At 43.0% G+C, this 1,153,433-nt stretch overlaps 1 protein-coding gene and 2 pseudogenes across 3 annotated transcripts; all 3 read left to right on the top strand.

Moving 5' to 3' along the window:
- The first annotated feature begins 214,517 nt into the window (after positions 1 to 214,517).
- Positions 214,518 to 1,093,505, top strand: LOC124615503 (lachesin-like). Of its 3 annotated transcripts, none has more exons than XM_047143457.1 (12): positions 214,518 to 215,009; positions 579,870 to 579,980; positions 771,240 to 771,440; positions 857,588 to 857,709; positions 876,089 to 876,239; positions 909,661 to 909,758; positions 947,772 to 947,843; positions 991,339 to 991,513; positions 1,020,753 to 1,020,880; positions 1,028,494 to 1,028,698; positions 1,086,022 to 1,086,146; positions 1,092,597 to 1,093,505. In XM_047143457.1, the coding sequence occupies exons 1-11, from the start codon at positions 214,925 to 214,927 to the stop codon at positions 1,086,141 to 1,086,143; spliced, it is 1,470 nt and encodes a 489-aa protein (XP_046999413.1). In that variant the 5' UTR covers positions 214,518 to 214,924; the 3' UTR covers positions 1,086,144 to 1,086,146; positions 1,092,597 to 1,093,505. The 3 variants fall into 3 exon arrangements, with proteins under 3 accessions (XP_046999413.1, XP_046999412.1, XP_046999414.1); XM_047143456.1 differs by having other exon boundaries at positions 1,028,494 to 1,028,728; positions 1,092,597 to 1,093,504; XM_047143458.1 differs by lacking the exon at positions 947,772 to 947,843 and having other exon boundaries at positions 1,028,494 to 1,028,728; positions 1,092,597 to 1,093,501.
- On the top strand, positions 772,125 to 772,242 carry LOC124616979 (annotated as a pseudogene).
- Positions 782,786 to 782,903, top strand: LOC124617426 (annotated as a pseudogene).
- Positions 1,093,506 to 1,153,433: the final 59,928 nt, after the last annotated feature.

Genomic DNA, 1,153,433 nt, shown 5'->3' with positions numbered 1-1,153,433 from the left:
CTACTATACCAACCACCTCAAAGCCAACTGCTCCTAATTTAAGAATGACTGCTTTAATGTAAAAGAACAGAACATCATCCTGACTAGTATGAACCAGCAGAATAGACACCACATCCTTGTAAGGTGATTCCATGCTCTGAACCATAAAAACATAGGCACTGGTTGCATACAAAAATTTGTCAGTGTTAAAGGCACATCCTACAACATTTCCAGCTTTGTAATCAAGCTGAGACTTCAGATGAATTTCATCCACCAACAGGAGCACAGTTTTATCATCTGAGGATAAAGTACCTGCTTTATTTGTGATGTAGCTCATAAACTGATCACCCTGTTGCTCAATGACAGGATCTGTCGAGAGTTTACTACAAAGCCCTGAAAGGGTGTTAGGACTAGGTATAGAAAAATTTGTAAGCATGTGGGCTAATAGAATGTACTAATGACCACATTATCATAGAGTTAGTATCATACCTAAATTGAGTTGAGCTTCTGCATTTCAAAAATGAAATCTGCTTCTTCAAAAATGTAATTTTAGTTTCATTTCCTGGCAACTTTTCTAATAAATTTTGCAAAAACTGGTCAATTAAAGACAAAATGTTATCTGTAGGAGCCTCAGAACTATTATACAGAAGATAAATGTTCTTAAGAACATCACTTACCACCTGTATGTTGTTTACTTTCATGGGAAATTTCATGTTTGCAATACATTTCTCTTCAATATCATTATTGAAGACACTGAGTAATAAACCACTTGCTTATAACTACGTGGCAAAAAATTCTTGGGTAAGGATTATGCTTTAGTAACACTAGGCTCACACTGTCAGATTTGTTTATCACTACTCAGTCACTGTGCTTTTCACATTCACTCAACTTTGTTTTCAGTTTTTCTAAACTATCGAACGATATCGCATCAATCATTTTCGCATGTGTGTCCACACGTTCTTGGATAGCAATTTGAAGAGCACGATTTTCTAAACGCCCCCTACGAATTTTTGGGTCCTCTCGTACCGCAGTTTGATGACTCGACAAGTAAGATGGGAATCCAGGCAACTTCGATGGGTTAGCAACTGAAAAATTAATAACGAAGTATGAAACCGATCTCACAGCATACAAGTGAATTAAAGATAGTTCTTATGCCACTGTACTTTACAAAGAGCGTGTGTCGTAACTCGCCTTTTCTCAAGCGTCGACGATCCATTGGTGCTGTCAAGAGTGTACCAGTTTTCGGGTCATACATGCTGGTACTGCTTAAAATATCGTCCTTGTTGAAATGCAGTTCACATACCTAAAAATAAGCATACAGTTCTCTTTAAAACATATAACGAAAATTAATGAGGTATGAGATTATAAATACATTCTTCTGCTTACTGTATTTTGTTCAGTTGGACTACATTTCAAGTAACTACGACACACTAACCATACAGGCACACTGATACTTACAACAGAGTGCTTACTCGGTGTCCAGTCTTGTCTGTGAACAGCCGATAACCATTTTCGTCCTAAATTCTCGTCAGATGGAAAATGAAATACACTGACTTTAGGTCCATTATCGTAATGTCCCCCGACATGTCCAAAGGAAGAAACAGCACACATATAGTTAAGGTGATTACGGCTAATGAGCCCTTCAGTACAGATGCAACCAGGTCGATCTCTTACGGGAATCAGCGAGATGCCAGCGAGTAATGAGGTTGATGAGCAGGGGCACTACACCAGTAATGTGTGGTATAAGTTGAGAATTTTGGACTGACGGGAGGCTTGCTAAAGCAGTCAGTGCTGTTGTGCTGACCACTGAGTCTGAGTCGGATAGTGGTCAGCGCATCTACGTATTAAGCGGGAGACATGGGGTTGATTCTTGTCCGACACAAATTTTCGACTTGTAACATTGATACAAATCTGTGCCTTGAAACATGTTCTTCATTTGGTGCCTAAAACCGGACAAGTGACTGATACATAAACTGGACATAAGACGATAGTAAGGAACGAACCCAAGACTGAATTGTCTCGTGCTTTATTACACACCCTATGAGAAAACAGATACTAATTTTATCTGGCGGGCTGCTTGAATGTTCGTGCGCAACGGCCTGATTAGCTAATTTCACTGTTAATTAACTCGAAAACGGCGCAACGTATCGAATTTTTTTCTTAACAGTTATTTCTCAGCGCAACCTGCCCTTCGAAATCCTTAGATGCTTTTGGACTGTGTCTGACCACCCTGTATAGAGGGTAGAGTGAGTATTAAAAGGGCAGTGTAGATCTGAATAAACAAATTATCTCCTCCCTTTTCCAGAGACTACGTATCGCTACGGCTGAGTGATATGTCAAGTGAAATACGCAATGCCTAGGACGCCTAACGCGCCTGAAATTCATGAAACGGTTCCAACTGACCCGTTTCGACGGGATTATTGAGAATGAGCTGAAGATGAATGGAAACACGTCACATGGTCGGATGAATCACGTTTCTTGTTACACCACATCCATTGTGATTCTTCAGCTTCTCCAAGAATAATTCTTGAAGAATAGTTAGTAAATTGAATAAACAAGAGCCGAGGTGGAAACACTACAACGTGGTGCTCCACACGAAAGAACTGACTGGTTGCTTAAGCGCTTTTGCCCCTTCAGGCAGCGGGAGGACAGGAGGTGAGGTGCTAGATTCACCCTCACACCTCTTAGTGACCTCAGAAAATATAAGAGCACCGCACCAGCTCCTTAGCTATCAAGTCATGAGCTTACCTGATGATGGCAACGCACTCGCGTGCCGAAATATTGAACTCGTTGGACTATGACTACCGAGCGTACTCCTGTGAACTATTTCATCACAGCGATGATCGTGTTCAAATAAGCAGTTTTTCAGACAACTGACGCAAATATGCCGAGCGGAGTGGCCGCGTGGTTTGAGGCGCAATGTCACGGATTGCGCGGCCACTCCCGCCGGAGGCTCGAGTCCTCCCTCGGGCATGGGTGTGTGTTGTTCTTAGCATAAGTTAGTTTAACTAGTGTGTCAGTCTAGAGACTGATGACATCAGCAATTTGGTCCCTTAGGAATTCACACATATTTGAACATTTTTTGGTGTAGATATTTGAGAGCAGTATTTTGGTATGGGGGACGATCACTATGGCTTTCACGGAACTTTTGACTGTAATCGAAGGCAGCATGATAACTGCGAACTTCATGGACATTATTGCTAACTACGGGCATCCTTTCGAGCTTGATGTCTTCCCCGACTGGACGGCATCGTCCTCTAGGATGGATGTCCGTATGACAAGTGCAGAACAGTGCAGTAGTGGTTTGAGCGGTATAGTAGTGATAACGTTACGCCTTGGCCGGCCAAGTCACTTGAAAACAATGAAATACATCTGAGACGCTAATGTGTACCATCATTCCCGCAGCCCATTGGTACGGAATTTACGGGAATTACGTGATCTCGACATAGACCTCTGATTCCACAAACCACCGGAAAACTATCAAGAAATTATGTGAATATAAAGATGGTATCTGTTATGTCCGAAAGAATGGCTATAGTGGGCAGGGGCACTACAAATTTAATGTGCGGACAGTAAGTTGGGAATGTGGGTCTCACGGGGAGCGTGCCAGAGATAAGTCCCTGCAGTCGCACTATCCTCTGTGTCCTTGGTGGCTCAGACGGATAGAGCATCTGTCATGTAAGCAGGAGAGCTAGGTTTCGAGTCCTGGTCGGAGCACACATTTTCAACTGTCCCCGTTGGTATTTATCAACGCCTGTGAGCAGCTAAAGGTTTGAATTTCATTTTTATTTCATATCAAGCAATTGTCGAATTCCGTACGCAGATTCGCTGCTGATTTGCTTTACAAAGATTGACCTACACACTATTAAGCAAGTGGTCATGTTTCGTGTCATCAGTCCAGGTGTCGTGATAAACGGTTCGAAATATTTTAAAATCCACATTTCTGATTTCTGTACACTAACTAGCTAAAACGAAGAAATATGCACTCGTTACTACACATCTCCCTTGATTCGGCAAGTAAATCGATGTAAATTTTTTTCATTTGGAAAGAATTAAATACTTGATAGCCATATTAGTTTATGTCGCTAGAGTTCACTGAGTGAAAGCTTCCGTTGCTAAAACTTCCTCGCGATTTCGCCCTCGAAATCGATGCTGAGTGCGTTTCATGTCATTCTGCAAACATTATTCTCCAGAGTTCAGGAGGCACTTTAATTAATTTCTGGCCTATTTATCGCGGGTGGGGAAAGGCAAACCGCGTAGCGGCTGGGACTCACGAGAGTGGGACACGCATTGTGTTTCCAGTCGGCTGCAGGGGGGAATCCCCGGGAACCAATAAAACTGATTCCCTTGTTTACCACAGTCCAATCGGTCGCTGCCCTCGGGCCGCCACGTGAGCCTTCACCCCGGGACACGCAAGACACGCACACGTGGACAAACACGTGGCGTCGACCCGTGTAGACCCTATTCTCTCTGTGTCTGTATCCACTATTGCGGGGAGTATACGGTTAAATTTACTGCAGTGAAAACATGCACGAGGGATTCCCACTTTGTAGCGCTACATTGTCTAAAGCGGCATCACCGTAGGGAATCAATATTCTAGGAACGACTACCATAAGTGACCATATCGTATGTTCCGCTGAACATTCATTCGAGTTCATCAGACTGTATTCTCTACATGAATGATAATACAAACTTGAGGTAAATTTCAACTAGCACATAGAAAATTCAAGATTACGTAAAGTTGCCTGTTGTAAGCTACTAGATCATGAGTTTATTAGTAATGGTGTGGATAGCTCACGCGCTCATTATCCAATGAAAGTACAAGACAACATTCATTCGAGTTCATCAGACTGTATTCTCTACATGAATGAGAATACAAACTTGAGGTAAATTTCTACTAGCACATAGAAAGTTGTAGTTTACGTAAAGTCGCCTGTTGTAAGGTACTGGATCATGAGTTTACTGGCAATGGTGTGGATAGCTCACCCGCTCATTATCAAATAATAGTACAACACAACATTAAAAGTCGTTTTGTTTTGTTACTACAGGTACTATGCGGTTGCTACCGGCATGTTTGTATTTCGGGGAGAATATGGCACAGCACCTCCCACAGCTAAGAGCATCCGACGGTCGTACCGGCCGTTTCGGGACACTGGTTGTTTGTCAAGGGAAATCCCCATGTCGCATCCGTGGGCTCGTTCAAGGCGAGGAGGGAATTCAACACAGGTTTGGAGTTAGTCCCACGAAGTTCAAACATAAGTCGACACTTATTCTTTCCACATGTGTCTGCCTGAATCATTTGCGCTTGGTGTTCAACTGCACTTCATGAAGGTGATAAACAACAACTTGTAGACTTTTACGAATTCATTGTAGGCGTGGATATGGCACATAATTTGTTTTCGCATTTGTCTTGAGCAAGCTACATTCCACTGAAGTGGAGACGTGAACTGCCACTTAGTCTACGTCTACCTCATACTCCGCAAACCACGTTGTGTGTCGGAGGGTATTTCTGGTACCACTAACTGATCCTCCCTTCTCTGTTGCACTAGTGAATGGCGCTTGGGGAAACCGATTGTCGGTAAGCCTCTGTATTAGGTCAAATTTCTCGACTTTTCTCGTCTTGGTCATTTCGCTAGATGTATGCGGGAGAGAGGGATTGGGGGTTGTGGGGGGGGGGGGGGGGGACTTCTCGAAATTTGAGTAGTGAACCTCTTGGTGCAGCGCAACGCCCTTCTTGTGACGTCTGCCCTTGGATTTGTTGAGCATCTCTGTAACACTCTCGCGCAGACTAAACGATTCTGTGACGAAACGCACCGCTCTTCTTTGGATCTTTTCCATCTCGTCTATCTGTCCTACCTGGTAAAGATACAGAACAGATGAACAACACTAATGAAGTGGTCTAACAAGCGTATTGCACTAAACTTCCTACATGGATTGTTTACATTTTCTTAAGAATTTCCCACATTCAGAAGGATGTAGGTTGCAGTAGCTACTGGGAGATGAAGAAACTTGCACAGGATAGGGTAGCATGGAGAGCTGTATCTAACCAGTCTCAGGACTGAAGACCACAACAACAAGAATTTCCCAAGTATCTTAGTCTGAATCTGCTTCTCCTGCTATCTCCTTCATGTATAGTTACTCCTAGATATTACTGTAGACACTATTTACAGCAATCTGCATTAATAGCGTTGTTGTACAGCAGTGGATTTCTCTTCCTATGTAAGAGCATTGCATTAAACGATATATTCGCCGTAAGGGGCACAAGGATCTCGCATTGTACAATTACCCTCCAAGGTCGCCTGATCTCACTGTGTGTAATTTTATATCCTCTTTTACAAAGGACCAATCATTCTGAGAATTTAGGATAAACTAAGACGCCGCACAGCAAGAACAGTGGATGCGCAAAGGCGTGCTGGAACGTAGAGTCCCCGAATTTTTTATGTGAAAACTCTTCATGCTTTTCAAATATACGAAACATTATTAACATTCCGCATCTTTATTCATCATGCGTACATATTTGCACCCCTCTGCCGTTAGAGAGCTCCGAATTGTAGCGATGTGTATCGTAGTTACGTCGGTGCTTGAGAAACAGCGTGCTGAAATCGAGTTTCCAATTCGAAGAGTTCGTCCAAACAGAAAACATCCTATCCTCCAGTATGAGTATGCGAGACCACACACGAGGACGACGACTTCTGCAGGAACCCGACGCCTTGCGTTCAGTGTCATCGATCGTCCTCTATACAAAACCGACGTGGCCTATCCGATTTCTATTTGTTTCAAAAAATTTAAGAATACCCTCGAAGATTTCGCTTTGATAGTGATGAATTGCTGCAATTAGAGGTGAGACTATGGTTTCGACAAGGAAATAACACATTCTACAGTGAAAATATCAGGTAGTTGGTATGTTATACTGGTCTGTTATTGTAAAAAATGTGATCGTTCACAGAGTGGTTGTGAGAAATAAATGTGTAGACATAAATAATAGAGTTGTAGAATGTTAGAGCGTTTGTTTTATTTAACAAGCTGTATGAGATTTCAAAAATTCCCAGTTATTGCTTTTCAGCGCGCTCTCGTGATAATTTGAGACACACATTAAGGATTGTGGTACTATAGTCCGATTAAAACTACTTATAATACTTGATAGTTGACACTGGAGCTGGTTTCCTCCAGTCGGAGCGCTCAACGTCACACCCAAACGACTCGCCAGTGCCGCGCTCCCACAACAACTGGTCATTTCATCTTGTCCGGCTTTCTTTCTTGTTCTGTTTGGATCCCGAATCGTGGATCTAACCCTTTAATTTCGTTTTTGCGCGTGACAACCACAGGACAAAAAAAAAAAAAAAAAAAAAAGAGACACAGACACAAACCTACGCCAACGATTTACACGCGTTTCGTACATATTGCTAACAACACACTGCTTGATCCTCCTGCATGCGGGCTTTAAATAATAATGAATAGTGTGATGGCCCTCAACTATGCACCCTCAGACTCAGCGTTGAAATATTAAAAGTTTTGGCTGGTTTCGTTGTCTAGGGGCTGGGATACGTAGTTGCCGCATTACAGGCCAAATACTACTGAGTCTACAGTACGCAATATGAATATACACATGAAGCGAATGGTTGAAGGTTATCACTCGCCAGTTGCGAATATTATAAATGAAAGATTGCAATTAAATAAAATCTGCAGATGATCAGTACGATAGTAGAAGTACCTTTGAGAATGCGGTATATTTCTGCAAAACACATGTTGGTGTCGATGGTTCAGCAATTAAATAAAATATAAGTTGAATAACAGGAAAACAATAGATTCCTACTGCACGTAATTAGTTATGAACAACATAGCTCGCGAGATATTCACTTGTAAACGCGCACTACGTATTCACTGTAGAAGCCACGGAAATGTCACAAGTGAACATGTCGGCACTTCAAAGTATTTCTATCTGTCACGACCACGCGAAAACCGCTCCACACTCTCCAAGTATGTGCCGAGACAGTGCGTCCGTCACCATCACATTCAACACCTCCCGTGTCCTGTGCGACCATCACTCACGCTGCACTGCTCACAACTCCCCCTCTTCTCTCGAAACAATGCTCCTCCCCCCTTCCATACAGTCTCTCCACATGTCCTGTTTGAAACGATCGCTGTGACTGGCTAGACTGCTCCCGCCCTGTCTTCAAGCCAATGCACACTCACAAACATTTTGAAACACATTCGAAATACAGGATTTACATTTAAATAACTTGGAAATTAAATAAATAATCCTATGGATGCACCATAAACACGTTCTAACACACATTATTAAGTACATAAACAAATTAAACAGACATATATCAAAGGAATAGTAACCAAAAGTAGGCCAGTTGCCTAACGTCTCTATGCTTTCTAAAACACAGTAAATAATTGACCAATATCTTCATGAATAGCATATATCGTATATAAACAAAGACATAGATGAATAAATATATTTATAACCATGCTGCTACTGTTTTTTTCATATAATTGTGGAGTACTTATGGCCTGATGCAATCGATAGTGCTCAGCCATTTTGACCTCAAATAACTCACGTACTATTCAAGTTACATGCCTGTAATTTATAACAATTCAGGTTTACACTAATAGCTTTATAAAGACACATCGATCGACAAAATTGGATGAACCGTTTAGATTTCGGAAATTCGTTGCTGGGTGTTATGTGTATAATTTACAGATACTAAACTTTAAACTAATAAAGATATTGAAAATCTGATTACACCATCAGAATCGTTGTGCAAATAATGCTAATGTATATGTTTCTTTTTGAGGTATCATGATTCATCTGGCTACTTTTATTTTCTATACAAACTGCGAAATGTGTGCCATTAAGGTTTCACAAAGTCCGCCATCTTTGGCACTCCTTTCATGTCTCCTTCATCGACACAGCGTCACCATGGAATTCTCAGCCATGCTGTCACAGGACCCTGGCTAATGTTCGGCACCCGGCCAAAGAGATGCAGCTCGCCAATGGGCCCCAACGTGGTTACAGCAACTCCGAACTTAGAATATTTTCAGGGTGCCACAACTCGCCTGTTACCTCACATGTACTAGACGTGATTCAGCGTCAAATAGACAGTTATTATAATTGCAGAGGTCGGTTTGCATTAGAAAAGTGATATTACATGATGTCGTATGAAGTTAAATTTTTGAAGGCTGCAATTCGTCGTTACTATTGGAATATCAGATTCATAAATATTACAGCCTCATGCATTAGCACAAAATGTGAGAGCAATGAACTGGTCGTATAGGAGGTCGTAGGTTCGAAACTCATGAAACACTGTGACTTTTTTGTTGTTAAATCTAATCAAAACCTTTCCATTATTATTTCAATTTAATTAAATGATTCAAATGTAATTTTTTTTAAATATTTCTAATACTTTGCCGTGTCACGTTCATTACTGTATTGACTTTTTAATTTGTCTTTGATTTTCTTCCTGTCATTATTTTTCCTTTTGGAATCCACCAATATCGTCTATAATCTCCAGCCAAATGGCAGCCAGGACTGGTTGAAGCTTGGTATAAGGCATTTCGTGTAGCCAGTGTGGGGACAGTTTCACGTAACCAACGATATTATAGAGAGAAACTGTAGTTTGTTTTTTAGCGCCAAAACTGAAATTTCTCTGTCTTCAAATTGCTCGCTAGCTTTAGTCGCTGTGAACAAAGTGATCGTGATTTAGCTCTGCCGCTGATTGTTGAGCGCTGTCTTCTCGGATACATTGCACATCATGAAGTTGTGGTAGGGGTAAGTTAGGACATGAGTTTAACTTCAGCGCTACAAATCGGGTCGTTCACTGCAGTCCAGTCACTGGGCACTTAAAATCATCTGTCGACACAGCACCTCGCATTTCCGTCATGCCGCGTGGCGAGCGCTTCCCAGACTGCTCCGCATTACACGTTAACAGTGTTTGTAAAGAGACCCGCCGTGTTTTTGTGTCACCTATAACTGAGCGGTAGCCGGCTGCCGATAGAGCAAAACCGAAGCGGCCAGTGACAGACATCAATTGTCAAGTGATTTTAATCGGACCATAGTTTAACTATTATCTGGTTGTTTGTCGTTCGTCCGATGGAGGACACATTGATATACTCGAAAGGTAAATGAAAAGGTTTGTTAAAAATATCTCAGAATTGTTTGTAGATGCGTGTTAAATACTCTTGCGAAATTTATTTGAAAATGAAAACTATACAGTACGGTCCCACGCCTAATTTAAAATTCACCACAAGTTTCTGTCTTCAGCCATGTGACCAGAGAGTCTCTATAGATCTTCTATGGAAATAGCAGAGACGTCACAATCTTTCTAGTACCAGTATCCAGAATATCATGGGTCAGTTACAACAGTTGTGGGGCATATCGCCTTAGGAAGGGATACATCGGCCTTAATGCACAATCCCCAACCGAATTATTTCATGCTTCCAGTCCAGAACGGTAACGGAGTCATCCTGATGAGTGGGCTCGTACTGTTAACTTCTTTATAAATGTGACTCGATTTTGTAATCACTGAAGTAACGTTACATGCCTTCCAACCTCTTAAGTCGCATTTCGCTTCCTTCTCCACTTCTGACTGCTTTACTTTTGTTGTCAGAGAGTGTAAACTGCAGCTCCCAGATACCTTCATCATCCGGAAAAGCAATAATATTTACCGCTTTTAATTACGTAAAGCTGTTTTACCGGCAACTTCATGCGTTAAAAAAACCAAGATCAGAAAGTAAATCAAAGTGTTCTTTCATCAGAACGTCGGGTTTGCTCTCGCAACAATAATAATTACGTAAAGCTGTTTTACCGGCAACTTCATGCGTTAAAAAAACCAAGATCAGAAAGTAAATCAAAGTGTTCTTTCATCAGAACGTCGGGTTTGCTCTCGCAACAATAATAGCGGTGTCATAGATGTACGAGCTGCTTGTCAAAACACTTACGCATAAAAGCTAATTCCCAGATCGTTCTCCATTAAATACTTCACCTGCTTTTGTTTGTTGTTGGGTTATCAGTCCATTGACTTGTTTGATTCTGCTCTCACGCCAGTCTGTCGAGTGGAAGATTCTAGAATTCTGTATAACTAAACTAACACGATGCTGTTTATTGCAGGCAGTCCTTGAACAGCTTTTATAATTTTTACCATCCACACTTTACTCCATCACCAAATTGACTATTCTTGATACCACAGGATATCTCCTAATCACAGAGACCTTTAGTCAAGGTATGGTTATCGGTGTTTCGTACGCTATTCGGTTCAGTAACTCCTCAGTAGGTGTACTATCTTCCCATCTAAACCTAAGCCTTTGTTCCCTCGTAGTGTATTCTCTTGTTGCCAATACTGCCTATTATCTACTTTTCACTTCCATTCAAGACCACATTACAGATAATTTGATTCAGAAAATACTTCCCAACACATAGATTCCCTTTTCCAATGTAGCATTTTTTTTCTTTTTCGAAAATGATTCCTTGCTACTATCACTCTGAATTTTACATCTTCTTTACTTCCACCATCGCTAGTTATACGCGTATTTCTATTCAAACAGAAAAAGTTTTCTGCCATCATTAAATGTTTCATCTCGAAATCTAATACCTCCAGTATCACATGGTTTAATTTGACTGCACTTCATTGTCTTTATATCATTAAGTTGATGTGTGTCTTATAACATGCAAGACTATCCATTCCATTTAACAGATTTTTACCAGTGTTTCCCCGTCACTAATACAGTTACAATGCCGTCAGCCTACCTATATTCCTTAAGGTAAAATCTTTTAGGTTGTTTTGGCACAGTTTGATATTCAGTGCCAATTGCCACTAATGTCTGCAGGATGCAAAAACCAACGTTGTAGAATTTTTCTTAAACATCCAAAAAATTAATTCAGAGCAGGTCACCGATTTAAGAACTAACCACTAAATTTTTAAGCACAATGTTAAATTGATGATGCGGTAATTTCAGCCCTAGGCAAAATTTTTACACTGAGATATCTTCACAGAATCTTGCTCTAAGGATATCCGACTGGAGTAGTATATGGGTTATGATTTTTACCTGGGTGCTAGTATCTTCCCGGATACAAATTAAAAGCCCACAACTTAAAGTAAGTGAATGGTTGAAGAGAAACAATGATTACATTTAGGACACACATTATTCATAAATACATTTACGGGATGAACACCTAAAATGAATAATCAAAAACTTATGGAAACTAAACCTATCCAAATTTGCATGAAGATTAATTGGCAAGCAGCGTCATATCCCCTAAATTAAACTACTTCTTGCCCTCTATAGAAACTACTCCCTCCCGAAGTTAAACGATGACTGACAGTCATTCAATACTGTAATCCTCAATCGGAACCGTGACTGGAAGTAGGTGAGTAAGACCCAGATGTAAACACATTCATTACTGTTGCAAAAAGGAATGAGACAGGCGATCGTTTTGGATTCCACAAATGTGAAATCAAATTGAACTGTGTTACGATTTATGCGCACTGTACGTATTAATTTCCTGCGCCGAGTTCTGCGCGGCAGATGTGCTAGCCCCTTTACGAAAACCAAGACTTGGCAGCCCCTACCACGCTGCTATGCCAAGTCCATCAGAACACCATGGCGTCGTAACCCTAATTCGATGCGAACACTCTAGCGTCCTACTTCGGTCTGCCTCTCTCCCGACACTCACTCACGTCGGCAATAGCAAAATTCAGAGCTGCAATCTGACGTCACACATCTTTACGACAACCACCCATTCTCCCGCCGATGTTCATAGCCTCGCATCAGGGTTCAAGAAATTCAGACAGAACCAATATGAGGCTGGGGTTTGTTTCCTGTGACCCTTGCTTTCTACACGCAGCAAATGCTTATCTTCAAAAGAAGTCAGAAAACATGGAAAGGCACCCCAGACTCCCGCACTTTCCTCAAGCTGGATATTAGATTAGATTTACTTTCATACCAATTGATCCGTTCTGAGTAGGTCCTCCAGGATGTAGAACATGTCAGAAAAACAACAATACATGACAAATATTTACAACTCAAACAAATAAGCTAATGTACCACCATTCCACGGGTCCCAAGTGGAATGATCGTCATTGTTTAATGAACACTATATGAAAGAATCGTTTTACAAATTCTACTGCACTGAATTTAAAATAAAAAAAGTTTTTATTTATTTATTTATTTGTTTATTTATTAGGTAATAAATGTGTAATACAACTACTATAATACTTGTTTACAGAGAGCACATTACTGCACTGAAATGGTGCAGAAGTTAGATTGTACTTACAGACGCACACACATACACACTTTACAATGAACTCATTACTGCACTGAAATGGCGCAGACGTTATATTGTACTTATATATATACATACACAAATCAGTGGGTTCTACTGAGGAATTCATCAATGGAGTAGAAGGAGTTGACCACCAATAAATCCTTTAGGCTTCTCTTAAAGTGAATTTCATTGGTTGTTAAGCTTTTTATGGCTAGTGATAAGTTATTGAAAATGTGTGTTCCTGAATAATGCACACCTTTTTGTACAAGACTAAGTGACTTTAAATTCTTGTGAAGATTATTCTTATTTCTAGTATTGATTCCATGAATTGAGCTGTTGGTTTGAAAAAGTGATATATTTTAATGACAAATTTCATTAAAGAATAAATATATTGGGAGCAGTAGTTAGTATCCCTAATTCCCTAAACAGGCTTCTGCAGGATGTTCTTGAGTTCACACCACATATAACTCTTACTGCACGTTTTGTGCCTGGAAAACTTTAACCTGGCTTGATGAATTACCCCAAAAAATAATCCCATATGACATTATGGAATGAGAGTAAGCATAGCATGCCAGCTTTTTCATTTTTATATTCCCTATGTCTGACACAATTCGCATTGCAAATAGAAATTTGTTAAGACGCTTCAGCAGTTCTGTAGTGCGCTTTTCCCAGTCATATGGAGAGACAATGCCTGCCTCCCCCTGTGGGTTCTGGGCCTATCTGACTTCAATCTTACTCCACCGAGGCCGCGGTCCCATCCACCAGTCACCGAACAGTCGGGTCGAAGTGTTTCCTGAAGCTCTGTTTCAAGTCCGGTTCGCTGCACATTCGCATGTGCCCAAGAAAATCTTATAACTCTTTAACTATGCAGATGTTTGCCTAAACGATAAGGACATATCACTTCATGTTGTTATAATACTGCGTCTTCTGAAGAAGATAGATTTATATCTATTGAAACCTAGGTAAAGATTACTTTATCCTTTGCAACTGGTCGGCTGTTCTTAGTCTGATTTACGTGGAACCATTGCTGTAGCGCAGCTATGTTTAAAATACTCTTTAAAAACCGTTTCTGTGAGTTATAACATTTTCATACTGATTTTCCTTGTTGTCAGTCTCACAGTGACAACTATACTCTAATTGTAAGAAAAAATGGAATTGAAAATGCTTGACGTGTTTCATAATGCTCCCGCCGCCTTTTGCGTTATTTATAATTATGGGTAAAGGGTGATCATCTTGGGCTAGGTGGTGGGGCACCCACACGCAAAATTTTTGTCCCCAGTACTACGAATGTATTGTTGAATCTCGAGCCTCCCAGATTATCGCCTTTCAAGAATCACTGCTATCCTTAGTGTGATCTTTAATTACTAATACCACATTTACTCGAGCGGAATCAAATTCAAGGAGAGCATCCTAACGTTGATGTCATATTACTGGATTTTGTGCAAAAGGTACAGCCTTTATCATTACATTACCACAAAATGATAAACTGATGATTCAGCAAACAAATAAACACCAAATCTCGACTCGCATATGAGAGTTATTACATTAAACAGTGTATCATCAAAACTTATTCTACCTCATATTTACATTAGCTCGTTCCCCATTCGTACTAAAAGGCCATCAAAGTGATTATCACTCACATTTGTATCCAAGAAATATGTAGTATGTACAGTGTAATCTGTAGACTTACATTTATATATTTAAAATGAAATGCGACGCATTGAAACCATTGGGTGTGATAAAATTCAGCTTTAAACTTACCAGAACAAAATCCAAAGTTCATCACCGTGACAGATCGTTGAATGTTGAACATAATATTGATGAATCATGAGAGAAATTTCTTATGACTTGCAGTGTTTTCATATGACTTAAATAAATCTGTGTACAGAATGTCGTGCTTCGTAACAGGTGTGTGTGCTTAAAAGCTACATGGCCTGTTGAAGCTTACTGACTGTTTATGACAGATAGAACAATGACATTTGCGCAATGTATGTAGGTGGTAACCTTATGCTGTAACATATGAAATCTGACACATTCGAATCAATTCATTGGCAAAACAAGCATTAAACAATGAACTCAGTAAGAAAATAAACACATTATCAATATTCATTTGAAATGAGCGTGATCTGTTGTTTTTAGGAAACACCTGCACTGGTTCACTAATACGCAAGTATTGTAGGGATCATTATAATGTCCACAGAATGTCTATGTAGAATAGACCAAAGGAGTCAGGCATATTGCTACACTGTGGCAACCAATGATGAGGACACTGATGGGCCATCTTCCAGTGCCTGACAGTTTAGACTAGTTAAGGTTAATCTTCTGCACCATCTTAGATCAGGACCACACACGTGTGATCCGGAACTGCAGTCATCAGAGAATTCAGGCTGTGTGCAGGAACAACTGGTGCTGTTCGCTGATGTAGCTTCAGTTGTGCTGTGATAGTGATCATTGTGCTCTACTATACAAAACAGGGGCTTTATGGACTAGTTGGTCGACATATTGTTAGGCAGATATGTGATGAGAATAGCGCACATGATATGCGCCATTATCTATCTCAGACAGCAATAGAAACAAGTCTGCACAAGAATTTGTTGCTGATTATGCTCAGCAGTCACAAAAATGTCCGGTAGTGCTGTGTGGGGATAAGATTGTCTTTTATCAGATGAAGCAAATAGTAAGGGCATCAGCTTGCAGCTGACACATTCAGTTCCGTATTGTCAACTGCATGAGGATTAGGTGCAGGGAAGTATCAGCAGACCAGTTGCAACAGCTCTTTCAGGTTCGGGAATCCCTTCATCGTGCCACCGTGGCAGGCCGATAATCACCTCAGCTTCCACATCACTCACCTACAGCTCGCTGCTACATCCCGAGGGACAACTCCATTGTGTGCCACCATACTCAGCTTAGTACGCTATGTACGATCCCCAGCTGCCAGGAGGAGTTGGCCCTAGGCTGTGGCACATGACACTGAGGCACATTCCCAACTTGCTGGCTCTGTGCTGTGATATCACCACCTGCTACTGCATCACCCTCCAGTTGTGTCTGGCTTCAAGCATACGTCGTGTTGCCAGTTCTCCCACTCCTCAATATCAAGTGACCATGTGCAATTCTTTCCCAATGACTCAGTATACTGAATCGTATGTTGTCTAACACAAGTTAATAAATACTTTTCTATAATGTTTTCAATTATATAAATCATTGGCCTTCACAAAGGAAGTAAGCAATTAAGATGACCTCAAAGTACTACCAATCATAGAAATCAAGCAATAAAGTGACCACATTTGGTCTACATTTGATGAGTAAAATTCCCATTTGGAATTTAATTCTGTAATAACGTCTCCCTAAATGAATCAAAATGGCAATGTCAGCCTGTTTTAAAATTTTACACAATTTTTATATCTCAGAGCATTTAATTATTATCGAACTCTGCTCACTGTGCAGCTGATGGTAGCTAAATTTATCATTAAGTCTATCGAGCATGCTACAAGAACCTTCCCCCATGTCGTGGTTGATTACATTACCTTGGAACTCATGCCTTAGCACTAGATTACTTAGACTGATCATCAGGCATAATCACAAATTAGGAAAATATCATGCATGAAGGCATAATTAATCCTAAAACACAAGTTATCCTACTTAATCCTAATATGCAAATATACCTAAAAATCTTAACATACAAATACTAATTCGATATTACAAAAATTCTTACCTGAGATCTCAGTACCAATACACTTTGCGATCTATCAATCGAGTTTCTCTCTTTCATGAAGTTCTCGTATCAGCTGTGAACTCACAACTATGTGCAGCATTTAATATAAAAAACTAGATGTTCACTGGGTAGTTCCCAAAGTCATGCAGAGATGCCATTATTACCTTTCTCCCATACTATTATAACCGTACTTTATTTTAATCTTTCTTTACTGTTTGTAACTCCTCATTAATGGTTATTCCATGCATCATTTTCTCTTGGTCGTATGCATGTACACGAAACCTCCAGTCTCGTGAATGCTATGAACACGTAATATGAATCAACAACAGCATACATTATCAAATCCTGACGCTGCTGACAGTTCATCATTTGGGTAGTTTTCCAGACAGTGAGCAGCTTTCAGAAAGTTTCTATGGCACTGAAGTGTTTTTCTTATCAGTAAACCACAGGCTGCCATGCGTTGGTCTCGGCCGTGGGATCAATAATACTTTTCAGATGCAGCTATCATGATAAAGCTCGTCTGTGAAACAAAACCTCTGCCTGGAGACCTAGCCATGAAATCACTCTCCCTGCCGCCATCTCAGCAACCGGTAACTAGGGAGTCACCTGCAGGTAGGAACTGGCGTCCTCCCAGCTCTGCGTGGCTGGAGTCCGAAGCCGCCAGTGCCCCAGCTTGGTCTTCCAGATGTGACAGCAGTCTCCTGCCTGGGAGACCACCAGCCTTCTTCGCTCCAGCCACCTGAGCTGTGATGCTGGGACACCGTCCTGACCCGGCAGCACAGGGCCACTTGGAATGTTATTGTTACCAAGGCTGCTTGCTACGTCTGAGAAGCACTTGCAGCTGCGTGTCCGCACTGTCGCGCCTACGTGAACAGTTTAATACATGACGACGCCAGTCATCTGCTTACTGCAGGCACACTCCACTACGCCTGTTTAAAGCTAACAATATGCAACTCTGGTAACATTTGATTGCCTTTATTGACTACATCTCTGCCCACCTCCAGCAGAGAACCACTCGCCTATACTATTCTCCCAGACCTGTAGTAAAAGTGCTTAGGTGTCGTGCCGACGCCGGCCGTTGTGGCCGCACCTTTTTAGGCGCTTCATTCCTGAACCGCGCTGCTGCTACGGTCGCAGGTTCGAATCCTGCCTCGGGCATGGATGTGTCTGCTGTGCTTAGGTTAGTTAGATTTAAGTAGTTCTAAGTCTAGGGGACTGATGGGCTCAGATGTTAAGTCCCATAGTGCTCAGAGGCATTTTTTTGTCGTGTCGACACCCCCCATCATACACCGACACTAGCTGCACTATTTAGATGTCATCATGACGTATCTTCCAATAAATTTTAGCCGCTCAGTTTACTTTGACCAAAGTGGGGACTGGTGAATTTTATATACAAGGAGCCGGCTGTTTTCTTAAGTTTGGTAGTATGGAGTGGTATCGTGGTAAAGTACTGAAATTGATTTGTTTTTCGGCTGGTCCCGGCGGAGGTTCGAGTCCTCCCTCGGGCATTGGTGTGTGTGTTTCTCCTTAGGATCATTCAGGTTAAGTAGTGTGTAAGCTTAGGGACTGATAACCTTAGCAGTTAAGTTCCATAAGATTTCACACATGGAGTCATATTTCATAGGGGCAATGGCCACACTGTGATTAATTAGAGCAAGAGGAATTTCTACCCAGCAAACAACTAAAACAATTTCTTTAATATAACGCACCAGAAACAAGCAACACAGTTTGGCGTTATGGAGATAAACGCAATGTTCAGCCGTACCATAAATATTTCTGAATCTACTGGCTGATACATATGAAAATAACCTCGGGGCTTGAAGTAAAAGAGTGCATTCAAATCTTTCGATTTATTAACAGCTACTTTTATATCAAGGAATTTAGAACTGCTTGACAAGCAATGTTCATAAATGTTACTGTCCCTTACGAAATAGCTCAGCAGGCAAAATGTTCAGCACGGGCGTCGGAGGGAGGAGGGGGGGGGGGGGGGGCGTGCACTGTATGGGATCAAGGGAAAAGATTTTGCAAGGAATTTAACTAACCACAAACGTGGCAAAGATTTCAACACTTCGGAAAGAATTTGGTACAAAGATCTATGAATATGGATTAGTGACCTAACCAGCAGTACGCCGGCGTGCAATTGTATTGTGTTACACCACCATTGCCTCGTGGTACAGCTATTCAGCGTGACACATCCGGCCAACAGCATGTTTTACACGTCGAGACTACAGCTCGTTCCTCCTTCAATTGCCTACAGTTCGTACCACAACCCACCAGAGGAGAAGCACATTTTAGCACTCGTTCCGGCCAATCGCGAGCCAGCTTCCGGCGCAACATGACTGTCCAATCGGCTCGCGTCAAGAGCGCGCCTTACAGATCCCTTGTTCGTTTTAACTTACAGGTTTTCTAGAAAGGCCTAAAAGCTTCGAGCGCGGACTTCCAGTAAACAATGGAGACACTCGCTTACGAATTCGACGCGAAAAATTGTTCCATCTATGCTGTCCAAGTTATGTACGCCAAAGCAGAGAGGACTAGGATCGTCTGCCAACATTTCTCTCCTTGTTCTTCCAATCTTTCCCCTTACTGTTGTCTTGTGCCCTCCAATGGTCCAACCATCATTTTTTAGACTTGGAGAGGGCCGAATATTCGTCTTAGGCTACAACCAAACTAACATAATGGATTTCATGCAAGGCAGGGAGTATCCATGAAATACAGGCTGATGATAATTAACAGAGAGACAAAATAAAATAAAATACATACCCCACAGTTCACTTGCAGCAGGCACTGCTGCAAGTAGTTGTAACCTCCCAACAGTTAAAAATACCTATGTATAACATTCACATTCAGTGTAACCTCGCAACAGATTATTATTCCGTAACCTCGCAATAATAACGTGACTAATCTCTCAATAAAATTGTGGCTCACTTGTACAACCTTTCAATAATTAACTGACTGTGAATCTAAACTGGTAAATTTGGACGTCAGTAGTGGTGCGTCATGGCCCTGAAAGATCATACTGAATAAATTGAAAATTCTTACCTCAATAAGGTCGCCGGATAACGCGTATATATCTGCTCCTACAAGAAATTTTTCTGGCACAGCCCAGTGCAATGCTGGCCGATAGATTTGTCATGTAGAAAAGGAACAACTGATTTTTTCTTTACTATGGCCATCGAGTGGAGAAATTAGTAAATTCTTTAAATTGCGATGAATGATTGTCAAAAGTTAATTTTTATTAGAAAGATTATTACTAAGAGATTTTTTTAAAAACATTTACATGGGACTTGATATAACAATAGGACATATGCGCGAGGCTGCTTTTACTTTATAATACATCGCTCAGGCACCGCCATCGCTCCCCACGACCGGGCCAGCCAACTCGATACACAAGACTGCTATCTACTACTTCTACTTCTGCTGCACAGTTCCTACTGCATACAACACTGCTCTCTGGTCTGTGATTCTCTTATAGCTTACAAATCGCAGGCAGCGCGTGAGCAATCCATCGAAATTACATCTGCTCGAGTGCGCTAGCAATAAATTCCTTAGTCAAGGACCTCTTAAATAGTAAATGACTAACATGACATATAAAAATGATAAAATATCTTACCTGCTTCTTAATGAAAGATGTACGTCCTTTAGTATGTCTTCTCAGGTATTTAAGCTGTCGTGAGTCTTGTTCGTGCATTTTTACATGTACTGATTACGATGCCTTTGTCACTTAAAAAGTGAGATAATTAATGACGACAAAGCATGTGTGTTGTGTACATAGCTCCGCGTAGTCAGCCCGTACACAACTTTCCCACTAGAGCGCGCCCCGCTAAGCACAACAGCGCAGGCGCAGCGCTCATCCGTCTCCGCACTACGAGATGGCGCTGTCATAGAGACGGACCAAATTCTGCTTCCGCCGATCCGCGTATTAATATGTAACGCAGCCAATGAGATTGCTGCTAACGTAGAACCTTTTCTCCTCGCGTATCACACTCTCACAGTGATTCCTGAACACGCGAGGTATTATAACGAGTGTACAGACCTCCGATTAGTCAGTCTGCATTAGTCTGTAGTCAAGCTTCAGTCTGCGCCTAATAACATTATCATATTCCTGTACATAGACATGAAGAGAAATGTATACACACTTTGTCAAGTATTAGAGATATGTGAGAATAAGATTAACGTACCAATACCAAAGGAACTTCAGATTGTCAGTTGTAAATAGCATCCAGAATCAAATTAAGTAATTTTATGTTGTTATTATTGTAATAAATGTGTGTGAAAATTAATCAAGTTCTGTTTAAAGTTGGTCACTGTCAATCTGCTATTCTAAGCATTTCTATCGTCTGACCTAACGGCAGTAGATAAACACGCCACGATAAGACCACGAGACATGTTGCTGACACTCACCCACTTCGTTAGAGCGACAAGTCAAATAATCTGATGGTGTGTGTACCGAAGGTCTTACAGTACGCACCCCACAATGTGCTTCCTTAGCGAGACGTCGCTAGTAATCTGAAAGGTTAACAGTGTTCATTCGCTTTTCAAGAAGCAAGCAGACGAGTAACGGTGTCTCCTGCTGACGTCCGCTACGCTGCTTCCAGACATTACTCACACAAAAGGATGAGCAATTATGTCGGGGAACAGGTAAGCTCAGTGACGTTACGTGCCGCGATGAAAAGGCAAGCGGCGTGTCAGTTCAGTTCAGTACGTAACGGCGGAATGATGTAGGCTGGAAAACGGGCGGCGAAGGGGAGCTCTGGCTGGAGGCACGTTTTCACAGCCCCTGGAGCGCTGGAGGAGGAGCAGGAGGGCGAGGAGCCGGGGAGAGTGGATATCCGGCGGCCGTACGTCGGAGCGCTCATCTGCGCCCCGCCTCCTCCGCCTGGTATTTTAATAAAGGAGCTCTGCAGCGCGGGAGGTGCGGTGCATTGGTGCGCGTAAACAAACTTGCGCAATAAAGGCTGCCGTCCGGCGCGCGCCTAATTACCTGTCCACCGAAACTGCGCGGGCCGGGCCGGCCCGGCAGGTCGGGATGAACGCGCCCACTCCTTGAATGCGTCTCGCCCACTTTTAAATGAACCCTCGTCGTGTGGCAGACGCGAGTTCCACTCTGTGAATAAAAGCACTTCTCCTGTCCTCAGCAGGAGGCCAAATTCTCCCCTTTGCTGAGTGCAAAAGTGGAACATCTTGCCTCTGCTTCGTGACATTTACAGCTGTTACACTGTTTTAACGGCAGAAAAATTATTCAGTAACTGAATGTATCATGGGCAGTCGAAGATCTGGTCATCATCTTCCGCATTATCATACACTACTGGCCATTAAAATTGCTACACCACGAAGATGACATGCTACAGACACGAAATTTAACCGACCGGAAGAAGATGCTGTGATAAGCAAATGATTAGCTTTTCAGAGCATTCACACAAGGTTGGCGCCGGTGGCGACTCCTACAACGTGCAACATGAGGAAAGTTTCCAACCGATTTCTCATACCCAAAGAGCAGTTGACCGGCGTTGCCTGGTGAAACGTTGAAGTGATGCCTCATGTAAGGAGGAGAAATGCGTATCATCACGTTTCCGACTTTGATAAAGGTCGGATTGTAGCATATAGCGATTGCAGTTTATCGTATCGCGACATTGCCGCTCCCGTTGGTCGAGATCCAATGGCTGTTAGCAGAATATAGAATCGGTGGGTTCAGGGGGGTAATACGGAATGCCGTGCTGCATCCCAACGGCCTCGTATCACTAGCAGTCACGATGACAGGCTTCTTATCCTCATGGCTGTTGGATCGTGCAGCCACGTCACGATCCCTGAGTGAACAGATGGGGACGTTTGCAAGGCAACAACCATCTGCACGAAAAGGTTCGGCGACGTTTGCAGCAGCATGGAGTATCAGCTTAGAGACCATGGCTGCGGTTACCCTTTACGCTGCACCATAGACAGGAGCGCCTGCGATGGTGTACTCAAAAACGAACGTGGGTGCACGAATGACAAAACGTCATTTTTTCGGATGAATCAAGGTTCTGTTTACAACATCATGATGGTCACATCCGTGTTTGGCGACATTTCGGTGAACGCACATTGGAAGCGTGTATTTGTCATTGCCATACTAGCGTATCACCTGGCGTGATGGTATGGGGTGCCATTGGTTACACGTCTCGGTCACCTCTTGTTCGCACTGACGCCACTTTGAACACTGGACGTTACATTTCAGATGGGTTACGACCCGTGGCTATACCCTTCATTCGATCCCTGCGAAACCCTACCTTTCAGCAGGATAATGCGTGACCACATGTTGCAGGTCCTCTACGGGCCTTTCTGGATACAGAAAATGTTCGACTGCTGCCCTGGCAAGCACATTCTACAGATCTCTCACCAATTGAAAACGTCTGATCAATGTTGGCCTAGCAACTGGCTTGTCAGTCACTACTCTTGATGAAAAGTGGTATAGTGTCGAAGCTGCATGGGCAGCTGTACCTGTACACGCCATCCAAACTCTGTTTGACTCAATGCCCAGGCGTATCACGGCCGTTATTGCGGCCAGAGGTGGTTGTTATGGATACTGATATCTCAGGATCTATGCACCCAAATTGCGTGAAAATGTAATCACATGTCAGTTCTAGTATAATATATTTGTCCAATGAATACCCGTTTATCATCTGCATTTCTTCTTGGTGTAGCAATTTTAATGGCCAGTGGGGTAAATATGGGTCGTTTCTACTAGCACCTAAATGTGACTACATAGAATTTCCCGGGCTAATAACTGATAATATCTTTAAACGGTCTCCAGCTGGGTCATACAATGACATTGGCAGAGCACTTCGGCGGACCATCTGGCCGGTATATTAAGGTGAGAAAACTGCTTACTAAATCTCATCGTAACTGAGTTCTACTGTCAACGAGGCACCTTTTACACTAGGATGATAAAAGTCATAGCTATAAGCACATACACAGAGGCAATAGCATCGCTTACACAAGCTGTCATTTGTTCTGTGATTCACGTGAAAAGGTTTCTAACTGATTATGACCGCAAGGCGGGAATCGTTAGACACTGAACACGGAGTGGTAGATGGAGCTAGACTGATGACTTCCTCAGATGTTGAGTCCCATAGTGCTCAGAGCCATTAGAACCATTTAGAGGCATCATGGCACAATATTTCTACAGGAGACTTCCACCGACCTGTCGAGTGTATGTCACGTCTAGTTGCTGTATAACGCCGGGCAAAAGGAGTTCTGATACAATAATAGCACTTTCGTCACCTCGGTGAGTGTGTCTCGCAAAATCAATTCAATAATTTGATACTACACTGGCAAGTAATAATGTAAATGGAAGCAAGGGTCACAATCTTAAGCGTAATGTGAAATTTATATGACACTGTAGCACCTCTACATTCAATTTAAGTTATGGGGCAGTAGCGACGACTTCAGTGGCGAACGATGTGGTGCGTAAAAGTGCCGCCGCTTATGGTAGGAATCAGTGCTAGTTAGATTCAATAGACGACATTCTCAACTGAAGACGACGTCCAGATGGATCACTAAAATACTATCAACATGGTTGTATGATCACGCTGAAGGCCTGCAAGAGTATTTTCATCACCATACGTACTCCCAAATTACATAGTTGTTACGTAATAGCGTGAGCTTACTGCACGGGGAATCGGTGCGGTAGGTGGCCCCCTGTTTCAATACGCTGCGCCACGAAACTCAACGAAACTGAATATGCTTCGCCTCCCGGTTGTCGGTAGTGGCCACCGCGTTACTGAAACCATGGACGAGACTTTTGTTGCAGCACCACCACAACAAACCACTTCAGCATGTATACGTACTGACCGTCTGACGAGACAGGCCATCGAGTCGGCACGTCATCGTGACGGCATCTGCTATAGTTAGTTAATTAGTTTGTTAGCCATTCTGAACCATTCTTTTATCGAACTGACGAGTTACGAGTCAGTTTACATGATGTGTATGCATGATTAGTGTTACTGGTAATGAGCATGTAAATGTTTAGACCGACTCATGCAGAAAATAATTATTATTGCACAGGCTACCAGTTTTTTTAGTGGAAATTCGTATATCGAATAGAAGGAGTTGTACAGGAGAAATTATTTTGACGTTTAAAACTTGCTTTTCTTTTTTTATGTTGTTGCGCAAATGATCAATAATTCACCTTGCTCCTTATTGAACTCCTCTCTGAGCCACTGACAGCTTTAATAACGGGTAGTGTTGCAGTAATGAAGATCACTGTTCTTTTCAAATTGCGATTGAGTGTTTACCTCGAGTTTCACTAGCAAATATATTTATTTCGACACTACAGTTAAATTGCCTACCTCATTGACGACCGCAGGTGAATGCCATATATTGTTCCTCCTGCTTGTTTTTGTGCAATCAGTGCTGTCTTTCCACCCCAGAAAATTATTTCGTCACACAATATCCAGTGCAAATGTGCCAAATATGTCAGGCGGTTAATTTGTATCAAAGACTTGCAAGTATACAATGAGTCACAGTGGCTGAACTTGATTGTTTGAGAATCTAGATGTAATAGTTCTTCAAGTTTTCATCAATATGTACATCCAGAAGTTCTGAGTAGTCGATCCTGTTTACTGATTCCAGCTCGCGTGTTATATCAGCTGTTGCTATGACTCCATCTCTTGTAAGAACTGAGTAGAGAGGTTTTCTTTTCAAATTAGTGAGAGCGTATTTTCAGAGAATCATTCAATAATTATCTCAAAAACATCATTAATAATATCTTCTGATGCTTTCATTCTAATAGCATTCGTTATAACATTAGTACCATCTGCAGAATGTTTAGCGATAGGTCACTACATCCATAAAGAATAGGAGTGGACCAGATATTGTAGAGTGTGTGATTCTCTTTGTGATATCTCCCTATTCATTAAAATTTTCTACCCTTCACATAAACCGCATGATTCCAACATCGGGCATCGCGGTTCTGACCTCCATCGAAGAAGCGTCAAACGAAGTCTTGGAATGTAGGTAAGATGGGGTGTGACAACCTCCCCTCCGTGCGAAACGTCCACGGTGCCGTTGGGTACAATTGTGCTGAAATTTGGTATCAGTGTTGTCACATGAACTTCGCACCGCACATGAACTTCTGAGCTCTGACCTCTTTTCCGCATGTGGCAACACCTTGGTGTTTGAAGCATCGTCATACCTGATGGCGACTTCGCCGAGTTCCACGCTTTTACACCATTACAGAGGAAGTTTGTAGGCATCTTTGAGGGAAATTTCAAGTTACAGCGTCACAGTGGAGAGACATTACTGGGTTTCAGTAGCGTCACCCTTTAATTGTGGAAAGCATTGAAGACAGTTTCTAACTACGGAGACTGATCAAAAAAGCACTCTGCAAGCCAGAGTAGAAAACATGGATCAGAATACCTATCCTGTTGGATTACCCCCTGTAGACTAGGAAGACTTGATATATACCGGAGTACGTGATCCAAAACGCCTCTCATCCCATTCTTATGGTCCACGTCTCAGACATACAGTGAAGCAGAACTACGGAACCAACACACCTCGAATACTGCTTCCTTGTATTTCCCACCACCGTTTCATTTGGAACACCACGATGTTGGTCTTGATTTAGCAGCAATCAGCAAGTGGCGCTGAGGCTGGTTGTGTCTGTTCGCTGTGGCAGAGAACGCCTGCAGGATCAAAGCAGCAGAAAGAGTTTTGATGAGTGAGCGACTGTGGTGACGGTTAAGCAGTATTGTGCGCAGAAGCAGACGAGCCGTACCTTTGAGTCGGTGCAGGAAAATCTACAAGCGACTGTTGGCTGACACACCGAGAGCACAGTCGGGTGAATGGGGGGCGCGCTGTCTGGTATTCTCTTGGTTTCCGAGTCGTTGGCTGTGAGTGATGGGTGAGGCAGCGGACCAGCCATTAATTGGAACCAAAGCTGGGGAGTCGATGGACGGTCGCTGACTGGCCACATTCCGTGAGCATGATCGACTGCATGGAGAGCGCGTCCTCCTTTGTTGTCTTGACTTCCGACTAGCTGGTTTCTGCGTTTAGTGTCGCGCATCAGACTGATCGAAACTTGAAGCCAGAGCCTGGGAAAATGCACGACTACTCCAGCCCGACAACACGTAGATAATGGCGTCGAATGCAACGTGGGCGCGCCATCCAGTGTTGGTGAGGTTGCCCCATGGTCCATTAGTAGAAGTTTGTGGCGATGAGTGGAACTTCCAGAGTTCGGTGCCGGGCCCATTCGCAGTTGCTGCTCAGCCAGCTATTTATGAATTGTGTCGCCGAATGTACAAGGGGCGAGTCGTTCGGTGTTGTCTTCTTTCCAAGAACTCTGTTCCTGAGTCTGATGAGAAGCAGTGGAACAACCTAGTCTTGAAGCTTGCGCCTGTGGAGCCGAGTGGCGGTCCGCAGTCGGCGGCCTACGGCACAGGAGGGAGCGTGACCGAGCGATTGGAGAACGGAACTGTCGGTGCTGTTCTGGTGTCATGCAAGACTGCTCATTGAGTGCAGGGACGTGAAGGCGCACAGCGGCCGACTAGTTTCAGATCCTGGACATAATAGAGAAATGGATCTAAAATCATGCAAAACTGGTTCTTTTTAGATCCTTTGTCCACTGATTAGGAATCTTCTGTCGGGATTACAAAATACAGGATGGAGGATCAAATTTGGAGGATCAGAAATTATACAAAATGTACAGCTTTGCTTCCGCCGCTTGCCGATAGGTGGCGACAACAGTAAGTAGCGGTCGAATGAAACAGATTGCAGACGTCAGGCAGTTAGATTATACCTCGGTCAACATAACCGCATTCAAACATTAGTCTATCTGTGTCTGCATCATAAAGTTTTTCTTGATTGAAGTCAGTTTACGAGCCTAATTCTCGTCATTTGTGGGAGCTGTTACCGTTTTGTTTCAGTATGAAGAAAACAGCGGATGATTCTTATCGAATGCTCTCAAGTACGTATGGTAAGGACGCTATTAGTGAAAGAACGTGTCGTGAGTGATTTCGACGCTTCAAGAACGGTGAATTTAACGTCGTAGACCGGCCTTGTGGTGGAAGAGAGAAAGTTTTCGAAGATGCAGAATTGGAGACATTGTTGAGTGAAGACTCGCGTCAAACTCAAGAACAATTGGCACTACTAGTGGGTATGACACAGCAAGCCATTTCAAAACGACTCAGGGCTATGGACATAATTCAGCAAGAAGGAACTTGGGTCCCGTGTGAGGTGAATCCAAGAGACGTTGAACAGCGTTTGTGTGTTTGTGAACGCCGGCCTGGGTGGCCGAGCGGTTCTAGGCCCTACAGTCTGGAACGGCGCGACCGCTACGGTCGCAGGTTCGAATCCTGCCTCGGGCATGGACGTGTGTGAAGTCCTTAGGTTAGTTGGGTTTAAGTAGTTCTAAGTTCTAGGGGACTGATGACCTCAGAAGTTAAGTCCCATAGTGCTCAGAGCCATATGAACCTTTTGTGTTTGTAAACAGCTGCTTCAGATGCAAAAAAGGAAGGGATTTCTCCATCGCATTGTGACCGAGCACGAAAAATGGGTTCATTACGATAACCGTAAACGCAAAAAATCATGGGGATATCCCGGCCATACTTCCACGTTGACGGCAAAACCGAATATTCACGGATCCAAGATCATGCTCTGCTTTTGTTGGGACCAGCTTGGGGTCATGTACTATGAGGTGTTAAAACCAAGTGAAACAACCACAAGTACTCGTTATCGAACGCAATTAATGCGTTTGAATAGAGCATTAAAAGACAAACGGCCTCAATACACCGAGAGGCACGATGAAGTGATTTTGCAGCACAACGACGCTCGTCCCCATGTTGCAAAAGAGGTCAAAACGTACTTGGAAACGTTAAAATGGGAATTCCTATCCCACCCGCCGTATTCTCCAGACATTGCTCGCTTTATCACCTGTTTAGATCAATGGAGCGTGGCCTCGCTGACCAACATTTCCGATCTCATGAAGAAGTCACAAATTGGATCGATTCGTGGATCGCTTCAAATGATGAACAATTTTTTTTTCGACGCAGGATTCGTACACTGCCCGAAAGATGGGAGAAATTAGTGGCCAGCGATGCAAAATACTTTGAATGATACATTGTAACCAATTTGTTTCATTAAAGCCTCAAATGTTGGGGAAAAAATGGCGGAAGCAAAGTTGTACAAGTTGAAGATTTAGCTGATTCGAGAAAAACTTTTCATATAAAGCACTGTGAGGCTGCTGATAACGAATTAGAAGTAGAAATTTCAGTATTGAAATGTTTTATTCGAAATTCGATATTTTAGGTTTTTCAGTCGAAGTCATAGTCACATTCGTGGCTTTTGTCCTTATTGCTTTCAGAAGGTCGCTGCCGGATTGTCCATCGTGAGATGGATCAATAAGCAGATCTTTTACCTGAGGTGGCATCTGTTTATATTCTTCAGCTCCCATTTTCTGGACTGTCATGAATGGATCCGAAGATGCCAAAGCCTATGGAATACGGCGTACATCACTTTCTCACTGGAATATTTGTGTGTAAAATCTTATCAGTAGCACTGTGTATACTTACTCTGAGCTTCCTGCACATCTTCAGACATGCAAACAACCGGCAACGGAGCAGCTTCCATTATGGCATATCCGTGCATTAGAACTATGTGGACAGATGTCAGCGTCGGCCACTATTCCAGAATATTGCCAGTCCGATGAAGTTGGCACCGGACTTCGGAAAAATATACTTTCTTTCCGAGTCCTTGATACATAAGTTTTAGTTATAGAGTTCGCTGTACAATGTTTGAATAGCGCTGGAGCATTTCGCAGAAAAAAAGAGAACAATGTTACTCGAGAAAATTTTAATCGTGTAAAATAGTTGTGTGAATGTTTGCGCAATGAAATTACTATCACAGATTCGAATATCTCCCCAAGCATTTTACAAATAACTCTGAGGACATTTTTTTGTTTTGATCATGGTTTGAGAGATTATTGCAATTATGATGGATTCGTTTTCACAGTATAGCACTGCAACACGGTACAAAAAAATGACCCTCACCTAAAAACGATCAGATATGTGCACATGAATACAATTGAAATCGTTAATTATATTATTAAGGTAGTAGGAGAGCCATTTACGAAAGTGGAGTCACTCAGGGGAAAGTCTGTAGCCAACGATTTCGGATAATATTGTTAGTAGTTTGCATTTAAGTCGATAAACGTCATTACACCGGTTACAAATGTCACAGATATACCGTATGCAGTGTCACCCATCTTCTTTCATACAGACAGCTAGGCAACATCGCTGTCATACATTAAACAAGCCATAAAATGGGTACCTGAAAAATTTGTCGTTGTCCGATTCACTCTTTAGCGTCAGCTGTCACAGCACGCGTCATATCGATTTGAGACTAGAATGATACCGCTGCACTGAGCAAGTATCCACCGGTGCAATGTACACAAAATTTTGCCGACTTAAAGTCAAAACGCCCACTTTTTACTTTTCTCTTCTGTCCAGATTTTGAAGCGAGTTGGCCCACTGTGCGGAGTCTAGTGCTGTGTGCCCTGTACACAAGACTTCTCAATGAATCTCCCACGTCTTACAGTCCCTTCATGCCATTTACGCATTCCTTTGATGTATCACAGTGATATTACTTAGATGTGGGCCAGTACAATTCTTGATATTGTGAAACTTGTAACAGAATAGGGCTCAAATGTCGTTGCACTCTCACTTTCGTTAGCTCATAATGACTTTGCTTACGTTGATCAGCGTCATTCCAACTTGTGTGTTGGGAATACTTTTTGGACACTTCTAAACATTATTTGTTGACCTGCCGTGCTTTTGAGGCCAGCGTCGCACTAGTTTTCTTGATCAGAGTTTTGTTGCGCTATGTTTTTACGATCTCACTGTTTGAAATTAATTTATTAATTCAAATGTTGTGTGCGGCAAGTTTTCTGTGCTTCTGTGCTTACAGTCCCTTCATGTCATTTACGCATTGCTTTTATGTATCACAGTGATATCACGTAGATGTGGGTCAGTAATTGTCTCAAGCCAGGACTGTTTGTATACCTTGTTATGTTTTTGTTTCTGGGTTAATTCTGTGTAATATATATTTTAATTACTGTGGCATCTTCTGTGTCTTAGGTCTGGGTTTTGGTGTTCACTTTTTGATTTATTCTCAAACTGATGATATGCAGAATTTTCAAGCTAGAGTCCAGTTACATATATTATGAGAATTTGTCTTTGAAGTGTGCTGCAGTTCCATTGTTACGTGAACAGTAGGCATAGCTATATTTTTCATAGAAAATTTTTGATATTGTTTTTTTGGATTTTATTTCTATTAGATGTGAACAAGCAATGTTTTCTTTTAATCATTCTGCTCATCTTAATTAATATAGTTTGGATGTATTTTAATTAATATTTTACTAATGTGTTCAGTAATACCTTACGTTACTGCTTAAAAAGAACCACACTGCGTAATGTCTGTCTGTAATCATGTTTTAACAAAACACACGTAGAGGCTTGAACCTTAGAATGATTTAGTTGCATTGTTTGTTTAAGCGTAGAGCGTTAAATTATTCCGTAGTCTGGGCGCTAAGCTGATTTCTGAAAAACAATTTAGACATGCAATAATCTACATAAGGTACTGAAAAAGAGGTGATAGGTATATGAGACGGATACGTGGAGTCTTACGCACTGAAACATTATCCTTGGAAACCACATGTATTAAAAAGATCTTATTGGAGCTTTATGCGCAGCACACTAAGGAACAGGCTGAGCTAACCGCGGATGGAATTAACGGTCTTTAGTCTAGGTAACATGCAGCGGGAATGGAGCTCTTAGGCTGTTGTCTATACTGTTTCTATGAAATAGAACTTGAGATATAGTAGCAATGAGAAACACGTTTCCACGATTCATATACACATTGGAGGCGCACGCTTCGTTCCCACTTCGGTTATCTGACGACTGTGGCGCCGGGAGACTATCGGGCCACAAATTTACCAAATCATAAAAACAGTGCGCTCGGTACGACGGGATAAACAGTAGGAAAGAAGGAAGTACACGTACTGAAACATTGCATACGAGAATACAGAGTGCAGCTTGGTGCCAGAAGTGGGTCTCAGAAAGAAGTCTGGATCGTTGAATGCGAAAACTCAGCTTGACAAAGGGCATCTAGTTACGGCTCGGCACCTGGAACAAGCACTTGGGAAAAGGCGAGGCTCGTTCGCTGGTTGTATGCTACACTCGTGAGCATCTGTGACAACTACATGGTGTTGGATCTCGAAACCTCAATACACAACGTCGAGGTCAGAAGCTTGTCCCCTGTGTAAAGCAAGATAGGCAACAATCCGTAGCCGATCTGATGACTGAGGACTACACTGGGTGAGCGAGCGAGGTGGCGCAGTGGTTAGACACTGGACTCGCATTCGGGAAGACGACGGTTCAATCCCGCGTCCGGCCATCCTGATTTAGGTTTTCCGTGATTTCCCTAAATCGCTCCAGGCAAATGCCGGGATGGTTCCTTTCAAAGGGCACGGCCGACTTCCTTTCCCGTCCTTCCCTAATCCGATGAGACCGATGACCTCGCTGTCTGGTCTCCTTCCCCGAAACAACCAACCAACCAACCAACTACACTGGGTGAAGTACACGTTTCAGCCACACCGTTGAGCATACATTGTTGAACATGTAGATCCACAGCGACAGCAACATCTTTGCACGTAGTTCCACCACATCTTCAACTACAGTAGAGATAGTCATAACTGAACGCTGGATCAACGGAAATGTGTCGCCTTCTCAGATTTAAATTGTTACATAAGGCCATGTCAAGATACACAGTCGTCTAGGCGAAAAGCTATTCGTAACTTGCTCCGTACCATAGATGCAAGCCTATGGAGACAGTATTATCCTAAGTGGAACATTCTTCCGTGCTGCCTGTGGTAGAAATAGAGGGCACTATGCAAGTACTACGTAAACATTATCGCCAGTCACCTACACCCCTTCACAGTTGACGACGGTCGCATTTCCCAGATTGGAGCTGTTTTCACAAGGCCGAAATTGTGCAACATTGCTTTCAGCAGCATGATAGTGAACTCAAGGTGATATTTTTAGCACCAAATTCGCCTGATCTGAGTATTACGACGGGAACGTTATCGAACGCCAGCACTGCGCTCAACCAACGGCCAGTAAATCATGGAAATTTCACGACCTACGCATAGACGTCTTGTACCATAGTCCTCCACAAACCCTCCTACCTGTTTCCGAACTTATGCCACACAGAATCTATGCTTTTAGGCATTCGAAATCTGGACAAATAATTATTAAAAAGGTGGTCCTAATGCCTTGGCTGAATGACACACTTACATTCGAATGGCTGACGTAAATGAATAAATATTTACTGCACGCTTGTAGATCAAGATCCAGACGCGTGTTTGCCAGTGCTACACTGCAGATACTTGTTCTTCGAGAACACAAGTGTTTGTTGTAGAGATATGAGACATTAGGATGTAAAGATTTGCCTTCGAGACCGAGTCTAGAGCAGAAGCAACTTCGGCAGACCAGCGGGCAGGGGACAAACAGCAATTCACGAATGATGATCGTTCAGTCCTTGTCTGACTGCATCCGCACGTCCCGGATCATTGCCATGAAAAGACCAGCCCCACTGTAAGCAACATAATGTAGATCAGGTGGCAGTGACGATTATTGTACTGGCTTTTGCGGCACATCGACACCCTCAAGGCTCCAAAACAACCGAGCTACTTCCAACCGCCCTTCTCCAAGGCAGCAAACGGACACTACTGTTCCGCAAAATATTTCGCCTGCCCTTGCTTGCCATTATTGGGCTGTATATTGTCGAAGAATGGGAAACGGAAGCAGTTGCTTAGAAAGGAATCAGAGAGGATTGCAGCATACCCATAATGTTATTCGGTTTGTTCATTGAGCAACCAGTAAAGAAAATCAGAGAGAAACTCAGAGAAGGAGTGAAAGTTGAGGGAGATAAAAAAAAAAAAAAACGTTGCGGTTTCCCGACGACAAGATACGTTAAATGAAATTTTTAGCTACTTGAAACGATACAAGATGAATATCATCAACAGTGAACAAAGGTAAAGGAAATTTTATAATATATGGTACACTAAAAGCAGTAGATGTGAACTGCTATTTGAACAGCAAAATATGTTTTGTTCGAGAAAGGAAGAAGCGAGAAATTTCTTGACATCAAACGTTTTAAATGTCATGAAATCATATTTGAAGATAGTCGTATTGTGGCCTCATGCGGAAGTGGCACGTGGATGACAAACATTTCAGAAAAGGAGGGAATAGAATATTTTGAAATGTGGTGGCACATAAAAATACTGAAGATTAGATCGATACATCCAGTAACTCATATACGAATTCGAATTGGGAGAAAGAATTCTATGTCACAAACCAATTAAAAGAATCTATTGTTTGGTAGGACACATTCTAAGGCATTAAGGAACTGTCAGTTCGATAATGTATGAATGTAGAGAGTAAAAGTTCCAGAAGGAGACCAAAGTTTGAATACAATAAACAGGTTGTGATGGATGTTGTTGTGCAGAGATGACGACGTTTTATCAAAGTAGACCAATTTGGAAAGCTGTAAGAAAACTGTCTGAAGACCAGGAGAACAACATACATGTCTTTCCCTGATTCATCATCTAATTGAACGAGGGACTAGAAGCTCCTGGTTTGCACTAAGAAGGAGAACGCGGCAAGGGCCACAATCTGATTTTCCAGAAACTTTGCCCAGTGGAAGAGGGGTCGAAGTAACTGAACACATTTCCCGGCTTATCTGCAGATGCTCGATCGTTTCAGAGAAACAACAGTCAACATTTTTGAGTAATTGTATATGCCGTTCAGGCAATTACCAGCTAAGTCGAAGCGTTGGCATAGTTGTTAGCATCGTGGTTTAATACTTTTTCGCCCCGTGATAGAAACCACATTATTATTTTCATTTTATATTTTTGTTCTTTACTTATCTACTCATATCCATAGAAGGCTACCACGCGAATGTTACATATCAAGTTAAGGAATACAAGGACGTGATACAATGAAGAGCCAAAGAAACGGGTACACCTGTCTAACATTGTGTAGGGCCCCCGAGAGCACACAGAAGTGCCACATCACGACGTGGCATGGACTCGACTAATGTCTGAAATAGTGGTTGACGGAATTGACGCCATGAATCCTGCAGGACGTCCATAAATCTGTAAGCGTAAAAGGGGGTGGACTGTTCCTCTGAACAGCACGTTGCAAGGCATCCTAGAAGTGCTGAACAATTTGCATGTCCGTGGAGTCTGATGGCCACCGGAGGTGTTTAAACTCAGAAGAGTCTTCCTGGAGTCACACTATAACGATTCTGTAAGTGTGAGGTGACGCATTGTCCTGCTGGAATTGCCCAAGTCCGTCCGAATGCACAATGGACATGAATGGATTAAGGTGATCAGACAGGATGCTTACTTACGCGTCATGTGTCAGAGTCGTATCTAGACGTATCTAGGTCTTACATCACTCCAACTGCACACGTCCCACACCATTGCAGAACCTCCACCAGCTTGAACAATCACCTGCTGATATGTAGCGTCATGGATTCATCATGTTGTCTCCATGCCTGTACACGTCCATCCATTCGATACACTTTGAAACCAGGCGACATGTTTCCGGTCATCAACAGTCCAATGTCGGAGCTGACGGGCCAGGCGAGGCGTAAAGCTTTTTGTCGTGCAGTCATCAATGATACAGGAGTGGGCCTTCGGCTACGGAAGCCCATATGGGTGATGTTTCGTTGAATGGTTCGCACGCTGACACTTGTTGATGGCCCAGCATTGAAATCTCCAGCAATTTGAGGAAGGGTCCCACTTCTCTCACGTTGAACGATTCTCTTCAGTCGCCGTTGGTCCCGTTCTTGCAGGATCTTTTTCCGGCCGCAGCGATGTTTGATATTTGATGTTTTACCGGATTCCTGATGTTCAAGGTACGCTCGTGAAATGGTCGTACGGGAACTTCCCCACTTCATCGCTACCTCGGAGATGGTGTATCCGATCGGTCGTGCGCCGACTATACCACCACGTTCAAACTCACTTAAATGTTAATAACCTTCCATTGTTGCAGCAGAAACCGATCTAACAACTGCGCCAGTCAGCCGGAATGGCCGAGTGGTTCTAGGCGCTACAGTCTATAACAGCGCGACTTCTACCGTCGCAGGTTCGAATCCTGCCTCGGGCATGGTTGTGTGTGATGTCCTTAGTTTAGTTAGGATTAAGTAGTTCTAAGTTCTAGGGGACTGATGACCTGAGAAGTTAAGTCCCGTAGTGCTCAGAGCCATTTGAACCATTTGAACTGCTGTAGACCATATAGTCGTTGCCAACCGCAGCGCCGTATTCTGCCTGTTCACATATCTATCGATTTGAATACGCGTGCCTATACCAGTTTTTTTTGCGCTTCAATGTATTAACTGTAAAATTACGACTGGGGTTGAGAATAAATGTTGCACACTTATTATATGAAATATGTGTGTCTTGTCCATTGTTGCCTGTTCACTCTGAGAACTAATTCGGATTTGATGTGGTTCCCTTACTTATCCCCTCAAGAGGAAAAAAGCAGATGGACGAGTCAGAATCGACTGAATGCTAGTTTTGTGTTAGTAGAAGAGCCAACACCGTGTTAAGATTGGAGGCCGAAATACACGCGTTTTAGCTCACGCAGGCTGGCGTGAGGAGGGAGGAGCTATACTGACGTGAGGTCTGGAACATGACAAGGAATGAGAATTCAGAAAGCGGACGTAATTAGTTTGATACTTAACTATAATCCATTAATGATGAACGTCGCTCTTGACGGTACATGATTTACAATATTATCTGTTCAGAATACATTCTAGAAGATAGTAATTATAGTAACTTAATATGGCGCCTTGCTAGGTCGTAGCAAATGACGTAGCTGAAGGCTATGCTAAACTGTCGTCTCTGCAAATGAGAGCGTATGTAGACAGTGAACCATCGCTAGCAAAGTCGGCTGTACAACTGGGGCGAGTGCTAGGGAGTCTCCCTAGACTAGAGCGACCGTGTGGCGGCGCTCGGTCTGCAATCACTGATAGTGGCGACACGCGAGTCCGGCGTATACTAACGGACCGCGGCCGATTTAAAGGCTACCACCTAGCAAGTTTGGTGTCTGGCGGTGGCACCACAGCTAGATCCTCCTTGCAGGCTGTGGTAGTAACCGGGTACACTTACTGACTGACGGAAACCCTCTTCTCGGGAACATGTAAGCAACACCACCAATACTACTGATAAATAATACAACAGGAATTTGACTAAAAACGACTTCAAATTTTTCTGATTGATTCATTTACTTTTTTTTCTTTTTACACATTCAAGTAGTAATCTCCTACAAATATGGGTTTATAAATGAAGAAGTGCATAAAAGGAAGGTGAAAGCAATAATCGGGTTTCGAACAAATGGTTCTGAGCACTATGGGACTTCGAACACGGGATGCAAGAATGTATATCTGAGACTCTAGCTGATGTTCCAGCTAGCCAATGCACCAAGTCTTTGACTAAAGTGATTCGTGATGAACCTCAGAAACACTGACTATGTTTTGTGTTAAACGGTCGAATATCTACGGATAAGCTGAGACACGTGTTCGCTTATTTCGACCCCTCTTCCATTGAGCGAAGTTTCTGGGAAATCGGGTTATGCCACTTGCCGTGCTTCCTTCGTAAGTTTCCTTAGAGTAACTTTTTGGTTTCCGTCAGTCGTTTTCCTACAGAAGACAATGCAAAAAGAATTTTAACGTTTGACTGTCACGTACTTGCGTCCAGCGAGAAGCTGCTTCTGCGATCAGGTTCCGGCTGATTCACGACTTAGCTGTAGTTGTTGTACCCCGTCACAGTCCTTGTCCAGAAACTGACCGTCCCTTTGTCCAGGAGGACGGCCTAAAGGTAAAGAACTTAGAGATTTCAGCCAAACCATATGCTGACTCACAGTTTTAAAAGGAGGCCTCTACTTGATGTAGTGGTGCGCTTTCCTCTCCCACGTTGTGGAACGACAGGCATGTGCGGCTGTCCCCGCATGGCTAGAAAGGGGAGTCGCGACACAGGCGAGCAGCAGAGCTCGCGACGAGGGAATAAGTGGTTCAAATGGCTCTGAGCACTATGGGACTCAACTGCTGAGGTTATTAGTCCCCTAGAACTTAGACCTAGTTAAACCTAACTAACCTAAGGACATCACAAACATCCATGCCCGAGGCAGGATTCGAACCTGCGACCGTAGCGGTCTTGCGGTTCCAGACTGCAGCGCCTTTAACCGCACGGCCACTTCGTCCGGCGGAATAAGTGGATTTGTAAGTCTGAAGAGCAACACCCTTAGCCTCTCTTATTAGCGAAATTTCCTTATTGTTAGTTATGGTGGCTGCCAGATTAACAGCAGGTAGTTGGAAGGGTTAGTGCGAGCGGTTTTCACCAGGCGAGTGACTGTTGTAGATTACGCCATGGCGAAAACTCAGTGCCCGAAAATAATTTCGCGGTCACGGTATAATAAATTCTATGCTACTAAAGGCACAGAATAGGAAATGACACGTAGTGAAACACAGAAATGAGGCGACGAAGTGCGTCCATACACCCGCTCTGTACATGTAATAGTACTTTGGATACTGACGGTGCATGGTATGAATGTACCTATTACTTTTACAAGTAAGCAACTTCTAAATGCCTTAAGAGATACATAAGAGCCATGTGTGAATTGACGACTCTTGAACAGTACTAGTGGCAAATAGCTTCAGAATTTCTATTAAAACGTACCGTAACAGCTACGAACCGGTATGATGATTTCAAATCCATACATATTATAAAAATGTGTGTGTGTACGTATGTATGCATGTATGTATGAGTCACATCTTCCCATGCACTAAGAGATCTATTTGAAACAAACTTGATACACCTATGGGACTCCTCTTGACCATCTTGTGAGCTTAGGTAGGTAATTCAACATCATAAATTGGTTGACACTTAATACACTTCATTGTGGCTAAGTCTTACTGGGAAACCACCTCAGTATGGAGGCCCCCTGCCTCGATCGTCCGATTGTTTCTGCTACCCTGTGGTCTAGGGGTAGCGTCCTTGATTCATAATCAAAATGTCTTCGGTCCTGGGTTCGAGCCCCGCCACTGTCTAAATTTTGATAAATAATCAGCATTGGCGGCCGAAGACTTCCGGCATAAGAAGTCAGCCTCATTCTGCCAACGGCCTTGTCAAAGAGGGCGGAGGAGCGGATAGAGGTTCAGGGCACTCTCTTGTCCTAGGGGTGGGAAATCGCCCCTAAAGGCGGAAGAATCAGCAATGATCAACGACATGAGCATGCAGAAGGCAATGGAAACCACTGCATTACAGACACGTAACGTGTATCCACAGGACATGTGGCCTGTAATTGAAGAAGTGTCATGATGATCTCTCCATTGGCAAAAGATTCCGGAATAGTCCCCCATTCGGATCTCCGGGAGGGGACTACCAAGGGGGAGGTAACCATGAGAAAAAGATTGAATAATCAACGAAAGGATAACGTTCTACGAGTCGGGGCGTGGATTGTCAGAAGCTTGAACGTGGTAGGGACACTAGAAAATCTGAAAAGGGAAATGCAAAGGCTGAATATAGATATAGTAAGGGACAGTGAAGTGAAGTGGAAGGAAGACAAGGATTTCTGGTCAGATGAGTATCGGGTAATATCAACAGCAGCAGAAAATGGTATAACAGGTGTAGGTTTCGTTATGAATAGGAAGGTAGGGCAGAGGGTGTGTTACTGTGAACAGTTCAGTGACCGGGTTGTTCTAATCAGAATCGACAGCAGACCAACACCGAGAACGATAGTTCAGGTATACATGCCGACGTCGCAAGCTGTAGATGAACAGATAGAGAAAGTGTATGACGATATTGAAAGGGTAATGCAGTATGTAAAGGGGGACGAAAATCTAATAGTCATGGGCGACTGGAATGCAGTTGTAGGGGAAGGTGTAGAAGAAAAGGTTACAGGAGAATATGGGCTTGGGACAAGGAATGAAAGAGGAGAAAGACTAATTGAGTTCTGTAACAAGTTTCAGCTAGTAATAGCGAATACCCTGTTCAAGAATCACAAGAGGAGGAGGTATACTTGGAAAAGGCCGGGAGATACGGGAAGATTTCAATTAGATTACATCATGGTCAGACAGAGATTCTGAAATCAGATACTGGATTGTAAGGCGTACCCAGGAGCAGATACAGACTCAGATCACAATATAGTAGTGATGAAGAGTAGGCTGAAGTTCAAGACATTAGTCAGGAAGAATCAATACGCAAAGAAGTGGGATACGGAAGTACTAAGGAATGACGAGATACGTTTGAAGTTCTCTAACGCTATAGATAAAGCAATAAGGAATAGCGCAGTAGGCAGTACAGTTGAAGAGGAATGGACATCTCTAAAAAGGGCCATCACAGAAGTTGGGAAGGAAAACATAGGTACAAAGAAGGTAGCTGCGAAGAAATACTTCAGCTGATTGATGAAAGGAGGAAGTACAAACATGTTCCGGAAAAATAGGAATACAGAAATACAAGTCGCTGAGGAATGAAATAAATAGGAAATGCCGGGAAGCTAAGACGAAATGGCTGCAGGAGAAGTGTGAAGACATCGAAAAAGAAATGATTGTCGGAAGGACAGACTCAGCATACACGAAAGTCAAAACAACCTTTGGTGACATTAAAAGCAACGGTGGTAACATTAAGAGTGCAACGGGATTCCACTGTTAAATGCAGAGGAAAGAGCAGATAGGTGGAAAGAATACATTGAAAGCCTCTATGAGGGTGAAGATTTGTCTGATGCGATAGAAGAAGAAACAGGAGTCGATTTAGAAGAGATAGGGGATTCAGTATTAGAATCGGAATTTAAAAGAGCTTTGAAGGACTTACGGTCAAATAAGGCAGAAGGGATAGATAACATTCCATCGAATTTCTAAAATCATTGGGGGAAGTGGCAAGAAAACGACTATTCTCGTTGGTGTGTAGAATATATGAGTCTGGCGATATACCATCTCACTTTCGGAAAAGCATCATCCACACAATTCCGAAGACGGCAAGAGCTGACAAGTGCGAGAATTATCGCACAATCAGCTTAACAGCTCATGCATCGAAGCTGCTTACAAGAATACTATACAGAAGAATGGAAAAGAAAATTGAGAATGCGCTGGGTGACGATCAGTTTGGCTTTAGGAAAAGTAAAGGGATGAGAGAGGCCAATCTGACGTTACGGCTAATAATGGAAGCAAGGCTAAAGAAAAATCAAGACACTTTCATAGGATTTGTCGACCTGGAAAAAGCGTTCGACAATATAAAATAGTGCAAGCTGTTCGAGATTCTGAAAAAAGTAGGGGTAAGCTATAGGGAGAGACGGGTCATATACAATATGTACAACAACCAAGAGCGTATAATAAGAGTGGACGATCAAGAACGAAGTGCTCGTATTAAGAAGGGTGTAAGACAAGGCTGTAGCCTTTCGCCCCTACTCTTCAATCTGTACATCGAGGAAGCAATGATGGAAATAAAAGAAAGGTTCAGGAGTGGAATTAAATTACAAGGTGAAAAGATATCAATGATACGATTCGCTGATGACATTGCTATCCTGAGTGAAAGTGAAGAAGAATTAAATGATCTGCTGAACGGAATGAACAGTTTAATGAGTACACAGTATGGTTTGAGAGTAAATCGGAGAAAGACGAAGGTAATGAGAAGTAGTAGAAATGAGAATAGCGAGAAACTTAACATCAGGATTGATGGTCACGAAGTCAATGAAGTTAAGGAATTCTGCTACCTAGGCAGTAAAATAACCAATGACGGACGGAGCAAGGAGGACATCAAAAGCAGACTCGCTATGGCAAAAAAGGCATTTCTGGCCAAGAGAAGTCTACTAATATCAAATACCGGCCTTAATTTGAGGAAGAAATTTCTGAGGATGTACGTCTGGAGTACAGCATTGTATGGTAGTGAAACATGGACTGTGGGAAAACCAGAACAGAAGAGAATCGAAGCATTTGAGATGTTGTGCTATAGACGAATGTTGAAAATTAGGTGGACTGATAAAATAAGGAATGAGGAGGTTCTACGCAGAATCGGAGAGGAAAGGAATATGTGGAAAACACTGATAAGGAGAAGGGACAGGATGATAGGACATCTGCTAAGACATGAGGGAATGACTTCTATGGTACTAGAGGGAGCTGTAGAGGGCAAAAACTGTAGAGGAAGACAGAGATTGGAATACGTCAAGCAAATAATTGAGGACGTAGGTTGCAAGTGCTACTCTGAGATGAAGAGGTTAGCACAGGAAAGGAATTAAAAAAAGGAGACGCTGGCTTGTTGTTAAACAGTCTGTTCACAAGCCTGGCTGCCGATATTCACCACATTTTTTTAAGGCGACGTCTAATGCAGTTGCTAGAAAGAATGAATAACAATTTCTTTTTGGCTTGGTGTTTTCCTCGTTTTCTCGTGATGATCTCATAAATTATAAATTCTAATTTCTCGGTGTGTCACAGAAGACAGATGGAGTGCGCTGTACGGCCGCCTATCCACTTGGTGGCAGGTCTCTTGCAGATTGGAAATCGTTTGAAGTCCGGTGAAGTGACTGCTGTTGTGGCGGAATGGTTTTGCGCGGTTTCGTTTATTAGGCTGAGTATTACTTTACTAGCTTTCCCAACGTCTGCATCCCCGTACCACGTTCTGCTGACTTCCGGTGAGAAACACCCTGGGGTATCTTGCCACGCCATACGATGTTCCATCGGTTTTGTGGAAATTTAGAGTCCATAGTGTTACTAAATGGACTGCATTTGACTGTTTCGTTTGTCTTCCCTGATCCCCCAACCCCCAAAAAATGTTATGAAAGGAAAAAGTTCATTGCTTACCACATTTTCGCTGTGCATCCAGCAAACCTGCTGCATCAGGCATAGCGTTTTAATTCGTTATCTTCTCCATTTCCTACACATTTTGGGGACAGTATTCACATATACCACTGAATGTACCAGCAAAGTTATATCGCTGTACGGCAGATAATTCAGGAAAGACGACGTCATACATATTGAGCTGCATGGAAACGTAAATGTGAGGTTAATTCGCAAGAGATACAGGAAAAATGTCTGTACAAATATGTTTGAAATACACGTAACATGGTGAAGCCGATGGTAAATGCAAACTTGTTTCAATATTACAAGGGGAAATCAAGCGAAAATCAGACGAAAAAAGTGTTTATTACTTCAATAGTAACTGCCGTAACAGTTAATAAACTTATATCACCTTGAGACAAGACGGTCAATACCTTCATGGAAAGACGTCTGCTATTGCCTACAGTAGAATGATTGTACCCAGGTGTGTACATCGACGGCCAGGTACACTTTTCTACACGTCTCCAAAATCATGGAAATCGCATGGCGATAGATAGAGACTGTATGTAGGGTGTGAAAGGACTTCACAGCGAAACTTCTGCAGCATAATCGGAACAAACTTGGCCACATGTGAGAGGGTTTGTTTCGACAGTTGCTCTCGTGAGCTCTTACTCTGAACAGCTGGGTCTAGTTAAAAAAATTTAAAATTGCAACATAGCCTTATAGAGTTTGAAAAGTATCTTATGAGCAGTCACTCGACGATGAAAAGCAGCCACTCGACCATGAAATCCTAGTTTTATCACCTCCCGCCCAACTGCCATTGTACTTGCAGTGGATCCTGATGCAGTTTGGAATTCCTGTGTGATGGTCTGGATAAATGTCTGCCTATTACATACTACGACCCTCTTCAACTGTTGGCGGTCTCTGTCAGTCAACAGACGAGGCCAGCCTGTACGCATTTGTGCTGCACGTGTCCCTTCACGTTTCCACTTCACTATCGGGACGTAGGGATGTTTAGGAGTGTGGAAATCTTGTGTACATACGTATGAAACAAGTGACACCCAATCAACTGACCGCGTTCGAAGTCCTCAAGTTCAACAGAGAGCCCCATTTTTCTCTCTCACAATGTCTACTGAGGTCGCTGATATGGAGTACCTGGCAGTAGGTGGCAGCACAATACATCTGATATGAAAATCGGATGTTTTTGGGGTGTACGGATACTTTTGTTCACATAGTGAATGAAAAGCTTCAGTAACCACCTTACTCAGCAGACGTGCAGGAAGAGAGTCAGGGCTGTGCCGCCATCTCCAATGCACTGACCATCTGTGTTAGATTTCTCAGTTGTGGGCCCATGGTGTGAACATCTTGGTCGAGGTGGTCCCACAGATTCTCGATTGGGTTAGAATCCGTTGAGTTTCGTGGTCACAGGAGTGCGGTATTGTCATCCTGGTGCTCTCCGACCCACACACATACACTGCGAGCTACGTGACACGTTGACTTATCCTGCCGGTAGATACCATCATGCCGCAGAAAATACAAACTGCATGTAAGGGATGGACATAGTCCCCAAGCACTGATGCAAACATGTGTTAATCCACTGTGCCTTCCACAATGATGAGATTACCTCGGGAATTCCGCCCATTCCCTTCACCATGACTCTTGCAGGATGTTTACATTCAAACGTTTCGTGTCGTATGCATCGATGGAACATAATACGTGACTCAAGTGAAGAGACCGCCTATCGCTACTCGGTGGACGTGAAATTGCGGTACTGGCGTGCAAATTCCAGCCTTCGTCGGCGACAAGCAGCAGTGAGCGTGGGTGCATGAACCAGACGCCTGCTGCGTGGGCCAATACACAGCAAAGTTCACTGAACTGTCATTGTTGGTGGCCCCTTCCTTCTTCTGTGTAGGACATGACGTCGCATCACCGATTCCCGCTCACATACGCCAACAACCCTCGTGAATTTATACTTACACGTCTGTCATTTAATCGGAACGATCCACAGCAAAGTTCACTGAACTCCCATTATTGGTAGCCCATTCCTTCGTCAATGATTTCGCACCACCGATTTCTGCTGATACACCAACATCCCGCATGAATTAATACATAGACACCTGTAATTTAATTATTTCGACGATGTGAAACTTTCCATGTGAAAAGGAAAGTGTACGTACTGCGAGGCAATTTTATAATATAGTTTTTGAAATCTTTACTGCGAGAGAGAAGAAGTATTTTTGATGAAGTCTTCATAGCGAGGTAATAATCGATTCTCTTTGCCTTGTGTTGGCTCCTCACCGTTACAACAATTTAATAACAAACACAAAACTTCCCCGTCTTCTTAACTGGGTAACATAACGATAATTCAGGAAAGGTTAACTCAATTAGTGATACTTTTTGTAATAAAGAATGTAAACATATATTTTGACACCGTTGAACAACTTAAAGGGGAGTTTGTCATTTCCTTGCAGTTCTTGATTATAATGAAGAATACCTTTGTAAAGAGACATCTAAATTTGTAAATACACCTTTTTAAGGGAAACGGCCTTAACGTAATTTACTACATCATCATTAATTTCCCATTCTTTGGCAATCACTAGATAAAGTGTTACAACTACAATTCAAAACGCAGATACATGACGTGGGCTCATTGAACGCGTTCATCTGTAGTTTGGGTTGCCATTCAGTAACTGAAACGCACAGTTTTAGTGGCTTTCTGTAGCAACAGCAACAGTTTCGAGAGCTGTTGCCCACGCATTGTTCATTGGTCAAGTAAGAAAAAAGAGAAAAAGAAGAAATTACGTCTCACATTTCATGAGACTTCCTTTCATACGACCAGAAATGATTTAAGGATTAGTCAAATTTCAAGTCAGAAAAATAAAGAAGAATGATACAGAATGTTACAATTTTTGAAGCGAACTTAGAATCTTGCTTTGTTTATTAGGCGACGCAGTACATTTTCTTGGAACTCATGTGGTGTGATTAACTTCTGTTTCATTGTTTGCAGTAGGCAAGCTTTCACACAATCGAAGCAAAGTAATTTCCAATACAAAATCAATTAATAGAAACTATCAGTAAAACTAATAGCATTTTTTAAAATTTTATCTGTTATGCTATTTGATGACAGTGACCACTGGGCGAGCAGAATGAGCACCAAGAACACCCACGGCAGCAAGGACGACGAGAGAATCAGCGACGCCATCTTAGGCCGACTTGTTTGTTTCTTGCATCGGGTGACAAAAAGATTTTCGCCATGAATATTTTACTAGCATCGACGTCCTCAGAGAGGTTAGGTTCCGTGCCAGAGGTGGACGACACAAAAACAGAGGTGGGGCGGTGCCTGTTAGATGTCTGTCATTACGGGACACGCGGCCGGCGGTAATTTCATCGTTAGCTCGCCGGTTCCCGGGACCGCCAGGGGTGGCCCGGGGGAGCGAGGGGCACGAGCCGTCGTCCTTTGTCGCGCCATCGATTCCTGTTTACCGACACACGCCGACAATTGCACGGAACTGCGCGCCGGCCGGCGCCGCCGCTGTTTACGTCTCATCAGAATGGCATGTGGCCGGCTTATTCGATCGCTACATCCGAGCGAGTTTCCGCTGCGACGAGCTGTCAATATCACCAGGGGGAATACGGCGGAGGCAGTTACAATGCTGCGCACGGTGACAACTCTGACGCAGGGTCAGGAAGAGCGCTGTGTGCTGACCTGTATGAAGGCACTGGCACCGCGGGTCACGACTCGTCACTGTCTACACTTATACCGTTGATAATCAACGGGAGAAATAACGTAGATAAGACATCTGACCACATCTGACGTAATTAGAGTTGTAAACTACCGTAAGCTGCTGTAGATAATAAGTAAACGTAGACTAGCGTATTATTCCTAGTAGCTCTAAAAAACGGTTCAAATGGCTCTGAGCACTATGGGACTTAACGTCTGAGGTCATCAGTCCCCTAGAACTTAGAACTACTTAAACCTAACTAACGTGAGGACGTCACACACATCCATGCCCGAGGCAGGATTCGAACCTGTGACCCTACCGGTCGCACGGTTCCAGACTGAAGCGCCTAGAACCGCTCCGTCACTCTGGCCGGCTCCTGGTAGCTTTGGTCAGTTAATATCGTACCCGCGTTACCTGTCTGTTAGGTGTGTTGCATACCTGTCGGGCATTACCTAATAACGATCGCTTTACTTAAATATCCGATCGGGTCTCACTAGATTCCCTTAGAAACGGGAGGTCGTAAACAGTCCGCAAATTAAGTCCGCATGTATAAAGAGCCGGGTAATCCACAGAACAGTTTTACTCTACATAGTTATCCTTCTGTCTTCTACTTAATAATAAACAGTGTTTATAACAAAACTGAACTTCTCAATTTCTATTTCATGTTTTATTCGAAATTTGTCTTGTGATGTGAAGCATGCAGATGTAGTAAATAAAAGAAAACAATACAGATTCCACATATAGCGCTAGAAAACGCAATTTTCTTAACAAAAAGGTAAACTAAGAAAATGCAAAACAAAGATATATCAAACTTTGTTCAGCTTATAGAAAACATGTCTTCGTTATTCATAAACATCTTTCGCATTTATTAACAATAATGGGAAACTCTTGCCTTTGATCATCATGAAGAACGTTCTAACCAAAATAACAGTGGTTATATTTATCTCTCTTAAACATTCATTAATGTTTCTTTCCCTACCAATGTTACCATTACTACAGGTAACCGTGCTATTTATTATGTCACTTGTGTAGTGCATCTAAAGGGAAATGCAGAGGCTCAATCTAGATACAGTGGGGATCAGTGAAGTGAAATCGAGAGAAGACAAGGATTTCTTGTCGGATGACTATAGAGTAATACCAACAGCAGCAGAAAATGACATAACGGACCAGGATGCGATATGAATTTGGAGGTACGGTAGAGAGTGTCTTACTGTGAACAGTTCAGTGGTACGATTCTTTCTTTCTTTCTTTCGCTTACGCCATAGTCCCGCAGCGATCGCAGGGTCGGTGCGGTTAGAACGGATTTGTTCAAAAATGGTCAAATGTGTGTGAAATCTTGTGGGACTTAACTGCTAAGGTCATCGGTTCTTAAGCATACACACTACTTAACCTAAATTATCACAAGGACAAACACACACACCCATGCCCGAGGGAGGACTCGAACCTCCGCCGGGACCAGCCGCACAGTCCATGACTGTAGCCCCTCAGACCGCTCGGCTAATCCCACTCGGCAGAACGGATTTGGCCAGGTTAGTTTTAGGGGTGGCCAGATGCCCTTCCTGCCGCCACCCCGTACCCCCCAGGATGGAATCAGGGTACCCCAGCTGTCTGCATCTAGGGTAAATCGTGAAATAGTGCGAACGTGTTTCAAATGTCTGCGACGCGTATAACTGAGGCGGAACGTGGGGACCATCCCGGTATTCACCTAGCGGGATGTGGGATACCGCCTAAAAACCACATCCAGGCTGGCCGGCACACCGGCCCTCGTCGTTAATCCGCCAGGTGGATTCGATCTGGGGCCGGCGCCCCTACCCGAGTCCAGGAAGCAGCGCATTAGCGCTCTCGGCCACCGTGGTGGGTAGTTCAGTTATCGAATTGTTCTCATGAAAATCGACAGCAAACCAACACCGACAACAATATTTTAGGTATACGTGGCGACGTTGTACGCTGAAGATGAAAAGGCAGAGAAAGTATGGAAGGATATTGGACAGGTAACTCAGTACGTAAGTGCAGATGAAATCGTAGTCGTGGTAGACCAGAATGCGGCTGCAGCAAAAGGAGTAGAAGAAAGGTGTGCAATTATAAATCATCGATTGGACACCGACCAGCGCAGCGCCGTGCGACGGCACCGAAGGGCACTGACCCGTGGCCCAATGGAAAGAGCGCGCAACGATACACCTCAGCACCCCTATCAGCGCTGACTTAACCAGTCACCCTTCGCTGGTAGGCCCCAGTTCGGTCGCAGACTTTCGAGAACATCAGATCTGAGTAATACGAAGACGTTACTTAGCCTGTGTTCTGCGAGCTGTAATAGAGAGTAAAGTACCTGTATGTAAGAGCACAGGATGCACAGGAATCAAGTTAAGTTATAGTTCTTCCTTTAATAGAAATAAAGTTTTCTATTTAATAGAAAGTGTTTTGTACAGATAATTTTGGATTCCTTCCATGTTTGTGTCGGTGCTTACACCCACAGTAGCCGAAACAACAGAAGGGTTAAAGGATAACAAGGGTTTGGTACTAGGAATGAGAGAGGAGAAAGAGTAACTGAGTTCTGTAATAAATTTCAGCTGGTAATAGCGAATACTCTGTTCCAAAATCGTAGGAAAAGGAGGTATGCTTGGAAGAGGCCGGCATATATGCGAAGATTTCAGTTGGATTCCACCATGGTCAGGAAGGGTTTCCGATATCAGAGACTCGACTCTAAGTCGTACACAAAAGCAGATATAGACTCAGATCACAATTCAGTAATGATTAAGACTTGACTGAACTTAAAGATACTAGTCAGGAAGAACAAATGCACAAATAAGCGAATCACGGCAGAACTAAAAACTCAAGAGATACGTTTGAAGTTCTCTAAGGCCGGAGGTACTGCAATAAGAAATAGCTCAGTGGGCAGTTTATTGTAGAGGAATGGACATGTTTAAAAAGGATAATCACAGAAGTTGGAAAGAAAAACGTAGGTCCAAAGAAAGCAACTTTGAAGAAACCATGGGTAACAGAAGAAATACTTCAGTTGATCGACAAAAGAAGGAACTGCAAAAATATTCAGGAAAATTCAGAAATACCTAAATACAAGTCACTTAGGAATGAAATAAATAGGAAGTTAACGCAAAGTGGCTACATGAAAAACGTGAAGAAATCAAAAAAGAAATGATTATTGGAAGGACCGAGTCAGCATATAGAAAAGTCAAAACAACCATCGATGAAATTAAAAGCAAGTGTGGTAACATTGAGAGTCCAACACGAAATCCATTGTTAAATGCAGAGGAGAGAGCGGATAGGTTGAAAGAATACATTGAAGGCTTCCATGATGAGGAAGACTTATCCAGTGTGATAGAAGAAGAAACAGTAGTCCATACAGAAAAGGTAGGGAATCCATTATTAGAATCAGAATTTAAAAGACCTTTGGAAGACTTAAAGTCAAGTAAGTAGAGGGAATAGATGACATTCTATCACAATTTCTAAAATTATTTGGAGAAGAGGCAACAAAACTACTATTCAAGTTGGTGTGTAGAATGTATGAGTCTAGCGATATACAACTGACTACCGGAGAAATATCATCCACAAAATTACGAAGACCGCAAGAACTGGCAAGTAAGAGAACTATCACACAATCAGATTAAAAATTATGCATCAAAGTTGCTGTCAAGAGTAGTAAACAGAAGAATACAAAGAAAATTGGGGAGGGTTAGATGGCGATCATTTTGGCTTTAGGACAGGTAAAGGCACCAGAGAGGCAGTTCGGACGTTGTGGTTGAAACTGGAAGCAAGACCAAAGAAATTCAAGACACAGTCATAGGATTTGTCGACCTGGAAGAAGCATTCGACAATGTAAAATGATTCAAGATGTTCGAAAATCTGAGAAATATCGCGGTAAGCTGTAGTGAAAGACGGGTAATATTCAGTATGTACAAGAACCAAGAAGGAGCAGTAAGCGTGGAAGACCAAGAACGAAGAGCTCGGATTAAAAAGTATGTAAGACAGAGATGCAGTCTCTCGTTCCCACTTTTCAATCCAGTCATCGCGGAAGTAATGCAGGAAGTGAAAGAAAAGTCCAAGATTGGAATTAAAATTCAAGGTGAAAGGATATCAACGATAAAATTTGCCGATGACGTTGTTATTCTCAGTGAAAGTGAAGATGAACTATATCATCTACTGAACTTAATGAACAGTCTAATGAATCCAGAATATGGATTGAGAGTAAACTGAAGAAACACGAAAGTAATGATAAGTAACTTATCTGACAGGGGAGAGAAAATTAGCATCAGGATTGATGTGCACGATGTTAAGGAATTCTCCCACCTAGGCATCAAATTAACCCATTATGGACCGAGCAAGGAGGACATCGACCTTAATTTGAGGAAGAAATTTCCGAGAATGTACATCTGGATCACAGCATTGTATGGTAGTGAAACATGGACAGCCTGAAAACCGTAACAGAAGTGAATCGAAGCATTTGAGATGTGGTGCTACTGGCGAGTGTCGAAAATTCGGTGGTCTGATAAGATAAGAAATTTGGGCTTCCGCACAGAACAGGAGAGAAAAGGAATATTGGAAAACACTGCCAAGAAGAAGAGGCAGGATGATAAGACATCCTTTAAGACATCAGGGAATAGCTTGCATGATACTACTGGGAGCAGTAGAGAGTAAAAGCTCTTGAGGAAGACGGAGATTGGGATTTTTTTTTTTTTTTTTTTTTTTTTTTTTGTCATCAGTCTACTCACTGGTTTGATGAGGCCCGCCACGAATTCCTTTCCTGTGCTAACCTCTTCATCTCAGAGTAGCACTTGCAACCTACGTCCTCAATTATTTGCTTGACGTATTCCAATATCTGCCTTCCTCTACAGTTTTTGCCCTCTACAGCTCCCTCTAGTACCATGGAAGTCATTCCCTCATGTCTTAGCAGATGTCCTATCATCCTACCCCATCTCCTCATCAGTGTTTTCCACATATTCCTTTCCTCTCCGATTCTGCGTAGAACCTCCTCATTCCTTATCTTATCAGTCCACCTAATTTTCAACATTCGTCTATAGCACAACATATCAAATGCTTCGATTCTCTTCTGTTCTGGTTTTCCCACAGTCCATGTTTCACTACCATACAATGCTGTACTCCAGACGTACATCCTCAGAAATTTCTTCCTCAAATTAAGGCCGGTATTTGATATTAGTAGACTTCCCTTGGCCAGAAATGCCTTTTTTGCCATAGCGAGTCTGCTTTTGATGTCCTCCTTGCTCCGTCCGTCATTGGTTATTTTACTGCCTAGGTAGCAGAATTCCTTAACTTCATTGACTTCGTGACCATCAATCCTGATGTTAAGTTTCTCGCTGTTCTCATTTCTACCACTTCTCATTACCTTCGTCTTACTCTCAAACCATACTGTGTACTCGTTAGACTGTTCATTCCGTTCAGCAGATCATTTAATTCTTCTTCACTTTCACTCAGGATAGCAATGTCATCAGCGAATCTTATCATTGACATCCTTTCACCTTGTATTTTAATTCCACTCCTGAACCTTTCTTTTATTTCCATCATTGCTGCCTCGATGTACAGATTGAAGAGTAGGGGCGAAAGGCTACAGCCTTGTCTTACACCCTTCTTAATACGAGCACTTCGTTCTTGATCGTCCACTCTTATTATTCCCTCTTGGTTGTTGTAGATATTGTATATGACCCGTCTCTCCCTATAGCTTACCCTTACTTTTTTCAGAATCTCGAACAGCTTGCACCATTTTACGTATATTGTCGAACGCTTTTTCCAGGTCGACAAATCCTATGAAAGTGTCTTGATTTTTCTTTAGCCTTGCTTCCGTTATTAGCCGTAACGTCAGAATTGCCTCTCTCATCCCTTTACTTTTCCTAAAGCCAAACTGATCGTCACCTAGCGCACTCTTTTCCATTCTTCTGTGTATTATTCTTGTAAGCAGCTTCGATGCATGAGCTGTTAAGCTGATTGTGCGATAATTCTCGCACTTGTCAGCTCTTGCCGTCTTCGGAATAGATAAGCAAATAATTAAGGACGTAGGCTGCAAGTGTTACTTTGAGAAGAAGAGGTTGGCACGTGACAGGAACTTGTGGAGGCTGCATCAGACCGAACCATACTTTTGGTAGTGCGCAACTCTAGGTATGACTGTTTAATGTATTAATTAGACTCCATAGGTTCTTCGGGACATACGTTCAAGGTGACTGAGCCGAACGGGATTAGCCGAGCGGTCTCAGGCGCTGCAGTCATGGACAGTGTGGCTGGTCCCGGCGGAGATTCGAGTCCTCCCTCGGTCGTGGGTGTGTGTGTTTCTCCTTAGGATAATTTAGGTTAAGGAGTGTGTAAGCTTAGAGACTGATGACCATAGCAGTTAAGTCCCATGCCCGCATCTCGTGGTCGTGCGGTAGCGTTCTCGCTTCCCACGCCCGGGTTCCCGGGTTCGATTCCCGGCGGGGTCAGAGATTTTCTCTGCCTCGTGATGGCTGGGTGTTGTGTGCTGTCCTTGGGTTAGTTAGGTTTAAGTAGTTCTAAGTTCTAGGGGACTTATGACCACAGCAGTTGAGTCCCATAGTGCTCAGAGCCATTTTTTTAGTTAAGTCCCATAAGATTTTCACAAACAAAAAGGTGGCTGACTAGTTCATGAGGGAGAGGAAATTTTTTGTCATGAACAGCAATAATTGCAGCAGCATAAATGTCGTGTTGGCAAGGGTGCCGCAGACAGTTGAAAAGATTGCAGGTTTTCCAAAACAAAATCCCGAGTTATGACAAACGCTTCAGCTATACTCTCAACCTCTCAACACGCATATTAGGCAACACTTGTGGCATCCATCCATCTATCTGCCAACGACTTATTCAATAGGTGGGTTGGGAAATCGCCTTGTACGTCGATGACTCTGTGCAACTGCAGCGCTGCCACATTCTTCATTCTTTGACACCTCCAGAGCCATGTGGACAACAGAACACGAGCAAATAATGCTCATAGCTACGCTTAAGCTCCTAACTGCCAGTGCACATCGGCGGCACGGACTTGACTCAGTATGGGTCCGACAGAAACCTTGGAATTACCATAGACAAGAGAATAAACTGTACATCGCATTTAAACAGTGTGGTCAGTAAAGGTTGTGTCCTGTTTTATCAATTATTCTTGTTCTTCAAGAGTTACACACTACAAGAGAAATGAAAACTATTATGTGTGTCATCATACTTTGCTCCTCTCCTAGGGTTTCGAAGAGTGGTCTACAGCGGCCTATAAACACTTAAGACGTTTGCAGACTTTTCAAAACCAAGTTTTCCCATCTATGAAAGACGCTCACAGCTTCACTCTCTACACGGTAGGGACAACCATCCACAGATTCTCCATGTAAACTGCTTCCTCGCCTGTGAATCTCATCAGTTCATTAGGCTAATAACCATCGATTTCGCTTCGTAAATGACCATAGATGACCCTGACAAAACACTTTAAGCATTGACATAAATTTACAAAGTCCCCGCTTGTCTATCCTGCGCAAGCCGCTTCATCCCTGGATAACTATTACGATGTACAACCATTTCAACCTGCTTACTGTAGCCGAACTTTGGTCAACCTATTGCATGCTGCTTTAGGACGTGTCCTACCAACGTTGATCACATATAACTTATGAATTTGCTAAAATCACAAGTTCTCCGTTATGGCCGAGTGTGAAATTTTCGCATTTTCTAAAGCGACGCTCTACATTTGTATATGTATTCACGTTCCAGCATAGCTCTGAAACGTCTGAAGGCATTGCTACCCAATTTAGTAGACATACGATTTAGAATGAGAACACAATTATAATAAGTTTAAAAGATCTGCAGCATTATTAAGTGCTGGGAAAGTGGTGGAATGCAACCGTATGTGTGACGCTCTTCGAACAATATTTTACTTAACTGAGCCTCTATATAGACTTCCCATACAAGGAGTCTGGGTACACCGTTTTTCACTAGTAATCAGAACGTCCTGTGTCCCTGGTTTCAAACACGCCACTACTTAAATCTTGAGTCATCAGCATTGGCGGCCGAAGACTTCCGGTATAAGAAGTCATCTTCGTTCTGCCAACAGCCTTGTCAAAGAGGTAGGAGTAACGAACAGAAGTTCAGCATTCTCTTGCCTTGGTGTGGGTAACTGCCCCTAAAAAGCGGAAGAAACAGCAATGATCAACGGCATGAGGATACAGGAGCCTATGGAAACCATTGCATTACTGACACACTGATCTCTAGGCGGGGACTGCCAAGAGAAAATAACTGAATAATCAATGTTCCACGAATTGGGGCGTGGAATTGCAGAAATTTTGACGTGGTAGTGAAGCTAGAAAATATGATAAGGGAAATCCTAAGGTTCAGTCTAAATATACTGGGCGTCAGTAAAGAGAAATCGAAAGAAAGCTGCGATTTTTGGCCAGACGAGTATAGGGTAATACTATCAGCAGCTGAAAATGGTACAACACTGATATTGTTTCTCTCATCAGAATCGACAGGAAACCAACGCCGACCACAATAGTTCAGGTGTACATGTCAACGTCGGAAGCAGAATATGAAGACATAGAGGAAGGATGTGGGGATGTTGAGCAGATAATTTAGTACATAAAAGCAGATGATAATCAAACATTTATGAGTGTTTGGTATGCGGTTATAGGGGAAGGAGCACAAGAAAAAGTTACAAGAGAGTACCTTCTTGGAACAAGGAATGACAGAAGAGGAAGACTAATAGAATTTTGCAACAAATTTCAGTTAGTAATAGAGAATACTGCGTGCAAGAATCACAAGAGGAAGAGGTATACTTGCAAAGGGCCAGGCGATACGCTAAGATTCCAGTTAGATTATTTCATAGTCGTGTACAGATTCCGAAATCAGATTTGGGATTGTAAGGTGCACCTAGGAGCAGATACAGACTCAGATTGTTATGTACAACCTTGCACACAATGGTGAGGGGAGGTAGGCTACAGAATGATGCAGCAAATGCCGTCGTAGGAAAGATAGACAGGAGCAGAAACGATTAGCGAACGAGTTAACAGGGTGCGACTTAGGAAGTCGAGATTAGCATGGAAGGTCAAGGCCCCTATAATGTCACTCCTTAAACGCAACAACTAGCAGATCAATAAATTAACAATTTATTCAAGACCACATTTATAAAACGGCTAACATACAGTCAACACGTGTCCGTCTTAAAAACAATACGCAAAATGACAAATAGCTTCCTTCACAAGCAAACTGCAAAACAGAATTACTTAATGAACAACCTGAAGTAATTTAAAAAGGTGGCTCAGACATTTTTTTGAGCAATAACACCACCAGCACAATACTTTACACTTAATATAATTCATTGGCAAGCTAATTTAAAATTATTTTTATTATATTATTAAAATATACATGAGAGATGTTGCCCGCGAAAGGCAAAGGTCCCGAGTTCGAGTCTCGGTCGGGCACACAGTTTTAATCTGCCAGGAAGTTTCATATCAGCGCACACTCCGCTGCAGAGTGAAAATCTCATTCTGGAAACATCCCCCAGGCTGTGGCTAAGCCATGTCTCCGCAATATCCTTTCTTTCAGGAGTGCTAGTTGTGCAAGGTTCGCAGGAGAGCTTCTGTAAAGTTTGGAAGGTAGGAGACGCGGTACTGGCAGAAGTAAAGCTGTGAGTACCGGGCGTGAGTCGTGCTTCCGTAGCTCAGATGGTAGAGCCCTTGCCCGCGAAAGGCAAAGGTCGCGAGTTCGAGTCTCGGTCGGGCACACAGTTTTAATCTGCCAGGAAGTTTCATATCAGCGCACACTCCGCTGCAGAGTGAAAATCTCATTCTGGAGAGATGTTAAATGTTTATAAAATGGTCAGTGACGGTAGGTTGCCCAGGGAAAAAGGTTACTTAACTTAAAATGTCAAAATGCCGGAAGCAGCAGACAAGCCGTCCAAACCAAAACCTAAACGCCGGGGGCCAACCGTGAGTCACTTCCCGTTAGACGCCACGTCACAGCTTCTGTGCACCGAAGCAGAACGTGGCGCCGCTCACACACACCCAAACTCGCAGAAATCTGGAACACAAACAGATCGCAGAAAACACGGTAGACACCAAGCAAATCAATTAATATAAGTTAAGAAATCAATAAACAATATAAGTTAAAAAACAATAAGTGCTTTCAATGTAAACGACTTAAATCGTGTAGCAAAATCAATCAGTACCGTAAAGTATTTAAACTAAGACTTGCACACAAATGCAATGCTGTAAAAAAGTATCAGAATTTTACACTCTCATAGTTTGTCAAACAATGTTTGTACATATAATTAAGGTCGACAATGTGTACAAAGATGAAGTGGAAATAATTTCAAGATAATATCACGTTATTCAAATGCACAACTTCACAACAAACTAGGTTTGGTGCACTTAACTTCGTTGTATAGGTCTGCATCGTAACTGCCAATTGTGTAAGCTTCGTATGCACAAAATTACAACCAGACTATGACCTAATATCTTCACTACCTCACAGTTACTACATCTTTTGGGGACCCTGATTTCCTTAAAGGAAGTAATGACTGCTGGTCTCCATGCTATCACACACCTTGCTGGCTGTTCTTACTTAAACAACACATACATCAGGGGAACCAAGCAACAAGTGACAGTCGCTACACTGCAAGTAGTTCCACGAAACGAAGGCACATAAACCACTTACACCTTCGATGGAGAGCGTCGTTCGAGATGGTCTCGAGGAATGGGTCTGGCCGAGAAAACAGGCACCAAGGCAATGCGACGAGCAGCGCCCGGAGTTGACATCAGGCAGGTGCACCACAAACTCCACACCGTCCTGAAGGTAGACCGGCCGCGCCTCTGCTGGCCGAGCCCGCGTGTTTAGCTCCATTGTCCCCTCAAGCATATCCTAGCGTCTCGTAGCCTGTCCGACGACCAACCCCCGACCGCAAATATCCGCCGCCGCATCACAATAGTGGCAAAGATCATACTACAGCCAGGTAATCGATTGTCGTGCCAAAGAGCTGGTGTGCCAAAAAAGGCGCACCACTGCTCAAAGGGCAAACAGAAGGAATATTTTTATTTATCCAAGCCAACGAAGACTCATTCCAAATAATGCAACAGGAGTCATAGACCAGCTGTTACGATGTCAACATGGGTGATGATTGCTGTACTAAGGATCAACGGTGGTGTCGTAACGAAGAGGCTTAAAGTGCAAGAAGAGTCCAGGGCCGCTACAGACATTGTTCAGCAGGCGAGCACCATTGGCTCCACCAGAACCCATGTAACTACATGTGGCATCCGACAGAAACTTGCAAGCATCTGAGACACCTTTGACGTGGTCTCGTTACGTTATACCACATTAATCACAACTTGGTAATGATTAAGAGAAGGCTGAACTTTAAGAGTCTAATCAAGAATAATCGATTCACTCAAAGAAGTGGGATATGGAAGTACTGAGGAATGAAGAGATATGCTTAAAGTTCTCTGAGGCAATAGCTCAGGTGACAGTTCTGTCGATGAGGGATTGACATGTCTGAAAAGAGCAACCAGGGAAGTTGGGAAGAAACACACAGGTGCAAGGAAGGTAACTGTGAATAAACCATGGATAACGAAACAGATACTTCAACTAATCGCTGAAACAAGGAAGTACAAAGATGATCAGGGAAATTCAGGAATACAGAAATGCACGTCACATAGGAACGAGAAAAAATAGCAAGTCCAAGGAAGCTAAGGCGAAATGGCTACATGAATAAGGCGACGGAATTCTAAAACAAATGATTGTCGGAAGGACTGACTTAGCATACAGGAAAGTCAAAACGACCTACAGCGAAAGTAAGTGCGGTAACATTAAGAGTGAAATTGGGATTTCCACTGTTAAATGCAGGGGAGAAACTAGAGAGCTGGGAAGAGCACATTGAAGGCCTTTGTGAGGGAGAAGACACGTCTGAGAAAGTGATAGAAGTAGAATCACTAGTCGACAATGAAGAGACGGGGCTCCAGTATTATGATCATATTTTAAAAGAACTATGGACGATTTACGATCAAGTAAGTCAGAAGGGATGTATAAAATTCAATCGAAATTTCGAAACTCAGTGGGGGAAGTTGCTACAAAACGACTATTCTGCTGAGGTGGTGAATGCATGAGTGTGACGATACACTTCCGGATTTTCCGAAAGATACATGTACCAGAGAGGCACTTCTGACGTTGCAGTTGATAATAGAAGGGAGAGTGAAGAAAATTCATGACACTTCCGTATGATTTGTCGACTTGGAAAAAGATTCGACAATGTAAAATGCTGCAACATCCACGAAATTGTGAGGAATATATGGGTAAGCTATTGGGATAGAAGGATAATGTACAATATGTACAACAACCAAAAGGGAACAATAAGGCTGGAAGAACAAGAAGAATGTGCTCTTATTTAAGTGTGTAAGACTGTTGAATCTGTTTATCGAGAAAGCAATGACGGAAATAAAAGAAACGTTCAAGAATAGGATTAAAATTCAGAGTGCAACGATGTCAGTAATAAGATTCTCTGATGACATTGCTATCATAGGTGAAAGTCAAGAAGAATTAACCATTCGCTCAAATGAACAAACAGTCTACTGACCACAGAATAAGGTCTGAGTGAAACAGAAAAAAGACGAAACTAACGAGAAGTAGCAAAAATGAGCATGGAGAGCAAGTTAACATCAGAATCGGCGAGCACAGAGTAGACGATGTTAAGGAATTCTGCTACCTTGGCAGCAAAATACCCATGATGAACGGAGCAAGCAGGACATAAAAAGTGTGCTAGAGGTGTCCAATTGGTCATTCCTGGTAAACGGAAACATAACAGCATCATACTTGGGCTTTAATTTGTGAAAGAAATTTCTGAGAATGTACGTTATATGCACAGTCGGATTGTGGGAAAGCCGGAACAGAAGAGAATCGAAGCGTTGGAGATGTGGCGCTGCAGAAGAATGTTGAAAATTAGGTGGACTGGTAAGGCGAGGTAGAGGTTCTCCTTGGAATCGGAGAAGGAAGCGATGGGTGGAAAACGCTGTCCAGAAGAGGGGACAGGATGATAGGATATCTGTTAAGACATCTTCATCTGAATAGATACTCCGCAAGGCAAACTACGGTATGTCACGGAGAGTACCCTGTACCATTACCAGTCATTTCCTTTCCTTATCCACTCGCAGATGCAGCGGGGGATAAACGACTGCCTATTTGCCTTCGTAGGCACCCTAGTATCTCGTATTTTATCTTCGTGGCTCTGACGTGCAATTTATGTTGCGGCAATAGATTCGTTGGGCAGTCAGCGTCAAACACTGGTTCTCTAAATTTTCGTTATACTATTTCTCGAAAAGAATATCGCCTTCCTTCCGGGGATTCCCATTTGAGTTCCCGAATCATCTCCATAACACTTACGTGCTGCTAGAACCAACCGGTAACAAATCTAGCAGCCCGCCCCTGAATTGCGTTGATGTCTTCCTAGAGGCAGCTGTAGAGGGTAAAAACAGTAGCTGAAGGCAGAAATTAGATTACATCCAGCAAATAATTGAGGAGATAAGTTGTAATTGCTGCTCTGAGATGAAAAGAGTGGCACAGGACAGTAATTCGTGGTGGGCCGCATCAAACTAGTCAGAAGACTGATGACTAAAAAGTAAAAAAAAATAATGAAATAGAAGTAGACTAGGAACCTCGTAGCACATTTCTGGGCGGGAAAACGTATTGGGGTGTAAGACGCAGGTAGCATTGTTAGCAGTTGTAATGGTCGGCCTGGTTTGAGATATTGCTATACTCGCACTATTTCACTCCCATTTACGGAGCTTGTTAGCACTTGATGTTAGTTTGGCGCCATTAAAATGTATTATGGTAATCGCTGCTGCTTTCTGGATCGCTGCTGTCTCTCGATGCTGATGCTGGCTCTAAATCTGGTTGTCTAGGGTTAAGAAGATGAGGTTCCGTGTTTTTGATGTGCTTTTTATGATAAATAACGAGCGAAACCAACAAATATTTAAACTTCAAATATTTATTACTCTGGTGGCCATCTTAATTCTACAGTCCACCAAAGACAATGACACAACACAAAACGGTACTTCTTTTACATGTTCTTTGCATTGTTTATCCACCTCAAACAATAACACACAAACACACTTTACCAAAGTGACATTCCGACTGCGCCCCCGACTCTTCTTGCTGCTTGTATTTACAACCTTGTCAAAGAACTACTAAAAAGAGGTATAGTTTATAAGTCACATGTACATCTGTTGTTGTAATTTGTACAGAAAAGTTATTAATTTACATCGAGTGACATAATTTAACAGGTTATTAAAATGACAGACAGATTTGCTGACTTGACAGAATAATTCTTTGTTACAAAAAGGCCGTTTTTTAGAAGTTTGTCAATTGACTTTTCTAATTTGCATAAATAAGCAAATAACATGAAGTATTAAGAATTACATTTTTTTTCATCTATAATAGGATTGTTTACGTTAATACTGAGTGAAAACGGTCCTAGAGAACAAATACGTTTCACTGGGTGATTTTTATTTAAGGAGATCCAAAATACGTGAGTTGGCCACTATTTTTCGTACTTCATATTAATTATTTAAGATGAACTAAGTGTTTTTGCATGATGACATTTGCTGCATCAGTGATCAAGAGATATTAACTTTTGTGTGGGTCAGTTATTCAGTATAATTTAATGGGTTGACAGTTTATGGGGACATGTTATGTTATCATCGTTAACATACACAATAACTTTTCTATAATCATAAATACTCGTTATACTGGTTGAATTTGGAGGGTATCGCATACTTCGGTAAAGTAAAGCCTTTAATAGGTTCCGTTACACAGTGAAGATGGGGTCGGAACGGAAATCCCGCGTGACACAGTCAAAAGCGACTGATATTAATGCCTGATACATGTCTCATTTGCACTTTTCAGGACATTTAAATACATTTAGTTTGTTTCGGCACTATAGACAGTCTTCACGCGTTTTCCTACCTAACAAATACAGAGTCCTATGGCATTGTTGGTTTGTTGACCCTCGAACGATAGGTTCAGTAGCATCTAATATATGACTGGGATAAATAAGTAACTGGGTAACTCCAGCTGTGAATGACAAATGAGCCGCCGTCATCACCTCTATAGCCATTTCTCTTATCTATATTGCGGTATCGCCAGAAACAAAACACTCAGCTTCGTCCGTATCTGCCAGGCCACTCCAGTTTGCACTCCACACTTTGTCTAAATACATCGTTATTTACAGTATAATCTACTTAAATTTGCTTCGAGGCAGAATGAGGCACAATGGTTGCCACATACCTAACTTATTTGTTCGCTAATGTCATGAGTGCTGCTCGACTCTTTCGTTCGACGTCAGCTTCCCGTCCTTGCTGCATTGTTGGGATCGTAGTCAAGATTTCCGTACTGATATAACATGCAGGGTGTTGGGTGTAATAAGAAGGGTTTTCGAGGGAAAATAGGTAGTGGCTGGCTCCAACAAAATCATTGGAAAGATTTATGACCTTCCCACTCACCCCTCTCCAGAAGAATTACTCTCTGAGCCACTTACAAAATCTTACCGTACAGTTGCTGCATGGCGGTTGTACATGTAAATTTAGATAAAGACACATGTAATGTGCAATGTAAAGAAATCATCTTCAAAATCTCCGGTCGTGTTGTCTTCTGTTCCTGCCAGTTTCGGTCCTTGTTTCAGCAGTGTCACTTGTAACGGCTGATCTTGTGGGTCTAAGTACGCAGAGTTGACCGATGTGTACCTCATGTACAGGTCCGCAGGAAGGACTGTGAAGCGCAGTTCCCGCAATAACAGTAACTTGTAACACTAACTTCTGCTCAAACAGTTGTATTCGTACTTAGGAGACTGCTTCTAGTCACCTCGTAAAGGGTCATCCTCGTCTCGATTCGTGTAAGGGTAAAACTGTCATCAGCTAAAAGCTGTGCCATCAGTGTAACGAAATACTTGTCACAACATCTACAAAATACAGGATGTAAACTATAAATGTTTACAGTTTTCCGCAGAGGTATAGGAGAAGTCTGAAGGAACAATTCGACATGGGACACTAGGGCTCTATCAAGCTTGGAAAATCTTCGAATTGTACAAAATGCAACCACCGGTTTTGTGACTTTTACGTTGACATTACTAATTTAATCTTCCTCGTGAGGTAAATGAGAAAAAAGTTATATGCAAAAACTAATTATGTTTATAATTCGATCAAAACTTACCTCTCATAAGCACAGTAGTTTCGCAGTAAGAAGCCCACACAAACAGAACGACTCAACAATTAATTTAATTCTGTTAAAGTTCTCAATATTTTGATGTAAAATATACACAACCGTCAACTTTATGTTTTGTAATTGCAAGAACAAGATGTGGTAATATTCAAGGATGATTTTAGACAAAGTCTCGACAGGCCACATGGGCTGTGGCTTAAATTGTTTTATAGGTCAGTTTGGAGCTGTTTTCCGACTTTCTAGACCACAAGTATCCTATATTAATTTGTTTGTCTTAACTTCACCTGCGTCACTGTGATACGTTGTAAACAGCTGTCATTTACATGCTACAGAGTGTTAATATTTGATTATGTCCGTTTAAGTTTCGTGTAGTTGTTTATAAATCGTTAGTAGATTAATTTGTGCATCTGAGATTCATATTCTTTATATTCAATATCGGTTTTGTTTGGTTCTTGAGATATGAATGGGAGGGAAGAATATCCCAGGGACTGTTGTGTTGGTATAGTACTGACCTTGCGAAGTGCGTACGGATACCAATAGGGAAAAAGGAAAGTTAGGACGGTTTAATACTCAGACGCGCTGCGTGAGATACGAACGAAAGACGAACTGCTTCGAGAATATAATCTGGTTGTCTTTCTCGACGACTTGGACTAATATAAAGTACTAGGTTTCCAGACTAGTGAATGAGCCGAGAAGTCGCGCCGTTTCTACAAACTCACACAGTCAGAAACCCGAGAGCAGAGTTTAGCAAAGCACTGTTTTCCAGCTTGCGTATCCTGTATAAATGATGATTAGCAGTAGGAAACGGTCTTAATGGGATAGCAGAAACATCCGCCCCTGCTGTATCTAGGATAGTAACAACCATTCTCAGTAAATACGTGGAAATTTTCCACGAATCTGTTCAAGGACCCCTTTACATGATAAGGTATAAAGCACCTTAATTCCTTTTTGTGACTGTAATGTATTAAATTTTGAATTGGTCTACTGCAGAACTTGTTAGTTTTAAATAGTTCTACGAATTCCCCAATTGCTACATGATTTGATTCACGTTTCCTATCCTTCCGTGTTTTCTCACACTTGTAGGGTCTTCTTCATCGCAGCTATGCCCCCAAAATAGCTAGTATCGCCTGATTGAATCGGCAGTTACCACCATAGTTACATTAGCTCCTCTGTAGTGTAACTAACGTCTCTATTAGAAACTGCAGAACTGTCTGTGTCTCGGTGATTCGTGGTAGCGTAGATCAAATACTTTTCTGGAAACTGTCAAACCAGTTGCTTTCGTCGAAATGCTCTTCCACGAATAGCGATAATTGCTTTGCTCGCAGGAAACAGATATCCGCAGGTATCGCTCATCTCCAAATTGTATTTCACTTTCAAAAGCTGCGTCAGTGGCGTTTTCTGCGTGTCACGACAGCGACTTGTGTCCTCCTACGTTCCGTAAACCAGTCGCCCGTCAAGTGCGTGCTCAACCTGTCTGACCACAACGACCGTATGGCCAAATTTAGGGCGTTATTTCCATTCGGTAAAGTTTAAGTGGAAAGCCGGAACAAATTTAAAAGTGCTGTGGAATGCTGGCGTTCTCCTTCTTTGCAATCCTATACCCGGGTTTGTGCCGTCGCACAGAAGACAAATATAGCAATTGTGTTTTATCTCTGCGTTCAATATGACACTTTTTGCAGCTCTATCGTAAAAATCCCCCCCCTCCCCCTACATGTCCTAAGAAGATCTTCAGAGGACAGGACCTGCTTGTAATCCGTGCAAAAACGAGGCCTCTGAATGAACCACAGTTGAACTGACCGGGCCATTCTTAATTATATCTCAAACAAAGTGCCGGCAGCTGTGGCCAAGCGGTTCTAGGCACATCAGTCCGGAACCGCGCTGCTGCTACGGTCGCAGGTTCGAATCCTGCTTCGGGCATGGATGTATGTGATGTCCTTAGGTTAGTTAGGTTTAAGTAGTTCTACGTTCTACGGGGCTATGACCTTAGAAGTTAAGTCTCATAGTGCTTAGAGCCATTTGAACCTTTTTTTTTTCAAATAAAGCCATAACATGTTCAGCAAATAACATAAATCAGCGATTTGGTGATTATTTAACTATGTTATTATAGTCTAATAATTACTTCTTCAAACGTTATAAATAATTATTATACAGTTCATTTTATGAATATGATAATCCGACTAAATTAACTAGAGTCACCTAGATTTTAAGCAGTGTTTGTTATTGTCTGTTCACATCAAGAACAACACTAGAATCACGTAAATTTTATAGCCGAAACTAACAGTAAAAAAATGCTGTGTAACATTTCTTTCTATCCCCCCCCCCCCGCCCCCCCCCCCCACTATCTCTCTGTCCCTACCCCTCTCTCTCTCTCTCTCTCTCTCTCTCTCTCTCTGCGGAGCACACATAGTATCGCATTGACCATCATCTAGTTAGCGCCTTAAAAGGGGTGCAGTGCTTCCGCTCAATGGCGGCTTCGGTACGAAACGTAAATAATAGATTCAAATAACACAGATGTTATGTAATGATGTCTTACGAGAAGGAGCAACATACCTATTGAAGAGTAGCAAAATGTGGATTTTATTTCAAACTTACTGTAGTAAAATTACGTTATAAGTTGTAACTCATTGTGAGACCAAAGGTAGGTAACAGCCCTTTGAGAATACCTGTCACATCATTGAAAACCCAGTCTGCTCACGCATACGCTACACTGTACCTCCGCTTTCGTGTTGCGTTTTTATATTTCATTCGTCATAAAGGTCGATTATAAATACCACTGTTTCTTTGAATTTTTTTCTGGACTGTTAAGTGGGTTGAAACAGTGATTGTATTGATAATCTTCAACTTTTGTAGTCCTGTCAGCCTCAGTTGCGTGTAATATTATGGTATGTCGATAATTTTCACTTTTGGACCATTTAAATATAGCTGAATAAAACACAATTTTCTGCTCAAACTGCGCAACTTGAATGTCAAAGTTGTGATGCAGTATACATGAGCATAACTTGCAGAAACTTCAAAACACGGTATAAAAAACATGTCAGATGTTGGAAGTATTAGACAAACCTTTCCTCATTTTCAGAGCACTTAAAACACCACAAATACCATCCTACAAACATGGGACAAGATATGAAAATAACCAGGATAAACAACGATGACATATACATTACACAAATGCAAAATAATTCCACTTCTATTGGACAGACACTGCTGAAAACAAACATGTCATAAATGAGCGAACACACGTCAATACAGAATGTCTACTGTACTTAATAAAAATGATCCCACTTGCACATATAACCACATTCAAACAAATATGTGTTCTCTCTCTCTCTCTCTCTCTCTCTCTCTCTCTCTCTCTCTCTCGCTCCCCCTCCCTCTTACCGCCTTATGATTACACACACACATACAAATTATATTTTAAAAAAACGTACCAAAACAAATAACACTCCACACACACACACACACACGCACACACACGCACACACACACACACACGCACACACACAAATAAATCACATATATCTCAAAAGTTACAATCAAAAGTTGGCTATAACATTCCATCTTTGTCAATAACATTCGACAGTAGACAACACAAGCCAAAAACATAGCATCAAAACAAGTGTTCAGTTCCTAGTGGCTACTGTCGCAGGTTCGAATCCTGCCTCGGGCATGGATGTGTGTGATGTCCTTAGGTTAGTTAGGTTTAAGTAGTTCTAAGTTCTAGGGGAATGATGACCTCAGTAGTTAAGTCCCATAGTGCTCAGAGCCATAACAGCCAGTTCCTAGTGCTGTGAAGTCAGGGAAACAAAAACTTAAATGGCAGTTACAAGAAGTTGATCAGCGTTAAAAATGGTACAAAAACACGACATGTAGCACATCACCCACGAACCTGTAAACAGAATTTATACTATTACCACGCCGTAGAAAATCCAACCACCAGAAGTGTTTATAACCTATACATACATAACCTATACATACAATGCCCCAAATGTAGACTAAATAGGAAAAAATGTGCATATTCTAGCCCACTTGAGATACCTTGCAACAAATTAAGGCGAAACGCGAACGGCAAGGAAACTGTGTTCCAATCTCTTGTAATTAGATACTCCAAACGTAAAAATTATCGACAAACCACCTATTGATAATCTTTTCATATTTTTGGATCATAATAACGTAATAATGTTTGAATGACACTTCCGCCATTTGATGGTATAAACATCTTTACTTTATTTTACTATCATGATTTCGATCTGAAGCCATTATAATGTACAACAATGTTGCTACAATTAGATCTTGACGATGACTTCACAAACAAAGTCTAATTTTACCCTACATCGTTGTACTTGATAATAGCTTCAGGCTGAAATCATGATATTAATATAAAATAAAGACATTTGGGTATTCAGTAGCAGAAATATTGTTCAAACAGTGATTTCATCATCATGTAACAGTCAAAAAAGTAAATACCTACATTTCTAATGCTCTTATTATTATAATCTAGAAAATAAAATGAGATTCTCTCTTTACATAGAGTAAGGAAATGGGTCGCAAATTGTAGAATCATGATCATTTACTCATAAATAATGATCTTCAATTACTGAAAAGCTGGCTTTTTTGTCAGCTACAACATAAACGCTATACACAGCATTCATTTCGAAATGGTCATACATTTACGATCATGACGGTGCAATTCAGTTAATGTCATAAGAGAATACATGTAAACATCTATGAGCAGTATGGAAGATATGCAAGATCCATCCAAGGCAAATCTTCAAAAGAGAAATACAGTAAACTTGCTCCTTCCAGCTATACTTGATTTTTATCTTTTTCATCTACACCAGATTTGGCACACGATACTGGCGGAAGTAAATCCAGTCCAACAATATCTACACAAACTCCGTGCATAGGCCCTGACAGGCCCACCGCTACCGTCAGAAAGCCGTGTCGTCCTACGCCACTGGCGTCAATGATTACGAATATGGAGGAGCAAGTGGTCAGCACATCGCTCTCGCAGCCGTCGTCACTTTCCGTGGCCTAGAGGCGGTATTTTTCGTTCAGGTTGCTCCCCAGTTGGCTTTGAGAGGCTCAGTGAACCCCGTTCCAGTTCTCCACCAAGGAAATATCATTGATAGGAGATGAATAATGATAACAAAACCAGCAGCTGTTTCTGAATCTGTCATTTATTCTCTTTAACTCATGGTGTCATCTTCAAGCCCCTGCATAAAGAAAAGCACATAACATGACAGAGGCGTGAGAGAGCAGAGACAACATAAACCACGGGTTATGACTGAAAAGACATAAATAACATCATAAAATTACACAATAAAGATATTGTATTGTTATCCTGTTTTTGAGTCATCAGTCTTCTGACTGGTTTGATGCGGCCTGCCACAAACTTCTGCCCTGTGCCAACCTCTTCACCACAGAGTAACATTTGCAACCTATGTCCTCAATTAGCTACTGAATTTATTCCTACGTCTGCCTTCCTCTACAGTTTTCGCCCTCTACAGCTCTCTGTAGTACCATGGAAGTCATTCCCTGATGTCTTAACAGATTTCATATCGTCTAACCCTTTCTTCTTGTCAGTGTTTACCACAAACTTCCTTCCTCTCTCATTCTTTGCAGAGCCTCCTCATTCCTTATGTTATCAGTCCACCTAAATTTCAACGTTCTTCTGTAGCATCGCATCTCAAATGCTTCGATTCTCTTCTGTTCTCGTTTTCTCACAGTCCATATTTCACTACCACACAATGCTGTGCTCCAAATGTCTATTCTCAGAAATTTCTTCGTCAAATTAAGGTCTATGTTTGATACTAGTAGACTTCTCTTGGCTAGTAATGCACTTTCTGCCAGTGCTAGCCTACTTTTGATGTCCTCCGTCCACCGTCCGTCATTGGTTATTTTGCTGCCTAGGTAGCAGAATACTTTATCTTCATCTACTTCGTGACCATCAATCCTGATGTTTAGTTACTCGCTGTTCTCTTTTCTGCTACTTCTTATCACTTTCGTATTCCGTCGATTTACTCTTAATCCGTATCCTGTACTCATTATCCTGTCCATTCCATTCACCAAATTATGTAATTCTTTTTCACTTTTACTCAGAATAGCAATGCCATCAGTGAACCAAATCATTGATATCCGTTCACCTTGAATTTTAATTCCACTCCTGAACCTTTCTTTTATTTCCGTCATTCCTTCTTCGATTTTAAAGATTGAACAGTAGAGGCAAAAGACTACATCGCTGTTTATACGCTTTTTAATCTGAGCTTTTCGTTATTGGTTGCCCACCCTTATTACTCCCTCTTGGCTCTTGTACGTACTGTATTTTACCCGGCACTCATTTTAGCTTCCTCCTACTTTCTCAGTATTTCGAACCCTTCACCATTTTACATTGTCGAATGCTTTTTATTGGTCGACAAATAATGTGAACATGACTTTATTTTTCTTTAGTCTTGCTTCCACTATCATCAACAACGTCTGCATTGCCTCTTTGGTGCCTTTACCTTTCATCATCTAACACATCCCCAATGTTCTTTTCCATTCTTCTGTACATTATTCTTGTCAGCAACTTGGATACATGAGCTGTTTAGTTGGTTGTACAGTAACTCACACTTTTTCCAGCTCTTGCAGTCTGCGGAATTGTGTGGATGATATTTTCCCGAACGTCAGACGGTCCAGAGTCGTACATTCTGCACACCAACCCGAATAATCTATTTGTTGCCACTTCCCTCAATGATTTTAGAAATTCTAATGGAATGTTATCGGTCTCTTCTGCCTTATTTGATCGTAAGCCCTCCAAAGCACTTTTAAATTCTGATTTTAATGCTGCGTCCCTCTTGTAAATCGACTCCTGTTTCTTCTTTTTAACACATCAGCCAAATCTTCCCCTCAATAAGGCCTTCAATCTACTGTTTCCACCTACCCGCTCTATCATCTGCATTTAACAATGGAATACTGGTTACAATCTTATTTTTACCACTCTTGCTTACAATTTCACCAAAGTTTTTCTTGACTTTCCTATATGCCGGGTCAGTCCTTCCGACAATCATTTCTTTTTCGATTTCTTAACATTTTTCATGCAGCTATTCCGTCTTGGCTTACCTGCACTTCCTCCTTGTTTCATTCCCCAGTGACTTGTATTTATGTGTTCCTGAGTTTCCATGAACACTTTTGTACTTCTTTCTTTCATCGATCAGCTGAATTATTTCCTCTGTTACCTATGGTTTCTTCGCAATTACCTGCTATGTATCTATTTTTTTCCTTCCAGCTTCTGTGATTGCTCTTTTTAGAGATGTCCATTCCTCTTCAACTGCTACCGAGCTATTGCTTATTTCTGTATCTATAGACTTAGAGAACTTCAAGCGTAACATCTCACTCCTTAGTACTTCTGTATGCCACTTCTTTGCGGATCGATTCTTACTGATTAATCTCTTACTTTACGTACTCACTATTACATTGTGATCTGAGTCTATATGTGCTCCCGGGTACGCCTTGCAATCAAGTACCTGATTTCGGAATCTCTGTCTGACCGTGATAAAATCTAATTGAAATCTTTCCATATCACCCGTATTACAAGTAGACCTCTTCCTCTTGTGATTCTTGAACAGAGTATTCCGTATTACAAGCTGAAATTTATTACAAAACTCATTTAGTCATTCTCCTCTCTCATTCATTCTCCTAAGCTCATATTCTCCTGCTACCTTACACTCCTTCCCCTACAACTGCGCCGGCCGGGGTGGCCGAGGGGTTCTAGGCGCTAAGGCCTGGAACCGTGCGACCGCTACGGTCGCAGGTTCGAATCCTGCCTCGGGCATGAATGTGTGTGGTGTCCTTAGGTTAGTTAGGTTTAAGTAGTTCTAAGTTCTAGGCGACTGATGACCTCAGCAGTTAAGTCCCATAGTGCTCGGAGCCATTTGAACCCTACAACTGCCAGTGCCCCACGACTTTAGATTTTCATCTCTCTTTGGGTATTGCATTACCCTTCCAATATTTTCGTATACTTTCTCTATCTCCTCATCTTCAGTTTGCGATGTCGGCTGTATACCTGAACTATTGTTGTCGATGTCGGTTTACTGTCGATTCTGATAAGAATAACTGTATCACTGAACCGTTCACAGCACCCAACCTTCCTATTCATAACGTATAATACTCCTGTTACACCATTTTCTGCTGCTGCTATACTCATCTGAGCGAAAGTCATTGTCTTTTTTTCCATTTCACTTCAGTGTACCCACTGTATCTAGAGTGAGTCTTTGTATTTCTCTTTTGAGATTTTCTATCTTCCCTGAAACGTTCAAGCCTCTGATATTCCACGCCCCGACTCGTAGAACGTGACCCTTTCATTGATCATTCGTTCTTTTTCTCCTGGTCACCCCCTCCCCACCCCTTCGCAGTCCCATTCCGGAAATTCGAATGGGGAGTCTATTTCGGAATCTTTTGCCAATGGAACGAGCATCAAGACACTTTTTCAATTGAAGGCAGATATACGTTATGTGTCTTTAATACAGTTGTTTCCATTCGATTCTGCATCCTGATACAGCTGATCATTGCTGATTCTTCCGTCTTTAGGGACAGGTTCCCACCCCATGGACAAGAAAGTGCCCTGGACCTCTGTCCGCTTCTCCGCCCTCTTTGACAAGGTGTTCGCAAAACGAGGGTGACCTCTTATGCCGGAAGTCTTCGGCAGTCAGTGCTTATCATTGTAAGACGTCGTGGTCTCCTGACCTTCATTGCTTACATATCCGCCCTCACAATCATATTCCGCACATCAGGACGCTTCCTTCGAACCCAAACTCAATAAGATAAAATCAATGTTGCATGAATTAATGTAAACGATATGCAAATAACTAATAAATCGCAAATGCGCACCGTGGTTGAAATACTCGAGGCTGGCGTACACACATACATTCCAGACACGACGGTCACAGGAGCTTTTAGTTCGAGAGAGGCAACTGCACGCCAGGAGGCCAGTCCCAACCCATCTACAGCGGCCGGCGAACGCCCGTAGAGCAGACAGCATTTGCCCGAGTGAAAGGACGACCCCGCGTTCGGCTTAAAAGCAAATTCCGCTACATTGTGTGGGAGCGGCCATCCTACGCATTCTTTACACATAGCACGCAGTTTCAGAGATTTTCACAGGGAGACAGCAAACGCCAAACGCCGATACTAGAGATATCCGGATTGGTCACCTTAAACGAAACGTCATTCTTCCGTTTCAGAAGAGCAATGCTGATTGGCAGACGATATTTCTGACGCCTTGAGCTGAAGGAGTAATGGAAGAGACCGAAAGATATACCCCTTCACGTCTGGCGTGGAGAGGGGCCGCTCTTGGAGCGAGAACACGTAACGAGAGCGTGCGCGCTCATATGTGTACTCAAAGAGCGAGGAACAAGCCTCTCCTCAGTACTTCACTGAGAGAGCACCTCTGTCGAGAGCGAATCTATATTGGGTCCTTGCCATTAAACGTTGTTCACTGTGTTGGCCGACACACTTATTGCGTGGTGTGAACGGAAAGAGTTATAGTTACACGCCTGCGAGCGAATTTTTGAGTGGCATCGCGGTGGACTGCTTATCTGACCAGTGTACCACGCCAATAGTTAGACTAGGGGCGAATAGGAGTCCTTGACTTCATCAAGGCATAGGGAGAGTTTGATTGGCGAAGGTCAATCCAGATAGATCGAGAGTTATATTATTTGTCAGCAGCGAACGGCGCAGACAGCAGTCACTGCAGCTTACGGTATTGTGCCCTACAACTCTTGCGAGCCCCATATTCTCCCACAACTGTATACTTCACTGCATTTTCACGCGACAGCCTCGACCGTACCTAGTAACATTCTAACGGATAGTTATTCAAGTTTATTAGGTGCAGCTCTCAGCCATTCTGCCAAGTCAATAACAATCTTAAACTTTATGTAGAAATTTCATTAGCGAATCCCATCCTTAAGAGGTAACTTCACATTCCGAAAATAACCAGGAGCTAACTTGTTAAGTTGATAACTAAAAGTGCCATTGTGATTCCTCAGAATTTTTGCAAAAACAAATAATAATTTTCGTTAGTTCAATGTTTTTCTTATACTAACTAGCACTACTCCAGTACCCAAGTATCCCACTAGTTACGTAAGAAATTTTTGTGCATGTTTGTGTCATTTCCTTACAGTGGACGACTCCAGAAGATATTTATTGCTGAAAGTTTTTCACGCATTTATCTTTAGAACGTTAGGAGCGTCTGTCTGTAGTAGTGTGGGGGTGGAAATCGCATCTTGCAGGAGCCACAGGGTAAAGGGTACATCTCAGATGAATCCGTTGCGCAGAATGACATAATAGAAAACCCACAAGCTCACATCATTAATCAAAATTTAAGGGATGGCTTGTTTCGAACGAGGGACTGAGGATGTTTTTACCATTATGAATCAAAGACGCTACCCCTAGACGACAGGTTACAAATCAGAAATAGTGTGTTACTTATATTGCAATTCTTTTTCATTTAGGTAACCAAAAGAATTTGCGGTATAAATAAGATATGACACCATGCGATGTCGAAACTGTTAATATGTGCTAAAAAACGAAATTATTTTGAAATACAGCCGCTGGTTTTTCTATCGTTATTCGAGTTCTACCTGTCCGGCAGCAGTCCCAGTTTCCTGAACTGTAGCTACCCACTTAGCTACGGAGGTGGAAATTAAAAACGTTGAATGAGTTTTCAGTGACGGTACGATCCACCTTTATAGACTATGCTGTTACTTTTGGCACTAAGAAATACTGATGAAGAAGAAGGACGGCAAATAAAACAGTACTGGTTGAAGTCACTTATGACGCTGGATTATCGACTCATACAGAAGTCCGTTCAAATGGTTCAAATGGCTCTGAGCACTATGGGACTTAACAGCTATGGTCATCAGTCCCCTAGAACTTAGAACTACTTAAACCTAACTAACCTAAAGACATCACACAACACCCAGCCATCACGAGGCAGAGAAAATAGAAGTCCGTTCTTTTACATTTTAATGTACAGATAGATTTACATAAAATTTGTCACAACGGTAGCGAAGCCTTGAAGAAAACCACCAAAATCTTCTAGTTCCACGAAACAAAATTTATGCTTGAAGCTACCGATGAGGCTCTCGTTGTAACTCGGGAGATTCTTATAGAAATTTACAATAAGTTTGATCTGTAGCAGGTGCTGCGATTAATAAAAGATATAGTACACGCTTATGTGCCACCCACACGAGTGTGGATATTGATGCTAGATGGACAGCCCATGAGGTCCTTTATAATTAAATGCGTCTGCAGTGAATCGTTACTCTGCCCAACACTTGTAGTCCGGTACTTCTTGGGCATTTGTATCTCAGTTGCACCATACAAGAGAAGTCTTATCAGCTGGAACTATTAAAGAATTACATTCCCTCTACAATAAACTGAGGACGACTAGAGGATCTGCCTATTTTATCAACAGAATGAGAAGTTTGAAATGAAATAGATTTCATTGACCATTGAGGATTTCAGTAAAATGAAGCCACGAAAACACGTACTACAATAATGTCAATAATAACTACTACATCGTACTAACGTAAAGGAAAATAATGTAATAATACAATCTTGTAAAATAAAAAGGCAAATTTCCTATTCTATTCAGTTTTATTTCTTTGCTATCTGCCAGATGCTTGCTGTACTAAATGTGTGTTTAGTATTCACTCAGCTGTATCTTGAAATACAGTTGGTAGATTAAAAAGCACACAAATCACAAATACTTGATATTTTTGTCAACCATTATATCTGTATTAGTCATTTTGTATGTTCGCTATAAATACAGCAATTTCTAAGCAGATCTGTCCTTATTTAGTTTCGCGGCCTTGTTTCTCAGGGACAGTGGGTCTGCCTCGTGTGTTGCAGTGATCTTGGTTGGACATGCACATACTCGTATTCACAATACTAGATGCACTCGCTAGCACGTCATTAATCTCATTCACACTTCAATGGTGGTGATCTGCAAGATGGGAGGGATTTTATAATTGCCGGACATTTTGTAATTCTCGTATCCAGGCACATTTGTCTTTCCCATGCCTGTGAATAATATCTGTATTTTCCCTTACTGACCACTATTCGTAAACTTTGTAGTTACTTATTCCCTATTGGTTCCCTAATTCCATTATAGGGGCCACAGTTAAAGAAAAAGTAGTCGGGTTTTTCCGTAGGACCACACTGACGGACATCATTGTCTTTCCTGCCAAATCTATACAGGAAAGCTGGATATGATCTCTGCCCCCTTAGTCAATGTATCATTCAGTGACTGCGGTTCAATTGGTCAATGGATATGAATTCTAGGGTAAAGTGGATGCACTGTTGTCCTATTCATTCTGCCATGTGCTCACTTTACAGTTCAGGAGCTGCGCCTTAGGTGCTACTCTTCGGTCGAAGAGCTATTGGACTAACGTCAAATCCCCTTTCGTAACCAACAGTAGGCTGACTGACCTCTCAGCGTAATGACTGCTTGAAAATTCTCAGGACAACCAGTAAAGCATTGACTGGCGTGATACCAAAGGCCCCTGTGAACCTGAGGAGCACATCTCTCTGTGCACGTCGCAGGATTTGCCCGCTCCGCGCGCTCTGAACTCTATTCGCCCAGACACTTGTTGTGAAGCCTATGATGGATGTGAAAATGGCTTCGCGTAGGTCCTTACCTCATTCAGAGGCAGATTTCAGTTGCCTGTGGAGATGCGGGCAGTTTTGTACGTGATGTTACGTGGTTTATATGCGTTTTCTGAATGTGTTGTGTGGATCTACAACTTTCGTCCAGTTTAAATCCCAGGTATCATATGACAGTTTGTCTGGTGATGGAGATGTTTTCTAATTTAACTATAGAATATCTTCTTAATGACGCTACACCTTTAAGGAGAATGTAAGTGGTTTTCTGTGTTGTCTACCAAGCATCGCTGCTCCATCTGGGCTCTAAAGTTCCTCAATATCATAGCCAAAACATCATCGACATATGCCACCACACCACTGACTTGGTCATCTTTTTCCAGTTGGCGCAGGAGAATTTTGATTGCCGTATTCCAAAATACTGTCAGGTCAAATCAACCACGTTTGGCACCTCTTAGTGCTTCCGTTTATTACTTTTTGCTCACAGGCTGTCCATCCCGCAACTATACTCCTACAGTAATCGGTGAAGCTGTTTTACTGACATTGGGGTTCCTGTAGTTAAGGGATCAAGGGAAACTACTAGGGCCACCACAAATAATCAAATGCTCCCATGATGAAACCATCTTCAATACATTTCCATTTCCTAGAATCGGCAGTGATTAAGACCGTGAAGCTCCCTTCGCGATTGTAACAATTTACAAAGAAGTCTTTACAGACACTGTACAAGTGTGTTAATCAAATTGCTTTGGCCATAGCTTTTAGAATTAGGCGGGTCTCTGTCTTCGGACACCTACCCAAGAACCCATTTCAGCGTTAAGGAATCCTTCAGTACTCTAATTAGGACAGCAAAAATTTATATTTTTGCTTGTTGCTTGTTTGAGAGTGTCAACGGCCTTGCCGCAATGGATACACCGGTTCCCCGTGAGATCATCGCAGTTAAGCGCTGTCGAGCGTGGTCGGCACTTGCATGGATGACCATCCAGGCCGCTGTACGCTGTTGCCATTTTTCTGGGTGCACTCAGCCTCGCGATGCCAATTGAAAAGCTACTCGACCGAATAGAAGCGTCTTCGGTCAAGAATACCATCATAACGACTGGGAGAGCGCTGTGCTGACCCCACACTCCTCCTGTCCGCATCCACCACTGAGGACGACACGGCGGTCGGATGGTCCCGGTAGGCCACTCGTGGCCTGACGACGGAGTGCTTGTTTGAGACTCCGGCACGAATATAATCTGCTCCTACAAGTCCCTCATTTTTTTAAAATTTCGTTATGGCTAGGGTTTCTTCCTGTTTAGCGGTGTAGTTATAAAAATATGGGAGTATTTATTTTGCAGCGCGTATCTAAGTGGACCGTAGATTTGGTTATCACCTCTATCGCCGTCCGGGAGCAGTTTTCGAAGCAGGTATTCTACTGATTGTCTCCATCCATGAGTCAAAAATCAGACCTCAGTTTTACCTGTGGTAGAACGACTTCACCTTTAATCTTTACATGTAACCTTCTCTGTCAGTATTTTACGGTTTACTCCATACGTCGGTCTTTTTATCTGGTTTCGCTGTTAGATTTCCCACAGCAAATACAAGAAGTGTGTCTGCTAAGCTACAGAGCGCTTTCCGCATTTATGTCTGCTATTGTCAACAAGTTTTGTGAACATAGCTGTAGGCTTTCCGGATTCTTTTCCATGTACGTTTCTGTATGGTCAGACCATTTTGGATAAACTGGATGATTCATCGGCTCCTACCACAACGCCTTCAGATACCATGCACAAGATTTTCACATTCTCTCACTCACTACACGCAAAATTATTTGTCGTAAAGAAAAAATGAACAGCGCTTTTTGTAGGAAATCTTACGTAATTCATCGGTAGAATCCGTAATTTTCGAAATAGTCGAAAAAAGCTTACAATAATGACCTCCAAACATGTTTTTCTTGAAAAAGTCAAAAACTGTGGTCTATATCGAAAACGTATCCCAGTACAAAGTTTAATTATATCAAATTTTCTAAAAAAAGGATCGGTTCATTTTTTTCTGTGACACAAATAGTTTGTACGCAACAAGCAAAAAATTCTGAAAATCCCCTGTGTGCCTGTTGAAAGCATTATGGGATGCATAAAACGCATCGGTAGTGGCCGCTGAATCTGTGAGAATACATTCGCTGTTTTGGTACCGAAACGCAACAGAAGCCGAAAGTTCGTCACGCATTACGAGATTTCGTTCATCAATATAACTCTGCTTCCGACTACAATAACTACTTTGGCATTTGGTGATCTAATGATGTAGCTGAAATCTGGGGAAAATTCATTTTTTTCCCATTTAGACAACAGATTGGCGTCTGCCAGTCTGTCAGGCAGCATTAGCTGACCGAGACAGACGCAGCAACAGGTAAGTGACCGCTTTCGTGTCATTTACGAGTTCCTAACCAGGAGCGAATTTTATTGTATCATCTGTGTGTTATAATAGTTTTGTTTCTTGAGTTTCTGCGTGTAAATTTAACATCTAATAGCCACAGTTCTCGCGTTTCCGTTTGCGTCAGATAGTAAACCGATTTTGGGACTTATTAAAAGTTAATAATCAGGGGTAAATTATTTAGTTTCACTTGAGTGCTTCGGTAGTTACGATTTTGAATATCTGCGTATTACTAAACACAGTTCGTGCATTTTCGTCAGGGTCTACAGTAGAGTTGCGCAGCACGTGCCGATAGTCGGTTTATCTGACTAGTTTAGTTTTCCACTGTCTTTAGTATGGACAGGGACTGCGATTGTTGTGTGCAGATGCGAGCCGAGTTGGTGACACTTCGCTCTCAGCTCCAGGCTGTGATGGATTCGGTTACACAGCTTGACACTGCAGTGGATGGGCGCCACTGTTGTGGGCCGGCCGTGGGGATCCAACGGATGTTCAGCACATCAGAGTCCTCTGATCGGTCCTCACCGGTGGTAAACCTAGTTACTGCTCGCACTGAGAACCTGTGGTCGAGTGGGAGGTCGCCCCAGGGCGAAACAGGCACCAGAAGACTTCCCACGCGGCCGCACGTAAGGACTCTGGGGTTTGTTTGACAAACAGGTTCCAGGTGCTGTCTGTGGCTGACAATGTCGCTGAGCCGGATGCTGTCGCCTGTCCTGTTGCAGGAAAAACCACTCAGCCTGCAGGATCTGGGCAATCACAGAGGATGGGATTATTGATAGTTGGGAGCTCCAACATTGGGCGTGTTATGGGGCCCCTTAGGTATTTAGCTGACAAGGACGGTAAGAAAACTAATGTGCACTCCGTGTGCATACCGGGTGGAGTCATTCCAGAGGTGGAAAGGGTCCTCCTGAATGCCATGAAGATCACAGGGATTATTGATAGTTGGGAGCTCCAACATTGGGCGTGTTATGGGGCCCCTTAGGTATTTAGCTGACAAGGACGGTAAGAAAACTAATGTGCACTCCGTGTGCATACCGGGTGGAGTCATTCCAGAGGTGGAAAGGGTCCTCCTGAATGCCATGAAGATCACAGGGTGAAACCAACTGCAAGTGGTTGCTCACGTCGGTACCAACGATGTGTGTCACTTTGAATCAGAAGAGATTCTCTCTGATTTCGAGCGGCTAACAGAAGTGGTAAAGGCTGCCAGTCTTGCTTGCAAGATGAAAGCAGAGCTGACCATTTGCAGCATAGTCGACAGGACCGATTGCGGACCTCTGATATAGAGGCTCACACGGTTCTGCGACCGTGTAGGCTGCAGATTCCTCGAATTGCGCCAAAGGGTGGTTGGATTTCGGGTTCCGCTGAATAGGTCAGGTGTCCCCTAGACACAGGAGGCGGCTACACGGGTAGCAGGGGCGGTGTGGCGTGGACTGGGTAGTTTTTTAGGTTAGAGAGTCTCGAAAACACAAGAAGGGCTTCAGTCACAAAGGGTGCAGGCTGAACACAGGAAGAACGTAGATACAGAAACCATTGGTATAACAGTTGTAAATTGTCGTAGCTGTGTTGGGAAAGTACCAGAGCTCCAAGCGCTAATAGAAAGCACAGATGCTCAAATTGTTATAGGCACTGAATGCTGGTTAAAGCCGGATATAAGCTCAGCCGAAATTTTTGCGAAGGACCTAACGGTGTTCCGAAAAGATAGGCTAAACACGGTTGGCGGTGGCGTGTTTATTGCTGTTATAAGTAGTTTAAGTTGTCTCGAAACTGAAGTAGATACTTCCTGTGAGTTAGTATGGGCAGAGGTCATTGCTGGAAACCGGAATAAAATAACAATTGGATCCTTTGACCGACCTCCCAGTTCACATGGTACAGTTGCTGAAAGGTTCAAAGAAAACTTGAGTTTGATTTCCAACATGTACCCGACTCATACGATAATAGTTGGTGGTGCCTTTAATTTACCCCCGACATGTTGGCGAAAATACATAAAATATCATCCGAAATTGTGCTAAACGCGTTCTCTGAAAATTATTTCGAGCAGTTAATTCATGAGCCCACGCGAATAGTAAACGGTTGGGAAACACATTTGACCTTTTAGCAACAAATAATCCTGAGTGAATAACGAGCATCGAAATCGAGATAGGGATTAGTGAACACAGGGTTGTCTTAGTGAGATTGAATATTGTAATCCCCAAATCCTCGAAAAAGTAAGCGAAAAATATACTTATTCTAAAAAGCGGATAAAAATTCACTTGACGCCTTCCTGAGAGACAATCTCCACTCATTCCAAATTAATAATATAAGTGTAGACCAAATGTGGCATAAATTCAAAGAAACAGCATTGGCAGCAATTGAGAGATTTGTACCAAATAAACTAACAAACGACGGAGCTGATCCTCCTTGGTACACAAAACGGGTTAGAACACTGTTGCAGAAACAACGAAACAAACATGCCATATTTAAACAGACGCAAAATCCCCAAGATTGGCGATCCTTTACAGAAGCTCCAAATTTAGCGCGGACTTCAATGCGAGACGCCTATAACAGTTCCCACAACGAAACTCTGTCTCGAAACCTGGCAGAAAATCCAAAGAGATTCTGGTCGTATGTGAAGTATGTTAGCGGCAAGAAACAATCAATGCCTTCTCCGAGCAATAACAATGGAGTTACTATCGAAGACAGTGCTGCCAAAGCAGAGTTACTAAACACAGCCCTCCGAAATGCCTTCACAAAAGAAGACGAAGTAAATATTCCAGAATTCGAATCTAGAACGGTTGCCAACATGAGTAACGTAGAAGTAAATATCCTCGGAGTAGTGTAGCAACTCAGATCACTTAACAAAAGAAAGTCTTCTGGTCCAGACTGTATACCAATTAGGTTCCTTTCCAATTTTACTGCTGCATTAGCTCCATACTTAACAGTCACATACGATCGTTCGCTCGACAAAAGTTCCGTACCCAAAGACTAGAAAGTTCCACAGATCACACCAATATTCAAGAAAGGTAGTAGGAGTAGTCCAGTAAATTATAGACCATATCGTTAACGTCGATATGCAACAGGATTTTAGAACGTATATTGTGTTCGAATATTATGAATTACCTCGAAGGAAACGGTCTATTGACACACAGTCAACATGGGTTTAGAAAACATCGTTCCTGTGAAATACAACTAGCTCTTTATTCACATGAAGTGCTGAGTGCTATTGACAAGGGATTTCAGATCGATTCCGTATTCCTGGATTTCCGTAAAGCTTTTGACACTGTACCACACAAGCGGTTCGTAGTGCAATTGCGTGCTTATGAAATATCGTCAGTTATTTCAGTGGATTTGCGATTTCCTGTCAGAGAGGTCACAGTTCGTAGTAATTGATGGAAAGTCATCGAGTAAAAAAGAAGTGATTTCAGACGTTCTCCAAGGTATAGGCCCTTTGCTGTTCCTTATCTATGTAAACGATTTGGGAGACAATCTGAGCAGCCGTCTTCAGTTGTTTGCAGATGATGCAGTCGTTTATCGACTAATAATGTCATCAGAAGATCAAAACAAACTGCAAAACAGTTTAAAAAAGATATCTGAATGGTGCGAAAACTGTCAGTTGACCCTAAATAACGAAAAGTGTGAGGTCATCCTCATGAGTGCTAAAAGGAATCCTTTAAACTTCGGTTACACGATAAATTAGTCAGATCTAAAGGCCGTAAATTCAACTAAATACCTAGGTATTACAGTTACGAAAAACTTAAATTGGAAGCAACACGTAGAAAATGTTGTGGGGAATGCTAACCAAAGGCTGCGTTTTATTGGCAGAACACTTAGAAAATGTAACAGACCTACACTACGCTTGTCTGCCCTCTTTTAGAATACTGCTGCGCGGTGTGGGATCCTTACCACATGGGACTGACGGAGTACATCGGAAAAGTTCAAAGAAGGGCAGCACTTGTTGTATTATTACGAAATACCGGAGAGAGTGTCGCACAAGTGATACAGGATTTGGGCTGGAAATCATTAAAATAAAGGCGTTTTTCGTTGCGACGGAATCTTCTCATGAAATTCCAATCACCAACTTTCTCCTAAAAAAGCGAAAATATTTTGTTGACAACGACCTACATATGGAGGAACGATCACCACGATAAAATAAGGGAAATCAGAGCTCGTACGGAAAGATATAGGTGTTCATTCTTTCCGCGCGCTATACGAGATTGGAATAATAGAGAATTGTGAAGGTGGTTGGATGAACCCTCTGCCAGACACTTAAACGTGATTTGCAGAGTATCCATGTAGATTACCTCCTACTTCTTCTGCCCATTTTCTAAGATCAGTCAGTACAAAGAAACTTCTCACTGCATTAATCTGTAAAAATTTTAAGAGCATTATGGGAAACATGGAAATGTAAGCGTTATACAGGGTTCCTCAAAAGTCGAAGGAAGAACATCAGGGATGGTTTTCTCATGTCACAAGAAGAAAAGAGTTCCGTATCCATATGTGTCCCTTCAGTCCGTAACCGAGCTGCTTCTACAGTCGCGGGTTCGAATCCTGCCTGGGGCATGGATGTGTGTGATGTCCTTAGGTTAGTTACGTTTAAGTAGGTCTACGTCTAGGGGACTGATAGCCTCAGATGTTAAGTCCCATAGTGCTCTGGGCCATTTGAACCATTTTTTTTTTTTTAATATGTGTCCGAAAACTCAGTTACCTATTTATTCGAACATGTTACTGTTATGCCGTCCATGCTGACAATTGCTATTTACTGAAGGAATATGTACGCCTCTGGTTACAAGTGTTACACAAGTAACCAAATTATAAATTAGTGTGATGTGGGCCTGAATATACTTCAACAAACGCAGTTGAAATACAACGGTCGCCAGTTAATTATGCGGCTTTCGGCATATCCATGGTGAGTAATGATGGTGTGGAGTCTAATTTAAAGTGTTATGTAAGTACTAGGAATGTTAAATGTATCCGTAGTGAATAGCGAAGGTGTATATGGGATGTTTTTTAATTGCCCGTGCAGTCAGCATTGTTTCCTTGTAAATCTGCGATCATTGTGGGTGTATACTGTTTTACCTTTTCTCAGTGATGGCAGTTAGTCTGTTTAAGGCAGCACTGTGTATTGCCGAGAAGAGGTCGTATTTACAGTCTTTTTATTCCTCTAGAGGTTTTGTGGGAAGTTTAGTGTGTTGCCTCTGTACCTGATAAGCAGTGACTGTAAGGCACATTTGTAACTGGATATTTTGTGAACTAGCTTTGTGGAAAATTTAAATACAGCTTCCAAGTAAGCGTTTTAAGATTTAAATTGCCTTTGGCTGTTCAGACGATTCGGCTGTAGATCCCCACGTGTTTGTAATTCATATTCTGTACATTCAGTTGACATTGTGTCACCGCACATTGCGGTGCATTGAAGTGTTCTGGACTTTGTTGTGTTCATTTGATTTTGTGCGCACGCAATCGACGTCTCCGTAATTTAATATTTATTAACGTATGTTCTGTACGCAAGGTGTCTATGCTGCACTTGACATTATGTGGGCTGTGCACAATCATGCGCGGGCGTGAGTGTTCGAGCCTGGTTGGGGCATGTAATGCTTGTTTCGCACGCCCGTACTCTGGCGGTACACTGTTTTCCCCTCCAGCGGCTGTCTAGCTGTCGGGCAAGCAATGCATTAACTATGACTACCGTTCTGTGCGACTGTGTCATCGGAAGCTACTCCATGCAACGAATTCATATACGAGATATGCTGTATTTGTCTTCTACTACTCTTCAGAGTCTTTGACACAGTTTTGGAGCTTTTGCTTTAATAGCCTGTGTTCTCCCAGCGGTCATTAATTTCTGTGTGAAAGAGAAAGATTTTAATTTTGTATATTACCATACTTTAGGGTTGTATTATTGAGATTGGTATATTTTTTTATAGTTGATGTATTTTTATATATCCAAACGAAGAAAAGGTTCGTGTGTTAATGCTTTCCTAAAAATGTTGGTGTGCATCGAGAAATTCGGCTCTGGTATTCACTAAGAGTATGTGGGTCTCTTATCCCCGCTAACGGCGGTTATCATGAATTGTTGAAAATTGTTCTTGTAAGCAGGGGTTTGTGATCCCCTTGTTTTCTTGGATTGAGTTCTTGCCCTTTATTGCCATCATTTCGTTCCTTCTACGGCCGAATTATTATTAGCATGACTGTGTCCTTCGGGGCTTGTTATCTGTTATAAATTAATTTTGGGAATTGTCATAATCGTTCAATCGTTTGTTAACTGCTAAAATTGTCATTGGTTGGTTACCTACTGCTCTCTTGTCCTCTAAGGGATTTTTCTTAATGTCATCTAAAAAACTTTGAACTTACTTTATTAAACTAAATTAAATTATTATTTTTTTCCGATCTGAAAACTTTGCATTGTTGAAATGTTGTTTTAAAATCGTTAATTTTGCTTGAGTTTAAAGAACAATTATACTTTCATGTAAAGATTATTACTTGTTTTAATTCTGAAGCCCTTTTATGAGTAAATCATTGTGTGTGCAATAACTGGTGAATAACGATCCAAATTCTGGGGTCCAGTTCTTCCTCTAAAATCTTTATTGGCGATTTTGGAGCGCAAGGTTTCCCCATTACAAGGGGGGAAACGAACGGATATTTGTAGTCAGGCACAAGGAGTTTTCTTTGAACTTATTCTCAGATACATATATAGAGTGTACCAGCTTACTTTGCAGACGTTCAGTGCAGTTTGTAGGAACTGAAGATCGAAAAACCTGGAACAGTACATTTCCGGGCCGATGTTGACATAGTCTTTTTTCATCTTGTATGTGAAATCCATTCCTGAAGTTTTGCCATCGGGTTTTGAAACACCCTATAGATTTCTTTCCTGCACAATGTGGTAGTCATCTGTCGTTACTTACAACACTTTCGACAACTTATCACACGAGCGAGTGCTGTGGCCGTTATACATCAGCAAAACAACTGATCACTATATCTGCAAGTAAGCCGAATGGTCAGAAAGTTTTGCCTCTGTATTGGAACATAACACTGTGACAATGAGACAAACGCGCTAGAAATGCAGGTAAACTGGTTTTACTTACATTTCAAAAGTCGCCTAGCCAAATATGAATAAACTACATGTTGTGATTTGAGACTTTCTCGGCGTATTCCATTCGTGAAATCTTCTCGGGTGATCAGCCGAGTAAAGGCGTCGTCTTCTCGCAACGTTTCGAAGGGTTTCGTACCCATCATCTTCAAGATGATGGGTACGAAACCCTTCGAAACGTTGCGAGAAGACGACGCCTTTACTCGGCTGATCACCCGAGAAGATTTCACGAAACTACATGTTTATAGTGAAACCTTCCCGTCTCCTCTCTCTCTCTCTTTCATTACCCAACCTTCCCTTCTACAATAACTTATGAAACCTTCCCTTAGGATTTCTCTCTCTTGCTTAATAATAACAAATGAAATCTTCCCTTTGAAATTAATTCTCTGTCTCAATAATAATAAGTGCAATCTTCGCATACAAATTAAAAATTCTGCTTACTAAAAAAGATTTGTTGGTTATTTTGACGAAACATAGAATGTGTCGTTGTCGTGGCCCTCAGTCGTTACCTGCAATAACCCAAAAGTGTTCCTTACCTTTTTTACTGTTACTGGATCGCCATCTGACTGCTACATCGAACTGCGACATGAATATACATACTCTGTTTTACTCCTCTATTAGCTGTTGGTGGCCTGTCATAATAAGTGGCTGTATTTATTACCAAAGAAGACGTTATTCTTTAATAGTAAAGCTGACGTTATTCGTTAATTAATTTGACTGAAGTTACGCAATTCATAGTTAAACTTTTTCTTGACAACAATAACGTTTTGCAGAATTTTACGTTGATGGTTTTTGGGATGGATTATGATCAGTAATGCAATATTCCTGGCAAAAATTAATTATATTCTGAAAACGATTCTTCAAATATTTACTGTTGGTAATGAAATGATTTTACAAGCTTTGAAATGGTACTTACTTTTTACAATAACCTTACAACTAGCATTGCGCAAACATACCCTCAGTAGTCTTGAGTTTCTCAAAAAAAAAATTCAATAATATTAGTTCCTATTATGATAATAGTTAGCTGATGTCTCTGTACATGCGTTTATAATCTCTTGTAAATCATATCTGGTGGCTGGCAGGCACACCGCTCCTCTCAACCTCTCGTTTCTGACCTGCTACCGACTCGTTTCACATCTCGCTCACTACTGACTTCCTACGAACGCTAAAGTGCGGTCTCTCCCGCCAACAATGCTTTATGGTGAAGAAAATCCCTGCTACCATTATAAAACGTATCAATGCGCGGTTTTTCCCGCCCTTTTTTTTAAAATGTATCCATTCGCGGTCTCTCCCGCCCTTTTTAAAATTATATCAATGTGCGGTCTCTCCCGCCAACAATACTTTGGTGCAGACATTCCCTGCTACCACAATTATTTCCAAAATGACAAATATTAATTATTCCTACTTAATCCTATTAATAAAATATAAACATCTTTCATAAATTGTGGTTTGACAATAGACAATAGCAATATACACGTCTTACAATATGCTCAAACCACATTAAATGACAGCGAATGTAAATGGGTATAAAAACACATACAATAATGGAGAATAGAGTTCTCTAGAATCTCAGTTGAAATCACAAAATCTCCCTAACACTGTGTGGAGGTCCCAAACTACTTCGAAGACTGCTGGTAAAAAAGCAGTAAGCTTTTCTAATCTGTACATCTCGTAAACACGCAGTTAACGAGTACAAGACTTACACAAAAATACAAATAATCGTGTAATAAAAGTTTTGTAGCAATATTTGGCAAATTGTAATCTGCATAAAAAGTGGATCACGCTTTCGTGAAAAGCAAGTGTGCTCCGAATAGCGCCAGACAGCACTGTACAAGGAAGGCGGCGATGGCGACATAAAATGGCTGCCCTGACGATGTCAGGAGCGCGAGATGTAAGGCGTCTGCAATTACGCTTTATCAAACCCAACTCCCCACTTTTTAAAAAACTCTACATGGGTTTGAGGATGCCCCGTCATTGCCACAGTGACCGGCGCGAGTTTTGTTTCCTTACGTGAATGCAGGGAGCCCTGCAGAAAATTCTCATTCTTGGGTTATAGAATGTATCGTAACATACTAGAGGTTGGTGTCGGCTGGAGGTTGGCATCGGCTGCTAGCAATACTCCTCTCAATGGTCGATCCTTCAGCGCTCAACCACGGTGGTAGGCAAATCGAATTTCATTGTATAACAAAATTCTGAGTGAAAGGCGAAGAACTTTCTTCCCGTGGTGGCCGAACAGAGCCACGGCGACCCATTCTTAGGTATGCGTACAGTGAGGTGAATTCGTCACGCTCTGTGAAACACCAGGGACTTGCAGTGGCTTCGTGGCAGACTGCGTTCAAAAGGGAAAACCGCTGGCATTTGCCGACATCATGATGAGCAGGGTCCAACCGTAAACGACTTCCGCCAACCGAAGTTCCCAGGTCAAAGCCGTCACTTCTCTTTCTCCAAATTCACGATCACTGAACGGCAGTGGTTAAGTTAGATTACAGGATGAGCACCGGGACCAGCTCGTTTCTAATGAAACAATTTGGAACCTTATTCCTGAGTTAGCCAGCTATGACTGTCCTCAAAATAATAGCCAAGAAATAAGCAGTAAAGTAATAAAATAACAAACATCGATTTGTGACTTTCATGTCACAGTGTGATCAACCGCATGGTGGGAGGTGGGGGAGGGCGAGCCTCCGAAGCAGGGCTCGAATTCAGCCTCTATACACATGTAGATCCAGACATTCTGATCCTTTTATGTAGACTTAACGTAGCAAGACACATAAAGCTTTAAATTCTACGCGTAGGCCTTCAGAGTTTATCTGCTGCATCTGTTATGGGGTATGTCATTGTTTCCCATCTGAATGCCCTATTCTTGTTATGTATCAGAGGGCGATATGCATCATTCTCTCGTCTTCTTCTTTATCAAGTTTCGTGTTCACGTCTACATCTTTACAAGTATGAGTAGGAAACATTGCTCAACCTCTCATTCTGGCAACATCCCCCAGGCTGTGGCTAAGCCATGTCTCCGCAATATCGTTTCTTTCAGGAGTGCTAGTTCTGCAAGGTTCGCAGGAGAGCTTCTGTAAAGTTTGGAAGGTAGGAGACGAGGTACTGGCAGAAGTAAAGCTGTGAGTACCGGGCGTGAGTCGTGCTTCGGTAGCTCAGTTGGTAGAGCACTTGCCCGCGAAAGGCAAAGGTCCCGAGTTCGAGTCTCGGTCGGGCACACAGTTTTAATCTGCCAGGAAGTTTCATTGCTTCAACCTGTTATGTAGTAACTATACTTGTTAGTGTGGTCAAGTTATTTCTTATTTTTCACCATTTCCCTTCTTTGTTTCGTTCTCTTACACTTCTACTCTGCCGTCTGGTAGCTTGTCTGTTGTTTGACGTAACAATATCGTGTGGCTAGTGCCTCCCGTCGGGTAGACCATTTACCGGGTGCAAGTCTTTCGATTTGACGCCACTTAGGCGACTTGCGCGTCGATAGGGATGAAATGATTATTAGTAGGACAACACAACACCCAGTCCCTGAGAGTAAGAAGTCTCCGACCCAGCCGGAAACCGAACCCAGGCCCTTAGGATTGACATTCTGTCGCGCTGACCACTCAGCTAGAGTGGACGGACTTTTTGCTCCATAATTATTGTGCAGATGACATAGTACTACTAAGTGAATCAAAGCACGAGTTCAGAGGAATATACCAGAAAATGGACAATTATGCGCAGAAGGTAGAGCTCAAAGTGAATCAAGACAAAACAGAGTTAATGCAATTAGGAAGAAGACAAGAGCAGGAAGAATTTCTTAAGATGAATGGCGCCGGCCGGGGTGGTTGAACGGTTCTAGGCGCTACAGTCTGGAACTGCGCACCCGCTACGGTCGCAGGTTCGATTCCTGCCTCGGGCATGGATGTGTGTGATGTCCTTGGGTTAGTTAGGTTTAAGTAGTTCTAAGTTCTAGAGGACTGATGACCTCAGAAGTTAAGTCCCATAGTGCTCAGACCCATTTGAACCATTTGAGATAGATGGCAAGAGTTTATGAGGGCAGACCAGTTCAAATATTTGGGATCTCGGTTTACCACGGACAACATAAAAATTTACATCACGGAAAGAATAGCAGTGGGAATGAAATTCACGCTCGGCTCCAAATCGATCTCAGCGAACAGTAAGATGAAAATCTACACACAGTGATATGCCCAGCAATAATGTACGGATCAGAAACATGGAGCACGACTAAGCGAGAAAAGGAAAAGCTATTAATATTTCTTTGAAAGAAGAGTAATGAGGAAGATGTGGCGACCAGTTTTAGATAACGGATAATGGAGGAGGAGGAAATACGAGAAAATCTACCTTCTAATGCGACAACCAACTGTCCTACAGAAGATAAAGAGCCAAAAAATACAACGGATGGGTCATGTAGCCCTTATGCCAGATGGAAGACAGCCGAAGATGGCACTGGAGGGGAAGGCAAACACCAAACGCCCCATTGGACGACCAAGGCAGCCCTGGATGGACGACCTGGCGAAGGACCTAGCAGCCTTGGGAACTGAAGACACCTGGAGAAACCGAGCACAAAGCAGGGAGGAATGGAGGCAGTTTGTTGAAGCTTCGCGTGGTCTGCACGGCCTGTGATCGCTATATATCTATCTATCCATAATTATAACGTGGGTGGCTTGCGAAATGTTACCGCAAGTTATTCCTCTTGATTCAGATTTCACAAGTTCAAATCGTTTGTGATTCTTGTTAGAATCATCGACTGTGGACCTGTGACCTGTGTTTGTGATATTTTTATTTATATTTGTTATTACAGGGGATTGGATGTGTCTTAATGCTATTTCCTATGGCCAGAACTCTATTACAGTCCGTCTGATGGTCAATAATTTATCTTCGAGTTCTTCAACTCTAGCGCCGAGTTACGATTGTAGCATTGCACTTTCAAATACTTGGGCCGTAATTTCTGCGCTTACTTCCGCTGGCATATGCCCTTGCGTAATTGACTTGTCACATTCTGACAGACTAAAGAAACTGGGATTAATTTTACGGGAATGATTCTTCTGGCAGAAAGTATAGCATACCGTACCCTTTTCATTTGTCGATAATATTCCTGTGGTCTGTTGATTTTTCACTGCACGTCACCTCTCCTAAGAAGTGTAATAAGAGCTTTTCTTTTTGTTTCGTTGTTCGTGATGTGAAGTCTGATTCGGTTTTAGTTGAAGAGAATGCACAATACACAGTGTTGACGTGACTGTATTTACCCTACATAGACTTTCCTAGCAAACTGCCTTTGGAGAGACATTAAGTAAGTCACAACTTCTTTGCAATTTTTTTGCACTTTCCCTTACGATAATATCCTTTCTCCTACTGACCCTGTTGACTATAATTGACACACATACAACCGGTAAAAAATTAGTACACAATTTTAGAGGTTTACGATTCAAATCTTATTGCTACAACAGTGCATATCGTGTACATTGAATGTTTACATTTACAGATCAATACCACAAGCAGTAAAGGGGTAACAGGTATAGACACATGGTGAACACCCATATTAGTACCTGGTGCAGCCACCACGAGAGGCAGTGCAAGCGCTGACGCTGGGATGTTATGTTACGCGTTATGACTACCGCAGTCCACCCCTCCGCCGCCCCACACCGAACCTAAGGTTACTGTGCGGTTCGGCCCCCGGTGGACCCCCAGGAAACGTCTCACACCAGACGAGTGTAACACCTATGTTTGCGTGGTAGAGTAATGGTGGTGTACGCGTACGTGGAGAACTTGTATGCGCAGCAATTGCCGATATAGTGTAGCTGAGGCGGAATAAGGGGAACCAGCCCGCATTCGCCGAGGCAGATGGAAAACCGCCTAACAACTATCCACAGACTGGCCGGCACACCGGACCTCGACACAAATCCGCCAGGCGGATTCGTGCCGGGGACTGGAACTCCTTCCCGCACGGAAAGACGTGCGTGCGTCAGACCGCACGGCCAACCGGGCGGTTTGACGCTGGCATACAATCGCTCGCACTGATGGCGAATACTGTTCTGGGATATATTATGCCATGACTGCTCGAACGGTTCACGTTGTTCTGTAACAGTTATTGGCTGACGAGTCACACAAATCATTTCCCATCCCATCACATCCCCACGTGCTGGTGTAGAGACAAGTCCGGAGACTGTACTGGCCAGGGAAGTTGCTGCAAGGCTTACGGAGCATGTTAAGTTTCACGGGCAGAGTATGGGCGAGTATTAGCGTGCTAGAACAAATCACTCTCCTCAGGCAGGAACGGAAAAATAACGGATGCAACATGATTCTGCACGTGCCTAACGCTGGTTATAGTCCGCTCCAGGAACTCCAAAACTGAACAAGAGTTTTATCACACCCCGGACCATAGGGCCTGGGATGGGGCCAGAGTGTCCTGGTCTAGTCAGCGCTCATCAGGCCTACATCGTACGCACGAACGACCATCACACGCTTGCAGGCAGAATTTGCATTCATCGCTGAATACCAGGCGCGCCATTCCATCTTCAAAGTGTTCCCCTGGCGGCACCGATGGAGCCACGCTCGTCGATGCTGTGGTGTGAGTAAATGATGGGCTAGAGGTGTTTGTGCCTATAGTCCACTGCTAATAAAAGTTTTGCACCAGCTCATATTGACACATCTGGCTTCACAAGCCCTCTTATCTGTTCAGTGGTACTTTTATAATCTGCCACTGCTGCCCTTACAATACGGCGAACCCGGTCGGCGTCCGTGCTTTGTGGATGTCAGAACCTCGTCAATGGGTGTGACACTGTTGACGTGAACATAGATACCACCAACGTTGCGCAACTGACTCAGCACTTCCAACTTGTGTGTCAGTTCTCCGAAAGGACCATCCCGCCGCTCGGAAGACCACAATTTGATACCTTTAAAACTCACTCAGTTAGCTGTAGGAAGCACAAGTGGATCTCCGTGACATAGTAGTCGACTTGCTTCGAACGTTTGCACCACATTGAACCTTCTGGCTGTGAGCACTCCCTACTAAGCACTTCCTATTAAAGAGTAGACACAGATGGCGTTCTGGTCACTATGCTATCTGTACGCGGACGACGTAGAAACTATTATCAGTGCATCCACTATCCCCCACATGGCGTTTGCTGTCACTGGATCGAAATCGACGCCGTCTTTTTATGAGTACCATTTTTTTCCGGCAGTGTATTTGGAGTAGCGTGTGACAATATGTCTTTGTGTGGTTAAGATCACGGCACTTAAAACTTTTAATGTTAAGTGTCTGAAAAGCTTTATGCACTTTATTTCTTCCAAGAAGTACGTTCCTAAGTCGTTAAGTTTAATCTTTTCGAAGAATTCAGATATCTATACTTCGCTTTTGTATTGAGTTCGTAAGAGTTTCCTGACATTTATCCATCAGTTCTTTCTTCTACACGAACATCTACGTACACACTTTTCAAGCTACTGTACGGTGCAGGCCGGCCAGGGTGGCCGAGCGGTTCTAGGCGCTACAGTCTGGAACCGCACGACCGCTACGGTCGCAGGTTCGAATCCTGCCTCGGGCACGGATGTGTGTGCTATCCTTAGGTTAGTTAGGATTAAGTAGTTCTAAGTTCTAGCGGACTGATGACCTCAGATGTTAAGTCCCATAGTGGTCAGAGCCATTTGAACCATTTTGTGCGGTGCATGGCGGACGATAACCTGTCCCATCACTAGTCGTTTCCTTTCCTGTTCCACTCGCAAATACAGCGAGGGAAAAGCGACTAGCTATGTGCCCCCTACTGACCGTAATTCCGCTTACTTTCGTGGTTCTCAAGTGAAATAGACGTTGGAGGCAGTGAAGTGTTTCTACACTCATATTTGTGGTGTCACCGCCAGACACTACACTTGCTAGGTGGTAGCCTTTAAATCGGCCGCGGTCCATTAGTATACGCCGGACCCGCGTGTCGCCACTGTCAGTGATTGCAGACCGAGCGCCGCCACACGGCAGGTCTAGAGAGACTTCCTAGCACTCGCCCCAGTTGTACAGCAGACTTTGCTAGCGATGATATACTGACAAATACGCTCTCATTTGCCGAGACGATAGTTAGCATAGCCTTCAGCTACGTCATTTGCTACGACCTAGCAAGGCGCCATTACCAGTTTATATTGAGATTGTAATTATGTACCGTCAAGAGCGATGTACACCAATTATGGATTAAAGTTAAGTATTCCAGCAGCAACGTACCTTATTGGCTATATTAATTACATTGTCCTGTTCCAGACCTCACGCCAGTTTGCGTGAGCTTTAACGCGTGCCTTTCGGCTTCCTCCAAACTCCGTGAATTGGCTCCTGCCAATTCACAACAATATTTAAATGACGGTTCTCAAAATTACCTTGTATATCACACAGTGTCAGCAGAGGTCATTTCTTTTTTGGTACTTCGCGCTTTGTATTAGCAGTTGTTTTAACATTGTCGACAATTTTTCCTCAGCCAGGTTTGTTTTCACTGTTTTTTGTGTTCTGTAAGAGCATATTTTACACGGTGAGCCGTGCTGACCCCGGCTTATTCGTTGCTTTAAAACTTGGCTGTTACTCTGCGTTTGGTTTCTCGCGGTTATTGCGGTTACGCCGTGGTTCCTCCTCTTTCTACGTGTGGCAGCAGCGGTGTGTATCGATAATTGCACCGTATACCTTCTTTGGTCTGGTGCTTATAGCTCTGGCTTGGCGGTGTGCAGGCAGTCGGTCCGTTGGAGCGGATCAGCAAGTCTCCGCACGGCACAGTCGGCCGGGGCCGCTGGCGGTCTCTGCGCACTGTCGGAGCGTGTGGGGGCTGTTCCGAGTGCTGCGAGGTCCGTGGCTCACCGACCCAGGACATGACAGCAGAGTGGTGATTTAATTACCGAAGCCACGTCTGTTCACGTTGTCCCCTTGGCTGGTGGTTTGCTGTTGGTGGTATTCCTGAGAGCAACAGCGAGTGTTCGAGTTGGTGAAGATTTAGCCGCCGTGTTGTGAATTTAACTATATTTGTCGATTTGAAATTCAAGTGCACCAGCGGATTTTTCTGCCTTGTGGCCTTTAGTGTTCCGGTTACCTACCCCGATCGCTGACGTAAATTAAGGCAGTGTCCTTTCCTCACCTGTTGTCGCGGTCCAACATGGTGTGTAGTTTTTGACAGCTTAATGTATATTTGCTTGTGGGCGGCTGTGTCTGTAACGCTTTGGCTTTGAAACCCTCCTATACTGGTCGGTGGTTAGCAAGTCGTCTTGTCGGTGGATCTCTGACTGTCTCTTCGTTGTGTTGCTGGCGGATTGAGTACAGTTGGGCCGACTTCTTGTCTCACCTAAGCGAACGTTTAGATTTCAAGGGCAGACCGAGCCCCCTCGAAACTTCTGAGCGCCGTTGCATATACCGCCTTTCTTACTGGCGTTTAATTGCGTGTTTTTAATGGGTCATAGCCGATGGTTTGAATTTGTAAGCTTGTAATTGTGTTTCTAAAATCAAAGGCTTTCTGCCTGTTGAAAATTTATTGTAGTGTATTTTTTTTAAAAAGAATCAGCCTTCAGCCGCTTTAAGTTTTAATGATCTTATTTACCAAATATTACATTCTTGCAAGAAAAGCTGTGGGCCTCCTGCCTGTTGAAAATTTATCGTAGCTGTATTGTTCTTAAAATGATGGGCCTTCAGCCACTTTAAAATTTTGGATTCTTACTTATCAAGTCTTACATCACTTGCGCTTAAATACTATTAAAGGTTAAAAACTTGGGTCTTCTGCCTTGGAAAATTGGTTGCAGTTTTTAGGCTTGGGCCTAAAGGTTATTTATTGGCCTTCACCCGCTTTTAAAAAACTTAATCTATGTGACTAGTCAAGTCTTACATCGCTTGGCCTAAAATACTATTTCAGGTTAAAGCCTAGAGCCTTCTGTCTCAAAAAAATTATTTATAGCAGTTGTATTTAAGTCATGGGCCTTCAGTCGGTTTAGAATCAAAGACGTTTTCTGTCTATAGTCAAGCTTAGAAGTTGCGCTGTAAAGTTTGGACAACTAAATAAAGTGTTATGTTTGGAGTGTATCTGACAGCCGCTCATTCTGGCGCACTTCCACAATTCCAACTACTTGTCCTGTCCTGCGGGCTTACCAGGGCGGCTCACACGGTTAACTGATTTGTTAAATCGTTTCCTCATAAACTTGGTATCCTGGCTGTCTCCTGTCGAGACGAAGATAGTGAGTATGTCCTTTGCATGTTTTATCTCTTCTACAGTGCTCTAAAATACGTAATTAATGTTATTTCCAGCTGAGGCAGCAGCTGTTGCATATGAGGCAGCTGGTCATACGCCTTGCATTTTATGTTTTTCTTATTTGACTCTAACAATGGTCTCAAGGGCTGGTATTGCCTTCCTGTCCAATGCCTCTCATAATAACCAAGTTCCGCGGCGGATCTAATAATGTTATGTTTACATCCTCGCCTGTTGATGAATCCGCACATTTAGCTTCTCTTTGATCTCTCCTAAGGCTTATTTCAGTGTTTTTCTGTTTGCGGCTGTGTTTCAAACATACACTCTGATGTCCTGTATGGTGTTTTCCATTCTAGTTACTTGTGATTCTCCTAACCGGTAGCGTTCCATTTCTTTACCGGAAGTGCTTAGCGTGTTTGATCTTCTGCAGTCCACGGTGTTGAGCTCGCTCGCTTGTTTACCTATCTCTGAGGGCGCTGATGTCGCGGTGCTGACGCGTGGAGTGCGCCCTGTAGTGAGGGCCTCGCCGGAGTCGCGGCAAGGTACCGCGGCCCAGCGTAAGCAAATATGCGACTACTTGTGTAAGTAGGGCGCCGACCACACCCCGAGTCTCGTACACAGTCCGCTCGTCGGACACATATTTCACGTTAATTTACTTTGGCGTTTTCTTCGTAGTTTTGCAGGAAGGATACATCACACTTTCCATGGATATTACCTCTCGATCGACGCTTAACGCTGCAGCGTACACTGGACCACAGCACTGAAGGAAGAAAGTAGCTTTTTCTCCCTCTGCCAAGCAAGATATCTCGCTCAACTTTGGATAATACACTACTGACCATTAAAATTGCTACACCCAGAAGAAATGCAAATGATAAACGGATATTCATTGGACAAATATACTAGAAATGACATGTAATTACATTTTCAAGCAATTTGGGTTCATAGATCCTGAGAAAACAGTACCCACAACAACAACCTCTGGCCGTAATAACGGCCTTGATACGCCTGAGCATTGAGTCAAACAGAGCTTGGATGGCGTGTACAGGTACAGCTGTCCATGCAGCTTCAACACGATACCACAGTTCATCAACAGTAGTGACTAGCGTATTGTGACGAGCCAGTTGCTCGGCCACCATTGACCAGACGTTTTCAGTTGATGAGGGATCTGGTGAATGTGCTGGCCAGGGCAGCAGTCGAACATTTTCTGTACCCAGAAAGGCCCGTACAGGACAAGCAACATGCGGTTGTGTATAATCCTGCTGAAATTTAGGGTTTCGCAGGGATCGAATGAAGGGTAGAGCCACGGGTCGTAACACGACTGAAATGTAACGTCCACTGTTCAAAGTGTCGTCAATGCGAACAAGAGGTGACAGAAACGTGTAACCAATGGCACCCCATACCATCGCGCCGGGTGATACGCCAGTATGACGAATACACGCATCCAATGTGCGTTCGACGCGATGTCGCCAAACACAGACGCGACCATCGTGATTCTGTAAACAGAACCTGGATTCATCCGAAAAAATGACGTTTTGCCATTCGTGCACCCAGGTTCGTCGCTGATTTGACCACCGCAGGCACTCCTGTCTGTGATGCAGCGTCAAGGGTAACTGCAACCATGGTCTCCGAGCTGATAGTCCATGCTGCTACCAACATCGTCGAACTGTTCGTGCAGATGGTTGTTGTCTTGCAAACGTCCCCATCTGTTGACTCAGGGATCGAGACGTGGCTGCACCATCCGTTACAGCCATGCGGATAAGATGCCTGTCATCTCGACTACTAGTGATACGAGGCCGTTGGGAGCCAGCACAGCGTTCCGTATTACCCTCCTGAACCCACTGGTCCCATATTCTGCTAACAGTCATTGGATCTCGGCCAACGCGTGCAGCAATGTCGCGATATGATATACCGCAACTGCGATAGGCTACAATCCGTCCTTCATCAAAGTCGGAAACATGATGGTACTCATTTTCCTCCTTACACGAGGCATCACAACAACGTTTCATCAGGCAACGCTGGTCAACTGCTGTTTGTGTATGAGAAATCGATTGGAATCTTTCCTCATGTCAGCACGTTGTAGGTGTCGCCACTGGTCCCATATTCTGCTAACAGTCATTGGATCTCGGCCAACGCGAGCAGCAATGTCGCGATATGATATACCGCAATTGCGATAGGCTACAATCCGTCCTTCATCAAAGTCGGAAACGTGATGGTACGCATTTTCCTCCTTACACGAGGCATCACAACAACGTTTCATCAGGCAACGCTGGTCAACTGCTGTTTGTGTATGAGAAATCGATTGGAATCTTTCCTCATGTCAGCACGTTGTAGGTGTCGCCACTGGTGCCAACCTTGTGTGAATGCTCTGAAAAGCTAATTATTTCCATATCACAGCATCTTCTTCCTGTCGGTTAAATTTCGCCTCTGTAGGACATCTGCGTGGTGTAGCAATTTTAATGGCCTGTAGTGTACATCAAATGTGCCGATAACCGCCCCATTCCTTCGAGATGCACCTTTCTTTTCTCTTAGTGTGTATTTAAGATTCGATGACTGTACTTTATGTTTTAAAAATCGTACAAAACTCCTCTGATCTAATGAAATGCTACGTTGCAAATGCTGTTGATCGCGATAGATAACTAGGAAGTAGAAATCACGGAGATCAGCGGCATCGGGAATGTCGTGGTAAATCGAAAGGCTCATATTATCCTCTACAGACTTCATGAGGCAATAATGCCGACAGAGACTGAAATGGGTTTGCAGTCATATAGGGTAAATAATGGATACATTTTTCGCGTATTACTCAAAGATATAAGCATTCCATGAATCAGCATTTCAAAGCGCACGTGCAGCTGGAATACCCTGCAGGACAAACCGGCACTGCACTGTTTGGCAGCTCTGGCGAGGCCTCCATTGTCCTGTGACAGGACGCGGCCGCTCCAAGTGCAGCCTTTTCGAGGCGCGCTGGCCCACGCATGATGGCGGTCTGATTGACTGTCCGTAAAAATAAAAATAAAACAAATGGCGCAGCACACACTGGACTGGCGGTACAAGTGAAATTCATGCATCCGTTCCGATGCGGGCTCGCACGCCGCAGCTCGGCTGCCAATAACAGAACTGTGGGGGAGAGTTCATATCGCCCTTCCTCAACCCCCGGAATAATCGAATAATGCGACTATAAACCACTAACAATGCTGTGGTTTTAAATAACACAGAGAGCAGCAATATACATTTCATTTGTGGATGAATGCCGCGCGGGATTAGCCGAGCAGTCTGAGGCGCTGCAGTCATGGACTGTGCGGCTGGTCCCGGCGGAGGTCCGATTCCTCCCTCGGGCATGGGTGTGTGTGTTTGTCTTTAGGGTAATTTAGGTTAAGTAGTGTGTAAGCTTAGGGACTGATGACCTTAGCAGTTAAGTCCCATAAGATCCAACACACACATTTGAACATTTTTTTGCGGATGAATCGTGGCGACGGATTAACCGTCCCCGTGGAAACAGGACATGTTGCAGCGAAACGTGATTGTAGCTCATTTAAAAAGGGCACGGCGATTGTACCGTAAACAGTGCCTCTATTCGACGACTCCTAGAGCCGAATACCGGTATGTCGATAACAGGAAGATCTGCAGCGGATAGGCACTTGGTGCAGGGAGTGGCAACTGACCCTTAACATAGACAAATGTAATGTATTGCGAATACATAGAAAGAAGGATCCTTTATTGTATGATTATATGATAGCGGAACAAACACTGGTAGCAGTTACTTCTGTAAAATACCTGGGAGTATGCGTGCGGAACGATTTGAAGTGGAACGATCATATAAAATTGATTGTTGGTAAGGCGGGTACCAGGTTGAGATTCATTGGGAGAGTCGTTAGAAAATGTAGTCCATCAACAAAGGAGGTGGCTTACAAAACACTCGTTCGACCTATACTTGAGTATTGCTCATCAGTGTGGGATCCGTACCAGATCGGTCTGACGGAGGAGATAGAGAAGATCCAAAGAAGAGCGGCGCGTTTCGTCACAGGGTTATTTGGTAACCGTGATAGCGTTACGGAGATGTTTAATAAACTCAAGTGGCAGACTCTGCAAGAGAGGCGCTCTGCATCGCGGTGTAGCTTGCTCGCCAGGTTTCGAGAGGGTGTGTTTCTGGATGAGGTATCGAATATATTGCTTCCCCCTATTTATACCTCCCGAGGAGATCACGAACGTAAAATTAGAGAGATTGGAGCGCGCACGGAGGCTTTCAGACAGTCGTTCTTCCCGCGAACCATACGCGACTGGAACAGGAAAGGGAGGTAATGACAGTGGCACGTAAAGTGCCCTCCGCCACACACCGTTGAGTGGCTTGCGGAGTATCAATGTAGATGTAGATGTAGGACGTTCGTAAATATTCATCTGTGAGGGATCTAGACGCGCTTCCTTATTTATACATCAAAACTTTGTTATTCTCGTGTTAATGTCTCAGCTTTTTGGTCCATACAGTCAAATATTTTGTGTGCCGTCAGGAAATTGTAGTAACAATAAGCTTGATGACACGTTTTGTGCACTGCCGGAAAGAAATTAGAACACACTTTTAGAAGTTTGCAATCCACTCAACAGTGCATATGGAATACACGAAATCATAACAGATCAAGAGCGCAAGTGGTTCTGAGGTACCACGTATTGACCCACGCTGAAATACACATGTCTTTACGTGCTGTCGGCTCCAAATGCCGTAATACATGCGTGGACTCTGAATGCGTGGCGCCGGCCGGAGTGGCCGAGCGGTTCTAGACGCTATAGTCTGGAACCGCGTCACCGCTACGGTCGCAGGTTCGAATCCTGCCTCGGGCATGGATGTGTGTGATGTCCTTAGGTTAGTTAGGTTTAAGTAGTTCTAAGCTCTAGGGGACTGATGACCTCAGAAGTTAAGTCCCATAGTGCTCAGAGCCATTTGAACCAACTGAATAGTTGGCGAATACTGTCCTGGGATCCGTTATGCCACTCCTTCTCGACCTATTCACGTAGTCCTGTAAGAGTTGGTGGTTGACGAGTCGCAGAAGTCACATCTCGTCCCTTCACATCCCACATGTGATTTATTTCAGACAAGTTAAAAGTTCGCGCTGCCAGAGAAGCTTGTGCACTCTTGCAGAGCACGTTGATTTTCACAAGAACTGTGTGACTGAGCATTGTCCTGTGTGAACATCACATTCCTGTTCTAATAATAGCAAAAGAATGGGTCGAACAACATCCTGTACGTATCAAATGCTGGTTAGCGTCACCTCCAAAATCACCAAAGGTGAAGGGGAGTCGCAATTTATCGCCCTCCAGACCATATGGCCTGGTATGGAGCCAATGTAGTATAGACGAATTCACTCTGCCAGAGAGCGATAACCAGATCTACGTCGTATGCGTGAACGGCCGTCACTTGCAGGCAGAATCTGCATTATTGCTGAAGACGACGATGGCGCCATTTCCTCTTCAAAGTGATCCTCTCATGGCGCAGGCGAGTCTTGCATGTCGATGCTTTGGCGTGAGTGGAAAATCTACATCTACATCTACATCCATACTCCGCAAGCCACCTGACGGTGTGTGGCGGTGGGTACTTCGAGTGCCTCTATCGGTTCCCCCTTCTATTCCATTCCCGTATTGTTCGTGGAAAGAAAGATTGTCGGTATGCCTCCGTGTGGGCTCTAATCTCTCTTATTTTATCCTCATGACCTCTTCGCGAGATATACGAAGGAGGGAGCAATGTACTGCTTGACTCCTCGGTGAAGGTATTTTCTCGAAACTTCAACAAAAGCCCGTACCGAGCTCCTGAGCGTCTCTCCTGCAGAGTCTTCCACTGGAGTTTATCTATCATCTCAATAACGCTTTCGCGATTACTAAATGACCCTGTAACGAAGCGCGCTGCTGTCCGTTGGATCTTCTCTATCTCTTCTATCAACCCTATCTGGTATCCCACACTGGTGAGCAATATTCAAGCAGTGGGCGAACAAGTGTACTGTAACCTACTTCCTTTGTTTTCGGATTGCATTTCCTTAGGATTATTCCAATGAATCTCAGCCTGGCATCCACTTTACCGATGATCAACCTTTTATGATCATTCTATTTTAATCACTCCTAATACCTACTCCCAGATAATTCACGGAATTAACTGCTTCCAGTTGCTGACCTGCTATGTTGTAGCTAAATGATAATGGATCTTTCTTTCTGTGTATTCGCAGCACATTACACTTGTCTATATTGAGATTGAATTGCCATTCCCTGCACCATGCGTCAATTCGTTGCAGATCCTCCTGCATTTCCGCACAATTTTCCATTGTTACAACATCTCGATATACCACAGCATCATCCGCAAAAAGACTCAGTGAATTTCCGATGTTATCCACAAGGTCATTTATGTATATTTTGAATAGCAACGGTCCTACGACACTCCCCTGCGGCACACCTGAAATCACTCTTATTTCAGAAGTCTTCTCTCCATTGCTGCGTTCTGTTTGTTATTTAGGAACTCTTCAATCCAATCACACAACTGGTCCGATAGTCCATATGCTCTTTCTTTGTTCATTAAACGACTGTGGGGAACTGTATCGAACGCCTTGCGGAAGTCAAGAATCACTGCATCTATCTGGGAACCCGGGTCTATGGCCCTCTGAGTCTCGTGGACGAATAGCGCGAGCCGGGTTGCACACGATCGCCTTTTTCGAAACCCATGCTGATTCCTACAGAGTAGATTTCTAGTCTCCAGAAAAGTCATTATACTCGAACATAATACTTGTTCCAAAATGAGCTATAGGCGTTCGTGCTCCTATTTCCACTGATAATAACCGGCTCACAAGAGTTCGTGTTGACCTGTGTGATCTCACAAGCCCTCTTACCCGTGCTGTGGTTTCTGTATGACCTGCCACTGTGACTCTTACAATACTACGATCCTGGTGGGCGTCTATGCTGTGTGGACATCCAGAACCTCATCTACTGGTGTCACAACGTTCACATGACCACTGATACCAGCATCACATAACAACTGACACATCACCTCCAACTTGCGTGGTTGTTCTCATAAAGGACCATCACCCCTCTTGGAAGGCCACGATTTGACCCCTTCAAACTCGCTCATTTGGCTCTAGGAAGGGCTTGGTTGTGTTCTTGTTCCACAATTATGAACCACATTGTGCCTTCTGGCTGTGAGTATTCGCTATCAAAGGGCAGACGCAGATGGCGCTCTGGTAGCTATTCCACTAACCTGTGTGTTAACGGACGCCGTTGAAATCATTATCACTACACATGGTAATCCCCAGGTTTCATACGCCGTAATCGGATCAAAATCGACATCTTCTTAGCAGGTGTACTAACATTTCTTTCAGTCAGTATAAAATTTAACATAACATTAGATTAGGTGACCAAAGCACCATTATTTTGCGACGAGATATTCTTACCCTTTTTGTTCTGCAGTCATCCATAATAATGCCGCATTATATATGCCAATGTGTGTTCGTCTGTTACCTTTTCAGAACTAAATCGCTGGACCGATTTCGTATCTTTTTTTACTTCAGACAAGAGAAAACATCTTAAAAAATTATTAAACTTGCTACATTAAATGAACGTTGTACTTCAGTAGTATTAGGCGTAGTTGCGCGCGCTTTGACCCACGAGCGTCTGTATGCACCGCATTGTTGTGCAAGAGGTTATTGGGGTAGAGGGATACACGAGGAGGGGGGGAGGAGGGGGGGGCATCACAAGCTACGCTTAACTAAAGAAGCAGACACATGAGGGCACCTGACGTTATTCCATATACTATAGCTTACCTACTCACTATCACTAATCAAAACAAAACTACTAATATGTGAGCGCAGCTGCGGGTAACTGCTAGTTTCTTATAAATAACAGACTGAAATGAAGATACAAACAAAGGAACTTCCATTTCTCAGCTAGTCGGTTTGCCATTGAAGTATCCATACACGCTTTGGGAAAGAGATTAAACATCCGACTGCTGCTTTCTCCTCCCAATTGTCTTGAATGATAAGGAACGCTTCATGTTTTTTGGTCATTAAGTCACGGGCAAGTTATTTGTTTACATTTTCTTTAATGGCTTCTTCACGCACCGCATAAATAACTGGCAATTTTCTTGACTGATAGAAGGTGAGATACGATTGAAATAGTTTACTACTTTGAATTTATGCTCAATAAAAAAGGATCATTGGGACAACATGATTTATGTTCCTCTGTACTCTGCTATTTTTGTCCCAATGACTGCAGCTTTATATTCGTATAATTTAGAGGTAATATCTCCATATTTTTTTCTGAGGAATGCAACTTTCACTTTTGGAAAGTAGCCTACAGTCTACATACATAAACACTCGGAAATGACGTACTAACAGAATGTATGCTGTGTCAGCAGAAATTAACAATGAAATCCAAAGAAAATCCATAAACCTGAAACAATGAGCTTTAACCTTCAGCTTACTTCCACAAGTGATGTAATAATGTATTATACGAATAAGAAGGCTGATTATCGTTTGTATATTGCCCATCAAGAAGCGTGACAAGGCAGCAATACTAGCAAAACATGCTTAGTTGAAATTTAAATAACTGTTACTAGTCTAAAGCGGCACCTCTGTGACTGTAAAACTAAAAATTCAGTTGTAACATACTTATCGCAGAAAGATAGCATTCATTTTGTCATATACAGGGTGCTATCGATACACGCACAGATACTTTTGTTAGCGACTGAGAACACTGTACTGAACAACATTTCATCAGTACTTACTTCATTTGCAGACTTTAATTATACATATTAGAAGCGCTATGATTTAGGTGGGTTAGTACCTCCCAGCACATGTGGCAAGAGCAAAACCATTAATGGGTATCTTCCCCTGGGCAGCAGGTCAGCTGTTCAAGTATGGTCATGTCGACGCGCAGTCCACTTAGTGTCTAGTTACTACCGTGCAGAAAACATCGGGAAATTAATTGTGTAATGTGCTAAGACAGAAAAAAGTAACTAACACAATAAAGTGGGTACATATTGAGGTATCACTGATAACAATATCTGCACTTATATGCAGCGTGTATATTAATGTAAATAACGTCTCCTGTGTGCTTAATCGGTCCTCATACATTTTTTTTCCAAATGACTTATTTCGGTTTGTTTTATCAGCTGAAGCGTATGCATTTTTTCCTGGGTTAACTTTGGTTTCTCTGTCTGTTCGAGTGCAACTTTCCCTTTCCAGAAGAATTTGAATGACTGGAAGTTCGGCTACTTGGAGGCCATTTTCAGCCATTAATGGGCTGGATGTTTCCATGACAATGCGCAATGTCACTGCGCAACAGTTGTCCGCAGATGCCGGCCGCTGTGACCGAACGGTTCTAGGCGCTTCAGTCCGGAACCACGTGGCTGCTACGGTCGCATGTTCGAATCCTGCCTCGGGCATGGATGTGTGTGATGTCCTTAGGTTGGATAGGTTTAAGTAGTACTAAGTCTAGGGGACTGATGACCTCAGATGTTAAGTCCCATAGTGCTTAGAGCCATTTGAATCATCAATGCTGAATAGGTAGCTAGAAAAGACTTATCACTTGTTCCAAAATTTTTTTGTGTCGATGTGTTTTGGGCCTCAGTCCATCTTCAGAACGTCTGCCAAAACAAGTGTACAAAGCAGTATGCTGAAGCGTAATTCATAAAAGTTTTCAACAAGGGAGATACAGAAGGTATTACAAATAATTTCCAAAAAATAATTATACCGAACAGAATAACCTTCTTACAAGCTTGGGGTGATGATTGGAATTTTTTAAGGTGAAGATCTGGATGAAGAACCACTGTTTGGACAGAAGTGATCCCGAAGGCTAATAAGGCCATTTCAGTTATCAGCTGTGTCATCGCCATCTTGTACGTTATTAAGAAATGTGTTACAAAAGATGGTGGAAAAATATAAATTTCATTGTGTGTTAATTTTCTTCACTTATTACCTGTCTCTGGAGGTTCTTCTTATTAGCTGGCTTTATAGACTGTGTGCCAATTTTGACGTCTCGGTTTTGCACCACTGCAGTGTGTTCTCGTGGGGCAGGACGCAGCCCATGTGACAGCCGTGTTGTGTAGGTAGCGTGGCCTAGCGGTCTAAGGCGCTGGTTTCAGGCACCCGTCTCTTCGGAGGCGTGGGTTTTCCAAATATGAAGGAAGCGTTATTCTCCCATGTGGTCGTGTCAAAAAGCCATCTTCTACATATCTCCAGAAATATGTTAGCTTAAAAACCATCGACTGAAGTGATTTGTCCTCAAAGTCTTTCATAAAAATGTTAGCTGCTATAATTTCCCTATGACAATTTCCTCGTCTTGGACTGGTCTATCACCTTACAGCCAGTTACCATGCTCTTCAATCTATTTAAACTCTTTTATGCTATTTGTTTCTAAAATGCTGCACAGACATTCATATACCTGGGTGTAACACATTGTGGAGATATGAAACGAAATGGTTACACAGGTTCAGTCGTAGGAATATCAGGTGGTAGACTTTAGTTTATGGTAGAGTATTAGGCCTCAGGACAATGCGGTGAAATTGGCGTTAATGGGCCATGGCAGCAGACGATCGACACGATTCCCTTTGTTAACAGCACGACATCGCCTGCAGCACATCTCCTGGGCTCAAGACCATATTGTGGCCATAGGCATCCTTCCTCACAATCAGTACTCAAACAAAATATAACTACCAGAAACATCTTCGAGGTGGCGAGGTTGTACTGGTGCAGTGATTTTCATTACGCCCACAGAAATAAATGAACAACTTTATAATAAAACTGAAAGCAGTATAAAAAAAAACGAAATCGTGAACATAAAACTAAATACAAAAATTCGAAAAAGGATAGACACAGTCCATAGAACATACAGTGTTCAAGTATGATCAGTAGGGAAGAAGGAGACAAGATAACATGGGAAGGCAAGAGATCGGGGCGATAACTGAACCTTGTATGCTTCATCCATTGTTGGGTTTACTTTTTCGCGTTTTTGAGAAAGTGAGTGGTTCATTTCTAGCGACCTGTCCTGCATTCGCCGTATCTCCCCTCAAGTCTAAGTCGTAGTCGCTGGCCTCCTCACAACGTTACGTTGCACTTGAACTCCTTAATTGTCGGCGAATTTTAACTCATTTAAACTGAAAACCACATTACATGTCTAGCATGGCTTACGTTGTGCTCTGTATGGTTGGAAGTGTGAAGGCCGATCTGTCTGCTGGTTGTCATATTTGTTCCAGTTGTATTTATTTCACTGCTAGTTACATCTACAAGGGCTATTCGTGAGTAAGTTCCAATCGGCCGTGAAATGGAAAACACTGTGAAGCTAAAAAATGATTTATTTGCAGTCGTAAGCTGTACCTTACATCTACTTCGCTACATACTCGACGCTCCGACGTAGAAATCCGTGTCTACGCTTGTCTGTGTTAAAATGTTGTCTTCTTAGGCAGTGGTTCATGTGAGCAGAGATGAAACTCAGGGCGAGCCAATTACGGGCTGTATTATGGATGACCAAACACTTCCCATCGAAAACGCTGCAGGATCATCTTCAATTCTCGTGCAGAGTGCGGCCGACAATTGTCACGTCCGCAGCTCGTGGCCGTGCGGAAGCGTTCTCGCTTCCCGCGCCCGGGTTCCCGGGTTCGATTCCCGGCGGGGTCAGGGATTTTCTATGCCTCGTGATGACTGGGTGTTGTGTGATGTCCTTAGGTTAGTTAGGTTTAAGTAGTTGTAAGTTCTAGGGAACTGATGACCATAGATGTTAAGTCTCATAGTGCTCAGAGCCGTTTGAACCATTTGAATTGTCACGAAGAACAAAACGTGTGACAGTTATATTTTTTGGTGGCACGACATCAGGCTAAATCTCTCACCATGCCCTCATACTTGGCGGGAGACACTATTTTCTAGCCATCTTTACGTACTCACTGTGCGCTCAGAATTGCCGCGATCGATGGACATACTAGAGACACTGCCCAAGACACCTGTGCAAAACTTCATCGGATTTTTACAGTGGTTTCCACTTCGCGACCGATCGGAACTTACTTCCGAACAGCCGTCGTATATCTCCATCTACATGAATACTCTGCAGTTCACTCTTAAGGTGTGACAGGAAGTTCATCGAACCATCTTCAGACAATAATTCTATCGTTCCGCTTTCGAGTGGTTATGGGAAAAAGGAACGCAATTCTTTCCATATGAGCTTTAACTTTCCTTATTTTATTATTAAATTTCTCCCTGTAGGTCTGTAAGTGGACGTTAACAATACATTTTTGCATTTGGGCGACAAAGCTGATGACTGAAATTTCGGAGAAGAGCAGGCCCTACCGTACAAAAACTCTTTTCTTTTAATGATTGATACCACAACTGACGTATTCCCTGTTTCACTATAACAGAAAACTAGCTGCCCTTTTTTGAGTTTTTTCCATGCCATCCGCCAGTCCTGTCTCGTGACGACACCTTACCGCGCAGAAAACTTCCAGAAAAGAATGTACAAACATAGTGAGGGAAGACTCATTTGTAGACCTGTTGCCTCTTGTATGTGTTCTGCCAGTTAAACAAAGTCTTTGGTTTGCCTTCCCCACAATAGTTCCTAAGTGTTGTATATAATTCTAAGGTGACGACGAGGACCAATGATCCTTTCTTTCAGTGTGAATGGACGCCAATCTCGGTTTCTTACGGTAATCAGCGATCTGCACGTAAGGGATTCATGGGTAGGTGACGATATGTCAATATGTGTAACGGACGTTCTCGGACGGCCAGGCGGTTAAGCCAACCGCTCGCCTGAAGCGGGAAAACCAGGTTCGAGTCCCGGCACGGCACAGATTTTCACGCGTTACATTGATGCAGTTCAGTGCCTAAATGTGGCTAACTTCAACGGAATCTCTGAACACGGTAAAGATAGGCTATCAGGTCTCATAAGTCGGTTAGGTTTAAGCATCTCACAACAATCACTTTCTACTGTTATTTGAATGTTTCTGTTACCAAAAGGACATCCGATTGCTCCTATGATGTGCGTTGGAAAACATCTTTCACTCATTAGTATCCACTTATTCTTCGTGGTATTCGCATTAGTATAAAAATCTACTCACTAGTTGGTGCAATTAAGAGGTTTTATTCAGTTAATCCTGTCATTTTTGTAGGTTATTTATTGCGATAAATTTGAAGCCTTTCTGACAGAGATCACGTTAAAGAGATTAGTGTTGAAGAAGCTCCTTGAACCATATTTACTTATTTAGTTATTATATTTACTTTTTTTCTTCATATGGTCCAACCAGGATCACTTAACAACTTCAATTAAAGTTCATTCTTTGTTGTTTCCTATTTCTCTAATAGTGCTTTGTTTTCTCTCTTGGTTGTCTTTTCCTTTCTTTGGCCGATGTTGCTTGTGATTTGACAACTTCTTGTGCCTTGATATCATCCTACGTTGATCAACTAATTTTTTAAGCAATATTTCAGTTACAACCGGTTCATTGATTCTGTTTTACGTACTTACTTCTGTTCATGCTAATGCTAACTTCTTTTTCCGTAAGTATACTCATAGCTGTATTTGTTTCATCAGTCTGTCCTCAATCATTCGATATGGATGTTTAGAGAAAATTAAAATTCTGTTTAGCATTAATCCGAAAGTTGTCTGAACGTTTTGGCAAATCTTTTAATTTTTCAGCCATCTGTACGTTCTATGGCACCTATTACTTTTCCAATTTTACGACAAGTATATTTTGTCCAGGTCACAGCTGATATTTAAGCGTTCTAAACATTATGGCCAATATATTTCTATAGAAGCGTTTCTTGTTTGCAGATACATTTAATTAAGCCAATTGGTATATGTATTTCACTATTATATCCACTGCAAACTTTTGTGATCCGTTCTGCTGTATTGCTTCTCTAACATAGACTATTGTGCATAGTCTCCTTCTGAATGCACTCCTCCACAATTGATACACCGCTCCCAACGCCGTTTCCACTTCGGGAACCGTTTTTGGTAAGCCGTCTGCGAATTTTCTTTTATCTCGTCTATCATTGGAACCCTTCGTACTTCCAACGCGATTTCCAACTGTGGAACTGAAGTCCGCTTGGTCTAGGTCTGGAGAGTACGGAGAATGAGACAGGACAGTGATTTCGTTCTGGAGAGTACGGAGAATGAGACAGGACAGTGATTTCGTTCTCTCTCTCTCTCTCTTTTTTTTTTTTTTTTTTTTTTTTTTTTTTTCGTCAGTCTACTGACTGGTTTGACGCGGCCCGCCACGAATTCCTCTCCTGTGCTAACCTCTTCATCTCAGAGTTGCACTTGCAACCTACGTCCTCAATCATTTGCTTGACGTATTCCAATCTCTGTCTTCCTCTACAGTTTTTTCCCTCTACAGCTCCCTCTAGTACCATGGAAGTCATTCCCTCATGTCTTAGCAGATGTCCTATCATCCTGTCCCTTCTCCTTATCAGTGTTTTCCACATATTCCTTTCCTCTCCGATTCTGCATAGAACCTCCTCGTTCCTTACCTTATCAGTCCACCTAATTTTCAACATTCGTCTATAGCACCACATCTCAAATGCTTCGATTCTCTTCTGTTCCGGTTTTCCCACAGTCCATGTTTCACTACCATACAATGCTGTACTCCAGACGTACATCCTCAGAAATTTCTTCCTCAAATTAAGGCCGGTATTTGATATTAGTAGACTTCTCTTGGCCAGAAATGCCTTTTTTGCCATAGCGAGTCTGCTTTTGATGTCCTCCTTGCTCCGTCCGTCATTGGTTATTTTACTGCCTAGGTAGCAGAATTCCTTAACTTCATTGACTTCGTGACCATCAATCCTGATGTTAAGTTTCTCGCTGTTCTCATTTCTACTACTTCTCATTACCTTCGTCTTTCTCCGATTTACTCTCAAACGATACTGTGTACTCGTTAAACTGTTCATTCCGTTCAGCAGATCATTTAATTCTTCTTCACTTTCACTCAGGATAGCAATGTCATCAGCGAATCGTATCATTGATATCCTTTCACCTTGTATTTTAATTCCACTCCTGAACCTTTCTTTTATTTCCATCATTGCTTCCTCGATGTACAGATTGAAGAGTAGGGGCGAAAGGCTACAGCCTTGTCTTACACCCTTCTTAATACGAGCACTTCGTTCTTGATCGTCCACCCTTATTATTCCCTCTTGGTTGTTGTACATATTGTATATGACCCGTCTCTCCCTATAGCTTACCCCTACTTTTTTCAGAATCTCAAACAGCTTGTACCATTTTATATTGTCGAACGCTTTTTCCAGGTCGACAAATCCTATGAAAGTGTCTCGATTTTTCTTTAGCCTTGCCAGACTCATATATTCTACACACCAACGTGAATAGTCGTTTTGTTGCCCCTTCCCCCAATGATTTTAGAAATTCTGATGGAATGTTATCTATCCCTTCTGCCTTATTTGACCGTAAGTCCTCCAAAGCTCTTTTAAATTCCGATTCTAATACTGGATCCCCTATCTCTTCTAAATCGACTCCTGTTTCTTCTTCTATCACATCAGACAAATCTTCACCCTCATAGAGGCTTTCAGTGTATTCTTTCCACCTATCTGCTCTCTCCTCTGCATTTAACAGTGGAATTCCCGTTGCACTCTTAATGTTACCACCGTTGCTTTTAATGTAACCAACGGTTGTTTTGACTTTCCTGTATGCTGAGTCAGTCCTTCCGACAATCATATCTTTTTCGATGTCTTCACATTTTTCCTGCAGCCATTTCGTCTTAGCTTCCCTGCACTTCCTATTTATTTCATTCCTCAACGACTTGTATTTCTGTTTTCCTGATTTTCCGGATTTTGTGCAATAATTACGCACCAGTTGGGACCAATGTGCCGGTGCGTTACCGTGATGCGAGAGCAACGAACTGTCTTGTCATATTTCACGCAGTTTCCTTCACACATCTTCTCGCAGGCCTCCAACACGTCCCCATAGTATAATCGATTAACAATTTGTCCCTGTGGCACGAATTCATTATGACCTAAATAAGAAAACTATCAGCATGGCTTTAACATTTCATCCGATAGGACGAGCTTTTTCTGGTCTTGGAAAACCTTTCCTGGACCATCTTGAAACTGGAAAATTGCTCTCAACATTATAATCGTAGACCCACGCCTCATAACCAGTTATGATTTCCTTAAGGAACGTCTCGTTCTCATTTGAGAGATCCAAAAGCTCTTCACGGACTGTGAGGCAAAGGCCTTTACTCACGAGCCGTGGGACGAAATTGGTAGTAACAGGATGCTTTCCAAAATTCTGTGCCTCATTTCATGACATGATCGAACTAAAATATTACATTCTTCTGCAATCTCTCGTTCAGTCAGTCTGCGACTGGTACGCACAATTTCGTCGACGTTCGTCACATGGGCGTCGTCGGTAGATGTCGAGAGGGCGTCCTGAAAGAGAGTCATCTTTAGTTTCCGTGCAGCCATTTTTAAACCGCGTGAACCATTTGTATCACCGAGTACGGATTAAGCACTCATCGTTGCAGGTTTCATGCCTCATTTGGTGTGTCCCTGTAAAAATTTTCTTGAGTTTGCCGTGATATTTAATGCAGGCGTGCGGCGTCATGTTGAACTTCGCAAACTGAGCGACACAGCTTTCTGGTTCAAATGGGACTTAACTGCTGAAGTCATCAGTCCCCTAGAGCTTACAACTACATAAACCTAACTAACCTAAGGACATCACACACATCCATGCCCGAAGCAGGATTCGAACCTGCGTCCATAGCGGTCGCGCGGCTCCAGACTGTAGCGCCTAGAACCGCTCGGCCACACCGGCCGGCTCACAACGTTCTACTCAATACAGCACTGAACAATAACTAACAGACGTACAACAATGAAACAACCGGCATTTGCACAGTAAACACAGGCGCGTGCAGGGATGCGAAGCCGAATTTCGCTCCAACACGCCGCTGGCGCGAAATTACAAATGTTCCGGAATTTTTTAAACCAACATTGTGTTTAAAAAATTTTACTCTTGTTGTTTTAACTATTTGTATTTCTGTGAGATTTGGTACATTTTTTAACATTTGTCATTTATTTATTTTTTTATTTTATTTTATTTGAGGTTCTGAGACCGACCGTACAGGTTATATTTTCCTGATTATTCATTTGAGTAACTGTGCGTGTCAGTCCATATTTATTTTAACATATCTTATGTTTGTTTCCCTAATATTTATGTCGCTCTGTGACAGTGACTTAGCTTAGGAGGGTGTCTCCCGGATGAAATCAAAGATATTGTACACAATTTATGGGCGAGACCGAAGTGCACTTGGCTGTATGTTTTATTGTTTTGTTTACTCCCTTGTCATATGTTATCTTCGGACCAGGAAGCGCCGCGTGCAGTGGAAGGCCTTTGACAGCAAGAAATGGGCGCAGACTGTGGTCTCCGGGTGCGGGAAAAGGGGGTGGGAAGGGGGGTCCGGCAGCGCAACCCCACCCCGTGTCGCCCCGCAGTGCTGCGCCATTTAATTTACTCGCAGATATTGAAGTGGCGGGGTGTCCACTTGCCTTCAAGTGTCCAATATTCCGAGATGAAACAGAGGCCGCAGTGAGCGACAGAGTTATTGACTCGCAGCCTGGGAGGGCCGACAAGTGGCTGCCGGAGTTGGCAGGCCTGGAGCGGCGTCGGCCTTAGCCGGCAAGGGATCTCTGGCAGGCAGAGGCCTACCCCGCCGCATTCTTGACTGAAAGTGGCTACAGTTTCCTAAGCCATTCACAGTCCGTGGCACGAAAAGAAGAGGAGTAATCGAGGGCTTTTCCCTTTTCACTGAGGTGTTGGCTCTGAGCGCTATGGGACTTAACTTCTAAGGTCATCAGTCCCCTAGAACTTAGAACTACTTAAACCTAACTAACCTAAGGACATCACAAACATCCATGCCCGAGGCAGGATTCGAACCTGCGACCGTAGCGGTTGCGCAGTTCCAGGCTGTAGCGCCTAGAACCGCTCGGCCACCCCGGCTGGCCACTGAGGTGTTACCACTATATTCATCGAAAACTTATCTAAGGACATTAGGTAACACTCTGCGGCATCAACAGCTGTACTTCTATATTATTTTGTTGTATAAGTTCGTAGCGTTTTTGTTTTGCATGTTGTTAGTGTGGTTGCTATAGTTTATTTATCGGTTGCCATTTTTTATTTGTATTCCACTGTTGCTCCTTGAATTTACGTATTCTCATTTTGTAATTTGGGTATAGTGATTGGAGCTGTTGAGCTAGAAAATGGACTGCCAAGTGGAGGAATTTGAACATTTCCGACAGTTCTTTCGGCTTGAGTTCAGTGGTGGTGTGACAGCATGTCATTTCTGGAAACCCAGAATATACTCTGTAGGAATCAACATGGATTCCGGAAGCAGCGATCGTGTGAGACCCAACTCGCTTTATTTGTTCATGAGACCCAGAAAATATTAGATGCAGGCTCCCTGGTAGATGCCATTTTCCTTGACTTCCGGAAGGCGTTCGATACAGTTCCGCACTGTCGCCTGATAAACAAAGTAAGACCTACGGAATATCAGACCAGCTGTGTGGCTGGTTTGGAGAGTTTTTAGCAAACAGAACACAGCATGTTGTTCTCAATGGAGAGACGTCTACAGACGTTAAAGTAACCTCTGACGTGCCAAAGGGGAGTGTTATGGGACCATTGCTTCTCACAATATATATAAATGACCTAGTAGATAGTGTCGGAAGTTCCATGGGGCTTTTCGCGGATGATGCTGTAGTATACAGGGAAGTTGCAGCATTAGAAAATTGCAACGAAATGCAGGACGATCTGCAGCGGATATGCAGGGAGTGGCAACTGACCCTTAACATAGACAAATGTAATGTATTGCGAATACATAGAAAGAAGGATCCTTTATTGTATGATTATATCATAACAGAACAAACACTAGTAGCAGTTACTTCTGTAAAACATCTTGGAGTATGCGTAGGGAACGATTTGAAGTGGAATGATCATATAAAATTAATTGTTGGTAAGGCGTGTGCCAGGTTGAGATTCATTGGGAGAGTCCTTAGAAAATGTAGTCCATCAACAAAGGAGGTGGCTTACAAAACACTCGTTCGACCTATACTTGAGTATTGCTCATCAGTGCGGGATCCGTACCAGGTCGGGTTGACGGAGGAGATGGAGAAGATCCAAAGAAGAGCGGCGCGTTTCGTCACAGGGTTATTTGGTAAGCGTGACAGCGTTACGGAGATGTTTAGCAAATTTAAGTGGCAGACTCTGCAAGAGAGGCGCTCTGCATTGCGGTGTAGCTTGCTGTCCAGGTTTCGAGAGGGTACGTTTCTGGATGAGGTATCGAATATATTGCTTACCCCTACTTATACCGCGCACGGAGGCTTTCAGACAGTCGTTCTTCCCGCGAACCATACGCGACTGGAACAGGAAAGGGAGTTAATGACAGTGGCATGTAAAGTGCCCTCCACCACACACCGTTGGGTGGCTTGAGGAGTATAAATGTAGATGTAGAAAGGCAGCCAGAAACATTTGCGCCATTTATGGGGATAATGCCATTGGACAGAGCACGGCATGAAGTTGGTTTTACCTTTTTAAGGAGAATCACTTTGACATTAAAGACACCACTTTCAGGAAAACCTTCGGCATTTTATGAAGATCGTTTACAAGTATTAATACACAATGAACTGCTCATTGCCATCGACAACTGGCAAATTTGATGAACAGTGATCATCCCACCATCATGTGACACTTACGTTACATGGAGAAGGTTCAATAAGAGAGTGTATGAGTACCGGGTGCTCTGAAGTAAAATCTTAAAAGTCAGCAGGTGGCCATACATGCATCTCTGCATGCTCGTCATGAATTTGCTCGTGAACAATACAGACCATTCATATCCTGTATCGTTGCTGGTGCCTGAAAATGGTGTCTTTATGCTAACATAAGCAAAATTAAGTAATGATTGAGCCCAAACAAAGCAACAGTTTCCCGTACAAAGGCCTGCGCGCATCCACAAAAGATAATGTTATGCATCTGATGGAACGGCGACGGTGTGATCCACTACGAAGAAAGACGAAAATAATGGGAAGTTGCAGAAATGAGAACAGCGAGAAACTTAACATCAGGATAGATGGATACCAATTAGTTATGGTAGGTAAAAGAATTCTGCTACCTAGGCAGAAAAATAATCACTGACGGACGGGGCAAGTATGACATCCCGGCGGGGTCAGGGATTTTCTCTGCCTCATGATGACTGGGTTTTGTGTGCTGTCCTTAGGTTCGTTAGGCTTAAGTAGTTCTAAGTTCTAGGGGACTGATGACCATAGATGTTAAGTCCCATAGTGCTCAGAGCCATTTGAACCAAGTATGACATCAAAAGCAGACGCTAACTAGCAAAAACGGCATTTCTGGCCAAGAAAACCAACTATTAGCAAACATAGGCCTTAATCTGAGGGAGAAATTCCTGAGAATGTAGGTTTAGAGCACAGCATTGTATGGTAATGAAACACGGACTGTGTGGAGACCGGAACTTATGAGAATCAAAGCATCTACGATATGATGCTACAGACGATGTTGAAGATTAGTTGGGCTTATATGGTGTGGAATGAAGAGGTTGTGTGCAGAATCGGAGAGGGAAGGCTTATGTGGAGAACACTGACAAGGACAAGGACAGGATGATAGGACATCTTAAGACATCAGGGAATGCCTTCCACGGTACTAGGGAGAGCTGTATAGGACAGATACTGTAGGGGGAAGACAGAGATAGGAACACATATAGCAAATAATTGAGGACGTAGGTTGTAAGTGCTACTCTGTGAGAAGAAGAGGTTGATACAGGAGAGGAATTCGTGGCTGGCAGCATCAAACCAGTCGAAATACTGATGACTCAAAAAAAAAAATTCTAATATTATCACTGATGTCCTTCCACCTTGAATTTTATTTCCACTCTCGTTCTTTCCGTCACTTCTTCGCCGATGTATAGACTGAACAGTAGGGGCGAACGACTACACTCGCGTCTTACACCGTATTTAATTTGACCACTTCGTTCTTGGTCCTCCACCCTCATTTTCTCCTTGTACATATTGTATATTACCCGTGTTTCCCTGCAGCTACCCCGCTTTTTCTCAGAATTTCGAACGTCTTGTACCACGTGACAATGTCGACCACATTCTCCAGGTCGACCAATTCTGTGAAAGTGTGCTGAGTTTTCTTCAATCTTGCTTCTATTATCAACAGCAACGTCAGAGCTGTCTCTCTGGTGGCTTTATCTTTGGAGAGCTCTCGTCGTCGAACTCGTATCAGATATGAGCACAGATAAATTTTTGATAGCCTTCAGAGGATTTGCTGCAACAAGAGGACCACCAGATTTTATTTATTCGGATAATGCAAAAAAGTTGCATGGAGCAAGTACAGAACCGGAAGACGTCTTAGAGGACGAAAGGATCGCACAGCACTTTGTATACAAAGGCGTCTCGTGAAACTGTATTATACCACATAAGGTTCGGTAGGGAGCCTGCTGGCAACCCATGCTAGGGACAATAAAACCTTGCCTCAGAAATTGTCTGGGAAAATCACTAGTATCTGAAGAAATTCTTAGGAATTTGTTAGTAGAAACATAAGCCGCCAGCATTTGACACCAAGCCATTTCTTAATGGGAGAACGGTTAAACAGAATACCCACCGGCAGTGAACCGAGTCCACGGGAGGATCTCGAAGAGAGCCGAAACTATGAGAAGAACTGGAAAATGATATTGTGAAAGGATGGAAGAAAGTATATTTTTTTGAATTAAGAAACTTTCATCAAGTACAGCGTCCTAAAGGGAAATTGGTTAAATACCGAAGGGGAGACACTGTGACCTTACAAGACATATGTGAACAGTCCCCCCATTATTAAGTAAGAGGTACCGAGCGAGGTGGCGCAGTGGTTAGACACTGGACTCGCATTCGGGAGGACGACGGTTCAATCCCGCGTCCGGCCATCCTGATTTAGGTTTTCCGTGATTTCCCTAAATCACTCCAGGCAAATGCCGGGATGGTTCCTCTGAAAGGGCAAGGCCGACTTCCTTCCCCATCCTTTCCTAATCCGATGAGACCGATGACCACGCTGTCTGATCTCCTTCCCCAAAAAACAACAACAACAACATTAAGTAAGAGGTGAGAGATGTGGAATGATGAGGAACTTATTTCTTCGAACCCCGGACGGAAGAGTTATTACTCGGCCGATGAAATTGGTTATCCCACTGGAGATCCAACAGGTTGGGATCGACCAGGGTGGCGAAGCTGTTGAGGATTACATAAATACTGTGTTCGAACTGCATTAATCTTTGTGATTCATATAGCTGTGACTAGATAATAAAGTTGTGAACTGATATGTGATGTCCTGCCAGATAATATGTGGTATCTAAAAAGAGGTATCCAGAGATAGCTTACTGTTCTATCTGGTGACGTGATTCTTCTCCGGTGTTCCCTTAGAGACTGTCTCCTAACGACCAAGTTCTTTCTAGATCCCAGTACACAGACTGTAGGTTAATGTTGGTGCACTGGATGACGGGGTTCAATGATCTGCTTCACCCTCTCCGTAGCGGCAGCGAGGGCCGTTGTGGCGTCAGGGTGAGCTATTCCAACAATCGGGTGGAGTTTTCGATTGGAGTTGACCTATTACGTCATGCCAACATTAGGACTACGTTGTCAACTTTCTTGGTTCTAGCAGATGCCCGCGGTGTGCAGTATGTACTGACAATGATTACTGAAAGTGAAATTATGAGGTGTAGGTAGGGGTCAGGTGGCACAGTGGATATAACACACACTTTGCATTGTGGAGGGCTGATTAAAATCGTCGTCCGGCCTTCCAAGCAATAGGTGAATGCTAGAATAATTTCTTTGAGGAAACCATCGCTGTTTCCTATCCTGTCTTTGTCAAAACTTGATTTTGTGCTTTGTTTGAAATTACATTAAAGCCGTCAGTACGTTAAACCATGGATCTTTGCAATGCGTTTAACTGAAAACATTTATCGGGTTCTTTGTGTTGTTTGTGTACTGATTCTGAAAACTGCTGGTGAAATACTGTCACAACCATCTGTAATCATCGACAAGACAGCTCAAAAATTACGAAGCTAATTTCTTTCTGTTTTTGCCTCACGTAAAACTATGAAGAAAATTTATGACAATTGATTATAGGACCGATATAACAAGAGATTTTGTATTAACTGCCCGGTAGAGTTCAATAGTGATTCTAAACGACTGGATACGTCGCATTCATTTATTTTCAGTTTAAAACATACGACGCCATTGACGCAGAAATTTATGATTTATCACATAATCGCCATACAAGGCCAAAGGTTCACTATAAGTATGTATGTTAGAATTTTGTATTATAAAAATTCATAATATCGCACAGGACCAGTGAGATTTTAAACTACAGCAGTCTTTTTAATGATGTCACAAGAACCATGGGCTGTATAACATTCCCCCATTGGCGTAACATACCAAGTTCCTGTCCTCGTTAGTTCAAAAATGATGACGCGTCCCCCAATAAACCACTCGGCATACGGAAACAGAAACTTCCGTGATACTTACATGAAAAATACTATTTTCCTGTAAAGAATACAAAATTCGAGTGGGCTAAATTTTTTACCTTTACTGACATCATTATTCTCAGTTCCTATTGACAACTATCCGCCTGCAAGTGAACTGTGAGCGACGTGTACGAATCTGTGACGCCGTCGAGATCAGCACCACGCTATTCAGAATGAATGTCCGCTATCGGTTTCTACGTCATTGACTTCAGATTCCTTTTTTTTTTTTTTTTTTTTTTGAAGAAAGGTGAGCACACCCGAAAATGGTATAACATGAACTCTCCCCCCTCCTCTCTCTCTCTCTCTCTCTGTCTCTCTTCCTCGCTTGCTCCACTTTCTTTCTCTGTCTCTCTCACTCTCCTCCTGCCTATCTCTCTAACATTCTCTCATGTACGATGCGCACACAGTTACACACACACAATCACACACACACACACACACACACACACACACAGACAAACGTTATTGAAGTTCACTGGTAACTGAAAGCCTTGCGTTAGCTATGACGCTCCCTTAAATCATTGCTGTCATTGTCTGATCAGAAATCACCCGGAAACGAATATTTAGAAAGCACGGAAATAAGAAAAGCCCAGCTCATCTGCAGCCAGTATGATCCCACTTTCTTATTCAGATTATATACAGAAAATTTTAGTACTGTGGTTCTCAATTGGTGACACTACATATAATTGGAGGCCGAAGATGAGCTCATAGAAAGCAGCTCCCCGAAGCTTGCAGTTGACATTGATGTGCTACGTACAATGCAAGGATACCTCGACAAGCATAATTCAGCCCTCAGCTGCAATACGTGCAACTGACAACATCCCATTTTCCCAAAAGTACAAATCGAGCATCAGAGGCAGACTGTTAACGAAAATGATAGTGGCCCTTGTTCCCATGTATAAATAGTCTACAACTGATCCCAGTCCATCCGAGGTATAGATAATATTTATCCAAACAAATCTCCATCACCTACATCCATTGCTAAACACGTTATCGACTTCATTACTCAGTGATCATCTCAACACGTCAGTCGTTCGGTAGCAAAGGTTCAATGAACCAGGATTAGAAGCTCCAGGATGAAGAACAAACTATTTTCACACCAGAAAATAGGCTTTAGATATTTAGGCTAACGGTAGAGTGCTATTCAAATAACAACAACGTGTGCCTCGCGCTGTTTATACATCTTTCCCGGTGACTGAGGCAGAGGTCACTAAACTGGTAGCAAAACGGTTGTACTCCTCATTGACAGTATTCCTTTCACTCCTCTGGCTAGCGTTTGGTGTGGTGTGTAACGTCCAAGTCTCTCTACTGTTGCTATTTAACCCCTTTTGGAGTGTTATCGATAGTCTCCCTGGCGCTGCCGTAATTAGATTGACTTCTCTTGGAAACAGCGAGGACTATGCATCCTAGCCTTAGGTGAAAGAAATTGCTTTGACGATTACTAGAGGCATTCAATACGTAGAACAACGCGTTTTTCTCGGTGGATTTCAGTAGAAAAAAGGCGGAACTTCTTGTGGGACATCGTGGAATATTCCCACTTCAGTTTATATAGTTTCATGATGCTATACGTAGCCTCCAAATTGGTGCATTCCGAGCAGAGATCTGTCTTTAAATTCTCTTTGGCTGAAAACCATAGCATCGCAGCCATCCAGAAGCGCTTGCAGAATGTCTACGGAGATCTGGCAGTGAACAAAAGCACAGTGAGTCGTTGGGCGAGCTGTCTGTCATAATCGCAACAAGGTGACGCTAACCCGTCCTATCTCTCGCGTGCCGGCCGGATCGGATCACAGTCATACACCTCGCCGGATCAAACTTACACACCTCACTGCACTGCACAACGTCTCTGTTGCTAGTGCTGACACTCTCGTCTACCAGTTGGGGTACTCAGAGGTGTATCTCCGCTGGGTTGCTCGCCACCTACCACAAGACTGTAAAGAGCAACAGAGAACCATGTGTGCGGCATTGCTTGCGCGTTGCGAGACTCAGCGTGGCATTTTTGTCGAACGTCATCACAGGTGATGAAACTTGTGTTCATGACTTAGAACTAAAAACAAAAGGCTAATTCATGGAGTGGCACCAACCACCTCTCCACAGTAGAAAAAGTTCAGAGTTGCACCCTCATCTCATGATGACGGTCTTCTTTGACCGTGAAGTTGTTATCTGTTTGACATCCTCCATCATAGTGCTACGATCAGCTCTGAAGTGTATTGTGCCACATGGAGGAAACTGAAGAAGAGACTTCAGCGTGTTAGTCTTCACAAGAACACAAACGGACATTTTCTCGATAACAACACAAGGCTCACACAAGTCTGCGAACACGATGGTTCAAATGGCTCTGAGCACTATGGGACTTAACATCTATGGTCATCAGTCCCCTGGAACTTGGAACTGCTTAAATCTAACTAACCTAAGGACATCACACAACACCCAGTCATCACGAGGCAGAGAAAATCCCTGACGCCACCGGGAATCGAACCCGGGAACCCGGGCGTGGGAAGCGAGAACGCTACCGCACGCCCACGAGCTGCGGACTGCGAACACGAGAGGAGTCACAAAGTATCATTGGACTGCTCTTCCTCAACCAGCGTACAGCCCACATCTCGCACCTTGACACTTCTATCTGTTTGGCCGAATGACCGATGCAGTCCATGGGAATCACTAATTGGATGATGGGGGAGGTTAGTGGTGCAGCAAGACGTTTGGTCTAGCGTCGACCAGTGAGGGGTACCAGTTGGGCATACAGGCCCTCACAGTACTCGTAAGGTGGCGTGAGGCCATCTCATTGAACTGGGATTACGTGGAAAATAAGGGATTTTTGGCCAAAACAGTGGAAAACAAAATGATGTGTAGATATCCCGAATAAGAGCCACGACTGTCTCCACGCCCACCGTTGTCGTCTGGCTGAACACCAATAATCTCATTGAGCAACTTCGTTATATAACTGAAGCCACTGATCCACGACTTGCCAGCTGGACTTGATGGTTCTGGGTCTCGAAATGCTATCGCCAAAAGGACACTTTTCCCTGGATGTCATTACCTGACACTCCAGCCAACTGCTTGGTCCTATGGTCAATATGAGATCATGCTTTTGACAGCCATCTGCCGGTATCTGAGTGTACTTGAAGGTTGCCATAATGTCATGGGCTGCTGAGCTGACTCTACATCTACATCTACATCTACATCTACATTTATACTCCGCAAGCCACCCAACGGTGTGTGGCGGAGGGCACTTTACGTGCCACTGTCATTACCTCCCTTTCCTGTTCCAGTCGCGTATGGTTCGCGGGAAGAACGACTGTCTGAAAGCCTCCGTGCGCGCTCTAATCTCTCTAATTTTACATTCGTGATCTCCTCGGGAGGTATAAGTAGGGGGAAGCAATATATTCGATACCCCATCCAGAAACGCACCCTCTCGAAACCTGGCGAGCAATCTACACCGCGATGCAGAGCGCCTCTCTTGCAGAGTCTGCCACTTGAGTTTATTAAACATCTCCGTAACGCTATCACGGTTACAAATAACCCTGTGACGAAACGCGCCGCTCTTCTTTGGATCTTCTCTGTCTCCTCCGTCAAACCGATCTGGTACGGATCCCACACTGATGAGCAATACTTAAGTATAGGTCGAACGAGTGTTTTGTAAGCCACCTCCTTTGTTGATGGACTACATTTTCTAAGCACTCTCCCAATGAATCTCAACCTGGTACCCGCGTTACCAACAATTAATTTTATATGATCATTTCACTTCAAATCGTTCCGCACGCATACTCCCAGATATTTTACAGAAGTAACTGCTACCAGTGTTTTTCCCGCTATCATATAATCATACAATAAAGGATCCTTCCTTCTATGTATTCGCAATACATTACATTTGTAATGTATTGCCCCACATCAGCGAGACCACGGAAATTTCTGGCCGTGTAATGCAGAGGTAGCACATTATAGACCTGGCCTAAGCCTGTACCGCATTTCTGTGTACAGACATCAACTTCTTTTATACGAGAGCCGTGCTTAGTACAGAATATTGTCGTTGTATCGTGTGACACCCCCCATGCATAAATTATTGGGTAACAGGAAGGTAGTGAGAGGTGGCACACCACTCTCTCAGTTAACAACATTGTCAGTCAGTCAGGTTGACATTCATATTTTACGTCATGACTCAGCATTCCACAGTACCACATTTCGAATGTATGCTTTATGACTTTCTTTACAGTAGGAAGTTATGGGCAAAATGTTCTGATAACTACATGTGTAACTCGTAGAGGATGCGTACCTGAGGGGCTATAGTGGAGGTGAGGGAGAACAGGGACAGAGACGGACTGAATATATAAAGTGCTGAGTGCAGCGACCTGGTTGTGCGAGTGATTCTTGGAAGCAGTGCTCAGTGGATCGTACCTGCAGAGGGACTTCTGGTTAATCCCCTCTCCTCCTTCCACTTAAGGCTGGAAAAAATAGCGCTGTTTCACAAAATATTTTACCTGGGAAAGGCAGCAGTCCTTTGTAAAGGCGGCCAGCAGGCGGAAAGCCATTGAAGAGAGATTGGCGTAAGTTGAGCTTTTATGCAAGTAGTGGGAAGGCCATAAAACTCCGTGGATTCTGATCTTAGAAGCTGAGATAATACGGACAGAATGGCTGGTCCATGTGTTTAGTGGAGGCAAGACTGGAACCACTCTTACTCTAGGAAGTCTCTGGGTTGTTCTAGCGAGTGAAAAAAATTAATGGTCTGCGAAACTTAACATCCCTCTTTCAGAAATTGGAAATGGTCAACCTGGAAAGATTATACACTATGTGATCAAAAGTATCCGGACGCCTGGCTCAAAATTACTTACAATTTCGTGGCGCCCTCCATCGGTAATGCTGGAACTCAGTATGGTGTTGGCCCACCCTCAGCTTTGATGACAGCTTCCACCCCTGCAGGCATACGTTCAATTAAGAGCTAGAAGGTTTCTTGGGCAACGGCAGCCCATTCTTCACGGAGTGCTGCACTGAGGAGAGGTATCGATGTCGGTCGGTGAGGCCTGGCACGAAGTCGGCGCTCCAAAACGTCCTAAAGTTGTTACATCGGATTCAGGTCAGAACTCTGCACAGGCCACTCCAGTACAGCGATTTTATTGTCGTGTTACCACTCCGCCACAGGCTGTGCATTATGAACAGGTGCTCTATCATGTTGAAAAATGCATTGGCCATCCCCGAATTGCTCTTCAACAGTGGGAAGAAATAAGGTGCTTAAAACATCAATGTAGGCCTCTGCTGTGATGGTGCCACGGAAAACAACAGGGGATGCAAGCCCCCTCCGTGAGAAACACGATCCCACCATAACACCACCGCCTCCGAATTTTATTGTTGGCACTACACACGCTGTCAGATGACGTTCACCGGGCATTCGCCATACTCACACTCTACCATCGGATCGTCACATTTTGTACCGTGATTCGACACTCCACACAACGTTTTCCCACTGTTCAGTCATCCAATGTTTACGCTCCTTACACCGAGCGAGGCGTCGTTTGGCGTGAAGTGTGGCTTATGAGCTGCCGCTCAACCATGAAATCCATGTTTTCTCACCTCCCACCTAACTGCCGCGGTTCTTGCAGTGGGTTCTGATGCAGTTTGGAATTCCTGTGTGTTGGTCTGGATAGATGTCTGCCTACGACACATTACGACCCTCTTCAACTGTCGGCGGTCTCTGTCAGTCAACAGACGAGGTCGGCCTGTTCGCTATTGCACTGTACGTGTCCCTTTACGTTTCCACTTCACTATCACATCGGAAACAGTGGACCTAGCGATGTTTTGGAGTGTGGGAATCTGGCATAGAGACGTGTGACACAAGTTACATCCAATCATCTAACCACTTTCGACGTCCGTGAGTTCTGCGGAGATCCCCATTCTCCTCTCTCGCAATGTCTAATGACTACAAAGGTCGCTGATATGGAATACCTGGCAGTAGGTGGCACAATGCACCTCATGTGAAAAACGTATGTTTTTAGGGATTTCCGGATACTTTTGATCACGTAGTGTGCCTCTCCATAAATGAGAGACTGTGGTCCAATCTACGTAGCTGTTCTTGCCAAAATGTGGCCATGCTTATTATGTGAACAATGCCTCTGTACTCTAAAATCTTCTGTTTACAGACAACAGATGTTTGGAACCTCTGATGGGCTCCTCTCAGAAAAGTGGAGGCTTACTTACCCAGCGTGAACATCGGTGCTGGGTCTGGATTGGCTATGAGGCCAACGGGACAGTCAAGACGGGAGTAACAAGAAGCTGTGGAATGAAGGTAGTGCGGAGTATACTCAAATAACGCTCGCTGTTCACAGTTTCTTCAAAGAAAAAGGGTCCAGTAAGTCCGTGACTGGAAATTGCTGCCCACGCTGTAAGAGCATAATGTTGTCGTTCATGAAGCAATTGTGGGTTGTCAGTGGCCCAAAACTGTACATTTTGTTTGTTAACCACACCGTCTAAATGAAAATACGCCTCGTCTGAAAACCAAACGTTGTTGAGAGTTTCTTCCCTATCCTCCGCCCACTGAGCAAACAGTAGTCTCTGCTGATTGTGTTCTTCAGTGAGCTTCTGTGCACTGCTCATCTTGCATGGGTACATATGGAGGTCACTTTTAAGAATGCGTTGAAGGGAGCGTCTGGATATTCTCAGTTGCACTGCTGCCTTTCTGCACGATTTCCCGGGACTTCTCTGTACACCAACTCGTACCGCTTCAAAATTCTCCGGTGAACAAACAGGCTTACGACGAGGTCGCTTCACTTCCAAGACTGTTCGTTCCTGTACAAATTTATCGTATAAACCTTGGATTGCCTTCTTGCAAGGGACCCATCGTGTATTAAACTGTAAACTGTTGTCGAAAACGCCTCTGAGTCACAAAGCTTTTCGTTTCATGAAAAAGTAACACAACTGCCGATCTTTGATGTGTCGTCATTCTTCCATTGTCAGCCATTGCTGCTTACTAGTGTCCTAGCGGCAGTATCGTGAATTAAACGCCATTTCTTAACTCAATTGTTTTTCCAAGCTCTGCTGGTACTGCTGTAGAGATCCCAGCGGGATATATAATGTGCGTCGTAAATTGTGAAAGAAACAATTGGTAACACATTTCGTGCGCCACCCTATAGATGCAGAACTGAAGCAAACATCGAAGCTACCATTATACGAAACAACATAGAATACATCCGAAACCCTTTGTAAGACGTATAAATCAGTACATATATGCAATTTTACTGGTTCTTCATTCAGAATAATACCTTCTGCCTACGATTACAAAACTGTTTTACGTCGTTAGCAATGGTATCTTTATATACACATCAAGAAAAGTGTTGCATCACCTCGGTTCTGAGGGTTCCGCAACCTGTACAGAAAATGGGAATAGACATCAGCATAATCGTCATTCCACCCTTTCTATTGCTGACGAAAACCACACATTGCATGTTGTACCACCATACAGCGAGACCTTTAGAGGTGGCAGTCGAGATTGCTGCACACACCGGTGCCTAAATACCCAGTAGAACGTTCTCTTTATGTGATGCATACCAGTATTTGTCGTGGAATATTATCCACAATTTCATCAAGGCACTGTTGGTCCAGACTGTCCCACTCCTCAACGGCGATTCAGCGTAGATCCATCAGATTGGTTGGTGTGTCACGTCGTCCATAAATAGCCCTTTTCAATCTATCCAATGCCTATGCGACAGGATTCATGTCTGGAGAACATGGTGGCCACTCTACTCGAGCGTCATTCATAAGATGTACGCGATGGAGGCGCGAATTGTCGTCCATGAAGACGAATGCCTTACCAGTATGCTGCCGATATGATTGCACTATCAATCGGAGGACAGCATTCACGTATCGTACAGCCGTTACGGCACCTTCCATGACCACCAGCAGCGTACGTAAGCCCTACATAATTGGTTTGTATAGTGGGGTGATAGATTCAGTTTTGTTACTTCGGCTCCTGTACCGAGATATGGTGGAAGTTGGTTGTGATTCTTTGCCTTCTTCGTCTTCTGGTCCTCCCCTAGTGGAGAACGGCAGGTTTGTCCCTAGTGGGTGAGACTAGTTGTCTGTATCTTGTGGCGGCAGTTTCCAACTTTACCGACAGTGGAGCTGTATATCATCTCAGACATACTACGTGGTAAAAGGGTGAACCTATCTTCCTGAGTAAGCCGCCTGACGTTTGACAGCTCCAGCATGCACCGTAGTGTCTGCGGGTCAAATTGATTTGGCCAGCCCAGGGAACGGGTGCACGTCACACTGAAATCTACTATCATCTCGGGGCTCTGATAGGGAAGTTTCCAGCGTTCTGATAATGAGAACGCCAGACCGCGTAGTTTGCGCATTTTCCTGGACACATCATAACATTATAGCCGCCGCTGTGCACCGCTCAACGCACACAGCACGCCATTTTCTGCTGCCACCTGAATCAAGGTGAAAGGTTAAAGTACTGCTGCAACGGCGCAGAGTTGTTAAATGATATTCACAACTCCCTGTTTTCCGATGAACGATAGTTTGTGGTGTGCTTGATCATAGTTGATTCCATTAGAAAAGAGTTGGGTCTTACAGTGGATGTACGTGAGCCAAGGCGGATTGCATTGAAAAGGGGATTAATTTAGGGGAGAATGCGTATAGCCTCCACTCCAATGTATGCTTTGCCAATTGAACATCGTTCCTTATCTGATTTGTGTTTGTCATTTTTGTGTAAGATCACCTAGTTGTAGTTACAAAATGATGAATAAAACTTGTGATTATTTTTTAAACGTAAATACGCTACTGTCGTCATTCATACTTCTGCAACTATTCACTGTTTTATTTTATTGTGGTGGTACATGTGTACACCAGCAGTTTAAGGTTCAATCTTCTTAAATTAATAAATTTGATTATTAATTTGAGTTCTGAAAGTGATCACAGGCGTAGGCAACCAAAGTGCCATGAGTAAATTCACTGATTCATATTCAAAAATTAAGAGTGTTGCAGGTGATTTGAAAGTTATTGAGAAGTTAACCTTTTTCTTTATATAAAATAATAACATTTAGCATCACTCGGACATATATTTATGATTAAAGCAAGCGACGGCTTGCACACTGTTCGACCGTCCAGGTGGCCTGTTGACGACTCCACTCTAGAAGTTCTCTTCTGTGAAGACGCGTCAGAGTAACACATACAGCTGCTCTACGAAGCCTCTTGCGCACCGTTTGCCTCAATACAATACCTCAAGTGAAAACTACGAGATCAGACCAAATTTCCTTACAGTAGTAAGCTGGTACCGTTGTGACTTTACAGCCACATAACGGTCCTCTCTTCCTAATGTCAAACGTGGCCGGCCCTGACTTGGTCGTTGGCATACACTTTCGGTCTCTACAAACTGCAGCCTCATCCGAGAAACAGCATTAAGCTATCGGGCCACATCAGCTTTTGACCTGCTTCCATTATTGCTATGGCCCTCCACTGCAGAGACTCTGGTAGGCCTCTTCTCTGTGCCATACTTAACCGTCTGTGACTGTGTCCACAGAGATTCTGGATGCTTGGCTATCCGGCAAACACTACCCCGCTTGATAGGTCGCCTGACGTCATTGCTGGCGTGGTTCTTCATTGACCGGAAGGCAATCTTCCGTGCAGAACACGATCGTACGGACCTCAGTAGACAATTTGTATGATTATATTGTGAATCAGGCATAGAAGGGAAGTAGAGGTTTGTGTCTTTAATTTTTGACGCCAGTATATACGACTGTTGGAACTTAAATAGTGGCAACTACTTATTCAAAACCGATACAAAAGAGTTATATGTTAGTACCTGTTACTGTCCTTCAAAGTAGTCGCCAGCGTTGTGTAGAACCCGTTACCAGCGATGTGGAAGGCGACTTAGTGTACCGTTATCAGAGCCTGTTCTGTTGACGGTGCGAATGGAGCGGTCTACTGCCTGTCGAATCTCTGGAACAGTTTTGAAGCGAGAGCAACGAATTGGTTCCTTCACCTTCGGAATTAAATCAAAATCACAAGGACTTAAATCTGGGGAGTACGGTGGATGGTACAGTATTTCCCAGTCCCATCGACCGAACAGAGTAGCTACAGCTTGCGCTGTATGCGCCCGCGCATTGTCGTGCAAAATGATGAGTGGGTTGTGCAGAAAGTGTCGACGGTTCTTTCGTAAAGATGGTCGCAGGTATTGCTTCAATAATGAACAGTAATACTGTGCTACACGTAACTACTTTACATCGTTTGTGAATAAATGGTTGCCACTATTTAAGTCTCAACCCTCGTATATGCGACAACGGAAGATCCATTCTTTCAGTACGGATGCAGACCAAGCCTGGTCTCTTGCGAGTATCCTATGTGGTGTCACAGCCAGACACCTCACTTGCTAGGTGGTAGCCTTTAAATCGGCCGCGGTCCGGCAGTATACGTCGGACCCGCGTGTCGCCACTATCAGTGATTGCAGACCGAGCGCCGCCACACGGCAGGTCTAGAGAGACTTCCTAGCACTCGCCCCATTTGTACAGCCGACTTTGCTAGCGATGGTTCACTGACAAATTACGCTCTCATTTGCCGAGACGATAGTTAGCATAGCCTTCAGCTACGTCATTTGCTACGACCTAGCAAGGCGCCATTATCATTTGCTATTTATCTTGTGATGCCTGTACCGTCAGACCGATGTTCACCAATTATGGATTAAAGTTAAGTATTCCAGAAGCTACGTACTTTTTTTACTAGACTCAACTCCTTTAACAGTTCCAGACCTCACGCCAGCCCGTGTGAGCTTAAACGCGTGCCTTTCGGCTACCTCACAGTGGCTTGGCTGTCTTGCCAAGTCACAACATTCTAAATGGAGAGAGATGGGTTGTTGGGTCGGTAACGCTATGCTATTAGTGCATACAAGGCTAGGAATTTGGGTCGGGTGGGAAGTGTACTAGGATGGCCGAGATGCTTAGGGCAACTCAGCGTTAAGCGGTAGATTAGGATTCTTAAATCCCGATTTTGCACAAATTTTTTACTTGTTACCATTGATTCTTTTCAGTGCCCAAACGCTGTCCTTTCAGACATGTCCGAAAGAAGTTCGCATGTGCATTCACGTGCGCGGGAGAGGAATGTTGCTTATACTGCCTGTTTTATCGGTGAATGTTGCTGTGTAGTAGTTTGCTTCTACATGGTCACCAGGGAGAGGATCCATCAGCTAGGCGGAAATATTGTTTATTGAACTAGACGGACTTTGGGAGGTACGAGGGTAATCCCAAAAGTAAGGTCTCCCATTTTTTATAAGTACAGAACTCCGATTGTGTGACAGTTGGTCACACTGTTATGAAGAGTGCTTCACGCGCAGTGTGTAAACATGCACACGCAGCACTGAGGCACTCAGTCTTGGCTTGGCAGCCGTTGAGAGTGGATCTCCCTTTGGATGTTACCGCCAAGTGCGAATTGCGCGCTGTTATTCGGTTGATTCAAATGGTTCTGAGCGCTATGGAACTTAACATCTGTGGTCATCAGTCCCCCTAGAACTTAGAACTACTTAAACCTAACTAACCTAAGGACATCACACACATCCATGCCCGAGGCAGGATTCGAAACTGCTACCGTAGCAGTCGCGCGGTTCCGGACTGCGCGCCTAGAACCGCTAGACCACCGCGACCGCCGCAGTTATTCGGTTTTTGAACGCAAAGAGCACTGCGTCGATTGACGGAAGTGTATGGTGAGTCGTGCATGGATGTCAAAAATGTTCGTAAGTGGTGTAGAGAGTTTGCACCTGGTCGGACCGAAAATCACGACGAACAAAGGAGCGGGAGACCGTCAATTTCTGAGGAGTCAGTGTTGAAGGTTGAGCAAAGCATGCGTGAAGATCGGCGGATCACCCTGGAGGATCTCTGCACGTTGGTTCCTAAGGTTTCCCGAAGCATCGCTCACAGAATTTTAACGGAAACATTGAAGTACCGGAAGGTGTGCGCGAGATGGTTGCCACGCATGCTGACTGAGGATCACATGCGGCTACGAGTTGATGCTTCCTGCGCATTTCTTTACCGCCTTTCAGCCGAACAGGACCACTTTCTGGACTCAATTGTCATGGGTGACGAAACCTTGGCATACCACTTTACACCTGAGACCAAGCCACAATCACGCCAGTAGCGGCATCCTTCTTCGCCAAAGCCGCGGAAATTGAAACAAACACATTCTGCCGGTAAAGTCATGATGACCGTTTTTGGGTATCGGACGGGGGTATTGTTGGTCGACGTTATGCTCACTGAGACCACAATTAACGCTGACAGGTACTGTGAGACTCTGAAAAAACTCAAACGGGCAATTTAGAACCGGAGAAGAGGAATGTTGAGCAAGGGCGTACACATTCTCCATGACAACGCTCGCCCACACATCGCTCGGAAAACCGTTTCTTTCCTGCAACAGTTTCAGTGGAACATAATCAACCACCCAACCTATAGTCCTGACTTGGCACCCAGTGACTATCACCTGTTCCTTAAGTTAAAACAACATTTGGCCGGAAAGCGATTCAGCTCCGACGACGAGGTGAAAGAAGAGGTCCATAACTTTCTGAACAGCATGACGGCGAGCTGGTATGACATGGGCATACAAAAACTGCCGCAGCGTCTACAAAAATGCATCGACAGAAATGGTGATTATGTCGAAAAATAGCTATATGTTCAAACTGTAAACTGATGTAAAGCATTGTAGAAATAAACAGGTATATGTACTTATACAAAAATAGGAGACTTTACTTTTGGGATTACCGTCGAATTTAATAGGAAACAATAAATTCCTTTTGCGCCAGTCAAAACTAGAATTGTGGTACTCATATTTGCTTCTTTTTCGCTTTTGACTCTTAACGGTTATCGTATTTGTTTAATTAGAACATTACCTGTATGAGCAGGTTTACATCAGTTCAAAAATTGTTCAAATGGCTCTGAGCACTATGCGACTTAACTTCTCAGGTCATCAGTCGCCTAGAACTTAGAATTAAACCTAACTAACCTAAGGACGTCACACACATCCATGCCCGAGGCAGGATTCGAACCTGCGACCGTAGCGGTCGCTCGGTTCTAGACTGTAGCGCCTAGAACCGCACGGCCACACCGGCCGGCGTTTACATCAGTTGTAACCGGTATACTGACTGTTTAAGGTGACGTTTTCCTGTACAATTCTCATATCTGTGAATCTCTGAGAATGTTGTTGAATTTCTACGGGAGACTTTTTGTTGGAGTAGGAGTAATGGTAATTTTAACCAGATCTTCTTGGTCAAAGCTAGGCTGCTGATCTTAATTTAGACTGTTTTAATACTGTTGCATTGCAGCGGATTAATATGGGTACACCAATAAGCATTTCAGAGTAAATCTGCAAAGCAGTAAGTCGCGTAATTTCTCATGGGTCCACACATGGCTACGTGTGTGTGGATTCTGGCCGGACATCACATTACACTGCAGAAACTTCGAGGGTGAGCCGAGGGGAACATTTCAATAGTACTGTCTCGTTCTTTCTGCTACGACCTATTGGTTTTCGCTCTATCGGACCGCAGATTTAAAGCATAGATTTCTCCCGCGGTTCCCCTACAGGCCTAGAGTGAGATAAGCTTGAAAGGATACAGGAATTAGAATATGAGGGCGCTAAGGTTTCTTATTTATTCATTAACGATATATGGCCACATGTCTTGCTATGTAAACAGTGTTATAATTTAGTCGCTTATTTAATTCTCTCTGGGTCTGTACTGGTACAGCACACAAGCACATTTATCTGATTAAATTTGTAGGTGATTTAGGAGGTACATATGGTGCGAAGTTTAGTACACACAGCTGCCATCGCCAGTCTAAACAATGACGCTAGCCCTTCTAAGCATCGAGTAGAGAGGATCTTGAATTACGGGTACTTCATTCCCTGCAGATTCACCTCTGTGGCAGAATTCATGAAACGTAGTGACCGACGAGTGGTTTTGTGGCAATCCATGGGCAGTTATTTTCTATGGCTAAGAAATCTGGAGAACTGGCGACAGTGAACACCGTCTTTATTGAAACACTGACAGAATAAAACTGCTTGCCGGAAGGAGACTAGAATTCGGGACCTTTATCGTTCGTGGACAAGTGCTCTACCGACTAAGCTACCAAAACACGACTAACGACCCGTCCTTACAGCTCCACTTCTGCCAGTACCTTTCTCCTACCTTCCAAATTGACAGAAGCTCTCCTGCGAACTCTCCAATATTAACACTCCTGGAAGGAAGACCAAGTCAGAGGCATGACTTAGGCACAGCCTGGGGCTTGTTTTCAAAGTAATATTTTCACTGTACAGCGAACTGTGTGCTGATATGAAACTTCGTGGCTGATTAAAACTGTTTATCGGACCGAGACTCAAACTCGGGACCTTTGCCTCGGCACCTTTCTCGAGCAACTTCTCTATCGACTGAGTTACCCAAACAAACGTCGCGACTTCGAGTTCGAGTCTCGATCCGACATAAAGTTTTACTCTGCCAGAAAGTTTCATATCAGCACACAACGCACTATATAATGAAAATTACATTCTGGAAACAGTCTTTATTGATGTGGACAGCCGAGGCAACATACAGTCTTGCGGTCGTGTGGTGGAGCGTTATCACAAAGTTCTCCAAGGTCAGACACGGCCAGCGGCTTTCTGACCGATTTACCGCCTATGTGAATCAGAGGCGATCATCCTGTGTCCACAGTAGCACGTCATATCATCACGCCAATACTGGGCCCCTAAGATGACGCAGAACGTATCCGAGAGTTCTTCACGGCGCCTCCACTTAAGCATACGTCCATCATTATGCTGTACAGAGAAGCGGAGCTTGTCTGAAGGGGACAATGTGGCGAATATCGTGTGTCTGGGCTCGTTGCACATACCACTGTTGGCGCACCTCTCTTTCTGCTGCCGCGTCAACGGTAGCCGCGAAACCAGTAAAGCGTAACCACCGTCCGTGGTGCTGCAGACGGTGTTGCATTGTCATTGTGGGTAGTGCTTCGCAGCCAACAAGCCACTTTCCTGACTCAACGTAGGTCATATGCTTGTACATGGACACTACCTCTTTTACCCCATTAAACCCACAAAAACAAGATACAATCAATTAACTATACTTGCTAAGACACCAAAATACGAGTCTATCGCTGACTGTCAAACTGCTAAGCGCGTAGGAGCATGAAACTTGAAACCTCCCCACAAAAATTTTTAAAAGAAAAATAATTGACAATAATTAGAAATGCTGATGGACATGGCTCTATGCGTAACCTGCCCACAATGAAATGTACTGACAATGGCAACAAAAAATGTGAAATTCGCAATCTGACTCAAATATAAATCCTTCAAAAAATTAAAGTCCATTCAGTGACAAGAAAATTCAATTAAACCGAAATATCGGTCTTTGGCCCTGTGTAAAACAATCAGAATTAAAGTCTTACCTCAGAATAAATGGATGTCACATATCTGCTCTTGTTGTTGCGCACCGCTTGGAGGAACTGCATTGCAAATAATAATATTCTCTTTTTTTGTGATTTTGGTGAAATTTTTCTTCAAAAGAAGTGGAATGAAATGGGAAGTGCAACGAAATCTTGAGTTCAATAAAAAATTAAATTTTTTGAGAAAATGCTTTTGAAATAAAAAATTATTATTGGGAGACTTGTTGGAGAATAATTACAATAAATAAAATTTTTCATTATCTAATGATTATATTAATTAACAGTATACCTTATTCCTCATCTTGACCATTGTTGCCGACCGCCTACATCACACAACCGCACTGGGCTGCTACTACTGACCGACCGCTCTGCATGACGAGTACAGACTGAGTACTGCTCTCAACTAGACAGAGCTACAGACTCGCAACGACTGAACTGACAGACTCGCAACGACAGACTGACTGCTACTCTGCATAGCGACAACTAACTCGCAAAGACTACTACTGACTGAGAACCGCTCGCAACACTCGCGCGGTCAAGCGCATACTCTCTGGTCACAGATGCTACAATGCCTCGCCATCGCTGCTGCGTTACATACGTGTTTCATAACCCTCCACTCGGGGGGCAAAAATTTGGCAGCGATGGTGAGTCATTTGGACTTGCCAAGCGCGGCAAAATTTTTCTTTAATTACCAAAATCCTACAACTTACAGAATATTTAAATGTTGTGCACACGCACTAAGTACAAAATATATCAGACAAGGACAAAATGTGAATACTAAACATAGTAGCAAATCAGAAAAAAGTATATACAAACTTTTTGACAGATAAAGTGCACAGGCACTGAAAAAATTCTTTAGCATATGCAGAACAAATAAACAGACTGGCAAGAATAATTAGATGTAGTACATAAAGTAAATGTTGTGCACACGCACTAAGTACAAAATATATCAGACAAAGACAAAATGTGAGTACAAAACATAGTAGCAAATCAGAAAAGTATATACAAATTATTTGACAGATAACAAAGTGCACAGGCACTGAAAAAATTCTTTAGCATATTCAGAACAAATAAACAGACTGGCAAAAAATATTATGTTGACAAGTGTACATGCACTGAAAAATGTCTTTAGCATTTTCACAACAAATAAACATAATGGCAAAAAAAAATTCATGTCCAAAGTGCACATGCACTGAAAAATGTCTTTAGTATTTTCACAACAAATAAACATAATGGCAAACATCATGTCGACCAGTGACATAAGTGTACTCACACTGGAGTTTAGCGAATCGAAAAATGTATAACCTATGAACATAAATGATGTTACCAAAAAAAAATTTTTTCTTTATGTGACAAGAATCAGGATAGGAAAGGGAAGGATTGCATCATGGTTGTAGCACTTTAGATTGCACACAGCTGCTCTGAAAGTCCATATCTTTCCACAGTAGTACAACACCAAGTGACACAACTTGAAGTTCTTTTCCCATCAGAATTTATCAGTGTAGCCAAGACACTGAACTGTCGTAGTAATGTTCCATGTTTTCATTTTGGCAGTACATTAGGTACACCAAACAGTGGGACCATAATAATGTCTTCATCGCTCATGGTGGTGGACAGCATGTCGTGTCAACACCACACTCTTACAAGGCACACCAACGTAGAATTAGTGCAAAACCAAATATAGTGCTCCATGATCACTGGGATAAACAGGACAAATGGACATTGCAGTAATTCAGGGTAGTCAGCTTATGAGGTGAAGGACATCAAGTCACATAATATTGACAATTACAGTCTTCATTGATAGTTCGTGGCATTCATAGCCCAGTTATTGAACATTTCTGTACCAAGTATGTAGTATTACAGAAAAATGTTCATTAATTGTTTTACATAGAATCAGTAGCCTTCTTTTCCTGGTTACAAAATATTATGAAATAATCGCATTCTTTTCAGTTACAGAGTATAATTAAGAATCATTAACCTTCTCCTAATTACAGTTAATTAATCATTTGTCTTTAATTAATCATTTGTCTAATTACAGTTAATTAATCATTTGTATAATTACAGTTAATTAATCATTTGTCGTTAATTAATCATTTGTCTAATTACAGTTAATTAATTAATCATTTGTAGCCTTAATTAATTACAAAGCATTATTAAACAGTACCATAGTTAATTAATTATGTGTCATTCCAATCTATTAAGAATCATTAGTCTTTTCCTAATTACAGTTATTATGAAACAGTCACATTTATTTCCAATTACAAAGTATGAACATTGAAAACAAGAGTTAATTAATGGCATAATTAATAACAATTTCGTTGATTGACATTAATTATTGGCACTCAGTGGCCATCAAGTATTGAATAGAATAAAACATAGTTCATCATTCAGTATTATTCAGATCATTACAAAGTCATTATTAAAAATCAGTTAATTACAGTCAAATCATTAGTAATCACAGGCATTACAATAAACAGTGGCAGTTATTAGCTGGTGACAAAGCATTATTTTGAATATAGTCTCATTAAGAGGTCATTACTCGAGTGACATGCTATTCAGAGTTGATCAGTATTATTCAGAATTATCATAAACTAGTGACATTATGTGGGACTGGTAATACATTTTTTTGGTAGCAATGCATTGCGTTGGGATCGATAATTAATTGCTGAGGCATAATACTTTTTGCTTTTGACCTATTGCTGCAAATGAGGATAGGTAACGTCATTCGTCATGAGTCAGCTGTAGCAAGATTATGTAACAAGGCAGTACATGTGATCACATTTATAAATGATAAACACAAATGGGTAAAAAATATAAAAATGCAAGTACTAGAACAGGTATAATAAGTAACAGGTTTAGTAAGTGTCATGAAAAACTTCTCCTGGAAAAAATACAAAAACGGATTATTGACCTGAAAGAAGAAACGCACACTATGCTGAAAAGTAGTGAACTTCGAATTAACAAGTAGTGAAATGTGTATAAAATGTGTTCCATAGCTGTCCTTTCCAAAACTTTCCGTCATCCTACTATGCAATGTAACACCTGCTGTCAAAGCAAACCGCAACAAATACTTAAATAACTACGTGGCATAAAGAAAAAAAAACTTCATTATCCATATCATCATAACTTCACCATTATCATCACCTGTAAAGAAAAACTTCATTATTCATAATACGATTTCCTTCATCATTATTCATCAGTATTCACTATCATCTGCAAAAAATCACTTCATTACTCATTACCTAACTATTCCTTATCTCTAGCATATTTCATCACTAAAATTAAGATGTGTAGTTCTCTCTGACAGCCTGCATCAATCACCTTGTATTCTGAAAGAAAAAATTAGTTAAGACTGCTATTCTGTGATGAGTATAGTATAGTCTTGTTAATGCTTGTTAATCCTGATCCCTTTACTCTTCCTCATAAAGTTATTGCATCTCCTTTCGTTTATTCCGTAGGTGAAATTCCCATTTATGTTAAATTTATTTCTTAGAATCATCATTCCTTTCTGAAATTGATGAACAAAGATTAATGTCTTGCATTTAAATCCTATACCCACTAAATAATGACTGGTTTATGGTGACACAATTAACCATACAGCATAACATGACAGAAAACGTAATATGTCCAAGACATTGACAGTGTTCGGATGCGAAAAAATGTACACAGAATAATACAATGCAGTAGCAAAAAAATGTGAAACAGTCACGATGTTGAGATGTCATAAGGCAACAAAAAAAAAATGTCAAAGTCGACTGGTGTGTGTTATATCTTAACTATTTCATAGTGCATACAAACAAAACTGGAGTACAGTCATATACACAAAAAAATGGAAAATGTGCACGGTCTGATGTGTAACGACAAGAAAAGCGACCTGCTAACCTTACCTTGCCGGGCACTTGCCAAAAAAAAAAAAATACGATAATCATCAATAATTAGTCAGGTGAATTAATTGCATTAGTAAATGGCATCATAGTGTGTTGAATCATACAGTGGTTTCACTCAATAAACGGTTTAATGTTTGAGATATGGTGATTGCCTTTCGATTTTCTGGTTCTCAAAGTTTCGACGTGTACAACATTGGGGTGAGGGATACTGCGAATCCGATACGGACCTGCGTATAGAAGTTCAAATTTACTGCACTTACCTTTTAATTTGCTGGATAAATAGTGTGTACGTACTAATATCTTCTGTCCAACGTGAAAGTCGCGGCGTGTACAAACCTGTTTTTGCTGTCTTCTCCGGCGCTCTGCGGCACGTTTGATGTTGTTCAGCGCAATGTCAATTATTTCGTGGTGTCGTAGGCGACGATTTTTGGGGAATTCTATTAATTCTTTAATTTTGTTCGGTGGTTCAACGTTTTTCAGTATAACAGTCGGAGATAGCATAGTGGATTCATTTGGAATGGAATTAATTACATCTTGGAATGAGAGTATGTGTGTATCCCAATCAATATGTCTTTTGTGGCAGTATATTCTGCATAACTTACCAATTTCCTTCATTAATCTTTCACAAGGGTTCGAAGAAGCGTGGTACTTGGATATATAGATCGGAGAAATGTTTCTAGCTCGTAACATGCGTGTCCATACACTACTACGAAATTGAGATCCATTATCAGAAATTACTTTCATTACATGCCCTACATGAAATAGAAAATGTTTTACAAATGCTTTCGAAACAGTTTTAGCAGTAGCTTTGCGTAACGGAGTGAAAGTAACAAATTTTGAAGTGAGCTCAACAGCGACAAAAATGTAGCAAAAACCTCTGTTAGTTCTCGGAATCGGACCAAAAATATCTACTGCGGCCATGTGTCTTAATTTCACAGGTATAATGGGATATAAAGGAGGAATATGTGAAGTGGTGTCTGATTTAGCTTTCTGGCAAATTTTACAAGACGCTAAAACTCGTCGTATACGTTTGTCCATGTTGGTAAAATAACAGTTCTGTCTCAGTATAAGAAAACATTTTCGTGCTCCGTAATGTGCGTAACTTAAATGAGTGTACCAAATTAGTTTGTTAACGAGTTCGTCAGGAATGCATAATAACCAAATGTTGCTGTCAGGATGAGAGCGGCGAAACAGAATGTCATTGCGTACAGTGTAGTGGTTCCTAATCGTAACATTTTTCCTATCTTGCCAAAGGTGTTTAATTTCTTTCCACACATTGTCCTTATTTTGTTCTTGTGCTATGTCCTGTAATGACGATGAAATAAAATTTTCAAATGCAACTTGTTGAATGTACATGACACTGAAATTTGCTTTGCAGAAGTTGGTTGCTACGTCTTGCTGATTGTTACTGAGAGAACGCGATAGTGCGTCTGCTATAACATTTTGCGTACCGGGAATGTGAACTATTGTAAAATTAAATTCCTGTAAATATAGTTTCCATCTGCTTAACCTGTCGTGAGTGAATTTCGCTGAAAGTAAAAATTGTATTGCTCTATGGTCTGTGTAGACGGTGGTATGTCTGCCGTAAAGAAAGTGCCTAAATCTCGTGAAGGCCCATACAACACATAATGTTTCAAGTTCTGTGACGGAATAATTTCGTTCAGCAGGTGACAAAATGCGACTTGCAAATGCGATGTTTTTAATTACTGTAGAACCATCTTCTTCTATTTCCTGGAAAATGTGTACGCCTAAAGCGGTGTTAGAGCTGTCAGTGGCAATGGAAAAATTTCTGGTGAGATCTGGGTGCGATAAAAGTAGAGCATTCAATAAAGCATGTTTCAAATAACATTCTCGTGAACAAAATTCTGCGTGTCAAAAGTAATGTTTGCGTTACTGTAGTATGCAATCTGTGCTGTATCTGGTTAAATTCTATCGTTCGTCCTGTTATTTACGGGAGGATGCTGTGGCATATCCACTATATGAACTGTTCTGTTATTTCATACTGACGTGTTACGCTATGGATGACACCTATTGTCTGGATCATTCATGATAATGTGTTGTTGCTAATGTTCTTGCTGCTGAAAAGATCGACTGTTATTAAATGTACGCTGAAAATTGTGCTCATCATTTTTACGTCTGTCATGATAGTAATTTCTATACGGCGCATAGCGATGCGAGTTGAAATAGTGTGTTGTCTGTACGTAGTTATTTCTTTGCTGCCATGCGTTACTATTTGTTGGGGCTGGGACTATACGTGCACGCGGCGAAACATTAAAGTTTGGTTGACCTTGTAGACTGCATTGTTGGTTACGTATGCTAAGCGGTTGACTTTCATGCTATTGTGGTGAAAAACATCTATTGTTACCAAAAAATGCGTTTGCTGTTAATTTTACTTTTACACATACTGATGATTACGATTTTATCTGTAATTAAAATTACGGCGGTAGCTGTCATTACGGGAGTGCCTACTGAAAATTGTCACATTCGGTAAAAGTTTGTCACATCGGATATTCATTACATGTTTCTTAATACTACAAAGAGCAATAGTTAAAGAGCAGTTTGGATAGATATAAAGGATAGTAGAAGAGAAGGCAGCAGTGCAGAAAACTAAAGATGAAACAGCACTACTACAGCTCGGGGCCCTATGCTCGCTACGGCACATATTCATTAAAGCGTAATGAATCCCCTGAGGTCATTTACGCACTGCAAATAAATTTTAGCTTTTGTGTTACAGGCAATAGCGGTAAAAATCCAAAGGCAAATTGTTTCCGTGCTAATTCTAGTTTCTTCATTATAGGCAATGCTGTTGTAAATACAAAAATAAATTGTCGCATCTGGTTCAAAGCTAGCTTCTGCATTACGCGCAATAGCGGTGAATGTACAAAGATAAATTGTCGTATACAGTGCAAATCGTGTATCTGTGTTCTGTCATTATTAAATTCTTTACATTTGCTTACAAATGCAAATTGCTCGAAATCTACGTTCTCGTCACTCAGTTTGATAACACGTTCAGGTTTGTGTGTGAATCTGTTCGTCTGTGTCATTTCGGATTTCAAGTTGCGTAGCTTTTCAGATTTTAAGTCGCGTGGCTTTTCGGATTTTAAGTCGCGTAGTTGCTGTAAATTGCTCACATTATACACGCTGCGTGACTCTGATAAATGCTCGCAAGGTGGCGGATTCTGTGACGTATTGGTGACTGAAATAGTTTTCAACTCTGTTACTGTAACACTTTTGTCAATTTGGTTGATTTGTCGTGCAAATTTCTCGTCAACTTCCGTATTCGGAGTGTGTGAAACTTCCACTGACTCTAAATTAATTTCGTCGCGAATCTGTACTTCGTTTTTAGGACATTCTTCAGTGACTGCATTAATTTCATGTAACTGTGTTTCGTTCGCTGAACATTGTTCAGTGACTTCATTAGTCTTGTCTTTATGTGATTCTGTTGTACCTACACGTGTGCTACTTGATTCTTGTGCAACAGTGCCAACTTTTTTATTACTGTTATTAGCACAAGTCTTGGTATCCTCACGTAATTGATTTGTATTATAATAATAATGCGCGGCAATGGCATCAAGCTGTTCATTAATCTGTTCATTCCGTTCACTAAGTTGTTTGATTTTTTTATTAATGTCGTCTTGATCTTCATTCGATTGTTTATTTCTTTCATCAATTAATTCACGTTGTTTGCGCTCGTTTCTCAGTATTTCAGACATTAGTTGTACAAATGCCGCAATTTGATCCAATGTAACTTTCCCTACTCTATTATTCGTGCTGTTTGCTCGTGTACATGGAATTGTTGCGCTTTGTATGACCATTTGGTCATTCTGTAATTTACAAAAACGTTTCTCACTCGAGTCCGTCATATTTTCGGTACACTGACCACTTTCATTAGACAAATTTGTCTGTTTGTCACGAGAATTTTTCACACCGGGTGTGTTAGGCTGGGCAGCGCTCATTACTGTAGACCGCTCCGCGTCATCAATTGTCGTCAATTCAACAGACGAGACAATTGAGTTCGTTTGTTCATCATTAAGGTAAAAGTCATCATTAGTGGTTGGAATGCACTGATTGTTAGTGAACGCAGGATTGTCATCATTACGCTGCGTATCACAATTACTATCGGTCACGTTGTTTAAGTCGGTAATTTCATTCAAAATACCTCGCGATACACTATTCACAGTCTTTCGCGGCATTTTAACAATAGTCACAATTTTTCAGAAAAATAAATAAGCACAATGCAAAAGCAACACACAAATACAACAAAGCAACAAATTGCCGTTGACCTGTAGAAAGAAAGTCACAATATTATTAAAAGCGTTGCGCCAAATCCTAATTATCTAAGCAAATAAGAGCAGATATCTGACTGTCGCTCAAAAGACTCTCAACGAAATACGATCCTGGACTGGGTGTCGCCAAGTGTAACCTCCCCACCGTAATTTTAAAAGAAAGAAAATGACAATACTTAATAGAAATGGGAGCCGAGTGTAACCTCCCCACAAAAATTTTAAAAGAAAATAACGATACTAATTAGAAATGCTGATGGACATGACTCTATGCGTAACCTGCCCACAATGAAATGTACTGACAATGGCAACAAAAAATGTGAAATTCGCAATCTGACTCAAATATAAATCCTTCAAAAAATTAAAGTCCATTCAGTGACAAGAAAATTCAATTAAACCGAAATATCGGTCTTTAGCCCTGTGTAAAACAATCAGAATTAAAGTCTTACCTCAGAATAAATGGATGTCACATATCTGCTCTTGTTGTTGCGCACCGCTTGGAGGAACTGCATTGCAAATAATAATATTCTCTTTTTTTGTGATTTTGGTGAAATTTTTCTTCAAAAGAAGTGGAATGAAATGGGAAGTGCAACGAAATATTGAGTTCAATAAAAAATTAAATTTTTTGAGAAAATGCTTTTGAAATAAAAAATTATTATTGGGAGACTTGTTGGAGAATAATTACAATAAATAAAATTTTTCATTATCTAATGATTATATTAATTAACAGTATACCTTATTCCTCATCTTGACCATTGTTGCCGACCGCCTACATCACACAACCGCACTGGGCTGCTACTACTGACCGACCGCTCTGCATGACGAGTACAGACTGAGTACTGCTCTCAACTAGACAGAGCTACAGACTCGCAACGACTGAACTGACAGACTCGCAACGACAGACTGACTGCTACTCTGCATAGCGACAACTAACTCGCAAAGACTACTACTGACTGAGAACCGCTCGCAACACTCGCGCGGTCAAGCGCATACTCTCTGGTCACAGATGCTACAATGCCTCGCCATCGCTGCTGCGTTACATACGTGTTTCAAACTATCGGGTACAAGTCCAGGAAAGGGAGGTACCAGTCCGTAATCCAGATACTGTTGCGATTCCTCGTCGTGGCAACGAGAGCAGTGAATGGGGGACGGACAATAGGCTTCACTGGGATATTTTCTCATGTTTTTGGTGTATTATGTTGTTTGAACCTTACGGTTAGTCCTCCGATTCTACTTGTGGTTTTTCTTGTTATGTTTCTCTTTAGATTTGGTTGGTCTCCTTGCTGACCAGAGGTGGACTATGTAACCATCACCTCTGGTAAATGCCGAACCACGCTCACTGATGTGGATGATCGTCCTGCGGGTTCGTAAGCAGTGCAGGGGTGCGGATTATACTGAGTGGTTATAATTAAAGTGCAGCTACTTTCTGAGGTCCCGTGAGGACTGCAATTAATGTGTGGCAGCGAAACTTGATAGATATGGTAATGCGTTAATGCGGAACCGATTTACGCTGGAACACAAATTAGGGAGATCGGTGTGACACCTGGATGAGGAATGCGTCCTATCCCAGTAGAAGTTTTCGACGAGTTGGCTGTTGCTATAATTTTGGCCACCAGGTGCAGATCTGGCGGTGTTAATTGTTAGTATGACAATATGACATCCACGCTGTCCTTTGACAAGTCATAACTGCAAGTGTTAGCGAAACTGTTCTACGTGAACGGCAGCAATTACTGTGATGCACTGAGAGAGTATCGCCACTGAAAGGTCTGAAGACAGGCCCGATGCCATTAGACGCTTTAAACAAGGTCAGTTCGAAAACGAGGCTCAACTTGGTGTGGCACCCGGAAGAGAAAGGCACCGTATTCCGCCAGAAGTTACTGACGAGATTTCTGTTCCAGTAACTCTCCACATAGCGCGTACTCAGCGTAGTGCTACTGCTTAGGTCGGCCCTATGGTCAACAGTACGAAAAGTTTTACGGTCAGTTTCACATTGGTACTCGAGCCGCAGTAAAGTTGTCAATTTGCTCTTTGGTTACTGGCACTAATCGAAGTTTATGACATGTTGCCGGGCAATATTCTGAGGGATGACGAGGTACACTTTACACTACAGGGAGCAGTGAGTATACAGAAGTGTCAAATTTTGGGTCCTGGTGAACCATGTGTCGTGCATGAATACCCATTGCACTAGCCTTATTTGACTTTGTGGTGTGGCTCACTGGCAACATTAATTTCAGTCCGTTCTTTTCTGAAGAGAACACACACAGACGGCCTGTCGGGTTTAGCGTGAAGTCTTCCCGTTATCAAGACCTCCTTATACAACATATGAATGCCGGTTTGGAAGAGAGCACTGTGTCGAAACCATTGTTTTCATTCAAGGTGGGGCTATACGTAATGTAGCTCCAGCAATGAAACATTCGACAGAGGTTTCCCAATGCATCGGCGGCAAGATAAAATGACCTGAATCCAAGTGACTTTTAGCTGTGGGAATATCTAAATGAAGCGTTTATGAGGGACACGTTCCGTCTCTATCCGATCTGAGAGTCCGTATATAGGAATATGTTGCTCAGATTCCAGCAGATCTTCTGCGAGGATCTGATGATCAGGCCGTTTTATGTATGCAGCGTCTCTTCGACGTCTCTGGTGCTCATACTGAAACACTGTGCTAGTGGCGCTTAATAATAAAATAAACCTCATGCCTTTCTCACATGTTTGACCTTTCCCAATTTATAACATATGGAAAAATTTCCGCGATTATTTCACGCGGTCCTGCTTGTCTGTTAGCACCGACAACTCCAAACGCTGCTGCCCTCGGTCGCTAAGTGAAGGCCGTCGGCCACTGCATAGCCCGTGGTGAGAGGTAACGCCTGAAGTTTGATATTCTCCGTACACTCTAGACACTGTGAATTTCAGAGTACTCTATTCGCAAACGATTTCTGAAACAGAACGTCCCAAGTGTCTAGCTCCAGCTAGCGTTCAGAGCCTGTTAATTCCTGTCTTGTGGACATAATTCGTGTGGCCATAACCACGTCGAAAACCTTTCCACATGAATTACCTGAGTACAAATAACAGCTTTGACAATGCACTGCCCTTTTATACCTTGTGTAAGCGATACTACGGTCATCTGTATATGTGCGTATTGCTATCCCATGACAATTGTCATCTTAGTTTAGGGCGCCTGGACAGTGTCATATGTTGAGTGATTGTTGGTGTGGACACGGACAAGCCTCGTACTGCCGAGGGTGATTGTTATCAGCACCTGACAAAGTCTGAAAACGGAGTCATTGTACAGAGTGGCACACATGAAACCGGCCCCTGCGCTGAAAGGAATATGAATGAAGAAAAGCAACGTACAGCATCGCTTGCTTACATGTAATTAACAGTTTCAATAACAGAGTTACTTATATTAGTTTAATAAGCATATTTTAGAAAGGGATTTAAAGTCTGTGTTGAAAATGTTCTCCGTCAACATCCAAGCAAAATTGTGCACGTCGAATCATGTTAAGGAAAACACTTTTGAGTACTCTTTGAGGAATGTTCGAAATTTCTTCACATATGTTGTTTTTTATGTGTCAAGTGTTCTGGGATTGTTGCGGTAGACTCTAGCCTTTAGAAATCCCCAGACGTAAAAATCACATGATGACAAATCGGTTGAATGGTGTGGCCACAAGCCGTTACTAATGGTCCTCTCTTCTGTAAAATCTGTATGTATACGAGCTAAGGACAAATCCGACGTATGATAAGTTGTCCCATCTTGCTGTAAATATGCACAACATTTTTCGTTTGGAGTTAACATAGCCGAGAATTCACTGTAGAGTTGCAAGTAAACATGTGTGTTGACAGTTTCGTAGAAGAACAATGGCCTGATAATTATGTTACCAGATACGGCACACCATACGTCAACTTTTAAATCGTGTAACACCTTTTGCAGTATGCCATGGGGATTCTCTGTAGCACAGTGTCTTGTGTTTTGTGAATTAACGTAACCCGACAGATGAAACCAAGCTTCATCAGTCGATAAAAGGAGGAACCGATCAAGATGTCCCCCAGCGACATTTTCCAGCAACCAGTTAGAATAATGTGTGCGCTTACTCTTATCCACCTCTTTCATTTTCTGAACAACACACACACCGTAAGGTTTCATTTTTAAGTCATGAAGGATGCGTTGACATGACCTGCGAGATATTCCACATTGCTGTGATGATGATGTGAGATAGATTTCCGGATCCATCCACAATACACTCCTGGAAATTGAAATAAGAACACCGTGAATTCATTGTCCCAGGAAGGGGAAACTTTATTGACACATTCCTGGGGTCAGATACATCACATGATCACACTGACAGAACCACAGGCACATAGACACAGGCAACAGAGCATGCACAATGTCGGCACTAGTACAGTGTATATCCACCTTTCGCAGCAATGCAGGCTGCTATTTCCCATGGAGACGATCGTAGAGATGCTGGATGTAGTCCTGTGGAACGGCTTGCCATGCCATTTCCACCTGGCGCCTCAGTTGGACCAGCGTTCGTGCTGGACGTGCAGACCGCGTGAGACGACGCTTCATCCAGTCCCAAACATGCTCAATGGGGGACAGATCCGGAGATCTTGCTGGCCAGGGTAGTTGACTTACACCTTCTAGAGCACGTTGGGTGGCACGGGATACATGCGGACGTGCATTGTCCTGTTGGAACAGCAAGTTCCCTTGCCGGTCTAGGAATGGTAGAACGATGGGTTCGATGACGGTTTGGATGTACTGTGCACTATTCAGTGTCCCCTCGACGATCACCAGTGGTGTACGGCCAGTGTAGGAGATCGCTCCCCACACCATGATGCCGGGTGTTGGCCCTGTGTGCCTCGGTCGTATGCAGTCCTGATTGTGGCGCTCACCTGCACGGCGCCAAACACGCATACGACCATCATTGGCACCAAGGCAGAAGCGACTCTCATCGCTGAAGACGACACGTCTCCATTCGTCCCTCCATTCACGCCTGTCCGACACCACTGGAGGCGGGCTGCACGATGTTGGGGCGTGAGCGGAAGACGGCCTAACGGTGTGCGGGACCGTAGCCCAGCTTCATGGAGACGGTTGCGAATGGTCCTCGCCGATACCCCAGGAGCAACAGTGTCCCTAATTTGCTGGGAAGTGGCGGTGCGGTCCCCTATGGCACTGCGTAGGATCCTACGGTCTAGGCGTGCATCCGTGCGTCGCTGCGGTCCGGTCCCAGGTCGACGGGCACGTGCACCTTCCGCCGACCACTGGCGACAACATCGATGTACTGTGGAGACCTCACGCCCCACGTGTTGAGCAATTCGGCGGTACGTCCACCCGGCCTCCCGCATGCCCACTATACGCCCTCGCTCAAAGTCCGTCAACTGCACATACGGCTCACGCCCACGCTGTCGCGACATGCTACCAGTGTTAAAGACTGCGATGGAGCTCCGTATGCCACGGCAAACTGGCTGACACTGACGGCGGCGGTGCACAAATGCTGCGCAGCTAGCGCCATTCGACGGCCAACACCGCGGTTCCTGGTGTGTCCGCTGTGCCGTGCGTGTGATCATTGCTTGTACAGCCCTCTCGCAGTGTCCGGAGCAAGTATGGTGGGTCTGACACACCGGTGTCAATGTGTTCTTTTTTTCCATTTCCAGGAGTGTAGAATCTGTATGGAAATAGCTCGGACATTAAGTATGTGCCAGTACCAGTGTCCAGGGTGTCAAGGACAAGTTCCAACAGCTATGTGGCGGCTTACCTTAGGAGAGGATGCAACAGCATTCAGCTGACTTGACAAAATTTGCGGGACAGCGATATGGACATAAACAGATGGCGGTAGTATCGCATATGAAAAGTATAAAAGGACAGTGCATTGGTGGAGCTGTCATTTTAACTCAGGTGATTAATTTGAAAATGTTTCTGATGTGATTATGGCCGCACCACGGAAATTAACAAACTTTGAACGGGGAAAGGTAGTCGGACTGGGCGCACTGGGATATTCCATTTTCGGATATCGTTATGAAGTTCAATATTCTGAGTTCAACAGTGTTTTAGCGGCACCACCGTTTAGTATAGGGAAAGTAAGTTTTGTGTGATATTCAGAGCGCAAGTTACAGCCAGGGGCAGGCCGGATTGCATTAAGTTATGCATGTCAGCAGTTGCCAAGGCAAATAGAGGCCACAGGTTGAACTGCCAGAGAGGGCGCACACAGCAGTTTCCGTGGCGCAAGTCACAGGCAGAAGAATCTAAGAGTTGTGCACACGTGGCGCGAAGTGGCACTCTTGGAAAAACAGAGGCGCACAGCCGCGTATAAAGTGGTTCTAACGAGATTCATTCAAGTTTGGCAGCTCTCCTGGACGGCAGGGTCTGTCACACCGCTGGGCTACACGCAGCAACAGATGGGGCGACAGCGTGCCAATTCACAGCGGGTCGTTGGTTCGACCACTTAGGCCAACGCGGGGTCTGCAGCCAGCCAGCGGCGGGCCACTCTTCGGCTCACTACTGCGGGCAGTCGTCTCGGCTCTTGACACATGCTGGAGACTTCCGAGGCGAGGGCCACAGATTCGGACGCCAGATCACGGGCGGTCGTTGCCACCACGTTCTCAGCTATGCCAGTGAGGAAGAAACAGCAGTGCGGCTGGCCTACAGCTCCCGGCGGAGCAGCGCAGAGTCAACGAGGATGGTGGCCGCTGAGCCATCCTGACATCATTGGGACTCAGCGGGCTGGCCAAGGCTGGCACGACACAGCGTTGCGTTCCATAGGACGCTGGGGTGCTTCCCCAGCATTGTGAGACCAAGGTGAACAGAGCACTGTAGTGGAAACAAATAAATCATTTGGAAACTTCTCGCCGAATTTTAATACGACATCTCCTGACAATCATCCACTACATTTGCTGTCTTCCCGCAACATTTGTTCATCCTGATACATTCGGTGGCAGAAGCCGCCACAACAGTGTCAATAGTGTACCGATAATACCAAATGTGGGGCTTTACCGCTCAATACGAACAACGCAGTGCAGTACATGCTTCACTTAACGACCGAAAGCAGGTCGTTTGCATAGTGTTGCCAGTGCTAGTAGACAAGCAGCACTGAGTGAAACATCCATGTACGATGAACGCATCCCTTAGGACAGAGTGCCAACCTCTGGCGTTAATGGGCTATGCCGCGAACGCCTCTGCTAACAGCACGATATCGGCTGCAGCTCCTCTCCTTGGCTCGTGACGATATTGGTTGGCCCTAGACAATTGGAATACTGTGGCCTGGTCAGATGACTTCCGATTTCAGTTGATAACAGCCGATAGTGGGATTCGAGTGTGGCGTACATCCCATGAAGCCAAGGACCCAAGCTGTGTACAAGGCACGGTGCAAACTGGTGGTGTCTCCATAATGGGCTGTAATTACATGGAATTGAGTGAATCCTCTGCTCCAACTGAACCGATCATTGACTGGAAGTTTGGCTACTTGGAGACCATTTTCAGCTGCATGTTTCCACGACAATGTGCAGTGTCCGGAGATGGTTTGACGAACATTCCGGACAGTTAGAGCGAATTATGGACTTTCGCAATTATGGACGGTTATAGAGGGAGCATGGCACAGTATTTCTGGAAGGGACTTCCAACGACTTTTTCAGTCCATACCAAGTCCAGCTGCTTCACTATGATGGGCAAAATGCAGTCCAACACGATATTAGGAGGTATCACATGACTTTTATCACCTCCGTGTATAGCATCCTTCCCAAGCAAATCAGTGCGTGCAGCCAGGCCAGACGTGGTGCAACGTCTTAGTAATAAATGGCTCGTACTGCTAAGTTCGTTCCAAATTTGACTCTATTCTGTAATAATTGAGGTAACATCACGTATAATCTCTGTCCGTGAAATACCATGGCTTTTGCTCTCTTGCTAATCATTTGTATACATGTCAGGATCACGTCGTACACTTGATGTCTATTAGATGCCCGTTGGTTCCCGCGTTCATGGTGCTGCATTTTTAATGAACAGGGGTATTCTCTGCTGCGTCAAAAAACTGAAATAAGCGATGCTGAGGAACTATTACTGGACCTTGTATGGGGCAGGTAGGAGCACGCGGGGACAAGGGTGGGGCTGGGAGGGCTCTCGTAGTGCTGACCGCTGCGTCTGCAGGCTAGCTCCCTCAGACGGTGCAGAATGAGCAGTACTCTCCGCGGCATACTTGCTGTGTCCGGAATGCCGGCCTGCACGCAGATGCGGAGCAGCGCTTCTCTCTCTCCCTCCGACCCGACGACGGACAGCAGACCGGGTTATTTCCACAGCGCAAACTCCATAGCTGTTAATTTCCTGCTGCTAGGGCTTACCAGATGCTGCGAAGCACAACTTCACAAAGCGACATCTGTCTATCTGCCAGTTTACCACAGAAAGAGCGAAGTAGACAGGCAGCTTAAAACATGGTGAGGCGTAGTAAAGTTAGCTTTGAAAAGAGCGTCGCAGCGCGCAGCGTGAAGCAGTCGCCCTCCGTTTTCTGGCGGTAGCGCCGTTGTCGAAATTGAAGGCTTCGGTGTCTCCCTCTAGCGGGAAAGGGGAAAGGTGGGCTGCTCGCTTAAGAACTGGCTGTATGGGCTCTCGTGGAGAGTTGGCAGTCGGGGCATCAAGAAGCGACTTCTCTGCCGGTGCTAGGGGGCAGTAAGCAGACCGCGGTATCAGCGTAAGCGACGCGAGCAGCGGCTCCAAGGTATGGGTCGTCAACTGCTCGTCGCGAATGGAATCTTCCTGAACGTGGGTTCACGAGGGGCTTAATCTGCAGTTCGGCCGTATGCTGTGGACCGGCGAGGAGGTTCTGAAAATCGGCGCGCCTTCCTGCGTCCGTTGAAACGGCTGGCAGCGGGCGGCTCGGCAGAACATTTGAAGGTGCTGCGTTGATTCAGTCCTGGGAGTTGTAACGCACCAGAAGTTGAGTATTGATTGTTAACAGATTTTATGAAGTTTAATTGAATTCAATTTACTTACTCTTGTTAATTATACCAGCCGTATTTTGGGGGGGGGGGGGGGGGGAGGTTTCCGCCATTCATTCTCGCCTGCCCACCCGCGGGAAGGTGGTAATATTAGAAAGGGTGGTCCGTTTGTCCGTTTTTGAGGACAAAAGGGGGGAGTCAGAGTAAATCTGTGGTTCGGATTGCATCTTTTCCCTCCCAGCTTACCTACGGGTTTATTCGATTGTTAGCCTCTGCCATATCTGTGAAAGTCTAAGGCACCAGTGACTGTACTGTTTAAAATGCAAGGCACTAAGACCTGATCCATTCTCTCGCCTGCCACAACTAGTATTACTAGACTCACGTGTAAAAGGTACTATAAGAAAGAAGAAAAATTCCTTTTGGCTCTTGGTAAGGTCAATTCGCGAGACATCCATGCCCGAGGCAGGATTCGAACCTGCGACCGTAGCGGTCTTGCGGTTCCAGACTGCAGCGCCTTTAACCGCACGGCCACTTCGGCCGGTTTACTTTAAGTGTTGCATTCGTCTTCGTACTAAGCGGAACTGAAGTTAATGGTACGGACGGAGACATGTCCCTTATGATACATATCGATATTTTGTGCAGATGGTATATATACGAATACATCCATACTGTACTGCCAAGAAATCTGAATCGTCGGTACACATTCCAGTGTACCGATCTTCCACATACTAAACTGACAAAAGTCATGGGATACCTCCTAATATCGTGTCGGACCTCCTTCCGCTCGGCGGAGTGTAGTTACTCAACGTGACACGGACTCAACAAGTAGTTGGAACTGCACTGAAAAAATCTTGAGCCACAATGGGATTCATGTCGGGCGATCTGGATAGACATATCATTCGCTAGAATCGTCCACAATGTTCTTCAAGCCAATATCGAACAATTATGTTTTAAAACTTCCATCCATGAATGGCTGAAAATGGTGTCCAAGTAGCCGAACAAAACCATTTCCATCATACAATGTAGGCTTTCACGGGCGGCATTGTCTTCACTTAAAAATTCCGGACTGATAATCCGTGGTCGATGTATACAACTCTCCCCTGACGTTTCATCTCCGACTGCGGGAGACATCCTTCCCTTTACCGCAGAGGATGTCTCCCGCAGTCGGAGGCAAAACGTCAGGGGAGAGTTTTATACATCGACCACGGCCTATCAACCCGGAAGTCTTAAGCGAAAACTTTTTCCAGTCAATGATAGGATCAGTGAGACCAGAGGACCCAGTCCATTCCATGTAAATGCAGTCCACACCCTTATGGAGCCACCACCAGCTTGCACAGTGGATTGTTGGCAGCTTGGGTCCATGGATTCGTGGAGTCTGTGTCACATTCGAACTCTATCATAAGCTCTTACCAACTGAAATCAGGACTCATCTGACCAGGCCACAGTATTCCAGTTGTTTAGTATCCAATCAATATGGTCACGAGCCAAGGAGAGGAGCTACAGGAGACGTTGCGCTGTTAGCAAAGGCACTCGAATCAGTCGTCCGGTGCCACAGCCCATTAACACCAAATTTCCCAGCTCTTTTGTAGCGGATACATTCGTCGTACGTCCTACATTCATTTCTGCGCTTATTTCACCCAGTGTTGCTTGTCTGTTAGCACTGACAACTCTACACAAACGCTGCTGTTCTCGGTCGTTAAGTGAAGGCCGTCGGCCACTGTGATGTCTTTAGTGAGAGGTAATGCCCGGAGTGTTGCCATTCTCGGCACACTTTTGACACTGTGGATCGTGGAATTCTGAATATCCAAACGATTTCCGAAATGGTATGTCCCATGTAGCTAGCTCCAAGTAGCATTCCGCTTTCAGTTTCTGTTAATTCCTGTCATGTTGCCATAATCTCGTAGGAAACCGCATCACAAGAATCAACAGAGTACAATCGTCAGCTACGCAAATGCACTGTCTTTTTTTACTTTTTGAAGGTGGTAGTACTGCCCTGTCTGTATGTGCATGTCGCTATCCCATGAGTTTTGTCACCTAAATGTGTTTCTGACCGCTATATACTTTCATTTGGTGTAATGTGTAAGTAATCACAGTTTCTTCAAATACCTTGCCAAAGAAACTTAACAAAACGAGTATGCGTTGTGTATTTCTCGTATTTTAAGAAGGTGGTGCTTCCACAGTTCATAAATACGTGAAGATCAGTATCGCCTAATACGATGTTGTAAATATTTTATGATGCTGATAATGATAGGTCGACTGAAACTGGTTCAAGGCGGAAGGTCATAACGTTCATTAAATATTTCTCGTATCGCTTGGGTTTATGACTCCAACGTAGATTTGAGACATTGTTAATCTTTTTATAAATGCCCAGTAATTTTCAGTTATCATTCAAGTCAAGCAAAAACCCAAAACAAAAATTTTTAAAATGGCACTGGGGAGTTGGAAACCCCATCATAGAATGATCGTTGATTTTTCCCGATTTTGTCAGTAGTTTTATTGCTGCTAGATCTGGGTCTCTGCTCATATTAAGTGCTGTGGAGCTGTAAAGTGCTAAAGGAGTGTCGATCTTAAAGTATCTGGTAGCTCCACTACTGAACTCTTTAACCCAGTCAGTATGTGAATACTCTCCAGATGTAGCTTGCCCGTTCGGCTGCAAAGCGTTTTTTTTCTTTTACTTTTTAAATGGAGTTAGGTGGTTTAAGAGTGGGAAGTAGACAACTTGCTGTATGTTTTCTGAAGCAAGATTTGAAAAATGTACATTTTTTGAATCGATATTGACTATGAGGATATTGCCACAAAAAAAAGGACTTACTGCTTGTTGCTTGTAAATGTATCACCAGCGGAGTCGGAGACATAAGTAGAGAATGTCGCAGACCTTTCATATCCGTTCTCATATCTCACTGAACACAATCAACATAATGGCATCATCTTTGTCCTGCGCTACCAGCTGTCAGTGAGTCGAATGTACGCCAGCTGTTGCGGATTTTGAACCAGCTGAGAAACTGTTTACAGAAGTTGCTAACACTACAACAAACTGTATGACAGGTTCCCTTTAATGGACTACGTGAAAAATATTAGACAAGTTGCCTGATTAGTGCAAGTTACAATAAATATTCACAAATGATGTTAACAAAAGAAATTGGGCTATCTGTGGAAATGACTGATATCTCTCAGTCACAAAAGTGTTATATTGTTTTGACACATTTCTAATTCTTTTCAGTTAGCCTGTTCTTTATTTTTGATTGTTTTGTTAGTATTCAAAACGAGAACGCTTCTGAATATTGTACATTTGAGCCATAATACTAAAGTGCTAAATATAGGTTTAAAAACATTAAGGTTGCTATTTTTGAAACGGGCAACGGCCTTGCCGCAGTGGATACACCGGTTCCCGTGAGATCATCGAAGTTAAGCGCTGTTGGGCGTGGCCGGCACTTGGACCGGTGACCATCCAGCCGCCATGCGCTGTTGCCATTTTCCGGGGTGCACTCATCCTCGTGATGTCAATTGAGGAGCTACTCGACTGAATAGTGGCGGCTTCGGTCAAGAATACCATCATAAGGGCAGGGAGAGCGGTGTGCTGACTCCACGCCCCTCCTGTCCGCATCCTCCTCTGAGGGTGACACGGCGGTCAGATGGTCCCGGTAGGCCACTCGAGGCCTGAAGACGGATTACTTATTTTTGAAATACGATGAGGAGTTTCGAAGAGGTATTTCTCATTTTGATATGTGTACTTAAGTATATTTAGTGTAATTTACTAACTGTACAATATTTCTTCGTTTCAAGAGAATTGTACCACAAAATGAAACAGTTTTTTAAAAACACTTACGTGTAGAACAGTAAAACGAGATCACTTATGAAACATGGTTATTGGCTGTTTCCAGTTTCACGTGTCACTAATTTGTGGCAGTTAAGAAATTCTCAGTCTGTTATATCGGAAATCTTACATATCTCAAAATACCAATGTTTTTCCTGTGAATTATCTTCTTCATTGATAACATGGAGACGATTGAACAAAAAGTCAGCATAGATAACAAATAAAAAATTTTGCCCTCCCTGTTCATTTTCGGGAGAGGCGACAACTAAATTGCGAGTATCAGGAACAAAAACCGCTTATTTCTAAAACAGCCAAAAACCCAGCTCGTTTGGTTTTCCGTATTTACTTCCCAAGTTTGGAGCTTACAAATTTCTGTTATTCCGTAAGTATAGTTGATCCACATCTGGTGGAACTTAGTCTAGGAGTTCATAGAAAATTGTGCTGAAGAAATCAACCCTGTAGATGACCATCTGAAAGTGTGGGGACGAGGGAGAGATGATGGCGTGACACATTAAAATACCTCGTATACGTGGATATTCTTATCCCATGACTTTGGCATCTCAGTGTAACTACTCTTAAAAACACACATATTAGGCAATTGTTGTGCTTTTAAAAAATGTGTACCTGAGTCTTCATTCAAGACAGCATCCACCGACCTCTTGTCCGCCATTTAACTATTCTAATTGCTGTCCAGGTATTGGCTTAGAGCGTAAACATTATCATCCAATACTGCCGCACTACGCAGGAAATCAAATGTACTTCTTTTCCTCAAAAGGGATCCGAACTTTAGCTTCCCAAATGTGCATTTACCTCATTTTCTTCTGAAATGTCACCCGTACGCTCAGCTCTTCAGCTGTGTTCCTATCTGTTTCAAGCAAAGAGGTATGAGTTCAGTAACGTCATATTAAACCTTTATTAGGCTGAATTCATTAACTATGGGCCTTTGCAAAATGTAAAAACGTACAAATTATTTAGAAAAAGGTACTTGTGGCCAAATTACACCTATCTGTAAACAACTGGATCAGTTGCTCACATATGCCAGGCGTCCCTCCCAACATTCGTAGCATGTTGTTTGCTGTTTCGGCAGATACTCGTAGTTTCGTTTTTGCAATATGTAGATGGGGCACAGGTCAAATAAATACTGCTCATCACATCTTTCACGGGAAGCCTAGTGCCCACGGAGAGTCAATTTGTTTCCCGATAGAAAAAATAAATAAATAAATAAAGTCGAATTTTACGTGACCACTAGATAGAGCGGTCCCAAATGAGTCTGGTGCGATATTTGTTTTATCTGTATGTATTAACAGGGAAAGAGAAATACGAAGAATGATCAGAACTCCAGTAGCGACTGAGCAGCGCTGCTGCATGGTGTAGCAGTTAGTGTGGGTCCGAGTGGTGCTGTCGCTGATCGTTCTTCGTATTCTTACTGTCGCTGTTAATACACGTCGATGTAACAAATATTGGAATAAACTAATATTTGACCACTCTATCGAATAGGAACGTAAAATTACGCTTTAGAAATCATTTTTATTTGTTTCGAAAAACAAACCTACCCCTTTCCTTCGTCTTTGGGCGTGGCATCGAAGGTGTGATAATGCATGCTTTTGACAACTCAAGTTAAACACTAAGAAAACGAAACTGCAAATATCTGCGAAGTACTAGAGAAAATGCGCCTTGCTAAAACTCATGTGGAAGTAATTAGTGCAGTCATTCACACACACAGAAGTTGATGAAGGAGGACTCAGAAAACGATTCTAGGTACACTTCTTGACACCTAGAAAAGCACTGTACTAACACGTCTAAAGCAGGTTGTATGTTTCAGTCTACAATGATTGCCTTCTGTTACACAAACCACTCCGGGACAAGTACCATATACCAACCCCGTACTCTAACTCAGACATTCTCCTTCCTCGTTAGGAGGTACTGGGGATGACAGTCGTGCCTAGGTACCTGGGCGATCACAAGAATCCACTAAATGTTCATATTCGGACTGGAGTCCCCTTACTGCATCCAGATCTTGCTCAAGCGACTTTAGGTGGGAAAAAAAGAAAAAGAAGAAGAAGATGAATAAGGACCATAAAGCCATCACTACATTTGAAGGGCTTATTTCAATAGTGGTAGAAGTCCACTTTTGTTCATTCTGAGGTACAGGGTCCTAAAGTTAAATGAGCGCTGAAAAATCTGCAGTTGAGATAACAGAAATATTCAAGCATATGGCTTCTTGCTAGAGATGAACCTTTCTTCCTGTTTGCTTGTACCATTAATGTCAGAAGCATTATAGACAGAAAAGTGGAGGTAATGGACTGGTACCACTATAGAAATAAACCCTTGATTTGTGGAACTGTAGCATCAATTCGACCAGTAAAATTCTCGGAAATTCAGACACGATCTTATTTGTACATCCTCGATCATATCCTTTAAATTTAAGTTCGCATTGTTTATCAGTTATTGCCTTCTGTTCAAAACATACATTTATTCAACCAGCAACAACCTGCTCCATGGTCTGTAGTTAGTCATACTTAGTAGCAGCACACCACGTGATACTGCGGCCAATAGCGTAATTGACTTTTTTCTTTCCGAACTTTGTTGCCAGTGTGTTTTGAGCGTTGGAAGGAGTTTTTGGCATTGTAGCATGTTTCATGACGAATAAGTTGTTCTCGCAGCACCTGTTACGAATCACGGAAAAGAAAAGCTCCAAGTCATCGAATTTACACAGTATACACATAAACAATTGCACCTCTACATAGACTAGGTATTCGTATTTTGGTCTGGGATGTATCGTCGCAGAATCAAATTAACAATCCCAACTCCTGTTCCCACCTAGGTTTTCTGGAGGTTTACGTTGGTTGTAAGGCAAACTCTGGAACTGAATCCCCTCTCATACGTTCCCATCGGGGACTGCCTTGGCTCAGTCTTTCGCCTCTTATCAATGACTCTCCAATGGTTCATGCTCCAACAGCTCACTGTACGTTTAAAGGATAGAGAATCGGAAGCGCTATAAAGAAATCTTCTACAGACGATCGGTAGTAAACAGCCGGTCCTCATATGAAGCATGTCGTAGCGTTGACGGCTGCTAGACGAGAGCAGCTGAAGAGTGTGGCTTATGTCTGATCGTTGTGCAGGAAAGCGAAAACATCTATGACTGTTTGATTCGTTATGTAATGGAGAACACTTTACAGCCGGAAACGTAATTTGAATCCCCGCCAGACGTCATGGACATCGAAGACCCCTAGAGGTCTTTGCACCATGGCGCCTTAAGCTGTGGCGGCGCGCGCCTCCTGGCCCGCATTTAGAGTGAGGGCGCCACGGTGGAACACGTGGTTGCAGCGGCCAAAAGCGGCGTCCCCGGTAGAGTACTTAAGCGCCTGCCTCTCGCTCAGCCAGCCAATCTAACCTTGCGTTCGTCTCAGGACATATCGCCTCGACTTAGACAGCTTATTTACTTTCGTGTTGAAATATGTTGTGCCGATTCCGGGATAGTTGTTTTTTTGTGCTCATGCTGATCAGTGTATTTCTCAAAGTGATCTTGTGTTTTTGCTTAAAAGCCTGAGACTTCTGACGAGCGCCATAGCAAAGTTACCTACTATGATATGTAATCTATTTATTTCCCAACACATTCTGTTGCTCTGGTGGTAACTTCAGCTTCCCATCAATCGGAAACTAAACTATTCGTGAGTGAATCTTTCAGTGTGCAGCGTAATGTGCCCTGTTTTGAACCATGCTTGCAGGTTAAAACTGTGTTCGGAACCAGGAATCGATCGTTGAACCGTTCCTTTCGAGGGAGATGTTCTAACCGACTGAACTCGGCAGACACGACACTATAGTCGCCTTTGCCGTTTCAACGTTTGTTTTACGTTGTTACATTATAAACTACCAGTACTTAAAGGCCCATCTTTGGTTTAGAGATTATACAATTTTTTATTTTACTTACGCAGACCGCTATGTGCTCTAGAATAGTGTCTCGTACGAGCAACAATAATATCCTCGGTAAAACCCAATTCGATTTCAGATGAGATGCTCAATTGAGAACGTCATTTACACATTCGAATGGTTCAAATGGCTCTAAGCACTACGGCTCTTAACATCTGAGGTCATCAGTCCCCTAGACTTACAACTACTTAAACCTAACTAACCTAAGGTCATCACACACATCCATGCCCGAGGCAGGATTCGAAAGTGCGACCGTAGCAGCAGCGCGGTTCCGGTCTGAAGCGCCTAGAACCACTCGGCCACAGCGGCCGGCTATACATTCACTCAACGAATATTATAAGCACTAAATAACAAAATAAGAATTGTGCGACTAGTCTATTGCATCAGACTGTGTGAATCACAATATTACTCTAGATAAAGTTGAGGTTTTATGCAACTTATGATACAACCCATGAACTGATAATCTCATATCTAACTTAAAGAATGTATAAAATTGTACTTAGTAATCAGGGGAGATCCTTCCAATCCCGGAGAAATGTTTGGGGTTCGCCAGGACTCAATTTTGGATGCACTATTGTTCCTCATGCACCACGTATAAACGATCGAGTATGCAGTAGGTTGACGCAGTTCTTTTTGAGGATGACACTAGTAACTATTGCAGTCAATCTAGTCATACATTCGGCAACGGAACATACAGTAAACAATGTCAATGTTCTTTTAATTTTCACTGACTGGAGTTCTGCGAATGCTCACGTTCTCAGTTTCAGAAAGACACAAAATATTCAGTTCTGTACATCTAGTGCCACTACACCTGTGATAAGAGTGACACATAGCGAGGAAATAATAAATAGGGTAAAAATTTTTAGGTGTCAGCATTGACGAGAATTCAAAATGAAAAAAGAAAACATTTTTGAACAACTCAGTTCAGTCACATTTGCACTGAGAAATTTTGAATATCTTGGGGAGAGACAGCTCTATATGTTGACATATTTTGTATATTTTCGTTCAGTAATATCACATGCAATAATTTTATGGCTAACTCATCTTTAAGAAACAAACTGTTCATTACTTACTTAAAAATTTGGTGAAAAAATGGTATGTGGTGCTCACCAAATGGTTCAAACGGCTCTGAGCTCTACAGGACTTAACATCTGAGGTCATCAGTACCCTAGAACTTAGAACTACTTAAACGTAACTAACATAAGGACATCACAAACATCCATGCCCGAGGCAGGATTCGAACCTGCGACCGTAGCGGTAGCGCGGTTCCAGCCTGAAGTGCCTAGAACCACTCGGCTGGTGCTACCCCATGATCATCTTGTAGACATAGGCATTTTGACTGTTGCATTACAGCGCATTTATTCCCTTATGGAGTCTGCCGCAAATAGTACACTGAAGTTTAAAAGGAACAATGACGTACATAATTAAATTACCATAAGAAAAAATGAAAATAATTTCACCATATTAAGACTGTTTGTAGCACAAAAAAAACAATGTTCAACGAAGCAATCAAATTTTTTTATCATTTACCCAGTGATATAAAAATGTCGACAGCAAAGAAAATTTTGAAAACACACTAAAACTGTTTCCCAGACACTACTCTTACTACTGTACAGAAGAATTTCTGTTAATGTAATGCGTAAAGGTGGTGGGCAGGAAGCATAAACTCACATCTCTGTATTAAAAAAAAAATTAATTTGTAACTTGAATGTAAAATGGCTTGGTCCACATCATTACGATTTATAGTGCAAATAATTCATGAAACTAACTAAATGATTAGCTTATAATAATCTCCAGCACGTTCCAGGTGAGCGAATACTTCAAAACATACTTTGAAAAACCAGGATGCATGCTACAAGGCTAACAGATTTCTATTCATAGCTCAAGATAAGGATCTGTACATGTAGATATAGACGTGATATATCGGTAAATTGTTTTGTCTTGGCATATATCATTCGGAAAGAATTTTACGAGTTGTAATTGTTTCATCTGCATTACCTTCATTATCCTGAAATTCTGCAAATAACATTTTAAGTTAACCTTCCCACATCTATGATTCCAATGTAATGTTCCCATCTTACAGCGCAGTATGGTCTTCATTACATGACTGCGCATTTTCGATTGTCATGGAGGGCTATTTACCCGTGGGAGAGCCATCGGAAGGAAGTAGAATGCGAATTAGAGCTGCGAAAACTAGACAGGTGAAATAAAACTCGGTAGGTCCCAACATCTGATGAATTTTACACATAATTATTTTCAGAGTCATTTGCAAAGTCGATGAATAGATGTGTTATTCGTGTGGGAAAGAGTGCATAAATGCATGTTTTTATTCTTTGACTTAGCTTTACTATCTTTTTTATAACCTGGCGAGACATATTTCGTTTCGGTACTTCAACCGTGATTCACATTTAAGTAATTTTAAGCCTCCTTTCAGTCACAAAGAAGGCAGATTAAAATGTGGAAGCATTCCAGTATTCTACCTGGCGAAAGTAAGAAAGAAAGTTTACAGCGTAACGATAAAGTGGAACAAATTCGCACACTGAGTTATATCATGAAGTTACATCTCCATAACGACCAACAACAGGAAAGCATTATACAGGAAAGAGCAGTCGAAATGTCTTTGAGAAACCTAGAGAATTACCTGACGCTAAGAGACTAAATGTCAGAAACTGTTGAAAACTATATTTTGGGACAGTTGGACATAGGTTGTTAGGTTGCTGTTTTATTTTCTGCACAAATATCCGAAGTGATATCAGCTGTAACTGGCAAGCCGACTCACGAGGACGATGACTGTTACTGTTTGCATCTCGAAGAAGGACTAAGATTACAACAAGCAATTTATCATAAACAACATGTTAATAACCTGTTCAGCAATAAATTCATTAACAAAACTGAAATGAACGTTTCAGAACATATTATACGGAAACATGATTCGATCAAAATGTGTTTTGTTAAGTGAACAGGGCCGGCCGGTGTGACCTAGCGGTTCTAGGCCCTTCAGTCTGGAACCGCGCGACCGCTACGGTCGCTGGTTCGAATCCTGCCTCGGGCATGGATGTGTGTGATGTCCTTAGGTTAGTTAGGTTTAAGTAGTTCTAAGTTCTAGGGGACTGATGACCTCAGATGTTAAGTCCCATAGTGCTCACAGCCATTTGAACCATTTTCAAGTGAACCGGTTCAAAAGGTATTAAGTGCATTTAAAAATTAAAATGGAACCTTCAAGCAGTGGGAAATGATTTCAGTAATGACTGGTTCTAGAACATAATCTAAACACCTAGGTCCTGCTGTCGAAAATTTTGACTTCTTTTGTTTTTTGCTTCGTGTGAAATTATGATCTCCGCACTTTATACGATTTGAAACGATGCTCCTCAAATAAGACGTATGTTTTACTTAAGGTCATCGGTTTAAACAATATACAGTTACGAAATAAGCGAAAATAGCGAAAAACAGGGTAACTATCTTCCGAAACTAAATTAGTGATACGTAGGAAAATGTCATACTGGAAGATCGAAACATGGTAGACCTTAGAGGAAAAACAATAAATTGAAAGAATGTCTGCATCAACAAAGAAGGTATGATGGTATGGGTTACAGCTCAAAGCTTATGAAAGGATTTCGAATGTGCGAGGTGGCGCATTGGTTAGCACACTGGAATCGCATTCGTCAGGACGACGGTTCAAACTCGCTTCCGGCCATCCGGATTTACGTTTTCCATGATTCTCCTACATCGCTTCAGATAAATGCCGAGATGGATCCTGTGAAAGGGCACGGCCGACTTCCTTCGTCATCCTTCTCTAATCCGATGGGACCGATGACCTCAGTGTTTTGTGCCCACCCTCGAACCAACCAACCAGATAACCAAAAGATTTCGGAAATGATATATATTCTTTAAATTTATATAAACTAGAAACGGCAACAAGAAAAATAATATAGTTGAGAAATCTTAGGTTTTATGAACATGGTGTTGCAAAAAGAGGCTAAAATATAATTGAACAGGGAAAGTAAGATATGAGAAGCCAGTTGCGAGAATACGCGAGGAAAGAAATCAATCGAAGATCATTGGCGGAAGATAGTATACGTTAGGGGCACCTAAGCTAAAGTCTCCACGTATTATTGGTTATACAATAAAATGAAAGGTGGATGGAAACAGTTCTAGAGGTACACAATGGAAACAGTTGCTGAAACATGAAATAATAGAGTCCCTGTTTTCTTACTGCAAAGCTCCCTTTGCAAGGCACTGACGTCTTTCCTTCGTCAGTTAAGTTCTTTAAGAGGAATTACTCAGAGTGTATGTAGAGTGAAGAGACTCTTACACAGATGACGAGAGAAGGAAGACATGCAAAACCAGCACTCCTCCTTTCCACACGCACCAGAGGATCTACCAAGATTAAGGTTTACATATGACATACATCTGACCTGTCAACAGGCACTGCGAACAGGTCTGATATTAACTAATGTCTTGGTGCGTAGTGTGGTGATCCATAATTTTACGTTAGTACCACTTGTTTCCAGTAAGCCAATTCTAGTGATATAAATTCTCACAGTCAGGATTAAAACCTCAGGACGTAGTGTGACACACTGATTGGATATAGCTATTTTGTTTTCAGAGGTGGGTAGGAACTTTTCTTTTGGTGACGGCGTGTGTAGTAAGCATACACACAGGCGAAAAGACAGTAATACTTGACGGGAGTAGAGAATCAGGGAGAGAACTGGACTGTAAGATTCTGACATCAGCATCTGGCTACGTGCACCAAGGTCCTGACATCATTTCTTCTCGAATTCTGACAGAATCCGGTCATTGCCCCATGAAGGCTGCACCCACCACCCGCCACTCACCACGACCCTCACTTCCTGCCCCCAGTGCTCCCGTGCCCCTACTCGTTGATGTTATTGCCAATGCCATGCAAGTTCAGCCCCAACCCTACGAGCAATTTATATATCTCAATGAAGTGTTACCAGCAGCACCATCAGCGATCATCTGGGAAGAAGAAGACTATCGGTAAGCTACCGTTATACTGATTCTTTGCAAAACTATATGTGTAACTTTTACAGATAAACTAATGGTATCATGACACTCTCTTTATAAGTAGCTTTCATTGTTACTGTTACAACCCCTACTCTGGTTCTGTCCAAATTGCTGGAGCAGGCCGAGCAAATGTTCCTGCCTGAACCACAGTGGCAGTCTCTGTCCACAAAAGGTCTTCCTCCCCCATGTGTTTCGACTAAACCATAGCATACCCACAGCCGAAACCTGAGTCTCAGCTAAGTGCTAGCAGAACAAGGCTATTCACCAATACATAAAATTTAACTACAAGTCGTTCTAAGTGTGTGAATGTGGGCCTAGCACCCCACAGTGACTTTGATGCGATGAGTGACATAGAGAACTTCAACATCTTATCATGTTAGCCGTTTATTTTAGATTATGTCTACAATACTTTTTGTAGCTCCCATCTGTTGTAGCCCTTCATGTCGTATTTCCTTTCTACTTGTTACTTCGCAGCTTCTTCTCCAAAACCCGATTTCCATTGCCTTTAACTTCTTCTCATTGACCCTGGATACTTCCTACAGTTCAGCACCACACAGAGCAATGCCCTCAGCTATAGTTCTTAATATAGCTCTCTTCACATTTTTTGATGTAGTTTTGTTCCAGACAATGGAGTGTAACTGTTTAATTGCCACCTTTTCCTTTCCTGTTCTGTGCTTTATTTCCTCGTTGTTTCCACTATTATGAGAAATGATTGTCCCTAAACGTTCATATTCTCCACTACACTTTACTATAGATCCATCACCCACAACAAGTTCACTCGTTACACCTCCGACAACCAAGTATTCAGTCTTTGTAAAGTCAAATTTCATAGCTACCTGTTTATATTCTCCTTTAAGCTTTAGTAACATGTGAGACACATTCTCTTCTTCTCAGCAAAGATGACCTCATAGTCGATGAAATTTAGGGAAAAGAGATGTCATCACCTACTCTAATTCTCATGCACTTGTTTCTCCAGTTTTTCAGTGTTTCGCTCAAAATTATTTTAAGCGTCGGGGCGCTAAGGAGCATCATTATCCCAGTCCTTTGCTAACCTTAAGTGTCTGTGATAGTAACTTTACAACTAGAACACGAAGTATTATCGGAACACAGCTTTCTAACTAATTTTACATAACATTTATGAATGTTTTGATTTTTCATTCTTTCCCACATTCTAGAAAGTGCTATAATGCCATTGGCCTTCTGCGAGTATGAAAAACCGTGTGTGTCTCCAAGGAATGTGCCATTCTCTTGCCAGTCACCTGTCTAACGCCGCTGATTTTATAGATAAAAGATCTTCCTATCCTGAAGACACTCTGTTCTTCTACATCCTTCATTTCCTTACCATATATTCTCGATACAGAACATAAAATTGTGAAGCTACAATACACTTCGCGCAGTCATCCTTGCTTTCATTTTTAAATATGTTTCTGAAGAACCCTTCTCTGAACTCGACAGGGATTTCATTTGCACTAAGACAAAGGTTAAATAGTTTTGTGACATGTTCAAATAACAATTTGGGGCCAGCCTTCAGCAACTCCACATATACAGCTCTAGGTTGTGTTGCCTTTCCGTTTTTATTCTGCAGAGGAGTGAGCGTTGATATGAAACTTCCTGGAAGATTAAAACTGTGTGCCGAGCCGAGAGTAGAACCCGGGACCTTTGCCTTTCGCGGGCAATTGCTGTACCGACTGATCTACCCAAGAACGACTCATAACCCGTCTTCACAGCTTTTCTGCGGGAAGTACAGCTTTGAGGAGAGGTGATGAGTCGTGCTTGGGTAGCTCAGATGGGACAGCACTTACCCGCGAAAGGCAAAGGTCAAGAGTTCGATTCTCAGTCCAGCATACAGTTTTAATTAGCCAGGAAGTTTCAGTTTTGAGTTTCTTGAGTGTATCCTGTACTTCTGCTGTTGTTATCTCCTGGATTTCTGTATCATGTTCGTTGTCTGCAGAGCAACATATATGCTGTGATTTGATCTTCTTTAATGAGTTTTTCACAGTATGTCTTCCACCAATCTAGGCATTCGGTCTTAAGTTTATAGCACTTACGTCATTCGTTTTTTAGCCGTTTTGTCACCTTCCATCCTTCTTCTTGTTTTGAAATCCGTTGCAATTATTAATTTTTTCACATTTTAAGTCCTTCCTAGAATTTTTTGCTCTAATTATTGCTTTCTTGCCTCTCCTCTCAGTCTTATATACCTACTAACTATTGCTCATAACCCATATGTTGTATGTCTCATTTCTCTCCTAAATCTTTGCAGTAATATCATCATTCTACCAATCACTTTTAAATTTTCCACATGTGTTCTCAATTACTCCAAGAATTTCAAGGTTCCTTCATGAATATCTCTACAGTTGTCTTATACGCTACTTCCACTGTTGCATCATCAGTCTGATGTAGCTCCCACTCAGCCTAAGCTTGTGTAACAAGACTGTGGGAGGATCCTGCAATAATCTTATACTGTGGTTGGTCCACTTTGTCTCGATTCTCATTATAATTGTTTTGCCTATTACTAATGTTTTGGAAGTGCACACTAAAGCAGAAAAAGATCAGATCCACATTCTGCTCCTGTATACACTCTGCAGTCCTCCACCTTCATACAGCTGCTTTCTTTCCCAAATGATTCAAATGGCTCTGAGCACTATGGGACTCAACATCTGAGGTCATCAGTCCCCTAGAACTTAGAACTACTTAAACCTTACTAACCTAAGAACATCACACACATCCATCCCCGAGGCAGGATTCGAACCTGCGACCGTAGCAGTCACGCGGTTCCGGACTGAAGTGCCTAGAACCGCACGGCCACCGCGGCCGACCTTTCTTTCCCCATTGCCTAATCAATTATAGATTTTAACTCGGCTGCAGGCTGTGTCCACGTATGTTTGGCTGGTTCAAATGGCTCTGAGCACTATGGGACTCAACTGCTGTGGTCATAAGTCCCCTAGAACTTAGAACTACTTAAACCTAACTAACCTAAGGACATCACACACATCCATGCCCGAGGCAGGATTCGAACCTGCGACCGTAGCGGTCGTGCGGTTCCAGACTGTAGATCCTTTAACCGCTCGGCCACTCCGGCCGGCCACGTATGTTTAAGGATTTCTTTGTATTGGGAAAAATCATACCATATCTTAAGACTGTACTGTCAACACATCTCTATCAGCGTCTCTCTATTATCATTCATGGTATCCTCCCCAAATTTGCCTACAACTTTGCTAGTATGCCGCTTACCCACTTATCTTCGAAAAGATACAACTCGTTCGTAGTGCTGATGCCATCTAGGAGGATTGAAAAAACATTAAGGAAATTATTCTTCTCAGGATGGATATTCTGCTGTGACATCTACATTGTACGTTACAAACTTCATATCCAAAGTCCCACTCCTTTACGCAGTGTTTTCACTTCTTATGTAATTCAAAGAATATCCCTTTCTTTGCTAAACGCTACTTGTTCGCTCCACCGTAAATATGAACATAAGTCTCTGTTTCCTTTAATCCTTTTACTCTGTATTATGTTTTTTGTTAGTGCTATTATATCTACATTGTTCCGATTGATTTCTTTGAATACTTCTATTTTCTTAGTCGTAATGCCCTAGACGTTCCATGTACCAGAATTCATATACCGTTTTGTTTGCTTGGTCGATTCCGCTTAGTGCTGATCTGGCTCCTTCGCTGCATTCGAGGATTTTTTCCAGACTGAATACAACCTACAGTAAACTCCTGTTAACATTACCATGCTAAATGGTGAGGCATTAGTTATCAATATGTATTAAGAAGCAGTGCTTGAGTTAGATCTGAAGGTTCAGTCATGTACATGAAACACTGAAGTGTGAAGTGTGTCGAATTTAAACAACCCATACAATCCTTTACTAATTGTGGTAATCTGACTATGCCATTGGCATTCTTGTATTACAGCTGTATATATATATATATATATATATATATATATATATATATATATATATATATATATATATATATATACGTGGGTGTGGGTGTGTGTATACTCTACAAAGAAGATTGTTTCTCTTTGTTTCCACCATACAGTAACTTTAATGGTGGAAAGCATTAGGTTCTTCTGTAAATAATAATATTGTTGTAACAAATTATCTCATAGTTTGTTAACATTAACTATACAAGGTTTTTTAAAAAAAAAACAGATTGCATATATGCAGAGATAAATGATACTAAGAAAGTAGGAGTAATTTTACATAAAATATTTACACAGCAGTAGCTGAATGCCATGATAAACTGATACTACTATGAATTTTTGTATAGAATATTTACATTATTCTGTAAGTGACAAGCAGAGAAACATCATACTAATGCTAAGAGAGGACAAGGATGATTTTATATACAATAATCACACAACAGTATCTGATTGCTAGGGAGTATCGCAAGTACTATGAATTTGTACATACGTAGGAACAAGCAGCTGCAACTGAAGAAGAAAGAACCACCTATACATGCACATACACTGAGGTGACGCATGTAATGGTATACCTTCTAATGTTGTGTCGGAGATCCTCTTGCCGGTCACAGTGCAGCAACTCGACATGGCATGGACTCAACAAGTCGTTGGAAGCCCCCTGCAGAAATACTGAACCATGTTGCCTGTATAGGTATCTACAATTCCGAATGCATTGCTGATGTAGGATGTTGTATACAAACTGATCTCTCTATTACGTCTCATAGTTGTTCCGTGGGACACATGTCATCTGATGTCGATAGCCAAATCTATCGCTCTAAATGTCCAGAATGTTCTTCAACCAGTTTGTGGCCTGTCACGACTGTGGCCTGGTGACATACACTCCTGGAAATTGAAATACGAACACCGTGAATTCATTGTCCCAGGAAGGGGAAACTTTATTGACACATTCCTGGGGTCAGATACATCACATGATCACACTGACAGAACCACAGGCACATAGACACAGGCAACAGAGCATGCACAATGTCGGCACTAGTACAGTGTATATCCACCTTTCGCAGCAATGCAGGCTGCTATTCTCCCATGGAGACGATCGTAGAGATGCTGGATGTAGTCCTGTGGAACGGCTTGCCATGCCATTTCCACCTGGCGCCTCTGTTGGACCAGCGTTCGTGCTGGACGTGCAGACCGCGTGAGACGACGCTTCATCCAGTACCAAACATGCTCAATGGGGGACAGATCCGGAGATCTTGCTGGTCAGGGTAGTTGACTTACACCTTCTAGAGCACGTTGGGTGGCACGGGATACATGCGGACGTGCATTGTCCTGTTGGAACAGCAAGTTCCCTTGCCGGTCTAGGAATGGTAGAACGATGGGTTCGATGACGGTTTAGATGTACCGTGCACTATTCAGTGTCCCCTCGACGATCACCAGTGGTGTACGGCCAGTGTAGGAGATCGCTCCCCACACCATGATGCCGGGTGTTGGCCCTGTGTGCCTCGGCCGTATGCAGTCCTGATTGTGGCGCTCACCTGCACGGCGCCAAACACGCATACGACCATCATTGGCACCAAGGCAGAAGCGACTCTCATCGCTGAAGACGACACGTCTCCATTCGTCCCTCCATTCACGCCTGTCGCGACACCACTGGAGGCGGGCTGCACGATGTTGGGGCGTGAGCGGAAGACGGCCTAACGGTGTGCGGGACCGTAGCCCAGCTTCATGGAGACGGTTGCGAATGGTCCTCTCCGATACCCCAGGAGCAACAGTGTCCCTAATTTGCTGGGAAGTGGCGGTGCGGTCCCCTACGGCACTGCGTAGGATCCTACGGTCTTGGCGTGCATCCGTGCGTCGCTGCGGTCCGGTGCCAGGTCGACGGGCACGTGCACCTTCCGCCGACCACTGGCGACAACATCGATGTACTGTGGAGACCTCACGCCCCACGTGTTGAGCAATTCGGCGGTACGTCCACCCGGCCTCCCGCATGCCCACTATACGCCCTCACTCAAAGTCCGTCAACTGCACATACGGTTCACGTCCACGCTGTCGCGGCATGCTACCAGTGTTAAAGACTGCGATGGAGCTCCGTATGCCACGGCAAACTGGCTGACACTGACGGCGGCGGTGCACAAATGCTGCGCAGCTAGCGCCATTCGACGGCCAACACCGCGGTTCCTGGTGTGTCCGCTGTGCCGTGCGTGTGATCATTGCTTGTACAGCCCTCTCGCAGTGTCCGGACCAAGTATGGTGGGTCTGACACACAGGTGTCAATGTGTTCTTTTTTCCATTTCCAGGAGTGTATTTGGGAACATGAAGTCCACGATAGGCTGCAAATGGTCTTAAACATATACAGTCAATGATCAGTTCAGTTGCGCCAGTGAACCCAACGCATTCCATGTAAATGTAGGCCAAGCCATTATGGAACCATCATCAGCTTACATAGTGCCTCATTGACAGATTAGACCAATGGCTTCATGGGATCTACGAAATCTTACCATCACCTCTTTTTTTTTTTGGTCATCAGTCTACTGACTGGTTTGATGCGGCCCGCCACAAATTCCTTTCCTGTGTTAACCTCTTCATCTCAGAGTAGCACTTGCAACCTACGTCCTCAATCATTTGCTTGACGTATTCCAATCTCTGTCTTCCGCTACAGTTTTTGCCCTCTACAGCTCCCTCTAGTACCATGGAAGTCATTCCCTCATGTCTTAGCAGATGTCCTATCATTCTGTCCCTTCTCCTTATCAGTGTTTTCCACATATTCCTTTCCTCTCCGATTCTACGTAGAACATCCTCATTCCTTACCTTATCAGTCCACCTAATTTTCAACATTCGTCTATAGCACCACATCTAAAATGCTTCGATTCTCTTCTGTTCCGGTTTTCCCACGGTCCATGTTTCACTGCCATACAATGCTGTACTCCAGACGTACATCCTCAGAAATTTCTTCCTCAAATTAAGGCCGGTATTTGATATTAGTAGACTTCTCTTGGCCAGAAACGACTTTTTTTGCCATAGCGAGTCTGCTTTTGATGTCCTCCTTGTTCCGTCCCTCATTGGTTATTTTACTGCCTAGGTAGCAGAATTTCTTAACTTCATTGACTTCGTGACCATCAATCCTGATGTTAAGTTTCTCGCTGTTCTCATTTCTACTACTTCTCATTACCTTCGTCTTTCTCCGATTTACTCTCAAACCATACTGTGTACTCATTAGACTGTTCATTCCGTTCAGCAGATCATTTAATTCTTCTTCACTTTCACTGAGGATAGCAATGTCATCAGCGAATCGTATCATTGATATCCTTTCCCCTTGTATTTTAATTCCACTCCTGAACCTTTCTTTTATTTCCATCATTGCTTCCTCGATGTACAGATTGAAGAGTAGGGGCGAAAGGCTACAGCCTTGTCTTACACCCTTCTTAATACGGGCACTTCGTTCTTGATCGTCCACTCTTATTATTCCCTATTGGTTGTTGAACATATTGTATATGACCCGTCTCTCCCTATAGCTTACCCCTACTTTTTTCAGAATCTCGAACAGCTTGCACCATTTTATATTGTCGAACGCTTTTTCCAGGTCGACAAATCCTATGAAAGTGTCTTGATTTTTCTTTAGCCTTGCTTCCATTATTAGCCGTAACGTCAGAATTGCCTCTCTCATCCCTTTACTTTTCCTAAAGCCAAACTGATCGTCACCTAGCGCATTCTCAATTTTCTTTTCCATTCTTCTGTATGTTATTCTTGTAAGCAGCTTCGATGCATGAGCTGTTAAGCTGATTGTGCGACAATTCTCCCACTTGTCAACTCTTGCCGTTTTCGGAATTGTGTGGATGATGCTTTTCCGAAAGTCAGACTCATATATTCTCATATATTCTACACACCAACGTGAATAGTCGTTTTGTTGCCACTTCCCCCAATGATTTTAGAAATTCTGATGGAATGTTATCTATCCCTACTATCTTGTTTGACAGTAAGTCCTCCAAAGCTCTTTTAAATTCCGATTCTAATACTGGATCCCCTATCTCTTCTACATCGACTCCTGTTTCTTCTTCTATCACATCAGACAAATCTTCACCCTCATAGAGGCTTTCAATGTATTCTTTCAACCTATCTGCTCTCTCCTCTGCATTTAACGGTGGAATTCCCGTTGCACTCTTAATGTTACCACCGTTACTTTTAATGTCACCAAAGGTTGTTTTGACTTTCGTGTATGCTGAGTCTGTCCTTCGGACAATCATATCATTTTCGATGTCTTCACATTTTCCCTGCAGCCATTTCGTCTTAGCTTCCCTGCACGTCCTATTTATTTCATTCCTCAGCGACTTGTATTTCTGTATTCCTCATTTTCCCGGAACATGTTTGTACCACCTCCTTTCATCAATCAATTGAAGTATTTCTTCTGTTACCCATGGTTTCTTCGCAGCTACCTTCTTTGTACCTATGTTTTCCTTCCCAACTTCTGTGATGGCCCTTTTTAGAGATACCCATCCTCTTCAACTGCACTGCCTACTGCGCTATTCCTTATTGCTGTATCTATAGCGTTAGAGAACTTCAAACGTATCTCGTCATTCGTTAGTACTTCCGTATCCCACTTCTTTGCGTATTGATTCTTCCTGACTAGTGTCTTGAACTTCAGCCTACTCTTCATCACTACTATATTGTGATCTGAGTCTATATCTGCTCCTGGGTACGCCTTACAATCCAGTATCTGATTTCGGAATCTCTGTCTGACCATGATGTAATCTAATTGAAATCTTCCCGTATCTCCCGGCCTTTTCCAAGTATACCTCCTCCTCTTGTGATTCTTGAACATGGTATTCGCTATTACTAGCTGAAACTTGTTACAGAACTCAATTAGTCTTTCTCCTCTTTCATTCCTTGTCCCAAGCCCATATTCTCCTGTAACCTTTTCTTCTACTCCTTCCCCTACAACTGCATTCCAGTCGCTCATGACTATTAAATTTTCGTCCCCCTTTACATACTGCATTACCCTTTCAATATCCTCATACACTTTCTCTATCTGTTCATCTTCAGCTTGCGACGTCGGCATGTATACCTGAACTATCGTTGTCGGTGTTGGTCTGCTGTCGATTCTGATTAGAACAACCCGGTCACTAAACTGTTCACAGTAACACACCCTCTGCCCTACCTTCCTATTCATAACGAATCCTACACCTGTTATACCATTTTCTGCTGCTGTTGATATTACCCGATACTCATCTGACCAGAAATCCTTGTCTTCCTTCCACTTCACTTCAGTGACCCCTACTATATCTAGATTGAGCCTTTGCATTTTCCTTTTCAGATATTCTAGTTTCCCTACCACGTTCAAGCTTCTGACATTCCACGCCCCGACTCGTAGAACGTTATCCTTTCGTTGATTATTCAATCTTTTTCTCATGGTAACCTCCCCCTCGGCAGTCCCCTCCCGGAGATCCGAATGGGGGTCTATTCCGGAATCTTTTGCCAATGGAGAGATCATCATGACACTTCTTCAATTATAGGCCACATGTACTGTGGATACACCTTACGTGTCTTTAATGCAGTGGTTTCCATTGCCTTCTGCATGCTCATGTCGTTGATCATTGCTGATTACTCCGCCTTTACGGGCAATTTCCCACCCCTAGGACAAGAGAGTGCCCTGAACCTCTATCCGCTCCTCCGCCCTCTTTGATAAGGCCGTTGGCAGAATGAGGCTGACTTCTTATGCCGGAAGTCTTCGGCCGCCAATGCTGATTATTTATCAAAATTTAAGCAGTGGCGTGGACCGAACCCGGGACCGAAGACGTTTTGATTATGAATCAAACACGCTACCCCTAGACCACGGGTACCCTCCATCAACTCTTACCAGCTGAAATCGGGACTCATCCGACCAGGCTATGCTTCTCCAGTCGTCTGGGATCCAGCCAGTATGGTCATGAGCCCAAGAAATGCAGTGGAGACGATGTCGTGCTAATAGGAGAGGCACACGCGTCAGTTGTCTGCTTTCACAGCCTATCAACTCCAAATTTCGCTACACTGTACTAATGGATACGTTCGTCGTACTTCCCTCATTTATTTCTGTAGTTACTTCATGTAATGCTGCTTACTTGATAGTACTGACAGTTCTACACAAACACTGCTGCTTTTGGTCGTTAAGTGCATGGAATCAGCCACTGTACTGTCCGTGGCGAGAGGGCACACATTGACACTATGGATCTAGGAATATTTAATTCCCTAGTGATTTCCAGAATGGATTGTCCCATGCATCTAGTGTCAAATACTGTTCACGTGTTTAACATCTGTTAATTCCTGATGTACAGCCAAAATCACATTGGAAACCTATCCACATATTATTTGCTTACTTCTACTGTTTTGTACTTATACCTCTGTTTTGTATAAATGGCAACACATCCTTTATGCATGCTAGATCTGCAAGTGTAAGATGCTAAATTATACCCATTTAAACTGACGCTTTCCATCCCCACAGTTACACGGTGTTCAGGCAGTATATCAATCTCATTCTTATTTTTGAGATCATCTAAACACACTTGCAGCTCATCTACATTATTTTTTATTCCCCTGACATTTTGATGAAGTAAACTGACACTACCCTTAGTTTTATCCCTATTTACTATACAAGAATGTTCTTTTATTCTATTTTTCTTGATTATTCTCTCTTTGGACTTTGGCTTTAACCTAAAAAACCTTTCTGCCTTGTCCCATTAACCACAACGATCATCCCTTGTGTGACTATGGCCCTCCTTACAGAATCTGATAATAGAGAAGCTAACTTATCTTTCCCCTTCCTATTTAGGTGCGGGACATGTGTAGTGCATCCCCATCTATCAATAGCACCAACTGGAACAACACTCATGTGAGATTTTGCCAGTGTCTGGAGCATTCTCTTCAGTTCAGTGTTGAGGGAGGATGTAACGGAAAATGTGAACATTTGTTTAAAAAATCATTACAAGCATATTTATTAATGTACAAATCTAACATTTTGCAAGTGTAAAGCAAAAGAGCTGTGTTTTATCGGAAAAATATAATAAAATATGCAGGATTAATATTTTGCCAGATATTTGAATTTTTAATTTTTTTACTATTTTTTATAAAAAGTCATAACTCAAATTCTAATCATCCAACTAATCTAAAATTTTTATTTTAGTGCCCTGAGAAGGTTATAGAACCACTGAACTACAGTTAGTAATTTATGGTACAAACATTATCATTAATAGAGTTTTTAATTTTGCACTCCAAATCTAACCTTTCTTCCTACATTCAATCAGCTAAAGGTCAGAATGTAATTGCAGTATCTCGTATTTTTTATTTCCAGGGAGACAGCAACACATTGCAAACAGTTCCTGAAAATTTCATACCATTACGGCATATACTTTTTGAGAAAAGGCTTCTAATAGCGTAGAAAACACAAAACAGAGAAAATATGGTTCAAAGATTCTCTTCTCGTACTTCGACAAGTGATAAGCTAAATTTTAAAATCCTCCGTACTGATACTGCTCATCCTCCAGGTTTCTCTCCTCTCCTCTTCGAATCTGCCTGGCCCGTGTTTGTAGGCAACACACTGATCTGTTAGCTTTCTTGACCCTGCTGTCGTCGATGATGTAAAATGCTTTTGTTGTAAACACATCGGGATCTATACCAACTCTCATCAGCATTTCAATTCTGCCATTATTTCCCTTATTGCAACATAAAACTGCATCATAGACACCTCTTTTGAGTGCTTCAAGTCCAAAGAATGTCCTTTTTGAGCATCTAGTCCTAATTAAATTACTGAGGCTTTCATTGGCATTTTGTGTCATTCCATGAAGACACTTCTTCAGTAAATCAGGGTTTGCAAGAAACCTGAATGTCGGCTTAATTGCGTTCATAAAATTTCTAGTATGAGTGTTTATGTAAATACGTGTCATTTCTGTTGTTGAACTTACACAAATCGTCTTTCAGTCACAGATTGGTCATTGGTGCTTGGTCAGTGGATGGACTGTGGAAAAAAATTGGCCACACAGCACACCTCATTGCCTCTAAATTTTCCTGACGCCTCTCCCGAAAGATAAATGAAGAGAATCAGTTTTTTACACAGTAAGCCTACCTTCTCCTCCTAGTGGTTTTCCATCCTCAAGTATTTCACCTTTCTTCTCTTTCAGCAAGCGACGAAGCGTACCCCTAAGCCTCTTTTGGATGTGGCCAACACATTCTAACTTTTCTATTGTTTAATTGTACAGATTTTCATGTTACAGTTTTCAACGAAGAGGATTCACCATCACCAAGTTATTTAGCATATCTAACACCACACTGGTCCTCAGATCTGGAGAACATCCTCACAACTGAAGCAGCCTCCATGCCCCCACTTGGCCACTATAAATTTTAGAACATGCTACTGCACCCTTTTCTTGCACAGTTTCTCTTTGTCTCCATTGTTGGAAATTTTTCTTATTACGCGCTGGTGGCAGTATTTAGACATAATTTCTACATCTGAAGCTTTACCTGTGTCAATACCAATAACAGATGCAACTCCATACAGAGATACAGAGATGTGTGACCCCTTTTCATCCAGGTCGCATCTACAGGCACACACAAGTCAGTAATAAATGTAGGAGATTCACTATCAAGAATATCCACCCCACGATCTATTTCTTTTTGGTTTTCAAAATATCCACGGGTATGCTGCCGGTCTATAGTGTCCAACGGGCACAATATTTCGGCGATCAAACATGTCGCCATCATCAGGTGAACTGACGGACTGAGCTCCTGTGAACGTGCCGGCACGGAGATCCGTACGCTATGGCTGCTCAGAGGGAACTGGGTTCGGTCGCGGCGGCGGCCGATTTAAATACCCTCCGCCCGCGGCGCGCTCCCTCCGCCGTCCGCGCCCAGCGCCACGGTCGCGCGGTGGAACAGATTGCGACGGCGTCTGAGATGACGTAGGTGTGATGGTTCTGACCGCCGTGGTCGTCACAACTATACTCTTTTTGGTTTATTTCCACAACTTCCTCCATTGCTTTCTTCATAGAAACTTTGGCAGTATCGCATACAGCATCAGACATTTCTCTATTTATTTTCTCCAACATTGCGCAAGTTGGAGGCATGTTCGGAAAACCACACAATAAATTACCTCCTTACCTGCTCTCTCCAAGGCATTTCAGAATATAAACTAACCGAATATTGCTTTCATAGGTTCCAGTGTCACCATTTTTGGAGAAGGAAAATGAAAATTCATAGCCACATTAATTACAAATTAACTTAAAACATAAGCTATTCCCACTCTTTTTTCTTCAACAACAACCATGCGTGCTTTATTTTTACAGCTAACGCATGAACATGAAAACTTTATATCCTGGCAGAGGAGCTCTAAGTCAATAAGTCTGAATCCAATGGAATCCATATCAACATCATTCACGCACCTGTACAATTCTCCTGTCCCACGTTTCGATGTCAAAGCTGAGAGCATATTTTCTTCATTTCAAGCTCCTTCCTTGTTCTTGTTGGTAAACCAATTTCCATGAAACCTCCGTTCCCTAAACACAGTTTTTCCACCACCCATTATGCATAAATCTTGACTTACATGTAAAGGTTTGCGAGTTCAGCCTTCCACCTACTACTATGTGTTAGTATTGTCAAAACGTAAATAAACCACACGCAAGAAAGTGTTCAGGCAAAGATATAGATGTCAGCCAGAAATATAGATGTCAGCCAAAGATGTCGAAAGAAAATAGCCTTCACACTGACAAAAGTTCCGCTGATGCAAGCAGTTTCCCAAATGGCGGAGAAGGTGGGAGTGGCTGCCAGTGCATGTTAATCAGTGGAACAATTTAAAGTCATTTCCAAAGCTGCCATCATGATAAAATTCTCCCACAAAACAGATTAAACTGTGTAGATAAAGAAAATAATATTTATGAAAAATCGATTTTTTGGACCAAAATCCATTACATCCCCCTTTAACATGCCTTACGGCAGTGTTTACCCATGGCCGATCATTTCGCTGAAAGATCTACACATTTGTATGCGTGGTTTCTGCTCCAATTTTGTCTCCCCCAACTATAATTGCCTGATCTTCCTTCTCAAAGTCCCTGCATAGCAAACCTAAGTTTTGTGTCACCTGGCTAAGGATAGCACTTGGTTTAACAAAACTTGTAAGGTTCTACCCTTCACCTAATTTCTCCTGCAGCTGCTGGCCTCCCATAACTGCTACCTAGGAGCAGAATTCTCCTTTTCCTGTTCTGATTTGATCCCAACCTGTCTTTTTTCTTTAAACTACTGTTCTGCTTCAACCTACATTCAGCAACATATGGATGAGGCCCTTCCTCCATAACTTCAGATAGCAAGCCAAACTGATTTATTAACAGTTTCCCTTTTTCACACTTTGCTTTGTACCTTTTCCCAGCACCCCATCTCTTTTTCCTCCCACAGCTTACACCATTCCAAATTCGCGATTTATAACTCAGCCTTAAGGGCACAAATCTTTGCCTCCAGTTCAGTGATTTTTATGTCCTTTCTACATAACCTACATTGCCATGGAAGAGCCTCATGATATACCACCGCTTCCTCACCGCTACATTCGCCCCTATGAAACCATAACCTACAGTCTTCACAGAACGTCCCATCCTTCCGATTTCTGCAGCAACCATCAAATTTGTCACACATGGTTTGATAGAAAAATTTACCCAAAAATTTACACAAAAGCAGAGAATAACTTTGCACAAGATCACTAAAGTTTCATAGCTTGTTCTAATGGATAACTAAACGCTAGTGTAAACAAACTTTTAAACTTATTTTAGAAAGTTCTAATTAACTACCTGAAGTCTATATGACAGACACAAATTATTGTAACTTTGCACCAAAAAGTCTATCATGAGCAAAATGTAAACAAAATTAACGACCTTTACGAAATACTTTCTTTTCTATCTAAATACGCCCAGAAAAGCTAAACCTTTAAGAGATAGCCTAGCGAAGAAGTAAATGCACTTGTCTAAAATGTAATATTAACTAAATTAGCTTTTATTTCAATATGAATGACTTAACTTCGCGAGAGCTTCGTGGACGTGCGTCTGCCAGAGATATTAGCACCAGCTTGGAACATAGCGGGTGTTTCCATATGAATACCTGGAATCGATGGAAAACACTCCATGAAACCAGACTGCTGTAAAACAGCATTCATAGGCAAATCCACAGGCGCTACCATTATCGATGTGGAGTATGGACACATAGTGAATGGTTGGAAGGAGTTCAACTTGTCTAATTTGGTGTGACATGCCGAATTGTAAATAGAGACAGATGTGTGCTTACTTGCAAACGCTCCTCAGAAAATCTAATGTGTATGGCTGGGTGCATATACTCTAGATCCTGCCTTCTATTAAACCACACCGTGGCTGTCATGATATGCAATTTTAAAAAAGGCATGTATCATCATTACAGTGTTGACTGGTGTTGATATGTTGCTTTTCTTCTACCACAGGATTCATGGAGGTCTTTATCAGTGTGCCCACAGACACGCCAGGACGAATAATCCACGACTGAGACAGGGTACAGGCCAACTGATGATTTGTGTTAGGTACTTTAGTTGGAAGAAAAAATATCTTCAAGCATGCCATACAACAATCTTTGCCGTCTGGAGGTTTCCAGTGGCTGGCCAAAAATGAAATGGTCAGACTGAAAAAAAAATCCATTGTGTCGCTGCTGGTGGCTGCTGACACTGGTTTGGGTTAGGTCCTGGAAGCAGACTCATATAATGACATGCCACTTTGTCCTAATCACCTAGTCCTGCGAAATGGTTTCGTCCCCAAGCCGATGACAACACTAGGAAGTAACTTGAGACACGTTCTACAGTATAGAAGCCTTCAGCAGTGTCTCAAGTTGAGGCTGAAACTTATTAGAAACACCTGCTGCGTCTCCTTTGAGTAGAATCTCTGGTTAAAAAAGCACACTGATCTTTACACCTAAAATTCTGCTCTCATGATGTGTGATTTTGAAAAAGATGTTAATGAGTAATTCAGATTCCACCAAAATCATCGATAATGTTAGAAAAGACCATGAAATTCGTATAGAATACAGTTGGGATGAGCGTTATGGTGGAAGAGATTACTTCCTCAGGCCAAATTTTAAGTAGGCTACAATCGTCAATGAAGGTGTAGTACCTGTGGAGATGGCTCAGCTTTTGGTGGAGTTCACGAAGCCTGCCTATGTGTATGTGTATTGTGGACTTTACCCGGTCTCCCCATTACCAGTTCCATTATGAGTTTGCAAAAGTAAACTTTGCTGATGTTCAGTTACTTCACAGGTAAAGAATGTTTTATCTACTGGGTAAAAGATTGCAATCCATACGAAGTAAGAAGGCACCATCCCTAGGATTTCGACACATCTGTAGATGTAGCCTATAATTCTAATTGCCTATTACTTCAGAGTAAGAAGGTTATCGGCGTGATGAAAGGCGAGGCGAATGGCTTACAGACTGTGGATTTTGTGGGGCTTAGATCCGAAATGTATGCATACTGCCCAGATGCAGGTGTCAACCACAGATGGGACAAGGGTGTGATCTTATGTCCTCAGAGGCTCTTGTGATCAAAGAATATAAGGAGTGTCTGCTTAATTATCATGCATCTCTGAATATGGTGCATCATATAATCTGTTTTCATGAGGCCGTGAGGTGCACACTGCACTGCAACTGAAGTCAGTTAGCTGCATCATGATGACAAAAGCTTAATTTGAGTGGATGGGATAGGGACACTCCCATTCTCACACCATATATATATATATATATATATATATATATATATATATATATATATATATATATGTATGTGTGTGTGTGTGTGTGTTTCTGTGTGTTAGTGTGAGAGAGTGGAATAGCTATATGAAGCTTTTGTCATAGCTGTGTGTATATGTGCAGGCATGTAAATGTCTGCTCATTATGTCTGCTCAGTACTGATTCCTGGATTGGGCAACAGATGAGTTGTCTTTCTAAATACTTGCGCTTAGCAAAAGATTTGAGGCATCTGCAGGAAAAATTCCTTGCCCTATTTTTTTCGATAACTGGGCGAAACGTAGGGGGAACATGCTCTTGATCCAGACATAGTGATGCTTCTCTCCTTCAAAGAATAGCAGTAAAGCTGCATTTAAACATGGGGCCCAACTAATATATGTTTCAATCAGCTGGATTGCTTTTCTTTCCTCATCTATATCCAGAATGTAAATGTAGAATTGATAATGGGGTTTTGTCTCTCGAATTATGGCAGGACTTGGAAAGTTATAACGTCTGCAGACATTGGATATCTTGTATGTATCTGTACGACTTTTACGATGCGAGTAATTTCTTCACAAGCCAGAGGCGACTATGTGAATCAATATTCATTCTTCTAATCTACATAGCGGACATTAATGAATGCTTTTTAGCAGTAATATCTTTTGGAAGAGGTATGAAACTGCAACTACAATTAACTGGATGGAAAATATACGTGTAGGCCTTACCAGGCCCACTGACAATTCCAGATCATCAACTAATTCTGAAACACGCACATAACACATAACAGTCTGTAAGTATCATGTGAAATTATGCACACACAATTTATTTACATGCTTCCTAAAAACCTCTGCCTCACCTGGCTGCTCATATCTCCTCTTTGGGGTTGTTAACGGAAGGAGGTGGTAGCGACAGTACTTCATATATGTTAAGCAGTATAGAAAAATCTGCATCGTCATCACAGTGAGAAAATCTGACTCACTAGAACAAACAAGGATGTTTGTTAACTGTACATGAAACACCAAAAAGACACTTAGCATGTTTGTATAAAACAAACACATATATCCACTACAGATCATCCTCATCATTGGTAGATGCACTACTAGCCATTAAAATTGCTACACCAAGAAGAAATGCAGATGATAAACGGGTATTCATTGGACAGATATATTACAATAGAACTGATTTGTGATTGCATTTTCACGCAGTTTGGTTGCATAGATCCTGAGAAATCAGTACCCAGAACAACCATCTCAGGCCGTAATAACGGCCTTGATACGTCTGGCATTGAGTCAAACAAATATTGGATGGCATGTACAGGTACAGCTGCCCATGCAGCTTCAACACGATACCACAGGTCATAAAGAGTAGTTACTGGCGTATTGTGACGAGCTAGTTGCTCGGCCACCATTGACCAGACGTTTTCATTGGTGAGAGATCGGGAGAATGTGCTGGCCAGGGCAGCAGTCGAACATTCTCTGTATCCAGAAAAGCCCGTACAGGACCTGCAACATGCGGTCGTGCATTATCCTGCTGAAATATAGGGTTTCGCAGGGATCGAATGAAGGGTAGAGCCACGGGTCGTAACACATATGAAATGTAGCGTCCACTGATCAAAATGCCGTCAATGTGAACAAGAGGTGACCGAGACGTATAACCAATGGCACCCATACCATCACGCCGGGTGATACGCCAGTATGGCGATGACGAATACACGCTTCCAATGTGCATTCACCACGATGTCGCCAAACACGGATACGACCATCGTGATGCTGTAAACAGAACCTGAATTCATCCGAAAAATTGACGTTTTACCATTCGTGCATCCAGGTTCGTCCTTGAGTACACCATCGCAGGCGCTCCTGTCCGATGCAGCGTCAAGGGTAACCGCAGTTATGGTCTCCGAGCTGATAGTCCATGCTGCTGCAAACGTCGTCGAACTGTTCGTGCAGATGGTTGTTGTCTTGCAAACGTCCCCATCTCTTGACTCAGGGATCGAGACGTGGCTGCTCGATCCCTTACAGCCATGCGGATAAGATGCCTGTCATTTCGACTGATAGTGATACGAGGCCGCTGGGATCCAGCACGGCGTTCCGTATTACACTCCTGAACCCACCGATTCCATATTCTGCTAACAGTCATTGGATCTCGACCAACGCGAGCAGCAATGTCGCGATACGATAAACCACAATCGCGATAGGTCACAATCCGATCTATATTAAAGTCGGAAACGTGATGGTACGCATTTCTCCTTCTTACACGAGGCATCACAACAACGTATCGCCGTCCACGGTGGCCGAGCGGTTCTATGCGCTGCAGTCCGGATCCGCGCGACTGCTACGGTCGCATGTTCGAATCCTGCCTCGGGCATGGATGTGTGTCATGTTCTTAGGTTAGTTAGGTTTAAGTAGTTCTAAATTCTAGGGGACTGATGACCGCAGATGTTAAGTCCCATAGTGCTCAGCGCCATTCGAACCAACAACAACGTATCACCAGGCAATGCCGGTCGACTGCTGTTTGTGTATGAGAAATCGGTTGGAAACTTTCCTCATGTCAGCATGTTGCAGGGGTCGCCACCGGCGCCAACCTTGTGTGAATGCTCTGAAAAGCTAACCATTTGCATATCAGAGCATCGTCTTCCTGTCGGTTAAATTTCGCGTCGGTAGCACGTCATCTTCGTGGTGTAGCAATTTTAATGGCCAGTCGTGTATGTTTGTTAGTTTCATGCGCAGTGATAACTATTCGTGGCTCCATCAGCTTTTGACACTCATCTCGTGTTCTGTTTTCTTTAGCGAACTATGAAGTCGTTTGTTTCTTTACAGACTTAGTCGCACGTTTCCGCAGAAGATACGCAAGTGCCGTAGTACATACGGTCTTGAATGTCCTTTCCTGGCGGCGGGCGTATTTCTAGGGACGGAACGATTTCTGAAGGGGGTTACACCAAAGAAGAGCTCTGTGTTCTGATGACTTAATGGCAGGTGGATTGTGCCCGCCGTTGTATTATGTCACGGTGGTTCCAAGCGGCTGTGTTTGTCTCTCAGAGTCCTTGTAATTGTAAACTTCATCCGCCACGGAATAGCAGACTTCCTAAAAGGCTCTGTATGGTAAAAATGTTGTGCATCTGGTGAATCCAACATAAATTACTTTACGAGTCTCTATGCTTGTTAAGAAGAATTTTTTTACAGTTTGTTTTTCGTCTACAGACATTCCTAGGAAGATGGAGGATGCCGTCCTGGGAAAAAGATAGGTAGACTGTTGAAGCACAATTTCTAAAACTTCATTGGACAGTAATTGGAGTAAAAATTGCTTAGATTAGTGAAGTAGAATGTAAAAAAATTAGAGGGAGTTATTCAGGGCATCGGATGACATATATGAGAGGAGCAGACTTGCATTAGAATTCAGTTCGTCACTCCATGACGGACGAGTTGGTGCTGCAGCGGACGTAACTCTGTCTAGTATCCGGAATCGAGCGACACAGGAGCGCAGGGGCAGACGGCATCAATGGGGAATCGTAGGTACAACGCAGACACACACAACAGCGACGACTGACGACATATTCCAGCATGCGAAATACCGACACCAGAGAGCAAAACCAAATCGGATACCAGGACGTAGTAACCATCAGTGACCACAGCGACGACGAATAGCGAAACGCTCAAAAGCACTGTCGGAACACGACTCTGATATGAGCCCCGGCGCGACCGGCTTTATAGGACCGCAGTTAGTGCCGAAAGGCAGGCGCCGCGGGCGTTACAGCAGCGCTCGCAGGTTATAGGGGCGCCGCCGAGTGGCTGCCGCGTACGACCATGCCTTCTGGCGGGCTGTCAGAATTGTCGGATCGGGATACCAGGCTCTGGTCGCTCTGAACCGTCAATTCTGGTGAGAACGGCTTGCAGTGTGGGCTGTCACGGGAGGAGAATGATTAGGTGTCTTCGATTCTTTTCTTTTGCGAGTTGATATTTCGTTTTGTGGTGGAGGGCTCATCCATGACTGAGCTTACGACGACTGTCAAAACTTCCCTGATCTCTTCCTTGTGGGACTTCAAACAGGTCAATAACACGGTTATATTTTCTCAATGTTAACAAGTTGTCATTTCTTTTATTCTAATAGTATATTAAGGGGAGACGGAAGGCAGTTTTTATCCCTATTCTACCAACACTATCTTCACGCTTTGACAGGTACACTTTTCAAAAGAACTATGAGTGTTAAAAGAGTGAAGTTTTTACTGAATGCATACAAGATATCTGCCTGCAATTAAAAGTAAAATAAACAAAATACCTCTTCTGAATTTAAAGGATCTTTTTATTCTTTCACTAAAAAAATTTCCCTTTTTCAATTCACTGATTAATATAAAACTCTTTATGTTCGGTTGGGGCTCTGAATTTACTTCTAATTACTCACTACCATCCTGAGTACAAATTGACCAAATTTCGTATTTCTGACCCAATTAGTTTAGAAAATAATAGACCTGAAAGTAAAATAAAAAATGGAGTTCTGAGAAAAGTCTATTTAAAGTTTAGTAATGCAGTTTTAATATGGTTATTGATTAGAATTACTTACCACCAATATTTTCCTGTACCATACTGAGCATCATATGAATCACACTGATCTTCTTTTCTTCTCTTAGTACCCCTTTTCTTCTGTCTAGCTTCTTTTGTGCATTTTAAGTGAGCAATTTCTGCTTTGCGGATTCTCTCTGTATCTATGTGCACGGAGGACTTCGCAGTATCTCCACTACATTTTATGCCCGATACTTCCAAAACATACAGTTTTCATTTTACACTACCACTGAAGCATAAAACAGCATCATAAACATCAAATTTGAGGGTTGTAATCCGAACAAATACAATGTTCGGTAACTGGGTCCAGATCACAATAAATAATTTAAAATTGTTAAAGTGTAATTTATGTTGCTGGTACGTTTAATTAAACAAGTCTTTTTCTTTAGCATTTTTCTTCTATTAGGTCTTGGATTTTCCGTGTGTTATTGCTACTATGGCATTGTTTGTCAAAGTTGGAAATATTTCAAAGGGTTTTACTGTGTGTTATTTTTGGATCACAGTGTTGGTATGTTTAGTGTTGATTAAGATTGCGGGGACAAATTTTATTTCTTATGTTAAACTGTGAACGATTACAGACCATGTAAGAAATATGGATATAGCATGTAATGGAGAGAAAACTGTGGTAACAGAACAGCAGGCAACATTTCCTGTAGGGCATGTAGGTATGTCACATTACAACAGGATCTCTCCCACAGCCGAGTTGGCGGTGGATGAAGTTTTCACCTCCAGTTTTCGGCCTGCAAGGGTAGGAGAGGTTTTAACAGCAGTGGAGTATGGCAGATTGTGGCACATTTTATTTGTGCAGGCTGCATACATTCAGTGGCAAGTATTCATTCAGCGGAAAGTTATCCCCCTTCCCCTCCTCTTAATCTATTGTTATGCTAATTGAATTATGACCCCCTGGGGGTTGATTAATAACCACCGGGAGCTCACCATCAGGAGCGATGCCGATTTGTTGTGTATGCCGACTACAATTGCCTCCTCACTCCTGTGACCTGCTGTGAAGGTGACCCAACAGCCTCACATAATAGCTTCACAGTCAAACACGTACCCTATGTGGCAGCGTATCAGGTGGTATTGTTCTATAATTCGAGTCTCAACTGATACAATCTCAACGCATATAAACCTTATGTTGAGGGTAATCCTGGGGTTTGGCTTCTCACTAAGCTTGAGGAACTTTCGTAGGAGGTTGACGAGCTTTACAGCTATGAAATTCACAGGACCAAATTGAAGGAGGATGAAGATTTATACAGGAAAGCGGCTTACTGCCATATTTGTGGGATGCCGTTAGACAGAAAAGCAGAACTCCATGAAGGGACCATTGTCATCTCATGGGGAATTTCCGTGGCACCACCCACAACACTTGCAACTTGAAGTATTAATTACCACAACAAAAATCCATTTTCTTTCGTAATTGTAGTGGGTATGATGCTCACTTTCTTGTTGAACACTTGGTAAATTTCGGTATGAAGAATGATCAGGTCAGTGCCCTGCCTGAGAGTGTTGATATATGTATTTCATTCTCCAATTCTTAAAACGGATGACGCCAAGGATTGTGGTCTGCTTCCTTGACTCGCTACTTTTTATACACGCAACACTCCAGAGATTTGTTGAAACTCTGATTTTGCGACGACGAAAAGTTTCAACTTGTGACTAGGAAAGGGGTTTCCTCCAAATGAGTTTCTCGACTGCATAGCAAAAGTCATCGAAACCAGGTTACACAGCATAACTGCGTTTCCAGCAACCTTACAGGCAACTCCATAACAAATGCATAGTTTGAGCATGCTGCGAATGTCTAGTGGGAATTCAACATCTCAAGGAGAGTGTGCATAGCTGTACATGGACACAGATGTGCACTTGCTCCTGGATGTTTTCAAGAAGTTCCAGAGTCCATGCGTGACCACATATCCTATAGATCCCGCCTTTATTACGCGTCCTGGGGCGCTACGTTCGAGAAAGTGAAGTACAGTATGGAACTATTGACCGATGCTGACATACTTCTTGCCTTTGTGCGAGGGATCCACGGGGACTTCGTCAAAGAGTCCATAGGCACGCCAAGGCAAATAAACCACGTATATAGTTCAGAGATTCAACACATCCCTCGATTCGAATTACATCATGTTCTTGGATGTCAATAACCTATATAGGCACATCATGTAACAATCACTGCCCATTGGTGAGTTTCAGTGGGTGTCCAAAGAAGAATTCAAGGGGTTAGGTGAAAAAATCAAGGGACTAGCGGTTGATTCTGATGTAGGGTATGTGGTGGAGACAGAATCACATAGCCTATTAGTTTGCATTATGCACACGCCGATATGTCACTGTGTCCAGAGCAACTAGTTCCGTGAGGAAGCTCCAACTCAGAACTGATGACATTGCTTGCGAATAGGCAGAGCTACATTATTCAAAAGCACAATCTCCAGCAGGGTCTCAAATTGAGGACGAGGCTGATTGGAATCATCTGGGTGAAGGTGTAAACTGGTTCGAATACAAAATAGGGAGTTTCCGTCACATGGGAGAAGATTTTAAAGAAATAGTGAATAATTCAATGTTCAGCCAAACATTGGAAAATTTGAGGTAACATGATGACATTTTGATTACAAATGAATGGGATGGGCGTTGGGGCGTCAGAAAATGCATCGTCAGACGAAATTGTAAAAGGGTCACAATCTTCAGTGAGAATTTTGTTGTTGTCAAGATGGCGATGGTATGAGGTAGAGTTCATAAAACCCATCTATGTTGGAATTTGCATACTAGACCTGTCCAAACTCCGTATGTACCAATTCAATTTTGCTGATCCAATGTCATTTATATGGATAGCTGCATCTATTGGGTGAAAGGTAACAGTCCATCCGAAGTATTGAGGTACTACAGTGAAGAGCTGGAGACGTCTTCATAAATGTCTTACAATCCTTTCAGTATTGTTCCACAGAGCATGAAGGTTATTGGCTTAATGAAATATGGGCTAAAACGTTCAGCGATTGTGGAGTTTGTAGGTCTGTGAGCAAAAATGTGTTTGTATCACACATTGGAAGGTGGCACTCATAGCCAAGCTAAGGGTGAGCATCGTGTGGCATCTAGAGCCCTCTCTATCGAAGATTATCTGCAGTGCCTGTACAGCAGTGATCGTGGTGCTCCACATCCCCTACAGCAATGGTGCGTTAAATTAGTATTCGATTGAGAGGACATGAGGTTTAAACTCTGCTGCAGTCTGAAGTCAATCTTTTGCCTCATGATGATAAAAGGATCGATTGCGATGAGGGGACTGAAAGTCTCCTACACACACACTATTCACTTGTTGTGAGATAGAGGGTAGGTAGATTCTGATTGAGTAAGTGGGAGAGAATGAGAGTGGATGTATATGTTGGAGTAGCACCCTTTCTTGTACCATACTACAAGCAACTGCGTGCGCGCGCGTGTGTGTGTGTGTGTGTGTGTGTGTGTGTGTGTGTGTGTGTGTGTGTGTGTGTGTGTGAGTGTGTGTGTGTGTGTCATGTAAATATTAATGTATTTGCTTATTATGCATACCATATGTATAGGCATTGTGTACTGTGTACACTTGTAACTACATACCTTGTAAAAAAAATATCAGTACACCACGTTCGTCGACAAAAATTATAGTCGTATAATTTAGTTTTTATGTGTAGATGTATATAAACATAGTTGACAGCCCATCAGAATTATTGTTGGAATTTAGCTATAGTACACGAATAAAATTACCTCTGTATTAATTTTTAAAGTAGAGTTATATATCTGAAAATTGCAAATATTTCAACCACTGTTGTTTTTTTTTAATTGTGTACAGAAAGCATCTTTGCACTTAATATTACAACCAGATTGCACCTCAAGAACAAAATTGTATCTCAAGAACGAAATTGAAACTCAGGAATCAATTTGTATCTGTGAGAATTGAAAAAACTAAAACTAAAAAATCCGTTACAACTGCAAATATGTATGGCAGTGATTATATATATTTCTTTACACAATAACAAAAAAAAACAACAGTGGATGATATATATGAAGTGCATGACGCGAATGACGTGAGTTTTAAATGATGAGTCTGAAATTAATATGGAGAATGACAAAATACAGTATATGTAATGATTGAATGGTTGCAAGGAAATGTGCCTATTGTACAGCATGTGTTTTGCTATGGGAGCAGGTAGCATGTAACCGCGTCCACTTCCAGAGACACATACCAGACATATCTACTACTGTATCTCCTGTGCTCGAGGAGAATCACAGGTATTGTATCTGGATGAAGCTATACGCTAATGAAGTGTGAAAGATAAGTACACAAATTGTAATCTTAGACTCTCATAAGCAGACATGACACAACACTATTTTCACACATCCTGTTCTTGTGTCGATGGGGACCAGGACACTCATAGAATTCCAGGTTTAGAATAGCAGCAAACTTCAAGATTCGACGCATCCACGTGACCTTATCCCCGCCTTTGACATAGCTGTTGGCATCTGCGTGGTTGAATAACTGAAGCGATGTCATGATATCTTTATTGAGTATATCAGGATCATCTCAGTTAATTCCGTAGAAGGAACATGTTAACCACTTTGCACTCCTCCTTGTTTTAGCAAACTTCACATCCATGAAAGTATGCGACGATTCAGTGCTTGCTGAGAATGTCTTCACTGTACCAGCATCCTCTGGGTTTGCTATGAATGCAACACCTTTAAATATGAACTGTCCACGCCCCTCATCACAGCAACCCCGAGCGTCTGTAATGATGTTGACAATGAGATGCCATTGTGAAATGCTCTGGGTATGGCTCAGTACCTGTTCATTTATACAGCTCGTTTCACGACACCAGAGAGATGGCAATAGTTTATCACTTGGTCATGTAGAACTATAGCATCTGTTGCACAATGTCCTGGGAAATTTGCTGATGGTTCAAATTATATTCATACATCTATAGGTCTAGACTGAACTATCTCGTGCTGTTTTGAACAGTTTATAAAGATTATTGGCGCCAGCTCCTTGTAATCCTGTGGGCAGAGTGGACATCCTTCCTCTTCGTGGTATGAAGCATGGGACCTCACATACATGTCATATGATAGACCGTATTCATTTTCATTCCACTACAGGTGCAAATTATCATACGAGTAGAATTCGGAGCTGAGGTAGACTATGGCATTAGTTCACCTGGAATTTTCAAATTTCATGGATTCATTTGGTATATTCCCTCTTCTATTGATCTGAGAAGCAAATATGATGAATCTAGTCGTCTCCAATCGAACAGAGATTGTAATAACCTGCATTTGTCTGCTTGCAGTCGGTAGCACTCAAGTGGAAAGTTAATGGTAGCAATACAATGGTATTCAGAACATTTAAAAGCTTCAAATGCTGTTTATCCGATACAGTGGTGTGTGACGTTTAGAATATTATTTTATTGACGGGAATCACATTCTCCTCTTGAGCTCCGGCCGTCATTGCCTGTTCTATCAAGCTACAGTGTTGTTCGAGAGGAACAGGCTACATGCTGGTCTAGAATAGAGAGTATACAGAACGGAAACAGCTGCAAGCCATGCGCCAAAATTCAGTGTGCTTGCACCAAGTCTGCGATGCTGAAATCGAGTAAATAGCTGTGTCTGAAACAAAAGGTAAGCGGATACAGTTTGTTTCCGTAATTAATAATGCATTTTAGGTGCTGGGATTACCAGCAAGTAAACTATTGTTTGATGTTCTATTAAAGTAAGGTGTATATAAAAAGCAGTAGTAAGAGAAAAGATCACGCAAGAAAGTAACAAGTGGTTCCCACACGGCGACTAACAGCACTACATGAGAAAAATTAGATTGCAGATTTTCTTGCTGTGAACAACAAAATCTCGCTAAACTGCAAAAAATTCTGCAAGTAAAAAAATTAAAAACGACTTGTTTCGCATTTGTGAGTTTCCTTCACTACTGTGTCGATTGAGACGAAACTAATAGGTGCACAAAACTGTTCTTTTTTCTTATAGTTTCATGTAGCACCACGATATATGTGATTTCGATTTTGGACACAGTAATTGAGGTGCTTAATTTCCTAATTCTCTTCAGCAGAAAATTTGAAGGGTTTGCAATGAAATATATGGTTTCTGCTTACCTTATGTTTGGCTCTTTTTAGACACGTTTCTCAAATTAGTGATAGCGATTAATTTTTATTCTTAATGCTGGAAGAAAATGATGAAGAATACATTGCATACCAACAGTTACATAATGGAAAAAATGAAACACATCTCATATTTAAAGCTTGAAAGAAATTTCCTTGCGACACTTATCAGTCATCATTTATTAAACGAATATGCTTCGTGTTACACAATATGTTACTGTGAACTAACAGGTCTGGGCCTGATTCAAAACATTTGTATAAATTTAATTCTACACATCTAAATCTACGTCTACATGGTTATTCTGCAATTCACACTTAAGTGCCTGGCAGAGGGTTCATCGAACCATTTTCATACTACTATTCCACTCTCGAATGCCGCGTGGGAAAAAGGAACACCCAAATCTTTCCGTTCGAGCTCTGATTTCTCTTATTTTATTGTGATGATCATTTCTCCCTACGTACGTGGGTGTCAACAAATATTTTCGGATTCGGAAGAGAAAGTTTGTGATTGAAATTTCCTAAATAGATCTCGCCGCAAAGAAAACCGCCTTTGTTTCAGTGAGTGCCACCCCAACTCAAGTATCATATCAGTGACATTCTCAACCCTCTTGAGCGATAACACGAAACGAGCTGCCCTTCTTCGCGCTTTTTCGATGTCCTCCGTCAATCGTACCTGGTAAGGATCACACACCGCGCAGGAATATTCCAGCAGAGGACGGACAAGTGAAATGTAGGTTGTCTCTTTAGCGGGTTTGTCGCATCTTCTAAGTGTTCTGCCAACAAAGCGCAGTCTTTGTTTCGCCTTCCCTACAATATTATCTATGTGGTCTTTCCAATTTAAGTTGCTAGTAATTTTAATTCCTAGGTATTTAGTAGAGTTGACAGCCCTTAGATTCGGGCAATTTAGCGTATATCCAAAATTTATCCGATTTCTTTTAGTACCCATGTACAATATCTTGCACTTTTCTTTGTTTAGTGCCAATTGCCACTTCTCGCACCATGCAGAAATTCTCTCTATATCATTAATTAATTGGTATTGATCGTCTGATGATTTTACTAGACGGTGAATTAGAGTGTCATCTTCAAACAATCTAAGCGGGCTGATAAGATTATTACCTAGATCATTTATACAAATCAGGAGCAGCAGAGGGCCTATGACACTACCTTGCGGAACGCCAGATATCACTTCTGTTCTACTCGATGATTTACCGTCCATCACTACGAACTGTGACCAGTGTGATAGGAAATCACGAAGCCAGTCACACAACTAACACGATACTCCATATGCACGCAATTTGATTAACAGTCGGTTGCGAGGAACGGTATCAAAAACCTTCTGGAAATCTAGGAATATGGAATCGATCTGAGATCACTTGTCGACAGCACTCATTACTACATGGGAATAAAGAGCTAGCCATGTTGCACAAGAACGATATTTTCTGAATCCGTTTTGCTTATGTATCAATAAGTCATTTTCTTCAAGTAGGTCAGTGATATGGGCCTGTGATTCAATGGGTTACTCCTATTTCCTCTTTTGAATATTGGTGTGACCTGTTCTACTTTCCAGTCTTTAGGAACAGACCTTTCGTCAAGTGAGCGGTTGTATATGATTGCTAAGAAAGGCGCTATTGTGTCTCCATACTCTGAAAGGAATCTGATTGGTATACCACTGGAGGACTTGCCTTTCTTAAGTGATTCTATGCAGCCTAATGTGATAATTCGAAATAGATTCGCTGACTGCGCAAATCTTGGCATCAGCTGTGTTAGGTACAGACGTACTACCCGTTAGTGACACGTGAAAATTTACGCCACAGCGTGATTCGAACCCAGATTTCCCGCTTGAACAAGGGGTGGCGTAGGAGGGAAGCCTATATCTGGAGGGTCAGTTTCCAGCATTCAAGTGCGGGCGACAGTTCAATCTGCGTTCGTCCGTGTCTATTGTCGCGCTACGGGGGCACATGGAATAATCAGTTAAGTAAATGGCATGGAGCCTTCATCGGGTCCCATATTTCTCCTCATCTTGTTTCGTTTTGTTTTAGGGTGCAAAAACAACTAGGGTTTGAGCTGTAGAAAACGAAGACAAAAGAGGAGTTAAAAACGATTACACTTTAATCCCAAACGACGAAAGAGAAGACAGCTGAAAACAGGGAAGTAGAGAAAGGTACTTAAAATATGCCATACCACGTTGATCGCACAAGAATGGACAAGAAGGGGGCGAGTATGGCTCGCCAAACCCGCATCCAGTCGTCTTACAATGTCATTAGCCGGATTCCAGCGTTGGAGGAAACTATAATAAATCTTTGTCTGCCGTATGACGGACACGAAAAACGTCCTAATATGAGATAGCGAGGGCAACAAAACAGGTACCGGTGGGCACAACGGGTGCGGGACCATCTCTGCCGTCAGGGTGCCAGTAAGACTGTCTGCTGGTGAAAGCCAGAGTCGCAGCATTGAGTGAAGGTACAACGCCAGCGCTCCGCGCTTGACGTGAGTCGGTTCAAATCCTCCTTTGTGGAACAGTAAAATAAGATATTAAAAACTGCACCATTAAAATCTGCACCAGCGTTCACCATGTGTCCGAACACTGCCCCTATCCTGGAAGCAATCGTGTCTGTCATCGGTAATACGTGGGAGTATTGGTTAAGTCGAGAAGCCATGGCCGGCCGGTGTGGCCGAGCGGTTCTAGGCGCTTCAGTCTGGTTAGCGCGACCGCTACGGTCGCAGGTACAAATCCTGCCTCGGGCATGGATGTGTGTGACGTCCTTAGGTTAGTTAGGTTTAAGTAGTTCTAAGTTCTAGGGAGTGTTGACCTCAGATGTTAGTTCCATAGTGCTCACAGCCATTTGAGAAGCCATGTACACATTGACGTACCAAGCTCGTTGCATAAGATTGCATAAGATACGTAAAGGCCGCCGTTTGTTGAATTTTTCGATCGACCGATATCCCGAAGCATTTGAACGTTGGGACCTATGTCATGTCTGCATCCAGTTCCGCAGGCATCCCTTGTCCCGTCTACACGTAGCGTGATTTCCGTAAGTTAATCACACTGGCCACCGCCGCCCCATACAGTTGGAGCCAGTGTAAGAGGTCCGAGCAGATGTAATACAGATGTAATTTTATGTAAGAGGTCCGAGCAGATGTAATTTCGATGTATTGCTCATGCGCTGCCTGCGATATGCAAGGTATAAGAGAATCGCTGACCAGAGAGCAGTGTTGACTGTACGAACTGTGTAGCAGTAGCAGTAAGTTGTTGCCAGTGTGTGTGTCTGCTCTGGTCTGGTCTGGTGTATCATGTTGGCTGGGCCGGTCGCGGTGCAACGATGCCGGAGCCTGAGTATTATTGTATAAGGTAAGAAAAAAAAGCAGCCTCGCGCATATTTAGTAATATTATGTAAACTCCCATGTATATCTTTTAAAAATGTCGTAATAATAACAAGCATTCATTTCAATTTATGGAATTTAATTTTTTTTTCAATACATGATCATTCCGATTGTTGCAAAAGAAAAATCATTTGCTTCCTTTCATAAATAACAAATGTATAGGCCCGCATTGCACAGACCTGTGCCGGAAAACAGCTATTGTAAGAGCAGATAGTTGCCGAGTTTATCGAGGTGAGAATTTTTGCTTTTTTATTCAGAATGATCTTACAGGGCCATGACGCAGCACTGCTGTCGTCCAAATTTTACCAGGTTACTGAATTTATTTTTTATTACGAGGTTTAGGAATTTTTCTGTTTCGAGCTTATATTAAATGAGAAAAGAATTTTGTGTGTACATTAAATGGGAACCAGTTTTGTTGTGAGGTTACACTAAAATTAGAATCATTAACCAAATAAATTTAAAAATTTAATTATATATTTTTGTGGGGAGGGTACACCAGGAAAGCGACTTCTTCACCCGTCCGTGATAAGAACATCATATCATCGGCGCATGAGCCACATCGAAAGATCACGAGCAGAAGTTAAGTCCCTCCTTGCGTCGCCGCAGTCCGTGAAGAGCTGATTCGAAAGCAATGGCGAACAGCTTGGCAGAAAGAAGACAGACCTGCCTGACGGACCTGCTGACACAGCCCCATGGATCAAACGAAGCACAACAGATGTCGTTACGCGCGGGATACCGGTGTGTTCCATAACTGCTCGCAGTATTCATGATCGACGCGATCGAAAACACGGTCAGAATCCAGCGCAACAAGAGCGCCGTGGTAACGGTGTGTCTGCATCAGCGCCAGAACGTCTCTATAGGTGCTCAAGGTTGTAAACACATTAGCATCATCAAAAATAGACATAACTGTCTTATTGGGATTGCCGCGATCGTTCTTTGAATAAAAATGTGGCATTTCAGTCTTCCATCGATATTTTTTATTTTCAATGACCGGTTTCAGGCTAGCTTCCCATCTTCAGATCATATATTGAAGTTACAGAGTAACCTGTGAGTACAGAACTATTGGTTCGCTGTCATAACATTAGCATTGCCTCCGAGGCAGGTTTGATCAGTTTGAATGGCTGCCATTATCTTAGATTTCAGCCTCTCACGGAGGATGCTTATCAACAGTTAGTAGCCGGTGTTTAGCATTGTCAGTGGGCGAAAACCAAGCGGGCTACGACCTCCTCCGTGTTTGGGCACCGGAATCAGACGGCCCTCAGTGAACTCAGGTGGTACTTGAAAAGCGGGGTTCAGCCTGACCCATAAGATCAAGGGCCCATAAGGTCAAGAAACTGGTTCTAAAATTCAAGAGGAATTCCGTCAGACCCTCGTGTCTCGTCGGGAGCACCGCACTGTGTAGCTGCTCTTAGTTCTTCCAGACTCATCTCTGACAAGAGCGTAGCATCATCTAGTGGATTCCGAGAAACGGATAGGTCGAATAGGACTTCCTGAGTGCAACGTCCATGTTGTAATCTCGGTCGTGAACTGTATGTGGCCGTGTGAACGCTCGGAGGATACCCATTTGTGTTTCAGCGCGTCGTCCATACTCCTTCTCGACATCCGTAATGAGCTGCCTCTCGCGTCGTCTTCTGTCTTTAATTACATGGAGGAGGGAAAGTCGTTCTTCAGTGAAACCATCAGTTGTCTTCTCCCGCGCCCTCACACCTGCGAGTCGTGTCGCGAAGTTACGTAGCACGTGTGCCTTGATGTGATGTTCTGCCGATTGTCGTTGCGGCGACAGCGGTAGCACAGCCGGTTCTTGGAGCGCCGTGTAGTAGAAATCAGTGGTTGCGGATACCAGTACGCTGTATCACGTCTATGGTTGGCTAATTTTCGGCACAAGACGGGTTTGACAGACCATAAGCACCACTATAGTGTGGAGCGGTACAGGGATAAACGCCGTTGGCATCTGCTCCAAGTGGACAACTTCACGTCAACAAAGACCACATTGAAAGGCCACGGACCCCTCCTGCACCAGACGAGGGACGGTGAGAGTACACACACACACACGCTAGGTGGTCCGTGAACGCTGCCGGCCACATCTCAGCGGCTACAACCGCCGATCACAGCCCCCGTGTGACGTAGACTCTATCCAAACGGCTCGCGGAATGGCTAGTAAAATAGTTATTCCCATAGATCGCCGTGTGGTATGATCTGTGTGCCCAACAAAGCTAAGCGCCTGAAGTGCCGGGCATGTTGTATAGGGCGGCATCGGGACGGATGGTCTAAGCACCCAACTGAAATCTTAGTGCGCTAGCCCTGAAAGAGCAATGCTGGGTTTTCGGCATAAAAGGTGCAGCGTTCTCTCCGTCGGTCGGTTCCGGAAGGAGCATACGTAAGTGCGAACACACGGGCCGACCGTAAATAGGACACTTCACAAACTGCGACATAGTCGCGAATACAAACAGTGATCCAGGTACTGTCAAATGTTTTTTATTCCAGTCTTTGATCAAAATGTCGTCGAAGGATTTTATATTGTGATCAAAGACTGGAATAAAAAGTCCTTTGATAGGACACTTCAGTTGCCAAAATCCCTTACCTGAACAGAATAGCCGTGCCTCCTCTGCCCACATCTGAAGGCAGGGCGTAGGCGTCATATCCGTAGATACTGAGACACAGTCCTGGTCGGACTTCTTGAAGGAAAACAACATGCAGATCCGTAGCTTGTGATGTATCCTGAAGCAAAAGGGTTTAGAGAGCAGAAATAATGCCGTTAACATTGATCGTGGCCAGGTGGCGTGCATGTTCCGTCAAATCTAGGGTGGCTGTTCTTGGTATTAAAAGTGAACAGTATTAACGGTCTGGAGCGTCTTCAGAGCGAAAAGATAGGAAGCGTTGGGTGTAGATCACACCGGCCTAGGCGTCTGTCGCCCTCAATGAGGACGCGGCCAGCGGCATCGATGCATCCTCCAGGACCTGAAACACATCCTGAATCTGCATCTCGTGCGCTCAGTCTCCCAGGGAGGTCGATAACACAGTTGAAATCTGGTATCGCAGGATAGAGCGGATCAGGTTGTGGATAAGGGCCCAAATCAGTTGCTCCTAGTTGCACAAACGTACAAACTTTATTTGCTAAAAACACTTAATCACACATACGCTTAAAAGAATTCAGAAACATTACGGCTGAAGGCCGTATCTTAAAATACGGGGTGATTCAAAAAGAATACCACAACTTTAAAAATGTGTATTTAATGAAAGAAACATAATATAACCTCCTGTTATACATCATTACAAAGAGTATTTAAAAAGGTTTTTTTTTCACTCAAAAACAAGTTCAGAGATGTTCAATATGGCCCCCTCCAGACACTCGAGCAATATCAACCCGATACTCCAACTCGTTCCACACTCTCTGTAGCATATCGGGCGTAACAGTTTGGATAGCTGCTGTTATTTCTCGTTTCAAATCATCAATGGTGGCTGGGAGAGGTGGCTGAAACACCATATCCTTAACATACCCCCATAAGAAAAAATCGCAGGGGGTAAGATCAGGGCTTCTTGGAGGCCAGTGTCACGGGCTGCCTGGCGGCCGATCCATCGCCTCCGGTAGTTGACGTTCAGGTTTCATAACTAACCTTTTTCGTAGGACTCTCCATACAGTTGACAGTGGAATTTGCAGCTCTCTGCTAGCTCTGCGAATCGATTTTCCTGGGCTGCGAACAAATGCTTGCTGGATGCGTGCTACATTTTCATCACTCGTTCTCGGCCGTCCAGAACTTTTCCCTTTGCACAAACACCCATTCTCTGTAAACTGTTTATACCAACGTTTAATACACCACCTATCAGGAGGTTTAACACCATGTTTCGTTCGAAATGCACGCTGAACAACTGTCGTCGATTCACTTCTGCCGTACTCAATAACACAAAAAGCTTTCTGTTGAGCGGTCGCCATCTTAGCATCAAGTGACGCTGACGCCTAGTCAACAACGCCTCAAGCGAACAAATGTACAACTAAGTGAAACTTTATAGCTCCCTTAATTCTCCGACAAATAGTGCTTAGCTCTGCCTTTTGTCGTTGCAGAGTTTTAAATTCCTAAAGTTGTGGTATTCTTTTTGAATCACCCTGTATTTCGCATAAGGTTCGGCCGAAAGCCATATACAGAACGTTAAAACAGACTAAATTAATACACAGCTGAAGGCCTCGCATAGTACTTGAGACTAAAGAAAATCACAATCCCAAACAACAGAACAATGGTGCTCAGAAGTGTTCCAAGGGTAGGCCTGAGAAGGAAACTCTAACAATAGGTTAGGTGAGACAGGCAGCCAAGCGTAACACTAAATAATCGAGTGGGAGCACGACATAGGGACGGCTGAAGAACCAACCAACAGCCTAATGAGTTCCCTTCCACTCAACCAGCGGCACGACAACCTAAAATATAAGGTCGTAGCAGCACTACGTCTTGATAATTGGCATTCACAGTCAAGGCACAATAACCACAAAAAGGGAGAATCACAAGATGTCGAACTACACGCTGTGCCGGAGAGCATCAACATGGCGAGGAAAACACACTGCCGGAAAACTACGCACGGCCGCAAGGCAGAAGATACCGCTGGTGCACTTCACTAATAAGTTACAATCATTCCAATAGTTAAACACCACACAGGAAGACGGTTGCAAAATTTTCCGACTCCAGGACACCATACGTTGCTGCTTGCAGGAATGGCCCAGGAAGCAACAACCAGCAACGAAAGAAGAGATGTCACAGCAGTTGAGGTTTCATAACAGGTTAACTGATTACTCAACTCCAGTACCCAGGTTTGGTGGGCGACGAACTTCGCAGCTCCCGCAGCTAGTGCCGCACAACTCCGAGCATATGTGCACGCTGCCAGTGGTCCCAGCCTGACAACACACTGCAGAGACTTTCTCGCTGCTCTGTCGCAACCGACCGACTGCCTACTCCAGTATGCAGACAGCGTTCATTACTGCTCAGTGGAAATCACAGAAGCTACACACAGTTCCATGTAAACACCTGCACCAAGAACTCCAACAATCCTACAACCAATCACTGTGGAACAACAAGTAGGAATGTCAAGCCAACATACTTAAGTTTCCATAAGCAGTCGGCGACCCAACACACGTCGTCCGCTGAGACGGCCGACCGAACGACCAACCAAGGTCGTCCGCACTCAAATTATGTGTGCCGGCAACGGTCGGGCAAATCTTGGCTGTCCGGAGCTCACTGCAGCTCCAACCCAACTCAACTCGATGTCCGTTTGGAACTCGGAGACACGGTGACCTTGGCACACTGGTTCAGACCTACCCATGCAGAGGTAACTCTTGCCCATCAGCGACGACATTTCTGCACGAGGAAGAAATCGACCCACGTCCGGCATGCCGACCAACTGACAAGGCCCAGGAATGGTCAAAAGACTAAATACACGTCGCCAACGAGAATACCAACCGAACGGCCAACCAGCGGTCGTTCCCGCTCCAATCTCCTTCCAGCGGACAGTTCATGTGTGTGGCCAGCCCTCGACAAGTAATGGCTGTCCGCTCCTCACTGGCTAAACGTACCCCGACTCAACTCCAGACACACAACGACACAGGCCTACTAATGGTCGCTGCAGAGATGGTACTGTAAGACGTCGTGGTCTCCTGACCTTCATTGCTTTTATATTCCGCCCTCAGAATCATATTCCACACATCAAGACGCTTCGTTCGAACCCAAACTCGATAAGATAAAGTCAATGGTGTATGAATTCATGTAAACGATATGCAAATAGCAAGTAAGTGCACTGTGGTTGAAATACTCGAGGCTGGCGTACACACATACATTCCAGACATGACGGTTACAGGAGCTTTTAGTTTGGGAGAGCAACCGCACGCCAGGAGGCTGGTCCCAACCTATCTACGTCAGCCAGTGACCACCCGTGGAGCGGACAGCGTTTGCCCGAGTGAAATGGGGAACGACCCTGTGTTTGGCTTAAAAGCAAATTCCGCTACATTGCTTGGGAACGCCCAGCCTATGCATTCTTTACAAAAAGAGCACACAAAAAAAATGGTTCAAATGGCTCTGAGCACTATGGGACTCAACTTCTGAGCTCATTAGTCCCCTAGAACTTAGAAGTAGTTAAACCTAAGGACATCACAAACATCCATGCCCAAGGCAGGATTCGAACCTGCGACCGTAGCGGTCCTGCGGTTCCAGACTGCAGCGCCTTTAACCGCACGGCCACTTCGGCCGGCACAGAGCACACAGTTTCAGAGATTTTCACAGGGAGACAGCAAACGCCAAATGCTGATGCTACAGATTTCCGGACTGGTCACCTTAAACTAAACGTCATTCTCTTGTTTTAGAAGAGCAATGCTGATTGGCAGACGGTATTTCTGACGCCTTGAGCTGAAGGAGTAATGGAAGAGACCGAAAGATATACCCCTTTACGTCTGGCGTGGAGCAGAGCCGTTCCGTTGTCGCTCTTGGAGCGAGAACACGAAACGAGAGCGTGCGTGCTCGTACGTGTACTCAAAGACCGAGGAACAAGTGTCTTCGCAGTACTTCACCTGGGAGAGCACCTCTATCGAGAGCGAATCGGAGTGCGACTCTATATCGAGTACTTGCGATTAAGCATTGTTCACTGTGTTGGCCGCCACACTTATTGTGCGGTGTGAATGGACAGAGTTATAGTTAAACGCCTGCGAGCGAATTTTTGAGTGGGATTGCAGTGGACTGGTTATCTGACGGGTGTACCACGCCAGTAGTTAGTCCAGGGGCAAATAGGAGTCCTTGACTTCATCAAGGGGTAGGGAGAGTTTGATTGGTGAAGTTCAATCCAGATAGAATGAGAGTTATCTTATTTGTCAGCAGCGAGCGGCGCAGACAGCAGCCATCGCAGCTTATGGCATTGTGCACTACAGCTTTTGTGAGCCCCATATTTTCTCCACAACAGTACACTTCACTGAATTTCACACGCAACAGCCTCGACCGTACCTAGCAGCATTCTAATGGACAATTATTCAAGTTGAGTAGGCGCAGCTCTCAGCCATTCTGCCAAGTCAATAACAATCTTAAACTTTGTATAGAAATTTCATTAGCGAATCCTGCCCTTGAGAGGTAACTTCACATTTCGAAATGAACAAGGAAATAACGTGTTCAGTTCATAACTAAAAGTGCCATTGTGATTTCTCGAAGTTTTTGCAAAATAAATTATAATTTTTGTTAGTTTCATGTTTTTCTTATACTAACTAGCACTACTCCACTCCAGTACCCAAGTATCCCAGTAGATACGTAAGAAATTTTGTGAATTTTTGTGTCATTTCCTTACAGCGGGCGACTCCAGATGATATTTATTGCTGAAAGTTTTTCAGGCATTTCTCTTTAGAACGTTAGGAGCGTCTGTCTGACTTCTGTACTAGTGTGGGGGTGGAAATTGCATCTTGCAGGAGCCTCAGGATAAAGGGTACATCTCAAATTAATCCGTTGCGCAGAATTACAGAATAGCAACCCCACCCTCACAGTACGACAGTGCACTTATCGATGAGCTCTGCTGCTGCTACCACTCACGGGCAAGCAAACCAGCAACTTTGCGACGGCAAAAAATGAATAAGAAAGAGGCGATAGAACCATAAAGACAAGATGACGAGCAATAAACGGCATGACCGCGAGCGGCGCACATCTCAACCGGATCTCGAGAGACAGACATAGTCGAGGAGGCATCCACGGGGATGGGGCTTCGCTGCTCTCCCGCATCTCCACAATGCGCGGTCTCGCCGGTAGTGGGGGAAGAAATCGAACCATGTGACAGTTAGCATAGGCCGAATCCGACCGATATATCGGCTGACGCAACTCATCATCCATCGTATCTTCCTCGGGCTTGTCTACTGCTTCGTCCGTTATGCGCCGTACCTTATGTCGTTTCGGCGATTTCTGCTTACGCTATCAGGCCTGTGTGTGGATCGCAGGGCTGGGGATGAATGCGGCGCCTTGTTCTTTAACTGCTACCACAATGTAGCGATGTATGCGCGCCACCAGGGCTCGACAAGGGGGCTCTAGGAGACTCTGGGGCACCTGAGGAACTGTTGAAGGAGTCTGCAAGGCTTGTACCAACATGGAAAGATCGTCATAGATGGCTGGCGTCTCCCATCTCGCCGCCGCAACGTACGTCATCGGGATAGGTCACTACCAACTGTCCAATCCGTTCGTCAGAGGTGTCCGCACGAGACGACGTTAGGCATTCCGTACGTAATGGACTGTTGGTCCAGATTCGGATCAGGTCCTCGGTTAACCGTCGTAAATAATTATCGTCCGGCAACCAATCATCGTGAGATACGAAGGTATATGGCGAAGCAGAAGGACAGGGTAAGTTTCGAAGGTCTTCCATTTTACAGCCGTATGGCCGAGCTCTGTGCCATAGCCTCGAAGAGCATGGGTAATTGAATCCGCTGGTACTTCAAATGGTAGCTCAAACGTGCACATATATTGTGTTCCCAGTTCAGCACGTTCAAGTTTTACGACACACACATTTCTGACGGAGTGCCAGAACATGCCGTCGAGCTGCCTCATTGTCAGTGAAATTGAGATATCAATGCTGGAGACGACAGACAAGTGGATACCCAGTAGCTCCTTCGGATCCATGTTTCTCAGGTCTCGCAAAAATCTCTCTACTTCTTGGGCTTTTGGTCTTGAGTACGTTGCGTGAAACTGCAACTTGGTCGTGGCTTTCCGATACGAAAGCGCTATGGGATGTCAGGAATGTAGCTATGATACTCGACACTAGCTAGCGTGGTGGCGCGGCAAACAGTAACAGGTTCGGAAACGCGACGCGGAGATGCCGGTATGTACCCTACCGCTCCTCAATCAAAGGCCGACTGATAAATTACCTGACTACGCATATCTTGGCATCAGCTGTGTTAGGTACCGATATACTACCCACTAGTGACATGTGAAAATTTATGCCAGACCGTAATTAAAATCCAGGTTCCCCGCTTTTCGCGAGCGATCACCTTAACCACTTCGGCTGTCCGCACACACCAATTTCTTTTGGATTAATTTCGAACAGCTGTCAGCCGTCGTTTAATTACTATTCACGTATACATGCAAATAAATAACACTTACGAGTTACTTTCGGGTTGACAACATTAACGAACGTTTCAGCTCTGATACAAATACTGAAACTTCTGCAAACAGTGTCCATAACAGCTGTCTCTGTTGGAAGTGAAGCTGGTTGAGCCGTAAAATTACTACGGGTTCATCAAAGGTTCTTAATCAATCAGTACACAAAATGTAAAGTGGAAGTAGGTGCCAAGGCATAACTGGTGAAGTTACACACGATTTTCAGTAACACTCTTTATTCAAATTTGGTGCAAGACTTTGCGGTATTAAAAAAACAACAATCATTTAACAAATAAGTCACAATTTACGAAAGGAAAGGACTTTTAAATTATTATAAAAAAATTTCGCGCCAGTAAAAGGCAAGTAATGGCAAGCAATTTAACGTATACAACGCGACACTGTATAATATTTCAAGGTCAGCTAAATTACAAGTGAATTTCACTCCATTCATTAAATGGCTCACAATGTAACTTGTCTGCAACATATAAAGACAATCCTATTTACAAAAGTTCTCAAAATAGAAAAACCAAAACGCGTGAGTCATGCACACGGGGGGACATTCACAGTTAATAACATTAACATTTCCAAAATATATAAAAAATAAATTTTACAAATTTCTGCCAGTTAACTTACGGCAATCACACACGCTCGCCAGGTAGGACTTGCGAACTTTTACAACATTCTCCTTTCAAGGCAACAGTATCTACCCGTAATGAAATGACAAACCTTTGCATGGCAAGAAAACACACTAATAACCAACTACCTGCATAAAATGCATAAGCACGTCGAGTAAAAGCCTCAAAAGGTATTGAACTGGAAAAACACACAACAGTTTTTGCTGACTAGAAACAATATAAAAAATCCACTTCGGCGTATATTAACCTTGCTTGATTATAGCAAAATATACACAAACACAAATTAATGTAACTTGCAGCTTCCAGATGAGCTGGAATTCGTCATGCAATTGACTAGTTCTTACCACGAGGCAAAAGGAATTTTTCTTCTTTCTTAGAGTACCTTTTACACGTGAGTCTAGTAATACTAGTTATGGCAGGCGAGAGAATGGATCAGGTCTTAGTGCCTTGCATTTTAAACAGTACAGTCACTGGTGCCTTAGACTTTCACAGACATGGCAGAGGCTAACAGTCGAATAAACCCGTAGGTAAGCTGGGAGGGAAAAGATGCAATCCGAACCACAGATTTACTCTGACTCCCCCCCTTTCGTCCTCAAAAGGGGACAAACGGACCACCCTTTCTAATATTACCAGCTTCCTGCTGGTGGGCAGACGAGAATGAATGGTGGGAAACCCCCCCCCCCTAAAAATACGGCTGGTATAATTAACAAGAGTAAGTAAATTGAATTCAGTTAAACTTCATAAAATTTGTTAACAATCAATACTCAACATCTGGTGCGTTACGACTCCCAGGACTGAATCAACGCAGCTCTCCCGATCCGCCCGCTGCCAGCCGTTTCAACGGACGCAGGAAGGCGCGCCGATTTTCGGAACCTCCTCGCCGGTCGACCGCATACGGCCGAACTGCAGATTAAGCCCCATGCGGACCCACGCTCAGGAAGATTCCTTTCGCGACGAACAGTTAATGCCCCATACCACGGAGCCGCTGCTCTCGTCGCTTACGCTGATGCTGCGGTCTGCGTGCTGTCACTCTAGTACCGGCAGAGAAGTCGCTTCTTGATGCCCCGACTGCCAACCCCCCCCCCCGAGAGCCCACACAGCCACTTCTTAAACCCACGCAAACAGCCCACTTTTCCCCTTTCCCGCTAGAGGGAGACACCGAAGCCTTCAATTGCGACAACGGCACTACCGCCAGAAAACGGATGGCGACTGCTTCACGCTACGCGCTGTGGCGTGCTTTTCAAAGCTAACTTTACTACGGCTCACTGGTTTATCTGCTCCAAGTCCCAAGTCTGAAAGGAAAAAACCGATATTTACAAAACAAAGTAACTTCATTGTTATCTGATACTAAAAATAGATGTAGTTTACAGTTTGTACAAGTGAACAGTAACGAATATGAATGCTTATAAACTTTTAGAGATTTATCACCAACATGTTTCATTAAAGATTCGTAAAAGGATTTCGTTCACATGTGTGCGAAATCTTGTGGGACTTAACTGCTAAGGTCATCAGTCCCTAAGTTTACACACTACTTAACGTAAATTATCCTAAGGACAAACACCCATGCTCGAGGGAGGACTCGAACCTCCGCCGGGTCCAGCCGCACAGTCCATGACTGCAGCGCCTAAGACCGCCTGGCTAATCCCGCGCGGCAAGGATTTCGTAAAAATTTTCGTTTAGCCGGTTGGAGTACTTCCGTTTCGTAAGAACGCCTATTTCGAGCCGTTATAATAACCAGCTACTGTTTCGCATTTACTCGGTTTCAACATCGCGTCGAGAACAACGCATGACTTCATACACATCAAGTAGCCGCCTTCTGCTTTCCTTTCTGTATACTTCCTATTCTGCTTACAGGGTTTCGCCCTCTGCTTCCTCTCATTGTCATTGCGCAACATCACTCTATATGCAGAATACACCCCCACAGCACTTAGTTACACGCACTGGAGTCTTGTGCTGGTTATACCGTTTCCCGTCAGATCACCGAAGTTAACCACCGACGGGCGCAACCAATACTTGAATGGATAGTCGTTCGAATACGCCGCGCGGAGTTGGGGCGGTGGTGTAAAATCCCTGATCGCCAATTTTTGCACTAATGTCCTCGGTTAAACTCCTAACTTCCCCCCCCCCCCCCCCACACACACACACACATTACAGTCATCTGCACTTAGCAGTTACCCTTAAACAACACACAATGCTCACACTTATCGAAGGAAAGATGCCTACTGTTGCGAAGGATACAAAACACATTTTGTAATCAGGCTCCTGAAACTGCCTTTCAGAGTCTTCCAGCCAATCGCATAATTTGTCTCTCTTTTTACCTACACTTAACACACACAGATAAGACATATATTTCACGTATCTGCTCGGAAAGGGACCGTTGTGTGCAAAGAAAAGAAACTTTTTTTTTTCTACTAGGCTACAAAGACGATCAAGTACGTAAAAAGACGAGGGCTAATAGAAATCCTTGGGTAACAGAAGAAATATTGAATTTAATTGATGTTGTTGTTGTTGTGGTCTTCAGTCCTGGGACTGGTTTGATGAAAGGAGAAAATATAAAAATGCAGTAAATGCAGAAAGGAATACAAACGTCTCAGAAATGAGATCGACAGGAAGTGCAAAATGGCTAAGCAGGGATGGCTAGAGGACAAATGTAAGGATGTAGAGGCTTGTCTCACTAGGGGTAAGATAGATACTGCCTACAGGAAAATTAAAGAGACCTTTGGAGAGAAGAGAACCACTTGTATGAATACCAAGAGCTCAGATGGCAACCCAGTTCTAAGCAAAGAAGGGAATGCAGAAAGGTGGAAGGAGTATATAGAGGGTTTATACAAGGGCGATGTACTTGAGGACAATATTATGGAAATGGAAGAGGATGTAGATGAAATGGAAGATACGATACTGCGTGAAGAGTTTGACAGAGCACTGAAAGACCTGAGTCGAAACAAGGCCCTGGGAGTAGACAACATTCCATTAGAACTACTGACGGCCTTGGGAGAGCCAGTCCTGACAAAACTCTACCATCTGGTGAGCAAGATGTATGAGACAGGTGAAATACCCTCAGACTTCAAGAAGAATATAATAATTCCAATCCCAAAGAAAGCAGGTGTTGACAGATGTGAAAATTACCGAACTGTCAGTTTAATAAGTCACAGCTGCAAAATACTAACGCGAATTCTTTACAGACGAATGGAAAAACTGGTAGAAGCGGACGTCGGGGAAGATCAGTTTGGATTCCGTAGAAATGTTGGAACACGTGAGGCAATACTAACCTTACGACTTATCTTAGAAGAAAGATTAAGAAAAGGCAAACCTACGTTTCTAGCATTTGTAGACTTAGAGAAAGCTTTTGACAATGTTGACTGGAATACTCTCTTTCACCTTCTAAAGGTGGCAAGGGTAAAATACAGGGAGCGAAAGGCTATTTACAATTTGTACAGAAACCAGACGGCAGTTATAAGAGTCGAGGGGCATGAAAGGGAAGCAGTGGTTGGGTAAGGAGAGAGACAGGGTTGTAGCCTCTCCCCGATGTTATTCAATCTGTATATTGAGCAAGCAGTAAAGGAAACAAAAGAAAAATTCGGAGTAGGTATTAAAATTCATGGAGAAGAAGTAAAAACTTTGAGGTTCGCCGATGACATTGTAATTCTGTCAGAGACAGCAAAGGACTTGGAAGAGCAGTTGAACGGAATGGACAGTGTCTTGAAAGGAGGATATAAGATGAACATCAACAAAAGCAAAACGAGGATAATGGAATGTAGTCAAATTAAATCGGGTGATGCTGAGGGAATTAGATTAGGAAATGAGACACTTAAAGTAGTAAAGGAGTTTTGCTATTTAGGGAGTAAAATAACTGATGATGGTCGAAGTAGAGAGGATATAAAATGTAGACTGGCAATGGCAAGGAAATCGTTTCTGAAGAAGAGAAATTTGTTAACATCAAGTATAGATTTAAGTGTCAGGAAGTCGTTTCTGAAAGTATTTGTATGGAGTGTAGCCATGTATGGAAGTGAAACATGGACGATAACCAGTTTGGACAAGAAGAGAATAGAAGCTTTCGAAATGTGGTGCTACAGAAGAATGCTGAAGATAAGGTGGGTAGATCACGTAACTAATGAGGAGGTATTGAATAGGATTGGGGAGAAGAGAAGTTTGTGGCACAACTTGACTAGAAGAAGGGATCGGTTGGTAGGACATGTTTTGAGGCATCAAGGGATCGCAAATTTAGCATTGGAGGGCAGCGTGGAGGGTAAAAATCGTAGAGGGAGACCAAGAGATGAATACACTAAGCAGATTCAGAAGGATGTAGGTTGCAGTAGGTACTGGGAGATGAAGAAGCTTGCACAGGATAGAGCAGCATGGAGAGCTGCATCAAACCAGTCTCACGACTGAAGACCACAACAACAACAGGCTACTAAGCGTACTCCTTGGGGTCTCCCAGCCAACAATGCCACACGGAAAATTCCAGACATACTGTCGGTTGAACAGTGACCAATTCAATATCAAAAATGTACATCTTTTAGTGCATAGTAACAGTTTATTTTCCCTACTGGCTATCGATTTTGTTAGCAGTACGATCCTCAGGCCATTTTGGTCATAGGATGCCCTGTGGTGGTACTGTTTACTGAAATCAGTAGCCTGTAGGAAAAATAAATAAATTGCGAGGGTAGACTAAAAACAAAACAATTAAAAACTATACTTTTTCAGCGTCATGCGACATTACTTTAGTTACTATAGCTTTTGCATAACGTTTTCTTTTTTCTTGTTGAAATTAACTTCACTCGTCGAGATGAATATTGCCCGAAAGTTTTGAATCGCGGCGAGTTACGTAGGGCATCTCTTACAACTATATTTTTTCCTCATTATTGGCTTCTCGTTGCTAAACTTTGCGGTATATTGAATGCCGAAAACAAGTGCAAAATTTTGTCCAAATACTCATCAACGACACATCAAAATCTACATAACTTGAAACTGTTTTTGTTATAAAATGAGAGTAGTACATGAAAATAACGAGATAAGTCCCGTGCACACTGAAAATATTAACGTGAAGACAACTCAAAACAATGCGTAGGTAGCAGTCTATGATTTCTTACGCAAACAGGTGCGTACAAAGGTGCGTTACACGCCTCATATCCTCCAACTTCGATAACTGTGGGCAGGCAAATGAACACTAAGATGTATTACAAACAAGTCATGTACGACTGAAGTAACTATACTTTTATTCAGCAATTCACCTTATAAAGAGATAATTTGCGTTTGCCCAAGAAATTACGATATACGTATACGGAGATTATGCACCTGTAGCACCAAAGTTTGCTACTTACGCTCCACTAACAGCTTACGTTACGATATGTATTTACTCAACAACCTAAAAACATACACCCAACATACTACTATGAGCAGAGAACAGTTTATGACTTACAACGTTTCGATCAACGCGTTTCACGATTCCCAAGGAAATATAATAAACTTTAATGTAAATTCGCCTGCAAGAATGCTTGTAACTAAATAGCTTGTTTCAATAAATAAAAGTAAGTACTTAAACCCCTAATGCACTTTTGTCATATGATGACATGGCTGGAGACCGTGGCTGTTATTTGAAGAGAAATGTTGGTGTTGGGACAGCAATCAGCCACAAATTTATTTTCAGTTCCTTTATTCAAAGGGTACCGTTACCGGTTTCGAATCGTTATGATTCAACTTCAGACGGTTTACATGCTTCCCTTATAACATGTGGTTCGTTTTTTTACAGATTAATTGTCCTAAAATATAAATAACACATAATTGTAAGCACGCCACACACAGATGGTTGCGTTACAGATTTTCGTTGGACGTGACTTATGTGAAATGTCGGTTTGGAGTGTTTGTTTCCATAACATTCGTCCAACAGATGTGGATACATTCCCACTGCATTCTAATTGTTGCGGACGTAAATTTTTCTCACCGAACACTTCAGATCTGTCACTGAAAAGATTTCTACTTCGCATAGCAGAAATATTTTCAGTGACAAATATACTACGCGGAGCAGAAATATTTTCAGTGGCAAATCTAAAATCTCTCATGGTTACCCTATGAGTCTATTGTTGTGTCTAGACAAGACAGCCTAGACACAATGAGAGGAAGCCGAAAGGCACGCGCTAAGCTAAAGCAGTATGGCGTGAGGTCTGAAACAGGATACGTAATTAATGCTGTAAAGAAAAGTACGTAGCTGCTGGAATACTTAACTTTAATCCATCCTTGTGGTACATCTGGAGATTGTGGCGATATAAGTGAGACTCTTTAGATACATGCAATGTTACTAATGGCGCCTTGCTAGGTCGTAGCCATGGACTTAGCTGAAGGCTATTCTAACTATCTGCTCGGCAAAGGAGCGAGGCTTCGTCAGTGTAGTCGCTAGCTACGTCGTCCGTACAACTGGGGCGAGTGCTCTTCCGTATCTCGAGACCTGCCTTGTGGTGGCGCTCGGTCTGCGATCCCTGACAGTGGCGACACGCTGGTCCGACATGTACTAATGGACCGCGGCCGATTTAAAGCTACCACCTAGCAAGTGTGTTGTCTGGCGGTGACACCACATCTATCGCTTTTGTTTATTAAATTTCACCAGTTTTGAGAAACATAAGAGTGATGATATTGCATTCGAAGTGCTCCGGACACTTTCGAGTCGCCTTGGCGCGCCTGGGAGACGAAGTATATCGGCTGCGCGAGTCACTGTTTCGGGCGTTCTAGAAGGACGGACGCGCAACTCCGTTTCGCGCGTTCATCAGAACCAGACATGTATCTCTGTTTCGGGCGGCTGTGTCGTACTCTGTATCGGAAGTGTATGGAGAAGTTACCATACAATTAAGAAAGCTATGTCGAGTTTGTAAAAGACAGTGTAAAATGTGTGAATATTTAAATAGCAACCAAACAGGAAACATTAATGAGAAGTGTCGCCCACCATCATTGACAGTACTATACATCTTGCTTTCTGTAGACACAGAGACTAACCTGGACATGTAGCATCCCATAGGAAGCACAATCACAGATTCAAGTTAACAGTGTAACAGCTTCCGCGGAAGAAGATCCCACGACCGACGAGCTGTCTTCTGCGCTTGGGACACAACTTTAGAAGAAGACAGAGTGGTAGAAAGAACGGTTAGAGACACTTATTCAATCTCTCCAGATCTCTCCAGCTTCCAGATCTGACCTCCAAAGCACACATAATTTATAATAGGTTACATTTCTAATCTCTTGTCGGGTCTCTACAGAACGTTTTTGCCGTTTTTCCCCAAGTTTCTTGATATCTTGACTTATTTCTTCTTGTGATTTTGTGTTTTATTCTAGTGTTTTGTCTATTTTCTGACATTGTTCTGAGTTTTGTTCAAGTGTGTTGGGGATGAACTTCGTATACAACGGTAAGGACCAGTGGGCTACAGAGTTGTGTAGCAAGTATCGTTGTAGGAAAGATGACCAGAAGCAGAAATGATTAGCGAACAAGATAACACAGTAAACAGAACGTTTATTTAACTTGTATTATTCAAAGTGTACAGACACACATTACAAGTAAAGCAGCAAGGATTAGAGTTCTGCTATGTCAGTGTAAGAAGGAAGAGACATGAACTACGATTGGGCTTAGCGGCCGCCGCCAACCGTCCTGTATTGCTGCGGCAGACACCGCTCAAGGGAGCCGTGGCTCAGTGGGCGTGCGCCATTGGATCCACAAGGTTCTGCGTGACCGCCGTCGGCATCAGACGGGAACTTGTAATTCCGTTGTGCACTGTGGCACACCAATGGGGTGGTATGGGTATGTGATACCACAAAGTGTTTCGTTTGTCTTCGTAAACAATTTTGTATTTTGTTCAAGTGTTTTATTCATATTTAATAGCAGCTCTAACAAAGTCGGAATATTGAGTTTCGTATTCATGTTTACCAAATTTTCAACGCCTGAGTGCTTATTGTCAGTAACTGAAGCGGGCTTGTGTAATTTGGCTGAAAGAAGTGGAAGCTGAACCAGAATAGACTGTCCCAATAAAAGGGTTCCATGGCATAGACCACTTATTGCCTACCGACTGGTCTTCTGAAGCTACTTGTTGACAGTTAGATATCTGTTCTGTTGTGTTTACTGATACAGAATTCATCTGTGTTGGAAAGTTATCGGCATTATCTGAGACCTCAAATAAATTATTCACGTGCAATGACTATTGTGTTTGTCTGGTTTGGTTAATTAGCTGGCTCTAAGCATTATGGGACGTAACATCTGAGGTCATCAATCCCCTAGACTTAGAACTACTTAAACCTAACTAACCTAAGGACATCACACACATCCATGCCCGATGCAGGATTCGAACCTGCGACCGCAGCAGCAGCGCGGTTCCGCACTGAAGCGCCTAGAACCGCTCGACCACAGTAGCTGGGGGCTAATTAATGACTCATTACTTTGTGACGTGGTTTGCAACCTGTGGTTGACCTTTGTTATATATATTATGCACGATTTGAAATTTGATAGTTAATTTTTTGCCATTCATTGCACATAACATGTATTTTTAGCCATTTCACTCTCTTTCATTGATTCTGTAGTAAAGGACACCACCGTCCAATTCTTACTTTGACGTTGGTTTGCTAGTGTTTGAGCCTATTTCGATTCTGAAGATGAGAGTTGAAATCAAATAACGGGTTTCTTGTGCAGCTGACGACTGATTTTTCAATGTTTATTGAAATATTCTGCAGCTGCTGAACTACAGCAATTACCAAAAGCATTTGTAAGAGACTTCAAACGGACATTTGCATTGTCATTGAAAAGCTGCTTCCCTGAGTCTGCTCATATTTAATCCTACATTTACTACTAATCTCCAGAGCGATGAAGTCTTCCCGGGTTATCAGACGGGTCAAGGCGTCATGCTCCGCTGTTCTGTGACGACTTAACTCAGCGGATAACCAGAGGTGACTTCATAGCAGAGATTCGCCGAGGGAGTCTAAATTCGCATAAATCTTCAGAGTGTTCTTAGTGATGGAAAATCAGCTGCCTTACTGAGTCTACCTCTGATATGACTTCATCAGTGTTTCATATTGTGCTACTTGCACTCCCTTTGTTATCCACAAAATGACAGGAGTCATTAAACAGTGATTCAACATTTTACCTTCAGTTGTATTCCCATACTGTTCACAGGATTAATGACATGAGACGATGAAGCAGATCTTTATGGTTATAAGTATTGCAATATTTGCCTATAATGTACTGAGCTCAGCAAACAGTGTGTTTCAAATGGTTCAGATGGCTCTGAGCACTATGGGACTTAACATCTGAGGTCATCAGTCCCCTAGAACTTAGAACTACTGAAACCTAACTAACCTAAGGACATCACACACATCCATGCCCGAGGCAGGGTCGAACCTGCGACCGTAGCAGCAGCGCGGTTCCAGACTGAAGCGCCTAGAACCGCTCGGCCACAACTACCGGCTTATCTACAACAGATACGCAAGAGGATGGATATAGTAAGTACGTTAACACGCTTAACCACTACCCAAAGAAAGGGACTTTGCACACAATTTCTTCATGGTTACTTTGGAAATGATCAGCTGTCAAAACGACAAAAAAAAAGCACGAAAACAGATATGTAAAAATGCAATTTCACTAGCAATGTAATTTTAATTGAAAAATCGAAATGAACTTAAAAATGCAAATGTTATACATAATTTTAGCCCTACAATTGAAAGTTTGTATTATACTTCACATAAATAAATTTCACCAATAGAAGATGATGCATAGATATCGAAATATGTCTTAGTGAATAAAAAAGTAACAAATAGAGTTTTGCGTCAGGTGCATTTAAGAAAGAACCAAATTTTAAATCGCATACATGGGAAAACATCAAGAGGAGCTGCCAACCTGAGCACGATTGTTTCACTAGGGAGACTATAACTGCTGTTGTCGCTCAGCTAATGCCGCTGGTTCTGCTTTAGGCGACTGCTCATCAATAGCGTTGCCCATTATCGCCTAATATCCGCCGCGGATAGCAGGTCGCACCGCAGCCGGAGTGTGCTCTCCGAACATCCCAAGAACGGTCTCCATATTCAATTAGGCGCTAACGGCGAGCAATCTGCGCGACCTTAGCATTCGCAGCGAATCGGACTTAATGGGGCAGTCATTAAGGGTGCCAACCCAAGCGGCCGGTTGCTGCTGCCGCCGCCGCTGCTGTTGCGCTGCTGCAGATTTAGAAGGCCGCCGCAAGGGGGTGCCTTGAACTGGCTAGTGCGCCGCGCATGCGCGGTGCCGGCACCAGGCTCTCCGCTCGCGGCGCATGCGCCGTCGCGTCCGGCGGCCAGTTTGGCGCGCTCCCCGGAAGGAACGGACGAGCCTCCTCAGTCGCTCTGCGCGCTTCCTGCCGCTAGGTCGGGTCTCCCGGAAAGTCATCGGCGCTGCAATCTCCGGGACGCGCTCTGTATACGGCACTGCGTGCGTGCGTGTTGCCGTCCGGCTACTGGTCTCGTCAGCTATGGCAGCTGCGGTCGCTGGCCGCCTTACCAGCAGCGGGTAGTGTGGCAACCACCCTCCGACAGAAATTCGCTGCCCTTAGGAGCACCGCCCCCTTTTCTTAGACAAGTATTTGACACTTTTACCGTGAAGATTGAGATACTTTCCCACACTCAGTGACAATTTCAGTACTGAGAAGAACTTGAAGCGCCATTTATTGACGCTATTTTTATAAAAAAATAAACTTGCCAACAAATTCTTGCCGATATGGGAATATCTGCAGCAGTCATCCTACAGTTTGTCGCCACGATGTCGGCCGTCGTGTGGGCGAGAGGTGCCATCGGTTCGAGGGGTGAGTTTTGTTTCAACAATGCTATCCCCTCATCATTGTCCCATGCTCTGAAGGGGACAATTGGTGTCTGCAGTGCCATACGTCATGACCCGGAAGGATCTTTTGTCAAACCACTTTATGACGTGAACCTACCTTCCATATGTACCTGTTTTGTTGATGACAGCGATTTTTAAGCGGTTGGCATGCAACATACACACGTTTATTTATAAGGCCAAGATTGAACTTTAGAGGTACCATGCATGGCTGATCACACATTTCAAAACTAGTCGTCTGTTATTTTTACTAAAATTTCAAATTTCGCAAATAAATTACAACGATACAGGTTACAGATTACATCAGCAAACCACTGTCTTTTATGCCACCCAAGTGTAAGAGTCGTGACATATGCTACAATGAATGATAACGTCTTAGGGACGTGTCTGTGACATTACGTACGTATCAAGTTGTATGGGCGGCTCACATAACTGAAACGAAAATAAAGGAACCGATTCCTATAATTTATCCTGCAAACAAGGTTTTTTTTTTTTTTAGGGTGAAAAACGGGTAGCCTAACACAAGTTTGTGGTCGAAACAAAATTGTTTTCACCTCTTCCCATGTGATAAATAACTAAATTTCTTGCTACGCGGAAATATCTGTACATTTGGTCTACGGTTAGTTGCCACGGGGCCATCCGTCTTGGTGGCGAAAGGTGTCACCGGATTAGGGAGTACTTTATTATCCAAGCAAAGCTAAACATCCTTATAGTTTTTTGTGACGAAAGACTGAAAGTTTTCTTATAAGAAATATCACTGTGGCATCTCACGAAAAAAAGCTGTGTCTGGGGCAGGTCTTTAAGTTAAATCCGTCGTACATACACCCACCTTTCATTGAGAAAAGCGGAATGTTCAGCTATCAGCGTTCTATATGACTGAGACTGTTGAAAGAGGAATCAATATTGAAGGAGCTACCTTAAACAGCTGATCATGTATACTACTAGCATATCGATATCTACTGCGTTTGTCTTGAATAATATACAGAAATTCGTTACAGCTACTAGATATTCAAAAGTGTTTCACAGAGTAGAATGTTATCTCTCAAAAAATCTTCTCTATAACGTTAATGACATGTAAGTTCGAGAAACAATACTGCAAATTAATTCGGTGTCTATGGCATTACATTTATTTGAAATACTATTGTTGTTTAATGTACGATAACACTGTTAGATGAGACAGTGGAATATGACAGCACTTAATTTGGTTTCTTTCTTATCTCTCGCGAAATGAATGCCTGTTCTCTGCCACATAGTCTATTTTTCGACTTTGATGAATATTTTCGTAATACCAAATGTGTCTATCTTTGACTCCGGAGAAAGTGTTTAGTTTTAATGCTTTAATCATAAAAGACCTCACATAAGTAATACTACACTGATCGTAGCAGAACAAAATTTTCTTTGCAACCGAGAAGTAAGCAAGGGAAAGTAAGACGACAAGACAACTTGGCACATGTTTGAGTTACAGGGAACTTGAACGTAATATGCAGATTTTTATGGCTAGGTTCTCATTATATATTACCCCACCACCCCATAACGTCACAATCAGAATATTTATTCTAAAGAGGACACTAAGTTTCTTTCTTTCTTATTTTTAAGAGAAATGAAGTGAATCAAATTATGCTGAGTTGGACATTTATTAGCTAGACGTCTGCATTGTTCGTCTTCTTCGCTTTTCCGTTATATCCGTCGTTGCATTCGGTCAAGACAAAGAGAAACAAGTGTCGTAAGGACACTCCTTGTATAAAAGTTTACAATTTTTTATGAATGATGGTGAAGAAAATTCGAATTGCAACAATTACGTGTTATTCGAACAAAGCATTCTACATCAATATAATTTTTTGTACATATGAATTTTGAATTACCCAGCGGTGGGTTACGTTTGTTGTTATGCTGTCTTACTTGTTAACTCAAAAGAAAAATTAGTAAGTTCTGTTCTGTACCCCCATTACTTTCTCTTTTATGAAAGAACTCGAAACGCAGATATAAAAACTTTTTCGCTGTTGTTCACTTTTGAAGTAAAATATTGTTTTATGGGAACGACGCACAGTATCGACTGTTAGAAACAATTTCAAATAGTCGCCGTCCAGGTTGTAAACTGCTCATATGCGTCGTTGCGACCTGATCGGGCAATCTGTCAGGTTTCTCATTACCCTCTACTGTTCCCGGGCTGCGCTGAAATTACCTCGGCGCAGGAAGATAAGCAAGGACCAAGGGAACTGTGCGGAAAGATCCGATCTGATAGGGTGGAAGAGGCCCATTGCTTTTTACTGTTAGTGGCCGAGTCACTTTCTCCCGACCTGTCTCCTAATCCAATCGCTGAAGTGGGTTATTTAGTTAAGGGAATCCATCCTGGAACCCACACTATCGTCGTATCATAAACGTTTCAGCGATGTTGAATACGGAGCGAAGTCTTTTTTTTTCTTTCAGGAAACTTATTACTGCATCCTGTTGATTGACGAGCAGCTATTTCCTCTGTCCCAACCGTTTTCCTAAAGGACATAGCCCCAACTCCCGTATGAGAAATCGTGACGCTTCACTGCAGTTCATTTGTCGCACTCTTGTCTGTCGTGTGGTGGTAGTGTAACATAGGTTTGTGTAAAAAATATTAAAAAGATTTTTATAAATTTTATTCGTCCAGATAATTGTATTTGTGCTTAAAAATAGGAAGCTCGATGACCGCGGAAGTACGTAAATGAAATATCAAGTTACGTTCCCGATATTAACAAACCTGTTTTCACAAAAAAATAGTTATCCGTCTGTGGAAATGAGTAGTATAGTTCCGTTTCGCATTCAGTTTCGTTTTTAAATAAAATGAAACTGCACATTCATTGAATCCTGTGAAGACGCACAATGTTTATTCTACAGTAGGTTAAAATTTGAGTATTATACTTACTAATACCAGGAATGAACAACTGAATATTTTATTATGTCGTCTATGTGTATGTGTTCCATATTTGTTCTTTGAAGCTTGGTCAAATTTTCTGTCACATTATTTATATGAATTGTGAGTTCTCCACATTAAATTACTGATATACCATCCTCCTACTGCAACAAAGGATATTCCATCAAAAGATGAGAGTAAAACTTAAGTACCCACATCCACGATAGTAGTTACAGTATCTACAGCACTTACCTTAGGTACCTCAATGGTACCATAACTATGTTCAAGTATAGGTGGCAGTATTGTACCCAAAGATATTACACGTGCAGTGCTATGACGGCCTATTTGCTAGACGCTGCGTTTAAAAAACAATAAAAGGTGCACGAAACGCGACGACCTCGTTTTCGCTCGTGTGCTGAGAAAAAGAGGAGCAAAGCAGTTGAACCTCAAACATTACTCAGAGATTAAACGCATCTTCGCGTTCCTTTATCAGTTACACTGTTGTAAAAACAAATGATTGATACGTATCAGTAATGTTGGTACAATATTACCCAGCTAGATGTCGAAAGCACAGATACTTAGGTTTGAAGTAGGCACCTCTGTGAAATTACTGGGCTCGTACCGATCAGCAGGTACGGCTGTGTGGCATGAAACATCCTGATTCGCCTTGGATTAATTTGCATTTGGTTGATTCATACATTGTTTTCTTCTTTCTTTGGGGCACTTGACACCCAGTGTGCTTCTTCAGTCCTAAGACCACTTTAATGCAGCTCTCTATGCCAGTCTATTGTTAGAAGCCCTTTTCAACTCTACGTAACTACTGCAACTTACATACATTCGAGCCTAACTGAGTTTAAGACTTGGTCTCACTCTACAATTCGTAGCTCTCATACTATCCCCTTCATTGCCAAGTGAACGATTGATTCACTGACGCCTCGAGACGTGTCCTGTCAACCTATCCCTGTTTTTAGTCACGTTGTGCCTTAAATTCATTTTCTCCCCACTTAGATTCCTTACCTCCTAACTAATTATTCGATCTACCTGTCTAATTTCCACCAGACCCCTGTTTCATCATATTTCAAAACCATTTTTTCTTCTATGAAATTTTCGTCGTTCACGTATCATACATTCCAGCTGAATACCTTCTGTATAGACTTCCTACCATTCAAGTTTATGTTCGATATTACCAAATTTCTCTTTTGAAGGAAGGTTTTCTTGTTATTGTGAACGTGGCGTTTATAGCCTCGTTGCGTCGAACATCATCAGTTATTTTGCAGCTCAAATAGAAAAACTCACCTACTACTTACAGTGGCCCATTTCTTATAATTCCCTCAGCTGCCCCTGATTTAATTGCCTACAATCAATCACTTTTCTTTATGTTCATCTTACAAGTTCTTTTCAAGACTGTCCGTTCCGTATCTTAGTACTTACGCATTTCTGATGTATGTTAACAATAATAATTGTAACGAAACCATAAAAATATCTAAATGTAAGATGAGGTCTCTCTCAACAAATTTGGTTATTCCGTACTTGCATTCTTCTTTTACAGAAAGTTCTACACGATTTACTGTAAATGGTATATGGGTCATTTCAGGCTTCCGGCCATTTCCTGCGAGTTACGCAGTCCAAAACGCTCCGTTTCCAGCGAATGCATTGACTTTTTTGGTCGTCATATCTGCTTCGGTTTGTAACACAGCAATAAACGAAAGTCGTCGCTTTCAACAGCGAAGAAATAAAAATATTACGTGGACAACGCTTACTGTCTTAAGAGTTATGACTACTTTATAACTTTTTTTCAATTTTGAAATTCAGTCTTGCAGTTTCGCGGTAGCTAAGTGATTAAGTGCCAGACTATGGAACTGAAGATCTCGGCTTCGATTTCCGCGCGGTCTACAGATTTTTGTCTGTCATCTACTACTTCTGTCAGTGTTCGTTAATATGAAAAATACCGAGTTGCACTGTGATTCAAAGTCAATTTTAAGACGTAAGTTCTCCGATGATTGGCACGGTAAGTTAGTTCAAAAGTCGCAATGTAGTAGTGCTGGTTGACGAAATCTTCACCTCATTTTAGGTCAGGTGAAACAAAAGCGTGTTACGTTCGGTTTAGGCTTCGAGGTGTGTCATCAGAAAATCTGATTAAACAGAAAAGGAAAAAGAGAAACATGAGGATAGCAGAAGAAAATACAACACTAGAAAAGCAAATAACAAAAACAAAATAATAAAATCGACACACGTAGGTTATCTGAATATTCGTGGTTGCGTTTAGAAGTTGGTTTCATGCTATAATTTATTATTAAACTACCTACATTTTTCTTTTTCATCTTCGTTTTTAGGTCTTCTAAAGATGAACGACTCAGAAAGCGACACTTGTCATGTTACTGTTCGTGTGACCTGTCGGCCGTTTACTGCCAGTTCATAAACTGAAGCAGACGTAACACCCAAAAGCGTAAACGTAGTCGTTGAAACTTGAGCTGCAGCGCCGAAAAACGTTCGACTGAATCAGAAAAATAAAATATTGCGACTCGTTTGCAGTCACGAACGGACAGTCCATGACGAAATATCTGTTAATAACGTGAGTGTATAGTAACATCAGGCTCTGGGCGAAAATATCATATTCACTGCACATCTGCGAAAGAAAGACCTAAAATCACAAGTTATTGAACGTAACATATATCTATTTTTTTTTTTCCGTTTCATCTCGACCACCTGGGGAACACGTGATAGTTTGAGTTACTTGTCATTTGTTATTTTCTTTTCCTCCATTGTTCTTACACATCTTTCTTTGGACTTAGTACTTATTTTGCTACCGTTTTCACCTCGGAAACATTTTCAATTTAGCACGTTCCTTTTGTAAATATCTTTCTCTGTTGCTTCTTCTTTCACATTGCGTATTTTTAAATCTTTACTAACTTCTCGAATCCCGATTGTTAGCAATTTCATTTCCCAGAGACACTCGAAGCTTCATTTTGTCAGTCCATTGTCATCCATCTTGTCCAAGAGATACCACTCATTATTTCTTTTATGATTTTCAATACTTGCTAATTTTCTGGCCTTGGTGCGTCTTGTTGGAACTAATATTTTTCTCGTGATTCATCTGTTTAATACTTCCAGTTTGGAAGCAATAATAATATACTTAGTCAGAAGCCTTTTATGGCATATATAGAGTGCCAGTGAACACTTCGAAGTCACATCTTGAAAATCAGGACTTGTGATTACATGTGTAGACGTTGACTGCGATATAAACACTACAGAAACGCCGATCTATAGGAACTGAATGCTTAATTGCAGTTTTAGAAATAATGGTGGGGTATGTGAAGAATTACAGAAGAACACATACACATTTAGAAAACACTTATAGCATACCTACGAATTTTGTTGATTTACTTCGTATATGACATCTGAATGTGGGAATTAATTCATTGTAACGTCACAGAAAGGAAATTAACGACAAGTTTTAGGACTAATCTACATATATTATTGTATAATTTTATAAATATATATTCCATTACAGTTTCACAAATAGCGATTACAAATGCACTGTAGCTCTCTGTTAGTCTTTAAAGAAGGGCTTTATACATTTTTTTTTTTTTTTTGAAAAGCTGATGAAGCAATCATCATAAATCTTTCTACGGATTGTTTATTGATTCTTGGACACAATTTCCTATTTTTTTAAAAGAAATTCAGTTATCAACAAGTCCCACCTCCACCCGAGGACTTAAAGTGACTCTGTACAATTTGAGATGTTTCCATATGGACATCCTCCAGTCTGCGTATCATATCTGAAATCAGAAGACAATTTTTTTTTAGCTATAGGATATTGTTCTCGGAGTAATAACACACTTCTTTTGAAATTTTATTAAATAATGAAACGACGGACTTTGAAACAAAGATATAGTTCTGTCCTGTGTTTTTGGTCAAGTCTCTTTTGCAGTAGCTGATGAATAAACTAAAATAAAAGAAATTGTACTATCACTCCTTGGGATACGCCCGACGAGTAATTCAGGCAGATTTCAGAAAGATGTGTCTATTACTGTGCCAGCAAATCATTCCGTCAGCTTGAGAGACAGCGCATTTCAAGCTGACGGAATGGACTGGTGGCACACTAACAGACATATCTTTCTCAAATTTGCCTGAGTTAGTCGCCGGGCACATTCGCAAAGAGTGAGAGTCTAATTTGTTTTATTTTAATTTATTCATCAGTTACTTAAAAAAATAGTGACTAAAAACACGCGACGGAACTGCTTCTTTGTTTCACACGCCAGTCGTTTTATTATTTTGTCAAATTTAAAAAACTGTTAGTATCCCGTGCACAACATCCAACAGACTAAGAATTTATTTTATTTTATTTTTTATTTATTTATTTATTTATTTATTTTCTTGCTGTTTCCAGATAATATCTGCAGACTGCAAGAGTTCCGTAATGGACACACCTCATTTTGCACAGAACAACTTTAACTCCTCGGATGGGGGAGGGGCTCAGTAATGACTGAATTCTGTTTTAAAAAATCAGAAAATGATGTCGAAGTTTGAATAAACAATCTGCAAAAAGATTGACCTTGACTGTTTCATTAGTCTTTTCAAAAAAAAGTTAAAAATCGCCTGTATTTAAGGCTGACTGAGGAGAATGAACCCTTCACAAGAAATTGTACAGTTTTCGCTGTTAATTGTACTACCCTGTATCTGCAAAAATAAAACTTTTATTAGAATGTTTGTAGAATGAAAATAGTAAACTTCGTGCAGCTCACCGTTTTGTGGAAATATTTCCATCTGAAATCGTTTCAGTGCTTGGGTGTCATCTTTAACGTGGTGCGGCCACCAATAATCAAAGCAAGTTCACCGTGAGAAAACCGCGATGGCCACCATGCAGCTACGGAGAATAGTCTCTTCTATTGATGACATAAGTAAGTTGCTTCTAGCTGGATATTACTGACGTTAGGGCATTTAGACTAGAAAATTGCAGCTGCTCTTGACAGGAAAACTCGGAGCGCTTCGTTAATGCTCAGTCATGAGGAATAAACTTCTTACCGTGACACAGAAAGACGTGCCGCAGCCGACACAGTGTGATGTCAACTCTTGATTCCGGAAACCCATTTTCCATAGTACACCTCAAACTGACGAAAAAGTTTGAAGAAAAGTGACACTATATCATGCGTACTATCGAAAATGAAAAGGAAGGTTCAAATGGCTCTGATCACTATGGGACTTAACATCTGAGGTCATCAGTCCGCCAGACTTAGAACTACTTAAACCTAACTAACCTAAGGATATCACACACATCCATGTCCGAGGCAGGATTCGAACCTGCGACCGTAGCAGCGCGGTTCCGGACTGAAGCTCCTAGAACCGCTCGGTCACGACGCCCGGCGAAAAGGAGAGATAGAAAATTGAAATCAAGCTAAGGCTATGAAAGTTGTTTCACCTCACATTCCACAAACAGTGAAAAACTATATGAAGATGGTCGTCAACTCAGCGCACTTTGCTCCATCGTCTGAAATCCGGTTAAGACACTGGTTACACCTACACACATACTCAAAAGTGGCCCATAGAACAATTACATTGCTCAACTTGAATATTATTAGCGAAATTATTCATTATTACACTCGACACATGGATGGTGTAACATGAAAAGCGAAAGTAGCGTGATATATAAGAAATGACCAATATAGTAGTCGCGAATGGCTGGCTCGCGGAAAGAGGTAGCGTTGGTAGTTGGTGATCGGGTGACCGTGCGGGGGGAGGGGGGAGGGGAGGGAAATGGAGGCCCAAAATGATGTGTCACTCGTCTGGAAAACTTAGATGGCGTGCTGAAAACTAATACGTGGAAATTTTTTATCTGAAAACACTCAAAGCTGTAAAAGCAAAACAAACGTTATTAACTTTCGACACCGTTATTTTTCATGTTTACATGTTCATTTATGAACATAACCACCCTGGCGACAAATGCACTGCTCCCAATGAGAGACCAGTTTGTTGATGTCGTCAGTGTAGAATGTTTGACTTTGCTGAGGGAGCCACAACCTCTCTCCTGTTTGTACAGGTTTATCACTATCAAAGTGTAACCCTTGAAGGTGTTGTTTAAGTTTTGGAAAAGTGAAATTCGATGGGGAAAATTTGAGACTGTGTGGAGGATAATTGCCGCAGTGGATACGCCGGTTCCCGTGAGATCACGGAAGTTGAGCGCTGTCGGGCGTGGTCGGCACTTGGATGGGTGACCATCCAGGCCGCCATGCGCTGTTGCCATTTTTCGTGGTGCACTGAGCCTCGTGATGCCAACTGAGGAGCTACTCGAACGAATAGTAGCGGCTTCGGTCAAGAATGCCATCGTAACGGCCGGGAGAGCGTTGTGCTGACCCCACGCCCCTCCTATCGGCATCCTCTACTGAGGATGACACGGCGGTCGGATGGTCCCGGTAGGCCACTCGTGGCCTGAAGGCGGAGTGGAGGATAATCGAAGTGTCGGCTTGTGGCAGAGGTGTCAGGACTCGCGTGTGGTGTAACATTGTCAGACTGTTCCTCACGCACCGATGTAGCTACGCTAACCACCGCCACGTTACACGCTTCAGTTCGGAGCACTCTAGTGGCAGAGGGCTGTGATACCACATTAATAATATTTGTTTTATTTTAAAGGATTTAAGGGTTTTCACATTAATAATTCGGAGGCACTACTTTTCAACATGCCCTCGTATTCTCGAACCGGACCAGGTCGACATCTACATCTACATTATTACTCTGCAATTCACATTTAAGTGCTTGGCAGAGGGTTCATCGAACCACAATCATACTATCTTTCTGCCATTCCACTCCCGAACAGCGCGCGGGAAAAACGAACACTTAAACCTTTCTGTTCGAGCTCTGATTTCTCTTATTTTATTTTGACGATCATTCCTACCTATGTAGGTTGGGCTCAACAAAATATTTTCGCATTCGGAAGAGAAAGTTGGTGACCGAAATTTCATAAATAGATCTCGCCGCGACGAAAAACGTCTTTGTTTTAATGAGTTCCATCCCAACTCGCGTATCACATCTGCCACACTCTCTCCCCTATTACGTGATAATACAAAACGAGCTGCCCTTTTTTGCACCCTTTCGATGTCCTCCGCCAATCCCACCTGGTCAGGATCCCACACCGCGCAGCAATATTGTGACAGAGGCCGAACAAGTGTAGTGTAAGCTGTCTCTTTAGTGGACTTGTTGCATCTTCTAAGTTTCCTGCCAATGAAACGCAACCTTTGGTTCGCCTTTCCCACAATATTATCTATGTGGTCTTTCCAATTGAAGTTGTTCGTAATTTTAACACCCAGGTACTTAGTTGAATTGACAGCCTTGAGAATTGTACTATTTATCGAGTAATCGAATTCCAACGGATTTCTTTTGGAACTCATGTGGATCACCTCACACTTTTCGTTATTTAGCGTCAACTGCCACCTGCCACACCATACAGCAATCTCTTCTAAATCGCTTTGCAACTGATACTGGTCTTCGGATGACCTTACTAGACGGTAAATTTCAGCATCATCTGCGAAGAACCTAAGAGAACTGCTCAGATTGTCACCCAGGTCATTTACATAGATCAGGAACAGCAGAGGTCCCAGGACGCTTCCCTGGGGAACACCTGATATCACTTCAGTTTTACTCGATGATTTGTCGTCTGTTACTACGAACTGCGACCTTCCTGACAGGAAATCACGAACCCAGTCGCACAATTGAGACGATACCCCATAGGCCCGCAGCTTGATTAGAAGTCGCTTGTGAGGAGCGGTGTCAAAAGCTTTCCGGAAATCTAGAAATACGGAATCAACTTGAGATCCCCTGTCGATATCGGCCATTACTTCGTGCGAATAAAGAGCTAGCTGCGTTGCACGAGAACGATGCTTTCTGAAACCATGCTGATTACGTATCAATAGATCGTTCCCTTCGAGGTGATTCATAATGTTTGAATACAGTGTATGCTCCAAAACCCTACTGCAAACCGACGTCAATGATATAGGTCTGTAGTTTGATGGATTACTCCTACTACCATTCTTAAATACTGGTGCGACCTGCGCAATTTTCCAATCTGTAAGTACAGATCTATCGGTGAGCGAGCGGTTGTATATGATTGCTAAGTAGGGAGCTATTGTATCAGCGTAATCTGAAAGGAACATAATCGGTATACAATCTGGGCCTGAAGACTTGCCCGTATCAAGCGATTTGAGTTGCTTCGCAACCCCTAAGGTATCTACTTCTAAGAAACTCTTGCTAGCAGCTGTTCGTGTTTCAAATTCTGCAATATTCCATTCGTCTTCCCTGGTGAAGGAATTTCGGAAAATTTCGTTCATTAACTCCGCTTTAGTCACAGTCAGATACGAAGGACGTACTTTGCGCCACCAGTTTGTAAAGAAACAGCGCAGCGCCCCCACGCGGCAGCTGCCCTGGGCCGCAGATGCGCAGGGAGCGCCGGCCCGCGGCTGTCAGACAAGTGAAGGCGCGGCAGCCGGCGGCACGCCGAGCTCCAAAGCCCCGACCGCGGAAGAAACGACTCGGGGGCGGCGCCGGACACGCTGGCGGGCCTCGGCGACGGCGCCGCCGCCCACGCTGCGGAGCGCAGCCAGCCATTGTGGCGGACAATGCGCGCCGCAGCCGGCGACGGCACGCGGCCGCTATCGCCTCTCTGCCAGCGCGTAATTACAATAATCCGGCCGCCCTGCGCCGACTGCTCTAAGCCCCCTGTCTGTTGCTCTTGCTCTTCTTGTACGGTTAGAAACAAAGGGAACCAACAAAGGTACTTACCCCTCGACACGTTAATGGTTCTCAACTCCGCACACTTTCCAACTCCGCGTTAGAAACATTTGGCACGTTAAAGACATTGGTTATTCAAATAACTTGCCAGAATGCAGCTGCGTGACGATTCCGGCAACCGCCGATACTGCGACAGGCGCACACAGTGTCACTTTGAAGGGGGTAGGACGTCAAACGGGCCGACTTGGAGCAGGAGAGGCATCACAGGACAATTTAATTTCCGGTGTCTATACTTTTACAAGTAAATTCATCAAACTTTGTCAGCATCACCAGGAAGGATTCAGGATTCACACCCATTGCAGTGGAAGTTCGAAAACATAACTGTGGTGTCACCGCCAGACACCACACTTGCTAGGTGGTAGCTTAAATCGGCCGCGGTCCATTTAGTACATGTCGGACCGGCGTGTCGCCACTGTGTGATCGCAGACCGAGCGCCACCACAAGGCAGGTCTCGAGATACGGACTAGCACTCGCCCCAGTTGCACGACGACTTTGCTAGCGACTACACTGACGAAGCCTTTCTCTCAATTGCCGAGAGATAGTTAGAATAGCCTTCAGCTAAGTTCATGGCTACGACCTAGCAAGGCGCCATTAGCCTTACATAGTTTGATAGTTATCGTATGAAATGTCTCAACAAGAAGAACGATGTATACAACAAGGATTAAAAGTTAAGTATTAAAGCAGCTACGTACTTTTCTTGCTACCATTCATTACGTATCCTGTTTCAGACCTCTATCAAGCCTGCGTGAGATTACGCGTGCCTTTCGGCTACTTCAGTGTGGCGTAGCTGTCTTGTTACGCCACAACAATAACAAAATAAAATTTTTTACATGCGAAATTTCGCCCGCATCTCGTGGTCGTGCGGTAGCGTTCTCGCTTCCCACGCCCGGGTTCCCGGGTTCGATTCCCGGCGGGGTCAGGGATTTTCTCTGCCTCGTGATGGCTGGGTGTTGTGTGCTGTCCTTAGGTTAGTTAGGTTTAAGTAGTTCTAAGTTCTAGGGGACTTATGACCACAGCAGTTGAGTCCCATAGTGCTCAGAGCCATTTGAACCATTTGAACATGCGAAATTTCATCATTGTTTCACTTACTAATGGCTGCATTTGTTGCTATAGGTACACTTTTCTTCATAAGTTGGAGAGATTCTTCGATGAATTTTGCACAGCATACATACCATACCCACAGGTGTATGAAACTCTAGAATTTTTTTAATTTATGAAAAAACGAATGAACTGTTATATTTTAAACTTTATGTTTAGAAAAAACACAAATTTTATAAGCTGCGACATCGTCGCGAAAAAACACAGTGACCCGTATATATAATAAGTTTGTTTTTATGAGACAGATCTGATGATGGTCATTAAAGACCGAAACCGGTAATCTGTTAAACAGAAAAGATTGTGACCATAGACGTAAATTAAAGGAAACTTATTACAAATTTTATAGTTAATTACCTTAATTTTTACCACAGTTTTTAATAGATTTGGATAATTCAAGAATTTCATACGCCTTTAAGTATGGTTTGTACGCTGTGCAAAATTCATCGAACCATCTCTCTTACTTATGAAGAAAAGTGTACCTACAGCAACAAATGCTGCCATTAGTAAGTGAATGAAATGAAGAAAGTTCACAAGTAAAAAAAAATTATTTTGAACGTTTTCGAACTTCCACTGCTAAGAGTGTGAATTCTGAATCCTTCCTGGTCATGCTGACAAAGTTTTATGAATTTATTTGTAAAAGTATAGACAGTTGAAATTAAAATGTTCAGTGGTGCCTCTCCTGCTCCAAGTCAGCCCGTTTGACATCCTAACCCCCCTTAAGTCACAGAGGCAGCAAGGGAGCGCTGTGCGAGGAGAGTTTACAACTTAGAATTGTGAAGATATTCGTCACTAGCGCCACGACACAACCAATGATGGGCGACGTCAGAAGTTATCGATAGTGCATATAAATTACCAATAGCTGCGATAACATTAACTCTGATCCTCTGTTTTTTGACAGGCGAAAGAGGAGGATCCCACACAGAATTTCAGAGAAGGTCCATCTATGTTTATAAGGTCTCCTTGCGCTTCCTTGCTGCATTATTGCCTTGAAAATGACAGGGTGTACACCTGTCGAGGCATCGGCGGTTGTCGAAGACTTCAACTCACACATTCCCGTAAATTATTTGAATATTTTATCCGCCAGTAGAAAATCAAATACGGTAACTCATTTCCACGTACAGTACGTAGATAAAAGGCGCACAAAAACATTCACCCCTCGACAGAAATCCACCATTGTTTGCCGGTCGCTGTGGCCGAGCGGTTCTAGGCTCTTCAATCTGGAACCGCGCGACCGCTACGGTCGGAGGTTTGAATCCTGCCTCGGGCAAGGATGTGTGTGATGTACTTAGGTTAAATGGTTCAAATGGCTCTGAGCACTATGCGACTTAACTTCTGAGGTCATCAGTGGCCAAGAACTTAGAACTACTTAAACCTAACTAACCTACGGACATCACACACATCTGTGTCCGAGGCAGGATTCGAACCTGCGACCGTAGCAGCCGCGTGGTTCCGGACTGAAGCGTCTAGAACCGCTCTGCCACCGCGGCTGGCTTTTATGAAAACCTGAAACTATTTATTCAAATTCTTGTGGACCATATATAAATTTTTACACCTTTCTTTCACGTGGTACAATTTTTCAGTGTAATACGCTTTGAAACAAGTGTTTCTCCATTTTGCACTGCTGTACTGTATTTGCTTGCAGGCTTTCCTGTTTACTTGGCCGCGTTTGTCTGTCTTGTGTGTCTAATCGTTACTTCTCAAGAACATCATGCAAATACTGCAAGAACATCACCAGCTTTGCGCACAACTGTCTGCCGATAGACTAAATCAACGTATTCCACTTTCGTCGGTACTGTCGAATTGTTTAGCTAGACGCGACAGATTATTGTTTATAAACCTAATGGACCCGAACATCTTCTCGAAAATGGAACGCTAATCGCTCTAAAAGCCTAAGGGGAGTATAAATAAAAATTGCACTTGGTTAGTAGCAGAAGCAACAGACCTGTCATTTTCTGCGGTATTGTTAAGAGAGAGTGCTGTCAACAGCTTTTCTTCATGTTTATGTAGGTAACACAGAGTACCAACATAAGTAACTTTCTGTACATATTATTGTAAAGTTGCAGTAATTAGCTACGTTTATCGCATGACTTCCAAAATCATTCGTATGTCTTCAGAAAAACTTCGTTTCGACCAGCAGATATTTAATACTGTCCTCAAGTATTTGTATCTATTAATAAACAATTATGTCAGTTTAGGTAATGCATTTTCTTTGCTCAGTCCGTCTACCGAGATTTATTTTGACAAAGAAATGCGACCGATCAACTCTGGCAGAGTTGCCTGTTACAGCATATTCCCCTCGTTTTTGTGAATTGTATGTTCTTCATGATCTTGATAACGCCGTTACGAGCCGGCAAGAGTGGCCGTGCGGTTCTAGGCGCTACATCTGGAACCGAGCGACCGCTACGGTCGCAGGTTCGAATCCTGCCTCGGGCATGGATCTGTGTGATGTCCTTAGGTTAGTTAGGTTTACTTAGTTCTAAGTTCTAGGCGACTGATGACCTCAGAAGTTAAGTCGCATAGTGCTCAGAGCCATTTGAACCATTTGAACAGCGTTACGGTAAAATGCAATAAAGGAGGAAAGAAAAATCTAGAACACACTTCGATGGATCGCAGTGCTGAACTCGAGTTATTTTGAATGGATACACACGTACGGTAACCTTATGTGTTATACGAAAAACATGTAAATTAATGTTTTTCGCTCTTTTGTATCTGTTGGGTTAAGGAACGATAATAATATCCAGTGGCATTACAAATTTTCATATTTGTTACTAATATGAATGTAATGTAACCTGTTACAAAGAAAACGTACAACTTCGAGAGTGGGTTTTTCACTCTGTGCCGGAATGAGCGTCTGTGAAACTTCCTCGCAGGTTAAAACTATGTGCAGGATCAACACTCAAACCCGAAACCTCGCCTTTCGCGCTGACACCTGTCGGTTCTGAAAACACAAGATCGCTCTTTGCCATTAATAAATGACATTACTAACAGTGGCTAGTTGTGAGGATTGACCTGTATTTTTACACGTCGCTGTATCAGTTTTTCACAAAATAGTACCGTTGTGAATGCCAGGAAACCCATTTTCCAGTTCAGTTTCAATACACCTACACACAAAAAAAAAAAAAAAAAAACTAGTGAGATTGCTGAATTAACCTATTCGTCGAGGCATATTACAGCGCGACAGCTTTACGATTCTGAAACTGATTGTTACGCTGTGACAAGCTCCATTAAAATTCCGTCAGTTCAGTAGCAAGGACTAGCAGTACTGATACTGGTGTGTTCTTGCGCCCTGACGGAAGAAAACATAAGGCGCAGCTCTTGCTCAGACTTTGGAGTAACGACATGCAGGAGAGTTTCGAGCAATAGTGGGAACCAATGCAGACCTATGTGAACACACATTCACATTCCTTAAACGACCATTAACAACTGAATACATTTTCCAACTACACAAATGCACAACCTCAGTCTGTATTACCGAACGAGGTGTCGCAGTGGTTAGCACACTGGACTCTCATTGGGAAGGACTATGGTTCTAAGCCACGTCCGGCCATCCTGATTTTTTTTTTTAGTCTGTCCCCTGGCCACCAAGAGCTGTTGCAGGACGATTGATTCACGGATCCAGTTATATGGCTCCTCCCGTGTACAGCGATTTTACGACTATGATGAGTAGGGCCTGAAGATGGCATCAATGTAATGCCAAAACTGATAGCACATAGAAGTTAATAAAATAAAGTAAACTTCTACAAATCATACGGCTGTTATTAAATTATTGCATCAAGAAGTTCATGCCAGCCTTCGTCCCACGACCCATAATGGATCAACGAAGATCCTGATTTAGGTTTTCCGTGATTTCCCTAAATCCTTCTGGCGAATGCTGGGATCATTGCCTTGAAAGGGCACGGCCGATTTCCTTCCCCATCCTTCCCCTCTAATCCGATGGACCGATGACCTCGTTGTTAGGTCCTCCCCCCCCCCCCCCCGCCCCCCACCACCACCACCATCACCCCGCCTCGAAACTAACCAACCAACCAATCCTACTTTATCAGTTACCGTTATCAGTCTGTATTCCCCTACCTTCGAATTCGCACACCATCGGCTTGTAGAAAAGCACAATAATAGCTCTACAGTCAATTGGGGCTAGCTTACAGTACAGAAATACATTTTAAGGTCCAAATACAATCGCGTACTAATACAAATGGTTCAAATGGCTCTGAGCACTATGGGACTTAACATCTGAGGTCATCAGTTTATTTGTAAAACATTATTAAAGGCAAACACTGCTGTCAACTTAAGTTTTTTTCTTTTCTTTTTGGTTATTTTCCGATCAACAGTCACGGACTTGAATTATTAAACCGAAGACACTTTTTCCCAATTCTAGGCTCTTGTAAATTCTGGAATGTTCTTTCTGGAGTTAAAGAAGTCCAGGAGCTACAGCGTTATTACAAATGATTGAAGCGATTTCACAGCTCTACAATAACTTTATTATTTGAGATATTTTCACAATGCTTTGCACACACATACAAATACTCAAAAAGTTTTTTTAGGCATTCACAAATGTTCGATATGTGCCCCTTTAGTGATTCAGCAGACATCAAGGCGATAATCCAGTTCCTCCCACACTCGGCGCAGCATGTCCCTATCAATGAGTTCGAAAGCATTGTTGATGCGATCTCGCAGTTCTGGCACGTTTCTTGGTAGAGGAGGTTTAAACACTGTATCTTTCACATAACTCCACAGAAAAAAATCGCATGGGGTTAAGTCGGGAGAGCGTGGAGGCCATGACATGAATTGCTGATCATGATCTCCACCACGACCGATCCATCGGTTTTCCAATCTCCTGTTTAATAAATGCCGAACATCATGATGGAAGTGCGGTGGAGCACCATCCTGCTGAAAGATGAAGTCGGCGCTGTCGGTCTCCAGTTGTGGCATGAGCCAATTTTCCAGCATGTCCAGATACACGTGTCCTGTAACGTTTTTTTCGCAGAAGAAAAAAGGGGCCGTAAACTTTAAACCGTGAGATTGCCCAAAACACGTTAAATTTTGGTGAATTGCGAATTTGCTGCACGAATGCGTGAGGATTCTCTACCGCCCAGATTCGCACATTATGTCTGTTCACTTCACCATTAAGAAAAAATGTTGCTTCATCACTGAAAACAAGTTTCGCACTGAACGCATCCTCTTCCATGAGCTGTTGCAACCGCGCCGAAAATTCAAAGCGTTTGACTTTGTCATCGGGTGTCAGCGCTTGTAGCAATTGTAAACGGTAAGGCATCTGCTTTAGCCTTTTCCGTAAGATTTTCCAAACCGTCGGCTGTGGTACGTTTAGCTCCCTGCTTGCTTTATTCGTCGACTTCCGCGCGCTACGCGTGAAACTTGCCCGCACGCGTTCAACCGTTTCTTCGCTCACTGCAGGCCGACCCGTTGATTTCCCCTTACAGAGGCATCCAGAAGCTTTAAACTGCGCATACCATCGCCGAATGGAGTTAGCAGTTGGTGGATCTTTGTTGAACTTCGTCCTGAAGTGTCGTTGCACTGTTATGACTGACTGATGTGAGTGCATTTCCAGCACGACATACGCTTTCTCGGCTCCTGTCGCCATTTTGTCTCACTGCGCTCTCGAGCGCTCTGGCGGCAGAAACCTGAAGTGCGGCTTCAGCCGAACAAAACTTTATGAGTTTTTCTACGTATCTGTAGTGTGTCGTGACCATATGTCAATGAATGGAGCTACAGTGAATTTATGCAATCGCTTCAATCATTTGTAATAGCCTGTTACTTATCCATTAGTCTGGACCAGCATATTAATGCTTTGAGAGCTTCTACCATTTTAAAGCGTATTTAAATAATAGACATGTGATGTACATTGTGGAACGTCGTGAGACGTAAAATAGCCTCAATACGATTTGCATCTGCAACAGCACCCGTCTTCAGGCTGCATCTCACGTATACAATATCTCACTTGCCTTTAACGATTATGGCTACTGGCGTCAACGAAACTTTAAGAAAACTGTGTTGTCGGATAACACGAAAATATATGTGCGGCTACAAAAGCTAGTGATTCAGGAACTTGTATAGGAGCACCTAGTAAGTGTTACGCTCCTTCTCTTACTTTCTTCTCCATAACTTTAGCGGAATACATGCTAGGATTACTATATGAAGCAGTGGTCTCACGTTACTACTAAGTAATACTCTTATAGTGCCGTCTGTACACGATCGTGAATATCTGAGCAGCAGTGCGATTCGAAAGAATACTTTCTAGCAAACACAACACAGCACGTTATTCTTAACGGAGAGGAGTCAGTGTCATAGGAACATTACTTTCCACAATATATATAAATGACCTAGTATATAACGACGGAAATTCCATGAGGCCTTTAGCTGACGATGCTGTTATATACGGAGAAGAAGCAGCGAAAGAAAAGTTTTGCGGAATGCAGGAAGACCTGCGGAGAATCGACGCTAGATGTAAGGACTAGCAATTCACCCTCAACGTCGAGAATTGTAGCGTATTGCGAGCACATCGGCTGAAAGACCCTTTCTTCTTCTTCTTCTTCTTCGCGGATGGATCACTTAGGACCACGCGCAATCAATAATTGTTAACCTTCCTTTTCGCCCAGTATTCCATCATACGCAACGAATGGGTTAGCAATCGTTGCGTGGACCACGTATGTCGGTTTAGTTTTTCTGTCTTCTTCTCAAAAAGCCGAGTGTTTGTGATTTTTCTAATTTCATTTCTGTCATGTAGATTTGGAGACCCTAATTCTCTCATGTATTTTTCCGTCTGTTAGTACCAGTTCGGTCATGTAGTTTTGTTCTTTAAAAATATATGGATTCTGTGCGTTAACCTGTTTGAGTCCATTCTTTCTAAATGCCCCATGAATTGGATTCTTCTCATGCGCATTGTGTCTGTTATTTTGGAGATATTTCAATATTTTTCTGCATTGGGTTTTGGATCATGCACGCCATCTTTAGTTCTTGGTCCTAGGATTTTCCTCATTATTTTACGTTCTTTCACTTCTAATTCCCCTTTTAGAGTTCTGTGTTGAAGATTTAGTGTCTCACATGCGTAGAGAGCTTCGGGTTTAATTACTGTTGTGTAGTGTCGTATTTTGCAATTCCACGAGAGACTCTTTTTGTTGTAAACGTTTTTTGCTAACTGAAACTGGACTCTTCATATGACAGATTTCTTTTCATTACAATTTTCTGCAATCCATTCACCTAAATATTTAATTTCTTTTACTCGAGAGATGTAGTTATTACCCTATTTTGAGATCAGAAGCTGCATCCTTGATGTCAGTCATAAATTTTGATTTTTCAAATGAAATTTCTAATCCTATTTTAGCTGCCTGCTCTTGTAATAATTCTAGCTGTTACTATGCATCGGTAATGTCTTGGGCTATCAGTGCCATGCCGTCAGCAAATGCTAAACAGTCTCATTCCATTCCCTTACGTTTTGGTCCCAGTCTGTGTGCACCTGCCTTTCTCCATTCTCGAACAACTTTTTGAAGAGCACAGTTGAAGAGCATTGGGGACAGTCGTACTCCGGTGTCTATTTCAAGTTCTATTCTCAATTCTCCCATAAATTTTACGTGGGATTTGGTGTCCGTGAGTGTTCCTTTTATTATGTTTGTTGTCTTTTGTTCTAGTCCAAATTCTACAACACTTCAAAAATGGATTCTCGGTCTATACTGTCATATGCTTCTTTAAAGTCGACAAACGTGATGACATAGCTTTTGTTTGAAAGTGATAAGCAAATATTTCATCGAGTTTTTCAAGTTAAGGATTTGTTCTACGCATGATCGACCTTTCCTGAATCCACCTTAGTATTCGCCTAGTTTTGAATCCAGCTGAGATTCTGCTCGGTTTAGTAGAGCTTTAGACAGAATTTTGTATGTTATTGACAATAAAGAGATTCCACGGTAGTTGCTGGGGTCTGTTTCACTTCCTTTTTAGTACAGAAGATGTATGACTGCTGTCTTCCAAACTGTGGGGATTTTTACAATTTTCCTGATTTCATCCATAATTTCTTTGAGTTTTGCATCTATAATTTCTTTGAGTTTTCCTGCATTTTTCTATAATTCTGCGATGACTTGGTCTTCTCCTGATGCTTTGTTATTTTTCAGTGTCTGCCCCTTTATTGCATGATTTAGCAATTGCAGAAAAATCACTGGAAGCAGTTACTTCCGTAAAATGTATAGTTGTAAGCATACGGAGCGATTCGAAGTGGATCGATCACATAAAATTAACTGCGGTTATGGCAGATGTCAGAATGAGATTCATTGGAAGAAACCTCAAGAAATGTGTCCCATAAACAAAGGAAGTAGTTTACAAAACACTCATTCGACGAATGCTTGAATATTGCTCATCAATATGGGATGATTACCAGATGGGACTTTAGGAAGGTTCATTTAGTAAGCGCGTAAGTGACACAGGAATGATCAACCAACCCTTGTGGCACACGCTGGAATACTGGCGTTCTGTATCACCATGTGAGGTATTGTATAAGTTCCGAGAGCATGCGTTCCTAGAAGTGCCATCAAATATGTTAGTTTCTCCAACATACATATCGCGAAAAGACCACGAAGTCAAAGACATAGAGAGCCGAGCCTACACGGAGGCTTGCTGGCAATCCTACTTCTCCCGTACCATTCGTGACTAGAAGTGGAAACGTGGAAGGTGACAGTCGTACAATAAGTACTCTCCACCAAACACCACAAGTGTAGATGCAACTCTAAATGCAGATGGATATGTACGTATATTTAGGATATGTTTGATATTAGGAGATCGGTTGCACTATCGACCCTGCGTCATACGTAACGTGTAACTACACAAATTTATCGTTCAGTATTGTAGTACGAGTAATTAAATAAATTCACGTATGTTCACATTGTGCTGCACGGTTAATAATGCTTCAAGATATACATAAAGTACCACAGCTATGGGTGTTAAGAAATGCTTTAACTTCCGCTACAGGCTACGTTCATTAAACTTCCTCAGCTGACAGGTGGCGAAGAGCCAAACAAATCGCGACGTGCTTATGTAAAGTGAACAGTTTCGCTACTTTGCTAGTGAAACTGTTATACCAAAACACTCCGCACGATCTTAGTCACCGGTCACCTCAGCGTGGTCACTGAATGGCGACTAAAGAAATTTCCCATATAGATGGCAGTGCTGTTGTATTCAGTCATATATAGGCAAGCTACAAGTTCGCGCTTCCCCCATCAAAATATTTAAGCAACGAGCGTCGCCCACGAATGAACAACGATTCGATTCCCAATAAAGTTCAAATTCGTCAGGAAGTTTCAGCAAAATGATTAATATTATTTCATCCATGCTGCATTGCATGAACTCTGCGTTCGTTAATGATTGCTCGTGAGTGACGCAACCAGCCACAAAAAACTTTTAAAATGCTTTATTTCAATGGTTTAGCTGGCTTCTGGCTGTCAGACCAATCTTCAGAAGGCTAATGTTTCCCACCACATTAATGTGTTCGTCAACAGCATGTGCTCCGTTATCAGCAAGAACTATCTGAACTCAGCACTCTCTAAGACACGGTCACCTGAGAACCGTCCAGGTTGAAACAACACAAATTTTAGGTTGTATGAATCTGTATCTCATGTCACGTAAGTATCATTTATTTACATAAAACATTTATAAATTTGAAAGTAACTGTCTTCAAAAGGAAAGAATGCTGAACAATTGTTATGTAAATCATACACATTTTCTGAAGTGCACATTTTAACAGTTGCTTAGCACCACATACATCGCCGTCGTTTACTATGTTGGTAATGAAGTAATAACTCGGTAAGTAATTTTAAAAATTGTAATGTCCCCCTTTCATTTACGGTTAATTAATTACAGGAATTTTTTCTTGCTGCCGGCCGCGGTGGTCTAGCGGTTATAGGCGCTCAGTCCGGAGCCGCGCGACTGCTACGGTCGCAGGTTCGAATCCTGCCTCGGGCATGGACGTGTGTGATGTCCTTAGGTTAGTTAGGTTTAAGTAGTTCTAAGTTCTAGGGGACTGATGACCATAGATGTTAAGTCCCATAGTGCTCAGAGCCATTTGAACCATTTTTTTTTCTTGCTGACAGAACCGGAACAGGGTGGAATCAGCCTCGTGATGTCAGTTGAGGAGCTACTTGAGTCAGAAGTTAATCTCCAAGGCCGATAAATTCGACAATGGCCGATAGATCGGTCTGCTGACCGATTTCTTTTCTTTTTTTTTTTTTTTTTTTCGTCGGTCTTCTGACTGGTTTGATGCGGCCCGCAACGAATTCTTCTCCTGCAGTTCCCTGTAGTACCAAGGAAGTCATTCCCTCGTGTTTTAACAGAAGTCCTATCATCCTGTCCCTTCTTCTTATGTTTTCCACATATTCCTTTCCTCTCCTATTTCGCGCAGAACTTCCTCATTCTTTCTCTTATCAGTCCACCCAAATTTCAACATTCGTCTGTAACATCACTACTCAACTGCTTCGATTTTCTTCTATTCCTCTTTTCCCAAAGTCCATGTGTTTCACTGCCACACAATGCTGTACTCCAGACGTACATTCTCAGAAATTTCTTACTCAAATTACGGCCGATACTTGATATTAGTAGACTCCTCGTGGCCAGCAATACCCTTTTCGCCATTGCTAGTCTGCTTTTGATGCCCTCCTTGTTCCGTCCGTCATTGGTTATTTTACCGCCTAGGTAGCAGAATTCCTTAACTTCATCTACTTCGTGACCATCAAACCTGACGTTACGTTTCACGCTGTTCTCAGTTCTACTACTTCTCATTGCCTTCGTCTTTGTCCGATTTACTCTCAATCCGTACTCTGTACTCATTCCGTTCAGATCATGTAATTCTTCTTCACTTTCACTCAAGATAGCAATGTCATCAGTGATTCGCATCATTGATATCCTTTCACCGTGAATTTTAATTCTACTGCTGAACATTTCCTTTATTTCCACCGTTGCTTCCTCGATGTACAGATTGAACAGTAGGGGCGAAAGGCTAGAGCCTTCTCTTAAACCCCTCTTAATACGTGCACTTCGTTCTTGGTCGTCCAGTCTCTTGACTGTTGTACATATTGTATATGACCCATCTTTCCCTATAGCTTATCCCTACTTTTTTCAGAATTTCGAACATCTTGCTCCATTTCATATTGTCGAACGCTTTTTCCAGGTCGACAAAACCTATTGACTTGTCTTGATTTTTTTTAGTCTTGCTTCGATTATTAATCGTAACGTCATAATTGCATCTAGCGTGCTCTTTACCTTCCATGAAGCCAAACTGATCGTTATCTAGGAAATCTTTAATTTGTTTTCCATTTTTCAGTATATTAGTCTTGTAAGAAACGTTAATGCTTGAGCTGTTAAGCAGATTGTGCGATAATTTTCGCACTTGTCAGCTCTTGCCTTTTTCGGAATTGTTTTTATGATGCTTTTCCGAAAAGTCAGATGGTATGTCGCCCGACTCATACACTCTACTAACCAACGTGAATAGTCGTGTCTTTGCCACTTCCCCCGATGATTTTAGAAATTCTGATGGAATGTTAACTATCCCTCTGCTTATTTGATATTGAGTCCTCCAATGTTCTTTTAAATTCTGATTCTAATACTGGATCCCTTATCTCTTCTAAATCGACTCCTGCTTCTTTTTCTATCACATCAGACAAATCTTCCCCCTCACAGAGGCTTTCAATATATTCTTTCCACCTATCCGCTCTCTCTTCTGCATTTAACAGTTGAATTCCCGTTGAACTCTTAATGTTACGACCGTAGCTTTTAATGTCACCAAAGGTTGTTTTGACTTTCCTGTATGCTGAGTCTGTCCTTCCGACAATCATATCTTTTTCGATGTCTTCACATTTTTCCTGCAGCCATTTCGTCTTAGCTTCCCTGCACTTCCTATTTATTTCATTCCTCAGCGACTTGTATTTCTGTTTTCCTGATTTTCCCGGAACATGTTTGTACTTCCTCCTTTCATCAATCAACTGAAGTGTTTCTTCTGTTACCCATGGTTTCTTCGCAGCTACCTTCTTTGTACCTATGTTTTCCTTCCAAACTTCTGTGATGGCCCGTTTTAGAGACGTCCATTCCTCTTCAACTGTACTGCCTACTGCGCTATTCCCTATTGCTGTATCTATAGCGTTAGAGAACTTCAAGCATGTCTCGTCATTCCTTAGTACTTCCGTATCCCACTTATTTGCGTATTGATTCTTCCTGACTAGTGTCTTAATCTTCAGCCTACTCTTCATCAATACTATATTGTCATCTGAGTCTATGCTCCTGGGTACACATTACAATCCAGAATCTGATTTCGGAATCACTGTCTAACCATGAAGTAATCTAGCTGAAATATTTCAGCATCATCCGGCCTTTTCGAAGTATACCACCTCCTCTTGTGATACTATGCCTCTCTATACCACACCCAAGTGATGCCACACGCAGAGGATGGAAAGGTGGTCGGTCGATCCCGACTGACGCAGACGCGGGCAAATAAAGACAAACTCCTAGCACTAATGACGCCACTTTTTAGTGTGCCAGAACGCAACCACTATGTTATTACTAATATTTCTAGCATTATGAAATGCGGAAGTAAAGCAAAGTAAGGTCTCAGCTACGTCTATGTAGTAACATATGAAAATAAACCTCCGACTGGACAAACATATTAAAGGGTATCGATCGTGTTGTTGCAGGAACTTTCACTGCCTATTTCTCAATCAATATAATGATATCCAGGAAATATGCATTAGTAATGCTGGCTGGGCATTTGGATACTGCAACAGGACTCTAGGGTCTACGCCGAGCCGCTTCGTTACAAGACCAACGTTCAGTCTATAAAGCTAATAATGCTGTAGCTCTCTCGGCTATGTTATTACTCATTTCGTTGTAATATTTCCCTTCGTAACTCGTTCACATAGACTGACTATCGAAATACTCAAAATAACACTAGTTTCTTTTCGCACTGTGTTGATCATTCTTACCGAATAAAGCTAACTAGGCATGTGCGCTGTACGTGCGACGTCTCAAGAGAAACCTAATCTCTTACAAAGCGTTTACGACACATCCACGAAAAGGATTCAGGCGAAGATACTTGTTTACTCATTTGTGCTCCAGTCTTTCTAGAAATAAAGAGTGACTGTGGAAAATTTACACCTACATCTGCCTCCGAAGGGAGGATTTTGTAGTTTACGTTGTATATCGTCTCATTCGTTCATCCATCTGCATAAGCGTACGAGGCCAACATACGGCGTTCAAGAATCGCTCGGGCGAAAAAATCCAGAAGCAATAGCCCTACATTTCTCCCCGAGATTACCTACACTACAAGTTAAAGTGCTTGAATGTGGTGTAAAGTACGTAAAGAAGTGACATTAAATCTGACATCAACGCCAAATTCAACCTGTGATCATTTGGCTAACAGCTACTTGCGTCAAGAAAAGTGACTGACAGAGTTCGAAAATGAAAATGTACCAAAAAATGAAATGCACTTAAACCGACTGGAAAGATGACGCAGCTGCCACCCTGGAAATTTTACAATTTTTCAATGGATATTAAAAAGAGTGGGAAAAGTTTTAATTAAAAAAAAACTTTCACGAATACCACTATATGAGAAGAAGATAATGACAAAATCGGTTCGGTGGCATAACTTTTCGCTAATTTAGTAACAATGGCTTTGGATTTTTCTTGGACTTGACATTAAGGCTTTAGTTTAACAGTTCGTTTCATTTTATTTAGGACGTTCCATCGACTTTTGATACCAGACACCTAGTGGCATTCGTTTCCAAATTGTCAATAACTGATTACTGGGAAACATTTCACTCCCTTTGCGTGAAAAATCTTGCACCTTTTCCGCTAGCCTTCTGTGGTCTGTTCTACCCAATGAAATCAGAAACGTAATAAGTCTCCTACCGAGACGTAGAATAACATCAATGACCACTTTTATTTTCTGTTTCTTCGCATGACAGTAACAGCTAACTTTTAACGTAACTTGTGAGCGTCCCTACTTCTAATCACACATTATAATGACATCGAATTTTTTAAATTACATGTAGAATTATTTATTATTTCGGTAACATGCTTAACATGATAAACGACAGAGATTCATGTGTATGCGAAGCTGCTTTTTTAAAATGTGTGCTATCGGAATTTAGGAACTGAGCATAATGGAGTGATTTTTTCAGCATTCTCCAATGTGTCTATTGTGGTGCTGGATTTGTACTTTTAAGACCATAGCGGCTTTTCTGTTGTTAATCTAATTATACAATACAACCTGTTACTAGCGTACTGTTTCTAGTGGTTTTCAGTGCATCGTAGAAGACATGTTTACTGACCATATTCTTAATAATAGTAGACGCACGGTTGATTGATCCGTAAGAATTGACTGAAATATTGCTAGAGGCACCGTATATTTGCTTTTAATTCGTGCTCCATGTAGCAATTAGGTAATCCTGGAAGTAAATAAACGAGAAGCTGAAACATAAGTAGAAAAGCGCTTTCTACGTTAGTAATTTTCATGATCTGGCAAATTTTATTTGTAATTTCTGATGCGGAAATTGAGGACACGCCTAACATTTGCCCAAATGACTGTGGACAAGTGAGAATCGAAAATCTCGCAAGAAATACAGAATTACAGTGCGCTGACTGAACATCAGAACTGCTAGGAAGGCATGTATTTTTTTGCATCAACATGTACCCCTCTCGTGTATGCTTTATGCTGCAAGAGTGGAATCTGCATTGGCACTGCATTCGGCGCGACTGACTGCGTTGTGTGTGCGGACCATTTCCAGCTCCCTTGATTACCGTGCTGTGGCGCTGTTCTGGCGGACAAAGTAATCCGCGAGTACACTCGCATTCACGGCAGCTTACAGCACAATGGCGGCTGTTTTATGCGATGCGGTTGCGTCTCGCCACCTGCCATCCCCCCTGTGGAAGAAGGGGTTGATTTTTAACTAACATTCAGGACAGTTTTCAGTGTACCTCGTGTGTTTACTCGTTCCCTGGAAAAAGTAAAATAGAGCTTCAGTTACTGGAATCAACATTTTTAGGTGCAAAGGATGACGTAATGCGAAATCAGTTCCATTTTAGACAGTTTCCTAATATGAAAAGAACGCTGTTGACAGGCATTTTTCATGTTACGAGGGGGGGGGTGGTATAAAATTTTAATTATCTACTCGAAGACAGTTAGGCTACGACGTCGAAACTTCCTCCTCCACATGGTCAGCCTTAGATAAGGCCCATGTTTTCCTCAGCGATTGTCGACATTTTGGAGAACTTTGCTGCAGGAGACTGCATTTTGCATGTTTGTGGAAGGCTCCACCTCGAAGATCTCGTCGTTACGGTATCGGCATAATCCGGGCGGTCCGTCTTTCGAATAGCCGGCCGGTGTGGCCGAGCGGTTCTAGGCGCTTCAGCCTGGAACCGCGTGACTGCTACGGTCGCAGGTTCGAATCCTGCCTCGTGCATGGATGTGTGTGATGTCCTTAGGTTGGTTAGGTTTAAGTAGTTCTAAGTTCTAAGGGACTGATGACCTCAGATGTTAAGTCCCATAGTGCTCAGAGCCATTTGAAGCATTTCTAGAATTTTCTGTCCGCAGGATGCGTAGACTCATGAATGAGCAGATGAACAACAGATGTAAACAGACGAGAGGGAGATAAACGACAAATCCTCAGTATAATCCAGGCAGGGAGCAGAACGAGAGCTTTTGCTTCTTTCAATTGGCCAGGCCTCGTTTTGAATGTTTCCTTTAGTACACCGGCAGATTGAAGCGTCGACTCCAGAAGGGAAGATGAAATGCGTTGGGCGACAATGAGACAAAAAATTTGAGAGAGCGGAGACAAATGGCTCGCTCCCTCCATACGGGGAAGACGTAGTAACACTACCGCAGCTGCAATTAAAATTCCTGCTGCGGTGTTTCGTGTCGTGTGCAAGGCAAGTGTGTGTGTGTGTGTGTGTGTGTGTGTGTGTGTGTGTGTGTGTTCAGAGGGTGGAAAATAGGGAAGGATGTGACAAACGGAGGGACGGAGAGTGTTTACTCGCTAGACAGTCCCGCGGTGGTTGTTGCGGGACCGCAAATGGTAGCCAAGGGGTTTCCGTGGTCTACCGCGTGCCTTTGCTGTGACTTCGTATGCATCCCGACTAGGACTTCTTCAAAACCCGAGAATTTCTGTAGATAAGGATAGCTAGCTTCCTAGATGATTTTTCAAAAATTCATAAACATTTTTGTCTGGGTATTAAATATCGCATTCTGTGCTGCATTGTTAATGAGTAATTTTAAAATTGCAAACGTGGCATCTTTGGGATGGTACTTTGGGGTGGTACTTTATTTCACCGGACTAGTTTCGTGCGTTGCCCATCATCAGCGATGTCTGTTTTACACAAAAGACATATATCTTACAGGACGTTACTTACAGTTGTAAGAGGTCCAAGATTAATGAATTTGTTGCCAGCGCACTCGAGCAGATGTAATTTCGATGGATTGCTCATGCGCTGCCTGCGATATGTAAGGTACAAGAGAATCTCAGACCAGAGAGCAGTGTTGTCAGCAATAGGAACTGTGTAGCTGTAGTAGTAAGTTGTTGCTAGCGAGCAGTCTGCTCTGGTGTATCGTGTTGGCTGGGCCGGTCGCGGTGCAGCGATGCCGGAGCCTGAGCGTTGTAGTATAAGGCAAAAGCAGCCTCGCGCATATGTAGTATTGTTATATCAAGTCCCATGTAAATGTTTTAAAAAAAATCTCTTAATAATCTTTCTCATAAAAAGTAACTTTTGACAATCATTCATTTCAATTTAAAGAATTTACTAATTTCTCCAGTCCTTGGTCATCCCGATTATTGAAAAGAAAAATCAGTTGTTTCTTTTTATACATGACAAATCTATCGGCCAGCATTGCACTCGGCTGTGCCAGAAAAATTTCTTATAGGAGCAGATATATAACTGTCTACCTCTCATAAATTCACAAAAATACGATCCTGGCCGGTTGTCGACAAGTGTAACCTCCCCACATTAAAATAATATGAATAATATTCACATTTAGTGTAACCTCCCAACAGTAAAAGTTCCGAAATCTCCCAACAGTAAAAAAATATAACCATAACATTGACATTTAGCGTAACCTACGAACAGATAAATTCCGTAACCTACCAATAATAAAATGTGACTAACCTCTGAATAAAATTGTCGCTCACTTATAACCTTTCAATAATGACTGTGAATTTAAACTGGTAAATTTTGGACGTCAGCAGTGCTGCGTCATGGCCCTGAACGATCATTCTGAATAATTTGAAAATTCTTACCTCAATAAGGTCGCCGGATAACGCATATATATCTGCTCCTATAAGAAATTTTTCTGGCACAGCCGAGTGCAATGCTGGCCGATAGATTTGTCATGTATAAAAAGAAACAACTGATTTTTCTTTTCAATATGCGGGATGACCAAGGACTGGAGAAATTAGTAAATTCTTTAAATTGAAATGAATGATTGTCAAAAGTTACTTTTTATGAGAAAGATTATTAAGAGATTTTTTTTAAAACATTTACATGGGACTTGATATAACAATACTACATATGCGCGAGGCTGCTTTTGCCTTATACTACAACGCTCAGGCTCCGCCATCGCTCTACACGACCAGCCCAGCCAACTCGATACACCAGACTGCTCGCTACTACTTACTCCTACAGCTACACAGTTCCTACTGCTGACAACACTGCTCTCTGGTCTGCGATTCTATTGTAGCTTACATATCGCAGGCAGCGCATGAGCAATCCGTCGAAATTACATGTGCTCGAGTGCGCTAGCGACAAATTCTTTAATTATGGACCTCTTACACAGTGAATAGTTCAGAGTTTTGTGTGTCTGATTTTTCAGTTCATTGTAATTCAACTTCCCCCTACGTAATGTTCTCAGGCGTATCGAAATGAATGTATTTTAAACGAACAACCGATCTAAAAAAAATCCTTCGTTAATACAACCATAGACATACATTTCTAGACTGGCAAAGATGCATCTTTTACTGAACGCTGATGTGTGGTGAGATAAGATGCCGGCGTCAGCACCTTAGTATAATGTACCGCCAAGATTTTCTGAAACCAAAGGAGGTTGTAGCTTTTACGAGGTGGTCTAATAAAGTTCTGCAGTTGAGCAAATATTTGTGTACTTGTTGAACCATACATTGTAGAATCGTGTTATGAGAAGAACATAAAGTTGCATATACATGCATTTAAAACAGACGCTAGTTTTCATAAGAACACTCAAATGAATAAAGGCACTTGTTCTCAACGACAAATAGCATGTTACACTTATAGGAACACTTGCATAAGTAGCATGCTATTCGAAGAAAAGTCAAATTTGATCACAGCTGGTTAAAAGCATATCATTAAGCTATGTCTGTTACAACCCCCTAAAATGTACATAAACTAATAATAGCCAGTATTTCAGACAAGACAAACTGTAATATAATTATTTAGGATTACGTGCAGCACAAAAGCAAAAATATGTGAGATGTTCCTAGTTATTCTTGCATTGTGATATGTACCTTTCCGTTTGCTGTACGAGAAATTACAACCAAGCACGACGCATGTAATAACCATTTTGTCAAAACTTTAAAGGTAACGTAGTTGAATCAATTTATCCCCATAATTTACGAGTGTTTTATCAGTAAATAAACAGATTTTACGCGTCCTTGTCGCTCGCCGCCATATTGCTATACTGAAGTGCTGGCATCAGTAACGCCGATGATACTGTTCTGTTACTAGAGATATTAGAAATTAGAAGTAGCATAATACATATTCTATGACGTATACCAAAAATAATCTTTGATTTACGGCAACTGCCAAAGACAATTCATATACTTCGTCAAAAACTCTGTATGCTGATTGCATTTATGTATGTATGTCATTAAGCGTGTTATTACATGAACGTCACGATATATTTTCACAGGGATACGCCAGAGAACATTACATATCAGGCAATTTGAATTACGATGAATGAAAAATTCACAGGTACATAAAACTCTACCATATACACTGTGAGTAGCTTATTGTAAGAAATATGTGTCTCTTGTTAATACTGATACCGCTGGTAATGGGGTACACTTGAAACTAGTCCGATAAAAGAAAAAACTACTTCAAGTCAGCTTTTGTCGAACACTTGAAAGAACGGGTACATGTGTGGCTGTGTGGACCGATCGTCCTCTTTTCGACGGGGAGTGTGTATCACAGGATGACTGATTTCTCCTAACAGGTTTTGGAGAAATTAATTTCTGTAATGGTCGGCAGGAAGAGCACTTTATAGCAAGTATTTCGAGAGCAAGAAATGGCCACATCATGTGCCTACATTCTAATAATTTCACGAACAGATTCTGTAATTCACGAAATCGGTGTCAATGTCTTCGTGATGGTAGGATGTGAACGCGGACTCTGTATGATGGTACTGAGGTTATAATAGTGTTGCGCGTGTGAAGTCATGAGTGGTCCTCAACCATCAGTAAAGTTGTTTTCTTCTTCTTGTGAGAAAGAGAGCGACTTGATGAGCAAGCATTTCTTGGAGGACAGAAGTTTCATGTCGGCGTCTCAAGTCGTCAGTGAGTGAATCTCAGTGGTCTGTAAAGTTATCTGAATGCATGGTATATGTACTTTCAGACGTCCAAAAGGGCAGACACCACCTCGAATCCGCAGACGTGGTATATAATATGTAAGTTGAAGGTGGAGCGAGGGAGAAAGGAAAGGGAAGAAAAGGGAAAGAATTATGACGTCAGCTGCATCGGAATTTGAATCAGCGGCGACGAGCGAAAATTTGTGCCGGCCCGCAATTTGAACCCAGGATCCCCTGCTTGATAGGCAGTTCCGTTAACCAGTATGCCACCCGGACACAGTGTTTACCGCAAGTGAACGGACTATCTCGGCACGCGTCCCGGTTGACCCATACTCCCTCCTAGAGCCACCTATCCACTGTTCCCGTCCATGCCCACCATGCTCATTACTCTGAGATAGCCGCAGGCGGCCAAACGCAATTGTGCATCCACACTGAAGATGGTGGATTCATTGCCCGTCGAGGCGAATCAATTATGTGAATGCGAGGTGCCTGTTCCTTCCTGTGTGCGTGTGGCGCAGTGGTTAACGCCACTGCCTAGCAACAAGAGTAACCGGGTTCGAATCCCGGTCCGACTCACATTTTCGCTCGTCGCCACCGATTCCGCATTGAAGTCCCTATGCAAAAGACATCAGTAGTTTCTTCCCTTCCTTTTCCTTTCGTTTCTCCCTACTCAACCTTCAATTTCCGTACTGAATAAAATCGTTTTCTGCTTCTTGTGAGAAATGGAGTGACTTAATAACTGAGTATTTGTAGGTGGACAGAAGTCTCACAATGTGGATGTGTCTGTTAACAGGAGTTGTTGTTTGATAAAAATGAGGTAGGCTTGTCGAAGTCTTATACAGGGTGTTACAAAAAGGTACGGCCAAACTTTCAGGAAACATTCCTCACACACAAATAAAGAAAAGATCTTATGTGGACATGTGTCCGGAAACACTTAATTTCCATGTTAGAGCTCGTTTTAGTTTCGTAAGTATGTACTGCGCTTCCTCGATTCACCGCCAGTTGGCCCAATTGAAGGAAGGTAATGTTGACTTCGGTGTTTGTGTTGACATGCGACTGATTGCTCTACAGTACTAGCATCATGCACATCAGTACGTAGCATCAACAGGTTAGTGTTTATCACGAACGTGATTTTGCAGTCAGTGCTATGTTTACAAATGCGGAGTTGGCAGATGCCCATTTTATGTATGGATTAGCACGGGGCAATAGCCGTGGCGCGGTACGTTTGTATCGAGACAGATTCCCGGAACGAAGGTGTCCCGACAGGAAGACGTTCGAAGCAATTGATCGGCGTCTTAGGGAGCACGGAACATTCCAGCGTGTGACTCGCGACTGGGGAAGACCTAGAACGACGAGTACACCTGCAACGGACGAGGCAATTCTTCGTGCTGTTGACGATAACCCTAATGTCAGCGTCAGAGAAGTTGCTGCTGTACAAGGCAACGTTGACCACGTCACTGTATGGAGAGTGCTACGGGAGAACCAATTGTTTCCGTATCATGTACAGCGTGTACAGGCACTATCAGCAGCTGATTGGCCTCCACGGGTACACTTCTGCGAATCGTTCGTCCAACAATGTGTCAATCCTCACTTCAATGCAAATGTTCTCTTTACGGATGAGGCTTCATTTCAACATGATCATATTGTAATTTTTCACAATCAACATGTGTAGGCTGACGAGAATCCGCACGCAATTGTGCAATCACGTCATCAACACAGATTTTCTGTGAACGGTTGGGCAGGCATTGTTGGTGATGTCTTGATTGGGCCCAATGTTCTTCCACCTACGCTCAATGGACCAAATTATCATGATTTCATACGGGATACTCTACCTGTGCTGCTAGAACATGTGCCTTTACAAGTACGACACAACATATGGTTCATGCACGACGGAGCTCCTGCACATTTCAGTCGAAGTGTTCGTACGCTTCTCATCAACAGATTCGGTGACCGATGGATTGGTAGAGGCGGACCAATTCCATGGTCTCCACGCTCTCCTGACCTCAACCCTCTTGACTTTCATTTATGGGGGCATTTGAAAGCTCTTGTCTACGCAACCCCGGTACCAAATGTAGAGACTCTACGTGCTCGTATTGTGGACGGCTGTGATACAATACGCCATTCTCCAGGGCTGCTTCAGCTCATCAGGGATTCCATGCGACGGAGGGTGGATGCATGTATCCTTGCTAACGGAGGACATTTTGAACATTTCCTGTAACAAAGTGTTTGAAGTCACGCTGGTACGTTCTGTTGCTGTGTGTTTCCATTCCATGATTAATGTGATTTGAAGAGAAGTAATAAAATGAGCTCTAACATGGAAAGTAAGCGTTTCCGGACACGTGTCCACATAACATATTTTCTTTCTTTGTGTGTGAGGAATGTTTCCTGAAAGTTTGGCGGTACTTTTTTGTAACACTCTGTAGAAGACATCCCTTTGTTGCAGTGAAAACTCGTGGTGTTTTCGTGTGTTTCTTTCAGCCGTTCAACTGTTATCCTATTTTTGTTTAGGGGAGTGATACTACAAATCCGATAGTCACTTCGTAGTGGCAGTTTCCGGAGCTCGTTTTCCAACCCAGTGTTTGGAGACGACAGACTTTTGAATCAGTTTAGTTGTTAGAAGCCACTGATTACTGGTATAGAAGAGGTGATTACTTTAAACCTGTCTCGCCGGTCATAGCGAAACTGGCAACATTTATTTAGGCTAAAACTGTATAGTGGCACTACATAGAAATAATCCGGTTCCTCTAGTAAAAGTTCCCTAAAAAGTCTATGAAGCGATCAGGCAGCTCGTGATATAGTGGTTACTTCACTGTCTCTAAATCCCGGGTCTGATTCCCAGCCTTGTAGATTTTCTTCGCTCTGGAACTGGGGGCTTGTCCTCATCATTTCGTCTCGTCTTTCTCGACACACCAATGTGGCGTCAAATAGAAAGACATGCACCAGACTGGCAAACAATCGCACACGGGGTCTACCGGCGAGTAAATGCTACGCGACCTTTTCGTCTCTGCGAAGAAATACGTCGTAATTTATCTCGCGTGCCGCACACTGCTGAGATCCTGTGCGAAAAGGTCTTTGCCAGACGCCACGGAAGCCCCTAGATAGCAGACGGGAAGGAACGTTCAGCTATAGCTACCTAAAACGCATCTCGTCGTCTAAAGCTCTTTAACAGGAACAAATAATTTATTTGCCATTATCTCGTTCTCTGCATTTCTTGAGAATTTCATTTAAGATTATGAATATTTTAACGCCCTATCGAGAGTTCCTGACCAGTCAGCCTCTCTTCACTCTGAACACTTTTTAATACCTTCATCTTGGGCATTAGGTAATTATGATATATGTCAGGGGTAGACACACACGAGGTTTAAAGAGCCACATTACTATAGTTTCACAGCATTAAATTCATTACTGCAGACTCTCTTTAATTAATATGGATGCCTGTTCCACAGTAGTCTGAAGCTCAGTGTAACGTTTACCTATAAGAGCAAATGTAATTAGGAGTCGAAAAGTACCAATTAAATACTACACCATTTAAATAACAGAATCAAGACACAATAAAATTACATTTAACGAATGCTTCGTTTAACTACTAAAATAATGGTTTCGGCCTTATTATAGCGGTCTTCCTCATGGTGTGACTGCCTGTTAGGGGAGATGATGATGGGAAATCTAGTGAAAAGTTAGGAACAGAACCATAGAATGATTGCTATATGAGAAGTGTATCGTGCTCTGACATAAATGTCAGTTCTCATGCATTAATATATATTTCCGAGGATAATAACATGTTTAGCCTTAGAGACATGAACTAAAATGGCGATAATATAACAAAGGTTGTCAGAGAAACAGCGACGGTATTGTAGTCGTGAAGAAGGCAAGGAAACCCTATGAATGTAAAAATGACTCTATTGAAGTACAGAAGAGAATCTCAGGTAAACTTTTGAAGGAAGATAATTGAAACTTCTGAAGTAAACAAAATATTAGGAAACTTCAATGTTAAATAGTGCAACGAAAATCTAGTATGGCCTATTGGAAACAAAATAAATTTAAAACACAAAAGCAGGAATATAGATTGGGAAGACATGACGTTTCGTCAGTTAAGGTTGCCGACCTGACATCATAGAGAGAAATGTAGAGGTATTCGTGGATTTATTTAAGCGTTTGTGTAAGAATCAAGAGTGACTGCCAATAATGAGTGCCAGGTGAGTTGTATAAAACCTTTGGATCTAAGATGGAAAAAAAGTTTCTTGATATGATGGTGTTCCAACAGAAAGGATTTCAGGTAGGATAAATGTGGTACAAAGAGAAAATCACATTATTTATTGTAAAACTACAAAAGAAGACAATTACCAAATCTGCGTCGGCGCTGTACGTATTATCCTTGACAAGAAAGAATTCAGGAAAAGCTACAAAAAGGACGTATAGACGTAATCTCCGTGATGTATAACATATTTAGTAAAACCATCATCGCCGGCCGCGGTGGGCGTGCGGTTCTGGCGCTGCAGTCCGGAACCGCGGGACTGCTACGGTCGCAGGTTCGAATCCTGCCTCGGGCATGGGTGTGTGTGATGTTCTTAGGTTAGTTAGGTTTAAGTAGTTCTAAGTTCCAGGGGACTTATGACCTACGATGTTGAGTCCCATAGTGCTCAGAGCCATTTGAACCATTTTTGAGCGAAAACCATCATCAAACACAATTTTTTAAAGAAAATTGGGTTTACAAGTGGATACAGTACAATAAACAACTGGCAAATCGAGACGGAAATTATAAAGCAGAATCGTTAGTAGGAATTCCCACTGTCGAGAATCTATTTTGAGAAATCTTGTGATTTAGTTTCGAAAAATAGAGACGTAGGTCCAACTACTTTTAGTTTAGCGGCACTACAGAAACATCCATCACCGCTACAGTCACCATTAACCAGCATGATGATACGGAATCATTATGAACTGAATCAGCATCATTATGAACTGAATGATGTGACATATTGCGATAAAACCTTTTACCAAAACTATTCTCAATAGCCCAAAGGAAGTATTTGACTTAAAATGGGAGAAAAAACAAGAGGAGCTTCGTGTTAATAGACCTGAATCAGTTTCATGACTTTGTAGGGGTTTCTTCCGGTTCAGATAAAATTCAGCAACTTAAGAAAGAAATCAAGAGGAAAAGCAAGGCCGACAATGGCAATAAGGCTTAGAACATCACGAGACGAACTAAAACAGCACCCCGGTCGCTCTGAAGCGCTTCGCTTCGTATAGAATGGTAGGTCATGTGGTCATCCAACGCTGATAATAGCGTGTATGGGACTGACGGGTGTACAGTATCAGCGCAATAAGACGACAGGACTCGGGGACATGGCAAATTGCCCCAATTGGTAGTGTACCAACAGATACTCGAACGTGTCTACAGGAAATGTTGCGACACTTGCAGCAATGTATCGTTTGGTAAGAACTGTGGTTGTAAAAATATCCTAACCGACAGCGACCACACACAAGTCACGCTTTGTTACGGGCAGTGTTTCTGGAACCCGGCAGGAATTGCTGTTGCTGTCAGCCAACGCAGTTCCGTCTCGACCAATCTCCGAGGCTGTACTGAGAAGGGAACTGGGTGTGATGTACTAGGTGGGCAAGAAGACCCCATGCCCCTGTAATCTTTATTTAGTATCAAATATTGTTATGTAGTTTCGTAGATATGTTGTGTCTTATCAATTGTTGTAATTTATGTTTCCGTGTTTTCGCAGTCGCAGCCGAGTTTCAATTTGTAGCCGACGCAGGCAGTATGAATGGTCATAGTTACATAATTGAGGAGCGCTTAGGGACGAGTGTTTCGTTGCATGAATGAAACACAAAGGGCAGACAGTGAGACAGATTAAGGGAGCATTCCACTAAAGATTTAATAAGGCTGCATCCGAAAGGCAACCCTTCTGGTTTGGTAAAGGTGTGCTCTTGCTTTTGGCGGTATAAAGACAGGCCGCTGGTTGGTAGGGAGAAGACACGAGAAGAAACATGTGGCGGAGTCTCTGCTTGGTTTGAACAATCTCCTATGAAGTCGATACGTAAACATCCTTCGGAACTCAGTACACCGAGGACAACAGTGCGAGATCACATGAAAAAAGGCCTCAATTTCAGACATTTTCGACCGATGTTCGTAAACGAGTAATCAGATACAGACCGGAATACGCGCGTTTCAGCATGCCGTGCTTTGTTAACTCAGTTCCTAAATGCATTGAACCACGCCAAGGTTATGTTCTCAGATCAGTGTGCCGTCTATCTCAGCCCACATGTTAGAAATATTGTTGTCTGGGGCAAAGAGAATCATTAAACAGTCGTGTCAGGAATGACACCGCCTCATGTAATGATGCAGCGATGGCATCACATCTTCGTAGATGGTACTTCTTTGAATAGACTGTGAATGGCGCGAATTATTTACACATGTTACTGTTCTAAGTAATACCTCAGCTTGAGAAAGGGGCCTCAAAGAACTCCAATGGTTGCAGCAAGCCGGAGTGCCTACTCATTACGCTCTTGCAGTGCGCACGTTCCTAAGTGAACACTTTCCAGGACGGAGGATAGGTCGTGGTTCGTCAGCAACACCAGATCCCTTGAAACGTCCACCAAGAAGTCCTGCCTTCACTATACCCGACAACTCGTTATCAGGAGTCGTTAAAGCGAATGTATTTGCACGTCGTTATGTTACGAAAGAAGAACTGCGCAATGCTGTTATTTCGCGCTCTAAAACCGGACATGCTCCAAAATATGGCATTAAGAACATGCAGTCATATGGAAATGTGTTTATAGCATGATTGGGGACATACCAAAATATTTTACACTTAATACGTAAGTACGTGCCGGCCAGGGTGGCCGAGCGGTTGTAGGCGCTACAGTCTGGAACCGCGCGACCGCTATGGTCGCAGGTTCGAATCCTGCCTCGGTCATGCATGTGTGTGATGTCCGTAGGTTAGTTAAGTTTAAGTAGTTCTAATTTCTAGGGGACTGATAACCTCAGAAGTTAAGTCCCATAGTGCTCAAGCCGTTTTCGTAAGTGCGTACTTGTGTGAAAACAAACCAATTCAATTAGCCCATCCTGTACATTTGGAGTCTAGTACCTGGAGAAGGGCCGCTGCTCAAAGCAGCAAGGATGTGGAGCCATACCAACTCCAGCGCAGTGTTCAGCTGCCCAATGTTTCCTGGTGCGAATAGCCTGATCGAGGTGGTCCCGTAGATTCTCGATTCGGTTTAAATCTGGGGTATTTGGTAGCCAAGGGAGTACGGTAAACGTATCCTGATGTTCTTGGAACCACATTCGTACACGGCGTGCTGTCTGACGCTTTTCATTGACATAGATTTTTTTTTCAGGCAATTTTTAGCATTCGAAATATGTTTCAAAAAACTTATGACACTGAACTGCATTAATTCGGTTTTATTGATTGTCCTGTTTGGTAGATGTCATCGTACAGACGAAAAACAAACTACATGTAGGGGTGGACATTGTCTCCAAGGATTGGGGTAAGGCATGCTTATGTTGATCCATGGTGCCTTCCAGATTGACGAGATCATCCAAGGAATGCCACGAAAATATTCCCCAGACTTTGTCGCTCTCTCCTGATTGCAGGCGTTTGCTTTCAGACGTTTCACGCCGTACGCCCCAACGGCCATCTGTCCGATGGAGCGTAAAACGTGATTCATCTGAAACGGCCACACGTCGCCACTCTGTGAAGGTACAGCTACAGTAACGGTGTGCAAATTGCAGCCTTCGTCGGCCATGAACAGCAGTCGGCATGAGCCCATGATCCAGATGCCAGCTGCGGAGGCCTATGACCGGTGGTGCACCAAAATTACCTCGGTGTCGGGTTTGGGTAGCACCGTTTTGCCATGCACGGAATACCGTAACCATGGTGGCACGTGAACAGTTTAAAAACTTAGCCGTTTCGGAATTGCTTCCACCCTTGGCTCGAAAGTCAATGATCATGCATCTTTGGACCTCGGATAAATGACGTCGTTTTCGTACTGCGTTGTTTGTCCGCGTCCCGTGGACCCTCTTTATGTACTCTCCACTGCTAGTGCTGCCACCTTTCGGACGTCGAACGTAGGTGGTGGTCACATTTATGTGACTGGCCCTGTATACGCAAGGCGTCGACTGCAACAACGGACCAATTAGACGTGGCCACTGTGTGTGTGTAGAAGACGTATTTCCGGTCGGAGAAGGTTCTGCGATGTTTCGGATGTGTTTTTCGCGCCATGTGTCTGCAACCGAAAATTTTCAGTCATCGTAATTCACTGGTTTGACGGTGAGAGGCGCAGAAAACATTCCATAAATGTTCGTCAAGCAGCAGAGAGACGTGTGATGGAAAATACGAAAGAGGGAGGTAAACAAATGGATCAGATACCAAACTGGAGAAGAGATAATATTGTGGCTGTAATCAAAATCTTGATGGGTATTGCATACAAGAGGACGAATCGTTGGTAGACAGACCAAGGAAATACTTTACTGGATTCCTAGAAAGAGCAGTACCATCACGTAATGGGAGGTGGACAGGTGAGGTCAGGAAAAGCGCAGCATCAACGTAGTTGTGCATTTAGTATAGCCCACATATCTACCGCGAGAGAATGCAGCAGTTGTGTTGGTATTCAAAAATGTACACATCGTTTTATGAAATTCAAACTACCGACCACAGTTGTAGACCACATAAATATGATGAGAAGTTCCCGCATGACACGGCGGATCTCTTGCACCACTACTTCAAAATAACAGAAAGTACATGCTGTTCACGGTTTTTATGTTCCTTTTTTACATCTGAAGAAGGGTACATGTGGTCGAAAACTTATATCTGAAGACCCTATGTAGAAGTCCGGACGAGCCTCCATCTAGCAATGGCTGTCAAATGATTCATTGTTATTTTCTAATTTTTTTCAGGCGTAAACACAATATTTGCAACAGAACTTGTTGGTACTGTCTTGAGAACGACGTTAACTCTCACGACGCAATCACTGCTGAAGGTGCGGACTGACATACATGACAGTTTCAATCATCTACCGTGCACATGCCTTGTGGAATGACAGAAAATTTTAACAATAAAAACAGGATCCATATTCAAACTCGTCTTATCATCTTCTGTAACTAATATTCTTACAACAGCTGTTCTGCTTTCGGATTGAGGAGTGTTTAGAAAATATATACGAAAGTATTTGGTACTTACGGTCTTGTCATTGTGGGAATCGCAAGTAAAGATTAATCGGTTGATTTGGGGGAGGGGACCGAACCGCGGTGTCATCGGTCCCATTGGATTAGGGAAGGATGGGAAAGGAAGTCTGCAGTGTCCTTTCAAAGGAACCATCCCTGCATTTGCCTGAAGCGATTTAGGGAAACCATAAAAAGGCCTAGATCACGATGGTCGGACGCTGGTTTGAACCGTCATCATCCCGAATGCGAGTCCAATATGCCAACCACTGCGCCACCTCACTCGGTGCGCAAGTAGTGTGAATTTGGCAATCATGATCGACTACAGCCCCTATGAAAGAAAATGTCCCTCCATTCTTCTGTACTAATTAAGGTAAACCAGGAAACACCTAAACCGAGAACACCGATGGGATTCGAACTCTACTCGCCTCTCGCACAAGTCCAAGTAGAACCCACTCCACCATATGGAACACTTAGAAAAGTATCATTGAATCAGAATCACCTTATATCCATTATGGGAGTTCGCCAACATAATGAATTTTCTTCTCTACAAATTACTCTCAAAGCAACTACGGTACTGGAATATACATAAAAATGATGGATAAATTTAAAGTGGAGGTCGTTCGGTTTAATTAACAGACCTTAGGAAACTGGAAGGACCTCAGCCAGTAACTTAAAGCACGTTGTGCTGCCTTGTTAGATTGCGAGGTTGCCAAAGTATGGATCGAGTCTGTTCGCTGTAGGAATGACGGTCTGGCGTCGGTGATGCTTTCTGGATGTTCTGCACATTTGTTTTGGAAATTGTTGTATTCGTTATTTTCCATTTCACTTTTAGAATTATGACATAAACGGGTAAAAGAACAATATACGTAGGTGACTCTCACACATGTGACTTATGCAATTTTCGTCACGTGAAGTCTACAGCAACTGGCCACAAAATTGAAACACAAATACGGCTCTGAGCACTATGGGACTTAACTTCTGAGGTCATCAGTCCCCTAGAACTTAGAACTACTTAAACCTAACTAACCTAAGGACATCATACACATTCATGCTCGAGGCAGGATTCGAACCTGCCACCGTAGCGGTGGCGCCGTTCCAGAGTAGCGCCTAGAACCACTCGGCCACCCCGGCCGGCACTGAAACTCAATTTTTAGATTTCCAGAAGGCTTTCGGCACCGTTGCTCACAAGCGCTTCTAACCAAACTGCGTGCCTACGGAGTATGGCCTCAGTTGTGCGACTGGATTCGTGATTTCCTGTCAGAAAGGTCACAGTTCGTAGTAATAGACGGAAAGTCATCGAGTAAAACACAAGTAGTATCCGGCGTTCCCCAAGGAAGTTTTATAGGCCCCCTATTGTTCCTGATCTATATTAACGACATAGGAGACAATCTGAGTAGCCGTCTTAGATTGTTTGCACATGATGCTGTCATTTACCACCTCGTAAAGTCATCAGATGATCAAAACGACATGCAAAATAATTTAGGTAAGATATCTGTTTGGTGCGAAATGTGGCAAAAGACCCTGAATAGAGAAAAGTGTGAAGTCAGCTAAATTTCGATTAGCGTTAAGTCACACAAATCTGAGGGCTGTAAATTCAACTAAGCACTTAGGCATTACAATTACAAATAACATAAATTGGAACGACCACATAGGTAATTTTGTGAGTAGAGCAAACCAAAGACTGCGATTTATTGGCAGACGACTTAGAAGGTGCAACAGGTCAACCAAAGCGACTGTTTACACTACGATTGTCCGCCCTATTCTGGAGTATTGCTGTGCGGTGTGGGATCCGCATCAGGTGGGATTGACGGATGACATCGAAAAAGTACAAAGAAGGGCAGCTCGTTTTGTATTATAACGTAATAGGGGAGACAGTGTCGCAGACATGATACGTGAATTGGAGTGGCAATCATTAAAACAAAGGCGTTTTTTGTTGAGACGGGATCTTCTCATGAAATATCACCAGTTTTATCCTCCGATTGCGAAAACATTCTGCTGGCACCCACCTGCATAGGGAGAAATGATCATCACGATAAAATAAGAGAAATGAGGGCTCGCACAGAAAAATTTAAGTGCCCTTTTTTCCCGCGTGCCTTTCGAGAGTGCAACGGTAGAGAGACAGCTTGAAGGTGGTTCATTGAACCCTCTGCCAGGAACTTTATTGTGAATAGCAGTGTAATCACATAGATGCAGATGTAGATGCAAATTGTTGCCAATCCGTGGATGTGCCACGACACAGCCGAGAATTGCATTATTGAAGAAGAACGAAGAACTGGGAGCAGCATTTCCCTTATCTCCCAGAAAATACTTAGCATATTCCGTGTTAATAACAACGTTACTTAATACTACACTTTACTATCCGTATGAAGTGTTCCAAAGGAGTTCCCGATCCTTCGCGCGTCTTCGCGCTCGAATGTTGTCGACCGACTTAGAGGTGCAGGGTGCCGCAGCGTGGGTAGCGAGCTGTGGAAATCCCCGCGGAAAGCGAGATTATCTGAGCGTAGCCTTTGGAGGTCTCTCTCTCTCTCTCTCTCTCTCTCTCTCTCTCTCTCTCTCTCTCTCCCCCAACTTTTCAGAGAACTTCAAGAGCTCAGATTTCTTGCTACGCTCGCAACGCTGCAAAATATTCCTACTTATTCAAACCATTACACAATGTGCATAAAACGGAATTCCCGTCTCTGAGACTCAGCAGCATTCGAAATTAAAACTGTGCAGACAGGTCACTGCACTATTTGTTTTAAACTGCTGGTCGGAGGTATTTTTACCTTCCAAAGTGCACTCCTCATTATGTCCTGTAAGTTTAATAACTAAACACTGCACATCTATAAAGTGAGCTGCTAAACATAATTTCAGTACATCAGTTGAAGTAATTTTCTTTTGTTTATAATAGTGGTAACTTAATCAAACATTAGGTGTGCTACCGGAAAAGCTGTGCGAAACAAGTGTTATAGCATCAACGTGATTGTCCGGTCCGGCGGCTAACGCCAAAGGACGCAAGTTCATGTCCAGTTCACACACGGGAGTCGGACACAGGAATAGCATATCATATCATTTTGCCTGTTTTATTACTGCGTAGTTTTGGCTGTGTATCCATTTTCAAGTGTGTTGTATAACCCGGTAAATGGGCACGTGTAGGTCACAGTCGAAACGTACTTTGGTCATGCAGTTTTTAAAATGTTATCGGGTGGTCTGGTATGCAAAAAAACAGATGGAATTAAAAAGTAGTCTGCATAGGCAGTAACAAACTTCTATAAGGTATATTACTGCATTAACTGACCTGCTTGGACAGATTTAACATCTGTACGTAATAAACCAGTCGCAAGTATAATAGCGCTCTAGCCTAAGTATAGCGACATCTCGTGGCCTTTCTATCAGATATAAAATTGGGCTGCAATGTTCGCTCTAGGTATTCGTCTAATTTTAAGAAAATGGTTCAAATGGCCCTGAGCACTATGGGACTTAACTTCTGAGGTCATCAGTCCCTTAGAACTTAGAACTACTTCAACCTAACTAACCTAAGGACATCACACACATCCATGCACAAGGCAGGATTCGAACCTGCGACCGTAGCGGTCGCGCGGTTCCAGACTGTAGCGCCTACAACCGCTCGGCCACCCCGGCCGGCAATTTTAAGAAACCTTCGTTCACATACGGATGTGATATAGCACATGTGTGAATGGCACGAAAGGAAAGAAGGGTTACTATTCGTTTAGTCAGCCCGCAGGGTTCTTAGGGAATTAGTATTTACTACTCTCTTAGCCTAGAGGCTTGTAGTTTATTGCATGCCATGTCAACAAACTGCGCCGGCCGCGGTGGCCGAGCGGATCTAGGCGCTTCAGTCCGGAACCGCGCGATTGCTGCGGTCGCAGGATCGAATCCTGCCTCAGGCATGGGTGTGTGTGACGTCCTTAGGTTAGTTAGGTTTAAGTAGTTCTAAGTTCTAGGGGACTGTGACCTCAGATGTTAAGTCCCATAGTGCTCAGTGCCATTTGAACCATCAACAAACTGCATTTAAGAATATTGAAGCAGTATAAGTTTTGATCGTAACCCGAATATGACGGTTTGTATCCTCCACTTGAAAATGAACACATAGCCGAAATTGTGCTTAGTGAAAACGAGCCACGGAATTTTTTTTCCGTTGCTCCTATGGAATGATGATTCATAACAGTTGAAATTTAAGGGTTTATGTTCCTGGAAGAAAAAAATGTATCATTTCTTGCATGAAGTAAGCAGATATCACAGTGCATTAGTTTTTTGTTTATATTTCCTATATGTACAATAGTAGAGGAAACAGAAACGCACGCTAAAAAAGGGAGCTTCAGGATGCGGTTTAAATATCATAAACGTGACGGTACCAGAAATATACACTAGAAAGGAGAGCTTTTCCGATGAACAGAATGTCTGAACTATTACAGTGCAAGATTAAAATTTAATGTATACTTTGTGTGTTGGTACAGTACACCTCGACGGGTTGATAAATTCCGCACTGCATAATGACAGTCTAGTAAATGGAAGCTTATAACATATTTGTATATTTCAGACGATACTGCTTCATAAGCAAAATAGTAATATTATGTAAGTGTCAGTAAAAGAAAAAACTTCTTGATGCAGGAAAATTACTTCTATTAAAGAAATCAAGGTTCGGCTTAATCACAAGTCATTTTTCGCGTAGACCGTACCAAAATAGGTAATCAGAAAAGCTCTGAACCCAAGAGCATTATTAAAACAAGCAGCGCAACCGAAAAAACTCTTCCATAACGTAAGTATTTTATTTGTGGTATTTAGTCCCATGGACCAAAATTTTACACAGCCAAAATTTTTGCATCACAGATTGATTAAATCCTGATAATATTTATGACATTATAAATAACAGGACTGACATTAGTGAAAGAATTATTTGAAACCAAATTTGTATACATCTAAGGAGATTTCGGGTAGTGATACTAACCAATGGCGGATAATAACACCAATACTACTACCGCTATTACTGCTACTATTGTTAGTATTAACGCAATCACTGTACTAACAGTGACATTTTAAAATTCGATTACAATCATGAGTAAGTGTAGAAAATCGGATGATATTACAGAGAGAGATCTTTGATAGGAACAATCAGATATGTAGTTTCTGCTAGGAATTTTGGGAATTGGGAAATTTCTGGCGAGAAAGAGGGGTACATAGTTGTTATGGAATGAGAAATACATTTAAGTACAAAGGCAGTATATATTGACTTTTTATGAGTCTTTTGAATCTCTAATGTCTTTTTTAGCTACATTCAGTCTCTAACACGAGATTTCCCCTACTGCTGCTCCTCGTACTTAGTAGCGATATGGTACATTGTTTTTGGAGTGAATAAACAGTGTAGCACTAGCTTTTCAGTGTATTTAATAAATTATTTGGAATAAAGTGAAAATAAAACAATAATTTACTCCATGGCTAAATAACAGACCAGTCTTGTTTTGGAGATGACGCACTCTCTAATCTCCATCCAGGGTTTTCCCGAATTACTTTCCGAGTGAGGTGGAGCAGTGGTTAGCACACTGGACTCGCATTCGGTTCAATCCCGTGTTCGGCTATCCTGATTTAGGTTTACCGTAATTTCCCTAAATCGCTTCAGGTAAATGCCGCGATGGTTCCTTTGAAAGGGCATGGCCGACTTCCTTCCCCCTACTTCCCTATTCCGATAAGACCTATGACCTCGCAGTTTGGTCTCCTCCCACATCACCCCAACCAAACTCCAAATTACTTCAAGGAAATGCTGGGATGATACCCACTGTAAGTCTACCACTGACTTCCTGTCCCATGCTATTCTGGCTACATCATTAATTATGCAAATGTTTCTTTTTTGGGCTGTCTGGTCCCAGAGGAGATTCGAGTCCTCCCTCGGGCATGGGTGTGTGTTTTTGTCCTTAAGATAATTAAGGTTAAGTAGTGTGTAAGCTTAGGGACTGATGACGTTAGCAGTTAAGTCCCATAAAATTTCACACACGTTTGAATGTTTCTTTTTTGAGCTGTCATAACACGAAATGTCCCAAGTCCTTGTTCAAGTGATCCGCCGCTTAATAAAATCACTACTACCATTACTACTACAATTTTGTGATTCGAAAGGTCTGTTCTCAGTCGATCGCATTCCTGGCAAGGGATGCGGCCTTCGCATGCCCCTCAGATTTACTGGTAAGATGGCCCAGTGGACACCACGTCAAAAACAGATCAAGTATGAAAACAGGAAGAAGATGTACTGAACTGTGAAGAAAGATGCAAAATAGAAACAAACGGTACAAGTTGAAGATGTGCAACATCGAGCGCGCTACAAGAACTTCGGCGTCGTGGGTGTGTGGTCACGGTGTTGGACCGAAAAGCGGGAGATGTGTGTTCAAATCTACCTCGTGGCCCCTCATTTTATCAAAAAATCATGAACTGTCAGTCTGGTCAGTGACGTGTCGGTTCGCTGTATTCAAATTTGTGTCTGTGTCGTGGTGTAACGTCTGTCTGTAACAGCGATGTGTAGGAAATGGCCCTCCAGCTGTATCTATTGGATTACGATGCAAAATAATTTTATTCATTGCATCAGAAGTATTATTTTTCGTATCATTCTTCTGACCTTTTTCCAGCAGAATTTGTTCTACACTAGTATCACATGTTATAACTCTTAGATTCCGTTTTGTAAGGTATGACTCTTCAATTCCTTTGTTGTAAGATAGTTAACACATATTTATTTGTTTATTTCATGTCGGTGAGGGTTCAATGAGGCGTCTCGTCTATTCTCACCATTCATCACATCCACTAGCGACGCTAATATATTCTTACCACGTTAGTGATATTCTGTAACCAGCGTATAGTATGACAATTGCCAAGACTACAGAAGGAGAACAGATACGTCAATGAGTGGACTGGAAGTTCATAGATTGCCGGGAAAAAGGGACACCAAGGAGATTTGAACACTAATCTCCCTCTTTGTAATCCAACACCGCAATCACACAACCACGACGCAGTAGTGCTGGCAGTTCGCTCGATGTTGCAGTTTTTGAGCGTTGACCGTTCACTCTTTTTATTTTCCGCATTTTTTCACAGTTCACTACACCTTCTTTCTTTTCCGTATTTTTTCACAGTTCACTACACCTTCTTCCCGATTTCATGACTGATCTGTATTCCGTTTCTGACGGGGTATCCTCTGGGCTATTTTACCACTAAATCTGAGCGGTTTGCGATTGGAAGTTTCACTTGCGAGGAAGAGTTACGCAGGTATTTAAAATTGTCCTTAGTATCGTCTGATTGACTGCAGTTCGTCTCCTTTATATATATCAGCAGCGCTGCAAAATATTGAAGTTAGGAGATTACCACAGCCGTCTACGTTGTGCACATTTGTCTTCTACGAAAAGTTCGCCACCAGAGCAATTCGATGCGGACGGGCATAATCGTCCAGGAAGAGGCATTCTGAGCCAAACGTGACTCTGAAAACTTTTCACTATCCCACTTCTCGCGACCTGTGAAGCGTTAACAGTAGTCCCTCGAATAGACACGAAGATGTGAAGTTCCTCACATGGCTATTTCCATGAAGAACATGTCACCGCCACCAGACTGGAAGCTTTTGTATGACAGTCATAACTACCACATTCCCTATAGACGAATGTGCGACGAGAATAGTTCTACAGGTTTTCTCTTTTTCCAAGGACAAAGCTGTTCCTAGCTGATAGAAGCACTGTTCGGCGTATAACTTCCTCTAGGCGTTAACGAAGCTTCTTCCTAAGATAGCGTTCAGCTGCTACTCATACACAGCAGGATCAAAACTATCGATGTCGAAAGTGAGAAGCCATTGCAGTAACATCTGATAGCGTGAAAAATAGCTATGTCGTCCCGTGAGGAGTATGTAATAGTCCCCAAATCAAAGGTAGACCTGAAAATATTCTTTAAATTCCTTACATGGAATTTTTTTTCAAATGTCTGAAACGTGAGCGGTTACTAATGAAACTGCCGTTGAGCAGTTCATAAGCCTACAAAGACTGCATTTTAGTTCGAAATCAACGTAAGACTAGATCAAAAGTCGGATTAAATCTATGGGTTCTTATTGTCAGTAAAATGAGGAGAGATATAAATAATTTTTTATTTGTCGGTTTAAGACAAGCAGTCGGGACAAAATATGTACGGGCTGTGCTTTAAACGCATCACGTACTGTCCAAAGTCCATATTATGCTCTTTTGCCTAAACTGAACAAAACGGAGTAGATTCTTTTAAGTTTTAACGAGTCTTTTTGTTGAAGTGTTTCTATGTAGTGTAATCTTGTACTGGAGTCTAACCTGGAGGTCAAACATTGCAGACAGGAAGGGTGCTGAAGCTTTCGAAATGTAGTGGTGCAGAAAAATTCTGAAGATTGGATGGGCATACTGGATAAGTAACGAAGAAGTACTGAATCAAGTGGAGGACAACTGAAATTAATGACAAAACCTGTCTATAAGAAGGAGTAAGTAGTTCGGTAATGAAGTCAAGTGTAAGGGATAAAAGTCGTAGATGGAGACCAACACTTTCATTCAGCAAGCAGATTCAGGTAGCTGTAGCATGCAGTTGTTATGCAGATATGAAGAGATTTGCAAAGAATAGGTCAGCGAGGAGAGCTGCATCAAATCAGTTGTCCGACTAAAGACCACAACAACAGCAACTACAACTACAACTACGATTACTACTACTACAGCAACATAAATGAACCGAGTGATAGAGATAACGTGTATGTATAACTATGTTATTGAGGAACATGGTAAATTCTGGTGATTATATGAGTGAATTCTGCTCATTTCCAGGCACTATACACCGCAAGCTGTGGTTAAAGGCGTTGTTTGAATGTTTTGATATTATTACCTCTCAGGTTTCAGCCATTCATTTCAAATTAATCTACTTAGTGAGTATATTGTGTACAGAATACCTGGACACAAATCTATCTTCTACAAAATATGTATATTGTCTGAAATGAAACGTTTGTCTAGTCAGCCTGCTTGCTGTTGGAAACAGTTATATGGCCCGGCTTGAGATCTGACAACGTATGTACAGCATCAAATGACCATCAGATAAAGAAGAATTTTAGAACAGTATAAAACCATACAGAACTACTTCTTTACAAGCATTATTCAGGATTCAGAATGCAATAATCACGACAGGTCGCAACTCTAACGAATTTCTCTAATGAACAATTGCTGATCACCAGTTCCTTGAATTAAATCGGTCAACAAACAATTCTGATAGTGTAGTAGTTATTGCCGATGTAAATCGAGCTCACAGGGTATTAATTGTTCCATTCCTTTTATGGAAAGAAAAGCTATAGATTATCACCTGGGAACACAAGGATGGAAAGCAGAAAATGCTGAGCACGATTTATGAGCACTCATTTTCATTTTTAGTATTAAAAGCGAACATCCAGAGTTTCGAGAAAGAGGTTAATGTATAAAAACTGGTACACGCTGATTTGTGGCGAAAGGAAATTAAACTACAACGCTTTATCATTAAGGCATTTTACATCCCATCTCAGAATATAAAGGATGATTGATGAGCAGAATTTACGTACCCGAAGAAGTAGAAGGTAAGAAACAGTCAGTCGATATTTAGGTCATTAAAGATGGAACCTCAGCTCCGTAGAACAAAGATGGAACCGAAAATTTTTATTTTGGCTGGAGCCAGAACCATGGTAAATTTTTTGAATGATGCTGCCGCCATTTCTAATAACTTTTATTTTATTGATAAACGATCCAGATTTCGGCCATAGGCCATTTTCAAGTACTTATTTATATGTCAAAAGACTTCAGGGTGGTATGAAATAAAAAGTACTCGTCGAAAAAAAATATGTCTGGTCGTATATGCCAGATCTGTCCATAGTAAAAATGAGAATATCTCTAAAACGGCGAAATAAATCACAAACTTCCATTTCTGGATCTATAGCATAGCTTTACATGAAACTGCTAACCAGAAACGGGCTATAAATAAATGAGACAGAGAGAGATGGAATCAGTCTTTTCTGTATTGAAGGAATGATTCCGATATTCACCTGGTATAATTTAGCAATCTACATTTTCTATTCATTTCAAAGCTTTGAATATGGTGCATACAATACCTATATTCATTCCATCGTCAGTAAGAGGGTTAGTACTTTGTTGATGAAGTTCCGCATCTCTTGGAAGGCTATACGGAATGTGAAATCCGCTGTTTTCTCTCAAGTTGTCGGTGTTTGTAAAGAGAATCCTCACCACACAAAACAACAAGTGTGAGTGAGTATCATATAACGTTAACGGCAAGATCGTGAAGAACGGCAAGCGAGGCTAAAGTTAGTTCGCTTTCGATCCAGATAACCCTTAGACGAAAGTTCCTGGCCGAAATGCAATACCGCGCCGCGCTTGGCCTGTGCTTTGCGGCCCTATAAAGGGCCTGCTTTCTATTATCGAAGCACGTCAGCTCTCGCTGGGAGACTTTGTTGGCAGAAGCTATCAGCGTGTACGTGCGCCCTCAGCGTTCCTAACTGTTGTGAATTCCATAATTGGCTTCTTAATAAAGGGCCGATTACAGTGAATATTCCGCTCACACGATGACGCGGCCGACACACAGCGAATACCTCGAGAGACGGCAAGTGCTGCAGCCCGTTTTTAGCTGCGGTCCCGCTATATACACTGCACAAAAGCGTTAGGGGAACCCGTGTATCTACGCCTGGTGTAATTCTATTTTGATACAGGTGATACCTAAGGTCTTACTACATGTCTTGAGATCTTAGTTTTCAGTTTAGACAACAATGATAATAATTCGCCATCTATTGGCTGTGTTACACATTACACTGTCAGGTGACCCCCCAAAAGAAGCGAGTACGTGTGTCCCACTGTTTTGTAGTGAGGTGCAAATATGGTGGTTGTAATCTGTTGTGGCCAATGTATTCAATCGAGCACATGCAATGTGACATCTTGATCTTGATGCAAAAGCACCCCCCCCCCCCTCCCTGCTGAGTTCATCGGCTCCTAGATTTACACACTACTTAAGCTAACTTAAACTAACTTATGCTAAGAACAGCACACCCACCCATGCCCGAGGAAGACTCGAACCTCCGGCGGGAGAGGCCGCGCAATCCGTGACATGGCGCCTCAAAGCGTGCGGCCACTCCGCGCGGCAAGGTGTTCATTTTGGTCCCTTGATTATCAACGATCATTTCAACGGAAGATGAGGTTATTTAGCTAATTTTATTGATTCTCCATATAAATTATTCACAAATATTTGCTTCTTTCTGATATCTCACTTTGCAAATTACTTCTTTCTAGAGAAACGCTTCCATCAAAGCTCTTGGTTCAAATAGCTCTGAGCACTATGAGACTTAACTGATGTGGTCATCAGTCCCCTAGAACTTAGAACTAGTTAAACCTAACTAAGCTAAAGACATAACACACATCCACGCCAGAGGCAGGATTCGAACCTGCGACCGTAGCGCCTAGAACCGCTCGGCCACTCCGGCCGGCATCAAAGCTCTCCGTAAGCTTATTTTGACATTGTTCAGCGTTTTCTGTTTGCTTTTGTCATTGATATTTGTGCAATATCGATGGGATTAAGACGTAGAAACGTTTGTACCAGAGTGCGTAAATGTACCTCTAACATTACCGACAAAGGTCGATGCGAAATGTACATTTCGTACGAGACACGCACGGTCAATAATCTGACGTTGTCGGCGTGATGCCTCACGGCTGTCACTGTAATATATTCATCGCGGAAGTAATCAATTCACGTCGAGGCTTGTCTTCTGTCAGTTCCGTGCGGTATTGATATGCAAGTACGTCATGGACATTCATATAACGACGTATCGATTTACTTTTCACAATCAGAACAGGTGCAACGACGGAGGGGGCGATGTGGTAAGACGGTGGACTAGCATTCACGAGGAAATTGGCTCCAATGCATTTCCTGTCATTCAAATTTAGATTCTTCGTTATGTCCCTAAATCCCTAAGGTCTAGAGGCCCCAAGCTTCGGACTGTGAACAATGTACATCTTGTTTCAAAGTTTCTTAGACCAAGTGAGTGCAACTTCTTAATTAAAAACCAGGAAAAACTGCCTTGTATCCATACACCGAAAACTGCTCTCTTTTTTCTATATTATTTAATGAATATTGTTCAACAGCATTTACACAATTGTTCCGTCATACTTTTTAAGATGTCTTCAACTCAAAGAAACGCATATAAAATGTACAAAATAACATCCCCGTGCCCCATTATGTGTATTGTTTTATACGGTCGTGATTCGATGTACTTCCAAACACATAGTTACAACACATTTTCAAGAACTGCGACACGGTCGCGAATGGAACAATGGCCCGAGAATTTAGAATAAGTTTCATTTTCTTTCACGCCTATGGTCGCGAACTTATAGGTTTCGGTCAGCAGTGACAAACAGATCTGAAGATGGTCATTGCTGACCGAAACCGTTAGCGTGAAGATCTACAAGTCACTCACCATTGACGTGAAATAAAAGAAATTCATTTTACATTTCATAAATAATTCAATTTCTTTTCTTGAAAATTAAAAATCATACAATGAAGGCTTTCACGACCGGATGTTTCAGCTGCCGAGAATTCTTCCGGGTTGTATGGCCGTGGTCCATGGAACTCTTGGAACTCTTCAATCCCTGACGTTTCGTCCAAGGCTACGTTGGACATCTTCGGAGGTGCTCCTGGTTGTCGGCAAGACTCAGCACAACCAGGAGCACCTCCGAAGATGTCCAACGTAGCTTTGGACGAAACGTCAAGTATTGAAGAGTTCTATGGACCACGGCCATACAACCCGGAAAAATTCTCAGCAACTTAAAAATCCTTTCAACTACAGTCGTATGACGGAAATAGTGCGCAGTAGGTCTCAGATATTACACCTCCGACAACGTGACTAAATACTTGGAGCATCATTATGCCTAAACCTTGTAATCCCTTTCGTTACTCTGGGGATTTTCAATGGAATGTCAGAAAGGGTGAGCCTGAGACTCCGAACATATTTTTTTAGACGTGCTGCAAGAGCACACTGATTTACCAGTGACCTATACGGAGCAATCAAAAAGCTCCATTTGGGGGCGCTGCTACTGCGTTTGTCCACCGTAGTGCTACTCCGATGAGTGTATACAAGTACCGACATATAGACACTGGATAAGTGTGGAATTCGTCTCCTTCGGTCGTGCGTGTGGTAAATGACTGAAAGTGAACTATGGCGAAGTTATTACCAAAAGCGTCCAAACAGGACCAAACTGCTGTTATTAGATTCTTGGCTGCAGAAAGACAAACAGCTTTAGGCATCCATCGCAGAATGAAAAATCTGTATGGGGAAGCACATGTGTCGAAAATCAATGCGAAACGTCCGAGAAAGGTGCGACAGGCGGCGCTGCTGCGTGGTTATAACGCACATTTCCAAATCATAAATGTCGTAACACAGAAGTTACACCATCGCAAGTGAGAGAGATTCGAGCACCTGCCTACAGTCTACATCTCCCCCCCCCCCCCCCCATACTATTATCACGCCTTCGGTCGGGCCTAGATGGGTCGACGAATCCTGTCGGATGACAATGTACAGCAGGCAGTTACGGACTTACTCACGTAAAAGGACACGGTGTATTACCTAGCACGTATCTTCAACCTGGGCATTGGTGAGATGACTGCCTCAGTGTTCACGGGGATTTTGCCTGACTAGCATACCGATTCTCGTCTGTACAGTCTTCAAATGGAAACTTTTTGATCGGCCGTTATACAGTTCCATCCTTCTCGTGAACCTTCGACTGATGCAGGTGTATATAAGACTGTGTGGCGTGAAGATATGCTTAAGGCTATACAGTCTTGTCAAAATTAGACTTCATGGAATACATCTGTCCTCCTCCGTACATCAGTGGTCAGCGCTACTGCCTGCCATACGGAGGATCTGGCTTCAATTCCCGGTTCTGCCAGGGAATTTTCCTTGCTGGAACGGAATCCGCTCATCTTTGTGATGCCAACAGAGAAGCTACTTGCCAAGCTACTGGCCTGAGAACCAACGGCTCCAAGAAGCTAAACACGGCTGGTAGAGCGGTGTGCAAAACTCGTGCCCTCCACACCGTACCCGAGTAATGTCGTATCGTAGAGGATGATACGGTGGCCGGTCGGCGTCGTACATACGCTCCAATGGGACTGTTCTAGGAGTTTATCTTATGGAATACATGATATACATAAATTTCAATAATGGCTAGAAAACCAGGCATTACCAAAGTTATTTCAGCTTCACGTTATCCTTATTTTGTCATTACGAAACTATCCTCGACATTATCCAAGAGTTTTTAATGCACTTGAGCAGGACTGAAAATATTTTTTATACACCTAGAAGCACTGTAATATGTTTGTGGCCTGTGGAATAACACAGAATGCAAAAGGCCGAGTTCAGGAAGGAAGAAGTGGGAACTGAATGGTCGGATCTCGATTCTCATGATGCTTTTAGTAAAACTACAGCGTACAGGATATTCCAGCAGGTTATATATTTCGTGAGATGTATGTGTTAACAGGCGGTGGCGTAGCTAACAAGACTGACAACACTGTCACCGTGATGTAATAACAAGCGCGATTGGTTTGACTTGGCAGCTGGTTTCCGTTCGACAGGCGAATCACGATACTCCTGAATGGACTGCAGTCGTAACCGGCAATGTCACGGGTCAACAGCAGCACATGTAGAGTTCGCCCCATCTGCAACAGGTTGCGACGAGCAGTCTCCTGCGCAACACATTCTTACCTCAGTGATCCACTGCATCCCACTTCAGTAATTCATTCGTGCCTGAATTTCGTCAGACTCAACACCAAGCTTTCTACGATAGGGCGTAAGTTCCTTTGCAATGGACTTTCATTGAAATGTTGATATTTTGTTTTTCCTAGTGGCAGACCGATGAACTCGCTATTTGGTCTCTTCCCACAAACAACCCAACCCAACTCCTAGTGGCAATAAACATATTTTTTCCGTGATGGTGATTCAGAGTTCCAGAGATGACTGACAAGGGTAGATTTATTAGACAGGAAACTCTGACGCCCCAATGGAAATGAGCGTATGGCGTCGTTGGCCGGGAGGCCCCATTTGGTGAAGTTCGGACGCCAAGTGCGAGTCTTATTTCATGAAATGCCACATTATGCTACTTGCGCGCCGGTGATGTAGATGAAATGATGATGAGGACAACACAACATGCAGTCCACGAGCGGAGAAAATCTTCAACCCAGCCGGGAATCGAACCCGGGCCCGCTTGCATGGGAGGCGAGCATGTTACCATCCAGCTAAGCAGGATGACCGTGGATCCCAAAAGCAGTCGTATGAGCGATTCGCGCGCACAACGCAGCTGTTGTGTGGTAGCTCCACGTGAAGGTGGCATGTTCTACCTGCTCTAACAGTACGAAGCCGTCTTTTGGAGTGCTCGACTGTCGCGTGGAGTGCGAAGAGTGTACGTTGGTAGCCTAGGCTAATTCATTCCGTGAATGTGGTTAAAATGTTAGACGCGAAGATGCAACGTGTGTAAGTAGGCGGCCGGCCGGAGTGGCCGTGCGGTTCTAGGCGCTACAGTCTGGAACCGAGCGACCGCTACGGTCGCAGGTCCGAATCCCGCCTCGGACATGGATGTGTGTGATGTCCTTAGGTTAGTTAGGTTTAATTAGTTCTAAGTTATAGGCGACTGATGACCTCAGAAGTTAAGTCGCATAGTGCTCAGAGCCATTTGAACCATTTTTTTTGTAAGTAGGCTGTTTAGGTTTTTATGTTGGTAACGCCACGTAGCGCTCTGTATGAAAATCACTGGCTGTGCTGTGAGCAGTCTGCGGCTGGTTAGCATTGTAGTAACATTCGCTATTGTAGTGTTGGGCAGTTGGCTGTTAACAGCGCGTAGCGTTGCGCAGTTGGAGGTGAGCCGCCAGCAGTGGTGGACGTGGGGAGAGAGAAGGCGGAGTTTTGAGAGCGGATGATCTGGACGTGTGTCCATCAGAGACAGTAAATTTGTAAGACTGGATGTGATGAACTGATATACATATATATTATGACTTTTGAACGCTATTAAGTAAATACATTGTTTGTTATTTATCAACATCTTTCATTTGCTAACTATGCCTATCAATAGTTAGTGACTTCAGTAGTTAGAATCTTTTATTTTGCTGGCAGTATTGGCGCTCGCTGTATTGCAGTAGTTTGAGTAACGAAGATTTTTGTGAGGCACGTGATTCATGAAAGGTATAGGTTATTGTTAGTCAGGACCACTCTTTCGTAGGAATTATTAAAAGTCAGATTGCGTTGCGCTAAAAATGTTGTGTGTCAGTTTAGTTGATCAGAATAAGTAAAGAGAGTAATGTCTGAGTACGTTCAGTTTTGCTCAGCTGTTTGAAAAGCAAATAATGTTAGAGGTTTATCAGCATGGTCATTCATAAATTTTTCTAAGGGGACGTTTCACGTGGTAAATATGGAAAAGTAACCCGATTTGAAGATATGGAAGTCGGGACATTTTTTTTATTTTTTCGTGTCGTCAATCCTCTGACTGGTGAGATGCGGCCCGCCACGAATTTACTCTCCTGTGACAAGATCTTCCTCTCAGAGTAGCACTTGCGAGCTTTGTCCTCCATTATTTCCTAGATGTATTCCAATCTGTCATTTCCTACAGTTTCTACGCTCTGTAGCTCCCATTATTTTTCTCTGGTGTATAAGCAGATGTCCTATTATCCTGTCATTTCTTCTTGTCAATGTTTCCATATATTTCTTTCCTCGTCGATTCTGTAGAGAAGGTTCTCATTGCTTACCTTGTAAGTCCACCTGTTTTTCTACATTCTTCGGTAGCACCAAATCTCAAATAAATTGCTTACCTTCTGTTCCAGTTTTCCCACCGTACATGTTCCACTAATGGTTCAAATGGCTCTGAGCACTATGGGACTTAACTGCTGAGGTCATCAGTCCCGTAGAACTGAGAACTACTTAAACCTAACAAACCTAAGGTCATCACACACATCCATGCACGAAGCATGATTCGAACCTGCGACCATAGCGGTCGCGCGGTTCCAGACTGTAGCGCCTAGATCCGCCGGCCACTCCGGCCGGCTGTTCCACTAATATACACTCCTGGAAATGGAAAAAAGAACACATTGACACCGGTGTGTCAGACCCACCATACTTGCTCCGGACACTGCGAGAGGGCTGTACAAGCAATGATCACACGCACGGCACAGCGGACACACCAGGAACCGCGGTGTTGGCCGTCGAATGGCGCTAGCTGCGCAGCATTTGTGCACCGCCGCCGTCAGTGTCAGCCAGTTTGCCGTGGCATACGGAGCTCCATCGCAGTCTTTAACACTGGTAGCATGCCGCGACAGCGTGGACGTGAACCGTATGTGCAGTTGACGGACTTTGAGCGAGGGCGTATAGGGGGCATGCGGGAGGCCGGGTGGACGTACCGCCGAATTGCTCAACACGTGGGGCGTGAGGTCTCCACAGTACATCGATGTTGTCGCCAGTGGTCGGCGGAAGGTGCACGTGCCCGTCGACCTGGGACCGGACCGCAGCGACGCACGGATGCACGCCAAGACCGTAGGATCCTACGCAGTGCCGTAGGGGACCGCACCGCCACTTCCCAGCAAATTAGGGACACTGTTGCTCCTGGGGTATCGGCGAGGACCATTCGCAACCGTCTCCATGAAGCTGGGCTACGGTCCCGCACACCGTTAGGCCGTCTTCCGCTCACGCCCCAACATCGTGCAGCCCGCCTCCAGTGGTGTCGCGACAGGCGTGAATGGAGGGACGATTGGAGACGTGTCGTCTTCAGCGATGAGAGTCGCTTCTGCCTTGGTGCCAGTGATGGTCGTATGCGTGTTTGGCGCCGTGCAGGTGAGCGCCACAATCAGGACTGCATACGACCGAGGCACACAGGGCCAACACCCGGCATCATGGTGTGGGGAGCGATCTCCTACACTGGCCGTACACCACTGGTGATCGTCGAGGGGACACTGAATAGTGCACGGTACATCCAAACCGTCATCGAACCCATCGTTCTACCATTCCTAGACCGGCAAGGGAACTTGCTGTTCCAACAGGACAATGCACGTCCGCATGTATCCCGTGCCACCCAACGTGCTCTAGAAGGTGTAAGTCAACTACCCTGGCCAGCAAGATCTCCGGATCTGTCCCCCATTGAGCATGTTTGGGACTGGATGAAGCGTCGTCTCACGCAGTCTGCACGTCCAGCACGAACGCTGGTCCAACTGAGGCGCCAGGTGGAAATGGCATGGCAAGCCGTTCCACAGGACTACATCCAGCATCTCTACGATCATCTCCATGGGAGAATAGCAGCCTGCATTGCTGCGAAAGGTGGATATGCACTGTACTAGTGCCGACATTGTGCATGCTCTGTTGCCTGTGTCTATGTGCCTGTGGTTCTGTCAGTGTGATCATGTGATGTATCTGACCCCAGGAATGTGTCAATAAAGTTTCCCCTTCCTGGGACAATGAATTCACGGTGTTCTTATTTCAATTTCCAGGAGTGTACAATGCTGCGCTCCAAACGTACTTTCTCAGAAATGTCTCCCTCAAGTTCTATGTTTGATAGTAGTAGACTTCTCTTGGTCATTAATGCCGTTTTTTGCCATTTCAAGTCTGCTTTTTATGCCCTCTTTGCTCCTTCCGCCATGGTTTATTATGCTGCCTGAGTAGCAAAATTCCTTGACTTCATCTACATCTTGATCCCAAGTTCTGATGTTAAATTTCTCGCTGTTCTCTCATCACCGGCGCGAAGGCGCCCAATGTGGCGTCGAATGAAATAAGACTTACACTTGGTGGCCGACCTTCCCCGAATAGGGGCCACCCGGCAAACGATGCCAAACGCTCATTTCCGTTTGGGATGCACGATTTGTATTCTAAGCATATTTTCATGTGGTTCTGAGAGTTCGGGGTCACGCAGTTCCCTTGTGAGCGTATAATAAGCTGGGCCTAAAAATTCATTTGTTACAGGTGCAGCTGGCAAATGTCTAATATCTTCGATTGTAGGTCGCACAGTACAGTGTTGGCCAGTGTCAATTACAAGGGAACCTCCCCATCGCACTCCCCTCCCCCTTCAGATTTAGTTATAAGTTGGCACAGTGGATAGGCCTTGAAAAACTGAACACAGATCAATCGAGAAAACAAGAAGAAGTTGTGTGGAACTATGAAAAAATAAGCAAAATATGTGCAAGATAGGCAACATCAAGGACAGTGTGAGCTCAGGAGCGCCGTGGTCCCGTGGTTAGCGTGAGCAGCTGCGGAACGAGAGGTCCTGGGTTCAAGTCTTCGCTCGAGTGACAAGTTTGCTTTCTTTATTTTCGAAAAGTTATGACCTATTCAAAAAATGGTTCAAATGGCTCTGAGCACTATGGGACTTAACATCTGTGGTCATTAGTCCCCTAGAACTTATAACTACTTAAACCTAACTAACCTAAGGACATCAGACACATCCATGCCCAAGGCAGGATTCGAACCTGCGACCGTAGCAGTCCCGCGGTTCCGGACTGAGCGACTAGAACCGCTAGACCACCGTGGCCGGCGTATGATCTATCCGTTCGTTCATTGACGTTTCTGTTCACTGTAATAAGTTTAGTGCCTGTGTTTTGCGACCGCACCGCATAACCGTGCGATTAGTAGACGAAAGGACATGCCTCTCCAGTAGGAACCGAAAACATTTGATCGCAAGGTCATAGGTCAACCGATTCCTCCACAGGAAAACACGTCTGATACATTCTACACGACACTGGTGACGGCATGTGCGTCACATGACAGGAATATGTTGTCGACCCACCTAACTTGCACCCTTGGCGAAAGGGTAAAAAGATTCTTCTACCTTGCCCGATTTAGGTTTTCTTGTGGATGTGATAATCACGCCCAAAAAAGTGATGAAAACATAAGAGTTTGTCACATAAACTGCAACAAATGAAGGCAACAGTTTCACAGTCGCACAGTTTACCCTGTGCTCGCAAAACACAGACACTAAACTTATTACAGTGAACAGAGACGTCAGTGAACGAACGGACGGATAATAACTTTGCGAAAATAAAGAAAGCAAAATTTTCACTAGAGGGAAGACTTGGAGCAAGGACCTCTCCTTCCGCAGCTGCTTACGCTAACCACGGGACCACGGCGCTCCTGAGCTCACACTATCCTTGATGTTGCCTATCTTGCGCATGGACTGCTCAGTTTGTATATTTTGCTTATCTTTTTCATAGTTCCACACAACTTCTTCTTGTTTTCTCGATTGATCTGTGTTCAGTTTTTCAAGGTCTATCCACCGTGCCAACTTATAACTAAATCTGAGGGGGGTGCAATGGGGAGGTTCCCTCGATAGCAGAGCCGCCGCTGCTAAGAGCGACGCTCCGCACGCGCTGGCGACGCCGGCGTCGGCGGGTGTCGACGTATAATCGCTCGCGCGCCGTCGTGTATTCGGGTCACGCTCCCGGTCATTCGTCTGTGCCGCGCTGACGGACAGGCAGCGCAATCGGCCTGCATCGCCCCACCTCGGCCCGCCGAATTTCCCCGGTGCCCCTCCGGTCGCGCGGCCGCCCGGAGAGCGCGAACGGAATAAATACATAAATAATAAAAAGGTCGGCCCGGCCCGGCCAGGAGAAGATCCAGTGACGAGATAGCCGCCTTCACGCTCGGCCGCGGACGTCCTCGCCCCGTGTGTGAAATACGCCGCTCTGTGCTCTGCCTGCAAATCGCAGCCGACGTTCCTCTAGCCGTTCTCCAGAGAGTTTAGAGGATAAATCGTTTTCGGCAATAGGCCGCGTCATTAGAAAACAAACTATATAACCGACGTTTCAATCGCCCTTGCAGCGGTAATATTCAGAGTAACAAACAGTTTTAAGATCGAAAATTGTTTTGCAATGTTGCTGCTTATTACGTCTGAGTACTGCAAGATTGTTAGCCAAATAGTCATGAAACCGGGGACAGCAAACTCATTATCCTAGGGAATGTCGACATGGCATTTTATAATCCAACAAGACGAGCGAGCGCAATGGTTGTTGTCTTCACTGAATAATAACGGAATGACCGTTGAATATTGTCACTGTGCACAGCGACAATGCTGTCAGGGGGATACAAGCAAACATAGGCGAGCACCAGATTTTATTTACACTGAAGAACCGAAGGACCTGTTACACCTGCCTAATATCGTGCAGGCCCTCATCCAGCACGCATAAATGCCGCAACACGACCTGGCATGGACTAGGCATGTCTGAAGTAGTGCTTTAGGGAACTGACACCATGAATCCTGCTGGCTACCCATTAATCCGTAAGAGTACGTGGGGGGTTGGGGGAGTTGGAGATCTCTTCTGAACAGCACGTTGCAAGGCACCCAAAATATGGTCAGTAATGTTCATGTCTGGGGAGTCTGATGGCCAGCGGAAGTCTTTAAACTAAGAATAATGTTCCTGGAGCTACTCTGTAGCAATTCTGGTTGTGTGGGGTGTCACATTGTCCTTCTGGAATGGCCCAAGTCCGTCTGAATGCACAGTGATGGACATGAATGGATGCAGGTGATCAGACAGGATGCTTACGTACATGAAACATGTCAGAGTCGTGTCTAGAAATAACAGGGGTTCCATATCACTCCAACTTCATACACCCGTACCATTACAGAGCCTCCAACTGCTTGAACAGTCCACTGCTGATATGCAGGTCCATGGATTCATGTGGTTGTCTCCATACCCGTAGACTTCCATCCGCCCGATACAGTTTGAAACGAGAATCGTCCTACCAGGCAACTTGTTTCCAGTTATCAGAAGTGCAATGTCGGTGTTGACGGGCCCAGGCAAGGCGTAAGGCTCTGTGTCGTACAGTCATCAAGGGTAAATGAGTGGGTCTTTGGTTCCGAAAGCCCGTATCGGTGATGCTTCATTGAATGGTTCGCACGCTGCCACTTGTTGATGGCCCAGCATTGAAACTGAAACGTCCCCTTAGAAAAATTATAAAATGACAGTGCTGATAAACCTCTTACGTTATTTGCTTTTCAAACAGCTGAGCAAAACTGAACGTACTCAGACATTTCTCCCTTTACTTATTCTGATCATCACTAAACTGACACACAATATTTTTTTTTTAGCGCAACATAGTCTGACTTTCAATAATCCCTACAAAAGAATGGTCCTGACTAACAATAACCTATACGCTTCATGAAGCACTTACATTACAAAAAATCTTCGTTACTCGAACTACTGCAATACAGCGAGCGCCAACACTGCCAGCTAAATGAAAGATTCTAACTACTGAAGGCACTAACTACTGATAGGCACCAACTACTGGTAGTCTGCTCTCAAAACTCTGCCATCTCTCTCCGCATATCCACCACTGCTGGCCGCTCACCTCCCAACTGCACAACACTAAGCGCTGTTCACATCCAACTGCCCAACACTACACAAGCGAATATTCCAACAACGAGTCAAACCAGCCACAGACTGCACACAGCACAGTCAGTGATTTTCATACAGAGCACTACGTGGCGTTACCAACATAAAAAACTAAACAGCTTACTTACAAAATATACAGCAATTTGCGGAGGGGTTCCACTTCTATCACGCTGAACGATTCTCTTCAGTCGTCGCTGATCCCACTCTCCCAGGATCTTCTTCCGGCCGCAGCAATGTCGGAGAGTTCATGTTTCACCGGATTCCTGACATTCACGGTACTCTCGTGAAATGGTCGTACGGGAAAGCCCCATGTCATCACTACCTCGGAGATTCTGTGGCCCCATCGCTCGTGCGCCAACTGTAACACCACGTTTAACCTCTCTTAAATCTTGATAACCTGCCTTTGTAGCAGCAGTAACCGATCTAACAATTGCGCCAGATACTTTTCGTCTTATATACAAGTTTCCAACCGCAGCTCCGTATTCTGCCTGTTTACATATCACTGTCTTTGAATACGCATGCCTTTACCAGTTTCTTTGGCGCTTCAGTGTGTTATTACTAGATCACTTAACCACGAAAAATATTTATACGATCCCGAAATCTAATTTAGAACTGAGATTAACAGATAACAGATTTGATGTAATGACTGATAAAATTTCCAATGAAATTAACAGTTCTCTAAATCTCAAATAAAATTACAGAATTCCCACTTTGGATGTGGTAGTATCTCCTCGATTAGTGGCGGGGAGACTCAGTTCGACTGGATGACCAAAATTTTGGTCTAAAAGCACCGTTTTTTCTTATGCTGTGTGGACCGGGCCGCAGCATTTCGACCTTTGATCTTCATGCAAAAGAGGCAGAAATGTCAAACTCACTCATTCTTTGCTGACGGCAGTGGCGGCAAACGTTAACTGCACTTAGCTAGTTTACGAGCCGGCTCTGACCACAAAAGCGCAAAGCATGCCGCAGCCTTACTTCTGCAAAAGCTGTCAATCTCCCAGGAGGCCTATGCCCCTCCTAATAAAATTCACTGACCGTCTACTGTCCTGAAAATAGGACACAGAGAAAAATAAAAGAAGCGCATTGATTAGAAGTGATGTAAGACAGGTATGCAGTGTTTCTCTCTTGCAGTTCAATCTGTACATCGGAAGAATAAATAGTTTCTCCAGAAATGGTTCAAATGACTCTGACTACCATGGGAGTTAACATCTGAGGTCATCAGTCCCCTAGAACATACAACTACTTAAACTAAACTAATCTAACGACAGCACCAACATCCATGCCCGAGGTAGGATTCCAACCTGCGACCGTAGCAGTTGGGCGGATCCGGACTGAAGCGCCTAGAACCGCGGACGACCAGTTACTCCAGAAGTGAGGTTGAAATTCAGAGTGACACAACAAAGATATTTGAAGGAACACCTATCGTCATTGAAATTCAGGAAGAATTACAGGAGATACTGAATGGAATGAACCGTTTGCTTAGCATAGAATACAGACTGACTATCCCCCAAAGAAAGATGGCGTAGCCGAAATGAAGTTAGAGGTAGAACTTGAAATCATAATTTGGGTCAAACGATGTAGTTGCAGTTAAGGAATTCTGCTACCTTGCAAGCAAAATAACATACGACAGGTGAAGTAAGGAAGACATAAAAAGCAGATTAGCACAGCCAGCGGGAGAGTCTCTAGCTGAAAAGTTTTTACTAGTATCAAACATGGGTCCCAATTCCATGAAGGTATTTCTAGGAACCTATGTTAGCATTGTATAGAAGTGAAGTGGATCATGGACCGTGGGGAAACCAGAATCGGTGAGTTTCAGTGTTATAGAAGGATATTGAAAATTGGCCAGAAATGAGTAAGTTCTCCATAGGTTTGTTCAGGAAAGAAACATAGGGCACTGACGTGATATCTATCAAGACCAAACACATACAAACATCAAATTACTTCCACAGTAGTTTAGGGAGCTACAGGGGGTAGAAACTGTACAGGAATAGACAGACTGGAATACATCCGAAACATAACTGAAGACGTTGATTGTTGTGCTGCTGTGAGCGGAAGAGCTCCGCGTCAAACCTGTGTCCTTGCACGGTCGCCACCGCACCGCCGCTACCGCTGCCACTGTGCTGCTAGAGAATTCCGGAAGCTGGAAACTGTTCTGCGCGGCAGAACAACGGCTCAGCGGCGGCCGTACTAGTTCGTCAGGCAGTCGACCCTAGCCGGAGAGGGTATCTGCGGCAACTCGGGCCGCCGGCTACACGCTACGCTCCGGCGGGCACTACGGCGGCGCGGCCGAGATCTCCGCCGAGATAGGCGCGACTTCGGAGATGGTGGCCTGCGGCTTCCGAGTGCTTCGTTTGCCCACCGCCCAACTTGGTGTGCCTTTTTATCGCTCTCCCGTTCTGCTTCACGTACTCTCCTTCTTATCAAACATCAAGCTGCGTGCGGCACAAAATATTTCCGTCTTGAATCTTCGCTGTTCTGGAATCAGCCTAAGGAATTCAAATGCATAACATAAGAAAATTCCTTTCTTTTTTTTTTTTTAACTCCGCTTACTGCAAAATACAAACACACAAATCAAGTTCAACCGCTAGTAGATGCATCACGAAAACTCGCAACAAAGATTCTAAAGGAACGCCACACTGCATAAAAATACAACGAGAAACATATGAGCGGCGACAATAACACACTGCCTCTCGATGAGTGTGGTGACATACGTTTACGCTCAAATGTTGTTCTATCTACATAAACTTGTGCTACTAGGTGAGATTGAAGTTTGAAAGAGGTTAAAAAGTGTACGTAGTTACACCTAACAAACAAAAGATACTAGTGACCGCTTTTCAAGTAACATGCTGTAGAACCATAAAACGGCATAAATGCTATCCGGCATGTCCACACTCGCGTTTTCAATTAATGTAAACAGACGATCAGTCCAAGAAATTGTTCAAATGGCTCTGAGCACTAAGGGACTTAACATTTGAGGTCATCAGTCCCCTAGAACTTAGAACTACTTAAGCCTAACTAACCTAAGGACATCATACACATCCATGCCCTAGGCAGGATTCGAACCTGCGACCGTAGTGGTCGCGCGGTTCCAGACTGAAGCGCCTAGAGCCGGTCGGCCAATCCGGCCGGTCGATCAATCCGAACTACGTAAAAGAAGTACATGTTATAGTTGTTAGACGTAAAACAGAAAAACAGCAGTTAACTATATATAATATTTTTACACAAATAAGTCGAGACCCACAGAAGATGGCCCGCAAGTGTCGAACCAAACTTAGGGAAAGTAGAAAAAGAAATACGTTGTCTTTTGCAGTAGGCGAAGGTTTAAACTCAAATTCTAAAACACGGAAAACGTCAACAGCAGCTTCCAACTTCGTAAAGATTATTTGCTTAAAGGAAGTTAAATTCTTTATATTTCTATGGCCACAGTGTCTCATATTGCTATTCGAATAGATAAGATATTTCAAGTCTGATGAAAAAAAGGGTTACAGGGTTGTAATTATTATTTATACATAATATACTATAATATAAACGATAATTACTACCATTCAACCAAGACTCTATGTTTCCTCATCCTGCTATGAGTTGGAAAATATTTTATTTCTAATCTGTCTTTCTAGCTACCTAAAAGTGAGTACTTCGTTATATTCATCTGAAACGTCATCAGTGGTTACATGTTCCACGATTTCAGCTTACGTAAGAAAATAACGTTTACGCTCGTATTTTCCAGGTTTTCTCATCTTTGGTACTGATGTTACACCAGCAGAACGTAAATAAACCTCGCGGATGCAATATTTTGGGTTTTTACATCAAGGAATGCGTAGTGTTTCAAGGCAAAGTGAATTCAGGCCAAAAACATTAATGACAAAATATGTATGAAGGCATCACTTCAAGATTCAAGTGGAAACTGGACGAAGATAATGGATAGGAAAGGCCCGCTGCGGTTCGATCGTCGTCTTGGAAAGCTGCTCCGAAAACAAAGAGACCATCACTACAGATGTAAACGTATCCAGAGACTCATAAACAAAAACTGAACTACGCAAAAATTGGTGTAAGGAGAGGCACACTCGAAGTATTCAGCGAATTCAATAATATATTTTAATTTACTTATCCGACAGAAGATCATAAGAAGTTTTGATCTTATGCTGAGTGAGGCTGAGACTCTAATGGTATCGAAACATTAACAGAGGGACGGCCAAAATACTAAACTCCTTTTTGCAAAACAGTTTCACTAGAAATAACTGACTTCTCGATAGAAGATCGGATGAAAAAGCTCAGCGGAGAAAAGGCCACTGACCTGATGGGATACGTGCGAGATTCGATATAGATGATGCGAAATAACTTGCTCCTGCTCTAGTAGTACTGTACTGTAGAGTGAAGCGTGTTTAGTGATTGAAAGAAAGCGCAGTTCATTACAGTTTTCAAGATGGTTCATGGAGCAGCACAGAAACTATGAACCTATATCGGTGACGTCAGTACGTTGTAGCATTGGGGAACATGTTTTATGATGCACGCATGTCCAAAGGAAGGGTGCACCGTTTTACTTTTTTTATTTTTTTACTTTCTTATTAACAACACAGGCACTACGATATCGTACTTATCCGCCAATAACATATCCTTCTCTGTACAGGAATTACATGACGTGTGTACGAGTGCGGGTTATGACGTAGGAACGACGACATGTGGAAGATTTTATTTGGCTGTGGGTCGTGCATGGATGGGGAAGGCGGTTAAAGCGACCGCTCCCGTAAAACGAGAAATCCGGGATTGAGTCTGTAATGGTTCTTTATTTACGTGACCATTACGGCACTCCAACCCCAGTTCTCGATACCAGTAATATCGTACTACTTTTCTGCGAAGTAACAGACATATTTTTGTGACAATATTCACATTTGGTTTTATTACTGTATAGGTACTCCGATGAATCGATATATTACAGTGATATGGTTCTTGTGCGTATTCATTTCTGTGAGACTGTCATAATCTTTGACTTACTTGTAACCGTTTAGGCCCGAATGCGCTCGGAGAGCAGTCTTTGTTTCACTTTTCAGAAGTTAAGTTGTTATTTCGCTTTGTAAAAGAACAGTCAAGTCTTGTGTTTGATTGAAGTGGAAATTAAATATATGAAAATTGATACAAAACTGCTTTCTTGATGATGTGACAATTAAGAAGAAGTATATGTGAATTTACAAGAAGTTTAATGAAAATGTGGATCGTGAACACCAAGTCAAAAATTATTTCTACCATACCATTGTTCTGATCTGGAATTGTTTGATCATTAAGAATTTCCTGAAAAACGCATTTGTTAGCTCTTCAAATATTACTAAAATACAGATCTGGACCTTCTAGCAGTCAAAGTGGAATCACCCTAGAACCTACAAGATGAGCCATAACAACTTCGACAAAATCTCCGTGGGAATCCATTCAAGATAAGTGCCAAAATTAATGACTTTTTTACAGTGACTTCATTATTTCCATTCTGACGATACCATCCTCAGTCAATAACTTTGTTGTTGCCCATGAAGCGAACATATGCTGCGTGACAACATTATTAATCTGATTTCTAACCTACTTTGCAAGTGGTGGTATTGTTAGAAGTCCCAGTCCGGCACGACTTTTTTACTGTCGTTATTCCATTATACAAGTGATGGCTGTTCGCATTCTCAATTGCGAATACAATTCATGTATAAACAAGTGTACCGTATAGTGAACAAATAAAGCGAAAATACAAGTTTTTTAATGACTACACTATTGCAGAACAATCCCTGGCAGCAGACTGATCGATAAAATACTTAGGAGTAAGCGTACGGAGCCATTTAAGATGTTCCAGATTGAGATTCATTGCACGAATTCTCAGTAAGTGTAATCCATCAATAAAAGAGGCTGTTTACGAAACAGTTGTTGGAGCGATACTTGAATATTGATCGACGGCCTGCGATTTGTACCAGAGACGAGTGACACAGTAAACTAAGATCCGAAGACGTTCAGCACTTATCGTTACAGGTTCATTTACTAAGCATCACGTTGATAGCCTACGTTCCTAGAAGAATCAACAAATGTACTATTTCTACCTACGCATATTTCACGAAAAGATCATGGAGATAAGATTAGAGGGATTAGAACTCACACGGAGGCTCACTAACAATCGTTCTTCCCAAGAATCATTCGGTACTGAAACAGTAAAGAGTGGCAGTGACAGCGCTAAATGCAGTACCCTACGCCACACAACACAAGATAGATTTCGGTATACAGAAGTACTCGTAGAAGATGCAACCACTGGTCTTTTGAATGTGCTAAACGAAGCGGTTAAGGTATTTTTTAGTAGCTGCAAAGACGAATTTGAAATACCTAATGTGTTTAAGTGACCTTCTTTGTAGCCGGCCGAAGTGGCCGTGCGGTTAAAGGCGCTGCAGTCTGGCACCGCAAGACCGCTACGGTCGCAGGTTCGAATCCTGCCTCGGGCATGGATGTTTGTGATGTCCTTAGGTTAGTTAGGTTTAACTAGTTCTAAGTTCTAGGGGACTAATGACCTCAGCAGTTGAATCCCATAGTGCTCAGAGCCATTTGAACCATTTTTTTGACCTTGTATGTGGCCAATGTGCACAAATGCATCGAACACATACGTATTTTATCAGGAATTTATGCAGAGTACAGGGAAACAATGAGAAAAGCATCTCGAATAATCAGCCGGGTATCAACGTAGTCTTGAACCGAAGTTTCGGGGGAATTCAGTCGTCAGGTTCACGTGAAATCCGTATGCCCCGACCTCGAATCAGAGGGATCAAATTATGATGAAACTTTCTCCAATTTGCAATGATCGTTTGAGCTATAAGCAAGTCCAGCTAAATTTCGCGAGAGCATTACGAAAAGGATACTTTTCGATGCACCGCTTCAGCAAGTCACCGTTACGCTGTTGACACATTACGGAAAAAAATGGAAATGACAGCTGCCAGTAGGACTCGCCCCTGAGGTTTCGTAAGAACTTGATTATCTGTATAGACAGATAGTTGCACCTGTTTCAAAATGTGCGACATAAATGGCAGTATCGTTTGATAGCGTTATCTTAGAACCTTAATTTGTTTGCTCGACCAAAGGACAGTAGACACTAGTATTCGACACATATTTCAGTTTCTAACCTTTAATGGTTCCTGAGAAAAAAGGGTCTTAACAGACGGATCCTATAGGTGTTCCGTTTTTGTCTGTTGAAGTGGGAAACCATAAAAAAAAGAACTTACTCGTTAGATAGCTTACGAGCACAATTAACAGAATAACAGCTATGAAAAGAAATTATATCAGTGATAATGTAAGAAAAAATTGTTGCGTTTACTTTGTTACATAGCGTGTTGGATATTTCTGTTTCCCTGCGTTGCCGCGCGAGGTAGCCGCGTTGTCTAGGGCTTCTTGTCACAGTCCGTGCGGCTCTCCCCTTAGGAGGTTCGAGTCATCCCTCGGGCATGGGTGTGTGTGTGTTGTCCATAGTGTAAATTAGTTTAAGTTAGCTTAAGTAGTGTGTAGGCTTAGGGACCGATGACCTAAGTAGTTTGGTCCCATAAGACCTTATCGAAAATTTCCAAATTTTTTCCTGCGTTGCACCGGTAAGCAAATAATCACATTTCTTTACACATAATGGAGCCTGGAGGTTAATTAAAGACTTTTACATACCATCAAATGTCTCGTCAACACCTGTAGTAAATTGTCTGTAGGAATAGCTCCAATGGAAACAAGAATGAGTATACGTTCTACTAAGGTTTTGCCTCTAACTTCCTTCATTATTTTAATAATGTTGCCGCCATTTGACTGTAATAATTTACATTTTATTGCTATACAACCCTCATTTCGACCATAGGCCATTTTCAGGTACAAAAATCTATTTATACGTCAAATGACATCAGACTGTTACGAAAAGTGTGACGCACACCTGTTTATTGGTTAGCTTTTTCATATAACTGCTGCGCTACAGGGTCCATAAATGAAAGTGTGCAAGTTATCTAGGCGTTTTACAGATGTTCTCACTTTTAGTAATGGCAGATGTGGGCTACAAGACGACGTTTGCTTTTCTGACAGGGACCTGTATTTCATACTAGTCTGATATCTTCTAACATAAAAAAAATTAAACTTGAAAGTGGCCTTAGGCCGAAATTTGGATTGTATAAAAATTAATTAAAAATTATTACAGTCAAAACGCGGCAGCAATATTTAAAAAATTTACGATCACTGTGACTCCAGTCAATATGAAAATTATTCATGTAACTTGTTGAAGACAGATACGACCGGTATTAGTTAAAAACAGTCTTGGTTGCAATTTTAGTTGTTTTATTTCTCAGCTACGCGTTTCACCTTATTTAGGCATCTTCAGGCTGATCTACATAGAAAACAGAGAAGAAATACATCTATTTAAGGATCGCGATGGCGTTGTACAGACTTGGATAACCTAAAAGCATGTACAAACAGATCAAATACTCGAAAAGCAAATACCGTAATTTGGTATTTCTTAGGCCGATACTATAGACAGTGTAGCTGAAGGGCATCGTCGACTACATCAGGCCAACATCGTCTTCGTTAACCTCAGTAAATACTAGAAATATAAAATAGTAAAAACGGATAAGAGAACTGACAAATGATTGGAGACTCAGAAATGCAATCAAATTGCCGAAGCCTTATGATATGGCCTTACCTTTGTAGATGGACGTGAGTGACTCCAAGACCTGCAGAGCGCGTACACGTTCACAGCAGCAAATAATAGAATAAGATGGGGCTTAAGTAGGTAGCATAATGCACCATAGCATCGTTTGCTGATTCATGCCACATATGGGTTGGAAGAATTAGATACAACCGGAATTGTGTTCGAGGTATGCAGCAAACAATTTGATTGAACATATATCGTCTTTTGTATAATGTTAACTACGAGAGCTACACAGAATGTAAGAGACATCTTGGTCAATCGCGACCGCTATGTTGGTGCCATAACCTTTCTACACTGAGTGTACATCCAACGATGGTAGCGTGTGGTATGTGTCCCAGCTACTTTGCTTTCTGTGACTTGTTAAATGTATGCTGCAATAAAAATTCTACCACTTGTGAGGCCCGTTCTGTAAATAGGCGTTTGTTGGTAAAAATCTGTAAACTAATTGAAACTTACTGAGACCCTTGTGATGTGTTCGGGAATGGAATAATGAGTGAAAGCCGAATGAGGCAATGGTACATTGAAACGTCCCCTTTGAACAATTATACAAGACTGTGCTTAAACTGACACACAATATTTTGTTAGCGCAACGCAATCTGACTTTCAAAATTCCCTACAAAAGAATGGCCCTGACTAACATTAAACTATACCTTTCACAAATCACTTACCTCACAAAAATCTTCGCTGCTCAAGCTACTGCAATACAGCGAGCGCCACTACTGCCAGCTAAATAAAAGATTCAAACTATGGAAGGCACTAACTACTGATAGGGATAGTTAGCAAATGAAAGATATTAATAGAGAACAAACAATGTATGGCCCTGACTAACATTAAACTATACCTTTCACAAATCATTTACCTCACAAAAATCTTCGCTGCTCAAGCTACTGCAATACAGCGAGCGCCACTACTGCCAGCTAAATAAAAGATTCAAACTATGGAAGGCACTAACTACTGATAGGGATAGTTAGCAAATGAAAGATATTAATAGAGAACAAACAATGTATTTACCTTGATATCATCATATATAAATATAGCAGTTCATGACAAATTTCAAAACTCCGCCATCTCTCTCTCCACATCCACCACTGCTGGCGGCTCACCTCCAGCTGCGCAACGCTACGCGCTGTTCACATCCAGCTGCCGCTGCCCAACACTACAATGGCAGACAACAATGCAAACTAGCCACAGACTGCACACAGCACAGCCAGTGATTTTCATATTGAGCGCTACGTAACGTTGCCAATAAGAAAACATGAACAGCCTACTTACATAGAGAAAACATGAACAGCCTACTTACAACATTGATTTTAAAAATGGCCTTACCAACGTGCGCGATGAGGACCGCCGTGGTAGGCCTAGATTTTCAACTGACGAAATGGTGATGAAAATCAACGACAAAATTCGTGAAAATCGTCGTTTCACGATTACATTACTTTCGCAACATTTTCCTCGAATTTCAGGGAGCTTGGTGTCGTGTACATAGTTCCGCGTAGTCAGCGCGTACACAACTTTCCCACTAGAGCGCGCCTCGCTAAGCACAACAGCGCAGGCGCAGCGCTCGTACGTCTCCGCACTGCGCGATGGCGCTGCCATAAAGACGGACCAAATTCTGCTTCCGCCGATCCGCGTATTAATATGTAATGCACCCGATGAGATTGCTGCTGACGTAGAACCTTTTCTCCTCGCGGATCACACTCGCGCAGTGATAACTGAACGCGCGAGGTATTACAACGAGTGTACAGACCTCCGATTAGTCAGTCTGCATCCGTCTGCATTAGTCTGTACCAGTCTGCATTTCTCTGTACCAGTCTATAGTCAAGTTTCAGTCTGTGCCTAATAAGATTATCATATTCCTTTACACAGCCATGAAGATAAATGACTAGACACTTTGTCAAGTATCAGAGAAATGTGAGAATAAGATTAACGTACCAAGACCAAAGGAACTTCAGATTGTCAATTGTAAACGGCATCCAGAATAAAGTTACGTAATGTCTATCCTTTTTATTATTTTAATAAATATGTGTGAAAATTAATCAAGTTCTGTTTAAAGTTGGTCACCGTCAATCTGCTACTCTAAGCGTGCAAGTGGCATTTCAATCGTCTGACCTAACGGCAGAAGATAAACACGCCACGATAAGATCACGAGACATATTGCTGACACTCGCCTACTTCGTTAGAGCGACAAGTCAAATAATCTGCTAGTGTGTGTACCGAAGGTCTTACAGTACGCAAACCACACTTGGTGTATCAAATTGAGGAGAAGAAGCTCGATTACCACAAAATTTGTGCGAGGTGGGTTCCCAAAACCCCAACGAAGGGCCACAAAAAAACGGAGAATGGCTACAGCACTGACCTTCCTTGAAGATAACAAGTACTCGATCGGATCGTAAGTTGGAATGACACTTGGATGAAGCATGCCACTTGTGAAACAGAAAGGCAGTCGATGGATTCGGGACACAATTTCTCCCAAGAAACCATGGAAGTGTTTCCAAACGCTGTCAGCAAGAAAGATCATGCCTACTGTGTTTTAGGATACTAAGAGAGTGGGTCTTGTTGAGTTTCTTGAACGTCGCACGACAGTTAATGCACAGAGGTAGTGTCTAACACTGACAAAGTTAAGACGAGCGATACAAAACTTAGCGCAAATGTTTTGTCTTTTCGCGACAACGCACGTCCACACACTGCAAGTCATACCTGAGAGTTCCTATGGGGTTTTGGATTGGAAGTGTTTGATCACCCGCTATACAGCCTGTATTTGGTGCCGAGTGACTATTGCCTCTTCCCAGCAATGAAGACATGGCTCGCTGCTCAACGCTTTGATACTGACGTCGAAATGCGTGCCGGTATAACATAGTGGTTGCAATCCCAGTAGGCATATTTACGAGGGTAATCCATAAAGTAAGATCTCATATTTGGTTATAAGCACATAACTGTTCGTGTGGCAGTTGGTCACACTGTTATGAATAATGCTTCACGCGTTGTGTGTAAACATGCGCACGCCGGGCTGAGGCGCTGAGTCTTGGCTTGGAAGCCGTTCAGAATGGAGCTCCCGTTGGATGTTATCGCCAAGTGCGAAATCCGCGCAGTTATTCGGTTTTTGAACGCAAAGGGCACTGCGACGATTGAAATCCATCGCCAATTGATGGAAGTGTACGGTGAGTCGTGCATGGATGTCAAAAATGTTCGTAAGTGGTGTAGAGACTTTGCAGCTGGTCGGACCGAAATTCACGACGAACAAAGAAGTGGGAGACCGTCAATATCTGAGGAGACAGTGTTGAAGGTTGAGCCAAGAATGCGTGAACATCGGCGAATCATCCTGGACGATCTCTGAAAGTTGGTTCCCGAGGTTTCCCGAAGCACCACTCACAGAATTTTAACAGAAACATCGAACTACCGGAAGGTGTGCGGAAGATGGGTGCCACACATTCTGACTGAGGACCACATGCGGCAAGGAGTTGTGCTTCCCGCGCATTTCTTCACCGCCTTGAAGCCGAACAGGACGACTTTCTGGACTCAACTGTCATGGGTGACGAAACCTGGGCATACCACTTTACACCTGAGACCAAAGTCGCGGATATTCAAACAAACACAGTCTGCCAGTTAAGTCATCATAACCGTTTTTTGGGATCGGAAAGGGGTATTGTTGGTCGACTTTGTGCCCACTGGGACCACAGTTAACAGTGACAGGTACAGTGAGACTCTGAAAAAAGTCAAACGGGCAATTCAGAACCGGAGCAGAGGAATGTTGAGCAAGGGCGTACACATTCTCCATGACAACGCTTGCCCATACATCGCTCGGCAAACCGTTGCTCTCCTGCAACAGTTTCAGTGGAACATAATCACCCACCCACCCTATAGTCCTGACGTGGCGCCCAGTGACTATCACCTGTTCCCTAAGTTTAAAGAACATTTGGCCGGAAAGCGATTCAGCTCCGACGACGAGGTGAAAGAACAGCATGGTGGTGAGCCGGTATAACATGGGCATATAAAAACTGCCACAGCGTCTACAAAAACACATCGACAGAAATGGTGAGTTTGTCGAAAAATAGCTACATGTTTAAGCTGTAAACTGATGTGAACCATTGTAGAAATAAACAGGTCTATGTACTTATAAAAAATAGGAGTCCTTACTTTTGGGATTACGCTCATATACAGAGACGATATAGAAAAACTTGTGCGACAATGTGATAAGTCCCTCAATATGAAAACTGTACCTTTAGAGTGTATGTGATGTAATTTGGTTTTTCCACATTGTTCATTTTTTTATTTCAAAACGTCTGTTACTTTCTGGATAGTCCTCGTACAGTTCGGTCTCTGATACATTCTGATACTGAAGTGTATCGATAAATGATTTTTACAAGTAAGTCAGTTTCGCCAAAGGTGTTCGTGGCGTTTCGCTCCCTCCGCTCCGCAACTTGAGCCGCCTGCTTCGGTGGCTGTCCGTAATTCGAGAGCCCCCAAAAGCCGCGAGCAACTACCGCCTCTGAGTCGTGGGAAGACTTCCCCTTGCTGCAAGTGGAGCAATTACTGCCAATTAACTTCTCGGGTCAGCTGCAACTTAATCTTCTGTGGCCCTTCAATAAACACCCTACTTAAAGCATAGCCGTCCACGGTTTTTGTAAGCAAATTACAGCCAGTGAAACGAACTTTTAATTCCTTCGGTTTTGTAGGGGCGGTAGCAGAACTAAATGTTCACTGGATTCCACCTTGATGGAAGTATCGTTGTAGAACTCAGTGTGTTTTGCAGACACCACCGCTTCTTGCTTCACAAGTCCAGCTTACTCGTTATCTTGCCAAACTCTTTCTTGCAATCATTTTACGATTATCACATAAAGAATGACTCTATACAAGCTTTTGTGTGTATATTGCATCTTTCGGCTAAGCCATGTCCACACTTATTTTGTTGGTAGAACTGGCCGATCACTCAAGAAGTTCGTAGGAAAAAAAGAAGTTTCACTTCAGTTTACTCTTTCACTCCAAGATGTCGTTTACAAATGAAGCATGTTTGGGAAGCCCTTAGCCTTCCTCCACAAGTCAGTTTGCAAGATGAATAATGCTCCGAAGTGCCTCAGGACACGGTGTACCATAGGTTTTTATGGGATTAAAATCTGGTGATTTAGGGGTTCAGTCGAGGTGCCATATGGTGCCTGAGTATCTGCGTACACAGCTATCGTGCCTTGGAAGGCAGCACACTAAACACGTAGGTGGATGGGCAACACTGGTCCGATGGAATTACATTTTCCTGGAGACATACTGAGTCTCGACTTTATCTTGGATAAGGATCGAACCTGAAGTAATGAACTAAAATTTGTGCCAAGGCTGTGGGCTTGATCCCAGACCTCGCGCTTACTAGACAGGTGTACTGTCCACTTTAGCACCCTGCCAGCGTGTCTAACGCAGTTGCACCGATTACCCTAGGCTAATGCCCTCCCTAGCACAAACCTCAATTCACACCCCAGCTCACCTTGAGTTTCCCCTTCCTAAACTCAGATGGGCTGAGATGGGAACTGAAGTTGGTGTTAAGGAGGGTATTGGCCTAGGGTAATCGCAGCTGCGTTAGACACGCTACCAGGGTGCTGAAGTGGATAGCACATTCGCCTGGTAAGCAGGAAACCCGGGTTCAAGCCCAGTCCTTCGCACAAATTTTAGATCATTACTTCAGCTTCCATTCCTGTCGAAGAATGGGCGACACTTTGTCGCCAAAAATATTGAAGTTAACGTCGTAATTCATTGATGACGTGCATCTGTATGTGCTGCTGTCAGCACTAGCGTTTTCTAAGGTACACGACCTTAAATTTCCGTTCTCCCTTCTCAGTCTTCGGGTATAAACTAGTTGACATGGACCTGAATCCACAGAGTTCACCAATTCCTGTCCGGTTTGAAATCGATTGTTATTGACAAGATGTGACACAAGCCTTCGGCCGCCGTTGTGACCGAGCGGTTCTAGGCGCTTCAGTCTGGAACCGCGCGACCGCTACGATCGCAGGTTCGAATCCTGCCTCGGGCATGGATGTGTGTGATGTCCTTAGGTTAGTTAGGCTTAAGTAGTTCTAAGTTCTGCGGGACTGATGATCTCAGAAGTTAAGTTCCATAGTGCTCAGAGCCATTTGAATGAAGCCTTCGGCCCGTGTCGGTTAACACCATTTTCAGCTACAGGTTTACGCCGTGACACATGGTTGGGAGTAGTATACCATCCCTTGTAGAAACGTTGGACAGTTCATGTTGATGCACAAACAAATAGGGAATCATCTTTCACGGAGTGCTCAAGCGCTCGTCCAAACACGGTAGATTCTTTCTTCCGTGCTGCCACGCCACATGTCGAACCATCTTTCTGTGATTCCATGCACCCGACTGGTACATACTCAGCACTTCACTGTCATGGCTTACGTCACCGGTGCCTCGTAACTGTTCTACAGCATGTGTCATCTTAAGGGACTGCCTCAACATTGTCTAGGGAGTTGCAGACACGATGCATTGGCCTATTTGTAACAACCAGCAGTGTTGGTTCAGGAGTAGAGTTATTAATTGTAAGAACTGATATTAAAATAAACTTAAACACCACTTACGGATTAGGCCTTTGGGGTACCCCAGCTGTCTGATTGCTGCCTACCAGGCAGCAGAGGAGCGAGCTATGGTTGTGGGACAATCCACTCGTTATTCTCAGTAGATGAATCCTGATCATGCAGCAGCTTATTTATTCAAGCAAGCTCCTTATCTGGTCTGGCGAGGTTGAGTACACCCCGTTCCAGGCCTCTGTACCTCAGAAATTTCTAAGGACGTGGAAAAAAACCGTCCGGTTACAACCGATATCGGTCTTCTGGTTATGATTAACCGGTACTTCTCGGTGTTTTTGTGGTCTCGTTTACAACAGGCGTTTATTATTTTTTCCATATATCCGAGTGAAAGCCGAAATATCAATTAGCCACAGAAGTCCTAAAGTTTTCCGTTTTTAAATAAACACTTTTTTTTTTAAAAAAAGAATGATTTTTATTACTACAATTTGCATTGGTTAGGAGTGTAGCATGTTACAGAAAATGAGAAAAGCAATCAGTGCTAGTTTTACAACAACGCCGACAGGTGAGAGCAACAAATGCACTGCATAAGAATTGATACAGCATTGCTGAGACAATGATGTCCTTGTCTCCGTGTATCGTGGCTTAAAGACAGCGTGTAGGTGCATTCTGCAAGACTTGCGCCCACCTGATCTATACGATAGTTTCTCGTTGTCGCCGCCGGTCATGCGCTGTGTTGCAAAATGGCATCAACCCTACTCCGGATATAATTTTACTAAATGACGTAGCAATGAGGCACAGTTCTTCATTTGCTTTAAAAGATGAAAACTTTGTCTGAAATTTCTATGAAATAATAAAAGAAGAAGGAAATTATGGTAACAGTAATAAATTAAAAACTTAACAATTTATTCGTTGTATACAATAAAACATATAGAAAGTGGCTGACCTGTTGCCTGTGTATATATAACATGCCTTTACCCACTGGAAGCGGACAAACCGATTCGGAAAGAACAGTTCTTCAACCTCAGTTGACTAGTCATGAGCCAAAATAGTGCCATGAACACCAATTGCAAAATGATTTCTGAGCGGAGTTTCAAAAAATTAGAGTCAGTAGGAGGCTGCTGCTGATTTTTTGGTGGGAATCAGCCACTTATCACTTTTCGGGAAACCAGCGGCCGTTGATTTGCCTGTTTAATTTAATATTTTGAGTCTTGTATCTTGAAAACGAGAGATTCAAAATTTTTCAAATGTTCGATTTCTACATGTATCACAGGAAATAATGGAAATAAAAAACCAAAAACAGGTCATTTCAGAAGCCGGCTATTTTGAGCGGTTTTAACAGTAAAGTCAAACAATATAACCGAAAACCGGTTTTTTCGGCGATATCCGCAACATCTAGACGTATCGGAAACCGAACCACAGTCTTTGCACCCGAAGGTAACGATGCTTTCCGCTACGATGTAATTTTGTTTCAAATCGTAGTGCACTGTACCCATATTCTGTTCTCAAAATAATGATTGTTCCTAATTTCGGCCATTTAATGTAGTACCAAGTGGTATTTTTAGCAAGGAAACGCTATTGCATTAATTTTCGCGTTTCGGTGGAAAGACCATGTTGAATGCAATATTGCCTGCAGTTAATGGTTAATTGGATTTTTTTCACTTGGCATCCGAAGAGGATCCCCGAGGGGCTGCGTTATTCACAATAACAATCTACACTCGCCTTCAAAGCATCTCACCACAGAAGATTTTAATTGATAATTACTGCTGCCGTTGATTGAACGGTGCAGCGTGTAAAGCGAAATTCCCGTAATCAGCCCGCAGGGCGGATCGCCCGCAGCAAGGAGTAATAAAATTGTCTCGGCGCCCCTGGACACGCACTACCGTAGAGGAGCCCTCGCAATTTCTGCCTGCTTCAGCGCCAGTAACGACGCCTCTTAAGTCATAAAACGAGGCTACCCATCTCTCCGAGAAGTGGCGCGGCAATGAAGATTTTACGAGCGCAGAACCTGTTTTTGAGTAGGATCGTAACACAATTAAACTTCCTTAATTACGTTCGGTAACAGTTCTGCTACATCGAGTTAGTTCATGAGGCTCTACATCACTGTCAACTCGGCCGAATTTCCTCAGAATGAATTTAAATAGTAATCGTGCAACCATGTTAATTTCTGTAGATACAGACATCCTGTGGTTGAAAACAACAGACATACAGAAGTTTCACGACGAATAAATCTATAACGAAATTAGAATTCAGTTAATAGCCTCAGCTGCTAACAGGCGATGATATATATCAATGGGGACAGGTGAAAATGTCTGCCCCGACCGGGACTCGAACCCGGGATCTCCTGCTTACATGGCAGACGCTCTATCCATCTTTTTATTCGTGTCTGATCGTTGTATTTGGTCGTTGCGGACGTCACATGATATCCGTTGAAGTTCGTTGTTGATCCTTTCACTCAGTTTTTTTTATTACACGCTGAGCTACAGTGCCGGCTATCCATCTGAGCCACAGAGGGCACAGAGGATAGTCCGACTGCAGGACTATCTCGCGCACACCTCCCGCGAGACCCACATTCTCACCTTGTATGTCCACACACTACATTTGTATTGTCCCACCCCAACACACTCTTTACTCGCGGAAGACATTCTTACCAAGTCCTTTAAGAGTTCGGGCAATATGTGTGCATCCGCACAGAAGAAGACGGTCGTGGCCGGTATTGCCAGAACTATATACTTATATGGTTATGGTGTCTGTTCTTTCGGACATGTCTGAAAGAACAGACACCATATCTATATAAGTATATAATAAATCTATATCTCCGAAAAGCATTTGACACAGTGTAAGTTGAAGAGGATTAAATGGAAAAACAAACCAATAATGCTCGGACAGATCATCAGTAGCGTCCTGCTTGACCCCTTTATAGTCGTTTAAATAACTGAGCGTAACGTCGCAAAGCGATACTAAATGGAACCAGCTTGTGAAGATTGTGGTTTATTGGGAGAATTTTGGGAAAGTGTGATTCATCAGTAAAGGAGACCACATACAGGATGCTAGTGCGACCTATTCTAGAGTGCTGCTCGAGCGTCTGGGATTTCTGCCAACTCGGACTAAACGGAGACAACGAAGCAATTCAGAGGCAGGCTGCTACCTTTATTACCGGTAGTTTCCAACAACAAGATGCAAGTATTACAGAGATGTCCCGGGAACTCAAATGGGAATCCCTGAAGGGGAGTCGACGATCGTTTCGAGGAACACTATAGAGGAAATTTAGGAAAACGGCACCTGAAGCTGACTGTCTAACGATTGTACTGCCGCCAAAGTACAGTTTGAGTAACGACCACAAGGATAAGGGCTCACACGGACGCACGTAGGCGGTCGTTTCTCCCTCGCTCTATTTGCAAGTGGAACACGTTCAAATGTCTCTGAGCACTATGGGACTTATCATCTGAGGCCATCACTCCCCTAGAACTTAGAAAAACTGAAACTTAACCAAAGGACATCACACACATCCATGTCCGAGGCAGGATTCGAACCTGCGACCATAGTAGTCGCGCGGTTCCAGACTGAAGCGCCTAGAACCGCTCGGCCACACAGGCCGGCCAAGTGGAACAGGAAAGGGAACGATTTGCAGTAGTACAGGGGACCTTCCGCCACGCACTGTACGGTGTCTTGAGGAGTATGAATGTAGATGTAGAATTCTCTGAAAATGCTGATTACCTTAGATCTTCCTCCGAGACAAGTGGCACACTTTATGAATGGGTAGCGTGGTGCACGGGTATGAGTATGAACATTGAGATACAGGCTATACACACACTACTGGCCACTAAAATTGCTACAACAAGAAGAAATGCAGATGATAATCGCGTATTCATTGGACAATTATATTATACTAGAACTGACATGTGATTATATTTTCATGCAATTTGGGCGCATAGAACCTGAGAAGTCAGTACCTACAACAACCACCTCTGGCCGTAATAACGGCCTTGATACGCCTGGGCATTGAGTCAAGCAGAGCTTGGATGGCGTGTACAGGTACAGCTGCCCATGCAGCTTCAACACGATACCACGGTTTATCAAGAGTAGTGACTGGCGTATTGTGACGAGCCAATTGCTCGGCCACCATTGAACAGACGTTTTCAGTTGGTGAGAGATCTGGAGAATGTGTTGGCCAGGGCAGCAGTCGAACATTTTTTTTAACCAGAAAGGCCCGTACGTCACCTGCAACATGCGGTCGTGCAGTATCGTGCTGAAATATAGGGTTTCGCAGGGATCGAATGAAAGATAGAGCCAGGGGTCGTAACACATCTGAAATGTAACGTCCACTGTTCAAACTGCCGTCAATGCGAACAAGAGGTGATCGAGACGTTTAACCAATGGCACCCCACACCATCACGCCGGGTGATACGCCAGTATGGCGATGACGAATACACGCTTCCAATGTGCATTCACCGCGATGTCGCGAAACATGGATGCGACCATCATGATGCTGTAAACAGAACCTGGATTCATCAGAAAAAATTACGTTTTGCCATTCGTGCACCCAGGTTCGTCGTTGAGTACACCATCGCAGGCGCTCCTGTCTGTGATGCAGCGTCAAGAGTAACCGCAGCCATGGTCTCCGAGCTGATAGTCCATGCTGCAGCAAACGTCATCGAACTGTTCGTGCAGATGGTTGTTGTCTTCCAAAAGTCGCCAACTGTTGACTCAGGGATCGAGACGTGGCTGCACGATCCGTTACAGCCATGCGGATAAGATGCCTGTCATCTCGACTGCTAGTGATACGAGGCCGTTGGGATCCAGCACGGCGTTACGTATTACCCTCCTGAACCCACCTATACCATATGCTGCCAACAGTCATTGGATCTCGACCAACGCGAGCAGCAAACTCGCGATACGATAAACCGCAATCACGATAGGCTACAATCCGACCTTTATCAAAGTCGGAAACGTGATGGTACGCATTTCTCGTCCTTACACGAGGCATCACAACAACGTTTCAGCAGGCAACGCCGGTCAATTGCAACGCCGGTCAACCGCTGTTTGTGTATGAGAAATCGGTTGGAAACTTTCTCATGTAAGCACGTTGTAGGTGTTGCCACCGGCGCCAATCTTGTGTGAATGCTCTGAAAAGCTAATCATTTGCATATCACAGCATCGTCTTCCTGTCGGTTAAATTGCGCGTCTGTAGCACGTCACATTCGTGGTGTAGCAATTTTAATGGCCAGTGGTGTATTTTCGATAAATTACTTCAGACAATTCTGACAATTTCATTTCAGAGGAGACGCTAAAGTCTGACGCTCCTTCCTTCCCCTTTTACATCAAATTCCTCTCAACATTTTCAACAAGCCCATGCACACAAAATGCCTCTACCATCGTGAATTATGTGGCGGAAGATCCTTGTCATTGTAACACTCATAACATACCATTACATTCTCGCGTAAAGTGTCTGAAGGAAATTTGCTTAAAAGGGTCTGTGCACGCTGTAATTACGCCGAAACTAGTCTTCGCGGTCCCTGTAGGCGTGTTCGTAAGCAAATTGAAGCATGTTGCTAAATTCCTCACTTAGTACTGATTCACGACAATTTGTGAGCAAGCTTTCTCTAGAAAATACGTGTCTTTCTTCAAGCGTTTGTTTCTACAGGTTTTTTGAGCACCTTCTTGACAGCCGTGGCTAAACAAATCGGTGACCTTTCGTTCTGCCATTATTCTGTGTATACGTTCAACATCCTCTGTAAGTAATATTTTGCATGGGCCCTACACACTTCTAGGTTGGTCTCACGAATGTTTTGCAAGCAATGTCCGTAGTAAAACTATTACCTTTGTCCAGTATCTTAAAAATTTACGGAAGTCAGTTACCTGTTTTATCTACAACAGAGCGTATGTGGTCATCCAATATCATATCCTTACATATTATTAAACCCAGATATTTGTAGCAGTTGACTGATTCCAGTTGTGACTCATTGACACTATAATCAGAGGAAGTTTCACGGAGTGTAAAATTGGCTAGTCATTCCAACTTTTCCAGATCCTGTCACTATCTGACTAAATATCTCACCATTTTTTATTCTTTGAGAAATTAGTTCATTATAGGTATCTACATCATCAGCAAATATACTCCCCCACTTCATTAACCCTAGATTACAAATCTCTCATAAAAGATACGATTGCAGTTGGTACCCATTCGCATTTCCCGCCAATCTGATATTGTCACTTAAGGATACAAAACGGAACATTTTGCACTTATTTTGTACGTGACACACTATTGGAGACCTTGTAACTACAAATACAGCGTAGTAAAATTTACGTTGGATAAGTAACAAGGTAATATTCTCCCCCTTTAGTGTCATAGAGTTAACATGCAGCATGAATATCAAGGGTTCCAAACAGTTTCATGAGGGACACCTGATGTTTCTTCTACATCTTTCGAATGTATTCCATCTCACATAACACGCTACATCCTCCCTACCGACAAATCCTCAGCCCATTCAGAAATTTTGTTTATTACTGCTCATGGATATACTTTCGTTATTAATCGTTAGTGTCGTTCTGAGTCTAATGCTTATCTGAAGTCACTGAATACTGCGTCTACCTGACTGCTTTCATCTATGAACTGCAGGATTGCAGAATGGCACGTGACGGAAGTGCGAGGTGGGTTTCGCATGTGAATGCAAAGAATACATTCCCCTATCCCCCACCCCTCTGTCCCTCTCCCTCTCTCTCTCTCTCTTTCTCCTCTCTCTCTCTCTCTCTCTCTCTCTCTCTCTCACACACACACACACACACACACACACACACACAAACACACACACACACACATACACTATATGAAAGTAAAAAGACACGAGCCATCTAAATATTGAACTTCCTGGCAGATTAAAACTGCGTTCCGAACCGATACTCGAACTCGAAACCTTTGCCTTTCGTGAGCATATGCTCTAGCCACTCAGCTACCCAAGCACGATCCGTCCCCAGAGCACTAATTCCGCCAGTACCTCGTCTCTTAGCTTGTCCGCGAAAGGAAAGGTCCCGAGGTCGAGTCTCGGTCCGGCACACAGTATTAACCTGCCAGGAAGTTTCATACCAGCGCACACTCCACTGCAGAGTGAAAATTTCATTCTGGAAGCATGTTAATATGTTTCATCTACAATGTTGCTAATTACTTATAACTGATATTTGTCTATTTTTTTTATTTTTATGAGTTTATTCTGTCTGATAAGATTAAATACTTCGGGCGTACTATAATCCTAACCAGGCATCATTAGTGAGTTAACATAACAATTTGTATTATATATTAACGATATTTAATAATAATAATAATAATATTTATACTAAAAAAACGTCAAATTTAAGAAATGACAGTATTATGAACACTAACCAATTTCCTCATTATGTTGTTGTCGAATGTGAGTAATCACATAACAGAAACGCGTGATAAAGGTAGAATAAAGAAGGAATGCATTTGGAAAAGTTGGTCAAGTTAATGGTGTTCTCCATAGCAAGGTATGTTCCATGTTTCAAAGTTCTTCTATTGAAAACTAGCAGCCCTTTGAGGTGCGATACACTAATCGCAATTAGCTGCTCAGCTGTTAAAATACTAATTAAATCAGAGCGCTGCGGTTTGCGTGAGATGCAAACGAGTTCGCGTTCCTCTTTCGCAATCAACTCCCGTGTACAGTGCCGAGTGATTGTAATATGCACTTCAGCACTCTCAACCCAGGGGGCTTGAACCTTGGTAATGGATCGATTTAAAAATATTATCGGTCTCAAAATATGCATTGCCATTAAAGATAAACATACTTCTCTTCATTCTTGACAGTACTGTATGAACCGCATTGTGATCTTCCTCCTGTGCTGCTTTATTCGAAATTTTCGCGCTTAGAAAGAAAAACTGGAGGAAATTTACGGTTTATGCAACACAAAATTCGTTTCTCCTCCTTGCACACATAACATGCCTCAGCACTACATGTGCGACCTTCAGTGGTTTTCTTGTTATTCTGCATCATGTAACGCTGTCAGTTATTTGGTACTGGTGCTTACTTTATGCAGCTTCTCATGGTTCCTATGTGATATTTTTAGTTGAAACAGCGGTAGTGAACAAAACATCATACCACGTCTAATACAATTATAAATTACACTCCCGCATCAGAAACTATGATAAAGTATGCAGTATGTTACACACGATATTGTCGGTACAAGATATCTGATAGGATTATGTGAGCCACACTAATAAAATCGATAGCCTTGTGAAATACTAAAAAAATATTGAGGTAGAGAACAATAATTTTTTTCTGCCTTTCATAAGACGGCAGTTCTTTCCAACCAATCTTGCTGGTTTTCCCTTTATTAATTCATAAACACGTTCGTAGCTGCTGACATACAATTCTCCTTGTGCTGATGAACGTCAGTTTGTAAAACGCAGTTGGCGAATAAAAATTTCCCCACATTACGCTTGTAAAAGCTCGCCCATTAGAATCAGCCATCTTCACAGACTTAGGTCCTCCTTTGGTATGCACCTTGTGAATGCAGACTGACCAACTACGACCAATACAGTTCCAAACGACCTGTTTTCAAACAGTCTCCTACGTTTTAGATTTCGGCATAATTCCATTTTTCATTCGACCGATTCTGGTAAACAATGATGATAAATGTCATCTGAAGTATGGCTTTGATTAAAAAGTCTGTCGCTCGTCGTTGATGCACAAGATGCACATAATTTTTCTTATTTCATTTATCGCAGTCACACTGTTAACTTGCCGTCCGTGACAAGGGTAATTGTGGAAAGATTTCAGGCTGGAACGGTATTTATTTAGGTAATGGTGCCTGTAGCTCTAGCTCTCCTTGCAGGTTAGAAAACGGTAATAGGGAAACTAATAATAAACATATTTTGATTAATTTTATAGTTCGTAACTGTTTTAAAACGTATTTTACGATACAACACTTAAAATGTACTGCCGGAACAGCTTCATAAAAATGTATATCTAAATTAGCTTTGGAGGAAAGAAAGTTCTCCTTACCATAGACAAAATCTCAGTCACTACTGAGAACGTGTTTACCACCGTGCGTTACTAGCTTCATTCTGCTACAGCGACAAAAAATGAAACTTACGATGGTGGTTTAAACTTGTGCCCTGTGAATTACCTTTATAATGCCTCGCCCTGTGTTCCACTACAGTGTGGAGGTGCTATTTCACACTTATGTGTGTAACAACGCCTGCTCGCGAGGAAGAAGCAGTGGGAAGTGCGAAACAGCGTGTTATTCTCCGGAGTGTCCTACTTCGCGGGGAAGATTGATGGCAGCGGTGCGCCGCTAGCGCCGCCGCACAGTGGCGCTGCCACAGCTGCGGGCGGCCGCTCCTTGAACTAGTCATTCGAGCGCCGGCTGCCGTGGCGTGCGGCCGCCTATATGACAGTTCGCGCTGCGTTTCATTCTCTGCCACTGCGGTAAAGTTAAATGACACGCACCTCTGACATTCCCGCACAGTTTGTTCTGAAAAGTAATGAAATAACTCCCAGTGCTCAGGAAGCCCTTACAAGGAATGAGACCAAGCAGTAAAGAGTGAAGTATTATGTTTAAACTGCTGAACTTTATGAAAAACGCTACTGTGTGACTAATTTATGACCTACGTTATTGTCTAAGAAAAATTAGTTTTATTTTCGTTGAGCTCGTTAGAAACGAGGTGATACTTGCCAGCAAGAAGAAAATTTATATGATATTTTTGTTCCTCTTGCTCACGATTTCTGTTGCTTTACCTCTTCGTTACAAATAACAGTACCGGCAGAGAAAATAAACCTACAATACGGCTGTAGTTCTGCAGATGCTATGCTACACCCTAAATACCAAGTAGCCAATAACGAAATCTGAATGCACTGCTAATAAAAATATTTGTACATACTTTTTTTCCAATTTACTCAAGACTTACTGTTGCAGCAATGGGTATGGGCTACACGAATAATTACATTTGTGGATCAATAGGACAGGTGGTTCTGAAGTATCAGGTATCGACCCCACATGGAACACCCATATTATTATGTGGTGCCGCCTCTGTTGGTGGAGGAGTCGCACGAGTCCATTGTCGTCCAATCATATCACGCACGTGCTCGGTTGGAGACAAGTCCGGAGATACAGCTGGCCAGCACAATTGTGTGGGCGAACATTATCCTGTTGGAACAACACATCACCTTCCTGTTGCAAGAACGGCTCTGACAACATTTTGAACGTAATGAGCGCTGGCTGGTGTCTTCTCTAGAAACACCATAGGTGTACAAGAGTTGTAGTTTATCGTACCCCGGACCATAACGCCTAGGTTGAGATCAAAATGGCTCTGAGCACTATGGGACTCAACTGCTGTGGTCATAAGTCCCCTAGAACTTAGAACTACTTAAACCTAACTAACCTAAGGACAGCACGCAACACCCAGCCATCACGAGGCAGAGAAAATCCCTGACCCCGCCGGGAATCGAACCCGGGAACCCGGGCGTGGGAAGCGAGAACGCTACCGCACGACCACGAGATGCGGGCGGTTGAGATCAGTTTGTGCATTTGGCGAATGCACTCTTCAAAACAGCGCTCACCAGGTCTACGTCGTACGCGCAAACGACCATCACTTTCTTGCGTGCAGAATCTGCTTTCATCGCTAAGACCACAGCGCCCCATTCCATCTTCCAAGTGATCCTGTGACGACGCCAGTGGAACCGCGCACATCGGTGGTGTGGCGTGATTGGACGACAGGCTAGAGGTGTTTGTGCTCGTAGTCCCACTGCTAATAGTTCGCAATAGTTCGTACTGAAACGTCTCTGCTGCCGTAGCTGTATGATCTGCCACTGTTGCCCTTACAGAACGACAGCCCTGGCAACCGTCTGTGCTGGGTGGACGTCCAGAACTTCGTTGACCAGTGTGTGAATGTTCACGTGACCACTAATACCAGCATCGTTGGAGAACTGACGCATCACGTGTAACTTCTCTTGCAGTCTTTGAAAAGGAGCATCTGACCACTCCAAAGGCCACCATTTGACCCCCTTCAAACACGCTCAGTTTGTTGTAGGACATGCTTGCCTGCTTGCTTCACACGTTTCCTCCACATTGATCCTTCCGGCTGAAAGCATTCCCTATGGCAACGCGTTAGTTACTCTACTGCTCTATCTGTTGACTAAGGATGTTGAAACCATTGTGAGGATATCTACTAACCCACCCCCAGGTGGCACATACCGTCATCGGATCAAAATCGTCTTTCCAGGTGTACAAAATTTTTTTTGGCATCTGTGTGTCTTAGAATCTCAGAAAATAAGTAAAGCGTTCACCTGTAAAATTAAAATAATTTTCAAGTACTCGCACATCGTCATCCTCCAGAATAACTTTCACGTAACCGCTTGTTACCAAGAGGATTAGGTTGAGCCAAAATCACATTGTCATGCTACGATGTCGATGGTGCTCCTCCTGAAGTGTTACTAACCGTTTAGAAAAGGACAAGCACTACAGAAGTCTATGAAATCCAGTCACTGTATTCAGACATGATGTCCTACGAGCGATAAATTGAGATAACCGGGTGGATTCGTATTTATGCTCACTCGAAAATCTTTCAGCTCAGTGTTACACTGACAATTGACTGTGCAAATATGGTCACACGAGGTGCTTAGTAAGGTTTTCGACAGAACACAAAACATATTATGATGAATACAGTGACATTAACAAAGTGAAAATATCTTCTTGGTATGCGACGAAAAAGCTCAATAACACCATTATTTCCAGTTAAATCTTTAACGACAATTGGAAGTGTGCACTATTTCGAAACCTCCTTTGGGGTAAAGACAATTTTTGTACAATGAGGTGCCTAAAGCCATGGCATTCCTCCTAATATCGTGGCGGACCTTCTTTTGCCGCCGTCATGCAGCAGCTACACCTTACATGAACCCAATATGTCGCTGGAAGTCCACTGCAAAAATATTGCGCCGTGCTACTTCTATAGTCGTCCATAATTGCAGAATTGTTGCCGATGCAGGATTTCGTGAAAGAACTCACCTCTCGAGTATGTGAAATAAATGTTCGGTGGGATTTATATCAGGCGATCTGGGTGGCCAAATTCTTCCCTCAAATTGTCCGGAATGTTCTTCAAACCGGTGATTGTCATTCATAAAAATTTCAACATTGTTTGGGAACATAAAGTCCAAGAATGGCTGCAAACGGTCGACAGGTAGTCGAATGTAACCATTTACAGTCGTCATCGGTTCAGTTTGACCAGAGGACGCAGTCCATTCCATGTGAACACAGCCCGAACTGTTATGAAGCCAACACCAGTTTGCACAGTGCCTTGCATCCATGGCTTCGTGGATTCAGCACGAATCGAATCCTACCATCTACTCTTGTGAGCTGAAATCGGGACTAATCTGATCAGGCCACGGTTTTCCAGTAGTCTAGGATCCAATTAGTGTGGTCACGAGCTCAGGAGAAAAGCTGCAGGCGATATTGTGCTGTTAGAAAAGGTAGTCGCGCCGGTCTTCCGCTGGCATAACCCTTTAATGCCAGATTTCACCGCTCTGCCCTGGCGGATACCTTTGTCTGACGTCTCACGTTGATTGCTGCGATTTTTTCACGTACTGTTGCTTGTCTGCTAGCACCGAAAATTCTACGCAATTTCCGCTGTCCTCGGTCGCTAAACGAAAGCCATGGGCCACTGCGTTATCCGTGGTGACAGGTAATGCCTGAAATTTGATATTCTCGGCACACACTTGACACAGTGGATCACGAAATATTGATTTCCCTGACGATTTTCGAAAAGGAATATCCCGTGCGTCTAGCTCCAACTACCGATCCGCTTGCAATGTCTGTTAATTCCACCATAGTGTTAAACATCTCGAGAACAAAACGTTTACGTACTTTTTATCTGATAAATTTTAGAATATCCAGAAATACCTTGACAAAACATCAGTGTAGAGGGAGGTTTCAACATTGCCTGAGCCTCTAGGTCAATTGACGTTACAGCAAATGGTAGGCTTGTGTTTGGTACCGAGAATATGAATCACGTAATGCCTGACCAGCTTGTACTGAAGAAGATAATGTCCATAGCATCTTAACAGAGCACACTAACAGAAATATTGTCTATATAGAAGGAAGCGCAGCGTGAGCTTATATTTCTAGGCCTCGGGCCAGGGAGTGATTGGTGAACGGGCGAATAAATATTCCAGATATAGTGCGAAACCTTGCTTTAAAAATTCTTGAAACAGGCTTTTCAGGGCGAAACTTGTGAATATTTATCAAGCATCTGCTCGCGTGACAGCGAATAATTCGATCAACTACTTCTCGCACGGAACTGTATAAGTATTATTTTTTCCTCTGGTGAACCATGAATATAACAGTAAATATACTGATTTGAAAACTGCTGCTGTGCTAGTTTTAGAATACAAGCACAATATTTTTTTGTCTGAGGTTCTCGATTTCAGGTACGTGTGGCTACTATCTGTCATCGGAATTTGTGAACTGTGCGAAACAGTGTCGTCATCTTACCGGCTTCACCTTGCTGAGGGTCTCGATTTAATGCACCGCAAAGGGTAGCACGCAATGAATTCATGCTGATGTGTCTTATCTGGTCTTCCAAATAGCTTGGATCAGCATGCAGATCGCGCATTAATCATTTCAGAGGCTTTAATTATGTTGTAAGACGTACATGTCTCCCTTGCGCTACCCACATTTGTGGCACAGGGGAGAGGTCCGGACAAATTGCAAATCTGCGAGAAATATTCTGTGAACAACGTAGTTTGTAAACTACAACTGAGAAATATTATGTTTCTCTATGTCTTAATTTAGTTGTTGTCATCATTTCATTCATATTTATGGATTAGCCGTCTGCCTCTTTCCGGAAGATATGTCCATCTCTTTGTAGGAAATCCCACTTTGTCTTCCTGAGGTTTCCGTAAGCATAGCTAATTTTGTTTCTATAAAACAATTTGTTTACGAGCTGCAAAGTTGGTCGTCGTCCTGAGGACCGCTAGTAATTTGGCGAAAATTAGTCGTTTATTATGTGAAACGACAACATTACCGCTGTCGACTGTTTCTCACTATTGCCTAAGGTGGACTATTATGCCTTCATCAAGTTGTATTTGACATGCATGACGATAATGCTACCAATTTTGTATATCTCAATCACATTTCTAAATATCACAGTCATTGCTGATACGTTGTTCTCATCTGCTGAAGACATTTCTATGTAATATCACGATATTTCTTTCTACCTTTGGGTATACGATAAATCGCACAAATCTAACGGCTGTCAATTCGACTAAATACCTATTAACTACAATTACGAGCAACTTAAATTGGAAAGACCTCGTAGATAATATTGTGGAGAAGGCGAAACAAAGACTGCGCTTTGTTGGCAGAACATTTAGAAGATGCGACAATCCCACTAAAGAGACAGCCTACATTACACTTGTCCGTCCTCTGCTGGAGTATTGCTGTGCGGTATGGGATCCTTACCAGGTAAGATTGACGGAGGACATCGAAGAAGTCAAAGAAGGGCAGCTAGTTTCGTGTTATAGCGCAACAGGGGTGAGAGTATCACTGATGTGATGCGCGAGTTGGGGTGGCAGTCACTGAAACAAAGGCGGTTTTCTTTGTGGCGAGATGTATTTACGAAATTTCAATCATCAACTTTCTCTTCCGAATGTGAAATATTTTGTCGACACCAATCTATGTACGGAAAAAATGATCATCATAATAAAATAAGGTAAATCAGAGCTCTAACGGAAAGATCTAGGTGGTCCTTTTTCCCACGAGCCATTCGAGAGTGGAATTGTAGAGAAGTAGTATGAAAATGTTTCGACGAACCCCCTGCCAGGCACTTAAGTGTGAATTGCAGAGTGACCATGTAGATGTAGATGTACCGTCGAGACCCTATATACCAGGTCGTCCACTGTGTATGCCGATACTACTTTGAAGTTTGTGAGTTGCGTTTACTGTCTTCAGCTGACTTAGCTAGCAGCTGTGGAGCACCATACTTCTTATGTTTGTTATGTAAATAAATGTTTAGAAGCAAAGATCTTTTCTTCAGCTACTGCCATATCATCCATAACTATTCCCTATGCATCTTGGAATCCTCCTCAGTAAGATCCGTTGTCGCAACACACCAAGTATGTCGCTCTCGAAGCTGTAAAAATTTGCATCTGGTTTTACTGTTACTGTGCATATAAATATTGAAGAAAAGCAGTATGTCATTTCAAAAATTTGTTGATAGTTATTAGACGAAAATTATTTCATGCACAGGGACATTGAAATTTCTGTCTCTCTCTCAGTCTTTGTGTCTCTCTTTCTCTCCCCTTGTTCCTCCCTCCTTCCTCTCTCTGTCTCTCTCTCTCTCTCTCTCTCTCTCTCTCTCTCTCTCTCTCTCTCCCCCTCCCTCACTCCTTTCATCTCTCTTTCTCTGGTTCTTTGCCGCAAACACCGCTGTGCCACCACCCTAGCGGATGTCACAGCTAGCCTTTTTGTACCACATTTCTAAAACCGAATGACAAAGTATAGCGTAAGCAATAGTGCATATGCACCGGCCAGCTGTTTCAGAAGTGTTTCATATCCGAAACTTTTGTAACCAGAAAATTTGATTTACTCTCTCCTGTGGTAAAACCTTAATTATTTCCTGACGGCCATTCTGGGAGGAGGGGTATGAGTAGGTTTTTCCTGGCTGTTCACTGTTCGTTTTATACGCAGCAACGCTGAAGTGGTGCACGGGATGCCTGATGCACAAGTTATGTACAGTGAACGCCGCCGCCTTACGTTCATTCTGTAACAGCACTTGACTTCTGCTTCTCTATGATGAAAAGATGGCAGTGTACTAGGATCTTTACTTTTGTCTTCTAGTAGAAAAGAGCAACATGAGAGTTCAACGTCCAATCGACATCGAAGTCTTTAATGACGGAGCACCAGCTCGGATTAGGAAAGGATTAGAGCGGAAATCGGCCGTGCCATTGCAAAGCAACCATCCCGGCATTTTCCTTAAGAGACTTAGGGAAACACGGAAAACCTAAAAATGCGAGTCCAATCTGCTGACCTCTGCGCTGCCCCCTACGGTCGTCTAATTACGACGTACGCACTGTTACTGAGCTGGCTGAATTATTCTGCAGACTTTGAGATAGTCACCTCCCTTTCCTTAAACAGCGACAAAAAAAAAAAATAATAAATCTTCCGCTATATCACTTTGTCACTCGACCATTTCCGTCCACGTCATTGACACATAGTATCGTAAGATAATGTCTATGTATTCAAAAATGGCTCTGAGCGCTATGGGACTTAATTTCTAAGGTCATCAGTCCCCTAGAACTTAGAACTACTTAAACCTAACTAACCTGAGGACATCACACACATCCATGCCCGAGGTAGGATTCGAACCTGCCAGCGTAGCGGTCAAGTGGTTCCAGACTGAAGCGCCTAGAATCGCTCGGTCATACGGGCAGGCAAAGTGCAACACTCTGACCTACAGCCCTACATCCGCAGTAACCAGTTTTGCATTGTCTAATCCTTCTCTGCCCCCATTATTTTTCCTCTCCATACATTCTTCTAACACAAAGTTAAATTTCCTTTCATATTATGAGGATCTTCCTTTGACTTCTATTTTCAGATTCTCTTTTTTTGATTCCTAATAGTTTCATTCTTCACCAGCATATATAATTTTTAACTTTCCTTTGCTTTCAAGTTTCTCTAGTTTCTTCTTCTACGGATTCATAATCGTCCGTGTTTTACATTTTTACAGTGCGGTGCTCCAGGAATAAACTTTCCAATATTCCTTCCAGAACAGCACTCTACATGAAAAACGCTTCCTTCACCAGTCGGTTCTACTTCTGATCCCTTTCTGGCTTCCATTTTTCTGTGTATCATTACACCCTCGACAAGAATTCTTTCGCTTCCTCCATTCTTGCATAGTTACCAGCCGTTTATACTAACCGTTCGTTATGCCCCTTGCTACTACCACTAAGTCACCTCCTTCTAGTTTGTACAGATCTTTTATTGTTAAAAGATAGCTGGTGCAAAGTATGTCATCCATTCCTGTACGTTTGAAAGATTTGAAAATAGATTACTGTCAAAATCAGTTGATCGGGATACAAATGACGGTATACAATGCCCCTCAAAAAATCAGTGCTGTGACTGTTTCGATGCGACTCGCCACTTATTCCTCTCCCGTGCCAACCTCTTCGTCTCAGACGAGTATCTGCTACTTACATCCTCAATTATTTACACTGGATGTATTCCAGTCTCTGTCTTCTCTACAGTTTTTTTCTCTCTACAGGTCCCTCTGCTACCATGGGTGATGTTCCCTGATGTCTTAAGTGACTTCCTATCAACCTGTCCCTTCGTCTGGTCAATATTCTCCATATATTTCTTTCCTCCAAGATTCTCCGGAGAACCTCCTCTTTCCTTACCTTACCATTTGATATAACTTTCAACATTCATGTCTAATTCTTCGATTTTCTTCTGTTCTATTTCCCCACAGTACATGTTTTACTACCATACAGTGCTGTGCTCCAAACGTACTTTCTCAGAAATCCTTAAATTAAGACCCATGTTTGATACTAGTAGACCTCCGTTGTCCAAGAATGTTGTGTTTACCAGCGCTAGTCAGCCTTTGATGTCATTCTTGCTCCATCCACCATGGTGTATTTCAACTTCAACTACTTCGTGACCATCAATAACAACTTGAAGTTTCTCGCTGTTCTCATTTCTGCTAGTTCTCATTACTTTCGACTTTCTGCGATTTTCTGTCAGTCCATATGCTTTACTCATTAAACAGTTCATTCTGTTCAGTAGATCATGTAATTCTTCTTCGCTTTCACTGAGGATAGCAATTTCATCAGCGAATTTTGTCATTGATTTCCTTTCACCTTGAATTTTAATTCCACTCTTGAAACTTTCTTTTGTTTCCGTCATTGCTTCTTCGATGTACAGATTGAACAGTAGGGACAAAAGATTACATCCTTATCAAGCACAGTTTTTAATCCGAGCACTTCTTTCTTTGGTCTTCCACTTTTATTGTTCCCTCTTGGCTCTTGCACATATTGTATACCAGTCAGTCCCTAAAGCTTATCCCTATTTCCCTCAGAATTCCGAAAATCTTGTTCCATTTAACACTGTAGAACGCTTTATCCAGATCGACAAATACTATGAATGTACATTGATTTTTCTTCAGTCATGCCTCCATTACCTACCGCAACATCTGGAATGCCTCTCTGATGCCTTTACCTTTCCTGAAGCGAAACTAGTCGTCATCTAACAGATACAAATTATATTTTTCATTCTTATGTGTATTATTCTTGTAACCAAATTGGATGCATTAGCTGTTAAGCTGATTGTGCAATAATTCTCGCACTTGTCAGCTCTTGCCGTGTTCGAAATAGTGTGGATGATGTTTTTCCGAAAGCCTGATGGTATATAACCAGACTCATAAACTCTACATACCAAAGTGAATAGCCATTTTGTTGCCACTTCCCTAATGATTTCTGAAGTTCTTACGGAATTTATCAGTTCCGTCTGCCTCATTTGTTCTTCAGTCTTCTAAAGCTCTTTTAAATTCCGATTCTAATACTAGATCGCCTATCTCTTCTACGTACATAGTCTGCTGCTTCTTTTTTATCGCGTTGACAAGTCCTCCGCTCATAGAGGCCTTCAGTACACATTTTCCAGCTATCCGTCCTGTGCGCACCATTTGACAGTGGAATTCCCACTGCGCTGTTAATGTTACTACCCATGCTTCCAGTTTCATCGAAGGTTGTTTTGACCTTTGTATAAGCTTAGTCAGTCCTTCCGACAAGCATTTCTTTTTCGATCTCTTCACGTTTTTCGTGTAGCCGTTTCGGTTTAGTTTCCCTGAACTTCGTATTTGTTTCATTCCTAAGCGACTCGTATTTCTGAATTCCTGAATTTCCCTGAACGTTTTTGCACTTCCTTTTTCATCAATTAATTGAGTGTTTCTTTCGTTACCAGTGATTTCTTCACAGTTACCTTCTTTGTAACTATGTCTTTCTTCCCAACTTTAATGATTGCTGTTCTTAGATATGTCCGTTCCTCTTCAGTTACCTAGTGAACTATTCCTTATCGCATTGTCTCTAGTCCCACAGAACTTCATGTGTAATCCTCTCATTCCTTACTACTTCCGTGTCCACTTCTTTGCGCATGGATCCTTCCGGCTAGTCTCTGAAACTTCAACTTTCTCTTTTAAATTGTGATCTGAGTCTGTATCTGCTCCCTGGTGCACCTTACAACTCAGTGTCTGATTTCGTAATCTCTAACTGACCATGATGTAGTATAATTGAAATCTTCCCGTATATAAGCACTCCGTCTTCAGGCCACGAGTGGCCTACCGGGACCATCCGACCGACGTGGATAGGAGGGGCGTGGGGTCAGCACACCGCCCTCCCGGTCGTTATGATGGTATTATTGACCGAAGCCGCTACTATTCGGTCGAGTAGCTCCTCATTTGGCATCACGAGGCTGAGTGCAACCCGTAAAATGGCAACAGCGCATGGCAGCCTGGATGGTCACCCATCCACGTGCCGACCACGCCCGACAGCGCTTAACTTCGGTGATCCCAATGGAACCGGTGTATCCACAGCGGCAAGGCCGTTGCCTACTCCCGTGTATAAGGGGAGTGAAATTCCTGAGTGATCGCTGTGGAGGACACGAGAATACCGCCTGCTTTTGTGAGCGTTATCAGCAACTGACAAGTCTGAAGGGGGCCTCATTGTGGATCTCCATCTGGTCAGCTTCTTCAATCATGCAATATCCAGAGCAGTTGGGCATTAGGATGTAGGACTGTATGAGAACGGGAGGGTCAAGGTTCTAGCCGACGATGTCTGACGACCACAACGTCCTCGTAATCAGATCACATCTGCGCCTGTCATCCGAGAACAAGTAATGGACTTCCTGCAATATTCTGTGGCATCACAAGCCCCTAGTTGTAGACTAACAGCAGTCACACCAGTGACACGGCCTCCCATACGTAGACTGCCTCAAACACCACGACACAAACGGTTGCGTTTGGAATGGTGTCGCGATCGGGAAGCACTGAATCCTGATAAATCGCGTCGCACACCGTTCAACAATGAAGTGCGGGTTCGGCACTACTCTGAATGACCATCGTCGAGTATGGCTGATATATGATAACAGGTGTCATCTTCCCAATTTTTTTTAGAGGCATAACGATGTTATTCCTGGCATCATGGCTTTGGGAGCCATCAGGTATGATTTCAGGTCACGCTGATGGTGATTGAGGAAACTTACAATATTTGAGAGACAAGCTCTGACGTCACAGCAGCAGTATCCGGGATACTTACGACAAGTATCCAAGTTATTTGCAACAAATGTGGCTGAGACTGCCTCAGGAGAAGACGTACTTTCCTACCGAGTCATTGCATGCATCCTGGTCACAGGCGTAAGTGCCACGTTCTTTATAAATTCGACTTTATTTTGTGATCAACGTCACATACCCTCTCAACCCGTCAAGTTTCATTTCGTTACATCCTCACCTTAACGGTGCTTCACTTCTTTTTTTTTATCAGGCAGGGTGCAAAACGGAATTGTGCGTCAGTCATTCCGTTCAAAATGTGTCATTCCTTCCTTACATACGGGAAAAGCAGCTTGTGCCCCGAAACCAGATAGTGTTACTTACGGAAAGGTGAGGGAGATCAGCATACTGACTCCTGTTAACAACAAAATCATTAAAGCTGCAGCCCGAGTTCAGATAGGACAGGATGGGAAAGTGTATAGGTCATGTCCTTTCCATCTCGCCGTTCACTGTATTTGTTTAGGAAAAGAACAGAGAAACTGAATCTGCGTTACAGTTTCCTACCCTCCATTTTCTATTAAACATGCTTATCTCTGACTCACACAACTCTGCCCTTGTTATGGAATCCTTACAATCCTACCCATTGATTAGTTAATAGCAAATGACTTTTACGTATGAGTTATTGATCACCCTACACTTATCATTATAAAGAGGTAGACTATATACTAAAGTAAGTATTTCCAGAAGATGTCGTTTACTTTCTTCTTTCGTAGGCACATACTCATAGCACTTTTTTAAAGACGAAGTTCCTTAAAATATGCAAATCAGTTGAAAAGTATGATTTTACGGTTATGGCATCCACAGCTTCGACACATGATAAAATACACTCCTGGAAATTGAAATAAGAACACCGTGAATTCATTGTCCCAGGAAAGGGAAACTTTATTGACACATTCCTGGGGTCAGATACATCACATGATCACACTGACAGAACCACAGGCACATAGACACAGGCAACAGAGCATGCACAATGTCGGCACTAGTACAGTGTATATCCACCTTTCGCAGCAATGCAGGCTGCTATTCTCCCATGGAGACGATCGTAGAGATGCTGGATGTAGTCCTGTGGAACGGCTTGCCATGCCATTTCCACCTGGCGCCTCAGTTGGACCAGCGTTCGTGCTGGACGTGCAGACCGCGTGAGACGACACTTCATCCAGTCCCAAACATGCTCAATGGGGGACAGATCCGGAGATCTTGCTGGCCAGGGTAGTTGACTTACACCTTCTAGAGCACGTTGGGTGGCACAGGATACATGCGGACGTGCATTGTCCTGTTGGAACAGCAAGTTCCCTTGCCGGTCTAGGAATGGTAGAACGATGGGTTCGATGACGGTTTGGATGTACCGTGCACTATTCAGTGTCCCCTCGACGATCACCAATGGTGTACGGCCAGTGTAGGAGATCGCTCCTCACACCATGATGCCGGGTGTTGGCCCTGTGTGCCTCGGTCGTCCTGATTGTGGCGCTCACCTGCACGGCGCCAAACACGCATACGACCATCATTGGCACCAAGGCAGAAGCGACTCTCATCGCTGAAGACGACACGTCTCCATTCGTCCCTCCATTCACGCCTGTCGCGACACCACTGGAGGCGGGCTGCACGATGTTGGGGCGTGAGCGGAAGACGGCCTAACGGTGTGCGCGACCGTAGCCCAGCTTCATGGAGACGGTTGCGAATGGTCCTCGCCGATACCCCAGGAGCAACAGTGTCCCTAATTTGCTGGGAAGTGGCGGTGCGGTCCCCTACGGCACTGCGTAGGATCCTACGGTCTTGGCGTGCATCCATGCGTCGCTGCGGTCCGGTCCCAGGTCGACGGGCACGTGCACCTTCCGCCGACCACTGGCGACAACATCGATGTACTGTGGAGACCTCACGCCCCACGTGTTGAGCAATTCGGCGGTACGTCCACCCGGCCTCCCGCATGCCCACTATACGCCCTCGCTCAAAGTCCGTTAACTGCACATACGGTTCACGTCCACGCTGTCGCGGCATGCTACCAGTGTTAAAGACTGCGATGGAGCTCCGTATGCCACGGCAAACTGGCTGACACTGACGGCGGCGGTGCACAGCTAGCGCCATTCGACGGCCAACACCGCGGTTCCTGGTGTGTCCGCTGTGCCGTGCGTGTGATCATTGCTTGTACAGCCCTCTCGCAGTGTCCGGAGCAAGTATGGTGGGTCTGACACACCGGTGTCAATGTGTTCTTTTTTCCATTTGCAGGAGTGTATTTTTAAAAAAAACTTTTTTGTAGTCGCATCATCTGTTAGTAGTTTCTTTATTACAGGGTCATACACAACCAGTTTCGCATCATCAGGTGTATACATACACTAATGAGCCAAAACATTATGACCACCTGCTTGACAGCTTGTTTGTCCGTTTTTGGAACAAAATTTATCACAGATTCTGCGTATCAAGGACCCGATATATTGTTGGTAGTTTTCTGGAGGATGCGGCATTAACTTTCTGCGCACAGATCATGTAATTCATGTAAATAACGGGCCTTTAATTTGCGTACGTGGTGATGGCGACTCAGATGCGCTCCATAAGATTTACATCAGGCGAATTTCGTCTTCAAGGCGTTCAGTGTTAAGTTCACTATAATGCCCCTCAAACCACTGTAGCACTTTTCTGGCTCCGCAGCACGGACTATTATACTGCTGAATGGTGACATTACCGTCGGAGAAGACATCACGCGTGAAGGTATGCAGGTGGTTCACAGCTATCTTCGTGTCTTCAATTACTACCACAGGCCCTATGCAAGCGCAGGAGAATGTCTCCGACATCATAATACTGCTCCTACCAGCCTGTGTCCGTGGCGCGCTGCACGTCTCGAGCCGCCGTTCACCTCGATGACGGCGTTTGTGGACATGATCAGCAACCTAGTGTAGCAAAAATGTGATTCACCCAAAGAGCCGACACGTTTACACTGATCAACGGTCGAATCCCGATGGTCCCGTGCCCACTGTAATCTTCATTGACAATGTCATTGGGTCAATATGTTCATCAATGTATAGTGAATGGTTGCAAGTATACTGTTTAGGATTTTATGTTGGTAACGCCACGTAGTGCTCTGTATGAAAGTCGCTGACTGCGCTGTGAGCAGTCTGTGGCTGGTTGGACTCATTGTTGGAATATTCGCTATTGTAGTGTTGGGCAGTTGGATGTGAACAGCGCGTAGCGTTGGGCAGTTGGATGTGAGCCGCCAGCAGTGGTGGATGTCGAGGGAGAGATGCCTCAGTTTTGAGAGCGGAAGATTTGGACGTGTGTCTGTCAGAAAAAGGAAATTTGTGACACTGGATGTTATGAACTGATAAAATATATATATATATATATATATATATATATATATATATATATATATATATATATATACTTTTGAACACTATTAAGGTAAATACATTGTTTGTTCTCTATGAAAATCTTTCATTTGCTAACTATGCCTATCAGTAGTTAGTGCCTTCAGTAGTTAGAATCTTTCATTTAGCTGGCACTATTGGCACTCTCTGTATTGCGGTAGTTCGAGTAACGAAGATTTTTGTGAGGCAAGTGATTAATGAAAGGTATAGGTTATTGTTTGTCAGGCCAATTCTTTTGTAGGGATTATTGAAAGTCAGATTGCGTTGCGCTAAAATATTGTGACTCAGTTCAGTGATGATCAGAATAACTAAAGAGAGTACTGTCTGAGTACGTCCTGTTTTGCTCAGCTGTTTGAAATTCAAATAACGTAAGACGTTTACCAGCACAGTCATTCATAATTTTTCTAAGGGGACGTTTCAAGGTGAGTCTCGAAACACTTGTGTGTGCACGAAAATTTTGCACTCTATCTGCAGAGTTGCTACAGATCACCATCTACCCTACTTTATTGAGGAGACAAGCTTCCGAACCCCACGTTCTACGAAGATTCGTGGACGTTCAACCTTTTAGCGCCTAGTTGTAGTTTCACTCTCCTTCTGCCTCTTTTCGTGGATGCTAACGACAGTAGCACCTGAACATTCGACGAGCTTCGTCGTGTTTGAGATACTCGTTTACAGGCCTAATAATAATTTGCCCTTTGTCAAAGGCGCTTATCCCAATGGATTTCCCCATTTGCAGCCCACAGCTTCGCTAGGGTGACCCACGCCTGTTACGGCGTCGCATGCCCCAAGCGCCACCAGGTGGCATCCAGTGTCGTGGTGAGTAGTTGTCAGAATGTTGTGGCTTAGTGTATAACTGCTTTAACATGGGTTCACTAAAAATACACAGTCTCCCAACTTTTAGACGGCGTTCGAATTGCCAGAAACATCTAAATTGGATGGTTGCAAGATGAAAGATTGGAACTTCCAGTGGGTAGCTGGTGCGGGCAGTGTACATGAGCACCGTGAGCTGCAGGTATTGACCAGTGATGAAAAATAAACAAATGCCCTCAAAGACTGTCTGAAGTAGGGAGGCCAGACCACCTAACACCTCAGTAGTTTTCAATAACCCCTGCGGCTAGCAGTTCTCACGAACTGTACCTACGTCTGCTACCCACTGCCATTTTCAATGCTTCATCTTGGGGCCAGCCAATTTACGCGATTCTGGCAATCTGAAAGCCATCCGAAAGTTGGGACACCGTGTGTTTCTAACGAACAATGTTAATTTAGTTGTAAAGAGACATCTGACGATGAAACTAGATCATAGCGAAACCGAACATATATGATCCTGTAATAAAACAACCACTAACGGCTAAAGTGGGTACTGTGCAGTTCTTGAACATCGACTGCACACCGACCAAGCGCAGCGCCGCGAAATGGCATCAAGAAGACCCTGACCCGCGCACCAATGGAAAGAGCGAGTAGAGTCACACCTCCAGGAAGACAGAGTTCACCGATCCCTGTTCAAATGGTTCAAATGGCTCTGACCACTATGGGACTTTTCTTCTGAGGTCATCAGTCCCCTAGAACTTAGAACTAATTAAACCTCACTAACCTAAGGACATCACACACATCCATGCCCGAGGCAGGATTCGAACCCGCGACCGTAGCGGTCGCGCGGTTCCAGACTGTAGCGCCTAAAACCGCTCGGCCACTCCGGCCGGCCTGCGCTCCCTGTCAACGCTAAGTTAACCAGTCTCCCATCGCTAGTTCTGCCCATTTCGGTCGCTGAAGTCGAGAGCATTGGTACTGAGTAATAGTAACACGACGCTTAACCTGCGTTCTGCAAGCAGTAACAGATTGTCAATGAAACTGCATGCAGGAGGCACAGGAAGCAGAGGAAGTACTGTTTCTTCCCTCAACAGAAATAAAGTGATCTATTAATTCGAAAGTTTAATCTACAGATCGCATGGATGATCGCAACTTCTCTTTTTTTTCTTGTTTGTGTCGCTGCTGACTTCCACAGTAGCCTACAAAAGTTTTTTTTTTAAGATTTCATGAGTTTTTGTTAATTTTTAAAACATATTTTATCAGTTAGAAAGTGGTTACGCACAAAGCATTCATAAAATGGAAAAGAGAAGTGATATATTTCCTGTTTTGCGGTCTAGATCGCAATTTTAAATGCACGAAATTTTGTGTCTGTGTGGGGTATGTCTTAGTTATCTGATTTATCTCACTTTGGTAGCGCTGATAAATTTAAAAATTAAAGCTCTAACATTTTTGTAACAGGTAAATGTAGACCAGGAGCGTCTGTCGAAGAATCTCGGACCATCTAAAGACGCTACTCTGTTTAGTGATTGGCGTTCGTCGTTAAAGGACTCCGCTATTAAGAGGAACGAGTTGATACCTTTTGAGTAAAAGATCAAAGAAATGCCATTAAAACCGATCATGTCAATCACGCGGCTTAAAGTAGGCACACCAAACAACATCAAACAGAACCGGCGTATAAATTTATCAGATTCCGGATGCGAGACGCACGATGACGTTTATTTCCAGAACGGAACTATCTGCAAAAGTAAATATGTCGTTTTGACTACACTAAAACATCGTCAAAATGTTAAGACAGCCTTGTGCTCAGATTGTAAAATACTAAGTAAAGTTTGATATTGGGAAATAGTTTCAATTGGCGGTTTTATAACTGCACGATACCATTCTACTAATGTTATATGTAGAAAAATATGTTTTTAGGTACAGTGCCCTACTGTATATCTAATAATTAAAATGGAAACTTCATTTTATGTCACTTAGGTTCCGAAATTATATATTTAGTATTATTGATATAGCTCTTATTTCTCTAACGCTCAATATGCGCAGTATAATATTAGTCAGTCCCTTCCTTGTTTTCTGATACTAATCCGTGTTTACCGTTTCATACCAGAGTTTGTGTTTCCCTGTTTTTCTGACAGTCATCGTAATGCCACTTTATTACAGTAGCGTAGTAGACTGTAATATGAAAAGAAGTAAGCTAGGGGTATTTTAAAGAATGAAAAGTGGTCTGGTTGTACACGTTTCCATCAGTGTGTCAATATTTCAAGTTACATTTAGTTTCTGATGAGTGAAAGAACAGTATGAATCTCAGAAAACTGTACCTTCTCAAGTATATCTTTCTTTGTAAGTTGCTAGTGAAGTTATTACATTGGGTTATGTCGTCAGCTTTGTGTATCTTATTTTTTTACGCGTATTTTTCCAGACAGCCTATTCACATCTACACCGCATGTATTGAAAGAAAAATATCATATAAATAATTTACAAAGTGTAACAAAGAAAAACAGTGAAAAAATAACTGGCAGTAAATAAATCGTAATAACCCTAAAGGTTAATAAATACACATTTCAAATAAATAATAGTAACAGACAAAATGTCTTGCATAACATTAAATTTGAAATAATCTGTTTTTACGCGTACAGAAAAAAATTACTGACAGTGTGGGATAGAAAATGAATTTTTACACTCCAATTTTTTCATTTTAACGATTTTGGAATAACTTCTTCAATGATGTGAACCAGTCGGACAGTAATTGAGCTTCAGTACCCCATGGGTACTACAATAGTGAGTTCTTTAAATGAGTGCCTGATGAGGGCATTTACGTTGCGCTGATTGTAAGTCACATTCGAGTTAGGATCTCAAGAGGTATCACATGTTCAGAACATTTTGAGAGCCAACACACGACTTGAAACTCACGCCAAGTTCGGTCCATTCTTCAAGCAGAAAAAAATCTAGAAAAACAGCAGTGCCGATATAGTAAGCCATTGCAAAGAGAGAGAAGGGTGCTGGCTGCTTTACCGCTCACAACTAAATCTATTTGCTGATTGGTGTCCGGTCATGGTAACACAGTGCCACGTAGTCTGCTTCATAACACGAATTGAAGTCAATGTGTCTGACATGAAACCTCAAGGAATAGGTAGACAAAACATTATTTCCCTGTGCCAATAATACCGACTGCTAACGAATGAACTCTCGGAGATGGTGTTTACGCTTGATACAAAGTTCGAAGTGACCCACGTGTCTTCAAGAATTTGACAGAATAGAAAGATCTCCCTTAGCCTCAGATTTTCAATATCTCAATCCAGTTGGGCATCTTTAAGGCCGTTTGGACCGTCTCGTCCGTAGTGTATTTCTGCCTCTTATATAAACTCCCATGACCGTGAGGAAAACTGTACACAGTGTGACTCCAGGTACCAATAATTTACTGAGAACTATAACGAAATTTCGTTTGTAGTAATAGACAAATGATTGTCTGGTACATCAGAATATCTTTCATGGAACGATTTACAGCTCAATCTAACTAGCCATATATAGCGACGTCTCTTTTACAGCTGGAGGCTCCATAAACTAAGAGAGGTAAATCCGGAATGAATTCATGAATTGTGGTAACTTTGAAATTACTTCTCAGTTGGAAAAATCACCTCGGATGGTCGTAAAGGTAATTTTTAAAGGTCGCCATTCAGTCAACATTTTAGGGTGATGTAATGATAGGCAACGTTCCTTTGAAACCGACGCCGGAAACGCGATAACAGATAAACTGATAACATTAACATAAGATATCAAGGAGAAAGTGAATGGTAAGTGTCGGGTTTCGTCACACAAGCAGTGAGCACACAGCAGAATTTTTCAGATGATCGATACCTGGTCACTAATACTTCTTAATAATGTCCTAAGATTTACACTCAGGTGACAAAAGTCATAGGATGGCGATATACGAATATACAGATGGCGATAGTATAGCGTACCATCACAAGGTTTAAAAGGACAGTGCATGGGCAGAGTTATCATTCGCGGTATGTAAATTCACACGAAGAGGTGTCCAAGTGCTTATGATCACACGACGGGAGTTAATAGATTTTGAACGCGGAATAGGAGTTGGAGCTAGATGCATAGGAAATTGTTAGGGATTTCAATATTCAGAGATCAACCACGGACAAAGCAGTGGGCGACGGCCTTTACTTAACGACCGAGAGCAGCGACGTTTCCGTAGAATTGTCAGTGCTACCAGACAAGCAACACTAAGCAAATAATTTCAAAATTCGGCGATAATGGGCTATGGCAGCAGATGGTCGACCAGAGTGCTTTTTCTAACAGCACAATATCGCCTACAGCGCCTTCCCTGGGCTCGTGACCACATCGGTTGGACACTACAAAACTGGCAAACCGTGGCCTCATCAGACGAGTCCCGATTTCAGTTGGTGAGAACTGATGGTGGCGTTCGAGTGTGGCGTAGATCCCATGAAGCTATGGATCCGTCATCAAGGTACTGAGCAAGCTGGTGGTCTCCATAGTGGTGTGGGCAGTATGTACATGCAATTGGCTGGGTCGTCTGCTCCAATTGAACCGATCACTGTCTGGAAATAGTTATGATCGGCTACGTTGAGACCATTTGCAGCCATTCACAGACGTCATGTTCCCAAACAGCGATAGAATTTTTATGGGTGATCGTGCGCCACGTCACCAGGCCACAGATGTTCGCGATTGGTTTGTGGAATATTCAGGACAGTTCAATAGAATGACCTGACCACCCAGTTCGCCCGTCATGAATGGAATCGAACATTTATGGGACGTAATTGGGAGGTCAGTTCGTGCACAGAGTCTTGCACCACCCACAATTTTGCATTTACGGATGTCTATTGATGCAGCATGGCTTAGTATTTCTGCAGAGGAATTCAACGACTTGTTGAGTCCATGCTACGTCTAAGTGCGCCAGTTCGTAGCGCAAAAAGACGCCCGACACGACGTTAGTAGGTATCCAACGACTTTCATCACCTCAGTGTAATACGTTGTAGTTCTGACTTTATTGGAATTTTTGAAATCTTTGACATGTGCTTACATCGAAAAACAATAGACGTAGATCTGAGACTATCAGTCTCCATTTCTTTTCAACTGAATATCCGTAAGTGGCTCTGAGCACTATGGGACTTAACATCTATGGTCATCAGTCCCCTAGAACTTAGAACTACTTAAACCTAACTAACCTAAGGACGGCACACAACACCCAGCCATCACGAGGCAGAGAAAAGAATATCCGTAAGTAGTAACACTTATTGAGAAGAACTACAACATGAAAACAGTGTACATCAGATTTCAATTTTGGTCATTAAAATCAGTCCAGATGAATGTCACGCTTTTCAGGACAGCTGTTTCGAGAGGTGAAGTAAATGAAATAGTAGTGTGAAGAATACGTGCAGGAAGAAGACTAAACAAAGAAATAGTGCACAGCACTAGGCCACTTGAAACGCCCGTGAATCGAAGAATCTGATCAAAAAGTGGGAGGAAGTTAGTCATATATTAATCATCTCGCGTTTATACTATTCCCAAGGCAAGTAGCTCCTTTTATCGATGTATTTCAGTGTATATAGCGTACGGCGTACATATTTGGACAACAAATGTATGATAATCGTTCTGTTTGAAGGGTGAAACGTCTAATAGCCTTGAAGCAGCACCTTGACATAATCTGTGTGTCGCAAGTTAGTGTAAGGCGTTTCCATACGAGGAAGTTTGTGCATCCATCCGCGCTCGAGTCAATATTTGCCACAGCCGTCTGCATGCTATTAAGGACAGGCACACGCTCGCTTAATTAATGTTTCTGGGGAGACGGGCCCTGTCGGCGCTGACATAATACATCAGCGGCGCCTACCGCATGGCTGTCAAAACAGCTGCCGACGTCTTCCGGCAGCGTCCGGAACAATACTCGCTCGCGCCTTCTCGTAGCGAGCGCAATTATTTCGCTACAGCAAGCCGCTGTTTTATTACTATAAACCGTCGCATACATGTTTAACTGAAGACACATTTGGGTAATAATTATATGGTTTCAACCTTGTAGTGGTGACATGAAAAATTGCATCATATTTCCTATTTACTTTGTTTATTTTTCAGCTGATATTTATATTAATGTTCAAGTAGCCGTGCATGTACAAGAAGATTGTCCTACGAATGCTGCTAAGCACAAGTACATAATTTACTGATGACAAAGTGTTTCCAACCGGTCTGAAAATTAGACACAGCAACGTATGCATTATTTGGTACCTATTGACTTCGGGTAACTTTTGTCGTATTGACACTTGAGTCACGCCGCTCTACCTCAGGTGCAGTTTTCGACAATATATCAGATCTAAAGATGGCTAAATGTTTTAGCCAAAACTAATTATCATAATTATATTTTTTGCGGTCTTGACTGATAAAGGATTATTTATAATGATCCTTAACTTTTAACATTTAGAGATCGCTTATCTCCAACGTCACTATGTCAGGAAGCAACACAAGTAATATGAATTACCTGCTATAAACATTATATCTGTTATGATTTGCCGTCGAATATTACGCCAAAAGAGGCACAGGATTTGCTAGATACGAAGGCAGTGTCGCAGGCATAACGTGATTTCGTCCGCATTGAGAAGTAAAGATTGAGAGATAGGGTGGATTTTTTTCTATGAAATTGTCTCCTCTTCCGTTTTGCAGCATCTTTTGATCAAATGTTCCATTATACGATAGTGTGAGAGCACAGAAACTGAGACATCGATGTCACGTGCATGAAATTATCCACTATTAACCAAATTTCGCATCATTTTTTTCCCTTCTTATCTTCGCCAATAGGATGCCTAAATAGTCCCTGAAATGTGCAAACGTAGAAAGCTAAATACCCAGAAGACAGTGAGAAAAAGAGTGGGTCTTATGAAGGACTAAATACGTTATTAGGTACAAGACGAACTGTACAGCTGAGTGGAAAGGGTGACAATGGCTATGAGACAGATGAAACTATTCTGTGCGTTTTTCGTGTAGGGTGGATCGCATACCAACCGTATCATGTGTTTCCTGCACTGTCTTCACATATATTACAAATTTTAAGGAATAATGAGAGAAAGCTGTGTATATCATTTTGGGTTACGGTACCCTGGTCCGGAAATGATGAATTCTATAAGCGAAAAAGCTGCTGAGGTGGTTTTCATTAACCATTAGTATCAGAAATAGCATTGCTTTCATGACATCGGAGAAAGAGTTTCTCAAGGGTCGAGCGTCCCGACCTGTCCTACCCAAAATGCGCTATTACGCCTGGTCGTCGTGCCGAGTTCGTTCGACGATGTCTTTGTCACAGGGCAAACAGTTCTTAGCGATATGAGCTCTCTCTCTCTCTCTCTCTCTCTCTCTCTCTCCCTCCCTCCCTCCCTCCCTCTCCCTCTCCCTCTTTCGCTCTCTCCCACCCTTACTCCTGTCTGCCCCTCATTTCCCCTTTGTCACTCGTCTCACACAGCCTGACTCTCCCATTCTCCATCGCCCTGTATCTGAACCCCCCCCCCCCATTCCACAGTTATCTCTCTCACTGTGTGTCCCAGTTCTCTCTCCCCACTCATTACTTCTCTTTTTCACCCCCTATCTCCCATTATTTCCCCTTTTGCCCCCTCTATCGTCGCACTCTCTCTCTCTCTCTCTATCTCCCCCCCCCTCTCACCCTCCCTCTCTCTCTCTCTCTCTCTCTCTCTCTCTCTCTCTCTCTCTCTATCCTCCACCTGACGTCTCTCGTACCTCTTGTCCCCCTGCCCCCCTCTACCTTCATTTTTGCCTCTCTTTCTCAGTCCTTTACACTCCCATGCTCTCCCTCTCTCGTCTCCTTATCTCCCCACCTCTCTCCCACCCCTCTCCCTCCACATCTGCCTCTCCTCATCCTGCTCTTTCCCCTCTCTACTACCGAAGCTGCATGTATTGTCAGTATTTTAGTGATACGCAGTACCAACACGAGAACGCCGACAGCGCCTGACACCACCCGAAGGGCGGACAGCACCTTTTTCGTGAATGAGAATTACTTTCCATCTACAGTCTTTAAACAGTCACTGACAGGAAATATTAGTCTAAAGCCAAGGAAAAGGTGTTCCCTTTTAGATGGCAATGAAAATAATAATTTTAATTTTATTTCATCTAAGGAACATTCACAACAGGTAATCGTAGAGACTATTAGGAGGAATTATTATTAATGTTGTTTAGCGTCATCCGGATCGAACAGCTAGTACGGTTCTCAAGCACCCGTGACCTCTGCGAGCCACCCGCGCACGCTGCCGACGCTGGCGTAGACGGCGGGCGCCTCTTCGCAGGCGTCGGCGGCCCAGGAGGCGACGCCGACCTGGACGCCGTCGGCGGTCACGAGCGGGCCGCCGTGGTCGCCGCTGCAGAAGCCGCGGCCCGGCTCGCCGGCGCACAGCATGCGCGCCGTCAGCGGCCCCAGCGCCGCGGCGCACGCCGGCCGCGCCGCCACCGCCACGTCGACGCGCTGCAGGCCGATGGGCAGGGCGCCGCCGCTGCCGGTGGCGCCGAAGCCGGTCGCCGTGACCGCCAGGCCCGCCGGGGGCTCGAAGCCGGCACCCGGCAGCGACGCCGGACGCAGCTGAGCGTCGTAAGAGAAGACCGACAGCGCCTGGAGCAGCGGCGGGCATCCACTTAGGCGTCTTCACAATCAGAGCTACTTTTTTGTCTAAAGGCTTTAACAGACATGAAGGCAGTTACAACGATCGTTGGACCGATAATATAGTCAATCCAATACGAATTGAGCGTTGAGCACTGATGCGTAATTCAGCGACATCATGCTGGGCATGTTCGTAGAATCTGTTACGTTCAGCTAAGAGTCCCAGGCCATGGTCGATATAAACTGACGGAAAAAAATTCGCAACACAAAGAAGGAGTTGTGCGACGTAAAGGAAAGTTGGTACGCTCGTTTCTATATCTGAAAGATGATGTATTCAAGTTTTGCGCCAAGCTTATAAGAGTGGCGCTACTAGCGCCATTACGAAGTTGAAAATCAGGTTTGTTTCAAATATACGCTGTAAAGTTCGTGAGCGTTAGTTGCCTTTGAAATGGACGTGGTGAGCTGATGTTAGTTAAAAATGCCTTTAAGCGACAAAGACGCCATTAAAAACATCTAGCCGGCCGGATTGGCCGAGCGGTTCTAGGTGCTACAGTCTGGAACCGCGCGACCGCTACGGTCGCAGGTTCGAATCCTGCCTCGGGCATGGATATGTGTGATGTCCTTTGGTTAGTTAAGTTTAAGTAGTTCTAAGTTCTAGGGGACTAATGACCTTAGCAGTTAAGTCCCAGCCGGCCGAAGTGGCCGTGCGGTTAAAGGCGCTGCAGTCTGGAACCGCAAGACCGCTACGGTCGCAGGTTCGAATCCTGCCTCGGGCATGGATGTTTGTGATGTCCTTAGGTTAGTTAGGTTTAACTAGTTCTAAGTTCTAGGGGACTAATGACCTCAGCAGTTGAGTCCCATAGTGCTCAGAGCCATTTGAACCATTTGAGTTAAGTCCCATAATGCTCAGAGCCATTTGAACCAAAAACAGCCGGCCAGAGTGGCCGAGCGGTTCTAGGCGCTACAGTCTGGAACCGCGCGACCGCTAAGGTCGCAGGTTCGAATCCTGCCTCGAGCATCTCACTGAGTTTGAACGAGGTCATGTAATAGGGCTACGAGAAGCTGGATGTTCCTTCTGCCTTGTTGCAGAAAGACTTGGCAGGAATGTAGCCACTGTACATGACTGCTGGCAGCGGTGGTCACGAGAATGAAGGGTCGCAAGAGGACCGGACTCTGCACGGCCACGTGCCACTACCGACAGGGAAGACCACTGTGTTCGTCGTACGGGCTCTGGCGCATCGTATGATGCTATCGCAGCTCGACATATGGTGCAGCTCTTAGTGGGCTGCCTCTATGTTTTCTACACTATGTGATCAAAAGTATCCGGACATCTGCCTGAAAATGACTTACAAGTTCGTGGCGCCCTCCATCGGTAATTCAGGAATTCAGTATGGTGTTGGCCCTCACTTAGCCTCGATAACACCTTTCACTCTCGCAGGCATACGTTTAACCAGGTGCTGGAGGGTTTCCTGGGGAATGGCAGCCCATTCTTCGCTGAGTGCTGCACTGAGGAGAGGTAACGATGTCGGTCGGTGAGGTCTGGCACGAAGTCGATGTTCCAAAACATCCCAGATGTCTTCTGTAGGATTCGGGTCAGGACTCTGTGGAGGCCAGTTCATTACAGGGATGTTGTTGTCGTGTGAGCACTGTGCATTATGAACAGGTGCTCGATCGTGTTGAAAGATGCAATCTCCATCCCCGAATTGCTCTTCGACAGTGGGAAGCAAGAAGGTGCTTTAAACATCAATGTAGGCCTGTGCTGTGATAGTGCCGCGCAAAACAACAAGCGGTGCAATCCCCCTCCTTAAAAAACACCACCGCCTCCGAATTTTACTGTTGGCACTACACACACATGCTGGCAGATGACGTTCATCAGGCATTCGCCATACCTACACCCTGTCATCGGATGACCACATTGTACACCGTGGTTCGTCACTCCACGCAACGTTTTTCCACTGTTCAATCGTCCATTGTTTACGCTCAGCAACCGCGGCATCGTTAGGCATTTACCGTTGTGATGTGTGGCTTATGAGCAGCCACTCGACCGTGAAATCCAAGTTTTCTCACCTCCCTCCTAACTGCCTAGTACTTTCAGTGCATCCTGATGCAGTTTGGAATTCCTGTGTGATCGTGTGGATACATGTCTGTCTATTACACATTACGAGTTTCTTCAACAGTCGCCGGTCCCTGTTAGTCAACAGACGAGGTGGGCCTGTACGCTTCTGTGCTGTACGTGTCCCTTCACGTTTCCACTTCACTATCACATCTGAAACAGTGGACTAGGGATGTTTAGGAGTGTGGAAATCTCGTGTACAGACATACTAAACAAGTGACATCCAGCCACCACGTTCGAAGTCCGTGAGTTCCGCGGAGCGCCTCATTGTGCTCTCTCTGTCTAATGACTACTGAGGTCGCTGATACGGATTACCTGGCCGTAGGCGGTAGCACAATGTACCTAATATGAAAAACGTATGTTTTTGGGGATGTCCGGATTCTTTTGATCACATAGTATATTTGAATATTTTGTGACTAAAGCGTTATCGCTTCATATTCATTTTACACCTGACTTGCCAGTTTTAAATGTTTTATTTCTGATGAAGGTACTCTTAGAAGTGGCCGAAAGCTAGGTCAAGGAGACTTCATTTTCGCGATCGCGGGCTGCAGTTGTTTTAATTTTACCTTGCAACGGTCGCTGACAACGCAGCGATGTTTAAAACTTTAAGCATCGAACAGCATATGCAGCAGCAATACGAGCAGCAGTTGGGACCTCAGTGACGCAACGAACTGTTACAAATCGGTTACTTCAAGGACAGCTCCGAGCCAGATGCCCTGTAGCGTGATCTCAAACCACCGCCATCTGCGACTTCAGTGGTGTCAAGCGAGAGTTTATTGGAGGGCAGGGTGTAAGCCAGTTGTGTTTTCTTATGAAAGCTGGATCTGCATCGGCGCCAGTGAAGCCAGTAGAGGACTTACAACCAGTCCGTGTGCGTTCTGGAACTACACCTCGATTTATTGTCTGGGATGGGATTTCGTATGACAGCAGGAGCACTCTTATCCTACAGAATGCTGACGGCAAATTTGATTCGACATACTGTGCTCCTTCACCAAGTGTACTCCAGGGGGTGTTTTCCAACAGGATAACGCTCGCCCTCATACCGCTGTTGTAATCCAACTTACTCTACGGAGCTTCGACATTTTACCTTGGCCTGCTGCGTCACCATATCTGTCTCAACTCGAACGCATATTGGGTGTCATCGGATGTCAACTCCAGCGTCATTCACAACCATCATTAACTCTTCAAAAAAATGTACACCTAAGGACAAACACACGCACACCCATGCCCGAGGGAGGACTCGAAACAGCCGTGACCAGCCGCACAGTCCATGACTACAGCGCCTGATACCGCTCGGCTAATCCCGCGCGGCATCATTAACTGTCCCTGTATTGACAGACCAAGTCCAACAGGCATGGAACTCCATCCCACAAATTGAAATCCGATACCTGACCTGTACAACACAAGCCATGCACTACATCATGCTTTCATTCAATATTCTTGCTGTTACACCGGGTTAGTAATGTATCAACATTTCACATTTTCAATGGCTTACCTCACACTTACGTTAACCAGTGATCTTGCAATGTTAATTACTTAAATCCGTTGCCGAGAAAAATGTATTCCAGAAACTTCTTTACTCCATATAGATGACTTTTGGCTATTGTGACTGTTTTTCGGTCAGTGCATTAAACCATTAATTGACGTTTCGTCCCTGTTTGTGGGAGACATCTTCTGAGACCAGTAGTCGCCAGTTAACCTTTGAAGGCGTGTTCCGCAGATGGGGACAAAACGTCAGCGAATAGTGTACGTATTGCTTTAAAAATGCACTTTTACCATCAGTGTCTTCCCGCGCCCGGGTTCCCGGGTTCGATTCCCGGCAGGGTCAGGGATTTTCTCTGCCTCGTGATGACTGGGTGTTGTGTGATGTCCTTAGGTTAGTTAGGTTTAAGTAGTTCTAAGTTCTAGGGGACTGATGACCATAGATGTTAAGTCCCATAGTCCTCAGAGCCATTTGAACCATCAGTGTATTATCAACCGTTTTCGGTCAGAGACCATTATCACTGGACGTAAGGTTAAACAGATCAGTGAAAACATATACTTTGGTAGAAGTTTGTGTTTTGAATGAATATAACAACAGTTTACATGAATGTAGTCATATCTGGGTGCAGGCCTGTACCCGTCGGTGCAATGTGTTTCAGATCCTTTTGAAATTCTTGACGAAACAGTGACAAGTCTTCGTTCCAGTTCTTCAACTATGTTAACCAGAGTGATGTACATCACACCTTTAAGGTGGCCCCAAACACAGACACCCTTGGGGTTCAGAACAAACAGTCCATCTTTTCCATATTGGTGCATTAGAGGTCGTCCCATTTTAGCAGCAGAATTTGCTGGTGCTTCATTATGCATGGAGCATATTCTCTGGGGTCGCTCTGGGAGAACACGCTCGGGAAATGCTGCAGGATGATGCAGTAGAAAGGTAATTCCGTCCACTGGGCTCGTTTGATAACGTGAATCGCCCAGAAGATAACCGTCTACTACACCTAATCACATTTTCACTGAGAAACGTAGCTGATGTGGAGAGTTATGCAAGTCATGTGGTTTGGAGATGATTCCAGAACGAGAATTGTGGTAATTTGACACATCATCACGGGTGATCCCTACATCCTGTGTAAACAGCATGTTCTTGTCAAAGTAGGTTTGCCCACAACTTATTGTGGCATCCGCGGACGGAACGGTAGTCTAGGAGCAGAGTCGTGTCAATAAGAAACTTAACTCGTTCGAGTTAGCGCTGGTACATGGCACTGCGAAACATTAGTCTCCAAACACTGCTGTCGCTTATTCTAGAATGTGTGTGCCAGGTCTCCCCGTCAATATTCTTGGAGAGTCAAAGGCAATCGATATATATATATATATATATATATATATATATATATATATATATAGGGTGAGTCAAATAACGTTACCGTTGGATATATTTCGTAAACCACATCAAATACCCCAGGTTCCCGGGTTCGATTTCCGGCGGGGTCAGGGATTTTCTCTGCCTCGTGATGGCTGGGTGTTGTGTGCTGTCCTTAGGTTAGTTAGGTTTAAGTAGTTCTAAGTTCTAGGGGACTGATGACCATAGATGTTAAGTCCCATAGTGCTCAGAGCCATTTTTGAACCACATCAAATACTGACGAACCGATTCCACAGACTCAACGTGAGGAGAGGGGCTAGTATAATTGTTTAATAGAAACCATACAAAAATGCACGGAAGTATGTTTTTTAACACAAACCTACGTTTTTTTTAAATGGAACCACGTTAGTTTTGTTAGCGCATCTGAACATATAAACAAATACGTAAAGTTGACGCTTGAGTACCACTCCTCCGCTGTTCGATCGAGTGTATCGGAGGGCACCGAATTACGTAGGGATTCAAAGGGAACGGTGATGGACCTTAGGTACAGAAGAGACTGGAACAGCATATTACGTCCACATGCGAACACCTTTTTATTGGTCTTTTTCACTGACGCACATGTACATTACTATGAGGGGTGGGGAACACGTACACACGTGGTTTCCGTTTTCAATTACGGAGTGGAATAGAGTGTGTCCCGACATGTTCGGCCAATAGACGTTCAATGTGGTGGCCATTATTTGCTGCACACAATTGCAATCTCTGGCGTAATGAATGTCGTACACGCCGCAGTACATCTGGTGTAATATCGCCGCAGGCTGCCACAATACGTTGTTTCATATCCTCTGGGGTTGTAGGCACATCACGGTACACATTCTCCTTTAACGTACCGCAGAAAGAAGTCCAGAGGTGTAAGATCAGGAGAACGGGCTGGCCAATTTATGCGTCCTCCACGTCCTATGAAACGCCCGTCGAACATCCTGTCAAGGGTCAGCCTGGTGTTAATTGCGGAATGTGCAGGTGCACCATCATGCTGATACCACATACGTCGACGCGTTTCCAGTGGGACATTTTCGAGCAACGTTGGCAGATCATTCTGTAGAAACGCGATGTATGTTGCAGCTGTTTGGGCTCCTGCAATGAAGTGAGGACCAATGAGGTGGTCGCCAATGATTCCGCACTATACATTTACAGTCCACGGTCGCTGTCACTCTACCTGTCTGAGCCAGCGAGGATTGTCCACGAACCAGTCATGCATGTTCCGTAGACTCACTGCCCCGTGGTTTGTGAAACCCACTTCATCGGTAAACAGATAGAACTGCAACGCATTATCTGTTAATGCCCATTGACAGAATTGCACTCGATGATTAAAGTCATCACCATGTAATTGCTGATGTAGTGACACATGAAACGGGTGAAAGCGGTGACGATGCAGTATGCGCATGACACTGCTTTGACTCAGTCCACCGGCTCTCGCAATGTCCCGTGTACTCACGTGTGGGTTCATGGCAACAGCAGCTAACACACCAACTGCACCCGCTTCTCCTGTGAAGGGCCTATTGCGGACCCGTTTGCGTGCTACGACCATACCTGTTGCATACAGTTGGCGGTGGATGTTTTACAATGTGCGGCACGTTGGATGCTCTCTGTCCGGGTACCGTTCTGCATACACCCTGCAGGCTTCAGCTGCATTTCGTCGACACTCGCCATAGATGAGTATCATCTCCGCCATTTCAGAGTTCGAATACACCATGGTCACAGTTCCTACAACACTACACTATCACAGACGTCTGGTAACACGGTGTACTACAGTTGGTCTGCGTGCGGAGACGAATGCAGAATAACAATAGCAGCAAGCGCTACATGCAGACACTGCGACAGCTAGACCAAACCACAACAGTGCACTACAGCCACTCTCGTAAACACGGTCGTCATCGTAAACATGTCCCTGCAGATGCTGCTCGCCGACCGTGGCCCGTGTTTGTTACAACACGCAACTGAACGTCGGAGGTTTCAAGCGTCAACTTTAGGTTACAATATCTCCGGATGTAATTAACATTTTACAATGCAACAAACGGCACTGATTACGTATTTGTTTATATGTTCAGATGTGCTAACAAAACTAACGTGGTTCGATTTAAAAAAACGTAGGTTTGTGTTAAAAAACATACTTCCGTGCATTTTTTTATGGTTTGTATTAGCCAATTACAATAGCCCCTCTCCTCACGTTAGGTCTGTGGAATCGATTCGTCAGTATTTGATGTGGTTTACGAAATATATCCAGCGGTAGTGTTAGGTGACTCACCCTATATATATATATATATATATATATATATATATATATATATATATATATATAGAGGGTGTATCATAATTAATGGCGTAAACGCATATAGTTGAAAGTACAAGATACTAGAAGCAAAAAAGTCTCAGTAAACATAGGGTCGAAAATGCATACCTTAAGGGCTACGAGCAATTTTTCATCTTCGATACTGCGAAACATCTCTTCTACTGCAAGTTCTTTGCTTTCCATATTTTGGGAAGTGGTAGTATGGACGAAAACAAGAAGAAAACTCCAGTAAACTTGCGCTCAAAAATGCATTCCGCAAGAGCTACGAACCCTAGTTCATCTTTGCTACTTTGAAACACAACTCGTCTAATGGTCAAGTGCTCGCAACTATTAAAGTCTGTGTCCTAGAGCACGTGTTTGCGGGAAACTTCTTTTCTTATTTTGGTCCATACTATCACTTCCCAAAATATGGAAAGCAAAGAACTTGCAGTAGAAGAGATTTGCTTCACAGTATCGAAGATGAAAAATTGCTCGTAGCTCTTAGGATCGTGTACTTTCAACTGTATGCGTTTACGCAATTAAATATGATACACGGGAGTTCATTATCATCAACTTCAGCCTTCTCACTTGCCGAGTACCGGCAGAAAGGATTAGAACAGGCTGCTTTCGCATCAGCCAGTATAAAGAAGTATCCAATATCCACATTCACTATGGGTGCGAGCTTTTATGATACCTGTTATGGCAAAGGCAGCCAGTTGTGTACTGTACTGAGGTTACATAAATGACTGACTTCTTTTAATGCCACAGAGATAAAAAATATAGCACATGAGTGAGATAGGGGGAATGCAATGGCCGTGTGATTCGGTCTTCACTTTCGATCCATTTATAGCGAGATTGTACTCTAAAATGGAGCATTATGAAGTACATAAATAGTAATACTTTTCACGGTTAACTCAAAAATTTTCAAATGTGTGTGAAATCTTATGGGACTTAACTGCTAAGGTCATCAGCTTACACATTACTTAACCTAAATTATCCTAAGGACAAACACACATACCCATGCCCAACGGAGGACTCGAACCTCCGCCGGGACCAGCCAGAAAGTCCATGACTACAGCGCTAATCCCGCGCGGCTTTCAGGGTTAACTGAACATGAAAAAGGCTAATTGTGAATATCAGAAGATTCTGAAGAAGATCCAAGCAGAACGGTCGAAAAGTCGATCGTGTCGAAGATACTGAAGAGGAAAATGACGCAACCTAACAACCTAGAGGATTTTAACTTCGAATTTAACAACACAGTCCTGTCCTATAATAAGCAGTATCTTCCGGCGTAGACTTGGGTCTTCTTCAGGATGTCGTGGAATCGACATTGAGAGATGAAACCGGCAATAAGTTCACATTGTAGCTAGGAGCTGTCTTCGGAACCGTTCACTCAAAGAGCGCCAGCCTGGCGCCTAACCGACCACGGACTACATACACATGAGGGGGGCACCCATCGAACACGTGATTCTGGCCCCATTACGAACTGGATGACAGAGAAGGATGCTCCTCGTCATCTGCTGCAGATATGAAAAAGTTCACGCAAGTGACCCCTGTGCAATTCAGAGCTATAAGGATCTTCATGTGCATGGTTATTTGAACTCCAGAACAGATAACCGTGAATGGCAAAAGATCCTGAAGAGTATCGCAGTAGGGAGGTCGAAACATCTACCGTATGGAAGAAACTAAAGAGGTAAATGACGCAATGTAACAATCTAGAAGATTTTAAGTTCGAGCTGAAGAACACGTATTCTGTAAATATTAGTACCATTCACCGTTGACATAAATAGTCTTCAGGATGTTCTCGTGTTCATAGGTAGTTGAACACCAGAAGAACTAACTCTGAACGCTGAAAGATTCTGAAGAGGATCCTAGCTGGAAGGTCGAAACGTCGATTTTGTTGCAGAAGCTGTAGAGGAAAATGACGCGGCCTAACAACCTAGAATTATTTAACATCGAACTGAACAACGCAGTCCTGTCCTACAAATAGCAGTACTCTCCACTGTGAACGTGGATATTCTTCGGCATATCGTGGAATCGATAAAGGGAAATGAAACTGGCAAAAAATTCACGTTTTAGGCAGGAGCTGTGTTCGAAAGGCAGCAGATAGATTTAAGTAAACGTGTACGGCGTCAGCCTGGTCACAACCCGACTACAAATTACACACTTATGAGGAGGACTGTGTCCACTAAGCACATGACTCTGGCCCCCGTAACAAGCTAAGTGACGGAGGAGGATGCGCCTTGTACACTGCCACAAATACGACAAGGTTCACGTAAGTGACACCTTGCAAAACATGGCAAGCCCTGTATCATCTTTTAGGGTGCGTGGTTAGCTGAACACTAGAATATGTAACTGTGATATCCAAAAGATCCTAAACAAGATCCCAGGAGGATCGTTGATCGTGTGGAAGAAACCTGGTTTAACGTCCCAGAATGGAACAACACAATCCTGTTCTATAAATATCAGTACCTTTCACCGTGGACATGGATCATCTTCAGGATCTTTTCATGTTCAAAAACTGAACAGTAGTACAGCTAACCGTGAACATCAGAAGATGCTGAAGAGGACCCAAGCGAGAGGGTCGAATTGTCGACAGTATGGAAGATATTAAAGAGGAACACAGTACGGCCTAATAACCTGGAAGATTTTAACTTCGAACGGAACAACAAAATTCGGTTCTGCAAATCGCAGTACCTTTCACCGTGGACAAGGATCGTCTTCAGGACCTTCTACAGTTCACAGATAGCAGAACACCAGAAGAACTAACTATGAACACCAAAAGATCCTGAAGGGGATCTCAGCAGGAGGATGGAAACGTCGACCATAGAAGAAACTAAAGAGGAACATGACGCGATCCAACAACCTAGAAGATTTTAACTTCGAACGAAACAATACAGTTCTCTTCTATGTTTCTATGTGATAGTAGTACACTACCCTCATTAATTTTAATACATCCTGGTATTTCAGATTTAGAACACAAATATAACGTTATTTTTCACAAAATATATTGACTTAAACATGTGTAATACAATCACAATCATTATATTTTAGTTTCATCCATGTATCCTCCTTTGGATTTAATGGCTGCCTCACAAAGTGAGGCATGCTGTCAATCAGATTTTGTAGGTCTCGTGGATCTGTATGATGCCAGACATCCTTAACAACATTCCAGAGATGTTCCTTGCTGGATATGTTAAATTCCCTGATACGTCTGTCTACTTCATCCCAGGCCATTTCAATGGGATTACGATCGGGGCTTTGGGACGGTCATACCATATCATTCAGTACGTTCAGTTATTCCTTTGATGCAATGTAGTTCGTACAGTATGCCGACCGATGTTCTGGGCCATTGTCCTGTTGTGAGGTCAACCTTTTCCCTATTAAGCGCTATCCACTTCGTGTTGTAGGATACTGAATTATGCGGTGGTACTGCTTCTGACCCACACATCCTTCTATTTTCACAGTGTCACCAACTCTATCTCCAGAAAACATCCCCAAACAATAATAGAACCTCCACCGTGTTTAACTGTAGGTAGAACACATTGCTGGGCTACTCTTTTTCCCTACAAATCCCTCTGGTTAAAAAAATCTCGAACTTCGATTCATCGGTGAATAACACCATCGACCTCTCTTTCGATGGCCAGCTACGATGTTTTCCAACACATTCAAGTGTCTTCTGTTTATTTATGGGCCTTAGAAGGGGTTTTCGTGCTGTGACACATCCTTTCAAGCCGGCACCAATCAGTCTCCTTTTTACTGTTGCTACAGACATTGTTGTCGTGTTCATTTATTCAAATTCTGCACCTGTTTGGGGCGCTGATTTGAATCTGTTTCTCTTACTGATAATTCTGATATATTTCTCATCAATTTTAGTTGTTTTACGTGGTCGTCTTGGTCGTGGTAAGTCTTTATTGCTACCTGTTGTCTGCCCTTATAGACACACTACACCATTTCGCAATTTGGCGAATAGATAAATATGCTTGGCTAACTGCTACAATTGCAGCACGTTTATCAATGTATCTATTTACTCGTGGAGCCATACTAGCGATGAGACACTTCAGTGTCACGAAGGAACTGACTTGCAGGAACCACATGTTATGTATCGTAGCAATGCTTGCCGTTCACTGCGGACATCACATCACTACAGGCAACAACACAGGTGCACCAAATACAGCGTCCGTCGGCAAATAGACAAACAAACATATCAGACAGGTACATATCGTTTATGTACACAACATTGTTTGTTAGATACTATAGTATCTCGATGACCACAAACAAAAATCTGACATGTGTTCAACTGGTGTACTATTCCTTTGCTTCCTCAACCGTACCCACGGTATTAGACCTTATCTCCAGAAAAGTTGATGTCATTTATTGAGTTTTTATTTATTTGGCGTATGATACATAACAATCACAATAACACATAAAATACGGTACCACTGACACATTAAAATACAGTTTATATCCTTATATCTAAGCCATTGATCCAATCCACCACTTCGGAAGTAACCAGGTTCGAATCCACTAGATTTCCACGAAAGGCACGGAGGGGGCAGTCCACTGCGGTATGTTTCATTGATTGTGGAACGTCAGCACAGTCACAGTATGGGGTGTCCACCCAACCCCATTTATGAATAATCGAAGCAGTTCTTCCCACACCACATCTGAAACGGTTAAGGCTGCTCCAAGTGCATCTTGGCAAGCTCAAACTGTTGGATCTACAACTTTCAAGAATGGAGTAGAAGATGTCCATTCTTTCCACCAGCTGTCTTTGGTGTCGAAATGGTTGCTTAACAGTTCTATGGCCGTTTTTAACGCCGGTTTATGGGACTTCAACCTGGATGATTCTATCTGTCTCACATCTTCGAGAGTTGTGAGTGACGAGTTATTAGGTATTCTTACCACAGATGACCAAGATATTTTTGTCGTCTGATGTGAGGAGGTGGTATGTTACACAACACCGGCAGCCATTGGACTGGAGTAGCAAGTAATGTTCCAGATATGTTACGCATAGTGTGATGAAGCTGAGTGTCTACAAGGTGAGTATGGCAGCTAGTAAGCCATGCTTCTGAGCAGTACTCTGCTGAGGAATAGACGAGTGCTAAAGCAGATGTTCTCAATGTGTTGGCGTCAGCTGACCATGATGTACCAGCTAGACGCTGAAGAAGATTATAACAGCTCTTCAGTTTTGAAGAAGATTTACGTAATTGGGCTTTATATGTTAGGGTCCTTTCCAAAGTCATACCCAGATATGTAGGCGTGCCACTGAACCGTAATGCTTCTCCTCTAAAACTGACTCTTGGTCGGTAATTTGAGAGCCTATTGTCCAGGTGAAAAGTACATACCTCACTTTTGTGAGGGTTCGGTTTCAAACGCCATTTCTTAAAGTATTCATCCAGGAGTACAAGGTTTTGGTTGAGGACGTTCTCTGCTTCTGCAAAATTAGTGCGTTGAACAGTGAGGCTGATATCCTCCGCAAATATGAATTTGCGGGAAAGTGTGTTAGGTAGATTACGAGTGTATAAAGTGAAAAGTGCTGGAGACAGGACCAAAAAATGTGGTAGACCGTTACTGAATTTGCGCAATCGGCTTCTGCTGCTTTCTGAGTAAACTTTAATTAGTCTGTTACTTAGCACAAATTCGATTAAAGTTGATATCTTCACACAGGGAACCACGCTGATCAGTTTTAATAAAAGACCTTCTTCCAAATGGTGTCGTGAGCTACGGTTAAGATCAAGGAAGACAGACGCTCTTCAGCTTCTTCTCAAAACCAGCTGCCACAAAATTGGTCAGTAAATCCTGCATGTTCAGCTGGAATTAATTCTTCGATTGCTGGTGCTATTCTATTCAATATCAGCCTTTCCAAAAACTTGTACGTGACAGAAAGCAAGGCTGTTGGTCGATAACTTTGAGGTAAGTTTGGATATTTTCCTGGCTTCAAGATAGCAATGATCTTGGTCTTGATTGTTGATTCACGTCCGTAGGTTTTACCTTAAAGTCCCCTACACGTGACCCCCGGGTGGTGCTAAGTAAGCAACAATGACTAAGATACCACCGTACTGCCCGTCTGGGCCTCACGGCAACGGAGAGACGAAAACACTAAATAGTCCTTCTAAGGACGTACAGTTCCAAACACGAACAATAGGCCCACAACTATCTATATGCCAATTAAACATCGAAGGCATCAGGAGAGCCAGGAGTGATTACCTCGCTAAGATGTTAGAGGAACACAAAGTGGACGTTGTAGTACTGCAAGAAACACGCACTGAACGCGACGAACAGCTGTTAGCTCGAGGTAGGATTCCTGGGTATAAAATACTGGCAACTCATCACCATGCCCAGTACGGAATTGCCACATATATGAAAAACGACATATGTCAGTACAACGTAATCCCGTCCTCCGAATACCATTCTTTCTTTGCCACATCTGCACAAATAGAGAATTTATTGGGTGTATTGAAACTAATGAGCAGTAGTGTACCTTTCACCGTGGACATGCATCTTTTCAGGATGTCTCGTGTCCACAGTTAGCTGAACACCAAAACTGTAAACACCTAAAGATTCTGAAGAGGATCCCAGAAGGAGGGTCGAAATTGAAGAAGAACATGATGCGGCCTAATAATCTAGACGATTTTAACTTTGATGACAACAACCACAAAGTCTGCTGATTTCCAGGAGAGAGGATCAAATGGATGTAAGCTGCAGTAGTTGGGCAGACATGAAGCGGTTAACGCAGTGTAGTGTTGACAGCTGAAGACCAAAACAAACAGAGAGAGATTGCGCGCCCGGCCGTCACTCACCCTGATGACCGCCACGTCGTAGTCCGCGGTGCTGGGGTCCCAGCCGCGATGCACGTAGCCTGTGACGACCTGGCGCGAGACGCCGCCCGTGTCGCGGTAGCTGGTCCCGCCACGCAGGCTCAGCAGCTCGACGCGCGCCTCGAAGACGCAGCGGGCGGCCGTCAGCGCCCACAGCTGGTTGAGCAGGCTGGCGCCGCACGAGAAGGCGCCCCCGTAGTGCAGGCTCAGCTGCCACGGGAAGTCCGCCACGTCCGCCGCCGAGCCGCCGACGATCAGCGCCGACGCTTCCCGCCTCCTGGGCGACGCCAGCGCCGCCGGTAGTAGCAATAGCAGAAGCAGCAGCAGCCGGCCCATGGCTCTGTGTCGCACTCGACCCTCACACAGTACTCGTCCTGCAGCCTAGAGAGCGCCACTGATAAGTAGCTGTTACCAGGCGGTTACGAATTTATTGCAGCCACAAACTGTATCGAGTACCCGATAGCAAGCATCTGTTGATGAAGTATTTATGTTCCAGCTTATCCAGCATTAACGTATCAGATATTACTGCCTCTGACGCACTCATCAGTATAAGAAAGGAAGTTTAAAGTCGTGTCGACGACGAGGCTACGCAGTCCCCCGCATGTGTTACCGCATTTCAACAGTGTAAGTAGGCTGTTTAGGTTTTTATGTTGGTAACGCCACGTAGCGCTCTGTATGAAAACCACAGACTGCACACAGCACAGTCGGTGATATTCATACAGAGCGCTACGTGGCGTTACCAACATAAAAACCTAAACAGCCTGCGCAACATTACACGCTGTTCACATCCAACTGCCCAACACAACGATAGCAGAATTTCCAACAATGCAAACCAGCCACAGACTGCACACAGCACAGTCAGTGATTTTCATATAGAGCGCTACATGGCGTTACCAATATAAAAACCTAAACAGCCTGCGAAACGCTACGCGCTGTTCACGTCCAACTGTCCAACCCTACAATAGCAAAATTTCCAACAATGCAAACCAGCCACAGACTGCACACAGCACAGTCAGTGATTTTCATACAGAGCGCTACGTGGCGTTACCAACATAAAAACCTGAACAGCCTACTTACAACAGTGACATGCTATTCGTAGACGAGCACTACACGCTCAAGTGACAGAAGTCATGGGATATCGATATAGAAACATACAGGTGACGTTTGAATCGCGTACACAAGGTCTTCTGATTGACAATTCGCAATTTTTTACAAACATAACTTTTATTGATGTAAGTTCACAAGGTTGATGACTGAATATACAAACGAAAGGTAACAATAACGATGCCAGTAAAAGCTTCCTAATTTAGGTAAACAAAAGTTATCTTCTAATTTTCCGCAAAGGTTCCAGGGAACACACTCACACACTACTAACAGTCCAATTCAGAGACGAAAACAAAATCTTCCACGGTTGCAGTACACGAGGTCGGCATGCGGCGTGAACTGAACTTCGTGGCTGGTTCTAGTCCCTAAATAGCTGTCTCCAGCCAATCAGGTTTTGGCGTAGTGATACTTCCTGCAGGCCGTGGCTCGCGCTCCCCCTGCAGGAAGTAATGCTCGGAATGTCTGTTTCCATTATCTTGTATGTAAATAGCCGGTGTTTACCATGGTGCTTTTGGTACCCCTTGGGCATAGACAACCATGTCCTCAGTGGTGTAATATGGGTTGCCGGTCCTCACGGGCTACCTTGGCTCCGGTATAGCACAAGGTATAAAATTACAAGGCATTGGCGAAACTATCATTTATGCTCAGGTGATTCATGTGATTGTGGCTGCACGACGGGAATTAACAGACTAAACACGGAATGGTGGTTGGAGCTAGATGCATGGGACATTCCATTAGGGTGTTCCATATTCCGAGATTCAGTGTGAAGAGGATGCCAAGAATACCAAATTGCATGCATTACCTCTCACCACGGACAAGGCAGTGGCTGACGTCCTTCGCGTAACGACCGAGAGTGGTAGAGTTTGCGTTGTATTGTCACTGCTAACGCACAAGCGATAACGCATGGAATAACAGCAGAAATCAAAGTTGGACATATGACGAATGCATCCAATGCGGCGAAACTAAGCGTTACTGGGCTATGGCGGCAGACGACCGATGCGAGTGCCCCTGTTGACAGCACAACATCGCCTGCAGACACTCCCTAGGCTCGCTGTAACATCGGTCGGTGCATAGAAGACTGTAAAACTGTGGCCTTATCGGATTAGTCCTGATTTTAGTTGGTAAGAGCTGATTGCAGGATTCGAGTGTGGCGCAGATACCACGAAGCCATGGACCCAAGTTGTCAACAATACACTGTGCAACCTGTTGGTGGCTCCATAATGGTGTGAACTGTGTTTACATGGACTGGACTAAGTTCTCTGGTCCAACTGAGGCTATCATCGATTGGAAATGTTTGTTTTGATACTTGGAGAACATGTGAAGCCATTCACGGACATCATGTTCCCAAACAAAGATGGAATTGTCACAAGACCACAACTGTTTGCGACTTTTTTGAAGAATATTCAGAACAACGAACAGCCAATAATTTGGCCACACAGATCGCTCGACAGTAATCACCTCCAGCATTTATGGGACATAATTGAGAGGTCATTTCGTGCACAGAATTCTGCTCCAGCAACACATACGCAGTTATGGATGGCTATAGAGACAGCATCGCTCAATATATCTGCAGGGAACTTCTGGCGACTTGTGACTCCGTTCCACGTCGAGTTGCTTCACTACGCCGGGCAGGAGGAAGACAGATACGATTTTAATAGATATCCCATGACTTGTCACCTCAGTTATAACTGATGATGGTGTATAAACAGTTGCCACCAGTCACGTGTTAATAAAAGTAGTATGCGATCGAGACAGAAAAAAAAAAAAATTTCACACGCTATTGCGATCGCTACAACCTAGTGGTTGTTTCCGGAGAGAAAAATCGTACAGGGTTGATAAAATTCTTCCAGAAATTATATTGTGCACAATAAGATACGTAACCTAACATAACGCATCTGCACCCGGGTGTGTATGATGTACATTGAGTTACCTGTTTTATGATGCATGAGCCGGCCGGGGTGGCCGTGCGTTTCTAGGCGCTACAGTCTGGAACCGCGTGACCGCTACGGTCGCAGGTTCGAATCCTGTGATGTCCTTAGGTTAGTTAGGTTTAAGTAGTTCTAAGTTCTAGGGGACTGATGACCTTAGAAGTTAAGTCCCATAGTGCTCAGAGCCATTTGAACCATGATGCATGAAATATTTCCCACGTCGGTTTCCAGTTTGCCCACACTGTACATGTATAGGGTAACAACAGTCGAGGGACTCTACATCTAAATCTACATTGATACTCCGCAAGCCACCCAACGGTGTGTGGCGGAGGGCACTTTACGTGCCACTGTCATTACCTCCCTTTCCTGTTCCAGTCGCGTATGGTTCGCGGGAAGAACGACTGTCTGAAAGCCTCCGTGCGCGCTCTAATCTCTCTAATTTTACATTCGTGATCTCCTCGGGAAGTATAAGTAGGGGGAAGCAATATATTCGATACCTCATCCAGAAACGCACCCTCTCGAAACCTGGCGAGCAAGCTACATCGCGATGCAGAGCGCCTCTCTTGCAGAGTCTGCCACTTGAGTTTATTAAACATCTCCGTAACGCTATCACGGTTACCAAATAACCCAGTGACGAAACGCGCCGCTCTTCTTTGGATCTTCTCTATCTCCTCCGTCAACCCGACCTGGTACGGATCCCACACTGATGAGCAATACTCAAGTATAGGTCGAACGAGTGTTTTGTAAGCCACCTCCTTTGTTGATGGACTACATTTTCTAAGCACTCTCCCAATGAATCTCAACCTGGTACCCGCCTTACCAACAATTAGTTTTATATGATCATTCCACTTCAAATCGTTCCGTACGCATACTCCCAGATATTTTACAGAAGTAACTGCTACCAGTGTTTGTTCCGCTATCATATAATCATACAATAAAGGATCCTTCTTTCTATGTATTCGCAATACATTACATTTGTCTATGTTAAGGGTCAGTTGCCACTCCCTGCACCAAGTGCCTATCCGCTGCAGATCTTCCTGTATTTCGCTACAATTTTCTAATGCAGCAACTTCTCTGTATACTACAGCATCATCCGCGAAAAGCCGCATGGAACTTCCGACACTATCTACTAAGTCATTTATATATATTGTGAAAAGCAATGGTCCCATAACACTCCCCTGTGGCACGCCAGAGGTTACTTTAACGTCTGTAGACGTCTCTCCATTGATAACAACATGCTGTGTTCTGTTTGCCAAAAACTCCTCAATCCAGCCACACAGCTGGTCTGATATTCCGTAGGCTCTTACTTTGCTTATCAGGCGACAGTGCGGAACTGTATCGAACGCCTTCCGGAAGTCAAGAAAAATAGCATCTACCTGGGAGCCTGTATCTAATATTTTCTGGGTCTCATGAACAAATAAGGCGAGTTGGGTCTCACACGATCGCTGTTTCCGGAATCCATGTTGATTCCTACATAGTAGATTCTGGGTTTCCAGAAATGACATGATACGCGAGCAAAAAACATGTTCTAAAATTCTACAAGAGATCGACGTAAGAGATATAGGCCTATAGTTTTGCGCATCTGCTCGACGACCCTTCTTGAAGACTGGGACTATCTGTGCTCTTTTCCAATCATTTGGAACCCTCCGTTCCTCTAGAGACTTGCGGTACACGGCTGTTAGAAGGGGGGCAAGTTCTTTCGCGTACTCTGTGTAGAATCGAATTGGTATCCCGTCAGGTCCAGTGGACTTTCCTCTATTGAGTGATTCCAGTTGCTTTTCTATTCCTTGGACACTTATTTCGATGTCAGCCATTTTTTCGTTTGTGCGAGGATTTAGATAAGGAACTGCAGTGCGGTCTTCCTCTGTGAAACAGCTTTGGAAAAAGGTGTTTAGTATTTCAGCTTTACGCGTGTCATCCTCTGTTTCAATGCCATCATCATCCCGTAGTGTCTGGATATGCTGTTTCGAGCCGCTTACTGATTTAACGTAAGACCAGAACTTCCTAGAATTTTCTGTCAAGTCGGTACATAGAATTTCACTTTCGAATTCAATGAACGCTTCACGCATAGCCCTCCTTACGCTAACTTTGACATCGTTTAGCTTCTGTTTGTCTGAGAGGTTTTGGCTGCGTTTAAACTTGGAGTGGAGCTCTCTTTGCTTTCGCAGTAGTTTCCTAACTTTGTTGTTGTACCACGGTGGGTTTTTCCCGTCCCTCACAGTTTTACTCGGCACGTACCCGTCTAAAACGCATTTTACGATTGCCTTGAACTTTTTCCATAAACACTCAACATTGTCAGTTTCGGAACAGAAATTTTCGTTTTGATCTGTTAGGTAGTCTGAAATCTGCCTTCTATTACTCTTGCTAAACAGATAAACCTTCCTCCCTTTTTTTATATTCCTATTAACTTCCATATTCAGGGATGCTGCAACGGCCTTATGATCACTGATTCCCTGTTCTGCACATACAGATTCGAAAAGTTCGGGTCTGTTTGTTATCAGTAGGTCCAATATGTTATCTCCACGAGTCGGTTCTCTGTTTAATTGCTCGAGGTAATTTTCGGATAGTGCACTCAGTATAATGTCACTCGATGCTCTGTCCCTACCACCCGTCCTAAACATCTGAGTGTCCCAGTCTATATCTGGTAAATTGAAATCTCCACCTAAGACTATAACATGCTGAGAAAATTTATGTGAAATGTATTCCAAATTTTCTCTCAGTTGTTCTGCCACTAATGCTGCTGACTCGGGAGGTCGGTAAAAGGAGCCAATTATTAACCTAGTTCGGTTGTTGAGTGTAACCTCCACCCATAATAATTCACAGGAACTATTCACTTCTACTTCACTACAGGATAAACTACTACTAACAGCGATGAACACTCCACCACCGGTTGCATGCAATCTATCCTTTCTAAACACCGTCTGTACCTTTGTAAAAATTTCGGCAGAATTAATCTCTGGCTTAAGCCAGCTTTCTGTACCTATAACGATTTCAGCTTCGGTGCTTTCTATCAGCGCTTGAAGTTCCGGTACTTTACCAACGCAGCTTCGACAGTTGACAATTACAATACCGATTGCTGCTTGGTCCCCGCATGTCCTGACTTTGCCCCGCACCCGTTGAGGCTGTTGCCCTTTCTGTACTTGCCCAAGGCCATCTAACCTAAAAAACCGCCCAGCCCACGCCACACAACCCCTGCTACCCGTGTAGCCGCTTGTTGCGTGTAGTGGACTCCTGACCTATCCAGCGGAACCCGAAACCCCACCACCCTATGGCGCAAGTCGAGGAATCTGCAGCCCACACGGTCGCAGAACCGTCTCAGCCTCTGATTCAGACCCTCCACTCGCCTCTGTACCAAAGGTCCGCAGTCAGTCCTGTCGACGATGCTGCAGATGGTGAGCTCTGCTTTCATCCCGCTAGCGAGACTGGCAGTCTTCACCATTCCACTCTAGCCCACAAATCCTTAGGGTCGACATTTTACATCCAGTACAGGAATCTACACTGAATATGTAGAATTAAGAAACCGTAGTACAGGTCCTCCATCGGACTGAAAGTCAAAAACATTTGCTAGACATTAAAAATGATAGAGAGACAAGCATCGAAGGGATGTAGAAAATTGTCTGGAGGAGCAAAACGATAGGAACGAGTGTTCGGAAAACTCATCCACGACGCTGCAGAGCGTCGAAGTTACGGGCGGCGGCGCCAGTTTGTTATTTGTCTACCCTACAACCTTACCAACAACATTACCAGTACATGTATTCCACTGCCAGAGGTATCAGAATTACTTTCATTTACAGCTTTCGACTCGTCAGTTTCCGGGCCATTGTCCCTTACCTCAAATTGTTAATTTATTCTTCTCCCTCATCTATGAAAGATTGCACCATCATATCAGAGCCAACAGCCAACAAGCAGGGAAGTTGCACAATGAATGGAGTTAGCTAATGACAGTCAATTAAAAAGGAAAAACTCAACAGTTCTTACTAATCATTAAACGGCTTCGAGACATAATACGCTCCTGAACTAGCAATAAGGGTGCAAGCTTCAAACAAGTTGGAGGAGAAAGAGATATTGCTCTTGCAAAACAATTAAACGAATAACTGAATAAAGAGGAAGAACTAACATACAAAAACGTAGAGTATATTACGTACACATTTACTGACAACGCTATAGCCTGAATGAGAACAGATTGTTGAAGATTTAGCTTGACTACGTATTCCCCTCAAAAACTCCGTAGATAAGTCAGAAGAGAACAAATGCGGTTTCGAAACCCACCAGAGCACAGAACTGGGTTGAGCTCAAGCATAGCCTCAAGTATGTGAAAGTTCAGAATCAAAATCTATATTCAAGCACTAAGAAGATAACGCCGGACGAATAGAGCCCTTTGATCTGCTTATACGAAGTAAAAGGTTTCTAAGATTAGGGTGCGACTTCGCATCGACAACGTCGTCATTAAATACGGAGTACACATTCGGAATGTCTCAAGGATGGGGAAGGAAATTGGCAGCGGCCTTTCAAAGGAAACAGCCTGGCATATGCCTGGAGCTATTTAGGGAAACCACGGAAAACCTAAATCACAATCGCGGGGCGTGGATGTGAACCGCCGCGCTCCTGAATGCGAAGCCAGTGTGCTAACCACTGTGCACCTCGCTCGATACGGAGGAAAAAATAAACACGATTATACAATAGTTTTATAAATCTGACTACAAGGAACATATTTCTCCATATAAGAAATGGGGTCCATATACAATATCTTTTTGCTCGTTTTCGTGAACTGGACGTATTGATCTGAGTAAGGACAGCCCACCAGTCATTGTACTAAAGGAAAAGGAAGGAAAACAGTCGCCCATTTCGTGAAGTCTTCCCTAAACTTTGTGTAAGGACTAGAAACGTGTGGAATTACAATGAAGTACATTGCTGGCATAAGAAATTAGTACTGCTGGAAAGACGACGTCGATTCTGATCCGATGACGGCATATATCACCTGGAAGATATTAAATTTACTGGTAATGGTTACTGCGTCGTCCGCCAACAGATTGCGTGTTGGCAAATCTATCAGTGTGCCAGCTGTGTCTACCCTTTAACAGCGAATGCTCACAGCCAGAAGTTTCAGTGTGATGCAGACATGTGAAACAAAGAGGCAACCATGCCACGGAAACGCACCCATTGTAGCGAAGTGAGCAAGAACTAAAAGGATCAAACTGTGGCCGTCCGAGTGGCTGGATGGTCCTTTCGGAGAATTGCCACAAAAGCTGTATGTGCCGATAGTCAGTTGTGAAATGATGCTGCTATCAGTGGTCACGTGAACATTCAAAAACCCGTAGACGGAGTTCTGGACGTCCACGCAGCACAGACGCCCGCCGGGATCGTCGGATTATAAGGGCAGCAGTGGCGGGTCGTATAAACACCCTAGCATAGATGTCACCACGAACAATTGCGAACCAATTATTATCAGTTGAACTACGGGCACACCTCCAGCCGGTCTTCCACTGACGCCACAACATCGACCCACACCGCTCGACTCACCAGCCGTCAGAGGATGACGTGGAAGATGGAATGGCGCGCCGTGGCTCTCAGCGATGAAAGCCTGCACCCAAACGATGCTTGTTTGCGCGCACGGCGTAGAGCCGGTGAGTGCTGTCTCGTAGAGTGCATTCGTTCAAGACACTCGCCTTACTATCGGGGATGCGATGAGGTACAACTTTCGCCCACCTTTGGCGCTTCTGGAGGGGACGAGAAAACGGCTAAGTTCACATCACATTCAATTACAAGTTCTTCATATTTACTCTATTTAGCATTTTATCTCTGTTTCAGAAAGATACACACTCTCTTTACAGCAGCTAAAGTAAAACTTCATATTCATTTAACCAACAGTGAAGGACGACTATGGGTCTCCTGGAACATATGTCCGCCTTCGTAGCTATGTGGTGACCGCAGCAGAATTCCATGTGAGAGGCCTGGGTTCGATTCCCGTCGGGTCAGAGATTTTCTCCGTTCGGGGACTGTGTGTTGTGCTGTGTTCATGATCATCGCCGATGTGGCGTCAAATCCTACGCCAGGTGACAAATCTACGGGACGAGAGGCCCTAATCACATGAACATTTCATTTCATTTCTGGAACGTATGAATAAAAGTCAGATTCTTTTCTAAAAGGACTGACTTAGCATACAAGAAACTCAAAACAGCCTTCGGTGAAATTAAAGGCAAGGGTGGTAACATTAAGAATGCACTATTAAATGCAGAGGAGAGAGCGGATAGGTGAAAAGAGTACATTGAAGGTCTCTATGAGATGGAAGATTTGTCTGATGTGATAGAAGAAGAAACAGGAGTCGATTTAGAAGAGAATGAGGATCCATTATTAGAATCAGTATTGAAGAGAGCTTTTGCCGCCTTGCTATCAAATAAAGCAGAACCGGTAGATAAAATTACATAAGAATTTCTAAAATCACTGGGAGAAGTGGCAACAGAGCGATTATTCATATTGGTGAGCAGAATGTATAAGCCTGATGACATTCCATATGACTTCCGGAAAAATATCATGGACGCAAATCCGAAGACTGCAACGGCTGACAAGTGAGTGAATTATCGCACTATCAGCATAACAGCTCATGAATCCAAGTTTCTGTCATGAATAACATACTGAAGAATGGAAAAGTAAACTAAGGATGTGATAAATGACAATCAGTTTGTATTTAGAAAAGGTAAGGGCACCAGTGAGACAATCCTGACGTTACGCTTGATAATGGACGCAAGACTAAAGAAAAATCAAGACACGTTCATAGAATTCATTTACCTGGGAAAAGCTCTCGACGATGAAAAATGGTGCAAGAAGTTCGAAATTCTAAGAAAAACATGGTTAAGCCATAGGGGGGGGGGGGGGGGGACGGATAATATACATTATGTACAAGAGTCAAGAGGGAATAATAAGAGTGGACGACCAAGAACGAAGCGCTCTGATTAAAAAGGGTGTAAGACAGGGATTTAGTCTTTCCTCTTGCTTTTCAATCTGTACCTCTAAGAGACAATGATGGAGATAAAAGAAAGGTTCAGGAGTGGAATTAAAATTCAAGGTGAAAGAATATCAATTGTAGATTGGCTGATTACATTGCTCTCCTGAGCGAAAGTGAAGAAGAATTACCTGGTGTGCTGAATGGAATAAACAGTTTAATGAGTACAGAATACAGATTGAGAGTAGAATGAAGAAAGGCGAAAGTAATGAGAAGTATCAGAAACGGAAACAACGAGAAACGTAACATCAGGATTGATGGTGATGAAGTAAAAGGGGTTAAGGAATACTGATACCTAGGCAGCTAAATAACCCACGACGGACGGAGCAATGAGGACTAGCACCGGCAAAAAGGAGATTCCTGGCCAAGAGGAGTCTACTAATATCAGTCATAGGCCTTAATCTGAGGAAGAAGTTTCTGGGAATGTACGTTTGGAGCACAGTGTTGTATGGTAGTGAAAATGGACTGTGGGAAAACCAGAACAGAAGAGAATTGAAGCATTTGAGATGTGTTGCTACAGACGAATGTTGACTGAGAAGGTAAGGAATGAGGAGTATCTGCTCAGAATCGGAGAGGAAAGTAATATGTGAAAAACACTGACAACGTCAAGGGACAGGATGATAGGACATCTGTTAAAACATTAGGGAGCGACTTCCATGATAGTAGAGGTAGCACAAAGTACACCAATGCAATGGCCGCAACATTCCACTTAGTTCATCTACATAATAGCAATACAAACTGAAAGTAAATAGTAATCTTTTCTTTGTCAACAATTCGTATACTCCTGCGTTCGGCAATTCGTCAATAATGAGTACATGAAACGAAAAAAGTGAATCGTGTAGTAGTGAACTACAGCCTTAATACAACTTTTAAGTTATTATCTCTGCTAATTTGACGCTGTCGGAAATATATACTCAAGCATTAAGTTGAAAGAACTAATGTCGTTGTTTCGTATGATATTTCATTGGACACTCTGTACGAACAAATATGTTACTATGAACCGGAAATAGCAGCATCGTATTCGCCTTCAGGAATACGGGGAACTCTTGCATGATGTATTCGGAGTATTGAGAGTGCCATCTCTACTGACAGGCAAACCGGTGATATACTGCACGCAATGAACCTGTACTCAATAAAATTTATGAAGGAAATAAATCATTCACGCGGAGATTATACCGTGGACCAGCGATCTGCTATTTTCAGTGACGCTGTACTGCAACGTAACTATATCCTTCGTGACGAACAGACTCGAAAAATATAGCTTTTAGTTATCCAGTCGAACGAATGAGGATGGGAAGGTTTACGTTCGCACGGAAGATTGTGCAGCAGTTCTCCTCTTGATAAAACCTGTTTCACCATAGGTTTTGCGTATTTTATTCTCCCGCTGAGCTCTAGTAACATAAACCTTTACAACTAGCCGTAGCGTACACATGAACATAAAGTTAGGTGATGTTCGGCGTAAGAGTCTGTCTCAACTGTTGCCTTTAGTACGGCGATTTAAAAATTCATTTAAAAAAACCGCAGCCGTTTACCACTAACAGAAGGTTCTGATTTAAGTAAGAATGCTTCTTAATGAATAATGCAGAACAGTTAGGGAATACATCTGATTGGAAGAATAAGTAGGATATCAATTCACTTCAATATTGATACCCTAAGTAAAAAGGGTTGAACGTTGTCGATTGTAAGGTTTCACTGTTTGCTGTTGTCTATCGATGAAGAACGTTCTCGTGCTGGTCTAGCATTTTGACATAAATTTCGAAGTATTCCCTTTCACAGCGGTAGTCGCTTACCTTTTTTCAAACGCGTGTGACACTAAAGTAACAATTTGCATGGAGCTAGGACTGGAAAGGAATGAAATACTAAAAAGTCTTCATATCCGTGAAGATACTGAACAAAAAGTAATTTACGGTTCTTTCTTTATTTGGACTTCTGACTGTACCTAATTCATCTTTGATATCAAAGATACAAAATTCTATTTCACAAGGAAAATAAAACAATTTTGTCTGCGTTTTACTGGAACGATTCTACATAGTTCAGCAGTTTACTAAATTAATACCATCTGCCTTCGAATACTGTGGCATCGAATGCGATAGCAACATGGTAGTACCCTTTACTTCAAGATGGATGAAAATCAGCTCTGCTCGACAATTAGTCTAATGTCTCAGTGAAGACGTTGCTATACGTCCGGGTTTCTTAGCTGGATTACTATTTCGTCCTGGTATGTAAGAAAAATATTGAATTCCCCTTCGATACAACGAAAGAGCGGAGTCTCTTGCGCATTCTCTATAGTTACAAAAACCATCCTGTTCATATTATATTTGTTTGTGCAACATATGTAACATACACCTTATTTGCAATCGGCGACATCATCCTTTTTAGGTTGTATGTCAGTTATTTGGATGCTTCATTGCCCTATAATTGCGACCTCCTGTTATTATGTGGAACGCGTCCAATGGTTTAAAATATGTTTTCTTAGAGCATAATATGGAAACATGATGACCATATATATGTCTGGTTTTAGCATGAAGCTTAATTAGAACTGCCCAAAAGAATTTTCAATATTCTCACGTCTTGTACAGTTCGTGGTTTTGGATCGGAAAGCCGTGTCTACACTTTACAAAGCTTTAGAAGGCTGCAGTATGATTCTATGACTACTTTCGCTAGACATTTCATCTTCTGGTCAGAGTAATTAAGTGATACTGGTCAACTACAACGATACAATACCAACTGTCATGAAACTTTACACATCACACTGTGGTAATAGAAGTCATAGGATACTGTTTAATTTCGTGTCGGACCTCCATTTGCCCGACGTAGTGATGGTACTCGATGTGACATGACTCAACAGTTCGTTGGAAGCCCCTGCAGAGATATCGAGCCATGCTGCCCCTATAGCCGTTCGTAACTATGAAAGTGTTGACAGTTCAGAATTCTATGCAGGAAGTTACCACTGAAATATTTTCCATAAGCGTTCGATGGGAATAATTTCGGGTGAGTGGGTGGCCGAATCATTAGTTCAAATTGTCTAGAATGCCCTTCAATCGCGAACAGCTGTGGTGAAGTCCATGAATGGCTGTAACTACTGTCCAAGTAGCCGAATATAACCATTTCCAGTCAACCATGTGTCCCATGCGTCTAGCTCCAATTGACATTCCGCGTTCAAAGTTTATTATTTCAATACTTGTGGACACGATACTATCGCCATCTGTATGTGTGCATACTGCTATCCCATCACTAAAATTCCACGTCATTGTATAAGCAGTTGTTTATGTACTCACTTTGAAAGGCGGACACCACCTTTTAAAATACAATCTGTGAGATCTAAAGATAAACAGTATCCGGTTTAAATGCCGTGAAACGTTCTTCTTTTTAATGGAAATGTAACCAAAAAATGAACAACCGCACAATTGGACTTTTACTTTATATGCAGTAGTGATGAGGAACTTTCCTATAACATAAAGGAATAATGTTACGGCAAGCAACCTTGAATTCATAACATTTATATCAAATTTCTTGTTGAGTGAAAATTTCGTGTGTATCGTACCGCACAAAAATGTACGAAAGAAAGAAGAAAAAAGAAGCTTTACTGAAGAATCCAACGCTTCGGCCACGGATACAGTATCCTCTTTCAGTATAGATTCTTTTTACGCTATGACGCTGTACGATACTCAGAAAGCTTTCATGTCAACTGAATCTGGCAGCGAAAGGTTACCCAATACTAAATTTCGTGTGATTACTCAAAATCTGCGTTGTTGACTCCCTCCTTGTAGCCGGAATTTGTGCAAAGCAAATGGAACTCGTATGGTAGTTGAATATTGACTTCTTTGTCACCACAAACAGGTGCTTTGAATTTTCACTGCAGCGGTCACTTACTTTTTACCTGAATAACTGCGCTAAGAAATAAAATAATACCTCTCCTGAAGTCAGGTAACTCACTTTTGAAGTATAATGACAATGATTTTAGCTGTCTTGCGAACGAAGCACAGCCGGCCGCGGTGGTCTAGCGGTTCTAGGCGCGCAGTCCGGAACCGCGCGACTGCTGCGGTCGCAGGTTCGAATCCTGCCTCAGGCATGGATGTGTGTGATGTCCTTAGGTTACTTAGGTTTAAGTAGTTCTAAGTTCTAGGGGACTGATGACCCCAGAAGTTAAGTCCCATAGTGCTCAGAGCCATTTTGAACCATATTTTTTGAACGAAGCACAGGTGAGATTTCAACCAAAAGCCGAACAAGTGTGAGGACGACTCGCACTCTGAGGACTTCGTGCACACTTAATTACGTATATAGACTGTTCTTTCATAGGTTTTGATGAGTTAAGTTTAGGTTTGTAAAGACTGACGAGTGAAGAGCTTGATTTCTCATGATGAAATAAGAACCAGAGTGCAGGTGTCCAAGCATGCATGTGTTTGTCACGTAGTCCCACAGGTTCCGCATAGACATGGTTCACCGTTTGCTGTGTTTTAGGTTGGTTGGTTGGTTGTTTGGGGAAGGAGACCAGACAGCGTGGTCATCGGTCTCATCGGATTAGGGAAGGATGGGGAAGGACGTCGGCCGTGCCCTTTCAGAGGAACCATCCCGGCATTTGCCTGGATCGATTTAGGGAAATCACGGAAAACCCAAATCAGGATGGCCGGACGCGGGATTGAACCGTCGTCCTCCCGAATGCGAGTCCAGTGTCGAACCACTGCGCCACCTCGCTCGGTTGTGTTTTAGGCCGGTATCGTGTACGGCGCTTCAGCACCCACCAGGGAGCTATTCGTGTGACGCAAAGCGGACGCATAACGTAGTCTTTCTCTTGGTGCAGTCTCTCTAGGAGTCTAACCAAAAATGTGATTTGCCTAAGCCGCAGGCAGTTTGGTGCTCCTCTATGTGGGTTCAAATGGTTCAGATGGCTCTGAGCACTATGGGGCTTAACTTCTGAGGTCATCAGTCCCCTAGAACTTAGAACTACTTAAACCTAACTAACCTAAGGACATCACACACATCCATGCCCGAGGCAGGATTCGAACCTGCGACCGTAGCCCTCTATGTAGGCTGTTTCCTATATCTTCTATAGGAAAAATAGAAAGCTGCACCGAAACTACGTACTCAGTAACAAACAAATTCGAACATTCAGCCGCTATCATGAGGCACAAAACAAAGATGATTTGTTTCTTGATGATCGCCAGCGATTAATATCACCGCCGACGATAACAGCTTGCCGTTGCCACATTAAATACGCAGCAGAACCAAGCGTTGCCTTTTAATGGAGGTAACGGGAAGTGTTTGTCGACCTAGACAGCACACAACCGAGACCGTAGTACCAGTTTGGCCCCACTTCGACCGTTAACAGCTACTTCGATACGTGAAGAAGATGGGCAAGATAACAGATGGAATGTAATCAAGATTAATGATGCTGGATTCTCTTCGGTGACGAGTGAAGAATCTGACTTCTCTGGATGAAAGTAGAACCATTACGCAGGCGCCGAAGCAAGCGTGTCTCAGTCATGCAGTCCCACAGATTCAGCATGGAGACAGTTCACCGTTAGACATGTTTTGTGCCGGTATCATGTACTGATGTCAGAAGCTCCAGGTCAGTATCGATGAAGGTTCCAGCGCTGCGCAATATCTGGACAGAATCCTCCAGGTTGTTGTCCAGCCCTAAAGTCATGTAGCATGTGGTTTCAAGACAATAACGTAGGCCCAAACCGCATCCTCTCGTGAACTTTCTGTAAGACTCATTCATCAACAGAATGGAATCACAGTATCTACGGACTTCCATAGGTTTTTACGAGGGTGTTCGCGAAATATCAAATTGCGGCCGTATAGTTTGCTTACATTCACTCAAAGGCTTAAATCTTTTACAGCGCCAGGCGATTGTTGATCTTAGTATTTGACACAAATTTCAACGTGATACTCCTATCCGACCCTGAGAAAATTGGCTTTTAGCAGACGATCAGACACAGGACAACTATGTGATCCTATAAAGGTTCCGTTTTTACCGTTACGGAACCCAAGAAATCAGTAAATTTTGTGAAAATTGAATAAACGTTTATTTTTTATCCAAAAACAGAATGCAAAGCGTAATGTCTTCCATAAAAGTACCCTAAAGTAGATCATGTGATTTTATTTCACTATACACATACAAAACTAAGAAATAACGTCCTGTATTCATATCAACGCTCGTAATATCATTTAAGGAGCGGAAAATCAAATGGATAAACTACTTGCGGACTCGGATGATGAAAAGAAAACGTATGGCGATTCCCGAGTGTTACAACCAAGTTGCGAAACAGAAAAAGAAACTTACACTGGTGATATGAAATGCAGTTCAATGGTATCTCGCCTGAATAAAAAAATGAAAGTAAGGCAACACACGAGTGGTTCTAGGCGCTTCAGTCTGGAACAGCGCGACCGCTACGGTCGCAGGTTCCAATCCTGCCTCGGGCATGGATGTGTGTGATGTCCTTAGGTTAGTTAGGTTTAATTAGTTCTAAGTTCTAGGGGACTGATGACCTCAGATGTTAAGTCCCATAGTTCTCAGAGCCATTTTTTAAGGTAACACATCGTAACACAAAGACACTGCCAGAGAGCTACCCTCTCACGACAATGCTGGACGACCTCTCCTTAACGTGATCATTACAGTATCAAAAGGCAGATGTCTATACTAAACAGTTCTGCACATCCACGACCAGGAAAGAGAATTGTGTTCACGCTCGCAGGTGAAATAAGACGTGTTCCTTTGGCCCATAAGCCATAGGAGCCCTCGCTTTTTTTCATTCCCAGCAATTTTATTGGCTGACTGCTCTCACAGTTCGGTAGCGTGCTTAAGACATACAGGGGTTGGACAAAAATACTGAAGCTTCGTGAGAAATTTGCTCATGAACATACACGCAAATGCTAGTCAGGTATGCAAGTGGAGCTGTTGTATTTGACCAGAGGCAGCACATTTACAATGTCCATAATGTATTGCAAGTATCAGACGTAGTCATAAAAGTGTTCTGTGTAGTGGTGAGTGCATTGTGTAGGAACTAAGTTTTTTCATCCCACCTGGATATCTGCTGCATCTTCTAAGCGCTCTGCCAACATGTCACAGTCTTTGGTTCGCCTCCACCGCAACGTTTTCTATGTGTTTTTCCAATTTAAATTGTTATTTATTGTAATTCGTAGGCATTTAGTTGAATTTATGGCCTTTACATTTTGATTGACTTATCGTGTAAAAGTTTATCGGATTCCATTTACTACTCATGTGGATGACCTCAAACTTTTCTTTACTTAGTGTGAATTGCAAATTTCGCACCATGCAGATATCTTTTCTAAATCGTTTTTGCGATTTGCTTTGATCTTCCGAGAATTTGGATATAGAATCATCTGATAACAGCGTAAGACGGCTACTCAGATGGTCTCCTAAATCGTTCGCATAGATAATGAACAGCAGAGGGCCTGTAACACTACCTTGGTGAACGCCAGATGTCACTTCCGTTGTAATCGGCGACTATGCGTCAGTTACTATGAACTGTGACCTCTCTGACAGAAAATGACGAATCCAGTCGCATAACTGAGACGATCTTCCTTAATCACGCAATTTGATTACAAGCTGCTTGTGAGTTACAGCGTCAAAATCCTTCTGAAAATGTGGAAATACGGAATCAATTTGGAATCCCTTGTCAATAGCACTCAACACTTAGTGTGTGTAAAGAGTTAGTTATGTTTCACAAGAACAATGTTTTCTAATTCCGTGTTGACTGTGTGACTACAGACCGTCTTCTTCGAGGTAACTCATAATGTACAATATATGTTTCAGAATCCTGCTGCAGACATTAATGATATGGGCCCCTGATTTAGTGAATTACTCCTATAGCCTTTCTTGAATATTGCTGTGACATGTGCCACTTTCCAGTCTTTGGGTACGGATCTTTCGTCGAGCAAGCGGTTGTATATGATTGTTAAGTATGGTGTTACAGCTTCAGCATACTCTGAAAGAAACCTAATTCGTATACACTGTTGGCTCTGTTGGCTGGAAGACCTCCTTTCATTAAGTTATTTATGTTGCTTCACTACTCCTAAGTAATTCTAAGTTACTCGTGCTGACAGCTGTTCTTGATTCGAATTCTGGAATATTTCTTCGTCTTTTTTGGTGAAGAAATTTCCGAAGGCTGTGTTTAGCAACTCTGCTTTAGGAGCACTGTCATCGATAGTATTTGTATTGCTGCCGAGCCGAGAAAGCATTTCGTATTTGCCTTTTTATTACTTTACAGCAAACAATCCGGTTTAGAATCTTCTTCAATTTAAGTCAACTATGTTCACGTTTCAGGCGGTGTAAAACTATCTCAGTGCAGTTTTCGTTAGTAATTAGATTAATTCTCACAGAAAGTGACAGAGTGTATGTATACTTGGTATTTGGCTATGCCGAACTGAACTTTGTTAGGTATTTCATTGCTTACTTTTATTAGAGGTGTCAGATGCACTGACATTTCTGCTGGACCACGATCTTCCAGAAAACAGTTAACGCCTTTATGGGAAAGCCTTCTCCAGAGTGCAACACATAAACCATCTGAAGTTCTTAATCAATGAAGCAGAAGCATTCATCTAGTCTTTGACCTTAATAGCCTTGGACCAATGTTTCTATAGTGACTTCTCCTTCTTTTGTAACTATACACTTTCTGCAACCAAATTGAAAATAGCCGTCACATTTATTATATACTCTTCCCTGAACAGTGCAGGGATATCTCTTACAGAAGACCTTGTTTATTCGTCAAGCCTCCATGTATTTTTATTTGTGAGAGGAAAAACTTTTGATACGACATTGCACTGGATAAATATGGCATACATTTAAAAAATTTACATGCTCTGGTAATGCTTTCCTGCTGAACCAGTTCAAGTAATTCTATTACATTCAGTCTTTCACGAGTTCTTTAGTCTTTTTGTCAGCAAAATGACTGGAATTTTAGTCCTCAAATTGCAGCTGACAGCCACGAGAAAATGCAAATAATTTTCGCGTTTATAGTAGTTAAAGATTGAAGCCCAATTTTACCTGATTGGATGAAAAAATTGACATTGATGAAGATATGCGTTACTTCTGTGCTTGCTGAAAAAAAGAATGAAAATTGAGTTGCAAAAGTACATAACAGAACCATTAGTCACAAAAGAAGAAGCTGAGAATTCCACAGTTGCTGGGTGGAGTAGTTGTGATAAAGGCATGGACGAGAGCGGGTCACTTTGTCTTGTTGACGATCGATTTAGTCAAGAAACTGAGCGACATAGCACATAACGTATAAATGGTTCAAATGGCTCTGAGCACTATGCGACTTAACTTCTAAGGTCATCAGTCGCCTAGAACTTAGAACTAATTAAACCTAACTAACCTAAGGACATCACAAACATCCATGCCCGAGGCAGGATTCGAACCTGCGACCGTAGCGGTCGCTCGGCTCCAGACTGCAGCGCCTAGAACCGCACGGCCACTCCAGCCGGCATAACGTATAAGAAACGATGAAATCCTCTGCGCCACTATCAGTGTATTGCGGGGACTGCCATCGTCTGATTGTGGGAAGTGGCTTTAAGAGGTCTAAGGCAGCGGCCACCACAGGTCTCGACCACAATGACGTACCTAATGGAAACGGCATTGTCTTCTTGCAAATGTGTCCTGTCAGCAATAACAAAGGCTTAGTGCAGTACTAACAGGCGAACGTATTCCGTTATTCTGCATAGCACTTGGCTCGACATGTTTGCCTCTCCTTTCCACCAGCGAAGGGAATTCGAAATTCTGTTTTGCGCTGGTGACGTTTCCAGCCATCGGTCGCTCTGCGTAATGTCTGATGCATTGAATTTGCCCGTTCGATGCAGCTGTGTGATACATCATGCTGGCGTCGCACAGGTTACGTCGACGAGACATAAACAGAGCCCATGCAATGGTAGGTCGCAGACTGACGGATAAAGGCATCCTGAAACTATGGCAACCAAACGAGTCTCATCACGACAGAGGAGAACATGATGAAGCGAGAAAAATCCCAGGAGGAATGGTCAGTATTAAGGGATATCACAGGGACGATAATTTGAAGTTAAAAAGCTTCTTTAGACATACGCCCTATTCCGAGTGGTTGCCGAGACAGAACACATCATTTAAAGCACTTTGTTCATTATTTTGTTTATAATTCAATACACTGTTTCGTTTACCCATGTACAACATACGTTTTACAAATCATACCTAGTTTTAAACGTTCACTTCTAAGATGATGATGACGATGATGATGTTTGGTTTGTGGGGAGCTCAACTGCGCGGTTAGCAGCGCCCGTACAAAGTCCCAACCTTTCTCAGCGTAATCTCGCCATTGTCATGAATGATGATGAAATGATGAGGACAACACAAACACCCAGTCATCTCTCACTTCTAAGCATTATCGAATACGTCATGTTGCAGTTGTTGCTCACTTCAAAATAAATGTTCTAATTCTCGAGGGTATTTTTGTTTCGGTTGTTGCAACTACAAATATGGGTAATTTTTCTCACCAGACGCGTTTCGCTTTATTGAGATGTGCTAACAGACGGCATTTTCCGATGTAAGCGAGAAATCAACCGAAAATCAGCACCACTGATGATGTGCTACAAACGCATCTCTGCGTCTTACCGAACTGTTTATGAAGAAAATGGACTAATCAGAAGTGTGAGAGGAAGCGAGAAATTGTATTGTTGTGAGACGCCGTAACGGTATATAGTAAATGTTCAAATAGTTTTGTGTATTTCTCTATACCGCAATTAGTCAATTATCACGGTACAGATGTTACGAGTCGTAGATAGCTCGGAGGCGAAGTTCGGAACGATAGAGCGAACCTGCATTTTCCACGGTCGTAATTCGTCGAGATTATATCTTACTAAATTCAGACTCATCGAACAACATAGCACATAGTTGTGCTTAACGAGCCGCGTAGCGAATAAAGCTTTTAGAGATTTCAGATGGAGCCGATAACGACGAGGAATTTCCACTGGATCGCCGCTGCGGAATACTCTTGCTCTCCTTTGGTATTTAAAACGAAATATTTGTATTTTTCAGGCTTTCAGGAGAGTAAAAATGAAAAGGAATTAAGGAACTAAGCTAAACCAACTAAAACCAATAACTAAACCCGTAATTAAAATAAAAGCAAACATATCGAATATTTGTAATAACATGTCAATAAATAATATTTTTAATTAACTAACCAATAATAATAGTAATTTAAAGGATTCAATTTTAGGTCACTCTCATTCTTATCCATGTGTCCTTTCTCGGAAACCATACGGCTTCAAATGCGCATTCCTGTCTTATCCCTGACTACTGACAATTATTCCTTGATCACTCTGTATATCCCCCTACATTGATGAAACAATGGTTTGCTACCTCAGGGGCGACGGCATGTACAAGCAGTTTTTGTCAAAATGAGCAAACCGAGCACACAGTATGTAGACTGATGATAGATGCTGGGCTCTACACTCTTTCGAGATATTTCTATAACTTTGTAATAGGTAGTATTATTATGCCCCCCAGTGAGAGATAGCTTGCATGCGCAACGCTTTGTTAATGTCACTTTTGACTTCATGCAACTGAAAAACTACTCTTTACCATTCTGTTGACGAAAATCTTCGTGAAGGGTTGGTGAATAGTTCAATTTAGGCAAGAAAAACGAAAACACAGGGATATTACGATAGATTACGAGGAGTTATTTGACACGAAGGGGACTGCAGGTCTGAATAGAAAGCTACTTCTTCGATATACAGTGTTAAAAAAAGTGTCACGTGTTTCTACAGGAGACGGTATTGGTCAAAACTGTTGAGATGTGGGCAAATGTTTCCTCCTATTTCCCTCTGTCTTTTACGTAGCAGTAGACCCTATAAGTAGTTTTATAACTGGTTAGCACGCATCCTGACACATTCTTCAGCATTTTTTTGCGGTGAATCCTGCACTCTTTCAAACATCCCTGGCTCTCTTCAGATTGCATGACATACATTGCTCACACGCTCCCGTAATGTCTGCACATTGCCGATGGGTTGGTCACACACCAATGACTTTAAATATTCCCATAGCAAAAATGCTACTGTTTCAGGTCCGGCGAACGGGAAAACCATACGGAAGGATCTTCTCGACAAATTCATTGCCCAAGAAACACTGCACTGAGGTATTATCACGTGATCCTTAGAAAACGGAATGGTGACCTGTCGCGAACAGAACATAGTTGTTGTCTTTATGCAGGGATCAAGTTATCCAGTAGTGCTGCTAATTCATGGCACAGAAATCGGTGATTCACAGGACCTGTTAATCTGGTGTGTAAAGTACAACGAGTGTGTTACCAACAACCGCTGCATATACATTGATTGTGAAGCAATAATTATGGCTGCCCTCCTTGATTGTTCGAGGATTTGCCTCTGCCCGTATGTGCGCATCGTGGGATTTACTATATCATCTCTTGCGGATCCTAGCTCATATGTCACAGGAAAATGGCCGATATCTCAACAGTTTTTGGTTACCGGGCATATAATTATGGGAGTTTTCTTCTAGTTTCAAAGTATTCTAGTCCCCTTTATTTAAATAGCCTACTATGTTAATATATATGCGAATATTGTCAACACGTATTTGCTGTAGAATTGTTCGCGCTAGCACTGCACAGATGTCGGTCGTATTACAAATATTCACAGAAAACCGTCTGGAGTTTTGAATGTTGGATTAGTGCCACGAAACTGTTGCAGGGTACAGGTTACATTAGCTACAGTTCTCGAGATGAGAAAGTACGACGAGCGATTTGCTGAGATCGAAGCCATTGCAGGACACCATAGAACCCTTATCTAACATAAACATCTTTCATTACATTTGAGGTTCTAGTTTTACTTCATAATTTGGTGATGGATTTCAACTAATTTCATTTGATTTTAACGTAGCATTGTGCATTTCCTTTCACTGAGAAAAACTTAACGGCTGCAAACTGTATAACAATACTTTTCATGTTCTACCAGTCTATACAACAAACGGATAGGAATAAAGACTCAAGAGCTTATGCTCATGCGAAGAAGTTATCACTCTGGAAGTACCGTCATATAGTGTATTCAGGCTTTCCAATCTTAACATTCTTACTTCACCGATCACCTGCCAGCAGCTCGAGAAAGAGCATACATATCGTTAATGCGGATCTGTGTGGGATAACTTCAGCAATTGTGACAACTTTCACAACTAGCAGCTGCTCGATGTAGACGTAAGTCAGTGCCACGCAATCAATTCTTTCTGACGAAGTTCATAATCCTGTGGATAGTGTACAGAAGAAGTTAGTGGCTGCTCGGACGAGTTAATGTACAGAGCAACAAATTACCAGACAGGTAGATAAACTAAATCCAAATCGATTCCGCGTGCCGAACTAACATCTGCCAGAAATCAGTTACTTCCAACGACAGTCTACTGCTTAGAAGCCAGCGCGCTATACTGAAGCAGTATGTAGTCAGAAACAGGACCACGTAGCGGTTCCATGTGATCTTGTGACCAAATATCCTGACCCGTGGCAACACCTACTCAAAGTGGGTTCCACTCTCTACCTGAGAGCTGTGTGAACCCCTTCCTCAGTTATCCTCCCCAGGTTGGAAGTGATTTTTCATTTAGAAGGTTTCCAAAACTCATTTAGCAAATGCTGGGCTGTTTCACTATCTCTTCTTAAGAAAAAACCGAAACACAACAATTCACATGAATGTACTCGATCCTTAGGCAGCTCACGTACTTAATTATCTCATCCAATTTAGGTTAAAATAATAATCGGCAATAACAATATCTATAATCGAATATTTCAGACTAACGGAGCTGTATGTTATAAGAACAAGAAAGAAGGGAAATTTAATGTTTTATGCTCCATATACGACGAGACCATTATGGGCAAAGTACATGCTCGAATTATACAATTATACGGCGGAAAGTCGACCGCGATGTCTAGCGGGAAGGGCTCCAGAATTTAGGAGAAACCACCAGAAACAGTTCGACAGTCGTACGGAATCTGAACCTCGATATTTGAGTGTATGAATCCGGAGCCTTGATTGAAGAATCATTTCCGTGTTCCTTAGGCCTGTTAGGAGATATGTATACATATTTGTTTCGTCCGAACGACTGTAGTGAGTATTGTAACCTTTTGTTTGCACTGCCATGGATATTGATTCAATGAAGGGAAACATTATGGACGAAACGTGGTTTTGGTACAAAATCCGTTCATATCCATTAGTACAAGGGTGAGACACTGAACTTGACGTCCCATGAGGATGAACAAATCGCCGTCGACAATGTAATGAGGAACATCACATAGAAACGGTTAAGATATTGAATCACGGTTCTCGGCCACAGATAACTTGTAAACGGACAAGTGTTTTCCTGTGTGACCAGTGCGTGATACTGGGTTCGAATCTAATGCAGTTGTTTGAAATTTGGGTAGGATAAATGAGTTCTTGTTGGTATACCTGAAGCGACTGTAACTCTTATACATTAAACCACTGTAAGTAGCCTGTTTGTATGTTGGCAGCACTATAGACTATATCGCTGACAGCGCTCTGCGCCCTCGGCAAGAGATTCTGTGGTTGGACGGACTAGCAGTTATCGAGTGGATAGAGCAGTGTATGGACACGTTTATCTTAGTGGAGACTATGTGTTGGTAGTACATACATTGTAAAGTGAGACGCAAGGAAATGCAAAAGGAGGATAGATGTTGTTGGTAATGTTTGGGTTGTGGAATTGTTGACAACTATATAATTTTTAGAACTGGATGTCACATGAATAAGGTAAAATTGTCTAAATACATTGTTTGCTCTTCAACAAAATCTTTCTTTTGCTAGCCATATGCCTCCTATTAGTTAGAGTCTATAGTAGTTAGAATCTTTTTATTTTGCTGGATGTAGTTGCTGCATGCTGTAATTGCTGTAGTTCGCGGTATGAAGATTTTCTGTGTGGTAAGTGACTTATAAAAAAAAGCTTGGGTCGTGATTGAAATGAGTTTAGGCAAGTAACAGAGTTGGATGTAGTTTCATGTCCCTTTAATTTCTAATTTTTTGGACTTCTATTATTATTATTAGGATTTTTTGCAATTCAGGGTCATTCTTTTGTGTTCTTTATCGGAAGTCATGTTGTCTCTGTCAGATTGAGTTCGCCTTGTATATTGTGGGTAATAAATGAATAGGTTAAGCTTCAGTTGTCTTCGTCAGAGAAAATTCTGTAGGTCAGTGTTTAAATGATAAAAATAAAGACATTAGTTTCACCTAGTTTCACCAGGAAGTATGAGTATTTCGAATGCCACTCTCCGCTACAAAACAATAACGAACATAAATCATCATCAGAGATGGCGACGTATTTGTGAGTTAACTTGAAGTTGTATATGAAACAATTTTTCCGTATCGAGTCAAATACCATATTTCACTGTAGTTTTCTAAAAAAAAAAGATAGAGATGTTATACGGTTAATTTTACAATATTTTGTTCTGTGCTCAGTACTACAAAGTGTATAACTTCATCCATAAAATATTCTCGGGTTTTAAACAGCGTCAAATGGCTAATTGCCTACGAGCTTTTGGTCACAGATCTCGTCTGCCATTGTGAAGCAGTTGACTGTTGTGAGGATTTCTCTGCCGTGCTTATATAGCCGTACCACCGTCAGTGACGTCACTGGTACTCAGTCCAGTATCATGTATGGTAATGTTTTGCTGGCGTGACCGCCGTGCCCGCATCAACTCCCCAGCCATAGCAACCCACGCCTTACTCAGTTGCAATCCACCGTCTTTATCGAGGCTGTTGCCCGATATTTTAATCTCTATTGCTTCGTTTATTTCGCTATCCCGGAAGCCTTTCATTCGTTTAATAACAGAACTCTCGTGGAATTCAGTTCAGTGGCCGTTTTCCAGTACAAGTTCCGCTACAGCTGATTCTTCAGAATAGCGTACTCACATTCAAATGGCTCAGAGCACTATGGTACTTAACATCAGAGGTCATCAGTCCCCTAGACTTAGAACTACTGAAACCTAACTAATCTAAAGGACATCACACATATCCATGCCCGAGGCAGGATTCGAACCTGCAATCATAGCAGCCACTCGGTTCCGGACTGAAACGCCTAGAACCGCTCGACCACAGCGGCCTGCGTATTCATGTTTTGTGCGACACTGTTTAATAGCGTGGCCATTCTTACCGACATAAAACTGCTTATATCCACACGTCATTTTGTATATTGCGGGTATTCTGAGGCCTACATCGTCTTTGACAGGCTTCATTAGTTGCCGATGCTCTGTCGGGAGCTCGAAGACTGTGTCGATTTGATGACTCTTCAGGAGTCACGAAAAGGTAATAACGCCAACTTCTTAGTGTCTTCAACAGGGGTCTGCCTTCGTTGCTTAGTTGCTTTCGTGTTGTAACCGCTTTCTTCGGAAACTTTACGTAAGTGGCCCTTTTCCCATCGAGTGCTTTCGGTGTCTGAGACGGTTTTGAGTCGTTTCGTCGACAGAACATACCGTTTCTGCGTTGGATGGTGGTAGCTGGTGGTGTGCATATACCGATCCCTGTGTGTGGGCTTGCGGTATATGCTGTGACCGAGGCACCCATTGGGATTACGGCGATCAAGCGCGTCCAGCAACGGCAAGAAACCGTCCTCCTCTACTTCCATAGTGAAATTTATGTGGTGATGGATATTGTTGATGTGTCTCAGGAACTCTTCCACGAGGCCATGTGAGGAAGGTATCGTCAACGTAGTGATATTAACAACGAAGCTTTGCGGGAGCCATGTCGAAGGCGAGGTCCTCAAAATGCCCCATATAGAGAATGGTTACAACTGGAGCTAACTAGTTCCCTATTGGGACGGCGTCCAACTGGGCCATGTAAAAAATACGATGAAGTACGTTTAAATAAATCCACGGTGGTGTCTTCAAAGACCCGGGACAGCAAGTCTGTAGCGTCTGTGATAGGTACACAAGTCAATATGGAAAACACATAAAAACTAACAGTAACATTTCCCTTCGACAAGGCGTAGAAGTTTAATTCGATCGATGAAGGCAGCCGTATTCCTTACATGGCTTGCACAGTGTCCAAAGTGAGTCGAGAGGAGCTGGCGAAACACTTTACACAAGTCTACTGGTCGGCAATCAGACGGTGCTCACTATAGGTTGGCTGGTTCAAACGGCTCTGAGCACTATGGGACTCAACATCTGTGGTCATCAGTCCCCTAGAACTTAGAGCTACTTAAACCTAACTAACCTAAGGACATCACACACATCCATGCCCGAGGTAGGATTCGAACCTGCGACCGTAGCGGTCATGCGGTTCCCGGCTGACGCGCTAAGAAACGGACGGCCACACCGGCCGGCGCTCACTATAGGCCTTAAAGGCGTATCCTTCTCATGTACCTTTGGCAGATGGTAGAACATTGTTGATCTAGGTACCTGAGAAGGAGGTTGTTAACAACACTCTCTATTAGCGATGTCCGTTTGAGAAGCTCCTACGTCTTCCTCACTACATACATACTACAGATTGGTCAGCTCTTAAACGGCTGTGAAACAGAGTCGATAACTTATTCACCTATATGTGTTGCATGATGAACCCAAAGTGTTATAAGTTCCCTCATTGCTGCTAGAAGTAAAGTAGTGATATAGTAACTGTCCACTTTGAACTCACGGTAAATGATTTATGAGGGGAATAAAGCAATCACTTGAGAGGTTATTTAGACGAATAGCGAACAGCAGTTGTTAGTTACTATGTCCTGCAATGATAATTGCGATTCGTGACCATTCTGAATGCCTAGGGCATGAGCCGGCCGGAGTGGCCGTGCGGTTCTAGGCGCTACAGTCTGGAACTGCGCTACCGCTACGGTCGCGGGTTCGAATCCTGCCTCGGGCATGGATGTTTGTGATGTCCTTAGGTTAGTTAGGTTTAAGTAGTTCTAAGTTCTAGGGGACTGATGACCTCAGAAGTTAAGTCCCATAGTGCTCTGAGCAATTTGAACCTAGGGCATGGATGTGTGTGATGTATTTAGGTTAGTTCGGTTTAAGTTGTTCTAAGTTCTAGGGGACTGATGACCTCAGATGTTGAGTCCCATAGTGCTCAGAGCTATTTGAACCATTTGAGACACTGTACTTCACCGCAATAAGCTATCTTAAAATTGTCGTCTGGACAAATCGATGAAGTCTGTTAATCTCGAATATTACTTTCTGTCAGCACCAATTCATACATGGACACAAAGCAACGTTCTAAAGATTAGTCGCACATATCGCTATCTGACACTTCGCCATATTACTCTGAGGGACTGCGCAGAATTATAATTTGCATCAGCGTTGAACACCACTCGAAAATTTGACAGATTTTTATCCGTAACACTGTCGAGTCTAAGATTTTAATGACAACTGTTTTCCTGTATCTGTTGTCTTCCTACACAAAATTATTTGCATAAACCGTTATACATGTACACGCTTGCCTTTGAGCTATTAACAGAACTGATGAAATGGCTATCGCAGTATCGCTTTCATTTGCTGCTAACGAAACTGAATGGAATATTTGAGATGAACAAGTATCAGCGACATCAGAAGGTGTTCTTTAAGTAGGTCTTGCAAGAGATTGATTTTCATCGTCTCTCTTATCGTAGTTATCAGTCCGAAAAGTAATTTCATGCGCTCTCCCACGATTAACCTGAACATATCTTTCCAGACCTACGTACTCGTATCTACAGCACTCTGTATCCACTTGAACTTCTTTATTATATTCTAGCCTTGATCTCCTTCCACTGTCAAGTATCTATTTCTCGATGCGTCAGGATGTTTCCTATCATCTAACCCACAGCAGTTACTCATACACATATGTTACTAAATGATTTGGAACTACACAGCTAGTGCTTAAATGAACAACTTCAGAAAATAAAACCTTGTAAACACAATCCGTTCCATATATCTCTTATCGCCCTTCATTAGTTACTCGATTTCCCCATCTAGCTCTCAGCATTCTTCTACAGCACGACATTACGAAAGCTCCTGTTCTGCTGAGGACTGTTCATTGCCACTCCTCCATATAAAGCTCCACAAATCACAAATTTCTTTCTTCAGGAAAACTTTACTAGCTATTGCCAGTCGACAAAAAAAAAAAAAAAAAAAAAAAAAAAACCTTATGGTTCAAATGGCTCTGAGCACTATGGGACTTAACAGCTGAGGTCATCAGTCCCCTAGAACATAGAACTACTTAAACCTAACTAACCTAAGGACATCACACACATCCATGCCCGAGGCAGGATTCGAACCTGCGACCGTAGCGGTCGCACGGTTCCAAACTGAAGCGCCTAGAACCGCTCGGACACACCTGCCGGCCCAGTCGACAATTTATATCGTTGTTAGTTATTTTACTCCTTAGTTAGCAAAATTGGTCTGCTGTTATCGGTGTGTAATTTGATCACACTGCGATGTTATGTTTTTCCTCACATAATACGTTTGTGAGGGGAGAACACACTAGAGCAAGTGTATGTTTGTCGTCTGCATTATAGATTCATTGTACAGAAGCAGTAAGACACTTGTTTTAAGAAACATTCGGTCATTGTTCGCCTTCCTGCAGAAAAATATGCAGCTGAACTTTGTGTCTACAGCTATTTCTTTCTTTGTAGCTTGGAGTTGCTGAAGAATATTGTCTTTACAAGTTTTATCCGTGTTTATATCTTATATAATTTTAGGTTCCTTATGAAAGTCTTTTTGGACATTTTACAGATATTTTTCCACGCAGCTGAAGTGTATGGAACAGATTAACGATTGGCGGATACGAATATTAGTTTATTACGTCGTGTACACGCAAACGATTCGGCCCAGATTTTTTTCCGAAAATTAACTTGTTACATTGCGAGGCATTAGTGACGTTATTCAGAAACAATAAATAACACGTGTAAGTTCCTGCGTTATATTTGGAAACCAAGCCCTTCTTGGGACCGTTCGTTTGTATCAGTTAGTTAATGATGGGGATAATAAATTCAGTGTCGCAGGCACGATGTATACAGCCGTAACAATTTTCGATGTTACGCACATATTCAGGCGGCGACGTATAATTTTTTTGCATATTAGGTATCTTCGTCATACGGCGAAAGCGCGTTAAATGCTTTGCGTATGCAATGTTGATTTACCAGACAGATCGCATCGCGAGCGAACATGGCGAACAAATAAATCTAAATTTTTTGTTGAGTGAAGAGGTCTTCCTCTGCTAGTAAAACTATGTGTAATTTGCGAGAGTAATGTTTGTCGTTTGGACTAAATACATGATTGAATGTTTTTTTTTTTTCATTCTCTGCTTCAAAGGGTAGATTCGGCTGTTTGAGATCCAGTCAATTACAGGGCTTCGGTTTATCACAGTCAAATACCACACGACCTGGTAGTGCGTTCCTGAGATTCTCGTTTGGAAACTGTAAACAAGGGAAACCATTCTGAAAATTTTTAACAGAATCGTGAACATTAGAGCAATTTGTAATTTATGTCTGGGATAAAATTCCTAGGAGCTTTTACGGGATGTACAAAGTTACCAAAATAAAAATAAAGGTATAAACTGCTCATATTGCTGGGTGCGATTTGATATGTGGTAATAAATAAGAATTTTTGCAGCAAATGTGTTGAAATATTTTTATTTCATCACTGACCGGTCTCGACAGTGTCTAGCTGTCGTCTTCGGATCTTCTGGAAATAAAATTTCCATGCATCAATCGCAGGACGATAATGAAGGCACACTACTTTTATAAAACAAACCACCTCCTTGGCTTGTCAAACACATAAAACAGAGTAAAAAACAAGTCCATTGCACCAGCAGCGTGTTCTGGATTGGAGGCGAGTTCGTACATATAGCCGTTACAGCTACGGAACCGGTCACTGAGGAAATATGAATATTTCAACAAGTAATCCTGGCTGCAAAAATTCTTTTTTAACACAGAAAAAGAGGTATCAGAAAAGATTGAAAAGCTGAGACCTGTAAATGTAGAGTCATATGGAAGGAAATAACATGGCTGACCGGTGTGGCCGAGCGGTTCTAGGGGCTTCAGCCTGGAACCACGCGACCGTTACGGTCGCAGGTTCGAATCTTGCCTCGGGCATGGATGTGTGTGATGTCCTTAGGTTAGTCAGGTTTACGTAGTTCTACGTTCTATGGGACTGATGAACTCAGATGTTAAGTCCCATAGTGCTCAGAGCCAATTGAACCATTTTTAGAAATAACATGGAAGGAAACTACATTGAAGGACCATATGAAAGGAATGCCAGGGAACCGATTACCACGACAAGCTACTAAATATGCACCACATGGGAAGGGAAGTCTCCAGGAAGAGACGGCATGAGTAAGGCTGACCCACGAAGATCGTCTCAAAATACTTAATTGAAAGTAAAGGTGTAGTAATGATCTGGCTCAATGTTGTGCGCGTAGTGAAGATGGTTTTAAAAAAATGTGGGTTATTAAAATCAACTTTCATGTTTCTCACTATTATTATTCGTGCTGTCATAATTTAGCATATGTGTAACACATTTCCTTTTGGAAGTTTGAAATCTTCATTCGTTGAATTTCATTAAGTATATAGCTCCTGGTTCCATTCATCGAATCTTAATTAAATGCAGCTCATGGTTTGATGTTATAACAGGCCTGAGCCTTGTTGTCTAGTGAGAAGGCAAATTAATTGAAATAAATGTCAGCTGTGTGTTCGTCAGAGTGCCTGCGCAAATAGGCCGTCCATACCACAAATACTGTACATATCATGAAGAGAGCAGAAATTCAGCCAGGTTGCATGTTAACATACTGAAGTTTTTGTTTTAGAATATGAACGTTTATTTAACAAGAAGTGTATACAAGCAAGTGTAGAGTTACAAACAAGACATTTGTATGTTCTACCACATCACGCAGTCCAACGTATAATTACGAGTACGTTGGTTAATGAAGACAAGCTTAAAATATCCCGTACTCTTTTTGCTTTACATTTGAATCTGAATACCACTGCAGATATTTTCATTGCCTTCCAATGAGCGAAATTCTCTCTATACAACTCTGTAACACATTCTCATAATCTTTCTCCATATTGAGAACGAACTTGAAAAGATTAAACTGAAAACAGAGAAACTGTAGACATTTCCAGTTTTGTTAGGCATTAACAGTGTACCTCGATCGTGACAGCAGTCAGTTCTACTCATTCATCTGCAGATCACTCAACTAAATTATCCTCATTTCTTTCATTTTTCACATTCTATTGAAACAGGCTGCATTTCTTTGTCAACCTTAACGTACCTCTGTCAGTTACGTCCTATCTCCCGACTCATGATTACTCATACAAAGGCAGTAATTGTACTGTTTCAAACGTTTTGAGGTCGTTAAATCTGTTTTTGCCTCTTATTCGCCTTTTCAACACTCCTTTTTCTGTTATTACGTTTTTAATTCTACAACTGTAACTGGACACGTAACTAGTAAATTATTACATTTTGGGTCAGCCGAATAAAATTCGTGTAAAGATCAATAGTCATACGACACATTTCGACAGCAGTATCTCTACCTTAGATAAAATACGTAAGAACCTAAATAAAATAACGTTGTTTAACATCGTGAAGAACAGTAGACAGTCGAACTACGCTGTCTCCGTTTTACATTACATTCGGTCTTCTACATATTCTACTAATACCAGGAGTGAATTATACACATCTTGTACTGGCGGCCTTATCACGAATTTTGTGCGGTTGAACCAAATTTTGAGGTTTTACTGAAGTTTCACAAACATGACCTCAATTCCAGGTAAAATGAAGAACTATGTGATCATAAATGTCGCTTCAGTGTATACAGAAACGTAGGAAAGCCACAAAAGGATAGAAATTGGAAGCCTGAGAAACTAATTATTTTTAAAAAAAGATTTCGAGTTTTTAATCCTGGTTCCGACATAAGCGATGACTTGAAGACCGCAACGAAATCTGGCTAAACTTGACAACATGTAAATAAAAAAACAGAAAACACCTTCGACGCTTCGCTTCGCCTACCTCAAAGGACAGACAGCTTTGATTCCAAGCGCTAATGGTCTGGGTTAATTATAAATAAATTTGTACAATTATGCTGAGTAAATTGTAAATGTATTTGTACAGTTATGCTCAGATGAACGACTTCTTCTAAGAGACCTGATTAAAATATCTCCTGGAAAAACTATCTTTAGTAGCACATAATAAGTTACTGGCGCCACAAATATTCATCTGACTGTTCATTAAAAGGCATTATCGAGTTACGCTGTTCCTCTAAACAACTGAATTGTCATTTCTAATTCCAAAGAATAAATAAGAGCGCCGGCTAATAAATGTTAGTTTTGATTTTTCATTTAAAACGTTACCTCAATTTTTATAAAATACTGCTTTTGTAAACATTCATTTCTTATCTGTTAATGAACGTATTTTATCAAATGGAAAGATATGGAAGGAAGGTAAACACTTGGTATATTTTCTATTAAATATACTAATGCAGCGCCTCATTGTCTTGTGTCAACTCCAGCATACGAATGAATGTTTCCAGTATTGGCACAGTCTTACATTAAAAAAGTGGACAGTTCAGTATGAGTATAAAGCAACGAGTGACTCATTTACAATACGATTTTAATTAGCTCTTCTCAAAAAAGAGTATGCGGACTGTGGAGGTTCCCCTAACGTATTCGTCGACCACTCTTCGCCACCTTCGACACATGTACGCCAGTTTCCGAGGTACCCAGCTACCTAGTATGCGATGCTGAGTAACAGCTCAGAGGTTCTTACAAACGAACTGTTACTGCGGCTTGCCGAAGAGCTCCATATACAGGCTGTGCACGTAGTGAAGCATAAAGCATATATGGTATTAAAGTATGAAGGTACAGGGTGACACAGAATAACGGAAATGTTTGAAGTGAGTAGTGGCAGCCATGGGCAGGTGGCAGCACTGCGGGTTCGTGACAGCGAGTAAACAGTCCGCCATTTCAGTAATCATGGATCAGTGGAACGGACAACAGCCCGCGTTAGCCATAAAAATGTTTTATAAAAACAACGATAGTTTGGTAGCGGAGTTTCAACGTTTTTATAATTTAGGACGTCATGATATCGTTCCGTCGAACATATGACAAAATTATGGACTAATAACTTTGAAGAGACTGGATCTGCCCTCAAGAAGAAACCAACAGGACGACCAAGAAGTGGGGGTTCTCCAGATAACATTTATGTTCTAGGTGAGTCTGTCTTACGGAGTCCACGGTGTAGTGTAGCATATATGGTTTTAAATTATGAAGGTAAAGGGTGACACAGAATAACGGGAATGTTTGAAATGGGTAGTGGCAGCCATGGACACGCGGCAGCATTGCGGGTTCGTGACAGTTAGCGAGTAAACAGTCCGCCATTACAGTAATCATGGATCAGCAGCAGTGGTTGGAATGTTGTGGGAGAGTGTTCGCAGAATTCTTCATCTTGATTTAAAATTTCATTCATACAAACTGCAGATGGCGCAACAATTGAAGGACAACGATTAACGGTTACGATTAGGTTCTGTCAACAAATGATAACAAAAATAAACAATGATGATGAATTTCTAAACAAGTTGTGGATGTCAGATGAGGCACATTTTCATCTCATAGGTTATGTGAATAAACAGAACTACCGTTATTGGGCAAACATAAATCCTAATGACGTTCATGGGCGCCCTTTACTCGCTAGTAAAGTGACAGTACGGTTTGGTGATTCAGCACATCGGATTATCCGACCGTATTTTTTCGCAATTGAACAGGGAAACACAGTAACTGTCAGTCCCGACCGGCCGGCCAGAGTGGCCGAGCTGTTGTAGGCGCTGCAGTCTGGAACCGCGAGACCGCTACGGTCGCAGGTTCGAATTCTGCCTCGGACATGGCTGTGTGTGATGTCCTTATGTTAGTTAGGTTTAAGTAGTTCTAAGTTCTGGGGGACTAATGAACTCAGATGTTAGGTCCCATAGTGCTGAGAGCCATTTGAACCATTTTGAGTCCCGATAGTTACTTGGAGATGTTACCAACTTTCGTTAGACCTGCATTGAACAACTTTCCATACGTTCAAGAAGCCTGGTTTCAACAGGACTGAGCGTCATAACACACCGCACGGCAGTCAATGGCATATGTGCGAGAATTGTTTGGCAACCGTGTAATCTCACGATCGCTAACATTCCGTGGCCCCATAGATCACCAGATTCATCCCTTTGTGATTTTTTTCTTGTGGGGCTACCTCAAGAGCAAAGTCTACACAACTCGACCAAGAAATCTGGATGAGTTAGAACAGAGAATTCGGGATGCAATTCACAGTATCACAGCTGAGATGTTGCAGCGGTCAGTGAGGAATCTCAGCAGCAGATTTCACGAATGTATTCGTACAGGCCGGCCGGAGTGGCCGCGCGGTTCTAGGCGCTACAGTCTGGAACCGCGCGACCGCTACGGTCGCAGGTTCGAATCTTGCCTCGGGCATGGATGTGTGTGATGTCCTTAGGTTAGTTAGGTTTAATTAGTTCTAAGTTCTATGGGATTGATGACCTCAGAATCTAAGTACCATAGTGCTCGAGATTCTTAGAACCATATTCGTACAGGTGGACGCCATCTAAAGGATGTATTTTTTTTAATGATAAATGCCATCAATATTTCGTAAATGACAAAGTTGTAAGATTTCAATTACTATGAATGCAATTTCTTTCCTTTATCACTTCAAATTTATTGGATTGTGGAAACGTCACCCTGTATTAAGTTGAGGAGGTAGTAGCGAAATAAGAAGCGCGTTTGCGTGAGAATATTAAGATTCACAAGCGAGAAAACATATGCGCCGAAATAGTTAAAAGCAGTGCGCTGTTAAACTCCTGTAGTGTTTGAGATCCAGGAGCGCATGTTGCCGACGTTGGCGAAGACGGCAGGGCCCTCGCAGAGGATGTCGACCCACGATGCGATGCCCAGCTGCGTGTCCCCGCTCACCAGAGGGCCTCCACCGTCGCCGTTGCAGACGACGCTCTGGTCGCCTGCACAGATCATGCGCTCGGTGACCGGCCAGTAGTCGTAGATGGTGTCGCAGTCGGAGCGCGAGATGATGTAGCTGGTGCCCTGCTGGAGCTCGCTGGAGAGGCCGCCGTCGTGGTGGGTGTAGCCCCAGCCCGTGGCGACCACCGCAGTGCCCACTTCGGGATCGCTGCCCGCCTCCGGCAGGTTCACCGGCTGTACGGTGGCGCCGAACGTGAAGGCCGGAGATACCTGCCAAACAAACGGCGCCGGCTCAGCGTGTCCGTGCTGTAACGTTAAGCTGTCGGCACACGGACCGTGCATCCGAACGTTGAGCGTTGAGCGTGCCGAGTTTCTGACCTCAGAGCGTGGAATAGCACGCTCGGGAGTCTTTCCGAACGTGCAGAGCAATATCTGGCATGTCAGATATTCTGAGCGTGCGTCTGAGCGTTGACCAATGAGATGGCACAACGCCACCTACGTCACAAGCACGCTGTCTCCCATCAGTACAGAGTTGTGAGGCGCCATATTGGCATTCATTTCAAGCCTGTGTGTACGTATATATGCCGTTTCTGAGCACCGGCAAATTGAGAATCACTGGAAAACCCGTTGTTAACTGTGTGATTCGTTCCAATAAAATAATGAGAAACATCATATTCGTGGCAAAAGAATAATTCTAACTTCAGTATTATGAGAGTAGCAATTTGAAGGCAGCGACACACTGAAGATCCACCCAAAACGCATTGTTCTTGGTACAATTTGTTATAATTAAATTTCAATTAGTAACATATCTACGAATAAGGTTGTCAGCAAAGGGTAATAGAAATTATTAGCTGCACAAGGCGTTCTGTTGGTTTTGCGTAAAGAGTAGCGTCACTGTCCTCATTAGAATTGTTTGGTGGGGCCGTGGTTCGCATCTTCACCCTTCCGTTTTTTTCCTAACATTCACGTTTTTATTAGGTTCTGATACTTTATTATTAGTTTAATATAAGTGTATACTATAATATTTGATCTTATGTAAATATGAGTTCACCTTTTTTGAGGAGTGACTTTGTTCGATTGGCTTAATCTACAGGACAGTTTGCGCTACCTGTATAAAGATATTTTGCTCTTTTCTCTTTTACGCTTCGTAATTCCCATGTTGCAAGGATTCTGCTACTGTGTGGGAATAGTGATCAAGTAAGACTGACCTTGGGGCCTTACCAAAATGTGGCAATGATGAAATAATGTTTATCTTATGCGCAGAAGTATTCCAAATTTGTAATGCACTGTTTGTAATGGAACTTTTATAAACGTGTGTCCTTACTGATTGGACATGGTACTTTCCTTTCCGTGGACGATGGAGGAAATGTACTTTTTAATAGAGCTAACGTGTGAATTTTACGCGCGCCCGTTAAGTAAACTGTGTGATTTACGAACTAGAAACATCCCTCAACTGTCGCTAGAGTGCGTTGCGATCGCGTATAACACGTTGGGGCCCACGTACCCTATGCACAAGTCGCATCGTTCCTGAGCGTTCAGCAGCACGTTGAACATGGCGCGCTCAACGTTAACGTTCGACAACACGGTCCGTGTGCCGACGGCTTTACGCGTATGTGGGAGGGCTACTCGGCCGCCCGGTATTGGCAGTGAAGGGAGATGAATTTGTTGCACGAATGAACACTATAGCAATGCCAGGGTAGAGGGCGCATCGAGGCCAGGCCGGCTAGTTGACCGCATCAGACCAGCCAGGTGCAGAGATGAGCAGCGCCAGCGGAAACGGGTAAATCCCGAAGACGGTAATTTCGACGGCTGTCACTTGCATGATGGTTGCAGAAGATAATGCCTCACGAAATGGCGGAGTGTCAGACAAGCTGAAGGATGCCTCTTACGGTTCTTTGAGAATCTATAATTTACAGTCCAGTATTAATGCAATATATGAAGGTAGTATCTGTTCCCGAAAGAACATTAACCGTTGACGACCATGCAGCTTTGCTAGAATGAAATGATAATTAAATGGACACCCTAGCTGCAAACAGGCGTTGATCATTGGGGACATGTTGAAAATGTTCGAGTCCCGGTCGAGGCACACATTTTCAACATGTCCCCAATGAAGTATATCAACGCCTCTTTGCAGCTAGGGTGTCCATTTAATTATCATTTCACTCTATCGAAGCTGCATGGTCATCAACGGTAACTGTTCTTTCGGGAACAGATACTACATATATAGTTAAAATATAGGTTCCTGGCCATTGACCTTCTTGTGCGAACGCACACGCTATGCCCGAACTCGTACGGGACTTGGTAGATTAATCTGCCAAGAGTAATGAGTAGGATGGGCAAACATCTATTAGGCGCATTACGAATGTAGTAGTGTGGACATGTTCGGAATGTGGGTCTCACGGGGAGCGTGCAAGGCATACGTCCGTGCAGGCGCACTATCCTCTGTGACCTCAGTGGCTCAGATGGTTAGAGCGTCTGCCATGTAAGCAGGAAATGCCGGGTTCGGGTCCCGGTCGTAGCACACATTTTCAGCATGTCCCCAATGAAGTATATCAACGCCTCTTTGCAGCTAGGGTGCCCATTTAGTTACCAGTTCAAGGTTGTTTCTTTTTTTTTTTTTTTTTTTTTTTTTTTTTTTTTTTTTTTTTTTTGTCATCACTCTACTGACTGGTCTGATGCGGCCCGCCACGAATTCCTTTCCTGTGCTAACCTCTTCATCTCAGAGTAGCACTTGCAACCTACGTCCTCAATTATTTGCTTGACGTATTCCAATCTCTGTCTTTCTCTACAGTTTTTGCCCTCTACAGCTCCCTCTAGTACCATGGAAGTCATTCCCTCATGTCTTAGCAGATGTCCTATCATCCTGTCCCTTCTCCTTATCAGTGTTTTCCACATATTCCTTTCCTCTCCGATTCTGCGTATAACCTCCTCATTCCTTACCTTATCAGTCCACCTAATTTTCAAGTATTAATGCAAATCTAAATACATCTGCACCTACGTAATTACTATTCACAATAAAGTGCCTGGCAGGGGGTTCAATGAACCTCCTTCAAGCTGTCTCTCTACCTTTCCACTCTGGAGCGGCGCGCGGGAAAAGCGAGCACTTAAATTTTTCTGTGCGAGCTCTGATTTCTCGTATTTTATCGTGATAATCATTTCTCCCTATGTAGGTGGGTACCAACAGAATGTTTTCGCAATCGTAGGAGAAAACTGAAATTTCGTGAGAAGATCACGTCGCAACGAAAAACGCCTTTTTTTGTTGATTGCCACCCCAATTCACTATTTCGAGATAGTACGAAACGAGCTGCCCGTCTTTGAACTTTTTCGATGTCATCTGTCAGACCCACCCGACGCGGATCCCACACCGCACAGCAATACTCCAGAACAGGGGGGCCAAACGTGGTGTAAGCAGTCTCTTTTACTAGACCTGTTGCACCTTCTAAGTGTTCTGCCAATGAATCACAGCCTTTTAGTTTGCTCTACCCACAGTATTATCTTTGTGATCATTCCAGTTTAGGTTATTAGTAATTGTTATCCCTAAGTATTCAGTTGAATTTACAACCTTGAGATTTGTGTGACTTATCGCGTAATCGCTATTTAGAGGATTTCCTTTAGTACTCATGTGAATAACTTCACACTTTTCTTTATTTAAGGTCAACTGCCACCTTTCGCGCCACACAGATACCTATCTAAATCATTTTGCAATTCGTTTTCGTCATTTCATGACTTTACAAGACGGTAAATGACAGCGTCATCTGCAAGCAGTCAAAGAGGACTACTCAGATTGTCTTCTATGTCGTTAATATATTGGGTGATCAAAAAGTCAGTATAAATTTGAAAACTTAATAAACCACGGAATAATGTAGATAGAGAGGTAAAAATTGACACACATGCTTGGAATTACATGGGCTATTATTAGAACCGAAAAAAAACAATGTTCACAAAATTTCCGACAGGTGGCGCTGGACAGCAAAACGACAGTGACCGCGGATGACAATCGTGTATAAAAGGAGCTGTAATGAGAGAGAGAATCAGTACTATCTCCTCATCTATGGCCGTCCTATCGCCCTCACCCCCACCCTTAAGTACCTTGGCGTCACCCTCGACCGTCGCCTCTCCTGGACCCCCCATCTCCGGACAATCCAAGCCAAGGCACGCTCCCGACTCCGTCTCCTCAAGCTCCTTTCTGGCCGTACGTGGGGTCTGGACCCCTCCACCATCCTTTGTTACGCCCATCTGGCCTGGATCTCCGCCCCCCCCCCACCTTTTATAAATCCCATCAAATCCTTGAACGCCATTCTCTCCGCCTCGCCTATCGCATCCATCTCCCCTCCCCCACACGGATCCTGTACGATCTTATTCCGTTCCCCCACCTCCTCCTTTTCCTTGACAGGATACGGATCCTGTACACCTCCCGCAAACTCGATCCTCCTCACCGCTTGTCTCCCCCATCCTCTCCCACCCCCGCCCGCTGCCGCGCCTGTATTCCCACGTCCCACGTGCCACCTGGTCTCCATCTCTCCACCCTCCTTACCCTCTCCCAAGGTGGCTTCCGCCAGCTCCCCATCCCTGATGATGTCCTCCTCCCCTCCATCTACCCGTCCTATCAACTTTGATCCTCCCCCCCCCCCCACTTCCTGTGTCTTCTCCTGTAGGCACCCTCCCTCCCTTCTCTCTACTTTTCCCCCCATCCCCCTTCCTCCACCTCTTCCCCCAGGCTTCCCCTCCCCCCCTCCTCCCTTCCCCCTATCACCCCTTCCCGTGGCATCTCTGCTCTCCCCTCTCCCCCTCTCGCACCCACCCCCTCCTCCTCTCTTGGTAGGTCCCCGTACTCGTACACGCTCAGTGGACGTTCACGCGCTGGAGATCATCGCCATCAGTGTCTCGTGTGTGTGCCTTCGTTTTGTGTTTAGTGTTCTTTCGCCGTCACGCCACCACTGTTCACGTGTGCCGTCGCCGTCATCAGTGTTCTGTGCGCCGTGTCAACAAGTGTTAGTGTTTTTTCTCGTCCAGCGTGAACGGCTTCATGTTCATTGTTTTTCGTATCTACATTTTTTGCCCGCCGCTTTTATTGTATTATCTGTGCCACCTATATGTCATGTTCTTCTACCATTCAAGGCTGAAGAGCAGCGTAATATGTTGCTGCCAGCCCGCCTTGTATGAGGTGGTTAAAATTACAATAAAGAAAAAAAAAAAAAAAAGAGAGAGAATCAGATGCGCCAGCAGTCGCAGCATGTTGACGTTACCTGAAAATGCACTTTTAGTGAAGCTGTATTATCAGAATGGGGAATGTGCTAGTTCAGCGTTACGATCCTATCGCCATAGGAAGGGGATTCGAACGGGTAAAGGTCCGTTGACAAATGCAGCTGTGGCGAGAATGATTTCGAAGTTCGAAGCCACGGGTTGTTTAGACGATAGACCCCATAGTGGCCGACCGAGCACGAGGCGTAATGCTGCTGAGACAGTTCAGGAAGAAATGGAGACCGTAGCGGGTTCATCCATGCACGGGGAAGTCAGCGCTCGTGCAGTCGCACGTCGCACCGGCATTCCACACACTACTGTTTGGTTGGCACTTAGGCGTACCCTCCGATGCTTTCCGTACAAAATCCATCATGAACTGTTATCTGGCGATTTAGTGAAGCGGAGGGCATTTGCGGTGTGGGCGTTTCAAAAGATGGCGGAAGATGACAATTGGTTGAGTAACGTGTTGTGGACCGACGAAGCTCATTTCACGCTCTGAGGGTGTGTCAACGCCCACAACTGCAGAATTTGGGCTACCGAAAATCCTAGAACTGTCGTGGAAACTCCAGAGCACGACGAGAAAGTCACGGTACGAGTTGGATTTACCACATCTACCGTTATAGGGCCTTTTTTCTTCGAGGAAATGCGTGATTTTGGTTTTGTAACTGCTACCGTGACGGGTGAGAGGTACGCCGATGTGTTACAGAATCGCATCATCCCCAGCCTGGCTGATAAACACCTGCTGGAACGTACGATGTTTATGCAGGATGGCGCTCCACCCCAAATTTCTAGACGCGTGAAAGATCTCTTGCGCTTGTCGTGTGGTGATGATCGTGTGCTCAGCCGCCACTTTCCTCATGCTTGGCCTCCCAGGTCCCCACAGTCCGTGCGATTATTGGCTTTGGGTTACCTGAAGTCGCAAGTGCGTCGTGATCGACCGACATCGCTAGGGATGCTGAAAGACAACATCCGACGCCAATGCCTCACCATAGCTCCGGACATGCTTTACAGTGCTGTTCACAACATTATTCCTCGACTACAGCTATTGCTGAGGAATGATGGTGGACATATTGAGCATTTCCTGTAAAGAACATCATCTTTGCTTTGTCTTACTTTGTTATGCTAATTATTGCTATTCTGATCAGATGAAGCGCCATCTGTCGCTCATTTTTTGAACTTTTGTATTTTTTGGTTCTAATAAAACCCCATGTCATTCCAAGCATGTGTGTCAACTTGTACCTCTCTGTCTACATTACTCCGTGATTTATTCAGTTTTCAAATTTATACTGACTTTTTGATCACCCGGTAGATCAGGAACAATAAAGGGCCTATAACACTTCCTTGGGGAACGCTAGATATTACTTCTGAAATAGCCATTGGCGATATCAGGTAAATGAGGCTCGTCCGATGACACTAGAATAATTACAATATCTTTATAGCTACAGAAGTTCATATTTTACAGTGAACAAACATTTACGCAATAATATTTAAAACCAAATTGCACGAATACAAATACCTGTCACAATTATTTTTATAAGATTTTTTAAAGTATGTATATATTTCTGTAAGTATTGCACGAATACAAATAGCTGTCACAATTATTTTTATAAGAATTTTTAAAGTATGTATATATTTCTGGAAGTACTGAACATGCATTCTTTAGCTTACGAATCTAGAGCCTTAGACAATTTTCTGCTGAGCTACTGTGTACAATAATGTATTTTTAAGGTTTCAGTGTCTCATAGGAAACTATTTTCGGAAACGAGGATCCAGAAGGGTGGATGGCCGTACGTTGTGAAACGTGGTCCTCAGTCCTAAAACAGCGTATGGGTGGTTTTCAAAAGTGAAGCCCATCCTTGGTGCACTTTAAATCGCTTCATTCGATTTCCATAGACGATATTTCAGAGGATAGCATTGCATTATAGCTACCACCCATTTGTAATTATTGTGGATGACCTGAGTGTGACCAAATATTTATAACTTTTTGTATTTAAATATTATTGTAATATATTTAGCCTGGGTTGTGGTCAAGTTAAATCAGATCATGTCTGCAGAGCTTAAGGAGAAAGTATTTTGGTGCCGACAGCCTTCAGCCAATAGGAAAGCAGACAGTCGCAGAACGCTAAGGGAGTCAAGTGGAGAGTGGGTCTTTTCAAGTGACGATCCCAACGGTTCGATTCTGGATACTCTGTGTTGATTGTGGGAAGAATGCAGACCCGCTTATGGTAACGTACATGATTCGTACATAAAGTTGTTTGATTTTGAGCGGTGAACAGCGGCTACCACACTTCAATTTCTCAAGGCATTTTGTATTTCGAGAGGTCTGAGTGTGCTCCAGAGTAAGAGTCTTAGGTTTTTCCTCTTGTATTACAGAGCTGAGCATAGATGGAGTATGATTTACCAATCTTTCTATCATGTTTGATGATTTATAAATCATCATATTATACACCGAACTGTTTTGAGCTGGTGAATATTACGAAATGGACTTCGTTTTCATTTATCTTCGACGACTATTTTGTTTGGGAATTTTGCTACGATTCTCTAATGCTTACAACGTAACGTTACTGCATTTGATGAGGGTCTTCTCTCTGTATTTCCAATGAACGTCGCAGGACCACATTCCATTTATTTGAGACGTCCTTTCTTGAATAAACATTAATCAGCATAATTCTCCATTGTCTATCTCAATTACAGACTCTAGAATAGATTATTCCTCTGTGTCCCAGCTACAGGTTAGTATTTGAAGCGAATTAGCAACGGAACGTGAAAGCATAAGTTCGTGGCTCCGCCCTATGGCTACATCGAGCTATTTTTTTCTAAACAGAATCGCGCACAGCCCAGGTGCCTAAGGTACAAGCAATACCAGGCAACGTCGCAACTGGTTTGCTTGTATGGGATGCTGTTTGGAAGAGCAGCTGCTCGAGAAGTGACCGTAAGGTACCATCGCAGCACAAAACACATTGAAACATGCAGTGCCGGATTTAGTCAGTTTTCTTTGATGGTTATCGTCATACAAACATTTGACACTTCGATTCTTTTTGCACCATTACAGTATATAGTGGCTGTCGTATAGAAATCACGTTTTTTTTGGTACAGATTAGTTTCATTAAATATGTACTAAACAATAAACTTAATACAGTAATTGAAATGAGGCCTTCAAGGATCCGAAATTAATTTTAATACAGAAATTATATTTAAAAACAAACTGTACGAATACAAATAATTATTGATATCGAAATTGTTATTTACGTTGCACTTAGAAGCCACTTTCTTAGCTTTGAGGCCCCCAATATTATTAATATGATAATATTATTGCTACGATAATGTTGCGACATTCCATCACACGAAGGTGCTAAGCTATGACCGACGTAACGTTATCGGGCAATATTAATGTCCAGGACTCGTCAGTTGGAACTCTGCTTTCGTAGCAAACACGTCGGCGCTTGACCATGTGGATGTGTGTTCCGACTGTCTAGAGGACCGTATGAACTTCCCATCACCGATTTTATTTATACTGACAGGATGTGCAGGGCACGGCTAGGTCTTCCAAGTACGTAAACAGGAAAACGCAGCTCTCAGCCGTTTTCGAGTAAATCGAGTCTGAAAAATGTAGTTCTGCTGTGAGTAGTTAAAGGTGTCTCAAGCCGAACGAGTAAGCGCCTAGTTACATAAGCGCAAGGTCTCGACGACGGATCTCGTTTCCGGTATTATTATATATATTTTTTTTTTTTTTTTGTGAGCTCTCTGCACCAGTATTCGGTGATATATTTAGATATACACGGTACGCCGCAGAATTGTGTGACGACAGAGAACCGTTTACAAATGTGAACCTAGTTGATTTTTTAGAAGACACACTGAAGAAACCATGCGCATGCAAAAATAAGGCGATCATCACAGAAACTGCATGCCTCAATAATTACTTTTTTCCATGTTTCTATGTTTCGTATCATTCTCAAACGGTCAGTACTCCACAGGCTGCATATCATACTTGCCAACAGTGTAGTTACAAAACTTAAATAAAACTATACAAATTTGATCGAATTTTTTCCTGTATTATTTCTATATTTCGAATCTCCTTAAGAAAAACATGTTCTCTTTTGAACAGCCATAAGAAATACACTATGTGATCAAAAGTACGCGGACACCTGGCTGAAAATGACTTATAAGTTCGTGGTGCCCTCTATCGGCAATGCTGAAATTGAATATGGTGATGGCCCACCCTTAGCTTTAATGACAGCTTCCCCTCTAGCAGGCATACGTTCAGTCAGTTGCTGCAAGGTTTCTTGGGGAATGGCAGCCTATTCTTCAGTGTGCTGCACTGAGGAGAGGTATCAATGTCGGTCGGTGAGGCCTGGCACGAAGTCGGCGTTCCAAAACATCCCAAAGGTGTTCTATAGGATTCAGGTCAGGACTCTGTGCATAACAGCCTATTACAAGGATGTTATTGTCGTATAACCACTCCGCCACAGGCTGTGTATTATGAACAGGTGCTCTATCGTGTTGGAAGATGCAATCGTCTTCCTCGAATTGCTCTTCAACATTGGGAAGCGAAAGTTGCTTAAAACAGTGTAAGACTATGTTGTGATAGTGCCACGCAAAACAACAAGGGGTGCAAGCCCCCTCCATGAAAAACACGACCACATCATATCACCACAACCTCCGAACTTTACTGTTGGCACTACATACGTTGGCAGATGACGTTCACCGGGCATTCGCCATATCCACGCCCTGCTGTAGTATCGACGCATTGTGTACATTGATTCGTCACTCAAAACAACGTTTTTCCACTGTTCAATCCTCCAACGTTTACGCTCCTTATACCAAGTGAGGTGTCGTTTGGCATTTAACGGCGTGATGTGTGGCTTATGAGCAGCCACTCGATCATGAAATCCAATTTTCTCACCTCCCGCCTAAATGTCATAGTACTTGCAGTGGATCCTGATGCAGTTTGGAATTCCTGTGTGATGGTGTGGATAGATGTCTGCTTACTACACATTACGACCCTCTTCAACTGTCAGCAGTCTCTGTCAATCAAAAGACAAGGTCGGCCTGTACGCTTTTGTGCTGTACGTGCCCCTTCACGTTTCCACTTCTTTATCACATCGGAAACAGTAGACCTAGTGATGTTTCGGAGCGTGGAAGTCTGTGAGTTTCGCAGAGCGCCCCATTCTGCTCTCACCTGGCAGTAGGTATCAGCACAATGCATCTAATATGAAAAACGTATGTTTTTGGGGGTGTCCGAATACTTTTGATCACATACTGTATGTTGTTAGAATTATGCGGGAATGAAAGAATAAGTAACGACATCGAGATTCGATCCACAGACCTCGCGCTTACGAAATTAAGAGATTACTCACTCGGCTGCGACCATGAGAAGTGCAAAAGAACGTCCGCCTCTTTCGATAACGGGCCGGATCGGAGATTTCCTCCTCGTGGGGATTGGGTCTTGTGTTGTCGTTACTGACATCTTGTGTTGTCATTACTGACACGAAAGTCATCTTAATGTCGTATCGTCTTCCCACTGTTGTGACAGCTGCTTGAGCATGAACAGACTCGAAAGCGATTCAGAGCTACGTCTTCTAGTTTAAATTTGTTGTAGTCCCATTCGAGCTCAGCATACCCTGTCAATACCAATCATATCGGTGGTTCGCACGATCCCTTTTTGAGTAGCTTGCCTCAAGCAGATATAAACAGAACGGGCGACCCAAGTCCGAGAAGTTTTCTGTGAACAATTCAATAGAGCAGAGACCTTTTCTTATCTCCAGAGATTTGTAAACGCCAGCAGCTAAAAATCATAAATTAAACAAGTGAACTAAATAATTTATGGTGTGTCTACGCCGTTTTTGTGTACTTTTCTAGTGTTAGAATTGTTGCATCCGCGCGGAGTGGCCGCGCGGTTAGAGGCACCATGTCACGAATTGCGCGGCCTCTCCTGCCGGAGGTTCGAGTCCTCCCTCGGGCTTGGGTGTGTGTGTGTGTGTGTGTGTGTGTGTGTGTGTGTGTGTGTGTTGTCCTTAGCGTAAGCTAGTTTAAGTAGTGTGTAAGTCTAGCGTCCGATGACCTTAGCAGTTTGGTCCCTTAGGAACTCACACACATTTGAGCATTTTCTGAGAATTGTTGCAAAATAATGAAATAGAAATCATATTACTGATTCAAGAGTTACACGATTTTAGGTCTGTGATGTCACAACTGCTGCAAGTAAAATAAACATTTCTTCGTACTGTCACGACATCATGATCTTCAGTTTCCTCTACTGTTGTAGTCAACGAGGTACCTGGCGTTTCCTGATCAGCCAAGAATCTAATTTGTTGGAAGTACGATACTACACTCTGATATACATCTTTCAGCCAACTATTAGATCTTCTGTCGTTTACTTCTTTACTTTTTTTTCGGAAGTTCGTTCTGAGTGAACTGAATTGCTCTCAGTCTCGACAGGAATTAACATATACTGTGCAATACGGCTCTTACTCCCTTCAGTACACGGTGATTCAGCTGGCTGTACCACTAGAGTTTATGCAGCCCGTAACACCGTCAAATACCACGAGCAATATTTTTGTGTACTCTCGCATAAAAATTGTTGGTCCTAGAGTAAAAAAATGCATAGGACCCTTTGCAAAAAGTTCAGTGTAGTCAAATTTCGTACTGGGATTCATTTTCACTGGAGGCCATGGTTTTCGTGTTGTTCAAGAAAAACCTGTTTGAATGTCACTTTCGTAAGTTTTTCTTAAATAATTCGGAAACTACTGTATCCCAATACAAAATTTAACTACATTAAATTTCCTGCATAAAGGTCCAGTTCATTTTTTCTGTTGGACTAACAGGTTGCATATAGCAAGGAGAGAGAATACGAGAATCCTGTATATGGTGTTTGGAGGTGTCTCAGGTTGCATGAAAGCCAGCGGTAGGGACAGCTGAGTCTCTGTGTATTCTACACAACGTACTGAACGAGCATCATTTACAACTTTCGGGCTAACAGGCCGTGGTCGATGTTTAAAACTTTCTCCTAACGTTTCCTCTCCGACAGCGGGAGACATCTCCAGAGGTAAATTGACTTCACCACTTTGCCTCTGAAGATGTCTCCCGCAGTCAGAGATGAAACAGTAGGAGAAAGTTTTATAAATAGAACACGAAAGCCTATGCGATTTGAGTACCGACCATGACAGCTTACATTGTGTGGTCATACTGAACGAGGTCAATATTTTTAAAGCTGTGCAGGCTTCAACATATTGCTTAAACTATCAATACTGATCTCAGGTAGACAATATTATTGCACAATATTCAGTTTTGCACAATAAATATTGAGCGCGTGTAGGCAACTTTAGGTGATGTAGAGCAATGACAGAAAATCTAATATAATGCAGACATACGCTTGGCCGAAATGTGAATAAATTGCCGGAACTACTCCGTCATCTAGTATCTTTCACAGCTGCATTACACCAAGCATTAATCCAGTTGGATATGGATTAGGGAGAGGAATCACGAGTAATCTTATGTTTCCGTGATGAGTAGCCCAGTTACTAGACATCATCAGTCACGATAAGCAAATCCGTGGGAGTTGTAGATTTGGGTGTAACTGCCAGTGAAGCCTCGCTTAAACGCCAGAAAACGTAAATACTTAAAAATCGATCAAAAACAGTCTTGACCACAATAAAATATTTGTTTCTCAGAATGTGACCCTCTTCAGACCATTTATAGCATGATGGTAGGCGGTGGCGGTGAAAGCAACAGGTGTCGTGGCTCCACGAACGTCAACTGAAATGCTTCTGTGTATTATCTCTCTCGGATTTCTGTATCATGGCTTTAGCCATAACAGCGGTCAAATACTAAATGTAAACTACTGGACATTAAAATTGCTACACCAAGAAGAAATGCAGATGATAAACGGGTATTCATTGGACAAATATATTATACTAGAACTGACATGTGATTACATTTTCACGCAATTTGGGTGCATAGATCCTGAGAAAGCAATACCCAGAACTACCACCTCTGGCCGTCATAACGACCTTGATATGCCTGGGCATTGAGTCAAACAGAGCTTGGATGGCGTGTACAGTTACAGCTGCCCATGCAGCTTCAACACGATACCACAGTTCGTCAAGAGTAGTGACTGGCGTATTGTGACGAGCCAGTTGCTCGGCCACCATTGACCAGACGTTTTCAATTTGTCAGAGATCTGGAGAATGTGCTGGCCGGGGCAGCAGTCTAACATTTTCTGTATCCAGAAAGGCCCGTACAGGACCTGCACCATGCGGTCGTGCAATATGCTGCTGAAATGTAGGGTTTCGCAGGGATCGAATGAAGGGTAGAGCCACGGGTCGTAACGCATCTTAAATGTAACGTCCACTGTTCAAAGTGCCGTCAATGCGAGCAAGGGCTGACGGAGACGTGTAACCAATGGCATCCCATACCATCACGCCGGGTGATAGGCCAGTATGGTGATGTCGCCAAACACGGATGCGGCCATCATGATGCTGTAAACAGAACCTGAATTCATCCGAAAAAATGACGTTTTGCCTTTCGAGCACCCAGGTTCGTCGTTGAGTACACCATCGCAGGCGCTCCTGTCTGTGATGCAGCGTCATGGGTAACCGCAGCCATGGTCTCCTAGCTGATAGTCCATGCTGCTGCAAACGTCGTCGAACTGTTCTTGCAGATGGTGGTTGTCTTGCAAGCGTCCCCATCTGTTGACTCAGGGATCGAGACGTGGCTGCGCGATCCGTTACAGCCTTGCGGATAACTCGATTCCAAATTCTGCTAACAGTCATTGAATCTCGACCAACGCGAGCAGCAATGTCGCGATACGATAAACCGCAATCGCGATAGGCTACAATCCGTCCTTTACCAAAGTCCGAAACGTGATGGTAGGCATTTCTCCTCCTTACACGAGGCATCACAATGTTTCACCAGGCAACGTCGGTCAACTGCTGTTTGTGTACGAGAAATCGGTTGGAAACACTCATGTCAGCACGTTGTAGGTGTCGCCACCGGCACCAACCTTGTGTGAATGCTCTGAAAAGCTAATCATTTGCATATGACAGCACCATCTTCCTGTCGGTTAAATTTCGCGCCTGTAGCACGTCATCTTCGTGGTGTAGCAATTTTAATGACCAGTAGTGTACAGAGAGCTGTACTTTTGGGAGAAAATAGACGTTCATGAGATCATCTTAGTGTTCGTAGCAACTTCGTCAAGTGTCTCCCAAAGCTGATAGCAGTTTGCCTCTGAACTAGACGTGTGGAGTACCTGAAGAACGGCGAGGTCGTAGTCAGTATAGACCTGGTCGTAGCTGTCGTGGTAGATGCCGGCCGTGATGGAGTGCACGGTACCGCCGCTGCCACGCGCCGAGGTGCCGGCGCGGACACTGAGGGAGGTGACGTCACTGAAGTAGATGCAGTGCGCCGCCGTCATGGCCCAAGTGGCGCTGATGACGGAGCCGCCGCACAGGTGTGAAGTGCCCAACTCCAGCGCCGCCTGCCACGGGAAGTCCGAGATGTTGGCCGGGCTGCCGCCGGTGATGCGGCTGCTGGACCTGGAAGGGTGTGGCCGCAAGACGGCGGCGGCGCTGGAGCCCAGGAGGCACACGAAGACTGCGACGTGCAACATATCCACGGCCCGTCTGGTCCAGAAGGCGTCGCCCACACCTCTTTATATCCCCGTGATGTGCCGCGCTACGCGCGAGTAGAGCGGTTCGATAATCGAGAATGTTTCTGATTCAGTTTTCATACGATTATACGGTAAGGTTAACCTTTGTCTGAAATCGCTTCAGTGGAAAGCTTTAATTTGTTCGTTATAAAATCAGACGGAAAATTTGTCAACAGAGTCGTTCACTGATATAGGTAGTTACGCCGCTGAACTGATTACCAGATTATCAGGCAATCTAACTTCGCTGTTGCTGAGGAAGAAACGTGGCGGATCAAGGTCTCATCTACATCAGCTGATTAACCACGTGAGGTCTCGAGTATGAATCGTAAGTACGGGGTTTTCTAACATGATTTCAGAATTTGCGATCCATAACGCTTTTGCCATTTTGCTGGTTTTTTATCTCCTTCTCGGTGCGCTGCTGTAATTTCGGCTTCTGTGGCCTTTGTCAGGTGATTCGGTTTTGTCCTTTTGAAATCAGTTACACAGTATATCGTACAAGTCAAGAATATGGTATATAGTATTAGGTCGTCCAGCTAGTATGTTAACACCTCTTGCATGGTATGTAAGAGCGTGAAGTGTTTCATATAGGTAGTCAACAATTTTACGCAGCATACTAACTTCGTTGCGACTATGGTCAGTCACTTGATGGTGACTGCAAGGCCGAGGTTTTAGTAGAGTTTCGTGAGGGTGGTGAAACGACTGTCGAAAGGTGAATGCATTATCACATGTTTCTCTTGACTGAACATCCACAGCTGTTATTCATCGTCAATCCTAAAATCCGCTACAGTTCTAAACATTATTTATTTCTAAAACGGAAAGCACATTCCGGTTTCAGGACATATATCCTAACTTCGGGTGCAGCTGCAAAATCAAAAATCAATGATAATAACCTGTCAACATGGCTAAAAAAATCAAAGATAACGTAACCAACTGTAATTCTTAGGTAAAAAAGACCTGTACGTGCAGTTAAAATGTGAGTCCACAAAGGATGCATAACTGAGGTCAAACTAGGTTAAAGTAGTTGAAATATTACATCCCTGGTACATGACACGTACAGGATATCCTCCAATCCTAGGCCTGCAAGAAGGCCTCTCGCAGAAGAGGACCTACACAAAAGGATGAAGGTCTTCTGTTAAAAGAAGCGGAAACCCTTATTAAATGGAATAAAACGTATAAAGCCTGACATACCAAACCTCCATTACAAAACTTACAATGGTCCGGGCTTCGGGACGCGCCACACATGGATTCGCATGAAGAAAGATAGGCGGTCTTTCGAACACTAAACTGTCCAAAAAAATAAATAAATAAATAAAAAAGATCAGTTATACAGACTGCGCCCCAGCAGCACGTGTGAAAACCCTCTGAGTAAAATTTGCATAGGCACCCATCAGACCCGTGTGGCGCGCACTTAAGCCCAGACCATTGTCAGTTATGTCATAGGGTTTCGGGATTTCACGCTGTTAATACTTTATGTATTTTATTCCATTTAAGATTGGTTTCAGCTGTTTTAATAGACCTTCGTCCTTTTGCATAGGTCATCCTCTGTGAGTGTTTTTCAGGCAAGCCTAGAATTGTGCATCCTTCGTGGACTCACAGTCCTATTGTACGTGTAGTAGGTTTTTTCCAGGTTGGTTCTGTTTTGCTGTGATTTTCTTAACCTCCTGGACCGGTATTATTATTGACTTGTAATTTTGCACATGCACCTGAAGATGGGATACATGATCTGAAACCGTGCTGTGCTTTCCTTTACAGAAATAAATAATTTTTACAGCTGTAGTGGGTTTTGTGACTGGCGACAATACTATCTTTAAGACGGTCCTTCATGACTGTAACTGGCAACAAATAACAAGAAAATCATCTGTTACAATTCTGTGTGCACGCAGGAAAGAGAGACAGAGAGAGGGAGGGAGAGAGGATGAAGGTGGGGGTGCAGGAAATCATCGTGGAATAACGCAACTTGTGTACTTCAGCGAGAAAATGTATTAATTCTGAAATCTACATTTTCCTCGTCGTAGTAAGAGGTCGCAGTTGTTACGTTTCATGTAATCCATCATTCTACATTACAAACCGACTATACAGGAACCCGATGCGGGTCACAGGTTACCTACCAAATGGTTTCCAAGGCCAACAAAAATTATATTTTCAACATTTTGTGTAGTTATTGACTGAATTTAAAAACTTAAAATGCTGTCACACTTCAGTCATTGAGAGGTGTACCCTTACTTTAAAAGTTTAACATAGTAAGGCAGATATTACAGTTAGAAAGTTTGTGGCTGCCTAACTCACCACGCGAAAATACCCAGACTATATTCGTAAAGTATTTGAGAATGAGATCGTTCAGCGACAATCTGAAAAAGTTAGTCATAATTTCAAACCTCTACGTAGCAGCTTCTCGCTGACACTGCCCATAAAGTAGTGGAAGGAAAAAATGTTTTATCGTTCATGCAGGAAGACTTCAACACCGGACATTACTTTTTAATTTAGTATTTCTTTACTAACGACTCTATTCGCAACCCACTGTGCGAACAGTATCTACACATATCATTGAATGTGTCTGCAAAGTTATATCATTGTAAAACACATAGTTCACGAGATATGACGTCACAGACATTTAGATGCATGAAGACCTGGCTGTTGCTGAAAATGGAGCGCAGTAAAACTACATGAAGCAAGACGCTTTAATGGATTACTTCTTTACCACAAAATCTTTTTTCAATATACTTTGTAGATAGTATAGACATACAAGTGCTTCACTGAACGTACCTGCAAAATTATACCATTGTACGACACGAAGTGTAGGAGATAGACGTCAAGATTTTGATGCGTGAAAAACTCGCTTTCGCTTAAAATGGAGAGCAAATTATCCAGTTTATATTCAACCCGTGTTTCATAAGGAGAACACTCAGAGGCATCCAGCAAACTTTAAGGCAATTTCAATTCCTTTTCCAAACTTTTTCTCGCTTACAAACTTAACGTCAAATTTAAAACAGCAACTCATCTGTAAAGCAATCAATGTTTGCAGCTGTATTGTGTACGGGGGATCGATTCTTTAAAGATTCGGAGGTTTACTAGTAACTTAATGACTCACAGGACACCCATGGTATAAAACACACTTTAGTAATAAGAACAACGTTATGTCTGTCATATGGGAGGCATTATAGGGCCCTATAACCTTTTGTCTTTTAACGGTAGTGTCGAAATATAATAATTTCATGAGGCAGGAATAAAATGTACCATGCAGTTCATTCGGCTTCAGAATATTACAGGACAGAAGATAGAAACTTACGATGAATCTTAACTTTTGGAAGGAAACTAAAAGTTTACACTGGCGCCCGATGTAAGTTGCCATTTCATGTGGTTCTTCGTAGATGTCTCCCTGCTCATCTATTATCCTATGTACCTCCAGTCGAGATGATGATAACACCATAGCAAAAGGTGCTTTGCGTTCTCTGTTTCGACAGGTGTAATGCGGTTGAAACTGTGCAGCGATGTTTACTTCGAGAGTATGGTGTAGTGTCTTCTACAACGTAAAGGATGTGCAAATCTTGGTCTGCGCAGCTGGCGTCCAAGGGCACCTGATCTCATCTCTTTTTTTGTGGTGATTTGTGGAAGACACCAGTTACATGCCTCCCCTTGAAACTATTTCGAGACAACAGCGACGACTCGTCGTGTGAGGCTTGCCAAAAAATTTCACAAAATCATAGGACTATCTTCTTGTTGCCGTGCGCCCGGTGAAGTGAAAGGTAAATGAAAATATTAATTCTGAACGCAAGTGAAAAAAGTACTCTAAGATTGTATGAGGATGTACGTGAAACATGTACCTTTGTGAAAGTAAACTGTTCTTTTGAACATGAAACTAAGTAGTTGCACACGAAATTCCTATCTTCATTAATGTATGAGACTCAGTCGTTTTAAATCAGATGACTCTTTTTGAAATAATCTGTGTAAATTAATCGGAGTAGGTCGAAGTGTGGTAGAAGCAAGTATACTATTTGTAACGCGCAGTGTAATGACCAATGCTTATCTCATGTCAATACAAAGTGGTCGAGTCACGTAAACGTTGTTTGCAATGTGCCGCACCAACGTCCAAAACTCGTTATATATCATTAACGTATCATAACCGTCTCTTAACCGTAGTTTTATTGTGAATTTCGCACGGTTGACAACACCAAGGATCGATGAAGTATTCCATGCTTTGCTTTTCAACCGTGTACATCCGTCGGTAAGCCCATAATAACAGATACAGAAAGCCATAAATGGCATGGATTAATTAAAAGCTGTTTTCGTCCTGTCGATTTGTGTGTGTGTGTGTGTGTGTGTGTGTGTGTGTGTTTGAATTCCTAAGGAACCAAAGTGCTGAGGTCATCGGTCCCTAGACTTACGCACTACTTAAACTAATTTAAACTAGCTTATGCTAAGAACAACACACACACACACACACGCACATACACACACACACACACACACACACACACACACACACACACACACGTGCACGAGGGAGGACTCGAACCTCCGGCGGGAAGGGCCGCGCAATCCGTGACATGGCACCTCAAACAGCGCGGCCTCTCGGCGGGGCTTTGGGTAAGTAACTTACGGTCTGTTGTCTCACGGAATGTCTTTGTTCAATAATAGTATCATTTTCTGTAACCTGCACAGGTACAATTACAGACAGAAATACAGTCCTTTCGTTTTCGTTGTGGCAACTCGCCATCCGCTGCAGCCTCTATCTATATGAAGAATGGTCTTCTGCAGAGATGTCAGTCTCGAATGATGTCACATAAAACAAAAATAGAAAATTATAGTTTTATACAGCGTGCGAACATTGTTCCTTACAAGAAGCAAGATGGGGGGAAAATCAAGAATATGACCACAAATTTTATTCAGTGTTAATCTGAATGAAAACTTCCACTATCGTCTGTATGGACGATTACCTTCCCTCAACACACTAATTTTTTCTCCTTTCCTCGCATTCTTTCTTGTATTCTCGAGTAATTTTTACTTTTAATGTAGGTCTGTTCGGAAGAATCATTGTTTGGAATACGGTGCCCTGCGTTATTGTTATAGTAACTATATATTTATCGATATTATTACAGTCTTTTTTGCACAGAAATAGTTCCGTCTCCCACCCTGACTTTTTGAGTTGCTTGGGACTAAGAAGGTCTTAGGGTGGTATAATACTGTTCCAAATTAGTTATGAGCTGTTGTTTTCATAAGACAGTTCACGAGAATGTCAAGATAAATGCATCACATTCCCTTACCTGAACTAAGCTATAACTGTGTTTCAGGTGACGTTACGCATGATAACGAGTAACTTCAGCAAAAGGAAACCTACCAGTTCTTCCCACCCCTCTTCTAACATAAACAGCTTGTTAATTCACCACCTACATTTCCAATTTTATAAATCAATTCCGCCATCAAGTTAACTGATTTCACCATCTCATAATGCTAACAGTATGTCTCCACTGATGCTGACTACACTGATGCTTGATGTTGTTGCATGAGTTTAAATGCTCCTGTGCTCTATGTAAAATGATTCTGACCCCTATGTAATTAATTAAATGAAATTAGAGATCTCCGCTCAAATTTGCATAGTAATTGTAGCAATTAAACAAAATATAAAATAAATACGCTCGTCACAGTACTTCATAACATTTTTTCTTTCCACATGTGGCAGAATCAAAATAATTGTCAGAGGTATGGTACATTTACTGCGTCATGTATCTGTGTATGAATATAGAGGACAAATAAAAAAAAATGAGTCGGCGTAGGAATCATATTTCACCTATCATGAAAGTACTGCTGAAGTTATTCTGAACAATTTTTGTCTCCCTGCTCATCTATTATACTATGTACCTCCAGTCGAGATGATGATGACACCATAACAAAAGGTGCTTTGCGTTCTCTGTTTCGACAGGTGTCTGATTAGACACCTCATGTAGCTCTAGGTGACCCTGTTAACCAGTTAGTAGAAGTTTCGACACCACATAACATCATAGTAAATTTGACGATATTCAAAGAACAAAAGACTAAATCGTAGTTTCCAGCTTGTCATTTTATGAGATTTTTTTTGGGCTACGATCGTAACTTTGCATCTTACACAGTTGCGTCTTAGCATACGAGCTCTTGGTTTGTAAGGTCATTGTCCTCTCCTCGCGTTGGCGATTCACGATACTGTATGCAAAGGAAAGTCACACAGTTCTGAAGTCAGTCACTGGATTGACATAAATAATTGAATCACTAGATTTCATTAGATTACTAAAGGAAATAGTCTGGATTACCCGTGTGCAGAAAAAGGATTTGGCATATCCCTCAGTAATAGGGTATGTCGTTATTCTAGAAAGTGAGAAGTAAGGACCTCAGGTCTCAGTCAGGTACAACCACTTTCCTTGCTAGTATACACGGTTCTGTTGACTAAAACTCACGACAGACTTTATTTTATAATTTCAAGGAAGGTGCCTTTCCAGAATCTTCCCTAGTAATTTGTGATAGACGCTGTATGTAAATCAAGTGCACGCTTTTTCACAATCGGGCGCGGCTGGAATAATATTATTAATATAATTAAGATACCGATGCTTTCAGAATTACACATTCATTTCACAACAAGATGTTGCCTTCTGTAGTTGTTGTTGGTGTGGTCTTCAGTCCTGAGACTGGTTTGATGAAGCTCTCCATGCTACTCTATCCTGTGCAAGCTTCTTCATCTCCCAGTACCTACTGCAACCTGCATCCTTCTGAATCGGCTTAGTGTATTCATCTCTTGGTCTCCTTCTACGATTTTTACCCTCCACGCTGCCCACCAATACTAAATTGGTGATCCCTTGATGCCTCAGAACATTTCTTACCAACCGATCCCTTCTTCTAATCAAGTTGTGCCACATACTTCTCTTCTCCCCGATCCTATTCAGTTCCTCTTGATTAGTTATGTGATCTACCCATCTAATCAGCATTCTTCTGTAGCACCACATTTCGAAAGCTTCTATTCTCTTCTTGTCTAAACTATTTATCGTCCATGTTTCACTTCCATACATGGCTACGGTCCATACAAAAACTTTCAGAAACGACTTCCTGACACTTAAATCTATACTCGATGTTAACAAATTTTTCTTCTTCAGAAACGATTTCCTTGCCATTGGCAGTCTACATTTTATATCCTCTCTACTTCGACCATCATCAGTTATTTTGCTCCCCAAATAGCAAAACTCCTTTACTACTTTAAGTGTCTCATTTCCTAATCTAACTCCCTCAGCATCACCCGACTTAGTTCGACTACATTCCATTATCCTCGTTATGCTTTTGTTTATATTCATCTTATATCGTACTTTCAAGACACTGTCCATTCTGTTCAGGTTCTCTTCTATGTCCTTTGCTGTCTCTGACAGAATTACAATGTCATCGGTGAAACTGAAAGTTTTCATTTCTTCCCCATGAATTTTAATACGTACGCCTTGTGTAGTATGTTGATGCAAATGGACTTTCAGAGTCACGATGACGTAGTTTGTGTGTAGTCTTATGAGAGGACGGTGATCATTACAAAAGTCATGCTAATCTTTTTTTCAGCGCACATATACATACACACTCACAAAAATATACATACGTACAAACACAAATAAAACCCAAAATGATGTGATTACCGTGTGTCTTAAAAAGTTGAATAAAAATGCGGGAAAAAAATCTGAAGTACGGGAGTGACGTAAATGAAATAGCGTAAGTAGTATATATTTCTATGACTGATCATGGCAGCAATTAAGATCAATGGGAAACTGTTTAAGGAAGTTAATGGTCGTTCATGAACTAAGCTATACGTGTGTTTCAGGTGATGTTACGGATGATAACGAGTAACTGTAGCACAACGAAACCTACCAGCTCTTCCCAACCCTGTTCTAAAATAAACAACTAATTAATTCACCACTTACAGTTTCAATTTTAAGAATGAATTCAGTCATCAAGTTAACCGACTTCACCATCTCATAATACCAACAACATGTCACCACTGACGCTGACTACACTGGTGATTGACCTTGTTGTACGAGTTTAAATGACCCTCAGGAAGGAGGTACGTTGTCACACAACTTTCTGAGATAATCACTGGGCTCCCAACGTTACCAAATAAAATTTGTGCTCCCTAGTTAAGATGACTGCTTTTTTAGTGGAAAACAAAAATCATGATACTCCAGTGTGGTTTGGTGAATTAGGTACACTGAAAGCATAGTCTGTTGCCTCTTTCACATAAAACCCGTGCAGAGGAATGCCCTATGGATAGTAATACTAGGATCAGTTTGTCCACCTTCGTGTTACCGCATCTGAGAGTATTCAGTTGAGTCCTCTACCGTCCGTAAAATCTTGATCTTAAAGCCATAGCAACTGGATCAATAATTACGAAACAATATTTTTGCATTTATTCATAAACTGGAGTGTACAATGGGGCCCGGTACGCAGTTAAACTCCCGCGTTCTCAGAGATCCAAGAGCGCAGGTTGCCCACGTTGGTGAAGACGGCGGGCGTGACCTGGCAGAAGACGAGCCCCCAGGAGACGATGCCCAGCTGGGTAGTGCCGCTAACCAGGGCGCCCCCGGAGTCGCCGTCGCAGACGATGCCGTGGTCGCCGGCGCAGATCATGCGCTCGTTGACCGGCCAGAAGTCGTAGACGCTGTCGCACACCTCGCGCGAGATGATGAAGCTATCGACCTGCTGCAGCTGCGTGCTCAGCTCGCCGTTGTGCTTCTCCATGCCCCAGCCCGTCGCCACCACCGGGGTTCCCTTCTCGGGATCGCTGCCAGCGGGCGGCAGCTCCACTGGCTGGACGTTGGTGCCGAACGTGAAGGCCGTAGACACCTTTCAAACAGAGAACCTCATATCATTAGACCTGACAAAAAAACTTCTGAATAACAGAACTCATCAATTATTCAGTATAGACGGAGAGGACAAAAGTAACGGACAGAGTCTTTTCTTTGAAGATGCTTCGCATGACACGAGTAAAAGCCAATGAAAGCACCATAGAAACTGGAATAGGCACGCGTATTCAAATCCAGAGAATTCGAAAATATTTTGTTGACATTGACCTACATAGGGTAGAAAAGATCACCACGATAAAATAAGCGAAATCCGGGCTCGTACGGAAAGATATAGGTTTTTTCCGAGAGCTATACGAGATTGGAATAATAGAGAATTGTGAACCCTCTGCCAGGCGCTTATGTGATTTTTAGAGTATCCATGTAGATACAGATGAAAGGTGCTAGGTTCGCATCCGGAAATTTCAGTTGTTTTCACCATATATTTTCTAAAAGATTCTAGAACTTTTAATTTAGAACTACCATCTGCAACACAGAGCGTTACATCCATAGATGGAAAGAATCGCAACACAGAAACGTAATTAATGTAGAGTAATAAAATTTCTGGATGACATTGGTCTAGGTAACGTACTTAAGTGATTAACACTGCAAGTGTGAGCGTGAGAAACCATAGCAAACGTCAAATGCTGGTACATTAATAACCGTTGTAACCGCCAAAATGTTGGATGCAAGCACGCGAACGTAACAGATTGTGATGTTCAGATACCGGATATTAGTTTGTGGAACGGAGTTCCGCGCGTGTTGCGCTTGGTCTGCCGATAGAGGGACAATTAATGCTGTTTGTGGATGACGTTGGAGTTTTCATCCGATGATATCCGATATGTGCTCGATTGGAGGCAAAGCTGATGAGCGAGCAAGCCAAGACAACAAATCGACACGCTGTAGAGCCTGTTGAGTTACAACGTCATTATGTGTTCGAGTGTTAGCCTGTTGGAAAACACGCCCTGGAATGCTGTTCATGGATAGCAGCACAACAGGTAGAATCACCAAACTGACATACAGATTTGTTGTCGGAGTGCGTAGGATAACAGCAAGAATGCTCATGTTTCCATACGAAATCGCACCTCAGTAGTGGGTCCAGCGTGTCTAGCACGCAGATAGGTTGTTTGCAGGACCTCAAGTGGCCTCCTTTTAACCAACACGCGGCCGTAACTGGCACCCAAGCAGAACCAGTTTTCATTAGAAAACACAGCGGAACTCCACTCTGCCCTCCAATGAGGTTACGATTGACACCACTGAAGTCGCAAATGGCGGTGATTAGGGCTACTTGGAATGCACCCTGCAGGGCGTCTGGCTCGGATCTGTCCTTGCCGTAACCGATTTGTAACAGTTCGTTGAGTCACTGTGGTGCCAATGCTGCTCAGATTGCTGCCGCAGATACAGAACAAAGCGCCAGAGCCCAACGCCAAACAGGATGGTCGCCTTCTCGGTAGAGTCATGTGGCCATTCGGAGTCCGGTCTTCTTGCGACTGTATATTCTCGTGACCACGGCTACCAGCAGCGGTGTACAGTGGTTACATTCCTGCCGAGGTTTTCTGCATTATAGCAGAAGGAACATCCAGCTTCTCATAGTCCTATTACACGACCTCGTTCAAACACAGTGGGGTGTTGCTAATGACGTCATTGTCACCTTAAAAACATTCTTGATTAACATCATCTCAGGACGTCCAATTCAAAATTAACTAATGCCCACGACCGTTGCAGAGTATATTTAAATCAAACAATGTGGCGCTACTAGCTTTACTCTTACGAGACTACGCGAGGTAAGAGTATAAACAGACATTATTTTTCAGATGTAGCACACACCTACCAGTTCTCTCGCATGTCACACTACACCTTCTTGGCGTAGTGAATTTTTTCCGTCAGTGTATTATAAATACGAGCATGTTCCGTCCAGCAGAGAGATGCTTCGATTTTTTGAGTGCGCCAAGGAACATGGAGCAACGAACTGCAACACTGTATACTTCTCTGGCTGATTCTGTCGCAGTTCTGTATACTTCATTCTACAAAGAGAACAACAAGGCCTTCATGTGCTTAGTGGGACATATGTGTGTCTTAATGAACATACTTCGTGTGACGACGAAATAGACAGTTGTGGACGCAGCAGGAACTTGCGACCTAACCGCCTTCGATCTGGTGTGTTAAACGATGGAAGGTACATGCCTCACAGCATACCTCAGATAACAAAAAAATTCTGCTGACTATGGTGGATCATCAACACTCCAATGTTCCACTCGCGTAAGCCACCGCATCGGATCACCACGGGCGTGACGTCGCTTCGGCAGAGCCACGCGACTTGGCGAATGCTACTTTGTGAATGAAATCGCCGCCGGTTTGAATGTGGGGCACCAGGAATCCATTACTACCAGGACTGCCCAAACAGGGCGACCGATTCGTGTCACAGTGCCTTGCTGTGTCTTTGGCCAGATAATGTATTAAGCAAGAATCAAGCAAACAACAGAAAGTGACTGAAGCAGTGATACTCGCTATCACATTATTCAAATTTTAATATGATCATTGACGAGGCAGTAACAACCATGAAAGAAAACGTGACTGGAATATAATATAATGATATGCATATACATCGCAACAGATTTTCTGATGATTGCAATAGTTGCAGACTCAGAGAAGGAATTAAATGCCTATGATCTTTAAAAAAAAGGTAACAAAACTACAAAAATAAATGCCAAGGAGACAAACGTCATGGTCATAAACAAGAGAAGAGGTGGAGGTAAGGCTGATTTAGGAATAGAATATTTACAGAATGTAACCAGTGAGATGGTAGGTTCTTGGTACAACAATTACGGTTGCTACACCACATGTTCTTGCTTTTCTGTTACTACTTTAACCTTAAGAATCCTTAGTACACATGAAAGGCTTAGTGTCACTACGGAAATCATGGAGCGAAACATGAACTTCTACAGGGACGACATGACGTGATCGGGTTGAACCTCCACCTTGGCGAGTATAAATACCGACTCCTGTCCGCGTCACACTAGTTGTCATCGTGCAGTCAGCTCAGTGCTATCGACACCAGCGCTTTATTGTTTCTGTCATCATTGTTAAGTCACATGCCAGCGAAACATTGCATTTTGTTGTTTTTCGGTCTTGTCTTTTACCACCTATCTCACACGTACTCTGCATCATAGACCTATCTGTAATCGTTGACTTACAAGAATGAAGGAAATGAGCGGCAGAAAACCGATTGGGACCGATTAAATGTGAGTCTAATTCTTTATAAAATGCTGGTAAACAATAGTAGAATTCCTAATTCCGGACAGTTATCGGATGGTACGAGAAACAGCCGGAGGATTTCAGTTAGAATTAAATAGCTGCATAGCTAAAAGAATCAAATATGGCTGAATGTAGGAGCTAGGTTTCATTCACTCCGTGAGTTAAGGGTATTATCAAAGGAAGCAAATTACAGCACTCAAAGTAAGATAAAATCTTACTGAAACAAACGTCAGTTTTTTTAGCAGGTACTAGGGAAGCGTTATTAGCATTGCTGAAGATACTTGAGAGAAGCCAGAAAGTGGACAGGACGACTATTGTTGTTTTATTGATTTGCTTGCGGAACTGGGAAGTGAAGTTTTAGCCTGTGTGGAGAGTGGGAATCACCTGTCATGACAAGGGGTTAATCTGAAAATTCAAAGAAATAGAAGTGAAAGAACAGCTAAAATTATGAAAGGCATCAGAGAGGTTTGTCCCTTTTCACCTTATCTGACCACAACGTTTATTGAAGAGGGTGGCTAATACGTTAAAAGTGACAACAAAACATAATTCAAATAAAAGCAGTCTTCACTGCATTCCTCTCATATTTAGCAAATAACATGAAGATTGAGCAAATCAGCAGCTACACTCAAGCAATAGAAACTGAAAGTGCAAAAGAATAAAAATTACACATAAAAGAAAGACATAATTTTTACCAGGGTGTCACTTAAAATGAGTACTTTATTACCAACTATGGCTAGCTCGGAGCGTGATCTGATTCCCAGATGTACATACTAACACACCAGAATAATAACACACCTGAAGTCAAAACATAAAAGCCTCTACGACTGAGCTGGATTCGGCGTTTACTCAAAAATATAACATGTATGTGGACATCATATCCTCGTGACTAAATAACAAAATCCGCGAGCCATGCACTGTAAAATATGACACGGTCACCAATTACAATTCCTTTGATACTATTTAATTTCCACGGGTGTCAGCCCGAGTGTGTACAGCAGGCAGTACATTGCCATTCCACAGCAGAAAGCTTTTTAAAAATGTACTGGTATGGTTACTAAAACATTGTTGTCGTTGTGGTCTTCAGTCCTGAGACTGGTGTGATACAGCTCTCCATGCTACTCTATCCTGTGCAACCTGTTTCATCTCCCAGTACATACTGCAGCCTACATCCTTCTGAATCTACTTAGTGTATTCATCTCCTGCTCTCCCTCTACGTTTTTTACCCTCCACGCAGCCCTCCAATACTATATTAGAGATCCCTTGATGCCTCAGAACATGTCCTATCAACCGATCCCTTCTTCTAGTCAAGTTGTACCACAAACTCCTCTTCTCCCCAATTCTATTCAATACCTCCTCATTAGTTATGTGATCTACCCATCTAATCTTGAGCATTCTTCTACAGCACCACATTTCGAAAGCTTCTATTCTCTTCTTCTCTGAACTATTTATCGTGCATGTTTCACTTCCATACATGGCTGCACTTCATACAAATACTCCAAATACTTTCAGAAACGACTTCCTGACTCTTAAATCTGTACTCGATGTTAACAAATTTCTTCAGAAACGCTTTCCTTGTCATTGCCAGTCTACATTTTATATCCTCTCTACTTCGACCATCATCATTTATTTTGCTCCCCAAATAGCAAAACTCCTTTACTACTTTAAGTGTCTCATTCCCTAATCTAATTCCCTCAGCATCACCCGACTTAATTCGACATCATTCCATTACCCTCGTTTTGCTTTTGATGATGTTCATCTTATATTTCTCCCTCCTACGTATATCTCGCGAAGAGAGCATGAGGATAAAATCAGAGAGATTAGAGCCCACACAGAGGCATACCGACAATCCTTCTTTCCACGAACAATACGAGACTGGAATAGAAGGCAGAACCGATAGAGGTACTCAAGGTACCCTCCGCCACACACCGTCAGGTGGCTTGCGGAGTATGGATGTAGATGTAGATGTAGATGTAGATATCCTCCTTTCAAGACTCCTGTCACCGAACTTCGCTAATTCCCACTATATCTAACTTTAACCTATCCATTTCCCTTTTTAAATGCCGGCCATGATGGCCGAGCGGTTCTAGGCGCTTCAGTCTGGAACCGCGCGACCGCTACGGACGCAGTTTCGAATCCTGCCTCGGGCATGTATGTGTGTGATGTCCTTAGGTTGGTTAGGTTTAAGTAGTTCTGAGTTCTAGGGGACTGATGATCTCAGAAGTTAAGTCCCATAGTGCACAGAGCCATTTGAACCTTTTTAAATTTTCTAACCTACCTGCCCGATTAAGGGATCTGACATTCCACGCTCCGATCCGTAGAACGCCAGTTTTCTTTCTCCTGATAACGACGTCCTATTGAGTAGGGGACTATTTTACCTCCGGAATATTTTACCCAAGAGGATGCCATCATCTTTTAACCACATAGTAAAGCTTCATGCCCTCGGGAAGAATTACGGCTGTAGTTTCCCCTTGCTTTCATTCGTTTGCAGTGCCAGCACAGCAAGGCTGTTTTGGTTAGAACTACAAGGCCAGATCAGTCAATCATCCAGACTGTTGCCCCTGCAACTACTGAAAAGGATGCTGCCCCTCTTCAGGAACCACACGTTTGTCTGGCCTCTCAACAGATACCCCACCGTTGTGGTTGCACCTACGGTGCGGCTATCTGTATCGCTGAGGCACTTGTTCTGTATCGCTGAGGCACGCAAGCCTCCAAACCAACGGCAAGGTCTATGGTTCATTGGAGGGGGGGGGGGGGGTCGGACTAAAACATTAAAAACGTAAATTAAGTACTCGCGTTTCAATTTATTGCAGTAGTTGGTTCTACAGGACTTCCCAGATCTGTAGCATACCTGGAGCAGGGCGATGTCGTAGTCTTTATAGACATCGTCATAGCTTTCGTGGGTGAAGCCGGTAGACACGGGGTGCAAAGTACCGCCACTGCCACGAGTGGAAGTGCCGGCGCGTATGGTGATGGCGGTTGCTTCGTAGTAGTAGAGGCAGTGCGCCGCCGTCATGGCCCACGTGGAGCTGATGACGGAGGCACCGCAGACGTGCGAACCGCTGTATTCCAGCGACAGCTGCCACGGGTAGTCCGAGATGTTGGCCGGGCTGCCGCCGACGATGCGACCGCTCCCTGTGGGGCGGGGGCCCCGCAAAGTAGCAGCGAGGCCGCAACACACCAGGCAAGCTAGCACCGCGGCGCGCAGCATCTCCACAGTGTGTGGGCCACAAGGCAAGCACAGCGATCTCTTTATACCGCTGTCGAGGACTGGGTTTCGAAATGTATTCTTACTGATTCACGATTGTTTGCACCTGATTTGAGAGTCTCACAGTGAAGTGGATGTTTTCGAGAAAAATTTTGACCTTGCGGCAACTACGACCTCCACTGCGATCACTGAGCTGACTGAAGCACCGTTGCCGATTATCAGCGGAAACACTTGAAGGATGATGATAAAAACAGAGCTGGCCGTAAAAGCTGCAACATCAGGGAGGCTGGCAAATAACGAAGCTTCACTTATTGTGCGTATACAGGGTGGTCCATTGATAGTGACCGGGCCAAATATCTCATGAAATAGGGGTCAAACGAAATAACTACAAAGAATGAAACTTGTCTAGATTGAAGGGGGAAACCAGATGGCGCTATGGTTGGCCCATTGGACGGCGCTGCCATAGGTCAAAAGGATATCAGCTGCGTTTTTTAAAATAGGAACCCCCCCCCCCCTTTTTTAATACATATTCGTGTAGTACCTAAAGCAAAATTAGTGTTTTAGTAGGACCACTTTTTTCACTTTGTGATGGCGCTGTAATAGTCACAAACGTATAAGTACGTGGTATCACTAACATTCCTCCAATGTAAGGTATTTGCTTCATGATACATTACCCGTGTTAAAATGGACCGTTTATCAATTCCGGGAAAGGTCGATATCATGTTGATGTATGGCTATTGTGGTCAAAGCGCCCAACGGGCATATGCTATGCATGCTGCTCGGTATCCTGGAGGACATCATCCAAGTGTCCGGACCGTTCACCGAACAGTTACGTTATTTAAGGAAATAGGAAGTGTTCCGCCACATGTGAAATGTCAACCACCACCTGCTACAAATGATGATGCCCAAGTAGGTGCTTAGCTGCTGCCGCGGCTAATCCGCACATCAGTAGCAGACAAATTGCGCGAGAATCGGGAATCTCAAAAACGTTGGTCTTGAGAATGCTACATCAACATAGATTGCACCCGTACCATATTTCTATGCGCCAGGAATTGCATGGCGACGTCTTTGAACGTCGTGTACACTGGGAACAAGAGAAATTACGGGACGGTGATAGATTTTTTCCACGCGTTCTATTTAGCGACGAAGCGTTACTCACCAACAGCGCTAACGTAAACCGGCGTAATATGCACTATTGGGCGACGTAAAATCCACGATGGCTGCTACAAGTGGAATATCAGGGACCTTGGCGGGTTAATGTACGGTGCGGCATTATGGGAGGAAGGATAATTGACCCCATTTTATCGCTGGCAATCTAACTGGTGCAATGTATGCTGATTTCCTGCGTAATGTTCTACCGATATTACTACAAGATGTTTCACTGCATGACAGAATGGCGATGTACTTCCAACATGATGGATGTCCGGCACATAACTCGCGTGCGGTTGAAGCGGTATTGAATAGCATATTTCATGACAGGTGGATTGGTCGTCGAAGCACCATACCATGGCCCGCAAGTTCACCGCATCTCACGCCCGCCGATTTCTTTCTGTGGGCAAAGTTGAAGGATATTTGTTATCGTGATCCACCGACAACGCCTGACAACATGCGTCAGCGCATTGTCAGTGCATGTGCGAACATTACGGAAGGCGAACTACTCGTTGTCGAGAGGAATGTCGTTAAACCTATTGCCAAATGCACTGAGGTTGACGGACATAATTTTGAGCATTTATTGCATTAATGTGGTATTTACAGGTAATCACGCTGTAACAGCATGAGTTCTCAGAAATGATAAGGTACATATATCACATTAGAACAAGCGAAATAAAATGTTTAAACGTACCTACGTTCTGTATTTTAATTTAAGAACCCTATCTGTTAGCAACTATTCATCTAAAATTGTGAGCCACATGTTTGTGACTATCACAGCGCCATTTATCACAAAGCGATAAAAGTTGTCCAGCTAAAATGGCTCTGAGCACTATGGGACTCAACTGCTGTGGTCATAAGTCCCCTAGAACTTTGAACTACTTAAACCTAACTAACCTAAGGACATCACACACATCCATGCCCGAGGCAGGATTCGAACCTGCGACCGTAGCGGTCGTGCGGTTCCAGACTGTAGAGCCTTTAACCGCTCGGCCACTCCGTGTCCAGCTAAAACATTCATATTTCTTTACGTACTACACTAATATGTAATTTATTGACCAAGATACGAGAGGAACGTTAAAGAATTTTAAACTCTCTGCGGAAAGGTTGGAAGAATTTTGGGAAGAAACACAACGAAGGAAACACAAATAAAATTCTGTAAAGGTATGGCTGTACGTACTCTTGCATATGGTTCCGAATCATGGGCAATAACAATGGAATTAAAATCAGTAAAAAGGGCGGAAATGATGTTTATGTTGATCTCTATTCCAATTTTCGGTAAAGGTTCCTGAACTCTCGGAACCGACATGATGTAAACCTTTTTTGGATGTGCGTCTCTTATTCCCACTTACTAAATTACGCCTGTTGACGATAGAAAACTCTTAATGAAACTCACATTCTGAAATATTAACATATATTGCGATCAAATACACTGCATGAAAAAAATTGAAAGTTGATGTGGATGCGTGAGAAACATAACCTGCTGACAAGGCGTGTTATGTTGTTTCAGTGACAACAAAATCGGGTGAGATTTACAGGGAACTTGGCAGTATGAGCCCACTTACCATTATGACGTTGCATATCCTTTGGCCAAATTATATGCACTATTTTGCTTGGGAAGGGTGTCATAAGACCATCGTATCCTCATCTGAGGCAAGCTTTCACTCAATTCTAGTAACATGACCTTGATATCCTCAGTACTGGCACTAGCACGGAGTTGTTATGATGATGATGATGTATGGTTTGTTGGGCTCTCAATTGCGCGGTCATCAGCAACCGCACATAGTCCCAGTTTTTGCACAGTCCACTATTTTTTACATAATCCCATGTAGCCACTGTCACGAATGATGATGATGACGATGATGAGGAGGAGGACAACACGAACACCCAGTCCCCGGGCAGAGAAAATTCCCAACCCGGCCGCGAATCAAACCTGGGACTCCGTGACCCAGAGGCAGCATCGCTAGCCACTAGACCACGAGCTGCGGGCTACTAGGACGGGGTTGGTGTCCGACCTGGTCCCACACACGTTCTTTCAGAAACATAGCTAGAGACCATGCTGGCCACGACAGCCCCTCAACATCAAGTAGACAATTCATAGAGAAATATGCAGTGAATGCAGGAGCATTGTCCTGTTGAAAAACAGAGCCATGAGAGTTAACACTTGACGACCCAGGATGTTGCTGACTTACCTTCGTGACGTCTGATTCAGTCAATCACCACCACCTGTGACCTGAAACTATACCTGTTTTTCCTCAACACAATATCGCTACTGTGGCTTACCAAAGCGTAGTAAGAATACGACTTCACCCCCCCCCCCCCCCCTTTCCACAGGTCGCCCCCTACTCTCCAACGATGGTCATCTAGGGTAGTAGAGAATCAGGATTCATCGCTGAACGTAATACAGTGCCATTCATCAGCAGACGATGCTTTCAGGTCGCGTAAACACTCCAAACAGAGCCATTGGTCTTGTGGTGTTAACGGCGGTCTACACAAGGGAGGTAATTCCCTAGCCCAGAGGCAGAACGCAGAATTTTGCAGGGAGTAAATTAGTTGTCCTCGGTTGGCCGGTGCAGATGTGAATGGCTTACAATGTGCTTAGTGCACAATATGGTTATCCTAGCTTGTAGTGGTGACACGTGGTCGACCGGAACCGTGTCAACGAGTCTGCTGGCGCTCATGTTCCCATCTACATGTTCCCAAGCATGAACAACACTGATGCACTTTGGTGGCCGTTCTGCCAGTCACAAAACTGCGACTCTTAACCATTCACATACCATCCGATGGTGGGTATGCGTAGAAAGGTACATTCACATACGAACACGTCTTCTATTTGCTTAACTTTTTGGTCAGGTAATGTATTTCAGAAGCCCGCCCCCGGCAGCTGAGTGGTCAGCACGACAGAATGTCAATCCTAACGTCCCGGGTTCGATTCCCGGCTGGGTAGGAGACTTTATCACTCCCTAAGTCTCGTGTTGTCCTAATCATCATCATTTCATCCCCATCGACGCGCAACACGCTGAAGTAGCGTCAAATCAAAAGTCTTGCTTCCGGCGAACGGTCTACCCGACGGGAGGCCCTGATCACACGACATTCATTCATTCGTGTATTTTAGAAGTATTGTGATAGATTCCGTCAACCACAGATTGTGTATCTGTTAAAAAATGTTACTGCTGTTAATAATGGTGCAAAAGAATTGTGATCCGCTTGTGACAGAACTATCCTACGTTTCTTCCGCAGAGAATGCTCTCATCCGATTCACGAACTGCGGCATGGGTTAGGGCTGCCGGTGAACCTTCTAGTCTCTCTGCTGTTCAGATGTGGTATTTACTGTGGTTTTATCTGTTTGGGAGTTCTGGTCCCCGATCTCAAGTGGGCTGTATATTTTATCTCTGCCGTCCGTGATAATCCTCCTATCGACGGCACTTGTGCTCTCAAGAGGAAATGCTACTTGACACAAGATCTAACTTACATAAAATTCACCTTTAGTCACAATGGACACGTGGTAACGATTTTCTAGCTCCCGCTAAACTATGGTGAAGGTGTCAGAGCCAGTTCCGTCGCGAATGCTCTCTTCCTAGGTACTGGATAAGCCATATAGGGCGTTAAGGCGTAGCGGGTGCTTAACAATGAAGACAGGTCTGTACTGAGTTGCTTTCCTACTAAAAGAAATGGTTTGTGTAGGCAGGACAGATGATAAATTGAATAAGATGTATAATCTGTTCAAATTAATCATCTCTTTACCGAAGGAATAGAGGAGAAAAGGAAAAAAAGGCGCCTTGACACACAGCACATCAATACGTTGTAAAATACATAGGTGTTTTTACCACTACACACTTCTTTGTGCTGGCCACATGTCAGTGACCTTCGATGGAACCGGTCTTGAAACCACAATTGATGTACAGCTCGATCAAGAACATCCATTGCGTTTGCAAAACGCCATAACACAGTGTGCCTATTAGACCTTAAATATACGTCAACTATCTCTCTTCGGCGGTCGATGTAACTGTGTCTGATTGCTTCATGAAAAGTTTGACGTTGATTAGAATTTATTTCGCTGCACAAGGACAAAAAGAAGCCTTCAGCCTCAATGACACAGCAGTCCCTCCGCGCCGTTCTTTGTGTCTTCCAATTACAAGTGACGGTCGTTCATTGGGAAAGTGCTGCCGGTTAGGGATGTGGTCTGTAATGAGTCACCAGCATTCTCCCCGTGCAGAATAACGCTCTCTGTTTCTCAGTTGTGAGGTAATGACTACCAAAACTGCAAGGTTAACAAATACGGAGGTGCACCCTTTCATGATAACTGAAAATGCAATCATTATTAATTATATTAAATTGCTTTCTTTTTCAAACCTTTTCAAATAAATGCTATTCCTCCATCTGTTCCTTAATTACTAGTGCACTAAATATTTGTGTTATTTACTGCAAATTTAGTTACGCATACAAAAATCGATTGACTGAGTAGCAGAGAATTGTTCGTTGTTATCTCTCAAGAGTGCCTTCGAATTTCAAGGCTTCTTCATAATGGACTGAAGTACCATCTACTAAATCACATTGCAAATAGAACTTATTTACAAAGAAAGCAACCATATTTGCTGAATATAACTCTGCTTAATTCTAAATTAGTGCAGTGGCAGTTACCCATACTATAGTCCTTGGCTAAATAACAATAGTTGATACAGAGTGGGGCTAATAAAAGTGGCCCGGACGAGAGGATACGAGTGGAAGTGAATGTAAGCATATAGCCACACCACGTGGCGTGCACACCGTGTGTATGCCCGCCACGTGATCCACGCCGGTTCCTTGGAGGACATTCACACAATCTTCACATCTGACAAAGTTGTTAGCAGAGCAGCTGGCCACCCAAGTCACTTGATCTGTCAGTTTGCCATTACTTTGTGTGAGGAGCCCTCAAATCTAAGGTGTATCGCAATAACCCTCACAGTCTTCAAGAACTGCAGCAGAACAGTTCGAATAAGATTGTAGCAATTTCAGCAGTTCAGCTTCGATACTCCTTCAGCAGCTCGCTGGCCAGGGGCAAAAAGTGACAGGAGATGAGTGGTGTGCACTTTCAACATCGGTTATGGTCAGGTTAATATTGTATTTCCTTTCCTCTGCTTTATTTCTTTTTACCCTAGAACTCTATTCTCTGGGCTACATTTACTTGCCCTAACCTGTATAATAAAATTCTCTTCCTGAGCACAAATATTTATTTTGTTTATTTCAGCCATACACGTTTCGGCATTACGCGATTTTCAATATAATAAAATTGTGTTTGTACAAAGCATCGTGTCGAAGTTCATTGTATTAAACACAAGTGCTAATTTAAGCTTACCTCGATGAAGCTGGATATCAGGATTTTATTCCTTTGAAAATAGCATAATGCCGAAACATAAAAGGATGAAAGAAATACGAGGGTTGTCCAGAAAGTAAGTTCCTATCGGTAGCGAAATCAGTGAAAACCAGAAACGTTTTATTTGCAACAGATAGGTACACCTTCCACATACTTCTCTACATAGTTACCGCTCAAACTTCGAGTTTTGTCGTAGTGTTGCATCAGCTTTCCAATATCCTCGTCATAGAAAGCAGCCGCCTGTACTTTCGTCCAGCTATCTGCACTGGTCTGCAGCTCGTTGTCTGTGGAAAAATTTTGTCTTCATAGCCAGCGGTTCTTGTGAGCAGAGATGAGACTCAGGAGGAGCCAATTACTGACTGTGTTTTGGGTGATTAAACACTTCTCGTCGGAAACGCTGCAGGAGGTCTTCATTGCCCCTGCAGTGTGCGGCCGAGAATTGGGATGAAGAAGGAACTGCTCGACAGTTGTGTTATGTGGGCTGCATGACACAGGCGAAATGTCTAACCAGGCCCTCATACTTGGCGGGAGACGCTATTCCCTATGCATCTTCAGGTGCTCACTGTTCACTCAAAGCTGAAAAGAGCGACACGACACGACACGATCGACGGGCATACTAGAGACACCGCCCAACATATGTGTGCAAAGATTTACCGTATTTTTCTCAGTGGTTTCCTTTTCGTAACCGATCGCAACTTACTTTCTGGACAACCCTCGTAAAATAAATATTTGCAGCCAAGATGAGAGTTTTATTAGAAGTGCAGAAGATGAGTGCCACACCTCATAAAACTTTCATCCATTATGTAACCAAAGTTGTAATAATTCATCATTTTTCTGTGTTAAACACTGATAACTGTGTAACACACTCGTGAATACCTGGATGGCATTATTGCTACCTGGTGGGAGGTGGCACCATTGTTACGTGTTAAGACTCATCTTCTTGGTTAGAGATCCTCATTTCTTTCTTTTTTTGAAGATTAATAACACAATTGTTTGCTACTGTTGATTAAAACCTCAAACATTTTACGTTGTTTTTGGTTCTTGCTTTTGTGAAATTAAACTACCTGAAATCTATTGCTGTTGCTAGAATCCAACGTCCATGATAAAGACTACAGACTGCATCATGAATGATGTTATATTATGGAGCTCTGCTTAATTTGCAAGAAAGTAATATGTCTTGCTTAGCCAGACCTCTAATACAGTAGAGTGTAGTTTGCTTAAAAAGACAAAACACGTAGTAATTTGTGTGTAAAGTTTCATTAGTAAATTATTTTCTTCTCTTAACTCAGTACAACCACTCCAAGGGACATAAATAAGTACACAAATCTTGTAGAGCGCTGAGCTGTTCTTTTTTCTTTTTTAAGAAATTTAATTCCTCTGGGAAACACATAGATTCGGTAATGTAATTATGAAAACCTTATGAAGTGTGAATTACTTAGTAAGTAAAATAATGCGAAGAAGAACCACACATTTCACGTTGGATTTACGAGCGACAGGGCTTGGGAGAATTTCCTAAAATAATTTTCAATGTGGAGACTACGTGATAACAGCTACACCTTCATGAATGGTAATTTCCAATTAAGAAAACGTTTCTCGACTTACATTTTAGGGTGCATTCGTTCCATCCATACCTCAGGCATTTAATACACGAGGATCATATTCGTGAAAATGGTAGGTTGAAGGGCCTGCATAAGCATACAAGTGTTTCATATAAATAATTTACAAACTGAATCGGTAATGTGTGGTAAATAATATTGGTATACACTAGGTCATGGCTTCGTAAATGTTAACGTAGGTCAAGAAACGAAAATACTTTCTGGTGAAACTAGTCTTGCTGCCGTATTGACAGTATCGAACAAAGAATCAACAGGTTTAAAGCGTTAATGATATACGTTTGGTATTCCACTTGTAGCTTCCAACGCGTTGAATGAATGATGAAAGCTTAAACGGGGAAAGGAATTTATAAATTCGATGTTCCTTTCTGATTTTGAAAACGCAGTTCAAAAATACATTAGGACTAATTGAGGGTTTGTTTTCCTGCTACTGCCTCATAATGTATTGGTGCGTGAATTATCTGTATGAGGGGAGGCCAGTAGCTTAGCCGCTTGACCTCGTTGGCCCCGTTTTCTACTCCTGTTTTGAACACACCTGGATGCTAAGAGACGGGGAGCAAGCTGCTAGATTTTTTTTCTCTTCTGTACACTACATCAACGTGTACGCACCACATCTCCAACGCTTCAGTTCTCTTCCACAGCTCATGTTTCACTATAATACGTTACTGCGCTCAGAAACTACGGTCTCAGAAATTTCTTCCTCAAGTAAGGCTTATGTTTCATACCAGTAGACTTCTCTTCACCAGGAATGCACTTTTAGTCATAGTTAGCACACTTTTTATTTCTTCCCTGCTCCGTACATCATAGATTATTTTGCTGTCCTGGGAGCAGAATTCCTTAACAAAGTCTACTTCGTGATACCCAAACCTGATATTAAGTTTCAGACTGTTCTCATTTCTGTTAGTTCTTATTATTTTCGTCTTTGTTAGATTTACTTTAATTCCACGTCATGTACTCTGTAGACTGTTCATTCCATTCAACAGATTCTGTAGTTTCTCTTCACATTCATTGACGATAAAAATGTCGTCATCGAATAGCATCACTGATATCCTTGCACCTTGAATTTTAATCCTACTCTTGAACCTTTCTTTTAATCATTGCTTCTACGATGTTTGCATATAACAGCAGGGAACGATAGACAACATCCCTGTCTTACATACTTTTTTTGTTGAGCACTTCGTTCTCGGTCTTCCATTCTTATTTTCCCGTCTTAGTTCTTCTACGTATAGTATATTAACCGTCTTTCCCTACAGTTTACTCCTTTCTCAAAACTTCGAACATCTTTCACCATTTCACATTGTCGAAGGTTTTCTCTTCGTCAACATATATTACGAATGAATCTAGATTCTTCTTTCGTCTCGCTTCCATTATCAAGTGCAACGTCTAGACTGCCTCTAATGTGCTTTTACCTTTCCTCAGACGGAACGTCATGTAACAGATCCTCGATATATCTCTTCCATTCTTCTATGGGTTATTCCTGTCAGCAGCTCGTATGCATGAGTTGTTATGCTGATTGTGCGACAGGCCTCGCACTTGTTGGCTCTGTCTGTCTTCGGAATTGCATAGATAACGTTTTTCCGAAAGTCAGATGGTATATTGCCAGGCTCATATATTCTGCACACCAACGTGAATCATTTTGGAAATTCCGTTGGAATTCTATTTATCCCTCCTGCCCTATTTCACCTGAAGTCTTCCAAAGTTCTCTTAAATTCTGTTTGTAATGAGAGATCCCCTATCTCTCCCCTTTCGACTGCTCTTTCTTCTTCTGTCACGTCATCAGGTAAGTCTTCCCCTCATAAAGGCTTCGATGTACTCTTACAGTTCTCTCTTCCGCATTTAACAGTGCACTCTCTATTGCACTCTCAATGTTACCACCATCATTTCTTTTTAGATTTCTTCGCATTTATCATGTACCCATACTGCCTTAGTTCCAGGAACCTCCATTTTACTTCATTCCTACGTCACTTCTATTTTTTTATTCCTGAATTTCTTTGGACTTTTTTTGCTTGCTTCTTTCGGAGATCAGCTGAAGGATTTCTTCTGTTACCCACGGTTTTTTCGCTGTTACTTTCTTTGTACCTATGTTTTTGTTCCAACTTCTGTGATGGCCCTTTTTAAGAGACGTCCATTCCTCTTCAACCGAACAGCCTAGTGAGTTATTCATTATGTCAGTATCTACAGCCGCAGAGATCATCAAGCGTATCTCTTCGTTCGTTAGTATGTTTCCCACTTTTTTCGCATTGATTCTTCTAACTAGTATCTTACTCCTTATCATCACTAAATTGTGATCTGAATCCATACCCGCTCCTGGGTACGGCTTACAATTCAGTATCTGATTTCAGACTCTCTGTCTGGGCATGGTGTAAACTATCTGAAATCTTCCCTTCTCTCCAGGCCTTTTTCAAGTATATCTCCTCCTCTTTTACTTCTTGAACAGAAATTTATTGCAGAATTCTATTAGTCTCTCCTCTCTCCTTCCTACTATCAAAGCCCATATTCTCCCACAACCTTTCCTTCTACTTCTTCCCCTACAACCGCATTCCAATCCCCTATGACTATTAGATTTTCATCTTCTTTTACGTACAGGATTATCAGTTCAATAACGTCATATACTTACTCTGTCACTTCATCTTCTGCTTGTGAAGCCAGCATTTGTAACTGAACTATTTTTGTCGCTGTTGGTTTGCTTTCGATTCTGATGAGAACAACCCTTTCACTGAAATGTTAACATTAACTCACTCTCTACCCTCCCTTCCTATTTATAACGAATCCTTATCCGCTTATACCACGTCCTGTTGCTGCTGATGTTACCCTACGCTTACCTCACCAGAAATATTTGTCTTCTTTCATTTCACTGATGCCCGCTGTAGATTGAGCCTTAGCGTTTCCCTTGTCTGATTTTCTAGCTCTCTACTGCGCTCAAGCTCATGACATTCCACGCCCCGACTTTTAAAACATTATCCTTTCGTTAGTTAATCAGTCTCTTTCTTATAGTCACCAACCCCCGTCCCCTTCTTGACAGTTCCCTCCCACAAACCGGATGGGGGACTAGTCCGGAATCTCTTTCCAATGTAGAGATCATCACTGCACTTTTTTTTCAATTACAGACCACAAGACCTGTATACACATTATGTGTCTTTAATGCAGTGGTATCCATAGCCTTCTGCACCGTCATGCTGTTGACTAAATCCTCGCACAAACGAAAAAATGGCTGACATCGAAATAAGTGTCCAAGGAATAGAAAAGCAACTGGAATCACTCAATAGAGGAAAGTCCACTGGACCTGACGGGATACCAATTCGATTCTACACAGAGTACGCGAAAGAACTTGCCCTCCTTCTAACAGCCGTGTACCGCAAGTCTCTAGAGGAACGGAGGGTTCCAAATGATTGGAAAAGAGCACAGATAGTCCCAGTCTTCAAGAAGGGTCGTCGAGCAGATGCGCAAAACTATAGACCTATATCTCTGACGTCGATCTCTTGTAGAATTTTATAACATGTTTTTTGCTCGCGTATCATGTCATTTCTGGAAACCCAGAATCTACTATGTAGGAATCAACATGGATTCCGGAAACAGCGATCGTGTGAGACCCGACTCGCCTTATTTGTTCATGAGACCCAGAAAATATTAGATACAGGCTCCCAGGTAGATGCTATTTTTCTTGACTTCCGGAAGGCGTTCGATACAGTTCCGCACTGTCGCCTGATAAACAAAGTAAGAGCCTACGGAATATCAGACCAGCTGTGTGGCTGGATTGAAGAGTTTTTAGCAAACAGAACACAGCATGTTGTTATCAATGGAGAGACGTCTACAGACGTTAAAGTAACCTCTGGCGTGCCACAGGGGAGTGTTATGGGACCATTGCTTTTCACAATATATATAAATGACTTAGTAGATAGTGTCGGAAGTTCCATGCGGCTTTTCGCGGATGATGCTGTAGTATACAGAGAAGTTGCAGCATTAGAAAATTGTAGCGAAATGCAAGAAGATCTGCAGCGGATAGGCACTTGGTGCAGGGAGTGGCAACTGACCCTTAACATAGACAAATGTAATGTATTGCGAATACATAGAAAGAAGGATCCTTCATTGTATGATTATATGATAGCGGAACAAACACTGGTAGCAGTTACTTCTGTACAATATCTGGGAGTATGCGTGCGGAACGATTTTAAGTGGAATGATCATATAAAATTAATTGTTGGTAAGGCGGGTACCAGGTTGAGATTCATTGGGAGAGTGCTTAGAAAATGTAGTCCATCAACAAAGGAGATGGCTTACAAAACACTCGTTCGACCTATACTTGAGTATTGCTCATCAGTGTGGGATCCGTACCAGATCGGTCTGACGGAGGAGATAGAGAAGATCCAAAGAAGAGCGGCGCGTTTCGTCACAGGGTTATTTGGTAACCGTGATAGCGTTACGGAGATGTTTAATAAACTCAAGTGGCAGACTCTGCAAGAGAGGCGCTCTGCACCGCGGTGTAGCTTGCTCGCCAGGTTTCGAGAGGGTGCGTTTCTGGATGAGGTATCGAATATATTGCTTCCCCCTACTTATACCTCCCGAGGAGATCACGAATGTAAAATTAGAGAGATTAGATGCTTTCAGACAGTCGTTCTTCCCGCGAACCATACGCGACTGGAACAGGAAAGGGAGGTAATGACAGTGGCACGTAAAGTGCCCTCCGCCCCACACCGTTTGGTGGCTTGCGGAGTATCAATGTAGATGTAGATGTAGATGTAGATTCTTCCGCCTCTGAGCAACACTTTTCCAATCGTTCCTTCGTCCTCTTTGACAAGGCCATTGACAGAATGAAGGTGACTTCTTATGCCGGAAGTCTTTGGTGGCTATTACTGATGATTTTTGTTGGAAATTTATGCAGCTGGTGAAGTTCGAACCGGGGACCCGTGACGTTTAGGTTAGTAGTCAAAGACGCTACGCTCTAGCCCATGAGTCGACTTTAAATAAATTGTAATAATACAAAATGGTTATATATAAAATGCACATCTTAGTACTATAAAAGACATTTTGGATGGGTGACCATCCAGCCGCCATGCGCTGTTGCCATTTTTCGGGGTGCACTCAGCCTCGTGATGCCAATTGAGGAGCTACTCGACTGAATAGTAGCGGCTTCGGTCAATAATACCATCATAACCACAGGGAGATCGGTGTGGTGACCCCACGCCCCTCCTATCCTCATCCTCCTCTGAGGATGACACGGCGGTCGGATGGCTCCGGTAGGCCACTCGTGGCCTAGAGATGAAGTGCTTTTTGTTTAGTATACTATGAAAGACATTATTCATATAATGTTGCCAACGTAAAATGGTATGTAACTGAAAATGGCAATAGGGAAAGGGGGAAGGAGAAGAGAAGGTGGCGAACCGTACCTGAAGACAGTGCCAAGCGATGTTTGAGCTTATTTAAAGAGCGTCGCCACTGGACAATCCATAACTGGAATCGTATGACTTAGTCACAACAGTGACGTACAGAGGAGGTACTAGTACAGTACATGGGTGTTTGTTGTTATTAGGTTGTTGTCCGCTTATGGCGCTGAAGGAAACGCTAAGAATATGAACCTATTTTACAGCATTGTGTACTGAGTACAATAGGGGAGAGTTGGAAGACGATGATTCGAACAGCATGACAATGCAGCCTTTCGCATAGCAGCATTTGTGAGGCAATGGTTTGTGGTCAGTAACATTTGCCTAATGTGTTGGCCATCCAATTCCAGATCTGAGCCATGTGAAACATCTCTGGGATCAGTCAGAACGTCGGGATATAGAAGTGCTAATATAATGAAGAGACACGCTTGAAGTTCTCTGCGGCTGTAGACATTGTCATGAAGTGTAGCACATTAGGCAGTTAAGTTGAAGAGGAACTGAAATCTCTAAAAAGGTCAGTCACAGAATTTGGAAAGAAGACCGTGTGTGCAAAGAAGGTAACGACAAAGAAACCATGGTTAATGCTGTGGTAGCACGCATCGGCATCCCATTTTACGTTCAACCATCACGGGATGCCTGCATCACAAGATGTATATTCACCAGGAAAACCTACGTCGTCTGTTTTGTCAAAACATAGACTTACTGGCGGCCGCAACACAACACACCACCAGGTCTCCACCAACGGTCGCCAGGGACCGCTACCCGTTCGCGGAGCCTGTAGAACAGTTTCAACAGAGTTCGCAGCTAGCCTAGGAACTACTTTACTACGCCAGGGACGTGATCGCAAATAGTTCCGGCAGATACATCCGCCAACGGTCTTTACAAGGCGGCGCACTGCCGGCAGAAGGCAGTTCGAAACACCACTCGGTAGGACACAAAGCTGCTACCACGGCCTCTTCTAGCTGGCCGATGTCTTGGTGTAGTCGACGAACCTCTGAACATTGTAGAACTGTTTGTGTACGCTCCCCGTGAGGAGTTGAGTTTTTATTGTTATTATAATTATTTGTTATTTTGTATTTGTGTCGATCCACAGTTGGGATCGAGTCGGTTTTTCTTTTGGATATTGTACTATTGTTTCGTTTTGGTGAGTCCAATAAAATGTTTTCGGAGTTGCATTTCCCTCATTTCTATTCTGCTAGCGCAGATACTTCAGTTAATAGAAGAAATACTTCAGTTGATCGGTATAATGGAAATGTCGTGTGGCTAGGGCCTCCCGTCGGGTAGACCGTTCGCCTGGTGCAGGTCTTTCGATTTGACGCCACTTCGGCGACCTGCGCGTCAATGGGGATGAAATGATGATGATTAGGACAACACAACACCCAGTCCCTGAGCGGAGAAAATCTCCGACCCAGCCGGGAATCGAACCCGGGCCCTTAGGATTGACAGTCTGTCACGCTGACCACTGAGCACCAGTTGATCGGTGAAAGAAGTAAGTATAAAAATGTTGAGGGAAATACAGGAATACAGATATAAAAGTCGCTTAGGAACGAAATAAACAGAAAAAGAAACAAAGCTAAGACAAAATGGCTGCATCAAGAAATCGAAAGAGAAATGATTGTTGAAATAAGTGACTAAGCATACAGAAAAATGAAACCACCTTGGATGAAAATAAATATACGCAACGTAACTTTAAAATTGCAATGGGAATTCCACTGTTAAATACAGGGGAGTCAGCGGATACCTGTGAAGAGTACATTGGAGGCCTCAGTGATGGGGAAGATTGTCTGGAACGTGAAAGAAGAAGAATGAGGAGTCGATGGGGACGAGATAGGGGGTTCCTTATTACAATCAAATTCAAAGTGTTCTGGAAGACCTGATAAAATAAGGCAGAGGGGTAGAAAACATTTCCTCAGAATTTCTAAAATCGTTTGGGTAAGTGGCAAAAAAAAACGGCTGTTTACGTTGGTGTGCAGAATCTATGAATCTGGCGATACTCAATCTGACTTTAGGAAAAATATCATCCACACTATTCCGAAGACTGCGAGGGCTGACGAGTACGAAAATTATCGCACAGTCAGCTGAACAGCCCATGCATCCAAGCTGCTGACGAGACTAAAGTGCAGAAGAATCAAAAACAAAACTGAGGATGTGTTAGTTGGCTGTTGTGGCCGAGCGTTTCTAGGCGCTTCAGTCTGGAGCCGCGGGACCGCTACGGTCGCAGGTTCGAATCCTGCCTCGGGCATATATGTCTGTGATGTCATTAGATTAGTTAGGTTTAAGCAGTTCTAAGTTCTAGGGGACTGATGACCTCATATGTTAAGTCCCATTGTGCTCAGAGCCATATGCACCATTTGGGGATGTGTTAGGTGCCGAACAGTTTGGCTTTAGGAAAGGTAAAGGCACTGGAGAGAGAGTTCTGACACTGCGGTTGATAGTGGAAGCAAGACTAAAGAAAAATCAAGCCACGTTCACAGGATTTGTCGATCTGTAAAAAACGTACGACAATGTCAGGTTGCGCAAGACGTTCAAAATAATGAGGAAAACAGGGGTAAGCTATATGAAGAGACAGGTAATACACAAAGTGTACAACAGCCAAGAGTGAAAAATGAGAGTCGAAGACCAAGAACGAAGCGCTCGGATTAAAAATGGTGGAATACAAGGATGTAGTCTTTCGGTCCTACTGTTCAATCTAAGCGACGATGGAAACAGGAGAAAGCTTCAAGGCTATAATTCAAGGTGAGAGGATAACAGTGACAAGATTGGATAACAACATGGCTATCTCAGTGAAAGTGAAGAAGAATTACAGGAAGTGTTGAATGGAATGAATAGTCTAACGAGTACAGCACATGGACTGAGAATAAATCAAAGAAAGGGCAAAGCAATTAGAAGTTGCAGAAATGAGAATAGCGAGAAACTTAAGAAGAGGTCTTCTGGTCTCAAAGTAGATGAAGTTAAGGAATTCCGCTACCTTGGCAGCAAGATAACCAATTACTTACGGAGCAAGGAGGACATCAAGAGCAGACTAGCACTGGCAAAAACGGCATTCCTGATCGAGTGTACAACTGTCATACATTGGCGTTAATTTCAGGAAGAAAATACTGAGAATGTAGGTTTGGAGCACAGCATTGTATGGTAGTGAAACTAGGGTTGTGGGGAAACCGAAACGGAAGAGAATCCGAGCATTTGAGATGTGGTGCTACTGACGAACATTGAAAATTACAGTGACTGATAAGGCAAGGCATCAGGAAGTTCTGCACAGACTCGAAGAGGTCATTAATATGTGGAAAACACGGATTAGAAGAACGGACAGGATGATAGGACATCTGTCAAGATATCGTGGAATAACTTCCATGGTACTAGAGGCAGCTTTAGGTGGTAAAAACTGTACAGGAAGACAAGGATTGAACTACATCAAGGAAATAATTCAGGACGTTGGTTGGAAGAGCCATTCTGAGATGGAGAGGTTGACACAAGAGAGGAATTCATGGTGGGCCGCATCAAACCCAATCAGAAGACTGGTAACTCAAAGAGAAAAAAAGAGGAAAGTCGACTTCGCTCCAGACCCGAACGTCGAAAATCACTACCTTTTCTGGCTTTAGTTCTTGAGGAGAAATGGACTCCCATTCCTCCACAGACTTCACACACCTAATTGCTAGTGCCCGCATCTGACTTCAAGCCGTCACAAGGGCGTATGGAGGACACACACCACAGAGGTGACCGCATACTTTTGAGTAGATTATATTTTAACGAACTGCGTGGTATTAACTCTTATTTGCGGAGGTCTAATTAATTCTTATTTGCGCAGGTGTACTTATTACTGGGCTTTACGGAGGAAAGTTGAATTCATACGACTGGTTCTGCGTCAATGTGCTGTTATATTTTCTTTCATCGAAACCTAAGTTGAGAATATATATTTATATATATATACTCTTAAATATAGCAATCCAATGTTATGTAAATATAGTAATATGTAGCTATTAAAGATATCATCTTGGGGACTGTACCAGTATGTCACAAATGGCATTAATTTAAATTTTTCTCACGGGTCAGTTCAATAAAAGTTTCGTATTCTTCTGCTAACGTGGACGACGGCCATTCACTGGAAAATAAATAGTGTACCTTTATAAGCAACCTCTGCAACGTTTTATAAAATATTGAAAAGCGATTTAAGGTCAAAAAATTGGCAGCTAATTTATGCTGATAAAGTTCAAATGGTTGCTTATAATGTCGTTAAAAGTGGAATATACAACAAAAACAAGCTAATAATCCAAACTTGTTAATACAAATAGATATTTCTTAACATTGTTTAATGGTATAGGAAAAGTGAAGGGGAGCGGGCTTCTAAAATGTGACCTTCGACATTTTTTGTCAAGTTCGCAAAATTTTTTGGCGTTAGGACTACAACTGAAGACTTCTATAACAGAGAAACACGGAGTCGAGATGGAAGACTTATGGAACTTCTGTGGATAGGGTGAACTGTGAGAAGGATGGCATTTTGAGTGGCATGCTGCAGTCAGACTCTGTGCACTTCACTGTAGAGCTTGCCGTCTGCAAAGCTACTGTCTGGTATCCGATAAATACAGCTTCATTCATTGCAGTGTCGCATTCGTACTTAATGTTCAACATAATGAGTAGAAGCGAGGGTTAGTGTTTCTTCCATATTTTCAACTTTCGTTGACTTTTTTCATTATAAAAAAATTCACTTAAGTTTCGGGGATCACTAAAGTGATCTCTGTGGGAACTCAGGTTTTCTCTGCACACAGTTTCAGAAACGCTGCTTTGTGATATGGAAGGAGTTGTTAATGCGAAACGTCTGTCATCTACATTTCAAAACGTTATTCTCGTGAGTAGACGCTGAGAACATTTTACAGCTGCACGTTTCATTGAAGAGTGATGCTGACCATTCTTCCTTCTAGCGTGTTTCAGACGGATTGTTGATAGGAAATTACATAAATGATTAAATATGCCGTGACGTTGTGGCAAAAACTGTATTCCCAATAACTTATAGAGATGCATCCAAGACGAGCCTGTGTGAACCCCCCCACATAATACCAATTTCTATCTTTTGCGCAATTAATATTCCTTGCCCGAGTGAGGACGTGCCCCAGAATATTACCCGTCAGACTTCACTCAATGAAATTATGCATAGTGTACTAATTTACTTACTTATATATCCTGGAGACTGGTATATTATTCTCATGCCAGAAGCAGCCAACCTTTTTTTGGGTCATCAGTCTTCTGACTGGTTTGATGCTGCCCGCCACAAATTCGTTTTCTGTGCCAACTTCTTCATCTCAGAGTAGCACTTGCAAAATACGTCCTCGAATATTTGCTGTCTTCCTCTACAGCTTTCGCCCTCTACAAAGCCCTCTAGTACCATGGAAGTCGTTCCCTTATGTCTTACCACATGTCCTATCGTCCTGTCCCTTCTCCTGTTCATTGTTTATCACGTATTTCTTTCCTCTCCCATTCTGCTCAGAACCTCCTCATTCCTTACCTTATCATTCCACTTAATTTCCAACATTTGTCTGTCGCACCACATCTCAAACGCTTCGATTCTCTTCTGTCCCAGTTTTCCCGCAGTCTATGTTTCACTGCCATAGAATGCTGTACACCGGACGTACATTCTCAGAAATTTGTTCCTCGTCCGCAGCTCGTGGTCGTGCGGTAGCGTTCTCGCTTCCCACGCCCGGGTTTCCGGGTTCGATTCCCGGCGGGGTCAGGGATTTTCTCTGCCTCGTGATGACTGGGTGTTGTGTGATCTCCTTAGGTTAGTTAGGTTCAAGTAGTTCTAAGTTCTAGGGGACTGATGACCATAGATGTTAAGTCCCATAGTGCTCAGAGCCAAATTTGTTCCTCAAATTAAGGCCTGTGTTTGATACTAGTAGACTTCTCTTGGCCAGGTATGTCCTTTTTGCTATTGCTAGTCTGCTTTTGATGTCCTCCTTACTCCGTCCGTCATTGGTTATTTTACTGCCTAGGTAGTGGAATTCCTTAACTTCATCTACTTCGTGACCATCAATCACGATGTTCAGTTTCTCGCTGTTCTCATTTCTGCTACTTCTCATTACATTCGTCTTTCTTCGATTTACTCTCAGCCCATGTTTTGTACTCATAAGACTGTTCATTCCACTTGCACGTCATGTAACTCTTCTTCACTTTCACTCAAGAGAGCAATGTCATCAATGAGTCGTATGACTGATATACTATTATTTCCATCATTGTTTCTTCGATATACGGATTGAACAGTAGGTGAGAAAGACTACATCCCTGTCTTACACCCTTCGTTCTTGGTCGTCCACTCGTATTATTCCCTCTAGGCTGTTGTACATAGCCGGCCGCGGTGGCCGTGCGGTTCTGGCGCTGCAGTCCGGACCCGCGGGACTGCTACGGTCGCAGGTTCGAATCCTGCCTCGGGCATGGGTGTTTGTGATGTCCTTAGGTTAGTTAGGTTTAAGTAGTTGTAAGTTCTAGGGGACCTAGACCTAAGCTGTTGAGTCCCATAGTGCTCAGAGCCATTTGTTGTACATATTGTATATTACCCGTCTCTCCCTATGGATTATCCCTATCTTTCTGAGAATTTCGAACATTTCCAAGTCGACAAATCCTATGAACGTGTCTTGATTTTCCTTTAGTCTTGCTTTCACTATCAACCGCATCGTTAAGTTTGCCTCTTCGTGCCTTTACCTTTCCTAAAGCCAAACTCATCATGTAGCACATCCTCAATTTTCTTTTCCATTCTTCTGTATATTACTATTGTCAGCAACAGGGATGCACGAGCTGTTAAGCTGATTGTGCAATAATCTTCGCATTTTTCAGCTCTCGCAGTCTTCCGAATTGTGTGGATGATATTTCTCCGAAAGTCAGATGCTATGTCGCCAGACTCATACATTCTACACACCAACGTCAACAGTCGTTTTGCTGCCACTTCCCCAATGATTTTAGGATTTCTGATGGAATGTTATTCCGTCCCTTCCGCATTATCTGATCCTAAGTCCTCCAAAGCTCTTTTAACTTCTGATTCTAATACTGGATCCCCTATTTCTTCTAAATCGACTCGTTTCTTTTTGTATCACATCAGGCAAATCTTCAGCCTCATGGAGGTTTCAGATGCATTCCTTCCACCTACCCTCTCTCTCCTCTGAATTTAGCAGTCGAATTCCGTTGCACTCTTAATGTTACCACCATTATCTTTAATGTCACCGAAGGTATCGTTGGATTCCTTGTAAGCTGAGTCTGTCCTTCCGACTATCATATCTTTTATTCCGTCAGATTTTTCATGCAACCATTTCGTCTTAGCTTCCCTGCACTCCCTATTTATTTCATTCCTCTGCGACTTGTTTTTCTGTATATCTGATTTCCTTGAAGATTTTTTACTTTCTTCTTCCATCGATCAAGTAAAGTTTTTCTTCTGTTACCCATGGTATCTTCGCTGTTACCTTCTTTGTACCTATGTTTTTCTTTCCAACTTCTGTGATTGTCCTTTTTAGTGATGTCCATTCTTCTCGAACTGCATTGCTTACTGAGCTATTCCTTATTGCTGTAGGCCTATCTATAGCCTTAGAGAATTTCAAGCGTATCTCGTCATTCCTTAGTACTTCCGTATCCCACTTCTTTGCGTATTGATTATTGCTGACTTATGTCTTAAACTTCAGCCTTCTCTTCATCACTACTATATTGTGTTCTGAATCTATATCTGCTCCTGGGTACGCCTTACAATCCAGTATCTGATTTCGGAATCTCTGTCTGGCCATGGTGTAATCTAACTAAACTCTGTCCGTATCACCGGGCCTTTTTCAAGTATCCCTCCACCTCTTGTGATCTTTGAACAGAGTATTCGCTTTTACTAGCTGAAATTTATTACAGATCCCAATTAGTCTTTCTCCTCTATCATTTCTTGTCCCAAGCCAATACTCTCCAGTAACCATTTCTTCTACTCCTTCATTATAACTCTATTCCAGTCCCCCATGAGTATTACATTTACATATCCATTTACGTACTGTGTTGTCCTTTCAATATCCTCATATACTTTCTCTATCTCTTCATCTTCAGCTTCCGACGACGGCATGCATATGTGTACTATCGTTGTTGGTGTTGTTTTGCTGGCGATTCTCTGCCCTACTTTCCTTTTCTTAACGAATCCTGTTCCCGTTTTACAGTTTCCGCTGCTGTTATGTTACCCTATAATCATTTGACTAGAAATCCTAGTGTTCTTTCCATGTCACTTCACTGATTCCCACTATATGTAAACTGAGCCTTTTCGTTTCCCTTTTCCGATTTTCTAGTTCCCGTGTAGCGTTCAAACATCTGACATTCCACACCCCGACTCGTAGAACGTCATTCTATCGTTGATTATTCAGTCTTTTTTCATGGTCCTCCCGGAGATCCTATCGCGGGACTATTATAGAACTTTTACCAATGGAGAGATCATCATGACACTTTTTCAATTATGGGCCACATGTCTGTGGATACACATTACGTGCAGTTAATGCTGTGGTTTCTATTGCCTTTGTAACTAACCTGTTACTACGGGTTATTCCTTATTATTGGGAATGGAAATACTTATTGCTTATGAAATTAACGTGAGAAGAGTAGGGTCGCCACTGACTCTAACCATACAACTAACCAAAGATTTGGTCGAGTCGGAAAATAAATTAATTTGATCACAGACCAAAAACTCACAAAAATGCATACGTTGTAATGTCGCTAATAGGGGATACGATGTAATTAATAGTGTTCCCCGTGCACTGTTCACGACAATCAAACATTTAAAATAAAATAGCACATGCAAGAACACTGTGCAGAAGATCAGCTCCCAGCAACACACCTGAAAATAAGACTTAATCTAGAGCATTTGTTATAAAATACAAGGGGAGACTAATCACTGGACCTGTGCATAAGGAAACGCATTGGATGTGCTAACGGGAAAGCTACGAGGTGAGTGGCTTAGGTGCAAAAACGTAATCTCGGAACACAAGAGAAAATTGTAGATAAAATCATTTATTCCTAAGATAAGGATGTGAGGCATGTACACGATTCCTGATAACACGTGGTTTGTGGAGACACAATTTCTAGGTATAGTGCCAAATTCCAACAATATCACATCACACAATTATGTTAACATTATCTAAAACAAACATGCGATCGGACAGTTAGTGATGCCGGTAGCCCAACTACTATAATGTTCTACCATGTGGTTGGCTCCCCACGGACGAAAGACACATAAAGCAAGGAAAATTTACGAGAAGGCAAAGCTCCAAATATTTAGAAAGGTGAAAGCTTATGCAGGCACAGCTGAAGGCAAACAGACATTCATACAGAAGCGAGTGCTCACTTCGTATCGACACCTTTGTGTGGCGCTCTTCCGGCGGATCCAAGTCTGCTACAGAAATTTGCTAAAAGAAAAATCTGCCAAAGTTTTGCATTCCTTGCTGCGACAAGGCAAAGCAATCTTCCAGATTTGAAAAGCGAGACCAAAAGCTAACAGCTCTCCCCTCGCCAAGTAACAGCGCGCCACGCGGTCAGTCTAACTCACCCTTCCTCGACTGGAGCACAGCTGTGGACGCTTCCCGTACCGGCGGCAGACTGCCTCCCGCTTCTCCAGCCTCTTCCACTCTCCGCGTGGCCCGGAAAGCCCAAAGATGCCATTTCCGCCACCAACCTAACGCAGGTGGATTTCTCACAAGTAGCGAAAACCTCTTTGCCGACTTGACCAATACGAGAGTTGGCTATTCTGTGCAACTGCTGCTGAATCTGTATGACTATCGCAGACTTTCTGCAGCAGACTACTCCACCGTCTAGCAACGTGACACACCACCACATTCATTCAATCACACTACTATGAGAGATATGAGGAAAGAGAAACAAGAAAAAGAAAGAGAAATGCTAATGAAATTGGGCTACCGGACTAATGAAAAGTGGCTACAGGACCCTTTCACCTTCTGCATCCTCATGCCGTTGATCATTGCTGATTCTTCCGCCTTTAGGGGCAGTTTCCCATCCCTAAGACAAGTGAGTGCCCTAAACCTTTGTCCTCTCCTCCGTACTATTGAAAAGGGCGTTGGCAGAACGAGGGTGAGTTCTTATCCCGGAAGTCTTGGATGGCCAATGCTGATTATTAATCAAAATGTTAGCATTGACGGGATTCGAACCCGGGACCGAGGACGTTTTGATTGCTAATCAAAGACGCTGCCCCCTAGACCATGGGTAACCTAGGATCTTACAAAAAACCCATCAATATTACTTGTTGTTCGTATGCTGCGTTAATAGGAGGTGGGATATCTTTAACAATACAAAATGAGATGAGCTGTTTTTTTTGCAAGATTTAAAGCCTGTCCATCTGTGCAGCACAGTAACTTTTACAGAAACATAATTCACTCTTTTCTCTGTTGATGATTCTTTGCTCAGCTTCAAATCAGTATTTGTATCACCTGCAGAATGGACTAATTCTGATACAATGGTAGAGCATTACTATAGATCAAATATAGAAATGAATCTGTTATCGAACCTTGTAGGGCTCCCATTGTATGGTTGCGAAATGGAAATAACAGTGAAAAATCCGATGAAGTTTTACAGTTATGTAGGACAGTGTCTCTAATAGGCCTGTCGATTGCAGCTCACAATGAGCACATAAAGATGGCTGGAGGACAAAATCTCCCACCACGTATGGGTTTCTGCTGAGAGACTTCGCTTGATTTCATGCAACCCCACCTTACAACGCTGTAACGCATTTCCTTCTCCATGACAATTCTCGGCTGCACACTGCAGGTGCAATGAGAATGCTCCTTCAGCATTTTCGATAGGAAGTGCTTGATCACCCACTGTACACCCTGGACATGGCTCCCTCTGATTTTCATTTGTGCTCATACGAACTGCTAACTATGAAGGCAATATTTTGGTGCAGACAACGAGCGTAGATAACTGGTGGAAAACACAGGCTGCTCCCTTCTACAACGAGGATCTGGAAAGCTGGTACAACGCTACGAGAAATGTCTGTCAGAGTGGCAATCGCATAGAGAAGTAACTGGAAGCTGTAACAAACTATCGCAAATAAAACAATTCTGATTTTCATTGCGTTTTCCATTTCACAACTGGTCAGAACTTACTTTCTAGACAAATCTAGTAATTTATCCCTGTGCCAATGGTTATTTTCATAGTTCACATAATATATTGTAAATGGAGGCCTGTGTGGATTCCGATTTTCTCAGTAATAATTCTATTGTAATTTAAATTTAAAGAATGTTGTCAGTATTACAGTTGTCGTATCTGTAAGATGGCGACATGCCATTCTTCCTGATTTTTCGCTCAATTAAATGTGTATCCAATTTCCCGGTTTCTGGCAGTTGTCTTGTCTCAGTCGTTCCTCTTCCCCTTACAATAGCACTAATCGAGAAATTGCCTGAAGCTGACACAATGGAGCATGAAGGGTATTCGCTCCAAATTGTGACTAATAGTTGTCCATCACGTACGCCATAAATCATGTGCGGTTTGAAATTAGTGAATCCTCGAAGATTTATATTAAATATTTTTAGACAATGCAATGCTTGTGACATTGAGAGGCGTAGCTCGTTAACGTGTTTTAATATATCCGTGAAGTGATGCATATTTGTCGTACGAGCGTCTGTGAAACTGAATATAAAATGCTAAAGTGTATTAAAATATGTTCATGACCGGCCAATATAGTTTGTGATATCTACATTACGAGGTCTGATTTCAGTAGACTGTAATTTAGGCGAAATGCAAGCTAGTCTGTATAGCTCCGACTTACTGGATGGGTTACATAGGTCGACAGGATTTCAACATCGAAGGATGCGGATGTGCAGATCTCTAATCGCAGACAGCAATATAATATTTAAATAATTATTGAAGGAAACTCGTCGTAAAGTTTGCCATTTGGACTGTATTTTAAATAAATCTACAATGAAAGTTATTCGCCATTGCTCTAAACACCTGGTTTGTTACTAAATGAATTTTGTGGGATTTATTTTACTAACGGATGGCCTGATGTTTTCTCTAATAACGCACTTTTCGGTTGATGCTGCCAGTTGGTATCAGTACCGGTGGAAATTTTTTGCAAAAAAAGTCGTTTCTAAAGCTCTGCAATAACCCTATACAATTCACATCGCTGCGTCGTTGCCGAACACGTCAACGTCCTAGAGCTCAAGGGCCAGGTACTTTCTTCGCCAGTAAATCGACACTCCTTTGACTAGTGTGAAAAGCTATTGACAAATGTGACGTTTCTGAGTATATTTACCTGCTTCTGTGCGCTGTCTTGTTTACTGCCTCTCAGCTGACATTGTTCCCCCCTGAGATAAAACTTTGCTTTTTCCGTGAGTTGAGCATTCGTGTTTTATCACAATTGACATAGCAGCCGCTGTGACCACACAAATAAGCGCGTTCAGTTTGTCGTCCATCGTCAGGCGCGGCGCCAATCGCTGAAAACCGCTTCCGCGTTCTGGCTCCACCCATTGTTTCCACGACACTAGTCATAGCCACAAAAGGGGGAGTGATGTGTAACGGCCTTTAATATCTCACATGACGTACCTCTGAAAACAGAAAGACCGCTGCCAAACGCTATGAAAAAATGTAACCAAACTTCGACGTCTCTTCACATGGAAGTTTTCATGCAGTATGTGAAGACTAATAAACTCATGTATCGCCGTCGTAAATGGATACAAAATTCCTATGATGTACTTCTACAGCTATCCTAAAATAGATGCTATAAGAGGCATTGCTTTCATCAAATTAATAAATTTCTTTGTTATTTTCGAGTTCGTTCCAAACGTTAAATACCGACTGGTTCTGTGGAGTTGACGCTTAGGGTTGGGCAACACTACACACATTTCATGTTAACATGTGTATGCTCTGTTTTATCCGCGCCTATATGCAAAGATTCATACTTACTGCAAGGCACACACCGTTCTCTCAGAGATAAATCATTTGGTGTATTTATTTACTTGCAACTAACAAACACGATTCATCATTTAAATAATCAGTTTTTAAGGAAAGTCTTATGCACACTACTGCTGTCTAATGCCGTAGTTCCTGTGAGGAACAGAATTGCGCGTTGTTTGCGTGAACAGATCCGTTTATTTTCGACTCAGTCCTCTTTTAGGTCAATTAAGTTTGCCTAACCTTTTTCGAATCGATCGATGTCAACTTGAGGTGCCGTTCTGGGTAAGCAAAATGTCTATCTACTGTTGCCATCTTACTCAAAGGTTTTCGCAGCCACGAATGTATTTACGTATGGAAAAGGTGAAAAGTTCAAAGAGCGCCTGATCTTTTAATATCCCTACTATCAAATCAAGTGTGACCTTTCTTTTTTGGAATCAAGGCCTCGTCTCACGTTCCGAAGACTTTTCTACCCTTTTAATTCACTGCAATAAATCAGCAGAATTCTTTATAAGTACCTTCACAGATTTCTGCAACATTTATTTTTTAATAAGGTTTCGGTCAGCATATAAAAGAAAATGCGTCACTCGTGTTGCTGAACGCTTTCTGGTAACTAATTTTTCCTCACGTTACTATAACACCAGCTGTTATATAAATGTTAACTCGCCGATCAACCACTAGCAAAACGAGTACTTCTCTTGCGGTCGTCTTTCATCTTCGTAGTTGTCAAGATAAACACATCCTGTTTTGAACGCAGTCACCTGTTTAATGCTTGAAAATGACAAGCAGACGCTTTATAATTCTGAACTTACTTCCAACAAATTTCCGTAGACGAATTAACCGACCATAGCCGAGCGAAGTCACAGAAGACTAAAAAGCCGTACAAATAAAACTATTCTTATTTACACGTGGCTGTGTGAAGAAAAAACTTGGTCTACAAAACAGCATTAATATCCTCTGCCTGAAGGACAGGGTTTCTGTATTTCCAAAAGACATACGGAGGTCGACTTTTTCTCTTCTTCTAGGTGTGCAGAAGAGGCTTGATAAATTTAAAAATGGTTCAAATGGCTCTGAGCACCATGGGACTTAACTGCTGAGGTCATCAGTCCCCTATAACTTAGAACAACTTAAACCCAACTAACCTAAGGACGTCACACACATCCATGCCTGAGGCAGGATTCGAACCTGCGACTGTAGCGGTCCCGCTGTTCCAGACCGTAGCGCCTAGAACAGCTCGGCCACCTCGGCCGGCGATAAATTTAAAGAACTTCATCGTTGGCACCAGAAAGTTTAAATGACTATTTTGGTAGCCACTACCAGCTAGATGATAGGTGACATGGTCACTTTGAAGACAGAACAGAAAACAAGCAGTCAATTACCGCAAGTATTTGCTTCATTCAGTGACTGTTGCTTGATTCGCATTGTCGAAGAGGGAACTTGCAAAGATACCTGTGTCCTTGAAGTTAACAGAAGAAGAAAATGAAATATATGTCCATCAGTGGTATCGTCACATGTTATAAAAACATGATAATCAAAGGTAAACACTCTCCGCCCGTTATGTAGGACCGTCATTAGCACACTGTACTTAGCTGCAGTACAAACAGCTTCGGTATCTTGGCCGCTAGGTGTCACTGACCATAAACACCGTTGACAATGGTGTCTTAACGGAGTCTGCATGAATCGAAATAGGATAAATTAAAATGTAATTAAAATTATAAATGCTAGTTCTGAAACTGGTGTCTGTGACGTTTACGACGACGCAATTATCATGATTGAAACCAGTCAGTGAATAAAACAAATACTTGCAATGACAGACTGTTGTCGCTTTTACACATTGACTACTACTCTTGAAGTTAGCGTCCATGGAGTCGTAGCACCTGTTCCGTACGCAGCCTCCATCTAGCATAATAGTGTGAGGTCTGAAGATGGTCTAAAACAGACTGAAACCGGCAACCTCATAAAAAAATTATTTTCTTGCGGTCGTGACTCTTTATGTCCGTTTTTAAATACTATAAATATTGCAATGGAGAGACCGGATATGTACTCCGCAGTGTTTGGAAGCGTACACTAAAGAATGACCACAGAGGAAAACTTCTCGGAGTTTTCCACCTGATTCGAGCGCAAGCTATGAAGACAGACGGCACTACCTCATTACCTGCAGTCACCGTCCGTAATTAGAGGGAAGGAATGGTATTGTTGACGATGTACGGTAGATGGAATCTGGACCAATGGCTTGAAAGGCAACAATACACATGTTTTTGTGTGGTACTTTCATTAGTCGGAGATACAACTGGGCTGCATTCTGGTCATCATTTTTTTTTCTTTGTGGGCGTCCGTGGCGTTTTATTACTAGCACAAGTAGTCGTTTAGATTCCCGTAATTTGTTATTTGTGCAAAGTAACTGTAAGGAGTATGGTCCAATCTAGCACACTCACTTCAGATATTGTGGGCAACGGTTTGGTGTCCAGTTCTCCGAACGTGTGTGATAAACTGAGTGGATAAGTTTGGTGTCCCAGAGGACATCTCCATGTTATCTGCCTTAATTGTGATGATTGAGTATAGGATTGGCTATTCTTAACCTCTGTTTCTTTATTGAACCCTTTGGTTCCTTCGGGCATGTTGTGGAATGCTTGAGTTAGGTGTAATTTTTGCTTGGTATTACGCCACACTGTATCCATTTCTGAAGTGAGGTACACACACTGCATACAAATCTAGTGTGAGCGGCTAGGTAATGCAAAATGGCCGGACCTCTGGTCTCTTAATGCACTTACTCAGGACCATGAAACTAGCCTGTCTTGCATTTCCAAAATCTGAATTTGCATACATGCAAATTAATGTCATTTCGCTACCGCCTTAAACTGTCATGCAAAGCAGATAATCGGATGTTACGTACTGGAATATACATGACTGCGACTAGGATGCATGCTTATCGTAATACTGTTCATTACATATGTAGACTCTTGCACTGTAGAAGCAAGGGGGAGGATGTTGTTGTGGGTGGCTAGTATCCTCCCTCTATATCACAATTGACCCGTGGATTAATGCAGTTCTTTATTTACAAGAACTGGAAATTTTACTTATCTTGATTGGAGCCCATGTGTTGTGGTACAATCTCTTGCAGACAGTGTCGGTAATCTAGCTATTACAAACTTTAGTCTCATGGCTAGTTCCACTCTGTGAATGACAGACGCCAGCTGGATGACTGGGGCAATAATTCAGTGAGGCCGTCCGGTCAGCAACGGCGTCTAAATACATGTTGTCGAGAATGTGTTGGCGGCCTGTTGCTTGTCGGTGTGTCTCTGGCCTCTCTCTTGAGAGCCTACTGCTCATTTTCGTGCTACGTCTTAGCCGACCGCTGTGCTGGCGACTGATTACGCCAGCACATCATGTAGGAGACGAGTGGGAGCTTTTGGCCTATGAGGAGATCAACCGCTCTCAACTGCATGAGGGGCGTGGGGGAGGAGGGACATCCGGTCACTGGAAATTGCGGGCGGAGTCCTGACCAGCCAGTGGCTAGCGGCTTTCTCTTTTGATGTCAGGTCTCAGGGGCAGAGCGATGGATGATCGCTATTTTTACAATGGTTGATGGCAGTTTTCTCGCGAAAGCCTCGTCGATTGGGCAGGAACATGTCGACACAACGGCTGTGCTGTTGCTTCAGACGTTTCGAAGAAATGATAGGCCGGCTCCAGGGCATAGCTGACAGAAGGGCGGCTCACCTAACACCTGAGGTATCGCATCCCGTTGGAGCCTGTCGGCAGTAAACTTTCCGCGTGGTCCTGGCGGAGACTGCTCGATTGTTACATCAGTACACGTTTGAAGTTACCCCGGGATTTGGTGGGAAGGGGCTGTATTGGCTCCTAGGTTGACGGAATGCGGTAGTGAGAGTCTAGACGAATTAATTGTAAGGCTAAAATTGGTGAAAGGGTAGTTTATCCGCGACGACTGCCCAAGTTCTCTCTCAAGCAGAGATTTCGCTGTCTGGGCGCGGGGCGAAAGAGAATTTTGAAAGGAGTTGGTTCCTGGCCGCTGCAGGCTTTTTCTGCAGAGTAATTTCATTCGCAGTTTCACTTGTCCGGCCACCTAGCTACTTAGTCGTTTCGCTCTCGCACTTCGATCGGTCTCAAAGGCGAACCCCATCTCCATGCGGCGGCCGACGACGAGAATCAGAAGTCATCAGCATGGCGCCTCGCGCTGTACCTCTCGATAATATACGCACCCCCGGCCTGTAGGGTTTCAGCTGATTTTGCAGCCGTCCAAAATTCGGAGTGAGGTTTCTGAGCAGTCGCATCTATAGAACTACTTTGTCTCCTTAGGTGATATCGTGGTACGGCATCCGACTACCCACTTACTTATTGTTGTTGTACATGTCACCCATTCTATTTGGTCCCCTTTCTCGTAGTAGAGAAGCATGCTAGATTCCATGCAGTGTCGTTTGCATTAGGTTCTTGCCAACTCGTCCACCAAGCGAGATTTACTTATTTTGTTTACGTTAATTCACGTGATTGTTCCTTGTGAGTTCCATTTAGAGAAAATAAAAGCAATTATAAATTTTTAGTATGGCATTTATCTGTTAAATTGTCACACTCACTACGATACTTTCCCATCATTATTCTTAGGGAAGAACTTCGATCAATTATTTTAATGAATAAGTTATATGAGGGGCTATCCACCCAACGTAGGGTTTATGTATCAGAGCCAATATAAGGCCGCGCTAAACACCTTGTGCAAATTCAATATAAACCCCCTTGGGTGTGATTTACATATCATCCATATTCTGCCCCCTGACTTGCCTATCAGTTAAACGTCCCACAATAGCAAACACACGGGTAGTATCCAACCTCAGCATGCGCCTTTACCGTAGTCATGACATAATCCAGCTAACCTCGTGAGCCCCGTAAGTTTCATGATAGACTTTGTGCTTAATGAGAAGGCCGGAGACAGTTAGCGAAAGCTTGGTATTTTATATGAATTTGACACTGCTAGTTAACTGATTACTTTTTATCCAAGAACTCCGTCGCGAAATAAATCGTAACCACTGCTGCTTACGCTAGTTTGGAGCATGTGGCTATTCTCAAGCGAACATTGAATATGGGAACATCATATGACAAAAATCACATACTACATACTGTTACACAATGCATGCTCATCAATAGACAAGACGATAGACGATGGACACAACGTCGGAGTAGGTATATACACGCCACTTAGTGTATAGCTTTTCCGAGGTAGTGTCCACTGACGAGCATCCCTTACGTAATTGTGTGTGGCATTTATCCACACTTGTTGAGCACTTGAGAATAAGTACATGCTCGGAATTAGTTAGTGGTGCTTAGTAAATCACTCATTTAAATTAACATCCTAGTGGAAACGATGTCACAAATGGATTCACTGACCCACAAATAATCACTTACGTTCGACGCTTAGTAGATCAATTCCTCCAATTTTTTCTTTAAAATTTACTTAACCCGTAGATTATGATAATACATACTTATTTTTTGAAACATCTTGCAGATCAAATGAACAGTTCTACAGGCTTAGCAACGTACAGTTGTCAATACATATGTGATTTGAACGGCTAGTGGAAGAGCGTTTTTCACTACATTTGGGGTCTCATGCAACGAAATAACTAATTGTATCTCATATTCAGCTTGTACTGAACGTAATTGTTAGTCGGAAAACAGACTTCATGTGTTTAAAATCTTTTTCATTCTATAGTAACGATGACATGAAAGTAAAATATATGTATACATACAAATATACATTTTGTGCAGTTTTATAAAGACACTGCTGCCTTCATTTATTTGACTAACTTCAAACATATTTCCTATTTGGTTTACAGGCAGAGGCATTTCGAAGTGCGCCCATTTCAAGTTCGCTGTCTGATCCTGAGAACACATTTCCCTCCGCTTTTTGGCCACTAATAGTAACAGTCCACTTCATTTATTTACATATTGCGGGCATTTTCCATCACGGTAATAGGAAAGATTATTGGCTGTATCCGAAATGTGTAGATAAATAGAGTTTTAACAAATTGACTGTGTTATTAGCGAACAAATAAATGGAAATGACGTGCTCAGTATTCAACCACTTTATGTAAGAAACTAAATGATGGAGTTCAAAAATGTTCAAATGTGTGTGAAATCTTATGGGACGTAACTTTCAAAAAAATGGCTCTGAGCACTATGGGACTTAACATCTGTGGTCATCAGTCCCCTAGAACTTAGAACTTCTTAAACCTAACTAACCTAAGGACATCACACACATCCATGCCCAAGGCAGGATTCGAACCTGCGACCGTAGCGGTCACGCGGTTCCAGACTGAAGCGCCTAGAAAGGGACGTAACTGCTAAGGTCATCAGTCCCTAAGCTTACACACTACTTAACCTAAATTATCCTAAGGACAAACACACACACCCATGCCCGAGGGAGGACTCGAACCTCCGCCGGGGACAGTCGCACAGGCCTTGACTGCAGCGCCCCAGACCGCTCGGCAAACAATGGAGTTCCCGCCGCGTTAAGCTGTTAGTCGCCGTGCAAGTTAAGTGTATTGTCCATGATTTTCATTTCAGTTCTTTTTCTTAGTGAAGCTTGTTAGCGGCAATCAAAATAGGCAGTTAATTCCCGTTTCATTGTGGAATGAAATAATGATAATTAGTGACATATTGCTTGAGTTGTTCTAGGAAACGTGTAAATACGTTGTTCCCTGTTTCGCTGCTAACCTAACTACGATTAAATGCCAGAATGCCTTATTTGCATCAATGGTCGCGTTATCGGCAGCAGCCGTAGGGAGGAGTAAACCGCTTGTATAGTCATACCAGACGTGTATATCATACCGTTTTATACAAAATGTTCAGCAGCAGCAGATGTTTTGAAGTGATGGCAACTCTCTAAAAAACTGTATCGATTTTAATAACACCATTGTCTTTGCGAGCACTAGCGCCTTCTCATACAATGCCATTAAAGAAGACACTGAAAATTTCACGGATAATATTCATAATAAAGACAACGACATAAAGGTAAGTGCGGCAATTATTTCGCTGTATTCATAATCACAATTAGAAAGGGACCTCTTTATTATTATTACTGGTACAATAAATTAGAATTATGAATATAGTACATGTGATCTATGGATACCGTTCAACTTTCGAAGTAACCTGAGACTGACGACAAACTGTTCATGTGAGTAAGAATTCTAGTATAATCTGATATTCTTCGGTATGTAGAAACTGTGTAAGACAACGTATATTATAAAGTATTAATCTGGATAAGAACCTGGTTAGCATCTCCGCATACTGAACTCTTAATTAACCTCGGAACATGCATGACGCCTTACTGGTTACCGCTAATACCTCTCTGCCACTTTATACTGTCTTTTCGTATAACATAATAAACCAAGAAATTTTTTATTCGAAGTCGGCTAAAATTATTTTTGTGATACTGCGGTGATGTTTGCTACTTTTCGTTACAAAGCTTCTTTCTGTTTATAGCCGTGAATTATAAAACCTTAAACAATTTTTTCGTTTATGAGGGGTACTGATGTCATTATTTATACATTTCACCTACAACTGATTTGCTACCCCGTAGTAATAATAAACTCAGTACCACTTTCACCAATCTGTGATCCTACATATGATGGGTCTTAGCAGAACTGACGCTGTAAAGTGATAGTATACACTAGACTGAAGTTAGGAATGCACTAAGATGAAATGTAAGCTGAGGTATATGCACCCCAGTCCCCATTTCCGCTGAGGTGTTTCCTTGTTTAACTCTTCACCAGTTTTTCCTTGACGGAAGCGACATTCCCCCTCGGTTGTCGACATAAATTTACTTCCTGAAGAGCTTTCCCCATCATCATCAGCGAAGGTAATCGTACCCTGTTATTTGCGCTATTCTACAACACCGTAGTACCATTCAGACAACCCGTATTATTGAGACGAGTGTAACATACCGCAGTAAGTGGCTGTATGCTTCATTCTTAAATATGGTGTTGCGAGAATATTTCGTATATGTATGTTACCCAGGTTTAATCACGACGTTTGCGCTTGTCTAAAACGTGCATGCTGTTTGGGACCGAATAGTTGCACGAACTGTACATCTGCTTAAAACAGCAATCAAACTCCGGAGAAGCCGAAGAGCACTGGAAATGGGGCAAATAGTTTGCAAACATTTGTTTTCTCGCTAAGTAATTATGGGCGTGGTAGAGACACGTGCGAAAAGCGGCAGAGTTGTCGAAACCCCTGCGTAATTTTAAGCAATTGCTCCAAATTACCTGCAGAGTGTTTTCCGCCCGTGAACTTGATGTACAGAAATGGCGCGAGCTTTAGTTGACAGCCTAAGAAAATGTAAATACGAACACAAATAGCGGCACCAGAGGTAGTCGAAGGCATGCAAACATCAACATAAACAACGCCCCTGTTTATTCCGCCTTCTCGTCACCCTCTGCAGCTGTCACCAGCCAATTTCAGCCTCGTCTACTCTAACGATCCGGAGCAGTTTAATGCAAGCAGCCAACGATAACTACACAGTTTCCATCTGACGCAAAGTTTGACAGACTACGGAACAACAGAGCTCAGCGCATAAGGAAATTATGCTAGAGCTGTCTATATCTAGTCCAGTCAATTAGAGTTCAAAACCGCTATTTTCGTAACAAAATTTCCGAGGTGCTTTTATCCCAACTGTTTCATGTTTTTTTAGGGTGCTGAATCCGGATTTTATGTTTTTTGCCTTGGACGAGGTCAACTTCACAGTAAAATACGCAAAATACCTCAAAATTTTAGCACTCTCTCCAGATTTTCGCTTATGTCTCGACAATTACGCCTTCTCGAAGATGGCCACTCCTCACAGCATAAAAGTGGACAATATTTCCTAAAAAGTGCATTAGGCAGGTTTGGTTTTCTAACGAGCGGTATCGGCGCTAAGGCGTTCTGAAACACCCTCTGCCAGCGCCTACAACTCGAAATACATACACGTTATCAATAAAATCCCCTACACCAGGTGAAAGTTCATTAGATTTACTAAGTGAAGTCTGTAGCATACAATTTTTCTCATAAGGGAGCGAGGTAGCAGTGTGAAAATTAACGAACATGGCTTCCTAGCCTTACAGCAAACCGACCCCTATCCCACCGTCTCGACGCTATACCTTCCGTGTATTACGCCTAAAAGATTGATTTAAACGAATTTAGGGGAGATCATGTTTGATGAAAACATTAACAAGTCATGTTTACAACAAATTAGGTATATGACACTGAAAATAATGATGAATAATGAAATCTGTATGTAGTAAATGAAGTACATGTTTCATGGAATGGGAGAACGTCTCGCAGTAGTTGGGTTATCACTTCGAGTAGTTTCTCCACCGTAAAAAGTAAGAAGGCAGTTAGCGATAGAATATGGATACAAAAGACAGATAAGTTGTATAGTGACGTATCGATGTATGCAGAAATGCCTGTCTGGGTTACATGTGCGGAGCTTTTTAACTCGCTCTGTCTAGCAGATGGCCCAGGCAATGTTTCTTGGGAACTAGAACGTTTTGGTGCAGGGTCGTGGACAATGGAAGTTCCAGGCAAAGATTCAAAGGCTGTGAAAGGCCCAGGTTGAGCACTGAGCTGTTACCGTTTTTCAACTGAAAAAAACTGTAGTTTAATGGTTGATGTTACGAGAAAAATTGGTCAGTAAACATACATAATGCTGCAAAATATTACGTGAATTAATGCCTCCTATCGCAACAGCTGCTTCAATGATACTGAAAGTGGCTCATCCAGATATTTTTTATAGTTTATATGAAAACTCTCGTCTGTGATAGAGCTCGACCATTCACATTGCATCTGTCTTGCACTTGTAAGATATAAGCTGAATAGGCCTCAGGGGGGTAAAGGGTGCCAACCCATTTTTGTCAACTTCCAACCCCCCTGCTCTGTATCCAAGTCACATACAGTGCACGCGATTGCTGGGTGCTTTTCGTTGCATAGACTCGTATGCTCGATTGGGCGTACCTTCAAACATATTTGTGGCCTCATATATCCATTATGTACGAAGTAATTACAATCAGACTGCGACATTTATGTTCTATGGTTTTCGAACAGACAAAAGACTATCAAGTCCCCTGAGCGTTTGAGGAGGTCGACAAACAAGGGATCACAAGAGAATCGCAATTTTTGGGAAAAAAATGTTGATCTTCTGGTCAATGATGGGTCTCCAAACTCCCTTCAACGTGTTTTTCCTCTGACCAGGGAGACATACAGCCCTCACTTCCTTCACAATCGGGGAGTGTAGTGAAGAACAGTGTTGCCAACCACCTTTTCCTCAACGCAGTGAGTGGTTGCGACCCTACGTCCGTGTTATTCAAAATAAACAAATGTTAAAATTCTCAAGACCCTCTCCAAAAATCTGGATGCTGAACCATACTTCAGTCTCCCCTAAGCAAATAATAGAGCTAGTGGGAAATTTCTCATTGACATTTATGATGGAAACCACAAAACCACAACACCCAGCAAGTTGAGGTTTAAACAATAGGCTACAGCAGTCTATAAGATATCAGCAAGGACGACTGCCATATCTCCCACTGAAGCTGCGGCTCAACAACGTGCAACAACACAACAGGAAACTTCGTCTACTTTAATTTTATGGAGGGTGGTCATCTTCGAAAAAGGCATAGTTTTCGAGGTATAACAGAAAAACTGTAAAACGTGTAAAATTTTGAGGTTTTTTGCCGTTTTTGGTTTGAAGCTGATATCCTACAACGCTGCAAACATTAAATTCGGATTCACCACACCACCTGTAGAACCATTGAGAGAAAATCTTCCGTAACATTATTACGGAAGACCATCACGTTTCCTGATCTAGTTATAAACCTGAGCGGTATTAAACTACGTGGCTCCGCTGGGGAAGAAGTATGTACACTAGTCTCAACATAAAGAAAATTGTACTGCCTGCGATCCATGCAACGAACAAACGAACATACCAGCCAACACAGCAACGCAAAAGCGCTATGAATGTGCCTCGATACCGAAGTTAAGAGCCATCCGACCTTATCATACAACAAACTTAAACATTTTCATACCCTGTAAAGTTCTTCGCCCACCACAGTGGAACCACCGTGGCACTTCCTTAAAAGCTGTACAGCTGGAGAGCTGGAGAGCTGGACTCACTTCCTGTGAGAGTTAGAAGAATTGAAATCGTCAACATGCCCTCCCTCCCATCATTGGCGAGGCCTCTACAAGTTTCATCCTTTGCATTAATTAACAAGGTCAGATGTGATTTTCTTCACCGAAAGCGTACAGAATATGAAATGAATACAATAGATCATCATAATCAATATCAACAATGCGACTTCCGCTGACAGATGTAGGTCTGTTCTGAAGTTTTGCACGCATCACTATTTTCGGATTTTGCGACCATGTTGTAAACGCACGTTTTATGGTGTCATCTGATCACTTTTCATTATTTTCTCGATCATTTCTTTTGCTTAGAATCCAACAAAGTATGGTACTTCGTTAGACAGTTTATGGCTGCAAGTGTCTTCCAACCCAGAAGGTTTTCGCTAAGCTCATAATTAGTTATACATTTTCGGCGGCCAATTATTGATCTTTCTTTTTTCTTATACTCCTTTGCTCCAAAACGACAACCGCCGAGTTCACACACGTTCGTGATTGTGACGAGCCTACAGACAAGCTATCACACCTCGACCGGGCTGCTAAATCACTGACCTTAATCCCCCCATGGGGCTCTTCACTCTTTGGCGGGTTCATGCTTGGCTACCACGGGGCCACAGCCTTTGCATCACTTTTTCCCTTCAGTGCTGCATGTCTATCCTCTTTCTATTCCTATTCCCCTCCCTTGGGAAACACGTCTGGGATATTACTGGGAATGTTCTACATTCTGTTGATGACCTGCGAACACTCTCAACTTTCTTCTCCGCTCATTTTTCCTTTCTTTGTTTCGCTTCTCCTCTAGTTCCTCCGCTTCGGCGTTTCAGGATCCTCTTTTTTTTTTCTTCCTCCCTGTGAGCTCTTTAAACTCCGGACCACTCGTCTGACCCATAAAAGGCGCCTGGGTAATGCGTAATTCCCAGCTACAGGTCGACAGGTAGAGTTCGCACGTACCTCCTGGTGCAGGCCAAGCCCAAGGAGGGGTGACTACCTGAGCTGTAACCTTCCCAGACTGCCCATTGGTCGCTCCGTCAGGTGTTCGGGAGGTGAGACCTGAGGTGTGAACAATCACCCCTTGCGTAGGGGGCCCCCAGTTGGAAGGAGTTCCTTGTGATGAGTCACTCACTCTCTCCATCAACGTCGATGGAACGTAAACATTATGAGGCTACTGATTCGAAGACTCTTCCCGCCGCACTGCGGTGCCTTATGGTATCACACTGAAGATGGTCAGTCATTCGCCACGGTCAATCCGTTTATTATTCAGAAAGGTGTTGATGCAATTGCTGGCCCTGTGAAATCGTGCTCTCGTTTACGGAATGGCACTTTGCTTTTGGAGACGGCTTCTGATGCTCAAAAACAACTACTTGCTGCCTCGCTTCTCACGGTTACCCTGTTCTTGGCCAGGCACATAGCATTTTGAATTCTTCCCGTGGTGTAATTTACACCAGGCTGCTTGACTGTCTAACCGAGGCTGAAATACAATCTGCTGGTCAGTTACCCTCTGGCCAGAGTTAATATGTGCATCCGGTAATTTAGGGTTCCTTGCTGCTCTGTAATATCAATGAAGAAAAATTTGTGCTACGAGACGACTGAAAAAGATTCACTTCATAGTTAGCTTCTGGTATGACTTCTGATCGAACTTCATATGTCTGCAGTTTCGCTAATGAGAGTTTTGGATTGCGATTTGTCCTAGCGATCATCAGGAAAATACTGTAAGTCAAGGTACTGTAAAATGTGTGTTGTAGACCAAAATTAATTTTCGTTTACGCGTACATGACTGGACAAATTCCTGATATTTCATTTCAAGATAGATCATATTTATCTGTAGATTGATTTACGTATGTTTAAAAAGCTCAATGGTAGATTCCGTAATGAGTTACTCATTCCATGCTATGCAATGGAATTAATTTTCATAATAATCTGTAACTGTTATTACTCTGTCTTATAACATCCAACCTGCATTTTGGAGACAAGTCTCATTTTCAAAGATTAAAATTATTATTTGTACATATCAGCATAAAGCAATATTTATTTAAAATATCATCACCAGACAATCGAAGCGGTGATATCCCGCTTAATAAATGCGTGGTACAGTACTTCACGACATTATTATTCTGCCCTAATCATATTACAGAATATTACAGATCACGACGCCTGCGTAAGCTTACGTACACTTTGCCACACTCAGCAAGCAGTAGGCAGTAGACACAGTGCCTGTTCTGTCAAAGCAGCGTCACCGAAGAGAGGGTGTGCCACCGACGAAGTCTGCCTCTCGGTTAACTAGGCCGGAAGACGTCTGACTTCAGCTATTACAGAACTCGTGAAGCCTGTCACAGAGGTCTACCCCACGAGTATATTCGCATACAAAGCTTCCGAGTATATTCACATACAAAGCTCTTCCGTTGAGTTAGCTGACGTTAGCTAATACCGTGGTGTCGTAGATGTATTCATAACGAAAACTACAACTGCAAACTTTCAGTAAAATTTTATCTATAAATGAAAATACTAAATACTTTTTTTGAAAAACATTCTCCTCGTGTAAAGTGTGCTTTAGATACTTTATTCAACTGCTGAACAATACTGAATGTTGGTTGGCCCTGTGTTGCGCATATGAACAGTGTCGTGAAACAAAACATTAACGTACAAGAAATGCTGAATTTGAGATAAAGAAAATAAATCTAACTTAATCCCAAAAGAAACGAATAGTGTACTTAATGAAAACTATTTAAATGTAACTCAGTATTGAAATTCGTTATGAAAGTTGCATAACATGAACTGCAAAGTTTGACTTGAAACATCCAAGGGCGCCCATACATACCGGAAAGGGGGCCCAACAGCCCAGCTTCCCCTTCCTCCACCCCCCCCCCCAGTACCTCTCAGGGAAAGAAAAAAAAAAGCGGTGTATTCAGGTGCTTGTCTTTCGAGAATACGATTTATGAAGTCAGTATTACACTGCTTTTTAACATGGTCGGATCTGAAAATTTTTATGGCTTTTTACAAATATACGAATTCCAAAAATTAAAAATATGCCATACCCCCTTGTCTACCTTCCCTCTTACAAATGATTCTATAGGTGCTCTTATCAACGAAATAAAGTTCTCCTGAACTCGGCACAAAATAACTATTCAATATTACCTACACTGTTGAACGTAAATTAATCTGCTTAATAAACACAATACTTCAAAATTTTCACTGTTTACTGTTTTCTCAGAAGAACTCAAAGTGAGATGTGCTGTAAAATAAAAGTAACTTATGTAGTGCTCAGCATTCTGTTTAGCATCTGGTGTACCGACATTCTGGAAAGCAAACTGTCATAACATTACTAATTATGGTGGAGGAGGGTTTTACTTTAAAGGAAGTCGTTCTTGGAAAATTAAACTCTGATTATTGTCAAATAAGACTGTACAACATCAGAAGACCCTAACAATTACGTAATTCCCTCAATACAAAAATTACTGACATTGCAACCAGCTGCGTTATTTGTGACATAACGAAAACAAAGAAATCAAGTATCACAGAGTTTTCTATACGATATCTTATAGTACACCGTTGAGATTTGTACAGTACCTTATTAACAAAATAAACATAATTCCTTTTAAAAACAACGATTTTGATTAGTTACAAAAAATTATTATAAAACAAAGAAGTCTCTCTCCTAAGTTTACATCTTGAAAACAAAAACAGTGAAAATCTTTTTGCCATGGAGATGGTAATTAGTCTTTAAGCCGGCCGCGGTGGTCTAGCGGTTCTAGGCGCGCAGTCCGCAACCGCGCGACTGCTACGGTCGCAGGTTCGAATCCTGCCTCGGGCATGGATGTGTGTGATGTCCTTAGGTTAGTTAGGTTTAAGTAGTTCTAAGTTCTAGGGGACTGATGACCACTGTAGTTAAGTCCCATAGTGCTCAGAGCCATTTTTTAGTCTTTAATAGCGAGTATGTCCTCCCCGCATACGGATGAGTTCTTTGGATGAGACCATGAAGATTATCTTGGCGTATGAAGCCGCACTCCTCAATGGCACCTCAGTGAATTCCTGGGATTGTCAGGTGGAACCGGGTGCTGTGCAATGGCCACCTTCAACATGTCCCATGCATATTCTGTTGCTTCATGTCTGGCCAATGCATTCGATTGATGTTGCACATTTGAAGATACCGAGACATTGCGAGAGTACGGTGTGGTCTTGCAGTGTCATCGACTAGGATAAAGATGTCACCAATTTCACGTCTATAGGGCCTTACAATCGATTGTAGGACCTCTTGGAGGCATTGGGGATCAGTCAAATTTCCGTATATGCGTTGGTTCAAATGGCTCTGAGCACTACGGGACTCAACTGCTGAGGTCATTAGTCCCCTAGAACTTAGAACTAGTTAAACCTAACTAACCTAAGGACATCACAAACATCCATGCCCGAGGCAGGATTCGAACCTGCGACCGTAGCGGTCTTGCGGTTCCAGACTGCAGCGCCTTTAACCGCACGGCTCCGTATATGGGAATTAGAGGGGTGCCCTGTCACTTCGTTATTGCTGCCCATAACATTACACTTCGACCTGCAAACCGATGGACTCCCTGAACGTAACGGCCTTCATGGTATCATCTAGCGCTTTTCCATACGATAATGCGTCTAGTGTCCGGTCGGAAACCAATCCCGGTCTCGTCAGGAAACATGACATTTACCCGATTCTGCAACGGTCCACTGTTGATGTGCAACAGTCCAGGTCCTTCGACTGCGCCAGTTCCGTTGGTTCAGTGCAAAACTTCTATTTGGCCTCCTGGCATTATGATCACTGGGATCAATCTTCTATGCACTGTTTGGTCTGAGATACGAATCCTTGTTGCCCGGGAGAAGTCATTTCCAATATTTCTGGCCGTTGATATTTGGCGCCTGAGAGCCGACTGTTGGCGGAAACAATCCTGTATTGGTGTTGTCATACCAAAACGGCCAATGCGAGGTCTATCGTTCACATTTCCCGTCTCTCAGATCTTCCTCGACACCTTAGACGCACCACGTTGAATGACATGTAACCTATTGGTAACACCTTGCTATGTATGACCTGCTGAAAGTAAAACCACATCCTGACTTTATCAGAGTGTAGTATGCCTCTGCATCGCAAGTTACTGTAGTTCTCAACACAAAATGAATGAAGCCGTTGTTGATATTGGACTGCTCTCGCTGTGCTGCTGCGGCAGCGGTATGTGTACATGACTGGGAACGGACCCAAAGCAAAAAAATGGTTGAAATGGCTCTGAGCACTATGGGACTTAACTTTTGAGGTCATCAGTCCCCTAGAACTTAGAACAACTTAAACCTAACTAACCTAAGGACATCACACACATCCATGCCCGAGGCAGGATTCGAACCTGCGAGCGTAGCGCCGCGCGGTTCCAGACTGAAGCGCCTAGAACCGCACGGCCACTCCGGCCGGCGCTCCAAAGCATGCCAGCAGTAAACACCGTCTAGTATGTGGGCTGAAATTGGGCAGAGCATGAAGCGTCTAGGTCAGTAAGACAACTAGTATCGTTGTCTCCCTTTTAAGATAGCATTCCAAACTTTTGTTAATCAGTATAGTTACCAGAAGAAAAAAGATTTTCAAAATTTTTTATTTTTGACAAACAAACATTACATTCTTGGTTACCTCAAAAAATTCCTCTAAAACATCTCCTCCATCACTAGAATCAATATAAAATATTCCATATAATTTCTCTCAGATTCACAAATATCAAAAGTCCATCTATAAAAACTCAACCGCTCGTCACTATGCCTCAAATAACAGTGCCCCAGCGCTGCACAACTGACTGGCGACCAAGCGCACCACAGATTACATTCAACACGTAACCAAGGATTTTGTTCACTACTCGTGCAGCGCCCTGATCATCTTTGTCTCAGTACAGCACAGATGAATTATTTACAGTGGCAAAGACATATGAAAACCTTACACAACCACCTCTGAAGCCGTATGTGAAGTACTTCAACATTGATTAGGGTGTTCCTCGCTATATTCAGAATGTTCAGATGGCTCTAAGGACTATGGGATTTAACATCTGAGGCCATCAGTCCCCTAGAACTTAGAACTACTGAAATCGAACTAACCTAAGGACACCACACACATCCATGGCCGAGACAATATTCGAACCTGCGACCGTAGCAGCAGCGCCTTTCCAGACTGAAGCGCCTAAAACAGCTCGGCAACAGCGTCCGGCTCCTCGCTAAATTGACGCCTTTGTGGAGGCTAGATGTGACATAATAAGTGGAGCTGGAAAATCAGTGGAATGTGTCCTGAGAGCGGTCACCCTCCGGTGCAGCTAGCGTGGGGTTCGTACCCACCCGTGCCCATGTAGGAGGGCTATGGATGTGTGGTGTCACCGCCAGACACCACACTTGCTAGGTGGTAGCCTCTGAATCGGCCGCGGTCCGTTAGTATACGTCGGACCCGCGTGTCGCCACTATCAGTGACTGCAGACCGAGCGCCGACACACGGCAGGTCTAGTCTAGAGAGACTCCCTAGCACTCGCCCCAGTTGTACAGCCGACTTTGCTAGCGATGGTTCACTGTCTACATACGCTCTCATTTGCCGAGACAACAGTTTAGCATAGCCTTCAGCTACGTCATTTGTTACGACCTAGCAAGGCGCCATATTCAGTTACTATGTCTCCTGAACAGATAATATTGCGACTCTTGTACCGTCAAGAGCGACGTTCTTGATTAATGGATTAAAGTTAAGTATCTAACTAATTACGTCCGCTTTCTGAATTCTAATTCGTTGTCATGTTCCATACCTCAAGTCAGTATAGTTCTTCCCTCCTCACGCCAGCCTGCGTGAACTAAAACGCGTGCATTTCGGCCTCCTCTAGTAACATGGTGTTGGCTCTTCTGCCAACACAACAGGATGTACCTACGCCTGGAAGAAACTTCCAGCTGTGGAGCTAGAACACGTTGCGACGTTAACAAGCAGCTACACCCAGAAACGTCCTGTTAACGTTGTGTATTTCTACAAGGGAACGGATACTCCTATTTACAGAAAAATTCGAGCGACGGTCCCGGTCGGCATATCCGGACCGCGGCGCAGGTGAAAGACTGCCGCGAGCTAGACAGCTCGCGTCGCGACGCGTTTGCCCTCCAGCGTCGGGGCGGCAGCGCTGGCTCGCCGCCCTGCGCTACGTGCAAGACCGTGTTTGCGGCCAGCGCTCCTGATTGAGGGGGCGGCGGGGACGGCCGGCGGCGGCGCTGTTTTCCCAGTCGGCCGGACCGCCCCCCTGCTGCCGCCGCCGCCGCCGCCGCCGCTGCTAATTCCGCAGATAAATTGCTCTCCCGGCGAGGCGGGCGTGCATGTTTGGCCGCTGGAACAGCCGGCCCGCGTCCACCGCGGCCTCCAGCTGTCGTCGGCGCGGCCGTAGTCGCAGCCACGTCTCCTGGGTACCGCCACGCCCACTCGCTGGCGTAAAAAAATTCGCCGCGTTCATCTGGGCGTGTTTTTCACGAAATTCCTCAGACGCCCCTGGTATGTTGTACGTCACGTATTTTACCTGTTCCCCACTTCTAGATCATGTTTGTAGGGGAACAATTTTCTCTGTGTTTAGGAAAAGCAGGTGCTATCCTTTTTTTTTTATCCTCCGTTGTATTTCAGTTCTTCAGATTGGGGACGTTCCAGCAGAAAAGAAAAGCCCATCTTCCACTGCGCAATCTCTATTCGCATGGTGACTATTAATGAAGTGACGAACTGCAGTGACGGTTACCTGACTCGAATGGATTATTGTTGTTGGTGTGGTCTTCAGTCCTGAGACTGGTTTGATGCAGCTCTCCATGCTACTCTACCCTGTGCAAGCTTCTTCATCTCCCAGTACCTACTGCAGCCTACATCCTTCTGAATCTGCTTAGTGTATTCATCTCTTGGTCTCCCTCTAAAATTTTTACCCTCCACGCCGCCCTCTAACTTCTTCTAGTCAAGTTGTGCCACAAGTTCCTCTTCTCCCCAATTCTATTCAATACCTCCTCATTAGTTATGTTATCTACCCATCTAATCTTCAGCATTCTTCTATAGCACCACATTTCGAAAGCTTCTATTCTCTTCTTGTCTAAACTATTTATCGTCCATGTTTCACTTCCATAGATGGCTGCACTCCATACAAATACTCCAAATACTCTCAGAAACGACTTCCTGACACTTAAATCTATACTCGATGTTAACAAATTTCTTCAGAAACGCTTCCGTTGTCATTGCCAGTCTACATTTTATATCCTCTCTACTTCGACCATCATCATTTATTTTGCTCCCCAAATAGCAAAACTCATTTGCTACATCAAGCGTCTCATTTCCTAATCTAATTCCCGCAGCATCATCCGACTTAATTCGACTACATTCTTTTATCCTCATTTTGCTTTTGTCGATGTTCATCTTATATCCTCCTTTCACGACACTGTCTATTCCTTTCAGCTGCTCTTCCAGGTCCTTTGCTGTTTCTGACAGAATTGCAATGTCATCGGCGAACCTCAAAGTTTTTATTTCTTCTCCATGGATTTTAATACCTACTCCGAACTTTTCTTTTGTTTCCTATACTGCTTGCTCATTATACAGGTTGAATAGCATAGGGGAGAGGCTACAACCTTGTCTCACTCCCTTCCCAATCACTGCTTCCCTTTCATGCCCCTCGACTCTTATAACTGCCACCTGGTTTCTGTACAAATTGTAAATAGCCTTTCGCTCCCTGTAGTTTACTCCTGCCACCTTCAGAATTTGAAAGAGAGTATTCGAGTCAACATTGCCAAAAGCTTTCTCTAAGTCTACAAATGCTAGAAACGTAGGTTTGTCTTCCTTAATTTTTCTTCTAAGATAAGTCGTATGGTCAGTATTGCCTCACGTGTTCCAACGTTTCTACGGAACCCAAACTGATCTTCCCCGAGGTCGGCTTCTACCACTTTTTCCATTCGTCTGTAAAATATTCATGTTAGTATTTTGCAGCTGTGACTTATTAAACTGATAGTTCGGTAATTTTCACATCTGTCAACACTTGCTTTCTTTGGGATTGGAATTATGGATATAATGTACATAAAATATCAAACCTTTACAAGAATTTGTCTCGCTGACACCCCCTCACAAAATGATGAAAGGAAAAAAGTTCATCGCTAACTACATTTTCGTTGTTCATGCAGTAGGACTGTCGCATCACGTATGACGTTTTAATTCACTATTTCTTTTCTCTTAACTCTGTTGGCGTCAAATTTTGCATACGTTATTGATATACAACTGTGGATGTACCTGGAGAAATATATGTTTGTACGGCTTCAAGATATATGACGTCTATAACTGCCCATGTCGTGTTCTGCCGACTCCACTGTAGCTTGAATGGATTTTTAAGTTTGTTTTATATGCCCGACTTCTAATTTCACCACCCAAGTCTCCTGGGTTGAGCAGTTATTGCCCGATGACGACACGCAATACAGTTTGTTAAAGCAGAGTTCGCCGTTATTAATTATGTTTTTTAGATTTAATTTTATTACTCGTACAGAGACTCAACGTTCCTTTGTTTAATAGCGACTCGTCAAATAAGTATGAAATGCTAATGTCTTTGCAATACATAATGTCGACTATTGAGTTAAAGTTCGTACCAATTTTGCCATTTTAGAGGAGAGAAACATTAAGGGGCTTCTGCTTCTATAGTCTCAGTATCAAATGTTCACTAATTTCAATTTACTTCCTATCTCAGTTCAGTATTTAACACAAATTATATATCAGTGTCATTTCAGAGATATTAGGTCGGTTCCACACTAACGGAATAACACGTAATTGTCATTTAACATCACTTTTATTAATAATCCTTTTTCTTATGACGTAAATGTTAATGAATGATCACTATCTAGGAGGAAAGAGGGATTGATCCTAATCATGAGATAATAGCTTTTAATGAGCCCACAATCGTTAATTAAATAAAAAGTCACGTTCAAGGATGATATGCGAACAACTTTCGTTATGTCCGTTTTCAGGTATCTGTCAAAACTAATCCTGTCGCCCACAATTCAAATTAACACTGACGTTAACCCCTTTTGTCGGAACATCGAATCGTAACTTTTATGTGAAAGTTTATTCTAGCCCCCGAATTAATTCCTTTCAGATACGCGCACGACCGAACAGCAGAACGGAACACAAACGACTTGTTTTAACAACCGAACAATGCAATGACGTTACATTACGACAATGTCCGCCCAATGAACATCTCTTTGACTTTATCTTTTCTACTCTGCTTAGTTAAATTATTCCTAATTACAATTTATTCAGCTATTTAACGAAAACATCTAACAAAAAATAAAATAAATTTATCCCAACGTAAAATATCGGTTATACGTCGTAAACACTGAGACGCGTAAAATTCTGCAGCGTCATGTATGACATTTTAATTTATTGTTTCCCTACTACTAACTCTATTCGAAACACATTTCGCAGACTGTATCCTCATAGGACGTACCAGCAAAATTATGTCATTGTATAGCCCATAGTTCAGGAGACATGGTGTCATGAACATTGAGCTACGTGACAACTGAACTGCAGTGCGAAACTCGTTAGAGATACAGCTGAAATATGTGCAAATGGTTCAAATGGCTCTGAGCACTATGTGACTTAACATCTATGGTCATCAGTCCCCTATAACTTAAAGAACTACTTAAACCTACCTAACCTAAGGACATCACACAACAACCAGTCATCACGAGGCAGAGAAAATCCCTGACCCCGCCGGGAATCGAACCTGGGAACCCGGGCGCGGGAAGCGAGAACGCTACCGCACGACCACGAGCTGCGGACGAAATATGTGCACAAAGAATGAAACATGTTGAAAATATCTGAAATATATGTGACAAGTGCTTACGCAGCCAAAGTTGTAAAAACATTCTGCTATGTCCCTAGATGGATTTCAACCAAGCTTCGTACACATTACTTACTGTCTAGAAAGAGATACTTTGGGGGTAAGAACCAGCGACCTCCTATTGAGGTAGGGGTGATAATGCTCAGAGATAGCAGCAGAGGAGAGAGAAATGCAGAAAGAGATGAGAAGATTGTCAGAGAGGGGAGAGGAGGAGATGGGCAGAGAAAAAAAAGAGAAGATGGACAGAAGATGGGGGTGGAGGAAAAATATAGAGGGAGCTGGGAGGATAGATGCAGAGCAGAACATGGATAGAAAAGGAACGGACAGGGAAAAAAGGAGACAGAGACAGGGGGTGGAGGACATAGAGGAGGAAAGAGGAAATGGACAGGGAGAGAGGGTAAGCGGAGGTCACCAGGTCTGCAGAGAAGTAAGAGGAGATGGCAAGAGATGGGGGGAGGGCGAGATGTAGAGGGAAAGGGGAAATGGACAGTGTGAGTAGGGGGAGGAGATGGACAGAGAGGGAAGGAGCAGCTGGACAGAAGGGAGACGAAAAGATGGAATGAGGTATGGGAAGTAGCAGATTGAATACGAGGGGGAGAGCAGCAGATGGACAGAGAGAGAGCAGTCGGAGACGGATAGAGGAAGTGGACGAAGTGTGAGGTAGAGGAGGATATGAACAGAGAGAGAGAGAGAAGGAGGAGATGGACAGAGGCAGAAGGTGAAGACGAACTAATAGAAGGGTGTAACATGTACATGTCCGGTCAACGGTGGGTACTCAACTAGTTTCAATATTTTTATTAAAAATATTTCTGCAAATATCATTTCTGAATCTAAGTCCGTTGAAGATGGCACTGTGATTCGCGACGGCGAGGGCGTTCGTCCGTGGTAGAATAACACAGCGCACCAAACAAACAGACCGTCCCGGTGTGGCGAGTCCAGGCAGCCGTCAGTAGCGCCGCGGGCGAACGTCCCTGCCGTGTGTGTTTAAAAGTAAAAATATGCGAGTAAAGTGTTTTGCGAGCTTCTCGCAACGGAAACGCTCGAGGGTGTCAGCGAACCGATGACCACCTATGCGCCACTGCAAGCACGAGCTGGCATCTGCAGCGCGATCGTTGTTTTGCCTCCCATAAAATGTATTGACAGAACGAACTTGAGCTCTGCTGTCCATTTCCCCCGAAGAAAACTGTTCACCACGTGGGTTCCCGTGAACTACAGTTTGAAATATCTCCCTCCAAATTTTTTTAACTGCATCCGGTCGCACACCGTTCGGCAAAAGAAAAATATTCAGTTACTTACAGACTGAAACTCTCAGCGGAGTGCGCGCTGTTTTCAAATTCTCTTACATAATGTAACTGTGAGCCGGTTAAGTACATTATGTGATTTAAACGAATCACGCCTACGATATACGTAATTGACTTCTAGTTGTCATGAGAAACGAATTCGCCAGTGAAAAGGGAGTCGGGGTATTGTGTTGGCAGGAGAGAAGGAGAAATAGCATAATGGATTGGTCGGGACTTGTCACTGGATATCGCCTGAGTAACGAATCCATCAAGGGCATTTCAGCTCTTTTGAACCTGCCAAGTGGACCGCTGGTGATGTGTTTGCAAAGTGGGAACGCAAAGGAACATCCGTAACTAAGCCAAGACCAGGAAGACCTCGTGGACTGAAGACATGGAACCGTCGAGCATTGCAGAGGGTGATTGTAAAAAATCGCTTGATATGAGCAAAAATAATACGCCGTGAGTTCCAAAGCGCTACCAGAAGTCCAGCCAGCACAATGACTGTGCTTAGAGGGTTAAAAATAGTGGGATACAGTGGTCGAGGAACTGCTCATACGCCATACTGTAATGTAGTCAGTGCCAAGAGAAGCTAGAGCCGACGTAAAGAGAGACGCCACTGTACAGTGGATGACTGGGAACAAGTGATTTCTTGTGGCGAATCAAGCTACACCCTGTGCCTGACCGATGGAAAGGTTTGGGCTGGCGTATGCATGGAGAACGTCGCCTGCCGTAATGTGTAACGGCTAACAATCAAGTATGTAATGCCAACAGTGAAGTATGGAGTAAGTGGTTTTAGGGTATGGGGGTGTTTCTCATGGTTAGGATGTAATCCACTTATTGTACCCAAGAAAATGCTAAGTGCGGAGGGATATGAACACTTTTGCGAGACTATGTACTGCCTGCAGGATCAGTTCGGAGACGATTATTGTTTGTATTAACATGACAATCCTCTCTGTCATGAATAAGCATCTGAGAGGCAATCTTTTGTGGAAAGAAACGTTCCTGAAATTTACTGGCCTGCCCAGAGTTCTAACGTTTTTGGGATACGCTAGAACGTCGGCTTTGCTCCAGGTCCTAGCATCCAACATCACTACTTTCTTCTCCCTTTTAAGATGTTGAGGAAAGCACGGGTTGCCATTCCTCCACAGGCATTCAGACATCGCATTGAAAGTATCTCCAACACTGCTCAAGCAGTCATAAAGGCGAAGGGTGAACAGACTCCGTTTTAATATCCACTAACAGGTGTCCGGAGTCTTTTTGATCAGGTAGTGTACTCGAATTGGAACCTTATCCCTTCACGTGTCATTACCTTACCGACTGAGTTATCCAGACTCATCTCATAACCCACCTTCACAACTTCATTTCTTCCAGTACTTGAAATACACGTCCACTTGATCATAACAGTTGGAAGTCTTTAAACAATAGTGGCACATGACTTCCTTGCTGCAGCGATAGTAGTGTCGATGTACCACGTACCTTGTATATTCCAGTGTGATAACAGAGTGAGAGGCATTTTGCGGAAGTTACGAGGCGGGTAAGAAAACAGCGTGGACAAGAATATTAGGTCATCCGAGGATCTTGTTCCTATGGTTGTAAGATAACTGGATCAGTTAGATACATCCGATTGGTAGGAGTAGCAGCCATCGTAAACTTTCAGATTCGATGTGAAAGTTGAAATGAATTTCAACTTTCACATCGAATCTGAAAGTTTACGATGGCTGCAGTTGCAAATTGTCGGTTCACGTCGATGGTGGTAGGCTCAGCTGCGGTCAATAGCGCCCGTACAAAGTCACGATCTTTACACATTACAGTCTAGCCACTTTCACGAATGATGATGAAATGATGAAGACAATCACCCAGTGCCCGGACAGAGAAAATCTCCAACCAGTACGGGAATCGGAGTCGGGACCCGAGCTACTGCCGACCGCGGTGGTCGATCGGTTCTAGGCGCTTCAGTCCGGAACCACGCGGCTGTTATGGTCGCCGGTTCGAATCATGCTTCGGGCATGGATGTGTGTGATGTCCTTAGGTTAGTTAGGGTTAAGTAGTTCTAAGTCTAGGGGGTATTGATGACCTCAGATGTTAAGTCCCATAGTGCTCAGAGCCATTTGAAACATTTGAGCCCCAGCAGCTGGAACTAGCTCGCTCTTTTACTTGTGCGACGTGTCAAGATGGGGATAATACAGCAATAAAGGCGTTGAACGTTATTCAATTCAACAAGAGCAAATCAGTTAAGACTGTTGTTTATAATTTTCGCCCGGGGTGCGTCTCTACAGTTCCTACAGTTCAAAGCATTCGTCAGTGTCACTAACAGATGGAAGACGGTAGTTGTTTATGTGTGGAGAAAGGTGCAGGTCACCACCGTGAAGACCTTCGAGACATGGAGGAGATGTAACGAAGTTTTCCACGTAGCCCTCAGACTTCTGCTCGCCGTGCCAATCGAAAACTAACCATCTGACATACGTCTGTCGGGCACGTTTTACGGAGACATTTGACACTCGAGCGATGGAGGATAATGTAGCTAGAAGCCTACGTAATGGGGTTCAACGATAAGTTGCAGAGTTACGCCACTTATTTCTGAGTGTGAAGGTGGAAAATAGCTTCTCTCACTTATCCATTTAAGAAGAAAAGTGACCCTACACAACGTAGCTGTATTTGGAACACAGAAGACACAAACCAGTGGAAAACAGGAAAGGCTCTCCAAAGCTTCATGAGCTTTGTGCTGTTTCCCGATAACAGATTTCCAGTCCGTCCATTTTTTGCGGAGAGACGGTAACAGCAACTGGAATATGCCGAAAATTCCACCTTCTGAAAGGAGCCCCACCGCAGTGGTATCTGCATGTGAGCTTCTCCATGCAACAGTCGTATGGGTGCGTACGAAACTCGCATCGTGCTATTGGCCTACATGGCAACCAGATCACTTCGTGGTAAGTGCTACCACATGGTGATAAGTGCTTTATTTTTAGGGCTTCATCAAACAGTCTGCTTATAGGGCTAATCTTTGAACAACTTACGGCGTACTGTGATGCCGCATTGTAGCATTAGTGAATCAAGTAACTGTAGACATAGTCGTGGTCGCAAAAGAGTATGGGGTGACTCTGATTACCGTCTGGAGTAGTGTGCATCCTGAGGATGAGATATTGAACGTTTGTCAAAGGAAAATGAAAACTGTGATACTGTAAAATGTACCACCCAGGGTATATGATATACCACTATAAAATTCGTTGGTTCCTTAGAAAATAAAAACTTGCACTCGAATGCGAAATCTAATATCCAGCCAAACTCCCTGCTTTTATTCATGTAGAAGACACTGAGAAATGAATCTTTTTCAAGAGTAGCATCACATTCCTTAAATGAATCCTTCGCCAGTCGACAGCAGTTTGGTCCCGTAGGAATTCACACACATTTGAACATTTTGAATCAGTCGACGAACTTTGTTGTGGAAGTTTCGACGAAGTGCTGGGCTCTGCCTGTACATCTGGTGTTGTTTTTGCGGCTGAATGGTGACCGGAATCTTCAGATGTTTCTATTTTTCTTTTTCTTACTACATAACTTTATTGTTGACTGCGTTCCGCCGGCCGCTGTGGCCGAGCGGTTCTAGGCGTTGGAACCGCGCGACCGCTACTGTCGCATGTTCGAATCCTGCCTCGGGTACAGAAGTGTGTGATGTCCTTAGGTTAGTTGGGTTTAAGTAGTTCTAAGTTCTAGGGGACTGATGACCTCAGATGTTTACTCCCATAGTGCTCAGAGCCATTTGAACCACTTTTTTTATTCCGTTCCTTTCTACTGCATTCGATAGAGGACCTATATGGTAAGAATGTACTTTTTGGAATCTCCTCGAAAGTCACTATTACCGGAGATATACGCATCAATAGTTTCCCCTCCACACCTAACTCGTAATACAAGTTAGGTATGGAAAACTGTTGTTACGTTATTAGTAAAAATATTGTTACGAGTCTCGTAAGAATATTTTTACTGAGAAATTGCTATGAATTACTATTATTAAGACTTCACAATCAACTGCTCACTCTCACTCTTGACTAATCTTCACACTTGCACTTGCTACAACGAGGACATTTTATTTATTGCTTCTTTAGTCTCAATATTTCTGCTTCTGAATGTAAACTAGCTTCCTGTTTGGCGAATAGTCCGTATTTATTACGATACGTATCGAAGGTTCTCTGTAAGAAACAGTAGAATATTCGTGACTTTCCTCGAACAAATTCCAGACAGAATAACGTCTCGAGATCACTAGAACCGCCGCGACTTTTCTCGTACGTATGTGTTAGCTCTCTATGTGCCAGACAGAAACGTATAAAATAAGATGACGCGGATGCACCTGTTACACAGGGAAGCACAGCTACGCAGTAACTCGACTCAGTCGAGTCGAATGAGGAAAGAAACGAACGAATAACTTGAGGTGTGATTGAAGGGGGTGGCGCGGGTGGAGTGGAGAAGCAAAGGATGAGGTATAATGAAATCTTTCAGGATGAAAAGAAATCACCGGCATGTACATTTAAAGCGATTCATCCGAAATGTACTCCTCTTGTTAAAATTTGTGACGTCTGTTTTTATAGACAGGTAAAATGTGTAATAAGGCGTATACAAAACTGTGCTTATCTGATTGAAAGTAATACAAGAATAAAATCCCGTTAAGCCCGTATAGAAATGCAATCGATAGGCCACCATCGACTGCCATCGCGTATTTTTAATGAAATCGCCGGTGTGACTGTTACGCTTTCTGATTGTAGTTTTCACGAATATTAACGGAGTATGTTCTCCAACAGATCTTTTAAAAAAAAGGTTGTTCCTGTAAACAGTCGAGCTGCTTAAATTGTGCAAGACGTCAAATTTTGGTTTTGTTTTCAACGTTTTTAGGATAATTATCATTCTGGTGCCTGTACGTAAAATTGACAGACAAGGACGAAACGGTAAAAGTTTTCACATAAATAAAACCCTGGCCAAAATTTTGTTACAGTGGTAATTAATGTTTTAAGTAAAAACGCATCTGAATTTACTGAAAATTTTAAAAAGGAAATTTGACTGTAATGCACATTTTAAGTTAATTAACTGTAACATTCATTTCAGAAATTAAAAATAATACTTTATGATTTAATTGCAAATATATGACGTCATTAGATTAATGTGTAAGTTGTTATAATTTTTAAAATAATTAAATGAACAAATTAAAAAAGTATCTAAAGGTAGGCTCGAACCTCGACCGCCAGCTTGGCAAGTGAGGCCGCTATAGGCGCAGTCATTTTGCTGTGCTTCCAATGTGTACACACTGATAGCTTTATGAGCCGCATCTAAGCCTTTAGAGCCCTTTTTCTCGGAATCTCGTGGCTAGCGCGCCTTACAACTGTTATGGGTGGACACCCATGAGGTGTACTTTGATCTGCATAGTCTCATACCGAACTGAATTTCCGAGTTCGTAAAGTGCCCTAATTCTAGTGAGAGAAGCGGAAGAGAAGAGAATCGAACGTTTAAAATCTGATGCTATAAAAGGATATTGAAAATTAGATGGACTGATAAGGTAAGGAATGAGAAGGTTCTCCGCCAGATCAACGAAGGAAAGACTGTATGGAAAACCCTGACAAGAAGGGACAGAATGATGAGACATGTGTTAATACGTGAGTGGATAATTTCTTTGGTACTAGAGAGTGGTGTGGAAGGTAATAATGTTGGGAAAAGGAGGGATATTCAACAAAAAATTGAGGATGCAGGGTACAAGTGCTACTTTGAGATGGAGAGATTGACACAAAAGGGGAATTCTTGGCGAGCCGCAACAAACCAGTTACAAGACGGATAAATAAAATAAACATTAAACTGTACTTTCCAGCACGCTCTGCCTCTTTGTTTATTAGATGTTCACGTGTTCCGCCATCTTCTTTTTGTGCTTTGACAGGACTGCTGAGGGCTTCCACATTAATATAATAATAGGCGTGAAGAAGGCGCACACTTTCGCTACATATGCTGTGGTCCTAACAGTCGGTGTCTGAGACGGCATGTGAGCCGTCAAGCCGCTAGTTCCGTCGTCGCCTGCCATTAAGACAGCAGCACTTTCAGCGAATCGGCCGCACCCTCTGCTGTGAGAGTTTCACACTGCTCTGAGCGACAGAACCCGAATGGGACCCAATTTGATTAATTGCGAGCCGCGGAGCGTCGCGCCGCGCAGAAGACGGTCTCGCCGCCGTGAATGCAACCGGCAGCCAGCAGGGGGCGCCCGGAGCCCCTCTGCGCGCCGGTCGGCGCCATCAGTCTTGTGGTTCGTCCGCCCACCCGCCGCCACCTTTCACCTGCTGCCCTCGTCACGGCAGTCGTGATTGATACTCGAAATTAATACCCTTTCATTTAACCCGCGGTCGATACGTAATTTAGAGCCGTATAAATACTGCCGCCACCTGTCCGGAAAGGCCGCTACGACGGGAGTCGGCGTCGCCAGGTAGATTACGTGCCGCAATAATTGGTACCGATGTCTGTGTCGTGCGCCGGCAGAGTATAACAGCACTAAATCGTCTCGAAACCAACGTTTCGCATTTCGTGGACAACGATCGCAGTCGGGATCGAGACAATTTTTTCCGCGCAGTTTCGTCGAGCAAGCGTGATCGCGTGATTGGCCATACCGAGTAGAGCTCTCCGCTCACGGAGCGGTTTTCTGGGAGATGGAGGTTTCGCACCTGTTCGATTGGAGCTTCCGAGTTGTTTCAAGTGAAAAGGGAATGATGTGATTTCGTGTAGCTCAGTGACTAAGTGGCAAATATTTCAATTCGACGTCACTTTCGCCGGCCGACGTGGCCGAGCGGTTCTAGGCGCGTCAGTCCGGAACCGCGCTGCTGCTACGGTCGCAGGTTCGAATCCTGCCTCGGGCATGGATGTGTGTGAGGTCCTTAGGTTAGTTCGGTTTAAGTAGTGCTAAGTCTAGGGGACTGATGACCTCAGATGTTAAGTCCCATAGTACTCAGAGCCACTTGAACCATTTTTCGACGTCACTTCCATGATATTCGGCCCCAATCTTTGGATGACGCTTTTGTCCTCAGTAAAAGTGAAGAAGACTTACAGAGTCTTCTGAACGGAATGAACAGTCTAATAAGTACCGAATACGGATTCAGAGTAAATCGAAGAAAGCTGAAAGTATTGAGAAGTTGCAGAAATGAGAATAGCGAGAAACTTGTCATAATTGGTTACCATGAAGTAAACGAAGTTAGGGATTCAATCACCAAGGCAACAAAATAACCAGCCGGCCGAAGTGGCCGTGCGGTTAAAGGCGCTGCAGTCTGGAACCGCAAGACCGCTACGGTCGCAGGTTCGAATCCTGCCTCGGGCATGGATGTTTGTGATGTCCTTAGGTTAGTTAGGTTTAACTAGTTCTAAGTTCTAGGGGACTAATGACCTCAGCAGTTGAGTCCCATAGTGCTCAGAGCCATTTGAACCCATTTGAACAAAATAACCAGTGACGGATGGAGCAAGGACTAGAAAAAATGGCATTCCTGGCCAAGAGAAGTGTAGTAGTATCAAATATAGACCTTAATTTGAGGTTGGAATTTATGAGAATGTACTGTTGGAGCATAGCATTGTATGGTACCGAAACATGGACTGAGGAAAACCGGAACACAAGAGACTCGAAGCATTTGAGTTGTGGTGCTACAGAAGAATGTCGAAATGATCGTATGGCATTGCTGGCCTGGAGAACCCATTCGAGGATGTTCGGCCACCGGGTGCGAGTCTTATTTCAGTCGACGCCACATTGGGCGACTTGCGTGCCGGTGATGAGGATGAAATGGTGATGAAGACAACACAACATTCAATCTACGAGCGAAGAAAAAATTCCAACGCGGCCGGGAATCGAACCCGGAGCTGCCGCGTGGAAGGCAAGCACGTTACCAGTCTTTTTATTATCTCATTTTGTTCGCGTTCGTTCGTTGCATCTGCTTGGGGCGGACGTCGTAAGACATTCGTTTAAGTTCGTTGTTGATCGATTAACTCAGTTGTTTTATTGTAGAAGGCAGCTAACCCTCTGACCGAAAACGCTGAGCTACCGCGCCGGCTGTCAGCTCAGCATCTGGACATAAGGTGTACTATTAAGGGCCGGCCGAAGTGGCCGTGCGGTTAAAAGCGCTGCAGTCTGGAACCGCAGGACCGCTACGGTCGCAGGCTCGAATCCTGCCTCGGGCATGGATGTTTGTGATGTCCTTAGGTTAGTTAGGTTTAACTACTTCTAAGTTCTAGGGGACTAATGACCTCAGCAGTTGAGTCCCATAGTGCTCAGAGCCATTTGAACCAATTTTGTACTATTAAGGTAAAGAGTGAGGAGCTTCTCGGCAGAATTGGCGAGGAAAGGGTTATATGGGTAACAATGAGCAACGGAATAGAGGTTCAAAATGGTTCAAATGGCTCTGAGCATTATGGGACTTAACTGCTAAGGTCATCAGTCCCGTAGAACTTAGAACTACTTAAACCTAACTAACCTAAGGACATCACACACATCCACGCCCAAGGCAGGCTTCGAACCTGCGACCGTAACTGTCACGCGGTTCCAGACTGAAGCGCCTAGAACCGCTTGGCCACTCCGGCCGGCCAAAAGAAGGGAGGGTAAGGCGCAACTTGTGTTAAGACATTAAGGAAATTCTTGTATGGTGCTAGAGGGAGCTGTGGAGGGTAAAAACTTTAGACGAATACAAAGTTTGGAGTACATTCAGTAAATAATTGAGGCCGTAGGTTGCATGTGCTACTCTGAGATGCAGATTTTAGCACAGGGGAGGAATTCATGGCGAGTCGCGTCAAACCAATCATGGAATGAAAACTAAAAACAAAAAAGAAAGAAAAAAAGAATCGTTTGAATCTCGTGGTAGTGGTCATGTGTGCAAGAGGCGTGCGTGCTTGTGTATGTGTGTGTGTTTTCTTTGCTGAAGACGGGCTTTGGCGGAAACGTATAACGTGTAACAGTCTTTTCGTCATGCCTGTCTGCAACTCAACAGGTCATCCTTATCCTAAAATTGTTCGCATTCCCATCTGGAATTTCTATTGTTTGAGAAATAAATACCTAGACATGTAGAACAAAGAATAGCGGCCGGCCGAAGTGGCCGCGCGGTTCTGGCGCTGCAGTCTGGAACCGCGAGACCGCTACGGTCGCAGGTTCGAATCCTGCCTCGGGCATGGATGTGTGTGATGTCCTTAGGTTAGTTAGGTTTAACTAGTTCTAAGTTCTAGGGGACTAATGACCTCAGCAGTTGAGTCCCATAGTGCTCAGAGCCATTTTTGAAAGAATAGCGTTTGTCTTATTTACAAAGCTTTAAGAGTTTTCACGTAAGAAATTCCGAAGCACCCCGTCGTAGAATACATCAAAAATTCTGCGAGGGTTCTGGCAGTACATCAGGATACGATTTATGAGACAGCATACACTGGGAAAAATTACTAAAGGTGAACTATATACAATTTGAAAGCATTTCACTCTCTGCCATCGGCAGTGCAAGCAATACGAAATATTTCTGCGTAGAAAATGTGAAATACCAGGCTGACCATCCAAATTTATTTTCTCGTGAATGTTCTTCATTGTTTCAAGCAAATAAAGGGACGTTTTATTCAAAACAACCCCCACCGTTTGCTTTTCTCGCCCGTTTACACTGCTACCCTGATGCCCACAGGACAGCAATGTGTAACCTTCATTCCTTTAGTCGCTTTCCTTCGTCGAAAAAACTGCGTTTCCACAAATGTATGCTAACAGGAGCGCACAGAAGGAAAAACCTTATGCAGAATGACAAAAAATTTTACCGTGAGCTGGGAATACAACGTTTTTCTTACACAAGACAAGAGAAGAAACAATCTAGTAACCATAATGCCTTTGTGTTGTTGGAGTGGTCGGTTGAATTGTGACTTGCCTCGTAATTGCTTGGGACGTTTTCCGCAGCGATCTGTAAAACGCACGTGCTTTTTTTTATTTCATAATGCCGCACTGCTGACAAAGAGAAACAGTATCCTGCACCGTTTGCTGGTATGTTTTGCCTTTCCTTTCCCAACAACAGGAAACACGTCAGGACGCGAGAAATATTCAAGTCACTTCTTGTCTCAGCATCGTCGGCAGGCGAAATACTTTGACTAGTACTGGTAGACTCTAACATTTCCCTTTATGTAATGCCTTAAAACTAATCATACATCTAGAAGTTTCTGGAAAAAATATTTTGCTTCACCTAGCGTAATATTACTTTTCGACGAAAACGTTTCAAGCACAGAGGGCTTTCAGGACACGTCAGAAGAATAAAACGATGAGAGAATTGTGTACAGCATCTTGCATATCTCCACTATACGGAAATAATAACGCATAATCGCAATGGAATCTAACTGATTTAACCATTCCGTACAAATAATTAGTTACATTTCCATTATTAAAAAAAGTTTTTAAAATAATGTCTCCATTGTGTTCCAATTCACTTCCATGACAAATATGTGGCCGGGAGCTATTTTCATACACAGATTCATCTTGTCTTTTCTTCACGAAGACGTTTGAAAAATGGCTCTGAGCACTATGGGACTCAACTGCTAAGGTCATTAGTCCCCTCGAACTTAGAACTAGTTAAACCGAACCAACCTAAGGACATCACAAACATCCATGCCCGAGGCAGGATTCGAACCTGCTACCGTAGCGGTCTTGCGGTTCCAGACTGCAGCGCCTTTAACCGCACGGCCACTTCGGCCGGCGAAGACGTTTGAGGAGCGTTTTTCTTAATCATTACGCTCCAGTAAGGTATATTACGAAAGTCAAATACATTTGCTCAAGCCTTATTTCTCGTTTCAAATCTTAATAAAACTGCGGCTGCGGAATCGAAAAAAATCGTTTTACTAAAATATTGGGTAAATAACCCTGAAATTTTATTAGGTGATCTTCTCTGTTGGTTTACGTTTACGCTTTACTGGAGTTTATAAATTTCTTCTTTAAGAATCAATATTAACTTCGCAAAGACGCGTAGTCCTGATTAGCTTGTTTTATTCGTGAGTGTAGAATGCGGTTAGCTTAATACCGCAACCGTTGACTTTCGGAATGCATTCTGTTTAGTTCTGGAAGGTTGCCTACTGAAAGTACGAGCGTAGGGAATATTCTGTGATCGGAATGACTACTTTCCAGCGAGTAGAATTCGGAATGTAATTGTTAGAAATTTCAGAAGAGAAAGTAGATTTTTTTCCCCACGATACATTGTTATAGCCTTAAGGATATTCAGGGAAGCTCCGTGACGATTTCACGGGCGACACTGTTGTGGAAGAGAAAGTCGCTACACTAGACGTTTGTAGCGAAATGCAAGAAGACTTGCAGAAAGTACGCTATGTGATCAAAAGTATCCGGTCACCTGGTCGCCTCCATTGGTAATGCTGGAATTCAATATGGTGTCGGCCCACCCTTAGCCTTGATGACAGCTTCCACTCTCGCAGGCCTACGTTCAACCAAGTGCTGGAAGGTTTGGAATGGCAGCCCATTGTGTACGGAGTGCTGCACCGAGGAGAGGTATCGATGTCCGTCGGTGAGGCCTAGCACGAAGTTGGCGCTCCAAAACATCCCTAAGATGTTCTATAGGACTCTGTGCAGGACAGTCCATTACAGGGGTGTTAATGTCATTTAACAGCTCGGCCAGAGGCTGTGCATTATGAACAGGTGCCCGATCGTGTTGAAAGATGCAAGCGCCTCCCCGAATTGCTCTTCAACAGTGCTTAAAACATCAGTTTAGGCCTGTGCTATGATACTGCCATGTAAAACAAATACGACCCCACCTGAACACCTCCGCCTTCGAATTTTACTGATGGCACCGCACACACTGGCAGATGACGTTCACCGGGCATTCGCCCTACCCACTCCCTGCCATCGGACAGCCCTTATGTACTGTGATTCGTCACTCGACAAAACGTTTTTCCACTGTTAAATCGTCCAATATTTATGCTCCTTACCCCAAGCGACGCGCCGTTTGGCATTCACCGCGTGATGTGAGCCTTATGAGCAGCCACTCGACGATGAAATCCAAATGGCTCTGAGCACTATGGGACTCAACTGCAGAGGTCATTAGTCCCCTAGAACTTAGAACTAGTTAAACCTAACTAACCTAAGGACATCACAAACATCCATGCCCGAGGCAGGATTCGAACCTGCGACCGTAGCGGTCTTGCGGTTCCAGACTGCAGCGCCTTTAACCGCACGGCCACTTCGGCCGGCGATGAAATCCAAGTTTTCCCACCTCCTGCCTAACTGTCATAGTACTTGCAGTGGATGCTGATGCAGTCTGGAATACCTGTGTGATGTTATGGATAGATGTCTGCCTATTACACATGACGAGCATCTTCAACTGTCGGCGGTCTCTGTCAGTCAACAGACGAGGTCGGGCTGTACTATTTTGTGCTATACGTGTTCCTTCACTCTTCTACTTTACTGTCACTTGGGAAACAGTGGACCTAGAGACGTTTAGGAATGTGAAAATCTCGCGTACAGAGGTATGACACAAGTTACACCCAATCACCTGACCACGTTCGAAGTCTGTGAGTTCCGCGAAGTGCCCCATTCTGCTCTCTCACACTACTGAGGTCGCTGATATGGAGTACCTGACAGTAGGTGGTAGCACATTGCACCTAATATGAAAAACGTATGTTCTGGGGATGTCCGGATACTTTTGATCACGTAGTGTAGACATCTAGTGCAGGGACTGGCGTTTGACCATAAGCATAAACAACAGAAGCGAAAAGACTACTATTGCTTGATTACTCGACTGTTGTCCAATTACTGGAAACAGACACAATCGTTAAATACCTAGTACTGTCGCGAAAGAAAAAGGGGTCCTGAATTTTCGCGCCACACACCAGTATTAACACCAGGTAACGCTTGTTTAGAGCACTGGGACGATTAATTAATGCATACTGAAATGCGTTCTGTGAATTCACTTACCTGAACAGACTGAACCAGACCTCATGTGAAGAAATGAAGACAGAAAATGCAGATGAGTTTGAAATCAAATGATTCACAAAACACCAGAGGAGTCTTTTCCTCACAAAGATCAGGAAAATTGTAAAGATAAAGAGGCGGATCTTTTTTGATAATATAACTGAGGTACTATGTCGTCGAACTTCCTTGTGTTGAAGTGATATACCTGCTGTTATTTGGTTTCAGATAGCTTTCTGATGATATATTGGCTTTTTGGATTACTACGTGAAATTCCGAAAACTTTTTTCGGGCCTGATTATTTTGTGCAAGAACGAAATCGATATTGCGCGTTAGTTCACAGGACACCGGACTCCAGTCGGGTTGAACGAAGGATATTTCTCCACATTTTTATGCCGCGTAAGGGGAGTACAGTTTTTTACTCAGTGCGACAGTGTCCAGATAAAAGCCTCAAACTCTTTCGCGGTCTCGCAAGGAGTGTGACCACGTGACAATACGAATCATGAATGTGTTCCATCCGTTGCTAAAGAACCATTAAAATTCATGACTGTCATCGACAGGAAGTTTAAACATTTTTTCTTAACACGTAAATCATTTTTTCTTGTAAAGATAAGGGTGACAAGCTGGTGCCTTCACCTTTCCTAAGACCAAACTAACCGTCTTCTAACAGATACTCAGTTTTCTTTTCCATTCTTCTGAACATTATTCTCGTCAGCAACTTGGATACATGAGCTGTTAGGCTGGTTGTACGATACAGCTCGTACTTATCTGCCCTTGCTATTTTCGGAACAGCGTAGGAGATGTTTTCCCGAAAGTCTGCCTCTAATACTGGATGCTCTGTGTCTTTCATATCAACTCCAATGTTTTCTTCTCTCAGGTCGTCAGACGGTTCCTCCCCCTGATATATGCTTTCAGTGTACTCTTTCCACCTATCCGCCCTCTGTCCCGAATGGGTCGCGGATGTGAGGAGAAATGCATAAGATTGCATAAGATGAATCTGTAGGAGAGCAACCTAACTCCAGCCAGGGCGCTGGGAAGCAGGAGAAGTTGCGTTTTTGTGGTAAGGGACGCTGGAGCTACGTGACCAGCTACGACAGAATGCTCTGGAAGGACCACAGGACACGGGAGACGCGCGTGATCGCGGTGGATTGCATCAGACGAGCCTATATAAGCAGGGCCGCTGGTGCTGCTGGGAGATTCCTTCGACAGTTGCCTCAGATGCTGGACTTGTGTTACTCTACCCTCGGGACGGGACTTAGTTTCTCGTGGCACTTAGCTGCACATGGTACAAGCAGGATTACACAACTTACACTCAATGTGTTGGTGCCTCTTAGGGTTTGACAGTGGTCTTATCCTACCTCGTGTTTCGTCTCAGTTATTTTATCAGAAGTATACGTCCTTTATCGCACCGAGTTCCCTTAACTGCAAAGAATTTCCAGCTTGTTTTACAGCACCAGGACTTCGAGTTGGACGAGTGTTGTGTACATATTTCCGCGTAGTCAGAGCGTACACAACTTTCCCACTAGAGCGCGCCTTGCTAAGCATAGCAGCACAGGCGCAGCGCTCGTCCGTCTCCGCACTACGAGATGGCGCTGCCATAGAGACGGACCAAATTCTGTTTCCGCCGATCCGCGTATTAATATGTAACGCAGCCAATGAGATTGCTGCTAACGTAGAACCTTTTCTCCTCGCCGATCACACTCGCGCAGTGATACATGAACGAGCAAGGTATTATAACGAGTGTACAGACCTCCAATTAGTGAGTCTGCATTTGTCTGCACCAGTCTGCATTTGTCTGCACCAGTCTGTAGCAGTCTGCATTAGTCTGTACCAGTCTGTCTGAGTTCTACATTTGTCTGTACCAGTCTATAGCACTGGACTCGCATTCGGGAGGACGACGGTTCAATCCCGCGTCCGGCGTTCCTGGTTTAGGTTTTCCGTGATTTCACTAAATCACTCCAGGCAAATGCTGGGATGGTTCCTCTGAAAGGGCATGGCCGACTTCCTTCCCCATCCTTCCCTAATCCGATGAGACCGATGACCTCACTGTCTGGTCTCCTTTCCCAAATCAACCCAACCCAATCCAGTCTATAGTCAAGTTTCAGTCTGCGCCTAATAAGATTACCATATTCCTGTACATAGCCATGAAGATAAATGTATAGACACTTTTGTCAAGTATCAGAGATACATGTAAGAATAAGATTAACGTACCAATACCAAAGGAACTTCAGATTGTCAATTGTAAATAGCATCCAGAACCATGTTAAGTAATTTTTATGCTTGTTATTATTTTAATAAATGTGTGTGAAAATTAGTCAAGTTCGGTTTAAAGGTGGTCACCGTCAATCTGCTACTCTAAGCGTGCAAGTGGCATTTCTATCGTCTGACCTAACGGCAGAAGATAAACACGCCACAATAAGACCACGAGACATATTGCTGACACTCGCCTACTTCGTTAGAGCGACAGGTCAAATAATCTGATGGTGTGTGTACTGAAGGTCTTACAGTACGCACACCACAACGAGCCACCTCATTACTGGATTTTCCGTCTAGCTGCCATCCTGATCGGTTCGCAGGAAACTACAGACGCGACATTTCTCCTTTTTGTGGAACAGTGGAATTGTCATTCCACTGTTATAGGAAAATCACTACCGGCATTAAAATGCAAATCGGATTTATACAATGATTTCTACCACCACAGTCTTGAAGATTGGTGTATTGCAGGTTTTATTGAAGTACGGAGCTAACGAACGGTGAGTAGTGAGCGAGCGCCAGGAGAGAAACCTGCAGAGGGGGCGTCGCGTCTGGGCCGCTATCTCCGGCGGCGGACCCAGCGCGTGCGCGAGGCCGCAGCGTGCTCCGAAGCCGTTACGGAGCTGAGGAACGGCCCCGGAGGAGGTTCAATCTCTTTAAAAAGCGGCGTGATGTGTCGCCCGTCTGCGGGCCGGCCTCACGTGGTAAGAGTGGCGCGGCACGCCAGCCGGGCGAGCTCACCCGCTCTCACCGCCCGCGGGCTGCCGGAGTCGCCGTTGCAAACAGCGGGCGGCGCGCGGCGCACAGTGCTCGGAATTAGCCGGGCTGCTTACTGGGTGGGGGGGGGGAGCGTCGTATTTTCTGTCGCGGACGTTAATGTCGCCCGCGACGGAGTCCGCTTTAATCTCCTCCGTCCAGATTAACATCGCATGACGCGTCGGCTTTGTGGGTCGGCAAGTGGAGTCTTCTGTCGCTTAGGAAAACGCCGTAGTTGCACGAGTCAATTCCGCGATTAGTGCCTGTCGTGCGAGAGTGATCTAATCTAATCGACAACAGACTTGCACTAAACACCATATTTATTACTTGCAATGAAATGAATACCCCTAGCTGCATACAGGCGTTCATATACACTACAGGCCATTAAAATTGCTACACCACGAAGATGACGTGCTACAGACGCGAAATTTAACCGAAAGGAAGAAGATGCTGTAATATGCAAATGATTAGCTTTTCAGAGCATTCACAGAAGGTTGGCGCCGCTGGCGACACCTACAATGTGATGACATGAGGAAAGTTTCCAACCGATTTCTCGTCCAAAAACAGCAGTAGACAGGCGTTGCTTGGTGAAACGTTGTTGTGATGCCTGTGTAAGGAGGAGAAATGCGTTCCATCACGTTTCCGACTTTGATAAAGATCGGATGGTAGCCTATCGCGATTGCGGTTTATCGTATCGCGACATTGCTGCTCGCGTTGGTCTAGATCCAATGACTGTTAGTAGAATATGGAATCGAGGGGTTCAGGAGGGTAATACGGAACGCCGTGCCGGACCTCAACGGCCTCGTATCACTAGCATTCGAGATGACAGGCATCTTTTCTGCATGCTGTAACGGATTGTGCAGCCACGTTTCTCGATACCTGAGTCAACAGATGGGGACGTTTGCAGGACAACAACGATCTGCACGAACAGTTCGACAACGTTTCCAGCGGCATGGACTATCAGCTCGGAGACCATGGCTGCGGTTACCCTTGACGCTGCATCACAGACAGGAGCGCCTGCGATGGTGTACTCAACTACCAACCTGGGTGCATGAATGGCAAAACGTCATTTTTTCGGATGAATCCAGGTTCTGTTTACAGCATCGTGATGGTCACATCCGTGTTGGCCACATCGCGGTGAACGCACATTGGAAGCGTGTATTCGTCATCGCCATACTGGCGTATCACCCGGCGTGATGGTATGGGATGCCATTGGTTACACGTCTCGGTCACCTCTTGTTCGCATTGACGGCACTTTGAACAGTGGACGTTACATTTCAGACGTGTTACGACCCGTGGCTCTACCCTTCATTCGGTCCCTGCGAAACCCTACATTTCAGCAGGATAGTGCACTACCGCATGTTGCAGGTCCTGTACGGGCCTTTCTGGATACAGAAAATGTTCGACTGCTGCCCTGGCCAGCACATTCTCCAGATCTCTCACCAACTGGAAACGTCTGGTCAATGGTGGCTCGTCACAATACGCCAGTCACTACTCTTGATGAACTTTGGTATCGTGTTGAAGCTGCATGGGCAGCTGTAGCTGTACACGCCATCCAAACTCTGTCTGACTCAATGCCCAGATGTATCAAGGGCATTATTACGGCCAGAGGTGGTTGTTCTGGGTACTGATTTCTCAGGATCTATGCACGAAAATTGCGTGAAAATGTAATCACATGTCAGTTCTAGTATAATATATTTGTCCAATGAATACCCGTGTATCATCCGCAATTCTTCTTACTGTAGCAATTTTAATGGTCGGTAGTGTAAGTCAACGGGGACAGTTGAAAATGTGTGCCCAACCGGTACTCGAACCCGGGATCTTCTGCTTAAATGGCAGACGCTCTATCCATCTGAGCCACCGAGTACATATAGCGCGACTGTAGGGACTTAAAAGACCAAAAACGTAACACATAACGGTGTAGGAAACATGTTAGAAGTGAAAACTCGCCTCGGAATTGATAGAAAAAGAATGTGTATAGTTTTTAAGGCAATCTTGTACCATTCTTCCTTGGAGGTAATGACCAGTTTAGATAACCATGATGGAGGGATTAGTGGTCACGCACCATACTCTCGAAAGTAGACCAGAAAGGCTGGACAATATTGAGATCTGGTGACTGTGGTCGACAGGAGAGACCCGAAGATTCTTCCCTGGGTTATGTAAGCTGTGTGAACAGGGGCCATTTTGTCTTGGTACACAGCATCGTCATTAGGGAACAAACTTTGTACCATGGGATGGACCTGATCAGTCAAAACCATCACGTAACCTGTGGCAGTATTACGAGCTTCCGGAGTAACCTTGGGGCCAAAGGGGTACCACGATATTGCTGCCCAGATAGACGCCAGCTGTATTTCACTCTTGAGATAATAATACGGCTGGAAGTTGGAAACAGTGTGAATCAGTGGGGAATAAAATATCAAGTAGTCACTATGGTTTCGGATCAGTAGAAATGCATCTTCAGGATATATTATTTTTAAACACTCATGCGAAGGAGAAGTGACTACTGAAAGAGCCAAGTTCATCGCTCATTGTCTGTATAGAAATGCATAGCTCCCTATAAGCGGTAGTGCGTAACTAAACTGATTGGGACCGCGAGCATCATGCCGCAGATAGCCTTTTTTTTTTAAGTGTGAAACGAGACTCATCCAACCAAATAATCTTATTCCATCATTTGCACCACTAGTACCAAGTTTCCCCGTTACCGGCATTTTCATAGGGGGTCGAGTGGTACTGGATTTGTAGTTCTTTGTGCAGTTCACTGTTTATGGAACCACCTTCGTGTTCCGTTGCTGCTGACAGGATTCACGAGTGAGACATTTAGTTCTGCAGTGATTTTTGCAGCTGTCGTACTCATATTTTTCGTCACAATCTTCTTCAACGACCACTCGTCACGGTCACCCATCACAAATATTCGTCCTTGTTGCGACATAGCGGATGATGTTTTTCCGCTTTTTCTGTAAGCGATGTAAGGCTTCGATACGGTGCCTCTTGCAACACCTATGTTACGATAACATTCACCGCAAGAGCACCAACAATTTGCCCAATTACCGTCGTTATAATGCAATCTCACCAACAAATAGCAATGTTCTGACACTTGCAGCGTTTTGATGACATTGCGCAGAGACATTCGTGGTCAAATACAACAGTGCAACCTGCAGGATAGGTTATCTTTATCTTCTGGTATGCATTCCTCGTAGACGTGATTTGAAGGAATTTGGTATACAGGTACAGTATAGTAGGGGTCATCGGAGTGGAATGGAGAGAAGGCAAGGATTTCTGGTCAGATGAGAATAGGGTAATATCAACAGCAGCAGAAAATGGTATAACGGGACTGGGATTCGTTATGAACAGGAAGGTAGGGCAAAGAGTGTGTTACAGTGAACAGTTCAGTGACAGGGTTGTTCTTGTCAGATTACGATAGCAAACCAACACTGACAATGATAGTTTAGGTGTACATACCGACGTCCTAAGTTGAAGATGAAGAGATGGAGAAAATATATGAGGATATTGAAAGGGAAATACAGTACATAAAGGGAGATGGAAATGTAATAGTCATGGGGGACTGGAAAGCAGTTGTAGGGGAAGGTGTAGAAGAAAAGTTTACAAGAGAATATGGGCTTGGAATGATAGAGGAGAAACAGTAATTGAGTTCTGTAATAAATTTCAGTTAGTAATAGCGAATACTCTGTTCAAGTATCACAAGAGGAGGAGATATATTGGAAAAGACCGGGTGATACGGGAATATTTCAGTTAGATTATATCACTGTCAACCAAAGATTCCGAAATCAAATACTGGATATAAGGCGTACCCAGGAGCAGATATAGACTCAGATCACAATGTAGTCGTGATGACGACTAGGAAGAGGTTCAAGAGATTAGACAGGAAGAATCAGTACGCAGTAAGGAATAGCTCATGAGGCAGTACAGTCGAAGTGGAATGGGTATGTCCAAAAGGAGCATTCACAGAAGTTGGAAAGAAAAACATAGGAACAAAGACGGTAACTGCGAAGAAACCATGAGTAACAGAAGAAATACTTCGGTTGAGCGTTGAAAGAAGGAAGTACAAAAATGTTCAGGGAAATTCAGGAATGCAGAAATACAAACCGCTGAGGAATGAAATAAACAGGAAATGTGGGGAAGCTAAGACGAAATGGCTGCGCGAAAAACGTGAAAAATCGAAAAAGAAATGATTGACGGAAGGACTGACTCAGTATGCAGGTAAGTCAAAACAACCTTCGGTGACATTAAAAGCGAGGATGATACCATAAATAGTGTAACATGAATTCCACTGTTAAATGCAAATGAAAGAGTGGATGTATGGAAAGAGTACACTGAAGGCCTCCTTGAGGAAGAAGATTTGTCTGAAGTGAAAGAAGAAGAAACAGGAGTCGATTTAGAAGAGACATTTGAAGTGACAACAAAACGACTATTCTCGTTGGTGTGTAGAATGTATGAATCTGGCGGCATACCATCTGGCTTTCGGAAAAATATTATCCACGGCATCCCGAAGACTGCAAGAAGTGACAAGTGCGAGAATTACTGCGAAGTCAGCTTAAGAGCTGTTGCTGACAAGAAAAATATACAGAAGAATGGAAAATAAAAATGAGGGTGACTGTTTGGCTTTAGAAAAGGTAAAGGCATCAGAGGGGCGATTCTGACGTTGCGGTTGATGATGGAACTAAGAGTAAATGGAAGTCAAGACACGTTCATATGATTTGTCGGCCTGGGAAAAGCGTTCGATTTCTTAAATTGGTGCAAGATGTTCGAAATTATAAGGAAAAGAGGGGTAAGCCATAGGAAGAGACGGGCAATATACAATATGTACGAGAGCCAAGAGGGAATAATAAGAGTGGACGACTAAGAACGAAGCTATCGGATTGAAAAGGATGTAAGACAAGGACGTAGTCTTTCGCCCCTACTGTTCAATTTGTATATCGAGGTAGCAAAGATGGAAATAAAAGAAAGGTTCAGGAGCGGAATTAAAATTCAAGGTGAAAGGATATCAATGATACAATTACCTGATGACATTGCTATCCTTAGTGAAAGTGAAGAAGAATTATATGACATGCTGAATGTAATGAACAATGTAATGAGTAGAGAATGTGGATCGAGAGTAAATCCAAGAAAGACGAAAACAATGAGTAGTAGCAGAAATTAGGACAACGAGAAATTCAACATCAGGATTGATGGTGACGATGTAGATGTAGCTGGGGTATTCTGCTACCGAGGCAGCAAAATAACCAATGACGGACGGAGCAAGGACATCAAAAGCAGACCAGCACTGGCAAAAAGGGCATTGCTGGCCAAGAGAAGTCTACTAGAATCAGACATGAGCGGTAACTTGAGGAGTGCCGGCCGGTGTGGCCGAGCGGTTCTAGGCGCTACAGTCTGGAACCGCACGACCGCTCCGGACGCAGGTTCGAATCCTGCCTCGGGCATGGATGTGTGTGATTTCCTTAGGTTTAAGTAGTTCTAAGTTCTAGGGGACTGATGACCTCAGCAGTTAAGTGCCATAGTGCTCAGAGCCGTTTGAAGCATTTTTGAACTTGAGGAGAAATTTATGGGAATAAACGATTGGGGCAGTGCATTGTATGATAGTGAAACATGGACTGTGGGAAAACCGAAAAAGGAGTATTTGAGACATGGTATTACAGATGAATGTTGAAAATCTGGTGGACTGATAAGGTACGGAATGAGGAGGTTCTGCGCAGAATCGGAGAGGAATAGAACATGTGGAACATACTGACAAGGAGAAGGGAAAGAATGATAGGACATCTGTTAAGATATCAGAGAATGACTTCCATGGTACAAGGGAGAGCTGTAAAGGGCTAAAATTGCAGAATTGTATAGGAAGACAGTGATTGGAATCCATGCAGCAAATTACTGTGGAAGTAGGTTGCGAGTGCTACTCAGAGGTGAAGAGGTTGACACAGGAGAGGAATTCGTGGCGGGTCGCATCAAACCAGTCAGACGACTGGTGACCTTAAACAAAGTATGCAGCACACTGGCAGTAACAGTAGCTCTGATACGCTCGGTGTCACTTCGCACAAAAATTGCATGACAAGAGTACGGGTACTTCAACTCTAGGCTGGTCTGATACTGCTGAATATTATATGTCCATCTGATATTTGATGGAGTATGATAAAGCAACAATTAGCACAACAACAAAATCGTTATCGGCCTTCATTATTTAACAATTCGTGGAAAAATGCACGAAGGAATTTCTAATGAACCGCAACAGCCGCTAACAGTTGAATACTGCGTGGAACAACAGGGTTTCTACCAGTTGCCCCAAAGAGGACCAAGTACGCTTATGGCTACGACCATGAGGAAGGTCGGGTTCCGCAGTTCGATCTACGAGGGAGATACGCCCAGATAGTGTGGTCAGTCTGCTGTCTTAACGAATGCACGGAACACACACAGCGCGCTACTAAATTGTGGGACAGAGGAAGTCTACTTCATAGTTATATGGATATGGGGTCTGTTCTTTCAGACATGTCCGAAAGAACTGACACCATATCCATATAAATATATAATTCTGGTAATACCAGCCATGACCTTCATCTTCTGTGGGGATGCGCACATATTACCCGAACTCTTACCGGACGAGGTAAGAATGTCTTCCACGAGCAATGAGTGTGTTGGGTAGGGACACTACGAATGTAGTGTGTGTGCATATAAGATGAGAATGTGGTCTCGCTGGGGGGGGAGGGGGGGGGGGAAGGGGGGGGCGAGAGAAAGTCCCTGCAGTCGAACTGTCCTCTGTGACCTCGGTGGCTCAAATGGATAGAGCGTCTGCCATGTAAGCAGGAGTTCTCGGGTTCGAGTCCCGGTCGTGATAGACATTTTCTCCTGCCCTCGTTGATATATATCAACGCCCGTCAGCAGCTGAAGGTATTAATATGTAATTCCAGTTACAAATAAGTCTTCTTCAGTCTTCAATGGCGCGCTTGGTTACAAATATGCTGCCGTCAGTTGTAGCCATGTAAATCTTTTCGTGAGCAACAGATGACCTCCGGAACCTATATATACACTCCTGGAAATTGAAATAAGAACACCGTGAATTCATTGTCCCAGGAAGGGGAAACTTTATTGACACAGTCTTGGGGTCAGATACATCACATGATCACACTGACAGAACCACAGGCACATAGACACAGGCAACAGAGCATCCACAATGTCGGCACTAGTACAGTGTATATCCACCTTTCGCAGCAATGCAGGCTGCTATTCTCCCATGGAGACGATCGTAGAGATGCTGGATGTAGTCCTGTGGAACGGCTTGCCATCCCATTTCCACCTGGCGCCTCAGTTGGACCAGCGTTCGTGCTGGACGTGCAGACCGCGTGAGACGACGCTTCATCCAGTCCCAAACATGCTCAATGGGGGACAGATCCGGAGATCTTGCTGGTCAGGGTAGTTGACTTACACCTTCTAGAGCACGTTGGGTGGCACGGGATACATGCGGACGTGCATTGTCCTGTTGGAACAGCAAGTTCCCTTGCCGGTCTAGGAATGGTAGAACGATGGGTTCGATGACGGTTTGGATGTACCGTGCACTATTCAGTGTCCCCTCGACGATCACCAGTGGTGTACGGTCAGTGTAGGAGATCGCTCCCCACACCATGATGCCGGGTGTTGGCCCTTTGTGCCTCGGTCGTATGCAGTCCTGATTGTGGCGCTCACCTGCACGGCGCCAAACACGCATACGACCATCATTGGCACCAAGGCAGAAGCGACTCTCATCGCTGGAGACGACACGTCTCCATTCGTCCCTCCATTCACGCCTGTCGCGACACCACTGGAGGCGGGCTGCACGATGTTGGGGCGTGAGCGGAATACGGCCTAACGGTGTGAGGGACCGTAGCCCAGCTTCATGGAGACGGTTGCGAATGGTCCTCGCCGATACCCCAGGAGCAACAGTGTCCCTAATTTGCTGGGAAGTGGCGGTGCGGTCCCCTACGGCACTGCGTAGGATCCTACGGTCTTGGCGTGCATCCGTGCGTCGCTGCGGTCCGGTCCCAGGTCGACGGGCACGTGCACCTTCCGCCGACCACTGGCAACAATATCGATGTACTGTGGAGACCTCACCACGTGTTGAGCAATTCGGCGGTACGTCCACCCGGCCTCCCGCATGCCCACTATACGCCCTCGCTCAAAGTCCGTCAACTGCACATACGGTTCACGTCCACGCTGTCGCGGCATGCTACCAGTGTTAAAGACTGCGATGGAGCTCCATATGCCACGGCAAACTGGCTGACACTGACGGCGGCGGTGCACAAATGCTGCACAGCTAGCGCCATTCGACGGCCAACACCGCGGTTCCTGGTGTGTCCGCTGTGCCGTGCGTGTGATCATTGCTTGTACAGCCCTCTCGCAGTGTCCGGAGCAAGTATGGTGGGTCTGACACACCGGTGTCAATGTGTTCTTTTTTCCATTTCCAGGAGTGTATGTCTGCAACCGCCATTTTAAAATCATCATGCGCTATATTCAACAGCACGGCCCGGAGAGCGCACCGAACGCTGGTCTCTCTCGGCGCCAGTCCCCAGACGGCCAGGTCGCTGGCGCCGGCGCCGTAACTGACGCCACCTTTGTGGCGGCGCTGAATAATGAAGCGAGGGCCGGCGGGCAGGGCTGTGTCAACAAGCGACCCGTCCCCTGCCAGCGCACGCATGATACCCGGCTAGCGGGGCGGCATACTCTCTCGCGGCACACAGTCAAAAGGAGCAGGTTGCGAGTAACCACTTCAACTGGCCGAGAATGTATCTGGTTTCTATGGCGGAGAGTGCACGGAGCAGCTTCTTTGCCGGATGTAACATTCTGTGCTACTGAGTGGTTTGTTTCTGTTTTCTCCTAATAACATGGCGTGTCTCAAACTTACTGGAGCACACTGAAACTGATAACACAGAGTCCAAAACCGATTACACTGTGACAGGGAAATGCATAGTGAACCGTGACTACTTTCAAAATCTTTTCTTAAAGAATTCACTTTATTTACTGGGGATTCATCAAGAACATTGACACATTTAATGACACTAGGTGAGCGTGGAAGTAGTTCTCAGGAAGTAACAGATGGAAAATTACTTTTACCAAATATGAATTTATTCCTAAAAGCTTTTTCAAAACAGATTTAAAATTATAAGCAGAAAAGCACACTCGAAATATCAAGTCACAATTTAACAAATGTGAATTTCATTCGTAAAAGCCTTTCCAAAACAGATTTAAAATTATAAGTAGAGAAGCACCCTCGAAATATCAAGTTACAGTTTTGTTTAGAGGCAAAGAACAATATTAACAGTAGGAGCCTTCGGACTGAGAAGCTTGTCTGCTCCCTTTCAACACGGCCGTAGTCATGACCGCTCACATCAACCTCTGAAAGAGTACACTGGTGCAAATCTGCAACACACCAGATTACTTTAGACTTGAATTTTTAACAACTCACACAAACATGCAAACTATGCACCCCGTTAGAGGAATGGAAATGGTACTACCCTCAAATTCTTTGCCACCGAAAGTGCAATATTTTTTCTTTTTTTTTTCAGGACTCTTACGGTGGAAGGAGGGCAAGCTTATTAAGTGACTGTTTAAATAAAACCCATAAAATGCAGACTTACATAAAATGTACAACATGCTCTACATTACACATATACCACCTCGCAAGATGATAAGCAAGATAGAAACATATTTCAAGAATTCGGCCTTTAAGCAATAAATTCGTTAACACTGAATCCGACAAACATGACAGAGGCAGCTATTAACGTACGGTAGACCGGCAGACAGACAATAACTGCCTAACAAATGCGGATTAGAGGCAGGCGAGCAAGCTGGGGACGAGAGACTTGACCAAGAACACAAGTAGAATTTAACAAGTAACTGAAACAACATATCACTAATCACTTAACTTCTAATAACTGCGATTTCTGCGAAGACCTGGCACAGCACCCCCAAAACGCTCTCCCGAACCGTCCGCTGCCAGCCGCTTCAACGGACCCAGGAAGGCGCGCCGATCTCCCTTCTCACGGCGTCGCAGCCCGCCCCGGCCACACCGATGTCGTGGGTTGACTCCTGTTGCTCTCGTGTCGGCCGCGAAGCCACTACGCCCCGCTATACGGCGCGGCCACTGGACTCACGTGGCGACCTCATATGCGCCGATCCTCCAGGCGGACAAGTCATCTTGTGTCCCAGTGCGCGACCGACCAACCGATCGATCCAACCGTCCATGCCCATTGCCTGAGCAAACTCGAGGAGAAAAAAATGGTTCTAATGGTTCTGAGCACTATGGGACTTAACATCTGTGGTCATCAGTCCCCTTGAACTTAGAACTACTTAAACCTAACTAACCTAAGGACATCACACACACCCATGCCCGAGGCAGGATTCGAACCTGCGACCGTAGCAGTCGCGCGGTTCCGGACTGAGCGCCTAGAACCGCGAGACCACCGCGGCCGGCGAAACTCGAGGAGACTGGCGGCCTAACACATACTAGCACTCCGGACGACCGACAGACACTAACCGCCTCACCAATGCGGATGAGAGACAGACCCAGAATAACTTGGCTGACCAACTGACCAGACTCGCCCAGACTGACAGACTGCCCTGGCTGACCGACTTCCTCCGACTGACTGACACAGACTGACAGCCTAACCAAACGCCGAGCTGATAGCGCCCCTTAAATGCACGTGAACAGGCAACTTTTCCCCTTTCCCACCAGAGGGAGACACCAAAGCTGCGATTGCCACAGCGGCGCCACCGCCAGAAACGGAGGGTGACTGCTTTACACTATGCGCTGCGACGCGCTCTTCAAAACAGCAAATTTTTACCATGGCTCACATAGTTAATGTGTTCTGGATGTTCACAAAGTACACCATATAACAACAACGTAGCTCATAGTACTTGTTCAAAGTCTCCGTGCATGCATAAAAAAGGCGCATGAGGCTTGCCGCACTCTCTCAAAGCCTCCTGATATAGGTTGTATCAGGAGACACACAGCTTGGACCCTAGTAAGCAGATCGTCACCCGTTCCCACGCGAGTTTCATACACCAACGTCTTGGCGTAACCGCTGAGAAGAAAGTCCTGTGGTGTGAGACACGGATATCAAGCTGGAAATGGGACAGGACTCCCTCTGCCTTTGCAACGATGAGGATACGTGTTGTTCAGGTGCTCAAGGATGTTAACATCTAAGTGGGCTGGTGCACAGTCTTGTTTAAACCACACGCTCCAAGAACCGTGGCAGCGCATCTCGCAGGGACACCGGGTAATGTAGACCACTCAAATGGGGAGGCAGTAAATAAGGACCCACTAGGTGATTTTGGACAATGCCCGTACATTTGTTGACGGATAATTTTTTCTGGTAGCCATCGTCGTGGATACATTGGGGATTGTCCTCACACCATTGTTGTTGCGCTGCAATGCTTGCGTCGAGACTGGCGGTCGTCGTTTTGAACAGTTACTGTGAACTACCTTATTGTTACGCGGTGTACGCTGTGTATGTCAGTGACACGATAAGTATGCAATTCTGATCATTGGTAACCTGTCTCAATATAATCAGTTGTGGACCCACTAATTTCTGTTTCAATTTTATCCGAGAATGGAAAACGAGACTGAGACACAGTTTGGTTTTCGCAAACAGGGATAGTTCTGACATTGCGCTTGATAACGGAAGCAAGCCTTGTCCATCTAGTAAACGCGTTCGACAATGAAAGATAATGCAAGGTGTTCGAAATGCAGAGAAAAATAGGAGTAAGCCGTAGGGAAAGACGGGTATATACAAGAAATAGGAGGAAACAATTAGCGTGGAACACCACGAAAGGAGTGCTAGCTTTATAATGTTATAAGACATTGGTGCAATATATTCCAATTGCTGATCAATCTGCTCGTCGAAGACTCAGTGACGGAAATAAAAGAAAGATTAAAGAGAGAGAGATTAAAGATTTGTATGAAAGGATATCAACTATGGTAACATAAGTTTTGGAGCATAAATGGCTGGGAACACCCGAAGAGCAGGTTCCAACAGGTGTTCCCTATCCTTCGTGCCATCAGGCATCCTTCCTTCGCGAAGTATGAGATGTGTATGTAAGTGCTAAGTGTAAATGACTATAATGAGTGTGTATGTGTATAATGTGGCATAATGTTTGTGTTGGAAATGATGGGAGAGGGTGAAACTCGACACGCGCACGTAAGCTACTACACTAGAAAAGCACCAAGAGGACCGGCGATTTTAACGCCCCATCCGAAGGAACGCGTCGTTACTAACAATGTCACGTGCCCTCACGCCGGGAAACACTGCAGACAGATTTAGATTTTAACACAAGTTATTGACGTAATGATTGGTGATCAGTAACCTTAAGTCATCACCTCCTCTCCGGGTTCGATTCCCGGCTGGATCGGAGATCTCCTCCGCTCAGGGACTAGATGTTGTGTTGTCCTAATCATCATCATTTCATCCCCATCGACTCGCAAGTCGCCGAAGTTGCATTAAATAAGACTTGCACCCGGCGAACGGTCTACCCAACGGGAGGCCCTAGTACACGACTTTTACATTTTTTTATCACCTCTTCTCCACTTTCCAGTCAAATACTGGAAGTGAAAATTTCATCCATCAGCAGCATTCGAACCAGCTTACATCTGACTGGAGTGCCACCACACAAGCGTGAGCTAGCTACCTTTTTTTCATCTCATATTGTTCGTTATTTTTCGTTGCATTTCTTCGGGGGCGGACGTCCCATGACACTTGTTAAAGTTCATCGTTGATCCATTCACTCAGTTTTTTTTTAATTACAGAAGGCTGATAACCCTCTGACCGAACACAGTGAGACACCGTGCCGGCTGAGGAGGCGGGTGAATCAGCTGTTAGAGTCACTGGTGACGTTACTGTTCTCTTTGAAAGCGTGGAAAAATCAACGGGACAATTGAATGGAATGAACAGTGTAATGAATGCAGAATATGGATTGAGAGTGAGCCAAAGAATGACGAAAGTAATGAGGAGTAGCGGAAATGAACTTGTCGATAAACTTGTGTCGTAATTGAGGACGACGAAGTTCACGAACTTTAGGACTTCTGCTGCACTGGAAAGAAAATAACACATTGTGGACGAAGTCAACATGGTGTAAAACAGCAGCTGAAGACTGAGTTCCTAACGAGAAGAAGATTACTAATAACAAACGTAGCCTTTGACTTGGGGAAGAAATTTGTGAGCATTTACGTTTGGAGTGCAGCGTTGTATGGAAGTGACTCATAAACTGTGCGAACATCGGGAAAGCAGAGAATCGAAGCGTTTGAGACGTGGTGCTACTGAAGGATGCTGTAAATTAGGTGTACACGTATGATAAGGTTCAAAAATGGCTCTGAGCACTATGCGACTTAAGTTCTGAGGTCATCAGTCGCCTAGAACTTAGACTAATTAAACCTAACTAACCTAAGGACATCACACACATCCATGCCCGAGGCAGGATTCGAACCTGCGACCGTAGCGGTCACGCGGTTCCAGACTGTAGCGCCTAGAACCTCTCGGCCACTCCGGCCGGCGGCAAACCTCAAAGTTCTCATTTCTACTCCCTGGATTTTAATTTCGACTCCTAATTTCTCTGTTTCCTTTACTGATTGCTCAATATACAGATTGAATAACATCAGGGATGGGCTACAACCCTGTCTCACTCTCTTCTCAACCACCGCTTTCCTTTCATGCCCCTCGACTCTTGTAACTGTCATCTGGTTTCTGTACAAATTGTAAACAGCCTTCCGCTCCCTGTATTTGACCCCTGATACCTTCAGAACTTGAAAGAGAGTATTCGAGTCAACATTGTCAAAAGCTGTCTCTAAGTCTACAAATACTAGAAACGTGGGTTTGCCGTTCCTTAATCTCTGACATTGTAGCAACCATGTAATTCCCGTAATACTACAGGGGGACTGATGACCCCAGAAGTTAAGTCCCAAAGTGCTCCGAGCCACTTTTTTGAGGTTTACCGATGACATTGCAATTCTGACAGAGACAGTTAAGGACCTGGGAGAGTAGTTGAATGGAATGGAGAGTGGCTTGAAAGGAGAATATAAAATGAACATCAACAAAAGCAAAATATGCGTTATGGAATGTAATCGAATTAAATCAGTTGATTTTGAGGGAATTAGATTAGGAAATGATACGCTTAAAATAGAAGAAAAGTTTTGTTATTTGGGGAGCAAAATAAGTGATGATGGTCAAAGTAGAGAGGATATAAAATGTAGACTGGAAATGGCAAGGAAATCGTTTCTGAAGAGGATAAATTTGCTAATGTCGAGTATAGATTCAAGTGTCAGTAAGACTTTTCTGAAAGTATTTGTATGGAATGAAGCCATGTATGGAAGTGAATGATAGACGATAACTGGTTTCGACAAAAAGAGAGTAGAAGCTTTCGAAATATGATGCTACAGAAGAATGCTGAAAATTAGATGGGTAAATCAAGTAACTTATGAGAAGGTATTGAATAGATTTTGAGGAGAAGAGGAATTTGTGGCACAACTTGACTAGAAGAAGGGATCGGTTGGTAGGACGTGTTCTGAGGCATCAAGGGATCACCACGATAGTATTTGAGGGAAGCGTGGAGGATAAAAATCGTAGAGACCAAGAGATGAATACACTAAGCAGTTTCAGAAGGATGTAGGTTGCAGTAGTTACTTGGAGACGTAGAAGCTTGCGCAGAATAGAGTAGCATTGAGGGCTGCATCAAACCAGTCTTTGGACTGAAGACCACAACAATAATTTCGGCGTTTTCTGAATTGCAAATTATTTTGTCGTATATTTCCGTTGATCCTGAAATCCTCTCACGAATTTTCTCAGCTATGGTCATTAGTTGTGCTGCTACCTGTAACAGGACAGCGCGACGGTCACGAAGGCACGTTGGTCGGGTTTGGTTGGGTGGTTTTAGGACGAGGACGAGGACGGGGGAAGCTACGCCGGCCGTCCGCTGGCTGGCCAGCCTTTAATTACGGCCGCACGAACCGCTCGGCGCGGCCTGCTGGAGTGGCTCTTCCCGAGGGAACGCTCTGGAACGGGACCCGGACCGGGAAGCGGGAGCGACTCTTTCACAGCGACTCCATTATTCATGTCGTTCGCCGTAGTTGCGCACTCCGAGGTCGCAACTTCGATCCCATGGGCCAGAACCGCTGCCCTGAGGAGACACACGTCGGCTCCCGAAGGGTCTGCATAGCACGCGGGGGTTTAACCCTTAAAGCGACGACGGAATTATTCCTACCGCACTCCGTGTGCATTACTCTCTTCCATTTTGCTTTCCGTCTCAGTGCACTGACGAATGTGTTCTTATTGAACAATTTGCTTTCCCAGTGCAGGAAAGTTACCACATTCTATGTGCACCGGTTACGCCCCTCACTTAAACTAAACACTGCATTTATTCCTTTTAACGGTACCCAATAGATTTGTGTAACAGTATGTCCTCCGCCTCAAACGTCCAGGCCGCCAACGTGATGTTTAGCTCTACTATTTTTCTTTATGTTCCTCATATGAACAGAAAATGTAACTCTGTATCTTCACCGTGGGATTTATTTCCTATAATTTAGTACTGCCACCGTTTGTGCGAAAGATACAGGTTTGCATGTCATCGCTCTTCTGAAAAATTTGATGCGCCCTGCCACGACTTCCTCTCTCTTGTAGCAGCATCGTCATCTCACAGTTGCACTTTCATCCAATGTCCTAAATTATTTTATGGATGTATTCCAATCTCTGTATTCACCTACAATATTTGCCTCCTGTGGCTGCCTGTAGTGCCATGATAAAGTTATTGCTTGATGTCTTAACATATGTTCTATAACGCTATCGTTTCTTCTAGTTGAAGTTTTCCGTATGTCCCTACTCTCGATGATTCTGTGGAGAACCTGCTAAAAACTCCATCCACAGGGGCCTGACGAGCCACACCACGCACGTAGTATGAATTTTATCCCTGCATCATCATCTTTTGAGAAAAATGAAATTTGTCGTTTGCGTCTCATCGATGTCAGTATAGAAGGAGCACAGTGTCGGATTTCGAAAGGATGGACAAAGATATCAGTCCTTTGATTCTGGTATACGCCCTGATACATTTGTGAAAATTAATGAAACTCCGTGTCTGGCGACGAAGGCAGATTCCAGTCAAGCCGGCAGATTGCGCCGTTGTTTTAGACCACAAACGGTGCCTGCTCAATGTCGTCAATACGTTGCAGTTGTCAGTCGCGGTGAGAACAGTGTTCTGTGTAGTGAGTGCATTATATCGCAGATAAGTGAATTAGAACACGGGGTCGGCCGCCGTGGTCTAGCGGTTCTAGGCGCTCAGTCCGGAGCCGCGCGACTGCTACGGTCGCAGGTTCGAATCCTGCCTCGGGCATGGATGTGTGTGATGTCCTTAGGTTAGTTAGGTTTAAGTAGTTCTAAGTTCTAGGGGACTGATGACCTAAGATGTTAAGTCCCATAGTGCTCAGAGCCATTAGATCACGGGAAAGCTTTTGGTGTTCGTACTGTGTGTGTTTCTGTAGTTCTGTAACCAAAGGAGCCGAAGTGTTTGGTGTTTGTTTCAAAAGGCTCTAAAAATGTTCAAATGTGTGAGAAATTTTATGGGACTTAACTGCTAAGGTCATCAGTCCCTAAGCTTACACACTACTTAACGTAAATTATCCTAAGGACAAATACACAGACCCATGCCCGAGGGAGGACTCGAACCTCCGCCGGGACCAGCCGCACAGTGCATGACTGCAGTGCCTTTTACTGCTCAGCTCAAAAGGCTCCCATCGAATATTTATGTAGTATATAGGGAAAGAAGGAAAACATCATCCGCTAAGTCACAACGCGAACGAGAAATCGTGACCGTGATGGACTGCTACTGAAGAGGATTGTGGTGATAAATAAGAGAACGACAGCTGCAAAAGAACTGATAGTCTCATTCGCGAACCCTCTCAGCATCAACACAAAAAGATGGGGGCTCCGTAAACGGAGAAATGCAGTGCCACGTAGAATTCTTAAACCACTCATCAGTGATGTAAATGTCCGTAATAGGAAAACGTGGTGCAGAATCGATAAATCCTGGACTGTGGAGCATTGTAAAAAAGTCATTTGATTGGATCAGTTTGTTTCACACGGCCTCCAGCTTCTGTCCAACTTTACGTACCAAGTGTGAAACACGGCGATGTTCGGTGATGATTTGGATAGCCATATCGTGGTATTCCGTGGGACTGAATGGTACTTCACAAGTTTGCTTTAGTGCCAAAGATCATGTGACCAGTTTAGCTGATCAGCTCCGTTCCACAGTACAATGTTTGCTCCCAAATGGTGAGTCTGTTTTCCAGAATGACAGGCCCCTGTTCACATAGATCGCATCGTAAAACGCTGCTTTTGTGAGCACGAATATGAACTGTTACTTGCCATTATTTTGCAGGTTGAATGATATAAAATTCACTTGAAAAACATACAGGAACTGTATGTATCCATTATATTCACCCATTTCGTATGACGCATGGTAATGTGTTTGGATGTTTCCATATTTTTGTCCATCCTGTGTAGTTATACAGCTCGTGTTATACACTGATAAACCAAAACACTGTGACCACTGCCCATCGTGACGTTAGATATTGCCCGGTGGCGCCGCGAGCACTATATCCTGTAATAAAGGTATGTAAGCGGAGGATCATCCTGACAAAGATACGAGATGCAAATGGGGAAATACATTGAGATACGCGACTTTGACCAAAGGCTACACCCGTCAGCATTAACGAACAGAGGTAGAGGGACACTAAAACTACCACTAGGCGCTACATGGTTGGACGTCCACGACTCTTACGGAACGTGGGGTTCGGAGGCATGTCTGCTCTGTAAAGTATACTACTGGCCTTTAAAATTGCTGCACCACGATGATGACGTGCCACAGACGCGAAATTTAAACGACAGGAAGAAGATGCTGTAATATGCAAATGATTAGCTTTTCAGAACAGTTGACCGGCGTTGCCTGGTGAATCGTTGTTGTGATGCCTCGTGTAAGGAGGTGAAATGCGTACCATCACGTTTCCGACTTTGATAAAGGTCGGATTGTAGCCTATCGCGATTGTGGTTTATCGTATCGCGTTAGTCGAGATCCAATGACTGTTAGCAGAATATGGAATCGGTGGGTTCAGGAGGGTAATACGGAACGTCGTGCTGGATCCCAACGGCCTCGTATCACTAGCAGTCGAGATGACAGGCATCTTATCAGCATGGCTGTAACGGATCGTGCAGCTACGTCTCGATCCCTGAGTCATCAGATGGAGACGTTTTCAGGACAACAATCATCTGCAGGAACAGTTCCACAACGTTTGCAGTAGCATGGACTATCAGCTCGGAGACCATGGATCCGGTGACCCTTGACGCTGCATCACAGACAGGAGCCCCTCCGATGGTGTACTCAACGACGAACCTGGTTGCACGAATGGCAAAACGTCATTTTTTGGGATGAATCCAGGTATTGTTTACAGCATCATGATGGTCACATCCGTGTTTGGCGACCTCGCGGTGAACGCATATTGGAAGCGTGTATTCGTCATCGCCATCCTGGCGTATCACCCGGCGTGATGGTATGGTGTGTCATTAGTTACACGTATCGGCCACCTCTTGTTCGCATTGACGGCACTTTGAACAGTGGACGTTACATTACCGATGTGCTACGACCGTGGCTCTACCCTTCATTCGATCCTTGCGAAACCCTACATTTCAGCAGGATAATGCACGACCGCGTGTTGCAGGTCCTGTACGGGACTTTCTGCATATAGAAAATTTTTGACTGGTGCCCCGGCCAACACATTCTCCAGATCTCTCACCAACTGAAAACGTCTGGTCAATGGTGGCCGAGCAATTGGCTCGTCACAATACGCCAGTCAGTACTCTTGATGAACTGTGGTATCGTGTTGAAGCTGCATGGGCAGCTGTACCTGTACACGCCATACAAGCTCTGTTTGACTCAATGCCCTGGCGTATCAAGGCCGTTATTACAGCCAGAGGTGGTTGTTCTGGGTACTGATTTCTCAGGATCTATGCACCCAAATTGCGTGAAAATGTAATCACATTTGTGTTGTAGTATAATATATTTGTCCAATGAATACCCGTTTATCATCTGCATTTCTTCTTGGTGTAGCAACTTTAATGGCCAGTAGTGTAGATAGATGGCGGTCTGTGGCATCAGGTGAAAGAGCACAAGGCGGGTACACGCGCCAGTGTTACGGAGCACACCGTTCATTGTACAATGTTGAACATGGAACTCTACAACTGACCACCGTTACGTGTTCTCAATGATGACCCAACGACATCCGATTGCACTGGGCACTGGACCTTAGGGATTCCACCGTCGATCAATGGGAACGTGTCGGCTCTTTGGGTGAACACATTTTTGCTGCATTATGTCGATGGTCATTTTCACAAATGCCGTCATGGAGGCGAACAGTGCCTCGAAAGGTGCAGCGTGCAACGATCACAGACTGGTGGGAGCAGTATTTCGGTATGAGAGACCTGTGGTAGTAATCGAAGACGCGCTTGATGCTACGAACGGCCTGAATCCCTTCATGCTTGGTGTTTCCCCCAAAGGCCTGGTCATCCTTCAGTAGTGTAATTGTCCGTGTCTCGGAGCCATAACCGTGCTACAGTAGTTTGAGGAGCATTATAGTGAAATGGCTCTGAGCACTATGGGACTTAACTACTGTGGTCATCAGTCCCCTAGAACTTAGAACTACTTAAACCTAACTAACCTAAGGACATCACACACATCCATGCCCGAGGCAGGATTCGAACCTGCGACCGTAGCTGTCGCGCGGTTCCGGACTGTACGCCTAGAACCGCTAGACCACCGCAGCCGGCCATGATAGTGAATTCAAATTGATGTCTCGGTGACCAAATTCGCCTGATATAAATGCCATGGAACCCATCTGAATCCGCCCATCGGTAGCCATCACCGCGTACGCAAATCAGAGGCCCTTTATTTACGCGAATTACATGACCTGTAGTTCAAATGGCTCTGAGCACTATGGGACTCAACATCTGAGGTCATCAGTCCCCTAGAACTTAGAACTACTTAAACCTAACTAACCTAAGGACATCACACACATCCATATCCGAGGCAGGATACGAACCTGCGATCGTAGCAGCCGCGCGGTTCCGGACTGAAGTGCCTAGAACCGCTCGGCCACCGCGGCCGGCTACATGACCTGTGCGAAGACGTCTAATGGCACATCCCTCTACAAACCTACCAACTGTCAGATCCCTGATACGCAGAATCAGAGATGTATTTCTTTCCAAAGACGGAGAAGCGAGCTGTTAAGTAGGTGCTCATAATGTTCTAACTGATCAGTATAGATCAGTTTGTGTTCTGTTCCATTGCTACGATCGAGTAGAACTGTTCTTTCATTGTGTCCATGAATCTTTTTCCCTTTTTAGGAATTTCTGCTGTTAGTGGGATGAGGACAGGCTATGAGCAAAACGGGACTCGTCTTGGAGAGAAAGATTACTTTTAGGTGCTGCTTCTGTAGCAGGTTTTTCTTTCGGGTGCGCCTCTAAAATCATTCCTTAGATTTGGATGATCTGTTCTTATTTACTCTGTATACAGTTAGTTTAATCATAACTTTTCATAGCCTGGTTTCACTTGTAGCTTATGCTGTTGTCATTTGCGGTGTTACCTTCATCTACAGTACAAGTACTTTTACGTTTCCTCCGTTTCCTGATCGTTTATAAGCTGCCGATAAAATTTTCCGCGTTTACTTAGTCGATTCTGTTTATCGATGTCGCAAATACTACGCCACTGAACGAAATGTTCTATCAACAAGTTGCCTGATAAGTTATCTGATGCATCGAGTCGTCGTATTAGCTATCTTACAGATACGCTGGCTTGTTATTTGTCAATTGCTAAAAGCAATTAATTGTGTACAGTAACAGTTGCAGTATGAAACTCTGTTGCTCCCTGCTTCCAATCAATTTTGCCTCCTCTTAGTAGCATAGTTCTGCATTTTGGGAGTGACCATCAAGAGTGCAACGTCATCAACACCTGCCCACGTTGTTGCTCCATGCTGACATGCTACCATGCGGCATAATGCCCTTTTTACACAACAAATTTCTTGTCTCAGTCGACTACTCGTGACAAGTCAGTATATTGCTGCTCCGATGGAGTGTTGTTTCTGTGCGGGGAATCGCAGGTCACGTTTCGACGTTTTTGTTTACACGCTGTTGTTAATACTGTGCACATGATCTGAGTGCTTTTCTGCTATGAAGTTCGACACCTGAATTGTGAATGAAGGGTTATTAGGGATTTAGGTTGCAGTTTTGCTACTCTGAGGTAAAAGTTTTGGCACAGGTTGGGTGATGGGGGAGGGGGGGGGGGCGAGGCGGGCGGGGGGAGAGGGGGGCGGGAATTGTGGTTGGCCGCATCAAATCAGGCATAAGACAGAAAAAAATTAGGAACCAGCGCTCACAGCAGAGATTATCATCAATGCCAAAAGCAAAATTTATGGTTGATGTTCCTCACAAAAGTAGTGTGGTAAATTTTCACAAGCTTAGAACTGAAGGGTTGGGTTGTTTGGGGGAAGAGACCAAACAGCAAGGTCGTCGGTCTCATCGAATTAGGGGAGGACGGGGAAGGTAGTCGGCCGTGCCCTTTCAAAGGAACCATCCCGGCATTTGCCTGGAGCGATTTAGGGAAATCACGGAAAACCTAAATCTGGATGGCCGGACGCGGGATTGAACCGTCGTCCTCCCGAATGCGAGTCCAGTGTGCTAACCACTGCGCCACCTCGCTCGGTAGAACTGAAGGAACAGTAAAAAAAGTTCTAACATATCGAGACATCAACATTTATTTTATTTGCTCGAGGATATAAGAACACTGTCCTATCACATTAATGTAACTTCCTGTTAGAAGCTTAAATAAGCAACTTCTGCAGTACGAGAGGTGCAGGGAGAGAATCATGAGGTGCTCGAAGGTGCCGACTGGGATATGGAGTCACGCTGACTCCGGTGTCGTGGTCAGTCCCTCTAGCTTTCTCGGCTCATGATCCATATCACGAACAGCCCTATTGAAGTAGTCCCGCAGATGATCGATTGAGTTTAAATCCGGGGAGTTTGGGGGCCAGTGGAGTTCAAATGGTTCAAATGGCTCTGAGCACAAATGTAATGTATTGCGAATACATAGAAAGAAGGATCCTCTATTGTATTATTATATGATAGCGGAACAAACACTGGTAGCAGTTACTTCTGTAAAATATCTGCGAGTATGCGTGCGGAACGATGTGAAGTGGAATGATCATATAAAAACAATTGTTGGTAAGGCGGGTACCAGGTTGAAATTCACTGGGAGAGTCCTTAGAAAATATAGAAATACTTCAGTATTGCTCATCAGTGTGGTATCTGTACCAGATCGGGTTGACGGAGGAGATAGAGACGATCCAAAGAAGAGCGGCGCGTTTCGTTACAGAGTTATTTGGTAAGCGTGATAGCGTTACGGAGATGTTTAGCACCCTCAAGTGTCAGACTCTGCAAGAGACGCGCTCTGCATCGCGTTGTAGCTTGCTGTCCAGGTTTCGAGAGGTTGCGTTTCTGGATGAGGTATCGAATATATTGCTTCTCCCTACTTATACCTCCCGAAGAGATTACTAATTTAAAATTAGAGAGCTTCGAGCGCGCACAGAGGCTTTCCGGCAGTCGTTCTTCCCGCGAACCATACGCGACTGGAGCAGAAAAGGGAGGTAATGACAGTGGCACGTAAAGTGCTCTCCGCCACACACCGTTGGGTGGCTTGCGGAGTATAAATGTGGATGTAGATGTAGATGTAGACTCAACTTCTGAGGTCCTCAGTCCCCTAGAACTTAGAACTACTTAAACCTAACTAACCTAAGGACATCACACACATCCATGCCCGAGCAGGATTCGAACCTGCGACCGTAGCGGCCGCGCGGTTCCAGACTGCAGCGCCTAGATCCGCTCGGCCACTGCGGCCGGCCGCCAGTGGAGTACGGATCACCCATATACACAGGGAGCTGTGAGACATGTCGCATTGTGCTGCTGGTAGATGCCGTCGTGCCAGGATATACAAAATAATTGTATAAAACGTCCTCCCGGTGGCAGGGTATTTGCATTCAGACGTTTCAAGCCGTATACCAAAGGGCGTCTGCCGAAAGAGCATAAAACGTGATTCATCGGAACGGGCTATCTATAGCCACTCAGTGACATCCATTTGCGGTATTGGCAAGCCAGTCCCAGTCTTCGCTGCGGATGGACAGCATTTAGCATAGACCCACAAACCAGTCACATGCCGCAGAGGCCCATACGCAGGAACGTACGCCGAATCGTTGTTGAACAGACACTGTTGGCAGCCATTTCTGTTCATATGCATGGTCAGTTGCTCAACAGTTGCACGTCCGTTCACCCGAACACATCTACGCAGCCGCCGTTCACCCCTGTTATCTATGGCCCACGGTGAACCACAGTTGCGTTTGTGCCGGTTTTGGATACGGAATTTTGCCACGGACAGTATATTTTAACCGCAGCGGCACACGAACGATTTTAAACTTAGTCGTTTCGGAAATGCTCCACCATTGGCCCGAAAGCCAATAATCATGTCTTTCTGGGCGTAAGATACGTCACTTCGTTTGCACATTACAAAAAATGGTTCATATGGCTCTAAGCACTATGGAACTTAACATCTGAGGTCATCAGTCCCCTAGACTTAGAACCACTTAAACCTAACTAACCTAAGGACATCACACACATCCATGCCCGAAGCAGGATTCGAACCGGCGACCGTAGCAACAGCGCGGTTCCGGACTGAAGCGCCAAGAACCGCTCGGCCACAACGGCCGGCTTGCATTTTACAACAAGTGCACTGTTTTCCATGTACCCCTCCCAACATGCTTAATATATCCTCCAGTGCTAGTGTTGCCACTTGCTTTTGTGAGTGGTTACTGCACTTTAATGTCTAATATAGGCGGTGGTCATATTAACGTGACTGGAACGTACATATAAGCTATATTTCACCTACAGTAGAGAAGGCGTTTTCACTGTTTTAATACGTACTTTTCATAACCTAACCGTCATTTTGTCGCATGTTCTCATTTATGCAGGGACTAGTTATTTTTCTTTGTCCAGGTATTGCACAAACTAAATACACTCCTAGAAATTGAAATAAGAACACCGTGAATTCATTGTCCCAGGAAGGGAAACTTTATTGACACATTCCTGGGGTCAGATACATCACATGATCACACTGACAGAACCACAGGCACATAGACACAGGCAACAGAGCATGTACGTACAATGTCGGCACTAGTACAGTGTATATCCACCTTTCGCAGCAATGCAGGCTGCTATTCACCCATGGAGACGATCGTAGAGATGCTCGATGTAGTCCTGTGGAACGGCTTGCCATGCCATTTCCACCTGGCGCCTCAGTTGGACCAGCGTTCATGCTGGACGTGCAGACCGCGAGAGACGACGCTTCATCCAGTCCCAAACATGCTCAATGGGGGACAGATCCGGAGATCTTGCTGGCCAGGGTAGTTGACTTACACCTTCTAGAGCACGTTGGGTGGCACGGGATACATGCGGACGTGCATTGTCCTGTTGGAACAGCAAGTTCCCTTGCCGGTCTAGGAATGGTAGAACGATGGGTTTGGATGTACCGTGCACTATTCAGTGTCCCCTCGACGATCACCAGTGGTGTACGGCCAGTGTAGGAGATCGCTCCCCACACCATGATGCCGGGTGTTGGCCCTGTGTGCCTCGGTCGTATGCAGTCCTGATTGTGGCGCTCACCTGCACGGCGCCAAACACGCATACGACCATCATTGGCACCAAGGCAGAAGCGACTCTCATCGCTGAAGACGACACGTCTCCATTCGTCCCTCCCTTCACGCCTGTCGCGACACCACTGGAGGCGGGCTGCACGATGTTGGGGCGTGAGCGGAAGACGGCCTAACGGTGTGCGGGACCGTAGCCCAGCTTCATGGAGACGGTTGCGAATGGTCCTCGCCGATACCCCAGGAGCAACAGTGTCCCTAATTTGCTGGGAAGTGGCGGTGCGGTCCCCTACGGCACTGCGTAGGATCCTACGGTCTTGGCGTGCATCCGTGCGTCGCTGCGGTCCGGTCCCAGGTCGACGGGCACGTGCACCTTCCGCCGACCACTGGCGACAACATCGATGTACTGTGGAGACCTCACGCCCCACGTGTTGAGCAATTCGGCGGTACGTCCACCCGGCCTCCCGCATGCCCACTATACGCCCTCGCTCAAAGTCCGTCAACTGCACATACGGTTCACGTCCACGCTGTCGCGGCATGCTACCAGTGTTAAAGACTGCGATGGAGCTCCGTATGCCACGGCAAACTGGCTGACACTGACGGCGGCGGTGCACAAATGCTGCGCAGCTAGCGCCATTCGACGGCCAACACCGCGGTTCCTGGTGTGTCCGCTGTGCCGTGCGTGTGATCATTGCTTGTACAGCCCTCTCGCAGTGTCCGGAGCAAGTATGGTGGGTCTGACACACCGGTGTCAATGTGTTCTTTTTCCATTTCCAGGAGTGTAGTTTATACACTCAGATATCTGGCATCCACTGTGTGACAATTTTCACGAAAAAGTATAAGACCATCAGGCAAAAGTGGAAAATCCATTAGCGTAGTGTGAGTGATCTTATGGATACGTATATTATCTTTCCAACCTAGCTTCCTGTAGATTCGAAGCTGTCATCGGTTTTTGAGTTATGAAAATTTCTTTGTTTAAAGTCCTGTACTGGCAACGTAGTGTTCCGATTGTTAACTATGAAATTGAATTTTATATCTGTTGCTTAGAGGAGCAATCCCTTTCATTTGGTAACAATATATGTAGCTATCTACCAACTTCTTTCTTAATTATTTCGATACAAACTGAGCAATTCTTCATTACATGTGTACAATAGTGCTACGTTGCATGGTCGCCATCTTATCCCATAGCTTTGCTTTGACTCGCGTTGCATGATTATTCGACTGTATTTGAAACCACATATTGCGGGAAGTTGTAGTGCTAGCAGACGATGACATAGTCACCTCTTTCTGTGCATGCAGTTTTTAGGACCCTCGGGGTTTTAGAACTCGGAGCATTAAATTGTTCTCTGATCCTTAGCAGCTGATTCACATGCGGTTACTTGATGCGCAGTCACCCCTGGTAGTCCCGTTTGATCAGAAAGTCGCTCGTGCGAAACAGGCTTAACTGTGCGACTACCGTACCGTCCGGGCAGATTGATTACCTTGAAAAGTTGCAATTTCACTCTCGTAGCAACGTTCAAGCCGAAGTTCTGTCACCATAGAGATAAGTAGCTGGACATGTAAACAGACGGAGAAGGCATGATGGGGAATGTTACTGACGCAACAAGACGTTGACACCGACGTCGGCAAGTAGAGTGGTACTATTCGGACATACAGTCTCTCCCAGTAAGGTGGCGTAGGGCAATCGCAATGAACAGAGATTATGTTAATAAATAGGGTTTTGTGTAGGAATCCTGAGTAAAATCAACCTGTTTTCAGAAAATAAATATATTGCATTACTTAATGAATGCCACTCTTAGCAAGCAGCGACCGTCGAATCAGCATTACGTCGACTTGCCTTGTCTTTGTCTGTAGCCTGATAGCATGCCAAGAGAATCTCCATACTACTGCCCGCTTCAACTCAGTATCTACTCATCATTTTAGATTGCATTAGAATCGACTTTTATGTAATTGAAAGAGGAAGGGAGTCAACAATCAATCTCGGTTCAATCTTTACTTTATTGTAGATTTAGATTTCAGCTACAGTATAGCTATCACCAGTGTAGCTGAAATATAGGCCTGCGATAAAGTATGTGACTCACTTCTTACGCGCTGATGATTATAGTACGTGGTTTCAAATACAGTAGAATATACACGCACCATGTGTCGTATCCACGCTGTACGATAAGATGCAGACCATGCATTATAGCACTGTCGTACACATGTAACACAGAATTGCTCGGTTTAGATCGAAATAATCCAGAATGAAGTTGGTAAATGAACATATACACTGCTGGCCATTAAAATTACTACTCCAAGAAGAAATGCAGATGATAAACGGGTATTCATTGGACAAATACATAATACTACAACTGACATGTGATTACATTTTCACGCAATTTGGATGCGTAGATCCTGAGAAATCAGTACCCAGAACAACCACCTCTGGCCGTAATAACGGCCTTGATACGCCTGGGCATTGAATCAAACAGAGCTTGGATGGCGTGTACAGGTACAGCTGCCCATGCAGCTTCTACACGATGCCACAGTTCATCAAGAGTAGTGACTGGCGTATTGTGACGAGCCAGTTGCTCGACCACCATTGACGAGACGTTTTCAATTGGTGAGAGATCTGGAGAATGTGCTGGCCAGGGTAGCAGTCGAACATTTTCTGTACCCAGAAAGGCCCGTACATGACCTGCAACATGCGGTCGTGCATCGTCCTGCTGAAATGTAGGGTTTCGCTGGGATCGAATGAAGGGTAGAGCCGCGGGTCATAACACACCAGAAATGTGACGTCCACTGTTCAAAGTGCCATCAATGCGAACAAGAGGTGACCGAGACGTGTAACCAATGGGACCCTACACCATCACGCCGGGTGATACGCCAGTATGACGATGACGAATATACGCTTCCAATGTGCGTTCACCGCGATGTCGCCAAACACGGATGCGACCATCACGATGCTGTAAACAGAACCTGAATTCATCCGAAAAAATGACGTTTTGCCATTCCTGCACCCGGGTTTGTCGTTGAGTACACCATCGCAGGTGCTCCAGTCTGTGATGCAGCGTCAAGGGTAACCGCAGCCATGGTCTCCGAGCTGATAGTACATGCTGCAGCAAACGTCGTCGAACTGTTCGTGCAGATGGTTGTTGTCTTGCAAACGTCCCCATCTGTTGACTCAGGAATCGAGACATGGCTGCACGATCCGTTACAGCCATGAGGATAAGATGCCTATCATCTCGACTACTAGAGATACGAGGCCGCTGGGATCCAGCACGGCGTTCCGTATTACTCTCCTGAATCCACCGATTCCATATTCTGCAAACAGTCACTGGATCTACACCAACGCGAGCGGCAATGTCGCGATAAGATAAACCGCAATCGCAATAGGCCACAATCCGACCTTTATCAAAGTCGGAAGCGTGACGGTATGCATTTCTCCTCCTTACACGAGGCATCACAACAACGTTTCACCGGGCAACGCCGGTCAACTGTGTATGAGAAATCGGTTGGAAACTTTCCTCATGTCAGCACGTTGTATGTGTCGCCACTGGCGCCAATCTCTGTGAATGCTCTGAAAAGCTAATCATTTGCATATCACAGCATCTCCTTCCTGTCGGTTAAATTTCGCGTCTGTAGCACGTCATCTTCGTGGTTTAGCAATTTTAATGGCCAGCAGTGTATATTATTACTAGACGAATGGAAGTGCTTTGCAAGCAAGAGACATAAAATTCAGTTTCATAATGTGTAATCAGGATACTACGTTCGCAGTACAGCCTTTAAACAAAGCAGTAACTCTTTCATAATTCAAGAAACGATGATTGATTCTACAGGATTCCGGATTGAAAAGATAATGTACGTCCCCGTAATCAGCTACCAAAGCAACCTAAGAGATTTCACTTTACCGAGCGGACGAATAATGTCGCGTAGCTAAACACGGAGTAATATCGAGCCAATAAGGAAGAAATTTGGCCGGCAGTCCCCTAAATAACCTAATAACTTTGTCTAAATTTCAACCGAGGAAAATAATTGAATTGATGATCACCCACAACAGCACAGGTCGCCTCCATAGAAAACCAGGAACTAGATTGGCCTATGCTATTTTGAATAAAGACAAGCTTCTAAATCGCGGACGCTTCCCATGGACCGAAAGAAAAACTGATTCCCCAAGGATGCAAAATCGCCTCAGTGACCATGCAAAGTGGTTGCTCAAAGGTCTTATACTGATCAGTTGAAGCTGCGTAGAGCAGAGGCGCGATCTACTAAAAGAAAAGTGCAGGATGTCGCACATAAAACCGGTAAGCCTCACGCCGGACGTTCCAGTAGCAATGAAAAACCTAAAAAAATGAAAGCAACACTGTAATTCTGCAGACGCGTTACTAATTTCTCCAGTAATGTTCAGTTTAAGATCGCCTATCGAGCGAGGGTTGTAGCATACACTGTGCTTTTCAGTGTGCTCCATAAATAAAATCCCACAATTGCTCCATCTTGTTGGAATATGGCATACAGCTTCTCTGAATATGTTAATTGTGCATAGAAAGAGTCAAAGATCTCTAAATATTTGGCACTGTTTAAGGTGTAATTGAAAAATATGGGGCCAATAACGCTAATGCCACACAACGCACACTACTCTGAGTGGAAAGGTTTTTCCCGTAACATATGTGTGTTGTTCTGCGACCAGTATCTGCAATTCTGGGAGTTTGCATATCCCGTCAAATGATACTAGGTCTCTTCTGACATGAAGGTCCAATTAACCGTTAGCAACTGATGTTAACAGCCAGTTACAATAATGAATTTTTGTTCCTGATCCTGAAATTTCAACTCTTGCACAGCACTCACATGATAGACTTTTAATTTCATATGTGTTAGTACATGATGGCTTGATGTACGAGATACACCAACCCGCTGCAATAGCTCCTGATAGTATCTTCGCGAATTGTGCCTGTAGTTTCAAGGGCCTTCGCTGTCGGTCGCCTATTCCTCTGCACATTCCGAACAAATCCTGCAGTCCACCAGTTGTTGTACAACAGTGCTGGTCGTTAGGAGTACCTACCAAGATGCTTAACTTGGAACGTTTGTAAGTGGGCTGCTTCTGTGTTGGCAGCGCTGTGTAGCGCTTTGCATTGAATCTCTGACTGCGCTTTCTTTGTAAGAGACTCTGTGGCTGGCTGGACTAATTGTTGGAAGTTAATCGCCAGTAGTGTTGGGCAGTTGGAAGTTAGTCGCCAGCAGTGATGGAAGTACAGTTGGGCAGTTGGAGGTGAACGGCCAGCAGTGATGGATGTTAGATGAGAGAAGTTAGCATTGATGGAGGGTAGAGGTGCGAAGTGTTAGCGACGGCTAACTATCTGGAAGTACCCGACTTGTAAATTGAAAACTACTCCGGTTGTGAGAATTTCTGAAGGCCAGCATCAAGTAATAACGAACAGAAATGGAAGGCGTGGAGGGAGGGGAGGAGGGGACTGCTAAAATTTGATGAAGACAATACCGACGTAGGGCGTAGCTCCGTCCTTACGGCCGAATAATTCCACGTCTGTTAAGAGCGTTTGATGCCTTCATACAAGATGAAATCTCGCTGAATATTTGATGGCAATTTAGTACTGGAGGGCAGCGTGGAGGGTAAAAATCGTAGAGGGAGACCAAGAGATGAATACACTAAGCAGATTCAGAAGGATGTAGGCTGCAGTAGGTACTGGGAGGTGAAGAAGCTTGCACGGGACAGAGTAGCATGGAGAGCTGCATCAAACCAGTCTCAGGGCTGAAGACCACAACTACAATCAGATGGACGGCTTCAGGAAAGGGAACTGCCCTAGTCAGTTGAGCGAGGATATCGGGCGCGCGGGAAACGCGACTGGGGACGGGCAGAGGGAGATTGGCGGGTGCACACGCGAAAGCGGACAGTTCTCGTCTGGACACCAAAGGGTACAGTTCTGGTTCAGACGCTAAAGCGGACGGTCGGTCTTTAGGTAGCTAGGAAGTGAAACGACTTAGAAAATTTCGCGTTTAGTGGTATCGCGGGACTTAAAGTCTCTGAGCGGTGAGCAGCCGCGCGCCTGGTGTGAACTCTAACTTTTCGCGTAATTAAAGAGGTGGAGTACTGAAATGGTAATTCGCGATGAGATTGTGAATGATCGAACTGTGTCAAATGCATATGCGCTCGAGTGTAATAGCAATTCTAAATACGACCACTTTCGGTATTAGTTTGCGTTCTGAATAAACATTATTATAACAAAATCGTAACTGTGTGGGCTACATCATTTATGGGTCATTAATTTAGCTCCCGATATTATTACTGTTGTTATATGTTATATTAAAAATACAATTTCACAAACATGCCATCAGCCAGACAGTTTAACCAAAAGGCCACAAGCGTTTAATGTAGGGCGTGTGATGCGACACGTGCGGGTCAACCCATAGAAGAGTTTGAGCAAAGACATTTCCACGAAGCGGAACCGCATGTGAGCCGGGAGATCTTTGGGATGTTAGCTCGCAGTAGGTAATAATAAATTCAGTTTAAGAGATCTGTTTTGAATTGGATATAGTGTCTGGCATGTAGCGCAAACCGGTTGCATTTGAAATGACTTCGTCCGGTTGTGAGAATTTCTGAAGGCCAACATCAAGTAATAACGAACAGAAATGGAAGGCGTGGAGGGAGGGGAAGAGGGGACTGCTAAAGTTTGATGAAGACAATACCGACGTAGGGCGTAGCTCCGTCCTTACGGCCAAATAATTCCACGTCTGTTAAGAGCGTTTGATGCCTTCATACAAGATGAAATCTCGCTGAATATTTGATGGCATCAACAGGAAAAGTGGTGCGGCGGAAGCGCCCGCATTCTCCCAGCGCCGTCGCTACGTTATTATTTGATATCTAATCCAGCGGAGCCGACTCACTGCACGGTGAATGATTCAAAGGCGCTAATGCAGATTTTTTTTTCACTTTTATTTTATTTTATTTTTTTAATATGTTGCCGCTGGAGGCTGCCATGCACGCCGCCACTGGCCAACTGGCAGTGAGTGGTAGGGTGGGGATGGGGGGGGGGGGGGAAGAGACGGGAGGGGGGAGGGATGGCACGAACTACTTGCTGGTGGCCGTACATTGGGCTGTATGAAATCGTTCTGACGGGCCCGACGGATGACGGAAGCTTAACGGTAGATGAAGGGGTGGTAGCAAATTCCGGTGACGAGTTCCGAGGGGATTACGAACATCAAAGGATGGAAGAGGCTGCTTGTTACAACGCAAGGGAGGGGTCCGGCTCCAGGAGGGACACGCTACAAAGTAATGTGATTACAAATAACGAGCCCTGTAAGCGGGCCCCGCCATAAAGTCAAGACGTAATTACTGCCAATTTGGGAGCGGGCATGAAGCAGGCGGCTGCTCCCCCTCGTCGGACAGCTCACTGGGCGAAGCGCGCAGGAAGAGGCTAATTGCTGATCAAATAGCTCAGGGCGTAGCAGGCACCGATATGGATGCGAAGGAAATACACGGACGCCTCAGTGCATCGCCGCAGCAAACTTTCTCTCTTCATCTCAGTCTCTCGCCGTCTCGTTTCTTCTCTACATCTTGAAAGCTACCTGTTCACTCGACAGTTTCATCTCTTCCCATTCAACAGGGTGTCCCACATAAAACTGGTACGCGCCATGTACCGGTTAATCATCTCTAGTCGAATTGCTTGTGAAGTGGCAACGCTATCTCGAAAACTGGCTGCACTCCACTTTATAGGAAAGATGAGTGCAGTTGAGAGTTCGTGCGTCAGTTCTGGGAAGGTCGTATTGTTGAGCTGTTACAGAAATGGGGCAGTTTGCATTAGAACAGCAAATTGATATTGTAGAGTGTTATACATAGAGAGTCCGCAGGTCGTGGTCTTGCGGTAGCGTTCTCGCTTTCCGCGCACGGAGTCCCGGGTTCGATTCCCGGCGAGAACAGGGATTTTCCCTCCCTCGAAATCACTGTATGTTGTTTTGTTGCCTTCATCATCATTATTCATCCTCATTACGATCGGAGGAAGGCAATGGCAAACCACCTCCGCTACGACTTTGCCTAGTCGGCGGTGCGGGTCACCTTCATCGTTCCCTACGCTCCTCGGAGTATGGGGCCTCATCGTCATATGACAGGCTCCATCCAGAAATGTATAGAAATGTGAAACTTCTTTATTTAAATAAGTGCTGCTGTTCTTAATTTGCTGAATGAACTGAAAAGATGAAACTTCAACGTTATTTCATTCTGAAACAGCTAAGTAAAACTTAACATACTGAGCCTACTTCCTCTTTACTTTTTCTTATCATGTCAACACTGAACCCAAATATTCTAGCGCAACGCAATCTGACTGCTCAAAAAAATTACAACTGACATCAAATAATCAATTCAAAAGAATGGGTCTGACTGAAAAGAAATCTTAACAATAGCCTATAAATTTCATTAAACACTTACAAAAGTCTTCATTACGTGAACTACTGCTATACAGCGAGCGTCAATATTGCCAGCTAAACAAAAGATTCTAACTACTAAAGCCACTAACTACTAATAGGCATGTGGTTAGCAAAGGAAAGATTTTGTTGCAAACCAAATAATGTATTTTTCACTTTAATAATGTGACATCCAGTTCAAACACTAATATAAATCGTCATTGACATCTAGTACAAAGACATCCCTCGATGTCTCAGAACATGTCCTACCAACCTATCCCTTCTTCTAGTCATATTGTGCCACAAGCTCCTCTTCTCCCCAATTCTATTCAATACCTCCTCGTTAGTTATGTGATCTACCCATCTAATCTTCAGCATTCTTCTGTAGCACCACATTTCGAAAGCTTCTATTCTCTTCTTGTCTAAACTATTTATCTTCCACGTTTCACTTCCATACATGGCTACACTCCATACAAATACTTTAAGAAACGACTTCCTGACATTTAAATCTATACTCGATGTTAACAAATTTCTCTTCTTCAGAAACGCTTTCCTTGCCATTACCAGTCTACATTTTATATCCTCTCTACTTCGACCATCATCAGTTATTTTGCTCCCCAAATAGCTGAACTCCTTTACTACTTTAAGTGTCTCATTTCCTAATCTAGTTCCCTCAGCATCACCCGACTTAATTCGACTACATTCCATTATCCTCGTTTTGCTTTTGTTGGTTACAGCTTATTCTACATTATTTTACATTTTAACATATTTTAATAACCAAAGCTTGACCACTTTCACGGTCTAAATAAAGTAAGAATAATATTCATTACATAATAAACGTTAAACTCTTTTATATAGAAGAATACCACGGCAAGTAGCCTTGCACCAATGTGCTTCTGGAAGTATCTACTACGCACTAAACTTTACAACAAATATTCTATTACCTAATGATTCTGCAAGGTGTCATGCTGTCATCGTTCAATGTGTTTTGTGTGGAGGAAATGATGATCTGATGTTTAACTGAAAATACCGATTATTTAAATTTACTGTATCTTTTAAACAAATAAAGTTACAGAGTTGATATTTACAACATTTGTCATGTTAATGATGCGCTTCTACTCTCCTGGAAATTGAAATAAGAACACCGTGAATTCATTGTCCCAGGAAGGGGAAACTTTATTGACACATTCCTGGGGTCAGATACATCACATGATCACACTGACAGAACCACAGGGACATAGACACAGGCAACAGAGCATGCACAATGTCGGCACTAGTACAGTGTATATCCACCTTTCGCAGCAATGCAGGCTGCTATTCTCCCATGGAGACGATCGTAGAGATGCTCGATGTAGTCCTGTGGAACGGCTTGCCATGCCATTTCCACCTGGCGCCTCAGCTGGACCAGCGTTCGTGCTGGACGTGCAGACCGCGTGAGACGACGCTTCATCCAGTCCCGAACATGCTCAATGGGGGACAGATCCGGAGATCTCGCTGGCCAGGGTAGTTGACTTACACCTTCTAGAGCACGTTGGGTGGCACGGGATACATGCGGACGTGCATTGTCCTGTTGGAACAGCAAGTTCCCTTGCCGGTCTAGGAACGGTAGAACGATGGGTTCGATGACGGTTTGGATGTACCGTGCACTATTCAGTGTCCTCTCGACGATCACCAGTGGTGTACGGCCAGTGTAGGAGATCGCTCCCCACACCATGATGCCGGGTGTTGGCCCTGTGTGCCTCGGTCGTATGCAGTCCTGATTGTGGCGCTCACCTGCACGGCGCCAAACACGCATACGACCATCATTGGCACCAAGGCAGAAGCGACTCTCATCGCTGAAGACGACACGTCTCCATTCGTCCCTCCATTCACGCCTGTCGCGACACCACTGGAGGCGGGCTGCACGATGTTGGGGCGTGAGCGGAAGACGGCCTAACGGTGTGCGGGACCGTAGCCCAGCTTCATGGAGACGGTTGCGAATGGTCCTCGCCGATACCCCAGGAGCAACAGTGTCCCTAATTTGCTGGGAAGTGGCGGTGCGGTCCCCTACGGCACTGCGTAGGATCCTACGGTCTTGGCGTGCATCCGTGCGTCGCTGCGGTCCGGTCCCAGGTCGACGGGCACGTGCACCTTCCGCCGACCACTGGCGACAACATCGATGTACTGTGGAGACCTCACGCCCCACGTGTTGAGCAATTCGGCGGTACGTCCACCCGGCCTCCCGCATGCCCACTATACGCCCTCGCTCAAAGTCCGTCAACTGCACATACGGTTCACGTCCACGCTGTCGCGGCATGCTACCAGTGTTAAAGACTGCGATGGAGCTCCGTATGCCACGGCAAACTGGCTGACACTGACGGCGGCGGTGCACAAATGCTGCGCAGCTAGCGCCATTCGACGGCCAACACCGCGGTTCCTGGTGTGTCCGCTGTGCCGTGCGTGTGATCATTGCTTGTACAGCCCTCTCGCAGTGTCCGGAGCAAGTATGGTGGGTCTGACACACCGGTGTCAATGTGTTCTTTTTTCCATTTCCAGGAGTGTATATGAAATGGCGACCGTAAATATCGACTAAAGCGTTCAGATTTTTACGTTCAGGTCTGTGTTACAAAAGTTGTTAATTTCACTTTAACAGTAAATCCTAAACTTTCATAGATATAATCAGTATTCAAATCTTATTGGGATCACCATGAAAAATAATGAAGGATAGTAGATTACAATTACTGTGTCTTTATTCCCTGAATTACTACAGAAATAGTTTTCATAAATGCTTCCCTTTATGGCCGATCTTAAGTTCGACATATCTAACACTGCTACGTCTCCCTGGCCACAAATGGTTTTTACGGGATTTCCTTATGACGTGGGCTCTCGTCTGTCTCACTCGCGCCTTATACTGCCTAGGCCTCATCCAGCACAACAGACGCCTGTGCATTTCCATATTTCGTGGCGAATCTGCACTCTTTGTGGCACACGGTCCTGGACGACGGAGTTCGTTTCTCAATTCCTGAGGGCTGACTATTTCGGCCATATGCTTAAATGAGAGCGAAATTCGCGTTAACTCACACTATACTGGTTCTCTTACATGTGGAATCTAAGCGTTATTGCTTAAAGGTTTACTTGCAAACTACTTTGCTGCTTCCTGTGACAACGGTACTGCAACAAGTTCCACGGAAGTGACGTAATCTCGTGACTGTATCACTTCAGGAGTGAGCGCGAAACTCGTTGCAACAAGCATCGTCACTGGATGTCCTTCCAGGAGTCTGTGAGTGAGAATTCTTACCATAATGATTCCGGCTTCTTTTCACGGCTTTTTGTGCGAGTGAACGATTTTTGTGTACTTGCATCCACATGTTTTCAACTGCATGGATTACACTTCTGAAAATGTGTTAGCAACCTACTCCCTAAAACATCTGCGTGCTGGAAAGCAAACGTTCTTCGCTTGCACACAAAGCTAAGACATCAAGTAGAAAATCGTACAGTAATTACTTTCACAGACAAACTATTGAACGAGATTACAGTGAAGATCTACATCTACAATATTACACTGCAATTCTAATGTTAGACAGAGGGTTAATAGAACCACTTTGAGACTATTTCTCAATCGTTCCACTGTCGAATAGCACGCGGGGGAACTCAGTACCTAAATTGGTCAGTATGATTTCTCTTACTTCATGAGCGCGGTCATTTCTGTTTATGTAGGTGGGAGTCAGCAAAACATCTGGCATTTCGAGAATAAAGGTGATGAGATCTGAGAAAAAAAATCTCGCTGCTACGAAAAATGTCTTTTTTATGATTGTCACTCCTACTCTGCCAACACATACGTTAAACTCTCTTCCCTGTTTCACGATAATACATAACGAGCTGCCCTCCGTCAGCCCTATCTTGAATCAATTATAAATTGCGCGGCATTACTCGAGAAATAGTGTGAACTGCTTTAGTATATTTCATAAGCTGCGACATGGTCGCGAATTGAACAGTGACCCGAAAGTAGAATAAATTCCCCTTACTTCACGTCTATCGTCACAAATTTTTATATTCTCAGACTACCGGTTTCGGCCTATAATGATCATATTGAGACCTGCAGAAAAATATGGGAAAACCCCAAATACAACTACTTCGATTTCTTACGTTGCTTTTCTCTGCCTCGTGATGACTGGGTGTTGTGTGATGTCCTTAGGTTAGTTAGGTTTAAGTAGTTCTAAGTTCTAGGGGACTGATGACCATAGATGTTATGTCCCATAGTGCTCAGAGCCATTTGAACCATTTTCTTACGTTGCGCGCATAGCTCTAGTGTTTTCTTGTTCCTTCTCTATTATATAGCATACACTGAAGCGCCAAAGAAACTGGTATAGGCACGAGTATACAAATACGGGGATATGTAAACAAGCAGAAAACGACGCTGCGGGCGCCAACGCCTATATAAGACAAGTGCCTGACGGAGTTATTAGATCGAGTACTCTGCTACAATGGCAGGTTATCAAGATTTAAGTGAGTTTGAATGGTGTTACAGTCGGAGCGCAAGCGACTGGACACAGCATCTCCGAGGTAGAGCTGAAGTGGGAATTTTGCGTACGACCATTTCACGAGTGTACTGTGAATATGAGGAATCCGGTAAAATATCAAATCTGTCATATCGCTGCGGCTGGGAGAAGATCCAGCAAGAACAGGATCAACGACCGCTTAAGAGCATCGTTCAACGTGACGAAAGTGCAATCCTTCCGCAAATTGCTACAGATACCAATACTGGGCCATCAACAAGTGTCAGTGAGCTAAACATTCAACGAAACATCATCGAAATTTGGCTTTCGAAGCCGACGGCTGTGCAGTTGGTTTCATATGGGATCCCTTATACGTCTAGATACGACTCTGACAGGTGACACGTACGTAAGCGTCCTGTCTGATCATCTGCATCCATTCGTGTCCATTGTGCATTCCGATGGACTTTGGCAATTCAAGCAGGAAATGCGACCCCTCACACGTCGAAAATTGCTACAGAGTAGCTCCAGGAACGCACTTCTGAGTTCAAACACCCTCGCTGGCCACCAGACTCTTCAGATATGAACATTATTGAGCATATCTGTGATGCCTTGCAACGTGCTGTTCAGAAGAGATCTCCAACCCCTCGTACTCTTACGGATTTATGGGCAGCTCTACAGCTTTCATGGTGTCAATTCCCCCCAGCACTTCTTCAGACAGTAGTCGATACCATTCCATTGTGTTTCGGTACTTCTGCTACGTGGCAGGGGCCCTACACGATGTTAGGCAGGTGTATTTGTTTCTTTGGCTCTTCAGTGTATACCATCAACTACACGCTCATGCACATGTACTGGAGAGTCGGTTTACCATTCTTTTCTTGGAACGGCATGCTGCAGGGTACTTGGGGCCCTGTAGCTGACACGTTCCTTTAACCACTTCTCGCCTAAGCGGCGTTCTGGCGTCAGCGTCAGCACCGGCCTCTGATTATGTGAGGAGTCTGTATCCATTTACTAGGCTTCTTTAGCTATTTGTTTTGTAATTTTTATATTAAGAAAGCTGTTTATTAATTATATCATTATCTAAAATATCGCCACTTGAGCGTATGGCAATTACTGTCTCTTAACCCTTTCCTTTTTACAATCTAACTTTTGCCGTATTTTATTTCATCGCTTTTTATTACTGTAATGTCTTTTACACCTTACAATTCTATTGCAGAATTTACTGATTGTATCCCCCTTTATTATATACTGTACAATTATCATTGAAGAATATGTGTACTCCTACAGTAGTGACGTCTGGCGAACTTGCAACACAAACATTTTGTGCTGCTGACAAGATGGCTCTTTTTTATTCTATTATTTATATATGTCTGACGATGCTGGCGCTGATTTTGCTTTAGCATTTGACGATGCCACTATGGGTCCAGTATATTAGGACATGGTTTTAAAAAACAAGTATGTCTCATCATGTTTAAAGTGCACAAATGAGCATGTATGTCAGCAATACTTTCCATCGTGGTCTGTTTTATTGTTTTAAGCTGTAGACAATCTGTTAGTTGTACCTGTGTTTTTCACATATTTTGCGGCAGACCTGAAGATGGTCATTATAGACCGAAACCGGTAGTCCGAGGAAAAAAATTTGTGACCATAGACGTGAAGTAAAGGAAATTTATTTTAGTACATTTGTTACGTCTTTTAAGTGTTCTGTCTAAAAGAAGTCCCCTGGTGCCTTCCCAAAACATTAGATTTTCATAAAGAACTTTTGCAGTCGCAGCTAGAAAGAAATGCCAAAGAGCGCATCTTCCTTGAATTTCCACAAGGATATTTGTTTCTTCTTCATGCAATGTTCTAGATCGTCACTGAGAGCTTTTTATTGCACCTAGGAGATATTCGAAGTGCGCCTGCTGTATTTCCGCGCTCGTAAATCGTTCTCTGCCTGCTGAACAACACGCCGTATAGTGTGGCTGGGCGGAGAGCATCCGAGCAGGCACCAAGGCCGGCAGCGAGAGGGGCCTGCGTTCTCGGTATGAGACATGGTGGGCCGAACACAGCGATCGTGCTGGTCGAACGGCACGGCGCCACCCGTTGATTGATGTTTGCCGACAGCCGCACAGTGGACTCCGCCAGTGGACAAGGGCTGCGGCAAACCAAACGTCCGTGCCAGTAAATCACCGAACTCGGCCAGAAAATAAACGCAGTCGTACAGCCTTTTTCCGCTTCGAGTTTACGGTCCAGCGCTCTCTTTTCATTTGTTGTTAATGAGGTCTTATCTACAGCGCGGAGTAATAGTGTTCGGCATTTCTCCAGCGTCGCTGACCAGGCTTGGCGAGAGAGCTATAGCAAGACGTCAAAACTAAGCCTGTATGCAACAGGCTGTGTCCAGAAATACCACACGGTAACTTGTAACAACTGCTTTCTGAGTATATACGAATGGCCTTTTCTAGAGTGTAACTGAGGGGTTGGCGAAAGATAATGTAACCCTCGGTCTAATACCCATTAACCTTATCACGTTATCGGTTCATTCCTGCCTATCGGGTGTGTCTTATCTAACCAATAGAACGCAGAAAGCTGTACTTAGTAATTCAACCAATGTAGTCTGGGTACGTAATTCTGACTGGAGTGAAATCACGTATGGGCTTCCCCAAGGCCTGAGGTCCAGTACAGTTCCGCACATACGTAAAGAATCTTCCAACAAATATACAGTACAACAAGCAGTACCAATTCTTTTTTCAAATGACACAGGTACTGTAATCAATCGAAACATACATACAGAAACAGGAAAAATTATAAACAATTTCTTGTAGGTATCATTGACTGGCTATCTGCGAATGGTGTCATCCTCAGTTAACCAAAGGCACAAAATTTGTAGTTGTGCACATCTAGGGATACTATACTAATGATAAGCGTAACATATGGTGAGGAAATAAAAAAAAATATGGAGGAAACCCTAAAATTCTGAGATGCTCTTTCTGAATTCCTAAAACATTTTAGTTCAGCTACATTTGCACATATAATCATTACAAATCTTGGGGAGAGACAAATCAGCATGGTGACGTATTTGATAATGTCATATGCTGTAATGTTCTGGGATGACTCATCTTTAAGAAAGAAAGTCTTCATCGCTCAAAAAGATGTAGTGCTTTGCAAATATGTTTTTAAGGAATTCGCAGTGGATTTACTTCTTCATGAAGTTTGTTGTAAATAAGCCACTTCAGTTCAAAAAGAGCTACGATGTAAATAATTACAAACCCAGGAGGAGAAACAATACTCATTACTCCGCACTAAGGTTTTCTTTAGGGTAAAAAGGGGTGCACAATGCTGCAACAAAAGTTTTAGATCACTTATCAAGTGACATAAAATGTCTGAGAGATAGAAAAGAAGAATATGAAAACAAATTACAAAATTTTGGCCTTGATAACTCGTTATTCCGTAGAAGAATTTCTATACTTTTAATTTGATAAGGTGATTGGTAGGATTTACTAACTCACATCTGTATATTAAAAAATAAACAAAAAATAAAGAAGCTTATAAATATTCAGCACGTACAAATTATTTTGCGATGTGAATGTAAAATGACTCGATTCACATCATTAACATTAACTGTGCTAAATGATCCATGGAACACGAAAGCAACTAACTAACGAAATTTTGAGTGCATCACATTATGGTAACAAGTATTTTCATATGCACTTCTAGAAAACTACCTCTTATACATAACTTCTTTTATCATATTATGTCTATGCTCTCGCCTTTCAATGTAACCAAATTGATAATATGCAACTAGTCAAAATAATTTCTCGTGCGTAAGCACTTTCTGCCACCAACGCATTCAATTATCCGACCGGAATATCAATCCACGGAGTAACCTAAGTGTACATTAAGATTATAGCGATAGAAACTGACAGTTCTGGTCTAAGTTCTGGTATACTCTTCTGTTATTGAAACTGCATTAAGCTTGTACATAGTTTGTGTAAGATGTATCCACTCTGTTCGTAGCCGATGGGCATCTCCTACGAAAACTTCCTGGCAGATTAAAACTGTCTACTGAACCAGCAAGTCTCCACATACGGTCAGGATTCGTGCATAGGTTTCAGCTGACCATTTCGTCCTCAGTAAGCGAAACAGTGTCCAGGCAGAGGCAACATACGTTGAAAAGTTAAAGAAATTTTACGATTGCTGTCCAGGGATCCATACTATTAGTTTTGTGGAGCATTTCTACGAGGTGCTCAAACCAATCTCCCCAAATAGCCAGCAATTTTTCCATGGTTTTACTTTTCCCTGGTAAACGCTTACACCAGCACATTCCTCAAGCTAACACTCGCAGAGATTCTGTGTCAATATAAATTCAAGCTCCATCCGTATATCTCACAATGAAATGTATCCTCATAGCTATCCGTTCTTCCACGAGTAGTTGAATAGCCCATTTCTTCTCAATATCTGGGCTTGTCCCTCTTCTCTCAATATTCTCTCTTTCCGAATGCCGGATTCGACATCTTGTTTCTACGTTAAACCAACCACGTCAGCTCCCAATAATAACATATGTACCATAATCTTCACCTTTACTGTACATTCATTTCACAGCTGCACGTCACTTCTATCTGCAAACCTACAATATGCCACTCATTTCATTCTGTACTCTCTAAGCTTAAATATAAGTCTTTTTTTTAATGAAAATCACTTGTCAACACCCACAATATTACAAAATAATCCAGGACACCCGAATCTTGTGCAAAATTATAAAAAAGGGGCAGAGGACATTCTGGAAGCTGAGACCGAATTACCTATTATTGTTATATCAGCGGTTTCTAAAGATTTATTGGAACTGTATTTTAGTAGTTTTTAAATCGTTACGCTGAGGATCTTACGTAACCAATATCGTTAAAACTCTAACCTCAACCCTTGAATGATGGATGGGGTGTACTAACATCAAAGAAAAAAAATTGTAGTATAGGTTTCTTGACCGGCCTGGGTGGTCGAGAGGTTCTAGGCGCTACAGTCTGGAACCGCGCGACCGCTACGGTCGCAGGCTCGAATCGTGCCTCGGGCATGGGTGTGTGTGATGTCCTTAGGTTAGTTAGGTTTAAATAGTTCTAGGGGACTGATGACCTCAGAAGTTAAGTCCCATAGTGCTCAGAGCCATTTCAACCATTTTTAGGTTTCTTGTCTTGTCGAACACGTCAGAGAAACCACATTATCGCTCAGTCTATACTGGCTAACGAATTAAATACATTCACTACGGCTATGACATAAACTAGATGTGAAGCATCTCCTTTTAAGCGGAGGGTACAGGAAACTGCGAGTACACTGTACATAAGTCGTTACATATACGTAAATGTAAGTGAGCTTGTTTCCATTTATCGTGAATCTCTCGTCCAGAGCAAAGTCCGAAGCCACTGGAAGAAAGCGTAGGTGTCGCCTGTATATAAGAAGGGTAAAAGAAAGGACCTGCAATTTACTGATCAAAATCCTTAACGTTGGTATGCTACAGAATTCTTGAACATATGCTTAGTCCGAAAATAATATATTTCCTCGAGACGGGAAAGCTTCTGTACACGAATAAGCACAGTTTTGCAAAACATCGCTTATGCGAAACTCAACTTACCCTTGTCTCACGTGATATCATGCGGACTATGGATGAAGGGCAACAAGCATCGTCTTTCGCTTGACACAGGCCCGGAGGAACATATTTTAATCTGTAAATTGATGACAATTCGTGTTTTAACAGAGACTGGACATTCATCACTGATGATGGTTTTTATAAATTGAAGGAAGCTGAGAACTTTTCCTAGCCAGGCCAACTGTTACTCTGCCACATTCTGTGACAGTTCTGTATATATATGACATAGCATTATGTACACCAGAACTTGCAACTTAACAAGTTGCGAAACCGGTTGGGTGAGTCTCTAATCGATTAAATAAATACAGCTACAGTGCACTATCAGACTTTTCATTCAGCTTTATATTTTAATAGTTTTGACACCTATATCTCAACACGGTATGAATGGTCAGTCAGTTTTGGTATAGATTAAATATTCCTAGATTTCTGAAAAGCATTTGACACGGTTCGTATTGCACGCTGTTAACGAAAGTACGCGTGACAGGACCGCTGTTATCTTCTATATGCTTAAGTGATCTGATAAGGAGTGACCAGCAATCTGCGGCTCTTTGCTGATGATGCAGTCGTGTACAGGAAGGTGTCGAAGTTGAGTAGCTGTAGGAGTATAGTAAATGATTTATACAAATCATGCTCATAAATTAAAGATGATTGCAGAATGTGGTGCCACACAACGTGGCACTACACAAAACTGGAGCTACTAGCATAGGCACATAAGGAATGCACACGACACGGGTCTGTAAGTCCACGGTATTTGTGATAAGTTGAGAAAAAAACCGTCCCGAAACACATGTGCTACAAAACACCACTGTTTCCTGCGCATGTACCCCGACATCAGTATTGGATATGTTCACCATGCACACGTACACAGGCCTCACAATGGGTTGGCATACTGTATCAGCTGGTAGGGCAGCTGCTGGGGTATAGCCTCTCATTCTTGCACCAGTGCCTGTCGGAGCTACTGAAGCGTCCTAGGGGTTTGAAGACGTGCAGCGATGCGTCGACCGAGAGCATCCCACACGTGCTCGATGGGGTTTAGGTCTGGAGAACAGGCAGGCCACTTCATTCGCCTGATATCGTCTGTTTCAAGGCACTCCTCCACGATTGCAGCTCGGTGGGGCCGTACGTTATCATACATCTGGAGGAATGTGGGCCCCACTGCACCCAAGAAAAGGCGGACATACTGGTGCGAAATGACGTCCCGATATACGTGACCTGTTACAGTTCCTCTGTCAAAGACATGCAGGGGTGTACGTGCACCAATCATAATCCAAACCCACACCATCAAACCACGACCTCCATTCAGGTCCCTTTCAAGGACATTAAGGGGTTGTTATCCGGTTTCTGGTTCACGCCAGATGAAAACACGGCGAGAATCACTGTCGAGACTAAACCTGGACTCGTCCGTGAACATAACCTGCTACCACTGTTCCAATGACCATGTACTGTGTTCTTGACACCAGGCTTTACGGGCTCTCCTGTGACCAGGGGTCAGTGGAATGCACCTTGCAGGTCTCCGGGCGAATTAACCATGTCTGTTCAGTTGTCTTTAGACTGTGTGTCAGGAGAAAACTGTTCCAGTGGCTGCGGCAAGGTCCCGAGCAATGCTACCTGCAAGACTCCGTGGCCGCCTACGGGCACTGATGGTGAGATATCGGTCTTCTTGTGGTGCTGTACACTGTGGACGTCCCGTACTGTAGCACCTGGCCACGTTTCCTGTCTGCTGGAATCGTTGCCATAATCTTGAGATCACACTTTGTGGCACACGGAGGGCCGTGCTACGACCCGATGTGTTTGACCAGCCTCCAGCCGCCCTAGTATTCTACCCCTCATAACGTCATCAATATGTGTTCTTTGAGCCATTTTCAACACGCAGTCACCATTAGCACGTGTGAAAACGTCTGCACACTTACTCGCTGCACCGTACTCTGACATGCACCAACACACCTCTGCGTATGAGGACTGCTGCCAGCGCCACCGTGCGACAACCGCAGGTCTAATGCACCGCATGGTCATACCCCGAAGTGATTTAAACCCGCAAACCGCCCACCAGAGCATTGTTTCACCATGTATCAGCATTACCCTTAATTTATAAGCATGAGTGTACAAAATTTTTAGTTGGTGTGATCAATGGCAGTCAGTTGTAAACGTAGAAAAATATGAGTTAATGCGAATGAGTGGGAAAAACAAAGCCATAATGTTCGAATACAGCATTAGTAGCGTGCTGCTTGATAGTCACAGCTTTTAAATAGCCAAAGCGATATGAAATGTAGCGAGCATGTAAGAATGTAGTGTTGTACTATGCAAGGCGAATGGTCGACTTCGGTTTAATGGGAGACTTTTAGGACAATGTGGTTCATGTGCAAAGGAGACAGCTTGTAGGACACTAGTGCGACCCATCCTTGAGTACTGTTCGGGTGTTTGGGTTCCGTGCCACGTCAGACTGAACGAAAACAACGAAGGAATTCAGAGGCGAGCTGCTAGATTTGGTATTGGTAGATTTGAACAACGCGCAGGCCTAACGGACAAGCTGCGCAAACTGAAATGGAAATCCTTAGAGGGACACCGACTTTCTTCTCGAGGAGCGCACCTGAAAAAATTTAGAGACCCAGCGTTTGAAGATGACTGTAGAACTATTCTACTGCCGCCAATGTACATTTCGCGTAAGGACCACGAAGGAAATTTGAGCTCGTAAGGAGACATTTGGACAGTCGTCTTTTACCTCGCTCTGTCTGCGAGTGGAACAGGAAAGGATGTGACTATTAGTGATACAGGGCATTATCCGCCAAGCACCGTACGGTGGCTTGTGGAGTATTTATGTAAATTTAGATGTACAACTTTCTAAATGCAGTCGTGACTGTTCTTTCTCATTGTTTGTCTCTCAAAATGGCAAGTGTGTGCTCTTGTGCGCCACCTTTTAGCTGTAACAGGCAGACCACTGTGATCGCGGGCGAGCATGCCCAGAAATTAACCGCCTGCTAGTTTTATTCTCTAGGAGTCATGCTCTGACCAGCCTTTGGTTATTGACAAGCTACTTCTAGTAACGACGTTACGGTGATTACGAATAAAAAGTGTGTGTCAAGTCTTATGGTCATCAGTCCCTAAGCTTACACACTACTAACCTTAAATTATCGTAAGGACATACACACACCAATGCTCGAGGGAGAACTCGAACCACCGCCCGGATCAGCCGCACAGAGCACGACTACAGCGTCCCAGACCGCTCGGCTAATCCCGCGCGGCGATTACGAATATATTTCAGTTCTAGGCGAACAATATATCGCGGTACTCAGCCGAGAACTTGGGCAGTCCGAGGAGAGAGGAGCGGTGCGGGGGAAAAAGCCCTGCGCCCCCCTCGAAGAGTTGCCATCCTACGTCCGGTTTCTGTGCTGGCATAACGATCATAAGGACCGCTGATTCATTTTCTTATGCTGAGAGTCTCGTTCGAAACCTTCTATGCACCAGGATTAGTGTCTTCACTCGTTTCAAAATCACAAAATCAGAACAAAAAGAAAAAAAAGAAGCAAACCACAATGCAAAACAAATTAGAGTACAGGAAACATTTGATAGTGGCTAATGCGCAATTATTTGCTGCTGTTGGAAGTGAGACCCGACCTCCGACCTCTACCGATATCTTACGCAACCATAGTTCAAAACACGCCCCACCTAAGACAGCCACGATGTAGTGTCCGTATAGTACCAATGAAAATGTAAACAAGATAGATTTTTTACTGTTTTCACCATTTTAAAACTTTTATAAGAACTTATTTTTTAAGGCATTGTTAGGTTTTCGCAAGTACTGAAAGGCACCTTCTGAGTTTGTTTCCCTAGATCAGAGGATAGTTCTAGACAACCAAAATAGGTTATCACCTAGCTATTGTTATTACATTCTAATCAAGACCATTAAAATTTACAATAATTGTTACATGTATCTTATTGAAGTCAGTGTAGATGTGGATTTAAAAAGACTGTAATGGTGCACGCCGGGCAGTGGAATTAGTCCAGCCCCTTCCACTGTGTGGCAGAATGGAGAGCATTCTGGGCGGGTGGAGATCTTAAAGCGATAAAGCTAAGTCCTTCCCCTGGCGCAGCAAGCAATAAAAGATCCTTAATGCTGTAGGCAGTCGACCTTGGAGGCTCTTCCTTCCCCGCCGCCCGGAGCCGCGAGGGCACAAACAAGTTGGTGGCTGCCCGCTGGGGTGGGATCTGGCCCAGCCCTAGCTGCTGCTGCTGACGACTGCAATTAGTACATGATAATCATAGGCTCGCCCGCGCCCTATCTCGCACGCTCCTCGGCATAATTACCGCTTTGACTTAATCCCAGATCGATAGCGTCCGTAATTACGGCAGTTTCCTCGGCGTGGCCTCCCCCTCTTCATCTTTCGTTGTCTGCTCGCGAGCAGCCGAGCAGACCCCTCCGGCTTTTAGCTTTCCACTCGAGAGGGGGATGGCGCGACCGCGGACAACAAGTGGCTGCGACCACTTGTGTCCTTCAGTTCTTCCGGCACGCGGGGACCGTTCCTGTTTGTAGCGACAGTAAGTTTAAAATTACGCGAAAAGCAAACACTTATTAACCAACAATTTCTGCCTATTGCACAGAGTCCGCCAGAAAAACAATTGACCACACATGTTGTACAAACCTTCAGTTTAGCACATGGTTACTTTAAAGGTTCAAAATGTTCACCGTTGGCGGCTATACATATAACAGAACGACGAGCGGTCGCCGCAACTACGTCTGTCAGTGTTACACTGGAGCCGGCCAGTGTGGCAGAGCGGTTCTAGGCGCTTCAGTCTGGAACCGCGCGACCGCTACGGTCACAGGTTCGAATCCTGCCTCGGGCATTGATGTGTGTGATGTCCTTAGGTTAGTTAGGTTTAAGTAGTTCTAAGTTCTAGGGGACTGATGACCTCAGAAGTTAAGTCCCATAGTGCTCAGAGCCATTTGAACCAACCATTTTTTGCTCCCAGCGTCCTCAGTTATTTCGTGGGTATATTAGAATCTCTGTCTTCTCAAACAATTTTTAACTCTTTCGCCATCCTCAGGTAGCAGGGAAGTTACTCTCAGACGTCCTAACTCGTAGTTTCCAGAAATTACTGTAACCAGTCGCCTTTTGTTTTATTCTTCAATTCTTATTTTCCATTACTGGTTTCGAATCGCCTAGTGATTCCATCACCAGATGATTTATATTTAGTAGATATTTGCAGCGTTTTCCGGGTCGTGTACCTGTGGCAAGTTTTTAAACCAAACATGTAAGCACTGAATGTGGCGAGAATTATTTACATTATGAGATCGATTTAGATGCATTACCTACAGTTATTTGTGTCTGTTGGTTTGTTCTTGGTGTGCACACTGTTCTGAAAAATATAACGTATGTCTTCCTGTGACGGTAATTTTATATCACTTCACAAACTTTGCCCCAGGTAACAACTTCCACGAACTTTACAATACGTAAATGTACCAACGACAATGACTGAAGTTGCGTTCAAAGAGTTTGTGTTGGGACAGAGAGTTTCTCTGTTCAGCACTCGCACCGCACATTGGAGATGTAATTTCAAAATAACTCGTAATTTCATAGGGAATATATGTGTTGTTTAGAGAATCTATCAAACAATAATGTTTCTTCATCTTCTATTTTAGCAATGAAATTACGTCTGACATTTATCTTCCCGCTTAATAAACACTGATCATTAGTTACGAAATAAACATTAGAGCTCTGCATGATGGTTTCTTTTTTCATGTCATGTGTGCATTTCGGATGGAGATTTACGACGGGACAGAAAACTGTACGTGTGTGTGTGTGTGTGTGTGTGTGTGTGTGTGTGTGTACATCTTTCTGTGGTTAGTCCTGGGTTGTGTAGTTCTTCAAAGTTAAAGATCCGTTGAAGTTTTGAAAAAAAATGGTTACTTGCTACGTGCATTTGTTCCTTTAAGATGGTGTAGGGTGATTCATTGCTACGGGTGAAAATCACTGGTTTTTCCAAGAAATTCATCGTTATTTCTTTGTCTACAGCTTGCACAATAATCAGGTTTGTTTTGATGTCTATAACTGAATGACTGTTTTATGCTAGGTGGGCTGAAAAACTCGATTTATTTATTCAAATTTTATCACGTGTTCCTCTTGTCACCGATTCTGCGAGGAAAACGTTGATCTTACCAGTCCATCTAATTTGTAACATTGAAGTGTAGCACCACATTTAAAACGCTTCGATTTTGTTCTTTTCCGGTTTCGCCACAGTCCTTGACTTATTTCCATACAATGCTGCGCTCCTAACGTACGGCATCAGAAATTTCTTCCTCAAATTAAGGCCGATATTAGTAGACGTCTTTCGATCAGGAAAGCCCTCTTTGTCCGTACTAGTCTGCTTTTTATGCCCCCTTACTCCGTTCGTCACGTCTAATTTTGCTTCAAAGGTAGCTCAAATCCTTCACGTCTTATATTGTGTGGTCCTCACTTTTAATGTTAAATTATGGCTGATCTCATTTCTGTTATTCCTCACGACTTTCATTATTTTCAGTTTACTCTTAGTCCGTTAGACTGTTCATCTCATTCAGCAGATCTTGCAGTTTTTCCTCAATTACATCGAGGATAACGACGTGATGAGCCGTTCTCATAATTGATATACTTTGACCCTTAATTTTAATCTAATTCCTGAACATTTCTCATATTTCCATCGTTTTTTGACGATGTATAGATTGAATAGTAGGGAGCGAAAGAAACAGAGCTGTCTTCCAAGTATCATTCCTAATCCGAGTAATTCGTTCTTTGCTATCCATTCTTGCTACGCCGCTAAATAAAATAAACTGTATCAAATTAAATATATAACACAGCGAACAGTAAAATGCTATGATACAAGTAACCTACGTCTACCGTCATGGCCAGGTTCCATACTACTGCATTTTAGTTTTGTCGGCAGAGAAACGAGATGGTTTTTATTTCATTATACTCTACAGTAAGAACGTTGCCACACCGCCTGCTGTAAATAATTATGATACCTGAAGATGCCAGATGATAGAAACCAGTAGTAAATAACATTTCATTTACAAGCAGCTATCCCGAAATATGACTTTCTTTTCCAGCTTCGTATCTGTCACGTCTATTCGCTTATATTAATTTAGCACGTCGTTCCTCATAACCATTCTTTTGCATCTCACTTGTATCGTTTCATTTATTGATTGTTAATAAATTTTACCCCTAAGATACCTACAGATCTGCACATCTTACCTTCCCTTTCTTGTGAATTGTTCCTAATACCAAACATCGTCTTTCTACACAGATAACCTACGTCTTCTCTTGTTTCCATTAACTCTATTCCATTAACTCTATCACTAGCGCATCATTTCCACGTGATATTCATTTTCGGATATGAAGAATTTTGCACTAACCTTGCCGCGGAAATGGTTCATAAAGAAAATGGCCTACATTCTCATTAATTGTTGTCCGATTTCTGTTTCATTAGTGAACTATAGCGTATTAAAGAAATATTCGAACGTGCTTCGTATAATCGTCCTGTTAGATTCATACAACAGATGTAACATGATACAGCGTAACGGTCAGTGACCAAGCCGTTTGCAACTCCACTAACGCAATCTCACTGCTCTCTCAGGACTATTCGAATCTTGGCAGCACTTTTAACAGACCTGACACTTCCCCCCTTAACTTCTCCTCCTTTCTTTTCGCGTCTCCTTACCTAAGTTTTTTAATTCATCTATGTCTGCCTCTATTATTCCCTTCTCTGTCACTTCAGATCTACTTTAATTTATGATATGCTATGAACATTAATTCCAGCGTACAGGGTGTCAGGGGTACTGATGACTGAGAACAGCGTTTGAACAACATTAAATTAATATTTCCTTCATTTGCAGATTAATGATTATAGCTATAATGAGTGGTATATTTTTCGGTTCTTCAGTGCCTCCAAGTACACGCAGCACAAGCAAGTCATTAATGTTTATTTTTCCCCTGGCCAGCACGTCACGTACTGAAGTGTTGATGCATGGACGCAAAACGTATAGTCCATACTCCCAGGCGTAGTCCATTTCTTAGTGCCGCAACGACCACGCAGAAAACATCAGGTAGTGAATTATGTGAGGCTTTTTTTGCGGGAAGACTGTCAGACGCAGAGACGAAACAAGTAACACACTAAGTGTGTGCGTACTAAGGTACGAATGATGATACTATCTGCACCTATACTCCTAATGACCTGCATAGCGAAAGTGAACTCTGAAATAACAGGCAAAAGCGAAAAGAAAAATAAAAAGATGCAAGTATATACTGCTTCTTCTTTCCTCCGCGTATGGTGCGTTGAGTTTAGGGTTCAAATGGCTCTGAGCACTAAGGGACTTAACTTCTGTGGTCATCAGTCCCCTAGAACTTAGAACTACTTAAACCTAACTAACCTAAGGACATCACACACATCCATGCCCGAGGCAGGATTCGAACCTGCGACCGTAGCAGTCGCGCGGTTCCGGACTGAGCGCCTTAACCGCGAGACCACCGCGGCCGGCTTAGTTTAGGGAATGAGTATGTATTAGTTTTACGTTTCTGCTGTCAACTAAGAGAAGAAGGTGAAAGCCTATGCAGTCAGAGGCTATTTATCTCAAAAGAGCCTATGTGCTGGTCACCAACGACAGTGTCTTGAACCTCCGCCCCAAAAGGCGTTTCGGAGAGTTTTGGAATAAAACTCTATCGCTCCCTCTTTTGATGACGAAAATCTAGAACATTGTTTTTAGGTTGAGAATTTTGGTCTGTGTTAGTGAAAGAATACTTTAACACTATCTAAACACTGTACAAACAGCTGAGAAGTACATGACAGAGGGTACGTTAAATTTCGCGCTTACCACACAACATTAAAACATCTGTCATCGTCAACGGTTTTGTAATTGCCATGTCGTCCATCAGATATTTGTTTGGAGCCATCCATAACCCTAGTATTTTGATTCAGTTACAGCAGTTGAGATCAAGAGGATGATGCGTTCAAATCGTCTGAGTAGATCACTGGTTATTTCTCCTCCGCTTCTCACGAAAACCCAGTTAGGCTTCATATGCAATAATTTCATGGAGAGCAGGGTGTTGGCACTTAACAAAGGAAACAACAGATAAGAGAGAACGTAGAACGGTCATTTGTATTTGGATATCAATGTCTTCAATCACCTTTGACAATGTACCTAACTTCTGTGTGTGTTACGTATTTACAGTATAATCCAGAAACAAAAATTGTCCACACCTCCTGGCAGATTAAAACTGTGTGCCGGACTCGGGACCTTTGCCTTTCACGGTCAATTGTTTTACCAACCTTTTTTTCCGTGTTTTGTTCGTTGTTGATCTTTGTGTTTGGTCGTTGCGGACGTCACATGACATCCGTTTAAGTTCGTTGTTGATCTTTTCACTCTGTTTTTTTTTTTTTTTTTTTTTTTTTTTTTTTATTACAGAGGCGAACGAGCTCTCTGACCGAGCACGCTGAGCTACCGTGCCGGCACAACTGAGCTACCCAAGCACGACTCACGCCCCGTCCTCACAGCTGTACTTCTGCCAGTACCTCGTCCCCTCCCTTCCAAACATTACTTGGTTGAGCACTTGTCTGCGAAAGGCAAAGGTCCCGAGTTCGAGTCTCGGTCCTGTACACAGTTTTAATCTACCAGGAAGTTTCATATCAGCGCACATTCCACTGCAGAGTGAAAATCTCTTTTTGGAAAAATTGTCCACTGACATCTTACGTGAAATGATATTGAGAAAGTAAGCAGAGTAGCCTGCAGCTGCTGTCAACGAAAATACGAGTACTAACTATAAGCCGTACGAATCTTAATTTTATGAGAGCTGAATTCGGGATAGTTCTGCAGGTTTCAAACGTAAGGTGTCTGACGGATATCTCGTCGACTACCAATATCGAGTAATGCAATCCTGCTAAACAGCTTCCCGATTGTCGTCATTCCATTGAATTCGATGGAACTCTCTGCCATTCTTAAACAGTAATTAATCCGAAAAAATTGAATATCTGTAGAACAGTGACAGAGCTTATACACGCCGCTATTGTGACTGACTCATACAGTTCCTTGGGGCACACGGCTAACAAATTTATCAGCCGAAATAAAAATGTAGAGGTGCGAAATGCATAGAATTTCTGTTCGTAAGTGGTACCCTGTGAAATGACACATTTTCCCGTCTCGTGCTTTCGTTTTGTTTATTGTCACATACGTTTCTGTTTCATGAAATGAATTTATGATTCCGAATGTAACAAATAAACAACTGTAAGCTTGTTGTTTCATTCGATATCAATAACAGTCACGGTAAAGCCCAATCCAAAATGTTCAAATCAAATGTTCAAATGTGTGTGAATTCCTGTGGGACCCAACTGCTGAAGTCATCGGTCCCTAGGCTTACACACTACTTAAACTAACTTAAGCTATGGAGAACACACACACTCATGCCCGAGGAAGGACTCGAACATCCGGAGGGAGCGGCCGCCCGACTCGTGACAAGGCGCCTCTAACCGCGAGGGTAAAATGTTCTCTTTTAAAAGTTTATGATTATTAACATAATTAATTATTTTGAAGGAAGGTTAATGATCTGATAGATGGCGAAATTACCAGATGCTCAGTTTAGGTTTTCAACAGAGTCGATTAGCAGATCTTCTAAGTCACAGCGACGAATAAGAAATTTATTCAGCAGTCTCGCGATGCACAGAAGAAATACATCCATTTTGAACAGCATATAACAACTACTTAGAAGCAGCTTTGCGAAAGATAAATGCTGATGCTGTGTCTATGAAACAGCAATTGAATCAATACGCGAAGGTATTTGACTAAGCGAGGCGAAGTAGTGAAGGCTGCAGAAACTTATAATTGGCTCCATCCACTGGCCACAAACTTCACTAGGCAAAGCCGCTGAATAATTCAGAGACAATCTCAGTGTACTTGTACAAGCGGCTTCTAATCACGGTATAACGGTAGTTATAAAAAATTAATCATCCTTTGATAGAATAGGAAATTCACATATCATTGTTTGAGGTTGAGTGCAGCGGATGGTTGTGGAAACATAGTCTGCAGGTTCTACTGTTAAGTGGCTCTGGAATACAATGTAAATTTCGATGGAGTATTTCCGTTAACAACTAACAACTCCAATGACTCCGAAATACGAACGCACGAATTCATGTGGGGAATATCGCAGTTAAATTTCGGAAAAAGTCTATGGTAGCAAACGGTGGGATCGCCTGTAGCGAACGCAGCCACCATTCTGGTTAAGGTAGAGACGAACTGCCACTGGTCTTGTAGTATTTCATTAATTTTACTAGTTTCGCTCATAAAGCACTAATATCATCAGCCATTCATTGCTCTCGTGGCAACTCGCTAAATTCTTAAAGAACCGCTGGGCCCTATCGCCTACGTTGATAACATTAAGAGGTCTATAAAATTTTGTGAAGATTTCATGATAAATGGCTACAGTTGTTGACTGTTCACGGAATAAAAAATTGGAAATTTGTCGTAAGGTCTTATGGGACCACCGAACGAGGTGGCGCAGTGGTAGCACACTGGACTCGCATTCGGGAGGACGACGGTTCAATCCCGCGTCCGGCCATCCTGATTTAGGTTTTTCGTGATTTCCCTAAATCACTCCAGGCAAATGCTGGGACGGTTCCTTTGAAAGGGCACGGCCGACTTCCTTCCCTAATCCGATGACACCGATGACGTCGCTGTTTGGTCTCTTCCCCCAAAACAACCCAACCCCCCTTCTATGGGACCAAACTGCTGAGGTCATCGGTCCCTGAACTGACGAACTAATTAATCTAATTTAAACTAACTTACATTAAGGACAACACACACACCCACGCGCGAGGGAGGACTCGAACCTCCGACAGGGGAATACTCGGCCCAAATCGTAGTATTAGAACTGATGTCTATGTTCGATGTACTCTCTGAGTTTGGAAATGAAATCTGGGAAAGCCGTTACAGTCAATTGCTGTGGTGACACTCCGCAGACGCTGCCATCCTTGATAAAATAAACATTGTCGCTGTACTACGATCGTGACGTCATGGCAGATAGTTACATACTTGAATTTTATCTGCTGAATCCGGTGTTTCTAGGTACACTACTTACTTTACTTTAAAACGGGTAAATCCGTCCACAGCCGCTGGCGGCCCATCGGTACCTACCGACCGCCATGTCATCCTTAACCCGTGGCGTCATCGGGGAGCGTGATATCAGCACACCGATCTCCCTGCCATTCTCAGTTTTTGTGACTTTAAGTCGCTGCTACTCGTTCACATAGTTCCTCAACTGGCACCACATTCCAGTCTTTCCACCAAGAAAGAACCCCTGGTAACACCGGGAATCGAAGCCGGGTTCTCCGCATGGCAGTCAGCTATGGTGACTACTCAGCTAGTGAGAGGGAGTACATACGTAACCTTACATAAACTTATGAGTAACAAGGTATTCTGCTGACATCATTATGTGACAGGTTATACGTTTTACTATATAGGTGTGACTCATACGGATCGCCAAGTGTATTTTTCCAGGTGTTACGCCAGAATTTGAAATTTTGTTTTCGCAACGGGTAACTGAAGTCAGCCTGAACAATTCCTACTCATCAATTCTTATGAAGTCCTGCGACGACAGGAAATGTCGGTTTGTTTCCCATGACAAACAATTTTTGTTTTATTTTTTATATGGAATTTTACGTGCCCATTCGATAGAGCGGTCACAAATTGTTCTACTGTGTTATTCGTTTTGTCGATATGTACTAACAGGAAAGGAAAACAAGACGAATAAGCAGTACTCCAGCAGCTACTGAGCAGCTACTGAGCAGCACTTTTCTGTGCGGAACAAGGCGAAGCTGTCGAAGATAAGGCATTGGTTATTCCTTGTGTTTCACTGTCGCTGTTGATACACGTCGATAAAGCTAATTTCTCACTAGACTAATTTGGGACCGCTCCGTGGAATAGGTACATAAAATTCCGACTTAAAAATCTTATGGAAACAAACCGAAGCTCAGCGTCGACGCAAGGTGTAGCATGAAAGAGTAGATGAGCAGTATTTGTTTGTACTGATTCCAGCTAAACATTGCAAAAAAAGGAAATTGCAAGTATTTACCGAAGAAACAGAGGAAATGCGGCTGACTACTCTTAGGACAGACACCTTGTGTAGTCTGTTCATAGAATCAAGATAAAATAGAATGATCTCAAAAGTAATCCTGCAGTGCTAGACTGGTGACCGTAGTATCGACCTAGAATACCTCCCTCCATCCTCACAGCCCATCCCGCCCCTTCCAGATTGTCTCATGTTCAGCATGATTTGTATGCTTCACTATTGTGGAGGCGAATTTTATCTTTAATTGGTATCATATGGCTATAGCTTCAAAGTATCTGCTCAACATTATGTAACCAGCTAATCACTGATCCTTGTGAAGGAGACGTTTTTAAAGACATCGAAACCTAGATCAAGAGTTTGAATAAATCTTTTATTTCCGTAACTGACTGACTGTATTTCACGTTATCCTCATGAAGATTACATTCTACAATTGCTACATATAGACACGTTCAAGATTTTAAAATTTAGCACTAACTGTATCATTTCGTATAGCACAACTAAATTTCCCCCCTGGGCAATGAAGTGAGCAAGCGTTTTTTTTCTTTTTTTCTTTTTTTTTTTGTACACAAAATTACTCGTATTTCCCATCCTGATCAGATAACTTGATGCTGGTGTACGTCTTCATCGGAAACAATATTTCTAACGCTGTGCCGAGCGGGGTGGCGCAGTGGTTAGCACACTGGACTCGCATTCGGAAGGACGACGGTTCAATCCCGCGTCCGGCCATCCTGATTTAGGTTTTCCGTGATTTCCCTATATCACTTCAGGCAAATGCCGGGATGGTTCCTTTGAAAGGGCACGGCCGATTACCTTCCCCATCCTTCCCTAACCCGAGCTTGTGCTCCGTCTCTAATGACCTCGTTGTCGATGGGACGTTAAACACTAATCTCCTCCTCCTCCTCCTCCTCCTCTATCGCTGTATGTTGTGATACAATTGTTTACGGCAGAGTGTACTTGTTGTGTCAGCTATCAACGTATCGATATTATTATTTCGAGATGGGTCAATTATATCTGTAGAGAGCATAAAGCCAGTCCCTGCGATCATGTAGCACTTCGAAGAAAACAAGTAGAAGCCAATGAATCGTACGGAGTAACAGGTCTGTCACACCGTTCCCGCCCACAGGTAACGGGACTAACCTGGGCAAACACTTCCGTTGGCGTTACAACCGACACCTGCTCGTTTCTTTCCAATGGGCTGTATGAATCACTATTAGACCGCAACATAGGAGAGAGACTTTGGGTTATCTACTTACTCCTGTGGCTCACAAGTCTTCCTCTCGTTATCGCTTTTTTGCTTGGCTTGTATGTCAGGTGATATTATTACGTACTGTGTAACGACTGGAATGAGTGATACTGTAGTATAGTGTATATTTTTTGTTTTGTTGTGTAGATAACATTGGGATGTCCTTCTTATATCCTTAAAAATGTTTCTGTCTAAGAACTGCACATTCAGCGGTATCCCATGGTTTTAAAAGACTCAGGGTTATCTCTTCACCTGGCCGGTAATGCTTTCAAGTGTCCATCCCAAAGGCCTTTTCTGCTTTCAGCAGACAATAGCACTTTTTCTACTAAGGTTCTTCCTCACTCCATATCACAAAACTTTTTTGCAAGTGATCGCTGCAGGAAGCTCTCCCTGTTGCGGCGCTGCAGGGCATCAGAAGAGGTCCTGCCGGGTCCTGACCACTGCGTGAACCCCTTTCCTCGTGGTTCGTTCTCCGAAGAAGCACAAAAGCACGCCCACCCGTCCCGCAATTCTTTTCACTGCCCGTGTCGTCGACTTTGCTTCCAAAACATTTCCTTACTTCCATGATAACACATTTTTAGACTCCTGCAGGTAACGATCACTCGTACAATTAGGATCAATTAATTACGCAGGTTCGTGGTGTCTCTAATCTCAGTACGGTGAATTTTTCATATCTTGCTGGTTCATTCTCAAAGATGTTCCCATAACCATAGTATTAAGGTTTATACTCATGCTTTATGACATGCATCACATACGTTGGCTAAAGATTATGTTCGGTGACAGGAAAGGGGTGAGGTTTCAATGCCAATGCATCATGGAGTCGACATCAATGGATGGTATCCAGAGTTCCTGCTCCGTGCAATCGTCTCCACTCGTCACACTGGGTATAACATCGCGCAATTTGTGTTTAACTTAATATTTATTACATGTGTCCCGCTATTCTGTTGTATGTAAACTATGGAGTATGTGCCACGAGGAAGGATGTGTGTGATGTCCTTAGGTTAGTTAGGTTTAAGTAGTTCTAAGTTCTAGGGGACTGATGACCTCAGAAGTCCCATATTGCTCAGAGCCATTTGAACCATACAGAGTATGGTCCGATGATGATCCACATTGGGTCGTGACTGGTCACCACTTACGAGTACAAGTGTTTTCATGTGATCACGACCTTTCTGCGTGACATTTTGTTACTAAAACATCTGACAGCAATGTGTGTCCTATTGGTCACCACTAGATGATGTAATGATAGAGCCTGGTTTAGCTGCAAAATCTTTCTTTCGTGCAGTAGAAGAGTAAAAGTAAATAATTATTCATAGAGCGTGAGATAATAAATATATCAGAAACTCACTTTTTTAACAGTTTGTGGGTTAGCTTCCTCTCGCAGTCTAGCTCACACTTTCCACCATCAGGATGCTAAGAGCTTACCTCCGAGTCGAGCATGCATTAGTGACTTTTGCTACGTATGAGGACAGACTTTGCTTAATTCATGACTGTTATGTGCATGACATATGGACGAGCGCAAGTAAGTATTTATTGATTTCTTCTACGTAAAATGGTTCAAATGGCTCTGAGCACTATGGGACTTAACTTCTGAAGTCATCAGTCCCCTAGAACTTAGAACTACTTAAACTTAACTAGCCTAAGGACATCACACACATCCATGCCCGAGGCAGGATTTTAACCTGCGACCGTAGCGGTCGCGCGGTTCCAGACTGTAGCGCCTAGAACCGCTCGGCCACCTCGGCCGGCTTCTACGTAAAGTAAAGTTACTGTAGTGGGATCCGGTATAAATACAAACGGATTCTTCTAGTAGATACATACCATAATGTAACTTGGATAAATCAAGTATATAATTACCCGTAAACACCGATATTGCACGTGGCAGAACAGACGTTCTAATTTCACAGTAATAGAATTGGAAATGAACCGGCATTTGACTTGGGCGATTTAGAGGAAACCACAGTGAACCTACAGCAGGATTTCTTAGAATAAAGGTTAATATCTCTTTTTTTCATCCACACAGGTGCGTTTATTGTTTTTTGTTTACTTCGTACTGATTTCGAACAAACTGCGGCTTCATATTCAGGCATTCTTAGCACAGTATCTGGATGGGCCGACAGGCATCTGGATCGCCGTTCTCCCTGAATGCCAGCTTAACAGCTGCGGCACTTCGTTCGGTGCCATTGAGAGAGTTACCCACAGGCTCTAGACCCAAGTGCCACGCGGTGCCTCCTAGTCGTTTCGCTGTCAGGCGATGGCTGCATGCAACGTCGCACGAGCGAGGCATTAACAGCGCCAACGAGACACTTCCCGTCTGCGTGGTGCTCCCTCACGCGAACCACGTACGCGGCAACGCACGACAGTGGTGCACGTTGACGGAGAGCCGCGCCACCGACGGACGCGCGCTTTTTGCGCCTCGCGTCCGCGGGGGGAATCCCCCAGGTGCGCGCTGACACCTGTCGACGCGCGCTCCGGCCGCCCGGCTTGCTCTTCCTAATTGGAACAGACGCGCGGCCTTGTTACTTGCTGTTCCCGTTTGTGTCGCGTAGCTGTTTCCAGTGTTTGGTACCGGCCTGTCTGCTCCGCCTGTTGTTACTGTGGTTTTGTCACCCGGTGCTGCGAGTGTTCATTCCGTAGTCTGTGCAAAATGTACAGCGAAAACTCTCATACACGTTGAATCGGCCACGCGACAACCGGCTGCTGCGGTACGAGTGACGAGTGGCGGGGGTCTGTAGGGAAGCATTGCGACTAATTTTTTAACGCAGGCCGGGCCGTTGGCGAGTTTTTGTGGCCGCCCTGTAGTTCCGAAATCGTGGAAAGCACAGGTACTGCTGTGTACTGCGGGACCTCATCCAGTTTTTACCGAGACACTAAGACTACATTATGCAGAAGAGCTGGACGTCAAGGGAAAGACGAATATCAAGTATCAAAATGTAGCAGAGGGAGATATTGTGCACAAATATAGGCGAAAGGCAATAGTATATTATGAATTTATAAATCCCATAACCCCCAACAGATTCAAATGGTGGATCTTTCCTCACCCACACTAAGAACTCCAAGTATAACACGATACTTACGCTGAGTCCTTACCGGTGGGCGGTATAAATCACGCTTTTTCGCATGTGTGATGTACGAAAACCAGCAAAGGAAATTATTACCACAGATGTAATTAACAATTACCCATTAACATGGTAACCTCATTCATCAAAATCATATATCAACTCTGAAAAAAATAAAGTTGTAAGTAAATATAATCGTACTTAGTAAATATCTACAAAACTTCCTACATCTGCATCTACATCTTCTAACAACCCTACGACAACAAAGGTCAAAAATTAATTATGATTGTAGTGTTGCTCACGCTTCTAAATATTGCATTTTCGGGCAACAACAAAGTTATATTATGTGGGAGGTGTCATTAGAGCACAGTTAATAAAGTCATTTCTTGAAATAATGAATAAACTAGGCAATCATATTTTCGTGTTTCCCACGCTGCTCTCGTTGTGACGCATGGCTCAATCGTCAAAAATCTAGGTAGTGATGATTCCAAGCTCGGATGCAAAGAGGGCTAGGTGTTACTCTGCGATATTCAAAAGTTTTATAGATGTGCTTCATAAACCATTCTTGAAGATTAAACTTTTGAAAGTTAGGACAATGCTGAAGTAAAAAAGTAATCAACACTCCGAATTTAAGTTACACTTCTTTTTTATTACTTTTGTTGCAATATCACGTAACTCGTTCCAGATCGCTTCACAATACAAAACATAATTGAAAATATCTTCCTCGCTGTTAAAGTTCACATTTCATAAACTGACTACAATTTGCGTCTTTTTAACATGACGACCAAAGCTTGACTCTCCAATAACCGCTTACGCGCCCAAAAATCAGAGTTACAAGTACGTCAAAGATCATAGGGACAAAAGAAAGAATACACATAAGATTAATATCACTGCAATATATACATATCGATGTATCAAAGTGCCTCTACATTAATGAAATCAAAACTGAATGTTGTCACAGAAATATGTCAACTATTTCACAGAAACACAGTAGAATATTGCTGGTATCGAGAGGTTGAGGTGAGGTGCCGTGATGGTTACGTAATTCAAGTACCATTACAAAATGGCTCTGAGCACTATGGGACTTAACATCTGTGTCATCAGTCCCCTAGAACTTAGAACTACTTAGACCTAACTAACCTAAGGACATCACAAACATCCATGCCCGAGGCAGGATTCGAACCTGCGACCGTAGCAGTCGCGCGGTTCTGGACTGAGCACCTACAACCGCTAGACCATTACAATCTCCATACGTACTCCGCAGGCCACCTTAACGGTGCGTAGCAGAGCGTACACTGTAGTCATTTCCTTCGACCATCCGTAAACAGAACGAGGGAAAAAAGACGTCCAAATGAGCCGTAATTTCTCATATCTTCGTGGGCCTTACGCGAAATATATTGGCGGCAGTAGAATCTTCCGTAGTCAGGTTCAAATGCAGATTCTCTAAATTTTCGCCAAGTTTTTCCTCGAAAAGAACGCCGCCTTCACTTCAGGGAATTCCATTTGAGTTCTCAAAGCATCTCCTTATACTCACGTGTTGCACGAACCTACCGGTAACAAATCTAGAAGCCCGCCTTTTGTTTTAATCCGACCTGGTGCGGATCCCAGATGCGGATCCCAGACACTCGGGCGGTACTCAAGAATAGGACGCAAAAACGTAGTGGATCATTCGCCCTCCCTAACACAGTCCTAAAATTCTCGTTTCATTTCATATCCCACTGCAACGCTACGACAGGATATTTAAACGACATGACTGTGTCAAGTAGGACGCTACTAATACTGTATTCGAACATTAAGGGTTTGCTTTTCCTACTGTCTGTACTAACTTACATTTATCTACATTTGCAGCTACAGTGTGTGATCAAAAGTATCCGGACACCTGGCTGAAAATGAATTACAAGTTCGTGGCGCCCCATTGGTAACACTGGAATTCATTGTGGTGTTTGCCCACCCTTAGCCTTGATGACATCTTCCACTCTCGCAGGCACACGTTCAATCAGATGCTGGAGGGTTTCTTCGGGAATGGCAACCCATTCTTCACGGAGTGCTGCACTGAGGAGAGGTATCGGTGTCAGTCGGTGAGGCCTGGAACGAAGTCGGCATCCCAAAACATCCCAAAGGTGTCCTATTGGATTCAGGTCAGGACTCGGTGCAGGCCAGTCCATTACAGGGATGCTATTGTCGTGTAACCACTCCACCACAGGCTGTGTATTATGAACAGGTGCTCTATCGTGTTGAAAGATGCAATCGCCATCCCTGAATTCCTCTTCAACAGTGGGGAGCAAGAAGGTGCCTAAAGCATCAGTGTAGCCCTGTGCTGTGATAATGCCACGCAAAACAAGGGGTGCAAGCCCCCTCCATGGAAAACACGACCACACCTTAACACCACCGCCTCCGAATTTTACTGTTGGCACTACACACGCTGGCAGATGACGTTCACTTGGCATTCGCCATACCCACACCCTGCCATCGTATCGTCACATTGAGTACCGTGATTCATCACTCCACACAACGTTTTTCCTCTTTTCAGTCGTCCAATGTTTACGCTCCTTGTACCAAGCGAGGCGTCGTTTGGCTTTTACCGGCGTGATGTGTGGCTTATGAGCAGCCGCTCGATCATGAAATCCCAAGTTTTCTCACCTCCCACCTAACTGTCATAGCACTTGCAGTGGATCCTGATGCAACTTGGAGTTCCTGTGTGATGGTCTGCACAGATGTCTGCCTATTACACATTACAACCCTCTTCAACTGTCGATGGTCTCTGTGAATCAACAGACGAGATCGACCTGTAAGCTTCACATATCCACTTCACTATCGTATCGGAAACAGTAGACCTAGGAATGTTTAGGAGTGTGGAAATCTCGCGTACAGACGTATCACACAATTGACACCCAATCACCTGACCACGTTCGAAGTCTGTGAGTTCCGCAGAGCGTCCCAATCTGCTCTCTCATGACGTCTAATGACAATTGAGGTCGCTGATATGGAGTATCTGGTAATAGGTGGCAGCACAATGCACATATGAAAAACGTATGTTTCTGGATGTTTCTGGAAACTTTTGATCACATAATGTAGCTCCCATTGATTACACAAACTAGAATTTTTTTCTAAATCATCTTGTATCCTCCTATTATCTCTCAAGGACACCTTCCCGTAGACCAGAGCATCCTCAGCAAACAACCACAGATTGCTGCTCATCAAATAATGGTCCCGTCACACTTCTTTGTGGCACTCTTGACGATATCCTTGTCTTTGATGAACATTCACCGTCGATGACGACGTACTGGACACTAAGCCACTTATATATCTGGTAAGCTGTTCCATACGTTCGTACCGCCGTTAACAGCCTGCCGTGGGGCACTGTGACAAATGTGTGTCGGAAATAGAAATAAGGAATCTGCTGTTGCCTTTCACCCACGGTTCGCGGCATGTCATGTGAGAGAAGGGCAAGTTGAGTTTCGGACGAGCTATACTTTCTAAAACCGTTCTGAATAGTGGACAGAAGCTTTTCGGTGTCAAGTAAATTTATTATATACGAACTAAGATTCTGCAGCAGACCGATGTTACGGATTTTGGTCTTTAATTTTGCGGATCTGATAAATTACCGTTCCTAAATACTAATGCTACTAAAACACTATGAGAATGTTGTATGGTCTACAGGCATAAGACGAATAACAATGATAACAGTTACAAATTGTTACGTAGCTTTCTTTCACTTCAGTAAGAGACTCAAGCGTAATAGTCATTACCTATGAATGAACGGTGTTTAAGGTGCTAAGTGCTCTTTCCTTCTACGAACAGAACATCCGAATGAAAGTAATAAAATCTTTAGGTACTAAATACCCTTCTCTCATCTGTACTGTTAAAAATTTTGTTGTCAAACAGAAAAGCATTTAATACTAGGAAAGATTGCAAGAGGCGAAAAACAAAGAACAATATAGCATGTCCATTTCTCTATTATTCACGTACGTGATTGCAAAGAATATTTATTTTAGTTATTGACCCAGTCATACAAGAATTCCGGGTCCGCCTCTGTACACATTGTGTTTACTCATTAAGGCCAGTTAAGACAAGGAAAAGATAAACTGTCAATAAAAGGCGTAGGTGGAAGCAACCATTCATTCGTACGAATAAGGCACACACTGATCTTATTAACGTAACTGTAAATTGCAAGCTGTTTGTTTACTGACCACAAGAGCTCATCATACTTTTTGTAACAGTTCAACTAATTACCTGTGTGTTGGACAGGACAGGCATAATGAAAGGATCGTTGTGTGTCCAATCATCTAACGTATTCACAGAGAAATGACTCATCCGATCATACAACTTGAATAATGCGAACGTGGTGAATGTGCAATGATACATTATAAGAATCAGTTTGTCTAGCAGCCAGCATACAATTCCCATGTGGCAGACCTCATAAAGGAACGCAAATTAAATCGTGGCCGTTCTGCTAGCGAACGACCATGAATGATTTTGTAGCGCTACTGAAACAAAATAGAAATTCAGGAAGCTGAGGTGAATCAAGTTCAGCCCTGCGTTGGTTTCCAAGATGTATTTAACTAGAATGAACAGTCACGTGGTTCAAATGGCTCTGAGCACTATGGGACTTAACTGTTGAGGTCATCGGTCCCCTAGAACTTAGAACTACTTAAACCTAACTAACCTAAGGACATCACACACATCCATACCCGAGGCAGGATTCGAACCTGCGACCGTAGGGGTCGCGCGGTTCCAGACTGAAGCACCTAGAATCGCTCGGCCACACCGGCCGGCGAACAGTCACGTGGCTCTTAAAATGTTTGTTATTGCACAGCTGATTGGATGTTTTGACAATGAGCGTAAGCTCGGAGGTAGGTAATTAATATTGCATCTTCGCCAGTTCTCTGCATTTTACTGCATAATATTGTAAATATAGGAATCACAAATGGACGTAGTCTATAAGCTGCGTGCCATTGAAAGGTCAGTCTCATAACACAAGGGTCATTTGACAGAAAAAAACTCGATAAAGATTGAGAAATTACACATACAAAATCATGGGAATAAAATTAGATTACCGTTTAATGAGGTTATGTTGAGAAGAGAGCGATGCTGAGAATTACAGAACACCACGAGACATTCAAGCACTGCCTGATTCCATGTGCAAGTGATCACAAAGAAAGATTGTTTGATTATCAAAATTTAAATAAGAGAATCATCAGAATGTTTGGAATACTCTATTGGAACAATTTATATTGAAGAAGAACGCTATAAGGGGATTACTTATTTATTTTTTCCTAGTCGCACAGTGTCCGAATAACAAAGATACATCGACGAACTTAAAGAATTAAAAATCTAAAAAATAGCCGAAAATGCAATTTAACCCTCTATTTCACGAATTTTTAAAAATACTTTAGGCTTGTTGGCATATGACAACAAACATAAAATGTTGATTAATCATTAATTTCAGTTTCAGAGACATGGAAACATAATGTGTGCTATCATTAAGCATGATTTTAAATACCTTAAATACGTAACTATATGGCACATAAGTCGCAGAAATTACTCACTCTCTTAGCTTCTTTTACGTGTGTTTCCGTACACTCGACCTTCAGCAAAGAGTATCGATTTTCACCATCGTCTGCCAACATTATGACGCAAGACACTGTGTAGCTCGATGCAGCCAGACCGTGTGAGTTGCCACGTGGCATCATGCATACATGAATGGTTTCCTTAAAATCACACGTACATTTACAGTTTGTTGCCAAATGGCAAATGATTAATTATTAATCGTTCACTTACTGAGACATAAACTGTGCTGTCGTTAAGCTTAATTTTAAATCCTTAAAAATCTAACAAGATAGTGCCAAGTGGCAGGAATAACTGAATTTTCTGTTTTTGAGAAGGCAGAAGGAGCGACATGTTTTACAACAGCCAGTTTCAACAGACTTTATTGTCATCTTCAGATCTTAAAAAATCTTTTTGGTATGAAACGTATTCACTTTAAGTTGGACCTCAATCCATGTTTTAGAACAATATCTTACTCTTTCAGCTTCTTTAACATGTGTTTATCTACACTTGACCCTCAGCAAAGATAACATAATGATGTTAAGCACAGTCTGGCTCAATGCTGCCAGACTGTCTTAGTTGCCACTTGGCGTCATATACGAGTGGCTTCCTTAAGACTATAGGTATATTTACGACTTGTTGCAAAATGGTCGGCCGCTGTGGCCGAGCGGTTCTAGGCGCTTCAGTCCGGAACCGCGCTGCTGCTACGGTCACAGCTTCGAACCCTGCCTCGGGGCCGGCCGGAGTGGCCGAGCGCTTCTAGGCGCTTCAGTCTGGAACCGTGCGACCGCTACATCGCAGGTTCGAGTCCTGCCTCGGGCGTGAATGTGTGTGATGTCCTTAGGCTAGTTAGGTTTAAGTAGTTCTAGGGGACTGATGAGGTCAGCAGTTAAGTCTCATAGTGCTCAGAGCCATTTTGAACCTGCCTCGTGCATGGATGTATGCGATGTCCTTAGGTTAGTTAGGTTTAAGTAGTTCCAAGTCTAGGAGACTGATGACCTGAGATGTTAAGTCCCATAGTGCTCAGAGCCATTTGAACCATTTTTGCTAAATGGTAACACCATTGAATACAGGCTATTGAACAGAGAAGACTCGAAAACTGTTAAGCACACCTAAATAGCGTCACATCCTAACAGCTCTGAAACCCAGTGCAGCAGGTCAAATTACGTGGGCAGTCTAGCACACAATGACCAGCGTCAACAAAAGACCGTCCGTCTTCTTTTTTCGGCTGCAGCTTTCTCCCTCGCACGCACAGCCCACCAAATCTGAACGGTCCCATACAACTCCTGTAACTAAAGCCGCTTGACCTGTCACGCCAGCGATATTCCTGTCTACCCACAGAGCCAAAGATCTCGCGTCTTACATCTTTTGCAAACCGCACGGGTTGTGAAACCTGCTGCTAACTGATGATTATCACTCTTGCCTGACCGACAGTAACGAGACAAACACGTGGTCTGTCTACAGGTGTCAGTTACTTCCCTCATTTTTCCGTATGTTACTCGTTTTTAGCAAAGGGAGGTTTAATAATTCTCGCCGTATGGAACAAGTCGTGCCAATACTCGGCCGACACCTTTCAAGTTTTCAGTGAGACAAATAAACGTGAAGTGCCCCTAACAAGTGTTAGCGGACAGCATGAGGCAGATATCACTCCAGTTCCGCCCTGCTCCTCCCCCTCCTTGTCTAGCGCTCTGCTCACGCCGCAGCACAGCTTCGTTAGGCCCCTTCGACCCCCTCCACCAGACCTCCACCCGCCCCTACGCCGCCAGCGGCCCTTCACCCGGGGGCCACACCGGCGGTAACGGCACTGCTCTGTTAAACAGACCGTAATCCAATAAGTGAGCCGCGCCCACGGCTCTGTGTGCGTGTGTACGTGCGTGTGTGTGTGCGTGTGTGCGCACAAGCTCACGTAGACGTGGCTAGAGAGGGAGAGAGACGGACTCTTCCGACCAAGCAGGCGTGAAATATTCAGCCGTTGCTTGCTACGGACCTAAACGCTTCCCGCCGCACTTCCTCTGTGGCCCAGGGGCGAGTCTTATTCGAGTCTCCCACCGCTAGAGTTACATAGCACCAGTTAATGCACCAAACGTAGTAATTCATCTCTTAGTGGACCTCGACTGCCTGAGAAGAAGTAGCGTCTGTACTCTGAAAAAGTGACATAACACGAAATTAAGATGTAGGTAAATTCATCGATTACTAAAATCGACTAAATCCCCAACTCTTTAGCAACAAGCGAATTTGACGAACTTATTTGTTACATACATAACACACGAAACTACATTAATACATAACAAATTTATTTATTTAAGAATTTTGGACGTATCCCGTGGGCAATAAAAGCATGCGCTGACAGTCTACTACAAATAATACACTCCTGGAAATGGAAAAAAGAACACATTGACACCGGTGTGTCAGACCCACCATACTTTCTCTGGACACTGCGAGAGGGCTGTACAAGCAATGATCACACGCACGGCACAGCGGACACACCAGGAACCGCGGTGTTGGCCGTCGAATGGCGCTAGCTGCGCAGCATTTGTGCACCGCCGCCGTCAGTGTCAGCCAGTTTGCCGTGGCATACGGAGCTCCATCGCAGTCTTTAACACTGGTAGCATGCCGCGACAGCGTGGACGTGAACCGTATGTGCAGTTGACGGACTTTGAGCGAGGGCGTATAGTGGGCATGCGGGAGGCCGGGTGGACGTACCGCCGAATTGCTCAACACGTGGGGCGTGAGGTCTCCACAGTACATCGATGTTGTCGCCAGTGGTCGGCGGAAGGTGCACGTGCCCGTCGACCTGGGACCGGACCGCAGCGACGCACGGATGCACGCCAAGACCGTAGGATCCTACGCAGTGCCGTAGGGGACCGCACCGCCACTTCCCAGCAAATTAGGGACACTGTTGCTCCTGGGGTATCGGCGAGGACCATTCTCAACCGTCTCCATGAAGCTGGGCTACGGTCCCGCACACCGTTAGGCCGTCTTCCGCTCACGCCCCAACATCGTGCAGCCCGCCTCCAGTGGTGTCGCGACAGGCGTGAATGGAGGGACGAATGGAGACGTGTCGTCTTCAGAGATGAGAGTCGCTTCTGCCTTGGTGCCAATTATGGTCGTATGCGTGTTTGGCGCCGTGCAGGTGAGCGCCACAATCAGGACTGCATACGACCGAGGCACACAGGGCCAACACCCGGCATCATGGTGTGGGGAGCGATCTCCTACACTGGCCGTACACCACTGGTGATCGTCGAGGGGACACTGAATAGTGCACGGTACATCCAAACCGTCATCGAACCCATCGTTCTACCATTCCTAGACCGGCAAGGGAACTTGCTGTTCCAACAGGACAATGCACGTCCGCATGTATCCCGTGCCACCCAACGTGCTCTAGAAGGTGCAAGTCAACTATCCTGGCCAGCAAGATCTCCGGATCTGTCCCCCCATTGAGCATGTTTGGGACTGGTTGAAGCGGCGTCTCACGCGGTCTGCACGTCCAGCACGAACGCTGGTCCAGCTGAGGCGCCAGGAGGAAATGGCATGGCAAGCCGTTCCACAGGACTACATCCAGCATCTCTACCATCGTCTCCATGGGAGAATAGCAGCCTGCACTGCTGCGAAAGGTGGATATACACTGTACTAGTGCCGACATTGTGCATGCTCTGTTGCCTGTGTCTATGTGCCTGTGGTTCTGTCAGTGTGATCATGTGATGTATCTGACCCCAGGAATGTGTCAATAAAGTTTCCCCTTCCTGGGACAATGAATTCACGGTGTTGTTATTTCAATTTCCAGGAGTGTATGTAACAATTATGAACCACGTTTACTTGATACAGGGATTTAGATTCTAACCCTTTTCGCAGGGGGACTTTTTTTTTAGATTCGCGGGACAGTCACATCAGTTTTATGCGTTCGAAACGTGTACGAAATTCGAACATAAAAAGAATGCATGGAACCTCGTTTCCATCGTCTTCTTGCCGCATTTCAAAAGTTATGCACAAGAGTTCTGGTACATCATATTCGACACGTAACAGTTTCAATTACCGACTTTGTTGAGTGATCTCTCAGGTTTCCTCCGAGAGACTGATTAATAGTGTGCTGTAGTGTGTTCGTCCGAGATACTGTAGCATTTTTTCCTGCAGTATATTTCGACGACCGACGCAGTCGCCTTCATCAAGTGCTGCGAGCTGTATTATTATGCTTAGTTACAGCCCGGACACCTACCTTGTGAGAATGCTCTGAAAAGCTAATCATTTGCGAATCACAGCATCTTCTTCCTGTCGGTTAAATTTCGCGTCTGTAGCACGTCATCTTCGTGGTGTAGCAATTTTAATGGCCAGTGGTGTACTTTCGCCTCAACACACTGTCCTGTTCATTTTGTACTGTAACTAACTTTTTTCTCTCTCAGTATTGGTTTGGACACAATTGCCTCAACATAGTGCCCTGTCCATTTTGTACTATAACTAATTTTTTGCTCTGTGAGTACCCTCTTGGAAACAATAGCCACTCGGATATTTTTACAAAAAATGGTTCAAATGGCTCTGAGCAATATGGGACTTAACTTCTGAGGTCATCAGTCCCCGAGAACTTACAACTACTTAAATCTAACTAACTTAAGGACATCACATACATCCATGCCCGAGGCAGGATTCGAACCTGCGACCGTAGCGGTCGCGCGGATCCAGATTGTAGCGCCTAGAACCGCTCGGCCACCCCGGCCGGCGTATTTTTACAATTATTGATTATTTAGATTCTTCCTTTAGTCTAACGAGAATGAAAAAAATTGTTCACATGATGGGATAGACTGACTGTACAACTTTTTTTTTTTTTTTTTTTTTTTTTTGGAGTTCGTAGAATAATTTGAACTTACCTAAAAATATCGCAAACCTTAGATAACCTAGAGGCCCCGGCCCCCGAGACGGACAAGCACGCGCATGGTACACTAGCATATCGAAGATACATATCGTAGTAGCTGGCAGCAAATGAATATATATATATAATCAAAGACGGGAACACAATTCCTCCCATTGCCATGGTTCCCCCCTCTGAGATGTCAGTTTCTGTTGATGAATCAGTATCTGGATGATTTGGGATGGCTCATTTACCATGGCCCAATAGGTTTCTTTTTTTGCTGTCGTGTAATATTTATTATTATTTTTTTATTTTCTCAGGGAAAGGACAGGTACTTTATTTCAGTTTCTATATTAATGTGTTACATCACCTACAACTTTCATCTTAGCTCAACTGAGTGCACCTTTAACCCATATGGACACAGACTCTGATTCATTTACTTTACGACGATTCATTGTCATAGGAACCAACAGCATTGTAGACATCTTCCCCTTTCTGGTTGGAGCTCAGGTAACCAGTAGACTGAAAAAGCAGTTTTCATCAACTTACAAAGAAGAAGGCTACATCGGTCGACGAAATATCGGTCACAAAAATGAAATCAACAACTAGGGTTGTGTTGGGTTGTTTGGGGGAAGAGACCACACATCGAGGTCATCGGTCTCATCGGATTAGGGAAGGAAGTCGGCCGTGCCCTTTCAAAGGAATTATCGCGCCATTTGACCGGAGCGATTTAGGGAAATCACAGAAAACCAAAATCAGGATGGCAGGACGCGGGATTGAACCGTCGTCCTTCCGAATGCGAGTCCAGTGTGCTAACCACCGGGCCACCTAGCTCGGTGGTCAATAACTATGTTAAACACCCGAAAGCACAGTATTAATTAACGTTACTGTAATTTGTCACTCATTTGCAGATATCAACGTAATGCTTATTAGTTGTTAACAAAACTAACGAAGCCTTAACGCTCGCGTGCGTTGATTCAGAGCGATCTGGACGGCCGCTTGTTTGCAGCCAGCTGAAAGAGACGTACTGGCAAAGCTGGCTCAGAACGCGCCGCAGGCGGAGGTCGTAAAACAGCGGGAGCAGTGTCGCGGCGTGACAGCGGCGCGTCGGGGGTCTGCAGTTAAGTGTGGCCGGCGGTGGGCGGCGGTGGGCGGCGGCGTGACCGGCGGCGCTTTATGGCGGCCACCAGCTTTATGCCGGGCCTTCCTTCTGCTGTCCGGCCAATCGATTTATGTACGAGCCGGGAGCGGGTGCTGGCGCAGCCACCGGACCCTGGCCGGACAACGCGCCGCGCGCGTCGACCTGCCACTCAGCGCCCGGGGCTTATTTCGAGTCCCCAGATCTGCTGACAAACAAGTGCGGCCACCGCCCGTCTGCCGCGGAAAGGCCGCTGACGCGTGAAGTGAGGCATCCATCTCGGGTCATATTTCTTTACTGCCAGTCACCAGCCGGACGCTGGATAACTTACTCCCTGGGAGGCTGTTCTTTCACTGAGAAATATGTCACTCACAACAGGACTACTGCATGGAAATATCCTCGGTTCACCCGAGTGCCCTTGCAGATAGTGCCATCGCAACTTGCGCCAGAAGTAGTCGTAAAATTTCTATTATCATCGCTAAAAAATAAATTTACATAATTTTGTTTGTTTGTTTACCAGTACATTTTTGCCGTCCAGGTACAGATTCAAATCCCTGAAGCACAATACAGTAGCACGCAGCTATTGGATCAAAAAAGAAAATGGTCCAGCCCTCTGACAAAAGTTCAGAGGGCTGCCCGGACAGCCGCATCTGATATCACGCCGCCTCCCGCATTCTGTGAGAAGCGCCGCCCCAGGATCGAATGAACGATGAGAGCCGGCGTGCGGTCCCGCCTCAGTGTGGTTTTTACGCGCTTTCCCCACATTCCACTAGGATGAAAGCCTCAGTTACACGTCTCGCAAACATTTTGCAGACGTTCTCGACTCACACAGATGCGTCACATAAATGCGGTCCTGGGGCAGAGGGGATGGTGACGGAAAGGGTATTAAGCATCCAATACCCTAAAACTGCTGAATCCAGATTAACATGTCGACCTCACGCAGAACTGGGATAAGGCCACCGGCCGGAGTGGCCGAGCGGTGCTATTCGCTTCAGTTTGGAACTGTGCGACCGCTACGGTCGCAGGTTCGAAGTTCGAATCCTGCCTCGGGCATGCATGTATGTGATGTCCTTAGGTTAGTTAGGTCTAAGTAGTTCTAAGTTCTAGGGGACTGATGACCTCAGCTGTTAAGACCCATAGTGCACAGAGCCAGTTGAACTTTTTTTTGGGGGGAGGGGGTGCGGGGGGGGGGGGGGGGGGGGAGGCCGGGGAAAAGAAGAATAAAAGAGCAACGATGCAGAATATCAAGCTGTAATTTGTTTTCTGATTTTTAACAGGATTATTCCATGCTGAATTGGTCGAAGCACATGGCTGAAATACACGATCATACGAGACAGTGTTTAGGTGCCGACGGCGATTCCAATGCGCTCAGGAAATGGAAGAGGATGAAACAAGTGGCATCTACCTTTGAAGAACAGAGAAGATTGAGAGTAGAGAAGGCCTTTGCTCGAGGCTGGCTATCACAATTGAGAAACAGCAGAAAGTGTGAAAATCTTTCATTGATGCGTTTTCAGAATTTTTAACATGACAAAGGTCGCCGCTCCCTTGTTTTTCATAAAGTTTCACGTCCATTCATAATGTGAGCTGAATTAAGGCTCCATAGGAAGCTGAAGCTGTGTCAGGTCAACCCCGATAATTTCCTAAGCCGTCTGATTACCACTCATGAGCGCTGGGTATTTCACAACTAACCTGAGACAATTGGGAATAGCTACCCTGGAAAACGTAGACTATCTACCTCTGAAAAATTCGAATGATTTCCGAAGTGGAACATATTCTGAATAGCCAAAATGCAGAGATCTACGGTGACAGCTTACATCATGTCATTCATCTTTGGGAAAACTGTGTTGCTCTAAAGGGTTCATTTGTAAAGAAAAACTATGATCACCAACAGGTTCCACGGTCCTAACTGGAGTGTTTTCGGGATGATGAACAAAATTAAATGACTACTTTTCGTTTTTGTGCCATATGTACCAATTGCAGCATCTTCAGTGACTTGGAAGGCAGTAGCTCAAGATTATCGTGTTGACAGTTTAAGTGATCTTATGTTTTGAAGTAAGTTGTGAGTAGTTGGGGACCGACTGAGATAAGCAATGTTACGTATGATAGAAATAAATAGGAAACCTGTTATATACATTGTAGTGTATGTGTGTATATCTGGGATCTTCTTCCAAACCCTTGTATTGATTTCAGACAATTTTGCTATAGAAACAGCAGGCCCTGTGAGTATCAGTATTATCAGGTTTATAACTTCCTAACTTCAGTAGGAACAAGTTAGGATATCGGTAAAAACATGTTTTATCTAGCGCCTGCCATACAAGCTGCCCTTCACAACAATTATGTTTTGGGGTAACAGCATTGGCTTGGCAAATCAACCTGCTTTGCAGGGCAGCCTACATGTCAGAGGTAGAAAATGGTTTTCCAGGTCCCAACATGTAGCTGCTTTACATGAAAGGAGTGATGTATTATTGTACTGTAAGTCTGTTTTATTGACATGCTTTGCATGTGCCTTTATATCAAGGACAACTAAATGGTTTCCAAGCAACTGCTATGTAACCTGCTCTGTGGATAGACAAAGATGAGAAAATGAAGAGACAAAGTGAAGAGGGCGAAATGGAGGAGGAAGAGAGAGAGATGAGAGAATGAGGTAGACAGACAGAGGGAGGATAAGTTTAACGCAGAGAGGGGAGATGTAGGTGTGTTCAGTACATGTGCCAAATGTATATACAGGTGAAGCCATGTGGAAAAGACTAGTATGAGATGAATCTACATTATGCAATGAGAGAAAGAATATTCATTGAAATTTGGATGGAAATGCACTGAAATCACGTAAGTCACAGGATATCTCCGAATATACTGTCAGTCCTCCTTTTGCCAGGCATAGTGCAGCAACTTCATGTGGCATAGATTCTGCTAATATGTTGCTGGTGCAAGATTTTGTGCACGAATTGGCCTCTCGATTACGTCCCATAAATGTTCGATGGAATTCATGTCGACGATCTGGGTGACCAAATCATTCCCTCGAATTGGCCATTATGCTCTTAAACACAATCGCGAACATCTGTGGCCTGGTGACATGGCGTTTATCCACAAAAATTCCATCGTCGTTTAGGAACATGAAGGCCAAGAATGACTGCCAATGGTCTCCAAGTACACGGACATAAACTTTTGCAGTCAGTGATCGGTTCAGGTGGACCAGAGGACCCAGTCCATTCCATGCAAACACAGTTCACACCATTATGTAGCCACCAGCTGCGCGCACAGTCCCCTGTTGACAACTTCGGTCCATGGTTTTGTGGGATCTGCGCCACATTCGAATCCCACCGTCAACTCTTACCAACTGAAATCAGGACGCATCTGACCAGGCCATGGTTTTCAGTCGTCTAGTTTCCAACCCATATGGTCAGAAGCCCCAGGAGATGTGCAGCAAGCGTGTCGTGCTGTTCGGAAAGGCACTTGGGTCGCTCGTCTCATGCCATAGCCCATTAACACCACATTGCGCTGCACTGTCAAAAATGGTTCAAATGGCTCTGAGCACTATGGGACTCAACTGCTGAGGTCATTAGTCCCCTAGAACTTAGAACTAGTTAAACCTAACTAACCTAAGGACATCACAAACATCCATGCCCGAGGCAGGATTCGAACCTGCGACCGTAGCGGTCTTGCGGTTCCAGACTGCAGCGCCTTTAACCGCACGGCCCCTTCGGCTGGCCGCTGCACTGTCCTAAGAGATACGTTCGTCATAGATCTCACATTTATTTCTGCGATTATTTCACGCTTTGTTGCTTGTCTCTTAACAGTGACAAATCTAAGCAAACGCGCTGCTATCTGTCGTGAAGGTCGTCGGACACTGTGTCGCCCGTGGTGAGAGGTAATGCATAAAATTTGGTATTCTCGGCAGACTCTTGACACTGTGGATTCCCGGAATACTGACAAGGGTAGGCCAAAACGTTTGGAACGTGGATATACTGTAAACTTCGTACACTCGCAGTACTCCATGAGGATAACAAAATCTGTGAGCAATGGCGTGTACTTCTCAAGCGTTATTGAGGAAATCGCAAGTTAATTGCGGTCGTCAAAAATATACCTGTTCGTGGCCATTTTTACTATGAAGCGGCGGCAGCCGAGTGGTTAGCGTTCAAGTCCCGTAATCGCAGGATCGAGTCCTGTTCATCAGTTATTTTTATTTTCAACACAGTTATTTTCTTTACTATTTACATGACAATTGATATAATGGGAAAAATACGTGTAATCGGATGAACTATTATTAAATTTACAATGTTATTTGGCAGTCTAAAATTTTTTTCTATCACAAATAATATATTATTCAGCACTATCGACTAGTAAACGACCAAACGCATAAAGTGATACTGAAAATGTATGCTTGTCCGTGTCTTCAAAATTATTGGTATTTAATCGAAAGAGAACGAGAAATTGCTTCTCGTGAAGACGCTATTAAAATACACTCGATACTGCATGACCAATTATCAGCGCCGATATTTAAGGAAATACTGTGTTATGTATGGTTTGCTTCCAAATTATCAGCTGAAAGAGAGGTTTTTGAAAATGTTAACTAAGTTTGTTTTTCCACCGAAAACCTCAAAATAACTTGGGCATGCGGAAAGACAGCATTTATTCAATGCAGCTGGTGCCGTTTAACTTTATGTATTCCATGCTTTTACGAAAACTACCATCCTGCAACTTGTACTCGTAATGTCGAAAGCGATGATTAATTGTATATCTTTTGAAAGCCGTCTTTGCCGGTCAAAACTTGGAGGTAGCAAGTAGTTTCGGGCTTCTTCCAGGTATAAGGGATTTTTCAAATAACGAACAAGCACACATTTTCAATATCACTTTATGCGTTTGGTCGTTTACTAATCGCTAGTTATGAATATTATATTATTTGTGATAATAAAAATTTGTAGACTGCCAAATAACATTGTAAATTTAATAAAAGTTCATTAGATTACACGTGTTTTTCCCATTATATCAGTTGTCACATAAATAGTAAAGAAAATGACTGTGTCGAAAATAAAAAAAAAAAAAAAACTGACGAACGGACTCGATTCAGCGATCCACCGATTACGGGGCTTGAACGCTAACCAATTATTTTTCATTTTGTCCGTTGTTGATCCGTCCATTCATTCTTTTATCACATATGCCAACCAGGCATCTGACATTCGGCTGCCGCCGCTTCATGGCCATGCACAGGTATATATTTGATGACCGAAATTATCTTGAGATTTTCTCAATAACACTTGAGAAGTACGCGCTACTGCTTACACATTTTGTGGTCCTAATGGAGTACTACTATTGTACGAAGTTTGCAGTAAATCCGCGTTCCAAACGTCGTGGCCTCCCCTTGTGAGTTCCCTTACGATTTCCGAAATGGAGTGTCCCATGGATCTAGCTCCAGGTACCATGACAACTTTGCCAGTGCAATGCCATTTTATACGTTTTGTACGCGATACTATTACCATTTGAATATGTATATATCGCTACCCGTGATTTTTTCAACTCAGTGTAAGATTTGGAATTTTTAAAGAATTAGTGTTCTAATTAAAAGTACCTCATGTAGTTAAATTTATCAGTCATACGTGAATAACAAGTAACTGATATTGTTATATTCTATGCCAAATTAAATGTTCGTGCCTTTTATAGAGAGCGAGCCATAATGACAATGACCATAGTAAAAATCACATGGTAACAATAGTGACGAGTGCACGTACGGGTGCAAACTGGAACTGATAAGTTAGCATTGTTTGTCGAATAAACAATGTCTGTGTTAGCGTATTTTATTCATACATAATTGTTTGATAATGACTATGAGCATATTATTCTCTGTTGTAATTTAAATTAATCACAGTCGAGATGCATTCACACGACTTAAGAGTGGTACTAGACACACTGTCTCACCTCCTCCATATCTTGCCATGTCTGCCTGTACACGAGGTCGTAGTAACGACATTAAGCGTCTCCTGTAGTGTCAACAGGAAAAGTGGCTGTCAAAGGTCATATTGGCCATACCTCAGCAGGTGCTTCGTGCTGGACACACGTGTACAGATTCGTGTTTCTCGCTGGCCAGTCTACATATTCAAATGTGTTGGTTTCGATCCCAGGTCAATCCGGCACCACGGCATACCACCTCTAACAGGACAATGCCTGCTAAAACACTGTTGTATTTAAAACAACCTTCGGATAGATGACTGATTTAATTTTTAATTTATCTCCTGCAAAGACTTGTGACACTTAGTTTTTGGGTCATGCTGTATAAGTAGATGGTTTACACACAACGAGATCAAGTACTTTCAGCGACTGCCATTGACCTAATACGGCGCAAACCTAATGCGGCGCAAACTCTCCCCGTTTGCAAATGAATTATTTTGCATGCTGCGGGTCAGCTGTGTTGTACTGGTTGCGTGGTGGCAAAGCGTGCTGTGTTTCCAACTTTACTTGCGCCAGTAAAGAACAACAAGTGCGTTACTGTGTAAATATTGCCACCGCAGCTGCTGGCGACGGGCTCTGCTGAATCACTGCCGCTTTACCAACAAACGTCGTTGTATTTCTTTGGCAATTGAAATGCCGTACCATAAACACAGTCGTAGCTTGTGGAACGCCACATCTATCAAGATAAACTGTATTGTTTCCGCACATGGTATAATTTGGAAGGCTAAATGGAAAGCGGTTCTTGCAGGCAGTAAAATACGGCTTACGCATGCGTCCTCTGAAGAATGGCTGATATAAATCATCATTGGTTTATAATCTGTATTTCGAACGTAGAAATCGAACACCAGAGGTAAGCGGAACTAATTTATCATATGGTGCAGAATAATTACTTACGACTGCTGTAGTGCTGTAAACACTCAATAGAGTCCGCCTTATCGAGAAATCTCATTCAGAAGCACCTGTCTACGGTGCTTACGTTAATCACTGTTAAAAATGGTACATCGATTCAGTGGCCTGATGAAAACAAGACGTAATGACCGCCGCTTCTCTGTGTGGGTAACGATAGCCAGTTGAGATACATTTTCACTCGTTCTCAAAAATACTCATCGTTCTAGAAAGCGGCTTGTAATCAGATTACGAGCCTATGGAGTATCATCCAAATTGTGCTACCGGACTCGTGATATCCTGCCAGAAAGATCACAGTCCGTAGTAACAGAAGGAAAGTCGTTGAGTAAAGCAGGTGGTATCTGGCGTTCCGAAATGTATTTTCATATGCGATCTCCTACTTCTAATCTACATAAATGATTCAGGACACAATCAGAACAGCCGTCGTAGACTATTTCCAGATGGTGCTGCCATTTACCGTCTAGTGAAGTCATCAGAAGATCAAAACTAATTGCAGAATATATTCAGATAAAATATCTGTATTCCGCGGAAAGTGGAAGTTGGCCCTCAGTAGTGAAAAATGTGACGTGATTCACATGGTACTAAAAGGTCTTCGTTAAATATCGGTTACATGATAAATCACAAAATTCTAAATGCTGTCAAATGAACCAAGTACCTAGCAATTACAATTACGAACAACTAACACTGGAACGATCACATAGATAGTGGTGTGGGGAAGGCAAGCCAAAGACTGCCTTTTTTTGGCAGAAAATTTAGCAGATGCAACAGGTCTACTAATGAGACCACCTACATTACGTTTGGATATCCTTTGCTAGAGTATTGCTGTGCTGTATGGGATTCTTACCAGATAGAATTGACGGAGGACATCGCAAAAGTTCAGAGAAGGGAGACCCGTTTGGTAGTATCGCGAAACAGGGAAGAGAGTGTCATGCGTATGATACACAAGTTGAGGTGGCAATACGAGTAACTAAGACAAAAGCGTTATTCATTGCCACGAGGTTTTTTCACGAAATTTCAATCTCCAACGCTTCAATCTGAATACGAAAATATTTTTTTGTCACCCAACTACATAGGCAGAAATGATCACTGTTATAAAATAGAACAAATCACAGCTCGCACAAGAATGTTTAAGTGTTCGTGTTTTCCGTGCGCCGTTCGAGAATGGAATGGTAGAGAAATAGAGTGAAAGTGGTTAGATGAACGCTCTTTCAGGCACTTAAGTGTGAATGTACATGTAGATGAAAACTTAATTTTTGCGATTACAGGTAAAATATTTACTCCGGAAAAGTTAATATATTTACTATCAACATAGGAGCTACAATCGATCCCCCTTTGACCGACGCTGCTTCCGATCCACATGGACAATTCGTGCATGAAAACCCACAACCATATAAAAATTACCATAATATGAACTGATATTAATACTAGTTTGAATACGGTTGTTGTGAATACGTGTAAATATATGTAATATTTTAAATACTTGTTTAGGGCATTTCCTCTGTCGAATATTGTGGTTGTATAGTTCGTGTGTCACAATCGAGACTGCCTTCGATCCATAGAGATTTCTGTCGACTGTAATAAATTATATTCGATTGTTGGTAACGACCCTTATCTTGGCAGTTCTCGACTTAAACTATAAAAGTAATCTCTCTTGATCACTTTGACATAGTCTGGCCCTGGTAGCTGAGTGGTCAGCGCGACGGAATGTCATGCCTCACGGCCCGAGTTCGATTCCCGGATAGGTCGCATATTTTCTCCGCTCAGAGACTTGCTGTTGCGTTGTCCTTATCATCATCGTTTCATCCCCATCTACACGCAAGTCGCCGAAGTGACATCAACTCGAAAGATTTGCACCAGGCGAAACGTCTAGCCGACGGGAGGCCCTAGCCACACAGCATTTCCATTTTGACACAGTTACATTTGTGTTGTACAATCTTAAGAAATTGATTAGGATAGCGTCTTTGAAGTAAATAATACCCTCATGAGTTTCATAACGTTGTACGACGCAAGCACAAATGTGTCAAAGCAGTCAACAAAGCGAAATTTTCTAGTTTGAGTCGAGAACTGATGCACCCTTACTCTTCATCTTTCGTTCCACTTAAGGTCTTTATAGAAATATCGCTTGATTCTGCTCAAGAGGTGTTCCCTATTTCGGCTTTCTTTTTGATTGTTTGATTCCTTATTCATAAGGACATGGTGGGCTGTTGCGTAATACAATTTTTTTAAGCCAAATTACAGAAAACTAGGAGTAAAACTCTGAAGATTTAGGAGCTAATTGCCAGAATGCGTGTCTGAGTAATAAGCAATGGAACCTCCTGAAAGACTTGGTTAAAACCGGGTTACTGAAGCTGTTTCAAATTGTCTCTGAAACAATGTTGTCGGTGGTGTATTTGTGCGCGTTGACATTGATGGGACAGTATCTTGTGTATGGATGTAACCGACTAAACAGAGCACAGTTAATGACTTTAGTTTTACATCATTCATTCCCATAAAGCTGAGTGTAAGTAAAAAGGATCGCAGTTGGCAATACTGGGGACAGGATTTACAGTTACGTCTCTTGCCTGACAACAAAAGATCAATGGGAATTATGGCCATTATCCCAGAGACATATAAGAGTGTTTGCGCATATATGTGCGTGCATTTATGTGTAGAATTTTTCCTTTTTTATTTCTCTATTTTTTAATTTCATGCGCCCAGCACTAGAGCGAGCTGTTGGAGTTTTGGTCCACTGTGGAGATTACTCTTTTCAACCAACTGCGAGCAGTGGAACACCTTGCAAGGGCCAAAAGTTTTTATATAATCGCTTAGAATGGCAATTCTGCTGCATATGTCTGACATAAAATTAAAATGTTACCTTTCTGGTGGAGATAGCTGATTGGTACGATAATTTGGTTTATTCTCGGTCTCACAACGATCACAATCGTTCTGCTAATTTAAAATTCATACAGTGGTATCTAAATTGCCTCAGATGGATGTATTAGTAAGGCTTAAATCAACATAAGCTAATCCATTCGAGAAGCAATACAGCTATTACTCGTAGTTCCCGCAATAACTAAAATTCGTTTCTGTTCCACATTCGTCTAATAAAAGAAACCGTTCAGACAGATTAATCGTCCAGTGTCATCCATTTTAGCCAGATGACTTAGAATGGATCATCAACCATAGGCTATGTAGGCCGTCGCACTCTGAAAAGCATTATGCGGTTATGATGCAGTATGCTGGACGACCATCCAAAACGGTCCAGGCACTCTCTGGCCTTACTGGTACCATGGAATATGTAACTGGAGATTGGTATTGTAAGTAGGCTGTTTAGGTTTTTATATTAGTAACGCCACGTAGCTCTCTGTATGAAAATCACTGGCTGTGCTGTGTGCAGTCTGTGGCTGGTTGGCATTGTTGTAATACTCGCCATTGTAGCGTTGGGCAGTTGGCTGTTAACAGCGTAGCGTTGCGCAGTTGGAGGTGAGCCGCCAGCAGTGGTGGATGTGAGGAGTGAGATGGCGGAGTTTTGAGAGCGGATGATCTGGACAGAGACAGTAAATTTGTAAGACCGGATGTCATGAACTGATATATATATTAGGACTTTTGAACACTATTAAGGTAAATACATTGTTTGTTACCTATCAAAATCTTTCATTTGCTAACTATGCCTATCAGTAGTTAGTGCCTTCAGTAGTTAGAATCTTTTATTTAGCTGGCATTATTGGCGGCATTATTGGCGCTCGCTGTATTGCAGTAGTTCGAGTAACGAAGATTTTTGTGAGGTAAGTGATTTGTGAAAGGTATAGGTTAATGTTAGTCGGGGCCATTCTTTTGTAAGGATTATTGAAAGTCAGATTGCGTTGTGCTGAAAATATTGGCTATCAGTTTAGTGTTGATCAGAATAGGTAAAGAGCGAAATGTCTGAGTACGTCCAGTTCTGCTCAGCTGTTTGAAAATCAAATAATGTAAGATGCTTATCAGCACAGTCATTCATAAATATTTCTAAGGGGACGTTACAGTATTCCATTCTCTGTCATTCAGCAAAATTGTCCAAAGCCATAAGCATGAAGACGGAAGATTAACCTTCTAACCACTGGCCTTCTTAAATTATGGCAAGTGAGGCAGAATCGAATTTTAATTAGTGGAGCTTTCATGAACACAGCATATGAACCAGTTTTTTAATCCATAAAACAATCTTGGTGTACTTAATTGATAGCATCGCGAAACCAGAAATGGTTCAAATGGCTCTGAGCACTATGGGACTTAATATCTGAGGTTCAAATGCCTCTGAGCACTATGGGACTAAACATCTGAGGTCATCAGTCCCCTAGAACTTAGAACTACTTAAACCTAACTAACCTAAGGACATCACACACATCCATGCCCGAGGCAGGATTCGAACCTGCAACCGTAGCGGTCGCGCGGTTCCAGACTGAAGCGCCTAGAACCGCTCGGCCACAACGGCCGGCGCGAAACCAGAAAAAGACGTTTTTAATGTACATTTGTCGATAACCTTTTCGGTGAAATGACCATCTTCACATCATAGAAGATGTCGTTATCGGTAAATGTGTATTTGCTGCTTTTGCGGCACCGCTCGTTAAGTACATTGAAGATGTAGCGGCACTGTTCACATAAAAAAAAAAAAAAAAATTCTCAGCTTGCTTCTCGCGTCAGATTTGGTCAAAATCTCGAGTTTTCGATGAAATCCTCAATCTTCTTCTTCGGAATAGCTGACTGTCGTCGCTGATGCCCAACACTACAGAAACATTAAAAATCGAGACGTTTAGAGATCAGCAGTTGCTGAACACAGTCTCACAAATACACAGAAAATAATGTGTGACGAAATCAATATCTTATGCTAGGTTTGTATATACGAGGAGTCTGTTACTCACGAAGCAGTAGAAATTTGAATGTGTGAGAATATCGATCGGGGCAACTGATGCCATTGCAGCGGTGGGTGCAAACCAGCCCTCGACGCTAAGAAGCCAGAAAAATGCGCAGTCTGGTTTATATTCCTATGAGAGCGGTGCTGCCGCAAGTGTAGACATGGACACAATCTCTGGCAGCATGGCGTATTAATGACGTATGCAGATAAACGACATGCTGTTTGTGAACTACAGGGTGTACAAAAAGTCCGGGAACACTTCCAATTATTTATTACACAAGTACTATAGATTGTACGGATGTCATACATATTGCATTTTGAAGAGACTATTAGACACATTCTTTCTTTACAAACATTCGATATGCGAACCATGAGTGACTCGGCAGACGTCAACACGGTAATCGAATTCTTGCCATACCCGTCCCAGCATGGCATCGTCACATTGGGACGTCCGCTTCTCTTTGCCGGGCACAAGATACCCGTCGTAACGAATTTGTTGCGCCAGTGCTAAATGGTCTTGCTTGTTGGTGACTTCTTACCGTACTTGGTTCTAAACATCCGTTGAAAAGCTGTAGCATACTTGTTTTTGTCGTACTCCAACACACAGAAAGCTCACTCCGCACCTGAACTTGCCTTTTTTTTAAAAGTCAGTTCCGCCATTAGACTGCTTTTCATTTCCAGTGTTACACTTACACGATCATGATTTCGGCTTCAAAGTGCCATTATCAAGTGTTTTGATGTTATACAGTGCCTAAGATGGCATACTGTCGTATTTAAAGTACACTGTTGGACACATTGTCTAAGGGTCAATATTTCTGGTAAAAGCCTAATGCTTTGCTTTATCATTGAGATGGTGTACTCAGTGATAAAACAAAGCAGTAGGCCAGCATGACATCCTCGCCAGCCGCTATGACTGATTGATTCTGGCATAAGATTAAAGCAGCAAGGAGTGACAGACCCATGTCTGTCATCCCCAGATCTGTTTGACTGGGTGCCCAGCTGAGTTTAAAGGCGAATCCTGGGAGAATGGGTTATTCTGCAGCCGCACGAGCAGCCGCACGGTGTTTCGTCGACGTTATTACCGTCGTTGTTTCCGTCCGAGTGTTTTTAAGGCATTTAAGAGTATTAATAAGATTCCGAGTTCTACTGGTGAGGCCCACATTTTGTCAAGGGTTCATAGGCGGATGGGATTTGTTGCAAGGTTTTCTTTGAACAGTACAGTTCATATTGTAGGTAGTGGATGGATTACTGGATTCGTTTCCTACACGTGATGTAACTGCTTCGAAGACTTTTAATATTATTCAGCAGTCGAACAAGGATTACGGAGGGTTCTATCTGAGCAGTGATGAGCCTATGGTTTTGCGTAGTCGTGTTTGTCGGAAGCTTGAGAGTTCTGAATCTGTATATGTTAGGTGTAAAGGTGGTGGTAGTATTGCCAGTAATTTTACTTTGAATGGTGATGTAATGTTTTATTATTGTAATGTTTAGAAATAAGGGTTGCGTACTAAGTTTCACCCCTTGTATAACCCACCCACAAGTAAACAAAGTTCAGTAGTGTCCCCGAATTAGGGTGTATATATAAAAAAGGGGAATGTGATACGTGCTTAGAGCGCTTCAAATCCCGGACGAGACCTTGCATTTTGTACAAATGTGTGGAAACTACTTGCAGGCCGGCAGCTGTCTTGCACATAAGCAGCCCTCCAAGTCAGCGCAAAAGTCTGCTGGTCAGTTTTGAATGAGTTCTTCCGTATTTTTTTGATCCATCTGCACATTGATGTGATGTAGAAGATCGTTAGTCTGTCATCCTCTGTTTCAGTACCATTTTGGTCACAGAGTGTCTGGACGTTTTGTTATGATCCACCTACCGCTTTGACATAAGACCAAAATTTCTTAGGATTTTCTGCCAAGTCAGTAAATATAACTTCACTTACGAATTCATTGAACGCCTCTCGCATAGCCCTCCTCACACACTACGTTTCGCGTCGCGTAATTTTTGTTTATCTGCAAGGCTTTGGCTATGTTTATGTTTGCTGTGAAGTTCCCTTTGCTTCCGCAGCAGTTTTTGCTGAATATCCCTGCAGGATATACGTGCGTGAAACTTCCATGTCTGGCGTCACTGCTGGCAAGTACAGCAGTGCATGAAAATATTTAGTAGCTGTATGATTTTGTTATTGTGTAGCCTTCTCCAGCACTTAGGCCATTTTCTGGGATAATCATCGTTAGGCGCACTGTGTATTCATTCTCATTCCGATGAAGCCCACATGGGTTACTGGCTGAAAAGCTGAAACATTTACCACCGTAACACACTCACCGTTGAAGTACTATTGTATGTATTCGTTACAGACTGCAGCTGTAAGAGCCCATTAAGATTTTTCTTATCTCTATGGAGCTCTGTAGTGCAGCTGAAATACTTGTAAGCGAGTTTCACAACATATTTTGCATTCCAGCGGGCGGTATTTTTCGTGGTTGGAATACCAGATGCTGCGGCATGTTGAGATGGCGGATTGTATTGGGGGTCGCCCACGCACGACCGCCTGATCCTTCGATCCTTCGCACAAAAGCCGCCACTGTGTGTACACGTGAGGGTGCGCGCGCGTGTGAGTGTGTGCGTGTGCGCACGCGCGCGCGCGCGCGCGTGTGTGTGTGTGTGTGTGTGTGTGTGTGTGTGTGTGTGGACAGCCTGGGGCGGCGCTCGGCCCGGATCGGCTGCCATTGTGGACAGGGATCGCCAGAGGCGTGGACCCGTTTCTGCCTTTGTAGCGGCCCATTGTGCCGCTGACGCTCAAGTAATCACAGATATTGCCCGCGGCCGGCCGCAGCTGTCCTCCTTAAGAGGTCGCCAGGAGCCGATCTTGCTCCCTCTTCTGGAGGGGCGGCTGGAGGGGGGAGAACACGCCGCGGGCGGCAACTGTCGTGGGCCCCACGCAGTTGACACTCGACTCCTGTCCCAAGTGGCGCCCCCCTCTGCCAACTGTGCGGCCTTTGTTACCAAATGGGCCGGCGAGTAATCCTCACGCTCTCCCACTGTCTTCCCTGAATGACACAAATTCAGCACGCTTGTCGTCATTTGGATATAATTCTCCGCCCTTTCCTTTCTTTCCCGCCGAAGACAATGCATTCGAGGGAATGAATTCTACCTTCATTAGAAGATTACATTCTCGGTGAAGAGTCCTACAGTGAACCTCATTAACCCGGATCTCAGGTTCATCCGGATCGTTTTTCTTTTTTTACTCATGAGGTAAAAGCGGCAACAATCGTTGATTATTAAATTTAAATTCAGCCAACGGGGATTCATGGCTCCTGCCGCGGTGTCAGCTAACAAGTTGACACTAAGCTATACATTACTGAATGGCCCAATTTGTTAACACTTACAGCACGGTGCCCGTACGCCATACGGGTGCGGCCGCCTTGACGTTGGCGACGGCGCCCGTATACCGTACGGGCGAGCCTTTATTTGGCTCCGTAAGCGCGTTTAGCGCGTCTCCGAAGCAGTTTCGTCAACTAATGTGGAGGTATTTCATTCTTATTCCGCAAGAGGCAAGCACTTATCGGCTATCTCATCCTGGGAGCGGCTGTGAGCACTGCAAAGACGAAGTTACCTGCAGTTCATTCACAGGTGTTTACGATCGTGAAAATATCGCGCAGCGAGTTGACGGAGTCGGAGATCTTTAGATGTTCTTCGTGGAGATGCAGGATCTGAAACTGACGATTCTCACAAAGAGGATTCGTACTCTACAGACGAAAGTACAAGTGATGATTCAGATACGTATATGTCTCAATCGTTCATAAAGTGAAGAGTTCAATACCGCATTTTGTATTGTGAGTAATGTTCATTACTTCACTTGCATTTAGTACCTTTTAGTACCAATCTTAGCATTATTTTTTTCTATGCAGACAATGGTACAGACCATCAGTCACCATCTGTGGTACCTGTTCGTGTGTGGCTCACTGAGCACAAAGAGCAAAATTGGTCGGAACCAGACGATCAGCCAGCACTGCCGGATTTCCAGAAAGTAGTCGGCGTATAATCGCATTTTTCAGATGTCACTGAGGAGCTTCGATATTTTAGTTATTTTTTTGATGACGACCTTATTCGGCTCATCAAAAGTGAAACAAATCTGTACGCTGGTAACCTTGTTACGATTATGAAACGCAAAAGTGGCCTGAAAATAAACTCTGTTTGGCATAAGTGGTCTGCAGTAAAACTGCGAGAGATTTACTGGTCTCTCAGTATTATTTTGAATATGTGCGTCGTCAAACTGCCGAAAATCTGTGATTATTGGTCAACAGACCAGTTTCCACAGACAGGATTTGCGAGTAAATTGTTGAGTCGCGATCGATTTTGCCCTACATTGTCGATGTTACACTTGAATGACAATGCTACGTTCATTAGCAGAGGCGAAGAAAAGCTCGACCCACTTCACAAAGTGAGGCATTTGTTTCATTTATTTGTGAATAAAAGCAAAATTAGTTTTCGTCCAGGCACGAATCTGACAATAGATGAGGCAATGTGTCCCTTTCGTGGTTGAACAAGCTTCAGAGTATACATGAAAAACAAACCCAATAAATATGGAATAAAATTGTATGCTCTCTGCGATTCATCAACTGGTTATATGCTAAACTGTGATGTATATACAGATTCTGCAGGCAGTGTTGACAATAGTATCCAGGCCCTTGTAAAAAGGTTGTGTTCGCAGTACTTTGGCAAAGGGCATTGCATTTATATGGATAGGTACTACGCCAGTCCATCACTTTTGGACATGTTGTGGGAAAATAAAGCTCTTGGAGTGGGAACTGTAATGAAAAACAGGACAGGTTTGCGACGAATATTCAGAACACTAAAGCTAAAAGAAAGATAGTTTTTCAAAGAAAACACCATCTCTTGGCAGTGAAGTGGAAGTCAAAACGAGATGTTTTTTGTCTTTCCACAAAGCATAAGTCTACCAGCACTAGTATTCAAGTGAGGGCCAAAGGTGGAATAGCAGAAATTGTAAGGCCAGACGATATTATTGATTACAATAAGAATAAATCTGGGGTTGACAGAGCAGATCAGTTCTCCAGCTATTATCCGTTTGCTCGAAAAACTTTGAAGTTTTATCGTGTCAACTGTCAACAGTTTTATTTAATATAAAGAGAACACTAACAAGAATGTATCCCTCGTAGACTTTATTCACAGAGTGGAGAGGAAATTGGCTGAGAAGGGCGGAAATATTTTTCAGCAACAAGCCGCTTCATCCTCACAAATTGAGAGGACATTTGCAAGGCACTTTCCAGAGAAGGTCCCACCCACTGCAAACATGGTGAATACTACTGGGTATTGCAAAGTACGTTCAGACAGCGGGAACAAAGAGACGGGTAAGCGCATCAGGAAGGAAAGTAGATGGTGGTGCAAGGAGTGGCTTTGGCCTTTGCGTCCCACAGGGTTTCCAGGATTTTCACACAAAGGCTAACTACATCTGAACTATTAAAATACTCTAGTTTACAGGTACCTGCAGTTAGACAGTCCAGAGATATTTTGTTTTAAATTTAGATACAGTAATAATGGCATTACTCAAGAGAGAGATCATGTAAAACTTTTTTATCAACAATATTTTTGTGTTTTCTTTTTTTAATTATAACATCCATTTGTATTTTATATTGTAAAATAAACTCACATTCATGTAAAGCTCTTACTTTTCCTTTTAAATGATACAAGAACCATATTCCTAACATTTTTCTGTTCTTCGCAATCTAATTTCAAACATCCATTAAATATGCCAGTTCCAGCCAAGTGCTGGGTGTAAAGAGGGCAGTGTTGAAAGTGTTAGGAGTGTAATCTTGTCTAGATTGTTGGGACACATATTTCCCACTAAAGTAATACAGATCTAAGGGTTGGGATTTTTACGTCCCCTAACTGCTTGGTGCTGTCATTTAGCAAGGAGCAATTCGACCATGGGAGAAAAAGGACAGTGAACATGGACTGGGTAAATACAATATGAGCTTTCATGTGGGACTGCATGTGTCTATTGCTGCCTCAATGTATCCATTTTATAAAAATCTAATTAATATTCCAACACTGTCTGAAATGAGTTTCCTTATTCTTTACGTACATTGTTTTGAAACATTGCTACATTCAGCAGTAGTTCTCTGGTTTGTGCGTAATTTGTACATAGAGGGAAGTACATGTTTCAGAAAATTTCAAATAATTAAAAAGAAGAAAAAAAGCGTTGGTTTGTAATACATCAAAATCATCTTCCAATTTTATGTGTTTACGTTAGGGATTGAAAATTCATGGAGTCAAGGTCGTCTTTATTTGCATTACTTACTAGTTTCGGCTAAGAATCTAGCTATCTTTAGATCATAAATCATTCTTGATTAGTGTTGGTACCATTATGGCTTCACACATCGTTAAAATGTTTCTTAAAAAGATAACATCAGTACAGCACATAATTATAAGGAGCCTTTCATTGTTTGTGGCCAGTGTAAATGTATCATAAAGCAAACCCTTTATGTCGTTACAACTTACTAACTGACAAAATCAATATTTACATGATTTCACCACAGAGGTAATCATATGTATGCTGCTGCAACGTGGTACATGTGCTGCCATACTATTCAATGTACTACGTTACAGTAAGATATATATGGTCGGTCTCTGTTACGAAATGATGTAAATACTGATTCTGTCAGTTACTAAGTTGTAACGGCACAACACTTTTGTTTTATGACCATCGTTCAATTACAGTTGCCGCGAACGATGAGAAGCTGCTTTTAATTGTGTCATGTATGGATGTTGTCTTCTGATAAAGATTTTAACGATGTGTGAATTCGTAATGCACCATGATATCAAGATGGCTAGATTGTTAGCCAAAACTAGTAATCCATCCAAACAAAGAATATTTCAGGTGCGATGCTGACTTCATGGGCATTCAATCCCTAACGTAAACAAAGAATTTACAACAGATCTCGTGTCTTCTGGTTGACAGTATCAACAAACTTCAAATTTAAGTGGTATAACTGTATGCAGGACGTCATGGTGTCCATTGCCATGAGATTAAATTTGCTTTTGATACTGCCGTGCTATACTTTTTTCATGTTTATCATCTTCACATGTCCCAAGTCACTCGTTTTCAAAAGCGGTCAACTTAAAATTTTGTTGCTGTTGACGTGTAATATTGATCAAAAAGGTAGACTATTTTTCCCGTTTTATTTTTCAAATGAGTATCAAATGACTTTCCACCATGAATATGTTGAAGTGGGCATAAACGTGAATATGACCATGTCCACTTACAAAAAAATAGATGTAGTGCATAAGATAGATAACGGAGAACCGACGTAAAACGAATTCGTTGAAGCATCTGCAAACATTTGCATGTGCGTGGTTGTTAATGATGTAAGTGACTGGCTACGAAATTACAGTGATGCTGGCTGCGGTATGATTTCTGATTTCCTCCAGTGGACCAAACAAGACAGAACCCGGTCAGTAGCCGACTGGGGATGCCAAGTCTGCTGCAAAGAGTCTGAACTGGTGTCTCATTGAATGGTCTATGGTGCAGAGTGTACATACGGGCCAATGGGGCAGTTAACTCACAGTGCGTGGAGGGAATGGTTCAGACTGAAGGTGGTACTGTGATGTTTTGGGGCTGTTTCTCTTTCCATGGATTGGGCTTACACATTCAGGTGACCATCAGTATGAAGTGGCACGTACTGGCATTCTCTCTCTTGGTGTGAAGACTAGAAAATGACCCGTTCAATATCATGAGACACGTTTCATAGCGAAAGTGCAGTTAATCGTGAATTATTATCACTTTTGTGATACTGAAATGGTTTCCCGATTGAAACCCTAAAGAAATCCATAAGTGGCATCGTGTGTTATAATCAAAATGCTTCGTGACGCAGAGGGGAGTGTTAGCATTAAATTGTCAAGGGTGAACACCATGTCCGTAATAGGCACGGGTCTAGATTCCAGCACAGTTCGCTGCTCTGTTTATATCTTACAGGAAGATCCACTTGGGAGAATACTTCATAAAATTGTAGTTCTGTTACGGTTCAAAATCGCAGCTGCAATTCTGCACGTATCTGGACGAAACACAGTTTGCTCTCGTTTCGGATTTAACACATTTAACTTCATCGGAGCGGATTGCGTGTTCCAAATGTGGTTTCTGTGTATACCGCTGAACACTACTGCAAAATATAATACTGTAATAAAACTAGTTAACTGCGTCTGTTTGATGTGCAGAGCTACACGCAAAACTAATTACGTGAATTATATAACTGTGTGATTGGACGTAACGTAGATATAATTAAATTTTATACTTATATTATGATCGTAATTGTTTTAATAGATATATTACCCCTTAAAAATAATACACTGGTTGGAAAACAATGACAGTAATATCTTTTTGTAAAATTTAGTGAAAAAGGTGAAGTGAAAAAGAGTAGCTGTCATTGCCTCCTGGTTAAGAAGGAGATTCGTTATGCTTTCACCGCAAAGTGCAAAACACGTTTATCAACTGTTCAGGACATACAGGTCCTACAAACTGTCTGAAGTGCTGGCACCTTACCCACCCAAGATGTTCTATGGAAATCTGATCCCCTGACTTACGCCGTTGGTGATCTTCTCATCTGATTTCCTCAGAAACATGAACCGATTTTTGGGGACGTATGCTACTACTCAGAAAATTTAAGTCATGGGCCACTGAAGCATGGAAGTGTCCAACATCTTCTCGACAGAATCCACTTATCAGGGGCTGAATCGGCTACGTAAATGCGTGGTGTTCTGTGATACTTGCTCACAATGAACGTGCAAGAGCTCGGAAGCATATAACGCCACGGAAATGTGCCTCGAAAACAAGTTGTTCCTGCCACAAAAAAAAAGAACAGTAGTACGAGCTATTTGCATGCACAACTGCGAGTCTTGCCATGACAGCAATTTCAATGGTCACCTGTTCAAGCTCTAAGAGAGGAACTTTGGTTGCGCGAAGAAACACAAATTCGATATAACAGGACCAAAAGCACAAATATTTCAACATCGCGGCTTGTTGCAGTATTTGCCTCCGGTTGAAATAATTATGCTCCATGACTTTAAAATGTAAGTGTGGGATTTTAAAGAAGTGGAATTCACTTCCGCATTCACGGAGTTCAATATCAGGCGTCACAGTAATTACATTTTAAACGATAATATTGGTGTATCAGACACATAATCTACCTTTCTCCATGTATATTGTAACGTAGACTTGTACTTCGGTGAAGAAAGCACAGATTAAAATGACAGACGTGTAACTTCACTTGTGCTTTTTCGAATTGTAGTCTTACAAAATCAGTGATCCTTCTCAAATAAAGATTATGTTGTGGAAAGAAATATACATCAAGAGGTTGACAATATTTCACTCTTTGACGTATTTTTGGTACTTTTGCAACGATACTTTGTTTCTTTGCGTTTTTAACGTTCCTCTCTTTGACCTTGAGTGAGCGATTATCCAAATGTCTCTCATGGTTAGGCGTTGGCAGTTTTGCATCCGAGTGGTTCAAACCACTTTTTTTTTTTGCGATCAGCGGTTTGTATTCTCAGCAAATGCGCGCGTGGCTCTGAGCGTTCGAACCACGCACTTAGCTTGTCAGGGGGTGAGTTTCCGTTCACGCCGCCACATTGCATTATGTTCTGTAACGTATATCTGGAACTGATGCTAGTGGTGAGCTCGTGTATATAGTATTTATTTGCACTCAGCTTCAGTACGTAATTGCATTCTAGTCTGGCAGAGGACTGGAATGAGTGATGCGTGCGAAGGGAACAGCCACAAATAGTGTAGTGATTCTTGGAGAATCGAGGGTTCTTGAAAATCTGTCAGAGTCTGACGCAATTTGTGGAGGAATACCAGACCGTTTTCGTTACTGTCAATGGGACACGTGACAATGTGTTTTGTATGCATTACACATTTCAAGGCCTTCATAAGGTACATGCGCAGCTTCGAATCTTCTTCAGTCATAAACATGTCAAGCATTAAAATTTTTCATTCAACTATTTTTTTTTCATTTCAATCGACATACTCTCCTCTTTCTGTTTATTAAGATACGAGCACTTCGACAAGAAGACAACCTATATCTGACCCTAAATGATATAGTGAATATATAGCCATTGTCTCTTGTTGCAACAAGACGGAAGTGAAATTAAGAAACATATAACGCGAAAAATTGAAGAACAAGCGAAGTTACTTTCAGATAAAAAAAACTAAACATTAACACTAGCTACACAAGTGACGTCATTAGTTTATAGGGATTTTAATAATTAATATACACTTCACCAACTACAAATGGTGCTACAAATCTGCTGCCATTGGCAGTATTACACTGATTATCATAATAATACTCTTGAAAAGCGAGAAGGCAACACTTCTACTATAAACTAACACATCTAGATGTATCTGTAACAGATAAAACACTACGTAAATAAATTTTGATATAAATCTTTCATCTAAAATGATTCACATGCGCGTAGTATTACCGGGAGTGAGTTTCTTGAAAGTAGCAGTTTTCCTGTTTAGACTAACTTTTTTATATTTGAAATAATCACTTTATAGCACTGTTAGCGAGTAGTTAGCTTGAGCCCCTTGAGATTATCAAGCTTTATCACTAAACAACATATGCTTCCAGGACGTTATGACGCACACAACAGTGTCGGAAAAACAATATGTGGCGGATTCCCAGCCTGATGCACAGCTTCTCTGTGACAGATGCTGCCTGTTCCAAGGTGTGCTACCTGTCACAGCATATCAGATATTCCTGCTCTATAATGACCGCACTCTTGTATTTATAGAGGTATAGTTTAATGATTGCCTTGCACATTACGTGGGCTACCGTCTCTTGGTGTGAGCTCGCATACTGCGTCCACCTCTACGCAGCCTCAGTTTTCTGCAACTCTTGCAGGCTGATGCCAAAACCCAATACTCCCTTCTCAGGCTTCCCTTCTATATCCGAAACAAGAAGAGAGTGGTAACCTGTAGTCCGCAATGGATTATCGGTTTATTCATATGCGTGTACGCCGCAAATATTATGCTACGTATTTGGTAAATTGCTTTATTTGGGTATTATTACTTACAACATATACACTATTTTTAACTATTGACAGATATACTATTACGTGCAATGTGGTTCGTATTACCTGAATTGGGTATTATAATTGAGGAGCTACCGAACCCACACTGAGGGGAATAATTCGCAAAACAAAAACAAAATAATTAATGTATAGTAATGAAATTTTGGGAATACATTCGTCTAGGGAACATATTTAGGAAATTAATATTACAAGATCACAGGTTAATGTACAGGGTGTTTCAAAAATGACCGGTATATTTGAAACGGCAATAAAAACTAAACGAGCAGCCATAGAAATACACCGTTTGTTGCAATATGCTTGGGACAACAGTGCATTTTCAGGCAGACAAACTTTCGAAATTACAGTAGTTACAATTTTCAACAACAGATGGCGCTGCAGTCTGGGAAACTCTATAGTACGATATTTTCCACATATCCACCATGCGTAGCAATAATATGGCGTAGTCTCTGAATGAAATTACCCGAAACCTTTGACAACGTGTCTGGCGGAATGGCTTCACATGCAGATGAGATGTACTGCTTCAGCTGTTCAATTGTTTCTGGATTCTGGCGGTACACCTGGTCTTTCAAGTGTCCCCACAGAAAGAAGTCACAGGGGTTCATGTCTGGCGAATAGGGAGGCCAATCCACGCCGCCTCCTGTATGTTTCGGATAGCCCAAAGCAATCACACGATCATCGAAATATTCATTCAGGAAATTAAAGACGTCGGCCGTGCGATGTGGCCGGGCACCATCTTGCATAAACCACGAGGTGTTTGCAGTGTCGTCTAAGGCAGTTTGTACCGCCACAAATTCACGAAGAATGTCCAGATAGCGTGATGCAGTAACCGTTTCGGATCTGAAAAATGGGCCAATGATCCCTTTGGAAGAAATGGCGGCCCAGACCAGTACTTTTTGAGGATGCAGGAACGATGGGACTGCAACATGGGGCTTTTCGGTTCCCCATATGCGCCAGTTCTGTTTATTGACGAAGCCGTCCAGGTAAAAATAAGCTTCGTCAGTAAACCAAATGCTGCCCACATGCATATCGCCGTCATCAATCCTGTGCACTATATCGTTAGCGAATGTCTCTCGTGCAGCAATGGTAGCGGCGCTGAGGGGTTACCGCGTTTGAATTTTGTATGGATAGAGGTGTAAACTCTGGCGCATGAGACGATACGTGGACGTTGTCGTCATTTGGACCGCAGCTGCAACACGGCGAACGGAAACCCGAGGCCGCTGTTGGATCACCTGCTGCACTAGCTGCGCGTTGCCCTCTGTGGTTGCCGTACGTGGTCGCCCTACCTTTCCAGCACGTTCATCCATCACGTTCCCAGTCCGTTGAAATTTTTCAAACAGATCCTTTATTGTATCGCTTTTCGGTCCTTTGGTTACATTAAACCTCCGTTGAAAACTTCGTCTTGTTGCAACAACACTGTGTTCTAGGCGGTGGAATTCCAACACCAGAAAAATCCTCTGTTCTAAGGAATAAACCATGTTGTCTACAGCACACTTGCACATGGTGAACAGCACACGCTTACAGCAGAAAGACGACGTACAGAATGGTGCACCCACATCACTTGCAGCACCATCTGTTGTTGAAAATTGTAACTACTGTAATTTCGAAAGTTTGTCCGCCTGAAAATGTACTGTTGTCCCAAGCATATTGCAATAAACGGTGTATTTCTATCGCTGCTCGTTTAGTTTTTATTGCCGTTTCAAATATACCGGTCATTTTTAAACACCCTGCACGTGCGAGTTAAGCCACTACAAATCTGAAATGCTGGTACAAGAATAACCGGTGTAACAGTCACAATGTTGAGTGCAAGCATCCAGAGGGGCATGCATTGCATTGAACAGGTAATGGTATCAGTTTTTGAGATTGAGTTCCATGCCTGTTACACTTAGCTGTTCAATACAGGGACGGTTAATGTTGTTTGTGATTGACACTAAGGTTTTAGTAAAATAATGTCCCATATGTGATCGACTAGGGATAGATCTAGTGATAGAGCAGGCCAAGGCAACATTTCGACACCCTGTAGAGCATGTTGGGTTACAACAGCGGTGTGTGCACGTGCGTTAACCTGTTGGAAAACACCGACTGAAATGCTGTTCATGAATGGGAACACAGCAAGTCGAACCACCAGATCGACGTACAGATTTGCAGTCAGGGTGCCTGGGATAACCACAAGAGTGCTCCTGCTGTTACACGAAACCGCACTCTGGACCACAAGTCCAGGGGTAGATACGCTCCTGCTGTTACACGAAACCGCACTCTGGACCAGATACCGTGTATCTATCACATAGACAGGCTGGTTGCAAGTCCTCAACCGTCCTCCTTCTGACCAATACACGGCCAACATTGGCAATGAGGCAGAACCAGCTTTCATCAGAAAACGCAACAGACCTTCAATGAGCTCTCGCTTGACATGACAGAAGACGCAAATAACGGTCGTTTGGGGTCACTGGAATGCACGTTACAGGGCGTCTGGCTCGGAACTGCCCTTGTAGTAATCGATTTGTAGCGGTTCGTGGTGTCACAGTGTTGCAAACTGCTGCTCAGATTGCTGCTGCAGATGCAATACGACGCACCAGAGCCATATGCAGAACACGATGGCTGTCCGGAACCTGAAGTTCTTGCGACCGCAAATTCTCGTAACCATGGCTGGGAGCAATATGTGCATAGGCTGCATTCCTAACAAGTCTTTCTACAATATCGCAGAAGCAACATCCAACTTTTCGTAGTCCCGTTACAAGACCTGGTCGAAACTCAGTGAGGTGTTGATAATGCGTCTTTGTCATCTTGAAGACATTCTCGGCTAAAATCAACTCACCAGGTCCAATCTTAAAGGTAACTAACGTTCGTGACAGTTAAAGCAAACCTGATATCCACTGTCATAACGGCGCTATTGGCGCCATTCTCATACGACTGGTGTCAAATCTGAACAGACATCGTTTTTCAGATGTCGAAACACGTCCACTAACTTTCGTTTATGTCGCACAGCTCCTTGTTGGTGAGCGAAGTTTTTTCCGTCATTGTATTAGTTTCCTCACACATGAGTCAACAACTCCTGGTTGTTAAAACCAACTTTTATAGCGACCGTAGGCTGTCGTAATTTTTCCAAACAGTGGAACTTTGTTACATCATGAATTATTATGCTGCTGATCAGTTTCGGCCTGTGTCCATTTTCAGATACCTGCGGTATCATATATCGAATGCTGCATCGGTGAAATTTCTGTCATATATATATATATATATATATATATATATATATATATATATATATATATATCGGGTAATCAAAATGTCAGTATAACTTTGAAAACTGAATAAATCACGGAATAATGTAGACAGAGAGGTACAAATTGACACACATGCTTGGAATGACATGGGGTTTTATTAGAACCACAAAAATACGAAAGTTCAAAAAATGTCCGACAGATGGCGCTTCATCTGATCAGAATAGCAATAATTAGCATAACAAAGTAAGACAAAGCAAAGATGAAGTTCTTTACAGGAAATGCTCAATATGTCCACCATCATTCCTCAACAATATCTGTAGTCGAGGAATAATGTGAACAGCACTGTAAAGCATGTCCGGAGTTATGGTGAGGCACTGGCGTCGGATGTTGTCTTTCAGCATCCCTAGAGATGTCGGTAGATCACGATACACTTGCGACTTCAGGTAACCCCAAAGCTAATAATCGCACGGACTGAGGTCTGGGGACCTGGGAGGCTAAGCTTGACGAAGTGGCGGCTGAGCACACGATCATCACCAAACGACGCGCGCAAGAGATCTTTCACGCGTCTAGCAATATGGGGTGGAGCGCCATCCTGCATAAACATCGTACGTTCCAGCAGGTGTTTATCAGCCAGGCTGGGGATGATGCGATTCTGTAACATATCGGCGTACCTCTCATCCGTCACGGTAGCAGTCACTGACATTTTGCTGCCCAGCGCTATCAGTCGGACATTTTGTGAACTTTTTTGTTTTTTGTTCTAATAAAACCCAACGTCATTCCAAGCATGTGTGTAAATTTTTACCTCTCTCTCTGCATTATTCCGTGGTTTATTAAGTTTACAAATTTATACTGACATAGGTTTCACCGACGTAGCATTCGATATGTATATATATTGCTATGTGAGAACAGACACCTCTTCCTACACATTAAATAGTTTTTAAATACTGCAACATGCATTTGACAGACGTAGCTCTCGATATTTGAAAATGGATACGTGACACGATTGACCAATCATGTAATATATGTTGTAATGACGTACATTTGTATAAAAAATTCATAACAGCCTATGGTGGACATAAATAATCGTTACAACATTCATAAATTCTTTAATTCAGTTGAAAAATGTGTTAATTCGTTCTGTTTTTCCTGCCATAACTGCAGCGAGCAAATAACGTCGGTGATTCCTTCTGCTGCTCTTTGATGGTTTCTACGTAGTTGTACTGTATCACATATGTGGTACCTGCTAGAACGTAAAACAACGGAAAAGTCTTCGTAAACTCTTTGAGATAGAGGACGAAGTGGGTGTTATTTACGAAGTACGCAAAAGAAAGGCAGACACACAAGCAATTTCGAGTCTGCTTTCTGGAGCAGGTGGTATTAGAAATTCTAGAAGGTGGACAAAGATCGCCGGCTCATCGAACTTGTGACTTCAGTGGAGCGCTTTCGGCAGGCAGCTGACGCTCGGTACGCAGTCAGCGCGGGTGTAGGCACTCGCGTTGTTTACAGCTAGCTGGCCCGGAGACTGCCTCCGCATCAAACGGAAAAAGACCGCGCCGTATCAAAAGAAGTCGGCAGTAGGCGGAAGATAGGCTGCAGCGGTGGGTGGACCTGCAAACAGTCCCCGGGGAGCGGCGGGCGGGGGTGGCAGCAGTTAATAAAACAGCAGGCGCTTGTCTGGTCGTGGCGCGGACAAAGGGGTGCCCGCCGGCGGCAGGCCGGCTGCGGAGGCGGCGGCGGGGGCGGAGGAGGGCGCCTTCCGCCCCCGGGGCCGCTGGCACAGCGCCGTTAATATAAGAACCTGGCCGGCGCTCCGCGCTCTCTAAACCAATCTCGGCAAGTGTTTGTGCAAGTAAAAACGGCCCTGGCGCAGTATAGCGCCAGTGTGTGCTGAGGCGACCGTGTCGTCGGCAGGCCGAGTGGCGCCCCTCCATCTCCCCATTAACGGCGTGCACACTACACGGCCCGCTTTCTTCCCTCAAGCATTCAGCATTTTACCAAGTGTGGGTACAGCTGATTTCACCTTAATGAAAGAAGACAGCTATGAATTTTCACAAAGAGTGTGTTAGTATAGCCGGCCGGGGTGGCCGAGTGGTTCTAGGCGCTACAGTCTGGAAACGCCCGACCGATACGGTCACAGGTTCGAATCTTGCCTCGGGCAAGGATGCATGTGATGTCCTTAGGTTAGTTTGGTTTAAGTAGTTATAAGTTCTAGAGGACTGATGACCTCAGAAGTTAAGTCCCACAGTGCTCAGAGCCATTTTGTGTTAGTATATTTACGTATGACGTGCAAAGGTATTCCAGGACTCAAATGTGAACATGAGCTGTTCAGTTCTCCAAGTGACCCAACCGAATATGCCTCACGTACTGACTCAAAGCTTCCGTTCGTTTTGGTTTGGCTCTGAGCACTATGGGACTCAACATCTGAGGTCATCAGTCCCCTAGAACGTAGAACTACTTAAACCTAACTAACCTAAGGACATCACACACATCCATCCCCGAGGCAGGATTCGAACCTGTGACCGTAGCGGTCACGCGGTTCCAAACTGAAGCGCCTGGAACCGCACGGCCACACCGGCCGGCTCGTTTTGGCTTCAATAGAGATGCTAGCAGTGGATGCAGAGAGATCTGCTGGTCAACACCACTTGCGGATCATAAGTGAGATAAACTTTGCAAACATCATGCCTATGTGTCCTCTTCATCACATTTATTTTTTAGTAATATAGGATAGGCCTTATCAGTTCCTACACACACACACACACACACACACACACACACAAATGCAGAGAGATAGATAGATAGATAGATAGATAGAGAGAGAGAGAGAGAGAGAGAGAGAGAGAGAGAGAGATAGGGAGATAAAGGGAGACAGTGAGAATGAGAGAAAACTTTTTATTCTCGAACAATTTGCCAAATATAGATTTATAGGTCCATTCTTCCTGATGTGGTTTTCGGGTGGTTTCCCTACGTTATTAGGTGAAAGCCGGATTTCCTACACAGATATTTCCAAAAGGAAACTCCTCAATTCCCATATTGTTAAGATATTTCACCAAAACTGTATGACGTTTTATAACAAACCACCAAGCTCAAATAAATAGGACTGAAATATTTAACAAAACTGAAAATCAACCCTGTAAGTGGGGTATCCACAGCTGAAATAATTATATATTCTGAAAAGAACAGTCAAACAATTACAAAAAATGAGGTGCTTAAATGCTGGTAAAATTAACTGCGAGTCTAATTTGCAGCGTTAGGTGTTTTATCGTAATCGCCCAGAGATTGGTACGACCAGTTTCGTACCACGCAGGTACAACCTCACGTGTATTTAATGTCTAATGTTCCAAGTTATCTAAATGGCTCAATGTGTGTTTCGACCACGAACGGTAGTCCAACTTAATAGAACCAGTTATCGCTGATAATTTACGTTCTGAGAGCGATAGACGCCCAAGTGGTAAACCGTCTAACTGTTGAAAAGAGGACGTCTGGCGCTCTCCGCACGTAAATTATCAATGACAACTGACTTCATGAAGCTCGACTACCGTCACAGGGGTAACGTCAACTGGCGCTCCTCATTGCACCTTACATTAAGCGATTTAAATAATATGGGCCACTAGAGCTTAAATACACCTGAGGATGTACCTGGATGGTACGAAACCGGTTGCACCGTCTCTGAGCGACTACAATAAAACAGATAACGTGAGAAACTGGACTCTTAATCAGTTTTACCAGCATTTCACTTAATATCGTTATCAAGTGGTTTCTCGCGCATCGTGCACGACGACAACAAAATTTTTGTACTAAAAATTGAGACAACAACCCAGATTCTATAATACCGCGTTCTGACACAAGTTGAAAAATATAATTTTACGCGGATAATTACGAAACTCAGGAGCACTTGAAAAAATACGGCAATGTGAACAGAATTCTCCACAAATTCGAAATCAGCCGATAGCGCGTGGCTGAGTAACGGAAATACAGCTACTAGCTTTTAAAAATATGAAACGGCTAGCCGCTGTGATCGAGCGGTTCTAGGTGCTTCAGTCCGGAACCACGCGGCTGCTACAGTCGCAGGTTCGAATCCTGCCTCGGGCATGGATGTGTGTGATGTCCTTAGGTTAGTTAGGTTTAGGTAGTACTAAGTGTAGGGGACTGATGACCTCAGATGTTAAGTCCCACAGTGTCGTTGTAACTAAGCTGCAGCTTTATCGAGAGACGAGCAGTTCACTATGTGATAATTGAACATGTAGTTATGTAACGGTTAATCATTGGGTGTTTGACCGACTGAGCGGAAACTCTGGTGTGCGTTTACTTCGCGATCTCGTCCCTTCCGTAGCCTTGGCGAGAGGGCGGAGTTACTTCGTCCGTTATGGCTCCGAGGAGTTTGCCGGGCTGTTATTAAAAAAGGCTTCGGCATGCAACAGCAGCCACGGTTATTAGTGAATGACTCTTGAGAAGTGGACCGCCGTAGGGGTTATGTGCTACACAGGTCAGAGAGCAGAATAAAGTCATTATAGGGTTGCCTCTCTTCAGCTGCATGTTTCCCACGGCCACTAGTCCAAGAAACAAAATATTTGCCTCAAGGCTTCGACATATAATTCAAGCCTGCGGCAGCACTCGCTGGGTCTTAATTACAGGCTTTAACACAAGGCCTGGAATGCTCTGAATATTTCCGTTGCGAACAAAGGCATCATGGTATGGACTGAAGAAAGAAGTAGGTTGTAAAGCTCAGTAGGCGGTTACATCCACTGAATGTACAAACACAGCGAGAACAGTACTTTGTCACTAGAAGTTTCATTCGCCAATGTTTTCCGAAATGTTCCACACATTTCTCTAGCATAGATTTAGCGGCTTAGGACCTTTTCGGTTAAGCTGTCGTTTTCGAGGTGTTATATGCAGAAATCAAAAGCATAGCGAAAGCAAAATGACATCGATTCCTAACCGTCGTGAAACTGGCACAAGACATGTACAGTATGGTGTCCGCCGTTTTCTGCCACGAGTTGAAATTGAGAAAAAGCCTGTCCCACTACATATCGGAGCACTCGGCGTTCACCTTTAGAATATGTTGTGCAATGCGGCGTACGTTCAACTCAACTACGTTAGCAAGTGGGGCACTGAACACAATATCTTTAATGCAACTCTACAGCCAGAAGTAACACGCATTAAGACCAGGTGATATCGACGGCTAGGCTCTAGGGAAATGACCGCTGATAATTCTAGCATTTTCGAAATGCCTCTGCAGCAGCCGCTTCGCTGGTTGTGCAATGATTGGAGGAGCTCCATCTTGCACAAAAATGATCCTATCCACACATCCAAGCTCCTGAAGGGCTGGAATAACGCTGGTGCGCAAGAGGATTCACTTGCTCGAAAAAATATGGCCCTACAATAAACGATGCCGTCGACCAGCACAACACAGTAACGTTTGCAGAATGGAGTATACCGGCCACTTTCTGTTGCCCATTTCTGCAATTCTGCCTATTGACATATATTCGGAGATGGGAATGGGCTTCGTCCGTCTGCAGAATGTTCCACTGCTACTCATTGTCCACGTGAGCAAGAAATTCCAGAGGGAACATTTGTCTTGCTGGCAGGTAAGCATGAAGAACTCCTGAATATGGGTGATATTGTACGGATGGCTGTGCAGGATGTTTCATAGGATTTTATTCTCCGTGCTCGCCGGTAAGTCCAACGCTGGGCCCATTCCCGGTGCACTTCGTGTTTCCACACCACCGTCCTACCCCTGCTGCAGTGCAGTGGCCACAACTTCGACATATGTCGAACCAACTACTTTGCCATGCGTCTTCTGGTGTGCATATTCTGACATCTGGTGTGCATATTCTGACATTTATTGGTGTATTGATGAAATTTTCATTTTTTTCTCATGGCGTTACCCCTTGCGTCAATAACATTCTGTTCAAATTTGACTTCGCCGGCCGAAGTGGCCGTGCGGTTAAAGGCGCTGCAGTCTGGAACCGCAGGACCGCTACGGTCGCAGGTTCGAATCCTGCCTCGGGCATGGATGTTTGTGATGTCCTTAGGTTTAACTAGTTCTAAGTTCTAGGGGACTAATGACCTCAGAAGTTGAGTCCCATAGTGCTCAGAGCCATTTGAACCATTTTTCAAATTTGACTTCGTTCTGAGGGTTGGTTCTCCTTCTACACCGATTTGAAACTGGATCTTTAATTATGGACACCACGTATAATACATATTCCATCATGCACCGAATGAATTTTCTCCTAAAAAATATTGTTCTTCATGGTATTCCCATCATCTGATTCCTGCACTTGAAGAAGCATATGATCAAGGAGGATATGATCCGATAACAATTAAAACTAACTGTTAAGCAACAAAGGACTAATGCGTTTGAATAGCGAGAGTCGCTACCACTACAATACCGAATCTACATGTGGTAATGGTTCAACTAAATGACTCGCTTCTACTTCAAACGATTATCATCAATTTCTCAACAGTTATGATGAAAGGCTTAGTTAATTAATCCCGTGTGCCCATCTCCTCGTCTCAGCGTTCCTGTTAAAATCCGATGCTGTTGATTGTGTTTCCACCACTTCAGAGCGCTACCGCGAAAGACTGCCTGATCGAATCTTGATGACACAAGAAACTTTATCAACTATAATTCGCCGGCCGGAGTGGCCGAGCAGTTCAAGGCGCTTCCGTCAGATTCGAAACCTGCCTCGGGCTTGGATGTGTGTGATGTCCTTAGTTAAGTTTAAGTAGTTCTAAGTTCTAGGGGACTGATGACCTCAGATGTTGCGTCCCATAGTGCTCAGATCCATTTGAACTAAAATTCGAGAGAGAGGCTGCTCCTCACAGTTTTACGCCACAAATTGTCTCGCAGACTGAATCACGGAGGAGATCGATCGAGTTGTTCCCGTAACTAATAATCTGTTACAGTAATGAAACTTCCTGGCAGATTAAAACTGTGTGCCCGGCAAAGGTCCCGAGTTCGAGTTTCGGTCGGGCACACAGTTTTAATCTGCCAGGAAGTTTCATATCAGTGCACACTACGTTGCAGAGTGAAAATATCATTCTGTTACAGTAATAGTTGCGATTTAGCCTAGGCGTTAACCGGTTTCGGCTGTTTTGACCATCTTCAGACATTCTTCAGCTTCATCGCTGTGTATGGCTGATTGCAACATTACATCAGTTTTTCAGTACTGACCACTAGTTTTCTCCAGTTATTTTTTGAACAACTTCTTCCTGCGATTGTCACACACATACTTTCCTTGGCTTGACTCAGTTCCCTCAGGTGGCCACACCTTTTCAAACTGCTGTGTGATTCGTGACTCATATAACTTCTTACCCCATTAACTTCATTTCTTCCTTCGTCTTACGTTGTACACTCGATACTGGAAGAAAAACCAATAAAAAAATTTGCTAATCTTAACCAGTATTTCACTGCAGTTGCTCATGTTTCTGCTCATAAAATAATATGCTTGGAAAGATAGTCCATTGCAGTCTTCTCATAGTAGGTCTTCAGTTTCTCCAGGAGTCGATGTGCGACTACTCGACGGATATGCGGCATATTCTCAGTGCCTCGTTTCGAGCAATGTAATTTTGCAGATCAGCTTCATATGTGATAAACCGAGTCATTTCCTCCAGATTATATATTCAAACTCTTAGGCTCATTTGAAAGTATTCACTGTAGGAAAGTATTATCATTACCTATGACATTTAGAATGCTTACATGCGATTAATATTTTATTTTCCCTTATGATAAATGAAGATTAAAATATTTTACGTAAGGAAAAAGTCGGAAGAATTTTTTTGGGACATTTTTCGCGTTCGCGTACTATGGAACCATGCTGCAATGTCATCGTAACGTAACAAATCAAAATACGGACAGGTAATACAATAAAACATAGTAGAAATTCGAAAAAATAGCCTGTCTGTCTCTACACTAAAAAAGCTCGACAGTTGAATTGTGGCACTTACTGCAAACAAGTGAAATGCTGTGTCTCTTCAACTTTAAGCCAAGTTCGTTCCAAATACAGGATGCAAATTTTTAAGATGCCTGTGTCACGTGTACGAAAAACGTGACACTTGAAATGGATGTGTCTGCCCTAATGACGTAATGATTTTCGCAACCTACAGGGTGCCTTAGGACAAACCAAAGCCAAGTGACTTTGGAGGCAGTGAATCTTGGGGACAACATTTTGTTGGGTGCATTGATGTCAACACTCTATACACGGCCCTATTCTGTAATGAGATCACCCGATTGTCCAGAGACATGTATAAAAATATACAAATATATAAATATATAAAATATATAAAAATAACAGCCCTTGTCTACCGCCCTATTTCTCCACACTCGCCTTCGCATTTTAAATAGTATCAGGAATGAGCAGCAGCCGTACTCTGGGATATAGTCCGTGTTATAGACGCGTGACCGCCAGTTTCTCCCAAACTCCCAACGTTTGTCATTAAATTTGTATTCTCTGTTCAGCACCCACATTGCTCCAACTGTCCATTAAAATTCACACTAGGGATGTGATCATACTGTCTGAGACCAAGTTATATAGCCCATACTGTTCAACGATAACCTCACATTCTCTGATTATGTTATTCACTATGCATAAGTACATTAATCAAGTAACTATCTGGAGACTCACATGAGAATCAAAGTTGGCACTTTTCTAAAAAATAAAGAAAATAAAAACTCTCTTTCTTGCTGTTGCAGGAGTTTCTATGGACGCTGCGACTGTGGCGCCGCACTTCCTGTCGCACGGCCAGACTTTCCGCTCGGTGGTTGGCGACACGCTCGTACTGCCGTGCGAAGTCGAAGACCTCGGTAAGTACTGAGAATCCGCTGTCGGCACTAGATTAATAAACCTTCACAGCGGTCACAGTGTTCTTGACATGTTACATCTTCATGGCGGACAGAGGCACGTTACGCGTTACTGGAGTGCCGAATTAGTGTAACACTGTCTCCGACATTCAGGTGTCTGCCTGAGAATCCAGGCTGGGGCATGTTTCTCATTTGTCACTGAAAATGCAGCGTTCATTTAATCTGGTTAACAGCTTAACTCTAACACTGGTGGAGTGTGACGTTAGGATAGGTCATTTTGGATTCTGGGGAAATGTAGAAACATGACAGGGAATAGTGACCAAGTGACACGTCTTATACATTGAAGAAAGAAAAAAACCTACCATTATAGCACCTAGAAAAAGATTTTTACGGCGTCGTGTTGACTGAAATACATTATTCTTTTTTTCAAATTCTGAAGGCAGCTAGGAGCGAAAGGTTATGTATAACTTGCTCATAAATATACTGCTGTTCTAAAGAGTCGAAAAACATGAAAGCGAAGTAGCAGTTGAGAAGCGAATGAGATTGTGTTGTAGCCCATAGTGTGCAGAGTTGCAGCAAACTGGTTTATGGATGGAAGACCACACAACTCACTGCAGAGTTCCACAGGGTGCAACTGTGATTAACGTCAAGTTTACTGTGATAACACCAGTTATTTAGCAGCACACGTCATTAAAAGATTGTATTCCTAGTCATTCCTAGAGTAATTCACATATTTAACGTGAAACTCATATTACAGAGCAATCTGCGAGCAAGCAACATCTTAAAAGTAATATGGTGTTGCAACGTCCCTACCTTCTTAGGACATGCTATAACTAATATTACTAAGCGGGTTTTGCCTAATTAAATGGATGTTTTTTTTTTCAGCGCTGTGACAGTTCAAATGGTTCAAATGGCTCTGAGCACTATGGGACTCAACTGCTGAGGTCATTAGTCCCCTAGAACTTAGAACTAGTTAAACCTAACTAAGCTAAGGACATCACAAACATCCATGCCCGAGGCAGGATTCGAACCGGCGACCGTAGCGGTCTTGCGGTTCCAGACTGCAGCGCCTTTAACCGCACGGCCACTTCGGCCGGCGCGCTGTGACAGTACCCAAGGTTAAACAGTGATCATTAACATTAACATCTACATCTACATGATGTTTCATTTCAAATAGTTACCCCACTCACACTATTATAGTCGGTGGTGACTTCAATCTGCCCTTGATATGCTGGAAAAATTATACATTTAAAGCCGGCAGCAGTCATAAAACGTTACCCGAATTTGTACTGAATGCTTTTTCAGAAAATTGCTTTGAATAATTAGTTCATGAGCCCACTCGAAGCGTAAATGGTTGCGAAAGCATACTTGGCCTTGTAGCAACAAATAATATTGGATTGATAGGGAGTATCATGACGAATATAGGGATTAGCGACAACAAGGCAGTTGCTGCTGGGCTGAATACCGTAACACCTACAACCATCAAAAAGAAATGCAAAGTACGCATATTTAAAAAAGCTGATAAAAAAGCTCTTAACGCCTTTTTAAGAGACGGTCTCCACTCCTTCCGATCTGATCACGTGAGCGTAGAAAAGATGTAGAATGATTTCAAAGAGACAGTATCGACGGCAGTTGAGAGATATATACTACATACATTAATAAGTGATGGTACTGATCCCCCATGGTACACAAAACGGGTCATATCGTTGTTGGAGAAGCAGCGAAAAAGCATGCCAAATTTAAAAGAAAGGAACTCCCCAAGATAGATAAAGTTTTGCAGAAGTTCGAAACATAATGCCTGCTTCAATGCGAGATGCTTTTAATAATTTTTACAATGAAACTCTGTTTCGGAATCTGGCAGAAAACCCAAAGAGATTTTGGTCATACATAAAGCAGACCAGTGGCAAGACGTAATCAATACCTTCACTCTGCGATAACAACGGTGAAGCCACTGATGACAGTGCCACCGAAGCAGAGTTATTAAGCACGGTTTTCAGTAGCTCCTTCACCAAAGAAGACGAAGCACATATTCCTGAATTCGAAACAAGAACAACTGCCAAGTTGAGAAATGTAGAAGTAGATATCCTAGGTGTAGCAAAGCAGCATTAATCACTTAATAAACACTAGGCCTCCTGTCCAGATTGTATACAAGCCAGGTTCCTCTCAGTGTATGCTGATACAATAGTTCCATATTTAGCAGTTATATACAACCGCTCGCTCACAGAAAGTTCCGTACCTAAAAACTGGACAATTGCTCAAGTCACGCCAATACCCAAAAAGGGAAATAGGAGTAATCCACTGAATTACAGGCCCATATCACTAACGTCTATTTGAAGTGCGGTTTTGGAAAATATGCTGTGTTCGAACATTATGAATTACCTCGAAGAAAACGGTTTATTGACACACGGCACAGATTCAGAAAATATCGTTCTTGTGAAACACAACTAGCTCTTTATACTCATGAAGTAATGAGTGCTATCCACAGGGGATGTTAAAGTGATTCCATATTGCTAGATTTCCAGAAGGATTTCTACACCGTTCCTCATAAGCGTCTTCTAATCAAACTGCGTGCCTATGGAATATCGCCTCAGTTGTGCGACTAGATTCGTGATTTCCTGCCAGAAAGGTCGCAGTTCACAGTATTAGACGGAAAGTCATGGAGTAAACCTGATGTAATATCCGGCGTCCCCCAAGGAAGTGCTATAGGCCCTCTATTGTTTCTGATCTATATTAACGACACAGGAGACAATCTGAGTAGCCGTCTTAGATTGTTTGCAGATGATGCTGTCGTTTACCGTCTTGTAAAGTCATCAGATGACCAAAGCGACTTGCAAAATAATTTAGATAAGATATCTAAATGGTGCGAAAAGCGGCAATTGACCCTGAATAAAGAAAAGTGTGAAGTTATTCACATAAGACTAAAAGAAATCCGCTAAATTCCTATTACGCGATAAGTCACACAAATCTGAAGGCTCTAAAGTCAACTAAGTACTCAGGTATTACAATTACAAATAACCTAAATTGGAATGATCACATAGAAGATGGTTGTGGATAGAGCAAACCAAAGACTGCGATTCATTGGCAGAACACTTAGAAGATGCAACAGGTCTACTAAAGAGACTGCTCACAGTACGCTTGTCCGCCCTATTGCTGTGCGGTGTGGGATCCGCATCGGCTGGGACTGACGGATGAAATCGAAAAATTTCAAAGAAGGGCTACTCGTTTTGTACTATCGCAAAATAGGGGAGATAGTCCCACAGACATGATACGTGAATCGGAGGGGCAATCATTAAAACAAAGGCGCTTTTCATTGCAACGGGATCTTCTCATGACATTTCAATCACCAGTTTTCTCCTCCGATTGCGAGAACATTCTATTGGCACCCAAATACATAGGGAGACATGATCATCACGATAAAATAAGAGAAATCAGGACTCGCACAGAAAAAAAGGCATTGAAATGGAAAATATGTGAAATATTTATTCCGTATGATTTCAAATTAACAGAATATAAACTGCCACCAGTCCACATGGATATACGTTGTGTTCGACTTAGTGGTTACTGTCGTAAACGGTGTTCTCTTATAACGAAAGGATTGGGCTCTGAAACAAGATAAACACCGCGGAAACTGTTCCAAACTTTCAGTATTTGTAATATACGTGAGAAGCACTGAAATTTAATCTTAAATTTTAGTTCTACGCTGAAAGTAGTTTGTAACTGACTAGAAGTCCATCGTAAGAAAAATTAATTACGTTATCTTGGATTATGTTAAACCACAAATTACCAAGTGTTACTCAGAATAAACCAAGCCGTTATCCTTACCTAAAAGCGCTTTGGTACTAATGTTCCTCGCGTAAAGACAAATTGAGCAACGTCGTTACAATGGCGTTTCCAGTAACTCACAAAAGGAAACATTAAAAATTTCTAAACAGGTTAGAAGTGGCGTTAATGTATTGGGAAATATTGCAGATTGTCAATGTCAAATAAAGCAAATTATTGATGGTAATGAACTGAAACTACTCTTTGCCAGTATTAGTAATCTACGCTGTTGATAAGCTCTGAACCAAAATTTAGTATATAAACTTACTTTAGTTGTAACTTCGGTACAATTGTGGAACAGATTTTTGACCCTATTAAAGAGAGATTAAGTCTAGGTAAACGAAGTACTGCTAAATTCATTTGTAGTAAGTATATTTATACGCTTAATGTGTTTCCTGATCCGTTAGCTGAAACAGTGGTACTACATTGCCTTAATGTAATGATCTACGGACGGCCATGAGCTTCTATTGGTACTGCCGTCCTCTTACTACCCCACACAACTCGCATGTACGTAACTGTATTATGCTCACTGGTGCCGGTGGGTGAATACTCAGAGCGTATCCACTGAGCAAATTTAATCACTGCTATGGAGTACTGCCAGTCCTTCAGCGGACCTTAATGCGGGTCCGCAAAACATCACAGCATCCGTGGCTATGCCTTCCGTTACAGCCTGCCGTGACAGCTCATAACAGACTGCTGTTAGTTTTGCACACGTAACTTATTCGACGTGGACGTGCCGTGGCAGCTGAAATAACCAACGTGTTTTGCCCACCATATTTCTTTTAATCTCAGACGCTGTTTTCAACTTTACTTACTTATTGTCCTATCTAATCGTCGAACTAAAGCAAGTAGACATAAAATGCCTGTGAACATTATTTGTGAAATAACAATTTTTACAAATCATACACGCAACACCAAAAAAAAAGTTTAATGTAGAGTAATGAAATTTCGGGGATACATTTGTCTAGGTAGCATATTTAAATTACTAACTCTGCAAGATCACAGGTCAATGCAAACGCTAGATAAGCCATTGCAGATGTGAAATGCTGGTACATTAATAACCGGTGAAGCCGCCACAATGTTGTATAAAAGCATGGAGAGGTGCATGCAATGTTTTGTGTCAGATGTCAGTTTGTTGGATGGAGCTCCATGCCCGTTGCACTTGGCCAGTCAGTACAAGGACGGTTAATGCTGGTTGTGCATGGTGCCGGAGTTGTCCACTTATGTCCCATAAGTTCTCAATTGGAGACAGATGCGTTGATAGTGGCGGGTCACGGCAACATGTGGCCACTCTGAGGAGCACGTCGTGCTATAGCAGCGGTACGTGGGCGAGCGTTATCCTGTTGGAAAACATCCACTGGAATTCTGTTCATAAATGGTAGCACAACAGGTTGAATCACAAGACTGAGGTACAAATTTCTGGTCAGGTTGCATGGGATAACCACGGCAGTGCTCCTGCTGTCACATGAAATCACTCCCCATACCTTAACTACAATTGGATATCCAGTATGTCTAGCACGAAGACAGGTTGGTCGCCGGCTCTCAACCGGCATCCTTCCAACCGACACAGCGCCATCATTGGTACAGTGGAAGAACAAGCTTTCATCAGAAAACACAACAGACCTCCGTCCAATGGGCTCCCACTTGATGCCACTGAAGTCGCAAATGGCGGGGGTCTGGGGTCAGTGGAATGAACGCTACAGGGAGTCTGGCTCGGAGCTGTCGTTAAAGTAACCAATTTACAACAGTTCGTTGTGTCAGCATGTTGCCAACTGCTGCTCTGATTGCTGCTGCATGTGCAGTACAATGCGCCATAGCCATACAGCGAACACGATGGTTTTCCCTTCTAACATTCTGCGTGGTGTCTGTTGTCCTATGTCGTGTCTCCCTACCACTTTCGCGCAACGGCGCTCTGAGCGAGTTTTTTAGGGAACTGACTAGTTTGAACCTGGCACCTGTTGCTGGTAAGGAGACGCCAGACCACACAAGACATGTAGAGTTCAGAAGAGTTCAGTGAGACTAGCGATGATATAACCAAATACTTAATGATTTCAGCGTCAACTCCACTGCACTCCCTGTAAAAGAATCTTAATACTAACTAAATTTAGTGGAAGGGGTTCAAGCCTTTCCTATTTTTAGTGAGCTGGTAAAATAACGTCGAAAAAGCAGTTAAGTTTACCATTGGAAATTTTATTCTACTCACAAAACATTGTTTATAAATTGCAGTATTGATAAAAGGAAATGTTTTAATACAGGATGATAAAAACCAACTGCGTTCAACAAAAATTTGAACGAATATTCCCTGAATGGGTTTCCAAGTTCTACAATGGATCGAAGGATGACCTATGCCATATCAAATCTATAATCTAGGTTTAAATTAAGTTTCACAGAAGAGAAAACTATCAAAATGGTCTACAGTGACCCTCAATTATCTTTAATTACTTATCTAACTTGTCGTAAATTACAGTGGCTGATGTGGCTTCTCAATAATTATATAACAGAAAAATCATCGCCTTTCAGATTTTAACTTACGTAGCAAATGTGAATACCATGAGATTTAATTGACGATCGACACTAGTATTACGTAAAAAGGGGATGTAACAGATGAGACTTCTGCAGTTCTGAGTGAAGCCTTTTGCGCTCAGAAATGCGGCATCGCGTGCGTTCATTACCTTGTCAGTGTTCGTCAGGGGGCGGCGGCCGGCGCAGCTCCATACAGCTCGCAGTCTCCGAAGCAACTCCCTCCTAACTTCTCCTTACTACAATTTACCGAAGTTGGTTTAAAAAAACCTATCTGGCTGTGTTTTCATCTGACCAATCAGGGTCTCAATGTTAACCTTAAGCTCCGCCTACTAAAATTCTGTCTACCCAATGAGAAACGTTATACTTTTCGTGGTGGGGCAATGTTTTTAAAGTTTGCAACGTAACGGAGACGCGAAAAAGTCTCACGCTAAAACTTGCGGCTGGTGTGTCCCTTTTAGTGTTATCGTATGATCTATACTGTTCTTCTGGAGGGCTCTAGCTTTTAACATGGGCTGGGCGGGTGGTCCTAGCGGTTAGCTGGAAACGTGGGTGTCCGTCCCTTATCGTAGGGCCTTCTAGCTTAACACGGTTCTGCTCTCGGCTTCTGTTCTCGTTTCTCCCCTCGGAACTGCGTCTGTCTCACGGTGGGAAGGTATGACATGCATTTAGGCATTCTTGTGTTAGTCTGTGGTAACCCATTTGCTCACTCGTTACTCGTATTACTTTGGTTAATTTAATGTCACGATTTATTCGGAGCTATGTGACATACTACTGGATTTGCTTATCATGTCAGGGTTTTCATGGAAGGTGTTGGATTTGCCTGACACCTTACACCCTCTCTGCATCCGGAAGTGGGCCTATGTACATTATGTCTGAGATTAGCACCTCTGCTAATAAAACAATCTGGAATATTGTTAAAAGTTAAACACGGCAACCAAGAGCACAGAAAGACTGTGCTTCTATCAAACTCAATCAAAAGTTTGCCAACAAAAAGTCAAAAGTAGCAAATCTTTTTAACAATCATTCTTAGGTGTTGTAGATAAAATAAGACCCAGTTGTTCATTACAAAATGCAAGGCTATAAATGGAAGAGACAATACCTATGCAGTTTTATAAATCAGAATTCAACCCATCTCTCCTACTGAAATTAGAAAACTAATAAATTCACTCAAAAGTAAAATATTGTATGGAATTGATGCAATTTCCAACAGAGTACTAAAAGCTTGTTCCCAAAAGACAAGTAGGGTTCTCAGCCACATACGCAGTATCTCACTGAAACCAGACAGACTGAAAGATGTTATTGTTAAATGATAGCAAAGAAGGCGATAGGTCTAAAGCTAGGAAGTACCGTCTAATTTCACTTCTGACATTTTTACGTAAAATTCTTGAAAAAGCAATGTATTCAGCAGTAGCTTCACATATTGGTAAAAATGAAGTACTAACAAAATGTCAGTTTCGTTTTCAGAAAGTCTTTTCAACAGAAAATACTATACATGCTTTCACTGATCAAATATTAAATGCTCTGAATAACTAAACATCACCCATTGGTTTTGTTTGTGATTTCTCAAAGGTTTTTGACTGTGTGAATCATGAATCATGAAACTCTTCTGCGTAAGCATGAGTATTGTGCCTTGAGTGGGGCAGTGCACAAAGGATTTTAACTGGAAGAATACAGAAGGTTTAAATTAATAGTAAAGATAGTCCTGCAAAAATCTGCAGATTCCACTGAATGGAGAAGTATCAAGAATGGTGTCCAATATGATTCAGTCTTTGGTCCCTTATTGTCCTTAATATATATTAACGTCTTGCCACTCTATATTGATGAAGATGTAAAGCTAGTTTTCTTGCTGATGATTTAAGTGTAGTAATCGAGCACAACAAACAAGAATTATCTGAAGAAATTGTAAATAATGTCTTCCAGTAAATTGTTAAGTGGTTCTCTGCAAATGTACTCTCACTAAATTTTGAGAAAATATGACGTACACATTTCTGTACAGCAAATGACGTAACACCATTGATAAATATAGACTTTGAACAGATGTCTGGTGCTAAGGTAAAGGTTTAAAAAATAAACACGTTGATGATCGTTTGAGTTTACCTACTTATGGTTATTGCAAATTTTGTTGATAAACATACTGTGTTATTTTCATTCACTCTTTCATGTGGTTTCATATTATAGGGTAATTTATCAAGAGAAGTATTTATCGACAGAAGCGTGTAATCATAATAATAGCCGGAGCCCACCCAGGATCATTTTGTAGACATTTACTTTTAGGAACTAAGGATATTCATAACACCTTCACAGTATACATATTCACTTATGAAATTTGTTATCAACAACCCACAGTAATTCAAAAATAATAGTAAAGCGCATAACTACAACACCAGAAAACAGGACGATCTTCACCCCTCTGGGTTAGACCTGACTTTGGCAGAGAAAGGGGTGCATCATCCTCTCACAATAGTCTTTGGTCATTTACCATTTTGCATTTACAGTCTGATAGATAGCCAACAGCATTTAAAAACAAATGAAAAGAATTTCTGAATGACTGCTCCTTCTGTTCAGTAGATGAATTTTTAGACATGAAGCAGAAACTGTAAAAAAAATTAATTCATTAGGTCGTGTAAAGAAACTTTATGTTTTACTGACACGTTCCACATAATTACAAAATGTTATATTCGTGAAGTGTGGAACAAGTATTAATGTAATGTAAAGTGCTACAACTGGGTTCATACCTTCTGTGGGTTATGGTTTTACCGATTGAGCTATCGGGGCATGACACGCGGCCTGTCATCAGACTTTCGATTCTGCTAGTATCTCATTACTAATTTCCAAACCTCACAGTTCTCCGAAAACTCCGTGATACTAGCCCTTTTCGAAGAGAGTACAGGCCAATTTCCGGGTTCCAGTCCCAACCTGGCCTGAAGTTTTTATCTGCTAGGCAGTGTCAAGCACTCTCATGTCTGCAGAGCGATGTTTACACACTTCGGCCTATTTCAAGAGTGATTACGTCGTGTATCTGAAAGGTGTCAGTGTCATCCAACTTTCATGAAAGTACACTCTAAGAAACTGAAAGTGATGCACCACGAATGAATTATCCGAATAGCACGGCAATCGGTAAATGTGATGTACATGTATAGACAGACAGAGGATGACAATTTCAAAAAGTTGGATGATTTATTCAAAATAAAGAACTTCACAAACAGAGCAAGCCAATAAAACTGTCGTCCATCTCTGGCACTTATGTAAGCACTTATTCAGCTCGTCACTGATTGACAGAGTTGTTGGATGTCCTCTTCGGGAATATCGTGAGAAATTCTGTCCCATTGGCGCGTTAGAACCTCAAAATACCGGGTTGGTTGAAGGGCCCTGCGCATAATGCTCCGAATGTTCTCAATTCGCGAGAGATCTGATAGCCTTGCTGGCCAAAGTAGGTTTTGGCAACCACGAGTATAATCATTAGAAATTCTAGCCGAGCGCGGGTGGGCATTATCTTGCTGAAATGTATGCCCAATTTGGCATGCAATGGAGGGCAACATAACGGGGCGTAGAATGTCGTTGACGTACTGCTGTGCTGTAAGGATACCGCGGATGACAACCAAAGGGGTCCTGCTACGGAGTGAAGTGGCACGCCAGACCATCACCGCCAGTTGTCGGGCCTTATGGCGGGAGACAGTGAAGTTGCTGTCCTACAGTTATCCGGCCGTCTCCAGACACATGTTCGCTGGTCATCAGGACTCAGTTCGATGCGGGAATTATGTCTGAAGCCAGTTCTACTCCAGCCAATGAAATCTCACGACGAAGACGTGGCGAAGTCCGTTGAACTTTTAGCGCTCAGAGCTGGCTTGCTTTTGGCGTGACTGGCCCTTTTTAAAAGTGGAATTTTCCATCGAATTATTGTTCGAATTTTTGTTCGGTAAACATTTGGGAGTCTCAGAAACGGGAACCTACCCAACTGGGAGAAATCTTTGGCGCTGCTGGATCGTTTTTCATGAATATTGGCAGCCAGCCTCAAAAAATGGTTCAAATGGCCCTGAGCACTATGGGAGTTAACATCTGAGGTCATCAGTCCCCTAGAACTTAGAACTACTTAAACTAACCTAAGGACATGAAACACATCCAAGCCCGAGGCAGCCGGCCTCCCCCACCGAAGAAGGTAGCACCAGAGCACAGCGTCTGGGATGTTACAGAACAGTTAAGTCGCGGTCTGACGGTATGTTGAGTAGCAGGTGCTGGTCTCGAGTGCACTTTGAATAAAACATTTTGGCAGAGTATCAGGTTAGTCGTTTTGTTTCACAATGTCGGTAATCATTGGAGTAATTAATCTCATTTATCAAGCAAGTGGTGTAAATTTTATCGATTTTAAACTTAGTTTTCATTATTCGCCAGTGTCAGGGTTTTTCCACTGTGCTCTACAGATTTTCGTGAGCAGACTGAATGGTCAGAAGTCTAGTTTGACGGAACTGTTTACTGAATTTATCTTCTAGTGTCTTCGTTCCATCTTTGTGGCGACTGTTTTGGTATTTCATGTTTCATAAGAGCAACCGTGTCCGACGGCAAGATTAAGTTTGATTCACTGATCTTTTGACCTTAGTGCTTTCTACCGCCACTCTCCATCTTCTCTAATGAATGACCATAACTCTCCTGCTTAATAAATGTCTTTTTAAATTATCACTGAAATTCATTCCCTGATCGGTCCTACTGATGTCGTTTAGTCGGATTCCGTTGCGCGTTGTAGATAAATCGTAGCATCAAATTTCATTATATTCTGTTAGCAACTGCAGACGATATTGTACTCAGTGGAATTTACCAGTATAGAAGCGCTGCGTGCTCTTCGTAGGAAACACAATAATAGCTTCACCAAATCCATTGGGTATGGCGAATAGTTTATCCCGTATTTGGAGTAGTGCTCAAGTTCAGAAGCAAGGTTTAAATTTACTTAAAAAAATAACGAGGTCTTTTTGCCAGTGGGAGAAGGTGGCAGATAATACTCGGGTACCATCTCCTTCTATTTATTCCCTCAGACTAGGATGTCTCACGACCTGCGCCAACAGTTCCATGTAGAGTCTATGTATCGTCTCAGCGGCTTTCGACGTACTCGTAATATGCAGTCTTTTTGTACGGTGACTCATCCGTCCAGGCGATATATTTCTATGCCTCGAGCGTCCAGTAAAGAGATTCCTTTGCCGACGCTAATCCGTCTCCTTGTGATGTGCTGAATAAGCGTGTGAGGAAGACTTCCTTACGCCATAGCATGGCGATGATGCTGGTTGGTACAGCTGCTCGTCGGGTGTTATTACCAGACACTGAAATAGGTTGCAAATTGCTTCGCTGTTCCCCTATTACAAGCGCGAAACTCTATAACCACCGCTACCCGTAACACCTTGTTGTTGAGCCACGCGGCCATAGTTTCCCTCAAATCGAGGTACGTGCGGTATACCCTGTAAGTACGCCAATCGACCATTCATTGGGTATTTTCGGGTCGACAGTGCGAATTTTTGGAGCTAAGCGTGCGAGAGGATGAGAAGAAAGGAAAAGAGAATATTGAACGAAAAAAAGTATTTCCTGATTACTGTGATTATTAAAAGTGCGACGACTCTCGACTGATGTTAAGATGTGGAATTGCGGTAAAAAGAAGTCAGAAGAAGGTAACGTTATAAGAAGGAAGTTGCAATGGATTTAAGTGGTGTAAATGTTTAACATTAAAAAACGCGTGCTGATGACGAAAGAATGGCAATTGTCTTAGCTGGTGATTGATTCGAGCTTCAATAATTTTCGTGAGGAATATTCCAGAGTGATACTAACTAAGAATAAGGGGACGTCCATTAATTACGGGAGCTCCGAAAGGTAACGAATATCGCACGTGAACAGTTTAATTCATAGAACATTCATTATTAAAACAGACAATATTTTGTCTGTTTTATAGAAGTAATGATAAACACAGACAGCAAAAAAGTGGCCACCGATCTCTGTGGCCCCTCTGAACACAATTCTATACACGTGTGCATGCCTAGGATTCCTCAATTTGAGACAAGTGCCTCAGAAGTGTTGGATTTCATTCGGGGAATTCTCTGCTGCGCTGATCAAAATCACTACGTGTCAGTCAGTGAGTCAGTCGTGATATTCTGCAACGCATATAAAGCCGATGTTACTCTGTTCGACATTAATTAGTATCGCCGGCCATTGTGACCGAGCGGTTCTAGGCGCTTCAGTCTGGATCCGTGCTGTTGCTACAGTCGCAGGTTCAAATCCTGCCTCGGGCGTGGATGTGTGTGATGTCCTTAGGTTAGTTAGGTTTAATTAGTTCTAAGTTCTAGGCGACTGATGACCTCAGAAGTTAAGTCGCATAGTGCTCAGAGCCATTTGAACCATTTGGTCCAAGCATTTCACGCTAATGAAGGCCGTGTAGGCGTGGTCTTTTTCAAATGTACTTCTGGTCAAAAACTGTTCTGGTAGCTGGAGTGCTAAGTTATTGTTAATCACGCCTTTTGCGTTCTTGTGGAGATATTTCATATCAAATTTTATCCGCTGACAAATATTTCTTTATATCTAACCGAGAAATGAAACACTAATTTTCATAAATTTGGTTTTAAATTTTTTAATGTATTTTCTTAAAAATTTGCATCCCTTTTTGCACTCTCTTAGTGGTTCAATTTCCAGGAACACTGAAACACGAATTTTTATTTTTATTTGTAACTGACAAGTAAAAAGCACTGTCATACATGTAGCCTTAAAAATCCTTTAGTAGTTCTTTAGTAATTACTTATTTTTTTTGGAAAACTTTCACCCACTGTTTTACCCCCTCAGTTGTTGAATTTCCAAAAATGCTGAACATGAATTTTTTATTTTCCGACTGAGAAACCAGATACCTGTTTGCGTAGTTCTAGCTTCAAAATTCCCTTAACAGCAACATACTTTCACAAAGCTTTTTATCCCAGTTTCATTCTTTTAGGAGTGGAATTTTGGACTATCCCTTTTTAAATTATGGGTACAGCAGAAGTTCCACACTCTCTCCAAATTTGCGAATTTATATCCTTAGCGGTTGGTTTAGGCGATGATGCGTCAGTGAGTAAGTCTGACCCTATTTCATCCATTAGGAGCTGAACTTTCGAAAACAGTGAAACACGATTTTTTAATTTCTAACCGACAAACCAAACATAAATTTTTGTTCATTTAGCTTTAAAAATGCTTTCATAACAAAATAATCTAATTCCCTCCCTTAGGGTCCAGTGTCCAAAAACATTGAAACACGGATTTTTATATTTGTAACCGCATAGACAAGTACCAATCTTCATAGATGAAGCTTTAAAATGCTATAGTATTTCTTTCATAAGAATATATTTTCAAAAAAATGTTTCACCTACCAGTTCTCCCCCATCGGGTTAAATTTCCAAATATACTGAAATTCTGACCGAGAGACCAAATAACAATTTTCGTAGGTCTAGCTTCAAAATTGCCCTAATAGCCACATTTTTTAAACTATACCCTATTTCACACCCTTAGGGCTGGAATTTCGAAACACCCCTTCATAAACGACGCCTCCGAATTTCAACTTTCTATCCTTAGCGGTTCGGGCTGGGCGTTTATGAGTCAGTTAGTCAATCAGTCAGTCAGGACACTACCTTCTACACCAAGACCCAAAGAAATTTGTACGCCTACCTAATACCGTTTAGGGCTGCCACGATCACGCAGAAGTGTCGCAACACGACGTGGCATGGACTCGACTGATGTCTGAAGTAGTGCTGGAAGGAACTGACACCATGAATCCTGCAGGACTCTCCACAAATCCGTAAGAGAACGAGGTGGTGGTGATCTCTTCTGAACACCACGGTGCAAGGCACCCCAGATATGCTCAATAATGTTCATCTCTGGGGAGTCTGATGATCACCGTATATTTTCAAACTCAGAAGAGTGTTCCTGGAGCCACTCTGTAGCAATTCTGGGCGTGTGGAGAGTCGCATTGTCCTGCTGGAATTGCCAAAGTCCGCCGAAATGCACAATGGACAGAATAGATGCAGCTTACCAGACAGGATGCTTACGTACGTGTCACCTGTCAGAATCGTATCTATACGTATCAGGGGTCCTGTATCACTCCAGCTGCACACGCCCCACACCATTATAGAGGTTCCACCAGCTTGAACAGTCCCCTGCTGACAAGCACGGTCCATGGATTAATGAGATTGGCACCATGCCCGTACACGTCCATCCGCTCAGTTCAATGTGAAACGAGACTCGTCTGACCAGCCAACATGTTGCCAGTCATCAACAATCCAATGTCGGTATTGACGGGCCCAGGTGAGGCGTAAAGCGTTGTATTTGCATTTATTAATGGTACACGGGTGGCCCTTCGGCCATATAGATTATGCTTCGTTCAACGGTTCGCACGCTGACACTTGTTGATGGCTCAGCACTGAACTTTGCAGCAGTATGCGGAAGGGTTGCACTTCCGTCACGTTGAATGATTCTCTTCAGTTGTCGTTGGTTCCGTCCTTGCAGGATCTTTTTACGGCCGTAGCATTGTCGGAGATCTGATGTTTCCTGATATGCACGGCACATGGTGGTACTGGAAAATCCCGATTTCATCGCTACCTCGGAGATGCTATGTCCCATGGCTCATGCGCCGACTATAACACCACGCTCAAACTAACTTAAATCTTGAGAACCTGCCATTGCAGCAGCACAAACCGACCTAACAGCTGCACCAGACACTGTTATCTTATGTAAGCGTTGCCAACCGCAGCGCCGTATTCTGACGGTTTACATATCTCTGTATTTGAATACGTATGCCTATACCAGTTTCTTTGGCACTTGAGTGTTTATAAAGAGATAATTGAAGATTTTCTGTCTGCCTGCGTAACTGTGTAGTGAGCGTAGGTGACCATCGTGTGGAAGGATCCGAGTTCAATTCCCGATACTGCCTGAGATTTTTCCTTTGGTGGTAGAGCTGGATTGGGGCGCATGCACCCTTGTGGTGCCAACTCTGGATCTACCTGGACAAGACGTAGCGGCTCCAAAGTCTGCAAAGTCTACAATGGCCGAAAGAGCAGTGTGTTAACTCCACGTCTCGCAATACCGCAGTGGAAGACCCATTGGATGAGGATGAGATTGGCGTCGGTGTGCCGCGAGTGGCCCATCTGTGGTCAGAGAGGCGGAGCTTTTCGCTGGACATTATGCTATGTTTAAATTTCAGTGGACAATGCCGTTTGTCTCTGAAAAGATCGAAACACGGATGTAAGATTGTTAAAATGAACGACAGACCATTGCGGCGCCTGTATTGTTTAGAGGAGTGATGCAATGTTCATTCGGACACGCGTGCAATGTCGTATTTATTCTGCGATACCGGGCAGAGACTTTCAAATAAAATTTTTGTTTAACAAAGAAATTCTCGAAACAGCTGTGAAAATTGAAAAGTTCTTTATTTTATTTCCGATACTAGTTTCAACAATTCAGTGTGCCATCTTCAGACCCCATATGCACCTCTCAAAAATAATCTGTATTGGAGTACTGAGGCCATATGTTTCTGGATGTCAGAGCACTTGAGAATTCGTGACATCCAGAAACATACGACCCCAAATACGCCAATATCGATTATATTTTAGAGGTGCATATGGGACCTGAAGATGGCGTAATGAATTGCCGAAATTGGTAGCCAAAATAAAATAAAAGAAATTCTCAATTTGCAGAGCGGTTTGGCGAATTTCTTTGCTAAATATTTGACCAGCCTCTGTCCCAGTTCCACAATGGATCAACAGAGACTTCAAATAAAATGTCCTCCCTTGTACAGGAATTACATGAGTGTGTACGAGTAAAGGTTGTGACGCAGGAACGCCAACACGGATTCTTGGGTCTGGTGGTCTGTCGTGCACGGTTGGCCAAAGCGCGGTTACGGCGACCGTACACGTACAGCATAAAATCACGGTTCGGTACAGATTTTCACTGTCGTCGTTCTCTTATGCAGGTGCTGGTGTTCGTGTTCGCAGCTGCGAGTACATTTCATTTATGGTAATGGGCACACTGCGGCAGCTCATAACCTTTCCTTGTCCACATTGTGTAGGGCCTCCAACAGTAAGGTTTTTTCGGAGGACGATGATTGAAAACCGGGTCCGGCCGTCCTGATTTAGGTTCTTCATGATTTCCCTATATCGCTACAGGCAAATGCAGGGACGGTTCCTTTGAAGTGGCACGGCCGAGTCAAAATAATCTGAACAAAAAAAGTCGTTGCATTAGCTGATTTCCCCACCAGAGACCCATAACATTGCTAGAATGATTCCCTATTCGTCTCCGCTCCGCTTATATACTTTTCTTACCACGTCACGTGACCGCCAACGCCACCAGGTGGCATTCAGTCTCGCGGTGGGGAGAGGTCACACTGTTTTGGCTGATCATTCTACCTGTCTTACGTATCTAGACGAAACGAAAATGAGGCTAAATGTGCAGTGAGTGAGAGTTTTAACACGGGGTATATGAGTGCTATGGTCAGAAAAACAAAAAACAATGATTCGAACCAGCTCGACATCTGGCTCAGTGCTCTATTTTGTGAATAAAAACGTACCCCCATAGTCAGAAACGTTCATGCCACAGTAGCCACGCTGCTGTACCACACGGTTTCCCACTACCATTCGTACAAATAGATGGACTGTACTAGCAAATGAAATAGAAAACTATTTACAAAATCTGAGGTTGCAGTTAGTTTATCTTGTGGGAGAACTAAAACAGAGGCCATTATAAACAATGTCATTGCACCTCACACAATAAATGTTACTGTCAAAACTTTGAATCACAAATTTTCATATTCTGATCTGGTGACAGATGCAAATAGTCACTGTGCATTGGAAATGTCCCCAATTTTAATTCAGTATTTTCATTATGAAAGGTCTTTGACTTACAAAGGTGCCTGAACGAAAGTTCGGAAAATATTGTCAGCTATATTAAGACCGTTGGAAAAACATAAGCTTACTACTTCTCATGCATTGCTTTTGCTGACGACAATGCAAATGTTAACTTCGATGGCCACACAGGGGAGTAAGAACTGTTTTGTTCCCAAAACAGAGTTAGAGGAAAGCATAGTAGGAGTTGGATGCGCTGCGCATTTATTACATAATACCCAGCAACACGGAACTGATTCTCTCCCTTTAGATATGTAATCTTTTGTTTTGAAAGCATTTAATTTTTTCGAGTGCATGCAGTACGCACAGAGGAACTGAAAGATTTCTCCGAGTTTATGGACATTAACTACCAACTACTCCTAAACCATTCCAAGACCACAGGGATCTCGTTGAACCCAGGTATAGAAAGGTTTCAGCAATTGTACCCAGTACTTAAATCTTACTCCCTCTCTCACGATAGATAATTTGTGCTTACGAGTATTACAATCAGGAATTTTCAACTGAAAGACTCTTCGGAACAATATCTTCTGCTTCGCTCATTAGCTGTGCACATTTTTCATTCCAAAATTATGTCTGTTGAAAAGGAAAACAGTTCTGTTGTAGAAATGCATGACTTATTAGAAATTGCATTAATTTCATTGAAAAAGAGATTTAAGAATAAGTTCGTCCCTCTCAAAGCTAGACAGGCTATGGATTCCTTTTCAGAAAAAAATAGTGCCAGTTTTACATGGAAATGTGTCTTGCTTTTATAAAACTTGCACTAAATACCTCGAAAAATGAATGAAGTAATGGTAGAATTCAAGTGTTTCACATGGCTTAAACTCAAAAACTTGAAGGACCTTTGCTTTGATGCCATTCTTCCATGTCTTCAGTATTAACAAACCAAAGGTGTAAAAATATATGATGCGAAATTCTTTGACGAATTCTGCAAGCAAGAACTGTGTTAAATCTACAATACGGGATGAAAACTCTGCACTAGACAAACAGTGCTGCTCCTTGTTCAAAAAGTGTCAAAATGTGGAAACATTTTGAAAATCTACCAATTTATGTCTTATGACGAATTTTATAGCTGTAAAGATGACACTTCAGCTCTCCTCTCAGAAATACATTCTATTGAAAAACACGCTCTCTAAGGAAATACCTCAGAAAAGACTGACAATTACTTCAGGGTAACTGCATTGTATTTGTAGCAATTAAATAGCAGATTTCCGGTGTATTATTTTCTGTTCACACTGAGAATGGAAGATGGTTAGTCTCCAGGGTGTAAAACACAAACTATTGATTGATTCTAAAATAAATTTGCAGGTATTATTTTAAGAAAACGTTCTGTTCGTAGCGAAGCTTTTGATAATTTTGAGTCAGTAACTCTACATGTATGTAACCTAGCCACGCCAAGTAAATGATTTCCGATTGGCTTGATCACATTTCTGACCGCTAAATAAATATTCTAAGCCTCATAAGAGCCTCAGTGGAATGTCCATATGTCGAGCACCAATGAACTTGGCTGCGATAAAATACGTAACAGCGCTGAACTTGCCAATCATAATGTACACCTCACGCTATAGCCCTATGTAATGTATGTCAGCGTCCATGTTACGTCACAAGCAGACCTGCAGTAATGGCCGTAGTGATGCATACAGCATGGCGTCCGTCTAGATCGGTACTCCGAAAACCACGGTATGGCATGTGACGGAGGGTGCATCGTGTATCAGCATGTTTGCCTCACCTAACCCAAGTGCAAATAGTGCACGGGAAAGACTACTACTGGTCAGTCGATGCATGTATATTTGAAGCTGCTGAAGTAAATGAGGCCTACGTACATTAATAGACCTTTACAGACGGAACCAGTTCCCATAAAAGTCTTCTGGATTGTGAAACGTGCCATATTAAAAGTATAAAATGATGTACGAATGTTTCGGCTGCTGTTAAAATTGCCTGAGTAGTAAATTATTACGTACCGAGATTAAGGTCACTTGCAGTATTAGTCGAAATGTTCTTTCATCACTTCACAATTTGATACTGTCTGCAGCCCATGAGAATTTTAGTGTAAGAGCAAAGTGTTCAATTGGGTTAAACATCTTACTTCTGCATTTCTGAAAGATTTAGAAACGAAATGGATCACCTAGTTTATCGTGGCCACGTGACTGACTATTTCCTGTAGACATCAAACTTTACTCCATGAGACACTCTGGGCAGGTTTTCGAATTTAGCTTTTGACACTGACTTATGCCTTTATGATCAGTACTGTAAATCCCCACCATCTCCCATCTAGCACAGTTTTAGAATGAAAGTTTTCCCATTACCTTCATTCGTGGAGGGCCTCTCCGAAATATGTGCCAGCAGGACAATATGCTTAATCTTCAGATAAATCGTCAGACAATGTGAGATCATACTAGGATAGCACAAGCCTAACAATCAGTACGACGTGCGCAAATTCCTATAATTTCAGGCAGTTGATTCCCCATCGTATATCGTTCTTAACACTCAAACCTTTGAATAGGACATATTAGACGCATAGTAAATAGCATAATTTAATCCAGTTTTGAATTCGCATACATTTCTGAAATTAACAGTTGCTATTTTATTTAATACATTTAGAGTTAGCGGGATTGTGGCATTACGCAGTGTTGCAAAGTTGATCTTTTTTCATTGATTTTTAGGAGAGAATATCACTACACTGTTATTTTCTATTTTACACGAACAATTTGATGTATTCCTAGCTGTGTTGCGTCTAAAAGAATCTCTAAACCTGTAGCGCGGTAGGCATTAAACAAAATTTTCGTAAGTGTGGTTGATGGCAAAAATAGTGCAGTGAGGTACAGGTAACGGATTTCTGAAACATGCACTCCTATAATTTACGATTTTCTAGCATGAAGAAAAGACTGAAAATATTCTAGTGGAACTGTAATAATTCAGACAGTCGAACACGATTTCAAGATCATAGTACCTGCTCTTTGAGTACAAGTGTTTTCATCTATATCTTGTGCAATCGTTTTGCTTTGCGACATGAACTCGGAAGAAACAGAATGGTCAAGGTATCTGTAACGTCACGATTGATAGCGTCATTGTACGTGGAAAACGACGGTAGTAGTTTAGTTTGGTTACCACTTGAATGACGACCGAGAAAGCTTGCCCGAAAGCTCATGAAGACCAAATCTCCTTATGCCGCTGTTAAATCTAACGGCTGCTGCACAACGTATCAGTACACAGAACATAGTCTCTAAAGCAGTGATTCAACTGTGCAAAGTGCTCATTTCAACATGCTTTCAGATGTAACCAAAAAAATTTTAGATTTTTCCACTGAGCTTAACATTTGTTCAATACCTCCACGCACTGTAATGTATTTACAGCAGCGAGACCCCTTTGTCTCCCACACGTATTTTTTTGGACTGTGAGTATATATTGACCTTCCATAATTTGTTCAAAACTAATCCAGCAACTGCTAACACTGAGCTCGCACGCTAAATCTTTGTTGCTACTTAGATGAATCGAAGCACAATGATATCAAGCACACTTCCACTAGGGAGTGAATAGCTACGGTGCCCGTTACTACAAGATGCGAGCAACTTGAAAGTATAAATATTACTGAGCAGATGCCAAGCATTTGCCCTTACGGATTGCAGACAGAATAAAGGGAGGTGTATCGCTACTAGTCAGACGGAGAGATTTGATGAAGGTAGTTTCTCTGTAATTTGCTATCAGGGTGCTTGTGATTGCATAGCTGGATGCGGCTGAGCAAATGCGGCCTGACTTTCAAATTTTGGTTCACCAGTGAAATTAAACTTATTTCATTCATGGCTGTCTATTGTTGACAAGTAAATCTCTCACAGAAACACAACTGCGAGAATTTCTGTCAGACGGAATTGAACAATGACAGAATAATATGTTCCTGAATTCAAACTATTTTCTTATGTATTTGTAAATCAAATACTCTTCGTACTTTAAGTTAATAGTTCATGCCAAGTCCTCACCGAGGTTCTGGACAATTAGTTACCACTCACGTATGTACCCCTACGCGTCTGTGCGTTGTATTTTGTATACAGTGGGTGGGGCAGTTTTGTTTTAACGAGAGCAGAATCAACGATTTACCTCCCACACTCTGCAGAATGGAGGTCGAAAGAAAGAGGGGAGTTGTCATTACATCACTAACTTGAAGCCAACGTCCGACATCCTAGGTAGCCCAGAAACAGTAGGTTCACCGCAGGTGATACTTCCCCGTGACGTCACTCAGAGGTGCCCGCGCCCGTTTCCGAGTTTTGGGAATATCTACTGATTGTCATGATCGTATCCCAAATAGCGTCTGGTGCCTTGATTGTGTGGCGACGTAGTTGTTTCATCGATCTGTTTGTAATTTAAAGTTATGTTTACGTTTATTATAGTGGTTTTATTCCTGTCCCTTGACGTTAGATTTCCTATCAATCTCTATGCAGTTCTGTTCCGTTGACATTCCAGTAACCGTTCGCTTTGTTGACACGCACAAGATACGATAGCATGCCTTGCTTCTTTCCTCATTACACATGTTTATGGGCTAACAGAGAACAAGTAGGTAAGTTCTTTTTGCAAAAGTGGACACAAAAATGTTGCGCATACGAACTGAAAGCTGGAAATGTGACGAACATGAAGCAGTGCCAGTAAGCAAACAAACATTTGTTTCGGAGTTTAGCTTCATTTTCTATCGATACAAATACAACAGAAGTGGAACTAATGGAATATGAAAGCATCTTTTTCACAACACATACTTCTCTTCTTGGTCATTAAAAATATATCAAAGAAAAACAAGTTAAATTGAAGAGGCCAAATGCATCGTATTACCATAGCAAATGCTCACTCACGAACACAAAAATTCTCTAAATTGCCTTCCTGATATTATGTTATTCACGTAAGCACTGTAATTTTTAGTACCTCAGAAAGTAATTTCGTACAAAAGACAGACATAATGAACACGAAGGATTGTCCGCTAATATTTTTGGCTATTTAAAATTGCTGTAGGGCCCTCCCAGTCTGGTTTCAGAACAACGTACTGCGAAAGTCTACAGCGCCACCTCAGTTCTTTTTTTACGTCCATACTTTGCAGGCATCTGCATATAATTACCTCTGCCAATCGATTGCTTTTCAGCAGGCGGAAAATGCTAGTTGTTATTTCAATTTGTCTGCCGGGCGCAAGCTTTCTGCAGACTATTTGGTTGTTCTGAAAGCAGAAAAGCAATCTGAGATAATCGCGGCAGGTGGAAATTTTCCTGTAATGATTTTAATGGCTCACGTATGTTGTAGTTGCTGGTACTTTTTTAGACAATGAATTTGGACCCACGCACTTAATTCACAACAATACTCTAAACTACATGTTTACTTCCTCGCAATGACATTGCAATAAAAGTTAGTTACTCCGGTTTTTCCTCGTACCCAAAGCAATCAAAGCAGCACTGATTTCCACTCCAAAGAGAACACTGTCTCGCAGGCTTGTTTGATTCATCAGTTTCTTGATTAATTCCAGCTGTCCTGCTATAATGAAACGTCAGTAAAAAAAGGACCTTAATCTGACTTCTGTTTCCTTTCTAACACACGTATCTCTTTTAGTCGCTGAACCCACTGTATTCAACTGTCTCTTTCCCTCGCTTTTGAACTCATCTCGGATATCAGATATAGAAAATTAATTTCCTTTACAGGGAAGTTTTAAATTTGATACAAAATACATCTAAACGCAATCCTCAAACATTTTGATAGAATATTCTTAACATCGTGCACCGCAGCTTGCATAAAAGACGTTTCATTTTAAGTAACCGCATCAAGACACTAAAGGATTTTTCTTTCATTATTCTTCACCAATTCTGACTTAAAGGTCGTCATCAGGCAGAACATTAATGTCGGCATGGGCGTAAACCGGTAAACTTTATAGTAAAAACTTTTAGTTTAGTGATGTGGCTATTTACAAGAAAATGTCTTTGAAGCAAGCTGTCAGCACGATTTTAAGAAGATTTTGTGTACTTAGTCTGACCAAGCTAGATATACAATGCTGGAATATCGACGGCTTAATTTAAAATACATTTTAACAACAAATACCCCGAAGATAAATTTATTTCAGTTCATGTCCGTGTCAACATTTAAAGTTCTTCCAAATGGTGATCTCAAGTTTGAAATGCGTTGTAGAACAATAAAACAAAAACATGTAGCAGTTTTGTGTCGTTATTTACAACGAAAAATGGTAATATATTCGAAAACTACATGGACTGCACTACATTCGCTATTAGCCATCTTACTGGCACAGAGGATTAGTGAGTACATTATTTTAACTGTATATTTTATTTAAACAATGTTGTTGTAATTTTGTTATTGGCTATATAGTGACTAGTTATTACAAATAACATTTAAACACTGTGTGAACGATGTCTGCGTCAAAGCATGCTAGGAGTCAGTATTTCCATGAACTCCTATTGGGAAACATGCTCGGAGTCAATATTTCAGCGGGACTTCTGTTGGAAGACGCACGCCAGTGGTCAATATTTGCGGGAGAGTCCTTCAAGAGAATTCATGGAAATGTTGATTCGTAGCATGCTCTGACGCAGACATGTTGATAAACGGGCAGTCAGTCGAAAACGGTATAGCTACCAACAATTTACGTGAAAATATTGCTGAAGTTAATTTATAGTCTTTAGCAATTGAGTTCCTTTGCAGAGGACTTCCAAACTAAAAACCCTGCCGTGGGTAAATAAGAAGACTATTTGGGGCTTTTAAATATCATGATAATATTTTGTAGATTTCTCTTTAATTTCATTGAGAAATTACACTAGGATACGTGTAGACCACGTTGAGTGCAGGTGAAACAATGATGTCTACGGATAAGAAATTAAAAAAATCCAGAAGCAAAAATGGCACAGTTCGTTGTTTCATAAACTAATGTCTGCCGGATGTTGTAATGATCGGTTCCCACAGCTTCACAGTGAATTTGCTGTGCAACTGCAACGGACTTGTATACATCGTCATGACAAATTTCTACTACAAATTACTATTTTAAGATGAGTTAAAAATAACGACTCCTAGTACTTAACACTGTATTACTGTTTACTGCACAATGATTAGAAGTGGCAGCTGTAACTCCTTAAAATAATGTAAACACTTCAAATCGCAAACGTGTTTAAGAATTATTGTTTAAGCGTTATTTCTCCCAGAAAGAAAGCTTTTTTTTTTTTTTGTATTGAAAGGGAACACGAGTAATATTTTGTACAAATTTGCTTTTAAACGTGTTGCTGTTATTTTTGCTGTTGTCTTCAGACTGAATATTAGTGTAAAAAACTGCAAATTCAGTCAGCAAATCGCGTTCCTGTATTTCAATGTGACCAGTTTCGGAACAGCTGCCTGTCTTCAGACATAATACAAAAAATTAATTTATAATTACGGTTGGTGCAAAATACAAATGGTTTCTTATTTAAGTCTGTAAGACTTCAAGATTCTTAAGAAATTAGTTATAATACAAATTTGTGCAACATACCACATGTTACAACTAAAGAGTAAGCTGCCGAATATGGAACTGAACAAAGGGTATGTTGCACAGATTTTTATTCTAACTAATTTCTTAAGAATCTGGAAGCTTTGCAAACTAAATTATAAACTATTCGCACTTTGAAGCAATTGTAATTATAAAATAATTTTTTGTAATAGATACGAAGGTGGGCAGCTGGCCGAAACAGGTCATACAGAAATCAAGAAAAGCGATCCGGAGACTGAATTTAGACAATTTTTTATAAGTAACGATCGCGGTCACTCCATGAAGACGAATGGGTCTAGTTTTTGTGATTTAAGTGTGATGTTGCTTTTTACGCTAGTCTGTCCTGAGCAGGTCTCTTCATGCTCCGTAACTACTGCAGCCTACATTCATCTGACCATGTTCAACGTGCTGATGCTTTTGCGTCTTTCTGCAATTTTCACCCTTCGTGGTTCCTTCCACATGCTAACTGACGATTCTTTGATGCCTCCTCAGGGCGTGTCCTCTTAACGGACCGCCCCCCCCCCCCCTCTTTTTGGTGAAGAGTAGCCACAAATTTGTTTTCTCCAAAGTTCGATACAGTACCTTGACATTCTGTTGTCTGAATTGCTTATCATTGACGATTCACTTCGGTACAAGGCCACTCTCCAGACAAATCCCTTCAGAAAAGACTTTCTAATACTTAGATTTACATTCGGTGTTGACTTGTTTCTCTTTTTCTGAAACACTTTTCTGCTTATTACCAGTCTGCATTTTACATCCTGTCTGCTTTGGACATCGTCAGTGCTTTGTTATTGAAATGGCTGAGCTCATCTACTAATTCTAGCGTCCCATTTCGTTATCTAATTTTCTCAGCAACGTCTGAGTTAATTCGACTTTATTCTATAGGCCTTGTTTTACGTTCCTTGATACTTACCTCGCAAACTCTTTTCAAGTCACTGTACTTTCCACTGAACTGGTCTTGTAGGAACTTCGCCGCTTCTGACAGAATTTATGTGTCATTACATTAGTGACTGTATATAACACAACTAAAAGTACGCATGAAGGAATAAAAATTCGTCCTAAAGATTAGGTATAGGAAAAATTTCTTCTGAAAACCTCATTTTCTTCGTGATGCAAGGAAATAGCTCTTGAGGACCTTTGCCGGCTGGTGTGGCCGTGCGGTTCTAGGCTCTTCAGTCTGGAACCGCGTGACCGCTACGGTCGCAGTTTCGAATCCTGCCTCCGGCATGGATGTGTGTGATGTCCTTAGGTTAGTTAGGTTTAAGTAGTTCTAAGTTCTAAGGGACTGATGACCACAGATGTTAAGTCCCATAGTGCTCAGAGCCATTTGAACATTTGAGGACCTTTATTAAGTAGTATCATTAAAGTGGGAGACTTATTCGTTAAAAACGCAACCTTTATAACGGTGGTACCCAACACCGTGTGTTGTTGGGCGGTATGTGGTAAAGGTTTTAAAATTTTTTTGTTATATTTCGTAATATTCTGACATAAAGTATCCGGTAAGTAATTATTGTTATATGGTTTAATGTTTTATAAATCTGCTTCATATATTATATAAAATAAAGCTACTTTCCTACTTTGTAAATCACCATCACTGTGGAACCGTCGGACGGTTAGAAAATTTTACTGCTAGCGGAGATACGGAAGTGGGCGGTAGGTGGAAAAGGTTGACTACACCTGCGTTATAAGGTCCCTTTGTTGTCCGATGTCCTTCTTGTTTCACTGCCCAGCTGTTAAGACCCCCTTTATCACAGGAACACGTTGACGAATCAAGTCGAAATTTATGTCACAAACTAGGGTTTATGGTCCCATGGCGATGTAAAACATTTGAGCTTCTAAGTCAAAGCAATCAAAAGAAACGGCAATTAATGTGAAATCTGATCTTCGCAAAACCACCCATCGGAACCTACAGGCTACTTCCCGTTGATTTATAGACGTTAAATTTGGCAACAAGCAAGGCTTCACAAGACAGATAAGGGGAAAAAATCCAAACTTGTTAATTTGTACGTGTATCGCACGACAAAATGTTTCTCTTTTGGTCATTTGATATCCGTCTGTCAGTCCGTCTGTTAGGGCCCCTTTTCATCAGGAATGATTAGACGTATCAACTCGAAATTTGTTTTGCATGCTAAATTCTATGGCCCATTGGCACTCTACAGAACGTAAGCTTCTAAGTCATTGCAATCAAAAGAAACGACGATTGATGTCACATGTGATACTCCCAAAGCCACACATCAAAACCCGTGGGTTACTTCCCGTTGACCTAGAGTCATGAAATTTGGCAAGAAGCAAAGTTTTACAGTAGAGGTAAGGAAAACAAACAAACACCGCCTGAACAGGCCTTGAAGACCTAACGGTACCGACCGGCTGTCGTGTTATGCTCAGCCGTTAGCCGTCACTGGATGCGGATACGGAAGGTTATGTGGTCAGCACGCCGCTCTCCTGGCCGTTGTCAGTTTTCGTGACCGACGCCGCTACTTCTCAGTCAAGTAGCTCCTCTATTTGCCCCACAAGGGCTCAAGGGCTGACTGCACCCCGCTTGCCAACAGCACCAGACAGACCCGGAGGGTGACCTATCCATGTGTTAGCCAAGCCCGACAACACGGAACTGCGGTGATTTGGCCAAAAGGTAAGGGAAAAAAATCTGAAAATGTTTGTTGTTGTTGTGGTCTTCAGTCCTGAGACTGGTTTGATGCAGCTCTCCATGCTACTCTATCCTGCGCAAGCCTCTTCATCTCCCAGTACCTGCTGCAGCCTACATCCTTCTGAATCTGCTTAGTGTATTCATCTCTTGGTCTCCCTCTACGATTTTTACCCTCCGCGCTGCCCTCCAGTACTAAGTTGGTGATCCCTTGATGCCTCAGAACATGTCCTATCAACCGATGCCTTCTTCTGGTCAAATTGTGCCACAAACTCCTCTTCTCCCCAATTCTATACAATACCTCCTCAGTAGTTATGTGACCTACCCATCTAATATTCAGTATTATTCTGTAGCACCACATTTCGAAAGCTTCTATTCTCGTCTTCTCTAAGCTATTTATCGTCCATGTTTCACTTCCATACATGGCTACACTCCATACAAATACTTTCAGAAACGACTTCCTGACGATCAATACTCGATGTTAACAAATTTCTCTTCTTCAGAAACGCTTTCCTTGCCATTGCCAGTCTACATTTTATATCCGCTCTACTACGACCATCATCATTTATTTTGCTCCCCAAATAGCAAAACTCCTTTACTACTTTAAGTGTCTCATTTCCTTATCTAATTCTCGCAGCATCACACGACTTAATTCGACTACATTCCATTATATTCATTTTGCTTTTGTTGATGTTCATCTTATATCCGCCTTTCAAGACACTGTCCATTCCGTTCAACTGCTCTTGCAAGTCCTTTGCTGTCTCTGACAGAATTACAATGTCATCGGCGAACCTCAAAAATTTTATTTCTTCTCCATGGATTTTAATACGTACTCCGAATTTGCAATTATATCACAGAAAAGAATTTCTTATCCGACTGATAGTCTGTCAGCTAAACCTATTTGTCAGAAATTACTGTTGGAAACAATAAAATATTTAAAAAAAATAAAATTTGAGATTTAGAACTCACGGTTTTGGAAGTCTTGGAATTTTCAGAACCAATATCTTGCCAGAATGAGCATCAGAAAGAGGCAAAAATCTTCGAGCTTCTAGATTCCCGGGATAGATGAACTATCTACATACACAATTAAATTTGTGTGGAGCTCTCAGGGCGCAAGTCGCACCCACAATTTGCCAATTTTTTTTATCTTAACAACACCTAAAAAAGCGTACACATGTTGCAGAATTTTCGTAATTTCCTGGGCGCCATGAGAAAAATTTATTAGGATACAGGACCGTAGCATCGAACAGGACTGGGCTTTATTTTCCCGAAAATCAGAGACGGCAATTGGACGCAACAAAAAGCGACCAGAAAAAAAGGATGCACCGGCCGGTAGCGTGGCATGGCAGGGCATGGCGTGGCAGCTGTCAGGGCGGCGACGATCCGCACGTCACGCCAGCGGATTGACAGCTGCGGGTGGGCAACGAGGCGTGGGCTCTGCTCGTGGCGGGCAGCCGCCACAGCCGGTAGTATAGCGAGCCACGCGAGGGCGAGTCCAGGGAGTACACGGCCCTTGTTAGTAACTGCAGCGGACCGGCCAGTGTGCTTACGTACCTTGAAATTACATTACTGGCCATTAGAACTGCTACACCACGAAGAACTGCAGATGATAAACGGGTATTCATTGGACAAATATATTATACTAGAACTGACATGTGATTACAAAATCAAATGGCTCTGAGCACTATGGGACTTAACATCAGAGGTCATCAGTTCCCTAAAACTTAGAACTACTTAAACCTATCGAACCTAGGGACATCACACACATCCATGTCCGAGGCAGGATTCGAACCTGCGACCGTAGCGGTCCCGCGGTTCCAGACTGAAGCGCCTAGAACTGCTCGGCCGCACTGGCCGGCTATGATTACATTTTGACGCAATTTGGGTGCATAGATCCTGAGAAATCAGTACCCAGAACAACTACCTCTCGCCGTAATAACGGACTTGATACGCCTGGGCATTCAGTCAAACAGAGCTTGGATGGCATGTACAGGTACAGCTGCCCATGCAGCTTCAACACGATACCACAGTTCATCAAGAGTAGTGACTGGCGTATTATGACGAGCCAGTTGCTCGGCCTCCATTGACCAGACGTTTCCAGTTGGTGACAGATCTGGAGAATGTCCTGGCCAGGGCAGCAGTCGAACGTTTTCTGTAACCAGAAAGGCCCATACAGGACCTGCAACATGCGGTCGTGCATTATCCTGCTGAAATGTAGGGTTTCGCAGGGATAGAATGAACGGTAGAGCCACCGGTCGTAACACATCTGAAATGTAACGTCTACTGTTCAAAGTGCCGTCAATGTCAACAAGAGGTGACCGAGACGCGTAACCAATGGCACCCCATACCATCACGCCAGGTGATACGCCAGTATGGTGATGACGAATACACGCTTCCAATGTGCGCTCACCGCGATGTCGCCAAACACGCATGCGATTATCATGATGCTATAAACGGAACCTGGATTCATCCGAAAAACAATTCGTGCACCCAGGTTCGTCGTTGAGTACACCATCGCAGACGCTCCTGTCTGTGATGCAGCGTCAAGGGTAACCGTAGCCACATGGTCTCCGAGCTGATAGTCCATGCTGCTGCAAACAACATCGAACTGTTCGTGCAGGTGGTTGTTGTCTTGCAAACGTTCCCATCTGTTGACTCAGGGATCGAGACGTGGCTGCACGATCCGTTACAGCCATGCGGATAAGATGCCTGTCATCTCGACTGCTAGTGATAGAAGGGCGTTTTGATCCAGCACGGTGTTCCGTATTACCCTCCTGAACCCACCGATTCCATATTCTGCTATCAGTCGTTGGATCTCGACCAACGCGATCAGCAATATCGCGATACGATAAACAGGAATCGCGGTAGGCTACAATCCGAGGCATCACAACAACGTTTCACCAGGCAACACCGGTCAACTGCTGTTTGTGTATGAGAAATCGGTTGGAAACTTTCCTCATGTCAACACGTTGTAGGTGTCGCCACCGGCGCCAACCTTGTGTGAATGCTCTGAAAAGCTAATCATTTGCATATCACAGCATCTTCTTCCTGTCGGTTGAATTTCGCGTCTGTAGCACGTCATTTATGCGTGTAGCAATTTTAATGGCCAGTAGTGTATATTTGGAGGGGGGGGGTGAATCAGTGAGTAATGCAACACTTTTTTCTTGTTTAGTTTACGTTAAAAAATTCGGAATTTGTTTGGGGTATCGTGGAATATTTGCGCTTCAGCCCCTATAGTTTCACGAAGTTCCGACAGCTGGCGGTGTTATGCGAACGTAGGTGCGTTACAAGCAGGGAGCTGTCATTTAGTTTCTTGGCTGGAAAACCAGAGCAGTGCAGATATTCATAGGCGCTTGCAGGATGTCTACGGAGACCTGGCAGTGGACAAAACCGTGGTGTGAGTAGTTAAGTGAGGCGTCTGTAAACATTGAAACAAGGTGGCGCAGACCTGACCGATCTTATGCGTGCCGGCCGGCGGCACACAGCTCTGACTCCTGCAGTGATGGAACGTGCGGACACTTTTATTCGAGGTGATCCACGGATCACAATCAAACGTCTCGCTGCTCAACTGGACGTCTCTGTCGGTAGTGTTTCCAAACTCGTCCAGCAGGTGCGGGACTCAAAGGTGTGTGACCGCTGGGTCCATCGCCACCCAACAAAGACCATAATGAGCAATGGAGGACGTTCAGTGAGTGTTATGAGACTCATCCGGAGAATCTTTTGTCGAACATCATCACAGCCGGTAAAATACGAGTTTATCACTTCTAACCGCAAACAAACCGGCAGCCCATTGAGTGGCGCCACACCTCCGGAGGAAATGTTCCAAGGCGCATCCTCATCCGCTAAAGTCATGGCGACTGTCTTCAGGGACCTTGAAAGGGTTATTCTGTTTGATGTCCTCCCTCATGATGCAACAATCAACTAGGAAGTTTATTGTGCTCCCCTCAGGAAACTGAACAAATGACGGCAGCATGTGCGTCGCCGCAAACAGCAAACGGACTTCTCCTTTTCCGTGGCAATGCAAGGCCTCACACAAGTCTCCGCAACCGAGTGAAGTTCCCAATACTTCATTGGACTGTCCTTCTCCAACCATCATACTGCCCGGATTTTGCACCTCCCACCTGTTTGGCCCAGTGAAGGATGGACTCTGCGGGAAGCAATACGTCGACCAGTAGAGTGGTAGCATGCGGTCATACAGGCCTGCCAGAGATGTGGCGTACGGCCGTTCCATTGAACGCAGATCATGTTGAAAACTGAGGTTTTGTATCTAGAAGAGTGGAGAATAATATGGTGTACTGGAATCATGAATAAAATTAACCTGCTTTCAGAAAAAAATGTATCACTTACTGTCGCATTACGGAGCTATGCAATCGTAGGGGAAAACCGGCCATCCCACTAAACGGAGATCATCTTGAAAAATAGAGTTTTGTGTCCAGAAGAGTGGAGAATAATATGGTGTATTCGAATCCTGAATAAAATTAACCTGCTTTCAGAAAAAGAAGTATTGTGCTACTTACTGTCGCATTACGGAACTATGACACCGTAGGAGAAAACTGAAAAAGGTTTCTGCGTTTTGTTATCTATTTTGTTTACCCATGTAATCATCATGGAAGAGGCCTGAGTGTACCACTATGGCCACGAGACCCATTTTCTGCCCCTCATCCGCTATTATTTTAATGAGAATAGAGGAGCAGTGTGGAAAGTCAGCCGCACTTGCCACGCTGGGTTGGTGTGATGCCGGAAACTTCTCTGTGGCCATTTAGGTCAGTAGAGGACAGTCTGTGTATTTCATTAGGACAAGAGGGCCTCAACTGGGGATACAGGCAGTTCCGCGCAACTCGATAAACAACCAGCCTCAAGGCCCCCTGAGAATATTAACATGTGTTGTCTGTTTCGTCGGGCATTTCCGATAAAACAGACACTATATATAGCTCCAGGTACTTTCTGTGCCGAAGCACAATATCTTACGAACCCTTGAGGTAACATGCGAATACTGTGAGCAGTGGGGCTCATGATAGAGTAGCTACTTGCACTTGACAGGGTTGACAATTTGGGTCAGGCAGGTAGTGTGTCCGGTCAGTTGAGGCAGTTAAGACCTTCCGAATCCTCGAAGTACTATGCGAATACTGTGAGCAGTGGGACTCATGATGGAGTAGCTTCTTGCGCTTGACAGGTTGAGTATTTGGGTCGAACAGGAAGTGTGTTCGGTTAGCTGAGGCAGTTAAGACCTTCCGAACCCTTGAGGTACTTTGCGAATGGTGTGAGCAGTGAGGCTCATGATGGAGTAGCTTCTTGCACTTGACAGGTTGAGAATTTGGGTCGAACAGGAAGTGTGTTCGGTCAGCTTGTACGAGGTCCATGATTGAGGAATTTGTTGCTAGCGCACTCGAGCAGATGTAATTTCGATGGATTGCTCACGCGCTGCTTGCGATATGTAAGCTATAAGTGAATCTCAGACCAGAGAGCAGTGTTGTCAGCAGTAGGAACTGTGTAGCAGTAGGAGTAAGTAGTTGCTAGCTAGCAGTCGTGTGTATGAAGTTGGCAGGGCCGGTCGTGGGGAGCGATGGCGGAGCCTGAGCGATATAAGGTAAAAGCAGCCTCGCGCATATGTAGTATTGTTATATCAAGTCCCATGTAAATGTTTAAAAAAAATCTCTTAATAATAATCTTTTTTATAAAAATTAACTTTTGACAATCATTCATCTCAATTTAAAGAATTTACTAATTTCTCCAATCCATGGTCATCCCGGTTACTGTAAAGAAAAATCAGTTGTTTCCTTTTATACATTACAAATCTATCGGCCAGTATTGCACTGGGCTGTGCCAGAAAAATTTATTATAAGAGCAGATATATATGCGTTATCCGGCGACTTCAATGAGGTAAGAATTTTCAATTTATTCAGTATGATCTTTCAGGGCCATAACGCAGCACTGCTGACGTCCAAAATTTAACAGTTTAAATTCACAGTGAATTATTGAAAAGTTATAAGTGAGCCACAATTTTATTCAGAGATTAGTCACATTGTATTATTGGTAGGTTCCGGAATTCATTTATTGGGAGGTTACGCTGAATGTGAATGAAATAAATAATTATATTGTTTTTACTGTTACTGTTGGGAGGTTACGAAAGTTTTTTTGTGGGGAGGTTACAAGCTGAGGCAGTTAAGACCTTCCGAACCCTTGAGGTACGTTGCGAATACTGTGAGCAGTGGGGCTCGTGGTGGAGTAGCTACTTGCGCTTGACAGGTTGAGAATTTGGGTCGGACAGCAAGTGCGTCCAGTCAGCTGAGGCAGTTACGACAACATTTCTAGAGAAGCGGAGCAACCGGTTTCGAGTTCTGGTCCGGCAGAGATTTTCAGCTTCATTCTTGATTTATTTCAATGTCAGTAAGCATCTGAAGTCCTGATTTCCAAACGAATAATTGAGGACGTTTTTGTCTTTTTGGGTGCACGTCATGGAGCGAGACGCTGTGCCACATTCCGACCAGTGTGGACGAGTCAGTCGTGGTTGCTCTAAAAACTTGGTCCAGCCATTAGTATTCCGTTGTTAGTATTCTGTCGCTAGTATTCTGTCGTTAGTATTCTGTCCTTAGTATTTTCTCGCTGTAGACAGTGTTCTTGACGTGAATGGTTGATGAATGGGTCGGTCCAGTATCAACTTCTTGCTTAAAAAAACGTGTGTCTTGTGCGAAAAGGAGGGAAGTTACATTTGCTGTCAAGTGGTTTTTCATGAATGTAGTAGCAGGCCTCGCCCATCCCGTTGGCCACCGCGTAGATTCGCCCTCTTGATGCAGAATTTTTTGGGAGAGTTAAGGGCTGTGAACTACGATTCTGGGCATTCTGCTCTGGACTGTAGCAGAGAGGGAGCTATCTCAGCCGTCTGGTGGTGATCGGCGCGCGCTAGCTGTTTACGGGAACGTAAGTGTAGCAGTCCATTTTATGTGCAGCTCGTTGCTTGCTTACTTTGCCACGCAATTCGTATTGATAATATGCTTAAAATATGTGGTTTCTTGTTGCGACGTTAGCTCCGATTTTGTAAGGTCCCCAGATTAGCGGTATTGTTACGCCTTCTCCATAAAGTCTTCCACACTGTCTGCCGACCCCTCCCCCATTGTGTTGGCGTCATTTTGTACAAGTAATTTGATTTTAGTTATATAGAACTTTCCTGTATGTAGTTTCAATGTGATTTATGTCAATGATTATAGCAAATAAATGACAGATAATCTCAGTCTTGACTTCGGATTCAAGATCCTTTAATTTGTCCTGCAGCTTCTCGTGGTCATGCGACCCTTTAAAAATTAAATCCACCCAGTTGCAAACCCAACTGGTCCCACTGTGTAGGTGTTGTCCTTATGGACAGTGGCAAATTACAAGGATAAGTTCCGTATTATTTTGTAAAGGCAACAGACATTGCACTAGCTCGTCTTGCATCAGTATAGTTTGGTTTTACTTGTTATCTTGTAACGACAATGAGGATTACAATCGTTCTTCTTCTATTAACTGCTACAAGTTCTTTTCATTAACAAAAGACCAAAACATTCAGTTTCACCAGAGTATTTTAAAAAAATAGGTTTGCTTTTGCCAAGATTCTCCACATACAAATATGGCAAAATTCAAACGCTTAAAGTAAATAACGTTTTACCAAAACCATATTCTAAAAAAATGGAAATAATAAATTTGAAACACTTTTTAGTTAGTATACGTCATTTCACGGTTCACCTACAACAGACGACATTTACAACCTCTCTAAAGATTAAGTAATTCTGTAGCAGTACCAAAGACAGCCACAATAGAGCTGTTGTTTGGTCAGCTAAAATATTCCGATTCTTGGCCAAGTCAGAAACGACACAGCCTTTTCAGTAATTTCAATAATTTGAACAATATTTTAGGGAATGAACATTGACTGATTCAGGGCTCACTCAACATAAGCCAGACATAAAATCCCTTTAAAGCCCCGAGGAAAATCTTAGCACACTAAAACAAACACTAATTCCGAATAATTGTTTAGGAAATTTATCAACTGAACAAAATTGTTGCGGTTTTCTCTGGTACTATTCCTGGAGTCTGGAAACCTTGTCCTCATCTCCGTCTTACCCATCAAATTGGGGATTCGACTTCCTCAACCATGCGCCTTTACACACGCACACAATGATAGCTGACGTATACATGCCGACGTAGTAAGCAGAAAATCAAGAGATAAAGTATATGAGTATTTTGAGAATTTAACATATGAAAGGAGATGAAAATTTAGTAATCATGAGGGGTTGGAACGCAACTGTAGGAGAAGGAATAGAAGAAACTGCTATAGGAGAATATCTCCTTGGCAGCAGGATGAAACAGGAGAAAGACTAACTGAGTTCTGTAAAAAGAATCAGACAATAATAACGAATACTCTGCTCGAGAATCACAGAAGTTAAACGTGTACTTAGAAATCGCCAGGAGACAAGGAAGATTCGATCTGGATTACATTATGGTCAGACAGAGGTTCTGAAATCAGATAGTGGTTTGTAAGGTATACACGGAATGATGAAGAGTACACTGTAGTTTAAGAAAATCGTCCGAAAGAATAACTGTCTAAGGAAGTGGGATAATGAAGTGCTGCGGAATGATGATGTGCGTTTGAATTTCGCTAAGGATGTGGATACTGGAGAAGGAACACCAAGTAGGAAGTTCAGCTGAAGAGGAGTGATCATCTCTAACAAGGACAAACAGAGATGCTGGAGACTCAGACACACGTACATGGAAGGTAACCGTGAAGAAACCTTGATTGGCAGGTGAGATACTACAACTGATCTACGAAAGAAGGAAGTGCAAAAATGTTCATGGAAACACAGGTCACAGCAATGTAATCACTTAGGGATGAAATATAAGAAAAGTTCATTGCAGCAAGGTGAAATGACTGTAGGAGAGACGTGAATAAATCGATAAACAAATACTCGTGGGGGGAAAAGAAATAATTAGCATGTAGAACAAGTCAAAACAGCCTATTGCGAAATTAAAAGCAACGATGGTAACATTACGGGTGCAGTGGAATTCCACTGCTAAGCGCAAAAGAAAGAGAGAGATAGGTGGAAAGAATACACTGAAGCCCTGATGGGGAGGACTTGTCTGCTGACGTGTGAGAAGAAACTAGAGTCGACAGGGTTGACATAGCGGTCCAGTATTAGAGTGAGACTTTAAAAGAACTCTGGAAGACTTAGGTCAAATAAGGCAGAAATGACAGATAACATTTCACGGAAATCGCTGGGGAAAGTGACAGCCAGACGATTATTAAACTGATTGTAGGACTACGAGACTGTCGCTGTACCACCAGTCTCTCGGAAAAATATCGTCCACACAATTCCGAAGATAGCAAGAGCAAGTAAGTGTGAGAACTGTCGCACAATCATCTTAACAGATCATTTATCCAAGATGCTGACAAGAAAAATATAGAAAAGAACAGAAAAGAAAATTGATTGACTATTAAATAACGATCATTTTGGCTTTAGGAAAGGTAAGAGGCAGTTCTGACGTTGCGTTTAATGGGGAAGCAAGATCGAAGAAAAATGAAGACGCGTTTATTGGCCATGTCGACTTAGAAAAAGCATCCGACAATGCACAGTAGACGAGTAATGTACAATATTTACAAGAACCAAGAGGGAAAAATAAGGTACGAGTACCAAGTACGAAGTGCTTGGATTACGAAGAATTGAGGACGAAGTATCAAACAACACATCATTGGTCACATACAACGGTAAAGTGAAAAAAAAGTCGCTATGACTGATCCCATCCTCTTCGCGAAAGGATAAACAGTAACTATTGATATAATGTTATAAGTTTCTTGTTATTATGCAACTTGTTACGTAGAGAAAGCATATCCCTGAACAATTCTTAACGCAGCTGATGCGATAGCTGAAAACACGCTCTGCACTCCTGCGTCGTGCACGAACTTGGGCGGACAGGCTACCTGAGAATGTGCTGCACGTTAATACCCAGAAGATCGAATACCTGGAATGTGACGCCGAAACAATGGTGTCATCAGCATCAACTATAACCATGGGTTTCAGTACCTAGGATGAATTGTAAATCCAGTCTGTGATGCAAATTCTGATAGGTGAAGGTAGACGCAGCTTGGCCCGAGTTCAGACAAATCACCAGACTTGTCCGCTATAAAATGATGCCCCACCATCTAGAGGAAAAATATTTACAAGACCATGGCACGCCCAGCAGCCGTTTATGGTCCAGAATGTTGTCCAATGACGAATAACCACAAACATTTCCATACCTTATAAATGGTGATGATTCTCGGACTGTCTCAATATGACCACATAAGAAAGGAAGGGAGAGGGGAAGAGAGAGAGAGAGAGAGAGAGAGAGAGAGAGAGAGTACCTTCGGGGCTTAGTAAAAAAATTCGCAAAAATCTGACGCCTCCACGGTAACAACCGTAACATTTGCCAAAATCTAAGGAACATTTATGCAGTGATATATTGTATAGTGAAACCGGCGATAAATAACGAATGTTGTGTTCAGTGAATAAGGTAGAATTCTTGTGACTAATAGTCTGCTGTGTACAACTTAGGATATGTTACACGGCGTGGTTTATTAAGAACTTCCGTATGAGAGTGATAACGCAAAAATATTGTTTTCAAATAACTATTCCAGTACACACACTCTGACCATAACACTTTCCGTAGTCAAGCAGCTGACAACACTCAAAAATTGAATGATGTAATTTAAAAGATTTCTTACCGTTAGCCTTAATCCCAACTAAGATCCCAGGGTGCACTGGTGAACATTTATTGAGATCGCAAATTATATCTTCTTAAGATGGAAGCTGATTACCTGCCATTCCACAAAAGAATTTTGCGGCAGTTAACTTTAGCGACGGGTCTGTGGACCACCCACGCGAGCAACGACTTTGCGAACGAAGTTTTCAGTCTGTCTCGGAGATTAGGACCGTCACAGCACTTCATCGGCTCTGCGCAGCGTACGGTGAGGAGGCACAAAATCTTAATTGGATGTTGTAGCGTAGCGTATCGCGGCGGGCGCCGGCCTCCATCGATATCGAAAACACATTTGTCTGATTAGACACGGGGGTCGCAAGTTCCGCAGTAAAAGTCGGGGCACGTTTACGGGGGGGCTGTGATTGGCCAGAACGCCCTCTTCTTCTCTCTATCCCACTTCGTCCGGTTCCTCGTCATCCAAGAGCCCTCGACGAGCGACCCAATTCAATTTATTCAATTAAATGTCAACAGACCTATGCGACATGGCCGCGTACATCAGAGAAGACGAGAGGTTATCCTCGATTCCAATAAGTGAATGAAAGCGTTATGTCTTCCCCTCTCCACTCCGGCAGGGGGATTTATTTTTCCTTTTGTATGTCTAACACTTTGATCGCGATCGCTTTTAACCCACAAAGTGCTTCATTTTGATTATAGTGCCTGTAGGTAGTGTTCATCTGTGTGTGGCATCTGTTAATAAATATAAAAAGGGGAATATGAAAATAGGTTGCACATTTTGAACTGCGTAAGAGTGAATGAGGGTGAAAAATATAAAAATCATTTTATAGGTCTCTGGCAGCACATTTTATAAGTAATTTCTCAACCTCTCGTATTGGTATTGTTTTCTTGTTGAAGTTTGCCACCAACAGAAACTGTTACAAGCTCCGTTATCCAATACAAAAAAATTCATCGTAATGTGAAGAGTGAGCGCGATTCCCTTTTAACCCGACACTACAAAAGTAATATACCTATAGTTTTTTTTCTAATTAGTATTAGGGCACTGGCAGTCCCTGCATCGTAGCCCATATGCTCTCACACGTGAAATCAAGATTCCTCTGCAAATTGGAAATAGCGTCGAAAATGTAACAAAAAAAGCGAAATTAATCACACGCTTTGCTCCTCGCCATGAAAATATTATATCACCACTGCAGCTAGGAAAGAAATAAGAATTAGACTGAAACTTCCTGGCAGATTAAAGCTGTATGCAGGACCGAGACTCGAACTCGGGATTTTTGCCTTTCGCGGACACTTGCCCGAGTTCGAGTGCACACAGTTTTAATCTGCCAGGAAGTTTCATATCAGCGCACACTCCACTGGAGAGTGAAAATCTCATTCTGGAGAGTTAGACTCTTCTGGGATGTTATCGGTTACATTTCTACATCTAGATTAGATTAGTACTTGTTCCATAGATCATGAATACGACACTTCGTAATGATGTGGAACGTGTCAGGTTAATAAGAGGTGTCTATACAAGATATTACATTAAACAAAATATTACATGACACCTAATATATTTTTTGGGGGGGGAAGAGGGGGGGGGGGGGGAAATTACCCACTTACTATATCGAAAAATGCATCTCATGAGTAGAAAGATGTTGCCACTCAGAAATTCTTTTATTTTCCTTTTAAATGCTATATGGCTATCTGTCAGACTTTTGATGCTATTAGGTAAGTGACCACAGATTTTTGAGGCAGCATAATTTACCCCCTTCTGAGCCAAAGTTAGATTTAACCTTGAGTAGTGAAGATCATCCTTTCTCCTAGTGTTGTAGCCATGTACACTGCTATTACTTTTGAATTCGTTCGGATTGTTAATAACAAATTTCTTAAGTGAATATATATATATATATATATATATATATATATATATATATATATATATATATATATATTGTGAGGCTACAGTGAAGATCCCTAGCTCTTTAAGTAAGTGTCTGCTGGATGATCTTGGATGAGCTCCAGCAATTATTCTGATTACACGCTTTTGTGGGATGAACACTCTTTTACTCAATGATGAGTTACCCCAGAGTATGATACCATACGAAAGTAGAGAATGAAAATAGGCGTGCTAAGCTAATTTACTGCGATGCATATTGCCAAAATTCGCAATGACCCTAATAGCATAAGTAGCTGAACTCAAACGTTTCAGCAGATCTTCAGTGTGTTTTTTCCAGTTCAACCCCTCATCAATGCATACACCTAGAAATTTTGAATATTCTACCCTAGCTACCGATTTCTGATCGAAGTGTATATCTCTATATCTCTACACGTGGTTCTCTGAAAACGACAGTACTTTTTGTGGCGAAGGATACTCGTAACATTTATTTATCCTTCAACCTGTTGCATTCACGTGTTTAGCACGTGAAAAAAAAAATTATCTGTATCCCACAGTATATGGTCCACTGGCTCCAATTCTTCCCTCGCACTGAGAATGTGATGCATAGAATGGAGGATTTGATACAAATTAACTCATTTTGAGCAGACCCTCTCAAGTGGGTTTTCCCACTGCAACTGATTGACAATATTTGTGTCTTTCTCATGTTAAGAAAAAAAAATTGATATGACCCACAGCTTTTCTCTGGATATCTTATACGGGGAATCCCAAATAAAACCAATAGAACAACTAATTAATTAAAAAAAGAAAAGATAATAGCAACGTGTAAAAACATATAGTTACCTGTTTACAAGAGATGCTAGAAGTGGCTGCCGCGGGCTCCAGGCATCTCTGGCCTCGTGTGATGAAGTTACCAGCAACGCTGTAATTTTGCAAGCATGATGTTAATTTCTCTATTAATGTTCCGTTTAAGATCGGCTATTGTGCAAGAATTGTCAGCATACACTTTGATTTTTAGTACGGGTCATAAATAAAAATGAAAAGATGTTAAATCCGGGGATCTTGGGGTCAGTGGTCTCTACTGACTGTCTTCAGGCGACACGTTGGTGATGTGGGTCATTCATTGGTTGAATGTTTGAGCGGTTTCTCCATGTTGTTGGAATACAACATACAGATCCTCTGCATCTGTTAATTGTGCATAGAAAGAGTCAAAGATTACTAGACATCTGGCACTGTTTAAGGCGTAATTAAAATAATGAACATGCCGGACAACGCACACTGAACACCTATCTTCTCTGAGTGAAGAGATCCTCCGCCCAGATTATGTAGGTTGACCTACGACCAGTACGTGCAATTCTGAGAACTGACATGTTGTTGTTGTGGTCTTCAGTCCTGAGACTGGTTTGATGCAGCTCTCCATGCTACTCTATCCTGTGCAAGCTTTTTCATCTCCCAGTACCTATTGCAACCTACATCCTTCTGAATCTGCTTAGTGTATTCATCTCTTGGTCTCCCTCTACGATTTTTACCCTCCACGCTGCCCTCCAACACTAAATTGGTGATCCCTTGATGCCTCAGAACATGTCCTACCAACCGATCCCTTCTTCTGGTCAAGTTGTGCCACAAACTTCTCTTCTCCCCAATCCTATTCAATACTTCCTCATTAGTTATGTGATCTACCCATCTAATCTTCAGCATTCTTCTGTAGCACCACATTTCGAAAGCTTCTATTCTCTTCTTGTCCAAACTATTTATCGTCCATGTTTCACTTCCATACATGGCTACACTCCATACAAATACTTTCAGAAATGACTTCCTGACACTTAAATCAATACTGGATGTTAACAAATTTCTCTTCTTCAGAAACGCTTTCCTTGCCATTGCCAGCCTACATTTTATATCCTCTCTACTTCGACCATCATCAGTTATTTTGCTCCCCAAATAGCAAAACTCCTTTACTACTTTAAGTGCCTCATTTCCTAATCTAATTCCCTCAGCATCACCCGACTTAATTAGACTACATTCCATTATCCTTGTTTTGCTTTTGTTGATGTTCATCTTATATCCTCCTTTCAGGACACTGTCCATTCCATTCAACTGCTCTTCCAAGTCCTTTGCTGTCTCTGACAGAATTACAATGTCATCGGCGAACCTCAAAGTTTTTATTTCTTCTCCATGAATTTTAATACCTACCCCGAATTTTTCTTTTGTTTCCTTTACTGCTTGCTCAATATACAGATTGAACAACATCGGGGAGAGGCTACAACCCTGTCTTACTCCCTTCCCAACCACTGCTTCCCTTTCATGTCCCTCGACTCTTATAACTGCCATCTGGTTTCTGTACAAATTGTAAATAGCCTTTCGCTCCCTGTATTTTACCCCTGCCACCTTCAGAATTTGAAAGAGAGTATTCCAGTCAACATTGTCAAAAGCTTTCTCTAAGTCTACAAATGCTAGAAACGTAGGTTTGCCTTTCCTTAATCTTTCTTCTAAGATAAGTCGTAAGGTCAGTATTGCCTCACGTGTTCCAGTGTTTCTACGGAATCCAAACTGATCTTCCCCGAGGTTGGCTTCTACTAGTTTTTCCATTCGTCTGTAAAGAATTCGTGTTAGTATTTTGCAGCTGTGGCTTATTAAACTGATTGTTCGGTAATTTTCACATCTGTCAACACCTGCTTTCTTTGGGATTGGAATTATTATATTCTTCTTGAAGTCTGAGGGTATTTCGCCTGTTTCATACATCTTGCTCACCAGATGGTAGAGTTTTGTCAGGACTGGCTCTCCCACGGCCGTCAGTAGTTCCAATGGAATATTGTCTACTCCGGGGGCCTTGTTTCGACTCAGGTCTTTCAGTGCTCTGTCAAACTCTTCACGCAGTATCGTATCTCCCATTTCATCTTCATCTACATCCTCTTCCATTTCCATAATATTGTCCTCAAGTACATCGCCCTTGTATAGACCCTCTATATACTCCTTCCACCTTTCTGCTTTCCCTTCTTTGCTTAGAACTGGGTTTCCATCTGAGCTCTTGATATTCATACAAGTCGTTCTCTTATCTCCAAAGGTCTCTTTAATTTTCCTGTAGGCGGTATCTATCTTACCCCTAGTGAGATAGGCCTCTACATCCTTACATTTGTCCTCTAGCCATCCCTGTTTAGCCATTTTGCACTTCCTGTCGATCTCGTTTTTGAGACGTTTGTATTCCTTTTTGCCTGTTTCACTTACCGCATTTTTATATTTTCTCCTTTCATCAATTAAATTCAATATTTCTTCTGTTACCCAAGGATTTCTACTAGCCCTCGTCTTTTTACCTACTTGATCCTCTGCTGCCTTCACTACTTCATCCCTCAAAGCTACCCATTCTTCTTCTACTGTATTTATTTCCCCTATTCCTGTCAATTGCTCCCTTATGCTCTCCCTGAATCTCTGTACAACCTCTGGTTCTTTCAGTTTATCCAGGTCCCATCTCCTTAAATTCCCACCTTTTTGCAGTTTCTTCAGTTTTAATCTACAGGTCATAACCAATAGATTGTGGTCAGAGTCCACATCTGCCCCTGGAAATGTCTTACAATTTAAAACCTGGTTCCTAAATCTCTGTCTTACCATTATATAATCTATCTGATACCTTTTAGTATCTCCAGGGTTCTTCCATGTATACAACCTTCTTTCATGATTCTTAAACCAAGTGTTAGTTATGATTATGTTGTGCTCTGTGCAAAATTCTACCAGGCGGCTTCCTCTTTCATTTCTGTCCCCCAATCCATATTCACCTACTATGTTTCCTTCTCTCCCTTTTCCTACACTCGAATTCCAGTCACCCATGACTATTAAATTTTCGTCTCCCTTCACAATCTGAATAATTTCTTTTATTTCATCATACATTTCTTCAATTTCTTCGTCATCTGCAGAGCTAGTTGGCATATAAACTTGTACTACTGTAGTAGGTGTGGGCTTCGTATCTATCTTGGCCACAATAATGCGTTCACTATGCTGTTTGTAGTAGCTTACCCGCATTCCTATTTTCCTATTCATTATTAAACCTACTCCTGCATTACCCCTATTTGATTTTGTGTTTATAACCCTGTAGTCACCTGACCAGAAGTCTTGTTCCTCCTGCCACCGAACTTCACTAATTCCCACTATATCTAACTTCAACCTATCCATTTCCCTTTTTAAATTTTCTAACCTACCTGCCCGATTAAGGGATCTGACATTCCACGCTCCGATCCGTAGAACGCCAGTTTTCTTTCTCCTGATAACGACATCCTCTTGAGTAGTCCCCGCCCGGAGATCCGAATGGGGGACTATTTTACCTCCGGAATATTTTACCCAACAGGACGCCATCATCATGTAATCATACAGTAAAGCTGCATGCCCTCGGGAAAAATTACGGCTGTAGTTTCCCCTTGCTTTCAGCCGTTCGCAGTACCAGCACAGCAAGGCCGTTTTGGTTATTGTTACAAGGCCAGATCAGTCAATCATCCAGACTGTTGCCCTTGCAACTACTGAAAAGGCTGCTGCCCCTCTTCAGGAACCACACGTTTGTCTGGCCTCTCAACAGGTACCCCTCCGTTGTGGTTGCACCTACGGTACGGCTATCTGTATCGCTGAGGCACGCAAGCCTCCCCACCATCGGCAAGGTCCATGGTTCATGGGGGGGGAGAACTGACATAACTTCACAAATAATACCAGGCCTCACCTGACACAAAGTAAAGCAAGGGGACCAAGTAACCGTAAGCAGTTAATGTTAGAAGCCAGTTACAATACTGAACTCCTTTTTATTCTCATCCTCAAATTTCCACTCTTGCACGACACTCACACGATACGCTTTTAATTTCATATCTTTTAGTACACAACGACATGATGTACAAGATAGTCCAACCAGCTGCAACAACCCACTTACGGCTTACGGGGCCTTCTCGTAATGTCCATGCGAATTCTCTGTGTAGTTTCAGGGGTCCCCACTGTCATTCGCCTATTCCTCTGCGCATTATAAATAGATCCTGCAGCTCTTCATTTTTGTACACCTCTTGAATATTTCTGGTCGCGGTGAGTTTCCTACCGGGATACTTCACTTGAAACACTTCTTTACATGCCTTGATGCATCCTGTCTTTATCTATCACTCCATAATCTCAATTCGCTGTTCTAATACAAACTGCCATATTTGTGCAACAACTCAACAACACGAGCTTCACACAACTGACCCACGGTCACACAGCTGCATTCAACTTCCCGACAACGTGCAACGCAGCCAACTTTCGAGGCAGTGTTGTCACTTCACAAGCAATTCGACTCGAGGTGATTAACCGGTGCCTGAGGTGTACCAATTTCATATGGGACATCCAGTATTGATTCGACTTGGCAAGTAAAGTAGATTGACTTACCATATTCGAGAACTTTATATTTTGTCAGCGAACAGTCTCAAAAAATTAAAAAGTATGCCTGTGTCAGTCGATTGTATTAATACACCCTAATAATAAACTGGTTCTTTTAGGAATGAGGGTCTACTTGGCTTTAGAATTCTGCAATGCATTTTTCCAGTTTTAATAAACACATGACATTTTATACCGCACTTACGTGGCGCGCGGTGTATTCTACTCTTGTTCGAGGTATTGACCATAGAGACAGCAGAGGCAGAATTGCTGAAATCCAACGGCTCACGTACACCAATAACATGAATTATTAAGTTATCACTGAATAATTATTTAGAGGGTATTGTTTTACGTAAATCCTAACATTTGTCATTCTATATGAACTGCGAAGCCCTCACTGTGAACTGCATTGGGTCTCTAGTTTCATATCAGTTGAGCTTGGAAAACAAAGCGATGGAGTTGCCGCTGAAAAAACAATATGTTTGACAAATACAAAAAAGTACCAAAATACATAGAAACAGTAATAGGTAAATAGCGTAAATTAATAAATTTGGATATCTTGGAGAAACTATACTACTAAAAGGACTAGAAAAAAAGTGGTAGACGTAAAAGTTAATAAAATGGAAAGAGCATATGTCTTGATAAAAAGTATTTACAGCAAGAGATGAATGTCTGGAATGTTTCTATGGACGTGAAAATTTGACGATGAACTATAAGCTGACCAGTACAGAGATACTCAAAAGGCGGGTTGTAAGAAAAGCAATGGGTGCAGTACAAACTACATACGATTTTAAATTGAAAAGTAACGAGGAGATCTACAAAAATAGAGTAAGTATATAAAGGAAAGGCAAAGCGAGGATTAATCCTCTTTGGGCAGTTCTGATGAAGAACAGGCTACTGAAACAAGCAGTCCAGTTTTTCTAGAAAAAGGAGACAACAACAGCATGTGATACAAAGTAAGAAAAGAGCTAGAAGGAAACAACAAACAATCGGATATTTTCAAGACATTTCTTTTTCAGCATAAGCCGGTTACGGATCAATGCCTTAGAATTTCTGTTAAGTTTCGTTGCCATACGATAATTACAGCCCACCCTGGATCTATGTTAGTAGCTACATTTTAATGATAACCACCCGGTAGGTATCCATATTCCGCAAGTCAGCTTACGATGCAAGGCGAGAGCACTGATGCCACCACAGTCTTTTCCTCATTCTCTTTCCATTTGTGAATGGCTGCATCGAAAAATAAGACTATCAATAAATCTCGTATGGGCTCTAGTTACTCTAATTTCTCTCGCTGCGCTCGTTTCACGAGGGAGGATTCATGTGGGAGGATGTAAAAAATTCCCGAGTCTTCTCGGAACGTACTCATATGGAATTTGAATATTAAACCTCCGTGTGACGCACAATACCTCTCTTGTAGTGTTTGCCATTTGACTTTGTTGAGCATCTCCGCAGCTCTCTCATCCCGTGATGAAACGCGAATTTCTCAATTGGATCTTCTCTATATCTTCAATTAAATGAATTTAGTAAAGGCCCCCGACTGGTGAACAATACTCAATAATCGGTCGAATAATGTCATGGATGAACTATGGTGTGCGCAGCTGGCCTTGCTAAAAATTTTTATGAGGTTATTCCACTTTAGCTGATTTCGGTTGTTTACTCCTAGCTATTTAGTGGACGTTCTCGGTGATATGGTGCCAATAATGTTATACAACAGACCGGAACTCCTCACCTATATATGAGCACTACATTAAATTTATTTACGTTGTTTCTGCGGCATATGGGCGCTCAAAGAAAGGTTATCAGCGTCCTTTACGTTGATGGTCAACTGCCAGTACAGTACCATAGAGCGAAGGTCTTACAGTGAGGCAGTCCTCATTTTGTTGGCAGTCTACCCGACGTCTGTGAATACTGGCTGTGAGAGAAATAATAAGTTTCAGTAACGTTATTATGAATATGTAACCGCTTATATTGTAAAATAAAATAACATTTCAACAAGTATTACTAGTTTTTGATTAGATTCTCAATTCTTTTCGTACAGTAGCACATAGTAAGGAGATCCCAGAGTGTGTATTATGTGGGGAAAACAAAAGACACATGTTTACACAAAAACTGCTGAGCAAATTTTTCTTCTATAGACCTTAAGTGAGCTAGTGCCGAAGAACTTGCAGATGGCCGAAAGGTTTCAAACATTTTTCATTTTCAGTTTATTTGAATTTCATTGTTTACATACCAAACTCCACAAGATGATTACGAGCTGTTGCAACCAAGAATCGTCAAAACATAAAACAGTTTGTCAGATATATTACACAGATACACAGAAGCTGATCCAAAGTCTGGTACTATTCGTGGAGTCCAAGCTCATACTTGGCGCGTTGGCTTAAGGGTCCATTCTCCTCAGTCAGCCTATAAAGTAAGAGATATTTACGATTTTTTTGAAAGATTAATGAAGCAAACAACGTAAATCTTTTTGCACATTATTTATTGATTGTTTGACCACATTTTCTGTTTTTTATAGGTACATCTTCAATAAAGTAATTCGAAATTCAGACATGTGAGACATATACACATCTTACAGTCAGCTGTTTGTTCCACGGAATTCCTCTGCGATTAGGTGACCACATACTATGAATCGAAGCTGGGACCAATTTTATAACTGCTCTCTCCTCGAAATACAATAATACTCTGTTATTGTTACACATTATTAAAATTTACAACGAGTGAAGAGTGGGCACCGACGGATTATGTAACAAACATAACTTAAAACATACGCAGATTACTAGTTATTCCATAATTATAATACACTTAAATCCTAAAAGTCTGTAAACAGGACACATTACTCGCTTAGGTAGCTACACACAGCTTTTAACACTCCGATGGTCATGCCCCCATTCTTAAGTAACGAATGAGATTGATGCAGTAAATGTTTGCTTCTTTTTAAATTTAAGAAGTCATAGAATTCCAAACTCTCTTTATTGTGAACTGATACCTGTCTTAAAAGTAAATAAATTCTATAATATATTTGCCTAAATTTGATTTAATTAAAAATAGAGTTACATCGTCATTGTATGCGACACTGGATTATGCATACGTTACTTACCTCTTCTAAAATTCCGAAATGAAAATGTAGTGCCGTTCGGGGATTGTGGCGTTGGTTGCAGTCTGAACAAATTAAATGAAGAACCTATTAGCTGTGTTACGCGTCCTTCCGTACTCACGCCAACGAAATACATATGAAAGGATTAGGGTGACCGCTAGGCAAATGCAGTTCAGTAATACTACCTTCATTGCAAATATTGAATACCTGGAACTTGAATGGATCATCACGTGGATCGTGTGAACACATTTCATTACACGACGCGTCGTCGTACTTTGGATTAGGGATATGATATTTAAACGAAATATAGACACTTTTAAAAAGCTGGAAACATGAAAAAAGTTTATTGCTGAAATCTCTCACATCGCCGAGAGTTTAATATGATTTCTAAAATCCGAAACATTTAGGAGTCCTGGCAGATAACAGTTCTGAAGATTATTTTTATTTATGGTATCTATTCTGTAGCTAGGGTTATTGGTTGGAAAGAGAGATATATTACTTACTAATAATTAATTTAGGAAGAGGCCTAAATCATTGCGCTAAAGTAAAGTGTGTTTATGTTACAAATGTCTAAAGTGGCTACCTTTTGTAACACGACAAATGCCCATCTGCATCCTGCCAAATTCAGTGAAGCAAGTGATGGTGTATGGTGGCAACTGCATCTTTCAAACGTTGTCGCAGATCCACAACGTTTCCCGGAAGCGGAAGAACAAACACACTGTCCCTAAAGAAACCGTCTAAACAGAAGTCCATCTTCACTCTGCGTTTTTTAAGCGTTTCTACACAAAACGCAGCTCGTGTTTGTTTGTCACTTTCTCTTTAAGCTTGCGACAGTTCCAATTTATAGGATTTGAAGGACAGGTGTTTCCATAATACTTTCCACACTGTAGTGCTAGGCATATCCAGTTGTAAGCTGGAACGTGTCGTTGATTTGGCAGGACTAAGAATTAGGGCTGCCGAACTTGTTCAATTGCTAAGTCACAGACTGCTGGCCGAACCTGACCCAGCGTTCTATGAGACACACAGCCAGTTTCGGTGAAGTGATTGTACCAATTAATGACATTTTGTGTTTGAGGTGGCGGCTTGTGATATTTAGACCTGAATGGTCTCTGAACTGTAATGGCGGATTTGGATTCATGAACCCATAAACAACACTGCACACACTCTGCACAATTTTACTGTCACGTAGAAGAAGGTGTAATTAGATGAATGACAAACAGTAACTTCACTTAACAAAGGTTTATTCAGCACTTGCACATACAAAACCGCGGAGCGAACTGCCTCTGGCCAGAACATATACGGTGTATACAGTTACAGAACATTCCAGTACAATGATTCTTGACTATTGTGGATACTTCTAGAATGCACTCGAACCGAATACAGAAATTAAAATTTTACAGCTCAGCTGAGATTTGAACTCACGACCCACCAATGAACAGTCTAATATCATAATAACTACACAACGGTGACTGTAGTACTCGACGTCTTCAGCGACACTACCACTCGGCGATGACTGTTGGAATAACTCATACATGCATGCCGCCTAGCGGAACATCGGGCAATTACAGTGTTAGGCGGGAATGAACGTTAAGATCACTGCATTCAGTGCTACATCAAACATTTATGTAAGTTATTTACCCGTTTCCCAGTTAAATGTTGCTTTTTCATAAATTTATAAATACCTTGTACTTCACACGATAATAAAGACAGTAAAGAACAGCATCATGGCGAATTATTGCAGTGACAGAGTATATTTGTAACATGACATTCACTCAAAAGTATTCACTCAATCTATAACGGAATATATGATGTAAGCTAATGAAGTCTAGAACACTGTGTAGTCAGTAGAAAGTCAGTGAACGAGACCTTGGACGGTCCTAGCACGTTTAAATTGTATCAGTAGCAGGACTCGATCCCAGCTCTTAAACTTCCGCAGGTAGTGCTGTTACAAAGTGATAAATCCAGGCATTCCAGGTTTTACAAGCCAAGGGCGAGGAGAGTTTCAAATTAAATGTTTAAAGGCAGGTCATTACTGATACGTTCGTAGCGCAGCTAGTTATAATGTTGCTCATGGCAGGCACGGCCCTACATCCAGTTACAATGAAGGTTCATAGACACGTACATGACGTTGCAGAGCGAAAGACACATTCTGGGAACTGCGCTGTGGATCTTCCCCTTAAGAAATGTCGAAATTTTTAAAAAATAAAACTTTTGTTCAAAGGAATCACGGCCGGAAACAAATATGTCTCTGTGCAGTACAGTTAAAATAAAATATTTTGAAAATTACTTTGATGTATTTATTTCTGCATTATTTCCGCTAGCAATATGGCGATACTAGAGTCTTCTAATAAAAGATTCATGAAGTCAGAGGCAGCATTTTCCTGGAAATACTGCCTAAGGAATTTAATAACAGCGAAAGGCATTTTGAGCAGCTTATTAAATAACGTCCTGTTCCGTCAAACATGCGACAAAGTACAGATATAAAGCGAGAGCAAAGATGCATGTCGTTGACAAGTTTTCACGTAAAATCACATACTAATGCTAGGTATATCTTTTCTTGTAGTCATGAGACTTCTGACTGGCTTAATGCGGTCAGCCACGAAATCCTTTCCCGCTCCAATGTCATATCAGTAGAAACTTGCTCTGCCATTGTTCGATGTATTCCAGTCCTCAGATTTTTTCCATTGTTTTGTATACTACTCTTGTCATCGGCTTGGAGCTTGGACACTATAATCGTTAAACTGATGGCCCGAAGTTCTCGCACTTAACCTGCCCTTATTGTCTTCGGGATTGTGTGCATGATATTTTCTCGAACGTCCGGTGGTGTATCTCCAGTCACACACTTTCTATATGCCAACTTGTATAGTCGTTTGGCAGCCGCTTTCCCCAATGTTTTCAGAAATCCGAAAGTAATGTTATGTATGCTTTCCGCCTTATTTCACTTCAAGTCTTTTACAGCTCTGTAAAAATCTGAACCTAATATTGGATCACCTATATTTTCCATATGGACTTCCATTTCATCCATCACGTTATCAGGCAGTTCCCCATAGAGGCCTAAAATGTACTCTTCCCACCGATCCACTTTCTCCTTTGCGTTTAACAGTGAAATTTCCATTGCACTCTTAATGTTGCCGCCCTTGCTTTTAATTTCCTTTACAGTTTTCCCACAGCACGTTTTACTTGCGTACAGCACTCTCCTAAAAACGCACATTTTCAGAGGGGCCTGTCTTTGATTAATGAAGACTTCTGTTTGTCAGGAATATCCTCTTTGTCTTCGATAGTATGCTTTTTATGTCCTTGTTTCGTCCACCAAGTGTTACCTTACTTCACGTTAGCAGAATTCTTTCACTACTTCTACTTCGTGGTCTACTATTTTGATAATAAATTAATCACTAACCGTTTCTGCTACTTCGCATTGCTTTCTTCTTTCATCACTTTACTCAGTCCATAAAATGCACTCACTTAGACTGTACCTTCCTTTCAACAGATCCTGCAATTCCTCCTGAGTGATGGTGTAACAATGTCATCATCGAATATTATTGTCGATATCTGTCCGCCCTGAATTTTACTCTCGTCATCAACCTTTTATTTCCGTCATTGCTGCCCGGAAGTATAGCTTGAATAGTAGATGCAAAAGGCTACATCCCTGTCTTATATTCTCCCTGATCTGAGAACTCATTTTTTGGTCTTCCATTTCATCCCATTCCATATTGGCTACCAAAATGTCCAATAGCAATTCACCGCTACTCTCCAGTGCCCGCCTCCAATGCGTATTTAGTAATTTTGTTATATACATCACACATTTCCGTGTAAGCCACTTGCATGAAATTCGGTTTCTTTCATTTAAAGGCATGAATTTCTCAAGACTTTAAATAGTGTGTTATATCAAGTAAGTAAATAGTCTAATCTTCTTGAATTATATTTTCAGTTCGTAATATTCTTCATTCTACCTTTCGGTAGAACTCACTGCATTGTTTATCCATATCTTCGTGAATTTTATATATAGGAGCTACAGAAATAACATAACAGGGAAGATAGGATATAATGTGGACAGGGTGGGGAAAGTGGCCAGTGGATTTTTTTTTTTCTCATTTTCCCAGAACAGTGTTGCTGCATGCCGAAAAGCAGTCAAACCCCATTCTAACGCACACCATCGTTGTTGTCTGTGAGGTTTACACAAAAGCTTGCCCGTAATATTTTATTACAATCTCTTCTGATCTTCAGTCGTATGATGTAAGATAAGTGATTTATGTTACTCATGTTAATTCTCTTATATGTTTTGCAGAACTTTTTTTTTATAATATCAGTGTTTAAACAACATCTTTTGGCCAATAAATATAGTTCCCTGTTCTTTCTGTCGGTTTAATAGCTTCATGAGTGAACCATTAATGACGAAATTTTGTCACATCGGGAATAGTGCCACAATATTCGTCGATATAAATGGCCAAGGTTTTTATCCAAGCAAGAGTTAGTTATTTCCCTGTATCACGCATAATACTACTGATACGATGGACTTCTAAACCCTTTAATATAGAAAGGTCTCACTCATCATTCTACCCCTTTGTAGCGATTCCGAAGTAAATAATTTATTCTATTTAGAACTGTATCTGTTCTGTTAAATTTGCCCAAACGCAAAAAAAAAAAAAAAAAAAAAAAAAAATCCGATTCCAGACGTTCTACTACATCCGCTTCGATTTCTTTCAGGTACTAGCGCACCAAGATGCGTCCAAAATATGTACGGAAATCAGAACAACAGACATGGGATCCTTTTGTGACTGTCCTGCCAATATTACGCCCTTGTGTAGGGTAAAGTGATATTATTCGTGTAGTTCCGGTACATTATTTTCCTTTTCATTTAAAAATATTTTTTGTGATACAGCATGCAGCATCAAAATATGTAAGGGTCAAGGTTCCATTAACAACCATATTTAGTTGGAAATTCCGTTTCTCATTTGCGTATCAGTGGCCACTTTACCCGACCTTCCCCTGTTTATGCGCAACAGTTTTACTGCTCCCGGGAAATAAGTGTTTCATACCTGGTTTTTGTCAACAAAACTCAGTCTATTGTGACGTGAAATAAGGAATGTAATTCATTTTCAGTGGGCGCTTAACACCTCACATCACCTTATAACAAACACAGAGCGAGTGTTACAGCATTTTGATTTAGAGAGTTACATCCACCATCCAACCACAACCAGAGAACAAGGCCATTGAGGGTAGTACTGCGTAGTAGAGAACACAAAGCATAAATGCGTGCGGTGTAAAGTTATTTGCATGGTGAGCGCCGCTGACACGAAGTCAATACAATTAATAATTTTAATTACGCATGAGTAGCTACTTTCAGGATTAAAATGAAACAGAACAACCTCGCCATTAAAATTAAATTCACCAGAATATCCCGAAATCCATTCATCCCGGTGACGAGTGAAGTCTCTGGCGTACCACATTATACATTTAGTAACAACCTGTAAGCCGAGTTCTGGATAAAGCATGGATGATTTTCAAGGTGATGCTTTTTTATCATTTGCATGCTTATCTGCACCGTCATACTTCTATATAATAAGAGTAATCTGAGTTCTTTGAATAAGCCATTTACGTACCAATGGTTGCCATGGTCGAGAGCAAAGAACAAATCTATAAACATAATATTGTAGGTAACATTACTGGGAACAGCAATCTATATATTTGGTGGGTAGGGTCATCACAGCTGTCCCAAGCGTCATCATCGACAGCCGGGTGGTGTACTGTCTGAAGATGGCCTACTATTATACGCCGAAACCGGTCGTATTTTCAGTAAATGACTGTGCGATCGAGACTGATTTTTTTTTATTGATTTGAAATTTACAAACGTTGGCATTTTTGAAAATTTTTAACGAATCTTGTAATTTCTGCACAGTATGGCTGCTTTCTTAACGAGATTTGATTGAGTAAGAATGCCAAAATGCCGCCTTCGTGGTGCTATCCCTTAGATTTTGTGCCACTTGCCTATTAGTTTCACTACTTGCCAAATCAACGTCCTCCTCATTTGGAATTTAGACTTTCCATATAATTTCACAATATAAAAAACCCTGTTAGATGTCAGTAATTGGGTCGAAAATCTCCATTTTAGTTCACGATAAAGGTTTAACTTAAGTGCGGAGACCGTGTTGTGTTCTCAGGACGAATAACGGTTTATGATCAAGCTAGTATCTTTATAAACGTAGCAGAAGATAAGGTAGGACAGGAATAGGGATAGAAATGGGCCGTATCCTTTTCAAAAGAACCTTTCCGTTACTCGTATTAATCTAATTAAAGGAACTTCAGAAGACTTAAGTATGGATGACCATAAGATGATTTGAACTCCGATTCTCCCGAATACGTGTCCATAGTATTATCTAAGACACCACTTCGTTCAACAGTACGTGTTTTCTACATCTACATGATTACTCTCCAATTCACGCTTAGGTGTGTGGCAGAGGATTCATAGATCTACTTTAAGATTACTTGTCTACCTTTCTACTCTCGAATAGCATGTGGTAAAAATACACATCCAAATCCTTCCGCGTGAGCTATGATTTTTTTTTTTTTTTATCACGATGGCTATTTCTCCCCATGTTGCAGGAATTAACAAAGCATTTTGGCATCAGATGAGGAAGTTAGTGGTTACAATTTGTTAAACAGATTTCTCCGCAACGAAAAACGCCTTTGTTTAGCTGAATTGACCACCAATAACTTCGTGTAATTTATCGTATAACCGAAATGTAACGGAATATTTTTAGTACTGCTGTGGATTACCTCACAATTTTTGCTGTTCATGATCAATTCATAACGTGTAGACATGTTGCTTGAATCATTTTGCAATTGTTTTCGATCTTTTGATGACTTTATTAGATAGTAAACGACAGCGTCGTGTGCAGGCAATCTAAGATGGCAGCTTATATTGCCTCCTAAATCGTTCATATAAAGAAAGCCAAAGGACCTATAAAGCTTCCTTGAAGAATCGCGGATACAAAGAAGGTCTCACAAGATGAATTTGTGTCTGTTACGAAGTGTGGCCTTTCTCGTAGGAAATCACGAATCATGTGTCACAGCTGAGACCATACGCCGCAGGCACGCACTTTGATGAGAAGGATTAGATAAAAATTTGAGATTCCCTGTCGATAGCACTTATTACGTCTCGTGACTAAAGAGCCGTGCTGGTTATTTATCAGTAGATAGTTTTCTTCAAGGTATTTAATAATGTTGTAACACAGCGCATGTTCCAGACTCCTGCAGCAAATCGATTTCAGTGACGTGGCTCTACAGTTCAGCGCGTTCATTTTGTTACTGTCTTGTCGACTGATGCGGCCTACACAGCTTTTTAATCTTTACTTTCGGATCTTCCGCTGAGCGAGTGCTGTTGAGAAAACTGAAAATATTTCACCAGCAGACTCTGAAAGGAACGTAGCTGGTATACAAATTGGACCGGAAAACTTCCCTTTATAAGCTGATTTAAATTGTTCCACTTAACTGAGGATATCTTGTTCCAAGTCACTCATGTTGGCAGCTGTTCATTATTCGATTTCCATTTTATTTAATGTGTTACCTTTGGTGACTATTTGCTCTTGGGAGCCACTTTTTAATCGGTATCTTACGCTAATTGTAGCTTACGTTCATTGTGTTAAGGGTTGGTGATGTTATACCTCAAAGCTGGCGATAGCATTGTTTTGCTAGCCTCATTTATGTCCAATAACTGTGTATTTTTTTAACTTTCCGATATGATGTTGGGGTTTTTTTTTTTTTTTATGAAACAGGTCATAGAGTCGTAAGTGGTGGCAGAGTGCAGTGGTACGAGAATGAGGGTTACCTGTCTCCAGCAACGCAGTGCATTAGGTGACATCGTAAACCAGAGGGAGCGAGCAAGTGGCCTGGTACGAAGCCTAGCATGCTTCGATACGAGATTTTAGCTCAAATGCTGCAGTGAGAAGTAGTCAATAAATTCCTCTATATCGGTGTCCTAACGTTTGTCAAATATCCAAGCCAGATTGGCACTGTGTTCAGTGACAGGGAAAAATTTACAATCTGTTCATACGGAGATGTGTGACTGACCTGGACAGAATTCGCCCTACGGAGGGCTAGTGAGCAAGCCAGCGTGGATATGGTTTTTCGGTGGTTTCCCACATCCCACAAGCTGAATACCGAGCAGGTACCTACGTCCCGCCTCAGACATACACTACGCAAACATTTAGAAAACTTCCTCACATTTGCATTTGTGATTTACTGTAGAAGCAAAAAAAAATGTTTAAATGGAAGTAGATCCTCCAAACTGAAGTAGATCTTCGACGCTCCGTGTTCACTCGTCGTTGGAAATCTGCAGCGTCTGCGAACGTTCGTGACCAATAGTGCTTACACTGGCTTTGCCTGTCTTCAACTCTTCTGCTCTCGTTTACAAAGACAGCCGCCGATCATCCGCAAACGTCGTCGCACTCGCGTCATTGCAAAACGGAGTGCAGAACGGAGCAATGCGTTAACGTTTCGATTCAGATGAAGGGAAACGGCGGCGGAGACTCACGGTATGATAAGGCAAGTGTAAGGTGTTTAAACAGTGAGTAGAAAGTCTGTCACAGAGTGGTTTAATAATCTTAGAGGCAAAAGGACTGTGTCAAGCAACAGCCGCTGTCGGGTCAACACGGAAAATCCCAGACAACATAGAACGGATGCTTGTGGATGATCTTGGAGAATGAGAGCAGAAGAGTTGATGATGACGGAAGACGGTGTAAGCAACATAATTCACGATAATTGGCAGACGTTGCAGATATCCATAGAAGCGTGTCCACGGCCTTCAGTCGACTCCACAAGACGCGTTTGCTGACTGTTACAAAAATAAATAAATAAATAAAATAAAAAAAATTGCAACCGATGTCAAAAGTGTGTCATACCTAATAGTATTAGCTTTGAAGGCCAGTACGGGCATTTTGTTTGTAACTCTTGTTTCCTTCATTTTCTGAGACCACCTAACTTTCCAGACTCGCATTGTATGTTTTCGCGTTCTCAACAACGCTGCGAGCTTCACATAAAAGTGAGGGATCAGTTTCATTCTGTATTTAGTCCGCCTCTGAGTGTTAGCGCAACGGAATGTCGTAGAAAGGGGCCCAGGTTCGATTCCCGGCTGAGTCGGAGACTTTCTGCACTGGGTGTTGTCTTCATCATCATCATCTCATCCTCATCGACGCGCAAGTCGCCGAAGTGGCGTCAACTAAAAAGACTTGCGCCAAGCGACCGGCCTACCTGACGGGAGCCCCCAACCAAGTATCTGTGATATTTGTAGGTTATACCGTTGTTTGGGCAAACTTGTCACCACGTGGAGGATATTTGGTTGCTATAGGATGCTTAGGAGCTTGTTGGATTAAATATTGATAGACTCATGATAAGAACTGCTTCAACGTATCGCCTCTTCAGCTATCGGAAGCTATATTACAATTTTCGGACTGCCTTGCATTTAACCCGTAGCGGTTGACCAGTGGGGCAGTCCCCGCCGCGTAAATGTCGCGATAGACTCGAAGGACGTCGCACGACACAAATTTAACTTCGTTATAACTCGTATTTCGGGGTTGTCACCGCCGTATTTCTAGTCCGGAAGTGTTATGACATCTTTCAGCTAGCGATATAACTAGGAGGAAACGCATCTGTCCAACGCGTACCGCTATTGTTTTGTTTCCACGTTTCCATTTCATTCCGCAAGCGGTGTTCGGAACCATAAGACCAAAAATGGCGAATTTACGTGACAATCCTAAAATCGTGTTGGAAATAATGGATGAAAGTGTGAGTGACATGAGTGATTTTAGCGATGACAACAGTAATTATAGTTCACAAAATAGTGATAGTGAAGGTGAAAAATATCGCACAGAAACTGGTAGAGATGGACACACAAAGTCTACAAGTAGTGACACTGACGACCAACATGCTTATGACGGATAGCGAAAGTACGGAAGTCAACCAGACTCTGTGAAAACCAATTTTACTGTTGTAAATCGTTTCAAACATTCTCTTCGGTGTCCTAATGACACGGGATTTTTTTTCTTTGCACATAGACTGACAAATGAGATACCAAAAAACACAATGAGTATGCTGTAGGTTAAAATAGAAAAAAATGAACCACTGAAACAGAGTTCGGTCTGGAAAGATTACTTTCAACGAAATGAAATCGTAATGAAAGTGTTGTTAGGCGTAATTTTGAATAATGACATGTATCCCTAGCTCGATTTTCAGAATTACTTCACTGAAGAATGGCCACGAAGACATAGTCAGTAGAGGAAGATATTTACAGATTTTTTGGATGTTCCAAGACGGATCGACTGCAAGACGATCTCAGCCTGGGCAACAACTGCAGCGAATTTCACGCTCCAGGAAAGCATATGAGCAGTGACGAGATAATTCAAATGGCTCTGAGCACTATGGGACTTAACTACTGAGGTCATCAGTCCCCTAGAACTTAGAACTACTTAAACCTAACTAACCTAAGGACATGCACACACATCCATGCCCGAGGCAGGATTCGAACCTGCGACCGTAGCGGTCACGCGGTTCCAAACTGACGCGCTTAGAACCGCAAGGCCACACCGGCCGGCGACGAGATAATTATTGGGTTCAAGGCGAGTGTCATTATTAAATATTACAATCAGAACAAGCCAACGAAAGGGAGCTTGAAGGGTTATGTTTTGGGTGACAGCATATATCACGAGATTTGAACCATACTCTGGAGCGACTGCTACACAGGCAATGCCAAGGTCAAGAATCTCATTTAGAAGTAGGATAGTTATGCATTTGTGTGACAAACTTATAGATTGTACGGGTTATCCAAGTGGATAGCATCTTTATGTGAACAGATTCTACCTGGGTATGATCTTATTAAGCAGCTCCTGGACATAGGGCATTACGTAACTGGTACGATTCAATAGAGCAGGAAAAAACTACCAGCTGAATTGACCAAGAAGCGATTGAAAGTGAAATAGCATGAAACCTACAATAAAGAAGAGAAAAATATTGGCAGTGGTGTGTAAAGAGAAGTGCAGCGCTGTCATTCTAAGTTCTTGGCACAACTATAAAATTGTGCCAAAGGCCTTTTGGCCAAACACAGCACAGAGGAACAATTCCTAAAGCCAAGGGTCATTTGTGACTATAAGAAAAACATTTATGGAGTGAATATGTCATACTAATATTGCACATCCTACAGTTGCATCAGGACATCAAAAAAGTGTTGACAGAAGACGTTCTTCTGGCTCTTGGAGGATGCAGTACTCAGTAGCTTCATTCTGTATAATCTGTATGCTATTTTCAAGAGTAAGCCCAAGTCGAGCGGCAAGAGATACAAAGTGACACTTTGAAAGCTCTTGAAGGAAATGAAAGGAACACAAACGAAAGAAAGAGGGGAACACCATCTACTTTCGATGATGAGGAGAGACTATCAAAGCAGCCACATTTCATTTACTCCAACGAAATGAATACCAGTAAGGATGGTGTTGTTTGGAGTAACAGGAAGGTAAACTGTTTACGACTGCAATACGTTCCAGAAAACCAGGACTCCATCCGTATGAATGCTGCGTGAAGTACGACATCTTGAAGGAATATAGGGGCTAAGTGGCGAAATACTTGAAATGAAAGACAAAACGTGACATGTTCAGTGTTTTAATATGTGTGTAATTTGTTTTATTGTGTAGTTTATAGTTAGCGTGGGCATAATTTCGTTGTATGTAAAAGAGTTTTTTTTCAATGGAAATATTACGATTGCAGTGGCAGTGCAGGACGAAAATCTATTGGAAAGGATTATTATAGCTCAGAAATAGTCATTTATTCTGCATTATTTTGAGGAATACGTAGTATTGCTTTAGGAAATTGACGTCTGGCCGCAGTTCGTCAAATCAGCAACTATAACGAAATCAAAGGATGCTGGGTCCCGTCGAGAAACTAACAAGACAACAAAATGGAGAAAATGGTGATATTAATGTAGGAAAATAGAGGAATTCTTTGTAAGGTTGATTGGGACGAATATTGGGAACAACTGAGTTTCCAGCCATGACGTAAAGAAGAAAGAAGCAAGATGTGGGCACAAGAATTTTATGTTAGCGATTGAAAACGCACGTAGTCAAGATCTCTCAGGAAACGTTCTTTATTCGGATAGGTTACTAGTTTCGGTTAATAATCCTGACATCTTCATATCATAAAACACACTTGATTTGTGTTGGTGTCATTACAGCGTCACACATTGGTAAAATCTTTCATAAAATAACAACATCCATACATTACATAATTCCGAGCGGTCTAAGGCGCTGCAGTCATGGACCGTGCGGCTGCTCTCGGCGGAGGTTCGAGTCCTCCCTCGGGTATGGATGTGTGTGTGTTTGTCCTTAGGATACTTTAGGTTAAGTAGTGTGTAAGCTTAGTGACTGATGACCTTAGCAGTTAAGTCCCATAAGATTTCACACACATTTAACATTTTTAACATTACATAATAAAAAATTATATTTTAATCCTCGTCCGTGTAGTTGAACGATGTTCATAAAACAAGGGAGCTGTTACAACTTAGTAATTGATACAATCAGTATTTACATTATTTCGTAACAGAGATCACTATATATATATGTTTCTGTGACATAGTACAATGAATAGTGTTGGATCTGCTGCCTATTACAACGTTCGAGAAACTCAGCATTCGACATATACGTTGTACACACATGTGTGCTCGAGAATGTAGGCTATAGTACCGGCCACACACGTACGAGGTGCGACAATAAAGTAATGAGACTGATGTGAAAACAAATGTTGCTTACCGTTTTAGTCAAGTTTAGTGTTGTCTCCTTCAAAGTAGTTCCCTTCTGATTGCACACACTTTCTCCAGCGCTTCTGCCATTGATGGTAACATTTCTGGAACTCATCTTCTGTAATATCCTCAAAGACTCTCGTCACAGCTTTTTGGACATCTTGTGTTGTTTGAAAGTGGTGTCCCTTGAACGCCATTTTGACTCTTGGAAATAGAAAAAAGTCGCACAGAGCGATATCTGGTGAATAAGGTGGCTGTGGTAGTACTGAAATTTATTTTGAGGTTAAAAATTGCTGTACTCACAGAGCAATATGGGATGGCGCATTTGCACAAATCTTCCTCATACATTCACCTTCAATTATTATTAGACGAACCGTTCCTCGATTGATGTTCTGTTCTTCTGCAATCATTTTCATGGATGATCTTCGATCAGATTGTACGAGTTCACGCACCCTGGCCAAGCTGACATTCGTCCGTGAGGTTGATGGGCGTCCACTGCGGTCTTCAACATTCGTTCTGCCTTCACTAAACACTTTATGTCAACGAAAAACTTGAGCTCTTGACATAACTTCCTCTCCAAAAGCCTTCTCAAGCATACCATAAGGTTTCGTCGCATTATCGCCTAAATTAACTCAAAAAGAAGTGGCATACCGTTGCGCAATATTATGCGGTTCCATTTCCGTGACGAGAGACACAAACATATGGTAACTTATTACAGCACAACTCAAGACTGAGCAGTTGCATCGATGTGCTGCTTGGACTAGAAGCAGCTTATAGACCAAGGTGAAAGATATTGTGCCTAAACAAGCCAACAGGGTTGCCACATCTTGCAAAGAAAATCAGTCTCATTACTTTATTGTCGCACCTCATATATACTACGACTACGGCGAATGTTGCGTTTCTCAAACGTTGTAACTGGGATCAGCTCAGTATTCACGCTCGGCTTAAACGTTGTACACACATTAGTGGTCGACAATGTAGTCTACAGTACCGGCCACACACACACACATATATATATATACTACATCTACGGCGAATATCGCATTTCTCGAATGCTGTAATCGGCATCACCTACCATTGTATTCACATGTACCACGTTAACAGAAACATATCCACTACTGGCTATTAAAATTGCTACACCAAGATGAAATGCAGATGATAAACGAGTATTCACTGGACAAATATATTATACTAGAATTGACATGTCATTATATTTTCATGCCATTTGGGTGCATAGATCCTGAGAAATAAGTACCCCGAACAACCACCTCAGGCAGTAATAACGACCTTGATACGCCTGGGCATTGAGTCAAACAGAGTTTGAATGGCGTGTACTGGTACAACTGCCCATGCAGCTTCAACACGATACCACAGTTCATCAAGAATAGTGACTGGCGTATGGTGACGAGCCAGTTGCTCGGCCACCATTGACCACACGTTTTCAGTTGGTGAGAGATCTGAAGAATGTGCTGGCCAGGGCAGCAGTCGAACATTTTCTGTATCCACAAAGACCCGTACTGGACCTGCAACATGCGGTCGTGCATTTTGCTTCTGAAATGTAGGGTTTCGGAGGGATCGAATGAAGGGTAGAGCCAAGGGTCGTAACAAATCTGAAATGTAACGTGCACAATTGAAAGTGCCGTCAGTGCGAACAAGAGGTGACCGAGACGTGTAACCAATGACACCCCATACCATCACGCTGGGCGATACGCCAGTATGGCGATGACTAATACACGCTTCCAATGTGCGTTCACCGCGATGTCGCCCATCATGGATGCGACCATCATGCTGCTGTAAACAGAACCTGGATTCATCCGAAAAAATGACGTTTTGCCATGCGTGCACCCAGGTTCGTCGTTGAGTACACCATCGCAGGCGTTCCCATCTGTGATGCAGGGTCAAGGGTAACCGCAGCCATGGTCTCCGAGCTGATAGTCCATGCTGCTGCAAACGTCGTCGAACTGTTCGTGCAGGTGGTTGTTGTCTTGCAAACGTCCCCATCTGTTGACTCACGGATCGAGACGTGGCTGCACGATACGTTACAGCCATGTGGATAAGATGCGTGTCATCTCGACTGCTAGTGATAGAAGGCCGTTTTGATCCAGCACGGCGTTCCGTATTACCCTCCTGAACCCACCGACTCCATATTCTGCTAACAGTCATTGGATTTCGACCAACGCGAGCAGCAATGTCGCGATACGATAAACCGCAATCACGGTAGGCTACAATCCGACCTTTATCAAGGTCGGAAACGTAGTGGTACTCATTTGTACTCCTTACACGAGGCATCACAACAACAATTCACCAGGCAACGCCGGTCAACTGCTATTTGTGTATGAGAAATCGGTTGGAAACTTTCCTCATGTCAGCACGTTACAAGTGTCGCTTCCGGCGCCAACCTTGTGTGAATGCTCTGAAAAGCTAATCATTTCAATATCACAGCCTCTTCTTCCTGTCGATTAAATTTCGCGTCTGTAGTACGTCTTCTTCGTTGTGTTGCAATTTTAATGACCAATTGTGTATACGGTGATCTCTGTTACGAAATAACGTAAATACTGATTACATCAGTCACTAAATTGTGGCGGTATAACGCTTTTGTTTTATGACCATCGTTTTGCTGCACTAGCCGCGATGAAAATGAAATTTTTAACAGTGTCATGTGTCATTCTAATATGCTTGAGCTCAGAACAAATGACAAAGCTCAAGGAAGAAATTAGCCGATATTAATCTGGCCTATCGCTTTTCGTTAAAGTTCGTTGGAATCGTTCGTGCCGGACGTCCCTTCACGTCCGTTGAAGTTCATTATTGATCCATTTACTCAGTTTTTTGTTATTACAGAGGGCAACTAACTCTCTGACCGAACACGTTGAGCTACCGTGCCGGCAGCAGTGAAGGAGACGAAATGTAGAACATTAACACACATGGTCGTGTGCACAGATTTACCTTCGGAACAGGAGTCTGACGAACTGGTTGGCCTCGCGAAGAAGCGAGCCGCGTCGGCGCGCCCTCTGCTCGTCAGCCGCGGCTGCCGCTGCCACCGGGCGGACACTTGGGGCCGGCGCCGCCCTCGCCAAACAAAAGAGGCGCGGGGCGCGTCGCGTCGTCTTTCACACGCCACTCGCGGCTTCCGCGCGTTTTAATTGGATTTTCGAGTAATTTCCTTGTTACAAGAAGGCCGCGCGGCATTTCCATAATAACGACTGCCTCTCCGGGCCGACACTGGCGAAGAGCAGAGCCGACGTCCACGCCTCAATAGCGGACCGGGGACCCAGTCGCTCCGGCCTCCGCAAATAACGGCTCCCCGACGAGCTGTGCGGCCTCGTCCGCTGCTCCTCGTCTTCTTTATTTCGTGCGTGTCGTTAACAATGCCGCCACTCTCTTCTTCCCGGATAATGAACAGTAGGCGTACAGGACTGCAGGGATTCAGGGCCGTGCCCTCAGCAACGACATTCACCCCTTTCCCTTGCCGCCCAATGTTCAGTGCGTCATGGGCACAGGGTACGAACAAGAGAGCATGTATAAGTCTCTGCTCCCAGCCTCTGAACATTATTAAAAATAAAAATGCAGCATATTTATGGTACGTGAAGTTCAGAACTGAAATATTTATCACACTAAGCAGTAAAGGTGGTAGCGTAGAGCGTGCAATGAGAATCCTACTCTTAAGTGCCGAGGAGAGAGCTAATAGGGGCGAAAAGTACGTTGAGGGCCTCTGTGAGGGGGAAGACTTGTCTGACGATGTGATGGAAGAAGAAACAGGAGTAGAAATAGTGGATCGATCTACATCTACATCTACACATACTCCGCAATCCTCCATACGGTGCGTGGCGGAGGGTACCTCGTACCGCAACTAGCATCTTCTCTCCCTGTTCCACTCCCTAACAGAACGAGGGATATTGACTGCCTTTATGCCTCTGTACGAGCCCTAATCTCTCTTATCTTATCTTTGTGGTCTTTCCGCGAAATGTAAGTTGGCGGCAGTAAAATTGTACTGCAGTCAGCCTCAAATGCTAGTTCTCTAAATTTCCTCAGTAGCGATTCACGAAAAGAACGCCTCCTTTCCTCCAGAGACTCCCACCCGAGTTCCTGAAGCATTTCCGTAACACTCGCGTGATGATCAAACCTATCAGTAACAAATCTAGCAGCCCGCCTCTGAATTGCTTCTATGTCCTCCCTCAATCCGACCTGATACGGATCCCAAACGCTCGAGCAGTACTCGAGAATAGGTCGTATTAGTGTTTTATGAGCAGTCTCCTTTACAGATGAACCACATCTTCCCAAAATTCTACCAATGACCCGAAGACGACTATCCGCCTTCCCCACAACTGGCATTACATGCTTATCCCACTTCACATCGCTCTGCAATGTTACGCCCAAACATTTAACCGACGTGACTGTGTCAAGCACTACACTACTAATGGAGTATTCAAACATTACGGGATTCTTTTTCCTATTCATCTTCATTAATTTACATTTATCTATATTTAGAGTTACCTGCCATTCTTTACACCAATCACAAATCGTGTCCAAGTCATCTTGTATCCTCCTACAGTCACTCAACGACGACACCTTCCCGTACACCTCAGCACCATCAGCAAACAGCCGCACATTGCTATCCACCCTATCCAAAAGATCATTTACGTAGATAGAAAACAACAGAGGACCTACCACACTTCCCTGGGGCACTCCAGATGATATCTTCACCTCCGATGAACACTCACCATCGAGGACAACGTACTGAGTTCTATTACTTAAGAAGTCTTCGAACAACTCACATATTTGGCAACCTATCCCATGTGCTCGTACCTTAGTCAGGAGTAGATTATTAGAATCACAATTTAAAAGGGCTTTGGAAGAAATAATATCAAGTAAGGTAGAAGAGACAGATAATATTCCATCAGAATCTCAAGAATACCTTGTGGGATGTGCCAAAAAACGACTATTCACGCTGGTGAGTAGATTACATGAATCTGGCGATACTGAGAGGACGAGTCACTCTCTCGCTATTCTCCATATTCAAGGCTACAATTTATTCTTATTTTTCACCTAATACATCGTTTTTGCGAGTCGACAGGAAGTTGTGAGCATGAGCAGGCATTGACGGAAGCTTTTACAGTATTAATGCATGCGGGGTCTTTGTGATGGGTCTCCTACAAATAGTATTTTTCTGTAGTTGAGAATAAGCAGGCAGTTTGGTCATTTAACAGAAAATCTTTCAGTGGATAATTGGCACTTGAAAGCAGTGTGCAGCTATTAGGGAAAGGTATATCTCGAAGCAGTTACCAGTGACTGAATTTCTCGCACCGCTTTGCAGACAATGCACTCAGCTGAAGAGACACAATAACAGCCTACCTGGACAGCGCCTTTTGCCACAGTGGGGACAGGGTGTGTGAGACAAATCTAGCTCGCCTGGCTAATGTGTTAAGACTGTATCGGAAGAGGCCTTTGTGAACAGAGACGGTGGTCATAAAAATTCAAGAGGATATCCATGTTACCATGGCCAGGATGCTGTTGAGGGAGCCATCCGGTGGTGTCCCTTGGCCTGCAGAGTTTTTGGGAAACCTTGAGCCTTTAAAACAGTTCTAGATGGAAAACAACATTTATAGCTGCTCTAAAACGATCCATGTTGAAACACAAAAGCATTTCTTTTAGTTTAGCCGGGGCTCCTGGTCGGACAGGCGGTAACGTTCAAGCTGTCCAGTTAATGGTCTCCATGATAAATGTGTTGTTCATTTTAGAGCTTCATGGAAACTCAAAATAACACGCTGCATGAAGTGGTCATGGGATAAAGATAATTCGGGAACACAACATTTCGTGCACTCTGCGCAGGAATTAGCGAATCTGGGATTGGACGCTTCTCCTTAAAAGAGAAGAATATTATTAACTTTGATTACGACTGGCCGATGTTTAGAGCAGACGAGTTAGAGGGGATACATGGAGCTCGTGGAGTCTTGCAATTAGCAGAAAATCCTTGTGGGGGTGGTTGCGGGAGTGCTTTTGTGGAGTATACTGGGGTTTAATAGGAAGTGAGGAGAGAAGATACTTTACCTTTGGATTCACACACCCATCTGGAGTGGGTCTTCGGATTCAGATTCCAGTCTGGAGAGGGTCCTGGTGTTGACTCTTGTTATGAGTCGGGTGTACTTGGGGCACTTGTCCTTAGCGTGGCTCCACACTACCATGGTCTTGACTTGACTGGAGAGCCTGTGGTGAGGACTTAGCTATACCGACAGTTTAGACCTCAGTCATCTTGGACAGTTTGTTGTGCCGACAGTAGACGTATTACTGACAGGGATGCCGCTTTGATGTTTGATCTCCTGCCGTATAAGTGAGTCACATTGGTCCATGGTACGACTGGCGAATTGGAGTGTCACACGCTGGTATCTATCGAGATTTCAGGACACTATTAGAAAGTAAATGCGATCTCTCTCACAGACTGCTAGCCGCGACTTCGCATATTTTCCTGAAATAAGGAATTACAGGCGCCGCACATCAGTGCTCTGCCGACATTTGAACCACGGCCGTCACCCGAGACAACGCCGCACACTGAGAAAGGAGTACTGTATTGCTGCTCTGGCCTGTTGGAGCAATCAAGATCACAATCTCGCCACTAGTTCTCAGCTGCACCAAATTAGTTAGAGTTGGATTAAGTAGTGTGCAAGCCTAGAGACCGATGACCTCAGCAGTTTGTTCCCATATGAACTTTTCTAAAATTTTCCAAGCTGCTTCAGAAAAAGTCGAAGTCGTATTTTTTCATTCCCGTTCAGCAAATTAATTACTTGCAAACTGATCTCTCTAATGTTGAGGATTGAATAAAATACATCCATACTCCACCTCCTTCTTCCTCTTTGAGCGTTATAGGATGAGAACATCTTACCAACAACGAACAATCCAATTTTGTGACGGTTGTAGTATGTGAATATCTCTAGGTTACTTTGGAGACTGCGTCCTTAGTGCGCATACTGGAGATCGTAATCACATTTTTCTTTTTGTTTTTATTCTGTGGCACATAGAAGACTATTGTTCCTTTCTTCCTGAATGCTAAAATCTCTACTTAATTCCTTCTGATCCATAAGTATCTGCCATTTGTTTTCTTGGTGTATCTGCAAAGGTTATGCGGTGTTTTACTGACAATTCTTGGAGTAGGGACTCATCTGAAAACAGGTTGCTCGCAGTTACATCGCGGTATAGTGGTTATCAACTCTTTCACTACCTTTACGCTGCAATTAGTGACGTGAAATTGCCCAAAGAATAAAACCTTTACGAGTCCACGACGGAAAAGATTTTTATTCCGTACTTGGCAGATCTGGACGTAATATATTGTATGTCTCATCAATAAGGACATCTGCCCCAACTGTGTAATAGTTCTTCCAATATGTCACGGATTCCTCGAAGAAATCTGGTATTGGAGATAACTGATCGAATCCTCTTCGTTGTTAGCGAGTTTGTTATCAGTTCACAGACAACAAAATAGAAGTCAGAATGTTTTAGACTCATAGACGAAATATATGCACTAAGAATTCACTTGAGTCCCTTGTACATGGCAGAATTGTTATATTTCTGTCTTGGCTGTTGCTTCTGCATCCCTTTCTCGAGAAAATTTGTCATGAATCGATTTGATTAGTAAACATGACAGTGGCGCCCAACGTTGCATCACTGAATAAAAATTGCCATGTGTTCAGGATGCCCTATATCGTTTTCGCTTTCCCCGTCGCACCTGAGAGCCCAACCAGCAAATCGTGTGAACGTGTTTTTGCTGACATGTACCGTACCGAGTTTTCTATCGTCAAAACGTTACGACGCTCTTCGTATTGTTTCTCCAATTACAGATGTAGAAGTCAGCGTCTTTTTCCTGGTTAGAATCAGAGTCTGATACGGACTTATTCTGGTTATTTTTTGAATCCTTCTGCTCTTCTGTTTCCCCTTACGAATCTTTGTCGTAATTCTCATCATACAAGTCCTACAAAGGTTTTAGTAGATCACTTGCAGAGGTCCCCAGTGAGAGCATTGAAGTCTAGCATGGATTAATTATCACTAACTAGAAGTTTATGTAGTTCTGCAATAACTGCTCGATTATAAGAGTCAAATCGTTATGTCGCCATGTAGCGCCAGGAACATCACAATATCGTAATCCAATCATGAAAAACAGCCATGAAGATAAGAATACATAAAATGAGAGTTTAGAGAAAAAAATAAGTGCAGGGTTCGAGTGCAAAACAGAAACAGTCTCTACAGATCTATGAGGTTCTACCACTAAATTTCTTAAGGAAATAATACGACTGCAAAACTACTGCTAGAAGTGAAGTGAATACACTGATGTATATGTGCAATAATAGCTACGAAAAACATAAAGAAATCCGAATACTTAAAAGATTTAGTCGATACGGACCTCACAGATTCATCATTTACCTACAGCAATACTTGATACGACTCGGAATGTCGATCCAACACTGAAATGAGAAGCATTACTACACTACTGGCAATTAAAGTTGCTACACCACGAATATGACGTGCTACAGACGCGAAATTTAACCGACAGGAAGAAGATGCTGCAATATGCAACCGATTAGCTTTTCAGAGCATTCACACAAGGTTGGCGCCGGTGGCGACACCCACAACGTGCTGACATGAGGAAAGTTTCCAACCGATTTCTCATACACAAATAGCAGTTTACCTGCGTTGCCTGGTGAAACGTTGTACTGATGCTTCGTGTAAGGAGGGGAAATGCTTACCATCACGTTTCCGACTTTGATAAAGGTCGGATTGTAGCCTAACGCGATTGCGGTTTATCGAATCGCGACATTACTGCTCGCGTTGGTCGAGATCCAATGACTGTTAGCAGAGTATGGATTCGGTGGGTTCAGGAGGGTAATACGGAACGCCATGCTGGATCCCAACGGCCTCGTACCACTAGCAGTCGAGATGACACGCATCTTATCCGCATGGCTGTAACTGATCGTGCAGCCACGTCTCGACCCCTGAGTCAACAGATGGGGACGTTTGCAAGACAACAACCATCTGCACGAACAGTTCGACGACGTTTGCACCAGCATGGACTATCAGCTCGGAGACTATGGCTGCGGTTACCCTTGACCCTGCATCACAGACAGGAGCACCTGCGATGGTGTACTCAATGACGAACCAGGGTGCACGAATGGCAAAACGTCATTTTTTCGGATGAATCCAAGTTCTGTTTACAGCATCATGATGGTCGTTTCCGTGTTTGGAGATATCGCGGTCAACGCACATTGGAAGCGTGTATTCGTCATCGCCATACTGACGTATCACCCTGCATAATGGTATGGGGTGCCATTGGTTACACGTCTCGGTCACCTCTTGCTCGCATTGACGGCACTTTGAACAGTGGACGTTACATTTCAGATGTGTTACGACCCGTGGCTCTACCCTGCATTCGATCCCTGCGAAACCCTACATTTCAGCAGGATAATGCACGACCGCATGTTGCAGGTCCTGTACGGGCCTTTCCAGATACAGAAAATGTTCGACTGCTGCCATGGCCAGCACGTTCTCCAGATCTCCCACCAATTGACAACGTCTGGTCAATGGTGGCCGAGCAGTTGGCTCGTCACAGTACGCCAGTCACCACTCTTGATGAGCTGTGGTATCGTGTTGAAGCTGCATGGGCAGCTGTACCTGTACACGCCATCCAAGCTCTGTTTGACTCAATGCCCAGGCGTATCAAGGCCGTCATTACGGCCAGAGTTGGTAGTTCTGGGTACTGATTTCTCAGAATCTACGCACCCAGACTGCGTGAAAATGTAATCACATGTCAGTTCTAGTATAATATATTTGTCCAATGAATACCCGTTTATCATCTGCATTTCTTCGTGGTGCAGCAATTTTAATGACCAGTAGTGTATATGTGCAAAAATAGCTACGAAAAACATACATGAATCCGAATACTTAAAATAGTTAGTGAATACGGATCTCACAGATCCATCAGTTACCTACAGCACTATCTGATACCGCTCGGAATATCGAACCAACACTGGAATGTGAAGCGTTACTACTTAGGAGGGTAGTTCCTCGCTCCAGAACACTAGAGCTGTGCGGTCAGAAATGCAACGTGTGGATCTCGGAGATCCATCGCCACTAACCGTGTATTAATTACAGGTCTTTTGTAAAAGATCGTTAACAAACATAGTTTAAATTAAAAAATAATTAAAAATAATTTTTACATTTTCATGTATTTTACGTTTTGCAGAAACGCTCTTGCAACATATATCTTCCTTTAAAAATGTACCAAGGACAAGACTCACCCATGTGGTAGGCGTGCATTCTCTACTGTAGTCCGATGTTGCCTGTCGATAAACTGGTCATACTTTAGGGTATTACAGGTGCACGGAAAATTTCACAGTCGATTTCTTGAGACTCTTTGAGAGCTGCATGGAAGTGCTTTCCTAGAGATGCTTGAATTCTGAACGTCACATGCCGTTAATATAAAATATTACGAAAACCCGATTGCCAAGGGGCCTCCCTCTAATTTACAACACAGACACCGCCCCAGATGTTTCCTGGCTTGCCACTCTACCTGACGAGGGGTGCAGGCCGACTCTTCAATTTCCCAAACCCCAGAGCATTCACTGCACGTATTTATTTAACAGTCAGGTCTTCTGGACAATCGGACTCAGCGGTCGCATTCAGATAGTTTCACTAGTCGTTCCCAGTTCGAACTAACAGTACTTCTGTAAGGTACTGCGTCCAGTGAGGACCTTTAGAACTTCCCGCGAGGATGTTGGTAAACGCACACTCACGAGAATTACTCGCTCTTGAAACGACCCTAGTCGTGCCCGACCACCACGCATTTAAGCGATTAGGGAAATACCCCTTCCTCTCGCAACAGGAAACTGGCTGAGGTGGCCACAGAACCAAACGAGACCTACATACTAGCGCGGCGAAGAGTTTTTACGATGCAGTCGTAGCGTTAATTGAGTCCTGGCGTCTCTCTTCGCGAATTAAACTTTCGAAACTAAATCCTAACCCAACAATTACAATGTAGGAACAGATTTACTGCTACTTTACGTAAAGATAACACGCTAATTACAAGACACTTATTCATAAGCTTTCGGCACAAACTTTGTCGTAAAAAGGGAAACTCAAACCGTACATTCACTCAATCAAGCACACCTCATGCACACAAGTCCTCTAACTCCGGCAGTACGGACCACAACATTTCATGTACTTAGAGCAGAAAGCTGCTAACGCCGTCTATGGCTGTTACAGATGAGGCGTTGGGTTTCTTCTGGAAGGTGTTGCGTGAGTTTGCCGAGAGAGCTTCATCTTTGCAAAAGAGAGGATTTCACCACCTTCCGTCTAGAGCACGGGTGGGCAATGGGCTGCGATTGAAAGTTTGCGTTTTTCTAATTTGGTTTCCGTATAATACAGCCGAGATATGAGAAGTTAAAGCGATTTAGACTTTTAAACTTTTTAAAAGGAACAAAGAAATGATAGCTCAATTTAATTGGTGTTACATAAACAACCCATGGTTATGTGATCGGTAATAAAAAGCATTCACGGACAAATATTTTAATAAATGGGCGGTTACAGTGTTTGTAAATATGAGCACCATACATTTCAAACCCACGAATGACATGCGTGACGCCCAAACTCGCAAAGTTACTCCTAATTGTTTGTCGACAGGGTTGCCTATCTCAGTGGGGTATTTTGTTTTGTTCTTCCTCGCGTTAACATTGGAAAATAATACTTTTTCGCTGTTAACCTAATGGTAATGTGCAATTGTTCAAAGAGAAGATAATAAGTAATTAATTAGCTGTAACCAGCCAATTGCTTTTATAGGCGTTTATATTCCAATGGTGACATTTCACTATATCTAGCATCCCATCTTCAGATATTTACACTTATTTACGTGATTAAAACATTGTTTTCTTATTAACAGTGTTGGAGAATCTTACAACGGAAATTTTTAAGATAGGTATTCTAAAACGTCGTAAGTAAAGGAAAGGTTCACGACATGGGATTGCACGTGACAGAGATAGTAGCCGTTATCATGCAGAATACGCATAATAGTACGTTGGTTTATACCTTGTTGGCGGGTCACTTTCGTGGAGCATATATTAGGGTTCGTCACCATGTACGGTAGAACCTGGTCCTCCAAATCTAGTGTACGCACAGTCCGCCGCTCCCTGCACGTCCATGTTCACAAAAACGCCCAAAAAGGGCTTAAAATTTTGTGAGACGTGGTTGGTGTCTGTGAAGGTACTTGTTTTCGTATAGCCATGGTGCCTCTCGATCATTTCCATCTGCTTGGCCGTACACAAACACCATCTCGTCCTGGTCCCGACATGAATACCGGACCGTTCTGCTGCTCACACTACGCTGCGTCAGTCACACGGTTTGCAACAAACATGGAACACAAGGCAGGTGGTCAGAGGAGCTATCAATTGTCACCGCCGTCTAATGCGGCAACGGTGCATTTTTGGACACACATTCATAGGACCTTTTTGCTACATTTTCCGTCAGGAATCCGTCCCTGGATACAGGGCGAAACGGGTACAAGTGCAAATATTTTTATTGGTGACTGAGATAGAGAATACCTTATATTCGACAAATCGTTGTTGACTTGCTCAATTTGAATCTCATTGTCTTGAAAAAATCAACAGTTTTTGTTCTTAAATTATAATCATTTGTTCATTTGCACATGAACTTTACATCAACAGATTTCTGTCCCATTCGGAGAATTCCTCCGTAGTACGTTGTTCCTTTCTTCCTTTTATCTTCTTTTTAGAATGTATTGTTGCATATTCATATGAAAGACTCCTAATTAAAATGAGTACATGTAAATCACAGAAAGACTGCGAAAGAGATTATCGGATTAAGCAATGGACCACTGCTACGTCAGGGAGATAAGGCTTTAGTTTAACGGTTGGAAAAAATGCCGAGGATCGGGCAGCTGCGACGAACTTTACTTCTTAGTAATAGAACCTAGTACGTTGACCTCGATGGTGAGTGTTCATCGGAGGTGAGGGTATCATCTGGAGTGCCCCAGGGAATGTGATAGGTCCAGTGTTGTTTTCTATCTACATAAATGATCTTTTGGATAGGGTGGATAGCAATGTGCGCCTGTTTGCTGATAATGCTGTGGTGTACGGGAAGGTGTCGTCGTTGAGTGACTGTATGAGGATACGAGATGACTTGGACAGGATTTGTGATTGGTGTAAGGAATGGCAGCTAACTCTAAATATAGATAAATGTAAATTAATGCAGATGAATGGGAAAAAGAATCCCGTAATTTGGAAATACTCCATTACTAGTGTAGCGCTTGACACAGTCAGGTCGATTAAATATTTGGGCGTAACATTGCAGAGCAACATATGATCCATAAATAATATGAACAACAGTGGAGACAGGTTGCAGCCTTGTCTTACCCTGAAACTACTCTGAACCATGAACTCAATTTACCGTCAACTCTAACTGCTGCCTGACTATCCATGTAAAAACCATTAATTGCTTGCAAAAGTTTGCCTCCTATTCCATAATCTCGTAGAAAAGACAATAACTTCCTTCTAGGAACCCGGTCATATGCCTTTTCTAGATCTATAAAGCATAGATACAATCCCTGTTCCACTCATAACACTTCTCCATTATTTGCCGTAAGCTAAAGATCTGGTCCTGACAACCTCTAAGAGGCCTAAACCCACACTGATTTTCATCCAATTTGTCCACAACTAATACTCGCACTTTTCTTTCAACAATACCAGAGAAGATTTTACCCACAACGCTGATTAAAGAGATACCTCTGTAGTTGTTACAATCTTTTCTGTTTTCATGTTTAAAGATTGTTGTGATTACTACTTTTGTCCAGTCTGATGGAACCTGTCCCGACTCCCAGGCCAATTCAATTATCCTGTGTAGCCATTTAAGACCTGACATTCCACTGTATTTGATGAGTTCCGACTTAATTTCATCCACCCCAGCTTCTTTATTGCACTGCAATCTATTGAAAACAATAGACTGGCTGGGTGAGATTAAGATATGTGAAGACAAAATAAGCAGTCTTGCATATGCGGATGACTTAGTTGTGATGGCAGATTCGATTGAAAGTTTGCAAAGTAATATTTCAGAGCTAGATCAGAAATGTAAGGACTATGGTATGAAGATTAGCATCTCCAAAACGAAAGTAATGTCAGTGGGAAAGAAATACAAACGGATTGAGTGCCAAATAGGAGGAACAAAGTTAGAACAGGTGGACGGTTTCAAGTACTTAGGATGCATATTCTCACAGGATGGCAACATAGTGAAAGAACTGGAAGCGAGGTGTAGGAAAGCTAATGCAGTGAGCGCTCAGCTACGATCTACTCTCTTCTGCAAGAAGGATGTCAGTACCAAGACTAAGTTATCTATGCACCGTTCAATCTTTCGACCAACTTTGTTGTATGGGAGCGAAAGCTGGGTGGATTCAGATTACCTGCCGGCCGAAGTGGCCGTGCGGTTAAAGGCGCTGCAGTCTGGAACCGTAAGACCGCTACGGTCGCAGGTTCGAATCCTGCCTCGGGCATGGATGTTTGTGATGTCCTTAGGTTAGTTAGGTTTAACTAGTTCTAAGTTCTAGGGGACTAATGACCTCAGAAGTTGAGTCCCATAGTGCTCAGAGCCATTTGAACCATTTTTTTCAGATTACCTTATCAACAAGGTTGAGGTTACGGATATGAAAGTAGCTAGGATGATTGCAGGTACTAGTAGATGGGAACAATGGCAGGAGGGTGTCCACAATGAGGAAATCAAAGAAAAACTGGGAATGAACTCTATAGATGTAGCAGTCAGGGCGAACAGGCTTAGATGGTGGGGTCATGTTACACGCATGGGAAAAGCAAGGTTACCCAAGAGACTCATGGGTTTAGCAGTAGAGGGTAGGAGGAGTCGGGGCAGACCAAGGAGAAGGTACCTGGATTCGGTTAACATCAGAAGAGGCACCAATGTTAGCACTGAATAGGGGATCATGGAGGAATTTTATAAAGGGGGCTATGCTCCAGACTGAACGCTGAAAGGCAGAATCAGTCTTAAATGATGATGATGATGATGATGATGATGATGATGATGAGCATTGCAGAGCGATATGAAGTGGGACAAGCATGTAATGGCAGTTGTGGGGAAGGCGGATAGTCGTCTTCGGTTCACTGGTAGAATTTTGGGAAGATGTGGTTCATCTGTAAAGGAGACAGCTTATAAAACACTAGTACGACCTATTGTTGAGTAATGCTCGAGCGTTTGGGATCCCTATCAGGTCGGATTGAGGGAGGACATAGAAGCAATTCAGAGGCGGGCTGCTAGATTTGTTACTGGTAGGTTTGATCATCACGCGAGTGTTACGGAAATGCTTCAGGAAATCGGGTGGGAGTCTCTGGAGAAAAGGAGACATTCTTTTCGTGAATCGCTACTCAGGAAATTTAGAGAACCAGCATTTGAGGCTGACTGCAGTACAGTTGTACTGCCGCCAACTTGTATTTCGCGGAAAGACAACAAATATAAGATAAGAGATATTAAGGCTCGTACAGAGGCATATAGGTAGTCATTTTTCCCTCGTTCTCTTTGGGAGTGGAACAGGGAGAGAAGATGCTAGTTGTGGTACGATGTACCCTCCGCGACGCACCATATGGTGGTTTGCGGAGTATGTATGTAGATGCAGAACTGCAGTTGTGATGCAAAAAATTATATCGTGTCATGGCGGTGCTCCGGTTCAAGGACCGTCTGCTGTATGCAGGGGTCAGCAAATGATCAGCAGTAAGTGGAGGAACGGTTGACAGTGAGCAATGCAAGAAGCACTGTCGGGCGAGCCGAATACAGGAGGCACTTCGAGATTCGCCTTCTATCTCGTCACACACTGTGGCGGAACCATCTTTATATCCATCCACATCAATGCAACATCTTCTGTCGGCTATCTTTGTATTCACTAGACAGGGTCACTTAAAATACCCTCAAATATTTCTGTACGTTTCGGAAAGGTACAAAAGTTCATTTGGAACATCAGCTGCACTGCATTTGCTAATGAGCAGCCATGCTACTCCATTATCCATGTACATTATCAATATTCCTAATCTGCGTAAAGAACAGTAACTTCTGAAGACGACGGACGAAGAGATTCGCCGTGTTTCTTGTTTGGTCGGTCGCAGCAAGCAGAAGTAGCTCAAGGATTGTTACAAGTTCACGGTGTACAATTAGAGTGTCATAACAAAAATTAAATTCCTCGTAACCAGTTCCATCCGTTAGGAGTATGGTTATACAGAATGATGCTTGTAAATCAATTGCTATTTGTATTCAAACAGACTCACCTCCTATTTCTTTTTCTAAAGCTTGCATATTAACTATTACATACAGCTATACTCTGCGCGAAGTATGTAGGAAATGTAATTGTGTGTGTTTTACAAGCTCTGTTAATTGTGTCATTATCTGAGCAAAATTACCATTCGTGGTGCGAACATTCAGTACACGAAAACAATTGCAGGACCTAATTTCAAACAGTGCAGAAGAGCAATCAGATTTAATACCGAATGTGTTGAACAGAGTATTTCACAGTAACTGTGTGTTTTATGTGGAGTTCAATTACAATCCTGTATTGTGTTGTTTAACAACATTTCAAAGTAGTATCACATGACATTCATTATAAAGTATTCGAAAAATTTGATTCATTATTTTTATTTATTTATCGATTTTTTATCTCTGTTCTGGGCACCATATTTTACACTACACTCGTGAGTTTCTTAAAGGGATGCTTAGCCACTTTCACATGTATAAGTGGCAACACGATAAGAACGAAGGTGACTGGTTCCGAGACAATCTTACAGTATTGTTTTATGAGACTGTATACTATCTGGCACATATTTTCGTAATACTGCTTTTATAGCCTCTAAAACCAGAATTTTTCCGTTTTTCTTTGTGTAACTGTTTATTTGAACTACGTGGCTTAGTAATGATAAATTCCGGGTATTCTGGAGGCGAGGAAAGGAATTTTTATCCCATTCCTCTTGCAACTAACTTTGGATGTTTCTGTCAGTCCAGAGGAGGACATCATCATTTTAGGATTTAATGCCTGCGTCACCAAAAGCACAAGTTGTTTCATAGACGCTGTCAGTTTCCGTTGAATTAAGTGTTACCATAACACCCACTGGACAACACGTAAACACTGGACAACACATATCTCTGATTTTCACGGATGGAAAATCATTGAAGGTACCATCGCGTGGACCTTGATTCGGGGATATTATCTCTGTTATCGTAGTCTGTAACAGTAGATAGACGGGTCACAATGCAGCAAAGTGCCTACTCAGTGTTCTAGAACAGCTAACAGCCCCACCATTCAGACTCTGGTCCTCGCCCGGTCGAACACGTACGATCGTGCCACGCACTTCTCCTCAGCTCGTATCAACAAGGCACAGAGATTGCCACTAGAGGAGGATCCTCGCCATAGGCGATACAAACCCAAAAAGCAGGTCACCTTGGCTGATGATGGGTCACGATTATACGTCAGTATTCAACTAGGGCCGTACTTAAAATGTAGAAACCAATAGGCGGAACCTGTAGCGTGCGCCTTAGTAGGGGAAATTTTATGATAAATAACCCGAAAAAAATAGCATTTTAGAGCGCTTTTCGAATTGAAATCCTATAAAATAGCATTTAAGGAATGTAATTTAATAGTATGAAATTTTATTTTTCAATTCATGCTGCATGAATTGATGAGATTAGGACACTAAAATCATTAATGAGCGCAACGCAGATCATCAACATACTAAGAACTACCATATTTTTGTAAAAAAAGAACAAACTGTCGAGATTCAGCTCCATGCAAAAATAAGAGTAACATATTGCTGCTATAATGAAACAGCTTTCTGAAGCAATTGGAAGATAAAAAGGAATGTGTCAACCAAACTAATTTATCTATCTTACCCAAACAATCAAATTTAAATTGAAAGTTTTAGATAACATTACTGGATAATTTGTTTGCGCCTACTCTTCATATTAATGAAGCTCCTTATAATATCTTGATAGCTTAGTTGTCTTTCATTACTGAGTGAAAAACGTTTGAACCCATTTTCTAAACACGGACATGGTAAGCCTGTTTTTGGTAAACTTTCTTTTGAGAATGAGAATTTTCTGTTGCTGTTTGTAATCGTAAGTGGGCGATCTCGATATTAGGAAAACAATTTTTATGTGTACTAGTTTGAATGACGTAACGAGTGGAAGAAATCTGCTTTTCGCGAATTCTGGCTCACTTTGCAAAAACCCCGTTTACCATTCTTGTAAAAGCTTAGTCACGTGGCACCTATAGTGCCGCACGTTTTATCTGCTGCCGCAGGGAATCCGGAAATGTTCAAATGTGTGTGCATTCCTAAGAGACCAAACTGCTGAGGTCATCGGTCCCTAGACCTACTACTTACTAACTTATGCTAAGAACAACACAAACACCCATGCCAGAGGGAGGACTCGAATCTCCGTCGGGAGGGGCTGCGCAATGAAACCGCGTGGCCGGAATCCGAGATGAGGGACCACGAGGTTTGAAAACTGATTCGTGACTTAATTCGTATCCGCTGTCCAATGAGGAACTCAAGACAAATAATGCCATACCGAAAGATTGCGTGCGCTTATCTTTCGGTTATAAGTGGAACCGTTCTGCACTACTAAAGCAAAGACGTCTGTGGTTTAAACAGGTGACCCGCCCAAGCTTTGCAAGGGTATAACTAAGTACCAGCTTAAAATCTGGTACGTCCTGCATCACAGATTTTTTCTGAATTCGACTGAAGCTTGCATCGGGCCCCCTGTAGAAGTAGCTCATGCCAGTCTAAGCGCTATTGTCCGGTGGCCTTACGTCTATCTCCTTTGGCCAAAAACCCTCCTCGTGAACCAGTCTAGCTGTTGATGAAAACATTATCAGAATACCTTACAGCAATTTTTGTGACTAGCCTTCACATACGGATAGGAAAATGAGATGGGGGACTTAGGATCGTAATATGCATGATTGATTCAAAGTAGTTCTGCCTTTCACTCCTAGGCTGCAAGGACACCGTTTCCAAAGCGGCGAGTAAATCGAGTTAATCGCAGCCAAGGTAATTTGCATGAAGTATTTACAAACTATACACACAAACTATCCTTGAGAATCAGTCGATGTATTAGTGAAAACTGTATAAAAATCCCTGGAGGAATTCCTGAGATCAGCCAGAAAGTAGAAACACACGCCGGGGTCTTTCACTGATAGCGGGTCTCTCCAAAGGGCCGCCTGGAGCATTTTCTCTGGTGTTCCGCGAGACATTTGCAATTTCGTTTGTGCAGCGTGTATCTGGAGTCAGGCCAGACAAGTACTGCACGTCACGCCTGTCATGAGTAGCGCTGCGGCATGGCTGTAGCCGTCAGCGCAGGCAAAATGGTTCAAATGCTCCAAGCATTATGGGACTTAACATCTGAGGTCAAAAATGGTTCAAATGGCTCTGAGCACTATGGGACTCAACATCTATGGTCATCAGTCCCCTAGAACTTAGAACTACTTAAACCTAACTAACCTGAGGACGTCACACACATCCATGCCCGAGGCAGGATTGAAACCTGCGACCGTAGCTGTCACGCGGTTCCAGACTGCAGCGCCTAGAACCGCTCGGCCACTCCGGCCGGCGATAATATTCAAGTCCGCGGCTGTACTGACCAGGAAAGACGCTGTGGTTCAGTTGCATGCTCCTCATACCAAAATTGTACTGTCCCTGGTGTGTGAATGGGTACATTATCGCCATGAAATATGACATCATTGTTGGGGAACAAAATTTGGATCCTGGGATGCACCTGATCACTTAAACAATTCACATAATAGTTGGCTGTAATACGGCCTTTGACAGTAATGATGGGACCTGCAGAATACCACGATATGGCTGCCCACACTATCAAACTTCCACCTCAGTGATTAACCGTTGGAATTAGGCAATCAGGATTGTGGGCTTCTTTTGGCGTTCTCCAACCGTATACCCGTCGCGATGCTGAAAATAACGAAAACGTTCACTCACCGGGCTATATGGCGTGTTTCCACTGATCAGCCGTCCGGGATTTATCCTACTGACACCATTTTTTACGCTTCTTTGCGTTGGTTGTCGTCACTGACGGTTTCGGTATATCAGCTCGTCTATGAATATTGGCTTTGTTGAGTTCTCTGCTTTTACACTATGATGTCTTTCCAAGTTTCGTGTAGGCTGTCATGAATGTTGAAACAGTTGCTTTTTAAACCTTCAATAATTTTGCTGTGTTGGTTACTGATGCTTCAACTAATCGGGAGTCGACAGTCTGCACTCTTTGGAACTCTGTTAGGTCTTTCAATGCACGTCGACCTCGGCCTCTGAAAGCAAATACGAAGTGTGCAGTACTCGTAAACAACCTGCACTGATGCCTAGTCCGTACTGAACACGCACAGACGGGCGCGACATATGTCTTAACCTGCGTTGTTGACCGTCAAGCACAGCCATCCCATTACAACCACTGCTCACATTATTTTACCTATTCTCTGTACATCTAGCGAAATGGCCATAAAGAAAACATTCGAGATGTTAGAGCTAATATGGAGGTTTCGCAAATAGAACAGGAAAGGGAGGGGGATCAGTTAATGGTAACAGAGGTATCCACTTTCTCACACCACCAGGTGGGTTTCAGAGTGTTTCTGTAGATGTAGATGTAGATGTAGATGTAGATTTTTCCTATGGATGTAGCATCAGCTAACATCCACTCTGGCTGAGATAAAAGCAAAACGAAACGACGTAGGATTTTCAGACAGTCGCCTACTAATTGATGCGATTCTAACTTAGCCTAACAGATATGTCGCCTCAGTTACTGGAGGGCACCGCACTCCGCGTAAGACGATTTGTGTGGTACCAATATTACTGATGTCCTGCCATTTTGCAGGAATAATTATAGACTTCCTTAACAGTGCATTTGGCGGATTTTAACTGTGAATAACTTAAACAAGAGGTTTATAAGGTGACGCCGGCCACTCTCGAAGACATTAAATGCTCTTGTGCCGAAATAAGTTGAGATGTAATTCAGTAGGAAGCTCGTCTGTTCGAAATTGCTTTGTAGCATGTATCACTGCCAAAGTTACACATTTTGAGCATTTTACATCTCATAAAAATTAACTCTTGTACCGCACCTATGTTGTGAATTAGCCCTCATTTTGTACAGCACGGCACAAGTTGGTGGAACATCGACTCCTCTTGATGGGATAGTGATTGGCGTCGGTTTTTACTTGTTACTATCTGCTCAAGTCCGACACTTCTTATATGTCTCCTTCGATGGCTCTTACTTTCATTATAGATGAAAGTATGGGGAAGTCGCTATGATACTTCGACAGCTATAAGGGTTAAAAATTATTTTCATACGCCACTAAAAATGCCACATTGTTCTCCACCATTTACCGAAAATCGTTCCTCGATAGGTTTATTCGTTGTACGTACATTTGTGATAGTCTTATTTCGATACGTCTCCCTGTTAAAACGCACATAGCACTACAGTAATTTGGACTGATCTATCAAATCGTCACATAAAATTCCAATTAAAATCATTTTGTTTTTAATGAAAAACACACCGACCAGTTTTGGGTGATTTTGTCTACCCTTTGTGCGATAACACCAGAGAAAATGTGTCTTAAGACTACTAAGAGAGTCACCCGGGTATATCTGAGTCTCGAACTCACGCCATCCACTTTTTGAGTCAGCGACATTAGTCCGACGTCCGGCAGGCCAACCATCCTGCTACGTGCAAGTGAAATCGTGAACTATTTCGCAAGCTTAATATCCACTCTTAATTTCTAATGATTCATGGCTTTATTCTGAATAGAAGACTAATCAAAGCACAACGAAGGTAAGTAGGAATAATCGACCGTTAGTTGGAGAAGTTGGAGAAGTGTCGACCAGTAGAAGTGTTTTGTACGAAGTGACCACCCAGATTTTTATACAAAATAGTTTATGAAAACCATGGAAATTAGTAATTACTTTGATGATCACGCCTGTGCACCTCGACTTTCACAATTATAATTGTAATTGCACATCGTTCGACAAGCCATGATAGTTGGCGATCAATACCCCAGGTAAGACGAAAATAGTCGTCAGCGAAGCTCCCTCCGTCAATGCAGGAAGCATCAGTGCAGTGCGCTAACCGAAACAAATTGTCCGCCAGACTCATTAATCATTGGCTAGCTCAACTGTGGAGCCACTTTCGGAATGAAGGCAAGGTGTCCAGAAGATCGATTAAAGCCAGCACGTTTTCATCGAAGCTCGCTGATGCGTTCTCGCACTAATTACCGCAACCCGATAGCGATCCGCGGAGAATAAAGCCAAAGCGAGCAGTGTTCGCTAATTGCCAAGTTATCGGCAATCCAACCCGCACGCGAATTTTAGGTAATGATTAATTAATTAGCGAGTTTCTCCATTACAGGAATGTAGTCGAGTGCCGTAGCGGGAAGGCATGTTGACGTGTGTCTGCGAAAGCTACTGTGTTTATATTTTCAATCCCTGCAATAATGGTTACTGGTGTAAGAAGAAAAATTAATTAAAACCTCTGAGTACCCTAGCCGGCCGAAGTGGCCGTGCGGTTAAAGGCGTTGCAGTCTGGAACCGCAAGACCGCTACGGTCGCAGGTTCGAATCGTGCCTCGGGCATGGATGTTTGTGATGTCCTTAGGTTAGTTAGGTTTAACTAGTTCTAAGTTCTAGGGGACTAATGAACTCAGCAGTTGAGTCCCATAGTGCTCAGAGCCATTTCTGAGTACCCTTCTGTGTGCTTTGAAACACAGCGCGTATATCGATCCGTCTAGTCACCTCCGTTTTCTCATTTTTTAATGGACGATCGATATTTTCGACAAGCTCGTTATAGCCTGAGACAAGTCTATTTCAGTTCCTTGAATATTAAGCTAAGAGTAGACAGTCTAACATCGATATTAGTTTTGAAACTACACTGCTGGCCACCGCAAATGCAACACCAAGAAAGACAAGAGGTAGCACAACAAAATTTATTTTGTAGATAACATGTTGACCAAGTATCAAATGATTACATTTACAGACGTCTGTGACATGTGGTTCCTGCCAGAATCAGTAGCCAGAGTAGCCGCCATTGTTGGAGATCACCGCTGCCACATGTCTCGGCATTGAGTCAAAGAGACGTTGGATGTGTTCCTGGGGTACAGCAGCCCAAGCAGCTTCCACACGTTGCCAAAGATCATCTGGTGTGGCAGCTGGGGATGTAATCTGGGTGACTCGTTGAGCAACCATGGACCCCATGTTTTCTATCGGCGAAAGATCCGCAGAGCGAGCCGGCCAGGGAAGCACTTCAATCTGGTTATTGACGAAGAACCTTTGGACAATGCGTGCCACGTGTGGTCGCGCATTATCCTGTTGAAATATGGCTGTGGCCGAGCCCTGAAGGTAAGGAAGGACAACTGGCTCCAGCACCTCGGATATGTAGCGCCGGCTATTTAAAGTACCGGCAATGCGTACTAGAGGCGTGCGAGAGTAATATCCAATACCGCCCCATACCATAATACCCGGTGCAAGACCAGTGTGGCGGTGCATAATGCATCTGTCCAGCATCCTCTCTTCACGGTGTCTCCACACTCGAATCCGACCATCGTGGTGCTGCAGACAGAAGCGTGCCTCGTCAGTAAAGACAACGTCATTCCATTCTGCCGTCCACATCCGTCTGTCATCACACCATTGGCGACGGAGACGTCTGTTGTTCTGCGTCAATGGTAGACGAAGCAGTGGACGTCTTGCGGACAAACCACTCTGCTGTAAACGGCGTCGAATGGTACGCGCAGACACTGGATGATGCGTTACAGACGCAATGTGCTGTGCTATGGTTCGGGATGTCACTGAGCGATCCGTCACTGCCATGCGCACAATTTGCCTACCAGCACGTGCAGTGGTGCACCGAGGTGAATGCGATCGACCACGTCGGTCCGTCGTACCCTCCTGCATCCAACGGTCACATATCCGAATTACAGTTGTTTGGTTTCGTCCAACACGACTAGCGATTTCTCTGTATGATAATCCACAATCTCGGTAAGCCACTATCCTTCCTCTGTCGAACTCGGATACTTGATCAAACGATGTTCGCTGTTGTCTACGAGACATAACTGATCGTCTTGTGAAACAACCACAAGGTAAACACACGTGCCGAACGTACACTCGTCGAAATCGCCAAGCCTTAAATGGCGCTATGAGATGGCGCCACAGGCGCGCGTGATGTGCGTCTGCGCTGAAATTCTAATCAGTTGCATATCTCATCGCTGCAAACCCATGGTGTGAATTTCACTTGATTCGGATGCTTCCTTCAGGGTGTTGCATTTACGGTGGCCAGCAGTGTATATGGAGTACAATCTATATTAACGCATGTAGTTATTCTGATGTTTATAGATGAATTTTGCTCTGTCAGCATTACGACCATACATATGTAGCCACTCCCGTTCCAATATGGCTGGAATGGTGGTGCCTATAGCGTCAACAGTCCAGATCCCATGTTCCTGAAGACTGTAATTCTAATAGTGTTAAACCGATGAATGGTCTAACTGTGGGATAACCAATGGAGGAGCATGATTTCCAAGGAACGTGGCCACAAATGTGGTTTTCCTCTCGTTGCCCACGAAATTCGAGTTCATGTGGGGACCTACCTACCACAGTTCTTCATATCGCACCGTTCGTGAATAAAAAAAGGGACAGAAATTTTGACAATACGTTAATTACTACTACCCATAGTAAGGTGGTTCACAGAGTATTTCTACGAATACAGAAGAAAAATTGTCAAATTGTCGAGACACTTCTCACAAATCAATCGTACACTACATGGATCATTGATTTTGCTCACCTTTTACACGATTGTAGTAGAAACGTATGTATAATATTGTTTTAGTACGAAGCACTTCTTAAGCGCTTTTGCGAAGTCGAGGTTTACTTTTACGAATCTGTTGAATACAACACGACAGTGCCTGGATTCGAGCAGCGGCTTCAACTCAGCCATCTAGGGAGTAACCTTGATGTCTGTTCGTACTGCGTAAGCCTGTCGTCGTTTTTCTTCTAAGCCACAGTAGGACACTTGTATCGCTGAGGTGAACCGTGTATCAAAGTAAAGGAACAATAATAATGACAGTCATGGAGATAAATTCATGGCGAGATGTAAAAGATATTCAATAAGGAATTGTGATGAAATGTTATATATTCATTGACACTTTCAAGGATATGTCGCAGTAAAGTTGCTGGGCCACACTTGCTTCACATAATGTACACTCTACCGTCGAACCTCATGCATCCGAAATAAGCGGTACAGTGCGTCATCTGAGTTACTGAAAAGGCGGCTAGTCCGGAAACTCAGAAAAAAAAACAGAGTGAAACTGGTTAAATGCCATAGACACACAGACACACATGTTTCACGTAAGAACACGAGTTGCAAATTATTTTCACATCTTGTGACTAAATACTGAAAGAAAAATACTTGATTTTTATACACAATAATAATCATTAAGTTTCTATTGAGCGAACGCTATATATATATATATATATATATATATATATATATATATATATATATATATATATATATATATATATATGTGTGTGTGTGTGTGTGTCGGTGGGTGGGTGGGAGGGCTGGTGGGTGGGTGTGTTTACTTACTGTCTGGAAAGAAGTACGTTGGGGATGGATACTGTGTAGCTATGGTAGCATTGTGGGTGATTAAGCACTGGCAATGCTTGACACATCTACATCTACATCCATACTCCGCAAGCCATCTGACTGTGTGTGGCGGAGGGTACCTTGAGTACCTCTATCGGTTCTCCCTTCTATTCCAGTCTCGTATTGTTCGTGGAAAGAAAGATTGTCGGTATGCCTCTGTGTGGGCTCTTATCTCTGTGATTTTATCCTCATGGTCTCTTCGCGAGATATACGTAGGGGGGAGCAATATACTGCTTGACTCTTCGGTGAAGTTATGTTCTCGAAACTTTAACAAAAGCCCGTACCGAGCTACTGAGCGTCTCTCCTGCAGAGTCTTCCACTGGAGTTTATCTATGATCTCCGTAACGCTTTCGCGATTACTAAATGATCCTGTAACGAAGCGCGCTGCTCTCCGTTGGATCTTCTCTATCTCTTCTATCAACCCTATCTGGTACGGATCCCACACTGCTGAGCAGTATTCAAGCAGCGGGCGAACAAGCGTACTGTAACCTACTTCCTTTGTTTTCGGATTGCATTTCCTTAGGATTCTTCCAATGAATCTCAGTCTGACATCTGCTTTACTGGCGATCAACTTTATATGATCATTCCATTTTAAATCATTCCTAATGCGTACTCCCAGATAATTTATGGAATTAACTGCTTCCAGTTGCTGACCTGCTATTTTGTAGCTAAATGATAAAGGATCTTTCTTTCTATGTATTCGCTGCACATTACACTTGTCTTTATTGAGATTCAATTGCCACTCCCTGCACCATGCGTCAATTCGTTGCAGATCCTCCTGCATTTCGGTACAATTATCCATTGTTAAAACCTCTCGATATACCACAGCATCATCCGCAAAAAGCCTCAGTGAACTTCCGATGTCATCCACAAGGTCATTTATGTATACTGTGAATAGCAACGGTCCCAAGACACTTCCCTGCGGCACACCTGAAATCACTCTTACTTCGAAAGACTTCTGTCCATTGTGAATGACATGCTGCGTTCTGTTATCTAGGAACTATTCAATCCAATCACACAATTGGTCTGATAGTCCATATGCTCTTACTTTGTTCATTAAACGACTGTAGGGAACCGTATCGAACGCCTTGCGGAAGTCAAGAAGCACGGCGTCCACCTGGGAACCGGTGACTATGGCCCTCTGAGTCTCGTGGACGAATAGCGCGAGCTGGCTTTCACACGATCGTCTTTTTCGAATCCCATGCTGATTCCTACAGAGTAGATTTCTAGTCTCCAGGAAAGTCATTACACTCGAACGTAATACGTGTTCCAAAATTCTACAACTGATCGACGTTAGAGATATAGGTCTATAGTTCTGCACATCTGTTCGACGTCCCTTCTTGAAAACGGAGATAACCTGTGCCCTTAATTCCAATCCTCTGGAACGGTCACATAGGCTGTCCCACAGGATTGGCATGTTGTACGGGTAGTATCAGAACATGTTACAAGCGGTATGTGTGCGGATGAGCATGGCTGAGCAGAGAGTTAGGGGAGGAGGAGATGTGTGCAGCATATGTGTCATATGTGCGTGTGGACCAGTCCGCTCGCTAAATGCTAGTAAATCTTTATTTTGTTGTCTCTGTGTGTGTCTTCGGCTTCAGCACCAACTTCATCAGCCAATCATCACAGTGACATTTTCTGTAAATGAGCAAACGGCAAAAATTCACCACCTGAAATCATGACTTTTCGTCCTTCATTACAAAACTTCCACCTTCATACAGAGCCAATTCAAAAACAGCACAACTCAGTGTTGGGTTATTAACTGACACCGTGTCTTGATCCTTTTGTGATGGATGGATGAATTTAAATATACTTCTCTTCACAATCTACTGTTGCCGGTTATGTTTCTGAAGTGCAGCATACTAACAGTTTACAAAAAAATTAGTATCAGTCTGGTTAATGAAGGCCTTATAAACGAGGTTCCACAGTATTTGTGCGGCAGTTGGAGCATCAATGGAAAGCACGGGGTTGCCTACTTTCCCACCTGCTGTGCTGCAGACCACTTTATTTCCATGGTACAAGTGATCGTGATGTTAGCCAACACCTCATAACCGTAGTGAACCAAGCATTACTTGGAAGGTTACGGAAAAAAAGATAATAAGACCTGATCGAAGTACAGACGGACTTGTAGGCTGTCAACATAGCCGGTAGGCTTAACAGAGTTGTTCGATGTCTGGCACCCTCGTATGGTATTCAAAGGAAAGGTCCTGTAAAAGCATGAACCCCGATTTCTCGAAAGCGCTTGAGAAGTACATCATACTAGAGCAGCATTTGTTACATCTATATGTGTATTACAAGCTTCCCTTCTCAGTCCACACCGCATTGACCTTCGGGCTGTCTCTCGTGTTTCTGTGGATAAAATGTGCTGTTGGCAGCCTAACATTGGAAGATGAGGCTTGTGAAAGGTTACTGTCTCAGAACGTCCCATCCAAAAACATGTCACTGCGATCTGTCTTGGTACCCTCATCAACAGGGTTTGTACTTCATACACATACGACATCATGTATCGTTTGAGAATGTCACGCACATTTGCTTTAGACACCTGAAGATCGTCCACAGTCTACCGAATTCATTGGGTTGATCTTTAACGAAACTGTCTTCCTCGAGCTGCTCAAGAAGTTTTTGCTTACATCACGCGTCTAATTCTGTGCTTTATAAACGTCTTATGTGTTCGTGAACTTTCTGTTCATTGTTTTTATAGGCTTGACATCAGCGCTGCTTTGTGACATTGTCATTGAACCACAGTGACGTATGGAAGCTCAGTGTATTCCAACATCACTTGTCCTTTTAGGTGGTCAGTGTCAAGCAAACTACTCCCCTATGGAATATCCGTCACGCTCAAATACTATCATGAAATAAAACACGATGAGACAGAAATCATAATTAACAGGCCAATTTTTAGCGACAACGTAAGTACGAAGAATGTTGTAATAAACAGATCGTAAAACCTAACACACCATGACCGAGGTTCCAGTTTAAATGAGGCTTGGGAGAGGGGGGGGGGGGGGGGGGGGAGGGCAGTGGTCTGACATTCGTTTACACACATCAAAAGAAGTTTCGCATCACCTCTTTATTTCGAAATTCTCAGCACAGAAAAAAAGAAATTGGCGCTGAAGCATGAGTATACACTGATCAGCCAGAACACCATGACCACCGACCTACTGTCGAAATAAACTCGTCCAGGTGACAGCAGCGCCACCTTGTGAGGAATGCGTTCTAGACTGACACACGCACCGTACATGCAGTATCAGTGAGCGTGCTGTCTTTGTGTAGACTGGGGAATGCGCGTAATCTATTGGAGTTTGACCGAGGGCAGATTGCGATGACCGAGACGCTCGGTGCAAGCATCTAGGAAACTGCACGAGTTCTCGGGTGTCCGACCAGTGCTATGCTGAGTGTCTTCAACATGTGGATAAAACAAGGAAAAACTAAGTCTAGACGTCGTGAGGTTGGGCTGCCACCATTCGTTACAGATGTACGCCGTAGGCTGAATAGACAGGTAGAACAGAACAGGCGTCAAAATTTACTAAGTAATTGTTTTTTTTATTTATCCGTAACCATTTTCCACGCAAAAATGAGAACATGGATTTTCTTGAATTACAGCGCCAACTACCAAGAATCAAAACAAATGTTTAAGACAAAATGTACGTAGTTTTTTATGTAGAATCTGATTCTGCAGTTAAAAATCGGGGTTCCTATTTTAAATTTTAAAGTTGCCTCCCACCCCACCCCCACGTGTCTGGGGTGGCGGCCTAATTTTAGCACCAGCAGATGTCCCCCTCGGAAATAATCAACTTCGGATTTTACACATTTTTTTCGTGTGAAGCATATTTTTCGAGTTATTCTGATTTGTCAACTTAAAATTTACACATTGTATATGCACATATCGCTATCCCCGACTTTTGTCACCTCAGTGAATAATAGTATCTGGGTTCTCTACATAGCCGACACAGACTAAAGATTAGTCAGTAATTTTAGATAGACTTGTAAAACGATTTTGAACCAAGGAAATCTACTCGCATCTTATGCCCCAGCATTGAATGTCTTTCATCATAGCTCCAGTATTATGACGACTTTCGCATCAACGACTTTTATTACGAGTTTGCACTGCACACATTACATCTTCGAGCCACTTTTTTTTCTGAGAAACGCACACAACAGGAACAATGGTAGTATAATTCGTAGTTAGTCTACAAGCGAAAATAAGCGGAGCTAATGATGTGGAACATGAAACTGCCAGTGTGTTTACTTACGGCAGGCTGTCGTCTGCGTAGCGTCGCAGGGATCAGTGGACATTACGCGCGTGCAGCGAGGTCAGTGGGCGTGGTTAATTCCGACCGGCGCGATGGCTGAATTTGCTGCTCCCACCGCGGCACGCTGCCTGTACGCATTGTTAGCCTAATTGACCGAAGCGTTTAACGGCCCGAGTGTACTTATATACAGACTACCGCAGTAATAGCTGGACAACAAAACGCCCGATCAATCGACACAAATTACCGCCCGCGCAAAGACAAATATTATAGAAATGTACTCCGTTTGTTCCAAGCAAACGTTGGTAGAAAGAGTCAGCCTTTGCAATAACGCTTTCGTTTTCTTTTTTGGCACAATAGCTTGCTATTAGCAGTCAAATAACCGTAATGGGTAAGCAAGTCCAGCCTTTGTGCGAGTCATTACACGTTTTCTTCGTCCCTTTTTTCCGTCCACACGCTATGTCATACAGGACCTAGAGAAGAGCCGCATATACAGAAACCAGCAGTTCTTTTACTGCACTAAGCAGAGAGTCCAGCACTGGCGATATCGTAGAAAGTATGTCCGGAGCTGGGACTCGAACCCACGGTAGTTGTCTTCAGTGAGCAAGCCCATTATCACGTGAGCTACAAATCGATTTCCGGGTATTGACGTTAGCTCAGTCGACAAGGGCATTGCCCGCGGAAGGCAGATCTGCGATCCCTATCCGGTTCGCCGCGCAGTGTCAAGATGTTTCAAAACCGCAAAAAATGTACGACCAATCTTACGTCACACATTTCTCTCACATAAATGAAGATGTTTGATTTTAGGTGCTCAACTGGGAGCTCACAGGTAGCCTTACAGCATATCACGATACGTGCATCGGGGTTGGAAACTCGTCTGTCCTTAAAAACGAAAGTGCTGTAATGATTGCTCAGCTGTCTTCTCCTGAAAGTTTGATGATATCGACGCAGATATGTCGTACGTTATTGATAAAACAAGTTTGTTAATTACCTTGTCAACTACTAAACTCCACCAACCGTTTGGGAAAAAAAATCTGTCACCCAAGAAGTACTGAGATCAATGTTTCCACTGTGACTAATTACGTATGCTGTGTTTAGTTTACCTGAAAGCGATTTTACTATGGTTGTTCGAACCTAACGGTAAAAAATCTAGCAGCCATCCTCTGAATTGCTTCGATCTCTTTTTTCAATCCGACCTAGCACGGATCCCAGACACTGGAGCAGTTGTCAAGAATAGGTCGCACCAGCGTCCAACATGCGTTCGCCTTAACAGGTGAACCACTCTCCTTTAGCTAATGCGAGAAGACTCTTCAAGAGCATTCTCATTGTCATTGTTTGTAGCGGATACAAAAGGAGGTAAACAATTTTTTCTCTCGTTAGTATTGCGTGCAAAAAACAAAATCAGTAGATTTGTTTACGTGGATCGGGTATATTGTTTCTAGATGGCGTTTAAGTAGAGAGGGTTTCAGACTATTGTTAGCAAGAATGTCGTCACAAATAACAAACTGTGGTCTTGGACAGTCTTTGTCACCGACATGTGAATATCAAACCTAATGTAATCGTATCTTCTTTTCTTTACACTCTCTTCACTTGTCTGGGATTGACACACGTCACTAGAAGCTGAGTAACTTCTTGACACAACACTAACTTGCAGTTTTTTAAACCATGTTTTCCTTTCAAACGTCCACTTTTCAACCAGTTATCCATTTTAGGGTGAACGGAAACGATTCTGATACACAACTGACAGCTTACTGATTTTGCCACAAGGAAAGAAGAGGTAGGCTGTTGTTGAAAATCAAAGGCCTGCCGGCGGTACTGTTGTTAGTATTGTTAGAACACAAAGAAGCAGTCAGATTAAGTTTAGCTTGCGGTGAAAGGAAATGCATTTCTCTCACAACGTTACATAACTCTAAATATTACGTTTATTGTTGAACTAATGTAATATATTCCCAGTGTCACACATATGCAACAAGGGGCATTATGAGATTAATTTAATTTTAAAATAATTATAATGATTGTTATTATCATTGTTATTATTATTATTATTGTGAGAATGTCGCAGAATATAAGGAAACAGTGATAGGCCTAACTTCGAAACCCAGCATCATGGAAAAGAATTTGGCGGACTCCCTGAAACATTTTGCCAAACTTCGAGAACAACAGTCTGGGAAACGATGGAAGAAGGTTATGGTGTTACCCGTGTAGGTGGGTAATATGCGTAGCTGCGCAGTTCTAAGTGCAGACAGTGGACGTTTTTGTATCAAACGCAGACGAATGCGGTCTCTAGTTACAAATATAACCTACTGTAAGGATTACAGATACGGCCGTTTACACAGAACCGCAATCAGTCTTGGGCATTACATAAAAGGTCGGTATTCACAAAATAATATTACCGAAGCAGTGTGTTCACGTTTTATTGAATGAGTTAGGTTCAAATGGCTCTTAGCACTATGGGACTTAACATCTTAGGTCATCAGTCCCCTAGAACTTAGGACTACTTAAACCTAACTAACCTAAGGACATCAACACACATCCATGCCCAAGGCAGGATTCGAACCTGCGACCGTAGCGGCCCCCCGGTTCCGGACTGTAGCGCCTATAACCGCACGGCCACCGCGGCCGGCAATGAGTTAGGGATTGAATGCCATAAATGCTCACGCAAGTATAAAGTACGTGCCGATATTACTATCCACGTGGACACACAATTCGAATCTGACCACAGAGGAACGCTATTTTTCGTTTCAATTCAGACTTGTAGCCAGTCCGAAGAATTTACACATCCTAATCATGACACGCAAAGTAAAAAAACGCGTTTTCACAGCGCCACTTAAAGCCAAGAGCATGGAGCAATCTCATGCAACAACCTTAAAGCAACACGACGTGAAAGGGGAGCAGCGACCACGCGTCAGAAAAGAGCAAGATGCTGCACCGGGAAGATGCTTTCCACCACACGCACCGTTACTGGATCGCATAACTGCATGGAAATTATCATTCATTTCGTTAAGGGATCATACATGTTTACGATCTACAATATATAATCCGTTTTTGGGTGCCTGTCCTGGACGTTTAATTGCAGGTGGCCCATCTAACGGCAACCAGGGACAACAAAACGTTCATTTTCAATATTTCGCGTGATTATTGATCGGATTTAAAAATTTAGTATGCTATCGCACTCTAATCACTAAGAGTAAGTTAAGTTTAACACGATAAGATAAGATTACAATTAGAAACTAAGTATTTGTCATGAAGCTGATAGCACTCAAATATTCTAACTTTCATTATTGGAAAATAATAACACTTAGCGGCTTCCAACAGACTTCATGTATAGCTTCAGGCAAAACTTTTCTCGGTGACTGCTCCCGCAAGATGACGGAAGGAAAAAAGTTTAGCGCTTATTACAATTTCACTGTTCATGAAGTCAGACTTGAGTATCTGCCATGACGTTTTGGTTTTTTACTTCTTTACTAGCTACAACGCTATTCGCAGCACGCTTTACAGGCAGTACCTACATATACCACCAAAGGCACCTGAAAAATTACATCACTGTACGGCACATAGTTCAGAGACAATTACAAGTATGGAAAACTAGTTTCTGCTTACATTGTCGTGCAGTAAAACTTCAACATCAGGTGTGAAGCTTTGATTTGTCACTTCTCTACTACTAATGCTATTCGCAACGCACTTCGCAGACATATATCACTGAATGCACCTGCAACGTAATATCACTGTACAGTAAATAGCACATGAGATACGACGTCAGAAATAATGAGCGCAAATTACATTTCCTGCAATCACCTAGTATTTCATAATGAAAGCACTTAGCAGCTTCCAACGAACTTCAAACATAAGTTCAATCCTTTTCTCACATTTCTGCTTATCGTCAAAAATAATGGATTTAGAACACTATTATGGTTGTTGCAGTGCACTGGGAAGAACTCGTGACCGACCTCGACCGAGATTTATACTCGTACCACATAAAAATAGGCTTGTCAAATTATTTCGCGTTAACTTCTCCACGATTTAATACAACCGATTTTTATGTTTTTATTTTTTTTCCTTGTTAGGAAATAATTTAGAAAAATTAAATACAGTTCATAAAATTATGTGAAAAAAATTACTTCCTTATTTGCTTACCTCGAAGAACACTTAAAAATGGAGTGCATCATCATCATCATCATCATCATCATCATCATCATCATCATCATCTTCCTCCTCTGGAGCCGGCCGTTGTGTCCGAGCGGCTCTAGGCGCTTCAGTCTCGAACCGCGCGACCGCTACGGTCATAGGTTCGAATCCTGCCTCGGGCATGGATGTGTGTGATGTCTGACCTCAGATGTTAAGCCCCATAGTGCTCAGAGCCATTTGAACCATTTGAACCTCCTCTTCAAAGTCAAGAACAGTAGAACTGGAAGTGGATGGCAACGAATATAACTGCGTTTTCTTCTTGCTACGGAGCCAGTAGGAACAATATTTTTTCATGAGCTGCTGCTCCTCACACAATGGCTGGTAAGCAAACTTCCATTCATTGTGGAAGTAACGAGTTTATTCCTTCTTTTCATTTTTTTAAAGATTCGTCTTACTGAAAACTCTTTCGCATACAAGATTTGAATATGGAAGGGATGAACATGTGGGCGCTAACTCAGCTAGGGCTGGGTATTCTCTCCTGCCAAATAAAGTTTTATGCTGAGTATGTTCCCCTAAAGTACGTCCACTTCTGAACAGGTCTTAATATTCTCATCTATCTTTATGATAGGAAGTTTCCTCCAGCATCATCGATTTCTTGTAGATGCTGTTCCTTGGCAACTTTGAGAAAAGAGGTATAAGAGAGGGAAGTGTTTCTCTTTCTTCGTTTGAAGCAGCCATTTTAGGCATCAAAAATTGTAAGAAATGGCAATAAATGCTCATGAGAGTTATCTCTTTTTTCAGTTTAAGTCTTTAACGGTATCCCGTTCATTATATATTTTGGTTTCATAACTGCTGTCAGAAGTTCAACTCTTAAATACATTTGGCTGTCAGCAAGAAACTTTGACCTGTTGTTGGGGTCAATGGCATCCAACATATTGGTTACGACATACTGCCGGTCCATTAAACAAAGCAAAATTTCTCTGAATTCTTCTACTATCCTTTCATGTGGGTCAATAATAACATTACTACTCTGTAAATACTTATTCAAATGTGTGAATTTCGGTGAAACATAGGCTATAATTAAGTTAGATAATTGTAAGAAATTGTCATTAAAGGATATCGGTGAATTTCTATGTGCCGCAACCAGCCTTTCCGCTAGGAGAGACGAAAAGCATTCCATAGTTCTAAACTTCTCACTAAAACGGCCCGCAAAGATAGCCATCTCGTCTGTGATGAATGCAGCAATATATGAATTTCGATATCTAAAAACTTTTAAAATTCATGCAGTTGCGCCTGTCTCTTAGCGCTAGCTTTAAAATGGTTGTGAATGTTCCTAGCTAGGTTTTCGCAATGACTGGGACGACATTTACAAGCTTAACGGGCACACTTGTGAAGCAAGTCACATACATTTCAGAATAATTAGTCCAGGGCATTTTTAAGTTAACTGAGTAGCAACAGATTTTCTTGACCCCATCATAGAATTACAGCTTTCAGAAGCAAATCCTATAATATTGCTTTCAGAAACACTGTACTCAGAAAACGAAAGCATTATATTAGAATAAAGGTTTTTATATGCTGCACCTTCGTTTGCCTTATCATATTCACCCTGCTTATAAATTTCGCAAGGATTCCAAACTCAACTTTCAATTTTATTTGTACCTTTATAAAAACATCCAACCACGACACGTGACGTTTTAACAAATTCAACGTCCGTTGACTCATCAGTCAGAACACTGAATCTCGTACGTCTCATTTTTTCTTCACGTTCGCCCTTATGCCTCTCTCCTGTCACGTTCTTTACGATCTGGGAACATTTAGTGTGACACAAATGTATAGCGTCGGCTACTTATAGAAGCAATATAGTAGTTCTTAACTACGCCCTCCATAAGATGTACAACACTGAAAGTAAGATTGTCTCCTGCCAAGAATGCTGCCAATTTAATCTCAGCAACGTGAAGACACATCAGTTGTAGCTGATTTCACAAATGTACTCAGAATTGTCTGGCTATTAGATGACACTACCTTCTTTTGTCTGACATGATTTTCTCTTTTATAATTTGTTTTTAGCGGATCCCAATCCAGACACGAAAGTTAAGTTACAAATTCTGCATATAGCCCTTTCAGAGTTTGATCCATCAGCGAAAAAACCAACTTTTAAATTCAGGATCAGTTTTACAGCCTTTTCTATAATTTTGTTTTCGCCTCTTACATTTAAACACGACATCTGGAGATTTCTTGGGAGTACTTGGACCACTATCACTATCTTCTGATTCCACTGACACAATTATGCATTACTTGACACCTTTTAAATCGCTCACTATCCTCACCTGAGCCAACAAGTTAACAGGATCGTTTTCACTTACGAGGGTTGGAACTTAAATAGTGGCAACTATTTATTCACAGCCGATACAAAAGAGTTACGTGTTTTCACCTGTTAATGTCCTTCAAAGTAGTCACCAGCGTTGTGAAAAACCCGTTGCCAGCAGTGTGGAAGGCGTAGTATACCGTTAGTAGAGCCTGTTCTGCTGATGGTGCGAATGGAGCGGTCTAAAGTTATGGTGATTCTCGTGTACGACTCTGATGGTGTTATCCTAACGCATTACGTTCCTCCACGGCAGACCGTCGATGCACAGTATTACTGTTCGTTTTTGGAGCATCACATCGCTGGCAATGGGTTCTACACAACGGTGGTGACTACTTTGAAGGACAGTAAAAGGGGCAAACATGTCACTCTTTTGTATCGATTGTGAATAAATAGTTGCCACCAATTAAGTTCCAACTCTCGTATGTATGAGCACCGCACTGGATGCAAAGTAGTCCATACGGTGAATTCCCCAGGGGATTCATCTCGGGGAGTAACCTAAGCTGACTTACGCAGCTGCAGCGTAAAGAAATTGGGGAATCCCAAGGCTGGACAGACTAGAACGTAGACGCTCAAAATTTTATTTGTGAACTAAATTGTCAAGAATTAAATAAACCATAAAAATTAAAATGATAAGCAAGATGAAATCTTAACAATAGTAAGCGTTTCAAAAGATAGTAAAATCGGCGGGTGATCCGAAGGGTGGCTCGTATGTCCATGTACCATCCTATACTATCGTTCATATACGATCCAGAAGATACGGTTGGCGACGCTGACGACGCGTCATGCCGCGAACCATCCGAAAATTATTCGCAACCCGCGTGATTGGCTCGAACTTTTCGAACTGCCTGACCAGTGCGAGGTATGTCACTCGTGCATCGCACAGAGCTGCGACAGACTGCCAGAGTATGGAAGTGCGTCCATAACTGTGCCTCTTTGATAGTGGCGTGAGAATCTGCACGCAAGTGAAAGGAGTAGATGCAAACAGAGATGCGTTTCATGTTACCTGAAAAATGTCACTAGAATGTTAGTGGCTCCACTCACAATGTTATCTTCTACTGAAATAAAAAGGGACTGATACTGACTTGAGATGCTAATTAATGAAACAAAGATCAGCCGAGTAGAAATAATAAGACTCCTGTCATACGTGAGTGGATAACCACTTATCAACGAACAGGGACTGAACCATCCATTTCTCTCCCCAACGCTTTAGGTAGCAAGCTGACACGTTAGAAAATTTTAAAACGTGTCGCACTCTGCTACTGCTGTTGCAGCCTAAGATGGTGGACAGCTTTCATGGCTACCCTGAAGTCAGCACATGAGACGCATATAGCTAAAATATGTTGTAAAGGAAGTGGTATTCCACAAGCTTCTCGTATTGAAAGATACCGCCAGGTGAAGGAACTGTATTTCGGTCGACAATGTCGTCTTCTTAGTCTGGTGATCATCAATTCCTTCCATACGTGTAGCTGGCATGAGGTTCGACACACCCACATAGAAGAAGCAAATACACTGATGGAAAAGAATCGCAACTCCGAAAAATAATTAACGTAAAGTAATGAATATTCGCGAAGACACCTGTCTAGGTAACATATTTAAGAGATTAACATTGCAAGATCACAGGTTAATGTAAGTAGAACACAGGCCATTGCAAATATAAGTACTGGTACATTAATAATCAGCGCAACAGTCAGAATGTTGAATTGCGCGCAAACGTGCATGCATTGTTTTGTACAGGCGTCAGATGTCAGTTTCTGGAATGGAGTTCCATACCTGTTGCACTTGGTCGGTCAGTACAGGGACTGTCAATGCTGTTTGTGTATGACGCTTGAGTTGTCCTGCAATGATGTCCAATACGTGTTCGACTGGAGACGGATCAGGTGATCAGGATTGCCAAAGCAACATTTCGACACTCTGTAGAGCAGGTTGGGTTACAACTGTGGTACGTGGGCATTATCCTGTTGGAAAACACCCCCTGGAAAGCTGTTCATGAATGGCAACACAACAGGTAGAATCACCAGACTGACGCACAGTTTTGCGGTCAGAGTGCGTGGGGTAACCAACAGAGACACCGTTCCTCACTAGCGACTTCTAATCAAGCTGGGGGCCTATGGGGTATCGTCTCAGTTGTGCGACTGGATTCGTGATTTCCTGTCAGGAAGGTCGCAGTTCGTAGTAATAGACGGCAAATCATCGAATAAAACTGAAGTGATATCAGGTGTTCCCCAGGGAAGCGTCCTGGGACCTCTGCTGTTCCTGATCTATATAAATGACCTGGGTGACAATCTGAGCAGTTCTCTTAGGTTGTTCCCAGATGGTGCTGTAATTTACCGTTTAGTAAGGTCATCCGAAGACCAGTATCAGTTGCAAAGCGATTTAGAGAAGATTGCTGTATGGTGTGGCAGGTGGCAGTTGACGCTAAATAACGAAAAGTGTGAGGTTATCCACATGAGTTCCAAAAGAAATCCGTTGGAATTCGATTACTCGATAAATAGTACAATTGTCACGACTGTCTATTCAATTAAGTACTGGGTGTAAAAATTACGAGCAACTTCAGTTGGAAAGACCACATAGATAATATTGTGAGGAAGGCGAGCCAAAGGTTGCGTTTCTTTGGCAGGACACTTAGAAGATGCTACAAGTCCACTAAAGAGACAGCTTACACTGCTTACACTACGCTCGTTCGTCCTCTGTTAGAATATTGCTGCGCGCTGTGGGGTCCTTACCAGGTGGAATTGACGGAGGACATCGAAAGGGTGCAAAAAAGGGCAGCTCGTTTTGTATTATCACGTAATAGGGGAGAGAGTGTGGCAGATATGATACGCGAGTTGGGATGGAAGTCATTAAAGCAAAGACGTTTTTCGTCGCGGCGAGATCTATTTACGAAATTTCAGTCACCAACTTTCTTTTCCGAATGCGAAAATATTTTGTTGAGCCCAACCTACAAAGGTAGGAATGATCATCAAAATAAAACAAGAGAAATCAGAGCTCGAACAGAAAGGTTTAGGTGTTCGTTTTTCCCGCGCGCTGTTCGGGAGTGGAATGGTAGGGAGATAGTATGATTGTGGTTCTATGAACCCTCCGCCAAGCACTTAAATGTGAATTGCAGAGTAATCATGTAGATGTAGATGTAGATGTAGTGCTCCTGCTGTCATACGAAATAGCACCCTAACCCAAAACTCCAGCTATAGATCCAGTGTGTCCAGCTCGTAGACAGATTAATTGTAGGCCTTTAACTGGCCTTCTGCTAGTCAGCACACGGCCGGCACCGAGGCAGAACCTGCCTTAATCGGAAAACAGCGCAAACTTCCACCCTGCCCTCCAATGAACTTTCGCTTGACACAACTGACGTCGCAAACGGGAGGTGATTTACCGTCAGTAGAATGAATACTACATGGCGTCTATCTCGGAGCTGTCCTAGATGAAAGGGATTTGTAACAGTTGTATCACTTTGGTGCCAACTGGTACTCAGAGTGCCGGCCGGTGTGGCCGTGCGGTTAAAGGCGCTTCAGTCTGGAACCGCATGACCGCTACGGTCGCAGGTTCGAATCCTGCCTCGGGCATGGATGTGTGTGATGTCCCTAGGTTAGTTAGGTTTAATTAGTTCTAAGTTCTAGGCGACTGATGACCTCAGAAGTTAAGTCGCATAGTGCTCAGAGCCATTTTGGTACTCAGAGTGCTGCTGAAGATGAGCCAGAGCCGTACGCCGAACACGATGGCCGTCCCTCTTGTTAGCGTCACGTGCCCGTCCGGAGCCCAGTGTTCCTCCGACCGTACTTTCCCGTGACCGCCGCTGCCAGGAATCACGTGCAGTGGCTACATTACTGCAAATACTTTCTAAAGTATCTCAGAGGGAACATACAGTTTCTCATAGCCCTATTACGCGACCTCGTTCAAACTCAGTGAGGTGCTTACAACGCCGTCTTTGCCGCCTTAAAGGCATTCTTGACTAACACCAGATCACCTCCTCCTACCTCAAAGATATTTAACGCTCACAACCGTACAGCGTGTATTTAAAGCAAGCCTGATTTTCATGCTTATTGCGCGGCTACTAGCGCGCTAAGACGCTTTATTTTTTATGTTAGAAAACACTTGTTACAATTCCTCGTAGTTGATTGATCATGGGAAGAGCTGCCGTACGCCCGTATTTCACCGGATTTGTCCTAGTTTGCCGGCCGGGGCGGTCGAGCGGTTCTAGGCGCCACAGTCTGGAACCGCGCTACCGCTACGGTCGCAGGTTCGAATCCTGCCTGGGGCATGGTGTGTGTGATGTCCTTAGGTTAGTTAGGTTTAAGTTGTTCTAAGTTCTAGGGGACTGATGACCTCAGAAGTCAAGCCCCATAGTGCTCAGAGCCATTCTCTTTGTCCTAGTTTGTAGGGCGTCCGCAGGCCTCCTGGAAGGTTTTTATAAAACTGTCTGAAGAAATTCGATCGATTGCTAATAAATATATTTTAGCAAATCTTCGCTAAGATGCACTAAATATAGTCTGGAGCTAGCTAGTTTTGTTCGCTTGATATTTAAATTACAGCGGCAGGCACACTTCGGCGCTCTCCTATCCACATATTGTCCATACTTCCTTATTGAGAAGAATGAGAAGCCACTGACAATCAACGATCGCATGGACCGTGTAACTGTATCGCCAATCAAACAGTTGTGCGCAGGCAAAAGAATTGTACAAGTGTATATTCCACTCCAGGCATCGGTGGCGCAAACATATCATCCCGATAGTGCAGTACATCGACTTGACTTAAATTCGCATCATTTATATTCGTTAATTTTTTTTAAATCGTCATGGTTTTTGGTCGGCGAACTTTTCGTCGACAGACCGCGTGACTTTAGGAAAATAATCCGATTTGACCCAGATGTCCAGGGTTTTCAAGTCTTTGCCCAGGGTCGGCCATTTCAGTGATGGCAGCTTCAGTCATGGGAAACACACAGGTACTATTAGCAGCTGATTTTCCCTCCCTGTACATTTCCCTGAATAATTTTTTCAACAATGTAACAACCTTAACCTAGTCAGCTGTATGGTTACCGCCTAAGATAGTCCTTCTCCAGATATCTTTGTGCCATGTGTCGTGCCGCTGTGTCAGTTCGGTTGGTACCCAAGAAATTTGGCAGCTTATTGTTCTAAAACAAATTTTGCTTCAGAATTTAATACCGATTCAGCAATCTGAAAACATTCGGAATCAAAGTATTGGGGTCGTTGAATGTTTATTCCTTAAAAACGTATTTAGTTTATACCGAGAAGCAGAGGGAAATATGCAAGTGTTAACCGACCTCATATCAGTTTATGTACATCACTGTTTCTTTTTTGTGTTACTAAGACTATCACAATTTCGTCCCACCAAACAGGTAAACACGACGCCTACTTGAATCAGAAGCAATATATCTCGAGACTGACAGCTTAACACCGTTTATCACGGCATGGCCACTGCTGACGAATGGTGTAGGTGTGAAAGGCAGGCTTACAATATCTGTTACTGACAGGCCAACTGGCTGTTAATCAAACGGAGAAGTTGAAGTCACCATTGCTCCAACATTCAGAGAATCAACAAAGGCTCTAGATTGATGTAGGGTTTGCTGGCAAGGCCCTTGTTCCGTCTTGTTAACTGCTCAGAGCTGACGTACTAACAAATGGCGCTGAATCCACAAACAGGCTGTCGAATATGCATTTTATTTCCCTGAACAGCAGATGCGATCTACAGCGAACACGTTTTCTGTTGAATAACATTTTGCCGTTATTCTAGATTTCGTTGATTGGAGGCAATATAAAGCCGGCGAAAAATTCCCTTTCAGGATATTACACAGGTATTCAGTTATTAGGTAATGTATTAAGCAAGTCACGAAGACATTTATGTAGGAACTGTAATGAGGTACGGTAATGAGCTGCGGTCATATTTCTATGGAGGCCATATCGCTGCCGGATTTCGGTTACTATTGATAATTTAGTGTACAAGCCAACAATGACATTCTATTTTTTATAATGTCTCATTTTAGTTACAGTATATGGAAAAAATTGCGAAACAAAGAAAGAGATTTTACCGTATCAAAAGCATATCATCTGCTTTAAGAATGCAGAAACTGTTTTCCTGATCAGAAGTTTTCGAATTTACAGCTGTAGCGTCGCCAATCCTTTCATGGTATTCAACGAAATGTTGTGAAATCCGATAATTTTCGTTACGGTCAGTGGTCCCCGTGTGCCTAGAAGCTTACTCCGTCTATCATTACAACAGCAGACGTGAAGGCACTTTGCATTTTCTGAAATTATTTATACGTGTTACCGGCAGACCAGATCGTAATTTGACTAACGAAAAAATCAGAGCTCCTGTGTGTAAATGTGAAAGAGTGAACGGGAACTCTCGTTTGATGTGGCGATTCTTAGCAAAGTTCGTGTTCCGAAAAAACTTGATATGTTGCATCACTGCAAGTTAACCAGCATTGAAGTTAGCCAATCAGTCTGTTGCCCGCGCAGATTCAAGAGGCGTGCCAGTTACAATAAATGTCAGTCGTTTTTATAGTGTCGTTGATAGAGCACGAGACTTCCCAGTCTTTGGATCGGGTTCGCTCCTAACTACCAGCCCGTGTGCGATTTTTGTATCGCTCTCTTGCGCAGTTTTAGGAAGCTGTACGACGGACACGTTGGATACACTCGAATCTCTGTCTTCTACCAATTTTACCCTCTTTAGCTCCTTGTAGTACCACGGAAATTATTCCCGGATGTCTTAACAGACATCGTATCATTCTGTCCCTCCTTCATGTCAGTGTTTTCTGTATGTTCCATTCTTCGCCGATTCTCAGGAGATCCTCGTCATTCCTTGAGTTCACCTAATTTTCAACGGTCTTCTGTGGCATCACAGTCACGTTTTAAACGGTTCGTTTCTCTGCTTTTCCTATAGTCCGTGATACCTTACCATACGATGCTGTGATCCAAACGTACACTCTCACAAATTTCTTTCTCAAATTAAAGTCTCCGCTTGATACTAGTAGTTGTAACCTCCTATTTTCATGTGCTAGTCTCCTTTTTATGTCCTCCTTGCTTCGTCGCTTATGGGTTATTTGGTTCCAAGGTAGTAAGATTGCTTAACTTCCACTTTGTGATCAGCAGTTTTGAATTTAAGGTTCTCGCTATTCTCGTTTCTGCTACTCCTCATTGCTTTCGTCTTTCTTCGATTTACTCTCAGTCCACATTCTTTACTCATCAGAATCTTCATTCCACTCAACAGATCCTGTAATTCTTTTTCACTTTCACTGAGGATAGCACAATCGTATGTGAATCTTTTTATTGAGATCATTTCACCGTATATTTTGATCCCACTCCTGAACGTTTCCTGTATTTCCGTCATTGCTTCTTCAATGTACGAAATCAACAATAGGGGCGAAAGACTGCATTCCAGTCTTTCTCACTTTTTAACTTTGATTTTACATTAAAACGAAGTTAGTTTCCTTACTACGACGCTGATTGAAAAAATGCGGAATTAAACCCATTAGTTGCATGTTATCATTGCTTTGTTGATGTATGTATTTAACAATAGTACGAACTTAATCTTCGCATGAATTTACCATAACGCTGTCTGTCGTACATAATACACTAACACGGACCTCGATAACAGACAGCGCCACTGACTTCCGCGAACTCGTTTATCTCTAAGTTTCCTTTCACAGGGCACGGCCGTTTCCTCCTCCGTCTTGCCACTATTCGGGCTTTTTCTTCGTTGTAATGACCTTTTCGTCGACGAGACGTGAAACTCTAATATTTCTTATTCCCTCCTCTGCACTCACAGACATCGCACACTGCAATATCAATACTATAGCATGAAGGTGCCATGGAAATGAGGAACTGCCACGGAGTTTACTACATGCTTGAATAAGCTAATGAAAGTCTTTTCAACCCAATGGCAAACAGTGTGTACGGAAAGATTACAAAGCTAGTTTCCCCTTCAGAGAACGCTTACATTTTTTGATGAAGGTCGAGTTACGCCACGTGTCAGAAGGATAAACGTCGGTCAACATTTGTCTGAATTCGAGAGCAGAGGTATCGTTGGCTATCGAGAGTGGTTGAAATGGCTCTGAGCAATATGGGACTTAACTTCTTAGGTCATCAGTCCCCTAGAACTTAGAACTACTTAAACCTAACTAACCTAAGGACATCACACACATCCATGCCCGAGGCAGGATTCGAACCTGCAACCGTTGCGGTCACGCAGTTCCAGACTGAAGCGCCTAGAACCGCACGGCCACACCGGCCGGCTATCGAGAGAGGTGTTTATCGTTAGTACTGCTCGCGTTTTTTATAATACCTCGACTGTCATGCGAACATCTAATCGATGGATTCATGACGGTCATACACAACGGCCCTGGCAGAACCCCAACGGCACCTCGCGACTAGAGCCCGAGAGGGTTTGTTCGGCTGTTATGAACCTTGAGTCAGAGAATGAGCTTTGCTGCAAGACGTGTACCCATACAGACTGGATGGGGACTTCTACAGCACAGCTGTCTGCCAACATGGCGAATACTGTTGTTGCTAAATTTTTCAGCCCAGTTTTGCCAACAGTGGTTTGTACAGCAACATTGTCTCCAGGAGGGGCTCCACGTAACCTTTTACTAAGACGAGTCCCGATGCCGTGTACACCATCACGATGAACTTAGCCTTGTGTGGAGTCTTCAGTGAGAACGAAAGTTGCCAGACTGCATTCGTCATCGTCACAGGGACCCAGCAGTTTGGGTGATGGTGTGATGTGCCATGAGGTACACAACACGATGACTTCAGGTTCACACAGCTGTCTGGGCAGCAGGCGCTACATTTACGACGGTGTTTGTGCCCAGTACTACAGGATCCAGGGACGTTATCTTCCAACAGGATAACGAAGGCCCGCACGATGTGAGAGTGCAGGTGATTCGAGAGTATCCAGGCTGCAAAATTTCGATACAAGGTGTGATTGACTGTGCCATGGTCAGCATCTGCTCCATATCCTTCACCACTCACAAGAGCAACAAACTCACGCATAATGTGTGAGTACCCTAGCTGGCATTTTCTCCAGGTCTGTTGCCACAGATAATATGCAGTCACAGGTTGCCGAGAGACTGGCAGGCCAGCACTCTTCAGCCACTACGAGTGAAATACTTTGCCATGGAGTTCAAACAGCACAGAATAACGTACCCGTTGAAACTAACTCATTAATTATTATTTTTTTAAACACCGACCAACGGAATTTTCCATGACAAAGACAACTCAAATCTAACCTATTCATTTACTACCCACTATATACAAGCCCAACTCAATCTGACTGCTATACATTGCCAACATGACTTCCAACAATTAACACAAAATAATGGCCCTGAGTTGCAAGAAATCCTAACAATAATACAAATCCCAAAAATTTGAAATTAAAGAAATATGAAACTACCTCCAACTCTATTAATTGCCTAAACTCATTTCAATCACGAATCCCAATAGTGGAAACCCCATTCTTTTTCTTATGTCATTTACCTCACAGAAAATCTTCATAACACAAACTACAGCAGTAACAGCAAGTAGCAGCAACAGCCAACTAAATAGAAAGATTCTAAGTACTATAAACTGTAGCTACTAGGAGGCATACGGTTAGCAAAAAGAAAGAGTTTGTTGAAGAGCAAAAATGTATTTAGAAAATTTTACCTATTTCATGTGACATCCAGTTCCAAAAAATTTATATTTGTCAATAATTCCACCGCCCAAAAATTATCAACAACCTTCATAACCATACATTTCCTTGCATATTTTCTTATAAACATATCGTTTCATCTCACTTTACATTGAGTGTCCTACCAACACAGAGTCCCCACTAAGAAAATCATGTACATACACTTCCCTGTCCACTCGCTAACTGTTAATCCGTCCAACCACAGAATCTCTTGCTGAGAGCGCAGAGCGCTGTCAGCGACATTAACACAGTCTATAGCGCTGCCAACATACAAACATGCTACTTATACCGTATCTGTGATTCAAGCTCACCTCAATTCGATGCTGAACCATTGTTACTGGCAGGGATAATAGCTGTGTGTACCAAACTTTGCAGCCCATATACTTCCCAGTCACCTAAATGTAACCATACGTTCTGTCTGGAAATACTGTATATGCGCAATATACAAAATTTCTTTATTTGCGTTCCTTTTTGGTGTTACTACATTCTAAGAAGAGAAATTTGTTAACATCGAGTATAGATTTAAGTGTCAGGAAGTCGTTTCTGAAAGTATTTGTATGGAGTGTAGCCATGTATGGAATTGAAACCATAACGACAACCAGTTTGGACAAGAAGAGAATAGAAGCTTTCGAAATGTGGTGCTACAGAAGAATGCTGAAGATAAGGTGGGTAGATCACGTAACTAACGAGGAGGTATTGAATAGGATTGGGGAGAAGAGAAGTTTGTGGCACAACTTGACTAGAAGAAGGGATCGGTTGGTAGGACATGTTTTGAGGCATCAAGGGATCACAAATTTAGCATTGGAGGGCAGCGTGGAGGGTAAAAATCGTAGAGGGAGACCAAGAGATCAATACACTAAGCAGATTCAGAAGGATGTAGGTTGCAGTAGGTACTGGGAGATGAAGAAGCTTGCACAGGATAGAGTAGCATGGAGAGCTGCATCAAATACACTTCTCGCGTTTGCCGCCGGATCGTATTGTGTAGCTCGCACAATATTTCATCGATGCAACTGATCGACATAATCAGGTGGCGGTAGCAACTTCTGTCACTGCTGCAAGGCGCGACTGATGATAAACGCCCGGCGGCGTCGAAATTGATCATGCCGGAAGCAGGCATTACGCGTGCGTCGGAAGACTCTCGTAAGCCTAGTTTACACGACGACACTAGGCTGCAGGCAACTGCGCTACCGGCCACTGCCCATGCGCGCCGCGCATTTGCTCAACTCGTTTGCAGCGATTCATTGCAACAAGCTTTAACTCCATCACAGCTCGGGCGACGTGAAGCTGCCAAAAGTTTCATTTGAGACACGGCTCAGGGACCCACAAAACGACGAACTAAAGACTTTCGGCGCGTTCCAACTTCGGTGACACTAGTTGCATGAGTTTTAAGATTATGTGTGTTCGTAGAGTGCAGACAAACTGAAATATGAAGTGGGGAACGGAGAATAACGTTCGCTTTTTGGATATCTATGCTTTGTATAGCTGTTTGTGTGATTTCAGTGACGCTGATTGCAAAAATAAGCAACATATTGCTGCCGCTGAGACCGCCATGTGCGATCGTAGCATAGATGGTTTGTCTGTATCTGAGTTGCAGGGCAAAATTTATTGAGTTAGGAGCAGATATACAACTGAATTAAGAAAAATTCAAGCAAGTATAATTCTAGCTGTGGCAATGCTCTCGTCTGCAAGATTAAAACCCCATCGTTCGAGTTGGCCAACTATATGTTACGGAATATTGTTGGCAGGAGAGAAGGCTATACAAATTCAAGAAGCTGCACTCTTTATTCAGTGTTAATCTATTTAAGACGTCGCTGTAGTGTTCCCCATTCTTATATATTTGAATTTTGAAATATTGCCACTGTACAGATATATCTTCAAGAGAGTATTTTGCAAACCATTCTCTTCTTAATACGGCCTGTTTCGAATAATTATTGTTGCTAATGTTAATAATTATTACTGTTAATGTTAATAATTATTTGTGATAACGAAAAAGCGTCATCACCAACTAAAAGCTTATCTTACAGCATGCCGAGTGCTCTCGATTGTAATTCATGCAATATTATATGAACTTCGATTCTAGCGACAGTGCTTCATGCATTAGAGTACCTATATTCCTTATCGAATAACCAACTCTATTTAGAAGAAACGTGAACAGTTGTGGTGAGATTCTAAGATAATTAAAATAACTTCTTGGATCTCCCGTTATAAATTATTTCAGCAAGGATGCTGAGCAACCGAGCTGACGTCTTTTCCTCATCCAGTCACGAATCGAAACACTCTTCTTATTTGTTTTTCTTATGCAGCGATTCAATGCAACAAGCTTTAACTCCATCGCAACTCGTGCGACGTGAAGCTGCCAAAAGTTTCATTTGAGACACGACTCAGGGACCCACAAAACGACGAAACTGAAGTGCATACTGGTGTCGCCGTGTCTACAATCACGTATGAAACCACTTTCGTGCAACTCATTCCACGCAACGAGTGGCGCAACCGAATTTAGTCGTGTAAACTAGGCTGTCGTTGGAGGAGGCGCCCCTGGTGCCCCCTGTTATGAGCACCATGGGGCATTGCTATGGGCAATGACTGGGCTGCCTGCCACTCCTGTGGTTAAAGGCTGAATTAAAAATCTCAGTAGTGCGTTGCGTCGCGTGATGAATCGGAAGTTCTTGTTTTCCTCGTTTTGATTTAATGGCAGCTAGTGCTGGATTCCAAGCGGCACGTAGTTGGAAACCTGCACCCCTGTCGATAAGATTGTCTGCCGAAATGAGTGTATGGCCTCCTTAACAACACAGTCCCAGAAAGATGACGCTGGGGATAAAATTTCAGTCTTTTCGTAAAACACACCCTGTCCCGTGTCCAGGCAATGTTCCGCTACTGCAGATTTATCAGGTTGCCCCAGGTGAGTACGACGATAGTGTTCGACGTAGCGTTCTTGTTGGTTGGGCACCTCTGCCCAATACAAGATTTTCCACATTGGCATGGAATTTTATACACACCACGTTTCCTTAGGCTAATGTTGTTTTTGACCGAGCACAATAAATTCCTCAAATTTTTCCGAGAAACACACTTGATATCGTGCGGATTCTTTCTATTTTTGAAGACATGTCGCCAAAATAGGGCCAGAACGCCATTGCAGTAGGTGCCTCCATATCTTCGTTTACATCTTTGCTTAGAATCCCCGGAATCTCATTGTCTGGAATGGAACTGTCTTCAGTGACGAGTACCGCTTCGAATTGGGCCCCGATGACCATCGAAGACGTGTCTGGTCAGCGGCGGAATAGCAACGAAACTGTCGCCAGCGATACATCCCGGCAACCAGGAGCTATGGTCTGCGGTGATGCTTCTTTTCATAGCAGGTCTCCTTTGGTTCTCCTCCGCGGCATTTTCACAGCACAGCGGTACATCAACGACATTCTACATCCCGTTTTGTAGTCTTCCTTAGCATGCCATCCTTGGCTTACATTTCAGCAAGATAATGACCGCCTGCACACGGCGAGTTTCTAGAGCTTGTCTTAATGCTTGCTAAACCAATCCTTGGCCACCAAGATTGCCGGATCCCTTTCTAAAGGTCGGGATACACACGCCCGGCCCGTGCCAGGGCCGAGCGTCGGACGAGTGACGGCCGTACTGCGCTCCGTTCCTGCAGGGACTACACATGACCGGGGCACGACCGTGTCTCTGTTGATCCTTGTAGTGATTTGTGTTTCTGTGTTGAGGATGTAAAACATGTTCACTAATTCTCTTAATAGTGAATTAGGACTTATAGCACTTGCTTTAGACGAAGAGGACAAAGAACGAAGCCCGCATCTCGTGGTCGTGCGGTAGCGTTCTCGCTTCCCACGCCCGGGTTCCCGGGTTCGATTCCCGGCGGGGTCAGGGATTTTCTCTGCCTCGTGATGGCTGGGTGTTGTGTGCTGTCCTTAGGTTAGTTAGGTTTAAGTAGTTCTAAGTTCTAGGGGACTGATGACCATCGATGTTAAGTCCCATAGTGCTCAGAGCCATTTGAACCAAAAGAACGAAGGCAAACAATAAGAAGAAAATTATGGATCCGCAGTGCCTGGAAAACAAGACCAGTACAGGGAGAGTTTCGAACATTATTTTCTCATCTCATGGACGATGAGACTAAGTTTTATGAATATTTTAGGATGACGCAGTACATCTTCTGTGAACTTTTAAAGAAACTAGAACCAAGACTGAGAAAAAACGACACTTTCTGGATTGTATCAGTTTCACCCAAAGAACGACTGGCTGTTTTTTTAAGGTAGGTTAAAGAAAAGTACACAGAACACAAATAAATAAGAAGTTTTAAGGACAGCATTTTTATTTTATTACTTTAGTAATTGAAAGGTAAATACGTAAGTTAGTAAATAATATAGTTACATTTCTACTACCCTAAGAAAAACAAATGAGAACTATTCAGTGAATAATTTCTGAAGCTGATGAGGATGCAGGGGAACTTGGAGGATTTGTTTATTTATATACGAATTGTGGGAATCCCTTTGCAGATCCAAAAGCTGCTGCCCGTTTTCTACAGGTGAAGCATGTGGTGTTGAAACAGATTTTGCTGAGGAATTGGAGGATGATGGAGTGAATTGATGGACTGATACGTCATTCATGAGTTGCTTCAGTTCAAAGTCTTGTACAATTGAAAAAGTCCTAGTTTTAGCTTGATGAGAAAGTAGTGGATGCAACGATTTTAGGGCTGGTGCTATACTAGCCAAAAAAGCATTAACTGGTTTTTGTATATCTCTCTGTTTTTCAGCTTTTTTTTCTCCCAAAATGTAAGCCATGAGCTGGCTTGATGCAGATTCTTGCGGTTTAACCTCACTCTGAAATTTTCGTTTCAGTGGTGGTTTCATAAACGTGTTCTTATTGGAGCTGACGGACGAATGAGCTGAGGACGTCTGGGAATGCCGAGTGCGCTCTATCAAATTTTCTGTTTCACTACCCTGGGTTTTAATGATCGATTCTTCATCTGCAATGTCTTCTTGTGTAGACTCTTTTTCGTTTTCCACAATAGACTGCTCCTCTTGGGAATCTGTATTTGATTCTTGTTTATGCTCATTATTGTCTTGCGTGTAAGGAAGATTGGAAACTGTTTCTCGTTCTACCATGTAAGGTAGCAGGAACTTTAAGAGATCTTATATTTATGTTGTCCTGAAACAGTTTTCCTTTTCTGCACGGTCTTCCTTAGTTGGTCACGAACAGATGCCCATTTTTTTGCATTCCTCTATTCCACCTGTAGCAAAAATATTTTAAATCGAGTATTTATATTACAAGGTTTAAAATGCTGCAAATATTTTATAGATTATACAATATTTTTCATCTTATATAATTCAATTTTTTCAGGTTCCTAGCTACAGGAGATTCCTTTAAAACTATTTCCTTCAGCTACAGGTTGGGAAAATCCACACTTGGGGCTATCGTCCATGACGCCTCTAGAGCAGTTATCGATTTATTGTTAGAAGAGGTGATGCCTGTGCTGAATAAAGAAAAATGGAATGCTATAGCTGAGGAGTTTTGGACAAAATGGCAGTTTCCAAACTGCATTGGATCTTTAGATGGAAAGCACGTAGCAATACAGGCTCCAAACAACTCAGGAAGTCTCTATTCGAATTAAAAAAAAACATATTCCAATGTGCTTCTTGCTCTGGTTGACCCATGTTATAATTTTATTGCAATAGACGTGGGAGCGAACGGAAAACACTCTGATTGAGGCATTCTAGTAAATTCAAACCTTGGAAAGTCATTGGAAAACAATACGCTTAGCGTCCCAAAGGGTAAAACTTTACCCGGAACTGATGTTGAACTTCCAATGGTAGTTGTAGGCAATGAAGCTTTTCCTCTCAAAACATACTTGATGCGACCATATCCTGGCAGGAGCTTAACAAATGACAAGGCTATATTTAATTATCGTTTGAGTCGGGCATGAAGAATATCCGAAAATGCATTCGGTATATTGCAACAGAAATTTCGAATATTTAGAAGAATTCTTCAGGGAGATCCTAATAACCTTACAATGATTGTGACGGCTTCGTGTGTACCGTTCAACTTTATTTGAAAAATGGAAGGTTATAGGGCGCCCGAACAGAGGATGGACCAAAATGAAACTGCTGGGGGATCCGGTAGATCATCAAATCTTCGAAACCTACCTCGAATTCGTGAGAGGTCAACAGATGCTGCATTTTATAATGTTACTTAAAATCCGTCTTATTGCAAATTTTTTTTTATTCATATGACCGGTTTCGGTTCATTCAGAACCATCTTCAGATCTGATATTTCAGTTACAGGAGTAACCCGTCCAAATCCAGCAACTTTCACATGCTACGTCACATGTATTGGTTCTGAATGAACCGAAACCGGTCATATGAATAAAAAAAAAAAATTGCAATCAAGACGGATTTTAAGTAAAATTATAAAATCACTGATTGCTGTTATCCCATAAGACATATGTCTGTTTTTGCAAAGATGCTGCATTTGCTGTACGAGAAAAACTCAAAAAAATTCCTGAATTCTCCACAAGGGACTGTGGAATGGCAAGAACATGCCGCCTTGGCGATATAACGATGACATAAACCAAACATCTGTTTGTAAAATAAAAAGTAAATAAATATCTTTCGGGTATTAAAACTTGTATAGTTTTTATCTTACCTTTTGGTTGTAGATCTGTTGCAATTTTCTTCCAAACTCTGTCTTTGTACTCGATGTTCCTGTAGTTTTCACTTCCCTGATCGTAAAGAACAGGAAACTTACGAACTTCTTCTATTAGTCGTTCCACATCCATGTTTTGTACACAGAAAAGTCTTGCGCAGTTGCACAGGTAACAAGACAATTCCACCGTCAGGCCGTGTCCGTCACGTGAAAAATTAAACACGGCGAATCCCGCCCGGCCCGGCCCTGGCCCGTTGACGATCCCCGTGCAAGGCCCGGTCAAGTGGGGCCCGCCACGCTACATTTCTTTCAGGATGTATTTCGTTGCCAGGGTGACGGCCGATACTCGGACGTGTCTCGGCACGGACGCGGTCCGGACATGTGTGTACCGACCTTAACTGAGAGCGTTTGAAGCATTATGGGCAGCGTCCTCCAACCTGCTCGGTATTTTGGCGATCTAACGCGCCAGTTGGACAGAATTAGGAACGACATCCGTCAGGAGGATACCCAACAACTCTATCAATCAACGCCAAGCCGAATAACTGCTTGTATAAAGGACAGTTGATTGATGAAAGGAGGAAGTACAAACATGTTCCGGGAAAATCAGGAATACAGAAATACAAGTCGCTGGGGAATGAAATAAATAGGAAGTGCAGGGAAGCTAAGACGAAATGGCTGCAGGAAAAATGTGAAGACATCGAAAAAGACATGATTGTCGGAAGGACAGACTCAGCATACAGGAAAGTCAAAACAACCTTTGGTGACATTAAAAGCAACGGTGGTAACATTAAGAGTGCAACGGGAATTCCACTGTTAAATGCAGAGCAGAGAGCAGATAGGTGGAACGAATACATTGAAAGCCTCTATGAGGGTGAAGATTTGTCTGATGTGATAGAAGAAGAAACAGGAGACGACTTAGAAGAGATAGGGGATCCAGTATTAGAATCGGGATTTAAAAGAGCTTTGGAGGACTTACGGTCAAATAAGGCAGAAGGGATAGATAACATTCCATTGGGGGAAGTGGCAACAAAACGACTATTCACGTTGGTGTGTAGAATATATGAGTCTGACGATATACCATGTGACTTTCGGAAAAGCATCATCCACACAATTCCGAAGACGGCAAGAGCTGAGAAGTGCGAGAATTATCGCACAATCAGCTTAACAGCTCATGCATCGAAGCTGCTTACAAGAATAATATACAGCAGAATGGAAAAGAAAATTGAGAATGCGCTAGGTGGCGGTTTGGCTTTAGGAAAAGTAAAGGGACGAAAGAGGCAATTCTGACGTTACGGCTTATTAGGAAGCAAGGCTAAAAAAAAATCAAGACACTTTCCTAGGATTTGTCGGCCTGGAAAAAGCGTCCGACAATATAAAATGGTGCAAGCTGTTCGAGATTCTGAAAAAAGTAGGGGTAAGCTATAGGGAGAGACGGGTCATATACAATATGTACAACATCCAAGACAGAATAATAAGAGTGGACGATCAAGAACGAAGTGCTCGTATTAAGAAGGGTGTAAGACAAGGCTGTAGCATTTCGCCCCTACTCTTCAATCTGTACATCGAGGAAGCAATGATGCAAATAAAAGAAAGGTTCAGGAGTGGAATTAAAATACGAGGTGAAAGATATCAATGATATGATTCGCTGATGACACTGCTATCCTGAGTGAAAGTGAAGAAGAATTAAATGATCTGCTGAACGGAATGAACAGTCTAATGAGTAAACAGTATGGTTTGAGAGTAAATCGGAGAAAGACGAAGGTAATGAGAAGTAGTAGAAATGAGAACAGCGAGAAACTTTACATCAGGATTGATGGTCACGAAGTCAATGAAGTTAAGGAATTCTGCTACCTAGGCAGTAAAATAACCAATGACGGACGGAGCAAGGAGGACATCAAAAGCAGACTCGCTATGGCAAAAAAGGCATTTCTGGCCAAGAGAAGTCTACTAATATCAAATACCGGCCTTAATTTGAGGAAGGAATTTCTGAGGATGTACGTCTGGAGTCCAGCATTGTATGGTAGTGAAACATGGACTGTGGGAAAACCGGAACAGAAGAAAATCGAAGCATTTGAGATGTGGTGCTATAGACGAATGTTGAAAATTAGGTGGACTGATAAGGTAAGGAATGAGGAGGTTCTACGCAGAATCGGAGAGGAAAGGAATATGTGGAAAACACCGATAAGGAGAAGGGACAGGATGATAGGACATCTGCTAAGACATGAGGGAATGACTTCCATGGTACTAGAGGGAGCTGTAGAGGGCAAAAACTGTAGAGGAAGACAGAGATTGGAATACGTCAAGAAAATAATTGAGGACGTAGGTTGCAAGTTCTACTCTGAGATGAAGAGGTTAGCACAGGAAAGGAATTTGTGGCGGGCCGCATCAAACGAGTCAGTAGACTGATGACCAAAAAAAATAAAGGGCAGAGGTGGGCCAACGCGTTATTGACTTGCTTAGTTTTTTGAAGCTCTTTCTCTTAAATAAATCATTCAGTTTTTTCTGAATTTGTAATCATTTATTTGTCTGTACATGGATGTCACACCTACCAATTTCCGTTTCATTCTTGTATAATTCCTTTCTTTTTGCCTAAGATTTTATTTTAATGGCCAGTAGGGCACAGTGACGTTGACAGACGTCGAAGAGACGCAGAGTGCGGGCGTAGTATTATGGAAAAATGAGGTAAATGTGCAAGTTTTTATCATTACCTACGTCTAGCTAGACCTAATCCACAGTGATATATCTCGATAAGTATCAAATGTCAGTATCACAGTGATCTAGTGTAGCAATTGGCAGAGATTTTGGGCTTTCGCTGCGTAATAAACTCCCGTTGGCATTCGACTAAATTAGACATAGCGGCAGCTGGCCGTAACAAAGCGGCTGGCAGAGTTGTAGGAGTGCATCGCTTTGGCAGGATCAGCCGGCGGATACGGGCCGTGGCTGGCTCATTAGCTGGCCAGAGTTGGAGCAGCAACAACAGCCGCCTTGTTAGCGCAACGCTGCGCCGGTTGGCGGCTAATAAAGTGGCGGGCTTAGCCGCCGGTCAGTCGCCGGCCGCTGCGGCGCAGAGGTGGGGGGCGGCGCCGCCCCGCCTGCATAAAGCGATCCGCCGGCGGCGCTTGCCGGAAGCGGCGCTGCATTCCCGCGGTCGCCGGCTGTGCGCTAGCAGCCCTCGTTATACGCGTCAGCGTAGTGGGGCTGTTGCTTGCCGCCAATGTGCCACGCTTTTCCAGTCACCTTTACCAGGGATGATTAACTAAACGTAACACACGCAATTGCACGTATTGCATAACTACGTAACGATTGTCAGGGTGAGTCATACCACACCTAACACACCTTTTATTCCGTGCCCAGTTCAGTGCAGATGCAAAAAAATCCACTTCAGATTCTGCCTACACTACGCTTGGTTGCCCTGTACTCCGAATATTCTGTTGAAGCCCTGCTAGATAGAGAGAAATTAGCATCGTAATAAAATAATCAACGTATTTCCCCAACTTTTAGTTAGTTATTACATCTAACAGATATAATATTAGAACCCCCTGCTTTAGAATGTTTGCTCTCATTCAGTCACTCCTTCCACACTCTCTCTCTTTCTCTTCCTCTCCGTCTGCCTTCAGTCTTTCACCCCTATCTCTGAATCCCAATCAAAACCGTTAATCATGTATAATTTTACCAATGCAGCTAACATAATTATTGTACTTTAAGTTTGCAACATGTCACCTGAGTATAGAAACGAGTATGAAATTTAAGCTATAAAACTTGACAGAACCACATTTATATACCACCTGAGATATTTATTCCAACGCATGTTTTCAGCACCTCAGAACAAAGATCCCCAAAATCCTTTAAAAATTAGTCCGTAATAATGTTGTTATGATGTACACTCCTGGAAATGGAAAAAAGAACACATTGACACCGGTGTGTCAGACACACCATACTTGCTCCGGACGCTGCGAGAGGGCTGTACAAGCAATGATCACACGCACGGCACAGCGGACACACCAGGAACCGCGGTGTTGGCCGTCGAATGGCGCTAGCTGCGCAGCATTTGTGCACCGCCGCCGTCAGTGTCAGCCAGTTTGCCGTGGCATACGGAGCTCCATCGCAGTCTTTAACACTGGTAGCATGCCGCGACAGCGTGGACGTGAACCGTATTTGCAGTTTACGGACTTTGAGCGAGGGCGTATAGTGGGCATGCGGGAGGCCGGGTGGACGTACCGCCGAATTGCTCAACACGTGGGGCGTGAGGTCTCCACAGTACATCGATGTTGTCGCCAGTGGTTGGCGGAAGGTGCACGTGCCCGTCGACCTGGGACCGGACCGCAGCGACGCACGGATGCACGCCAAGACCGTAGGATCCTACGCAGTGCCGTAGGGGACCGCACCGCCACTTCCCAGCAAATTAGGGACACTGTTGCTCCTGGGGTATCGGCGAGGACCATTCGCAACCGTCTCCATGAAGCTGGGCTACGGTCCCGCACACCGTTAGGCCGTCTTCCGCTCACGCCCCAACATCGTGCAGCCCGCCTCCAGTGGTGTCGCGACAGGCGTGAATGGACGGACGAATGGAGACGTGTCGTCTTCAGCGATGAGAGTCGCTTCTGCCTTGGTGCCAATGATGGTCGTATGCGTGTTTGACGCCGTGCAGGTGAGCGCCACAATCAGGACTGCATACGACCGAGGCACACTGGGCCAACATCCGGCATCATGGTGTGGGGAGCGATCTCCTACACTGGCCGTACACCACTGGTGATCGTCGAGGGGACACTGAATAGTGCACGGTACATCCAAACCGTCATCGAACCCATCGTTCTACCATTCCTAGACCGGCAAGGGAACTTGCTGTTCCAACAGGACAATGCACGTCCGCATGTATCCCGTGCCACCCAACGTGCTCTAGAAGGTGTAAGTCAACTACCCTGGCCAGCAAGATCTCCGGATCTGTCCCCCATTGAGCATGTTTGGGACTGGATGAAGCGTCGTCTCACGCGGTCTGCACGTCCAGCACGAACGCTGGTCCAACTGAGGCGCCAGGTGGAAATGGCATGGCAAGCCGTTCCACAGGACTACATCCAGCATCTCTACGATCGTCTCCATGGGAGAATAGCAGCCTGCATTGTTGCGAAAGGTGGATATACACTGTACTAGTGCCGACATTGTGCATGCTCTGTTGCCTGTGTCTATGTGCCTGTGGTTCTGTCAGTGTGACCATGTGATGTATCTGACCCCAGGGATGTGTCAATAAAGTTTCCCCTTCCTGGGACAATGAATTCACGGTGTTCTTATTTCAATTTCCAGGAGTGTATATTCTTTCTACTTTCTGACAGTGTTTCTCTTTTGCTATATTATCCTTGCACATAGAAGTTTCCAGACGCCATCTTTGTTTATAAAATACGACAGTGAAAGGAACCTGACCACCACCGGAGGTCTTGTATTTTAGTTATTTATTTTCACCGTTAGATACACGTTTAGCTCTCCTAGGAACCTTCGCAGGAGAGCTTCTGTAAGGTTTCGAAGGTAGGAGAGGAGGTACTGGCAGAAGTAAAGCTGTGAGGACGGGGCGTGAGTCGTGATTGCGTGGCTCAAGTGGTAGAGCACTTGCCCGCGAAAGGCAAAGGTCCCGAGTTCGAGTCTCGGTCTGATACACAGTTTTAATCTGCCAGGAAGTTTCATACGCTACGTATGACTATGTCATTGTTTGACGTGCAACTCTCCTTTCGTTCTGATTCTGCGAAAGGGAGTTACAAGGAAGATTTAGGTTGATGACGAGTGAGTAACGGGCATAAACTCAGACTTGAAAAAAAGTAGCATAATAGTTACCGCTGAATGTTTAGAAACGGCAGTAAGCCTCAGTGTAAATAGTCATATAGGTGTATAAAGCCAGTTCCTCCTGAAAGCATCCAGTAGCAGAACCACTGCAGAATATCCCTAGGTCTGAGTTTATAGTTATTTTTGGAGTTGGAATTTCAAGAGAGGAAATGGAGAAGTTCTAGGTGCCATTTTTTTTCAAAAATGGGTACTCAGTGCTACTGAATTATCCCTAGTATGTTGAATGTCTATAGGCTAGTTCAAAGTGTCAGAACACAGAGAAAATGTTTCAAACATTCATCATCAGAGGACGAATCGTCTTCATGCCAAGCAGTGATTCCCTCAGGAGTTCTAAATGCCACTTCAGTGCACAGAGCTAACTTCTTTCATTTTAAAGTCGCTGCTGAAACGTTGTTGTCAGTGAAGGTGTGTACGATCCCCAAATGCAATATGACCAAAGTGTCTCATTCTCATCGATGTGAAACTTCTATTAAAAATTCTTACTCTGGAACAAAAGCATAAATAATGTCAATGTAGTCGAAAGAAGAAGGACCATGAGTGATGTGTGTGTGCCACACTTCATCTGAAAGGCCAACCATGTTCATCAGTTGCAAAAGAGAAAGACCTGTCGAAGATGTTTCCATTTATTCCTAAAAAAAAAGTAAGTTTTACAATAAATTTCACAACATCTGCTCCTAACAGTGGGGTTCTGTAAAAAAAAAGACTACAAAATTTTCATGAATTTGATTATATTATTCTCTTGTAAAAAATGTAAAATTGTGCGGAACTGTTTTGTTGCCTACATTTTCAGTAGCTGAAACATTCCTGCTGTATTTCTGTACTTACCACAAATTAGAGATAGTCCCTGTATGTTACTGGTACTTGAAATAAAAACTTTACTAACAGAACCAATTAGTTTCCTGTAATGGCACTTACAGCATTCTTGATAAATCAATTATTTCCTAAATTGTCTTATTTTGTGTGACGCTGTGGGCAGCATTATTCTGGGGTAAGTCGTGCACATAAAGAGAGACATTGTTTTTGGGTTCTCTGAAAAATGTGAGATTTGGCACTTGGAACATTTTGCACTTTCACTCACTCTTTATTTGTGCTGAGTGCACGAACAATTCAGTTTAAAGGACACAGCATGCCCTCACGGTCTTTCGTCAGGCTCCTCGCTCTCCAGTCATAACAACTGACACATTTGTCACTACACCATTATTAATATTATAAATACGAGTGCAACAAGTGTACCCTTTCACGACCAAACCACGGAATTGTCTTCGAATAAATTTGATGTGGAGTTAGGTTGAACCACGATGAAGAACGTCAGGTGCTTTAGAGAGGAAAAAAAATCGTCCTCTAAGAGGGTGAAGAAGGGAATAGAACGTGTTTTCTTTATGAAGAACATAAACAACTCGCACAGTAGTCAACGTGTGTGGCCTTAGTTTCAAGGAGCGCGATCCCTGAAACAATAAAATTTTTGAAAGAAAATAAAAAATTAATTTCAGTTTGAAATAGAACCAAGGAAAAAATCAAATTAAACTTGTATATGTTTAACTTCTCGCGGCGTAATGAATAATACATTTAAATTTCGAGCATGCAGTGGTGCAAATACTAGGCCAAATTCTTCAACTGATATTTCGGCCGCATAGCGTCCGGCCATCCTCAGAAATAGTCGCACGATTGACGACAAGGTTCTTTTTACCCTTTATCGTTACTTCATCCCGACGCGCCCCATATGGGCGGGAGCGGATGGGCTGTCAGCGGGACAGGCAACCCTCTCTTCAGCCAATGAACAATAGAAAAGTAAAGTAGAACAAAAAAGAAGAAACAGATAGCGGACATGTATACACTGAACTTAAAACATTTTAAAGGCGAAAATTGAAGTTTTGAGATGTACGATGGATGACTTTCTTCGCTGGTAGTTAAAAACAGCAATAATAAAAAGCAAAATGAAACACTATAAGCTCACATTAAAACATGTCGCTGAAACACTAGTATGTGAAAGAAGCACTTTCCTGTCGCTAGAAATTTGCAGGGACCTGCCATGGGATAGGGAGTCAGTTGTTAAAGGGGGAGAGATAGGCCAGTGAAGAGGGTAGGAATGTGGTGGTATAAGGATGGACTACTGGTGCATTGTAGAGATGGAGGAGGAGCGGAGGTTGCGACAGAAGAGGGGGACGGGAGAATGGTGTCGCTAATAGTTGTTGGGGAAAGGAGGGTCCAGGAAGAAAGACAGAAGAGAAGAAAAGGGGATAAGAAAATCTGGATATGGGAGGGAGAGGATGCCCTGAAAAGGTGGACTGGCTGGACCTATAGCTGGTAGGATGAGTAAATATCGGGGTAAGGTTCATGATCTGGGAGGGGGAGACTGTTGAAGTCACGTTGGGAGAGCATGTGGAGGGTATGGAAATGGAGGATTGGAGGGATGAGTTGGTAAAGGCGCGGCAGCGTATGGGGATTAGAAAGTAGATGGGAAACGATGGGATTACTGGAGTCGAGTTTGCGGATGGTGTGGATTGGATAGACTTATATCTCTAACGTCGATCAGTTGTAGAGATTTGGAACACGTATTGTGTTCGAGTATAATGACTTTTCTGGAGACTAGAAATCTACTCTGTAGGAATCAGCATGGGTTTCCAAAAAGACGGTCATATGAAACCCAGCTCGCTCTACTCGTCCACGAGACTCAGAGGGCCATAGACACGGGTTCACAGGTAGATGCCGTGTTTCTTGACTTCCGCAACGCGTTCGATACAGTTCCCCACAGTCGTTTAATGAACAAAGTAAGAGCATATGGACTATCAGACCAATTGTGTGATTGGATTGAGGAGTTCCTAGATAACAGGACGCAGCAAGTCATTCTCAATGGAGAGAAGTCTTCCGAAGTAAGAGTGATTTCAGGTGTGCCGCAGGGGAGTGTCATAGGACCGTTGCTATTCACAATATACATATATGACCTTGTGGATGACATCGGAAGTTCACTGACGCTTTTTGCAGATGATGCTGTGGTGTATCGAGAGGTTGTAACAATGGAAAATTGTACTGAAATGCAGGAGGATCTGCAGCGAATTGACGCATGGTGCAGGGAATGGCAATTGAATCTCAATGTAGACAAGTGTAATGTGCTGGGAATACACAGAAAGATAGATCCTTTATCATTTAGCTACAAAATAGCAGGTCAGCAACTGGAAGCAGTTAATACCATAAATTATCTGGGAGTACGCATTAGGAGTGATTTAAAATGGAATGATCGTCGGTCAAGCAGACGCCAGACTGAGATTCATCGGAAGAATCCTAAGGAAATGCAATCCGAAAACAAAGGAAGTAGGTTACAGTACGCTTGTTCGCCCACTGCTTGAATACTGCTCAGCAGTGTGGGATCCGTACCAGATAGGGTTGATAGAAGAGATAGAGAAGATCCAACGGAGAGCAGCGCGCTTCGTTACAGGATCATTTAGTAATCGCGAAAGCGTTACGGAGATGATAGATAAACTCCAGTGGAAGACTCTGCAGGAGAGACGCTGAGTAGCTCGGTACGGGCTTTTGTCAAAGTTTCGAGAACATACCTTCACCGAAAAGTCAAGCAGTATATTGCTCCCTCCTACGTATATCTCGCGAAGAGACCATGAGGACAAAATTAGAGAGATTAGAGCCCACACAGAGGCATACCGACAATCCTTCTTTCCACGAACAATACGTGACTGGAATAGAAGGGAGAACCGATAGAGGTACTCAAGGTACCCTCCGCCACACACCGTCAGGTGGCTTGCGGAGTATGGATGTAGATGTAGATGTAGGGAGGTGTTCAGTGTGAGTGAAGAGAAGCGGGAATGTGATGAGTTGATAAAAGAATTTTGTGGGGGAAGATAAACGGATGCGGAAAGCGAGGCAGAGCGCACGTCGTTCGAGGAGCTCATCGAATGACCCGTATCTATACAATTTGTTGCCATAGCTAACTTGTCTGGCTGTACTAAGCATGTGTATCTTCGGTGTTCCACGCACGTCTCAGGAACGGTGCATGTTGCCTGACCTATTTATGACATATATTCTGTAAGGAAGGTGATACACGTCCGCCTTACCGAGAAATAAATTACCCTTCACAGAACAGAGTGAGATTTAACTTCTTAGGCGGCCGGAAGATCACCTTAACATGGTGTTTCTCGAGAATGTGGGTTAAGTCTAAGTGTATCTCTTTGCCGTCAACCAGCATCTGTGACCGGCATGCACAGTACCGCCTCGGTGGAGCACATAAGGCCGCGCTTGGTACCTTGTCGTCTCCATATTCCATCTTCCACACACCTCCAGCCTTTCCATCCTCGAATTTTACCCAGTTCCCACTCCCCAGTGACAAAATCGGTCTAGAAATATACCCATTTTTCCAACCCTAATCACAATGCTCCACCTCACACCATTCTCCTCTTTGTCCTGCCCCCATTCATCCACCTTGCTGACTTACTATCACGGATCCCCATAGCCGACCGTTATGGCCCAGCGGTTCTAGGCGCTTCAGTCCAGAACCGTGATGCTGCTATGGTCGCAGGTTCGAATCCTACCTCGGGCATGGATGTGTGTGATGTCCTTAGGTTAGTTAGGTTTAAGTAGTTCTAAGTCTAGGGGACTGATGACCTTAGATGTTAAGTACCATAGTGCTCAGAGCCATTTGAACAGATCCCCATAGTCATACTCATCATCGCACCTTTATCATGACAATTTTTTCATGTGTTACCTATCATCACCATTACACCATGGCATCATGTCGTATATGTGTCGCGAATGGGTAGCGTGAAATGTATAGCCAAGGGTATAATGTTGCACAAGCTGTTCCAGTAAAGGAGTAACCTAACGTCAGCAGGGCCGCTAGGAAGCAGGAGGAACTGAGTTTTTGTGATAAGAGTAGTGTGGATTACGTGACCAGCAGCGTAGAAGATTCTGGAAGGAGCCGAAGTCAGGAAGACAGCGCGTGATCGCGCAGGAGGCGCTTCATGCGAGCCTGAATAAGCATCGCCGCCGGCGCTGCTGGAAGAATCCGATTCTGATCTCAGTCTGTCTCACACGCTGGACCTACTTTACTCTACCCCCGGAACGCCACTTGGTTAGTTTCCAGTCCTGCTTTGTAGCTCAGTTTCAGTCATTCTTCAGAGTTCCTCCTCCTTTTTCCACCGAGTTGCACAGGGCAGATGCAGGATTGGACAATATAATCAATGTGTTAGTGCGTCGTAGGACTTGACAGTAATTTTCAGTCCTACTTTGTTGTTCACTTTGTCACTCTTCAGAGTTCCTCGTTCTTTTTTCACCGAGTTTCTTTATCTGAAAATATTCTAGCTTGTATTCTCAGGCGCAAGGGCTACAAGTCGGACGAGCCACTTCACAACTGGAGAAAGCGTCAGCTCCCATCCTGATCTCTCGCAGGACACTTGTCATCCATGTTCAACAGTGACTAAATTTAACTGTAATATAAAATAGTCAAACGAGTTTTAAATACCGTCAGTATTTTCCATCTATGTGGATTTTATAAAATCCTCGTATATTTTCATTCCTTTTTGTGTACAAGTGGTCAATATCATCTTCCTATATATCTTTTACAAAATTATCAGTGCATATTTTAACGGTTTTTAAATACATTATGTGTAACCTTTGGCTGAAGAACGATTTTTATCCGCTGCCAGCCCGCCCCCGACATGGAGAATTGGAATAACAATAAAGAAAGGAGAAAACTTGTTGTCGAAATAGTTTTAATGACACTAAGCACTTTTTTTTCACTAGCTGCTTATATTTTATGACCCACCGTCTAATTTCTTATGGTGGGTCGTATGTTGCCACTTAGCCGCTGTGACTGGGTTCGGGGTCCGGAGTGACTGAAAGTAGCACCACACCGGCTCCCGTCCCCACTCACACCGTTGCCCGTGTCCCGCCACGTGGAGGCGGGCTCTGTTTAGATCCATTTGATATCTTTTTTTTTTTTTTGTTGTTGTGTAGCATTAGAAAAACTTATAACTAATACAAAATCAAGTAAGATATTAATAAACAAAACGAAGTTAAATATTTAGAGAGAAGGAAGGAAGAGAACTGAATAGAGAAGGGACTATGGGACTTAACATCTGAGGCCATCAGTGCCCTAGACGTAGAACTACTTAAACCTAACTAACCTAAGGGCATCACACACATCCATGCCCGAGGCAGGATTCGAACCTGCGACAGTAGCAGCAGAGAGGTTCCGGACTGAAGCGCCTAGAACCGCTCGGCCACAGCGGCTGGCCCTTGTTGCCAGTCTTGCGATTCACTCTGAGGACCGCCGGAAGATACGCGACCGAAATATCAGTTGAAGAAGTAGTGTCTGCTCGGCTGCATGCCCGAAATGTAATGGATTAGCAGAATATACCTCTTTCCAGGTATGTGAAATAAAAATCCGCTGCTGCGTAACATTCAATACTGCGTTGCACCACTCCGTGCACCGTAAATTGCTTGGGTTCCCTTCAACCTGCTGCCCATAATGTGTTCGAAATGTCACTCCTCAAGTATGTCTCACTCTTCGACGGTGGTCATCCCGAGGACATTCAATGCGTGTGGTCATCCCGAGGACATTCAATGCGTGACGAGGTCTCCTGTGCACCACGGCAAGTTTCAACTAGTTCGAATCATGCTCTACGTATCGGTTTTCGGTGATAAGAAAGGATTCTGATGAGAAAATTACATAATGTACATTCTTCATACTGTGGTGCAGCACTTTTATTGACGCGTTTACAAGCAACGAAAAATCTCTTAAGAATAAGTTGTTTAATTCATAGATGACAGATGCGTTCGCAATGTCATTTTAGCGCCTAACAACCTAACGACGGTATTTTCTCGATCGGTCGGCCTTCTCGGATGCTACATCGAGAACGCCCTCTCATTGTTCTCGCAGCACTGTCTGAAAGGCGACCCCTGCCGGGACCCGCCCCTGGCCGTGTATTAGCCCGGTACCGGCCTCGGCCCGGTAATTGCACCGCGGTAAGCAGCCCCCGGCATCGCCCGCTGCCTCTCGATCATCGATCACTCGCAGAGGTCGACTGCCGTTCGCTTGCTCCAGCTCGGTCAGGCGTTCACACCACCGCTGTTACACTACGGCCCGATTCAGTAATACTCCACTGGCTCTGTCAACACTCCGCACGTACCAAGCGCTGGTTAGCGTCCCCTCTAGAAAAGCGAACGAGAGTTGTAGCTCATCGCATACCACACCATAAGGCCTGTGGTGGGGACATTGTGTATCGGAAGAATGCACTCTATGAGTCGGTTCTCACCAGAGCGATGTCGTACGTGCAAACGACCATCACTTGCGTGCAGGCAGGATCTGCAGTCATCGCTGAAGACCACGGCGCCTCATTCTCCCTTCCAGGTGATCCCTTACGGCACCAGTAGATCCCTGCGCATCGACATTGTGGCGTGAGTGTGCGTTGCCGTAGTCCCACTGCTAGTAACCGGCTCACTACATTTCGTGTTGACACGTAATGGGCTCACAAGCCTTCTTATCTGTGCTCTGGTACCATCAGCCACCGTTGTCCTTACGGCAAGAAGATCCGGGGAGGGGGCGCCTGTGCTGCGTACACGTCCAACACCTCGTCTACAGGTGTGAGATTGTTCACGTGACCACAGATATCAGCATCGTTGCGCAGCTGACGCAGCAAGCCCAAAATGTGTGGCTGTCCTCCGAAAGGACCATCCTGCCACAAGGAAGGCCACAAGTCGATCCCTTTAGAAAACGCTCGTTTGGCAGCAGGGACACGAGTACGTCTCCAAGGCATGGCTGCGTGCTTGCTTCACACTTTTAAACCGTACTGAGTCTTCCGGCCATCTGCATTCCCTATTAGATGGTAGACACAGATGGCGCTCCGGTAGCTATGCCACTACGATATCTGTGGCCGGCGACGTTGAAATCTATCAGTATATCTAAAATCAGCCATGTGGCGTACGCCGTCATTTGATCAAAATCGACGTCGTTTGTCCAGGTGTACTATTTCTTCTTCCAGTAGCGCATAATAAATTTTTGCTGCAGTTAGTTCAAGATCTAGCAGAACGTTAGAAGGAATTAAACTAATACATGCCAGCCAAATTATCTCGACCACCTGAAACAAACTTTTGTCCAGAAGTAAAATATGAAAAAGTATAGAGCAAATGTTTAGTGCACAGTGGGACATTAACCAGCATGATTGCCTTCTTTCTTGTGAAAGTATGATGAGCAACACATTTTTAAATAACGCCCTGTATTTTTTATTCTGTTACCCACTTCCTTTCCTCAACACCTGTTCAACAATCTGTCACTCTGTACTATCCAAGTGTAATGAAATGATCCAATGGCACTGTTGGTCCGAAGACCCCGTCTGGGTTTGTTCTCCCGCCTGGTGCAAGTCTTTCTGCTTGATGATTTCGGCGACTTCAGCGTCTTTGTGATGAAGATGAGATGAAATCGGTAGGACAATACAAACACCCTGTCCCCGCTGAAAGAAAATCTCCAACGCGGCTGGGAAACGAACCTAGGATCCTGTGATATGCGTGAAGATTATGTTAATAAAAACTATATCCTAATAGGACTGACTGAAAGACCAATGTACATTTTACTTGAGTTTCCATTTGTCTGCTGTCAACTGCAGCGAGTGGGCGAGTTAAGTTACCCCGCGTAATTGCGCTGTGTATTAGTACAGGAGAGTCAAAGCAATTTTCGGTCACTTTCTGATGAAACTTCGAAGTTGTACAGTTGTGGTCCATGAAACTCTATTGTTCGTGACGTTTCGTCCAGAACTGCGTTAGACGTCTTCAGAGGTTTTCCTGGTTCCTCTGAGTCCTGCCGACAGATGGGTCGGACGTCGAAAACAAATAAATACGGTGGAAAGGTGTCGCATACAACTTCGGCAAAGTTAAAAGTAGAGATAATCCTTTTCAGAGATAAAATTTAACCGTTGCGCTGTCGGCTGTCAAAGATAATACTTATTTATTGATTCCATAGAGCAACTGTCCATTTATCACTAAGTTCCACGACTTATTCTATTCTGTTAACATCGGCCCCGTGTTTATATATATCGTTGGCTTCTCTGTTGAAACGTGAATAACAGTTAATCATTGTAGGTAAACGATATATTAAAATTTTTTTAAACTGTAGTAACATTTTGGATTCGAAGAACTTCATTTAATTGTTTCCTGACTGAGGAGCGCAAACTGCTACAGCATATTTTTCTACTTTTCCTTGCCAGTAAAGACTTATTTTCCTTCAGATGGATATTCACGCTTGTTTTTGTAGCTACAATGTGGATGTTACCAGAGGTACTTGAAATCTTATATATCGATACTTCGCATGCCAACAGAGAATGGCATTTATTCTTCACAGGTCTGAGGGACTAGGGTAATTTATTTGTTGCTTCAAGAACCGGTGAGTTGTTAACTTCCTCTAAACTCTAAGTGTGCTACTCAGCTCAAAGCCACATCGCTTTGTGTGTGTGTGTGTGTGTGTGTATGTGTGTGTATGTGTGTGTGTGTGTGTGTGAGTGTGTGTGTGAAAACCCATCTCATTCATAACAAAATAAATAAGCAAGCCAGTAATTTCGCGTTCAGTAGACTTGGTCAGTGCGAACGGTTTGAAACAAAACAAAAAAAAAAAACTGTACGAAAAAAACTGTAATGTCGACCTGTATAAGGATGTAATCTGAAACATATGAAAATTTCTGCACTGCCATATGGCCCTGGTAAAATAAACAAACCACATTGCGCAAAGAAAACGAAACAATTACATAAAATGAATCTCACTCGTAAAATGAAGTACTGGCAGAAACAGCAACACAGCAAGACACCGCAACAGCTAAAAAAAGTACTGCAAAAAACTGAACACAGTTGGTCCAGGTAAATTAGGTTGATAATCTTTACATAGAATTCCAGTTAAACACGTGACTCAACCGTTAAGTACCGCAACAATCAAAGAAAACAGTTGTAGACTGTAATGTAAAAATTCACTTATTCCTTAACTTTTATAGTACAGTAAATTAACTCCGAAGATCAGTCAATAGAATAATTATCAAAAACTCGACTGTGACGAAGGTAAAGTGGACCAACAATACAAGTCAACAAAAATAATAAACTTTTTACCTCATCATATAATAACTTGACTTTCATTTCAAAACCTTTTTTACATCCGTATTTATCCAACCATTGTTCTGTGTCGTCATTTCTCCTCGTCATAAATTTACAACTAACATCGTCCCAATACTACGTCCTGATTTATTTAAATACATAATCAAATAATCCTCGCCTGCTGCACATCGCTGACACGACTCCACAGTGTTGCCATCGGCAGACACAGTTACCGTTACTTAACAACTGTATCTCTGACCACAATTATTCAAATATATCATTTTCCTTTACACACGTTAACACATCCAATAACATCATCGAAAAATAGCCATCTTACGTCACCCTTCACCCAGTGAAGAAAAAATTTTATATTTTTATAACCTACCATGGAAACAGAAATTCATAAAATTTTTTGAAAGCAATACTTAAATTCCTAAAAACAAAATTTGCTGTTTATATGTTCTCAGGGTACTACATTTCTACTCTGAAGAGCCAAAGAAAGTGGTATACCTGCCTAATATCGTATGGGCCCCCGTGAACAGGCAGAAGTGCCGCAACAAGACGTGGCAAGGACTCGACTAATGTAGAAGTGCTGCTGGAGGGAACTGACACCATGAATCTTGCAGGGTTGTCCATAAATCCGTAAGACTAAGAGGGGTGGATATCTCTTCTGAACAGCACGTTGCAAGGCACCACAGAGATAGTCAATAATGTTCATGTCTGGGAAATCTGGTGGCTAGCGTAAGTGTTTAAACTCAGAAGAGTGTTCCTGGAGCCACTATGTAGAAATTATGGACGTGTGGGGTGTCGCATTATCCTGTTGGAATTGCCCAATTCCGTCGGAATGCGCACTCGCAATATTATAGTTGTTCATTCACTGTATTTCCTTTACGATACTCTACAAAACCAACTGTTCTACATGATTTCATCGATTCACTCTATACTCCGCACTCACCTTAATATATTTTCAATGCAGGTCATAAAATGTTTCACTGTACTGACTGAACTGCAGGAATATTTATCATGCCTCAGAAATGTACCAACATGTCACTAAAGTTAACCTAGAAATAGAAAGGTGTATGTCTTATGTTTCACTTTCCAGTGAATTATAATCAGACAAGTGCAATACATCTTATGACATGAAGAAAGAAAATCTACGCAATAAAATGCTTAACATGTGAAATGTGATGCAAACCTTTCTACCTCTCTAGTTGCTCTGGTCATCGTTTGGCTTGGGATTACGTACTTCCACGATCTCTACTTGCTTCTCTTGGTTGAATCGTCCTGAATTTTGCCACTGTTGCAGATTGTGCTATTTGTATTGACCCGACCTCTGATTGAAGTTTGAATGGTTTTGGTTGTGCCAGGAATTACCTTTGTTTGAATGATTACAGTGCTGATTGCATATATGTCTGTTGGCGTTGTTTTGTTTGTCATCATACTTATTAGCATTACCGTACTGGTTTTTGTTTCGATTGAAATGCTGGTGGTCATGGCTCTGAAAATGTTGACGATTTTGATAGCTTCCTGGGTGCCAGATGTTCCTGTTTTGTGGGCGCTGTTGTCGGTTGTGTCTGAAATTTCTTTTGTTGTGAAACCTACTGTATGACCCGTAATTTCTGATATGATTACGTGAATACACGTTCTCATAACTGTCAAACTTTTCTGCTGCTTCTTTCCCAGTCAGTTTACTGTAACTGTCAAGCTGTAATTCTTGTAATAAGTTACGAAAGTTGTCAGTGTTGTCTTTCCATCTACATGTAGTGATAATTTGGCGTAAATATGCCGGTAATTTTATTAAACAAATTCTTATCGATTCAGGGGTACTGAGGTGTCTGATTATATCTTCAACGTACTGTGTAGGGCTATAAAAATCTATTTTTTCGAAGTTTTACAACATGATTATGTTTAATACGGTCCGGTTTTTCTGGTGACCAATACACCGAGAGAAAAGAGTTACAAAAATCTTGCTAAGACGACATTCGCTAAGAAGGTCTCGCATTCTTACAGCAGGTTCACTTCCAAGAAAACCGCAGATGAATTATAACTTGTATTCTAAAGGCCAAGTCGGTGGAATAGCATAATAAAACTGGTTCAACCATGCGACGTATTTCGTTCGGAAGACAGGCAGAAAAGCTATTAAGCAAGTGTTCATAGTGTTTTGGCTCATCAGTGTATGTGCCTACATGAAAATTTACCCCATTGCGTACTTTCTGTAGTGTGTCAGGTCTTTTAGGATGTGTATTAACATGATGCTTTTGTCCATAAGGTACGGACCAGCGATTCAGCCACATAGAGTTGGTGCACTATATAGTTCTGAACCCTAGCCGAAACTACATCTAGGATCTTTTGTATCAACGTCGGTTACATACCCGAAAATCAAATTTCTTTTATTGAAAATGCTTCCGTAATAACGAAGTATACTAACTTCAGCGTGTCATTACTTGATGGGACGCTTCCCCTGAACCCGAAAATCAAATTTCTTTTATTGAAAATGCTTCCGTAATAACGAAGTATACTAACTTCAGCTTGTCATTACTTGATGGGACGCTTCCCCTGACTATTAAACACGTCAGTAGCAACGTACCAAGCTGCTGTACGCTGCTAGATTCTTGACAGACCTGTTTGAAACGATAAACACACCTGAGCATTATGGCAGCATGGGATAAATTTAACGATAAGCCTCAATTTAACCTCGTCATGTTTTAGTGGCGTTATATCTGCGAAATCAGTTCTGTCGCATGCATCTGGGACTGTGATTTTTGCTGGCACAATATCTCGGTGACGTAGGTCGTTTCCTTCGCCAGTTGCAAAAACACTGAAGCGATGTCACATCATTTTGAAATTTCATCTCCAGCTCTCAGGGGGCTAGGCAAGCAACAGAGTTCCAGTTCTCTTGTGTTATTTGTTAAAACTGACGTTTATTCACTTATTTTTCGTATTTAGTTCTGCTGTCGAACATGTTTGAGAGCCGCATTCATTTTCCATATCAACTGTATTTTTATTTTTAACAGTGTCGCTTTTTTATGTGCGACCTGCCGTTTTTGGCTTTAGGGTATCGCCAAACGGTCCTGTATTAGCCGTGAGTCGTACACGAACATATGAGAATTTAAAAATGGCTTAGAGCCAAAACTCTCCATTCGTGCACAAATAAATGTATGTTTGGTAATGAATAGATTGGAGAAGGGAAATGATTAGCTACATCTCTTATAACATTTCGCAATTTTTAAAAATGATTTTTCAACACAATCTAACTTATTGCATCCTCGTATTAATCTTCCCTCTTAAATTAAAGTGCGTAATGTCAATTTTTTTGGTTTTTGGTGAATATTACTTTTGTAGAGTTGAAACGTCCCCTTTGAAAAATTTATGAATTATTATGCTGGTAAACCCCTTACGTTATTTGATTTTTAAACAGCAATAATCCCTACAAAAGAATGGCTCTGACAAACAATAACCTATACCTTTCACGAATCACTTACCTCACAAAAATCTTCGTTACTCGAACTACTGCAATTCAGCGAGCCCCAATACTGCCAGCTAAATAAAAGATTCTAACTACTGAAGGCACTAACTACTGATAGGCATAGTTAGCAAATGACAGATTTTGATAGAGAACAAACAATGTATTTACCTTAATTATGTTCAAAAGTCATCATATATATATCAGTTCATGATATCCAATATTACAAATTTACTCTTTCTGATGGACACACGTCCAGACCGTTCGCTCTCAAAATTCTGCCATCTCTCTCCCCACATCCACCACTGCCGGCGGCTCACCTCCAATTGCACAACGCTACAATAGCAAATATTCCAACAACGCAAACCAGCCACAGACTGCACACAGCACAGTCGGTGATTTTCATACAGAGCGCTACGTGGCGTTACCAACATAAAAACCTAAACAGCCTACTCACAAAGTATAAGCCTACTTTGGTATTTTTGTTTATTTATTTTTACAAGATTTATTAATTCGTTACTAGCACTAGCCTACATCTAATTTTGATCTTATGATCTTATGATCTTCTGTATGGTTGGGGAGGGGGTGGGGGGATGGCAGGTCGTGAGGTTGTGACAGTGTAGTCGCCTTGAGACCGGCATTACGAAGTCTTCATGACAGTTCGATTACTTAAAAAGTGGTCTACCTGTGTAACTTCATGTTTTATTGGACTTGTTTGTACCTGTATTTTAATCTTGGAGGACCAATGTACAGTTTCAGTTCACTGCACAGAAGATGTCATTCTACAGTTCTGTTAATAGTACGTCAAGTCATCCAGCTAATGGTGACAGTCCTTCACTTGGTGCGACAAAGGTCTGTACACAGGGTATGACAGGTATAAGTGCAGATATAGGACAGTGAACTTAACAACATTTCATCAGTATTTACGTCATTTGAAGACCAATAACTAAAGCTATATATCTTTTAGGTTGGCTAGTATCTCTACATACATGTGGCCAGAGCCTTGCTTATATTGTATTGTATTGTTTGTTAACCGGGGGCCTAGAAACGACGGACAGGCTCCGTCCCCGCCGCAGCCGCAGTGATCCACAACCCCACGGCGACTACCGCAGTCCACCTCACCCCTCCACCGGCTCACACCGAGCCCAGAGTTATAGTGCGGTTCGACCCCCGGCGGACCCCCTTAGGGAACGTCTCCCACCAGACGAGTGTAACCCCTACGTTGGCGTGGTAGAATAATGGTGGTGTACGCGTACGTGGAGAACTTGTTTGCGAATCAGTCGCCGACATAGTGTAGCTGAGGCGGAATAAGGGGAACCAGCACGCATTCGGCGAGGCAGATGTAAAACCGCCTAAAAACCATCCACAGACTGGCCGGCTCACCGGACCTCGACACAAGTTCTCCGGGCGGATCGTGCTGGGGACTATGCGCTCCTTCCCAATCCGGAAAGCCGGGGGTGTTAAGAGCATTGCTTAGTCTCCCGCAGGCCGTAGGTCAGGTGTTGATGTGTGGAGACATGGGCGCAGACCCGTTAGTTCATAATGGCAGGCGCAATCCATTTAGTGGTGCAGTTAGAGCCATGAAGAAAGCAGAACGTAAAGTTTGTGACGTGTTTGTGAGAATGTTTAATACAGAGAAAAACCAACCAACACACCGATGTGTGTACATATTAAGGCACCATATATAAAAATATCAGCAATTATACCCGTTGCACGTTGCATATACAGAGCGTCCCAGAAATTCTTCTAGAAACTTCAAATGGATGTACGAGGGCAGTTCAATAAGTAATGCAACACATTTTTTTTCTGAAACAGGGGTTGTTTTATTCAGCATTGAAATACACCAGGTTATTCCCCAATCTTTTAGCTACACAACACTATTTTTCAACGTAATCTCCATTCAATGCTACGGCCTTACGCCACCTTGAAATGAGGGCCTGTATGCCTGCACGGTACCATTCCACTGGTCGATGTCGGAGCCAACGTCGTACTGCATCAATAACTTCTTCATCATCCGCGTAGTGCCTCCCACGGATTGCGCCCTTCATTGGGCCAAACATATGGAAATCCGACGGTGCGAGATCGGGGCTGTAGGGTGCATGAGGAAGAACAGTCCACTGAAGTTTTGTGAGCTCCTCTCGGGTGCGAAGACTTGTGTGAGGTCTTGCGTTGTCATGAAGAAGGAGAAGTTCGTTCAGATTTTTGTGCCTACGAACACGCTGAAGTCGTTTCTTCAATTTCTAAAGAGTAGCACAATACACTTCAGAGTTGATCGTTTGACCATGGGTAAGGACATCGAACAGAATAACCCCTTCAGCGTCCCAGAGGACTGTAACCATGACTTTACCGGCTGAGGGTATGGCTTTAAACTTTTGCTTGGTAGGGGAGTGGGTGTGGCGCCACTCCATTGATTGCCGTTTTGTTTCAGGTTCGAAGTGATGAACCCATGTTTCATTGCCTGTAACAATCTTTGACAAGAAATTGTCACCCTCAGCCACATGACGAGCAAGCAATTCCGCACAGATGGTTCTCCTTTGCTCTTTATGGTGTTTGGTTAGACAACGAGGGACCCAGCGGGAACAAACCTTTGAATATCCCAACTGGTGAACAATTGTGACAGCACTACCAACAGAGGTGTCAAGTTGAGCACTGAGTTGTTTGATGGTGATCCGTCGATCGTCTCGAACGAGTGTGTTCGCACGCTCCGCCATTGCAGGAGTCACAGCTGTGCCCGGCCGGCCCGCACGCGGGAGATCAGACAGTCTTGCTTGACCTTGCGGCGATGATGACACACGCTTTGCCCAACGACTCACCGTGCTTTTGTCCACTGCCAGATCACCGTAGACATTCTGCAAGCGCCTATGAATATCTGAGATGCCCTGGTTTTCCGCCAAAAGAAACTCGATCACTGCCCGTTGTTTGCAACGCACATCCGTTACAGACGCCATTTTAACAGCTCCGTACAGCGCTGCCACCTGTCGGAAGTCAATGAAACTATACGAGACGAAGCGGGAATGTTTGAAAATATTCCACAAGAAATTTCCGGTTTTCTGAACCAAAATTGGCCGAGAAAAAAAATGTGTTGCATTACTTATTGAACTGCCCTCGTAGAGAGTGTTTTGAGGAACTCTATAGGAGCCATTGTCTGGAAATGTCATCCAACTACGCTACAGTGCATCGAAGTTATAGACGCTGGAGTCTGCCACTAGGTCACTCCTTTGGTAACAAACGCAACTTTATACGCTGACGGACGTAGGCGAAACGTATAGCAATGTTGTTTCTTGTTCAGTGATGATCGCTAGTCGAGTGAAGGAGCTAGCTACTGCGTAGACAGGTCTTTTCTCCAATAAATGCGATGCTCTGTAGCTTTGGTGCATAACCGTTTCAGACATAGGTGTCAATCTGCAGTTCATTTGGAGATTTTAGAGAGTTTAGGAGAAATATTAGCTGCAGATGGAAACCCGTGTCCGAAACCATCATCCTACGAGGCAACAGAGCATCGTATTCTTAGGAGACAAGGATTTTACACGGAGCAGCTTGGTCCTTCTTCTCCTCCGATGATCGTGACTATCAGCCGTGATCACCGAATAACAAACAAATTTGCGAGACGTTCCGCTTACGGTCAGTCAGCAAGCAAAGTCGCGTTTGCTGCCAAAGGGGTGGCCAGGTGCCAGCCGCCGGAGTGTATAACTTTGACGCACTGTAGCATCTTTCGATGACATTTCCGGACACTGGTTCCGATCCTCGATTTGTTCCTCAAGACACCCTTCTTTTATCAACCAGATTAGGTCTGTTATTCTATGTGGGTATGGCACCTAGGTGATATTCGAAGTGTACAACTCGATATTTGGTAGGCTCAAATTTAAACTCCCCCATAGAGCGTCTTTCTCTTTGCGACACCATTTCGATGTTTCGAATATACAGGGTTATTACAAATGATTGAAGCGATTTCACAGCTCTACAATAACTTTATTATTTGAGATATTTTCACAATGCTTTGCGCACACATACAAAAACTCAAAAAGTTCTTTTAGGCATTCACAAATGTTCGATATGTGCCCCTTTAGTCATTCGGCAGACATCAAGCCGATAATCAAGTTCCTCCCACACTCGGCGCAGAATGTCCCCATGAATGAGTTCGAAAGCATTGTTGATGCGAGCTCGCAGTTCTGGCACGTTTCTTGGTAGAGGAGGTTTAAACACTGAATCTTTCACCTAACCCCACGGAAAGAAATCGCATGGGGTTAAGTCGGGAGAGCGTGGAGGCCATGACATGAATTGCTGATCATGATCTCCACCACGACCGATCCATCGGTTTTCCAATCTCCTGTTTAAGAAATGCCGAACATCATGATGGAAGTGCGGTGGAGCACCATCCTGTTGAAAGATGAAGTCGGCGCTGTCGGTCTCCAGTTGTGGCATGAGCCAATTTTCCGGCATGTCCAGATACACGTGTCCTGTAACGTTTTTTTCGCAGAAGAAAAAGGGGCCGTAAACTTTAAACCGTGAGATTGCACAAAACACGTTAACTTTTGGTGAATTGCGAATTTGCTGCACGAATGCGTGAGGATTCTCTACCGCCCAGATTCGCACATTGTGTCTGTTCACTTCACCATTAAGAAAAAATGTTGCTTCATCACTGAAAACAAGTTTCGCACTGAACGCATCCTCTTCCATGAGCTGTTGCAACCGCGCCGAAAATTCAAAGCGTTTGATTTTGTCATCGGGTGTCAGGGCTTGTAGCAATTGTAAACGGTAAGGCTTCTGCTTTAGCCTTTTCCGTAAGATTTTCCAAACCGTCGGCTGTGGTACGTTTAGCTCTCTGCTTGCTTTATTCGTCGACTTCCGCGGGCTACGCGTGAAACTTGCCCGCACGCGTTCAACCGTTTCTTCGCTCACTGCAGGCCGACCCGTTGATTTCCCCTTACAGAGGCATCCAGAAGCTTTAAACTGCGCATACCATCGCCGAATGGAGTTAGCAGTTGGTGGATCTTTGTTGAACTTCGTATTGAAGTGTCGTTGTACTGTTACGACTGACTGATGTGAGTGCATTTCAAGCACGACATACGCTTTCTCGGCTCCTGTCGCCGTTTTGTCTCACTGCGCTCTCGAGCGCTCTGGCGGCAGAAACTTGAAGTGCGGCTTCAGCCGAACAAAACTTTATAAGTTTTTCTACGTATCTGTAGTGTGTCGTGACCATACGTCAATGAATGGAGCTACAGTGAATTTATGAAATCGCTTCAATCATTTGTAATAGCCCTGTACTTTGGTGCCTTAGGGTTGAGACTGATACACGCTATTGAGACCAGCCCCATAAAATATTCATCTGTCTGTTAATCAACCATTATGATCAGAGTGTTGGCTAGTGAGACATTCTTTGGAGAGACGTCATGGAATAAAGATTAAAGGTTACCATCTAGAACAAACCCGTCTTGAGAAGAAATCAGTCGTCTGGCGCATTGTCGAGTACTTATGCTTAGCAGCATTTATGTGTCGTGAGAGTCTCTGTAAGTCGCATTGTCTTTGTGGGGATTAACATTTTCATTTGTTTCGAGAGAATTCCAGGATTGAAGTCCAGCAAGATAGTGAGCGTACAGTGTCCTCCAGCACACATTTATTGTTTTGTGTCATATCGCATGGGTGGTATTGCGAAAGATTATCATCTTACCAGAATATCTTCCATCTCTGCCCCCACAGTGCAATGCCGTGGTGTGTGCGCGTGTATTTTTCGTGCAAATTATCCGCGATCGCAGATAAATAAATCGGCCCATCCGTCAAACATCTCGGTTATAGCCTATAATTATAGCTGTGCCGATTGACATAGATCAGTCCTTTCCAATGATCTCTCAAGCCCTACAAACACTTGTGTTGATTACATGGGCATTATTGGACATAATTACGGGCTGGCTGCTGTGCCACGCACGTTATCGAAAGTTACTTAACTTGTAAAGCCCTGAGCGCTATCCCCTTCGCAGCGTATTCCTGATGTTCTCATCCTACGGAATAATGCGGAGCCAAATATGGCAACGGACATTCACAATACTGATCTATACGACATGGGCATGTTCTTGCCGGTCTTAATCATGGAAAGTGTCGCCCATTTATCTTGTGTGAAATTTAGTTGGTCGACTAACGGTTGGATGCGCGCTCGCTGTGGCCAGCTGAGCTCGTACTGGAATCGTCGAGAAGCTGTTTTGAATTATTCCTCAGCGCATTAGCTGCTGCAGCCCTAGGGTCTCTTATTACACTCCGTATAATAGTGATCCTGCAAACGTAATATCTCTTTCTTTCTCTGTACGCTTCATCTGTTCTTTCTATTACTACGAACATTCTGTGACAACAAAATTTTAATTTTTTGCTCATTCATTGCGTAATGGCACAATGGGTTGTTGAAGAAGGGTTTCATATACACTACTGGCCATTAAAATTGCTACACCACGAAGATGACGTGCTACAGACGCGAAATTTAACCGGCAGGAAGAAGATGCTGTGATGTGCAACTGATTAGCTTTTCAGAGCATTCACACAAGGTTGGCGCCGGTGGCGACACCTTCAACGTGCTGACATGAGGAAAGTTTCCAACCGATTTCTCATACACAAACAGCAGTTGACCGGCGTTGCCTGGTGAAACGTTGTTGTGATGCCTCGTGTAAGGAGGAGAAATGCGTACCATCACGTTTCCGACTTTGACAGAGGTCGGATTGTAGCCTATCGCGATTGCGGTTTATTGTATCGCGACATTGCTGCTCGCGTTGGTCGAGATCCAATGACTGTTAGCAGAATATGGAATCGGTGGGTTCAGTAGGGGAATACGGAACGCCGTGCTGGATCTCAACGGCCTCGTATCACTAGCAGTCGAGGTGACAGGCATCTTATCCGCATGGCTGTAGCGGATCGTGCGGCTACGTCTCGATCCCTGAGTCAACAGATGGGGACGTTTTCAAGACAACAACCATCTGCACGAACAGTTCGACGATGTTTGCAGCAGCATGGACTCTCAGCTCGGAGACCATGGCTGTGGTTACCCTTGACGCCACATCACAGACAGGAGTACCCGCGATGGTGTACTCAACGACGAACCTGGGTGCACCAATGGCAAAACGTCATTTTTTCGGATGAATCCAGGTTCTGTTTACAGCATCATGATGGTCGCATCCGTGTGTGGCGACATCGCGATGAACGCACATTGGAAGCGTGTATTCGTCATCGCCATACTGGCGTATCACCCGGCGTGATGGTATGGGGTGCCATTGGTTACACGTCTCGGTCACCTCTTGTTCGCATTGACGGCACTTTGAACAGTGGACGTTACATTTCAGATGTGTTACGACCCGTGGCTCTACCCTTCATTCGATCCCTGCGAAATCCAACATTTCAGCAGGATAATGCACGACCGCATGTTGCAGGTCCTGTACGGGACTTTCTGGATACAGAAAATGTTTGATTGCTGCCGTGGCCAGGACATTCTCCAGATCTCTCACCAACTGAAAACGTCTGGTCAATGGTGGCCGAGCAACTGGCTTGTCGCAATACGCCAGTCAATACTCTTGATGAACTGTGGTATCGTGTTGAAGCTGCATTGGTAGCTGTACCTGTACACGCCATCCAAGCTCTTTGACTCAATTCCCAGGCGTATCAAGGCCGTTATTGCGGCCAGAGGTGGTTATTCTAGGCACTAGTTTCTCTGGATCTATTCACCCAAATTCCGTGAAAATGTAATCACATGTCAGTTCTAGTATAATGTATTTGTCCAATGAATACCCGTTTATCAACTGCATTTCTTCTTGGTGTAGCAATTTTAATGGCCAGTAGTGTATAATAAAAGCGGCCCTCAACCGTAAGCGTGGCTGTTTTGGCATTATAAGATCATTGCCAGAAGTGAAATAATGGTTCCTAGCAGAAATAAAATTGTATTTTAATGCATATACAGGGTGGTCCATTGATCGTGACCGGGCCAAATATCTCACGAAATAAGCGTCAAACGAAAAAGCTACACAGAACGAAACTTATCTAGCTTGAAGGGGGAAACCAGATGGCGCTATGGTTGGCCCGCTAGATGGCGCTGCACAGGTCAAACGGTTATCAACTGCGTTTTTTAAAATAGGAACCCCCATTTTTTATAACACATTCGTGTAGTACGTAAGAAATTATGAATGTTTTAGTTGGACCACATTTTTCGCTTTGTGATAGATGGCGCTGTAATAGTCACTAACATAAGGCTCACAATTTTAGACGAACAATTGGTAATAGGTAGGTTTTTAAATTAAAATACAGAACGTAGGTACGTTTGAACGTTTTATTTCGGTTGTTCCAATGTGATACACGTACCTTTATGAACTTATCATTTCTGAGAACGCATGCTGTTACAGCGTGACTACATGTTAGTACGACATTAATGCAATAAATGCTCAATATGATGTACGTCAACCTCAATACATTTGCAATACGTGTAACGACATTCCTCTCAAACGCCATTACTTCGCCTTCCGTAATGTTCGCACATTCATTGACAATGCGCTGACGCATGTTGTCAGGCGTTGTCGGTGGATCACGATAGCAAATATCCTTCAACTTTCCCCACAGAAAGAAATCCGAGGACGTCAGATCCGGTGAACGTGCGGGCCATGGTATGGTGCTTCGACGTCCAATCCACCTGTCATGAAATATACTATTCAATAACGCTTCAACCGCACGCGAGCTATGTGCCGGACATCCATCATGTTGGAAGTACATCGCCATTCTGTCATGCAGTGAAACATCTTCTAGCAACATTGGTAGAACATTACGTAGGAGCTCAGCATGAATTGCACCATTTAGATTGCCATCGATAAAATGGGGGCCAATTATCCTTCCCTCCATAATGCCGCACCATACATTAACCCGCCAAGGTCGCTGATGTTCCACTTGTCGCACCCATCGTGGATTTTCGGTTGCCCAATAGCGTATATTATGCCGGTTTACGTTACCGCTGTTGGTGAATGACGCTTCGTCGCTAAATAGAACGCGTGCCATAAATCTGTCATAGTCCCGTAATTTCTTTTGTCGCCAGTGGCAGAACTTTACACGAGTTCAGAGTCGTCGCCATGCAATTACTGGTGCATAGAAATATGGTATGGGTGCAATCGATGTTGATGTAGCATTCTCAACACCGACGTTTTTGAGATTCCCGATTCTCGCGCATTTTGTCTGCTACTGACGTGCGGATTAGCTGCGACAGCAGCTATGACGCCTACTTGGGCATCATCATTTGTTGCAGGTCGTGGTTGACGTTTCGCATGTAGCTGAATATTTCCTGTTTCCCTAAATAACGTAACTATCCGGCGAACGGTCCGGACACTTGGATGTTATCGTCCACAATACTGAGCAGCATACATAGCACACGCCCGTTGGGCATTTTGATCGCAATAGCCATACATCAACACGATATCTACCTTTTCCGCAATCGGTAACCGGTCCATTTTAACACTGGTAATGTATCTCGAAGCAAATACCGTCCGTAGTGGAGGAATGTTACGTTATACCATGTACTTATACGTTTGTGACTATTACAGCGCTATCTATCACAAAGCGAAAAAACTGGTCCAACTAAAACTTTCATACTTTTTTACGTACTACACGAATAGGTAATAAAAAATTGGGGTTCCTATTTTTAAAACACGCAGTTGATATCCGTTTGACCTATGGCAACGCCATATAGCGTGCGAACCATAGCGCCATCTGGTTTTCCGCTTCAAGCTAGACAAGTTTCGTTCTTTGTAGTTATATCGTTTGACCCTTATTTAGTGAGATATTTGCCCCGCTCACTATCAATGGAAGACCCTGTATATAAAATAAAGATATTGAAAATGAAATGTCGTGTGGCTAGGGCCTCCCGTCGGGTAGACCGTTCGCCCGGTGCAGGTCTTTCGATTTGTCGCCACTGCGGCGACCTGCGCGTCGATGAGGATGAAATGATGATGATTAGGACAACACAACACCCAGCCCCTGAGCGGAGAAAATCTTCGATCCAGCCGGGAATCGAACCCGGGCCCTTAGGATTGACAGACCGTCACGCTGACCACTCAGCTACCGGGTGCGGACTACTAAAGATATTAAAGCAGTTTTACAGTGATCCACGTTCTTGTAAAGATAGTAACAATTTCTTTTCTTATTTAATTCGCAACATTTACTTTTATTTAAATATCAAAGATAATATTTAGTACAATATGCACGTACCATCAGACACTATAGTACAACGCATAGATACGAGTCCTCCTAATTAAATTATTCTGTTGACACCAATGGAAATCCGAAATCGCTTACAAAGACGAGAGCACAGCAGCCCAAGATACAGTCGCTAAGTTTGAAGTGATGTTGCATGTAACGTAAATTACAAGTACTTCTTAGTAAAACAGTCATCATTTGTTGGCACATTTTTACTTCATTATAACCTTTAAGCGTTAATAACTGCTTCCAGAATTTGTGACTTTATAAAATACAGTACTAAAATAATATAAACTTTTTTTAAAATTTTATTTATAAATGAAGCTTCAATACACATAAGGCAAGATATTAGGAACAATACGGTTTAGCTGCTTCAGTACAAGCTCAATTGCTTTAGTGAGTCCTTTCATAGTTCTTAAATACTGCTCTAAAATACTACTCTTGTACTTACATTGTTGTTGTTGTTGTTGTTGTTGTTGTGGTCTTCAGTCCAGAGACTGGTTTGATGCAGCTCTCCATGCTACTCTATCGTGTGCAACCTTCTTCATTTCCAAGTAACTACTACACCCTACAATTTTTCTCAATCTGCTTAGTGTGTTCATCTCTTGGTCTCCCTCTACTATTTTTACCCTCCACACTGCCTCCAACACTAAATTGTTGATCCCTTGATGCCCCAGAACATGTCCTAACAATCTACCCCTTCTTCTCGTCAAATGGTGCCACAAATTGTTCTTCTCCCCATTTCCATTCAGTACCTACTCATTAGTTACATGATCAACCCATCTAATCTTCAATGTTCTTCAGTAGCACTACATTTCAAAAGCTTATATTGACCTCTTGTCTAAACTCTTTATCGTCCATGTTTCACTTCCATACAGGGCTACATTCTATACAAATACTTTGAGAAAATTCTTCCTGACACTTAAACCTATACTCGATGTTAACAAATTTCTATTCTTCGGAAATGCTTTCCTTGCCCTAGCCTGTCTATATTTTATATTCTCTCTGCTTCAATCATCATCAGTTATTTTGCTCCCCAAATACAAAACTCATCTACTACTTTAGGTGTCTCATTTCCTAATCTAATTCCCTAAGCATCACATGATTTCGTTAGACTACATTCCATTAGCCTCGTTTTGCTTTTGTTGATGCTCATCTTACAGCCTCCTTTCAAGGCACAGTTCATTCCATTCAGTTGCTCTTCCAGGTCTTTTGCTGTCTCTGACAGATTTACAATGCCATCGGCAAACCTAAATGTTTTTATTTCGTCTCCATGAATTTCAATGTCTACTCCGAATTTTTCTTTTCTTTCCTTGACTGCTTGCTCAAAGAATAGTTGATAATATCGGGAATAGGCTACAAACCTGTCTCATTCCCTTCCCAACTACCGCTTCCCTTCCATGTCTCTATACCCTTATAACTGCTATTTGGTTTCTGTACAAATTGTAAATTTGCTAACACTTGGTTCAAGAATCATGAAAGAAGGTTGTATACATGGAAAAAGCCTGGAGATACTGGAAGGTTTCTGATAGATTATATAATTGTAAGAAAGAGATTTAGGAACCAGGTTTTAAAGTGTAAGACATTTCATGGGGCAGATGTGGACTCTGACCACAACAAATGGTTCAAACGGCTCTAAGAACTATGGGACTTAACTTCTGAGGTCATCAGTCGCCTAGAACTTAGAACTACTTAAACCTAACTAACCTAAGTACATCACACACATCCATGCCCGAGGCAGGATTCGAACCTGCGACCGCAACAGCAGCACGGTTCCGGACTGAAGCGCCTAGAACCGCTCGGCCACAACAGCTGGCTTCAGACTAACCATCGTGACATTTGCCTTAAGCGATGTAGGGAAACCACGCAATCTCGAAGTGGATCGTCAGACGGAGATTGGAACATGAGACATGTCTTAACTACTGCACCTGCTCCAATATTCCTGCAGTCTGCACTAACTTACATACTGAGTGTATCCTTGATATCTGCGCGTGAAAATGCAGTGAAATGTGCTAGAAGCTGTATCTTACAGATTAACAGAATAGTCCATATTCAGTTGTTACTTTAAGCAGTGCAGTAACCTAGTTACATATTGAAAACAAAGTTACACTGACTCTCTCTTTCGTGAATGTACTGCACTCACAAGGAGAAATCTCCAGCAGTAGGATAGACTTTTTTGGAAGCAAATATACGGCGATGTGGGTACAGATCCCAGGTGCTTTCCCTGGTGGGCCCTCATCTGCGAGTAATTAACGAAAAAATATTGCGGGATTGTGTAAACTTAATCGTGTCAAACTTAAGCCGTATGGCATAGCGTGGTTGCGTGGTCTGACGGATAGGATAATAGCTTCACATGCAGGAAAATGGGTTTCCGATTAGCGTCAGGTGCAGTAACTTTTTTAATGTAATTTTTATTTCCATTACTTTGTCACATCATTTTATTCATAATATCAACTTCTTCATTTGCTCTCATTCTTCTTCCTATCATTCTTTCCCCATTTGAAATATTTGTTTATGTGTTTTTAATTCATTTATATATTAATTTAGATTTAATTTCGCTTGTTCTATCATCCTGTCTTTTCGTCCACATGATTGCGATCATTACATATATTTCTCATTTTGCATGAATTTCATTTTACCTGTAAACCCTTCTCTCATTTACTTCTTCATCAGCGTTCAAAAATGGTTCAAATGGCTCTGAGCACTATGGGACTCAACTGCTGAGGTCATAAGTCCCCTAGAACTTAGAACTACTTAAACCTAACCAACCTAAGGACAACACACACATCCATGCCCGAGGCAGGATTCGAACCTGCGACCATAGCGGTCCCGCGGTTCCAGACTGTAGCGCCAGAACCGCTCGTCCACCAGCGGCCGGCTTCATCAGCGTTATTTTGTCTACAGTGCAGTAGGAATTAAGGTGGTTTTAAATGTTTGTATGACGATTATCATGCAAAAAACAACACCACACATCTGGTGATAAAGAAACATACGTTTTTCAACTGATAGGTCGGAATTTTCAAGTAACTGAAAATTGTAATAGACAAACATAATTAAATTCACATTCTCAAAATTCCGATTGGAAAAAGAAAGAAATGAAAAAAAATGAAATAAATGAGAAAGTTCATACAGTGATTAAAATAACTGAAAGAAAAACAGAAGTAAAAAATTACATCCAAACAAATGAATTGAATGAAAATAATGATTAAAGTCATTTCGATGGAGGTTAAAAAACAAAAAAATATTTACGGTACCTGACAAAATTCGAACCCAAAACTTCCTGCAAGTAAACTATTATCTTTTCACCACGCCACACAACCCGTCAATTCAACACCACTATTTAACATTACTAAGCATCATACAAAATTCCGAAATTTTTTTCGCCAATTATTTGCGAACAAGGGTCCACCAGGGTGAATGACTACAGGGAGTGATGCCTGGGATCTTTACCAACATCACCTTGTATTTGATTTCATAAAGTCGATCCCAAAGCATGCGACCTTTCCTTGTTAGATATTAATGCTACGAGACTACTCTAATTAATATAGAACTATCTGTCTCTCGCGAAAGATTATTTAGCGGTCATGAACCGTGTCCTTGCACTGTCGCAAGTCTCTCAGTAACGAATCAAATCTACTGCAGTGAAGAATCGGTTTACTACAGACATTATCTGGCGCTCCCCCCCGAAAGAAATACCTTCTCCGGGAACTAACATAAATGAATTCTGCTGTTGCTGCAAATTCACGTACTTACCGAATACACTAAATTAGTGATGCTTACCATTAAACTGGTAATAACTGGTGCAAAATACTAAAAAAACTGTTATTGCGCTCCAAACGACCGCAGGATACTAAACAGGGAACGAACCTTCTTCTGCAGGAAACGACATTATGATGTTTTCAGTTGTTTCCATTGTACACCCATTCATTTCTTTCGATAAGCACCTTATACGACGAAGTGGAAGTATTTGTATGTATTAAACCGAACGGAGAGTTTCCGATGAAACTTTTCACAATGGTTGACACAGTTCGAAGGATAACATTACTCAAGCATTAAGAAGTCCAGCCAATTACTCAATTACTCTCTTAGTAACGGCCACAGTGTCGTTTAATATCTGTTTGGCCAGGGTTAGCGAACCACTTGCAAGCGTGCCATTAGTGAAACGCGACCAAATAATTTGGGCAAGGCATTGAACGAGGAATTTACCTGGGCCTTCCTAACCGAAATAATTCAATTGTTCGTCTGCATTTGAAGTCATAGTAGCGAAGTCCATCGTGAACGGTCTATCGGCGCTGAAGTTATAGATGACAGATCTTCGCTCATGATCGCACTCTATGAGTCACAATGTACTCAAATGCATTAGTAATAATACACAAGCATCCGTTTTTAGATAGCATTGATTAGCAGCTGTTCCACCAACGACGAATTCCTGCTTCTTCCGACAAGTTGTCGCTGTGAAATAGTGTTAATTGGTTTCTTTCCATCTGTTGCGTGCTTTCGTCGTTTTTTGGAATTACGCATAATTAGTATCGTTTTTAAAATTATATGATTCAGTGTGGCTAGTGGTTAGTTTGGCAAAGAAATAAGAAGAGCAAGGCAAGTGTAAGAGAGAATTCAGAACTTCGTGCACTGAGAAATACGGCGTGATTAATAAAGTAATAAGGCGGTGTAAGCTTTTTGTTCTGGGACAGTGCTATGTAGAACATTGTATGTGAAACGCCACTATGAAACAAATTACAAGATTATTTGTCAAAAAAGCGAGCCAGAGCAAAAGCAATTGTCTTCACATGTTACTAAAGTCAGGAATAGGCAGCCGACATCTATGATGAAATATGTTAGCAAGGATTATCATACAAATGACGCAAGTTCCTCGGCTGCAAATGTTATAGCCCGGCATGGTAAACCTTTCAGCGACGAGGCACTGTTGAAAGAAGCCTGGTTAGCATGTTCTCCATCTCTTTTTGAAGATTATGAAAATAGAGATAAGAGAATCGAGCTCGTCAAAGATAATCCTTTATATAGAACCACTGTGAAAAACAGAATCCTAAAACTGGCGGAAAATGTAGAACACCAAGTTCTCACGTTATATTGTGCTGTGTCTTGACGAAGGTACAGATGTAGTTAAATCTGTCCGTTTAGCTGTGATGGCTATATAATGTGTGGTAAATGACGAACATAAAGATTTAATTGATTGCGATATTATCGTTGTCAGTAACTACTAAGTACATAGATATTTGTACGGCTGCTAAAAATTCGCTTACTGGAAAAAGAGACAGATTTAAGCATATTGTTTAGATAACGGCCTATGGTGCTCCCAATATGGTGGGCAAAAAATGGATTTATTAGTTTATTCGAGGCATACATTTGACATTATATGCTTGAATTCCACTGCAAAATGCGTCAGCAAACCTTGCATGCAAAGAGTGGTTTCGCTTCCTTGATAATATATTGGTCGTAGTTACAAAAACAGTGAACTCTATAATCGTCGCAGTCTTCTAATACAACATTGTTCGAAGCTTTGTTAGATGGAATCAGCTCGGTGTACAATGGCTTACTGAGGTATAACACTTACTTCATAGATATGTGGAGTGTTTGGATGAAATCAGGCTGTTATTATGAAGTAAGAGGAAAACTGTGCAATATTCGATGTTAATGAACAATACGGGGCTCATAAAATTGGTGCTTCTCACGGACATGTGCCGGGCATTTTAATGATTTCGGCTTAAAGATTCAAGGCACTAACAATACATTTATTCTTATGATAGATATTACTCGCTCTTTTGAGGCTAAACTGCAAGTTTTTAACAAAGATATTATTTCTAAAACCTGGAAGTATTTCCTAACTTTGAAACAGCTTACCAGAAAAAAAATGGTTCAAATGGCTCTGAGCACGATGGGACTTAACATCTTAGGTCATCAGTCCCCTAGAACGTAGAACTACTTAAACCTAACTAACCTAAGGACATCACACACATCCATGCCCGAGGCAGCATTCGAACCTGCGACCGTAGCATTCCCGCGGTTCCGGGCTGAAGCTTACCAGAGATTTGAATTTATGCGAAAAGCCAGACCAAGAAACAGCCACTGAAGAAAACTCTTCCGGTGATACATTCTTTGATCGACAGTTTTAAACGTGGCTGTTTCCCAGCAACTGTATATAATTTTTAAACATAGGAAATGTACAGCCAACCGGTCGCAATTAACTGTTTGGTATATCGACCTAGGTTTCGACACATACTGAGGGTGTCTTTATCAGAATGAAATTTTGAGAAACCGTAAAATTACATTGCGTGAAAGCAATGGTCTAATTTAGAGCAGCTACGTTCAAGTCAAAATTAAAATAAAACACGTTCCAGACTTTTCAAATATTCTGATGAAGACACCCTTAATACGTGTTCGATCCAAGAATCTTCGTCGAAATTTTATCAGTTCAAAAAGCTGTCCAAAATTTGTTATGTATCCAAATGCAACTTCATTGGATATACAACGTGATAAGTTTGATTGGTTGAAAATTGAAGAAATCGAAATGAAGCTGATTTATTTCCAGCCTACTTCTATATGGACTCAAAAATTTGTCGAAGCCAGAAAATTATTGGAAGTAAACGACTATTAAGCAATATGAGCAAAAATTCCGAGACTGAAATTATGGAAAGATAGATTTCGACTCCAGACACATATACCTGTCTAAAGAAGCTGGCATTTGCTATCGTGATAATGTTTATCTGTATACGCTTGTGGTCCAGGGGCAGTCGGCTTTCAGCCGTGTTGCGAAGTGAACGTGCGGGGGGCGCTGTGCAGTGCTCCGCGAGCGTGCCGTTGTTTACTCGCGCGGGTAGTGGTACTGTAGTGTAAACAGATCACATCGAACGACGATGACGCTTGCGTATAGAAAGGCCACGATTAAATTAATGTTCCATGCCCAGTGCGAACGACCTAAGGCATACGAAGTAGAGCGTTTCCTGCGTGAAGTAATGCACATCGGTCCACAGGAACCTGTCGGTATACATCTTTCGATCGTATCCAGCACAGTTTACCTAAAATTTGTCGATGAGGCAGCGCGCGGACGGCTTATTCGCCGTTCCACCGATGGATATCACTTTCAACACTCGGTCGGAAACGTGGGTGAAGTGACTGTCGCTCACGCAGGACTCGGCGTTCAGACCATATGAATCTTCGAGGTGCCGTTTGAAGTTCCGGTCACGCTTGTCGTGAACGTGATGCGGAAGTGCTAAGTCACGTGGAAGAAAAGTGGCATGTTTGAGACGTATCCTGTGCGTCTGGTGCGAATCGAACTGCGAAGTCACATCCGTCGTATGTGACCGTGGTGGCTGCCCGAGCGATCGTCATTTCTAACCGTCAACCGCAGACCTGTTAGGGGTGGGGGCAGGAAGGGCATGTTCACTCTGAATGCCTTCAGCGACACCTCGTCCAGATACCACGTGCAGACACGACACCTACATCGGAACCGACCATGCTGCCTATTACACACGTTAAGGCAGCGAGGAAAATGACGGACGCGGATGTCGTTTCGTTCCAGTTACCGACCATCGAGGGCTCGGTTTCCGAACCTATGACGACGTAGTATGCTTCGGAACCGTACGTGCTCAACAACAGCGACCACGTTAACGGGTCCAGCCGTGTGAGGAAGGAGAGCACCAGAAGATCGATTCGAGGTCGGACACTGAGATGCGGGAAGTGATAACTGTTAGTAATGATTCACAGGACGCGGACACGCTTTCCCGCAAGCAGAAGCCGCCCGAACGACGGAAAAAGAATAGGCCGTCCGCAGGAAATACTTCGCGAGATGACACGTTGCAAGGGGATTAGGAAAATCCCTCTGCTGCCCGGGCGGTGAATCTCACTCCAACGGTTCCTGGTTCGCTACTGGCAACATCCGCCCAAGGACAAAGACAAGTTGACGGTGTTCAACCCACCAATGAGCCCCCTGGCGATTTTGGTGCTGCGACATCAGATGAACGTCATTCGTCGCCTAACGTAGCACACCTCCAGTTTGGAGATCGAATGAATGATAGATTCGAGCGATAAACATGTCCGCGGCCGACGGTTCGTCGGGTGGACATCTTACCTCTGCGGATCAGTAATACATATGGTGCGGCTGACAGGGACGATCAGACGGGCGACGTGGCACATACTGGATTAAACGACTGCAAGATACGTCAGCTTACTATCCAAGGACCGTTGCTATTCACAATATACATAAATGACCTTGTGGATGAAATCGGAAGTTCACTGACGCTTTTTGCGGATGATGCTGTGGTATATCGAGAGGTTGTAACATGTAAAATTGTACTGAAATGCAGGAGGATCTGCAGCGAATTGACACATGGTGCAGGGAATGGCAATTGAATCTCAATGTAGACAAGTGTAATGTGCTGCGAATACATAGAAAGAAAGATCCCTTATCATTTAGCTACAATATAGGAGGTCAGCAACTAGAAGCAGTTAATGCCATAAATTGTCGGGGAGTACGCATTAGGAGTGATTTAAAATGGAGTGATCATATAAAGTTGATCGTCGGTAAAGCAGATGCCAGGCTGAGATTCATTGGAAGAATCCTAAGGAAATGCAATCCGAAAACAAAGGAAGTAGGTTACAGTACGCTTGTTCGCCCGCTGCTTGAATACTGCTCAGCAGTGTGGGATCCGTACCAGATAGGGTTGATAGAAGAGATAGAGAAGAGCCAACGGAGAGCAGCACGCTTCGTTATAGGATCATTTAGGAATCGCGAAAGCGTTACGGAGATGATAGATAAACTCCAGTGGAAGACTCTGCAGGATAAACGCTCAATAGCTCGGTACGGGCTTTTGTTGAAGTTTCGAGAACATACCTTCACCGAAGAGTCAAGCAGTATATTGCTCCCTCCTACGTATATCTCGCGAAGAGACCACGAGGATAAAATCAGAGAGATTAGAGCCCACACAGAGGCATACCGACAGTCCTTCTTTCCACGAACAATACGAGACTGGAATAGAAGGGAAAACCGATAGAGGTACTCAAGGTACCCTCCGCCACACACCGTCAGGTGGATTGCGGAGTATGGATGTAGATGTAGATGAATGACCCAAGTGTATCGGATAGGTACAGTCAGTGTCAACGGCATTAGTTCTGCTATCAGAACACAACTCTTAAAGGTCTTGATTCTGGCGGCGGACATTGATTTCGAGTTTCTTCAGGAGCTACGCCTGGATGTTTATGGATACACGTCTTACGTCAATCCAACTACCGACAGTGGTGGTGGTTCGGCCATACTACTACGCGACGGCAAAGAACCAACAGATGTTCAATATTTGCCATCAGCATGAGGCGATGCGCTCACCATCGGCGCAGTCCGCCTTGTGAATCTGTTTGCCCCCTCTGGTACAGCATTTGCTAAGATAACTCCATTGTGTCAACGCACTAAAGAACACTTAGTGATGGCGGGGACTTTAACAGCGTTTTACGGCCTGAGGATAGGATCCCTCACCATGTCCCATGTCCAGCACTTCATACTATGGACAGGGACGTCGCTTTGTACGCTAAATAGATACTAATCCACGGTGACCGACGCGGATACACACTTGACCAGCCGCTCGGCCAGCAGGTTGGACAGGATTACGTTTCCCGAGGTCTTCGGGCAGTGACAGTCAGTTCCCAACTGTGGCCCACTGCATTTAGCGACCATCAGACCTTCATGTGGGTCGCGACCCTGCCACAACAACAGACGAGCTGTAGTAGAGGACCTTGGGCTCTTAACGCCAGTAGTTTTCGGGAAGAGACCTGCCGTGTAACCGTCACTGATACCTGGCACAAATGTGAACGACGATGTCATACGTATGACTCCGAGACACGATGGTGGACACACTGCGCCAAACCATACATTCGCCGCAGGGTCATAATGTATGGGCGAGACAGGGCGCTTTGGCTCCAATCGACCTCCGAGTTTTATTACATCTGCATCTACATTTATACTCCGCAAGCCACCCAACGGTGTGTGGCGGAGGGCACTTTACGTGCCACTGACATTACCTCCCTTTTCTGTTCCAGTCGCGTATGGTTCGCGGGAAGGACGACTGTCTGAAAGCCTCCGTGCGCGTTCGAATCTCTCTAATTTTACATTCGTGATCTACTCGGGAAGTATAAGTAGGGGGAAGCAATATATTCGATACCTCATCCAGAAACGCACCCTCTCGAAACCTGGCGAGCATGCTACACCGCGATGCAGAGCGCCTCTCTTGCAGAGTCTGCCACTTGAGTTTGCTAAACATCTCCGTAACGCTATCACGCTTACCAAATAACCCTGTGACGAAACGCGCCGCTCTTCTTTAGATCTTCTCTATCTCCGCCGTCAACCCGATCTGGTACGGATCCCTTACTGATGAGCAATATTCAAGTATAGGTCGAACGAGTGTTTTGTAAGCCACCTCCTTTGTTGATGGACTACATTTTCTAAGGACTCTCCCAATGAATCTCAACCTGGTACCCGCCTTACCAACAATTAATTTTATATGATCATTCCACTTCAAATCGTTCCGCACGCATACTCCCAGATATTTTACAGAAGTAACTGCTACCAGTGTTTGCTCCGGTATCGTATAATCATACAATAAAGGATCCTTCTTTCTACACTCCTGGAAATGGAAAAAAGAACACATTGACACCGGTGTGTCAGACCCACCATACTTGCTCCGGACACTGCGAGAGGGCTGTACAAGCAATGATCACACGCACGGCACAGCGGACACACCAGGAACCGCGGTGTTGGCCGTCGAATGGCGCTAGCTGCGCAGCATTTGTGCACCGCCGCCGTCAGTGTCAGCCAGTTTGCCGTGGCATACGGAGCTCCATCGCAGTCTTTAACACTAGTAGCATGCCGCGACAGCGTGGACGTGAACCGTATGTGCAGTTGACGGACTTTGAGCGAGGGCGTATAGTGGGCATGCGGGAGGCCGGGTGGACGTACCGCCGAATTGCTCAACACGTGGGGCGTGAGGTCTCCACAGTACATCGATGTTGTCGCCAGTGGTCGGCGGAAGGTGCACGTGCCCGTCGACCTGGGACCGGACCGCAGCGACGCACGGATGCACGCCAAGACCGTAGGATCCTACGCAGTGCCGTAGGGGACCGCACCGCCACTTCCCAGCAAATTAGGGACACTGTTGCTCCTGGGGTATCGGCGAGGACCATTCGCAACCGTCTCCATGAAGCTGGGCTACGGTCCCGCACACCGTTAGGCCGTCTTCCGCTCACGCCCCAACATCGTGCAGCCCGCCTCCAGTGGTGTTGCGACAGGCGTGAATGGAGGGACGAATGGAGACGTGTCGTCTTCAGCGATGAGAGTCGCTTCTGCCTTGGTGCCAGTGATGGTCGTATGCGTGTTTGGCGCCGTGCAGGTGAGCGCCACAATCAGGACTGCATACGACCGAGGCACACAGGGCCAACACCCGGCATCATGGTGTGGGGAGCGATCTCCTACACTGGCCGTACACCACTGGTGATCGTCGAGGGGACACTGAATAGTGCACGGTACATCCAAACCGTCATCGAACCCATCGTTCTACCATTCCTAGACCGGCAAGGGAACTTGCTGTTCCAACAGGACAATGCACGTCCGCATGTATCCCGTGCCACCCAACGTGCTCTAGAAGGTGTAAGTCAACTACCCTGGCCAGCAAGATCTCCGGATCTGTCCCCCATTGAGCCTGTTTGGGACTGGATGAAGCGTCGTCTCACGCGGTCTGCACGTCCAGCACGAACGCTGGTCCAACTGAGACGCCAGGTGGAAATGGCATGGCAAGCCGTTCCACAGGACTACATCCAGCATCTCTACGATCGTCTCCATGGGAGAATAACAGCCTGCATTGCTGCGAAAGGTGGATATACACTGTACTAGTGCCGACATTGTGCATGCTCTGTTGCCTGTGTCTATGTGCCTGTGGTTCTGTCAGTGTGATCATGTGATGTATCTGACCCCAGGAATGTGTCAATAAAGTTTCCCCTTCCTGGGACAATGAATTCACGGTGTTCTTATTTCAATTTCCAGGAGTGTATGTATTCGCAATACATTACATTTGTCTATGTTAAGGGTCAGTTGCCACTCCCTGCAACAAGTGCCTATCCGCTGCAGATCTTCCTGCATTTCGCTCCAGTTTTCTAATGCTGCAACTTCTCTGTACACTACAGCATCATCCGCGAAAAGCCGCATGGAACTTCCGACACTATCTACCAGGTCATTTATATATATTGTGAAAAGCAATGGTCCCATAACACTCCCCCGTGGCACGCCAGAGGTTACTTTAACGTCTGTAGACGTCTCTCCATTGATAACAACATGCTGTGTTCTGTTTGCTAAAAATTCTTCAATCCAGCCACACAGCTGGTCTGATATTCCGTAGGCTCTTACTTTGTTTATCAGACGACAGTGCTGAACTGTATCGAACGCCTTCCGGAAGTCAAGGAAAATTGCATCTACATGGGAGCCTGTATCTAATATTTTCTGGGTCTCATGAACAAATAAAGCGAGTTGGGTCTCACACGATCGCTGTTTCCGGAATTCATGTTGATTCCTACAGAGTAGATTCTGGGTTTCCAAAAACGACATGATACTCGAGCAAAAAACAAGTTCTAAAATTCTACAACAGGTCGACGTCAGAGATATAGGTCTATAGTTTTGCGCATCTGCTCGACGACCCTTCCTGAAGACTGGGACTACCTGTGCTCTTTTCCAATCATTTGGAACCTTCCGTTCCTCTAGAGACTTGCGGTACACGGCTGTTAGAAGGGGGACAAGTTCTTTCGCGTACTCTGTGTAGAATCGAATTGGTATCCCGTCAGGTCCAGTAGACTTTCCTCTGTTGAGTGATTCCAGTTGCTTTTCTATTCCTTGCTTCCCATTCCTTTGCTTGCCATTACAAACAGGGTCTTGAGGGAACTAGCGTCGCAACAACATTCGCCAGAGCGCCAAACAGCCGTCCACCGGACACAGGCACGGCTTTTGCAAATCACGGCTCACAGATTGGGCGGCCCGTGGGTTCCAGCGAGACTGCAAAATTCCATCCCAGAGGAACGCGCTTCTCTTTATCACATCGTCATAGAACGGAGACATCGTAAGAGGTGACTCATCCCGCAGTTATTTAGGCGGATGGACAACGTGCGGGAATACACACCGCCATTTCCCATGTCCTCACTGATTATTACTGCACTCTCTACGTAACAGACAAAATTTCTAATTGTTCAAGGAGGTCCATCTGTAGTCCTTTCTCAGCAATGTGTAGCACAGAAAGACTGTCACTGATATCATCAACTGAGTGCTCATGATGAGCAATATGTGATGCAAAACTGGACTTATCTAAGTTTCTGAGTCGAAAGGCATCGATATGTTCCTTGGAGCGGGTTGTAAAATTTCTCCCTGTTTGGCCTATGTAGACGGAAGAACAGGAGCATGTGAGTTTGTATATGCCAGAATTTTTATGCCAAGCTCTAGTGAATTTATTATTGTGAACAATTTTATTTTGTATTTTATTGTCAGAGTGGAAGAATATTTTTATGTTGTGTGGTCTGAAAAGATTTTCAAGTTTATGTGACAGTTTACCAAGGAATGGGAGACAGATAAATTTTGCCATTTCGTTCTTAGTTTGTAGTGGTGTTGGTGGTTGCTTGAGTTTACTTTGGATTTTTTCAAATAGGGTGTTTATCAAAGAGGCATTATAACCATTATTTTGAGCTATACTTTTAAGTATGTTCACTTCTTTACATGCATCGTCTTCATTAATAGGGGTGCGGAGCATACGGTTTACAGATGATCTGAAGAAAGCAGTTTTAACACCTCCATCTGAAGATGCTCTAACTCATGTTCATGGTTGACTGAATCATAAAAAAGCGTCTGGTTGCATATTTACTACAAAAAAAACACCAGTTTACAGTTTCATTTTTGCACGTGTAGCTGGAGTCATAGAAACAAATCCTTGTCATCAAATCTTTCATACGACGCCCAAGCGTTGACGGAAAACGTCCATTTGCTTCCAAGAAAATGTTCAAATGTGTGTGAAATCTTATGGGACTTAACTGCTAAGGTCATCAGTCCTTAAGCTTACTCACTACTTAACCTCAATTATCCTAAGGACAAACACACACACCCATGCCCGAGGGAGGACTCGAACCTCCGCCGGGACCAGCCGTTCAGTCCATGACTGCAGCGCCTTTGACCGCTGGGCTAATCCCGCGCGGCCCATTTGCTTCCTATTACAAGCAAAATGGTTTTTAACGTGGAATTTTAAGCGCCCATTCGATACCGTGGTCCCAGCAGAGTCTAGTGTGTTATTCATTTTATCTACATGTATTAACACTTCAGTAAAACACGAAGAATAATCGTTCCTCCAGTGACTAGGCAGCGATTCCACATGGTGGTAGGAGTTAGCACGAGCCGAAGCGGTGTTGTCGCTGATGGGTTACTGATTATTCTTCGTGTTTTAATGTCTCTGTTATCACAATTCGATAAAAAGAATATCGCTCTAGACTAATTTGGGACATATCGATCGAATGGGCACGTAAAATTTCACTTTAAAAATCATTTTGTTTGTAATGGGAAAGAAAAACGACGCTTTCCATCGACGCCGGCATGACCTAAAAGGCGTGATGAGCAGCATTTGTTTGGGCTGACTCCACCTACACGTTACAAATAAGATATTGCAAATATCTGTCGAAAAAACAGAGAAAATGCTCCTGACGACTCTTTGTAGAGATCAACATGTAGGCGACGTATTATTGCGTCATTATTATCTTTCCGACGCGCATGCGCTATATGCGGAAAAGTGACCAAATGCGACATTATCACCAAATGCATCCAGACAGGACCTGTTATTCTTTCCTTAGCTGCTGAAGAACCAACACCGGTAGATATCCATCGGAAAATTAACAAGTTGTATCGGGCAGGATGTCTCTCGAAAATCACCGTTGTGAAACGGTGCACGAAGTTCCGTGCTGCTCGCAATTCGACACAAGACACCGGTCGATCTGGCATGAAACTTTCATTCACGTTCATGAATCTGAAAATACGTAATCGGGCTCACCATACAGCAAGCATCATAGCCAGAGTACTTTACTCAATACCGAACATCCACGACTTTCCGTTTGGCATTCGAAGCACAGCAGCTGCATCCTTGCGTCGGGTGTATGAAAATGGAGAACACTGTAATGGTAAAGCAATACCTATTTCAACATATTAGTATTTATCTCTTACTATAAAATGATTGCCTCAGTGCTATGGGTGATTTTGACTGATGGGAAAATCATTTCAGGACTATACGGCCACCCGAAGGAAACTTCCTATCGCCCCTTATATTACATACATTTTCTTTGAATGTTCTTTCAAAAGATATAACACAATTTTCTAATAGTCAAATCCATTACGACGATCACAGATATTTAATTTATTGGAACAAATCGTATTTCGTCGTATTCGACGTGCATGGGAAGAAATTCGTGTCCCCTCCCCACACGAGTTGGCTTCAGATATGTGTAGGTTAAAGTCACAACTCACATGCTCCAAAATAATGAAAATTGAGATGCCGACATATTCTCATATAGCTTTATACATAGAACATAATTCACGAAACATTTATTCACATTTGCCACAAGATCCTTGAGAAAACCGGTGTTCAACTTCATGGTTAGTTTCAAAAGTCTCATGATCCGCGAGATCTTGTGAGTTTTGTGCCGTACCTCATCTTGAGCAATCATCGATTATCTCACACGGCGCCATTTTCTTGTGTAGTAGTAAATATTGATGCCAGTGGAGTGTGTTTTCTGTTCAGTTGTTTTGGGGAATATAATAATACACTGTAGAAGAGAAAGTGGCTTGCGGTCAGAACCAAAAAGTGTTGCATATCGAGTCGCAACACGATAGTTCCCGCGAAACCAACATCGTCCAAACAGCTCAGTACCAAAACTCACAAGATCCAAAATGGGGATTGTCAAAACTTACATGTTCCATAGCTAATTAACAAAACTCACATGATCCATAATATAACCTTAAATAATTGTAATTTCTCAATAAGCAAACATAATCTAAGTATAATGATTTATAGCCATTGTTCTTGCACATACTGATGTCAATATATGAAACATGCGCACGACGCATGTAAAACACGTTCTTAGTCATTTGTGAAAATTTATGTTTTTGGAGCATGTGAGTTACGCTTCTAACCTACTCATATGACAAAACCGTCATCGAAGTACATTTCCAGTTGAAAATGGTCAATTGTTGGAACTAATTAGTAACGCAAAATACATTTCGACGTGAAAATTCAGCGTCTTCCGATAAATTACACAGCCTGTGGTGGAGAAAATAGTTCTGACCTTCGGACAATAATTGAGGTCGTTGTTCCGAATATGAGGAAACAGACAAGCGAAACTGACAAACTGTCCGGAGATATATAGCTGTGTAGTTCCAGTTGTAACAAGTCATTCTATTTCGTATTTAAAGCTCAATACATTCTAGCGCATTTCTTGACAGAAAATATACGCTTAATTTTGTGAAAAAGTAATTTATGTACAGAAGAAATTAGACTGCATACCTAAGTAAAGGAGATCAAGTGTACTGCATAATTTCACTTAATGGAGAAGCGACGCAGCGGAACCTGATAAGGGACTGCACGAAATGCAAGGCATAAAGGCGGAAGTTGGTTGCTAAAACTGGAAGTAATGTATGCACTGTCGAAAACCGCAAATTCTGTTAGCAGTATTGGGTATCTCAGCCGCCACTTCCGCGCCAACGCTGGACTTTGCATTCTCCCTCGAATTTCATTGGAAGAGCCACAGAAAGCCTTGTGAATTCTCTAAAGCGCCTTGGCACAACACAGAGAATGTTTTACAATGCAAAGCAGGCTAGACGGCAACTTGGAAAAAGTTTCAGGGCCGGAATATCTCGTAGTTGATGAATATTGCCTGCGGGAGGCGGGGAAGAACAATTCCTAAATTGAAATATTTGATTGCGATGCCGGCACTTAACTCTCTCCGCTGTCACAATTGATTTAAACGAGCTGCTGCTGCCGCGGAAAAAAAACTTTTGTTGTCTGAGAGCGCAATGCATCAAACCGATTTATTACGTCCTTCCTTCCCATCCTATAACTGAAGCATTCCAAATGTTGTCATGACGGTCATCAGAGATCCTTTTCACTGTGCTGTATTTCTATCAAGAACATCACAGTTCATTTGCTTTTGATTCCATTCCACTGGGAAACAGCGATGTCACTGAACAGCACGATTGTGTCCAATATAGGTAGACGTCTTACAAAGCATGTGTTGTTCCCTAAATTACCAACACAGATGCAGTGATTTAGCTAAAACTTTGATATACTTATGGTCTGAAATCATCTGAAAGGCATTTACGAATATTTGAAGCTACAGGGACGGATCGCTGTGTTTACTTTCCACAGCGAGAGTGAATTTATTTTAGAAATGGATTTATGCGAAATAATAATAAAAATAACTGTAATCCACTGTACTGAAGAGAAAAGTATTTGGCTTCTGCAGTTGACAATGTAATGAGCCTTTCGAAGCGGTAACAGAGTTAATAACGATTTTAAAAGTGAAACTTTATGTTAAATGTTTCTTTATTGGAGCCTCTTTTTCTGCCTCCTTTGTGCATAACGTAGACTCAGGCAATTTGATCGCTAAATTAGGCTGAATGTCGCATTTCACCTTACAATGAGCCTGACACCACGTTGGAAACATTTCGTAACAGTAATGAGACTGCTAGTATCTAAAACAAAACAGAAAACAAATGAGCATGTATCAGTTGGATTTATATTATAAAACACAAACAAATAATTGTAAACTCTAGAGAAAATTCTTAAATTTCTATTAAACCCTTAGGTTCCTGATCTGAAAAATCCCATTGTTTGTAAAATCATTACAAGCCGCTCTCCTGACAACAGTTTTGCTGATTTTATATTTCCGTTGTCAACTAGAGACTCATTTACGTAAGAAAAAATACACCTTAATAGCATTTAATCCCATAAATAATTGCGTAACTGAAATTGATTAACAGTTCTTCAAATTATAAAGGCCGCCATCGTGTGTATGAAGATTATCGATACGAAACAGCCCTTTTTATTTACAGCATGTCTTAACAATCTTTTCCAGTTACGTGCTGCTTTATGAAACTGTACAGAATGATACAAAACAGCCTTCCACGAAATGAAGTTACGAAGAGTTGAAAAGAGAACAACAAAATATCATTTTTAGAAAAGTGGCTGCCATAGTAGTGCAAACAGCGAGTTCTACGAAACCAGAAGAATTTGTTGGAACTTCAATATTTTTCTTATATTATCAGGTATCACCTTTACAGAGCAGGTATTTCAGATCCAGACCTTACATTTTTACTCGATTAAATATCTGTTGAGAAAAAAAGCATAGAAACGGACTGTATAATCAAGTTGACGCCAAATAACCTAGCGACATACACAGGGACTAGAAAATGAAATAATGGTTCAAATGTGTGTGAAATGTTATGGGACTTAACTGCCAAGGTAATCAGTCCCTAAGCTTACACACTACTTAACCTAAATTATCCTAAGGATAAACACACACACCCATGCCCGAGGGAGGACTCGAATCTCCGCCCGTACCAGCCGCACAGTCCACGACTGCAGCGCCTGAGATCGCTCGGCTACCCCGCGCGGCGAAATAATGGTATGGTATTGTTGAAGGGGAGGCCCGATTCGGGGAAGTTCGGCCGCCGTATTGCACGTCCTACTTAGTTGACGCCACTTCGGCGACTTGCGAGTCAATGATGATGAGGAACACACAACACCCCGCCTCCTCCCGGGAATCGAACAAGAGCCCCCTGCGTGGCAGGCGGTAACAGTACCTCTACGCTACGGAGACGGACACTGGGGTTAGAGAATAATATGGAGACACCAAAAACACAACACATTACAATGAATAATACGGTATAGAAAACTTGTTGGCATTCACAACAGCTTCCAGTCGTCTCGGAATGGACGAGTATAGGCCCTGTACTGTTTTCAAGGGAACCTTATACCATTCTTGCTGCAAAATAGTGTTAAGTTCAGGTAGCAAATATGGAGGAGGACTACTATCCTACTATCCAAAGTACACTACAAAGACTAAGTAATATTGAGATCTGGTGACCGGTGGCACGGGAGATACGATAATGCATACTCGTATTCACAAAACCAACCTTGGACGATGGGAGGTGTGAATGGGGGCATACAGCATCACCATTGAGGAACGAACGAACATTGTACCATACCGATCAGCCAAAGTGGTCAAATAATCTTCGTCAGTAATGCGCAGAGTAACCGTGAGACCTGTGGAAAACCTTTGCATGGCTGCCAGAATAATCACCGATCCCCCGCCACGTTTCACTCCTGGGACGTAAACTCGGCCAGGGGTTGGAAGCAGAGTGAAACAAGACTGAAGCCACCAAATTACTTTGTTATATGGCTGCTTAGTCCAGGTTTTAAGGCTTCGGCACCAGGTTTTCCTGTTACTGGCATCTCGTTCTGTAATTTTCTGTTTATGGAGCTCCCTTCGTGTTGTTTTGGGGCTGACATTCTGTTCCTCAGTGGCTTTACCAGATCTCTTCCTCTAATTTTTTGTTACATTATCTTCAATGATCTCTGTAATGATTAATCAACGCACGCTTTCGTCCGCGTGGTGACTTAGCGTGTGATGGTTTTCCGCTTTCTCTGTATACGGTATAAATCTCTTGAAATATCAGACACTTCGACTCCTTTAGTTCCAATTTGCGGAAGCACCCACATATAAGAGCACCAACAATTGGCCCATGTTAGAATGCACTTACAGCCGACAAATGAACTCACAACTAACCATTTTCCTGTCCAAGAATACACTTGCAACATATTGAGGATATTGCACGGGTTCCATTTGTGGTCAAATACAACAGTGCAACCAGCAGTTATGTTCAGAAATGCGTTTCTCGCAGTGTTTCCATATTTTTCTCCGACTCCTGCATAATAGTAAATGGCTAACCCACCTTTCACGTGGCAGGTCGCCTATCTAACTGCTTCAGCTGCTAACAAACAACTGATTTTCAATGTCCATTAATATATAAAAAAAAGGATGTGTGTACGCCTGTCTGTATGTTCGTATGTATGTATGTTCCACATCTTCTCGTAATCCACTTGATCGACTTCAAACAATCGTGGTACATATATTACTTACTATTTCGAAAGAAGTACTATCCTCTTGGGATCGGGGGGTAACGCGTAACAGGAGGGGCGAGAAGGAGTAGACTGAGGGGGAAGGAGGAGAGAGACAGAGAAAGGGGGGAGTAGAGGGGGGTGAAATATGGACAGAAAGGGAGGGGAAGAGATGATGAGAGAGAGGAGAAGGAGGAAATGCACAAGAGAGGGAAAGGAGGAGATGGACTGAGAAAGAGAAGATCAGGAGATGGACGGAGAAAAGTGTGTAGGAAATAGAGGGGGCGAGGAGGAGAGGGGGCAGAAGAAGAGGGAGTTACAGGGTGAAGGACGGGATGGAGAGACGGGGAAGGAACAGGTGGACAAAGAGAGGGGGGGGGGAGAATTGCGGAGGAGCAGATGAACAGAGAGAAGAGCATGAGGAGGCGGACAGAGAGTGGCGGGCGGAGGAGTTGTACAAATTGCAGATTGATAGGAGAGGAAGAGACGGACAGACAGGCGTAGTTGGACAGAGAGAGGGGAAGGAGGAGACAGACTAATAGAATATTGGAATGAATACACACCCAGGCACTGTGGGGTACCCAGCTAATTCAGTATGATTATTGACCGAACTTAATAATTTAAAACACTGTCACAATAAGAGATATAATGTTGCGTTAAAGGTTTAACACAGTAATTCAACTACTAAAGTTATAAACTGGCTGTATGTCTCGAGGCAGTGTAACTCAAGGCTTGAAAATTACCCGAACTGTATTCGTCCTCATTTTGTAGACGTCTGTTGAAGGAGTAGGCTATTTTACTGCTTCGCAGAATGGTGTAAGTAATCCACTGCAGTTCAAAAGAAACAGTGATAACATAATTAAAATACCTGAAGGAAAAAAGGCGTTAATTATTCGACACTGAAGTTATCTTTAGCACAAACAGGTGTACATAATGCTTCAATTAAAATTTTGACTCACTTACCCAGTGATATAAGACGCCTAACAGACAGTAAGTTAAAATTTGAAAGTTTCTCCTTGACAACTCCTTCTATTCCGTATACCAATTTCTATTATTGTAATGTGTCAAAGTTTGCGGGCAGTAATTACTAATTCACATCTGCATATGTAATAATAATAATAGTAATAATAATAATAATGAATAAAAACATAAAAATATTCAACGTGTAGCCATATTTACAAATTAATTTGCCAGGTGAATGTAAAATGACTAGTTCCTCACCATTTCGGTTAATTGTGGAAAATGATCAGTGAAACTAAACTAACCAACTAACTACCCTTTCATGCAGATAACCTTCAGCATCATGTACGACGTTTTAATTTTTTAGCGATAAACAGGCCGCAAATGGGCAATTAATCACTGACATAAGCGACTTTGGAAGAGGGTTGTTTTTTACGGCCCCGCACCTGCTGGAATCGAGAACCACGGAAAGGGCAAAGGAGGTCGGCTGTTCGCGTTTGACTGTCGTCGATCCCTTTCATGGAAAGCAGTTGACGAACTGTGCGGCTACGAGTGGGCGACAAAGGTGCTGAACGTCCACGCCTCATTATTGAGGAAGAGGTCAGCGGCTCTGTAAAGCAGAACAGGTGACAACCCGCTACAAAGAGCAATGCTGCTGCCGCCATGGATGTTTCGAAGCACATTGCCCAGCGCACATTCTTGACCACCGTGCTGCGTAGCAGACATCTCCGTGTTCCTGTGCTGATCCTAGGACATCATCCGTTACGACTGCAGCGAGGACAGGATCACTGAGACTGTCATCTCGTTGAATAAATCACCTTACTCGCTTCAACAGGTCGATGATCGTGTCCAGATATGCCGTTCGAAATACCATGCACCGCGACACGCATTCTTGACATGGGGGGCAGTACTACGCTGCATGGGACATTCAACTGGGCCATCATGGGAGTCAGAGAAACTGTGACTACTGTGGACTACGACAAAATAATTGCCGATCACCTCATTCCTTCATGCTTGATGGTTTTCACGACGTCATCTTCCACCAGGATAACGGTCCGCGTGACAAGACCACAATCGTATTACAAGTGTTTGAGGACGGTTATAATGAGGGTTCGTAATGTCTTGGCCAATGTGTTCAGCTGATGTTAACCCAATGAATAACATCTGGGATACTGTAAGGCATCATATCCGGAGCCACAAACCAACGGCCCGTAGTTAATGGAAACGGTGAGATTTGTCCGTCGACATCTTGTGCCACATACCTCAAGAAATCTCCCAAGGAGTTTTCGAATCCATGGCACAAGTAATCACTGCTGTGGTGCGTTTCAAAGGTCGATCAACACACTATTTAGCACGTCGTGATAATGTTTCGGCTCAATAGTGTAACGTCAACATCAAATGGGAACGTGTAGGTAGCGACTGTTATGCCCTCTCTGCCGGTATGATTACTGCACGAGCAGACAAATCTTTTGGCAGTTAACGCAGACTTGTTATGGTCTTAACAAGAAGACCACACGGCACGCTGTAATACCCTACAGCAACATCTTTTATTCGATGGATCCTGTAGGCTGCCACGTTGGTGGTCTGCGTTCGATTCCTGGCACTAGTGAATTTTTGGACAACTTGAGTGTTCTACGAGCATTTCCGTTGTAAGTAAGATACACAAAGATGAAAAAAATTATGTTAAATGTCCGTTACTTTAAACAATCTTTATTAACAATCCTTGATATGAAATCGGTAAACTAAATTTATGTTCGGAATGAAATTTCTCATGCAAATGACAGTTATATTCATGTTAATTAGCAGGGAGGTGTTATATTTAAATGACGTAGATATTCGAACTGAACGGAAAAAACGAAAAAAATAATGACAAAACGAGACTCCAACCGGCAACCACCATTCTCGAGTGCTACCGATTATTCCCTTTATGTATATTTCGCTTCACGGAAATGCTTGAAGAAGATGCAACTTTGATTAAAAATCTGCATTAACCAGGAATCGAACCTAGGCAATCCACGCAGCAGATGACCATTCTATCTCAGAGCCACACTGCGTGACGAAAAATGGACCTTACTCCAAAATATTAAATACGCTCGGAAAAATCCGAAGTAGATTTTCGTGAGAATTTTTGATAGTTGCATCTATCTACTTCTGGGGATTGATATCTGTGTTCTGAACTTCACGTCTCATAAATACAAAACATTACAAAAATCCCGCTCACTGTGTAGTCTCCTTGTCAGCTCGGTTTCATGATATGTATGTGGTTCCTACAGCAATGTGCTCTGAATATTGTCTTTGCCGTCCAGTCCCAGTCTGCCCCCGCAGCAAAATATGGTTACTATGCGGAAAGCGTTGATTCGTTTCCAGATACGGGCAGTGATTTTTCATTGTTAGGACTGGGACGGGGTTCACTCAGCCTGGTGAGGCTAGCTGAGGAGCTACTTGATGCAGAAGTAGCGGCTCTAAGGTCAAAAAAGACGACGCCGGCGGGGAGAGCGGTGTGCTGACCTCATGACCATCCATACCATGTCCAAGTAACGCCATTGACAGAGGATTACGCGGCGGTCGGTCGGTCCCAAATTGCCCGTCTGGACGAGAATGAGGAGCTATGCTTACTTGTCCTCTCGCATGTCAGTAGAATAATGTGTACATGTTCTTCTGCTGCGTTAAGAAACCATTGTAACTAAGCTATTCAAATGAAGGTCGCTGATGTATTCATAGCATTTGCCGTTCCACACCTTGTAACAAGTATGCCTCGTCGTCTGTTCGTCGGATAACGCCCGTGTACGGGAGAAGATGTACATCCAGAATCGCTGCAGCATCCGTGTGATCTGAGGCGTTGTCGGAGACGCGCCTGCGCCCGCCATTTGCGCGTTAGATCGCACTTAGCATCTGCGATCCGCCTGCCGTACAAGCTGCTGGCTCCAGTCCATCAGAATAACACCTACCGACTGGCCTCAGCTGCGCCAGCCACGGCAGAACACATTGCCGCCCTTGGGCCGAGGGACGACAAGCGCGCGCATGCGCAAAACGGGCACAAACTGGCAGCGTTCCCGACTGCGAGAGAAGACGCGCGGCGCCGAATCTGAAATGCTAAGTTGCGCCCGCCCGCTTTACGACCAGGCGGGCATTATCAGCAGTTCTGGAAAACTTTGCTTCCGCCATTTCTTTTCCCTCCGGTCCGCTCTTATTTCCTTTGAAGAAGGCTGTTAAACTTCTTTCGCTTCTTGCTTATAGGTAGGAGGTGCCCTCAACAGAGCTGCCAAAGTACATATACTCCGATTCCTGCAGCTGTTTCCGCTCAGCAGTCGCGTTAACGAACAGTCTGTAAACAGCTTTTTGATTAATGAGGTTGGTTTAAAAATATCACAATTCAGTATGAACGTATAGGTCTCGTAATGGCATTAAAAAATCAAGAAATATCTTCTGGGAAACTAATCTGGAAAAAGGATGCAGGCTTCTCTCTTTGAGAATCTTTGCATGGGTTGTTGATGCTGTTTACAGAACTTCAGTACTACTGCCGGTTTCATTGTGGTTCCATGTGTTAGCTGTAACGAAGCACAGATGAACTTTTTTTGACAAGAAATTCTGATATCCGTAACTTGCACCTTCGGAGATCTGGTTCCGTAGATGGAGCGATCAAAAACACGTAGGAATTTGTGACTTTGTACATTTATTGAATGGTAAAAAAATGCTGTATTAAGACATTTATTTAGCAATGACACTTTAAATATTTGAAGGCTTTCTCTATAAAATTTGCTTAGTAAACATACTATAGGGCTGCTGCCATCGTTTATAGAAGTATGTTACGTCAAAAGTCTAGTATTTCTGAGCGTATCTGAGAAAAAAATAGTCTCATCTAATCATTATTTTAATTAGAAGATACCCCAAACAACGGTCACAATATAACCACAGCGGCATTTTTTTAGGGAGTATTAGGCATGTTTTCGAAAGAAAGGTAATGAGAAAAATCTAGGGACCTGTGTTGGAGAATGGCGCATGGAGAATCCGAAAGAACAATGAAATTTATCAGTTAATGAAGCAACCCACTATCATCCAGAAATTAAAAAGTAGAAGACTGCAATTGGTTGGACATGTGACCAGAATGGAAAACAACAGGATCACCAAGAAAGCAAATGAAGGAACTCTCCAGGCAACGATACCATTTGGCCGACCTCGTACAAGGTGGAAAGATGACATAGAGAAGGACATCGCGGCATTAGGAATTTCCGCAAGGTGGAAAGAGGCTGCGAGAGACAGAAGGCGGTGGAAGCAGATAGTTGATGCAGCGCCTGGCCTACAGGGCCTGTGATCGCTGAGAAGAAGAAGAAGAAGAGAAGAAGAAGATTAGGCATAGTACAAATATTCCACGAAAAACTTCATTTGAGAGAATTTTCATTAACATACCTAAAACGGATATGACGAACATTCGTTCTGGAAATCCAATTTCTGGATATTTCGAGAAGTAAGTTCATTGTGAGGTTAACGTATCATACGTCTTATGTACATTCCAGTTGCTTGTTCATGTTGAGCAGCCAACAATTTCGTCCTTTCTCTCTTACTTTGAACTGCGCTGTATTGACTTCTGTGACTGCGGGTACTCAGGAATAATCCATGATGATCACATCTGTTGTGATGCCTGGATGTCTATTTGTCCATTACTTTAGATATGCTAATCACATCAACATTCAAACAGGTATGTAACTTGCTTGCTGTTATATAACTGCAAGCATCGCACCTACTTCAAGAATTTGCCAGCGAAACTGAACAAGTCGCAGCCACACGCAGCTATACAAACTCTCATTCCTGTTAAAGAGAAGCCATATAGACACCCATCAGGCAATTCTGAATGTTCAGGAATTGTCTGTCCTGACTCAATTGCCTCCATATCATTGGCAGGCATGGAAAGTCCATGATTATACTGGTTGCCCGTAGATCTTTTCTTATGTTCTGCAGAACGTCAGGATTTTTACTCGTTGCAAGCCTATAACACAGAGTCCGATTGCCTACTTCTCTCTTGGTAATCAAATGGCTCAAATGGCTCTGAGCAGTATGGGACTCAACTGCTGAGGTCATTAGTCCCCTAGAACTTAGAACTCCTTAAACCTAACTAACCTAAGGACATCACAAACATCCATGCCCGAGGCAGGATTCGAACCTGCGACCGTAGCGGTGTTGCGGTTCCAGACTGCAGCGCCTTTAACCGCACGGCCACTTCGGCCGGCTCTTGGTAATCAGCTAATGCCTCCTACAAATACACCCTGTTACTGGCTTTATACTGTTATCGCAGCGTGCCTGCTGTTTGTTGCTGTATATATTGTTATATGGACTTCATGGACTTTACAGTCTCCATGCATAAGAAAGTTTGCTTTTAAAAGCGCTATTGTTGCACTGATCGTTCTTACTCAACGTTAATGTCAATTGCTGCAGCTGTAAACGCTCTTATCAAACCTACGTTTAGCACCAAGTGTCTTCACTGTTGCCATTCTGACCACCACTGGTAGGGAAGAAAAACTGAAAAAACGAAATTGCACTTAGTAGACGTATTTAAACAAATTATAATAAAAAATAAAGAACAAAATGCAGCCCGTACACTGAGATGACAAAATTCGTGTGATAGTGATATGCACATACACAGATGTCGGTAGCATCACATATTCAACTTTTAAGAAAGAAGCGCGTTGGTGGAGCAGTCATTTGTACTGTGGAAAGGTTTCCTAGGTAATTCTGGCCACACGACGGGAATTGTCACTTTGAACGTGGAATGGTATTTCGAGCTAGACACATTGGTCATCCCATTTTGGAAATCATTAGGGAATTTAGTATTCCGATATCCACAGAGTCAAGAGTGTGTCGAGAATATCACATTTCAGGCATCAGCTCTAACCACGGACAACGCAATGGCCGAAGGCCTTCACTTAACGACCAAGACGAGCGGCCTTTGCGTAGAATTGTCAGTGCTAACAGACAAGCTGTCGTGTCCGGCTCACTCGTCTAATATAGGGTGCCTAGGAAGCTGTTTTCTCGGATAGCTAGACAACAATTCGAGCAAATCATATTAATGGAATTTATTACAGTAAATTGGTTTGACAATACTTAACTCAACGGATTTACAGTGTCGCAAGCAATTGGCGACATTCAAATAATCAGTGTCCTTCGATGTACACAATTTCCATGCAAGCAATTAATATAGATAAACGTCACGGTTCGTCTTATAGTGCCGCTCCTGTCGTGGTACGGTCCTAGTCAGCGTACCATTGGCTGACGTCGTCTCACAGTCTTCTCCGCTGTTACGTTCCAGGCCGACGTGCCGGCGCTTGATGTTACGCCGGAACAGAAGCAACACTGTGAAATAAGGGCAGAAATCATTGCGCGACGTGTGTGTTAGGACAGTGCGGCGAAATGTGACGTTAATGGGCAGTGGCAGCAGACCAAGGCGAGTACCTGTGCTAAAAGTATGAGAATGCCTGCATCTCCTCTTCTGGGCTCGTGACCACATCGTTTGGACCCTAGTCGGCTGGAAAACAGTGGCCTGGTCAGATGAATCCCGATTTAAGTCGATAAGAGCTGATGGTAATTTTCCAGTGCGGCGCAGGCCCCACGAAACTATGAACACATGTCAACAAGGCACTGTACAAGCTTCGAATGGTTCAAATGGCTCTGAGCACTATGGGACTTAACTGCTGAGGTCATCAGTCCCCTAGAACTTAGAACTACTTAAACATAACTAACCTAAGGACGTCACACACATCCATGCCCGAGGCAGGATTCGAACCTGCGACCGTAGCGGTCGCGCGGCACTGTACAAGCTGGTGGTGGTTCTATAATGGTGTGAGCTGCAGATGGCAAATATCGTGACTTCGTCACCGAAAATAATTACTCAGATACAGCCAGTGAAGCGCCGTGAACAGCAGAGAACACGTCTGTTGAAAAAATATCGCGAATTTAGTAAAAAATGGTTCAAATGGCTCTGAGCACTATGGGACTTAACAGCTATGGTCATCAGTCCCCTAGTACTTAGAACTACTTAAACCTAACTAACCTAAGGACATCACACAACACCCAGTCATCACGAGGCAGGGAAAATCCCTGACGCCGCCGGCAATCGAACCCGGGAACCCGGGCGTGGGAAGCGAGAACGCTACCGCACGACCACGAGCTGCGGACAAGAATTTCGTAACTTCGGGTGTTGCATTAGAACGAGTCCATGAGTTTTCCGTTGTAGTGGGACGCATCTGTACACATTAACCACGTCATATATTTCGTCTGTTGTCAGCTGTCAAAAAAGTTACCTTATTTTATGGACAATAAGACGCGACAGACTATAAGACACACCTTAATTTTTAAGCATTCTTTTAAAAACATAACATTTTTACCATTCTTTTATTAGGTTACAAATCCAGACTATATATTTCGTAGTTTATAAAATCGAATTCAGCTTTAAAATCCCTGAAAATCACCATGTGATTTTTCTTCTTCTTCTTCTTCTTCCTCTTCGTAGTTATACATTTCGGCGTGAATTCACTTTGGGTTTCATCCATCTTCCATTTGTTCCATTACTCTCTCATATAACTTTAAATGGTTTATTTACTGATACATCAAGATTGCAATTGTGAAGTCAGTCCGTCCGGAATAACAGCAATATATGTATTTCCCTGCCTCATTTTCTCTTTCACAGAATGTTTCAAATGACTGCTATATTGATCTATCACAAGAAGAGAATTCTCCTTCCATAAAGCACCTAGCCTTCTCTCCTACAGTCTGTTACTCTATAATTTCATAACAGCTTCGTCCGCCCAACCATTGTCATGTACTTGAACAACAACACCTGGCGCCATCAGAAGGTTTTGGCATTGTTTTGCGCTTGAAAATGATCATCGGATTAAGGTTAGTGTCGTCAGAACAACATGAAAGGACAACAGAGTAGTTTGCATTTTTTCACGTCCTGTGGTTTTTAAAGTTACGGTTTTAGCACCTTTCATGGCAACGGTTGCGTTAGTCGTCACATCAAATGTCAGAGTACTTCCGTCCGTTTTCGCTATTTGGCTTAGATCCACACTGGTTTACTTTCAATGTTGAATAATAAAGGCCGGCCGCAGTGGCCGAGTGGTTCTAGGCGCTTCAGTCCCGAACCGCACTGCTGTTACGGTTGCAGGTTCGAATCCTGCCTCTGCCATGGATGTGTGTAATGTCCTTAGGTTAGTTATGTTTAAGTAGTTCTAAGGTGTAGGAGACTGATGACCTTAGATGTTAAGTCCCATAGTGCTCAGAGCCATTTGAGCCATTTGAATTATAAAACGATTGAAAGATATTGCCTGTTCATACAACTGTGGTATTTTCTGAGATTTTTGGTTGTGGTTCGCATGCTAACGCCATGACGCTTCATAAAGAACAGATACGACACATTCATGTAATTGATTAGCCTCGACGGGCAATTACGTTCGACCTCCTGGGGGAATTTGTAAGTAGCGAGCATGGAGGATGTGTACAGGGACTGCGGATGGGTTGCGCTAGGTGGGAATGTGGGTTGGCCGAGAGGTGTGCCGAGATAGTTGGCGTAGTGGCAATAAATACTGTCCGAGTGGCGCACTGGTTAATGCAACCACCTAGTAAGCATTAGATACTCGGTTTGAATCCCAGCCCGGTACACATGTTCACGAAATCCTGATGTAGCTGATATCAATAATCCTTTTCCTTCACTTTCCTTTCCTTTCCTTTTGCTTTCCTTTCCTTTCCTCCCCTCCTCCTGCAATTTACATAATGTTTCACATCCGCGAATTCCGTGTGGCGTCCGATCTTTCAGGCATGTTTATAACAAGGAACAATTGTTAACTTCCATTATACCAGAGGGAGTTGTAGAGGTGAAACGTTGTATAGGAAGATTATAATGTATACTATACAACAAATAATTGAGAACACTGGCTGAAACTGATACCCAGACTCGAAGACATTGTCACAGAAGGGCGATAGTAGATGATCAAATCAAACCAGTTGGAAGACTGATGATCAAATGAAGAAAATAAAATACTATGGTAGATTCGTAGTTCCTTAACAAAGCAACGACTTTGCAGATTACCACAACAACGGTAGCAGACAGATGGTGAAGAGCTGGTTCAGTCACGGTTCTTTTATTACCATATTCTGACTGTACGCTCAACAAGCAATAAAGGAAAATAAAAAAAAAAAAATCTGGAGAAGGAATTAAAGTGCAGCGAGAAGAAATAAAAAATTTGCTGTTTGCCAATGACATTGTACAGGGAAGGAAAACTATTTACCGTATGGAGCGCAGGATTAGCTTTCTTAATAGTGTTAATGTTATGACTTGCCGTTAGGTGCCGGTACTGGTACAGTGACGTAAGACAGAAAAACAAGTATCCCTGGGCAATAGAGTTGCAGACACTCCACATGGGTCTCGACAAGGTGCGCAGGGCTTTACTAGTAAAGCTGTTTATTCAAAGCAACAGCAATAACGCCGCTGCTCTTTGCGAGTATCGACGCAGTAAACGAATATGGAGAGTTCCTCTTTCCGCACTGGGGTGGAAGTACATAATCCGACAGTTCGAATCAACTGGCGAATTGGGAATTGTTCCTGAGAGACACCGAAGGCCATTGATGCCATGGCTGAGAATGCTGGACACAGCGTGTGATCATAAGCAGTCAAAGAGCTGTCTCACTACCACTGAACATCCCGCGGTCCACCGTTCGAAAAGTGCTGTGAGCGATTGAGAAATGGTATTCACTCTGTCGTGGATGCGTATAGTCGCCACAATGAGCAACATTTGTAACCTGAAGCGTAAACATGGTACGTAGTTAACAAAAATTACCCTCGCAAGTGAATATTGAACTGCGTTTCTATCAACGGCTTATTCGTTATTTCTCTTCAGCCTGTTCTTACAGATGTTGCGACTAAGTTTGACTGTCCTACGACCACTCGGTTTTCGTGAGGACTCTCTCATGAAGCGAGACTTCCATTGTGAACACACTGTGAGAGACAGTACACGACTTGAAGTGCAGTGGAATGGAATGGATAAGAGTTTTTAAAAGAGATTACAAAAGGCACACGAATAAAATATAGCAAAGATAACGAAATGTGGATGAATTAAGTAATGTGATGTTGAATGAATTAGATTAAGAAACGAAACGTTAACAGACTGGTATTTGGGCAAAAAAACTGATGATAGCCAAGTAAGAATATGTAAAATACGGACTGGCTATAGCCCAAAAGCATTTCTGAAAAAGCGGAATTCGTTAATATCTAATATAAACTATAGCTATAGGAAATATTTTCTAAAAGTACTCGTAGTTTTCTGATGTGTAGCCTTCTACGGAAGTGAGACGTGAACGACAAGGAGTTCAGGCAAGAAGATTTCAAAAGGCTCTGAGCACTATGCAGCTGAACTTCTGAGGTTATCAGTCGTCAGGGAAGAAGAGACGTGAAGCTTTTGAAATGTGGTGCTACAGAAGGATGCTGAAATGGATGAGAAGACCGAGTAACTAATGAGGAAATACTGAACCGCACTGGGGAAAGAAATTTATAGCACAACTCGACAAGGGGGAGTCGGTGGATATGATGCCTCCTCAGGCGTGAAGGAATTTTCCGTTTTGTAACGGAGGGAAGTGTGCGAGTAAAGCTATAGACGGAAACCAAAGGATGAATACGGCTGGCAGGTTTGAATGGATGTAGGTTGCAATAGTTACTCAGGGACGAATAGGTTTGCACAGGATATGGTAACGTGGAGACATGGAAACCAGTCTTCTGACTGAAGACACCGGCAACAACAACACATCAACAATGAGAACTGCAGACAAATGTTACGTTTGTTCGTCTGAAAAAAGTCAAAAAAGATGGAAAGTGAAACTTGGTTTATTGGGCTGATATAGAATCAAGGGGATAATCGAGCTTTGCATTCCTCATGACGATTTCCAAAAATGCTGCTTCCACCATCGTTCCATATGCCATTTGGTTGATTCACTCGCGACATTGTCCTCCAGTTTATTGATCGGAAATTGCACGCTGCCACACATCTTCTTAGTACCAGCGTAATCCAGTGTGAAAATTTCCTTGACTACCCGGATCCGAAAGCTCTTTGACGTATGATTGATCACCCGCGACGGCTCAGGACTTCGACTGCAGCTGACGTAAATATTTGCAGCAGAGTGACAGAAAGAGTTTAAAACTCCCGGCTACGGTGTGGACAACGAACTCAGGCCGAAAGGAGGATGCCCCAAAATTAAATAGTGAAACAGCGAGAAGGAACAATTATTTTCCGGTAGTGGACGTAATTATTTTGTATATTTGGAATTAAAACTTTATGTGCGCAGTTAAAGAACATCGAACGTTGGTACAAGAGGAGGAGGAGGAGAGACATAGGCAGAAAAATATATGAAGGAATTAGGTGCAATTGCTGGCTCCTATTCTTCACTGTATGTATAAAATATTTTAACTGCGACTTTGTGTTCCCTAACAGCGTAAAATCTTCATTTAGCTTTCTGGAATACTCTCTCAACAGATCCATAAACGCATATGAGACCTAACGGAATTGGAGATCTTGACATTATCACGTAATGGATGTCTCTACAGCACATTGAGGATTGGAACTTTCTTTGTTCTTTCCCTCCTTTCTTTCCTCTATTTGGCTTACTCTTTCCAGTCACTCATTGCTTCCATTTTCTTTAACATGATCTAAGCCTTTTTGTGTATTTTGTATCATAAATCATCGTGTGGAGATGGTCTTTTGCTGTCACAGTCTGTGTGACATTATAACTGTGGTAATATGTCAAGTTTATAAAAAAAAAGTTAATTGTTACGCTTATGTGCAGATTTTATTAATTGTTTGCAAGGACAAAGCCTTATATTCATTTGGCGTAGTACCACAAGAGAAATCTTTGAAAGTATGGGAGAGAAAAATGAGACACAGGAAAAATTAAAATGGAACAACAATTTCACATAACACCAACAAGACACAAAGCAACAGAGAAAGGGAGGAAAGTAAAAGCAATTATTTCCATACATGACAGATAGCAGTAAATTGTGTCGCAACTAAAAAGAGCAGCTAGTGGAGCTATAGGATACATTAAGGTGAAAAATGAGCAGAACTGCTTTGATGAAGAGAGTAAAACAGCGAGAAAGAAGACAAAGCCAGAAGAGCAATGCTACAAGTAGGTACAAGAACTAATTGTGAGAGATATAATGAAATGTGGAGGCAGGTAAATGAAATTCGAAGAAAGCCAAAAGTGATAATTAAATCTAGACTGGATTTACTAGAAATCTCAGCAAATCAAAGTAAATTTTGTTGATATATCTGGCAAACAAAGAATTAGCAGAATCCAAGAGGTGAAACATCTTATTTAAAAATAGGAAAGAATTAATGCTAGAACGGAAAGCATTACTAATTCGTTGGGCAGAATCAAGCAAGGGGTTACTATATGCTTAAAAAACAAAGACGCAGTGGGATGCAGTAGGGCAAGAAAAGGAGGACGAGAACAAAAATGGAATACATGAATGTACCGAAGGGGCATTACGTAAAGAATAAACAAAGAAATGATGAGGGAATCAAAAACAAACAAACTACCCTTGAGAAATGATATTCCGGAGATGAACAAAATATGCGGATTATGAAATCATAAAGCAACTGTGATGTAGAGGGAGAAAATTTCTACAGACATGAGTAGCAGTATTGCGTCCATTGCACAAAAAAGTGAAAAAAGACTTACTGTATGAAGTGGGACTCATTCAACAAGAATGGAGATTATTTGGCACATCCACTGAGGCTCACAAATTGCTCAGTGCGCATCGTTTTCTTTTTGGTACAGTAAATGAAAACAGCACAGCTACGAAATGTCGGCTGGTGGGACTTAATGAGACTATTCAGCCTATAGCATGGCGTACACATACGCACACGCACAACGCACACACACACACACACATACACACACACACACACACATACACACACACTGACCACCGTACTGTATACGCAGTAATTTTGCTTCTATGACAACCACACATGCTGCCTCAGAAATATACGGCAATACACAACATGTCCCGTGCGTTCTGTGGGAGAGAGGGACCATTCGTGCCTTTCATCGGTAATTCTCGCGCTGTCCATCAGCCAGAGTGCTACAGGGTGATAATTTTCTCCACTGCTCAAAGATGAGTCGTGCATAAAATATATAGTGCTATTACTATGTACGAGTACAACCACTGTCAGGACATAAGTTTCAAAGCTCTTCGCAGTACGGTTAGTGTGCAAAATTACGCGTTTTGTTTGTCACTGTTGGAACATGCAGGCGGCGGCGTTCCTGAGGCACATTTATCACCAAGCCACCATATACAATGTGGCAGACAGCCACATTCTGGGACTGCCTGGTTACTGGATATCGTATACGTTCTTGTATGACCGTACTACACTGCGAAATTTGAAATACGTCCACCGACTGCTGCAGTGGGTAACCGTTCCAAATATTCGAGTGATTACGATGTTGTCGAAATGTTTTCGAAAGCTTATTCGGCAAACAATAGCAGTAACAATTTGTCACATTGATATTTTTTTCCCCCTCTCGATTTTTACTCCTGTAACAAAACCGTCATTATAACCTTAATATCGGCCGGCCAGTGAAACCGAGCGGATCTAGGCGCTTCAGTCTGGAACCGCGCGACCGCTACGGTCGCAGGTTCGAATCCTGCCTCGGGCATGGATGTGTGTGATGTCCTTAGGTTAGTTAGGTGTAAGTAGTTCTAAGTTCTAGGGGACTGATGACCTCAGATGTTGAGTCCCATAGTGCTCAGAGCGATAACCTTAATAAAAACGCTCTGTGACGTTAGTGGGTAAAACATTTCAAATGCGCGCGTGCGCAATCGTACACACACACACACACACACACACACACACACACACACACACGCACGCAGACACACACAAACGTAACGTCACAGGCAAAAAAATTTGGAAGTGCCGTTATGGCCATTGGCTCAATATCTATAGTTAAAATACGTGTATACGTATGTGAGTGAACGACTACTTGCTGAATGCAATTGTGAACCAGCCACCACAGAAACTAACTAATGTTTGCTATTTACTAAATTAGTTAAACTAAAAATAATATTCGGACAGCCTATTTTTGTAACTTTTTATTTAGGCCACCGGTTTCGACTACTGAATAGTCAGTTTCAGGTCCTATACAACAAAAATTATAAGACATCAGACCAGTACATAATAAGATGCCATATGTACTACTATATTAACGAAATGGAGGGTACAAATTAACATATTTAAGTAGAAGAAGTAATGACGTAATACACTCAAGGTAAATTAATGCTACACTTTCATTGTCCAAGAATATGTAAGGACAATGGCGACAAGGCTCCTTTTAAAGTTCTGAATGGAATAAAATTAATAGCATCAGATGACTAGTGTAAAACGACAGGAGTGTAAAAAAACACGTAAAATAATAAACAGCCGTACTGGGAAATTTTATTATTTTTCGCTGTGTTTCTTAAAATTTTACATTAGGTATCTGAAGCTATTTATCTTATTACATTAGAGAAAAAAAGAGCCTTGTCGCCTATATCCTCACATATTTTTGGACAATGAACGAATAAGACTTATGTTTGCATTACAATAATGCTATTGTTTTTGTGAGTTATTTCTGGTACGTGACTTATCTTTCACTATGTGTGCAAACTATAGTATATCCTTCATTGTACCCTTAGTCTATTACTTCATTGCTGGTTTCCTTTTACTTATAGATATTAATTTTTATCCTTTGTTCCGTTCATGTAATACTATGCACGACATTTTATTATTTATGGGTCCCATGTCTTTTTACTAAAAAGAAAGGCCTGAAGATCATTCTCTAGAGGAGTATGAGCGGATAGCCTAAATAAAAAGCTATAAAAATAATCACTGTTGATATATTATTTTCATAATTCATCGTCCCGGCGCAGTCCCATACTCTGAAATTTCAAGATGGAGTTCCATATACCAAGATAGATAAATCAGGCACGACACAACACACTGGAAGAAATTACACATTTGCCGCTTCATCAGATAAAAGTGAAGTTAGATCTGCCGAAAAGCAATTGCTGACCTCTGTTCCAAAGACATAAAGTGTAATATCTCAAAACGTGACGTACCGTGACGTGTACACTGCAAGGCTCCCAAAATAGTGGTTCCTCACTCCAGGGCAGCAAGTGGGGCATAGATCGAAAGACGAGTCCTCGTTAGTACACCCAGGAGCTGGTAGAACGTTCGCCTCTATCTTACAGTTATCTTTATCTCACCTGTTGTCCGTAATCTGTAACTGTTCTTCGTCTCAATGACACGCGACAGTTCTGCTGTGGGTAGCACAATGCTGAGAGCATTTTCCATTATGACAAGTATCCAAAGCGGATGGAGCTACATCCCTGGCGACTAGAAAGTATCTGGCCAACTCTCCTTGTTGTTGAACTGGTACTTAAATTTAGCCAGTGGTGAGAATGTAGTATATAGTCACAGCTGCACTTTATAATTTACAGGTGACAAGTATCGGACTAACACAAAATTACTAACTGTCAGGTTATTAAAAAAGTTCAGTTCCTACAAGAAACACACTTGACAAATCGATATCGTAAAATGTTACAATTTGCACAAAGGTTTTATAAAGAATACTCTGAGGTTTTCCGAACAGTTTACTGAAAGTTTATATTATACTATATTGCAAGTTACTTATTTTATTATTGTGGTTCTTGATTGCATACTGAATTTAGAAGAGCAGATGTAGAAGTTGTACTTTCCACATCAGACCAGTTATAAAACAGGTTAAGGAATGCTGTCAAAGAATGAAATGACGATGTTTTTAAGCACATAGGAGGTGTACGGTGTAAAATTCAATACGTCCTCATGATACGTTTTGTCCAGCGTGGAAGGAACATTAGAGCACGATACTATGAGCCCACGGAGAGTATTGAAGCTGAATAACCTATGTAAGGTAGCCATCTCAGGAAAATAGGCCACGCAAGTTGAAGCATGAAAAGTAATTTATAAGTTATACGCAAACTAGGAAGCATATAGATAGATTACTAGATGCCACTTGAGGATATGGAAATTTTTACCGTCAAAACGAAACAATAATCTGAATTACTAGTCTGTGAACAGGACGAGCATTACACTGAAGTGACAAAATCATGGGAAACCTCTTAATATTGTGTCGGACCTCCTTTTGCCCGGCGTAGTGCGGTTAACTCGACGTGGCATGGACTCAACAAATCGTTGGAAGTCCGCTGCAGAAATATTGTGCCATGCTGCCGCTATAGCCGTCCATAACAGCGAAAGTGTTGACGGTGCGCAATATAGTGCGTGAACAGACCTCTCTAGTACATCCCATAATATTCGATGGGATCATGTCAGGCGATCTTTGTGACCAAATCATACCATCCAGTTGTCCTGAACGTTCAAACCAATCGCGAACATTTGCGGGGTAGTGACATGAGACCGTTGTTTGGGAACAAAATGTTCACGAATGGCTGCAAATGATCTTCAAGGAGGAGAACATAACCATTTTCAGCCAATGGTCTGTCAGTTGGACCGAGGACCATTATATTCCATACGATTACGGAGCTTCCACTGCGCTCTCTTGACAACTTTTGTTCACGACTTCGTGGGGTCTGCTCCACACTCTAAAACTATCATCAGTTTTTACCAATTGAAATAGGGACTCTTGTGACCAGCCCATGGTTCTCTAATCGCTTAGGGTCCAACCAAAAAGCCACGAGCCGAGGGGAGGCGATGCAGGTAATGTGCTATTAGCAAAGGCCCTCTGGTCGATAGTCTGCTGCCATAGCCCATTAACGCCAAATGTCTCTGCACTGTCCTGACCGATACGTTTGTCATATGTCGCACGTTGATTCCTGCGGTTATTTCACGCAGTGTCGCTTGTCTGTTAGCGCTGACAACTCTTTGCAAACTCCATAGCTCTCGGTAGTTAAGTGAAGGTCCGTGATGAGAGGTAATGCCTGAAATTAGTATTCTCAGTACACTGTTGAAACTGTGGATCTCGGAATAGCGAATTCCTTAACGACTTCAGAGATTAAATGTCCCATTCGTCTAGCTCCAAATACGATTCCACTATGAAAGTGTTAATTTCCTTCGTGCAGGGCATATAATCACACCGGAGACCTTTTCACTTGAATCGCCTGAGTACAAGTGGCAGGTCCGCCACTGCACTGCCCTTTTATACCTTGTCCATGCGACACTACCTCCACTTGTATATGTGCATATCGCTATTCCAAGACTTCTGTCAGCTCAGCGTACGAGTCTACTTTCCTAGAGAAACAATAAGTTTTCCTTCAATTTGAGTGCGCAAACACGTCATATAAGTACCACATAATGTAACGTAAGTTCATTGTAAACCTTTTGAAAAACCTCTGTGTATTCTTCCTAAAATCTGTGTCTCAAAGCGATAATTTCATCGGATTTTCTAAGCGTTTTACGAAATCGATTTCTTAATTACGAGTACATTTCTTGTAATGTTCGAAATGTTAGTTACCTTGCATTTTGGCTTCTCGTAGCGTACTTGACGCTGGATGTTTGTCACCCGAAACAATAGCTACTAAACCACGTCGTGGAGGTGAACCAGTACACCGCGTTCAGTAGTATAATAATTTCCATTGTTGTCACATTGTTAATTCATTCCCCCGGATTTCAGTACGCCATGGTAGCTAGCGGTAAGAAACTCCTTCCTGCTCCTTGTCTTTTCAAGTGGAGGGGGCTGCCCTGAATACTGTAGCTACAGGGTCAAAATGCTGGAGCACCTGCTTAAAACCCAGGGACATGATAGCTGGGCACGGAACGAGTATCAGAAACTAGATACAGGGAAGTAAGAAGTCCCTAGTATGTGATTGTGGGTCCACCTTGGGGCAAAACGTTTTGTTTTTGAGTTTCTCAAACTAATGTCTGCAAAATACTTCCATCTTCAGCGGATTTCTTAAATCTTAAACTTGAAAATTGACATCTTTACATTATAAAAAGCCTTATCATGTGCTGTACTGTTTGCTTCCAGGTATGTGGAAGAATAATCGTGTAGTACCTTTGTACGTAATTGCCATTGCACATTTGTATGACTGTTGTGGTTTTACGGCACGCTACATATCATCTCCAAATGCAAACCGGCTGTTATTAAGAAATAGTAAAATATGTTCAAAAAATGTTCAAATGTGAGTGAAATCTTATGGGACCGAACTGCTAAGGTCTTCAGTCCCTAAGCTTACACACTACTTAACCTAAATAATCCTAAGGACAAACACACACACCCATGCCCGAGAGAGGACTCGAACCTCCGCCGGGACCAGCGGCACAGTCCATGACTGCAGGGCCCTAGACCGCTCGGCTAATCCCGCGCGGCAGGAAAATATGGATTTTAAAACGTTTGTATTATGAAACCGAAGTCTGTGGCTGTGTTATGTGACACTTTTGGTGGGTATTAGATTATAATTACTCCGTAGTGTATAGGTTAGTTGGTCGACTTACATTACTTCTAAAATCATAGAGAATGTTAATTTTCACTTGGGAAGTAATTCAAATATTACGCCACCTTGCTGTCGGCATCTGACCCCGGACGTATAGCATATCATGAGAATCCTTAAATCTGTTACGGGAATTCTGACGAGTTCTGTTCATGTCTTCTATTTCTGTTCTGTCTGAGTTCTCTGTTGGGGCCAGAGACTCCTGAGCAACATTGTTTCGTTGGTTTCGATGTACACGCCGCGAAAACTTACTGCATTCAATTCACGAAACGCCTACTACTAGCAATTTGTAGATTAGTTGTTATATTGTAGATACAGTCTCATATGTTAAAAAAATCTGAAAAAAGACGAGAATGAACGATATCTCAGTTGTGATTACGCAATGACATTTTATAGCAGGTGGCAGGGAATATTTTATGGACCGTATAGTTGAATTCCTCCCTGAGAATAAATAAGTGAAAGGCAGAAATAAACGATGAGCACGAACATAGGAAATCATGACTATTCAAATGTTAGAACTGGAGTTTCACTGACGAAGTGATACATAGCCTGCCCTCTGTTGCAGTACACTGGATAGACAACGAAACTGCAACACGAAAAACAAACTAAGGGACAGATAGTTTTTCACATGTTGATATTTTCCTGTTTTACAACCACTTATCTGGAAGACACGAATTGTATCTTTACGCTACTATATATCTGATACCATACAATACTGTGCAAACTGTGCTTGGCGTTCCATGCGATAAGTACGTATACCGGATATACAGGTGTAATTAGAATGTTTTAATGTAGGTATTCACTAATTCGAATAGAATTTAACACTTTCGAGCTACCTTACGTGTCAGTTTTACTGCTTTCTGCAATGTAAATGTTGCGTTCGAAGCAAGTTTTTACATTTACCCTTTCGCCAGACGCTCTGTGTTGAAGTATATAAAGTATTGTTTCGTCTGTCCACTTAGCAGTACAGTGATGATGAGTTGCAGATATGATAGTTTAGCTCCCCAGTAACGGAATTTTATGTATTGTTTCGTCTGTCCACGTAGCAGTGCAGTGATGATGAGTTACATATATGATAGTTTAGCTCCCCAATAACTGAATTTTATTGCTGCACGAACCTTAGACATCAAAAACCAATTTCTATCTGAGTGTGTGACACAGTAGAAAATGCTAAATACTGCATAACGACCTGCAGCCAACGAAGTTTATAATGGGTACAAGTAAAAGGCTTCGTTAGTATAATTCCGCTGTTCAGTAACTCATGAAGAAGCCAGCCATTCGTGTATAATGGTTAACAATGTGTCTCCAGTTTGTCTGTGGTATTAAAAGGCAACATAAAATGACTAAAACTTAACGATGACACTCATTTAAAAAATGGATGGCGCTGGCAAGCTTCACTTCCCAAACAGATGGTCAAGTTCAAATGGTTAAAATGGCTCTGAGCAATATGGGACTTAACATCTGAGGTCATCAGTCCCCTAGAACTTAGAACTACTGAAACCTACCTAACCTAAGGACATCACACACATCCATGCCCGAGGCAGGATTCGAACCTGCGACCATACCGGTCACACGGTTCCAGACTGTAGCGCCTAGAACCGCACGGCCACTCCGGCCGGCGATGGTCAAGTCAGCACTCCATTATACACTGTAGGAGATTTAGCTGAGGACCTTGATGGACATTCTTGCAATCAGGAATTGTTTTTGGAGAGATAGTGGAGCTGAAATTGTTCTTATTTTCGGCAACAATGGTTTCGCAGCGTTCTAACTAACTCCCAGAAAATCGCAGAGATGACACAGTGGTTAGGGAGGTAGACGCGCGTTCAGTACGTCTGGGTGCAGACCCTGGCCGCGTACCCAGATTTAAATCTTCTCTGGTTTCTCTAAATCAATTAAGGAGAACGATGAGATGTTTCGTTTAAAAAGGATACCGCCTTTTTTCCTAATTCTCCTCTATTCCGACCTTGTACTTCGTTTCTAATGACATATTTGCCAACGAGACATTCAGCCCTAATTTCTCTTCCATCCTTGCTAGAGAGTTGGTTGCCATGCAGTAGCTAATCTGCAGTGTGTCCAAGCGTGGAAACAATGCCCGAGTAGGTGAAGTTGATTCCAGACAGCTGCAGTGGGCTGGGCGCAGCAGCTTCGCACTCCGACGTCGAGCAATAACGTAACTCGAGTTTATAAATTTCTGTATGGCAACGCCTCAGTGTTTTCACAGCGTCGTAGACGGCTACTGTTTTCGCCTGAAGTCGTTAGCGCTTCGCAGTCGAAAGTTGGCAACAGCGCTGCGAGGTAACTTCCTACACTGTCTCGACAACAGCTGTTGCTACCTGCCAGTAGTCAACAGAAGCGATTACCCGAAGATGGGGATGTATATCTTTATTTATTGTGTAATTTACACAAAGTGATCGGGTGGTAGACTCAGGAATCTATGGGGTACCAGCTCACACAACATTTTCAAGCAAAATACTTCATTTCCTTTGCACAGGCATCCACTTACTTTCGATACGGCCAGTGGTGTTAAAAGGTACTTCGCCAAATTACGAGAGCATAAAGAATCACTCTGACCAGACACATCATTAGGTTCAGCTTGATTTTTTTTCTACACTAAAGCGCCAAAGAAATTGGTAAAGGCATGAAAAGTACTCCGGCTTCAGGCCGCGAGTGGCCTACCGGGACCATCCGACCGCCGTGTCATCCTCAGGGTAGGACGCGGATAGGAGGGGCATGGGGTCAGCACACCGCTCTCCCGGTCGTTATGATGGTATTCTTGACCGAAGTCGCTACTATTCGGCCGAGTAGCTCCTCAAATGGCATCACGAGGCTGAGTGCACCCCATTTGGTAAAGGCATACATATTCAAATACTATGCAAACAGAAAAAATACGGCACTGCAGTCGGCAACGCCTATAAAAGACAACAAGTGTCTGGGGCATTTGTTAGATCTGTTACGACTGCCATAACGGCAGCTTATCAAGAGTCAAGTGAGTTTGAACATGGTGTTACAGTCGGCGCACGGGTCATGGAACACAGCATCTCTGAGGCAGCGTTTAACTGGGGATTTTCCCGGACGACCATTTCACTGGTATACCGTGAATATCGTGGCACACGGTAAAACATCAAATCTCCAACATCGCCTTTGCCGGAAAAAGATCCTGCAAGAATGGGATCAACGACGACTGAAGAGAATTGTTCAGCGTGACAGAAGTGCAACTCTTCCACAAATTGCTGCAGATTTCAGTGCTGTGCCATCAAGAAGTGTCATCGTGCGAACCATTCAACGAAATATAATGGATATGGGCTTCCAAAGCCGAACGACCATTCATGTGCACTTCATCATTGTACGACACAAGTCTTTACAATTCGCCTGGGCCCGTCAATGCGAACATTGGATTGTTGATGACTGGAAACATGTTGCCTAATCGGAGGAGCCTCGTTTCAAATTGTACTGAGAGGATGGACGTGTACGGGTATGGAAACAACCTCATGATTCCATGGACCCTACATGTCAACAGGGGACTGCTCAACCTGGTGGAGGCTCTGTAATGGTGTGAGGCGTCTGCAGTTGGAGTGATATGGTTCAAATGGCTCTAAGCATTATAGGACTTAACATCTGAAGTCATGAGTCCCCTAGAACTACTTAAACCTAACTAACCTAAGGACATCACACACATCCATGCCCGAGGCAGAATTCGAACCTGCGACCGTAGCAGCAGCGCAAATAAATCACACTCTGATGATACATTATCTTTTTCTAGAATTTTGATAATAGAGTTGTCATGCAATGAAACCATTGGATTAATTATCCGGCAGACATATTAAAACCTCAATGTTACAAATCGTCTTTTTTAATATTAAAAATACAATATGTGGGATGATATTAAGCAATTGAACTATTGACTCTATCTAGCTGGAATTAACTGGTATCACTTCTTCTAGTTTTACAAAAACAGCTGGCCTGCGAAGACGGTCGTGTTCGTTTCGTTACAGACAAAGAGGCTTTTATGCTGGCAGCTCATTAATTTATTCATAAGTATACTTGATTATCTGCCCACCTTGGATGACATAGCATCTAATTATATCACCATCTTAAAAGTTACATATCAAATGCTTGTAGTCTTACTTCTTATATTGTTTAATGTTGACGCAACTATACTCGTCGACGAAGCTAATGTGTTACACTAGCTCAGCTGAAAATTATGTACATATTTCGTAACGTCCGAAACAGGTAACCGGTTGTATTAAACGGCAGCTATGATGAAATGATTTTGCGATAGTTTGTGACAAGGCATAACAAAATGGGGAACAGATAAAGGTATAATGAACAGAAAAACTATATGGCGATGTAAAAGAACTCTTACGGATGAACTGTGCCATACCAGGTATGCACATACCAAAACGCCAAGATATTCCAATCCTATCGTTTTATAGCATCACTCCAGTATAGAAATTATACTCACCAGTGATGTCCAGCCTGCACAGCATATAATGTAGTGCACAGAATTACTATACAGCCACATAACTAAATTATTCTTCCAGTTTGGTAAATGAAAGATAACGTAAACACTCTGTTTTGTCGTGATGATGCATCAGAAAGAACGCTGCATCCAGAAAGAACGCTGACTCTTTTCTGGTTTCACATAGGTCTACACACTTTGCTCGCTGAAGAACGGGTTATTGTACATAATAATCCACAAACGAGAAGAAAATTTTTATCACTCTCCCAAAGCGAATATAACGTCTGTAAACTATTGTGATGAATTTGAGTTATAATTTTTGTTTGTTGCTTACCCGGAACTTTCCATTTATATGTTAGCATTCTGTTGTTTATCGTTCTGAACGTTCCTCATGTGTATTTTCATAGGAAGCTCTCGTTTAATCCTGGCCCATAGGAATGTTCCTATTTCCCCATTTGCTTAAAGATACTTGGAAATTCAGTTTCCATTACAAAACACCCATTAAAATTTCATTTCAGTTTTAGTTTGAATACCTGAATTTTTTTAGAGATACTTATTAGCTATGGTATGTGAATACTGTGATGATTCACGAAACGCTGGAAGATACACTTAGCAATACCTACTAAACGGTTCACTAAATCATAATATTTTTCGATGCATGTTGTTTTTCTTTTCTTATTTCAATTAATCCTTTTGGAAGGAACGACAAATCAACACATTGCTTAGACTAGTTTGTTTGCAAAGGCAGTTTCCTTCGGGCCCGTATGTTTCATTCTTCGAAAAATTTTTCCTACTCTTATTGTGTCTCCTTTCTTCCAGTTCTTGATTCTTTTCCTGTCCTGAAAGGCAGCCATTTCTACTGGTTCTTTAAAAAGCATTGTGTTCTTTTATTCTGTCCAAGCCGACTCCTGCATTTTCGATGTCTCTTCCTACTTCTCTCAGCCATGTGGGTTTGGATTTATAATTATTTATTAAGTTCTGGAACAAGCCACATAATAACACCTCCCCTATTTAATTGCACCGTCACTGATAAATATCTCGTACACTTCATAACACTATGAGTGTTTCTTACCTCATGTAATTATTCAGCATTTTTGGGTAAGTATTTGTACAGCAGACTAACGACAAATGCAGCAGCGCTGCCAGCATACGCTGCAGACAAACTTTCACTGAATGCTCAGAAAATAGCTCTAGTTAATGCGTTCAGAGGTATGAGTTTTCGAATTTAAGTAAGATTCAGATTTTCTGCACGTAAGATCGTCTATAAGGCTGATTTTATTGCACTCTAACACACATAATCTGTGCACTCCCTTAGTTCCACTAATAATTATTGCAGCACTGAATAATCATTACCCATGAGACAACTCAGTCTTTTACGTTGCACCCCCAGAACATCATAACCATCTACCCAGTATCGATGTAAACCCGTCCAGGCGATGGCAGCGTTACCTGGCGAGGAATGTCTGCTAGGCAGACACACGCAAGGAGTATGTCGTATCAGTGAGATTGCTGTCCGTATGTAGAATGGAGAGGGAGCACGATCAATCTGAATTTCATCGAAGGCAAATTGTGATGACCCGGAGGCTCCGCACGAGCATTTCTGGAACTGCATAACTTGTCGGGTGTTCGAGGAATGCTGTGACGAAACAAAGGTGAAACCACGCCCAGATGTCGTGGGTGTGGACGGGCATCCCTCATTACAGATGTCGAACGTGGTGTACTGGGCAGGCTGGTAAAACAGGACAGGCGATGAACTGTGACGGAACTAACATCAGACCTTAATGCTGTGTAACGTACAAGCGTGTCTGAACAGTGTACCCAACACTCTTAAGATGTGCCTCCGCAGCCAATGATCCATGCATGTGCCAATATTAACACCACGACCCCGGCAACCACTACTGGAATGTGCAAGTGATCATCGGTACTGGACGTTGGTGCAGTGGCAGAGCGTTGCCCTGTCTGATGAATGCCGACACCTTTTTTATCAAGCCGATGTGAGGGGTGAATCCGTTGTCTTCCAGGGGAACACCCACTTGACACCTTTAGCACGGGATGGAGCCTAGCTATCGACGGTTCCACTAAGCCCTGAGGAACATTCACGTCGGCGTTCATAGGTCCAGCGGAGCTCGTGCATGGCACCAAAGAGAATCGTACACGGGTTGCATACTAAGTATGCCCCTTCGTGACGGTCATGATTCCAGACAGTGGAGGCATCTTTCAACAAGATAATGCGCCATGGCAAAAGGCCAGGAGTGTGATGGTGTGGTTCGACGATCAAAGTGGCGTGTTAGAATTAACGTATTGGCCCCCCAACTTGCCAGATCTGAACCTGAACACATCTGGGATGTGACTGAAGGTACCGTCAGAGCTCATCGTCCCCTCGTCCCCCCCCCCCCCCCTCTTAATTTACGGGAATTGAGTGACTTGAGCTCAGATGTGGTGCCAGTTCCCTCCTGCGATCTTCCAAGGCATTATTGCTTCCATGCCATAGCACGTCGCCTCTCTCATCCTTGCTAAGGGTGGTCTTACCATCTACTAAGTAGGCAGTCATAATGTCAGATGCGTTTTTCACTACGTCTTGCCTGATAAACGTTGTGATCAGTCACATGCATTTCAATTAATTTTTTGAGTGGTTTCTAAACAATTGGAATTACCCAGTGTTGGATAGCTGCTGATGTTGAATTATAGTTTTTTATGGTGGAGTCTGTCATGACACTCGCCGTTATTTGTCGAGGGTATCAAAACACATAGGATAATTTTGATTTTTTCTGATTTTGTTCTCACGGGGCTTGACAATTTACATCTACATCCTCATACATACTCCGCAATCGATCATACGGTGCGTAGCGGAGGGTACTTCGTACCACAACTAGCATCTTATATCCCTGTTCCACTCCCAAACAGAACGAGGGAAAAATTACTGCCTATATGCCTCTGTACGAGCCCTAATCTCTCTTATCTTATCATTGTGGTCTTTCCACGAAATATAAGTTGGCGGCAGTAAAATTGTACTGCAGTCAGCCTCAAATGCTGGTTCTCTAAATTTCCTCAGTAGCGATTCACGAAAAGAACGCCTCCTTTGCTCCAGAGACTCCCACCCGAGTTCCTGAAGCATTTCCGAAACACTCGCGTGATGATCAAACCTACCAGTAACAAATCTAGCAGCACGCCTCTGTATTGCTTCTATGTCCTCTCTCAATCCGACATGATAGGGATCCCAAACAGTCGAGCAGTACTCAAGAATAGGTCGTATTAGTGTTTTATAAGCGGTCTCCTTTAGAGATGAACCACATCTTCCCAAAATTCTACCAATGAACCGAAGACGACTATCCGCCTTCCCCACAAGTGCCATTACATGCTTGTCCCACTTAATATTGCTCTGCAATGTTACGCCCAAATATTTAATCGACGTGACTACTAATGGAGTATTCAAACATTACAGGATTCCTTTTCCTATTCATCTGCATTAATTTACGTTTATCTATATTTAGAGTTAGCTGTCATTCTTTACACCAATCACAAATCCTGTCCAAGTCAATAAGTTTGATTTAGCGGTAAGTTCGATTAATCGATACTGGATTTAGTGAGAGCCGACTCTCTCTGCCTACAGGGGACTACGTGCTGCTGTGGCGGCGCGGCACGGCCGTGCTGACGGCGGCCACGCTGATGGTGACGCGCGACCCGCGCTTCCGGCTGGTGGACGGCTACAACCTGCAGATCAGCGACGTGCGGCCGCAGGACGCCGGCGACTACGGCTGCCAGATCAGCGAGAACGCCGACCGCACCCAGATCCACACCGTCGAGATTCTCGGTCAGTACCCACACACACACTTCTCTCTCTTTACTCCTCAGGTCTGCAACGGCAGTGGTGCGTTCCTTGGCGAGTACTTCACCGCTGACCAAGGGAACCATGCAACCATCGCGTCGCCGCTTTTATGCATCTTTCGCGCGATTGGAGCACATGTCACTGAGGTGACAAAACTCATGGGACATCTCATACTATCGTATCGAACCGCCTTTTGCCCAGCGTAGTGCCGGAACTCGACGTGGCTTGGCCTCGTTGGAAGTTACCTGCAAAAATATTGAGCCATGCTGCCTCTATAGCTGTCCATAATTCCCAAAGCGTTGTCGGTGCAGGTTTTTGCGCATAACAGACCTCTCAAATATATCCCGAATCGTTCACTCGAAATTTCCAGACTGTTCTTCAAACCAATCGCGAAGAACCGTGGCGCGGTGACATGGCTCATTGTCATCCATAAAAAATCCGTCGTTATTTGGGAACTGAAGTACATCAATGGCTGCAAATGGTCTCCAAGTAGCCGAAAATAACCATTTCCGCCCTGCTGGTGCTAATCATCACATATCCCGTGGTTTTTTAATATTTTACTTGCGATGGGAAGTTCTTTTTGTCGTCCTACATTCGTATTCGTTACATAACTTTTTAATAGTTTGACAGGACTACTTAAAAATTTTTATCGAAGGATTCTATCTCTCAGCCAATGGCCTTGCCGCAGTGATAACACCGGTTCCCGTCAGATCACCGAAGTTAAGCGCTGTCGGGCTGGGATAGCCTTTGGATGGGTGACCATCTGTTCTGCCAAGCGCTGTTGGCAAGCGGGATGCACTCAGCCCTTGTGAGGCAAACTGCGGAGAAACTTCATTGGGAAGTGGCGGCTCCGGTCTCGAAGACTGACATACGGCCGGGAGAGCGGTGTTTTGACCACATGCCCCTCCATATCCGCTTCCAGTGGCGCCTGTTGGCTGAGGTTGACACGGCAGCTGGTCGGTACCTTTGGGCCTTCATGGCCTGTTCGGGAGGAGTATTATATCTTTCAGAGTTTACTTGACGATTGCTTTCCGATGAAACCTTAATTGTATGATCTGTTGATAGCAAATTAATTTTCCAAAGCCAGTCAAGAAGTTAATTTAGTAAATGTCTGTGAAGCTGACAGCTGATTATTTCTGTTCTTAAAATACCATTTACAGTCAATGATCTGTTCAGTAGGACCAGAGGACTCAGTCCATTCCATGTAAACACAGACTACACCATATGCATCCACCAACAGCTTGGACAGTGCTTTGTTGACAACTTGGGTTCATCGCATTGTGGAGTCTGCGCACTGTCGAACACTACCATCAGCTCTTAACAACTGAAATCGGGACTCATCTGAGGAGGCCAGAGTTTTCCAGTCGTCCAGGGGTCCGACAGAAATAGTCAAGAGCGTAAGAGAGACACTGCAGGCGATGTCGCGCTGTTTGCAAAAGCGCTAGCGTCGGTCATCTGCAGCCTTAGCCCGTTAACGCCAAATTTCTAAAAAATGGTTCCAGCGCTATGGGACTTAACATTTGAGATCATCAGTCCCCTAGACTTAGAAATACGTAAACCTAACCAAAGACAGCACGCACATCCATGGACGAGGCAGGATTCGAACCTGCGACCGCAGCACCAGCACGGTTCAGGACTGAAGCGCCTAGATGCGTTCGGCCACAGCGGCCGGCGCCAAATTTCTCCTCACTGTTCTAGCGGACACGTTCGCCTGTGTACCACACTGAATTCTGTGGATATTTCATCCAGTGTTGCTAGTCTAATAGCACTGGCAACTCTACGCAGACGTTGCTGCTCTCGGTAGTTAAGTGAAGGCCGTCGGCCACTGCGTTGTCCGTGATGAGAGGTAATTCTGGAAATTCGGTTTTCTCGGCACACTTTTGACACTGTGTAACTCGGAATATTGATTCTATAACGAATTCGGAAATGTAACGCCCCATGTGTGTAACTCCAACTATCGTTCCGCGTTTAAAGTCCGTTAATTCCCGTTGTGAGGCCATAATCTTGTCGGAAACCTCTCCATATGAATCACCTGAGTGCAAACGGCAGCTCCGCCGATGCACTGTACTATTGGACCTTGTGTACGCTATACTACCGCAGCTCTATATCATGTGCATCTCGCTGTCGCATGACTTCTGTCACCTCTGTGTAGGTAAAAAATTCTTGTCTAGTAGCATGTACTTCACAAGCGTTTTCGAAACATCGAGGTGAAGTATTCAATTTGACGAAACGACTCTTTCGCAAGCGAAAAGACTTACAATAAATAGAATAAATCATAATCTCGAGGTGTACTCGCATTTTATTTTCATTAATATTAAGTCGTGTCACCATTAACAACGCTTCACTCGCTCATTTGGCGTCTTCGATCATTCATAGCTTCACACATGTGTTGCAGGTTCTTTTAGAGTCATAACCAACAAACAACAGGTCTGTTGTTATTCTTTACATAACCAACATGAGATCAAAAAAATGGTTCAAATGGCTCTGAGCACTATGGGACTCAACATCTTAGGTCATAAGTCCCCTAGAACTTAGAACTACTTAAACCTAACTAACCTAAGGACATCACACACACCCATGCCCGAGGCAGGATTCGAACCTGCGACCGTAGCAGTCCCGCGGTTCCGGACTGCAGCGCCAGAACCCATGAGATCAAAGAACTGAACCACTAAAGAGCAGTGTTTCCACCTTCATCCTAGGTAAAGAAAAGAAAATGCACCGTCATGTCGTAAACATACGCAGTTCCATCTGCAGAAGCGTGTGTCAAGATTCTCACCGCAACAACAGACTACGCTATATGCTACTGCCAAAGACGACGCCCCTTCAGCTGAGGCTGCTGCTTTTATTGATGGCTAGTGACGTCATTCCGTTGACATCAGACAATGCGAGTGTCACAATTACGATGTGTCGTATGACTCACATTCATCACCTTGTAAATTTAAGTTAAGTCGATTGGAAATAACGCAGATACTTCAGTGCATCCAAATGAAGCTCGGAATTCCTCAAAAACTGCTGGTTCTGGTCATATGGAAACTGTTTATAATACAGATACAATCTTGTGGGTTATTAGACAGCGTCACAATTTTTTTAGACGATCGACGTTTCGATTCCTCTGCTGATACCGTCTTCAGCATCTTGTTGATGCCCATGGTTGGCGGAGAACTGCCTAAAATTAGCGTCGCGTTGTCTTATAAAGGGGGAGTTTTCTCACGCTAATGATGGAGAAGCGGGGTTATGGACTCCATTGGTGGGCCATCGTCGTTGGATTGCAAGTGAAGTTTCACGCGCTAATGACGGAGGAGGGAGTTACTAGCTAAATTGTTGTGGTTATCATTGGTGGGACACGCTCATTGGATACAAAGGGATTTTTCATGCACTTATGCTGGAAAAGAGTTACTGGCTAAAATTCTTCATGCTGCTAGTAGTGGACCGGGCAGTGTAAGAGAGGGGGAATATGTATCAACAATATTATTTTCCACAGAGGCGACTTCCTGCCCGCACACACTGCGGCCGAGTATTCAGTTCCTTCAAGGCGGGCTACCAGGAAGCCGGAATATTACAGCCATCCTCTCCAGTGATGTTGATATATTCTCAGAAATTTCAATCGCTTCTCTGAGTTTTCTTGCATAAATGTTAGTTTTTTTAGCTAGCACTCGTTATTGCAACCAATGCTTTGACTGAACAGGATAGGAAAAAGTAGAAAGGGCAAAAAACAGGAAAACAAATATCTCTAGCGAAAAGTCAAAATAAAACTTTAACAGAATGTTCATAATGATGTACATGAAAGAATCTCGTTTCCTCAGCGATAACTAGATTTGGTCCAGGTTAAATTTGAAACTTCTTAATATGTCTTCATCAGTGCTTCAATTAATTAACAATAATTACATTACCTTTTAACTGAAACTAGTTGTTAGCATCGAGGTATTTGGATCTCCTTCTTCCACTGAAATACATAAACTGCTTCAAAAGGATTATATAAAACAGTGTCAAAATTGAGATGACACTTATTTTATCGGGCTTTGCAGAAACGGTAGCCATCTGCCACAGAACCTGTTACGCGACTGTGAGTAAGAATTGAGTCTGACTTTCAGTATATGTTCTTAGGGCCGGGGCTAATTTATAAGGACAGAAACATACGAAAGTTTCAATCACACGAAGCAATGTGATGAGGTAAATATAAGTAAAAGGATCAATATGAAATGGGGCGCATGACTTCAAGCAATTTTGTGTACTGGCTGAATGTGTCTGTTACGTTGCACAAGGAGAGAGGGAAAAAAAGAAGAAAAATAAAAAGAGAGAGAGAGAAACTTTTCACCTTAAGCAATCGGTTTGTAATAAATCTGTTCGTGGCAATCGGTTTCGGAGAATTATGCAACGATCTGCCCACACCGAGTCAGAGTCCACTACAGTCGAAATAGAACAAGACCGTAAATCCAGGAGTCAACAGCCAAGTTGTCGTAGCAATGAGCGAACTCTTCCAAAACAGCGGTCCGGCAGAGTCACGAACTCCTAAACCATTACCCCTCAATGGAGCTAGAATTAGCTAGTACCCCCCCCCCCCCCCCCCACCCTCGGGCGGCGGTATGTAGGTTTACGAGACATGGGCCGCTAATTCTCAATGAAGTAGCTTATCAGTTAGCCTCACAAGAGCTGAGCGCACTCCGCATGCCAACAGCGCTCGGTAGACTGGATGGTCACCCATCCAAGTTCTAGCACAGCGCGACAGCGCTTAACTTTGTTGATTTGACGGGAACCGGTGTTACCGCTGCGGCAAGACCGCTAATGAAGCAGTAATAACAAAATATCATTTATCTTTCATCTTTCAAAGAAAGTTCGTTCCCGTTCCAAAGTTTACATGGGAGCTCAAGTTAATGATGGTGAGGGAAGGGGTGGGGAAGGGGGGGGGATAATAGCTAATCTCTAACTGCACTTAGGGGTAATGGTTTCAGAATGGTTCGGAATCATTGGTGTCGTGGGTGGACTATGTGAGGAACCTCTAACCTTCGCTACATTGATGCTAATAACTGAGAAAAAGTAATTATTAATAACTTATATAATAAATATTAGAGTGTTTCAAAATTGTGATTATAGAAGTGGTCTTTTGAAAATAATTTGGTTTCGTGAGTGAAATTAGTTTTTATCCCTCAGAAAATTTCAATTTATCCCTCAGGTGGTAATTACCCCCAGGCTGGGGAAACACTGTCCTAGACGACACAAAGTCCGGTGGACCGGCCGATACCGGCCCCTAAAGACTAGGACCCCCCCCCTTCCCCGCTCCTATAGCACACCACAGTGCCTTGCGAGCACCGCCTAGCGGTGACCGCGGCGTACGTCGGCGAACGTGCGGTCTTCATATCGATATCAGAGCCATTAGTAATACAAGACGAGGTTCAAAATTTACGAAGCTGCCGGCTGTCGAGCAGTGACGTAAGCACAACCGTTGAAGGTGGAAGACTAGTACTTCACACGCACTACATTCGAGCCACGTCACTTTTTTAAATCTTCCCTCAGACATCAGTATAGCTGCCAAGAATCATGTTTCTTCAGAAATGAACATTAACCATAATAATAACGATTGTACGAGGGACGATTTTTTTCTGGAAGAGGGTTGGTTTTATTCAAGATTCCATTGCACCATGTTATTCTCCACATTTCTGGCTACAGATTTCTAGTTTTCATCACAGCCTCCGTTCACTCATTTGCATCATGCTGGGATGCAGAAGCCTCAGCAGCTTGTGATACTATTTCAAAAAGATAAACAGCCGAACTTGCGAAGTAGCTCTTTTTATTACTTAATACTGACTAGTTTCGGGTTTTCATTCGTAACCCATTATCAAATCATCCTGTGAAACAATGTGCTGTTGTAAAACACAGGGAGCTAAAGGCTATTTACAGTTTGTACAGAAACCAGATGGCAGTTATAATAGCCGAGGGACATGAAAGGGAAGCAGTGGTTGGGAAGGGAGTGAGACAGGGTTGTAACCTATCCCCGAGTTATTCAATCTGTATATTGAGCAAGCAGTAAAGGTAACAAAAGAAAAATTCAGAGTAGGAATTAAAATCCATGGAGAAGAAATAAAAACTTTGAGGTTCACCGACGACATTGCAATTCTGTCAGAGACAGCAAAGGACCTGGAAGAGCAGTTGAACGGAATGGACAGTGTCTTGAAAGGAGGATATAAGATGAACATCAAGAAAAGCAAACCGAGGATACTGGAATGTAGTCGAATTAAATCGGGTGATGCTGCCGGAATTAGATTAGGAAATGAGACACTTAAAATAGTAAAGGAGTTTTGCTATTTGGGGAGCAAAATAACTGATGATGGTACAAGTAGAGAGGATATAAAATGTAGACTGGCAGTGGCAAGGAAAGAGTTTCTGAAGAAGAGAAATCGAGTATAGATTTAAGTGTCAGGAAGTTGTTCCTGAAAGTATTTGTATGGAGTGTAGCCATGTATGGAAGTGAAACGTGGACGATAAATAATTTAGACAAGAAGAGAATAGAAGCTTTCAAAATGTGGTGCTACAGAAGAATGCTGAAGATTATATGGGTAGATCATATAACTAATGAGGAAGTGTTGAATAGGATTGGGGAGAAGAGAAGTTTGTGGCACAACTTGACTAGAAGAAGGGATCGGTTGGTAGGACATGTTCTGAGGCATCAAGGGATCACAAATTTAGTATTGGAGGGAAGCGTGGAGAGTAAAAATCGTAGAGGGAGACCAATACACTAAGCAGATTCAGAAGGATGTAGGTTGCAGTAGGTACTGGGAGATGAAGAAGCTTGCACAGGATAGAGTAGCATGGAGAGCTGCATCAAACCAGTCTCTGGACGAAAGACCACAACAACAACAACAACAACATAAAGTACTAAACAGCTAATGCATGTCACAAAATTCAAAGTCTAACGCACAAAATACGTACTACCGAATCAGAATAACTATTACTTCACATAGCAAAAAACCATGACAGTTGTTACCCAATGAAGTACTATGTAAATGATCATCAAACCGGATACAAACAGAGATTGACAGCCTAATCTCAGTCAGCATGACAAAACTATCCTGCTACCTTTTCTGTGTGATGTTTTTTAGAAAGTTTGACGGTATACCGCAAGTCACACCAGCGTGAATAGTCGATGTGTTGTCACTTCTTCCGAATGATTTTAGAACTCCGATGGAATGTTATCTATCCCTTCTGTCTTGTTTTATCTTCAGCTGTCCGGAACTCTTAAGATCTGCTCTGATACTGGGTGACCTATTTCTTCTCTACGAACGCCTGTTTTTTTGTCACATCATCAGACGTCGTCTCCTTCGTAGAAGATTCAATGTACTGTTTTCCTCCTGTGAGTTTAAAACCGAAATTCCCATTGGACCCTTAATGTTGCCGCCCTTGCTTTTAATTGTAGCGAAAGTTGATTTGACTTTAATATACCCTGAGTCAGTCCTTCCGATAGTCGTTTCTTTTTCTTCACATTCTTTCTGTCTTTCTCTGAACATTTGTGTACTTCCTACTTTTGTCGAACAGTTGAAGTATTTCTTCTCTTGCCCAGGATTTCTTCGTAGTTACGTTAGTGATACCTATGTTTGCGTTTCCAACATCTGTGAATGCTCTTCAACTGAACTGCCAGGACTAAGCTTCTCATTATTACAGAGAAATTCAACCGTATCTCTTCATACCTTACTACTTCAGTACCACGCCTCCTTCCATAGTTATTCTTCTGTACGATTTTCTTGAACTTCAGGCTACTCTTCGTCATTACTAAATATTTATCTGAATCTATATCTCCTCCTGGGTACACCTTACAATCCGATATCTGATTTCGGTATCTCTGCCTGACCAAGAGGTAGTCAAACTGAAATCTCCTCGTTCCTCCGGGCTTTTCCCATGTAAACCTCCTCCTCTTGGGATTCGTGAACAGAGTAATAGCTACGGCTTGCTAAAATGTATTGCAGAACTCAGTTAGTCTTTTTCCTCCTACTACGTTGGCCATATTCTCTCGTAATCATTTCTTCTACTCTTTCCCCTACACCTGCATTCCCACCTCAATGGTTATTAGGTTTCATCTCCCTTTATGTACTGAATTACCCGTTTCCTCATACACCTTCCCTGCCTGTTTATCGTCTGCTTACGACGTCGACATTTGTACCTGAACTATTGTTGTCGGCGATGGACTGATTTTGATTCTGATGAGAACAAACCTATCACTGAACTGTTCTCAGTAAATCACTTTCGGTGCTACGTTTCTATTCGTAACGTACCCTAGTCCCATCACTGAACTGTTCTCAGTAAATCACTTCCGGTGCTAAGTATCTATTCGTAACGTACCCTAGTCCCATTACACGGTTTTCTGTTGCTGTTGACACTATCGTATATTTGTCACACCTAAAATGCTTGTCTTCTTTCCACTTTACTATATGTATATCGAGCCTTACCATTTCCCATTTCAGTTTTTTTAGCTTCCCTACCATGTTCAAATCTCTAGCATTTGTACAGTATTAAGAATATAAACTAGCTCTAGTGTATATATGCGTCTCCCTTCCTGAATTAGTAAATATGTATTTTGTATGAGTCGATATTGTAAAACGAAGATATCCTATGAACGATTCCAGCCATATGTGTTTCACATCAGTTATTTGCAGATGTTCAGAGATGTATGGAATTCGTTGCTAAAACACGAAAATGTAAAGCTATTTCGATTGTTTTTTGAGCTCTGAATCACTTCTATCTAGTCTTCCATATACTGCGCTGCAGAGTTCAGCTATTCTGGGTCAATTTTTTGCTGGCATTAAGAAAGATTAAACTTATTTATATAATTTATTGTTATCATTATGCACTAATATCTTTTCCTCGAATTTTGAAATGTATATGTATTTATTCACAATGTTTCAGAACATTCAGCGGCTACAACAACGAAATCGGCACTGAAATGCTTTTGAATAAAATACAAAGCGGCCCTGATGTACTTCACCGGTCATTTGCAGTAATTTTCGTGCAGTGTTTGCTGAAAATGATCGACAACGTCATTGATTGGAGATCACTGACCGAATCATTTTCAGGAAAGCTCTGTAATCTCGTTGGATGATGTTCCCGGACATGGGTTCCTATTCAAAATACGATGTACTCACTCCCCTCTACAAGTCCTAGAAGTTTGTAACGGTAATTTCCGACCACCCTGTATTTGCACATACATCAAAGAGGCAATCAAAAAGTTTCTGTTCGAAGGCCGTACAGTCCAGATTCGGTATGCCAGTCAGAAAAAGCCCCCTGGGCATTACGGCAAACGTCCCGTCAACGCACCAGGCTGAAGATACCCGTTTGGTAAAATTACATGTCCTACTGTGTGAAGAAGTTCTCCCCTAACTGCCTGCTGCACTTCCTGCCGTAAGGCAGGAATCGTCGACACTTCATGGCCGCTTTTAAGGGACTGACGGCGCAAGAATTGCATGGGAATGGATCAGGACTATAGGGCCGGTGCTCGAATGTCTCCTACTCGAGTTGGCGTAACTTACGCGTCACGACATTTGCAATATGGGGAAGTGTGTTATCGAAAGGCATCAGAACACCTTGTCACACTTTTCCCGGTACTGCCCCATACTCACTCTTCACTCAACGATGCATGTCTACCGGCATTTGTCCTTCAACAGACAAGAAAAGAATAAAACCACATTCGTCCTATTTGGACGCACTTGGTAATAACTTTGCCATATTTCACTTTTCCGCGTTAACCGCACTCACGTCAGAAGTAACGAATGCTCCACTAATCCCTTGCTTACATGTCAACGCATATATACTCGCATCGGAGTCGCACTGAGTTACATTTACATTGCAGCAACGCCTTAAATGGAACTTTTTGATCGCCCTTTAAATATCAAAAACCTGTTCGATGACGATGTGGAAGTCTGTCTCGAAAATTGTCTACGCTGGCACGATTAACGACTGTGTACATCTAAAGGAATTAACACAGAAGTGAAATTCGAGCGCTTTTCAGTCTCTAATTAGAAACACAAGTGAGAAATGACACGATTTGTAATTAAAGGAGTAACGTCAATTCTATTCTGATACTTGCGTAATGCCGACTGGCCTGTTGCGTAACTGGGCAGTGATGGTCGCTACAGGCAACTACTCTTTCATCAAATATTAGAGGCGCATTCAGGATCAGAAACGTTTGAGGACAAAGGCTCTGTTCCATCCCCTGCAGAAAATAGCCTACACCGTCGGTTGTATCAAGTGACTCAAGAGGAGAACTAACTGTAATTAACTACGCGATACTATTATTCGTAGTGTTTAAAGCCCTCGAGTTGCGACAAATATTTACGATTTGTGCTCTCAGAATTAACTTTCCCTTTTCTTTATATTTTACTTTTATTTGGTCCCTTATTAGTCACAGTGAAACAATATATATTCTTATTCACAAGAGACGCATAATGTGACACTTGGTACACCCGCCCGTGAGTGTAAAATCACTACTCATCCGTGGAATGTTTTTTACTCCAATCTGGAATAAAAAACATTTGACAGTACCTGGATCACTATTTGGGTTCGAGGCCATGTCGCAACTTGTGTCATCCGTTGAACACTGGGTTCATAGTACTTCGATAAACATACCAGTAATTCCTAATTTGCGAGAGTAGTCTTCGCGTAGTGCTTGGGAGAGGGATTAGTGATCTGGTAAGTCCCTGCCATGGTGATTGGTGACGCGTCAAAATCAGGGGCGCCACGGGTGGCAGGATGAGGGGGGGGGGGGGGGGTTGATAGCAGGGGCAGCTGCCTCTCTAGTGGTGAGACGTCATTTAGTTAACAAATGTGAAAGAGGACTTGTAACAGCAGGGCCCAGACTTAAATGACCCAAAATACCTTACAAATTATCGCTACAGTGACCTGAAAATATCGATAAAGTGACATAAAAAGATATGCAAGATATGCATAGTCAGTCATAAAATGAACTAGAGCGATTAAAAACTTTGAACAGTGTTTTTATCTGGGACCTCTCCCATTTGGTCCGTGTTTCATAGAAAAACAGTAACAACAGAAATTGAGTCCGCCTTGATGCAAAACACTTTATTATTCGTTTATTTCTTTATTATCCCAAACTAGTTTCGGCGACAAATATCACCGTCATCAGTGGGGTTTTTTAATCTAAAACATGCAGAAAATATCATGGTTATACAAACACAGTGAAACATTATTACATTTTTACTATTCGTCTTTTGAAATATAGTTTTCTATGGATACTTTCAAACTTCCTTATTTATTGTGGTGTGTTACAGCATTTTTAAGCAATTATTGGCGCTGTTTGCGACATATTATCTGTGCTCTTATTTCCTGTTGGCAACGGCCTTGCCGCAGTGGATACACCGGTTCCCGTCAGATCATCGAAGTGAAGCGCTGTTGGTCGCTGCCGGCACTTGGATGGGTGACCATCCGGGCCGCCATGAGCTGTTGCCATATTTCGGGCTGCACTCAGCCTCGCGATGCCAACCGAGGAGCTACTCGACCGAATAATAGCGCCTCCGGTCAAAGAAAACCATCATAACGACCGGGAGAGTAGTGTGCAGACCACACGCCCCTCCTACCCGCATCCTCACATGAGGATGACACGGTTGCCGGATGGTCCCGATGGGCTACTTGTGCCCTGTAGACGGACTGCTTTGCTTTTTTTTTCTGTTGCCGTTTTTTACTTAGCGCCGCTCTGCGGCAATAGAAAAAGAAAGAACACAGAAAATATGTCGCAAACAGCGCCAGTAATTGCTTAAAACATGCTGTAACATAACAAGTACTAAGGCATGAAGAGATACGCTTGAACTTTTCTGAGGCTATAGACACAGCAATAAGAAATAGCTCAGTAGCCGGTACAGCTGAAGAGGTGTGAACATCTCTAGAAAGGGCAATCAGAGATGTTGGAAAGGAACATATAGGTACAAAGAAGGTAACTGCGAAGAAAGCATGGGTAACAGAACAAATACTTTAGTTGTTTGATGGAAGAGATCAGTACAAAAATGTTCATGGAAATTCAGGAATACAGATATAGAAGACACGTAGAATGAAATAAATAGGAATTGCAGAAAAGCTAAGGCGAAATGGCTACACGAAAAATGTGAAGAAATTGGAAAAGAAGTTACTGTCGAAAGGAACTGGCTCAGCTTATAGACAAGCCAAAATAACCTTCGCTGAAACCAAGAGCGCTAACGTTAAGTCTGCAATGAGAATTCCACTGCTAAATGCAGAAGAGAGAGCGGGTATGTGGAAGAGTACGCTGAGGGCCTCTATAAGGGAAAGGACTTACAGGATGACGTGTACAAGAATAAACATTAGTCAATAAAGAAGGGATAGGAGATCCAATATTAGAATTAGAATATAGGAGAGTTTTGCAAGACGTGAAATCAAATAAGGCAGTTGGAACAGAAAACAATAAAATGGAATTTCTAAAATCAGTGGGGGAAGTGGCAACAAAACGATTACTCACATTGGTGTGTAGAGCGTATGAGGCAGACGATATATCATTAGACCTTCGGAAAATCATCATCCGTACAACTACCAAGATTGCGAGAGCCGACAAGTGCGAGGATTATCGCGCAATCAGCTTAGAGGCTCATGCAGCCAAGTTGCTGACAAGAATAATATACAAAAAAATCAAAAAAAACGAGGATGTTTGTAGATGACGATGAATTTAGCTATAGGAAAGGTTAAGGCACAAGAGAGACAGTTCTGACATTGCTGCTAAGAATGGAAAAGACCAAAGAAAAATCAAGACTCTTTCATAGGATTTGTCGGCCTGGAAAAAAACGTTCGACAATGTCAAATGGCGCAAGATGTTCAAAATTCTGAGAAAAATAAGAACATCTTAAGGAAAAACGAGTAATTTACTAAATGTTTATGAATCAAGAAGGAACCATGAGAGAGGGAGACCAAGAACGATTGCATGAATTAAAAAAGTCGTAAGACAGGGATGTAGTCTTTCGTCCGTGCTGTTGAACCTATACGTCGAAGAAGCAATGACGGAAATAAAGGAAAGGTTCAAGAGTTGGATTAAAACTCAAGGTGAAAAGCCATCAGTGATAAAATTTGGTGATGATATTGCTAACCTCAGTGAACGTGAAGAACAACTGCAGGATCCGCTGAATGGAATGACCAGTCTTATGAGTACAGAGTATGGATTGAGACAAAACCGAAGAAACACGAAAGTAATGAGAAGTAGCAGAAACGAGAAGAACGAAAAACTTAACACCAAACTTGGGGATTACGAAGTAAATTAAGTAATTCTACTGTCTAGGCAACCGGTTCTAGGCGCTTCAGTCTGGAACCGTGCGACCGCTAAGATTCGAATTCTGCCTCGGGCATGGATGTGTGTGATGTCCTTAGGTTAGTTAGGTTTAAGTAGTTCTAAGTTCTAGGGGACTGATGACCTGAGATGTCAAGTCCAATAGTACTCAGAGCCATTTGAACAATTTTGTCCAGGCAGCAAAGTAACCCATGACGGACGGAGCAATGTGGACATAAAATGCAGATTAGCACTCGCAAAAAAGGCATTTCTCGCCAAGAGAAGTCCACTAGTATCAAAGATAGGCCTTAATTTGAGGAAGAAATTCCTGAGAATGTACGTAAGGAGCAGAACATTGTATGACTAAGATGGATTGTGGGAAAAAAAATGGCTCTGAGCACTATGAGACTCAATATCGGAGGTCATCAGTCCTCTAGACTTAGAACTACTTAAACCTAACTAACCTAAGGGCATCACACACATCCATGCCCGAGGCAGGATTCGAACCTGCGACCGTAGCGGTCGCGCGGTTCCAGACTGAAGCGCCTAGAACCGCTCGGCCACACTGGCCGGCTCTTGTGGGAAAAATGGAACTGAAGTGAATAGAAGCATTTGAGATGTGGCACTACAGAAGAGTGTTGAAAATTAGATGGGCTGATAAGATAAGGAATGAGGAGTTTCTCCGTAGAATTGTCGAGGAAGAGAATGTGTTGGGGAAACCCTGGCAATACTGAAGGGAGCTGTAAAGCGTAAAAAGTATAGAGCAAGAGAGAGGTTGGGATATTCCAGCAAATATTAGGTTTGTGCATAAATTCGTAGCGCTTTTGTTTCGCATGTTGATATTCAGGGTGCTACGAGTATATTTAGAGATTGTTATTTTTTTATTTGCAGTTCAGTGTTGGTTTTTGAGGTTACATGTTGTCATTTTGTCATTTAGAGATAGTGAGTGGAGCTATTGGTGCAAACTAGAGAAATCGGAGCATTTCCGATTTCTTCTGTTTGGGTTCAATAAAGGGATGACAGCGGCGGAGGCCTGCAGAAACATTTTCGCTGTGTATGGGGATAATGTCGCTGAGCAGAGTATGCCAAGAATTTTTTATTTTATTTTAAGGAGGATCGTACTGACTTTAGTAACTCTCCACGTTTAGAAAGACAATCGGGGTCTGATGACGATCGTTTAAACGCATTAATCTCTAATGATCCACGTCAGTCTATTCGAGAACTGGCAAATGTGAAGAAATGTGATCGTTGCACCAACATGCGACATTTGCATTCAATGGGGAAAGTTGAAAAATTTGGTGAATGGTTAACGCAAGCTCTACTCCAGAATCACAAAAATCGTATGTGCATTTCTGCTTTCTCGTCATCAATTGGCTCGCAAACCTTTCCGATCCTTTATCATTACTGGTGACGAGAAATGGTGTCTTTATGCTAAAATGAGGAAAAGCAAGTAATGGTTGAGCCCAAACAAAGCAGCAACTCCCCGTACCAAGACTTAAGCGCATCCACAAAAGACAGGGTTATACATCTGGTGGAACACCGGCGGTGTGGGGTACTACGAATGGCTCCCCCGAGCAGTAATCGCCACTGCGACAACTGTGACGTCTTGCATTCGCCAGTTTTTTTTCCTTTATTAAAACAACCAACCTACCCAAGGTACATAAAAAGGACCTTCCTCTGAGACCGATTGTTAGTACTATTAATTCTCCTACGTATGAAATAGCAAGATATCTAACAACTCGTTTACAACCATATATTGGAAAAACTGACTCATATATAAAGGACTCACGTCATTTTATAGAGAAAATTGAAGGTTTAATTCTGACTCCTGAAGATATTTTAGTAAGTTTTGATGTAGTATCTTTATTTACTACGATTCCAGTTAATGAAGTTATGGATTTTATAACGGATATTTTTCCAGAAGATCTGACTGCTCTTTTCAGACATTGTCTTACTTCCAGCCATTTCCAGTGGAATAATGAATTTTATGAACAACTTAATGGCGTAGCAATGGGTAACCCATTGGGTCCTGCAGTAGCTAATTTCTACATGGAGAAATTCGAACAGTCAGCCTTAGAAAAAGCAGATAAGAAACCATCTCGCTGGTATCGGTATGTAGACGATACATTTGTGGTCTGGCCACATGGTAGAAAAGCCTTAGGCGAATTTTTTAATTACCTTAATAATATAAATCCAAGAATCCAGTTTACCATGGAGAGAGAAAATGATAACAAAATACCGTTTTTGGATGTTTTAGTTATGAGACAGACGGATGGAAGATTGAAACAACAGATTTTTAGAAAAATAACGCACACAGGCAGATACTCACATAAAAATTCTAACCACCATCCACAACAAAAGAGAGGTGTGATTACAAGTCTCGTTGACAGAGCCAGACGGATTTGCACGCCGGAGTATCTCTACATCGAATTAAAACATCTGAAGCACGCTTTTGAGAAAAATGGCTACTCAAAGAAAGAAGTAAGCAGAATTCTGCACCCAAACAACAAAAGGCCTAAGGACAAGCCCGAAAAACGAAGGAAGAATACAGTCTCTCTCCCTTTTATAAAGAAAGTAACGGATCAGATTGGAAAGATTTTAAGTAAACGATATTAGACCTGTTTTTAGACCAACGAAGAACATTTGTCATGTTCTTCGGTCTATAAAAGATAAACGCGCTCCTCTATCAGCCAGTGGCGTATATAAAATTCCGTGTACATGTGGTAAAGTTTATGTTGGAACAAGAAAAAGAAGGGTAAATACACGGTTAAAAGAACACAGAAGTCTTTGCCGATTAGGAAAAACAGATAAATCGGCTGTAGCAGAACACGCTTTTCAGCCAGGAAATCATCAAGTGAAATTTTCCGAAACAAAAATTTTATCTACGACGACGAACTATTACCCACGGCTTTGTAGAGAAGCGATTGAAATATATAAACATAGGGATAATTTTAATCGGAAAGAAGAGACCATGAAACTTAGTGATATTTGGACAGTAGCACTACAGAATTGCTAGACAGTTTTATCCGTGACGCGATTACGATCGATAGTTAAGTTTTATCTCTGACAAAGATTATCCTTGCATATCACGTGCAACTCTGGTCACGCCCACTTTCTACGATATATAAGTCGCTCTCAGACGTCCAACCCGTCAGTCGGCAAGACTCACCGGAGGAGAAACACCCCTCTGAAGATGTCCAGCGCAGCTCTGGACGAAACTTTAGGAGCTGAAGAGTTTCATGGACCACGACCTTACATCCCGGAAGGTTTACCAGAAGATATGTCATCCGGTCGTGGAAGCTTTCATACTATAACCATATATTTACATAAGCACAAAAACAAAATAATGAAGGGCTGGAACTGTTTCAACACGAATTGTATCCTACAATAGACTGAAGAACACATTTCAATATATTTCCATTTGTAAGCTCACAAAATAGAACAAAAATAGTAAACTGACAATAGCCTCTTCAGTCCAGCCTCTGCAGTCCAGACAGAGACATAGAACCAAAACGCAAACATATATATAATTGACTGTCTTATCTAGAGTGGCAGTTCTGTCATTTGATTCATAGCCGTCCAAAACTCAAAGTCATTTGGAGCATATAAACGGATAACAAGAGATGCACAGGAAACATAAATTAATAAAAACGTCATAATGAAGTTAATAACACCATTGAGAAGTCGGGAGCGGTCCTAGGAACACGTGTAACCCCTTATTCGTTGTGTATTTTGTTCGCTACATAGTCTTGCATGTGATTAGTCGGAGAACAACGACAAGGAAGACTGTGTGAAGTGCTGCTACTACAATATAGCGCCCCCCCCCCCTCCCCCCTCCACCACGCAATCAGCTAAAGTGACAAAAAGCACTGTACCAGTACAGGAGGTAGGTTGAGAAGTCATTCCGCACGCACCTTATTCACCTGATCTTTCGAACTCCGATTTTCGTCTCTTGCTGTCTCTGTCGAACTACCTTCAAGGAACTTCCTTTCCAGATGAAAATGAGCTCCGAGCATGGGTCGACGAGTTCTTCCCCTCAAAAGAAAGTGATTTCTGCAATCGCGAAATCGTAAAGTTACCCCAGCGTTGGTAGACTATTGTAGCCGGCCGCGGTGGTCTAGCGGTTCTGGCGCTGCAGTCCGGAACCGCGGGACTGCTACGGTCGCAGATTCGAATCCTGCCTCGGGCGTGGGTGTGTGTGATGTCCTTAGGTTAGTTAGGTTTAAGTAGTTCTAAGTTCTAGGGGACTTATGACCTAAGATGTTGAGTCCCATAGTGCTCAGAGCCATTTGAACCATTTGACTATTGTAGGTAGTGAATGAGAATATTACGTTATTGATGACTCTTAAATTTATGGAAAAACGCTACGAACATATGCACCAATGTAATGTACCACCTGTTACAGCAACGCAATGCAACCGTTCTCACGAGCAATGCCACGGAGCGATTGGCTCAGAAACCTCATCCAATTTGAATGAGATACGAGTCGCATTTATTGCTTTGAAACCTTCGCAGTGTATGCTGCGGGTACAATCATAAATCGAGAGAGCATTTTAGGTGTATCATCTGCCGTCTCTAACTGGGCAGAACTCACCGGCTTTCACAGGCACGGGTGGCGAAGGGAGTGAAGTGCAAGCTCTATTTGCCAAGTAGCGTCGCCTCCGCTTTCTGACACTGCGACACGCAACAGCAAACAGCAGCTGCTGTAAGTGTCGAGTAGGGACGAAAAAGCAGCTGTGAGGACCACGGCGGGCATCAGTGACAGCGCAACGAGCAGTGCACTGCCCCATATCTCGGAGACCTCCCTGCTGTCAGGAGAAAAAAAGAACAAAAAAGCGAGACCGGGGAAAAAAAGGGAAAGAGAAGAGGGAAGTGGGGGTAAGTTTCTTTGTGCCGCAGCCCTCGCTGTGTGACGCTCAGTTCCTCTGTGCTTCGGTCTCCCACTCCGGCTGCTACGGGCGGACTCGTCAAGCTCGCGAGTTACGCAATTGTGCCCCTGCGCCGCGCCGTAACTTTGATCTCCCGGTGCGGCCGCGAGTTTATAACTCGGAATACGGCGCTGTAAAAGAGCAATAAAACATAATGAGTTGACGATGGAGCCTGCCGTGGCTGGGTGGGCGGGCTCGTCCTAGGTGACGCCGCTTGACCTAATGGACGCAAACACTCAGGAGGTAGCACTCGAGTCCTTCCCATATGCCCTTCCTTTACGACTTCACTGCCACCGACCTGACTTGCCACTTGTGTCTTTACAGCTGGCCGTATCACACTTCTCCTAAGGCTCAAATTTTATGTATTCACTTAATAATATTCTATTTCAACTTGGAGTCAGTATTCTTCCTATACTTTCGTAGTCGTCTCTGGTTGTAGGGTGTGGGCGGAAGATGTTTTAATGGTGATAATGATATTCAATAAGAAAAAGAAAATAAAGAAATGTGAAGAATTCATGACCAAAACCCTCATACCACACTCACGGTAAGTCTTTTTGAGAGCGCCGTGCAGGAAAATATACACAAAAGTAGAAGCGTTATAGATGAAGAACAGAGTTTTGGAAGATGAAGAAGATCGGGAGAAATCACAGTACTGAGTGGTTATAATCAAAGTGCAGAGTCTCGCAATGATCCAGTGTGGGCAGTAATTATCGTATGACAGCGAAACGTGATAGATATTCTAATATGTTAATGCGGAACCGATTTGCGCTGGCAAAAAAAAAAAAAAAAAAAAAAAAAGCTCCAGTTTTGGCCAACAAGTGCAAATCGGATATTGTGAATACAAGAAGGTTGAATAGAAATATATCCATGTGTAATGGCTAGGAATGGGACGCCGGCAGAAAATGTCAAACAAGTGAGTACGACAGAATGTTGACGTTTTATTTAACTGCTGCGTACACAGTTTGTTCAGTATGAGCACCAGAGACATCGAGAAAAGAAAAAATTGCAGGAAATGTTAAAGAGAAAACAGGCAACTCGTTAGAACACTGTCTAAGAAGGCAATTGTTATTGACGGATATTCTAGAAGTGAAGGTGATAGGAGAAAGAAAAAGATATGTAGAAAGGTAGCATCTGATGGATAAGATGAAGGTGCAGAATAGATATGCAATGAGAAAAGGAATAGAAGAAGACAGAGAATGATGATGAGTTAATTTACTTAAAGACAGGCCTAACGGGCAAACGCTAAAATAAAAATCAAAAGTATTCTTCTTACTGTTGATCTCTGCTTGTAGCGCATCGCTTTATCAGTTAAAACGCTAACTTCTCTGTTGCGTAGACGTGTTCATCACATCTGGCTAGAAGAATGAATGATCATTTTACACAAACAGACGGTACATACGCATTCCAGCTCCTTAATACATACCGACGAAAGAAATGTCGCGCTGGATCAGTATGGGACCGCTCTATCAAATGAGGTTAACTAACATACGCTTCCCGTCATCGGTGGGCATTTTATGAAAGACGTGATGAACAGTATTTCAATGGGCTGGTTCCACATCACACGCAGAAACTAAATCGCAAGTGCCTGCCAAAGTACCAAGGAAAATACGCCTGACGACTCTTAGAAGAGACAATTAAATCCCCCTGATTTTTAATTCCCAAATTTTTACATTTCACCATCATCTAAGTGATTTTCTGTTGGTCCCATCATTAGTTCCACTCCCTCAGTAAGTTGTTTCCTGACATTAAACATTGTTTGAGCATTTAAAAACAAATGTTAGTGCTTATTTTGCATCATATTCACAGCCCATGCAGTGGAAGCAATTGCAGTTAAATTACCAGATCGGGAAAAAGCAAAACAATGTAAACTTTGAAACTTCCTGGCAGATTAAAACTGTGTGCCGGACCGAGACTCGAACTCTACCTAGTAGAGCACTTGCCCGCGAAAGGCAAAAGTCCCGAGTTCGAGTCTAGGTCCGGCACACAGTTTTAATCTGCCAGGAAGTTTCATATCAGCGCACACTCCGCTGCAGAGTGAAAATCTCATTCTGGAATGTAAACTTTGCAAAGTTCTACTTTCATGCCGTGAGAGCTTCGCTGAATACACCTAACAACAGTACTCTTTATTTGCGTTGTGTAGTACACTGAGGTGCCGAAAGTCATGGGATACAACCTAATTTCATGTGGGACCTCTTTTTGCGCAGCGTAGTGGAGCAACTCGACGTGACATGGAATCAACAAGTCGTTGGAAGACCCGTGCAGAAATGCTGAGCCATGCTGCATCTATAGGCGTCCACAATTTCGAAAATGTTGTCAATGCACGATGTTGTGCATGAACTGGCCTCTTGATGATGTTCCATAAATGTTTGATGGAATGTCGGTCGAGCTGGGTGACTGTATCATTTTCTTGAATTGTCCAGAATGTTCTTCAAACCATTCCCAGTCAATGATCGAACCAGTTGAACAAGAGGACCCCAGTCCACTTCATGTAAAAACACCCCACACTATTTGGAACCGCCAACAGCTTTCACCCTGCCTTCTTGACAAGTTGGGTCCACTTCTTTCCGCAATGATTATTACTGACTAGTCTCTTAAACTTCAGCCTACTCTTAATCGTTTTCAAATTGTGATCTAAGTTTATATCTGCTCCAGGCTACGTTTTACAATCCAAAATCTGAATTCAGAATTTCTGTCTGTCCATTATGTAATTTAAGTGAAATCCTCCCGCATCTTCCGCCCTTTCCCATGTATAATCTACCTCCTCCTCTCGTGGTTCTTCAACAGAGTAATCGCTATTACCATCTGGAATTTACTGAAGAACTCAATTAGTTTTTCTTCTCTCTCGTTCCTAGTGCGAAGCCTATATTCTCCCGTAACCCTTTCTTTTACTCATTCCCTTACAACCGCGTTCCAATCCCCCGTATCTATCAGATTTTCATCTCCGTTTACGTACCCATTCGATATCCTTATATACTTCCTCTGTCTCTTAATCTTCGGCTTGCAACGTCGACATGTAAACCTAAACTACTATGTTCAGTGTTGGTTTGTTGTCGATTCTGACGAGAACAACCCCATCACTAAACTGTTCGCAGCAACTCACTTTGTCCTACCTTTCTAATCATAACGAATCATACTCCCTTTATACCATAGCCTGCTGCTGTTGATATTGCTCTGTTCTCGTTTGATAAGAAATCCTTGTCTTCTTTCCATTTCACTTTTCTGATGCCCTACGTATCTAGACGAGACTTACTATTTCCCTTTACGGATTTTCTAGCTTTCCGACTCGTAGAAATATCGTAGTGTCAAAAATATATTTAAGTACTTGAAAATGGTCCAAGATCGAAGTTGAACGACAGTACAGAAAATAAACGAAAAATGACAGTTGCAGTTAATGGAATTATTTTAAAAAAATGCTTAGCGAATTTAGACCCCGGTTCCAAGAAAATCACAAAACCTGTACACAGATATTATGCGTCTGTATACCACAGAAGATTGGTGCGTAGTCAAAGACGGTAGTGTTATAGGCCCTCTTCTGTTCCTTATCTATATAAACGATTTATGAGACAACCCGAGCAGCCGTCTTAGGTTGTTTGCAGATGATGCTGTCGTTTGTCGTCTGGTAAAGTCATCAGAAGATCAAAACAAATTGCAAAACGATTTAGAAAAGACATCTGAATGGTGCGAAAATTGGCAGTTGACCTTAAATAACGAAAAGTGTGAGGTCATCCACATGTGTGCTAAAAGAAATCCGTTAAACTTAGATTACACGATAAATCAGTCAAATATAAAGGCCGTAAATTCAACTAAATACCTACGAATTACAATTACGAACAACTTAAATTGTAAGGAAAAACGTTTTGAGGAAGTCTAACCAAAGACTGCGTTTTATTGGCAGGACACTTATAAAATGTAACAGATCTACTAAGGAGACTTCCTACACTACGCTTGTCCGTCCTCTTTGAGAATACTGATGCGCGGTGTGGGATCCTTAACAGATAGTATTGACGGAGTACATCGAAAAACTTCAAAGAAGGGCGTCACGTTTTGTAACATCGCGAAATATGGGAGAGAATGTCGCGGACGTAATACAGGACTTGGGGTGGACATTATTAAAACCTAGGCGTTTCTGGTTGCGACGTGATCTTCTACCGAAATTTTACCGAGCGTGGTGGCGCAGTGGTTCGACACTGGACTCGCATTCGGGAGGACGCCGGTTCAAACCCACGTCCGGCCATCCTGATTTAGGTTTTCCGTGATTTCCCTAAATCACTCCAGGCAAATGCCGGGATGGTTCCTCTGAAAGGGCACGGCCGACTTCCTTCCCCATCCTTCCCTAATCCGTTGAGACCGATGACCACGCTGTCTGGTCTCCTTCCCCAAAACCAACCAACCAATCTACCGAAATTTCAATCACCAACTTTCTCCTCCGAAGGTGAAGCTATTTTGTTGATGCCGACCTTCATGGGGAGAAACGATCGTCATAATAAAATAAGGGAAATCAGAGCTCGCACGGAAAGATATAGGTGTTCATTTTTTCCGCTCGCTGTTCGAGAAAATTATTGTGACTGTGGTTCGCTGAACGTTCTGCCAGGCACTTAATTGTGATTTGCAGAGTATTCATGCAGATGTAGACGTAGGTGGCATGAAAGATGAACATGGTTGTGAGGTCATACTGTGATTCCCCTTTTTATTTCTGCCGATAGGATGGAGATGGGGTGGAAGCTTTAGAATAACCATCGAATCTTGTAGTCTTAGACTGCTCATTCCTGTACTAAATTCACAGTAATACTCAAGTCTGTAGCGTTTGCCTCGGTTCTGCATAATTAGAGTTGTCAGTCGTGACCTCAGCACTGTTAGGAAAATTAAGTTACGGACATGTATTCTAGTACGTGTTACTTGGTGGTAATAAGTGTGTCAGTCCGCACATGCAATGTTTTGTGTTTCACTATTCAGTAAGTTGAAGACCTTATCTCTGAAGTTTATCGCTTATTTCACCTCTGGCAATGATTTTTACATCTGAGATACTCCAACTTTCGCTGTGGTTCGTTGTCCACCACCAGTTAACCAATAAGTCCTCCTACTACTATTATAACTTACTGGGAAAAAAGAACGATGTTACTGGTTCTTACCCAGTGAGCTATCCAGGTACGGTGTAGTCCTGTACTCGCAATTTCAACTGTCCCAGAAACTCTCTCCTAGCTCCCAAACAGCACACAATCTCTGCTGAAATAAAGAATACTTCGAAATTTTTTGTTTCTGGACGTCTCGGAGACGGATCTATCACCGTACATCGGAATGAGGCAAGAAATTGGCTTTCATGTTTCAGAAGTCAGAACATATTTTACTACTTCAAACATTCTGCTGTAGGTCTGAAAACATAAACATCGCTCAGATATCAATAGTTTGTGTTTCTTATAGGTTGTGAGCTAAATTCATTAAGCAATAATTTACTTCTTTAGCTTCTTATTATTTCTAGGCGTTCATAGGAGTTATTTCTCTCTCACTTCAGCCTCTTTTGTTTCTAGAGAAAGCGTATTAGTCAAACAAATCCCTCTATCGCTGGAAATTTCGGGAAACACCCGCGCTGTCAAATTAAGTTCCTCCCTGAAATGGAACTTAAATTATGCATCAGGAACGATAAACAACCTCTTTCCACCGATCACTGTTTATGGTGCGCAATGTATAAGTCATGCCGTTTACTCGTGCAAAACATAGACTGCACACTCCACTTACGTACTCCGCCCTGCAAATTGTGGACACAGTATGCAGGCCTACCGATAACAGTAATTTACGAAATGCGATTACTCTCTCCAGCGGTCGCGCGCAGCAAAACCAAGAGAGCGATAACATCCATGTTATTTCCAGATATTAATCGTAAACACATTCAATAGAGCAGTAGAATCAATAGGCAGCCTGTGCAGCAACCTCCTCCCCCCCCCCCCCCTCCCTCCGCCATTCTCGCCGTTTTTATCGTGTCTCACGCCATTATTCAGCGAAGGGAACTATGTTTATCAAACAAGACTAAACAAATTCTGAGTCTACGCTACATAAACATGTATATAATACACATTATTGAGTCTGAGCAGCACTCGTAGAGCGAGTTTGAGCAGCATATTTCAGACTAGTAGGAAACGTGAATTAAACAAGAATTCTACGTACGGCCAAACCAACAGTTCTTCTGTTATTCAAGCCTTTGATCTGCTCGTTGACACTCTTTGTTCTTCTTATGACGTGTTGTCTGATCAAAAGCAACCGGATACTCATATTTAATGCGGGAAGGACTACTAGATGTCACGAGAGGAGGTCCCTGGATATGAAATGAGTTGTCAGTAGAGAGGCAGAACAGCAGAATGTGTCGCTAAGGAGAGTACGACTTCCAACGTATTTCCAATAGAGTTAGTTCTGAATTAACTGGCTATATTCATTAGACGGGCACATAATGGCCCAGCTAATAAGCGATTCCTGTCCTACGCTCCCTATTGGTTACCTACAATTGTGCATAGTGGGCTTGTTTGCCATAACGTTCACCAGGAAGAAACAATCTTCGCTGAAGCGATGATCCTACTCGTGTAAATGTTGAGGGTAGATGGCAATTACGGCCTACGCAACGTTGTTCGAGATTAGGGCGAATACCAAGTGAGTTGATGGGTGAATGCAAATCTGAACTGAAGAGAGAGGCGTCCTAAGCTCGTCCACGCTGTTATCCAAAGTCACTTTGCTATGGTGTCGTATTGGTTAGCGCATCTTCCCAGTGAGCAGGAGACCCGGGTTCGAATCCTGGCCTTGGTGCAAATTTTCAGTGGTTGCTTCAGTCTGTGTATAGATGTTTGAGACTTGAAGAGTTGTCCGAGGCGATACACACTGACGAAAAAAAGTCGTACCACTAAGAAGAATTTATGCAACACAAACTATAGTTGATAGGTGTATCTCCACATCTGAAATAAAATGTCTATTTAAGTTATGCCCCAGTCGCATAAGAGTGGCGCTAGTAGCGCCACTATGGGGATGGAAATCAGGTTTGCTCCATATAGACGCTGTAACGGTCGTGACCGTCAGTTACCTTTACGACTGGACTGGTGAGTTGCTGTGAGCTAAGAATGCCTTTAAGGCATCAAAGACACCATTATCGACACCTCACTGAGTTTGAACGAGTTAATGTAATAGGGCACCAAGGAGCTGCATGTTCCTTTTGCGATACTGCAGAAATACTTGGCAGGGATGTAGCTACTATGCATGACTGCTGCGAGCGATGTTTGCGAGAATGTATGGTCGCAAGAAAACAGGACTCCGGTCGGCCACGTGGCACTACCCAGTTGGGTAAGACATATCGCTCTGGCGCACCGTCCTGCAAATGCAGCAGCAATTTGAGCAGCAGTTGGCACCACAGTGACAAAACGAACTGATACAGGTCAGACATCTCCGAGCCAGACGCCCTTTAGTGTCCTTTACACTGACCCCAAGCCAGCCGCGGTGGCCGAGCGGTTCTAGGCGCTTCAGTCCGGAACTGCTACGGTCGCAGGTTCGAATCCTGCCTCGGGCATGGATGGGTGTGATGTCCTTAGGTTAGGTTAGGTTTAAGTAGTTCTAAGTTCTAGGGGACTTATGACCCCTGTTGTTCAGTCCCATAGTGCTCAGAGCCATTTGAACACTGGCCCCAGAGCCACCGCCATTTGCAACTTAAGTGGTGTCAAGTGATTGCTCACTGGAAGTCAGGGTGGAGCTCTGTTGTGTTTTATGATTAAAACTGGTTCTGCTTCGTTGCCAGTGATATCCGTGCGTTTGTTAGGCCAGTTGAGGGTTACATCCAACATGTGGGTGATAGACGTGTTGCGTCTATACATTTTTGGTCTGAGGTGCAATTTATATGACAGCAGAACTCCTGTTGTTATCTTAAGCGCCCTGACAACAAAAATTTACGTCAATCTGGTGATTCGACCTGTTGCACTGCCATTCATGAACAGCATTCCAGGGGATGTTTTCCAACAAAATAACGTTCGCCCAAATACCGCTGTTGGAACCCAACATGCTCCATAGGTGCCGACATGTTGCTTTGGTTGCTCAGTCAACAGATCTGTCTCCAGTCGAGCATATATGGGAAATTATCGGACGACAAAGAGCATTAAATCTCACTCTATTGACCGAGCAAGTGCAACAAGCACGGAACCCCATCCCACAAACTGATAATCAGCACGTGTAAAACACAATGCATGGTTACGCTGGTTATTAAGGTACCAGCATTTCTCATTTACCATTTTTTAATTAAACACTAAAATTATCATTTCACCTTCTCTAAAGGCCTGTGGCCAGATTTTAAAATGCGTCAGACAGTGCATTCATTCAGAATTACACAGTCAGTCATAAATATCTGGGAAACACTGCATTCGTTCATGTTATAATATGAGTTGACACATTTTTGTGACTGACTTTATAATTTAGATTTTTGTTTGACAGCAGTGACGAACCCATGAATTTTATTAGTCGAAGCCATTGATATTATATCACCAAGTATGATGTATATGTTTTATGAATCTAGTGATGGTGCCAGGACGGAAACTGGTTATTCAATATAGAAGTTTTATCAGCAGCTCTTGGCGGCAAATCAAGAAGTTCTTTAGAAGTACAGTTGATCATGCACTTGACAGATATGTACCTAGAGGAACAGCCAATGTGGTAGGGACCCTCAGTGGTGTACAGTCACTCTAAAGAAACTGCTAAAGAACAGAGACTGCTACATAATAAGTGTAAAACAAGGCCCAGGGCTGTAGATAAGGGGATACTGAATGAAACGGCTTTGGCTGTCAAGATGGCAATGATGCCCTCAACAACTATTGTAATAGAATATTATCAAAACTCTAAGAAATTATGATCGTATGTAAATGCTGTTAGTGGTGCCTTGGTCGAGACAGTGGCTGAAATTGAGGATAGTAAAGCAAAATCAGAAACACTGATCTCCGTCTTCAAATGTTCCTTTCCAAATAAAAATCCAAGTTAATTCTAACAGCATTGCAAAGATGAGTGACATAGATATTGGTGTCAGTGGTTTTGAGAAACAGCTGAAAACGATAAAACTGAACGCAACTGCAGGGCCCAATGGAATTCTTATCAGGATCTATATGGAATTTACAATTGAGATAGCACCTCTTCTAACCATAATCTACAGTAAATCCCTTGAACAAAGCACCATATCCCAAAGTTCGGAAGAAATCACAGATCAACATCCGTCTACCAGAAGGGTAGGAGCAGTGATCCACGAAACTTTAGTCCAGTATTCTTGACATCGATTGGTTTTATCATCTTAGAACATATTCTAAGCCCAAACTTAACAGGGTACGTCCTCCTTGCTAACTGACATGGATTCCGAAAACGTCTGTCATGTGAAACCTAACTCACATCAAATGACAACATGAAGGCCATTTACGAAGGCAGGCAGACGCAGTATTTGACCCAGTAACTCACCCTTGCTTTCTACCAGAAGTACGATCGCATGGAGTATGAAGCGAAATTTATGACGAGGTTGAGGACTTCTTGACAGGGAGGAAGCAGCATGTTATTTTGTAATGAGGGTGATAGATGCAGAAGCAGCTTCCGGTATGCCCCAGGGAAGTGAGTTGGAAACTGCTGTTCATACTGTAGATTACTTACCATGCAGACAATATTAATAGTAACCTCAGACTTTTCACAGGTAATGCAGTAAACTATGAAGAACTACAGTCTGAGCCGGCCGAAGTGGCCGTGCGGTTCTAGGCGCTACAGTCTGGAACCGCATGACCGCTACGGTCGCAGGTTCGAATCCTGCCTCGGGCATGGATGTGTGTGATGTCCTTAGGTTAGTTAGGTTTAAGTAGTTCTAAGTTATAGGGGACTGATGACCACAGAAGTTAAGTCCCACAGTGCTCAGAGCCATTTTTTAACTACTGTCTGAGAAAAGCTGCCAAATATTCTGTTGGATCTTGATTAGATTTCAAAGTGACGCAAAAATTGGAAACTTACTTTAAATCTTAAGAAATGTAAAATTGTCGCATCATGAAACGAAAAAAAAAACATAGTATCCTAACACAACATGAACGAGTCACAACTGGAAACGATCAACTCATACAAATACTGAGAGTAATACGTTGTAGAATTAATATTTAAGAATATTCAAAACCATTTTAACTAAAAAAGGTCTCATGAATTAACGGAGACCACCGTGAATGAAGACTCTTAAAGCCGCTTTAGCTGTTTTTCAGTCGTTTACTGTTTCGCACAATTACGGATGTATCCTCAGGTGATGCAATGACAGCCGTTAACCAGCCGTGAAGCTGCAATGTCCCAAAGTTCAGCTTCTTTATTTGCAAACATTCTAGATTACAACTTCATGTATTACTACGTATATGTATTGTGTGTGTGTGTGTGTGTGTGTGTGTGTGTGTGTGTGTGTGTGTGTGTGTGTGTGTGTGGAGCGTAGTGCAATGTTTGTGTTGTATGATGATGATGGGAGAAGGAAGAGGCTGATTTTAATGTCTCCATCCGACAGACAGATCACCAACAGTGTCACATGGCATTACTTCAAGGTACACTGCGGAGAGGTTTAGTATTTAAATCAGGGCATTGGCGCAAGGGCTGGTGAACAGGAATTTCACGACACGATCTCTCCTTCCCTTGACGGCTAAATATTGGAAGTGAACATTTTTTCCACCCCTAGTATTCAAACCGGCTTACCCCCGAGTTCGAGCGACACGGCACAAGGTATTAGCGATCCTTTCTTATCAATATTTTTGCCCCTGTTATCTTTCTCCTTTTTTTTTTTAATCAGGAACTGGATTGGTCAGGTTCCTCCGCCTTTTTCTTTCTTTTTTTTGCGAGAAACAAGAAGCAAGTTAAACAAAATAACTTTATTCGCACAAGCATAAATACAACGCAAGTGCCGTCCTTCCGGTGGAACGAACATTATACACAACACTCGAACAAGGCCTGCAAACTTCTTTATTAACGAGTATGGGAAGAAAAGAAAAGCTGAAAGTAAGCTAAGAGGCGTGACGCCATGTGGAAAGAGGGAAGAAAAGGTGGGGACATAGTAAGACTTGCAGGCACCCTGCTGCTCGGCGGATGGGGATTGGGAACAGCGTGGGCAGTGGTCAACATGCGAGGCCTGGCCATGGTGTTCCCTACGTCACTACCGGGCAGAAATGGGCAGAAGCCAAGGAGGAGGGGACAGTAGAGTTGGGAGAATGGCCGGGATGGTCTGGTGTAATGCATAAAAGAAAGGGGCGCGAGTCCATGGGCCTACCCGTTGTGGGGTGCGATTTGGAATGTAGCGCGGGGAGTCGCAGACGTCAGCAGGAGGTGCGGCAATGCCGACCGTGTGTAGCACCATCCAGCTGAGCGGGAGTGACGTAAAGGTCGCGGGAAAGTAATTGGCCAACAAGGTGTTCTAGTGTTGTAGCTGCTCGATTTCAATGTGGGCGGTTTGTAAGATGTGCCCGAAGTCAAATCATGATTTTTCGTCTTGAGCATACAGTTAAATGATCGTCCATCACTTGACCCATACAATCGCATGGTTCTTGGTGGATGGATAAAAGTCCATGAGTGAATCGAATGCGGCGGAATGCGGAAACAGCAGGAAACGAGCTGTCGACCCAGTTTCCAGATGTCACTGATAGCAGCACAAGGTGGCTAATCGTACAAAGCGAAGTGTCCGAGCAACCGACTGCGTGAAGACGTTGATTTATAGGGAATTTTCTGCATGCGACATGGAACCGTGTTGCCCGGACGTTAGAGGGAAGCAAAAGCTGTTGGACATGACGCTAATCCGCGAGCCTCCGGCTCGATGGATGTTTGCGTTCGACGGTGTTGCGAGATTGCAACGGAGTAGTGGCGTGTAGAAATCTTTGCTTCGAGGGAAGGGAGTGCTTGGTCAGTGAGTGTGAGCGTAGCTGCATTTAGCGTTAAAATCAGAAATGTGCGCCAGATGGGGCGTGATATGGTCTACTGGCACTGGGGCAGGTATGGTCGTGGACATAAGAATATCCAGAGAGCTGTAGAAGAGGAAGGTGGACCCGTTCCTCGACTTACGCATGTTGGCCATGTACAAAGACACCACTAGGTGTCGCACATGGACAAGGCGGAGGCCTCCCGCTCGCGGGGGAAGGTGAGTGTATTGTAACGGACCTTAAAGGACGTACCGTCCGCAGAAAAAGTATCCGGACACGGCCTGGCGGGTGCGTACAATATTTATTAGCTGTAGAAGTATTTGTGTGATGTGGACCACATGTTGAGTGAGGTATTCGGCACCTTGTGAAGAACAGAGTTGGCGGAGGAGAGTTTGTCGCACTGCCGTGTGGATAATTTGGAGAGTACGCCGAAAGTTAATGACAGCGGAGCGGCACACGGTGGAGGCGAAATTGATATCAAGATATCACAGGTTAGGTTTTGTTCGCAGAGGGAAAGGGTGGGGGGTGCTAAGTAGTCTTCTGATAGGCCGTGTCAAATGGGCATCGCCGAGGATTTAGCCAGATTCATGGTATTGCCCGCTGCAGTTCCATACGTTAATATCAAATCGAGTACCATCTGCGTTTCGGACTACGAGGAGGAAGTTGTTCGCATACGCACGACAGTGAGGAGTGTGCTGTCGCAATGTGAGACCATATGAGTGGCTCCAGGGTTATGGTATGGCATAGAGTAGTATTGGAAGTGGGCAACCTGGCCTTATGAAACGGCCTATGGTTCAAATGCCTCTAAGCACTATGGGACTTAACATCTGAGGTCATCAGTCCCCTAGACATAGAACTACGTAAACCTAACTAACCTAAGGACATCATACGCATCCGTGCCCGAGGCAGGATTCGAACCTGCGACCGTAGCAGGAGCGCGGCTCCGGAGTGGAACGGCCTATGGCCACTGGTCCCGCCACACAGCTATTGACCTCAATCAGGGATTCGGTGCTGTTGTACAGGCGCCGGATGGTAGCAGTAAAGAGGGATGGAAAAGTCGTTCACTTTATTATGGAGAATAAAAAGACCATGCTGCAGCTTGTCGAATGCGCCGTCAAAATCAATGGCAACCACTGCGGCGAGGAATCTGCATGCCGCTCCCAGTGCGTTGAAATCGCGTCATTCGCTTTGTATATTAACTGAGCTACCTTTAGTTGTCGGTTCTGGGGAAAGCATGCAATGGAGTACCTTGCGGCAACGCGTCGACAGGAGTTGTGCAAAAATATTATAGTCTACATTTAGCAGAGATAGGGGGTGATAATGTGCTGTCTTCGCTCCAGGTGTCCGTTTGGGGATTGGTGTAACAATTGTGTCGTCAACAGTTCACCAAACATTGTCGTCCATCGCCATTAGTGCAAGGAAGAACTGATATAGTTCTATCGGCATCTGATCGATGCCAGGTGACTTATTCAAAGCACCTTTGTGGATTGCACCGTGGAACTCGTCGAAAATAACAATCAGCTTGTCTGCCTCATCGCCGGCGCGTGTGGTAACACAACTCCTCAGCACGGGAGTCGGTTGGCTCCTCCCAGTACACTGTGAGGTAGTGGTCTACAGAGGCATCGACGGTTTCGGCCTTACAAGTGATGTGCTGGACGCGACGAGTGTAGATCTCAGTGATGAGTCGTTGTCGTCACTGTTTCCGATCGGAGGCGATACAATATATATTGGGGTGTTCATGTGCAGCCGAATCTTCATGTCTGGCCCTCACCACCGACTCTCACAGAACACGGCGTGTAAGCGTCACGATTGTTTCCTTAATCCTGCTACATTCCCTCTGGGTTTCAGGGGTGAGCGGCTGGGTGACCAGGTTGCGGAGAACGGCGTAGAAATTGTTGGTAGTGTGCTTGCACTACGCAGTTACTTCCTTGCTGTCTGAATCAGTGTGAGTCGAATGGCAGGTTTTGCGCATTCCAGGCACCAAGTCAGGGTTGTGCAGTACCGAGGCAAGCGAGGTTCACTGGTGGGCCATGTCTCAGTAACGCGGTGAAGACATTCGAGATCGTGGAGATGAGAGGTATTTAACTTCCACAGTTTATGTCTACGGCAGACCACTTGTTGCCGCAGGAGAATGTTGCAGAAGTAAGCGCAGTGGCCGGAAAAGGCCAAGGGGCAAAATTGTGCACTTGGAGTGTAGGTGTGAGGTCCCAAGAGACGTAAATCCTGTCAAGGCGGCCCGCGTAGTGACCTGTCTGTCAGTTACGTCCAGGCGCGTCGCGGTGCCGAACTTCCCAAGTGTAGAGGAGCATTTGATCCTTAGGGTGCAGAATACAATTAAAATCACCGCCATGCAAGTATGGTCACAGCGTCCAAGAAGTAAAGGAGCGATTTCTTCTGAGTAGAAGCGTGGTCTGTCATGTCTGGACGGGTGGTGACAACAAGCGTGTCGCTGTGCCACGGAAAGTATGTGACCACAGCTGTCGGAATGCCTTCGCCGCCACAGACGGCTGCAATACGTCCCCGGTGGTAACCAGGGGAGGGATAAGTGTTATTGCCCGCGACGTCCGGAAATGTTGCCAAGTCCTGTGGTAGTGCGATGTCGACGTCTGATGCCCATATTATCTCTCGCAGCAGTTGAATTTCCACTCAGGAACTGGTGTTTATCGTCGCTGTTCGGTACGTTTGTAGTCGTGGGCCAAGGGGGGGGGGGGAGGGGGGGGGGGAGCTACGCCGTACGCTACCTGAGGGCGTTGGCGTCGGCGTAACTAGGGCTCTGTCTGGGGTAGCTCAGTACCTAGTGTGGGGTTGAGGACGTAGTCAACGCCTCCTCTTTAAATCATCGAGGTAACTGTGGTCCGTAAGAGCAGAGGACGTCTCGGCGGCAGTCGTAACGGTGGAGTCCATCGGTTCAGGTTACCCTAGGCGATCCAGTGGAGTAGGAACAGGCGCACCCAGATCTCGCGTCGTCTTCATTCTTGTCGTTGTGCAGTGTCTCCGAGGCCTCGTCGGGCCGAATGGCCTCTGGAACCTCAGGAGAAGGTGTCTCGTTCCGAGGCCCTACGACGCCTCCTCTTGCACCGTTTACGTGAACGTCGTTTACGTGTCCGTCCCTCAGTATCGGAAGGCGGTTGGGAGTCATAGCGGTACGGGAGGACGGCCGTCGCGGGGACGGTTCGCGACGTGACGTCCGTATCATAGGCTGGGAGAGGATCGGCAGTCGTCGCTGTTTGTTGTGGCACCAGAGTCGAGTCAGGTTGTGAGCGTGACGCGTCGATTCCGGCGTTTCCCATAGCAGCTCTTTGGGTCCCAGTTTCGTGATCCGACTGACGACGGACGGCAGGAGGATAAGAGAGCACCGATACGTAGGTGATTGGTAAAACCATTGTTGGAGTTGAAGGCAATTGGGCGAAGAGCCGTTGAAGGCACTCAGACCGGATGCGGCCTTCTTTGCTGCACCCAGAACAGGACTTGGGTTGGTCGCCGTGTATAGCGACTGCGCGGCACCCGCTGATTTGTAAATAAGACGGCACGTGGTAACGGGGATGGTGATCTGCCGTACACCGTTAAGAACGGGGTACGTTTGGAATTGCACCCAGCGCTCAGCAGTGTGATCATGTACAGAGCCGTAGGAGCGGAAAACTGCGATAGCATCTTCCGCTGTGAGCTCGAATGGCAGTTCGAAAACTCGTATGGTGCGAATACACAAGCCTGCATGATCAATAGTAACCACACCGACACTGCCGGCGGCGTGGCAAAAGAAGCGTAGGCCTTGTTTAGTGTCACTTAGTTTTCGTTCGCACTCCGCATCATTGACGACTTTGACGTACACCTTACTGTTTGAGATGGACAAATAGGTGACCAAAAATGTAGGATGCTGCGACCTTAGCTACGTCATGTCGGAAGCGTTCCATTTCCAAAGCTTTTGGTCGGATGTAATCATTGCATAAGGTGAATCGTGCCGTGGATTTTAGAGAAAAGTTGACCGTCATTCTAACACACGTTAGCGACCCGTTCATTGACGACCACTGAAAGTAACAACAGCGAGCGAGCGCGCTTCGCAGACGGAAACAGCACGTCCGCACTGCACGGCTGCGGAAGCCGGGTCTGTACTTGGGCCACTGAGGCGGGTACCCAAAGTTCCGTTGTATATGGTTCAAATGGCTCTGAGCACTATGGGACTTAACATCTTAGGTCATCAGTCCCCTAGACTTAGAACTACTTAAACGTAACTAACCTAAGGACATCACACACATCCATGCCCGAGGCAAGATTCGAACCTGCGACCGTAGCAGCCCCGCGGTTCCGGACTGGAGCGCTAGAACCGCACGGCCACCGCGGCCGGCTCCGTTGTATATCTGAAGTTTTACAACAGTGTAGGTGTTACACCATTGTAGGCTGTTGTCAACGGTAAAGCCGGCATCAATCATTGTTGGGGTTTAAAATGAAGTGATCTCATAGGCTCAGTCGTGGGTAAAACAGGTGGCGGATTTAAGATTATTAGTAGAAATGCAATCAGACTACGAACGAGATTGCTTACAAATAATTCGTGTGAACTATTCTGGAATATTGTGCAAGTGTGTCTGACTCGTACTAACAGGGGATATTGTGCATATACAGAGAAAGGCAACATGAAAGGAAACAGGTTTCTTTGACCCGAGGATAGTGTAAAGGAGATGATCAGAAACTGAACTGGCTGATACACGAAGACAACGCAAGTTATCCCGAGAAAAGTTACTTATAAAGTTCCAAGAACCAGCTGCAAATGAAAATTCTTGAAATATATTATACTTCCCTACGTATCGCTCCAATATGGATCATGAGGACAAAATTATATTAACTGCAGCGCGCTCTAGGCATTCAAACGTAGTTCATTCTTTCCTCGCTCAGTATGTGAATGGAACGGAAGAAGACTGGTACATTGTGAGGTACACCCAGCCATGCACTTCACACTGGTTTGCAAAGTATGTCTGTGGATGTAAATGTAGATAATTGACTGATGATTAATTATGTTAACTTCCCAAACACTGTGGAATGTAATTAGGATTTTTCGTCATACACTCTTACTACATGTATTACATTCTTCATTCAATCCAAATTGCCCTTTAGGTGTTATTCGCCTGCAGCGTTTATTCAGCTAGTAATAGTATAAGTTTAAAGCGTCCACCTCATTAGTGCCGAGTGACGTAACTTAATTAACCTACTATGTATTGTGCTCATCGACGACCAATTATTGGAGGCGCCTGTTTGTAAACACGCTGCAACTAGCTAATATCTCCGTATGTCTCACCTCATTTTATCTGTACTTGCGACACGGAGACAAAAAATGAAGATAATCATTACGTCACAAACTCGAAGCCGATATCCGCCGTCTTAACTAGTCCAAAACATTAGGTTCACCGTATTCACTCTGATGTGTAGATAGTTCCGTGTAGTCAGCGCGTATACAACTTTCCCAATAGAGCGCGCCCCGCTAAGCACAACAGCGCAGGCGCAGCGCTCGTCCGTCTCCGCTCTACGAGATGGCGCTGCCATAAAGACGGACCAAATTCTGCTTCCGCCGATCAGCGTATTAATATGTAACGCAGCCAATGAGATTGCTGCTAACGTAGAACCTTTTCTCCTCGCGTATCACACTCGCGGAGTGATACCTGAACGCGCGAGGTATTACAACGAGTGTACAGACCTCCGATTAGTCAGTCTGCATTAGTCTGCATCAGTCTGCAGTCAAGTTTCAGTCTGCGCCTAATAAGATTATCATATTCCTGTACATAGCCATGAAGAGAAATGTATAGACACTTTGTCAAGTATCAGAGATTTGTGACAATAAGATTAACGTACCAAGACCAAAGGAACTTCAGATTGTCAATTGTAAATAGCATCCAGAACCAAGTTAAGTTATTTTTATGCTTGTTATTATTTTAATAAATGTGTGTGAAAATTAATCAAGTTCTGTTTAAAGTTGGTCACCGTCAATCTGCTACTCTAAGCGTGCAAGTGGCATTTCTAGCGTCTGACCTAACGGCAGAAGATAAACACGCCACGATAACACCACGAGACATATTGCTGACACTCGCCTACTTCTTAGAGCGACAAGTCAAATAATCTGATGGTGTGTGTACCGAAGGTCTTACAGTACGCACACCACACATTCCTTCATAGTTCACTGCGGTGATACATTCCAGTGACGTCACTCTGACGTGCCCGTACCCAGTTTGGACCGTGTTGGGTGCTTTGATTGTGCGGAGGCGTAGTTGTTTCATCAAAAATGACAGTTTGTGTTGTTTACGGGTGTACTAATTGATCCAATTGTATCCAAAAGTTTAAAGGAATCACATTTCATTCGTACGTGGAGCCGTTCAAGCAGTATTTTCTATTGTTTAAATGAATTATTGTTGCACTGTATACTTTTTATGGTAATGGTTTCATTTCTGTCATTTGACTTTAGATTTGCCATATATTGCTCGGTGCCCGTTCTTTCTCTTCTTTCACGTATTTTTCATTGCCTTCCAAATAGCAAACACTTCGACATCCGAGCCAGCGGTCTCGTCCACGCACAACAAACGGCTACGTAATCTCGCTGATTGTTGTGGCAGCATCTCGTGCCCTAAAATCCTCTCGCCAATAATTGTAATTCATCGTTTATATCTCTTCTCGCTTCAATAAAGATTCAGGCTAGAACAGCCGGAGACAGCGGTCACGTGTGCATGAGTTTTGTGTGTATGATTGGATGAATGTGTATGTGTGCTTTGCTTCCTTTCTGAATAAATTTTTGGCTGAAAATTTGTGTGAACACAATTCACGTCGCTCGTGCCTTGTGCTCGGCGTGTGAGTAGCATTCTAACCGTTTCACAGAATAGTTATTCCTGATGAAGTTTGTTGTAAACAATCCACTGCAATTAACAGGAACAATGATGTATATAATTACAACACCAGCAGAAAAAAATGACATTCACTACGCTACATTAAGGTTGTCCGTAGCGCAAAGAGGACTTCACAATGCTGCAACCAAAAGTTTTCATCACTGACACATTGATATAAAATGTCTGACACAAAGCAAAGTAAAATTTGAAAGTAAACTGGAAACGTTTCTCTTTGACAGTTCCTCCTATTCTGCAGGAGATTATCTATTATTATAACGTCTAAACGGCGATGGGTGGGAATTACTGATTAACGTATGTCTGTCTTTAACTAAAAAACGTAACGATCAGCATGGAGGCATATTTACAAAAAGAAATTGACTCGATCCATGTCATTACGCTTTATCGTGCGAATGATGCATGGAACATGAAACTCACTAGTGGTATATCAAAAAGCATGGTATGGACTTCTAAACTTTGCAAACCTCAAAGTGAATACAGAGGTAAAACCAATCAGATGATCAAACTATACGTACATTCGAATTGTGATATGTTTGATTATTCCTGAATAACTGATAAAGTTGCTGCCGAGCCTTTGAGATTATTTCCCTAATCACTTTTGTGGCATTGCACAATGCTGGAACATGTTTAAAAAGTTAAATCGTTTTTTTACTCTATAAACTGCAATTACTGGCCACACACTTAATGACGCATCATAGATAAGATTTCAGAGTGAGAACACTTGGAAACTACAGACAGACAAACGCACAGGCAATCTAATAAAACAAGAACTCTGTTCTGCATGGAGGTATACTTCTATGCAGTTCTGTTTCTTCGGCATTTCGATAATCGTTCACTTTGTTGACATGCATAAGATACTATTGCACCCCTTGCTTCTTTCCTCGTTGCACACATTTATAGGCTAACGACGCACACGTACGTACGTTTCTTTCAAATGTGAACATTAAAAATGTTGTGCATACTAGTTGAAAGCTGGAAATGTACTGAATAAGAAGCAGTATTAGTAAGCAAACAAGCATTGATTTCGGAGTTCCAGGTTCATTTGCTATCCACACAAATACAGTGAATTACAATTAAATGGATTACAACACCATGTTTTTCACATCATTTCCTTCTCTTCTTGGTTATTCGAAATATACTGACAAAACGCAAGTTACATTAACGAGACCAAATGTATCGTATTAATACAGCAAATACGCACTTAAGAAAAACTTTCGAAATTGCCTTCTTGACATTATGTTATTTATGTAAGCACTTTAATTTTTATTATTTAAGACAGATGTTTCATTCGCACGATATAAATAATGAACAAGAATCAATCTTAAACTGTAGTCTGCTAATGTTTTGGGCTACTTAAAATGACGGCAGGTCCCGCCCATTCTGGCTTCAGAAATACGTACAGCGTAAGTCTTTAGTGCACCTCCATTCTTTTTTAGCTCTATGGGATGGACCTTAAAGTAAGAATGTCTAAGGAGTAAGCACTGAGATGCATAGAACAAGATGTTGTCGCCAACATTGGTCCACTCCAAATGCTACGAGACACAGACTGTCACATACAAATTGCTCGAAGTGTGTTTACATTCAGTGGATTTACTGGCAGGATGTTCTCGCACTTTCGAATGTATCTAGCGTTTGCCCTATGGCAAATACAGTCACATAAATATTATCACTATGATATAAGTTTTTTATTACTGTATTTCTCGATATTAATCAACACTTAATGCACTTCTTTCTCATGCGATAATTTTAAGTACTTACCTATGTGAAGTAACTTTTCCTCATTCCAAGTGTTTAGACTTGACAGCGTAGCAACTACGATTACTCACCACTGCTGTCACTAATGAATATGACGAAACAGATGAAATAAATGCGTTGCTATATCTTCAGTCTTAGTTCAAAACGTGAAAAAACAGCATTACACATTAATCGCATTACTATTTCCGTTCCTTGTTGGCCACAAGCGCAGTACACTATGCTGGCTCCAGAGATATTCCCATTCTCAGCAGAGTAAAAATATCTATGGTGTGAGCTTAGCGTACTGCGCGTATCGCCAACGTTAAACCGTAAATGTCATGTGACTTTTGATAATTCGCTTTTGTTTCATTTTGGACAATTTGACAAAAACTGTCTATTATTTTCACACGTTAGTAACGGCAACGATGAGTCATTGTAACATCTGCGGTTGCAAATCGAAATTTGCGAGAGGAGAACCAGTTACTTTTCATGGGCAGACAATCCTAAGTCATGTGACTTTGGAGATAATATATTTTAGTGTCAAAAATTATCTTATGCGCATTGAACACTTCCCATCGAGAAGGTCAACCTCTTTAAAAGGCTTTCCACAGATATACCTACGCTATAGTTGCGACACTCATTTATTGCGTAACGATGGACTAAGAACCCGAAAACTAGTTCGTGATCAAATATATAATAGCTGCAAACACCAGCGATGCTTTTTGATGCGTTAGATACCTATCAATGTCCACTTCTATTTTAATAAAAAAAGCTTCTGTTGGGTTCACGTTTTAGAACCATAGTAAAACTCTCGTATTTGACAATAAATTCCCCTATATATACGAGATATTATCCCGATTGTAGCTAAACATACAGTCAGATTTTAGTGGTTATTTTACAGAAAAATATGTAGTAATATTTTCACGGTTATTATATAGAAAAGTTACGAGTGTATTCGGTGGTATTTAAACAGTAGAGCTAATGAACCCATGCAGTAATTTAAGCAGAGATATATGCTAGGCTTGCCACCGTCGTTTGACAAAAGAAACTTAATATAAACTACCGGATTTCGACGTTAATTATGAAATTTCAGCTAGTACTAACTTCACACTGTTTGAAAAATTGTTTACTGGTAACATGGTTCTGAGCTGATAGATTATTTTGATATGTCGCCCACAGTCAATATTTTTAATCGACACGGATGGTTTTTAGCACCGGAGATGATGCGCTATTTGTTTATTCAGTTTTACAGCGTAATGAATGCGGGTTTTACCGCCGCCAGCCAATTAAAAATTTACATTTCGAGAAATTAACTTCACTGTTATTGCGTGCCGAATAAACAGCTGAAACGGGAGTGGGTGTAGCGCGTCGAACTGGTTACGGCTTTACAATGACAGATACGTGCGAAATCTGATTCGCTCGTTGTCGACAGACGAGTCTCACGAATTTCAAATGTCGTTCACATTATAAAAAACGGCGTTCATTGCATTTCCATTGTATATCTCCACATTTGTCAAACGGAGGATGGAATTTAAAGATACGTGTATTTGGCAAAATACGATTTGTTTTCTTTCAAAAATTGAAAGGGGAAGCGGTCTTCAACCCGCACGTAGTTGTGGACACCAGAGATTGGCAAACTCGTTCGTCTTTGGGCAGTATTTGACTGGTGACCGGTCCCTTCGGCAGCCAATATTCGTACTCCTTCATCGCTTCTTTTCTTGTCTAACTGTGTAATACTATGTGTTCCATCCTGTCTCACCTACCCTTTTTCATATCCGTCCACTACCCACTACTTTCGCCGATAAAGAGACTTTTTTAAATGAAAATTCACAACAGGTTTGTAATAAATGCTCTTTCTATCGTGACACATATTCGATTCGAAAAAGGGAAAAATGTAAGAATGGATTTGTAATAGAAAAGTTGGCATTTTAAAAGTTGAAGTAGTTGGATAAATATCGTATGCACATCAACCACAAATGAGGTCAGAAATTATCGAAATGCAAACTTAAAGAGTTAGTGACAAGAACTGGGTCTATGTAGAGTGAGAATTCACGTAATCTTCGTTTTAACTTTTATTTTTAAACTCACCCAACATAAGTATTCAAACTTCCATTGAGAAATATCATTTATGGAATATAAACTGGTAATTGTGGACACCTTGTTTTCGAAACACGGAAAATATGTCGAAAAGCAAGTTCCAGCGAATAGGAAGTTACTGATTCATTGTAATTCATAATTTCAATAAAGTTATAAATTCCCCGCCTTGGACGCTGAATGGCGCAGGCAAAGAACCAGAAGTCGAGATTTCCGGAAGAGTTTGTAATTGAAGATGACTGGACAAACCGATGAGCGAAAAGCACAACAGTCGAGCGGTTCTGGGCGCTTCAGTCCGGAACCACGCGGCTGCTACGGTCGCAGGTTCGAATCCTGCCTCGGGCATGGATGTGTGTGTGATGTCCTTAGGTTAGTCAGGTTTAAGTAGTTCTAAGTCTAAGGGACTGATGACCTCAGATGTTAAGTGACATAGTGCTTAGAGCCATTTGAACCATTTGAAAAGCACAAAAACTCTGTACTGGTTAGAGATGGGTAGTTCGCGAACGAATGGGTGCAAAGGAACGGTTCACCAAGATGAACGAAAGGACCGAGGAACGAATTTCAAGGAACGATCGGTTCATAGTTCACTCAGGTCGCAGCGGTCTACTTATAGTTCCTGGGAACGAGGAACGATCGGTTCATAGTTCACTAGTTCACTTCGGTCGCGGCGGTCACTTCGGCAGTTCTCGTTCCAGCCTCGGTCGCGTGCTCGTCTCAGTCTCGGTCTCCCTCGGCCGCATTCGTCGTTCTTCGCATGACCACCTGTCTCAGTTCCACTGCCGACTGCTCCTAGTTAGTTCAGTATCCAGTTGTTCGTTTCGTTCACTGCGCTCACCCATTTTACATGTGTTCCAAACTGTTCTTCCACTTGGATCTGGCTATTTAGCATCCACGACCGGTAATCAAAAAGTATTTTATAGTTACGTAAATTACACAAAAATCACGTTGTATGTAACAGGTACGACTTTTCAGGTAACAAAAGGGCATATCAGCTCACTTCATTACATCGATGAACAGCAGAAGACATACTTATAACAAGGCAGGTTTTTTTTGTTATTCATATATTTTTTGGTTTCATCAACTTGATTTAGTAACTAACTTTCAATAATTTGCTTAATTTTTAGTGCAAGAAAATTCATATAAAACGATTTTCGTGTATCTTTCATATACAAAACATTACATTTAGGAAGGCTCTAATTATTTTTAAGTTCGGATGTTTCTAATTTGCATTACCTGCTAGTTTGGTTTCTTTAAAAAAAAAAGTGGGTTGTGGGTCATTTTGGCTCAGTAGCAAAAGTGGTGCTTCTCCCTTTAAAAAGACATAGATGGCCATAAAACCTTATTTACTTATTATCTCAAAAATATTTGTTCAGAAGGAGCTTTCAAACCAAAAACTTTATTACTGTGAACTTTATTATTATTATTATTATTGCTGCATTAACTTTAATAACGCAACATAAAAAAACCTAATTTTTTCTAAACGTATGACGCAGGCATGATGAGAAAACCACACTTTATTTTATGCTTCCATGAAGTCTACTTCGCCTACGAACTCAGAGACAACGTGAAGTATATATAGGGTGTAAAAGATTATTGTTTACAACGTAGGATAGCTATGTAGTGCAAGTCGAAACGAAGAATATTATAGAAGACACTTCTGGTCTATCAAGTTGGGAAACAGCCACCAACAGTTTTAGAAGACTACACATGCTATAGCCCATGCGCGTCGAGTGAGATTTTCATGTTCTCTTCTCCAGCTCTCTACACATCGTCATCAATTGTTTCGCCATTGTTGCTTGCATTAGCTTGTTATTTCTTCACTGCCTAATTATTACATGTTTGTCTGTTTCTTGTATCTGCTTGTAACGGGCAACACATCGTCCGTAATTACCTAGCAGTCTGTACTCGGGGCCGGTTTTCCGTGCGCCACCCTATATTATTTCCCTGCGATAAGCCACACAACGCTACAGTTGGCTAAACGAGAGGTTCTGCAGAATCACAGAAATTACTCCTAAAAGTGTGTAAGAATTCTGTAATGAATAAAAACTCTATACTCCAGGGGGGAGGCAAGTGCCCCCTCTTGGTGCCCTCCATCCTTCAGTCACCTACACTACTTGTTTTCAGTTTTTCACAAGAACCATATACCAAGCACAAATGAACGGTGAACGAGTAAAAAATGAACGGTTCTCAAAAAAAAAAAAAACTATCAGCAGATGAACGAGTTTGGCCATCTCTAGTACTTATCAAACAACGCTGGAGCTGGAACTAGGAATAGGCCAAGGTGCGACGAGACCGATCTCAAGGGAATCAATGGACCTCGTGTCACAGAAACGATCCGGCTAGTGCATTAGTTACGTATACCTCAACGTGGAATACCGGAGCGCTGCGCGCTCCAGCGGCAATTCGGAGCTACGAGCGACGCTCGCGGAGTGCGCGGAACACATGAGATCTCCAAATGGAACAGCGAATGCTGCGCTCTCCAAAGGCATTTCTCAGCTGCATCTGGCTCGTAAATCACACAGTTTCTTCACGAAAATGGACAGCATAATATTCCTAAGTTGGCTCTATTAAAACGCGCATTCCTCTGTTGCCCGCATGTTAGTACTGTTGTTCTGTCTGTAGTACATATAAATAAAAGCTATAGCACCCAGGAACATTAGAAGGCCAAATGGATGGTCCATGTCCAGTCAGTAAGAACGTCAACTCAAAGAAGTTCCATTGCAAATTGTGTGATATTAGTGTACAATTGTCTTCCGCATAGCCATTCTTTCGTCATTCTCACTTTTTAGTAAAACCTCAACGTAATTCTTACGTGATCTTTACAGTAGAAGAGTATATGGACGAATGTGAGAATTATTGTACTGCCAATAGTGCAAGTTCTCTTGTAGATGATGGCAACTGAAGAAAATCACTCCTGAGAGTGCACTTACGGTTGCTAAACCGTGACTACTATAGAACATACTTCAAGTAACATAATAAGGAAGTCGCAGAACCTTGCAGAAAACAAGAAGTTGAATAAATTGTTTTTTTTTTTTTTTTTTTCGGTTTTAGCAAACCACGAACCACTACACTCTTGACACATTGCTTCATAACTCCACGTCTCTTTACAAAGCTGTAGAGAGTGTTTCGAACAAGAAATCGAGGATAGGCCCCCGCGTCCGGAAACGTTATACAACCACGCCACAGAGCGTCGAAATTATGTGGGACGGCACATGCCGCTACGCCACCGCCTCGGCAGACATCGTCACTTAGTACGCTGACAGACCATAGGCGGAACGTCTCGCAATGTTGTTTCTTATTCAGTGATCGCGACTGATTGACACAATAGCCAGTGGAGAGGATGGAACTAGCAGTTGCGTAAAAAGGCCTTGGTCCCGTGAATGCTATACTCTGTTGCGGCGGTGGATAAAGGTTTCGGACATGAGTTTCCATCAACAGTTTGTTTTTCTACTGGAATACTCTACATTGTCCATTCTTTTTCGGTATACATGTGAAAAATAGACTGCAGTGGAAAGACGAGTCCGAAACCTTCATCCACCGGGACAAATTAGCAACCCATTCATAGGAGACAAGGCTTGCCTACGCGGCAGCTAGCCCCATCTCTTTGCAATGGCGACCGAGCCAGTCAGTCGCGACCACTGAATAACAAACAGCATTGCGAGGTCTCAGATCTACGTGAATTCCTAAGGGACCAAACTGTTGAGGTCATCGGTCCCTAGACTTACATACTACCTAAACTAACTTACGGTGAGGGAGGACTCGAACCTCCGGCGGGAGGGGCCGCGCAGTCCGTGACATGGCGCCCTAAATGCATGGCTACTCCGAACAGACACTGCGAGATGTTGCGCCTACGATCCGTCAGCGTACAAAGTCATGTTTACCGTGAAGGGGTGGCCAAGTGGCAGGCGCCAGTACCTGCAGCTTCGACACTCTGTAGCGTCATTGAATGACGTTTCCAGACGAGATTGCCTATCCTCTATTTGTTCCTCAAGACAACCAGCACAACCTCACGTAGTTTCTCGCAACATTTCTAGTTCATCCTGTATATTACACTACACTGAACTTCTGAATAATGCTATCATGTCTTGTATGTTACCATGTCCTGGAACCTTTAATCACTGATATATTATTAACTAAAATTTATTATAAAAGATACCAGGAAAAACGCGATTTTGATGACTCTTCAATGTGCTGATGCCCGGGAACGGCATACTTTCATAACAAGTAAGTGATGATGGAAAAATTCTCTAACCACGAATATGATGTTTCCTGTTAGATTATTAAAACAAATGGTTCCGATAGCGAAGCGTTTTCGATAGATCCTGTGCTGGTACTTTGAAATGGCATACATTCATAGGACGTAAGTGATAATGTAACGCCCATCAAATATGAGTTTCAACTGAAATCGAATATGACGTCACCAAACTCTGTATTGAAAGGAAGAGGTGGTTTGCATGTGACATAGGTGACGTTCTTCCATGCTGTTGATCTTTCATATGTGCGTTTGGAATATCTGACATGCTTAATGTTGCTCTTCGTGTTTTGAAACACTTTGCAGCGCGCTTTTTGCACGCTATAACGTCAGAAATTCGGCAAGCTCAACGTTGTTGTTTGAATGTACGGTCTGTGCAGCGACAACTTCCGAACGACCGTTAATCAGTTGGTTTACCCAACCGTGCGTTAGGTCTCGTTCTTTCACGAACGTCCCACCCCTAGTGAACTCTGTAGTGTCTATTTGAAGTGTTATATTCTCCTTTTCCTCATACCTGTAAACAATCTTACACCACTAGCTATATGGTGAGCTACAGGTTCAACATTGAGTACAAATCAACGTTCAGCTACGTATTTTTCACTTCTTTCATATTACCAAAACATTAACTCAGATGAAACTTTCAGTAAATGACATATAAGGTCCTAGAACCTACTGAACATAGAAAATTTTGGCGTGTAGTATAATCCGTACCATCTGAGACACCGAGTTACACCGTAACAACTTAATATTCCATATTGTCACAATTGTGGATCTAATGTATGTGAACGACCGTTAGATTTGTAAGAGATTTCGTTTGCTTTCAAACCAGATCATACAAAAGTAATTGCAAAGTTTATTTCACTGTAAAAAAGATTTGTTCTGAACGGAAGTTCAATCAGTAAAATATTTTCTAACCGATAAGAATCCAGACTCCGAAATCTTTAGGTGACTGTAAACGTTTTCAAGGCAGACTTCTCTTGAATTATTCAGTTTTGGCAGGTTTGCGGTCCCTGAGACGTGTTTGGTTCGGTGCTTTAATTAGATCAGAGTATAGTGCATTTTTATGACAGACGGTGCAAGCTGATGCCATTCTGTATACAATGACGTGGCAAAAGTCATGGGACAGCAATACGCACATATACAGTGTCTGCGACGTGACTACGACAGCACGACATGAACAAGGAATGGTAGTTAGAGCTAGACGCAAGAGACATTCCATGTAGGCAATCGGTAGGGAATTCGATATTCCAATATCTGAAGTTTCAAGAGCGTACCTAGATTACCAAATTTCAGGCGTTACCTCTCACCAAGGACAACGCAGTGGCCGCCGACCTTCGCTTAACGATCAACAGCGGCGTTTGCGTGTAGTTGTCAGTGCTAAAGACAAGCAACACTTCGTAAAATAACTGCAGAAATCAATGAGGGACGTATGACGAACCTTCCCGTTACGACAGTGCGGCGAAATTAGCCGATAATGGGCTATGGCAGCAGACGACCGGCGCGAATGTCTTGCTAGCAGCACCACATCGCCTGCAGCGCCTCTCTGGGGCTCGCGACCATATCGGTTGGACGCTAGACGACTGGAAAACCGTGGTCTGTCGAGATGAGTCCCGATTTCAGTTGGCAAAAGCTCATAGTAGTGTTCGAGTATCCCGCAGACTCCATGAAGCCATGGACCCAAGTTGTCAACAAGGGTCTGTGCTAGTTGGTGCTGGCTCGATAATGGTGTGGGCTGTGTTCACATAGAATGGATTGGGTCCTCTGATCCACCTGAGCGATCATTGACTGGAAATGGTTATATTCAGCTACTAGGAAACTGTTTACCATCTCACTGGGCCACAACTGTTCACGATTGGTTTGAAGAACATTCTGGAGAATTCGAGCGAAGTATTAGGCCTCCAAGATCGGCCGATAAAAAAATCTCGTTTATGGGACATAATTGAGAGGTCAGTTCGTGCACGAAATCCTGCATCTGAAGCGCTTCCGCAAATATGGACGGCTATAGACCCAGCATAGCTCGATATTTCTGCAAGGATCTAATTGCAACTTTTTGAAAGCATGCCACGTCGAAATAACTTGATCTAGTCAATTACTTCATATTTTATAATTTTGAAAGAATATTTATTTTTTAATGAGTCCTGCATCCAGATTCCGTAAATGATTTAAATTTGTCATTTAAAATCAACGCAAAAATTTAACTTCAACGGTAGATGTCACTTTCTATAATGAACGTCATATTCAATATTTTGAAGTTCAGGACCTTAGTTACACATCACTATCTCCTTTAATAGTGTCTTGCGAGTAAAAGTCAACCATAGTTAACTAAATTTATATTTTTTTTATTTTTCTTTCAAGGTCATACTGTATCCCAAACTTGGTACTACATGCTATTGAAAATACGTTGGTGTTGTTAGAAGTGTGCTAAAAGATGTTTTCGGGTTCTGGACCCTACTTCCACATCATTATATATTTGAAAAGTATGATTCAATTTAAGTCTACAACAATTCACGAATTTTTGTACCCCTTGCACCTCTCCTTCGTAAAGAGAATTATGGAAAATGCATTGGTATTGCTAGGGTGAAAACCGTGTGCCGGACCAGCACTCGAACTTGGGGCTTTTGACGCTTGACAGCTGAGACACTCGTGCGCGACTCACACCCCGTCCTCACAGCTTTATTTCCGCCAGTTGGTAGAGCACTTGCCGCAGAAAGGCGAAAACCTCAGGTTCGAATCACGGTTCGGCAACAGTTTTAATCAACCAGTAGGGTTAACATCATTTCAGATTGCCTGACCGACTGTACATTTCATTTGATACACACAGACCAGACTCTTACAGGTCTTCATTTGATGAGTGACCCTGACGTTGTACACATAACACCAGGTGTAGTGGAGTTTCCTGTTCCCCTTCCACCTTGTGTATGCCTAGAAGTTGGTCATGTTTATCTGCTTCACTGCCGTAAAAACTAACAAGGGGAGGCTGCGACGTTAGGATCACAGATTTGCTTCAAACTTTGAACATCCTAAGTAGGTCATTAAAACAAAACAATTTGCAAATAATAGGGTGCACTACTCTAGAAATCTGTGAAAATCATAAGAGACGTTTTATATGCAACTGATGTATCTGTGCATAGGTACCCGCTGCTAATGTTCATGGGGGTCAAATGGGCACCGGCACGGAAGCTCAGCGTGTTCGGTCAGAGGGCTGACTGTCGTCTGGAATAAAAATCTGAATGACGGAATCAACGAGCAACTTCAATGGATCTCATGAGAGGTTTGCCAGGACCAAACGCTCAGAACAATACGGAACAAAATGAAAAAAAAAGGGTGGTTATCGTTCGAGCTACGAGTATAAGACGAACGTGTACGATGCGACGATTCGACTCCCGCTCAAGCTTAATTTTTAATCTACATTTATTTGCTTCACTGGTCATATTATTTAATTTATATAACAGTTGAGAGATAACATAATTTAAAAAATCCACGTGGATTAGCATGAGGTTTTAGTGAATTTCGTGTTATTTGACTATTTACTATCATTAATTAAATTTAATTACTAGTACAAACATATTTATAACTATCGATAAGTAAATGAAGAAACACGTAGTTTTCCTTAAAAGGTATGCCTTTTGTCATTTTCGAAGTCCCTTATACGTGCAATCTGTGAAAGCACCCGGAACTACTTTGCACCTGGACGCTTCGATCTGCAGACACAGAGTTAGGCCCCATTTGGCAGTTAACCCGCGTAGCGGTGAGACGCTGCTAATAGTAAGAACGAATAGTGTAAGTGCAATTTTTTTGAATATCACAGAATTTACACTTGTACCACAAAAACGAAGGTTTGAGCGAGAGTCGAACGGTCGTCTCACACACATCGCTCGAACGGTAATCACTTGACCACCATGAATTCTAACGTCCGTCCTCTATACAGAGATACATCAGTTACATAGCAGACGCGTAAAACTCCTCTTGTGATTTTCTCGAAACTGCAGAATAGTACACCTTACCAGTTGTACATTACGTTGTTCTAATGGCCTACTAGAGGTGTACGAAATCTGAAGTAAATACGTGATCCTAACGTCGTGACCTCCCCTTGTAAGTAAAGTAAAAATCATTATAATACATCTCACAAATAATTACTTGTTATTTCTCGTAGTATGCTGGCAGTGTCTTCTCGTTTCCCTTTCTTCAACGGATCTCCGTTGAAATTTTCTACAAAGCTTTTTTTTTAAATCATAAATGTGCCCTTCTACATCACCGAATAATCAGCAAGGACACTCAGTATACACATGATGTTTCCGTGTTACTTTAATATCCAGTCCACTCCAGTGTAACTGGACAGGGCACGCACGAGGCGCTGGTGTAATTTTGATTGTTGGAACTAAGGACAAACAATCGCAGGCGAGCAACCCGGCCGAAGCATTAGTGGCTCCAGCTGGCGATCCCTTCTGTCAACACGACGCCCTGCTTCTGCTCATTCTGCGGCGTCCTGTCGGACGCCCAGTTTACACACTACTGTGCACTTCTGCTACTCTGACGAAAACTGGTCTGATACCGTTTTCGTATTATCGTGAAGGCGTTCCTGCCTACTTTTTGTTATCACACGTATTGTGGAACTTCCTAAGAGTATTGAATTGAACGTACCGAATAAAGTGCAGTATACACCCACTGGAAAAAAATGCTGCTGACATTGGAGATGTGAGACGTTCAAAGTGCCAAATTTTACATTCATCAGAAGAATCAAAAAACAATGTATATGTTCCTGTACATAACTTATTTTTACCAAAAAAATCGGAAAACTGTTATGATACCTCATCACTGCAACAAATAATGGGACAAATCGAAAATAGATGAATATTAAAGAAGTTCGAGGTGCCCTGCTAGTGAACAGATTGGTTCGAAGTGCCAGTAACAGTGGTTTTGTTTGAAGAGCCATTACTTATGAGTCACTGCGTTTTATATATGTAAGTACAGAAATACAGCAGTGATGATCTAACTAGTAGGGCTGTAGTCAACAAAAACCGTTTCTCGTATATTTTAATTTTCTTACAGGATAATATCAGAAATTCAAGAAAAAATCTCTTGAGACTGAGTATTTTTCTTACACAGGCCCATTCTTGGGGTCCGATAATTTATTGTAGAATTCCCTGTAATGTTCAGGAAGAATTAGCAAGAACCTCCACACGTCTTTTAGTTCTGAAACTACACTACTGGCCATTAAAATTGCTATACCAAGAAGAAATGCAGATGATAAACGGGTATTCATTGGACTAATATATTATACTAGAACTGACATGTGATTACATTTTCACGCAATTTCGGTGCGTAGATCCTGAGAAATCGGTACCTAGAACAACCACCTCTGGCCGTAATAACGGCCTTGATACGCCTGGGCATTGAGTCAAACAGAGCTTGGATGGTGTGTACAGGTACAGTTGCTCACGCAGCTTCAACGCGATACCACAGTACATCGGCCGGCCGAAGTGGCCGTGCGGTTAAAGGCGCTGGAGTCTGGAACGGCAAGACCACTACGGTCGCAGGTTCGAATCCTGCCTCGGGCATGGATGTTTGTGATGTCCTTAGGTTAGTTAGGTTTAACTAGTTCTAAGTTCTAGGGGACTAATGACCTCAGCAGTTGAGTCCCATAGTGCTCAGAGCCATTTGAACCATTTTTTGAACCACAGTTCATCGAGAGTAGTGACTGGCGTATTGTGACGAGCCAGTTGCTGGGCCACCATTGACCAGACGTTTTCAATTGGTGAGAGATCTGGAGAATGTGCTGGCCAGGGCAGTAGTCGAACATTTCCTGTATCCAGAAAGGCCCGTACAGGACCTACAACATGCGGTCGTGCATTATCCTGTTGAAATGTAGGGTTTCGCAGGCATCGAATGAAGGGTAGAGCTACGGGTCGTAACACATTTGAAATTTAACGTCCACTGTTCCAAGTACCGTTCAAAGTACCGTGTGATTCCCTTTGCATACAGAAACTATGAATTGCAAATTTTTTATTTGTATTAAGTCTGTTCCATTCAGTGTTAGCACGTTCGCTTGGTTCATGATTTATTTGTCCGTGAAATTTTCCTTTCTCTTTAATGGTTCAAATGGCTCTGAGCACTATGGGACTTACTTCTAAGGCCATCAGTCCCCTAGAACTTAGAACTACTTAAACCTAACTAACCTAAGGACATCGCACACATCCATGCCCGCGGCAGGATTCGAACCTGCGACCGTAGCGGTCGCGCGGTTCCCGACTGTAGCGCCTAGAACCGCACGGTCACCCCGACTTTCCTCCAGCTTTTTCTATTTATCAGCCTCTATGCATTCATTTGTAACAGGACCAACATTTTTTCATACATAAACCATACACTGAAAACACTCGTCATCACTAGAAATAGTGAAATAATATACAAATAAACGAACAGACACCAATAATGCAGTAACATTAATGTTAATGACACAAAGTGTTGGTGTTACAGAGTCTCAAACGCGCAGCCTGACTATACAAAGAGTGAGTGTACAACACTACGTAAGGATTACAGAATATGTAAACTTGAATTTGACAATATCTCTTCCCCAAAAAAATTACTTAGAAAGGTACTACAAGGAGTTGCTATAGTTGTGGAGTGCAATGCCCATGAGATCGTGACGGAGGCCACACAAACCCACCTAAAGCAACCCTTCGAGAAACTTCAGTACCACGCACTTGATGCAAACTTCAATATCGTAAATTCTCAAGTCGTATATTTACACATACCATGACTGTACTATTGATAGCGTTGATCAAAAACTTGAGAGCGCTCAAAATTTAGTTAGTCACTCAGCTGAAGGCCACGTGGTTCTCTGAAGGAATACCACGCTTGTAGTTCTACTGTTGCAAGACAATCTTCATTGAGACTAGAACTGCAGCTGCGATGAATTCTTTAAACGATTTAATGCCGAATGCTGCTGTCACTTCATTCTTTGTTCCTTGTACCATTGCACGGCTGCAGTCTTAGATCATTATCAAGTGTCTTTACAAGAAGTGCATCGATGTCATATTATGCCATACAGATCTCTCCAGCTGCGTATTTTTAAATAGCGTCCACCCCCGTCGATTTTTGCTTCCGCTGCCAGCCCACGTTCTATATCATCTGCTACAGGTTCCACATCCGCTTTCTCTGTGTGAAATATCTGATACTCGCCATCTTTTCTGTATGAATCCTACTTTGTGTAGATTTTCCGAAACTTTTGGAACATCGCTCCAGATTTCCAGGTAAAGGGCTTGCGAAGAAATTTTCAGGCATTGTTAGCGCAGCGCAATTACAAGATGCAATCGCGCGTATCGTAGTACGACGTATAGCGAAACGGCTCCTTACGAACCGAATATGGCAGTGTGAGTGGCAGGAGAAACCCCTATGAGCTAAATATGTTAACAAATTTCTATATCTGTCACAATTATGACTGCTAAATATGCTGAACCGCAACTATTAGCAGTTATAGTAAATGAGTTTTTACAGTTTAACTTTTCATTGATACATGCGCCGAAGAACGTGGAATTTTCCACCTTGTTTACTATTTATTTCTGGAAAAGTACATCATTTGCATCAGACACTGGCGAGGTACATGAAGAGGGTGTTCTAGCGTTGGCGCATAATGACCCTACTGTTTCGTCAGGACGTATCGCCTCGGAATGTAGTGTAAGTCAGAGACGTGTTCTACACATATTCCACCGGCATAGATTTCACCCGTTTCACCTCTCATTACATCAAGCACTCTCCGGTGTGGATTTCGAACGGGACCAGGAATTTTGCCGGTTTGCTCTGCAGCGCCTACAAGATGATCCAACGTTTTTTCAACGGGGGCTTTTTACTGATGAAGCGACTTTCACCAACCACGGTAATGTGAAATTGCATAATATGCTTTACTGATCAATAGGGAACCCTCACTGGCTTCGACAGGTACAGAATGAGCAACCGTGGAGTGTTAACGTGTGGTGCTGCATCGTCGAAAACGTCGTTGAGGGGCCATACGTCATTCCGGTTATACTAAATGGCAATAACTATGCACAGTTCCTGCGAAACGTTCTGCCCATTTCGGTGGAAGAGGTACCACTAACTACGCGTAAAAATGAGTCCGAAACCACAATGACCAAAGCATTGTCGCGTGCAAGCAATCAAATAAAACTGAGTTAATTTAAAAGCATCTAGTGATTCTAGATAAGCGTAATTATCCGCACTAAATCGTTCACTAAACCTAAACATAGGAAATATTTCATCTTCCTACAGACATGTCGAAAACGTCACGGAACATTTGAGCTTTCAGTTTTAATGTGAAATCCTGTCCAGAAATATTGTTACAGTACGGGAAATGCTTGAACATTAAGCAGCATATGACTAACAGACGAACATTTCGGGCTAATCTCTCTAAATTACCAAGTGTAATGAATATTTCGTGAAACTTCTCGGTGCTGCTTGTCCACCTCCGTTACTGCAAGTGATAAAACTAATGTTACATTTCATGTGTCACCGGAGGGAGAGCCGATGTCAGCATGAGTGCTAAAAGGAACTCGTTAAACTTCGGTTACACGATAAATCAGTCTCATCTAAAAGCCGTAAATTCAACTAAATACCTAGATATTACAATTACGAACAACTTAAATTGGAAGGAACACATAGAAAATGTTGTGGGGAAGGCTAACCAAAGACTGCGTTTTATTGGCAGGACACTTAAAAAATGTAACAGACCTACTAACGAGACTGCCTACACTACACTTGTCCGTCCCCTTTTAGAATACTGCTGCGCGGTGTCGGATCCTTACCAGATAGTACTGACGGAGTACATTGAAAAAGTTCAAAGAAAGGCAGACCGTTTTGTATTATCGCGAAATATGGGAGAGAGGGTCACATAAATCCAGGATTTGGGCTGTAAATCATTAAAAGAAAGGCGTTTTTCGTTGCGGCGGAATCTTCTCACGAAATTCCAATCACCAACTTTCTCCTCCGAATGCGAAAATATTTTGTTGACACCGACCTGCATGGGGAGAAACGATCATCACGATAAAATAAGGGAAATTAAAGCTAGTATGGAAAGATATAGGTATTCGTTGTTTCAGCGCGCTATACGAGATTGGAATAATAGAGAATTGTGAAGGTGTCCGATGAACCCTATGCCAGGCACCTAAAGGTGATTTGCAGAGTATCCATGTAGATGTATCAGAGAAGTTCCTTTATTCTCGCTTCATACACCACTTTGTAAGAGGAGCGTTTAATAACTAATGGAACACTTCTTTTCTGCAAGCAAGTTGGTCTTATTCAGGATTCCAATAGACCATATCATTCCCTTATTTTACGACATCGTTCAATGCGACGGCCATACGCCACATTAGTGGGAGGGCCTGTACACACGTGTGGTACCACTCTACTGGTGGACCCGCGCGACCGCTACGGTCGCAGGTTCGAATCCTGCCTCGGCCATGGATGTGTGTGATGTCCTTAGGTTAGTTAGGTTTACGTAGTTCTAAGTTCTAGGGGACTGATGAGCTCAGCTATTAAGTCCCATAGTTCTCAGAGTCATTTGAACCATTTGAATTATCAGCAACGTTGGCACGGACACGAAGAATTCTTTCTAAAATTTCTTTGTAGTAATATTGACTAGCTGTTTCTCTAGGAGGCACCCACTCTTTATGACCCATTCCCTTGGAATCAAAGAAGCACACAAGCATGCATGGTCGTCCACTGCGGTCTTCATCTTCATCATTCGTTCTACCTTCAGTGAACATTTTATGCCAACGAAAAACTTGACCTCTTGACATAACCTCCAAAAGCCGTCTGAAGCTTACCGTTAAGTTGTCGTCGCGTTTTCAAGCAATTTAACGCAAAAAGAAATGGCATACCGTTGCGCTACATTATCGAGTTCCATTTCCGTGACGAAAGACACAAATATGTGTTATTACAGCGCAACTAACGACTGAGCAGTTGCATCGATGTGCCTCTTGGACTAGAAGCAGCCTATAGACCAAGGTCAAAGATATTGTGCCTACGCAACCCTGCAGGGTTGCCACATCTTGACAAGAAAATCAGTCTCATTACTTTATTGTCGTACCTTTTATGACACTCTTATGGCATGTGGTGTCATAATTACGCTTTTGCTAAGGTTCCTTCACATGGTGAAAATTTATATTGCCTTGAACACAACACCTAGAAAACCGTTCATATTCTAGTACACTCGGTTTTAGGCTGCACTATGCAGAAGATCCTGCGAAATGACCTACTAACACAGTACTGTAGGAGGACTGAGATTTTGTTGTTCGGTTAAGTGACATCACTGAAATGCAGATTTTTAAGGGCTCTGCCACACTGTTATCGTTCGCAGTCTCAGTTGTAAGCTGTTGAAAACAAGTTTCGTCAGGAATCTGTTGCCAGAATAGAACCGGTGTGACTACATGGAAATGTGCCGACTTACCACGCAGCTTTCTTTACGAGGCAGATCCATTTTTGAAGCCACCGTCAGTATCGCGAAGACACAGGGCTGTTAGGCCGAAGCGCTTCGTCACAATTTTTCCAAGTTGGATGCGAGGCTTTCAGAAGATAAGGCAAGGTAAACGCCTGTGCGTCGTCGGCTTTCGCGGCGCACCAGAAAGTTCTGCCGCAGTAGCTCTCAGCAAAATCGCTGCCTGTATCAGAGATCTCAGGCGCGTTTAATATCACGTTGTTTATTTCTGAAGCGGTCGGATAACATCTTCCGTGGCGGAGAGCTCTTTGTGACGAAACAGTAGCCTCCATTCGGCCTGCAATTTGACTCGGCTCTCGAGAAAAGTGTTCCACTTTCTTGTTCGTGTCCTCGTGCCAGAATATCCGATGTACTGCGAAAATAGCAGCTCCGCTTCCAACTGGAACAATGTGAAAATCGCATCGAATTCAGGGTACGTTCCGGTTCTCATACTGGTAATGTTCCAGCGAAAGAAATTCGGCATAGAAGTAAGAATGTACGTCAGAGGCATAATTTAACAATATCTCTAAGGTGTGTACGCAATACGTCTCAGTAATCTCGCCTCCTCTTTCCAAAAACATCGGGTACCAGATGCAATAGCGTGGTGAATTGGAACAATCGGGTGAACAGAAACTAAACTTCAAAAATTTCTATGTTATTTTGTTGGAAGAAAAGTGAGAATGTCATTCAAATATGTGTTCGGTTAGCGTAATAGGAGAGCAGTTAACAGAAGTATCAGGGATTTCAAAGTTGGCGACACTGTCACTTGATGTTTCGTTCACTCTATGACAAACAGCGGACGTGATGCTGATTTGTTTACTTCTCTCTTTGTAAGTTCCAGTCTCAGTTGTTTTAATTTCCTTAATCAAAAGTTCAGTTTTAAAATGTACGTTAATCTGACTAGTGTTTCGGAATTTGAGGGTTGAATAGAATCAGCAATCGGCGATGTTTATTCAGAAGAAGAATTAAACGGAAATGAAGAGCCACTTGGAATTTTTCTCAACCTGGGAGATTATGCGATGGTTAAAGTATACGGAAAAAGTAAGTAGTCATTTACACTGCATGCCTGTAAAATTTATTATTGAGAAGGCAAAAATTATGTTGAAGTTATTTTGAAAGAACAAGGCCCATTAAACACGTTCAGATTGACTGGTTAGGAGTCATTTCTTAGTCAAGCAGATATTGTTCGAAAGCTGTTTGTTACTTCTGAGAGTACAACTTATACACTCAAAGACATCATTTTTAAACATTATGCCTGTGACATAACGTACTAACAAGCTAACCAAATTAATAAATTTGAAGTAACAATAAAGTAGTTAGGTGTATAAGAATTTTAATTTGGAAACCAGAATAAAAAACCACAACCCATGCTGTATTACTAGTTTTTTATTGAATAAAAGTGTATTGGAACCAGATAAATTTTGTTTCTTATTCTCCCTGATCCAAAACTAATCATGACATGTCCCTATTGACCATAAGATCACTAAGTAGAAAAAAATAAGATAAACACTACCCAATAGTAATACAAAATTTTTATTTTTTATGTTGTAAAAGCATGAGCTAGGTCTCCGATTCTAGTTATAAGTTTAACGTTTATCACAAGATCAGTAATCCGATATAATTTTGCTCCTCATATTTATTTTTAAAATTATCTGTTTTTAAAGTTCAAAACTATTTCTATTCACTCCATGATAAGGCTATTTTCTCGTGAATGGTGATGAAGACTATTGGTGAGGTTGTTGGATTTTGCATCAATGTCAGTTCCTTGCGATTGGCTGTGGACAAGAATTTGTAGGTTGTTTGCATGAATGTACAAGGTGTGCCGTAAATAATAGCGGAAAGTGATACTTACGAATGTATATAATAGTAGAAACAAATACAATCCAGGAAACCTTGGCCCACAAACGCGTTGTTTGCGAATAAGTGTGAATTTGTGACTATGGGCTGTCGCTGCCTTCAGTATGCTGTACACAGTATCCGGACACCGCCATACAATGCGGTGTTGACGACTAGATGTCAAGAGAGGCGAACCCGCCTGTATAAAAGACGACGGTGAGTTCTGTGTTGTCGGCAGAGTTGCTATGATAGCGAAATTGTTTGGTTAGGAAAGCTCAGCTACATCGAACGTGGACCAGTCACTGATGTCACTTGAGTAACAGATCCATCAGGGAGATTTCAAACCTTCCAATGTTGCCTAAATCGATTGCTGGTGATGTAACTGTGAAGCGCGAATACGATGGAATAACCATATCTAAAGGAAGACTGGGCCTGACCCTCGTAGCAACAGACAGAGACCGTCGAGCACTGAAGAGGATGGTTGTAATAAATCACATGAAATAAGCGGATGGAATCATCTGTGAGTTCCAAACTGCTACCAGAAGCTCAGCTATTACAATGACTGTGCGCAGAGGGTTGAAGAGAATAGGGTACAATGGTCGATCAGCCTCTCATAATTCACATTTCTTTTGTAATCAGTGTGGATGACTGGAATCGAGTAATTTGTAGTGATGAGTCACTGCATACATTTACGCAATCCGAGGGCAGGGTTAACCTTTGGCGAATGCGTGGAGAACGCCACCTGTCACTGCAAACAGTAGGAGGGGTGTTACGATATGGATAAGGTGTGGTCTTTCATTGCGCTTAAGAAAACGTTAAATGCTGAAGGGTATGAATACGTTTTACAGCATTCTGTATTGCGCACAGTAGAGGAACAGTTCTGAGACGAAGATCGATTCAGCAGCATCCGTGAGGCAATAGTGTGTGGGCAATAACTTTCCTGAAATGAATTAGCCTGCAAAGAGTCGCGACCTCAGCCCAGTGGAACACATTTGGAATGGGTTTGAACGTCGCCTTCGTTCCAGGCACCAGCGTCCAACATCACTAACTTTCTCTGGTTTCGGATCAGAGGATGAATGGACTGATTTTCCTCCACAGAGTTTCAGACACCTCACTGACAGCTTCCTCTGGAGATTCCATGCTGTCAAGAAAGTGAGTGGTGATCAGATCACATATTAATGTCCAGCAACAGCTGTCTGAATAATTTTGATCAGTTGGAGAGTTGTTTTTGTTGGTGCAAGCGTATTTGAAATACATAGTTTTCTATTTAAGTCCGTATCTGACTCAAATTTAAGTCAGGCTACAGGTAGATTATGTGGTAGATGCATAATGGGGCACAGCACATTTTGCTGCTGACGTAAGACTACATCCAACGCGCGAATGCGGTCACAGTTGTACAGATAGAGTGGAGTCTGCATCCGGCCTCCAAGATCACCTGATCTTAAACATCAGTATTTTTCTGCGTGGAGTCATCTCAAAAGTAAAGTGTATTACACTCGTTGATGCGGTTGAAGACGTATAACAGCGAATCAGCAGTACGGTGCACCCCGTCACGAAGCAGAATCTTTGAGATATTGGCCTGTGGACAGTAACTTCCCTGAAATGGACTAGCATGCCAAGAGTCTCGACCTGAGACCAATGTCAAGATTTATTAAATGATACATGGCTGTTCGAAATTATTCGAAGTGCACTGCGCAGTTGAATATTGCAACCAAGAGCAAGATCGACACGTGCAACACCTCCTTTAAGAGTCGTGAATGTAAGGACAATTGTGTAACACGTAACATACTGTGTTTCTTGTTAAAGTACAGCGTGGGTGAAGTCACCGCAATTTAGACTGGGGTATAACAGAAGAAATTACATTCCGAAAACGTTTGTACTAAAGTAGGACGGTATTGCATACTGAAGTCAGTGACTTCATAAGCACACGTCCGCACTTATCTCGGAAACGGATCGTTTGAGGATCCATGTTTCTGGTACGTCTTTGCTTCTCCTGTAATATACTTTCTCCCGTCTCTGTTTCCACTATTAATAGTGATATACATTGTATATCAGAATCTATTGGTGTATGAATTATTCGTTCGTGGCTCCTCTTGTTTTAAGTTCTGCTTCGACTTTTGTCGTACAGAATCAACAATTAAGTTGTACTAGATGCAGATAAAAGCTCAAATTCTAATCTAACTTACGCAGTGCTGCGTTTGGAGTACTGTTGTACTTAATACTTTTATCACGCCTTGAGAGAGTATATTTTATGCTTATTGAAATAAATTCTTTGGAAATATCCGCAGGAAGATTGAAGTAGTTGCGACGAAGTTGCATACGCGCTTCCGTAACCGAGTTTGGAAACGTATGCCTACGCTGTGGCCCTCGACTTTGAAATAGTTGGTTGGAACCTTGGTGTCAAGAAAAGAATACCGCGACCAGTATTTGGCCGGCTAGAAGAAATGTGGCAGTGGCACACATCTCCACAGATCTGTTTCAAATTCCATAACTCTCCACGTTTGTTTCATGGAATAAAGGCATCGGTCACTGTCAGTAATTGTCCGTCCGTCAAGCAGAGACATTAAACCTTGCGAATCACTTGGTAGTATTGGAGAGCGGTAGCGTAAATGCTACTGCTGTTTTCACCCTCTCCGTTCTCTCTTATCATGAAAAATATACAGCTTTTCGCATTAGGGCTGTGGGACGTGCTACTGGAAGAATTCAAATATTCATTTTGGTTTCTTTGCCAGACACCATTTGCATGTGTGTCCTAGAAGAAGATTATTTCCAGAAAAACATAGCTATAGTTATTATATATGTGCTCATCAAATAACTGGTCGATATAATAAAACACAATGCAATGATTTGTCTTGGGTGAAGCAGGACGTGCCCTTAACAGGAACGATTGATACAGTACCTGATCAAAAGTGTCTGCACACCGCTTAGTGGGCAATAATACTGGGCGTGTCCACCCTTCGCCTTTATGGGGGCTTCAACTCTGCTGGGGACACTTTCCATGATGTTCCTAAGCGCCTGTCAAGAAACAGCAGTCCTTTCGTCAGCAAAAGCAAAAATCAGGAGAAAGTAAATTAGAGTGGATAACAAGGTCATTAGAGGCTGATCACAAGTTCTGGTTGGGGAAGAAAGGAGAAGGAAAAGGGCTACGCCCTTTCAGAGGGAGCAACCTAGCATTTGCCTCAAGCAATTTGTGGAAATAACAGAAAATTTACACGCTGATCGACGGAGGGAAATTGAGAGAAGTTATTTATATTGGACACTGAGGTCAGGAGCGAAGTCGACGGTTTAACTAACTCCAAAGTTGATCCATTGCCTTCTTATCGGAATTCTGGGTACACGTGTCCATTTCAGGAATCGCCATATTGTAACTCCACCTTCTCCGTCTTCATTGATGACACTACACATCATAGCAGGTAACGTTCTCTGGACATTAGCCATACTCGAACTCTTCCACAGGATTACCGTAGGGTATAAAGTGATGCATTATTCCTAGTCACTCGTTTACATTCATCCAATGTCCACTGGCGTCGCCCTTTACACCTTAACGCAAACTACAGAAATGTGTGACTTATGAGGAGCTGCTCGATCACTGTACACCGTTCTTTTTAATTGAGTAAGCACACTGTACCTGGACTGGTGGTAGCGCTCAGAAACTCACGGGTGATTTATTCCGCTGATTTCATGCAATTTTTTTTTTATAACCACCTCCCGCTGTGCTCTATAGTTCATACCCATCAGTGCATGTGGTGTGTACTGATTTTACTGTGTTCGTTCCTTCGCGTTTCCACCTCAAACCCAATAGTCACCTTTGTCAGCTTTAGAAGGGTTGAAATGTCACTGATGGATTTGTTTCTTAGGTAACATCCAGTGACTATCCTAGGTTCGAAGTCAATGAGCTCTCCTGAGCGAGTTGTTCTGCTTTTACAATTTCTCTACAGAAAAGACAATACTCCACGCCTCATTTAATACTGGCGGGGATTGGCTCTCGTGACATTTAGTGGCCATTTCCACATTAAATGCGAGCTGTGACAAAATAGAACACCTACAACCGTCCTTATGACTTTATTTTATTTTGTTGCAACCAGTTTAAACGCTTCAATGCGTCATCTTCAGGCTGTTATTGATGAGGTACTGGTTGATATGATCCCTATATATATCACATCAGTTGCCGTCATTACTGGATGCTGACACATTATCTGCATATCCAGTAATGCTTGCAACTGATGTGATATATATAGGGATCATATCAACCCGTACCGCATCAACAACAGCCTGAAGATGACGCATTGAAGCGTTGAAACTGATTGCAACAAAATAAAATAAAGTCATAAGGATGGCTGTAGGTGTTTTATTTTGACACAATAGTAAACGGCCGTCGTCCCAGAGACATCCTGCCAAAAGGATGGACAAACAAAAACTTAAATACATGTGTTCGTATCCTGCTGATCACATAGTGTTTACTTAAAACATATAAGTATAAGAACTATTATTTTAATAAAGTAAATTGTTGGATTAGTTGTAGAGAGTGGCCTTTACTAGCTGGTTGCCGTTCTCCTAAAAAATCTTTAATATAGTAGGGGAGAGTATTTTACCTGGAGGGTAGTGTACCTAGGAACACATAATGTTTCCTGCCCAGTGCTTCACTCTAATGACTGATTTCATAAACACATGAAACTATGTGCCCTAAAAACCGCTTAAGCACCTTTCGGCAATTTGTAAAGTTGATGTTGTGAGATGCGAGATCTATATATATTTAAGAGTTGTATCACATATCACTGCTATTTGGTGGATACTGCTAATAACAGAGTTTCATTATGAATATAAAATATGTATGTTTTTAAAAGCAATTACGTAAAATGTGGATGGTCAAAAAGTACTTCGTGCACCATCCTGCACCTCGTTCCTTGTCATACCCTGCAGTTACTCACTCGCGGTAAGTTTGTTTCGACCACTTTTTGCAATTAAGGACTTGATACGTAACTGCAACCACATTCACATGTTGGTCATGATAGTTAGTTAGCGAATCGATCGTTTTTCCAGCCGTAAGTGCACCCGGAGTTGCGTTCGGGAACAACTTCTGAATTAATCGGAACATTGCACTTCCTACCGTTGATAACAGGTAGGGAAGTTTCACAGTAGTTAGTACGTTGTGAGCGATGATATGCGCTTCAAATTTGGACAACCACTTGAGCCATTCCTCTTCATTAAACTGAAGGAAAAGTGGGGTTGGGTTGGGTTGTTTGGGAAAGGAGGCCAGACAGCGAGGTCATCGGTCTCATCGGATTAGGGAAGAACAGGGAACGAAGTCGGCCGTGCACTTTCAAAGGCACCATCCCGGCATTTGCCTGGAGCGATTTAGGGAAATCACGGAAAACCTATATCAGGATGGCTGAATGTGTCGTCCTCCCGAATGCGAGTCCATTGTGCTAGCCACCGTGCCACTTCGCTCGGTCGGAAAACTGCCATAGCAGCTGTAGTAAGTGGTGCTTGTTCTGTCGGGCGCCCAGTAGCTGCTGCACCGTGTTGAGTAGTATAGATATCTGATAGGTCTGGAACTGTAACATCTGCATTAGCTGTGTGGCATCTAGCGCTTGCGGCTATGGCGCCTGAGATGGGGGCTGGATACGTGGAGTGGGCGTGTTGGAAGAGGCAAATGCTACAAACAGACAAGGCAAGCAAGAAAAAAAAATGTCTGCAGCGCCCACCTGCAAACACTGATTAGCAAAAACGACAAGAAACTGTTAAAGCAAGGAAGCGCCTCTTCGAGGTAAAGACAAGAGAGAATTAAGGCGCCAGCAAAATACGAAAAAAATTCTGTGGCCATCAGGCGAGGGGTCGTCGTATAGCTCGTCGCCAGTGCGAGGTCCTGCCCACTCGTCACTTATAGCGTGTCTAAAGGATTCTGTTCTCTAGGATTGATATACTACAGTTTAAGCAAATTACGTCAATAGTATTTATTACAATAAAGTGGATTGACAATACTTAACTTTCTATTCACAACGAGTTGTCGTAAGCGATGGGTGACATGCAAATAACCAAAGTCATTCGCTATGTCCATGCAAGTTATTCACAGTCACTCATAAGTCACTGTTATCGCTAATATCACTGCTCTTCTTGGCCTCTCTTCTACTACAGGTCTCCTAGTGTCCGTCTTCTACTGTCCGGCCGAGCCTGGCAGGGGCGGCGCTTATATTCTCTTCTTGTGGGGGTCGCTCCTGTTGGGGTTGCGGTCCTAGTGAGCTAACTATTGGCTGACGTCGTCTTACTGCCACGTCTCTTCTTGCGTTCTTGATCGACATCTACGTGATTACTCTGCTATTCACAATAAAGTGCCTGGCAGGGTGTTCAATGAACCACCTTCATGCTGTTTCTATACCGTTCCAGTTTCGAACGGCATGCGGGAAAAACGAGCACTTCAATTTTTCTGAGCGAGCCCTGATTTCTCTTATTTTATCGTGATGATCATTTCTCCCTGTGTGGGTGGGTGCCGACAGAATGTTTTCGCAATCGCAGGAGAAAACTGGTGATTGAAATTTCATGAGAAGATCCCCTCGCAACGGAATTCGCCTTTGTTATAATGACTGCCACTCCAATTCACATATCATGTCTGTGACACTATCTCCCTCATTTTAGCGATAATACAAAATGAGTTACCCTTCTTTGTACTGTTCCGACGTCATCCGTCAGTCCCACCTGATGCGGATCCCACACCGCATAGCAATACCCCAGAATAGGGCGGACAAGCGTGGTGTAAGCAGTCTCTTTGGTTGACCTGTTGCTCCTTCTAAGTGTTCAGCCAATGAATCGCAGTCTTTGGTTTGCTCTACCCACATTATTATCTATGCGATCGTTCCAATTTAGGTTATTTGTAATTGTAATCCCAAAGCATTTAGTTGAATTTACAGCCCTCACATTTGAGTGACTTATCGCGTAATCGAAATTTAGCTTATTTCTTTTAGTACTCATGTGAATAACTTCACACTTCTCTTTATTCAGGGTCAATTGCCACATTTAGCACCATACAGATATCTTACCTAAATCATTTTGGAAGTCGTTTTGATCATCTGATGACTTTACAAGACGGTAAATGACAGCATCATCTGCAAACAGTCTAAGACGGCTACTCATATCGTTTCCGATGTCGTTAATATAGATCAGGAACAATAAAGGGCCTATAATACTTCCTTGGGGAACGCCGGATATTACTTCATCTTCGTGCCTGCGCTTTCGTTACGCCGGAACACCTTGAAAGGGCAGAATGTCTTCTACCGTGAAAACGTGATATACTCGAATGAACGGAGTTTCTTTGATGTCTTAAGAGCTTCCCCTGTCTTCAAAATGAAAACATCTGTTAGTTGCCATTAGCTTCAGTTTGAACAATTTTTAACTTGTAGCTGGTTTTTGGTAATACTTCTTACACTGATTTCACTTCCTGTTTATTGGTGTGTAGATGAGTAGTAACGTAACACAGACTATTAAATACAGTATTGACTAGATTTTCCCGACTGCAACATTTTAAAATGTGACTAGAATATTTGTTCCCAGGTCGATGTACTTTCTCACATTTAGGAAAATTCTACTTTTCTCGAGGAATTTTAGTAATTTCACAAAAAGGCAACAGCACATCATGAATGATATCGTTTCGAAATGGAATAGAAAGATAATTTTATTATATCTTCAATCTTTGGATAGTAACAGTTTGCCATAAATTTTCCAATTAGTCAACGTTATTTCACCAGTGAAATTATTTATGATCGTCACTGTTTCACTAAAAATTCCTCAGTGGATACGAGTAATTCGACTATCGATTTCTACATCACATGTTATTAACGTACCTCTGGCGAAGTACTTGAACTGCAATGAAACACAAATTCTCTTCAAATGAATGTGTGAGACTCGTTGTCATCGGTTATTGCCCCCTCTGGAAGCTAACCACTGAGCTGGAAAACCTACCGTATGCTCTACCGGTAGTGATTATTTCCCCCAGGGAGTTTAGATTTGCATATTTATTGAGTTCCGATGCAAATTTTCTGCCGCGCTGGTGATCTATTACAACGTTAGGATGCATCGAAGAGGATTTAGCTGTTAGTCACACAAAGCTGTCTGCTCTTTTTTTACTCTGCGTGGCGGCCCAGTTGCAAGCGACGTTTCCAGACGCGTGTAACTAGTCCAGCTTAGAAACGATGAAGCTGTCACCCTGGGATACAATGAAATGAATATCCAGCATGGCATTGAAGGTCGGACTCTCCCAAAGAAGGGCGTATTTTTTATTTCTGAATTGTTTTAAAGGAAATGGATTTACATTAAATAAAATATAGATGCGACGATTGATTACTGTTAATTGATAACGGTAACACAGCCACAGATAGTCATACATTCGGTATTCTTGGTGGATTGTGATCTCCTTTATCCAGTTCTACGAAGTCGTGGACCATCAGCCGTCGTCGTTTTATCTTCGAAGAAGTTACCCGCAGTCGGAGACGAAACGTTATGGAATATTTTTATACGAGGGGCGTTCACTAAGTAATATTATTTCCCATTCTTTTGGCGGCAAAACCCCTTTTTTCAAAATAATCTCCGTGCAATGCGACGGCCTTATGCCACCTTACTGGGAGACGTTGTATGCTCGCATGCTATCACTCTACTGGTCGGCGTCGGAGCCAACCTCTTACTGCGTCATTAATTTCCCTCCAATCCACGTACTGCTTCCCGCGCAGTGTATCCTTCATTGTGATCCTTCTGTCACCTCGAATGAGAATGTCCAAACGTCAGAACGCAACTGTGTGCGATCGGCGTCACACTAGAGATCGGGCAGGTTTGCACGGTATTGATACTCTGATGACAGACGCCTCGCCCAAAGACTCAACGTGCTTTTGTTCACTGCCAGGTCTCCGTAGGCGTTCTGCACGCTCCTATGAACAACTGCACTCCTCTGGTTTTCCTCCAATAGAAACTGAATGACAGCTCTCTGCTTGGATCGCACATCCTTCACAGACACCATTTTCATGGCTATGTATAGCGACGTCACATATCGGAACCTCATGAAACTATAGAGACTGAAGCGAGAATAATCCATGATATCCCCTGAAAAATTTCGCATATTTAACTGATAAAGTCCGAGAAAAAATGTACTACATTACTTACAGAAAGCTCGTACACGACAGTCTTCCAGTCCGGAAGTTTTAACAGAAATACGCTAAGAAACCAAAGTGTAAGTAACATACAAAGAAGAAATTTATAGAACTACTTCCATTCAAATTAAACAATAGTAAATGGAGCGAAATTACACATTAGCCAAACATACAAAACTATTTTAATCTTCAGCTGCACAAACATACGTTCAGTTCAGGTAAATATTCAGCACACAGTCAAACCAGGCATGCTTCATGTGATGTAGTGCAGTATCGATACCACACCAAGCAGAACACACCCGGAGGTTGGCAGTAACCCATATGACAGCCATGCCAATCCGCGGCCGGTTTGAATACAGACCTTCTGCTATACTCGCACGTAGCGCCACCAATAAGCCGGCATCAGAACAGGCCGCAAGGCCAGTCCAGTCCTCTGGCGGAATCATCCGTAGTCTCAGCACAGCTTATAGCAACGTCTTTCTATTGTGATTATCTGAGATGACTTGGTTCCCATTAACGGACTCTCTAGGAGTCGCTATTCCAATTTAAGTACAGCTATCGTGCCCTTCAGGTTAGGTGTCCTTTAAATATTTCCTGCTTTCTACTAAGCGCTCACTTAGTCCTCGGCACCACCTCTGGCGGACTAAACACTCATCTCTATTTATCCCTTCCTTACTGCATGGTGTCGGTAATATCTAGCACATTGGACTCGCACTCGGGAGGACGACAGTACAACCCGCATCCTGCCCTCTTGATTTAGGTTTTCCAATTTCTCTAAATTGCTTCAGGTGAACGCGTGGATGGTTCCTTTGAAAAGGTACGGCCGATTTCCTTTCCCATGCTTCCCTTATCCGGTGGGACCGGTGGTCTCGCTGTTTGGTTCCCTCCAAATCAAACAACACGGTAATATCCGGATCAAGATCGCGTTCATCGAGAAAGAACGAACTAACCAGAAATCCGGAGTTAACCGTAAAAATTAACGGATGTTTGCCGCCACCCTCGCTCGTTCTCCGCCAAAAGGGATTGCAGGGAAAGCATCTACAAGTGACCTTATGAAAAGGAGAGGCTACAGCGTCAAAAAAACTGTCCCGAATCAGTACGGAGTTGTATGAGTGACTGGCACGATTCAATCTCGAGTAGAGTAGAATAGTGTTGTGACATGTTATCAATCCATATGAGAATAGTACCAAATATTCTGACACAGTATAAAGAGGAAAAGTATATTACTTGCTCTATTGGTTCCTGACTACATTTTATGTGATTTTCATCTGGCAGTTTTTCTGAACGTGTAATCTGGATCTTAGGTACTTACGGTGTTAAATACCACAAGTGATATTTGAAAAGTAAGTTAGTTCATGGAGTACTGTAATGAATGGTGTACGAACTAAAACTCTGACGAACATTGACGATATTCCACTTCAATTTCAGTTTCAGTGAAATGGGAAAAAAAGTTAGCATACAGATACCCGAATGGAAGACACAAAGAATCAAGAAGAAAACACACGTTTCAAGCTGACATGTGCAGATGCTCCAGGTTTTACCATTTCCCAATTCCTCTACGACGATGCTTTCATTTTAATACGTACAGATTCTATAAATGTAGCAGGCAGCTTCCATTAAATTTACTATAAAGTAAAATATCTCCAAAAATAGTTTACGAAAGTAACTTGGTGATATTTACTCACACACAGCATGCACCGACGTTAAAATTTATTGAGGTCCGGCAAGTTACTAGCCACACATAAAGCAGGTTGCTGGAGGCAGCCCAAAGATGATACCTGTACTAAACGTCTGTAGGTCATTCGCACATGAACAGCGCATAGAATGAGGTATTTACTTTCCAATAACATCACAGACGATTGTGTAGACGTTTTCAAGGGATAGAGAGACCGTCGTTTTGGTGGGAACCTGAATGTTATAAAATATAAGCAGTTAAGAGGAATAGGCTTAGCCACCTAGTTTGAAAAGATTTATTTCCTGCGTGCACAAAGGGTCCTTTCCACGTCGTGTATGAGAAATGGTGTTAGTCTTTTATGTGTAGGAGACTTAAAGGTTTGTGTTTATAGTGTGGTGTCTGAATTATGATGAGAGAAGGCAGAAGATGGAACGTAGTACTGTCGATCAGCGTAAAGAGTACCACGCTTAGTGTCATCATCCAACGGGCGGATCACAGCCAACAGGGACGCGTGGCCAGACTTATGTGGCACTTTGGAGGGGTTTGACGTTTAATTCAGTACACTGCCACCCGCCCCCCCCCCTCCCCCCACCACTAAGAAAAGATGGACCTTCTCCAGAGGCTGGCCTGCGTCAGAGAAAATACTAATATCCGTTATGTAGGCACCTCTCAAAAATTCTTCAAACAGTGTATTACTTAAGCAATCGTAGTTTGAATCGATATCTGCGTCTATGTACACACTGAAAACCATCTTTGGTTGTGTCGCAAAGGTTACTTCAAGTAGCAAAGTCGTTTCCTACCATTCCTATGCCAGTGCGGAATGGTGCGCGGGATGAACGAATGTTGACAAGCACGTAGGAGAGATATCTATAGAGAGACAAGACTGACGTCTGATTGCTGAAAGCCGGCGGTAGTCTTTTCAATAGCTCGAGTAGGAGAAGTCTGTATGATAGCCTAATCTAAACTTATCACGCTACCCAGTATGGACTTGATTACGTTGGCATTGCAAACGGCTGAAAGCATGAGGAAACTACAGCGATTAAATGTCGCGTGGACATGGAACTCCACCATATGATTTGATGATAATAGCAGACTCTTAGTAAACCATTTTTGTGGTGTAATAGTTCCCTACTCGCGTATCCGAGCGGAGGGTATCGTCGTGGAGAAAAGCATATCTGCTGTTCTACAGATCACAACGTGCTGTTTTAAATCCCTCAGTGTGGCGTATGGAGAAGAGAATTTGAAAAAAGAAATTACCTTAAATGGAAATTAGTGAAGTACGGTGACGTGGGAGTAAAAACTGTAGCGGGAGATCAAGGCAGCGGATTGAAATGGATATGGGTTGTTGTAGTTATGCAGACATGGAGTGGTTTGCATAGGATACGCAAGCGAGGGGAGCTGCATCAAACCAGTGTTCGAAATGAGGACCACAATAGAATCACGATTGTGCAACGTCTGCGTATCAGGAGCATCACGCTACCATCTTTCCTCGTCTCGCCTTGCTTGTTCTGTTCCCACGCGATTGCCTACGACCCATGGATGAAGGGCAACAGGAGACTCCATATTCTTAGATTTCAAGAAAGCGTCTGATACAGTGCCACACTGCAGATTGTTAACGGAGGTTCGAGCATACGCAATACATTCTCAGACATGTGAGTGGTCTCATGTCTTGTTAAATAATAGACCACAGTGATCTGTGCGCTACGGTGAATGTCCATCGCAGACAGTGGTATCGTGGGGAGCGCCACAGGGATATGTAGAAGCACCTCTGTTGTTACCTATGCACATAAGTGACCTGACGGAAAGGTTAAGCAGCAACCTATGTGTGCTGATAACGCTGTAGTGCACGGGGAAGAAAGATACAGGATGAGATGAATGGAAGTTTGCTCTAAATGTGGGAATAATGCAAATTAATGCAGAAGAGTAGGGAAACCAATCGTATAATGCTCGAATACAGTGTTAGTGGAGTGCTGTTTAATACAGTCACGTCCACTAAATATCTAGGCTCATCGTTACAAAGTGACATTAAGTGGAAGAAGTACGTAAGGTAGATTGCAGAGAAGGTGAACTGTAGACATAGTTTTATTGTGAGACTTCTAGGAAAGTGCAACTGATCTAAAAATGAGACTGCGTGCAAAATACTTGATAGACGCATTCTTGAACACTCCTCGAGTATCTGTAATCTCTAATAGGTCAGATTAAAAGAAGACATCGAAGCAATTCAAAGTTACCGCTAAATTCGATCAGCACTATAAAATAACGGAAGTGCTCTGAGAACTCAATGGGGATCCCTAGAGCAAAGATTTTTTTTTTTTTTTTTTTTTTTTTTTTTTTTTTTGTGGCGAAACACTTTTCAGACACTTCAGATAAGCGATATTTGCGACAAACTACAGATATATTCTTCTGCCATCATTGTACTTGGAAGTACTGAAAACTAATGCCTCCGAATTTTTCGTGTGAATACCCTTAAAGCTCAGTAAATAAAACTAACTTTATTGACATTCTACATCTTTATTCTTGATGTCTACATATTCGTTATTCAGCATAGTGACCCTGGCGAGGAACACATTTCTCCAACGGAGACTATTTTCTCAATACCGTTACTTAGCTGACGGAGCCAGAATCTCACCTCTGCTAGCATCGCTTCATCACTATCAACGTGAAGTTCTCGATGGTATTCTGTAAGTTTGGAAAGAGATGAAAATCGGATAATGGTTCAAATGGCTCTGAGCACTATGGGACTCAACTGCTGAAGTCATTAGTCCCCTAGAACTTAGAACTAGTTAAACCGAACTAACCTAAGGACATCACAAACATCCATGCCCGAGGCAGGATTCGAACCTGCGACCGTAGCGGTCTTGCGGTTCCAGACTGCAGCGCCTTTGACCGCACGGCCACTTCGGCCGGCTGAAAATCGGATATATCCAAGTCTCGAATGTACGGAAGATGATCGAAAACAGTGAATCCAGGACGTCGGATAGTTGCAGATGTCACATCGCTCCCATGTGGGCTGGCATTGTTATGCTGAAGGAGGGGATTCTCCGTGTGTGGTCGAACTCGCGGTCTTACTTTACTCCATTACAGCGCGCTATCCAACATTGTTACGACACACAGCGGCAGGTAGTTACAGGATGCAACTCGGAGCCGTCTAGCATCAGAGGGTTGTAATTCGCATCAGCAAGCGGGAAAGTCGACCCAGTAGTGTGCATTATATCAAACGATATTGAGAATTACTTTTCAGCACGGCCTAGTACATCTTGCGTAAGGACCGCGAAGGCAAGACAAATCGGGGCTTGCACGGATGCACATAATTGTAGTCGGTTTTCCTTCGCTTCATTTGCGAGCTGAGGAGGAAAAGATAGTAGTGAAAGATACCATTCGCCATGCACCGTATGTTGACCGCGAAGTATGTATGTAGGTGACACACAAATATTGACGGTTCTTCCACCACCAGTATTCGAATCGGCCACCTGCGATTCGAGCGCCAGCCAATAGGCACATGTTAGCGACCCCGGCTAGGACGCAGCTTGTGTTGTAATTCAGCGAATAAAGAGGAAATCAAGGTGTTCCCATGAGTTGGCAAGTTGTGCACGGGTGTGACTCTCAACAACTCAGCCGACTGAGAAGGCCTGGTGCTGCCCGTATCTCCGCTGTAACCATTAAAGCAACTAAAACTGCCACAATGGTGACTCAGGAGTACATGTGTAATAAAGCACAGTGGGCTTCCGCAAGCCTGTCAAGCTTCAAGTGACCCATTCAACCTCATACACCTGACAACAGGTTGCGCCCTCAGTACAACGTGACTAGCCAAGTATATGTTTGTGCAGCTCATTCATCGTAATGGTGGGAGTAGTAAAATGAACAAATCAAACTTACAGGAGACTGAGAAAAAATTAAGAGTTGGTGTATACATGCCAGTCACCAAAATCAGCCCAAGTCCAGCAGGGAGAAGGTTGTGTGTTTACGAGGATCTTCAAATAAATCGATATGTGTCCAGCAAAGCATATTGTAGAAGAAGTTAATTAACATTCATCTGGGAACCTCGAGTACATTGCGACACATTTTTAAATTTGACTAGCAGTTTCCTAATTCCATAAATATTTTTAAAGAGGGCAGAGACTTGTAGTTGACATTTGAGTGGAAATGTGTGCAAAGAACTTGAGGACATTTAGAAGTTTATAGACTTTATAAATTTTGGGCAAACAGTGACCAAAACAGGAAAAAATATATGGTTCAGTGCATACTAAATGCACATTCTTGTTGTACGCAACGTAGTGTGAAATAAGTTCAGTATGAAAGTAAAGCATCTTCTTTCAGGCATTTACTTTTTCGATTAATATAGTCTGAAAAACAAATTTGTGCCTGCTAAAATGCATTTGAGATATTTAAAATGAACTATTTTTGCCCTATAAATAAATTTAGCAAACACGCAATCCCCATTCTGGATAAAGATATTAAATTGATATAACTGGGGTCATGTTTGGCTGGAACACAGCCAAGGTTCCAAAATATTACTTTAGGTGGCGTTACAGTATAACAAACGTCTTCAGGTTGTTGGGTGCAAAAGATCTCGACTTTCAAAGATGGTTAATACAGAAAACGTGAATTAAGGTGACCTGAAGACGGTTCGAATTAGGATTAGACAGGACTAGTCGAGAGAGGATGGAGTTGCAGAGAAAACCGTTCGTATCGAAATAAATGAGTAAGCCCGAAATACGCCGAAAAGGAAAATAAGAGCAAATAATATCCATTATTTTCTGACCTGCAATGACTCAAAACGAATATATATTTCGTTGAGTCTCGACTTGTGATGGTCGAGCGGTTCTAGGCATTTCAGTCTGGAACCAAATGCCTAGAACCGCGCGACCGCTACGGTTGCAGGTTCGAATCCTGCCTCGGGCATGGATGTGTGTGATGTCCTTGGGCTAGTTAGGTTTAAGTAGTTCTAAGTTCTAGGGGACTGATGACCTCAGCTGTTAAGTCCCATAGTGCTCAGAGCAATTTGAACCATTGTTTTCGACTTGTGATAATGGGTAGCAAAAATGAGTTTTCATCAACTTTCGAACACTACTCATAAGGCTACAGTGAAAGCGTACAGAATAAAATGCTTCGTAGCGTATAACAGCGGGAAGACAGGCAGACAAGCAAAATTCATTTATGAATGAGATTTTCACTCTGCAGCAGAGTGTATGCCGATATGAAACTTCTTGGCAGATTAAGACTGTGTGCCGGACCGAGACTCGAACTCGGGACCTTTGCCTTTCGCGGGCAAGTGCTCTACCATCTGAGCTACCCAAGCACGACTCATGCCCCGTCCTCACAACTTTACTTCCGCCAGTATCTCGTCTCCAACCTTCCAGACTTCACAGAACCTCTCCTGCTAACTCACACAGTTTCAATGGGCCAGAAAGTTTCATGATTCATTTAGCCTGCTTGATTTTGGCACAGCTTGCCCTAGATAGGACTAAAGCAGCCTGCCCGTTCTGCCGCTAACGTGCGGCTGCTTCCCTGCCTGGCCAACAGGCAAGCACGGCTAGGTTAAAAGTAAAATACGTACACCTATGGTGGAGGTATTTAGGGCATTCCCTCCGGTGAGAAGAATTGCCGAGGCTGTCGCAGCTGCGGGAAGGCGACCGCTGCAATGTCAGTACTTACGCGGGGTCGACGGCGTCCACAGCGCGCCGTGGCCAGCTGATAGGTCGATACCGGCGCCGGGTAATTGACAGCGGCGCGATTACCCACGCGTTATGAGCCGGACCGCCCTTTCATTGAGGCCGCCTCCCACCTAATGGGATTAATTTAACGGCCTGTCCCGCGTGTTCAGGGGCCAGTATACTGCCGCGCCGGTCCTTACGACTCCGCCACTTTCTTTAACGCTGCGGGCAATTCTCGGCCTAAGTGGGAGTTAAATATTTTACAAGCTCTTTGCACCGCGCGTAAAAAGTAAACTCTGTGTAGCGTTATTTTATGCCCAACTGCTCTCATTTAAGGATCCTTGAGAGAACCTGTCCGTCTTCAATTTCATCCTATTCCCACTGGGGAACTGCGTTGTTTTGCGAGTCCTTCTTTCCTATCATTAAATTGGCAGTTGACCTCCTAAGTGAAATACCCGTAAATAGTTTTCCCAGAGATACAAAGATAAGTAATACTGTAATGTGACTATATATGCTAGAAATGAAATGATAATTAAATGGACACCCTAGCTGCAAACAGGCGTTGATGTACTTCATTGGGGACATGTTGAAAATGTGTGCCCCGACCGGGACCTCCTGCTCACATGGCAGACGCTCTATCCATCTGAGCCACCGAGGGCACAGAAGATAGTGCGCCTGCAGGGACTTATCCCTTGCACGCTCCCCATGAGACCCACATTCCCAACATGTCCACACCACTACATTCGTAGTGCGCCTAATAGATGTTTGCCCATCATACTCATTACTCGTGACAGATTAATGCACCAAGTCCCGTACGAGTTCCGGCATAGCGTGTGCGTTCGCACAAGAAGGTCAATGGCCGGGAAGCCATATTTAGACTATATATGGCGGTAGTATCTGTTCCAGAAAGAACAGTTACCGTTGATGACCATGCAGCTTTGCTAGAAATGAAATGATAATTAAATGGACACCTTAGCTGCATATAGGCGTTGATGTACTTCATTGGGGAGATGTTGAAAATGTGTGCCTGTGTAATCACTGTAGTGTGATGTTACATAATTGATGAGAGTATCAAATAAGGAGGAGTAACGAAGACAGAGAACTATGGGAAGGAAACGTCTGAAACGGTTTGAGGAAGAGTACTGACAATTGTCTAACATATTTACGGATTTTCAAGGCTTCTTTAGACTGCATATTATTTCCCTCCTTTACTTCTCCATCCTTTACTTCTCCTTCTCTCTCTCCTTTTACCCTAATCCTTCTGTTTTCCATAGTCATTATTATTATCTTCCATCTTCACCCTCATCCTCATTCACATCCCAGTCCTCATCATTTTTCTCCTTCTCCGTCAACGTTTCATCATGACAGCAGGGACATATCTTAGGTTGTCAGATAGGTAAGTACTGGATATATCCCAGCAGCAGTACAGAGGCGTTGGGGCAGCGAAGGAGATGCTGGCTGAAATTGTCTAATAACTGACATAATTCCCAGGATTGGAAGAGCCGACAATTTTTAGTATTATCGCACTATCAGCCTGGTTGGTTGATTCGTGGAGAGTGGGAAGGGGGGGGGGGGGCGAGCGGTGGGGTGGGGGTGGGGGAGGGGGGAGGGACCAAACAGCGAGGTCATCGATCCCATAGGATTGCGAACTGATGGGAAAGGAAGTCAGCCGTGCCCTTTCAAAGGAAACATCCCGGCATTTGCCTGAAGAGATTTAGGGAAATCACGGAAAACCTAAATTAGGATGGTCGGACGCGGGTTTGAACCATCGTCCTCCCGAATGTGAGTCCAGTGTGCTAACCACTGCGCAACCTCTCTCGATGCACTATAGTTTGGCTTTAGCAATAGTAAAGGCACCAGAAAGGCCGTTCTGATGTTGCGGTTGGTAATGGAAAACAGAACGAAGAAAAATCAAGACTTTTCACAGGATTTGTCGACGTGGAAAAATTGTTCGTCGTTGTCAAATGGAGCGACACATTCTAAATCCTGAGAAAAATAGGGGTAAGCTATGGGGAAAGGCAGATAACATAAAATATGTGCAAGAACCAAGACGGAACAATAAAGCTGGAAGATCGAGAACTAAGTGCTCGGATTAAAAAAGGCGTAAGATAGGTATGTACTCCGCCATCCCTGCTGTTCAATCTACGCATCTCAAATGCTTCTGTTCCGGTTTTTGTACTGTCTATTATTATTCATTACCGTACAATGCTGAGCTCGAAATTAACATTCTCAGAAATTTCTTCCTCTTATTAAGGCCTATGTTTATTACCAGTAGACTTCCTTTGAAGTGGATTGCCCCCGTTGCCTGTACTATTCTGCCTTGTATGTCCCCCATGCTTCGTCAGTCATGGTTTATTTTGCTTCAAAGGTAACAGGACTCCTTAACTTCGTCTTCTGCATGATCAGCAGTTTTGATGTTAAGCTTCTTGCTGTTCTCATTTTGGCCACTTCTGCCACTATCGTTAAAGAGAAAATAAGTTTTGGCACATCCTGTCAGTATTATAGCCTGATTTCCGAAATCACCGAATCAGTTATACAGGATGATTAACAAGTTACTGTATACGCTTCGTGCGTGTAGTGTAAGCATGAAAGTGGGACCTAAATGTTAAATTCAGTTTTCCCTGAAGCTGTTTTATTATGACGCTTTATTTCATTTGTGGGCCGGTACAGGCTTTTCGCCATGTCGTGTTCATCTGCGTATCGACTGAAGTTGTTCACCCCTCTACAGTGCTCTATTGATTCTGCCATGAAATGCCTTTTTTTTTCTTCTTTACTTCGGTGTGTTCCGTTGTGTTCTATGGCGCTCTTGCAGTACGATGGCGCCAGACGTAAGACGTACATTCAGTCTATCGGCGATTCATTGATTGCAGTCATTGTGTACGCTATCATGGCGTACTCAAACAGTAAATAAGCGGGTGGGCACCTCCTTTATGGCGCACAAGAAACCAAAGCGCGAGCAACAAGATGACGGTATATGAAAATGTTTCCAAACAGAAGAGTACTAAACCATCAGGCTTTCACAGCTGTGGGCAGTCCTTTACGGGAATACGCCGTTCTTGGTGCACCTAAGTTAAGAGGGGGGTTTGAAAAGTTCTCGGAATCACCACAAGAGGTCAGCGCTAGCGCAACGAGTTGGTCACGTATTATTCATTGGGGGTTGCCTGTAAACACGTGCCACGTCAGTGTTCTTGGAAGAGCGCTGTGGCGGTGACGTGGCTCTGTTATTGTTCCCGCGCAGTGCTTTGCGAAGATGGAAGGAATCGAGATTCGTGCAGTGATCAGGTATTTCGTAGGGAAAGGTATGGAAGCTAAGGACATTCGTGCTGATTTCCAGAATACACTGAGCGGGGAGGGGGGGCTCTGCACTTTCATATTGAACTGTTGTGCCAAGTGGACAAATGAATTTAAATTTGGTCGGTAGAGTTTAGATGTTGATCCACGCTATGATCAGCTAAGATGTGTGACTACTCCAGATATTGCAAAAGTGCACAAAATCTTGATGGAGGATCGCCGATTGAAAGTGCATGAAATTGCTCACGCTTGCCATACGTCACCTGAAAGGGGATATCACATTTTAACTGAAGAATTAGAAATGAAAAAATTATCTGCGAGATGGGTGCCGCGACTCTTCCCGCGCCCGCACACATGTGCCGTCGCCATGGCAAAATTACAAATACTAAAGTATGAATTATTGCAACACCCGCCTTACTCACCTGATATGGCTCCGTCAGACTTCCATCTCTTCGCAAAACTGAAAATCTTTCTGGTGGTCTAAGATGCACTTCAAGCGAAGAATTGATAGCCGTAGTTGACAACTATTTTGTAGGCCCGGAGGAAACTCGTTTTCGAGATGGGATCAAGGCACTGGAACATCGTTGGACCAAGTGCATTAATCTACAAGGAGACTACATTGGAAAATAGAAATGGTTTCAGTGATGTAAGTACTTTTTTCCTATTCCGTTCCGAGAACTTTTCAAACCACCGTCGTAGTTTGGCCTCAAATGGAGGGAGTGGGTGTTACTATCATCCTGGATATATTAGATGAAGAGCCGACCACAAATACCCGCCGTATAAATGCCACTGTAAGGGGATCCTCAGTCAACCGTATGGCGTCTGCTTCAGAGACCACAAATTCACCCATTTCACCTGAAGGAGATATAGGAGCTAACACCTGGAGACTACCCTAGACGTTAGGATTTCTGTCAGTGTTTATTCGAGCACCCATGCTGCCGATCTAATGTTCGGTCGTCGGGTAAAATAAATATCGTCTGACTAGGGCCCTCCATTCGGTATACCGTTCGCCGCGTGCTAGTCTTTCGATTTGACACCACTTCGGTGACTTGCGTGTCGATGGGGATGAAATGATGATGATTAGGACAACACAACACCCAGTCCCTGAGCTGGGAATCGAACCCGGGCCATGAGAATTGACATTCCGTCACGCTGACCATTCAGCTACCGGGGGCGGACGGTCGTCGGGTAATGTTTAGAAATGACAATCTTTTTATCCGTGCAGGTATTGTAAATGCTCATAACGTTCTGCACGTGTGAACGTATGGGGCCGGCCGGAGTGGCCATGCGGTTCTAGGCGCTACAGTCTGGAGCCGAGCGACCGCTCCGGTCGCACGTTCGAATCCTACCTCGGGCATGGATGTGTGTGATGTCCTTAGGTTAGTTAGGTTTAATTAGTTCTAAGTTCTAGGCGACTGATGACCTCAGAAGTTAAGTCGCATAGTGCTCAGAGCCCTTTGAACGTATGGGAATCCTCGTCTAACTACACTACAGTGATGACAACATCGTTCTGCAGTGAACACTTGGTGGGGTATAGCGGGCAATCAGTTATTCTACAGCACCCGACGGGCAGTTGGACAGTAGTTGGAACATGAATTGGGTGGACTGCTTCATGATGTGCTATTCACTACCCGAACCAAGTTATGGCATATGGACGACGGTGCCCCTGAACGTTTCAGTCGGGAAGTAAGAGATTATCTCAAATGTTGCTTATCCCGATAAGTGGACAGGTCGTACAGGTTCAAATGGCTCTGAGCACTATGGGACTTAACATCTGAGGTCTTCAGTTCCCTAGAACTTAGAACTACTTAAACCTATCTAACCTAATCACATCACACACATCCATGCCCGAGGCAGGATTCGAACCTGCGACCGTAGCAGACGCGCGGTTCCGGACTGAAGCGCCTAGAACAGTTCGGCCACCCCAGCCGGCCCAAGATCGCACAGGACCCGTATCTTAATCGCCTGGATTTACACATTTGACTCCATGTTAAGGAGCTCGTGTATGGTGTTGCAACTGAGACAGTGTAGCACAACCATAGCAGCGAACTGATAATGGCTGTGAAGCTATGCGGAATGGAATGAACGGAGCCACTAATACTCCGAGAGCTGTAAGACTTTGAGTAAGTCATTGTCTTCGTCTACATGGACATCATTTTGAACATGTTCTGGGATGAATGCACTCTGCGTAGTTGTCGAATTTCGAGTCCCTTCGTGCCATTGTTTTCTGGAAAAGAATTAATTTTGTGTTGTTTGTTTTGCAGCTATGATGCCTACTTTACTGCATAAACCGGAAATCAAGCAATTTCAGACAACAGGCTTTAGCATTTTATGCTTGTTTTGATGCGTACATTGCACCCACGAATTGTGCAAAGCTACTTTTGAATCGCCCTGTACAAGAAGTTGTCTCTCTTGTCCATGCACTTACAATAAATGCACATTCCCGAGGGTTACAGATAGCCTTACGAACGTAACCGCAATTGGTTTGCTACCCGATTTCAGCAATCCAATGCCGATACGAGAGCGCGGAGCGCAGATCTCTGAACGCTGCTCCACGAAATCCTCTTGGAACAGTGTGCCATCAGCCGTTGCGTAAGCCTGGCAGGTACTTTTTGAATCGGTGTCTGACGCTGTTAGTCGCTGCGGTCAGTGACATTCATTAGTCAGGTAGCGGGCCGTGATTTCCGTCTGTGGCGCACACAGAGGGGAACGGGCCGGGCATACGCGAGTAGGCGGCGCGAGGTAGGCGTGGAGAGCCCGCCGGCTCACGGCTTTGTGTGCGAGATAATCCACCTCATTAGCGGGCCGCTAATGATACAGCCGTCGCCGCCGCCCGACGCCGCGCCTCATTAACATAATTAGGAAGAGTGTCGGTCGCTCTCGGCGCACTTCACCGATACGCGGTTCTGTCTATCAGACGCCGCTCACCACTCTGGCAAGGAGTCGCTCGCCCGAGAACAGCTGTCGAGCAGTGGGCGTAGTGTACCTACCGCTCCTCATCTAGCGGCGCTGCGCACTAATACGGCACGAAATCCATTTCAAGTATACCAGTAAGGACGAAAGTAACTTCAACATGACGCGTCACTACCAAGTGACGCACGAGGTGGGTGGCACTGACAACACCGCGAACTACCTGGCAACGCTGTGTTGTTCTTCTTGCGCAGCCGAGTTTCAGCTCCGTACAGTCATCAAACGATTTTTGAGAGAGCAGTCAGCGAAACGGTGTTTTTGTTGTGTGTTACAAAATTGAACAGCGGTCTTTAGAGCAACGCTATGTTATCAAGTTTTGTGTTAAACTTCGGGAGTCCGCGAGTGAAGCCTTTGAAAATTTGAATCATGCCTATGGGGGAAGATACCTTAACCTGATTATTTGCTGGCACAAATCATTTTTGGAATGCCGAGATAGCGTTGAACATGAACCTCGCTCAGCGAGAACTTCAAAATCCGACGATAACGTCGAAAGTGGGCGTTCTCTTCCTCGAGGACAAGCTGTCAACCAAGTGTTTTACATAAACGCACTTGAAACACTCCTAAAAGGGTGAGTCGAGGAAGACCGGATATTGCAGACAGGTGGGTGCTGCATCGTGACAACGCCCCATGTTAGACGGCCACTTCCATCGCGGAATTTTTACCTCAATGACACCCCTGTTGTTCCACATCCCCTTTGTTCACCTGATCTGCGATTTTGTGCCTTTTTTCTTGTTCCGAAATTGGAATCTATTTTTAACGGACGTTGTTTTGGCAATCTGGAGAACATTCAAAAGAATACGACAGACATGTTGAAGGCCCTACCATCTGGAGCCTTTCAGTGCTGCTACCGGTAATGGTAACAACCACTCCACCAGTGTATAGCATCCGAAGGAATTATTTTCAGGGGAACAATATTGTTGTTTAAAAAGCACAAAGACTCTGGTAGATAAAATCACTCTCATTACTTTTCTCTCAAATCTCGTAGCTACGTGAAACTTGGACAACACATAGAAAGAACTGCTACAGTATATTACAGAAGGTAATTGAAAGAAATACGCATGAGACGAAAAGGAATGACATTTTTATTCGGAGACAAATATTGCAACGCACATCACTTTTCATGATGGTCCTCTGGATTTTACACTACTGGCCATTAGAACTGCTACACCAGGATGAAATGCAGATGATAAACGGGTGTTCATTGGACAAATATATTGTACTAGAACTGACATGTGATTACATTTTCATGCGACTTGGGTGCATAGATCCAGAGAAATCAGTACCCAGAACAACCACCTCTGGCCGTAATAATGGCCTTGATACGCCTGGGCATTGAGTCAAACAGAGCTTGGATGGCATGTACAGGTACAGCTGCCCATGCATCTTCAACACGATACCACAGTTCATCAAGAGTAGTGACTGGCGTATTGTGACGAGCCAGTTGCTCGGCCACCATTGACCAGACATTTTCAATTGGTGAGAGATCTGGAGAATGTGTTGGCCAGGGAAGCAGTAGAACATTTTCTGTATCCAGAAAGGCCCGTACAGGACCTGTAACATGCGGTCGTGCATTATCCTGCTGAAATGCAGGGTATCGCAGGGATCGAATGAAGGGTAGACCACGGGCCGTAACACATCTGAAATGTAAGGTCCACTTTTCGAAGTGCCGTCAATGCGAACAAGAGGTGACAGAGACGTGTAACCAAAGGCACCCCCATACCATCACGCTGGGTGATACGCCAGTATGGCGATGACGAATTCACGCTTCCAATGTGCGTTCACCGCGATGTCGCCAAACACGGATGCGACCATCATGATGCTGTAAACTGATCCTGAATCCATCCGAATATATGACGTTTTGCCATTCGTGTACCCAGGTTCATCGTTGAGTACACCATCGCAGGCGCTCCTGTCTGTGATGCATCGTCAAGGGTAACCGCAGCCATGGTCTCCGAGCTGATAGTCCATGCTGCTGCAAATGTCGTCGAACTGTTCGTGCAGATGGTTTTTGCCTTGCAAACTTCCCCATCTGTTGACTCAGGGATCCAGACGTGGCTGCACGATCCCTTACAGCCATGCGGATAAGATGCCCATCATCTCGACTGCTAGTGATACGAGGCCGTTGGGATCCAGCACGGCGTTCCGTTTTACTCTCCTGAACCCACCGTTTCCGTAATCTGCTAACAGTCATTGGATCTCGACCAACGCGAGCAGCAATGTTGCGATACGATAAACCGCAATCGCGATAGGCTACAATCCGACCTTCAACAAAGTCGGAAACGTGATGGAACGCATTACTCCTCCTTACACGAGGCACCACAACAACGTTTCACCAGGCAACGCCGGTGAACTGCTGTTTGTGTATGAGAAATCGCTTTGGTATTTTCTTCATGTCAGCACGTTGTAGGTGTCTCCACCGGCGCCAACCTTGTGTGAATGCTCTGAAAAGCTAATAATTTGCATATCACAGCATCTTCTTCCTGTCGGTTAAATTTCGCGTCTGTAGCACGTCATCTTCGTGGTGTAGCAGTTTTAATAGCCAATAGTATACAAGTGTCGGGAATAGGTTCTTAGTTATGTGTGTGAACACCACGGACGGCAGTGCATGCTCTGCACTGTGCTTCAATGCTGGCTACGAGGTTGGTAAGTTCTTACGGTATGGCGTTCCATTCTTCCTCCAGGACAGTTGAGAACTGCTGTACGGTCGTTAGTGCACGTGGACGTGCTGAAATACGTCACCCTACCGCGCTCCAAAGGTGGGATTTAAAACCTAGGAACGGACAGGACACTAAATTCGCCGAATATCCTCTCGTGTCAAGAACTCGTTGGCCTACGCTGATCGATGAAGTAGTCCGTTGTAATCGATATAAACTGGCCAGGTACGAGCAGGACCCGCACAGTAAGGATTCCGTAAAAACGTGAGTGTGTATGTAGGCAGTTCTTCTGTTCCGGGAAGCGAGAACCTCGACGATTTTTGCCTGTTGTCGACAGTAATACTCGCAACATGTCGGTCTTAGGGATTGTAAGTATGTATAAACGTTTTAAAGTCAAAATTGAAGTCGGATGCAAATGACAAAACTAATTTTTTGTCGTGTGACGTAATTGCGAACAGTATTCTAATTTTTTCCCTTTCTTATATTAAGAAACCTTTCTTCTTGCCAAGTTTCACGATCGTACGTCAACAGGAAGTACTATACAGGTTTTACTGAGTGAATTTGTGAGTACTAAAATATGTGACATAAATGGCCGTTGTTCTGACTGCGTTGACTTAGAAGGCTTAACTTTTTTACAACACCAAAGGGCCGTAACCTTAGTATGTGACATTAATTTCAGTATGATACGTCTACCTGTTACTGAGAAATTTGGTCTTAACGAATGGAGGAACCGTCAGTCAGGCTGTAAATTCCAAAAGTCCTTTTCCGTGTTTTATAATTAAAAATTAACAATTTAGGACTTTACCTTTATTTGTAGCGCAGAACCTCGCCAAATGTCATGCGAAACAATTCTGTGAGCACCATCAAACTCCTAGTCACAACTTGTCCTTCTTCCAGATATCAGATGGTTCGTCTTAGTGTGAAGTCGTCCAAACATTGTTCGCGAGCTGTGTTTTAATGGCGAACACCACCACAGTGAGCCGTAACTACCCGCTAATATACACACACACTGTCTTTTTCTGTTCCTTCAACTTACTTGTGCTGTGCGTCCTGCCCCATTTAGCGCTCTAATTACGTTGACCTCACACCATGTGACGTCCGATTTTCTCGGCACGACTGGGAGACCTCTGGCATCTTTCTACCGGACTTTCATTTATTTCCACCTGGTAGGTAATATGTTATGTTCCTATATCTGTCGTGTCCATTAGTTTTGCAGAGCAGCGTAGAATATGTTTTTCTTTTGCTTTCACGGTGTACTCAATTAATGTAAGTGAACCCATAAATTAGTTATTATTTGTACCAGCATCGGAAATATGTTATCCATAAAATTACCACCGGGAATGTCTCTGAAACGAAACAGAATGCTCTTACTCTCGTTTTCCACATGCACCAACCACTCACGCGAATTCTGTATAAGTTTGTAACATTGCTGCTACTCGTCGTACGCTCTGAACACCTTCGGATATCCTACACATTCCAAAAACTTGACACTTGCCGACTAGTGGTTTAATCTGTGTCATCCCTGAAATTTGTAGCAGAGCGTGATCAGAAAAGAGATCGCTTGATAGAACACATTCCGAGGCATTAAAAATCATCAACTTGTAATGCAGGGATGAAAATTAATTAAACATTAAATGCCTAACAAACAGAATGTATCGTGGTAAACTGTTATTCCTATCGGGAGAATAAATTACACTGGCAGAACCAGTCTAGGATGCAGTACCATCAACTGTCAGACGAGCGAAAGCTCAGCAATTTGACAGAAACATGGTTGCAAACTGTTATTTATTGATTGGTTGCTGTCGTTACATACACCCTAGAAGATATTTTAGTTAGTTTTTCACAGTTATTTTTACTGTTAAAATAGACTGTGCCACACAAACGCTATGCCAGATCGTGGACATAATACAACAAAAGTAATTATGTCGCGTACCGATCAAAAGATAGAGATTTCCCGAACTGTGACGAAAACTCTTCGAACAGTCCGAGTCGTGCTCAAACACAGCTCTACTTGAAACAGCGAAAACTGAAGTGAAACAACAGAAGCCGAATTCTCAAAAACCACAGCGAGATGCTTACAGCAAAATGTAACAATAGGTGGCCCAACTAACAATCTTTTCATACAAATGAAGACGTATTCATTCGTCGCATTTCCTTGTCGCCCAGTGATTGAAATATGCCCTTCGATTTAAGGTGACTGCCGTTTCCCTGGCAGCTGGCATTCCGTTTGAGCGTCAACAGGCCACAGTGACCATTACTTTGTGTGGCGGGTATTAAACGCCCTGGACGACGCCGGGCTCTGCAGCTAATTGTGCATAAAATGGAAACAACAGAGGCTAACACACGGAAGCATACTACTAAGGAATTTAGTACTTCGACCTTCTGCTAGTCATTGTCTATGTCAGTGTGATTATGCTGACTGAGTGAACTGATGGCTTTTAGCTGTTTACTGCTTCAATAAGGTCGATTTTGTCTAATTTGAACCTCGGGTATCCGACGGGGTAGCGTCGTAGTTTCTCCACAGTATTTCGGCAGACGTACACGCTGCCATCGTCAGGTGGTTCCTGACGAATGCTGTGCTGTTCCTCTCGGCGCCCTATATGTACTAGCCGTTACCCCCTCCACCGTTCCTTTCCTGGTGTCTTCGGTGAGGCCGACGCGGCGGCTACTGGAGGTGGTGGGGGAAGCGGCGCCTGGGTCTGAACTGGGGTCTGCAGTCTCCCTGCTGCCGCCAACGGGGGCGGTCCACGATCTCTGGGACCGCACTTTCTCTCCAGGCTGAGTGCAAGTTTCCAAGCCTGACTAAGTTGAAGGCCGCTGTCTTTATTAATTAGGTCGTCCTGTAGTCGGATTTCGATGGCCTCTTTACTAAAGAGGCCATCGAAATCCGACTACAGGACGATCTAATTAATACACACACACACACACACACACACACACACACATACACAGAGAGAGAGAGAGACCTCTGAAAGATTCGTAACCGCCAGGAACACCTTAAACTGCTCGACTGTCAGCCATCTTGTTTTTACACCTTCAACTGTTACTAAAGAGGCCATCGAAATTCGTCTACAGGACTGCAGACCCCAGTTCAGACCCAGGCGCCGCTTCCCCCACCACCTCCAGTAGCCGCAGCGCCGGCCGCACCTGAAGGTGGCAGTGTGTACGTCTGCCGAAATATTGTAGAGAAATTACGACGCTACCCGGTCGGATACCCGAGAACTGTTCAAATTGTAAATACGCCGCGAAAACTTCAGATCGCATGTCGATATTGTCTATTCATACTATCATTTTGAAATTGTTTCACATCGTCTCTTACAACAGTGCGCAAAGTTAGAATTGTTTCTTATTACTTACAGACGAATTGTTATATGTGTTTTTGGTCTGTGTGTCGCAGTTCCGCCGAGCATCCGCATGTCGCCAGCGGACGGAGAGCTGAAGGCGCGGAAGGGTGGCACGGTGACGCTGGAGTGCAAGGCTTCCGGCAATCCCGTGCCCAGCATCATCTGGACCAGGAAGGTGAGTGCCCAGCTACCGTAGCGGGGCGCAGCTCCATCACTGGGACGCCCTCTTCTGGTTCGCCTTCAGAGTACTTCTACTCCCACAGCCTAAAAGCCGCTACTACCTGTTGCAGTTCACACTGAGTACACAGCAAGTTACAGGGTGACGATTATTGAACTATACGAAATAACATCGTCATAATTTCAGAATGATTTGCGTTAGGACGTTGAAACTGCACGGTTAGCACGGAGCATCATCGGAATTAGTGTGCGAATGCGTGGTTTGGTTTAGCGACGAACTCCACTTTCATCTGGTCAATAAGCAAAATTGGCGCATTTGGGGGACTGAGAATCCGAGTTTCGCGATCGAGAAGTTTCTTCAACCTCAACTGGTGGCTGCGTGGTGTGCAGTGTCCAGTCATGGAATAATCGGTGCGATATTCCTTGATGGCACGGTGACTACCGAACGGTGATTGAAAGATTTGGAAAATGATTTCATCCACTTTATCCAAAGTGACTCTGATTTCGACAAGATGTGGTTCATGCAAGACGGAGCTCGACCCCATCGAAGCAGGAGAGTGTTTGATGTCTGGGGGGAGCACTTTGGGGACCGCATTCTGTCTCTAGGATACCCAGGGGCCACTGGCATGGGCCTCGATTCGCCACCATATTCTGCGGATCTGAACACATGACACTCCTTTTTGAGGGGATGTGTTAAGGTGTACAGCACTAACCCCAAAACCATTGCTGAGCTGAAAACAGCCCTCATTTCAGCGGGTCATGCAGAATTTCGCTATTCGTCGGCGCCACATCATCGCCAATGATGTCAGGCATATCGAACACGCCTAACCTAAATCCGAATACCTGTAGTGACGTTTACATGTTGAATGAAGTGTGTGCACGCCGTAGTTTGTAACTAATTTACTTTTTTTCATATAGTTCAATAATTGTTGCCCTGCTTTACTCCAGTAATAAGGCCTCAAATTGGTCCCTTTTGGGTGAAATTTGATCCATGAATGAACAGCGAAGCGGTACAGCTAGAGTTAAAGAAATATGAGGCAGTAAGCAATTCTTCAGAGCGCAACATAACGGATAAAAGGGCGTTTAACATAAATTAAAGGACGATAAGTAGCAATCAAGAACTTCAATCGTCCTAATGCAGCCTATCAGTGGACAGTGCGCAAAGGAATTAAAAAATCACATTTTCTAAACCTCTAGCCGCGCGGGATTAGCCGAGCGGTCTAAGGCGCTGCAGTCATGGACTGTGCGGCTGGTCCCGACGGAGGTTCGAGTCCTCCCTCGGGCATGGGTCTGTGTGTTTGTCCTTAGGATAATTTAGGTTAAGTAGTGTGTAAGCTTAGGGACTGATGACCTTAGCAGTTAAGTCCCATAAGATTTCACACACATTTGAACAATTTTTAAACCTCTTAATTGTTTGCCATTGCGACGAGTAGTTTGAATTTTGGCTCAAAGACGAGTACTTCTTTCCTCTCTAATGGTACAATATCGTGGCGCCCTGCGACGTCACCATCGGGCACTACGAGCTTCAAACAACGAGGTATCGACACATGCGAGATAAAGGCCATAACTCAGAAGTTAACGTGACGTGTAAGGTTGGATAATGATGTCACATTGGCATCACATTTCAACACAATACTGCCCAACGCCTCCGTGGACGTATCACGCTATGGAAAGGTCGTCGCAGACCCTCTTATCCACATATCACTCCTTCTTTTTGACGTTTCTGCGTTGGATATTAGAACCGCAACGCCCAGCGTCGATATCACCCGATTTCCTTATGTGTTGGCAAGGAAAACCTCCCAGACACACCGCTGCTCAGAATCGACACGGGAAGACCTCACTGGTTGGCATAAAGGGCGTCAATGAAACTACCCACTTCCTTGAGACGTTGATTCCCACACATTTTGCGGTGGAAAACGACAGTCCGCACTGCAGTGAGTAAGAGGGAGATGTTCTTCACAACCTTTGACACTGCTGACATCCTCGGAAGTCTCCACCCTTCTCTAGGGATATTGTAGGGGTATCATAAGAAAACCGTGTGCTTTCAACACTGGGCGTCGCGTTTGTAGCCCCCATCGTATGGCGTGAAAAGAAGGATTGGGGTGTAGGTGGGGGTCGCTGAGACGACCTACTCATCCTGTGACACGTCCGCGGTACCGTTGGGCAGAACTGTGGTGAAGTTTGGTGGCAATGTGATGTCATTAAATCACATTACGCGGCACACGAGCTTCTGAGCTGTGGCCTTGTCTCCCATACTTCCGCGCATTGCTGTTTGAAGCGCTGTCGAGCCCTAGACTCCTAGAGTGTCGTTGCAGGGCGACAGGTTTTGCACCGTCAGAGAGGAAGGTTGTACGTACCTTTGAGCCAAATTTCAAACATGCTTCGCAATATAGATGTAGCTCTCCTTGTAGGAAACAAGCATACCATATAAATGAATACACAGCCCTCTGCAATGGAACTCTGTTCTCTGCCCTCAAAGAATTATTAGACAAGACCAACATATAGAGCTCTCATCCCCCACCACCACCCCACCCCTCCAACTTCCCCCCTCCCACACACACACACACACACACACACACACGCACAAAAAAATCCTAAACGTACAGTCTCTCTCTCTCTCTCTCTCTCTCTCTCTCTCTCTCTCTCCCTCCCTTTTTACACACACACGCACCACGCACATACACACACACACACACACACACACACACACACACACACACACACAAAACCACAGAGACTTCTGAAAGATTCGTAACCGCCAGGAACACCTTAAACTGTTCGACTGTCAGCCATCTAGTTTTTACACCTTCAACTGTTCCACTGCCCGCCATGTTTGTTTTTACAGCTGGTAAACACTGAACCAGTGACATTGACAGTGACAGTGGCAACTCAATATATAGTGTTTGACAGTGATGAAGATGAGGAAAAAGAAAATGTAAGTGAAACTTTATTTAGTTAAGTTCAGGCATAGAAATAACATTTTTCAAATCGTAATTTTTGGCTTAAATAATTTATCTACTTTAAGTTGTAAGTGGTTGCAGATGATAAACTGTGGAACAAAACAGTCACTGTCGAAACACAACACATCAGAAAAACCACACCATATGGTAAAAAGTTATGTGTTTTTTTTCAAATATCTGTATTTGCGATTTAAAAACCAGAAGTTACATGTATACAAACTGTAAAGAACATTCTTTATGTTTAACAGATGAAAAATAAAAGCTCACTGAAGCTGCTGCAACTGCAGTGAAACATGTTTGGGTTAAAAAACAAAATTGTGGTCTCTATCCAAAAACATACGTATTGTAACAGAAAACACGGAAAAAAGACCTTGAACCCCAAGATGATCAGTTGCACTTGACAATGACAAGAAAATGATTCACTGAAAAACAAAATCTCAATGCATTCATTGATGCAGCAGGTGTCTCGGTATTCTCTGTTAGTTGCGCTTACTTTGTTTGGCTGAAAATTTCAAATAAAAGGAAAAAAAATCTTCTTTATGTATGGAAGACAGTTTATTTATGTTCTGCTTGCACCTGATACTCGCATAAAAAAGTGAGCACATGAGCCAAGGAGCTTAAAAATTAATGGGATTGAAAGATAGCTCCAGGATCGAAAGTAGTTCGCGAGATATTTTAAATTAATTTCAGTTATTATCCAGAAAAGAGACACGAAAATTTATCTACAGCAGATGCATACGTCCTTTAAAGGACCACATTCACAAAAAACAGAAAAAACAGCATATGCTTCACACCTCATAGTACTATTTAGACAGTGGGAAAGTAACGCCATCTGTTCAACAAATACGCGATTCAAACACCTAATCTTGCTCTCATGGATATGCAGTTGCACCAGCATGCTCGGCAGATGCACCTGGAAATCGTGTGCAATGGCACACAAGCAAGAAACCATCTCACCAGTAATCCTAGAAGCTGCATCCAGAGAATGCTCATCTACTCGTTTAATAATTCACAAGACGTAATTCTGAACTTAACAAATCGTCAGAAGGCAATACGATGTAAACAGCGGGCAATGGAGACCGAAAGAGGAGCAGCAGTAGATAATAGACTGCCCAGAAATCCACGCTGCCAACCAAATAACGCTGCGCCAAGCAACCTGATTGGCTGACAAATTTCCACGCTCGAAGAACAACCTGAAGACAGACTTCTTCACTGCTCATTCAAAGCCTTCTCTTTGAGTTATACGAATTGTTCGTACTTAATACATTGACACCTAAAATGAAAGACTATCATAACAGATGGCACCACAACACACCCCAAACAACATCGAATGAGGAAGACTTCCAGGCAAATAAAACAAAATCGACGCCAGACCAGGACTCGACACAAGATTTCCTGCTTACTATGAGCAATCGCCTTAACATTCAGGAATCTGAGTGCGCCTCCTAGACTGCCTTAGCCTTGTTGCCACTTGTTTTATTACTTTTGAACAAATGCAGAACGCTGTTCATATCGTAATAGGTGCACCAGAGGTAGAAGTATGATGGACAGCCGTTTATGCCCTGACACTGAAATATATATCCATTTCACTGACATGAAGTGAATGGAGGTCACGACACATTCACTACATTCGAGTTCAGCATTTCCGAGCGTTCTCCACTGACACATTTTCACGCCCAAGTCTCTTCCTTAACTTCAACCCCTTTTACCTCCATCCACGTCATGAAACTCATTCAGCTAACACGGGGAAATACGATAAAGTAACACAATCACCAGTCTTCAGTCACTGAAACTGAAATGTATTGGTTACGACACACTCAGATCCATCGTATGGTGTATTTCTTAAATTTAGTTTTTCAGCAGTGATACACCTCAATATTTTCTAACGCAACGAAAAGTTTCGGCGAGTAGTATAAATTAACTTTAAATTTGCCACAGAAAAAAGTTGTTTTCAGGTCGATTAACGTTACACCATCTACAATTTTGCTCTACTGGCTTTGCAACTGGCAGTGATTATTTACAAAACACTTACGTACGTTTTTATCACCCAGGTATTCTAATGAAACTACGAAGAGAAACGAGACCACATCTGGCAATAAGATATTTTGTACCTAGTTAATAAAATTATTTGGCTGACATATAAGTATCTAAGAAACACATTTTAATACCTTTCACATTTTTGTTAATTTATGTAATAGTGCAACAAGGTGAAAACAAACCTCATCATCTGAAGACACCTGTCACACAATGTTTCCAATTATTTGTTGGACGTATTGAGATCTCTGTCTTCCGCTTTTACCCTACACAGCTCCGTATAGTAGCAAGGACATTATTCCCCAATGTCATAACACATATCGTTCTTCCTCTCAATATTTTACATATATTTCTCTCCTCGACGATTCTTCAGAGATTTCTCATTTAATATTTTCTCAGCCCGTCTAATTTTTAGCATCCTTCTATAGCACCAAATCCCAATTCTGTTTTTTCCATAGCCCGTAATTAATTACTATACAACGCTGTGATCCAGACGTACGTTGTCAGAGATTTCTTTTTCAAATGAAGCAGTATCTTTTGTACCAGGAGACAGATTTGGACCAGGGAAGTCCTGTTCGCCTCTGCTTCTCATTCTTTTTACTTCACCCGTCTTGTATTTTGCTTCCAAGGTAACCGAAATCCTTCACTTTCCAATTCGTGGACTCCAATTTTGGTGTTATGCGAACCATTAGTTTCATTTATGCTATTCCTCTTTAGTTTCGTGTTTCTTCGAGTTAGTTTCAGTACATATTCTGTACTCATTAAATTTTTCGTTACATTCACCATATCGTGTAATGGTGCTTTGCCTTCACTGAGGACAGCAACGTCATCAAGGAATCTAATCATATTTTTTCACCCCGAATTTTAATCCTGCTTTTGACTGTTTCTTTTATTTCCATTGCTTTTTCGATGTATAGATTTAGCACTAGGTGCCAGTTACTGGATCCCTGTCTTAAACGGTTTTCAGTCCGCCAACTTCCTTCTAGGTCTTTCTTTCTTATTGTCCTATGTTGGTTTTTACCATATGTTTTTTCCGCTGCAGCTTACCTCTATTTTTCTCAGAATTTAGATAATCGTCGACGCTTTATCTAGATCGTTAAATCCTATGAAGAAGTCTTGATTTTTCCTAAGTCTTGGTTTTCATCACCAAGCGCAATGTCAGAGCAGCCTTCCTGGTGCTTTCCTAATAGATTCTGTTTTCTTTTTCATACTTCTGTATATTATTCTTCTCCTCAGTTTGGATACATGAACTATTACGTTGTCTATACGATAATTCTCGCACATATCTAGGTTTTCCATCTTCGTAATTGTGTAGATGATGTTTTGAAAATATGATGGTATTTAATATTTTGTCTGTCTATCTATATCTATGTCTTAACAAATATTTTCCAAAGGGTAATCTCCTAGCCGGTTTCATATTCTACCTGTCCTTCCAATTTTAAACAACCTTGTATAGCGGTGCTCATCGAATTATTCAGAGCTCTTTCTTTTCAGGTTTCCTAAACTGCATAATTCACTTCCCTACAATGCTGTACTTCCTCAGTACCGATGATTGATACTAACAGACTTGCTTTAGTGGAAAGTACCTACCTTGTCTGACCTAGTTTGCTTAATATGCCCCCGTTATATCGTTCGTCATTAGTTATTTAGTTTCCAAGGCGCACAGTTACTGGTTGAGATTTATTTCACAGCTCAATTAAGCTTACTCGTCTTTCTTACTATCAATCCCATGTTCTCATATAACTGTTTACCTTTCCTTTCCAATCCTACAGCTTTAAAACCACCCTTTTCATTAAATTTTCATCTCCTTTTACATACTGTTCATATGCTGCAGTATCCTTACATTCTTTCTCCACCTCCTCAGCTGCCTGTCATATCGGAATGTATACCTGAACTAGTGTTGCTGATATTGGTTTGCTATCGATTCTGATGCGGATAACCCTATCCCAGAATAGTTCACAGTAATTCATTCTCTGACTGTCTTCCTATTCATGACAAATACTACTCCCGTTATACCATATTCTGACGCTGTGAATATTACACTAAATTCATCTGATCATAAATTTTCGTTTTCTTTCCTTTTAACTTCTGGTAGTATATCTAGACTGAACAGTTCTATTTCCTTTTCAGATTTTCTAGCTTCCCTACCACATTCAAACCTCTGACATTTCACCCTCCAACTTACCTTATCGTCTGTTACTCAGTCACTTTTGCAAGGTTTATGCCTTGACGAACCTCTTCTCGGGCTAGTGGCCAATGGAGATCTCCACGCTTTCACAATTACAGGCCACACGTGCTGTGGATACACATCGTGCCACTTTAACACAGTGGTTCCCATTGCTTTCTGCATATTTATGCCACTGATATTGCTGATTCTTTCGCCTTGTAGGGGAAGTTTCCAGCCCTAGGCCACAAGGTTCCCCGAACTTCTGTCTGCCCCTCTACCCTCTTTGTCAAGGTCTTTGGCAGAACGAGGTTGACTCCTTATACCTGGAGCCTTCGATCGCCACTGCGACTTTCATTCAAAATCTGTGCAGTGGCTGAGTACCACTATACCACTGTTAGAAGTGCGCAAGCAGTTTTCATTTCAGAACTAGGTGATATTAGAAGGTAACTTCTTGCACGCAATTTATCAGGAGTCCATACTGAGCCGTCAAATAAGAACGTATTGCACCTATTGATCAAGGCGTCTACGTCGTGTCCTTGACAGCTGCTGTAATTAGTCCATATTGCTGATCCTGCATAAACGCGGGACAGGGCTCAAGGTATATATATATATATATATATATATATATATATATATATATATATATCTTGAGCCATGTCCCGCGTTTATGCAGGGTCGGCCATGGTTAATCGGATGTGGCGTGTTAATTTAAGGAGTGGCAAGATGCCCTACCTGTCGCCATCCCATACCCCCCGGGACGAAATTAGTGTACCCCAACTGTCTGCATCTAGTGTAAGCCATGGAAGAGTGCGAATGGCTTCAGATGTCTGCGAGTCGTGTAACTGAGGCGGAACGTGGGGACCAGCTCGATATTCACCTAGCAGGATGTGGAAAACCGCATAAAAACCACATCCAGGCTGCCTGGCACACCCGACCCTCGTCGTTAATCCGCCAGGCGGATTAGATCCGGGGCAGGCGCGCCTACCCGAATGCAGGAAGCAGCGCTCTCGGTTACCCTGGCGGGTAGAACGTAACATATCTGACAATATCGAATAGCGTTACAAGAAATACCCATCGGTACAATTTGTGTCCTTCCCCCATGAACCATGGACCTTGCCGTTGGTGGGAAGGCTTGCGTGCCTCAGCGATACAGATGGCCGTACCGTAGGTACAACCACAACGGAGGGTTATCTGTTGAGAGGCCAGACAAACGTGTGGTTCCTAAAGAGGGGCGGCAGCCTTTTCAGTAGTTGCAGGGGCAACAGTCTGGATGATTGACTGATCTGGCCTTGTAACACTAACCCAAACGGCCTTGCTGTGCTGATACTGCGAACAGCTGAAATCAAGGGGAAACTACAGCCGTAATTTTTCCCGAGGGCATGCAGCTTTACTATATGATTAAATGATGATGGCGTCCTCTTGGGTAAAATATTCCGGAGGTAAAATAGTCCCCCATTCGGATCTCCGGGCGGGGACTACTCAAGAGGACGTTGTTATCAGGAGAAAGAAAACTGGCATTCTACGGATCGGAGCGTGGAATGTCAGATTCCTTAATCGGGCAGGTAGGTTAGAAAATTTAAAAAGGGAAATGGATAGATTAAAGTTAGATATAATGGGAATTAGTGAAGGAGGAACAAGACTTCTGGTCAGGTGAATACAGGGTTATAAATACAAAAACAAATAGGGGTAATGCAGGAGTAGGTTTAATAATGAATAAAAAAATAGGTGTACGGGTTAGCTACTACAAACAGTAAAAGGAGTACAAACGTCTCAAAAAAGAGATCGACAGGAAGTGCAAAATGGATATGCAGGGATGGCTAGAGGACAAATGTAAGGATGTAGAGGCTTATCTCACTAGAGGTAAGATAGATACTGCCTACAGGAAAATTAAAGAGACCTTTGGAGAAAGGAGAACCACTTGTATGAATATCAAGAGCTCAGATGGAAAGGAAAATTAAAGAGACCTTTGGAGAAAGGAGAACCACTTGTATGAATATCAAGAGCTCAGATGGAAATCCGGTTCTAAGCAACGAAGGGAAAGCAGAAAGGAGGAAGGAGTATATAGAAGGTCTATACGAGGGCGATGTACTTGAGGACAATATTATGGAAATGGAAGAAGATGACGATGAAGATGAAATGGGAGATACGATACTGCGTGAAGGGTTTGACAGAGCACTGAAAGACCTGAGTCGAAACGAGGCCCCAGGAGTAGACAACATTCCATTAGAACTACTGACGGTCTTGGGAGAGCCAGTCCTGACAAAACTCTACTATCTGGTGAGCAAGATGTATGAGACAGGCGAAATACCCTCAGACTTCAAGAAGAATATAATAATTTCAATCCCAAAGAAAGCAGGTGTTGACAGATGTGAAAATTACCGAACTATCAGTTTAATAAGTCACAGCTGCAAATTACTTACACGAATTCTTTACAGACGAATGGAAAAACTGGTAGACGCCGACCTCGGGGAAGATCAGTTTCGATTCCGGAGAAAGATTGGAACACGTGAGCCAATACTGCCCTTACGACTTATCTTAGAAGAAAGATTCAGGAAAGGCAAACCTACGTTTCTGGCACTTGTAGAATTAGAGAGAGCTTTTGACAATGTTGACTGGAATACTCCCTTTCAAATTCTAAAGGTGGCAGGGGTAAAAAACAGGGAGCGAAAGGCTATTTACAATTTGTACAGAAACCAGATGGCAGTTATAAGAGTCGATGGACGTGGAAGGGAAGCAGTGGTTGGGAAGGGAGTGAGACAGGGTTGTAGCCTCTCCCCGATGTTATTCAATCTGTATATTGAGCAAGCAGTAAAGGAAACAAAAGAAAAATTCGGAGTTGGTATTAAAATCCATAGAGAAGAAATAAAAACTTTGATGTTCGCCGATGACATTGTATTTCTGTCAGAGACAACAAAGGACTTGGAAGAGCAGTTAAACGGAATGGACAGTGTCTTGAAAGGAGAATATAAGATGAACATCAACAAAAGCAAAACGAGGATAAAGGAATTTAGTCGAATTAAGTCGGGTGATGCTGAGGGAATTAGATTAGGAAATGAGACACTTAAAGTAGTAAAGGAGTTTTGCTATTTGGGGAGCAAAATAACTGATGATGGTCGAAGTAGACAGGATATAAAATGTAGACTGGCAATGGCAAGGAAAGCGTTTCTGAAGAAGAGAAATTTGGTAACATCCAGTATTGATTTAAGTGTCAGGAAGTCGTTCCTGAAAGTATTCGTATGGAGTGTAGCCATGTATGGAAGTGATAAGCGGACGATAAATAGTTTAGACAAGAAGAGAATAGAAGCCTTCGAAATGTGGTGCTACAGAAGAATGCTGAAGATTAGATGGGTAGATCACATAACTAATGAGGAGGTATTGAACAGAATTGGGGAGAAGAGGAATTTGTGGCACAACTTGACAAGAAGAAGGGATCGGTTGGTAGGACACGTTCTGAGGCATCAAGGGATCACAAATTTAGCATTGGAGGGCAGCGTGGAGTGTAAAAATCTTAGAGGGAGACCAAGAGATGAATACACTAAGCAGATTCAGAAGGACCTAGCTTGCAGTAAGTACTGGGAGATGAAGAAGCATGCCCAGGATATGGTAGCATGGAGAGCTGCATCAGACCAGTCTCAGGACTGAAGACCACAACAACAACAACACTTTGTTTAGGAAAGAAAATGTGAGAGAAACGATACGCGTTTCCTACTCCATCTCGCACCCAAGATTCTCGGCTGAGAGTAAGACAATATCGCAGTTTCATTCACGTATAATTTATTTCATTGCGATATACGAGTTTTTCTATCACAAACGTCGGGCATATTTCTTATGTCACCGGTGGAAGGTAGACTCACAAGCACACCTACAGAACAACTTGTAGCGTTCCCTACTGAACGACGACGACGACGACTATGATTGCAACTATTCATACCGTCAGACAGAAGCATTAGGGAGCCACCCAGATAGATGACCACGCAACCACTGCCAATAATTCATGGAGATTAATCTGAGCTGAGAGCAAGGAGCACGCGTCCAGCCGTATGGCACCCCTGGTGTTCGCAGTTGCATTGAGGTCATGTGACCTAGAGTCAGGTGACCTATGAGGAGGTAGTACCCAAGCACCCTTATACCTGTGGAGTGCTCCTCAATCCACTCTGATACAATGCAGAGTGGTTAATTGCTTTGTTGGCCGTACATATCTCCTTTACATCTACATCTGCGTGGATACTCTGCAAATCATACTTAAGTGCCTGGCATAGGATTCTCTATTATTCCACTCTCTAACAGCGCGTGGAAAAAGGAACACCTATATCTTCCTGTGCGAGCTCTAATTTCCCTTATTTTATTATTATGATGCTTTCTCCCTATGTACGTCGGCGTCAAAAAAAAATTTTCGCATTCGGGGAGGACAGTTGGTGATTGAAATCTCGTGAGAAGATCCGCCGCAACGGGAAACGCCTATGTTTTAATGATGTCCGATCCCAAATTCTGTATCATGTCCGTCACACTCTTTCGTCTATTTATCGATAGTAAAAAACTTGTTGCTCTTCTTTTAACTGTCTCGATGTACTCCGTTAATCCCATCTGGCAAGGATCCCACACCGCACAGCAGTACTCCAAAAGAAGACGGACAAGCGTAGCGTAGGCAGTCCCTGTAGTATATCTGTTGCATCTTTTAAGTGTTCTGCCAATAAATTGCAGTCTTTGTTTCACCTTCCCCACAACATTTTCTGTGTGTTATCTCCAGTTTAAGTTGTTCGGAATTGTAGTTCCTAGGTATTTAGTTGAATTTACGGCATTTAGATTTGATTGATTTATCGTGTAACCGAATTTTAACGGATTCCTTTTACTATCCATGTGAATGACATCACACGTTTCATAATTTAGGGTCATTTACCAACTTTCGCACCATATAGATATATTTTCTAAATTCTTCTACAGTTTGTTGTGATCTTCTGATGAAGTTACCAGACAGTAAACGACAGCGTCATCTGCAAGCTACCTAATATGGCTGCTCAGACTGCCTCCTAAATCGTTTTTACAGATAGGGAACTGCAGAGAGCCAGTAAGACTACCATGGGGAACGCCTGAAATCACTTGTGAGTTACTCGATGAATTTCCGTCAATTACTACGAGCTGTGACCTCTTTGACAGGAAATCTCGAACCCAGTCGCATATCTGAGACTATATTCCATAAGCACGCAATTTGATTTCAAGCCGCTTTGAGATACACTGTCAAAAGTCTTCTGGGAATCTAGAAATACGGTACCAATGTGAAATCCGTCCTCAATAGCGCTTAACACGTAGTGTGTGTAAAGACTCAGTTGGGTTTCACATGAACGATGTTTTCTAAATCCTTATTCATTGTGTGTCAAATGATTCATAATGTTCGAACACAATACATGTTCGAATTTCCTGCTGCATATCGACGTTATTGAAATGGGCCTGTAATTTCGTGGATTACTCCTTTTGCCTCTCTTGAATACTAGTGTGACCCGTACAAATTTCCAGCGTTTCGGTACGAATCTGTTGGCGAATAAATAGTCGTATACGGTTGTTAAGTAAGAAGATACAGCACCAGCATACTCTGAGAGGAACCTAATTGTCATATAAGCTAGACCAGAAGAGTTGCTTTTATTAAGTGATTTCAGTTGCTTCACTACTCCGAGGATATCTGTTTGTAAGTTACTCAAGTTGACAGTTGTTCTTGATTCGTATTCTGAAATACTTAATTCTACTTCTTTGGTAACGGAATTTCGGAAGGCTGTGTTTAGCAACTCTGCTTTAGTAGCACTCTCATCGGTAGTGTTTCCACTGCTATCGCACAGAGAAGGCACTGATTGTGTTTTCCCGCTAGCTGGATTTTCAGCCGGGTTTCGTTGTGAAAACTATTATAAGCACTGACGTCTGCTGTAAATTACGAAATTCTGCAAAAGATCGCCTGTCTTGTGGATTTTGCGTTCTTTTAAGTTTGGCACGCTGTTTTCGTTGTTTCAGCAACAGTGTTATTTTTAGTTTTATGCACCAAGGGTGACCAGCTCCATCGTTTTTTAAGTTATTTGGTATGAATCTCTCAGTTGCTGTTAATACTATTTGTTTGAATTCAAGCCACACCTGGTCTACAAATATAATATGAATTTGGAAGCAGGGGTGATTAAAGGTTTCAAAAGTTACTGCAACCAATCGCCGGTAATAGCACTTAACATGTAGTGGTTGCAGTAACTCCTGAAACCTGTAACAAGACAGTCGCAGTGATCCAAATCCAGAATGGATAAAAGTTTTGGAGTGGAGATTGTCTTTCAGGAAGGTGTTAAACGAAGTTTTATCTGACCTTTTGAGTAGGTGTATTTCTCCTTTATTTTTGGAATATTTGGGTGTTAGATATTCAGTCTCGTTAAAACATATCTCTCCTGTTGATTTTTATCCCGTAAGTGCTACCTGTTTATAACTAGGTCATCTATGTAGATGCTGAATAAAGATGGACATAGTTCACATCCTTTTCTAGCTCCCCTTGTTGTTAATTGTTTCAACATTTGGACATATGATATAATTTTTGTCTCTATGTAAAGAGATTCTATAAAGTTGGTTAGATGCGATGGGAAGCCTCATTTCTTTTATATTCTGCACACTAGGTGGTTTCTGACTTTGGATAGAGTTTTATCATATTCTACAAGCGCTCTGTACGTCTCTGAGTTAAATTCTTTCCTTTTCTCCACCAGTTGGTTTGGACTAAAATACAGTGAGCGCAAGTTGGTCCCTTCCTGAAACCTATTTTTCTGCTAACAAAGTGGTATCAGACCGAGAGGGCAACTTATTATTTAAAATAGTTCCGTAGATTTTATTTCCTGCGTTAACGAAGCTTATGCCTGTGTAATTGTTTGGATCGCCTCTGTTGCCTTTCTTGAATAGAGCAATTTTATGCTTTCAACTCCTCAAATACCTTTACCGCAGTCCAACTTAGCCTAATGAGACGTAGCATACGTTCGTTCATTGCAACATCTCCAAATTTAAACAGTCCGGCATTTATTACATCCGTCCCTCTTGCTTTTTGTGTTCTTCAATTTTTTGTATTGAAGCATCTAATTAGTTCGTTTCTACCGACTGAGAAATTTTCATAGTATTCCTCTGCTGCTGAGTCGTCAACCTGCTCTCTCTGCAAGAAATAAGATGAGAAATTAAAATAAGTCACTAAATACTTCAGTCGGATAGAGCTGCCTGTAAACCAAGTGAGAGGACACATGATATACGTTTAACGTTTAACTGTCAATACAACACCATCTGGTGCACATGCTCACAAAAATTCTTGTAATACGATCTAATATACTCGAAGTCATTTATATATAAAAGCTTACACAGTAATATTAAAACTGTGGTGTCAAGTAGCATAATGTCCATCCTACGTCACTGTTATTAATAGTGCTGAACATGACATAATGGGGCTGACAGTGTTCATACATATAACTAAATACCTAGGTATGATGCATTTGTTGCATACCTTTTGTCAAGTGTTCTGTTACAAATGACATGCATGTGACACTGCACTATGTGAATTGTTGTCATCATGTACACCAGATAGCGTTGTATTGACAGTTAAATAGGAAATACATTTGACGTGTTCTCTCCCTTAGTAAACACAATGCCCGGTGAACTGCATCCAGACTGGTTCCGTGGGAAGTAACATTTACCAACAGCCCTTAGCGTTTGAAGTGTAGCTTCTATGAACTACATACACTACTGTACATTAAAATTGCTACACCACGAAGATGACGTGATACAGACGCGAAATGTAACCGACAGGAAGAAGACGCTGTGATGTGCAAATGATTAGCTTTTCAGATCATTCACACAAAGTTGACGCCGGTGGCGACACCTACAACGTGCTGACATGAGGAAAGTTTCCAACCGATTTCTCATACACAAACAGCAGTTGACCGCCGTTGCCTGGTGAAACGTTGTTGCGATGCCTCGTGTAAGGTGGAGAAATGCGTTCCATCACGTTTCCGACTTTGAGAAAGGTCGGATTGTAGCCTATCGCGATTGCGGTTTATCGTATCGCGACATTGCTGCTCGCGTTGGTCGAGATCCAATGACTGTTAGCAGAATATGGAATCGGTGGGTTTAGGAGGGTAATACGGAACGCCGTGCTGGATCCCAATGGACTCGTATCACTAGTATTCGAGATGACAGGCATCTTAATCGCATGGCTGTAAGGGATCGTGCAGCCACGTCTCGATCCCTGAGTCAACAGATGGGGACGTATGCAAGTTAACAACCATCTGCACGAACAGTTCGACGACTTTTGCAGCAGCATGGACTATCAGCTCGGAGACCATGGCTGCGGTTACCCTTGACGCTGCATCACAGACAGGAGCGCCTGCGATGGTGTACTCAACGACGAACCTGGGTGCACGAATTTCAAAACGTCATTTTTCGGATGAATCCTGTTCTGTTTACAGCATCATGATGGTCGCATCCGTGTTTGGCGACATCGCGGTGAACGCACATTGGAAGCGTGTATTCGTCATCGCCATACTGGCTTATCACCCGGCGTGATGGTACGGGGTGCCATTGGTTACACGTCTCGGCCACCTCTTGTTCGCATTGACGATACTTTGAACAGTGGACGTTACGTTTCAGATGTGTTACGACCCGTGGTTGCTCTACCCTTCATTCGATCCCTGCGAAACCCTACATTTCAGCAGGATAATGCACGACCGCATGTTACAGGTCCTGTACGGGTCTTTCTGGATACAGAAAATGTTCTACTGCTGCCCTGGCCAGCACATTCTCCAAATCTCTCACCTATTGAATACCTCTGGTCATTGGTGGCCGAGCAACAGGTTCGTCACAATACGCCAGTCACTACTCTTCACGACCTGCGGGATCGTGTTGAAGCTGCATGGGCAGCTGTACCTGTACACGCCATCCAAGCTCTGTCTGACTCAATGCCCAGGCGTATCAAGGCCGTTATTACGGCCAGAGGTGGTTGTTCTGGGTACTGATTTCACGGGATCTATGCACCCAAATTGCGTGAAAATGTAATCACATGTCAGTTCTAGTATAATATATATGTACAATGAATACCCGTTTATCATCTGCATTTCTTCTTGGTGTAGCAATTTTAATGGCCAGCAGTGTAACTGGATGGTACTTACTACAACGCATTACTTCTCAAAGTTGCCGGCGCTACTACGACTCTGTTGTTATTAAACTGGTGTGAAGGCGATTGTACCATCAAAACCAGTTACCGTACACAGCTTACAGTCAGTAATCACAACGAAAACAGCTTTAATACTGGAGGAGCTGCTTCTCTGTTCTTAATTAGTTTATTAATATACAATTCAATATTGTTGCTGCAATACTACAAGTATTAAAGGTCTTCAACAGGCTCTGTGCGGGTCCACTCCCAATTGTGCTGAAGCCACTTGGCTGGTTATTCATTAGTCTATGCTTGCAGGATACTGTAATGGACACAGATGTTTTATCAGAATGCTACAAATGTGCGGAAGAAAGAAATAAAAGAAATATAAGGAAGAACGTCTTGTCGACGGCGACGTCATTGCAGACAAACATTGTCTTGGAGCACAAAGGTTACGCTATAACAGCTGCAATAGGAAGTAATTAATGACGGTCTGTTACGTATCAATTAAGTACCGTATTTACATCTTAAAATCTGATATATATCGAGGGGAAAGAGAAACGTTAAACTATATCAGTCGTAAAAAAATGTGAAAGAAAACTGTTTTCCTAGTTGGAAGTATATATGACCGGAAGGTGTTCCTCGAACTGCGACTGAGGGTGCCTCGTTTGCTAGTATTGCATGAGCATTCTTTCGTCTTCCGAGCGTAATTATGTCACATAAAATATTACTTATTCCTTAACATCAATGAAATTTTTACATTAAGCTCCCATTTCTGTTTGGGAAAAAAGCACTTCATTTTCGCGTTAACTGGCTTTGTTGTTCTAATCTGGACATTCAGCAATCTATTGAAGTCCAAAAATATATCTCACTTACTTTCTTCCATCCACCACAATTCTTTTTTATAACGTCATGAACTGGGCCTCCGCACTTCCAGGAAGCTCTAAACTGGGAAAGATATACTGAGAGAATGAGGCTGTCATATAGGAGGCGAAGTTTGGCTAGGTAGGTAACGAGGAGAACACCGCAAGCGCCGTAACCAGATCTCCCAGAAACTTCGCCCAGTCGAAGGGGGGGGGGGGGAGGGGGTCAAAATAACCGATCACCTATCTTGGCCTATCCGTAGATACTCTATCGCTTCTGCGAAAACGACGCTCAAAGTTTTAGATGTGCTTTCAATGGCATTTAGCGCTACTTCATCCGAAGCGGTGATACTTTAGCTAGCGCCCATATTCAAAATCCGATTATTGTGTTCTTAAATTTTATTTTTTTCATTTATCTACCAATGTCAGCAGAAGGTCAACACAGTTATGTTTGTTATCAAGTTAGGGGATACAAGGGCACTATACTAATTGTAAAACTAGAACTTTGTTTCAGAGTATGTTTCAGACATTTATTACATAATATTCATGCGGACAGTGATTTCAATGGTTACAATCTTTTTACATTTTCTTTTTCTTATATTTCATTCTTATATCAATTCGAATATTAATATTTATATTTTTTTCTTATGTTTATTCTTCATGAAGCTTTGATGTATTCATATATTGTTTAACACATTCGTGTAGTAATCTTCTATGGACATGGGTACAGAAAAGAAAAACACAGAAAAATGAAAAGTGTGAGGTCGCTAGTCGCCGTGCCACTGATTCGCTTGATTTTGCTCTGCGCTAAAGGGCACCTACAGTACCTTGAAAGGTCCGACTGCCCTTTCTCAGAGACGGTCGAGTGTCTCCGGATAATCCGGACAAGTGTTGTCTTATTTTGATCCCTCTTCCACTGAGCGAAGTTTCTGCGATATCAGGTTATGATGACACTTGCCGTGTTCTTCTCGCAAGAGTCGTCATGTGAAGTGGAAAGTTTGAGGTTCGAACCCCACTGCGGCGCACTGTTGTAGGCAGTCACCAAGTTTCATATAGGCGTACAACCATCCTCTGACTGAGAGAGTATTGGTGGACTTCAGTCTTTTTTTACATAGCGTAACGTGTATATATCTGTAAGAACATGTACTCTAAAGTATCATGAGCTCGAGATTACCTCTGAATTCTCATTGTATTACTCGACTTCACTGTTGCAGGATAACACCCTGCCGACAGGAGAAAAGTCCGTTGAGGGCTTCAGCATTACGCTGGAGAAAATCGACCGGCACCAAGCGGGCGTGTACCAGTGTACGGCCAACAACGGGGTCGGCGACCCTGTCACCGTCGACATGACGCTGGATGTCCTCTGTAAGTACCGACACAGCTGCTTTCCACCAGACAGTTTGTACCCATTATGGAAACCTCTACATCCAAATGAGATTAGTAGGCGTTGCTTCACCTTATGTGCCGCATCCCTCCGTTCGAACCCAAAATATCTTTCCAGGGAGGTGCTGTTGTCTTCAGTTACTATGAGTTTTCACAGTCTATTCTGCTTACCAGATGCGTTATGCCCGAAGATACTTAAACTTTCCAACGTTAATGGGACTATGGGGAAGGCAGTCGTATAATTTGTTAGGATAAAAGAATTTGAGCGAGACTCTTCACTTTATTATACCACAAATCGTGTTACAGGAAAATGAAAAACATTTAATTATAGAATGAAGCAATTTCTATTTTCCTAACTGCGAATAATGTTATCCAGGGAGGCTGGGATTAGACAATAAAATTGGCGAATTGACACAAACGAGTCGGCCAGTTTCGAGCTGCGTCATGTCACAAGAACAAAATTTTACGTCTCACACAAAAAAACATTTTTCTTACCACAGTTCTGATGGTTACCCACTCACTTCTTAAAAGTGTACCCGTGTCCTGTAATAAATAGAAGCTCTGTACTACAGATTCCGGGAGAGGATGGCGGGTAACAAGTGACCTCTCCTCCTTTCCATCGTCGACGCCTGTGGACAGGCCCAGTTTATCAAAGTCGATTGTATTTTATTGACACAGCAAGCTAAACACTCGTATGGTTTCTCCACGAAAACGTGTATATTAAAATAAGATGTAATGATAAAACATGAGCAACTGAAGATATAAACGTACTGTAAAAATTTAGAGGGTGAACGAGAAATCCACCGACAAACTTTCAGAGATGGCAGTCTGAACAAAACAGTAAGTTAAGAAATAAAAAGTGTCTACTACACATGAGCTGTAAGGTGCATACCATAAGAGCTACAAGCACTTGACCGTCTTCGTGTACTGTGAGACACATTTCTTCTACTGCAAGATCTTTGCTTTCCGTATTTTGAGAGGTGATAGTATGGGCCACAACAAGGAAGAAAGTCCAGTAGACAAGACATGAAGTTAAACAAGTGCTCATAGCTCGTAAAGTATGCATTTTAGGGATCATGTTTACTGGACATTATTTTCTCGTTTAGTTCCGCAGTATGTCGTCCCAACGTATTGAAAGTAAAGAGCTTACAAGCAGAAAGATATGTCACACAATACTGAAGATGAAGTAGTGCTCTTATACCTCAAGGTACGCATTCTAGAGCCCTTCCTTGTCTTGCTCCCTGCTGTGACCTTCGATATCGGCGTAGTTCTGGTTAACCCAGTACAAGCGACCTAAATATGCTCTAAGACAAAAAAAGTGACGTATCCCGAGGGAATTAACCAAATGGGACGGAGATCGCTAGATTTGATGTACATGTAGAGACAAACAAATGATTACACTTTCAGAAAAATTGGATGATTTATTCAAGACAAGTGAGCAAGTCAATAACGCGTTCGCAACAAAACTACAAAACTGGGCGTACTGTTGTCCTGTAAGGGTGTCGCGGATGAAAACCAAAGAAGTCAAGCTATGAAAACAAATGTCACCCCACACCGTCACTTCCGGCTATCGGGCTGTTTGGCGGACGACATTCAGGTTGGTGTCCCACAGCTGTCCGGGGTGTATACAGACTCGTTTTAGGTCTAGAATTTCATTGACTGGGGTAAAATTGTTTCCAGTGACGAGCCCCGGTTCCAGTGAGCCCCGATGACCAGTGAAGACTTATCTGGCGACGCAACCAATTCTTGCATAAATCATCCATTTTTCTCAAATTGTAGTAGTCCTTTGTTTGTCTGTAAATGTACCTTTATAGATTTCCGTAACATTCGGATGATTCCTGCATGGTGCGTATTCTTTTTATTGTTTTGTTTTATGGTATACTAGCGCAGAAACCCGACGTTGTCAGCACCTTTATTTACAGCTGTGCATCCATCCACACCCTTACCACGCAGTATCTGGCTTGAAGTATGTGTTGTGCAATGATATAATTTTATAGGAATGTTCATCGGCCTATGCAGATATCTCTGAAAAATGTGCTGCTAATGGAGCGAGTAGCAACAAAGAAATAAATTTAAACGTCATGCACAATGCGGCAGTTTTTCACACCCTTACTGTTTATGGCGTTGTATCTTCTGAACTGTGTGTCGTAGGACGATATAATATTGTAAGTACATACAGCAGCATATGTGCACACTGTCTGCAAAATTCATTGTGTAAAAAATTAGTAACAATGAAGTAATAAATTTAAACGTCATCGGTGATACGGCATTTTTTCATGGACCTGATTGTTTATGACATCATAGCTCCTGAACTACGTATATCAAAATGATGTGATTTTGCACGTACATTCAGTGGTATATGTGAACACTGTCTGTAAAATGTATCGTGCATGCAGTTAGTAGTAAGGAATTAATAAACAATAACGTCATGCCTCAGGTGTGGATTTAGCCCATGAAAAGCGGAAAGATAGAAAGAGATGAACATATTTCCGTTCACTATGTCATAGGGGTTATCAGCGGGAAATTTTTTCGTAAAGGGTTGAAATAATGCAAGTCGCTAAGTGCTCTCTTTCTCAAATAGTGGATGAATAAAGTCTGGGAATTCCTGTGTCACGGGCTACGCTTCCTTTTTACTACCACCGTCCCTCCCCTTTCATAGGGAGGTGGTTCTTACCCTACAGTGATTGTCACCTGACAGTAAGGTATATGGAGAGGTGTAGAAAACGCTCCCCCCCCTCCTCCCCACGCACACAAACACACATTATATGTGTAACATGCATGGATTACTCCTCTCCTCTTTTACGCTTGTGCAACATCTGAAATGTAAATCAAGTCAACTCTTTATTAACAAGTACACTTAATACACTTTTCGCACTTTATTTTCAACTTATATTCAGTCACTGTACCACTTTGACTGCTCACACTTCGACGTTTGTTTTTCGGTTCCTTTTGTTCGAATCCACGACGGGTCATGCTTAATGTACTATATGCTCCTACCAATGGGTTGCTCCACCAGTGGCGAATTCCAAACCATACCAAAAAGGCTTTGAATGGTCCACAACTTTCCAGGACATTTCAGAACATTCGACAGTGTTCTGGAATGTACCACAATGATTTTGGATGTTCTGGGACGTTCCGAGATGTTCAAGAACATTCTGGAATCTTCCCGAATGTTCCAGACTATTTCTGAACATTCAAGAACATCCCGGATCGTCGTGGAACATTCCGAAACATTCTGGAATGCTGTGAAATGCTCTCGGATACTCTCGAATGTTCTGAAATGTTCTCGAATGTTGTGAAATGTAGAGGGTGAAACTTCGCAGCCCTTACATCTTCAGAAGCACGCCATTCAGATAAAAGCGGGAACCTTCTTCATGTATGGGGGACAGAGGGCTACCACACCAAAGAACTCCCTTGCTCGTACTCGGCCTCCTTTCTGGGTTTTAGCGGCACGCTTATTGCACACTTATGTTTATCATATGTACTGATCTTCTGTAGTAAGTAGATTTTTCTAACAGAAGCTCTGTGGGGTTTTATACAGTTAATTTCAGTGGAATACGAATAAGGTGAGTGTGTAACGAAAAAGTTGACACACTGGAGGTGGCGAAATCCGTACTTTCTGGAACAGGCGCCACGAGCGAGAGGTCGCATTAATCTAGTAGCGAGTAATTTTTCTCCCCGGTGCTGCGAAGAATGAAGCATCCATCAACGTCGGCGCTCACGCCGCCTTGCTACGCCGCGCTGCCGAAGACTGCGCGAGTTACAAAGTCTCCGAATTAGCCCCGGTCGATAGGCGGGCGGCGAGGCCCGCGGCGCGCCTCTCTACACAAATTACCCGCCTTACACGGCGGCCATCTGCTCTCGCTGCCTCTTCTTACCCTTGTAAGAACATGAATCACGTACAGCCCTTCTTATGAATGTCATTTATTGTATGGCCACCGGTTTCGACGCTTCAGTGCACCATCTTCAGGCCTTCGCTGATGATGAAGGGGTTAACAGTACCCGTATACACGATGCACTAGTGGCCAACATAACTTGATTACGCAGACCACCCGTAACTATGTTCTCTCCAACAATCACTGTTGAGTTGACAATTGATGGAGAGACATCACAGTTACAGGTGGTCTGTGTAAACCAGTTACGTTTGCTGGCCGGTGAAGCCGAGCGGTTCTAGGCGCTTCAGTCTGGAACCGCGCTACCGCTGTGGTCGCAGGTTCGAATCCTGCCTCAGGCATGGACGTGTGTGATGTCCTTAGGTTAGTTGGGTTTAAGTAGTTCTAAGTTCTAGGGGACTGATGGCCTCAGAAGTTAAGTCCCATAGTGCTCAGAGCCATTTGAACCATTTTCAACCAATTATGTTGGCCACTGGTGCCTCGTTTATACGGTTGGTGTTAACGCCTTCAGCATCAGCTTAGACCTGAAGATCGTGCACTGAAGCGCCGAAATTGGTAGCCACACAATAAATGAGTTCATAAAGACGGTTGTAGATGTTTCATGTTCTTACAGTAGTGAATGACAAGTGGTCCCCCAGACATCCAGTAACAACGATGGACGTACAAAAACTCTTCTTACCCCCTCTTCCTTCACTCACTGTCACTCTCCTGTACCCTTAAAACCAGTGTGTTCCTCGTTAGATTTTTGTGACGCTATTCTTCTGACCGTGCTATACTTTGCAATTCGGCGGCAGTGTAGTAATTCAAAGAACTGATACGGTTCATGCTTGTAAAATGCTTGCAGCCACAAGTAATATTTACCACGCGGTGTAGAATAGACTAGGTGCGGCAGAGCTTCGTGCTGCCTTTATTCTACTGTACACCTATATTTACATCTACACTCATAAAAAAAGGGAGAGAGAGAGAGAGAGAGAGAGAGAGAGAGAGAGAGAGAGAGAGAGAGAGAGTGGGAGAAGTCATAGGACCGAGCCGTACATGTCTGTTTTCAAGCTCAGCAGCTAACTCGCTGCAAGTAATAACCTGTTACTGTTGCAGTGGCTACAGTTTCGAACTCCTACAAAATAATCAGAAATATTACATATGATAAATGAGGAAAAAGAAAATGGTTCCATTCTACCATCAGAAAGTGATGTGCACAACAGCAGAGAATTCATATGAATAATACTTATTCAAGAAAGTAATCTCAAATAAACGTGCGGTTGTCCTACGACTACCAGTTAAAATACAGACAGAAATATAACTTAAGAAATAAATGAGTTCATAAAGACGGTTGTAGATGTTTCATATTCTTACAGTAGTGAAGTGCCTTACAAAAGTGGTAGCAAAATCCCCAAGGTATACAGGGTGGTCCATTGATAGTGACTGGGCCAAATATCTCACGAAACAGGCATTAAAGGAAAAAACTACAATGAACGAAACTCGTCTAGCTTGAAGGGGAAAACCGGATGGCGCTATGGTTGGCCCACTAGATGGCGCTGCCACAGGTCAAACGTATATCAAATGCGTTTTTTTAAATAGGAACCCCCATTTTTTAATACATATTCGTGTAGTACGTAAAGAAATATGAATGTTTTAGTTGGACCACTTCTTTCGCTTTGTGATAGATGGCGCTGTAATAGTCACAAACGTATAACTACGTGGTATCCCGTAACATTCCGCCAGTGCGGACGGTATTTGCTTGGTGATACATTACCCGTGTTGAAATGGACCGTTTACCAATTGCGGAAAAGATCGATTTCGTGTTGATGAATGACTATTGTGATCAAAATGCCCAACGGGCATGTACTATGTATACTGCTCGGTATCCTGGACGACATCATCCAAGTGTCCGGACCGTTCGCCGGATAGTTACGTTATTTAAGGAAGAAGTGATTCAGCCACATGTGAAACGTCAACCACGACCTGCAACAAATGATGATGCCCAAGTAGGTGTTTTAGCTGCTGTCGCGGCTAATCCACACATCAGTAGCAGACAAATTGCACGAGAATCTGGAATCTAAAAAACGTCGGTGTTGAGAATGCTACATCAACATCGATTACATCCTTACCACATTTCTCTGCACCAGGAATTGCATGGCGACGACTTTGAACGTCGTGTACAGTTCTGCCATTGAGCACAAGAGAAATTACGGGATGATGACAGATTCTTAGCACGCGTTCTATTTAGCGACGAAGCGCCATACACCAACAGCGGTAACGTTAACCCGCATAATATGCACTATTGGGCAACGGAAAATCCACGATGGCTGCCACAAGTGCAACATCAGTGACCTTGGCTGGTTAATGTATGGTCCGGCATTATGGGAGGAGGGACAATTGGCCCCCATTTTATCGATGGCAATCTAAATGGTGCAATGTATGCTGATTTCCTATGTAATATTCTATCGATGTTACTAAAAGATGTTTCACTGCGTGACAGAATGGCGATGTACTTCCAACTTGATGGATGTCCGGTACATAGATTGCGTGCGGTTGAAGTGGTACTGAATAGCATATTTCATGACAGGTGGATTGGTCGTAAAAGCACCATACCATGGCCCGCACGCTCACCGGATCTGACGTCCCCGGATTTCTTTCTGTGGGGGAAGTTGAAGGATATTTGCTATCGTGATCCACCGACAACACCTGCCAACATGCGTCAGCGCATTGTGAACGCATGTGAGAACATCACGGAAGGCGAACTGCTTGCTGTTGAGAGGAATGTCGTTAGACGTATTGCTAAATTCATTGAGGTTGGGGGACATCAATTTAAGCATTTATTGCATTAATGTGGTATTTACAGGTAATCACGCTGTAACAGCATACGTTCTCAGAAATGATAAGTTCACAAAGCTACATGTATCACATTGGAACAACTGAAATAAAATGTTCAAACGTACCTACGTTCTGTATTTTAATTTAAAAAAACCTACCTGTTACCAACTGTTCTTCTAAAATTGTGAGCCATATGTTCTGTGACTACTACAGCGCCATCTATCTCAAAGCGAAAAATGTGGTCCATCTAAAACATTCATATTTCTTTATGTACTACACGAATATGTAATAATAAATGGGGGTTCCTATTAAAAAAAACCGCTGTTGATATCCGTTTGACCTATGGCAGCGCCATCTAGCGGGCCAACTATAGCGCCATCTGGTTTCCCCTTCAAGCTAGACAAGTTTCGTTCTTTGTAGTTTTTTCGTTTGACGCTTATTTCGTGAAATATTTGGCCCGGTCACGATTGATGGACCACCCTGTATACAGGGTGATAATAATTAAAGTTAAACTTTCAAAATGCTCTAGAAATAACACTACTGCTCAGAATGACGTCAAATTGCAACGGAATATTGTAGGAGAAGGCGGAAAACGTATGGCAAAAGAAAAAAAAAATAGAGTGAAAATTGAGATGACGCTGTATGTGTCAGAATACGTAAATGTAAACAACTGCAGTAGGCCACTATTAGATTATGATGCTTACGGCGGCCATCTATTGCTACGTTTTGTAGCTCAGAAATGGTTCAAATGGCTCTGCGCACTATGGGATTTACCATCTGAGGTCATCAGTCTCCTAGACTTAGAACTACTTAAACCTAACTAACCTAAGGACAGCACACACATCCATGCCCGAGGCAGGATTCGAACCTGCGACCGTAGCAGAAGCGCGATTACGGACTGAAGCGCCTACAGCCTTTCGGCCACAACGGCCGGCATTTTGTAACTGTATATTTTTCTTCTGTCATACGTTTTACCCCTTCTCCGATAATATTCTGCGGCATTTTGACGTCATTCTGACCAGTGTATTTATTTTTGCAGTGGTTTGAAAGTTTAATTATAATCACCCGGTACTCATCCAAGATGCTAGAAAAGCTATGTCCATTCGCCAGCACAAAATAAGTCAGAGTTTAGCATAACGATTTACTCATTAGCAGACAGGGTCAACGACTCCCACATCAAATATAGATAACATGTGATTCTGCGTACAATACCTTATGAAGAAAACAGTTTTGAAACTGTCGAAACCGTGGTATAAGTTTAATACATTTTGCAGCCGCGTGGCTGTTATTTTCAATCCTTTGAAGCTCTTGTATGCACAGTGACCGAAGCGCAACCATGTTCAAAATCTTATTATCCAGTAATTGCTGATTAGTATATTTTTCCTGAAATAAGGGGCCACCTGTATAAGATTGAATGTTGGTAATGGGGGTGAGTCAGGGGCTGGGTGGTGCGGTGATAATTGAGAGAGAGAAAGAGAGAGAGGGAGAGAGAGAGAGAGAGAGACTGTGACACAGGGACAGCTCCATGTTGTGCCAACATGGCTTTGCAAGCCATCTTATACTGTCTGACGAATGGTGGAGTACATCGTGTACCAGTGTGCTTCTCCGTTACATGTTTATAAATCAGTTGCATTTTTCACGAATGCAATGGTGGATATTGTCGTACTCTCGGATTTTTGCAATGAATTTACGAGAGAACTCTATCGAGACAATTTAATATAGAATATATACCAGTGGATAGTTTTTTTCCGGTGCAATAATTTTCTTTTTTTTTCGGTGACTAACTGACAATTACTGTCGTTTTATGTCACACCACTGCGGTTCCGTATTGCCAAAGTTTGCCGCGTATAGATAAATTCTTTTAGAAGTTGGTTCATCATTCCTCGATAGGTTATTTCCTGTATTGATATTATTAATGCCGACCGAAACAGCAAATTCTGTTAGGGACACCCTGCAACATCAAATGTCCGTGTTTGGCGACTTTAGGGAGACAGTTCGTCCATTTTGCGCTGCCATTTCCCATCTCCGCCAAGTGCCGCTGCTCGTGTCCAATCGACCGCCTCGCATATGTTCCTCATTTAGGGCGAATGTTGTATGACTGACGCTGTGTCGCTTCCCTGTTTGTGAGGGCGATTTTAGCCAGATGTCGGTCGTTAGAGCTCGTTACGCAGATGTGTTCTAGCTCTTCGGTGTCAATAATGGAAGGCGATGCCTGTTGGGAAGTGCACGTGGTACACGCCTAGCCTTGTGGACAGGGGTATTGTAAGCAGTTCGCGTATGATATGCACTTAATGTACTCTTTCCTTTTTCCTCATATAACCACCTTACAATAAATACGCTACCGAATGCAAGTGAAACTTCTGTAAATTTATACACTTCCAGTCTCATTGCACTACCTGGGTGCAGCATATCTATGACTTTTGAAATGTCACTATTAATTATTACGATGATTTAATTGCACTGGCGGTTTACCAGAATGATTCTTTCCCTCTTCAGCACAGTGTTAACGGACCACGGTTTTAATATGGCACAACGTTTCTAGACAGCGTACTCACTTTTTATGACGACCTGACGGTGGGTAAAAAACGTAGTCTGGGTCAGATATACACTCCTGGAAATGGAAAAAAGAACACATTGACACCGGTGTGTCAGACCCACCGTACTTGCTCCGGAGACTGCGAGAGGGCTGTACAAGCAATGATCACACGCACGGCACAGCGGACACACCAGGAACCGCGGTGTTGGCCGTCGAATGGCGCTAGCTGCGCAGCATTTGTGCACCGCCGCCGTCAGTGTTAGCCAGTTTGCCGTGGCATACGGAGCTCCATCGCAGTCTTTAACACTGGTAGCATGCCGCGACAGCGTGGACGTGAACCGTATGTGCAGTTGACGGACTTTGATCGAGGGCGTATAGTGGGCATGCGGGAGGCCGGGTGGACGTACCGCCGAATTGCTCAACACGTGGGGCGTGAGGTCTCCACAGTACATCGATGTTGTCGCCAGTGGTCGGCGGAAGGTACACGTGCCCGTCGACCTGGGACCGGACCGCAGCGACGCACGGATGCACGCCAATACCGTAGGATCCTACGCAGTGCCGTAGGGGACCGCACCGCCACTTCCCAGCAAATTAGGGACACTGTTGCTCCTGGGGTATCGGCGAGGACCATTCGCAACCGTCTCCAAGAAGCTGGGCTACGGTCCCGCACACCGTTAGGCCGTCTTCCGCTCACGCCCCAACATCGTGCAGCCCGCCTCCAGTGGTGTCGCGACAGGCGTGAATGGAGGGACGAATGGAGACGTGTCGTCTTCAGCGATGAGAGTCGCTTCTGCCTTGGTGCCAATGATGGTCGTATGCGTGTTTGGCGCCGTGCAGGTGAGCGCCATAATCAGGACTGCATACGACCGAGGCACACAGGGCCAACACCCGGCATCATGGTGTGGGGAGCGATCTCCTACACTGGCCGTACACCACTGGTGATCGTCGAGGGGACACTGAATAGTGCACGGTACATCCAAACCGTCATCGAACCCATCGTTCTACCATTCCTAGACGGGCAAGGGAACTTGCTGTTCCAACAGGACAATGCACGTCCGCATGTATCCCGTGCCACCCAACGTGCTCTAGAAGGTGTAAGTCAACTGCCTGGCCAGCAAGATCTCCGGATCTGTCCCCCATTGAGCATGTTTGGGACTGGATGAAGCGTCGTCTCAAGCGGTCTGCACGTCCAGCACGAACGCTGGTCCAACTGAGGCGCCAGGTGGAAATGGCATGGCAAGCCGTTCCACAGGACTACATCCACCATCTCTACGATCGTCTCCATGGGAGAATAGCAGCCTGCATTGCTGCGAAAGGTGGATATACACTGTACTAGTGCCGACATTGTGCATGCTCTGTTGCCTGTGTCTATGTGCCTGTGGTTCTGTCAGTGTGATCATGTGATGTATCTGACCCCAGGAATGTGTCAATAAAGTTTCCCCTTCCTGGGACAATGAATTCACGGTGTTCTTATTTCAATTTCCAGGAGTGTAGTAACCGAATGTCGTGGATGTGGCTCACTGAGGCTATTAAAGATCTCAATCTGATTTTGGAGCAAGGTGATTGCAGTAATTCCCATAGCTCAAAAGTGTTGTCAGCGAAGGATTAACCTGATTAGTGGTATGAGGATGGGTATCTTGGACCCAGCGAAATATTTTGAAGATTCAAATGCTATTCCTGTCTTTTATCGATCCTAACAGCATGTCAATGCACATAACATTGCTAAAAGGTAGGTACCTTCCGTTGATGACTGGGTGTTGTGTGATGTCCTTAGGTTAGTTAGGTTTAAGTAGTTCTAGAGGACTGATGACCATAGATGTTAAGTCCCATAGTGCTCAGAGCCATTTGAATCTTTTGAACCTTCCGTTGATAATAATCAAGTGAACGTATGGATTAACCTAGAGCGATGGATCTGCAACTAAGCTAATCATGTGTGCCTTTCACGCGGATTAATGAACCCAAACCACGAGGCTGCTTGCACGAACCTGCACTAGTCGAGGAATAATCCCACAGTGATAGCTCTCAGAGATTTCCCGCTGGATTTGTTGTTCAGTGTTCCTTCCCAAAAGGTGTCTAATGACATCAAATAACGGTATTATTTTGAAAAAGAAATTTCTGAGAATTTCACTACCGTTGTATGGTAGTGAAGTGATTAGCGGTCGGGGAGCAAACCTGAGATGTTTGTCTCTGTTATGTATAAAATTTTAATAAAGTAAAAAAGGAAAATGCAACCAATAGAATCTTACTTTTTTCTGTAACTGGCATAAAAACAACTGATCTTTCTGTTTCCGGGTGTGCTGATAGCGAAAATGTTAATGAAAATACCAGATTTTAAGTTAACATAAGTAGACAAATGCTTCCCCAGCTTTGTACGTGGCCAGTAATGAAGATTTTCATTAGAACTAATTTTACATGAAGAAGAGGGAGAACTATGTTCCTAGATTAAACAAGTGCTTCCTGAATAACGTTGTGGGTTCCTGGTTCAAGTGATTGACGCTTAGACCACTATTTCTTTTTACAATGAAGCGCTTTGGCGCGGATATATAGAGGCACAGAAAACAACGGAATTTGGACTAGGCCGATGACTTTCAGATCCCCGGAAGTCTGCCATTTAAGCTTACCGTAGTTCAATGACAATAAAAACTGTTCCATTTTATCACATGTTTCTTTCAGTTACGGTGCGTATCTAATCACATCATGCAGTAGCACACACTTTAGACTTACTCTGGAAGCATCAATGAACAAACTCCACTGATAACTTTTGTAGTCAGTGCCCACAGCTGCCATTAGTCCCTGTACATCACTACAAAATACCAACTTTTTTTCGCTTTATAATAGTGGAAGGAATGGTATGGTCAGGGGACGCAGTCACATTTACCGTCTTATTAAGACAATTCTATTTCTGTAGTTTTGACGCCGACAGTTCAGCCTTACCTTTCGGCGATTCCGGATCTCCCTCTATGTCACTACGTTCACACAATGTTATTTTGTGAATGTCCGTACACTCATCGTTACACAAAGAATCAGGATCTTTCAAAGAACTGCATTTTGAAGGCGATGGTGCAGCATTACTTTCACTACCGCCATCGCCACTACTTCTATGAGGTGGGACAGGAACAGGCAGTCAGATTCCATAACGTCGCATGGCCGGCGGTATGCTACGATACGTCATGGAAGACTTTGTCTTCTAGGAAATACCATGAGTTGATGGATTTGTCATTCAAAAGTAACAATCATTCACGTGGTTTGATGTTCCCGCCAGATCATTGGTGTAACAAAGCTCGTGGAAGAATTTTTGCGATTCAACCACGAATGAAGACTCTAGACGCAAGATATGCAACATACATGAAGAGTCCAAGGCCTGTCCTGGTTCCCGATTTCACAGCCAAAGTACAATCTGTACGCCTTCCTAATACACTGCGTTATTTGCCACCTTTGCGATATCAGGGTAACTTGTTCGCGAATGTAGCAAAAGTTATCAGACTTCACATGCTGATGTTTTGCGTTAGCTCATCATCTCTTATTTATTCTCCTACCTTACATTTTGAAATAAATTTAAAACTTCACACAACAGCGTGAAAATAAACACAGAGAGAAGTTCTGTTTTTTGAAGAGACTGGCTGCTGTTATGGCTCGTAAAGCAGAAACATCGTTGCAAATGAATATAACACGTTATAACAAGGAGTTACCACCTGGGAATAGGAGATTGTCTTATAAATTATGGACCTAAATGACTTGCAGCGGAAATTTTATCCATATACTGCAACATTGTCTTACGCAACTGTTTTAATTTTGTGTTTCGTACGGCGGTATAACCATCTAGATGTTCAACGAACCATTCACGTATTTTGGTAAATCTGCTACATCTGTAACTTAGTGGAAACAAGAAACGAACTCAGTAAATATTATTTATAACTTTTTATTATGTTATTTTTGTGTGTGGAAAAATAGATTAATGTAACTGGAACACTTTCTTCACTACCACTTAAGAGTGTTCCTCACTGTACTCATGCGAATGGGAAACGTGCTGACAATGCATTGTAGCTTCTTCATTGTTAAGCTGGGGTTCTGCACAACGACAAGAAAGGATGATAATATACTTATAATAAAAATAATTTTCGTGCTAACTGTCTTGGTAGTATCGAAAGGGAGACAACTTTTCGCCTCAGTCTCGAAGCTACTCACTTTTCCTTTAATCACCTTGTTGTTCCTCCGAATCCTGCCATGGGATAACAAAATCTCAGAGTTTGACTCGTCAACAGCAGACCCTAAACTTACATTTAAAGCTACTCTTTCACAACAAATTATTTTTTTTATTTCTTTTATTTATTTTTGTGTGTGTGTGTGTGGGGGGGGGGGGGAATTTACTAGGAAAGTTTTCAGGAGATATTAGGAGTCTTTTCTGGAGGGCCTGTTGGTTGAATTTTTCTTAGAAGTTCCTTTACGCGCTCGGGATGGGAACAAACGTGTGATCAGTGCCACCGCCCTTCTCTGAACATCATCGAGTTCGCTTTTTGTCTTTCAGAGCCCAGGCTTTTGGGCAGTGTTCCAGTAAGCATCATACAATCTCTTTTGCAGGCCAACCGTAGTAACCTAGTATCCTGCTGATAAATTCAATCTTCGTCTTAGCTTTATCTGCAGCTGAGTCGATATCGTCACATCTCATGTCCGCATACAGTTTTACAGACAAGTGTGAATTACTTGATTCATGTCATCATGTTTTAGTCAAACAGTTAAATGCACTACATTTTTCATACAACCTTATACGTTCTTTGTTCAGTTTCCATTCTTGTCAATAAATTTTTCTGTCCATGTCTTATTGGAAATCAGTTTTTATCGGTCATTATGATATAGCACCAGCTCAACTGTAGTATAATAGAAGGAGTCGGTGATGTCCTTGCCGAACTTAACATGGGACTTAACATGCTCTGAGCACTATGGGACTTAACATCTGTGGTCATCAGTCCCCTAGAACTTAGAACTACTTAAACCTAACTAACCTAAGGACATCACACACGTCCATGCCCGAGGCAGGATTCGAACCTGCGACCGTAGCAGTCGCGCGGTTCCGGACTGAGCGCCTAGTCCTTGCCGAAGGAAGCATCCATGTGGAGAACCTAAATTAGTGTGATCGCATACGGAACAAGTTTCGTAAATGTTTCACCAGCCCCCCTTCCGTATGAGCGTGATTACTATAGGCATGACGTTTACCAAAGCGACTTCCAGCCACCTAACTTAGCCATAAACGTAGACATAGTCCCGGCTTTCAGAGTTCTGTCTTGTGACTGCGATTACAATTACGCGCTCACATTCGATGCATCTGTGCCTAGCTCCAGCGAGACAGTCTAAATATGGGCACCAGGCCGTGATCAACATTTCCTGTAGCTGTAATTAAGTAGATATGTGCGAATTCAGCCTCCTGGTAGAATGTAAGTGGTCTTCTGGACATATCAAGACTCGGACGTTTTTTTTTTGTGGCCCCTATAGAATGAGCGATGCGAAATCAGTCGCAGTCTTTTCGAAGAAGCTATCGTGGACTTCACTGAAGGTGTTAATGACAGCTCAGGAAACCTTACATTAGGAAGCTGGACTAAAATTTGAGTATTCCACCTCAATGCAAGTCCAGCAGTGTCTTAATCGCTTAACCACCTTGCGCAATTGTAATTTAAAATTGCGCTGAACCTTAGAGAAAGCTTTTCACAATGTTGACTGGAACACTCTCTTTCAAATTCTAAAGGAGGCACGGGGTAAAATACAGGGAGCGAAAGGCTATTTACAATTTGTGCAGAAACCAGATGGCAGTTATAAGAGTCGAGGGACATGAAAGGGAAGCAGTGGTTGGGAAGGGAGTGAGACAGGGTTGTAGCCTCTCCCCGATCTGTATATTGAGCAAGCAGTAAAGGAAACCAAAGAAAAATTCGGAGAAGAAATAAAAACTTTGAGGTTCGCCGATGACATTGTAATTCTATCAGAGACAGCAAAGGACTTGGAAGAGCAGTTGAATGGAATGGACAGTGTCTTGAAAGGAGGATATAAGATGATCATCAATGGCATTTAGTCGAATTAAGTCGGGTGATGCTGAGGGAATTAACATAGGAAATGAGACACTTAAAGTAGTAGAGGAGTTTTGCTATTTGGGGAGCAAACTAGCTGATGATGGTCGAAGAATAGAGGATATAAAATGTAGACTGGCAATGGAAAGAAAAGCGTTTCTGAAGAAGAGAAATTTGTTAACATCGAGTATAGATTTAAGTGTCAGGAAGTCGTTCCTGAAAGTATTTGTATGGAGTGTAGCCATGTATGGAAGTGAAACATGGACGATAAATAGTTTGGACAAGAAGAGAATAGAAGCTTTCGAAATGTGGTGCTACAGAAGAATGCTGAAGATTAGATGGCACAACTTGACAAGAAGAAGGGACCGGTTGGTAGGATATGTTCTGAGGCATCAAGGGATCACAAATTTAGCAGTGGAGGGCAGTGTGGAGGGTAAAAATCATAGAGGGAGACCAAGAGATGAATACACTAAGCAGATTCAGAAGGACGTAGGTTGCAGTAAGTACTGGGAGATGAAGGAGCTAGCACAGGATAGAGTAGCATGGAGAGCTGCATCAAACCAGTCTCTGGGCTGAAGACCACAACAACAACACTGAACCTTCACCACTCAGTGATTCGTTGAATTAAAAGGTTAAATACCACGGGCAATGGTGCTCTCTTAAGGTTATGCAGGCACGAAGGTTATGTAAAATTTGATATTTTCTTCAATAAGACGTCTCTGCCAACTCAGGATCTACATCTACATGGATGCTCTGCAAATCACCCTCGTAGAGGGTTCATCGAACCATCTTCATAATAATTCTCTATTATGCCGCTCTCAAACAGCGCGCAGAATAAACGAACATGTATATCTTTCCATGCGATGTCTGATTTCGCTTATTTTATTATAACCTTTGTTTCGTATGTAGATCGGCGTCAACAAAACGTTTTCGAATTCAGAGGAGAAAGCCGGTGGTTATAATATTGTGTGAAGATCCCGCCTAAACGAGATAAGCCTTCGCTTCAGTGATGTCCACAGGTAATACTGTACCATATCCGTGACACTCTTCCCCTTATTTCTCGATAATACTAAAAGTGTTGTTCCTATTTGAACTTTCTCGTTGTACTCCGCTAATCCCAACTGGTAAAGATTCCACACCGCGCAGCAGCACTCCAAGAAGATGGACAAGCGTAGTCGAGGCATTCGCATTAATAGGTCTATTGCATCTGCTAAGTGTTTTACCAATATTACGCAGTGATTGGTTCGTCCTCCCGACAAAATTTTCTATGAGTTCTTTTATATTTAAGTTCGTCTTAATTGTAATTCCTAGGTATTTAGTTGAATTTATTGCTTTTGCATTTGACTGATTTTTCGAGTAACCGATGTTTAACGGATTCCTTTTGGCACTGATGTGTGGCCTCACACTTTTCATTATTTAGGGTCAATTGCCAATTTTAGCACCAAACAGATATCTTATCTAAATCGTTTCGCAATTGGTTTCGAACTTGTGATGACTTTACTAGACACTAAACGACAGCATCGTCTGAAAACGACCTAAGAAGCTGCTGGAATTGTCTCTTAAACCGTTTACGTAGATAAGGAACCGCAGAGGTCCTATAATACGACCTTGGGGAACGCCAGAGATGACTTCTGTATTACTCGATGACTTTCCGCCAGTTACCACGAACTGTGATCTCTCTGACAGAAAATCATGAATCCAGTCGCATAAATGAGATGATTTCAATAAGCACACAATTTGATTACAAGCCTCGTGTGAGATACGGTGTCAAAAGCCTTCTGAAAATGTAGAAATACGGATCAATATGAAATCATTTGTCGATAACGCTCAACACTTCCTGTGAGTAAAGAGGTAGTTGGGTTTCACAAGAACATTTTCTAAATCAGTGTTGACCGTACATTAACACACTATCCTCTTCGAGGTAATTCACAATCTTATTTTATTAGTTTTACACGTCTAATTCCGAAATATCAAAATGAAAAGGAAATCTCCAAGGTCATGGAAGCTTCACTACCTGAAAGTACAAAATAAAAGTAATAACAGATAAAAGAAAATGTTTACTAAACCAAAAGGAAGATAAGCAATAAGTTTATGTAATCGCAATCAACAATATAACAATAGAATCAACTTAATTTTTCAAAGAAATCCTTGACAGAATAGAAGGAGTGACCCATGAGGAAACTCTTCAGTTTAGATTTGAAAGCGCGTGGATTACTGCTAAGATTTTTGAATTCTTGTTGTTGCTTATTGAAAACGGATTACCCTACGTACTACGCTGCACAACTTTCTGTACAAGAGTCAAGGAAGTGCGATCCAAATGCAGATTGGATTTTTGCCTACCATTAACTGAGTGAAAGCTGCTAATTCTTGGGAATAAGCTCATATTGTTAACAAGAAATTAAGTAAAGAATATATATATTGAGAGGCTAATGTCAGGGTACCCACACTAATGAACATGCGTTGACCAGAGGTTCGCGAACTTCCACCACTTATTACCTGAACCTAGCGTTCTTCAGTCGAAAATGTATTTTGAGACTGGAGAGAATTACCCCAAAATATAATACCATACGTCGTAAGTGAATGAAAACAAGAAAAGTAGACTACTTTTCGTGTCGAAGTATCACTTACTTCAGATACCGTTAGAATAGTAAAAATGGCAGCATTAAGTCTTTCAACAAGATCCTGAACGTGGGCTTTCCACAACAGTTTACTAGCTATCTGAACACCTAGAAATTCGAACTGTTCAGTGTCACTAATAATACGCCCATACAGTGAAATTAAAACGCCGGGCTTTGTTGAACTATGTGTTATAACTGTAAAAAGTGAGTCTTACTCTGATTTAGCTTTAGTTTATTTTCTACAAGACATTAACTTATGTCATGAACTGCACTATTCGAAACCGAGACAATGTTGCACACAACATCCTTTAGTACCAAGCTGGTGTCATCAGCAGACAGAAATATTTTAAAATCATTTCTAATACTAGAGGGCATACCATTTATATAAATAAGGAATAGGAGTGACCTCAGCACTGATCCCTAGCCGCTCCCCCCCCCCCCCCCCCCTGCTAGTCAGAGTCCACATCGTAGCCATTCTCTACTCTGTAGGTAATGACCTTTTGCTGTCTGTTGTTAAAGTGAGAGGTGAACCAGTTGTGAGCTACTCCACCTATTCCAAAATGGTAGAACATCTGCCTTCGTTAAATCAAAAAAGATTCCAGTACGCCACAGAGAAAAGCGAATAAAGCATTTTCAGCTCTTAAACTACCCCTAAAACCGAACTGTACATTTGATAGCAAATTATGTGACAGAATTATCAATTATCCTTACATAAGCAGCCTTTTCAATAACTTTAGCAAACACTGATGGCATAGAAATAGGTCTAAAATTGTCTACATTATCCCTTTTATCCCTTTTCATACAGCGGCTTTATTATTGAGTACTTAAATCGTTCAGGAAACTGACCGTTCTAAGGAAAAATGCAAATATGGCTAAGCACAGGGCTAACATATGTAGCACAGTACTTTAACAGTCTGTTAGGCACTCCATCATAACCACAAGAGTTCTTAGTGTTCAGTGATTTAATTATTGACTCAGTCTCCCCCTTGTCTGTCTGAGAGAGGAGTATTTCAGACATCAATCTCGGAAAGGCATTTTCCTTGAGAGTTATATTATCCCTGCTTAAAGTAAGTTTTTATTTAATTCATCAGCAATGCTAGGAAAATGATTGTTAAATACTGTGCATATATCCGATTTATCAGTAACAGAAATATTTTTACTACGAACAGCATCGGCCTTATGCTGCTGACCAGACACTTCCTTCACAACTGGCCATATGGTTTTAATTTTATCCTGTGAATTAGCTATTCTATTTGCATACCACATCCTCTTTTCCTTCATAATAACATTTCCGAGCACCTTAAAATACCGTTCGTAATGGGCTACTGCAGCCTGATTGTGATTACTTCCAACATTCTGGTACGATTCCCACTTTGTTCTACATGGTATCCTTATCCCGCTAGTCAGTCACGCAGGCTGCCTTTGGATGCTAGCACCCTGTTTAGAACGTCCTCATTTGTCATCTGTGTTATCGGCACTATAAATATCCTGCCATTCTTGTTCCTTAACGAGGTTAAAAAAGCGTTCTATTGCCGTTGGATTAGCTTTTCTTCATAGTTTCTAGTTACATATAACATTTGTTCGAGTACAAAAACTTTCATTTCTAAGATTTGTGCCTCGTGGTCTGGAAGGGCATTCACTCTTTTACTAACAGAATGCCCATCTAGTAATGAAGAATGAATAAAAATATTATCTGTACATATGTTACTGTTCCCCTGCACCCTGGTTGGAAAAAAAAAACACAGTCTGCATCAGATCGCATCAATTTAGGAGACCTTCCAACATCATTTTTATTGCACAATGACATACAAAATTAATATTACAGTCACCACATATAACTAATTTTTGGTACTTCCTAAAGTGAATCATGAACCCTCGGGCTTCAGCGGTCATGCTCTGATGTCAGAGTTAGGGGACCTATAAAAAACAACAGATAGAAGTTCAGTTTCATTAAAGTCAACTGCCCTGCACAACATTCAGGTACCTATTTAGTCCAGTACGGTCATAAGTCTACGAACTCAGATGGAATATGTTTTTTACGTACGTGGCCACTCCCCCACTCCACAAGGAACTCATTGAAAAACAGCCAGCTAGTCTATATCCTGGTAAAAGAAACCTTTAAATTGTCAAATTATTTAAGTGGTCTCCTATATATCAATGTCAGAGTCAACACCTATTAGCAGTTCACTAACTTCATCTCCAATACCTCTTATATTTTGATGAAATATGCTATTTCCTTCACTACTGGGATACCTGACCTCCTCTGAAGGTGATTCCTTTGTTAGAGGGACTTCCTTTATGCAAGGATACCTATCACCTGGCTTCAATCTATAAAAACGGGCAGCTCTAACGCCAAATACTACAGGGACTTTTCCATGAATGATCCCACCACCGTCCACTACACCGTCACCTGTAAGCTTTGCCAGCCTCCCCTTCCCAGGCCTATTGAGGTGCAGACCACGCCTAGTGAACCCAATCTATTGATAGACTCACTCATCTGGTACCACTCCAATGTGAGCCATGCCCTTCGCCATGAGTACTTTCTCCAGCCTCGTGTTAACACGCCTAACTGCAGCATTACGATGAGGCCGATCATGACGCTGAAACAGTTGCACGAAGTGCCCATTAGTGCCATGACTTTTAGTAGCTATCTTTACCAGGTAACCACCTACATCATACTCCCAGTATCTGTCAAGACTATCACCAACTTCTCCCACAGTCACTACCTGATCCTCTCCTATGGTAATAGTCACCTGAGCCAACCTTGTACTAGGCTTCACAATGCTGGTGACCTAGTCCTCACTCTCTAACACTTTCTGCAATTGCTGGCCCACACCTCTGCCATGCGAATTAAGTAGCAGCAGAACCGTCTTTGTTCTGTTAGAATTTGCAACTGACTTAGGCTCCCTAACTGCTGAGGACTGCTGCAGGTTTCCTACATTTACAGCTAAAACAGGCTCCTCTCCACTCAGTTCTGACAATTGGTCAAATGTTCGAACGCAATACACGAGTACAGTCCAAAATCCTGCTGCATATCGACGTTAATGATTTGGGCCTGTTTTTCAGTGGATTACTCCTTTCTTGAATATTTGTGTGATCAGAACGGATCTTTTGTCGAACGAGAGGTTGCATGTCATTGTTTAGTATGTAAGAAGCTATTGCATCAGCACACTCTGAAAGGATCGTAACTGGTATACGGTCTGGACCTGAAGAATGGTTTTTATGAAATGATTTAAGTTGCTTCAGTACTCCAAGGATACCTACTTCTAAGCTACTGAGGTTGGTAGTTGTTCTTGATTCGGATTCTTGAATATTTAGAGTGTCTTCTTTGATAAAGGAATTTCGGACGGCTGTGTTTAGTACCTCTGCCTTAGCGACATTGTTATCGATAGTGTTTGTATTTCTATCGCGCAGTGAAGGCACTGATTGTGTGTTGCCGCTAACATACTTTACATACGACCAGAATCTCTTTGGAATATCTGCCAGGCTTAGGGACAAAAGTTTCATTGTGGAAACTGTTATTATCGCATTGAAGTCCGCCCAGAATTTCGAAATTCTGGGGGGGGGGGGTGTTCTGTTCGTTTAAATTTGGGTTGATGTCTTCATCGTTTATGCAACAGTGTTCTAATCTGTTTTGTGTACCGCGGGGGATAAAGTCAGTCGCTTGTTAATTTATTTGGTAAAAATCTCTCAATTGCTCTTAATTCAAGCCACGTCCGCTCTACACTTACAATGTTATTTTGGGGGAATGGAGACTGTCTCTCAGGAAAGCGGCAAGCGATTTTTTATCAGCTTTCTTGAATAGATATATTTTTAGTCTATTTTTGAAGGGTTTGGGAGTTACTGTATTCATTCTCCTTACGACAACCTTGTATTCACTAATCCCTGCATACGCTTTGGTGCTCGTAGTAACTCAGAACTACTTGTTGCTGAGAGGTCAAGTGTGTTTTCACAACCATTTAACATTCGAGTGGGCTCTTCGACTAACTGCTCGAAACACTTTTCAGAGAGTGAGTTTAGCACAATTTTGAATGATGTTTTATGCGTACCTCAGGATTTAAACATGTATTTTCCTCATCGTACCCAAGGCGAATTGAAATCGCCACCAGCTATAACTGTATGAGTGGGGTACGTGTTTGAAACTAGACTCAAGTTTCCTTTCAACATTGAATGTGTCATAATACACAAATAAATTGCAAAAACAAATTATGAACTATAATTAATTACAGAGGCACGAATTTCCAAAATGGAAATCACACAACAGTAACTGTAATATTAAAACATATATAATAAGGTTTATTCATTTTATTAGTGCGTAACGAACTGCCTTGCTAATGACGTATTACTATCGATCATATCACCATTCATGTGGGAAGATATGCGAAAATCGAGGATAACAAATATTAATCGGAAAGGAAAAGACATTAAGGTGTTAAGTTCCGTCGACGCCTAGTTTTATAGATTCGGAACATAAGCAAGGACCAAGGACGAAGAAAGAAGGAAAATAGCTGTTGAAACGTCCCCTTAGAACAATTTATACATGACTGTGCTTAACCTGACACACAATAGTTTTAGCGCAACGCAATCTGACTTTCAAAAATCCCTGCAAAAGAATGGCCCTGAGTAACATTAAACTATACCTTTCAGAAATCACTTACCTCACAAAAATCTTCATTACTCGAACTACTGCAGTACAGCGAGCGCCACTACTGCCAGCTAAATAAAAGATTGAAACTACGGAAGGCACTAACTACTGATAGGGATAGTTAGCAAATGAACGATATTAATAGAGAACAAACAATGTATTTACCTTGATAGTCATAATATATATAGCAGTTCATGACAAATTTCAAAACTCCGCCATCTCTCTCCCCACATCCACCACTGCTGGCGGCTCACCTCCAACTGCGCAACGCTACGCGCTGTTCACGTCCAGCTGCCGCTGCCCAACACTACGATGGCAGACAACAATGAAAACTAGCCACAGACTGCACACAGCACAGCCAGTGATTTTTCATATAGAGCGCTACGTGGCGTTACCAATAAGAAAACATAAACAGCCTACTTACACTGTATCCATTTCCGAGCATTTGTCTTGAGGAACGCATGGAAAGCCTATGTCCAGATGGTCGGCCTATGATTTCAGTTCTCGTTCTCCCTAATCCGAATTCAGTGTCTTAACGTTAAAACACCTTACACGGTGCAAATCAAGATTATTAACGTTTCTACATCTTGATAACACTGGAGGTTGGCTATGAATTACACGCTAATAAAAAATAAAAAACCGACGCACCACGAAGAAATTATCCGAATGGGACGGAAATCGGTAGACGTGATGTACATGTGCAGACAAACAAGTGATTCGAGTTCCATTAAAAAATAGATGCTTTATTTGAGGGGAAGAGCTCCACGAATTGAGCAAGTCAGTAATGCGTTGATCTGCCTCTGGCCATTACGAGGAGTTATTCGATTTGGCATTGATTGATAGAGTTGTTGGATGTCTTCTTGATGAATATCGGCCTGAGTTCTGCCCAATTGGGGCGTTAGATCAAGATCCCGAGCACTTTGGAGGACCCTGACCCTAATGCTCCAAATGTTTTCAGTTGGGAAGAGGTCTGGCGACCTTGGTGACCAAGGTAGAAACCCGCCTTTTGCGGCGGGCTTTATATAGCTGAAATGTGAGCCGAGGATGGCTTATCACGAAGGTAACAAAACTGGCTGTAGAAAATCGTCGACGTACCTGTTTGCTGTAAGGTTCTAGCGGATGACACTCTAAGGCGTTCTGATATGAAGAGAAATGGCGCTCCAGACCATTACTGCTGGTTTTTATGCTTTATTACGAGCGACAATAGGGTTGCTACCCGAAAACTGTCTGGGGCGTCTGTAAATGTGTATTCGTAGGTCATCGTGGCTCAGTTCTAAGCGGGACTAATGACTGAAGACAGTTCTACTCCAGTCAATGAGATTGAAGGCCGAATACGCATCTGGAGACACCCTGGGTAGCAGTGGGATACCAACCGCACTGTCGCCCGCCATACAGCCTAACGAGAAGTGATGGTCTGGGATGCCATTTCTTTTCGTCACGGGGCCTCTTGGTTCGTCATCCGTAGCGCCCTTACAGCCAAGCGACACGTCGACGATATTCTACATGCCGTTTTAATGTCCTTCACGGCAAGCCATTGTGGACCTACATTTCATCGAGATAATGCTCGCCCTCAGACGTCCAGAGTTTCTACTACTTGTCTTCAAAATGGTTCAAATGACTCTGAGCACTGTGGGACTTAACTGCTGAGGTCATTAGTCCCCTAGAACTTAGAACTACTTAAACCTAACTAACCTAAGGATATCACACACATCCATGCCCGAGGCAGGATTCGAACTTGCGACCGTAGCGGTCGCGCAGTTCCAGACTGTAGCGCCTAGAACCCCTCGGCCACTAAGGCCGGCCACTTGTCTGCGTGCTTGCCAAACCATACCCTGGCCAGCAAGGTCGTCGGATCTCTCCCCAGTTGAGAACGTTTGGGGAAGCCGCCAGGACTCGCCACAGCGATCAGTAGCGAAGCGCATGGTTAGCTGTGGTAGTTCAAATTCCAGCGGTCGATAAGCTGTGAGCACAGCAGAAGAGGATCTGTTCTGAGGGAGTGACTGCAACAGCATGACGCGGATCCTGTCATCAAGCAAAATCGCGATCCAAATGATCGTGGACAGTAACATTCCTGGACTGGCCAGGCCAGAGTGCTGAACCCAATGAAATACTCATTTGAAGAATTGGAGCGTCGACTTCAGACCCATGCGTACAACTTTGCTACCTTCTCTGGTTTGGCCATTGAGGAAAAATGGGTTGCCATTCCTGTACAGACATTGAAAGCTTCCCCAGCAAAGCCTAAGAAAGGCGAAGAGTGGACACACCGCATATTAATACCTGTACGGGTACCTCTGATCGTATAGAGTATGTGATGCGTGCCAACGCCTAAAAGAGATTCTGGAATACTACAGAAGACTGGAAGCTGAAGCTGATTTAATTTCCGATATTTTCCAATAGCTGACTGGTTTATCAACAATGAGTTTTCTCGCAGTGGTTTGAAGATGAAAGAGCCTGAGAGACAACATAGGCGTCCCGCAGGTAGCGGCACGGAGTCGCCGCCTAGCGCCACGTACCGTTGGCACACACATGACCTACATCCCGTCCCGTCCCGTCCCATCCCATCCCACGCATGGCAGACTCCCGCCGTGACAGTGCGCATTACTCATACACGCGTCTGCAGGCGCCTCCTCATGAATAAGTCCCGGCGCATGAGGGGCGGCTGGAGGTGGGTTGGGCAGCGATGGGGAGGGAAGGACATACATCTGGCCGCCCGTCGATACCCGCCGGACGGGCGCCAGTTGGTGGAGGCATTTGTTATGCCGCGACATGCTCGCCGTAGGCGTCCGGCTAACGAAAGCGAAGCGTGGCCATCCAGTTTCGTACGTGGCACTGTAGGAGGTAGCCAGCACGGGAGAAGGACAGACAACGGCTACGTCGTGAGATGCCGCAATACACAGGGTGTAAACTGTAAAAGGCCTAAAAAAATAATTAATGGAAAACTACTGGTGGATAAATGAAACTGTAGCTCCTACAGCAAAATGTTTAGATAACATTACAGTGAAGTACCGCATTCTAGACGCTACAGTCTGGAATCGCGCGACCGCTACGGTCGCAGGTTTGAGTCCTGCCTCGGGCATGGATGTGTGTGATGTCCTTAAGTTAGTTAGGTTTAAGTAGTTCTAAGTTATAGGGGACTGATGACCTCAGAAGTTAAGTCCCATAGTGCTCAGAGCCATTTTTTGAAGTGTCGCACCACCTTCTGTCTTACATAGCTCTGCAGCTCGTCGTGGTATGGACTCAGCAAATTGAAGGAAGTCCGCTGCAGAAATATTGGGCCATGTTGCCTCTGTAGCCAAACGTAATTTCTAAGGCGTTGCCGGTGCAGGATTTCGTAAGTGAACTGTCCTCTCGATCATGTCCCACAAATGTTCGATGCGATTCATGCTGGCGATCTGCGTGTCCAAATCTTTCGTTCGAACTGTTCGCAATGTTCACACTACACTTACACTTGCGGCAGGGTCACGTGACGATCATAGGGATCTATAGATTTACGTGAGCGATAGTTCAGCGTGGTTGTTTTGGTTCGAGCGATATGCGTAGTGGAGGAGTCTTGTTAATCTCTCTCTGTTCGTGTGTGTGTGTGTGTGTGTGTGTGTGTGTGTGTGTGTGTGTGTGTGTGTGTGCGTGCGTGTACATGTGCGAATTTTTGTTTTCTTGTTCACCTGTCCGCGCTTTTGTACTCTCTCATGGTACGCCTCTATTGTGGATACTTTAAAGTTCTTCTCTTGTTCTCTAATTAATTTTGCCTCTGACCGTCTTTACATAATTATTCTTTGCTTTCATTCCTGCGACAAAGACTCTCCATTACGGTCTGTAGACATTAATCTATTCGCAAATTCTTCTAGCTCCCTGTTATTCTCTGACTGCTGCCTTAGCTTTCTGTATGACAGAATGTGGCTTCCTCCACTTAAAAGCATCATCTCGCTGCTCTTATTATTTATGTCGCGCTGCCATGCGGTGCGTATGGTACTGCCACTGTTCTATAGCAAGGTATTAGGGCTTCTATCCTTACATATTCTTCAGTACTGCCTGTGGTTTTAACTCCTGATGGCGATAGCGCAGACACTATAGAAAGCTCGAGTGGTTTATTCGAAGTTCAAAATGGTTCAAATGGCTCTGAGCACTATGTGACTTAACTGCTGAGGTCATCAGTCCCCTAGAACTTAGACCTACTCAAACCTAACTAATCCAAGGACATCACACACATCCACGCCCGAGGCAGGATTCGAACCTGCGATCGTAGCGGTCGCGCGGTTCCAGACTGTAGTGCCTAGAACTGCCCGGCCACCGCGGCCGGCGTTTATTCGAAGTGACACGGCTTATGAACCGAGAACATTTTATTGGACCTTGTCACCGCAAAAGACTCCAAGGACACTACCTGCAAGATTCTACTTATTTAACTGAAACTTTCTGTTTCCTTTGCGTTCCTGTTTTGTTTGTGGACTAAATATCATTTCCAAAGTAGCTGAACTTATTTTCCTTATTTTCTGATAATTCAGTACAACTCTCATAGCTTCCTGGCAGCTATATACAAATTCTTAATGATAATCCCACTCCTAAATTATTTACGTCAACGAGTGACAGCCGTTTTTACATTTCCTTAACTATTTTCAGTTGCAGCACCAGGGTGAGGAACCGGCGACTTACGATCTTCAAAAGGGGCCCTAATGCTTCTGTTTCCATTCATCTTTTATAACATGTTACCTTAACAGCCTGTGTTTTTCAGAGAATTTTAATTTACCTCTTTTCCTTCCCACAATGGTCGTTCATCAGAGTCTGACGTTAAGCAGTACGCATCTCATGACCACAAGCACACAGCTCTCTGAAAACAGTCTCTGCTGTCCCCGTACTGCGTGGAAATTTAACAAGTAGAGTATGACTTTGGACGATCAGCATCAGGAGGGTTCCTTTCAAAACACAACCCGGCCCTCTCTCTAACTGCCTGGCGGGTCCCTTTGCACAGGGAAGGGGCGGGGGGCTGTTCTGTGAACGGGCGTGGGGACTGTCTCCTTACGTTCATGCTACTATTGAGCTTCCCTCGTTCTCCGTAAAGCCCAGCTTGCTTCCATAGTGACTTCTCAGATATGTGTGCCTCCAGTTTAATATAGAAAATTTTAATCTAGTCATTAATCATGTGGGACTGACACACTACTAACTTGCTAACATAACATTGCTACATTTGCCTGGTATCCCATTCTGTCCCAAGACATTATGTCGGAATATAGGATGACTATTATCTATTGCACTCCTCCTCATATCATCCGACCCATTACTCCGAAAAATTTCTTCGTCCTGCTCGGGTCTGACTGTCAGACACACATGCACAGTTTGTAAAGCTTAGACAGATGATCTTGGAATATTTATTACAGACGTCCAATACTTGAAGAAGCTAAAGGAAGATGTAGATCTATGCGAAAGAGCACCGTGTGCAACGATAAACCCTAACAGACATGTGATCACAACGGTTAGAGAGGAACACAATACATGCGGCCTTGGTTCCTAATAAAAGAGAAATAAAATCCTTGGACAACACGTCGAAACCAGTATTCAAAAAATGGCAATGTACTACTGCAGAGCAATACTGTATTCTGTCAGTGTAATTAACTAACTAGAGTAACTAACTAAAGAGAACTCAACGAGATATATGACACTGGCAGAAAAGATGAAGTTAATAAATGTAAACACTACCGAAAAAATTACTAATTCCTTTCAGATGTTTCGAGCTCACTCAAGATGTATTGTTGCAACAGTGCATGTGGAGTACATGAAATCGTTACGTTTGCAGATCGACGGCACAAGCGGTTCTAAGGTACCAGTTACCCACCCACGCTGAAGCACCCACGTTAGTACATGGTGTATATTCCACTAGCGGCAATTCAAGCACTGACTCTGAGATGCAGTCGATCTTACAGATGCCGGATACTGTTCTGGGATACGTAATGGGCCGGCCCGGGTGGCCGTGCGGTTCTAGGCGCTACAGTCTGGAACCGCGTGACCGCTACGGTCGCAGGTTCGAATCCTGCCTCGGGCATGGATGTGTGTGATGTCCTTAGGTTAGTTAGATTTAAGTAGTTCTAAGTTCTAGGGGACTGATGACCACAGCAGTTAATTCCCATAGTGCTCAGAGCCATTTGAACCATTTTTGATACGGTATGCCACGCCTGATCGAGCTGTTCAAGTAGTTCTGTAAGAGTGGTTGGATAACGAGCCAATTGAGTCACTTCTCTTCCTATCATATCGCACACTAGCTCGATTGCAGACAAGTGTGGAGATCGCACTGGCCAGGGAAGTTGCTGCACGTCTTACAGAGCGTGTTAGGTTTCAATGTGTGACCGAGCGTTGGAACCTCGCCTTCCTGTTGCAAGATCGGCAGAAGAACGGGTCCAACATTCTGCACATACCGAGCGCTGGTTAGCGCCCCTGAAGAAAGGCGAAAGTTGAACGAGAGGTGTAGCTTATCTCACCCCAGGCCTGCGGTGGGGCTAGTACCTCTTGGATGAATGCACTCTACGATGCAGCGCTCACTACATCTACGTTGTACGGACTAACGAACATTACTCGCGTGCAGGCAGAATCTGATTTCATCGCTGAAGACCACGGCGCTTCATTCCATGTCCCAAGCGGTCCTCTGACGGCACCAGTCGAGCTGTACTCGTCAATGCTGTGGCGTGAATGCAAGACGGAGATAGATTTGTGCGTACGAGTAGTCCCACTGCTAATAACCGATTCGCAACAGTTCGTGTTGAGACATCTCGGCTCCTAAGCCCTTTTACCTGTGCTGTGGCAGCTGCACGGTCTGCCACTTCTGCCTTTACAATGCGACGACCCTGGCGAGCGTCAGTGCTGCGTGGACGTGTAGAACGTCGTGTACGGGTGTGAGAATGTCCATCTTGCGTAGCAGTTCTCCGAAAGGACCATCCCGACACTCGCAAGACCACAATATGACCCCTTTAAACTGGCTCAGTCCTCTGTAGGAAACAGGAGTGTGTCTCCGTGACATATTTGCTGCTTGCTTCACACGTATGCACCACCACACTGAGCTTCGTGGCTGTGACCATTCCCTATTGAAAGGCAGACACAGATGACGCTCTGGTAGCTATGCCACTACGATACCTGGATGCGCCCCCCGTAGCCGAGTGGTCAGCGCGCCAGAATGTCAATCCTGAGGGCCCGGATTCGATTCCCAGGTGGGTCGGAGATTTTATCCGCCTAGCAACTGGGTGTTGTGTTGTCCTCATCATCATTTCATCCCCATCGACGCGCAAGTCACCGAAGTGGCGTTAAATCGAAAGACTTGCACCAGGCGAACGGTCTACCCGACGGGACGCCCTAGTCACACGAACATCTACTATCCTCCAGATGGCGTATGTCATCATCTGATCAAAATCGACGTCATATTTCCCGGTGTACTAATTTTTTTTCTAGTAGTGTATATGCTATCAAAACCGTGATTTAGGGGTAAAATTCTCAAACCGCCCAAAGAATTGCGACAAGCTGTAGTACAAGCGGTCTCCTGACTATTGTGGCGTGGAGAAATATTTAAGGTTGTATACACCACATATACACCTGAAATCAGCGGAAGGAGGCTTCGGCCTAATCGATTTCAAAGGTACATGAAATGTATTCGCAGTTGCGAATATGAACAACCATCAGCTGTATATGGGAAATTTGCGCAAGGCCGGGAATCGAACACGGATTTACCGATTTACACGAGTGGTCGCCGTAATCGTTTTGCCTATCTGTGCACGACTCAGAGCTAGACCCAACTGCGAATGCATTTCATGTAATTCACAGTGGCTGTAGTCGCCGCAGTGCGTGTTGTTTCGGACGTGCATCGTTACATGTGCGCTGCTCTCATAATACGTAAACATCCAAAACCAGTCCGACAGCGCTCTTGTTCGACAAATACAGGCAATCATCCGAAATAGTGCACATTGACCACATAAAATCCATTTACAATTCGCTACATGAAATAACAATATGATACATGCAAAAGAGCTACGTACTAGGAAGCTCCCTAAATCCCAGAGAGAGAAGACTGCAAAGAATATACATGGCGCAGTCAGAGGCAACCCAGTCAGTAATGCCCTTGAGTCGAAATTTTCGCAGTATCGCTGGAACGTCGTGTGACAAAATGCTCCGGCGTGTGTTTTTTCTCACCGTTAAGTCCGCAGCACGTGGGTCAAGGTTGTTAACAGGACCATACCTGCCGACGAAAAACAAGCAGAACAGTTGACCAGACACTGCGGTGCAAAGGATTCTTTGTCGAACGAGCGCAGACTTCTAAAAAAGTAGTAAATTAATACTAAGCGTGATTAACAGAACCGCACCAAGCCATTTAGCCACAACAGCAACAACCACGGCACTGTAATTGTTCAGTAACAGATATATACTTATACTATGTTTTTTCTCAGCGAAGGACGTAGTCGCAAAATGTAATTAATATGGTTCCAGTCCATTGATTTTCACCAAGATGTTAGGGAGGCTCCCCTTGATTATACCGAGCGAGGTGGCGCAGTGGTTAGCACACTGGACTCGCATTCGGGAGGACGACGGTTCAATCCCGTCTCCGGCCATCCTGATTTAGGTTTTCCGTGATTTCCCTAAATCGCTACAGGCAAATTCCGGGATGGTTCCTTTGAAAGGGCACGGCCGATATCCTTCCCCATCCTTCCCACACCCGAGCTTGCGCTCCGTCTCTAATGACCTCGTTGTCGACGGGACGTTAAACACCAATATCCTCCTCCTCCTCCTTGATTGTAGGACACATGCCAGTACTTACATTTATTACCAATAGGGGATCCCACTAAGCCACTCTTTGTCTGCACGAGATCTGCCAGCACGTGGACAGTCGTCCACACAGCACACTCCATCTGTTACATGCGACACACCGAAAAATTACAGTTTCTAGCCCGTCTATGGGGCCAACATGAGAAGACAAGGAAAATGACAAAATACGAAGAAATTTTTATGGATTTTTCTAATCACGGCATTTGACGCAGCCTTCAAATAAATTGTGGTGAACATTGGCAACCTGGCCGGTAAACAAACTCTTTAACAACGACAAACTGGGGGTTCCAGTCATTAACCAGACGCAGCAACTGCAGGACAAACGAGGCCTCCCAGTTCAGTTAACCGCAATGAACTGTATTAAGCGCCGCGCGGGGTCAGCCGAGCGGTCTGGGGCGCTACAGTCATGGACTGTGCGGCTGGTCCTGGCGGAGGTTAGAGTTCTACCTCGGGCATGGGTGTGTATGTGTTTGTCATTAGGATAATTTAGGTTAAGTAGTGTGTAAGCTTAGGGACTGTTGACCTTAGCAGTTAAGTCCCATAAGATTTCACACACATTTGAATATATTTTGAACTGTATTAAGTGTCATATAATCTCCCACTTATAATGTTGGATTAACCAGTCTCCGCTATATCGCCGCCAGGTCGGCCTTTACTACGGCAAAGCTCGTTTTTTTTTAATAAACGTATACAGTAGCTGTCTGTCTGTCTGTCTCTCTCTCTCTCTCTCTCTTTTTTCCCCCCTCCTTCGCCTGTCCCCCCCCCCCCCCCAATGCAGACAAAAAAACACTCATTCCTCTTTCTCATCCTCCTCCTACCCTTCCTCTTCCAATCTCATCCACAACATAATACTTTCTAGACACAATGGTTGCTACATAAATGTAGGAATATTCGTGGTGCACGTTGTGCATCAGAGTACTGAGAAGACACGGTCTGAGACGAGGAATACTATGCCCAGGCCGGCCGCAGTGGCCGAGCGGTTCTAGGCGCTAAAGTCTGGAGCTGCGCGACCGCCAGGGTCGCAGGTTCGAATCCTGCCTCGGGCATGGATGTGTGAGATGTCCATAGGTTAGTTAGGTTTAAGTAGTTCTAAGTTCTAGGGGACTGATGACCTCAGCAGTTAAGTCCCATAGTGCTCAGAGCCATTTGAACCAACTATGCCCACGCCTCTTTCCACTTGGACGCTCCTCACTACCACGGGTATGTTGGATGCGAGGACGACATGAATTTCTGAGCAGGCGTCTGTGTGCAGAACGATGTGAAAGTCTTCGGCGGTTTACTCGACAGGTCCTCGTGTTGAAATTCGGTGGCTGGAAAACCTCTCTGTTGCAAAGTAACGGCGCGCTGGCTTGCGCGCAAGGGTCACGAAATGGTTCTAGTTATTAACGGTCTCTGACGCCTTATGAAGTTTAAACTTCAGAACACGTTTCTCAGGTACAAAATGTACGTCTATTAAAACGAAACGGAATCTGTCTAAAATACATTCGCTTAAAGCATTTAATTTCTCCGATCAGTAGCTCACTGATGTAGTGGCAGACTGCAAATCTAAAGGTATCGGGTTCCATCCTGGTCAGTCCTAGGATTTTTATCTGTCACTTATCAGTTTCTTCACATCTGGTAATGTTTGTTGATATGAAGAATGCCGAGTTGCACTGTGGTACGTATTCCACGTTAAATCGTGGGTCTGCCTGTAACTATTTAGGTAAGTCAGTTCAAAGTTCGGCTGAAGGCAACGATATGCCTTGACTTCTTCATACCTATAAACTGACTTACATAGCAAGTTATAGATGGAATCGAACCACATGTATAGACTGTTGCCGCAGGTGTAGGAAGCGATAAGTGATGGGAATAAAAAAACTTCCTGCATGTGAGTATTGTGAACTCGAAACGTTTGGATTGGCCGTCTAACATTTACGCACCAAACCATACTCTCTTGATATGGGGACTAAAAGTTTCCAGTTATTTGGTACTTATAAAACGTGAATGATGAATAGCCCACAGTGAGGACACATACGCATCTATTCGCGCATTAATGTGTACCCTTTGCTTTGCAGATCCACCTGAGATCGAGGTAGAGCGCAGTTGGGTTCACTCTGGTGAGGGCTACGAAGCTCAGCTCGTCTGCATCGTCCACGGAGAACCGCAGCCGGAGGTTTGTATGACACTATTAGTGTTACTGTTTTGTGTTTTGTCTTAAGTAGATCACATATCAATTGCTGGACTCATGGATACTTTTTCATGATTCCTGCATCATAAGTGTCACAACTGATTTACAAAATTTCTTACTGATTCCTTGTTCCGAATGCCTTTACGTATTGACGAATGCCTTTGCTCTTTCCCCTAAGAGTGCTTCGTAAATATATTCTTTAAAAATGCTTTAAAAAATTATAGAATCTGTGAACACATACTGTAAGAAAATGGTAGAATTCCATATTGCTGATGAATCTTCCTTGTGTTCACAGACATTAGTTGTCTACTACTAACGAGCCAAACTTCCGTTTTCACCCTGAAATATATGTTGGAATTACTACCTTCAGAATAATTGTTACAAGACAGTTTTTATAACGTACTGTTCCGTACGATATGAATAATAATGAAATTTATTTATTCCGAGCTTTTAGTTTCTTTCGTGAGAGAAGCTAAAAATTACAGTTCCCATGCGCGAAAACTGAGATACACTTTTACTGTACCTACCCAGTTGATATAGCAATGTCAAATTTAAATTGCAGAGCACTCTTATAAACGGAGACCAACTGATAAAGAGAATCTCCATATAGAGAAATATCTGAAGAATAATCGTCGCGGTGTCTATAGGGTTTTTAAGTTACAAGTACGATAATGCAACGCAAAGTGATCGCGCCATGTTTATACAATTAGGTTAAAGTTATTACAGATGTCGTTCATATTTAAAAACTCATTAGCTTATGGTATTGTTACTTATCGGGCACTCTAATCTAGATATTGGTATCCGTGGGACAAGAGCAGTTACGTGTGTTACTTCTGAGTTAACCATGTTTAGTGACATACAAGGAGCTAAGGTAATATCCCTTCGTTCACAGGTATTCTAACAGCAATGAATTTCTGTATGTACCACAACGGTAGTAACGGTGCATAACAATCGTAATACTTTGTTCTGTAAATATCGATGACAAACCTTCACTCTAGCTTAGTGATATCAGTTGTATAAAGTCTACATGCTGTCCATCATTATATGGACAGGGCGTATATTTTCTTTTCTTGTTGGAACAGTGGTTTATATTTATTTACTTATATTTATTTATTTAGGGTGTCACTAATTTATTAACTTCCTTATTTATTCGGAAGTTGATACCTGTTCCCATAGTCAACTACATCAACACGCTTCTAATTAGGTTTATAGCGCCTCTTTGTTACTGTGTTTATTCGTTATTTTTTGTTTTCTTTAACATATATTTTGTTGGCCTGTCATTATAAATTTATATATATATATATATATATATATGTACTCCTGGAAATTGAAATAAGAACACCGTGAATTCATTGTCCCAGGAAGGGGAAACTTTATTGACACATTCCTGGGGTCAGATACATCACATGATCACACTGACGGAACCACAGGCACATAGACACACGCAACAGATCATGCACAATGTCGGCACTAGTACAGTGTATATCCGCCTTTCGCAGCAATGAGGCTGCTATTCTCCCATGGAGACGATCGTAGAGATGCTGGATCGTAGAGATGCGCTTCAGTTGGACCAGCGTTCGTGCTGGACGTGCAGACCGCGTGAGACGACGCTTCATCCAGTCCCAAACATGCTCAATGGGGAACAGATCCGGAGATCTTGCTGGCCAGGGTAGTTGACTTACACCTTCTAGAGCACGTTGGGTGGCACGGGATGCATGCGGACGTGCATTGTCCTGTTGGAACAGCAAGTTCCCTTGCCGGTCTAGGAATGGTAGAACGATGGGTTCGATGACGGTTTGGATGTACCGTGCACTATTCAGTGTCCCCTCGACGATCACCAGTGGTGTACGGCCAGTGTAGGAGATCGCTCCCCACACCATGATGCCGGGTGTTGGCTCTGTGTGCCTCGGTCGTATGCAGTCCTGATTGTGGCGCTCACCTGCACGGCGCCAAACACGCATACGACCATCATTGGCACCAAGGCAAAAGCGACTCTCATCGCTGAAGACGACACGTCTCCATTCGTCCCTCCATTCACGCATGTCGCCACACCACTGGAGGCGGGCTGCACGATGTTGGGGCGTGAGCGGAAGACTGCCTAACGGTGTGCGGGACCGTAGCCCAGCTTCATGGAGACGGTTGCGAATGGTCCTCGCCGATACCCCAGGAGCAACAGTGTCCCTAATTTGCTGGGAAGTGGCGGTGCGGTCCCCTACGGCACTGCGTAGGATCCTGCGGTCTTGGCGCGCATCCGTGCGTCGCTGCGGTCCGGTCCCAGGTCGACGGGCACGTGCACCTTCCGCCGACCACTGGCGACAACATCGATGTACTGTGGAGACCTCACGCCCCACGTGTTGAGCAATTCGGCGGTACGTCCACCCGGCCTCCCGCATGCCCACTATACGCCCTCGCTCAAAGTCCGTCAACTGCACATACGGTTCACGTCCACGCTGTCGCGGCATGCTACCAGTGTTAAAGACTGCGATGGAGCTCCGTATGCCACGGCAAACTGGCTGACACTGACGGCGGCGGTGCACAAATGCTGCGCAGCTAGCGCCATTCGACGGCCAACACCGCGGTTCCTGGTGTGTCCGCTGTGCCGTGCGTGTGATCATTGCTTGTACAGCCCTCTCGCAGTGTCCGGAGCAAGTATGGTGCGTCTGACACACCGGTGTCAATGTGTTCTTTTTTCCATTTCCAGGAGTGTATATATATACCAAAAACTATTATCATTTTACAATACACTCTCACTGTTATCATGCGTTTGAATGTAGTGGCTATGTTCCATTTCTTTGTTGGTAACAATGCAGTTGCAGTTGTTCACTGCACGATCTGGCCCAGCAGTTAGTGCACATAATGTACGTTCGGTATGAATGAATTCGGAATAGACACTCCACAATTCTGACATGAGATGCACCTTTCAAGTTTGCAGTAACAGAATACGTTTCTCCTGTACTGACTACATTTTTTGATGAATATGCTCGGCTTTCACCTTTTAGCAACTGGCCTTCTACAGAGGACATGAACTCGAATAGATAAAGTATCTCCGAAGAGTTCCTGGTATCTGAGCTCCAACTCATTCTTAGCTTTGGCATCTGTAAACTTGTCGAATTTATCACCGATTGCGGCCCATAATCTTTGAGGATGGTCAGTGGTCGGAACGCCTAACGATAAATAATTCCTTTATATATATATATATATATATATATATATATATATATATATATATGTGTGTGTGTGTGTGTGTGTGTGTGCGTGTGTGTGTGTGTTGAATACTGGGCAATTATGTTATATAAATCGACATTCTGGATTTCCATAGTTGACCTAAATCGATTAACGGAATGCAGAGATCCTTTCTTTAAAATTACTTTCGTTCTTCATCCTAGCTGAGTGAAATTTCTTTACTGATTTGGCTCGATGGGAAATTAGACCGTAATGTTCCTTACAGTTTATTACCCTTTGCAACATATCTATGTTGTCTAATTCAGAATCAATACTTGTATTCACTTATTTTCAAGAATAGAGATTTCACTATGTAATTATGGTTTCGTGCGCGTAAATATTAGGTACTTTTTCTTAAGGAAAAGCATTTTTTTAAAATTTTTGGATGTTACTCCATTTAGGGTAAAAGATCCGTGTTTGTCGTCTTTCATCGGGAGGACCTGCATTATGACATCGTTGCTATAAAAAATGTTGTCGCTTCTTTCGTTTTAACACTGTTGGATTGTTAGCCAAAGTATCACGAAACAACGCAAGGCAAAGTTGTAATCCTAGTGGAAGTCGACACAACTCTCCCTCATCAATAAACAGATCTATAGTCATTCAAGACAAGCGATTTCTATTTTCATTACCTTCACTGAATTATGAGCAACTGATCGGTGTGTATGGCCACTGTTAACAACAATAACACCATCACAGTATACAAGAGGATATATTTGTTATTAGTGAATTGCCTAGCTATTAAAAAATTTGTAAGAGAATTAAAGGATCTGGAAATTTAGCTCACGTCTACTTATAACAAATTTTTATTTGCCCAGCTGATGGACACAATTCACAACGTATCGAGACAGAGCAAGGTTCTCTAAAATCACGACTGAATTTAATAATGCTAACACTGGCAGGGGAGTGGAGGGGGGTGGGAGGGGGTACCAAATTATATGGAAGACTGCATGGAGGAACCCTACAAGGTATCCTTGTATGGGGAGTTCCCAAATTCAAAGTTAATAAGACCAAATCACTAATTAAAATGAAATTGACAGCTCAGGCTGCCTATCAGGACAAGTAAGTACCTAGCTGCTCAAAATATGGATCGCGCTACCACGGACTGCGGCCATTACATTTCGCCAAAATCATCAAAACATGCGTGCATGAGCACCAGATGGTGCCAGGGAGATAAATAGCCACGAATCTTAGTTCTCATTCTTCAGTTCTCTACCTTCCAAACAATTCTACAAGGAGGGACGACTCGATGCTGTTTTAACGTGACGGACGAGAATATTGCTTATTTCTCGAAAAAAAAAATAGGTGTACGCGGCAGAGGATTCCCACTCTTGGCATAAAAAATGCACATTCACAAACATGAGGCTCCTACAGGCTTGGAGTTGTGTTTCCTCGATTGGTCGGCTTCTTCATGCCAGTCACAGTGGTGGAGGCGACTCATTCTATCAGATACACTAGAATTTTTGGAGAGAAAGCATCCAACTCTCCCATGCTGGCTGGGCGGCGCTGCGGCGATTAGTCCTGTGATATCTGTGCAGAAAATGCGGAAATGTCAAGCTCAGTTATCCTCTGGAGACAGCAGTAACGGCACAGTGTCCTCTGCCTCAGCAAGGACAGGCGTCAGCTCTCCTCACAAAAGAACAGTGCTGGCTACAGCTCCACTTCCGCGAAAACTGTCCATCTCCGTTGGGAGGCTCGACTCTTGGCTTTCTGCTAACAAACAGGTACCTGAGACGACAGCGGGAGCGAACCTTGACAGCGAGAAAAACGCAGAGTTTTCCTCCAGAGCAATTATGTCCAGCGCTCAGAATAAAAATAACAACAAAATAGCAGCAGGAAAATGAGACGAGATCGCTTAGCGCGATGTGACAGTAACGTCACGAGGGAACTGAAACTATTTACAGTTTCTGATGGTTCAAATGGTTCAAATGGCTCTGAGCACTATGGGACTTAACTTCTGAGGTCATCAGTCCCCTAGAACGTAGAACTACTTAAACCTAACTAGCCTAAGGACATCACACACATCCATGCCCGAGGCAGGATTCGAACCTGCGACCATAGCGGTCGCGCGGTTCGAGACTGTAGCGCCTAGAATCGCTCAAAGTCTGTGGTTTATTAGTGACTTATATAATAGTTAATTTATGGAAAGATTGTTAACCACTTAGAATATCTCGTATGAGATTAACCTTTCATCTTCCATATCTTCTAAGAGAACTGAAACTCCACTTGAAAAGACAGTAAGTTTTCATTTCGCTGAAGGCTTCATGGTGATACTGTCTATGTGTGCTATTAAAATAGTTTCTCGGCTGGTCCCGGCGGAGGTTCGAGTCCTCCCTCGGGCATGGGTGTGTGATTTGTCCTGAGGATAATTTAGGTTAAGTAGTGTGTAAGCTTACGGACTGATGACCTTAGCAGTTAAGTCCCGTAAGATTTCGCACACATTTGAACAAAATAGTTTCTGTGAATGATATTAATGAGGTCAGAATTTTATTGTAGGTCCTTTTGTGGCTCTCAGTTGAATTATGAATACGGTGTATAATGGGAGCAAGAGATTCTACTACTTCAACGTGGTTCTACAATTTCGATGAGAAGGTCTAAGCCAAATAAGCTTAATTATGCAGCTTGTTCTCTGTTATGCTAATTAAGACCTGTTCAACGTATTTGCCCGAATAATATAATTAAGTTAGTTTAAGTTTACACGCAACAGGGATCAGGGCTGTTCTTTGAAGTTCACGGAGTGGTTTGATGTATCCCACATTCAGGAGATACCCTGAAGGCAGCACACAGCAAGCCATGTGACAGTCGGAGTAACTTATAGTAATTAGTATCCTATAGCTGATATATGATGTCAGCATGTGCTTGAAGGAACAAAACAACACTTATACTTGTTTAGAGACGGCTGATGGGACAATGAAATTTTCATCTTACTTAAAATTTTCTCATTTATTGAATATTGTTAACGAGACAGTTTACTGCTAATGTGTTTCTTGATGTTTGTGTATACGATATTTTCCTCCTGAAAGGGATAACGACAGTGACATAACTGTGGTCTTCATGTTATTGATTAACTCGTCGTAATATTTACCGTGTTCGTCTCTATAAGCAATGGGAGGCTTCCGTTTACAAGAAATGTTCTGTAAATTTACTGGAAAACAACAGTTTGTCTGCGGAAGAGGCAGAATAAGTAACTCCATGCGCAGGATCCCGAGAAACTTTCCGGCATCCATATCAGGTATCCGTAACAGGAGACAACAAGCATACGCACAGAAAGGTGCGCCCAGGGTCACGGGATTATCAGCCTCTCAGGATACTATAAGAAGACTTCTTAGAAACCTCAACACTTGATGAGGAAACACTGTTATCACGAAAATTCTTCAATAAAATCCAAGCACCCACTTCTTGTTATCTGGGTCTTTGGTCCGAAGACTGGTCCTAAGCAGCACTCCACACTATATTGTTCTATGAATGACAACAATTTACATACAGAGATACTAGCAACCATTCACTTTTCTTAGGGTAAAACATTAGTAAACCCAGAAATATGTAAAAATGAGGTAAAATGATCCTCTTACACGGGATACTCACATATTTATTTAAGCAATAGGGTATAAACGTACTCTGAATGATAGAAACAGGAAGAGTGTTATCACATTTGGGGTTAGCGTGTTCACCCATAGATAACATTCAGACATATAAATGTGTCCTTTTCGCATGCGGAAAGTAGACATACGCTTTCACCCCAGATAAGGCAGCATCCTTCACAAGATCCATTCCTGAATAAAATGTGATTTTTTAAGCTGCCTCTATAGCCTGTCTCTTTGTTACCTAGAGTTCGCAGTTACTAGATGACTCAGAGCGGTAGTTTTCATAATATACTATAAATGTTGATTTGGTGGAAAATACACTCCTGGAAATGGAAAAAAGAACACATTGACACCGGTGTGTCAGACCCACCATACTTGCTCCGGACACTGCGAGAGGGCTGTACAAGCAATGATCACACGCACGGCACAGCGGACACACCAGGAACCGCGGTGTTGGCCGTCGAATGGCGCTAGCTGCGCAGCATTTGTGCACCGCCGCCGTCAGTGTCAGCCAGTTTGCCGTGGCATACGGAGCTCCATCGCAGTCTTTAACACTGGTAGCATGCCGCGACAGCGTGGACGTGAACCGTATGTGCGGTTGACGGACTTTGAGCGAGAGCGTATAGTGGGCATGCGGGAGGCCGGGTGGACGTACCGCCGAATTGCTCAACACGTGGGGCGTGAGGTCTCCACAGTACATCGATGTTGTCGCCAGTGGTCGGCGGAAGGTGCACGTGCCCGTCGACCTGGGACCGGACCGCAGCGACGCACGGATGCACGCCAAGACCGTAGGATCCTACGCAGTGCCGTAGGGGACCGCACCGCCACTTCCCAGCAAATTAGGGACACTGTTGCTCCTGGGGTATCGGCGAGGACCATTCGCAACCGTCTCCATGAAGCTGGGCTACGGTCCCGCACACCGTTAGGCCGTCTTCCGCTCACGCCCCAACATCGTGCAGCCCGCCTCCAGTGGTGTCGCGACAGGCGTGAATGGAGGGACGAATGGAGACGTGTCGTCTTCAGCGATGAGAGTCGCTTCTGCCTTGGTGCCAATGATGGTCGTATGCGTGTTTGGCGCCGTGTAGGTGAGCGCCACAATCAGGACTGCATACGACCGAGGCACACAGGGCCAACACCCGGCATCATGGTGTGGGGAGCGATCTCCTACACTGGCCGTACACCACTGGTGATCGTCGAGGGGGACACTGAATAGTGCACGGTACATCCAAACCGTCATCGAACCCATCGTTCTACCATTCCTAGACCGGCACGGGAGCTTGCTGTTCCAACAGGACAATGCACGTCCGCATGCATCCCGTGCCACCCAACGTGCTCTAGAAGGTGTAAGTCAACTACCCTGGCCAGCAAGATCTCCGGATCTGTCCCCCATTGAGCATGTTTGGGACTGGATGAAGCGTCGTCTCACGCGGTCTGCACGTCCAGCACGAACGCTGGTCCAACTGAGGCGCCAGGTGGAAATGGCATGGCAAGCCGTTCCACAGGACTACATCCAGCATCTCTACGATCGTCTCCATGGGAGAATAGCAGCCTGCATTGCTGCGAAAGGTGGATATACACTGTACTAGTGCCGACATTGTGCATGCTCTGTTGCCTGTGTCTATGTGCCTGTGGTTCTGTCAGTGTGATCATGTGATGTATCTGACCCCAGGAATGTGTCAATAAAGTTTCCCCTTCCTGGGACAATGAACTCACGGTGTTCTTATTTCAATTTCCAGGAGTGTAATTAGTGTAGATATAAGAAACTGTTTGGGTCATATTCCAATGTAAACGGCTGTCAATGTTTACTATCGTCATGAAATTGATGAAACGCTTCTACTTTATTACTTACGCCACGTACGTCTGGGTTGAGGCAGATCCTATGATTTTCTAGGTTGTGACAATTGGTCTTAGAGTAAGACCTGCAGCCCACTGTCTTCAATTATTTGTTCTACATATTTTAATTATCTGCTAATCACGAAGTTATCATAGGCAGATAAATGTGAGACCCTGCCATTATCAGCTTAAAAACTGACTTATCCAAGCTGCTGATATGATCAACACGCACAAGAACGGTAAAGAAAATTGACGATCTGTTAGACGACGATCTTATCGATTCAGGTAAAGTAAAGGCAATCCCCACTCCGCCCCAAGAGTTAATTCTGACGTTGCACTTGATAAGGGAAGCAAGACTTGAGAAATGATGCTTTCATAGAATTTGTCGACTTAGGAGAATTATGTACCACCATTTTTCCGTTTTTTTTGAGTATGGTTATAGTGTTCGTCCGGTTCAAAATTTGTTCTTAATATATGAGGGCGCGCTGAAAAGTAATGGCTTCGAATTTTTATGTGAAAACTGTTACGGCTTATTAAATAAAAATTTATTAACATTCTACATCTTTGTTCTTCACATCTACATCCCATGCACACAGACTGCAAATTTGTACGTCAGTCTGGTAGTTTGGCCTCTTGTGCCCCCATTCACGAACAGCATACCAGGTGGTATTTTCCAATAGAATAACACTCGCTAGCAAAAATGGTTCAAATGGCTCTGAGCACTATGCGACTTAACTTCTGAGGTCGTCAGTCGCCTAGAACTTAGAACTAATTAGACCTAACTAACCTAAGGACATTACACACATCCATGTCTGAGACAGGATTCGAACCTGCGACCGTAGTGGTCGCTCGGCTCCAGACTGTAGCCCCTTGAACTGCACGGCCACTCCGGCCGGCCCACTCGCTCACATACCGATGTTGTAACCCAGCATGCCCTATAGACTGTCGACATATTGCCTTGGACTGCTCGATCACCAGATCTGTCTCCAGTCTAGCACATGTGAGACATTCTTGAACAACTCCATCATTATCCAGAAACAGCATTAACCATCCCTGTATTGGCCTACCAAATGCGACAGGCATGGAACTCCATCCCACAAACTGACATCCGGCAACTGTACAAGCACCATATATGAATGAATGTTTGCATGCTTGAATTCAGTATTCTGGTATTTACATTGGTTGTTAATGTATATATATATATATATATATATATATATATATATATATATATATATATATATATATATATAACAAAAACATGGACTGAAATATAATATATATGCAGGGTGAGTCACCTAAAACTTGCACCTCAGATATTGCGAAAATCTAAAGTTCTATTGATGTGCGGTTTTCAGAGAATGGATTGGTAGTCAGGGGCTCGTATTGTCAATAAATAAACAGATTGTAATAATACTAATAAGGAGAATTTTTGTGCAAACATACACTTTTTAAATGGAATCATGCCTACTGACATTAACAAACTAAGAGTAGGGTGAATTAGATTGTCATTCTTGTTTGCTGCATGATTCTAGTCCGAGTCGTTTACGAGATATCGTATTTTGAAAAGTTTCCACACTGCAGTTTGTGCCATTCAACCTGCGTAGTTGCTAGGTATGGTACTGCTATGTTTGCTTACGGTGTGCTTGTGTGTTCCTTCAGTGCAATGCAACTTCATAGTCAGTTAGTGTGTGACAGTCCAACCAGTATGTCATGCTTGGGCAATGGGATTTACCAACGCAGAAAGAGCTGACGTGCTCGTGGTGTAGGGAGGGTTAGGAAGATTTCAGCTCGTTCTTGTACATGTCTCTACATCTGTTCTACGTAGATACTCCTCACGCCATCGTAAGGTGCATGGCGGAGGGTACCGTATACTACTGCTTGTCACATCCCCTCTTTTTCCAGTCGCGAGGGAGAAACGACTATCTGTACGCCTCAGTATGAGCCCTAATTTCTAATATCTTATCTCCGTTGTCCTTACGTGCGACGTATGTTGGCGGGAGCAGACTCGTTCGGCACTCAGATTCATATGCTGGTCCTCTAAATTTTCCCAATAGTGTTTCCCGAAAAGAACGCCACCTTTCCTCCAGGAATTACCATTTGAGTTCCCGAAGAATCTCCGTAACACTTTAAGTTTTGCTCGAACCTACAGGTAACAAATCTAGCAGCCAGCCTCTGAATTGCTCCGATGTCTTCCTTACAGCCCGACCTGGTACGAATCCCAAACACTCGAGCAATACTCAAGAATAGGTTGCACTAGCGTCCTATATGCGGTCTCCTTTACAGGTGAACCACCCTTTCCTAAAATTCTCCCAATAAACCGAGGACGACCATTTGCCTTTCCTACCAAACCACATGTTCGTTCCACATCACATCACTTTGCAACGTTACGCCCAAATATTTAAAAGACTTGACTGAATCAACTTGCACTCTAGTAATACTGAAATCGAACATTACAGGTTTGTTCTTCCCACTCAACTTACGTTTTTGCTCATTTAGGGGTAGCTGCCTCTCATGACACCTACTTGAAATTTTATCTAAGCCGTCTTGTATCTTCCTACAGTCACTCAACTTCGACACCTGTGCAACAAGATGTCCCAAAAGACGTCAACCATCTCGGATATTATTTTCCAACCTCTTCAACCATTTGTGTCAAAGTGATACTACAACCCTAGTGCTACGTAACAGAAGGAAACAAGGACAACAGAAGAGGGGAAAATTAATGCTCTTGTTTCTGTTGTCAGGCAAGTGACCTGCGGATTCTCTATCGACATAGGTTCCACCCTCATCACATACCTCTCGATCAAGAGCTGCATGGAAACGATTCGTGTTGACTTCTGTACATGGGCATTAAGACAGAATACTCCAGATGTATCACGTACAGAACCTGGTCTAGTGAAAAAGCTACATTTACCAGTCACGCCAAAGTAAACCGCCTAAAAATGCAGTATTGGTCAGTTGACAATACCCATTGGCTTTGTCGGTAAGAGCATCGACGTCAACGGAGTGTAAACATGTGATGTGGTATAGTGAACCATCAGCTCAGAGGCCCATGTTTCATAGATGGATCAATGAAAATGCACAAGTATCGCAGCCTCCAAACAGACCAACTTCCACAGGTACTAAAAGACGTTCCTTTGCAGACTAGCAGGAACCTGTGGTACGAACAAGATGACCGTCCGGTTCATAGTGCTCAAAGTTCCGTTGGAGGCCGAGGACCTGTACCTTGGCCGGCCGGTTCCCCAGATTTGATGCCTGGAGGTTTTTTTCTGAGGGGAAAGCTGAAAGCTGCTGTCTACAAGAACATACCAACTACACTCTATCTGATGCAGTGACGTATTACTGCAACCTGATAAAACATCTGCGCTGAAATGGCGGCATGTGTGCAGGAGTCGTTGCATACAAGACTGCAAGCATGTATTGCCACTGCCGGAGGTAATTTTGAACACGATCTGTGATGGTCAGTTGTCTCGTAACTGGTGAGAATCCATATAACTAATGTAATAACTTGTGTTGTTCTTTACTGTGTGCTACCAAGGGTATTCTTTACAAGTGTAGGTGTGGAAACTTTTGGAAATACTGTATCTCCTCCAACAAATACCACAGATATTTTAATTTACCCTACATGTAATTTGTCAATATCAATACTGCTCCATTTAAAGAAATGTATAAACACACAAAAATACATTCATTAAGTATAATTACAATCTGTTTATTGGCTAACAATACGAGTCCCCGACTACCAATCCATTCTGTAAAACCGCACGTCAATAGCGGTTTCTATTTTCGCGATATTTGCGGTGCAAGTTTTAGGCGATTCGCCCTGTATATATCGTTTAAGTTAACATACTGAAACGCATTTTAAGCATCTTTCGATTTCGAACAGGCATTTATGCGTACAAGAATTATTATGCAAAGATAAAATATCTTACGCTGAAGTAATATAGAACTGCACTGTTCTGTTCTGTTGTGAGGAGCAAGTGGGGTCAGTGGTTGGCCAAAAATCGATGTCCAGTCGTTTCTTCTGCTGGCGTTGAGCTGTGTGACGTTGTTTGTTGTGAGTGACACCACAACCTGTGTGGGATGCAGATAATTTAGCAGCAACTGCCGTGGTGCGATAATCGTGTGACAGACTTTTTATACGGTAGTTCTTCACTTACAGTTTTGATGGCCAAAAGCTTAATTTGTATCGTTAGTTCACTGGAGGAGCTGTTGTGTAATATTATACTTCTAAATTATACTGCTGCACTGCTTTATCTTTCACTGATTTGATCGTAATTCATGGCACACATGTTTCGGCATATATGTAATGTATTCGCTCGGAACAATACGGAGGACTAGCAACTTGTGGATGAGTATCGTCTATCGCTAATTTATTGCATTTTTAAGGATACTGACAGTTTGGTTGTCGTTTGTCTCTCTCATGCAAGACTGTCTGGATCCCACACAGGCTTTGGTGTCAGGCCACTGCTCCAAGCTACCCTCCCCCACTCCCCCCCCCCCCCCTCCCCCAATACACCAGTAGCCACTCCAGCAGCGAACGGTGAATAAAATAGTTCTATATTAATTTAGATTAAGATACTTTATTTTGTAACTTGAAGGTGGAGGGGGAGAAAGGAAAGAAAAGGGGAGGAACTATCAGCTGCTTCGGGAACTAATGCACAATCAGCGACGAGGAGTGAAAATGTGTGCCAGACCGGGACTCCAACTCTGAATATCCTGCTTACTAGTCAGTTTCGTTAACCACTTCGCTTTCGGACACAGTGTTTATCGTAAATGCTCGGACTATCACAGCACGCTCACCAGCTTACCTACGCTGCTACCTAGCGCCACCTATATGTCATACATGCTCGCTTCTTTGAACTTCCAGCAGGACGTCGAACGTAATTGTGCATCCTCGCTGAAGGTGGAGCGGGGAGGAAGAAAATGGAAGGTACAATATTCAGTGGGAATGCCCTTTTCTTTCGACCTCGTACGGGAGGACATGGACTGAGACTGTGGATGGGTGGCGCTAGGTGGGAATGTTGGTTAGCCAGGGAGAGTGCCAGGATAGTCGGCGTATTTTCGATAAACACTGTGTCTGAGTGCACTGTGGTTAACGCATCTGCCTCGTAAACACATGATGGACCCTTGGTCTCTTTTCTGCCCGCATGACTATTACTTTCTCCTCGCCAAATATCATGCTCTTACATGGTTCGAGGAAATGACAATCGACTACATCTTCGGTGAAGGGGAGAAAGTGGAGTTTGACTACTGGTGGTACCTATAAAACGCTCACAACGCTTTAGAACGCACTCTAGGGTACCGTGAACTTTTGGCAAATTATTTACGCTGTGTTATCGTAAACCTCCCTGTTAGACGGGGAGAGCCACGCTCAGTGTAGCGTACCGTGCAGGATCACATCGAAGACGGAATGACCTGAATTGTAGGCAATGCGAAAGTAAAGCGATTGGCTAATTCAACATACCCTGCATTCATTCAGGCATCAGCAGTGCAGCATGAATCTGTAGTACATATTTTAGACGGCATTGTTGGAGATAGGAAACGCCAGTTGCACAATTTTATGAAGAAATATTCCTTTAGCTGCAGTAGCGCATTCATTATACAAAGTTATTTTAGTGTACCCTTTGAATCATATTTTTATTGTAACAGTCTGTTTTATAAAGTTTTCATTTGTACACATTTACTGATTATAATCGTCTCGATAAATAAATATAAACGAATTTTAGACCAGTGGATCCTATAGCCTCGGGAGAATATTTGGCAATAGTTAGGGGCAATGCCTGAAGAGGGATAGTTCATTTTTCTTTTATTTTTGGCAGGGTTAAAGTGGTGGTCCCAAGTAGGGTCGGATTTTATTTTCGTTTCTTTTGTTTTTGAAATTAGATTTAGTCAGATAAGGAGATGGGCCAACAAGAAGTAGATCCACGACTCCCTAAGAAAGGTAAGCAACAGATCACGGGTTCAAGTCCAAGTCTGGTACACGTTTATACATGTCGCCGTTGATTCTCCATTAAGCCCTGATGCAGCTGATGCCAATAGTTCCTCTCCTTTCCTGGTCTTCCTCCCCCCTCCACTTTCAAGTTAAAGAGGATGGTCCATTGATAGTGACCGGGCCAAATATCTCACGAAATAAGCATAAAAAACTACAAAGAACGAAACTCGTGTAGCTTTAAGGGGGAAACCAGCTAGATGGCATTGCTATACGTCAAACAGATATGAACTGCGTTTTTTTAAAAACAGGAGCCCCCATTTTTTGTTACATATTCGTGTAGTACGCAAGGAAATGTGAATGTTTTAGTTGGACCTCTTTCTTTGCTTTGTGATAGATTGCGCTGTAATAGTAACAAACTTATAAGTACCTGGTATCACGTAACATTCCACCAGTGCGGACGGTATTTGCTTCGTGATACATTCATTACCCGTGTTAAAATGGACCGTTTACTAACTGCGGACAAGGTCGATATCGTGCTGATGTATGGCTATTGTGATCAAAATGCCCAACGGGCGTGTGCTACGTATGCTGCTCGGTATCCTGAACGACGTCATCCAAGTGTCCGGACCGTTCGCCGGATAGTTACGTTATTTAAGGAAACAGGAAGTGTTCAGCCACATGTGAAACGTCAACCACGACCTGCAACAAATGATGAAGCCCAAGTAGGTGTTTTAGCTGCTGTCGCGGCTAATCCACACATCAGTAGCAGACAAACTGCGCGAGAATCGGGAATCTCAAAAAGGTCGGAGTTGAGAATGCTACATCAACATCGATTGCACCCGTACCATATTCCTATGCACCACGAATTGCATGGCGACGACTTTGAACGTCGTGTACAGTTCTGCCACTGGGCACAGGAGAAATTATGGGACGATGACGGATTTTTTTGCACGCGTTCTATTTATCGACTAAGCGTCATTCACCAACAGCGGTAACGTAAACCGGCATAATATGCACTATTGGGCAACGGAAAATCCACGACGGCTGCGACAAGCGACCTTGGCGGGTTAATGTATGGTGCGTCATTATGAGAGGAAGGATAATTGGCCCCCATTTTATCGATGGCAATCGAAATGGTGCCATGTATGCTGAGTTCCTACGTAATGTTCTACCAATGTTACTACAAGATGTTTCACAGCTTGACAGAATGGCGATGTACTTCCAGCATGATGGATGTCCGGCACATATCTCGCATGCGGTTGAAGCGGTACTGAATAGCACATTTCATGACAGGTGGATTGGTCGTCGAAGTACCATACCGTGGCCCGCACGTTCACCGGATCTGACGTCCCTGGATTTCTTTCTGTGGGGAAAGTTGAAGGATATTTGCTACCGTGATCCACCGACAACGCCTGACAACTTGCGTCAGCGCATTGTCAATGCATGTGCGAACATTACGGAAGGTGAACTACTCGCTGTTGAGAGGAATGTCGTTACACGTATTGCCAAATGCACTGAGGTTGACGGACATAATTTTGAGCATTTATTGCATTAATGTGGTATTTACAAATAATCACGCTATAACATCATGTGTTCTCAGAAATGACAAGTTCAGAAAGGTACATGTATCACATTGGAACAACCGAAATAAAATGTTCAAACGTACCTACGTTCTGTACTTTAATTTAAAAAACCTACCTGTTACCAACTGTTCGTCTAAAATTGTAAGCCATATGTTTGTGCCTATAGCAGCGCAATCTATCACAAAGCGAAAAAATTGGTCCAACTAAAACATTCATATTCCTTTACGTACTACATGAATATGTAATAAAAATGAGGGTTCTCATTTAAAAGAACGCAGTTGATATCCGTTTGACCTATGGCAGCGCCATCTAGTGGGCCAAGGATAGCGCCATCTGGTTTCCCCCTTCAAGCTAGACAAGTTTCGTTCTTTGTAGTTTTTTCGTTTGACGCTTATTTCGTGAGATGTTTGGCCCTGTCACGACCAGTGAACCACCTTGTATAATATGAATGACAGCTGCGGATTTTGTGTGCTGTCTGTTGTTTCGGATATGTCTGAAAGAACAGACTCCTCGCATTCCTATTTCATCTTTTAGTAACAATTTTCTATGTGAATAAACGCCTGATCTTGTGCAAAACTTTCTTAAAACGCTTTTCAGTTTGTTAAGTTAAACGAACCAGATTATAGTGACTGGTTGCAGAAAATACAAATAATTATATCACACAGTCACAGCTCCTGCACTTAGTTAGCACTGGCACAGTTAATGAAGTTTATGTTATTTTCTTATGGTTAATCACGTTGAACGACGTTCACTGTTTTCAGGATTTAGCAAGTTTATTTTAATTTTGGCCGGTTTCCCTTCCTCTCACCACAGTCGCCAGTCAACTTAACGGAGTAAATAGTAGAAACTTTATTGTGTGTGTTATCGTATTTGAACTGTTTGTGAATAATATTTTCCAACGCGGAAATTGAGCGTCAGCCTAGCACAAGCTTCGATGAGCGTAGAGAACTACCAAACAATCATACTTTGGTGGGTGCACGAGGAACGATGGCCGTTTATCCGTGACTCTGATTCGATCAACGTCTGCCCCTCCTTCCTGTCTCTGGAGCTAACATGCAGCACGCTCGGCTATCCGAACTGATCGTACTCTGTACACACATATATTCAAAACTTATTTTACTGACTGTTATGGAATGTTAGGAACAAAAACTGAACATATTTTCAAAATTCTATAGATACTGTCAGCATCAATCACGATTCGTGGCTTTTTACATACGGAACGTCAAAATGGACACAGAATGTTCAACTTTGAAAGTAAATAGGAGCTTGCAGCATTGATCGTTCACAGTGGTGACCAGAGAAGTGACACGCTGCAGCGAAGTACGGGGTAAACATTGTTTATTCATTTCGAGTTGCGAACTCGGGTGAACACGCAGGACAGGGCACAATTCGAAGTCGCTCTGCCGCCAAAGACTTCGTTAACATTTCACGCGACATGGCTGCAGGTACATTGCTTCGAGCGCTGTGCTGTGACAGCAGTGAACGAAGCGTCAAATATTACTGCGGGATCGGTGTCTGACAGTTGCATGCCGGAAGGTCTGCGAATGCCAAGTGACGAAACTTCAAACCACGCCGCTGTTCGTTGGCAGGCATCACAGCAGAAACCAGGCACGAAATTTCCTCGTGAAGCCACATACTGGGTTTTGTTTTGTCCAGTGTGAAATGGGAAACATTTTTTGCATTCACTCACTGCTCGAAGTGATTGCAGCTAAACTTTCCGCGTTGTACTCGTTACCGTACCAGTCAGATACAAAGAGGAGAAAGCGAGTGTATGGACAAAGTAATAAACTTTGTTGTCGACACAGTAAGAGTTAATATAAGGTACCACATTCAATACAATTTTTTTGGGTTTGTGACCACATTGTCAATATATAAAACTACGGACGTTCGGGTCCCTGATACAAGTAACCTTCTTCAGGGTGTTACTGTTTACACACACCCTGAAGAAGGTCACATGTAGCAGGGACCGAAACGTCGGAAGATTTTCCCCCCGTGGTCCAGGGGCAGCGTCTTCGATTCATAACCGAAACGTTTTCGGTCCCGGTTTCAAATCCCACCGCTGTTTATATTTTCATTAATAATCACCATTGGCGGCCGAAAACTTCCGGTGTAAGAAGTCAACCTCATTCTGCCAACGGCCTAGCCAAACAGGGCGGAGGAGCAGACAGGTTCAGGGCAATCTGTTGTCCTAGGGAGACAAGGATAACATTCCACGAGTCTGGGCTTGGAATGTCAGAAGCTTGAACGTAACAGGGAAACTAGAAAATCTAAAAAGGGAAATGCGAAGGCTCAATCTAGATTATTAGAGGTCAGTGAAGTGAAGTGGAAAGAAGACAAGGATTTCTGGTCAGATGAGTTTAGGGTAATATAACTGCAGCAGAAAATGGTATGATGGGAGTAAGACTCGTTATGAATACGAAGGAAGGACAGAGAGTGTGTTACTGTGAACAGTTCAGTCACAGGATTGTTCTTATCAGAATCCACAAGAAACCACCACCGGCAACGATAGTACAGGTATACATGCCGACGTCATAAGCTGAAGATGAAGAGATGAAATGTATGAGGATATTGAAAGGATAATACAGTATGTAAAGGGGGATGAAAACCTAATAGTCATGGGGGACTGGAATGTAGTTGTAAGGGAAGGAGTAGAAGAAAATGTTACAGGAGAATATGGGTTTGGGACCAGGGATGAAGGAGGAGAATGATTAAAGGAGGAGGAGGAATACTTGGAGAAGACCGGGTGATACGGGAAGATTTCTGTTAGATTACATCATGGTCAGCCAGAATTACATCATGGTCAGACAGATATTCCGAAATCAGATACTGAACTGTAAGGTGTATCCAGGAGCAGATATAGACTCAGATCACAGAATAGTAGTGATGAAGAATAGGCTAAAGTTTAAGACGTCAGGAAGAATCAATACGCAAAGAAGTGGGATACGGCAGTACTAAGGAATGACGAGATACAGTTGAAGTTCTTTAAGGCTATGGATACAGCAATATGGAATAACTCAGTAGGCAGAACAGTTGAAGAGCACTGGACATCTCTAAAAAGGACCATTACAGAAGCTGGAAAGGAAAACATATGTACAAAGAAGGTAACTCCGAAGAAACCATGGGTAACAGAAGAAATACTTTAATTGAACGAGGGAAAGAGAAAGTACAAAAACGTTGCGGGAAACTCAGAAATACAGAAATACAAATCGCTGAGCAATGAAATAAATAGGAAGTGCAGGGAAGCTAAGACGAAATGGCTGCAGGAAATATGTGAAGACATCGAAAAAGAAACGACTGTCGGAGGGACAGACTCAGCATGCAGGAAAGTCAAAACAACCTTTGGTGACATTAAAAGCAACTGTGGTAACATTAAGAGTGCAACGGGAATTTCGCTGTTAAATGCAGAGGAGAGGGCGGATAGGTGGAAGAATACATTGAAAGCCTCTGAGGGGGAAGGTTTTTCTGATATGATGGAAGACGAAACAGCAATCGATTAGAAGAGATAGGGGACCCATTATTAGAATCAGAATTTAAAAGAGCTTTGGAGGACTTAAGATCAAATAAGGCAGATGGGATAATAACATTCCATCAGAATTTCTAAAGTCATTGGGGTAAGTAGGAACAAAACGACTATTATGTTGGTGTGTAGAATGTATGAGTCTGGCTCCATACCATGTGCCTTTCGGAAAACCATCATCCACACAAATCCGAAGACGGCGAGAGCTGACAGGTGCGAGAATTATCGCACAATCAGCTTAAGATCTCATGCATCCAAGTTGCTTACAGGAGTAATATACAGAAGAAGGGAGCAGAAAATTGAGGATGCGATAGATGACGATCAGTTTGGCTTTAGGAAAGGTAAAGGCACGAGAGAGGCAATTCTGACGTAGCGGCTAATAATGGAAGCAAGACTAAAGAAAAATCAAGACATGTTCATAGGATTTGTCGACTTGTCAACAGTGTAAAGTGGTGCAAGACGTTAGAAATTCTGAAAAAGGTATGAGTAAGCTATAGGGAGTGATGGGTCATATACAATATGTACAACAGCCAAGAGGGAATAATAAGAGTGGACGACCAAGAACGAAGTGCTCGTATTAAAAAGGGTGTAAGTCAAGGACGTAGCCTTTCGCCCCTATTGTTCATTCTGTAAATCGAGGCAGCAACGATGGAAATAAAAGAAAGGTTCAGGAGTGCATTTAAAATTCAAGGTGAAAGGATGTCAATGATACGATTCGCTGATGACATTGCTATCTTGAGTGAAAGTGAAGAAGAATTACATGATCTGCTGAACGGAATAAACAGTCTAATGAGTACCGAGTAAGGATTGCGAGTGAATCGAAAAAAGGCGAAGGTAATAAGAAGAGGTAGAAATGAGAACAGCGAGAAACTTAACATCAGGATTGATGATCCCGAAGTAGATGAAGTTAAGGAATTTTGATAAGCTAGGCAGTAAAATGACCAAGGACGGACAGAGCAAGGAGGACATCAAAAGCAGACTAGCAGTGGAAAAAAGGGCATTCCTGGCCAAGAAAGTCTACTAATACCAAATATCAACCTTAATTTGAGGAAAACATTTCTTGAATGTACGTCTGGAGTACAGCATTGTATTGTAATGAACATGGACTGTGGAAAAACCTGAACAGAAGAGAATGGAAGCATTTGAGAGTGGTGCTACAGACGAATATTGAAAATTAGGTGGGCTGATAAGGTAAGGAATGAGGAGTTTCTTTACAGAATCGGAGAGGAAAGAAACATGTGGAAAACACTGATAAGGAGAAGGGACAGGATGATAGGACATTGTTAAGACATGAGGGAATGACTTCCATGATTCTAGAAGGAGCTGTAGACGACAAAAACTGTAGAGGAAGATAGAGATTGAAATACATTCAGCAAATAATTGAAGAGGTTTGTTGAAAGTGTTATTCTGAGATGAAGAGGTTAGCACAGGAGGAATTCGTGGCGGGCCGCGTCAAACCAGTCAGAAGCCTGACGACAAAAAAAAAAAAAAGAACTTATTCTCAGAAGAGGATATCATCATAGGTAAGAGACTGTCATCGTTTTTTACCGATATTCGCTGTTCATATTCAGTAGTTGGCTAAAGTAACGGCCTACGGTACCATCTGCATGACAACTCTGCTGTTCACACTTAAATGTCTGCCAAAGAGTTCGTCGAACCACGTTCAGATTGTTTGTTTATCGTTCACGAAAAAGTGAAATAGTTCGGCTTGAAAGCAAAATAACACTAGATGGATGAGGCATGTAGTATCTAAGAAGCAAGTAACACAGGAAACTAGAACGTCCGTGTCTTCTGAAATCAACCATAGTCATAAAATTGAGAATGTTTATGAAAATAATACATTTGGAGAGCAGTGTTATATGCAAATGAATCCTACCCTGTCCAAAATGCGGAAAAGAAGAAAAACGAAGCATCCTACATGTGACGTTGCAAGAAAAATTAACTGGAATAAGGTATATGGTAGTAGGGCGATTGTTAAAGTAACAAGGATTAACCCGCGTGATAGTAAAAGAAATGGAAAGGTTTAGTGCCCTGTCGAAGACGATGTCCGGGGAAATGATGTACAAGTCACAGCTGAGATAGGGAAGGAGACGGGCAACCACACCGTCATTCGCCATAAGCGATTCAGGTAACACTTCCAGTTTTTAAATGTGAGCCTAGTTAGCAAAAAGAAAAAAAAACCAAACTAAGAGTAAGGAGAACAATTCTAGAGGCGTTCAGTGAAATGCAAAGTAAATTTTGCTAACGGAAATGACAAGAATTCTGGCCGGCCGGTGTGACTGAGCGGTTCTAGGCGCTATAGTCTGGAACCGCGCGACCGCTACGGTCGCAGGTTCGAATCCTGCCTCGGGCATGGATGTGTGTGATGTCTTTAGGTTAGTTAGGGTTAAGAAGTTCTAAGTTCTAGGGGACTGATGACCTCAGAAGTTAAGTCCCATAGTGCTCAGAGCCATTTGAACCATTTTGACAAGAATTATAAGAAAATAGTATCTTATATTGAGTCAGAAAGCAGAAGAAATTCATATATTCAGTCGCTTAATGACCATACTGAAAAAAGGCTGAGGCAGTGGCTCAAATGGCTCTGAGCGCTATTGGACTTAACAGCTGAGGTCATCAGTCCCCTAGAACTTAGAACTACTTAAACCTGACTAACCTAAGGACATCACACACATCCATGCCCGAGGCAGGATTCGAACCTGCGACCGTAGCGGTCGCGCGGTTCCAGACCGAAGTGCCTAGAACCGCTCGGCCACTCCGGCCGGCTACTGAGACAATGAATTAGGTCTTCCGAAATGGTATAACTGCAGAAGACTGCAATACTGTACCTCTTCCCCATCACGAACGCTATAATGGAAGATATTGTTACTTTAACTGACTGCAGGGCAGAAAACCAACTAAAATTGTTGAGCAGTGGAAATACACAACGTTCTCATTCCAAGAATGGTCTTCAGGCAGATTAGTATGTTTGTGGGGGTCTGGCAACATATTACTTCATCTCACACACGTCACACGAAAAGTACACGACGAGACAACAGAGAAGTTAAAGCTTGCACCATACCGAGAATCATTCGCTCCATGCTCCATTCGCAAATGGAACAGTGAAGGGGGAAGAAAGAAGTTTTACTTTGGGATGTGGGACACCACATGAGAGGAAATCGTGGCAGATCGCATCAAACCAGGCAGAAGACTACCATACACATACACCCACCCACACACACGTTGCTGTTGTAGTTGTTGTTTTGTCTTCCGTCTGAACGCTAGATTACTGTAGCTCTCCACGCCCTTCTATCCTGTGCAAACCTCTCCAGCTCAGCAGAGCTGCAGTGTATTCAAGCCTTGGTCTCCGTCTACAGTTTCAGCCCCCCTCCCCTCTACTTGCACTTCCATTACAAAATCGACAGTTAATTGATGTCTCAGGATTCGTCTTCTCAAGCGATCTCTTCTTTTAGTGAAGTTGTTCTTTCCCAGTTAGATTCTGTACCTCCTGAAACGTCCCCTTTGAAAAATTATAAAAGACTGTCCTGTTAAACTTCTACGTTATTTGATACAAACAGCTTAGCAAAACTCAACGTACTCAAACAATTTTCTCTGATTCTGATCATCACTCAACTGACACTCAATATTTTTAGCGCAACGTAATCTGACTTTCAATAATCCCTACAAAAGAATGGCCCTGACTAACAATAACCTATACCTTTCATGAATCACTTACCTCACAAAAATCTTCATTACTCGAACTACTGCAATACAACGAGCGCCAATATACCAGCTAAATAAAAGATTCTAACTACTGAAGGCACTAACTGCTGATAGGAATTGTTAGCAAACGAAAGATCTTGACAGAGAATAAACAATGTAGGGGAAGGCGGGGTAAGATGGGGAAGCTAACTTTAAACCCTTACAAAAGGGATAAAAATAAACAAATTCAAGTACTGATGATGTTGACGTAGCTATCCACAGGTGGCAATACTCTAACTGTAGCTTATAGCTCTTCCCCGTCTTACCCCACTTCCCCGTCTTGCCCCGCCTTCCCCTATTTACCTCAATAATATCCAAAAGTCATCATGTATATATATCCATTAATTCATGACATCCATCTTTAAAAATTTCCTTTTTCTGGCGGACACACGTCCAGATCGTCCGCTTATAGTAACCTCCCAAAACTCTGGCATCTGTCTCCTCACATCCACCACTGCTGGCGGCTCACCTCCAACTGCCCAACGCCACGCGCTGTTCACGAATAGAATTTCTCTTCCTTTCTGAATTGCTTATCGTCTACGTTTTGCTCACCCCACACAAATACCTTCCTAAAAGTCTTCCTAATACATAAATTTGTATTCGGTTTGCCAATTTCCCTTTTTCAGAAACGTTTTACTTGCTATTGTCAGTCTGTTTTGTATGCTCTCAACTTTGTCTGTCGTCAGTTATTTTGATGACGAAATTCCAAAACTTAGCCACTACTTCTATTGTCTTGTTTTCTATTCAAATTCTGTTAACATCGCCTTATTTGATTCGCCAAAATCGCATTATCATTGTTTTACATTTATTGATATTCGTTTTATAGCCTCTCTTCAACACAATGTATTTCGTTCAACTGCTTTTGAAAGTTTTGTGACGTCTCCGACAATATTACAGTGCTACCGAAAAACTTTGCACTTTTTACATACGACATCACTTAAAACTTAGATTAAACTGAAATTGGTCGACGATGAATGTAATCCGTTGATTTTGCGACTGCAATACAAAGTTTACAAAATGAAACTGCTGGGTATTTCTCCCTAACTCAAGTAATTCATTCAAATATTTATGAAAAAGATGAGTTTCGGCGGCATGCTGCCATTATCATGTGCCTGTTACTCATATCTCAAATGTTACATTAGAAAATGTCAATGAAGTACGAAAGAATTTTTCAAACTGAGTAGCACCCTCTGCTTAAAATGTTCATTCGCACTCTACAAGTACGTGTAACATAACAAAAGATGTGAAAATAACAGTTGGGCGCATGAAGAGGGCAGCTTTGTGTCTAAACTCATCGGGCCGATAAATTGTTGTTGTTGTGGTCTTCAGCCCAGAGACTGGTTTGATGCAGCTCTCCATGCTACTCTATCCTGTGCAAGCTTCTTCATCTCCCGATACCTACTGCAACCTACATCCTTCTGAATCTGTTTAGTGTATTAATCTCTTGGCCTCCCTCTATGATTTTTACCCTCCGCGCTGCCCTCCAATACTAAATTGGTGATCCCTTGATGCCTCAGAATATGTCCTACCAACCAATCCCTTCTTCTAGTTAAGTTCTGCCACAAATTTCTGTTCTCTCAAATTCTATTCAATACCTCCTCATTAGTTATGTGACTTACCCTAACCTTCAGCATTCTTCTATAGCACCACATTTCGAAAGCTTCTATTCTCTTTTTGTCTAAACTATTTATCGTCCACATTTCACTTCCATACATGGCTACACTCCATACAAATACTTTCAGAAACTACTTCCTGACACTTAAATCTATATTCGATGTAAACAAATTCCTCTTCTTCAGAAACACTTTCCTTGCCATTGCCAGTCTACATTTTATATCCTCTCTGCTTCGACCATCATCAGATATTTTGCTCCCGAAGTAGCAAAACCCCTTTACAACTTTAAGTGTCTCATTTCCTAATCTAATTCCCTCAGCATCATCCGACTTATTTGGACTGCATTCCATTTTCCTCGTTTTGCTTTTGTTGATGTTCATCTTATATCCTCCTTTCAAGAAACTGTCCATTCCGTTCAACTGTTCTTCCAAGTCCTTTGCTGTCTCTGACAGAATTACAATGTCATCGGCGAACATCAAAGTTTTTATTTCTTCTCCATGGTTCAAATGGCTCTGAGCACTATGGGACTCAATATCTGAGGTCATAAGTGCCCTAGAACTTAAACCTAACTAACCTAAGGACATCACACACATCCATGCCCGAGGCAGGATTCGAACCTGCGACCGTAGCGGTCGCGCGGTTCCAGACTGAAGCGCCTAGAACCGCTCGGCCACACCGGCCGGCCCAGAAACGTAGGTTTGCCTTTCCTTAATCTTTCTTCTAAGATAAGTCGTAGGGTCAGTATTGCCTCACGTGTTCCTACATTTCTACGGAACCCAAACTGATCTTCCCCGAGGTCGGCTTCTACCAGTTTTTTCATTCGTCTGTAAGGAATTCGCGGTAGTATTTTGCAGCTCTGCTTTATTAAACTGATAGTTCGGTAATTTTCACATCTGTCAACACCTGCTTTCTTTGGGATTGGAATTATTGTATTCTTCTTGAAGTCTGAGGGCATTTCGCCTGTCTCATAGATCTTGCTCACCAGATGGTAGAGATTTGTCAGGGCTGGCTCTCCCAAGGCTATCAGTAGTTCTAATGGAATGCTGTCTACTCCCGGGGCCTTGTTACGACTTAGGTCTTTTAGTGCTCTGTCAAACTCTTCACGCAGTATCATATCTCCCATCTTCATCCAAATCCTCTTCCATTTCCATAATATTGTCCTCAAGAACATAAAGAAGATAAATATTGGAATAAAATATGAATGAAGCTGGAAAAAGTGTCGTTTTATAAATTTACGTTTTAGAAGCCCCGGAAGCAGATGTGTTGGAAGTTTGGACCTGCGAAGAGAGCAGAGTCTGGGTCACACGTGCGGCTCGACGGCCTCTCAGCCGCAACAAGCGCGCCCCCTGTCCCGGCCATTGTGCTGCGCGTGAAACGCGGCCCCCCCGGCGAACACAGAACGCCGCGGGGTTCCCCAGCGGGGCGCCACGCCCCCAGCAGATCGCCTGAAAACACTCTTCCCGCCTTCCCTTGTGGCGGCGCCGGGCTAAATATTTCACGCGGCCCGGTGTTTTGTGCGGCGCGTCGCGGCCGCCGTGCTAATGTCCCACCGGCGATTACCAGAGATAAATAAGCGGGCCGGCTCCTCCAGGCCGAGGCCGCAAAACGCGTGTGAATCATTCGGCCGCACAGCTGGGCGTCGCCGACACGGCTTCACTGCTGGGAGGCAGCCGCCTTTCGAGAGCCGACGTGTTCTAAAACGAACCCTACTCCTGCACCACTATCCCTTGACAATGCCACACCAATGAGAAGTCATTATAGACTTTCTCATTCGGAGACGTATGGTAATCTCGAGGTCGTCTGAAATATTATCATGCTTTCCTCATGCACTGGAGTATTATTGAACTCCGCTCCACCCTGGGAGGTAAGGTTCGGAAGTCGGCTGTGGATGTAAACGTGGAACAAAATGTTTTGTGTCTTATTATTTTTCTTATCAGACTATTCTACTGACACAAGTCCACGTAGATTCGAGCTTTTTATCCAGTCATCGGTCTTCTGGTTGGTGGGCCCGCCACGAATTCCTTTCCTCTGCCAAACTTTTTATCTCAGAGTAGCACTTGCATGCTACATCATTTATGTCTCCTTCTATAGTCTTTACCCTCTACATCTCCCTTTAGTACCATGAGTTTTATTTACTGATATCTTCGCAGGTGTGCTACCACTATTCCTTTCCTCGTCGATTCTGCAGAGATCCTCCTCATTCCTAACCTTATAGGTCTACCTAATTTTCAACGTTGTTCTGATTTTCTTTCCCTTCTCGATTTCCCACAGTTCATGTTTCGCTGCCATACAATGCTGTACTCCAAACATATCTTTTCAAAAATTTCTCTTACTACACTTCTGACCATTAAAATTGCTACACCAAGAAGAAATGCAGATGATAAACGGGTATTCATTGGACAAATATAGTACACTAGAACTGACACACATTTTTGGGCGCATAGATCCTGAGAAATCAGTACCCAGAACAACCACCTCTGGCCGTAATAACGGCCTTGATGCATTAAGTCAAACAGAGCTTGGATGGCGTGTACAGGTACAGCTGCCCATGCAGCTTCAATACGATACCACAGTTCATCAAGAGTAGTGACTGGCCAGTTGCTCGGCCGCCATTGACCAGACATTTTCAATTGGTGAGAGATATGGAGTATGTGCTGGCCAGGGTAGCAGTCGAACATTTTCTGTATCCAGAAAGGCCCGTACAGAACGTGCAACACGCAGTCGTGCATTATCCTGCTGAAATGTAGGGTTTCGCAGGGATCGAATGAAGGGTAGAGCCGCGGGTCGTAACACATCTGAAATGTAACGTCCTCTGTTCAAAGTGCCGTCAATGCGAGCAAGAGGTGAGCTAGACGTGTAACCAATGGCACCCCATACCATCACGCCGGATGACACTCCAGTATGCCGATGACGAATACACGCTTCCAATGTGCGTTCAACGCGATGTCGCCAAAGACGGGTGCTGTAAACAGAACCTGGATTCATCCGAAAAAATGACGATCTGACATTCGTGCACCCAGGTTCGCCGTTGAGTGCACCATCGCAGGCACTCCTGTCTGTAATGCAGCGTCAAGGGTAACCGTAGCCATGGTCTCCGAGCTGATAGTCCACGCTCCTGAAAATGTTGTTCTACTGTTCGTGCAGATGGTTGTTGTCTGGCAAAAGTCCCCATCTGTTGACTCAGGGATCGAGACGTCGCTGCACGATCCGTTACAGCCATGCGGGTAAGATGCCTGTCATCTCGACTGCTAGTAATACGAGGCCGTTGGGATCCAGCACTGCGTTCCGTATTACCCTCCTGAAACCACCAATTCCATATTCTGCTAACAGTCATTCGATCTCGACCAACGTGAGCAGCAATGTCGCGATCTGATAAACCGCAATCGCGTAAGGTTACAATCCGGCCTTTATCAAAGTCGGAAACGTGATGGTACGCATTTCTTCTTCTTACACGAGGCATCACAACAATGTTTCACCAGGCAACGCCGGTCAACTGCTCGTTGTGTATGAGAAATCGCTTGGATACGTTCCTCATGTCAGCACGTTGTAGGTTACGCCACCGTCGCCAACCTTGTGTACATGCTCTGGGAAGCTAATCATTTGCATATCACAGCATCTTCTTCCTGTCGGTTAAATTTCGCGTCTGTAGCACGTCATCTTCATGGTGTAGCAATTTTAATGGCCAGTAGTGTAATTAAGGCCTATGTTTGATACTAGGAGACTTCCCTTGGTTAGGTATGCCCTTTTTGTCAGTGTTGGTCTGCTTTTTATGGCTACCTTGCTCTGTCCGTCAAGGGTTATTTTTCTGCCTATGTAACAGAATTTCTTAACTCCATCTACTTCGCGACCATCAGTCTTGATATTAAGTTTCTCACTGTTCATAGTTCTGCTACTACTCATTACTTTCGACTGTATTCGATTTACTCTCAGTCCATATCCTGTATCCATTAGACCGTTCATTCCATTCTCATGTCCTCTAATTCTTCTCCGCATTCACTGAAAACAGCAATGTCATCAGCAAATCTTTTCATTGATATCGTTTACCCGCTTTTGAATCATCCTTTTGTTTCCCTCTTCGACGTAGACGTTGAACAACAGGGCCGAAAGACTATATTCCTGTCTTACAGCCTTTTTAATCCGAGCACTTTGTTCTTGGTCGTCCACTCTTTTTATACCCTCTTGGTTCTTGTACATGCTGTACATTACCTGTCTCTCCCTTCAGCTTAGCCCTATTTTTCTCAGAATTTCAAACATCTTGCATCGTTTTGCATTGTCGAACACTTTTCCAGGTCGACAAATCCTATGAATGTAACTTGATATTTCTTTAGTCTTGCTTCCATTATCAACCGAAACGTCTGCCTGCCTCGTGACTTTACCTTTCCTAAAGCCAAACTGATCGTCATCTAACACATCATCAATTTTCTTTTCCTTTCTTCTATATATTATTCTTGTCAGAAACCTGTGTGCGTCAGCTGTCAAACTGACTGTGCGATAATTCTCGCACTTGGCCACTCTTGCTGTCTTCGGAATTGTGTGTATGATGTTTTTCCGAAAGTGTGATGGTGTATCGCCAGTCTCATACATTCCAGAAACCAGTCTCATAGATTCTAGGCACCAAAGTGAATAATCATTTTATTGCCACATCCCCCAACGATTTTAGAGATTTCCATGGAGTGTTATCTATCCCTTCTGCCTTATTTGATAAGTCTCCTTCTCTATCGACCCTTATTTCTTCTTGTATCACACCATAAAACAAGTTCTCCCCTTCATAGAGGCAGTCGATGTACTCTTTCCACCTATCCGCTCTCTCTTCTGCTTTTAAAGGTGGAAATTCCCATTCCAATCTTATTGTTACCACCCTTGCTTTTGATTTGCCCGAATATTATCTTGACTTCCTGAATGATGAGTCAGTCCTTCGGAGAGTCATTTCTTTTTCGATTTCTTCACATTTTTCATCTGTCATTTTGTCTTACGTTCCTATTTATATCATTCCTAGGTGACTTGTATCTCTATATTCCTTAATTCGTTGAATATTTTTGTATCTTCTTCTTTCGTCCATTAACTAAAGTACTTCTTCTGTTATCCATGGCCGCACGGGATTAGCTGAGCGGTGTAGGGCGCTGCAGTCATGGAGTGTGCGGCTGTCCGGCGGAGGTTCGAGTCCTCCCTCGGGCATTGGCGTGTGTGTGTTTGTCCTTAGGATAATTTAGGTCAAGTAGGGTGTAAGCTTAGGGACTGATGACCTTAGCAGTTAAGTCCCATAAGATTTCACACCCATTTTTGTTATCCATGGTTTCTTCGCAGTTACTTTCCTTGTACCTATGGTTATCTGTAAAACCTCCTTTGATTGCTCTTTTAAGAGATGTCCGTTCCTCTTCAACTGAATTGCCTGCTGAGCTGTTCGTTCGTTGTCGCAGTATCTATAGACTCAGAGACTTGAATTCCACGAATTTTTGACATTTCTCGTGCTGCGTCAATACTTTAACCCATCCTCTCACGGTAGAATGAGACGCACGTGGACAAGAAACTAGTTACGTCGCAGCGTGAAATTCTATGTTCCGCTACACTGCGGAGCGTGAAATAAAGACTCTCACATATAAGATTTTTGCCTCGTTGACATATGAATATGTCGAGCTGATGCAGACGGATGTGCTACTGTGTACAGCGTTTGTTTGTTGCAACAAGCACTCGTGAGCGATAATGTACGGACATGGCGTTTTGCGCAAGGTGGTTCATATTTGTAAATATTTTAATTATCACAAACTTCTTATAATGTGCTGATTGGCGTTAGATCTAATGTAAAATGAACACGTTTCACAACAAAACACATCGTATGATCTGAAGATGACAGAAAACTATGTCGGAACCGGTTGTTTCAGATAAAGAAACGTTCTTTGCGATCTCGGCTGTTGAAAGTTTCTAGTAAGAAAAACAGATCGCTCCTTCAGTATTCTCAAAATGAGAAAATTCAGTCTAAGTAATTTATTATAATTACTGTATTTGCTGCGCTTCATGTTACAAAGACAGGAATGTTCCTCCACTGGTTAGAAACCTTAATGTGACTGTGATACTTTCTGTAAAATACAAATATATATACATATCTCTGGGGTTGTGGTCTAATTCAGGTTTGTTCGTGCTAGGAAATACCTTTTACACTGATCGTAAGCAGCTTCAAAACAATCTCCCCTTCCATTCGAATAAATTTGTGAAACGAATCTCGATCTTGAAACCTGTGTGTTACTTCAAAATGTTCGCAGTTTATGCAACATCGAGAATATGGATATTATGCAATTGCTAACTGACATTGGATACTATATCTTAGCTATATTCCATCTAAAACCAAAAATGGGATCAAAATTCGCCTCGCGGGATTAGCCGAGCGGTCTTATGCGCTACAGTAATGGACTGCGCGGCTGGGCCCGGCGGAGGTTCGAGTCCTCCCTCGGGCATGGGTGTGTGTGTTTGTCCTTGGGATAATTTAAGTGGTGTGTAAGCTTAGGGACTGATGACCTTAGCAGTTAAGTCCCATAGGATTTCACACACATTTGAACATTTTTTTTTTTTGTTGATGAAAATTCAATTGAGGTAACAAATGATTTCTACCAGTATGTATCTCAGACCGTTTTACAGCATTTGGTAATGTTCTTCTACCAGCAATTCACTGCTTAAACCATCGAAGAGTGTAGAATATCCTTCGTGATTGTCTCCGTTCTTCTTCGACAGTCGCTATTGCAGTTAACGTAGCTTTTTTACGCGCGTCCATTTGAGTGAAGGGCCTGTGCGGCTTGCGAGCCAAATAAAGCCGATAACCGGCCGCTGGAGAACGCAGTCCACGTCAACGCCACCTGTCTCCTTCTAACGCGTTTGTTAAGTGCAGTGTTTTCAAGCCTTATGAAATGTTATTTTAGCGTTCTGTGTTGTAGCTATTGATATTTTGTGTAACAAGGACGAGCCATCAGTTAGTATGAAAAACCCACCACACCTTCAGGCCCTCGAAATCATGAAGGATTAGCGTTCACATCCCAGTGAGTAACGTCGCACTTAGAAACTCAACAGAAAATTAACTGGATTTTCCTGTCTAACTGTAAAGTGAAGAAATTGAGCAGTGGATTGTGAAAATTTGTCTACATGTGCAAGACGATTGGAGGGGTGTCCGACAAACCATAAATCATTGCTTAGACGAGAGAAATATTTTATTCAAATGCGAGGACGACATATGAATATCTTTTTTCACAAGTACACTACAGGTCAAAAGTTTTCGATCACTTATTACCACTACTGATTTATGGCTAAAACAAGAAATTCATTTTTAATATTTATCATATCCTCGTTCCTAGAATAAAACATGTAAAGTCTAAGCGCCTCTGTTGTGTATCTGACTGATTGTTCGCAAAGAGGTGCGCTGGAAAATATCCATAACAATGACGTGCCTTTTACCTAAGACGGTTTCATTCGAATATACCTCATTCCTTCAGCTGTCTGTGTGGCAATCATTTCGCATTAGTTTACGGTACATTGTTTGCATCTAGCAGTGTGGTTGTGTACATGGTCGGGTTCGTACCATATTACATCTCCATCTACATCTACATGGATACTCTGCAAATCACATTTAAGTGCCTGGCAGAGGGCTCACCGAACCACCTTCACAATTCTCTATTATTCCAATCTCGTATAGCGCGCGGAAAGAATGAACACCTACATCTTTCCGTACGCTCTCTGATTTTCCTTATTGTATCTTGGTGATCGTTCCTCCCTATGTAAGTCGGCGTCAACAAAATATTTTCGCATTCGGAGGAGAAAGTTAGTGATTTGAATTTCTTGAGAACATTCTATCGCAACGAAAAACGCCTTTCTTTTAATGATGTCCATCCCAAATACTGTATCATTTCTGTTACACTCTCTCCCATATTTCGCGATAATACAAAAAGTGCTGCCCTTCTTTGAACTTTTTCGATGTACTCCGTCAGTCCTATCTGGTAAGGATCCCACACCACGCAGCAGTATTCTAAAAGAGGACAGAGAAGCGTAGTGTCGGCAGTCTCGTTAGTAGGTCTGTTACATTTTCTGAGTGGCCAGCCAAAAAAACGCAGTCTTCGGTTAGCCTTCCCCACAACATTTTCTATGTCTTCCTTCCAATCTAAGTTGGTCGTAATTGTAATACCTAGGTATTTTGTTGAATTTCCGGCTTTTAGATTAGACTGGTTTATCGTGTAACCGAAGTTTAACGAGTTCCATTTAGCACTTTTTCATTATTTAAGGTCAACTGTCACTATTCGTATCATTCCGATATTTCTTCTAAATCGTTTTGCCGTTTGTTTTGATCTTCTGATGACTTTATTAGTCGATAAATGACAGCGTCATCTGCAAACAACCGACGACGGCTGCTCAGATTGTCTCCAAAATCGTTAATATAGATAAGGAACAGCAAAGGGCCTATATCACTACCTTGGGGAAAGCCAGAAATCACTTCTCTTTTACTCGATGACTTTCCATCAGTTACTACGAACTGTGACCTCTCTGACAGGAAATCACAAATCCAGTCACACAACTGAGACTATATTCCGTAAGCACCAAATTTCACTATGAGCCGCTTGTGTGGTACAGTGTCAAAAGCCTTCCGTAAGTCCAGAAATACGGAATCGATTTGAAATCCCTTGTGAATAGCACTCAGCACTTCATGTGAATAAAGAACTAGCTGCGTTTCACAAGAACGATGTTTTCTAAACCCATGTTGACTATGTGTCAATAGACCGTTTTCTTCGAGGTAATTCACAATGTTCGAACACAATATATGTTCTAAAATCCTGCTGCATATCGACGTTAACGACATGGGCTTGTAATTTAGTGGATTACTCCTGCTACCTTTCTTGAATATTGGTGTGACCTGTGCAACTTTCCAGTCTTTGGGTACGGATATATTTTTTTTTTATGAGACTTAACATCTGTGACCATCAGTCCCACGGATATTTCGTCGAGCGAATGGTTGTATATGATTGTTAAGTGTGGAGCTGATACATCAGCATACTCCGAAAGTACTAATGGGTCGAAAGTAGGAGAATGGATTTGATAAACCTGCTGTAATTGTAGCTATGCATCAGGAAGACTATTCTAATAAGACAATAGCAACAAATGGTAGCGTAGCCCAGTCTACAGTGATGTATACATTGCAGCGGATAAAGTAAACTGGTGTCATTGCAAGTGTTCGGCATCTGGTAAACTCCGAATAATATCATACTTTTACTGCACCTGAAATTCGCGAGGAAGTAAATAGTAAGCCAGCGGTTCTAATCTCTGTCCCAACACTGCAACGCCGTCTTCGTGAATAAATTTAAGGGACTGGATAGCGGCCAAAAAACCTTTCTTACACAGACAAGCTGAAAAGATTGTAATCGGTACAGTAACATAAAAAATGGTACGTGTAACAATAGTCCAAGGCGTTATTCAAAGTCGAATCTAAGTTTGAAATAGTTGGAAGCCATCGTCGAGTGTTAGTTCCTCAGCTTCGTGGAGAATGTATGAAGAATTAGTGTGTGACACCAACGGTGAAGTATGGTGGAGGGTCGGTCATGGTGTGGGGATGTTTTTCGGGTGATAAAGTCGGTGATCTAATAAGAATTAATGGAACATTAAAGAAGGAAGGATATCGAAGAACACTGATGAACAACGCAGCTCCATCTGGCAAGAGACTTATTGGTTGTGGGTTTGTTCTGCAGGAGAACAATGATCCAAAACTTGTTTCTAAATTGCGCAGAGGTTATTTCAATACAAAAGAGAAATGTGGAGAACCGAAGGATATGATTTGGTTAAGTCAGTCACCTAACTTAAATCCCATTAAACTCTTACGCTATGAAATTGACAGCGATGTCAGAAACGTGAAGTTCTCTGGTGTTGAAGACGTACGGAATGATTTCCTGCCCTGTTGGACTGCGATATCTTGAAAAACATTAGAAAATCTTACGTCCAGAATCCCAAGAGTTTGTGCCGCTCTTCTGAGGGGAAATGTTGGATACTTGATGAGACTAAAACCTGAACCATATTGTTGGTCTATTTAGTTTTTTTAGTTGTTGTCATGGGTGACTGAAAACTTTGACCAATACTGTGCGAGTGGACAGGAGAGTGTAGCAAGTAAGTGCTGACGCTGTACTGTATTTCTTTTTACGGTAGGTAATGGGCGAAGTTTGAGTCCAGTTAGAGGTAGACCAACTCAGAAACATCATGTTTCAGATACATTTGTTCCAAAAAGGACAATATTTCATAGTGAAGTTAGTGACGGCTGGTAACCGTACATCTTGTATGGTAGTATCGACGTTTTCGTGCCTTAAATTGATTTAGACTTTAAGATGCTTCAAATTGTGCAGCAGCGATCTCTCAAAGCTAAAAAAATCCTTCGAGATCAGGATCATTAGCGACGTACGTAATGCAAACCTATGTTTCGTGTGTGCTTGTATGTGTTCTAGCCGGGTAGTTCATACACATTACAAGTGAAACGAAGAGCCAATTTTCGTCAGCAGCCGAAATCATTAGCGAATATGAAAAACTTCAATACAGCTGATCAGAGTTTCAGGCAGTTGCACTCATTATGAATTTGAGCTCACCATGAAATGACTGAACAGATAAACTGACGGCGACATGTGGCGTCAGAACAATATTATAAGTTATGGATTCGCGAAAGAAATCTTACCACAGTAATCATTTACACAGAAATTTCAGAACTGTCGTTAAAAAAGTAATTGTTAAAGCAGTAACTAATCACTACAGAGAAGATTCACAATGATATGAAATTATCAGGAAGAACATTAACACTGGTGTGGTTGAGCTGGAACTCGTTAGGAATCGGATATGGCCTTATTCCAAGGTACGAACGCTCTTCGTTTGTTAATGTCCGATCGGTCGTGAAATGGAAACCACAGTGAACATAAAAAAAATATTTTATTTGCAACAGTTAGTTAAACCTTGCAGCTACTACTTTACATAGTCGCCACTCCGACCTACACATTTGTCTAAGTTTCCAATACCCTCGTAATTTAAGGTAAAAGCCTGTGCTTTCCGCCCGTTCTCTACGCCAGTCTGTGGCTCGTTGTCGGAGCTAAAATGTCTTCATGGCCAGCAGTTCACGTGACCAGAGATGAAAACTACGGGGCTGTAAGGTCGGTGATCAATCACTTCCCATTGGAAACGCTGCAGGAGCGTCTTCATAGTCACTGCAATTTGTGACCGAGAAAGAAGAACACATGACAGTTTCCTTGTGTGAACTACATGAGATCAAGCGGAATCTGCAGCAGGCACTCATACTTGGCGGGAGACGCTATTTTCTAGGAATCTTTATGTGCTCATTGTGCACTCAGAACTTAAAAAACGACGTGACACGATCGACGGGCATACTAGAAACATTACCCAAAATATGGGATTTTTTTACTGTAGTTTCCATTTCAAGACCGACTGGACCTTAATAAACGAATAGCCTCGTACATGTCGAGTCTCACATGAAGAGAATCATGTAAGCCAAAGAGAACTAAGAGGATGCTGGAACAAGTACTTGACTCGCTACACGTGTCTCCCAGTTCCGCGTACAACCCTTTTATCCTCACGGACCGCACTGGAGGGACACACTCAAGTGACTTTCAGATGGAGAAGTACTATAGCTTCCATGCTGCACTATATATACAGGATGACCTTCTGCTTTTGATTCTTAGGTGTTACTCAAACTCTTCAGATTTTATTTGTAGTTCAGGTTTGAAGCCCAATTAGAATTAAGAATGGTGGATTATAGAGGCTGCAAATACTGTAGATGACAGACATATGTAATGAGAGAGAACTACTAGTTCCTCTTCGAAAGCGGGCGAAATGTAATTCCTGGTCCAAATCTCCTTATTTCTGTTTTCGATTAATATTTTAAGGCACTGTAGGCGATGGCCGCATCAGATTTGTCATGACAACCATTCTTCATTGTTTTAAAAACAGATAGAATTTCTTCAGTGTCATTCTTGTGAACCGGACTTGCGCCTTAAATCTCCCTGTCATCAATTCACTGCCGTCAAAACAACAAGATTCTCTTACATTAGTCATAGTGCTGTTATAAATTTACTCCCATGCAGTCCTACAGATGAGGGAAAAATCTACACTGAAATATTCAGTCATATTTATTTTTAGCAGTAACCACTACATTTACGATCTAAACATGCTGTCTACAAAACGAGCACTATCAGATGCCTAATAGGTTACACAATAAATGAAACCGGTATTTCATCTCAGTGAATCTACATTTTGACGCTTTGTCAACACAGCTGCCCCCCCCCCCCTCCCCCCGTTGAGTGAAAGGACATAACTTCTGAAATATATTACTAACATGACTCTTTTCGGGAACAGATAACGAAACGCTCCCCACATCTCATACACAGAACATGCATAAAATTATTATCACATATATTACATGAAAAGAGTAAAACAGCTAATTTTTATTGCGAGAAACACAGTTTGAACAAAGTAGGGAAATTTACATCATACAGAATACAACTGATTGCTTATAGTATCTAGTTTTAATAAAATAATGAAAGATCTCTTGCAACACAGCAGAAAGTGGTACAATACCGTAAGATAGACATCTTTGTTACATTTCAGGTGTAATGGTTTGAAATAAAAAACTGACCCTAATCAGAAATTCGGCGGTGACATTCTCTTCAAGAGAGACATAATCCCTTAAGAGTGAGGATATGGTGTACTAAACGTATTTACAAGTCTAACAATTCACATGCTAACAAGACTGTAATCGTGTGTATGAATGCATGACCGATTTACTTCAATTTAAAACTTTCCATCGTATCGTAAGTTGAGATTAGGAATAAAATTGCTTCTGATTGCAAAACTGATTTTAAGTTTAGTTTTACTGTGTCACGATCGATTTTGGGGCTACCAGCCCACTCCTCAAATGCACTTGGTGTACATACATCTAATAGATGTGAGGTATATTTTTCCTAGGGTCATACATTGCAGTCATCACCGTCCAGCCGTAGCGTCCACTGTAAAACCTGTCTCCACAACCCCATTCGGGTAAGTGACTCCCTCAGGAGCCAGCACCAGATTTACTCTTATTTAAACAACATGAATATCTAAGTACAAGTCGTTAACATTGATATTCACGCACATTTGTTGAATGTAGAAGCACATTTGAGTGATACTGACTGCAAAAACACATCTTACAACGATTGGTTATTTAACCATCTGTGACTAATGTTAAATATACAATCGCAAAGGACTGATAAATATATGACTATAATGATCATTAAGCGCAACAAATCAATTTGCTGTTGTTAAAACAAAAGTGCGCATACAGACAACATTTCTGACTGGATCAGACCACTATAATATGTGTTCCATTGTTCTACATCTTACTAGATTCGAGCAGCCCTAGGGAGTTAGCTGTGATCTAGATTGCAGAGCATTTCGTACCGGCACGTTAGCCTGATGGAAAGTAATGCTGTGGTATGCCGTGTGACCAACAATAGTGCAACAGACTAACTTGGTCTTGGGCACGCGGTCATTAAGGTCTTGTGTCATCCGTTCTACGCATTTTCTATATGATTTTTTGACCGACCTCATAAATTAATCTTTAGATAGAAGGTCTGTTGTAAAAATACGGAATCAAAACTGCGGACATAGTGGTGAATAAGTGCATAAAACATCTTCAATATACGGCAGGTTAATAAAACAAACAAGGAGCAAAGTACGAGTGCATTAATCGCACACAGAAAAATATGTCCTCTAATGACGTTATACGAAAGACCAAAATTAACAGCAGACATTACACGATTCACACTGTACAGTTAGTACTCTAAGAAGGCGCTTCACTCTTAACGCATTACGCAGACATTTGCCACGAATTCCTCGGTTTCCCACTGCTCGATGCTGACTCTGATAACCATGCATTCCGACATCATGTGAGAGAGTATTCTTATTGCGTAAAGGCCGCACGGATTCTGCCCTTATTCACCTCTATCTGGTAAGATGAAGAGCTCAGGGCTCAAATGCCACCATGTGGTGCACAGTATCGCGAGTTTACCAAGGATCTCCTTTCCAGGAAGTTACGGTTTACCACACAATTCAACGCAAAAACGTCCCAAATGTTTGTTGTTACGCGGCCGATAAACGACCATAGTAAACCGCATATGAACTCACACAAAATAAGATGGCCAGAAACTCCAGTCGACGCCTTGACCTGTTAATTTACGGAAAATTGGGTGATCAAGGTAATATTAAAGCTGCCTAGTTGGCAGGGAACCACGAGTGTGCTGAATATACCTCACTTCAGAAAATATATTAGTTATAAATATCATGAAGTAATTTATGGAATTGGTTCCCATACTTAAAATGGGAGTGGATATGTAATGGCAAAAGTCATGAAGTTAACTGCCACTCTCTCGCATTAGCAATGTGTCACCACAGGTACTCTAACAAAAGCGGCGGCAGGATCTGTCACAGGCAACATAAGTCTTCAGGGGAGTCTCCACGAGTCTTTGTAGTGGCCCTTTGTTCACCGCTTCCTCCCTAAGTCCTTTGTATCAGAGCCTACGTTATCTCACTTGATCAGAGGTCGTGGATTGCGCTCAGTTCGACAGTCATTTGCCATAGTGAACAGCAGCTAAAGAGCCATCTTCTGCCACCAGGCTGCGCGTGAGAAATGAGTCACTACGGTACATCGAAAGCTCTCTCTCTCTCCGCTCGCCGATGTTCATGTGACTTGCTTTGAAATAGATACGAAAGCTAAAATATCACATCCAATCTAATTTTAAACTCTTACTGAGTCAGTGTCACATGACAGGGACCTTTCACGTGCTGTAATAAGAATTCGTTTTATAGTTGTTCTTCTCTTGGTATAAAGGAATAAACAAGTAGAAAGAATATAAAGTGAACTGGAAAAGCATTTGATCTATTTATGGGAGACACTACAAAAGTAGATGGAGTCCAAAACGCATCTTTGAGATGATAGGTCTCTACCTTTACTGTAGTAAAGTTTAGTGCCCGCCTTCATGAACAGTGCAGTACAGTTTAGTTTATCTGAACATGCCTTACAGATCATTGAAGCGTGGAGTGTGTTCGTGTGACGAGCAGTGTCAACAGCACATTCGATAACGACATGCCTGCGAAAAGCAGGAATGATGGAACGCCGATGTCCGCCTGGATAGCTGAGAGGTCAGCGCGGCCGAATGCTGTGTAAAAAGGCCCGGGTTCGATTCCCGGATGGGTCGGAGATTTTTTCCCCTCAGGGACTGGCTGTAGTGTTGTCGTCATCATCATATCATATCCATCGATACGCAAGTCACCGAAGTGGCGTCAACTCAAAAGACTTGCACCAGGCGACCGGTCTACCCGACGGGAGGCCCTAACCACAAGACATTTCACTTCATGGAATGCCGATGGGAACACAACTTTTCCATATCGGAAAGCTTCTAAATTCATTTGGGAGGATATCATAAACTAGGTGTATTAAAAGAGGAAAACCTTACCGATGTCTCTATCTCATGAAACACATTTATTTATTATGTCTGAAGTCTCATTCTATTAGTTGCTTCAATAGGTAGTACCAATATAAATTTAATAGCGGCGCTATTTTTTAGTTTTAGTACCTCTTATGTAGTACTTCTGTTTCATATGTTGACACAGAATATACAGGGGGAAAATTTAAAACAAAAAGAGCGACAGTTTATCAATTTTCTAGCAACGAGATTTCTCGACTTAAAACGTAAATCGTGATTGCTCTAGAACAGGTAGTCAGCTTGTTCCCTACCACCCACTAGTTGACGTTAAAGCTATCATGGTGGGTGATAGGTGGTGTGGGGCTTAGAAACATTTTCATTAAGTTTTCAAGAAATTTTTACGTAAAGTACTGGGTGAGTAATCATTACGAAATCCTTTAATTTGCTATAGCTGTGATTTTTAAGTTACATGTCCTACGAAGCACTTCGTATCCTACATATCAAATTTATCGGTGCCTCTATCCGTTTCCCACAGCTTAGCAAGCCGGTGTTCTGCAAAGAAATATTTTGGAAGTTACTTCTCAACTTTATAAATCACTATTACTGTGGAACCTTTGGGTGCTTAGAAATTTTGCTATTAATAGAGGGCACTGCTCTAGAAATACATGTGATTTTTTCAGCCAAAAATAAAATAATTTTTGTTAATCCACAAATCCTTTATTGACTCGTTGCTTACCCTAGATCTTAATAATTGATGCAGAGAATTTCTAGAGTATTTCGAGTTGAAAAGAGACATGTTATTTTACTTACCACAGCGAGATTTATCGCATCATATGATATTCACAGTTCGTACGCTTTCACAGAGAGAAGTATGTTCGTAAATTCCTCTGGAGAAAATTTCCCTAGACAGTCACGTCAAACTAAGGCGAATAGATGCTATCTCACTGAAAGCAGCTCCAAGACACAGATCTTCCTCCATACAACAGAAGAAAAGACGCAATGCGACAGTGTCCAACTATGAAACAGATACGAGACAGAATGAGTGTGAACGTGACTTCCATATATGTTGAGGTCACATGACGCTACAGTTACCAGCAGTAGGGAGACCTGGAATTCATCACCTGGCAGTGCTCCAACTTCCACGTTGCTCGAGGCACGTCGGTGGACATTCTATGTACCCTCTGTACTCTCCTACCTCAAAATACATAATATTTTATTCCGAGTTAGGCCTACCAACGAACCACTATTATGTATTAACTGATTGTTTAGCTTATACGTGGCTTGCAAAGCTGTTTTCCTGTGTGCTACATACAACTTTGTGTTTTCCCTGCGGGTGAACAAATGCAGGCTCTAACAGGCATGAGCGCAGATATACTGATCTGTGACTGAGGATAGTGTACTGAACAACAGTATTAACTATGAATGGTTAAGAATTTTAGGAGTAGTACGTTTTTAGGTTGGTTAGTACCTCCAAAATACATGTAGCAAAAGCAAGTCATTAATTCTTATTTTCCTCTGGGCAGCAGGTCAGAAGTTAAAGTGTGGACGAGTGTATGCAAAACGGTTAGCCTACACTGAAACTTGTTGTAGTCCACTCAGTGGCGCAGTGATGACCGTACGGAAAACATTAAGTAGTAACTCATGTGACATATCTTTCGGAAGACTGTTACACTCCGAGAAAAAACAACCAACACATTGTTTTGCATGCGTACTAACGTACTAGATATAAAAATATTTATACTTATACCCTTATACCCTGTATATCCTTCTTAGGAATTCTATCTGTGCATTCATGTTTGGACTAGGATAATAGATCAAAATCACGTGATTTGATGGTGTTTTCTACTACTGCTGATGAACTAAGCTTCGAAAGAAGTGTTTTGACAGCTCGTCATTTCGTCCCCGAGTCCCCTATTCTCGTTACTAAGCTTCTAACCATTGCAGGGCTGCACTAACACATGTGTGGAGGTCTTCCTCTTACGAGAGGTACTGCACTTAAATCTTGTGATTTAAAAATTGTACACGTAGAATGGTAATGTCATCATAAATGAGTCAGCGTATGACACAAGGAACTTTAGTGTCTTGTGACAGTGACAGAGGAGGTTTGAAACCTCCAAACAGAAATAAAGAAAGCTACTATGAGGTGGACACACCTTGTTGCAGCCGGCATCCTCAAAATTTGGGCACGTGCAATGGTGGCCCAGGCATTTATCACGAGGCTTTTACTTTTGCAATGAAACATCTCAAGTCATGCTGATTCATTTTCTACCAGACATTCTCCTTTCGTTTGTAATAACTTCATTGCCGGCAGAATGTTTCTTCTCCCGGTTCCAGCTCCACATTAATGGACCACTCAGCTGCGTGCAGTATCCCGTTTTGCTGAAGTGATAGCTGTGCATCGTGCAAGAGCTCCACCGGACACCGAAAGTTTTTTAACAGTAATCCAGATCCATGATTGCTCAATCGCCTCCCATAAAACATGGTGATTCGCTAGTGCTGTCTTCATGCCTTTGTAAATATGGGCATCAACCATCCGTACAAATACTTTCATGTCTCTGAACTAATACGCAAACCATTCTAACATGAATCGTGGGCGACAGTGTGTTTTATTTATTTGCTAATGATCACCTGTCCTACGGGAGAAACCGGATGCACCTGATTGGCCACTTTGTTACCATTCTCTTGACTACTGAGAAACGACGGTAGGTTTATCAGCAGTACCATTTCACCCCGCGTAAACATTCGCCCACCAGGCAGACGCTTCACCTCCACACTCCACGCTGCCCTTTGGCAAGCGATAAGCAACGCTCCATGACGCCTGCGACGTTCTCGTTCCTGCCACTGGCTTGTTTCTACGCGCACCGAGTCTAATCACTCCAAACCTTACTCCATGGTTTGCATTTTCAGTGTTGGTGTGCCTTTCCTGTTCCCTGTGGAGGGCGGTGGGCAGAGGTACGTGCTTGGTACGTTGCCTTCTGTGCCTGGCAGCTAGGCTGTGATTCAGAATGAAATGGACGCTTATCGCTTGGTGATCAGCAGCGGACTATGCGAGTGATCTGCTAGCTTTTCCCCCATCTATCCGCCACTACGATTCACGATAGTCGATGGCAAATCGTGTCAATTAATTTTACCCACAACGCTTTGGCCGCATTGGTTTTATTCTTATCGTAATTTTCAGCTGGAGACGACTGCAACTTGCGTGTCGTGAGGTAGTTGTATGTGGAAACCTCAGTGATTGGAACCTGGAGATGTTGCGTTTCGTGCGTTTGGGTCCCTCGACTTGATTGTGAGAAAGTGCACTGAGATCGTGTGCGTTGCCATACAACTTTCGACTGTCACGACCGTGTCAGGTACAACATGTGATGACATTCAAGTCACGTGCCAAACGTAAGACACCAATGTTTGGCCTGGTCATAGCTTTGCTTTACACAGTTCTTAAGTGACAGCTGACTGTGAGCTGCGTCAGTGCATAGTAGTTCCTTATAAGTGGGCACTGTCCTTGTCTCAACTGTGTTTACATGTCTCATGCATAACCTGTTTTACATGAGGACAATGTCCAATTAAAAGGAAATGCTATGCATTGAGGCGGTTCATTGTGAACTGTAACTTGGGAATGGCATAATATGGAGATCTTACGACTATGAATAAACACATTTAACAACAGTCTACGTCAGTTCTAAAATACTGCGGGACTATGAATCCAAGTCAACAAAAAGTAATCGTAGCGCAGAAGATCTATCCTTCTGACATATTTTTGCAAAGAAAAATTGTCCAATAAAATGTATCTGAAACGATTCTAATTACTTTGTCTGAATCAGACGTTCTGCGGAACTGTTGTTGACTTTTTTCAACATTTCTGTCACTGATCGGCAATTTTACGCAGTGGTAGCACTCAGCCTGCAGACAATTAAAGAGGTGTGGCGAAGCTTGGTCCCTCCGGGCCTGTGGAGATGATGGAAACATCCACGGCGTCCGCTGAATACGCTAGGAAGACTTACCTGCAAACAGAGAGGAGAGATACGACAAGAAATAAAATTGGCAGTATTTCAGAGTCCATGTACCATAGCATATGGCGTCTTAAGAAAACGGTTTTCGTGTCCTAATATGCTCTGCCACATTAGTTCTTGATGTAACTATGAGAAACACTGTAGCACACTTCGTCCTCCTGTAAATTCACTAGCAATATAGACACTTCTGTCACACAAAATTATGCGTGATATTCACATACAGAGCTTTATATTTAGAACTGTTATGCTAGTTTTATTGTTTACATTGTTTTAAACATTTCAGTGTTCAGATCGTATAGTAATGATCTATAAATGGTTGAAAGAAGAAGATTGAAGAAAAGATGAAGACAGCGCCGTAGTTGAGGTTCTTAGAGAAATGGTCACAGGTAAACGAGTGTTGTTGGGTGCCAATACTTATTGCGGTAGCAGTTCACACACATTATGAATTATATGTATTACAAACACTTGAGTAAGTTCTGGTTGCAGAACGCTTCTTCATTACAAAACTATTCATATGTGTTTTTCCTCACTGTGCATATGTTAAGGTTGTACAATATTTTTTCAAGGGGGCTAAAATCTGTGCAAAATAATTCCTATTGTTTTAATTACGGCGTTGTGGAAGTCCTTCATTCTGTTTTTATTGTAATGTCCTTATGTTAATATGGAATTATTAGATTCTAACGAATTGATTTCCCCCTCAATTTTAGAAGGTCTGTAATATTTATGTTGATGGGCTACAATTGGCGCATAATAGACGATCCTGCAGTACCTTTGTATGTTACAAGGATTCGGTAGTAAATGAGTAGATTTTAATTTTATGGTCATCTCGGAACGTCAGTGGATTGTTACCCAAATGTATCTTTCTGTGTAGCTGCAGAATCATTCAATTGAGGGTATGTAAATATCCCTTTTCCAACTACTTTTTCTTTATGCATCTTTAATTGTATGTCACTTTTAAAAAGTATCAAATTTTTCAGAATGAAAAATTCTTATCTTCTCTAACTATGTGATTTTGTTTAAATATACAACAAATATTTCTTTGCAAAACATGGACTTGCAAAACTTGGAGAGAGGCAGCGATAAATTTGTTATGTAGGATACGAAGGGCTCCGGAGGATACGACATTTCCCTGTTACCAGGTTGTCTAAGGATATTCGCGCAGCACGAAGTTGGTCAAGTTAAGCATCATGCGTGTAGTCCAGGCAATTAACGCTTACTGCACGACACGTAAGAACCGAGTTTCGCTTGCGTGAGTGAGAATAAGTGGGGGAGACATTAAGAAGCACCATTAATCACCAAGCGATAAAAACAAAATGTAGTTACAACAGGAAAAAAATTCTTCCTTCCGTGTTACACTGCCCACTTAAGCTCTTTCCCGATATGTAAGATAAAGACTTGCATATTCACCCACCTATTTAAGGATGAACAGAAAGGGTACATGCTGTTTCCACAGTAATTTGGGACAGCATAAAATATAGACTGATTTGCCATATATGTTCCTTGCCCACTGGTTATCAGTAACTTACAGACATTAAGGAAACAAGCTCGAAATCATGCCCATCACTGTGTAAAGGTATTTTCTTCATGAGCATTGGACGATGACCCCCGTCAGCTACGAAACCATACCATGACATACCAAAACACAAGTAAAGGGAGAAGGATTACAACATAATTTATGTCGATCTCCTTTCACATGTAATACTTAACGTATATTCTAGTACATTGCAAACTGTCAAGTTTAGAATGCAAAGGTGAATTTCGTAACATAGTGATAATAGAAGAGTTAATAGTCAAGAGAACCAAGAAAGAGTTTTGCGTGCTGGTTAGAAATATACGAAATGTATGTGTGATTGCAATTGTAACCGATTAAGACTGTTATTTACACGCATCTGACAAGTGATTGATTATAGGTGCACATTTGATCGACACTTATTACAAAAGTACATTTAAATAAGACTAATTCCTAAAACATATCTGACTGATGTTTAATATAAAAGGGTTATGGACTGATAATGAATAAACAGACGCAGCGGACGGATAATGAATATACGTGTAAGTATACTGAGTAAATACTAGCAACCGGGCTCGGTTCCACGCGGGTAGCCTTAAGTATATAGCACCAGACGACTTCACTGGCGTAGCTTATTTTGTTTGAGGGCCACGAGTAAAATAATTCAGAGGTCAAGAAAGTGAATATCATCACTGTCATATAAATTACGTAATGTCAGCAGCACATGCCAGGAAAGTTATCTGGAGGCATGAATATTATGTATTGAATGGAGAACTGGCGTTCGGAGTAACATCTCACTGTAGTATGGGAGCACATTGTGATGTAAGTAACATGACGGTATTCGGGAGGATGGATGGCTCCAAAGGAAGAACTTCTCCCTGGGCATTCGGAGAAGTGTTCAACATGGAGATTCTCTATAGATTACGATCAGACAGAACGAGATGCAAGACCAATCTGCGGACTTGGGGTTTCTCTGTGGACTCAGTTCTTTGCCAGTGTGGCGTTGAGCAGACTAACAGCCATTTCCTTCAGTGTTCCTCATCACCAACCACCTGCAACATGCAAGACCTTTTGAGAGCCACACCAAATGCACTTGAAGTGTCCAGTTTTTGCTCTTCTTTTGTGTAAAATTCTGACACGATAAATATCCAACCTGACTATTATATGCGAATCATGATTGTGTGTGTGTGTGTGTGTGTGTGTGTGTGTGTGTGTGTGTGGCTGATTCAGTATGTATCAGAGGCTGATAGCGGTGGTAAGAAAAAGAAAAATAAGAAAGAAACGCACATGATCTACATGAGTAGTTCATGTTACAACAGTCCTCTCGGTAAGCTTCGTAGGAACAGTGACACACTGTGCGGCTGGTCCCGGCGGAGGTTCGAGCCCTCCCTCGGGCATGGGTGTGTGTGTTTGTCCTTAGGATAGTTTAGGTTAAATAGTGTGTAAGCTTAGGGCCTGATGACCTTAGCAGTTAAGTCCCATAAGATTTCACACACATTTGAACATTTTTTGAACAGTGACACATTGTTGACTCACTGCCGCAATTCTTTATCGTGATCTCTTTATGGCAGACTTATTCGCGTTGCCACGCCAAGAATTGTGTCCACAACTAGATTTGATTCAAGAAAAGCAGAAAGCTGAAAGTTGTCATATGCTGCGCTTATGAAAGAACGTATTATATGCAAACAAAGCAAAGTTTCTGAAGTAATTTTTCGGAAAACATTTTACTTGAAGCATAAAAGTAAAATACCACATATTCTGGATTCGCATGTTTCGTCGCTATGCAGATGTTCTCAAACGATTACAAGGAAACCATTGGTTAAAAATATTTGATTATTTCAAACTCTAAGTCTCACATCACAGGCTTACGGTAACCTGGATATCTTTTCGTTATTGATCATATTATTACGATACTTCAGAGTTGAGCTACTCAGTGCACGTTGTTACAAGAATTAGAAGTGATCCAATAGTGCGAATCTGAGGGAAGCAGAAACTGACAGTCTCAAACTGTCATCATATTCCGAAATGCATCCTGAAACCATCTGTAGAAGTATTTACAAATCTAGTGTATTCATCCACAACATATTTGTCAATGTCGTTCAAGAATATCGTTCTCATGTCTTTATGATCTTTAAAAGACCTTCATCTGTTTCTCACCAGTGAGGACTGCTTTATAGCGTAAAAGTGTTCAAACAAATTATATCTTTTACGCCACCACGCAGAGAATCGTTCTCGCATCTAAGTATGACTCAAGGAAAGCTGAAAGTCGAGTCATCTGCTGGGCTGCTGCAAAACTTTCTTTAAATAAATGAATTAAAGCTGCATCACAAGCTGCGTATCACTCTATGCACAAATAATTGAAAACCACATGTTCTGGACTTGAATGTTTTATCTCTGTGGAGCTGTTCTGAAGTGATTGTAATCAACTGGATGTCTGTTACGCGATTTGCATATCCCTAACCAGTTATCTAGTCGGGGCAAGGGAAGCTACAGTGTATCCTAGAACTGGATCCACGTTTCGTTTCTGGTGAAATCTCACTTAATCGAGAGGTGAATGCTAGATTAAAAGGCCGAGTGAAAATAAAGTGACAAAGTGGGGATTCGATCCTATAAACTTTCGGTGTCTAATTACTGTACAAAGAGAGCATCACACAAGACAGGAATTTGTTCACGCCTTCTGCTGTCTCAAGGCATTGATACTCTCTCGAGTTATGGCAGCTGTTCGCTAAGTGGCAGAGGCGTCACTTTCACATCTTAAATTTAATTCGTAGTAATTCTGATAATTTGTACGAAATGTTTACAAATTGCATGCAAAAACTTTCCTTACGAATCAGTGGTTTTATTAGTGAAAACCAGGTCAAAATACCTTTAGTAGCTCCTGAAATTAGCGTGCACATACAGACGACTTAAAAATAAATAAATAATATATATTTATATATTTATTTATTTTTAAGTCACCTCCTCGCTTTCGTCTGGCGTTCGTCATATATATATGAGAGACAGAGAAGAGAAAATACATCTGACTATGACGAATGTTTAAACACAACAGAAATAATTTGTTGGTATTCTCTATTGTTCTGTGCCCAGTCAATCTTTAACCATTAAGTTAGCGGACAAGTGGCACTTACCTGTGATCACAATATAAAGCGGAAAGCAAGCGATGCTGTGCTACAATTGGTTACTAGTAATCATGAAATGACTAGCTTGGTCCTGACCAAATGGTTACCAAAATTTTCGGCATCTTCTAGTGCAAATAATCTGGTACTAACTCTCTGAACACAAGAACTTAATATTCAGACACAAGGTCTGTTTTACTAAAAAAGGAAGTTGCGGGCATTGGTGACATCTGATAAACAAGTATGAAACAAATCTGATAAACAAGTATGAAACAAATCAGTATTACAGGCTAATAAAAAAGGAGGAAAATACAAGTGCGTGTTTAAATGTTAATTAAATTATAAAGTTTTTACAAAAATGCTTCATTTTTCGAAGACATCTATTATGGCAAAAAACAGCTCTAGTGAATATTTGCTCAAAGCAGGCGATATGCATGTTTTAAGCAAGATAACCAATTTTAGAGACATTGTATCTGGAAGATCGAAAGACCATTAGCCCATTGATGTAGGATAATATTTAACTTCGATAGTAATTCAGTTAAAATTTTCTTCTGTTTCTCCAGAACTAACAGCCTTTTGTACATATGGGAAGATGTATTGTTGTTGTGGTCTTCAGTACAGGGACTGGTTTGATGCAGCTCTCCATACTACTCTATCTTGTGCAAGCTTCTTCATCTCCGAGTAACTACTGCAACCTACATCCTTCTGAGTCTGCTTAGCGTATTCATCTCTTGGTCTCCCTTTACGAATTTTTTCCTGCACGCTTCTCTCCATCACTAAACTGGTGATCCCTTGGCGCCGCAGCACGTGTCCTACTAACTGATCCTTTCTTCTACTCAAGTTGCGCCACAAAGTCCTCTTCTCCCCGATTCTAGTCAGTGCCTCATCAATAGTTACGTGATCTACCCCTCTAATCTTCAGCATTCATCTGTAACACCACATTTCGAAAGCATCTATTCTCTTCTTGTCTAAAGTACTTATCGTCCATATTTCACATGCATACATGACTAAACTCTATACAAATACTTTTAGAAAAGACTTCCTGACACTAAAATCTATGATTAGAACTAAAATATGAAGGTAAATAAAAAGTCTGAATTACCGTTTAAAGCTGACGCTGATGCAGAACAAATCTGCAATCTAGTTTCGTGTACAGTGTTACGTACCCTAATGTTTGTATGGGAGTGAAAATCATGTGTCATGAGAATTAGGAATTGTTTTACAATTAATCAAAAATATAAATATATAATCTTCATAAATACAACACCTATACAACTCATATGAGAAATCAGAACGGGAATTCCGAACTTTTGTTGAATTAATCGAAAATTTTTGTATTTACCATAAATGTACAATTGACATAAATACTACGTCCGCACAACTAGTATACCACAGTATATGTTGAACCAACAAGATTTGTATGTAATTACTTCAGAAAAAAATCCTTTAACCTTAACAAATACGTGCAAGTCACTCGACACCTTTAACACATTGTGCGGTGTAAGTCAGCCTTCGCACACTTGGATTGTTATACACAAGTTAGAGAACAGTTGCATGAAATCAGTAGTAATACCTTGTTTGGGGCTGGTGGACGTATGCAGGCAACTGGAGTGAAAGATGAGTTTGATTCTCTACAACCCCAGTTTCTGGGTTCCAAGCTGTTCCCTAACAATAGCTGGACTTTTACACGAGAGTAACTTGTAGACCCGAGTGTGATCGGTAGTGTTAGAAGCTTGCTATGTGAGTAGTGGGTGCCAAGGACAAATATGACAGCATCACTTGCCTGACTCACAAGTACGTTAAAACACTGAAATCTGCTATCATTTAAGGTTTCATCGCCACGACTCTTTCCTGTATTTGTGTAGAGAGAGAGGATGAATTTTTCTCCTGTTTTTGCAATGGCCTTAGGAGACGCGGCTGGGTCACTGAATTTTCGTGGAATATTATGAAGTCACGGGGATAGACTGAACAGTTGAGAAACCGGCAAGGCTGAAGTGCTGTCGCAGCCATTTACTGCATGAAGAAATAAATTGTTTCCTTGCAGTCTTGAGTAAGTGAGGAGTTATGAATAATGTAATCTTTCTGATGATGACTTCGCTACCATCATCATTACAATGTGTTTGTGGTCTGGAGTAAGAACTACAAGTAGCACGAGGGGATCAACATCTTGACCTACAACAACAACTAGCCGGTTTCGAGACACTTACTGTTTTTTCAGCTACGTCAAAATCTTCTTCATCGTCCACAGTACTGATCTCAATACCTAAACTGTGTGTGAGACACATCCTACCATTCCTTGCAGAGACGTGTCGAAGTTTCCATCCTCTTCATCACTTCTGATGTGACTCCTTCAGAAATAAATTTACAGCAAATAATAAAAGGGAGTAAGAAGGAACACTACGCAATACAACAAACTGAGCTATTACTGAACTGATTCGCAGTTTGCGGATACATATTGAGGTCCGCTATTTGTGACACATAACATCTGTGCCGTATCAAACGGTCACCTTACCACTAGGTTACCCATGCGCGCTTCCAGGGACCAACCAAAAATCCCCATATCACGGTGTCCAGAGCCATTATGCTCGCACATTTCGTGACTACCCCACAGGTAGAGACAAACATTTTTGTATTATCGTCATTTAGGCCTGTCGAGGCACACACACACACACACACACACACACACACACACACACACACACACACACACATATATATATATATATATATATATATATATATATATATATATGACTAAAATGTCATGGACTGTGCGGCAGGTCCCGGCGGAGGCTCGAGTCCTCCCTCGGGCATGGGTGTGTGTGTGTTTGTCCTCAGGATAATTTAGGTTAAGTAGTATGTAAGCTTAGGGACTGATGACCTTAGTAGTTAAGTCCCATAGGACTTCACACACATTTGAACTTTTTTTTTTTTTAACACATTAAAATGCCTGCCTTTATGCAGTATCTGTATCTTTACATTACAGTGTCCTTCAGACGTGCATGCATGATGTAAAATTACAGGCACTGTATGAATACAGACTTTTCAATCATCTATGATAAACGGAACTGAACTGCTTCAGTAGCTTCACTGCGTAACTCAACTAAACTGGGCACTTGTAGAGAAAGTTATACGGGACCAAACTGCTTGGGTTATCGTTCCCTTAGCCTACATACTACTTAATCTAACTTAAACTAACTTTCGCTATGCACAACACACACACCCATGAACGAGTGAGGACTGGAACTTGCAATGGGGGGAGCCGGACGGACCGTGACATGGCGCCCTATAACGCGCGGCTAGCCGCCTCGCCCACGTGTAGTGAGAAACGCCAGCAGCCAGCAACAGTGGTAGGTGAATGGTGTGTGAACGGGAAGGGGAACTTTCGTTTCCATTGTTGGACATCTAATGCTGATATTAATAGTACTGAACACGCAAGAAATTTTCTCAATTTCAAAATGTACGAAATGTTTTCAAATCATACGCATTTGTGACCAAATGACGAAGAGGCACCTCCTTACCCACCCACCTCCGCCATCCCCTTCCTATCCGCGTCTGTCTTGACTGGTGCTGAGTGCTGCTTTAAAGGAATTTGCTGTTTTCGTAGCTTCCCCTCGCGGTACAACTCGGCCTCTTCCTCATTAACATATCACTGCTGAACGTGAAAGAAGCGATGAGTTATAAAAGAAGTAAATATCTTAGGACAGCCTGACCTTTGGACCTCGAATCTTTTTGTCGTTAACCGGTTATCTACTTAGCAGAAGAACATCGCTAGTCCCATAACACCGATGTCCCAGAAACTTAGCCCAGTAGAAGAGGAGTCAAAATAAGGGAACACGTGTTTTGGTTTATCCGTAGACGCTCGACCATTTCTGAGAAAACGACTGTCTTAGTTTTCAAGGTACTTTATGTCGTTCAGCACGTAATTAGTTCAGCAGAACTAGCTAGCGTCGTCGGTTCATAGTTTTGCACCCGGTCTTAGTTTTTTTTACAGTCGCATTGACCAACTAGGATCACGTTAACAACTTCAGTTCCTCTTCTTCCTTTGTTGTTGTTTCCTATTTTTCCAGTATTCCCTCATTTTCTCCCCATGAAGTCTCTTCGTTTATTCTGTCCATGTTCTTCCCGATTTTTTATTTCTTCTGCTATGAAAGCCTTCCAAATTTAGTATTTTGTTTTTAAAACGGTTTCTTTCTGATATTTCTTGTTCTTTGATGTTGCTTCTTTCAAGATACAGGGCGTTTCAAAAAGAAAGAGCAGATTTCAAACTTTTATTTCTCAAAAACTACAAATGATAGAAACACAATTCAAACGTTTCTTGTCAGAGAAAGGTTCAAAGTTTTTCAATGGTCCGCGCAGAAGTTCCATGCAAATCCGCAGTGGCGCTGGCGTTTGTTTGTAGGAAAATGGCGACGACACCACAGGAACGATCATTTTGTGTGCTGCAATTTGCAAAGTTAGAGTCCATTGTTGGTGTGCAACGTGCATTCCGCCGTCAATTCAACAAACAGCCGCCTCGTCATAAGCAAATTTATGAGTGGCATCACAGATTCGTAGAAGATGGTTGCATCTGCAAGCGAAAAAGCACGGGTCGTCCACGCACATCGGATGAAAATGTCGAGCGTGTCCGTGCAGCTTACGAAAGGAGCCCTAGAAAATCCACGACACGGGCAAGTCACGAACTAAACATGTCTAAAACAACGGTATGGCGCGTTCTGAGTAAGCGTCTGCACATGAAGCCGTACAAACTGCAGTTATTGCAAGCATTGCGTCCTGACGACCACAACAAAAGGTTCGAATTTTCAACTGCAATTCTACAGGACATGGAAGAGGACAATTTTGCCGAACGATTAATTTTTTCAGATGAATCAACGTTTCACATTTCTGGTAAAGTTAATCGGCATAACGTACGAATTTGGGCGAGTGAAACTCCGAGGGACGTTATTCAACATGAAAGAGACTCACCAAAGGTTAACGTCTTTTGTGCAATTTCGGTAAACAAAGTTTATGGACCTTTCTTTTTCATGGAGAAAACTATCACAGGAACCATTTACCTGGACATGTTAGAAAACTGGCTATTTCCTCAACTTCAGGAAGATTCAAATCACTTCATCTTCATGCAAGATGGCGCCCCACCACACTTCTCTGAACCTGTACGACGGTACCTAAATAACACCATTCCAGGACGGTGGATTGGAAGAGCAGGAGCACAAGATCAATGTCATCGTCTGTGGCCTCCCAGGTCACCAGACCTTACTCCCTGCGATTTTTATTTGTGGGGGTACATAAAGGACTGTGTTTATGTCCCACCTATGCCCGCTACTCTTCAAGAGGTACGACATCGAATTGTTGCGGCCGTGAATTCGGTAACTAAAGACCAGTTGCGTCGTGTGTGGCAAGAAATGAGATACCGGTTTGATATTTGTCGTGTAACAAATGGTGCTCATATTGAGGTACAGTTTTGATATTTGTTGTGTAACATTTGGTACTCATATTGAGTGAAGGACCGTTGGAATTGTGTTTCTATCATTTGTAGTTTTTGAGAAATAAATGTTTGAAATCTGCTCTTTCTTTTTGAAACGCCCTGTATTTTCTTACTTCTGTAATCCACGCTATTGTCGCTTTATTCTTCCAGAAATATAGGAGTATTTGTTTTGTTAGTCCATTTCCATCCATTCGGCAGAGATGTCCAAGAAAGGTTAATCTTCGTTTGGCCATTACTTCAGATATTTTCTCTATATTGTTGTAGATCTCCTCATTACTTCTTATTTTCCAACCGTCTGCAGTTTTCATTGTACCCATTATTTTTCGTTTTATATAGTTTTTTTTATCTATCTACACATGGCCTCCGAAGATTACTACACAAATATGTAAAACAACAAATTAATGAGAAAAATTTGAAATTGTTTTCAGTCTGATTCTTATTGCGTGCCTTGCCGATGATGTTGATGGTGTTGTGTACTTAATCCCGAGAAGCGCGTTTCGGTCGGGCAGCAAGTATAGCTGTTTATTCCTGCAGCCTGCACGGAGGATTTTGCATTCAATCGGCTATGTCCGGCCCAACTGATTTTGTCCTCTTGAGGTAATCAGTAAGGGAAACACATCATTTCCGAAATAGCTCTCAAAGCGAGCAACAGCAGTCGACCATAAAACACATATAATAAATGTATTATATAATGTCTTTATAGTGTGTATTATGTGTTATATGCTATGCAATAAATGTAAAAGGAATCATAATTTTACGATTAATATAACGTCCTTGTATCTCCTAACTTAACAGGAAGAAATCTTTTAGTAAACTTCTACAGACGTAGGTAGGCAAATGAGAAAACAAGTTCAAAAATGGTTCAAATGGCTCTGAGTACTATGGGACTTAACATCTGAGGTCATCAGTCCCCTAGAACTTAGAGCTACTTAAACCTAACTAACCTAAGGACATCACACACATCCATGCCCGGGGCAGGATTCGAACCTTGCGACTGTAGGGGTCGCGCGGTTCCAGACTGAAGCGCCTAGAACCGTTCGGCCACTCGGGCCGTCTAAATAACAAGAAACGAAAAAAATTATCAAGTTTCCAACCCTGGGGGCAAGGTGTGAAGCTGCAATGCCTCAGTTGAACATACAGCGCAATAAAGGCGTCTACATTGACCGTAGTTTGATCAGGAACGGTGGAGCATCTGCAGATAAGCAGAGACACGTGTTGACTTATTTTTAATCACCCTTCCATCGAGCGAGGTTTCTGGGATATCGGGTTATAGTACTTTCCGTGTTCTTCTTGTTGGCTACAGAGCCAAGCAGAGAACGACTACTGCTACGATAAAGAGAAGAGTAGACGTAGAAAAAAGTGTGAGAGATTACCATTACATTTAGGGAGAAACAACAACAACAGAGAGAACAAGTTTCTGGTGCGTCAGCTGCAGATTATTCACTCGGCGCGGCGCATTTCGCTGATTCAGTGGAAACTGCGTTCGGCCGTGGGCCTGTCGCAGCCACCGGGAAGGGGATCCATCAGCGGCAGCTGTCGTCCGGCGGTGTGGACGTTATCCTCGGAGCGGCGGCTCCTCAGGCTCCCGACCCGACCCTTCGACTGCCCTTTGTCCCACGCCCTCGGTCAGAGCGGTCTGCCACGGTAACCGCGTCCGCGGGCGTTGAAGCACGCCGAGGGGAAAAGAGGAACATCCGAAGGAGCCTCGCGCCCATCACGTCCAGGAAATGGGCGCAACCAGCTGGGAAGAGGACGCCGCTGACTCAGCTAGGTCGGCTGGACACTGTGCTACTTCATCCGAGGCGAGCGTCTCCCGCCTACCTCGCCCCTCCTCCCCAGCACCTGTGGCGTATTGCACTTCTGTGCTGCAGTAAGCGAAGCGCCGCTTTTACACGTTAATAGGCAACCTGAGAAGCTGCGCAGAAGTAGTTCACGGAGCACCGCTTGTTATGGTCCACTACAGAGGACACCCTTGTCGGAAATCTCAACCATATACCTTGTAGTACAGAGAAGATGCTCTCCAACAATACCACTACCGTAGCATCCTAAACGAGGTTTCAGCTGCTGTGGATGCGACGTTAGAGTTTCTCAACGTCATTACACCTCTCGAGATAAAATATTAGCATACTGTACTTCTACATTTAACGCTTTGAGTCTTAACAACACGAAAAAAACGCAATTTTAAAATTTTTCACAGAAGTAGCCTTTATTATCATAATAAGCAACCAATGCAAAAAGAAATTAGTAAAAAGTAAACAATCAACTGATTTAAGGAGAACCACTAAAAAGTACAGTTTTCAACCATATTTCATGTGATGTATCACAATTCCGCATCTCGAAACTTCTGTGAACTCTTAACGCCTAAAACTTATTATAGTCCAAAATAACAAGCAAAAACGGGCCTAAAACATGAAGAATTCTATGTCAAAACTACGTTGTGCTTCAGTGGCTTCATTTCGAAACCACTCCTAAAGGCAGTAGTACACACTGAAATTTACATTGCTATAGCTTTAGGTATACTTAATTTCTCTGCCCGTGGTCTCTTCAACATGGCCACTATAAAAAAAGAACGCATTTCACTATTTCCTACAATCACGTAGCATAACTTCCAGGCCGATTGTTGTTTTGAACCCTGTACGTGGTTGCTATAATGCACTACATTCGTAGAGGCATTTCAGAGTACCACCAGATCTCTCTGTCTTCAAACGACATGCTGAAGGCACTAGCGCTTCAAAAAATTAATAGAACACTGGTTTTAGGCAAAACCTCCGTTTTTCAAAGGCTTAAATGTGTGTTCTACAAGGCAGCTTACGATAAAGAGCGCATGGTCTCTACAGTAGTTTTAATTTTCTTTCCTATTTATTGTCCAGCAATGGAATGTGCGTGAAAATGACGACTGTTGAACCATTCAGTGACTTCCTGATACTATTATCCTCTATCCGAAGGTTAGCTTGGGCAGTTAAAGACCCGATCGACTATGCAGCCGCATTCCAGAAGCCCAGGAGGTGCTAATGTAGATATGTAACATGTACTTTAGATAGCGTATTCACTTGATGAGCGAAACTGACTGCTGGATGGCCCTGTGTTGAACATTTGAGCAGTGTCGTGAAATAAATCTTAAAACTTAATGACATGCAAAAAATTTTTTTTTAAATAAAGCAAGTGAATCTAATTACTTGCCAAAGAAATCAACTGTATGCTCAGTGAAAACTATACAACTAAAACTCAGTACCGAAACACATTATGAACGATGCCTAATATCAGGTGTAGTCTTAAAATACCCTCAAAAATAAAGTGCTGCTCTAGTCGGAAAAAGGAACTGTTTGAAATTGGCAACACTGCTCATTGAAAATTAATATACTTACTAACATGACGCCTGACTACACACTGGTTGGCCAAGAATGCAAGATGATATCTGCTCTGAAACAAAAGTGACGTACCTCCTGCTCAGCACGTTTTTTTTATGTGTGTGTGTGTGTGTGTGTGTTCGAATGGCTCTGAGCACTATGCGACTCAACTGCTGAGGTCATCAGTCGCCTAGAACTTAGAACTAATTAAACCTAACTAACCTAAGGACAGCACACAACACCCAGCCATCACGAGGCAGAGAAAATCCCTGACCCCGCCGGGAATCGAACCCGGGAACCCGGGCGTGGGAAGCGAGAACGTTACCGCACGACCACGAGATGCGGGCGGTGTGTGTGTGTGTGTGTGTGTGTGTATGTGTGTGTGTGTGTGTGTGTATGCAGTACTGCTGTTCTCGAAAGCAAATACAGACCAGACTTTGAAGCTGTAAATTCATTTTGTCACACCAAATCTGCTCTTCGTGTGGGGCAAGGTGCAATGCTCACACCATAAATGTTCACAACTTTACTATGAATCATGAAGGTAGATTTTATTTTAAAGCAAATATTTTTTAAGAAATCAAACTCTGATTATAGAGAAATAGACAGCACAACATGAGAAGCCTCTACGAATTACAAACTTCATTCATTACAAAAATTACAAACATACATTTACAATTTCTCCAAAATCTTCGTCAATACGAAGAAGAAGAATATCAGCTTTCCCCTCCATAATAAAATACTGCTGATAGTTTCTACCTAATTCACAAATACAAATCTCTTTCTCCGGAGAACTGAACTTCACACTACTATGCCTCAATAAGAATGTCCAGCGCTGCACAAAAGACAGACGAGCAAATCAACCACACGTAAAACTAAACAGAGACTCAAGGATCTTATTCACTACACATGCAGTACGCTGATTCAACCTTGTACTAATACAGTAAAGAATTATTAACACTGCCTCGTGATGACTGGGTGTTGTGTGATGTCCTTAGGTTAGTTAGGTTTAAGTAGTTCTAAATTCTAGGGTACTGACGACCACAGATGTTAAGTCCCATAGTGCTCAGAGCCATTTGAACCATTTGAAAATTATTAACAAATGGTTCAAATGGCTCGGAGCACTATGGGACTTAACATCTGAGGTCATCAGTCCCCTAGACTTCCAACTATTTAAACCTAGCTAACCTAAGGACATCTCACACATCCATGCCCGAGGCAGGATTCCTACCTGCGATCGTAGCGAATTATTAACAGTAACAGAAACCATATGAGAACCTAACATGAGAAATGCAGTTGGCATTTGTAGGGGTATTCCCGCATGAAATGCGACAACTAATCGCACTGTGGGCAAGTAGACGGCAAACCTATCTATTTGCTGTCCATGCTGTTGTAAGGTACTCATCTTTGTCAAAACGTGACTACTCTGCTGTGTCTAGTACGCATGTCAGTGAATTAATATCGAGCGATTCTGCTGGCAACGCTACTTACGTAAATTTTCCAATAGTCTCATGAAAAATGCACTTCCGCACTTACGGCATTGTTTTATCGCATGATTGTAATCTAAACTGCAATAAATCATCAAAAAACTTCATTTGATTACATTTTTTTCTCTTAAAGGTAAGTCTTGATAAGTATCTGACGAATAATATTATCTATTTTCTCTCTCTCTCTCTCTCTCTCCCTCCCTCTCTATGTACCTCTGTCTCTCCCTCTCTCTGTAATGTCACTGGAACGAAATATTACATTTAAATTTAATTAACTATCCTTTAATTTTGCCACGAAACGATATTACAGACTGCCTCCCCTTTGTTGGCGCACTTCAAAGTCTTGGAAAATGTTTGTACGCTGGCTTTAGACACCATTCTTCCTGGAGTCGTGCTGTGTCACTACACGTAAAACAGGATTCCTTGTGGCACGGTACCCCCTGCCAATCTACCTACACACCGAAATTACTTACGATGGCTGTAGAACATCGTTGCGTTCTTCGTTCAGGTTCTATTCCCCGACACCGGTGACACATACCGGCAGGAATTCGTTCGCTAGCGGAAGACAAGTAATATTGTATTCATGAGAATACTGGAAAACTTACATAGGTAGCATTGCCAGCACGATCACTCGATATTATTTCACCGACCTGTGTACTAGACGTTGAGCGGCCGTCACGTTTTGACAAATATTTACTACCCACAACAGCATGGACAGCACACAGGTAGGTCTGCTGTCCATTTGTACACAATGTGATTAGTTGCTGCATTTAATGCAGTTAAGAGAGACTCTGAACTCTTACGTACCCTTCTCATTATTGTTGCTCTCCCTCTGTTAGTCCTAATATGTTAAGTTAAAATGTTTTTGGATGTTAGACCGCTTCATATTTCTTCTAAAATAATCGACGTTTCGACTCCTCTGCTGGGTTCTTCAGGATGTTTCGGTGTCCACAACTGCTGAACACTATGTTCTCCCAATAGTGGACACTGAAACATCCTGAAGAAGATCCCAGCAAAAGGGTCGAAACGTCGATTATTTTAGACGGAATTATGACGCTGCATAACATCCCAGAAGATTTCAGCTTTAATGGTTCAAATGGCTCTGAGCACTATGGGACTTAACTTCTGAGGTCATCAGTCCCCTAGAACTTAGAACTACTTAAACCAAACTAACCTAAGGACATCACACACAGCCATGCCCGAGGCAGGATTCGAACCTTCGACCGTAGCGGCCGCACGGTTCCTGAAAGTAGCGCCTACAACTGCTCGGCCACCCTGGCCAGCCAACTTTAATGACAACGGCCATGAAGGCCTGCAAATTAACATCCTAATTCGTACTTCTCAGACAGCAACTGATATGAAGTAAGAGTTCTGACTACTAACAGTCGAGATGAGACAAAATACAGATCCGAAAGAACAAATGATACTTCATTACCTGCTCTTATGGGATAACTGTCGTTTCGCAAGACAACTTTCATAAGGTAACTTCAACGGAATAGCAGTTCAGCAGCACAACTTCAGCAGCATAACATGTCACACGTACTAATGCAATATGTCTTTGGAGCCTTTTAAAAGTTATCGTAAGAGGAACTGACGTCTATCACAATTTCAAATCAAATTTTTCTTCTTATATTGATGACTGTACACATCTGAATTAGAGACAAATGCTTTCACAAAAACATGCAGTAATAAATGTTCTATGAATTATACGTAGGAGGTTTCCTAGATTAACCGAGTGCCTTTTTTTCTGCCGCGCACTTAAAAAGGCTGGAAGCTACTGGAAGCCTTTATATATCCTCTATCCTATCCAAATGCAGGAGGAAATAACCGAATCAATAATTTTCCTGATCAGCCATCCTTACCGAGAGAGCTAGATGGCACCCAGATGCAATAGAATAATCTGTTTATCCTTAAAACCATGCCGAAACAGAATCATTGGAAACATGCGTGTCGCTTTATATGAGACTGAGTCAATAAACAAATCGCGAGTGCCGGAATACCGCATATCGCTTTAAATTTCGCACCTATACGTATCCGGTTGGTGGCACCACATGTCGAACGGAATGTGGCTGATACACAGTATATCTCGGTCAATGTTTAATGATCTAGTGGGACCAACGTGGCAGATGCTATGGGTGTGTATCCGACTGGGTGAACGCGACTTTTGTGAGCCCAGGGAGAGCACGGCCGAAACGAAATTCGGGCCTTGTAGTGTTAGAACTTGTTTTTTTCATGCAAATTTGTGTTCAGTTATATAGAGGAACTCAGCAAAGGACAAGAGAAAGTCACAAACAAGGAACGTTCTGCTCATCTGGTTATCCAGTGATGGCTTTCTTTTCCCTCTCTAGGGGTATTTTGCTACCCCCAGCACACGTCTGTCTTATGAGTTGCAGAAGTGTAAGGAACCAAATAAGCCTGCTATATTCCGTGAGCCACTCATTAGATTCAAACGCTGCCACAAGAATTCTGTCCTGCAGGGTTTTAACGCCTTGTTGAACGATGGGATAAGCGTTTAAGTTTATAGGGGGAGTGCGCCGAAAATAAATTTCAGGCTGGTACACGGTGCTCTGGTGTCTCTATTCCAGTGTGCGACTTATTCTTAGCTATGGCTGTTTTATCACTTCCAGTTATCCCGAAAATATCGGAACTCCTTTTTTGGTACACGCCAGTGTTTTCCGACGTTTTTGCACTGTTATCTGTTGACAGTTGGTAGAAAGGAAGTTTAACAGGTAAAATCGCAAGTCTGGTTATAAAAATTAATAATAATAATAACGATAATAGTATTTCGTATGGCTACACGGCCTGGTGTAAGTCTTTCAAATGGACCCCATTTCAGCCACTTGCATTTCCTTGAGCCATGAGCCAACGATAACCTGTGCTCCCAGACAGTTACTCATCCATATGCTAAACAGGCCCAACGTTTGCTAAGATTCAGTGATCTGGCGGGAGCCGGTGTATCCACGTGACAATGCCGTTGTTTTTGTTTTTCTTTTAATAGTTATGATATAGTTTAATGATGGTAAAATTATCATCACAGTGATCAATATTCACTAAAGGTAATAGTTGTGTTTCTTTGCTTTGTGAAATCACTATCTTTCGTCAGCGATCATTTGCCTAAAATTTGGTTTTAGTCTTTGAGGGAAGTGGAGGGCTGATTCAAGGTGAGGAAACAAACTATAGCACACATGGCAATGCGTTTATTGATTGACGTACCTTCAGTTTTATCATTCAGTGAGCACAACGATTTCTGTATCACCATGTACGTGAAAAACTGAGTGGCGGCAGACTAAGATTTTCTGCATTTCTCATCTGACCGGGTAAAGAATGAATCCCTCTAGAATCGTGCAGAGCATGAGAATACTATTCGCGTCAAGTAATGCGGCTTCAACGGAACGCTAATGAAACAAGGACTGTGTTGCGTTTGTTCATGTGTGCTGAAAACATAACGTTTCTGATTCAAGAAATCGTTCTGAGCACTATGGTCATCATTCCCCTAGAACTTTGAACTACTTAGACGTAACTAACCTAAGGACTTCACACACATCCATCCCCGAGGCAGGATTCGAACCTGCGACCGTAGCGGTCGCGCGGTTCCAGATTGTAGCGCCCAGATCCGCGCGGCCACCCCGGCTGGCATAACGTTTCTGGATTGTGCCTGCGATTCACGATGATTCCAAGTTGACACGTGGCAAGCACGATACGAGAGCTCCATGTCGAACATGGAGAGCCATTTATCACTTCAGAATGCGCTGTCGATCTCTTCCATATCGTAAGACGCGGTTTTCATTTAAACAGAAGAAGCTCCACATTAACAGAGTGGATGTTTGAAAAGTGGTCACTGCATCAGACGGCTTGTTCAGACTCTTGATTAAAGGTGACCCACTTAAATGACCGACTGACAGCGTCAGCGGAAGCCGAGTAAAGGGGAACTCGTTTTCACCTACACAGATAATTTAATGCACCTTCATTATATCTTCCGTGAAATGACTACAGAATACTGCTGTAACCTCACAAAATTGTGAGACGGAAGTCTGTTCTGCAAATAATGTGTTAAATCTGAGTAACTAAAAAATAAACATAAACTCCTCCGCAAACTGACGAAAAAAAATCGCAGCACCAAGAAATAGTTAATGTAATGTAATGCGAAATAAGCCACTGCAGATGTGAAGTGCTGGCACATTAGTAAGTAGTGTACCCGCCAGATTGTTGAACGCAGTCATGCAAACGTGCCTGCAGTGTGTTACAGAGGCGAGGTGCCGGATGTCATTTCGTGGCATGGTTTTCGATGCCTGTTGCAGCTGGACGATCGATACAGGGACGGTTAATGTTGGTTGTGCACGATACTGGAGTTGTCGTCCGATGATTGGAGGCAGAGCAGGTGATCGAGTAGGCCAAGGCAACATGTCGACGCTGTGTAGGGCATGTTGGGTTACAACAGTAGTATGTGGACGAGCATTATCCAGGTTGCAAAACAAGAATGCTGCTCATGAATGGCAGCACATCAGGTCGAATCATCAGATTGAAGTACAAATATTGGAATCAGGGTACGTGGGATAACCACGAGAGTGCTCCTGCTGTCATACAAAATCACACTCCAGATCCTAACTACAGGCGTAGTTCCAGTGAGTCCATAACGCTTGGTTGCATCCTCTGAAATGGCCTCCTTCTAATCAATACATTGGCATCAATAACACAGAGGCAGAAACAGCTTTCATCAGTCTGGTACCGCGCGCTGCGGAATTTGAATCCCAGCCAGACATCATGGACGTCGAAGACCCATAGTGGTCTCTGTACCATCGCGCAGTAAGCTGTGGCGGTGCGCGCCTCCTGGCCCGCATTTAGAGTGAGCGTGCCACAGTGGAACACGTGGTTGCAGCGGCCAATAGCGGTGTCTCCGATCGAGTACTTAAGCGCCTGCCTGTCGCTCAGCCTGCCCTCCTGTACACGGCAGATATGCCCCAACCCCCCCCCCCCTCCCCCAGTCCACCTCTTGCAATATGCCGATGACACCGCATTCCTTGCCCTCGCTCCTACCCTCCAACGGTCCCATCGCCTTCTCCAGAATCACCTTGACCTTTTTGCCGCATGGTGTAACCGTGAAAATCAATCCTTCCGAGACCCAGGCATTCGTTGTAGGTCGTACCACTCGCTCCTTCCGACTCCTGGATTTCTCCCTTACCGTCTGTGCCTGTCCTGTCCGCCTCACCCCCACCCTCACCTGCCTTGGCCTCACCATTGATTGTCACCTCACTTGGATACCTCACCTCCGCTCCATCAAATCCAAAGCCCACAACTGCCTCCGACTCCTCAAACTCCTCTCTGGCCGGAAATCCTCCACACCTACAAATCCTTAATCCGTCCCATCCTCTGTTATGCCAGTCCCGCCTGGATATCTGCCCCCCCGCCCCCTCCAAATTCTATAAGTTCCTCCAGATCCTTGAGCGTCATGTGCTCTGCCTCGCCTTCCGTATACGCCTCCTGTCCCCCATGCGGATCTTCTATGACCTCATTCCTTTCGCCCATCTGCTCCTATTCCTCAAACATATCCACATACTCTACACCTCCCACCGCCTTGATTTCCCTGGTTGCTCCTCTCCTCTCCTCTCCCATCCCCGCGCCCCCCCCCCCCACTACCCTCCATCTCTACACCCTTCATCTCCTTCCCCAAGGTGGCTTCCATCAATTCCCCCTCCCGGATGATGCCCTCTTTCCCTCCATTTATCCCTCCTATCAACTCTGATCCTCAGCCCCCCTTTTTTCCTCCATCCTTTCCCTGGGCTCCCTCTTCCCCCTTCCATCCTGTGTTTCTCCCCACCTAACCTCTCCCTACCTCCCTCCCACCCCCAAGTCCCTTTGTATTCCCGTCCTTTGCCTTCCCCACTCCATGTTGCATCTGCCCAGCACCCCCCTCTTATGGGTCCTCATCCTCCATTGGGTCCTTTCCCCCCTCCCCCCGTTCGCTTTTCCTCACCTTCCCCTCTTTTTTATCTTCCCCTCATCTGTCCAGTTTCCCCCCACGTGCTCTCGGCTGTGGTATGTCATATTTTAGCGCAGTGTTCCAGTGAATGTTCAGTGTTGTTTCATCTTTTCCCGCGTTGCGAACAGAAACCATGCTGTCGCTGGGTGTGAATTTTATGTCCTTTGCGAACAGAAGCCAGACTGTCGCCGTGTTTTTTTTAATTGTCTGTCTATTATTTTACCTGTATGCTTCGTATGTATTTTATTAGCATCATCATCCCTTTGTTCTATGTTTTAAGTTCCACGTTTTTTTCGTCATGTTACTATTTAAGTCTCCAATTTTATCGCCTGTTTTTATTATTTATTCTCTTCACCTTTTTAAAACAAAGTCTGTAAGCTGAAGAGCGGAATACTAAGCTGCTGCCAGCCCGCCCCCTTCGGGGGGAATCGAAATTCAATAAAGGAAAAAAAAAAAAGTTCACGCTGCCAATCTAACCTCGCGTGCGTCTCAGGACATATCACCTCGCATTAGACAGCGTATTGACTTTCGTGTTTTCTTTACGAGTGGACGTGGCTGTCTTGTTTGGTTCGTGCCTCTGTTGTCTGTTCTTGTTGTGTCGTAAGGTGTTTCGTTGGTCGTGTCCGTCCTCTCCCGTTGTGTTGTTGTTTGCGGGCCGCTCCGCGGGTCCCGCCGCGTTTCCGTCACTACTACCCCGCGACCGTTCAGGGCGCCGTTACAACAATCAGGAAACACAAGAGATCCCCACCATGCCCTCCAAGAAGCTCTCGCTTGACACCACTAAAGTCTCAAATGGCGGAGGATTGGCGTCAGTGGAATGCACGCTACAGCACGTCTGCCTCGGAACTTTCCTTAGAGTAATCGATTTGTAACAGTTCGTTGTGGCACTGCGGTGCCAACTGCAGTTCAGATTGCTGCTGCAGCGGCCGTACCATGCGACAGAGCCATACGCCGAACACGATGGCCCTCCCTCTCGGTAGTGCCGTATGGTCTACCGGAGCCCAGTTTTCTTGGGACCGTACATTCTCGTGACCACCGCTGCCAACAATCACGCACAGTGGCTACATTCCTGCCAAATCTTTCTATCGGGGTAGGAACATCCTGCTTCTCGTAGCTCCATTACACGACCTCGTTCAAACTCAGTGAGGTGATGATAATGGCATGTTTGTCACCTTAAAGGCATTCTTGACTAAAATCAACTCACCACGTCCAGTCTCAAAAGTAGCTAACGCTCACGACCCTTAGGCCGTGCATTTAAACTTGAATTGCATCCTCATGGTGGCGCTACTATCCTCACTCTTATGCAACTGGTGCGAAATTTCAATAGAAATCCTCTTTCAGATGTCAAAACACGCCTACCAACTCCTCGTTGATGTTGCTACGTTTCTCCGTCAGCGTATTTGTGTTTTGTCAATCTGAGACAGGACGTCGCTATTAGTTAGGTATCCTGTACAATGCGGCACACGTCCTAAATACCACGGCCATGCTGTATGCACGGGTATTTTGGAGGGCGAAGAACTGCCTAGGAGTGTTGGTGGCACTTGGAGTTTCTAACGTTGCAGCTTCTCCAAATACTGCAGCTTAATCCACGAACTGCTTCACAGAGATTCAATGGTACTCCCGAGCTTACTTTTACGATGAGGATTTCTCCCCGTTGAGGAGGACTCCTGTTTTATCGAACAGGTCTATATCGATAATACCAATCTGTTGTAGAATACTGGAACATGTATTACGCAATCTAGTTTTGTCTAGAAACTCTTCAGTCCAGTCAAAGAGCTGGTCTGTCATTCCGTATGCTCGTACTTTGTTCATTAGGCAGAAGTACAGAACTGTCTCGAAAGCCTTAGGGAAGTCCAGGAACAAACCACTACGTGGACGCCTCGCTCTATTGCCTTCGGTATCTTGTGAACGAACAGAGCGAGCTGAGTTTCACATTATAGTTCTTTAAGGAATCCATATCTGTTCATTCTGGGGTGACTTACCACTCCAAAAAGATCATAAGAAGTTGGCGTAATACATGTTGCAGTATTTTAGAACAGACTGGTATTATCGATACAGGCCTATAGTTCTGTTCGTCTCCTCGAGAAAACAGGAGTTACCTGTACGATTTCCCAATCACTTGCAACGCTTTGTTCCTCCACACTGTTCATCACGTCATCTGCGTGACGCCCGTTGTCAACGGCCCGCGACGGTTTGTTTCCCGTTACAAACACAATGATTTTGACACGGAAATTTTACGTGCCCATTCGACAGAGCGGTACCGAATTAGTCTAGTGTTGTTTTGGTGTCAGTGCGATGCTTGAAACAACGTTAAAATATGACGCATTATAAAAAGGTCGCCTTTCTTTAATATGTTCTTTCTCATGACTGTAATCATTCGTAATATTTTCCATATGACATATGTTTGGCACTGTGTCAACAGGCTTTTTGAAAATAAATCTCATATAATGTTTTAAATCATACCTCATTGCAAATATCAGAAACACTGCGTGCTAACACCACTCGTAACGAAATTACTTATGTGCTCTAGCACATGTCACTTCATCTTAGTTTACATATTTCTGACTGACTGACTGTATTTCATAGTCTAATTTATCTGCATCCACCTTGAACGACATCGTAAAGACATTAAAGTACAACCATTAATTTAGATTTCGGTGCGTTCAAAACGCAATCGAAACAAGTACAGAGTCAAACGAGAAATGTTTAGACTTAATTTTATTGTATAGAAGTAGCACCACTTCGTTTCAGCTAACTGGCAGCCCTTTGATCTCTCACTTATTAAATTTATGCGCTCTGTTGGTCCCGCGCTCCCATTTGTATATCACGTACTTCCCCCATGCGTAATAAAAGGCGAGACCATCATATGTAGCTACTGTACCTGCTGGAAGAGCTGTAGGGTCCCTCCTTGTCTCTTGCAAGTCCAGGGACGGGTAGTAAGCCAGTTGGCTCTTTATTCCGCGAAAATCCGCCGTAATGAGAGTGGCAAGCTAGCACCCGGTAGCCTTGAGGTACTGCCGTCGTTTCGTTTTACCCCGCTAATTCCCGGATCTCTCGTTAATCCGTCACTCGTATTCTTTCTGCAAAAATTCCTCAGTTGTAACTAAATAAGGAGAGTAGGGAAAAAGGGCACCGCCTGCTCGCAACGAAGTTAGTCGCTGATTAAAGGCGAATAATTAATGTGCGCGTTGTTCATTTCACCAGAATGAAATTGATTACAAGCTAGAACCTTTGTCCCTCGTCATTTTTTTCCTTTTTTTTTTTCTTGTGCTGGAATGAGGCCCAAGCTGAGACGGAGGGATTTAATTCTCAGCTGTTTAATTTGTTAATTTTAAAAATATCATGAATTCGGCGAGCATGGTCTTGTGTCTGTTGTAACAGATTTGAGTGGTGCAATTAAAAATGAAAATTTATGCAGAGCCTCTTAAATGAGATTAGTTTTCTGGCTTGTCCCACCAAGAATAATACGAGAATTAATTTTAATGGGCATCTCTTTGGCAAGGGGCTAGGCCGAATATGCTTCTTACTTCAGTGACGTTGAAGTAGCGGCCAAGGAATATATATGTTTAGATACTGCGTGTTATAATACTGCTACGTTTTAGTAATTTAATGCGTATTATCATTTCATCCTGCCTGCTAAATTATTGAATTACAGAATCATATGTACTGGACGATCGCAGTCCGTGTAATTTGCAGGTTAGTGTGGTTTAACTTGATCATACTGTGATTTACTGATGTAGGACTTTATTTAGTATCTATATACACGTAGGCTGAACATGTGCTGAGGGCCCTACCAAAGGAAAAAACAATTTCTGAAATAAATGCCTCTAATGACGCGCTTGACGCTTATAAATCAATACTATAAAATTGTACTGGACAATTTATGTTTCAATGAACTGAAGAGGTTAGAAAATGAAAAGAATTTAAATAATGAAGGTTTTATTTTAAGAGCACTGTACAAAAATTTCAACTAGGATCTGTTTTACCTTCGAAAATACCGACAGACTACAGCAGGCGTAGCACTAATCTTGCCACTTCTTCGAATATATTGAAGTCTACACGCGTTTGACAAAAAGTGCAGATAACATTTTAAATGCCAAAACGGAACTTCAATATTTAGGACATTGTTCAGTTTCTTATTAGTGATAAGCAAGTCAGAACAAATGAAAATCCTAAATTTTATAATGGTATTAATCGATTTTCCTGAAAGATATAAGATTAATAAGGAACCATATTCTTGGCACATAAATCGACATTGTAATAGTCATGCACAAATATGGCAAAACTAATCGTAACTGAAAAAATAACATTTAAGATCTTATAATAAAAAGATATTTGCAACCAAAAATATATATGTATAATGTTTCAAAAATACCTCGAAAAATTCGAGGGAACGTTGGAGGTGTTTTGAGAAAAAGTATGATGAAAGGTACCCATGTCCAGAAACGTAACACCAAACGACACAACAGAGCGTCGACATTATACGCTCAGGTGCCTCTATGTCTCTTCTACAGCAAGATTTTTGCTTTTCACATTCTGGGAGAAGGTTGTACGGATCCAAACAAGAAAAAATGTCCAGTAAACATGGGATCTAAAATGTTTACCTTAAAAGTGATAAGGACCTGTTTACTGGAGTAGTGTCTTTCACAGTAGCAAGAACAAGTTCAAATGATTCAAATGGCTCTGAGCACTATGGGACTTAACATCTGAGGTCATCAGTCCCCTAGAACTTAAACCTAACTAACCTAAGGACATCACACACATCCATGCCCGATGCAGGATTCGAACCTGCGACCGTAGCAGACACGCGGTTCCGGACTGAAGCGCCTAGAACCGCTCGGTCATCGCGGCCAGCCAAGAACAAGTGCTCCAAGCTCCTCAGTTATGCATTTTAGAGTCCATGATAACTGCACACTTTTTTATGGTCAATACTACTACCTCTGAAAGTTGAAAGTTACCTAGAATGTCATTTTCACTCTGCAGCCGAGTGTGCGCTGGTATGAAACTTCCTGGCAGATTAAAACTGTGTGCCGGACCGAGACTCGAATTTGGGACCAAGTTTTTTTCACTCTGCAGCGGAGTGTGCGCTGATATGAAACTTCCTGGCAGATTAAAACTGTGTACCGGACCGAGACTCGAACTTGGTCCCACAGTTTTAATCTGCCAGGAAGTTTCATAACAGCGAACAATCCGCTGCAGAGTGAAAATCTCATTCTGGAAACATCCCCCAGCTGTGGCTAAGCCATGTCTCCGCAATATCCTTTCTTACAGGAGTGCTAATTCAGCAAGGTTCGCAGAAGAGCTTCTGTGAAGTTTGGAATGTAGGAGACGAGGTACTGGCAGAATTGAAGCTATGAGGACGGGTCGTGAGTCGTGCTTGGGTAGTTCAGATGGTAGAGCACTTGCCCGCGAAGGCAACCGTCACGAGTTCGGGTCTTGGTCCAGCACACAGTTGAAAGTTACCTACCCTGCAATCTTAGCAACGGTAGTACCGATATATGTATCCCACTTTCAGAGGTATCAGAACGATTTGAGATTATAATTTTTTACTCATTTGTTTCCGGATCACGATCCCCTACTTCAAACTGATACATTTATCATTCTCCATCATCCCGGACTGATTGTAATATCATCACCGAGTCATTATATATTGGAGCCGACGCATATAATTTCAACGATCTGTAGCGTCGTTGGATGACATTTCCGGACACTGGTTCTTATCCTCATTTTGTTCTTCGAGACATCTTCTACATCCACTCGAAGTTTGTCGTTGTAATAGTGTGTGTGTGTGAGTGAGTTGGTTGACTGGTGGATTTGGGGGAGGGCACCAAACAGCAAGGTCATCAGCCCCATTGGATAAGAGAAGGGTTGGGAAGGATATCGGCCCTGCCTTTTCAAATGATCCATCCCGGCATGTTCCTGAAACGATTAGGGAAATCACTGTGTGTGTCTGTCTTTGTGTGTGTGTGTGTGTGTGTGTGTGTGTGTGTGTGTGTGTGTGTGTGTGCGCTGATAAATTGATTTTATCTAGGTACTGCTTGAGAATGAGCCATGGCTCGAAACTGGTACAGCTAAATAAAATATAAAATAGTAGCCCTGCTGTATTATTATCACAACACTGAGCATTTCATATAATTTGTTAAGCCTGCATAACGGGATACACGAGGAATAAGCAGAGATGTTGGTTAGGGAACGCTCTACCTATACTGAAATCAAGTAGATATTTATTCAAATAACCATATTTCAAATAATACAATAGGCTTATTCATCTTGTGGTTGAAGCTCTCTTTATGACAGCGCTAAATATATATTCTTTTTATATTCTTACTCCTCACATTGGTTAAAATAACCATACATTGACGTCTTTCTCTCCAAAACATAAAAATTATAAAAATAAAAAGTCGTAGAGGAAGGTTATACGGATTGAGTCAAAATTCAACTGTCTAGACGCCTTACTCCCTCTTGTCAAATTTCCGCTGGCATTTGCTCTGGTAAACTGCTACGTGTTTGCGCCCTATTATATGATTAAGTAAAAATGCTTCTGCATTGAACAAACACAAATTCTTCTTGTTTAACCCATTGTGCGTGGGTTCGTATACATTCTGTCAAATAACATGTGAAGAAAATTTGTACGATAACACATGCAATATTGAGATTATTGTACTGACATTTATAAAATTATTAACAGAAAAATGTATATACCTCAGTATTACATAATATTGTTTCTGTGAGTGTCTCACTTTTTCCGTAGAGCTGATATTTCGCTCCAGTTTGTCTTCTTCAGTTGATCAGGAAGTTTCAGTACAATGGTACGTACATGTTTCAAAAGGTTAGGGCTAAAATGAAATTATTGTATTTTTTGTCAGAGTGTGAGTATTGTTGTCATATAGCAATGCCTGTTAACACAGATTTGTTGTTTTATTATATAACGATCATTTGTTAGGTTAAAGTAATAGTTTTCGAAAATGTTGTGGAGATATGTTGATCATGAATGAACTTTGTAAATTAGCGAGTGGGACGGAGGTCTGTGATGGGGCCCTGTGCATGTAAGTTGAAAGTACCTAATTGTTGTTAATTCAGCTTCTTCAAGACTATATAATATATGTAAACCGTGCTTTCTAACTTGCACTGTAACACAGTTTATCAGATATTTGCTTCTACTGACGTCTTTCGTTATGGTCTCGGGACATTTACATATAGAGTCCCCCGCCCTACTCATCAGCTTACAAAGGTTGTTGATAATCCATAGATGCTCACAACACTTTCGAAAACTTTTACTTTAACACAACAACCAGGAGTTCACCAATGAAAAAACAACCAACTCAGTCGAGGCAGAGAATATAATATTACGACACTATGACAGTCTAACAGTAGCAAAGCAAGAACGACAACACTTGAATTTTATGCGTAACATTTTCATAAATAGTACTGAAAAAATTTGATCAACTGTAGATGACTGGAGCTAAAACCAGCTGTACTGAAACTATCAGACAGTCACATTAACAGTAGCATTTGGTACTAACATAGATATTTTTTTCTGTTAATAATTTTATAAATGCAAATATCGTGATATCAAACTATGCTTCATCAAGAAAAATTTCTTTACATGTTTTTCGGAGGAAATAAATGAACCTACTGAAGACGGCGAAACTTCGCCGGAAAATTTTGCCTATTATAAACAGAATTTGTATTCGATCAAGACAGAATCACATTTCTGTTTTCTATTTAATTTTCTTTACTAATCGGTTTTCACCTACATCTAATGCATTTACTTATATTTTTCCAGTTTAGTTGTCTTAAAAAAGCACTTTCAGTACGATTCCAGAACCATGAGCTTGTCTTCTAACATGAAGGTTTGAAACCTGTTTTTTTGTAACAACTTCTGTTTTGGAAATTACCTTTTTGCATTAGTGTTTCGATCATAAGTGACAGGTACATTCATAGAACGATAACGATATAAGGAAAAAAAAGTTTTTGACGTTGTGTGGGTTCTTATATGGATGAAGTAAGGTATGGAAAAAGCAGGCTTTCCGCGCATCTGAACTCATATCAGACTGACACAATTCTTTTAGAAATCGTAGCAGTTTACCAGAGCAAATGCCAGCGGAAATTTGACAAGAGGGAGTAAGGCGTCTAGACAGTTGAATTTTGACTCAATCCGTATAACCTTTCACTACGACTTTTTATTTTTATAATTTTTATGTTTTGGAGAGAAAGACTTCAATGTATGGTTATTTTAACCAATGTGAGGAGTAAGAATATAAAGAGAATATATATTTAGCGCTGTGTTCTTTCCCACTATCCCACTGCAGGAAAGCGTGGTATACCTTATGGGTTTCAGAAGACGAGTGCTGAAGCTCTACAAGCCGTACAGAAAACACACACATCAGTAGCCGGGGCAGCTCTGTAAGTTTGTAAGTCCCAGTACAGGTAATGAGTAACGGCACCCTTCATGACGCGCCAGACGTCAAGGTGCTCCAATACGGCGTGCTACTCCCTGACGTATTGTCCAGGGAGTTTCGACGGCTTTGCATATCTGATCTTTGGATTGCCTGTCTGCAAGCGCGAACTAATTAGATACGACAATGCGGAACGGAGGGTTGATAATGAAACGTGAAGACGGCTCAACTTGTAGCTGCACCCTGTAATCATAGGAATACGGAAAACCATTAGCAGGCTTCCCTTTACCCGTGGGGCATGATATACAGCGATGTCATGCAGCAAATTCCCACTTGTTGTCTGGGAACCTACCATGGGTAGCATACCGGCTGGTTATAATTAATGTGCAGCTACTCATGGAGGCCCAGTTTGGTTTGTACACTACTGACCATTAAAATTGCTACACCAAGAAGAAATGCAGATGATAAATGGGTATTCATTGGACAAATATATTACACTAGAACTGACATGTGATTACATTTTCACGCAGTTTGGGAGCATAGATCCTGAGAAATCAGTACCCAGGACAACCACCTCTGGCCGTAATAAGGGCCTTGATACGCCTGGGCATTGAGTCAAACAGAGCTTGGATGACGTGTACAGGTACAGCTGCCCATGCAGCTTCAACACGATACCACAGTTCATCAAGAGTAGTGGCTGGCGTATTGTGTCGAGCCAGTTGCTCGACCACCATTGGCCAGACGTTTTCAGTTCATGAGAGATCTGGAGAATGTGCGGGCCGGAGCAGCAGTCGAACATTTTCTGTATCCAGATTGGCCCGTACAGCACCTGCAACATGCGGTCGTGCATTATCCTGCTGAAATGTTGGGTTTCTCAGGGATCGACTGAAGGGTAGTGCCACGGGTCGTAACACATCTGAAATGTAACGTCCACTGTCTTCCAACTGAATCATGTGCACGCAGCTGACAAATCACATTATAGCACTAATCTGCTGCAATATTTCTCCAGAATTTCCTAAATTGCACCTGCCAGATTCTAGTCTCCAGCAGAAAAGAAGAGCTGAGGATCGAGTATTACATAATGTAACGATCTTTCTACAAGACGATAGACAAGTTCAGGGACTCTAATTTAAGTTGGACGACAATGAACTCAATTTCGTCTAAGATTTTATGGAACAAGGAAACACTGTGAGGCCATAAACGAAAAATAAACTTGCAGGTTATGGCATTCAGACAGACGAGACTGAAAAAGTGGCGTAGCACATGCAGCTGAACATAATGGCCCGACTTGGTCTGTGTTCTATTTTAGGTAGACGTAACTTCAGGACATGTAAAATTGTGAAGACAGACTTTTGACGCAGTCGACGCCACGCACTGTATCAGCGAAGAGAATACGAAAACTAGGTTACGTTCACGTGGCGTTGCACTCGCCGGAGTAAATCGTTAACGCGACACACAAGGAATGGGCGTGACAGGCGTATATGGAGTAGAAAGCGACACAGTCGTAGTGACTTGGAATAAATCTTTGATCAATACCTCAGCGGAACATGGTGATCTATCCACAGCAGTCACCTTCCATTTTCCCACTGTTCCGCGTCTGACAGACAAGTGCAACTTGGACTTCGTTTGTGTCCATTTCGCAGAATTTGAGATGACATCATGGAATTGTGTACAGTTTACGACATTAATTCTAGGGCGCAACAGTTAAAGTATGAGACCTTGGAAGACGTGCTCGAAGGATCAAGTGGAACAAATACCGCTACAAAATCTGTTAATCCACGCAGTTGTAAATCATCAGGTCTCACTGTTTGGTCAGATATATTGTTGCAGAAAAAGCAGGTTTATGCCGCATACTCTACATTCCGTTCCGTATTGCAATTCCCTTATTCCGTACTTCAACCTGGACAAAATAAATATTCATCGAGAACAACGTCTCTTGTGATTGCATGAGTCTCTATCACAAAAGCACATAATTAAGTCAACGAAGGCATCGGTGACATAATTTCAAAATTTGTCACTATAATAAAACTGATATTAAGTGCTTCGGACAATGGTACGAGAAGACGTCTTGACCAATTTAAATCCCAGCTCCGCTCGGCTCTCGTTAAGCATCTTCTATGGTTTGCCTCTGTCCTTCCTCCTTAGTTTCTATGAATCCGAAAAACGTAGTGGACAGCATTTTCCCGTATTGAAACAAAAATCTTCTTTCTATTAAAGTAAATCACAACAACAATTAATACAAGAAATACAACGTACTCATATGTGGTCCATCCACCAATTAAAATATCCCGAGAGGACTAGTAAAGCTTCCGAAGCTGCTGTTTCATTATCGATGGGTTTTTTTGGTGTAGCGGTGAAAATAAAAATAAATACATTTTATTCTATTATATTGGTTTACTAGCTATTCCTGGTCGCAATATTCCGTCACTCAATCTGCTTAATTGGAAAAGAAAGGAAAGGGAGAGCAGCATTTCTAATTTGAATGGGAAGTGGATGTACAGGAGTACATCCTAATCTCCTTCTACCCCCATTTCTGCTCATCTCCTTCTCCCTGTCTCTTTTTCTCTCTTCTCCTATTTCCTCCTCTGTCCATCTTCTCCTCCTTCCCTCACTCTCCGTCTCCTCCTGCTCCCTCTCTCTCTACCCATCTTTCCGTCCGTCACAACCTTCCCCCTTTCTACGTCAATCTTTTCCTGTTCTCCGTATATCTTCCTGCCGCTCCCTCTCCCCCTCTCTCAGTCCAACACCTCATCTCTCTTTTTTCTATCAATTTTCTCGTCCCACCTCTCTCTCCCTCTCGTCCTGCGCCCTATCACCTCCTCACCCATGTTCATCTTCTTTCTCTCAATACCCTCTTGGCCCCTCTCTATCCATTTCCTTAATTCCGGTTTCTATAGCCATTTCCTTCCGCCCGTCTCCTCTCCCCTCCTCTCTTTCTAACCTTCAGCATTGTTTATTGTTATCGCAAATTCAGATTCTGTAGTAGTATTCTAATCAGACCTGATGAGCCATAAATAGAAACATCCTATATGATAACAGGGTTTCACTATTTACAGACGTTTATTAGAGTAACGTGTAAAAATTTGCAGTATTTTCTGAGTCTTTTGCTAACAATCTCTCCTCTTTACTTGTTTCACATATATTTATATATCATTTATAGATACATCTGACTGAAAATTCATTAGAGCACTGTGTAGGAATTAGAAGTAAAGCGGTAGAGAACTTTTCGAGATTTTTGGTAATAACTTTTCCCCTTTATATGTTACATATTTCTTTGTATATTAGATGAATTAAGAAAAAAATAAGCGCATTCGAATGCAACGTCGTGTCAAAATTTTGAAGCAAGCTATGAAGAACTTTCGAAGATTTAAGTTCTTGAACAAATCAACATTTACATTTTTAAATAGATTTCCCCAACAATTATTACGTATACATTGAAAAGCCAAAGAAAGTGGTACACCTGCCTGATATCGTGTAAGGCCAACGCAAACACGCAGATGTGCCGCAACACGACGTGACGTGGACTTGACTAATGTCTGAAGAAGTGCTGGAGGGAATTGACGCCATGAATCCTGCAGGGCTGTACGTAAGTCCATTAGAGTACGAGGTGGTTGTGATCTCTTTTGAACAGCACGTTGAAAGGCGTCCCAGATATGCTAAATAATGTTCATATCTGGAGCGTTTGGTGGCCAGCGGAAGTATTGAAACTCAGAAGAGTTACTGGAGCCACTGTATAGCAATTCTGGACGTGTGGGGTGTCGCTTTGTCCTGCTGGAATTGCCCAAGTCCGTCGGAATTCACAATGCACATGAATGGATACAGGTGATCAAACAGGATGCTTACATACGTGTCACGTGTCAGAATCGTATCTAGGGGTCCCATATCACTACTGCTGCACACGCCCCACAGCGTTACAGAGCGCCCATCAGCTTGAACAGTCCTCTGCTGACATGTAGGGTCCTTGGATTCATGAGGCTATCTCCATACCTGTACGCGTCCATTCCACTAGATACCATCTGAAACGAGACTCTCCGACCAGGCAGTATGTTTCCAGTCACCAACAGACGGGCCCACGCGAGGCGCAAAGCTTTGTGTCGTGTAGTCGTCAAGGGTACACGAGTGGGCCTTCGGCTTCGAAAGTCCATATCGGTGAGGTTTCGTTGAATGGTACGCACGCTGACACGTGTTGATGACTCAGCATTGAAATCTGCAGCAATTTGCGGAAGGGTTGCAATTCTGTCAAATTTAACGATTCTCTTCGGTCGGCGTTCGTACCATTCTTGCAAGACCTTTTTCCGGTCGCAGCAATGTCGGAGATTTGACGTTTTGCTGATTCCTGATATTCACTGTACACTCGTGAAATGATCGAACGGGAAAATCCCCACTTCGTCTCTGCCTCGGAGATTCTGTGTCCCAGTGCTCGTGCACAGATCATAATACCACGTTCAAAGTCACTTAAATCTCGATAACCTGCCATTATAGCATCAGTAACCGATCTAACAACTGTGCCAAACACTTGTTGTCTTACACAGGCGTTGCCGACCGCAGCGCCGTTTTCTGCCTGTTTGCATGTGACTGTATTTAAATACACATGCCTATACCAGTTTCTTTAGTACCTTGGTGTATATTACATGTGGCGCTCCAATAGACATATAAGTTCACGCGCGTATTCGTGTGTAAAGTGTGTCAAAATTTCAAAGCAATCGACGATGAGCTCTCGAAGATATGTGATTTTGAACAAGCGAACGTTTACATTTTTGTTTTTGTAGACTACTAACGAATTTTAGATTTGTTAGGCCATGATCAGCTGGTAGTTTTAACGCGCGTATTCGTGTGTAAAGTGTGTCAAAATTTCAAAGCAATCGACGATGAGCTCTCGAAGATATATGATTTTGAACAAGCGAACGTTTACATTTTTGTTTTTGTAGACTTCTAACGAATTTTAGATTTGTTAGGCCATAATCAGCTGGTAGTTTTTGTTTTCTCACGATGGAATAATAAATCGAAAATCGATTAGTAAGAGGAAAAATACGCATTGCTGTTGTTGTTCATCCTTATACACGGCGTCCCAGCAGGAATTATCAGTATTCAGGTACATGATCGGAACGATCATTGAAGCAAAAATGTCTAATTAGCATGGGCTCTAAAATTCATAATTTAAGTGCAATAAGTAGTTCATCTAGATCTATACTGTAAAACCTGTCGCTTCTACTGCGAGGTCTTTGGTTTCCATATTTTGATAGGTGGCAGTACATGCGAAAACAAGACTCTAAAGTACATATTTGAAGAAATACGAGCACTCGTTGCTGTTCGCTACTGTGAAACACGTGTCTTCTACTAGACAAGTATTGATAGCTCGAAAGTTATGCATTTTAGAGCCGATGTCTACTAGATAATTTTTCCTTATTGTGGTCCATTAGCGCTTGTGGGTTGAAAGTTTACAACAGTGCTGCGAGCTGTCAGGGATATTCTTATACCGTTTCGATTACAGTTACAATCCTACGACTGCAACAGAACTTTATTTTAAGGAGAAAATAAATGGTCAGTTACATCAGTAACAGAAAGCTTGGTCGTACCTTTTTTTTCAAGCAGAATCGGCCTTGACTGCACCAGATCTGGTTGCAGGATTCCGTGATTCTATGGTGTCGATGACGCGTAATGCTGGTACTTACAGACGCTGCGCTGAAAATAAGGTCCCAAAATCAGTTAAAAATATGTTGCAGGTAATGATTAGAATTCTCTATTGCCGCAGATATTGTAGTGAACTTGATGTCGCGGGACTTCAGTAACAGTGTGTGCCCAATTTGAAATACTCCGCACTTAGGTAATTACGGAGTGCTGTACATTACTCTACGCAATGCCCTATTCCGTAACACCGGCGAAGCAGTTTCAGTTGCTTCATTGACAAGACACTGCTCTAGGCGTAATCAGATCAAGGCATAGTCCTCGAAGTGTTCAAGCCTCATATCGGGCACACACAATGTTTCACCAGGAGACCACCGATCTGCATTCATTGCACAGGTGAGATCAGACTTAGTTTCCCCCGTATCAATCACTGTCTCTCGCAGCCCACACTATACGGCACACAAAATTATTCAGATGTTTTATCCATGTCTATACGCACGAAAACCAACGTAGCAGCCGTGCCACAAGCCAATAATCAGCCTTCGTAGTTGTCACCGCTCTACCTCGTATTTGCTCAAAAAAGGTACTGACATTTATCATTTAACATGATGAATATATCAAAATAATATAAGGAAAAATTATTCACACAGGATGTTCGAAAATTCCCGTTACAGACTTCTAGGACTTATACGGGGTAGTGAAGACATAGTATTTTGAATTGGAACCCATGTTGCGGTACGTTCTGTTTCCGTGCTACAACCATTTGAAAACACGTTGGTAACGCCACCACCATTTACAAGTGACTGATTTGGCGTGAATCATTATATAACTTGGTTTATAATTACACTCATTATAGCCAAAGCAATTCCTTCAAAATTCTCTTCAAATTGCTGCTGGGCAGCTTCCTTCAATTCGGGTGTGCGGCGTCTCCTTGGAGCACAACAGTCACACCTACACCTACTGTCGGTGGAGGTATCCGTTTCTCGAAGCCGTTGCGTAATTGTGGCGAAAAGGGTATTCGATTGAGTCATACGTTTTCGAGAATGATCTTGATAAAGGCGACGAGCAGATTTTTCATTAACGTGAACTTTGCCATACAGATGGTGATGAGGTCCCATACTCCGAAGATCGTAGGGAACGATGCAGGAGACCCGCATAGCCCGCATCTCGTGGTCGTGCGGTAGCGTTCTCGCTTCCCACGCCCGGGTTCCCGGGTTCGATTCCCGGCGGGGTCAGGGATTTTCTCTGCCTCGTGATGGCTGGGTGTTGTGTGCTGTCCTTAGGTTAGTTAGGTTTAAGTAGTTCTAAGTTCTAGGGGACTGATGACCATAGATGTTAAGTCCCATAGTGCTCAGAGCCTTAAAGACCCGCATCGCCGACTAGGGAAGGTCGTAGCGGAGGTGGTTTGCCATTGCCTTCCTCCGACCGTAATGGAATGAAATGCTGCTGATGATGATGATGAAAACAACACAACAACACCCAGCCATCTCGAGGCAGGGAAAATCCCTGACCCCGTCGGGAGTAGAACCCGGGACCCCGTGAGCACGAAGCGAGAACGCTACCCCAAGACAACGAGTTGCGGACGCCATACAGAAGGATCATGTCGTTGCAAACTTGTACTCAGCAATGTTGCTCTAACACTCACCGACACGTGAATGAGGTTGTTACCAGGTCAAATGACATTAACCAATCCAGCGCATCCACCCTCCACAATGACTACCCTGTTGCATACCTACCTATCAAACATGTTTTCAAACAGCTGCAGCACGGAAACAGGACGTTTCCGGACATGGGTTCCTATTCAAAATATTATGAACTCATTCGCCTCTACAGGTCCAAGAAGTCTGTAACGGGAATTTCCAAACAACCTGTATATGCTCCCTACAGCTATAATTTAACAGTGCTGCTAGTTGCGGAGTAATGGTACTAGCGGAAAGGGTAGTTTTGGTTAAATTGTAGAGTTCGGTTGTTCAGCCAATAAAAATTGCGGTGTTCATGTGAAGTGTCTCATAGTTGTTGCCTTTACACACGCAAGCATGGACCTGTTATCAAGTCATCGTCAACGTACAGCAGCTGACAGTTACACCAGATTCGCCAGTGACGTACTGGGTTTCTGTTGCAGCTGATGTGGTACCAGGACAACCTGATGCTGGACCCCACGGAGCGCCGCTCCATGGAGACACGTGGCAACAAACACACGCTGACCATCCGAGACGTGCAGGCCACCGACTTCGGCAACTACAGCTGTGTCGCGGAAAACTCCCTCGGCCGCGCAAAGAAGTACATGGAACTCTCGGGTGAGTCTCTCTACTTGTTGTTCGACATACTTGCTCGTTTTGCCCTAGTTACATTACATCCTATGCTTAAATACGTCCTGAGATGAAGTATACTTGTTTACTCCCAAGGGACTCGATATTCTGAATACATTGTTTCGTTCACAAACAAGGCAAATGAGAGCTCAGCCTTACGTTAAATGCCAATACTTCCCGTTTTCGTCAGACCCAAATTAGACATAGGGTAAAATGTAAACATTGTGTCAAGTCATGCATATCCACTTATTATAGCAAGTAAATATCTATCACTGGTATGGTCTAAAAAATTTTCTGTCTTTATACCTACTGAAAAATATTGTAAGTGAAGAAGCAGTTTTACCTTTGGAATAATTCTATATGGCTATTTAAAAGAACTTTTTTCATATCGCCACATGGGCTGTGATCAGATAAACTATTATTATTGTGCAACTAGTTTTGACTTTTTTTCATCCCCTGGCAAACTGAACAGCTCAAAGCGGTATCAACCACGTCTGTGATAACAAAGTATGCTAACCAGACGGTTTACACTGTCTTCGCAAATGAGTCTGGTGTGCGACATGACACCATTGAACACCGAAACACAACTGAAATTGGACTCAGTGTGCCGTCTTTTTATGTACCAGGTAAGGAATGTAGAACCAATGTGTATAACGTGTAGCATTGAAGTTCACAGGCTCAGTATAAACCTGTTTTAATAGCTATATTACGTACAGTTTTAATGTATATTACAAGGGCTATTGTTTTTTCTACCTCAGATCGGCCGCGAGATTAAAATCACAGTGAAAATTCTGTGAAGCTTTTTGCAGATGTGTTGCTCGTCTGTCGCGTCACGTCGCACTTTCCACTTCTGAGCACCTGGATGTCTAGGGCCATAGTATCTTCCGTCAAGTATGAAATGCCTGCTGATGAGTTATGTCTGATTTTGTGCAGCCAACGTAACATAAGTGTCACGCATTTATTTCTTCATAACAGTATCGTGCATTTGAAAAAATATGGAGATTGACTGCAGCAAAATAACTTTTTATTTCAGTGATTTTATGTGGGGTATATAAAAAATATCTCTTATTGAAACTGTGGAACAGAAAAATGTTTCAAAGCGTTCCATTCTAATGGAGATACCGTAATATCTTGTCGTCATAAAATTAGCCTATTCATTTTCGGTAGTTCAACATAAGTGAAATTCAACTATCGTTGTTGATGGTTCAAAGGGGTTCCTCTCCTTAAGTCACAACTGTTAAGAAATTAAACAGAAAAAACTGTATGCATGCCGCATTTGTTGTGTCTTGACAGAAAACAAACGTAAACATACTTTTATCAGTAATATTTTATTCGTTTAATAAAGAATCCGAAAGAGTTCGCGTGTCAATTAATTACTGTGGATAAATTACAAAGATTAACCTTTAATCCTGTACCCACCGCATCCCGGTCTTCTTGTGGCCGTTTATTCTCGTGACCAGCGCTGCCAGCAGCCGTGCACAGTGGCTACATTCCTGCCACGTGTTTCTGCAATATCGCAAAAGTAACATCCAGATTCTCGTAGACCTATTACACGACCCCGTTCAAACTCAGAGAACCGTTCATAATGGCGACTTCTTTGTCTTAAAGGCATTCTTAACTAACATCAGCTCATACGTCCATTCTCAAAGGTAATCAACGCTTTCTACCGTTACAGCCCGTATTTCAAGCAAACCTGAGTTGCATCCTCGTAGTGGCGCTACTAGGGCAACGCTTATGCGAATAGCCCGAAATTTGAATAGAGGTCATCATTCAGATGCAGGTGCACGCCTACCTACTTTCGTTTGTCTTCTAGTTGGTGGAATTTTTTTCCGCCAGTGTAAAATTTCGTGTGAGAAATGGAAGCTACCTTGCAGCTGCAGCAAGAATAAGGGAGATCTCAACGCATCTCTCTCTACTGACATAACTCTATTTAAAGCATAATTTCTGAACGAAATTGTTGAGCTTCTGCTGAATCATAATTTGAAGCGTCTATTAACGGCATGTTAGATTCTTAAGCTGATAATCGTTTCAGTAATTCAGTTTTCTTGATAACTTTTGTAGTGTTTCAAATACGCACGCCTGAAATAATGGTTAACACCTAGTCATAGTTAGAAATGTGCATATTTTGTTACTTATTCGCCCTACATAGGCATTCTTTTAGCGGCCTACCCTTGTTATCTCAAAGCACATGAATGAACTGAAGAAATGTTTGCAAAGTAAGACAAGTGTGGACTGTTGAAACGCTCATGGACTCCGACGGAAGACAGGTGACTGTGAACACTTCAGGACGGGCAGGCGAAAATTACTTTTGCTGTGGTAGAATATTAACAAGACATTGATTAACTGTTAGTCAGGCGGAAAGACTGATGACGTACGATTGTAAAAGGCGCTCTCGATGTATCTCCTTTTACGCTAAATTGATTGAAAGAGCCGGGAGAAAGCAATCGGCACAATGGCAGCTGTTATCAGACGTAGGAGACGCTCTTTTCGTTTTTGGGCTCCAAGAAGTCAGTTTGTTATTTGTCACTGAGAGGCGTACCGACCACAACACCTTTGAGACTTGCGTTCACCGTCAAGCTAGACGGCAGGTACTAGGGCAACAGGTTCTGGCAGTAACAATGAATTATTCGCGCGTACCATTCGGGAATCTAGTTAACTTTCATAGCTCTGCTTGACAGCAGCCTCAGTGGTAAATGAATGAAATATTGTTGCTCGCTTCTCCAGACACTTCCGTTCTATCGACCGCTCGATGGCTTTGGGCTAGACACATCGAGTCGATTGCCGTCGGATAGCTCCGACCGCTATCCCTGCCAAGGAACATTACCATAAAGTCGATAGCAGAGTGCCCTGGCTGCGAAGAGGATTTTCCAACGACCGGAGTAATATATTTTCCAGTCGACTGGAGCCTTACGATGCCAGCCATATTCTGGATGTATTCGGAGAGTCTAGTAAAAGTTTCGTGCTACCGTTCTTTCACGACTTCGCGGTACGAACGTATTCATGTCAGTAATTTCTTATGTGTCTCAACATTTTTAATTAAAAGTAATACAGTGACTGTTATTACATTTCTGTAGGTGGATTAAGAGATATATTGGGGGAATATGACCAAATTAATCTTTCAATGATATGGTTCTTTAGCAAGACACATACTACTCTTCGCTTGCTCTGACTCTACTTCATGTAGAGTGCTTTATCTGAAAACTACCTTGAGCAGTCAAACAGAGAACCGACTCGTGGCGATAACATATTAGGCCTTCTGGTGACAAACAGATCCGAACTACTTGAAACAGTTAACGCAGAACAAGGAATCAGCGATCATAAAGCGGTTACTGCATCGATGATTTCAGCCGTAAATAGAAATATTAAAAGAAGGTAGGAAGATTTTTCTGTTTAGCAAAAGTGACAAAAAGCAGATTACAGAGTACCTGACGGCTCAACACAAAAGTTTTGTCTCAAGTACAGTTAGTGTTGAGGATCAGTGGACAAAGTTCAAAACGATCGTACAATATGCGTTAGATGAGTATATGCCAAGCAAGATCGTAAGAGATGGAAAAGAGCCACCGTGGTACAACAAACGAGTTAGAAAACTGCTGCGGAAGCGAAGGGAACTTCACAGCAAACATAAACATAGTCAAAGCCTTGCAGACAAACAAAAATTACACGAAGCGAAATATGCTATGCGAGAGGCGTTCAATGAATTCGAAAGTAAAGTTCTATGTACTGACTTGGCAGAAAATCCTAAGAAATTTTGGTCTCATGTCAAAGCGGTAGGTGGATCAAAACAAAATGTCCAGACACTCTGTGACCAAGATGGTACTGAAACAGAGCATGACAGACTAAAGGCCGAAATACTTAAATGTCTTTTTCCAAAGCTGTTTCACAGAGGAAGACTGCACTGTAGTTCCTTCTCCAGATTGTCGTACAGGTGATAAAATAGTAGATATCGAAATAGACGACAGAGGGATAGAGAAAAAATTAAACTCGCTCAAAAGAGGTAAGGCCGCTGGACCTGATGGGATACCAGTTCGATTTTACACAGAGTACGCGAAGGAACTTGCCGCCCTTCTTGCAGCGGTGTACCGTAGGTCTCTAGAAGAGCGTAGCGTTCCCAAGGATTCGAAAAGGGCACAGGTCATCCTCGTTTTGTAGAAGGGACGTCGAACAGAAGTGCAGAACTATAGACCTATATCTCTAACGTCGATCAGCTGTAGAGTTTTGGGACACGTATTATGTTCGAGTATAATGACTTTTCTGGAGACTAAAAATCTACTCTGTAGGAATCAGCATGGGTTTCGAAAAAGACGGTCGTGTGAAACCCAGCTCGCGCTATTCGTCCACGAGACTCAGAGGGCCATAGACACGGGTTCACAGGTAGATGCCGTGTTTCTTGACTTCCGAAAGGCGTTCGACACAGTTCCCCACAATCGTTTAATGAACAAAGTAAGAGCATATGGACTGTCAGACCAATTGTGTGATTGGATTGAAGAGTTCCTAGATAACAGAACGCAGCATGTCATTCTCAATGGAGACAAGTCTTCCGAAGTAAGAGTGATTTCAGATGTGCCGCAGGGGTGTGTCATATACATAAATGACCTTGTGGATGACATCGGAAGTTCACTTAGGCTTTTTGCAGATGATGCTATGATGTATCGAGAGGTTGTAACAATGGAAAATTGTACTGAAATGCAGGAAGATCTGCAGCGAATTGACGCGTAGTGCAGGGAATGGCAATTGAATCTCAATGTAGACAAGTGTAATGTGCTGCGAATACATAGAAAGATAGATCCCTTATCATTTAGCTACAAAATTGCAGGTCAACAATTGGAAGCAGTTAATTCCATAAATTATCTGGGAGTACGCATTAGGAGTGATTTAAAATGGAATGATCATATAAAGTTGATCGTTGGTAAAGCAGATGCCAGACTGAGATTCATTGGAAGAATCCTAAGGAAATGCAGTCCGAAAACAAAGGAAGTAGGTTACAGTACGCTTGTTCGCCCACTGCTTGAATACTGCTCAACAGTGTGGGATCCATACCAGATAGGGTTGATAGAAGAGATAGAGAAGATCCAACGGAGAGCAGCTCGCTTCGTTACAGGATCATTTAGTAATCGCGAAAGCGTTACGGAGATGATAGATAAACTCCAGTGGAAGATTCTGCAGGAGAGACTCTCTGTAGCTCGGGACGGGCTTTTGTTAAAGTTTCGAGAACATACCTTCACCGAAGAGCCAAGCAGTATATTGCTCCCTTCTACGTATATCTCGCGAAGAGACCATGAGGATAAAATCAGAGAGATTACAGCCCATACAGAAGCATACCGACAACCCTTCTTTACACGAACAATACGAGACTGGAATAGAAGGGAGAACCGATAGAGGTACTCAAGGTACCCTCCGCCACCCACCATCAGGTGGCTTGCGGAGTATGGATGTAGGTGTAGATATAGATGTGAGTCTACTCAAGCACTGGGTATTTATAAACGACATTGAAGAAAGCCCGACAAATGTTCTACAAAATCACTTCTCTAGACATAAGAAAAGGATATGGATACATTTGAATGATGGTCAAAATGAAGAATATTTTTTCATCAGGAAAAGTGAGTGAGGTAGAACAATGACGTTGACAGCATTTTTAAGGCAGACATTACTTCAGCACACATCACAATGGTCGCTATGGTGACATGTTAGTGTTGTTAGAAAATGTATGGAAAGCATGTATGGGTGTTGCAGGGAAGTAATGCTGACGACCAATTGTGAAGAAAAAAAATCGATACGTTGAGTCGTTTCTGAGTTTTTAGCATTGACGTTAGGCAATCGTGTCGCAGGTTTCTCATTATACCACAACGAATTTGACCAATTCCTGGAGAGGTATTCGCAGAAGTTTTCATAGCTACTTCCAACTCATGTGTAATGAATGTAGTTGATGGAGAATGACAGTAATCTGTTTCAAGTGGAAAAGCCGCGGGGGCTTCAGTATAAGGTGGAGTAGACACTATTGCCACGAATTCTTGTAATATTTTGGTGATCGTCGAATCCTGGTGGGAAGACAGAGCACATTCGCGGTAACTCATGATTAGGGCCCGGATTTTACCTAAAAAACAGTGAAATATGCAAGCATTTATGACCTAAAACTTACATAAATATAACCTTAAAAAATAAAATATGACTTAATAGAAGTTAATTTAAAGCATTTTTCTATGTTTATTTAATTTTTTAATCACAATAAAGTAATACAAAATTCACTTCTCAAAATATTGTAAGTATAGTTCTTTCTTTCTGTAGGGTTTGTGGCTAATTTGCACCTATTTTTTTAAAGTCTGAATGTTTTATTTTCTAAACACAAAGTACAGTGAAAAGATCATCTATCGAAACAGTAAAACAATGTTTTTATTTCTACATAGTATTTAAAGCGTTTTACATTATTTAATACCGTATGTCAATCTTCAGTATCTGCAAAGTTGCACTGGATCACAAGGTGCATTTTCGGGTTTTCCATAGTCAAAGATCTACGGTTGTCGCTGAGGTTAGTTTTGTACCTGGAAAAGCTCCTCTCCACTTTACAAGACGTCACTGGAGCGTACTTAAAGGCAGTCAGGTCACTGGAGTTCAGCTTTGTTTCAGTATCTTCAAATGTTGCGGCATTCCCTGATAGACTGTCACTAATTTTGCACATTGTAGAATACCCAGCATTCCGTTGGAGAACACTTTGCAATTTGGTTTTCACTTTGTCAGCCAGATGACCACGAGTTCGACCCAACTCACTCTGCACATCGGCAACTCTGTGCAACGCATGTGCGAGGCAAGTGGCGTACACCACGCTGGGGTAGAGAATCTGAAGCCATTTGGCTGCTTTAGCCATATATGAAGCACCGTCTGTTACAAGCAGCAAAACGTTGTCTATTTTCACACCGTCCTGCCAAAGTAGCTGCAGAGAGTAGTCAAACAAAATAGCAATTGTCGAATTGCTTACTCTATCGAGAGCTTCACACGTTAGTAGGACTATATCTCCAGGGCCATCAACTTTTAGAACGCCAACAACAACATTTACAATATATCGCCCACTAATATCCGTAGTTTCATCTATCGACAGCCAGATCTTTTGCTCAGCAATAGTAATTCGTATTTTGTTGAGCACATCGTTGTAGCACACGGATAAATGATTCTTAGTGTAGATTCATCTGAAACTGGATGTGTTGTGTACTTCTCCAAGAACCGTCTGAAGCGTGGATTCTTCAGCTTTTCCAACGGGATGTTGAAGGACACCATCATCTCACACAAATCCTTGCAAAAGTATTGCACGGTTGACGATTGACCTGTCTGTTCAAATAACAGCGTTTGCGTGCTGTTATTTTCAGCACTTCGTTTCATACAGCTGTTGTGTTTAGCGGTATTAGAGTGTTGTTGCACATTAAAGCGCTTTTCTGCACTAACTTCACACAGTTTACAAAATAATATTTTCCCATCCGTACTAAAGAACTTCTCTCCAAATTCTCAAACATATCGTTGGAGCTTCACGCTGTCGGATCACTTTACTTTAGGCATATTGAACAAGGCAAAGGCTGTATTCAAACTGGTTACTGGGAACACCTGTGCGGCTGCGATGATTATTACGGCAGAAGCCGCCTTTGTTGGCCCTGAGAGCGTACTGTCGAATCTGCGCAACAATGATTTATGTTCGCGAAACGACTGTTGTGGTACACCGATTTTCTGCTACAGTCCTGAGAAATAAAGCTGTGTACTAATTTATCTGTTTATCTTTATATATAGCACGTTAAATATTGTGTCATGAGCAACATATTCATTTTCTTATTCGTGTGTCGCGTAAGATACGAGAAAAACGGTATATGCATTTTTGGCAAAAGTTAGCCGCAATATGACCTGTTACTAAATTTTGTTGAAATATGAGCTTATATGCACAATCAAAATACATTTTTCGACACTAAAATGCCTAGATTTGTGTATAAATTGTTCTAAAATTCACCCGATAGTTCAGAAAAAAATATGACTTGTCATTAAAATCCGGGCCCTACTCATGATCGTATGATGTCATTTGACTGCAGTGCAGTTTCGGGTTATAATTTTCTCCGGATCTGGAAGATTCGGGATGATAATATCGTACGATACGCTGTAGAATAAATACAACTATAGAACTTCTTTAAAGAATCGATACTTACGAACGCAGTGTCTTCTTATTTTGTACCGCTCACACCTCCTAAATTCTTTTCGCTCTAAAGAGAACTGCAATTTACGTATAAATCTGCATGTGTTTGTAACTGCGTATATATTTGTGTTTCAGCTAAGTGTGTGTGTGTGTGTGTGTGTGTGTGTGTGTGTGTGTGTGTGTGCATTTGTCAATACAGCGGGAGCAGCGCGTACGTCAATACGTGTTTCAATATGTACCGACACTATCACCAAAATAATTGGACGTCGGCTGATGGAACGGCCGACCGTACCCATCTGTCGATGATTAATGAACGTCACGGCGTATCGTATTATGCTGCTCGTGTAGACGTCATGTTGATGTATGCCCGGTGTTCGGCAGTGGTACTAGTAGGGGCTTCGGCGACAATAATAACTCTCGCTTAGCGAGCGCTCACGCTGGCAGTGGCATTTTTTTCGTTGCTCCCGTGTACGGACTTCCGACAATGTCCGGGGTTCGTTCCGTTAACTAGCCTCCGAGGAATGCTACCGAGGGGAAGCGGGAGCGCGGAGGGGGAGAGGGGGAGAGGGGGGAATGACTGCAGTCACGAAATGATTAACGGCCCGCACGTCATCAGTCACTCCGATACAATCTGATCAAGAATTTGAAAGAGTGCCTTTGTGAAGGCCGATGTCGACCGTTAATGAAAAGTAACAGAAAATGTAAAAGACGCTGCTGCTAGCGTTTAGATAGCACTTGTTCGAATAGTGAAAAACAATTCATTACAGGCTTGTCAAATGAAGGAAAATGATCTGTTTACTCTCTGCGAGGTGAAAATATTCGATTATCAAACAGAGAAAATAGTGTTACACTCCAAATAAAATGGTGGACACGTAAATAGCTTACTTCCAGAATTAGTTCTTCATTCTTCCGCTTCGTCTGTTAACTAGGACCGGAAGTTTTGGAGTCACTTTTCTCGAACTCTACTCTGCAGTCAAAGAAAGTCGTCAACGCCTCGTAATTTGGTGGTGACGGATTTTTGTCTCATCTGTGATATGGATATGTGATTGAAATGGTTGTACTTTCGGACATAGTTCAAGGATACCATGTGACGATAACGAAATGCTCTAAATATAAAATCGATCTGAAATGACAGTCTCTGAAGATGTGCGTTCGCTCACGGATGAACGAAAGGCTCGAGTTAATGCCGTTCTCTGGGTGACAGAGGCTATAAGAATGACTGTTGGGGTTAAGGTGTGCCAAAGCAAAGACGAAAGTGTCTTTCGCATGATGTTTCGCTGCCAAGTAACATAGCTCGATGATACTTGGTTAATACATAGGAAAAAGCTTGTACAGTATGGTACAGAAGGTAACTGAAAGAAATACTCAACGAGTCAAACAAATATGATACTTCCACTCAAAGACAATAACTGTACTTGAGTCTCTTTAAGGCCATCTTTATACAGGATGGGTGCGAGACATAGGCTATTCAATATAAAATGTCTAGCGAAAACTCTTTAAGCTGACTAAATATCTAGTTTTATTTTATTTCTGCTACCAGGTTGTGTTTGCCTGATTATTAAAATTCATTAACATAAATACCCGGTTATGACTTACTACTGATGTTTGCGACGCTTTCATGTGTACTGTTAGTATGACATACCACTACACGAAAGATACATAATTGCAGCAACTACTGGATAGTCCTCGATGCATGTGGGCGTGCTGTAATGTCTCCGCAACGCGACCCACATGCGCTAGATGAGATTTAAGTCGGGGGAACGGGCAGGTCACTCCATTGGCCCAATATCTTCTTGTCCCCGTCTTCCATCTGCGATGTTAGATGCAGTCGCCCTTTGTCAGCCATATTAATTAAGTCATCGGCTAATGCCTTTCTGAAAAGAAGCACATGGGAAGGCATACAGTGTCAGAACAACTCAGACCGGTGAGTATACCGTATTCAAAGATTTGTAGGCCACCCGTGCAATATTATCCGTCCCCACACCGTAACACCTGGACCACCAAAACGATCATCTTCAACAATATTCCTAGGAGCATTACGTGTTCCCAGTTCCAACCAAATCTGAATCATTACAGACTAAAATCGACCGCACATCTCGTTGGTTCAGTCCCACCCATGCCCGAGGGAGGACTCGAACCTTCGACGGGGGAATCCACACGGACCGTGACAACGCGCCCCTCAGACCGCGCGGCTACCCCGCAGGCTATGGATCCTGAGACTGAGTGCGTTGCAGACTTGTTAAATGTGGCTGCAATTGCCCCCGCTGCTTGATCTCGGTCCTTTCTTCAGTGTTGCGCAATCTAGCGGTTATCTGCTGCGGTAACTGACAGTGATCGACCGACTCTTCTTCTTCTGGAAGCTGTTCGGAACGCTTCCCATTCACGTGAAACACGCTGTGACCAATATGAAATTCCTCGGCTACACTCGTATTTCACCCATCTTCCAGTTTCCCGGTGATTCATCCCCTTATGAAGTCATCTGAACGTTGTCTCCAGGCGGTGATGGAATGAAGAACAACACCACAGTGCACCGTAACTGATCGTTGACTGACACAAATCGTCTTTCCCCTTTCCTCCAACTGCCTCGTGTCGCGGGTTCAGCCCCACTTCGTGGTGTGGCCATGCTGACCTCACGCCATGTGGCGCACAGCTTTCTTTGCATGACTGGGAGGCCTCTGGTGACACGCTCCCGCACTTTCATGCATTTCCCCCCGAGAAGTAAATATGTTATGTTACTTTATCAATATTGTCCTTAAATTTACTACCGGCTGCGATTATGTGAACATATGCAGGTATAATAAAATTATTGACAACAGTCTGTTGGTCAACGTTCTCAATGTGGTCTAGAACAAAACGAAAATCGTCCTGACGTCACACTAAGAACCTTTCTGTGCTTGCAGCGATCGAACATAGGATATTGTTGCATCTGATTAATTGCATATTTATTACCTTTACGTGTATTAGTGTCTCATTGTGTTGCCGTAATCCGGTGTAAGGAAGTTGGCATTTGTCAGTGAACGCGCCGGGCCGATAACGCCCACAATACAACTATGGGAGCTGCACTGCGTTGGCGCTTCGGCTGCGCAAAGCAGTGTGTGTGCTATCTTTCAAGTTGTGGACTTCTTCAGACCGAGTAATTTGTCTACAACAAGGAAGAAAGCAATATTCCGAACGCAATTAATACTAGAAAAAGATTTTTCACATGCTTAGAAACACTGCAAACAATACTACATGTGAATTTCAGAAGTTCTACATTTTTTTTATCTTTTTTTACGGGTTAAGTATTGACTTAATTGCCAAAAAATGCTGATTTCCGAAGATTAGGATTGGCGAGGGCAAAGGAACACACGGGCAAAGATACGAATCTAGTGTTCTTCCTACTTGTGAATGTAGTGTGGCAGCCCTGTATCTTCAACAGAGGTTTTTTATGGTGGAAGAGACAGGTGTATCGTGTTAAGAGTTTTGCGCTTTGAAGTTTTCGAGACGTGAGGGTCTTCCGATCAAAGTATTTACCACGTAATCGACGGCTGTCTGCTATGAAAAAATTCCAAGGAATTAGCAATACCTGCTATACAGGCACAGGGTCGTCTTAACGGTACTGGGCGCCGGGATACGAAAAATTAGCCAGCACGCCCCCCCCCTCCCCCCTCACCCATTTGCCAACAAAGGAAAAAAAAACCAACTACATTTAATTTCTATGTTCCATTTTTATATTTTGTGCCTACTGTAAGATAAGTTTCTTACATTTTAAAACATCAAGTTCAATTTATCTGGCTTTTGGGTCAGTAAAGTTTTTAATGATATCGTTTGATTTGAAATCTACTTTCTCTTCGATACTTTTTTTTAAGACAGCCAAATTTCTCAGTCTCTCTTGGGTCGTGGTTGATCCTAAATAGTTTTTTTATAATTTTCTCCTTTGAAAATGACCTTTCGTCTTCTGCTACCCTCACAGGAAGTGTTAAATACACTATGTGATCTAAAGTATCAGGACACCTGGCTGAAAATGAGTTACACCTACGTGGCGCCCTCTATCGGTAATGCTGTAATTCATTACTGTGTAGGCCCACCCTTAGCCTTGTTGACTGCTTCCACTCTCGCACGCGTACGTTCAATCAGGTGCTGGAAGGTTTCTTGGGGAATGGTAGCCCGTTCTTCACGGAGTGCTGCACTGAGGAGAGGTATCGATATCGATCGGTCAGGCCTGGCACGAAGACGGCTTTCCAAAACATCCCAAAGGTCTTCTATAGGAGTCAGGTCAGGACTCTGTGCAGGCCAGTCCTTTACAGGGATGTTATTGTCGTGTAACCACTCAGTCACCAGCCGTGCATAATAAACAGGTGCTCGATCGTGTTGAAAGATGCAATCGCCAACCCCGAATTGCTCTTCAACAGTGACAAGGATGAAGGTGCTTAAAACATGAATGTAGGCCTGTGCTGTGAGAATGGCACGCAAAACAACAAGGGATGCAAGTTCCCTGCCTGACAAACACGACCACTCCATAACATCACGGCCTCTGTACGCCGTACGTGCCCCTTCACGTTTCTACTTCAATATCGCATCGGAAACAATGAACCTATGGATGTTTAAGTGTGTGGAATTCTCGCTTACAGACGTATGACACAAGTCACACCCAATCACCTGACCACGTTCGAAGTCCGTGAGTTCCGCAGAGCGCCCCATTATGCTCTCTCGCGATGTCTAATGACTTCCGAGGTCGCCGACATGGAGTACTTGTTAGTAGGTGGTAGCACAATACAACTAATATGAAAAATGTATGTTTTTGGGTCAGTCCGGATACTTTTGATCACATAGTGTATATGCCTAAAGATGATGAAACATTTGGAAACACAAATATTAAACCGAGCGAGGTGGCGCAGTGGTTAGCACACTGGACTCGCATTCGGGAGGACGACGGTTCAATCCCGTCTCCGGCCGTCCAGATTTAGGTTTTCCGTGATTTCCCTAAATCGTTTCAGGTAAATGCCGGGATGGTTCCTTTGGAAGGGCACGGCCGATTTCCTTCCCAATCCTTCCCTAACCCGAGCTTGCGCTCCGTCTCTAATGACCTCGTTGTCGACGGGACGTTAAACACTAACCACCACCACAAATATTAAATTACTGTAATAAATATAGGTTGAGACATTGTGTTTTTCTTAGGTCTCTCTCCAGTTCCCTCTAGCTTTCAATGTTTTACAAAAATGAAAACCTGTTCTGTTCTGTTAACAAATCGAATTTTTCATTTAATTGTAACATCATTGTGACAAGCAACAATAAAATAAAAATTTATTTTAATTTTTGTTTTTGTGTCTAATATAGTGTCGCCCACAGCTTTGTGATTAAAACATTGTTTTCGAGGGCGTGGACGAGCAGTTGCTGTGAATTCAGGTTGACATTCTAAATCGTCAGCAGTTAAATCTGTATCAACTAGTAGTTGCCCAAATGCACTGTCTATGTGGTATACGCCTAAATCTTTTTTGACCAGATCGATCGTTTGGACTGCCTATGAAAGGATAGCCTCTGACCTTTGCAGAGTTTCGCTTCCAGTATTAATGTTTGATAAAACCTTTTACCATATTACAGCTGACTGTATGAACCTTTAAATATTTGGTTTTGACGTCTATGAACTAGTCATGTTTCTTGCGTCACTGTCGTGCTTGTCACTGACAATAAAAGAATATGATGCATCGTAAATTTTATCCATATTTAAGTGCAGGTCTCTTAAAGGACCAATTCCACATTTCCATCGTGTGTTAGAAAGAGGCTTTAATGTCGAAATAGGTATTTGATTCTTAATGTCATCCCAACGTGAAGCTGATGTCGAAAAAAAAAAGTATATTTCCTGAGCAATGTAATAAAAATTGAGATTTGCAATGAGCTTCTGGCGCCATCATTTAGTACCAAACTGAGAGTATGAGCCGCACATGGAACGTAAAAATCAAGAGAATTTATTTCTCATTTTCTTCTGGAGGCCTATATTTTCCGTCACATGTTTTCCCCATTATCATATTCTCAGCCTCGTAAATCTTCTAGTACAGTATTTCATGATATTAAGAAATCCAACAAATAAGTTGACAACCTTCGTCTAGTAGTATAGTTACAGGTAAAAAGCTAAAAAAAATTTAGCTCAGCAAGTTTTTTTGACAGGTTAAAATAAACGAACCGTACCATAACCGTAAGTCGTTTTATGTGTGAAATGTCAGGTAGCAATCTAGAATCACACAATAGCATTAAGACTGTTTTAAAAGTCAACTATAGTAGTTTAAAATTTTTCAGAAAGTAAATTAATTCATTCGTTTTGAATATTATGGTCAAGATAATGGAGAAAGCGTTGATGAGAGGTTTGAATTCCTAGGATGTGTTCTGACAGTATATTTTCAAAGTTAGGAGTTTATTCAACTAACTTTAAAAAATTTCCGTTACTTGATTCGAATAATATTTCAGTAGATCCCCCAAAAGATAACTTTTGACCAGCCAAAAATTTGATGATCATTCTCTCCAAAACGACCTTCCAACTTCTTTTGCTCGCAATCTGTTTGAGGTTGATTGACAGAGTCTACTGTTTGACCTTTGAGTAAGTTATTTTTTAGATCTAAAATTTTTTATGGAAAGTATGTAACCTGAACTCATTTCATGCCTCCCTAAATTTCTTTATAAATACCCCCCATATTTAAAACCAATCTGACCTTTAAAAGCAATGATGTTTCTATTAAAAAGCTTACTGAATCTGTGGTTTTTGAACAAACAAGCCAATCACGGCGAATAATTTCGTTGTTTTGTAACGTTTTGGTGCAATATGTATCGTTAAACGACGTATTGTTGCAATCAGCAGGATATATAGATATTTTAATCAGAACTGGTCCATTTTCCGTTTAAAATAATCTTAATTTATCGGGTATTATTTGTGGCCAGCGAGCAGGATCATTCACAGTATTTTCAGAAAATCTTGTATCCAGTGGATATTCAAAGGTCGCGGTTAATTCATGTGCGGCAGGCGAGGCACTAATGAAGGCAATATCATTTGAAGTATGAGTCTTTTCTCCTGAAGGAAATGTCTCTTCTAAAGCAGATGCCTCTTCTGAAGAAAGCATGTCTTGTGACTGTCCAGTTGAAGTTATCGATGTCCGTAAAATGCAAAACACCATACGTCAACAATTTTGGCAAGTAGCCAAAATATGATTGCGTATTTTGTATATGGCTTTTTTCTGGAAATCATCTTAAATGGTTAATTAGGTTTTTATGCCCCTAATCAACTTTTTTCCCTGATAACTGTACGTATTTAGAACAAAAATCGAAAATGAAAGTAAAGTAGTTTGAAAGCCTGCAAAAAAAGCTTCCCTTGCGTCACATGATGCCTGTGACGAAACTTTTTGAGGCTCTATCTTTACTGTAGACGCAAACCCGATACACAGTAGTGCTTTCATTCGGAATTGACACTGTAAAAATGAGTTACAAATGGTATCCGGTACCACACAGTACAGGTACATCTATAAAAATTCCGGAATTTCATTTAAAGATTGCAGAGAATGGGAATTTACGTAACATACGCTTGCAACTCTTTCCTATAGATCCAAACGGACGTTTCAGATGTTTATGTCTGAGAGAATAACTTCAAAGATTAAGTAGACACTTCAGCCAAACTTATAAATTTGTTTAGTTCTCAATTAAGTACTAAGCTGTTTTACTGCAAAAGCGTAAAATCTTATCACGCACAGGCTTGAGTGTTTACGTTTACATTAGCAAAGTAGCACTTTCCGACCTGCACCGCCAACGATTTATGTACAAGGAACGGCTTGTTCGACTGCATTTAATGACAAAAAAATTCATATTTGTGTTAGTTCCATGCAGATATAATAAAGGGAGATGGCACTATGGACCTTCGCTGGATTTCTTCTTGACGTCCGGGTGGGGTATTAGATACTCGATAATATTAGCAGGGTACTATTCACGATAGCTTTTTTTTTTAACTTAGTGTTGTGTGGCAGCTGCACTTAATTTAAATAGATTTTTTATGGCCCTTAAGTGAACTCCACCTTGGCAGGAAGAACCGCACCTGCTCGTAAGCATTTGTTTTACCTCAGAATTAACTCCCCGCACATTAAAACGTGTTATTACAACATATGTTTGATTAAAATAAGTTTCATATGTAAAACACAACAGCATCGCCCGGCAGAGTAGATAACCTTGCGCGCGCTGCGAAACAATCGATATCTCGCAGCACGATAGTCGTACGATCGAGATGTACCGTCTGGCAAGCGTGCTACCTAATTACATAGGTGTAACATTATATTACATAATTAGCTGTTTGTTAAACGTACTTAGTAATTTTCCATTTCAAGGAACTAAAAATTGCGCCCGGGCATATGCGTCCTTTTCATATTACGATTAGCGCCCTCATCTACACTTGTTTTAAAATACAAAGTGTTATTGTTTCATTGTGATTAAACATATAAAGCAGTAACACTTACTAATATGAAACATAAATCTCTCAAAAATTTGAAAAGATGATTTTTCTAGAATGCCGTTTCATCTTAGCAACAATAGTATACTTCGCAAATGACATTTTGGGTGTTAGAAGGGTTGCTCTACTGAGAATTCCATTTACACGTTCATTCACTACATCTTACAAGCATTAAATAGTAAAATTGCGCCTGTTGGTATTTTGGGTGACCTTTCTAAGGCATTAGACTATTTGAATCACAATGTTCTCCTAGACAGATTGACGTTTTACGGGAATGATGGTATAGCCAACTAATGGATAACGTAAAATCTAACCAAAAGAATACACAAAGTTGTACTTAATATTTCAAGCAGGGACATAATTCTGACGAGAGAACTCACGTATGGGGTTGCCCAAGGTTCCTTCTTAGGTCCATTACTATTACTCATATATGTAAACGATCTTTGGTCTAGTATACAACAGGCAGAATTAGTTATTTTTGTGGGTGATACTAATCTTGTAAACAACTCAAGCAGACATTCAGAAACAGAAGGAATGGTAAAGGAAGTTCTTAAAAGTATCATTGACTGGCTTTCTGCCAATGATCTCACCCTCCCTTTTAATAAAACACAACATATACAATTCTGCACGTCTAGAGTTACTACACTAAGGATAAGTGTAACACATGATGAGGAAATAATAAATAGAGTGGAAACTTCAAAATTGCTAGGGTCCATATTGATGAGAATTTAAAGTGAAAAAAAGCGCATTTTGGTACTCCTAAAACAGCTTAGTTCAGCCACAGTTGTGCATAGATTTACTACAAATCTTGGGGTAGACACATTAGTAAATTGGCATATTTTCCACATTTTCATTCAATATTTTCATATGTAATAGTGTTTTGGGAAAAGTAATCTTTATGAAAAGGTCTTTATTGCACAAAAACGTGCTGTAAGAATAATGTGTAGTGCGTACCCACGATCATCTTGTAGACATCTGTTTCAGGAGTTAGGCACTCTGATTATTGCTTCACAATATATTTATTACGTAATGAAGTTTATTGTATATAATCCACTACAGTTCAAAAGAAACAATGAGATACGTAACTACAAGAAGGAAAAATGACATACATTACACCACATCAAAGTGGTCTTTAGCGCAAAAATGAGAGCACAATGCTGCAAGAAAAATTTTTGATCACTTACCTAGTGATATAAAGCGTCTGATAGACAGCACAGTAAAATTTGATAACAAACTGAGAATGTAACTCCTTGACCACTCCTTCTATTCCGCTGAAGAATTTCTGTTACTGCAGTGTGTAAAAGGTGATGGGTAGGAATTACTAAACTGCAAAATGATCCATGGAACATGTAATAGACTGTCGCAGACGGGGCGCTAATCGCAATAAAAAAGGCGCACATGGGCCATATTTATTTCCTCAAATGGAAAATCACCTAAAATTTCTCTCTACCTATCAAATTGTCCTTGATAGCCGACCAGAAACAAATGTATCCAGATGAAGCACACATAACACACAGTGTGTTTTGAAGTTAACTACCTGTAAAATGAAATTACGGAGTCAAAAAACTGTCAATCGGGCTAGTGAGCTTTTTAAATCCTTCTTCGTTCTCCAGTTTTCTTGTTTCTATTTTTTTTTAATTTTGAGTACCCGATAGTTTCATTTTACCTCCAGCAGATTCAGACATCTACCAATAACAACTAACCAAAATATGATAAAATATTCCACACATATTATAAATAAAACCCAATGTTACTATAACGGACTGTGTAAAATAATAAAATAATCTTTGTTTTATTTCTACACCTCACTGATAGGCAACACTTAATCTTCGAAATTATAGTAGACTCGCGTTGGTAACGTGCAGTTAATTCCCACGAAACAATAGTTTTACACAAACTCCTTCCACAAAATTAACATTCCACCACACGAATTCAGCAAGTTTCTTTCAGTATAAAGTACATAAGGAGATACAATCGAACGATGCAGTCCAAATTTCAACAGGTGATTAACAACGCAGCTGCACACTCTCTCTGACAGTACCGCCTGTATTTGTTTTCTATTTCAGGGGAGTTCAAGTGGTATGGGTAGATCGCGAAACTGTTTGTCTTTCTGCGCATACGTCATCATAGGAGCACCGAGGCGTTCGAGAAAGACAGGCCGCGGCGCGTACGTCACGAAGGCAGGCCGAGCTCGCTCGCTCATCTCAGCAGATAAACTGCGCTTCTACATTTGTTAACTCGTAACTGCGTGTGTATGTACAAACGAGAATTGCATCTTCTACTGGAATCCACTATTTGGAATCTTACTGTTATTAGTCCAACAATGATAGAAAGTGCGTAGGAACACTAATAATTTTTAAGGGCTGTACGGGGGTACAATAAAATTAAAATAATGTCAAAATGACTATCAATTGCATAAGGCACCACATCGTGTACGAAATGATGACTGTTACGCAGAAGAGACTAAATGCTACAAATAAGCTGTTATACCATTTATGTCGAGATTTGATTTTAAATTTTGTTGTACGAGTAGCAATTAACAACACTTTATAATACGAGATTCCAGTAAAAGAGGAAATTCTCGTTAACACGTACATGCCCAGCTGCGAGTTAACAGGTTTAGAAACGCATTTTGTCTTGAGAGGCACCCACATGCCTTGCTCATACTGTGGCATCAAGCAGTCAGGCCTGCAAGATGAGTGGTCTGCCAAGCGAGTGGATTCATTCTTATTTATCGAGTAACATGAACTCTAGTACTCACACTTAAGTTACAAGTTATTCTCCTATATGATTAATTCGCAACGGAAACACGCATCTGACTATCAGTAATTTACAGAACTCTGATCGTACACTACGCACTGGCAATACCACATTTTCGTTTTGTTTTTTATTTAACGGCTTTTGTCAACACGTGGGCACCGCACTGAATATGAATGGCGCACACATTATAAATTCGGGACATTATGACAACATACAATTCGAAGGAAAAGTCCACCAATCTTTTTCTTTTCACTATCTTATTTATTCCGATAAATTCTCTAACCTAAACACACAAATTCTATAATCTACAACAATAACACATGAGAAATTCCGCCCAGTGGGCATGGCTTTACATTGGTGAATCTGTATATTATGGTCTCGTAATTATTTAACGCTACAGTGCACTTCGACTCTCACAATTATCATCACGAAACTTTCCTCCAGACCGAGCAGTACAGAAGGAACAAGCATAACCCACTAATCTTTTGAAACTACCTTGCTACTCTCCCATGCAAACCACACATACCCAAATTACATGACATACACCACACTACAATGTGAAATACTACACAGGGAATAGTCACAACATTATCGCTTTCAGCTTTCCCACTGCAATTAATATTTATCCCAGTTTCACACGACACTGCCCTACTTTGTAATTCTACTTTCCTACTATGAACTCTGGAGATATATGCACGTCTTCCTGTGCAATGCAAGCCAAGTGGCGTTGCTGGATAGACGGCCGACTCACCTTGATTCTCTCTCAGAGTTTAAATCTAGCGTCACACGGAATCATATTACGCAAAGAAATATTAAGAACGTATTCATCACACACGCGAGTCCTCAACTGATACCATGGACGAGTACTTCTCTTTATCTTTTGTCTCATACACAGTTTGAGACTCACACAGTACTCACCACGTGGAAGTACTCGTCTCTAATTTCAAGTCCTGCACACGCCATTTCTTAAATATTTCAACTTATGGTACACACGCTATTTCTTAAATATTTCAACTTATTGTACACACGCTAGTGATTCAGCTTAACTTAAGCACACGGAAATATTTCAACTTATTGCTACACGTGGTTTCATTGTGACCGTTGGTCACTTCTGAAGATTACTCCAATCCCATTAATATTACCTGCCTGACATTTAATTCTCCCCACAAAAGTTCCTGAAATAGAGAAATTATTATTTCAAACTACTCTTAAATATTCCACATGCATACCATGTCTCCACTCTTTCGTCATTACGGAGCACAACTAAAACAGGTCTTAACAGCACAAGATCCAGCGGCAGAGTGCTGAAACATGGCCGTTCTCTAGGTCATCTCGCACCGATCTCGAGGTGGGGGAAGACCATGCTACCGTATTGGTCAGCCACATTTCAGGCGCTCAAAGCTCAGGTAAATTTCATCTCTTTGGTCCCACCAAAGGTGGCCAAAGGATCGTCTCAAAGATGATCATATATTCACATGCACTATCTGCGGTTAGCAGACGACCATACATTCATTCATTTCACAGATCTCACCAAACTGGATGTAGGGATTTACTTTGTGGGTGTGCACATATGATCAATTAAATAAATAAATTGTCATTCTTTCCCACACTGCTATCCGGCTTTGCTGTATTAATTGAAATTGAGTTATTTTACCAAAAAAATGTATTGTTCTGACAAAAATAATGAAGTATGTTGTACCTATTTTCAATGTCGGGCGGTACTGTACCCTTTCAGTCTGCTGAGTTAAGCGAGCGAGCGAGCTCAGGCCTACCTTCGTGACGTACGCTCCGAGTCTGTCTTTCTCGTAGGCCTCGAGGAGCACGCTGCTCCACGTTGTGAGAGTTGCGTGACAAGGAATGTTATTGTCAGTTATTGGTTTAGTTTCTGTTGTTTTTGCGGTGTTGGGTATCGTCTTAAAATGCTTAGCTGTTGTAGGGGAACATAACACTACACCAATACCCAAAAACGGAAACAAGAGTAATCCGCTTATTTACAGGCCCATATCACTAGTCGATTTGCAGTAGGATTTTGGAACATATACTGTGTTCGAACATTATGAATTAACTCGAAGAAAACGATTTATTGACATACAGTCAGCACGGATTCAGAAAAAATCGTTCATGTGAAACACAACTAGTTCTTTATACTCATGAAGTAATTAGTGTTATCGACAGGGAATGTCAAATTGATTCCATACTTTTAGATTTACAGAAGGCTTTCGACACCGTTCCTCACAAGCGTCTTCTAACAAAACTGCCTGCCTATTGAATATCGCCTCAGTTGTGCGACTGGATGTGTGATTTCCTGTCAGAAAGGTCACAGTTCGTAGTAATAGACGGCAAGTCATCGAGTAAAATGAAAGTAATATCCGGCGTTCCCCAAGCAAGAGTTGTTCCTGATCTATATTAACGACTTAGGAGACAATCTGAGTAGCCCTATTAGATTATTTGCAGATGATGCCATCATTTACCGTCTTGTAAACTCATTAGATGACCTAAACAAATTGAAAAATGATTTAGATAAGATATCTGTATGGTGCGAAAAGTGGCAACTGACCCTGAATAAAGAAAAGTGTGATGTTATTCACATGGGCACTAAAAGATATCCGCTAAATTTCGATTACGCGATAAGTCACAAATATCTGAAGTCTGTAAATTCAACTAAATACTTAGGGATTACAATTTCAAATAACCTAAATTGGAACTATCAAATAGATAATGTTGTGGGTAGAGCAAACCAAAGACAGCGACTGATTGGCAGAACACTTAGAAGGTGCAACAGGTCTACTACAGGGACTGCTTACACTACGCTTATCCGCCATATTCTGGAGTATTGCTGTGCGGTGTGTGATCCGCGTGAGGTGGGACTGACGGATGACATCGTCGAAGTTCAAAGGAGGGCTGCTCGTTTGTACTATCGCGAAATAGGGGAGATAGTGCCACAGCAGTGATGCGTGAATTGCAGTGACAATCATTTAAACAAAGGCCTTTTTCACTGCGACGGGATCTCTTGAAATTTCAATCACCAGTTTTCTCCTCCGATTCCGAAAACATTCCGTTTGCACACACCCACATGGGGAGGAGTTATCATCTCCCTAAAATAAGGGAAACCAGGGCTCGCACAGAAAAATTTAAGTGCTCGTTTTTTTCCAGCGCAGTTCGAAAGTAGAACGGTAGAAAGACAGTTTGGAGGTGGTTCATTGAACCCTCTTCCAGGCACTTTATTGTGAATAGCAGAGTTATCACGTAGGTGTAGATGTACCGACGTAGTCTATCATTCGTTCCAGAATGACTCTCTGCAGCTGAAAGTCAAGTTTATGAAGTGCTAAAGGAAAGTCTGTTTCAATGGTATGTTCGGTACATTTCACAACCAGTGATGAGATCTGTGACCCAGAAGCAGAATTACTTGTTTTTTTTTTTCGATTACTTCCAAAGGCAGCGGGCTAGAAGTTAAAGTATCATTACTGCATGGTTAACTTAGGCGTTGCGATTTGTGCTGGCAACGCCGAGCATGAGTTACGTTAACACTTCGTGTAGCACATCTCCCCTCTTCGCAACGGCAGTGAAGTTATTCCTTTCTTTCCGCCACCCACCTACGCGAAACGACTTCTTTTGTGCCACTTCTCCTTCGCAAGTCACAACTCTGCCGAAAGCTCCATGAGACGTATTTGTAAACAATATTGATGGCTGTATTTTTACAGGTATCATGAATGTTTGTTCAATAATTTTCAAGTCTAGCGTATTACAAGTGATATAAAGCGCTCGGCTTGTAACCCCTAGATACCTACGCCGGGAGGCACCCTCTACTAAAGACGGCCCTGTAGAGGTGCATAGAGTAACTCACGCCTTAAGCTTAGTTATTAGTTTAACAAGTTGTCATATCTGGCAGCTGATACTAGAAGTTCCGAAATAAGCGTCACGGGGAAAAGATCCTACGAACTATCTGGGGCAAATATCCGCTAGAATACCTTTGCCTCAGAACGTTTGTCTTCTCTTTCTTCGGTTTTAATACTGAACGTATCTTAACTTACAGGTCACTACTTCACATCGAATTATTCAGTAGTAATAAGACCAGTTCTGCTTCATTTGACGGAGATTGAGAGAAAAAGGTCCTCTACGCCGTTGCCTTCGAAAACGTTAATGGAGGTTAAGAAGCTAATAGAAAATAGATCTTCTCTTAGAAAGGTAGCTAAAAGGCTTGGATTTAATGAAATAATCTCTTGCGTAAAAGACTTCAAGCGGCCCATGAGTGGCATCATTAGAGTGTTTTAAGAGAATATTTGACACAGAGGAAACATATTTGGTGAAACATTGTATCAATCTGGATTCTATGTTCTATGGCCTTCCGACATTAGCTTATCAGTCTACAAAAAGCAAAACACCTGTTTCTTAAAGAAACCAAGTGGCCGGAAAATACTGGGTTCGCTCATTCATCGCTGAGGCAACCGGAGAAAATCAATGTCAGGAGGATAATGCGGTTCAGTAACGCACAAATGAAACTTTTTTTGAGCAACTTGAAACTTTGCTATCTAACTATAACTTGCCGCCTCCATGGAGTCTACAGTGAAGACGAAACTAGAATACAGAGTGTAATGGGTAAACTACTAATAATTATACTCCTACTATGTGTTTCCTTGTGTTAAAGTATTTTATATTTAAATCATTGAAATGTTAGGGTCATGTTTTGATGTTTAGCACGATAATGATGATGGAGGTAATGATGACGATGATCATCAAGATGATAGTGATGATTTTTCTGCAGTAAAACATTCCCAAGGTAATAATGGCATTACCTGACTAATGCTGTGCTTCTCCTTACTCTGATACATTTACAATAATTTATTTTTGTGTGGTATTTGAACCCATACTCATAGGATGTTTCCCACAGGCCGGGGACAAAGAACCATTTTCTTATGTAACATTTTGTTAAATATAAATTTTGTACATCATACAATCAATCTTGAACTTATGGTATCGTGTGAAGTTGATCCTAGGCGCATTGTGCACAATTTTCATTCTCATGTAACCAGAAAATCAGGTGGAAAAAACTGAAAAGTGTTAAGTGCGCACCTTTGCCTCCTGCCTATCATACACATAGCATACGCAATGCGGTACAAAACTTTGGAACGACCTACAGGGAAACAAAGTATTTTGATATTCAACGACAATAAATGTACAGGCCGGCCGCTGGTGGCCGAGCGGTTCTGGCGCTACAGTCTGGAACCGCACGACCGCTACGGTCGCAGGTTCGAATCCTGGCTCGGGCATGGATGTGTGTGTTGTCCTTAGGTTAGTTAGGTTTAAGTAGTTCTAAGTTCTAGGGGACTTATGACCTCAGCAGTTGAGTCCCATAGTGCTCAGAGCCATTTCAACCAAATGTACAAATTTTTCAGGGTTCTGTAATTTTTCAGATATGAAGTAACGGGTCTGAAATTTTTTCCCGGTTTCATTAGTTAAAAAAAAGTTATCTTCGGCCCTAACTGAAGTTAAGAATACATTTTTGACATACGTCGTGACAGGGTAGAGATGCATAGTGCATATGAATCTATTTGGTCGCTACATTGGTACTTGCCTGTCAGTTGCCAACTATTGTAAATCAGACTATAATGGACGTAGGCATACACAAAAATTTCATTCTATCTTCATTTGCGAAAAAAGTAAAAACTCTTGAATCTATACTCCGAGGCATTGCTTATTTCGTCAGATATACACAGCTCTAGAAGGAGCGATACGGAGCGCACTCTCAGAGGTTCACCCGAAAAGAAAAGAAATCTTAACGTGACTCACAATTTTTTTTGGCTCCTCAATGCCTGTCTAGGTTGAATACGAGCACTAAAAGGGCGTTAAAAATGAATCCTCAACCCATTGGGCATATAGAAATCATTACAACGGGAATTAACACTAACATTTGAAACGCCGGCTTAATTTCCTCATGTGTTATCTCAATATAACGTCTGCCGATGCCACTCTACATGAAGCATGTGACAATGAAAGAGTTTTAGCAACAAGATGGATTTAGTGTGCAGACCTCTTATCTAATGTTCGCTGTACGAATATTTTAGTATGAAACGTTTCAGTTCCTACAGGTATCACAGTCCTAGATGAGTTGAGGAGAAACAGGAATTTCAACCGTGGGTCTCCAAACGCCAAGTAACTGACTCTTCCGCAACGCCGCCGTTTTACTCGCGTAATTATCGTAGAACGTAATTTCGAATCTCCGGAACCTTTATCACTGACGTTTCCCACGAACTGTGCCGCTCAGCCAGTCCTTGAACCTAGTGCGAGTGAGAGAGAATTATTGAAAGGCAATGGACGTCAATAACTGTTCTCTTTGTCTTTGAAGTGCACTCAGTAGCTTCCGCTACGGAACCCATTAAAGACATTCAACGGTACTACGAAGTTTCTGCCGACAGTACTGGGTATTCCCACATTACTGTGCCCCTCCGCTGAACGTCGATAACACAATGGCAAAGACTGCACTTTGCTGTCTGTAGCGCTCTCAGTTCTTGACTGAATCATAACGTAATTCTGCACATCAGTGTTTCCCAGCGTGGTCGCAAAGCCTTGCTCTGGGGGTCGCGGTAACAGGAGAAAACAGTTGCAGCATAACTGGTAACGCATGTTTGATGACGATCATCTGCTATGGTATAAATGTCACATGGAAGTGATAAGGTTTAGTGAAAGCACCTTGCTAATTCCCTCACGTTCAGATCTGGTACTTATATATAATAATGAATACGAATTTAATTCAAACCTGTTGAAGAGTTCAAATACGCAAACACTTGCAGCAGTGAGAAGCAACACGAGGCCTATCGATCTCTTCCCACTTCTGCGGAATGGAACAAGGGCGGCGGGTATCACTAAGTCTTATACAAATAGTATTTTGCAGGGAGAGGGAAAAGACAACATTAACTTCCGAGCTGGAACGGCGGTGCAGTGGGAGCGTCTTGTGTATTATTGACTTCTTAGTTTGCGTACCAATCATCTGTTGTGATAAAAATATCACACGTAACGAGTACAATTTATGAAAGTGCATTTAAAAGATGCTCACATGCACATGTTATACAAAATGGCTGTAGCAACACGCACACGGCTCAAGTGCAAGATTTGGCACCACGGTTACTAGAATGCTTTTCAGTAACAAGTTTCGAACCAAACAACAGATCGCTAGGATTGGCAGCTGTGAGACAAGGCACGAAGTACAGCAATTTATACCGAGCGGATCTAGGATGCCGTATAATTGACATTTGTTGACTTTGTCAACAGCCGTTATTCAGTTAGACTTTCCTGAAATAATTTCCAGGCTTAACCCTAGCTACACCAATGCATTTTCCATAACGTGCATTACCAAGGGAGGGGGTTACTTTATGCCCATCATAAAAAATTAAAATTTGTTGATTGTTGTTGACATATTACCAAGATAATTTTTAAATAGGTGTAAACAGAGTCCAGAAATACCTTTCAATACACTCTTAACAATATCAACGCAATTTCAATAACGTCTACTACTTGCTAATGGGGACAGGGTAATATACAGGGTAATCTAAAATTCCCCTTACAAACCTCTAGCACTTCTGGAGGGGACTGAGTAAATAATATTTCGAATAGGAACCCATGCCAGGAAACGTATCGTTTCCGTGCTGCAACCATTTTAATACATGTCGGCAACACCACCAATTTTACAAGTAGTTAATTTGGCGGGCGTGCCCCAGTACGTCACCTGTTTTGCAATTCCACTTATTAATAATCAAAGAAACAAAAAGGAAACTTTATCTGTTTTCACAAACGCTCTTGTGTACAGTTGAACTTATACCGTTTTTGTCCTTTTCAGAGGCGGGTTAGTATTCTGATCGACTACAAGTAAGGTTCGATGTGACAACCACCAAGTTCGATACACACATTGTAACTACGAATAATGTTGTGGTAACACCCTGTATCACAGCTGGTGTCTCTGCAAGCTGCCCTACAGCGACCATAAATCGTGCCATCAGACCCTCTTATGTCTCTACGGAGTGTCATAGACCATACTTCATTCGACCCCAAAGGAAAAAGTCCATTGGAGTAAAATCCAGTGATCGTGGAGACCACGCGACTGGACCACCTCTACCTATCCATCTGTGTCCGAATCAATGGTCTGAATATTCCCGAACATGACGTGAAAGTGAGCGGATGCACCGTCACGCTGACACTTCGTGCCTTGACGGACATTCAGTGCCACAGCATCCAACAATACGTCCAATACTTGCTGTAGAAAGGTCAAGTAGATGGGACCCACGGGATTGGGAGGAGGCATGTACAGTCCCATCACATGACCATCCAAAGTACCTGCACAAACTTTGGTACCAAATCTTTATTGTGATGCATGAACATGCATGGCATGTGCGTTTTCGTCTGCCCAGACCTCACTTTTTCAAGAACTGAAAACAAAACCCCTAGTAAATTTACATTCATCTGTGAAGAGATTGCGCCATGCAAATAGGGCTCGCTGATGCAGCGACGTAAGAGCTGCGTACAAACTCAACGCATGGTGCATAATGGGCTGGCATTAGTAACTGTACCCTTTGGAGGTGGTGTGGAGGTAGTTGTTGGTCGTGCAGAATATACCATACGGTGCTGGGAGCAACATCCATTGCACGCACAAGTGCTCGTGTACTCTTTGACGGATTCTCTTCAACATGCAGAACGACCTCTTTCTGTTCGAGGGTGCGCCGTCTTCTTGGAGCACAACAGTCACGCCTTCAGAGGATGAAGGTAGCCCTTTCTCGAAGCCGTTGCTGATTATGGCGAAAAGGGTACGCTATGGAGTCGGGTGGTGCTGACAACGATCTTAAAGTCGACGGGCAGCTTCGCCACATAGAAGGATCATGACGGTGTGTTCTACAAACTTGTACTCAACCATGTTAATCTACTGCAGCACGGAAACGGTACGTTTCTGGACTTGGATTCCAGTTCAAAATGTTGTCTATTCAGTTCCCTCGGCAAGTTTGCAAAAAAAAAAAAAAAAAAAAAAAAAAAAAAAAAAAAAAAAAAAAAAAAGAATGGTTGAAATGACTCTGAGCACTATGGGACTTCACATCTGAGGTCATCAGTCCCCTAGACTTAGAACTATTTCAACCTAACTGACATAAGGACATCAGACACATCCATGAACTAGGCAGAATACGAACCTGCGACCGTAGCAGACGTGTGGTTCCGGACTGAAGCTCCTAGAACCGCTCGGCCACAGCGGCCGGCCTACAAGTGTGCACGGGGAATGTTAGAGCAACCTGTATAAACACAGAAAAATTAAACAAAGTTAATTGCCTTAATTGCTGTTGACTTTTATACACAATATATCTTTTAAAGAAATACTGAAGTCTAAACGTGGTCCTGAATCTGGAAATATTGAGTATGAGATTCATTTTCGAATGTGACATCTACTATTAAGACCTCAAATTTTCGGTTACATGTAACTGAGAACTTTAAAACATTTATGGAGTCTGGTAGAAGAATGCTTTAAAACCAATAAACTTTTTTCAAAAACTAAAAAAGTAATGTTACTAATTAGATTACAGTATTTTCAAATAGTGATCGCAAAATACCATCAGCCCCCCAACCATCTTGCTACTGCCAGTGTTAGAGAGCCCTGTCGGCTAAGTACGGCAGTGATTCGAGAGGCAGACAACGGGAGCCACAAACCAAAGCTATCTCAAACGCCACGACAGGCGTTTTTTTCGGAGAACAGCGCTCACGCCCTAATTCTTTCTGAAAACAAAGGAGGAGTTATGAGGGCGCGAAGAACAACACGGGACTCAACAGGTGGTGGAGGCGTGGTGTGGTGTTATTCCACCTGTTCCGTGTGTCTGCAGGGAGGCCGGGCCCAGCCCAGTACCGCAGTTCGCCCTTCGGGCGTTCCTGGGACAGCTACAACCTCACCTGGCAGGTCGAGAGCTACCCGCCGCTCGAGGAGGTGCGAGTGCTCTACCGTCGCCTCATGGTAAGTCATAACTCGCTAGAAGCAACAGCCTGCAGTTATCATGTACGTGAAATAATTCCTAGCAAACCACCAGGTGTACCAGCACCAGCTTTCTTTTACTTCTAGTCATAAATTTTCTTTTTCTTATGACAATGTCACAGGGAACAGTCTCTAGAGTAGTCTAGAAATTTTTGAAACCAATGGTCCGAGTTGCATCAGAAAGAATCATATTTACATGAATTTTGGGCGTGGAGTAAACCATCAGGATCAGAAACACGAAATACTGAAACATGTAACACGTCTCCTACTAAAACGTGATAATCCTCCAAGGATCATTTTTCTGTTTAGCTTGATCTTGTTAAAATCCTACTTAATAACGACTTTAAATCGTTTTTTTTTGAAAGAACACCATCTGGCTGCACTATATATTTTCCATTCTCTAAGAGCTAGGGGACACCAGGTATATGAGACTTGGATTCATAAATATGTACCTTTAATCACAGATTTCCTGGGTCTTCTCTTTCCATTGCAAATGACATTAGAGAAATTTACGTTTCAGGAAGTTCCAAGAACTGGTAAAACACACACACAGACACACACACACACACACACACACATTCACATACGCGGTCGCGACTGATGCAGTCTCATCTCAGCTACGTTGGTACTTGGCTGTTCGTGGTACTGGGGCAATTGTCTCTCGACAGTGTTGTGAAGGTTGATTGCATGACACGAATGGAATCATTGAATAACGGCAAGACGCGCCAGTCGTCGAAAATTATGGTGACAATTACATATTAGCAATGCATTCAATATTCAGAAAGAAATTGTTAAAATTTCCTTTTTTGTGGTGAAAAAGGGGTCATTGTAGAAGGCAACAGCCGTTGTAGCTTCAGTCAATTAGTGGCGGCCTCAAATTAAAGTCGAACTCATGTATTATGTACGGCAGGACGACGCTTGTTCCTCTCTGTGGCAGCCAGCAACTTTTCTGCAGCTGTTACCTCTCACAGCTGTTCTTTGTTATGCGAACTGTCGGCGTTAAGTCGATAGTTAACCAATACCAGTCGATAATTCACAGAAAACGAATACGAAAGTGACTGCATAAACGTATGTCTGTGCACAAATCTCAGACACTTACGTCGCGCTTACGACTTAAAAGTGATTGCATCAAGGGTCTCAAAAATACTTGTTACAGCTAGAAAACAATGATTTTGATAGTATGTTACTAACCGTTGGAGCGAAGCTGCTGCTCAGTAAACGGAGAGGTACTGCAACCACAATTCACCCACTGCTAATCACTCAAAAAAATGTTCAAATGTGTGTGAAAGCTTATGGGACTTAACTGCAAAGGTAATCACTCCCTAAGCTTACACACTACTTAACCTAAATTATCCTAAGGACAAACACACACACCCATGCCCCAGAGATGACTCGAGCCTCCGCCGGGACCAGCCGCACAGTTCATAACTGCAGCGCCTTGGACCGCTCGGGCTAATCACTCCTCTCACAGACTGCAACGCAAGTGTTTCAATCGCCATCTGTTAGTTACAATGAGCGAAGCAACATTACGATTTACACTCAATAAGCAGGAAACCTAGTAATTAACACTCATGATGGTACTTGACACTGGATAGTATGGTGCAAATTTAATCTTGGCTTGCCGCCATAATTTAAGTATTTTATGTTCATCATTTCACCTGCAAGAGTCTATTATTGTTCTAGTTGAGTGACCGGAAACTGGTAAAGCTGAACATTTATCGAAGAGGTCATCCGTCTTTACTTAGACTGAAAGACATAACAAATCGCTCGTATACGATAGATCCTCACAGTTTTGATCAGAGGAATATCCCCCCAACAATTAAAAGAACATCTATGCCGTCCTTAACTGTGATGCAAACGGTGAAACACGTTCACTCCTAAGGTGGCCACTCTTGGGACTTGCTCCCTCTCAAAACCACTCTTCTGAAAATTACATACAAGAAATCGACAGTTTATTATTATCAAACGGTATGTAAGTAAATGAAGAATGGTTATTCATAGTTTTATAATAATACAGTACGATAACTGAGCGCTGGGAAAGTATAGGTGTATTATCACGTAGTCTGTTATTAAATTAAGAATGATTATTCTTAGATTTATATCAATATAGTACAATAACTGTCAAAGTACAGCTAGTGGGTGAGACGGTGGCCGTAACCTGTTAGGAGCTGCACCAAGTCACTTGAAATATTGTGGCAAAACCATGGGAACCCAAAGCAAGACGCCGGATGTAGAATTAATTAAACCTAATAATAACGGTGTCTAACATCCAGTCAGAGCATCAACAATAACTGGTGAATGTTTGGTCGACTTTCGGTACAGTATCGGTACTCAGATACTGAAAAACAAATACAATAAAGATTTTGCCAGCTTAACTGTACATATTTATTAGTCTCAAGAGCGGTTTCGTGTTTACATTAAAAGTACGAACGTGAATAAGTAAGAAATTGCTTAAGTCACATACATAACCTTTTTGTCGTTGTTTTAGGCTGATATATTCAACCAACTGTGTGAAAGTGCGTTTAGCTTGAATCTGGGCCTGTAGATAATAAAGATGCAATCGGTGTTAAAATGTTTCACTGGTAGTGGTTGGGGGCAGAATTCTGATCGTAAATGCAGTCAGCATCTACAAGTGATCATGAGTGTGTATCTTCCACGAGACCTACCCATCTTTTCTCTGTAGCGGAAATCCAACTTTATTCATACTTAGTTTTTATGCCGCCTCTAAAAGGGAATAGAATATCACTTTGGAACGAAATTGCGTTTGTAAAATTAACGGTGTTGAAGTAAATCACTCTGATACATCGTATGTATTGTTGTTAAACTTTCACCAAATCTACAACAGCTGTTCACTTATTATCAGGGTATTCGTAGAGGTTTGGTTATCTCAAAAAAATAAAGACATATATTATTTTTCTTTTTGTTTGTTGGTACATGACTGGAGCACTTGTACACAATGAAGTACTCCGCCTCCTTCGTCTTTTCATGTCTTCCGACAAGAATGCTTTGGTCCGACACTCTAGTCTCTTTTTCCTATACAGTTTTTACCATCTACAGCTCCCTCAACTAGCATGGAAGTACCTGATGTCTTAAAAGATGTCTTACCGTCTTATTTCTCCTTCTTGTCAGTGTTTTCCATATATTGCTGCAGAGAACCTCTGCCTTTTATGTCGTCCTTGCTCCGTCCGTCATGGATTATTTACTGCCTAGGAAATAAAATTATTTACTTCGTCTACTTCGTGATCACTAACCGTGATGCTAAGTTTCTCGCTGTTCTCATTTCTGCTGCCTCTCATTACTTTCGTATTTTTTCGGTTTACTTTCGGTCCAGAATCTGTACTCAACAGACAATTCATTCCATTCAGCATATCTCGTAATTCTTCTTCACTTTCTGTGTGGATAGTAATGTCATCAGTTAATATTGTCATTGATATCCTTTATCTTGAATCTAAATTCCACTTTTGCACATTTCTTTTAGTTTCGTCACTATTTCTTTTATGTATAGATTGAAATGTAAGGGCGAAAGACGACATCTCTGTCTTACACCCTTTTCAATCCGAGCATTTCGTTCTTGGTGTTCCCCTCTTATTGTTCCGTCTTGGCTCTTGTGCATATTGTAGATTACCTTTCTTTCCCTATTGCTTACTCGTATTTTTCGCAGAATCTCGAACATCGTATGCCAGTTTACATCGTCGAACGCTTTTTCCGGGTCGACATTCCAATGAACGTCTCTTGCTCTTTCTTTAGTATTACCTCTCTGGTGCCTTTACCTTCCCTAAAGTGAAACTGATCGTCATCTAACACAAACACAGTTTTCTTTTCCATTCTTCTGTGTATTATTTTTGTTAGCAACTTGGATGCATGATCACCTTAAATTTTCAGTTACCAAGATCACTGAAATCGTTCATTCATATAGATGACCGGTTTCAGCAACTCTCTGTTGTTATCTTCCTATCTGTGTTTACATTACTACATAACCTTCTCCTTTAGTATATTAAGTGGCGCAATACATTGCATGTCCATGCTGATATCATGAGCTGCACTAGAAGTCGACCTGTCAGTTTTAAAATAATAGATATGTACACACACACACACACATTATTGCGCCGATTACAAGTATTCACATTCATCATCTCTTTACTGTAAAGTGGCGATCTGTGAGCACTTGTAATCGGTGCACAAATACGTGTGTACATAGCTGTTCCTTCAAAACTGACAAGCTGATTTCTAGAACAACTCACGATACCGACATGGACGTGCATTGTGCAGCACCACTTCCTATGAGCCTGATGATGTTTGGTTTTGTTGAGCGCTCAACTGCGCGCTCATCAGCGCCCATATAAAGTCCCAGTTTTTCACACAATCAAATTTCTTTACTCAGTCCAATTTAGCCACTGTCACGAAGATGATGATGATGATGATGATGATGATGATGATGAAAAGATGAAGACAACACAAACACCCGGTCCCCGGGCAGATAAAATCCCCAAACCACCACTTCCTATTCCGAACGAGGAGATTAAGTACTGACGTGAACATAGATTCGAAGATGACAACAGAGAATTGCTGAAACCGGTCATTTATATGAATAAGTGATTTTAGCGATACTGGCAGTTGAAAATTTATTCAGATTCTCCACCACGCTGACGTTTTCAGAAGTGTGTTGGATGCATCAGCAGTTAAGCTGACCGTGCGATAATTCTCGCACTTGTAAGATCTTGCAGTCTTCGGAATTCTGTAGACGATGTTTTTCTGAAAGTCAGATGGTACATCGCCAGACTCATATATTCTACACTCCAACGTGAATAGTCGTTTTGTTACCACGTCGCCCAACGATTTCAGAAATTCTGATGGAATATTATCTGTTCTTTCTGCCTTATTTGATCTTAAGTCTTGCAAGGCTCTTTTAAATTCTGCTTCTAAACTGGACCCTCTATCTCTTTTTCTCGACTCCTGTTCCTACTTCTAACACGTCATCAGACGAGTCTTCCCCCTCACTGAGGCCTTCAGTGTGCGGTGGAAAGACCACACTGAAGGCCTCAGTGAGGGGAAGACTATCAGCAGTCGAATTATCATTGCACTCTTAATATTACTATCCTGACTTTAAATTTCACCGAAGATTCTCTTGACTCATCTATGTGCTGAGTCAGTTCTTCCGACAATGATTTTCTTTTGGATTTCTTCACATTCTTCATGCAGCTTTCACCATAGCTTCCGTGCACATCCTATTTATTTCATTCCTAAGTGACTTAATTTCGTATTCCTGAATTACTCTGCACATTTTTATACTTCCTTCTTTCGTCTATTATCTGAAGTATCTCATGTGCAATCCATCGTTTCTTCGCTGTTATCTCCGTTGTACATATGTTTTTCTTTTCAATTTCTGTTTTCTCCCTTTTTACATATGTCAATGCCTCTTAAACTGAATTGCCTGCTGAGGTAGTCCTTATCGCAGTATCAATAACCTTGCAATATTTCAAGCAAGAGGAACCGATAGAAAGTGGTGCAGCCAGTTACTGAAGTTAGACAATTCGTTGTCGACAGCAGCGAATATGCTGCAGCTGCCTCTGGCCAAACTACTCCACTAATGACACCATCACCTGCTGTCGAAATCGAATAACGACAGGACAATCAATCTTATCAATGAGCGGCGACATTTTGTTTTTCACCCTCTGGCGGCACGCTACGGTACTGTGCACGGGCTTTGCATGTGTATTAGAACTGTTGACAAGTACCTGCAAGACAAAGAAACATAATAATAACATAAATTTATTTTTTCGAGTTGGCAGTTAAAACTTTACTACTGTCTCTTGTACAACAGGTATGGATGTGTCTCACTCACTGGTAATAAATGGATTTGTATTTCTAAAAGAAGTGAACCTAGGCCGAACTAAAGCATAGAAACGAAATCATAGTACAGGTCAGTTTTTATTTTATTGCATTACTGGTTTCGACAGTTTTTATGTCACCCTCAGTTATATCACTTCCGAGTAACAGCGAAGCTGAGATTGTCAGTTGGAAAACTTTCTGTTAGAACTCTTTGCCAGATGGCGACTGCTGCACAGTAATTCGTTTTTAATGGGTCCGAGGATGGCCTACAAACAGGTTTCAAACCAGTTAACCAATAAAATAAAAAAGTGGTTCAAGTGGCGTTGGTCTCTCTGTAAACTTTTTAGATTTTTTGAATGAAATGTTTATGTTGGCGACCAGAGCCTTCTCATGGGAAAATGCAAATAAAATATTCAATTAAAAAAAAACTAGTGTGGTTAACCAAAATATTAAGGCACGTAGCGTATATACTGCATCTGGACTCAAATACCTTTTTTTAATCCTACTAATAAAAAGTTTTCAGGGCATGGTATGAAGGATTTTATTCATAATCTGACAACTTAGATAGATAAGTATATTTATGTAAAAACCTCAAAATATTATTTCATTATCATATGTGAAAACATAACTAGAAAATTTTTCTTTGTTTTGCTACTTTTTATAAAATTTCAAAAATGTTTTATATTTTCTGTGAAAGAGAGGTATATTTAGCATATTACATTCAGGTATACAAGTGTTCTGGGTTTTATTCATGATGGCTGTTGGTGATTCTTATTGGAACTGCGTCATTTTGGTACATCTTTGTCATCAACTTCCTTCTCGTCTTCTTCATTCCCACATTAATCTAGTAGTGTTCGTTATGAACGTGAAAGTCCGTTGCCGAATGGAGACGCAATACTCCGACGAAAATAAATGTATCGCCTTTTTTATGATGAAATAAACAACAACGTATTCGACAGATTGACGTATCTTAACATATTACAGCATATTTTAATTATATCCTACTTCAAAGTTACTAAAAACAAACAGAAATTTGCTTTATATCATGAACCCACGCTGCCGCTACCATATACAGCTTTATTGAAGCAGATTTTGAAACGTACTGGGAGCTTGCAGAAACGAAAACAAGTGATTCATAGAAAGGACATCGTGTAAATTATAGCCGGCCAGGGTGGCCGAGCGGATCTAGGTGCTACAGTTTGGAACCCCGCTGCTGCTACGGTCGCCGATTCGAATCCTGCCTCGGGCATGGGTGTGTGTGGTGTCCTTAGGTTAGTTAGGTTTACGTAGTTCTAAGTTCTAGGAGACTGTTGACCCCAAATGTTAAGTCCCATAGTGCTCAGAGCCATTTGAACTATTTGTAAATTATACGCCACAATGACTCACATTGTAGATTTAGTTAATTCCCTGAGCTACAACAAGGGTTAAAGTTGGATGTAGCGTATATATACGTACTGTACAAAGGAAGAGGTCACGGTACCCTGCGGTTTTACTTCTTCAATTACGCTAAACTACAGTACTCACTCAGACTTAATTTTCTGTTAAATGTAAGCGTAGGCTTCTGTGGCTATTGCCACTCTCAGTAAAATTCTTTTGGGCTGTGTCATCTCAGTACAAAGCCATGAGGAAAGCTAGTGACCGAAACGTCGGACAAACTTGTATATAGACAATGCGGTGAACAGCCCAGAAGAATTTTATTTTCTATTGTGTATTCTACATTTTACTACGCAATAGCATCAGCACCAAACTCTCGTTTGTGCCCACAGGTGAACGACACGTACAACCAGCCGGACAAGTGGCACGACATCTCGCTGCGGCCGCCACAGGACTCGGACACGTTCACCCACGTCATGTCGTACAACATTCGCGGCCTGAGCCACGGCTCCATGTTCGAGGCCATCGTGCAGGCCAAGAACCGGTACGGCTGGAACGAGGTGTCCGACATGTTCCAGTTCCACACCAGGGGCGCCGGTGAGCATCGCCTCCAGGCCTACGGAATCGGTACTGGCACGACACTAACAACGGAAACGCCGCGTGGCGAAAGCAAAGCATGCGCACCCATCCTGTAGTTGGCTTACGGCGCGCTATCACGGGGCTAGTTTGTGAGCTGCATGTCACGATTACAGGGCAGGTATACCCAGAAACCCACGGCCGTTTAGGCACACGGAGTAGTCACGTTGTATATTCCAATCTAAATGTGAGGTCGTGAGGAAAATTACTTTGTCCTGACACAGATATTGTTCTTTCTGCGTTGGTATTGAAAGCTAATAACGAATTTTTATATAAATAAGTAATGGAACCGGTCAGGCCAGAATTTCGCAGGAAACTAAGGAAGTCGGTTTATAAAGGTTGTTTCAGAGTGAAGTTTTAAAAATTGGGAACAGGTTCCTTGCACCAAAACAAGAAAAAAAAAGTCCCGTAAACATGACCTCTAAAATGCATACCTTAAGAACCATGAGCACTTGTGAAGTAGATGTATTACATTGTAGTGGAGCCGAACAAGATCGCGCAACCCTTAAGGTATGCATTTTACAGCATATGTTTACTAGTTTCTTTTCCTTGTTTTAGTACATACTACCTCCTCTCAAAATACGGACAGAAAAGAACTTGAAGAAGAAAAGCTGTGGTTCACAGTATCGAGGATGAACAAGTGCTCGTAGGATTCAAGAGCCCATGTTTACGGTATATTTTTTTCTTGTTTTGCTGCAAGGAACCTGTCCCCAAATTTTCAAAACACTTTTCTGAAATACCCGTTATATTTATCTTGACCACACACAAACAAGTATTTGTCCACAAGCAAAATAGACACTGTATCAGGCAAATGTTGGTTAGCTATGATGGGGCCTTTTCGTTACGAAGATAGGAATAGCAGCAGTCTTTTTTGAATATAGTGTCCTATATTTGTTAGTCAATATTCCACTGCGCAGTGTGATACGCTTTTGATCAGGGTTTCTGATCAAAAGCGTATCACACTGCGCAGTTTCTATACACTTGACATTATTAAAAAAGTAACTGGAAACTGACTCTGAGTTCTGTACTAACACAACGGTCATGTTCAAAAATGTTCCCTTATTTTTTTAGGTTTCCATTTGTTTATTGTCACGTCCAGCAAGTGGCATTTATATAAATAAGTAATGGAACCGGTCAGGACAGAATTTCACAGGGAACTAAGGAAGTCGGTTTATAAAAGTTGTTTCAGAGTGAAGTTTTAAAAATCAGGAGACAGATTCCTTGCACCAAAACAAGAAAAACATGTCTCGTAAACATGGCCTCTAAAGTGCATACCTTAAGAACCATGAGCACTTGTGCAGTAGATGTATTTCATTGTAGCGAAGTTGAACAGGGGGTTACAACTCATAAGGTATGCATTTTAGAGCCCATGTTTACTAGTTTCTTTTCCTTGTTTTAGTACATACTACCTCCTCTCAAAATACGGACAGAAAAGAACTTGAAGTAGAAAAGCTGTGGTTCACAGTATCGAGGATGAACAAGTGTTCGTAGCTATGCATTCTAGAGCCGATGTTTAAGGGATATTTTTTTTCTTGTTTTGTTGCAAGGAACCCGTCCCCAAATTTTCAAAACACTATTCTGAAATACCCTGTATATTTATCCTGACCCCACGCAAACAAGTATTTGTCCAGAAGCAAAATAGGCAATCTATCAAGCAAATGTTGGTTATCTATGACGGGGACAAAGTATCAAGCAAATGTTGGTTAGCTATGAAGGGGACGTTAACCAGAACGAACGCCTTTCTTGTAGACTTTTCGTTACGAAGAAAGGAATAACAGCGGTCTTTTTTAATTAGCGTCCTATATTTTTTAGTCAATATTCCACTTCCAACCCCTGATCAAAAGCGTGTCACACTGCGCAGTTTATGTACACATGACATTATTAAAAAAGTAACACCAAACTGACTCCGAGTCCTGTACTAACACAACGGTCATTCAGTCAGCCACCTTCAGTGGAAGGTTCGTGTGAGTACAATATGCGCCAGCAAAGAGAAGGTAGAAATGCGGAAAATGTGCAAAAATGTTCCCTTACGTTCCTAGGTTTCCATTTGTTTATTGTCACGTCCAGAAAGTGGACAGTTTACACCACCCTGGTGTGCATGCACTGTGAAGCTAGTACAGAAGAGTCAGACTCAGTTTCCTGTTATGGTCTTAATATCAGCAAGTGAGTGGTACAGCGTGGTATGTTTCTGAACAGGTCCTGAGGAGAGAAAGTCGTCTACGGAATAAAAATAAACGTAAAAAGCAAAAAGTACGCACCAATCACGGAATAGGTCTAATCCAAATAAAAAATATAGTTTGTTATTTGAAAAGCACGTATTCTCTTTATACCCTAGAAAAGAACAAAATTTCGAGAATTTCAAATATGTTGGTTACCGTTTCATGGCTAAAATTTATTTAGCATATATATGAAGTACAGAAGATCAAAACCTGTCTTTCTTTGTGTAAACAATACACTTTCGCCACCAAAAAATGTTTAGCTGACCGATTCTGAAAATCGGCGAAGTGGGACGCATGTAACCCCTGAATCTAACTAGATCCATGTTTTCATTCGCACCTAGGATTTTTAGAATTAAAAATTTCATTTTAGAAGGATTTAATCGGAATTGCGATTGTGGATGGAAGTGACTCAATTCAGTAATAAAACGCATTTATTCTCCTGGCAACGAAAAACATGAAATATTGCACACAAGTTTTCAACATAACATTTGAAGGTGGCTATGACATATCATATGTCATTGTCTTCTACATTCTATGAAATTTTCTGAGGCTTATATGTCGCACTACATACAAATTGTGTGCAGATCAGAAGAATTACTTAGGTGTGCAGTAATACTTTAAAACAATCGCTGTGATGTATAAGATAACACAGTTTCTTACTTCAGAGGTTGTTGGATGGAGAAGATGATGATTTGATCTGATTTTACGTGAAACTATAAATAGACGCCGCCCCATTTGATCGCTCACAGCCTTCTATATATCCACCCCACAGTCCGTGGCATTTTTCTACAAGTGCCGAAAGAAACTCACTATATGCTAGCACTAGACAGGTATGAGATGTAGACGTTACAACGCTCAAACTTCATATTATTCAGGTGCCCCATCAACCACTAATGGGTTAATGTGCCCCTGGTAGGTAAACAACACGCGCTGAACAGATTTTTTTCATTTTTCTTCTGGGTAAAAAATCATTAAGGATAGTCTAGGTAAATGGAACGCCGTGTACATACAAGGAATTCGAACGCCACTTACAAAATTTAGTTTACTTTTCAGAGATACTTGCATAGTATTTTGGTATAATGGACCCCTGGAACCCAGTGGCTCGTCGCAAGGTAATAATACCATTATTATTATCCGCTGTTACTATGAAAATACTTTCACAACAGTGAAAAAACGTAGAACACAAAAAACAGACAAATGCAGCAATCCTCAGACCATGAAAAGCACTGTGATGAGTTTGCGGAACCAACTCACGCTTGTGAGTTGACCCAGTTGTTCGCACACTGGACCGGCATTCAAGAGGACGACAGTTCTAATACGCGTCCGACCATTCTGCTTTAGGTTTTCTGTGAATGCCATAAATCACACCATGCAAATGCCGTTATGGTTCCTTTGAATGGGCGGCGGCCGATTTGCTTTTCCATACTTGCTCAGTCTGAGGTTTTGCTCCGTCTCTAATAACCTCCGTGTCGACAGGACGTTAAATCCTAATTTTCATTCCTTCTTTTTCAAGACAGTGTCATTATGCCGTCCTTACATTGCATTGAGTGACCCCGCACATGGGGCACATATCGGCCTTCTCACTATCAGTAAAGCCATCCACATTGCTGTTCATTACTGTTGACACACAACGAACACAGCTGGAAAAAATAACCAGAGACAGAACCGAGCATTACTTAATGCCAGCCAGCAGATGGAGAGAAAAGTCCGCATTACTCTTGTCAACAGCACATAGCCTGAGTGAGTGGAACAGTTTCGTTTATGCTACAGAGCAATAAGTGGAGGGGCTGGGGGTGTGAGGAGGTAGGCGTAATACAACAGATCTAAGCATCGTTTTGTTGTAATAACCATTGACACTTTTAAAACCACGAAACAATTGAATTAAAACAATATGTCCAAAAAATTTTACAATGAAATTTGAATTTAATTTAATGTGTTATATTGACAAAGAAAAGCCTTACAACCAGATGAATATAACACATGGACTCATCCTATTAATATTGCTGCAGTTCCTCATTCCACTATCTTTGCTCAATGCAAACTGTTACCAAAGAAAACACAACTATCAGAATTTGTCTCAGGACGGGACACGAAAATAACCATCCAAATTCAGTACATATGAATAGCATGACAAGTTTTCGAACTCCCCCTCCCGCAGAGTTTTAGTTAAATATACGCCACAGCTGAGCCACATACAACACGCCGGGTATTCAGTCACCTGGGCGATGACCGCTCCAATCACCACAGCTCACTGTAAGTCAAAAAGGTTGATGATCGGTGTCACCGATACCGACCACAGTCATCTTCTGTCCGGAACACGTCGTGCAATAGTTTGACGCAGTCCGGGGCTCCGCTGTTCCGTGTCGCTCCCTGATTGCAACCGTTGTCTCAGTTGCTGGCTCCGGCCGCGCCCGTGGCAGTCGGTAGAGGGCTACACCTTGAACGGCACTGGTCGCGCCACACTGTAGTACCGGCGCGGGAAGGTTCTGAGCGGCGTTCAAAGGCGTCGGGCTTGTGGCGATGATACCACGGGCACAGTTTCCTAAGCAGACACATTGCGCAAACGGACGTCATCTGCACTGATGTTCAGATATTTCTAGTTCAGTAGAAATGTAAAGACAGACAGGGTTAAGACATTCAAACGAAGTCCAGGTATTTTGTAACAAACCACTGGAGACCACGGGTCATTTGAAGCCGTCCACCCCCGGTAGCTGAGTATGCCGGCACTGTGGCTCAGCGTTTTCGGTCAGAGCGCTGGTCGCCCTTTGTAATAAAAAAAACTGAGTAAAGGAATCAACGATCAACTTGAACGGATGTCTTGTGACGTCGGCCCAGACCAAACGCAACGAAAAAAAAAAAAAAAAGTGGTCTGCGTGACAGAATGTCAGCCCTAAGGGCCCAGGTTCGATTCCCGGCTGGGTCGGAGATTTTCTCCTGTCAGGTACTGGGTGTTGTGTTGTCCTAATCGTCATAATTTCATTCTCATCGACGCGCAAGTCGCCGAAGTGGCGTCCAATCGAAAGACTTGCACCCGGCGAGCAGTCTACCCGACGGGAGGCCCTAGTCAAATGACATTTATTTATTTGTAGCCGAAACAAATTGAAAATATCTCTGAACGACCTCTGAAATTTTGTTGGTAGAGGCCGGTTTCACACTTTATAAGAACTTCCTTGTCCTGTGAAGTTTGAACAGTAGGAGACAAGGCACTGGCGGTATTGAAACTCTGAGGACGGCTCCTGAGTCGTGCTTAGGTAACTCAGTGTGTTCCGTTCTAACATTCTGCGTGGTGTCTGTTTGTTCTATATCGTGTCTCCCTACCACTTTTGCGCAACGATGCTCTGAGCGTGTTTTTTAGGGAATTGACTAGTTTGAACCTGGGACCTGTTGCTGGTAAGGAGACGCCAGACCACACATGACATGTAGAATTCAGAAGAGTTCAGTGAGACTAGCGACGATATAACCAAATACTTAATGATTTCAGCGTCAGCTCCACTGCACTCCCTGTAAAAGAATCTTAATACTAACTAAATTTAGTGGAAGGGGTTCAAGGTTTTCCTATTTTTAGTTAGCTGGTAAAATAACGTCGAAAAAGCAGTTAAGTTTACCACTGGAAATTTTATTCTACTCACAAGACATTGTTTATAAATTGCACTATTGATAAAAGGAAATGTTTTAATACAGGATGGTAAAAACCAACTGCGTTCAACAAAAATGTGAACGAATATTCCCTGAATGGGTTTCCAAGTTCTGCAATGGATCGAGGGATGACCTATGCCATATCACATCTATATTATAGGTTTAAATTAAGTTTCACAAAAGAGAAAACTATCAAAATGGTCTACAGTGACCCTCAATTATATTTAATTGCTTATCTAACTTGTCGTAAATTACAGTGGCTGATGTGGCTTCCCAATAACTATATAACAGAAAAATTATCGCGTTTCAGATTTTTACTTCAAGTGGCAAATGTGAACTCCATGAGCTTTAATTGACGATCGACACTAGTATTACGCAAAAAGGGGGTGTAACAGATGAGACTTCTGCAGTTCTGAGTGAAGCTTTACGCGCTGTTATGCGGCATCGCGTGCGTTCATTACCTTGTCGGTGTTCGTCAGTCAGCACAGCTCCGCTCACCTCGCCGTCTCGGAAGCAACTCCCCCGTAACTTCTCCTTACTACAATTTACCGAAGTTGTTTTAAAAAAACTATCTGGCTGTGTTTTCATCTGACCAATCAGGGTCTCAATGTTAACCTTAAGCTCCGCCTACAAAAATTCTGTCTATCCAATGAGAAACGTTATACTTTTCGTGGTGGGGCAATGTTTTTAAAGTTTGCAACGTAACAGAGACGCGATAAAGTCTCACGCTAAAACTTGCGGGTGATGTGGCCCTTTTTTGATATCGTAAGATCTATACTGTTCTTCTGGAGGGCTCTAGCATTTAACATGGGCTGGGGGTGGCCCTGACGTAACAGAGACGCGAAAAAGTCTCACGCTAAAACTTGCGGGTGGTGAGGCCCTTTTTGTGTTATCCTAAGATCTATACTGTTCTTCTGGAGGGCTCTAGCTTTTAAAATGGGCTGGGGGGTGGTCCTGACGTAACAGAGACGCGAAAAAGTCTCACGCTAAAACTTGTGGCTAGGGTGGTCCTAGCGGTTAGCTGGCAACGTGGGTGTCCGTCTCTTATCGTAGGGCCTTCTCACTTAACACGGTTCTGCTCTCGGCTTCTGTTCTCGTTTCTCCCCTCGGAACTGCGTCTGACTCACGGTGGGAAGGTATGACATGCATTTAGGCGTTCTTGTGTTAGTCTGTGGTATTCCATTTGCTCACTCGTTACTCGCATTACTTTGGTTAATTTAATGTCACGATTTATTCGGAGCTATGTGACATACTACTGGATTTGCTTATCATGTCAGGGTTTTCATGCCTGACACCTTACACAGTCAGACAGCTGGCTGGTCTCTCTAATAAAAAACTGAGTGAAGGGATCAAGAACAAACTTCAACGGATGTCCAGTGACGTCCGGTACGGCCAAATAAAACGAAAAACGAAGTCGGTAGAGCACTTGTCTCCGAAAGGCAAAGGTCCCGAGTTCGAGTCTTGGTCCGGCACCCAGTCTTCATCTTCTAGCAAGTTTCAACTTCTGTGCTTCTAATTCCACGAACTTTTTGGCGGTATACCTTATTCGAATCATCATGTTCCCCACCGATAGACTTCGGAACGAATGGATTCGCTCTTAACACCATTGATTATTACGGTAGTCTCTCGTGGTAGATATACGTTGGTCAACGGAAATGCAAATCGACTGTAAAGCCGTTTGAACCTTAAATCTACTTGCTACAGACTTGCTGAGCTGCAAACTAAACTTCGACATTAAATGTGTTAGTGTAATTAAGCTTAGAGTAGCACCTTATCCTCACAAACAACCCCGGTGATGGCGCATCGCTAAACACTAAGACGCTATGCATGACACTTTTAACTGTGATAATCCTTAGACAGTAGAGCACAAGTGTTCACAAGTAATGAATAGTGTAGAAGAGTTTGGAAAATATTGTCTGTTGTTAACAGTTTGTCTTTCGTTATTTCTTTAACAGTGCATCAAAAATTCGCTACCTTCTGTTGTCAGGTTCAGAGAAGTTAAATCGCATTTTATGGAACCAGTTTGGTCCTTCGTAAATTTTTGTTACTTTACTTCTCACTATAAAGAGAGTTGTATTAGAGGCTTATTATAATGTAGCAATTTCAGTCCGGGGTAGAATAGTTCATTACGAGACAATGTCACACAACATAGAATACGTATTTAGATGCAAACCAAAACAGTTAGAAATGAGAGCCCTCAGAAGTGCCAAATGATATGTAAATCAAAGTCGGAGGGGGCAAAAACGAAAATGGGAGGGATCGACTAGTGATGTCAGCTGCATCGGCACTTCAGGCGGAATCAGCGGCGACGAGTGAAAATGTGTACTGGACTGATATGGGAACCTGAGATCTCCTGACTAGGCAGGCGCGTTGACCTACCAGGCCACCCGGACATAATGCTCAAGGGAAGTATGCGGACCATCTCGGCACGCCTCTGAGCTGACCCACATTCCCACCCAGCGCCATCTATCCACAGTCCTTGTCTACTTCCTCCATGATCGCTACTCTCCAGCAGAAGGTCAGATGTATTTGGCATCGGCACTGAAGACGATGGATTCGTTGTACATCGAGGCGAATCAGTTATACGAATGTGTCGTGTCTGTTCTTTCGGACATTACATGAATGTGTGCTGTCTGTTCTTTCAGACATGTCTGAAAGAACAGACACCGCGAATTTATGTAACTGGTTTTCCTCAATGGACAAAGAATCCATCTCCTTCAGTGTGGTTGCATAAATACGTCCAACCTTGAGCGGGAATCCCAGCACAACGAGCACGGAGGAAACTAACAGGAACAGCGGATAAATGGCGCTAGGTGGAAATTTGGGTACCCCGAGACAGTCCGCGCAATTCCGATAAGCTCTGTGTCTCGGTGGCGCAGTAAGTTAAAACAGCTCCCTAGTAGGCAGGAGGTCTAAGGTTCGAATCCCTGTCCAGTACTTATTTTCACTCGTTGCCCGCTGATTCCACGTGAATCCCGATACAGTTGCCATCAATAGTCGCTTCCTTCCCCATTCTTTTCTCTTCCCCCCCCCCCCCCCCTCCTCCACCTTCAGTTTACATATAAAGAATCAAAGCTGTGTCCGGAAGAACAGACACAATGCATACACATGCAGACACATATGAATGCCAAATGATTTACTCTGCATGAAATGGCGCATAGGACTGGTTGTTACCAACATTATGGTCACATTACACCTTCGTTAAACTACGGTTCTGGCAGCGATTGTTAGATATTACTAAGGGAAAGTAACGTAGTCTTCCATCCGCTAGCCAACGAATAACATCTCCATTCTTGATATTTGGCACACACAAATGGGTAAACCGCAGTAGCATATCATGTACAAAGTGTGTACATTGGTACCCCACAGGTCGTTGCAGAAGAAGCTCAGAAGAACAATTTCATACTCAGTTTAATAAATGAATATAAATGCAAGTATTTCTCGAATCTCAATCCGACGCTTATTAATTAACACGATTTCGATGACCTCATTCCACTGACTCAATTCCGGCTCCGACATATTAATGCATGACTGCGCTAAATTCAAAAGTTTCAATTTCATAATAATCTGCAACATACATCTTTTATTGTTCAGAATAATGTCAGCGACATGTTGTGATTCTCCTGAATCTGATATGAGGAAGAAGTAGTATGCTTGACCGTTCTTCGTACTCCACATGCAGTTATCTCTAATTGGAGGGAAACATTCACGGTCGGGAACTGTTATTAATTGATCAGTGTAAGTGGTTAGTGTGCACCATCCCCATTTTCTCGTTTACATTTTCTTTAGGCTAGAAACGCAAATCAGGGGCATAATACGGAGTTTCGAAGCGCCTGATAGTTGATCTGTGTCTTCAAAGTGTTTCGCAATGCCCATATTTTGGAGAAAGAGAGATCTCAGCAATGGGCAGTAGAATCTCCAATTTACGCACCAGACGCACTAAACCACGGGCTGCTTGCTAATTCACTGCATATCTTACACAGCAAACTGTGCAGAAGATAATGATATTCGCCTTTCCTCATTCTGGCAGATCCGACTAACTTGCAAGAAAAAAGGATTCGCTTCGGCCAACACTTACAACAGAACTATTCCCCTAACTACGGATCTACACGTTTCCAGCGCTACTGCAACTATAGCACAGACAAAATTATAATCAATAAATGCTGTTGCATAAACATAGTGGGGGGAAAAGACGTTTTACAGAACAGTCACAAGGCATTTGGGGCAGGAAACTATCCCATACATAAGCATTCGCTTAACTAGCGTATACAACATCCTGAAAAATTCAAAATGACTAGACTGCGCACTATAAAAAAATGGTTAATACATCACAAGGATCTGATAAGGTTTTGGATGGCCTCCATATTACTCAAGATGTGTCTCAAAGCAGTACGTTTCACAATCGTGAAATCGTAATCGATGATTTAACAAAATTTTTCGTAGTGCGACAAATTTCGAAATTAAAGACGGGCATAGATTGCAATAATTTATTTGTAGTGTGAAAATGAAAGAAAATTAAAATAAATCCGGGATTTAGCCTGAAGTTAACGCTGATGGCACATACATCATTGCTGAATTTTGAAACCCTCGCCCTAGTCGTTACCGTGTCTGCATAGCAAAAATGGTTTTTGTTACACTACATTCAAAAAAATACAAACTGTATGCTTTCTATATGGTAGCTGTGCATGCTTAGTATCATCTCCTTGTATTCTGTTTGAAGATTGCTTGTATACCTGATATACTGTTAAATTGTTATTTTAGGCGTAAAACTATGAGTTACAGGTTTTTCTTCCGTTAGCTTGTATAATTTTTGGGATCTGACAGGTTAGCATGCTTTTGTACTCCCTTCGTAAGAACATACGATCACCACAGTTTCATGAAACAGACGATTCCTTCGAGGGAAAAATATTTTTATAGAAAATTACCTGAGAGGAACAACACTTGATATATTTTAGATGATTTTGGCCATATCGTGCTTCGATAGTGTGTTTTATATTATATATGTTATATATGTTAGCTCTCCTTCCACCACATCTGCTACAACCATAAAAACTCACTTTAGTGGTGACGCACTCACGTTGAGAACTAGGTCAGTTTACATCACTTGTTCCATATTTAAGTCCCAAAATGATCGTCTCGCCATTTAAGTCCTGTGGTAAGTACGAGACATATCTAGATACTAATAGCAGTCAGTTGTTTAGAAATCGAAATGATTTATAGTATACACTGCTGGACAAAAATTGGTACTGCCTTTTAGAGGTTTGCAGTATATTCAAGATATATCGTTGCAACAGTGCATATGAAGTTCATGAAATGATCAAATTTACAGATCAACCTCAGAAGAAGAGTACCAGGTGGCGACCCATACTGAAACATCCATATTAGTACATGGTATAGCCTTCACGGGAGACAATGCAGGCGCTGACCCTGACATCCAGTCGATCGTACAGATGGCGAATTCTGCTCCAACCGTTCACTTAGTTATGTAAGAGCTGTTGGTTGACGAGTTGCACGAAACCCATGTCGTCCCACCATTTCTCACACGCGCACGATTGGAGACAAGTCCGGGGTTCGTGCATGCACATCATGCAGAGCACCTAAGTTTCATGGGCAGTGAGTGGGTGAGCATTATCCTGTCGGAACAACAAATCACCTTCCTGTTGCAAGAACTACAAAAAACGACTCTAACAACATTCTATTCGTACCGAGCCCTGTGTAGCGTCTGCTCCAGGAACACCAAAGGTGAACGAGAGTTTTATCTTGTCACATCCCAGACCGCAAGGTGTGGCGTGGGACCAGAATGTCTTGGACGAAAGCACTCTACGAGACGGCACTCACTAGATATACGTCGTACCAGCAAACGGCGATAACTTGCGTGCAGGCATAATCTGCTTTCATCGCTGCGACCTTCTGACGGTACCAGTCGAACTGTGCACGTCCATGCTGTGCCGTGAGTGGAAGATGGGCTAGAGGTCTGTGTGCTCCTAGTCCCAGTGCTAATAACAGATTGACCACAGTTCGTGTTGACACGTCCGGGCTCACAAGCACTCTTATCTATGCTGTGGTAACTGTATGGTCTGCCATTGCTGTCCTTACAATACGACGATCCTGGTGGATTTTTGTGCTGCCTGGACGTCCAGAACCTCGTCTATTGGTATGAGAGTGTTCACGTGACCACTGATACCAGCATCGTTGCACAACTGATGCAGCACGTCCAACTTGCGTGGAAATTCTCTGAAAGGACCATCCAGCCACTCAGAGGGCCACAATTTGACTACTTTCAAACTCGCTCACTTGGTTGTACAAATCACGAGTGCATCTCCGTGGCATAGCCGCCTCTTTGTTCAAAACATTTGCACCACACTGAGAGCATTTTCTATTAAATGGTAGGCGCAGATGGCGCTCTGGTAGCTATGCCAGTACGCTATCTGATGGTGGACGACGTCGAAACCGTTTCGAGTACATCTGCTACCGCCCAGGTGGCATATGCCGTCATCGGACCAGAATCTGTGTCGTCTTTCCGGGTGTACTAACTTTTTTCCTAAGTGTAGGTCAAATATTAACTTTCGCCTTCGTTATCAATACACTTTATGAGCCATAGGATGAGCTTTCTGTTAGCTTCGCCAAAAAAAGTCTCCCGCCGCCTCTTAGGACCACTGTTTGGCGATACTCTGGACCTCATCGTTGGTAGAACACCTTTCTAGAAAATTTGATATCATATTGCCGGTGGGACTGACGTAATTATTTCTTCCCTAGATACTCCTGACGTTGCTCTAAATAGGCTATTCGTAGTTATTATTATTACTACTACTACTATTATTTATGACATTTTCAAGTGAATTCAGGTATCAGTTACTTGTCTTGACAGCAGGATCGTCAGAAAGAAATCACGCTCCACGCTAAGGGCAAGTAAATGCCTCGGCAAGGATTGATATCTCGTTCGTCCGCTGTTAGAACATTGAAGCGCGACGTGAGATCCTTACCAGGTGGGATTGACGGAGGACATCGAAAGGGTGCAAAAAAGGGCAGCTCGTTTTGTATCATCACGTAATAGGGATGATACGCGAGTTGGGATGGAAGTCATTAAAGCAAAGACGTTTTACGTTGCGGCGAGATCTATTTAAGAAATTTCAGTCACCAGCTTTCTCTTCCGAAGGCGAAAATATTTTGTTGAGCCTAACCTAGATAGGTAGGAATGACCATCAAAATAAAATAAGAGAAATCAGAGCTCGAACAGAAAGGTTTAGGTGTTCGTTTTTTCAGCGCGCTGTTCGGGAGTGGAATGGTAGAGAAATAGCATGATTGTGGTTCGATGAACCCTCTGCCAAGCACTTAAATGTGAATTGCAGAGTAATCATGTAGATGTAGATGTAGACATAAATACACTACTGGCCATTAAAATTGCTACACCACGAAGATGACGTGCAACAGACGCGAAATTTAACCGACAGGAAGAAGATGTTGTGATATACGAATGAATAGCATTTCAGAGCATTCACACAAGGTTGGCGACGTTGGCGACACCTACAACATGATGACATGAGGAAAGTTTCCAACCGATTTCTCATACACAAACAGCAGTTGACCGGAGTTAGCTGGTGAAACGTTGTTGTGATGCCTCGTGTAAGGAGGAGAATTGCGTACAATCACGTTTCCGACTTTGATAAAAGTCGGATTGTAGCCTATCGCGATTGCCGTTTACCATATCACAACATTGCTGCTCGCGTTGGTCGAGATCCAATGACTGTTAGCAGAATATGGAATCGGTGGTTTCAGGAGGGTAATACGGAACGCCGTGCTGGATCCCAACGGCCTCGTATCACTAGCAGTCGAGATAACAGACATCTTATTCGCATGGCTGTAAAGGATCGTGCAGCCACGTCTCGATCCCTGAGTCAACAGATGGGGACGTTAACAAGACAACAACAATGTGCACGAACAGTTCGACGACGTTTGCAGCAGCATGGACTATCAGCTCGGAGACCATGGCTGCTGTTACCCTTGACGCTGCATCACAGACAGGAGCGCCTGCGATAGTGTACTCAACGACGAACCTGGGTGCACGAATGGCAAAACTTAATTTTTTTCGGATAAATCCTGGTTCTTTTTACAGCATCATGATGGTATGGGGTGCCGTTTATTACACGTCTCGGTCACCTCTTGTTCGCATTGACCGCACGTTGAACAGTGGACGTTACATTTGAGATGTGTTATGACCCGTGGCTCTACCCTTCATTCGATCCCTGCGAAAGCCTACATTTCAGCAGGATAATGCACGACCGCATGTTGCAGGTCCTGTACGGGCCTTTCTGGATACAGAAAATGTTCGACTGCAGCCCTGCCCAGCACATTCTCCAGATCTCTCACCAAGTGAAAACGTCTGGTCAATGGTGCCGAAGCAACTGGCTCGGCACAATACGCCAGTCACTACTCTTGATGAACTGTGGTATCGTGTTGAAGCTGCATCGGCAGCTGTACCTCTACACGCCATCCAAACTCTGTTTGACAATGCCCAGGCGTGTCAAGGCCGTTATTACGGCCAAAGGTAGTTGTTCTGGGTACTGATTTCTCAGGATCCATGCATCCAAATTGCGTGAAAATGTAATCACATGGCAGTTGTAGTATAATACATTTGTCCAATGAATGCCCGTTTATCATCTGCATTTTTTCTTGGTGTAGTGATTTTAATGGCCAGTAGTGTATTAACTATCGCCTTTGTTCTCAATGCACTTTGTGAGCCGAAGGATGAACTTTCTGTTATCTTCGCCAAAAAAACGTCGGCCGCCGCTTCTTAGGGCCATTGTTTGACGATCTTCTGGACCTCATCGTTGGTAGAACTTCATTTTAGAAAATTTGATATCATATTGCCGGTGGGATTGACGTAATTACTTTTTCCCAAGATACTCCTGGCGTTGGGCCAAATAGGCTGCTATTCGTAGTTATTATTATTACTACTACTATTTTTTATGACATCGTCAAGTGAATTCAGGAATCAGTTCCTTGTTTTGACACCAGGATTGTCAAAAAGAAATAACACTCCACGCTAAAGGCAAGTAAATGCCTCAGCAAGGATTTATATCTCATAGACATATATAGAATGCTCCATCAAATTACGACGGTCCAAAAATAAGGAAATCCTCTAACTTTCCAGAAACTAAAGTTATTAAAAGAGAAATAAGTGTATGTATGAATCAAGCTGGTGATCCGTATGTCGCCGGTCATTGACTATAGATGGCACACCGTGACGGAAGACGTAGAGCACGTGACAAAACTATAATAATGTTGTAATTATTCAATGCTTAATGTTCTACATCTGAAACTCTGGTATAGTATATGGGCGCCGCCTGAACGGGTTGGTAAATAGAGAAATAAGTTATGAAGGTACATGGAATGTGGTCTCGTCAAACGACAATTTAGATGATAGGCTTGATTTGACATACTATTTTGGACATTGTGAAAGTAGCAATGAAATCCTGTGATATGGTTGCAAGGAAAATGCCGACTGAAGTCGCTAGATGAAGCTGTGAAGGAATGGCAGCACCCGGAGGAAGAGGGAGCTGGAGAGGAATGCCAGATGACACCGGCGACGGGGCCTTGTAGCAGCGGCAGCTTAACGACACGGCCGAGACTGCGGGACGACTTGTTTGAATTCCCTAAGTAGCTTAGCGTGTCTGCGTCTTGACGAGCGTGCAACGAAGACGGAAGAGTGAGAAGGCTGTGGCACAGAGGCTTAACCGCCTCATCCCCCCTACTCTGTCCGTCTCTCTCTCTTTCTCTCTCCGCTCGCCTCTGCTTGTTCCTCTGCTCTCTCCCCTCCCTACCGCCGCCTGCGCACTTTGTGCTGTCTAAACTCTTGACGCTTTCGCGCGCAGCCATCCCATTTATTTACCTGCCAAATGCAGCGGACACTCTGCAGTGACGTTCGCAACGTCCGCAAGGCGGGCGCGTGGGAGGGATATTTCGCCGTAGCGAAACTGCTGGACCGGTGGCATCGGATTAGAGCGGCTGTGGGGACGGTGACGGGGCAACGAGAGGAGGGGGCGCAGGAACGGTTTTACGGGGCTGAGAAAGCCGTGCAGCGTCAGAACCGACGCTGCGAGCAGTCCGTATCGAGAGTACCAACTGAGAGTTGAGACGGAGCCACACCAGATGGAGGCATCGCGCCGGCAGAGAGGTGAACTCTGGCTGGCTATAAAAGCAGAGAAGGGCAGACACAGATATCGTCAGGAGTGGGCCAGAGAAACTTGATAGCACTGCTCCCTTTAGTATACGCATAAACGATGGGACGGGTTGGATGAGCAGCAATCTGAGACTCTTTGCTTGTAACATTATAGTGTGTCTGTAGGAGGGTATCGTAGAAAAACCTTAATAGGATATATATTTCGTTTGATGAATGTCTGGCAGGTTGCACTAAATGTGTAAAAAATGTAAGTTATTGGAGATGTCAGGGAAAAATGTTGCTCTTATTCCATAACCTCTGTAGCCGACATAATCGTTGCGAGTAAACGATATATACAGTGTGGTCCATTGATCGTGACCGGGCCAAATATCTCACGAATTAAGCGTCAAACGAAAAAACTACAAAGAACGAAACTTGTCTAGCTTGAAGGGGGAAACCAGATGGCGCTAAAGTTGTTCCGCTAGATGGCGCTGCCATAGGTCAAACGGATATCAACTGCGTTTTTTTTTTAAAAAGGAACCCTAATGTTTTATTACATACTCGTGTAGTACGTAAAGAAATATGAATGTTTTAGTTGGAGCACTTTTTTCGCTTTGTGATAGATGGCGCTGTAATAGTCACAAATGTATGGCTCACAATTTTAGATTAACAGTTGGTAACAGGTAGGTTTTTTTAATTAAAATACAGAACGTAGGTACGTTTGAACATTTCCATTTGGAACATTTGTTCCAATCTGATACATGTACCTTTGTGAACTTATCATTTCTGAGTACGCATGAGGTCCAGCGTGATTACCTGTAAATACCACATTAATGCAATAAATGCTCAAAATTATGTGCGTCACCCTCAGTGCATTGGGCTATACGTGTAACCACATTCCTCTCAACAGCGAGTAGTTCGCCATCCGTAATGTTCGCACGTTCATTGACAATGCGCTGACGCATGTTGTCAGGCGTTGTTAGCTGATCACGATAGCAAATATCCTTCAACTTTCCCCACAGAAAGAAATCTGTGGACGTCAGATCCGGTGAACGTGCGGGCCATGGTATGGTGCTTCGACGACCAATCCACCTGTCATGAAATATGCTGTTCAATACCGCTTCAACCACACACGCGATATGTGCCAGACGTCCGTCATGTTGGAAGTACATCGCCATTCTGTCATGCAGTGAAACAACTTGTAGTAAGATCAGTAGAACATTACGTAGGAAATCAGCGTACATTGCACCATTCAGATTGCCATCGATAAAATGGGGGCCAATTATCCTTCCTCCCATAATGCCGCACCATACATTAACCCGCCAAGGTCGCTGATGTTCCACTTGTCGCAGCCATCGTGGATTTTCCGTTGCGCAGTGGTGCATAGTATGCCGGTTTACGTTACCGCTGTTGGTCAATGAAGCTTCGTCGCTAAATAGAACGCGTGCAAAAAATTTGTCAACGTCCTGTAGTTTCTCTTGTACGCAGTGGCAGAACTGTACGCGACGTTCAAAGTCGTCGCCATGCAATTCCTGCTGAATAGAAAAATGGTACCGGTGCAATCAATGTTGATATAGCATTCTCACCACCGACGTTTTTGAGATTCCCGATTCTCGCGCAATTTTCTACATCTACATTCTACTTCTACATTTATTCTCCACAAGCCACCCAACGGTGTGTGGCGGAGGGCACTTTACGTGCCACTGTCATTACCTCCCTTTTCTGTTCCAGTCGCGTGTGGTTCGCGGGAAGAACGACTGGCTGAAAGCCTCCGTGCGCGCTCGAATCTCTCTGATTTTACATTCGTGATCTCCTCGGGAGGTATAAGCAGGGGGAAGCAAGAAATTCGATACCTCATCCAGAAACGCACCCTCTCGAAACCTGGCGAGCAAGCTACACCGCGATGTAGAGCGCCTCTCTTGCAGAGTCTGCCACTTGAGTTTGCTAAACACCTCCGTAACGCTATCACGCTTACCAAATAACCCAGTAACGAAACGCGCCGCTCTTCTTTGGATCTTCTCTATCTCCTCCGTCAACCCGATCTGGTACGGATCCCTCACTGATGAGCAATACTCAAGTATAGGTCGAACGAGTGTTTTGTAAGGCACCTCCTTTGTTGATGGAATACATTTTCTAAGGACTCTCCCAATGAATCTCAACCTGGTACCCGCCTTACCAACAATTAATTTTATATGATCATTCCACTTCAAATCGTTCCGCACGCATACTCCCACATATTTTACAGAAGTAACTGCTACCAGTGTTTGTTCCGCTATTATATAATCATACAATGAAGGATCCTTCTTTCTATGTATTCGCAATACATTACATCTGTCTATGTTAAGGGTCAGTTGCCACTCCCTGCAACAAGTGCCTATCCGCTGCAGATCATCCTGCATTTCGCTACAATTTGCTAATGCTGCAACTTCTCTGTACACTGCAGCATCATCCGCGAAAAGCCGCATGGAACTTCCGACACTATCTACTAGGTCATTTATATATATTGTGAAAAGCAATGGTCCTATAACACTCCCCTGTGGCACGCCAGAGACGTCTCTCCATTGAGAACAACATGCTGTGTTCTGTTTGCTAAAAATTCTTCAATCCACCCACACAGCTGGTCTGATATTCCGTAGGTTCTTACTTTGTCTATCAGGCAACAGTGCGGAACTGTATCGAACGCCTTTCTGAAGTCAAGGAAAATTGCATCTACATGGGAGCCCGTATCTAATATTTTCTGGGTCTCATGAACAAATAAAGCGAGTTGGGTCTCACACGATCGCTGTTTCCGGAATCCATGTTGATTCCTACAGAGTAGATTCTGGGTTTCCAAAAGCGACATCATACTCGAGCAAAAAACAAGTGCTAAAATTCTACAACAGATCGACGTCAGAGATATAGGTCTATAGTTTCGTGCATCTGCTCGACGATCCTTCTTGAAGACTGGGACTATCTGTGCTCTTTTCCAATCATTTGGGACCTTCCGTTCCTCTAGAGACTTGCGGTACACGGCTGTTAGAAGGGGGGCAAGTTCTTTCGAGTACTCTGTGTAGAATCGAATTGGTATCCCGTCAGGTCCAGTTGTCTTTCCTCTGTTGAGTGATTCCAGTTGCTTTTCTATTCCTTGGACACTTATTTCGATGTCAGCCATTTTTTCGTTTGTGCGAGGATTTAGAGAAGGAACTGCAGTGCGGTCTTCCTCTGTGAAATAGCTTTGGAAAAAAGTGTTTAGTATTTGAGCTTTACGCGTGTCATCCTCTGTTTCAATGCCATCATCATCCCGGTGTGTCTGGATATGCTGTTTCGAGCCCCTTACTGATTTAACGTAAGACCAGGACTTCCTAGGATTTTCTGCCAAGTCGGTGCATAGAGTTTTACTTTCGAATTCACTGAACGCTTCACGCATAGCCCTCCTTACGCTAACTTTGACATCGTTTAGCTTCTGTTTGTCTGAGAGGTTGTGGCTGCGTTTAAACTTGGAGTGAAGCTGTCTTTGTTTTCGCAGTAGTTTCCTAACTTTGTTGTTGAACCACGGTGGGTTTTTCCCGTCCCTCACAGTTTTACTCGGCACGTACCTTTCTAAAACGCATTTTACGATTGCCTTGAACTTTTTCCATAAACACTCAACATTATCAGTGTCGGAACAGAAAGTTTCGTTTCGATCTGTTAGATAGTCTGAAATCTGCCTTCTATTACTCTTGCTAAACAGATAAACCTTCCTCCCTTTTTTTATATTCCTATTAACTTCCATATTCAGGGATGTTGCAAAGGCCTTATGATCACTAATTCCCTGTTCTGCACTTACAGAGTCGAAAAGTTCGGGTCTGTTTCTTATCAGTAAGTCCAAGATGTTATCTCCACGAGTCGGTTCTCTGTTTAATTGCTCGAGGTAATTTTCGGGTAGTGCACTCAGTATAATGTCACTCGATGCTCTGTCCCTACCACTCGTCCTAAACATCTGAGTGTCCCAATCTATATCTGGTAAATTGAAATCTCCACCTAAGACTATAACATGCTGAGAAAATTTATGTGAAATGTATTCCAAAGTTTCTCTCAGTTGTTCTGCCACTAATGCTGCTGAGTCGGGAGGTCGGTAAAAGGAGCCAATTATTAACCTAGCTCGTTTGTTGAGTGTAACCTCCACCCATAATAATTCACAGGAACTATGCACTTCTACTTCACTACAGGATAAACTACTACTAACAGCGCCAAACACGCCACCACCGGTTGCATGCAATCTATCCTTTCTACACACCGTCTGTGTCTTTGTAAAAATTTCAGCAGAATTTATCTCTGGCTTCAGCCAGCTTTCTGTACCTATAACGATTTCAGCTTCGGTGCTTTCAATCAGCGCTTGAAGTTCCAATGCAGCTTCGACAGTGTACAATTACAATACCGATTGCTGCTTGGTCTCCGAATGTCCTGACTTTGCCCCGCACCCTTTGAGGCTGTTGCCCTTTCTGTACTTGCCCGAGGCCATCTAACCTAAAAAAACCGCCCAGTCCACGCCACACAACCCTTGCTACCCGTGTAGCCGCTTGCTGCGTGTAGTGGACTCCTGACCTATCCAGCGGAACCCGAAACCCCACCACCCTAAGGCGTAAGTCGAGGAATCTGCAGCCCACACGGTCGCAGAACCGTCTCAGCCTCTGATTCAGACCCTCCACTCGGCTCTGTACCAAAGGTCCGCAGTCAGTCCTGCCGACGATGCTGTTGATGGTGAGCTCTGCTTTCATCCCGCTAGCGAGACTGGCAGTCTTCATCAATCAGATAGCCGCCGGAAGCCAGAGAGCATTTCCTCCGATCCATAGCGACACACATCATTGGTGCCGACATGAGCGACCACCTGCAGATGGGTGGCCCTTCATGGAATCCGGAAGGACCCTTTCCACATCTGGAATGACACCCCCCGGTATGCACACGGAGTGCGCATTGGTTTTCTTTCCCTCTCTTGCTGCCATATCCCTAAGGGGCCCCATTACGCGCCTGACGTTGGAGCTCCCAACTACCAGTAAGCCCACCCTCTGTGACCGCCCGGATCTTGCAGACTGAGGGGCAACCTCTGGAACAGGACAAGTGGCCATGTCCGGCCGAAGATCAGTATCAGCCTGAGACAGAGCCTGCTACTGATGTGCGGGTTAGCCGCGACAGCAGCTAAAACACCTACATGGGACCATAATTTGTTGCAGGCCGTGGTTGACGTTTCACGTGTGGCAGAGCACTTCCTGTTTCCTTAAATAACGTAACTATCCGGCGAACGGTCCGGACACTTGGATGATGACGTCCAGAATACCGAGCAGCATACATAGCACACGTCCTTTGGGCATTTTGATCACAATAGCCATACATCAACACGATATCGACCTTTTCCGCAATTGGTAAGCGGTCCGTTTCAACACGGGTAACTTATCACGAAGCAAATACCGTTCGTACTGGCGGAATGTTACGTAATACCTCGTATTTATACGTTTGTGACTATTACAGAGCCATATATCACAAAGCGAAAAAACTAAAACATTCATATTTATTTACGTACTACATGAATATGTAATAAAAAATGGGGGTTACAATTTAAAAAATTGCAGTTGCTATCCGTTTGACCTATGGCAGCGCCATATAGCGGGCCAACCTTAGCGCCATCTGGTTTCCCCCTTGAAGCTAGACAAGTTTCGTTCTTTGCAGCTTTTTCGTTTGACCCTTATTTCGTGAAATATTTGGCCCGGCCACTATCAATGGACCACCGTGTATATGTAAAATTTCACATAGTGACTAGTTATTATCTCGGTGCATGATCTTCACATCTAAAAACATAGTAAATGTGTGTACTGGCTGTTATTTTTACAAGAAGTAGATACGTATTATATGTAACTCTTTAATTTATCTATGTAGCCGTATGTCGTGAAATATTAAAGCTGGCGTGCCGACTGTCTTCCGTACACAGTGTAAAACCTGCTCGGGGAATTTCCAGAACATCAAGTTTGTTCTACAAATGTCCATTGCCACATGGTAGGTATCCCGTGTGTAGCAAACTTCTCAGATGCACGGCAGCATGTATCTCAGACAGCGACCTGAGCGACATAACCTGTTTCCACAGACCGATCATACCATGCATTTATAGTCTTTGCCTGAGACGGAGCTTTGTGATACACTGTTGTGAAACGTCATCTTATAACAAGCGGTGGGTGCGTTTCGTGGTAGAACAAGCAGCACTTAGCACGTTCTGTTCCGTACCGCTATACGTTTGCACTATTACTGCGGTCACGGAGTGTTTTCGCAAATGGAGGGATATCCGGAGGTGTAGGATCGTAACTTGAGGATAAGGGACGAGCTTGAAGAGCTCCTGGACAATAATCGGTCAATGGTTTCAAAATTATTTACTAGTTCTTTTAGCTAACTCATTTGGAATAACGCTGTATATAATGCTACCGCTACGGTCGCTGGTTCAAATCCTGCCTCGGACAGGGATGTTTGTGTTGCCCTTAGGTTAGCTAGGTTTAAGTAGTTCTAAGTTCTAGGGGACTGATGACCTCAGATGTTAAGTCCCATAGTGCTCAGAGCCATTTTAACCATTTTTTTGTAGATAGAAAACAACAGCGAACCTACCACACTTCCCTGGGGCACTCCAGATGATACCTTCACCTCCGATGAACACTCACCATCGAGGACAACGTACTGGGTTCTTTTACTTAAGAAGTCAAGCTACTTGACTGAGACATAGCGGCTCCAGCCACGAGCACTGACAACGGGCGGGAGACCGGTGTGCTGACCATGTGCTCCCTTCATATCACTGTCCAGTGGGTACTATTGGCTGAGGATGACACAGCGGTCGGTCGGTACTGTTGGGCCTTCTGAGGACGGAGTTTTTTAGCTGACTGTCATCCTATCGGAAGTATTCCCTCTTCCAACAAAGAAAAAAATATATACTGCACTATTTTTCCCCCTCTACGGATCCCCTACGTCCCTTAGCTTTCATCCAGACCGTTTATTTACACTGGGGAATGCTCCCGTGTAAGACTGGAAAATAGACGATAAAACAACTCATACGTGTAGATAGTGGTAACAAAGAGCAAAGGGAAACCTTACTGTTGGATACGTCGTTGATCGTGCATCTCTCGCTGGATTTACAGGGTGGCGCACGAAACGTGTTACCAATTGTTTCTTTCACAATTTACGACGCACATTTGGTATCCCGCTGGGATCTCTACAGCAGTACCAGCAGAGCTAGGAAAAACAAATGAGTTACGAAATGATGTGTCATTCACGATACTGCCGCTAGGAGACTAGTAAGCAGCAATGGCTGACAATGGAAGACTGACGACACAGCAACGATCGGCGATTGTGTTACTTTTTCATGAAACGGAAAGCATTGTTGTCACTCAGAGGCTTTTTCGACAATAGTTTAACACACGATGGGTCCCTTGCAAGAAGACCATCCGCAGGTTGTACGATAAATTTGTACAGAAAGGAGCAGTATTGGAAGCGAAGCGACCTCGGCCTAAGCCTGTTTGTTCGCCGGAGAATATTGATGCGGTACGAGTTGCTGTACAGAGAAGTCCCGGGAAATCGTGTAAAAAGGCAGCAGTGCAACTGGGAATATCCAGACGCTCCGTTCAACGCATTCTTAAAAGTAACCGCCATATGTACCCATACTAGATGACCCGTGCACAGAAGCTCACTGAAGAACACAAGCAGCAGAGACTACTGTTTGCTCAGTGGGCGGAGGATAGGGAAGAAACTCTCAACAACGTTTGGTTTTCAGACGAGGCGCATTAAGACGATGTGATTAACAAACAAAATGTACGCTTCTGGGCCACTGAAAACCCACAAGTGCTTCATGAACGACAACATTGTGCTCCGAGGATTAGAGCGTGGGCAGCAACTTCCAGTCACGGACTTATTGGACCCTTTCTCTTTGGAGAAACTGTGAACAGAGAGCGTTATTTGAGCATACTTCGCAATAGCTTCATTCCACAGCTTCTTGCTACTGCCTTGCCCTTCAACACGCAGTGGTTCATGCAAGATGGAGCAAGGCCACTGTGTTGGAGTTATTACACGAGCGGATCATTTTACTCAGATTTCCAGGTCGCTTCAATGACGGACAAAATTGGCCCCCCAATAGCCCAGACCTCAATCCATGTGACTTTTTTCTTTGGGGGCACCTAAAGGAAAAAATTTTCCCGAAACGTCCACGTAATTTAATGGAGCTCAGAAGATTTATTCTCCAAGCTTGCAACGAAATTACGGAAGACATGTGCCGTAGGGTACTCACTAACTTCAGTGTTTGTTTGAAGGAAGCTAGGAAACGAAATGGTGGACATATTGAGCATGTGCTGAAATAGAACAAATCTCCATGGACGGCTCTTCATTGCAGCATATGTCCCTTTCAGATTGTATTGACAATAACATTTATATTCAAACACAAAATGGTAACACATTTCGTGCCCCACCCTGTGTAAGCATATTTAGCAAGATGTAACAGGATGTACCAAGTTCCAACCGCCGACCGCGAGGCGGCAGCGGGAAGCGCCGTATGTCGCAAGTAAACAAGAAAGAAATACGGTCCAGGCGGCGCGGCTCGGCTCGGCGCGCCCCTGCGCGAATATTCGGCGAGGGAAACGGCGCGCGTGATGCGGCGGTGTGGGCAGAAGCCGAAGGTTCCCGCGACTTTTTCCGGCCGCGAGCGGCTCGTGCTTAATCGCACGTGCTTGCGTTATGTGGCGTCCGACAGGCCGGCGCTCGTTTTATTCGGTTTCTCCTGCCTCCGCCGCCTCCGCACCCGCTCTCCAGTCCGCTGCCTTCCCTGCCCCCACCCCCTGCCACTCCTTTCCAGCCACTAGGCGACCGCCTCTGTGCGTACGTCTTCTCGTCCCGACGTCGGAACCTTGAGTCTGCGCGGCGTCGCCTTCACATTGGATTCCGTGGGGCGGACGGACGGTGCTACACGGTGCCCAACGAGTCGCGTTGCAGGCGTAGAACGGCTCATCCGCCAACAACCAATTACGAGGGCTGTTCGGAAAGTAAGGAACTATCGGTCAAGAAATGGAAGCCACAGCAAAAGCAAAAATCTTTTATTTGCAGCAGTTAACTAGACCAAAAAGGTGGGAATTTAAGGAGATGCGACCTGGCAGTTAACTAGACCAAAAAGGTGGGAATTTAAGGAGATGGGACCTGGATAAACTGACTAAACCAGAGGTTGTACAGAGTTTCAGGGAGAGCATAAGGGAACAATTGACAGGAATGGGGGAAAGAAATACTGTAGAAGAAAAATGAGTAGCTTTGAGGGATGAAGTAGTCAAGGCAGCAGACGATCAAGTAGGTAAAAAGACGAGGGCTAGTAGAAATCCTTGGGTGACAGAAGAAATACTGAATCTAATCGATGAAAGGAGAAAATATAAAAATGCAGTAAATGAAGCAGGCAAAATGGAATACAAACGTCTCAAAAATGAGATCGACAGGAACTGCAAAATGGCTAAGCAGCCATGGCTAGAGGACAAATGTAATGATGTAGAGGCGCATAACACTAGGGGTAAGATAGATACAGCCTACAGGAAAATTAAAGAGACCTTTGGAGAAAAGAGAACCACTTGTATGAATATCAGAAGCTCAGATGGAAACCCAGTTATAAGCAAAGAAGGGAAAGCAGAAAGGTGGAAGGAGTATATAGAGGGTCTATACAAGGGCGATGTACTTGCGGACAATATTATGGAAATGGAAGAGGATGTAGATGAAGATGAAATGGGAGATATAATACTGCGTGAAGAGTTTGACAGAGCACTGAAAGACCTGAGTCGAAACAAGGCCCCGGGAGTAGACAACATTCCATTAGAACTACTGACAGCCTTGAGAGAGCCAGTCCTGACGAATCTCTACTATCTGGTGAGCAAGATGTATGAAACAGGCGAAATACCCTCAGACTTCAAGAAGAATATAATAATTCCAATCCCAAAGAAAGCAGGTGTTGACAAATGTGAAAATTACCGAACTATCAGTTTAATAAGACACGGCTGCGAAATACTAACGCGGATTCTTTATAGACGAATGGAAAAACTAGTAGAAGCCGACCTCGGGGAAGATCAGTTTGGATTCCGTAGAAATGTTGGAACACGTGAGGCAATACTGACCCTACGACTTATCTTAGAAGGTAGATTAAGAAAAGGCAAACCTACGTTTCTAGCATTTGTAGACTTGGAGAAAGCTTTTGACAATGTTGACTGGAATACGCTCTTTCAAATTCTGAAGGTGGCAGGGGTAAAATACAGGGAGCGAAAGGCTATTTACAATTTGTACAGAAACCAGATGTCAGTTATAAGAGTCGAGGGACATGAAAGGGAAGCAATGGTTGGGAAGGGAGTGAGACTGGGTTGTAGTCTCTCCCCGATGTTATCCAATCTGTATATTGAGCAAGCAGTGAAGGAAACAAGAGAAAAATTCGGAGTAGGTATTAAAATCCATGGAGAAGAAATAAAAACTTTGAGGTTCGCCGATGACATTGTATTTCTGTCAGAGACAGCAAAAGACTTGGAAGAGCAGTTGAATGGAATGGATAGTGTCTTGAAAGGAGGGTATAAGATGAACATCAACAAAAGCAAAACGAGGATATGGAATGTAGTCGAATTAAGTTGGGTGATGCTGAGGCAATTAGGTTAAAAAGTGAGACACTTAAAGTAGTTAAGTGTCAGGAAGTCATTTCTGAAAGTATTTGTATGGAGTGTAGCCATGAATGGAATTGAAACATGGACGATAAATAGTTTGGACAAGAACAGAATAGAAGCTTTTGAAATGTGGTGCTCCAGAAGAATGCTGAAGATTGGATGGGTAGATCACATAACTAATGAGGAAGTATTGAATAGGATTGGGGAGAAGAGAAGTTTGTGGCACAACTTGACTAGAAGAAGGGATCGGTTGGTAGGACATGTGTTGAGGCATCAAGGGATCACCAATTTAGTATTGGAGGGCAGTGTGAAGGGTAAAAATCGTAGAGGGAGACCAAGAGATGAATACACTAAGCAAATTCAGAAGGATGTAGGTTGCAGTAGGTGCTGGGAGATGAAGAAGCTTGCACAGGATAGAGTAGCATGGAGAGCTGCATCAAACCAGTCTCAGGACTGAAGACGACAACAACAACAACAACAACTAGACCTTCCACCTACTTTTCGGCGTAGTCGCAACTCCGACTTAATCTGTCGCAGTGTCGTACCAACTCGTCTTAGAAGGCATCCTCCCGTGCTTTCCAACAGTTTTCTACGCTGTACCGCAGCTAGTAGTCTGTGCCAAAGTTTTGCCTTCATAACCAGGTGTTCATCTGAACAGAGATGGAAATCGGAGGGAGCAAAGTCCGGGCTGTATGATGGATGATCACACGCTTCCCATCGAAAATTTTACAAAGCGTCCTTATTTCCCGTGTAGTGTGCGGCCGAGAATTTTTGTGAAGTATGAAATGCATGACAGTATGAAACGTCCCCTTTGAAAAATTATGAATGACTCTGCTGGTAAACTTCTACATTATTTGATTTTCAAACAGCTGAGCAAAACTCAACGTTCTGAGACAGTTTTCTCTTTACGTATTCTGATCGTCGCTAAACTGACACACAAATACTTTTAGAGCAACTCAATCTGATTTGCAATAATCACTACAAAAAATGGCCCTGACTAACAATAACATATACCTTTCATAAATCACTTATCTGACAAAAATCTTCGTTACTCGAACTACTGCAATACATCGAGCGCCAACACTGCCAGCTAAATAAAAGATTCTGACTACTCAAGGCACTGACTATTGATAGCCATAGTTAGCAAATGAACGATTTTGATAGAGAACAAACAATGTACTTACCTTAATAGCGTTCAAAGGTCATAATATACATATAATTTTGTGACATCCAATTAAACAAATTTCCTTTTTCTGACGGACACACGTCCACATCGTGCTCACATAGTAGTCTCTCAAAACTCTGGCATCTCTCTACACATGCACCACTGCTGGCGGCTCACCTCCAACTGCGCAACGCTACGCGCTGCTCGCATCCAACTGCTCAACACTACACTAGCGAATATTCCAACAATGAGTCCAACCAGCCACAGACTGCAGACAGCACAGTCAGTGATTTTCATACAGAGCGCTACGTAGCGTTACCAACATAAAAACCTAAACAGCTTACTTACTAGTACTCTGTGTGGGATTGCCTATCACATCAGTGCAAAGCTTCATCGCATTTTCACTGTGGTTTCCATTTCGTCACGGATCATTCTCTACTTTCCAAATAGCCCTCGTATTTTCCAGTCTAATGCCTTTCAGATATCTTGACCACACATTTTATTAATTCCAAGACGGCATTACGCATTTCGACATTCCGTCAGTTTCAAACGCTATAAAATACAACACAAAACTGGTCTCAAAAGATACGAAAATATGTTATATTTCACGATTGATTAGAGAAAGAGCATAACGAGTACGATAGGGTTTCCTAGTCCACCACTGTCATTTCACTCATATGAAATTGTTCAATAGTTACACTGTATCTCGGCAAAATTCTCAATCACGAGACTTGTGCAAATTGCCACCTAGAAGCAAATTAGGAACCAAAATGACTAAATCGCTAGACGCCGCTGGATACGTGGTACACGCTGCATTTGCTTGTTCACAGTTACATTTTCATCGTTACATTGTGTAAAACAATTCCATCAGTAAACAATTCATGGAAGTCACTTTACAATGTTTTTTAAAAAAGTAGTTTTCTTACAAAACACTGCTTAGTAGATCTTTTAAATGGTCGAAGGTGTTACATTGTAACAGCCCCCTGAATGACGCTAGGGTACATGAGGCAAATTGTCTATTAACAAACAGTTTTTGGCAGTTAACTGCTCTTAAATTACTAGCATTACTACCATTTCATAACAATTTACAAAGTGTAGAAACACTGGTTAAGAATCTTAGCACCCACTTATGAACGAGAGGTAGCGACCATGCATTGCAATTTTCGCCAGTTGGAGCGAATTCATAAGCACCATTTAGGTAATGCAAACAATAGAAGACATAAACTTGGAGCGCCATTCATCAGTTTCATCAAAAGTACACACACCAAGAAAAGTTTTGCACCGCCTCGGTTCCGAGAGTTCCGAAACCTGAACAGAAAATTGGAAAAGAGATCAACATAAACATCATTTCCTCCTTTTTATTGTTCATGAAAACCACACATTGCATATTGTACCATCATACAGGGATACCTTCAGCGGCGGTGGTCCAGATTGATGTACACACTGCTACCGCTAATACCCAGTAACACGTACTCTTGCACTCATGCATACCTATACTCGTCGTGGCATACCTATCCACAAATTCATCAGGCACTGTTGGTCCAGACTGTCCCATTCCTCAACGGCGTTTCGGCGTAGATCCCTCAGAGTGGTTGGTGGGTCACGTCGTCCATAAACTGCCCTTGTCAATCTATCCCAAGCCTGTTCGGTAGGGTTCATGTCTGGAGAAAAAATGGAAATGAGCGTTTGGCGTCATTTGCCGGGAGGCCCCTCGCAGGGCATGTCCGGCTGCACTGGACGACCTGCGCCGGATGGGGATGAAATGATGATGAAGACAGCACAACACCCAGTCCCCAGCCGGGAATCGAACCCGCGCCCGTAGGACGGCAATCCGTCACGCTGACCACTCAGCTATCGGGGCGGACATCTCTGGAGAACATGATGGCCACTCTAGTCGTGCGATGTCGTTATCCTGTAGGAAATCATTCACAAGACGTGCAAGATGCCTCGACAATGTGCTGCCGACTTGGTTGAACTATCGGTCGGAGGATGGCATTCACGCATCGTACAGTCGTTACGGTGCCTTCCATGACCACCAGCGGTGTACGTCGGTCCCACATAATGCCACCTCCACCTTGCTGCATTCGCTAGGACAGTGCATCTAAGGCGCCTGACCGGGTTGCCTCCAAACACGTCTCCGACGATTGTCTGGTTGAAGGCATATGCGGCACTCATCGGTGAAGAGAACGTGATGCCAATCCTTAGTGGTCTATTCGGCTTGTTGTTTTACCGCGCTGCATGGTGCCGTGGTTGCAAAGGTGGCCCTCGCCATGGACGTTGGGAGTGAAGTTTCGCATCGTGCAGCCTATTACGTACAGGTTGAGTCGCAATACGACGTCCTGTGGCTACACGAAAAGCATTATTCAACATGGTGGCATTGCTGTCAGTGTTCCTCCGAGCCATAATCCGTAGGTAGTGGTCATCCACTGCAGTAGTAACCCTTGGGTGGCTTGAGCGAGGCATATCGACAGTTCCGGTCTCTCTGTGTCTTCTCCATGTCCGAACAATATCGCTTTGGTTCACTCCGAGACGCCTGGACATTTCTCTTGTGGAGAGCCCTTCCCGGCACGAAGTAAGAATGCGGACGCGTTCGAACCTCGGTATTGACCATCTAGGAATGGTTGAACTACAGACAACACTAGCCGTGTACCTCATTTCTGGTGGAATGGCTGGAACTGATCGGCTGTCGGGCACGTTCCGTCTAATAGGCCTTGCTCATGCACGATTGTTCACACCTTTGGGCGGGTTTAGTGACATCTCTGAACAGTCAAAGGGACTGTGTGTGTTATACAATATCCGTAGTCAACATCTGTCTTCAGGTGTTCTTGGAACGGGGGTGATGCAAAACCTTTTTTGACGTGTATGTATGGCAACCACCCCAGATTGCCTTATCTAATAAAAACTCCTTAACCCCTGAACTTTAGTAACAGCACAATTCAAAATACAGCCAAATAAAAACCAGTGCAATATTATCGCTAATGGTACAGTTGCAACTTTATACAACTTATTCCATTTTACTAGTCAGCCTGTTTACCTGGATGGTAACGTGCTTGTCTACCTTGCAAGGGGGCCCGAGTTTTGTTCTCCGCTCGTGGACTGGCTGTTGTGTTGTCCTCATCATCATTTCGTCCTCATCACGATCGCGGAAGTCGTTCAGTGTGGCGTCAACTAAAGAAAAAGGCTTGCACTTGGCGGCCCAACTTCCTTCGAATGGGGCTTCCCAGCCAACTATGCCATTCACTCATTTCCATTTCCATTTTACTTATATTACATGTCACACTTTTGTCTAGGAATTAAAGATAACGCGTAGAGAATAAAGCTGTAATTGTACTTACGACAACTGATAAAAAATTAACCAATATTAAAATACAGAGATTAGAAGGTGGTTGGAAGGGTATAGTATTAGAATTGGCACACCTAAAATAATGTACGTAAGCTCTTCTGTGGTCCTATGAAAATAAAATTTTATAGCATATGAAAATGAGAGAATGTCAAAACATGTACAGCGATTTTGGAAATTATAGTAAGTATGATCAATACATCTGAAATCTATAGAAATGTATGAAAATGGCCGCTTCGTCTCACAGCATTTTCTTGCAAACTGCAGCAGTTATATTTCATTCTTTTGGCACATAATGAGAGCATCCATCAGTCGATGCTCAAATCTGCTGCTCCCCTGGGTATGTTACTACTTACCTAGATTTGTTTCATTCAGGGTTACTGGTCCACTGTTTCTCATGTTAAGTGACTTAAAAGATATTAAATAAAAACATCCCTTGCGTAATTTTCGTTTATTATCATCCAGCGCAAAATTAAATCATATCGCCACGCGGGGTAGCTGTGCGGTATATGGCGCCTTGTCACGGGCCGCACTGCTCCCCCCGTCGGATGTTCGAGTGCTCCATCGGGCGTGGATGTGTGTGTTGTCCTTAGCGTAAGTTAGTTTAAGTTAGATTAAGCAGTGTGAAAGTTTAGCGACCGATGACCTGAACAGTTTGATCCCATAAGGTCTTACCACAAATTTCCAATCTCTGCAATAAAACATATCGGTCCAGTTCAGTATGGTGCCGTCACTGTCGCCACAGTATTGGTAGAAGGGGGAGGGGAGGAAACTAAATGATGATGTGTCGACAGAAGTGCCGACACAGTGTGATTTGAGGGGACCGCAATGCACGCTATAAACACACGAAGGATGGCGTGAGGTCTGAAACAGGATACGTAATGAATGCTATAAAGAAAAGTACGTAGCTTCTGGAATACTTAACTTTAATCCATCCTTGTTGTATACATCGTTCTTGATGAGACATGCTTTATACGATAAGTATCAACTGCTGTGTAAGGCTAATGGCGCCTTGCTAGGTCGTAGCCATGGACTTAGCTGAAGGCTATTCTAACTATCTGCTCGGCAAAGGAGCGAGGCTTCGTCAGTGTAGTCGCTAGCAAAGTCGTCCGTACAACTGGGGCGAGTGCTAGTAAGTCTCTCGAGACCTGCCTTGTGGTGGCGCTCGGTCTGCGATCACACAGTGGCAACACGCGGGTCCGACATGTACTAATGGACCGCGGCCGATTTAAAACTACCACCTAGCAAGTGTGGTGTCTGGCGGTGACACCACAAATGATACTTCCAGATTTCAGAGAGGATGTGAAGTTTATTTCACTGTTTACAGTGTCGAGTCAAATTTATGAAGAACTTGGCAGTAGTAGCACACTTCGCCGTAGAAGGCTGATCCCCTGCGGTCTGGATGTAAGCACTGACTCATTTGGGCAGGGTGTCAAAAAGACGTTGTGCCCTTTTCTGAGGCAAACTGGCCAACATCCGTTGTATCTGGCCCTTGGATAATGCTAGTGGGACGGAGTAGGCGTTCGAGCTGGTCATCCTCATGTTCTGTCAGGGACAGATCTGGGGATCTTTCTTGCCACGGAAATACCACAACTTCACGCAGACAGTTCATGGAGAAATGTGCGTAGTGTGGACGAGCGTTGTCCTATTGCAGAAGGGCACCACGGTAGTGTTGCATCAGAAGTAACACTTGTGGACGCAACATCCCCATGAAGTACCATTGTGCCTTTAGGTTTTCCTCGATCACTACCAGCCATTACGTAAAGTTCCAGCCATTACCTAAGGTACCAGCCATATCAGGACGCCAGGAGTAACATCACTACTCGAACCACTGCCGTTTGTGTTGTGGTGTTAAAGGCAGCCTGACATCAGAAGGTAATTCCCTAGTCTCCAAACAATGCCATGGAATGGCGCAGAAAACTGCAGGTTGTTCGTTACTTGTCTTCGGATATATTAAGCATGTGTGAAGGAATTGAGATGTGCTTCGTGCACAGTAGACGACGGCATTGGTCTGATGTGGTCGACTGTAATCTTCATGACGATTATGTGTGCCCTCACGTCCCCACACAGCCCAACAACAGGCCATTCTCACATCGTAACCTCCCTCCCCTGCCCCTCGAAATCTGAATGCTGCACAACTTGACCAGCTGACAAAAAGGAGACTCCCTCAACGAGGTCCTTTCCAAACTCTGTGAGGTGCTGATAATGTGGTAATGCTGTCTCATCTCCACGCCGTCCACATTGATCACTCAGCATCTGGCACTATTCGCGACCCTTATCTATCCTGCCAGGCCTGATAATAACGCTAAACACGAGCGACGGTTATCCGCTCTTCTGGCAGTTCTGTCTCCCAGAGAACTGCCAGTCTAATCATTTACATTCTTACAGATATTGTGTACGTTTTCGAACTGTATCAGACAACATACAGGCTATAACGGGTATAAATACACATACTTCTATTGGCAACTGATGACGGTGAACTGTAAAACATTAAATTAGTATTTACCTCATTTGTTATTACAAGCCGCTTGATTGTATGTTGTGGTGTACCTCCAAGTACATCTGGCAAGAGCAAGCCGTTAATGCTGGGTCGTACGTCAGATGTTGAAGTGTGGATGCGTGGAAGCAGAACGGTTACTCTATACTAACTGGGGTGGTCCGCTTAGTGGTTCCATTATTACGACCGAACACAAATGTCAAGTCGTATAGTAGGTGATGTGTGTTTGGAGGGGGGGGGGGGGGGGGGGAAGAAGATGCCACTCAAAAATTTCTGCGCTTATATCCTTTGTACCCAGTATACCGGTATATACAGCGATACAGCGCATTTTCCCTGGTGTTTCAGCATATATATGTGATTACGTATTTGTATTGTGTAGCTGGAGTCAGCCGAAACCAGTAGTGCTCATCACGTCTTTCATGAGACGCCCATTGTCGATGAAAAGCGTCCGTTTGTTTCCCATTACGAACAAAATGATTTTTAAACAAGAATTTTACAGGGTGACAGTTATTGAACTATATGACATAAAATCGTCATAATTTCTAAACCGTTGCATGAGGACTTTCAAACTGCATGGTAGCTCGCACGGCGAGATGGAACTTAATATGCATATTATGGTTTGGTGTAGCGACGAAGCCCACTTTCATTTGGATGGGTTCGTCAATAAGCAGAATTGGCGCATTTGGGAGACTGAGGGTCCGCGTTTCGCAATAGAGAAGTCTCTTCACACTCAACGGGTGACTGTGTGGTGTCCAATGCCCAGTCACGGAATGGCACGGTGGCTACCGAACGGGACGTGAAGGTTTTGGAGGATGATTTCATCATTACCATTCTCCAAAGCGATCTTGATTTAGACTAGATGTGCATCATGCGAGACGGAGCTCGATCCCTTGGAAGCAGGAGAGTGTTGATGTCCTGGGGGAGCACTTTAGGGACCGCATTATCGCTCTGGGGCCACTGGCATAGGTAACCTTATTTCCCCGATCCGAACAAAGGCGACTCCTTTTTGTTGGGCTATATTAAAGGCAAGTTGTACAGTCATAACCCCAAAACCATTGCTGAGCTGAAAACAGCTTTTCAGGATGTTATCGAAAGCATCGATTTTCCCTTCACTTCAGCGGGTCAAGCGGAATTTCGCTATTCGTCTACGCCACATCATCGCCAACAATGGCAGGCATATCGAACATGTAACAGCCTAAATCTCAGTATCTGTAGTGTGGTACACATGCTAAATAAAGTGCGTGCACGCCGTAGTTCGTAACTAATTTACGTTTTTTCTTTTTTTTCATACTGTTCAATGATTGTCATCCTGAACGCGCCTGTGCGACAGAGAGGTCACATGTTAGTCCAGGGCGACGTATGTTTTTCATCTATATATGTAAACAGGAGTCTTAAAACTCGGAGAATAACCACGGTGATTGCTTCCGCCAAGCATGCAGTGCTACTGGAATACTGATTATATTCTTCATCTTTCACTGTCTGTATTAAGACTTATCGATAAAAAGAATATTTTTCTTTTAATTTCATTCTATTATTCTAAAATGATTCTATTATTTTAATAATATAACAATAGAATAAGAAGAAATCTCCGATTTAAAAATAATTTTGTTTGTAGTGGGAAATAAATAGAGGCATTCTGCTGACAATGGTCGTCGCATGAGAGACGTGGCGAGCAGTAGCTGATCGGGGTCACTCCAACTTGCATAATGCAAAAACTAAATTGCAAATATGTGCCAAGATACCAGAGAAACTGTGCCCAACAGCTCTCTGGAGAGACACCTGGTATGACCTGCAAGATGACTAGACATTTTTTCTATGAAAATGATCAATCTCTGATGTCCTGCTGGACACCGTTTGACAAAGAGTTCGTCATTGCCGATTGTAATTTGGCCCTTTAAGAAGATTTAGAGAAAATTTTCATTACTGGAATCAGATTCTTCGGGAGAAGGCTGCAGATATGCAAGTGTCCACGGATGTAGCAGCTAATGTACTATACTGTTTCTACGAGGGGCCGTTGGTATGTCCGTGACCTCTCAGGTTGAGACAATGGAGGTACTGATATCAAGGGAGGACACTTTCTACGATCAAATTAAATTAACGCAGTGTAGACGGATCACCCTCTGCCTAAGCAGAATGATGATGTGGATATTGTATCTGCTAATGAAGAGATGGCACAGGAGAGGAATTCGTGGTGGGCCGCATCAAACCAGTCAGAAAACTGAGAACTGAAGGCGTGTGCGTTAGCAACAAATCGAAACTGCATGGCGGATTAACGACGAGGGCCGGTGTGTCAGCCAGCCTGAATGTGGTTTTTAGGCGGTTTTACACATGTGCCTAGGTGAATACGGTGTCCTGCCTCAATTACACTATTCACAAACACGAAGCAAATTTTATGTGATTGCAGGCTTTATCGACGAATTTCATATATGAAGTCTTCTCAGTAATCAAAGAGTCCATAGAAATACGGTTACACGACAACCTAATCAACCGCGTCAGTGGCTACCATCTCAGCACAGTCTGGGAGCCTTCAATCAAGAAAATCAGAGAAGGACGTTCCGTTCCACCAAGGGCCACGGACGGAGCAGACAGAGACGGACGCCGGGACACGAACCCCGCACACACGTCCCCCCCCCCCCCACCCCCACTACCACCACCAGCGGCCGCTCCAGGTCCATCGGGAGTTTCCGCTGGCGCTTGATTGGCCGGCGGCGGGAAGCGGAGAGCTGTCCAGCAGAGATATTAGCCCGCGACCGACGATATCCCGCTCACGCCGCGGAGAGTACACGTTAGTTCGTTGTCGCTGTTGCTTATCGTGATGTCGGGACGCGGAAGTGGACGCAAAGCTGCTGCCTTGGCGGAGCTTCTGCTCACGTTAGCAGGACCTGCCGGGAAGAAGAAGAAGAAGTCTACACCGCAGTGCTTTCGCTGCCAAAAGCTTGGCCACGTTGCCAAGCAATGCAGCGGAGCAGTCGCGTGCTTGAAGTGTGCGCAAGCACACGACACACGCGACTGCAAGAAGCCGAAGGACGCCCCCTGCACTTGCGCCAACTGCGGCGGCGCTCACGCGGCAAATGCCCGTTCCTGCGCATACAGAAGGAACTGGCGGGGACCGGCGAAGAAGACCCAGAAGCAAGTGACCACCACACACGAAGAGGTGGTCACTTGCACAGAAGACGACGTGACCAGGCGCCTTAACGGCGCCGTGGAGGAAGCCATGTCCGCCTTCAAATCCGCCATGGCGGAAGAGAGGGCAGCCATGCTGGCGGAACTGGGCGAGGCTCGCCGTCAGATCGCTGAGCTGACGCAGGAGCTTCGCTCAGCCAAAGCAGCTTCCGCCACAGCAGTCGACGCCGCCAGCCAGACGACTCCTCCACGAGAGAAGAAGTTCGCGACGGTGGCCACGCAGACCGACGTGCCTGCCGAAGGGGAGGCAACACTGCCCAAGACGGACGCAGAAGCAGAAGCGCAAGAAGAAGGGTGGGAAGAAGTCCCATTCCTCCCGCTTCCCGATATGTACAGCGCAAGCGCTGTGACGCAGAAGCTAGCTGCATCGCTTCGCGATGGTACATACCCCCACCATGACAACCCTTATCCTTTCGTTCCTCCTAACATTTCTAAACCTTCACCCCCACACCAACCAGTTGCGTACCCAGAAGGCCTTGTTGGTCTTTCGAGGGAGGATTACGAACTGATCAATTCCTTCCCTATATTCACTGAGTGGCAAATGCGCTACGTCATCTTCGCTCTGGTCCACGGAGAGTACGAGAGAGCAGGATACACCATATCCACTATCCCAACCGAGGGAGAACCCTCAAGTAAGAAGAAGAAGAAGAAAATCCGTCATAACGACAAAGTCAAGAAATAGGACATCGGCACTCCTTGCCAGTTGAGAAAAACCTATTAGTAAAGAAAGAAGATTCAAGAGTCCCAGGGGAGTAAAGGCCAACAGGCCACAAACTTCCACCTGAACCTCCTCACAGAGAGGAAGTCAGAAAAGGAGCAGCAGGCGATATCCCGACATCCCCATAGACGATCTGCACGCCGCAGCTGAAATCCCACTCCTGAGAGAGCCTTTCCAAGATCTGGCAAGGGCTTTCTACGAAGATTCTTCCAGATCGGGAAACGCCCTCATCCACTCCCTAGGTCGGTATGACATGCCCCGCGACAAGCACAAGCGCCCCGTGACGATCTTCGACGATTAACTCGAAGAGAAAATCCCAACACCCAATCCCTTAATCCTATTCCTTCCTATATAACACCAATCATCTCGCCTACCTCAGGCAAGTACCAGACACAAACAGAACAATCATCACATATCACAGACACCAAAAAACTACAGAAATAATCACACACACACACGTATACAAGGGAGTAAAAGCCGAAAGGCCACAAACTCCCCCTCACACTTCCCCAAAGAGGGGAAAGTAAAAGATGAGAGCAGCGATATCCCGACATTTCGCCTGAAGATGATGGAGACGCATTCCGTCGAAACGTTGCTACGAGACGACGATGCTTCTCGGCTGACAACCTGTGAAGACTTCACATAAGAAGCAAATTACTCGATATAGGTTCCGCCTTTTAAGCTAAACACGTTTTTCATGTTTACCAAACATGTTTCGGCACCTCTGCGCCATCGGATGTTTGTTTATTGAAAAACTGTAAAAAGTGAAGCCTATTTTAGGTTGTGGCTGATGTAACAAACTGTTTGCACTCTTTCACATGGTTAACACTACGCGCAGATAGTGGGGGGTACACGTGTTCCACCCCGTAGTGTACTGGATTGGTGTCGGGAAGGTTATCGGGCCGCTTTCTAACTTCCACATCCGTTAATAGCTATGCGGACTACGCGTAGGGAGGGACAAGCGAAGAAGAAGGAGATTGCATGTACTTAGCAAGATACTCTGTCGTTAACTTAGAGCCGTAAGAACCCCCTTAGCGGTCCTCTGGTTGCTCGGTGGACCCCATTTTACAACTACCACCAGGGGACAGTACTGAGAACAGAGCGTGGGTCATACATGTGGTGGTCAAATACGTCTACCACCCTGCTACGTGGCAGTTAAGAAGCAGGAAGCTTAATTTAATTTTGTGTACATACCCGTGGCAGGAGACGAACTCGTGACTACTTTGGTACCAATATCTCTACGAGTTGGAACGTGAGTTTTTACGTTATGGGCACCATATAACTCTGCTGCTGAGTTAGGGGGAACGAGAGCGCAGTCATGTTTTCGGAGCTTTCCAATTCCGCCGCCCGCGAGCCGCCGCTGAAGATGGCACATCTGCGCTACATCGTCCCATTGCAACATTCTTGGCTGTCGGGCTTTCTCATTCTCGGTGACGGAACAAAGGAAGAGAGTGAAGTATATTTTCCACAGGAATCTGCCGGGGCGGTCTCAGGGGTGAAGCGCCGTAAGATATCAAGGGTGGAAGTCTGGCAGAAGTCGACTCGGGCAGGGCGAGCTGGCGGCCTCGGCGGCACTATTTGCCGAAAACTTGGCCTTCCCGGGGGACTGGCGGTGGCGGCGGCGGCGGCGGAGGTGGCGGCGGCGCCGCAGGCCGGAGGAGGGGTGAGGGGCGGCTCAGCTTTCGAGATGACGGCCTCACACGACTGGGACCACCTCCCTCCAACGTCGCTAGCAGTGCCACGCTTGCCATCGGGGTGGCGGCGAACTCCGTTTATCAGGACACAACATGTGACGCTATTTTTCCTTTAATTATCCAGTATTTATAGAAGCTGTTCTTCTACCGAGATCTAAGCAGGTGTACAGGCAGAACATTAATTGCATCAAAAAATTTTTGGCCGATGATTAGGTACAGTTTCTACACTACTGGCCATTAAAATTGCTAAACCACGAAGATGACGTCGTAAGGACGTGAAATTTAACCGACAGGAAGAAGATGCTGTGATATGCAAATGATTAGCTTTTCAGAGCATTCACACAAGGCTGGCGGCGGTGGCGACAGCTACAACGTACTGACATCAGGAAAGTTTCCAACCGATTTCTCATACACAAACAGCAGTCGACCGGCGTTGCCTGGTGAAACGTTGTTGTGATGCCTCGTGTAAGGAGGAGAAATGCGTACCATCAAGTTTCCGACTTTGATAAAGGTCGGATTGTGGCCTATCGCGATTGCAGTTTATCGTATCGCAACATTGCTCCTTGCGTTGGTCGAGATCCAATGACTGTTTGCAGAATATGGAAACGGCGGGTTCAGGAGGGTAATACGGAACACCGTGCTGGATCCCAACGGCCTCGTATCACTAGCAGTCAAGATGACAGGCATTTTATCCACATGGCTATAACGGATCCTGCAGCCACGTCTCGATCATTCAGTCAACAGATGAGGACGTTTGAAAAGCAACAACCATCTGCACGAACAGATCGACGACGTTTGCAGCAGCATGGACTATCAGCTCGGCGACCATGGCTGCGGTTACCCTTGACGCTGCATCACAGACAGGAGCGCCGGCGATGGTGTGCTCAACGACGAACCTGGGTGCACGAATGGCAAAACGTCATTTTTTCGGATAAATCCAGGTTCTGTTTACAGCATCATGATGGTCGCATCCGTGTTTGTTGACATCGCGGTGAACGCACATTGGAAGCGTGTATTCGTTATCGCCATACTGGAGCATCACCCGGCGTGATGGTATGGGGTGCCATTGCTTACACGTCTCGGTCACCTCTTGTTCGCATTGACGGCACTTTGAACAGTCGACGCTACATTTCAGATGTGTTATGACCCGTGGCTCTACCCGTCATCCGATCCCTGTGAAACCCTACATTTCAGCAGGATAATGTACGACCGCATGTTGCAGGTCCTGTACGGGTCTTTCCGGATACAGAAAATGTTCGACTGCTGCCCTGGCCAGCACATTCTACAGATCTCTCACCAATTGAAAACGTCTGGTCAATGGTGGCCGAGCAACTGGCTCTTCACAATACGCCAGTTACTACTCTTGATGAACTGTGGTATCGTGTTGAAGCTGCATGGGCGGTTGTACCTGTACACGCCATTCAAGCTGTGTTTGACTCAGTGCCCTGGCGTATCAAGGCCGCTATTACGGCCAGAGGTGGTTGTTCTGGGTACTGATTTGTCAGGATCTATGCACCCAAATTGCGTTAAAATGTAATCACATGTCAGTTCTAGTATAATATATTTGTTCAATGAATACCCGTTTATCATCCGCATTTCTTCTTGGTGTAGCAATTTTAATGCCCAGTGATGTATTTTGGAGTAGGAAACCCATAGTCTCTCGTGGTCCAGAACAGAGGATTACCATTCCGTTTGATTGTTAACCCACTTCTCTTTATATACGAGGGTGAGTCAAATGAAAACCTTAAATTTGTATTAACAAATCGAAATTTCGCGCTGTTGTCCTGTAAGTTGGTAAGCGTGCTACAAACAACTTGCAGAATGGCCTGTAATTGGCAGCATCGTGGAGATGCACACATACCGTCGCAGTATTGGTATAAAGATGGCCGCCGCACTTGCGACTTGAACTGGGGAAGAACAGCATTCTGTTATTCGGTTTTTGCGTAGTGCATGTGTGAAACCTATTGAAATTCATCGACGAATGAAGGTTCAGTACGGTGATGCATGTTTGTCACAGCAGCAAGTCTACGATAGGAGTAGGAAGTTCGCAAATGGTGTGCATTCAGTGGAAGATGCTCCTCGTCCAGGTCAGGCACAACGAGTTGTGACTCCACAGAACAATGCAGCAGTTCAAGCCATAGTGAAGGAAAACCGCCGAGTGACACTGAATGACATTGCAGCATGTTTACAGATTAGTCATGAGTCAGCACACCGCATTGTGCATGATCCGCTCCAGTTTCACAAAGTGTCTGCAAGATGGGTGCCACGGCTACTGAATCCTGAAATGAGAGAACGACGTGTTGATGCTTGCGAAGAACTTCTTCGGAACTTTGAACGAGATGGTGGTGGCTTCCTTTCAAGAATCGTTACTGGGGACTAAACCTGGGTTCACTTCCACCAACCGGAAACGAAGAGAGCGAGCAACCCAGATCTTTCCCCAAGTGATTTCCATATGTTTGGACCACTCAAAGACGCAATGGGAGGAAAGAAGTTCCGTTCTGACGAAGAGGTACGCCACGCGGTGCATGAGTGGTTAAGAGGACTACCAAAAGAATTTTTTTCTAAAGGAATTTATGCACTTTGTTAGCGCTGGAGGACTTCCATTGAGCATGGGGCAGATTATGTTGAAAAGTGATACAGCTTTGTGCCACTTCTGCACAATAAATAATATTTAAAAAAATATTTAAGGTTATCATCTGACTCACCCTCGTAGTATATAGCCGTCAATTTATTTACACAATAGCGAAACATAGACGATATGTGTTTGTCCACTGTTTGGAAAGAAAAGTATTCCATTCACTGCTATAGAATTATTTAAATAAAACAGTACAGATTACATGAAGTTGCATAAATTTCGTTTGGTAACTGATTTTGGTCTTTTATAAGACTACCATCACACAATTTTGTGTTCCTTGGTGACAGCAGAAGCCTGTGGCGTGGAGCAGGCCGCTCGATAAAACAGTCCAGATCGCATGTGTTGTCTATACTCCGTCTGGTGAACAGTCATATTTTATAAAACTGTTACTGCTGTGGAGTTGTGTTCCACACGCAACCGGCTCCTGCCATCACTAAGGAGTAAAAAAATTATCTTATGATGTCTTACAAGAGACTGAAACTGGTCACCAAACGAATCATATACAACTCATATGTGATCAAGATTGTTTTACTGAAGTAATTTTGATATAATTTTGTTGATCGCTGTTTTCCTAACGACAATGTTCCGATCAATTCTTCATGCTACTTGCTTTTGACAATACTAATGACCAGTTTACTATTAGCTATTTAGCTTAAATTGAGCAAGTCTTACCCCAGTCTCGGGGTTTGTTTTTCCGGCAGCGATAGATGTATGTTAACAGTGTTACACATCAGCAGTATGAGTAGTAAGCTGACTGATGAAGAACTGCCCAATCTTGTGTTTGGGTTCAATGGAAGAGCGCACGCCTGAACAATATTGGGCACTACTGGGGTGGGCACTAATTGTTTCGGAAATTAATTAAGATTGCAGCCAAACGAAAACATGCGCTAGCGCTCTGCTTATTCCCTCCTCTGTGTTGCTACAAATCACGCACGCCTATAAAAAATCGTGCACGGGTAGTTGTAGTTGTATCCTACGACGTCAACGTAGCTCACTCAAAAGATCCTGCAAGAATGGGACCAACGACTGATAAAGGTGATGCCGCCCCCAGTGCAGAAGCATCACGTTGGTCGTGGTGTCCGCCTCTCTAGATGTCAGCCTGTAATAAAAGTTACTAATGAGCGGTCTAAGGCTCTGTAACTACCGGAGGGGCAGCCCAATTTAAAGCTCAGGTGCCGGCCGGAGTGGCCGTGCGGTTATCGGCGCTACAGTCTGGAACCGCGTGACCGCTACGGTCGCAGGTTCGAATCCTGCCTCGGGCATGGATGTGTGTGATGTCCTTAGGTTAGTTAGGTTTAAGTAGTTCTAAGTTCTAGGGGACTGATGACCACAGTAGTTAAGTCCCATAGTACTCAGAGCCATTTTTTTAAAGCTCAGGTACGTCAACACATTTACTTAACCGAAATAAATTAGCGGACAAAGCTGTAAACCGCATACACCCGATATAATAAGTGTTAGACAAAAGAGGCAGACGTTCGATTGTTCACAGTTAACAGTGTTGATATACGTTGAAAAGAAAAAGAAACCGGTACACCTGTAGGTACACGTGTATGGCCACCGCGAGCACGCAAAAGTGCTGCAACACGACGTGGCTTTGACTCGCCTAACTTCTGAAGCAGTGCTGGAGGCAATTGACACCATGAATCCTGCAGGGCTGTCCATAAATCATTAACAGTACGAGGTAGGTGAACATCTCTTCTGAACAGGCATCCCATATTTGTTCAATAATGTTCATGTCTGGGAGGTTTGGTGTTTAAACTGAGAAGAGTTCTCCTGGAGCCACTCTGTAGCAATTGTAGACGTGTGGGGTGTCGCACTGTAGTGCTGAAATGGCCCAAATCCATCGGAATGCACAATGAACATGAATGAAGATGATCAAACAGGATTCTTACGTACGTGTCATCTGCCAGAGTTGTATCTAGACGTATCAGGTGTCCCATATTACTCCACCTGCACACCCCACACACCATTACGGAGCCTCCACCAGCTTGAACAGTCCCCTGCTGACACGCACGACCCATGGATGCATGAGGATGCCTCCATACTCGTATACGTCCATCCGCTCGATACAATTAGAAACGAGACATTTCCGACCAGACGACTTGTTTCTAGTCATTAACAGTCCGATGTCGTCGTTGATGTGTCCAGGAGAGGCGTAAAGCTTTGAGTCGTGCAGTCATCAAGGGTACACGAGTGGCCCATATCGATGATGTTACGTTGAATGTTTCGCACCCCACTTGTTGATGGCCCAGCATCGAAATCCGCAGCAATTTGCGGAAGGATTGTACTTCTGTCACGCTGAAGGATTGCCTTCAGTTGTCGTTGGTCCCATTTTTGCAGGATCTTTTTCCGGGCGCAGCGATGTCGGAGATCTGATGTTTTACCGGATTTCTGAAATTCACGGTACACTTGTGAAACGGCCTTACGGGAAAATCCTCATTTCATCGCTACCTCGGAGATGCTGTCGGGCGCCGACTATAGCACTACGTTCTAACTCCATTAGATCTTCACAACCTGGCATTGTAGCAGCAGTAACTGATCTGACAACTGCGCCACACACTCGCTGTTTTATATAGGGCTTGCCGACCACAGCGCTGTACTCTACGTGTTTACATATCCCTGTAGTTGAACACGGATGCCTGTACCAGTTTCTTTGGCACTTCAGTTTAGTTCACAAGACTTTATATGTGACACAGAACTAAATTACGCCTACCCGAAATATGCTCTGCGTTATTCACAAAGTATTTACATACTTGGTGAGTAAATAAGATCTTAAGCGTGCGGCAATGGCTATACCGAAACGCATGGCCGCTGCTAAGCGGGCACTCAGCTGTGACTTACCACTCTGGACTCCAACTATCACATCCGAAACACATCTTTGGCTCTACTTGTTTTTCCATGCCAAAGATGCACGAGTGCTCCCTCTGCACTGCCTCATAACAATATTGTTATTAAAATAATGAAATGAAAAAATTAATATTATGTATGTCCTTTTATTAGTGAGTTGTAACTATCAATTGAATCTGAATATACAGGATGCTCAGAGACAATATGAAAAGCTTGTAAGTGTTTTGTAGGGCAGGGTGTGAAGAGAAATAATTGTTAAGGAAAATATTCGATGCGCTGCGCTGTTTCGGAGTTAATTAACATTGAAGTTGGCTAATCAGGTCGCTGCGCTCGCAAATTAAGCGACCCGCCAGATACAGTTAATGTCAGTTCTTCTGGTAGAGTAGATGACAGTACCAGAAACTGCTCTGCCTTTGGCTCGGGTTCGATCCTTATTACCATCCCATGTCGATTATTTGGATCACTTTCTTCTTCGGTTTTAGGGAAACTCAACGAAAAAAACATTTCGCGACACACGTCTCTGCAGGGTCGCTTTAATTTGCGCGTGCAACGGCCTGCTTGGGTGACGTCAATGCTAATTAACTCGGAAACGGCGCAAAGCTTCGAATTTTTTTCTTAACAATTATTTCTCAGCACAGCCTACTCTGCAACACCCCTACAAGCTTTTCAGATTGTCTGGCCAGCTTATTTTTATGGTAGTAAATGTGTTCTCCATACCACTTTCTCCATCACTATCATCATCAGTTAAAATTAATCTTTCTAATTACGCAGCGACACAAGATATTGAACGCCACATCTCCCTAGAGCCAATAACGTTACAACTGTAACGATGGCGCTATGCTGAAATGTTCAAGCAGAGACGGTAAGCACATCACAACACTTTTACTTGTACTACATCATCTACATCTACACGGATACTCCGCAAATCACATTTAAGTGCCTGGCACAGGGTTCATCGAACCACCTTCACAATTCTCTATTATTCCAGCCTCGTATAGCGCGCGGAAAGAATGAACACCTATATCTTTCCGTACTAACTCTTATTTTATCGTGGTGATCGTTCCTCCCTATGTAGGTCGGTGTCAACAAAATATTTTCGCACTCGGAGGGGAAAGTTGGTGATTGGAATTTCATGAGAAGATTCCGTCGCAAGGAAAATGACCTTTCTTTTAATGATGTCCTGCCCAAATCCTGTATCATTTCTATAACACTCTCTCCCATATTTCGCGATAATACAAAACGTGCTGCCTTTCTTTGATCTTTTTCGATGTACTTCGTCAGTCCTATCTGGTAAGGATCCCACACCGCGCAGAAGTATTCTAAAAGGCGACGGACAGTCTCCTTAGTAGGTCTGTTACATTTTCTAAGTGTCCTGCCATTCAAACGCAGTCATTGGTTAGCCTTCCCCACAACATTTTCTGTGTGTTCCTTCCACTTTATGTTGTTCGTAATTGCAATACCTACGTATTTAGTTGAATTTAGGGCTTTTAGATTAGACTGATATATTGTGTAAACGAAGTTTAAGAGTTGCTTTTAGCACTCATGTGGATGGCCTCACACTTTTCGTTATTTAGGGTCGACTGCCACTTTTAGTACCATTCTGATATTTTTTCTAAATCGCTTGCAGTTTGTTTTGAGCTTCTGATGACTTTATTAGTAGATAAACGACTGCGTCATATGCAAACAACCGGAGACGGCTGCTCAGATTGTCTTCCAAATCGTTCATATGGGCCTATAACGCTACCTTGGGGAACGCCAGAAATCACTTCTGTTTTACTCGATGACTTTCCGTCAATTACTACGAACTGTGACCTCTCTGCCAGGAAATCACATATCAAGTCACATAACTGAGACGATATTCCATAAGCACGAAATTTCATTACCAGTCGCTTGTGTGGTACAGTGTCAAAAGCCTTTCGGAAATCCAGAGATACGGAATCGATCTGAAATCCCTTGTCAATATCACTCAACTTTTGCAGTTCTTCATCAGTACTGTTGTGTGTCAGAGCTGATGTACATCTAACACCATCAGAAAAACAAAGCAGAGACAGGACCAAGCTGTACTGAACACAAGTTTGAGGGTGACGAGAAAATTGTACGTTATTGCTGTTGTCAACAGAGGGTATCGTGAGAAATTGGAACACGTTTTCTGACAAGTAAGGGACATAGCGCATACCGTCGGTATTCTCGCTATTGTGTAGATATTTTTCACTCGATACATTGCTTTTATCTCCCGTTGTCGTTAGATACATCATTTCTTGGATTTCAATATTGTTATAGTATGGAGGCATTCTTCAACTTTTTCATGGTTTATACTACATAATCAATAGTGGCCTAACACTGAAACACATATCAATGTGAAGAAAAAAATTAAAATAAAAATTAAGATCAGTCCATAGTGATGAAAGAGATTGGGAATTGGCTGATAAACATGTTTCGGCTGGAAATGAATACTATTCGTTCCCTTGATATTTCTAGTTTCTGACTGCTGGTATTTATTACTTTACACTTTAACTGCTATCGCTTTCGAAGCGGAAAGGCTCGATCTTACGGCACATAATGCTGTAATCTGCGAGTCATAATTGGTGAATAACAAAGGTGAGATTAGTCACTAAAATATCAGCGGAACAGCTGACGAGAACACCTCACTTCATACAAAAAAATTTATTCGTCGAACAAATACATTCTTTTTTCACACTCGCTTATCAGGCTTTAGATTTGGCTATGTCTACCCGTCGTTTCGTTTTACCGTCTGCGATGATTAAAAGGCACCTTACACGCGATCGCCAGGCAGAATTAACTCCTGTTGACTCTGCTGAGTTGAAGCTATTTATTCAGCTGGGGAACCACGGAAGTACGGTATAAAGAACTGTGCCAGAAAAGGAGATAGCGGCATTAGGGAAGATAGCTGCATCGTTGTTCTGCATGTCGCAAGAGAAACAGACGAAATGGAAAGGTTCATCAGCTGCTGGATTCTTACCACACAGCCTCGGATAGAAATACGGTAATTCAGTGCTCCTCGCATTCTCAAGCCATGAGAGATTGCATGTTTCGTCTCTTAACAAGGGGGCCGTGAGACCTGTTAATCAAGGATTTCGACGAGTTTTAGATACGTTGTACATGGGCCGTGATTAACTTGTCTGATTGTCTCCTTCTAAGACTTCGCACTGATGAAGAGCAAAGATTTGGTAAGGTGTGATCGGGCAAACGTCTCACTGCTGCTTGTCTGTTCTACATCTTAAATTAGAGGGAAATGGGCTAACTGCACATGTAGAACAAAGTAACGACTTCACTGCTTATACACAGGATCGAATATACTTACTCATACACTAGGATTTCGTACGTAACGATCTCGGCAAACTTGGTTCTTCAAGAATAACGTTAGTTTCAGATCACCCCAAACGACTGAGGCAATGCCAGATATATATAAAATTTTGTCTGAGATATATTTATCCAGAATTAAATAAAAAATAGTTACACTTCCTCCTTTATACCCAAGGTTTACGGTATGACTCTCATGGTCTTAAGGCAACTGCTCGAATTGGATATGTCCTGCCAAATATATCCAATTGCAGCTCCGTGCGCCCCATTGCTAGCTCTTGTGCCTCACTCTAAAATGGCTCATAACGTGAAAAGCCCGCTCTTCTGAGGAAGTAACAAACGTTGGAAAGAAACCTCATTTGCAAGACGAAGAACAGCTACACTAAACATGGTGAGTCGGTCATCTTCACTTTCTTATTCACATAAACATAAACACGAACTATGCCCACAAAAAAATTAAAAAATAGTTGCAGTCCTCTGGTTTCAAGCAAAGGTATCGGAGAGTTCAGTTGTAAGACATATACCGGAACGAGAAGCGACTGATAATCTCGGTTAATACGGACCAGAAACCTTACGGATAACTGGAAAACACGGACATACCGTAACCAACATGTATTTATCAACAACAGCTATTTACTGTATTTATAGGAGACGCTATATGTCACATTTGAAGGCCCACCGCATTATTTACACGCTACTCGCCGGAGCAACTGATCGGAAAATATCGTCCGGTAGCTGCTACGGAAAGGGCTAGGCAAAGGTATCCATAGTACAATCAAAAATTTCTGGACACGCGTATGTAACGCTGGAATGACCACTAGATATTACGAAAGGCAGATCCGTTATATAAAAGGAGGCGGAGAGTATTGTGTTGTCAGTAGAGAAGCAGTCCGCCCAGGGTAGCTGAGTAGTCAGTGCTACAGGAGGTCAGTCCTAAGGGCCCGGGTTCGATTCCGGGCTGGGTAGGAGATTTTCTCCGCTCAGGGACTGGCTGTGGTGTTGTTCTAACCATCCTCATTTCATCCCCATCGACGCGCAAGTCGCCGAAGTGGTGTCAAATCGAAAGACTTGCACCCGGCGAACGGTCTACCCGACGGGAGGCCCTAGTCACACGACATTTTAGTAGAGAAGCAGAGACAGCAGAATGGGCCGGTCACGAGCGCTCATTGACTTCTAACGTACGCTCATTGACTTCTAACGTAGAGCAGTCAATGCCGTGCGGGATTAGCCGAGCGGTCTCAGGCGCTGCAGTCATGGAATTTCCCGTGTGTTCCCGGCGGAGGTTCGTGTCCTCCCTCTGGCATGGGTGCGTGTGTTTGTCCTTAGGATAATTTAGGATAAGTAGTGTGTAAGCTTAGGGACTGATGACCTTAGCAGTTAGGTCCCATAAGATTTGACACACATTTGAACATTTTTTTTTTTTTTTTGAGTAGTCAATGAATGTCATCTGAGTAACAAATCCATCACAGGCATGTAAGACCTTCTAAATCTGTCAACGTCGACTGTTGATGATGTTTTTGTGAAGTGCAAAAATCACGGTTTAACCAAGACCTGTCGGACATCATGTACGGATGGGAAGCGACCGTCGAGCATTGCAGAGGGAGGTTATAAAAATTCACATGAAACAGTGGTAATAACAACTCGTGAGTTCCGAAGTGCTAGCAGCACCCCAACTACCACAAAAACTACGTAGGAAGTTGGAAAGAAAGAGGTTCAGTGGTCGAGCAGCTCGTTGTAAGCCACAGCTGTCCTTAGTCAGTGTAGAGTGGTGTTTGAGAGGGTGTAGGCCTACTTTACTTATAATGCGTACCTCTTTGAGGGTGTATCGTTGTTAATAGCTCAAACGGATACAGCTGCAAGTACATGATACTGTGAGATGTAATAGCACAGCGCATGTCCTCGAGAGCGGCAGACATTCATTTCGAATTCTTTTCCCTAAAAGGGATCTAGAGCTTCTCGAAGAGTATAACCTTATTTCAAGTTTTTCCAATATGTTTCGACAAACACAATAGTTTATAGAGGGGTTTTCTGGAACTTTATTGCATGTGCTCCGCAAGTCTGATTTACACAAACTATAGAATTTTGTGTTGTGGTGTCATCAAGCATTGTACATAGCAGCTTTGCATAAAACCACCCTATTCACTTTCCTGTCAGATTTATATCATAGGAATCTGTTGTACTGTATCTTAAAATTGTCTGAGACAATTTATAGTGAAAAGATGGAAATTTCGTTTCTGCCTCATCTAAGTTTATTAACATCGCTAGCACTTAGTCGTCTTTGAAACTGTCGTTGCTATTAAAATTTAATGCAGAAAGGGGTAGGCTCGTAATAATACCTCATAATGATACGTTGTAAAATGTAATAACGCAATCAAAGACTCTGAAAGGGGTTATACATTTCTAAAATTTGGAAAGTCTCACAGAAAGTGACACTTTCTGCCCTACTGTACTGTACCAACTTGGTTGGCCGAAGAAGCATTCACGCAAAAATATCTGCTGACTAGAAACAGTAGGCCGGTCGCTGTGGCCAAGCGCTTCTAGGCGCTTCAGTCCGGAACCACGCTGCTGCTACAGTCGCAGGCTCGAATCCTGCCTCGGGCACGGATGTGTGTGATGCCCTTAGGTTAGTTAAGTTTAAGCAGTTCTAAGTCTAGGGGACTGATGACCTCCGATGTTAAGTCTCATAGTGCTTAGAGCCATTTGAACGAGTTTTAGCAACAGTAATATTGGACTGCAAAGGAATATGATTAAAATTGCGTAAGGAGAGTGGTAGAGTAAGAATGAGACTGATCATACGGACATTTGATAGGTAATATTTGTAGAGGTTGAAGGCTTAGAAAAGGTAAAACGGACATAAAAGTAGCTGATAAAGAGGTTCTGAAGCAGTTGATTGGAAGAAGTCTACATTGAAAAATATACTTCACAGAAAAATGATTTGATAGGCCATATTTTGAGATTTAAGTGGTTAGCAACTAATTTTGGAACAGTGGTCTTGTTGCCCGCCTGTGACAATACAATATTTTTTGTGTTTCCGCCTTTTCAGTAAGTGTCTGTACCGTTTTCCACATTTTCTTAGCTTTGTTTGATGATTCCATAATAAGTTTGTCATTTTCCTTAATTTTGCTTCCCTTATTACACGACTCAGAGTTAACTTGTATTTTTTGAAGTAGTGAGCAAATTCAGGGCTGCTATCTGTTTTTGATAGTACAAAAAGTTCTCTTTTCCTTCTACATGATACATTGATCCCTGAGGTAATCCAAGTTTTGGGTTTGCTGGGGCCTTTACAAATTATTTTCTTTTTTGGATATGCAATACCAGATAAGTTTCGTGATGTGACGCAATTACTGTTTTCTCTAAACCACTGAACGTGTACTAAGAGTGCACCAGACGCGTTTTTTCTTCTTTTTGAAGCTTCAGTATTTGAATAAAGTAGCAAAATTTGTAAAAGTCAAATTGCTAAAAGAATTTAGTTCTTACATCATAGAGCAGAGGAGCAGTGGTCATTGGTGATGTCGGCGCGCAATATTCCTACTGCATCTCATACGCTTCTAAGAAGAGCACCACGATATTAGAATAAAATTGGTTCCTGATGTTTTTATCGTTTAGGAGCCGTAATTTAACACCAGTGTCACTTTTGTGGGGCCTGTATCTGATAGAAGCGAAAGCAGCTGATGCAGAGTCCGGAGACAATGGCCAGATCATACGCACTTTGCGCTTGCTCAAAATAATCGCAGGTAACTGTTAAATAGCACGAAATAATTTCAGCAGAACGAAATCCATGGATGAACTAGATCTGCATTTGGCACAATGTTGCTCTTTACGATGATCTGCTGAGCTCGCGGTTCCAGATAATTTTTCTGAAACAAATTTTACAAAATCATAATTAATGTTAGCTTAATAATTGCGCCGAGAACTTTTAGTTATAAATGCTAACAAGAATGTGAACCATTTTTAACATATTTAATTATAACTCATGTCTACATCTACTAAGACACACTTATACAAATTATCTGCTCCGTTCCGTGGAGACAAGAGAAGTGGGGAGATTCAGTTACCTGAGAGGAGCTTCGCTCCTTGCTTTTTCTAAAACGTGTGAAAATACGCCGATTCGTTTCAGCCATAGACGGATTTATGTAATATCGTTGATATTAAATTACGGTTCATGCAAATAGTTCAAATGGCTCTGAGCACTATGGGACTTAACATCTGAGGCCATCGTCCCCTAGAAGTTAGAGAACTACGTAAATCTAACTAACCTAAAGACAGCACACACATTCATGCCCGAGGCAGGATTCGAACCTGCGACCGTAGCGGTCGTGCGGTTCCAGACTGAAGCGTCTAGAACCGCTCGGCCACAGTGGCCGGCTACAGTTCACGCAAGTTTTACTACATTTTTTTTGACAGTTTAAAATATTTCTCTAATAAAAGAACACATTAGCGCAAGAAAAATACTTGGAAATAATTCATATATATGGTTCAAGTAATGCTTTAGCCAGAAGCACAGATATATATTTTGTGCATTTTGATATATTTATGTCGTATACATATTAATGTATTTATTACAGGCGAATAATATTGTTATTATGTATACAACGAATGTATAAGAGAGTGTATTATGAAGTGCGAACAACAAATGAAGACTGCGTTTTTTAATGTTACAGTGAACGGAGGACCTCGCTCTGTCGACTGAAAGCAGATTCTAGATTATTCACCACTTCCCGAGAGTACCGTGGTGGCATGTGTTCATTAGACTGAAAGCAGCTTGTTGGTTATTCAAAACTTTCCGACAATACCGCAGTGGCATGTGGTCATTAGGTCGATATCCTTTTCGTTAAAGCAGCATTAACAGACGAAAACCGCTACTCCTCTCTGGGAGAGCAGTTTAGTTTGCTGTAACGTGACTGCACGTTCTTCATTTCGGTGCTTCTACCAAGGAATATATTCTGGTCGCAACAACAATTAAAACCGATCCGTCCAGATGGCTGTATAACTCTCTAACCGCAAAGCCGGAAATAGGAGTCTTGTTAGGGGAGTCGCAACTACGAAAAAATATATCTGTGCCAATACGTCTTATGGTTATTGAAATGTACTGTTCTGTATACGAACCTGCCAGATTGCTCTCTTTCAATTGTTCGTTGAAGCTCCATGCCTTCTTTGGTCACATTCGAGATGATTCTTTCACGTCTTCTGGTCAGTAATGGTGTCAAGGGAAGTACCTCTCAAGTGTTTATTGCGATAGGAAACTGAGTGAAAAAACGGGTTAGGATTTCAACCGCGCCCTCGAAGTCGAGATTATAAGGACTAGTGCTGAGGAGGAAATCGCTTGCGTCCTTTAGGGGTCAACCATCCCAGTATTCATATTAATCGATTTAGGCTGCGGACACAAAGGCTCCGGCAACGATCGCAAGACGCCATCGCCAGAGGTCACGCGGAAACATCGACTGGCAGCTTGGTCACGCTGCTTCCGACCTCATTCGTAAGCTTGTGGCGGGGTGCATGCTACAACGCTTCTGTTCTTAGAGACGAGCCACTCATCCCGGTCTTTGCTATTTTGCATGTATTACTGCATGTGCCTCGGGAAGAACGTGACGAAAACCACACATTCCTTCCTCAGTTACTGGAACAACCGGACCAGTCTTACGAATACATGAGAATGAAGAAAGAAACCTTATATTACGAACTCGAAATGACACTTGGTGACACTAAGAAAAAACCCAGCTCGGAAAAGTGCTTTTTGCAACCTTACAATAACATAATTCATTTAATCCTTCTTCATTTCTTGAAGAATATAGATGGCTGGCGAACGAGCTCAATTTAAAACTTGTATGCTGCTCATTACACTACCTCACAATTGCCAGATCATCTACTGAGTGGCGCTATAATACGACTGAAGTTAAAACATCGAATGACTTAAATTTTTTGAACAAGGTTCCAGGTGATTTTAACGCAAGTGCAGCCATTCATAGAGGTCCAGTGTGGGTTGTTGTTATCATATGGCAGTGAAACGTGGCAGATACGCTAATTCGTTAATGCGCATCCGATTTACAATGGAAAAAATAGTTCTACAGGAGCAAATCTGGCGTTGTACAAAATCTCGTCAGCGTCTCCAGTGTTCGCATTGAACAAACTGTGTAAGCGGCGTTAAATAACAAAATCAACATTGTGCCTTTCGCACTTTTTTGACCTTTCTGCCCGGACGCGTTGCTAATCGATTACGTATGGAAACATTTCTATAGGTCTTTCTTGCATCCAAAACGCCAGATTTGAACCTGGTGGCCAAATTGGACCTACGTATTAACGCATTAGAATATCTACCTAGATTCCTTCCCATACAATAATTACAGCTCCCGTCGGATCTCTCTGAGCAGCTCTGATTATAACCGTCTGGTTCCTTGTTCAAAAAACTGAAGTTGTTCTACACCTCTTTTTAACTTCAGTTCTAGCAGAGTACCATTTTGTACAGGACGTTACACTAGGCCTGTGAGCTAGTATGATGAGCAGGGTACAGTTTTTAAACTGAATTCGATCGCAAACCATCTGCATCCTTCTATTATTGCAATCAGATCGTAGTACGCAAAAAAATGTTCAAATGAGTGTGAATTCCTAAGCGACCAAACTGCTGAGGTCATCGGCCCCTAGACTTACACACTACTTACACTAATTTAAACTAACTGATGCTAAGAACAACACACACACCTATGCCCGAGGGTGGACTCGAACCTCTTGTGCTTCAGAGATATTTCCCAGGTGATAAAGAAATAGTTTTCGAGATCTGAAATGACAATAGAATGACAACATTTCATTATAAAAATAACGAATTAATTTTTACAAACTATTTCACAATATAGCACTTCAAGTTCGCGATAAAGTAGCCATTTCAGACAATGTATTCCGAGATATACGCTGTTATATATTGACCGTCCTCAGGATCCCACAATTTCCGTTTCCCTGTACTAACACAGTGAGTTTATGAATTTCTCACAATCCAACTGTTTTGAATTGCGCCGACCGTTCGCCCATAGTCTAATGTTCGGGTACTGAAATCTGTTGTACCGGGACAGCACACTTACTGCAGTACTCATTAGATAAATAGACAGGCCGTCCGCGGCCGACGTCGCTTGTCGGAGGAAACTCCAACGTCGGTGCCAACAGTGATCACCGCCTTAGGTTGAACACGGCAATTTTAATTCTGGATGGTATGTCGGGTATTTGAAATTCTTTCCTCCGGATTGCGAGTCCACTTGATCAGACAAACCTACACTTCACTAACTTTATTAAGAAATTTTTGCAGTTAAATTTGTTGCTTCTGAACGTTAGGCCGTACCGTATTCAACTTTTTTTGTTGTGTATTTTACCACATATAGTTATCGACCCATTCTGGATTTGGATCATGACTTGAGCTACAAACAGGGGCCCAGCAGGGGTAGCAGGGTGATTAAGACGCAGGGTTCGCATTCTGGAGGATGGCTATCCAAATTCAGGTTTTCAGTTGTCTCCCTAAATCGGTAAGACAAATGATGCCATGATGGTTCCTTTGAAAAGAAAAGGCCGAATGCCTTCCGGATAATCCCAAAGCTGATTTTTGTTCTGTCTATAAAGACCTCGTGTCGACCGGACGATACACCCTAATCTCCCATCCTTCCTTCGATATGAGGTCTATACCGTCTCTGAAATGCCGACGTCTGCGAACACTGTTCACACACCAGTCTACGAAGTGTAGTTGCTGTCCATCTTAGTACAAGGAATGAGATTTGCAAAGACTTTATATCCTGGTATCGACATGTCCACTGCTTACTATCCGTGCCAGCTGCGCAGAGAAATTGCGTTGCAGTGTCAAATATTTAGGCACTGTCCAGCAAAGTTCACAAGTGTGTATTTTTCGTCTGTAGCTATATGAACATCAGTTTGTGACCAATTTGCATAACTCCTTCGCGATGTGTGTATTTCGCACTTAGAATAGAGAAAAGTTACGTTCTCCGTAGGCATAACTACGAGCTTGTCCCGCACCACTGACAGAACTATTGGTCCAGAATCAGTCTCAGGAAAGTTGGAAGCTGTACCAGATACTGACCGTTAGCAAGTGTACCCGGAGCCGATGCATGATAAATCTAAATTCCGTTTCGTTGTTCGTAGGCAACGGCCTTGCCGCAGTGGAGACACCGATTCCCGTGAGATCACCGCAGTTAAGCGCTGTCGGTCGTGGTCGGCGCTTAGATATGTGACCATCCAGGCAGCCATGCGCTGTTGCCATTTTTCGGGGTGCACGTAGCCTCGTGATGCCAACTGAGGAGCTACTCGACCGATTAGTAGCGGCTTCGGTCAAGAATACCATCATAACAACCGGGAGAGCGGTGTGCTGACCCCACGCCCCTCCTATCCGCATCCTCCACTGAGGATGACACGGCGGTCGGATGGTCCCGGTAGGCCACTCGTGGCCTGAAGACTTAGTGTTTCGATGTTCTTATCTAAACTTCTTTTAAAAGAACTAAAATGATATTTATGGAATCCAAATGTTCCACTTCGCCAAGGTCGACACCAATTTAAAACATACATTTTAATGTCCTGTGTCACCCTCCTAGTCTCAGTATTGAACTTACATCTAACGCCCCCCCCCCCCGGATTATTTATTGCAGTCCAATACCTTTCTTCTCTTATAGGTATTACCCTATGCGGTTCCTTCTAGTACCACTGCAGTTATTCACTGACGTCTAAATAGATTTTACAAACTGTCCATTCATCTAGAGAGTACTTTTCCTCAGTTTCTAATATTGACGAGTCTGTGGGGAACCTCCGAATTGCTTATCCTGTTAAACCGTTTAATTTTCAGCGTCCTTCTACAAAGCCAAACGGTCCCATTCTATTACCTTTTTTTTCTCCCACAAAAAAAAAAAATTACTCACTTGCATACAATGCTGTACCCTACACGTACAGTCTCAGAAACTTCTTCCACAAATTGAGGCCAATGCTTGGACGTCTTGCAAGGAATAAACAAGTTCTTAAAATTTTGACATTGTTGTAGTTAACATCACTACACAGTATAATAATGGCTGTAAATAAATCGCTTGTCCTTCTATTAACGATCAAATGAATAAATACGAATATGATGGTCAGCATCATACAGTTTTTTCACAATTGTGGTGGACAGATTTTGTAATTTCAATCAGGAAAGAAAGTTGTTGTTAAGTTTGTGGTGATACATTACAGTGCGTCTGTTGCAGAACCTGAAGTCCAGGACCTGGGACTCATCGCGAACGCCAACAGCGAAGCGGCTCCTCTGTGGCACCGGCTGGGTGCAGCAGTCGTCCTAATGGGTGCCGCGTGCTCTCTGATCCTTGTATAGCAGGTGAGAGCGAATTCTCCAATTACTCTCCATTATCAGCTACTCCCTCTCAACCCATCCCTCTACTTCTCCCTCTTCCAGATTCATAAACACTCAAACATATCTAATTCCTCTTTTCCAAATACTCGTTACCAGAAAGCTATTTCCGCCAGATTCGAGGAATCCTTTGTAGCAGCCAGTATATAATGTATATTCCACTTGTTTCGTCCGCATAGCTGTATCCAGTTATTGCTTTATATTGTCCCTTTATAATACCGCGAGCGGAGAAAGACAAAGACTATTGTTTACCACTACATACCGACTTTACCCGATTATGTGAGACACGGCACTAAATAGGCTGTACAAACTTTTCCTCTCAAACGCTCTCTGAATGTGCCTCGATCGTTATGTGCTAAACAAAGAAGCTTGTAAACTAAATTTACAACTGACGGTCATCATATTGAATGTACCTGGTGAAATAAACACGCACACTCGCAGTTTCTGTGGATGGAGATACCACACACTTTATAGTTCTTGTGTGGCATACGAGAATCATATTGTAAATCTTCCAGTAGAGCCGTATAAAGACGACATTGTGATTCAAAATATGTTCACTGTTCATTTCATACTATTGAGACTAAACACGTGGTGCTTCAAAATCCCCTTTCATTCTTGGCTGCAGTACTATGTAATTAACTTCCACACCTCTATTTTCGTTCTGTGAAAACTGCAGATTACCTGCAGATCTGGTTGACGGCGTATCCGCATTGGTGGATTACGGGAACCCAAATTTTTTGTAGTGATCGATCTATGGGGTGTCTAGATGCCATCATCAACTTCTTCCTGTTGCTGTCCTTTCCATCTGTGTTTTATACGAGTATTTTATACGAGTAAGTTGAACACAAACTCCAATTTTCTGTACAGGTTTCGGAAATCTCGGAACCGAGGTGATGTAAAACTTTTTTCATGTGTGCTTTTGCTGGAAATATTAGCTCTTTTCTGTCCTGCAAATCTTCACGTAGTGCAAAGTGAAAATAACTCTGCTCACGTTCCCTCTCTTCCTATATCTTAAATCTACATCCACATCTATACCTATACTCCGCAAGCCACCCTGCGGTACGTGAATGAGGGTACTTTGTGTACTACTGTCACTTTCTCCCCTCACCTGTTCCAGTTGCGAATAGTTCCCCGGAAGAACGATTGCCGCCATGCCTTCCAGTTGGCTCGAATTCATCTAATTTTTAATTCCTGTAATCTTCGCGAGGTATACATTGGAGGCAGAGTTATATTTGTTGATTCTTCTACGAACGTACGATCACCGAACTTTAACAGTAAACGTAGAACGCCTCTGTTACAGCGTCTGCCACTGAAGTTGATTGGTCACCTCTGTGACGCTTTCGTGCTTACCAACAGAATGTGTAACGAAATATGCTGCTATTCTTCCGAGCATCTTGTTTCCTCCATCTATCCCCTACTGACGATCTATATTGAAGTACTGGTCGTACGAGAGTTCTGCAAGGTACCTGCTTTTTTAGTGGACTATATGTCCTGAGGTTTCTCCAGTTAATCTCAGTCCGGCATCTACCTTTCCTGCTATTAGTTTTATGTGGCCATTCAACTTGTTTATGTTGAGGGTCTATTGCCACACTCTGCAGCGAGATTCCATCCTCCGCATTTCTTCCTGCGTAGCATCATCTGTGAAAAGCCTCATGGCACTTCCGATGTTGTCTACAGTATCAAAAATGGTTCAAATGGCTCTGAGCACTATGGGACTTAACATCTGAGGTCATCAGTCCCCTAGAGCTTAGAACTACTTAAACCTAACTAACCTAAGGACATCACACAAATCCATGCCCGAGGCAGGATTCGAACCTGCGGCCGCAGCGGTCGCTCGGTTCCATATGGTAGCGTCTGGAACCGCTCGGTCACCGCGGCCGGCGTCTACAGTATCGTTTACATACATTACGAAATGCCACGGTCCTATAACACTTTCTTGGGGCACGCCCAAAGTTACTCTTACTTCTGAGGACTTGTTTGGGTGTCTACATAACTGCGAGTGAGCTTCTTTATTATAAGTTCATATCGGACCTATGTGCTTTAAATTACAATATCGTTATAGTTGTTGCACTGATGGTTTCGCGTTTGCCTTTAAAACAGTATACTGATATAGTCAACATTATTTGGTGCTGTATTTGTAGCAGATACATTTGAATCTCTCAAAATGTAGCAAACGTTTGTCTTTTAGTAGATACCATGTAAACAGGACGTACGATCTACTGTGTCATCTCGTGTTCAAATTATTTCCTAACGGGCTATAGTTTTCTCAATCCTATCAGTTCGCACTTATTCTTTGTACCGGCAATATCGGCGTATTCTTTTGTAATGCGCCGGGAAATGAATAAAATAATTGGGGTTGAGACAAACAGTTCAGTTACATATGTGCAACTACGACTTGTATCAGTCATTACGCGCTCAAGGAACATACTACAGTTCTACGAGAACATTTGCAAAGAAATTTATACCTTCTATTCGTCTTCCCTAACACCAGTCGGTCCCGTTTCACGTAGTTCATTAATATTACCCGTAAAAACGTACACAATCTGACACACTCCACGTGTTCAATATTTATGAAATCTAAATAAGCCTTTTACGAAGGTTGTCGTTAATATTCGTTCACGCTCATATTTCCAGTGGTGTTTTCCGCATGTAAATTTAACAACGAAATAAAATTTCAGTGAATGTACGCAAACAGCCGACAAACTCCGCCGTTTAAGAGATTCTCGTTTCCAGTAGCAGTGCCACATCAATGTACCCATTGTCAGAACCGCTTATATCACTGCATTCAGCACTTCTGGCCCTTATCTTTGCTATAATGAATGCACATTCGTCTCTCTCCCGCTTCTTACTCTTGCTCGTAACACCACCAGGAGGCATTCAACCTCGCTATGGGCAGTGGAGGTAATGTTATGTTTATCAGTGTACGTCAAGTACGAGTAGCAGGCTATGACGCAAGGACGACGTCGTGTGGAACTTTGGTTGTGGCTGTGATTTCTGCACGGATAGCCGAAGCGCTTAAGCGTAAGGCGGGAAGACGGATTCGAGCCCCGGTCTGGCACAAATTTTGATTGTCATCATTCTAATACGCAAATGAACGTGCTTCACATTCGTAGCTACGATTAGATTTCCCCTATCTTCTAAAGAGACGGTGAATGTGGTCTCATTATTAAATACAGCATCATTGCACCACTCTGACCCTTTGTTAACGTGGTTCTTGGCTAACGGAGCCTTTTCTATCCGTTCACGTATATTTTCTCCTTGCCGTTCTCCTTCTATAGTGAACCGTAGCACGGATGATTGAATTATCAGTTATCGCAATCTTGCAGCGACTGAACTGCAGTTTTAGGTGCACTCTGTCGAGGATTACGCTTAATCTTTAATATGGCTTAACCGCCATTCTCTTTCATTTAACTTCCTTCGCACTTCTTTTTGAAGGATAGATTTTGTGTGATTGTCCTCCTAATATGCTCTTCTACACTTCCGGATCTGTTTGTCATACTAAATTCTGATATGCTGTCCAGAGTTGTTGGTGAATGATAGCCAAAATGCTAAGAACTCCTTATAAAAAGCATCATCTTTGCAAAAGATAAATAGTTATGACATAAAAAGCGTCATCTGTTGTTTGTTCTATGGAGTTTTTTGGTTTCAATGAAAATCCATGTAATTTAAGCGTATGTGTCAGTTTTCACCTTTCTACCTACATTATTCTGTGAAGTCTTACATGTTCAAATGTTAATTGACTTTTGGATCACCCTGTAGTATAGAGTGAATTTCCTGACTGTAAATATCGTAATGCGACTCATTCAGACACTGGCAGTTCTATGAACTCTGCATAGTAGTACATAAACAGAAGGAATGTGGAGCCTAAATTCAGTTCCAAACCTTACGATGTAATGCCGTACGCTGGGTATGGTATGACTGAATGTGAAATGCAGTTATTGTCATATGTAACACTCGTTTATTTATGTATCGTACATGTAATCCTAAAGCCGGCCGTGGTGGTCGAGCGGTTCTAGGCACTACAGTGTGGACCCGCTACGGTCGCAGGTTCGAATCCTGCCTCGGGCATGGATGTGTGTGATGTCCTTAGGTTAGTTAGGTTTAAGCAGTTCTAAGTTCTAGGGGACTGATGACCTCAGAAGTTAAGTGCCATAGTGCTCAGATCCATTTGAACCAATTTGTAATCCTAAGGCCACATATGTACATAGCGATAAGTAATCATGAATTACATTTTAAAATTATAGACACATAATATTCAGAATCAAAACTTTTAAAGTAAGAGCTTAATGGTTTTCATGATTGCATCTTATGTCTTTGCTCTTAGAAAAAATTGTACGAGAGGCGTTGAATAAGTAATGCAAAGCATTTTTTTCTCGGCCAGTTTGGGATGAGACAATGGGCAATCTGTTGTGGGGCATTGTGGCGGCGCTGTAAGTAGGCTTCATAATGGTGGCTATAGCAAAGATGGCTTACAAGGAGAAGCTATCACCGCGTTTCTTTTGGCGGAAATACCTTAGCCCTTGCAGAATGTCTATGGGAGTGAACAAAACCATAGTGAGTCGTTGGGCGGGGCGTCTGTGATCGCAACTATGTCGCACAAATCGGTCCGATCTCCCGCTTAACTGGACGCCTCTGTTGGTAGTCCTGATACACTTGTCCACCGGTTGGGGTAATCAAAGGTGTGTACCCGCTGGGTTCCTCGCTTTCCGACTTCCAACTGTGTTTTGAAAAGCGGATGCACTCCGCGGGAATCATTACATGGGTGATGGGGAGGTTATTGATGCAGAGAGGCGTTGGCTCCGACTTCGACCAATAAAATGGTACTACGCGGGTATACAGGCCCTTCCAGTAAGGTGGCATAACACCGACACATTTAACGGAGATTATGCTGAAAAATAGTGACTTGTAGGCAAAAGAGTGGTGGATAATGTGGTGTACTGGAATCCTGAGTAAACAGAACACAGCATGTTGTTCTCAATGGAGAGACGTCTACAGACGTTAAAGTAACCTCTGGCGTGCCACAGGGGAGTGTTATGGGACCATTGCTTTTCACAATATATATAAATGACCTAGTAGATAGTGTCGGAAGTTCCATGTGGCCTTTCGCGGATGGTGCTGAAGTATACAGAGTAGTTGCAGCATTAGAAAATTGCAGCGAAATACAGGAATATCTGCAGCGGAGAGGCACTTGGTGCAGGGAGTGGCAACTGACCCTTAACATAGACAAATGTAAAGTATTGCGAATACATAAAAAGAAGGATCCTTTATTGTATGATTATATGATAGCGGAACAAACACTGGTAGCACTGGGAGTATGCATGCGGAACGATTTGAAGTCGAATGATCATATAAAATTAATTGTTGGTAAGGCGGGTACCAGGTTGAGATTCATTGGGGGAGTCCTTAGAAAATATAGTCCATCAACAAAGGAGGTGGCTTACGAAACACCAACCTATACTTGAGTATTGCTCATCAGTGTGGGATCCGTAACAGATCGGGTTGACGGAGGAGATACAGAAGATCGAAAGAAGAGCGGCGCGTTTCGTCACAGGGTTATTTGGTAAGCGTGATAGCGCTACGGAGATGTTTAGCAAACTCAAGTGGCAGACTCTGCAAGAGAGACGCTCTGCAACGCGGTGTAGCTTACTGTCCAGGTTTCGAGAGGGTGCGTTTCTGGATGAGGTATGGAATATATTGCTTCTCCCTCCTTATACCGCCGGCCGAGGTGGCCGTGCGGTTAAAGGCGCTGCAGTCTGGAACCACGGGACCGCTACGGTCGCAGGTTCGAATCCTGCCTCGGGCATGGATGTTTGTGATGTCCTTAGGTTAGTTAGGTTTAAGTAGTTCTAAGTTCTAGGGGACTAATGACCTCAGCAGTTGAGTCCTATAGTGCTCAGAGCCATTTGAACTATTTGAACCTCCTTATACCTCCCGTGGAGTTCACGAATGTAAAATTAGAGAGATTCGAGCGCGCACGGAGTCTTTCCGGCAGTCGTTCTTCCCGCGAACCATACGCGACTGGAACAGGAAAGGGAGGTAATGACTGTGGCACGTAAAGTGCCCTCCACCACACACCGTTGGGTGGCTTGCGGTGTATAAATGTAGATGTAGATGTAGAAAAGCAACCTGGTTTCAGAAAAAAAAGTGCTGCGGTAATTATTGAACGCCCATCGTACCTTGATGTTGCTGTACCGTACGTAGGTTCTGTCAGATGATAACCGATGTGTCTAAAGGAATTTCGATATAGTAAAACAATATCTTTTAGCAGCTTTGTGCTGATATTATACAACAAAATGTTTCCCGTGCAAGCTACAGCGCACGACTTTAATGTTAATAACAGCCTCGAATATTGTCTTCAGATGTTTGTACAAAGCAACAACAAGAGATGAGTCCAATGGGTTGGTTTCGCTGTTGCAGGTAAACACGTAAGGTGGAAGATCCATAGTTACCACAGCGGGGCGACCGCGGCTGGCGCTGGTCAACCACGTGTTCTCTCCCACCGCCGCCGGCCGCCGCTGCCTGCATCCGTCTACTTGTGCATAACGGCGACACTTCGCAGTACCTAACCAGAGTGGTGTTTACTTTCTCGTCGAGTGCTGAATCGTATGGCTTAGGAAGACAATAACAGTGTCGTCTGAATCGTAAAAGTTGTGAACCTCCATTTGTCAGACTAACAGTGTACCCAAAATATTTCTGCAGAAAGTGGAAGAATTGTATCATCTGTAATCCAAGAACGAAAAAAGTGTTTTAGCAAAAATAGCTTTTCTCCGTCTTTAATTTAGTAGGTTTTTGCATGCTACGTCATACACTCCCTGGGCAAGAGACTACCAGTTGAAGACATTTGTGCCTTAGCATTTTCGTTCTTTGAGTTTTTTTCGGCCACATCACAGTCTACTTTTAGATCGCCATTTTATTTGAACGTGTTGAACTCTGATGTGTGTACAGTAGCACTGCCTGTTTTTGTGTGATGCAGGAGTTACTTTTGTTAAAACGTGCATTGTTCTTGAGATCGGGAAATTTCGCTAAGAGTTAAGTACTAAAATAGTCCACTTTTCATTCCCTGACTAATCAACATATTTTTCTTAAGAGTCCCTTTTTAAATCACTTCAATGAACCCATTACGAGAAGTGCAAGAATGTTTTCATAAATAACATAATTCCATAAAATCAATATAGTGTGTGATCCAGATTTATTTATTTGAGATGTTGATGTTACTAGCATGAAAAGAAACAAATATTGTTTATCACAACACTGTTTCAAGATTGATAAATTTCAATATTCCATGCACATAAGCTGATTTACTATATCATTCGTAATTCTTTAATTAATTTTTGTAACGATGTATGTGATAAAATGTGTTTAATATGTAAAATAAATATTTTGAAAATTAGTGATTCCATTTTCATTTTGAATCAATTCATCAAAGAAGTTCAGTGCTAGATGTATCATAGTATCTTCAGATGGACTTCCAACAAAATAAGTAACCACTAATGAGCTTGCTGCTTGAAACCTATGAAGAATTAGCGTAACGTAAGGTTACCTTACTGTTTAGGAGATGGTCAGTGACTTAGAATAGAGCTCCGGTACTCAATCTTCGTATATCTCGTGGAACACCGACATGAATTGCTAGCGACGCGACCTACGGTTGGCAATGTTATGATCAGTTGCTTCCTTACTGAAATTCTACGGCAAGGTAAGTGACGGCAATAGGTTTCTACCTATCACTTCATTCCATTACATACTTACTGGTTATCAAGCAGTTGGACATAACTAAGGCGATGGCCGTATTCCTGAGCAAACTGCAGTCAGTGTTCCCGGGCAGTCAGTCATCCAGCGGTTAACCGGGTCGGACACTGCATATCTTTGGTGATATGCTCAAAACTAGTGTAGCCAAAGTACCAAAGCCGTTGCTGCTGCTAATATTTACCGTTACGTAATGAGTACGCTAGTATTAGTTTTTGTGAAAACGACACGATTGTTGCAGAGTTGACCTTACTCGCACGATATGTTAATTTCCTGGAGTCCGACTACTCTTGAATCAAAACGATAATAGAGAGATTTAAAGGCAGGTGTATCGTCACAACCTCTGATTATTTTAATATTTGTCGTGCAATGAAAGATACATCGCTGCTCCTACAACATATACCATTTGGATGTGTACATAGTAAGAAAGAGCAGTATGATTGAGAAGAGCTCTGTCCCCACGAAACACGGACTTACATTCTCCACAGACTATAAGCGGCGTCTACTGCGAATCAGAGATCACAAGACAACATGAAACGTAACTGCGGCACAGTATTTACATTCTCTTCCATTCAAACGATAAACAGACTGAAAACCATTCAACGCTACCTACACCGTTGCAGAGTGTTTACCAACTTCCAACGCACATGATACAGTCGGCAGTTCATAATGAACAATTCCCTCTGCAGACAGTGCACATTAATTTTCATGGGAAAATACTCAAACCAGTAGTTTGAGAAAGATACTACTTAAACAGCGCTATAAATGAAAATAAAACACTACACAGCCACAACGCACGTCCAGTGGATGACATGCCCAATTATACACGCTATTATGCCTTGCCTGAACTAATAAAAATTATGAAAATAACTGCTTCGAGTGATTATTATTATACCCACTGTAGCACTCAAACTTTCGCAGCAGCTCTGGAGTACTGCACTGTAAACCATCACAAGGTAAGCACAGTCAGTCACAAACGCATGTAAGACAATATTCAAAATTGAAGAAAATGTGCTGCAACTAATCCTTGGAAATTGTATTATCCACAAAATTGATTCAAGTTAGTTTAATGAATTCGTGTACAGAGAATATGTCCATGCTGTAATGCTATTGCTGAAGTGCACTGAGCTGATGAAAGTCATGGGTAGCGATATGCACATATAAAGGTGGCGGTACTATCGCATACACAAGAAAAAATGGCGGTGCGTTGGCGGAGCTGTCATTTGCATTCAGGTGATTGATGTGAAAAGGTTTCCGACGTGATTATGGACGCCCGGCGGGAATGGATAGAATTTGAACTTGGAATGGTAGAAGGAGCTACACGGATGTGCTATTCCATTTTGGAAATCGTTGGGGGACTTCATTATTCCGAGATCCACAGGGTCAAGGCTATGCCGAGAATACCAAATTTCAGGCATTGCAATTAATAACGCTCTGGCCGATGGCCTTCACTTTATGACCGAGAGCAGTGCTGTTAGCGTAGAGTTGTCAGCAATAGCACACAAGCAGCGTTGCGTGACATACCCGCAAAAGTCAATGTGGAGGATACACGGACGTGTGCGCTAGGACAGCGCGGCGAAACATTTGGCGTTAATGCGTTATGGCAGCAGACGACAGTCGCGAATGCCTTCGCTTAAAAGCGCAACAGCGTCTGCAGCACCTCTATCGAACTAGTGATCATATCGGTTGGACCCTAGACGACTGGAAAACCACGCTCTCGTCAGGTGAGTCCCGATGTCAGTTGGTAAGAGCTAGTGGTAGGGTTCTAGTGTGACGCGTACCCCACGGCAAGGCATGGGCCAAAGTTGTCAATAAGGCACTGTTCAAGCCGGTGGTAGTTCCGTAACGGTGTGGGCTGTGTTTACATGAAATAGTCTGGTCGAAATGAACCGATCGCTGCCTGAAAATGTCTATGCTCAGCTGGTTGGAGACCGTTTTCAGCCATTCATGGACTTCATTTGTATGGATGACAATGCACCATGTCATCGAGCCAGAATTGTCCGTGACTGGTTAGAAGAACGTTCTGTACATTTCGAGAGAATAAAAGGACCACGCATATCGCCCGACATTTACCCAGTCGAACATTTATCGGATATAATGAAGAGGCCAATTCGTGCTCAGAATCATGCACCAGCAACATTTTCGCAGTTATCAGCGGCTATAGAGGCTGCGTGGCTTAATACTTCTGCAAGGGACTTCCAATGACTTGTTGAGTCCATGCCAAGTCATGTTGCTGCATTCCTCCGGGCAAAAGGAGTTCCGGTACGATATTAAAAGGTACCCCGTGACTTTTCTCACCTTAGTATGTAACTGGTCATCAGAGTCAACAGCAAACTTACTGTTAGAAGTTTACTTTCATATGAGTTAGTTAATCAAGGTATTCAGAGGTCCTTTAGGAAAGCGTAATTTGGAATAACAAGTGACAGTGAATAAGATTAGTTAGAATACAAACTATTGTTGGGTAGGACTTGCGTGGAGCGGGTTTCGGTCAGGGACTTCAGCACACGTGGAGATTAATTTAGCGATTAATTTACGAAACATAATAGTACTACTGGATAACGGAACTGTAACACAACTTCAGCAACACTATATACCGTTCTGTATCCAGTAAAGATCCTTAAGCAGGTCTTAAAACAATTAATACCCATAATATATTCCATGCAATAAACATAAAATCGAACCTTTGTCCTAGGATACATAACTGATCAACAAGATCAATAATTTACAATGCATGATACTCGGCCATAAACAGAGGTTATTATTGTTACCACTTCCACAGTTGAACATTAGATGCAAAAATAGTTCTCTGGCTTAGGCGGGATCAGTTACATAACATAGGACTACACACTGATGTAGTACTACTACTACTACTATTAACATCACCAGAGAGCTACCACAACATGTAGCTCACAATGCTCTATCAAAGTACCTACGGATATATCATAAAAATTCTTCCACGGGGAGTTACAGCAGCCCATACCTATGCGTTTTATACAACCTGCAATACTTCTACAAACCACAGAAGACATTGTTATACTTTCTCGCTCACTATACACGAACTTTTAGTCCTACAGCATAAATGAAAGCGACGTTATTATAGGTAATTTAATGCAGTTAAATTTTGTACTGGAATATGTTTTCACTGGAGTCATGGTTTTCGAGTTACTCAAGAGAAACGTGTTGAAAGTCATCATTGTAATTTTTGTAGAACAATTCCTAAAATACAGCTGCTAGCTAAAACGTATCCCAGCACAAAATTTAACTGCGTTAAACTTCCTATAAAAAGATACTGTTCATTTTTCTGTAGGATAATAGCTTGCATGTAGTGAGGGAGAGAATACGAAAACTTTCTCATGGTATTTGAAGGTGTTGTGGGTTCTATGAAACCCATAGGTAGGGGCAGATGGATCATTCTGTATTATAACACAAACAGCTGAATCGACACAGGATAAGTAACAGGATGAATTCTTGGTACAAGTTATACTCACCACATACTAATACAAAATCTGGTTAATACAACCAAATTACACTTGCAGCATGAACACTTGAAACGTCCCCTTTTTGAAGAATTATACAAGACTGCTTTAACTGACACACAATATTTTTTAGCGCAACGCAATCTGACTTTCAATAATCCCTACAAAAGAATGGCCCTGTCTAATATTAACCTATACCTTTCACAAATCACTTACCTCACAAAAATCTTCGTTACTCAAGCTACTGCAATACAGCGAGCGCCACTACTGCTAGCTAAATAAAAGATTCAAACTAAGGAAGGCACTAACTACTGATAGGCATAGTTAGCAAATGAAAGATTTTAATAGAGAACAAACACTGTATTTACCTTAATAGTCATATTATATATAGCAGTTCATGACAGTCTTACAAATTTCAAAACTCCGCCATCTCTCTCCCCACATCCATCACTGCTGGCGGCTCACCTCCAACTGCGCAACGCTACGCGCTGTTAACATCCAGCTGCCGCTGCCCAGCACTACAATGGCAGACAACAATGCAAACTAGCCACAGACTGCACACAGCACAGTCAGTGATTTTCATACAGAGCGCTACGTAACGTTGCCAATAAGAAAACATAAACAGCCTACTTACATAGCCCCCATGCTCCCCACGAAATATTTTACAAATTGTTTTGGGCAGTGGCCAATAATGATTTGATAAAATTTTTCATAATTACGATAAAAAAGATATCAAATGCACACACTTATTGATACACTGTTGGTCAAAAGCTAAAATTTTCTCACAGTCCATAAAGACAGTCCTGATCGTTCATCACAGTAAAATAGCAGTGTTTTTCTCAAAGTCTGAGCAGTAAAAGAAAATGCACACAGAAGTAGTGGATCTCCATGCTGTCTTGAAGAAGTAGTGTTGTCCTTCCAATGGAAAGACAGTGCTGACTCTTGACGTGCAGACAAGTAATGGGTCACAACAGAGCAAACCCACAGTAGAGTCAATCGACGTTTTGAAGAGTATTGGTAGGTCATCACAGAGCAGACCCACTGTAGTCCTGGTAGAGATTACGGTATTGGTGGGCCACCAGAGGCACAGACCCACTGCAGTCCTTGTAGAAATAATGGTACTGGTGAGTCAGCAAAGACACAGACCCACTGTAGTCCTTGTAGAGACGGCCAGCAGCCATCTGTTGCAAATGTGCAGGTGCACAATCACCATCGAAGAGTCTTGCGGACAATATAGCAAGTCCATAAACCACCACTTGTGCACTCACAAAGTTTCTGGAATTGTCCTTAGAACCAGCAATGCTGTTTTCCAGTCCCTTGCTGAATCATTAACACACGTGCAAACACTATCAGTCCCTACTTCTCACATATTGTCCATATACTATGACCAACAGAAACGTGTGCAGTGAAATGTAACTTAATTTGAAGAACTGGTGTCTATACAATTATAAATTTACAACATGAAAATACAATTACAAAGGTACAAAATACATCATTAAAGAACATAATAGCACAGATAACATTTGTAGTAATATGGGCTTTACAAAAGAATCGAAATAACATATACATCAGTGTTACAGGAATTATGACATAAGTACATACATAAAAGATCAGAATAATTATTGAAACATCGACTTCACACATGAGCATTAAAACAGAACAGAATTAATAATGTCTAACATCTTTACAAAGTAAATAACATATTATTAATGCAAATTATATTTGAGGATAAAAGTATTCCTCATCATAGTTCATATAGCTGAGTATTAGAAACATTCTACAACATAAGTCTTACCAGATAAAATGTTAAGACAGGAAGAACATAAATACACAAGGGTCCACACACACTTTCTTTACTTCTCGGAGATCTCCCTTCATTCTTCATTATTCCCAAAAGGTCCTATCTATACCTGCATTCTGTACTTTTTTCGTATAACTTCTCAATGCGTTTCTTCCAATTCATCGCAACTCATTCTCTTATATAGTCTACCCCCTCTTAAGCTAACTTAAATCTACTGAGCTCAGATGCTAAACTAAGGGGTGAGGCAATGCAGCAGCACAAAACAATTAACACAAACAGCAATGACAAAAAAATGCAGATTTTCAAAGGAAGCAGCATTACAGAAATTAGCAAAGCAATTGCAATATTACAACTAATATAAGGCAATGTGCAGCAAACAAGAAAAATAAATCTGGCTTAGCAGAGTAACACAAATTAAAATTCAGTAGCACTATGCCTGGCAAACAGCAGCAGAAAATGAAATAACTTATACCTAAACATGACACAGCTCAAGCAGAAAAAATAGTACACTAAAGATAACAATGCAGATAAGGGAAATGTATAATCACATCTTAATGTCTAAGTAATTAAAGTGGTGCACCACAACTTATTCTACAAAATAAATTACCAAGTACTTGAAAAGAAAATTATGAATGCAGTTCCTATGAAGGTAAATGTCTTTTTGTGCTCCCTCATTTTTTTTAAAAAAATTATTATTTACTCGATCTGTAGACAGAAAATATTTATATTAGTACATCTATAAAATTTTATAATAACCAATGCAGCAGTGCAGCTAGAAACTAGATATTAAAGAAAATGAGCAAATATGTACAAAGGAAGGCATGACACATCATTCATTAGCCATATGGCATTTCATAAGATAGTACAGAAAATCTCTCAACTAGAAAGACAGTAGTCATAAGCAGGTGTATAGACGTAAAATATTTCTCGTCATTTCATTAGACATTTCAGTAAATATAATAAATTAAGAGCGCCACTGTGTTATCATATGTTTTCAAGTTTGAGAGTGTGGTATTTGCGATGCTTTCAACAAAGAAATGTCACTAGCGAGGATAATGGCCTGTTATTTTTTTTTTTTTTTTTGCACCTAATGGCTTTCTTTTGTCAGACGACTACCTCTCAGCTGGGCGTCCAAAACGCATTACGTCAAAGTTGCTTACCTTTCTTACTGAAGTATTTACGACAGCAGTTTCCGCTACAATTTCACAGGTCAAGAATTTGGGTTACACATCTGTAGAAACAAAATCCTATAAATATAACAGCGTCCAAAAAATTTTTGCCAGCATTGTGATACATTCACGCATATACACACATTTCATAACTCTTAAAGTACGATTCTTGGTTTCCAACAACCTTTTTCACAAACCAGAGTCCCTAACCACTGCTCATTATTCCTTACCTTATTCGTCGACACTTCGTCAATAATTCATCATTACAGATATGTAGCATAATCAAATAACTCATATAGCATCAGCTTACTGATCATAAACATACCGCAACAGCATAATACACATAGTCATCGTAATAATAACATCATAACACCTCAGTCAACTCTCAAAATCGTCGTAGCTTCCTCCAATAATTTCAAAACCTAAAAAAATTCACTGCTCATGTCAAAAGTGTCATCTGCCTCAAACGCACTTCAAAAATCATGATCCCATACCAAATACATCATTCAAAGCTCTCATAGTATCACAATGGTTCCGAAAAAATATGAACAGTTTTCAGAGTACAGACAAAATACAGTTTCATAAGTGTGAAGTTATCCAACTGTGTAATTGCGTAAACATCTGTCACTGATGTAATAAAAAAATGTTTGTTTCTCTGTTAAATAATCAGATAGCTGTGTAATTTACGTGTTAGAGAAATATGGTACCGATGTGTAAAGTTGTATAAACAAATACCATATTAGCTAGGGCTCCTTGTGCTTGCCGAACACATGGTACACAAAGTAAGCGTGTACCCCCCTGAGGATTATACCCTCAGCTACTACAGATTACAGCAATGGAATGAAATGTATCACGGAAAATCTTTGTATCATTGTACTTCAAATATCTTTAAAAATAAATGATTTAAGTACAAAATTAATCACTCAAATACGTGTACTGTAGCGCTAAATATGCATCTTGCTGTAAGATAATCTCTGTGGAAGTGTCGTAGTTATTTTCCTCCGAAAGCTAGGTTCTGCAAAAGCCAATGTACTTACCTTATGATAAAACAAAAGTGAAATGCTTTGCGTATAGATATCGTAGTTATTACGTACAGTACCGTGATCAAGAAAGTACTACACTGTAACATATTGTTGTGCTAATAAAAAAAAGGATGTCTTATTGTAGCTATACCACAAAGTCACTATTAAACATGTTTTACTTTCCAGAAGAATTCAGAAAAACTGTGCAGATATAAAGCAGATACAGCACAAAAGCAACAGTGTAAATTGTGTCACACATTAGTAGCATCGTGATATAATTGTGTAGCTGTCAAAGAAACCAAGTGCTAAGTCATCTTTAATCCCACAGAAAGTACTTCAAATAAAGAATGTCTTTTCAAGTAAACCAAAATGTTGCATGAAAATCTCATTAGCAGTGCCAGTACATGTTCTATGTATGTAAGCCTGATAGTCGTTAAGTAATCGTGCAACTAACAAGCAAGAATGTGCAAATAACAACACTGTTTCGTCTGTTCACTATAACAATGCATTCGTAATTTCTGTTTAAATAAGTTCTCTTGGTTCTTGATTGGATATTTAACTTCAAAACATTGTTGCATGTTAACAGTTTCTCAGTGTGACAAAGCGTATTAGTAGCGTCAATTGAAAAGTTTGATGGCAAAGACAAAGTTAAAAAGCAGATTATCTTTGAATAAACGGTTTTACATTTGAAATGTGGTACAATCTTTTACTCTTCAAAGTACTCAGAGTTTCAGCTTGAACGCAATTATCATGCAGTATACGTCGGTAAATAATACTGGAATTTTTCTCAAGGTTAGCTTCTATGTTTTTTTCTCTGAGCCAGCCGGCACACGTGGGTGCCTGCGGCGGGAGTCATTGTCTGTCTCTTTGTTGGCGCGCGTTGTTATCGGGATTAGGAGACCTAACTTCTACAAATTCGCCTTGCCGAGAGGGCCCAGCTCTGTTAGAATCCCGCCAGTTCTGATGAAATTCACGTCTGTCGTTTTGTCGGTAGTTTACATAGTTTCTTGTTTGTCGGTCATGTGGAGGACAATTTCTGCCTGAATCGTAACTGCGCGCTGAACTGTTGCGTCTGAAGTTATTCTGTCTCCCGTGATAATAATAGTTCTGGTTGCCATATTGTCTGTTTCTATGATTGTCTCTGTCATAGTCATTACCGTGGAGAGGTGATCTTTCCCTGTAATTATTACTACTCTGCCAACGGTTGTCATACAGGTGGTGTCTGTTTTGGTCACGATATGTGTTGTGAGAATAGCCTTGTCGTGTCCAGTTATTATTTCTTTCATCGCGGAATTGTGACAGATGTGACCTGTAATTGTTGTGTACCTGTTTTCGCGTTCCGCGATTGTCAGTGTCAATTTCCAGTGCTTGTAGCAGTCCCTGAAAAGCTTCGATGTCGTCTTTGCAACGTCCTGCTAAAATAATATGTCGTAAATGTTCAGGCAATTTGAGTAAGCAAATGCGGATGAGTTCTGAGGGGCTGTATGGGTTTGAAAGATACTGATTCTTATGCAACATGTCTTCAAAATATTTGACAAGACTGGAAAATTCAGATTGTTCAAAGTGTTTCATCATCATGATGCTATGTTTTAGTCGGTCTTGTGTAGCTTGAGACCAATATGCTGAGAGGAAGGCATGGTAAAATTCTCCTTCACTGTGACAATCGTGAATGACCGATCGCATTCATAGAGCTGGTTCATTCTCTAAGTAGCCACACATAAATTCTAATCTGTGTTCTAACGACCAGTTGGGAGGAAAACAATGAGAGAATTGATGGAGCCATGCTTGTGGATGAATGTCGTTGCCAGAATTCTTAAATGTTTTGAATTTACGTGTAGTAATGAACAATTATAGTCAAAATCATCATGTCGGCGAGTCGCATATCGGTCATTGTTAGGTCGTGTCGGCCGTTCCATTTCAAAATTCGGTGCACATTGCCAATTTCTTTCATAACTTCCGAAATGCCCTGTGTTATTATTTTGCGGCTTTTCCGTATTTCTAAGTCCCTCTTCCCGTGTTGGAGCGCGAGTGTCCCCTGAAAATTTTAATTTTTGTATTACTTGTGCCAACTGATCTTGACCTTCCCGGATTTCTCTTTTGTACTGTATATTGATTTGATTTTGATTGAATTTCCTAATTTGTTCGCACTCTTCTGTGTCATTAAAGACTACCGGTTTTGTGTCATTCAGATTATCATCTACCTTCGTAGATAAATTAGTGAACTGATCCGAAAGTTCGGCTACTTTCTCCGATAGCGTACTTATTTCCTCAGTGTGTTTTTCTGAACCAAGTTTCAGAGTATCTACTGCGTCCTTTAAGTTTTCCTGAGTTTTTGCAAGTTGCGTAACCGAATCGGTAGATGCAACTGAGTCAAATTTAGCTTGCAAGGTCTCATGATTTTCATGAACAATAGTTTGCAGTTCTTCTGTGGCTGCTTCGTGATTCTGTAATGCATTTTCATGCCGCGAAAAAATAGGTTGAAAATGCTCACAAATTTGTGTTTTTACGTCATTACAGACTTTTTGACATTTCGATTCAATGTTATGTAGCTCAGTAGTTAAATCTTCACGTGTTTGTTCAAGAGTTTGTTCCAATGAGTCTAACTTTTGAAGCTGTTGCTGTGTTTGTCTCTGATTTTGTTCCATCGTGTCTAACTTTTGAAGCTTTTGCTGTGTTTGTTCCATTTGTTGTATTAATTGTAATAACAATGCATTGGTGTCTGAAACATGTTCCTCAGTGCTTTTCGGCGGTGAATTTGCACCGGCAACATTCACATTTTGACAAGCGGAAAATGTGTCTTGACTCGTTTGAGAAAACGGTGAGAACCGAAAACCTGAGTCTACAGTATTTGCAATATTGTGTTCTGTCATTCCCGATTCCTGAGGCGAGCTGTTGCCGACCGATCGATCGATAATGCTTCCCTGTTCACTACCTGTTTCACTGTCTACACCATTATTTGACGCCCGCTCCATTTCCCTATGCACAGTTACCAAATTACTACTTTGAACATTAGTTAATTCATTACATGGTGGTGCTAACACACTGCTTTCGTCTTCACTGTCATTTCTCAGTTTACTTTGGAGCCTAGTGTTACGTTTTTCACACGCCATTATTGTCACAATATTTCACACGATAACACAGAAAAGTACAATTTGAAGAGCAAAATAAGATAACACATTAACATAGAAATGGAAATAATGTCTACTTAAATACTTGGTGCAAATCTACATGCATGTCACAACTGTTATACTGTACAACAATGAAAGACTGCAACTACAAAGGAGATTCTCTCTACAATTACGCGCTAGCAATAAACAAAATCTACGCTAATTACACAAACTACAAGGAGAAAATCAGAAGATTCCAGTGAGGTATCCTCGGCTAAGGGTCGACATATGAAACGTCCCCTTTTTGAAGAATTATACAAGACTGTGCTTTAACTGACACACAATATTTTTTATCGCAACGCAGTCTGACTTTCAATAATCCCTACAAAAGAATGGCCCTGTCTAATATTAACCTATACCTTTCACAAATCACTTACCTCACAAAAATCTTCGTTACTCAAGCTACTGCAATACAGCGAGCGCCACTACTGCTAGCTAAATAAAAGATTCAAACTAAGGAAGGCACTAACTACTGATAGGCATAGTTAGCAAATGAAAGATTTTAGTAGAGAACAAACACTGTATTTACCTTAATAGTCATATTATATACAGCAGTTCATGACAGTCTTACAAATTTCAAAACTCCGCCATCTCTCTCCCCACATCCATCACTGCTGGCGGCTCACCTCCAACTGCGCAACGCTACGCGCTGTTAACATCCAGCTGCCGCTGCCCAACACTACAATGGTAGACAACAATGCAAACTAGGCACAGACTGCACACACACTATGTGATCAAACGTATCCGGACACCTGGCTGAAAATGATTTACAAGTTCGTGGGGACTTCCATTGTAAATGCTGGAATTCAGTATCGTGTTGGCCCACCCCTTAGCCTTGATGATAGCTTCCACTCTCACAAGCATACGTTCAATCAGATGCTGGAAGGCTTCTTGGGGAATGACAGCCCATTCTTCACGGAGTGCTGCACTGAGGAGAGGTATCGATGTCGGTCGGTGTGGCCTGGCACGAAGTAGGCGTACCAAAACATCCCAAAGGCCTTCTAAAGGATTCAGGTCAGGACTCTGTACAGGCCAGTCCATTACAGGGATGTAACCACTCCCCCAGAGGCCGTGCATTATGAACAGGTGCTCGATCGTGTTGAATGACTCAGTCGCCATCCCCGAATTGCTCTTAAAAAAGTGGGAAGCCAGAAGGGGCTTAAAACATCAGTGTAGACCTGTGCTGTGATAGTGCCACGCAAAACAACACGGGGTGCAAGCCCCCTCCATGAAAAACACGACCACACCAAAACACCACCGCCTCCGAATTTTACTGCTGGCACTACACAGATGGCATTCACCAGGCATTCGCCAAACCCAGATCCTGCCATCGGATCGCCACACTGTATACCGTGATTCGTCACTCCACACAACGTTTTTCCACTGTTCAATCGTCCAACGTTTACGCTCCTTACACCAAGCGAGGCGTCGTTTGGCGTTTATCGGTGTGAACTGTGGTTTATGAGCAGCCGCTTTATCATGAAATCCAAGTTTTCTCACCTCCCGCCTAACTGTCATAGTTCTTGCAGTGGATCCTGATGCAGTATGGAATTTCTGTGAGACGGTGTGGGCAGATGTCTGCCTATTACACATTACGGCCGTCTTCAACTGTCGGAAGTCGTTTCCACTTCACTACAACATCGGAAGCAGTGGACCTAGGGATGTTTAGGAGTGTGGAAATCTCGAGTACTCACGTATGACACAAGTGACACCCAACCACCTTACCACGTTCGAAGTCCGTGAGTTTCGCGGAGTGCCCCGTTGTGCTCTCTCACGATGTCTAATGACTACTGCGGTCTCTGATATGGAGCACCTGGCAGTAGGTGGCAGCACAATGCACCTAATATGAAAAAGTATGTTTTAGGGGGTGTCCAGGTACTTTTGATCACATAATGTAATTTAACAATATGTTTTGCTGTCACTTACAGTGCACACATTCGCGCATCCATCATGCCATCCTTTAATTAACAACCAAAACTTCTCAAACAACGAACACGGACAGAATGTTTGCTGGTGAAAACACCCAACTCACTGCTCACACTGTGGAGTGGCGTATAAAATTTTATGGTATTTTTGTAAGTTGAAGTGTTTGACGGTCTTGTGCAGTTTTTAGACATCACAGTTTTACAAGGGCCTGAAAACTATTTCTGCGGACAGCAGGAAGTAATGTAGAACATACTGTCCATAGTACTCATTCCATAGGTCCACCTCTCAACTCACGTAAACTCAGATAACATGTTCTAACTCCTCAAGAATAATGCAAAAGGGTCAGGGACCAAGCCGATAAGTAGAAGTCTGCTTTCATTTAATTGAACTGTATATTATGATCAGTGTTGAACACACAGGAATTTAGTTGTCCCAATTGTTAATGTTCCTATTGTACTCAGCACTCGAAACATTTCAGAGACGATATATGGTCTTTGTTTCCATCTACGAAAAGTTAACTATTCGCCTTAAAAGTGCGGAACATTCTGTGATTCTTGCAACGCGGTTTTCTATAATATGATGGGCGGCACACAAAACAGAACGAAGCACGAGGTTTTCAGATAAAATCATAGTATTCAAGTAAGTTCACTGTTACACAGTTTCACCAGTTATACGCGATATGTGATTTGATAGAAACAGAATAACATCAGCCGTTATTAACACCATCTGCGGCTTTAGCGGACATAAACAGATGCGCAGAGGAGCGTAGCACATTTCCGTATGACTAACAACGATCGAATCACCTTCCCAGGCGCACACAACCAGTTATTTACACATGCTCGGTGCGGACTGCGAAGAGAACGCTTGCCTCAAAACTGCTTCTAGCGTTGGCAGCAATGTCCAGTCAGCACCTTTTAGGAATACAAAAATATGTTATCGTTGTCAGTCGAAGACTAACAACAGTCTTAGTTCTTAAATTTTGAACACGAGAATTTTCTAAATGGAACCGACAGTAGATGATGGCCTCTGACCTGTCTCTGTTGTGATTCTGCACCTTTTATAATTTACAATATTATCTCGAAACTTGGTGCACCTTCATTATTACGTATGACGAATACAGTGAGGTCACCTTGGCTTTTTAGCTTAATAACGAAGATTAGTTAATCCAACTTTTTTCAGAAAGTTTAGGTACGAAAATGGGTTTTCCCTTAATGATTAAAAAAGTAGACGAGGTATCTTCATGTAAACTTCTAGCATATGTTTTTATCATAAAGGTAGTATAATTCCTGAATTAGAACTCTGACTTTAATATTAAGTGCTTCTAATATTTTGAAGGAGTGTAATATTTTAAAAAGTAAAAGAGGTAGATACCAGAAAATTTCTGCCGTATATTTTATGATGAACTGCATCCAATTTCAAAAGCAGAATTTTCTAGCTTCACTAATTTCTTCCTTTTAGAATTTTGCGAAAAGTGGGTTACGGAAGTAACTAGTTAGTGAACCATATTGTGATTCACAATGTTTAATCTTATTGTAGTCCTGTATATCTGACCAAGTTTTCAACAGCATTTAAACATTTAATTTTATGTACATGGGACAATCTCCTTGTTAGCAGCTCACAGCATACGTGAGGCGCTCTGTTGGACTGACCTTTGTCAAGGTACCGGAAAAAATAAAAATTTGCTCTCATCGCTAGAGCTGGCTTTCTTTCCCACAAAATACAACACAGAGCACTGTATTAAGCACTAAACCACCCGAGTGGAACCGTCAGCTGCTGTGGCAGAAGAACTTTTCTTGGGTTCCACTAAGATGACAGTTCTGATCGGCTGGGAAAAGACAGCATCCACATCACCAACCTATTGGGAGTACATAGCGACCGCGCCCCGCGCTGATCGTTCGTGACGTAAGGCTGAGCGTACTGCAGCCCACCAACTTCTCGAGACTCTTCCTCTTGGCTCTGCCCATAGCTTGCTCAGCAGCAACTGTCTACTCCACCTCCGCGCTTCTTCCGGTTCGTGTGCTGTCATGTGCTGCGCCATGCTCCAATCAAGGCAACCACATGGCCCTCCGCTCCGCTCACTGACTCCTGGTAAAGCGCTGTTGGTTATCCGACCGCCGTCATGGCGTCGGCAAATGTACTGCATTCGACGCCGAGCATGTGTCTCATCTCGTGGTGCCCGCCAAGACTCGGGGCGGCTCTAGCAAATCCGGAAACACTGCAGACAGAACTCCCAATCGACGCGATAGTGCCGTAGCAGAGCTAACGCGGCCAACTGAGTGACGCAGGAAATCAGTAAACGTGTAACTAACTACAAATTCAAAAATGGCTCTGAGCACTGTGGGACTTAACAGCCGAGGTCATCAGTCCCCTAGAACTTAGAACTAATTAAACCTAACTAACCTAAGGACATCACACACATCCATGCCCGAGGCAGGATTCGAACCTGCGACCGTAGCACTCGCGTGGTTCCAGACTGAAGCGCCTAGAACCGCTCGGCCACCACGGCCGGCCTAATTACAAATTCACTGTACTTGATATTTACAGGTAATGAAATTTACAGGTAATTCGTTAAAACCAAAGCTGAAGGGTGACTTCCATACTCAGTCAAATACTTTTCTCAACGACACACTATCAGCCAACGCTGATAATACGAATTTGTAGCGGGCCGGAGTGGCCGTGCGGTTCTAGGCGCAACATTCTGGAACCGAGCGACCGCTACGGTCGCAGGTTCGAATCCTGCCTCGGGCATGGATATGTGTGATGTCCTTAGGTTAGTTAGGTTTAATTAGTTGTAAGTTCTAGAGGACAGATCACCTCAAAAGTTAAGTCGCATAGTACTCAGGGCCATTTATGAACGAATTTGTAGAAGCATCAGGGATAATGGTCCACTGTGCTCCAGTCGTGGTCATCGCTCTTTTGTTACTTTTAAATGACGTAAAAGTTTTAATTATGTTATTAACTGCTTGCCATAACAGGAACTGTCTCATTAAAACTTACCTGTCGCATCCCCTTTGAAAAAAATGGTTCAAATGGCTCTGAGCACTATGGGACTTAACTTCTAAGGTCATCAGTACCCTAGAACTTACCACTACTTAAATCTAACTAACCTAAGGACATCACACACATCAATGCCCTTGGTAGGACTCGAACCTGCGACCGTAGAGGTCGCACGGTTTCAGACTGTAGCACCTAGAACCGCTCGGCCACCCCGGCCGGCATCCCATTTGAAAATTCACTCATTCGTCGTACTCAAGTAGGTGTATCGTCTACACTTGTCAGCTCCACATACTACCTATAATTCTAACATATTATAAACAGACGCAACCAAGAATCACTTGTCCACCAACCAAAGAATTTCGTAGGCATCCTTCCCAATTCAGTAATATGTCTGGCATGTACCAGTGACATAAAGCTTAAAACGGAATTATTTTACAATCAAAGGTGTTACTATATATAACTTGTTGTTTTGAAACTGGTCCACTGGTTGACGTAAACCATAAACCTCTATGTGTCAATCTTTATACAGATAGTTGGAGGGCATCATCTGTTCAGTACAGAATGTCGAACCAAAACTTCTCTGAGCCGCTAAATTCCCAAATTGTTACTATATTGAGCAACCGATTTCGGCGATGTATTACGCCATCTTCAGACCCACTGACCGACGTGTAGGAAGTTCTCGCGTCTGATCCAGTCAAAATAGGGCCAGCAGTCAATGACTGGTATGCGTAGATTTTTGACACAGCAGTCTCTTCGATCATCACTTGTCGGCACTTATTACAGGATATGTAGAACTACCAGCTTGTCATGCAGCTACTGAAGACCTTGCAATTCAGTAGTTTGTCAACTATGCTTCGTTCCGAATTATTTTGAAGTACAACGATAGATTAAGCCATAATCATAATGGAATATATTGTTTTCTCAGTGGAAAATGTGGAATCGAAGTGATCAGTAACACGACTGTCGTTAAGTTACTTTTTCACTACGTACGGCAACTCTTACTTTCGTAACTAGTATGTTCAACCGTTCTCCCTGACTTTCTCTTTCTCTTGTCTTCCTTCCCTGAAACACACGCGCACACACGCACAACCGCGCGCGCTCACACACACACGCACACACACAAATCTTCACACAAGCATACACCTAGTTATTCCGCATTCAGCAGTTTTAGGAACGTTAAGAGAAATTAAGAGGATTAATAGGATAAACTTATTTCGATTTATGAAATTTGGTGTCCACTACTGGCACTGAATCTTTACAATCAGATGGATGCTTTATTTCCTGACTTTCGAAAAACACCTGAGTCAGAGTCACACCAAAGTATGAGTGAACGATCTAGTGAGCCAGCTAATGGAATTTGTGATTGGACAGAGAATATTTTTGGTAGGAAGCAAGGAGCATATTACCTTGGACTGGGAGTTGTCCGGTAGGTGAGTGTGTTTGGACACTTTCTTTTCGCGTCGAATTTTTAATGAGCTGGAAGTATTAACAGTGACCTCAAACGTTATAAGTATAACGGAGTTACCTATAGTTAAAAACTGTCTGGAACATGCAACACAAACATTCAATCCAACGGGTTCAAAGATGGTAATCTTTTTTTAAATATTCAAAAATGTAATATTCTGTACTTTACAAAACATAAAAAGAAATATGTTTATAATGTCAAGGAGTCGCAGCTGGAATTAGCCAAATCACGCAAACACCAGGGTGTAATTAACAGTTTCTTGGAATGTGAATCGGACTGTTGACATCGGCTTAATCACAGAACAAGCAGACGGAAAATTTAGATTAACTGATGTGATCCGGGGAGACCGAACAAGAGCAGCACGAATGGTTACAGGTTTGTATAATCCACCGGAGAGCGTCATGGAAAGGCTGGAAACTTGAATTTGCGCCTGAAGACAAAAGTGAACTGTCTCGTGAGGGCCTGCTTAGAATTTTTTCAAGAAACAGTATAGAGTAAGGTATCTAAAAATGACGATATGTGTTGCCTGCGTATCACTCACAGAGGGGGCTCGAAGACAGGGTTAGACTAATAGTAGCGTACTCAGCTGGCATTTCCGCATTCAGCATTCCCAGGCACCACACGCATAGGGAAGGGAATGAAACCTTAAACGTGGTGCAATGTGAAGTACTCTATGTCATACACTAAACAGGAGACTGCCCGGTGTGAATGAAGATGTAAAAGTTTAAACAAATCTGATAGTCAATTACTTGAATAAATGAGAATCAGAGAGACGAAGAGCCTGGTGACTGGCGGTGTTCACCCACATATGACAAGCCAGAGTAGAATATTGCAAAGAGGATTCTTCGCGGGGCGCACATGAATAGACGTAGGCGCCGATTCATCTACTATTCTGAAAAACGCTCCGTTTTTCATGGAGACTCGCTAACACTCCTCCAGTACGGACAATGCTTTTATCTGGACCATAATGCATATTGCAGTAGTCCCTTTTAGAGAATTATCGAGATCATTGTGTCGGCAAGCTACCAATAATGTAGAGTTCCCTTTCATTTCCCTGGTAGGGCAATAAACTTCATAGGACGCGATTCAGAAGGTGTGATTAGCTGAACTTGTATGTACCGGCGTGAGTTCCCGGAGAGTCTGTAGGTTTTGCTTATTGAATATATCCTCTATATTCCTCTTTAATGTACCTAATTTTAACAGGAAGCCACTAACTGAACTTTAAATAAGATGAAACGCAATTAGCTCGATAAACAATAGGATACGTTTTATTGTCTTTTAATTTCCTTTTCTGTGCAGCTCTTTCGGATCTCCCTTTCTACAAATTCCTATATCTTCTGTAATTTAACCGCGAAATGGTATGTTTTCATTTACCTGCCGCCAGCGCTGGGATTTCTGGCATCCACGCTATTTAGCCGCGACATGGTACGTTTTACTTTGCTGACCACCACAGTGCTACGAAATCTGTCATCCACCCTGTTGACAAGTGAAACTACCTTTACAATGGGCCGGCCAGAGTGGCCGAGCGGTTCTGATGACCTCAGCAGTTAAGTCCCATAGTGCTCAGAGCCATTTGAATCATTTTTTTCAACAGTGAACCGCTGGACTATGCCAGCGGTACCAAAAGCAAACTAGTGCGCAGTCTTTTCCAGAGAACCTAAATGCGTTGTCAATGCAGCACAACGAGACCGTCGAGGTATTCTCGGATAGAATCCCTAAACTGAATGCAAAGACTCATGTACAAACCTAGAATGCAGAAGCTAAAATGGTGGTGCAGTAAGAGACAGCAGACGTTTTCCTGCTTGATATACCTGCAGAGATGTCATGCGGAAGGGGAGCGGGGTGGTTATGAATGGAAAACACTGAGGACTTAGCGTCGCTCTTAACATCTCAGCACGTACTGAGGAGGAGGATATTGCAGTGAAGTAAAGAATGGACCACCGGCGGTTTGCTGCTGAAATCAGGTGCTATAGTTGGGAGGATCATAAGAGAAGCAATATGGACAACCAGAGTGCTATGCGTATGGGACCATGAGAAGGCTATAGTGTGAAAGGTGGTAAGCACAGGCAATTGAAGCAGCTCTTAAACCTTAATGGGAGTGCTTCAACCACCCGGAAGGCATTCCCAATAGACTGTAACACTGCACAAATTAGGATATATAAAGCTTACGTTGAGTTGGCGATAATAGTGTGGAATCATTGGGTACAGTAATACTGGAGTTTTCTGTTGGGGGAAATTAAGTTCAACAAACGCATTGGGGTATTGCAATGTATAGGCGAAGGTTGTTCAATGAAGCTCGACCAAGACTTTCTAGACAAGGATGAGGCTAGGGCTGATCTTTGCCGACACACAGTAGAGCCCAGTGGACTTGGTTCCAACTGGGGGAAGCATTTGCAACTGAGGCAGTGGAGCAAGGTTCACCTATCATGAGGGTGAGATCAGCTGAACTACATATGTTAGCAGCAAAGATCGACTAGCAGGACGAAATATGAGCAGGTGTGGGGAACATAGCGTGAGTTTCATTGAATACCAATTTTCCTAGAGAAACATTGTTTGCGGTTGAACCACTGTAAGGCATTGCAAAGTTGTTTTGTCCGCGGGAGTTTGGCACGTGTCATTAATATTATTGGGGATTTGAGGATTCCAGTTAGTGTGGATACATTGGGCAGAGGAGAGGTGACTCTGTCAAAGGGCGTAGTAATAGCTACTCTAGATGTCTTGGAAGATAAGGAATTCGATACGTCGAGACTAGAGACAAGACACAAGCAAACCATCGACACGGAAGTGTTACGAAGAAAGGGGTCTCTTCAACGGAAGTCATCGAAAGGCTATGGGAAACTTGTTGAGGTTAAGCGATTTATTTTGTACAGGCGAAAGGCTACCAGCAACCTCCATGACATAACGTCGGATACCCAAAGGCGATAGTGCGGCAGTTTATAGAAAGTCTTACCTATATCGCAAGGCCACTGCAACCGCGAGTAGAAGAGTTCATTGAGCAGCATCTACAGAATGGGATGATAGAACCGAGTGATTGTCCCTTGAGTGCCAATATAGTGGTCGTACCGAAGATGTAGGTGGATGGAACAAGTAAATCCAGATTTTTCTCTGACTACAGACATGTAAATGCATGAACCATTTTGGGTGCTTATCCAACTCCAATCACCATAGAAAGTTAGGATAATCTGGGTCAGGAGTGGGTACCATCAACTGGGAGTGGCGCCTGAGGATAGACTGAAAACAGCATTTACGGCACCGGGTGGCCATTTCCATTACAAGCGCATACCGTTTGGACTGAAGAAACTTCGGCAGCCCGCCGGTTGTTAGCTGGGGAACTGAGAGGATTAAACCTAAAACTTGTGTGGTGTATCTTGATGACATAATTTATTTACAGGATTTAGCGGAGCTCGTGAAGCGTTTAGAGTTTGTCTTTAATACACACCATTCGTCACGTTTCACGTTAACTATGTACAAGCGCCATCTTGTACAAACACCTGTAAACTATGTGGGACACGTTATTAGTGAAGGTGGCGTACAAACTGGTCCTCGTCTTACAGATACAGTTTACAATTTTCCTGCCACAAACGAAGGAGGAATGCAGTCGTTCATTGGCCTTTGCAATTATTATAGAAGGTTCGTGAGGAACTTCAAAAAAACAACCCAACTCCTGAACAAGATACTTCAATAAATTGAAATAAATGTTAGTTTCAGATCCAGTATTAGTTTTTCTAGATTTCCCCGAAAGATTTTATCCTTTCATGAGATGTGTCAACTGACGCACGATCATCCGGTAGCATAAGCTTTGAGGCATTTAAACAAGGCCTAGTTTAAGTACTCAGCATCTGAGAAAGATATGTTGGCGGTCATATTTTCGATGTTACGTGTATGATAAGTGGTTTAAGGTCTTCAGAGACCATGCCTCACTGAAATGGTTGATTGGTTTGAAAGATACATCTAGTAGATTAAATCGGTGGGAACTTCAACTTAGTGAATTGGAGCACGGGGTAATCCATATGTGCCTTTATGAACGACGCCCTCCTCACCACCGCTTAAATTTCCCTATGCGGTGGGCAACTGCACAGCATCGCACCCCTGCTGTATGAGTCCACGCCACCCATGCCTGATAGATGACGTTGAGTGCCCAGCTGTGGAACTCACCGGGAACAGACAGAGGTCTCTTGTTCTTGAATTCTGACTAACCGAGAGGAGAGTAGGTGTTCATTGGGGTACGCAGCGGTGGTGCTGTGGTGGAGTATTCAGTGTGCTTTTGGTCAGTTTTATTTCACAATTGGCCGTAGTAATGCAGAGACTGTGTGTTGTAGCAAGTTGTGGAATAGGAATTGCGGAGTTTCGGGGATTTCTGCATTTACATGTAGCATACGAAACAGAGTAAACGCCGGGCTAAAGGTACTTCGTGGATTGCTTATTTAGTGTAATTAAACTTCAGACAAGGGGTCAGTCTGAGCGCGTGGTATTCATGGATGTTTTCTTGTTGTCATTTTCTTACAACTGGTTTAATTTAGTTTAAGGAGTTCTATTTATGCGTGTTAAATTTTGAGCCCACGGAGCGCCGAACGTGAACTAGGAAGTGCCTGTAACAGTGTGGTTCGACTCCATACTCTAATTTCTTTACAGATATTCATCAGCCAGTTAAAAACTGAGGGTGGCTTGTAACCGTTTCACAATTTTCCTGTTCTTCGATATATATCTGGATACTTTCCTTCGTTTATGGGCGACAGTCTTGGGGTCTGCATTAGTCTTATGTAACTAGTCTTTCCCGTTACCAGAATTCTTGTGATTTTTTGTCGCTAAGGGAAAGAACTAAGTGTTTTTGTTGGACCACAACGCCGGTAGTTGCTACTTTAACTAAATATGAACAAATGTTTTCCGTTCTAAATGCTTGTGTGGTTGTGTTAATTATTTAAGTTTCGGAGAATGTGAATGAATGTAAAATTTCAGAGGAACGTATAACTAACGAGATTCGGAAGACAAATATAGAAGAATTGTTACTGGAGCTTTATGTATATATTACATTTGGGTAAATGTCTAGATAGGTGGAGCAGGTTATATGCTAGTTGCTGAAGCATGATATGATCATTTGCTTTTGGCTTTTGCAAAAGCTTGGTAGTTTCTGAATGAAAGTTCACTTGGGGGGGGGGGGGGGGCAAGTAAGGTTCTCAAACGCTCTTGGAATGTGCTAGTGGTCGGATTTTAATAAGTGTTTTAGTGATGTCTAAATTTTGGTGTATTCCCTCTCATCCCACCTCAACCTATAACCATTGGGATTCTGTCATTAGTGGTAGTAGTAGTAGTAGTAGTATTAGCTTTATTCATCCGTAGACCTCTCTTTACAAGGATATAGGACATGTCAAAGTATTTACAAATTTAGATAAATTTAAAATAAGCTAATTCATATACATATATATTTAGTCTTCTAGTTAGGGAAAATCATTAGATTTACTCCTGATGTACAATACTTTTTTTTACAAATTACTTATTAAATAATGCAATGCCACAATGTTCACTCATATTTCACTATCAGTCACTGCACACACTATACACACATTGTTTCATAACACTTCACTCACTACACACACACAAACACACACACACACACACACACACACACACACACACACACACACACACACACACTGGTGATCTCTGGGCCATTTTCTGTACTACAACTACACATTTGCTATCCTGAAAAACTGAGTCAGCATCCCTCCATAATGAGTGTGATGTTGAGCTCAGAAAGAGGTTTTAGTAATGTGCTATGCATAGCTTGGAGGTAAGTATTTCTAGAAAGGAAAAAAAAAGAAGGGAAAAAACATAAAGTGAAGGTTTTATGTGGAATGTTGGATATTTTTTAATCATTATTATTGTTATTTATTTGTATAACATTTTTTATCAAACCCTTACTCTGTTTTAGCTAAGCAATCCTTCAATGTATAGAATCTATTACATAACAGGTACCTATTAGCTGCCTTTTTAAATAAATGTACTTTTTCAATTTCTTTAATCTCTTTTGGTAATTTATTGAACAGCTTTATTCCTTGGTAGAAAATGCTGTTTTGAGTTTTATGCTTATTTTTTCATGGTAAATGTAAGTTGAGTCTATCTCTTTTTGCATGGTCATGGACAGAGCTATTTGTGCAGTAATTGCCAATGTCATTTTTGATGTGTACAACTGACTAGTAAATGTATTCACATGGAGCAGTTAAAATTCCCAGTGTTTTGAACAGATCTTTACAATGAGCTCGACTAGTGTTTTCGATTATTATTCTTATGGCTCTTTCCTAGAGTTTGAAAACTGTGTTCATATTTCGTGCATTTGTTCCCCAAAAAAGAATTCCATAGCTGAGTGTACATATGATTAATATGTAACTAGAAGACACTGCATGTTACACACTGATGATAGGATTCTAAGGGCATAACATGCTGATGACATTCTGTTTGGAAGTACCTTTATGTGTTCACACCACTTTCACTGAGAATCAATATTCATTCCTAGAAATTTTGCATTTGATACACAGTCTCTAGAGGTGCCATCTACATTAAATTAACATTGTCATTTTTCCTCTCCAAACTGAAATTCATGGCGTTAGTTTTCCATGGAGAAGAAATAAAAACTTTGAGGTTCACCGATGACATTGTAATTCTGTCAGAGACAGCAAAGGACTTGGAAGAGCAGTTGAATGGAATGGACAGTGTCTTGAAAGGAGGATATAAGATGAACATCAACAAAAGCAAAACGAGGATAATGGAATGTAGTCGAATTAAGTCGGGTGATGCTGAGGGAATTAGATTAGGAAATGAGACACTTAAAGTAGTAAAGGAGTTTTGCTATTTGGGGAGCAAAATAACTGATGATGGTCGAAGTAGAGAGGATATAAAATGTAGACTGGCAACGACAAGGAAAGCGTTTCTGAAGAAGAGAAATTTGTTAACATCGAGTATAGATTTAAGTGTCAGGAAGTCATTTATGAAAGTATTTGTATGGAGTGCAGCCATGTATGGAAGTGAAACATGGACGATAAATAGTTTGGACAAGAAGAGAATAGAAGCTTTCGAAATGTGGTGCTACAGAAGAATGCTGAAGATTAGATGGGTAGATCACATAACTAATGAGGAAGTATTGAATAGGATTGGGGAGAAGAGAAGTTTGTGGCACAACTTGACCAGAAGAAGGGATCGGTTGGTAGGACATGTTCTGAGGCATCGAGGGATCACCAATTTAGTATTGGAGGGTAGCGTGGAGGGTAAAAATCGTAGAGGGAGACCAAGAGATGAATACACTAAGCAGATTCAGAAGGATGTAGGTTGCAGTAGGTACTGGGAGATGAAGAGGCTTGCACAGGATAGACTAGCATGGAGAGCTGCATCAAACCAGTCTCAGGACTGAAGACCACAACAACAACAACAGTTTTCTTTATGTTCAATGTCCCTTTATTACTTATTGACGAGTCATAAACTTCCTTGAGAGTTTCATTTGCTTTATCGGCAAGGAATTCTCTTGTTTCTCAGTGACTATAATATTGCTGGCATCAGCGAAGAGGATTTTTTCACCATGAGTAACACAACTGGGAAAGTCATTGATGAATATCAGGAACAGTATTGGTCCTAATATCATACCTTGAGGAACCGCTATATTAATATATTCTGGTTCTGATAAGTGTTTTACTAAATGTTTAGATCTATTTGAACTATGTGTTATTTCTACTCTTTGTACCCTACGTGTTAGGTATGATCGAAACCAGTCGTTAGCTACCCCTGTAACCTCCACACAAAATAATTTACCGCAACCTCTCCACAGAAAATATTAACAAAAATAATATTCACGTTTAGTGTAACCTCAAAACAGAAAAATTCCTAAACCTCTCAAGAGTAATAAATTATAGCTATGTCGTTCACATTCAGTGTAACGTCCCAACAAAAAAATAAATTCAGTAACCTGGTTATAATACAATGTAACTAACCTCTCAATTAAATTGTCACTCACTTATAACTTTTCAATAATTGACTGTGAATGTAACCTGGTAAATTTTGGACGTCAGCAGTGCTGCGTCATGGCCCTGAAAGATTATTCTGAATAAAAAAAGAGAAAAATTGTTACCTCAATGAAGTCGCCGGATAACGCATATACATCTGCTCTTAAAATAATATTTTTCTGGCACAGCCCTGTGCAATGCTGGCCGATAGATTTGTCATTTATGAAAGGAAGCAACTGAATTTTCTTTTGCAACAATCGGGATGATCATGGATGGGAGAAATTAGTAAATTCTTTAAACTGAAATGAATGGTTGTTAAAAGTTACTTTTTATGAGAAAGATTATTATTACGAGATTTTTAAAACATTTACATGGGACTTGAGATGACATTACTACACATGCGCGAGGCTGCTTTTTACCTTATACAATAATACTCAGGCTCCGGCATCGCTGCACCGCGACGCGCCAGCCAACACGATACACCAGACCAGACCAGAGCAGACTGCAGACTAGCAACAACTTACTGCTACAGCTACACAGTTCGTACTGCAGTCAACACTGCTCTCTGGTTCTCCTATACCTTGCATATCGCAGGCAGCGAGTGAGCAATACATCGAAATTACATCTGCTCGGACCTCATACACCCCTCTTATTCCTAACGCTTCTAATTTATTTAATAGAATCTTGTGGTCGACTATATCAAACGCCTTAGAAAGATCCAAAAATATGCCTGTGACACACTCATCTTTATCAAGAGCATCAAGTACAACTTTTGTGAATTCTACTATTGCTGACATAAAATCATCTCACACGTTTAACAACATAGGTAACAACTTCGTGCGACAGGTTGCTAATAATATATCACTTATAATGGACAGACGTGATAACTTAAAAGGAGAGCCTTGCAACTATCGTAACCTGTAGCTACTTGTTCTGCTATTTCCGTCTCGAATGAAGAACGACTGTTATTGTATCTTACCATCGAATCACAAAAAATGATCAGTTCTGCTACAGAAAAGACACAACGTCAGCTTTTTCTAGCCCGCTTTGGCCCCCCAAATACAGGTTGCTAAAAGCTAAGCACTACGCACTAAGTGCAACGTACGGGTCTTTCATTGCACATCAGTGTGCTGCATGGCGTCTGATTACCCCACAGAACCGTTTGCTTAGTATCAAGATTGCCAGCGCACGCTGCCAAAATGTTCATCGGTCCCCTTCTAGCGCCTTCGTATCCGCCTTCTGTACATTTCTCCAAACTTTGCAAATTCTGCTGGAAAACTTGCTTGCCGCCTCATTATACGGCCTTAATTTAGGAGTCAAGACGTCAAAGGGAGACGGCATCTTCCTACCACACACCACCTCAAATGGCAACAAGCCCGTCTCAGTATGGACCTCGGATTTATAGGCGCACAGGATACACAGAAGACAGATGCCCCAATCGTTGTACGTGGAATTCATGTAATAACTCAAGATTTTTGCCATATTTTGTGCACGCTTTCGGTTCTCCTGTTGGTCGGCCGATGAAATGACCTCGTCCGTAAATTCTGTATACGTGTCGTGTGGCATAGTTAATTCGTTGAATGAGAAGGCAAAGTTGTAACCTGATACGTAACCATGCCAACAGGTAGCCCAAACTGTTGTTCTGCACGCGAGGTAGCGGCGCGATCTAGGGCGCTTTGCAATGGTTCGACCCCGCCCCCTCCCCCCCCCCCCTGCCCCTCTCCCCCCCCCCCAACCCCTCTCGCCCCACCGTCGGAGGTTCGAGTCCTACCTCTGGCATGGGTGTGTTGTTGTCCTTAGCGTAAGTTAGTTTAAGATTAAGTAGCGTGTAAGCCTAGGAACCGATGATCTCAGCAGTTTGGGCCCATAGGAACTTAGCACTAGTTGTTTACTTACACCAGCGCCACGGTACTAGCCCATTAGTCTCGCTTCGGTACCATTATCATTTATTTATTTATTTGCTATTTTCTTTTAACCTGTTATCTGTATAAAGGAAACAGACCGAATGTTGTGCATGAATTGACATGAATATAAGACGTAATATTTGAATTTAATTTCAAACTTGGTAGTAATAACTAAGCATCGGATCCATTGTGAAAAATTGAGAAAAATGATCGACTACCATGGAAACACGCCCATCTCTTGCAAATATTTTATTAAATGGTCCGAAGAAATCGATCCCCAGCATAGGAAACGGATTGGACACCTCCTGTAATCTTTGTAATGGTACTTTCACAATGCAGCCCATTAGCGCTCTTGGGACACAATCCCCAACATATTGCTCCACATCGAGCTTCCTGTTCTTCCACCAAACTTGCTCTGCTACAAGTCTATCTGTCGCACGTCGCCCTCCATAGCCGAAGAACAGATGTTCATGAGATTGCTGCATGTACACTTCAAAACATTATCACTTTAACAATGGTGGCGGGTTTAGCGGTATGGTGACACGTACCCTCAAACGTCCTCCAATTATGGTTCCTTAGAGCTTCTCTGATGCTCTTTCGTAACTCAATAAAATATGTGGTGCAGTCTTTGCACACAGTCAGCATTCGCTTTGTGAGTCCTGTTTTTTTGTGAATCCTGCACACCTGGACAACTGTTAAAACTGTATCGAACACTCAGACAGCAAGACCAATGAAATGAAGTCTGTCACCAGCTCTACTTACAGTAGAGCCTACGATGTCAAATTATTTTTTTCACAGCCTTTTAAATTCAAATAACTGAATGAGGTGACTGATTCCCACTGTGAGTTATTATAACGAATGTTATAGTCACAGGGTTTTAAGAAGTGCGTATTTCTATATTCGTGAACAGTCTGCGGACGCTGCCGGTCATTCGACCACATGGAAGCCTTATGAAGACCTGAGTGAATATTTCCTGTACTGCTTTTTTATGGTTCCGTACCTCAATCATTAAAAACAGAACCCTTATAGGATCATTTCGATGTCCGTCCGTCCGTCTGTATGTATGTTTGTCCGACTGTTAAAACCGCTTTTCTCAAGAAAGGGTAAAGGTATGAACTTGCAATTTATATCGCATATTGAAGACGACGCTCCCTTGGCAGTGTAAAAAATTTAACCTTCTAAGTCAGTGCAGTTGAAACACGGCCATGTACGTCACATACACTCCTGGAAATGGAAAAAAGAACACATTGACACCGGTGTGTCAGACCCACCATACTTGCTCCGGACACTGCGAGAGGGCTGTACAAGCAATGATCACACGCACAACACAGCGGACACACCAGGAACCGCGGTGTTGGCCATCGAATGGCGCTAGCTGCGCAGCATTTGTGCACCGCCGCCGTCAGTGTCAGCCAGTTTGACGTGGCATACGGAGCTCCATCGCAGTCTTTAACACTGGTAGCATGCCGCGACAGCGTGGACGTGAACCGTATGTGCAGATGACGGACTTTGAGCGAGGGCGTATAGTGGGCATGCGGGAGGCCGGGTGGACGTACCGCCGAATTGCTCAACACGTGGGGCGTGAGGTCTCCACAGTACATCGATGTTGTCGCCAGTGGTCGGCGGAAGGTGCACGTGCCCGTCGACCTGGGACCGGACCGCAGCGACGCACGGATGCACGCCAAGACCGTAGGATCCTACGCAGTGCCGTAGGGGACCGCACCGCCACTTCCCAGCAAATTAGGGACACTGTTGCTCCTGGGGTATCGGCGAGGACCATTCGCAACCGTCTCCATGAAGCTGGGCTACGGTCCCGCACACCGTTAGGCCGCCTTCCGCTCACGCCCCAACATCGTGCAGCCCGCCTCCAGTGGTGTCGCGACAGGCGTGAATGGAGGGACGAATGGAGACGTGTCGTCTTCAGCGATGAGAGTCGCTTCTGCCTTGGTGCCAATGGTGGTCGTATGCGTGTTTGGCGCCGTGCAGGTGAGCGCCACAACCAGGAGTGCATACGACCGAGGCACATAGGGCCAACACCCGGCATCATGGTGTGGGGAGCGATCTCCTACACTGGCCGTACACCACTGGTGATCGTCGAGGGGACACTGAATAGTGCACGGTACATCCAAACCGTCATCGAACCCATCGTTCTACCATTCCTAGACCGGCAAGGGAACTTGCTGTTCCAACAGGACAATGCACGTCCGCATGTATCCCGTGCCACCCAACGTGCTCTAGAAGGTGTAAGTCAACTACCCTGGCCAGCAAGATCTCCGGATCTGTCCCCCATTGAGCTTGTTTGGGACTGGATGAAGCGTCGTCTCACGCGGTCTGCACGTCCAGCACGAACGCTGGTCCAACTGAGGCGCCAGGTGGAAATGGCATGGCAAGCCGTTCCACAGGACTACATCCAGCATCTCTACGATCGTCTCCATGGGAGAATAGCAGCCTGCATTGCTGCGAAAGGTGGATATACACTGTACTAGTGCCGACATTGTGCATGCTCTGTTGCCTGTGTCTATGTGCCTGTGGTTCTGTCAGTGTGATCATGTGATGTATCTGACCCCAGGAATGTGTCAATAAAGTTTCCCCTTCGTGGGACAATGAATTCACGGTGTTCTTATTTCAATTTCCAGGAGTGTATTTTGGTACTCGCATAGTCTTTCATCAAAAACTATAGGATACATCCCAGTGACCTAGAATCATGATATTTGACAAGAAGTGTGATATACAGTAAACTGTTAATTTGTAATTATAACACACCAAAGCATTTTCTTCGGTCATTTGTTTCCCGACTGTCTGTCTGTTCGCCACCCCTTGTTCTCAAGAAAGGTTAGACGTACCAAATTGAAATTTATGTCGAGTTCTAAGGTCTACAGCCCTTTGAGGTGTCATAAATGTAAGATGATAAGTGATACCAGTCAAAAGCTAGAGCAATTTACGTCACACTTTTTGATACTCGCAGTCCCACTCATCAAAACCTATAGGATACTTCCCGCTGACCTAGAATCAAGAAATTTGACAAGTAGCAAGAGTTCATAGTGCAGGTTAGGGAAAAATCTGAAAATTGTTAATCAGTAATCATATCAAACGAAAACTAATTTTTGTCGTTTGCTATCCGACTGCCTTCTGTCCGTCTGTTGACACCTTTTTCTATGGTTAGTCTTGACGTATCAAGTTGAAATTTATGTCACGTAAAGGTCTTTGACCACTTGGGGACGTAAGAAATTTAACTTTCTAAATCTATGCATTCAAAAGATACGGCTATTTACGTCACGTATTTTGATACTGGCAGACTCACTCATCAAAACCTCTAGGGTACTTCCCGTTGACCTACAATCAAGAAATATGGAAAACATTAAGGTTTCAGAGTACAAGCAAAGGAAGAAATCCGAAAATTGCTAATTTGTAATCATACAAACGATAAAATATAGTTTTTGCAATTTATTATCCGACTACCTGTGTGTCTGCTTGTTAAGATCTCTTTTTCTCAGGAATGAGTAGACGTATTAGCTTACCTGTATCGATATCGATAAGGTAAAAATCGTCGAGATTTTCGATTCCCTGAATAGATAAAATATCTCTACACATAACTAAGTTCTTACGGAACCTTTGGTGCGCGAGTCGTAGTCGCACTTACTCGGTCTTTTAGGTAGCACTAATTATACAGTTATGTACAGTCTGCGAAAGATCTCAGGTTACTGTAATAGTTGATTGTCACGTCGTTAATATACGACATGAACAGATAGATTCTTGTGCACTTCCCTGGGGTACGCCTCAGGTTACACCCACATGCGTTACATCTGTACCTGTGTAATCTGCTGAATGTGGTGTTTTTGGAGACAGGTTGACGCATTGCTAAATAACTTTCGGAAGCTAGAGTCGTCTACCACGGGTGGAGCGATTTCTTTCACCGGATGGGCACCCCTGGGTAGGTTTGCGGCAGTGTTGACACAGCAGACGACCACCGAGTGACTCCACCAAGTTGCCCGGGACTGCAGTCGACGTAAAAGTTTCTCTCGTAACCAACCGGCAGTGTTCCTCCACCCACTGCAAAGTCTGCCCGCGATTTATGGAGCCATTCACATCTTTCCAGAAATTTATTTGACGCAGGCTTGGCGCAAGAATACCTACTTGCCCATAAGTCATAGCCCTCGCATCTGCGCATTTCCCTGTGAATAGGGCGCGTTACGATTGTTTGTGTGGTGCTCGTCTTATAAGACATCAGTTGCTCGAGAAATATCGCTCTCTGTTTGCTGCAAGCTTGTAAAGTGCCTGAAGAAGGAGAGCGACGCGCTGTGTCATACCTAAGTTTTTCTCACGCGCTTACGAACTCCCTGGTGTCTGCAGAAATATATTCTGCCGGTATCGATAAACCCGAGTTCATAGCGAAGTGGCTCCCGTCCAGGTCCTATCGATTTTACCGAGTGCAGCAGTATAATGCGGAATTTACAGGGAACATAAAATTTGTTTGGACTAATTTTGTGGTGTATCTGACACACAAAAAAAGGAAATAAAGTCTGTAACATAGCTTACTATTGGAAGATCGTTGTAAAAGAGTACTTGTTAAGATAATACACATGTCTGTAAATATCTTCTAGTAAGAATTGCTCATAATCTCACCAATTATTACAAACTCATCAAAATATGTGAAATGTAATCATCAAACTTCAACACACACACACGTACAAATTTGGAAATTTGTGGTAAGTTATGGTACCAAACTGCTGAGGTCAACGGTTCCTAAGCCTACACACTGCTTAATCTAACTTAAACTAACTTATGCTATGGACAAAATACACACCCATGAACGAGGGAGGACTCGAACCTCCGACAGAGGGAGCCGCATGGACCGTGACAAGGCTCCCTGGATCATGACAAGGCTCCCCAGACCGCTCGGTTATCCCGCTTGGCACGCACACACGCACACACACACACACACACACACACACACACACACACACACACAAACACACACACCGACGAAGAATTGATTGACTATGCTTACTGAACGTTTGTTTAATAAGTCATGTTGGCTTTTTACGCATAAATAAATATCCAAAGTACTGTAGTTAGAACAGAACAGATTTACCATTTGTCAAAGAAGAGATAGCCGGCCGAAGTGGCCGTGCGGTTAAAGGCGCTGCAGTCTGGAACCGCAAGACCGCTACGGTCGCAGGTTCGAATCCTGCCTCGGGCATGGATGTTTGTGGTGTCCTTAGGTTAGTTAGGTTTAACTAGTTCTAAGTTCTAGGGGACTAATGACCTCAGCAGTTGAGTCCCATAGTGCTCAGAGCCAGCCAAGAGATTGGCATCTGCTTCAAGAAAAATATGGCTGAGATGTATTGAAATCCTCTTAAGCATAACGACACCACTCCTCTTGCTATACGGGTCACATTTATGTAGACGGGAAGAGATGATCATCCATAACTTAACGTAAAACAATAACAGAAATATTCACATATCAGTTTTGTTGCTTTTTTTGAAGGCTAGTTACACCTAAACAGCTTTTAGGTCTATCAGATAGAAATTCAGTGGATATTGTTAGATTAAGTATGTACCCGATTACGAAGGCAGTAGTATAGGCATTAATCGCCACCGTAAGTCGACAACAACTACTTTTAATTAAGGAAGGTGCAAGACAGTTTCACCATTTCCCCGTCAGGGGAAAATCATCCGTTGTAACACGAGGAAGAAACGAGTGTTATTCGAAACCAAAAGCACATGGGAGATAAATGAATAAACTGAAGTTTGGCTAAGTAACGGCTGATGAAACAACCTGTGAAATATACAAGCACACACGAAATGCATGTACAGTATAATGACTTCAAAAATGACAAATGCCGGCCGGCCGAAGTGGCCGTGCGGTTAAAGGCGCTGCAGTCTGGAACCGCAAGACTGCTACGGTCGCAGGTTCGAATCCTGCCTCGGGCATGGATGTTTGTGATGTCCTTAGGTTAGTTAGGTTTAACTAGTTCTAAGTTCTAGGGGACTAATGACCTCAGCAGTTGAGTCCCATAGTGCTCAGAGCCATTCGAACCATTTTTGACAAATGCCGTTCGGTAGTCACAGTTCAGACAGGTGGTAAAGTACGCCCAACACGGGAAAAACAAACTCAGAATGGCAAGTTGAACACGTGAATGGCAAGCTGACTATAACAAGACCGGGTAGTTTAAATATAATTGATCGTGATATAGAAACTAACTAATGAGTACATTCATTATTCGTGAGCACATTCAAACAGTAATTTTTCCCGTGAAATCAGTAAGGTATATGAAATACAAGAGGTGGTAAAATGTATGGAAGCATGAAAATCACATCGCGTTATAATGGATCAACGATATACGAAACGTATAGGAATTGAAAGAAGACTGCGGTCGCCTAGAAACTGATAAAAAGAATTGATAAATACAAGTGCTGTATGGGTTTCGAGAGAATATAATATAATTCTTCTTGCAAAATGATAGCAAGTTCAGATAACGACGGTAGAGGTGGAAAGCGATAACGCACCATTTTCTCCAAAGTAGACGATCACTAGAAAAGAGTGATAACTCTCTGTGCCTTAATATTTGAACATAAAATATTATCTGTGGTTGAAATTTTATTTTGACCCAAGTGCAATAACGATGTTGTATTTTATAATTGGTTGAGTGGTATTATTATTTAGTACTGGCCGTCACATTTACTAACTCGAAGATTTACGAAGGCCAGTGGGCGTCATTAACAGTTCCTGCCTAGATAGGCGTTATGTTTTGAACCATGTGTTTCAATGTTTAGTAATTTTTATTTCATGTGTTATAGAGAGTTGCTGTTATGCCCTATGTGGACGATTCGCTACGTTGATGAAGTTTCTATTTGTTCTGCTGGTCTGTGCCATATTGCTAAAGCAGGCAGTCCTAGCACAGCTGATTGTAAATTTTTCCTAGTGGTGAGGAGCACGGGCTGGTTTTAAGTGCTAACTCACTAACTTCAACCATTCTCAAATATGTATTACTACTGATATTCAGGCCCTTCAGGCCGAGTGGCGACGTCACTACCCCTTTTTGGTTATTAATTTTATCTTGTTAGCTTGTTTCATTAAAAAAAAAGTTTGGTATATGAATTTGTCTTTTGGTCTTTACTGCTCCTTTGGACGAAGTAAATTAACTGTTGGTTTTTGGCATTCTTGTAGCGTTATCAAAACAGCATTTGTGGTTATATTTGATCGGCCCTTCTGGCCGAATGATTAAAGTCATTCCTTTCAGTAACTTATTGTATTGGTCAATAAGTAATCAAAAGTGTTGGCACCTTGAGACCGTGATTATCTCATTATGTTGAATCTTAAGGTTGTCATTGTGACATTACAATTGTGAATGTTCAGCGGCCCTTCAGGCCTGGAGTTTAAAAAAATTTATTGTGTTTTGTGATACTAGTGAACAAGTGTTTTTTAATGTTTAATAAAATTAAATTGTGTTTGAAACTGTAACCATTTGGGTCTAATCTTTCACTCCCTTTGAGCTCTGCTTACCTTACGTTTGGGTTAAGTTTTCCCATACCACGACGTATCACATTTATATGTCGTTGTCATTTGCTGTTATATACATTCGTAACGCTGCTAAGTTCAAAATTGTTCAAAGGGCTCTAAGCACTATGGGACTTAACATCTGAGTCATTAGTCCCCTAGAACTTCGACCTACTTAAACGTAATTAACCTAAGGGCATCACACACATCCATGCCCGAAGCACGAGTCGAACCTGCGACCGTAGCGGTCGCGCGATTCCAGACTGAAGCGTATAGAAACGCTCGGTCACACCGGCCGGCCGCTGCTAAGTAATACTAAGCAGCGTTACGAATGTATATAACAGCAAATGACAACGACATAAAAATGCGTCAGATTGTATAAAGTAGACATGACTTAAAGCCAAAACATCTGCACTTAGTAATGGCCTAAGGCCGAAATTGCAATAGTGGAAATAAAAAGTTTAACAGTCACTGGCGTAAACATGATGTAAATCCCAGTTGTGGAAGTTAACAGATTTTGCCATATATCAGTCTCGGAACGAAAAAGTGGCCAGAGGTTGGAAACAATGTGCAACAATACTCTTCCGGCCAAATGAGTTCGTTCTATTAGTCCACAATCCAGGTTTCATTTCTTGGGCACCATGTTTACCTGTTAAGAGCATTTACATCAGTGATCAGTGATTTTGGAATTATGCTCGCGCTGCAGTTCTCTGCTTATAGTTCTCCCTTGGTACCTTTTTGATCCTGAAAGTGTTCGCGACATTTAATTCTCAGTGACTTTTGAGGCTACAGTCCTCTTATTTTTCGTCACAGTGCTCTTACATGACCGTCCGTCATGATCACTCACATATAGATTCGTTCGCATAGTGACTAAACAGATCATGTTTTTCCACGACCTGAAACAGTAAACTCTTCGGCTACCTTGGTTACGGAAGCACTTAGCATATGATTACCAACAATTTGCCCACGTTCCAATAAACTTAACTCCGACATAATGCCCTCACAACTACATGTAACATTGTTCCGACGGCGACTGATACTTCCATTGTATTGGGTACATTTCACAGTGCCCGTTCCTGTTCAAATATAACAGCGCAACCGGCAGATCTCTATATCATGTACATTTATGTGCAAACATGCACCTCTCGCATTAATGCCATATTTGTGTCCCACCCGTATAAGCCACAGGCTAAACAATTCAAATTACAGCGTTATTATATCATGCGAGGGAGGATCGGAAAGGAAGGCACCATATATTTTTTCTCCCTAGTACTGCAGCTGGAATGTTGAAATTTCTCGACGATATAATTTGAAGTCGGTGCTACATGGCTGCCATGTGCAGGTCTAGCGAGAGAAGCCTGAACTACGAAACAAGCGTGGCGCACATGTTGCTGTCGTTAACCTGTGAAGAGCAGCAAAGTGAAGTTCGATATTTGTGGGCCAAAGGGCATAAACCGAGTAAAATTCACAGGGACGTGCGTGGCATATTTGGGGATGACTGTCTGGACAATAGCAATTCTCCAGATGGTGTGCTTTGTACCCTTAATCATTCACCACGCTCCGGACGGCCGGTAACAGCTGCCACCTCGCAGAATGTCGGAGCCATTGAGGCAGCAACTTTGAACGACCTCCGAACGCCACTCCAAACCTTATAACAGCAGTTCAACATTTCCCATTCTGCAGTATACAATACTGTTCGACGGGTACCTAAGAAACTGACAAACAACCACAAGGGCCAGGGAATGATGACAAGCTCTGATACGCCGCAGAAGTACTTGACTTTCCGAAAGGAATCGTTAATGGTGATGAGTTGGCGGTGTATCACCGCACGCCCGAAGCCAAGCAGCCTCTTTGGAGCAGAAACATGCTTTTTCGAAGTGACTCCATCTGCTAGGAAAGTGCCTGTGACAGTGTTCTGGGATATGCATGGTGTGATATTGGTGGAATTTGCTGAAGGTGGGACCACTGTGATGCTGCAGACTACATTAAAACTTCTGTTAAGCTACCCCGTATCCTTTGTGACAAACGCCACAACTTTACGCTGACCATGTCAAATTTATTCATAACAATGGCGCCGCCATGTTGCTGCTCCAGTTCATGTGAAAATCTCGAAATTTTGGGTTGGAGGTGCTCCAGCATCCACCGTGCAGTCCGGACCTTTCAACGTCTGATTTTCATCTATTTGGTCCCATGAAGAAATTCCTGGGTGGTCAACGCTTTACGACAGATGCGGAAGTGAAATCAGCAGTCCACAGATGGTTATACTCCAGCCTAACGGACTTGTACGAACTGTCCATATTGAAACTGATTGGAGAAATGTTTTGAGAAAAGTGGTGATTGTCTCGAAAAGTAGGTAAAAGATGTAAAATCCATTTACGATTTTTCTGTTTAGTTACCTATTAACATTTTTGGTGATGAAATTATTGTGCGTTACTTTCCGATCGTCCCTCGTGCATCTAACTTTGCACTGGAACAAAATTTAAAAGCTAGTGTTTCGGAGCATCTCTCTGACAACACGTCCAGGGAGACCTCAGTTGTCTTTCGGGAGGGAATGGGTGGCTCCTTGCGGTACACGTTACTTCGGTGCCGTCGTCTGCACTGATTGGCTAACGAACCGCGACTGCCGTGACACGTCCTCCATGCCTCCGGCATCGCAGCAGGTGAGTAAACGAACCGGCACCCCGCGACCCAATAACCAGCGGGGACACTTCTGCAGCATCTTCCTCGCAGACTCAAGGGGCTTTAAATAACGCGTCACACGTGTGGCTCTTGCCAAGAAATTTGGCTTTAGGCTAGCGCTCGTTAATTCTGTGGTAGAGTAAAGAGTGATTTAAAAAGAAAGAACTGGCTTCAATTGTATTTTGCAGGCAAACTATTAAAATAGAAACCAATTGAACATGCCATCGGGTAGAGGAAGGGTCAGAGTTTTATGTCCGCACAGCACTATACCGTACACTCAAAATGGGCAGTAATAGTGGCTCGAGTAACATCGGAACGGTGTCCATTTCATTCAACACACGAATTTATTCAATCGACAACTTCAGCAATTCGATTTCTCTAATCTTGAAGAATACCTGCTGTAGTTGCGACAGACATCCTGTATTTTATGTACTTCCGCAGAAAAAAAATCGCACACCGTTGCTTCAAGAAGCTAAAGTTCCTGCTCTGCCCGTCTTTTGGATTTCCTAGGACTCCGTATGAACAATATCAGATACGCTCGACATTTTCGTTAGACGTGCGTGGCCGACCAGTGCCCTTACCTTGGCATATGCAACCTAGTTCCAAGAATTTATGCCAGTCATAAATCTACTTTAGCACGGGCGGCTTCTTGTTGAGTCGACGGTGGAATGCACGTTGTACTTGAACAAAGAACTGACTTCGCGCAAATACCAACGCGTAAAATGATTCCTGTTGTAGTGTACTCGCCAAGTTGCTATAAACAAACAACAGCGCAGCTATGTCAAAACTTTAGACTTTCCTGTATCCTGTGTCATGTGGAATACGTTTCTATCTTTTATGGTTTGTATAATAAACAAATGAAATCTGTTATTTCTTTTTTGAATCACCCTACAGACTCCCTGGCCCCTGTCAGTATCCATAGCATTCTGCTTCCCCCTCCTCTTCTCAATGCCACTATGTTTCTTTCTTAGACAAGTTTCCAGTATCGGAGCACGAAAAAGTAATAGAAATTTCCGGAATATGAGGAACGTATCCTCTATAAAACCTGACTATAATTTCAAATGATGTTAGCTACGACGTATGTTTTTACTATCTCCATAATGCTATCCCAAAAAAACGTTCGAACCCTTTACGTATTTTCTTCAAATGGCTCTGAGCGCTATGGGACTTAACATTTGAGGTCATCAGTCCCCTAGAACTTAGAACTAATTAAACCTAACTAACCTAAGGACATCACACACATCCATGCCCGAGGCAGGATTCGAACCTGCGACCGTAGCGCTCGCGCTGCTCCAGACGTATTTTCTGGACTTTTATCACATCCTACGTAACAGCCATCTGACAAAGGCAGAGTTGTTACCTGTGAATATGGTGAAAGGGAAGTACCAAATAAGGAAACGAAAACTTCAAATTTATGCGTGAAGCAAGAAATCTGAAACACGATAAAGAAACTAAGAACATTTATAGCAAGATGTAAGGAACTATCGACACATAACAGAGAAAACTATCTTTTGGGCCAATCAAGCAGCAGTCTAAGGAATGAATATTGAGAAACAAATGAAGATCAGTGAGATTCCCTAATACACTGTAACCATAGAGCTGGATGCAGCAGATTAATGTTGAACTTGACTCTATAGGCGATCTTGTACTGGATACATTATAAACACATTGCAGTGTGAGAATAATTATGTTTGTCTTGAGCTTAGCATCTATACTCTACCAGTCGCCTTAGGGTGTGCGGCGGAGGGTACTTCGTGTCCCTCTGTCACTTCCCCGTTTTCCCGTTACAGTCGCGCATGGTTCACGGGAATAACGATTGCTGGTAAGCTTCCATGTGAGCTCGAATCTCTCTGATTTTATCTCCATGGTCTTTTAGATAGATATATTTCGGAGGAAGTAATAAATTGGTTGACTCTTGGAGGAACATATGCTCTCGGATCTTTTACAGGAGGCCATTCCGTGATGTAGAACACCTGTCTTGCAGCGTCTGCCAGCAGAGTTGGCTGAGCATCTCCGTGACGCCTTCGTGCTCACTAAATGAACCTGTGACAAAACGTGCTGTTCTTTGGATTTTCTCTATTTCCTGTGTCGATTCTATCTGTTACGGATCCCATACTGACCAATGATTTTCTTGTACTGTTTGGGTGAGGGTTTTCTAGTCTACCTCCTTTGTTAATAGACTATAATTATTGAGGATTCTTCCCATTAATATAAGGTTGGCCTCTGCCTTACCTACGATGAATTTTACGTGGTCGTTCCACTTTAAATCGCTCCATATGCAGACTCATGGATATTTTACGGAAGTAGCTCCATCCAGTGATTGTTCTGCAATCACGCAACCGGGGATGAAGGGTCTTTCTGTCTACATATTCGTGACACGAGAAAGTTTGTTTATGTGGAGGGTTAATTCCCACTAATCGCATCATGCACCGATCCTCTGCAAGTCTTCCTGCATTTCGCTGCGATTTTCCAGCGTTGCGACTGCGCTGTACACATGAGCACCATTCGAAAAAAGCCACATGGAATTTCAGAATTGCCGGCCGGAGTGGCCGAGCGGTTCTAGGCGCTACAGTTCTGGAACTGTGACACCGCTACAGTCGCAGGTTCGAATCCTGCCTCGGGCATGAATGTGTGTGATGTCCTTAGGTTAGTTGGATTTTAGTAGTTCTGAGTTCTAAGGGACCGATGACCTCAGATGTTAAGTCCCATAGTGCTCAGAGCCATTTTTTGAATTTCAGAATTAGGCCATTTACATGTACTGTAAAAGTAGTGGTCCTATAATACTTCGTTGGGGCAGGCCAGAAGCTATTTTTACGTCTGAAGACATCTACGTTCAGAATGACGTGCTGCGTTCTGTTTGCCAGAAACTCTTCAGTCCAGTGACACGTTTGGTCTGCTATTCCATACGCTCGTGCTAAGCTCATTAGGCTGGAGTGCTCATCTGTATCGAAGACCTTCCGAAAGTCAAGGAGCATGTCATATAACTGGGCGCCTGCTTCTACTGCTTTCTGGGTCTCTTGGACGAAGAGACCCAGGTGGCTTTCATACGATCTGTGCTCTCAGAACTCATATTCATTCACATAGCGAAGATTTTCGGTATCCAGAAACCTCATAACGCATGAACTAACACACGTTACAAAATTCTGCAAGAAACCGACGTCAGAGATATAGATCCACGGTTTTGTGCGTTTGTTCGACGACCCTTCCTGAAAACGGGAATAACCTGTGTTTTTTTTTTCAAACACTTAAGGAGGCTTCGCTCCTCTAGGGACGTACAGTACACTGCTGCTAGAAGTGGGCAAGTTCTTTCGCGTTCCTTGTGCAGGATCCAACTGGTATCCCGTCATGTTCAGTAGCCTTTCCTCTCTTGAGCGATTTCGGTTGCTTTTGGTCACTTATATCGTTGCCTGTAGTTTTGTCGTTTGTGCGACGATTTATAGGAGGGACTATACTGTGATCTTCCTCTGTGAAACAGCTTTGGAAAAAGACTTTCAGAATTTCAGCCTATTCTGTGTCATCCTACGTTCCAATCCCATAATGATCACAGAGTGTCTGACAGTCCGCTTCGATCCGCCTACTGATTTAACATAACGCCAAAATTTCTTAGGATTGTTGCATTGGGGCTTAATTATTTATAATGCAAATAGTTTTAATTCTTTTAGTCGCTGTCTGTCCGGTTACGAAGTCTCGTAACCGGTTGGCCCTGACCGGTATTAGTACGCAATCTGACTGCATAGAATAACAACAAAGAATGAAAGAAAACTTCCATTAACACAATTAATTAATTATGTCCCCAGCAACTATAAAACCTACGAAACAACAAAACACAAGTGTAGCTGTTCTGTGTGTGGAAGTGTGATTCAACGTACGCATCTGGCACGGTTCTTCCTCAATAAGACAAGTTATTTTAAACACCATTTATACTGAAGTAATTAAAAAAAATAAACAGAAATACTATAATTGCACATAGAAACCAGAAATACAGTCTAATAGAAGAACACGAGCCAGATGCTTTGTTGACTGAACCTGTGACCAAGAGGCATTATTGTTTAAGACATTGAAATAATGAAAAAAAAGGAATTTTTTACTTTCATATATATTGACGAAAAGCACACTGATAGTTACAGCATCCCCAATCCAACAATATCTGGTGTCTAGCCCATCAAAACAATATGACAACATCTGAACAAGCACTCTCCATGGGAACTTCTCAACAACGACTCACCACTGCTACATCTCAACAAGCACTGCCTACCACGACTTTTCGACAAGAACTGCCAGTGGAGGCGGCTGAATAATACTCTCTGGCGCAATCTCTGGCGCTGTGGCTCAGTGTAGCCACCTTTCATATGCCCCTCCTCCATGGGCTGGAATTTGATAGTATTTTTGCCAGCATTGGTGGTGAAAATACCACCAAATTCGTCCAAAGAAGAAAAAAAAATTACAGACAAAATAAAAGATAATATTAATAAGTAAATATCATATAACTAAATAAATTTTGGCTTTGCACTGACCGTTCCATATCCTAATATATAAAAACAGTCAGGAATACAAATGATTTTATACATGTGATTTTACATAATAGTTTACACAAGTATCATGTGGTTAAACAATTCAATCAATAGCTTCAGCAATGATGAATAGGTGTAGGTAAGAGTCTCATAACATTTCATAAACAGTAAATACACAAAAAAATCAGTTTATACAAATATTCACATAAAATCTTGTCAATAGTTCAATAAACAAGTAGTTGACAGTTCCAGCAGTAGCACCCAGCAATGGTCAACAGGTGCAAATAGCAGTCTCCTAACATTTCATCAGCAATAATTAAACAGCTCCAACAGTGGCACCCAGCAATGACGAGCAGGCACAGACACCAACAAGTGACATTATGTCAGTAGAAGCAGTCCATCAGTGGCACCCAGCAATGTTGAGCAGGTGCAGACACCAACAAGTGACATTATGTCAGTAGAAGCAGTTCCATCAGTGGCACCCAGCATTGTTAAGCAGGTGCAGACACCAACAAGTGACATTATTTCAGTAGAAGCAGTTCCATCAGTGGCACCCAGCAATGTTGAACAGGTGCAGACATCAACAAGTGACATTACATCAGTAGAAGGAGTTCCATCAGTGGCACTCAGTAATGTTATTTTTTAATATCAATATAGGCGGTAAAGAAGTTGAATCATTAGGGAGTTCATTCAGAATGTTTTGAAAAATATGAAGATACTGATCCCACGTTCTGTGATTCTGATGGCAATAAAGCCGACACAATTTATTGATTTCCTTCTCCATCTCTCTGAAGCGTTAGATTGAGGGTGAAAAAGTGAAATGAAAATTGGTTTAATCTTAGGACGCCGTAGAGTACGAAGCCAAATTTTAGAACGAAACTGCGATCCATTATCTGATATAACCATATCAACATGGCCCACTTCTTTAAGAAAATGTTTGATGAAAGCATTAGATACTGAACGAGCTGTTGCTTTGCGTAATGGTGTAAAACACACATATTTTGATGTCAATTCCACTGCTACCAAAATGTACGCAAAACCATTAGTTGAACGAACCACTGGACCGAACAAATCGACTGCAGCCATCTCCTTTAATTTCGCTGGGATGATAAGAAACAACGGTGCTCTGTGAGAAATAATTGGCGGCTTAGCCTTTTGACATAATTTGCATTTGGCAAGAACAGATCGAATACGTTTTTCCATATTACTGAAGTAGCAATTTTCTCGTAATTTATGAAAGCATTTTCTGGGACCAAAGTGTGCATAACTGAAATGTGTGTACCAAATCAATTTATTAACCCACTCATCAGGAATACAAACTAACCAAACAGAGTTGTCGACCGATTTTCGTTTAAAAAGAATATCGTTGCGAACTAAATAATACTGTCTGATCGCTACGCTTTCCTTTCTCCTCCACTTCTCCTTAATGTCCTTCCAGATTGGATCCTCATTTTGCTCCTTAGCGATGTCCTGGAGCGAAGACGAAATAAAATTTTCAAACGCTACACTTTGAATATACATCAAACAATAATTGTTTTCTTTGCAGTCCTCCTCAGCACTTTGTTTCAAACCCATAGGTGCACGTGATAAAGCACCAGCAATAATATTTGAAGAACCCTGTATGTAAACAATACTAAAATCAAATTCCTGTAGGTACAGCGCCCATCGTGACAATCTTTCATGTGTTAATTTTGTTGACATATGAAATTCCAGAGCTCGATGATCGGTGTAAACCTTAGTATGTCTGCCAAACAAAAATGTCCGAAATTTTGTGAAAGCCCAAACATCAGCCAAGGCTTCAAGTTCTGTAATCGAATAATTCTTTTCAGATTTAGAGAGAACACGACTTCCAAATGCAATAGTCTTCTGTACTACAACGCCGTTTTCTTCTATCTCTTGAAATAAATGTGCACCTAGGCTTTTGTATGATGAGTCCGTCGCCAAACAAAAATCTTTAGTTAAATCCGGATGTGAAAGAAGTGGAGCAGCAACTAAAGCATCACGAAGTTGTTCAAATTCTGACTGAGCTTCCTCATCCCAACACCAATTAGAATTCTTTCCAGATAGTTCACATAAACGAGGTGTGGCCAAATTGTCCAATCTAACAAAGCGTCTAAGAAAATTACAGACACCAAGGAAACTACGAACATCACGTTTTGTGATAGGAACAGCACAATTACGAATCGCGTCTAGTTTCTCTGGATCAAGGAGTATACCTTCTGTAGAAATAATATGACCAAGAAATTTCACCTGAGAACGACCAAATTCAGATTTTTCCAAGTTCACTATAATGCCAACTCTTGCAAAAATACGTAATAATGAATCCAAAATTTTGTTGTGCTCACTCCAAGAACGTTTAGCAATAAGAATATCGTCAACATATGAAGTAATATTGTCACGAAGATAAACAGGTACAATTTCGTTTAAACTACGAATGAATGCTGCTGAAGATACAGTAAGTCCAAACGGTAATTTCCGAAATTGGTAACAGTTACCAAAGGCCAAAAAGGCAGTGTATTTTCTACAATCAGGGTGGAGTTCTATTTGCCAAAAACTTGCGCGCATATCAATCGTGGATAAAACTTTAATTCCATGGAAATGTTGAAGAAGTTCATCTAAATTTTGTGGACGATCAGTTTCAGGAATGATGATATTATGTATCTGCCTGGAATCCAGAACCAAACGAATTGACCCATCCTTTTTAAGAACGACTTGTAATGGGCTGGTATAAGGACTGACTGCTGGCTCAATAATGCCTAGATCTAACATGTATTGAAGTTCACTCTTAACCTTGTCTCTGTAAGCCAAAGGAATAGCGTACGTTTTCCCCCGAAATGGTGTGTGTTCTTTTACTTTAAATGAATATTGTGAGCCTTGTATTGTTCCTGTGTGATGACTAAATACTGTAGCATGTGAAGTCAAAATTTGGTGCAGTTCTTCTCTTGCAACGTCCTCTGGCACTTCAGCTTTCTTAACCTTTTCATTAATTAATTTTTTGCTATTAATTATATCATCCATCCCGTCTCTGTATCTATTGTCGTTGTCATGAATGAACACATTGTCATCATAATACTCAGCGAAAACATCAGAAGTAGGAAACCTTAAACATTTTGTGTCTGATTCAGATCTTGTTAAACACTCGAAAAATTTCAAACTTTTCGGCATTCCGGCAACAGTCAAATTCACACTTCCTTCTTTAAAGTTCAAAATTGCCTTATGTGCGTTAAGAAACCCCATACCTAATATAATTTGTGTACTAAGTAATGGAGCAATAATAAAATTAGCAGAAAATTCGTACCCTTGACAAATGAAATTTAAGTTGGTCTGTTGTTTGACTTTCACACTTTTTCCATAAATAGCTCCTCGAATTGTAGTTTTAGAAACAGGTAACACAGGACAAGCAAAAGTTCTTACACATATACGAATAACTGATTCACTAATAACATTCACTGGGCTCCCAGAATCTAAAACTGCAGTGAACTTATTCTTACCCACACATACTTCAATAACAGGATGTAAAAATGCGTCTACATTATTTTCCTTTTCGTCTAGCAAAATGTCTCTCACGTATTCCAGGCGTACGTAGTGTAAAGTCGTAGTGTCATTACTTTCTGAACCGTCTATATTGCTGCCAGAAGCCGAAGCTACAAGTCACTGTCGATTGTTTGCATCACGTCTTTGATTATTCGCGTCATTTCGCGGACCAATTTCTACGATTTGCACTTGTCTCTCGGAATTTCTGTCACGCGGAGGATGCCAATTAGGTCCCTCCTGTCTGTTAGATGTAAATTCTTGGTTGTGTCTGTTATAAAAATCTCTATTTTCCTGTCTATCTGCATGACTGCTTCTTGTGTAATTTCGGCTGTCACTTCTGAAATTACTGTTAGATCTACTACCCTGGTTATTCCTGTAGTAAGAATTTCTATTATTGTATGAATAATTTCTGTCTTGATGATACCGATTACTGTTTCCGTATGATTGATCATTCCGGTAGGAACTACCGTTATTATAACTGTTTGTGTAATTTCTGTTAGAACGTCTGTTATTGTCATAAGGCTGGTATCTATTGTCCTGTCTGTTTCGTCTGTCATTCTCAAAATTACCCATATAACGTCCGTTCCGATCATTATCCCTTCTCTCTGAAAATCTACTGTGATTACTGTTACTGAAAAAATTACAAGAAGTCTCGTCGTCGTTGTCATACTCAAGTTCTTGTAGCAAAGTCTTAAAAGTCTCAATGTCGTCTTTACATCTTCCAGCTAAAGCAATTTGTCTTACCGATTGTGGCAGCTTAGTTAAGCAAATGCGAATTAATTCAGTCGGGCTATAAGGGTTGGGCAGGAATTGATTCTTTCGAATCATGTCTTCAAAGTATTCTGCCGGTGTGTGGAACTCAGACTGTTTAAAATTACGTTGCATAATAAGACTATGTTTGACTCTGTCTTGCGTGTTTTCGGACCAATATGCCGATAGAAATGCATGATAAAAATCATTTAAATTGTTACAATCTCTAATAAGTGCGCGCATCCGCGTCGCCGGTTCGTTTTCTAAATATCCACACATAAAATCCAGTTTGTGACTTAGTGGCCAATTTGGTGGAAGTGCGTACATAAATTGATCTAACCATGAACATGTATGTATGTCATTCTTAGAATTGCGAAAGATCTTAAATTTCCGAACAGTTAAGAAGTGTTTATAGTCAAAGTTTTCTCCTCGTGGCGACAAAGACCTACCGCGTCTGTCCCAGTCCGAACGTCGATTATTGTCAATTTCGCGCGCCTGGCGCTCTCTTGTTGCATCCCGTAAATGAAACAAATTATTTTCTTTTCCTACGATTTCGCCTTCTATTTGTCTGACTTGCTTTCGTAATGCCTCAAATTCCCTTTTGACGCGTTCATTAAATTTTCCTTGATTTTCAACATGCTTATTTATGTTCTGGTACTCTTCGGTTTCTGCAAATGGCAATGGAGCTGTATCATCTGAATCTCTGTCCCCATTTAAACTAAGACTTGTCAATTTATCTGAAATCTCCTCAACTCTTTCCGATAAGTCAGCTATTTGTTCTTTCTGTTTATTTACGTCTTCCGTAAGTGTCGCGACTCGGGTTTCAGTATCGATACATTTAGTAGTTAACTGTTCATACTGTTGTGTTAAGTTATTTATTCTGTCATTTGGTACGGATTCCTCGATTCTCTCAAATATTTCTTCCTTATCGTGTGCACGTTGTAAATTTAACTCTGAAAATTTTTGTACAATCACGCGATCTCTTTCTTCCTGTTCTCTGTCCTGTCCCTTTTGTCTGATTTCTATTGAAATTAATCTATTATTGTGAGCATTCAAAATCGGTTGTACTTCTTCTCTAATTTCTTTTTTTAATTCATCTTTCATGTTTTTGAAACATGTCCCTATTCGTGAGTCTAACCGTGTTTCCATTGTTCCCATATCTGTTTTAATTGTTCCTATATCAGTTCCTAACTGTGATCCCACTGTTTTTCATTCAGACCCAAAATTAAATATTGCACTCATCAACTGCTCCATATTAACTGGTTCGAAATTCTTTTCACCCCTGACATTTCCCGCAAAACTAACTTTCTTCGACATAGCCGTAAAGCTATCTGTGTTCGATACTATTCCAGAATCTTCTGTCGTTAATCTCGAATTCTGAAAATTTTTTGATTGTGAAGAATTTTGAACTGGTTCCGGACTACTTTCCCGACTTATTAAATTGTTTTCCACTTCATTATTCATCATACTGTTCTCCTGTGCTGGCGAGTTCGCCATGTCAACAATTTCGTCATTCTGACTATCCACCATTTTTGCCTTTTTCATGCCGGCCGAAGTGGCCGTGCGGTTAAAGGCGCTGCAGTCTGGAACCGCAAGACCGCTACGGTCGCAGGTTCGAATCCTGCCTCGGGCATGGATGTTTGTGATGTCCTTAGGTTAGTTAGGTTTAACTAGTTCTACGTTCTAGAGGACTAATGACCTCAGCAGTTGAGTCCCATAGTGCTCAGAGCCATTTTGCCTTTTTCATCGATCGCGTAATCATTTACAAAACATACAAAACTCGTCACTATACGAAAATTACGCACAATAAGACTTTATCTCCAACAATACCATTCACACGAAATGCTTCCCGACAAACACGATTAATGAACAATTGAAATCTTCATATTTGCACAATTTGTCAAACCCATATACGTGTCATCAAAAATTAAATTCTGCAAAAATACCATTAGAAGAAAGACAAGACAACTACAAATGTTCATTACCAAATCTACACATGCAATATAGACTACAATTACTAAACTACAAATTACTTCAACAATACTACTGTCCGCTATTTTTACAATCAGAATAATTTCAAGGGACGATCCGAAGCAGCGGTCGCCACTTGCATGGCGGCTTAATTATTTATAATGCAAATAGTTTTAATTCTTTTAGTCGCTGTCTGTCCGGTTACGAAGTCTCGTAACCGGTTAGCCCTAACCGGTAATAGTACGTAATCTGACTGCATAGAATAACAACAAAGAATGAAAGAAAGCTTCCGTTAACACAATGAATTAATTAAGTCCCCAGCAACTATAAAACCTACGAAACAACAAAACACAAGAGTAGCTGTTCTGTGTGTGGAAGTGTGATTCAATGTACGCATGTGGCGCGGTTCTTCCTCAATAAGACCAGATATTTTAAACACAATTTATACTGAAGTAATTAAAAAATAAGCAGAAATACTATAATTGCACATAGAAACCAGAAATACAGTCTAATTGAAGAACACGAGCCAGATGCTTTGTTGACTGAACCTGTGACCAAGAGGCATTATTGTTTAAGACATTGAAATAATGAAAAAAAAGGAATTTTTTTCCTTCATATATATTGACGAAAAGCACACTCTGATAATTACAGCATCCCCAATCCAACTATATCTGGTGTCTAGCCCATCAAAACAATATGACAACATCTGAACAAGCACTCTCCATGGGAACTTCTCAACAACGACTCACCACTGCTACATCTCAACAAGCACTGCCTACCACGACTTCTCGACAAGAACTGCCAGTGCAGGCGGCTGAATAATACTCTCTGGCGCAATCTCTGGCGCTGTGGCTCAGTGTAGTCACCTTTCATTGTTTGCCAATTAAACCCTGGAAGCAACGATGGCGTTGCATAATAAGAGTCCTTTACTTAATCGCTGCACTACCTTCTTTATGCCGCGCTGGGTAGCCACGCGGTCTAGTGGGCCTTGTCACTGTCCGTGCGGCTCCCTCCGGCGGAGGTGAGAGTCCTCCCTTGGGCAAGGGTGTCTCTGTTGTCCTTAGCGTAAGTTAAAGTTCGATTAAGTAGCGGCTGATGACCTCAGTAGTTTGGCCCCATATGAAGTTACCAAAACCTTTTATCTTCTTAATGCTGAGATACTGTGCATTTCTTTCAATAGTACTGCGAGTTCTGAAAGACAAAGGAGCTTCGTAGGGCGTAAAAAAAAGGCAATGTCCTGGCTGCCTGACACGTTATCGGCCAGCCCAAACCGCTAGGGACTTAAACTGGAAATTTGGTGAAAGTGTTGATCTTGTACTGTAGACGTCGTTCGAGAAGGGACTTTTTTAAAAAATTCCACCCCTAAGGTGGTGAAATAAGGGATTAAAAGTTTTTTGAATATATGTCACTATTAATGCAGTTAGGAAGCTAGACTTTTGAAAATTAGTATTTGGCCTCAGTCAGAAATAAAGGAATAAGTGTTTAAGCATTTTTGGCAATTTAGCCCTTAGAGCGATGAAATACTGCGTGAAATTTTGTTTGAAAATAAATCAGTATTGAAGACTTGCTAAAGCAGTTTTAGAGATAAATCTGCAAAAAACTCATATTTGACTTCTCGGTTACAGATAAAAACATATGTGTTTCAATATTTTTGGGAATTTGAGCCCTAAGGTGGTGATGAAGAATGAAATGTTTTATGAAATATTTTATTATGAAAGCATTTTTAAAGCTAAACCTATGAAAGTTTGAATTTTGCTTCTCGGTCAGAAATAAGGAAATGCACGTTTCAGTGTTTTTCAAATTCAACCTCTATCGGGGTAAAATAGGGGATGAAAGTTTTTATTGAAATATTTCATTGTGTAAACATTTTTGAAGATAAATCTATAAAAATTTTATATGGCTTCTCTGTTACAAATAAAAAATATACTTTCGCAGTTTTACGAAAAATCAGCCCCTAATGGGGTGGAATGTCTTATGAAAATGTTTCATTGTGAAAGCATTAATAATGCTAAGCCTTTGAAGATTGGTTCAAATGTGTTCATATGTATGTGAATTCCTAAGGGACCAAACTGCTGAGGTCATCGGTCCCTAGACTTACACCCTACTTAAACTAACTTATCTAAGAACAACACATACACATCCACTCATGCCCAAGGAAGGACTCGAACCTCCGGCGGGAGGGGCCACACAGTCCGTGACATGCCTCCTCAAACCACGCGCCCACTCCACGCGGCTAAAGATTGGTATATGGTTTCTCGATTAGAGAAAAAAAAAGTGTTCACTGTTTTTGGGAGTTCAACCCCTAAGGGGTGAATTAGGGGACGAATGCTTTTAAGAAAATATTTCGTAATACTCGTATTAAATTTTTTTAAAATTATATCTTTGAAAATTGGTATTTCACTTCTCAGTGGACATAATGAAATACGTGTTAAGGGATGAAATTATCTGTGGAAATGTCACCACGAGAACGCAAGAGGCACGGCTAACAAGAACCTAGGACCTCAGCTACTAGTATTGGCTTTGGTCAGAAGTACTTTCGGAAAGCACCATGCTTGTATGGCCTCAAGTAGCGTGAAAAGTTATGAAAGTGTTGCAATTTGTGAACGACATAAAAATTCGATCGAAGAAAAACAAAAATCCGTGCAGACCACACAGCATTGTCGAGATATTGCGCGTAAAGCGGAAACAACAACTCGGCTGAATTCGAAGGCGTACACCATAAATGTATCCGAAGTTCTATGGCATTTCTTGAGTGACTAATAGCTTTGGAGGAAAGGATATTGTGGCCTTGTGGTTGTTTCCAGGATGAAATAGTTCAAATGGCTCTGAGCACTATGGGACTTAACTTCTGAGGTCATCAGTCCCGTAGAACTTAGAACTACTTAAACCTAACTAACCTAAGGACATCACACTCATCCATGCCCGAGGCAGGATTCGAACCTGCGACCGTAGCGGTCGCGCGGATCCAGACTGTAGCACCTAGAACCGCTCGGATACCCTGGCCGGCTTTCCAGGATCAATTTTCCACTGCGCCATGGAGGGTACGTCGTTATGAAGCTCCCTAGCAGATTAAAACTTTGCACCGATTCGGAATTCGAACCAAGAATCTGGAAACAGTGCCCTAGGCTGCCACTAAGGCGAACTTCCACAACTTCATTTCTTGCATGACGGTTAGTCCAGCAAGGTTTGTAGAAGAACTTCTGTGACTTGTGAAAAGTACAGTGTACTGGGGGAAGTATGGCTATGTTGCAGCGACGAACAGTCGTCCAATAATTTTCATACTGATACCAGTAGCGTTACATCTGAAAAAAAGAATCTCTTTGGGCACAGAGCACACGTGTGTTACTTTTTCTCAAACGTTTCCTAGTATATCAGAAATACTCTTATTCTGTGGCCGCACTTACCTGGTGACTGCGAGACCGGGAGAACCTGCTCCACATGCGCTGCTCTCCGGGCTATGGGTGACGAAACAGTCATTATTGTTATACATGGCCTGCGAAACGGCTTTGATCACACTGTCGGTGTTAGATGGTTCAAATGGCTCTGAGCACTAAGGGACTGAACTTCTAAGATCATCAGTCCCCTAGAACTTAGAACTACTTAAACCTAACTAACCTAAAGACATAACACACTTCCATGCCCGGGGCAGGATTCGAACCTGCGACCGTAGCGGTCGCGCGGTTCCAGACTGTAGCGCCTAAAACCGATCGTCCACCCTGGCCGGCTCAGTGCTAGAAGTCAAAATTAAAGTGACATACTGGGCGTATGGTGGGCGCAGAGTTTCGCGTAGTTGGTTTTCATGAATATAATATGCATAACGACCAATCGGTAATTCGCCACATGATCTGGCCGACACGACCACTCTTGCTTCCCATAATCTATCATTGCATTCTCTTGTGTTCTTTCCTAATGTGTATTTATGATTGCAGTTAAAGCAACAATTCAAGGGCCTTGTAACGTCGGTAACACGTTTTCACGAATTAATTCAACTAAAGTGTTTGTCTATGCACATGTTTATATTGTGATTGAAACCCCCACTGCAGTCGCTATTTTCGACTCAATGTAGTTTTATTAGAAGTTATTGTTACTAATTTGACACCCTACGTACAATCTTCCGTAATACTCGGCCTATCTTTTCCATAGCAACTGTTTCGCCTTCATGCAACTGACTGATCTATGTACCTTGCACACACACACAAGGTAGCGAAGAGTTTAGTACATAGAGGATAGTGTACCGAGGAATACAAGATGTTTAGTGGTAGATACTACAGTCTAGTGACCTATTTTAGAATCACATGATGGGATGCGGACTATAGACCACCGTCATTTTCTACTAGTTTTGTTTGTTGTTATACATGTGCCTGTGTTTTTCGCAGCTTCTGCGAGTATTTCGTTTTCGACACAAGTGCTGTATAATATATTAAAGTTATTTAGAAGCTATTATTAATTCTTCAGGCAAGGAATTTTGTGGTGAGTAAAACAACACATATTTTTAGAACAAGGAACATGAACTTACTTATTCATGCCTCAAAAATTTTACATGTCTCCAAAAGGGGCATTTGTGTTAGTTTCCAACAGCTTCTATTTCAAAATGTATTTCACTTGTAACTGGCTTATAATGCTTCTGCTTTGTTCGATTTCACTTATTTATTACTAGTTTGCAGAGAAGTAGTAATGTATACTATTAAATGCAGCGCTGACAAGATGTTCTCAACTACAGCGCATCTAAATTTCTATCGAATATTTGTTCCTAGGTTCACGGTAATGTTGTACCTTGGTACATGTTTTCACCTTTAGGAAAACCTTAATTTTCTGGAGAAACTTTTGTAATTTCAGAAAAAGAAGGCAGCGCATGAAAAGTGAATGCTGTCATTTAAAGTGGAATAAGAAAATATCTTAAACATCTTATACAGTAACGGCTAGAGACGACATTCTCAATAGTGTACCGAGATACAACCCTCTACGCTATATATAATGTTCTTTCTTTTCTTTCTTTCAGTGTACGTGGTACGTCTACTCCTGTTGAGAGTGTATGGCGTGAGGGAGAGGTGAGCAGAGAAGTTCCCTTCTGCTAATAATGATTGACTAATAGTGTTGATTCATTCCGTGCATTGTTAATGCATCTTAGTTACGAGCCTCATCCACGTGTACAGTGAGTGTAAATTTCGGAAAGTTGCTAGTTGTCAGTAAGAAACAGCCCATAAACGCAGGAAGCTTTGAAAACGAGCTACGAGTGCGGCTAAAGACTCATGCCTGGATAGCTCCGTTCCAGCTCGACTCCCGCTTTAATCAGTAAATAAGTCTCATAGCAGCAAACCCTCCGCTGCAGAGTGAAAAATTCATTCAGCAGACGCTGTAGAGACTTGCGCACTAGCGTGGCTCAGCCGTGTGCCGCAGGTAGCGTGCCGCGCAGGCGCGGGCGCTGTTAGCCAGGGGTGGGCGCGCCTTCCGGCCACTCCGCCGCAGCTCGGGTTTCGGCCGCGCCACAGTTTGCGCTGGCCTGGTCACCCTACACCCAGCTCTCACCTGGCGTGTGGACTCGCCCGTTGACCGCCGGTTACCGGCCCCTTTCAGCCCGGCTCTCGTCCAGCAAGTGGTCCGTCCGCAACGTCTGCACTGTATTGTTCTCGGCTAAGCAAGGTACACGACTGGTTGTTAAAGGCACAACAGCAGGAAACATAGCAGATCTCGAAATTTTACTTAGGAGGATTACATGATTAGATTTGTTGGTGGCTGTGGAATATATAAGGTGCGACATCCATGGTGATTCAGCTGTCTTACCTATGGGTTTCATGCAACCTGCAGTGGTTCCAAAACCACCATCAAGATTTTCATGTTCTTTCGCTCTCTACCTGCAGACTATTAGTCCCACAGAAAAAAAGAACAGTACATCTTCCTAGGAAACTTAATGTATTTAACTTCTGTACAAGGAGGCCACTGTTTTTGAGTTAGTCAAGAAAAACGTGTCTGGGAGTTATTTCTGTATGAATTTTGCAGAAAAGCGTTTGATGCTGGAGAACTGGCCTCTAGCGAAAACGTATCACAGTACAAAAATTAACTACATAAAATTTCCTGTAGGAACATCCTGCTCATTTTTTCTCTAAGGCCAATAATTAGTCCGTAGCGAGTGAGAGAACACAATTTCGCTCGTGTTTCCTGAAGCCGTTGTGGGCTGCATAAAATTCATAGGTAGGGGAAACCTGCATAAAACTCGTAAGTAGAAGAAACTGGATCACCCTGTGTAGTACGCAGAGATACTCCCTCCGACAGCAACAACAACTGCAACGAGGCTTGGTACGAAACTGAGCTTGAATGACAGATACGGATACATCATTTCACATTGCGCCAACCCTTTGCCGGAGATCATCAATCGTAGCCGCTGATGAGAAGTAATGCGACCATCTCCCTACAATCCATGACCAGATGTTTTCAGTGGGTGAGAGATGTAGAGAAAGTTCTGACTACGTCAAAATCAGATACTGCCTGCGTCGTGGTAAGCGATGACGAGACAGGTAATACTGGTTCTTGCCTTATCTTTTTCAAAGATTACGTCACGTACACATCGAATACGCGGAGAAATACTGGTGTTGTCATGTTATAAATGTAACGTCTCCATTACTAATAACTGATTATGCAACTGACAGGCGATCCAAGTGTACCCATAGCACATCGTGCTCGGAATCTATTAGAATGTCAAGTGTGATATGGAAACGTTCGCTCTCCTCGTAGTATCCAGATACGTGTATGTCCATTGTGATGCCGTACTCAGAACAACTGTCGTCTGGAAAGACGACATGGAGCCACTCGCTCGCAAGGGCTGTTGTCGGGCACATAGTTATGGGCACTGCTCTCCCTGTTATCGCATCAAGAGAAGTCACAAAAATGAACGCTTTAACGCGCCAGTTCACAGCCGACACGCTCGCCAGCCATAGCTGCGACCCGTCCAATTGTGTGTGGAGTGGACCCTAGTTGCCAGCACTGACGGAATGTGGGCTGTTAGGTGGCTGCTGAAGCAAGCAGCTAGTGGCTCACGAGTGGAACCGACGTACCCGAACCACGGACCCCAACGCGAGCACATTGCCCACACGCAGGTGAGTGGGTGGGTGGATCAGTCAGCGCGTATTTGAGAGGCTTTACCGACAGATATTAAGGCGCCTAACGTCACTGCCCTGTCTGAATGGATACTCGTCTTGCTGCAAGAAAGTACGTTCCCTGACTCAAGGTATGTGACGTAGTGGTACTATACTGTGCAGCTGAGTGAACCACACTCTGTTCAGATTGGTTTATTTTTCACACAATCATTTATATTACATAATAATGCTTTCAGCCTACAATGGTCCACTTCAAATGTTATGGGTGGCACTTGGTGAACAAATGATCGTCGTTGGATTCGACAAGGCATAAGCATTTCTTCACCAAATGCCATTGTGGGGTGAAATCAGTTGTGATTGTTTCGTAAAAAAAGGTTATTACGTCAAAAAATAACTTTTCGGATAAAACAGTCATCGTCTGCTTGAACATCGTCGTGATGTTTTTCGGGCGCAGGTCGCGTGGGGCCGTTGAGATCCTGCACAGCATGGAGTATGTTCCTAATGAACCCATCGATTTCTTATTAGCATGACATTCGTGGGATCGAGACAATGTGAGCAGCAATATCACGGAACAGTAAATCGCACACTCGATAGTCCACGATCCTGCTGCTGTTCTGCTGGTAAGCGTTTCCCCTTCACACGTGATACATAATGTGGCGACCTGAGATCTCACGAATATCCTTGTATTTAGCGCACATCATCGCAATTTGGTGTTTGTAGCATGTTGCCTTCATGGTATTTACAATATTGACTTAAACATCTCATTCATCATATGCAGACAATGGAAAAACATTGCCCCTTGGATCCAGTCTCCGTGAGGCTTAACAAAATGTCTCATAGACTGTCACAAGTATCTGGACAAGTGTCAGCAGACATTTGTACGGTGTATGTCCAGCGTTCATCATTACGGTGGCTAAAAGCCTGTTAAGGACACTTTCAAGGAGATGTGTCAATACGCTGAGTTCTCTGACTCACTTCTGCCACTTTTAGTGACATCTGGAAGCAGTGGGACAGCGGAGTTCAGAAATGAGATCCGTGTACTCAGGTTAAGCTCCCCAGCGAGGCGAGGTCCACGAGAAACACAGGCCGCAGCGCGCACGGACGTCACAGCACGTGACACTGCAACTCTTACGAGTGTCAGCAGCCGTTTCCGGTGGGGCGCGAACAGCTATTCAGACGAGTTTAATTATTGTTAACTGAGCGTTTAAGTACTTGCGAGCTCTCGATAGCACACGAGAAAGACTTTTAGTAGGTACCTCTTAACCTGTGGGCCCGGCACGGAACAGGGCGTTCGCGAAGTATGACGGACAAGGCGACTACTGTGACGTCACAAGTTGGTTGTGGTGCCCGTATTTCTCATGGACCACGCCTACGTCATCTCCGAACTCGCCGTCTCCATGTGCACATAGACTCGGCTCGTAAGTCTCCAGCGCTGCCCACTCGCCACCTGTTGTCAGGTACAAGTGGACTCATGCGTTGAGAAAGGAGAGCGAGTACAAGAGTTCACAAGTATAACCACAGACTCGTGGCATTTCTGCTGCATTCACACGATATTTCTGCTATTAAACTCTGAACTACTATTCATTTACTTCAGAAACTCATGATTTAGGCGTTAAAGCCATTCGCAAACGCAGGTTGAAATGTTGTTGTGTCGGCTACTGTGGCAGTCAGCGCGATACAAATAAGGAAGGAGAGAGTTTGCGATGGCCGGTGGGAGGGATCCAAAATGATCAGTACATTAAACTTTCTAATTAATAGGAAACTTTATTTCTAAAAAGTAAATACACATAAGTTCCTGTTATGAGCTGCGTTGAGGTGCTTCTTGTGCCTCCTACGTGGAATTCTACGGTAGTACTATTCGCAGAACACAGGCTAAGTATTGTCTTCCTATTACTCAAGACTGATGCTCTCGAAGTCTGCGGTCGAACTGGGCCCGACGAGCGATGGACGACCTGTTCAGTCAACGTCGTCAGGAGTGCTGAACTCCTGTCTTCCTGGAGGTGTGGGACTGCCCACTGTTTCCACTGGCGCGTGATGACTTTTCGCGGCGCTGCGCCGGTCTTTGTGCAGTCGATGCTTTAGGACTGCACACATCTGATGCCAGCAGACGGCTATTTCGCCCTGTTAGTGCCGCTTTACACCAACATCGATTACTCATCTCCTCTATTAACTCCCCTTGTATTCCTGAGTGTTTCAGTAAGAGACAACGAGTCGACGAGTTTGAAGCGACCGAAGCGTTACAGTTCTCAATCGGGTCGTACTTGCGAAACTATAGCGGGAATGAAGGAAGCCCGTTAGAACTAACGTAAAAACGGCGCATGAGAACGAGGACCTAGCTGTTTGGTTTCTTCCCCCAGCCAACCCAACCCAACAACGGAGCCTGGAGTTGTGGATATGCAACCCGAACAGCAGACTCGTACTCGCTCCGTTCCTGATCTCTTCTGGATAGCTCAGTTTGGCCAGTCTAGACAGGCACTCCGTAACTGTCAGGATGCGCGTACCTGGAACATCCAGTCTCTTTTTCAAGAGAGAGCAGGTGGTTACCGAGACATCGCAGCGAGCAGAAGCAATTCTCAAGCCACACAAAAACAGCAATGAGCGGAATACATTTCTTAGAATAAAGTTACTTCAGAGACACTGTAGCCAACGGACGTATGTCTCAGCCATCCAAGAGCGCCATTCGCGCGTGTTTTGTGCAACTTGGGAGACATCTACAAGAATAAACGTATTTTCATTTCTAATAGCGTTGTATTCTTGTAATTTATTTGACTGGAAATATGTGCTTGATACGGGGACTACATACAAATCACGAAAAACACTCTCCATACCGTATCATTACCTCCTCTGTACTTCACTGTTGGCGTTACTCCTGATGACATATATCGTTCTCCAGGCATTGGCTGGACCAAAATCTTCCATCGGATTACCACAGGGCAGAGCGAGATTCATCACTGCAAATTTATTTATTTATGTGTTTAATCGCATGGCTAGGGCACCCCGACGGGCAGGCCGTTCGCCGGGTGCCGGTCTTTCAGTTTGACGACACGTCGGCGACCTGCAGTCGATGGAGATGATAGGATGATGATGAGGACAGCACAACACCCAGTGCCTGGGCGGAGAAGATTCCCCGACCCAGCCGGGTATCGAATCCGAGCCCAGAGATTGACAATCCGTCACGCTGACCATTCAGCTACCGGGGGCGGACATCACTGCGAATAACTCGTTTCCAGTCATTCGCTTTGCAATAGCGTTATCTTTGCTCCACGACATAAACGTGTGGCTTAAGACGAGTTGCTCGACTACTGTATCTTATTATCTCCCACGCAAACTCACTGTGAAAGCTGGACTGCTGGTAGTCTTTGGAAGTCACGAGTTATTCCTTCCGCTGAATTCTTGCGATTAAGTTTTTCCCGGTCTTTTTTAGCCGTGGTAGTTCCTTCAGTTTCCACTTCACAACCACTTCACAAACAGTCGACCTGGGCAGCTTTATAAGGGATGAAATGTACAGTACCTGACGGAATTGTCAGTTATTTGTCGACTTTGGCAGCTTCAGAAGCGTCCCTCATGTATTTGTTACTCCGGTGACACGCAATCACTAGCTCACGTTAGAAGCCACTGATCGCTCCTGATCTGCCCATTATGCTCTTACTGCTTCTCTACTGAAAACACAGTCCTCTCCGCCTCCTATTACACAGATTGGTCTCTGTCTCTCGTGACTTCTAGTTGTCAGTTCCAAGTTACATAGGGGTCCCGCCTACTTTGCATCAGATAGTCGACTCACAGTGAGTATAAGAAGTAAGTCATCATTATCGTGCCGTCACCATCACAATAACCACACATTTTAATAAAAAGTAGATAGTTAATTTCTTTAAACTGGGTAAAAGTTCCATGAATTGGGGTGGAGTAATCTGTGCTAACTGCATGCCATAAAACAGTTGGAGGGCAGATGGGAAACAGGCCAAATTTTAGTGACGTTTGCTAAATGTAATCTAAATGTTGTTTAAGGAGCTTGTCTATTAGAGAATGCTTCTCTTTGGATGAGTTATGGTTGTGACACTGCAGTTAAATAAGTATTAATTAGCCACAGCTGTTCATCGAGTTAAATTATTTTATGAAAAAAAGGGGGAAGAAGCTATAATTTACGTTTGGGGGGGGGGGGGGAGGTAAAGTAAGTGTCTCTGATGAAACAGTTTTGACACTGACCTGTCATATGTGTGATTGCAGTGCGTACTGTTACGTTAAGAATGCTAAGCTGCCAGAAACTGCACGTCAATAACATTAAAAATATAATAAAAAGACACTGTCTGGGCTATTTACTGTGTTTTATTTCGATTCCCAGTTTCCATCTTTTATACAGGTCATCTTCAGGTTTGTGTAACAGGTAATGGAAAAAAAAGCTATAAGCGATCCTGTGCTTGATAGTTACGTTATGGAACATTTGGCAAGATGTGTATATTTCAGAGCCATCAGTTACATAAACGCCTCATTCTTGAGTAGCTAACGTTTTAAAGTAACAAAATGAGCAGCAAAAATATGAATATATATAAAATACCTTCACG

This window comes from Schistocerca americana, chromosome 5, assembly GCF_021461395.2.
Source record: "Schistocerca americana isolate TAMUIC-IGC-003095 chromosome 5, iqSchAmer2.1, whole genome shotgun sequence".
NCBI lineage: Eukaryota > Metazoa > Arthropoda > Insecta > Orthoptera > Acrididae > Schistocerca > Schistocerca americana.
This window is presented reverse-complemented; position numbering and strand designations above follow the sequence as displayed.

What these genes read in the sequence shown, in the direction of transcription:
- LOC124615503 (XM_047143456.1), top strand. Translation starts at nt 214,925, where the DNA reads ATGGGAATATCTGCAGCAGTCATCCTACAGTTTGTCGCCACGATGTCG. An exon ending in AGGTGCCATCGGTTCGAGGG is followed by an intron (nt 215,010 to 579,869) that starts GTGAGTTTTGTT and finishes TTGCTGTTGCAG; the next exon opens with GAGTTTCTATGGACGCTGCG. An exon ending in GCATCATCTGGACCAGGAAG is followed by an intron (nt 857,710 to 876,088) that starts GTGAGTGCCCAG and finishes TCACTGTTGCAG; the next exon opens with GATAACACCCTGCCGACAGG.